Genomic DNA, 1153433 nt, shown 5'->3' with positions numbered 1-1153433 from the left:
AGTTCTTATTTCTCTTGGCTGGTTCCAGTTTCAGACAGGTTCTCTCCAGAAGTTACAGTGAGTGTACCTAAGGTGAGAAAAACATTAGAAAACAGAAAATTCTTGGCTGTTTTCACATAAGGTGAAGTTGCTAAGTAAAAAAAAAAAAAAAGAAAAGAAAAAAGAAATATCTACTGTAGTAGATGAACAGACAATGGAAAGTCAAAAAAGAAAAAAAAGCAAGTGTTCTATAAATATTTAAAAGGTATAAGGTATAGATTTTTACCAATAATCAAAGTTATACAAATTTAGAAGAAAGTACCACTTTCATCTAATAAACTGGTAAAAATAAAACATCAAGTAAAACAAACATGGTTAGGAGACCTAAAAGGGTACAATTCTGGAAATTTGTTCCTATGGTTTGTCCCAGTAATCTCACCCTCAGAGATCCTAAGGAAGGAATAAAAAATACAGATGATGACTTTGTACACGGATATTTATGCAATGTTATTTATCTCTGTAAAAACTATAATGTGTCTAAATATGGGAATAGTTAAATGAGTTATATTTCTGAATGATTGAATATTTAGTAACCTTCCTGACTTCTTGTAATACTTTTTAAAAGGAAATAAAAATACATAAACCTGTGTATTAAGAATGACCTTTAGATTTTAAAACAGTTTTCTTACTAGCTATGTGATCTTGGGCAGAGAATTAACCCTCTGTGCCTAAGTTTCCTCATCTATATAATGGTACACCTGGGTGGCTCAGTCGGTTAAGCATCCTACTTCAACTCGGTTCATGATCTCACAGTTTGTGAGTTCAAGCCCTGCATGAGGCTCTGTACTAATGACTCAGAACATGGAGCCTGCTTCACATTCTGTGTTTCCCTCTATCTCTCCTCTCCTCTGCTCATGCTTTGTTTGTCTCTCAAAGATAAATAAACATTAAAAAAAATTTTTTTTAATGAGGATAATAAGGATGCCTTATATATATTTTTAAGTTTATTTATTTATTTTGAGAAAGAGAGAGAGAGAGAGCAAGTTTGGGAGGGGCAGAAAGAGAGGGAGAGAGAATCCCAAGCAGGCTCCATACTGTCAGCGCAGAGCCCAATGTGGGACTCAAGCCCATGAGCCATGAGATCATGACCTGAGCTAAAGTTTCATGCTTAACCAACTGAGCCACCCAGGTGCCCCACACTTAGTACTTTTTTTTTTTTTAATTTACATCCAAGTTAGTTAGCATATAGTGCAACAATGATTTCAGGAGTAGGTTCCTTAATTCCCCTTACCCATTTAGCCCATCCCCCCTCCCACAACCCCTCCAACAACCCTCTGTTCTCCATATTTAAGAGTCTCTTATGTTTTGTCTCCCTCTCTGTCTTTATATTACTTTTGCTTCCCTTGTATTCATCCATTTTGTATCTTAAAGTCTTCATATGAGTAAAGACATATGATATTTGTCTTTTGCTGACTGACCAATTTTGCTTAGCATAATACCATCTAGTTCCATCCACATAGTTGCAAATGGCAAGACTTCATTCTTTTTGATTGTCAAGTAATACTCCATTGTATATATATATATATATATATATATATATATATATATATATATATATATACATCTTTATCCATTCATCCATCGATGGGCATTTGGGCTCTTTCCATACTTTGGCTACTGTTGATAGTGCTGCTATAAACATTGGGGTACATGTGTCCCTTTGAAATGGCGCACCTGTATCTCTTAGATAAATACCTAGTCACACATAGTACTTTTTTACAGTAAATGAAACCAGTTGGTGCAGCATGCCTCTTTTGATCTCAGCGTGGTAAGCTGAAGTCCCCCATTGGGTGTAGAGCTTACTTACGAATTAAAAACAACAACAACAACAACAAATATACACACACACACACACACACACACACACACACACACACACATATCAGTGACAACACTTTCCTGGGCTTCAGCACTACAGTTTGGGACGTCAGGCATAAGTGGTTGCTCTGAGGATCCAGACTGGCATGAGAGAAAAGGAGAGGAGACTATTTTCATTCTATTTGATTCTTAATCTTTTCATTTGCTAAAAATAAAAAGTTACTATTTTGAGGGGCACCTGACTGGCTCAGTTGGTAGAGCATGCGATTCTTGATCTCAGGGTTGTAAGTTCGAGCCCCATTTTGGGTGTAGAGATTACTTAAAAATAAAATATATATTTTTTAAAAAGTTCATATTTTGAAATGTACAGGACCAGAGCACCAAAAACTACTCATTTTCTTCATGGTCTCTAAATTAAGAGAAATATTTGAAGCTACTGAAGAAACTTGGCACCAGAAAGAATAAGAGGCCAGGGTTCCAGGAATGGAAAATACTGATGGTTATCCAGAACTTCTCACAGGGAAGATCTTTATAATGTCCTGAGGGCATGGGGGATGGGCACATCTGTTCCCAGAAGCACTGCCCAGCCAACCTCAAGAACACCCCCACTAAAAGCAATAGGAACGTTCTGCTTTCTTTTCTTTTTTTAAAAAATGTTTGGGGCACCTGAGTGGCTTGGTCGGTTAAGCGTCCAACTTCGGCTCAGGTCATGATCTCACGGTCCGTGAGTTCGAGCCCCGCGTCGGGCTCTGTGCTGACAGCTCAGAGCCTGGAGCCTGTTTCAGATTCTGTGTCTCCCTCTCTCTCTGCCCCTCCCCTGTTCATGCTCTGTCTCTCTCTGTCTCAAAAATAAATAAACGTTAAAAAAAAATTAAAAAAAAAATGTTTATTTTTGAGAGACAGAGAGAGACAGAGCATGAACAGGGGAGGGGCAGAGAGAGAGAGGGAGACATAGAATCTGAAGCAGGCTCCAGGCTCTGAGCTGTCAGCACAGAGCCCAACTTGGGGCTGGAACCACAAATCGTGAGATCATGACCTGAGCCGAAGTTGGACCCTTAACCGACTGAGCCACCCAGGCACCCCGAAAGTTCTGCTTTCTGATTGGCTCTGCTGGAGCCAGCCTACCTGAAGTTCAACTTTGGACAAAAATTGTGAACTTTAATCTGCTGTATATTTCACTGTGTGAACACTTTCTCCTTTATCACCCTGAGGACTGATCCCTTACCAAGACAAGGCTCACCTGAGGTATCTTACAAAGACATCATCTCCCCCAGTAGGCAAGAGCAAAAAGACATTTTTTTCATGAGTGGGTCATGTTAGTCAAAGAGTTTTCCACTGCTGCTTTTTAGACACCCAGAGAAAACAGCCTCCAAATGAGTAGGGAAAGGGTTACCAGTAGGCAGGGATAGATGAGACTCTGGGGGTGCTGACTGCAGCTTTGGGTGGGAGGCTGCAGCTCCAGAGGCAGGTTTTGGTGGGGGGAGGATAAACCCGTTACAGACTGCCCATGCTAGGTGCCATGAACAGAGTCTCACAAACTGTTATCAATTCCTGATAAGGTCCTAATAAAATGTCAAGGACAAAAATACTTGGCAGCAACCCAGTCAGGACCCCTCTCGCTGTTGAGAGCTTGGTACTTTTGCTCAATAATATATCACTTTGCTCACTCTCTGCTGTCTGCGAGATTTATTCCTCCACTCTGTGGGACAAGGACCAGTGTCTCTTCCACCCACCTGTAACACAAGGACAACAGAAACAAAAATCCATGCACACTCGGGGCACCTGAGTAGCTCTGTAGGTTGAATGTACAACCCTTGGTTTCGACTCAGGTCATGATCTCACATTTTCTTGAGTTTGAGCCCCGTGTCTGGCTCTGCACTGATAGTGCAGAGCCTGCTTGGGATTCTCTCTCTTTCCCTCTCTCTCTCTGCCCCTTCCCTGCTCTTTCTCTGTCTCTCAAAAAAATAAATAAATAAGTGAAATTTTTTTTTCAAAATCCATGTGTATTTTTTGACTTAAGCTCAGGAACTTTAGCACAGTAATTCTAAACATCTATCAGTCAGGCCCACCAGGGGCCTGATACCTCTTAGCACAGACTAGTCCATATTCTTCTCATTCCATCAGGGTCATTCCAAAACTCCTGGTATAACTCAGGATATCATTACCTCCCTTTAAAAAAGAGTAGCTAGGGGTGCCTGGGTGGCTCAGTTAGTTGAGCATTAGACTCTTGATTTTGGCTCAAATCATGATCTGATGGTTTGTGGGATCAAGCCCCACATTGAGCTCCACACTAACAGTGTGTGGAGCCTGCTTAGGATTCTCTCACCCCTCTCTGCACTCCCCCCCCCATCTCTCTTGCACTTGTGTGTGCTCTCTCTCTCTCAAAATAAATAAATAGACATTAAAAAAATTAAAAACAGGGGCATCTGGGTGGTGCAGTCAGTTAAGTGTCTGGCTCTTGATCTTGGCTCAGGTCACGATCTCATAATTCATAAGTTCAAGCCCCACAGTGGGCTCTGTGCTGATGGTGTGGAGCCTGCTTCTGATTCTGTCTCTCCTTCTCTCTGCCCCTCACCTGCTTGTGCTCTGTCTCATTCTCAAAATAAATAAATGAGACTTTAAAATTTTTTAAATAAAAAGCAAATAAAGAGGTGCCTGGGTGGTTCAGTCGGTTGAGTGTCCAACTCTTAATTTCAGCTCAGGTCATGGTCTTGAGGTTCATGGGTTCCAGCCCTGAGAGCCCTGAGTCAGGCTCTGCACTGGTGGCTTAGAGCATGGTGTGATTCTCTCTCTCTCTCCTCTGCCCCTCCCCTGCTAGTGCACACGATCTCTCTATCTCAAAAATAAATAAATAAACATTTTTTAAAAATTAAAAAAAAAAAAAAAAGGAATAGCCAATATGTACACAGAAAAGGTACTCTAAGTTACAACTATCCAGTGAACAGCTAGACAACTAAACCTAATTATTTTAATAGATTTCCAAGACATTAAACCTTCACTACTTTCTCCTCTAATAACTGAAGGCCTTGTTTGTTGTTGTTGTTATTGTTGTTGTAATTAAAGATACCTACCAACATCAGTTTTTCATTTATAAGGAAATATTGCCATCATAGTTTCAACTTGAGTAACAAGTCACCCATCAGAGCTTGGCTTCAAGGAGCCTCAGCTATCTGCAATATATGTAAGAATTAGAAAACAAAGGACAGTGGGGAAAAATGCAAAAAACAACAAAGAAACAAACAAAAATCTGGTATAAAAGAATCTATGAACCAAGAGATGCCTCTCAAATCCTAACTCACAGAGTTTATTTGCATATATTATGCCCTACGTTTCTGGGAGAGAAAAAAGTATCTTGTCAGATGCTGTGTTACCTGAAGATATAAAGATGAATAAAATACGCTGAAGGAATTTACGGTTTTAATAAGATTAGCTAATCTGGTTTTATAACCACAGAACAACAAAAACGAAAAAACAATTAAAAGGATTCCCACAGGCACACAGGGGTGAGATCAAAACTATTTCTGGTTCTATTGGTAACACATAGAGTAATATGAGGTCAGGGACTCAAACACTGGGTATTCATTAGGATTAGATTATGTCAGAGCTCCTATTCTGTCCTAAAACTCCATGAATATAGTTTTAAAAGAGTTGATAATCTGACAACAGGAGATAATATTTTTAAGGCATAAGATGAAAAAAGAAAGAAAGAAAGAAAGAAAGAAAGAAAGAAAGAAAGAAAGAAGAAAGAAAGAAAGAAAGAAAAAGAAAAGAAAAGAAAGAGAAAGAGAAAGAAAGAAAAGACCAGCAGTTTGGGGTAATTTACTATAGAAACAAAGCACTACCCCATAGAGTAGGCTTCATCATGGTTCATGAATATCGTTCACAGCGGGGTCTGGGTAGCTCAGTCAGTTAAGCATCCAGCTTCAGCTCGGGTCATGATCTCAAGGTTTGTGAGTTCCAGCGTCACATCAGACTCTGTGCTGACAGCTTGGAGCCTGCTTCAGACTCTGTGCCTCCCTCTCTCTCTGCCCCTCCCCCACTAATGTTCGGTCTCTCTCTTTCTCTCTCTCTCTCTCTCTCTCTCTCCCTCTCTCTCTCTCTCAAAAATAAATACATTTAAAAAAAATTAAAACAATATTGTTCACAAAGGCCCACAAGTAGGAGAAGCACAGACAGTGCAATTGTATGTTATTATGTTTACAATCTGTATTCTACCATTTTTACAAACTTGTTTATTAACATGATATATACTCACCATTTGAGGGCATCTTGTCCATCTTGATCTCTGAAACAGTGCCTGTCACATATGTCTCAATAAATATTTTTTGAAAAAAATAATCTTCTCTTTGGATGGGTTTTTGACTTTTGCATTCAGTATTATAACCAAATTTCTGGGAACTATTTAGTTTTATCTCTAAATGAACTAGCTTAGCATTCACTGCCTCTGTTACCCACAACACCAAGCAATCTCCAGTTCTCAACAGACGTTGACCAGGTGTCCTACAAACTTAACTCATTCCTGACACTGTCTATGTAGAAATAGCATCACATTCTACAGGTTAAGTAAGGGCTCAGTGTCACAAGACTGTCCTCCCCCTCCTACTTCAGATACCAATCACATGTCCAGGTTGTCACCTGTGCTTCTGACTGACTGGCTATAAGTCACAGGTTCCCATGACCCCTTTCTTGGGTTGGATTAATTTTGCCAGAGCAGCTCACAGACTTCAGAGAAACACTTACATACAGGATTATCATTTTATTATTAAAGATATTGTAACAGATACAAGATGAACAGCCAGATGAAGAGATCCATAAGTGAGGCCAGGAAGGAGTCCAAAGCGTTTCTATTTCCATGGAACTAGGGTGCACCACCCTCTCAGCATGTTTACTAACTCAGAATCTGATAAAATCTTGTCCAAGAGGTTTTTGGTTTTTTGGTTTTTTTTTTTAAATAGATTTAGTCTTCAATCTCCATTCCAGAGGTTGGTGCATGAGCTGAAAATTGCCCCCTCTAATTACCTGGACTTTCTGGAGAACAGCCTCAGCCTGATGCTAGTAGGGACCCCACGTTAAATCACCAATTACCATAAACTCAGGTATGCTGTAAAGGTCTTGTTATGAATAAAAGATACTCCTACCATTTAAGAAATTATAGGGGTTTTAGGAGTTCTGTCCTGGGAACCAGATGAAGACCGAATATTTTTCTTATTATATCATACTGTCTACACTTTATGCCTTAACTTCCCCCTTTCTTGGATTCCTAATTTTGCTTATTTTTCAGTGAGTTTGGGATATAGCTTCTAAATGATTTCTTAAAGAATGGAATCATATGGGGTGTAGGGAAGGAGAAAGTTTTCCTTGACCCTGGTAGGGTCTCTGGCTAGGATGGAAAAGTTAACTGATAAGAGACAGATTGACAGGACAGAAACATGCAAATTTTATTATTTTTTTTTTACACATACATGGGAGCCTTCGCAAAAGAATGAAGATGGTAAGAAGTAATCAGGGCAGGAAGCTTTTATATCTTTCAGACAATGAAACAATAAATTTGTGAAGAATTTCACAAGACAAAGAGATTTGAGGTTTAAGGGGTAGTAGATAGGGAAGAAGTAACTAGGAAGATAAAGGTTAGTTTAACAGAATTGTTTAACCAGATTTCTGGGTCCAAAATCTCTGTTTCTGGTGATAAGAATGTCTCTCTCCTGGCACAGGGAGGGTACCTTTCACGTGGGAGATTTATCTCCTGATTTCTGGAGTAGGGTAAGGGCAAGAGTGGATGGAGGTCAGAGTGACCTTCCACTTTTGCTGTTATCTCACACTTCTTCAGCTTAAGATAGATATTCAGTATGTCAAGGTGCCACATTTTAGGGTAGCATGTCCTGAACCCCATTAAGGAAATATATTGTTTGAATCATTGCATGTATAAAATTGTCTTTCACAATTCACACTTCAATTTTTTTAATGTTTATTTTTAAGAGAGAGAGAGAGAGAGAGACAGAGACAGAGTCAGAGCACAAGTAAGAGAGGGGCAGAGAGACAGAGATGGAGACACAGAATCTGAAGCAGGCTCCAGGCTCTGAGCTGTCAGCACAGAGCCAGACCTGAGGCTGGAACCCATGAACCATGAGATCATGACCTGATGCAAAGTCAGACACTTAACTCACTGAGTCACCCAGGCGTCCCTCACACTTCATACTTTAAAAATAAGCTATCTAGCTTTATAATTCTCAAAAATCTTTAAGACTGGTACTACGTGCTGTCCTGGTATCCAGAGTTGCATACTGGTGAACTCACTTTGATCAATCAGATTAAATGATTGTGAGGGTATGAAGATGAGGCTAGAGGAAAGAAATAGAGACCTCTTCTTATTTTTTTCTGTCCCCCTTTCCCTCCACCCAAAGACACACACAGTAATAGAGATGGCAAGAAGGAGAGAAAATAGGGAGCTATTTAGAAGTTTACAGGACATGTAGATTGTTTCAGAAAGTAGGTGAGAAGTCTTTCTAGGATGATTTTCAAGTCTTGCTTCAAACTTGGATTCAAGGTGAATGGAATACTTTTGAGATTATCCACCAAACTCTTCTTCTCCTTCATTACACAAGTTTGAATTTGTAACTGGACCAGGAACTGGTTGCTGTAATCCTGGAAAGTTGGAGATTTTTCAGTTCATCTAGACAGACCCCTTTCTTAGTGGCCTCTGTCTTTGACTTTTTTATTGTACTTTAACCAATCACATTGTATTCTAATTGAAAGAATTGCCTACTTGTCTCCTTTGAACTGGGAGCATCTCAGGGGGGCGTGGTGTTATATTCATCTTTGTACCTTCAATGCCTGGCACAAAATGAAATGCAAGCAGTAATTGGATTCATAATCATTTACATAAAAACAAACACAAAAAACTTCCCTTCACGTACAGGGTGTTTGCTAAACCTGAAAGCATTTTAAAACACACACACACACACACACACACACACACACACACAACTGAAGCTAAATCTTCAGGATGCCTTCAACTGCTTATTCATTCATTCACCAACACTGTATTGTACTAGGCGCTGGGCTGGGTGTTAAAGACACAGAGATGAATAATAACACTCGCCTTTGCAGTTGCTCAGGGACCAACAGAGAAAAAGCATGGTACCCCATTATCTTTCCTTGAGGGCAAAGCTGCCCTTGAGAGGATGTACATTTCTAGAGGAACTTCAGAAGGCAGGCACCAGGCCTTACAGATCTTGTCAGGCAACTAGTAGGAAATGGAAGGATATTTCCTGAATTAAGACTGGGGGCTTGGGGATGGGAGGTAGTCATTGTTGTAGCGAATGAACTTCATCACCAAGAAAGCTGAAAATTGAAAATGCAGGCTTTCTTTCTCTCTCTCTTTTCTTTTTTTCAGTTTTATTTTTAAAAAAACATTCGGAAGCACCAATACTATTCCAGGGGAAAGTGCCACCAACATCTTGGCCAAGAACGGCGGTCCTCTAAAGTTATTTCTATTTGCACTAAATGCATCCAAACGAAAGCATGAGAGTCCAGAGCAGCCAAAGACGGGCAAGTTGTAGGAATAACGGGGCTTCTGTGTTGAAAAGTCCGTAAACTGTGAGGCTGCAAAGAGCAGAGGCCGCCCTTGCCATCGGAAGGTGACCTCCTCACGTGGGGAGGGAGAGAGCGTGAGCACACTGGAGCCCTTGTCCTTGAAGGGGATTGAGCGAGCCGAGGGGAGGGGTAGGCGGCGATCGGGTTTCCAATCACAATAGAGGAAGCTAAGAGGCTGTGGGGCGTGTGGGCCCCGCCTCCTCCTCTCTCCTTGCAGATCCTGGGCCGGAGGAGACGCTTGCCGCTGACGGTGTCTTCTTCGGGCGACCCTTACAGCCGTTTCTCTCTGGTAGGTTTCAGCCCAGGACCCCGAGTCCTCGCTCAGGGACACCGGGTGGGGCGTGCAGGGGAGTCCTTGCGTAGCGACACTAGGGAGAAGGACCAAGAAGGACTGCCGCTTTCTGGGGCCTTTCGCCCTGAGCATCCGGCCTGGGCCTTGCTCAACCCCAGGGCGCGGGGCGGCGGGCCGTGCCCTTCGCTGGGGAACGGGAAGGCAGAGCGAAGGGACTGCCAGAGCCCAGGCCTTGTCCTCACCGCCGCAGAGCTCGCCTCCAGCCTGCGCTGTATCAGGGCAGAGACTTGTTGCATTTGCAGCTTGCCCTTGACCGGTTTATGGCGGCCGCATCACCCCCAGTGCCTGCTGCTGGCCGGAGCCCGGACACGTGCTTGAGGAACTAGGGGCGGGAGGGGGAACCCGACAACAGTGAGGGCTGGCTGATCTCCAGCCTGGGTATTGGAATCCACCAGCACGGTAATGGACAAATTCCCCTGCTTTTGCGGGGACGGGGGTGAAGGATTGGCCCTGCGCTCCAGTTTTCACCGGGCCACAGATCCAGGCCTTCTTGGACATGCGGGCCTGTTCTCTTCTGGCCTCCTTTCTTCATGCTTCGGGTGCTTTGTTTACTTGGCCAGCTTTGGGTGTTGAGAGTAAGGAAGGGCTGGAATTTTCCCTAGAGACCTCCTGGGAGATCTGTGTTTGCCGCCTTCCCTTGTGACCTGCTGCTCTCCGGGGGCCCGCGCGGGGAGGAAGAGGTGGCCTGTGGGCGGCGAGCTACGCAAGCTGCAATTAGGGCCCCGGGAGAGCTGGCGGGGGCGAGCGGGCGGGCTGGGACTTGTCTAGTGGAGGAATTATATGGCAAAACATGGCTTTTTAACCGGCTAAAATGGAGGGGTGGCCTCCAAAAAGGACCTTTTTACTTGAACCTAAAGCTGTGGTTCATTGGCTCATTTCTAATGATTTATATGCGCCGGGAGGAGGTGGGGGTGGGAAGGATGTCCACCAGCAGAGGCGCTGGACCCGAGGTTGGGATGGAAAGGACGAAGAGTCAGCGACTGTTACCCTTTACCATTCTGTTTTTTATTGTTATTTAAAAATTTTTAATGTTTATTTATTTTTGAGAGAGAGAGAGCATGAGCAGGGGAGGAGCAGAGAGAGAGGGAGACAGAATCTGAAGCAGGCTCCAGAGCCCCACGTGGGGCTGAACCCACAAGCCCACGAGATCATGGCGTGAGCTGAAGTCCCAGGCTTAACCGACTGAGCCACCCAGGCACCCCAACCCTGTTTATCATTCTTTTTCCTTGCAGCCACCACTCTGATCTTGGCACAGACCTGCATATATAATAGAGAACACTTCTAATTTCTTATAGCTCCTATTAAGGAAAAAATTTTAAAGCACTTTTCTCCAGCAAGATCTGAAAGAAAATATGTACTGGCTTCAGTCTCTAAACTGTAGTTTCTGAAGTTTACAAAATTAATTTAGAAGGTTTGTCTGAACAACTAATCTGTATATAGCAACCGTTTCTGGGTTTTTCCTTTCCACCCTTACTGGATTCTATATATAAGGATCTTAAACCACCTAGATGTAACGGAGAAAACATGAGTATTTTGTGTCTGTGTTCAACAAGAAAAGATGTGGTATTCATCAGATTCTGCTCAAAATGCAGGACGTGTGTGGATTTCTTTGTAAGACCATCCATTTGTGGAGACAATTGCACTAGGTTGACTATTTTTTCTTTAGCACTGGTGAGAAAACTGCAGATGTACTCTGCAAAATAATCACTAAATGTAGTTCCTACAGATGGGGTGCAATATTTTGGGCAGGAAAAATAGCTATAGAACAAAATAGTTGTCACATAGTTGTCTTCCAAATTCAAGTACTTTATACCAACTTAGAGCCTTACCAACTCAATTACTTAACATATAGTTACTAAATGAGGTGTTGTTCCTTAGTCCACTGCAGATGTGAAACAAAAAAGGAGACTGGAAAGCAGGGCACGGTTTGAAATAGTTAAATAGGTACAGTGGACCTGACAATCTAGCATAAAAAGTAAAGAGAAAACTAAACTAATAATGGGTTACTATTATAAGTGATTGTTGCACTGAAGAAAGGGCTTTGTTGAGACCTGTACTGTCTCTCTTTAAGAAGTCAGGGCAGACTATTTTGTGTCCTAAGTTGCCACAGAATTGGCAAATAATTACTGAAGTTTATTTCAGTAACTTTTGCCATTTTAGTTATCCAGAAAATGCCCCTGATTATCTGACGTCACAGATAAATTTGGTGTTACCAGATGGAAAGTTTTCCAACAGATTTTCTTTTCTTTTTCTTTCTTTCTTTTTTTTAATGACTGGAACAAAATTATAATTCAAAGGCTGATATTCTCCTAATGTGACTCCCTGGAAGGAAAATGTATTAAGCGTGTACCTGCCTTCCAGTTAGCTTCCAAGGTGCACTAAGCGGAATTGAGAGTAATATTTCTGAAGATTTTACGTAAACATTCATCACCCTTTTCCTATCACTGTATGGATGTCCAGTACACTGTAACAGGTTTTAAGTGAGACTTAAAGTAGAAGAACCATTCCCTGTCTTCAAAGAGTGATAATAACCATTAGCAGTAGGAATTATATTCATGACTGGCCATTAATTCTTTTAGACCAAGCTTACATATGGGTTAATATGGGACCCTAATTCAGTTTACATAGTTACATATAAATTCTTTATGAGGGGAATGGAAACAAGTAGGCTAATCTAAATGTAAATATTCATGTCTTTCAGCCAATAAATGAACAGCCACAAGACAAAATTGTTGCAACTTGTTAAATACTAGCACAGAATCACAGGCTGAAGAGAAGGACCCAAATTCTTATGGCTTCATGGAAATTTTTGTTTTAATGAAATTCTCTATTAAGCAGGCTACATGGTTCTTTAAATAGATTTTGTGTTGGAGAATGTCATTAGGGTAGTTTTCAACCATGCCATAGTTCAGAATTGCAACAGTAACATTTTATGGATTATTCCCATCTGGGTTTCACATGTGGGTGTATGTATAACGTTTTGATTCTTTTCTTGCAGGGCACAATGGCAACTCTTAAGGAAAAACTGATTGCACCAGTGGCAAAAGAAGAGGCAGCCGTCCCAAACAATAAGATAACTGTAGTGGGTGTTGGACAAGTTGGTATGGCATGTGCCATCAGCATTCTGGGAAAGGTACATTTCAAGAACACCATGCATGATAATTTCAGCTTGTGTATACAGTCTCTTTAGGCACTTCATGGTTTTATTGTATCTTTTAAAAGATTTTTTTTTCCTGAACAATTTTAAGTAAGTTATAGACCTTATGACACTTCACCTTTAAATACATGAACATGCATTTAGTGAGAATGCTCTCCTTATGTGACCACCATAGAATTACTATACTCAGGGATGTTAACATTGATACAATACTGTTATCTACTGCATAGTATTTAGAGTTAAAATTCTCCCAACTGTTTTATAGCTTCTTACAGCTGTTTTCACCCGAATCCCAAATCATATATTTTATATACTTGACATGTCTCTTCACTCTTCTTTAGTTTGGAACTGTTACTCAGCTTTCTTTGTCTGTCTTATCACTGACAATTTTGTAGAGTGCAGGTCAGTTTTGTAGAATGCCCATCAATTTATGTTGGTCTGATGTTTCCTTGTAATTAGGTTCAGGTTAAATTTTGGGGTTATCACTAGGTGACGTCATCTTCTTCTTGGGGCATCACACACATCAGCACGTCATGATCAGCTAGTCTTATTACTGGTAGTGCCCAAGATGCCCTGGTTTGAAGTGATGAGTACAAGATTTCTCCATTGCAGAGGTCCCTTTACCCTACATAATTAATAAATAATCTGCACAGGACTTGGTGAGGTTATGGAAATAACCTTCTAAGTCCTTCAGAGTACATTTCCTAATAGGACATAAATTCTCACATAATCAATACGGTTATCGGCATCAGGAGATTTAACACTGATGTCATACTGTTAGCACCTTCCACCCCTGCAGACTTTTCCCTATATACCTCCATAGACGTCTGGCTTCCCGTATATATACTCCAGGTAGGTCAGGCCATTGCTTTTTTTAGTCTCCAAGGACTTTTGAGGAAAGCGGTCTTTTCTTATTCACCTCACTGGATTGATTCCTTGAGCTTTCTGAAGGCTGCCTTAAATGTAGGAACCCTGCCCTCCCTAAAAAATGCTCCTTTGCCTTCAGTAGAGTACACTATCCCTTTGTGTTATATCTGAAGGCTGCCCGAACAACCCTAGCCAAGTATGTTTCTGTTGCAAAGTTTAAATTCTCAAGGAACAATTGTATACATTATCAAAGAAAACAACTAAAATATGTAGTACACACCAATGAAGGTTTTCTGCTTTTACACTTTTCTAGCTAGTATTGACTTGGTGCCTGTTATTAGGATGGCTGTTTCCCAAATTTCAGGGAATTGAAGCAATCACAGTTTAGTGCTCACTGTTCATGCCAGTTAAAATGAAAAATATTCCAGCTTACATGTCTTTTAAAACATTTATCGAATATGTACCATATTGAAAGTATTTTCATAGGGGCGCCTGGGTGGCTCAGTCGGTTAAGCGTCTGACTTCAGCTCAGGTCACGATCTCACGGTCCACGAGTTCTAGCCCCGCGTCGGGCTCTGGGCTGATGGCTCGGAGCCTGGAGCCTGCTTCCGATTCTGTGTCTCCCTCTCTCTCTGCCCCTCCCCCGTTCATGTTCTGTCTCTCTCTGTCTCAAAAATAAATAAAACGTTAAAAAAATTAAAAAAAAAAAAAAAGTATTTTCATAAAACCCCTCATTTTAAACAACAGCCTCAGAATGGGAAGTGTTCATATCCTGTTTTCAGATGAGGTGGCTGAGGTATAAAGAGATCAAGCAGCCTGCCAGCTGTCACAGAGCCGAAGGGTAGAGGTGTGTTTGTGTTTTGTTTTTTAATTTAAGTAAACTCTACCCTCAACGTGGGGCTCGAACCCTCGACACGGAGATCAGAGTCACATGGTGCACTGCCTGAGAGAACACAAGTTGCCCCAGTAGAGATGTATTTTGAACGCGGACTCTGGACTCTTGACCATAGCGCCTCCAGTTTCTTTTTATTCTGTGCTAGTATGTAGGCAGTTAAGAACATAAAGGTGTTAGTAAAATACGAGCTAAAGATTTTTCTTTCCTCCTGCTGATCGCAAAATTTGGACCTTTTGGGAAACAGCATCTGAGCCGTCATTCCATGAAAAGTACCTCTGGTTTTCATTGCAAACTTAAAATCCCCTTCAGTCAATAGCTTGTGACTGTTTGCAGTTATATAACACTTTGGCCCAGTTCTAGTGCTTGGGAGAACAGCCCCAGCTGCTAACACAGTAGGAGTCTTCTAATTTCAATGCTACGAAGGAGTGGCTGCCTTTATTCAGAGACCATTTTTACTAATTAAAAATGTTTAAATCTTATTTTAGTGTGTGAGGATTAAAGTGCTTCAGAATTAGGATTCATAGTTGGTAAGGATTACAAGTGCCACTAATTTAATAGATGAAAAGAACGGTGCCTACTCTGTCAGGGGTTCATATATGACTTCATTTACTCCTCAAAAGCTGGTGGGGCATTGCCATCTCTGTATTACAGTTGGAAAGAAACAAACTAGAAAGGTAAGCCACTTGGTTAAGATCACACAGAGATAGTAAGTTCCTGATCCGGTTTTGAGTCCATCACTGGACTGGTGTGCTTTACAGAGAATACGCATTGCTTTCTCCCCAGGAAGTGAGCCAAGCTGTGGCATCAGAGATAGAGAGGTGAGGAGGCCCACACCTTTGCTAGGCCTGAGAAGGCAACTGAGGCTCCCTAGTACAGTGTCCCATTACCACCAAAAACTCAAGTTATTTTTTGCTTCTTTTGCTCACTTTCCCCATCTTCATTGCCTTTATATTGAATGTAGTAAGCTTTGATAAAAATTGTAGCTCCTGTACTTGAACTTACCAGTAGTTTCACAGGACACAGGATACAGTTCTCAAAATCTGAGACTTCACAGAGCAATTTGGTGGAGAGCACACACACCTCCAGGGGGTACCATTCACACAGTGTTAGCAACACTTTTCCCATCTCTGAGTTTATCATTTACCATCTGTCATCTTTCTCCAAAATACCATGCTCATTTCTAAAATCCTTTTCCAGGGGCGCCTGGGTGGCTCAGTCGGTTAAGCGGCCGACTTCGGCTCAGGTCATGATCTCGCGGTCCATGAGTTCGAGCCCCGCATCGGGCTCTGTGCTGACAGCTCAGGGCCTGGAACCTGTTTTGGATTCTGTGTCTCCCTCTCTCTGACCCTCCCCCATTCATGCTCTGTCTCTCTCTGTCTCAAAAATAAATAAACGTTAAAAAAAAAAAAAAAATTTAAAACCCTTTTCCAGGAGTGCCTGGGTGGCTCAGTTGGTTAGATGTCCGACTTCTGCATAGGTCATGATCTCATAGTTTGTGAGTTTGAGCCCCACAATGGGCTCTATCTATGCTGGCAGCTCAGAGCCTAGAGCCTGCTTTGGATCCTGTGTCTCCCTCTCTCTCTGCCCTTTCCCCACTCTCTCTCTCTCAAAAATAAATGAACATTAAAAAAGAGAGAGAGAAAAAAAAAACCTTTTCCTTCCATTTTCTGTCAGCTCGAATGTTCTACCCTAGACCATCAATGTTGACTTCTTCCTTTTTGATATGCCTTTGTAGGCAGGCAGTCTCTGACTATCCAATATCAAGTTAACTTCCTTCCCAGAAACTTTATTTTATTCATTTATTTTTAAATAATGATTCTAATTCATCAACTACAGTAATTTTTTTTAACATTTGTTTATTTTTGAGAAACAGAGCGTGCATGGGGGATGGACAGAGAAAAAGGGAGACACAGAATCCGAAGCAGGCTCTAGGCTCTGAGCTGTCAGCACAGAGCCTGGCGTGGGGCTCGAACCCACAAGCTGTGAGATCGTGACGTGAGCTGAAGTTGGACACTTAACTGACTGAGCCACCCAGGTGCCCCCCCTTCGCAGAAACTTTAACATCACCCTTCCTTATGGTCTTTTAAAAATGTTTTTATTTGTTTTATTTATTTTGAGAGAGAGAGAGAGAAACATGAGAGCGCCTGCAAGCTTGAACGGGGGAGGGGCAGAGAGAATTCAGAGCAGGCTTCCCACCATCGTGGAGTGAGGCTGGATCTCACTGTGAGATCATGACCTGAGCTGAAAGAGCCACCCAAGCATCCCTGCCTTATGGTCTTTATAGAACTTCACCCTCTGTTAGAAATCATCTCAAATTATTTGCTTAGTTCCTGTTCCCTTTCTGAGATATTCCATGAGAGAAGCGACTTTGCTGAATTTGTTCATTACTGTGTTCCTGATTAGTAGAATAATGTCTGGCACATTTAGTAATAAGTATGTATTACACAAAAATAAATGTTTCTGCTATTCCTAGTAATCACTTACATTTTGTCAAGTTTCGATCGTAGCTTTTCCTTTTCCATGGCTTCTATTGCCAAATAGAACTCCTGCCCTACTGCCAATCACAGGCTCTCCATGTTAGGTGCCAAGGGGAGGCTGTGAATATTAACTGCATCATGTTGTCAGGGTCTTGCAGAACTTTCATTCCACGCAAGGTTGTCATAAACCCTTAGCCTCGGTGTTCAGCTGCCGTGGAGTATCTATCCTCACTTACAGTCAGCTAGCTGTGTTCTGGTGGTACAGCTACGGCCTGAGAAGTCTCCTAGGAGCAATGCAATTACAGGCCTGTTGTGAAGTAGTTTTAAGAGAACAGGACTTGACTTAAAAGTAGGACATCATTAAAATTTGGTACTTGTATAAGAATAGACCAATGAATAACATAGACTGAAAGCCCAGAAAAAGGCCCAAGCAGTATTTACTAATATAAGTGGCATTCCACGAATTGCTGAATAAATGGTGCTTGTCCATTTAGTTCATTATTTGGAAAAAGTTATACCTTTTCCTCCCACAAAATTTCATGCAGATTAAGCACTTGAATGTAAAAATGCAACCATCAAATACCAAGGCATTGGTGGCAAGTAATTTATTGGCTAAGAAGGTCAAGAGGCAAATATGGCCACCTCTGGTCCACACAGGACTTTAGATTAAAAGGTATTTTTGTTGTATGTTAAACAAAGGGTCAGATTCATCAGTGATGTTCTTGCCTTCTACCTGACCTGTTCCTTGATAAGATTACTGCTTTCGCAATTAAGCCTTGCTATTTCAAACTATTTTAAATATGTTAACAGCTTAAGTGAATTCATAGGCTTTATATTACACGTTATTCCCTGCTTTTTGAAAGCTCCTGTTCTGCCATTTTGCTTTTACTGAAAGACCTCCATTAGTAGCTGTTTTCGCTAACCAAACGAAATCCCAAGAGGGAAACTGTTTTACCTCAAAAAGGTAAAAAAGCAAAAAGCAGTCAGAGTTTATTTTGTTACAGAGGCAGCACACATCCCAAGTAGTGAGTGGCCCCACCAAGCTCCTTCTCTGGGAACCACGCCCACTCAGCATCTCAGCCTCAAGCTGCTCAGCTTTGAACTGAGCATCTATGCTTTACCTCAATTGAATTCTGTGCATCTGAGCAAAATGTGTCCTGAGGTATCATAAAAGCTTAAGAGAGGCTATTTTGGGATTTGAGAATTCTCAAAATTTTCCCATATAAGTTAATGGTAATCGCTTCTGTTTTATGCCGTTTCTGCTTACAAAAGTGTTGATAGGAACATTCTACTTTATGATAGCGGGGGAAACCTGTGTATGAACACAGAAGGAGATTTATTTCAGTCCAACAAGTGTCGGTACTTAGTCACATATCTTCTGTTTTGCCTGCCCCCACACTCGGAGGATATTCAGTTGTGCAGATGCAGCTAAATTCAGTGCTACGATTATTTTTTTCAAGTGTTGCATCTCTTCCTTCCTTGCCAGCTGAGGATGAGCTTCTCAGCCAATTCTCTACACCCACTGGCTGAAACAAAAGACAGGATCTGAGATCCTGTGACATCCTTTTCCACTTAAGCCTGAAATTGTTTTGCCATGCTGACTTTAGCAGCACACATGTGGTGTTACTAAAATAAAAGTGATATTCTGAGTGCTTAGTACCTTGACAGAATATTATGGCTATTATTAATTTATAATGTATTAATTTAAGGTTTAAAAAACACAAATGAGGGTTTGTGGGATCTTGTCAGAGGCTGCAGAGGAACAAAACCATTTAAAAAGTATCAAAACCTATTTTTAAATAAAACTTGCTACCAATCAATGCCAGTATTTGATAGATGTGGAAATGAGAATATAGTTACTCAGTAATCCCCAATTCACAAAATGTTTACTTCATAAATTTGCAAGTCAATCTGTTGCTTGGAATTAACACATTGGGAGGTTCAATCTCAGAAACCCTCACAAGCCAGCCTATTATAATTCATTTCTTGAGGCTAGCAAGCCACTGGGATTCTAGAGACTGCACGGTGCTCATTTGTTGGCTCCTACAGGGAGCAGGACCTGCTTTGACTGGTAAACTAAAGGAGGTCAAGTTTTCTTACTGGTTTCTCCCTCTGCTGGCCAGCCCTCCAGACTCCCTGAGTTCCACCCTGGACTACTCTACCTTTCCCTTCAAAGTGCTTTCTGAACCCAATTACCTACCCTTTTCACTATCAACACCCCTCTCCTGTATATCTGATGACACTATCCTTAGAAGCAGTATCTGCATTTTTAAGTGGGCTTCAGTTTTGATATATCATATTAAGCTGATTCTTTTGCTAACAGCCCTGAAGACAGTAAAGGCAAGGACTCTAGTTAATTTTGGTGGGAGGGATAACTACTTTTTCCAAAGGTTTCACAAATTTGAAAGCTGAAAGGTTGTTTGGATACATCTAGACTGACAACCTCCCCCCTCCTTACTTTTCCAAGAAGAGATCAAGTTCTTATTAAAGTAAATATCATACATGATTGATAAAAGGATAACCCAAGGCTTTGTTTTCTCCCATTCTTCATGTAAAGATATAGAGAACATGTAAACATAAAACATGTTACATATAAAACATTTTATGGAATATAAAATTATGATACTGGATCAAGATTAGATAGTATATTTGTTGACTTAGACTTTTATTTTGAATGAGTAGCAGAGGATGACAATTGGAATAGAAAACAAGAGAGCTTAGAGAGTGGGGAAGTTTGGGTTGATCACAGGAGAATCTGCTCCTCCTGGACCCTCCCATCCATAGGATGCCTCTTCCTTTCCCCATCATGACAGGTCGGTTCAAGACAACCTGGGGAGTTCAGGCTCCAACCAGGGCTTCAAATTCTACTCTATGCTCAAATTATTGGTGGTTTGAACCAAATTTTTCCTCTGAAAAACCCTCCAAACTGGAGGTGACTTTAGGGATGGACACTGCCCAGGGTTGTTTCTGGGTCTGGGTGAATCTTCACCACCCCTCATTAATGGGAAGTCTTGTATATCCTAAGACCACTGTTTAACTGTTGGTTTCATGAGGAATCTTTGTCTACATATTCTTAAAGTGATTTGTATCATGGTAATTGAATCCTAGTTGAGTACTAGAAGGTAAAATTTAGAAAAAATCAATGTTTTAAATCTTAATAATCATAATTCAAGACTTTCTCATGCAGTTTAAAGAGCACACCTAACTCCATGGTAGAATTCTCAGGGTTTTTAGACACTTGGTACTTAGCCATTTAAAGGGTCCCTGTTGCGCTTCAGCTGAGGTGCCCTCAAATGGCTTAGGGTTATAACGCCTGTTCTTGTGTTTCTAGTCTCTGGCTGATGAACTTGCCCTTGTGGATGTTTTGGAAGATAAACTCAAAGGAGAAATGATGGATCTGCAACATGGGAGCTTATTTCTTCAGACACCTAAAATTGTGGCAGATAAAGGTAGTTGCATTTTATGACCAAAGTGATCTAATAATAGATGCCCTTACTCTAATATAAAATTACTCTTCTATCCTGGTGAATCTAGCGTTGGTGGTTTTTCTTTCCTTCTCAGTTCAATTCATCCTCAAGGACAAATGCAAGTATTACCTCTGTGAATTCTTCCCACATGATTTCCACACATCTGATGCATAACATTTTAGGAAATTGTATCATAATGCTTGTTTATGTGTATCTGAGAACAAGAATGTTTTAAACCCCCAAAAATATGTGTACAGAGTAATTGGAGTGCTTTGAAGAAGCAAAATAAAATTCATATTCTGTCCCTGTTCTGGGTTAACACATGTATGCAGTGATATTGCCACCATAGCAGTATCTAAAGACAGAAATGTGGGCCTCAAAATAATTTCTATTACTAATAGCTGCTCTTCATCGAATTACTAGTATCTGGGTACTGTGAATTTTTTGAATATCACATTTTACCTCATTTTCCCAACCAGCCTATGAGAGATAGATCTTATTATCTTCTTGTTATAAGAGGAAACTGATAAAAATATTAATAATCATCAAAAGTCACATAGCAATACAGTTTATGATGTGACTCAACCATAGCTATTGAATCTAATGATCACAATCAGGTCAAAATGTCTACATTTTGGGAAGTGTGGCACACTTCCTTGAGGAAGAAAATATTCTCCAGAGAAACACAGCTGCTAAAAGTGAATAGGCCTCCTCAAAATATTGCGTATTAGAAATTAGTTTCCAGCCAACGACAAATTAGTTTCTCTGCCTTCCTTCCCCTTCATAGATTGGATTAACATTACAAACCTAGAAGTGTCCTTAAGTCCCTTTTTTTGTTGGAGGGCTGCCTGTTGAACTTTGGACTCACTGTTCTGTTTTATCAAATTACTAGCAATCTAATATTCTCTAAAGTCAACAGCATTTTGAATTTGTTAGCCAGAAACATAATTTAAGGCCTTCTTTATTTCCCCGGTCCGTTCTCCGAGCCAGTTGGATTGCTTCTACATAGCTCAAAGAGGAAGAAGTCATTTCTCTTGAGCATCGGACTTCAAATCCTTATAATGTTGAATTCTTGCATACGTAATTCTTATATAAGTTCTAGAAGCTTCTGTATGTTCAGTTTCTAGAGTATCTCATATATGATGTATTTTGATGCAGAGTTGTATTTAAAGTACCTTCTCTTTTTCCCCCTCTTCAAGATTACTCTGTGACTGCCAATTCTAAGATTGTGGTGGTAACCGCAGGAGTCCGCCAGCAGGAGGGGGAGAGCCGGCTCAACCTGGTGCAGAGGAATGTTAACGTCTTCAAATTCATTATTCCTCAGATAGTCAAGTACAGTCCTGATTGTATCATAATTGTGGTCTCCAATCCAGGTATTTTATTACAGTGATGTCTTCAGGTTCATTCCTGTTAAGTTAAATGTCTTGGGGTTTTGTTTTATTTTGTTTTTTGGCTTAAAAAAATATGTTCTAGTATTTGACTAGCAGAATCAATTCTTGAAGTAATACTTGTGTCTTCTTTTATTGACCACAAAAGACTAGTGTTTTCAAAACAAATGGCAGAGTCCAAGGCCAAATGTTTAAAACTGTGAGAAGAGTTCTGTATAAAACAGTTGCATCTGTTTCTTTCATCAGAGTTTGTTGCAGAGTCTAGAAGCTTTTTAAATTTTCTAGGAAGATTATCCTGGGATTTGTAATGAAACATTGAAAGGTGGCTTCTATTTGTAAGAAACATTTTAGCATATTTGACCTTCTGCTGGCCAAAAAGTGTGTTCTAGTGGCAATGAATGTGAGAGTAGCTTAAAAGCCATTAGTCAGTCTAATTTTAAAGATAGAAATAGACTATCTTGATGGACAAATACATGCTAATGCCAAATGTTACTTGCTTTTTTCATTAAATCAACATTTGCAAAATATTAAAACTTCTGGTTAGAGAGAACTAAAACTTCTGGTTAGAAAGAATTGCATTATTTCATCTCAATAGTCAGAAGCCACTCTCTGTTTCACACTTGTGTCTGTAATTTGCCACCAAACATACTGTTTATTGGTGAGCATAGTAGATACATTGATAAAATGATAAAACCAATGGTTTCTGACACTTCACGTTGAAAAAGATTGTGAATAAGAATCAGGGGAATCCTTATGGCTTAGGGAATATTGAGAGTTGGGAATCAGCAAGGATAGAGATTCTATTAGTATTATTATCGGCAATCCTGGATGGGTGTTACTAAATAGTTCACTCTTATGTATGAAACTTGTTGCAAGTACATAGTGGCACATAGGCTTGGAACAGGAGTAGCAGATAGCTGGCACTCAGGAAGTTGCTGTATCCTGTGCCTAACGCAGACATTATTAACTGGTTATACAACTTTCCAGGTATAGCTTCAAAGTCTTAACTCTCCAGAGAGTTACTCCCACCCAATCAAAGTTGCCAAGGAAGAGTTTATAATATCCCATCCAAAATGACCTTAAAATATCATAACCAAGGTCTATATATGTGTGGAGGTGGAGATTGCAAGATTGACCTCTTGCCTTCCTTGTGTGTACATTTTATCCTTTTGACAGCTTAGCCTGTAAGTGCTGTGATCCTGTCTAGACCAGCAGGTTTTACTCTACGAAGTCTCAGGGCTGTGCCACATCAGGATAGAAGTTCTATCCTAGACATCCTTTCATTAAATACTACAAAATGTAAATCCCTTGTATTATCACAATTGCTTACTGATTAGTATTTTGTGCCCAGGAAAATGTGTAGTAGTGTGTCTTAGTAATTTAGTAACCCATGGTTTTTGGGTTACGATGACATTTATTACTGTCATGGAACATTACAATCGGAAGAAATTTATGGGACGATCTGGTTCTCTCTTACCTCCATTATCCCCCAACTCTATAAAGTCAGTATTCACATCTTTCTGGCCACATCTCAGTTGAAGGCTGGAAAAGTTGGGGAGGAGGAAGTTCCTCCCCATAATTGATGTAGCAGTTGAAATCAGTTTTGATTTAGTCACGTATTTTTTTAAACCTTTCAGTGGATATTCTTACATACGTTACCTGGAAACTAAGTGGACTGCCCAAACACCGTGTGATTGGAAGCGGGTGTAATCTGGATTCTGCTAGATTTCGTTATCTTATGGCTGAAAAACTTGGCATTCATCCCAGCAGCTGCCATGGATGGATTTTGGGAGAACATGGCGACTCAAGTGGTAAAGAAAAAATCCATAATATTCTTATGTGTACTTATGGTATTATTCTTGCCATTCTGAATTTTCACATACTTCATGTTACAAATGAGTAATTTGTGGGAGAATATTTTGATAGTGACTAGGTAAACATGTATACATTCCTCATCAGTTTTTTGCCTGCTAAGTTTAATATTCATTGATAATTCTTTATTAAATAAATTGTTACTATAATTGTCAGACACAATATTCAATCATTCCTTCTCTATTTATTATGTTCTACTGTAAAAGAGAGCTTTATCTTCCCCAGTTATGTATTCATTTACTTATATAAATGTGAACTCACATTTTTATTTTATTCCACAAATGTTCTCTTGCTGTCATCGTAATGCAGAAATTGTCCCAGATTAGGCAAGTAACAGGCTCTTCAAACTGGCTCCTGTGTCTTTTTGACATATCCCAGCATTTTTTGAGCACTTCTTTGTGTCTGGGACAGTAAAGTGCATCATATCGGTGTTATACTTATTGGTGCTATACCTCCCTGTTCCCTGCACGTGCCGTGTTTCCTTCGAAGAGGAATGGTGTTTAGAAACCAAGATCTCCTAGGTTTGCTCATGATCCTGGTATGTCTCTGCTTCTAGGTCCTTTCAACGGACAGAGGTATTATATCCATTATTTTTATTGAAGGGGGAATAAATGGGTAACAAAAGCTTTTACATAACCAGTGTACTATTCTATAGTGTAAAATAAATCTTGCTTTGAATTAAACCTGATTTGGGGGCACCTGGTTGACTTTGTCGGTAGAGCATCCAACTCTTGATCTTGACCCTGAGGTCGTGATTTCAAGCTCCACAGTAGGCATGGAGCCTACTTGAAAAAAAAGAAATGAAGAAAAAAAATGAAATCTGATTTTTAATAAGTCATTAATAACTCATTTAAGTAGTAAGAGATCATTTGGTAAATATCTCAAATATGTTTTTAGGAATTTAAAAAGAATTGTTGGACATAAATTAATCATTATAAAAAGACCAACATTAAAGTTATATTGCACTCCATTTCTTTTATAATGCTTTGTTTTGAAACAGTTAAAAAAAACGTTTCTTTAAGTTAATATTTCAACTTTCATTTAAGTTAATAATTCTGTTCCACGGGATACAGAAATATTAAATAAATAGGGCTGGTTCAGTTGGAAGAGCATCCAACTCTTGATCTCAGGGTCATGAGACCTGAGTTTAAGCCCTGCATTGAGCTCCACTCTGGGTGTGGTGCCTACCATATATATATATATATATATATATATATATATATACACACACACACACACACACACACGTATCTATGTATATATGTATATGGCATATACATGTGTGTATATATACCATATACATACGTATATACACATATACGTATGTATATGGTATATATACACATATATACGTATGTATATATACACACATGTATCTAAAATTAAAAAATAGGGGTGCCTGGGTGGCTCAGTTGGTTAAGTGTCCGACTCTTGGTTCAACTCAGGCCATGATCTCACGGTCCGTGAGTTTGAGCCCCACATCAGACTCTGTGCTGACAGTGCAGAGCCTGCTTGGTATTCTCTCTCTCTCTCTCTCTCTCTCTCTCTCTGCCTCTCTGCCCCTCCTCCCCTGCTCACTTTCTGTCTCTCTCAAAATAAATAAACTTAAAAAAATTTTTAATTAAAAATTTAAAAAAATAGTAAAATAAAATTTAAAAATAAACTTAAAACATTTTTAAATGAGTTGATATTTCTCTTCCAAACAATTTGATGTAAAAACACTTATGAACAATTCTAATTTTATCTTATAACTTTTAAGCCTATTTATTAAACCAAAATACATTGTGTAGGCTAATGGTGTAAAACTGTAATTGTCCACAATACTTTAATACTGATGATCGTCTTTATTTTACTACATTCATATCTGTCCTACATGCAAGGAACTATTTTCTCCCTAAAAGGTTAAGGTATAAATTTTCTTTCGAATTTAGTGAGAGTATAATGTGATTTTAGTTAAGCATTTGCTTTGGTGTAAGAATTTGGACTTGTGACTGTTGTATTTGTGCTTTTTTATATAATCATGCTAATTATTATTCAGGTATCTTGTACCACTTCATTCGAGAGTTCCTTATATCCAAGGATTTGCTTGAATTTACAGCCTATATAAAAAACTCTCTAGTGTACAGTGAAAATTCAATCAATGCTAGTTATTATACTGTGTGGTTATTAGAACCACACATCTAGAAGTGATAGTATGTGTCCTACAGTTTAAGGCTTGCATCATAATGAAGAAGATAAGGCAAAGCAGGAGTAGTGGCTTATTAAAGATCCTTCAGCAGTTAGTGGCATATCCAAAAGTAGAATCATGTCTTCTGACTCCTATCCAGTCTTCTATTCACTCATCACTGTCATTTTTTCCAAAACGCTTTTTTTTTTTCTATTTCCACATTTGACCTGTATTGTGTACAACCCTGACATTGATTATGTAGATTTCATAGTTTCATCAAAAGCCATGAGAGTACCTTAATTTTCCCAAGAATTAGCCTGGGTTCGCAGAAGTGGTGGACTTAAAAGGGAGTCTTGTTTGGGCATGGGTAGCTTTGCCCTTCATAGCTAGTTTTAGCCATACTAGACTTCACCCATGCTTTTGCTCATATTTCCTGAGTTTACAGTGCTCTCCTCCAAAGGTCTCTGAGGAACCATACTTATTTCTCAAGCTCCTCTTCAAATGCTTATTTTTTTTGCAGCCCCCTTTTTTTATGTTTATTTTTGAGCAGGGGAGGGGCAGAGAGAGAGGGGGACAGACATCCGAAGTGGGCTCTACACTGACAGCAGAGAGCCAGATGTGGGGCTCGAACTCATGAACCATGAGATGAGCCAAAGTCGGATGCTCAACCAACAGCCACCCAGGCGTCCCTTTGCAGCCCTTTCTGACACCCTTTACCCTTAAATTAAAGCAGACACTTATGTTTTATTATCCTTTCTCCATACTTCCATGATAGCTCATCCCATTGCTTTACTTTCCTTTACCTGCTTCTCCCAGTAAATTCTGAGCTTGTCGACAGCACAGAACATGTCCTCATTCATTTTTGTACATCTACATCTTTAATATAATATATACTTTTGGCTGGGTAAAGGTAAGGCTGGCACAGGTAAGGGTGTTCTTACGCATCAAGCCCTCCAAAAGATGTAGTCAGTCACTGATAGACCTTTGCTATGCCTCTGGAGGCATTCCTGGAACTATTTGATCCAGTTAGGACCAGAAAAATTCACTGTGGTTACATGGAGTTTCGTTCAAGGGATGGGCTAAAGTTGGGACATGAAGAGATAGAGTATATTTGGACCTTATCATAGGATTTTTTTTAAACTTTGCTCCAGAAGAAAGAGGTTTATTATGTAAGAAAAATAAGTAGGAAGTTAACAATTTCTCAAATCTAAAGTTTAGGGTAGTCCTGAACTGAAACCCATTGTGATTTCACAAACCTAGAGGGAGGCAAGGAGTTTCACATTCTCTGTAAGTAATGACACAATAATTCTGTGTTGCACCAAAATGGTTGAAAGTTAAAATGTCAAATGTGTGGCTGTTTGAAAGCACATGTCTGCCTTTGGGGGAAAGTTTACTGGCCAGTTGTCTTGGGAGCAGTTCCAGGGGGAATTCACTAACTTGCCTCTGAGGTGAAATCTGAGCTAAGAGAAGAAAAGAGGTTTTAAAATAGTGTCAGAAATCTATGAAATGTTTATCCTTTTTCTCCAGTGGCTGTTTGGAGTGGAGTGAATGTGGCAGGCGTTTCTCTGCAGGAACTGAACCCGGAAATGGGAACAGACAATGACAGTGAAAATTGGAAGGAAGTGCACAAGATGGTGGTTGAAAGGTAAGTAGAATGGTGGTTGATTTAAAATGGTTAGTTTCATCTTTATTCAGATAAAATTAAGCTGCCATATAAGTCCCCCTAGGGAAAGCAAATATTTTTCTGGAGAAATTCTGTTATATAGGGAACAGGAGCAAAATGTGGAATTAACAAGTGAGAAGGGAGAAAGGCTTCCCAATTGTCTCTTATCGATAAATAACGCTGACTTAACCTAGAACCTGGACACTGTCTCGTCATTGCCTAAAATGAATGCTTTCTGATTGATTGCTAAACGTATGAAAGCTGTGCTGTATTTACCTTTCCACACTTAACTAAAGAGGTCTCCCTCTTTTATCTCTCTCTCTCTCTTTTTTTTTTTTAACTAACCATCTTCCCTTCTGTGACCTTCATGCTTATAAAATAAGGTGTCATTCTGGAATAAAGGATTATGGGCTTGGATTCAAATCACAACACTGGCACTAACTACAGTCTTGCAGAAGCCATTTAACTTTGAAGTTAAATCTCAGTTTTGTCCCCTGTAAAGTCATATGCTAATAGAATTATTATAAAAATTGAGTCACAAGCACATACATAACACTGGTGAGCATTTAATAAATGTTGGCTGTTATTATTTGCAGAGAATTGCTACAAGACTTTCTCAAACATGGAATTGTTTTGCTTAGTTTAAATGTAATGATTTTTTTTTTGGAGGAAAAGATTATTTAAAACTGTGAAAAGATTATTTAAAACTTAGCATTTCAGTTAACGTAATCCCTTTATTTTACAAATGAGAAAACTGGGACTCACCCTGGCAATATAACTTGCACAAGGTCTCCTAGCCAGTGATTGCATTAAATGCCAGTTTCCTAAATTCTAATCTTGGTTACTCCTGCTACACCATGACCAGAGCCGTTGTGGGTTTCAAGGTGTAAATTTTAAGCTCAGAAAATTGCCAAGCAAGGTATTGTCTTCACTGTGCTGTTAGCTTAGTCATAGTATTCTAGGTGACAGTAAGTGGGACCTCAAAATCAAGGTATATTTTGTCCTTTGAATGTAAGGGTCCTTTTATTTTCATTGTTTCCTGATTTCCTTAATAACTTTGGGAATATTTATGTTTATGAATATGAAAACTTGTTGGAAAAAATATTTTTACCACTGTGACTTTGTAAATATTCATGCATACAATAAGCTGTTTAAATTTATCGAAACATTCATATAAGAGCCTTCTAGGTAGTGTTTATAACTTTAAACATTTTTACACGTATGTTAAGTCATTTAACAAACTTGTGAAATAGATACCATTGTTATCTTCATTTTATAGTAGAGGACACTGAGATAAGAAAGGTTTACTGAAGATTGCACAGTTAATAAGAGAAAGAGCAGAAGCCAAATCCAGAGTCCAGTTTCAGTAATTATTAAGTCTGATTTCAATGATCTCTTTATGATTCTTTCTTTCCTTAGTGCCTATGAAGTCATCAAGCTAAAAGGATATACCAACTGGGCTATTGGATTAAGTGTGGCTGATCTCATTGAATCCATGTTGAAAAATCTATCCAGGATTCATCCAGTGTCAACAATGGTGAAGGTAAGAGAAACTGTAATAAATATAATATAATTTTTAGTATTATATTCTATGAATAGATTTATTTAAAGAAGGACAAGATAGTCTCAGTCTGATTTTTTCTGAATCTCAAAAGTTTTATGGAAATTTCTCTTTTTTTCCCCTTGTTATTAAATATTAACTGTGAATCTTTTTTGACACATTCTCAAAATGTATAATAGCTCAAGTTGACATATTAATCTATAGATTGCCTTTGCAGTATTTGATACCTTAGCAAATTTAGTTCAGTTTAAAAGCTATGATATACTTCAGTAGAAAATGATTATTTTTCAATAAAATTAAGATTGTATTAAAACATTGTGTGACTTAACTGATTCATTTTCCACAAGTTAGTGGCAGGGGTGAAAACATAAGAGGAAAATGCAGTAGATTAAAAGAAATATGCAAAAGAGAAAGATATAGACGTATTTGGTGGTTAAATGTGGTATCAGGTGTTTGTGGTTTTTTTAAATACTATAGCAAAACTTTAAAGTAAGTATGGCAAAAATTTGATAACTCCATTCAGACTTGGAGTGCATGTTTGGAATTTGTTTATCTCTATTTTGATGTATGTTCAAAAATGTGTTTTTATTTATTTTTTAAATGTTTATTTATTTATTTTGAGAGAGAGAGAGAGAGAGAGCGTGTGAGTGGAGGAGGGGCAGAAAGAGGAGACAGAACCCCAAGCAGGCTCCATGCCACCAGCACAGAGCCCAACACAAGTTTCAATCTCACAAACTGTGAGATCATGACCTCGAGCCAAAATCAAGAATCAGATGCTTAACTGACTGAGCCACCCAAGTACCCTGTATATACAAAAATTTTGGAATTAAAAGTTTAAAAAATAGGAGCACCTGGCTGGCTCAGTTGGGAGAGCATGTGACTCTTGATCTTGGGATTGTGAGTTCGAACCCCACGTTGGGTGTAGAGATTAAATAAATAAACTTTTTTTAAAAAGTTTAAAAATATATATAAAAGTAACTTGTTTGATATAATTAAATAATCCAGTTAGTTATATGGTTAAATTAACCCTGTGAATAAATTAATTGCTTTATAGAAACTGATAAAGTGTTTTGGAAATTGTACTATTTTTTCAGCAACTCTTGGATGTTGCAGAAATCTTGCCTCTGAGTGGCTTCCAATTACTTATTCTTGATCAGCTATCATCTGAAATTCCTGAACTAAATAATTTTTAAAAATTTAGGATTTCATGAAAAGCAGCCCATTAAGAAACACATTACAGTGCAATTTAATGTGAAGACATATATGAAATTTTATTAAAGTATATCTAAGCAGAGAGGGATGTGTCAATAAATTTAATAAAGTACTTACTACTTTCTTAGAAATTTCTAGTTTTATCCTTTATTTTGTATATTCTTTGTATAAAATCAAATTCAAAATGTAAGTATTTAGAAAATATAGGCCTGTAAGTGTTGAAAATTAATGGATGAATTTGTGTTTATCTTATTAATTCCTACATTTCTTTCTGTTTAAACATAGGATCTGTGATCATTCTTATCTGTGGTTTCATTTCTTAGTCTGTATTTCTATTGTTCTGGCAGGGAATGTATGGGATTGAGAATGAAGTCTTCCTGAGCCTTCCATGCATCCTGAACGCTAAGGGATTAACCAGTGTTATCAACCAGAAGCTGAAGGATGATGAGGTTGCTCAGCTCAAGAAAAGTGCCGATACTTTGTGGGACATCCAGAAAGACCTAAAAGACCTGTGACTTCTGGCCTCTAAGCTATAGAAATTTAAAACTACAATGTGATTAACCGTGAGCCTTTAGTTTTTCATCCATATACATGGATCACAGTTTGCTTTTATCCTGCTAAATATGTGAATCTGGGCTCACAGAATCAAAGCCCATGCTTGGTTTAGTGCTTGCAATATGAGCCCTTGAACAAATAAAATTATCTTAGTGTGCTTCTGTTTCTGGGATTTTTTCTTTAGTGACTTCTGAAAGATTTCAGTCAGTATTTCAAATAATTCTTCCCCCCTCATAAAATTTCCTAAATTTGATCATCTCACTCCATTTTCTACATTTGTCCCTCCAAACAGCATGCTCTTTGTTACATTATATGACATGATTTTGTTACTGTCATCTTAAGAATATGATTACCCTTTTATTTTTAAAGACATAATTTTTTTCGAGCAACTTTAAGTTTACAACAAAATTGAGAGGAAGGTATAGTGATTTCCTGCATAGATGATTCTGGACTGCTGTGCATTGTATGATGGTTAACAGCATCCCTAGCATTTGCCTATGAGATGCTGGTAACCCATCCCTCCCCCTAGTTGTGTCAAACCCAAATGTCTGCAGACATGCTAAATGTCCCCTGGGGAGCACAAAATCACTGCTCTAAAGTATCTGGATCCTCATTGTATAAATGAGGAAACTGGAATATCGGTACACAGATGGACGCTCAGCTACTAAGTAGCAAAGAGTTGGGATTCAACACAGGTATTATAGCTTCTTAATCCCTCCCTGATCACAGTGTACTATACTGCAGTAAATACTAGTTACTGTTACATTTTTATATCTTTAGGGTTTATAAAATAATCTCAAAATCATTCTTACATTTAATATTCCAGCATGTTATGAAGGTATTCTGTATTACAGAAAGGTAGACAAGGTATTAAGTTCCTTTGCCAGTCACATTTCCAAAGTGAGTCAATCTTGGTATAATGATCATACAGATGTAAGAAGAAAGGTGTTAGAAGGTGGGGGAGAGACAGTAAATATTCCCCAAACTGAGAAGATACTTTGAGACCAGAAAACGAAGGCGGTGACTTTATACAGTTTATACAGTTTTATTCAGGGTGACTTACTGTTGGTGGGGGGGGTTGCTCCAAGCAGAGGATGACCCACAGCAGCTGCATAACCATTCTCTGCAAGATCTGGACCTTAATCCTCTGATTTAATAGAGCAAGGGGACACACAAGAGCATTGTAGGGAGATCAGAGGGTTCACACACACACCTACCTTTAGTTAGGTCTTGTGGTACCACCTGTGCTTCAGGAAGGGGAAAGACATTGATTGTTATCTTTAACAGATTTCGTGGGGGACCAAAACAAGCCTCCCCCATTCTGGACCTGGCAGGCATTTCTGAGGTACATATGTTAATCTCCAAGGGGCCTGGAACTTAGAACCCCAAGAGAGGTCATTGAGCGAACATGAACAAGATGGAGGGCTTAATTTGGAGTCAGAATTGTCAGCACTCCTACAAAAGTTATACATTGTTCCAGTTTCTATGTGAATGCTGAATTTATAATAAGCCAGAAGTTTCCAAGCTTAAGACTTCATGGATCGGTTTAAAAATTTTTTAATTTTGTGGAGTGCCTGGCTGGCTCAATCAGTGGAGTGTGTGACCCTTGATCCTCAAGGTTGTGAGTTCGAGCCCCACGTTGAGGGTAGAATTTGCCCTCACATGAGTACGTGTGTTGAGTGACGTAGGGCATCTCGACATAAGTTTGACAACTTTTTATTTTGCCAAATAAGGATGTGGAGGAAAAAAAATATAACCATATAATCTCACCATCATACAGATAAACAGACATTTTAATGCCAAAAGAATGGAAAGGCCATAATCTCAAATTTATCAACTGTCATGGACCATGAACAGAAAGGCAAAACCATTGGGATGCAGAGCCAAAAGCTGGAAGGAGTCTCGGTCCTTGGTTTTCATAGAGGTGTTATACCAGCTGTGGACTGTCTGCTTCAAAACTGCTTTTACATTAGAAGGAAATAAACTCCTAGCACTGTTATTTTGGGTATCTCTTTCGGCTAGCCAAAGCTCATTCTCAGTGACAAACTCTGTTAAGACTTTATTGGAAACAGGCAATGTACATGTTAGCAAATAACTTTGTATCTAATGGAGATAGACACAAATAAGAATAGCAAAACAAGGTGCTTTATTTTTTACTTTTTTATTAAAAAAAATTTATGTTTATTTTTGAGAGAGACAGAGACAGAGTGCAAGCAGGGGAGGGGCAGAGAGGAGGACACAGAATCTGAAGCAGGATCCAGGCTCCAAGCTGTCAGCATAGAGCCTGATGCGGGGCTCGAACACACAAACTGTGAGATCATGACCTGGGGCGAAGTCAGATGCTTAACTGATTGAGCCACCCAAGTGCCCCAAGGTGCTTTATTTTTTTAAATATTTATTTTGAGAGACAGAGAGAGACAATGAGCAGGGGAAGGGTGGAGAGAGAGAATCCCAAGCAGGCTGTGCTGTCAGCACACAGCCCGACTCAGGACTCAATTCCACGAGCTGCGAAATTCTATCCTGAGCCGAAATCAAGAATCAGATGCTTAACTGACTGAGTCACCCAGGCGTCCCAAAATAAGGTACTTTAAATCAAGAAAAAAAAAACCAAAAAACTGAGTTCTCACCTGTTCGACTGGGGTACTTCAGTTATTTTCTTATTCTCTGGGGAAATATGGAAAATGGAACTGCTAATATTCTCTAGGAATAGAGTAACAAGTAGTTAATACATGGGTTCAGATATTCCAGAGGTCAATATCCAAAATGCAAAAATCACCACTGTTTGGGACCAACATAGTATACTCGTAAAGGAAATGTTATCCCATATAATTTTAACATTGGAGGTACCTGTGTTGCAAGTTATTTTACAAAGGAGAAACTGAAACCCAAGTACTAATCTGATTTGCCTAAATGCAACCAGGTTAGTTTGTGGATTTATTGGCTAGTACTCCTTCAAACTGGCCAAAACAAAACACAAAAGAGGAGGGAGAATTTATTGGTGTACCTCACTGAAAAGCCTAAAAGTAGAACTGACCTTAAGCAAGACTTTATTTAGAAACAACAAAAGAAAGGTCACCAGAATTACCAAACTTCTCTCCAACTCCCTGCTTAATTCTTGTCTCCTTTGTATATTTAGATTCTCAGGTTCTGCGGTGAATTGTTTATAACAACTTCAATCTCATATCCTCTTGTGTTCAGCTTTCCTAGAAACTCCAGAAAAATATCTCATTGCATCCTGTTATCTCACTGATTAAATGCACATTCTTGAAACTATCTCCATGGCCTGGGAAGGTCACTGTTCTTACTAATAACTTGATTTTTCTGGAGCCAAATAACTGAGAAAGGTAGAGAGGGTGGGTCCCAGCAGAAATTTAAGTTACCAGACACTGAGAAATAACATGCTAGTTGAAACAACAACAACAGCAACAACAAAAACAATAAATGTCTTTCAATCTTGACATTCCAATTTCTGATCCTTTCCATTCCCCCATTTTACTGCCTAGCATTTCCGTCCCCCAAATACCTACGTAATAACTGCTTTCAATTTTATCTAGATTCTGCCTTAGTGAAGTTTTTTACATCAAATGTAGACCTTTTGAGGGGAAAACCCCTACATTTTCCTTCCTAGAATCTGGCTTAACTTGGTTCCTGTTATTGAAACTCCCACATAGAAACACTAGTCATGGGGCGCCTGGGTGGCTCAGTCAGTTGAGCATCCGACTCAGCTCAGGTCATGATCTCACAGTTTGTGAGTTCGAGTCCCGCATCAGGCTCTGTGCTGATAGCTTGCTCAGAGCCTGGAGCCTGCTTCAGATTCTGTGTCTCCTTCTCTCTCTCTGCCCCTCCCCTGCTCATGCTCGGTCTCTCTCTGTCTCTCAAAAATAAATAAATGTTAAAAAAAAAACTAAAAAAGAAAGAAAAATACTATTCATTACTTTTGAAAACTGAGAGACGAGAGGAAAGTAGGAATCTTGTATCTAGTTTTGGAGCAAGCAGGTCTATGTGAACATAATTAAGCAGAAAATTAAAAGGGGAAGTCATAAAACACTAAGTCAGCCAATAAACAAATATTTATTCAGTGTTTCATATAAATAACTCTTCTAGTTGTTGTGGGAAGTCAGAAGACACAGTCCATGTCTCCAGGAAAATAAAACCGTTAGAAGTGCAGTTATATGACATTTGTGCATTGAGTACAGAATACAGAGATATGCCTGTGTCCTAACATTACACTTACTGAGTCACGGCTCTTCTTCAAATCTTTGTGATCAGAATGTCAGATTCTTTTCTTAAAATGTAATGAATAGGGGCAGTTAGGTGGCTGTCAGTCAGTTAAGTGTCTGACTTCAGCTCAGGTCATGATCTCACGGTTCATGGGTTTGAGCCCCACATCAGGCTCTGTGCTGACAGCTCAGAGCCTGGCGCCCGCTTTGGATTCTGTGTCTCCCTCTCTCTGCCTTTCCCTCACTGGCTCTCTGTCTTTCTATCAAAAATGAATAAATGTTTTAAAAAATTTAATGTAATGAATAAAAATATAAATGAGATTACATGTAGAAGATGTCTTTGTAAATGATAAAACCCAGGGTGCCTGGCTGGCTTAGTCAGAGGAGACCATGCAACTCTTTTTGCTTGGTTGTTTGTTTTTTACTTGTTTGTTTTCAGAGAAAGGGAGCTTTGGTGAGGGGCAGAGAGAGAATCCCAAGCAAGCTCTGTGCTGTCCATGCTGTCAATGCAAATCAAGAGTCAGACACTTAACCGACTGAGCCATCCAGGCACCCTGGAGCATGCAACTCTTGATCTTGGGGTTGTGAGTTCGAGCCTCATGTTAGGTGTAGAGATGACTTAAATAAATAACTTTAAATAAATTATAAAACCCTACACAGGCACATTATTATGATAACAGTAAGTGGTAAAATCCCAAGTGCCATGGCAGTTCTGAACAGTAATCTTTGTGAACTGAAAGATGCTTTATGGGGATGATTTAGAAAAAGAAGATAGAGATATGCAGAAAGAGTTATGAATAACCCAATAGCATGATTGAAAAAGAATTGGTGTTTGTGCCTCACACCTTGAACTAGAACAATTTTTAAAGTGAATCAAAATTTAAATGCAAAAAGAAAAAAAAATACATTAGTTGTAATGTGTATATATACACATATGTATATATATATATGTATATACATATACAAATTATATATGTATATGTATATATGTATATACATATACAAATTATATATGTATATACATATACACATTATATATACATATGTACTACATTCCTTTATTACCTGGACCTTGGAAGCACCTTTAAAACTAAGTCTCCAAATCCAGAGTCATTAAAAAAAAAAAAAAGACTTGTTCAATTCAACTACAGAAAAAAAAGAACTGCCTGCTTGGAAAAACAACATAAGAAAAGTCAAAAGGCAACAAAAAGCTGGAAGGAAAAATATCAACTCATAAACAGGCACAGGGTGAATCTCCCGATAAGGACTTCTCAGAAACTGAATTCTTAAATTCCATAGAAAAATAATTGAAGGTATATGAATAGACAGCTCAGGTAAAAAGGAAGAAGATAAAAACAATAAATAAAAAGAAAGCAGATTACTATGAAATATGTGAAAAAAAATTCTCAACTTCTTTCATAAGAAGTACAAGTTAAAAATATTTGGACATACAATCTTTTACCTAATAGAAATCCAAATGTTTGATAATATACTCTAATCCCATGCCTGTGGGGAATGGAGCTCATACATTGCTGCAAGGAGCATGAATTGTTTTGCAATTCGTTTAAAGCGTTTTTCAACTCCTCGTGACTGTTCCTTAGTCCCTCGATCTTTGTGGCAAGAGATTCTCTGCTGTCCTGTATGCTGTTTTCAAGCCCAGCGATTAATTTTATGACTATTATTCTAAATTCACTTTCTGTTATATTATTTAAATCCTTTTTGATCAGTTCATTAGCTGTTGTTATTTCCTGGAGATTCTTCTGAGGGGAATTCTTCCGTTTGGTCATTTTGGAGAGTCCCTGGCGTGGTGAGGACCTGCAGTGCACTTCCCCTGTGCTGTGGTGTATAACTGGAGTTAGTGGGCGGGGCCGCAGTCCAACCTGATGTCTGCCCCCAGCCCACTGCTGGGGCCACAGTCAGACTGGTGTGTGCCTTCTCTTCCCCTCTCCTAGGGGCGGGATTCACTGTGGGGTGGCGTGTCCCGTCTGGGCTACTTGCACACTGCCAGGCTTGTGTTGCTGGGGATCTGGCGTATTAGCTGGGGTGGGTAGGCAAGGTGCACGGGGGCTGGAGGGGCAGGCTTAGCTCGCTTCTCCTTAGGTGATCCACTTCAGGAGGAGCCCTGTGGCAGCGGGAGGGAGTCAGATCCGCTGCCGGAGGTTTGGCTCCGCAGAAGCACAGAGTTGGGTGTTTGCGCGGAGCGAGCAAGTTCCTTGGCAGGAACTGGTTCCCTTTGGGATTTTGGCTGGGGGATGGGCGGGGGAGATGGCGCTGGCGCCTTTGTTCCCCGCCAAGCTGAGCTCTGCCGTCCGGGGGCTCAGCAGCTCTCCCTCCCTTTGTCCTCCAGCCTTCCCGCTTTCCGAGCAGAGCTGTTAACTTATGACCTCCCAGACGCTAAGTCGCGCTTGCTGTCGGAACACCGTCTGTCCGGCCCCTCCGCTTTTGCCAGCCAGACTCGGGGGCTCTGCTTGGCTGGCGAGCCGCCCCTCCGCCCCGGCTCCCTCCCGCCAGTCCGTGGAGCGCGCACCGCCTCGCCGCCCTTCCTACCCTCTTCCGTGGGCCTCTCGTCTGCGCTTGACTCCGGAGACTCCCTTCTGCTAATCCTCTGGCGGTTTTCTGGGTTCTTTAGGCAGGTGTAGGTGGAATCTAAGTGATCGGCAGGACGCGCTGTGAGCCCCGCGTCCTCCTACGCCGCCATCTTCCGGCACTCTCCTCGCAAGGAGCATGAATTGATATAACCCTTATGGAGGGCAATGGAGCAATAGTTATCAAAATTTAAAAGCAAATGCTTTTCATTCAGAAATTTCATTTTGGGGAATGAATTCTACATGTTAGCATAAGAATGACATGATTGTATGTTTTAGTTTAGTTGGGCAGCATTGTTTATAGTAGTACAAGACAGTTAACAACTGAAATGTCTATCAATAGAGGACTATTGAAGTATATCTACACACTCAGTAGAATATTATTCCATTGTGTAATGGAAGGACCATGTTTTCCACATAGCAAGACAGAAAGATGGATTGATAAGTGAAAAGAATAGCCTGTAGAAAATGGAGGGAGACAAAAAAACACATTTTATCCTTAAGGGTATGTACATTGAGAAACTATGAAAAAGCCAATGTAGCTTTACAGCTAATGGGTGGTAGTTGGGGAAGAGGGTGTGGTGAGAGCTGGGCATGAGGAAGGGGACATTTTAGGGTATAATTTTTATTATTGATGGTTTTCGAAGCAGACAAATGTATTGCTTATTAAAGTTTAAAAAAAATGTTGGATGCATGGATGGCTCAGTCAGTTAAGCATCTGATTCTTGATTTCAGCTCAGGTCATGATTTCATGTTTCATGGGTTCGAGCCCCGCGTCAGGCTCTGTGCTGTTTGGAGACTGCTTGGGATTCTCTCTCTCTCTCTCTCTCTCTCTCTCTCTCTCTCTCTCTCTCTTTCTCTCTCTCTCTCTCTGTACCTCCCCTGCTGAAGCACTTTTCTCTCTCTCAAAATAAATAAACTTTAAAATATTAAACATTGCTTTTAATGTAAAAAATAACAGCAAGGACATTAAAATCTTCAGAAATTTCGATGGATTAATTTTGTCTGTTTCACCTTTCCCTCAGCCTCTGCAATGTGGAAAAATAACAAAAACAACTTACTTCATGAAGCATCCTTTGCAGACATTTTAAATGTTCTAGTAAAAAATTTCTTTAATGTTTTCACCTGCATCATAAAGTAAAGCAACCCATGCCAATCAGGTCATTAGACTATACAAGCTATTTACTATTGTTCACAGAAGTCAGATTTCACAAGATTTCTCAAGATCTCATTATTTTCTCTTGAGAAAGTTTGAGATTCTACTAAATTACACTGTATAAGATATTTTCATTGTATAACACAGAATAAGCATTATGATAAGAAATAAATTCTATGTCCCTTTTCAAGCCCACGGTACAAGTTTCTGAATATACACTGTGTTTCAGGGAATCTGAATCTAATATTGAGACATGTTTCCTTATCTCCAGATTATTAGCTTGAGACCCATAGGAGCTAATGATGAAAGAACCATCATTCCTTTTTATTTTTTTAATTTTAATAAAGTTTATTCATTTTTGACAGAGAGAGAGTAAGAGCATGAGCAGGAGAGGGGCAGAGAGAGAGGAGGACAGAGGATCCAAAGTGGGCTCTGCATTGGCAGCAATGAGCCCAATGTGAGGCTCGAACTCATAAACCATGAGACCACGATCTGATCTGAAGCCGGATGCTCAACCAACTGAGCCACTCACGCACCCCACCACCATTCTTCTTAAATGTTCTATATTAGTTCTTGCTCAGATAATAAAGGACAGGTGTTACAATCTTAAAACCAATAGATTTAACTGGGTGATATGGAGGAAAAACAAATTTTTTTTTTAACGTTTATTTATTTTTGAGACAGAAAGAGACAGAGCATGAACGGGGAGGGGCAGAGAGAGAGGGAGACACAGGATCTGAAGCAGGCTCCAGGCTCTGAGCCATCAGCCCAGAGCCTGACGCGGGGCTCGAACTCACGGACTGCGAGATTGTGACCTGAGTTGAAGTCGGACGCTTAACTGACTGAGCCACCCAGGCGCCCCAGGAAAAAAAAAATCTTACATCCCTAGAAGACAGATTTAATTTAACTTCTTTTAAACCAACCAAGAAATTGTATTACTAAGGAACACAGAAGAACAGACATATAGGTGACGAGATCATTCTGAATCTGGTTTGGCATGAAAACAACTTTCTAAAAATTATAGAAAACCCTGAGGTTTTGAAGGGTTAAATAACACGGGGAATTTTTCTCCCAAGGGGGGAAAAAATCAGACAGTGATGACAACTCACTTCTCAGGTTATCTCTTGTTTGTTCTACTGACATGGTATTTGCCACTCACATTACAAAACATTCATGGTTACCGGGCAAGTCCTCTTAGCAATGAGGATCTAGAAGGCTGCCTGGAAATTGTGACTCCCACCTGACAGCAGGCAGCTGGTGCTTTCAATTCATGCCAACATCGTAAATGGTCCTTTCTAATCAGCTACATAATTATAAGAACAATGCACAAGATATTTTTAACAGTAGACAAAAATAACCCCTATATATTAGCCAAGGGCTTTGCAAGGCAACATCATGAGCTTACTTCAGATTTAAAAATTTATTACTCTTTGTTTCTACCCTAATAATAGTGTGGGGGGATGGGAGAGGGAAGTGTGCTAGCATAATGTGTTTGACACAAGCATACTTTTCATGAAAACTAGTTCAACTGTGTATTTGCAGAACTATTTTTAGGTTAAAAGACCTATTTTATACTTTATTGTATTTATGCAAGATGCATAAGAAAGCATTTTTTTCTGTATGTTAATCATGAATGTGTTGTAAGCTCAGTAATGTATTTACATCTCATTTTAAAATTAAATATCATTTATTTACTTTAAAAAAAGGGGGGGTGCTTGGCTGACTCAGTTGGTAGAGCATGAGACTCTTGATCTCAGGGTCGTGAGTTTGAGCCCCAAGTTGGGTATAAAGTTTACTTAAAGTACATAGATAAATAAGTAACTAAATAAATGTCACTTAACACTTTCCTCCATGCCTTAACCCATATAATAAATAGTAAGGTCATTTGAATTTTAATAATAAAAATATATTTAGGGGCCCTGGGTGGCTCAGTCAGTTAAGTGTCTGACTCTTGATTTAGGCTCAGTTCATAATCTCCTGGTTCGTGAGGTTGAGCCCTACATTGGGCTCTATGCTGGTAGTGTGGAACCTGCTTGAGATTCTCTCTCTCTGGGCCCCTCCCCTGATTGTGCTCGCTCTCTCTCTGTCTCAAAAACAAATAAACATTAAAAAAATTATATATATATATATATATATATATATATATATATATATATAAATGACCATAAAATCCTTTTAAATGTAAAAAAATTGCTTTTGCTGCTTATTTTGTGAACATTAAGAATGGAATAAGAGCAATGACGGACATATTTGAGACAGATTCATACTATAAGAAGTTTTACTTATGATGGCATCCAGTTTTAACTTTATTCCTAAGTATCCTTTATCCATGTTCTTATTATTCTTTTTTTAACCCTTCTTCAAAATTGTGGTATTTTCCTGTTATTGTATGTATCATTGTAAACCGTTTGAAATATTGTATAAAAATGTATATCATAAGTAAATACAACTGCATAAAAGGCCACTGCAAGCAAAACCTCCAGAATTCTTGACAATTATGCTCCAGATATTGTGCTCGGGACTGGGATTCAAAGATGAAAACAAGACAATGCCACTTTCGACAGTCTTGTTAAGAAACAAGATTTGTTATGCAAACAGAAAAATGTTATAAAACGCAGTATGACAAATGTAGCCAGAGAATCGGCACAGGACATTAAAGAAGCATCACGGAGGAATAGTTACCATAACCTAGGAAAGTGGAGCCTAAAAAAACGTTGGTCTAGTGACACCTAGAGGATAAGAGAGGAGTTGGCCAAGTGCAGAATGAGCAGCCGACTCACTAAGCCAGCCAGAGGAGAGAGGAACTGGAAGCACACAGGAAAAGAAACAGGTCACATCATTGTGCAGGGGGGGGAGTGGGGGGTGGGGATTGGGAGGGGCTTTGAAGTGCAGCCTGGTGTCGCTGGAGCATCAGATTCCCAGTTCTGAGTGTTAGATGAGGAGACGGGAGCCAGTGGCAGGGGCCTACTTCCACAGAGATATTCGCTACAGGAAGTTGTGGTGGTGCAACGCACTGAGCATCTAGAAATCTACAGTGAGGGGCGCCTAGGTGGCTCCTTCGGTTGGTTCAGGTCATGATTGCACCGTTCTTGAGTTCGAGCCCTGCATCAGGCTCTGTGCTGACAGCTCAGAGCCTGGCGCCCGCTTTGAATTCTGTGTCTCCCTCTCTCTCTGCCCCTCCCTCGCTTGTGCTGTCTCTCTCTCTCAAAAGTAAACATTAAAAAATTAAAAGAAAGAAAGAAAGAAAGAAAGAAAGAAAGAAAGAAAGAAGGAAAGAAATCTACAGTGAATGCTGACAATATTTAGGCTATTTGAATAGTTATGATCTTTCAGGGTTTTTGGATGTAAGAATAACATACTCATTAAACTCTCTAAAGAAAGACATTCATTGACATAAATATGTTTTATAAAAGATAAGTAATCTCTCCCCTCCCCTTCCTCAATTCCTTAACCTGAGAACAGACTGCCATGATGCTAGGATGTATGGAGATGCTTGTCACAGGGAAGAAATGCATCATTTCCTGAAGGAGGGATTGTCCCCAGGAAGGCAGAGTTTCTGGTCCTGAAAAGTGCATTCGACTTTCTTCCATGATAGGGCTGGGTTAGAAAGCCTTCTTTCCCTTCTTCTTTCCTTCAATCCTTTCCAAATCTTCTATCTTTTCCTTAGAGAGATACTCGGTATTTTTGCAACTGTGACATTTCAACATTTTACCCATGCTTGATGACTGAAATTTGCCTAATCTTGCTTTAAGTGCCTAAATATGAAGAATTCTGCCTGTGCCCCCAGAAACAGGTACGCATTCATGAATCTAGTCAGTAATTTTTTTTTGTTAACGTTTATTTATTTTTGAGACAGAGAGAGACAGAGCATGAACAGGGAAGGGTCAGAGAGAGGGAGACACAGAATCTGAAACAGGCTCCAGGCTCTGAGCTGTCAGCACAGAGCCCGACACGGGGCTTCAACTCACTGACCGTGAGATCATGACCTGAGCCGAAGTCGGCCACCTAACCGACTGAGCTACCCAGGCGCCCCTAGTCAGTAATTTTGATTGAGTGCTTATGTACCATGCACTGTGACAGGCTCTAAAAAAAGAGTGGAAGGCAACAGGCATGAAACATAGTAGGGAAAAAGACACTAATCAAATAATCACACAACTAGAAACATATAATCACAAACTGTGTTAAGTATTATGAGGGAAAATTGCAGGATGCTAACAAGGACTTTTAACAGAGGAACCTGCCCTATTTAGGGAACCACAGAAAGCTTCTCTCTGGGACAGTTACATTAGATCTGATGGTGAAAGAGAAGCAGAGCATTCCAGGAGGAGAGCACAGCATGTACAAAGGCTATGAAGTCGAAAGGGTCATGGCTTATTCAAGAAACTGGAAGAAAGCCAGTGTAGCTGGGATTCAGAAAAAAAAAGAGAGAGAGAGCTGCAGAAATATGCATTTACTATATTCTACAAAATCCTGTCATACAGGTTTAGGATCTGAATACTTAGTCTAAGAGAATTTGGAGGCAATCAAGTGTTTTGAGTCTGAGTATGACTTGATCAGATTTGTATTTTCAAAAAGCACTTTGGTTTCCAAGTGGCAAGAGTGGATCCTGGAAACTATTACAAGAGATGATTGTAACTTACCCCGGGTTGTGGTGATGGAGAAGTAGAGAAACGGGAGAAGGCTGGAGATATTTGCAAGGCTGCACTGATAACACTAAGAGCAATGAGCAGGGGTTAGGCCACAGTGTCAGGAGTGCAGATTCTAGAGCCGGACTGCCTGACATGAATCATGGCTCTAACACTTGTCAGCTGCGTGACTTTAAACCAGTTCATTAACCTTAGTCTTGATTTTCATTTCTGTAAAATGTGCATGCATATTGGTACTTCCCACCAGGATTGCTATGAGAACAAAATACTCAAAAAACGTAAACTATCTAGCACATTGGCTGACACAACCAATTTAGAAATGTTTGATGCTATGAGGTTTGGTATGGGGAATGTAGATGGAAAAGAGGAGGAGTCAAGGAAGACTGTCAGTAATGATATCCATTGCCTTCAATCCTGGCTGAACTTGGTTTAGAATGAATCATTCAGTGACATGAAATTGTTAATCTCTAAACTAGTAATAATCAACAAAAGATGATTATGCTTTTGCCCAATGGGAGAATCTTTTTTTTTTAATGTCAGACCCCAGTGAGGAAATTATTCTTCTTTCAAAAAGTGATCCATTTTTGCCAAGGAGTGTTGAACACAAAAATGGCAAAATCACAAGAAGCTGCCCAGATATCACAGAGCACATGTATGTGTATTTAATTTTATGTATTAAAATTACATAAGAAAATGTTCCTCAGACAATAATTAGCAGCAAACTCTTTAGGAAGCTATGGAGACCCTCATTCATCTGTTATTTCAGGAACTATTTCTGGAGTGCCTATAATAGGTCAGGTGATTTGCTAGGTGTAGAGATACAGAAGTGACCACAACAGATAGGCATTAGATATTTTATATTCCTGGGTGGGAAGACAGCATTGTAACAATATCTGTTCTTCCCAATATGAAATCACTTGAACTCCTAGCAGAATCTCAATGAATTGATGCTTTTGTGTGGTGGAATGAAGGTTTGAGGGGGTGGTGGTTGTTTTGGTAGTGGTGGATTTATCCTAGTATGTTAGAATTAGAAATTACTGCCTAAACATTAATGTGGAAGACTGATGTTATTGTTATTACTGTTTTAGAGAGAGAGTGTGGGCGCTCACGTGTCGGAGAAGAAGAGGAGCAAAGGGAGAGAAAGTGCCGGGAGCCGATCCATCCAGCCTTCCTGATGGCACAGCCCGGGTGGTTGGCGGAAGGGCAACGCACAGCGCTTCTCTGAATGGGAAGCTACTGGTATCCCTCCTGTTACTCATCATGGCCATCCCCAGTGGTCCAATTGACACTGATGATTCAAAATAAACCCATGGGGGCAAACTCGGGGATATTTTCTGGGGATGACCCCAGGACAAAAAAGAAACCTTATATCCAGCCGGTGCCACCCCCACCTGCCCGTCCCCTACCTAAAGAAAGGATAGCCCCATATATTTCCCAGCCAAGGAGGGGGACAAATGGTTTCGAAATCCCCACTCGGGCAACAAAGGAATGTATCCATGGATAAAAGTTACTCCAACCCCTAGGCCCACTTGGCCCCCAGGAGGCATTCCAGATGATAATTGGACCTGGTGGGTGAAGGTACAGAATGGTTCATTAGTTCCTAGGTATACATTGTCTCTGGGAATGCATAAGGTGTGGGTTCCCAGAGCCCTCTTGGCTCCCGCCTGGCACCCCAGACCAAAGCGAATACTTTTGTTCCTTGTACCGCAAATGGTTCAAAGGAACAATTAAGAAGTCATGTCCCTGTAAATGTTCCACTTGAGGTGTTGAGAGCTAGATGACCTTTCATGAAAATAGCAAAGCAAATGCTTTATAGGCTATAAATAAACATAGATTCATAATGAAAGTAGTATGAAGAAATTAATCAATAAGCAAAGAGCAGGAGGGAACGTTACGAAGAAATAACCATGATGTTCCTTAATGGGTGATTACCCAAAGCAACATTTTTAGAATTAGGAATGCCAGGGGTGCCTGGGTGGCTCAGTCATTGAGCATCCGACTTCAGCTCAGGTCATGATCTTGCGGTCCGTGGGTTCGAGCCCCGCATCAGGCTCTGGGCTGATGGCTCAGAGTCTGGAGCCTGCTTCCGATTCTGTGTCTCCCTCTCTCTCTGCCCCTCCCCCGTTCATGCTCTGTCTCTCTCTGTCTCAAAAATAAATAAACGTTAAAAAAAAAAAATTAAAAAAAAAAAAAGAATTAGGAATGCCAAGAAACATAGATGACACACACTACAAGGAAATTGCTAACAAACATAATGCCACGTTTGCTACAGTAAAGCGGCCAGTCTAACACACTGCTGTTTTCCGTGTCCATTTGTTATTTTCGTGGACACCATTCATCCTTCGGGAACCCCTGGACCTACTGGAGCTGGACTCCGGCAAGAAAGAATCTCTTTTTCTTTTTTTTTCTAAGTCTTATTTATTTTATTTTGAGAGAGTGCGCATGTGCTAGCAGGGGAGGGGCAGAGAGAGAGAGAGAGAGAATCCAAAGCAGGCTCCATGCTGCCGTTGCAGAGACCCACGTGGGGCTGAATTTCACCTTGGTGAGATCATGACCTGACCTGAAATCAAGAGCCCGTTGCTTAACCAACTGAGCCACCCAGGTGGCTCTGGAAGATCGATGTTAAACACAACCCAGGAAATTCTTTAAAATAAAACGCTGTATCTGAAATTAACAAATTGAATAAAAGAAGCAGAATTGATACAGTAAAAATAAGAGAAAATTAAGTAAACCTACTCAACATGAGAAAGGCTATATTTTAGAGGTCAATAGCAAATACTATATTAAAATACTAAAAGTAGTGTCATTAAAGTCAGTAAAACATTATAGATGTTTGTCATTGTTATTTGGCAATGTTTGGCATATTCCAGCTATTGCAACCAAACAAAAATGAAATGGGTTATAAATACTGGGAAGGAATTACTGTTTTAGATGACTGCCTACCTAAACAATCCAAGAAGCAGCATTTAAAAACCTATCAGTGTTAATATGACAATTGAATAGGATGGCAGATACAAACTAACTATATAAACACTGATGGCTTTCTTTTATACTAGAAAAATTCAAAATGGAAGTGAAAAAAAACCTCCTTTCACATGTCACACTAATGATAAAGGCTTTAAAATACATATGAATAAATTAAACAAGAAAAGCAAAATAAAAGTAAAATCTCATATAAAAATTATAAAATTACTATTATAAATTATAATGGAATAATTTTATGTTACAAAATTTACCAATGAAAAGACTTGAACACAGAGATATTTTATATTTCTGGGTGAGAAGACAACATTGTAACAATATCTGTTCTTCCCAATATGAAATTACCTGAACTCCTAGCAGAATCTGAATGAATTGATGCTTTTGTGTGGTGGAATGAAGAAGGTTTAAAGGGGTGGTGGTTGTTTTGGTGGTGGTGGATTTATCCTAGTACATTAGAATTAGATGAGATGTTGCAATTTTCCTATTAAAATGATCACTCTAGTTGCTGCATAGAAAATAGATTGTGTGTGTATGCTACAGGAAGAAGAGCTGACGTGATGTGGCGGGGTGGGGGGGGTATGTAGGTGGGAGGAATAAGAAGTTAACAGGTTATAACTGAGGGTGACTTGGACCATGGTAGCAACAGAGGCAGCAGAGAGAAACAGGCTCTTGAGAGACGTAATGATCCCCAGTAGACAGTATCATGAGAGTAATTGATAAGAAACTTTAGGGAAAGCATCAGTAAAACCCAGGTATCTCAAAAGAAGATCCAGAAATAATGAGAAGAATGACTTTTCTACCAGCCACAACTACCTAAGGGTTTCAGCATTTCTTGCAAGGAAGAAACTAGAAACTAATAACAAAATTATCATTTGTTTTTGCTGTTAGATTATGCTTCAGTTAAGTGTTTAAAAATTGTTCATATTATTAATGGCATAATGTGAATTCACTCATTCTTACCTAACCCTGTTTTCTTCATTAAATCCTAGTTAGGGAAGCCCTCCAGAGACTGATAAGCATTATGTATCTCAACTGGGTCAATGCTGTTTGATTTGCACTCAGTCTTCTGCTATCCAGAGTAAAGACACTGGGTGAGCAGTCTTTCTCAGAGAATTTTGTTTTCGCTAGTCCAATTGCGGTGTCATTTGCTGACTCTGGAGAATAAATTCATTGCACCAGGAGAGTTGGATTCCTTTCTACCTGATCTTTCAGATAGTTTTAAGGTCAATTCTCCATGAAGATGTAGTTCCAAAAATATCATTCTAGCAAATAATTATCAGAGTAAAAGCCTAGCCGTTAGAATCTTCCGAAGTCCAAAAAAAAAAAAAAAAAAAAAAAAGAGAAAGAAATGTGTTTAGGATAGATAACTACTTTTTCTTCCTGTTATTCTACAAACTGCCCTGTTCCTTCCTGAAGAAGACAGCATTTTTTATTTTAAATGATGCATTTTCATAAAGGTGAGTTTCTAATAGTCTACAAAAATTAAGACAAAATTGTATCCCATAGACTGATACATATATCTCAGTATGTCCCCAGAGCTCCTGTGGTGTGATGAACGGTGCCAGATATTGAACCAGTAGTGAGCAAAAACTAAAAAAAAAAAAAAAACCTAAAAAACAAAACAAAACTTCTTTGTAGAATTCATTTAGTTGCAAACATGTAGACTTTTTGCTTTATAAAATATTTAGATTTTTTTTAATTCTTAATTAAGATTTGCATAATGTGCAACTAAATAAATTTTAAAAACAACTTTCAAGGTCTTTTTCTATTTTTCCACAAGTCTTCTTGTGAAAGCTGTATGTTCTATTCTTGAATCAAGGCCTAATTTTAGACAGTTGCAAAGTTGAGATAATAAATGTTTTCAGAAAACAACAACAACAACAACAACAACAACAGTATCTTTGAATTTCAATCCAGACATTAATTTGGTCTAGGACTTAAGGACTCAACATCAGTTGTTTTTTAAAGTTTATTTATTTTTTAAAAATCTCTGTCCCCCATGTGGGGCTCAAACTCATGACACTGAGATCAAAAGTTGTACACTCCATTGACTGAGCCAGACAGGTGCTCCTCAACATCTGTTTTTAAATGCCTAATCTAACTTGTCTCTGTCTATTTGCCCATCTCTCCCCTGAAGGTAAGAACTGCTAGTCTAATTGCCAATGAGATAACAGATTGCTTTTAATTTTTAATTCTTCCTGGTTACCTTGGTTATTTCAGAAGATACTACATGCTGGGGCACCTGGCTGGCTCAGTCGGTTAAACAGTTCACTCTTGATTTCAGCTCAAGTCATGATCTCACAGGTTCCTGAGATGGAGCACCATGCATGGGGCTCCCCAGGGACACAGCCTGCTTGGGACTCTTTCCCTCTCTCTGCCCCTCCCCCACTTGTGCTCCTGTGCTCGCTCGCTCTCTCTCCCGTGCTCTCCTCAAAATAAATAAATAAACTGAAAAAAAGAAAAGAAAAGAAAAAGAAAAAAGAAACTGCAAGCTGCACACTTTGTGCTGAAGCCAGCTTCCCAGGGACTGCTCCCAAGCCAATCACTGGTCACAGCACCTTCTTCTTGGGAGACACAAGATTCCTCTGAGGTTGGCCATAGACTGCATAGTGATCTTCCTCTTCTCTGTCTCAGGGTTGAACTTGCCCTCCCTGACTTCTCCAGATCCCTCCATATTTCCCTTCACCTTTGTTTTACCTAATAAAATCCTTACACACTTAATTCTGCCTTGGCACGTGCTTCTGGGAGTACTCAGACTGACACACAAAACATTCATCTAATAAACGGAATAATTCCTAAAAAAAAAAAAAAGAAACTGCATGCTTTATATTCTGATTATTAATTTCCTGAACTTACCTGAGAGATACCTGCTGGTACTGCAGTTACTTTATATTTCCTGATTGGTTCACCCTAAGGAATATGTTACCCTTTATATAAGAACTACTATTTATCTAATTACGGTATTATATGATATATTTTCACGGAGAAAGTATTTTTTATGAATTATGGCATTTGGGGGAAAACTGAAGTCAGGGACACAAATCAATCTGTTCACCTTCCTTTGGTAAAAAATTAGTTGCATGTCTACACCTGGTCTGCAGAAAGCTGAGAAATGTGTTCTCTGTCAGGTGGCCATATTCCCAGGATTAATGGGAAAACCAATTTAGTACATATTCTAAAAAGGAAGCTTTCTATTTTTTTCAAGTTTATTTATTTTTGAGGTGAGGTGTGGGAGGGACAGAGAGAGAGGGATTAGAGGATCTGAAGCAAGCTTTGCACTGACAGCAGTGAGCCCAAGGCAGGCCTCAAACTTAAGAACCAAGAACCATGAGATCATGACCTAAGCCAGACACACACTCAACTGACTGAATCACTGAGGTGGCCATAAAAAGGAAGCATTTTTAAAGTTTGTTTTTATTCATGAAATGAACTTTTGGTTCTTCAAGCAAAGCTGATCTTTCTAAGTAACCTCTCTAAAAAAATATGAAAGAAAATTTATTTCTTTTCCCATAATAAAGTTAACATGACCTATTAAGTAACAGAACAGCATTACCTTTAATCAACCATTCATTAATTTATCACTGATTTATTCAATCATTTGTGGATTTAACTACATGGTTATACACATGTTTGATGAAACACTGACTTCATTTAAAGTAATTGCCTGGGATCTCACACACACACACACACACACACACACACACACACACACACCAGCCCGATAATCAAACCCATGCTCTTAATTATTAAGATATCAGTAATGACGAGGCATATACTCCCATGCATACCTATCTTCATTGCACTGGGTTAGGAAGAGCTGTTAAAACAAATAGAACATATTTGCCATCTGTAGGCTAGTGCATGGGTTTAGAAAGAAATCTTTTGGCATTCTAATACCCTTCTATACCCCTTTCCTCTTCTTAACCTTCCAGTCTACATCAACACCAATTTTTTTAAAGTAGTCTCCATGCCCACCATGGAGTCCAACACAGGGCTTGAACTCATGACCCTGAGATCAAGGCCCGAGCTGAGATCAAGAGTTGGATGCATAACCAACTGAGCCATCCAGGTGCCCCAGTACTAAAGAGTTTTATAATCACTTATCAGGAAAATGACTCTACAGTATTCCTTGGGAGCCACTTCAGTGTTAAAAGAACAACTTGTTTTCTAGTCAAAGTGCAAGTGGAATTGCCAACTACATAAAGTAACACTTCTCTTCCAAGTGTAGTGATTGAGAAACTCTCTACTGGTCTTGTGAAAGATATGATTAAAAAAAAAAAACTTTAAATGCGAATATAATCTAACATTAAATTTTAAAATCTGATTTTCCCATGGAATTGTGTTTATAAACAGGGCGAGGTAATGTCTATGACTATTATGACTTTTCCTTTTGTTCTGACTCCATCAAATCCAAGACTTGTGTTTAATGAGAACAAGATCTTATGCCTTCTGCACACAAAATGGAGATTTATTAGGTCGATATAAATGGCTAAATCAAAAAAAATATCTGATCTCAAGGAGACATCTGATGAACATTGATGGTAAAAGAATTAATTGGGGTCTCATGTACTGCTGGTTTCATCAAGTTGTGTATGTTTGCCTAACTACGCTGAGCCTTGACAAGGAAGGGAAAGTGGGTGATTACTAACAGGTGTTCTGCCCAGCAGAAACTGATCTAGTGCAATGGCCGTACTACCATTACAGTTTCTTTCATTATATCAAAAGCAAACAAACAAATAAATATTACTAAATCAACTATTTCCATGACACCGTTTGGGAAGAAAATTCATTTAACATCACCACATACATTATTTGTTACCCTTGTCATTTTGACATTTACATTTATACACACACACATACATATATGTGTATATATATATATATATATATATATATATATGAGCCTTGGCATAGTATACATATCTGTGTTTACTATATAATTACTATGTAAAAATATTTGCCAATATTTTACATCCTGAATTGGTGGAGATTATCAGAAAAGTAAGCCCATAGTTAGAAGACCATTAGTTGGCTGCCATTAAACTCCGTTTCCTCCAAGCTCTACGTAGATGCAGGGACACTGGTGTGGAGGTTAGAAATATTGAGTTGAGACCAGGGCAGGAGGGAGAGATTAGCAGCTTGAGCTGGGCTGTCATCAGTCAACTTCATGCATCTAGATTGCAGTCTCTGGACCCTGAGAAGCAGGATTTTGAAGATATTGTAGGAGAGACATGTGTACATTCTCTTATCTAATCCTCACAACATCATCAAGAAGTAAATATTATCACCCCTATGTTACAGGCTAGTAAATAGTCCACTTCTCACTGAGATGAGCCCAACTCCGAAGCCCTTATTTTTAACAATTCCACTATGTTCCTCCTCTACCAACCTTCTGGTAAATATACAGCATCTGTTTCCTGCTCTTGGCAGCTTTTGCTCCCATCCTCACAAACCTTTGCTCCAGATTCTGATTTTTTATCTGATTTTTAAAAAAACGCTCATATTGATTTTACTGAAAATTTACTGTGAAAATGGAGGAGGAGTGTTCATTGACAAAAACATCACAAAATGTGATTGAACTTCTCAGGGTGACTGTTTCCAGAGAGATATCTCTGCCTCCTCTCTTGCTCAAAATCTCATTCTTTCACCTCTTTATTTAAAGGGGCTAAAGCTACCCTTCTGAATATCTTTAGCTTTTATACTCTACTCAGTTAAAGAAGAGATTAAAATAAAACCAGAGAAGACAGCACAGTAAAGCAAAAAGTCTACACTAAAAACATGTCCTAGGTGTCTGAGTAAGACTCTGTCTACGCTGTCTCTAAAAAAAAAATGTCAACAGTCAAAGTCAAAAATCCTTCTCATTGTCTTCAATATGATGGGTGGACATTGTCCATTTAGATTACAATGTTAATTTAACAATTATTACTTCCTCCTTCTTTGGAAGTAATCATTTCCTGATCATCAACTCCAAATATGCACAGAAAAAAAGTGAATCGGAAGTTAAGATTCCTGTGTTTCTAGAGATGTGACAGGGTAAATGAGTGAAATAGCCCCATGGGACTAAGGTGACCCTGATGGCAGTTAAAAGGACAGATTTACTCTAGCAGATTGTTGTCTTTGTCAAAAAATAGGAAAAATGGATTTAGATTTTGTTTTCAATGAAACATAGAGATCCAAAGTTTTGTGTGAAATCCCCATTTTTGAGAAATAATTGTACCTTTTGTGCAGTGCTGTATGTACCAAGTACAACTCAGGGCGCCATATCATTGTCGTTGCCATAAAAGTTGAACTTTCTGGAACAATGTACCCTACTCTTCCCAGCGGACCTACCCTACCCACTCTGCACTCCCTCTTCCTGAGATCTCACTACTCCCATGGCTTCAGTTACCAGCTGTGTCCCAGACCTCTTGTCTGAGGTTCTGAGGAGGCAAAAATATCTAACTTTCTACATCTGGCTGGTATCTCAAACTTGCCATTTCTAAAATTGAAGTCATTACCTAGTTTCTCAAATAAATCTATTCTTCCCCCCATATTTCTTACTTTAGTCCACTACCTAACCATCTGCCTTCTTTGGTAGGTACCAAACTACCCTTACTTTTCCACACCCAATCAATTCCACGTTCTGCCGACTGTTACCCGTATCCCACTACCTACTTCTCTCTACTTTCACTATTATTACTCTCCCGCAAATTGCTACTATCTTTTACATAGAGTTAATTGGAGCCATTTTTACTGAGGTTGGATTCTATAGCCATTATACAAATGGAAAAATGTATGTCAAACCTCAGTAACATGAGATACTCAGCCAATGAGATACTCAGACTATGGAAAGACCAAATGCAGGAAATGTGGTTTCCTAGTTCCCCCTCATCTGGGGCATCCTCTCTCCTCATCACATGGATCCTCCCAAGCTATTTAAATTGTTTTCTCTTGTTCTTTCTGTTTTCTTTTTGTCTAGAAGATATAATTGAATTTTCAGAAGTTAAATATTCATATGATGCACTTCCAGATCCTACAAACACATCATCTTTAGTCTCAACTAATGCAAATAATGCTGTAAAATGAACACAAAAATGCTGATATCTTTTTGAGTTAGTGATTTAATTTCCTTCAGATAAAAACCTAGAAGCAGAATTGCTTGATCATATTGTAGTAGTTTTTTTTTAAATCTTTTGAGAACCTCCATACTGTTTTCCACAGTGGCTACACCACTTTACATTCCCACCAACAATGTGCTAGGGCTCCCTTTTCTTCCAGATCTTCAACATTTTGCCTCTTTCTTATCCTTTGTGTCTCAATTCAAATACCATTTTCTCAGAACAATCTTCCAAGCACTCTCCAGCTAAGACACTCATTTCTATTGAATAGCACTATCACTTTGCAGTTTTTCTTCTTCACAAACTTAGTAACATTTGAAATAATATTGTTTAGTTGTTAACAAGATTGATGCCTATCTGTCCACATGAAGGCAAGGACGTGTTTACTGTTTATTAAAATACCTTCAGCTTCCAGAATAATAGCACATAATAGGTGTTCCATAAATACATTAATTGACTCTTTCTGGATATGCAGGTAAAGGCTAATCAAGCCTTCAATATCCTAAAGACTTACAAGAAGATTACATGCTGTCAAAGCAAAATGTGTGGTTTTCTAAACATATCTAGTGACCTCTGCTGGAATACCTACTAAGGAAACCAAACAGAAGTCTTCCTTTTTCCCTAATTGTCCTCTTACCTCATTTTCATTGAATGATGAAGTGTTAGTGTGAGTTTGAAATTAGAGATCAGGACTTTTGAGACCTTCTGCCGTCTTGGAGAAATTCCACCTGCCTTTCTATCTGAATGACTGTTTTCTTTCTACTCCCAGCTCAACATTTTATGTTTTTATTATTTTACTAAAAAAACTGTTTTTTAATTTTTTGTTGTGGGGCGATGGGGGCAGAGAGAATCTTAAGCAGGCTCCACACCCAGCACAGAGCCTGATGTGGGGCTCAATTTCACCACCATGAGATCATGACCTGAGCTGAAATCAAGAGTTGGATACTTAACCGACTGAGCCACCCAGGTGCCCCTCAATTTGTGTTTTCAGCACAAATCTCTGAAGAGAATTTTCAAGGAAACAGAAAGCAGAAAACTTTTTCTGATTCCTCTCCAAATCTTATTACATAAATTACTGTCTCTCCTTGCCTTCCCTCCCTGCCACACACGAAAGAAGAAGATTCATCCACATAACATGGATGGATGAAGATATATCCCATGGACATATTTTGTATGACTCCATTTATTTCACTCCTCTTGACTCAAGGAAAAATTTTGAAAATGGCATTCACCACAGAAAAGCAAAGAATTGGCAAAGGGGATTCTTCTGTTAGGAATTATAGGATCAAAAGAGTTATGTAAGGCTACTTGAAGGGTCATTAGGAGATGATGTGTTGTTGAGAATGCTGGTACTTGAAGCAGAAACCCCAAATGAGAATTGAGGACCAGGAATTTCAAAAACAGTAATGAGCTAAGGATGGGAATAAGTGAAACAATCCTGAGGTGATCTGATTAAACTTTTGGAGATAGTTTTTTACTTTTTAATCATCATTGATCAAAGTTACATTCCTTGCATGTTGTACTCAAAACCACCTGGGATTTATACTTTTTCATAGGGAAATTTTTGAGAAAAGTAATTAAGAGAAGGGGGAACCAAGATCTATGCCTAACATCAAAATTTAGATTATAAATGTAGACTACAAAAACTAGGATTTTTTTTAATGCTCTAGAAATAAGACTCAAAGAATACTTAGGAAATCTAAAAGTATTGAAAGTTTGTAAATGGTCCCAGTGAATTCTATGTGTAATCTAAAATGGTCTGCAACCCTAATAAGGGGAATTGCTAATCTTGGATCACTCTGGAAGTGATGAAATAAGCATTGATGACTGAATGAGTCTAGGAGTTTGGCCAAAAGGACAAGGACTAAAGGTCGGGACTTGTGTCGTGCTCAGCCTATGAGGATTCCACCATCTGAAGGGGTGCTTACCTAAGCCCAGAACTTGAGGATTTTATGTATGATTGAGTTGGTCAGGTTGATACTGATTGGAGATACTGTCCTCACTGGACCTGCCCAGAAAGACTGTACAGAAGGGCTGATAATTCCTCCTTCAACTGAGAGTTCTCTGGGAACCACATGAGATTTCATTTGACTGGTTTATACCTATAATAAGTTCCCCAAGCCTGAGATCTTCCAGCTCTGACCCTGCAAGGCTCTCGACACACCGCTACTGGCATCACAGTTTATTGAAAAAGGGATTCAAAAAAGTTTCAGAGGACCAGAGAAAGAATGCTCCGAGGCCGATCTCTATCTGTGACATCCCTGAGCGGGCTTCCTCGGTGGGAAGTGGAAGAACTTCCTGTGGAGGATTTACTGCTGTTTGAAGTCGCTTGGGAAGTAACCAATAAAGGTTTGTACTGCCCTAGAAAGTGGATCTTTGGCAGATTGTTGAAGAATGCAGATTAGGATTTCACAGGGGACTGTAGTGAGAATGAACTGACAGTGAGTGAGGGAAGTATTCAAACTGAATGTAAGTTTAGGTTACATTTAACCTTGTCTATTTCAACAGACAATGATAACTTAGATAGGGCTGTGTGGAAGGGAGACAGTTGAAAGCAGTCGTTGGAATGTGCATTTAAATTAAATTTGACATGCATGTTATGACAAAACAGGAATAATAATATATTATATATATAATTATATATATTATAATATAATGATAATTTACTTTTTTGGTTTTATGATTTCTCTCAACAAAAAAGCATAAACAAGTATTTTATTTTAAGGAAAACCATATGTGATCAGGACCAATTGCAAACTTTAATGCCAAGCACTTTAATGCACTGCTAAAGATTGTGTGAAATACTTAATAATGTTTCTAATAACTCAAGATCAGCTTATAGTTAAAGTTTTAACTTAGAAGCTGCTCAGAATGTATTATATTGAGCTCCTATTAAGAAGAATGAGAATATTTCAAACTTAGAGGAATTATATTTGACATATGTTCTGATTTTCACCTTATGCTAAGTGTTCAAAGTTCTCATGTGTGTACATTCATAAAATTCATAAAATCAAAATAAAAAATCAATTCTGCTTATGTAGAAATGCAAGAATGAATGTGAGAGAACAAAGTACATTCTTCCTCTCTGTAGTTTAATGAGATGGAGGCAAAGAGGACAGAAATCTTATTATGGAAAAGTGTTTTATGAAGAGCTTTTTCTAATATTCTTTTTCCACTCACAAGGTGTTTGAATGTGCCCAAAGTTCCCTGGAACAGAGTCATCTCTATTACATATCCTAGGCTATGACCTGAAATGAAGGTTTTTTTCTCTATAGAGTAGGTGGGAACTCAAGGATATTGCTTGTTGGTGGAAAAATTGGGGGGATTCTTTAGCACCAGGAATCAGTTCAGAAGACCCCTGTGTGAGTTCTAGCACCTGAGTAGAGCCCCCTCTTCTTGCTTCTTTCCTTCTTTTCTCTCCACTTAGCAAACATTAATGGAGAATTGTTTCCAGGCGCTGGGAACACACTGTTGAAAACCGTTATTCCTTACATCTTGGTGACGTGTGTGCTGATTTCAGGACCTAGAATGGTACCGGTGCACAGAAAATCCTCAATGGATTTTTTTTTCTTTTGAATGAAGGAATAAATACATTTTGTTTTTAGCCCTAAGTTTCCTTGAAACCCGTTTTCTTTTGTTTCCCATGCAAAGGAAAGAAAAAAAAGGTTTTTTTGGTGGAAAAGGGAACCACAATGTGATTTACCAACATTGACATCATCTCCATCATATCTTTATTTTAATATTTATTACAGCCTAATTTTTTAGAAATTTTTATATAAATGGACAGTTATTGTGTTCATCCTTGGCAATGCACTGATACTATATATGTAGGTTTTCTTTAAATTTACTTTAAACTTTTACTTCCGTGTAGCTCATGGCAGTGATATGAGGCATCTTAGAGATCAATGATCCAACTTCTCTATTTCAAAGATGAAATGGGTATCTAAGGCATTAAATGATTAAGCAAATGGCAGGGTTGGGACTAGCATTTAGGTCTTCTTTAAGCTCATTTCTCTTTTTACTACCACAGAAGAATGAAAAATTAAAACCATTGCCTGAGGAAATGTCCTATAGATGAAAGAACACAGGACTTATGGTCAAGGGACATAGATTTCTAAGACTTTGAAAAAACATCCTTTAAATTACCTGAATATCCATTTATTCATGAATGAAGTTAATGTCATATGCTCCTGGTATCTCACAATGTTTTGTGGCAAGCAAGGAAATCTATTTACATCCAAGAAAACAAAAGATTTATTAGAGGGAAAAAATCCCTCTCTGCCAGAATTTTGCCAATGAACAATGAATATGTGTAAAATATAACAAGTGAGAGAGTCACAGTTAAATTATTGGATGTTAATCCTCAGACTTCAAAATAACACTTTCCCTTGTTCATATTGCCCTTGACATTCATTGCTTTTATTCATTTATCCATTTATCATTGCTCTTCATTTATTATTCATAAAGATTCATCAAGTGTTTATTAGATGTCAGGCACGGGGAAATGAAGGAGATAGAGTTTAACAATACAGAATTGATTCCCAGTCTTCCAGTACTTACAAACCTGCAGGAAGATAGACATTGAACATGTGATTGTTGTCAAATGTGATGACAATAAGAATAAGAGAACAAGTGGCTCTTAGACTATATGTTGGGGGCAAGGGAGGGGCGGTTTCTACCTGGATTGGGGTTGGGCTGGTGGAACCTCTGTGAGAAAGACACAGTTGAGCTGACACCTGAAGGATGAATAGCCATTGGGTAATAGTGATGGAGGAAGGATAAAGAAGGATGAGGGAACTGTATGTGCCAAGATGCAGAGGTGAGAAAGTGTACTCTGTTCAAAGATCTGAGAGAAGCTCAGAGAGGGGAAAGGAGTGGAATGTGAGGGCAGATGGGAGATACCAGCAGGGGGCAGTTCATGAAGTTTAGGGTTACTTAATAGCCTTAAAAATTCTACCTCCAATTCGTGAATGGTGGGAAGCCACTGAAGTTCTAAACAGCAGAAGTACTAAGTAGTCAGGTGTGTTTTTGAAAAAGTGCTATTACTAGTTGGGTGAGAGGATAGCAGGAAAGTAACAGACAAGGTAAAGACTGTGACGTGGTCTAGGATAGAGAGTTTTGCCCAGATGTAAGAAACAAAATGGTTTACTTTCTCCTTTGTTCAGGCAGGCCTCACTACAATCATTTCTTCTGCAAAGACCTGCCCAAATCATGGTAGATTATGGACCAATTATTATGTTGAGAATATTTAAGATCATTAAAAAGACTTGAATAAATATTGTCACAAATAATGTTGCTAATTTAATACATGTGAGCACTTCTGAAATATAGTCGCTAAATGAATGCTTCTTTTTAAAAATTTACTAAAATCAATACATTTTAGTCCTAGGCCAGTATGTAATATAACACATTTAATACTCTACTTTCTCCCTTCTCAAACTGGGCATCAACGCTTTAGGTCACATGGTGTGAAAGGCATAGGGAGAAACTCAGAAACCTACAGTCAAAACGGTGTGGTAAAAACTGATTGTAACTACAAGTCTGCTCTTCTAAGGCAGGAGTTTGGAAGGTGGGACCCTGATAAAAGAGGATCACAAGGAGTTTGTAAACCTTTAAAACTGTATCTGAAAATGGTATGTATAAGTCCTCTTGGAGAAGAGTACTGAATGCTTTCATCAGATTTCCAAAAGCCTTAATGACTGATGTGAGGACCACTGCTCTAAAGTTCCCTAAACCCCGAGTTCCTTTTTGTTAACCCAAAGCGTCAAGAGACAAAATAAAAAAGCTATTTCCTCTAAGTATTGTTTTCCAAATGGATTTTCTCTAAGGCAGAATAAAAAGGATTCCACTTTTCCCAAATCTTAAGATATTTATCTTTTTGTGATATTGGTCATTTTCTTCCTCTGTCCCTCCCACCCATCACTTTTAAAAATCCATCAATATGTTGTTCCACACAGTTTCTTACAATCTTGCTGTCTAGAGCCTGTGGGCTCTGGGGTAAGAGTTCCTGGATTGGAATCCCAACTCATCATTACCTGTGTGATGTTGGATCAGTCTCATAGCCTCTTTGTGCCTCAGATTCTCTATTTAAAAATAAAGATAATTATAGCACCTACCTATAATGGTGTTGTGCAAATGAGAAGAAATACCAATTGAAAATCACTTAGAACAGTGCCTAGCATTTAATAAATGCTCTGTAGGTGTTAGCTTATTCTTATTTCTTCATAAAATTTATTCATAATATGAGGAAGTTGGATCATTCATTTTCATACTACCTTTCACTTTGAGCAATTCCATGATTCTATTTTTAAATGCAAAAGCAGAGAGGGGGAGGGGAAAGATATGGATCAGGGTTACAGTAATTATGGTTGAGGTGCCTTTGCCCAGTGTGGATATGCAGTGGCTGTGTCAGTGGCATCCTAAGCCCCACCACATGGAACAAAATCTATGCAAAAACTGTGCTTGACACACACATAGTTTCAAGATGAGCACTAGTCTCCTCACTTCCTTTTCATCCAGATTACCATGTCTGAGCCCTCCTGTATAAAAACATTTGGAGTTATCATTGTGGAATATTCAGGGTGGGGAGTGTCTAAAGTCTTGCTTTGAGTGTATTGTCCTCCACTGCCCCAAACTGCATATGCTTTAATTTAAACCACAGACCAGCAAAGCTCTGGACACATAACCATTTGTTGACCATTGTTACCAGTAACTCTTTCCCATCAGACCTGGTGCCCAAAGAATGATGTCTAACTGTATAATGACTTCCCCTGCTCTGCAACTGTATCTTGGAATAGGAGGGTCAGGTTAGTAGCTATGCATACAGAAGTCATATAACTTCCAAATTCTGTAAACTTTAAGCAATTAAAAATAGTGAAGATTCTCCCAATATATAAAATACAGTGGACCCTTGAACATTTTGAAGTATGTGGATCCACTTACATGCAGAGTTTTTTCAATAATACAGTACATCACTGTAAATGTATTTTTCCTACCTTATGATTTTTTTAAATAAACATTTTTAAATAAACATTTTCATTTTTAAAATAAACATTTTCTTTTCTCTAGCTTGTTTTATTGTAATAAGATAATATAAAATACATATAACATGCAAAATATGTGTTAATTGTTTATATTATCAGTAAGGTTTCAGGTCAACAGTAGGCTATTAGCAGTTAAGTTTTTGGGGAGTCAAAACTTATACGTGGATTTTTGACTATGTGGGGGGTTGGCAACCCTAACCACCACATTGTTCAAGGGTCAACTATACCTCCTTATTATATAAAACATGTATATTCTTGTTGTATATAATATATTTAGCATAATAACATATAACTTATTATACAGAGACAACATCTTATTTGGCTGGTGTCCATATGCCATACTGCTTTGGAATCCTGATTTTAGCAATATAAGCAATGTTTACAGATGAAAATTTGGGGTTTTAACTATCTCCATGGCATATGCCATGGGATCTCATCTTTTCTTTCTTATGAAAGGCCTGATACTTTGCCCTCACACTAAAGATAGCTCCCATGTTGTTTCAGGAAAATATAGATCAATAAAATACAAAGTACATGTTTGAAAGTGAAGGGTGAATCCAAATTCACTGACCTATGCTGTGGCAAAACAATAATTCAATAAAAAATATGTGTTGGGGAATGTCTGGTTTATGCTCCAAATTTGAAAATAGGAATGATCCTATTTCTATGCCATCACATTCACCTGTAGTTAGCATGCCAGGAGAGGAATTTGGGGTAACGTGTGGCATTTAGACAAAGAAAAAGCTGAAGGAAATTAGTTGGCATCTAAATATGAGGAGGACAGCGAGAGGCTAAAACGAGCTTGACTATATGAAATAGTGGTGAGGTGACCTCCTCATGAATAGACGCACAGGAAGAAGTCAAGGGGGAAAGATTCATTTTAAATTAGGCCCCAACCAATACACGATTGCCTTTTTTTTTTTAATTTTATGTTTTTATTCCTGATAGACTGAAACAGCATATCCATAGTATTTATGACAGTCTAATGCTATTTGGGGACTATCCTCATCAAAGTTGAAATGGGAAAAAGAAGTAGCAAATTAATTAGCAATGTTTAATTTTGCATTTCAATTCCCACATCTAATCATTCTTTTTTGTTTTTTAGTAAAGATTTTCTCTTCTCCTTTTTGTACTTTGGCAAATAAAAATGTATTTGCATTTACCCAAGTGTATTTGAACTTGAAACACATAATCTAACAAACAAGAATGTCCTAAGATCTCTGGGCAAGATACATAGTTGTACATAAAAGAGAATTTTCAAGAGTAGAGATGTAAGTAAGGCATTAATAAATGTGTGCCATCAGAATCCTATAACATAGCCCCTGGTAAGATAAAGATGAAGGAAATAAGTCTACAGAAGAAATTATTTGAAGATTTTGTCTTTTTATGGATAGCAAGTGTGAATAAAGCTTATATATAAGTACGTTGCTATGATGTGACTCTTTAAAGAAAAAAGTTTTAGCTACTCTTGCAAATTATTTCTCTAAATTTGTTTTCCTCAACAAATGGTTTTAACAGTTCATAAAATTTTCTGAAATTTGGAGAAATATTTAGGCATATTTGGTTTTGGCCTCAATGTATGTCATCTCAGATTCATTGTTGATGGTAAGTGAATCCCGTTGGTCCTGGTCCAGTCTAGAAGTCTCTGATGGCAAGGTTTACAGGTTTTCTTCATGTGTTCCATGCTATTCTCATCACCTGACATCTGAAATGTGATTGATAATGTCCTTACCATTCTCTGTTCAAGTTAGTTTCAAATTTCTCTAAATTTTCTATAGTCATAAAGTCTTTTCTTAGAGATGAAGTTCTTAAAGACAATAAGTTTATGTAGACTCATATGAAAATTGCTTGCATGTAATATTTACATTTGGGAAATTATATTAACTCTTCTCTTTTGTGAATTAATGAATCCTGTTGGTCTCATATAATAGTACGAACATTTGCATTATGTGTCTCACCTCTTAAAAATAATTTAACCAAAAGTATATTTTGAGGTTCAGGTGTAAAGAAAAATTTGCAGATGGCAATTCTACCTTTTGGTCATAGATTGTGATTACTGGTAAGATTTATTATTTAAAGCCTAAATTACCGAGACAATTTAAGAGATGCAATTGCTATCGAACGCTCTATCCTGATGAATTGAAATAACTTATGAAAACCTGAGATGAAAAATAGGAATCTCTCTTTTTAATATACAAGTAATAAAATTGCTCCAGGAAATAGAGCTGAAGATTGGTGCCAGGATCTGTGTTAGCTTTGTGATTTCTCACGGCATTTCTTGAGTTGTTTCCTCACTTATAGCTCATGGACAAAGAATTATTCAAGAAGTTGGTTCAGACTATTTTCATATTCTCATACAACATGATTGCTTAGAGCCAGCACCAGATATTCTGCCTGAGTTTACGAAGGTCGTCTTCCCCTTGGTCCTCCCTATTCCTCTTACCTACCTGCCTCTCAAACCTTTCCTTTTGCATCCTGTTACTCTCCCCTTGCACACTGTGCTGTCAACTTAGGGCCTTGGGTGTAACTCTTCTCTCTGCTTAAAACGTTCTTCCCCATGATAGCTGCTTGCCTAATTTCTTCACCCTTTTCAGTATTTACTCAAATGAGCCCTAGGTTGGGATACTTCTGCTACAACCTGCCTTCTGCCCCCAAGCTAAGTAATATTTTATCCCCACTGAACAGAAGAGCTAATTGAGCCTTAGACAAGTTGAATTAACTAGTTCAATTTAAGTTGTTGCCAATTTTTTTGCCACAGTAATGCTTCAATAAATATCTTAATAGACATCATTTGGCACTCTTCTTATTTCCCAGAACAATTTTCTAGATGTGGACATGCTGGATCCAAGAGTGGGTATATTTCCCAAGAGTGTACATATTTTTTTGGCCCTGTGTCTTAGTAGTCATGACATCAGTGCCAGAGGGGAAAAATGAAATACCATGTGAAAATTTGTGTCATTGGGTTCGACATGAGGTTTGGGCCAAGCATCCCACCTCAAAATCTATCAGCTCTTTTCTCTTACCAAAAGGTACCTTGCTGGTTACTTTTGAAGGTAAGTGGTTCTTTATCTTGAGAGACGTGCTCATCATTTCAGCAATGGCTGTTACATGGACATACTCTGGCCCCTTGGACCACTGCAAGAGTAAAAGGTGAAAACTGTTGTTGAGGGTGTGTGTCGTGACAATGGCTATGGGAAACAACTTTGACCCTTCAGTGTGGATAGAGCTTTAGGCTACATACTGCTCTATTCCAATCATCTCTTCAGATTTCCTTCAAATGTTTGGAATTCTCTGCTGCTGCCAACCTGCTGCTCTCTGACATGCACCCAGAAAAGGCTTTAAAATATGCATTGAATTGAACCAAATAGTAACTATTTGTTGGTGTCCTTTAAAAATTTTCTTTTAAGGGGGAAAAAAAAGTTACAGAGAGAGAGGGAGCCAAACCATGAGACTCAAGGACTGAGAATAAACTGAGGGTTGATGGGGCATGGGGGGAGAGGGGAAAGTGGGTGATGGGCACGGAGGAGGGCACTTGTTGGGATGAGCACTGAGTGTTGTATGGAATCCAATTTGACAATAAATTATATTTTTAAATAAATAAATAAAACTTTCTTTTAGAAAGTTAAATAAACTCTTGTGCTTGATAAATCCTAAATGCTAACTTAAAAACAAGGACTCATTTCCATACCTTCATCACTTAAAGTGAAATACGAACCTGAATGATAAACAGAAGCATTCCTTTTCAACAGTTGGTGGCATCTATACTGTGATTCAGACGAAGGCCAAAACCACAGCAGATGAATGGGGAGACAATTATTTTCTGATTGGCCCCTATTTTGAGCATAATATGAAGACTCAGGTGGAACGGTGTGAACCTATAAATGATGCTATCAGAAGAGCAGTGGACACAATGAATAAACATGGCTGCCAGGTAAGGGACACCGACTGACACTTCACCCAGCAAGACCTAGTAAAACTGTTATGCGAGAACAGACCACCATTCACATGACCTCACAAGAGAAGACTATCTCCTTAGGGAAAAGGACAGGGTTTGTGAGAAAGATGATCAATTTAAGTGTAAATAGGTTACATTTGAGGCACTTTGTGAAAGCCATCAAGAAATGTCCAGGAGGGTTATAGGTTTGGAGCTCAACAAAAAGTATAGGATAGAGATGTTTGGGAGAAAGTTATTTGTGTTTAAATTGTAGTTGACATTATGGCTGTTGATAATATTATTCAGTAGAAGTTTATAGACTAAAAGCAGATGTTTTGAGCCAAACCTTGAGGGGAGTGTCAACATGTTAGAACATCTATATTAAAAAACAAAACAAAAAAAACCCCACAACTCAGAGATTGTAAAAGTAGAAACACAGCTAGTGATACAGAAACAAGGATGTACAATTCCTAATCCTCAGAACCTGAAAATATGTTACCTTATATAGCAAAAGGATTTTGTATATTTGGGTCCCGAGGTGGGGAGATTACCTTGGATTATTGAGGTGGGCCCAATGTAATCACAGGGGTCCTTATAAAAGAGAGTCAGTAGAGTCAGAATCAGAATGAAGATGTGCCAGTGGAAGCAGAGGTTGGCCTAATAAGTTTTGAAGATGGAGGAAAAGGCCACATGCCAAGGAATGCAGTAGCCTCTAGATGCTGGAAAAGGCCAGAAAACAGACTCCCCTAGAGACTACAGATTGACTGCGACTCTGCCAATGTGTGGATTTTAACTCACAAGACCTGTTTCAGATTACTGACTCCCAAACATGTAAGGTCATAAATTTGTGTTGTTTTAAGCCACTAGGTTTGTGGTAATCTGTTGCTATCATAACAGAATAGGTCAAAACAAGTGAGGAATAAGTTTCAAGTATGAAGAAGGGATTAAGTCAATGAAAGATTAAACCAGGGTAAATTGGGTTTAGCAACATTCAGGTCTTTCATGGTAATCTTGTGAAATATAGCTTCAGGAGAGATGAGGGTTAAAGCAGATTGCAGTGGTTGAAGAATGACTGAATTGGGAGGAAAAGGGTACAGAAGCTGTGTCAATGAGAGTTTTCTATGAGAAAAAAGGATAATTAAGTAGTTTGCAAATGGCATTGTTTTGAGAATTAGTGTTTTATTAAATGTGAGACCTGATCATATTTATATGCCAAAAGGAAACCCTAGCAGACAGGAAGAAGTTGAAAATTCATAAGAAATGGACAATCGAAGAGAGTAAGATCGCTGAGAATTGGAGAGGGAACACAATCCAAAGCACTATCGAGAGGATTATTTTCCCCCTTTGACTCAAACAGAAAATAAAGGATGAATGCAAATAGAGATAAGTTGATCAAGAAGCAGGATGGTCTCATTTTTGATGATCTTGCTGAAATAGGAGTTGAAGGTCATCTTGTAAGAGTTAGGAGGAAAGTGTTAAAATAAGATCATTTGAGGAAGAAGATCTGAAAAAGGAAGATGAAAGAATTTCTGGACACCTTGAGGTATACTCGTAACTTTTTAGCGGCACAAATATGCATGACTGTGACTTTCTCCAGCAGCAACCAGTAGCCTGGGGGTAAGTAAGTGCAGGAAGTTGAATAATTGGGGATTCAGTGATGTTTAATTTCAGCAATGGGATGAGGTGGCACAAGTCCTGGAGGTAATTAAACAATTGACTGAATTAATGGTTGAAATTGATGGACAGTTATATCTAAAATGGATAGGAAAGGAAGCAAAGTCAGAAAGGAGGCAGTGATATAGGAAAAAATGGAAGGTTCCAGGAACTGGAGGTCTTGAAGAGGAAAAAAGAAAAAAGAACATACACACTGGGAGAAACAGAGTGAGAGAAGTGCAGGTATAGACATTGTGGGCAAGTAATAATTCCATTATTATTATACCAGAGGAGGAATAGTTTGGGTTTTGACAAGGATAACGATGCAGCCATGAGCTTGGGTGGCTGAAATGCCATGGACATGAAGCTCTTTGAAGTTAATAAAGTCAGATAACTATGAGGTATATGTGTAAGATAAAATCTTGGATTTTGAAATTGCCCAGAAAAAGATGGAAAAATAACCAGATGATTAATAGAACAAGCAAAGGTAGTATGTTTGAATACCATAAATTTCAAAGATGTCTTTATACACAAATAATAAAATTTCAGTGTAATGAAAAAAATCGAAACTTCCTTCACACTCATCCCAGGAATATAGTTTCTGGGGTGGAAAAATGATAAGCCCTCATTGAGATGTCCATGTGGGTAGCAGCATCTACAAGTTATATGCAAGGCTTAAGATGCAGAAGATTTAAATGAAGGGAACTTGAGTTCCCACAGAGCACAGGGAAATATATCAGTGAGTGTAGCATAGAGAACATAGGAAAATGAGAGAGGGATGCCTGTTGTACTATTGGGGTGAAATAAGACTCTGGAAGGGGCTTGCATTTAAAGCTCTTGTGAAAGAAGAGGGAGATGAAAAGCATAATTGACTGATTGATCTCAAGGTTCTAAATGTATTTCTGATGTACGGATGTTTCTGTTATAGCCAAGAAGTCACTGGAAGCCAATACAAGCTAGCTTACATTCTCTAGTATCAACACTTCTCTATGACCCTAGCACACTGTATCATATGTCACATATTAGGCACTAGTCATTGAATGAATACATAAATCAATGAATGTGCCAAAGAGAAAACTATTCAAAAGTTGTTTGGGGCTCAGGAAAACTCAGTCTGAAAAGGGAGGAATGCCATGATAAATGCTAATCACAATGGGAGCAACCGACAGATAATGGAGGTCTTTCACAGTTGTCCAAGGCTAGATGGGAGAGAAATCACCATGCATTCCTGAGTCCTGTGCAACAGAATGATGATCAAATGGGCATTCAAGCTCTCCAAATTCAGCGTTGGGTGGAGTCACAAGGGTCAATATTTAAACATGTGGACACATTCAGTTTACCCAATGAGAGGCTCTTAGTTTTCACCAATTTCCAAGAAGCGCTTGAAGTGATGTATGGAGTTACATACCATGAAATAGGAGAATAAACATAAAATAAAACTCAAGACAAAAGAATGTGTAAATTACTGTAGAAAAAATAGAGGCCAAAAAAAAAAAGTTAAAACTTACATATACAGTGATTATATAATTACAATTGGAAAAAAAATGAGAGCTAATACATTAAAACTTGCACAAAATAAAATAGGAATAAAGGACTTCAATTTGAAGAATGTAATAGGATTAGACTTTGAGCTGCTAGATTAAAGAGATAAAGTATCTTGGGCAATATATTTAGTTAAGACATCTGGCAGCAACCCTATTGGGAAACACTTTGTGTCACCTTTTTTTTTTTTTTTTTTTGATAGAAGGAAAGAAAGAAATCGTATACATTTGTCCACAGAAACACATTTTTCTAGCGTGACCTATTATTACAAGTCCTGTTGCATATAGGGAAATAAGTGACACCATAGACACTATATCCCACTACAAGTTAAAGATACAGACCAGTTCATCTTATGACTTTATCATAAAAACATAGACCATGATATTAAATCCTAAAACCATGAATTCAAGGTCACAGGAGGGTAATCAGAAACAGATGGACAAAGATCACATGATCTAGATACTTGGTTTTTAAATGACCACATTTAATGAAGAGCAAGAACTTGGAGGTTCTAGATGAATGCATGCAAGCCCATTCCATCTTCAGGCTCAAATATCAGATGCTTTGGGTTACCACTACAGCTTCCTATACAGCTTGGATCATCTGCTGTTGAATTCTAAATAAAGTGTACATACTCTAAGCATAAATACCTTTTTCTCCCTTGCATTGCCTGTTATTACTGCAAGCCCATGTGTTCCTTATATGGCAGGTGTACTTTGGAAGGTGGCTGATAGAAGGGAGTCCTTACGTGGTGCTATTTGACATAGGCTCTTCGGCTTGGAACCTGGACAGGTGGAAGGGAGATCTCTGGGAAGCATGCAGTGTCGGCATCCCTTATCATGACCGAGAAGCCAACGATATGCTAATATTCGGATCTTTAACCGCCTGGTTCTTAAAAGAGGTATAGTTTATCATATAGTCATACAACAGAGGAGGAACATGATTGTGGTCTGTGCCCAGCAATGATCCCATGATTTTGAGATTAAGGTAAATGCGATGATGCCGTCATGATTGTCCTAATACATTTCAAAAGAATCTGACAAAATGTTAGCTTTCCTCTAACTAGATACTAGCCTTTGGGATGGTTGATGATCATGCACTATGTACATGAATTCTAGACTTATGGGAGTAGAAAGTAGCTTGAAATATTTGGTTTTGTTTATGCACGAGTACTTGTGCAGTTGCAGTGGCTTTTAGATATTTTCATCATTTTCTAAGGGCTGAAGTGATCTCAGCAGGTGCTAAGGAGTCCACAGTACTGAAATATCCCCAAAATGAAAAAAAATTAAAAAATAAAAAACCAAGAGCCTTAGAAATCAATTCCTGTGAAACAAGCCAAGCCTGCACTTTTTTAAGTTCTCAAAGCATGGCAGGAGGATTTTTTTTTTTTTGCATTCCTTGCATTAACTCAAAATGATTATGCCTAACTTAAATATCAGATGGTGAAGGAAGAACATCCCTAGCAAAGGGGGGGTGTAGTCTAAGGACAAATCACAGAACTGCATGCTTGGCAGTGTGTCCCCTTGACCAGTCTTTCTTACCGATGAAGTCATATTCCAATAGCCACAAAAAGGTTGCCTTGAAGTCAAGGGGAAGGTGAAGGGGCAGTCCCACTGCTTGTGTTAGTGACAGAATTAGGAGAACAGGGTGAGGGTACTGACAAGATCTGGCTTAATGACAGTAAGCAGTTTGTGTTATCATCAGTTGGTGGAACCAACTCTTTCTCTGAAAACTACCTCCCTGAGCCACTGCCCCCCAGGACTGAGGTCAGCTTCCGTGTGTGTGTGTGTGTGTGTGTGTGTGTGTGTGTGTCTGCCCTCTTCCTTTCTGTTAAAGAGAACTGGAGAGGAGAGAAGCAAGAAAATAAAGCCCCAATATTCTCTAAAATAAAGCCATTTCAGAAACAGAAATTTTCTTTGATTCAAAGGGTAAATGAAGACATTGACAAAAATCCCAGGCTGCTGGGCAAGCCCTGTTTCTGCAGTCACCTCTTGGATGCCACCAATCTGTGCAACTGCTAATAACTGTGAGGAAATTTTGAAGAGCAGGTACTCTAAAATACAAAGGTCCTAGCCTAAGTCAGTGGTTCTCAAAGAGTATTTCCATGGGCCACCAGCAGCATCGCCTGCAAACGTGTAAGACATGAGAGCTCTTGCGTCCAGCCCAGAATTATTGAATCAGATTACCTGGTGATGGGACCCAGATATCCATGATTAACCAGCCTTCCAGGTGATGCTGATGTTCTCTAAATGTGAGACCTGCCTCCTTGGGTAAACTTTCGGCTTCCCGATTCTCTGCTCAGTTTTCTTGAATGCACATGTTTTGCGTTATCAATTCTACTCCCTCATTGAGGAAATAGGCAATCATAATGGCAGTGGGATGTAAATATTAATAGTAGAATGTAAAGGGTGAAACAAGGTAAGTTTAAGGCAAAGAAACTGACACCTCCCTAGTTTTATTTTTTTTAATTTTTTTTTATTTTTTTAATATATGAAATCTATTGTCAAATTGGTTTCCATACAACACCCAGTGCTCATCCCAAAAGGTGCCCTCCTCAATACCCATCACCCACCCTCCCCTCCCTCCCACCCCCCATCAACCCTCAGTTTGTTCTCAGTTTTTAACAGTCTCTTATGCTTTGGCTCTCTCCCACTCTAACCTCTTTTTTTTTTTTTTTTTTTTCCCTTCCCCTCTCCCATGGGTTTCTGTTAAGTTTCTCAGGATCCACATAAGAGTGAAACCATATGGTATCTGTCTTTCTCTGTATGGCTTATTTCACTTAGCATCACACTCTCCAGTTCCATCCACGTTGCTACAAAAGGCCATATTTCATTCTTTCTCATTGCCATGTAGTATTCCATTGTGTATATAAACCACAATTTCTTTATCCATTCATCAGTTGATGGACATTTAGGCTCTTTCCATAATTTGGCTATTGTTGAGAGTGCTGCTATAAACATTGGGGTACAAGAGCCCCTATGCATCAGTACTCCTGTATCCCTTGGATAAATTCCTAGCAGTGCTATTGCTGGGTCATAGGGTAGATCTATTTTTAATTTTCTGAGGAAACTCCACACTGCTTTCCAGAGCGGCTGCACCAATTTGCATTCCCACCAACAGTGCAAGAGGGTTCCCGTTTCTCCACATCCTCTACAGCATCTCTAGTCTCCTGATTTGTTCATTTTGGCCATCTGACTGGAGTGAGGTGATATCTGAGTGTGGTTTTGATTTGTATTTCCTTGATAAGGAGCGACATTGAACATCTTTTCATGTGCCTGTTGGCCATCCGGATGTCTTCTTTAGAGAAGTGTCTATTCATGTTTTCTGCCCATTTCTTCACTGGGTTATTTGTTTTTCGGGTGTGGAGTTTGGTGAGCTCTTTATAGATTTTGGATACTAGCCCTTTGTCCGATATGTCATTTGCAAATATCTTTTCCCATTGCATTGGTTGCCTTTTAGTTTTGTTGGTTGTTTCCTTTGCTGTGCAGAAGCTTTTTATCTTCATAAGGTCCCAGTAATTCACTCTTGCTTTTAATTCCCTTGCCTTTGGGGATGTGCCGAGTAAGAGATTGCTACGGCTGAGGTCAGAGAGGTCTTTTCCTGCTTTCTCCTCTAAGGTTTTGATGGTTTCCCGTCTCACATTCAGGTCCTTTATCCATTTTGAGTTTATTTTTGTGAATGGTGTGAGAAAGTGGTCTAGTTTCAACCTTCTGCATGTTGCTGTCCAGTTCTCCCAGCACCATTTGTTAAAGAGACTGTCTTTTTTCCATTGGATGTTCTTTCCTGCTTTGTCAAAGATGAGTTGGCCATACGTTTGTGGGTCTAGTTCTGGGAATTCTATTCTATTCCATTGGTCTATGTGTCTGTTTTTGTGCCAATACCATGCTGTCTTGATGATGACAGCTTTGTAGTAGAGGCTAAAGTCTGGGATTGTGATGCCTCCTGCTTTGGTCTTCTTCTTCAAAATTACTTTGGCTATTCGGGGCCTTTTGTGGTTCCATATGAATTTTAGGATTGCTTGTTCTAGTTTCGAGAAGAATGCTGGTGCAATTTTGATTCGGATTGCATTGAATGTGTAGATAGCTTTGGGTAGTATTGACATTTTGACAATATTTATTCTTCCAATCCATGAGCAGGGAATGTCTTTCCATTTCTTTATATCTTCTTCAATTACCTTCATAAGCTTTCTAGAGTTTTCAGCATACAGATCTTTTACATCTTTGGTTAGATTTATTCCTAGGTATTTTATGCTTCTTGGTGCAATTGTGAATGGGATAAGTTTCTTTATTTGTCTTTCTGTTGCTTCATTGTTAGTGTATAAGAATGCAACTGATTTCTGTACATTGATTTTGTATCCTGCAACTTTGCTGAATTCATGTATCAGTTCTAGCAGACTTTTGGTGGAGTCTATCGGATTTTCCACGTATAATATCATGTCATCTGCAAAAAGCGAAAGCTTGACTTCATCTTTGCCAATTTGGATGCCTTTGATTTCCTTTTGTTGTCTGATTGCTGATGCTAGAACTTCCAGCACTATGTTAAACAACATAGGTGAGAGTGGGCATCCCTGTCGTGTTCCTGATCTCAGGGAAAAAGCTCTCAGTTTTTCCCCATTGAGGATGATGTTAGCTGTGGGCTTTTCATAAATGGCTTTTATGATCTTTAAGTGTGTTCCTTCTATCCCGACTTTCTCAAGGGTTTTTATTAAGAAAGGGTGCTGGATCTTGTCAAAGGCCTTTTCTGCATTGATTGACAGGATCATATGGTTCTTATCTTTTCTTTTATTAATGTGATGTATCACGTTGATCGATTTGCGAATGTTGAACCAGCCCTGCATCCCAGGAATGAATCCCACTTGATCATGGTGAATAATTCTTTTTATATGCCGTTGAATTCGATTTGCTAGTATCTTATTGAGAATTTTTGCATCCATATTCATCAGGGATATTGGCCTGTAGTTCTCTTTTTTTACTGGGTCTCTGTCTGGTTTAGGAATCAAAGTAATACTGGCTTCATAGAATGAGTCTGAAAGTTTTCCTTCCCTTTCTATTTCTTGGAATAGCTTGAGAAGGATAGGTATTATCTCTGCTTTAAACGTCTGGTACAACTCCCCTGGGAAGCCATCTGGTCCTGGACTCTTATTTGTTGGGAGATTTTTGAAAACTGATTCAATTTCTTTGCTGGTCATGGGTCTGTTAAAGCTTTCTATTTCCTCCTGATTGAGTTTTGGAAGAGTGTGGGTGTTTAGGAATTTGTCCATTTCTTCCAGGTTGTCCAGTTTGTTGGCATATAATTTTTCATAGTATTCCCTGATAATTGTTTGTATCTCTGAGGGATTGGTTGTAATAATTCCATTTTCATTCATGATTTTATCTATTTGGGTCATCTCCCTTTTCTTTTTGAGAAGCCTGGCTAGAGGTTTGTCAATTTTGTTTATTTTTTCAAAAAGCAACTCTTGGTTTCGTTGATCTGCTCTACAGTTTTTTTAGATTCTATATTGTTTATTTCTGCTCTGATCTTTATTATTTCTCTTCTTCTGCTGGGTTTAGGCTGCCTTTGCTGTTCTGCTTCTATTTCCTTTAGGTGTGCTGTTAGATTTTGTATTTGGGATTTTTCTTGTTTCTTGAGATAGGCCTGGATTGCAATGTATTTTCCTCTCAGGACTGCCTTCGCTGTGTCCCAAAGCATTTGGATTGTTGTATTTTCATTTTCGTTTGTTGCCATATATTTTTTAATTTCTTCTCTAATTGCCTGGTTGACCCACTCATTTGTTAGTAGGGTGTTCTTTAACCTCCATGCTTTTGGAGGTTTTCCAGACTTTTTCCTGTGGTTGATTTCAAGCTTCATAGCATTGTGGTCTGAAAGTATGCATGGTATAATTTCAATTCTTGTAAACTTATGAAGGGCTGTTTTGTGACCCAGTATATGATCTATCTTGGAGAATGTTCCATGTGCACTCGAGAAGAAAATATATTCTGTTGCTTTGGGATGCAGAGTTCTAAATATATCTGTCAAGTCCATCTGATCCAATGTATCATTCAGGGCCCTTGTTTCTTTATTGACTGTGTGTCTAGATGATCTATCCATTTCTGTAAGTGGGGTGTTAAAGTCCCCTGCAATTACCACATTCTTATCAATAAGGTTGCTCATGTCTATGAGTAATTGCTTTATATATTTGGGGGCTCCGGTATTCGGCGCATAGACATTTATAATTGTTAGCTCTTCCTGATGGATAGACCCTGTAATTATTATATAATGCCCTTCTTCATCTCTTGTTACAGCCTTTAATTTAAAGTCTAGTTTGTCTGATATAAGTATGGCTACTCCAGCTTTCTTTTGGCTTCCAGTAGCAAGATAAATAGTTCTCCATCCCCTCACTCTCAATCTAAAGGTGTCCTCAGATCTAAAATGAGTCTCTTGTAGACAGCAAATAGATGGGTCTTGTTTTTTTATCCATTCTGATAGCCTAAGTCTTTTGGTTGGCACATTTAATCCATTTACATTCAGTGTTATTATAGAAAGATATGGGTTTAGAGTCATTGTGATGTCTGTAGGTTTTATGCTTGTAGTGATGTCTCTGGTACTTTGTCTCACAGGATCCCCCTTAGGATCTCTTGTAGGGCTGGTTTCGTGGTGACAAATTCCTTCAGTTTTTGTTTGTTTGGGAAGACCTTTATCTCTCCTTCTATTCTAAATGACAGACTTGCTGGATAAAGGATTCTCGGCTGCATTTTTTTTCTGTTTAGCACACTGAAGATATCGTGCCAATCCTTTCTGGCCTGCCAAGTTTCAAAAGAGAGATCAGTCACGAGTCTTATAGGTCTCCCTTTATATGTGAGGGCACGTTTATCCCTTGCTGTTTTCAGAATTTTCTCTTTATCCTTGTATTTTGCCAGTTTCACTATAATATGTCGTGCAGAAGATCGATTCAAGTTACGTCTGAAGGGAGTTCTCTGTGCCTCTTGGATTTCAATGCCTTTTTCCTTCCCCAGTTCAGGGAAGTTCTCAGCTATAATTTCTTCAAGTACCCCTTTAGCACCTTTCCCTCTCTCTTCCTCCTCTGGGGTACCAATTACGCATGTATTATTTCTTTTTAGTGTATCACTTAGTTCTCTAATTTTCCCCTCATACTCCTGGATTTTTTTATCTCTCTTTCTCTCAGCTTCCTCTTTTTCCATAACTTTATATTCTAGTTCACCTATTCTCTCCTCTGCCTCTTCAATCTGAGCTGTCGTCGTTTCCATTTTGTTTTGCATTTCGTTTAAAGCGCTTTTCAGCTCCTCGTGACTGTTCCTTAGTCCCTTGATCTCTGTAGCAAGAGATTCTCTGCTGTCCTCTATACTGTTTTCAAGCCCAGTGATTAATTTTATGACTATTATTCTAAATTCAGTTTCTGTTATATTATTTAAATCCTTTTTGATCAGCTCATTGGCTGTTGTTATTTCCTGGAGATTCTTCTGAGGGGAATTCTTCCGTTTGGTCATTTTGGATAGTCCCTGGAGTGGTGAGGACCTGCAGGGCACTTCCCCTGTGCTGTGGTGTATAACTGGAGTTGGTGGGCGGGGCCGCAGTCCGAACTTATGTCTGCCCCCAGCCCACCGCTGGGGCCACAGTCAGACTGGTGTGTGCCTTCTCTTCCCCTCTCTAGGGGCGGGATTCACTGTGGGGTGGCGTGGCCTGTCTGGGCTACTTGCACACTGCCAGGCTTGTGGTGCTAGGGATCTGGTGTATTAGCTGAGGTGGGTAGGCAAGGTGCACAGGGGCAGGAGGGGCAGGCTTAGCTCGCTTCTCCTTAGGTGATCCACTTCAGGAGGGGCCCTGTGGCAGTGGGAGGGAGTCAGATCCGCTGCCAGAGGTTTGGCTCCGCAGAAGCACAGCGTTGGGTGTTTGCGCAGAGCGAGCAAGTTCCCTGGCAGGAACTGGTTCCCTTTGGGATTTTGGCTGGGGGATGGGCGGGGGAGATGGCGCTGGCGAGCGCCTTTGTTCCCCACCAAACTGAGCTCTGTCGTCCGGGGGCTCAGCAGCTCTCCCTCCCTTTGTCCTCCAGCCTTCCCGCTTTCTGAGCAGAGCTGTTAACTTATGACCTCCCAGACGCTAAGTCGCGCTTGCTGTCGGAACACAGTCCGTCAGTCCCCTCCGCTTTTGCCAGCCAGACTCGGGGGCTCTGCTTCGCCGGCGAGCTGCCCCTCCGCCCCGGCTCCCTCCCGCCAGTCCGTGGAGCGCGCACCGCCTTGCCGCCCTTCCTACCCTCTTCCGTGGGCCTCTCCTCTGCACTTGGCTCCGGAGACTCCGTTCTGCTAATCCTCTGGCGGTTTTCTGGGTTCTTTAGGCAGGTGTAGGTGGAATCTAAGTGATCAGCAGGACGTGCGGTGAGCCCAGTGTCCTCCTACGCCGCCATCTTCCCTCTCCTCCGACACCTCCCTAGTTTTAGATCTAGACCGGGATTAGACCTATGTTCTCAGGGTCTTACTAAATTAGGATTTGCTTCTAAACAAGTTATTAGTCCCCTTCTGCCCAGTTCCATATTCTTAAAATAATATGTCAGTTAAAATGCTTTTGAGTGCAAATAACAGAAAATCCAAAAAAGATGGGGTTAAAACATGAAGTCATTTATTGTTTGTTTCAAAAGAAGCTTGTAAGAGGGTAGTCGCAACTGATTCAGCTGCTCAGCAAGATCTTCAAGAATATTATTGCTATTATTCATTCATCCATTCAATGAATATTTATTGAGTGCCTCCTGTGCATTTGTTCTATGAAGCCCCTCTGTAGATACAAAAAATAAATCTGATCCATTACTGCAAGGAAGGATTATACCATAAAAATACATAGGTTTTATGAACATGCGGCTAAATCCTATAAAACAATTCTGCTTGCTAAATCTGTACACATCATGTTTAACTCTCTTTAAATTTTGCTAAAATTAACAGGTATGATAACTTTCCTTATGCTGTGGGTCATGGGCAAGGTCAGGCTTTACCAACTGTTTTAAATGCTTCTTCTCTGATGTAGGTGACGGATCATGCAGATGGGAAACATGTCATTTCCCAATTCCACGAATGGCAGGCAGGAACTGGACTGATCCTTTCTCGAGCTCGGAAGCTTCCTATCGCTACAATATTTACCACTCATGCCACACTGCTTGGCAGGTATCTCTGTGCAGCAAACATTGATTTCTACAACCATCTCGATAAGGTAAAAAGTCCTTCCTCCTTCCTCCCTCACCACCTTTCTTTCTGATCCTTGAAACTGAAAGATGAGAAGTATTGATCTTTACATTTCATCTGCCAGCCAGATGGCAGAAATGCCCTTTTAACTAATCAATATTCATGACAAAGCCTCCCCTGAGGTGACAGCTGATTCAGTTTAACTTTGTTCAGAGTGCAGTAGAGTGTTGTGGTGACAGGCCGATGTCTACCTACTTTGGAGCTACAGGCCCAAGATCCCAGGAGGCATGGTGGGCGTAGGTGGGTTGGACTCCTGTCTACCCTGAAGCTGGAGAAACACGGTGAGAATGCTAGATCCACACGAGCTCTGAGTGGCAGCTACAGACCAAGGGTTCTAGGCATACAGCTTGCACTATGGGTCTTCCTCTCTCCTTCGAATGAATAAATGGTCAGCTTTCTCCTGTAACTCTGCAATGTGTAGGTGGAGTTTTGTGGGAGGGTCAAGTAAGACAGGTTATTTAGAACAGGGATGTGGATCCTTGGTGATCAAACAGTTGGGTTTCCTTATCCTAGTGGATTGCCCAACTCTAAAGAGGACCAAAGTCATTCAGTCTTGACTTTTTTCTTTTGTTTTCTGTCAGTTAAATCAGATTAATAAAAATATATCTTTTATATTATCATGTCAATAATATCAACAAAGTATCTGAGTACCACAAAGTCAGGCTTTTACAAATTTGGTATCTATATTGCCAATGAAATCAACTTAGCATTTTAGGGTCCTATTTACTATCAGAAAAATTAGGAAATTGGAAAGTTGATTTCTAAAGACTTCCCCAGTTTAAAAAAGTCCTAGGATTCTGTGGAAATAATATGTGCATGTGTGAGTGGTGTGTGTGTGTGTGTGAGAGAGAGAGGGAGAGAGAGAGAGTTTGTAATACATGAACACTTAGATAACGGTAGTGGTAAGCTGTCCTACTATCCCAAAGACCTCTGAGTGCAGGAAAGTTCTTTCTGACAACCTTTAACATTTGAAAAGCAATTTGTGGTCTTAATGAGAGTTTTTCTATAAAAAGGTCAGACTAATCTAAAGGTCAGATTGTAAACATAAGATGTACATTCAAAATAAAGTCACCAAGGAATTCAGAAAGTCAGATCAGGGAAATTTCCTGATGGTATGTAGTAATGGTAGACTGATAAGGGCAAACCAGTGATCTGTGATAAGCTCAGAAACCTTATTTCCCAGAAAAGAGCAGACTTTGATTTTTGTGAAAGAGAAAATATTGGAGAAGGATATCAAGTATTTTACTTCAGTATACTTAAAACCATTATATAGTAACAATTAATAAAAACAACTAATAAAATTCATTGGATATTATTAGTTGCTTTTAAGTAAAAAAATGATTACAGTATATAGTTACATAATTCAATTTTATCCTCTTAATAAAATATCCTTTTATATCATACTTTTTTCAAATAGGATATATCTCACCAGCTTAAAGCTCTTCACTGGTTGAAATATGTGAGCTTAGTCAGCCCCAGCCTGTCTTTCTAGTAAAATATCCTTCCCAGCAGTGTGAGTATAGATCATAAGTAGTTAGGAACTAGATTTTGAGTTAAACTCCTAATCATTTTTCACAGAAAAAGCCCCCATTATCATTTTCTACAGCAGATCCCCCCACCTCATGCTCACAATAGGTTCAGAATTTGGATGTTGCATAATAACAACAAATTTTATACATGAACAATTTTTAAAAGTTCAACATAAGAGATGAGTCATAATTTAGTCTTTGATGCAAGACCCAGAATCAGGTAAGCTCTGAATCTGGCAAATAAATATGGGGGAGAAATGGGAACAAGAATAATAGTACCCAACTGTTATAAAAACAGAAAGAGTAGGAGCACCTGGGGGGCTCAGTCAGTTGAGCGACCGACTTGGCTCAGGTCATGATCTCACAGTTCATGAGTTCAAGCCCTGTATCAGGCTTGCTGCTAGGCACAGAGCCTGATTCAGATCCTCTGCCCCCGCCCCTCACTGCCTCTCTCCTGCTTGCACCTCTCAAAAATAAAAAATTAATTTAAAAACAGAAAGAGTAGAACTATTTCACTTAAATTTTAATTGCTCACTGAAAATATGTTTAGTTAATAGCCAGTTCAAAAGGACTTTGATGTCGCTTTAAGTTTTTAGTTAACTCTGTTAACTAAAATAGCATTTCAACCATTTTCAGCCAGCATATCAGTCTTCTGAGACTCTCCAAGAAGATATTTCCAAATTCATTTTTATTGGTCTAGCCATTGATCGATTTTCCCCTCAATTATAATGGCTACATAACTACTGCTTTAAAAAAAGGCCATTAATTTTCTTATGCTTTGGACTCTCTTTCTTTGATGATATCAGGATTTCCTGGATGGAAATGTAAGGACGGTGTTGTCTGGGATGAACAGACAGTGAAAGAAACCATAGACAATTGCTTGATGGATTTTAACTCTTCCATCTGACCAAGTTTTGAGCTCATCACCTTCAATCACAGGATTATCATCCTCTGTCACTAGACTGTGCTTTGCTGACTTATCTATGCTTTGCCTCACTTTTTGTTCTTTTTTACACATTTTCCTGAATTCAGGAAAAAGTAATGAGATATACAAAAATGTAGGAAAGTAAGATCCATGGTCAAAATATCCAGGGCCAGATATGTCCTAGATGTTGGAATTACCAGACAGAGATTTTAACAGGCTATCATAAACATGCAGAAAAGTGGACAATATGTATAAACACCTAGAGTTGCTGTAAACCACAGATGTGGCAAGCATACTGCAGGCCTGGAAGGTAATGGACCCCACAGGACCAGGAAAAGGCACATGCCTGTCTTCGTGGAGACCTTTCACGGGATCACGAGGCCTCTACTATTCTCCCTTTGTATATCTGCATACTTGGTGTGCTCATCTAGACATCCTATCTTCTTATCTCTAAATGTCCAGATGGTAAACCCTTCCCCATATATGAAATCTTATTACTTTCTACAATACCAACAGAAACAACAATAATGATGATGATTATAGGTAAAGTTATTGAGCACTTTCCACGTGCCAGGCGCTTTTCTAAACATCTGTTATGTGTTATCTCATTTAATCTTCACAAAAGCTCAGTAACAGAAAACATTTCATACTTTTTCCAGAGTTATTTTTTCTAAGCATAGACCGTCTTTATCATATGTTTAAATGAGCCTTTTAGTGCTTTCCACTGTATACAGGACAAAGGCTGACTTTCTAGCCTTGTTTATTGTCTTACTATGTCTCCTACATTCTATACTCTCTGCTACGGTCACATCAGATGCTATTTTTCTGCACATGCTATTTGAATTTATATTTTTTTACTTAAAAAATAGTTATTTATTTGTTTTGAGAGAGAGAGAGAGAGAGAGTGAGCAGGGGAGAGGCAGAGCCTGACATGGGGCTCGATCCCATGAAGCATGAGATCAGGACCTGAGCTGAAATCAAGAGTCAGATGCTTAACCGAGTGAGCCACCCAGGAACCCTATTTGGCTTTATGTACTTGTTCTTTAGGACAGTTAATTTTTCAATCCAAAATAACCTTTCCCCAAATTAAAGTTTCATGTCCCAGTTCAAATGCCGTTTTATTCACGTACATCTGATCCTTGAACAATACAACTTGGAGGTACAAAGATTAATAAATCATGGTCCTTGCCCTTGAAAATCTTACATTCTGGAAGTGATACTGACAATATAAACACTTGCATAGTATGAGCTATGTTTCCCTATTCTCAGTCCCACTCTGTAAATCAGTCTCACTCTGACCCTATGCCTTCCTCAGGCACTTACCTATTTCTGCCTAATTTTAACCTGTTTTCTCACTAATTTATAAGCTCTTTGAGGGCCACAGAAACAATAAATTACTCAACAAATATTGATTGAATGACAGATTTGATTGAATAAATGAGACCAGACATATAAGCCTTTGGGAAAACTTCAGCTGATCCAAGGATGCCATATAAAGCCCTGATTCAAACATTTTCAGATAAATAGTTGCAAATATTACAGACAGGAAAGAATCCTCTAAGACTTTCTTTGTTGTAGTCTTTAGAATCATCTACTTAGTCTTTTTCGGTATTTTCCTCTATATGGGACAGTAATTACTGGGACTGACTTGGTCGAGCTGGAGTCTAAATGTTCTATAAGCAGGAGGTAGCACAATCTTGGAGTCAGACTGATTAAGGATCAGTTTAGGACTCTGCTAAGACACTTAATAGGAATGTGGTCTTGGGCAGATTTCCTAACCTCTACAAGCTTCAAGTTTCCCCTTCACAAAATGAAGACACAATACAAGCCTTAGTGGTTTATGAGGATTAAATATGACATCATGCTTAGAAGAGAGCTTGATGAGTACTGTTGAGCTTCTAATACTCTTTATTATGGAAAGCACCCTGCTAATATAATACCAGAAACTTGATATACTTTTCTCTCTTAAACACAGCTAGTTTCATCTGCAGCTATGTGAGACATAATATTCAGCAACTAAGCAAAATGGCAAAAGCCCATAACTGTTGCCAACTATTTAATCAATTGTTTGGTGTTTGGCTTGTTGGTTTTTAAAGTTATTTTGTTTTTTTTTAAGATACCCAGAATAAAGGATTATTGCACAATTTAACACACCATCCAATTAAAGTAACCATACACCTCTTGAAATTATACAGTGGTAGGAGTTATGTAACCCTGGAAAATCATTTGTCTTTTCTCTTTGTCAGAAAGCTTTTCAGTGAATTAAGGGTGATAATAATTATCCTTATTTTCAGTATCGACTTTACTGTCGGCTTTGTTTCTTTGCTTATGGGGAAAATATGATAAGGTCTTTGGGGAAAGTAATTAGCTCAATGTTTATAAAATGTAAGGTAAGTTAATATAATTAAGATATCAAAAATTAAGAATTCTAATTACACCAAAGTAGAAATATTCACGTGAGGATTAAACAGCAGTTTAGAAGCAGAAATGGACAATACTTTTTAAAATGTTTATTTATTTATATTTTGAAAGAGGGCAGGGGGAGGGGCAGAGAGAGAGGGACAGAAAGAATTCTAAGCAGGCTCTGTGCTGTCTGTACAGAGCCTGATGCAGGGTTTCATCTCAGGAACCATGAGATCAGGACCTGAGCTGAAATCAAGAGTCAGGTGCTTAACCGACTAAGCCACCCAGGTGCCCCTGAACAGTACTTTTTAAAGCATGAGTGGCTGGGGGTGCCTGGGTGGCTAAGTGGGCTAAGCGTCGGACTTTGGCTCAGGTTATGATCTTGCTGTCCATGGGTTTGAGCCCCACGTCAGCTCTGTGCTGACAGCTCAGAGCCTGGAGCCTACTTGGGATTCAGTCTCTCCCTCTCTCTCTCTCTGCCCCTCTCTCGCTCATGCTCTGTCTCTCAAAAATAAACGCTAAAAATTTTTTTTAATAAAAGAAATAAATAAAACATGAATGGGTATACATTTTAGTAATAGGTTTAATAAAAAGTTACTACTTTTTTCTGGTCATAAAATTTTACACAGTCTTGAAGAAAAACAGTATGAATATATGTGATTTTGTTTTCCTTGTGTAAATGGATCAGTACAGCTGATCCTTGAACAATACAGGTCTGAACTGCACAGGTTCACTCATGCACAAATTTTTCCAATAAGTACAGTACTATAAATGTATTTTCTCTTCCTTATGATATTCTTAACAGCATTTTCTTTTCTCTAGCTTATTATATTGTAAAAATACAGTATGTAACACATATACAAATATGTGTTAATCAACTGTTTTTGTCATTGGTAAGGCTTCTGGTCAACAGTAGTCTACTAGTAGTTAAGTATGGGGGGAGTCAAAAGTTAAATGCAGATTTCTGACTACACAGGGGGTCAATGCCACTAACCTCCATGCTTTTCAAGTGTCAGTAGTATGAGAAAATGTGTTTGTGTTTTTGCTTTTTCCTTCTTTTTTTCTTTTAAACAGTTTGACATAGACAAAGAGGCTGGGGAAAGGCAGATTTACCACCGGTACTGCATGGAGCGAGCCTCTGTCCATTGTGCTCATGTGTTCACCACAGTATCTGAAATAACAGCAATAGAGGCAGAACATATGCTGAAGAGAAAGCCTGGTAATTATTATCTCTGAGTTTGTCAGCAATCTTTCAGTCCTAAATGACATTGAAGTATAAAAATTTTGTTTAAAACAAAGAAAAATCCATAAAATAATAGAGGAAAAATTGCATTCACTATTACCACCCAGATCTTTACACATATTTTAATTCTCAATTTCAGTAGCTTTGTAATAAAATGAACACTAAGCTATATCTACAACATAGTAGTGTTCAGTCTGTGCTTGTTGAATGAATGAGGTATGCTTGAAATAGGCCTATGTCCTAGGGTTGTCACAGTGACTTGGTGGGTGTAAGCAAGTTAAATTTTTTATTTTAAGGAAATAAAAGTTCAGAAAATATCAGAAATTTGTGTGAGATTATGTCAGTCCTACATCTTATGACACTGCCCCATCAGTCCTGTTTAGTAGAAACATACTGTTTTACTTCTCCCAAGACCTTGAAAGCTTTTCTGGGAACTATCTCCAGATCCATCTAGAGGTTGCAATGCCAAGAGGCATGTTCATAAAACATAACTCTAGGTGCTTGGGTGGCTCAGTAGGTTAAGTGTCCAACTATTGCTTTTGACTTAGGTCATGATCTCATGGTTGTGAGATCAAGCCCCTCTCTGAGCTGACAGTTTGGAGCTTGCTTGGGAGTCTCTCTCTCCCTCTCTCTCTCTGTCCCTCCCCTGGTTGTGCTCTCTCTCCCTCTTTCTCAAAATAAATAAATAAATAAATAAATAAATAAATAAATAAACTTTAAAAAAATTTGACTCTATCACCTGGCCACAGCAGATTGGTCCAGAGGTAGATACCCAGTATAAACCAGGCCAATCAGAATACTCCCACAGGAGGGAGTCTAAACAGATGAGTCTGTATGAATGCACTCTTGTATAACAGAAATGTCAGCTTTGAGGGGCATCTGGGTGGCTCAGTTGGTTGAGCACCCAACTCTTGATTTTGGCTCAGGTCATGATCTCACAGTTGGTGAGATGGAGACCCACTGTCAGCACAGAGCCTGCTTGGGATTCACTCTCTCCCTCTTTCTCTGCCCCTCCCCCACTCCCTCTCTCTGCCTCAAAATAAAATAAATAAACATTAAAAAAAAAAAAAAAGAAATGTCAGCTTTGAAGCTGTTGGCAGTGCCCATTTTTCTTCTATGTTGTATGGGATGCAAAGAAGGCTAACCTACAGTGAAGTACAATGAAAAGGAGAAACAGACTCTAGATTCTCCACAGTGATTTAAACTAATGGTTTAAACCAATTCCTGAAGCCCAGATAAACCCTTGCCATGAGACACTAGCATCCTGCGAATAAATTCCTCATTATTATAGATAAACCAGGGTTAGGACCTATTCACACAGTGTTAGCACTGGGTCTGTTACTTGTGACCAAACAGTCCTAATTAACATATCCTTTCTTTAATCCCTGTGATCTTGTCTCTGGTTGTCTTTCTTCCAAATATAGGTTGTTGAATGTCTACAGGAAGTATTTCAAGGTGCCAGATAATTAAAAAAAAAAAGAATCCAAGAAATTTGAATCATGGCAGAATAAAGAGCCTATTCCTCTTTTGTCTTTCCAAGTATTCTCCAGCATTCAGTTGGATTATCACTGTCATGTCCCTTACAGAAACGTACTCCATCACCACGCTATTTCTTTCTTGCATATTTCTTGTTTCTTGCATACAGTATCTTTTTCTGAGCTTACAAAAATACTTGTGGTTTTTTTTTCCTGTTTTAAAATAAAACTTTCTCTTAAAGCTACTATCCTATCTGCACAATCTCATCCTTATATAGCTTTGTTTGTGAAACAATGAAAAAAAATTCCAGAGGAAATAAAGTCATAATAAGGAGATATTCATATACATTTTGGGCTTCTATATCTTTTTGGACAATACAGCTGACCACCACAGTGGATAAAGGCATAGACCTCAGAGCCAGGCTGCCTTGTTTTTAAATCCTACCTCTGTTACTTTGTAGTTACTTTGATCTTGGCCAAATAGCCTCTCAACAGGCCAGTTTCTTCATCTGTAAAATGAGGATAGCAAAATAACTTATACTTCCTGTGGTTTGACAAAAATTAAATTAATATTTATCAAATATACTAGAGTCTAGCACAAGGTAAGCACTATATAATGTTATGGAAAGATAAATACATTATAAGGGAGGATTGTCTACTATCCAGATCACACTATACAGTTCATCTAGGAATTATTCACGAGGGCTTTTACTAGAAACCGTGGCAACCTAAAATCCACTCTGCTGTGGGGAGGTATGCAAAGGAGTATAGCATTTGCCCAATTACTTAGTAAAAACTCATAAGAACCATGAGTTGTTTATATGAGAAATGACCAAGAAGCCTGAGTTGATTTTGTGGAACCATTTCAAAAGGGAGTTTGTTGGGGCACCTGGGTGGCTCGGTGGGTTAAGCATCTGACTTCGCCTCAGGTCACGATCTTGCGGTTCCAGCAGTTTGAGCCCTGTATCAGACTCTGTGCTGACAGGTCAGAGCCTGGAGCCTGCTTCAGATTCTGTGTTTCCCTCTGTCTCTCTGCCCCGCCCCCACTCACACTTTTTATCTCTCTCTCTTTCTCTCTCTCAAAAATAAACAAACATTAAAAAAAAAAAAACTTAAGGTAGTTGGTTAACTGTAAAATATCCTTCAAAATAATGGCATATTTATAAGTTTAACTCAAATCTCAAATCTAGCAAAAATCTCCAATGCCATATGTTAAATTTTTTTGACATAGCTTCTTTTTTTTTTATCTCATTTGTTTTTACTGCTACTAAATGCAACAACCCATGTATTCAAGTCAGTAGGTAGCTCTAATTTTGTACTCCGAGTAGTCTCTATCTTTCTTGTCACAGACTAGTATTCTGGAAAACAAAAATGTCTCCCTGCTTGAGTAAAATCTTCTGGGAATTAGAAATACAGGCTTGCCTTTCCAATTTTCCAAGTGGACAGAACATTTCCCACATGGTCGGTCAAAATAAGTTTCTAAGAGGTAGTTCAGTGTACAAAATGATTAAGACTCAACACGTGGAGGCATAATGCATGGATTCTACTCCTACTGACACTTGTGTTCTCGGACAGATTCCTTAACAACTCTGTGCCTCCGTTTCTGTCTCTGAAAATGCAGATAAGAACACCTACTCCATTGGTTTTTGCAAGGATTAAATGAATTACATTTTAAAGTGTTTAGAACAGTGCCTGGTGCATAGTAAGCAATCAATAAAGGAAAATTATACTAATCATTATTAGTGCTTTTAATTAGATGTTTCATTGTACTAGTTAATATTATTTTGGTCACACACTCCTGATTTCCTATATCAACAATTTATTGTGAAGTGTTACGAATTTTTAGTTCTATGCTAGAAACTAGAAATGTTAATAGACATCTAATTTTATACATTTAAGCACACTATTTTTCTACAATGGTACCCTCTCCCAAGAGAAGATATTTATGGTGATTTTATTTTTGCTTTTCCAGATGTAGTTACTCCAAATGGCTTGAGTGTTAAGAAATTTTCAGCAGTACATGAGTTTCAAAATCTACATGCCACGTACAAGGCCAGGATCCAAGATTTTGTTCGAGGTCATTTCTATGGGTATGCTTTTCTTTATTGAAAAAAAAAAAAAAAAGCACGGGGGCACCTGGGTGGCTCAGTCAGTTGGGTGTCTGACTTCGGCTCAGGTCATGGATGGATTCGAGCTCTGTGTCAGGCTCTGTGCTGACAGTATGGAGCCTGGAGCCTGCTTCAGATTCTTGTTTCACTCTCTCTCTCTCTCTCTGCCCCTCCCCACTCACCCTCTGTCTCTCTCAAAAATAAATGAACCTTTAAAAATTTTTTTTAAAAAATAGCACATGTTTTAGGGACCTATGACATAGAGAAAACAAGATTGTTATAGTAAATGTTTACCTTTCTCAGCCCCATTAAATTTTAACAGAATTCATTTGTACATTTTGTTGCTGTTGTCTTATTTTATTTGAAACTGTTTTGTTTTGTTTTAGTCATCTGGACTTTGACCTTGAAAAGACTTTGTTCCTTTTCATTGCTGGGAGATACGAGTTTTCAAACAAAGGAGCTGACATCTTCCTAGAAGCCTTATCCAGGTTAAATTTCCTGCTGAGGGTAAGAACACCCTAGGTGGTACACCATGTACTACTTTTATAACAGGACTTCCTTCTGTGAGAAGTAAAGAACTTTCTGGTTTCTTAGGATGTTTTCAAGAGAATACATGATTTTGATTACTTAAAATGACAACCTTATTCTAAAAATGACTCTGGTCTTTCAATTTGCTTATTGGGATTGCTACATTGTTCACTTGTATATTTACCTGATCAGATATTTTTTTAAAGAGAGCCACAAGCTTATGGTGTTATGTTTTAAGATGACATTGTAACATTCCTTCTCCTGTCCCAAGAGTTAATCGATTGAAAGATAAATATGAGGAAATCAAGAAAATGCAGAACAAAATTTGCAATTTTTAAAACCAAAAAAGTCTTTAATGGGGGCGCCTGGGTGGCGTAGTCGGTTAAGCGTCCGACTTCAGCCAGGTCACGATCTCGCGGTCTGTGAGTTCGAGCCCCGCATCAGGCTCTGGGCTGATGGCTCGGAGCCTGGAGCCTGTTTCCGATTCTGTGTCTCCCTCTCTCTCTGCCCCTCCCCCGTTCATGCTCTGTCTCTCTCTGTCCCAAAAATAAATAAAAAAAACGTTGAAAAAAAAAAAAAAAAAAAAAAAGTCTTTAATGGAAGATGTGGCTTGGTATATGACACCAATAGGCTTCCTAATATTGAACTTGCTATTAGACCTTGCTATCTCATCCGATTGCCATCTTCCCCCAACCTAAGAAGGCCTTCAGAGGAACATGTACCATGCACAGTTGGCAACTAAGCCTTTGCTCTCTGTACAACTGGGCAGACACACACAAATGCTTTTCCTCTCCCTACTCATCCGCCATGCCTCCCCCTGAGATTAAGAGTCTTGAATTGTGAAACTAGGAGATGTCCCACTACAGGGATACATGAAGGAGGGGAAAGGAGCCTCCCACTTCAATGTGGAATCATTTTTTTTTTTTTTGCTCAGGAAGGTGAGACTTAATATAGGTTCCCAGTTAATCCAGCAATAAAACTTGTGCCAGTAGAAGCAGCTATACAAAATGGTATCATGTAAAAGCTAGTGATGAAAGTTACTGGCTTATATTCTAATTCTATCATGTAGAAATATAGAATAAATAAGAGTACGTTATAGGTGATGGGTGTAGAATTTCAATCTTACTGAGATACCAAGACAATCTAAACTTTACTGAGCTCTGAACCACTGTCCAGTTAATTTTTTTTCTTGCACATAGATTTGTTTTTGCCTTAGAGCAGATATTGTACTAAGTATCCTAAAAGATTTCCTGATACCACATTAATAAGGAAGTAATACATTAATAAAGACCAGATGGATTTTTCTAGAATAGGCTGGAATAATCTTATTCCATAATATTCCTAGTATGTATCTATTCAACAAGCTTTATAGATGGAGTCAAAGCTATATCAAACATATATCATGTTTAGGGACATTATTAATCAATTTATCTATACATTTATTTAACAGTCACTTTAAATATATATATATATATACACACATATATATGTGTATACACATATACACACATATATATGTGTGTATATATATGTATATATACACACATATATATGTGTGTATATATATATATTTAATAATTTATTGTCAGGTTAGCTAACATACAGTGTATACATTTTAGTCTTGGCTTCAGGAATAGATTCCCATGATTCATCACTTACATACAACACCCAGTGCTCATCCCAACAAGGGCCCTTCTCAATGCCTATCACCTGTTTTCCCTGCTCCCCCCATCCCCCACCCCCATCAACCCTCAGTTTATTGTCTGTATTTAAGAGTCTCTTATGGCTTGCCTCCCTCTCTGTTCGTAACTTATTTTTCCTTCCCTTCCCCTATGGTCTTCTGTTAAGTTTCTCAAATTCCACATATGACTAAAACATATGATATCCATCTTTTTCTGACTGACTTATTTCACTTAGCATAATACTCTCCAATTCCATCAACATTGTTGCAAATGGCAAGATTTCATTCCTTTTCACTGCTGAGTAGTATTCCATTGTGTGTGTGTGTGTGTGTGTGTGTGTGTGTGTGTGTGTACATATATATATATATGCCACATCTTCCTTATACATTCATCAGTTGATGAATTTGGGCTCTTTCCATTATTTGGCTATTGATAGCACTGCTATAAACATTGGGGTACATGTACCCCTACGAATCAGCACTCCTGTATCCTTTTGATAAATTCCTAGAAGTGCTATTGCTGTGTCATAGGGTAATTCTATTTTTAATTTTTTGAGGAAACTCCACACTATTTTCCAGAGCGGCTGCATAAATGTGTGTGTGTGTGTGTGTGTGTGTGTGTATGTTTAATGTTTATTTATTTATTTTGAGAGAGAGAAAGAGAAAGTGCAAGCAGGGGAGGGGCAGAGAGAGGGAATCCCAAGCAGGTTCTGCACTGTCAATGCAGAGCCCAATGCAGAGCTCGAAGTCATGAACTCCAAGATCATGACCCCAGCCAAAATCAAGAGTGGGACACTTAACCGACTAGGCCCCCAGGTGTTCCTAATAGTCACTTTATTTTTAAGTGTGAAGAAAAAGCCAATTGCTATTTTAGACATCAAAGATAATTATAATACTTGGAGAAATTGAAAGAAAGCATTCTTTCAGATAGTACATTTATTCTTCTTTAATACAGTGGCTATTCCTGGAGTGAGTTTCCTATTCTATGACTTCTGTAGATTTTTTTTTTAATGTTTATTTATTTTTGGGAGAGAGACAGACAGAGCACAAGCTGGAGAGGGGTAGAGAAAGATGGAGACACAGAATCACAGAATTCAAAACAGGCCCCAGGCTCTGAGCTGTCAGCACAGAGTCTGGTGCAGGGCACAAGCATGAGATCATGACCTGAGCTGAAGTCGGACGCTTAACCAACTGAGCCACCCAGGTGCCCCTCCTATGACTTTTTTTAACCCCAGAAAAGCACTGTAATTATCAATAGCAGTTGCTCTATATTTTAGCTGGTTAATGAAAATATTTTGTGTCTGAATATTCAAATTGTTAGTAAATCTTGACTGAAAGCCCAAATAAAATAATATTTCGGAGTCAGCTTCAGGAAAGTGGGTATAATTTCTCTGTCAGTCATAAATAAGTATTCCTTTTATCTAAAGATAATGTAAAACACTATTTTTTTTTTAAGTTTAAGGTCCATCTGTTGATGTTTTCTTTTATCTGTGGTAGTTGACTGGTTGTGTTTCCTAATCCCTCATTAGATGCATAAAAGTGACGTCACAGTGGTGGTGTTTTTCATTATGCCTGCCAAGACAAACAATTTCAATGTGGAAACCCTGAAAGGCCAGGCAGTGCGGAAACAACTATGGTAATCTCATGTCCTATAAATGTTCTCAAGCAATAAGTGTAGAGATTTTTTTAACATGCATAATTTCTGATACATCTTTTTGGACTGTTGTGTTTTTTTTTTCCCCTTAATATTATTATAGCACAAATGCTACTCACTTCTCATTAGGCTATTATGTCAGATTATGGAATGCCTATAGGACTATGTTACTGTAAAAGCTTTGGAATGAACCACTGTGGAAGGATAAAACCTCTGTAGAAATCTTTACTATTTTTTTAGACTTTTTTTTTTAACATTTATTTATTTTTGAGAGACAGACAGAAACAGAGCATGAGCAAAAGAGGGGCAGACAGAGAGGGAGACACAGAATCCGAAGCAGGCTCCAGGCCCTGAGCTGTCAGCACAGAGCCCAGTGCAGGGCTTGAACCCATGAACTGTTATATCATGACCTGAGCTGAGGTTGGACACTCAACCGAGCCACCCAGGCGGCCCTAGAAATCTTTAAAGATGGGTTGAACTTAAAAAAAAAAAAAAAAAAAAAATTCTTGTGAAAATTTAAAAATGAATGCCGAAGAGATTAGTATAATGACACCCTACATGCCCATAGCCCAGATTCAACAATTATCACAGAATTTCCCCATCTTGTTACATCTGTACTTCCAGCCACACCCCCTCCCTGCCCTCCACCCTCGCCTGAAGCAAAAAAATGTGAAGCTCTGTGGGCCGCTCAGCGCAGTTCTGCTGCCTCAGCTCTGGAGGTTTTAATTCAACTAGACTGGCAACCAGGAAAAACAATAGAAGAGCTTGTACCAAAGGACCTGTAATTTCAAAAAATACACTGACAAAAACATCAGCATGGCCATAGCAAAAAAAGATTACAAATTGTGACGCTGTTTAAATTATAAATCTTTCAATTTATACAGGGACATTGCACATTCTGTGAAGGAAAAATTTGGAAAGAAACTCTATGATGCATTATTAAGGTAGGTGCTGGGAATTCTGACCACTTCAAACATTTTAAGGCTCCACTGTTCAAATTTAACAATTTACACTATAATGTGTTTCCTTTGTTCCAATATAAAGGAATTAGTAGACTTTGAATATGTATTAATGTCATGTGAACAGGTTTTATTTTCTCTTTCATCTGGCAAATAGTTATAAACAAGATGTACAAATGAGAACATATTTACATAGGTAAATAGGTTCTAATTCAATGGAACTCTCATTAAGGATTAATATGTCAATGTGAAATGGAGGGAGATTTCACAAGATGTTTGAGTCAAAAAATACATTGACTTTATATATTAAATACTTATATTTACTCACATATTAAAATATTTATTAACATTAAGTAATGTTAATTAATCTATATTTACTTTATGAATGATAAACATTAAATACATAATGAAATAAATGAAATATATAAATTTATAAAATAAAATCTAAATAATCAAATCAAATTAAAATGTATTATAAAATAATAATATATATAAAATATATGGATTTTATTATAATATGAAGAGAAAGCTGTGTTATCTTCTGATCGATGGTTGCAGGCATGCATCATTTCCTTTTACCAGTAAAAATATTAACTCATAGATGGACAGTTATGGCCACTTTGGAACATGGTACTCAAGACTAGGCAAAATATAATGAAAATGTCCTTTTCATGGTCAACATTAATGTTTACAAATTTTCATTTTCTTTTATACTATCAAAATTGTTCTTTTATTTTTCTTCATGCTTTAGGAATTTGTCTATAAGCTTCATCAGGAAACCATATGTTTTTATATTTATATTTATATAAAACCATGTTTTATATTTACTTTTGAAGTGCTTAGAACAGAGTCCGACACATAGGAAACATTGAATTAGTGCCAGTTATTTTTATTTTTGTTATTAACATGGTTTTCCTCACAGAGGAGAAATTCCTGACATGAACAATATTTTGGATCGAGATGATGTAACAGTTATGAAAAGAGCCATCTTTTCAACTCAGGTAACAAGGACAAGAGTGCCCATCACTTCCCGAGATTGTTAAAATCAATTTAGATCAATATTTGAATTTATTGGAATGGGCTAGTTTGGGAAATGTTTAAACGTAAGAGCTAGAAAAGTCATTTTTTATGCATTCACCTAAATAACAACTTTGCTTGTTTTATGGGTGCTTTTCAGGGCTCTTTTGAACATTTTCATGGAATGTATCTTGTATCCACTTAAAAAACTTATTTGGAATGAATATATCCATTTGCAAAACTGTATATATTGCAATGACAATAAAATCATCCCTAAAATTTTCAAAAAGCAGAGCATTTTGAGTCATGATAGAGAAACGGTGACTGTTTCTCAGTTGAGTGAACTTACTGCAAAAAATGGAAGCTAGGTGTCACATCTTGTCACAGTAGTGAGGCATCAGGAACCATCAGAGGTCAGCCCTGCTAGAAGGATCCAGGAAAGGCATCCATCTTGAGTCAAGATTTCAGGACACCTTCATTCTAAATAAATCCTGAAAGAAGTCAAGAAGTCTAGGTCTTTCACATAGTGGCTGCAGGTGAAAAACAAAGGTATGATAATATCTGAAGGAAGTTCTTCAACCCATTATCCTCCTCTGAAACACACACAAAACTTAGTCATCATCATTACTGTCATTTCAGAAGACTGAAGGCTGATGATGTGTTGCCAATGACCTATTGTTGAAATTAGTCACACTCATTCTTTCCACAACTGACATTTTCTTTCCTCTATGACTTCAGCGACAGTCTTTGCCTCCAGTGACCACTCACAACATGATTGATGACTCCACTGATCCCATCCTCAGCACCATTAGACGGATCGGACTTTTCAACAACCGCACAGACAGAGTCAAGGTAGAACTAATTGTTTACATAGGGCATTTCAAAATGACATAGAATATATTTTTGAGAGTTTATTAGAAGCCTCCCGTGTTTGTTTTGACATCTATCAGAACTATTTCAATGATATTTCTTTAAAAATTTTTTTTTCATTTCATTTCATTTATTTTTGAGAGAGAGAGAGAGAGAGAGCATGAGGAGGGGAGGGGCAGAGAAAGAGGGAGACAGAATCTGAAACAGGCTCCAGGCTCTGAGCTGTCAGCCCAGAGCCTGGCAAAGGGCTTGAATTAGGGAACAGGGAGACCATGACCCAAGCCGAAGCTGGATGCTTAACCAACTGAGCCACCCAGGCACCCCTCAGATAATATTTCTAAAAAAATAATTATATTTCCTGTCTTGGGTGATTAAAATATAATGACTATTTTAGTATCATTCTTAACATTGTACAAGACTGGCAGTAAGAATGAGGAAATTGCCTCATTTTTAATGATACAAATATAATCTAAGAATTACTTTAATTAGTGAATCTCTGAGATGAGGATGACTTTTCTTTGTTTCTTCCTGATAAAGTTCAACTTTAAAGGGATAATACAAGAAGCTTCTGGTTTCAGAGAGTGTGGCTAATGATATTTTTATAGAATTTTCTATAGACCAAGTCATTCTTTTTGACCGTTGAGTTTCTACAATGATTAAGCACAGTGTTCATTGCATGAATAAGACCTGGTTTCTGCCACTGTGGAGCTTAGTCTATAGGACGTTTATCGAGGGCCAAATATGTTCCAGGTACAGTGCATGGTTCAGGGCACAATGGTGAACATGTAAACGATAGTTGCTGATCCCTACTCAACCCATTCACCAGTATTCCAGATGAAGTTGTCATAAGCTTTTACCAATCTTTTCAAAGGTCTCACTTTTTCTTCTTTCTCTCACCTTATCAGGTGAACAGAGAATTCAATGAGATCTAAATTCCTTCAGGACCCCTCAAATATAAATCTTGACCTATTATTATTTCTTTTCCTTTAGGTTCTGAGGGTGTTCTGGGATCTCATTCCCCTGTTAGTCCTCCCTTATGCTCCAGGTTTACTAGCTCCTTCCCTTGCTGTCATTCCTTAAATATTCTCACATTAATAAGCAAACAAGCTTTGCCTTAACCTGGTCTCCTCTTGATGTTTTTAAATGTTTCTGTCTTTTCCACACTTCTCTGCAAAATTTCTTGGAAAAAAAAAATAGTCCATTCGTATATTCATTCCTCATCTTGCATTCACTCCTTGGTACAAGCATGAGTGGGTGTGGCAGAGGGAGACAAGTTAAGGACGCCCCACCAAGTACAGCTGAGAGATGATAAGAGCCCTTTACAAAGGCCATGCCAGAAGTGCTGGAGAGGACGGAACAATGGTGGTTGCCTACAGAAAAGATCATACTTAGTGACCCATGGTCATTGGGAAGGAAAAAGAGGGTGAAGGCAAGGATGATAGCTTCATTATTTAATCAATACTTTCTAAAATCTAAGGAAAGGCATTATCAGAAGCTTGCTTGAGGGTCAGGTCACATCATGAATTGAGTTCTGTTTTTGATAGATTGAGTCTGAGTTACATGTGAGCTATTCAAGTAGAGATGTTTCGTGTGTACTTAGAAAACAGAGTCTGGGTTTAGAAGGGAGGGATCAGTGCAGGGGCAGTAGAGGATACCGGGGAATGCCAAACATGCTGTGCTGGAAGACCAGCTTGAGTGAGCAGAGAAAAGTGTTGACCCAAGAAAACTTCAAGATTTAAGAGATTAGAGGAAAAGTCCGTGGAAGAAAGGAGCAAGAGTTAGAAGAGGAAAAGTATCTCAGAAATTAAGTCAGGAGGAATTTTCATGATAGTAGATAGTAACAGCTCATAGTGCAGAATTAAATGATAGAAGCTGTTTATAAAATATCCCATGCGGTGTTACCCATCCAATTTAAACACATTCTGCACACACACACACACACACACTCATGCAAAATATGTGCTATAGAATTATGGGTGACTTATTTTTTCATTTGTGTTTCTGCATTTCCAAAATTTTTACCTGTAGCACACATCACATAATAGGTAGGCTACAAATTTTTCCCTGAAAATGCAGGGATGTATCTCCCAAGGGTGCACCATCCTTTACGTTTTTCAGCACGATTGGATCTGCAGAAACATACCTTACTTCAGAGTGTATCAGCACTAATTTGACCTCGTTTTCATGTAATTAGACTGGTCCTTCTCAAGTCCCTCCCCCCACCTTAGAAAGGAAATAGTGGCAGAAGGAAAACTTATGAATTTCTTTTCAGCTTTACAGAACTTTGTATGTCACACTTATATTTAAATCTGTGGTTCTTCCCCTGAGGACTTGTTGGGTGCCTGGCACGTGATATGTATAGTAAATACAGATGGCACAGGAAGCATGGAACCATGGCTATGGTTCCATGCTTCCTTTGCTCTTGGGAAGACTGAGCCTGGAAGGTCTCTTGAAATTAAGAGCTCTGAACAAAGTATGCTTTGCTGACCTGTGTTGTTGTTTTTTTAAGTATGGTAGAAGTGAAGCAATTTCTCAGGAATGGACAAGTACATATTTCTTAAGTATGTCAAATGCTTTCCTAACTCTGTGTCTTTGTTTTTGTTATTCTCTCTTTCTCAAGTGCCCTAACTTCAGCCGCTCTAACAATTCCTTTGGGATCCAACCTAGAAGTCATCTCTTCCTTTATTTGTTCTTAACATGCATTCATCTACTCCAAATAGAACAATTGCCTCCTTCTGTGCATCCTCAAGATGATTTCTATCTACTGCAAATTAGGAATCATCACAATGAACTATTTGTATTTTTAAAATATTTATGTCCATTCCTCCAGTGAGACTGGGAGTTCTTTGAGGCAGCGATTATGTCTCATATGAATTTTCTCAGTTTTCATTCTCTGAGAGGCAGACACCAAGACAGGATTAGATGTGGAAACACTTGTTGGTGAAAATGCCTGTGAAAGATAAAGAGGTTGAAGGCAAAGGCAGGCAGGGAGGGGTAGTCAGACAGGTGGAGAGAGCAGGGAGGAAGGATGAGGAGTAAAGACCCACAGACTGCAGCCCAGTTCTAAAAATTGCTGAACCTTTTTTTTTTTTTTTACAGAAAGGAAACTCAAATGTCATTAACAAAAACTAGAATTAATAAAAATTCACAAATAAATGAAAAATATGCACACATAGCAGCACTATGTAGTGACTCATGAGGGGGAAAAACAGACCATTAACATGGCTGGTCAGTTAGGGGAAGGAAACACACACGCGCGCACTCACACACGCAGAGGCACATGCACTCCTGTGCCCACACACAAAAATAGTTTTCAACAGTACAATCTATAGCTAACACAGATTCAGAATTATTTTACAGTGCTTCCTTTCTTAATACAAAAGATGCCCATGTGAGGTGTGTGTGCGCACACACACGTGTGTGATCGTGGTTTACTGTTGACTTATTTAAAATATGATAAGTGTTACTACATATGTCTTTTCCCTGTATCTAAACCTTTCCTTTATGTTTTACTTTGACGTGTTTTGTTCACCTACCAGTTTCAGGTTGGTAGGCAGATGGGTGCCTTGCGACAATTTTAATAGGGATTCCTATTCACAGTAGGGATTTTTCCTAACAAATGTCACCCATTTAAAAAGTCATTGGTTGGGCAGAAATGAGTTGGCCCTTGTCCCCACCTCTGCCAAGTCTATAGGCTAAGAGCAACTGCTGTAGTTTCTCCACAGGGGAGGCAGTTGGGGCTGTCAATCAAGATCCCTTGTCTGGCTTTAATCTCTGCCACTTAATCGGTTTGTAAATTGACATAATGGACTTCAGTCTTCTCATCTGTGAAATGGTGGTCAAATAAACTCACAGAACTGTTGTGAGGATTAAATAAATGATGGATGTTGCCTTTCATGCAGTACCTGGTGCATAATTATGCAGTATAAATGTTAGCTTTTATCTGTACTTAGCCCCATACTAGCAAATCCTGGCACTCAATGACTCTTAGAAAAGAGGTGTAAACAGTTTGATGAGAGTAGAGAATGGAGGACTTGATAACATTTTATAAAATGGATGACCTGTGAGCTAGATCTTGATTGAGGAGCCATCGGGAGTTTATCATGCCGGTATCAGTTGATTATGAAGATAACAGGCAGAGGAAGTAGATGAAGAGGCCCAGAGATATAAAAGCACATGGCTTATGTACAGTGAATGGGGAAGGAAGTTTGTCTCATACAAATTATGTTTATACAGTTACAGTCATGAATCTTTTGAGACATTCATTGATTATTATCATAAAGCAAACACTGACACAAGAAATAAAAGAATAACTCCTTCATAACAATATACACTCAAAGCACTGAGATGGATTTGGGTCAATTCAGAATCAGGTATTTTATTTTATGAATGGTATCCTTTAAAAGCTTAACACTAACCTTAAAAGCTTAACTAATGTAAGTGCATATTTGATCACCTGAATATTTATAGAACTCTATCAAATGATTCTTAATCCTCAGAGTGGAATGATGAGCTCTCCATATGACTGTGGCCATTTGATTTAGGAAGTGTTGCAGATTATTTTGAATTTGAATTTATCATCAATTCTGTCTCGGCAGTGTGTGTAGTGGGGAAACCCCACAGTGCAGATTCCAGGTCTTGACCCTGTGCCACCACTCAGTGAAAGTAAATTAACTTCCTGGGATCTTGATTCCCTCACAGGATAAATATGGTCAGGCAACGTTTTGGTTTTTATTTGTTTTTTCCCTACTGATCCAAGGCCTGCTGTGAGCCAGGTTCTCTGCTAGGGGCTTTTGTAAACAGGATCTCATTTAATCCTCCCTATGACCTTGGGCTGACCTCAAACATCCTTTCCTCTGCCCTGGGTCCCTGTAATTGGCTGTTTAGGGCACACAGCAGCTGTTCTCTTATTTTAGTTGTGCTGTCATTCTGTTTGGCTGGAAACAAAACGAATGAGCCATGATGTTTTCATGTTCCAAAATGGTCTTTGGAGAGTACAAATTTTCCTAGGCTTCCAAATGCCAAAGTAGACACAATGAGTTTTGAATCCCTGTTTGCTGATATTGGCCAGGAGTACAGTGGGCTGCCCATTTGATGACTGCTTGCACACAGTCAGTATCTGTGTTTTTGTTGCTTTTCCTACTGCAGTACTTTGCACATGATAGGAACTCGGGTCTTGCTTTATGGAGGAAAACATTTTACCTATTTTTACTTTGCTATTTGTGTCAATTTTGGATGTTTTACCATTTTATTTTTTAAGTTTAACTTATCTCCTGTTTATGGATCTCCTGCAATATAACTAATGTATATAATTTATTTCTAAAATTAGGGTAATATCGGGTGCCTGGGTGGCTCAGTCGGTTAAGTGGCCGATGACTGATTTCAGCTCAGGTCATGATCTCACAGTTCATGAGTTTGAACACCACACTGGGTTCCACTCTGACAGTGCAGAGCCTGCTTGGGATTCTCTCCTTCTGCCCCTCTCCCACTTGTTCTCTCTCCCCCCACCTGCCCCTTTCTCTCAAAATAAATAAATAAATAAACTTTAAAATAAAATAAAATAAAATTAGGGTAATGAGAATGTCATGATTCTGCTAGGATTAAGTGAAGTGATATATGAGAACATTATTTATAATATAGAACATATTATATAACTGTTATTGTTCTTATATATCTAAATTAGGGTTTTTCTTGAAAGTAATCTCTTTGGAAAAATATAGAAAAATTTATCTTTGGAAAAATATATACTTATCCTTTTATTATATTATATTATGTATATATGTATGTATATTATGTATATATGCAATATAAACAATATATATTTATATGTATATTATAATATATACACATTATAAGCATATATATATTATAAGCATACATATAAGCATATATATGTTATATATTGTATTATGTGTTTATATATGTTTGCATATGATGTATATGATGTATATATACACAATATAAATACTATAATATATAGTATATGAATTTTATATATTTAATTATAATCCCAATACTTTAAACTCAGATTTTATTTTCTAAACTTTTTTTCTTTTTTTTAAAGTTTATTTACTTATTTTAAGAGAGAGAGAAAGAGCACAAGTTGGGGAGGGGCAGAGAGAGAGAGAATCCCAAGCAGGCTCTGCACAGTCAGCTTGGAGCCAGATGTGAGACTCAAACTCATGAACTGTGAGATCATGACCTGAGTTGAAGTCAAGAGTTGGACACAACCAGCTGAGCCACCCAGGTGCCCTCAGATTCTATTTATTTTTAATAACTACTTAACTATGGGGAGAAACTAACAAATTACCTAATAATGATTCAAGAAAAATGTTAATAAATAGGAGAAATAGCAGAGTTCTTTCACCCAAGTGACCAGTTAAGTAGCTTTTCTATTCATAGCTTTCTAATGATAGTCATTGTCTCCCTTGTCCCTGCCTTTGCATAACATTACAGGCAGCAAAGTCCCAGTAGTGGCTCATACCAGCCCTCGAGAGCCAATTGCTAAATTTTCAGAAATTTTGTGAGCCAGTTTTAAAAACAGATATTTTAAAAAATTAAATTATATCAACTGGGGCCTGGGTGGCTCAGTCGGTTGAGCGTCTGACTTTGGCTCAGGTCATGATCTCACTGTCCATGAGTTCAGGCCCTGCGTTGGGCTCTGTGCTGACAGCTCTGAGCCTGGAGCCTGCTTCAGATTCCGTGTCTCCCTCTCTCTCTCCCCCTCCCCCACTCATGCTCTGTCTCTCTCTCTCTCTCTCTCTCTCTCTCTCTCTCTCTCTCTGTCAAAAATAAATAAACATCTAAAAATAAAATTAAAAAAATTTTTACTTAAAAAATATTAATCAAAAACTTAAATTATATCAACTTAAAATATAAATCAATTATATTAAAATGAAAGGTAATGCTCAAAACACATCACATACTTATTGTTTATTACATTCTATGATTACCTGTGCACTTGAAGTTATTTATGGCTATTGTGCCCACACGGTGGAAATATTCTATAAGGACGTGCTACTGCCCTTCCTATTTCTGGTTCAGTGACATCACATTGGTAACTTGAAACTGGCCATGGTGGGAGTATCTAGAGAGTGAAGACAGTGAACACTACCCATCATGGCTTGATTAATTGTGTCTCGATTGTCTAGACTTAAGAAAGGGATAAAGTATTAACAATGCAGATTAAGCTTAAAAGGGTTGTGTTTAGGGGCACCTGGGTGGCTCAGTTGGTTAAGCAGCTGACTTCGGCTCAGGTCATGGTCTCACGGTTCATGGGTTCAAGCCCCACATCGGGCTCTGTGTTGACAGCTCAGAGCCTGGAGCCTGCTTCCCATTTTGTTTCTCCCTCTCTCTCTCTCTCCCCTCCCCCACTCACGCTGTCTCTCTCTCTTTCTCTCTGTCATAAATAAATAAACTTAAAAATTAAAAAAAAAAGGGGGGGTTGTGTCTATGGTTGTTACACAAAATTGTGAGTGGCACAAAAACATGAGGAGATATTTTTCCAGTATTCAAAGGCTAATGTCCAACTCAGGGAAGAAGTCACTCATGTCACCGATGAACCTATGAAGTTCTGACATTTATCTCACATCAGAACTACTATGTTCAGGCATTGAAACCATGTACTACGTTCAGTCAACAAAAGCATTTGGGAGTATTTAATCATCTAGAATTTATAATAAGGAGTACATTACATATATATTTAATAGACTTTATTCTTTAGAGAAGTTTTAGGTTCACAGCAAAGTTGAGCAGAAAGTACAGAAAGCTCCCATGTACTCCTTCCCTGGGAACATATGTAGCCTTCCCCACTATCAATATCTCCAACCACAATGGTATATCTGTTACAATTGGTGAACCTATATTGACACATTATTACCTACCAAGATCCATAGTTTACATTGTTTGTACCTTCTGTGAGTTTTGATAAATGTATGACATGTATCCATCATTACAAAATCATACAGAATAGTTTCACTGTCCTAAAAATCTTCTGTGCTCTGCCTGTTCAACCCTGCCCCCATTTGAGCACTGATCTTTTTATTGTCTCCATAGTTTTGCCTTTTCCAGAATGTCATATAGTTGGAATCATACAATATTTAACCTTTTCAGATTGGCTTTTTTTCACTTAGTAATATACATTTTTTTTCCATGTACATTTTTCTTCATTGCTTGCTAGCTCATTTCTTTTTAGTGCTGAAAAATATTCCATTGTCTGGATGTACTGCAGTTTATTTATTCACTCACCTATTAAAGGATATTTTAATGGCTCCCATGTTTTATCAATTATGAATAAAGCTGATACAAACATCTGTGTGTAGGTTTTTGTGTGTACATTTTTTTATTATTTGGAAATTGTATGCTATACATCTTTTATATCAGTAAAATGTGTAGTAAATTTATGTACAAATATACTTATAATTTGATTTTTCATTCTTAAACATTTACCTGGACACCACTGCTTTAAAAGACCATGGTAAATACTTTGGACTTTACTCTGAGTGAAATGGGAAGCCACTGAAGGATTTTGAGCAGAGGAGGGGTTGGCATTTTTAAAGGTTCCCTCTAGTCTTGTATTGAGTAGACACCTTGCCAGAGTAGAAACAGGGAGATGGATTAGGAGGTGATTACCTCGAGGTGAGAGAGGATTGTGATTTGGGTGAAGGCTTCTAGTCTGATCTAATTTAGATTAGATTCCTAGTATCTCTGTCTCTTAGCTCTGTTACTCTGGGCTAACTCATGCCTGGGGCAATGGAGAATGGCCTATTACATAGCTCTCCTCTTTCCTGCCTGAGGTAGGAGCAAATTGAGAAATAAGACAACAGTCAGCCACTAGAAAACAAAATAAAATCTTTATTGTTGGGATGCCTGGTTGGCTCAGTCAGTAGAGCATGTGATTCTTGATCTCAGGGTTGTAAGTTTGAGCCCCATGTTGGGTGTAGAGATTACTTGGAAATAAAGTCTTAAAACAATACCCTTATTGTTCAACAAAATCTGGGTTGAAGGATGTAGTTTAGCATGAGAACAAAAATGGGCACATTTTTCCTCCAATCTAGGCCTTGGAACCTGAGGGAAAGTAGGTCCACAGACTAGATACACAGAATGGAGAGAGAGAGAAAAGCACCCACACTTTTTTCTTTTTCTTTTTACTCCTCTCTCTCTCTCTCTCCCTGAATCTAGAACACAAGGATTCTACAGTATCAGAATACCAAACGGTAGATTTTTTGCTTTAATTTCTTCTATTCTTTTTTTCTCATTAGAATTTTCCCTTTTTTAGGTGATTTTGCACCCAGAGTTCCTATCCTCCACCAGCCCCTTATTACCCATGGATTATGAAGAGTTTGTTCGAGGTTGTCATCTAGGAGTTTTTCCTTCATACTATGAACCATGGGGTTATACTCCAGGTATATGGCTTGTATAGATTGGGGAATGTTTTAAATTTTATTAATATTTTATGCATATAGATATAATATTCAAAGCTGATATGTAACTCCACTAAGGTTAAATTATAATAATACATTGTATTACAAAGAAAAAGAATGTTTTATAAAGATTACATGTTATTGAGTTATCTCTACCAGTCCCAACTATCCATGTAAAGGAGAAATTGACTACAAGTAAATTTAATATGAAAAACAATGGTCCAGCAAAAGTAGTCTCTAAAACTTATTTCAAAGTGGGTTTTTAAAAATTAACGGATGTATTTAATTTTTAATAGGGAACACATTCACATAGTTAAAGAAATAAATAATATAAGAAGGTGTACAGTGAAAAGTTTTCTTCATACCCTTGTCATTCAAAAAAGAGGTACTTTTAAGATAAAATGCCAATTCAGTGGTAGGTATTATGACCAGTGACATCCTTCCATTCAGGCCCTTTTACCTCTTCATCCTCCTTTTGTTCTTTCTCTCTAGTGGTGGATTCTTGGATCCACTATCTGTTTTCCATTTTTGTCCCTTATGAGCATGGTTGTCATTGGTATCAAGAGCACTCAATTTGTATTTGTACAGAAATGCCTATTAAAAAGGAAATAAGTACTTTACATATATGACAATGGAAAGAATGTAATACTAACTTTTCCTTCTCACATTGGCAATCAGAGATTTTCCTTTTTATTTAAATATAATTCCATTTAGAATTTTAAAAGAAAAGGTTCAGAAAATGTTTTTACAAATAATTAATATATTTTGCTTTCTGATCTCAATGTCATCATTGCCCAACTGAGAGGCGGCAGCAGTCAAGGTTAGGGAGATCATAGGTTGAATTATGTAGAGGAAGAATTTTTCTAATCTTTGTATTCTGATCCCAGAATTTCAATATAGATTTTAAAATTCTATATAGGGGATACCTGGGTGGCGCAGTCAGTTAAGTCTACAACTTTGGCTCAGGTCATGATCTTGCGGTTCGTGAGTTCAAGCCACACATCCAGCTCTCTGCTGTCACTACAAAGCCCACTTTGGATCCTCTGTCTCCCTCTCTCTCTGCCCTTCCCCCACTCGTTCTCTCTCTCTGTCTCTCTCTCTCTCTCAAATAAATAGACATCTAGAAGGAAAAAGAATAAAATTCTATATAAATAGGATCTTACTTTACAACAAGAGCAACATGAAGTCTCTGCATCTTTTGACATAAGGCCCTATTCTATCATTTTAAGTTCCACCAAGAATAATTTGCCAGCAGCTGTAAAAACATGAAAACTTTTGGGGGGAAATAGATAAAGGATTATCTCTTCCTGAAATATGGCACAGAAAGGCTATTGATCTAACTCCTCCAGCTATCACTCTTGTAGTTCTAAAAATTGTTATGGGTATCAGTTCACTTTTGTAAAGATGATATCTCCTTATGAAATGCCCGCATGTCATCTTAAATTGTTTATAATAGAGCATCTATCCTTTAAGATACATCAAATGCACATTTTACTGGTGGACTTAACATTTTGTTATTGACTTTTGTTCCTTTTATTTCTAGGAAGTAACATACTTTATTATCAAGGAAGTTTCAAAAATAAAGAAGCACAAAATCAAAGCATGAGTGACTGAGGGATATGGGAAGTCATTTATGTTGGGTAAAGAGAATGTTCTATAAATTACAGAGGACTTTCCACCAAATGTCATTTTATAGGACAAAGATAAACTTAACCCAAATGATAGAGGAGATACATCTCGTGTTTTAAGATAAAGTCCACCAAAGGTGTTATAAAAGATAAGTAGATAGGAAAAGAAGGTTGAGAAATACTCCATAGTGAATGAGTCATTCTCTGTTTTGAATTACCCAAAGAAAGTTGGCCACCCTTCACCTAACCTATAGTTACAGGAATAACAATATCTCTTCTGTGGTATAAGTTTGGTGTTAGCATGTTAGATAACTCTATTTGTTTTAGAATAACTTTTTATCTGATGCTAAGTTTAACATACTCCAGAAAGTATTCATTTAAGTCTGTGTTTTGTGTTTTGAGAAAATCTAATGAATATTAGCACATGCTCCATTAAATTCATTCAATGAACATATACTAAGGTTATGGGTACCTGGTATTTCAATACATGTGTGTTAATGAGTATTTAATAAAAATAAGGTTCAGTGAACTTGTGTGGAATTGTAGGCAAAATTCCTTATACATATATGCATAGGGATTTTTCTGGGAAGGAAGTCCAGGTTTGCATTAGATTCTTGTATGAGTCAATAATCCCTGTCTCATTTTCTCCTCCACCAATCCCTCTCCACCAAATTAGGAAACCACATCTCTCTAGAGGAAATACTTGCAGAGCAGAAGAGAAGGAAGGCCACTGTCTAAATTGTATTACTTCTTGAATAGTGGGGAAATCTTTTTTTTTAACCCTAAACTACCAGTCAACCAAGAGTAATTCCATAAACAAATGTAAATTCCTTGTTAAGAATGAAGACATCCTTGTGAGAAGTAACATTTCTTTTTCTAAAAACGTTTATTTATTCATTTTGAGAGAGAGAGAAAGAGAGGGTGTCTGCGAGCGGGGGAGGGACAGGGAGAGAGAGTTGTCAGTGCAGACCCTGACATGGGCCTCTGTCCCAGGAACTGTGAGATCATATCCTGAGGCACTCAACTGACTGAGCCACCCAGGCACCCTGAGAAGTAATACTTCTTTAAAAACAAACAAGAAAACAAAAAAAAACCAAAAAAAAACAAAACAAAACAAAAACCGTATGTGCTATTTTATGAAAAACAGGTTTTGACTAGAAGGTGAGAGAGGACTAGGTTCAGTGACCACTTGGAAAAGGGGAGGGATCTGTGGCATGGCAGATTAATTTGATAGGAGGAGGTGCTCATGTCCAAAGTCTATTTACTGACACCACAAACTCACCACTTACTTTGAGACATGGCTTAGAATGGAGCAAAAAACAAAAACAGCTGGAATGAGAGAGGCAGTATAGAGTAGCAGTTCCAAACAAGAGCCCTGGAGCTGGGTGCCTGCCTTCAAATCCCAGCTCTACCCCATTCCCTGGCTTTATGACATTGGGCAAATTATTTAACCTCAATTTCTTCATCTGTAAGATGGAGATAATGACGGTCTCACTTCACATGGTTGTTGAGAAGATTAAATGAGTTAATACATGTAAAGAGCTCAGTACTATGCCTGGTACAAAATAAACATCACTATCACTAGGCAGACTTGGGCTTTTGCCCCATCTGCGTGCATTAGAGGATATAGGGACTGGTCTGAGGCCAAGCGTTTGTCTATTTCCCCGGCAGCTGAATGTACGGTGATGGGTATCCCCAGTGTGACAACCAACCTGTCCGGCTTTGGCTGTTTCATGCAGGAGCACGTGGCTGATCCTACTGCCTACGGTGGGTGAGGTTTTTCATCATTCACCCAACACAGGGAGAAGTGACCTCTAGCCAAACAAAGCACAGGGTCTTTATGGAGCCTAACTCTAAAGCTATCCTGATGATTAAAGTAATGTTTATACTTCTTGTTTAATTAAAAGTAGATTTAATTATGTGGTTCACAGATAACATAAAAATGCTGTTAATATTAAATATATGGTCCAAAAGACAAACCATAAAAGGCATGCTAAACTTGGACAAGTCTGGCCCTTTTATCTTTTTATTTTCTGAACTGGTTTGGCCCTTTACTATCTAGAAGTGACATTACAGTAACCATGGCCTTAGAGTATGTAGATTGGTCAGTGTCATTATTTTTTTTTTTTAACATTTATTTATTTTTGAGACAGAGAGAGAGCATGAACAGGGGAGGGTCAGAGAAAGAGGGAGACACAGAATCTGAAACAGGCTCCAGGCTCTGAGCTGTCAGCACAGAGCCCGACGCGGGGCTCGAACCCACAGACCGTGAGATCATGACATGAGCCGAAGTCGGACGCTCAACTGACTGAGCCACCCAGGCGCCCCAGTGTCATTATTTTAAGGGTCTGTGCCAAGTTAGCAAAATTCACTTAAATTGTTTAAGATGGCAGGAGAATTTGCATACCACCATCTCTGTGTCCATGTTGCCCAGCAGCAAGAAAGGGAGATGGGATAGATTGTCTGCCCACACATTGCCAATTTCCTGGTCTCCTACCCTTGCATTGTCATGGTTCTCTTTCCTCAAGCTACAGCTGTGGTTCTCAGCCAGTGGTGCATGGTGGGAACACCAAGGAGCCTAAAAAAAATCACTGACACCCAGGTCTCACCCCAGAGATTCTGGTTAGTGAGCAGTCCTGGGGAGAATCCCTGATCCAGGGTTTTCCTCTGCTGCCAAATTTTTTAACAAGATCCATTGTGTTGGCTGTGTGTTGGTGACAGTGGTGAACCATTAGGAGGAGATCACAGGAGAAATACAGTCTTGAAAGGGGAAAGATGAAACAGGCAGTGGGGGCTGTCAGGGAGTGGGTAATGCATGTGGCGGTCTGAGATAGAATGTAAGGAATGGGAGAAGAAATATTCCAAGGGAGAAGAAATATTCCAAGGTTAGCCCTACGTTTATCTGTGCTTTGGTTTTTGTGCCCCTCAGGCATTTACATTGTTGACAGGCGGTTCCAGTCTCCAGATGATTCCTGCAATCAGCTGACTCAGTTTCTCTATGGATTTTGCAAACAGTCCCGCCGCCAGAGAATTATTCAGAGAAACCGAACTGAGAGGCTCTCCGATCTTCTGGATTGGAGATACTTGGGCAGAGTAAGCAAGTCTGTGATCAAGAGAGCCACTTTAAAAATTCCACTGAACTATAAAAATCGAGATTCTTGTCATAATCTACAAAGTCAACTTAGTACCATCATTGTTAAAATCTCCAGTAATGTTTTCATGTACTTTTTTACTTACTATAAACTCGCAAAGTCCTCACTTCAAATCTTCAGATTTAGTTTGAGCTTATAACAGCAAATCCGTCAGGAGCTAGCTGTGATCTTACCAGTTACTCTATTGTCAGTGCTTAACTTGATGCATTACAGGTATTGGTTCATGAATATGAGGAAAACATCTAAAGAAACATTTGTATCTTGTTTGGCTCTAAGCCATGACGTGACCATATGCCTCAAATACAGTGGGAATGGGAATAACTTTGTTTTTCAAATGACAAGTACAGAAAATACCTCCTTTCAATTATGCAATAGGTTTGTAAGTACCCAGAGGTCTATATATCTTAGCACTGGATGATTTAATAAAGAATAAGTTGACTTTGCCTTCACATAATAGATCTGTTTAGATATCGCTAAACTCTCCCTGAAAAATGATAGATGCTCCATTTGCAGACTGTCTACACATGCTAATGACAGTGCCTTACAATCCTGGGTGATTAATTGTACTGTCTGCATTTTGTAATAAAACCAGAATGATAAGGCTATTACAAGTTATGTTTCTTACCTAAGGTCTGAAGCAGAATTTAAGTCCAGTTTGTCTGATTATTCAGACCCCACCTTTTCCCCATGTTATACTGCTTTTCTATGGAATAAAGCCAGTGTTTTCAGTCCCCTTAGTGCTCAATTCAGAGTTTTCAGTAAGGTCAGTATGGCTTTTCCCTCCAACATATGTTTTAAGTTTATTTATTTATTAGAGAGAGAGAGAGAGAGTCCCAAGCAGGCTCTGTGCTGTCAACGTGGAGCCCAATGCGGGACTTGAACCCATGAACTGTGAGATCATGACCTGAGCTGAAACCAAGAGTCTGATGCTCAACTGACTGAGCCATCCAGGTGCCCCTCTCTCCAACTTTTTGTGTATTTCTTTACCTATTCACTGGAAAATAAAAAAACTATAAACTCATTTTTTTCTGTTTTTAAATTTAGGGTGAATAGGTTTTACCACTTTATTTTTTTTTTAATTTTTTTTAACGTTTTTATTTATTTTTGAGACAGAGAGAGAGCATGAACAGGGGAGGGGCAGAGAGAGAGGGAGACACAGAATCTGAAACAGGCTCCAGGCTCTGAGCAGTCAGCACAGAGCCCGACGCGGGGCTCGAACTCACAGACCGTGAGATCATGACCTGAGCCGAAGTCGGACGCTTAACCGACCAAGCCACCCAGGCGCCCTGGTTTTACCACTTTAAAAATGGATTTTATAACTAGGAGAATAAGATTTTACATAATAACTTGGTTACTGAAATATATAATTTTTTAAACCTGTGAATTGGTTTTCTATCACAGTATTATCAACATGCCAGGTACCTGACATTAAGCAGAGCTTTTCCAGATAAATTCCATATGGAACCTACATCACCACCAACGGTAAGTGTTTTATGTATTGTGGATTTGTTTTGAAAGCTAAATTTCTTATGTATGGTAAGTCCTACCAATACCTTTGAATTTAGAAGTAGTTAAATACACAAACTATTATACTTTTTTCATAATTTTGCCCTAAAGCAAAGAATAGAGGAACCAACAGATCAGACCAAGTCAAAGCCCTTGATTCAGAGTTAGCCTTATGCAGATGGGCAGACAGTCAACTAATTCATGTTGTTGGAGAAGCACCCCCACATTAAAACTCTCCCTGCTTTAGTGCTTGAAACTGCTTTGTTAGACCCCCATTCTCTTGAGAGTTATTGAGAAATGAACTGCCCTGCTTTCATAGCCAGTGAATTTGCTATCCAAGGAAATGTTGAGATACAGGTGACTACTTGGCAAGAGAAAGAGTGAATTCAGGAACCACAGGAGGAGTTGGATTAGATGAGTATTCATGTACCAGTCAGCAGTGCCCCCGGGAGTCTTCTTCTGAAGTTCACTTAGATATCTATATTCATGAGACCAGCATAGGCTACTTGTCACCACATTCTCTTAGAAGGATATAAGATAGGAAACACAGCTTGAAGTAGGGCAGCATCAGACATTTCTCTTCAGTGGGATTCATCCTTACAGCTGTCTACATAGCAGTCCAAAAGTTACACTTCTTTGCCACCCTATCCACCAGGTAAAAGCTTAGGTGTAAAAAAGATGAAACCTATATTATTAGGTATGAGATCTATCTTAGCTTAGTAGTTTTATGCCTCCCCCACCCCCTGCCCCCGCCCAGGAGCCAATATCCCACAGCTTCCATGATCTCCACAAAGAATATGTACAGTTATAAGAGTCATCAAATTCAGGGATTCCCCAAAGCTATAATCCTTGTCAAGTATTTATAAATCCTCTGAGTTCAGATGTAATCTCCCAGTCAGGAGTCACTTTTACCATAATCAATTTTGCTTAATAATACAACTTATGGTCTACCTCCATCAGGTCTCAAGGGAAATGGATCTAAAAAGTTAACCCAAGGTAGAATTTGCCCATATGGAACATGACAGGGTTTTTAAAATCCTTCAGAATACAAATTCCAACTCTCATGTTCATGATTTTAACAGGGTTAATTGTTTAGCTTATTTAGAGGCAGTCACTCTACTTGATGGTAATTCACCTATATTCATCCATTTATTCAACGTATTCAATTCGTAAGTATTGAGCTCCTGCTTTGAGCCAGGTCCTAAATGCATGACTCAGCTCATTTTTTCTTTTCTTTTTTATTGCTTTCAGGCAAAATATCTGAACCTTGCAGTGATTGTATAGGTATGACATGATAATAATGTGCACAAATAGTTGACATACAGAGTGACGAGGGCTGCAACTATTTTATACAGTTGTCCTCCCTGGTCAAGCATGTGTGCTCTTAAAGGGCAAGAATCTTGGTTTTCATCTTTGTTTCCTCAGTGACATTATGGTGCCAGACCCATAGCTGTGCTTAGCTCTTGTTTAACAAATGAGTTATTTGAGTGAATCTTAGGTAGAAGGGCAATTTGATTAAATCTAGTGATATTTACTCATTAACTGAACTAAAAGTAACTGGTGGAATTTCAGGGTAAACTAAGTGACCTGGCTTCCAGGACTCTTTCTAATGGTGGCTGTCCATGCATGTCCAGAATGCCCATATTCTGCAATTTCATTGAGCAAATCTGAAAAGTGACATAGAGACTGAGAATATCAGCAGCGTAACATGACAGTTGATATTAAAGGATCTGGAGTGATTATAGCCCTGATACAAATCTTTGCTCTAACACAGGGTCATGCTGTGTGACCTTGGGCAAGTCATCTGACCTCTCTAATCCTCAGTTGTCTTCTGTATGTGGGAAAAACAAATTTATTGGTGTTGTTACTAGGAATAAGATAACATAGGTAGGTAGGTAGGTAGGTAGGTAGGTAGATAGATAGATGGCACCTGGCACATTTCAGTGCATAATAAAAGGAAGTTATTTATTTAATGAATCTCTCCTGAGCTTGCTGGTATCAGAATCAAAATAAATCAAAGATAATAGCTCATGAACAGACCATAAAAAATATCCAACTATGCTTTTTTATTAAATGCACATGCAAAGTGTTTACAGCATTGGAAAACTCAAGAAGTCATTATAGTGTTTGTGACTTATTTTTGTCTTTGGCAGACAGAAGGATTTAAATATCCCAGGCCTTCCTCAGTTCCACCTTCCCCTTCAGGGTCTCAGGTCTCTAGTCCTCAGAGCAGTGATGTGGAAGATGAAGAGGATGAGCGCTACAATGAGGAAGAGGAGGCTGAAAGGGATCGGTTAAATATCAAGTCGCCATTGTCTCTGGGCCGTGTTCCTCGTGGGAAGAAAAAGCTGCATGGTGAATACAAGAACTGAATTCCACACTTGTAGAACAGAACTAATGTAGTAAGAACATAGTAAGAATGATTACTTAAAGACATGAAAATGCTACAGATTTCATTTTCTTCTTCTATTACAACAGGATTTATTCTCTGCCTCCAAAGGGGAGAAAATTAAGTGAATGGCAATTTTGTAATTTCTAATAAAGTCCAAGTTATTTTCCCCTACTCCTTTTTCCCCAGTAAATTTAGGCATGAGGAAGAGTGTTCATTAAAGGAGGAAGACTAGATGTGGGGTGTTGTTGTTGTTGTTGTTTTAGGTAGGCTACAAATGTGGGACTTGAATTCACAACCTTGATATCAGGACCTGAGCTGAGATCAAGAGCCAGATGCTTAACCAACTGAGTCACCCAGATGCTCTTAGAAATGTTTTTAAAATGGTTAATGTCAGCAATAAGAATTTTCATTTGCTAGTGTTTATTTTTAAGTGATCATCACCATAATCCTTTGCTTAGTATTTATACAGCTTCCATAACTACCAAACAAGCCTCCCAGTTTCCCCACAAAGGATCCTGATCTCAGCCCTGAATGTCCACTACAAACATATTTTAATTAACTCAGTCTTTAGTGATTATTTCCATGTTTCACATGAGTCAGAACCATGAATTTCTATCTAGCTTTGTAGATAATCAAAATCCATAAGAAAACAAGCTACCTTAAATCCAGATCCTGATACCTATTCGTGCATATTTACAAGGTCACGTCTCAACTTAATGATGGGAAGATGTTACCATCTGTACTATGCCATCTGACTGAAACAATTTTTCTGTTCTTTAAAAGGAAAGCTTTTTCAAAAACTTGGTCAATCAATCAGTCTTCTATAAATGATGAATTGTTAAATCCAAATGAATTAATATGTCAATATCAACATATCAATTAAGCTTTCATTGATGTCTTGTAAATAAGACATTTAATAAGATAACTTGTAGAAAGCACCTACTATGAAATAGTGCCTTGTAAAGGATAACATTTAAAACTGTCTTTTAAAAAACTAGCAAAAAGAAAATATAGAGTCTACTTAATTATAATAAGAACAATGTTTCTAAACACATCCATGATGTGCTTACGGACATTGTTGAGTGATTGTAAACATATCTTTGTTTTACATGTAATTAAACCTAAGAGCTCCTGGGTGGCTGTCCGTTGAGTGTCCAACTCATGGTTTTGGCTCATGTCATGATCTCACGGTTTGTGGGATCGAGGCCTATGTTGGGCTCTGCGCTGAGCACAGAGCTTGTTTAGGATTCTCTTTCTCTCTCTATCTCTGCCCCTCTCCCACTCTGTCTCTTCTGCCCCTCTCCCACTCTCTCTCTCTCAATATAAATTTAAAAACTTTAAAAAAATTATTAAATGTAATTACTTCTAAATAGGCAAAAAAAAGAAAAGAAGAAAAAAAGAAACCACCTTCATTCTTGGATTATTTTTTTTTTTTCCCACAACTTGAGTATTGTTACATTTAGATCACAGTGAAAACCTTGGTTGGCATATCAGTTGACCTAGATCTGCAGAGCTTTTAAAAAAGTTTTAGTCTGTTCAGTGTGGGATTGTCGATGGCAACAAGGGAAGAGTAACAACGACCGTGGTGGGTCTGGGTCGAATGGCTCAGGACTAGGGGAAAACTATAATCTAGCTCTCCACTGCTTGCCCCATTGATGAGAACAAAGGCAAGAAAAATGCAGTTTATGTTAAATCTCCTTACAGCCTGCAGCCCACTGATAGATGCAGGACATGACATGCCTCCAGGGGTTCACGGCTGCCTTAATGCCTTAATGTTTATATTTCATTAAAGACTAAAAGCAACCTTATCTTGACAATAGCTAAATCTTCAAGGTCCTGCAAGACCCTGCTTTCAGCATACAAAAATTTCTTGGAAACTTATGTTACCTCTACCCCACCCCCCTCCACAAACCTAAAATATAGAATCAGTCATCCCTTGTATTTGTAGATACAGCTCTTTCTGCCCATGGGTCCTGTCCCCATGCTATAATAAAATCACCTTTTTGCACCAAAACTATCTCAGAAATTCTTTCTTAGCTGTTCGCTCTCAAACTGAAACTTCAAATCGCATCACTATTGTTAAGAAAAAGTAGATGAATGGTGGATATATGCCATAAATCAGGTCACAATGGAAGATGATTGCAAACTCACCTCATTTAGGGCCCAGGAGAAAGGGAAATAAATTACCTAAAGCCTAATCCTTGAAATATGCCCTGTGCATGCCAAATTAACCCAACATCTGCAGAGCAGTTTGCAAAGGTCTGCACAGGGAGTCAGAAAATAGGAGATGGATTTGTATTATAATGTAGATATTCACTTGCTGAAGTGCCAGAAAGATCTCATGATAAAAAGGGGTTTCAGTGTTACAATAACAATGAAAATATATTCCTAGTAAGGGGGCACAATACATCTATTCAAATGATACCCTTGGTTGGTAACTGGTTAGTCTATTGTTATTGAAAGCATGAGATTTCCTCCGTAAAATAGCTTCTTAATAAAACATTTTAAAATTCAAGTGCTTTTTTTTTTCTGAATGAAAGAATAGTTCTCTGATTAGAAAGGAGTACAAGTGATAGAGCACATGGAAATAAACTGACTTGCAAACACCTATTTTTTTTTTAATGTTTATTTATTTGAGCGAGAAGGTGTGCACACACATGCGCGTGCGCACACACACACACACACACACACACACACACACACACATGAGTGGAGGAGGGGAAGAGAGAGGGAGAGAGACAGAGAGAGAGAGAGGGAGACTCCCAAGCAGGCTCTGTACTGTCAGCACAGAGCCTGACACGGGGCTGGATCCACGACCCTGGGATCATGACTGAACTGAAATCAAGAATCAGACACTTAACTGATGGAGCCACCCAGCGCCCCAGCCAGTGCAAAGCCAGGCATGTTTCTACCCTGGACTCCGTCCTCTATTCAGACAGCTGCTGCCACTGGACTCCATCCCCTTGCTCCAGTCATTTACTGTCCTTTCCCCAAGACTGACAAAGCCAGGTGAAGAGCAACAAATAGGGCTGTTGGTAGGTGACTCTGTTTCTAGCATAGTGCCTTATAAACAGTTGTTGCACAAATGAATGGTCTTATTGGGAGAAACAGAAGTGCAAGAAAATGGGTGTTTTTCAAGAATGTATGTCTTCATAAATTGGAGCACAGGAACCATAGAAAATAGTGTGTGCCTGACCAGCCATCAAGACATGTTTCATGCATTGCACCACCCTTCCTTCCATGTCAAGAGTTAGGGTGCACAGAGCTGGTTTTATATATACTGATGAGACTAGAACATGTGACAAGTGCTCTGCTAATAGTTTCCCACAAGGAGGACTCAGGAGAGGAACTGGTCAAGGTACTTGGAGAGGTCCAAAGGGTGAAGATACACTTCTATGAAGACATGTGAGGGATACAAAGAAGAGGTCATATTAGAAATAAACTCTTACTAATGGAATTTATAGTCCAGTAACAGGAAACCAACAGGTGACATCCCCACTTCCCTTTCTCCTGGCACTGAAGCAAAATAATGTAACTTATTTTGATTATCCAATCAAGGTTGATAGGATACAGATGTTTATTTCTCATAACCAGATAAAGGGGAAATGCTAGTTGGAGGCTGGTTTTAACATGCCAGGGCCTCTGCCGTCCCTCTCCTCATGGGATCATTATGGTGCTGTTGGGGGAGAGGAGGCACCCACTGGGGAAACCCAGGGGAAAAAAGAGTAATTGAGAGCCCATGCTGGAGGCCAGATGGCAAAAGGTGAGAAAGGATACAGAAGCAAACAGGGAAGAGCAGTGGACACTGTCCTGTCCAGTGGGAGCTGTCCACCTGAAGGAAGTGGTATTCTAGGACATGGATGTGACTTGCAGGCAGGTATTTCCCAATTTTAAAATATAAGCCATATAATGTGAACATTTTTTGTTCATTTCAGTTTTGAAAAATATAGAAATAAAGAGAACTGCAAAATATCCCAAGACAGACAGAATGTTATAGCAGCTGGGCAGAGGGGCCTGTATGCAACTACTATGTTAATCAGCACATCTGTATGGCAGAACAACATTCAAGGAATTCAGGCGCCTATAATATACTTAGTATTCTATACAATATTAATAGTATTATAATATAACACTATTATTTTAATAGCTGTTGGTCATTTTGAAAGTTTTTTTTTAATGTTTATTTTTGAGAGAGAGAGAGAGAGAGACAGAGCACAAGTGGGGGAGGGGAAGAGAGAGAGGGAGACAGAATCTGAAGCAGGATCCAGGCTCTGAGCTGTCAGCACAGAGTCCAACGTGGGGCTCAAACTCACGGACCACGATATCATGACCTGAGCCAAAGTCAGACACTTAACCAACTGAGCCACCCAGGCACCTCCTGAAAGCTTTTAAAAACTCTGTTTTAGTGTGAAATACTTGAGGTTGTTCTGCTTAGTTGTGGGAAGAATTATTTCACATGATAGGGTTTTAAAATATTCTTGGAATAAGCATGATGTTTAAATAGCCAATATGTATAAGTCTATGTCAGATGAGTAAAATGTCAATATACTGGATACAAGCACTATCTAGAAAATCCACTTTAAAGTCAATTCATAATAAATGACAGGTGCCTATATAATACCACATAGTTTTTTTAATGCTAGCATATTAGTTTTTGCAAGAGATCTGTGTTACATTAACTTGAATATAGTTTCATTATTCAATTATGAAACAAGATACAGACAAATCTTATAAGCAAGGTTTTGACTTCATAACACAGTGAAACTGTAATCTCAAGGTACAGATACATTCACATAAAGGTATTCTTTAGCTACTGAATAATGGCTATATATTGATGACAATAAGAATTAACAATGTTTTCCACTTATGACATTTGTCAATAATAGCTCTCAATTAATTAGGTCAAAAAATTAACATGGTGATCACATTCCAATTCCAAAAAAATAGGTTATTATGCTAGCTGTGGATATGTGTGTGTGTGTTACTGCATGTGTGTGTTTTTTTCAGACAGTTTTGAACCTAAGTTCAAAGTTTTGAGAAGGACCAGATTAGGCATATCACTCTGTACTGATGTTATCAGGGTGCCTTTATGTAATGTTTTAAGGTAAAATAAAGCCTAGAGCTCTAGTTAATTAGAGTAAGCAGACTCTTTGAATCTGTTTAGCTGTGAAAAATGAGTTACCTCTGAAAAACTGGTTTGTTCCTTTTGTACAATGTACACAGGAACAGAGTGTGTGTCTCCATCTGCTTATTTCCCAGTAACTCCCAGAATTCAGGGAGATCCCCAAATAATACAAAGAGAAGCTCTCCATTGTGGAACCTTCCACCAGCTTCAGAGATCACGCCCTCTTTCAGCAACTACACTGAAGTGTTCTTATCACAGGGCTTCTTCCCAGTCAACTCCTTCCTCTTCCCTTCTTAATTTATGTCTCCTAGATGAACTATTAAGAGAACACTCTACTCTTTCCCATCCTGCCATGCCTCCCCATCCCCCCACCCATGAAGATGGGAAAAAGGCAGAAAAGGAGAGGGAGATCTGCTGCTGAGTGACAAGACAATGCAAGGGGTAACAGAATGAAAAAAAAAACAACTGAGAATCACTAGTTCAAGACAGACTCGTTTTAACAAAAAGAAAGCACACTCTAAAGAGTCGCTGGCCTTATGCTTAATTCTAAAGGGGACTAAGACACAAGGTGACCTAAACAGGACCTGAAGCAATGAAAGAAGGTGATGCTCTCAGCTAAGAACTCTACATTACCTTTGTTGCTGGAAAGAATGAAACTGGTTGTGCATGTTCCTAAGATTACAACTGAAGTAAAAAGCCTCCAAAGGCTTTATTTACATGGCTCATGTTTTCAACAAGAATGGAACTGTATTTGAATGTAATTTGGTCTATTTTCCCCAGGTTAGTAGTCTTCTAGGATTCCGGTTTGATCAAAGTTTTCTTCTCCAGCTGTGAGAAAAAAAAATACATAAAATAAACATAATTCTCCGTGTTTTAAAAGGAGAAAAAATAAGATAAAGAGAAATTTAAAAAATAAACATTTAGCCTCCTAGATTATGTTAACTCCTGCACTTTGCTATGGAGAATCAAAATAAGTGTGTTTTGATCGATTTGGTTTAAAATTTTTTCCCCTCATATCTACACACATAGGGGAACTCACATGTCACATGTCATTCTCTAGAATGAGTGAAACTATAGTATGGTATGTTTGGTAGAAATCTGAAAAGGTCACATATCTTGCTCTAAGTGTGCCACATGTATAAAATATCCACCATTAGGGATGCCTGGGTGGCTCAGTTGGTTAAGCATCCAATTTCAGCTCAGGTCATGATCTCGGGGTCCATGAGTTTGAGCCCCATGTCGGGCTCTGTGCTGGCAGCTCGGAGCCTGGAGCCTGCTTCAGATTCTGTGTCTCCCTCTCTCTCTGGCCCTCCCCTACTTGTGCTCTCTCTCTCTCTCTCTCAAAAATAAATAAACATTAAAAAAATTAAAATAAATAAGATAAAAAATAAAATAAAATATCCACCATTAGAACCATTAAATTGCATCAAGGCGCTGTTTCCCTGTTTCCTATTAACAATGCATCCTACTTGGGAAAGATGACATGGGAATACTTTTGCACATATTCTCTTATTACCTGAGCTATACTAGGCCTGGGGAGGAAATGAAACAAAAAGAGGAGACACTTGTTAGCTGGATGGGATTGCAAAACTTTAGAGCATGAGGTATCACTTCCGGGGCAGGATAGCTAAGAAGTCAGATGATAGCAGGTTCCTGGGACTGTAACAACGGGCAGAAGAGCTAAAACTTACCATGGTGTCAGGACTGGGAGTTGCCAGAGGAAAATGCCTCTCCTAACCTTCCTTAAGATTATTTCTAGATAAAATCACATTCCTTTAGTTAGTTACAATATAATTCAAATGTCTGAGTTACATTTTAACTTGAATGGCTAGCACATTTTAGAATATTACAGATGATGGGCTGCTCTTTAAAGAGAAGGGGGAAAAAAAAACTGTAAGAAGTGCATCCTTGTATGTCAGTTACTAAAATAAAAATTAACTATTTAAAATAAGAGTCTACCAAGTAATACTTAGGGATTTTAGAATAAAAATATTAAAGGCACTAGTAACGAATATATCGTATATAAATCCAAAACTTTCCCATCAATTTAAAGTAATAAAATTTTGTTCCCTTATTTCATCATCAGAAACAAGCTACTCTGGAAACTTCAATGACTACAAAATTACATTTATTTTCCAGGGAGCCTGGTGGTTCAGTCGGTTAAGTGTCCAACCCTTGATTTCGGCTCAGGTCATGATCCCAGGGTCATGGGATTGAGCTGCATGTCAGGCTCTGCACTGAGCATGGAGCCTGCTTGGGATTCTCTCTCTCTCTCCCCCTCTCCTCCACTCGTGCTCTCTTTCTCTCTAGAATAAAAAATTTTAAGTTATATTTATTTTCCAAAAAAGACTTGAAATTGGGACCTATAATCACACACCCTTTCCTAAAGTTTCTAATGAAGATTCTTCTTCCTCTCTTTAATTTTTTTTTAATGTTTATTTATTCTTGAGAGAGAGACACACACACACGCAGACAGAGCGTGAGCAGGGGAGGGCCAGAGAGGGAGACACAGAATCCAAAGCAGGCTCCAGGCTCTGAGCTGTCAGCACAGAACCAGATGTCGAACTCATGAACTGTGAGATCCTGACATGAGCCAAAGTCAGATGCTCAACCGACTGAGCCACCCAGGGGCCCCTTTCTTCCCTTCTTTGAAATTACCCCCCCCCCCTTTCATTCTAGCTCACTTTTTATTTATTTATTTTCTTTCTGGCTTCACACATCTTCTCAAAAACCAAATCAAAAACGTCTCCTTCAATCCATCTTCGCCAGCGATCTCCTAACACATTTCAACAATCAGTAAGCATGCCTGCCGAATGTCCAATTTAGTAAAGGTCACCTTGGATGCAGCATCCTCTATCCACGATCCAACTACTTCTCACCTTTTCATTGCAAGAGTCCTGAGAGCCAGGACAGCTAGCACTGCTTACTTCTTGTCCCCAGTTCGCGCTCAACAAGGTTTCAGAAGGGGCATGGCAGTGGCAAGTAGTATCACTGGGCAGGGGCTGAGCTAAAGTCCTGTGAACTGCTATTCAGTGACCCGTCCTAGCCAACAGGATCTTCCTTTCCATTGATTTCTGTACTCTTACTAACCATTCTGCTCCATGTGATGCTTTAATCACTCCTTTCTTGGAACTCTCCATTCTTGATTTCTGGATATGCTGTTATTCTGGTTCTCCTCTTACATCCCTGCCTTCTCCTTTAAAAGTCCCTTCACTGATATGACTTTCCTCCATTCCCCTTAATCTCTAGGTACTCTCCAAGGCAAATCCTTTATTGTCTGCCCTTCTCCTGTTATATCTGAGGCCTAGAAGAGATTTCCATTTTCATGGTTTCACTCTTTATTAACTGGCTCTTGAATTCCAGTCGTTCCCATATCTGACTGACCATCAGAATCATTTGGGGGAACTTTTTAAGGATACAGATTCTGAGGCTTCATTCAAGTTTTACAGAATCAGAATCTCTGGGTCTAAGGCTGAGCCATCTGTATTTTGAGGACTCTCTCCAGTTAACTCCAATGGAACCAGTCCATAGATGGATAATTGAGAACCACTGACCTACACTCCTTTACTCACTGGACTGTCTCTGTCATCTCAAACTGAACTTCCATTATATCCACAGAAATTTTCATTCCTCACCAGCATAACCATTTCAAACTCCCATAATACCACTTCAAAAATGTGCTTGTTCTGGATTCCCTTCTATCCTTTCAGTGAATAGATATCCCACGTTACTTATTCTTCCTTCCAGGATACCTCGGAGTGGAGCCTCTCTGTCCATTCCTGACTGCTCCACCTCACCTCCTCATTCCTGTGGTTTCATTTCACTTTCCTTGGCTTCTCCCTGATCCCCATCTGTGGTCTTTCCTGTTCGATACAATGCATTTGAGAGACGGCAAGATATAATGGAGAGAGCAGTGGAGTCACTTGGACCTGAGTTAAAATCCCAACGTGGCTTTTTACCAATTGCATGACTTTAGGAAAGTAAACACACCTCATAAAGGTTCAGTTTTCTCAACTATAAAGGTTAGCATTCATATGTGACACACGGCAGATGTTCCTATATTGTAGATATTGTTACTGTTCTTATTGTTACTCTCTGAACCATAATCATTGTTTTATTGTTACCCTCTGTGCCATAATCAGATTCATCCTCCTTCACCATGTCATCATTCTGCTGTGAATCCAGAGGACTTCTTACTGATTCTCAAACAAAGACAAATTATCTTCATTCTTCATCTCGCTTCTAGTAAGTACCTGCCATGTAATAGTGGGCAAGCTACTTAATCTTTTTGTGCCTCTATTTCCTCACCTGGAAACTGTGGATAATAATGTCCTTACCTCCCAGGGTTACTATGAGGGCTAAAAGTATTGACCTATATCATATGCTGAAACAGCACCTGGCCCCCTGCATTATAGTAAGCCCTCAACAACTAGTAGCTCCGGGCAGTAGTAATAACAGCAGTAATGGTCGTCCTAGCTCTAACATAACCACTCCTCCTGCGTTCTGCTATTCCACTGACTGCTCACCCTATCATTTTGCTGCAAAGATTGTTCTCATTCCTGCTTCCCCTTAATCTGCTTTCTTCTCTGCCTGCCAGTTAGCTGGCGCCTAGCAGGCATAAATGTATATTTGCTCAATTAAGTATTATAATCCCCACTACCCATCCACGTTGACCTCGGCCTTGCACTGAGTTCAGAAGACCTCCAATCCCACTCTCTTGCATTTGCTTCTCATCAGTATTTTTTTTTTTTTCGCAAGAAAACCATAAGCTTGAAGCTGGAAAATATGTTTTGCTCTTTTTTCCTCCTCATATGGCCCATCCAATACTAGGCACCAAGGATATGTCTTCTCCATTAGCATACGTGTCAGAGCACAAGGCCAGCAGCCTGTGCTTTGATCACCAGACCACTTGCTATATATATATATATATATATATATATATATATATATATATATTTTTTTTTTTTTTTTAATATTTAAAATTTTAAATTATGTCACAATATGGCATCATTACAATTTTTGAGAGGGAACATTCTAGGTCTGAATAATGCTTTGATGACCTCTATTGTTAATAGTAACTAAAACTATGTACCTTGTTCCAATTAGCTCTCATAGCAACCCTGCACATGGGTATCATTATTCCATTTTTCCAATAATGATACTAAGACTCAGGGTCATCCAGCTAGTAAAGCAGCAGAACAAGGATTTGAACCCAGTCTGTTACATACTCCAAAGCCCTGACTTATCTAGTAGCAAGATGCCTTAATTCAACTAGTGGTTTCAATGTTACATGGACAGAGTGTCTCTATTTTTAAAAAAATTTTTGAAATGTTTATTTATTTTTGAGAGGCAGAGCACGAACTGGGGAAGGGCAGAGAGAGACACAGAATCTGAAGCTGGCTGAAGGTTCTGAGCTGTCAACACAGTTCGATATGGGGCTGGAACTCACCAGCCGTGAGATCATGACCTGAGCTGAAGTCGGATGCCTAACTGACCAGGCCACCCAGGTGGTCCAGAGTGTCTCTATTTGAAAATTATACCTAATCTTCATATAGAAGCAGCTGTATAGTATAATGAAAATTACACAGGCTTAGAATCTATTAGGATCAGCCATAAGATACTGCTACATATGCAAGTAAAAACTATGTCATTGTCAACAATTTCATTTGGCCCAGTCTTTAATAGTGAGCAATTGGATTTAACATTTTTAAACCTCTTTGGCTTCAGTTTTATTAACTGTATATAATGAGGTTGAACTTTGAGCATTTTTAGTGCTAGAGTTCTAAGTGAAAATAAGGTCACAATAGGCTCTGGTTTATGAAATCAATATGAAATTCCCCAGTGTCCTCGAGGAAATGTTTTCATGTTCTTGGGGACTCACATTAATGAGAAGTGTGCTAGTGTTTATATAAGAAAGATGTCTGAATTGTTTGTGGAGGGGGGCAACTGTTAATTATATTCAAAAATCTGAACAAAGGCAACTTGGTATTCAACACAGAATCCCAAAAGTGATCAAAGCTTCCCTGTCCCGCAGTTGAAAGCAGTCACTATATTTGTACCTTCTTGTGGTCTCTGCAAAGAAGCCAGTAGCAGAGCTGCTGTCTCTGGAAGAGTTAGTAGTTGGGGATTTGGGCTTCGTCTTTCTGGAGAAATAGAAGTGTATACACATTCTTATTAGCATTTAAATATTCCTGTAGTAGATAAACCCTATTCTGATATACTATAAATAGAAAAACCCTTATAAAATAGGTTTTTGATGCCTTAGCCAAGGATGCCCCTTCCACAGAGGACTGATTTTTATGAATTGAAGCATTTCACACTTCCCTTGGACGTTACTTACAATTGGTTTTGCTGTGTATTACATATATGGAAAGGTATTTAAATATACTGCAGACAATGCCATGAAAGGAGGGTGGATTAGGATAAAGGACCCTGAGTAACTTTTCCCTTCAGAGCTTAACATGGGATGTCTGGGCAGAAACATCTGGATGGGATGGATCCTCCTTGGAGTCTCGACTACTTCCTCTCTCATTCGTTCAGAGCAGTTTGAAATAATAATCTATATTCTTGGCCACACATAAGGAAAATAACAGTCCCTGGCCCTACTCTTAATGGCCTCTGCCTATGAACTATTTCCGGTTTTAAGCTGCTTTAGAGCCCTTTCTAGTATTTATAGGAGCGTATATTTGTCCGGGAAAATCACTACTTTAATAACAAGAACATTGAAGAGGAAACCGTGTAAAGGTCTTGCCAAAAACGGGGAGGTACATTTAGGGGCAGTTGCACAGTTCTCACTCCTCCTCCTCCTTGACTCCTCGAACGTGAAGCCCAGGCCTGGCCTGTCTCTGGATGACGCCCCCGCCCCGGGACCTCTGCACACCCGTCGGCCAGAGGGCGGTCGGAGCAGACGAGGCCCAGTTCAGCTTCGGGAGCGTCAGCCCCAGCCTCAGCCGCGCACCAGTGCGCGGTGCCCTGGCTGCCAGCTTGGACTCAGCCTTGGCTGGCTCTCCCCCAGGGTGGCCCCGGAGCCACGTCCCTCCCGGAGCGGAGCCGCAGTTGTTCGGCGCCTGGCCCAGCGCGCCCTGCCCGCTGAGTCCTGCTGCCAGTCTCCGGACCGCCCCCCTCTCCTTGGCTCACTCACCCGGGGGCGGCCGGTCCGAGAGGTCCTTCTTCCGACTCTGGTCCGAGATGAAGCGGCGCCCCTCTGCAAAGGCGAGACGCGGGGCTGAGCTGGCCCGCTAAACACTCAACAATCGCGGTTAAAATGGGCTCCGCGCCGCGGGTCCCCAGGTCAGGAGGGGTGGGTCCGCGGCGGCGGCCTGGGTCCGCGCGGGACAGCCGGTTTTCGGGCGCTCGTCGCGCACCCCCAGACTGCACCGAGCGCCCTTTACCAGCGCCCCGCCCCTGCGCTGCCCGCCCCCAGACGAGCCCTGCCCCCACGCCTGTCTGCGCCGAGCCGGGACCGGCCCGAGCACTTCCTGCACCTGCTGCACCCAGCCGGTACCTGCCCGCGCCCGGCCCGCCGCGGCGCATGGGCTTTGGAGCGGTCGGTCGGGTTCACTAGCCCGTGGGGTGTTTCCCAGGCCAGTCTGCAGTCTTCCTGTGAGGCAAGAGCCAGCAACCCTCCAGTTGAGGATGGAGAATTTCTAATAATCAGGGAGTCTTTTTCTTCCGTTGCCACACCCCCCCCCCACCCCCACTCTGTCCTGCAGGATGACCTCGGCTATTAAGGGAACACACTCGATATTATTTTCTCCCCACGCGTCTATCCCATGGATTCTTACACCCCTAAAGATCTTCCTTTATTGCTGTAGGGAGAGCAAAGTATTTGGAACGTACGTGCACCCTTCAGATAGAGCATAGATTGGGGAGTCCAGTTCCTTCTCTCAAAGAGTCCCTACAACCCAGGTAGAAGAGAAAAGCGGTTAATAACACAATGTAGCCCAGTCCTCTATTAGCAAAAAGAAAGAAAGAGGGGGAGGGAGGGAGGGAGAAGAGAAAAAAGAACAGAAAAGAAGGAAGGGAGGGAAAGAACATCCAGGAGCCCCGGTTTTTGCGTTTGATTACCTGTGGCGCGCTACTGGAATCTCCTATGAAAGAAAACACTAGAAAAAGAGCCAAGGTTGTTGCCACCAGACTTCTGAGTCCCTACAAGAAAAGATCAAAGAAAGTAGTTTCTGTGCCTATAGGATCTTCTACTCCATTACACCCGAACAATTACAAACCTCTTACTTTTCGACGTGCTCTATTTTTGATAATTATTTTTAATAACACTTAGCATGTGGGGGAGAGGGTGATTCCCTAGTCTACCTTGTAATTAATCTGCAAGGGAGTTCTCTTTGTAAGAAAAAGTAGAAATATGTTATTTCCATTAATTCACTCAAATGACTGATTTTTTTGAAGTAAAATCAAATGATCTTGATATTTTAAGGCATACTGTTTAAATATCCGTTAGCCTATAAAATGCTTATTAAAGATAAAATGGGTAAGAAACTATAAAGCGTTTCATAAAATAGCTTAAAAGTCTCAAGTAAGTAAAACTTCTACTTACCTTCATGTTCTGCTCCTTTCCAGAACCTGAGGTAACTACAACTTTGCCTGTCAGTTTTCTAATCTTGTTCTGAGAGTGGGGCTTTTAAATCTTAGTGTCTAGGACCCCTCCGGATCTTCAGTAGAGTTAGGGAGTCCATAGGGACTTCTTGTCAGTATTCAAGATTGAGAGGATCTGATGATTTTTCCAGGGAGATTCATTTGCAGGAAGTAGAGAAATGATTGATGAGTGGGCATCACTTATTTAGATACTGACCACATCAGCCAGGAGATATCCTGAATATATCAGAATCATCGTTTTTTGCTTTTCCCACTAGCTTCCCAAAGTAGTTATTAGTAGTAGTAGAGACAATGATTAACAAGCCCAGGCTGAATCAAAAGTAAATGAATACAGTAAGCAAACTTGTTTTGGGTAGCTAGCTATCAAAGCTATCACCGATGACTAAAGATGAATCCTTTGGGCAGAAATGAAAAGGTTAGGGGATCTCAATGGAATTTTACATCAATCCTTCACCTAAGTATCCATTCGATTCTTTAACAAACATTTATTAAAAGCCTACTATGTATTGGACATTTCTTCTTTTAGTTCAAGGGACACAGCCATGCATTAAAAAGACACCTTCTCTGCTGTGATCAAGCTTATCTTCCAGTCAGGGGAGAAATACCGTAAACTAGTAAACAGGTAAATAAGGTAATTCAAAACTGTTTTAAATGCTTTATAAAGTAAAAATAAGCTAGGTGATGTGATAAGGTAAGTGATGGGCTGGTTTAGGGAAGGCAACAATTGAAGGGGTCTGGAAGGATCAGGTAGAGTCAGACATGAGATGAGTTAGAGTGAGAATTAGTGTAACAGGCAGAGTAAAGAAAAGCAAAATCTTGGGATGACAAAGAGCTTGGCTTGTTTGAGGAATAGGGAGGAGACCAATGAGGCCAAAGCTAAGTTGGTCACAGGGTGATAGGCAAGAGCACTTGGAAATGAGGTAGGAGAGGAAGAATTGGACCAGTTCATGTGCAAACATGGTTATAAGCAAAAGTGATGATGGCTTAGATTTGGGTGGTACTTGCAGGGAATGGAGAGCTGTAAATGAATTTGGGATAGATGTTAGAGATAGAAAATGTAGAGCCTGTGGATAAATGGGATATGAGAGTATAAGAAAAATAAATCAAGGATGAATTTTGGGTTTTTGGCTTAAACACTGGGTATGATAAAGCCATTACTGAAATTGGAGACTTCATAAGGAGCCAGTTAAAGAGACGGAAATTAAATTTGAATATTAAAATTAAAATATGCATTAAGCATTCAAGTTGAAATGTTAAGTAGGCAGTTGGAAATGCAAAACTCTGCAGAGCTCAGCAAAGAGGTCACCAGCCTATAATTTTTTTAATGTTTTTTATTTATTTTGAGAGGGAAAGAGAATATGTGAAAGGGGAAAGGGCAGAGAGAGAGAGAGGGAGACAATGGGCTCAAACCCACGAACCCAGAGATCATGACCTGAGCCAAAGTCGGATGCTTAACCAACGGAGCCATCACGCGCCTGCGTAGTACAACCTTTTAATAAAGCATGAAGCATGTTTACCAATAGACACAACCATCTTTAGTGTCTCTCCAATAGGAATCCAAAGCTCACTCACCTAACCAAGTAAGGCACCCAAACGCCCCGAGACTTTTTTCTAAAGGCAGAATTCAAATTTAAGAATTCTATGAATTTTAAGGAAGGAAAAGGATTGGAATTGAACAAGAACACCTAGAGACTAAGAGGAGTTACGAAAGAGAAGCAGGGGGGCACCTGGGTGGCTTAGTTGGTTGAGCATCCAAATTCAGCTCAGATCATGATCTCATAGTTTATGAGTTCAAGCCCCACATCTGGCTCACTGACTCACTGCTGTCAGCACAGAGCTTGCTTCAGATACTCAGTCCCTCTCTCTGCCCCTCCCCCCCCCGCTTGCACTCTCTCAAAAATAAATTAGAAGAAGAAGAAGAAGAAGAAGAAGAAGAAGAAGAAGAAGAAGAAGAAGAAGAAGAAGGAGGAGGCAGCGAGAAACAGGGACAGAGCTATGAAAACAAACATACAGAGATAAACAGGAGAGCCAGCAAAACAAGTTGAGGTGAAGCAATAAAAAAGAAAAGAGAAATTTCCAGAGATCATGAGGCCATGGAAGCCAGCAGAATATCTAACAATGTTGGAAGGTCAAGCTAGATGAGCACTAGGAAGTGTGCACTGGATTTGGGACTATGATAGCTTTTGAGGCCATAAGCTATATTGGAGAGGGTCTAAGGTGAATAGGATATGAGGCAAGAAAGACAAGTGTGCACAATTTTTAGGTTAGTTTCACTACATTTCACTAAAAGGGGGAAAGAAAAAGTGAATTTTTTTTAAAGAGTAGATGCTTGAGGATGGTGGAAGTGTGTTATTAATTTTTGGCCTTTCAGTAATATCTGAACCCTTTCATTTTTAGGGAATTCCTAAAGTTTTCTAAATTGTGAATTATGGAATAAGAATCTTGGTGGGAGGCAGAGTCTTCCTTCTATTGTACAAGCTGAAAATGCCAGGCACTCACTTTCCCAGCCTCCCTGTCAGCTAGGATATGAGCACATGACACAGGCTTCACCAATCAGACATGCCCACTTGGATGGGAAATCTGGAGCTAAGATGGAGGAAAGTGGGAATTAGGAGAAGCATGTTCTGGTGCCGAAATGGTTGTGGTAAGTTTAAGTTTCTGGGGGCAATATTGCCTGCCTACAGGGCTAAAGTCAGATTCCAGGATGGTGATACCACCTGCAGTGTCCTGCTAAAATCAGGTTTGTTGGTGTGTCTGAATAACAATTAAGAAACCATTTACCGAACATGTGTGCTGATGGAGATGACCAGGGGAAGGGGACATTAATGATGCTGAACATAAGGTAACTTCAAAAAGGAATGTGTAGAGTGCAAGAGGGAAAGGATGCAAAGTGTATCAATATTCAGTCGAAACAGTTACATACATAGGCAGATACTGAACAAGGACCTGAGTACCCACCATATGCTAAGGTACCATAGATAAGCAAGATAATCCCTTTCCTCTAAAAGTTAGAGTAGTGCTCCTCAGGAACTAAAATGCATATGAATCACTTGGAAAACTTGTAAAAATGCGGTTTCTGATTTAGTACAGCTAGGGTGAGGTCTGAAATTCTCATTTCTAATAAACTCCCCGGTGACGCTGATGGATGTTACTCTACTGATCCTGAGACATTTTGAGTAGTAAAGCTTTAGATGATATAAGTGACAAAAATGAAACTTTGTGAGTCTGTGTGGCTGGGAAAATGGCTAGCAATAGAAATATCAGGGAGTGTACGGGGAGAGAACAGATACAGTTGATTTGGGATTGAAGTTTGAGGGGCTGATGCTCTCTATCTGCAAATAGATTGTGTAAGAGAGATTAGGATTTGGGCACTTGATATTTAGACTTGCCAGCTGTGAAGACATGAACATAAGGTTAGGTTAGTAAATGAGAATGGAATATAGAAAGTAGTCTATAGGTAGAAACTCGAGGAATATTTATTCCCTTTAAAGCATAAGTCAAGCAAGAAGGAGACAAAGCTGCTCCTGTAGTGTTTCCCAAGGTCTTAGAAGAAGGAAAACATTAAAAACTAAGGACTAAAAGGTTACCATCGAAACTGGATAAAATCATAATATTTCTTTAAATATTAGATTTTAGGATTTAATTTCAAGGGGTGGTAGCAACTTCCAAAAATGAGCAATAAACTAAATAAAATTATATATTGTTTCAAATGAAGTCCTAAGTGAAACCCAAATGTTAGGTCACTCAACAAACAAATAAAATGCCTCTTCCCCCTCTCCCTACCAAAAACACAGAAACATTTTTAGGAAGAGGGACAGGAAAGTGAATCACCAATAAAACCATGTTTTGAATTTATAATTTGAAGGAAAAATGTATGATGTGGCTTGTTTATAAAGGTTTAGCTGATGAATTCACAAGCAGATGCTTTACGTCAAAGCTGCCATTTTCAGTGTAATACGCACAAACGAAGAGAATGGTTTTGACATATTATCAATATTGTAGTCTTATCAAAAGCGGCATAATGCATTTGTTCTAAAATGGCATTGCCTCCCAATATATTTTTTGTTAAATCACAACATTTTAGGACTTTTACATATCTAAACTTAGAGATAGGCTAAGAAAAGTTACTTGATCAAAAAACACTTGAGGGATAAAACCATTCAATTTTGTTCTGCTGATATTATGACCAGGCACCAGACAACTTGGATAAACCTTTTTTTTTTTTTTTTCAAAATTTTTAATGTTTATTTATTTTTGACAGAGAGGGAGAGAGAGAGAGAGAGAGAGAGAGAGAGAGAGAGAGAGAGAGAGAGAGAGAATGAGCAGGGGAGGGGCAGAGAGAGAGGGAGACATAGAATCTGAAGCAGGCTCCAGGCTCTGAGCTGTCAGCACAGAGCCCGACGCGGGGCTTGAACTCATAGACCGTGAGATCATGACCTGAGCTGAAGTCGGATGCTCATCTGACTGAGCCACCCAGGCACCCATTGGTTAAACCTTTTTTAAAGGCATATTCAATGAAGACCATTTTGCCTGTATTACTGATGCTACCTGAATTCTTCCAATCGACTGCAGTGTGCCCAGGCCATTTACACAATAATGGTCACTGTTTAAATCATATTTTTACAAGGTTAGTGATTATTGTGTTCATATAGGCAACACACCTATTTTGGGTAAAGTTACTTGGATAATATGGCTATTATACTAATAAAATATCCAAATTACTTCTTTGATGACAGAATAGAGGATTTTGGTATATATGAATGAGGTCATTGGTTCAATCTTCTACTTTGGCTTTATTCTATGCCAGGGCCAGTCTGCCACGTAGGCCAGCTGTCTCACAAATAGAAGTATCTTTCTCAAAGGGCTACCAGTTTCTGATTCAGGGACACAGAAAAGGCCTGCTATCCAAAATAAAACTCCCTATTCATTGGCCAATGTCTACTGTTTTTCTTTTACTTAAGGTTTTGAACCTGGGGAATCTCTTTTCCATAACCAAATAATACAAAACAAGTGGAAAGTACTATGAGAGGACAAGGATGGACCAGATGTTTTGGTATAGTGGGTCAAAGAAGATATGACAGAGGTGCACTTTTGATTTGGTCTTGAGAGCTAATAAAGACAAGGTTGTGGAAGAGTGTGCCAGAGGCTCCTGGGTGGATCACTCAGTCCGTTAAGCATCTAACTCTTGATCTCAGCTCAGGTCTTGATCACATGGTAGTGAATTTAAGCCCTATGTTGGGCCCCATGCTGGGTGTGACGCCTATTAAAAAAGAAAAAAATGTGTCCCAGTTGTTGGGTTTGGGGCATCCTACTTCTGTGTCCAATCTCCTCCATGGGTACAGGTAACAGAAGGGTAGAGGTTGGAACATTTTAGCACAGAGGACAAGGTTAGAAAGATAAACAGATTTAAGACTTCTGGTTTGCCGGACAATAGTCAAGACTTAACGTTCAATTATTGGATTCAACAAATACTTATTGGGTACCTTAAGTGGTAGACATAGGCAGTGATTTTTGGTCTTACCAAAATTTATAATCAAAACACCGCAGAAGTGGTTTCGTCACAAAATACTTACGAATTGTTACTATTCTTTCCATTTTGAGAAAAAACATTTAAACATTTCTCCAGTTTTTTTTTTTTTTAACATTTTATTTATTTTTGAGACAGAGACAGAGCATGAACGGGGGAGGGGCAGAAAGAGAGGGAGACACAGAATCGGAAGCAGGCTCCAGGCTCTGAGCCATCAGCCCAGAGCCTGACACGGGGCTCGAACTCACAGACCGTGAGATTGTGACCTGAGCCGAAGTCAGACGCTCAACCGACTGAGCCACCCAGGCGCCCCGCATTTCTCCAGTTTCTAACTGCCAACTTTTTAACCTAAGGTTTGAGTACATCTAAACAATTTGGAAATGAAAAATGCAATGACCATTTTATAGAAAAGAAACTGCATATAAGGCTAATTTAAAAAAAAATGAGGCAAGCTATTGTGCAATGCTAAACTAATTTTTTAGGATTTCATTATAAAGGTTTGACTGCTCTTAAGGACTGAATATGTATCCTCCCCAAATTCATTATGTTGAGACCTTAACCCTTAATATGAGGGTATTTGGAGGTTGGGTTTTGGGGGAAGTAGTTAGGTTTAGATGAGGTCATGAAGATGAGCTCTCCATGACGGGATTAGTGTCCTTATAAAAAGATGAAGAGACTAAAGCTGTCTGCCACACAAGGGCACAGCAAGAAGGCAGCTGTGGTCCTTACCACTAACTGAGTCTACCCTCACCTGTCTTTTTGGACTTCCCAGCATCCAGAACTGAGAAACAAATGTCTGTTTACGCTACCCAGTCTACAGAATTTTGTTATAGCAGCCGGAGCTAAGACAACCACCAATTAATAGAAAAGTACCCTTTTATTGAGAGGTAAGACAAGTGTATTTACAATATTCAATTGTTAGATCATATAATCTGACTGTGAGACTTTTTAAAGCAGCAGTATTCCAGGAATTACAATTTATAAGGGGAAAAGAAAAACATTGCAAGTATGTTTCTGTTACAGAAAATACATTTGAACAATGCCAGATACACTTAAGGCTAAGTAGTATTAGACCTTCTCCTCCATCTTTATAGCAATGATCAAAGTACATTTTTGTCACAAAGACAGAAGGCTAATTTTGGAAAGGAAGAAACAATACAATGTACAGTGCTTTCTGTCAGAAGACTAATATGTTTAAAAATAGAGCCTCATCAGTGGTTATGAATAAGAAATATACAGTGCTGCCGAGCAGTCCCAAACTCACATTTGAGATTAACTGTGGACTCTTTGAAAACTGAAAACTGCTCCAGCCTCTCAATCTTACTAAGGACTGGGAAATTATCAAATCCTTTACATAACTTCTAATAATGCTTCTGAAATAAGATTTTGAAAAAGTTATCTGTTACAGTGCAAAGAACATTTTGATAGAAATTCATGTCTACAAAGGAGTTAAATAATACAGATGTTCCTTACATGAACAGATACTGTTCTTGTTCTAAAAAGGTAGAATTATCTAGCCACTGAAAATAATATGGATCAGTCAAAAATATGTAGAAGAGTCCTACAGGGCAACTTGTATAAGTCGATCCCCAAAATATGTATATATTTGACACTCTCCCAAATGAGGATATTACTTTTTTGAAGAACATTAGACACAACACTAGGTCTCTTATTATTCCATGAACTATTGAGGTAGGAGTCTCATTTTGTCAATATCATCTAGTTTCACAGATTATGTCATAAGTCAAATGCCAGTACCAAAAGGCAGTAATCCACAAGACTGAACCATTAAACTACATACCAAGTCTTTCCTTCTTTCGACAAGCAAGAATGGGAGTTCCCTGTGTATTGAGATTTAACTAAAAATAATATAAGCTATGATATATTTTGTAGACATGTTTCTAAATAAAAATCACAAATTTCAATTATGATTTTGTGCATTAAAAAGCTTTGCAACTGTTAAAAAAAAGGTAAATAATGCAATCATTAGTGGTAAAACAAATAGTACTGTGGCTGTTGAAATGTGTTCTTACATCTAGCAGAAAAGCTGTCAACTTGGAAAACTACCAAGAAACAACCACTGTTTCTTACTGCCAGTCGAACATCAATAGTAGGAAAAACAACATATTTTTTTAGTGTCATGTTTTTAAGAAACTATAGCCCATTTAATTACAGTAAACTAACTTTAGCATGTGAATTCTGGTATTTTCTCCATAAACTCAAGACAAAGCATCTTATGAAGCATTCGTCATGCGTATTGATGTTTATGTTATGAAAAAGCTAAAAGTAAAGGAAAACTCAATTTTACATGAAAAGCCCTTAACAAATACCTGTAGTTTAACCTTTTAACATATTACATCTTAAAGTAAACATTACCAATAGTTATTTATGAAAAGCAAAACAGTAAAACCACTGCTAAAATCAAAAACAAAAACAAAAACAAAAAAGAAAGGAAAACTACACCATGACATGGAAAAATCCATTTGGTTTGCATCATTTAGTATCTTAAATAAAAGACTATTCAATGTAACAGACTACTTCATGGTTAAGAATGCTTTTTGTTAGATGCTTACATGTAATGTAGGATATAGATAACCAAGTTAGACTCTCAAGACTTATGAGTAGTTCTGGAGTGTTCAGTTATAAAGAATAAATGACCTTTGCGTATTCCAACAGCGAATATCTAGTTCAGTTTTCATCTGGCTCTAAAATATTAAGAATCAGAAGAACCACAAATGTTTTATTTTAGCCATATGTTTACAAAAAAAAAGTGATTCATACATCAAAACTGGGTTTTCCTTGGTTTTAATACATTAAAATGACATAATCCAATCTAACTCATGCATCACTTTCAGAGACACAGTGCAACTGGAAATATTTTTGCCATTCCAGTGGATATTTCTAAAAAGCAAATGCCTATGCGTGCTCCTGCACCTTCAAAATAAAAAGGAAAGAAACAGGCACCACAGTTCTCCAAGGATGGCTGTGCTTCGCACATTGTGGATAAACAATAAAAATCGCCTTCAAGAGTTTCAATAAGTACTGTAACCTAGAGTTCATCTCCTTTAGTTTGCTTGCTGACTTCTCAGATCACTTGATTAGAAGCCTGTTCTCATTGCTTCTTTGTTAACTGCTATTGGTACTTTGTAGACTATGCGTTTTAAACTTCTGTAAAGAACATTACAAGCTATTTCATGTAATTTAATTTTGTGCTGAATATTCTTCAAAGGATTTTATAAATAATACAATATTTTAAATGAGTCTTCAATTCACTTGTTGTTATACCATATTGTTGCTTTCTCCAACTTTATCTACAAACTGCAAGGAGAAGAAAAACAGATAATTAAAAGAAAGCCCAGAGCATTACAAAAACATTATATCAACATTTTATATGTTGATTTAAAAAACCCAACGTCGTAAGATTCGTGGCAATTTAAGGTGTGACTGACAATGGTTAATCCAGTACTACTCACCACAATCTTCTGACATGTAAATGTGTATAAAAATTTTTCTTTTCTAAGGTTGTTTTTGCATGACATGTTATGCATATGACTTTAAGGGTGCAACACAAGAAATGCAACACAATGAATAAAAAAACTGGATAAAATGAAGGTAACACTGCTAGCTTAACAAAACAATAAAAAAATAAAAAGCTGAAATGTCAGCCATTCATGCATTAATGAACCCAATAAGATATTTCCACTGACCATTACTGTGGATCTCTTCTGGGCCTATGTAGTCTTTGAACAAACAGATTTAACTCCATTAAGTTCAACAATTAACAACAGCTATTGACTAAAAATACTTTAAATGTGTATTCTGGACTTCAGACTGAAAGTGGCAATGACATTAAAAATAGATGTAATGAGGCAAGCACAAATTAATAATTACAGAATATAAATTTTAACACACATTAATGTTAAGTGGTTATTTACTTTGGCTACTCCACCCCAAATATAAAGCAATTGGGCCTTCTTCAGCATTCCAGATGGTGATGCAAATATTGAAACAAAATAATTAGTGGATACATTAAAAGTTGTGTAACCCAAGTGGTCACAATACTATCAAACTCTAGCAATCATTTAACCCTTCTTTTCATTTCACTATTCACACTTTTACTTAAGAATTTATTATAAGAAAGTAATAATGATAGGAAACATAACTGACAGCATTGGGTGTTCATGCAAACAATGAAGGATCCTTAAATTAAGGACATGAATAATGATTACAACTGCATAACTAGAAGTTTCAGTAAATTCAAAAGCCATTCTAAGTAAAAACAACATTTACTACAGTAAGAGTTTGGAGATTAATGCAAATGAAATCAGAATATACATATTCCAACCTTTTATATTATTATAAATAGGTAATGGGTGCACTAAAACTAAATGTTGCTTTGAAAGTACCATGGATTCATTAGGATTTTCAGTTAAATTTATGTGTAGAGAAAGCACAACATTCTCTCTCCAAAAGTAACTTCAAACATCAAGGTTGTCTGGGCTGTAATATTCTGACTCTAAAATCGACTTGAGGTTGAAAATGAGATTTTTGTCTTACAGTGGTACCTATTCTTCTGTGGGTGAGCCATCCTTTAGCTCTCTGAGAATCCAGTAAATGCTATGGACTTTGTTAGTAACATCTACAAATGTCTGTAAACAACTTTAGGATGTTGATGGCCCATCTTGGAGGAACAGATTTGATGAGATCATTCAAACTGTGGAACAGAGTTGGGAACAGCATTTTATCATCTGACTTCCAGTATAATTAGTGCTTGATTTAATTGTCTTAATGCATGCTATTGGTGATACTAAGAAAGAAAATAATATTTACTAGAAATAATGATGTCCTTTTTATATAATGGCTTCTAAAATTAGAGATCATATAAAAGTTAATTGAAAAGTACCAGAACTTTCAAAGAGAAAGGCAGCATATAAATTTGAGTTACATTAAAAAAAAAAAAAATAAAACAAGAATATTAAATGGATATAGTGAAACAAAATTCCAGGTTTTATAAGGTCAGAAATGATTATTTTCTCTGGTATTCATGGTAATCTATGGCAATGTAACAATTTATATCATAATAAAAACATCAATTACTTGTATTTCTAGAAGTAAAGAACATCACAGTATTTATTTTGTAGGTTTAAAAATTTTATTTCTAATACATGATTACTTACTGATCTAATTCCAGGTAAATTCAAGAGGGATCCAAGGACTGGTACTCTTCTAATAAAGCCAATGACCACAGGAAAGAAGCCCCTAGGAAGAAGGAAAAAAAGGTTCTCAGAACTTACATATTCTTTATTATCAAAATCAATTGCTAACCAAGTAAAAAGAAAGGATCCTATTAAAATTTTAAATGTTTTGGAGACTTCAAATTTCAAATGCTACCTTTAGTGGTAATGTTTCTTTCCTCTCCCTGGATTTGATCTTTCTTAATTATGCTCATATAGTATTTTGCTTATACATTTGTAACAGCATTACTACTATTATTACTACTACTATATTCTTTTTTTTTAAAGTTATTTATTCATCTTGAGACAGAGAGAAAGTGCAAGCAGGAGAGGGGCAGAGAGAGAGGAGAAAGTGAGAATCCTAAGTAGGCTCTGTAGCAGTGCAGAGCCTGATGCGGGGCTCGAATCCATGAAACATGAGATCATCACCTGAACTGAAGTCAGATGCTTAACCGACTGAGCCACCCAGGCCCCCCTACTACTGGATATTTATAGTCTAGTGCCCATATCAGAAATGAGAGATTTTCTAAGGCGGATTTGACACTCAATTCATTTTCATGTCTTCCCATGAAGAATATGGTATTTGGCAGATAGAAGACAAAGGATATACATTTCCTGAATAAATAAACTTACCTTATATAAAGGTATTTTCTCACATTGCATGCTATTATTTATTCACTTAGTAACTAGCATTTGTAAAATGTTAACTGATCAAAATCTAACATAGTTCATTTAGCACAAAATTTTCTAATATGAGTATGTACTAAAAGAATTGTCATCAAGTGGCAGTAACTATGCAGTATTAGGTTCTATGTATTAAAATGCTGTATGTATGTACCACTGTTTAGTTGATAAAAATAGCAGACACAGTGCCTTAATAGGAAAGACAGTGCCTTAAAATCCCAATAAAATGAATTTTATTGCATTGAAAATACAAGATAATGTATACTATTTATACATTTGATAAACACTTTTATAGTTGACTGAATTATCTAAAGCTGTAATAAAAGATTCAATGTAAACAAAAATCCATTTGAGAAAATTATGGTCTTTGTATTCATGCTGATGCAAATATCTGGGCTTTTGTAATAATTACTTGAGGTACTGGTTCATTGAAAGAGAAAAGGTAAAATAAAAAAATTGCCTTACCTGAACAATAGAAAGAATCCATAAATTTCAAAGATCATGCCTATCAAAGGCCAACCAATAAGGACTACAAATACTCCACCCAGGAAAAATCCTGTCGCTTTCATTTTATGTTTTTGGAAGAAGAATCTGAATGTTCTTTCTAAACCAATTACAAAAGCCAAGCCAGCCACAAATAAAACCTAGGAGAGAAAGAAAATGCAAGATAGAAAAAGCAGTTACACACACTGCATAAATTTGAAAAGCAAGGTCAAAGCTAAATATAATAAAAAGAAATACATCTGGCTCTTAGTGTGGGCAACTGGCTGGAGAAAACTACAGTGCACACGAAGAGGCAGAACCAAGGAGTGTGCTAACCATGCTAATGTTGTAGGTTGTAGTCCAGTCTTCTCAGTCTCTTCTATCTTGATTAAATGCAGAAAAGAGAACTAAAGATTAGATGTTACCGAAGGGCATGTGTACATGCAGTGGTTTTCCCAGGTAAACTAGATGGAGAGGGCTTGGCTAAGCAGATGAAAGGCAGGGCAAAAAAAGAAGGCTGCCCATAAATATGTCACCCGAAGGTATTCCTGGTTTTGCACACTTCACCCTAGGCTAGAGGTGTTCTGTGGGTGGGAGAAGTACTGACATGGCCAAGATGATGGAAGAAACCATGAAAAGCCAGGAAGAGGAATTAGTCTTACTAATTCCAGAATATCTGGTGGCAGCAGAAATAAAAATAAAGCCACGTTCTCAAATATATATTTTGTATGTTTTCAGATAGTGAACAAGAAATGGTGATCTAGTAAAAGCTTGTTTTTTCCCAGGCTTTATTCCCAATACTTGCCTTCCTTCCTATCTTTTTTTTTTTTTTTTTTAATGGGATGAAACATTTTTATTTAATTTTTATTTACTTATTATTTTTTTTTTTTTGAGAGAGAGAGCAAGCGTGCACGCACGTGTGCACACATACACATAATTAGGGGAGGGTGAGAGGGAGAGAAAGAATACTAAGCAGGCTGAATGGCTCAGCGTCCACAGGGTGATGGTGGTGGTGGTTTCCAATCCCTCGAACCTTGAGTTCATGACCTCAGCAGAAATCAAGGGTTGAAGGCTTAACCGACTGAGCCTCCCAGGTGCCCCATTTCATAACTGTGTTTAATGAAAAATTTTCATACAAATATTGATTGAACCTAATGGTTAAGCTTCGTATTCTCAGATACCAATGCTACTTATATGTTATTAATTAACCTATCAATTTTGAACAATTTTGTTACCCTTTATATCTTCCAATTTCCAATTACAAGCCCAACAGTAATACACACTTCTAAGATATTTCACTCTTGCACAACCTCCACACATGGACAACAAAGTACAGTCCAAATAAACAATATACACATTTCTTAGGAAGTCAACTCTTAATATACAGATATATTAAGAGGTTTAAATGGCTTTTAAAAATCTATTTCATGCTACTGAACCAAATGTCTAAGGTCGTATGTTTTAAGTTAAACATATTTATAAATTTACCAAGACATGGGGGCTACCAAGTCATTTATTTTGAACTCCTATTTAGAGGCAGCCTTGATTTAATCTATTGTATATCACACATCAAACACTTAACAGAGTAGTTATTCAAAAACTTCTTTAAGTGTTTACCTTTTATTTAAACAGAAAACAGGTTTTACTCCTGATGGAAACAGAGAAGCTAACAGGAATCTTTACATGAATAATAGGGAATTGTTTCCCCCCAACCTAACAGCAGGCAATAATTCATTTGCAGTTAAAATTTCCTTATGAATTTAGTTAAAATATATATTGAAAAACTCACATTTCCAATAGCCAGTAGTGCTTTGTCAAAAAAGAGAATCATTCCAAAGAACAGGAAAAACACTCCAAATCCTGTTAATCCCATTCCAATTTCTGCAATATAAATTATATAGTTAAGGGTAGAGAAAAATTAAAGTTACATTAAGATCCCTAAAAACTAAGTAAGAAAGTTTCTCAGTTTTTCTTTTGGATGATATAAGAAAATAGGTTCCTAACATTGCAGGTTAACTTTATGACATTCATTAAGGTCTATAACAAAGTAACATCAGCAAATAACCTCAACATATAAAATATGAATTTATGAGAGACAGCACTTCTCATAAACATATGCATAACAGAGAAAGATAATCAGGATTCTAAATCTTGGGTTGTAAATTTTTTCCCTCCCAAGAACTCCTCTGGCACCAGGCATAAATATATGAGTTTACTTTTACTATTTATCTCTTTCATATTCTATGATATTATTGATAATGCACAATATCTCCAGTTACTTCTTCCTTCTTTTCATCTAACTCCTTCTTTAACCCAGTGGAAATGTTACAGTGGGTCTGCACGGTATACTTCACTCCATGATACACTTCTCACAACAACAGTATTTTGAGAATCACATTGCCATCTCCTCAAAAGTTAATTTTCAGAAGGTTATGTATCACTTTTAACTTCTTGATGGTATGGGTTTATCTTCTATAAATTACCTAAACCATGAATCCAATCACATGTTTAGTGTACGAGTCCCAAAAGCAGCACTCCAGAGTTTCAAAGAACACAGTTGTACTTAATATTAATATTCTGGAGTTTTACTCTTTTTATTCAAAGACTCCGAAATGCCTGTATCTCTTCTAGGTACTATCTGATGGTGAATGAAGCATAAGCACTGAAGTTTATGTTCATCCTGTATATAAAACTAATAATTTTATTACCTTCACATTCTCTTGGTCTTCTCTTTTCAGTCTGAAGATTCCTAACTTTCTAAGACTACAGTTGTCCTTTTCTGTTAATGCTAAAAGCATAAGCCACTAAGTCACCTTGATCATTTTAGTTTTGCTGTCAGGAAATACTCACCAATCCTTATTTTACCTAGACGCTTACTATCTGCTTGAAATAATCAATCAGAGCAAAAACTACCATATTTTTGGAAACTCAATTTTATTTTATTTTTTTAATGTTTATTTATTTTTGAGAGACAGAGAGAGAGACAGAGCACAAGTGGGAGAGAGGCAGAGAGAGAGACACACAGAATCTGAAGCAGACTGCAGGCTCCGAGCTGTCAGCACAGAGCCCTATGAGAGGCTGGAACTCACGAACTGAGAGATCATGACTTGAGCGGAAGTAGGATGCTTAACTGACTGAGTCCCCCACGCGCCCCTGGAAACTCAATTTTAAATACACCATTAATGATTTCTGATCTGTTACTTAACTTTTTGGCTGTGGCTCCAGAAAGCCCAAATCTAGGTCACAGCCACTTAAAAAAAAAAATTAAGACTTGTAAAATGTTCTGATGAGTTGAATACTTCTATCATATACCTTTTCTATATCCCCCATGTCCTCAATTTGCAGTTATCTACTGCCTTCCATTCCAGCTACCTTTTCTCCCAAAGTTAGTCTAAAAGAATTCAGGTACTAGTCTATAAATACACTGATAAATGTATTCCACAGACACAAAATCCTATGAAAATGTGAAGCTAATGCTTTCATGCTTAAATCCCTTAAGAGAATTCACCAAAATAACTGTTTAGCTGTCAGACATAATTTCCTAGAGGAAAACATGGACAAAAGAACAAGTAAAATTCCATTGTACAACTATTTAGTAGTTAGGATTTAGTCATCAACAGCTGAGTTACTTGAGTATGACTAACTTCCAACTTTTCATAAATTGTCCTAATGATTACATAAAAATTTTGAGAGGTTTGTTCAGCAGAAAGGAATTATATAGAAATACACCTACTATGTACTGAGAATTTACCATGAATTAGCCATTAGGAGGTGCTTTGCATGCCTTACATAACTTAATCCTCCCAATACTACTGCAAGGTAGGTATCATTACATCATTTTAGAGATCGAGTAAGAGGAGTTTAGAGAGATGACTTAATATACTGGAGTCACACTTCTGGCTAACCATTTGGACTCAGTCCCTGTGCTTACCTATTACATCATACCCCTTCCTACAGGACTTTCTTACCTTTTTTTTTAGGTTAAATATGTCTGATTAAATTAAATTCAAGGGCACTGGAGCATACTGAGCTTCTGGGAGAAGCATCTCTAGGTGACTCAAGTTTAATAGGATTAGTTTGTTACCTAACACAACTAAGTAGGTGTTAGTAGAAGTATTAAAAATTGACTGCTGTGAAAAAAGATAATATCTGGATATGGTTTCATATTCACTGAAATGTTTATACAAATATATTGTAATTCTTTTAACAAAAATGTGAGGTGAAAAGTAGCACCCGCCCCACGTATCACAGATTAGGAACTCATCTTTGTTCATAGAATCAGCAAATGTATGCATGTGGTGCCTTGGAGGTGGGGGGACAGCTGGGCAGGAAGAGTGGTGGTTGTGTGGAGTCAGGCTAGAATTCAAACCCTGTTTCTGGACTCCACAGCTTAAAACCATAACAGGGGAACCAAAACTATTTCATCCAGACAGTTGCCTGTGACATATTTGCCCAAACTGGTACTTGCCAAGTTATTTCCGGACCTGAATGGTCCAAAAGTTTCTGGTCTCACTGTGCCCTTTTCTCATCTCCCAAATTCCCATCTTCCCTAGGCTTATGCATTCATAAGCCCTCTGGTTAGTAAAGCCCTACATGGAGTTGCCCGCTCATTACCAGGATCATATCCAGAAAAACAAATTTACCTTCCTCTCTTGCAGCTATCAAATCTGCATTCCTCTTGCCCATGTGTGTGGTTTTTTTTTTTTTTTTAAAGAACAATCTAATAAAAACAACTTAATGAAATTTGTCTAAAATAAAAAGAGAACTTATTGTGGAAACTTTATAAGGAAAGATATACTTAATCCAATAGCAATCACTAACATTTTGGTATCTTATTTAAAAATTTTAATATTAGCTTTCTCTTTCTTCCTATGCCTTTTAAAAAACAGAAAATTTCATTATAAAGAACTCGACTGAATATCAGCTAATTGAACCACTCAACTGAATATTATGGTAGAATTTCAGACAAAGTGACATAATGATGTAAAGATTTACAGGCAGCATGGGAAATACCCTACTCCATCCCCTCAATAAATCTTGTGTTTTTATGGAGGGGGTGGGGAGAGTGCTATTATAGAATCCCTTAAAACAATCATGAATTGCTATTGATTCTGTTCAGTGCTCTGTCACCCTCTCCCAGAATCAGGATTCCAGAATAATCTCGGCAAATCACTTGAATGATGGCCAATTTCTGCAGTTAAACACACACACACAAACACCATTTGAAATCCAAGAGCTTTTGGTTCACTAACCATTTTGTGTTCCAATCCACTGTCCTAACTAAAACATATGGCAAATGAACATCAAAGAGTATAATTTAACCTTTCTCATCAATTTAATAAGGGGGAACACTCCCTACCTATTCTGCCCATATTCCAACTCAATCTCCTGGTTCTGGATTTTGGAAGAATGTAAATCAGGCACCTGTCCCTATAAGAAGTCTTCCATAGAAGAGAATCTCTGTGCAAAGGATAATAGTTCATAGTTTTAATCTGTGTAATAATCAGACTCATAAAAAAATAATACTTTATAGTTAGAATAACTGTGTAGAGATTAAGTACTTCTTCTAATTAGTAGAATTAGAAATAAATTTCAGCAATTTAGGTATACAATTCTCCTAATTTCCTCTAAACAACTTAATTTTAATTTTGGGTCTCAGTCAAGAGGAACAGAACACTGCATCACAAACAGAATAGGATCTCACTATCCTACACAATCTCTCTCAAAAAAAAAAAAAAATCAATGCATAATTGTGTAGGATAAATATCTACTGTTGCAACTATTCTTGCTATGAAAGAATTACATCATTCTAAGATAGATCTCAAATAAGATTTATGTCAAGTCTTCTTAGATGCTAGTATGGTCCAGTGAACACAAAGGTTTCTGAGCCAGGAGACCTGGGATCAAGCCTTGCTTCTGTCACTTTCCTTATGACCACACATTGAATTTCTTTTGAGCCTCTTTTAATTTATAGAAGAGATATACCTCTCCCTGCCTTATAGGGCTCTAATAAAAATTCAGTGTAATGATTTACATGAAAGCACTTGATAAAATAAAAGAAGATGCCTTTATACAATTGTTAGTTTCTATTATAACAGTAAGGGGGGGAAAAAGGAGAAAAAAAGAAAGAAAAGAAAAAAGGAAAAAAAGAAACAAAAAAGGACTTTATGTTTTCTGATCAGAGCAGGCCAACAGACCAAAAGGGGTCATTGCAGGTGGCACCAAGGTGTAGACCCATCCAGCCACTGGAAGGAAAAGCACCTGATTGGAGTGGTATTGTATATAGGACAAAACAGAAGCTCTGTCAAGTTCAACTCAGCCATGACTTGAATCCAAACTTTAAGACTCCACTTTAATATAGAGCATTTTAAATGAAACTCTATTTTCAATAGACTGTTTAGATTTTAAAATCTTGAAAATCAAAGTAAGTTAAGCATAATTAAGAAAAAAATCTTGACAGATAAAGCAAGGTGAGACAAAAAGACTATCATGACCATTAAAAGATAGGACCCACTGTTGGGCAGATATGTAAATAAAAAAACTATTAAGATTGACAAAAGCGTGAGAAAAGTAGAAGTGTTACAATGAAAGAAATGGTAACAGATAGCAATGCTAACCTTAGATATAAAATAAGCCTGGAGAACTCTGTGGTAGGCAGAAAGAAATGCTAAAATAATAAAACAAACCATAAAGCACAATATACAACATTAAGGAAAGAAATCGTTTAACTGAACACAAAGTGGCTTTTTACTACTGCGGAAACATTAGGTGGTAGAAAAGTGAAGTCGTTTCAAGGAATTTTTGGAAGGTTTCCAGAGGTGGCAAAAGGCGAAATACTCAAAATATTTAAGTGTAAGCATATTTTTAAAAAACCCAAACACCTACAATAGGTGACATCTAAAATACCGCCTCCCAAACAACCGGCCAGTAACTTGTAGAGGACCCCAAGTTTGTCATGTGCAGAAACGTCCCCAAGGATGAACCGCGGGTACCGCGCATCAAACTTTCTCTTGTGGCCATCTGCAGGAACAAAGCGTCCATCTCACTGGGGTGAGGGCGGCGAGACCCTGGTGCAAGACAGACGCTCAGCAAAGGCTTCCCCCCACTCCAGATCGGACTTCTCCCCAGACCCCGCCGACCCGCCTCCCAGACCAGGTCTGCCACTGCAAGTCCAGCCCCCGACCCTTCAAGGCAGCCCTCCCAGTCCCGCATCCCTCGCTCAGTCCCGCAGGCCGCCGCCCCCAACACGGAGCTTCATTCATTGACCCGGGCAGAGGGGCGGGCGAGCGAGACGAGCTCGGGCAACGGGCGTGTGAGGCTCCAGGCGGGGATACCCGGGCGAGTGCTTACTCTGGGTGTCCGTTAAGGAGATCATGGCTGCAGCGGTGAGGGGAACGGCTACAGCACCTCCGGGCGCCCAGGGCGTTAAGCAAAGTGGGGAGAAAAGAAGCCGGGAAACAACCCAGGGGAGAGCCGCCACGTCTTCCGGAAACACGCAGCCACCCCTACCCTAGCCTCAAGACAGCTTCCCATTGGCGAAATCCGCTCCCAATATAGACCAATCATTCTTAGTCTTGTTCGGTGACGCAAATGGTGGCCACACCCCCTCACCAATTAGAGAAGAGTGTTACTTGCAATTGGTTGAGGAGACCTAACCGGAAGGGCGGATGCTCCCAGCTAGAGAAAAAGGAAAGCTTGGTGGCGGGAAGTTTTCATTGGAGAGTGGCTGAAAGCAGTACCTAGTGGTCCTGAGCCGGGCGCTTTGAGGTGGGAGACCGAGGAAGCGGGTGGGGTGGGGTAGGGGTGGAGTGTGGAGGGGTGGGGATCTGGGGGTAACTCTGCTTTGAATGGGCTAACCTTTCTTTTTCCTTCCTGAGGGCGAGGCCGGTCTATCGCGGATCACTTCCTTTCACCAATATATTGGCAGGAGAGAAACCGGCGTTAATCGTCGCCCATCTCTAATGGAGTTCGGGCCTTTAGGGGCACCTTGAACTTTCTGCTCCCCTCTTTTTATCTCTAGCCTTTCCCATGCAGGAAGCTTGGTTACCAAAGTCTGTTTTTTGGCAACCACCATTTATTGGTGAACAGCACGGTGGACGCATAGGCCCAGTGGAGGGTATTATTAAATTAATGTTGTCTTTAAAAAGCAGGTGCTGGGGAGCCTGGTGAATTAGCCTGTGGTACCGTAGTGACGGTTACTCCAGTATCAATGACTGGCTGTGACCCCGTGAAATATTTGCTGTGGGTGCTGTTAAAAGTTAAGAAATAGCGGGAGTAAAACCAATGAATCACTGAAGTAGTAATTAAAGTTTGTGGTGCACCCACCAAAGAGACAGCTAGGGAACCAGGAGCACTCAAGCCAAAAAGGGAATGAGGCTCTTGGGTATATTGTTACAAAGCGGCTTATGTAGTAAGAAGTCAGGGACTTTATTCCTCGCAGTGATTCGAATATTAACATTTTCTTAAGGTAGGGAATTGGTTAGTGGTTATCTCATATCAGCCTTGGGAAACGTTTCAAGTTTTGTTTATGATTTCTGGAGGCATAAAAAGGAAATTACCTAGGTCAAGTTAGTCTTAAAACAACGTAAGGTCAATTGACTTTGAGTAAACTGGTTTTGTCCGTTTGAGGAATTTTCAAGGCTCTTCTCCGTTTGTTTTTGATTTTAACATTTTCCCCCTTTTGGTTCTCTCAGCAGGATGAGAGTATGATCAACCAGTATAGTGTTATTTTCAGGTTCTACCATTGAAGTACTCAGGCTGAAGAATCACATTTTTATTTTTTTTATTTAAAAAAAATTTTTTTTAACGTTTATTTATTTTTGAGACAGAGAGAGACAGAGCATGAACGGGGGAGGGTCAGAGAGAGGGAGACACAGAATCTGAAACAGGCTCCAGGTTCTGAGCTGTCAGCACAGAGCCCGACGGGGGGCTTGAACTCACAAACCACGAGACCATGACCTGAGCTGAAGTCGGACGCTTAACCGACTGAGCCACCCAGGCGCCCCAAGAATCACATTTTTGCTGTTGTCATTAGTTGGATTATTAGGCTAAGGGCCACGTGGTCACCATCTTCATCATTTATGTGGTTATTGTTGATTTCATACAGTTGTCTGATCCTGATGGATACCATTTGGTCTGTGAGTGGCTGCTCACTTTAAATGGATTTCAGCTTTTTAAAGGTATTTACATAAGCATAATATGATATATTAACAGTCACATCTTTGTGATGACTCAGGACTGGATGAAGGTGAAGATGCTTTATTTTAAGTGGCTGTGTTGCAGGTGAACTTCCACCTAAATTAAGCCTCTATGGTGTGAGCAATCAAATAATTTAAAGAGAGGCATTTCTGTGGAAGCAAAAGAAAAATAAAAGCTAATATTTTAAGAAGATTATAAATTCAGTGTCTGAGTTTGGAGAGAAACCAGTTGAAAAAATTTCTAGATGTTGGGTTCAAATTATCTTTAGATGGATGAAGGCAAGAGTAACAATCTGACAGATTTTCCTGGTTTGCAGTTTGAATGTCACTGGTGATCTTGCTGAGTGACCACATAGCAACAGGCACGTTGTCCTCCTCACATGAGCTGCTTTGGTGGTTTCTCTGAAGTTTACATCAGGTTGTCCAGCTTTAGTTTGCATGGCTTTGAGAAAAGCGCAGTTTTATTTTCATAGTGATTCCAAGTTACAAGAATGGGAGGAAATTGGAAATGTTAGTTTGGAGAGTTCTAGCCAGATATTGGAGGAAACTAGAATTCAGGATCCAGTTCAGTTTATAAGTAGAAAATAAAACCGTAAGGAAAATTAATAGCACTAGATGTATTACCAAAACACAATCATAATTTTTCTGTCATCATCCCATTTCTATTAGGGTAACTACAGTTAGGCTAATTTGTTTGCAAATTGAGTCTAGTTTCAATAAATTTGGCCTGACTATTTACATAAGTGCAGCAAAAATAGTGACTGACCATATAGGCTCTTAAATCTGCTTTGCTGGAACTTTTTCATAAAGAATCTTAGATCGAACTTTTCAGGGCTCTTCAGGCTAAGCAGCCAAGCTAAGGACTTGTCTAATTGTGTCCTATTACAAGGAGATCAGATCGAGCTTAAGTAAATACATATATTGTCATGAAAAATAAGACTATTTAATAAAAGGTTTTACATTCTGGTGGGATCAGGTAGAGAGAAAAAGATAAATGTTTCAACCTTTGTTTACAAAAGTAGTTTTTACTGAATCACTGTAAGCTATAGATAGCTTAAAAGAGAGGAGAAAATGGAGCTTTTTAAGTCTGGAAAGCAGGACATTGAAGAACCAGCAATATTTTTTTTTTTTAATTTTTTTTTTAACGTTTATTTATTTTTGAGACAGAGAGAGACAGAGCATGAGTAGGGGAGGGGCAGAGAGAGAGGGAGACACAGAATCTGAAGCAGGCTCCAGGCTCTGAGCTGTCAGCACAGAGCCCGACGCGGGGCTCGAACTCACGGACCGTGAGATCATGACCTGAGCTGAAGTCGGACGCTTAACCGACCAAGCCACCCAGGCGCCCCAGAACCAGCAATATTTTAAATGAAATCATAAAAAATTATAATCATCTTCATTAGTTCATTCAGTCTCCTGTAATTCTTGTTTTGCTTCACCTTAGGGTTAATAACTTTATGAATCAGTTTTTCATTAGATTTTTAGAAATTCTTACCCAGTTCAGTGTTATGATCTTAAAGTTAACAGAAACCTGTACTTCTTAGTCTTTTCCATGAATCTCCTTGCAGATGAAGCACTATCGTAGGAACAGTTTTGCAAAAACAAACTTAAATCCAGTTCAATTTTAGCTAGACCACACAAAAAATTCCTTTCTCAAGATCCCTTTTCCATAAAACTTCTACACTTTATATCCATCCAGTTTTTGTTACGTCTTTTTTTTTTCCTCATTCTGGAATAATCATTTTACTTTTGGACAAAATTACTTCCTTTATTCCTTTACCAAAACAACATACCCATGTTCTTCATATCTTTCCTTGTCCAAAAACATGTTCTATTTTCTTTAACTACTTTTCATATACTGTTGTTTTCTTTTAATCTTACTCTTTCTAGTAGTTTTTTTTTTTCTAGTAGTTTTAATTAAATATATTAATTAGATTTCTTAACTCTTATCTTTAATTCCTAGTAAAAAACAAGAATTAAGCAATTGTGGACTGGCAACTTTATACATACACAATTATAAAAACCTGTTAGAGATCTATGTTTTTTATAATATAGTTTTTAATATGACAAAGGATATAGTTATTAATAGACCCAAGTATCTATTGTCTGTCTGTAAAAATTAAAAAGCCAAAAGTTGGGGTTGTTCTAATGAATCCTAGGCTACTAACGTCTGAGTGACTCTTTTGAGACTGTCTGAGCAAGTGAGGCTAGGGTAAAACAATGTTGGCAGGTGCCAATAGAAAGCAATTTGTCATTAATAAAAGGAGAGTTGCCAAAGCTTGAATTTATTGGAAGAGTTCTAGAAGATGAACTAGATTTAGGTTATCTTGTAGCAGATGATACAAATGGAACTAGAAATTAAACATAAATAAGAGCCTTGCATAGTAGTGCAAGGGAGATGCACAATGAAAACCATTCACTCTGAGGTAGATTTGAGACACTGTAGTAGTACTGAGGGACTGCCATGATGGGAACCAATTCAGAGAGCAGACTTTAAGCAACCTTTAAATGGCATTTCCAAAACACTGATTTGCTCAGGTCAGTTTTAGTTGGCCCTCAGACTTGATGAAAAGTATATTGAATGATATAGTTATACTTTCTTTTTAACTTTCTGTAGTTCTTATTAGCTTCAGGGAAAAATTATTAGTTGAGGTTGTATGTCCTTAGTAATTTTCTTATATCGGCTAATTACTCATTTTAACAAAAAGAGCAGTTACCAAGCTCCAAACTGTAGCAGGTAGAAATATTATTGGTTTATGTTTATTACAGTCATAGGTATGGTTACTTTCTGTTTTTAGCAAGTGACAGTTTTTTGTTTTGTTTTTTTGTTTTCATTTCTGGTAGTGATGTATAGTTTTATTTCAGTAAAAGTTTAAAGTTAGTTTCCTTAAATAAAGTATTAGTAATACTACAATACTGTACAAAAAAAAAGAAAAGCTTAAAGTAGATAAACTTATGTTTTGCATTTAATGATTCAGTATATTATCTCATTTGCAAATGATTTAGATACTCAACAAATATTCATGATTTAGTTTAACTTGTTATAAACTTTTTATTTACATTTATTTAAATTATTTATTTTTACCAATTATTCTTGGATTAGACATTAAACAGCTAACCATCACACTATTTTTTTTATCAACAAATTTTGAAGTCATGCTTGCTTTTGTTTTAATGTTTTTGTTTTATTTTTGAGAGAGCGAAAATGGGGGAGGGGCAAGGAGAAGGGAACAGAGAATCTGAAGCAGGCTCTGAGCTGACAGCAGCGAGCCTGATATGGGGCTCAAACTCATGAAACACTAGATTATTACCTGATCTGAAGTCGGATGCTCAACCAACCAAGCCACCCAGACACCCAGACATGCTTGCTTTTTTTAAGTCAACAAACTTAAACTAGGTTTTACATATCAAAGGTTGTATCAGGTCATGTGAACTTGAAAAACATTTTGGTTTGTTTTTATATGTCTGAGGGTTTCAGGAGTACTTAATTTATAAGTGCTTATTTTTCTTTAAGCCAATTAAATAGAGCTCCTTACATATTCTGGCAATAGCATCTGGAATTAGAAAAATATTACCCATCTATAACATGCATACGTAGACATTAACATAAACATACAGACAGAGGCAAACAGATCTTGTAGCTTTTGTTTAAAAAGGTTTAGCCATGAGCTGCTAGCCATAATATTGCAAAATTCTCCAGTTTAGAAAAGAACAGTTGGATCTAAATTGTCTTTCTGGGAAGTTGAGCTTACCTGCTCAGATAGCAAAGTTGTTTGTTTTCCCCCTAGTAACTTTTTTTTTGTTTGCATGATGCAAAGATCTTTTAGAGCTATTTTTGCAGTCATTGTGTCTTTTAGAAGTTTCTGCTTATCAGAGAATGCATTCTGTTCTCTCTGAGAGATTTGAAATCTTCTCTTGTCAAAGGCACAGCTTTAAGATACACTTCTGTAAGTTAAAGTTGCCCTCCAGTGGCCACTACAATTCTAGAAGTTCACCCATTTTTCCAAAAAGGCACAAAATCCTGGTCCATAGACCAACCAGGTAGAATACATCTTTACCTTTAGATTCCCTAAGAGTTCTTAGATATGAGGGGCCCTGCTTTCCAAAAGCTGTTCTAAAACACAGGGAATCATGTGTTTCCCTGCCCTCCTCTCTTTGGAGTAGAATAGGAAGATTTACCTAGAAGCTTCAACAAACAAAATACAGGTATGCAAATTAAAGTCAGCTCAAAATGGAGAGAACAGAGCTCAGATCTAAGACAGACTTGACTTCAAACTCTAGGGTCAGTGAGAAAGTGAATTAAATGGACTCTGTGGGTTCCATCACCATAGGGGCCTCAGAGTTAAGGAGGAAGGGAGGTTGGGGGGGGGGGTGTCTTCTTTGGATCCCATTAAAAAAAATTTTTTTTTAATGTTTATTTATTTTTGAGAGAGAGATAGAGGGCAAGTTGGGGAGGGGCAGAGAGAGAGAGGGGGACATCAGAATCTGGAACAGGCTCCAGGCTCTGGGTTGTCAGCACAGAGCCTGATGGGGGGCTTGAACTTGGCAACAGCAAGATCATGACTTGAGCCGAAGTCAGACACTCAGCCAACTGAGCCACGCAGGCACCCCTTTTGGATCCCATTTTTACACCACAGACTGTCAAAAGTTTAGAATTACCAGAGGTAAAACCAATGAATTATTGAAGTAGTAATCAGGAAAAGTTTATTGTGCACACACCAGAAAGACAGACTGCAAACCAAGAGCATTCAAACCAAAACATGGAAGGAAGCTCAGAGGTATATTGTTAGAAAGTGGTTTATATAGTGAGAAATTCCTGCTCTCAAGCCTCCTCTCCTTCTACTTGTTCATCTGTATGTAGTCTTAAGTTTTAGTCATTCATAGGTATTTAAAGTTCCTTAATTACATACCATGTGTTTCCCCCACTTCTGGTATTTTCATGTTTTTTCCTGAAATCTAGTCCCTCCGTGGAATACCAGTTCTTCTTTTAAGACTGAACCTAAATTGTAACTGTAAAGCAGGTATTCAATAAAATGTTGAATGATTAATTTGAGTGTTTATGTGGGTGGATTTTACCTAATCTGGGATGTTTGAATCTGTTATTTATAAGATAGGTTTTACCATCCCAATTTTACAGATAAGGAAAGAGGTGAAGAGGAACAGGTTGTTTAACTTTGCTAAGATCATACAGTAATTTATTGCTAAAACTGTTTAGCCTCCAAGCTTTCTTTTTTGCTAATTGCTTTGTATGTGGTGTTTAAGTGTCATTGATGTTATACTTGTTTATGTGATTTTGGACACTTCTCTGAAATCTAGAGAATTCGCTATAAAAATTAGTGTGGGAATAACCATGTAGTCCTTATTTTAAAAGTCACTATAATATATAATTTACTTTCTGACATTTTTCATGCTTAGTAGTGATAAATTATTGGGTAGACATTATCAATACTATGGTTTAAAAAAATTTGCTGTGATTTTTCTTTCACTTTTAGAAAGAAGTTTGGATCCCAATTCAATTTTAGGATGGCAGCCATTTCAGGTTCGTGGAAATGATTACATTTTATAGTATATTCTGTTTTGTTTCTAACTGCATGCTCTTTGAAAAAAATTGTTTTTCTCTGTACTTTCAATTTTGCTGTGAACCTTAAACTGCTCTAAGAGGAAAGTCTTAATAAAAATAAAGAATAATAAATTATAAAAATATTTGTTTTAAAAATTCTGATTTTTATGTTTTGTGTTTTTTTTTAAATTGTAAAACATACCAAAATGTACCATTTTAACTAATTTTAAGTATACAATTCAATGGGAGCAATTCACATTATTGTGTAACCATCACCAATATCCATCTCCAGAACTTTTTCATCATTCCAAACTGAAATTCTGTACCCATCGTACAATAATGCCCTCTTACTCCCTTTCCCCCAATTGCTAGTAACACTACTCGTACTCTGTATGAATTTGACTACTCTAGGTACCTAAGATAACTGGACTCATGCAATATTTGTCCTTTTGTGTCTGGCTTGTTTTCTTTAGTATAATGTCTTTGAGCTTCATCCATTTTATATGTATCTTTTTAAGGTTGAATAACATTGCATTGTATGTATATACCACCTTTTGTTTATCAGTTTGTCTGTCAGTGGACATCTGGGTTGTTTTACCTTATGGCAATTGTGAATAATGCTGCTATGAACGTTTAAATACAAATGGGCTTGAGTCTCTTTTTTCAGTTCTTTTGGGTATATATACTTAGAGGTGGAGCTGCTGAATCACATGCTCTTTCTTCTATTTAAGTTTTCAGGAACTGCTGTATTTTTCTCCATACTCACTGTTCCATTTTACATTCCCAGCAGTAGTACAGAAGGGTGATGTTTTTTGATGGAATTATGGGAACCTAAGAAATCACAAAGTAGAATATATCAATCACTCCAAATCCCACTACTCAAATTAATACTGTAATATATGGATGCATTATTTTTCAACAGATTTTTAGTTTGCAAAGAGTTTTTATTATTTTTTTAATGAAGTATAATTAACATATAATGTTATGTTAGTTTCAGGAGCACAACATATTCCTCAGTTCTATCCATTAATCAGTGCTTACCATGATAAATGTAGTTACTATTTGTCACCATAAAATATTGTTGTAATATTATTGACTATACTACCTATGCTGTACTTTTCATTTCTGTGACTTATTTTATAATTGGAAGTTGGTACCTCTTAATCCCTTCCACCAATTTCATTATTTCTCTACCTACTTCCCCTTTGCCAACCACCAGTTTGTTCTCTGTATGAGTTTTTTTTTTTTTTTTTTTTTAAACATTCCACATGTAAATGAAATAATATGGTATTTGTCTTTCTCTGACTTATTTAGCCTAATACCTCTTAGGTCCATCCATCTTATTTCAAATAACAAGCTCTCATTCTTTTCTATGGCTGAGAAATATTCCATTGCATATACACACACACACACACACACACACACACACACACACACACACACAGATATACACACACACCACATCTTCTTTATCCGTTTGTCTATCAATGGATGCTTGGTTTGCTTCCATATCCTGGCTATTGTAAATAATGCTGCAGTGAACATAGAGATGTGTATATCTTTTTGAATTAGTATTTTCATTTTCTTTGGATAAATACCCAGAAGGAGAATTGCTAGATTATACGGTATTTCTACTTTTAATGTTTTTTGGAACCTCCATACTGTTTTTACATATGCATGAAAGTTCTTTTTTCTCCACATCCTTATCAATACTTGCTACTTCTTGTGTTTTTGATAGTAGCCATTTGGACTGGTGTGAGGTGATATTCTATTGTGGTTTTGATTTGCATTTCCCTAATGATTAGTGATGTTGAACATCTTTTCATCTGTCTGTCATCTCTGTCTACAGAAAAATGTCTATTCAGGTATTCTGCCAAATTTTTAATTGGATTGTTTGGGTTTTTCTGGTGTTGAGTTGTGTAAGTTCTTTATGTATTTTGGATGTTAATCCCTTATTAGATATCATTTGCACATATCTTCTGTCATTCACTATGTTGCCATTTTGTTTTGTTGATGGTTGTGCAAAAGCATTTTATTTTGATGTAGTCTCAATAGTTTATATTTGCATTTGTTTTCCTTGCTTGAGAAAACTTAGATAATGTTGCTAAGGGCAGTGTCTAAAAAATTTCTGCATGAGTTTTCTTTTGGGAGTTTTATGGTAAGGTCTCACATTTAGGTCTTTAATCCATTTTGAGTTTGTTTTTGTGTATTGTGTAAGAAAATGGTCCAGTTTCATTCTTTTGCATGTAGCCACCCAGTTTTCTCAACACCATGTATTGAAAACACTGTCTTTTCCCCATTGTATATTCTTCCCTTCATTGCCATAGATTAATTGACCACATAAGCGTAGATTTATTTTTGGGCTCTCTTGTCTGTTCTATAATCTGTGTGTCTGTTTTTGTGACAATAGCATACTGTTTTGATTACTATATTTGTGTAGTATATCTTGAAATCTGGGATTGTCCAGCTCTGTTCTTCTTTCTGAAGATTGCTTTGGCTATTTGGGGTCTTTTGTGGTTCCATAGTTTTGGAATTATTTGTTCTAGTTCTGTGAAAAATATATTGGAATTTTGGTTGAAATTGCATTGCATCTGTAGGTTACTTCAGGTATTATGAACATTTTAACAATGTTAATTCTTCCAGTCTGTGAGGAGAGAATATCTTTCTATTTATTTGTGTTTTCTTCAGTTTCTCTTAGCAGTGTCCTCTAGTTTTCAGTATATAGGTCTTTGATATTTATGGTTAAGTGTATTTCTGAGTATTTTATTCTTTATGGTGCAGTTGTAAATTTCTCTTTCTTCTACTTCATAATTATAGTATAGAAATGCAACAGATTTCTATAAATTTTGTATCTTGCAACTTCACTGAGTTTGTCAGTTCTAGTAGTGTTTTAGTGGACTCTTTAGTGTTTTCTAATAGGGTCCTGTCACCAACAAATAGTAACAGTTTTTTTTACTCCTTACCAATCCAAATGCCTTTTGTCTAGTTTTTTAAATTGCCTGATTGCTTCTACTACAAAGCTGTCATCATCAAGACAGCATGGTATTGGCACAAAAACAGACACATAGACCAATGGAATAGAATAGAAACCCCAGAACTAGACCCACAAACGTATGGCCAACTCATCTTTGACAAAGCAGGAAAGAACATCCAATGGAAAAAAGACAGTCTCTTTAACAAATGGTGCTGGGAGAACTGGACAGCAACATGCAGAAGGTTGAAACTAGACCACTTTCTCACACCATTCACAAAAATAAACTCAAAATGGATAAAGGACCTGAATGTGAGACAGGAAACCATCAAAACCCTAGAGGAGAAAGCAGGAAAAGACCTCTCTGACCTCAGCCGTAGCAATCTCTTACTCAACACATCCCCAAAGGCAAGGGAATTAAAAGCAAAAATGAATTACTGGGACCTTATGAAGATAAAAAGCTTCTGCACAGCAAAGGAAACAACCAACAAAACTAAAAGGCAACCAACGCAATGGGAAAAGATATTTGCAAATGACATATCGGACAAAGGGCTAGTACCCAAAATCTATAAAGAGCTCATCAAACTCCACACCCGAAAAACAAATAACCCAGTGAAGAAATGGGCAGAAAACATGAATAGACACTTCTCTAAAGAAGACATCCGGATGGCCAACAGGCACATGAAAAGATGCTCAACGTCGCTCCTTATCAGGGAAATACAAATCAAAACCACACTCAGATATCACCTCACGCCAGTCAGAGTGGCCAAAATGAACAAATCAGGAGACTAGAGATGCTGTAGAGGATGTGGAGAAACGGGAACCCTCTTGCACTGTTGGTGGGAATGCAAATTGGTGCAGCCACTCTGGAAAGCAGTGTGGAGGTTCCTCAGAAAATTAAAAATAGACCTACTCTATGACCCAGCAATAGCACTGCTAGGAATTTACCCAAGGGATACAGGAGTACTGATGCATAGGGACACTTGTACCCCAATGTTTATAGCAGCACTCTCAACAATAGCCAAATTATGGAAAGAGCCTAAATGTCCATCAACTGATGAATGGATAAAAAAATTGTGGTTTATATACACAATGGAATACTACATGGCAATGAGAAAGAACAAAATATGGCCCTTTGTAGCAATGTGGATGGAACTGGAGAGTGTGATGCTAAGTGAAATAAGCCATACAGAGAAAGACAGATACCATATGGTTTCACTCTTATGTGGATCCTGAGAAACTTAACAGAAACCCATGGGGAAGGGGAAGGAAAAAAAAAAAAGAGGTTAGAGTGGGAGAGAGCCAAAGCATAAGGGACTCTTAAAAACTGAGAAGAAACTGAGGGTTGATGGGAGGTGGGAGGGAAGGGAGGGTGGGTGATGGGTATTGAGGAGGGCACCTTTTGGGATGAGCACTGGGTGTTGTATGGAAACCAATTTGACAATAAATTTCATATATTGAAAAAAAAAAATAAAATGTACCGGTTAGGAAAAAAAAAAATTGTCTGATTGCTGTTTCTAGGACTTTCAGTACTATGTTGAATGAAAGTGTTGAGAGTGAACAACATCTTGCCTTTTCTGATATTAGAGGAAGAGCTCTCAGTTTTTCACCTTTGGAGTATGTTAGATGTGGGTTTGTCTTATATGGCCTTTGTTATGTTGATGTATATTCCCTCTAAACTCAACTTTGTTGAGAGTTTTTATCATGAATGGATGTTGAATTTTGTCAAATGCTTTTTCTGCATCTGTTGAGATGATCATATGAGTTGTATCCTTCATTTTGTTAATGTGGTATATCACGTTGATTGATTTGTGAATATTGAATTATTCTTTCCTCCCCAGAATAAGTCCCACTTGATTGAGGTGAATGATCCTTTTAAAGTATTGTTGAATGTGCTTTGCTAATATTTTATTCAGGACTTTTGCGTCTATGTTTATTAGCAACATTGGTCTCTGGTTTTCTTTTTTTTTTTTTTTTTTTGTAGTATCTTTGTGTGGCTTTGGCATGAAGATAATGCCAGTTTTGTAGAATGTATTTGGAAGTTTTGCTTCCTCATTTTTCCAATAGTTTGAGGAGAATAGGTATTACTGTTCTTTAAATGCTTGGTAGAATTCACCTGTGAATCTATCTGGTCTTGGACTTTCCTTTGTTGGTAGTTCTTTGATTACTGATTTAATTGTGTTGCCTGTAATTGGTCAGTTTCTATTTCTTCCTGATCAGTTTTGGAAGGTGGTAAGTGTCTAGGAATTTATCCATTTCTTCTAGTTGGTTTTATTTGCTAGTGTATAATTTTTCATTGTAGCCTATTATGTAATCTTTTGTATTTCTGTGGTATCAGTTGTTATGTATTTTGCATTTCTGATTTTATTTATTTGGTTTTCAGTTTCTCTTTTTGTTTAATATTTATTTATTTATTTATTTATTTATTTATTAATGTTTATTTATTTTTGAGGGAGAGAGACAGAGTGTGAGCAGAGAAGGGGCAGAGAGAGGGAGACACAATCCATAGTAGGCTCTGGGCTCTAAGCTGTTTCCCTCGCATATAACTTTTGCTTCTTTCTTGCTACATTTTTTTTTTTAAATCTTTTTTTAACGTTTTATTTATTTTTGAGACAGAGAGAGACAGAGCATTAATGGGGGAGGGGCAGAGAGAGAGGGAGACACAGAATCAGAAGCAGGCTCCAGGCTCTGAGCCATCAGCCCAGAGCCCGACGCGGGGCTCGAACTCACGAACCGTGAGATCGTGACCTGAGCCGAAGTCGGACGCTTAACCGACTGAGCCACCCAGGCGCCCCATCTTTCTTGCTACTTTTAAAACTCTCTCTTAATCTTTAATGTTTGCCGTTTTAATTATTATATGACTTGATATGGCCCTCCTTGGCTTCATCTTGTTATGGGCTCTCAGTGCTTCCTGAACCTAGATGTCTGTTTCCTTCTGCAGGTTAGGGAAATTGGAAAAGTTTTCTGCCCCCTTTTCTTTCTCTTCTGCTTTTGAGACCACTAAAAATGCAAATGTTATTATGCTTGAGGTTATTGCAGAGGTCCCTTAACCTATCCTGTGATGTGTTGATTCCTTCTACTATATTTTTTAATTTCAGTTATTCTATTCTTCACTTCTGATTGGTTCCTTTTTATATTTTGTATTTCTTTGTTGAAGTTTTCACTGAATTCATCCACTCTTCTTTCCAGTCCGGTGAGCATCTTTATGACCATTACTTTGAATTCTTCATTAGTTAGATTTGCCATATCCATCTTTCAGTCCTTTTTCTGAGGTTTTGTCTTCTTGTGTTGGGAACATATGCTCCTGTCTCATGTTTTTTGACCTTCTGTGTTTGTTTCAGCTACTTCTCCTAAACTTGAAGGAATGGTTTTGTGTATGTATAGTTGTCTTCTGTGCAGACTGTGTGTGCCTGGTGACTTTTGCTGGCTGGCTGAGGCTTTGACTGGTGTGGGCCAGGGTTTCTGGGGCACTCTGTACTGACGTTGCTTTGGTGGGATGGCCAGAGCTGAAGTGGGCATTGGCTGAGGCAGTCCCAGGCCTTTCTGTACAGATGGTGCCCTGGCAGGAGAGCTGTAGCTGAAGTGGGTGCAAGCCAGGGTGTCCCAGGGTTTTTAGCATAAGGGGCACCCGAATGGTGTGGCTGGAGCTGAAGTGGACATGAGTTGGTTGTGGTGGGGCTGCTGGAACAGAGGCAAGGTTTGGGAAGGAGGGGAGTCCCAGGGCACTCCATGTAGGGGGTGCCTTGGCAGAGTGGCTGTAGCCAAGGTGTGTGCAAGCCAGTGGCTCCTGTGGCACACTGTGCAAGTGGCGCTCTTGCAGGGTGGCTGGAGTGGAAGAGAGCATGAGCCAGGAGGTCCTGGAGTGCTGTTCATTGTGGTGTCCTAGCATGTCATCTGGAGCTAGTATGGTACAGATTTGGATTGTTCCAGGGTGCTTTGGGCCTATGTCACTTTGGCAAGATGGCCATAGCTGTGGTGAGTGCTGACCAAGGGTTTCCTGGCATTCATTGTACCGTGGCTGCCCTGGTGGGTCGGCTTGGGATGGTGTGGGCTAGGGGACCAGGACTCACTGAGGCAATAGGCCAGTTAAGGTGCCTAGACCATGCTCCCATCCATGTAATCAAGGTGGAAAGTAATGTATACTCTCCACTCAACCAGCCCCTTCGATCCAGAGAGATTTCCAGCAGCTTCCCTGCTATTTGGTGGAGTTCTAGGGATGGATCCTTTATATTTCAGTTGTTCTGTTAAACTGTGGCTTTTTTTCTGTGTCCTAGGGGGTTCAGGGCTAGTATGACCAGGGCTCGCAGAGGCAGCAGGCCAGCTATGGCTTCTGGAACCCGCTCCCGTCTGTGCTGTCAAGGTGGACTGGGAACGTTAACCATGGCACTTGCCAGCGCCTCAGATCTGGAGAGAGTTCTAGGAGCTGCCCCACCATTTGGTAGTGGCCTAAGGCTGGTTCCTTTATATTCTAATTTCCCTTCCAAACTGTGGCTGTTTTTCTGTGTCCCAGGGCAGATGAACCTGCTCCCGGCCCTTCAATAGTATCCTTTCCCACTGTAGTTTGCAGCATAGGGGCTGGGAGTTTTCTTTGTTACAGTGTATGTCTCTTGCTGTTTTTCATGTGCTCTATCTTTTGTTGTGCAGAAGCTGTTCAGTCTGCTCGCAGTTCTTCAGAAGGAATTGCTCTGTTAATAGGTGTAGATTTGTTGTGTCTGTGGAGGAGATGAGTTCAGGGTCTTCTATGTTGCCATCTTGGATCAGAAGTTCTCTGTCAGTTAGGGTTTGATCAGAGAAGCAGAGGCACTATGCATGATACAAGGGATTTACTGGAGGGATTTAACCTTATGTGATTGTGTGAAGTGGTCAAGCTCTTCCCTGGTGTTTGTCACCTGTGTGTGTGGCACTGAAGTCCACGCCAACGGTCAGGAAGAGAAGGTGATGTACAGTGGGGGTGCAGAGGCAAACTGCAACCTGTGAATCATGAATCGTGTTTCTTAGCAGAACCTGTATTAGTCTCAGTGCCTCACAGTCTCCAGTGTGGATGATTCAGGAGTGGGTGTACATGCACATGGACTGGCATACTGCTTGGCTGAGGGTTCAGAGAAGCTGAAGGAGAACCAACAGCATCTGGGGGAGATACAGACTCTGCTCTTTCCCCAAGGATATCTAGCAGCAGCCAGAGTTGTGGGCTTGGTGCTGCCCTGTGCCAGTGAGGTCATCAGTCCTGGTCTTAACTAACCTTTCCACATATGGAAAACAAGGGTACTCTTTCACTTCTACCTTCCATATATCTGGCTGTCCAAGGAAACAAGTGCCCCTTGTACAACCAAAGACAAACTCTTCTTCTCCCCCAAAAAGGGCACAGGTTCTTGTTATTCATCTTTGGATGATGCTCATTCCTCTTGCTAAATCACATCCTTCTTGGTAATCCTCTAACTTAATTCCTGAGATATGAAGTCAGCTACTATTAGCACATTTTATTTAGATGTTAGGAAAATAGGAAAAGGGACCTAGATACATACATACATACCTACCACCAACAACAAAAAGGAAGAGATGCTTATAGTTATTACAGTTCTGTTTCTCACCTGGTCATGTGGTCATTAGATGTTATTTTATAACTATGTTCTTCACTTACGTATTCCTTCTTTGCTGTCAACAACACCTCACCTGGTTACAAATCCTTGCCCGGTGTGTGGACTTGCCTTAGCAGTTTGCTTGGATTTAGCTTTTGTAGTTTTGCATTAACTTTGATCACAGAATGTGGGAATACCAAAAGGTACCCTAGAGGTTTTCCTACATTTCACACATACTCTTCCTTATTTCAGTAGTGTTGTAGCAATCCAATTTCCCTTCAATAGTCAGAATCAGTCACCCAAGCCAGTACAGTAACCTCCATCTTTTCCTGTTGATTTACTGGCATGAGGAGCTCAAAGTGGAAGAGGCAGTCCACTTCCATTTATTTTTATTATTTTTTTTTTAATTTAAATTTTAGTTTTAGTGAACATACAGTGCAATATTGGTTTCTGGAGTAGAATTCAGTAATTCATCACATATAATACCCAGTGTTCATCACAACAAGTGCTCTTAATACCCATCACCCATTTAGCCCACCCTCTGCCCACCTCCCTCCATCAACCCTTTTTGTTCTCTATCGTTAAGATTCTCTTATGGGGGTGCCTGGGTGGCTCAGTGGGGTAAGCATCTGACTTTGGCTCAAGTCATGATCTCATGGTTCGTGAGTTTGGGCTCCACACTGGTCTCCTTGCTGACAGCTCAGAGCCTGGAGCCTGCTTTGGATTCTGTGTCTCCCTCTCTCTGCCACTCCCCTGCTCACACTCTGTTTCTCTCTTTCAAAAATAAACACTAAAAAGTCTCTTACGGTTTGTTTCTCTCTCTTTTTCCTTTGTCTCTTCCCATATGTTCATCTGTTTCTTAAATTCCACATATGAGTGAGATCATAGAGTATTTATCTTCCTCTGACTGACTGATTTCACTTAGCATAATACACTCTGGCTCCATCAATGTCGTTGTAAATGGCAAGATTTAATTTTTTTGATGGCTGAGTAATATTCCATTGTGTATATATACCACATCTTTTTTATCCATTCATCAGTTGTTGATGGACATTTGGGCTGTCTCCACAGTTTGACTATTGTTGATAATGCTGCTGTAAACATCAGGGTGCATGTACCCCTTTGAATCAGTATTTTTGTATCCTTTGGGTAAATACCTAGTAATGCAATTTCTGGGTTATAGGGTAGTTCTTGAGGAGCCTCCATACTATTCTCCAGAATGGCTACACCAGTTTGCAATCCCACCAACTTCTGTTTAAATGGAACCACTGCATTTTCCCCTGGTAGAAGCATTCCTTCCTGATAAGACCTCTAAGCCAACAAGGTTCAAAGTTTCAGGGATGGGAAGCAAACATTTTATTAGTGGATCACTAGTAAGTGGTAATAGTAAGAAGAGCCACTCTCATTTCCACCCTGATCCCTAGGCTCAAGAATCTGATCTATAGGACAAACAGCATTATTCATTGTTTTGGTAGGTAAGGGCAGTTATACTGGCTTCCACTTAGTCTTTCCTAAGAGGGGACTGATATATGTATTTGGCCCATTGCTGAATGTATCTATTCTGATAATATGATCTAGAACTGGAGAAATAACCATAGAATGGGTTAGAGGATCTCCTGAGCCCACTGTATGATGGACATGAGCAAAACTGCATTGATCACGTGATTTGCATAAGTCCAGTCCCTGTTTTGACTGGTGGATCACCATGGCATTTGTCTTCCAGGAACTGTCCATTCAGAGTTAGTGTCCAGTAATTTATGAGAAGCTATTTTCCTTTCCCCAATACATAATTACCCTGATACGTTTCTTTGGAGAACACTAGTGAGAAGATTTACTATATAAATTTTTAGTTGTGTCTTTTCTCACAGGGTCCCAATCTCTATTCAGGGGACTCTGGGTCTATAAATTGGTTCTTTTCTGGGAGCTGGTTGAAAGACTCTGACTCTATAGTGATTCAAGTCAAACTTAGTTTACCAGAATCAGGGCTTTGGATTCTGCATATTCAAATCAAGTAAACCGTTTCAAGGACATCATGATCAACTAGCCAATGCCAGAGTTCTCTGCGGATCAGACTATTCTGATTACTGTTTCTGCTCTGTTGCCTATTATAGCAACCACATATATCTTTTCTTTGGTTGTGAACTGAATTAGCCCTCATACCTTGGAAAGTCCATTATTCTCATTGATTCTGTTGATCTGCTTCAAAGGCAGTACTTCCCTCACTGTCATTCCTAGCTTACAGAGAACAGTCACTGTGAGCTCCTCAGGGAAGCTGGGTAGCATTCTCCTTTCCTGAAGCCTCTGGATCCCCTCCTTTAGTGTATACCCAGAAAGTTCTAGCCCTTCAGTATCATTGAGATCTACACCTGTGTCATTCTATCTCAACTTTCTAATAATTCATCTTTGGAGCCAGGTTTCTGGCAACCAACAAAGTAAATTATTAGAGCCACTCCTGGCCACTGTACTACTGCACTAAACCAGAATTACATATTGAGTCTGTATCAGTGAATTTAGCTTCATTTAATATTCTATTCACTCTGATTTAGTACCGTTGGGATCTGTTCCCTCACATATTCCCACCATATTTCTGGTGATATAGGCATACCTCAGAGATCTTCAGATTTGTTTCCAACCACTGCAATAATAAGTCAATATCACAATAAAGCTAGTCAAATGAACTTTTTAGTTGTCCAGTGCATATAAACATTATGTTTATACTGTTCTCTACTAAGTGTGCAATAGAACGTCAAACAATGATGTTCATACCTAATTAGAGATACTTGATTGCTGAAAAATCCTAGCTATCATCTGAGCTTTCAGTGAGTGTAATGTTTTTGCTGATAGAGGGTCTTGCTGTAATGTTGATGGCTTCTGACTGATCAGGGTGGTGGTTTTGAAGGGTGGGGTGGCTGTGGCAATTTCTTAAATAAGACAACACTTAAGTTTGCTGCATTAATAGATTCTTCCTTTCACGAATGATTTCTCTGTATGTGTGATAGCATTTCACCCACAGTAGAACATCTTTCAGAATTGGAGTCAGTCCTCTCAAAACTTGTCACTGCTCTATCAACTAAGTTTATGTAATATTCTAAATCCTTGGTTGTCCTTTCAACCATCTTCACAGCATCTTCACTGGGAGTAGATTCCATGTCAAGAAACCACTTTCTTTGTTCATTTAACTTCTGTTAAAGTTTTATCATGAGATGGCAGCAATTCAGTCACATCTTCAGGCTCCACTTTTTTTTTTTTTTAAGTTTATTTATTTATTTTGAGAGAGAGAAAGAATGAGCAGGGGAGGAACAGAGAGAGAGAGAATCCCAAGCAGGCTCCACACTGTCAACACAGAGCCAATGCAGCACTTGAACTCATGAACCGTGAGATTGTGACCTGAGCCGAAACCAAGAGATGGACGCTTAACCCACTGAGCCACCTAGGTGTCCCAGGCTCCACTTCTAATTCTAGTTCTCTTGCTATTCCCACCTCATCTGCAGTGACTTACTCCACTGAAATCTTGAGCCCTTCATCCATGAGGGTTGGAATCAACTGCTTCCAAACTCCTATTAATGTTGATATTTTGACATTTTCCCATGGATCATGAATTTTCTGAATGGCATCTAGAGTGATGAATCCTTTCCAGAGGTTTTCAATTGATTTTACCCAAACCCATCAGAGCAATCCCTATCTGTGGCAGCTATAGCCTTATGAAATGTATTTTATAAATAATAAGACTTGAAAGTAAATGACCCACGAATTACAGATGGATGTTGTGTTATCAGGCATGAAAACAAGATGAATCTCTTTAAACATCTTCATCAGAGCTCTTGGGTGACCAGTGCATTGTCAATGAAAGAAATCTTTTTTCTGAGCCCTAGGGCTCAAATAGAGCTCAAATATAACCCACGTTATAAACAGATGTGCATAATTATAGATTCAGGCTTATAGAACACAGGCAGAATAGATTTAGCATAATTCTTCTTGCCCCTATGATTTTTGGAATTATGAATGAGCATTGGCTTCAACTTAAAGTCACCAGCTGCTTTAGATCCTACCAAGAGAGTCAGTCTGTTCTTAGAAGCTTTGTAGCCAGGCATTGACTTCTCCTCTCTATGAAAGTCTTACATGGCATCTTCCAGTAGAAGGCTACAATAAAAATCTGTTGTTTCTTGTGGCCACCTTAATTAACTATTTTAGCTAAATCTTCTGGATAACTTGGTGTTTCTACATCAACACTTGCTGCTTAACACTTTTATGTTATGGAGATTAAACCTAGCAAACCAACCTCGACTAGCTTCAAACTTTTCTTCACCTTCCTCACCTTTCTGAGCTTTCGTAGAATTTTAGTAAATGTGCCGAAGTGAGCACTCAGCCTTCCTAGAATTGAAGAGAGTCAGGGCCTTGCTCTGGATTAGGCTTTGGCTTAGGGGAATGTTGTGGCTGGTGTGATCTTCTGTTCGGATTACTAAACCTCTCTCCATATCAGCATTAAGGCTGTTTTCCTTTCTTACGTTTCATACGTTTACTGGAATAGTACTTTTAATTTCCTTCCAGAACTTTTCCCTTCCATTCACAACTCAGCTAACTGACTCAAGAGGTCTAACTTTCAGCCTGTATTGGCTTTTGACATTCGGTAGTCTTGGCCCAGTACCTATAGGAGATAAGGGGTTCTTCTGGGACAATCATAGAGACTTTGAGTTTCCTTTATACAGATCCTACATTTCTCTCAGGTTTTTCAGCATATTTAGGAGGGGCTAATCAACTGCATTATTCTCAACAGAAATATTCTGTGACAGCAAACACTTGGTCACCCAGAGCCTTTCCCTCTCTAGATACTTAATTACTGGTGTCTAGATTGTAATCTAAATAACTTTGTCTACTACATGCCATGGAATACCAATTGAACTGCAGGCAAGGGTCATTAATGCCTAAATCTAATCAGATCGGAGACTATTCTAGGTGGCATAGAAGCAATTTAGAGAACCTGCTTTTAAGTTTCTTTTCCTCTGGAACAACATTTGATATTGGTTAGGGTTCACTCAGAGAAGCTGAATCATGAGTGATTTAAGGGATTTATTGTAGGGATCAGTTCCTGTATGATCATGGGGCCTGGTTAAGCAGTCCATTGCTAGTCCTGAAGTCAGCAGTGCCAGCAGTAGGAACGGGAAGATGGAGATGGAGTGTGGGAGGGTAAAGATGAGCTCAAACCCAGGAGGACAAAATGGAGCTTGTCTGCCTTTCACTTGGACTTGTGTTGGTTGTGTAACCGCCTCCAAGGCTCTGACTCCAGATGCTGGTGCCCTGCAGAAGAGCTAGTACACTTGCCATAGAAAATTGCACAAGAACATGGCCAGGGATTCAGGGAAGCTGAAGAAGCTGTGGGCCAAGCTGCTGCCCCAAAGAGGTTCAGTAGGAGCTGGTGGAATTGGGTTCTGCTTTATGCCAGGAAGGTGAAGCAGCAGATCCATGACAATGTGAATGAACCCCAGCAGCACCTGACATTATGCCAGCCATCTGAATGTAAACCTGACTGCTGTTTCATTTTTACCTTCCAGGTCTGAAGCAGAGTTCACTTGTGACCAATCCTAACCAGAATCATGCAGGGAAGGCAATTCTGGTATTGACATAATACAAAAACACCATAACATCCTATTTTAAATCATAGCCATGAGATTTCATCTTATGAAAATTTGGGGCCTTAAAGCTGGACACTGATTAAAGCAGGCTGATGTTTTAGAGAGCATCAAGGACATCTTTAAAAATTTTTGGTTTCTATTGGTATGGTGTCAAAAGGAATCTCACTTTGACTTTAATACTCGGATTGATTAGAATCGTACATTAAGTCTGCTTTATAAATTAGTGATGATGGACTTATAATGTCAATTCCAGTAGCACACTCGATTTTTCTTTTAATTGTTACATCAGCTTGTTTATAATCACCAACGCCTTATCTTGCCAACATATGAACCCAAATATGTTTTCATGAAATAATAGCTAAGTAGTTATGGGGTGAATATCACTCATCATCAGGGAAATACAAATCAAAACCACAATGAGATACTACTTCATAACCTGTCAGAATGGCTAAAATTAACAACTCAGGAGACGACAGATGTTGGTGAGGATATGGAGAAAGGGGAACACTTTTGCACTGTTGATGGGAATGCAGACTGGTCTAGCCACTTTGGAAAACAATATGAAGGTTCCTCAAAAAATTGAAGATAGAGCTACCCTATGACCCAGCAATTGCACTACTAGGTATTTATCCAAAGGATACAAAAATGCTGATTTGAAGAAGCACAACACACCAGTATTTATAGCAGCACTATCAACAATAGCCAAATTATGAAAAGAACCCAAATGTACATCGACTGATGAATGGATAAGGTAGGTGTGGTATATATATATATATACAATGGAATATTGGCAATCAAAAGAATGAAATCTTGCCATTTACAACAACATGGATGGAATTAGAGTGTATTATGCTAAGCGAAGTAAGAGAAAGACAAATTAAGATTTCATTCATGTGTGGTGTTTAAGAAACAAGCAGATGAACATAGGGGAAGGGAAGGAAAAATAAGATAAAAACAGAGAGGAAGGCAAATCATAAGAGACTTTCAAATACACAGAATAAACTGCGGGTTACTGGAGGGGAGGTGGGTGGGGCAATGAGCTGAATGAGTGATGGGCATTAAATAGAGCACTTGTTGTGATGAGCACTGGGTGTTATATGTAAGTGATGAATCACTAAATTCTACTCTTGAAACCATTATTGCATTATATGTTAACTACCTTGGATTCAAATTAGCAAAAAAAAAGCTTCCTTTTGTTTCAAAGTTTGGTCACTTAAATGACTTAGGAGACTGTTGGACCACTGCCCTACAACACAGTAAATATAATAATGATCATTTATTAAATGCATAACTATGTGCCAGTTACTATGTTAAAACTTTCCATATATTATCTCACTTAATTCTTTAAAACAATACTATGAAAGCTAGATATTGTCCCCTTGTACAGATGGGGAAATTGAGGCTTGGTTTAGTGCTTAGCCTGAGCTAAGAGGAGGACCTAAAATTTAGGTCTATGTGACTCCAGCACACATGCTCTTAACCACCTTACTCTACTACTGTAAGTTTGTCTGTATTTCTGATGGTGAGGAATAGCCAAAAATCAACAGAGATACCTAAAACTAATTAATTATTGCATCTTTTTTTCCTTCCTCATAGCTCTAACTGAAGAATTGGAGTCTGTAACCAATGAGCTACATGCAGTAGACATTCAAATTCAGGAACTTCTGGAAAAGCAACAAGAGCTTATTCAGAAAAAGAACATCCTAACAAACCAAATAAAGCAGCATTTTGAGGATTCTGATGCTGGGGAAAGCAGTGAATGGGATTCTTCACCTGCTGCTTGGAATAAAGAAGGTTTGCTCTGTTTTTGTTTGCTAGTCTTGTTTCTGCTTGTTTCTTTACACAGGAGTTAAATCATTGTTCCTGGATCAGTGCTTTCTAGGCACTTGGAAGGGAAACTGGCTGTTCCTTAAGTGCATGGGAAACCAGTAGGCAAACCATTCTTTGCCCATGTTCTTTTTGAATGAAGCTTTTATTATTCACACTTCATTATTTTTTCCAAATGTGGTTCATTTTTTAAAAATTTTTTTAATGTTTATTTTTGAGAGAGAAAGAGAGACAGAGCATGAGCGGGGGAGGGGTACAGAGAGAGGAGAAGGAGATACAGAATCCGAAGCAGGCTCCAGGCTTTGAGCTGTCAGCACAGAGCCCTGACGCAGGGCTTGAACCCACGAACCAGGAGATCATGACCCGAGCCAAAATCGGACGCTTAACTGACTGACCCATTCAGGTGCCCCTCCAAATATGGTTCTAGCAGCATCAATCAATGCTTGGAAAAAGAAGATTTTTTACTAAATTTTCTAAGTTTTAATTAGAAAAAAGTTAAACAATTAAAAAAAAATTCAAAGTTGCCAAAGTCTAGTTCATTTTCCTGCCCTAGTGAACACCTTCCTTGATTCAAGATCTTGCCAAGTCTCATGTTTATCATGAACTATCACTTATACTGGAGTTCGTAACAGTGCTTTTGTAGCCCTTGCTTTTCAGGGGATTTGCTTCTAAACAAGATATTTACATAAAAAACTCCGCATAATTGTTAACTTGACGGTATTTGAGATTTTTATGATACTATGAATTCCTTGATCAACAATCAGACTGGTTTTCAAATGCCTGGTCAAGGACCTTCCTCTTCTGTGTAGGTTAATTCTCAACTGACAAATGTTTTCATTTTTTTCTGATGGATTGTTTCTTACTATATATCATTAAATCTTTTTGCCTAAGCTTCGGAGTTAAACTAATCTCAAAATTGTCAGTATAAAGGTTAAATTGTCAGTAATATTAAAACTTACATAAATTCTTAACTGCTTTTCTCTAATATAAAAGCTGCCATTTACGTTTGTATTGCATTTATAATCCTAAATAATTCTAATATATTTGGCTTATTATTATTATTATTATTATTGTTTTATTATTATTTTTTGTCTAGATTTTCCCTGGTCTGGTAAAGTTAAAGAGGTTCTGCAAAATGTCTTTAAACTGCAGAGGTTCAGACTGCTTCAGCTTGAAACTATTAATGTAACAATGTCTGGAAAGGAGGTATTTCTTGTTATGCCTACAGGAGGTGGAAAGAGCTTATGCTACCAGTTACCAGCATTATGTTCAGATGGTATGTATTAATAAAGATTCGTTTTAAGTTGAACAAAGGAATTTCTCTCTTTTTTTAAAATGTTTATTTATTTTTGAGAGAGAGAGACACACAGAGCACGAGTGGGGGAGGGGCAGAGAGAGGGAGACACAGAATCTGAAACAGGCTCCAGGCTCCAAGCTGTCAGCACAGATCCTGACGTGGACTTGAACTCATGAACCATGAGATCATGACCTGAGCCAAAGTCGGACATTCAACTGACTGAGCCACCCAGGCACCCCAAGGAATTTCTCTTTTAAGTCTTAAAAAAAATAATTTCTAACCATACTTATGTATAAATCAAGTGCATTTTTAATTTCATTTATCTTAATGTTAATAGACATTTTAAAAGGTTCACTTAAAGAGGGAATGTTAAAGACTTTGAGCAGAATTGGTTCTTTTATATGGTTCTTCAAACATAATTAAAAAACATGTTGTGGGACAAAAAGTACTAGAAAAGGAATCTATAGACCTGGAGTCTAGTCCCAGATCTTTATTGAGTGTCAGCTAGGGGTGTTAGGCACTGGAGATAACAGTAGTGAGCAAAATGGGCAAGGTTCTTGTTTTCACCGAGCTCATAGTGTAAAGCAGAACTTTCTCAAACTATAATGTGTGTAAGGATTACTGGTGACATGATTGACATGCAGATTCTGAGTTTGTGTGAGACCCAAGATCTTGCATTTCTAACAAGCTCCCAGGTACTGGGTTGCTCTTTGAGGACTAGCAGTGGTATAGATAGGGGTCAGCAAACTTACCTTTAGAGAGGCAGTCAGTAAATGTGATAGGTGTGGTTCATATGGTCTCTGTGGCAACTACTGAACTCTGCCATTGTGGTACAAAAGTAGCCATAGACAGCATGGAAACAAATGGATATGCCTGTATTCTATTAAAACTTTATTTACTCAAACAAGTAGCTAGTTCTTAGTTTATTGATACCTGGACTAGAAAATAGAGGTAATTGTAGGCAATTGCAATAAAAGTTTTGTGATAAAGGTTTTTTTATTTTAATTAATTAATTAATTAAAAAAATTTTTTTTAATGTTTATTTATTTTTGAGACAGAGAGAGACAGAGCATGAACAAAACAACGTTGAAACATGAAACAACATGAAAAAACAACGTTTTTTCAACGTTTTTTATTTATTTTTGGGACAGAGAGAGACAGAGCATGAACGGGTGAGGAGCACAGAGAGAGGGAGACACAGAATCGGAAACAGGCTCCAGGCTCTGAGCTGTCAGCACAGAGCCTGACGCGGGGCTTGAACTCACGGACCGTGAGATCATGACCTGAGCCGAAGTCGGACGCTTAACCGACCAAGCCACCCAGGCGCCCCAAATTAATTAATTTTTTAATTTAATTAATTAATTTATTTATTTTGAGAGAGAGAGAGAGAGAGAGCACGAGCAGGGAAGGGGCAGAGAGAAAGGGAGACACTGAATCCAAAGCAGGCTCCAGGCTCTGAGCTGTCAGCACAGAGCCCAACGCAGGGCTTGAACTCACAAACTGTGAGTTGGACACTTAACCAACTGAGCCACCCAGGTGTCCCATGAGAAAGGTGTTAATAGGGAAGTAAGTCAGTGCAAAGATCTGGTCTAGGGACTGTCCAGAGAAGGCTGTCCTGAGGAAGTGGCATTTGAGCTGAAAGCTGAAGGATAAGTAGGCAAAGATAGACAGGAGAGGAAGGAAGAATGTTCACGCAGGGGAGCAGTATTTCTGAGAGCCCAAAAGTAAGAACATGCATGGTAGGGAGTATCAATAATCTGGAAGAATTTCAGTGTGGCAGGCAGTGAGGGGCAAGGCACATGGAAAGAGTCTTGAAAGATATTATAAAAATTTCCTTAGATGAGTGGGAAACCATTGAAGGGTTTTATATAGGTAAGAGACTTGCCAGAATTGTGGTTTAGAAGATGGAGGAATTCCAGGGGCGCCTGGGTGGCGCAGTCGGTTAAGCGTCCGACTTCAGCCAGGTCACGATCTCGCGGTCCGTGAGTTCGAGCCCCGCGTCAGGCTCTGGGCTGATGGCTCGGAGCCTGGAGCCTGTTTCCGATTCTGTGTCTCCCTCTCTCTCTGCCCCTCCCCCGTTCATGCTCTGTCTCTCTCTGTCCCAAAAATAAATAAAAAACGTTGAAAAAAAAAAAAATTAAAAAAAAAAAAAAAAGAAGATGGAGGAATTCCAGAAATAATTAGGAGGTAGATTCAGTAGGACTTGGTATTCATTCGATTTGGGGTAGGAGAAGGGATAGTATAGAATGTTGCACAAATTCTAGGCTGGGACAAATTGTTCACTGAAATAGGTTACATTTGGAGACATAATTTACATGGGAATGGAGAGAGAGGGAAGATGAGTTGAGGAAGGGGAGGTAGTGAATAGGACATTCTTTGGAAAGAATTGCTGTGAAGGGAAAAAGAGGGGACCCTAAATTAGGTGTCCAGGGTTTTTCAAAGATGAGAGAGGCTTGCCCGTGTTTAAATGTAATGTGAAGTTATCATTGATGAGGGAGAATATGAAAATATAGCAGAGAGACTATTTGAGATGTCAAAATCCCTGATAAAGTCCGAATCTGGTATATTTTTTAATTGGTCTGCTCTCTGGTTTATTTTAAGGAACAAACTATAGAAACATAAGGTCAGTGATTTTAATAATGTAGAATAGCTCTTACAGCTGTGCACAATTTCAATAATAAGAGAAAGGGGACACTATCAGAATTTCATCCAGTCAATAAACTGTTCACTGGTTTCTATGTGGCATATATTAATCTGGTACAGTAAGTGGAAGAATAGTCTTGTAACTATCATTCTTAATTATACGGGTTGCTTATGTTTTCTTTGGAAACTTTGGAATAACTTTTTTCTGATATAACTGCTTACTACTTGACTTGATTTATGTTATTTTGCTAAGGTTACCAGTACTGATTGTTAAAAATGATAGTAAAGTAAAAATTCACAATCATATCTATTTTTATCTTTATAGTAACAAATGAGGGAAGAGATTTCTGTCTAATCTTATATCTGCTTATTTGACTAATGATCATTTATTTATATCTATCTCCTCTATTAATGAGGCTAAAAAAATAGGTAGTATATTGATGTTGTGATGCCCTCAGGTGAGTGGTTGAAACTCATTCTGGAGGTAGTATAAAATTTAAAGTAGATACTTTCTCTTTTAGGTTTTACCCTTGTGATTTGCCCATTGATCTCTCTTATGGAAGACCAGTTAATGGTTTTAAAACAATTAGGAATTTCAGCTACCATGTTAAATGCTTCTAGTCCTAAGGTATGCTTCTGTGGTTCTTTTTTTTTTTTTATTTGTTTTTAAAGTTTATTTATTTTGAGAGAGAGAGAGTGTGAATGCCTGTTTGGGAGAGGGGCGGAGAGAGAATCTCAAGCAGGCTCCATGCTCTTAGCACAGAGTCTGAAGTGGGGCTCAATCCCGTGAAAAAGATCATGACCTGAGCTGAAACCAAGAGTTGGATGCTTAACCAACTGAGCCACCTAGGCACGCCCTTTTTTTAAAATCCAAACTCTTCACTAAAGTAGGAGCCTTGGTTACAATTGAATTGGTTATAAAATTATAAGCTAATAACTATATCAAGAGTTACAAAGTACTGTTGATGGGCCAGTTCTAGTCTACTACCAATTTTTATATGGTCTGTGAGCTAAGAATGGTTTTTACATTTATATTTATATATTTTTTTTTTTAAATTTTTTTTTTCAACGTTTTTTATTTATTTTTGGGACAGAGAGAGACAGAGCATGAACGGGGGAGGGTCAGAGAGAGAGGGAGACACAGAATCAGAAACAGGCTCCAGGCTCCGAGCCATCAGCCCAGAGCCCGACGCGGGGCTCGAACCCACGGACCGCGAGATCGTGACCTGGCTGAAGTCGGACGCTTAACCAACTGCGCCACCCAGGCGCCCCTATATTTATATATTTTAATTTAATTTGGTTTATTTGAGAGAGAGAGAGAGCATGAGCAAGGGAGGGGCACAGGGAGAGACAGAGAGAATCTTAGGCAGTCTCCACACTTAGCACGGAGACTGACACAGGGCTTGATTCCACAGCCCTGGGGGTCATGACCTGGGCTGAAATCAAGAGTTGGATGCCCAACCAACTGAACCACCCAGGCGCCCTGGTTTTTATATTTTTAAATGGTTAAAAAAAGGTTAAAAGAATAACACTTTGTGAAGTGTGAAAATTATAAGGAAGTCTGTAAAGTTTTATTGGAACACAACAGTGCTCGTTCATTTATGTGTTTTCACACAATAATGGCAAAATAGTTGTGATAGATACTGTATGGCCCACAAAACCTAATAATATCTACTATCTGGCACTTTACAGTAAACATCAGCTGAGCTGTTTTATATTATCTATTAGAAAATAGTAAATAAGAATTCCTAATTATACAATATTATTAAATATAAATGGTGCACTACTAACAAGATAACCTGTCCCTATGGAATCTTTTTGGTTTCGGAATGGACTCTCTTACTTTCATCTGTTGAATAAGCATTTCCCAACTATTCTTTTTTAAAAAGGATGTTATTGAAATTTTTTAAAGTGCAGAAAAGTAGAATCATAATAAAACTGTAAGTACCCATTAACCACCTTTAACATTTATCAACATATGACCAATCCTTTTTCAATTATATACCTGGAATTTTCCCTGCCTCCTCCCCTTGGTTTATTCATTTGAAACAGTTCCCAGATATCGTATCATTTTAGTTGTAACTCCTTTAATATATATCAGAAAAAAAATAATTGCAATGGCATTATCATACCTAAAACAATTTAATATTGATTCATTAAAATCATCAAGTAAATGGGTGTCTGTGTGACTCAGTTGGTTAAGTGTCTGACTTCGGCTCAGGTTATGATCTCAGGGTTTGTGGGTTTGAGACTGCCATCGGGCTCTGTGCTGACAGTGTGGACCTTCTTTGGATCCTCGGTCTCCTTTTCTCTGCCCTTGCCCTGCTCGTTCTCTCTCTCTCTTTCTCTTTCAAAAATTAAAACATTAAAAAATATTCACATTTTGGGCCACCTGGGTGGCTCGTTTGGGCATCTGACTTTGGTTCCGGTCATGATCTCACAGTTCTTGGGTTCGAACCCCGTGTTGGGCTCTGTGCTGACAACTCAAAGCCTGGAGCCTGCTTCGGATTCTGTGTCTCCTTTTCTCTCTGCCCCTGCCCCACTTGCTCTCTGTCTGTCTGTCTCTCTCTCTCAAGAATAAACAAACAACAAAACAAACAAATTCACATTCCTTTGTCTCATCAAATCTTACTTTTCTTTTTTAAAATCACGGTCCAGAATAAATTCATGCATTATGTTGTATTTTATTGATCTCTCTGTAGATTCCCCTTATTTTTTATTTGTTTCCCCATGCAAATTTAATTTTTTTATTGAAACTAGGGTCTTTTTCTAGTTTGCTACATTCTGGTTTTTCTGATAACCTTCTTGTGATATTGTTTAACTTGTTATTTTTAGTTAGACTTAAAAGCGTGACTGTGTTTGGTCTTTTCTTTTTCAAGACTTTATTCCCCATGGCATAAGTAGGAGGTACATCATAACCTGGTTATTTTGTGTGATGTTAAGTTTGGTCAGTGGGTTCAGGTGATAACTGCTTGTTCTGTTATTATCAAGTTCTTTGTCCCCTTTTCATCTATTGGCTTTAAAGCCACTGATGATTATTGCCTGCCTTTAAGTAACAGCTCTAATTAGGGGCTTCCAAAGTGGTGATTTCTCCTTCTGTCACTCCTTCTTTTATTAGCTAGGCATTTTCTATAAAGAACTTTTTCCTTATAAACCTTTGCAGGTTGAGAATTGTTTCCCATTCTTTCCCAGTTGTCAGAGAGTTGTTTTCTTAGCATTCTCCAAAGGTGGTCAATAAGATCTTTTTTGTTTTTTTAAGTATCATTATAAACCTACGAGTATCTAGCGTATTTGATAGATCTTAATCCATATTATTGTTTTTTGTGCTGAAATAGCCCCATCTTTGAGCAGTGAGCATCTCTTCAAGTTGGCTCCTGAATCTTTTTTCTTCATCCCATAGTTTTTGACTCCTTGCTTTTTTGTGAAGTTACTCCATGCTCAGTTTGCATATTTCCTCTCAGACCTGGCATCAGCCATATCTCCAGGTAGCCCTGGTTCCTTGGTTTTTCCCATTTTATTGAAACTGTCATGTCCTAACTGCTCTCTTATTCAATGGATGAATGTGGAGAACATTGCTTTCTAATACTGTACTTCTTTAACACTGAAAAAGAGTAATAATTTGAACTGTATCACGACTGAAAAGTTGGAGAGAAAATAAAGAGAAGGGATATGTCAAGTCCAAATTTCTGTTTGCTTTCACTAGCAGTTCATAGGATGTGAATACAAATCTTTTTAATCTTGCTGCTCCACTTTGCCAGAAATTCTGGTGTTTTTTTTTTTTCTTTTTTAACTCCTCCATTTCTGAGGAAATAGCCTTATGTTTGCTCCCCTAAGATTTCTGAGACATTTAGGACCAGTTGAAATGTTTAATGTACTTTAGTCATTCCTTAAGAAACTTAAGGATTCTTGAGGAATTAGCAAATGGTTTTGCTGGGATACTGAAAGCAGTTTGGACTTTGTCCATCACGTTCACCATTGTTTCTTTACACTTCTTTTGGTCCTAATTAGGTTAGAAGGAAAAATATGACACCTAATGTGCTAAATATTTTATGAAATAGAGCACTAAGAACCTAATAACTGTGAGCTTTTAGGATTTATTTTTTATTATATATAAGTATATATTTTATTTTATAAAATCATAATTCAATGAATAAGATACTTTATAAAACCTAAAGAGATTGCGTAGATTTGATAGCATCATTAAAGTAGCTAATAAAGAATAGATTTTGTTCAGATACATGAAGAGATCACAAATACAATGTTAAAATTAATAAAACCCAACTTTATAACCATCCCTATTGCATTTAGCTCATATTTTGGCATTTATATGAACAACTTAGAATTATGTCTTCATAGAGTAAATGCCTATTGGAGTGTTTTCATTTTTACTTTTCTCTTTTTTGTCAAATGAGATTATTCTTTTATCAATATTTGGTTATAAGTAAATAACTAAAATGCTATTTACAGCTGCCCTGAAGTTTAGTACTGGGACATGGTCACAATTTTAATGAACTCAACATCTGCTAAAACAGTTTAAGGCTGGGGCGCCTGGGTGGCGCAGTCGGTTAAGCGTCCGACTTCAGCCAGGTCACGATCTCGCGGTCCGTGAGTTCGAGCCCCGCGTCAGGCTCTGGGCTGATGGCTCGGAGCCTGGAGCCTGTTTCCGATTCTGTGTCTCCCTCTCTCTCTGCCCCTCCCCCGTTCATGCTCTGTCTCTCTCTGTCCCAAAAATAAATAAAAAACGTTGAAAAAAAAATTTAAAAAAAAAAGTTTAAGGCTGTTGCTTTGAGTATTGAGCATCTTAATTTACTGCTTAGCATCCCCACTGGCTAGCTCAGTTCCGTCATTATGTCTGTTTCTCCTTCCAACAGGAGCATGTGAAATGGGTTCATGCTGAAATGGTAAATAAAAATTCCAAGCTAAAGCTAATTTATGTGACTCCAGAGAAAATCGCAAAAAGCAAAATGTTCATGTCAAGACTAGAGAAAGCCTATGAAGCGAGGAGATTTACCCGAATTGCTGTGGATGAAGTTCACTGCTGTAGCCACTGGGGACATGATTTCAGACCTGGTATGTATGATGTGTCTAGAAAACTCCTTGATTCTAGGGACTGTTTTTTTATATGATGGAAATCACTGCTTCCATTAAAATTATTTTCTCAGCCAGTTATTACTCATTTTCTCTTGCCTTAACTTACGGGGAACCAAGAGGCAGAATTTTAATCTCTACTCCCCGCCATGGTAGTGCTTAGTCTGATTGCCTTTATCCCTTGAAATGTATGTTTCTTAAACATTATTCTCTCCCATCTTTAGCCATAAAGATTTACTGACATCCAGGTTCTCTCTCACATCTGTTGAGGAATTAGGATCTCCTTCAAGGTCGTCTTCAGGGTCTTTGGCATCCACTTCCAGATCTACACTCAACTAACACCTCAGGGTTAAAGTTCTGTGGGATATTTGAGTAACCTGTTTCTTTACTTCTCCAACTTAATCCTACATGGCCAGAAGCAGATCACTCAGACTTATTCTGTGTAAGACGGTCTTAGATTTAAAAAGTCCTGCTTGTGATTTCAACCTCATTTCTTTCTGAACCTGCTTTCACACTCATATGGCTCCCCTGGGGTCCTCTTTAATCTGTCCTTATATTTGCCCACTGCTCTAGGCCCCACCTGATGGCCACTGTTTCCTCCTTCCAGACTCTTCTGTTGCCACTTTTCTGTTGTGTTTCTCGTGGATTGCCTGGCATTTTACCTACTTCAGTTTCTGTGCCAGACTTTTCTTCTGGACCCATCCAGGCTTCTGCTTTCTCTATGCCTGCTGTTTCAGTACTAAGCATTGGTGGGAAAAAATTGCAGAACTGCATTAATTTCCACCTCAGTTCAGCTTTCATCGTACCCCACTATCTTTTTCTTGTTCCTGTTTTGTCTCCTGCATACATTTCTTCCAATGAGCTTTTCATGCCGCTAACTTTTCTTTAGGTCCTAACTCATACTTAGCAGATGCCTCCCAGAGCCCGGAAAGTAGGTGCCAGCAGGTATGGACGTCTTCTCTTTCCCCTTCCAAACATTAGTAATCTTGTTTTGTTTTATTTTGTTTTTTCTTAAGGCAAAAGGGACCATTTCTTTATAAGTTACCATGACTCCTTCCACTTCATCCTTTCCTGCCTTCTTAACTTTGACTTTGTCAAAGTCTTCACTCCTGCATCTTCAGACTTTACAAAAACAAACATTAGAAGCCCAAGTAGTCTTTGGCCTTTTCCACCCCTTTATGGCATTGTCCTATTTCTGTTCTTCTTTTTGCCTCCTCCTCTAAACTCTCTCCCCTTCTCACCTTTATTCCTTTTTGACTTCACTGAGTCGCTTCTGCCTCTGCCACTCTGCTTAGGGGTGAGCTGAGACCTCACTCCCCACTGCTTAATGCTGTGGGCTCATCTGCATTCCCCTTCCTGCTCACTTTCAGGAGCATTTCCTGCACTCACCTCTCTCCTTGCCACTTTCGCCTCCCTCAGTGACGGAAGGCTTTCCCCGCTCACTGCTGCCTTCTTCCTTTGCTGCCACCTCAAATGTTAGTGTTCTCTATGGTTCCGATCTCTTTCACCTTTTCTTACACTTCCCCAGGCCTAGTGGACTTGTGGCCTGAAGACACATTCACTGCCTTCAGAATTATTTGGGACACAGGTAATTTTTAAAATTTTGTTTTAAATGCCTCAGTACATATACTGTCCTTTCTACAAAAGACCCCACCATCTTAATCAGACTACTCCAAAGAGTTGTTACCTGGTAGCTAGTGGAAATGCTAGGTTTCTGACCCTTACCTTATATTTCCAACCTCAGTGCTGATCACTTAGGATGAGAACCATTGCTTGTGTATTACCATAACTTGTGTTGGCTCTGTAGATTAGCTGCCAGCTGTAATCAGTTTTTCCCATGTCTAGTCCTGTTACTCCTCAGCTGTAGATTTATATTCCTAATTGTTTATTAGAAATGTGTACCCATTTAAAAAACTGTTTGAGATATAATTGACATATAACATTGCACTTATTAGTCTTAGTTGTGTAAGATAGTTCTTTGACATATGCATATACTGGGAAGTGATTATTACAGTAAGTTTAGTTACATCATCAATACACATAGCTGCAAAATCTTTTTTTTCTTTATAAGAACTTTCAAGATTTACTCCCTTAGCGACTTAACATACAGTATTATCACTATTGAGCATTACTATAAGTGTGTACATTTTGACTCCCTTCACCCATTTTTCCCACACTATGCCTCACTTCTGGCAACTACCATTGTGTTCTCTGTATCTTTGAGATGTTTTTTGTTTGTTTGTTTGTTTGTTTGTTTGTTTGTTTTAAGATTCCACATGTCAGTGATGTCATACAATGTCTTTCTCTGGCTGACTTACATCACTTAGCATAATGCTATCAAGCTTCATCCATGTTGTTGCAAATAGAATTTCCTCTTTTATGGCCAAATAATATTCCATTGTGTGTGTATGTATATATACATAGCACATTTTCTTTATCTGTACATCAGTGCACACTTACATTTTTTCCATGTCTTGGTTATTATAAATAATGCTACAGTGAACATAGTGGCTTAGATATCTTTTCAAGATAGTGATTTTGTTTCCTTTGGGTAAAGACTCAGAAGTGGAATTGTTAGATCATAAAGAAGTTTTATTTTTAAATAAAAAAAAATTTTTTTATTGTTTGTTTTTGAGAGTGAGAAAGAAAGAGTATGAGCAGGGAAGGGGCAGAGAGAGGGAGACACAGAATCTGAAGCAGGCTCCAGGCTCTGAGCTGTCAGCATAGAGCCCAACACAGGGCTTGAACTTGTGAACCATGAGATCATGACCTGAGCCAAAGTTGGACGCTTAACCAACTGAGCCACGCAGATGCCCCTATTTTTAAATTTTTGAGGAACCTCTGTACTGTTTTCCGTAGCAGCCACATTAATTTACATTGCTAACACCAGTGCATCGGGGTTTCTCTTTTCTCTCACATTTCTTATTTCTTGTATTTTTGATAATAGCCATTGTAACAGGTGTGAGGTGATACTTCATTGTGGTTTTGATTTTCATTTCACTGATGATTAGTGATGCTGAATACTTTTTCATGTACGCATTGCCTATTTGTATGTCTTCTCTAGAAAAAATATCTATCTAGATGCTCCGCCTATTTTTCAGTTGTAATTTTTAGGTATTTTTGCTATTGAGATAAATGAATTCTTTGTGTAGTTTTTATGTTGACATTTTATCATATAGTTGCAAATATTTTTTCCTAGCCCATAGGTTTTCTTTGCTGTACAAAAGTGTTTTATAGTTTTATGTAGCATCGTGCTCATATATGCACACCACATCATCTTTATCCATTCATCAGTTGATGGACGTTTGGGCTCTTTCTACAATTTGGCTCTGGTTGATAGCACTGCTATAAACATTGGGATACATGTGCCCCTATGAATCAGCATTCCTGTATCCTTTGGATAAAGTCCTAGAAGTACTATTGCTGGATCGCAGGATAATTCTATTTTTAACTTTTTGAGGAACCTCCACACTATTTTCAGAATGACTGCACCATTTTACATTCCCACCAACAGCCCAAGAGGGTTCCTCTTTCTCCATATCCTTGACACATCTGTTGTTTCTTGAGTTGTTAATTTTAGCCCGTCTGACCGGTGTGAGGTGGTATCTCAATGTGGTTTTGATTTGTATTTCCCTGATGATGAGCAATGTTGAGCATCTTTTCATGTGCCTGTTAGCCATTTGGATGTCTTCTTTGGAAAAGTGTCTATTCATGTCTTCTGCCCATTTCTTCACTGGATTATTTGTTTTTCAGGTGTTGAGTTTGATAAGTTCTTTATAGATTTTCGATACTAACCCTTATCCAATACATCATTTGAAAATATCTTCTCCCTTTCCGTCAGCTGCCTTTTAGTTTTTTGGATTGTTTCCTTTGCTGTACAGAAGGTTTTTATCTTGATGAGGTCCCAATAGTTCATTTTTGCCTTTATTTCCTTTGCCTTCGAAGACGTGTCAAGTAAGCATTTGCTGTGGCTGAGGTCAAATAAATAGGTTGTTGCCTGTTTTGTCCTGTAGGATTTTGATGGTTTCCTATCTCACATTTAGGTCTTTCATCCATTTTGAGTTTATTTTTGTGTATGGTGTAAGAAAGTGGCCCAGTTTCATTCTTGTGCAAGTTGCTGTACAGTTCTCAGCACCATTTGCTAAAGAGGCTGTTTTTTTTCCATTGGATACTCTTTCCTGTTTTGTTGAAGTTTAGTTGGCTGTATGTTTATGGGTCCAATTCTGGGTTCTGTATTCTGTTCCATTGGTCTTTGTGTCTGTTTTCATGCCAATACCATAACTGTCTTGATAGCTTTGTAGTAGAGGTTACAGCTTTGTAGTAGAGGTTAAAGTTAAAGTCCGGGACTGTGATGCCTCCAGCTTTGGTTTTCTTTTTCAACAGTACTTTGGCTATTCGGGGACTTTTGTGGTTTCATACAGATTTTAGGATTGCTTGTTCTAGCTCTGTGAAGAATACTGATGCTATTTTGTTTGGGGTTGCATTGAATGCATAGATTTTTTGGGTACTATCGACATTTTAGCAATATTTGCTCTTCCAATCCATGAGCATGGAATATTTTTCCATTTCTTTGTTTCTTCTTCAATTTCTTTCATAAGCTTTCTGTAGTTTTCAGCATACAGATCTTTTGCCTGTTTGGTTAGATTTATTCCTAAGTATTTTATGGGATCGACTCCTTGATATCTCTTTCTGTTGTATAGAAATTCAGCTGATATCTATAAATTGATTTTTTATCCTGCAACTTTGCTGAAATAGTGTCATGTATCAGTTCTGGCAGTTTTTTGGTGGAGTCTTTCAGGTTTCCCATGTCGAGTATTGTGTTATCTGTGAAAAGTGAAAGCTTGACTTCTTCTTTGCCAATTTGGATGACTTATTTCATTTTATTGTCTGACTGCTGAGGCTAGGTCTTCAACACTGTGTTAAACAACAGTGGTGAGAGTGGACATCTGTGTTGTGTTCCTGATATCAGGGGGAAGGCTCTCACTTTTTCCCCATTGAGGATGGTATTAGCTGTGGGCCTTTAATATATGGCTTTTATGATGTTAAGGTATATTCCCTCTGTCCCTACTTTCTTGAGGATTTTTTTTTAAGAAAGGATGCTGTATTTTGTCAAATGCTTTTTCTCCCTCTATTGACAGATCATCTAGGTAGAAAATAAGTAAGCAAACAGTGGCTCTGAATGACACATTGGACCAGATGGGCTTAACAGATAAATTCAGATCTTTTCATCCAAAAGCAGCAGAATATACAGTCTTCATGAGTGCACATGGAACATTCTCCAAAATAGATCACATACTGGTTCACAAAACAGTCCTCAACAAATATAAAAGGATTGAGATCATACCATGCATATTTTCAGATCACAACACTTTGAAACTTGAAATCAACCACAAGAAAAGAACATCCTACTAAGGAATGAATGAGTCAACCAGGAAATTAAGGAAGAACTTAAAAAATATATGGAAGCCTGTGAAAATGAAAACATGACAGTCCAAACCCTTTGGGATACAGCAAAGTCAGTCCTAAGAGGAAAATACATTGGAGTCCAGGCCTTTCTCAAGAAACAAGAAAAATCCCAAATACAGAATCTAACCTCACACCTAAAGGAACTAGAAACAGAGCAGCAAAGAAACCCTAAAGCCAGCAGAAGAAGAGAAATCATAAAGATTAGAGCATAAACAATATAGAATCCAAAAAACAGTAGGACAGATAAATGAATCACTGGTTTTTTGAAAGAATAAGCAATTGATGAGCCCCTAGCCAGGCTTCTCAAAAAGAAAAGAGAGAGGTCCCAAATAGATAAAATCACGAATGAAAGAGGAGAGATCACAACCAACATTAAGAAATACAAACAAGGGGCGCCTGGGTGGCGCAGTCGGTTAAGCGTCCGACTTCAGCCAGGTCACGATCTCGCGGTCCGTGAGTTCGAGCCCCGCGTCAGGCTCTGGGCTGATGGCTCGGAGCCTGGAGCCTGTTTCCGATTCTGTGTCTCCCTCTCTCTCTGCCCCTCCCCCGTTCATGCTCTGTCTCTCTCTGTCCCAAAAATAAATAATAAAAAAACAAAAACAAAAACAAAAAAAAAAACAAAAAAACGTTGAAGAAATACAAACAATTATCAGAGAATACTATGAAAAATTATATGCCAACAAACTGGACAATCTGGAAGAAATGGACAAATTCTACTCACCCACACACTACCAAAACTCAAAAGGGAAGAAATAGAAAACTTGAACAGACCCATAACCAGTGAAGAAATTGAATTGGTTATCAAAAATCTCCCAACAAATAAGAGTCCTGGGCCAGATGGCTTCTCAGGGGAATTCTAGCAGACATTTAAAGCAGAGTTAGTACCTATGCTTCTCAAGCTGTTCCATGAAATAGAAACGGAAGGAAAGCTTCTGTACTCCTTCTGTGAAGCCAGCATTACCTTGATTCCCAAGCCAGACAAAGACATCACTAAAAAGGAGAATTACAGGCAAATATCTGTGATGAACATGGATGCAAAAATTCTCAACAAGATACTAGCAAATCGAGTCCAACAGTATATTAAAAGAATTATTCACCATGGTCAAGTGGGATTCATTCTTGGGCTACAGGGCTGGTTCAATATTCACAAATCAATCAATGTGATACATCACGTTAACAGAAGAAAGGATATACCCTATGTTTTCTTCTAGTAGTGCTCTGGTTCCAGGTCTTATGTTTAAGACTTTTTAAATCCACTTTGAGTTGATTTTGTATATGGTGTAAAGTCCTGTTTCATTCTTTTGCATGTGGCTGTCTAGTTTTCCCAACACCATTTATTGAAGAGACTGTTGCTTCCTGATTGTATATTCTTGATGCCTTTGTCATAAATTGACCATATATATGTGAATTTATTCCTGGGTTCTCTATTCTGTTTTGTTGATCCATGTTTCTGTTTTTATGCTAATAACATATTGTTTTGATTATTATAGCTTTGTAATATGGTTTGAAATCAGGGAGTTTGATGTCTCCAGCTTCATTCTTTCTTAAGATTGCCTTGGCTATTGGGGGCCTTTTGTGGTTCCATACAAATTTTAAGATTGTTGTTTCTAGTTCTGTGAAAAATGCCATTGGAATCTTGATAGGGATTGCATTGAATCTGTAGGTTGCTCAGGGTGTATGGACATTTTAACGGTGTTAAGTCTTCCTGTTCATAGACACAAAATATGTTTCCATTTATTTGTGTTCTCTTCAATTTCTTTTATCAATGTCTTATAGTTTTCAGGTGTATAGATCTTTTACCTCCTTGGGTAAATTTATCCCTCAGCATTTTATTCTTCTTGATGCAATTGTAAATGGAATTGTTTCTTTTCTTTTCTTTTCTTTTCTTTTTTTAATGTTTATTTATTAGAGAGAGAGAGCATGCATAAGCAGGGAGGGGCAGAGAGAGAAGGCGAGAGAGAATCCCAAGGAGGCTTCATGCTGCTAGCACAGAGCCCAACGTGGGCTTGATCTCACAACCGTGAGATCATGACCTGAGCCTAAATCAAGAGTCAGATGCTTAACTGACTAAGCCACCCAGTCATCCCTCTTTTTTTTTTTTTAAATATTTACTTTGAGAGACAGTGTGAACAGGGGAGAGGCAGAGAAGTGGAGAGAGAATCCCAAACAGGCTCCATGCTGTCAGTGCACAGCCGGATGTGGAGCTCTATCTCACGAACTGCAAGATAATGACCTGAGCCAAAATCAAGAGACAGATATTTAACCGACTGAGCCACCCAGGTACACATGGAATTGTTTTCTTAATTTCTCTAATAGTCTATTAATAGTATATAGAAACACAACTTATTTTTGTGTATTCATTTTATGTTTTGCAAACTTTCTTTAAATAGTGACAGTTTTACTTATTCTCTTTTAATTTGGATACTGTTTATTCTTTTTCTTGCCTAATTTCTCTGGCTAGGACTTCTAATACTGTGTTGGATAAGAGTAGTGAGAGTGGGTATCCTTGTCTTGTTCCTGAGCGAGAAGAAAAGGTTGGAACTAATAAGCTTGAGAGGAGGGTCTTTGTGGAGCTGAAACTCAGACCTCTGAGGAGGCACAGCTACCTGGTGCTGGAGCCTCTTAATGGAGGCAGAGGTGAGGTGGACCTGTGATGAAGCTGGTTCTTCAAAGTTTGGAAAAACTGTATTTGGCTGCTACTACAAAGAGACAGTGCTGGTATAGGGATGAAGAAGCCTTGCTGGGTAACATTCTTGAGAACACAGGCAAGCCCACAGGAAGCAAAAAGGAAGGAGCAAGACCCTAATTCTTCCCTTAGCCTTGTAGTCTAGGGCCAGCTGGCAAAGCAGAAAGATAGTGTGCACATTCCCTGCATCAGCACTGCAAACAGTGTATCAAAAGGTGGAGTTGGAGTTGTGAACAAATAATGTAATAGCTAGTCCATCATCCTTGGTTTATCCTACTTTTTTTTTTTTTTTTTTAATTTTTTAATTATTTTTGAGAGTGAGAGAGACAGAGCATGAGTGGGGGAGGGGCAGAGAGAGAGGCAGACACAGAATCAGAAGTAGGCTCCAGGCTCTGAGCTGTCAGCACAGGGCCCGATGCGGGGCTTGAACTCACGGACTGCAAGATCATGACCTGAGACGAAGTTGGACACTCAACCGAGTGAGCCACCCAGGCGCCCGGTTTATCCTACTTCTGCAGATCCAGTCCATCACCAAGTCCTGTCAACTCTGCCTCTAAAGTGAATCTCAAGTTTGTCCTCTTCTCTTTGTCCTGCTGTCTCTTAGGTACACCTGGGCTCCTTTCCACTGACCTACTACAATGATTCCCTAACTAGTCTGTGATTCCAGTCTTACCCTTTTACAGTTCATTCTTCATACAGCAACCAAAGTGATCTTTTCTAAGTATAAATCAAATCCTGTTACTTCCCTTCCTAAACTACCCAGCAGATTCTCTTTGTACTTAGAATAAATTCCATATTCTTGACCGAGGTCCATAAGGTGACATGTGGTCTGTCCTTTGTTTACCTCTCTTCGATTTCCTATTCTTCCTCCCTCCCTCGTTATACTTCCATTACACTGGGCTTACCACTCCGAGCCCTTCTCACTCTCTGATAATAACATATTTATTGGTTTACTTTTTGTTTTGTCTGGTTCTTTGCTTGAATCATTCCATTTGCAAAACGGCTTTGTCTTGTTCACCACTTAACATTCAGTTCCTGAAGACATGCTTGGCACAAATGGATGAATCTTGGGCTCTTTCCCTCCCCTTCTCTCCCCTTTTCCCCACCCCGCATCCCCCAGAGCCCATATACCAATAGTTACCAGGACCTATCGGGCTTTGGTTCTTGGGTTTGTATTCAGTCTTTTCTTTCTGCTCTATCCTCAGTGTCATGCCTTGTTTCCTATTCTTAGTGGGGTTCTGGTTTGCTGCTGCCATCTCTTGACTGATCTCCATTTGTTTATGTTTTGTCTCTTCCAGCCCATACCTTGCACTACTGCCAAAAGATGAGTCTATTTATATCCCTTTTATGCTTCAAAAATTTCCTATAGGATAAAGTCCTAGTTCTTAGAATCAACTATGTTGTTCCCAGTCTTACTTAAACCTGCCTTCTTGTACTCTTCAGTGTAACAGTATCAGTTAAGGTGCAGGCAGGAAAGCAGAGCCATTGTGAATGGCAGGTGATCAGGGATTTATTTTAGGAAGCAGACCCTGCACAACTGTGTGAAGAGCAGGGAAAGAGAAGGTGTGAAGGAGGTGGAGGATGGTCTCTGATTTCCTGAAGCCCTGGTGTGGGAGGACCAACTGGAGCTTGTAGGGAGGTCTGCAACTGGCATGGCCGGGGCCAGAGGGTACACAGACAGGAAGCTTGTGAGAGGTCTCTGGTAAGCTCTCTCTGAGTAGCTGTCAGCTCTGTGAGCCTGCTGCCTGCCAGGCATCCAGTGGGGACTGGTGATGGGTAAGACCTACAGTTGGGAATAAGAGCTGAAGGAGGAGTGGAAAAAAACTAGGACAAGTTAGAACTGGCTGGGCCCCTCTGCATCTATCTGTCCCTCATCTTATCTGCCTGGAAAGATCTTCAGAGAGTAATGACAACTGGTTCACTTCTGACTGCCACACCTTGTACACGTTCGTTCCTTTTTTGGTCTAGTTCTAGCGTGGATCCATACAGGGAATGTGGTTACCAGCTTACTGGAGTTGACAGTAATACATCCAGCTCGACACCCTGTGGGTTGGTCTGACTGACCTGCTTGCTGTTTTTGGAATATGCTAAGTAATTTCATGCCAGTGTATTTGCGGTGTAAGTGCTGTTTTCTCTGCCTGGTGTTTTCTTCTACCCTTCCTAGTAACTTCTGCTTGTCTTCAAGACCCAACTCACATGTTACCTCCTTGAAACCTTCACGACTTCCCCAGCAGTGACCTTCTCCTCTATTTTCATAGTCCTCTAGCTTTGCAGTTAGCAGTTTCTACCACAGTTCTCTTCTACTTTCTGCAAAGAGTTAATTACATAAGGACAACTTACCTAGTGATTTAAGTGTTGATGACAAATATGAGCCCAGAATGGTTTCCTGGAAGTACATTCTATAAAAACTAGTGCCCTCACCAAAATTTTTCTGGTCTGAATTTGCCACACTTGCGTGATAGTGTTGGTAGAAGGAGTTTGCCTGATGGCCTCTTTTATCTCTTGTTTGTTGTGAGAGATTCACACACTGTGGCCACTCCCACTGCCTCTTAAATCCACTAGTCAGAGGTTGTAGACCAGTGCACAGCTTACTGGAAATGTGTTGGTTTTCTCTCTTCAACAGGGAGTTCTACCTGTGGCCAAGAACAGTGTTTCTGAAGAGCCAGGGAAAAGTATCCTATAGCCTGCCTACTCAGAAAGGCCAGGCAGCACATGCTAGATATATACTGCTTACATGTAGAAAGTGGGCCACTTTGTATGTTTTCTTTTCCAGATTACAAGGCACTGGGTATCTTGAAGCGGCAGTTCCCTAACACGGCCCTAATCGGGCTGACGGCAACCGCAACTAGCCATGTTTTGAAGGATGCCCAGAAAATACTGTGTGTGGAAAAGTGTTTTACTTTCACAGCTTCTTTTAATCGGCCAAATCTTTATTATGAGGTGTGTAACTTTTATGTCAACGTATTACTTTCATGAAGGATTATAGCAGAGGTTACCTTTTCATTATGTTTATAAGTAACAGGTAACTCTGTTTAAAAGTTTTTAAAATGAGGAAGTGATGAGAAGCATATTCATTGATTCGTGCTTTCTTCTGTATCTCTTTTGCTGCATAATCCTTTGCTGGGTTAAATAAAAGACATTGCCTTGTGAAGTTGATGCACATTATTGTGCAAGGATGGAGGGAAGATTGATGCCAAGGACCCTAACTACATCTCTATTGAAGTTAATTACAAAATAGTTCAAGATTAATATACCATTTGCTAATACTCTATTCAGATTATGTGACATGTTTTTTCTAATTTCCTAAATGTATGTATGTGTGTGTGTGTGTGTGTGTGTGTGTGTGTGTGTGTGTATTATATCCTTTTAAGAATAGATAATATTTTTCTGAGTCTCCATTCAAGTTATTTATGCCATGGTTTATGTTTTTATAAAAGTAGCATCAAAAAATAAAAAGGTCTCCATCTTTACAAGTTCACTGCTTCTGTGCCTTCTTATTCCTGGCAAATTCAAAACCAAGGATCAAGAAGAGCCTGGGAGGTGGCAGGGTCAGGAGAGGTGAATGAAAGAGCAAGGAAAAGGCACTATGCCTATAAAAGATTGGCACCCTGAAAGTTGTAAGTCAATGTTTATATGGATGGTACTCATTAATTTACTTTGTAATAAGTTAGCTTTCTCTTAGATTCGGCAGAAGCCCTCCAACACTGAAGATTTTATCGAGGATATTGTAAAGCTCATCAATGGGAGATACAAAGGGCAATCAGGTAATACAAAAACAACTTTGAAGACTGAGAGAAAAGTTTCAAAAAGTAATATCATACTGATTTACTGATGAATGATTAGCCACCAAAAATATTAGTGCATGGCAGAAGATATTTGAAAATGTTATGTTAAAATTAATTAGCTTGGTGGGGGCGCCTGGGTAGTTCATTTGGTTAAGTGTCCAACTTTGGCTCAGGTCATGATCTCATGGTTTGCAGGTTTGAGCCCTGTGTTGGGCTCTGTGCTGATAGCTCAGAGCCTGGAGCCTGCTTTGGATTCTGTGTGTCCCTCTTTCTCTGCACTGCAACCCCCCCCCCCCCCCCCCACTGCCACTCATGCTCTGTGTTTCTCTCTCAAAAATAAACATTAAAAAAATTAAAAAAAATTAATTTGCTTGGTGATCTTAGAAATTGGGTGTGTCATTTACTAATGGGATGGATTATAAGAGTCATAAAACTATTTATTTTTGTTTATTTGCACCTAATTGCTTTAAGTAGTCATTAGTGGACCTAATGGCATAATGCTAATTATCAACAGCACATTTAGTTAATTATCCACTGTGTATTAGAAGGTTAAGCACTGACTTTCTGAATGGATGTAAAATAGTCCTTGATAGCAAAGGACAATTAAAGAATAAATAGTGCACATTGAGTGAGGTATCTATAGATGGAGTTGAGAGTATTTCTGTTTCCTGGATTAATGCACAGATGAGCATTACTGAAGCACAGAGTTTGTGTAAAGGTAGCATTTCAAAGCTGTTCTACAGATTTTCAGGAGACATTAATGAGTACCCAGGGTAAAAGGAGCTCCAGGGTCAAATAAGTTTGAGAAAAGCTGCAGCTATTTATCCTCTTGGAGCTTCATGGGGTATACCAGCACATTAGAGGTTCTGGCCAGTCCTGCAAATAAAGAGAGAAACCTGTTCAATGCAGTGGTTCCCAAACTCCTTTGCACATGAAACTTTTCACATCATACTTGAGAGAAAAAAAGAGGTAATGGGAACCAAAACTTGTGGCCCAGGGCTTATTTCTGTTTTAGAGCAAGCTGCTGATCAAATCTTGAATTATATCAGAAAGTCATTATGTGTTGAAGACCTTGGCATTTTTTCCTAAATCTTTTTCCCTCATGCGTTGTGTTAATCAGTATCTTGAATATGTGTGTATGTATATCTAACAATTGGACATATTTTATTACAGGAATCATATATTGCTTTTCTCAGAAAGACTCTGAGCAAGTTACAGTTAGTTTACAGAAACTGGGAATTCAGGCAGGTGCATACCATGCCAATATGGAACCAGAAGATAAGACCAAGGTTCATAGAAGATGGTCAGCCAATGAAATTCAGGTTAAGTATATATCTTCAACAGCATCCTCATTAACATTTAAAAATATTTTAAGTTTATATAATTAACATAAAATGTTAAAACATTTTAGGTGGTGGTGGCCACGGTTGCATTTGGTATGGGAATTGATAAACCAGATGTGAGATTTGTTATCCATCATTCAATGAGTAAATCTATTGAAAATTATTACCAAGAGAGTGGACGTGCAGGTATGTGTAACTTCTAACCAGAGGGAACTTTTAACAAAGCTTTTCCAGAAAACACATTATATATGTTTAATAATTCTGTATTTTAAATATTTAGTAGCTAGTATTGTTTAGAACAATGAAGTCATTTTTACAGTTTTATACTTTTTTGGTACTTATGTTTGTGTGCTTATTTTACTTGTATTGGAGTGTTATGAATTGTTTCCTATGTTTTCTAAGATAATTTGATGTCTGTCTTTAACTTCTGAATTTTTAATTAGTGGCTTCAAATTGTTAACTTCAATAATTGGATTATTTATGCACATATTTTTTTTTACTAATAAAGCTGATTGTTGATAGCTCTCATTAGTTGGTTTTTCTTTTTATAATTTCAGGGCAGCTGTTACAAATTAACTTGCACATATCTGAAATTTCTAGATGTGATATATTTAGACTGTGAAGCATTGCCAGCTAATTTTATATATATTATTTTTGCATATTTTGAAATTTTCAAGTAATTATGCAATCTCAAGACTTCTCACACTACAGGTCGAGATGACATGAAGGCGGACTGTATTTTGTATTATGGCTTTGGAGATATATTCAGAATAAGTTCAATGGTGGTGATGGAAAATGTGGGACAACAGAAGCTTTATGAGATGGTGTCATACTGTCAAAACATAAGCAAGTAAGCCACATACCTTTTTATAACTTGTTATTTAAAAATAAGCACAACATGAAAGTCTGGGAAATTACTTTGGATACTTGCTCAGTAAGTAAATACACTGGTAGAATATCAAGTACAAACCTGTAAAAGCAAATGTCTAAAGGGTGGGAACCAGTACGTGAACCCTCAGGATCTGCCTTAATTCCAGAAAATGTATTCTCTCTTTCTATTTGATAATCCTCCAAAACTTTCATTGGAGTTTTTTTTTGTTGTTGTTTCTTTAAGTAAAACAAGTATATTGAGATGCTGATTTTCTTTCAATTGAAGAATAATTGAAGTACAATATTGTATCTGTTTCAGGAGAACAACATAGTGATTCAGTATTCTCATATATCACAAAATGGTCACCACAATAATTCTAGTTACCCTCTGTCACCCTACAGAGTTGGTACAATATTATGGACTATACATTACATCCCCCTGTCATCTCTATTTTATTTATAACTAGAAGATTGTACCTCTTAATCCCCTTCATGTATTTCATCCATCCCCACTTTTATTGAAAATTTTGATACAAATTCACAGTGAGTTCAAGCCTTTTCTCTCTGGCACTGACATACAGCTACATGCTTTACCAGTTGTGAAAAGGTATTTATGATAGGCATTTTGAGAGCTGAGCTCTGTAACATGTACCATCTTACCAGCTGATGGGTTGATGAAATAATTGAGAGCAGGGTTAAGTTTCTGCTTACTAAATAAAATTTAAATCTAGGATGGTTTTAGTTAGAGCATATAGTTCCTTGGTGGCTTTTCAGTATTAGTCATCTTTGTACTCTTATTGCCCATCATGTAAAATGGACTCAAAATTTTTGAACTGATAAGCAGCTATCGAACAGTAACAGAAAACGTCATTTCTTCCTGTAGGTGGTACAATAATCTAGTTAAAGAAGTAAGAAAATGAAAATTTTCTTAGATATCCAATAGATATCAAGAAGCATATTTGGGGGTTTAGAGTCAAATACAAGAAACTACTAAGATACAAGAAACTGCTTTGCTATCAGGAAGATTCTTTTAATAGTTCCCAAATATTGAATCTCAAGGGAATCTCAGACAACTTCTGAAAGCAGTGTTTATCAAGTATATATGGAAAAAAAATATGTGATAGGCAGAATAGTCTCCCAAAGATGTCTACATTCAAATTCCTGGCAACTGTAAATTAACCTTCCGTGGCAAAAGGGAATTAAGACTGCAAATGGAATTAAGGTGGCTAATGAGCTGACCTTAAAATAGGGATATAACTCTGGGTTGTTTGTGTGGATCCAGTATAATCATAAGGGTACTTAATTGTGGAATGAAGCAAGAAAGGTTAGAATGATATTCATTGGCTTTGGAGATGGAGGAAAGTGGGGCATGAGCCAAGGAATTCAGGCAGTCTCTAGGAATCAGAAAGGACAAGGAAACAGATTCTCCCCTAAAGCCTCCAGAAGAAATCCATCCCTGCTGATACTCTGATTTTAAGCCAGTAAAACCCATATCAGACTTCTCATGTATAGAAATGTAAGACAATAAATTTGTGTTAAGCCACTAGATTTGTGGTAATGTTATGACAGCAATAGGAAACTAATATAATCTATAACTCTGTTTTGAAATAGGGATTCTTGGGGTGCCTGGGTGGTTCAGTCAGTTAAGTGTCTGACTTCAGCTCAGATCATGATCTCACGGTTCAGGGGTTTGAGCCCCGCATCAGGCTTTGCAATGACAGCTCAGAGCCTGGAGCCTGCTTCGGATTCTGTGTCTCCCTCTCTTTCTGCCTCTCCCCCGTTCGCACTCTGTCTTCCTCTCAAAAATAAATAAACATTAAAAAAAATAAATTAATTAAAAAAGAAATAGGAATTCTTAAAACTTACTAGGTCGTTTAATAATGTATATATCAATGTGTTTGCAGGTGTCGCCGTGTATTGATAGCTCAACATTTTGATGAAGTATGGAATTCAGAAGCATGCAACAGAATGTGTGATAACTGTTGTAAAGACATTTGTGAGTTCACGTTTTTGTTTTTTTTTAAAATTTTTTAAAGTTTATTTTGAGAGAGACAGAGCATGAGCAGGGGAGGGGCAGAGAGAGAGCAAGAATCCCAAGCAGGTTGTATAGAGTCAGCACAGAGCCCGGCATGGGGTTTGATCTCACAAAACTGTGAGATCATGACCTGAGCCGAAATCAAGAGTCCAATGTTTAACTGACTGAGCTACCCAGGCACCCCTGAGTTCTCTGTCTATTGAAGTACAGTTGACCCATAATGTTATATTAGTTTCAAGTATATGGCATAGAAATTTGATAAGTCTATATATTGTGCTGTGCCAGGTACCAGTGTAGCTACCATCTGTCACCATGCAATGCTATTACAGTTCCATTGACTATATTCTCTGTACTGTACCTTTCATCCCCATGACTTATTCATTCCATAACTGGAAGCTTGTACTCCCACTCCCCTTCACCCATTTTCCCCATCCCTCTACCTCCTTCCCCTGTGGCAAACATCATTTTGTTTTCTATATTTATGGGTCAGTTTTTGCTTTCTGCTTATTCCTTTATTTTTTAGATTCTACATATAAGTAAAATCCTATAGTATTTAACTTATTTCACTTAGCATAATACCCTCTCGATCCATTCATGTTTTTGCAAATGGCAAGATCTTTTATATGGCTGAGTAATATTCCATTGTGTGTATATTCCATTGTGGTAATGGACACTTGGGTTGCTACCATATCTTGGCTTTAAACATAGGATTACATCTATCTTTTCAAATTAATGTTTTTGGTTTTGGGGGGTAAATACTTGGTTGTAGAATTACTGGATCATGTGGTAGTTCCATTTTTAATTTTTTGAGGAAGCTCCATACTGTTTTCCACAGCGGCTACACCAGTTTGCATTGCCACCAACAATGCACAAGGTTCCCTTTTCTGTCCATACTTGCTAACACTTGTTTCTTATGTTGTTGATTTTGGCCATTCTGACAGGTGTGGGGTGATATTGTGGTTTGATCACTGTGGGTTTGATTTGCATTTCCCTAATGATTAGTGAGCATCTTTTCATGTGTCTCTTGGCTATTTGTAGGTCTTCTTTGGGAGAATGTCTATTCAGGTCTTCTCATTTTCTAATTGGATTATTTTTTTGGTGTTGAGTTGTATAAGTTCTTTATATATTTTGGATACTAACACTTTATCGACTATATCATTTGCAAGTATCTTCTCTGATTCAGTAGGTTGTCTTTCAGTTTTGTCGATGATTTTCTTCACTGTCAAAGCTTTTTATTTTGTTGTGGTCCCAATAATTGTGCTTTTGTGTCCCTTGCATGAGAAGACATAGCCAGAAAAATGTTGCTATGGCTAATGTTAAAGAAATTACTGTTTATGTTCTCTTCTGGCATTTTATGGTAACAGGTCTCACATTTAGGCCTTAAATCCATTTTTAGTTTGTTTTTGTGTATGTTGTAAGAAAGTGGTCCAGTTTTCCCAGTACCACTTATTGAAGAGACTATTGTATATTCTTGCATCCTTTGTCATAGATTGACCATATATATAAGCATGGGTTTATTTCTGGCCTATTCTGTTCCATTGATCTGTTTTTGTGCCAGTACATTATATTTTTAATTTTTTTTCTTAATGTTTATTTATTTTTGACAGAGAGAGAGACACAGAGACAGAGCATGAGGTGGGGAGGGGCAGAGAGAGAGGGAGACCCAGAATTTGAAGCAGGGTCCAGGCTCTGAGCTGTCAGCACAGAGCCCAACGCAGGGCCTGAACTCACAGACTGCGAGATCATGACCTGAGCCGAAGTCGGACTCTCAACCGACTGAGACACCCAGGTGCCCCAACGTTATTTTGATTATTACAAGTTTGTAGTATATCTTGAAATCTGGGATTTGAAATCTAGCTTTATTCTTCTTTCTCAAGATTTCTCTGGCTATTTGATGTCTTCGTGGTCCCATACAAATTTTAGGATTATTTCTAGTTCTGTGAAAAATGCTCTTGGTATTTTCATAGAGATTACACTGAATCTGTAGATTGGTTTGTGTAGTAGGTATTTTACCAGTATTCTTCCAATCCATGAGCATTGAGCATCTTTCCATTTGCTTTTGTAATCTTCAATTTCTTTCATCAGTGTTTTGTAGTTTTCGGAGTACAGGGTCTTTCGCCTCCTTGGTTAAGTTTATTCCTGGGTATTTTATTATGTTTGGTGCAATTGTAAATGGAATTGTGTTTTTAATTTATCTTTCTGCTACTTCATTATTAGCATATAGAAACATAGCTGATGTGTATTGTTTCCTGCAACTTTACTGAATTCATTTACTCTAATTGCTTATAAATGCAGTCTTTAAGGTTTTCTATGTATAGTATTATGTCACCTGCGAATAGTGACATTTTAATTTATTCCTTACTAATATTGGTTTCTTTTTCTTGTCTGAATGCCGTGGCTAGGGCTTCCAGTATTATGTTGAATGAAAGTGGTGAGAGTGGACATCCTTATCTTGCTCCTGACCTTAGAGGAAAAGCTCTCAGTTTTTCACAATTGAGTGTAATTTTAGCTCTAGATACTTCATGTATGGCCTTTGTTATGTTGAGGTATGTTTCCTTTAAACCTTTGTTGAGTTTTTGTCATGAACAGATGTTGAATTTTGTCAAATGCTTTTCCCACATCTATTGAAATCATCATATGGTTTTTACTCTACCTATTGTAAAAGAGTATCACATTGATTGATTTGCAAATATTGAGACATCCATGTATCCCCAGAATAAATTCCACTTCATCCTGGTGAATGATCCTTTTAATGTATTGCTGAATGTGGTTTGCTGATATTTTGTTGAGGATTTTTGCATCTATGTGCATTGATGATAATGGCCGTAGCTTTCTTTTTAGGTGTTGTCTTTGTCTGGCTTGGCATCAGGGTAATTCTGGCCTCATGGAATGTATTTGGAAGCTTTCCTTCCTCTTCTAGTTTTTGGTATAGTTTGAGAATAGGTATTAACTCCTTTTTATATGTTTGGTAGATTTCACCTGTGAGCCCATCTGGTCTTGGACCTTTGTTGATAGTTAAAAACGTTTTTGTTTTTGTTTTTGTTTTTGTTTTTGTTTACGTAGGATCCATACCGAGTGTGGAGCCTAACACGCGGCTTGAACTCACAACCCTGAGATCAAGCCCTGGTCTGAGATCAAGAGCTGGACTCCTGAGCCAGCCAGGCTCCCCTGTTGGTAGTTTTTTTTTTAGTAATAAAAAACTTCCATATTATTACTGGTAATTGGTCTGTTCAGACTTCCATTTTCCCTTATTCACTTTTGGAAAATTGTACATTTCTAGGAATTTACCCATTTCTTCTAGGTTGTCCAATTTGTTGGCACATGATTTTTCATATTCTGTTAGAATCCTTTGTATGTGGTGTCAGTTGCTTCACTTTCATTTTGGATTTTTTTTTTTTTTTTTTTTTTTTTTTTTTGAGAGAATCTCAAGCAGGCTCCACACTGGGTAGAAGTCCTCTTTTGTTTTTGTTGATGAGTGGTGGGGTTAAGGTTTAGCAATTTCGTTTATCTTTCCAAAGACCCAGTTCTTAGCTTACTTGATCTTTTTCTTTGTTTAGACTCTATTTCTGATTTGATCTTCATTATTTCCTTTCTTCTATTTACCTTGGGTTTTGTTCTTTTTCTAGTTCTTTTCTTTCTAGTTCCTTTAGGTATAAAGCTAGATTGTTTATTGGAGATTTTTCTTGTCTTGAGGTAGTCGTTATAAATTTACCTCTTAAAACTGCTTTTGCTGTTTCCCAAAGATTTTGGGCAGTTGTGTTTTCATTTTCATTGTCTCCATGTATTTTTTTAATTTCTTCTTTCTTTGCTTACCTGTTGATTGTGTAGTATCATGTTGTTTAGCCTCCACATGTTTGTGTTTTTCTTGTGACTGATTTCTAGTTTCATGCTGTTGTGGTTGGAAAAGCTGCATGATATGATTTCCATCTTTTAAATTTATCGAGTTATTTTTATTTTGTCCTCTAATATGATCTGTCCTAGAGATGTGTCCCATGTGCACTGTGTATTCTGTTTTTGGATGGAATGTTCTGTCTATATCTGTTATGTCCATCCAGTCCAATGTGTCATTCAAAGACAGTTTCCTTATTGACCGACTGCCTGGATGATCCATCCATTGATGTAAGTGGTGTGTTAAAGTTCCGTACCATTATTGTATTACTATCAGTTTCTCTCTTTGGTTATGTGTGTTTTATGTATTTCGATGCTCCTATGTTGGGTGTGTAGATATGTACACTTGTTATATCTTGTTGGATTGGTACCTTTATCATTATGTAATACCCGTCTTTGACTCTTTTTACAGTCTTTGTTTTAAAGCATATTTTGTCTGATATGTGTACTGTTACTCTGGCTTTTCTTTTTGCTTCTACTTGCATGATGTTTTTCTATCTCTTCATTCTGAATCTACATGTATCTTTAGGCCTGAAGTTAATCGTTTTCTGGTTGTTTCTGTAGTTCTTCTCTGTTCTGTTCTTGCTCTCTTTGTTTGTGATTGATGACTTTCTGAGGTGTTATATTTGGCTTTCTATTTTATAATTTTTAAAATATTTTTTCACATCTTTTTGACTTTTTATTGTCTTATTTTTTTCAATCTCTATGCCGAACATGGGGTTTGAACTCACAACCCCAAGATCAAAAGTCTCACACTCTACCCACTGAGCCAGCCCAGCACCCCTAATTTTTAAATTTCTTTTTACTTTGAGTCAGCACAATGTTATATTTGTTTCAGATATACAAGATAGTGATTCAACAACTATAAGGTATGCTGTGCCCATCACAAGTGTAGTTACTGTCACCATACAACACTGTTACAGTACCATTGACTATATTCTGTATACTGTACTTTTTCCTTTTTTTTTTTTTTAACCTATTACAGGTTTTGTGTTTATGGTTATCATGAGGTTCATATGTAACATTCTAAGTATAAAGCAGTATATATGAATATATATGCATATATATTTATATATGAATATATAAATATTATATATAATATACATATTTATATATAAATATAAATATATTCATATATATGAATATATAATATGAAAGTTTACTCACTTGATATTGGCCAACAGATCCCTTGTTCTATCCTCATTTTAAACAATTCTTTATTTTTGCTGTTTAGCTTTGAGTGCATTACCCTGTCTTCTAAATCACTGATCTGTTCTGTATCCATTAATCACTATTTGATTCCCTCTAATGAATTTTTCATTTCAGTTATTCTTCAACTCTGGTTGTTTATATTTTTCAGTTCTTTGTTGAAGTGCTGAGTTTTCCCATTCTTCAGTCCAGTGAGCACCTTTAAGATCATTACTTTAAGCTCTTCCATTAGGCATATTGCTCTTCTCTGTTTTATTGTTTTGTGAGGTTTTGTCTTATCCTTTCATTTGGAGCATATTCCCTTGTTACCCCATCTTGCTTGACATGGTGTTTATTTCTATGAATTAGGCAGAACTGCTACTTTTCCCAAACTTGAAGGAATGCTCTTGGTGTGTGGTGGTCCTCTGTGCTGACTGTATATGCCTGGTGACTTTTGTTGGCTGGCTGGAGCTATGGCTGGCATGGGCTGGGGGTTTCAGGGCACCCCATGGTGGGGCTGCCTTGGCGAGATGGCTAGTGCTTAAGTGGGTGTGGGCTGGGGCATTCCTGAGGCTCTTTGCAGAGACAGGTTGTCCTGGCAGGACAGCTGAAGCTGAAGTGGGTGTAGTCAGGAGTGGTTCTGGGGTTCTCCATGTAGAGGGCACCCTGGCAGGATGGCTGAAACTGAAGTGGGTGTAAGCTGGGGTGTTCTGGGATGTGCAGCAGGTGCTCTGGTTGTGGCAGGTGGAACTGAGGTGTATTGTTGGCTGGAGAGGTCCCTGGGTGCTTTGTGCAGGGGGCAACCTGGCAGGGCAGCTGGTAGTTGAAAGGGCATGGGCTGTGGCAGTTGTAGGGCTCTCTGAACAGATGGTTCCCTGGAAAGAAGCTGAAGTGGGTGCAAGCCAGGGTGTCCTGGCAGGGCAGGTGGAGCTGAAAACGGGCATCTACTGGGGTGCCTTAGAAAGCTTCCTGAAGCCAAATTAGTGAGGGCCTAGAATGTTCCAAGGTGCTTTGTGCCTGCCTCAGTGTGGTGAGACAGGTGGAGCTGTAGTGAGCGTTGACCAGGACTTCCTGGTGTGCGCCACCATGGGGCTGTCTTGGTGGGACAGCTGGGGATGGTGTGGGTTAGGGGCCCAGGGCTCACTGAGGTGGTAGGTTGGTTAGGATGCCTGGACCCTGCTCCAATCTATGCTGTCAAGGTGGTGGGAGGGTGCATAAACTTGACACATATTAGATCTTCCAACCCAGAGAGAGTTGTAGCAGCTCCCCTCCCATTTAGCAGGGTTCACGGCTAGTTCCTTTATATTCTAGTTGGTCTTTTAAGCCGTGGCTTTTATTTTGTGTGTCTAAGTGCAGACGAATCTGCTCCTGGTACATTACTATTCTCCTCACTGCAGTTTGCAGCATCAGGGGTGGGGTACCCTTGGTTACCATGTCTCTCTTGGTGTTCTGTGTGGTCTTTAGTTCAGTCAGTCCTCAGTTCTTCAAGAGGAATTGCCTATAAATAGGTGTAGATTTGGTGCACCCAGTTCAGGATCTTACTAAGTTGCCATCTTGGATTGGAACACTCCCTAGTTCATTGTTTTTAAATCTTTATAGGCTAACGTATATAGCTAGGACTACATGGGGGCAATTATTAGACACCAAAATGGATTAAGCAAGCTGTGACTAGCATTTTCTAGATTCAAAAGTAACAACTCAAAGTTTTAAAACAAAGGCAAAAGGAAAATTGGTATGTGGATGAATGTATTTTATGTTGCTATACTGAAGGCATGTTAAATGTTTAAATGAAGGGAAAAGCTTAAATTCTTCTAAATGCTACTGCTATTTGTAAGAAAAGGCTAGTCACTAAGTCACTAATTAGGAAGAGAATTTATTGTAAAGGAGAGATTACAGTCCAATCATTTTTGATCCAGATAATGCCTAACTACTCATAAGATACTAATTTACCAGTGTTTTGGTGTTGTATTTTAACTTTTCTCATCCTGTGTGTTGTGTCCAAAGAGCGGGAATAACCAGTTCCCCCTCACAGAGTTCTGATGCCTTGGTGGGTGAAGATCACTTTAGTCTTAACTTTGCAGCTAGATAACCTTGTTTATGAGTTTATTATACTGTGTTATACTGATCACATGAATAAGAGTCTGATATGTAAATCAGGGTGCTAGAATCAATAATTAGGAATATTTAACCAGGACATTCTTGTCTCTAAATCAGTACCAAGGAAGCCATAGTTTTCAGAATATTGTTTAATGAGCACAAATTAGGTAAATACGATGAATAGACTGATTCTCTATAAATCTCTCAGGTCTGGCAGACACTAATTCCTAGAGCATACCCAAAGGCCTTCTGGTAACCAGCTGATTTTCTTTACATCACTGTAAATTAAACAATGCCTTTTATCCTTGCGCAGGGGCCATGCTAGTCTTCTCTGTATCATTCCAATTTTAGTACATGTGCTCCCGAAGCGAGCATGTAAATTCAACAATGTCTTATTGAGACTATAACTTAGTTTACTGATAGACTTGAGGAATAGCCTAATTTTGGTTCAGAACAAAATAACACATCAGTGTTTAGGGTGGGTCATGTTGAGGACTCGTTTCAAACCAGTTTAACCACTTAGACTAGCTTGTCCTTGCTGTAATTTCTAGATCTCATTTGCCTGTCTCATTATAGCGTGTGAAGTAAAGAATGTAACAGCATACTGCAGAGATCTAATCAAGATTTTGAAGCAGGCAGAGGACCTGAATGAAAAGCTAACTCCACTGAAACTGATGGATTCTTGGATGGGAAAGGGGGCAGCAAAACTGAGAGTGGCAGGCGTTGTTCCTCCCCAACTTCCTCGTGAAGACCTGGAGAAAATTATTGCACACTTTCTTCTACAGCAGTATCTTAAGTATATACAGATCCATTTCTTGTCCTTTGGTGTTGTCTTTGTTTCTCATAACGCAACAAAGCAAGTGGTTTTCCAGTTGTCTCATGTGAAACTCTTTAATGCCATATAAAATTTACCTAATAAACTTTAACTGGTCATTGTATGTCAAAAAAAATACAACTTACAGAAAGTATTTTAATTTTTCACAAGTTTCATATTCCACATATTAAAATTATTGCACTTATGGTTGTTTTTATAAATTGTAGTTTTTCTGTAATTTCTTAAAAGCTTTCTGATTGTTGGCCTTTATCTTCCACAGAGAAGACTACAGTTTTACAGCTTACGCTACCATTTCATATTTGAAAATAGGACCTAAAGCTCATCTTCTAAATAATGAGGCGCATGTTATTACCATGCAAGTAAAGAAGCCCACACAGAGTTGTTTCAAGGTAACTGACTCTTTATATAATGAAAAAATACATTAAAGCTTATGGGATACTTTAAATGGTACTGTGCTGGGTCCAGATGAACACAGGAGACAGGCAGGAATCTAGGCATGGAAGAGAGAAAACATTACCTTTGTTTTATTGTAGAAGTATTAAGTAACAATTTAAACTACTTTACCTTTTAATATAGACTAGAATTTCCAACCTTTTAGAACATGAAAAATCCATTTTAGTGTTGTCTAGTTTGTGATGCACCCTGCCCTCACAATATTGGTTGTGATCAACACTGGTTGAGAAGTCTATGTTTGTAGCAGATGTCGAAAACCAATGACTCTTATGCATGAAATACTCTCGTCTGCAAAGACATGCCATGTATCATTGTGTCTGTGGATTAGGGTTTTTCTGACAGCATATCCCTTTAGGATAGGGCTCATATTTGAGTGGATATTTAAAGGTAAAAAAGAGACCACTAGACACTTAACTAAAGAGCTACTGGATATACAAGGACCAGGGGGATTGTTAATCTGAAGAAAAAATGGAACAGCTGAGTTTTGATCGGAATGTTTGCTTTGTTTTTGTTGGCAGACTGAATCATCTGAAACTTGTCATTCTGAAGGAGCTGATAAAAGGAGGGAAGAAAAAAATTCAGGTAACTTCCAGAAGTCTGCAAACATGCTTCAGCGATCTAAGAATACAGGGACTAAAAAAAGAAAAATTGATGATGCAGGAGATGAGTGTTTCTAAATTTTCCAAGAAAATAGTTATGCATGTGTACACCATTATTTTGTAGTTAAAAGTTTAAGACAGTTTTATTAATATTTTATACATATGGAACTTGCCTGAAGTATTGAAGACTTCAATATTTAAGATCATGAATTATATAAATTTACAGTATAAAACGAGAAAAGTAATTTTATTATTTTTTGAGAAAAATAATTTTAATGTAAAATATTTTTATCCCTTGATATACCTAATTGTATTCTTTTGATATTAATGTTATCATAAGGAATATTTATGTAGGCTTATTACAGAAAAGAGTGATTTCAGCTCATAACAGCTATACAATCAGAACATAAAAGGATATTAGCAAGTAAGATCTTGCTACCTCCTTAAAGTAAAATTGTAAGCCTCTTGAAACGACAATCCTCTCTGACATTTCACAATCAAAGAATGACTTTGGTATACCAGACCAAGTTGTCAGCTAAGTAGATAAAGTAGCTAAATCTGCTCCAAAGCAGTTACACAGAAATGATTAACTTAAATCCTTACATTTACATAAGTGGTCAATTTGTGTTGGAAAAAAAAAAATCTGTAAATTATTTGATCTTTACCGTTTTACTTCTATTTTAATACTTTCCCACTACTCTCATTATGACTTCTGTATTCTTAACTTCATTAAATCCATGTGGTCGTTTACCTTATTGTGACTTTCTTGTGTTACTTGGAACTTTATGTAATTCTTGAAATGCCTTTTTAAATCAAAATAATGTATATCAATATTTGGATCTAGCAGACCTTCTTCATATGATGAAAGATCCATATGATTTAAAATTAAGACAGCTCCCATCATTCTCCCATTCTGCATGACGACTTTGATGTGTTCTTGTCCTTTGGTACATCTCAGCATTAATTCATGATCTGAACCTCAGCCCCATGTATGGTATTTTCCTGGTAGTACAACCTATATACAGAGATAATAAAGTTATTCTAATGAGTACCAAAAAGGAAGCATAATATGCAGTTACACTGTGTTATTTTAGGATGACTAGCACAAAAATCTATTCACAAAATTTTATAGCTAAAAGTGTCATTCATTGGAGAGGGTCCCACAGAAAACATTTGAATGACATTACATTTATTGTTCAGATGACACTACCACACAATCTATATGAAAATTAAAAATATGTAGTAAATTAAATATGTAGGATCTGGACTATATATTAGAGTCATGACTTAAATATTTAATAAGGAACTGAGTTATATCTTGCATGGGCAAATTATTTAACCTCCTTAAACCTTGTGTGTATTACTCATCATTAAATTACCAAAAAAAAAAAAAAAAAAAAAAAAAGCAAAAAAAAACCTACCTCAGAATAATGTAAAGAGGAGTAAATAATAAGTATGGCAAAGTACCTGGTTCATTCTTAAGTACAGTAGCTATCACCCTTAAAAAGTGAGACTGAATCCCAAATAAATGTAGAAATGCATTAATGGGAAACAACTCCAGAAGAGATTTTTCTCCCTTAAGACCAGCATTAATACCAGGTTTGATTTGCAAGAAATGAGAAAACATGTCATTTTTCTAAAATGATTAAAACCATGTAAATTCTTATTCAATGAGAAAATCAGGTAATTAGTTACAAGACTCACAAGCAGAAAAAGGTACTAATTTGCTTATCTATTTTACCTTATAGTTGAAAAATGTTACATGAGCAAAAAGTTCAAAGCTGAAGTCCATGTCAGTAGATTGTCCTAAAGTAGCTGCAGCCATGCACTTGGCTGTGTACCACCCCATCTGTCTAGCCTGGGTCCACAGTCTCATCTGAAATGAAAAATGTTATGAGATATAATTTTCAATGTCCTTACTTAAAAAATGCTAGCACCTTAACCTGACAAAAATTCCTTAAAAGGGGTTCAATATTGACAGTCCTTGAGATTGGTTAGATCTAGCTAGCCAGATGACTAGTTAGATTATGTTTGCCATGGAAGCAATCACCAGTCCACACTAACCAAAACTGACTTGGCTATTTGAGAATTCTATCCAAATTACTGCCCTAAAATTAAAGGATAATACCAACTCTATATGTTTCAATAAATTCTCTATCAAAAATAACTAAAATATTTGAGGCTATACTAGGTAAGAATAACGCTAATAACCAGTCTCCCCTTGCAGAGTAAGTTTATCACACAAGAAATGACAAAGTATCACTGAAATATATGTCCCTTTTCCTAATCCTTAGATTTTTAATCCTTAGATTAAGGCTTCCAATGCAGTTAAACCTCAATGGTCACGCAGACCGATAATACTAGTTGGTGTCTAGTCTCAGGAAATCTTACCAGATTTCAGCAACCCATGTTGGGAATACATTTTTAATTCTTCCCTTTAAAACATCATTAATTTCTCCTCTACAGTATTTTTATTATATTTCTACCAAGCTTTGTGAATCCCTGATAGAACACTGGCCCTGAGAGTCAAGAGATTTATTTTATTTTTTTAAATGTGGGGCTTGAACTCACAACCCTGAGATCAAGGCCTGAGCGGAGATCAAGAGTCAGATGCTTAACTGACTAAGCCACGCAGGCACCCCAGGAGTTAAGAGATTTAAATGTCAACTTTTTTACATATTTAATTTTTATATTTTTATTTAATTAACTGAGCCTTGATTTCTTCACTTAAAACATAAATGTATCCCATCTATTAAATGAGAATTAAATAAGCTAAGCAATTAGTTTCTTTATAACTGTGTGTGACTAATGTTCTTTCATATGCAAAAATCATACCACAGTCACAGATAGGATTTTCATTTCTGGTAGAAGTGATAATTTTTTTTTTTTTTAATTCAGTCTCCTGTGTAAACAAGGTAGGTGTGATGAAATCATAGCCTCCCTATGGTAAGGGAGCAGAGTAAACAGAGCACAGTACTAGAAAATGGCTAATAGAAGTGGCTTGCAGTATAACACTGCCTGGACTGTTACCAAATGTATTCTAGCCTCAAAGTCCCTTCACTTTGTGTCTTGGACTATGTAAAACAAATTATTTAGTGTACTTATTTATTGCTTCTGCAAATTAAGAGACAAGGTCTATTAGATTCACTCAAAACAGACACCTGTTTATTTTTGGATATTGCCTATAGCAGAATATGACACATTAAGGATATAATTTATTCTAGAGGGTTTAAAATGTTAAAAAAAATCCCACAACCCCCAACTCCTAATTGAGAGTTGATGACAGATATACCATAGAAGTGACACAGAATGACTCCAGAGGAAACTGAAAACAACCTAGCACTTTAGAAACAGGCTGAAAGCACTCTTATATGATTGTTAGCCCTGCTGTAGGTAAAAACACACAAAGTAATGAAGCTGCCTCTTAAAATACATCTAGTTCTTCATGACTTCATGCTCCATGGTTGATCTGAAGGAGTGATATCCCAACCTTTGGAGCTGGTCTTTTACCAACTGTTGCCTGGTTCATTTATCTGTGTCTCTACTCCCCCTGAGACAACCTCACCTATGACCACAGTTTGAGTATCTCTTCAAGGATTTCTGCTCCACCATTAGGAGGGCGGCAACACTGTGAGGGCAGGAGGAAGTCTACATCCAGTTGAATGGACGTGTTCAGCTGAGGAAGGCTGTTTACTATCGGAAATTTTTTTCAATCCTAATTCCCCAGGGACAGAGTAGGGTAATCAGGGTCCCATAGGATCATCATTTATCAACTTGGTTTATACCTCAGTAATTATTTATTAATCTAAAGCTGTGCTGTCCAGTCTGGCAGACGCTAAATACATGTAGCTATTTAAACTCAAGTGCTCAATAGAGATACGTAGTTAGTGACTACCTGACTGGACACTGCAAAGGTACAGAACATTTCTGTCATCGCATAAAGTTCCATTGGACAGTGCTGGTAAGTATCTGAAAATGACAAGCAAAGTAATAGCCCATAATTCTTAAACTACTGTTCCATCACTATATAATAACTTACCGAAAGGGAAAAATTCTTTGTCACAAAAAACGCTATGACAGTTTCTTACTTAAAGTAAAGAAGTTGGAAAACCAGATATTTAGATTTGCTGGTAGCAACTCCTTTACCGTCAGATGGAATCTCTGATACGAAGATGTGATCCTGGATGCTGGCTTACCTGCTGCCACACTGGGCTGGGCTGCCATGATGCAGTGCAGATGTCACCTGCAGCATAGATATCAGAGAGAGACGTGTGCATGTGATCATCCACTTTCAGGCCACCATCTTCGCCTAGATCAAACTAAACAATGTTCCTTATGAGAACACATGGGAAGAAAAGTGAAAGATGGCTTTGTCATTCTAAAGTAAAAGAACAAGTCACATTTATACACCTTGGTATGCTGATCTTTAATGAGAAAGTAAAAAATAGCTGCAAGTTTAGATAACTCAGCTCAATTTCCAGGGAATCAAAATGCTACTAAGACAGACCAACTCAAAAATTCTTAGACTTTCAACATCAAGAACACTTAGTAACCATATGAGTACCCCACTCATAATTACAATATTCCTGTTTTGTGAGCTTCAAATGCTAAAAGGCAAAAAAAGACAAGATAGTTTCTCTAAAAGAAATCACTTGTGAATCCATAGGTGTCAGTCTCTTAACCTTTAGACAAATGAACTGTGCATTATGTCCCATCAACGATGACATCTATGCTGGGGTGTTAGCTGCTTAAGGACTTCAGGCAGTAAGGAATAACTGCAAATCCAAACATGAATATGACCCAAATTGTTTTCACCTTCCTTAAGTTACAGTTTTACACTAAAGCAAGGAACAGTTATTTATGCTTGGGAGTTAGAAATCTTATAAATACAGTATTTTAAAAATATTCACAGCAGGACATAAAAAAACTTCACCTTACATTGTTGCCACAGAGAAAAGGTTCTATATTTGGAGTAACTTCTATAGCACCGACCATGAAATTGCAGCTGTATATCTTTTCATTGGTCAATTATGTAGGCCATACCTCTAAAAACAAAAATACAAACCAAACTTTATTCTCAAATGTAATCACCACCAGCTATCTATAGCATTTCGTGATAATGCATAGAAGAAAGAAAGAAAAAGGCGAGAGAGGACTTTAAAACAACACCCCTTGAGGGGCACCTGGCTGGCTCAGTCAGTAAAGCATACGGCTCTTGATCTTGGGGAGATGAGTTCGAGCCCCACGTTCACTGTAGTTTAAGAAAAAAAAAAGACCTAAATAATGTCTATAAGGCACATTTGCTAAAACAATTGTAATGCAATCAATATTATCTCCTTGTTTGGGGAATAATTATAAAATAGGGCATTCTAAACATTTTTCCTTCAAATTTAAGCATAGAACTTCTAACAAAGTAAATTTAAATTGATAATTACCTTATAAATTATTTAAAAATATTAATATATTATACTCCATTATTTAGGTTGCAAATCACATATTCCCAAAGTACAGTAATGAATATGTGTATAAAGAAAGTTATAACCTTCAGCTCAGTCATTACATCTGGGATAGTGCACAATGGAAAGAACACAGAACATGAGCATGAACTAAAAAACAAAAATTATCACCCAAAACTAAAACTGAAATAGGTAGTAATAAAACACTGTAACTATTTTCTGGTTTATGGATCATAAAACAAACCTCTTCTATAATTTAGAACTTAACACTCTAAGTGGAATACTTTGATTCAAATATAGAAAAATCTAAGAAATATTCATGTTCCTTTTCCATGACCCAACCTCAGAATGTTACCTGAGCACTGTCTGTATCCTGGGTTCCTGATACAAAAGGATTTCCTTCATGTATCAATTTTGCTTTAGCTCCAGCACAAAAAGTTCTTATACACATACTGACTGCCATCTCCTGTTACAATGCACTGTAAAAACATAGAGCCATGAAGAAGAGAGGAGAAATATATTTATACATGGGTAGAATTTCATTTTAAATAAAAAATTCATTAAGACAAAAGCAAAAAAAAATACATTAAGGTTGCCTTTTGTGATACTCAATACTTTGTTATAGCAATTGAAAATCAAAGTAAACCTGAGAACCCATTATCCAATCCAGTGAGTCACCATCATTTTAGGTCCGTGAACCATTTTGGGAATCTGGTGAAAACTAATCTTTCTCTCTTGGAGAAAAAAGGTACACTCACACCAGATTTTGCATAAAACTTAGGTAATCTCATGATATTCAGGAAGGCATGTTGACCTCAGGTTAAAAAAAATTTAAAATTCAGCATTCTGGGGGCGCCCAGGTGGCTCAGTTGATTAAGCAGCTGACTTTGGCTTAGGTCGTGATTTCTGCGATTTTTGAGTTCATGCCCCGTGTCGGGCTCTGTGCTGACAGCTCAGCACCTGGAGCCTGCTTAGGATTCTGTGTCTCCCTTCCTCTCTGCCCGCCCCCCCCCCCCCCGCCCCAACTTGCACTCTCTCTCTCAAAAATAAATAAATGTTAAAATTAAAATAAAGAAATAAATAAAATTTGAGCATTCTGATATTATACCTGGGGCAGGCCTTACTGAGAATTTCTGATCTCAATGGGAGTTACTAAGATCTAGTAATTCTAATCATATCATACCTTAATGTCTGCCATGGGTACAGGGGAGTAAAGTGTGGTAGAAAAGGTTACAATATGTCTTAGTATAAAAACATTGGAAGTACTAAAACAGTATTTAGATTCTTCTTAAGTACAAATAACAATCACTTTACCAGCAAACATGCTCCTTGATATTTTCATATAAGTGTAAAGTGTGTTAACCTTAAATCCTAGCATATACTGTTTTAGGGTTATTTAATTTTTTATGTTTATTTATTTTGAGAAAGAGAGGGATAGAGGGCAAGCAGGGGAGAGGCAGAGAGAGAATCCCAAACAGGCTCACACTGTTGGTGCAGAGTCCGAGGCAGGGCTCGATCCCACGAACCGTAAGATCATAACCTGAGCCGAAACCAAGAGTCGGATGCTTAACTGACTAACAGGCACCCTTATATTAAATTTTAATATCATTGAGGCCAAAAATACACATTCAAGATCCACTGTTTTTGTTCCTTAATATCAAATGAAAACCTACATATAAGTAGTAGCTTTTAGAAAAGCATACATGCATACACACACACACACCCACATACAACTATGAGAGATGCCAGACTGGTGGAGTGGGAGTGGTTTACAGGTTAACATTGTGCCATGTTATAAAATATGGAAAATCATAAGACAGCACTTGATACCCACTGAGCCATTCATTATCCATTTAACTCTTTAGCTGCATTGCAAATACATAAGGCCAATAATTCAATACAGTATACTGCACATAGAAATTCTGTATGTCTTCCTGCAGATAATGTGTTAGAATTTTATCTGATCAACAGTAGTTACAGACACTGACCAAATTTAAAAAATAATTTACATTTGGCTACTGTAAAAACAAACATTCTTTTCATTGGTTAATGTTAAATTTTTGCAAGTAGACACAAAGATAAAAAAATCTCTAATTCATTAAAGAATATTCAGGACATTTAAATAAGAGAATACAGACATGATCTCATGTAGGACACTTCAAATGGTAATGGGTGGCACTCTGATTTATTCAAAGGTGCTAATATAACTGCCTCACAATTTATCAGCATACATTTGTGCCCACCTCAGTTTGCAAATTAAATGACATGGATGTCCTAGGCGATATGTACCACTATGAGTATTAGAAATTTATTCTGGTTTGGGATTCAGAGTTTTAATGTTTTTCTCCGAAAAGTTAGTACTTTTTATTTTTTCCTATCAAGTTATTTGTGTTTCAAATGTGTTACCTACCCGTTTTCTCGGGAGAACTCCCACATTAGAGTTGCTGTAGAGAAACAACTACAAACTCTACTACTCATCTTACCTAAGGCTCACCTGAGGATATTGTTTCTCATCTGACAACACCTTTCTTCCGACTGCCTTATTCATTCCCACATCCAATGGGTTACTGAGTCCTGCTGAGTTTATAGTAAAAATCTCACTCATATCTGGGCCATTCTTTCCAACTACACTGTCCTTGTCTTCATTCAGGTCTTCTATCATTTTGGACTATTGCAACCACCTTCTGGTTTGATTGCTGGCCACTATCACTCACTCCATCCCGCTTCATCCTCAACATTGCCATCTATCTTCCTAAAAATATATTACCATCCTTGCCTTCATGTAAATTCTCTTTATTTCTCCACTGACGGTAAAATAAATTTCTTGGCATGATGTAAACAGCTCTTCACAGTCCTATTTGTTTGCCCTAGTCTGCCAATCTCCTCTCCTTATCTCTACCACAGACAGTACCTCTGACAACGTTACTCTTCCACGTGCTGCTTTTCTTTGGGTCTTTGAACAAGCAACCTCCTTTTCCTACAATGTCCTTAATTAAGAACTCTTAATTCACCCACCTTTTAAACCCAGTTCAAATATTTTCTCCTTCTGTGAGGTCCTCCAAAATCCCTAGTATCAGAGCTTTGATAATATTTCAGTGACTGTGCTTTCACATGTACATATAATTAATACATGTGCATGTCTATATTCCCTATGACAATGAGACCTCCCAGGCCAAGTTCACTGTAATGTTCCTGTTGTATCCCAGCACTTCTGCAGTGCCTAGAACATAGTAGACACTATATAAATGTTAATGCTAATTTGAAATGTAAAACCTAAAATGCTAAATCCAACTAATTATATAATCCCAATAAACTCTCAAAAAGTATAAATTTTTCTAATAATGAAACCAATGTTACTAAGCTTTATATACTAGGGGCCTTAGTAATGGTGGGGGTACAGATGGGGTCAAAAGAAAGCAGGCAAAAGCTCATCAAGATTGAACAATGGTGGGGGGGATGCCTAAGTGGTTCAGTCGGTTGAGCGGCCGACTTCAACTAAGGTCATGATCTCCCAGTTCATGGGTTCCAGACCTGTGTCCGGCTCTGTGCCGACAGTGTAGAGCCTGGAGCCTGCTTCGGGTTCTGTGTCTCCCTCTCTCTCTGCCCCTCCCCCGCTCACACTCTGTCTCCCTCTCTCTCTCTCAAAAATAAATAAAACATTAAAAAAATATATTAAAAAATGACCGAACAATGGGCTGTCATTAAAAATCCTTTTTTTTTTTTTTTTTAAATGTTTGTTTGAGAGAGACAGAGAACAAATGTGGGAGGAGCACAGAGGCAGAGAGAATCCCAAGCAGGCTCCATAGTGTCAACGCAGAGCCAGATGCAGGGCTCAAACCCACGAACCGTAAGATCATGAGCTGAGCCAAAATCAAGAGTCCTACGTGTAACTGAGCCACCCAGGCATCCCAAGAAAAAAATCCTCTTACATGTTCCTTACTCTTCAGTTCCTTTATTTTGGATTCTATAACCTTAATGTTGGGAAAGCAATTTTCTAACATGGTTTTCTGTCGCTCTTCAACATCAAATTCCTCCAATACTTCAGAAACCCATATTAGATCAAAAAGGTAAAAAAATGTATGTTTTTAAAAAATATTTCCTTTTAAGAATTTTAATAAAAATATTTTTATTTGTATACACTACTTACTTCATGTTCATAAAACAAGAAGGTCAGCTAATTGCACTATATGCAGTGAAAAGTAGGCAAAGTCCACATTTTAAGACTTGAATTCAAGTCAGCCAAGTCACTGCACATTAGTTTCCTAGCCTGGAAAATGAGGGCTAACTCTACTTACTTCTGCATACTTGAACCACATAGAATAGACAAGAATAGCTTGTCTATTTCCATATCCTTACAGTTTTCTCTGTCCACTTACTAGCTAACTTTATTGTGATCTAGTCTTTGGACTCTTTCCTGCTGTCCAAAACCATGAGCATCCTCTTGGGTTCACTTTTCTTCCTATGCAGCCAAGACTCCGTTGTAGATCATTTCATGTTTTGCCCAAACTTTTACTTCCTTGCTCTCTTATCTTTAACCATTAACTACCCTAAAACTCCTAATCACAGATTGAACTACCTGCTTTCTCCAGTCCTATATTCAGTGTGTGGTGGAAGGACCACACCTTGCAGACTGGCATTTGACTTCAGCTGTCCATCAAATACTACTTGGAAGACCTACCTACTCCATGGCCCTAGCAGTTCTCAACCTTTCAGTCTCAAGACCCCTTTACACTCTTAAAATGACTGAGGACTCCAAAGAACTTTTGTCTGTGTGAGTTAAACCCAGTGATATTTGCCACATTAAAATTAAAACTAAGAAAAAATTAAAATATTTAATTCACTTAAAAGAATAATAAATCCAATACATGTTAAACACTGCCCAATACATGTTAAACACACTGCCCTGTGATGTCTAGTGTCAGGAAAGCAAGTAGCTAGAGAGAATCCATCTCTAGTGGGACCCTGCTTTCCTTTAGAAATCCCAGGGTGTGTGTGTGTGTGTGTGTGTGTGTCCCTGACATGCAAAGAGAGGACAAGAAGAGGTGGGTCTAAGTCTCCAGGAATCCAGGTCCTCTCTGGAAGTGAGAGTATTTTAGGAGCTGGACTCCCACACTCTGCAGCCCTAGCAGACACAGGCCCATGAGCCCAGGGACAGAGTGCGGCCAGCATGGCCACCTCAGGATGAACACAGGCTGGACTTTGGGCAGCCCCCATCCTCCCTGGGGTTGAATTTGGTCCTTCCAGTGCACAATTCACATGGCTTCCTGTGTTCTGTGTTCAGTCAGTACCCACCCTCCCTTCTTGTCCACACTCACGGGCATTTCCTGTGTTCAGAGCTTAGAGCACTTGTTAGGCTGAACCATAAGAAATTCCTGATATTTAGTTGGATTTGGCTTATATTGTCTATTACTTTTTCTTTTCTCTCTTCTTAATATTTTTTTGACTCCAGGCTGAAGAGACAGGGGAGCCGACTGAGGAAGGACAAATAACAAGAGCTAATATTTATTAAGCACATACTATGTGCCAAGTATGTTGCATCCTTTCTTCAGTGCTAATTCTCACTATAGTCCCATGAGTTATTTCCTGTTGCCCCTGCCATTATTTGCCACCTTTTACAGGTGAGTGAGTCCAGGTGAAGAGGCTACATGGGGAGGAACAGGGCTGGGATTTCAGCTCAGCCCAGGACCTCCTACTTCACCACTGGCCCCCACAACCAGGGGAGTCCTGGCAGAGACTGGGAGCCAGAAGGCAGTGTCAGCAGTTTCACAACAGGAAGGGGGAGGAGGAAACAGGAAACTGGAACTCTGGAGGGGCCAGAAGAGCTCCCATGGAAGGGGAGTAAAACACAGCGACCACATCTGAAACCCAGCAGGAGAATGGTGAGTGGGAGAAGAACCCAGGCAGAAATACACTGAGGGACAGGACTGACACTGGGAGGAGGCAGCAGCTTCAGGTAGAGCATGGGAGGAGGGAAGAAGAACCCTAGGGGGAGGCCAAGGAGGGTGTAGAAGGAGGAAAAGGGTGGAGGAACCAGGCTACAGAGTCCATGGAACCAGGGAGGGAGAGATAATGATGACCTGGGGCAGAAAGATAAAGTCCAGGCCAAACTACAAAAAGCCTGACCAAGGGAGGGACCCTGTGGAAGATGTGTGGGACTGAGGCAGATAGAGGAACCCAGGGTTAGAGGCAGTGCTCAGAAAGGGGGAGCAGGAGTCAGCCTCAAAGAGTGCAGGGTAGATGGTGGTGGAATGTGGGAGGAGTGAAGGAGGAGGGAGGGGCGTGGGTGCACACACACACACACACACACACACACGCACACATGTACAGCCTTACAAGGCTAAGTAACTGTCTGGTTATTGGCTCCTAAGTCCAAGAGAGTGCCCCCAGCCCCATCTCCCCAAACCCCGGAGGCTTTTAGAAGTGATGGAAAGTAGGTCACAGGACTTTGAGGAAGGGAGGGAAACGGGAGGTCATGAACCACTCTGTGTGTGTGTGTGTGTGTGTGTGTGTCCTTCTATGCCTGGCATGCCTTTGGGTGCCTGAGAGTTGTGTGTGCATGTGAGTCACCTGCTCCAAGGAGAAGCCTGTGCCTGCAGGACTCTGTGTGTTGGTCCTCTGGCTCTTCCTGCCATTTCTCTCCTGCAGGGGGAGTCCTCTCCCAGTTTACAATGTTTAGGTCTCCTTGGGCAAAGCACTTTGCCATTTTGCTGTTTACCTCCTTAGCAAGGGCAGGCGGAGCCAATGGAGGGAGAGAGACAGACAGTGATGTTTGGGCAGCCAGGGCTCCCTACTGGTCCCACTCCTCCTGCAGACATGCTCATGCACACACACACATGCACAACACACTCCTATGCACACACGCTGCCCTCCCACTGCCTGCAGCCAAATAAAATACACGATATGCAACCGAGATACCAATCACACGTGACCACACGGAGAAACACAAAGAAAAAGGCACTCAGACATACCAGAATGCCAATCACCCACACAGATGTAATAGACAAGCTTGGGGCACAAAGCAACTTGGCACAAACTCACCTGGATGTACATCCCAACCCCCCAACACACACACACACACACACACACACACACACACACACACACAAGACATGCAAACCTGGGTACGCACTTCTCCAGACAATTTTGCTCATGCACATCACTGCCTAACACAACTCAGGGCACCCTCCAGTGGGCCCCAATACTTCTCCTAGCAAATTCAGAACATTCAGCCTAGCTTTCAGCATCTGCCCCCCTTCACTCCCCTTCATGCTGGTTCCCCAGTCCAAGTATTTATTCCAGGTTAGCAAAGCTGTCTCCTGCCTGCCTTATGTTTGCTTATCCTGCTTCAGAAACAACAGAGACAGGTTCTCTTCTTTTCCTCCTCCACCCTATGCCCTGTTGGGTTTCTCCTTCTACAGCCCACTCATAACTCCCTTCCTCCAGGCAGCATGCCCTGATAAACTAACTGACTCTGATTCTCAATTTGCCTTTGTCCTTTGCACTTGTTGGTCTGTGTTGTGTCAGTGTCACCAGGTTACTTTGCATATTAGTTGGTATGGAAAGGACTGTGAGCTCCCCAAGGGCAGGACCACTGGACCAAGTATTTCAGGCAAATTCAGGCCTCACCCTCCAGTACGAGGCTGGGAATGCTCCTGGGTGCACCACTACCTGGTTTCAGAAACACACAGAAACATTAAACTTGAGCTCCAGCAGCCACTAGGAATGTCTCCTGTCACATGCTGCAAGCATCTCCTTCACAATGACCTTTCAGAGCCATTTTGGAGGAAGGCACATTCTCCACTGTGTCTTCCCACATTCACCTTGTATTTAACTGGAAATACTGCTTCCCAACTGGGTTCTCACCCTCCTCTCCAGCATCAGAAAAAAACTTGGCAACTCTCAAAAATCAGATCCACCCCAAGGACGAACATGTGTCTCTGGTGAGGATGCTCAGGGCTGTGCTGCAGGCTGTGAAGCCGATCCCCACAGAGGATGCCAGGTGACCAGGCACCTGCAGCAGCAGTTGTAAGTGCTCCTGTGAAGAAGATGGTTGTGTGGAATAGGTTAATTGTACTTAAAACAAGAGAGAGACAAAATCACCCTAAAAAAGCACTCACTAAGTGCCCCCCACTGGGTGGTTTTATCCCAGCCCAGCCTCTCTGGGGAGACAGGTGTCCTGCTTGCTCCCCCTTTACCCTCATCTGCTTCTCAACAGCCTGTCTCTCTCCCTGCTCCTCTCTCCCTCCTGTAGTGAGGGGCCCCCTCCCTCTCCCTGTGTCTCTGCACACCAGCCTCCATCATATTCCTTCTCCTGCTCTGTCTCCTTCTGTCTTCTGTCCATGTCTCTACTCCCTGCTTCACTCTGTTTCTCTCCCTCTGATCTCAGTCAGGGCTCTGCCATTTCTTCTCCATCTCAGTCTTTCTCTAACTCGCATCTTATTCCTATTCTCCCCCCTTCACCTCCACTGCTCAGAGCAGTCCTTCATGCAGGGTGTGGGGTCTCCTTCAGCACCAGAGGATGCTGCCATTTTGTATGGAGCTCTGGTTGTGTTCCTGCCACACACACACACACACACACACACACGCAAAGTCTGCATCCAACCTTCTGTTCTACCTGTCTCTTCTCATAGATCTGTCTTTGGTTCTGGGTCCATGGCTTTCAGACCCCTGAGCCTGGGTCCAATTCATGTCCCTGAGTCTATGTCTGACTCTACTATCTCTGGCCTCTGGGTATCTCTCTGTTTCTGTTTTGGATCTTCTGCTGTGCTCTCTGGACGCTCCTCTCTTTCCTCTCTCCTGTCACTGGGTCTGTCTCTGTGTCTATTGATCCTGTCTGTCTCTCTTGATTCTGTATGTCTCTCTTGATTCTGTATCTTTGTCTCTTGGACTCTCCATGGTGCTCTTACCCGCTCTGCCTTATTGTTCCAATTCTGTTGGTTTTGGCTTGAATTTACTGGGCCTTTCTGCCCATGTCCCTGTGTCCAACTGCAACCTTCTCTGCCTCCCCCATGCTGTTGTGTGATTCAAGGGATTGACTGTCATAGAGAGTGCAATGGGGTGTGGCAGGCAGCCCTTTGTGTGGAAGATGGACAGCTGGAAGATTAGAATGCACAGGTTTCTTACTGAATATTCTCCAGGACTCTAGATGTGAGTCACCTCCCTGTCTGCTTTGCTGGCAGGTGAGGCATTGAGGCTTGGCCCTACCCATGCCCACTTTGTCAACTGGAGCTACTGGAAATTCTGGGAGGGCACTCAATGTACCCCTCAGCCAGGTATCTATGAGTCTGGAGCATTCTGTGAGAAGAGGAGTGAGGAGAGGCAGAAGGCCACTTCGAGGTGTTTTGCAGAGGTGAAGAACAAAAAGCCTGAAAGCTTTGCCTCTGCATCCTGGGTGAGAACTTCCCAGCAGCTCCTTGTACCCCTTAGAGAAGCCCACATGGGGCAACAAGTCCAGGGAGGGAATGTGGCAGGTTTTCAAATGTCTCTCTTTTATCCCTTGTGGCACCTGTAACGCTTCTTGGACATAGGAAGCTCTCAATAAAGTCATTGGTTCATTTTTCACTGGGTCCCCCAAAATAAGTACCTAAATAAGTGGAACTCAATCTCATTCAATATTCCCTCCCATTCCCACCCTCCACTCGCTCACCCCCAGCAAGTCAATATCTGCAGCCACGACAGTTTCCCCCTGCAAAGCCTTCCAAGCACCCCAGTGATCATTAGACACCAGCTCAAATCCCAGTCATTCCAACCCCTCCTCCTCCATCACTTACCTGGTGTCACTCCCTCCTCCAACCTCCCCCTTCCCCACCAAATGGCACTTGGCCCCTGGTGTCTCCCCAAAGACAGGCAATCACCAATGAGCACTAAGCACTAGAAGGGGAGGGTCAAGGGCAGCCTGGTGGGTGGGAGGGGATTCCAGAGCTAGCAGATAAGGAGTCCCATCAGCATCTGCCAAATATGCCATCTCCCTCCAGCATCCCATCTCTTGCCTCCTGGCTCCTGCCAATCCACCTCCCTGTTGAGGCTGAGGGACTGAACTGAGGTGCAAATTCATGGAAACCTAGAAACATAATGCTTGGTCAGCCCCAGGCCCATTTTCTCCAGGAATGTCACTACACCTGCAATCTTTCTTTGAAAACTCCCAAACACCCTGGGAAACTGGGGGTGTAGATGGAATCCAAGGAGGAAGAGAAGTTTCTTTCTCTGTTCAATATCTTGATCTTAGCCCCCTGTCTCCACTGCACATCTCCAAAAGCAGAAAACTTCAGACAATGGCAAAAAAAAAAAAAAGAGATAAATCTCGGGAAGACTCTCTCAGCCTTAAGGAGGTTGTGAGTGCCTCCAGAAACCAGAGGAGATGGGGGGAAAGTGTGGTTGGACTACCAAACATGTCTTTTCCACTTGTAGGCAATTTCTACCAGGGGTAAAGGATGCTGCTGCCCTGGGAACTTGAGGGGAACATTCTTAGCAGTAACCGCTGAAGGGCCTGGTGGCCACAAGAGGGCGGCAGAGAATGTCTCTCCCTGCAGAGCCAGCCCTGGGCTCTGGGTCCTGAGATAGGCCTGGGCTACCCATGCTGGGCAAATCTTTGGCTCCAGCAAGAACCCATGAATTTCCGAATTCTGGGTTCCCCTCCTGCAACCCTTTCCACCTGTATCCATTATTCCCTTTGGCCCCTGAAATGCCTTCCTCTACTCCAGACCCCTTCCCTTTTCTGGTCCCAGCACTGAGGCTGCTGGCACAGAAGGGCTGTGTGGCTTTTCATATAGCAGGTGACATCCCAGCTCAAAAGGTGATGCTTCACAGTGACCCAGCTGATAATTAGAGCCAGAACTAGAACCCACATTTTCTTGCTTCCCAATCTGGGGGTCTTCCCATCTGTTCTGACTGTTGCTTCTAACAGAAAAGCATACTTCGTAGGCCCCAGTGGGAAGCCTGCTTACAAACCATGGTTTAAAAAACCCGCCAAAGCTGCACCCTTCCCCATGTGATATATGTTTACATATATGACTGATGTACACAGGACTGTTAACCACGGAGCACAGACACATACACCACAAACACTGTGCTGTGCGCACCCTCACCCTCAGCACACACACCCCTCTGCCCCTCAGAATCCCACGGCCCCTGCCCCTCTCTTCCTATTTCATGAGCTGCAAGAGGAACTTCTCTTCATTCATCATTTTCTCTTTGTCCTATGTCTCCAGAGGCTCTTCAAAGTTGCAGCCAGGGAAGCACTTTCCTGTTCGAATCTGGTCCCTCCTTCCACAGCCTCTGTTTCCCCTGTTTCCCCTGGCAGAGCTTGGAGTAACAGGGGAAACAGAGGGAAAACTGGTGGTCTCTGAGCTCCCTTCTCTGAAACTGCCCTGTTAATCACCACCCTCCTGCCCAGGAAAGGTCTGACCCATCTGTGATCCACCAGCTTTAGCCCCACATCCTCTCAGTGTCCCTACACTCTGACCCACTTCCCTATCTAGAAGAAGCTACTTCCATACTTGGGGGAAGGGGTGCTGGGATCCAATTTCACAAACTCAGCCTGATCTTATCTGGCACAAAGTCAACAAGAGGATCTGAATTATGCTCAGTAAGAACTTCCCAGCACAAGGTGTGAGAAAGCCTCAGTTTCTGTGACATTCACTAAGAATGCATACAGGGCCTTATCAATGGCTTCCAAGGGACAGGGACTTGGTTGGGACCTGTCTGGCTAATACTGACAGAGAGAAGTTTTCACTGTGATTCTTGTCATCCTAGCCTCAGAAGGTGGCACTCAAAGACTTCTGGGGACTCTATGGCTCTCAGATAGAATGGGTGGATCCTAGAGTTAGGAACTGCAGCCTGGTTCCATCATTCCCAAATCTTGGGGATGGGGGTGAGGAGAGAGTAGGCCTGTACTCCCTACATTCTTCCCAGGCCCTGACTGCTTCTGAAGTGCTGTCTTCCCCTTCTCCCAGTGGGATCCTCCTTCAGCCCTCCTTCCAGACAACCCACCACCCTGACCCTCTCTGATTTTCCATCTGGCATTGCCCTATCCTGGTTCCTCCACCTCCTGCCTGCCCAACCCCATCCCTCTGACCCCTGCACTGCCCACCTCCCACCAGTTCCTTCCCACCTTGATCACCTTCCACCCCACCAGCCTGCCTCCCTCCCCTCCTGGCTCACTTCCCCAGACAACTCCACTTCCCAGTGGGCTCCACTTTCCCATTACCTCCATCTCTCCACCCAGCTATCCTACCATTTTGCCCAATTTCAAGTCATTTCTACGTCTGTTTTCACACCTCTCACACCCTCCAGAATCTAAGGAGTAGAGCAGGACTCAGAGCCCAATGAAAGGAAGGACAATTGGCTCCTACTTTCTCTTCCTGCCCTCTGTCTGCCATCTCCCCCTTCTCTTCCTGCGGGCAGATTCAGACAGGTGCTGAAGAGCCATCTCTCCATTAGGAAAGTGATGGGCAGGGGTTCACAGAATAACAGGGTGACCAGGGGAAACCTGCAGAGCACTTGAGTCCCACCTGGGAGAAGTCTGCCTACCGTGGCGAGCCATCCCCTCCTGAGTAGCCTGGGGGCAGGGACAGCCCACAGCTCAGTCCCACCCCAGGTTAGATGGGACCTTTGGCAGCCCTGGGATCTCAGGATGGCCTGATTACCTGGTCACCCCAAAGCCACTCCATCTCAGGAGACAAAAGAGGCAAATGGTGACTGTTCATATCTGCTGGTCCCACCACCTGCTCCTCCACTCATGCTGGAGGGAGACTCGCTCAGCTCCTAGCAGAGGTTTGTGGGAGAGAAAGGAAACCACTTGTCTTCTGCATCTTTTCCGGTCCAGGATTACTGATGTCTGAGAGCCCAGCAGACGCCCATAATTTCCCAGTTAGCCATGTGTGTTCAGGAGCGGACTTGCACCTCCACATGGAAGCCAAGAATTCCCCCAGAGTCTCGCCTTGTTTCCTGCCTGTTTGCTACATGTGGTCTCCCCTTCACCCGCCATACCTTGCTGAACCCCAACACTCATGGGGACAGGATCTCTCTCTATGCACCCCTATTCATCTTGCTCCATCCCTGTATCAGGCCCAGGATTTCTGCTCTAGAAAACCAGCCGCAGTGTCTGCTCCTAGGAAGTTCTTCCTCTCCTCTCACTTGAATCTTTCTTGCTGCTGTAAGTCCTGTCCCCAGGAAATTGTGGGGCTGTCTCCCAACCTTCCCTTCCCCCACTTCTTCAGGGTCCCCATGGCATGTCCCAAATATCTAGGTTCCAGATCCCAGGCTTCAGAAGAAGCTTCTGGCCTCCGAGATCAACCCAGGAACTGAGGGGTCTGAGGATCTGTGTGTGCTGCAAGGGGAAGGCAGTGGTTTCTGGGGTGAGAATGGCACAAGAACACTTTGGGGCTCAGTGCACACAGTGGGTGTGTAATAAGTGTGAAATGGCCCATTGTGAAGCTGAACTTAGTGAGGTGAGCAAGGATAGAGGGGAAGGAATGAGGCTGGACTGGTCTGAAGTGTGTGATCCCCATTCTCTTCCCTTCCCTTCTGGGCCACCTGGAGAGAACATGCTCTAAGATAAGACCTGAGCCTGGAGTCCTCCCTAAGCAGAGGGGGTGTCCTCCCCTCCATCCACCTCCACCCAGCCCAGCTCAGAACACCAGGACACCCATCCTCAAGAGCCCAGCCTCTGCACTCCAACCCCACCAGCCACACACATCCTCTCTTCAGCCAGGGCTCCCAGATCTCTGATCCCACACCTTGCAAACCAGGCTGAATGCCCCCATTCTGGCAGAATCTTAGGTGACCTCTTTGAGTCACCTGGGCCTCTCTAGTCAACCTAGGAGTCTTTAAGCATTAGCTAGCACCCTAAGCCCAAATGATGATTAATCTTTCTTGTGTACATATAGATCATGCATTCTTTTCTAGAAAGGAACAGAGCCCTTATGCACATCATGAAACAGAAACCAAAGACTCTTGCATAACCTCCCCCCACCCCCCGCACCAAGGAACAAGACCCCCTTGAACCACCCCCAGGAACTAGGATAGCTGGCACCATCAAGTCTGGACCTATTTTTTTAAATGTTAGGGACCACTGTATTGCCTTTACTGATGGACTGCCCTGAGCTCCTTTAAAAATCCCTGGGCCAGGTAGAAACCTGGGAGTTGGCCTTTGAACAAGAGTCTACCCTCTCCCCAGGTGGCAGGCCTCCTGAATAAAGCTCATATTCGTTTCCAATCAAAATTCTTCTCTTGAGTATGGCTTTTCAAGCGATGGGCTGCTGAAATTGAGTCTTGGTAACACTCTGGCCTCTGAAGAGCTGAGCTCTTGGGCTTTGAGACACCCCACCACCACCTCCTCCTAGATCCTTCTCATTCTTGGACACCAGAGGAGCACTAATTAATTAGCTTGTGCAGCCATAGGCACAATCTCTCAGCAATCTCTCACCACTCCTGACTGCCCCTGCACAGATGCAGTCTACACCAGGACCAGGCCACTGCTCTCAGGAAGGAGGGCACACATCTTCCATAGCTGAGGTCCATGTATATAGTATTCATATGTCCCATATAGCAGACACAGGGGGTCTGTACTATGGGACTGAAAGGTCTCATGCCTCAGCCATGCTTGTGCTCTTCCTGTGCCCTGAGTCTGACAGCTCTCACTCCCACACAGGACAGATTCAGATGTGCTGACCTGCAGTGTTTTCTCCAGGTTCACCTGGGCACTGCCTGGACACAGCTAAGGGCCTCTCCCTATGATATTGGAGCCCTGCTCACACTCTCACCTGGGAATACAGCCTCAGTAGGAAACAAGCACAAGTCCACAGGCTTTGCACATACATGGAGGGAGAGGAAAAAACATCCCCTGGGATCTGGTAGGGAGTCTTCCTTCATACCACAGCAACCATTGTTGCCTCTTCCCAACACTGCAGGGCCCAAGTGCACACTGAGGTGCTCCTCCTCCATGGACTACAGCCTCATGCCCCAGCGTCCTCCTCAAGGCACAGACAGCCCCCTCCATCATCAAAGGGTTATGTTGGCATTGGTTTCCAACCCAGAGTGGCTCTTTACACATAAGTCTCCACCACTTTAGCCTTGGGAACAGAACTGGGAGTGGGAGGGACCTAGTAAAAGTTCCTTTTAATACCTGTGCCAGTGTGGCAGCTGAGGCTATGATGGATGGCCAAGAGGCCAGGCCGATGGCCATTACCATGTGGCTTGTGACCAGGGCCACATTGGAGTGGGAAGTAGTGGGCTAGGTGCCCAAGCACTCCACCCTCAAAATGCCACACAATCTGTGAGTGAAAAGAGACAGAAAGAGGGACCCAGATAGATAAAAACAAGGACATTCCCTGAGACCAGACTAAGCCAATCTCTGTCCCCATCCTGGCCCCTCAACAGCCACTCCTTCCCCCACAACTCTGACCCAGGCACAAAGGGGAAGTCACCCTATACTGACAGGACAGATGCCAACCACTTGTTTCTTTTCCAGTATGACCAGCCCAACTTTAAATAACAGGAACCAGGGCTTTAGGGTGCAACTAGAAAAAAAAGAGAAGGATGATTCTTCATTTAGGAGAGGGGCTGAGAGTTGGAGGGTCTCCTTGCATTTTTATGTGTGCTAATTAGTTTGCAAATGTTATACACAAGGCAGATGAACATCTATGGGCTTTACAGTTGCAACCTACTCCTAATGGTATTTATACACACACACTTTACCTATTTTATATACGTTTGGCTCCTCTGCTCCCAGTACCTAAATTTCTGAACCACCCTTCCTCTTCTTTAAGAGCAAGTTTGGAGTTACAGAAAGTTGGCCAAGAAGGCTGAGCTACACAGCACAAGGAATGGCTTTCTGAGGACCAAGAAGTACTTCAAACCCTCTATGTCCAGATGTAGAGGAACAACCTCCCCCATCTCAACCTCACCCAGATCCACCCCAAACATGCTCCTCCTATCACGGTCCCTATCTCAAGGAAAGACCACCATGCACCTAGCCAGGGACATGGGATCGGTCGCAACTCTTCCTTCTCCCTGAGTTAAGGATGGGACAAGGGACTCTGTTGCCCACATTAAAATGACAAAGTGCCTTTTTAAGGCACTAAAAGATGAAATTTTTTAGGGTCACATATACACAGGCATCAAAATGACTTCACAAATCAAAATGTCCTGCTTCCTCTCCCTTACATCCCCTACATGCTGCCCAGACAACCTCCTAAATAACTCTTGAGTCTAACCACTTTGCTCCATTCTCTAGCTGATGAGAGTAACTCTCAGCAAGATAACTGAGCTGCCTCCTTCCTATTTTCCCAGGCTCCAAAGTTAACCTTCTCCCTTCCTCCTGTACTGGGGAGGCCCAGGAAGCAAACAGGATATGCCCACTACAGTTTCCCAGAGAGAAGTATTTGGAAACTGCTAAAAGGTGATAGAACAGTTAAGAACATGAAATCAACTACTTAAGTTGTGACCACAACAAAGTCCTTTTTATTTTGTGATAGTGCTTTTGATAAAACATAAAAATAAAATTGTAGGAATAGCAAACACCCTCTTGAGGGGAAGAGACCACTTCTATCACCAATCAGCCTATAGCCTAATGCCCCACCAACATTTTGGTTGACTGGGCTCTAATCTGGTCTTCAGCCAGGAGATCTTTAATTATGACTGGTTCACAAAGTTGGTGCTCTGTGAATTCTGGTGGAATGAATGACAGACAAAGAGGTGTGAACATGTAGACAGATTAGAATCATTGTCTCCAAAGGCATCTTTCTCCCAGGACAACTCTTTCAACCCTAGGATGTTATCTCAATTCAGTGTTGATACAAAGTTGCTAAATTTTTTGACCTCTAGCCCCTCTGTAGCCAGATGAAGTTGTATAACTGGTTATCACCATTGGAATATAATTATCCAGGCTGAGGAAGTTAATAGCATTTGTGCCTTTCCCACATGCCCTCCCCATCTACTGGAAAGGTGATTGTTGGGCCACCTGAAGCCACATATATAAGATGGTAGACCCACTACGTTAGCAGGTCTGGATTCTTGAGTTACCTGATCGCAGATCTCCACACTGGACTATATGATACATAACTCTTTATCATGTGAAGCACTGAGATCTGAGGTTTGTCCTTTGCAGCTATTATATATAACCTAACTAATACACGAATCAGGGCACCTGGGTGGCTAAATTGATTAGGCATTCAACTTTGGCTCAGGTCATATCTCAGGGTTCATGGGTTCAAGTCCCACGTCAGGCTCTGCACTAATAGCTCAGACCCTGGAGCCTGCTTCAGGTTCTGTGTCTCCCTCTCTCTCTGCCCCTCTCCTGCTCACACTCTGTATCTCTCTCTCTCTAAAAAATAAATAAACATTTAAAAAATAATAATACACTAATAAATGTAATGAGGCCACATCTGCAAGCAATGAGGCTGGAGTCACTGTAGAATGTGGACTTTGACAGCTGTGGATGGCAGGGGAGAGCAATTGGAAGTCAGAAATTTTTATTTGAATCCCATCCTAGCTTTGTGACTTTAGGCAAGTTATTTAATATTTCTGGGGCTTGGTTTCTTCAATGATACAAATTCATAGTATTAATATGACCCACTTCATAGTATTGGTTGTAAAGATCAGAGGAGTCCAAGAATGTAAAACTCCTTTGAAACCAGAGTTACAAACGTCACTGCCTATTTTCTATTGGTGACACTTACAGCTTATTAAAAATCTGTTGAATAAATAAATATGAATGATGTAACGTGAATAAATCGGTGGATGAAGGCTCAGACTAGCATCTTGCTCCCCACTAATAAAAGAAGGCCAAGGCAATCTGAACACCGTGAGATCAGAGTGGGTCTGTGTGTCTGTGGAGCGAAGCAGAAGCTGCAGGACCAGAGTATTAGTGAGAACCCTAAACCACCCTTCGACCCAGTGCAAGGAAAATGGAACCAAAGAACTAAGAGGACAAAAGAAAATGAGTCAGGAGCCCTAAAGAAAAGTCCAAAAGAATCATGCTTTGACCTAAAACTATGTTAATGTTTTCCCTACTGTTATGGACTGGATATTTGTGTCCGCCAAAAATTTATATGTTGAAGCCCTAAAGCACGATATGATGGGATTTGGAGATGGGTCTTTTGGGAGGCAATCAGGGTGAGATGAGGTCATGAGAGTGGGACCCTCATGATGGAATTGGTGCCCTTACAAGTAGAGACCAGAGATGTGAGGACATGTAAGGACATGCTGAGAAATCAGCTTTCGACAAGGCAGGAAGAGAGTCCTTATTAGGAACGAAATCAACCAGTACCTTGATCTTGAACTTCCTTCCTAACATCTAGAAATGTGAGAAATAAATTGTGCCACACAGCCTATGATATTTTGTTATCGCAGCCTGAGAAGACTATAATACCTGATTCCCACAGAATCCCCAGTTTGGAAACACTAGTAATGGCCTGCAATATCTGATACTCCAGCTGCTTCTGTATGTTTGTAAGGCACCCAGCAGAGTGCCTGGCACATGGCAGACACTCAGTAAACACTAGCCATTAAGATTTTCTGAGTTAGTTTCTTGTTATATTGGAAAAGATATGGGTCTCATAATAAGATTGTTCCAAGAGACCTTGAGCAAGTTACTCTTAGAATTTACATTACTTCTTCTGTAAAATTTGTTAGCACTTTGTGTGGTTGTTGTAATGATTCTGTATATGAAAGTGCCCTCTTCACACCATAAGCACTCAGCTAGTGGTAGCTCCTTAAAGCCTTCCAAGAGTCCAGGACCAGCATCCATTCAATATTTATTAGGTATCAGGCACTGGGCTAGATTAAGCAATACTGAAGTCAGGACATTTGAAAAATTTCTTATTTATTTATTTATTTATTTATTTATTTTTTATTTTTGTAGAGAGAAAGAAAGCAGAGGAGAGGGGCAGAGGGAGAGAAAGAGAGGGAAAGAGAGAGAGAGACGAGAGGAGAGAGTGAATCTTAAGCAGGCTCCACACTCAGCACAGAGACTGATGCAGGGCTTGATCCCATGACCCTGACTGAGATCATGACCTGAGTCAAAATCAAGAGTCAGATGCTCAACTGACTGAGCCACCCAGATGCCCCCAGAGTCAGGACTTTTACAAAAGAGAAAAGAGACTTTAAACTTCAGGAAGATAGGATTCATTTTTCAGCAGCTCCTTCCTCTAGAGAGGAAGCCTCTCGAGAGACTTTCAAAGTCACGTCAACCTTCTCTCTGACATAGTCAGGAGTTAGCTTGTATTCTGACAACACCAACTGTACCAAGATCTCACAGTCTCACTCAGTAAGTATTCTTCAGTCCTTGTATCTGTCACTTCCACTGGTCTTCATGGTATTATTCCCCTTGTTAAAGACTGTCAGTGACTAACTTCCTATTCCTGATGGCAATCAAGTCCAACCTTCTAACTTGACATATAGGTTAGGAAAACATTAACTACTATAAAACATACAGCCCAAAATTTTAGAGTGGTAACAAACAGAAATGGATTATTGGTCAAGTGAAGTCCAAAACACATGACCCTGATTAGCAAGCAGTCCTCTGCCAGGTAGCGATTCAGAGAACTATGTTCCTTCTGACCTGTGGCCCTACCATCTTTAACATTTGGCCTTCAAGGTCTGTGTGCTTAAGGTCATATGAATCAAACCACAAAGGAAGGAACATGAAGGATCTCCCTTGGGAGGCTTCACGGGCCAAGCCTGGAAGTGGAACATGTTACTCAAAGGGAAACTGAAAAGTGTGGTCCAGTTGTGTGTTCAAGAACAAGAAAGGAAGAGATTCTGCTAATACATAGCAGGCTCTGCCTGCTTTAAGTGGTTGGAGGCTTCAGGTGAAAGGCACACAAAAGCAAGCAACAGACACCCTATTTAGTCACAAAAGCAAAATACTATCAAATAACTTGGAAAAGGCAGATGCTCCATAACTTAGTGAAGCAGACAAGCAGGCATCCAGGAAGAGCAAATCAATCCTTTGACTCTAATCCTTTAATAAAGCAGATAAGGAGAAAGATCATTTTGAATGCCTCAGACTATCTGGAGAGTCCAGGAAGTGGGTTTGGAGTAAGTGGGGAGAAGGATGCCCAAGTCTTTAACTTGATTTGTGTTGTGGGTAGAGTGTGAATCCTTCACCTCTCCTAAACAAAGACAGGAGCAGGGACATGTGTTATCCTAATTCATTTAAGCCAGTTCAAAGGTTTGGGCAAACCAGCTCCTCCAAGTGGCTTGTTTGTGAGTTGTGACTGGTCCTGAATTATTACAGGCTCTCTTTTCAGTTTTATTCTTTGTTTACCTCCCCATCACCACCACCACCTCAGGCAACCAGTTCCCTTACTAGACCTAGAGGACTTTCTAGGAAAGCCCCATCCAAGGAACCCTGACACAGAAACCAAGTTGGGGAAAAAAATAGCAGTGCACAATACATGATTTTTACAGGGACTGTCCTGGATGTTGAAGCAAAGAAGAAACTGCTACCACAGCTAAGAGTTCCCCATCCCCTAAATAGTAGGTAGCGATGATGGAGTCAGGCAGCCCTGGTGGAGATCTACCATCTCATACCTTTGATACTTTAGACCAGTTCCATAACCATTCTGGGCTTTAGTTTCTTCATCTGTAAAGTGTGAGCAACAATACTACCTATCCCACAGCCTGTGGTGCAAAGCAAACAGGAGAGTGCACTGCAAACACATCCTGCCCCTTTTAAGGCATTATGCAGAAGGTATTAGCACCCTAACTCCTCCCCTGATCAAGACTTTTGTTTCATATTTGATGAATGTTTCCAACTGTTATGGATTTTATTTGTGGGCAGTATTTGAGGTTCCTCAGGCTTAGATCTTTAGGGACAATTCATCCCCACTTAGAAAGAAGATTTGTATTTGGAGAAAACATGGACAAATTTTAACTAGGGGGTTTTCAGAGATGAAATCCCAAAGAAACCCCTTGTTCTCAATCTAGTACTTATTTTGGAGGAACAAGTTGCTTCTTTTAAGTCTGGAGGTGGCCCACCTTTCCTTCTCTGCTGAGTTTCTGTTGTCTTTTAAAGTTTCTACCTGACCCCCTGACTTCAGCCTGGCTTGGGGGTGTGATATTTCGGGGTGTGCACACGACTAATGGCCATGGCTGATTGGACACTGTCCACTGTGGTTGACAGAGGATGAAGATTAGTGGGCTGGAGAGGAGTGATGACACGGGCCATGTCACAACCCTGGACTGAGGAGTTCTGATTGTTGTTGTTCCTCACCCAACCCCATATTTCTCGATTAACTCTCCCGACCTAACTTGGAACACCTTTTTCTCTCAATCCCATCTTATAGTATGCCTTCAACTACCTATCCAGGCACTTAGAATTGAGACTAAATGGGGCAGAGAGAAAACGGGGAGAGAAATACTAGAGCTGGGTTCACATATAGTCACACCAGCAGGTTTTTAGTCCTGTTCTTGGCAAGACCTGAAAAAAAGAATGTTAAGTTCTTTTTGAACTATCTCTCCTTTCTCTCCACAATATATATACATTTCCCCTTCTCAGGACCCCTTACTTCCCACTTTCCAGTCTATCCCCTACCAGGGGATGGGACTTTCCTGGCTCCAGGTTCCCAAAGTCCATCTCCCCACACCACCATGTCCTATTGAATGTTTCACTCCACTCTTGAAGCAGCCACCTCCAGAATTCTCGACATCCTGGAGTAACAAAGTTGAGAGACAGAACCTTTCCTTATATCTCCCTTTCCCTTTGCATCTTGAATAAGAGCAGAAGCCTTTTTTTCCCTTCAATTCATGGGGTAGACAATTCATAGAGGGGAGAGAACTGAGACTTCAGGGGCCTGAGGATAGGGCTGTTGGTTCTCCCAGCCATTTTCCAGCTCTGAAGACTCAGCCATTACTTTCAGAGATTAGTTGTTGATTTCAGGTGTTGTAAGTAACTCCATGATACATGTGGAGTGCTCCTCAGAATGAGCAGGCCCCACACTTCAGTAGGATTTTTCGTTCAAGAACCAAATGATGTTGGGGGTGGGGGGTGGGATGGGAAGCTGGAGGCTGAAGAATTTGGAATGCTCAAGTATGTTAGGAGGTAGAAAAGGAGGGACTGAGGGGACAGAGCCTGGGATGTGGAGACTTAGTCAATGACACTGTGAAAAGGGAGCAGAAATGAGAGAGAACTTAGCTCTAGGAAGAGCTTATGACTCAGAGAGGGTACAGTGTGAGACAGGATTGGGACTGACTTAGAAGGTCAGGCCTATGTCCAAAGACTAAGAATCACACTTCTACAGGGTCCTGTAATCCTTAGGGGCTGGAAACCAGATATGACTTCATCTCCAGGTGCAGTGGCAGGGACTATGGGTGGGTGGAGATGGAGTTGGGAAGAAGAAGAGATGGATTAGAGAGATTTTGGGGTATTAACCCTTTGTTTCACAGGGAGCAGATATCTGATGGCAGGATGGAAGAATCATCACTAAGCCTGTCACCATCCTGGGGTGGAGTCAGCTTTCTTAATGTAGCCCCGACATACATCTCCTACATCAAGGTGAAATGTCTCTATACTCTTCCCCCAGGCACCGTGCCCAGTGCCAGTGACTAGATAGGCATCTACAAGATATGTCTGGAACACTTTTGGCTCAGATTTATGGATCATGGGTTGATTGGAATTGGGGGAATGACTCAGTTCTTGGGTTCTCAACCTCATGTTGGTAAAGAAGGGAGAAAAATGTCACAAATGACAGAGGCCATATGTGTAAGCAAAACTCATCTTCTCCTGATCTTAGCCTTGCTCTCTCATGCCACATTAGTGTCCCTCCACTTTCCCTGTCATCATTCTTGAAACTGTAACAGCATCCTCTCTCCCCATTAAATCCCTCAGTCCTTTCTGCCATCCCCAGGTGGTAGTTCCATCACCATAGCTCTCTACCACTGTGGGCTTTCACAGATGGAGGCTGCATGTGTTCAAGATAACCACATGTTTGTGTGGACTTCATTGCCTGAAAGTGCAACTGATTGCTCCTTGGTCCATGCCAGGGTCCAGTTCTAAGGTACAGGGAAGATGGAAAACCAGGAGGGAAGAGGCAAGGGGATAGAGACTTGGAGGAAGGTATGGGATCAGAAACAAAAGTTAGGCACAGAGGACAAGGAAAAATAAGTGCAAATAAATAAGAACCCTAGAGTTCAGCAGACATAGAATCCACAGGGCTAAGCAGAATCAGGGGCTTAGAGATAACAGGAACTGTGGAAGGACACTAGTCCTGCCTCCTACCAAAACAAAGGAGGAAGTGCTTTTAGGGAACCACGGGTAGGGAAGAGGTGTCCTAGATTGAGAAGAAGGCGGTCATTAGATTCTGAAGGACCTGGGTTCAAATCTCAGTTCTAATACTTACAAGTTGTTTGACCTTGGACAAATTACTTGATCCCTCTGTGTCTGTTATCTTAACAGTAACAGGGGATGCCTGACTTACAGGGACAATATGAGGTTTAAAGAGATGCAGATAAAGGGTTAGTATATGCCTGCTACATGGTGGGCCCTCAGTAAGTGCTAGCTATTATTATTATCATTATTATTATTATTATTATTAGTATACAGGAGGGTAGGTTTGGGAAAGAGAGGAAGGTTGGGGCTAGGCAGAAAGGATGGAGAAGAGTATCCCAGGGAACAGAAATAGCCTGTGGGAGATGGAGAGGAAAGTAAACAGTATATGGAACAGGGAACAAGGGACTGGAGCCAAGGACAGTGGGTGATAAGACACATCAAGGAGAAAGGGGAACTGCCAAACAAGCACTTGAGGGCCTGGGATCATTTTGGAGTCCTGGGTCCATTCCTCTTTCCACATCCAGCTACCTGTCCAGTCCCACAGCCCAGCTCTACTTGTTCCGATATGTGAAACCCCAGGGTCAGCTGTGTCGGCAGAGCCCCCCGTTTCCATTTCTGAAAGCCAAAACCCATGGTGAACTGATGACCCTGAGGGAGACTGTAGGTGACACTGACATCCTGACAGTTGTCCCCAAGGCCTCTGTGCTGCCAGTGAGAACAGAACAACAGAGCTGCTCCTGGGCAAGGAAGTGGGAGGACAGCATAGCAAGGACCCCTTCTCACTTTACCCTCTGCTCAGCTATGTCCTCAACTGAGGACCTCACTGGGAGTTACGCATTAAGAAAGTCTCCATCTAACACAGACAGAAACATGGAAACAGGAAAGTAAGCCACCCACAGGCCAATGTCACTCAAGATTTCATAACTGCTTTTCAAGCATTCCTTCTCCCACGTGTGATGTCCTGTCCTAGGCTCTAGAGGAAGATACAAAGGGTGGAGGGAGGCCACTCCAGAGGAAGGGGAGGGTGAGGCACGCTTCCAGGACAGGTGGGAAGTGAGAGCAGATAGTAGGGCCCCAGACCTGCACCATCCAATACTGGAGGGGCTGCCCACAGGTGGTTCTTGAGGGCTTGAAATGTGACTGGCCCAAACTGAGATGTGTTGTGTGGATATAATACACAAAAGATTTTGAAAACTTCATATTTTAAAAAATTCAAAAATTTTTAATGATTTTTACATAGATTACATTTTGAAATTATAACATTTTGGATTGACTAGGTAAAATATCATTAAAATGAATTTCACCTGTTTCTTACTACTTTTTATAAGTGTGTACTAGAAAAAATTAAATTTATATGTGGCCTGTATTCTTATTCTGTAGGGAAGAATTAGAGAGTGGGCACAGATGTTGGCAAGGACTTCCTGAAGGAAAAGAAGGGACAAGGACAGGTGGGGACAACATCCATTCCCCAGACAAGAGAACAGACTTGAGGAAGGCTCAGGAGGTAACAATGAGTAACTTGCCTGTGATGTAGGTAATTTCTTACCTTCTAGAACCCTCTAAACACATGGAACCAACACAAGAATAGGAAGAAAATCTTTACATCTTACATAAGTCTGAGATGTACGAGCTCCTACCCTGTGTTCTGTTTTTACATTTTTCTGTTACTCTCGTTAAAATTACCTCTCATCAACTCAGGCTAAGAGATAACTTTACAAATGAGAACAGAGACTCAGAGAAGTTAAGTAAAGCATTCAAGGTGACATAGCTAGTAAGAATTGTATTGGAGATTTAAACTCATATATCTGACTCAAGAATAGATTGAGGAAAATTAGGGGAGCCATCCCTTTTGTCTGTGTGGATTGAGAAAGATTTCTTCCAAGAGTGTCAGAGCTGGTGCATGAGATTGGTGGTGGGCAGGATTTAGTAGTGCAACCAAGCCTCCCCTTACTCACCTCTGTATAGCCTGTACTGATGCAACTTCCCAGTCCCAGAATGCATCAGCAGCAGCAGAGTGATGGGGATGGGACCTGAATGGGTGCTTCACAAGCACAAGCATAAACACCTCCTCATCCTGCCCCCTGTTGTATACCAGCTGGATGAGAATTAGCATGAGAGGAAGGACCCTTGCATGTGAAGCTACAGCTGGAGTGTCCAGTGACCAAGCTGAGGAGCCAAGTGCAGGGGCTCCAGAAGACCCTGGCAGCCACCAGGCAGGAGCACGCAGAGCTGAGAATAGCCCTGCAAGGGGAGTTGGGCCAGGTGGGTGATGGTGCCTGGCTGCTCACCCAGGACTCAAAATCTGAACTCCATTAAAAGGGGAAAGGGAAGATGTTCATGAGCTTAAGATGGTTCTGGCATAAGGGCACCTGGGTGGCCCCATTGATTAAATGACCAACTTCAGCTCAAGTCATGATCTCATGGTTCATGGGTTCGAGCCCCGTGTTTGCCTCTGTGCTGACAGCTTGGAGCCTGGAGCCTGCTTTGGATTCTGTGTCTCCCTTGTTCTCTGCCCCTTCCCCGCTCATGCACTTGATATCTCTCTCTCTCTCTCTCTCTCTCTCTCTCTCAAAAATAAATAAGCATTAAAAAAATTTTAAATAGCTTTTAAAGGGCAACAAGCAGAATTAAACTTGATATCACAGGAGACACCTCCCAAATGTAATGAGACTCAGTTCTTTGAGTACGGGAGGGCTGAGGTAGGGTGGAGATGGCTGTATTCACCAGTAAGGGAATGTTACCTTCCAGTGTCTTTTTGAAGGAAGGTGACAGAGAAGGGGGTGAGAACAGTCAAACTCTGGTATGCTCTACCGAAGCCCGTGTTCCATTTTTTGAGAGATAGTCTCAAACTCTCTCTTGTGAGAGAAGCTTCATTCCAGGGACTTTCTCAGTTTCATAGGTAGCTCATGGAAGAGAAGGACACCCTGAGCTGGCAACAAGGAGGCCATAAGGCATGCATCCTGGAGCTGGAAAGTGACATCTTGGCCATCAGTGAGAAAGTGCTGACAGAGAAGGTACAGCTGGAAAGGTGAGGGTACCTCCTCTACCCCCATCACTTCCCTTCATTTGCTGTAACCTCCAAACTCCAGCCTCCTGTTTCAGGCAGGTGAACCTGCTCTGTATTCTTATTTGTTTTTTTCCCTTTTTTACCCTCACTCAGGGTATTCCAATTACTGGGGATATTTTCCCTTGCCTAGCTCTCTTCCATTTTTCCTAAGCCTATTCTATGTTACTCACCTTGAGAAGTAATCATTGTTACCACTTATGGTGCAGCAAAGGCTAAACAGGAGCTAGGAGCAGAGGATTTGGAAGAAGAGAATAAATAAAACAGCACAAGAGAGGATGGATTTCAGATATGACCACAGAAAAGACTCCTTTCTCGCTGTTAGGAAATGTGAGAACTGGTGATCCAGGAATGTTATGGAATCTCTCCTCTGAAAAAAAGTATAAATCATAGAATCTGAGCAGCAGGAAGAGTGTAAGATACTTAAGAAGGTATGTGAGAGAGGATCGCTACCTCAGAAGGCAGCTTCTTTCAATAGCAGATAGCTATCATTTTTGTATCTCTTATATTGAACAAAACACCTCCATCCTATGACTTTCTTCCATTGGTCCTGGTTTAGACCTCTGGAGCCACACAAATGAATTTCTTTCCTTTACTGGATAACTATTATTTCTATCAAATAGCACAAATATTGACCTCTTCCCATGCCTGTCCTTCAAATTTTCTCCAGGAGAAATCATACTAGTTCTTTCTTTCATTGAATAACATAATCAGTCAGGAAAGGACATTCTAGGAAAGAGACATTCTACCCAAGGCCCAGAGTAAAAAGTGAGTTGCTCCCTGAGGCTTCTTCAGTGCAGGATATGCTAGTTTTGCCCCAAGGAAATACTATTGCGAGGTAAGAATAGTTTTAACAATTATTAACGGTTAAACAACAAAAGAAGAAAAATACTTTGTGATGTGAAAATTATATGAAATTCAAATCCCAGGGTTCATAAATAAAGTTTTATTGGAACTTTAAGCCATGCTTATCCTTGTACATGTTGTCTGTCACTGCTTTCACACTACAGTGGCAGAATTGAGGAGTTGCCACAGAATCCACATGGCCTGTCTAAAATATTGACTGTCAGCCCCTTTACAGAAAAAGTCTGCCAACTTCTGACCTAGATCCAAAGTTTATGATCAATAACAGCTGCCTCTTGTCTAGAAAAGATTAGATTCTGATCTCTTAATTGAGTGAAAACAACTAGGAAGCCATCTTAATTGAGTGAAAACAACTTGGAAGCAATCAGCAGAAACTTTCTTAAAGTGATACCTAGAGAGAAAAGAAAAACTTTCTAGATTGTGCTCTAGAACGAGGAATCTTGGGTACTCAGGGTTTACAACAGGATCACCTTCATCTGGGGATTTGAGCATCGCATCCCAGAAATAAGTGGAAGTCTGGGCACAGAGGAGCACCAGTAGAAGAGCTCAAGACAGAAGTCCGAGTCCTTCATTTCTTCTGTGGTGACCAACTGGTTACCTGACATTCATGTCCCCACACACCAGATGAGAGACATGGTGAAGGCCCTGACTCAAGAACAGGAGAAGCTCCTTGTCGACCGAAAGACGTGCAAACAGACAAGGAACAAAGCAAGGTAAGGGCTCAGAGTCAGTTTGCTTTCTCAATTGTTCTTCCAGTGTCTGTTGAGTCCCTTCTGCGTGCTGGGCACCAAATGGGATGTAAATATAAAGAGGGCATTGTGTATGTTCTCCTAGGAAACATAAAATGTTTATCTAAATAGGGATTAGTCAAAGTGGAATATATTAAGCATCACTAGAGAAGAAGGAAATGTTATCATTCTCCACAGAGGTGGACGAGAGCACATCTCCTTAGGAACATCAGGAAGGGCCTTTAAAAAGGGGCATAAACTAGCAGTGCATTTTCAAACCTTTCTAGCAGTGAAACTCTCCTCCCCACCCCCTAGTAAACTTATGTGGAACCTCACTGATTAAATACAAGCAATATTTTATTGATATAAATTATTTTGATAAATCCAAATGTATAATGTTTACCTATAAAGTAGCAAAAGTAATCAGGTAATTCTGATGAATGCCTCATCAGAATTGAAATTACTCAACAAATGTTTATTCAGCCCACTTTGGTATTTCTTGATACTTTAGTGGTCAGAATTGCAAGAACATCTGGAAGAGGTTTATAGCTTCTAACTTGTATTTTGTTTGTGTATGCACACAGTTTATTTTTTCGTCTAGCCTATAAACTACCTGACAAGGCTGTATGAGTCATCTCTGTAATTGCCACATTATTTAAGCCATTTATCAAACACAACAGACATTCAATATATGTTGTTAAATAAATGTATTCAGACGTGCTAGCCATGGTAGGGATCTGGCTAAAGACCATGGGCAGAGTTTTCTCACAGATTTGGGACCTGATTGGGGCTGGGGTGTTGAGGAGACACCCCTCTGGTTTGACATATATAACGCCTTTCCCCCACTGAGAGAGTTGGTCTTCCAAAGGCCCCGCTTGCAATATGACAAAGCCAAAGCTGCAATCCAGAACACGTTGTACCCCAAAGATTGGATTAGAGTGAAATTTTATTCAGTCACTAATCTGGTCAGAAAGCTTTTGATCTGTTCAATCCAAACTTCAAGTCTACCTGTCAACAGTTTGTAGAGAAGTACATTGAACTACAGAAACTCAGAGACTGTTTTATTAACAGAAGGTGTCATTTTAAGACAAGTAGGAGAAGCAAGGACTCAAAAGGAAGATAGTCATGTTTCCTGCGAATCTGAACCCACAGGTGTCAAACTTCAAACAGTATTGGGGTGGGAGGGTGGTAACAGCCTCTGGAAGAAGCTCCACAAGCCCACCATTTGGAAGAATCTGAATAACAGTCAAAGGGTCTCTCACCTCCCCGAAGAACAGGTATACCATGCATATTGACATCCAAACTGTAGCCACTAGATGAATGTTGAACTGTTTTTAACAGCTGAACTTGATCTCTAAGGCATTATGTTTGCCTTCTTTTAGTTCCTATTTCTAGGTTGTCATAAAGCTCAGTTTCATGGTTTGAATGAACTTTTATGTTATGACAGTATTAAATAAAGAATTCCCTGGTTGCTTGTAAAGTAAGCTTACTTTAAAATTGTAAATAGCACAAGGAAAACCTTATAAGTATGGTTTGAATGGGACTCGTTCTGTGTAGGTTTGCTTGGATTTTTGTGTTAACATGTGGGTTGGTTCTATTTAATCCTCTGGTATCTCTCTCGTTTCTGGCTCCTTCAGGCTTTTACTTGTGCATTACGGTATGTCCCCTGGCCAGCTCTTCCTGTCTGCAGATCATCTTTACATTTTGCTATAGAATTATCGATCTTCAACTTGAGCAGCCAAGCTGACTTGTGCTTCGAGGTAAGAGTGAGAGCCTATCATTGATGATAGACAAAGGTCAAAACTATAACTTTACTCTCATAGCTTGAGTATGCTGGAGATGATTAGCATAGGCCGAGCATAGTAGTTTGCTCAGTAAAGATTTGAATGAATAAGTGATTACATCCAGTTAAAGACTGAATACAGATGACATCTCTATTGATAACTGGATTGCCAACACGGAGCCAGTTAATTTAGATGCCATTCTCCACCAGCATCCACCTGCCTCCCTGGTATTGAGATGTGCTTACAAGACCTTACTAACTGTTCTGCTTTCTTCATTTTCATATCTTATACTGAATAAATGAAATATTCCTCTGAAAAAAACATAAATGTATTCTATGAATAATGAACAAAAATGAATAAGTGAACTTTAATATAAAGCTATGATTTAATACAGTGTGATAAAGTTGATAGGGTGTGGCAGCTTATACCCCTTGTAAAACAGGGATAATAATTGTAGGTATTTATTAAAGAGTAGAAATAAAATATGCAAAGTAATTGGTCATCTTGGGTGTTCAGTCAGTGATAGCTGTCATAGCTGTGGTAACTGTACACAAACAAAGGGATGATATGGTATGATAGTGGGTAATTTTGTTATTGATAGCAAGTGAAAAGGATATAAAAAGAGGCGGGTGGGGAGGTAAAGGTAGGTAACAAAGGTGAGCTGAAAACAATGTGGAGAAAACTTAAAAAAAAACAAAAAATAGAATAATGACAATAATCTACCCAAATCCTAAATAGGACTTGTATCACAAGATACCTTTCCTGCTCCAATAACCAATGATGCAAAGGCATTTGTCCTGCACAACCACCAGAACCATACAAGATGCAGGTTCTGAAAATCCATCCTCTGTGATGTGAAAAACATTCCTTTTGTTAGTTAGAACAAAGGTCATGATCAGTAAGAAGAGGCACACAAGTCCTAATAAGGAAATCACAGACTATATAGAAAAAGCACATCTGGTAGAGTTTACCTGGGTTGGAAGTAGGTTAGAAGAGCAGAAGCAAATTCTCAAACTTTTAAAGGATGGAATTTAAGTAGCCAGAAATGTCACCACGTATTTTAGAAAAAAAAAAAAAAAACTACATAAAAATAGATTCAATACTTTGAAACCAAAGATAACCTTTATTAAAAGGAAAATTAATTTCATCAAAAAATTATAGTAAAATTCTTTTTCCATCTATATTTTGATTATCCTATAAACATGTGAATATGGGACCTATGTAACTGAATTGCTGAAATAATTAGTGTGAGCTTACCCGAGGGCTGGGGGCCTGTGGCCCCACACACATATAACTATGATAAAACTAGTTGTGATAATGGACTTTATTTTATTGAATACATGCCTCCACTTCCAGAAATATGAATGATATGAATAAGCAACAGGACTAGCCAAACTCCTACCCTAATTAACCCCCATACTTTCTATGACTTGAAATCCATAATTTTGCATTTTAAAGGGTTTTTACTTCAAAAGTCCCTCAATAAAAGACAAATCCCTCTTGATAGGGAAATTCTGACCATCAACTAACACCCTACCTGAAGTATGATACCAGCTAGCTAATAACAAACCCTCAGAGAATGGAGTAGGCACCTAAAGACAAGAAAAAAGGTGGGCTGAGGGGAGGGAAGAGGGGGAGGGCTTGAGCTGCAAAGAAGAGAAAACAGAAGAAGCAAGAGGAAAAGACATAAAAGGGTCCTGGTTACCTTACAGTTTCTCTGGTCAGGCTTTGGGACCTACATTCATTTGTAACCATTTTTTTGCACAGAGTTAGGCACGATCAGTATTGAAAGCACAGATTCTACTCTGGTTATAAAGGCCTTAAATGTTAGCCTGGGTCAGTGGGGTAGAGAAGGCTGACAGGATAAAACAGGGAAAAGAGCAAGACAACAGAAACCATTTGTTTCTCTGAAGCTTCCTCAGGCTTCCTCAGACAGTATTGGATCCTGGGGAACCCTTTTTCAAAGTCCCCCACCTACAAAAATGGAACTGGAAAGACACCGTGAAACAGAATCAAATTCTTTGAGTACCAGGACATTTGAAGTCAGTTTCTGGAGTTTTCTTTGAATTTGAATTTTAATTAATAGATATCTAAACCCAGGAGATATTGTCTAAACATGTTCAACCTCCTTAATACCAAAGTAAAATCAAGCATTTAAAGGATGTCCTATCATTATGTTGAAAAACAAAAACTCACCAGGTCTCTGGAAGCTACTACAGTGAGGCTGCTGGTGTGGTGGGAAGGATAGGTTTTGGAATCACGCTGATCTTTGTTAGGATCCTGTTGCTTTTCAGAATTTTGAATACACTTCTTAATTTCTTTAACCTCAATTTCCTCATTTACATATGAAAAAGATAATATCTGTTCTGCAGAGATGAAAGAATAGAGACAATACACGGAAAGCACTTAGTATATAATTATATCTGGATAGAGGCACCTGGGTGGCTTAGTCGGTTGGGCATCCGACTTCAGCCCAGGTCATGATCTCACAGTTCATGGGTTCGAGCCCATCGGGTCTGTGGTGACAGCTCAGAACCTGGAGCCTGGTTTGAATTCTGTGTCTCCCTCTCTCTCTGCCCCTTCCCTACTCACGCTCTGTCTCTCAAAAATAAATAAACATTGAAAAAATTTTTTAAAAATAATTATACCTGGGGGCGCCTGGGTGGCTCAGTCGGTTAAGCGTCCGACTTCAACTCAGGTCACGATCTCACGGTCCGTGAGTTCGAGCCCCGCGTCAGGCTCTGGGCTGATGGCTCTGAGCCTGGAGCCTGCTTCCGATTCTGTGTCTCCCTCTCTCTCTGCCCCTCCCCCGTTCATGCTCTGTCTCTCTCTGTCTCAAAAATAAATAAACGTTTAAAAAAAAAATTTAAAAAAAAAATAATTATACCTGGATATACTACCTTTAGCAACTTTGAGCTGTGATTATTATTAGCTCAATTCCAGGATACAGCCTTGACCGGAGCATGAGGTATTAAACACTGCTACAGCTTCACTCTGTTCACATTTGGCTGCACTTTGATTCTAAGATTTCCAAGTAAAAAAATAAGAAAAGAGTAAATTCAAGTCAGGATGCTCAGGAGATCCTAACAGCTACAACTGAGAAAAGCTGTGAGTGTAGGATTGGTCTTCTAGAGCCTATTCGAATATAGAGAAGACCCGTTTGTTCATCATCATGAACACCCTCATACAACAACCTAATGAACGCTTGACTGTGGCTGTTTTAACACATCATGTGCTGAGGTACTTAACCATCCTTTACGTCTACACATCTCTAGTACATGCTGCCCTTTTAGTATATTTGTGTTTAAGAGCAGAATCACCTAAAATGGATAACGTGCTGCTCTACCAAATGAGCTTAGTCACTGTGACCAGTAATCTGAGCTAAATTGTTTTTCATCTATAACACAGGAAAGCATCAGGATAAAATGTTTACGTATCTAAAAATTGTTATATCAATACAGTTACACTTTATTGCAAGTTTTATCTGGAACTTTGCCTCAGAAAACCTTAGGTATCATGACCTACACACCTCTTTTTCTAGCCTTTTCTAGAAATATATATTTAAAACTTAATTTAGCTGATAGAAATACACATAAATGTGACCACAATGACCAGATGCAGATGAGACTTATTAACAGATTAAGATCCACTGTTGACTTAAGAGGTTAGCAAATGATCCATGTCCCAGCTGGGAAATAGAAACTTGGAATACAGTGTATCCTCTGCCCTTTCCTTATGTATGTAAACAATTTCTTCTGTTCAGGTAAATATAGCAAAAGACAGTATAGAAAGATCAAAGATATGTTCTCTATTTCTGACATTGTAGCTTATTAAGTAGTCCTACCGCTTAGCCCCATTTACACGGGTTTTAACACCAAAACTCACAGCATAAACAATAAGAATGCATAAACTACAAATGATGTGTCACTAGCAAATGAAGGAAACATCACACTCATGTAGAAATAAAAGAAAGAAAATGTATCAAAAAAGAATCAGGACTTTTTCAAAATGAGGTGTTTCTGGTGGGCTTTTCAAATTCCTATTTCACTGCCTGTTTTCCCATTTGAGAATGCAAGTAAATTATACAGTTTCACTGGATCACCATATAATATTCTCATAAAAGTTGGTGAAATCACAGATTGTTACTGTCAAAGATTTCTAATTTATAAGACAAAAATGTTGGTGAGCCAAACCAATGCAGAACCCGGTCTACATTCTCCTCTCCTGTTCTTTTCCTGCACTAGCAATACAATGCAATTTACATCACATATTTAGATGACATTTTACAACACCCAAGCTCCCACTGCCACATCTGAATTAATTCTAATTTTTAAACCCAAGTAACCTAAATACCTCGGATTTTCCAGAACTGCCAAGGGACCATCTAAGTAGATCTTCTCAGGCTTTCTAGAATTGACTCAAATAGGAGATATCTAAATCTTCTTGCTGGATCCTGAAAATATCAGACATCCACATGGCATGTAATGAAAAATGAGATGAATGGTGTAAAGTACCTGTCAGAAAGCCTGACACATTTTAAGTTTCAATAATTGGTATCTCTTGCTGCCTCTGTTGCTACACAAAATGACTAAAAAGCTGCCAAACTTGAGCTTCATCTTATCCTGTTCTGCCTCTGAATAGCTGTATTTAGTAACTTTTTTTAAGTAATGTCTACACCAACATGGGGCTTGAACTCATGACCCTGAGATCAAGAGTGGCATGTTTTACCAACTGAGCCAGCCAGGTACCCCTGTAGTAAGTAACTCTTAAGACATTTTCTACTTGCTGTCCTCATTTCAGATATAGGACATGGAATCCTATTTATATCCTGTCTTTCAAGAAATAAATGGCTATTTGGAGATTTAAAATACTATATACATTTGGAACTCCTGGGTGGCTCAGTCAGTTAAGTTTCTGACTTCGGTTCAGGTCATGATCTTGCAGTTTATGAGTTTGAGCCATACGTCAGGCTCTGTGCTGACAGCTTAGAGCCTGGAGCCTTCTTTGGATTCTGTGTCTCCCTCTCTCTCTGCCCCTCCCCCACTCATTCTCTCTCTCTTTCTCTCTCTCTCTTCCAAAAAATAAACATTAAAAATATATTAAAATACTATGTATATTTCTGAAATTATTACCATTATTATAAATGATAAATTCTACTTTTAAAAATCTCCCTTTTTAATGTGGCCCAGATTTGATTCACATGCTTTGACTGTCCTCACCAATCCCCTATCCTGTGACATTGATGACCTACTTTCAAAGCTAAATCTATTCCCATGATTCATAAAGATGTCTTTAGGTTAAATGGTAAAATATTATGTATGTGTAGAAAATACTTCAGTAAAGCAACTAGCAACAGTATACTAAAGTAAGGGGAAGGTTGAAGGCAGGCAAATATATAATCCTGGTGTCTTTCTGAGAAGAAGGCCAATGTTTACTGAAAGGAATATGTTGTTGAGAAAAGACTTTAAAGTTTAAATAATCCACCCTTGTGCTCCTGACCAGTATTTACATTAGAAATTGATCACAAGTACAAGCCCCTTGAACAAATGGTCTTTATGATATCAGAGAAAAAGCCTTATTCTTCTCCCTCCACTGCCTATAAAATTTATTTTATGGGGCCAGTTCTTCTCCTAATATGAAACGGAATTTCAGGTCACACTACTTTTTGTTAACTTTCAAAAGAAAAGAAAAAAAAAGCCCTCTGGTCACGTTAGTCCCACAAAAAGGACTTTGGACTTAATTTAAACTGAAGCTTCTTCCATCCCACCACAACATATCCAAATCCTCCAGTTGGGAAGAAGGGTCCTGGTTGTGTCTCTATGTGCTGCACCAACTTCTCTTGGCCTCTCTCCCCAGCCCCACTCCAGCTTTCCCCCGACAGCTGAGGAAGGCTGCTTCTGTGTCCTCCAGAGTTGAAACTTGCAGGGGGTAGTTAAGGAGTCAGGAAATGTCATTTTTTCTTTCTCTGGCCTAGAAAATAATTTAAAACAGACTCTCCTGGCCATTTCTGTGGGTCTTTGGACATGCTACCCTTCATTTGTGATCTCTAACGTGCAGTATCTTCGGTGGGGTAAATGCACTTCATCTGACTAGTCACACACAAGTTTTCCTTCAAATTTTTACATGCATGACACACTTTTAGCCTCTCTACTCAGGTCTCATCACTGCTCCATATAATCCAATCAGTCAGAAGTAAGACAGACCCAGTGCCAGTGGACCCACCCTTGACTGGGATGTTGCTCCTTTTCAAATGTAGCCTTGTTTCCTTCCACCTCCTGGCAGGAGGATCCACCCATGCTCTTTGCCTTCTAGACCTTTTAGCAAGAATCAGACAACAGTCCCTGCATCCTCCAAACTGCAGAGGACAAATATAAAGTGCTCTCAGAAAACCTCAAAAAGTCATGCTCACTAAGCTTGAGGTTGATCAAAACAATGTCTTACTCTGCCCTGAAACTGAAAAGGATTGTGGGCACCTGCCATAGGAGATGCTAAAACCTTCTGTAGCACTAATGTGATTCAAAAAGAAAGTCATGAGCAAAAAAGCAGGCAAACAAGTCACTGGTACAAAACTGAGTCCATTACTAGATCCAGTAAAAATGAAAATGTAGTATATGATAAATACTTCAGTTATAGTTTATTAGGAAAAAATGCAGCTTATTTAAAAATGATACTGATATCATAATCAGATCTCATCTGGAAAGAAAATAGTGTTAGCCCTTCTTAATGTCATGTTCAAAAGTGAAAAGAGCAATGGATTGAGGATTTAATGTAAAAAATGAAAATATTTAAAAAAAATAAGAAAGTATTAGAGTCAGGAAAAAACTCTTCAAAATTAAAAAAAAAAAAAAAAACCGAGAAACTATACTGGAAAAAATTTACAGAGTTGAATTCATAATAATACAAATTATACAAAGACAAAAAATATGATAAGTAAGGTAAATAAAAAAGGGAAAGAGATAGAGAAAAGGCTTGAAATATATATGAGGCAGAAATATATAAAGAAATATATAAATATATATTATAGATAGATGAAGAATATGTATTACATATGTAAAGAAGTATATAAAAGAGGAAATGCAAGTGGATGAAAAAATTTATGAAAAGTTTTTTGTAAAAGGTGCCACAGCTCACTAGCAGCTGAGAAATGCAACTCAACACAACCCAATACCCTCATTTTTTCATATATTAAGTTAACAAAATATTTGATAATTCATAACATTTAGTGAAACGGACTATAAAAATGGTGAAGTTGTGAATTGCAGTACACATTGTTTCTGTAAATGGAAACAATTTTGGAAATCTGTTCTGTAGAAACGGACATGTTTCTTTCTAAGAGATGAATGATTTAGATACATGTGCTGGCCTAGAGGAATGTTCATGGTACACAGTTCAATGAATACAGCAATGAGGTAAGAAACATATATAATAAATGATCCTATTCTTGTGACTAAAAGTATGGGGTACATATGTATATAAATATGTATAATTATATATGTCATATTTTTATGTGAGTATAGAAAGAAATGTAAGTGATAGGCACCAAATTGACTTTTTCTTTTTATAATTTTGTGTCATTTGGCTTTTTAAAAACATAACTCCCATTTTTGAATTTTGAAAGAAAACACCATTTTGTGTGTGTTGTGTGTGTGTATAGTATAGACAACTAGTGCTCCAAGATTTCAGGGGAGAAAGAGAGGGATATGGGAGACATGTGGCTTGATCAGAACTAGAAGGATGGGTTTGGAGAAATCAGATAAACAAAAAGAAGTCTTTCAGACCATGGACAAAACAGGAGGAAAGCAGTATTATCTTGAATCACTTAGACTCACTTCAAATGCTCCACACCAATTGTAACTACATATTTGAAAAAAATCAAAGTATATATCCATGTGTTTGTGAACAAGCAATATTATTATGATTTCATGATCCTGCATTACACAGAATTTTTGTCACTACCAGGAAATTATAGACAAGATAATTAGAAAACCAAAGAGTCTTATATTTCTGAGTATTAAATTGACCTTACATTTTTCCCAAGCAAAAATAACTGAATTGCAACTCACAACAACCTAAATCAAAGAACTCCCTTTACCTTAGCATTCACCATCATCTCTATTCACTGCTGCTTTTACACTTGCGTCTGATCATCAATTTTTTTAAAAAAATTACTCATTGAGTAACCAATATGTATAAAGCTCTGCACACATGTAATCTGGAGCTTCTTGCTCTGCAGAGAATCAGAGTTATAAATAAAGAGATCTTTGTTTATGTAAATTTTAATCCTTTGATAAAGTTTCCTTGGCTCTGAGGGTTACATAAAACAGGTTATAGAAAAGATTAGTCACTTGGAACCAGAGGCTCCTCCCTTGCTGTTTGTTTGTTTGTTTGTTTGTTTGTTTTGTTTTTAACAATTAAGCCTTATATGGTTGTGGCTCTGACTATAACATCATATTAAAAAACTAAAGAAAAACTCAGTGAATAAGTATAAGTAATAAGTAGTTCACTTGCTGAGCTTTCAGTGTTTTTCTTTTGTACTTTAACAAGGCATTTGTAAGTCAAAGAATTACTTACCAATTTGCTCACATATTAAACAAAATGCTAATATGTTGTTCGATTTTCTGGATAACTGTATAAGCTAAGAAAAGATGATACCAAAATAGGAATAAACTTGGAAGCAATAAACTTGAAGCAATGCTGTGGACAGGAGCATTCATTTCTATGAAACATTGGTTTTCTCCCATTGGCCACCAACATTTCTGAACAGTAGGCCAATGGGAGAAAACCAATGTTTACCAGTTAATCCACCTTGGTAACTTGCCAGCCATATTGGATGAGTGAAAGATCAGGGGCTATGTCATGTGGTGAAGTAGTCAGATGCAGGTAAAATTTGGGATGAAGTAGAAAGGATGGTTTGGATTAAAATGATACAAATGCTATGGAATGTTTACAAACATCAGCTAAACCAGCTCCAGCACTGACGAGTTGTGATCTTTGACAAATTCATTTGCCTCAGTTTCTAACCTATTCTAAGGGATAATTATAGGACCTACCTCAAATAATTATAGGACCTACCTCAAACAAAAAGAGATTATTGTTTTTTCATTTAACAAATATTTGCTGAGTGCTTGTTCTATGTCAAATACTATCCTAGGTGGTAAAATGTCTAGAAGCTACTGTTTGGATCTTGAGGCAATCATCGTGGTAGAGTGTTAAGATGAAGGCTCAGACTCTAAGTTCTGTAAAATTTGAATCTTAGTCCCTGACCATGACAACGGAAGAACTGGTGCTTTCCCAGTAATGAATGGCATAGTAAAGGAATAGGAATAGGGGCGCCTGGGTGGCTCCGTCGGTTGGGTGTCCGACTTCGGCTCAAGTCACGATCTCGCGGTCCGTGAATTCGAGCCCCGTGTCCGGCTCTGTGCTGACTGCTCAGAGCCTGGAGCCTGTTTCAGATTCTGTGTCTCCCTCTCTCTCTGACCCTCCCCCGTTCATGCTCTGTCTCTCTCTGTCTCAAAAATAAATAAACATTAAAAAAAAAAAAAAAAAGGAATAGGAATAAAGGCCAAGATTTTACAATGTTATAGTGCTGTGACTTGCACTTTTGGACTTCAGTCCTTGAACATGCCAGGAAAAAGGTCTTATGACTTCTTAAGATACTTAGTTCACTGATTGTGATGCTTTCTTCTTTTCTTTCTTTCTTTCTTTCTTCTTTTTTTAATGTTTATTTACTTGTGAGAGAGAGAGTGCACAAGCAGGGGAAGGGCAGAGAGAGAAGGGGACAGAGGATCCCAAGCAGGCTCCATGCTGACAGCAGAGAGTCCAATGCAGGGCTTGAACTAGTGAACCACAAGACATTACCTGAGCAGAAATTGGATGCTTAACTAACTGAGCCACCCAAGCACACTGCTTTCTTCTTTGCTAATGTAAGTCCTTATGGTTATAAATTTCTCTTGAAGTACCACAGGTTTTGATAAATAGTATTTTTCTTACCATTCAATTCTAGGCCATTTTTTTATGATTTTTTTAACCTATGATTTATTTGATAGCACTTTTTTTTTTAATTTGCAAATATGTGGGGAATTTTATATATGTTTTGTTTCACTTCTAACTTGTCCTGGCTTGCTAATAGTATTGTTCAGATATTTTAAATCTTTCTAACCTTTTATATATCTGGCGTATCAATAATCAGAAGAGTGTACTGACATTTCAGTACTGTTAATTTGTATGTCAGGACCCACAAAATGGAGGTCACCCCAGGAACCTAGCCCATGTCACAAATGTAAACCTAAGTCCACCTACTCATACAGGAAGCACCTGTCAAAGAATCCTTACACCAATCACAATCCTCCAACCTAGCTTTAGCTAGCTTCCCTTACTCTAGAAAACAGGACCCTGTTTCTGAGTTGCCCCTTCTAAAGTTCTACAAAACTCCCTCTTGCCTCAAATCCCTTGGGAAGAGTGTTCCACTGCTTGTGAGGCACTGTAATCCCATAACCTATGAATTGGTTTTCCTTGAAAACAGGGCATCAGACTTGTCACTAAATTATTTTAGTTTTATCATTTTACAGTACAATAGTGGATGATATATTAATGTCTCTAATGTCTATCAATTGTGATTAATGTATTTTAAGTTTTAAAATTTATACATTTTCAAGGCATATTGAATCTTTTTCATTGTGTGATGATTTATGTTAGTTTTAATAATTATTTTTTACCTTAAAGTCTATTTTATCTGATATAAATAACTATAAACCTTAATCTCGGCTAACATTTGCCTGATATAAATTGTTTTCATATTTTTACTTTTGATCTTTGCATGTCATTATACTTGGTGTTTCTTTTGTAAACACTATACATTTAGATTATTTGTCCTATTTATCCCCAAAATTTTAAGTTTTTTTTTTTTTTTATTTTGAGAGAGAGAGAGAGCATGCAAGTGGTAGAAGGGCAGAGAAAGAGAATCCCAAGCAGGTTCCACACTGTCACTGCAGAGCTCGATGCAGGGCTCAATCCCCTGAACTGTGAGATCATGACCTGAGCCAAAGTCAGATGTTTAACCAACTGAGCCACTCAGACACCCCTTTATTTTCCCTATTTATCAATCTGTATCTTTTAACTGGTGAGTTTAGTCTAATTGTATTTTTTTAAATTACTAATATATTTGGACCTGCTTCTACCTTCTTAATTCATTATTTCAATTTTTTTTTTCCTTTTACTAAGTTTGTTATTAATTCAGTTCAACTGGGTCAGGGGAATAAAGGACTCAAAGAAAGAGAATTCTAAGGAAAAACGAAACCCAATACATTACTAACGGGTTTGAAGTTATTGAGTTGGAATATTAAGTGTTTGAACTTACTGATCTAGAATGTTAACTCCAAAAGAGAAGTAAATAGCACATAGCAGTTACCCAATATATTAATTTTCTATATTCCTGTCATATTTTAATTTTTTGGACAGTTTGGGAAGAAAGTAAGTGATTGGAACCAAGAAAACTAAGCAAATAAAAAAGCAAAGCAATTATTAACCCCAGGGAAAACAAAAAGTTTGTACAGGAGAAGAAATGTAGTCTTAGTGTAATAGCAGCTATGACCAATATTTATATAGTTTTAACTATATAAGCATTGAATACATATTTAATCAAAATTATAATTGTATTGGGATGCTATCAAAAGTAGTATTATATGTATAGATATATGTATAATGAGTTATTTAAGAGAGTTACATCTTCCATAGGGAGAAGTAGATAACAACCATAAAGCCAGTTACTTAGTTTAAAAAAAAAAGCCAATTACCAGAAAAAAACAAAAAAAAAACAGTGAAAAATATTAAAAATAGTTTTCTTTAATAAGGGGTATTTGGAAATGGGAAAAATTAACACGTGCTATATTTTTGTTGCAAGTTTTGTAAAACTTGACATTTATACATGTGTAATTTTGATACTTATAAAAATAACTTATTAAAAATTGTAAAACAAAATATAAAAATAAAAACTATGTGAACTAGTATACTTGCTCAATGACCAAAACTATGAATAAGATAGGAATTGGTGCATATCAAAGAGAAGTTAAACCATGGTAAATTTCCTGAATTGTTTGGGAGGGTGGTGAAAAAACATACATTTCAGAAAAGTACGATGTACATACGTATTGAAATGTAAGGATAATCAATAAACTTATAGAAATAGAATGTTGAGCTTTGCTTCCATTATTATATCAGATTAGAGCACTTAGAGACTGTATCACTGCACAATATCTTTTCAAGAACACTTCCAGCTTCTGGAAAGAAAACATACTTTTTTCAACATGCCATGGGTCTATACAGGTAGAGGAGGTGTATAAGAATGGTAAACTTTATGACCCTATCCATTCCCAACCTACACCTGGGTTGCCCTAAGAATGAAGACAAGAGCAATACTAGTATTGGGATGCTATACCATAGTCCACAAGCAACAGAGGGAAACTAAACATGAGTCTCCGTCATTGAGCCAAAACTCTAGAGAAAGGTTCCAAGTCAGCAGTGCCCCCGGGTGCCCACAGAAGCAGAAGAAATCCTACCTGCAGAAAAATGTTCCTCAATTTAGTTTCATGATTAAGATAAAATAATTAGCTCCACACACAGTGGAAAGACAGATCCCTTTGAGTGAGAGTCAGAGAAATAAACAGAATCAGACTACTGAGAGCCACAGATACTGGAAATTTCAGGCACGGAATATAGAACAGTCATATATAAAGATTTAAAGAGGTAAGGGGGGTTCCACTTAGAACATTTAACTATTGGTAAATGCAACAAGCTAGATGAACCTCCAGAGAATTATGCTGAGTGAAAAAAAAAGCCAATCCTAAAAGGTTACTTATTGTCTTATTCCATTTTTATAAAGTTCTTTAAATAATGAAATTATGGAAGTAGAGAACAAATTAGTGGTTATTAGGAGTTAAAGCATCATGAGGGTGGCAGAGAAGTGGGTGTGGCTATAAAAAGGAAGTATGAACAATCCTGTGGTGATGGAAATGTTCTGTATGGTTGTGACATTGTATTATAGTTTTTCAAGAAGTTACCATTGGGGAAAACTGGGTAAAGGGAACATAGATTTTTCTGTAGTATTTCCTACAAATGCATGTGATCTTCCATTATCGCAATATAAAATGCTTAATATTTTTAAAGTATGAAAATTTTATATGATTTTCAGTGTCCATAAATAAAGTTATATGGGAAGTCAGTCAGGCTAATTTGTTTATATATTTTCTATAACCGCTTTGCTGCTTTAATGAGAGAGTTAAGTAGTCATGAGAGAGACCATATGTCCTGCAAAGCCAAAATATTTTTTATCTTGACCTTTACAAGGAACGTTTGCTGACTCCTGACCTAGGTAAATCAGATCAACTTACACATTGAAGTAAATTTATCCACTAAAATCAAAATCTAGCAGAAAATACAATATGATGTAATCCTAGCATTCAATCATTCAATGCTGCTTTTGTCCAGAACACATTTGTTTTTTACCTAAGATAAACAATTGCAAAACTAATCAATGTCTATAAAATGTGGGTGCAAAAGTCTGACTTGGTCAAATTTAAGAGAAAAGGAGAGGGGCACCTGGGTGGCTCAGTCAGTTAAGCGTCTGATTTCAGCTCAGGTCATGATCTCCCAGTCTGTGAGTTTGAGCCCTGCGTTAGGCTCTGTGCTGACAGCTCAGAGCCTGGAGACTGCTTCAGATTCTGTGTCTCCCTCTCTCTGCCCCTCCCCTGCTCATTCTCTGTCTCAAAAATAAATAAAAACATTTTTTAAAAAAAGAGAGAAAAAGAGGGGCGCCTGGGTGGCTCAGTTGGTTAAGCGTCCGACTTCGGCTCAAGTCACGATCTCACTGTCCGTGAGTTCGAGCCCCGCATAGGGCTCTGTGCTGACTGCTCATAGCCTGGAGCCTGTTTCAGATTCTGTGTCTCCCTCTCTCTCTGACCCTCCCCCATTCATGCTCTGTCTCTCTCTGTCTCAAAAATAAATAAACATTAAAAATTTTTTTTTAAAAAAAGAGAGAAAAGGAAAAAAGAAGTAGTATTTCTGTAAAGGGGTCACTAATGACTAGGATTAACTTATGTCCAGTCTTACCCAGGTCAGTTCTGACTTGCTCTTATTGTCTTAGCATCATAGTTATATCCACCCTCCCTTTTGGTTTTAGAAAAGCCAATTTTGAATAACTTATATGGTCAACCTACCTACGACCTTTCCATCACTAAATCTAACGGACATCTTCCCGTCTTCTCTTATTTGACTTATCAGTGGCATTTGACAAAGTCTATGATTCTTTTCTTTTGGAAACTCTTTTCACTTGGCTTCCAGGACACCATATTTCTTGGTTTTCCTCCTATCTTATGGGTGATTTATTTATGTCTCCTCTGAAGGACCCCCCTCTTCTGCATGATCTTCTAACACTGGAATACCTCATGACTCAGTCCTTGGTCTTCTTCTCTATTTCATCTATATTTACTTCCTTAGGGATATTGCCTAGTTCACTGGCTTATAAATATTCCCCACAGGCGGACCATTCCCAAACAGATGTATCCAGCCTGGGTATTACTACTAAACTTCAGATATATGTCTACTCAACATCTCTAATGGATCTCTAGTGGACATATTAAAGTTAACATGCACAAAACAGAATTGATCTTCCCTTTGCCCCTTCTCTCCCTCAAAATACATATGTACATACATACATACACACATATGTACCCTTGTTCTACATGCAGATTTCCCCATCTCTTGTTCTTCTATTTAAGCAAGAACTATTCCTGGAGCAATACTTGCTTCTCTTTCTCTTCCAGCATATCTCTCCCGGCATTCAATGCTGATTTTGCCCAGAGGACATTTTTCTGAGCCAGGACAAACAATTGCAAAATGGATCACTTATTGTGGATGATGGGGCAAAGCCTGACTGGGGTGGGATTGAAAAGAAAGAAGAGCAGAAATTGTTCTGCAATGGGAGGGGGAAAAAAGCTCTTTCAAGGTCACTAATATCTGTAATGATTTTATGTCCAGTTTTCTCCACGACAGTTCTGGTTTATGTCTCTTGTCTTGGTGGAATACTTAATAGCATCATCCCTTTTCTATTTTAGAAATGTTTAGTATAATATAAAAGTATATGGTCAACCTCCCCAAATCCTGTTGATTCTTTCATCAAAATATATCTAGAATCCAAATACTTCTTCCTGATGCAAGGCACCATCTCCTCTCACCTGCTGCATTTTGTCTCTGCTCTTAACCTTGCCTTCAGAGCAGGTCACTCTTATGTTCGAAGCCCTGCAATGACTCTACATTTCATTAAATAAATTCCAAAGTTCTCTCATGGCCTACAAAGCTCTACTTAATCTGTCCATCGCTTCCCTGATCCTTTCTCACCTCATATCTTATTATTTCCCCCTTGGGGCTCTGCTCCAGCCAGATTGGCCTGCTGGCATTGCCTTTTTCATGCCAGATATGTTCCCATTTAGGGGGCTTTGACTTACTGCCCACTACCTTGTCCTTGCCCCATCACCTATAATCTTTTTCTCCCAGACATTCATATAGATCTTTCACTCCCTTCATGTCTTAGCTCAAGTACCATCTTTTCAATGAGACCTCCCTTTTCACTTTGATTAAAATTGTAAACAGCATACCTCTACATGTATTATTCATCCCACTTTTCTTGTTCAAAGTGTTTTCCATAAATTTAACACTTTTAAACATACAGCTCTGTATATTTTATTTATTTTACTATCTGTCTTTCACTGGTAAGACAGAAATTTTTGTTTGTTTTATTCACAGCTATCACCCAGGTGCCAAGAACTGTGTCTGGCTTATAACAAATGCTCAGTAAATATTTGTTAAATTAATAAATCAGTGAAAGTGTAATTATTTTTAAACTTTTAAATGACATCAGAATGATCATGCTTATTTCCATTTGTGTAACCTAAATGTACTTCTCTTAATTCACTTCATTATGTTTTTCATTATGGAAGTAAATGTTACTGAGCTTATTGAGCATATATAGCTAATTATGATTAATACAAACTTTTATGAAACTAAAGAAATATATTCAGACCTAGAAATTCACTACATTAAATTATTAAATAGGATCCATGATATTTGGGAGGGGGGGATAAAGCCATTGCCCTGGAAAGAGTTGTATTTATGTACCTATTTGATATCTCAATCAGAGTTAGACATAAATATAGACATGCAGATATAGATCCAGATGTGTACATACATATGGATACATATAGGTGTTAATTATACGTTAGTCTGTACGGTATCCTACTTCTTGTTCATTGCTAAGCAACCTCAGTGTAGAAAACGTAGTAAACTGAAATCTGTGTGTGATAAAATATGACACAGCCCCTCACAAGGTAAATTTACAAAAAGATTAATTTGGACTGGATTTGCAGGAACGATTAACATGAATTGGCATCAGTGCGGCCAGGAACAGTATAAGAAAATCAAATTGTCAGGAGGGTCCCCAAAGTATAAATCACATCATGCCTACAGCAAAATGTTGCAGATAAATCACAGTGAGAAATACCACAATAAATCATTGAACTCCTTTGAACTATAAAAGCAATTTATTTGACTTTGAAAACAATATAAAATACTACCTTCAGTTTTGTACTCTTTCAAATACCACATAGAAAGTTAGTCAGAGATGAGCAATAGGAATAAATATAGCTGTAAGATATAACAGGAGTGAATCAAATGTTTCTGCCCTTAGGTAATAAAATAAAAGAGATCTAGGTTAGAAATATGTTCAGCAATAAGCACAGAAAACTAATAGTGGCTTAAGTATATAGATTTATTTGTCTTAAGCAACAAGAGGGCTGGAGACAGGCAATCCAGAGTTTTGAAAGGGGCTCAATTTAGCCTTAAGAGGAGGGTTTTTCCATCTCTCCCCTTACATCATTAGAAAATATATATTTATCTTCATATTTCTGATCTCATGGTCACAAGACGGTGTCTTTACCCCTAATCTCACATCCACATTCTGGACAGGAAAAAGGAGAAAGAGAAAAGCAGGAACTAGCAGTACCTGTATCAGGAGAACAAAGGTTTCCTGAATCTCTGGCTCACTTCCACTTACTTAATGGCCAGGATGTGTCACATGGCCACCTAAGCAGCAAAAGGGTATGGAAAGACAGCTATTTTTAGGTAGCACACTGTCAATACAAAATTGGGAATTTGTTCGTAAAGAAGAAGGGAGTAATGGATATTCAATAGGCAACAAGGAGCAGATGTGTTAAAAAGACAGTATAGAAAGACAAGAGAACTTCACAGAGAATAGGCTTTTGAGAAATGAGTACATTTAGGGACAGGTGAAAGAAATGGGTCATCATGGGACAGAGAACAAAAGGATCTAGAGATGTAAAAGGGAAATATGAATACTGGTAAAGGATTTATTTATGTTTTACAATATTGTTAGGTTTGTATAATATTTTGACACATTTCAAAATTACCTTTTTAATGTGAGGAAGATCATTACATTTTGATTCCATAAGTCATGGTTTTCTGATAATTGGCATTAACATTAACATTCCTATTTAAAAAAAAAAAAAGATAGTGTAGGTTCCTGGGGCAGATAGCTGGGGGAAAAGAAAGGAGGAAATCAATGGTTGCCCAATTCTCCACCAACACCAGATGCTGTAACTATTCTGTAACCAGTAAGACATTAGATTACTTCAAAGATGTCAAAAAATGAATCATTGCACAGCCAGCTGATGTGTATCTTTAAATAAATGCCTCATCTTTCTGAGGAAAATCTTTTCCCTCTGTGAATGCAGTTTCACAGCCACAATAACAAACTTCATGTTATACAAAATGTTTTTTAAAACATTGTTCTTCAAAATGTGACCCATACAATAAATGACCTCACCAAAACCTAACCAGAAATCAGTTAAATTTGTGTCTCCCATTTTCTAATGATGAAATGCCAATTTCTTTTCACTTTTATCTTGATATGTTTGAGTCGGCATGATCAATGTGAATCATTGTTGCTACCAAGCATGATTTGATCAAAGATCATTTTGACAGCTGGAATTCCAAAGTTTCATGTAAACTTGAAAGTATTTTCCAGACTAAAAAGGATAAATTTACTTAAACTTTCGTATAAATCTGTCTTGTATACAACATAATTTTTTTCTTTCTAAAATACATAAAATTATTTGATACAATCTAATGCTAAAAAAATTTTTTTTACGTTTATTTATTTTTTGAGAGACAGAGCACAAGCAGGGTAGGGGCAGAGAGAGAACGAGACACAGAATCCAAAGCAGTCTCCAGGCTCTGAGCTGTCAACACAGAGCCCCACGCGGGTCTCAAACTCACAAACTGTGAGATCAGGACCTGAGCCAAAGTCGGACGCTTAACCGACTGAGCCACCCAGGCACCCCTTAATACAACCTAATTATAATGTCAATATTTTATATCAACTAAAATGAATTAGCCACATCTATTTGATGCCATAATTTAGTCTTTTTTTTTCATTTTCAGGAAAATACGCTTCTTTATACCTTCACTTGTGTTATAGGAATTACAAGGGGTTTCAATAAACAAAAAGTATAAATATAAAGTGTTGTTCCTTACTTTTCCCTTAGTATAATAACCAGCTGTGGGAAATATTCTATTTATTTATTAGAAAACAACCTGAATTTCTCTTATCTTCAATGTAGCTGATGTTAAAATGTTGCCTTACACATCAAAATGGAAAAAGTTAAACATCAAAATAATTAAACAATAATTTCATCCCAGTGGCCTTTCTCCATTTCCTCTGGGAACTTGAGTTCCAGTCTATCCTTCTCTTTGCCCATCCTAAAGGGGGAGTAGCTTTCATAATATACAGGAATACCTTAACCTTGGAAAATGAATGAAAGGTCTTGAGGGAACTTCCAGGCAGTCCCATGCTCCACCTAATTACATGTTCATTCAGGACATTTATATTAAGCACTCATTACTAATTAAAAATTGAGGATACAAAGGGAGACTAATAATCCCTGAGATTAAGGAGTTTATGTGGGTGGCGCATGGGAGTCAGGAGAGGTAGTAGGTAGTTTTAAAATAAGGTGATATGAATCTAAATTCAGCGAATGACAAGGTGCTATTGGAAAATATAGAGAGGACACCTAGCTCAGTCTTAAGGATATTCAATAAAGATTCTTAGGGAAGGTGATGGCTTCTTGAAACCAAAGGTCAGTGAGGATTTAGCTAGGGAAAATTAGTTGGAGGAAGAGCATCACAGAAAATGTTATGTGCAAATGCTCAGATAAGAAAGAACAAACCAGGGGCACCTGGGTGGCCCAGTCAGCTGAGCGTCCATCTCTTGATTTCTGCTGGTGTCACAATCCCATGGTCTTGGGAGTGAGCCCTACAAGCCCATGCTCAGTGTGAAGCCTGCTTAAGATTCTTTCTGTCTCTCTCAAAAATTAAATAAATAAATAAATAAATAAGCAAGCAAGCGAACGTTTGAAAATTAAAAAAAAAACAACCGAAAGAACATACCATATCCTGGGTGCTGCCAGCATAGTTCAATCTAGTTAGAGCACAGTGTGAGTGAGATTATGTGAAAATAAGAAGCTACAGAAGTAAACAAGACTGGATTGCAATGGCTTAAAATAACTAGTTCCTCCTATAAATATTTTGTTTGGTTGTCTAAGCTAGTAGTGGGAATTAAAATCATTTTTGAACTGCCTACTATTAAGTTTATTAAATCAAAGCACAGTAATTGTTAGGTTATCAGTATATATCAGTAATTACATGGTAGGTTTTCCTGTTTATATAGAATGGTTATTTCCAGAGTTCAAAGAATCAAACGGGGGTTCTAATTACCAGTTTTAGAGTGAGCTAGAGAAATTGTACCCTCTTAATATTATACAACCCAAGGGAAAATATTATATGAGATAGCAAACGCAAGAGTAAATAATGAAAATAGTGAATAATAATGTGCATATGGTAAAAAAATATTTTTTTTAAAAAATTAGCCACTTCTCAAAACAAATGAATACCACAGAAAGGTGCTAGCAGTAAAATTAAGATTGGGAATATTTAATTCAGACTTCACACATGCTATTTACTGGAAAATTGGGAGGAACGTTAATTTATTTTGACAAAATGGCGAGCAACTCACTATAGTACTGGAAATTTTAGCCAAGGTCAAAACTGTAAACGGAATAACTTCTGAGAGCAATTCACTAGTATTGCTTTGCTTTAATATGTCATGAATAATATGCTTCCAAAATACACAACCTTGGATTGCTAGGCGAAATGTAGGGAAGGATGATACTGCCTACGTCATTAAGAGTTTAAGAGCTGTCCCTATGCCAAATTTCTCGCAGGAATGAATAGTGAAAACTTCAGGGCAGTTCATTAATTCTGAGAGTGCTCTGTCCTGTGAGAACTCTGGTTTGTGTTTAGACAATTTGCCAAGCTTCTCTTGGCGACCCGTCTTCTTTGCTTTGTTTTAAGTTCTTTTTCCCCTTCCCCTTCTTCTTCTCTTTACCAAATCAACGTGGAGAAACCACAGTCAGGGGTAGTAACAGTAAAATGAAACCCCGGAATCAGAGATGTCTCTGCACTTCCGAATCGCAGCCGGAAGCGGATACGCAAGGAATTAAGTGTGAGCTACTGGGTACCCGTAGCTCAGAGTTTCACGTTAAGGCACAGGCACCGGAAGTAGCCGCCCAGCTTTGCTCCAGCCCTGTGAGTACAAACTATCCGGCCTGGGCAACCCGCGGTCAGTAAACCACTAGGAGTCTGACCTCATGGAGGCAGGACACCCTCTCTCGAGGCGGGGAAATTTGTGGTGGTTGGAGGTGGCATCGCGGGTGTCACCGGTGCTAAGCAGGTAAGCTGACCCGCAGACAGTTCCGCCTCTTCCCCGGCTCAGGTGGTGGCGATCAAGGCATCCTCCCGCCTCTCCCCAAGTCCTCGTTCCAGATTCCTCTATAGCCGCTGCCTTTTCTCCCGCCCCCTGCACTCCTTCTTCTCAGTTATTAGAGACTGCGTAGTGGCCCTTGAGCGAAATTCTTAGTATCTCGCAAGGTTAGCCTTAGGCTCAGGGAGAAGTGGGGACAAGTTGTTGGGGGGACCCCAAAGCTGAGTGAACCAGACTGTGGTGATAGTTAACCTGAGCAGACAAGAGGGTTTAAAACTGATTAAGTACTTGGTCAGAACATTCAGCCTCCTTTCTTAATTAGCTGATTGAGTTCAGCTTCCAGGTAGATGCCAGAGCCTTAGTTTATCGTAAATAATTGATAAACTCATGTTGTTTCCTATACTTTGAATTTCCAAGATAGAAGAGATTTCATCTCCAGTAATGTTTTATAAAACAACCAACAAGGGAATAGATGCAGCTGGGGAATAGTTTTCTGATTATAGTGAATAATCAGACCAAATATATACATATATACATTCCAAAAAGGACTATTTTGTGGATATAAAGTAAACATAAGCAATCACTGAAGTCACAGAAGTAGTGCAGGAAATTCGAGAGTTGTTTTCACACTTTCAATCCTAGGTGTCTATTTTCCGTTTTTTCACAAAGTAAACACCTGTTATCCAGGTACTGTACTAAGGGCTGGTTAGTCAATTATAAACAGAGCCTTGTATTTCCTTTTTAGGGATTCACAGGCTAGTGGAAGAGACATGTAAATAAATCATTTCATCAATGTGTTTGCCAGCTTAAGGATATCAGTGGAGTTGGTAGGGCATGAATTAGGGGAGAGGTATCCTTTTGTCTCAGTGTAGAAAATGAGTAAAAGTTCACCAGGTGGACAAGAAGAATTAGATGGTTCAAAGGGAGGCGAGGATATAATCTTAGGTGGAAAGCATGGCAGTACTGAGAGCAGCAAAGCTTAAAGAACATGGTGCTTGGGAGGTGATCAGAGATGAAGCTGGGAAGGTTGGCAGAGACCAGAACATGAAGGGTCTTATAAGCCTTGATGAAAATGTAACAAGAACTTACGAGTAATGAGATGATTTTGAGCAGTGGCCTAATGTGATCAAATACATTTTGAAAGATCATTAGTTACAATGCACTTGGGGGAGGGGTTAAAATGAGACTGGAAGGCCAGTTGAAAGGTGATTTTAGTAGTACAAAGAAGTTTGAGGGGTGTCTGGCTGGCTCATTCTGTAGCATATGCGACTCTTGATCTCAAGGTCCTGAGGTTGAGCACCATGTTGAGTGGCAGGATTACTTTAAAAAAAAGGTTTGAGAGCTAGATGTAGCAATGAAAAGAGAAAGTAGGTAAATAAATTGCAGAATATATACAGAAAAGAAAGATGGAGAGAGTGGTAATATTATCAAGTATTATAGAAAGTTCAAATAAGATGATATTAAAAAAGAATCTGGTGGGTTTTAAGGATGTATAGGTGAATGGAAGATGCTCAGGGTTTTGGTTTTTTTTTTTTTTTTTTTAATATTTATTTATTTTTGAGAGAGAGAGAGACAGAGTACAAACAGAGGAGGAGCGGAGAGAGGGGGACACACAGAATCTGAAGCAGGCTCCAAGCTCTGAGCTGTCAGCACAGAGCCTGACACGGGGCTCTAACTCACAAACCATGAGATCATAACCTGCGCTGAAGTCAGATGCTTAACCAGCTGAGCCACCCAGGCACCCCCTCAGGGTTTTTTTCTTTATTGAATATTGACATACAATATTCTCTTACTGAGGTGTACATTGTAGTAATTGGATATTTTTATGCATTATGAAGTGATCACCTCAATAGGCATAGTTACCCTCTATCACTATACAAAGTTATTATACTATTATTGACTATATTCCCTGTGCTGTGTATTGCATCCTTATGACTTATTTATTTTATAACTGGAAGTTAGTTCTTCTTAATTTTTGTTTTGGCCACTCCCACCCCCTACCCCCCAACCCCTTCCCACTCTGGTAACCAGAGTTTGTTTGTTTCCTGTATCTTTGAGTCTGTTGTTTGTTTTTAGATTCCACAGATATTGAAATCATATGGTATTTGTCTTTCTCTGACTTATTTCTCTTGACATAATACCCTCTGGGTCCATTCATGTTGTCACAAATGTAAAGATTTCATTTATCTTATGACTGAATAGTATTTCATTGAATATTTATATACATATGCCACATCTTCTTTATCCATTCGTCTATCAGTGAACACTTAGGTTTCTCACCTACCTTGGCTATTGTAAATACTGCTGCAGTGAACATAGCAGTGCGTATATCTCTTTCAGTTGGTGTTTTTGTTCTCTTTGGATAAATACCCAGAAGTGGAATTCCTGGATCATATGGTAGTTCTATTTTTAATTTTCTGAGGAAACTCCATAGTGTTTTCCTTAGTGGCTACACCAGTTTATATTCCCACCATGACTGTACAGTGGTTCCCTTTTCTCCGCATCCTCACCAACACTTGTGACTTCTTATCTTTCTAATTACAGCCAATCTGACAGGTGTGAGGTGGTATCTCATTGTGGTTTTGATTTGCATTTCCCTGATGATTAGTGATGTTGAGCATGTTTTCATGTGTCGACGTGTGTTGGCCATGTGTATGTTTTTGGAAAAAATGTTCAATCTACCCATTTTTTTAATTGAGTTTTTTTTATTCAGTTGTATAAGTTTTTTAAATATATTTTGGATATTAACCCATTATTGCATGTGTGATTTGCAAATATTCTCTCCCATTCAGGTTACCTTTTCGTTTTGTTGATGGTTTCCTTCTCTCCACAAAAGCCTTTTAGTTTTATGTCATTTCATTTTACTTTGCCTGAGGAAAATGGTTCAAAAAATATTGCTAAGACTGGTGTCAGAGAGCTTACTGCCTATGTTTTCTTCTAGGAATGTTATGGTTTCACATCTTATATTCAAGTCTTTAATCCATTTTGAATTTATTTTTGTATATGGTATAAGATAGTGGTCTAGTTTCATTCTTCGGCATGTAAGCTGTCCAGTTTTCCCAAGACAATTTTCCATTGTATATTCTTACCTCCTTTGTCATAGACTAGTTGGCCATCTATGTGTGGGCTTATATGTGGGCTCTCTGTTTCATTTCATTAATCTGTGTGTCCATTTTTTTATGCCAGGACCATACCGTTTTGATTACTATAGCTTGGTAGTATGGTTTGAAATCAGGGAGCATAATACCTCCCACTCTGTTCTTTCTCAAGATTGCTTTGACTATTCAGGGTCTTTTTGTGGCTTCATACAAATTTTAGGATTCTTTGTTCCAGTTCTTTGAAAAATGCTGTTGGTATTTTGGTGGGGATTGTATTGAATCTGTAGATAGCTTTGAGAAGTATGGACATGTTAACATATTAATTTTTCCAAACCATGAGCATGATAGATCTTTCCATTTATGTATATCTTAAGTTTTTTCATCAGTGGCTTATAGTTTTGAGTGTACAGGTCTCTTTGTCTCTTTGGTTAAATTTATTCCTAGGTATTTTATTCTGTATGATGCAGTTGTAAATGGGATTGTTTTCTTAATTTCTCTTTCTGATAGCTTGTTATTAACGTATAGAAACTAGACCAATTTCTGTATGTCATTTTGTTCTCTGGAACTTACTGAATTAATTTATTCATTCTAATAGGTTTTTGGTTGAACATGCTCAGTTTTAACGGTATAGTAGTGAAAGAAATAGAAAATGGTGGAGTTGAAGTGGAGGATGATGTTCCTGCTTGGGTTTCTTTCTCAGTTCCCCCCTTTCTCCAAGGGAGCAGAATCAGTGAGTCACACACTCTACCCTCTATATGTGTGTTGGGCACTGAAGGGAGACCCAGAGGGAGGAGCAGGGGCCCTGTCCTGCAAGAGCTCCTTGAAGTTGGTGAGATGAGTCTTAGATCCAAGACAGAGAGGCATAGCACTCTGGCTGCTCCCTCAGCAAGTGTTTGTGAGCTGAGTTCGTCAAGGGCAAGTGGACCAGGCCCCCTGAGTCAGATGATGGGAAATAGGCAATGACCAAAAGAGGGAAGATGGAGGAAGACACAGAACTCCAGAAGGTTCCCTAGGAGACAAAGAGAATGATACTTATTTAGCAAGGAGCAGGAAAATGGAGAGGAGAGGATCAGATAAGTCAGAGCTCTCAGTAAGTACACGATCTTGGGGTAGGGAGTGTGAACCTTAGAGACAGATGAGGAGGGAATGTGTAGGTGTGAGTGAGTGTGCATGTGCACTAGGAAGCTAGGCTGACGTTCTTGGCCTTGATGTGTCCTCATAGGCTGTGAGGATGACTGAGCCTGGACTAGATAGACTAGTGAGCCATGGCTGGGGGGAGACAGCTGCCAGGCCCATGCCAGGGGAAGAGGTCCCTGGGGACCAGGAGACAGAAAGAGGGAGAGGGAGACAGGGATGCAGGTGAAGAGGGGTAATGGGAAGACTGAGGTTTTAAGCCCTTTATCCTGGCAATCCCCTCACCCACCCCTTTCATGCACTGAATTCTGTGTTTTAAAGCTCAAGTCTTCAATAAATTATCTGGTTTAGCCTTTCATCTTCAGAGGGTAAGGTATGACTTCCCATTTCTCAAATGAGGCCTCAACTTGGCCAAGCTCTCCTGGGCAGAACATGCTGAGAAGGGCCTCAGGAGGAAGGGCCTCTTTTGCCCTCTGGGGGTCACTTCTCCCTCACACAACAGGCCCCAAGCCTGGGTACTTCCCAAGGCAGAACCTGCAGGAGTGCAGTCATTTGATTCTTTGCTCCTCCCCTTACCAGCTCTGTGACTTGAGGTAAGTTACTTAACCTCTCTGTGCCTTAGTTTCATTATCTATAAAATGGCAGCACTAATACCTGCCTCTGTAGCTTGTTATTGAACATAAAATGAGATTTAGGCAAAAGAACTGTGTGCAGTTATAAAGACTTATAAATCTAAAATCATTAGGCATTTTAGGGACACCTGTGTGGCTCAGCCGGTTGAGCATCTGCCTTTGGCTCACGTCATGATCTCACAATTCGAGGGCTCAAGCGCGATGTCAGGCTCTGTGCTGACAGCTCATAGCCTAGAGCCTGCTTCGGATTCTGTGTTTCTCTGTCTCTGTCCCTCCCCCATTCACACTCTGTGTCTCTCTCTGACAATAAATAAATAAAACATTAAAAAATACATATTAGTAAAAACATTAGGCATTTTAAACCATCCTCATCCTCATCTTTGATATCTTCTCAGTTTATACTCTCTGTACCTACTGTGCACATCATCTCTGTTTCCAACCTCTTTTCCATAGGTCCCTCAGCCCTTGAAGATTCTGGATACACTCTTAACTTACATGCTTTTTCCTTTTTTTTCCTTTCCTCCCTCCAACCCTCCCTCTCTTTCTCCTTCCCTCTCTTCTTCCCTTCCTCCCTTCCTTCCTTCCTTCCTTCCTCCCTTCCTTCCTTCCTCCCTTCCTTCCTTCCTTCCTTCCTTCCTTCCTTTCTTCCTTTCTTCCTTTCTCCTTTCCTTCCTTCCAGTCCGTCTCTAGCACTTTCTCCAGAGTTTGTCAACCTGGCTTCCTGCCTGGCTCTGCTTCTCTTTCTCCTTGACCCCCATTCCCCCTTGCACTGGTTCTGCCAGGATGCATTAACTCTGTGAAATTTAAGACTGAGATTCAGGGATCTTTTGATTGCAGCATTTTGGGGGAGATGAAAGGGGAGGCATATACATGTCAGAGTCTCTGGGATCCCCAAGTTGGCACTAGGAGGGGGCCTGGGGCAGTTATGGCAGGAGCTTCACCCTGTCAGCTTTCTGGGCACATCCACCACCCAGCAGCACCTGAGAGGGGACTGGGCTCAGCAGGGATCAGGTACAATGGAAAAGGATCATAAAACAAATATATGTCCCTACCCTGGCCTGTCTCCCTCCTCCTGCTCCACACTTGCCTCCTTCTCTCTCTTTGTCATTTTCCCTCCCACCTCCTCCCTGCAGCCCTGTCTTCTTCCTTCCTACTTTGCCTCCTTCACCTTCATCTCTGTTAGGCAGATATGTCTGTCTGTCTATCTGTGTCTCTGACTCTAAATATTTTGTGGTCTGAGATTCTCCAGGACTGAGGCTGCCCTCAGCTCTTCCTTCTGGCTGTCTCCCTCCCTTTCCTCCCTCAGTCTCTGAGGATTTCTCTTCCCATCACATCTTTGTGAGTTTCACCCTGTTTGCCTTTTAGTTTCTCCTCACACATCTCCTCCCATCTGTCTCCATTTGCTGCCTCACCTTCCCTGTTCCCTCTCCTGCCCTCCTTTCCATCTCATTCTTTGCTCCTCTTATCTCTGTGTCTTTTAGTCCCTTCCCCTGTCTCTGGCTCACACACCCTCTCCTCTCCTCTTCCTCCTTCTCATCCCTCAAGGTTCAGATACCTCATGTGAAATCACCTGGATGGGCTCCCCCTTCTTATGGCCCCAATCCTGCATCCTCTGCATTCCCCACCCCCCAGGTCTGGGCCAGTTCTTTTCCTTACCTGGTGATTGTCTGGGGTCCCTGGTATTTCACCCAGCCTCCCATCCATTACCTAGTAGGCAGTGTGTAGCACAGGGGGAAAGGGGAAGGATTGCTCTTGGGACCAGATACAAAGATAGACAGACTCCCTACACTTGCCCTTCTTTCCCTCAAGCAGATGTACATCTGGGAAAATCCCCACTTGCCACAGGAGAACACAGCCTAGCACTGTTGGAATAGTGGCTTCATAGAATGAGTTTGGAAGCTTTCCTTCCATTTCTATTTTTTTTGGAACAGTTTGAGAAGAATGGTTATTAACTCTGCTCTGGTAGAGAATTCTGGTAGAATTCCCCTGGGAAGCCATCTGGCCCAGGACTCTTATTTGTTGGGAGATTTTTTGATAACCGATTCAATTTCTTTTCTGGTGATGGGTCTGTTCAAATTTTCTATTTCTTCCCATTTTAATTTTGGTAGTGTGTGAGTGCCTAGGAATTTGTCCATTTCTTCCAGATTATCTAGTTTGCTGGCATATTATTTTTCATAGTATTCTCTTAAGATTGTTTGTACTTCTGTGGTGTTGGTTGTGATCTCTCTTCTTTCATTTGTGATTTTATCTACTTGGATCCTCTCTCTTTTCTTTTTGAGAAGTCAGGCTAGGGGTTTATCAATTTTGTTTATTTTTTCAAAGAACTAGCTTTTAGTTTCATTGATCTGTTCTACTGTTTTGTTTGCTTGTTTGTTTGTTTTTTGTTTTGGATTCTATATCATTTATTTTTTCTCTAATCTTTATTATTTCCCTTCTTCTGATGGATTTGGGCTTTAATTGTTGCTCCTTTTCTACCTCCTTTAGATGTAAGGTTTTATTGTGCATTTGGGACCTTTCTTGATTCTTGAGATAGGCCTGAATTGCAATGTATTTACTTCTTAGGACTGCCTTTGCTGCATCATAAAAGGGCTAACGTGTATTCATTTTTATTTGCTTCCATGTATTTTTTAATTCCATCTTTCATTTCCTGGTTAACTCATTCATTCTTTAATAGGATGTTCTTTACCCTTCATGTATTTGGGGGCTTCCCAAATTTTTTCTTGCAGTTGATTTCAAGTTTTTAGCATTGTGATATGAAAATATTCATGGTATGATCTCAATATTTTTGTACGTATGAGGGTTGTTTTGTGACCTTATATGTGGCCTATTTTGGAGAATGTTCCATGTGCACTTAAGAATGGATTCTGCTGCTTTAGGATAGAAAATTCTGAATATATCTGTTAAGTCCATGTAGTCCAATATGTCTTCCAGAGTCATTGTTTTTTTGTTGATTTTCTGCATAGATGATCTGTCCATTGTTGCAAGTGAAGTATTAAGTCCCCTACAATTACGGTATTATGAACAGTAAGTTTGCATATGTTTGTGATTAATTGATTTATATATTTGGGTGTTTCCACGTTGGGGGAATAAATATTTACAATTGTTAGCTCTTCTTGGTAGATAGACCCCTTAATTATGATATAATGCCCTTCTTCATCTTTTGTTACAGTCTTTGTTTTAAAATCTAGTTTGTCTGATATAAGTATGGTTACTCTGGCTTTCTTTTGATGTCCATTAGCATGATAGATGGTTCTCCTTCTCCTCACTTTCAACCTGCAGGTCTCCTCAGGTCTAAAATGAGCTTCTTGTAGGCAGTATTAGATGGATCTTTTTTTTTTTTCTTTGTATCCATTCTGATACCCTATGTCTTTTGATTGGGGCATTTAGTCCATTTACATTCAGAGTGATTACTGAAAAAACTGAATTTAGTGCCATTGTGTTATCTGTATATTTCATACACCAGATGTTTTCTGGTCCTTTGTAGTCTTTGCTGCTTTCCACAGAGCCCCCCTTAGGATCACTTGCAGGAGCTTGTTTAGTGGTCACAGACTCCTTTAGTTTTTGTTTGTCTGGGGAAGTCTTTATCTCTCCTTCTATTCTGAATGACAGTCTTGCTGTGTAAAGGATTCTTGGCTGCATATTTTTCCTATCCAGCACATTGAATATTTCCTGCCATTCTCTTCTGGCCTGCCAAATTTCAGTGGACAGGTATGCTACTACCATTATGTGTTTACCCTTGTAGGTTAAGGACCTTTTGTCCCTAGCTGCCTTCAGAATTCTCTCTTTATCCTTGTATTTTGCCAATCACTGTGATATGTCATGGTGTTGATCATTTTTATTGATTTTGAAGGGAGTTCTCTGTGCTTCTTGGACTTGGATGCCTGTTTCCTTCCCCAGATTAGGGAAGTTCTCAGCTATAATTTGTTCCAATAAATCTTCTGACCCTTTTCCTTGCTCTTCTTTTGGGACTCCTATAATATGAATATTGTTTCATCTCATGGAATCACTTAGTTCTCTAATTCTCCACTGGCAATATAATAATTTCCTTTCCCTCTTTTTTTTCCCAACTTCATTATTTTCCATAGTTTTTTCTTCTTTATCACCTATTCTCTCCTCTGCTTCTTCTATCCTCTCTGTCACTGTATCTAGTTTATTTTGCATCTCAGTTATAGCATTTTTTTCATTCATCCTGAGTCGTTCTTAGGTCTTTGATCTCTGCAGCCAAAGTTTCTCTGGTGTCTTCTATGCTTTTTTCAAGCCCAGCTATTAGTCTTATAACTGTTATTCTAAATTATTGTTCAGATATATTGTTTATATCTGTTTATATTATTTATATCTGCAATTATTTGGCTGTGATTTCTTCTTGACCTTTCTTTTGGGGGGAATTATTCCATTTTATAATTTTGGGTAAGTTTCTATCTTTTGCATGTTTTAAAATCTTGTTATTTGTTCTGCACCTGAGAATACTACTATATTAAAAAGAGGTTATACATTGTTCAGGGCCTGTCACTCCAGGAAGTGTTTTTGGTGTATGTTCATGCACTCTGTTGTTGTGTTTTGGCTGGTCTATCCCACTGATGTCCTCTGAAGAGCTCCTACTTGCTTGTAGTGGTGGAGTTTTTGGACCTTTAACTAGGTGTGCCTTGATTTATTTGTTGAAGTAACCCTGGAAAAGAACAAAAAAACAGGGTGGGGAGAGTCTGATCCCATAAATGGAAAAAAATGAAACGGGGGAAAATAAAACCAACAGAGAATCAAAAACCTATAAGGTTAATTCCAGAAAAAGAGAAAGGAAAATAAAGAAGAAGAGAGAGAAAATATGTAAAAAGAATAGAATAAAAATGCCTGATATATCCATATCCATATCATCTATATCTATATCATCTATCTCTATCTCTCTTTAGATATATATAAACAAAACAAATTGGAAACTATGAATCTGATTCCAAAAAGAAAATAAAAAAGAGGAAAGAAAAATAAAATAAAATAAAATAAAATAAAATAAAATAAAATAAAATAAAATATAAAAGGAGAAGGAGGAGGAGGAGGAAGAGGAGGAGAAAGAAACAGTTGTCTGTGCCTAGGATCAGTGGCAGTATTCGTCGGGAGGAGAGGCCAGCTGCATTGGGTCAGACAGTCTTGCTCCAGTAGATAAGCAGTTGCCAAGCACAGAGGGCTGGGTTTGGAATAAGTGTGTCTCACCACCCCTGAGGGCTGCTGTGCTGTTCTCTGAAGTCCACCATGTGGGTGTTTGGGACAAAAATGACGATGGCCCAATCTCTTCTCCCCTCAACGGGTATCTCAACCCACCCTGTTCAAGCAGCCCTCCCAGAATAGTGAGGGCAGTCAGCTTGCTCTGCTCCATAGTTCTCCTGCCCCTTCTAGGCACTCAGCTGGGATTCAAAACCTGAGGTCATAAAGAACCCAATTCTGTGTGGCTCCTCTTCTGTTCCAGAATAGAGCCTCTCTACCCTTTGGTAGAGGCCTTTGGCTGGCACCTGCATGGTCTTTTGTCCTTGGGGAGGCAATAAACCCTCTTCCGAAAGTACTCCAGGAAGGGACTGTTGTCTCCCAGTGTGCTCCTGATATAGCTACATGACATTATTCACTCCAGGGCTGGCTACCTCCTCCCCAGGAGTGTGTGCCACAGCTCCCAGCTCCCTTCTGTAGAAAGCTGTGCACTTTTGAAACCTCTGAGTTTCAGTTCCAAAGGTTGTTTGCAAAAAAGAAACTGGCACTCTTCATATTTCTCATTCCCTAGTCTGTGGTCCAGAGAGGTTTCCCTCTTGTGCTAACTCGATGCTACACTTTCACAACCCCTCTCTCTTTCTCTCCCTTTTGTCCCTTCACAGAAAGGGTTCTCTCCCCTCCCTGCCTATGCTTTTTTATCACCTTCAATTCACATACTCCCACTTTGATCCTGCCCAGCTGTATTCCTTCCAATGTGGAGATCCGTGTGTCAGTCCGCAGGTCAATTTCCTGGGTGTCCCAAGTGGTCTGACCTCAATACAACTGTGTTTGAGGGACGAGGAAATCCCAGCCCCCCTACTTCTCCACCATCTTAACTCCTTCCCCCTATGCTTTGGTTTTATTCCTGGAATGATGGGAAAGTTGGATGATGGGTTGTGGCTGGATGGTGCTGGTAGAGGAGCCTAGTAGGAGATTCTGAGAGACGTGGTTGGATGTACTTCTATTCTAGTTTAAATACCTCTTAATGGGCTTTTTAGATGGTCCTAGGACTGGCCTCCAAATCACCACAGGCTGGGCTCTACCTGGCTCGCCACACTCTCTTGCCAACCAGGACCTTCTCCATACCCAGGACCTTGGGAAGCTTGTTTACTTCTAAATTCACATCTTGCTGCCAGCAGAGTCTCCAACAAAGTCCCATTTAAGTCCTCAGCCACCTCCTCACCAATGCAGAACCCCACTAGTCTTCCATTGCCCACCTCCAGCTTTCTTCCAGGATTCCAGCTAATCTACCTCCTTCATCCTTTTCTACCCTTCGGATGTCCCTGCCTCCCTATGGCCCCAACTCCCTGAGGCCCAGCCTTGCTAGTGCTCTGCCTCCCAAGAGCCCCTCCTCCCAAGGGCCCACCTCTTTGAGGGCCTCAACTCCCTGAAGTCCTCACTAAGCTCCATTCCAAGTCCTGACACTGCTTGGCCAACCTCCCTACTTGTCTCTGGGTTTGGCTTGCACTTTCTTCTCAGGTATCTCTCCTCCAGGGAAGAAAAAGCCTATAGGTAAGTGACTTCTCCTGTTTATAGGATTGTCAAGGAAACCGAGGCAGAGCCAGAGAGGAGGAAGGCTGGCCTTGGATAATAGCTGGCTGTCCAAACCCTATGGGTTTGAACAGAGGGTATTTCATGGCACCAGAGATAGACTTTGCTCTGGCAAGTGCAGACCAGAGGCCTTAGGAATTTGGGAAGGGCAGGTAGGTTTGCTGGGGCTAGAGTGATTTGGAGACCTACACTCTGTTGTCTTCCAGATCAGAAACATTCTCAGTTCTACTGAGGAAAATATGAGTTAGGGGAGGTTATTCCTGGGTGCTTCTCCCCCAGCGTCCTTTCCCCCTCTTGGCCCTGCCTTCCTTCCTGGCCTTTCCTTTCTGACCTGGTGCAGAGCTTGCTTTCTTCATCTTTGTCTTTTCCACAGGGTCTAGCACATAGTATGCTTAGGCATGTTCTTTGAATGAAGATTCTTCCACCTGGCTCTGCTGTCTTCTTCCAGTTGTGCCATACTTTTCTCACTGAAGGTTCTGAAATTGTCTGTATTATATCTTCTTAGGGAAGGCATTGGTGTGGATTTTTCAGCATAACATGTCAGGTTGATAAGATGGTCCACCATCACAATGGAGGATTTGAGGGTCTTCTTCCTCCTTGCTTAAGGAGTTAGATATCTATTTTTACAGGTGCTTGAAAGTATCTATCAGCCTTTTTAAATATAATTTGAAAAGTTGTTGTGCGGATTGATTACAGACCAGGTCAGGTTGTTGGAGGAAAGATGACCTAGTTCCCCTGGGGTGTAGTTGCCTAGTGGTATTAAAACACTTGGTCTCAAAGAGGCAGTTTGCTGTTATTGCAAAACATATTTGCAACTCTTTAATTTTAAAAGCCCTTTGAAGTCTTAAACTGTTCTCCACCCTCCCCCTCCTCCCCACTGCTATGTACACTGTGAGCAATACCCCAACACCAGAAGCCCAGACAACACTTATCCATGCATGACACTTGTTTTATGATTACATGTGGCAAATGTTTATTTCTAGATTGTCCCTCTCTTGCTCTTTAGCAGTCTTGTGCAAATTCACTCCATTATCATTGATATGCATTATTGCCTCCCAAAGGCAGATTCTTTTTAACCTCAGTTTAAACAAAATCACGTGGAAAGGGCTGGTTCTTTCACAAAGTATATTCTTAATTGATAAATATACTTTTTGGACTGTATTCTTTTGGTTTATCCTCATCCCTTTTTCTTTTATTATTGCCTAAATCTCAAAACAGAGTGGGGATTAAAAAGAATTAGGAACGAGGGATGAAGAGTGTCCCCTAAAGGTTGGTGGCAGTGGATCTTTGTTATAGATTATGTTGGCTGATCTGGGATGAGGCAAGTGGGTCTTGGTGGAGAAGTCATGTTGATCTATATTTGGAATAGAACTCAGGACTCTGACTCAGATGATCTGGTGTATTTCCTAAAACAAAACAAAACAAAACAAAACAAAATAAAACAAAAATTAACTTTCCAAGGGAGATGGTGGCAGTGTGAAGCAGCTACCTAGGGCTGTGAGAGGAGCCAAGCAAGTCTGGTGAGAGATGACAGAGATAAAGAGACAGATAAGTACTTACATGGGAGGACAGAAAGACACATTTAAAGATATGAATGAAGATAACCAGAGAGATAGTCAGTCTTTCTAAGCCACTTTGTGTGCAGTGTATTACTGAGGGTGTATACTGAGAGGAGGTACATGGAAGTAGTAGCCATGGGCTCTGACAACTCACAACTGCTAGTCTGAAGGTGGAGACAGAACTTAGGGATAGATGGGACCACTAGATGGATTTAGAGTCTGTGCTTACAAGAAAAGGAAGGATTTGTGAGAAGAAACAAAGCTATTTAGCAAGTGTTCTTGGAAAACATGCGTTTGATCAGTGCTCATTGTAGACAAGGTCCATCCTCCATCATAGTTATATTTTGGAAAATAAGTTGGGCAGACAGATGGATTTCCTTCTACTGCTTTCTCCTGAGGACTTTTATTAGGTGTTCTATGTTGACAGGATCTGGGGCTGAGAAAAGGGAGTAGAGAATCGTAGGGGGAAGTGGAGAAGAAATTGATTTTCACTGTTGACATCAATGCACCACATCACTTTATTTTTAAAAATTTTTAATGTTTATTTATTTTTGAGAGAGACAGAGTGCAAGCGGGGGAGGGACAGAGAGAGGGAGACACTGAATCTGAAGCAGGCTCCAGGCTCTGAGCTGTCAGCACAGAGCCTGATGCAGGGTCCAAATTCATGACTTGTGAGATCATGATCTGAGCCATAGTTGGATGCTTAACCGATTGAGCCATGCAGGCACCCCAATCACATCACTTTCTAATCCATTAATTGCACACACTCCCTGGCTTTTCCCAGCTCTCTTTCTGATTTCTGTTTGGAAAATCTAATTCTGATTCTTCCTGGTAGCCCATCTAGTTTCTGAAGACATCTAGAAGCAGAAACTCAAGCTTTTCTCATTTCTTAAGCTGATCATCTTGTTTTGGTGTGATAGAAATGTTAAGAATTTACATAACTGGATTCTGACTGAAATTAAACTTGTAAATGTGTCAAATCATGAATGAGGAACATTGCATTTAACTGTCTTCTCTGAACTTATCCCAGAGAAACTAAGAAAAGCCTCTTTGTTCACAGCCACCCCAGAAAGATACTAGATAAGTATTTATAAGAGTCTATACAGTTTCTTTCTTTCTTTTTAAAAATTTTTTAACGTTTATTTATTTTTGAGACAGAGAGAGACAGAGTATGAACGGGGGAGGGTCAGAGAGAGGGAGACACAGAATCCAAAACAGGCTCCAGGCTCTGAGCTGTCAGCACAGAGCCCGACGCAGGGCTCGAACTCACGGACCGCGAGATCATGCCCTGAGCCGAAGTCGGCTGCTTAACCGACTGAGCCACCCAGGCGCCCCGAGTCTCAACAGTTTCTAGAGAAGCTCTGGCTATCTAATTGTTTACCCACAGTGGTACTAGTGTGACATTTTCATGTAGCAAGGACTCCATAGGTATTGTGGGAAGGAAGCAAAAATGTTCTGGTCTACATCTACATAGATTTTGGTCTACATTTGTGTGGATTGGTCTACATACAGTTGGTCTGGTGTGTGTTAGTCTGCATCAGGATGAGTTTTAACTGACTTGGAATTCAGCCTCTGCCAAGGTGGGATCTCATTTGAGAGATGTATGACTGGGGTGGTAGGGTAGGTAGGTGAGTTGGAGGAGGTGGCTGTGTTTCCTCTTGGTCTAATGAGCAGGCAGTTTGGGGACTGTCATGCCTTCAAGTCTTGGTTTCACCTAGTAATGTTTACTTGCATGCAGAATTAGGGTTTCTAGCCTCATTCAGAATACATGAAGTAGGTTCTACCCTAAGGAGTTTCTATTTTAGAAAGGGGGGACAAAGTCTTCTTCCAAATAACATGCAAACAGAATACAGTACAAAGTAAGATCATAGATGGGAGGATGCTTGTTAAGGAATCAGTTGGTGAGGTTGTTCTCAGGAGATGCCTGGGAGAGAAGTTTGGATATTTATTTTCTTTAGTTTGAGGCGAATTTGGTTACTTCAGCTTTCTTTCCATCCTTTCAGGGAAGCTATCTGAGCTTTACTTCTCTTTCCCCAGGGGAGAAGTTACACATTTCTTACCATTGCAGTGGTTTGTGTCTTTTTTTATTTTTCTGCACAGACCAAGAATGAGAATTATTGTTTTTAATTATTATTAATATTATAGTATATAGATCTGTATCAATATCTCTAGCAAATATTTACCTGGATCTGTCTAGTTGGACAAGCTGGATTTACTGGTTCAAGGTGTTATGGAGTTTGTTTCATGTTTTTGGTGGGGGGCATGGAAGGAAGCCCTAAATGAGGCTCTGTTTATTGGATCATGGCCCACGCTGAAGATGTAACTTGAACTGATGTTTTCCTGGGAAACAGTTATACACAATGCCAAGATAGCATAATTCCCCACTCTTTTATGTGGCCTTCAGGCTGACTAACAGTACACAGAAGGTATTCACAATTCTTGCCAACAGTGGAAAATGAGGTCCTTACTACTCTTGCCTTCCACCTAGGAAGGCATCTGGGAACTTGACATGCCCTTGCCTTTGTTCATTTCTGATTGAGGAATATCTTCCTGGTTCATAGTGTATGTATCTCTTACTTTTTTTGGTAGGTGGAAAGGCATTCATGAAGTGCCATTAATTGTAAGTTCCCAGGGTGGGGAATTCTATATTTGCCACCATTGTCTTATGCTGTTGAAACTGAGTGTGTGATGATTTGGGGGGTAATAGTGGTGGTGTTGATAATTTAGGGGGAAGAAAATATTGTTTTTGCTTGAGTTCTTTTGTACAAAGAATTGCTGTGGTGCCTGAACTTTCTAATTTGGATTTTTTCTTTGTATTCACTTACAGTAGTTGAAATCTCATCTGTAATAGATTGAATCCAGTGTATCTCACATAGAAATGTCCTGTGGTTTCTACTAGAGGGACCATCCAAGTTTTCACTTTAGATCCAACTCAAAATACACTGAACCCACCTGTATATTTATTCACAGATAGTACAGGAAAAATGGTAGCCAATCCAGAAAATTCTTTTCTCTAGGAGCTATTATTTAAGGGCATTTCATGGATACGTCCCTATCCTCCTTAAACAAGTTTAATCGTATTCTACACAGCATTTAGTCAATTGATTATTGTCCCACTCCTCCCTTTTGCAGACAAGACTTAACTATAGTTATTGTAGTTTGAGTCCTGTGTCATGTTGTCTAATTGCAAAGCATTAGGTGAATTATTTTCCAAATGAAGTAAATCAGTGAAAGTAATAAAACTTGGTGTTGGTGTCAATTGTCACACATCAAGGGTATGACACTGGAGCAAATCATAAATGTGATAGATAATGCACTTTGTCTGAGCTCACTTGAGTTGCTTCCTTTGTACTTTCACTTTGTGGTGAAAGAGACTTGGACTTCAGTTCTTGTGTGAGACCCCTGATATCACCAAAAGGGCTCTAAATCCTGGGGTACTTCCTTAGCTGTGACCAGTTAATTCTTTCTACCTCCGGCTTCAGCTGGAGAAGGAAAGGCAAGATGGAAGTGTCTTCAAGCAGAAGATCTGCTCCTCAGCTCCATCTCACCACCTTTGACTCCTACCCTTTTTCTTAACTGAGTGTCCTCTGAGTACAAAGTTCTAGTTCAGTGAGTTATGCCGCTGGACATTAATGAGGAGAGAGCAGGGGACAAAGAGAGCACACTGGAAAGATCAGATATCTATTTGTAGGTGTGCCCAGAGAAGCTTCCAGAAGGAGGGTCATGTTGAACAGGGTTTGGAGTGTTCTAGGCAGAGGACAGTCTGTGTGAAGGCTGATATTAATGCTAGCAAGATGTACATGTGTGGGGAAAGGTTTATCCTGTTCAAGCAGGAGCCACAGAAAAGGTTAATAGGATGAGTAAGTGGTAGAAGAACTTTAAAAGAAAGCTTTAGAAATGCAATCTTAGAAGTTTGGATGTAATAGCATGAAACTGCGGGTCTGGTTGGGACTGTGTGTGTGTGTGTGTGTGTGTGTGTGTGTGTGTGTTTAAGACTTGAAGAAGGGGCTTCTGGGTGGCTCAGTCAGTTACGTGTCTGACTCTCTCTCTCTCAAAATAAATAAACTTAAAAAATAAAAGGCAGCTCAAGTTAAAAAAAAGACTTGAGGTAAGTGTCATCTTCCAGAAGGATGGTAATGAGCACTTACATGTCACTTATCTGGTACAATGTAGTGATCAGAAAGAATGTGATTTAGGGCTTCATCCTACTTCAAGGGCAGTACTCTCTGATGGCTACTGGTTGTTCAGAGTTACCAATTTTATGGACAGGAGGGTGGACCAGGGAGAATGGCAGGAGGCTGGCCCTGGGTATACATAGTTTTCCTTCTATTTTGTTAACTATTTGCAAACCATGGGATCCTTCTAGATGAAGGGGTAGTGTGGACAAGGTGATAAGTGTCTAAGTGGCAACATGTAAAACTATCAGTTTTTCTAAGGTTTCCATCACACCCATAGAAATAGCCAAAGTCCTCACTGTGACTCTCAGATCCTACATGAAGGATCTGGCTTCCTGCTTTCTCTCTGATTTCATCCCCTACTGCTTCCCCCTCACTCACTCTGTCTCGGCTCTACAGGCTTCCTTGATATTTCTCAAAAGTAGCCACTTACCACCACACACCCATTAGGATAGCTGCTATTAAGTAAAAACAGAGGATAATGAGTGTTAACTAGGATGTGGAGAAATTGGGAGGCTTGTGCATTGCTTGTGGGAATGTAAAATGGTGCAGATGCTGTGGAAAACAGTATGATAATCTCTCTCTCTCTCTCTCTCTCTCTCTCTCTCTCTCTCTCTCTCTCTCTCCATATGTGTGTGTGTGTGTGTGTGTGTGTGTGTGTGTATACATACACACACAATTACCATAGGATCCAGCAATCCCACTTCCGGGTGTATATACTATTGAATTGTATGCAAGAACTCAAAAAGATATTTCTGTACCTGTATTCATAACAGCATTACTCACAAAAGCCAAAAGGTGAAACAACGCACATGCCCATCAGTGCATGGATGCATAAGCAAGATGTGGGATATACACAATGGAATATTACTGAGCCTTGAGGAGGAAGGGCATTCTGACATATGCTCCAACATGGGTGAACCTTGAAGACATTACGTTAAGTGAAATAAGCTGGTAACAAAAGGACAATATTGTTTGATTCCACTTACATAAAGTACTCAGATAGTCAAATTTATAGAGACAGAAAGTAGGTGGTGGTTGGTTGTCAGGGGCTGCAAGGAGGGAAGAATGGGGAGTTGCTGTTGAATGGGTACAGAGTTTCAGCTGAGGAAGATGAACAAGTTCTGGAGATGATAGTAGTGATGGTTGCACAAGAGTGTGCAGGTAAGGCTGTCTCAGATCATCCTTTTTTATAATCACAACACCCACTCTGAACACATCCTAACCTTTCCTTGTTTCCCTTTTCTCTGCAGCATTGATTGCAAATCCAACACAGTATATCTTCATAGTACTTATTTGTTTATTGTTTGCTTTCCACTGCAGGAACGTAAGCACGTTGAGTGGAGGGATTTTTGTGTTTTATTTGTTTTATGTGCACTGCTGAATAAATGGGGAGCAGCATATTTGTTGAATGAATATATGAAGGACTATGATTGGACATAGACTTCTATTTTTTTTAATTAAAAAATTTTAGTGTTCATTTATTTTTGAGAGAGAGAGATAAAGACAGAACACAAGTGGGGGTAGGGCAGCAGAGAGAGGGAGACACAGACTCTAAAGCAGGCTCCAGGCTCTAAGCTGTCAGCACAGAGCCTGATGCAGGGCTCACACCCACAAGACATGATCTTGCCAGATCATGACCTGAGCTGAAGTTGGATGCTTAACCAATTCTGCTACCCAGGTGCCCCTGGACACAGACTTCTAGAGAAGACAGAAACAGGGAAAATGGGAAGATTTCATTTTTCATTTGATTTTGTTAACTAATTTTTGGTACCCTTGGATATAAGACTTGGCCCCAGTGTTCATGGCAGCTTTTGTTCTGTTTAGCTTTTCATATGTACTCTGAACTGTTTCTACTTTGGAATGTTGGTGTACACATGTACCACACTTAGTATTATTTCAAGCTCTGGCTCTGAACTCAAACCTCTACTCCTGTATTCCTGACTTCCCCCTTCCAGAGTTGCAGGGCTGCTTGAGTTAGAAGTTCAGAAACTCTGGGGAAGCTGGGCTATCCAAAGAGCTTTATACTTGTTTGTTTGGGAGCCACTGGTTAGATTGGCTCCAGAGTTTTCCTTGTCTGGAAAATTTTAAGGAGGACGAGATAATTTATACACTCAGGAAGGAGCTGTCCTTGGATACAAAGAATTGTTATAATCTTTGGAGGTGTTTCATTTAAGTCCACTTCCCTGAATCATTGAGAACTGGAAAATAATTATTTAACAGCCTCATTAACCTTCCTGTCAAGAGTGTCTCAAACTTCTAGCAAAGTAACTGGTATCTGAACTCTCTTTGAGGCTATTCAAGAGGAGCCACTAGGCCAACTTCCTGATTGCAGGGGTGTTAACATCCAACCAAGAGAGCCAGTAGAACTTACTGCCTTGGAAAAATGTTTTGAAAAGGAAATGTCCAGAGTGAGGGCAGTACTCTTTTTAGAGACAGAGGAGTCTCTAGGACCTCCAGGACAAAGGAGAGCAAGTGGGGCTGGTTGAGAAAGCAAGACAGCTTGCAATTAAGTGAGTGAAATTTTGGACTTGACAGGAGTTCTTTTGGTGACTTGGGATGGAACTTTTGTATTGGAGTTTGGAAGGAGCTCAGAGACTGAGAGAAACCCAGGGAGGAGAGAGGGAAGGAAGTGGGGAGAACAGGGCATTATGGAATTTATACAAGCTGTCTTCATATTCCCTGGCCTCTCTCTGCATTTCTTTCAGCACTTCCTCTGAACAAGCACCTCCTTTGGGAGAGACAGTTTCCTAATTAAACTGATATTCATATACTCTGGGGCCTCATTAGGAAATGCCCTTAGGAAATGCACTTGAAATAGATGATGATGCATGTTCTAGTTTCCTGTTTCCAACTAGGTTTGGCCCTTTCTCTCTCTCCCTCTCTCTCTCTCTCTTTTTTAAATCCAACTTACAGGAATGTCAAGATGTAGTAGTGAATCAATACATCTGCATATTCATTTTCTCTGTCCTAAATGCCTTTTGGTTTCTTGGTACAATTATGAGCAGATCCTTATCCTGGTTACTCTAGGTTGGGGGTGGGAGTGTGAAATTCAGAAAGAGTAGGTATATGAAACCTGGCCCTGCCCTCTGGCAGCTTTTAGACCTTAAAGGAATTTAAGTGACACACCCAGGACACCAGCTGACAGAAAAGGAAAACTAGTTTCAGCTAAGCATCAGGACAGGCTGTAAGTGCTGGCAGGAAGGGGAGGAGGTGGGCGATGGGGATCAGTCAGGAAGTCTCAGGAAAGGCTTCTTTGATGTGTGTAGTGGGAAGGTTGTAGAATAGGGTTGAGAAGAGGTAGAGCATAAAGACTGGACAGAAAGGAGTGAGGAGGGCATCCCTTGCAGGACAGGCACTTACTTAGGCCAAAGGCTCATCCCAGAAAGGGTAAGTCAGGATCTGAGGAGCTGAGTCAGGAAGGAGGTGATGGGCCTGAGGGTGGGGACAGAATTAGGGTGGGACTTTGACAGCTGGGTCAGAGTCTGGACTGAATATAAACTACTGGATATAAACTATTGGAATAATCATAGATTATTTCAAAGAGAGAGGGCATTTCTGAACATGGTGCTTGAGGACAGTGTTTCTCTCTGCTGTTATTATAAGCTGGATTCGTGGTACTTTCTCAGGATTCCCAATCACTGGTGTGCTTTCTCTTCTGTGAGTTTGCTTGTTCATTTGTTTGTTCGGCCTGCTTCTGTTGGAGTCATGAAATGTAATTGTTTCATTCCCAGACGTTTTGTTCTCTGGGTTGCGTCTCTGGTATCTTCATACTTTGCAGCCCACTGTCCGTCATCTTCAATAAAAGTGGGAAGAGCACAAAGACTGCCCTGCACAACACAGTTGTGGGAAACAGAAATTATCAAAAGCATTACCCATCTCCCACCCTGCCATTCAGATGGTCCTCCTCTGGGATTCCTCCTCAGGATCCATGGATGGACTTCAGAAGAGTGTAGGACATTTTTTTGAGGTGATCAACCTCAGAGGGGCATGTGACTCAACAAATGTTAGGACCCATTTTTGTGTCTTTGTTGTGAGGTAGGTGACTAGGGACAGTTCCCCAGAGAAAGAGATGTGGTACAAGAATCCTTAGTGTCCAGAAAGAAGCATCCAGAGACAGTTGAAGGATCTGAAGGAGAAAGAGGAATTGGGAAAAGGGAGATGGGTTCAGGGGGAACTGGTAGTGGACTCCACCCTCTTTCTAGCAGGTATTCCTTCTCTGTATTCTCTATATGCTGACATTATAGGATTCCAGTTCCCTTCAATTTAAATCTGTTGAGTTTCTGTCCTTTATTAGATTATTAACCAGCTGTTCTCACATTGTCTCATGCAATTCCTTTGTTGAACCTGAAGTGCGCAGAGTGGAGTCAACCCCTTCCTCAGTTATGGACTGTTAGCACCATTGCTTCCTGTCAGGCCCCTTTTCAGTGCATTTTTTTCACCTTTCATCCTGATCTTTATTCTCATTTTCCATCCTCACTGGAGGTACTTGTTTTATTATATTAACAAATGCTCTTCCAATCCATGCTCTATATGTGTATTTAGATACATTAAACCATTTAACAAATTCAAAGTGTCAACTGTGTAAGTCACAGTTATAGGTGTGGGGAATATAGCCAGGAGCAAAACAATAAAAAAGAAGTCCTGCTTTCATGGAGCTTACATTCTTTTGGAGTGAGATAAATCATGAACAAATAAATAAGTAAAACATATCGTACCTTCAATAGTGATAAGTCCCACATCGGGCTTTGCACTGACAGTGGGGAGTTGCTTCGGATTCTCTGACTCCCTCTCTGTCTGTCCCTCTCTTACTTCCTCTGTCTCTCTCAAAAATAAATAAAAACTAAGAAGGGAAACCAGTGGAAGACTTTGAGCAGAGGAATTTCATCTCATTTTTATCAAATGCACGTTTATCCTTGACAAATAGACGGCATTTTTTGGATGTTTTATAAATGTCCATAAATGGCATTGCGCTATACACCTCATCCTGCTTTTTACTTTTCCTACTAAACATCATCCTATCCAATTGCTATTGAATGTACTTTATTATATCTGAGTGCTGTGTAATGTTTCATTGTGCACGTAGGGCACTTTTTACTTATATATTCTTGTAGTAATAGACTCTGGCATAGCTTCCAACTTCCTGCTATCATAAACTTCCTTTGTTGAACGTGCTCATATGAGTCTCCTTATGGACTCAGGAGGGAGTTTCCTTGGGGTGTTGACCTCAGAGAGAGATTGTGGGGTGGGAGGGTGTGCATTCTTAATGGCGCTAAAACTGTGCTTCAAGATGGTGGCCCCAGTTACACTCCCACCAGATAGTTTGTATCTTCTCATCCAATTCTCATGTTGATCCAGTAAGGAAAGTCCAGTAAGCTTCTAGGTGGATGAGGAAACTGAGGCTTACAGAGATTAAGCAAATTACTCTAGTTTATATAGTCAAGCAGAGGGGCTAGGTCTCAAATCCAAAATTTCTGATATAATATTCATTGCTCTTACCTCTATAGTACCCAGTACTGCCTCTTCCAGGAATAAGATGAGGCATCCATGGGGAAAGATATTATTATTGTATTTGAGCCTTGCATTTTTTGATGCCTGGTTGAACTCAGTCTTCCTGGGACCCGCATGTGTTTAGCACCAGCTTGTATGAGGGTGTTTAATTAGAGTCCTTAGAGTTTCAAGGTGAATTATATGGAATAAAACAGTTTTCATTTTCTCATTAGGGTTAGCTAACAAGCTCGGGTTTAGTGAGTCATTTTGAGGTTAGAAATTTATAAGTACTAAATGATTTTCAAGGTTTGTGGACTTTGAATCAGATTTCAATATTAAACATTTAGGTAGATTATATTAAGTACATATTGTTTGCTAGGTACTGAGCTAAGTACTCCTTACTACAACCTTGTGAGGTATTTACTTTTACTCCCATTTAACTGTCATGGAAACTAAAGCCCTGAGAGGTAAAATAATTTGTTCAGAGTCACCAGGTATGAGGTTGAGATGTGATTTGATCCTAAACAGTTTACCTGCAGAGCTTTACTACTAATTACTAAACTGTGCTGCCTTCCTGTGAAGGAAGCTTTTAGAATATTTTTCCTTTGAGATTGACAGCAATTCCTGTCAATTGGGTGGCTTAGAGCAGTCACGGGAAGTATGGGGCTAGTGGAAAAGAATCTCCAGAGGGAGAGGATATGACATTTGAAAATGTTCCAAGATGTCTTCATTATGCCTCCCTCTGTCCCCTGAAGTGAGAACCTCTACATTAGGACACCTCACCTAGATTATAGGGCTTGAACATGATGCCTTCAAAAAAAATAGGGATTCCCTAACTGGGCTTGGGTGGTTGGTTGCCTATAACCCAAGGGTGCCTGATAGTTTTAAAACAGCTGTCCTCAAAGGCAAACAATTTTTTTTATCACTCTTTGTGGTTTATACCTGCCATGAATGATGTGCAGTCTAGGTGTTATCACAGTTGGTTTTCTCTCCACACTTTTGATTTTGATTGCCTTTTATAGGAAAGGTAATATCATTTATATCTTTACCTGGGCCAGATTTATAAAAGTTACTTGGCTACAAAGTATGTATCTCAAAGTAAAGTAGATAGGAATTCTGGATTATGTGTTCTTTCAGGATTCTCTTCTCTGTGTATTTGTTCAACAAATATTTATTGAGCACTTAACTCACACTCTGATGGAGGAGACAGGCAGCTGACCTGGAATTTTTGCTACATTATGATAAATGGCACATGAGGGAAGCCTGGGGTGCTATGAGAACACATAAGAAAGGCAGCATAAGGGTCAGGGGAGGCTTCCTGGGGCAGCAACATCTGAGCTGGGAACCGAAAGAGAAGTGGGGTTAGCTAAGTGAAGGGGACAAGAAGGCATTAGAAGCAGGGGAACAGGGTGGGTGTAGGATTTTGCAGTTGCATTACGAACTGGGCAGGGGATGATGCTAGAGGAATAAGCACAGGTCAGATGATGAAGTAAGACAGGATTAAGAATGAAGGGCAATGGGAACCACTGAAGAGATGAAGCCTGGGGGTGGGTGGGGGATATGTCAATCACATTTATAGTGTAGAAAATTTCCCTGAGTTAAGTATTGACTCTTTGTCTATGTTGTGTGCTTGTTAGTAAATCATAACATTAGAACTGGTGGGTGGCAAATAAGGAGTCTAGATGGATTTGTAGACAGAAGGTCCGACCCATAATCCAAGGGTTCCTTTTGATAATCTGTAGAGAAGACTTTTCAATTTTGACTTGTCTTTCCATCTTTAGAAACCTCTATTAACATTTCTTAAAATTCTCTCAAAATCCAATCCTGAATAGAGAGGAGAGTGGGGGCTGCATGATTTTGTTTCTCTGTTTTCCACTACTCCTTTCTGGGGCATTGCTGTGAATTGTTCACCTAAAGTCTTGCTCTCCTTGAGGAGGGGCCCATTTGAATAGCAGCCAGGGGAGGAGTTGAAGGAGGAACCACACGTAGGATTCCTTCACTAAGAACACATTCAGACTGTGGTTTAAGTGAGTTAAAAATAACTCCTTGTGAAAAATTAAAAGGGAGTTACAGGTGAGTGTTTTAATACAAGTCCACAGATCAATGCAGGGTCTCCAGGCAGTTGGCTACTGACACCACAGATGGTGCAGGGTGTTTATAAAGCACAATGTGGCCATTGAGGAGACTTTCTGCAGAAGTGAATTCACCTTCTTTCTTGGAACCCAGAGAGGAAGAAGACAGAAGGAATTGTTTTTGTCGTGAGATACTGAGCTAAATGACTTATTTCTTTTCTTTCTACCCATCACAGTCTCAAAACCGTGGACATAAAAACTGTGGTGAATATTTATCTGGTTACTTTATGTGGTTTATTGCATATCAGATATCATAAAATGACTTTTCTGGCTCTTCTCCCCTCTTAGTAATGGACTCTTGGTTGCCTGCTGCACCTATTTCTCCAGTGTTTTCTTTCCAGAAATCCTGTTTCTTACCTTGCAGGTAGTTATCCCCCTTTCTCCCTTTTCCTCTCTTTTCACAGCACCCATGTGGGCCTAGGAGGGTAAAGTGAAGAGTTGGACTGTACATTCTGTGACATCAGTACAGCTAAATGGATGATGCAGAATGGGGATAAAGGGGGCAAAAATGACATCAGACCTTGGCTAGCTGATTTGGGGGTAAGGGTCTTAAAACTAGGGGCAAATATTTGTATTTTAAACTCAGATGATATTCTCAATATGGCTCTATAATTGCAACAAGGACCTCTAGTCTGTGAACTGTGTCATAACTCAAGCTCAGGCACCATGCAAATATCCCATGTGTAAATTATTGCACAATACATTCACCCTGTTATGTCTTAAAGCTTAATTAGTACACAAAGCTACATGAGTTAGATGAATCCAAATGGGATTATGTCATGTGGTGTGCAAAAAAAGGAGAATGTTAGAAGGTATTTGGCACTTTTTTAGGGGGGAAAGCAGAGTTGATTTCTCTATAATTTCTTTTGGTGTCGGTTTCTGTGATATTTGGGCTGCAACAAGTTATATGCGACTTCTGAGTTTTTTTGTTTGGTTGAACAACATTATTCAATAAATATTTATTGTTTACCTAGGAATTATGGAAGAATACCACATACTAGAAGAAATATGAAGCAGCAGCTTTGAATCTTGAACAAGGGAAATTGGCTACCCCAACGCAACTCAGCTTAACTCAGCCTCACTGAACTGATCCAACACTCCCCAGGCTTGCTATAGCTCTCTAATCCTTAGAATCTTCTTCAATTCCAGCTAGAATGCTGTGTCAGGCATTTCACAGATTTGGCCAAAAGCTGGTACGCAGACGTCCACTGGAGGAAAAAGTATTTGAGATCTCCTTTGAAAGAAGCCTGAGCACTCTGGATTTAGTGGCCCTGGGTGTGGGCCGCACAATAGGCGCAGGTGTGTACATCCTGGCTCGTGAGATGATCAGCAATCAAGCAGGACCATCCATCGTGCTCTGCTTTTTGGTGGCTGGCTTATCTTTTGTGTTGACTGGGCTGTGCTATGCTGAGATTAGTGCCTGGGTTCCCCATTCTGGCTCCTCATATCTCTACACCTATGTCATTATTGGTGAACTCTGGGCTTTCATCACTGGCTGGGACCTCATCCTGTCCTTTACTGCTGATACAGTTATTTATACCATGACCTGGGTCTTAACCTTTGAAAACCTGCTTGGGAACCAGATGTCTCAGACCCTGCGTGAAAGCATCTCTCAGCATGTTCCTCAAGTCCTTGCAGACAATCTAGGCTACTTTGCTGTGGCCCTTCTGTTGTTACTTAGAGAAATTGAATATATGAATTTTTATGAGTTATTCGCCCTTTCCAAAGTGTTCATATTGGTGAAAATTTTGGTTCTCAGTTTTGTCATCATCTCTGGCTTCATTAAGGGGGACCTGCACAACTGGCAGCTCACAGAAGAGGACTACGTAAAGGCTGGACTCAATGACACTTCTAAGTTGGGCCCTCTGGGCTCTGGAGGATTTGTGCCTTTTGGCTTCCAGGGGATTCTCCGTGGAGCAGCTACTTGTTTCTATACATTTATAGGTTTCAGTATTATTGTTACCAGAGTGAAAGAAGTCCAGAATCCCCAGCGTTCTATCCCCATGGGCATTGTGATTTCACTGTTCATCTGCTTTGTGGTATATTTTGGTGTCTTTTCTGCACTTACACTTATGGTGCCTTACTACAAGCTTCAACCTGGGAGCACCTTGCCTGAGGCATTTCTCCATATTGGCTGGGCCCCTGCCTACTACGTTGTAGGTTTTGGATTTTTCTGTAGTGTTTGTGGCATTTTCATGGGCTTTATGACCCCCATACAGTGGGTGATATGCATGATGGCAGAAGATGGCCTCCTGTTTCCTGTCTTGACCAGGATCTATACCAGTATATACCCCCGATTCATGGCCACTGTGGTATTTACGATTATTGGAGCAATCACGATATTCTTCTTTGGAATCACTGATCTTGTGGACCTGAGGTCAATTGGACGCTGGTATCTTATTCTCTGGTTGCTTTTTGTGTTCTCATCATCAGGTATCAACCTGATAGGAGGAATGGGGGACATGAAGCAGAGGTGCAGCAACAGAATGTATCTGCAGCAGAGAGGCTGACTCTACAGGGACTACTTTTTCCATGCAGCCCCACCCCCACTCCACTCTCTGGCCGGGTTGTCTATGTTTGCTCCTCACTGCTTGTTCTGCTGCTCACTCTTCTTTGCCTGGTGCTGGCCCAGTGGCCAATTCTGCTTTCTGGAAACCTAGCGTGGATTTCAGTGGTTGTGCTCCTCCTGGTGCTCATCACTGGGATCACTGGGGTCATCTGGAGACAGCCGCAGAGCTCCAGTCCCCTTCACTTTAAGGTCCCTGCTGTGCCTCTCCTCCCACTACTGAGCATCTTCATGAATGTTTACCTTATGATGCAGATGACAGCTGGCACCTGGGCCCGATTTGGTGTCTGGACTCTGATTGGGTTTGCTATCTACTTTGCCTATGGAGTTCAGCACAACCTGGTCACTAACCCCACTTAAGTTAGGGCCCAAACTGTAGAACTTGAACTCAGCAGTGCCAGTACATATTTGTTTGAAATCATCACACCTGAATGCAGTAAGTTTTCCCTGCACAGTAATGGAATTTACTCCTGAGTTCATGGAAAGCTAGGCCTCCCATGGGATGTTGGTGGGGGAAACACTAAAAGAGCTGTGTATTTATGATGAAGTGAAGGATATGTGTTTGCTCCCCACCCCCCTTTTTTTACTTGTCTCCTTTTCAGTTGTGTCATTAGCTGCTTTCTGACTTAAAAAAATTATTTTTTAAAAGAAAGTTGTAAAATGTTTTCCTTTTCTTTGTTAAATATCTACTAGTGGCTAGGAGGTAGGGAATGCCTGGCTGGTTCAGTCAGTATAGCTGACTCTTGATCTCAGCGTGGTGAGTGTGAGCCCATTTTGCATGTAGAGATTGTTTAAGAAATATCCAGTAGCAGAATTACTGGATCATGTGGTAATTCCTTTTTCAAAATTTTTGAGGAACCTCCATACTGTTTTCCATAGTGGCTGCACCAGTTGACATTCCCACCAAAAGTGCATGAGGGTTCCTTTTTCTCCACATCCTTGCCAACACATTTTCTTGTGTTTTTTTTGTTTGTTTGTTTTTTTTTTTTTATTTTAGCCATCCTGACTGGTAAAAAATGATATTTGATGATGTGATTGCAGTTTTAATTTATATTTTCCTGATGATTAGTGATGCTAAGCATCTTTTCATGAGTCTGTTGGCAATCTATATGTCTTCTTTGGAAAAATATCTATTCAGGATCTCTGCCCACTTTTTAATTGGATTATTTGTTTCATTGGCGTTGAGTTGTATAAGTTCTTTATGTATTTTGAGTATTAATCCCTTATTGAATATATCATTTGGAAATATCTTCTCCCATTCAGTAGGTTGCCTTTTTGTTTTGTTGATGGTTTCCTTTTCTGGAAACCAAAAGCAAAAGCTTTTTGGTTACATTAATTTGTAAAGGTGTGGGGTGCCTGGGTGGCTCAGTCGGTTGGGTGATCAACTTCACTCAGGTTATGATCTCACAGATTGTGAGTTTGAGCCCCATGTCAGGCTCTGTGCTGTTTTGGATTCTGTGTCTCCCTCTCTCTCTGCCCCTCCCCTGCTCTGATTCTGTTTCTCTCCTTCAAAAATAAACATTAAAACATTTGAAAAGATATATGCACCCCTATGTTTATTGTAGCATTATTTACAATAGCCAGGACATGGAAGCAAACCCAAATGTCCATCAGTAGATGAATGGATAAAGAAAATGTGGCACATATGTATATATAATGGACTATTGCTCAGCCATAGAGAAGAATGGAATCTTGACATTTGTAACAACATGGATGAACTGGGTGAGTATAATGATAATTGAAATATGTCGATCTGAGAAAGACAAATGCCATATGTTTTTGCTCTTATGAGGAATTTAAGAAATAAAACAAATTTAAAAGAAAGAAAGAAATGAGAAAAGGCAGACAAACGAAAACAAAACACACACACACACACACACACACACACACACTCACTCACAAAACAGCAACAACAAAAACTGTCCCAGATTCCTAAATCAGGGAACAAACAGGTAGTTGCCAAAGGGGAGATGGGTAGAGAGATGGGTGATTTAAAAATTTTTTTTTAACATTTATTAATTTTTCAGAGACAGAGAGAGACAGAGTGTGAGTGGGGGAGGAGCAGAGAGAGACACAGAATATGAAGCAGGCTCCAGGCTCTGAGCTGTCAGCACAGAGCTTCTGATGTGGGACTTGAACTCACTGACTTCGAGATCATGCCCTGAGCCGAAGTAGGATGCTTAACCGACTGAGCCACCCAGGTGCCCCAGAGGGATGTGTGATTTAGATAAAGGGAATTAAGAGTATACTTAATATCTTAATGAGCATGGAGAAATGTGTGAAATTTTTAAATTATTATATTGTATATATGAGTAATATAACAACACTGTGTATTAATTATACTTCAATAAATAAAAGAAACTAGAAAAAAAACAAAAAAAAGATAAAAGATAGCCCCTGCTTTTAAGGAGCTTATATTGTAATATAAGAGGTAAAGCATAGCTGTAACACAAAGTGGAAAGTGTTGTCATAAGGAATATGCAAATAAAGTGTCCTAGGAATTCAGAGTGGAGGAAGATCATCTGTGGCTGACACAGTGGTGAGGGTTGATCTGTGAAATCAGAGAAGACTTTGTAGAGGAATGCCATTTGAGTTCTCTCTCTCCAGGGACAGATAGGATTTTGCCACACATGGACAGCAGGGAGAGATTGTACGCAGAGTGAACACCACAAAGAAAAGCAAAGGAGAACGAAGCAGTGTTTAGACCATACTGAACATGGCGTGTCGCTTGAGCCTTGGCTGTGGGAGGGGCCAACAGAACGTGCACAGGTGGATTGGAGCCAGAGCTTTCCTCTGAGCACAAAGCACTTTGGCTTTGAGCCCACTACCCATACTGAAAATCCCTGGGGTTAATTCTTCTACTTGGCAATATCTGCATTTTTGGACTTCAAAATTTCTCTATGGTTGTCTGTTTTGATCCAGTGCTCAGAAAGTGAACAGCTGAGAGCCAGGTGTCCTATGTTCTGGTCTTGTTTCTACCACTAATTGGCAATGTGACCTTGAGCAAGCCAGTCAGTGCCTTAAATGCTATGCTTATTTATCTGTAACATGAGAGGTCAGAACCAATACTTTCTAACGTTCTTTTTACTTAAAAGATTCTAGGATTTCCTCTGGTTCTTATGCCCTGTTATTATCTTAAATATGTCTCTCTACTGCATGTGATCTGAACCCACTTTTTACTACAACCCATTGTTGGAGCTGTAGAGGTACAATAAGTAACACCCCAATTTCCCCTACCTATGTTTGGAACCAATTGATAATCAAGACATAGAGATGATTAAACCATCAGCTGTAGATCTGCAGCCTAATTGGGTTGCCAATCCTGCATCATTAAATTCGATTTAATCCTCATTGCAAGTTGCGCTGAACATCCCCCACCCTCCACCACTAGAGAGAGTCTGATTTTATTAGATTTTCTCCTGTATGAGCAGGTTGGAATGCATGTGTTCTGGGCAGGTTGGTTCTGGATACAGAAAGAAAACCAACAAAAACTGGGGCTGAGCTGGGCATACTCAGTGCTGTCTCTTCAACTCACTAATCAAGTCACAGTGAGAAGGGTGGGTGGATAGAGGCCAGGAATAGTACTCTGCTCAGCGGTGCTCAAATTTTAGTGTATGTCACCTCACCTGGAGGGCCCGTGAAAGCACTGCTGGGTCCCACCCCAGATTTTGGAATTCAGTAGGCTTGGGTGGGACCCAGAACTTGTACTTCTAACAAGCTCCTAAATGCTGCTGCTGCTGCTCCAGGGACCTCAAATAGAAAACCAAAGTGCCAACTGGTGTCCTTCAGTATGTAAAGATGAAGTGAGGGAAGCAAAAGGTGACCTTTGAATACTTACCTTCATTTAATGAAACACTTAAAGTACCATGTTAATCCTTTCACAGTGGGGAAATCATAGTGAATCATTTCACAATGAATATGTCCATAAAAATACCACAATGTACACTTTAAATATTTTACAATTTTATATATCAGTTATACCTCAATAAAGCTGAAATTAAAAAAAAATTAAGATACCAAAGTTATCTGAGTGTCTTTATTTTCTTCATTTTGTTCTTGATTGTAGATCATAGGTAAGGAGTGTATCTTGTTCACCGCCCCAGAGCATCCAGCTGGGACCAGGCACATTATGAGCATTTAACAAATTTATGTTAAATTGAATTGAACCTTCCACATTTCTTTGGTACAGAAATTCTTCTACCTTTCAGGCTAGCACTGTGTTATTCCTTTAACTATCTTCTGTGAGAATTCTTCTGCAAGAATTGACAAACAGCATTCTCTCCATTCAAACTATATCTAGAACTGTATCTGGATCTGTACCCAGAATCTAGAACTGTACCCAGGCACTTCTACTTTTGCCTTAGTGTGGTTATGCCTGAGTTCTGGTGACTGTCCTGTTCCATCAGAGTGGAGTCTTGTTCAGGGCAAGGAGTAGGTTCTCTCCTTCCTCTAGACCCAACAGTAAGAACAGTGTTCATTCAAATAGCAACAGGGAAAATACAGCCCTGGGCAGGAAAATGCCTGACATGACCTCCTTTGGTCCCATTGCATCTATTCCCATGGGCTGTGGGGAGGGGAGTGAAGTAGCAAATTTATAGAAGGCCCAACCAGCTGGCTCCATGGAATCCCTGAAGATGAGACTGATTCCAACTTGGGCACAACAGGCATCTTTCTTGAGGCAGTCAGAGTTTTATGGTTGGTATAGAGGGCCAGTGGTTTTCTATTGTATTTATGTATGGATCTGCCCTGGGAGGGAGGGGTTGGAAGCTACTTTTTTACTTGTGGAATTTCTCATCTTCCCAACAGGTAGTAGGTGATTCCAGGGAAGCCTGCTAGAGGCAGGATTACCCATATACTTACTCCTTTAGATGCTTTTTTGAGAGCCTGGTGCAAAAACCTTGTGAGAGCATCTAAGATTCTTTTGGGAGAGAGAACGTATAGTCCAAATGGGGAGAGACACAGACTGAAGTAGGAGGAATTAGTAACTGGACAGGGATTGAGACATCATTCCTTTGGAAGGAAGGTATGAGTAGAAACTGAGAAAGAGGCATTGATCAAGAGATACTTTGGTAAATAAAAGAGGGACAGGTGAGTTGGAAAAGAAATGAGACAGTAATCTGGGCTACACAGACCTCTAACAGTCATGAAAGAATGAGAATATTGTGAGGGATGTGTGTTTTCACACTTGAAGGGAATTTGTGAGCCAGATTTGTATTGTAGATTGTGTCATGGAGTGAGATTCCTGAATCAGGAAGGAATGGAATACGATTCTCATTGCCATCTGGAGGATGTGACAGAAGGAGGAAAGACAGAAGGATGTGGACAGATAGACTCTTCCTGGGAGACAGTTGTAGCACCTGCTCCAGTCATCTACATCCTTGCTCTTCAAAGTGTGGTCCGTGGACCAGCACCATGGGTGTCACCTGGGAGCTTGTTAGAAATGCAGAGTCTTAGGGGCACCTGGGTGGCTGAGTGAGTTAAGCATCTTACTCTTGTTCTTAGCTCAGGTTTTGATTTCAGGGTTGTGAGGTCAAGCCCTGTATTGGGCTCTGCGTTGAGTGCGAATCCTGTATTAAAAAAAAAAAAAAAAAGAAAGAAAGAAAGAAAGAAAAGAAATGCAGAATCTTAGACCCAAACCAAGACCTACTGATTCAGAATCTGAATTTTTAACAGGCTCCCAAGTGATCTGTATGATCAGGTTTGAGAAGCACTGACTTTAGATCAAGGATGATAGGTGTCTGGCCTCAGATGAGCACTATTGAAGGTCTGAAAACTTTGGAACAGGGAGGACAAGAGGAGGGTCTTAGGCTGGGGAAATTGAATTTGGGAAAGACAGAGAAATATGTGTCCTGGCTGCCCTCCTGTTCCCAAGCTTCGCACTCCACCCACTTTGGGAAAGTGCCTGCTGTGGCCACGCTGGAGTCTGCCTGGTCCTTGGGGGCTCCCCCGGGGCAAGCATTGTGTGAGTCAGGACTGCTGCCAATTGTTTCCCCTACTTCATGTGATGGCCTGAAAGGGACTGGGGAGGTCATAGTAGTCATGCCCCTCCTCAGGGTTGTACTGTCTCTTAATCAAATGAGTAATAACATGATGATACTAAATGAGGAAACTATAGAGGTTGGGGGATGAAATAGGAGTTCTTAACTATCTGTCCTAGAAATTAGGGATACTTTCATCTATCAAAACCTTTAAGGAGAGACCAGACGATTGCATAAGGAGTTATATATACCCTGGTAAGGACCAAATTAATGCTTTTTAAGGGAACTTTTGGTGATTTTTAATAGGTCAATATTAAAATAAAAGAGACCTATATTTCCAGGGACCTTGGAGCATTGGCAATAAAACAATGTTACCAGGTGGGCATTGAAGAATTTTCTTCAGCGTTTGAGGGTTCGTGTACTTCATCTTCAATCAGAATAGGTGATAAAGAGAGGCCAATATTAAAGTAAAAATGATTGATATTGAGCATGAGGTAGAATTTTCTGAGATTTGAGGATGACTAGAGGAGATGGGAGGGTGCAGGCCCTCTGGCCATGAGGATGGTTGTCTTACTTGGGTTCGGAATGCCTCAGATGGGCTCCTGCCCAGAAACAAGGAAATTTACAAAATGAACTATCAAAATGTTTTTTGTTCCAGAAACTCTCCAGTTAACTTCTTGAAATGGAAGATTGGTGTGGATGTGATGGGTATATGAGGTGGCGATTCATGGGGATGATGAATGACAGGAGAAAATCTTATTAGAGGCTTTAAATCTGGTAGAATTTTTAAAAAGGGCTTGGATTATGGAGAATAAATGCATGTTAGGGCTCAAATAACAGTTTCAGGTTTTCATGTTGTGCCTCTCTCCATGTATTTATCTTGTATCATTGATGAGATTTGAAAACCTCCTAAGGGAAAATAACACCTCTTTTATGTATTACTTCTTTACATCTCCAATATCCCCCAAATGATGATGATAATAATAGCTACCATTTACTGACTACTATACCCTATATTTTGTTCCAAACACTTGTCGTAATCACCAATTTTTTAATGTTTGTTTAATTCTTTATTTATTATTTACTTTATATTTTCAATTTATATATCAGTTAGTACATAGTGCAACACTGATTTCAGGAGTAGATTCCTTAATTCCCCTTACCCATTTAGCCCATCCCCCTCCCACACCCTCTCCAGTAACCTTCTCTTTGTTCTTCATATTTAAGAGTCTCTTATGTTTTTCTGCTTCTCTGTTTTTATATTATTTTTGCTTCCCTTCTCTTGTGTTCATCTGTTCTGTGTCTTAAAGTGCTAATATGACTGAAGTCATATGATATTTGTCTTTCTCTGACTAATTTTGCTTAGCATAATACCCTCTAGTTCCATCCACATAGTTGCAAATGGCAAGATTTCATTCTTTTTGATTGCCAAGTAATACTCCAGTGTGTGTGTGTGTGTGTGTGTGTGTGTGTGTGTGTGTGTGTGTATGTGTATCTCACCTCTTCTTTATCCATTCATCCATCGATGGACATTTGGGCTCTTTCCATACTTTGGCTATTGTTGATAGTGCTGCTATAAACATTGGGGCACATGTGTCTCTTTGAAACAGCACACCTATATCCCTTGGATAAATACCTAATAGTGCAATTGCTAGGTCATAGGGTAGTACTATTTTTAATTTTTTGAGGAACCTCCATACTGTTTTCCAGAGTGGCTGCATCAGTTTGCATTCTCACCAGCAGTGCAAAAGAGATCCCCTCTCTCTGCATCCTTGCTAACATCTGTTGTTGCCTGAGTTGTTAAGCTTAGCCATTCTGACAGGTGTTAGGTGGTATCTCATTGTGGTTTTGATTTGTATTTCCTGATGATGAGTGATATTGAGTATTTTTTCATGTGTCAGTTGGCCATCTGGATGTCTTCTTTGGAGAAGTATCTATTCATGTCTTTTGCCCATGTCTTCCCTGGATTATTTGTTTTTTGGGTGTTGAGTTGGATAAGTTCTTTGTAGATTTTGGATACTAACCCTTTATCTAATATGTCATTTGCAAATATCTTCTCCCATTCTGTTGGTTGCCTTTTAGTTTTGCTGATTGTTTCCTTCGCTGTGCAGAAGCTTTTTATTTTGATGAGGTCCCAATAGTTCATTTTTGCTTTTGTTTCCCTTGCCTCCAGAGGTGTGTTGAGTGAGAAGTTGCTGCAGGCAAGATCGAAGAGGTTTTTGCCTGCTTTCTCTTCAAGGATTTTGATGGCTTCCTGTCTTACATCGAGGTCTTTCACCCATTTTGATTTTATTTTTGTGTATGGTGTAAGAAACTGGTCCAGGTTCATTCTTCTGCATGTCACTGTCCAGGTTTCCCAGCACCACTTGCTGAAGAGACTATCTTTATTCCATTGGATATTCTTTCCTGCTTTGCCAAAGATTAGTTGGCCATATGTTTGTGGGTCCATTTCTGGGTTCTCTATTCTGTTCCATTGATCTGAGTGTCTGTTCTTGTGCCAGTACCATACTGTCTTGATGATTACAGTTTTGCAGTATAGCTTGAAGTCCGGGACTGTGATGCTGGCTTCACCAGCGAATGTGGTTTCTCTCCTGGATCTTCTGGGGCCTTTGCCTGTGGGGTGTCACAGACTCTACCAGATGTCCTCCTAGCAGGGGAACCTACTCTCCCTTTGTGGCCCGAAGACCCTGGACTTCACTCTGCTCCTGGGGATTTGCCCTTCTCACCAGAGCACCACCAGGTATCAAGCTGCAGAGTTTCAAACTCTGTGCTGCCCCTGTTTATAGAGTCTTAATGGAATTTAAACCCTCTCCATTCTCCTTTCTCCCTTTTTTGCTCAGTCCCTGTGGCTGTTTCCACCTTTCCACTCTCTCTCCAGCTGCTTGTAGGGGGGGTGCTTTTCCTGTATCCCCCCCACCCCACACTGTCTTCTCGCTGACAGCAAAAACAGCTCCCTGCCCATGGCGGCTTCTCTCCCCCAGTTCACCTCTCTGCGCTGTGTACCTGCTGAATTCTGTGGTTCTGGTTGTGCAGATTGTTGTGTTATTCCTCAGATCAGTTTTCTAGACGTGCAGGATGGTTTAGTGTTGATTTGGCAGAATTTCATGGATGCGAGACACAAAAAAACTTCCATGCGGTTCTGCCATCTTGGCTCCTCCCCCAATGTTTATTTATTTTACAGAGAGAGAGAGTGAGAGAGAGCGAGCAAGAGCAAGCAAGAAACAGGCAGAGAGAGATAGAGACACAGAATCCAAAGCAGACTCAAGGCTCTGAGCTGTCAGTACAGAGCCTGACGCGGGGCTTGAACCCAAACATTGTGAGATCATGACCTTTGCTGAAGTCAGATGCTCAACCAAATGAACCCCCATAATCACCTATTTAATACAGAATTGTATGAGTTGAGTAGTGTTATACTCATTTTACAAAAATTGAAACTAAGGCTCATTGAGGTTAAGTCATTTGTGTAAAGTGAATAGTGAAGGTAGGATTTGTCCCAAGTTTAAGCAAAGCTGGTGCCTTTAATCCCTGAGCTATATTCTGTATTGAGCACTCAGTAAGGGATAAATGAGCACTGAAACTTGATGGCATAGAGGTAATTGAAAGATAGTGGATAATTCCAAATACTGAAAAATAAAAAAAAAAATTCTATTTGTTTTGTGGAGTGTAGTTGGAGAAACACTTAGTGACACATGCAAACTTCTACTCAGACATTCTCTCATTCCCCCTCACTGGGCCCCACCCTGCAGTCAGGACTTTGGAAAGGGGGAGACGATGGGTATATACATTCACAAAGCACAACATTGAAAGTCATATATGTCCTACTCTCTGGACATATGTGCTTGAATTTGGATGGAAATATGCACCAAGGACTGAGGTACATTTATCTCAGTGGTCTATAAACATAAGCATATTTGATAGACTCCTGTGTATGATGTGTGTGTGTGTGTGTGTGTGTGTGTGTGTGTGTGTGTGTGTATGTGTGTGCGTGTATACAAATCAGAAAGGAGTTCAATGAATTATCAGGAACTGGCTGCCTTCCACTCTCAGCCATAGTTGGTGTGTTTGTACCAAACCCTGATATTTATTTTTTGTTGCCTCTCAAGGGAACATCAATGACTTTTATTTCTGGGAAGTTTATGGCTAAGATGCTGGGCTACTTGGAGGAGTCCCTATAAATCTGCTACAAGCAGAAGAGGTTTGCATAGAAAGAGAAACAATGACCACAATGCAATCCCTTCCTGTTTCTTACTTTCTAGCCTAATATACAGCCTCCCTTGTATGTACACCACACACCTAACCACCTCTCCTCTCCTAGAACACCCTCATGGAAGGTACTAAGAGAAGCCATTTAATTTGCTTCTAAGTGGAACTCTCTGTTTGAGCCATCCCAGAAAGAGGAGAATGGAAAATTACGTTAATTAAGGAATCAAGAGTTGAGATTGTGAAAAACTGGTCATTTGTGCAACTAATTTTATAAAAAAGCAATGAGGTTTAACAGAAGCAAGGTTGGTAATAGGAGCTGAATGTCTGTGTTTACATCTTTAGAAAACCTGAAGCAAAGTTCCTGGAAATAGGAGGTGGGATGACCTGTGGTTTGAAAGCAGACATAGTCATGATAGGGATAAAAAAAGGGGCATGGGTATAAGTTATGTTGTGGGTGATTAGGAGCAGACTGCAGATCTATATGGGGTGAATAAGGTAGGTCTTGCTATTAACGTGCTATTACACCAAATGTGGGGAAGGGAGCAACTACTGGGTTATCTGGGGTAAAGGTGGTGCAGTTATAGGGGACAGCAAGTACAAAGACCCTGAGGTAGAGTCTTGCCTGGTATTTTAGGAAGTCAGAATGGTTAGGAGACCAGTGGCTAGAGAATGATGAGGGGGAAGACAGAGAAACAGAGGCTGAGAGGTAGCTGGGTCAGTGACCAATACTGTAGGACTTTGTAGGCCATTGTAAATGCGAACTTTGGCTTCTACTCTGAATCAAAAGGAAACCAGTGGATTTCCACCAGCAGTGCAAAAGAGATCCAGCAATTGCACTACTAGGTATTTATCCAAGGGATACAGGTATGCTGTTTCAAAGGGACATATGCACCCCAATGTTTATAGCAGCACTATCAACAATAGCCAAAGTATGGAAAGAACCCAAATGTCCATTGATGTATGAATGGATAAAGAAGATGTGGTATATATATGTACAATGGAGTATTACTTGGCAATCAAAAATAATGAAATCTTGCCACTTGCAACTATGTGGATGAAACTAGAGGGTATTAAGCTAAGCAAAATTAGACAGAGAAAGACAAATATCATATGACTTCACTCATATGAGGACTTTATGACACAGAACAGTTGAACATAAGGTAAGGGAAGGAAAAATAATATAAAAACAGGGAGGGGGAAAAAACATAAGAACTCTTAAATATGGAGAACAAACAGAGGGTTGCTGGAGGGGTTGTGGGAGGGGGAAAGGGTTAAATGGGTAAGGGGCATTAAGGAATCTACTTCTGAAATCACTGTTGCACTGTATGCTAACTAGAATGTAAGTTAAAAAATATTAATTAATTTAAAAAAGGAAACCAGTGGAAGGTTTTGAGCAGAGGAATGACATGACATTTTTAACATATATGTGTGTAGCCTTGACAAATATGCAGCATATTTTGGCTGTTTTAAAAATGTACATAAATAGCATTGTGTTATACCCCTCATCTTGCTTTTGTTTTTCCTCCCTAATATTGTTTGTGAGATCTACCCAAGTTGCTTTCTATAAATCTGCTGTATTATTTCTGGCTGCTGTGTAATATTTCAGTGTGTACATACAACACATTTTACTTATATATGCCTCTAGTAACAGACACTGGCCTAGCTTCCAACTTCCTCCCACCACAAACAGTCCTGTAATGAACATACTCATATGGGCCTCCTTATGGACTAAGGAGAGAGTTTCCTTGGGGTGTTTACCTCAGAGAGGGATTGTGGGCTGAGAGGGTGTGTGCATTCTTAATTCCACTAAGACTGTGCTTCAGGATGGTGGTCCCAGTTACACTTCCACCAGAAGTGCATGATAGTTTGTTTGTATCTTATCAAATTCTTATGTTAATCCAGTAAGGGAAGTCAGGTAAGGTTCCTTGTAGATGAGGAAACTGAGGCTTAGAGAGATTAAGCAAATAACCCTGTTTATATAGTGAAGTGAAAGAGCCAGGGATGTGGGTGCCTGATAGGGCACAGCACTACCAGGCACAGAAGGACACATACACAATGGCTCATGACATCCTTCTCACCTCCCCTTCTCCAATCCCTGTGGTCCTGCCTTCATCACTTCCAAAATCCTGCTAGGATTTGGGGTGGTGGGGTGGGTATGCTTACTGGGACCTTGGAGCAAATGACCAGACAATTGCTCCTTTTGCCTTGGAAGGGCCTGTGAGTGTGTGTGTGTGTGTGTGTGTGTGTGTGTGTGTGTGTGTGTTGTCCCTGCTTCAATCCTTCCCCAATCCCACCACCCTGTCCACCCACCCCTGCCCTCTTTGAGGCTGACTCTTACTCCCTCACTGAGCACTGCCTCTAACCCTGGGTTCCTCTATTTGCCTCAATCCCACATCTGTTCCACAGGGTATCTACCTCCTTCCTGCTTTTTGTCCTTTTGCCTGGACTTTATCTTTCCTCCCCATGTAACCGCTATTGCTCCCTCCCTGATGCCTTGGACCTATAGCCCTGTTCCTCAGCATCATAGCATTTCTGCTCTGTCTACACAGGCCTCCCACTGCATTTCTTCCTTCTGCCCTCCCTTGCTCTGTCCCAGGCAGCTGCCACCTCCCATTTCCTGTCTAGGCCTTCTGTCTGTTTCTGCCTGGGTTATTTTTCAGACTGACCCTTCTGTAGGTGGGTTTTGGGTGTGGTTGCTGAGCTTCCAACCCCCTTCCATGGGGGCCTATCTGGCCCCTCCAGAGTTCCAGTTTGGCCTGTTTCCTTCTCCCCCTTCCTGTTGTGAAGCTGCAGCCATTGCCTCTGGCTCCCAGTCTCTGCCAGGACTCTCCTGGTTGTGTGGGGCAGTGGTGAAGCAGGAGGTCTTGGGCTGAGCTGGAATCCCAGCCCTGTTCCTTTCCATGTAGCCTCTTCACCTGGACTCACTCACGTGTAAACGGTAAGAAATAATTGCAGGGGCTGCAGGGAATAATTCATGGGACTGTAGTAAGAATTAGCACTGTGGTAAGGGCACATAGTACGCTGTCAATGCATAATAGCTTTTATTTGCCCTTCCTCAATCTGCTTCCCTGTCTCCTTAGGCTGGAGTCCAGAAAAATGCTTAGAAAAGAGAAGAACCAAAGTAATAGATAGTATAAGCCAAAACCAATTGAATATCAGGAATTTCATATGATTCAGCCTAATAAGTGCTCTAAGCTCTGAACACAGGAAATGCTTGTGAGTGTGGACAAGGAGGGAGGATGAGAATGGGACTGAAACACAGAACACAGGAAACAATGTGAATTGTACCCTGAATAGAGCAAACTCAAACCTAGGAGAATGGAGGTTGCCCGAATTCCAGCCTGCATTCATCGTGCGGTGGCAGGACTGGCTGCCCTCTGTCCCTGCAGTCATGGGCCTGTGTCTTCTGGGGCTGCAGAGGGTCTGGGAGTCCAGCTCCTGAAACACTCTCACCTCCATATAGGACTTGGACTCCTAGAGTTTCACGTACACATTCTCTTCTCCCATCTGTGGATGTCAGGTGTGTATGCGCATGTGTGTGTGTGCATGTACACACACACAGGTGCCCTGGGATCTCTAAAGGAAAGCACTGCCCCACTAGAGATGGATTCCCTCCAGTTGTCTGCTTCCCTGACACTACACCTCTCAGGCCAGTGTAGGCTCAGATGATGACCCTGCTTGGGTTTCTTAGTTCCCTCTTTCTCCAAGGGAGCAGAATCAGTGAGTCACACACTCTACCCTCTATGTGTGCTGGGCACACAGGGGAGACCCAGAGGAAGGAGCAGGGGCCCTGTCCTGCAAGAGCTCCTGGCAGCTGGTGAGATGAGGCTGAGACCTAACACAGGGAGGTACAGCATTCTGGGTGCTTTCTTTCAAATTTTTGTGAGATGAGTTGGTCAAGGGCAACTGGACAGGCTCCATGACTTAGATGATGGATGATGCAAAGGAGGGAAGATGGAGGAAAGCCCAGAAGTCTAGAAGGTGCCCTAGGAGATAAGTAGAACGATACTCATTTAGTTAGCAAGGAGCAGGAAAATGGAGAGGAGAGAGTCAGATAAGTCAGAGCTCTCAGTAAGTGCATAATGTTGGAGTAGGAAATCTGATTGCCTACTGAGGCAGAATTGTGTAGGTGTGCATGTGTGCATGTTGGGAAATGTGTGTTAGGGAGGCAGAAGTATGGAGGAAGCTGTGACTGCCCGAGAGAGGGTCAGGGAACTTGGGCTGAAATGACCTGGAGAGCTACCTCTCCAAGGGTGGGATGTGATGGCGTGGCAGTGGTGCTGGACATTTGGGGGCAGCAATGCAAAATGTGCCATGGTTGAAGCTCCACAGTGACCCTGGCCTGGGTGGACAAGAAGGCTGACTCTGTGCCCTGAGGTGACTTCATATGCTGTGAGGATGACTGAGCCTGGACTGCATAGGCTAGTGATCCATGGCTGGTGGGGAGACAGCTGCCAGGGCCTAGACAGGTGGGGAAGAGGCCCGTGGGGTCAGGAGACCAAAAGAGGGAGAGGGAGACAGGGATAGGTGTGGGGAAGGTAATGGGAAGACTGAAGGCTTTGGCAACGTTAACTTGACTATCCCCTTCACCCACCATTTCCATGGCTTGAATTCTATGTTTTAAAGCTCACAGATCTTCGATCAATGATCTGGTTTAGACTTTCATCTTCAGAGGGTAAGGTGTGACTTCCCCACTTCCCAGATAAGGCCTAAACTTGACAATGCTCTCCTGGTCAGAACATGCTGAGAAGGGCCGCAGGAGGCAGGTCTTTTGCCCTCTGGGGAGTAACTTCTCCCTCACACAACAGGCCCCAAGCCTGGCTGCTTCCCAGGGCAGAACCTGCAGGAGGGGGCACCACAGTGCAGTCATTTGATTCTTTGCTCCTCCCTTACCAGCTCTGTGACTTGAGGCAAGTTACTTAACCTCTCTGTGTCTTAGTTTCATCATCTATAAAATAGTAGCACTGATACCTGCTCTGTAGCTTGTTATAGAGGATGAATTTTTTTGCATAAATGAAATTTATTCAAAAGAACTGTGTACAGTTGTAATGATTTCTAGGATCGGATTCAGTGTGCTTCATAAAAGATGTGTGTCCATGGGGGAGAGATGGATAAAGGGTAGGAGTTGGAGAAGAAATGTAAGTATGCAGTTCATGATTTAATTACATGGAAGCCCTGAACATCCCGAACTTTATCAAACTTCTTTATCAAGCTAAGCATCCATGTGAGTGGGATGGACCTGCTGGGTTTTCTCCCTGGTCAACTCTGCAGGACTTTTCTAGAAGGTTCCCTCTCTACCTTCCCTCCTGCTGCTTAGGAGACTCATTGGGCTTTAGCTATAACCAGACTTCTGGTCTATGGGGACTTTCAAATGTGGCTGGCGGGGAACAAGACTGAGAGAACAACTCCCCTTTAGATTGCTTGAGTTAAGGTTCTTAGGGTCTCCCCTGGCCCTGAGAGGAGCTGGGGGAGCTAGTCTTTGCAGAGCCCCAGGAAAGTCTGGGAAAAATACTGTCTTCACATACTTAGCTGGTTGCTTCTTTACTGTTCCCTGAAAACCTAGATTCAAGCATGTACACTGGCCTCAGTGTCTCTATTTCTTTAAAAAAATTTTTTTAATGTTTATTTATTTTGGAAAGAGACAGACACAGAGTATGAACAGGGGAGGGGAAGAGAGAAAGGGAGACAGAATCCAGAGCAGCCTCAAGGCTCTGAGCAAGCTGTCAGCACAGAGCCTGACTCGGGGCTCAAACTCACAAACTGCAAGATCATGACCTGAGCCGAAGTTGGATGCTTAACCAACTGAGCCACCCAGGTGCCCCTCAGTGTCTCTATTTCTGCCTTGTTTCTTCTTTTGGGAATTTCATATGTATATTTGTGGAGGCCCTATAGTGAAGAGCTGCTTGGAGGCTTCATTGTGACTGAAAAGAAGGTGTCTGCATGCTTGATCCCAAATTAATGGACAGTCACTAGTATGTTATTTTGCTTATTCTTTGCATGTTGCTTGTTTAGCTCTCAATGCAGACATAGTCCCTGTCCTTACCCTCTCCTCCCTCTTCTCCATGTGATCCCTAACCAGTCGGTCCCCAGCACTTTCCCCAGAGCTTATCAGCTTCCCTTGCCCACCAGCCTCTGTTTCTGCTTCTCCTTGGCCTCAAATCCCCTTTCCTCTGGTTATGATTGGCTGCATTAACTCTGAAATATGTAGGCCTGAGCTCAGGTGTCTTTTGAATGCAGGATTTTGGGAGAAAGGGGAAGAGAGGCAGTATTCATATCCATGTAGGGTCTCTGGGATCTGGGGTTTGCACTAAGAAAGAGCATGGGGCAGCTATGGCAATAGCTTCATGGAAAGAAGATGTACTTTCTGGGCACATCCACCACCTGGTAGCACCTGAGAGGAGACTGGGCTCAGCAGGGACCAGGTGAGATGGAAGAAGATCCTAAATGTATATCCTTCTCCCTGACCTGGAACCCTCTCCTGCTCCACACTTACCTCCTTCTCTCTCTCTTCCTCCCCCCTCCCCCCCCCCCCCCCCCCCCGCTCCCCTGTCTTTACCTCCTTCACCTTCATCTCTGTCAAGCAGATCTGTCTGTCTGTGGGTCTGTTTGTCTCTCTGACTGCAAGTACTTTGTTGTCTCTGATTTTCTGGCCCTGAGTCCACCCTCAGCTCTTCCTTCTGGCTGTCTCCCTCCCTACTTTCCTCCCTCAGTCTCTGAGGGTCTCTTTTCCCATCACATCTTTGTGAGTTTCATCCTGTGTGCCTTTTAATTTCTCCTCACACATCTCCTCCCATATGTCTCCTTTTGCTGCCTCTCCATCCCTGTTCCTTCTCTTGTCCTCCCTTCCATCTCTCTTCCTTGCTTCTCTTATCTCTGTCTCTTCCAGTCTCTTCCCCTGCCTCTGACTCCGCCTCTGCCTCCTCACCTCTTCCCTTCTCCCACCCCTCAAGTTTCAGACACTTCATGTGAAATCACCTGGATGGGCTCCACCTTCCAGGTCTCCACACTCTGTCCCCTCCTCCAGGAGAGATGTATGTCCCCTAACTCTGTATCCTCTGATTCCCCTAACCCTCACAGTCTTGGTCACTTATTTTCCTTTCTTCTTCTTTTTTTTTTTAACTTAAAATGTTGTAATAGGCTCTGTACAAAAGGAGGGAGTGAAAGGTGGGGAATATGCAGGGTACACAATAACACAATGACATGGCAGGGCCACAGCTTCTGTCCTGTGGGAGGGGTATGAGAAGAAAGGGCCATGGCTGGAGCTGGGGAGCATGAGGGATGGGGAGTCTGTAGTTGTATCCCTCTACTTCCAGGAAGCATCTATAGTTCCTGGGTCTTTCCCAGTTTACTCTGTAGCCTACAATTCTGTATCTTGTCCTGCCTCTGGCCCTAGTGCTCCTTCTTTTGCTCCCTCTGACTTTATTTACCCTGATAGTTATTCTAGTATAATGATGTTTAGGTCCTGACCCAAACAACCCCATCTTATGAAGGTACTACCTTTGCATTCCCTGCTTTTGCCCCTTTTCCAGTCTCACATTTTCCTGTCTCTGGGACAGAACCTTGATTCTCCTCCTTCCTCTCTTCCCTCCCCCTGAAAAATATAAGTACTAACTCCCCAGGAAGAGGCAGCACACAGTAGTGGGAGTAGAAGGGGAAGAGTAGGGACCATCAAGGAGAAGGTCACACATCCCTCAAAGGGCAGAGCAGGGGGAAGGTATGGGGAGGAGGGGAGTGAGGACAGTGGTCACTCCTGTCCTCCACCACCCCTGCCTACTGTCCTGGGGACTTCAACACAACTGAGGGGGCAGGTGTGTGTGGGGTCAGGTATGATAGGGAGGAGAGAGGAGCAGGAGAGACAAAAACCTAGGAAAATTCCCCTAAGGAAGATCTCTTTCTCCTTTCCTTCTGGAGTCTCTTTGGTTGGTGGAGGAAGAGGAGGCTGTGGGAAGAGAGAGGGGAGGAGGAGATGATTCCAAGGGACTTTCCTTCACTTTCCTATCCCTGCCTCCAAATGGTAGCTCACCAGGGCTGGGAAGGAAGTTCTGAGAGCAAGGGCGTCCTCTTGGCCTGAGAGGGAGCCCCCAGCTGGGGAGAGGTGTGCCACCACCATCCTCACTGCTGCCCTAGGACAGACCTCACCAGTACCGTGGTTGCATACCTCACAGACATGGTGAGAGTCCTGGCAGTGCACCTTGGGCCGAAATAGAAGCTGAGCTCAACATCTTACCACGCACGACATGGCACCTTCTTCTCCAGTGGCACTGTGTGCGTCCGCAGTGGATCCTTTGGGCAAAAGCTGCCTCACGTGGGCCACATGTGAAGGGTTGTCTGTGGAAGGCACTTGTGGGACATGACTGTTGAGATGATCCTGAGGAAGAAGCTTTCCCACAGTGGAAGAAGCTCTCCCTCCACAAGCTACAGGGCTTGTGCATTCTGCCGTCCTGTCCTGTAGCTTGTGTGCACATGGTAGCTCCTGTGGTCCTTGCACTTGCAGCGCTGTTGGCACTTGGACATGGGTAAGCCTCCTCGTCTGAAGCCACAGCTAGTCTATGCTCAGGTGGGAGACGTCGCAGGGGTCTTGCAAAGAAAATCACAGGCGTGCTTCTCCTGGATGCACTTTCCAGAGGCAGTCCTGGTCACCCTTGGCTCCTGTGGCTCCTGAGGCTCCTGTGGCTTCTCTGCCTCCAGCCTCCACATCTCCCCCTCCCCCACCAGCTCTGCTCAGCTAGGGATGCTCAGGAGGCTAGGGGACCATGGTGGGTGATAGGGTTTTGGAATATTGGGAGTCTGGAGATCACGGCCAAGAAAGATTTTTGAGACATCTTTGGTGCAAAAGAGGTGATATTATTAAAGCACAGGGACAGGACCCTAGGACAGAAAGAGCTGCCCTGGAAACATGAGGAGAGACTGATTATATACTTGGGAGTTGGGGGAAGTAAAGTCAAGGAAGTTTCCAAAGGAAATTTGATATGCTAAAGAAGACTCACAGGATACTGGAGGCCTAGCTATTGTCAAGCTAAAGTTCCTTTTCCCTTAGCAAAGCATTAACATTAAGACAGTAGGGAGTTCCTGGAGAAATGTTACACTCTGTCTGCCTCAAGTATTTGCCAACGGGCTGCAGGTTATAAGGAAATTTAATTTTATCAGTCATTTTCTTCTGCCTTTGTTTTCCATATCAGTGGGTATCTCCATAGTACCTGAGGTGACCTGGCCTGTCTTGACTCCCATGTGGATGATCTTGTGCCTTGAGGTTGTACCCCTCCAGAACTCCTTGGCACAAGGGCACACATGTAGGGCCCCTTGCTCTTTGTCTCTTCCCAGGCAGGTGTGACCCGGGCTACAGCAATCATCCAGGTAGGGGCTATGAAAGCAGTGGTTTGGCTGTGGCAATGGTGGCGGCAGAGACAAGACTGTGGCCTGGGTAGTGGGTAGAGATCCTGGTTGGGGCGGCGGGGTTGGAGCCTCTGTGTCCAATATGGAAATGGTGGTTAAACTAGGGCTCAGCAGCAAGGGTAGTAGTGGTGGGGGCAGAATCTTGGGCAACAGCAGGAAGCCAGAGCACGTCCACTTGGAGGGGTTTGGCCTGTGGGCTGTGGCCTGGCTGCAGCCCTTGTTGTGCCCTGGAATGGACTCTGGTAGCAGCTCTGAGAGGCAAAGAAGGGCGACTAGAGCTCAGTCCTAAGTTGCAGGGTATTCTGGGCAAGACCCTTTAGTGGGTGGAAGGAGATCATGAGGCCGCCCACCAGGGAAGTCCAGGCCCTACCAGGGAAGCAGGGGTGAGCAGCATGCTAGGGAATACAGGGAACATGGCCTCAGCCACTGAGGGGCTCCATGGGGCTCAGTGGGTTCCAGGGGTGCAAGCCCTACAGGGTCTAGGCCCTGGATGCCAACCCTGGCTTGTCAAGCTGGGTCAAAGCATGGCCTTAAGTCCCCCAGGCTGTTTCAGGATCCCTGCTGGCCTATGGGAGGTAGGAAAGGAGGACACCTGGGCCAGGTTTTTCATTACCTGAGCTGGTATTTCCCCAGCCCCCCACCCTCTATCTAGCAGGTAGTGAATAGCACAGGGAGAAAGGGGAAGGATTGTTCCTGGGACCCGATACAAGGATAGACGGACTCTCCCCCGCACCTGCCTTTCTTTCCCTCAAGCAGATGAACATCTGGGAAAAATCTCAGCTTGAGGCAAGGGAAGAGAGCCTAGGACTGTTGGAACAGATGCATATGAAACCCCCAGATGTCCCTACCCTACAGTTCTGTCCTGACAGCCATCTTTCCAATTCCTGCCTGCCTCCTTTGCCTATAGGAATTTTGGCTCTGTAGTCCTTTCTGGGCCACTCATCCACCACCCAGCATAGCACCTGGAGCAAAAGAGGTGCTCAATTAGTGCCCTTGGTCCATGCCTACTGGAGAAGTGTTAGGGCAAGGTCAATGTGATTTTTAGGTTTTCCTTCTTTAGAGGTTCTTCCTGACATCTGGAGCAATTCTTTCTGCTCAGAGTTCAGTGTTCTGTGTGAGTATAGTTAGTATAGACTCTCCCTATTAAGTATCTGCCACTACCCTTCTCTTCCCTCCCTCCACCTCCACCCCAGTCTTTAAGGAACCTAATGTAGGGTCTACAGGAATCTCAGCACTATCAAGAGATGGCAGTGATGCCCCTTTTCCTTGACACTGATGGTTTCTTGGGCCCATGAATTGTCCTCAGTCTCTGAGTGGGCCCCACCTTCTGCATATCTGAGAGGTCTTGCTTCTCTTTGAAGGTTAACATTCTGGGAAGGAGGAGGTACCTTCCTTTGGTCACTGTTCCAGGGTCTTGGAAGCTTTATGTGTTGAATGTCTAGAGAATAAAACTCTCTAGGCAGGGACTATATCTTTTTTTTTACTTCCTCAGCACAATGCTCAATGGGTATTCAGTTAGAATATGCAATGGACATTGAGTGACTATCAGGAAATACCTTGTGGTGAAGCTTTAGTGAGTTCCCTTTTAGTTTTATTTCTGTAGTGAAGGGAAACAGGAATGAGGGGGCGGTGATGGATGATGCTGGTAGAGGAAACTAAAAGGAGATTCTGGAAGAGGTTGTGGGCAGGAGGTGCTTCTATCCTTGATGAAAGGGCAGCTGAGTGGGCTATTTAACTGGATCTGGGACTGGCCTCCAAATCACTACAGGCTGGGCTCCACCTGGCTCCCCATGCTCTTCTCCTGAAAACCAGGACCTCCTCCATACTTAAGACCCTGGAAAGCTTGTTTACCTCTAAGTTCACATCTTGCTGCCACAAAGCCTTCAACAAAATTCCATTTAAGCATTCAGTCCACCTCCTCACCCAGACAGGGCCCTACTAGTCTTCCATTGCCCAGCTCCAGCTTTCCTCCAGGATTCTGCCTAATCCACTTCCTTCACCCTTTCCCACTCTTCCCATAAGCCCTGCTTCCAGACACCTCAGCCTCATGATGGCCCCACCTCCTAAGGGTCCTGCCTCCTAGGGCCCCTTCTTTAAAAAAAAAGTTTTTTTAATGTTTATTTATTTTTTAGAGACAGAGCATAGGCGGGGGAGGAACAGAGAGAGAGGAAGACACAGAATCCAAAGCAGGCTGCAGGCTCTGAGCTGTCAGCACAGAGCCTGACGTGGGGCTTGAACCCATGAACCATGAGATCATGACCTGAGCTGAAGTTGGACACTTAACTGACTGAGCCACCCAAGTGCCCTTCCCAGGGCCCCTTCTAAGCTCCACTCCAAGTCCTGACTGCTTGGCCAAGCTCCTTCCCTCTCCTGGGTTTGACTTGTACTTCCTTTTCAGGTCTTTCTCCTCTGAGATGGGAAAAGCCCATGGATAAGTGATTTCTCCTGTTTATAGAGTTGGTCAGAAAACAGAGACAGAGTTAGAGACGATGAAGGCTGGGCTTGGAGTGCTTCTGGCTTTCAAGCCATGTGAGGTTTGAGCAGAAGGTATTTCATGGTGCCAGAGGTCTGTGGATTGGGGCGGGTAGGCCAGAGGCCTTGTGAGTTTCAGAAGGGCAGAGAGGTTTGCTGGGTCAGAATGGTTTGGAGGCCTACACTCTGTTCTCCAGACCAGAAAGGTTCTCTGCTCTGCTAAGGAAAATATGAATTAGGGGAGGTTATTCCTTGGCACTTCTCCCCCAGAGTCCTTCCCAACTCTTTGCCCTGCCCTCCTCCCTGGCCTTCTTTTCTGCCCTGGTGCAAAATTTGCTTTTTAAATCTGTCTTTCCCACAGGCCCCAGCACATCATATGCTTAGACCTATTCTTTGAATGAAGAATCTTCCACCTGGCTCTGCTGCCTCCTTCATGTTTTGCCACACTTTCTCATTAGAGATTCTGAAAGACTCTGTATCATATCTTCTTAGGGAGGACATTGGTTTGTGTGGACTTTGCAGAACAGCAGGTCCAGTTTGATAAATTCTAGTGGTCCACTATAACCATGATGATTTGATGGGCTTCTTCCTCCATGCTCAAAGACCTAGATATCTATATTTATAGCTGCTGAGGGTATCTCCCTGCTTTCCTTTTCTAATTTTAAAAAGCTGGGGCGCCTGGGTGGCGCAGTCGGTTAAGCGTCCGACTTCAGCCAGGTCACGATCTCGCGGTCTGTGAGTTCGAGCCCCGCGTCAGGCTCTGGGCTGATGGCTCGGAGCCTGGAGCCTGTTTCCGATTCTGTGTCTCCCTCTCTCTCTGCCCCTCCCCCGTTCATGCTCTGTCTCTCTCTGTCCCAAAAATAAATAAAAAACGTTGAAAAAAAAATTAAAAAAAAAAAAAAAAAAAAAAAAAAGCTGTGGTGGGGATTGATTACAGACCAGGAAAAGCTGTAGGAGGAAAGATTACCAAGTTCTCCTGGGGTGTAGCTACCCAGTGGTCTTTAAAACACTTAAGGAAATTTTTGTCTGAGGTCCCAAGTATATTTTAAATCAGCCAGTGCTAAATAAACCTTGAAACTTGATGGCTTTGTTCATTCTCTTGGAATCTATCAGTTTTATGTACATGATAGGCATATTCATTGACCAAAAAAGGCTTGGAGGAGAAGCTTGAAATAGGACTGGCTTCCTGGGTCTTCAAGAGGCAGTTTGCTGTTATGGCAAAACTCTTCAACTTATTTTATTAAAACTCTTTGCCACTCTTTAATTTCGAAGGCCCTTGGAGTTTAAATTGTCCTTCCCACTCCCCCACTCCCTACAACCATCTACACAGTGGGCAGTGCCACAACACCAGAAGCCCAGACAACACTTATCCATGCAAGACACCTACTTTATTGATTGTGTGTGGCAAATGTGTATTTCTACATTATCTTTCTTGTTCCCTCAAGCAGTTCTGGGGCAACGTCTCTCCATTTCCAGTTGATAGGTATTATGTGCTTCCAGAAGACAGATTCATTTTAACTTTAGTTTAAGCAAAATCTTGTGGAAAGGGCAATTTCTTTCACCAAGTATATTCCAAATTGATAAATATGATTTTTGGATTATATTCTTTTGTTTTATCTTCATCCCTTTTTTCTTTTATTGTCACAGAAAGGACAAAGCAGAGTGGGAATAAGAAAGAACTAGGGAAGAGGGACAAAGAGTGTCCTTGAATGTGATGTCAGAGGTTCTTTGTTGTGATATGCTGCCTGCTCTGGGGTGAGGCAGATAGGTCTTGGTGAAGTCATATCAATCAATATTTGGGTAAGAACTCAGGACTTTGAGTCCTGACACAACTTTCATATGGCTTTGTTGATCTGGTGTCTTTCCTACCACAAAACAAAACAAAACAAAACAAAACAAATGAACTTTCCAAGGGAGATGGTGAGGATGTGGAAGAGATACCTGACTCTGAGAGGAACCAAACACTGGTGAGAGAGGACAGAGAAAATAATCACATGGGAAGACAGAAGGACATATTTAAAGATATGAAGTAAGATAAGCAGATAGTTGGCCCTTCCCAAGCCACCTTGTGTGCGGTGTATTATTGAGGCTGTATATTGGGAGGAAGTACATGGAAAAAGAAGCCATGGATTCTGACCAGTCACAATTGCTTGTCTAAAAATGGAAACAGGTGGGGTTGCCTGGGTGGCTCAGTGGTTAAGTGCCCAACTTTTGATTTCAGCTCAGGTCATGATCTGACAGTATGTGGGTTTGAACCCCTCATTGGACTCTGTGCTGACAGCAGAGTCTGCTTGGCATTGTGTCTCTTCTGTCTGCCTCTCCCCTGCTGGCTCTCTCTATTACTCTCTCAAAATAAATAAATAAACATTAAATAAAATAAAAATGGAGACAGGATACAGTGTTCGGTGGGACCACCGGATGGATTTCTAGATTCTGCTGAGAAGGAAAGGAAGGATTTGGAGGAAAAAACCAAAGCCGTTTAGCAAGGCTTCTTGAAAATGAGTTTGGATCAGTGCTCATTGTAGAACAAAGCCCATCCTACATTATAATCATAGTATGGAAACTAAGGTGGACTGCACTTGATCTTAGCCAAAAGGCCGAGAACAGATAAACTAAGGTGGACTGGCAGATGGGTTTCCTTCTGCTGCTTTCTTCTGATGACTTTTATTAGGTGTTCTATGTTGACATGGTTGGGGGTTGAGAAATGGGGAATAGAGATTCACACAGGGAAGTAGAGAAAAAGTTGATTTTCACTGTTGAAATCAGTGTATCACATCACTTTCTTATCTCTTATTGGCACACCCTTCCAGGCTTTTCCCAGCTCTGTTTCCAATTCCCGTTTGGAAAATCTAATTCTGATTCTTCCTGGTGTTCATCTATTTTCTGAAGACCTCTAGAAAAAGAATATGAGGCTTTTCTGATTTCTCAAGTTAATCATCTTGTTTTGATGTGATAGAAATGTTTAGAATTTCCAAAACTGGATTCTGACTGAAACTAAGCTTGTGTCATATCATGAATGAGGAATGTAGCATTTAGTTCTGTCTTCTTTGCAGTTATCCCAGAGGGACTAAGAAAGGCCACCTTGTTCAAAACCATCCTAGAATCATTCTAGATAATATGGAGTCTACAGCCTCAGGAGAAGCTCTGGCTATTGGATTGTTTACCCACATAATGGCGCAATGATACTTGTGTGGTGTGTGCACATAGCAGGCATCCAATAGGTTTTTTTTGGAAGGAAGCAAAAATATTTTGTTCTACATATACATAGATTCTGCTCTACATTTGTGTGGATGGATTTTGTCTACATATAGTTGATCTAGCTTGTGTTAGCCTGTATATGAATGTGTTTCATTAATGTGGAATTCAGCCTTTTCCAGGCTGAGATGGGATGTGAGAGGTGCAGTGCTGGGGGTTGTTGGTTAGGTAGGTGAGTTGGATGATGTGGCTGTGTTTCCTCTTGGCCTAATGAGCAGACAGTTTGGGACCTGCCATGCCTTCAAGTTCAAGTCTTGGTTGCACCTAGAAATATTTACTTGCAGAATTCGAGTTTCTAGCCTCACTGAGAGAACATGAAGCAGGTTTTACCCTGAATAGTTTTTTTGTTTGTTTGTTTGTTTTTATTTTTAGAAAGGGAAACAAAGGCTTCTTCCAGGTCACATGTAAATAGAATACAGTACAAAGTAAGACCACAGGTAGGAGGATGCCTGGTAAATGATCCATTTGGTGAGGTTGTTCTCAGAAGACTCCTGGGAGATAAGTTTGGATATTTGTTTTCTAGTATGAGCTGAATTTGGTTACTTCAGATTTCTTTCCAACCATCAGGGAAACTATCTGACCTTTCTTCTCTTTCCCCAGGGGAGAAGTCACACATTTATTACTACTGCAATGGTTTCTCTCTTCTTTCCTATCCTTTTTTTTTTTTAATGTTTGTTTGCTTGTTTGTTTATTTAAATACAATTTATTGTCAACTTAGTTAACATACAGTATATACAGTGTGCTTTTGGTTTTGGGGGTAGATTCCCATGATTCATCGCTTACATACAACGCCCAGTGCTCATCCCAACAAGTGCCCCCCTCAATGCCCATCACCCATTTTCCTCTCTCTCCTGCCACCCACCCCCTCCCATCAACCCTCAGTTTGTTCTCTGTATTTAGAGTCTCTTATGATTTGCCTCCCTCCCTCTCTGTGGGTAATTATTTTTTTCCCCTGCCCTTCCCCCATGATCTTCTGTTAAGTTTCTTAAGTTCCACATATGAGTGAAAACATATGATATCTTTCTCTGACCGACTTATTTCAATTAGCATAATATCCTCCAGTTCCATCCACATGGCCACCAATGGCAGGATTTCATTGTTTCTCACTGCCAAGTAGTATTCAATAGTGTATATAAACCAAATCTTCTTTATCCATTCATCAGTTGATGGACATTTAGGCTCCTCCCATTTGGCTATTGTTGAAAGTGCTGGTGTAAACATTGGGGTACATGTGCCCCTATGAATAAGCACTCCTGTATCTTTGGATAAATTCCTAGTAGTGCTACTGCTGGGTCATAGGGTAGTTCTATTTTTAATTTTTTGAGGAACTTCTACACTGCTTTCCAGAGTGGGTGCACCAGTTTGCATTCCCACCAACAGTGAGAGAGGGTTCCCATTTCTCCAAATCCTCGCCAGCATCTGTTGTTTCCTGAGTTGTTAATTTTAGCCTCTCTGACTGGTGTGAGGTGGTATCTCATTGTGGTTTTCATTTGTTTTTCCCTGATGATGAGTAGTGCTGAGTATCTTTTCATGTGTCTGTTGGCCATCTGGATGTCTTCTTTGGAAAAGTATCTATTCATGTCTTCTACCAATTTCTTCACTGAATTATTTGTTTTTTGGGTGTTGAGTTTGGTAATTCTTTATAGATTTTGGGTATTAACCCTTTATCTGATATGTCACTTGAGAATATCTTTTCCCATCTCGTTGTTTGCCTTTTAGTTTTATTGATTGTTTTCTTTGCTGTGCAGAAGCTTTTTATCTTGATGAGGTCCCAATAGTTCATTTTTGTTTTAGTTTCCCTTGCCTTTGGAGATGTGCCAAGCAAGAATTTGCTGTGGCTGAGGTCAAAGAGGTTGTTGCCTGTTTTCTCCTCCAGGATTTTGATGGTTTCCTGTCTCACATTTAGGTCTTTCATCCATTTTGAATTTATTTTTGTGTATAGTGTAAGAAAGTAGTCCAGTTACATTCTTCTGCATGCTGCTGTCCAGTCTCTCAGCACCATTTGCTAAAGAGGCTGTCTTTTTTTCCATTGGATACTCTTTCCTGCTTTGTCAAAGATTAGTTGGCCATACATTTTTGGGTCCAATTCTGGGTTCTCTATTCTATTCCATTGGTCTGTGTGTCTGTTTTTGTGCCAATAACATACTGTCTTGATGATTACAGCTTTGTAGTAGAGGCTAAAGTCTGGGATTGTGATGCCTCCCCCTTTGGTTTTCTTTTACAACATTATTTGGCTATTCAGGGTCTTTTGTGGTTGCATACAAATTTTAGGATTGTTTGTTTTAGCTTTGAGAAGAATGCTGGTGCAATTTTGATTGGAATTGCGTTGAATGTGTAGATTGCTTAGTAGTATTGACATTTTAACAATATTTATTCTTCCAATCCATGAGCATGGAATGTTTTTTCATTTTTGTTTCTTCAATTTCCTTCATAAGTTTTCTATAGTTTTCAGCATACATATCTTTTGCATCTTTGGTTAGGTTTATTAGGCATTTTATGGTTCTTGGTGCAATTGCAAATGGGATTGATTTCTTGATTTCTCTTTCTGTTGCTTCATAATTGGTGTATAGAAATGCAACCAATTTCCATACATTGATTGTGTATCCTGCAACTTTGTTGAATTCATGTATCAGTTCTAGCAGCTTTTTGATGGAGTCTTTCAAGTTTTCCATGTTTTTCTTTCCTTTCCTGCACATACCAAGACTGAGAATTTATTATCATTATTATTATTATTATTATTATTGTTATTATTTAGTATCTAGATCTGTACTAATATCTGTAGCAAATTATTACCTGGATTTCTCTAGTTGGGCAAACTGGATTTACTTGTTCAAGGTGTGGTGGAGTTTGTTTTGTATTTTTGGTGCGGGGTGGGGTGGTGGTGGCATGGAAGGACAGTTTAAAAGAGGCTCTATTTAAAGACTAAGGTCCAAGCTGAAGATGTAGATTGAGCTGATATTTTCCTGGGAAACAGTTATACACAATGCCAAGAAGGGGTAACCCCCTCCCCATGCAATCTTCTTAGGCTGACCCATGGTGCACAGAAGATACTCACTAGTCTTGCCAACACTGGAAAATGAGGTCCTTACTACTTTCCTCTTTCATCAAGTAGGAGGCCATTTGGGATTTTGACATGCCCTTGCTGTAATCATGGGTTCGAGCCCCACATTGGGCTCTGTGCTGACAGCTCAGAGCCTGGAGCCTGCTTCAGATTCTGTGTCTCCCTCTCTCTCTGTTCCTCCTCTGCTCTCACTCTCTCTTTCAAAAATAAATAAAGATTAAAAAAAATTAAAAAAAAAAGAAAATATGCACAGTATGATCTCGATCTTTTTGTACTTACTTAGGGCTGATTTGTTTCCCAGTATGTGGTCTATTATGGAGAATGTTCCATGTGGACTGGAGAAGAATGCTGCTTTAATATGAAATGTTCTGAATATATTGGTTAAGTTCATTTGGTCCAGTGTGTCATTCAAAGCCATTGTTTCCTTGTTGACATTTTGATTAGATGATCTGTCCATTACTGTGAGTGGGGTGTTGAAGTCTCCTACTATTATGGTATTACTATCGATGAGTTTCTATATGTTTGTGATTGATCTATATATTTGGGTGCTTTCACATTTGGCACATAAATGTTTATCATTGTTAGGTGTTCTTGGTGGATCGACGCCTTGATTATGATATAATGCCCTTCTGCATCTCTTGATACAGACTTTATTTTAAATTCTAGATTGTCTGATATAAGTATGGCTACTCAGGCTTTCTTTTGTTGACCATTAGCATGATTGATGGTTCTCCATCCCCTTATTTTCAATCTGAAGGTGTCTTTAGGTCTAAAGTGGGTCTCTTGTAAACAGCATATAGATGGATCTTGCTTTCTCATCCATTCTGTTACCCTATGTCTTTTGATCGGAGCATTGAGTCCATTGATGTATAGAGTGAGTACTGAATGATATGAATTTATTGCCATTATCATGCTTGTAGAGTTTGAGTGGCTGACCAGAGAACACCACCAGACACTCAAACTCTACAAGCTTGAGTGTAAGGGGGACTCTCTGAGGGGAGAATAGATGAGGAAAAAAAGACATATTTTTCTCATCTTTTCTCCCCTCAGAGAGTCCCCCTTAAAATTTCTTGCAGGACTGGTTTAGTGGTCACAAACTCTTTTAATTTGTATTTGTCCGGGAAAATTTTTATCTCTTCTTCTATTTTGAATGACAGCCTTGCTGGATAAAGAATTATCGGCTGCATATTTTTCTGATTCAGCACATTGAATATATCCTGCCACTCCTTTCTGGCCTGCCAAGTTTCTGTGGATAGGTCTGCTGAAAACCTGATCTGCCTTCCCTTGTAGGTTAGGGACTTTTTTCCCTTGCTGCTTTCATGATTTTCTCCTTGCCTGAGTATTTTGTGAATTTGACTATGATAGGCCTTGTTGATGGTCGGTTTTTGTTGAGTCTAACAGGGGTCCTCTGTGCTTTCTGGATTTTGATGTCTGTGCCTTTCCCCAGGTTAGGAAAGTTTTCTGCTATGATTTGGTCCCATAACCCTTCTGCCCCTATTTCTGTCTCTTCCTCTTCTGGGACCCCTATGATTCTGATGTTGTTCCTTTTCAATGAGTCACTGATTTCTTTAATTCTTAAATCATGCTCTTTTGCCTTAATCTCCCTCTTTTTTTCTGCTTCATTATTCTCTATAAGTTTGTCCTCTATATCACTGATTCTCTGTTCTGCCTCATCCAATCTTGCCATCACTGGATCCATCCATGATTGTAGCTCAGTTATAGCATTTTAAATTTCATTCTGGCTATTCTTTACTTCTTTTATCTCTGCAGAAAGGAATTCTAATCTATTTTCGACCCCAGCTAGTATTCTTATTATCGTGATTCTAAATTCTGGTTCAGACATCTTGCTTGTATCCTTGTTGGTTAAATCCCTGACTCATTTCTTCTTGCTCTCACTTTTGGGGTGAATTCCTTCATTTTGTCATTTTGAGGGGAGAAAAGGAATTAATGAGGTGGAAAAACTGTAATCAAAAAAATTAAAATTAAAAAATATTAATATTAAAAATTAAAGACACACACACACACACACACACACACACACACAAATCGAATAGATGATGCTAGATCCTAAGTTTGTTTTGGCCTGGGAGTTGAAAGTGGTTTGACAGATTAGAGAAAAAAGTGGGAAGGAAGAAAAAAAAAGGAAATCGTTTGAGAATTGAAAAAATGAATACACTGAAGTCGACTAAAAGGAGATGATGGGGGTAAAGTAGAATTTGAAAAAATATACACAAAAGTAAAGAATATAGTAGGAAAAAATTAAATAAAAATATTTTAATAAAAATTAAAAATAAATATAAATTTTTTTGTTTTTCTGTATTCAAGCAAAAAGAAAAGAAACGACAGAGAAAAAAGATAAAAAAGAAAGAAAAAAGAAAACAAAGGAAATCATTTGAAAATTTGAAAAAGTGAATACACTGTAGGAGACTAAAATAGAATGAAGGAAGTAGACATTGAAAAAATTTACATAAACACAAAAATATAGCGAAAAAATTAAATAAAAAATATTTTTAATAGAAATTGAAAGTAAAAATGAAGTTTTTCTCTTTCTGCATTATAGAAAAAGAAAAGAAATGAAAAAGAGGAAAAAAGAAAAAGAAAAAAATAAAAAGGAAATTGTTTGAAAATTTGAAAAGGTGAGTACACTGAAGTAGACTAAAATAAAATGATGGAAGTAAAATAGAATTTGAAAAAAAATTACACAAAATTAAAAGTATAGTAATAAAAATTAAAGAAAAATATTTTTAATAAAAATTGAAAATAAAAATGAATTTTTTCTTTTCCTGTATTCAAGAAAAAGAAGTGTAAAAGAGAAAAAGAAAAAAAAAGAAAGAAAGAAAATTGAATAGATGAACCTGCTAACAGATTGAAGTAGGATTGAAATTACTTTGTTTTCCCTAGAAATCAGTCTATGTAGTGCTTTATAGTCCATAAGCTAAGCTGGCAGTGAGACTTGTGTTCTTGAAGAGGGAGGTTGGCCCAGTTGGGCGGGGCTCAGTGTAACAGCTCCGCTCTCCACTAGATGGCGCTGCTAGCCTACTGGGGTGGATAGTTGCAGTGCTCCTAGGTGCGTAGGTGCATGCGTGGGAGTGGTCAAAATGGCGCCACTCAGCTACTGAGTCTGTTCTCCTGGATCAGCAATCGGGTATCCGTCCTTTATCTTCAGCTTTCATCCACTCCCTGCTTTTATACTCTACGTGACCAGGCCCCAGGCAGTACCTCTCTCCCAAGTTTTGTCTCAGATGTGGCTGTTTTCCCTGGCCCCTTACTTCTGAAGGACTGTGGCTTTGACCTGTTCCGCCCCTCTGTGGGAGGGTCTCACGGAGCAGTGACTGAATGAATGTCAGCTGCCACCCAGGAATGCTTGCTGGACCCTACTGCTGCCGGTGCCCCGAGACCGCGACCAGGTGCCAGCCCGCCCCAGAAAAAGGTCGCGAGATAGTGTAGTAGCACCATTTCAGGGATTATGGAAAATCATCACACACATCTGGCACCAGGCTTCACCCTTAACGACCTTGTTCCAACACAAGCGAATGTGGCCGCCTTCTGGGGTCTGCTGGGACCAGGTGGCTTCAACAGTCTCTACCAAATGTCCTTCCAGCAGTGGAACCGCTTTTCCCCATGTGACCTGAGAACCTCCCGGACTCCACTCTATTCCTGGGGGGGGATTCGCCTTTCCCACCAGAGCACCACCAGGTATCGAGCTGTGGAGTTGCAGACTTTGCACTCCCCTTGTTTACACTCTTAATGGAATTTAAACCCTCTCCTTTCTCCCTTTTTAGTTTAGTCCCTGCAGTTGTTTCCAATTTTCCACTTTCTCTCCAGCTGAGCTTTTGGGGAGGGGTGCTTTTCTCGTATTCTCTGCCCCTCCTCCCCCCAGTCTTTGTCCTCTCTCCGCCCGCAAAAGCAGTTCCCTACCTTCAGCAGCTTCTTGCTCCCCAAATTCCCTTCCCTGCACCACGTGCCTGCTGAATTCTGTGGTTCAGATTGTGCAGATTGTTGTGTTAATCCTCCACTCAGTTTTCTAGGTGTGTAGGATGGTTTAGTGTTGGTCTGGCTATATTTCATGGATGGGAGACACACAAAAAACTTCCATGCTGTTCTGCCATCTTGGCTCCTCCCCCCTGGTGCTTGGCTTCTTATAACCCAAGGCAGCCTGATATTTTTAAACAAGTTTCCTCAAATGCAAACTATTCTTCATCACCCTGTGTTGCTCATACCTGCCACGAATGATGTGCGGTCAAGGTTTCATCAGTTGGCTTTCCCTTCACACTTTTCATTTTTCTTGCCTTCCACAAGGAAGGTAGTACCATTTATATCTTTACTTGAGCCAGGTTTATAAAGATTGCTTCACTACAAAGTATGTGTCTCAAAGTCAAGTAGATAGGAATACTGGATTATGTGCTCTTTCAGGTTTCTCTTCTCAGTTTGTGCATTTGTTCAACAATATTTATTGAGCATCTAACTCACAGTCCAAAGGATACAGGCAGCGGACCTAGAATTCTGATACATTAGGATAAATGGCACATGGGGTAAGCTAGGTGCTATGTGAGCACACATTAAGGGCAGCATAAGGGTCAGGGGAGGTTCCTGGGGAAGTAACTGGGCTGGGAACTGAAAGAGAAGGAAGGATTAGCTCAGTGAAGGTGCCAAGAGGATATTAGAGACAGGGAACAAAACATGGTGAATGTAGAATTTCACAGCTGGAGCAGGAACTGGGTAGTGATGAGACTGGGGGAATCATCACAGGTCAGATGATGAAGGAAGGAAGGACTGTGCAGGAAGTGCAGTGGGAACCACTGAAGGGTTTGAAGCCTGGGGGTGGTTGGGGGACATGTCAATCACATTCATAGTGTAGAAAGCTCCATGAGTTAATTAATCCTCCTTATCTATCTCACGTGCTTGTTGGTAAATCATAACATTGGAACTGGTGGGTGGCAAATAAGGAGTATAGACGGAATTGCACAAAGATGTCTGACACATTTCCCACGATTCCTTTTGAATATCTCCAGAGAAGAGTTTTCAGTTTTGACTTCATCTTTCTGTCTTTAAAAACCTCTGACAACATTTCCTAAAATTCTGTCAATACCAAAGCCTGAGGAGTGAGGAGAGTGGGGGCTGCATGACTCTCTTTTCTCTGTTCTCCCCTACTGATTTCTGGGGCATTGCTGTGAATTGTTCATCCAAAGCCTTGTTCCTCTTGAGAAGGGGCCATCTGAACAGCAGCAGGGGAGGAGGGGAAAAGAGGAACCACAGGTGGTGTTTGCTCAACAAGAAAATATATTTTGCATATTCATAGTGTGAGTGAGTTAAAAATAACTCCATGTGAAAAATTAATAGGAAGTTACAAGTGAGTGTTTTCATACTAACACACAGAGAAAACCAGATTCTCCAGGTCGCTAGAAGCTGACATCACAGAGGGTACAGGGTATTTATAAAGCATGGTGTGGCCAGTAAAGACAGTGTCCACATAAATGAGCTCACCTTCTCTCCTAGAACCCAGAGAGGAAGGACACAGAAGGACTTGTTTTGGTTGTGAGCTACTGAGGTAGGTGACATTTCTTTCCTCTCTACCTATAACACTCTCATAACTGTAAGCATAACTGTAGTGATTTTTTTCTGGTTGCTTTGGGTGAGGTTCGTTGACTGTCAGATTTCACAAAACAGCATTTTTGGCTCTGCTCCCTTCTTAGTAATGGACTTTTGGTTGGCTTCTGTTCCCATTTCTCTAGGGTTTCCTTACCAGACAGCCTGTTCCTATGGTTTTTTTGCATGGTATGAAGGACTGCTCCTTTCTTCCTCTTCCTATTTTCACAGCACCCCTGTGAGCCTATATGGCTAAAGTGAAGGGTTGCACTGTTTATTCCTTGACATCAATACAGTTAAATGGATAAGGCAGAAAGAGGAGAGAGAGGGCCAAACTGACACCAGACATTTGACAGTTGATTTTATTGCTAAAGGTCTTTAAGAATGGGAGACAAATATTTGTGTTTTAAACTCAAATGATATTTAAAAAAATTTTTTTAAACATTTATTTATTTTTGAGACAGAGAGAGACAGAGCATGAGCAGGGGAGGGTCAGAGAGAGAGAGGGAGACACAGAATCTGAAATAGGCTCCGGGCTCTGAGCTGTCAGCACAGAGCCCGACGCGGGGCTCGAACTCACGGACCGCGAGATCATGATCTGAGCCGAAGTCGGCCGCTTAACCGACTGAGCCACCCAGGTGCCCCTAAACTCAAATGATATTTTAAAAATGATTCTGCATTTACAATGAGGTCCTCTGGTCTGTCCATGTGTCATGGCTCATGTCATGCAAGCGCCATGCAAACATCCCACGTGTGAACTACTGTACAATACATTCATGCCCTATTGTGAGCTACAGCCCAATTAGTACATGAAGCTACATGAGTTAGATGAATGTAAAGGGATTGTGTCACATGGTGCACAAAGGAGAATGTTGGGAGGTATTTGGCACTGTTTCTGTGGCAATCAGGGTTGATTTTTCTATGATGACTTTTGGTGTCAGTTTCTGAGATATTTGGGTGGTGTGAGGTGACATGGGACTTCTAAGCTTTGGTTGGCTTGTTGAACACCATTTTTCAACAAATATTTATCATTTGGGCACTTTGGAGGGATAGCACATACCTGATGAAATACAAAGCAGGAGATTTGAAGCCCGTGCAACAGAACTTGGCAGCCCAAAGACAACTTGGTTTAATTCAGCCTCTGACCCAGATGTGAGACTCTGCTTCCAGGCTTGCTAAGGCTCTCTGATCCTGAATCTGATCCTGTATCCTCTTCAATTCCATATACAATGCTGCATCAGGCACGTGGCAGATTTGGTCAAAAGTTGGTATGCAGACATACCCTGCAGCAAGATGTGGCTGAGCCTGCCCCTCTCAGAAGACTGAGCATTCTGGATTTAGTGGCCCTGGGTGTGGGCTGCACAGTAGGTGCAGGTGTGTATGTCCTGGCTGGTGAGGTGGCCAGAAATCAAGCAGGACAATCCATTGTGATCTGCTTTTTGATGGCCAGCCTATATTCTTTGCTGGCTGTGCTGTGCTATGCTGAGATAATGGCCCAGATTCCCCATTCTGGCTCTGCATATCTCTATAGCTATGTCACTATTGTCACTATAGGTCAACTCTGGGCTATCATCACTGGCTGCACTGTCATCTTTTCCCTTGTTTCTGATACAGCAATTTATGTTGACATATTTATCTTAGCTTTTGAGCACCTGCAAGTGACCTGCATGAAATTATCTTACCGTATGTTTACCATTTCCTTAGAGAAAAATATCTAGACTTCATTGTTATGTGCCTTGTGTGGCTTCTCATGATTTTGTGGCATAATCACTTTTCTTCACTTATCAAGGTGCTCACTTTGGTTCTCAGTTTTGTCATCATCTATGGCTTTATTAAGGGGGACCTGCACAACTGGAGGCTCACAGGAGAGGACTACGTAATGGCTGGACTCAATGACACCTCTAGCTTGGACCCCCTGGGCCCTGGAAGGTTTTTGCCTTTTGTCTTTGAGGGGATTCTCTGGGGAGCAGCTACTTGTTTCTATGCATTTATAGGTTTTGACAAAATTGTTACCAGAGTAACTCTGTTACACCAGAGTTGAAAAAGCCCAGAATCCCCAATGTTCCATCCCCCATTGTGATTTCACTGTTCATCTGCTTTGTGCGGTATTAAAAAATTTTTTTTTAGTGTTTATTTATTTTTGAGAGAGAAAGAGTGTGAGTGGGAGAGGAGCAGAGAGAGGGAGACACAGAATCCAAAGCAGGCTCCAGGCTCCGAGCTGTCAGCACAGACCCCTGATGCGGGGCTCGAACTCACGAACTGTGAGATCATGACCTGAGCTGAAGTCGGATGCTTACCAACTGAGCCACCCCGGCGCCCCTTTGTGCCATATTTTGGTGTCTCTTTAACACTTAAGGTTATGTTCTCTTACTACCAGCTTCATCCTGTGAGCACCTTGCCTGAGGTAGTTCTCCTTATTGTCTGGGCCCTAGCCTACTATGTTGCAAATTTTGGATTTTTCTGTATTCTTTCTGAAAGGATCTTTCGCTTTATGTACCCATATGTCAGCTATCATACAAGATGGAACTAGATGGCCTCCTGTTCCCTGTCCTTGGCATGATATGTACCAGCACAAACTTCTGCATCATGGCCAAGGTGATTTTTGTCATTATTGCAACAATGATGGCCTTCTTCTTTTTTTTCAATTTTAATTTTGTTTTTTTAAAATTTACGCCCAAAATAGTTAGCATATAGTGCAACAATAATTTCAGGAGTAGATTGCTTAATGCCCCTTACCCATTTAGCCCATCCCCCCTCCCACAACCCCTCCCGTAACCCTCTGTTTACTCTCCATATTCAAGAGTCTCTTATTTTTGTCCCCCTCCCCGTTTTTGTATTATTTTTGCTCCCTTCCCTTATGTTCAACTGTCCTCTGTCTTAAAGTCCTCATATGAGTGAAGTCATATGATATGTGTCTTTCTCTGACTAATTTTGCTTAGCATAATACCCTCTAGTTCCATCCACATAGTGGCAAATGGCAAGATTTCATTCTTTTTGATTGCCAAGTAATACTCCATTGTATATATATACCACCTCTTCTTTATCCATTCATCCATCGATGGACATTTGGGCTCTTTCCATACTTTGGCTATTATTGATAGTGCTGCTATACACATGGGGGTGCATGTGTTCCTTAAAAACAGCACACCTGTATCCCTTGGATAAATGTCTAGTAGTGCAATTGCTGGGTTGTGGGGTAGTACTATTTTTAATTTTTTGAGGAACCTCAATACTATTTTCCGGAGTGGCTACACCAGTTTGCATTCCCACCAGCATCGCAAAAGTGATCCTCTTTCTCCACATCCTTGCCAACATCTGTTGTTGCCTGAGTTGCTAATGTTAGCCATTCTGACAGGTGTAAGGTGGTATCTCATTGTGGTTTTGACTTGTATTTCCCTGATGATGAGTGATGTTGAGCATTTTCTCATGTGTCGGTTGGCCATCTGGATGCCTTCTTTGGAGAAGTGTCTATTCATGTCTTTTGCCCATGTCTTCACTGGATTATTTGTTTTTTTGGGTATTGAGTTAGATAAGTTCTTTGTAGATTTTGGATACTAAACCTTTATCTGATATGTCATTTGCAAATATCTTCTCCCATTCTGTCGGTTGCCTTTTAGTTTTGCTGATTGTTTCCTTCGCTGTGCAGAATCTTTTTATTTTGAAGAGGTCCCATTAGTTCATTTTTGCTTTTGTTTCCCTTGCCTCCAGAGGTGTGTTGAGTGAGAAGTTGCTGTGGGCAAGATCAAAGAGGTTTTTGCCTGCTTTATCCTTGAGGATTTTGATGGCTTCCTGTCTTACATCGAGGTCTTTCATCCATTTTGATTTTATATTTGTGTATGGTGTAAGAAAGTGGTCCAGGTTCATTTTTCTGCATGTTGCTGTAAAGTTTTCTCAGTACCACTTGCTGAAGAGACTGTCGTATTCCATTGGATATTCTTTCCTGCTTTGTCAGAGATTAGTTGGCCATATGTTTGTGGGTCCATTTCTGGGTTCTCTATTCTGTTCCATTGATCTGAGTGTCTGTTCTTGTGCCAGTACCATACTGTCTTGATGATTACAGCTTTATAGTATAGCTTGAAGTCTGGGATTGTGATGCCTCCTGCTTTGGTTTTCTTTTTCAAATCTCTTTGACTATTTGTGGTCTTTTCTGGTTCCATACAAATTTTAGGATTATTTGTTCTAGCTCTGTGAAGAATGGTGGTGTCATTTTGATAGGGATTGCATTGAATATGTAGATTTCTTTGGGTAGTATCAACATTTTAACAGTAGTTGTTCTTCCTGTCCAGGAGCATGGAATCTTTTCCCATGTTTTTTTGTGTCTTCTTCAATTTCTTTCATAAGCTTTCTGTAGTTTCCAGTGCATAAAATTTTCACCTCTTTGGTTAGATTTATTCCTAGGTATTTTATGGGTTTTTGGTGCAACTGTAAATGGGATCAATTCCTTGATTTCTCTTTCTGTTGCTTCATTGTTGGTATATAGGAAGGCAACCAATTTCTGTGCATTTATTTTATATCCTGAAACTTTGTGGAATTAATGAATCAGTTTTAACAGTTTTTTTGGTGGAATCTTTTGGGTTTTCCATACAGAGTATCATGTCATCTGCGACGAGTGAGTTTGACCTCCTGGCCGATTTGGATGCCTTTTATTTCTTTGTGTTGTCTGATTGCAGAGGCTAAAGCATCCAATACTATGTTGAGTAACAGTGGCAAGAGTGGATATCCCTGTCTTGTCCCTGACCTTAGGGGAGATGATATTAGCATTGGGTTGTTCATATATGGCTGTTATGATCTTGAGGTATGCTCCTTCTATCCCTACTTTCTTGAGGGTTTTTTATCAAGAAAGGATGCTGTATTTTGTCAAAGGCTTTCTTTGCATCTATTGAGAGGATCATAAGGTTCTTTTCTTTTGTTGATATGATGAATCACATTGATTGTTTTGCAGATATTGAACCAGCCCTACATCCCAGGTATAAATCCCACTTGATCGTGGTGAATCCTTTTTTTAATGTATTGTTGGATCTGGTTGTGTAATATCTTGTTGAAGATTTTTGCATCCATGTTCGTCAGGGAAATTGGTCTATAGATCTCCTTTTTAGTGGGGTCTCTGTCTGATTTTGGAATCAAGGTAATGCTGGCTTCATAGAAAGAGTTTGGAAGTTTTCCTTCCATTCCTATTTTTTGGAACAGCTTCAAGAGAAGAGGTGTTAACTCTTCCTTGAATGTTTTGTAGAATTGCCCTGGAAAGCCATTTGGTCCTGGACGCTTGTTTTGGGGGACATTTTTGATTACTAATTCGGTTTCTTTATTGGTTATGGGCCTGTTCAAATTTTCTATTTCTTCCTGTTTCAGTTTTGGTAGTGTATATGTTTCTAGGATTGTCCATTTCTTCCCGATTGCCCATTTTATTGGTGTGTAATTGCTCATTATATTCTCTTATTATTTGTATTTCTTTGTTGGTTGTGATCTCTCCTCTTTCATTCTCGATTTTATTTATTCCTTTCCATTTTCTTTTTGATCAAACTGGCTAGTGGTTTATCAATTTTGTTAATTCTTTCAAAGAACCAGTTTCTTTCTGGTTTCATTGATCTGTTCTCCGTTTGTTTGTTTGTTTATTTTGGTTTTGATAGCATTGATTTCTGCTCTAATCTTTATTATTTACTGTCTTCCTCTGGCTTTGGGTTTTATTTGCTGTCCTTTTTCCAGCTCCTTAAGGCGTAATGTTAGGTTGTGTATCTGAGATCTTTCTTCCTTCTTTAGGAAGTCCTGGATTGTTATATATTTTCCTCTTATGACCGCCTTTGCTATGTCCCAGAGGTTTTAGGTTGTGGTGTTATCATTTTCATTGACTTCCATATATTTTTTAATTTCCTCTTTAACTGCTTGGTTAGTCCATTCATTCTTTAGTAGGATATTCTTCAGTCTCCAAGGATTTGTTGCCTTTCCAAATTTTTCTTGTGGTTGATTTCGAGTTTCATAGCGTTGTGATCTGAAAATATGCATGGTATGACCTTGATCTTTTTGTACTTACTTATGGCTGATTTGTGTCCCAGTATGTGGTCTATTCTGGAGAATGTTCCATGTGCATTGGAGAAGAATGTATTTTCTGCTGCTTTAGGCTGAAATGTTCTGAATACATCTGTTATGTCCATCTTGTCCAGTGTGTCATTCAAAGTCATTGTTTCCTTGTTGATTTTTTGATTAGATGATCTGTCCATTGCTGTGAGTGGGGTGTTGAAGTCTCTTACTATTATGGTATTACTATCGATGAGTTTCTTTATGTTTGTGATTAATTGATTTATATATTTGGGTGCTCTGACATTTGGCGCATAAATGTTTCGCATTGTTAGGTGATCTTGGTGGATAGACCCCTTGATTATGATATAATGCCCTTCTTCATCTCTTGATACAGTGTTTATTTTAAAGTCTAGATTGTCTGATATAAGTATGGCTACTCCGGGTTTCTTTTGTTGACCATTAAGCATGAGAGACGGTTCTTCATCCCCTTACTTTCAATCTGTAGATGTCTTTAGGTCTAAGGTGGGTCTCTTGTAAACAGCATATAGATGGATCTTGTTTTCTTATCCATTCTGTTATCCTATGTCTTTTTATTGGAGCATTGAATCCATTGACGTTTAGAGTGAGTACTGAAAGATATGAATTTATTGCCATTATGTTGTTTGTAGAGTTGGAGTTTCTGGTGGTGTTCTCTCGTCCTTTCCAGTCTTTGTTGCTTTTGGTCTTTTTTTTTTTTTTTTTTTCCATCTTTTGTCCCCTCAGAGAATCCCCTTAAAATTTCTTTCAGGGATGGTTTAGTGGTCACAAACTCCTTTAATTTTTGTTTGGGAAACTTTTTATCTCTCCTTCTATTTTGAATGACAGCCTTGCTGGATAAAGAATTATCGGCTGCATATTTTTCTGACTCAGCACATTGAATATATCCTGCCACTCCTTTCTGGCCTGCCAAGTTTCTGTGGATAGGTCTGCTGAAAACCTGATCTGTCTTCCCTTGTAGGTTAGGGACTTTTTTCCCTTGCTGCTTTCATGATTCTCTCCTTGCCTGAGTATTTTGTGAATTTGACTATGATAGGCTTTGTTGATGGTCGGTTTTTGTTGAGTCTAACAGGGGTCCTCTGTGCTTCCTGGATTTTGATGTCTGTGCCTTTCCCCAGGTTAGGAAAGTTTTCTGCTATGATTTGGTCCCATAACCCTTCTGCCCCTATTTCTGTCTCTTCCTCTTCTGGGACCCCTATGATTCTGATGTTGTTCCTTTTCAATGAGTCACTCATTTCTCTAATTCTTAAATCGTGCTCTTTTGCCTTAATCTCCCTCTTTTTTTCTGCTTCATTATTCTCTATAAATTTGTCCTCTATATCACTGATTCTCTGTTCTGCCTCATCCATCCTTGCCGCCATGGCATCCAGCCATGATTGCACTTCAGGTATAGCATTTTTTAATTTCATTCTGACTATTTTTTACTTCTTTTATCTCCACAGAAAGGGATTCTAAACTATTTTTGACTGTAGCTAGTATTGTTGTGATTCTAAATTCTGGTTCAGACATCTTGCTTGTATCTGTGTTGGTTAAATCCCTGGCTGTCATTTCTTCGTGCTCTTTCTCTTGGGGTGAATTCCTTCATTTTGTCATTTTGAGGTTAGAAAAGGAATTAATGAGGTAGAAAAATTAAAATTAAATTTAAAAAATTAAAATTAAAAAAATAATAAAATTAAAAAAATTAACCCCTCCCCCCACAGACAAAAATCAAATAAATGATGTTAGATCTTAGGTGTGTTTTGGTCTGGGTGTTGAAAGGGTTTTGAAAGATTAGAGAAAAAAAGGGGGGGATGGGAATCATTTTAAAATTTGAAAAAATAAACACTTTGAATTAGATTATAATGAGATGATGGAGGTAAAATAGAATTTGAAAAAAAATTACACAAAAGTAAAGAATACAGTCAAAAAAAATTAAAGAAATATATTTTTAATAAAAATTAAAAATAAAAATAAATTTTTTCTCTTTCTGTATTCAATAAAAAGAAAAGAAATGAAAAAGAAAAAGAAAAAAGGAAATAGTTTGAAAATTTTAAAAAGTGAATACACTGAAATAGAATAAAATAAAATGATGGATGTAAAATAGAATTTGAAAAAAATACACAAAATTAAAAAATATAGTAAAAAATTAAAAATATTTTTAATAAAAACTGAAAATAAAAATGAATTGTTTCTCTTTCTGTATTCAAGAAAAAGAAAAGAAGTGAAAAAGAGGAAAAAGAAAGGAAGAAAATTCAATAGATGGACTTTCTAAAAAATCAAAATAGTACTGAAATTACTTCATTTTCCCCTAGTAGTCAGACTATGAAGCGCTTTATAGTCCATAAACTAAGGAGGTGGTGATACTTGTGTTCTTGAAGAGCGAGGTTGACCCAGTTGTGCGGGGCTCAGTGTAACAGCTCTGATCTCCACTAGATGGCGCTTTTAGCCTACTGGGGTGGGGTGTTGTGACTCTCGTAGGTGCATAGGCGCATGCGCAGTAACGGTGAAAATGGCGTCACCCAGCTACACAGTCTCTAGTATCAGAACTCTGTTTTCCCCAATCAGCAATCAGGCACCCATCCTCTGTCTTCAGCTTTCGTCCACTCCCTGCCTTTTCACTGCCCATGACCAGGCCCTAGGCAGTACCTCTTTCCCGGGTTTTGTCTCAGATGTGGCTGTTTTCCCCGGCCCCTTAATTCTGAAGGACTGCGGCTTTGACCCGTTCTGCCCCTCTGTGGGAGGTTCTCACTGAGCAATAGCTGAATGTCAGCAGCACCCAGGAACATTTGCTGGACCCTGCTGCTGCTGGTGCCCCAAGACCTCAGCCAGGTGTCAGCCTGCCCCAGAAAAAGTTAACAAGATAGTGTAGCAGCAGCATTTCAGGGATTATGGAAAATCACAGCACACATCTGGCACCAGGCTTCACCCTTAATGACCTTTTTCCAGCACCAGCGAATGTGGCCATTCTCTGGGATCTGCTGGGACCAGGTGGCTTCAATAGTCTCTACCAAATATCCTTCCAGCAGTGGAACCAGTTTTCCCTGTGTGGCCCAAGAACATACTAGACCTCACTCTGCTCCTGGGGATTTGCCCTTCCCACCAGAGCATCGTCAGGTATTGAGCTGTGGAATTGCAGCCTTTGTGCTCCTCTTGTTTACCATCTTAATGGAATTTAAACCCTCTCCTTTCTCCTTTCTCCCTTTTTAGTTTAGCCCCTGTGGCTGTTTCCAATTTTCTACTTTCTCTCCAGCTGCTTTTGGGGAGGGGTGATTTTCCCGTATTCTCCCCCCACCCCAGTCTTTGTCTTCTCTCCACCCACAAAAGCAGTTCCCTACCTTCAGCGGCTTCTCACTCCCCAAATTCCCCTCCCTGTGGCACATACCTGCTGAATTCTGTGGTTCAGGTTGTGCAGATTGTTGTGTTAATCCTCCAATCAGTTTTCTAGGTGTGCATCATGGTTTAGTGTTGGTGTGGCTGTATTTCATGGACATGAGACACACAAAAAACTTTCATGCTGTTCCGCCATCTTGGCTCCTCATGATTTTTTAATAGTCTCTTGAGGCCAGAAGCCAAGCCAGATGCCTGCCATCAGATTTTCCTGTGATACTTGTATATTTGGGTGAATTTCTCTCCTGCAGTTTCCCCAAATATCCTGAGGTGTCCTGCACATGCCAGCAAGTGATATTGTTTAATCACCTGGTAAGAATGCTGGGAACTCTGTAAACAAGTTATCAGGCCAACATGTCCAAGAGGCTTTATTGGCTCCATAAAGTTAACCTTAGTCCTTAGAGATGTCTAGTGATATCTGAGTCTATGCATGACTCTCTCAAACATGACATTCTAGTCAAAGCCTTGGTGAAGTAACAAATGTTTCCACTGGTGTCCTGTTACAAGGAGAACATCTTTTTAATGAACTTATGCAAATAATGCACTTTCCTTGAAACAAAGAATACTCACAAAGAGTTTCAGTGACCAATGCTTTAGTGTTCTATCTTATTTTAAAAAGACTTAGAAACCCAATGAAATCAACCCAGTGTTGCATTTCATTTAGCAGAACTTTAAAAATTTCAAATTACTAAAGATTTTGAAAGATATAAACCTTTCTATTTCTTCACCCAACTTATTCCTAACAATTATTCATGAAAACTTTATGAGACAGGCATAATTAATCATCATTTAAGTCACCTTTTTGCTGAACAATGGCAGCTGAAAGAACATGAGCTCCTTTGACCTTTACTAAAACTTGCTGGAATAAAAGTTTTATATTTAATGCTGATATCTCTAAAGATGTGTCTTAACTTTTAATGAAACCAACAAATTTCAATTTACATTGGGGTGGTTTTTGCTCCCTGATAGTGAGGGTAGGAGGACCAGGAGCCTTTGGCACTCCAGGCAGGGAGGATGGCATAGGAGCCCGTTATATAAGTCCTGAAGATGCTGGGGCAGTAACAGGAGGAAAAGGAGTAGGTAGGGGTGCAAGGGAGTCTTCAGAAAGGCCAGGGGCAGATCTATAGTTTGGACTAACATTCCTTGCTTGTCTTGGTCTTGTGTCCCCCTCCTGCAAAAAATAAAAAATAAAAATAAAAATAAGTGCCTCTGCAGCATTTATTTAAAATATTTCCTGATGGATGGATGAAGTACTTTCTTTGGGAACAGGAGTATTCCTGTTTTCTTCCTGGGCAAAAGTTGAGAAGCAAGACAGAAATAAAAGTATGACTCCATGAAACCCAGAGTACCTCTTCTGACATTCCTTTTCCCTAAAAGTTGGGGCATGATGGACTGAACCAAATGGCTTCCTGGTTTCTTGTTCCTCCCTGAAAGTCAGAGTTCCACTAACTGACCAATGGTCTCCATAGACAAGCTAAAAGCCAAACCCAAACCCCCTATTTAGAGAGAACACAATGGGGGGAAGAGATCCAAGAGACCCATTTCATGGTCATCTTTCTTCTGAACCTAACATACATGACAAGGTGCTGTCACAATAAAAATTATCACTTTCTTAGTCATAGATCCCTGCCTATATTCCTTCCACATATTCCAATTTCGGTCCAGTGGGCTAACTGCTGGGATAGAGATGGAACTTGGCATTCTACACAAATTTAAACCACCACCTCTCCATACCAAAACAGATCTGTTACAACTTCCAAATAAATTGAACACTAGTCACATCCCTTTTAGTTCTTGGGAAAGCTGAGGCTTTCTAATGGGAAAAGTATGGACAGGAAAAAAACAACACACAGTGGTTTACATCTGAGAAACTTGTGTAGGTGAGCACTCTGAGGGACTTACCTGGTCCTGAAGCTCCTCAGCTTCCCCAAATGCTCCTTTCCTTCCACTCCAACCAAAAAGCAAAATTGGCAGTCAGCTTCAGTGAGGAATCATCAGGGAGTTTCTCTTAGGCAAAAAGAATCTGGGAAGCTGGAGGGACAGATGCCTCAGATTCCCTCCCCAAGAGCAACTAGCCTGGAGCAGCTAACCTCCTGCTGTAGTCCAAGTTACCTGCCCAGGAGACTAGGAAGGAAGCCCTGTCATGGTACAGACCAACTTCTCTGACTTTGGCATACAGGGGAACTGGATGGATGCCACAGAGACGTTGGCTCCCAGCTGGGGCGCCAAATTTTGTTACTTTAACCCAGTGCAGCTGCCCACCACTCCAAATGCTAATACTCAAGAGAACAGTTTATTTTTAATTGTTATTTATTTTAGAGAGGGGCAGAGTGCTAGTGGGGGAGGGGCAGAGAGAGAGGAAGACACAGAATCTGAAGCAGGCTCTGGGCTCTGAGCTGTCTACACAGAGCCTGAATTGGGGCTTGAACTCACCAACCATGAGATCATGATGAGCTGAAGTCAGATGCTTAACTGCTTGAGCCACCCCAGTGCCCCTCAAGAGAAAAGCTTTGATTGGAAAGGATTATGAGTTTTATTCAGGAGGCCGGCTCATGGGGAGAAGAATACTCTTGTCCAAATGACAGATCTGAGGTTTTCACCTGGCCCAGGAGTTTAAAGGTGCTTTAGGATGTTCCTCAGTAAAGGGAGTACAGTGGTCTGTAACATTTGTTGAACTTGCAGATAACTGGTATCAGCTCCAAATTTTATCTCAGTGCAGGTGGGTGTGGTTGCTTGATGAGGGGTAAAGGGTTGTGCAAGAGACTCTGGTTTCTGTTTCATGATATGCAGAAGGGCTCTGTTCTTTTCTCGGGAATAATACATGATCTATATTAGGAATACAAGGGAAGGTTAGTTAATCATTCATGCAGGCTAAGAGTGCTGACAAATGCTTCAGGAATACTAGGTGACTGGACAGGTCCAGGCTGCTTCTAGATGTCACTTAAGATTCTGCCAGAATAGGGGCATTCGGCCTGGTGTGCTAGGTGAAAGCTCAGAGATCTGGGTTCCCTGGCTGAAGAGAGGGTGTGTGTGGCTGTTGGGGTGGGGGTAGAGTGGCCTGAGCTCTTGGGCATGAGTGTCCTGGTGTCCTGAATTGGGCTGGGTGGAGGTGGATGAAGGGGAAGACATCCCCCTCTGCTTAGGAAAGACCCAAGGCTCAAGTCCTATATTAAAGCATATTCTTTCCAGGTGGCCCAGAGGGGAAGGGAAGAGAATGGGGATCAGACACTTCAGACCAGTCCAGCCTCATTCCTTCCCCTCTACCCTTCCTCACCTCCCCAAACCCAGCTTATTGATGGGCCTGTCACACATATTACACACCTGCTGTATGCACCAAGCTCCAAAGTGTTCTTGGGCCATTCTCACCCCAGGAACCACCGCCTTTCCCTTGCAGCCCAGGCAGATCCTCAGAGCCCACAGCCGCTGCATTGATCTCAAGAGCCCAGAAGCCTCTTGGCTTGGAAACGTGGGATCTAGAACCTAGATATTTGGGACATACCATGGAGACCCTAAATGCATGGGGGAAGGGAAGGTTGGGAGAGAGCCCCACAATTCCCTGGGGACAGAATGATGACTTAGAGCAGCAAGAAAGATCCAAGTGAGAGGAGAGATGAACTTCTCTTGAGCAGACAGCGGGGCTTGTTTTCTGAAGCAGAAATCCTGGGCCTGATACAGGGAGAGGGCAAGAAGAAAAGGAACCCATAGAGGGAGATCCTCTCCCCATAAATGTTGGGGTTCAGCAATGTGTGGTGGCGGAAGGGGAGTCCACATGCAACAAACAGGCAGGAAACAAGGGAGACTCTGGGGGAATCCTTGGTTTCCATGTGGAGGCACGAGTCCCCTCCTGCACATACAAAGTAATTGCGAAACTACGTGCCCTCTGATGGGCTCTCAGACATCCCTGATCTTGGGAGGAGAAAAGATGCAGAGACTGCGCAGGTTACTTTTTTCTTCTGCAAACCTGCTCTAGCAGCTGAGGGGGAGTCTCCCTCCAGTGTAAGTGGAGGCACAGGTGGTGGGACGACCTGATGGGAACAGTCACCATTTCCTCTGTGCTCTCTGAAGATGGAGTGGCTTTGTGGTGACCGGGTAATTAGGCTGTCCAGAGTTCCCAGGTAGGCCAACGGTCCTGGGGCAGGGCCAGGCTGTGGGCTGACCCCGCCCTGCTGAGGCCATTGAGGAGGGGACAGGGCTCGCGATGGTGGGCGGGGCTTCCTCCTGTTGGGAATGAGTTACCTAGGAGGTTTTCCTTGGTCACTCCATTCCTGTGAGCACCCCAGCCCAGCACTTTGCTGACGAGGAGATGTCTCTTCCGCTTTCGTTAACACCCGATCAGGTCTGTCCCCAGGAAGAGAGGGGGGACAGCAGGCAGAGGGTATGAAGAGAGAGAAGGGACAAATGTCCATCCTTTCACTGGGCTCTGAGCCCTGCTCTACTCCCTAGATTCTGAAGGGTGGGAAAGGTGTGAAGGCTGGCGTAGAAATGACTTGGAATGGGGCAAAACGGTAGGATGCAGCAGGGTGGAGAGATGGAGGTAATGGGAGAGTGGAGCCCACTGGGAGGTGGTATTGTGTGGGGAGGTGAACCAGGAGGGGAGGGAGGCAGGCTGGTTGGGGTGGAAAGTGGTCAAGATGGGAGAGGACAGGGTGGGAGGTGGGCAGTGGAGGGGGTCAGAGGGATGGGTATGGGCAGGGCAGGGAGGTGGAGGAACCAGGATGGAGCAATGCCAGATGGAAAGTCAGAGATGGTCAGGGTGGTGGGTTGTCTGGAAGGAGGACTTGAGGAGGATCCCACTGGGAGGAGGGGAAGACAGCACTTCAGAAGCAGTCAGAGCCTGGGAGGAGTATAGGGAGTACAGGTTGTGGCAGGGAAAGCAGGGTGTTTGTGGGTCCTTGGAGGGTCCTAGGAAGGTGAGGATAACACCTCCAGAGCCACTTCCCACTCAGGCTGAGGATTGACTCTAGAGGGGAGCTTAGGAGGCCACCTGAAGAGCAGGGATAGGGGTACGGTACCTGCTCCCCTTAGCCCAAGACACCTGAGTGTGTGCCAGTCAGGGTAGGGGTGGGCTGGGCTGCTTCTCAACTCTGAGGGCAGAATCTAATGGGGTTTCTCTGGAACAGTTTTTTAGTATTCATGTAGTGACACAATCTCACCCACATCTGCTTATCACCCCAAGTCCTGTCATATAACTGTCTCCTGCTCTGTGTATAAAGAATGTTTCAGATAGGAGTAATTTAGGGAATTTAAGGACAACTGGAGGACTCCCCTGGAGATGATTAAACCCTTCATGCCCATCTGTTGTGTGGGCTCAGTGCTCCATGGAGAACTTTGGGACAGTGGTTAGCCTCATTAAAGGTTTTAGGGAAAATGCAACCTGTAAAGGGGCAAGAGGCATGATGGATCAGGAGGGGCAGGGGCATAGTAGGTTGAGGGTGGGGAATGGAGCTTGCCAAGTTTGAGATCAGATTTCCCTTAGTGTGGGCACCTGGTGGTCTGAGCCTGAAGAAGACTGATTTCTATTTCAGAGACCCAGGACTAGAGAAATGTTGGGGAGATGCTCACCACAGGGGCTGGGGAATGGAATGAGATGGTTTTCCAAGGGTGGACACATGGCTGATGGAAGCTTTACCTGTTTTACTCTTCCACAATTATTAGGCATATTTTATTATTCTCACCATATAAGTGATGAAACCTAGACTTGAACCTAGTTCTAGAATTTGAACTCAAGTCCTTGGCTCCTGTGCTCTTGCTGTTTCTACCACACTACTGGGCAGAAGGTCTTACTCTGTTATGTGTCTGCCTCAGTTCAGGCCTGGGGGTAGGAGGTGTAGGACTGGTATGGCAGATAGATGCTCTAAAGTGTTTGGTGTATGAAGGAATGTATTGTATCCGCAGTTCTGCTTTGGTGGTTGGGCCCAAGTCCTAGAGACTCTGTGGCAGGAAGGGGAATGTAGCAAAGGGATTCCAGTGTGGGCCAGAAAGCTGGAAATAGGTTTCCTGTGTAATTTCATGCTTTTCCTGGGCATTCTAGTTCTCTAGAATCTAGAGGTCTGGGCACTGGATCCTTAAAAGAAGGAATAGAGTGGCATGTATGTGTGCAAGGTGTGTCTGATGAGTGCATGAAAGTATATAATTACGGGAGTGCATGCCTGTCTGTAAATAAGAGTTTGTATGTGTCTTTGTGTTGCACACATGTGAGAATGTTTGTGATGTGTGGGTGTGTATTTGTGTGTATTTTGAGAATATGTGTTTGTATGAGTGTGAGCATATGAGTGTGTGTTGCAGACTAGGAGTCTGGAGTTCTTTCTTGTCTAGTAAGAGAGTGGACACAGAATTAAATACGAGAGAAGCTAATGTCCAGGAGGAGACAAGAGCCCCAAACAGGGGTTTTGTCTCCATATTTATTGATCTCCAATGATCTTAAACATGTGGAGAATGTGAAGAAAAACAATCATACTAATTATTAACTTGTGCAAGAAGCAAAGGGTCTGGGGATCAGGTGGAGTTTGTGATTGAAGTACATTTGTATATTGGTATCAAAAGGAAAGTAACTTCCTGCAGGTGATATAACAAGTTACTCATGATCCGATTACAATAGCTCCTTAGCTGACCTTGGGGACTTTTGCCCCGTGGTTTCGGTTTTCTGCCTTAAGCTTTTTCTAACCCATTTGTGTAAGTAGAACTTATTTCCCCATAGTTCCCCTTTTTTGTTTTTCTTCATTTTCTTAAGTTTACATGCAAGGACTGTCATGATGAGCTCCTGATCCATTTTTGCTATCAAGTGGTTTGGAGGGTGATTCTGCAAAAGCATAAAAAGAGACATAGTAAAAGTATTCTGCTTCCCAGAGTTATAATGGAGGATTAGTGCCTTTTGTCTTTTTCCTATAAATTCAACAGAACCTCAGGTGCTTTGAAGCATGCCAATATTTGTGTATAGAAGTTTGGCTTATTAGCTTTTTGTTAGTGTTGGCCATAACTTGGTTAAGTACATGGGCAATTTGATAGTGTGGTGAAGACTTATTCCAGTAACAGTAGCAGAGTCTATAATGCTTACTGCAACTAGGATCACAACGATTAAGAGGCTTATGAATCACCTTTGCCTGTTTAATGAATACCAGTGATGGAGATCATGGCCATCAGATGCAAATTGTGGATATATGCAATACCATTGTGTTTTAAGAGGATGCTGGCCTTGTTAGACAGGTGTTTAAGCCTTCCCCATGTTATATCAGGGGCAAGGACTTGAGTTTGTGGAATGGTTTCAGAATGAGGAGTCAATGAATAGGCTTCTTCCATCTTGAAAGAACGGGGTGGTGGTTGCTCATTCAGAGTCATTCTCTGGAAGTCCTGGTTTATTGAAAGATATCCTGGGGGGTCTCCACTCCATAGAGGCTCAAGATCTGAAAGAACACAAGCATATCCTCTACCCCAGGTGAGTTTAGTGGGTCCAATCCATGTGGGTGCCCCTTTGGGGGTTTTGTATAGCACTATAGGATGAGAGGGTTTATCTAATTTAGAAGAATGTTGCTCAGCTGCAGTTAGTCCTTGAGGGTCAAGATTTAAAATGTTAAGAGTGATCGTAGTGCAATCAAGGAGAAGTTGAGGTTGTAATGTAGACAGCCATGGGTAATTCCCCCCCTTTTTTTTTTTTTTTAAGGTATTAAGTTGACTATGTGCTCATCCTACAACTGCTTGGCTTTGCATATTATAAGGAGTTTAATTTTGTCTTCCATTTACCTCTGCCTTTGTATCCCACATCATCCCCCCCACCCCCACCCCCCGCCCCGAGCAATTTTGACTATTAAAGTCTTTAAGATTGCTGAGAGTGGATGATCTTCTCTTCTGTAACTTCTTCCTGATGAATAGGGGCATAGAGATGCTGCTACCTATGGGTCAACATTGCTCAGTTGGGGTAGGTATAGGGGAGTTATGAAAGAGAAAGATAGAGTTGAGGGCAACCAGAGCCTTCTTGAGAAGGAAGGATTGTCTGTGTACCAGAAGTTATAGCAGTGAAGTCTTCCAACAAGAGTCACAGAACTATGACAGAAAGACTAAAAAATGGACATGATTAAAGATCTAATATAATTGATAAGTCAATTCAATTATTTCTGTGACACATAGCACTTAAACAATTAGAGTATCAAGTGATTACCTTGTACCAAAAAATATTAAAAGTAGGAGTTGCATATAATCTCTAGAATAGTTATAGCATTTACTCAAATGTAACCTAAGGATTATTATATGTTTGACAGTGCTTCCAGAGTAACTTAGCATACCAAAGAAGCCTAATTGGTCAAAAGGCTTAATTTACAAATTAAATCTTGGGAAATTCATTTAAAAAATTCTCAGAAAGTTATAAAGCACAAAGCATGTTTACCATCAGACCCAAATATCCTTAGTTTCTCTGCAATAAGAAGCCAAAAGCAGATAAGCCTTGTTTAGTAATCAATCCTTTCACATCCCATTCTAATTAGAAAAGGTGTAGATGTACAATGAATTCAATCCCAATTTATCATGCAAGAAAAACTTTTTAGGTTACCGAAGTCTTTGATAGCTATTGTAACAATTACCCGTGAAAACTAGGAGACAAAGTCAACCATTACATTAAGTCATAACATGAGCTTAATTGACCTTTGATAGACATGTCTATCAAACAACAAACTTACATTTGAGTCCATCTAAGACAATTTGTTCCCCATGGTTAATTTTTACCTGGAACACTGTGGGAAGTCTGAAGTGGGTGGTCTTTGCTCCTTGACATCTCGGAGACAATATTTAAGGGTTGGAAAAAGGTTTCTATAGCTAATAATATGGCTCGTAGTTCTAAATGTTAGGTAGCGACTGGTCCAGTGTATAATATATGTTTCCAGTTTTTTCCAGTTTTACAAACACAAGAAACCTGGTGAGCTTTACCCGAGGCATCTGTAAACACTGTAAGGGCATTCTTAATAGGTTGTAGCATTGGGGTAAGGATGTCCTCAGAGGGAATCTTTTGATTCTTTAAAAGGTTAGATTTTTTCCAATGACAAAGGAGATAGTCAGCGTTCTCTGGATGTAGGGATGCCAAAGGTGCTGGCTGACAATAAGGAGGCTTAAGTTCCTTGGAAAAATTTTTATTTACTTTGGGTGGGTCTATATCTTCACAAACATTATTCGCACTCAGGGGGAGAATGACCGTAGGGACAATAGACCATGTAAGAATGACCTCAGGTGGAACATTGGTGCCTTCCATATGGCATGATTTTATTGTTTTACCTATTCGTTCCCAGATGTCTAGGTCAAAGTTTCCTTGCTCAGAAAATCAAGAGGAGTGTTGCTGGATAATCATTAATAATTTAAGGAGTGGTATATGAGTGTACTGTTCTGTCCTGGGGATAGGGAGTCTCCCATAAATTCTCTCAAAAGTTCCACAGCAGCAAATATTAATATAGTTTCACTTTTCTCTTACCTCGTCTGGAGAGATTAAAGTCCCATGCACTTTTTCTTTTATAGCTCTAGTCATTCCGTGGCATTCTGCAGTCCTTGAGTACACATTACTTTATAGCCACATTGACCTCTTGTCACATAGGCTTTTCTTCTCATCACGTCGGGGTCCCCATCTGTCACAGACTACGAGTCTGGAGTTCTCTGTTGTCCAGCAAGAGAGCGTGGATGCAGACTTGAATACAAGAGAGGCTAATGTCCTGGTTGAGACAAGAGCCCTGAACAGGGATTTTGTCTCTGTACTTATTGAGTGCTCAAGATCTTACACCTGTGGTGAACATGAAGCAAACAATCAGATAGTAATCATTAACTTGTGTGTGCAAGAAGCAAAGGGTCTGGGGGGCAAGTGGAGTTTGCGATCAAAGTACATTAGTATATTGGCATCAGATGGAAAGTAATTTCCTGCAGGTGATAAAACAAGTTACTTGTGATCCCATTACAATATCTTTCTAAGTAACATTGTGTGCTTGTGCCCCATGGTGGCAGCTTTCTGCCCTAAGCTTTTTTCTAACCCATTTGTGTAGGCAGAACCTATTTTCCCACACATGTGTATATGTGTGTCCTGTCCAAGGAGAGCCTGAAGACTCATAGCCGAAGATGTCTTTGATTTGTGCACATTTGTAGCAGGATTCAGGCTGTGTTATGGGGTGGGGTGAGTTGGGAGGACAGAATAGAAAGGCTGTCTGTGCTTGGGGTGTGGGGGTTGGGTGGCCTGAGCAGTGGGTGTCTCTGCCCTGCCAGACACAGGGGGATGCCATCTGGGTCCTGGGTCTGAGGCTGGGTGGAGACTTGGTCCTAAGGCCTTCAGTCAGGGCTTGCGTTGGAAGACCTTGGATGTCCTGCTCTGAACAGGGAGGGCCAGACAGTGGAGGGTTCAGGCCTACTGTGTCCCCCAACTCCACCCCCATCAGGATTTGGGAAAGATTTAACCAGGCTGCAGTTCCTAACTCTAGGCTCCACCCATTCTGCCCGAGGCCTTAGAGTCCCCAGAAGTCTTTGTGTGCCACCTCCTGAGGCTGGGATGACTACAATCACAGTGAAAACTTTTGTCTCTGTCAGTACTAGCCAGACAGGCCCAAAACATGTCTTTGTCTCTTGGAGGCCTCTGGTAAGGCCATTCCTACATTCCTAGTGAATTTCACACAAGCTGAGGTTCTTCAGACCCCTTATGCTGGGAAGTTCTACTGAGTCTTTGTGTCTATAAGACCAGGTTGAGTTTGTGAAATGGAGCCCAGCACCCTGCCCCCAAATTATGGAAGTGGTCTCTTTGTAAGGGACATGGATCCAGAGTGTAGGGACGCTGAGAGGATGTGGGGATAAGTCTAGTGGTTCGTGGATGGGTCAGACGTTTCCTGGGCAGGAAGACCATGATCAACAGGGCAGATTGAGATAACGGAGTTCAGAAACCACTGGTTTCCCCTCTGTTTCCCCTCTGTTTTTCCTGTTACTCCAAGCTTTGCTGTGTCAAACAGGGACAAAGTTAGAATTTTAGAATTGGAAAGTGTTTCCCTGTCTGCAGCTTTGAGGAGCCTCTGGGAAAACAGGACAAAGAGCAAATGATGAATGAAGAGACATTGCTCTTCCAGCTCAGGAAGTAGGGGGAGAGGGTCAGGGGCTGTGGGACTCTGAAGGGCAGAGGGGTGTAAGTGCTGAGGGTGACGGTGTGCAGTGCATGGTGTTTGTGGTGTACGTGTCTGTGCTCTGTGGTTAACAGTCCTGTGTGTACCGTCATGTATGTGAACATGTATCACATGGGGAAGGGTGCAGCTCTGATGGGTTTTGTAAACCACGGTTTGTGAGCAGGCTTCCCACTGGGGCCTATGAAGTGTGCTTTTCTTTAGGTGCAACAGTCAGAACAGATGGGAAGACCCCTGGAATGAGAAGCAAGAAAATGTGGTTCCATTTCTGGCTCTAGGTATCAGCTGAGACCCTGTGAAGTGTCACCTCCATGCTGGGATGTCCCCTGCTGTATGAAAAACCACACAGCCCTTCTGGGCCAGCAGCCCCAGTTCTGGGACCAGAAAAGGGAAGGGGGCTGCAGTGGGTGATGGCATTTCAGGGGTCAAAGAAAATGAGGAATGCCATGGGCAAAGGCTGTACAGGGGTTCCAGAATTGGGAAATTCATGGGTTCCTGCTGGAGCCAAAGACTCCCCCAGTCTGGGCAGCCCAGCCTTATCTCAGCACTCTGGGTCCTGGTTGGCTCTACAAGGGGAGCTATTCTCTGCTGCCCTCTTGTGGCCTCTGAGCCCTTTGCAGGTTGCTGCTGAGAATGTTCCTCTCAAGTTCCCAGGGGAAGTACAGCACCCCTTACCCTCTGGTACAAATTGCCTACAAGAGGAGAAGAGATGTTTGGCAGTCTAATCACATCTTTTCCCCATATCTCCTGGTTTCTGGAGGCACTCATGACCTCCTTAAGGCTGGAAAAGTCTTCCTGAGATCTATCTCTTTTTGCCATTGTCTGAGGTTTTAAGTTCTGCTTTTGGGGATGTGCTATGGAGACAAGGGACTGAGATCAAGATATTGAGCAGTGAGAGCAACTTCTGTCCTCCTTAGGATCCATCTAAAACCTCAGCTCTCAGGGTCTTCGGGAGTTTTCAAGGAAAGATGGCAGGGGTAGTGACATTCCTGGAGAAAATGGGTCTGGAGCAGACCAGAGATTATGTGTGTAGGTTTCCATGAATTTGCACCTGAGCTCAGTCCCTCAGCCTCAGCAGGGAGATGGGTTTGCAGGAGCCAGGAGGCATGAGACAGGGATGCTGGAGGGAGATGTCACATTTGACAGATGCTGACGAGACTCCTTATCTGCTAGCTCTGGAATCTCCTCCCACCCACTACACTGCCCTTAACCCTCCCCTTCTAGTGCTCAGTGCTAATTAGTGACTGTTTGTCTTGGGGGAGACATCCAGGGGGCCAAGTTGCATTGGATGGGTAAGGGGGAGAGGTGGAGGGAGGGACACCAGGTAAATGATGGAGGAGGAGCTGTTGGAATGACTGGAATTTGAGCTCAGGTCCCATGATCACTAGGGTGCTTGGAAGGTTTGGCAGGAAATTGTCCTGGCTGCTGATACTGACTTGCTGGGGGTGAGTGAGTGGGGGTGGGTGTGCGATTGATTATTGAAAGGGATTGATATCTACTGATTTAGACATTTATTTTGGGGTACCCACTGAACAATGAGCAAATAACTTTATTGATAGCTTCCTACGTACAAGAAGAGTTACAGGTGCCATGAAGAGACAAAAGGGGAACACGCATATTTTCTGTTCCCCTTCCCATATTTGAAGACCTGCCACACGTCTTCCCTTGACCGGTAGAACCAAGGTGACCTCTCTGAGGGGTTCAAAGAGCCGCTGGGCAGTTCTTACCCAGGATGCAGAGGCAAAGCTCTCAGTCTTTCTGTTCTGCACACCCTGCAAAGACCTTCTGTGAGCCTCCTGTCTCACCTCACTCCTCTTCTCACAGAATTCTCCAGACTCATAGATACCTGGCAGAGGGGGACCTTGAGTGCATTTCCAGAATTTCCAGTGATCCCACTTGATAAAGTGGGGAGGGGCAGGGCAGCCTCAATCCCTCACTGGAACCTGGAATCCAATAAGCAGACAACTGCTCCTTTCACCTTGTAAGAGTGTGTGTGTGTCTGTGTGTGTGTGTGTGTGTGTGTGTGTGCGTGCCACCTCCTTCAATCCTTCCCAATTCCACCTCACCCCCCTTCTCTGCACTCTTTGAGGCTGACTCCTGCTCCCCCTCTCTGAGCACTGCCTCTATCCGTGGGTTCCTCGATTTGCCTCAGTTCCACATTCACTCTGCAGGTTCTCTCCCTTGCTCAGACTTTTCATACTTCCTCCTGGACTGAATCTTTCTGAGCCCAGGCCATCACTACCTCTCACTCCCTGGTGTCCTAGATTCTGTAACCTGGTTCTTCTGTGTCATTATCTTCTGCTCTGTCTACACCTTGCTTGGCCTCTCCTTGCAGGTCCTCCTTCCCCACTCTCAGGTGCTGCCTGAAGCTGTAGTCACCTCCCAGTGTGAGTCCTGGTCCTCAGTGTACTTCTGCTGGGGTGCTCTCTCCCACTGACCCTTCTCCTGCTGGATTTCAGGTGTGGTTCCTGGGCTTTGCCCCTGCCGCTTCCATGGGGGCTCTTCTGCCCGCTCAGAGTTCCAGTTTGGCCTGTGTCCAAAGGATATCCTTTTATCCAAAGGATACAAAAATGCTGATTCGGGGGCACATGCACCCCACTGTTTATTGCAGCGCTATTGACAATAGCCAAATTAGGTAACATCCGTAATGTCCACCAACTGATGAATGGATAAGGAAGATATATATATATATATATATATATATATATATATACACACACACACACACACACACACACACACACACACCACATATACACACACACATGCATACATACATACATACATACATACATACATCATACATACTGGAATACTACTCAGTGATGAAAGAATGAAATCTTGCCATTTGCAACTCTATGCATGGAACTACATGGAAGGAATTATGCTAAATGTAATAAGTCAGTCAGAGAAAGACAGCATATGATTTCACTCGTGTAGAATTTGAGAGACACAACAGATAAACATAGAGGAAGGGAAGGAAAAAATAAGATACAAACAGAGAGGGAGGAAAACTAGAAGAGACTTTTAAATACAGAAAACAAACTGGGGGGGTGATGTGGTAGGGTGATGGGCATTAAGGGGGGCACTTTCGGGGATGACACTGAGTATCATATATAAGTGATGAATCGCTGATGAATCCTTTATCCTGAAGCCAAGACTACACTGTATATTAATTAACTTGAATTTAAACAACGGCAAAAAATAAATGTACTAGGCACTTTCAACCTTCCTCCTCCTCATCTTTGTCATCTTCTCAGCTGATGCTCTCTATAACTGCTGCACACATCAGTCTTCTGTCTCCCAAGCACATTGCAACCCAGCTTCTAAACCTGGCATTTCCTTCCTTCTGATCTTGCTTGGTATTCTCAATCTCTGTTTGCATCCTCCTCCATAGGTCCCTAGGCACTGGAAGGTTCTGTATACACTCTATTAGACTATGTGCTTCCCCCTACCCCTCAGGTTTCTTGTCTTAGGTGTCTCTCTTCTCACATCCCAGATAAGGGCCCTGTCTTCTCCTCACTTGGGATGCTTTTCATCCCCGTGGGCTGAATTTACAGAGTGAGTCCAGAGAATGGACACTGAGAGGGGCAGAGAGGTTGAAATCCAACAGCAGAGGTAGGCCTTGGGGGATAGGACAGCAAACTAGGCTTCTGCGTTTGGGGCTCTTACATAGGCTGTGTAATTCTTAAGAATGTTTGTGTTGACTGGAGGAAGGAAGCAATCATCTCCCTCCTGGAGCTTAGGCTTAGAGGAGAATTAATTTCCTAAAGTTCAGAGAGACTATGTTTTGTTGCCTGATGTAGGACACATTATGTGGAGGCCAATCCCATGGGGAAAGAAATAGCAGTCAAGAGAGAGCTTTCTTTTTTTTTTTTTTTTTAATTTTTTAACAATTATTTATTTTTGAGAGCCAGAGCATGGGCAGGAGAGGGGCAGAAAGAGAGGGAGGGAGACACAGAATCCAAAGCAGGCTCCAGGCTCTGAACCGTCAGCATAGAGCCCTACATGGGGTTCAAACTCACGAACCACAAGATCATGACCTGAACCAAAGTCAGACGTCCAACCAACTGAGACACCCAGGAGCCCCAACAGGGAGATTTCTTTATCCTGTTTGGTGTGTGTGTGTGTGTGTGTGTGTGTGTGTGTGTGTATTTCTCTGGTTCTAGCACTCACCAACTCTGCTCTATGGAAATCCTTTCAAAGTGTATTCTAAATTTCTTTTGCTAAAATTAACCCTGTCTCTGGTAGAGGCGGTTTCTGAAGACAGGGTCTGGTCCTATGTGTTTCATAAATGATCTGTGTATATTTCTCTGGTTCTAGCACTACCAACTCTGCTCTATGGAAATCCTACAAAGTGCATTCTAAATTTCTTTTGCTAAAATTAACCCCATCTCTAGTAGAGGCAGTTTCTGAAGTACAGGATCTGGTCTGTGTGTTTCATAAACGATGTGTGTCCATGGAGGTGGGGAAGAGTAAAGGGTAGAACTTGGAGAATAAACGTAATTACCCAGTTCCTGGCTTTAATTACATGGAAGCCCTGGACATCCTGAACTTTATTAAACTTTTAAATGTCCATAGGGGTTGGATGGACCTGGTGGGTTTTGCTCCCTAGACTTCTCTGAGGATTTTTCTGGAAGGTTTCCTCTCTACTCTCCCTCCTGCTGCTAAAGAAACTCTTTCACCTCTGGCCAGACATCTGGCCTCTAGGACCTTCAAATGTAGCAGGCAGGGATGGGGGTGGGGAGAATAATTTCCCTTTAGATTGCTTGAGTTAATGTTCTTAGGGTCTCCACTGTCCCTGGGAGGAGCTGGGGGAGATAGTCTTTGCAGAGCCCCAGGAAAGCCTGGGGAAAAAGACAGGGACCAGTGTTAGATCTTTATACTTTTGCCTAGTTGCTTCTTCACTGGTCCCTTGAAACCCAGATTCAAGCATGTACACATGTCTGAAGGTTTCTGTTCTTTGCCTCAGTTTCTCCTTTTGTAGGTTGCATATATAGATTTGTGGGGTCTTTTAGTTCAGAGCTGCTTGAAGGCATTGATGGAGACTGCTCAGAAGGTGTCTACATTGTTGACCCCCATGAATGGACAGTCTCTAATATCTTATTTTGCTTATATTTTGCATGGTGCTTATTTAGCTCTCAATGCAGACATAGTCCTGGTCCTTACCCTCTTCTCCTTCTTCCCCACGTGATCCCTAACCAGTGTGTCCCTGCAGCACTTTCTCCAGAGCCTGTCAGCCTCCCTTGCCTGCCTGCCTGCCTTTGTTTCTCTTCTCCTTGGCCCCCACTCTCCCTTGCACTGGTTGTGATGGGCTGCATTGACTGTGAAAGATTTAGCACTGGGCTCAGGAGTCTTTTGTTTATAGCATTTTGGGGGCAAGGGTAGGGGAGGCAGTTTTTATATCCATGTAGGGGTTTCTGGGATCGCCAGTTTGGCACTGGGAGAGAGCCCAGGGCAGCAATGGCAGCAGCTTCACCCTGTCAGCTTTCTGGGCACATCCTCTACCCAGCAGCGCCTGAGAGGGGACGAGCTCAGCAGGGAGCAGGTGAGATGGAAGAGGGTCCTAAAGCAAATATATGTACCCCTCCCTGGCCTAGCTCCCTCCTCCTGTTCTGCACTTACCTCCTTCTCTCTCTTTGTCTTACTCCCTTCCCACTCCTCACCACAGCCCTGTCTTCTTCCTTCCTACTTTCCTCCTTTACCTTCATCTCTGTGAGTCAGATCTGTTTGTCTGTGGGCCTGTCTCTCTGACTGCCAATACTTTTTTGTCTCTGATTTTCCAGGACTGGTTCTGGCTGTCCTGGCTGGTTCCAGTGTGGTTCTGGCTGTCTCCCTCCCTGCTTCCCTCCCTCAGTCTCTGAGGGTGTCTCTTCCCATCATATATATCTTTGTGAGTTTCATCCTGCGTGCCTTTTAGTTTCTCTCACACATCTCCTCCCATCTGTCTCCTTTTGCTGCCTCTCCATCCTTGTTCCTTCTCTTGCTCTCCCTTCCATCTCTCTTCCTTGCTTCTCTTATCTGTGTCTTCCAGCCTCTTCTTCTTTCTCTGACTCACACCCCTGCCTCCTCACCTCTTCCCTCCTCCCACTCTTCAAGGTTCAGACACTTCATGTGAAATCACCTGCATGGGCTCCACTTTCCAGGTCCCCACATTGTGTCCCCTCCTCCAGGAGAGACTTATGGCCCCAACTCTGTATCCTCTGATTCCAACCCCCCCTCCCAGTCTTGGTCACTTCTTTTCCTTTCTTCTTCTTTTTTTGACTTAAAATATTGTAATGGGGTCCACAAAAAAGGAGGGAGTGAAGGGTGGGGAACATGCAGGGGACACAGGAACACAATGACATGGCAGGGCCACAGCTTCTGTCCTGTGGGAGGGGGATGGGAAGAAAAGGCCAAGGCTGGAGCTAGGGGTCAAGTGGGATGGAGACACTGTGACTGTATTTCTCTACTTACGGGAAGCACCTATCATCCCTAGAGAACCCCAGTTTACCCTGTACCCTACAATCTATCTCTTGTCCTGCCTCTGGCCCTAGTGGTTCCTTGTTTTGCTCCCCTTGATGTGTTTTGCCCTGATAGTTATTCTAGTAGAATGATATTAGGTCCTGTCCCCAAACAACCCACCTTATGAACTGATTACAGTTACCTTTCCTGCTTCTGCCCCGTCTCCAGTCTCACATTTTGTAGTCTCTGGGACAGGATCTTTCGTTTACCTCCTTCTCCTCCTCCCTCCCCCTTAAAAGAATAAAAGCACTACCTCCTCAGGGAGAAGCAGTAGACAGTAGTAGCAGTGGAAGGGGGAGAGGAAGGACCATCAAGGAGAGGTTCACTAATCCCTGGAAAGGCAGGCCAGGGGGAAGGTACAGGGAAGAGCGGGGGTGAGGGCAGTGGCTGCTCCTGTCCTCTGCCACCCCTGCCCACTGTCCAGGGGCTTTACCACAACCGAGGGGACAGGTTTTGTGGGGTCACGTCCGATAGGGAGGAAAGAAGAGCAGGATAAGCAATTTGTAAAAACCTAGCAAGTTCCCCTAAGAAAGATTTCTTCCTCCTTTCCTTCTGGAGGCTCCTTGTTTGGGGGAGGGGGCAGGAAGAGAGTGGAGGTGGTGGGAAGAGAGAGGGGAAGAGGAGAGGTTTCCAAGAGACTTTCTTTCACTTTCTACTCTCTCTGCCCCCAAAGGGTAGCTCAGCAGGGCTGGGACAGGACAGAAGTGGCTGAGAGTCAAGGGCACCCCCTTGGGCTGAGAGGGAGCCCACAGCTGAGAGATGTGTGTGCCACTGCATTGGAAAGCCAAAGCAAGTCCACCTGGATAAATCTGCAGTTGGGGGGCTTTGGTCTGGATGGGACAATGGGCAGCTTGGAATGAACTTGGCCAAGCCTTGCATGGCAAAGAAGAGGGACTGGAGCTCAGTCCTGACCTGCAGGGGGTTCTATGGGAGACCCTGTAGTGGGTGTAAATTCATGAGGTCACCCACCAGGATTTTTGAAGGCCCTGCCAAGGAAGGAGGGATAGCAACATGCTAGGATATGGGGGAATGTGGTCTAGGCCACTGAGGGTCCTCACAAGGCTCAGTGGGACCAGGGATATAAGCCCTGCAAGGTCCAGGCTCTGGGTCAAGTCTAAAGCATGGCCCTAAGGTCTCCAGGATGCCTGATCACCACTGCTGGCTTAAGGCAGGTAGGTAAGTAGGGCACCTGGGCAAGTTCTTCTCATTACCTGCTGATTATCTGGGGCTCCTGGTATTTCCCCAACCCCTACCTTCTACCCAGAAGGTAGTGAATAGCATAGGAAGAAAAGGAAAGCATTGCTCTTGGGACCTGATACAAGAATAGACTGACTATCCCCCTGAACCCGCTCTTCTTTCCCTCAAGCAGATGCACATCTGGGAAAATCCTACCTTGAAGCAGGGGAAGACAGCCTAGGACTCTTGGAACAGACACAAATGAAACCTCCAGGTGCTCCTTCCCTACTGTTCTGTCCTGACAACCATCCTTCCAAGCAAAGCCTATCTCCTTTGCTTCTAGGAATTTTGGCTCTGTAATCCTGGCTGGGCCACTCATCCACCACCCAGCATAGCACCTGGAACATAAGAGGTGCTCAATAGTGCTTTTGGTCCATGACTCCTGGAGATGTGTTAGGGCATGGTCAATGTGACTTTTTGGTTTTCTTCAGTTGGAGGTTCTTTCTGACATCTGGAACAATTCTTTCTGCTCCATTTTCAATGCTCTGCCTTAGTGTACTCAGTATAGACTCTGTCCCTTTAAGGACATCCCATTACCCTTCTGTCCCCTCCCTCCACCTCCACCTCAGTTTTTAAGGACCCTAATTTAGGGTTTAGAGGCATCTCAACACTATTAAGAGAAGGCAGTCATGCCCTTTTTCCTGGAGACGCATGCCTTCTTGGGTCTATGACAGGTGCATTCAGCTCTCAGTCTTTAAGTAGGTCCCACCTTCTCCATCTCTGAGAAGTCTTGCCTCTGCTGGAAGATTAATGTTCTGGGAAATGTTCTTTGGTCACTGTTTCAGGATCTTGGAAGCCATGTTTTAAATATATGGAGAAGGAAGCTCTCTATATAGGGACTATATATTTTCCCTTACTTCTTTTAGCCCAATGCTTATTGCATATTAAGTTAGAATATGCTATTAACTCTGAATGACTGTTTCAGGAAATCTCTTGTGGTGAAGCTTAAGCCAGTTCCCTTTTAGTTTCACTCCTGGATTGATGGGGATTATGGGTGATGTGTTGGGAGTGGATGGTGGTGGTAGAGAAACCTAGTAGGAGATTCTGAGAGACGTGGCTGGTGGGGAGGGTGCTTCTACCCTTATTTAAAGAACTGCCGAGTGGATGCTTTAGCTGGATCTGGGACTGGCCTCTAAATCACCATAGGTTGGCTTCACTGGCTTCCCACATTCACCTCCTGAAAACCAGGATCTCCTCCATACCCAGAGCTCTGGGAAGTTTGTTTGCTTCTAAGTTCACATCTGAATGTCTTCTTTAGGAACTCAGTCCATTTTCTTACCCACGGAGGGCCCCTCTATTCTTCCATTGCCCACCTCCAACTGTAGGATTCTGCCTAATGTACCTCCTTTACAGTTTCCCACCCTTCCCCTTTGCCATACTGCCTGACACCTCAGCCTCATAATAGTCCTGTCTCCTGATGGCCCTGCCTCCCTGAAGGCCCAGTTACCTTTAGAGCCCCCTCTAAGCTCCATTCCAACTCTTTACTGTGTTTAGCCAACCTCCCTGTCCATGAGTTTGCCTTGAATATTCTTCTCAGGTCTTTCTCCTCTGAGTCTGGAACAGTCCACAGGTAAATGATTTCTTCTGTTTATAGAGTTGTCAAAAAAACTGAGACAGAGCCAAAGAGGAAGAAGAAGGCTGGCTTGGAATGCAGGTTGGCTGTCCAAATGCTCTGGGGTTTGAGCAGAGGGTATTTCATGACTCCAGACTTAGACTTTGGATTGGGGGTGGGGGAGGTGTGCAGACCAGAGGCCTGGTGAGTTTGGGAAAGACAGGTAGATTTGCTGGTGTTGGAGTGATTTGGAAGCCTACACTCTGTCCTTCTCCAGACCAGAAAGGTTCTCAACTCTGTTGAAGAAAATACAAGTTAGGGGAGGTTATTTCTTGACACTTCTCCTGCGGAGTTCTTCCTATCTGTTTTCCCTGCCATACTTCCTGGCCTTTCCTTTCTTACCTGGTGCAGAGCTTGCTTTATTAATCTTTGTCTTTCCCACAGGGCTCAGCACATAATATGCATAGACATGTTCCTTGAATGAAGATTCTTCCATCTGGCTCTGCTGCTCCTTCATGTTTTGCCACTTTCTCACTGGAGATTCTGAGAGTCTCTGTGTCATATTTCCTTAGGGTGGACATTGGCATTGACTTGGCAGATTAGCACATCCAGTTTGATAAGGTGGTCTCCTGTCACCATAGAGGAATTGATGTTCTTCTTCCTATAGGCTCTAGGAGTTAAATACCTATTTTTACTGCTGCTAAAGTTAGCTCTCTGCCTTTCTTATCTAATTTTAAAAAGTGTGGGGATGATTGATTACAGGCCAGGTCAGGCTATAGGACAAAAGATTACCAAGTTACCCTGGGGTGTGTCTGCCTAGTGGTTTTTAAAACACTTTAGGAAGGCCTCTCTGAGGTCCCAAGTATATTATAAATAAGTGAGTGCTAAATAACCTTGAAACTTGATGGCTCTGTTATTTCTCTTGGAATCTATCAACTTTATGTGCATGACCGGCATATTTTATTGATTGATAAAGGTTCATAGGACAAGCCTGAAATAGGTCTGGCTTTGTGGGTCTCCGAGGCTGTTTGCTATTATCTCTGAACATATTTGCAACTCTTTAATGTCAAAGGCCATTGGAGTCTTAAACTTTTCTCCCCCCTCTCCCCTCCCCACCACCATGTACATTGTGGGCTGTACCCCAACACCAGAAACACAGACAACAGGTATCCATGCATAACACCTGTTTTATTGTTTATAGGTGGCAAATATTTCTTTTTGGGTTGTCCCTCTTTTGCAGTTCTTGTGCAACTTCTCTCTATTATCATTTGATAGCTGTTATTTGCTCCCCAAAGGCAGATTCGTTTTAAATTTAGTTTAAGCAAAATCCTGTGGAAGGGCCAATTTCCTCCACAAGTATATTTCAAATGGATAAATAAGACTTTTGGAATATATTATTTTATTTTATCTTCGTCCTTTTTTTCTTGTATTATCCCAGAAACCACAAAGCAGTGTGGAGATTAGGAAGAACTGAGGAAGAGGGATAAAGAGTGTTCTGTGAAAAGTGGTGGTAGATGTTCTGTGTTGTAGATTATGTTGCTTGAGCTGGGGTGAGGCAGATGGGTCTTGAGGTATGTCATGTGGGTCTATATTTGGATAAGAACCCAGGACTTTGAGGCATGATACAACTTTCATTTGACTCAGATGATCTGGTGTCTTTCCTACAGCAAAGCAAAGCAAAACAAAACAAAACAAATTAGCTTTCCAAGGGAGATGGTGACAGTGTGGAGCAGCCACCTAGGGCTGTGAGATGAACAAAGCAGTGTGTTGAGAGAGGACAGAGAGACAGAGACAGCTAAGTACTTACATGGAGGAGTGAAGGACACCTTTACAGATATGAAGAAGATGACCAGAGAGATAGTCGGCCTTCCCTAATCCACTTTGTGTGCAGTGTATTACTGAGGGTGTATATTGGGAGGAAGTACATGGAAGAAGGAGCCATGGGCTCTGATCCCTCACAATTGCAAGACTAAAAGTGGAGACAGGACATAGTGTTGAGTAGGGTAACTGGATGTATATCCTGAATCAGCTTACAAGGAAAGGAAAGATTTGAGGGAAAAAAACAAAGTTGTTTAACATTACTTCTTCGAAAAAAATTTTTTTGCAGATCAGTGCTCATTGGAGACAAAGGCCATCCTGTATTACAGTTGTAGTTTGGAAAATAAGGTTGACAGGCAGATGGATTTCATTCTTCTTTCTACTGAGGGCTTTATTAAGTGTCCTGTGTTGACAGGACTCAGTGGCTTAAAAAGTAGAGAATCATATAGGAAATAGAGAAGAAATTGATTTTCACTGTTGATATCAGTGTATCACATCACTCTCTAGTCCATAATTGCATAACCTTCCTGGATTTTCACAGCTGTCTTTCTGATTCCTATTTAAAAAATCTAGTTATGGTTCTTCCTGGTAGCCCATTCAAGTTTCTGAAGACCTCTAAGAGCAGAAGCTGAGGCATATCTGATATGTCAAGTTGAACATCTTGTTTTGGTGTGATATAAATGTTAAGAATTTCCAAAAGTAGATTCTCACTGAAACTAAACCTGTAAATATGTCAAATAATTAATGAGGAACATTGCATTCACTTCTGTCTTCTCTGAAGTTATCCCAGAATGACTAAGAAAAAGTGCCTTGTTGACAAACATCCCAGAATGATAGTGGATTATATGGAATCTATACAGCTTGTAGTAAAGCTCTAGCAATCTGCTTGTTTACTCAAATAATGGTGCATTGATAATTGTGTGGTGTCTGTAGATAGCAGGGACTCCATATGTATTGTGGGAAAAAAGCAAAAACAAGTTGGTCTACATCTACATAGATTTTAGTCTATATTGGAGTGGATGGATTTGATCTACATACAGTTGGTCTGGAGCGTGTTAGGTTGTATCCAGACAGGTTTTCACTGACTTGGAATTCAGCTTTTGCCAGTCTTGGATGGGATTTGAGAGGTTAGGGCTGGTGGTGGTAGGGTAGGTAGATGAGCTGGAAGGCATGGCTGTGTTTCTTCTTGGTCTAATGAGCATACAGTTTGGGGGCTGTCATGCTTTTAAGTTCTAGTCTTGGTTGCACCTATTAATATTTACCTGCAGATTTAGGGTTCCTAGCTGCATTGAGAGACAATCAAGCAGGTTCTATCTTGAGGGGTTTTTATTTTAGAAAGAGAGACAAAGGCTCCTTCCCAGTAACATGCAAACAGAATATAGTACAAATTGAGATCATATGTGGGAGGATGCCTTGTAAGTAATCCGTTTGTCATGCTGTTCTCAGAAGAGTCGTGGGAGATAATGTTGGATATTAACTTTATTATAAACTGAGCTTTTTTACTTCAGTCTTTTTTCCAGCCTTTGAGGGAATTTATCTGACCTTTCTTCTCTTTCCCTTGGAGGGAAGTTACACTTTTATTACTGCAATAGTTGTTGTTTTTTTTGTTGTTATATCTTAGTATATAGATCCATATAAATATATGTAGCAAATATTTAACTAGATCTGTCTAGTTGGTCAAACTGGATTTACTGTTTCAAGATGTGGTGAATAATGTTTTGTCTTTTTGGTGGGGGACATGGAAGGAAGACCTAAAAGAGGCTCTATTTATTAGATCATATATAGCTGAAGAGATACTTAAACTGATGTCTTACTGCAAAACAGTTATACATAATTCCAAGATGGGGCGATTTTCTGCTCTTCCATGAAACCTATTCAGATTGACTAACAGTGCACAGAAGATACTCACTACTCTTTTTAATATTTAAATTTTTTTATTTTTCTTTTAATTATTTTTAAATTATTTTTATCTTTTAAAATTTATATCCAAATTAGTTAGCATATAAGTGCATCAATGATTTCAGGAGTAGATTCTTTAGTGCCCCTTACCCATTTAGCCCACCCCCCTCCCACAACCCCTCCAGTAACACTCCGTTTGTTCTTTATGAGTCTCTTATGTTTTGTCTCCCTCCCTGTTTTTATATTATTGTTGTTTCCCTCTCCTTATATTCATCTGTCTTGTCTCTCAAAGTCCTCATATGAATGAAGTCATATGATTTTTGTCTTTCTCTGATGGAATAATTTCACTTGGCATAATACCCTCCAGTTCCATCCATGTAGTTGCAAATGGCAAGATTTCATTCGTTTTGATTGCCGAGTAATACTCCATTGTGTGTGTGTGTGTGTGTGTGTGTGTGTGTGTATAGTGTATATATATACATACTCCATTGTGTATATATATATATTGTGTATATATATATATTGTGTATATATATATATACAGTTCCATCCATGTAATTGCAAATGGCAAGATTTCATTTGTTTTGATTGGCGACTAATAATCCATTGTGTGTATATATATATATATATAATATATATGCATATATATAAAAATACATATATATATAATATACATATATATTATATACAATATATATGTAATATATATAATATACATATATTATATACAATATATATGTAATATATATAATATACATATATATAATATATATATAGTGTGTATATATATATATACACACTCCATTGTGTCTATATATATATTGTGTATATATATATTGTGTGTATATATATATATATACTCCATTGTGTGTGTGTGTATATATATATATATATATATATATATATATGTTTGTGTGTATATACCACATATATATACCACATCTTCTTTATCCATTCATCCATCGGTGGACATTTGGCTCTTTCCATACTTTGGCTATTGTTGATGGTGCTGCTATAAACATGGGGGTGCATGTGTCCCTTCAAAACAGCACACCTGTATCCCTTGGATAAATGCCTAGTAGTGCAATTGCTGGGTCGTAGCGTAGTTCTATTTTTAGTTTTTTGAGGAACCTCCATACTGTTTTCCAGAGTGGCTGCACCAGCTTGCATTGCCACCAACAATGCAAAAGAGATCCTCTTTCTCTGCATCCTCATCAACATCTGTTGTTGCCTGAGTTGTTAAGGTTAGCCATTCTGACAGGTGTCAGGTGGTATCTCATTGTGGTTTTAACTTGTATTTCCCTGATGATGAGTGATGTTGAGCATTTTCTCATGTGTCGGTTGGCCATCTGGATGTCTTCTTTGGAGAAGTGTCTATTCATGTCCTTTACCCATTTCTTCACTAGATTATTTGTTTTTTTGGGTATTGAGTTTGATAAGTTCTTTATAGATTTTGGATACTAACCCTTTATCTGATATGTCATTTGCAAATATCTTCTCCCATTCTGTCCGTTGCCTTTTAGTTTTGTCAATTGTTTCCTTCACTTTGCAGAAGCTTTTTATTTTGATGAGGTCCCAGTAGTTCATTTTTGCTTTTGTTCCCCTTGTGTCCGGAAGTGTGTTGAGTTAGAAGTTGCTGCAGGCAAGATCAAAGAGGTTTTTGCCTGCTTTCTCCTTGAGGATTTTGATAGCCTCCTGTCTTACTTTGAGGTCTTTCATCCATTTTGAGTTTATTTTTGTGTATGGTGTAAGAAAGTGGTTTAGATTCATTCTTCTGCATGTCACTGTCCAGTTTTCCAGCACCAAATGCTGAAGAGACTGTCTTTATTCCATTGGATAATCTTTCTTGCTTTGTCAAAGATTAGTTGGCCATACGTTTGTGGGTCCATTTCTGGGTTCTCTATTCTGTTCCACTGATCTGAGTGTCTGTTCTTGTACCAGTACCATACTGTCTTGATGATTACAGCTTTGTAGTATAGCTTGAAGTCTGGGATTGTGATGCCTCCTGCTTTGGTTTTCTTTTTCAAGATTGCTTTGGATATTCAGGGTCTTTTCTGGTTCCATACAAATTTTAGGATTATTTGTTCTAGCTCTGTGAAGAATGCTGGTGTTATTTTGATAGGAATTGCATTGAATATGTAGATTGCTTTGGGTATTATTGACATTGTAACAATATTTGTTCTTCCTATCGAGGTGCATGGAATCTTTTTCCATTTTTTTGTGTCTTCTTCAATTTCTTTCATAAGCTTTCTATACTTTTCAGTGTATAGATTTTCACCTCTTTGGTTAGATTTATTCCTAGGTATTTTATGTTTTTTTGGTGCAATTGTAAATGGGATCGATTCCTTGATTTCTCTTTCTGTCGCTTCATTTTTGGTGCATAGGAATGCAACTGATTTCTGTGCATTGATTTTATATCCTTCAACTTTACTGAATTCATGAGTCAATTCTAGCAGGTTTTTGGTGGAATCTTTTGGGTTTTCCATATACAGTATCATGTAATCTATGAATAGTGAAAGTGTGACATCCTCCTAGCCAATTTGGATGCCTTTTATTTATTTGTGTTGTCTGATTGCAGAGGCTAAGACTTCCAATACTGTGTTGAATAACAGTAATGAGAGTGGACATCCCTGTCTTGTTCCTGACCTCAGGGGGGAAGCTCTCAGTTTTTCCCCATTGAGGGTGATATTAGTGCTGGGTCGTTCATATATCGCTTTTATGATCTCGAGGTATGCTCCTTCTATCCCTACTTTCTTGAGGGTTTTTATCAAGAAAGTATGCTGTATTTTGTGAAATGCTTTTTCTGCATCTATTGAGAGGATCATAAGGTTCTTGTCCTTTCTTTTATTGATGTGATGAATCACGTTAATTGTTCTGTAGATATTGAACCAGCCCTGCATCGCAGGTATGAATTCCACTTGGTCATGGTGAGTAATTTTTTTAATGTATTGTTGGATACAGCTGACTACTATGTTGTTGAGGATTTTTGCATCCATGTTCATCAGGGAAATTGGTCTATAGCTCTCCTTTTTAGTGGGGTCTCTGTCTGGTTTTGGAATCAAGGTAATGCTGGCTTCATAGAAAGAGTTTGGAAGTTGTCCTTCCATTTCCATTTTTTGGAACACCTTCAAGAGAAGAGGTGTTAACTCTTTTTTAAATGTTTGGTAGAATTCCTGGAAAGCCATCTGGCCCTGGACTCTTGTTTTTTGGCAGATTTTTGATTACTAAATCGATTTCCTTACTGATTATGGGCCTGTTAAATTTTCTATTTCTTCCTGTTTCAGTTTTGGTAGTGTATATGTTTTTAGGAATTTGTCCATTTTTTCCAGATTGCCCATTTTATTGGTATATAATTGGTCATAGTATTCTCTTATTATTTCTTTTATTTCTGCTGTGTTGATTGTGATATCTCTTCTTTCATTCTTGATTTTATTTATTTGGGTCCTTTCCTTTTTCTTCTGATCAAACTGGCTACTGGTTTATCAGTTTTGTTAATTCTTTCAAAGAACCAGCTTCTGGTTTCATTGATCTGTTCTACTGTTTTTTGTTTGTTTATTTGTTTGTTTTGATAGCATTAATTCCTGCTCTAATCTTTATTATTTCCTGTCTTCTGCTGGTTTTGGGTTTTATTTGCTGTTCTTTTTCCAGCTCCTTAAGGCGTAATGTTAGGTTGTGTATCTGAGATCTTTCTTCCTTCTTTAGGAAGGCCTGGATTGCTGTATACTTTCTTCTTATGATCGCCTTTGCTATGTCCCAGAGGTTTTGGGTTGCGGTGTTATCATTTTCATTGACTTCCATATACTTTTTAATTTCCTCTTTAACTGCTTGGTTAGCCCATTCATTCTTTAGTAGGATATTCTTCAGTCTCCAAGTATTTGTTCCCTTTCCAAATTTTTCTTGTGGTTGATTTCGAGTTTCATAACATTGTGGTCTGAAAATATGCACGGTATGATATTGATCTTTTTGTACTTACTTATGGCTGATTTGTGTGCCAGTATGTGGTCTACTCGGGAGAATGTTCCATGTGCACTGGAGAAGAATGTATATTCCTCTGCTTTAGGCTGAAATGTTCTGAATATATCTGTTTAGTCCATCTGGTCCAATGTGTCATTCGAAGCCATTGTTTCCTTGTTGATTTTTTGTTTAGATTACCTGTCCATTGCTGTGAGTGGGGTGTTGAAGTCTCCTACTATTATGGTATTACTATCGATGAATTTCTTTATGTTTGTGATTAATTGATTTATATATTTGGGTGCTCTGACATTTGGCGCATAAATGTTTACTATTGTTAGGTGTTCTTGGTGGATAGAGCCCTTGATTATGATATAATGCCCTTCTTCATCTCTTGATACAGTCTTTATTTAATTCTAGATTGTATGATATAAGTATGGCTACTATGGGTTTCTTTGTTGACCATTAGCATGATCCATTCCCTTACTTTCAATCTGTATATGTATTTAGGTCTAAAGTGGGTCTCTTGTAAGCAGTATATAGATGGATCTTGCTTTCTTATCCATTCTCTTACCCTATGTCTTTTGATTGGAGGATTGAGTCCATTGAAGTTTAGAATGAGTACTGACAGATATGAATGTATTGCCATTATTATGCTTGTAGAGTTGGAGTTTCTGGTGGCGGTCTCTGGTCCATTCTAGTCTTTGGTGCTTTTGGTATTTATTTATTCATTCATTTATTCATTGATTCATTCATTTATTCATCTTTTCTCCCCTCAGAGTGTCCCCCTTAAAATTTCTTGCAGGGCTGCTTTGGGGTTACAAACTCCTTTAATTTTTGTTTGTCTGGAAAATTTTTTATCTCTCCTTCTATTTTGAATGACAGCCTTGCTGGATAAAGAATTCTTAGCTGTATATTTTTCTGATTCAGAAAATTGAATATATCCAGGCACTCCTTTCTGACCTGCCAAGTTTCTGTGCATAGGTGTGCTGCAAACCTGATCTGTCTTCCCTTGTAGGATAAGGAGTTTTTTTCCCTTTCTGCTTTCGTGATTCTTTCCTTGCCTGAGTATTTTGTGAATTTGACTATGATATGCCTTGTTGATGGTCAGTTTTTGTTTACCTAATGAGGGTCCTCTGTGCTTCCTAGATTTTGATGTCTGTGCCTTTCCCCAGGTTAGGAAATTTTTCTGTTATGATTTGTTCACATAATCCTTCTACCCCTATTTCTCTCTTCCTCTTCTGGGCCCGCTATGATTCTGATGTTGTTCCTTTTTGATGAGTCACTGATTTCTCTAATTCTTAAATCGTGCTCTTTTGCCTTAATCTTCCTCTTTTTTTTCCTGCTTCGTTAGTCTCTATAAGTTTGTCCTCTATATCGCTGATTCTCTGTTCTGCCTCATCCATCCTTGCTGCTGCGGCATCCATCCGTGATTGCAGCTCAGTTATAGCATTTTTAATTTCATGCTGGCTATTTTTTACTTCTTTTATCTCTGCAGAGAGGGATTCGAATCTATTTTCGACTCCAGCTAGTATTCTTATTATCGTGATTCTAAATTCTGGTTCAGACATCTTGCTTGTAACTGTGTTGGTTACATCCCTGGCTGTCGTTTCTTCTTGCTCTTTTTTTGGGGTGAATTCCTTAGTTTTGCCATTTTGAAGGGATAAAAGGAATTAATGAGGTAGAAGCATTAAAATTAACAATTAAAATTAAAAAATTAAAATCACACACACACACAAATCGAATAAATGATGCTAGATCTTAGGTGTGTTTTGGTCTGGGTGTTGAAAGTGGTTTGACAGATTAGAGAAAAAAAAGGGGGGGAGAAAAAATAAAGAAAAAAAGGAAATAGTTTGAGATTTTGAAAAAATGAATACACATCCCAAATGAGATGATGGGAGTAAAATAGAATTTGAAAAATATATACACAAAAGTAAAGAATATAGTAGGGAAAAAATTAAAATAGCTTTGATAAAAATTAAAAATAAAAATGAATTTTTTCATTTTCTGTATTCAAGAGAAAGAAAAGTAACGAAAAAGAGAAAAAGATAAAAGAAAGGAAATCACTTGAAAATTTGAAAAAGTGAATACACTGTAGTACACTAAAATAAAACAATGAAAGAAATATAGAATTTGAAAAAAATATACATAAAATCCAAAAATGTAGCAAGAAAATTAAAGAAAAATGTTTTTAGTAGAAATTGAAAGTAAAAATGAAGCTTTTCTCTTTCTGCATTCAAGAAAAAGAAAAGAAAGGAAAAAGAGAAAAAAAGAAAAAGAAGAAAAAAAGGAAATAGTTTGAAAATTTGAAAAGGTGAACACACTGAGGTAGACTAAAATGAAATGATGAAAGTAAAGTAGAACGTGAGAAAAATTTACACAAAATTAAAAAATATAGTAATAAAAACTAAAGAAAAATATTTTTAATAAAAACTGAAAAAAAATTATTTTTTTCATTTGTGTATTCAAGAAAAAGAAAAGAAGTAAAAAAAGGAAGAAACAAAATAAGAAAGATAATTGAACAGATGGACCTGCTAACAGATTGAAGTAGGACTGAAATTACTTCGTTTTCCCCTAGAAGTCAGACTATGTAGCACTTTATAGTCCATAAACTAAGCAGGCTGTGAGACTTGTGTTCTTGAAGAGCGAAGTTGGCCCAGTTGGGCAGGGCTCAGTGTAACAGCTCTGATCTCCACTAGATGGCGCTGCTAGCCTACTGGGGTGGGGTGTTGCAGCGCTCATAGGTGTGTATGTGCATGTGCGAGAGCGGTGAAAATGGCACCACCCAGCTACCCAGTCTCTAGTTTTGGAACTCTCTTTTCCTGGATCAACATCATGCACCCATCCTGTCTTCAGCTTTTGTCCACTCCCTGCTTTTTCACTGTCTGTGACCAGACCCCAGGCAGTACCTCTCTCCTGAGTTTTGTCTCAGTTGCAGCTGTTTTCCCTGACCCCTTACTTCTGAAGGACTGCGGCTTTGACCCCTTCTGCCCCTCTGGGGGAGGGTCTCACTGAGCATTGGCTGAATGAGCAGTGGCCGAATGTTGGCTGCACCCAGGAACGCTTGCTGGACCCTGCTGTTGCTGGTGCCCCAAGATTGCAGCCAGGTGCCAGCCGTCCCCAGAAAAGTTTGCAAGATAGTGTACCAGCAGTGTTTCAGGGATTATGGGAAATCATAGCACACATCTGGCACCAGGTTTCACCCTTAATGACCTTGTTCCAGCACCAGCGAATGTGGCCACCTTCTGGGGTCAGCTGGGACCAGGTGGCTTCAACAGTCTCTACCAAATGTCCTTCTAACAGTGGAACCACTTTTCCCCATGTGGCCTGAGAACCTCCTGGACCCCACTCTGCTCCTGGGGATTCGCCCTTCCCACCAGAGCACTGCCAGGTATCGAGCTGTAGACTTGTAGCTTTTGTGCTCTCCTTGTTTATAGTCTTAATGGAATTTAAACCTTCTCCTTTTCCTTTCTCCCTTTTTAGTTTAGTCCCTGTGGCTGTTTCCAATTTTCCACTTTCTCTCCAGCTGCTTTTGGGGAGCGTTGCTTTTCCCATATTCTCTCCCCCACTCCCAGTCTCTGTCCTCTCTCCACCCACAAAAGCACCTTCCTTTCCTGCTCCTTCTTGCTCCCCAAATTCCCCTCTCCATGCCGTGTACCTGCTGAATTCTATGGTTGGTTGTGCAGATTGTTGTGTTAATCCTCCAATCAGTTTTCTAGGTGTGTAGGATGGTTTAGTGTTGGTCTGGCTGTATTTCATGGACGCCAGACACCTGAAAAAATTCCATGCTCTTCCGCCATCTTGGCTGCTCCCCTCAATAATCACTATTCTTGCCAAAACAGAAAATGAAGTGTTGTTACCTTCCATCAACTAGGAAACCATCTGGAATCTTACTATGCCTTAGTCTTGACTATTCATTTCTGATTGAGGAGTACCTGTTCTGGTTCATAGTTGATGTGTCTTTTATTTATTTTGGCATTTGGGGAGATATTCATGAAATGGTCTTACTTGTAAGTTCCTAGAGAGGGGAATTCTGTATTTGCCACTACTGTCTTGCTCTACATGTAACTGAGTGATGATGATTTGGGAGTAATGGTGGTGGTGGTAATGATTTATCGAAACAAAAATGTTCATTTGGTTTGAGTTCTTTTGCATAAAAAATCAGTGTGGTTCCTGAATTTCTAATTTCTAATTTGCCTTTGTATTCATTTAAGCTTAGTTGAAATCTCATCTTTTTTCTTTGAGATTCACAATTATATTTATTTATATTTTATTTATTTATTTATTTATTTAATATATGAAATTTATTGTCAAATAGGTTTCCATACAACACCCAGTGCTCATCCCAAAAGATGCCCTCTTCAATGACCATCACCTACCCTCCCCCTCCCTCCCCCCCCATCAACCCTCAGTTTGTTCTCAGTTTTTAAGAGTCTCTTATGCTTTGGCTCTCTCCCACTCTAACCTCTTTTTTTTTCCTTCCCCTCCCCCATAGGTTTCTGTTAAGTTTCTCAGGGTCCACATAAGAGTGAAAACATATGGTATCTGTCTTTCTCTGTATGGCTTATTTCACTTAGCATCCTACTCTCTGGTGCCATTCACGTTACTACAAAGGGCCATATTTCATTCTTTCTCATTGCCACGTGGTACTCCATTGTGCATATAAACCACAATTTCTTTATCCATTCATCAGTTGATGGACATTTAGGCTCTTTCCATAATTTGGCTATTGTTGAGAGTGCTGCTATAAACATTGGGGTACAAGTGCCCCCATGTATCAGCACTCCTGTATCCCTTGGGTAAATTCCTAGCAGTGCTATTGCTGGGTCATAGGGTAGGTCCATTTTTAATTTTCTGAGGAACCTCCACACTGCTTTCCAGAGTGGCTGCACCAGTTTGCATTCCCACCAACAGTGCAAGAGGGTTCCCGTTTCTCCACATCCTCTCCAGCATCTACAGTCTCCTGATTTGTTCATTTTGGCCACTCTGACTGGCGTGAGGTGATATCTGAGTGTGGTTTTGATTTGCATTTCCCTGATGAGAAGCGATGTTGAGCGTCTTCTCATGTGCCTGTTGGCCATCTGGATGTCTTCTTTACAGAAGTGTCTATTCATGTTTTCTGCCCATTTCTTCACTGGATTATTTGTTTTTTGGGTGCGGAGTTTGGTGAGCTCTTTATAGATTTTGGATACTAGCCCTTTGTCCGATATGTCATTTGCAAATATCTTTTCCCATTCTGTTGGTTGCCTTTTAGTTTTGTTGGTTGTTTCCTTTGCTGTGCAGAAGCTTTTTATCTTCGTGAGGTCCCAGTAATTCATTTTTGCCTTTAATTCCCTTGCCTTTGGGGATGTGTCGATTAAGAAATTGCTGTGGCTGAGGTCAGAGAGGTGTTTTCCTGCTTTCTCCTCTAGGGTTTTGATGGTTTCCTGTCTCACATTCAGGTCCTTTATCCATTCTGAGTTTATTTTTGTGAATGGTGTAAGAAAGTGGTCTAGTTCCATTCTTCTGCATGTTACTGTCCAGTTCTCCCAGCACCATTTGTTAAAGAGACTGTCTTTTTTCCATTGGATATTCTTTCCTGCTTTGTCAAAGATTAGTTGGCCATACTTTTGTGGGTCTACTTCTGGAGTCTCTATTTTATTCCATTGATCTATGTGTCTGTTTCTGTGCCAATACCATGCTGTCTTGATGATTACAGCTTTGTAGTAGAGACTAAAGTCTGGGATTGTGATGCCTCCTGCTTTGGTCTTCTTCTTCAAAATTACTTTGGCTATTTGGGGCCTTTTGTGGTTCCATATGAATTTTAGGATTGCTTGTTCTAACTTAGAGAAGAATGCTGGTGCAATTTTGATTGGGTTTGCATTGAATGTATAGATAGCTTTGGGTAGTATGACATTTTAACAATATTTATTCTTCCAACCCATGAGCATGGAACGTTTTTCCATTTCTTTATATCTTCTTCAATTTCCTTCAGAAGCTTTCTATAGCTTTCAGCATACAGATCTTTTACATCTTTGGTTAGATTTATTCCTAGGTCTTTTATGCCTCTTGGTGCAATTGTGAATGGGATCAGTTTCTTTATTTGTCTTTCTGTTGCTTCATTATTAGTGTATAAGAATGCAACTGATTACTGTACATTGATTTTGTATCCTGCAACGTTGCTGAATTCATGTATCAGTTCTAGCAGACTTTTGGTGGAGTCTATCAGAATTTCCATGTATAATATCATGTCATCTGTAAAAAGTGAAAGCTTGACTTCATCTTTTCCCAATTTTGATGCCTTTGATTTCCTTTTGTTGTCTGATTGCTGATGCTAGCACTTCCAACACTATGTTAAACAACAGCGGTGAGAGTAGGCATCCCTGTTGTGTTCCTGATCTCAGGTGGAAAGCTCTCAGTTTTTCCCCATTGTGGGCTTTTCATAAATGGCTTTTATGTTTAAGTATGTTCCTTCTATCCTGACTTTCTCGAGGGTTTTTATTAAGAAAGGATGCTGAATTTTGTCAAATGCTTTTTCTGCATCAATTGACAGGATCATATGGTTCTTATCTTTTATTAATGTGATGTATCACATTGATTGATTTGCGAATGTTGAACCAGCCCTGCATCCTAGGAATGAATCCCACTTGTTCATGGTGAATAATTCTTTTTATAAACTGTTGAATTTGATTTGCTAGTATCTTATTGAGAATTTTGCATCCATATTCATCAGGGATATTGGCCTGTAGTTCTCTTTTTATACTGGGTCTCTGTCTGGTTTAGGAATCAAAGTAATACTGGCTTCATAGAATGAGTCTGGAGGTTTTCCTTCTCTTTCTATTTTTTGGAATAGCTTGAGAAGGATAGGTATTCTCTCTGCTTTAAATGTCTGGGAGAATTTCCCAGCGAAGCCATCTGGTCCTGGACTCTTATTTGTTGGGAGATTTTTGATAACTGATTCAATTTCTTCGCTGCTTATGAGTCTATTCAAGCTTTCTATTTCCTCCTGATTGAGTTTTGGAAGTGTGTGGGTGTTTAGGAATTTGTCCGTTTCTTCCAGGTTGTCAGTTTGTTGGCATATAATTTTTCATAGTATTCCCTGATAATTGCTTATATTTCTGAGGGATTGGTTGTAACAATTCCATTTTCATTCATTATTTTATCTATCTGGGTCCTCTACCTTTTCTTTTTGAGAAGCCTGGCTAGAGGTTTGTCAATTTTGTTTATTTTTTCAAAAAACCAACTTTTGGTTTCATTGATCTTCTCTACAGTTTTTTAGATTCTATATTGTTTATTTCTGCTCTGATCTTTATTATTTCTCTTCTTCTGCTAGGTTTGTGGTGTCTTTGCTGCTCTGCTTCTATTTCTTTTAGGCGTGCTGTTATATTTTGTATTTGGGATTTTTCTTGTTTCTTGAGATAGGCCTGGATTGCAATGTATTTTCCTCTCAGGACTGCCTTCGCTGCATCCCAAAGCGTTTGGATTGTTGTATTTTCATTTTCGTTTGTTTCCATATATATTTTAATTTCTTCTCTAATTGCCTGGTTGACCCATTCATTCTTTAGTAGGATGTTCTTTAACCTCCATGCTTTTGGAGGTTTTCCAGACTTTTTCCTGTGGTTGATTTCAAGCTTCATAGCATTGTGGTCTGAAAGTATGCATGGTATGATCTCAATTCATGTATACTTATGAAGGCTGTTGTGTGACCCAGTATGTAATCTATCTTGGAGAATGTTCCATGTGCACTGGAGAAGAAATTAGATTCTGTTGCTTTGGGATGCAGAGTTCTAAATATATCTGTCAAGTCCATCTGATCCAATGTATCATTCAGGGCCCTTGTTTCTTTATTGACCATGTGTATAGATGATCTCTCCATTGTTGTAAGTGGGGTATTAAAGTCCCCTGCAATTACCACATTCTTGTCAATAAGGTCTCTTATGTTTGTGATTAATTGTTTTATATATTTGGGGTCTCCCGTATTTGGTGCATAGACATTTATAATTGTTAGTTCTTCTTGATGGATAGATCCTGTAATTATCATATAATGCCCTTCTTCATCTCTTGTTACAACCTTTAATTTAAAGTCTAGTTTGTCTGATATAAGTATGGCTACTCCAGCTTTCTTTTGACTTCCAGTGGCATGATAAATATTTCTCCATCCCCTCACTTTGAATCTGAAGGTGTCCTCTGGTCTAAAATGAGGCTCTTGTAGACAGCAAATAGATGGGTCTTGTTTTTTTCTCCATTCTGATACCCTATGTCTTTTGGTTGGGACATTTAGTCCATTTACATTCAGTGTTATTATAGAAAGATATGGGTTTAGAGTCATTGTGATGTCTGTAGGTTTCATGCTTGTAGAAATGTCTCTGGTACTTTGTCTCACAGGATCCCCCTTAGGATCTCTTGTAGGGCTGGTTTAGTGGTGATAAATTCCTTCAGTTTTTGTTTGTTTGGAAAGACCTTTATCTCTCCTTCTATTCTAAATGACAGATTTGCTGGATAGAGGATTCTTGGCTGCATATTTTTTTGTTCATCACATTGAAGATTTCCTGCCATTCCTTTCTGGCCTGCCAAGTTTCAGTAGAGAGATCGGTCACGAGTCTTATCAGTCTCCCTTTATATGGTAGAGCGTGTTTATCCCTAGCTGCTTTCAGAATTTTCTCTTTATCCTTGTATTTTGCCAGTTTCACTATGATATATCATGCAGAAGATCCATTCAAGTTACGTCTGAAGTCAGTTCTCTGTGCCTCTTGGATTTCAATGCCTTTTTCCTTCCCCAGATCAGGATAATTTTCAGCTATTATTATTTCAAGTACACCTTCAGCACCTCTCCCTCTCTCTTCCTCCTCTGGAATACCAATTATGCGTATATTATTTTTTTTTAGTGTATCACTTAGTTCTCTAATTTCCCCCTCATACTCCTGGATTTTTTAATTTCTCTTTTTCTCAGCTTCTTCTTTTTCCAGAATTTTATCTTCTAGTTCACCTATTCTCTCCCCCGCCTCTTCAATCCGAGCTGTGGTCGTCTCCATTTTATTTTGCAGCTCATTAATAACATTTTTTAGTTGCTCCTGGCTGTTCCTTAGTCCCTTGATCTCTATAACAATAGATTCTCTGCTGTCCTTTATACTCTTTCCAAGCCCAGTGATTAATTTTATGACTACTATTCTAAATTCACATTCTATTATACTGTTTAAATCGTTTTTGATCAGTTCGTTAGCTGTTGTTATTTCCTGGAGGTTTTTTGAGGGGAATTCTTCCGTTTCATCATTTTGCATAGTCCCTGGAGTGGTGCGGAACTGCAGGGCCACAGTCAGACTGGTGTGTACCTTCTCTTCCCCTCTCCTAGGGGCAGGATTCACTGTGGGGTGGCGTGGCCCATCTGGGCTACTTGCACACTGCCAGGCTTGTGGTGCTGGGAATCTGGCGTATTAGCTGGGGTAGATTGGCAAGGTGCACAGGGGCGGGATGGGCAGGCTCAGCTCGCTTTTCCTTTGGAGGTCTGCTTCGGGATGGGCCCTGTAGCACCGGGAGGGAGTCAGACCTGCCAGAGGGATGGATCCGCAGAAGCACAGCATTGGGTGTTTGCAAGGTCAAGCAAGTTCCCTGACAGGAACTGGTTCCCTTTGGGATTTTGGCTGGAGGATGGGTGAAGGAGATGGCACTGGTGAGTGCCTTTGTTCCCCGCCAAGCTGAGCTCTGTCATCCGGGGCTCAACAACTCTCCCTCCCGTTGTCCTCCAGCCCTCCCATTCTCCAAGCAGATCTGTTAACTTATAACCTCCCAGATGTTAAGACCCGCTTGCTGTCAGAACACACCCTGTCCAGCCCCTCCGCTTTTGCAAGCCACACTCGGGGGCTCTGCTTTGCTGGCAGGCTGCCCCTCCGCCCCGGCTCCCTCCTGCCAGTCCATGTAGTGCGCACCACCTCTCCACCCTTCCTACCCTCTTCTGTGGACCTTTTGTCTATGCTTGGCTCCAGAGAATCCATTCTGCTCTTCTTCTGGCAATTTTCTGGGTTATTTATGCAGGTGAGGGTGGAATCTAAGTGATCCGCAGGACGCGGTGAGCCCAGCGTCCTCCTATGCCGCCATCTTCCCAGAAGTCTCTGAAATCTCATCTTTAATAGTTTGAATGCAGTATTTTTCATTTAGAAACTTTTTGTTGTTTTGACTTGAGGGACAACCCAATTTCTCATTTTAGATCCAACTGGAAGTACACAGAACCCATCTGTATTTACAGATAGTACAGGAAAAATGGTAGTAAATACAGAAAATTATTATCTCTTGGAGTTTTCAATAATTTTTTTTAATGTTCATTTATTTTTGAGAGAGAGAAAGTGTGTGAGAAGGGAGGGGCAAAGAGAGAGGGAGATACAGAATCTGAAGCAGGCTCCAGTCTCTGAGCTATCAGCACAGCTCGAACTCATGAACCCGAGATCATGACCTGAGCCAAAGTCAGATGCTTAAGTCACTGAGTTTAGTCACCCAGGCAACCCTGTGGTCTTGCAATATAAGGGCATTTCATGGATGCTTTCCTATCCTCTTGAAACAAGTGAAATCCTGTTGTACATATCTTTCAATCAATCAACTATGGTTCCACTCCTCACTTCTGCATGGTAGCCTTGAATGTTGTAGTTTGAGTCTTGTGTTATGATGCCTAATGTCAAAGCATTACATGACTTATTTTCCAATAAAATAAAGAAATGAAAATATAAACTCTGTGCTATTTATATGTTCAGTTGCCACACATCAAAGTGATGACACTGGTGTATATAATGACCCTCACAGATCATGTATATTCTCTAGGCTGACTTGGGTTACTTCCTCTGTACTTTCACTTTGTTGTGGTGAAAGAGACTTGGACCTCAGTTGTGTCAGATCTCTGACATCGCCAAACCTGGCTGTATATCCTGGGTTACTTCCTTGGCTGTGGCCAGTTAACTCTTTGTAGCTCAGACATCAGCTGGGGAGAGAAAGGCAAGCTTAGAGGATCATCAGGCAGCAGCTCTGCTCCTCAGCAACACCTCCCCACCTACTACTCCTACCCTCTTCCCTAACTGTGTTCTCCCAGTTGAAAAGTTCTAAATCAGTGACGTATGCCACTGGATAGTATTGAGGGGAGAGAAGAGGGCAAGCAGAACATACTGGAGAGATCAGATATCTATCTTCAGTTATGCCCAGAGAAACTTCTGGAAGGAGGATCTTGTTGAAAAAGGTTTGGAAAGAGCATGTTCTTGGCAGAGCGGAACAGTCTGTGTGAGGGTGATGTTAATGCCAGCAAGATGTGCATGTGTGGGGAAAGATTTGTCCTGTTCAAGCAGGAGCCACAGAAAACATTAATGATAGGAGTAAGTGGTAGAAGAACAGTGAAAAGAAAGACTTGCAAATACACTCTTAGAAGTTTGGACTTAATGGAAAATAGGAAACTGCAGGTTTGGTTGGCTGTGTGTGTGTATGTGTGCTCATGTACATTCACGTGCATTTTTAAGACTTGAGGAAAGTGTTATTTTCCAGTAAGAGAATAGAGAGTACTCAGACTTTAGTTATCTGGTGTATGTTGTGAACAGGAAGAATGTGATTTAGACCTTTATCCTGCTTCAAGGACACCACTCCCTAATGGCTGCTGGGTGAATCTGAGGGAAAGCTGAGAGGATCCCATTGTTTAGATTTATCAGTTTTATGGATGAAGAGGGTAGACCCAGGAGTATGGCCGGAGGTTCTCCCTGGATATGCATATTTGCAAACTGAAGAATCTACTAGATACCTGTCTAGTGTGGAAAAGGTGTTAAGTGTCTAAATAACTTCTTGTCAGCTGAATTGAATTGGGGACTAGGTTGGTGATCCCCAAATATCTGAATCCAATTATTTCAGTTGAAATTTCTTAGATTTGTTCCAAATTTTTATGCAGCTTCACTGATTAAAGTCATGATGCTTAGAGGCTGCTTTGTCAGTCCCTTTGTTTCTGGATATGTTTGGAGTTTTCTTCCTTTTCAAATGAAAAAAGAAAGGCAATTCTTTATCTTCTCTATTGATCTTCCTATACTGATAGAATACCCATTATTCCTTATCTCAAGTCCACATTCCTTCATAACTTTTTTTAAAAAGTGAGGATTTCCAAACACAAAGAGGTCTGTATTCATGCCTGATGTTCATTGATCTTTGTGCTTATTTCCATGGATGATTAATAAATAGTAACAATGTTCTAGGTGCTGTGAGCTCAGAGCTGGTCACAGATATGACTCACGATAGAGAACGCTAATGCCCATTTTATATGTCCCACTAGGTCAGGTCTCTGGTTGTCAAAAGCAACCAAACCAGAATGATCACTCTGACATAGGTGATGTCCTTTTTCCAGCATCACCCTGACATTTTAGTTCTGGAAAGTGGTTAATCACATTTTGGAGTGACTGGTGGACTAACGTTTTAATGGTACTGGTTCTTCTGGGTTAAGGATAAAGAGGATATTGCCATTCTCTGGCAACCATTCCCAGTCTGCCTCTTATTGACAGCCAAATCTGGGGATCAAATGGCCGGGTGATATAAGGAGCTTAAAAAAGATGTTTTGTCAAGCTCTCTTCATTAAGCTGGCACCATCTACCCTCCTACCCCACTTTGTTCCAGTTGGGGCTGTCCTTTCTGACAGAAGTTTCCTAACAGTGTGTGTCTCCACCATCTGGAAGCCAGGGATTATGGCTGAAGTTTAGGAAGGTCAAACGTGAAAGTAATCAGGATATCAGGGAAATTTCAAGCATCTTCCTGTCATTGGGCTCCCATTTTGGAAAATGCCTGCACCCCAGACCTCCTGTCTTCCTTTATGCAATGAGAATCAAGGTTTCACTTTCTTCTCTAGAATTCCCTAAACTGCACTGAGGTGGTTCTTTTTCTTCTCTAGAATAAGGCAGTGACTAGAAAAGATTTATGATAGATCAATGAAAGAATTAGATGGTGAAAGAAGTCTCAGGAAGGTGCTACTTGTCATCTGGAGATCTATTATCCTATATTTCCACTAAAAGCCAAGTAAAAGGAGATAGGCTAAAGTTGTGAGCAGGAATTACAATTAGCTGTAAAATCATATTTGGGAAGTATTGGAATAACTAAGGGATACTTTGGAATCTTTCTTGGCATCTAAAAGGATAGTCTGGAGTTTTTTGGCCCTAGGTTATGTTTGGGACATGGTTTAGAGCTTTCAGATTTAATGGTTTCAGTAATTTTAACTCCTGCCTATCAGTATCTATTTGGGAGGAAAGGAAAGTGATTGAAAGTGAGTGACCTGGGCACAATGATAGGAACTGGCTGAAATACTCCTTTAATAGCTCTACCCTGAGTCTTCACTCTTTGTGGTGGTAGTGTTCTTCAGGAGAAAGAACATGGTCTTTGAAGTAACAAAGAACCAAGTTCAAATTCCACCTCTTCTTGTTAGTGGGTTATGGGCTTGGGACAGTTGTCTCACCTCTCAGTCTGTAAAGTGGAATGATACTTATTTCATTGCGTTGTTATGGGGATTAAATTAAATAACATCTCTGCATTACTTGCAGCTCAACAAATTCTGGTTCACTTTCACACCTCTCTCCATTTATCCCTAAATCTTGCACATACACCTGGTACCCCTATTTGCTAGATGCTATTTTTCTCTGCCCTCAGCCTCTGCATATGTTTCCCCAATGCTCCTAAGAGTTCAAGTCTTGGGCCTTTGTTTATTACTGTGTGTTAGTCCCACAAAAAGACAATAAGAGAATGGATTTTTTATAAGTGTACTTACATGAGCCAAGGTTGTGGTGTCTTTCCAGTCATTTTTGCTTGCTGACAACTTTGGTCTCAGACAAAGCAGTTCTACCTTCCCACCTACTCTTCTGATCCAAAGTTCTTGATTTGAGGCTGGATCATTCAGGGTGGGGTTTGGTTCTAATTAAAAGTGATGGCAAGCTTGTTTATAAAAGGCATTCAGGGATGGGGAATCCATAATCTTTACTATCAGGATATACTTTTCTTCTTCCTGTGTTTTTAGTTTGCAAAATATCAATCCTACAGAAAGTTGCAAAAATAGTATAGTAAACACCCATTTATTTTTCACTAGGATCGACCAGTTGTTAATATTTTGCCACATTTGCTTTTCTGTCCAATGTATATGTGTATGTGTGTGGGTGCATGTATGTATGAAATACAGTCTAGACTTAAGGTTTACTAATTTCCTATTTTGCTTTGGTACTAAAGTGTTTCTCCATGATCCAGGTGCAACCCAGGATTATGCATTGTATTTCCTTGTCATATCTCTTTATTCTCATTTAATCTGTAATGGTTCCTCAGCCTGACATTGATAGTTTTGAACAGCACATGTCCGTTGTTTTATAGAAAGTCCACTTTCTGTAGAAAGTTGTTTTGTAGACTGATCATTTTTATCACCAGTATTAGGTTACACATTTTAGACAGGAATATTATATAAGAACATATTAAAGACAATGAGTGCCATGCATGCAGGGAACATCTCTTTTTCCTCCCCATTGTGTTTGTAACATCAAACCCTAGGCTGACTTTTAATTTTTTTTAATGTTTTTCTTTTTTCTTTTTTTTGAGATAGAGAGACAGAGTGTGAGTGGAGAGGAGAAGAGAGAGAGGGAGACAGAATCTGAGACAGTCTCCAGGCTCTGAGGTGTCAGCTCAGAGACTCACACAGGGCTCAAACACATGTACTATGAGATCATGACCTGAACTGAAGTCAGATGCTTAATCGACTAAGCCCCCTAAGTGCCCTTAGAACTGACATTTAGGAGTTTCTGAATATTTGTTCACTGAACAAATAAATGAATGAAATAAGATTTTCACTGCCACTTAGGTCTATTATTTTTCTACTCGAGGAACGGGGAAGAGCAGCCTTCTCCTATATCTTAGTCCCCTTTTTATGATAAATGGGTGAAAGCTTAAGGATAACCCAGGACATATGTAAAGACCCACAGAAAAGGAAAATGAGATGGGCAGTATGTCATGAGGCAACCTGTGGAGTCTCTTTACCCTAGGAGTGGGTGGTGATCATCCTATGTTGTGAGTGGTTGCAACAATTCCCACAGAATTGAAGGGAGGGACTCAGAAAGACTTTTATTACATATGTATTATATGTATATGTATAAAATACACATATTTATTACAGCATTATTCATAACAGCTAAAAGGTATATCCATCAGTGCATGGACACATGAACAAGATATGGGATATACACAATGTAGTATCATTCAGCCTTAAAGAGGAAGGCCATTCTGACAACACGGATGAACCCTGAAGACAAGCTGTATGCAAAAGGACAATATTGTGTGATTCCACTATATGAGGTATCTACAGTAGTCAAATTGAGAGAGAGAAAGTAGAATGGTGGTGCCAGGGGCTGTGCGGAGGGAAGAACTGGGAGTTACTGCTTATGGGTGCAGAGTTTCAGCTGAGGAAGATGAACAAGTTCGGGGCATGAATGGTGGTGAGAGTTGCACAACAGTGTGAAGGTGAGGCTCTCTTGGATCACCCATTTTATAATCACAACACCCACTCTGAGCACATCCTAACCTTTTCTTGCTTCCCTCTTCTCTGTCTCACTGATTGCAAATCCAACACAATATATATCCATATTACTTATTTGTTTATTGTTTGCTTTCATCTACAGGATGTAACCAACTTGTGTGGAGAGACTTCTGTGCTTTTTCTGCTTTATCTACAGTGCTGAATAAATGAGAATCAGTATATTAGTTGAACAGATAAAGGAAAGACCATGATTGGACACAGACTTGAAGAGAAGGCCAAACAGAAGGAGAAATTGGGAAGATTCCATTTTTCATTTGATTTTGGAAACCAATTTCTTCTACCCTTGGGTATGAGACTCAGCCCCAGTGTTCATGGTGGCTTTTGTTCTGTTTGCCTTTCCATATGCCTGTGAACTGTTTCACTCTTGGACATGTTGCTGTACATGTACACGACATTTACCTTTACTTAAAACTCTTGCCCTGAACTCAAAGCTTCTACTCCTGTATTGATGACTGCCGCTACCTCAGTTGCAGGGCTGCTTGAGTTAGGACTTGAGAAACTCTGGGGTAGCTCAGCTTTCTAAAAACCTTTATAGTTGAATGTTTGGGAGTCACTAGTTGGATTGGCTCCAGAGTCTTCATTGTCCAGAAATTTTAAGGACAAAGAGTTTTCATATACTTTGAGGTTAGAAAGGATCTATGCTTGGATACGGAGGATTGATATGATCTGCAGATGTTGTATTTAAATTCACTTCTCTGCCACTTGAGAAGTGAAATAATCATTTAACAGCCTCCTTAGCCTTCCTCTCAAGTCCTTATCAAACTTCTAGCAAAGCAACTGGTAGCCAAACTCTCTTTGATGCAATTCAGTAGGAGCCACTAGGCCAACTTCCTGATTGGCAAGAGTGTTAACACTCCACCAGGGAACCAGTAGAACTTACTGCCTTGGAAAATTCTTTGAAAAGGAAATGTCCAGAGTGAGGGCAGTGCCACTCTCAGAGACAGAGGAGTAAACACAATGACCTCCAGGACAAAGAGGAGTGGTTGGGGCCGGCTAGGAGAGGAAGGCAGACTGCAATTTAATGGGTGGATTGTTGGACTTGACAGGAGTTGTTCTGGGAGCCTCGAGCTGAACTTTGGTTTTGGAGTTTGGAAGGAGCTCAGAGACTGGAAGAAATACATGGAGGAGTGAGAGGGAAGGGGGAGGTGACGGCATTATGGAATTCATACAAGCTGGTTTCATGTTCCCTGGCCTTTCTCTGCATTTCTTTCAGCACCTCCTATGCACCAAGCACCTCTTTTCAGAGAGACTGTTTCTTAATGAAACAGACTCACAGAGTCAAGGCCCTCAATGACTCTGGAAATGTGCTTGAAATACATGATTGTGCATGTTCTAGCTCCAGTTTACACCTGTTTGACCCTGTCTCTCTCAAAAATGAAAACAAAATCCCAAACAAACAAACAAAAAAACAAAACAAATTTCCTCTAGGAATCTCAGGATATAGTAGTCGATCAATACATCTATAAATTCATTTTCTCTGTCCTAAATGCTTCTTATCATTGCTTCATACAATTATGTGTAGATCCTTGTCCTGGGTAGTGAGGGTTGGAGGTGGGAGTGTGGAATCCAGAAAGATGAGGTATATAGATCCTGGCCCTGACCTCTAGAAGCTTTTAGATTATAAAGGAATTTAAGTGACACACTCAGGACACCAGCAGACAGAAAGGGAAAATTAGTTTTAGCTGAGCATCAGGGTGGACTGTAAGTACTGATGGGAATTGGAGGGAAGTTGGAGGTGGGGACCTGTCAGGATGGATTAGGAAAGGCTTCCTAATCACCAGGGGAAACGTTGTACAATAGGACTGAGAAGACCTAGAGCACCAAGACTGGACAGAAAGGAGTGAGGAGGGCATCCCTGGCAGGTCAGGCACTTACTCAGGCCAAAGGCTCATCCCAGGAAGGGTAAGTCAGGATGTGAGGAGCTGAGTCAGGAAGGAGGTGATGGGCCTGAGGGTAGGGAGAGAATTAGGGCAGGGCTCTGACAGCTTGGTCAGAGAGTCTGGACTGAATATAAACTATCGGAGCAATTGTAGATTACCACGTGGAGAAAGGGCAGTCCTGAAAATAGCGTTTGAGGGTGATGTTTCTGTATTGTTATAAGCTGGAATTGTGGTAGGGTCTCTCAGGATTCCCAATAATGGCTTTGCTTTCTCTTCTATAAGCTTGCTTGCTTATTGTTCTTGTGCCAGCTTGTGTTGGAGTAATGAAATATGATTATTTAATTACCAGATGCTTTTTTTCTTGGGCTGCTTCTGTGGTATCTTCATACTTTGTCTATAGCCCACTCTCCCTCATCTTCAGTAAAATTGGAAAGAGTACAAGGACCACCCTGCACAACAGAGTTGAAGTAAACAGAAATGATCAAACCATTACCCATCTCCGACCCTGCCATTCACATGGTCCTCCTCTGGGATTCCTGCTCAGGGTCCATGGATGGACTTCAGGAGAGTGTAGGGAATTTTTTGAGGTGACCAAACTCAGAGGGCTCTGTGACTCAACAAATGTTAAGAACAACTCTTGTGTCTGATGGGAGGGAGGTGGCTGAGGACTGTTCCGCAGGGGGAGAAATGTGGTGCAAGCATCCTTAGTGCCCAGTAAGGAGCCTCCAGAGACAGTTGAAGGAGTGAAGGAGGAAGAGGAATTGGGAAAAGGGAAATGGTTTCAGAAGGAACTGGTAGGAGGAGTGCCCCATCTTCCCTTGTTCTCCACCCTCTTTCTAGCAGGTATTCCTTCTCTATGTTCTCCGTGTCCTAACAATTACAGGATCCAGTTACCCTTCAACTTAACTCCCACAACATTATCTCATGCAATTCCTTGTTGAATCTGAAGTGTGCAGAGTGGAGTCAACCCCTCCCTCAGCCATGGACTGTTAGCGTGATTGCTTCCTGTCAGACCCCTTTGCATGCAATGCATTTTATTTTACCCTTTCATCCTGATCTCTGTTCTCATTTCCCCTCTTCACTGGAGGCACCTGCTTTAGTGTATTTAACAAATGTTCTTCCAATCCACGCTCTGTATGTGTATTTGGATACATTCATCCATTCTACAAATACACAGTTGTAATGTGGGGAGTATAGCCAAGAGCCAAACGGTAAAAATGCCCTGCTTCCATGGAAATTACATCTTTTAGTGTGAAGCAAATAATAGACAATTAAGTACAACATATATTACCTTGAATGATGACAAGTGCTATGAGGAAAATGAGGGCAGGGGGATAAGGTATGGCTGGGTGGTTAGGAACAGATTGTAGTTTTATATGTGGTGATTAAGGAAGGCTGTGGTACACATGTGCTATTTTACCAAATTTAGTGAAGTGAGCAACCATGGGGCTATCTGGGTTCGAAGTGGTATGGTCATAGGGACAGCAAGTACAAAGGCCCTGAGGTAGGGTCTTGCCTGGTATGTTAAGAGTCCAGCATGGTTAGGAGGCTAGAGAAAAATAAGTGGGAAGAGGGAGAAACTGAGGCTGAGTAGTAGGTGGGTCACTGACAAATACTGTAGGGCTTTGTAGGCCATTGTAAATCCAGACTTTGGCTTCTCCTCTGAATGAAAAGAGAAACCAGTGGAAGATTTTATCAGAGGAATGACGTGACATTTTTAACAGGTATGTGTGTATCCTTGACAAATATGCAGCACTTTGTGGGTGTTTTATAAATGTATATAAATGTGATTGTGTTGTATACCTCGTCCTGCTTCTACTTTGCTACTTAACATTGTTTCTGAAATCTACCCATGTTGTTATCTTTAATCTACTTTGTTTCTGACTGCTATGTAATATTTCATTGTGTACATAAGGCACATTTTACCTGTACATTCCTCTAGTAACAGAGGCTGGCATAGCTCCAAATTCAGAAACAGTGCTGTGATGAACTCACTCATATGAGCCTCCTTACGGACTCAGGAGAGAGTTTCCTTGTGGTGTATATCTCAGGGAGAGATGGTAGGGTGGGAGGGTGTGTGCATTCTTAATTCCACTGATTGTGCTTCAGGATGGTGATCCCAGTTACACTCCCACCATTGTTGGGTGATATTTTGTATCTTCTCATCAAATTCTTATGTGGATCCTGTAAGGGAAGTGAAGTAAGGTTCCTTGTGGTTGAGGAAACCTGAGGCTTAGAGGGATCAATAAAATAACCCTGGTTTATATAGTGAAGTGGAAGGACCAAGGCTCAAATCCAGAATTTCTGACATAATGTCCTTTGCTCTTAGCACTACAGTACCCAGCACTGCCCCTTCTAGGAATAAGATGAGACATCAATAGGGAAAAATATTTATGATGATGCTGATGGGGGTGATGTTTGAGGCTTGCATTTTTTTTTTTTTTTTTTTTTTTTGATGCCTGGACTAACCCAGTAAGCCTAGGACCTCCAAGTGTTTAGCACCATGTATGAGGGTGTTTAATTAGGGTACTTAGCTTTCAAGGCAAAATATATGGAATAAAGCTGTTTTCATTGTCTCATGAGGGCAAGCTAACAAGTTTGAATTTTAGTGGATGATTTTGGGGCTGGACATTTATAAAGACTAACTGATTTTCAGTTTGGATCAGGTTTCAATATTAAACATTAGTAAGATTATATTAATTATATATTTTTTGCTAGGCACTGTGCTAATTACTCTATAGTCATCATTTGTCTTATGCCTCATAATTACCCTTGAGGAACTTTTACCCTCATTTGACTGCTATTGAAACCAAAGCAGCAAGAGGGTAACTAATTTGTCCAGAGTACCTGGTATAAGGTTGAGTTTTGATTTGAATCTGAACCATGTATCAGCAGAGACTTACTCCTATCTGCTAAACTGTGCTGCTTTCCTGTGAAGGAAGCTTTTATAATCTCTTCTCTTTGATATGAGGACAATTTCTTGTCATTTGAGGTAGTTTTGAGCAGCCATGGGAAGGATAGGGCTAGTGGATAAGAATCTCCAGAACGACTGGATATGAAGTATGAAATATTTCCCAGTGTCTTCATCATCCCTCTCTCTGTCCCTCAAAGTGAGAACCTCTGCCTTAGGATATCCCACCTAGGTTACAGGGCCTGAGCATTATGCCTTCAAAAAATTGACAATTCTTTGTCACCCTGTGTGGCTTATACCAGCCATGAATGATGTGTAGGCAAGGTTCATCAGTTTCCTTTTCCTTCACACTTTCATTTTCCTTGCCTTCTACAAGGAAGGTAATACAATTTATATTTTTACCTAATTTGGGATTATAAATATTGTTTGGCTACAAAGCATGTATCTCAAAGTCAATTAGCTAGGAATTCTGGATTATGCTCTCTTTCAGGTTTCTATTCTCAGTTTGTGTATTAGTTCAACACGTATTTATTGAGCGTCTAACTAACACTTTGATAGAGGACACAGGCAGATTAGCTGGAATTCTGATACATTAGGATAAATGACACATGGGGCAGCCCGGGTGCTATGAGAACACACAGGAAGATCAGCATAAAGGTCAGGGGAGGCTGTCTGAGGCAGCAACTTCTGAGCTGGGAACTGAAAGAGAAGTGGGGGTTAGCTAAATGCAGGGGACAAGAGGCCATTAGAGACAGGTAACAGGGTAAGTGTAGAATTTTGCAGCTGGAGCAGGGAGTGGGCAGGGGATGAGCCTGGAGGAATTAGCACAGGCCAGATGCTGAAGGACGAAATTAGCAGGGAGGGCAGTGGAAACACTGAAGGGTTTGAAGCCTGGGTGGGGGGGGGGTGCACATCAATAACATTCACTGTGTAGAAAGATTCCATGAGTTAAGTATTGACTGTCCATGTTGTGTGCTTCTTAGTAAATCATAACCTTGGAACTGGTTGCCACTGGTGGGTGGTTAATAAGGAGTCTAGATGGATTTGTACACAGAAGCTTTGACCCACAACATTAGGATTCCTTTTGATAATCTGTACAGAAGACTGTTCAATTCTGATGTGATCTTTCTGTCTTCAGAACCCTCTGACAACATTTCCTAAAATTCTCTCAAAACCAAAGCCTGAGAAGTGAAGAGACAGGGGGCTGTATGACTTTGTTTTCTCTGGTGAATTGATCATCAGAGTCTTGCTCCAATTCAGGAGGCAGCCATTTGAATAGCAGCATTGGGGAGGGGGAAGGAGGAACCATGTGTAGAGTTCCTTCATTAGGAAAATATCTTTGGCATATTGAGACCATGGTTTGAGCGAGTGGAAAATAACTATAGTGGAAAATTAATAGGAAGTTACAAGTTAGTGTTTTAATATAAGCTCACAGAGCAGGGCAGGGTCTCGAGGTGCTAGCAGCTGACATCACAGATGGCTCAGGGTGTTTATAGAGGATAGTGTGACCAGTGAGCAGAGTTCCTGCAGAAGTGAGGTCATCTTCTTTACTGGAACCCAGAGAAGGAGGAAACAGAAGGAATTGTTTTGGTTGTGAGCAACTGAGGTAGGTGACTTACTTCTTTCCTTCCTACCCATCACACTCTCATAATTGTGGATTATAGTAAGTTTTGCCTGGTTGCTTTGGGTGAGGTTTACTGAATGTCAGAATTCACAAAATGGCCTTTCTGACTCTTCTCCCTTAGTAATGGACGCTTGGTTGGCTTATGCACCTGTTACTCTAGTGTTTCATCACCAGACAGCCTGTTCCTGTCGTTCTTGCAGCTAGTTATGAAGGCCCTGCCTCTTTCTCCCCCTTCCTCTCTTCTCACAGAGCCCCCTGTTGGCCTAGATGGGTAAAGGGAAGGGTTGGACAGCACATTCTTTGCCATCAGTATAGCTAAATGGATGATGCAAAATGAGGAGAAAGGTGGCCATCTGACCTTGGGAACTGATTTCGGGTCAAAGAGTTTCAAGACACTGGGACCAATATTTATATTTTAAACTCAGATGATACTTAAGAAATGGTTCTGTAACTGCAACAAGGCCCGCTAGTTCATGAATTAATGTGTCATAACTTATGCTCAAGCACCACACAAACATCCCATGTGTAAATTATTGCACAAGAATTTCATGCCCTTTTGTGTCCTACAGCTTAATTAGTCCATGAAGCTACATGAGTTAGATGAAACCCAAAGGGGATTTTTGTCATGTAGTGTGTAAAAAGGAGAATGTTGGGAGATATTTGATGCTTTTCTGAGGGGAAAGCAGTGTTGATTTTTTTTTTTTTAAATGATTTTCTTTGATTTCAGTTTCTGTGATGCTCGGGCTGCAATGGGTTACATGGGACTTGTGAGCTTTGGTTGTGAGCTTTCTTTAGTTGGTTGAACACCAACTCAGTTCGGTAAATATTTACTGTTTCTTTAGGCATTATGAAAGGCTATCAAATACCAGATGAAATAAAAAGCAGCAGCTTTGAAGCCTGAGTAGTGGACCTTGGCAGCCCCAAATCAACTTGGCTAAACTTAGCCTCACTGAACCAGATCCCGGAGTCTGCACCCTGGACTTGCTACAGCTCTGTGATCCTGGAATAGTCTTCAATTCCAGATAGAATGCCGTGTCAGACATTTCGTGGATTTGGTCAAAAACTGGTACGCAGACGTAAGCTGAAGGCACAGGTGGCTGAGAATGACCCACGGAGAAGATTGAGCACTCTGGATTTAGTGACCCTGGGTGTGGGCCGCACACTGGGTATAGGTGTGTATGTCCTGGCTTGTGAGGTGGTCAGCAATCAAGCAGGACCATCCTTTGTGATTTGTGTTTTGATTGCTGGCCTATCTTCAATGTTGGCTGCGCTGTGCTATGCAGAGATTACTGCCCGGGTTCCCCATTCTGGCTCTGCATATCTCTACAGCCATGTCACTATAGGTGAGCTTTGGGCTTTCATCACTGGCTGGAACATCATCCTCTCCCTTGTTGCTAATACAGTCATTTATTTCCATGTATTGTACTTAGCTTTTGAGTACCAGCGTGTGACACTGCAAGAAATTATTTTACTGCATGTTTCCCACTACGTTAGAGAAGACCATATAAGCTTCATTTTTATGTTCCTTCCATGGTTTCTCATGTATTTCTGGTATGATTCAACTTCCTTACTTGCCAAAGTGCTCATGTTGGTGAAAATTTTGGTTCTCAGTTTTGTCATCATCATTGGCTTCATTAAGGGGGACCTGCACAACTGGAAGCTCACAGAAGATGACTATGCAATGGCTGGTCTCAATGACACCTCGAGCTTGGGCCCTCTGGGCTCTGGAGGATTTGTGCCTTTTGGCTTCGAGGGGATTCTCCGTGGAGCAGCTACCTGTTTCTGTGCATTCATAGGTTTTGAGAAAATTGTTAGCAGTGTTGAAAAAGCCCAGAACTCCCAACATTCTATCCCGAGGAGCTTTGTGATTTCACTCTTCATCCTCTTTGTGCTGTATTTTGGTGTCTCTTTAGCACTTACACTTATGGTGCCTTACTACAAGCTTCAAACTGGGAGCACCTTGCCTGAGGCATTTCTCTTTATTGGCTGGGCTCCTGCCTACTATGTTGTAGTGTTTGGATTTTTCTTTAGTCTTTTTGGAAATACCTTTCAATTTATTGGCCCCATCAAAAAACTGTTACACGATATGGCAGTGAATGGACTCTTGTTCCCTGTCCTTATCAAGATCCTCAGTTGGAGTTACTTCTACCGCATAATTTATTTGATCTTAATGATTATTGCAACAATCACGACATTCTTCTTTGGACTCATTGATGTTGTGGACCTCATGTTTATTGGGTCCATGATATCTTACTCCATGGTTGCTATTTGTGTTCTCATCATCAGGTATCAGCCTGAGATGCAGAATAATGAAAATGAAGCAGAGGTGCAGGAGGAGAATGGACCAGCAGCAGAGAGGCTAACTCTACAAGGACTACTTTCTCCAGGCAATTCCACCCCCACTCCACTCTCTGGCCGGGTTGTCCGTGTTTGCTCCTCACTGCTTGTTCTGCTGCTCACTCTTCTTTGCCTGGTGCTGACTCAGGGGCCAGTTCTGCTTTCTGGAGACCCAGTGTGGATTTCAGTGGTTGTGGTGCTCCTGATACTCATCACTGGGATCACTGGGGTCATCTGGAGACAGCCTCAGAGCTCCAGTCCCTTTCACTTTAAGGTCCCTGCTCTGCCTCTCCTCCCAGTACTGAGCATCTTCATGAATGTTTACCTTATGATGCAGGTGTCAGCTGCCACCTGGGCCCGATTTGGTGTCTGGATGCTGATTGGGTTTGCTCTGTACTTCAGCTCTGCCATCCAGTACAGCCTGGCCTCTAACCGTACTTATGCTAGGACCAAAACTGTAAACTTTGAAGTTAATAGTTCCAGTATCTAATTTTGTTTTTGTTTTTGTTTTTTTACTTATCTACTTTTCAATTGTGCCTGTGTCTGCTCACTGACTTAAAAACATTACTAAAAATGGGTGCCTTGGTGGCTCATTCGGTTAAGCATCCAACTTCAGCTCAGGTCATGATCTCATGGTTTGTGAGTTTGAGCCCGGTTTTGGGCTCTTTGCAAACAGAGTCTGGAGCCTGCTTCACATTCTGTGTCTCCCTCTCTCTCTGCCCCTCCCCACCTGCACTCTGTCTCTATCTCTCAAAAATAAATAAACATTAAAAAATTCATAAAAATATTTTTAAAAACCTCAAAAAATGTTTTTGTTTTTTTGACAAAATATTCAGTAGTGGTGGGGTGCCTCACTGGCTCAGTCAGCAGAGCATGTGATTCTTGAACTAAGGGTGGTGAGTTAGAGCCCCACATTGGGTTTAGATTTTACTTAAAAAATATGCAGTAGCAGAATTACTGGATTACATAGTAGGTCTATTTTTAATTTTGTGAGGAACCTCCATACTGCTTTCCATAGTGGCTGAACCAATTTACATTCCTACCAATAGTCCATGAAGGTTCCTTTTTCTCCATATCCTGGCCAACATTTGTTTTTCTTGTCTTTTTTATTTTAGTCATTCTTACAGTTATAAAGCAATAACTTATTTGTATTATTAATATACATTTCCCTGATGATTTGTAAGGGTGAGTATCTTTCCCTGTGTCTATTGGCCATCTATATGTCTCTTTGGAAAAATGTATATTCAGGCCATCTCACCATGTTTTTAATTGGATTATTTGTTTTTCTGGTGTTCAGTTGTACAAGTTATTTATGTGTTTTGGGTATTAACCCCATATTTGATGTATCATTTACAAATATCTTCTCCCATTCAGTATGTAGCCGTTTTGTTGTGTTGACAGTTTCCTTTTCAGTGCAAAACTTTTTAGTTACTTGAGTTCAAAAAGATAGATGAACCCTTATGTTTAGTGTAGCATTATTTATCAAACCCAGGATATGCGGAAAGAAAAATGAAATACAACCCCTGCCCTTATGGAGCACATATTCTAGTATAAGGGGTAAAGCATAGCTGTAACACAAAGTGCAAAGTATTGTCATAAAGAATATACAAATAAAGTGTCTTTGGAATTCAGAGTGCAGGATGATCATTTGTGGCTGGCACAGTGACCAGTAAAATGAGAGAAGACTTTGTAGACGAATGGCCTTTGAGTGGGCTCTCTACAAGGATGGATAGGATTTTGTCACATGTGGGCAAGAGGGAGGGGCTTAGGCAGAGAGAGCAACACTTGGAAAAGCACAAGAAATGAAGTAGTGTTCAGAGCACACTGAACATAGAGTGTAGCCTGAACCTGGCTGTGAGAGGGGGCAACAGAACATGCACAGGTGGATCGGAGCCAGAACTTTCCTCTTAGCACAAAGTTATTTGTCTTTGAACCCACTACTCATGCTGAAAATTTCTGTGGTTGGTTCTTCTACCTGGTGATATCTGAATTCTTGGGCTTTAATTTTCTGTACTGTTTCTTGCTTTGGTCCACCTGCTCTGAAAGTGTACAGCTGAGACCCAGGTGTCCTGGCTTCTGGTGTTGTTTCCACCACGAATTAGCAATGTGACCTTGAATAAGCTGCTCAGTTCCTTCAGTGCTCTGCTTATTTATCTGTAACACAAGAGGTCAGAAGTTATTATTTATAAAGTTCCATTTCCTTAAAAATTCTAGGACTTCTGATTCCTCTGTCCTTTATTCTCTCCCTTAGGTGTCTCTACTGTGTGGGATCTGAATGTGCATCCTTCCCACTTTTCACTGAAGCCCATTGTTGGTGCTGTAGAAGTCCAATAAATAATACCCCAATTCCCCCGCCTGTGTTTAAAACCAAGTGATAATCAAGACATAGAGACATACTATTAAACAGTCAGCTACAGTCTAATTGGTTTGCTAAGCCCACATCATTAAATTAGACAGACTTACTCCTCACAGGTAGTGCTGAGCACACCCTGCCTCCCACCACAAGAGACAGTCTGCTTTTATCAGATTTTCCTTGTATGAGCAAGTTGGAATGCAAGTATCCTGTGGACAAGTTGGTTCTGGATAAATAAAGAAAACCAACACAAAACTGGAAGGGGCTGAGCTGGGCATCCTCACAGCTGTCTCTTCAACTCACTACTCAAATTCTCAATGAGAGAGGGTGTGGAGAGAGGCCAGGAATAGTACTGTACTCAGTGATGGCTCAAATTTCAGCTCCTGCCACCTCAATTGGAGGGCTTGTGAAAAGCCTGCTCCCAGTGTTTGGAATTCAGTAGGCTTGGGTGGGACCCAGAACTTGTACTTCTAGCAGTTCCCAAGTGATGCTGCTGATGGTGGTCCAGGGACCACACTTTGAAAACCAAAGCTCCAGCTGAAGCCTCTCCACATGTAAAGATGAAGGGAAAAAAACAAAGTGCCTTTTATGTGGGAAATAGGTTCAAGAATTCCTTACACTTACATAAATGAGTTATAAAGGCTTAGGGCCCAAAGCCAATGCCACAAAGTGAAAGCGCCCATGGCTAGCCATTAAGTAGAACACAACATAGAGTGGAAAGCCACGTTTCCACAGGACAAAAGCATCTGAGAACCACTAGAAGTGGAAAGCCACTTTAACAGGACGAAAGCGTCCAAGAACAGCCAATGGTACATAGGTTGTAATTGAATCTTGTGTAGCTTATCGTTCTCAGGATAGCATGCTCCATTTATCTTGGTTCTTATAAAAGTCAGATAACCAGATGCAGTGCCTGCAGGAAATGGCCGTCTGCGTGGCCCCGAGATGTTATGACCCTAACCTCTAACACCACATTCTTTTGAGACCCTTTATCTCTCACACCCAAGTTAATGATGACTGTTTTATTGTTTCTTTCTGCATGCCCATCATGTATTTAAGTTTTCAAGATCCTAATAAACATGGAGAAAGGACCCTTATTCAGGGCTCTTGTCTCCCCATAGACATTAGCCTCTCTCGTTTTCATTTCGGTGTCCACTCTCTTGCCGGACAAGAGAGAACTCCAGATTCCTGATCTGCGACAACCTTCATAATTTAAACATTTAGATTAAAATATCATCATTAATACTTTCACAGTGTGGAAATCATAGTGATTAATCTTGCAATGTATGTGTATATGAAATCACTACAAAGTACACTTTAAATATATTACAGTTTTATTTGTCAGTTATACCTCAAAAAAGCTGAAACTTAAAAAATAATATACCACAGTTATCTGTGTGTATTTATTTATTTTATTCCCTGATTGCAGATCATAGGTTGTGAGTGTATCTTACTCACTCCTCCTGACCATCCAGCTTGGGGCCAGGAACAGAATGAGTATATAATAAACTCATGTTAAATTGAATTGAGCCTTACACATTTCTTTGGTACTGAAATTTCTCCTAACCTTTCAGGCTATATGGTGAGGGATGTGTTGTTTCACATTTGAAGGGAAATTATGGGACAGGTTTGTATTGTGTATTGTGCTCTGGAGCAAGATTCCTGAATCAGGAAGGGATGAGATATGACTCTCGTGTCGGCTGGAGGATAGACAGACAGAAGGATGTGGACAGATAGACTCTTCATGGGACACAGTTGTGTCAACTGCTATGGTCATCTAGATCCTTGCACTTTGAAATGTGGTCCATGGGTCAGCAGCATGGCTGTCAGCTGGGAGCTTGTTAGAAATGAGAATCTCAGCCACACTCCGACCTACTGAATCAGAATCTACATTTTTAACAGGCTCCCAAGTGGTCTATATACTGTTTCCACTTTGAGAAGTACTGGCCTTAGATGATGGATGGTAGACGTCTGGCCTCAAATGAACACTAAGGAAGGTCTGAAAACTTTGGTATTCGGAACACAAGAGAATGGGCCTAGGCTTGGAAATTGAATTTTGGGAAGAGAGGGAAGTGTAGACCCTGGCTGCCCTCCTGTCCCCAGGACTCCCACATTAGTCACTGTGGTAGGATTTGTCACTCTGCCCACATAGGGAAAATGCCTGATGTGCCCTCTCTGGAGTCTGCCTGGTCCTCAGGGGCTCCCCTGGGGCAAGAATCGTGTGGGTCAGGGGTGCTGCCAATTCTGTTTCCCCTACTTCATGTGATGGCCTGGAAGGGACTGGGGAGGTCATATTAGTCACACTGAGCCTCAGGGTTGTACTTTCTCTTAATCAAATGAGTGATAACTTGATGATGCTAATTGAGGAGATTATGGAGGTTGGGGATATTGAAATTGGAGTTCTTAACTTTCTGTCCTGGAAATTAGGATATTTTCATCCTTCAAAAACTTTAAGGAGAGACAAGATGACTGCATGAGATGACTAAATCAATTCTTTTTGAGGACTCTTGAAGCTTTTAAATGGTTAATAACAAAATGTATGAGACCTATAATTACAGAGACCTGGACTGATTGGCAATGCATCAGTGTTACCAGGTGGGCATTTGAGAATTTTCTTCAGCCTTTGATGGTTTGTGTACCTCATCCCCAACCAGAATGAGTGTAAAGAGAGGCCAGTATTGAAGGAAGACAGATTGAGATAGAAGAAAAGGAAGAATTTCTGAGATTGGACAGTGACCAGGAGAGATGAGAGGGAGCAGACTCCTCAGCCATGCACATGGCTGTCTCACTTGGGTTTGGAATGCCTCAGATGGGCCCATTTCCAGAGAAAGGGTACTGTACAAAATGAACTCTCAAAATCTATTTCATCTCAAGAATTCTCCAGTCAGCTCCTGAAATAAAAGGCTGGGGTGGACGTTTTGTATGTATAAGGCAGTGAGGTATGTGGATGATGAATGGCAAAAGGAAAAACCAATTTTAGAGCATTGAAATCTGTTGCAAATTTTAAAACAGGGCTTGGATTTAGGAGAATAAGTTGCATGTTAGGGTCAAGTAAGAGTTTTAGGTTTTCATGTCCTTCCCATCTGTATGTATTTATCTCATCTCACTGATGAGATTTAAAAATCTCCTAAGGGAAAAGAACATTTCTTTTATGTATGACTTTTATATCTGCAATGCCCCCCAAATGATGACAAAAGTAATAACTCCCATTGGCTGAGTGGTATGCCCTGTACTTTGCCCCAAATATTTTACATAATCACCTCTTTCATACAAGAATTGTATGAGGTGAACATTGTTATGCTTTTAGAAAAGTTGAGACTAATGCTCAGAGAGGTTAAATAATTTGTGCAAAGTGAGTGTGAAGCTAGGATTAGTGCTGATTTTGAGCAAAGCTCACGCAGCTCAGCCCTGAGCTATACTCTCTGTGGGGTAGTGGCTCAAAAAGGGGTAGATAATCACTGACACTTGATGGCATAGAGGTAATTGAAGGGCAGTGGATAATTCCAAATAGTGAGTCATGAGAAAACAATTTCTCTTTGTTTGTGGAGTGTAGTTGGAGAAACACTTGGTGACACGTGCAAGCTTCTACTCAGACATTCTTTCATTCACCTTCACTGTGCCACACCCTGCAGTCAGGAGATTGGAAAGGGCCTGAGGCTGGGTACATTATTCATAAAGCACCTCATTGAAAATCATGTATGTGCCTAGTATCTAGAACTATGTTTAAATTTGAGTGAAAATATGCAGCAATATTGGGGTATGCTTTCTAGGTACGTTTACAAACAAGCATATTTGTTAGACTTTCTGATTATGGGGTGTGTTGTGTGTGTACACAAATCTGAAGGAGTTCAGCCAGTTATGAGGAATTAGCTGCCTTCCACTCCCAGCCATGTAGGTGTGTTTGTATCAAAAACTGACATTTATTTTTCATCACCTCTCAAGGGAACCTCAGTGAGTTTTCTTTCTGGGAAGATTATGGCTAAGATGCTGGGCTGCTTGGAGCCCTAGAAATCTGCTACAATCAGAAGAAGTTTGCAGCCGCAACACAATACCCTCCTGCCTTTTACTTTAGCCTAATACACAGCTGCCCTTGCATGCACACCACTCATAGAACCACCTCCTCTCTCCTAGAACCCCTCATGGAAGGTGCTAAGAGAAGACATTTTATTTACTTCTTTGCTTGCAAGTAGGACTCTCTATTTGAGCCATCCCAGAAAGAGGAGAAATGAAAGTTTTACCAATGAAGGAACCTAGAATTGAGATTGTGAGAATCAAGTAATTTGTGAAACTAGCTTCATAGAAAGCAATGGGCATTTATGGAAGCAAGGATAGTGAGAGAAGTTGACTCTCTCTCTTTACTTCTTTAGAAAACCTGAAGCAAAGTTCCTGGAAGCAGGCAGGGTATGACCAGCAAGTGGTTTGAAGGCAGACAGAGCACAGGAACCTCCTCCCCCACCTTTCAATGCCAGTATTTGGGAGACTTTTATGAGGGATTTTATGACAAACTTTACTTCACATCTGACATTTCACAACCTCTCTTTTCCAGAGAAGAAGGAAATGTAGATAATTATTGACATATAGTATCAGAATATGAAGGAAAATGGACTCTGGAGATGGAAGAGGAGATTTTCTCCCTTTCCCCGGAATGCAAATTACCTAACTTATTTGTGCAGTGTCTGTTTTTCTGTGCTTTGTGCTCTTCTCAGTAATGAGAGTAAGAAATCCTTTCATTGTTTATAAAGAACCCAGTGGGGGGAGACAGGAGATAAGAGACATATAGATGGAAGCATAATGGTTACATATGTTTACCATATATTCTTTATATCTATGGTGAAAATGTCCCATTTGAACTGTATACCTCTTCAATAAGATCAGGTGTAGGAGAAGTGGGGATAAAAAAGCTAAGCTGGGACGCAGGACCTGGCTCTGGTCTTCTGTATTTAACGCCTCCAATTTCTGCAATTTTGCCTGGAATTTCACTGGTCCTTTCAGTTCACTCTCCAGTGATGAAGAGAAGTTCAATATCAATTGATGCCCAAACACAAGAAATCCTTGCCAGTAGCTCTGTCTTTTCCTTGGAATGCCACTTCTCAGTCTCTGACTACTGAAGTCCTACACAGTCATCATGGTCCAATTTAAATGTTACCTCCTGTCACTGACTTTCTGGATAATCCACCTCAGAAGTAATTTATTTCCTCTGATGCTATCATTTGTGTCAGTGTTACCATAGCTGTCTTTTTTTTTTCTTTCCTTTTTTTTTTTTTTTTAGTTTACAAGAGTCAATTTATTAAAAGAGTAAAGTCATTATTTAAGATAAAAATCAAAATATTACATAAACATGCCATGTTACTAAGATTAACAGTGTATTTCTTTAAAGAGAACATTTAATAACCAACATTTACTTTATTGTAACAAATCTTTTAATAACTTCAAGTTTAGTCACCTGTTATTTCTAACATTCGTCTTTCCCATGACAACAATATATCACTATTTTTTGGTTAAAAACTAGATGTTCAGTTTTAGGTGAATGCAAGTGCTACACTTTGTCACTTTACAGTACTCAAATGCAACCTGTAAGTTAGGAATACACTTTCAATTCATAACACATGAACAGTGATCAAAATCTGAGAAATCCTCCAAACTCTGATATTATCATTAACATTTGTTGCCCTGACATCTTAGTGAGTTCTTTAAAGGTTGCAAACATTGTCATTAGGCAATTATAGGGTAAGGGTGGGAAAGTTTGTCCCAGACAAGGGCACTGCGGACAGGAGATCATGGGTTACAGAAATGGAAAAGCTTCTGAGGCCTAGAAGGTGCTAAATTGGTGGAATCCACATCTCTTATGAAATGTCTCCACTCCAGCAGAGTGATGGGGCAGGGATCTACAGGGACAAAGAAAACAGGACTTAGAAGAAACAGGCGAAGAGGAAAACAGCACTTGGGCTGTCCCTTTTGGGGTCCAGGCATTAGATCAGAAGCCGCTGGGCTGGGGGTTGGAGGCTGGTGGGGTGCTGAGCTCGTGGGGCCAGGCAGGACCCCGAGAAGAGCGGGGCCACCACGTCCGCTCACCTAGCCAGGTCCAGCATGTCCCCAGCGACAGCAGCTCAAGGGGTCTGGGTCAGCTCAAGTGCCACCCTCCACAGCCCTGGTCCACCTGTGTCTTACAGGCCCCTGCGCCACTTCTCCTCCTACCCACGGACCCCCTTGGGTCCCAACTTCTTCTGCTCTTCACCTCAGAGGGAGATGTCTAGAGTCCTGGGAGGAAGATAACCCCAGGTGGTTTCTTAGCTGAGGAAATCAGCAGTGGGCATCCCCTGGAGCACTCCGCCCCCAGAGTCTCCTGTGCTGCCAACTCCCATGGCTGACTCTCCACAAACTGTCTTCAGTGGTGCTTCCTTTCCTCCCTCTTCTTCTCTTCCTCCCTCACTAGCCTGTGGGCTTCTGGAGGGCAGAGACTGCCTGAACATACTGATATTCTCTCCACAGTGCTTAACACAGAGCTAAAGACTTGTTCAACAACTCTCACGTGTGGATACAGTTGTAGGACAGAGGCCAGGGGTAGAGAGGTAGAGGTAGGGGCATTATGAATACTGATTGAGGTTATTGTTAATAGAGACCTACACCATACTTTCAGGTAAAGATCATATTAGCAGGAATATTTTATCCCACCAGTAGATTTATTCCCATATAATATGTTTACTCATCATTCATTCTTTCTCTCGTTCATATATAGAGATTTTCCTAGTGGGAAAGCAAATGTTCACATAGTTACAGAGGGTGATAAACATCCCAAGGATATGAACAAGACTTGGGATAAAGAATAACAGAATTTTCTTTAGATAGGGAGGTTAGGAAAGGCGTTTATGGTCACTGTCATATTTTTATCCTACTATAATTATGAGTTAACTCAATTTCTAATCTGAAGAGCAAGAAAGATAAAATCATTAACAGTATGAGAGTAACAGCCTTCCCACCAGGGGGTGTGTTAGCCAATCCAACCTTAGGAATGGCTCTTTCTCTGGTGGAGCTTCCCAACCTCCACCCTTGCTTTGACAAGAGGAAAGTCAGGGCCCTTGGCCCTTGCCTCAGGATGGACCCTGCCCCCTCTTCTCTAGCCTAGGAGTTGGGGAAAAAAAAAACAGGTGTTAAGAGTTTTGAGCTTGCTAGAGACTTGGAGGCAGATCAGTGTAGTGGCCTGTGAATAATGCCCTAGGAGGTGAGAAGCTGAGGCAGAGATGGAGACAAAAGTACTCAGAGAGAGAGGGAAACTGCTGTCACAGAGATTCCCCTTTCACCTCCCACCTCAGTCTCAGTGGGTTGTGGGCTCTGTACACTTGGGGAGCTGGTCAGGGCTTTTAGGCTTTAGGGGAGGGGGTAGATATCCCATGAGGGACTTTAGAGAACCCCTCCTCCTCTCCTGCCCCAATCATTCTTGGATCCCCTCCAAGTCTGAAGACATGCAAGGCTGGGAGGAGCATGCAGTCTGCCAGTATCCTAGCAGCCTCAGCTAGCTCTTTCATTACCAGGGTCTTTGACTACTTTCCTGCTGCCCACACCCGAGCACAAGTTGGTATCATTAGTTTTGGTCTCTTGCAGGGCAGGGGGCACATTAGGAAAGCTTTGGGAGTGGGTAAGAAGAATCTGAGACTGGTTCCCTGGAGCTTTTATACCCATTAACCCTTTCTTCACCCTGCTTCCTGTTGGGATAACACGTTTTGGTTGCTAGATCAAGAGGAATGGTTCCGGTTCACACGAAGGGCCTGACCTCCTTGGTCCTGCTGAGGGACACCACAGGCTGTTAAGAAGTTCTTACTGAGGTTACCATAAGTTCCTTGAATTCAAGTTGTTGCCTTAACCTCTCTTCAGCCTTCCCCCAACAACTGGAACCAGCTTCTCTGCAAGTGGTATCTTGCACAAGAGTAAAGGCTGTACTGCTTTAAAAAAAATTTTTTTTAACATTTATTTATTTTTGAGAGACAGAGCATGAGTGGGGGAGAGGCAGAGAGAGGGGGAGACACAGAATCTGAAGCAGGCTCCAGGCTCTGAGCTGTCAACACAGAGCCCCATGCAGGGCTTTAACACATGGACTGTGAGATCATGACCTGAGCTGAAGTTGGACACTTAACCAACTGAGCCACCCAGGAGTCTTTAGGCTGTACTTCTTCAAGAGGAACCTACCTCTCTGCTCCATAGTGCCTAGAGGACCTACATTGCTTTGTTTTAAAGAGATGCCTGTTCAGAGAGGAATAACTATACTTCTAGCTGCTCAGGGCACACACAAGACACACTCCTGATCCTCAAAAAGGACAGGCAATTTGGAGTAGTGGTACCTACAGAGTGCTTGAAGTCAAACAATCAAGTTCTCGTCCAAGCAGGTCCACTTGCTGTGCCTGAAGCAGGACTTATATCTTCTAACATCTGCACTAAGGCCGGCACCTGAGATGAGATGAAGTGGTTTTAGATCTGGCAAGGGACTTCAAACTATGGGTACAGGGAAGTGAGGTGGAAAGAATGAACACTGCTTGGAGAAGGAAAAGGAAGAGTGGGGCCAGAACACACATGGAGGCAGGGGAATGAGACAGTTGACTCCTGAACCCAGGGAGCTCAGATTTGTATCCAGGGCAGAGTTCATAATCTGTACACTGTACTCATGCTCTAGTTCCAAGCTGAAGGTCCTTTCTGGAGTCTCTCCCTCAATGCAGCAGCCTTACTATCTCCCTTCTGTGGGAGACAGGATAGGGCATTAGGCTCAGGATAGGTCAGAGCAGATTCTGGTGGGAGAGCTGACATTAACGTGGGTGAATATAGACAGATTTTCCCAAGAGCTTTGTTCAAAAGTAGGAGGATTAGGGGATGGAAGACAGAGGAAGGAAGAAGGTCCAAGTATCCTCTCCGTGTTCACTGGATTAGGGGATGAGAGAGAAGGGGAGGCTTCAGTCAGATTCATGTCTCCATTAACTGTTTTGGTTTCCTACTTTATCCCTTTCAACCACAATCTAAGTGACTGAAAATAGAGGGTATATTGCTAATAACTTCCCTGGTTCTCCATTCCACATCATGTAAGTTTATCCTGTCACGTGTCCCTGGAGCAGATACTCCTGTGACCCATCTCCTTCAGGGGAAGGACTTTCAGTCCCAAGTCCCTCCCAGAACAGGCTCTACAACAGCAAAGCAGAATGTGTACTGGGGATTTCTCCTCACGCCTTAACTCATGTTGTTTTTCTACAGCAAAGCTGTCTGCCTACCTCCCCATTCCTCTCCTTTCTTCCTCTTTTCCCTCTTCATCACTCCTGTTTCTTTCTATAACCACCTGCTGGGGTTGGGGATTATGTTCTCTACATTTCACTCCCTCTACTCTTGCTTCTTCTGTCTTTTGATTCTCCTCTTAAAACCTCCCCCCCATCCCCCATCCTTGTCACTCCTCTCCTCTCCCTGCCTGGTCAGTTCTTCCTGTCTTCTTCTGGGTCATTTCACTTCTCTTTTTCCTCTCAACCTTCTTTATCTATGACTCCAACACTGAAGAGATGGGGAGATGAGTTTTATGGACAGCATCTGTGAGGGAGTGGGCTTTGGACACAGCAAGAGGCATGGTGGTCAGACATCCAGAGGAACCTGATAGGCACTGACAATGTGGCCTAAATGTCTTCTAACCCATCCTGTTTCTTAGATGGGACTGAGGTGCAAGTGACAGAGTCTAAAATAAAACTGGTTAGATTATGTGGTCAATAAGTCCTCTTTGCCTAAAGTCTAGGCTTAACAATATCCCAATATAAGGGGCACCTGGGTGGTTCAATCACTTAAACATCTGACTTCAGCTAAGGTCATGATCTCACAGTTTGTGAGTTTGAGCCCCACATTGGGTTCTGTGCTGACAGCTCAGAGACTGGAGCCTGCTTCAGATTTTGTGTCTCCTTCTCTCTCTGCTCTTCCCCTGCTCATGCTATGTCTCTCTCTGTCTCTCAAAAACAAACAAATGTTAAAAAAACAACTTAAAAAAACCCAAAAATAAATTTGAGGAGTCACTGGCAAGTGCAAGTGGGGATATGGGCATCCCCAGGTGCATCCTGCCTCTAGTCATAAGGAAAGTGGGGCCACCCACTACTTCCTCAAGTTCACAGGTAACCCCATGAAATGGGGTAAGTTCCTGCTTTTAAAGCTCAATTTTGTATCCCAGCCACAGAGAACTGGTCAAGGTGATAGCTGAATCACACAATTGTCAGGGAGTGCATGCTATTGTTCAATTGTTCAAGTAATCGTATGCCCATGGGGTCCTGTTATTATCCCCACAGAGTAATAAGCATGAAGTTGGCTATAGATGAGACAAATTATATACTGTGATGAATTCCCTGACATTTACTAGTTGCCTTGCTTAGACAAACAACAAATATTCAAAGACTAATTAGAACTAGAATTTATAAATAGAATAAATTTATAAATAGAATTTATAAATAGAATAGAATTTATAAATAGAATTTATAAATAGAATAAATTTATAAATAGAATAAATTTATAAATAGAATTCAATATTTATAAAGGTGTGTTACTGAAAGATAAATTTTCTCTCTAAAATCACCCTCATTTCCAAAGAGAGTCAAATAGGGACTAAATCCTTGGAAAAAGAAGTCCAATTTTAACAAAGGTGACCTAATTATTTACATAAGCTTAGCAAGAATAGTGATTGATCTTATAGATTCTTTTAAACTTGCTTTGCTGGAACTTTTCATAAGGACTCTCTTGATGGCACTTTCAATAGTCTCTCGAGGCCAGAGGCCAAGCCGAATAAATACCTGCCATCAATTTTGCCAGTGTTACTTGTAGATTTGGGTGAATTTCTCTTCTGAAAATCCTCCAAATTTATCCTGAGGTATACTGCACATGCCAGGAAGTGATATTGTTTAATCACCTGGTAAGGCTGCTGGGAACTCAGTAAGCAGGTTATCAGGCCAACATTTCCAAGAGGCTTTATTGCCTCCATAAAGTCAACCTTAGTTCCTTAAAGCTGTCTGGTCATATGTGAGTCGATGCATGACTGTCTTAAACATGACATTCTAGTCAAAGTCTTGGTAGAGTAACCAATGTTTCCACTGGTGGCCTGTTACAAGGAGAATACCTCATTGAACTTGTGCAAAAAATGCACTTGCCTTGAAACAAAGAATACTCACAAAGAGTCTCAGTAACCAATGCTTTAGTGTTCTATCTTATTTGGAAAAGACTTAGATATCCAGTGAAATCCACCCAAGTTTTTATATAACTTAGCACAACTTTGGAAATTTCAAATTACTAAAGATTTTGAAAGCTATACACCTTTTCATTTATTCACCCAACTTACTCTTAACAATTACTCATGAAAACTTTATGAGTTTAATTAATCATCATTTAATTCACTTTTTGCTGACAAATGGCAATGGAGAGAACATGAGCTCCTTTGACCTCTACTAAAACTTGGTAGAATAAGTTTTATACATAATGCTGATATCTCTAAAAATCTTTCTTAAATTTTAATGAAACCAATGAATTTGAATTTACATTGGGGTGCTTCTTGCTCCATGATAGTGAGGGGAGGGGGAGCAGGAGCCTTTGGCACCCCTGGCAGGGAGGATGGCATAGGAGCCCATTATGTAAGTCCTGCCAATGTGGGAGTAGAAACAGGAGTTTTCAGAAAGGCCAGAGGCAGATCTAAAGTTTGGACTAACATTCCTTTCTTCTTTTGTTCTTCTGTCTCCCTCCTAAAATAAAAACAAGGAAGTCCCTCCGCACCATTTATTCAAAATATTTCCTGATGGACGGATGAACTACTTTCTTTGGGAACAGGAGTATTCCTGTTTTCTTCCTGGGCAAAAGTTGAGAAGCAACACAGAAACAAAACTATCACTCTGTGAATCCCAGAGTACCTCTGATGGCATTCTTTTCCCCCCAAAGGTGGTGCATCATGGACTGAACCAAATGGCTTCCTAGTTTCTGGTTCCTCCCCCAAAGTCAGAGTTCCACTGACTGAACAAAAGGTCTCCCTAGACAAACTTAAAGCCACACCTAAACTCCCTATTTGGAGACAACTCAATGGGAGGAGGAGATCCAAGAGACCCATTTCATGGCGATCTTTCCTCTGAACCTAACATACATGACAAGGTGGTATCACAATAAAAATTATTTCTTTCTTCCTGCCTACATTCCTCCCACATATTCCAATTTTGGTCCAGCAGGCTAACTGCTGGGATAGAGTTGGAACTTCCCATTGTACATAAATTTAAACCACCACCCCCACACACACCAAAACAGATCTGTCCCAACTTCCAAATAAATTGAACATTAGTCATGTCCCTTTTAGTTTCTCAGGAAATCTGAGGCTTTCTAATGGGAAGAGCGTGGGCAGGAAAGCAACAACACACAGTGCTTCACAATTGAGAAACTTGTGTAGGTGTGGAGTCTGAGAGACTTGCCAGGTCCTGCATCTCTTCAGCTTCCCCAAATGCTCCTTTACTTCCAATCCAACCAACAAGCAAAATTGGAAGTCAGCTTCAGTGAGGAATCAGCAGGGAGTTTCTCCTAGACAAAAAGAGTCTGGGAGGCTAGATGGACAGATGCCTCAGATTCCCCCCCTAAGAGCAACTAGCCTGGAGCAGCTAACCTCCTACTGTAGCCCAAGTTACTAGCCCAGGAGACTAGGGGGGAATCCTTGGCCTGGTATAGATCAACTGCTCCAACTTTGGAGTCTAGGGGAACTGAATGGATGCCACAGGGACGTTGGTTCCTGGCTGGCTCGCCAAAATTTGTTACCTTATCCCAAGTGCAGCTGCCCACCACTCCAAATGCCGATACTCAAGAGAAGAGTTTTGATTGAAAAGGATTATGAGCTTTATTCAGGAGGCTGGCCCATGGGGAGAAGCTGACTCTTATCCAAATGACAGATCTGAGGTTTTCACCTGGACCAGGAGTTTTAAAGGTGCTTAATTCATTAGTTAAGGGAGGACATTTCTGGAGCATTCAGATTCAATGGTACCAGCTATGGATGTTATCTCAGTGTAAGTGGGTGTGGTTCTTGATGAGGGGTAAAGTGTTGTGCAAGGTCTCTGGTTTCTGTTTCATGATGTGCGGAAGGGCTCTATTCTTTTCTAGGATAGAAGGCATGGTCTATTATAGGAATACAGAAAAGGTTAATCATTCATGTAGGCTAAGGGTGTTGATAAATGCATCAGGAATACTAGGTTTACTGGAGGGGCCCAGGTGCTTCAAGGTGTGATCTAAGATTCTGCCAGAATGGGGGCATTCATGCCAGTGTCCTAGATGAAGGCTCAGAGGTCTGGGTTCTCTGGCTGAAGAGAGGGTTTGTGGCTGGTGGGGTGGGGGTACCGTGGCCTGAGCTCTTGTGTTAAGCATCCTGGTGTCCTGAGCTGGGCTGGGTGGAGGTGGTAGGAGGAGAGGACAACCCCCTCTGCTTAGGTAAGACTCAAGGATCAGGTCCTGTCTTATAGCATATTTTCTCCAGGTGGCCCAGAGGGGAAGGGAAGAGAATGGGGCACAAGACACTTCAGACCAGTCCAGCCTCATTCCTACTCCTCTACCCTCCCTCACCTCACTAAGCCCAGCTTCTCAGTGGGTCATGTCACACTTATTACACATGTGCTGTGTGCACAGAGCCCCAAAGTGATCTTTGGCCATTCTCACCCCAGGAACCCCTGCCTTCCCCCTTCAGTCCACACAGATCCTCAGACCCCTCAGCCCCTGGGTTGATCTCAGAGCCCTGAAGCCTCTTCAGAAGCTTCGGATCTGGAACCTAGATATTTGGGACATACCATGGAGACCCTGAAGAAGTGGAGAAAGGGAAGGTTGGGAGATAGCCCCACAATTTCCTGGGGACAGGATGATGATTTACATTAGCAAGAAAGATTCAAGTGAGAGGAGAGGAAGAACTTCGCAGGAGCACACATCAGTGGCTGGTTTTCTGAAGCAGAAATCCTGGGCCTGATACAGGGAGGGAGCAAGAAGAAAAGGAACCCATAGAGGGAGCTCCTCTCCCCATGAATGTTGGGGTTTAGCAATGTGTGGTGGGGAATAGGAAGACCACATGAAGCAAACAGGCAGGAAACAAGGGAGACTCTGGGGGAATCTCTGGCTTCCATGTGGAAGCGCGAGTCCTGTCCCACGTACACACTGTAAATGCCAAATTACGAGGAATCGGCTGGGCTCTCAGACATCACTGATCTGGGAGGAGAAAAGATGCAGAGGCGGCACAGGTTACTTTCTCTCCTGCAAACCTGCTCTAGCAGCTGAGGGTGAGTCTCCCTCCAGCGTGAGTGGAGGCGCAGGTGGTAGGACGACCTGATGGGAACAGTCACCATTTCCTCTGTCCTCTCCAGAGACAAAGTGGCTTTGTGGGTAATGAGGCTATCGCGAGTTCCCACTAGGCAAAGGGTCCTGGGGCAGGGCCAGGCTGTGGGCTGGCCCCGCCCCACTAAGACAATGAGAAGGGGGCAGGGTTTGTGATGGGCGGGGCTTCCTCCAGTTGGGAAGGAATTACCTAGGAGGTTTTCCTTGGTCACCACCATATTCCTCTGAGCATCCAATCCAGCACCTCGCTGATGAGATGTCTTTTCAGCTCTCCTTAACACACCCGACCAGGTCTGTTCCCAGGAGGGGGGGGGGGGGGGCGGGGCAGACAGAGGGCAGGAGGAGAGAGAAGGGGGCAAATGTCCATCCTTTCACTGGACTCTGAGCCCTGATCGACTCCATAGATTCTGAAGGGTGGGAAAGGTACGAAGACAGGTGTAGAAATGACTTGAAATGGGGCGGAAAGGTAGGATGCAGCAGTGTGGAGAGATGGAGGTAATGGGAGAGTGGAGCCCACTGGGAGGTGGGGTTGTCTGGGGAGGTGAGCCAGGAGGGGGGAGGGAGGCAGTCTGGGTGGGGTGGAAGGTGGTCAATGTGGGAGGGAACAGAGTGAGAGATGGGCAGTGCAGGGGGTCAGAGGGATGGGGGTGCGCAGGTGGAGGAACCAGTATGGAGCAATGCCAGATGGAAAGTTAGACATGGTCAGGGTGGTGGGTTATCTGGAAGGAGGGTTGAGGAGGATCCCACTGGGACAGCAGTTAAGAAGCAGTCAGAACCTGGGAGGAATGTAGGGAGTACAGGCTGTGGCAGGGAAAGCAAGGGTGTTTGTGGGTCCTTGGAGGGTCCCAGGAAGGTGAGGGTAAGACCTCCAGAGCCACTTCCCACTCAAGCTGAGGCCTGACTCTGGAGGGGACCTGATGAGGCCACCTGAACAGCATGGGTAGTGGTGCAGTACCTGCTCCCCTTAGACCCAGGCACCTGCAGGGTGTGCCCATCAGGGTGGGTACAGACTGGGCTGCCTCTCAGCTCTGAGGGCAGAATCTAATGGGGTTTCTTTGGAGCATTTTTTTAGTATTCATGTAGCGACACAATCTCACCCACGTCTGCTTATCACCCCAAGTCCTGTCACATAACTGTCTCCTGCTCTGTGTATAATGTTTCAGAATAGGAGTAATTCAGGGAAGTTAAGGACACTGGAAGACTCCCCTGGGGATGATTCGCCCTTCATGTCCATCTGTTGTGTGGGCTCAGTGCTCCATTGAGAACTATAGGACAGTGGTTAGCCCCATGAAAGATTTTAGGGAAAAAGCAACCTATAAAGGGGCAAGAGGCATGATGGACCAGGAGGGACAGGGGCAGATATAGGGGTGAGGGTGTGGGATGGAGCCTGCCAAGTCTGAGATCACGTTTCCCCAGGTGTGGACACCTGGTGGTCTGAGCCTGAAGCAGACTGATTTCTGTTTCAGGGACACAGGACTGGAGTGGTGTTGGGGAGATGCTCAGCACAGGGGCTGGGGAATGGAATGGTGTGGCTTTTCATGGGTCGACACGTGGCCAATGGAAGCTCTGCCTGTTTTAATCTTCACACAATTATTAGGTAAATTTTATTAATCCCAACCTATATGTGATGAAACTGAGGCTCAGAGAGGCTATGGCAAGGACCCAAGATAACACAGCTTATTGATAGACAAAGCAGGATTTGAACTCAAGTCCTTGGCTCCTGTGCTCTTGCTCTTTCCAGCACACCTCTGGGCAGAAGGTGTTATTCTGTGATGTGTTGCCTCATTTCAGGCCTGGGAGTGGGAGGTGAGGGACTGGGAAGGCAGATTGAGGCTCAAAAGTGTTTGTTGTATGAAAGAATGTGGATATAGTATGGTCCTGCTTTGGTGGTTGGGCCTGAGTCCTAGAGACTCTGTGGTAGGAAGGAGAATATAGCAAAGGGGTTCCATTGTGGGCAGGAAACTGGAAATAGGTTTCCTGTGGGTTTCCATGCTTTTCCTGGACATTCTAGGTCTCTAGATTCTAGAGGTCTGGGCACTGGATCTTTAGAAGAAGGAATGAAGTGGTGTATCTGTGAGCAAGGTGTGTTTAATGAGTCCACGAGTATGTAAGTTTGGGTGTGCGTGCCTGTCTGTAAATACATGAGTTTGTGAGTAGGTGTCTTTGTGTTGCACACATGTGAGAATGTTTGTGATGTGTGGGTGTATATATGTGTGTATTTTGAGAGTATGTGTGTAGGTATGGGTGTGAGCATCTGAGTGTGTATCTGCATGGGTGAATGTGTGTTGCAGACTAGGAGTCTGGAGTTCTCTCTTGTCCAGCAAGAGAGAGGCTAATGTCTGGGAGGAGGCAAGAGCCCCAAACAGGGCTTTCATCTCTGTATTTTTTAAAAAATTTTTTAATGTTTTTTTAATTTATTATTGAAAGACAGAGTAAGACAGAGCATGAGCATGAGTAGGGGAGGGGCAGAGAGAGGTGGAGACACAGAATCTGAAGCAGGCTCCAGGCTCCAAGCTGTCAGCACAGAGCCTGACACGAGGCTCAAACTCACAAACTGTGAGATCGTGACCTGGGCCAAAGTCCATCACCCATCCTACTAAGCCACCCAGGCGCCCCTCGTCTCTGTATTTATTGAGCTCTCAAGATCTTATGCATATGGTGAATGTGAAGAAAACAATCCAAAATGATCATTAACGTGTGTGCGCAAGAAGCAAAGGGCCTGAGGGGCAATTGGAGTTTGTGATCAAAGTACATTAGGATATTGGCATCAAGTGGAAAGTAATTCAGTGCAGGTGATAAGACAAGTTACTTGTGATCCCATTACAGTATCTCGCTGGCTAACCTTGGGTACTTTCGCCCTGTGGTGGCAGCCTTAAGCTTTTTCTAACCCATTTGTTTAAGTAGAACGTATATCCCTACAATTCCCCCTTTTTTTGTTTTTGTCTTCTTCAGTTTACATGCGAGGACTGTCATGGTGAGCTCCTAATCTGTCTTTTGCTGTCAGGTGATATGGAGGGTGATTCTGCAAGAGCACAAAAACGACATAGTAAAAGTATTCCACTCCCAGAGTTATAATGGAGGATTAGTGTCTTTTGTCTTTTTCGTATAAATTCAATGGCAGCCTCAAGGCTTGAAGGCATGCCAATATTTGTCTATAGAAGTTTGGCTTATTAGCTCTTTGGTAGTGTTTACCATAACTTGGTTAAGTACATGTGCAGTTTGGTAGTGTGGTGAAGGCTAATTCCAGCAATGGTAGCAGAGGCTATAATGCTTACCGTGGCTAGGATCCCCATGATTAAGAGGCTTATGAATCACCTTTGTCTGTTTAATGAATACCAGTGATGGAGATCATGGCCATCAGATGCAAATGGGGGATATATATGCAATACCATTGTGCTCTAAGAGGATGCAGGCCTGGTTATACAGGTGTTTCAGGCTTCCCATGTTATATCAGGGGCAAGGACTTAGGTTTGTAGAGTGGCTTCAGGATGAGGAGTCAATAAAGAGCCTTCTTCCATCTTGAAAGAGGGGGACTGTGTCACTCATTCATATTCAGGGGGGTGTCTCCACTCCATAGAGGCCTGGAATCTGAAAGAACACAAGCATATCTGCGACCCTAGGTGGATTTTGTATAGCACCATAGGATAGGAGGGTTTATCTAATTTAGAAGAATGTTGCTCAACTGCATTAGTCTTTGAGGGTCCAGATTTACAAAGTTAAGAGTGATAATAGCGCAATCAAGGAGAAGTTGAGGTTGTAATATATACAACCATGGGTAATTCTCCCTTTGTTTTTTTGTTTTTTTTAAGCATTTTTAAGTTTATTATGTGCTCGTTCTACAATTGCTTAACTTTGTGGATTATTAGGAAATTTCATTTTGTCTGCCATTTTCTTCTGCCTTACCCCCCCCCCCCCCCACATCATTCCCCCCTGAACTATTTGACCCTTAAAATCTTTAAGGTTGCTGGGGGAAGATGGTCTTCTCTTCTGTAACTTCTTCTGGCTGAATAGGGGCATAGAGATGCCCCTACCAATGGGTCAACATTGCTCAGTTGGGGTAGGTATAGGGGAGTTATGAAAGCAAAAGATAGAGTTCAGGGGAACCAGAGCATTCTTGAGCAGGAAGGACTGTCTGTGTACTGGAAATTACAACAGTGAAGAGGTCTTCCAACAAGAGTCACAAAACTAGGAAAAAAAGACTCAAAAATGGACATGATTAAAAGATGTAATACAAGTGACAAGGACATTCAGTTATTTCTGTGGCACATAACACTTCAATAATTAGAATATCAAGTGATGACCTTATACCAAAGAAATATTAAAACTAGGAATTGCATATAATCTCTAGAATAGTTATAGAATTTACTCAAATGTAACCTAAGGCTTATTCTGTGTTTGTGCTTCCAGAGTAACTTAGCATGCCAAAGAAGCCTAATTGGTCAAAAAGACTTCATTTACAATTTAAATCTTGGGAAATTTGTTAAACAAAACCTCAGAAAGTTATAAAGCACAAAGCATGTTTACCATCAGACCCTAATATCCCTAGTTTCTCTGCAGTAAGAAGCAAAAAGCAGATAAGCCTTGTTTGGTAATCAATGCTTTAGCATCCTATCCTATTTAGAAAAGTCCTAGGGGTGCCTGGGTGGCTCAGTCAGTTAAACATCTGACTTCAGCTTGGGTCATATGAGTTGGAGTCCAGCATTGGGCTCAGTGCTGACAGCTCAGAACCTGGAGCTGCCTCAGATTATGTGTCTCCCTCTTTCTCTCTGCCCCACCACAACTTGCACTCTCTCTCTCTCTCAAAAATAAACATTAAAAAAAAATTTAAAAAAGTCCTAGATTCAATCCCAATTTATCATGCAAGCAAAACTTTTTAGGTTCCAAAGGTTTTGAAAGCTATCTTAACAATTACCATGAAAACTAGGAGGCAGGAAAAATTAACCATTACTTTAAGTCCTAACATGAGCTTACTTGACCTTTGATAAACAGGTCTATTCCAAACCAACAAACTTACATTTAGGTCCACCTAAGACAATTTGTTCCCCATGGTTAAGTTTTACCTGGAACACTGGTGGGGAAATCTGAAATGGGTGGTCTCTGCTCCTTGACATCTCAGAGACATTGTTTAAGGGTTGGGAAAAGGTTTCTATAGCTAATAATATGGCTCACAGTTCTAAATGTTAGGTAGATCTCGGTGCAATGTATATTATGTTTCCGTTTTTTTCCAGTTTTCCAAAGGCAAGTAGTCTTGTGAGTTTTCCCCGAGGCATCTGTAAACACCATAAGGTCATTCTTAATAGGTTGTAGCATCGTGGTAAAGATGTCAGAGGGAATGTTTTGTTCCTTTAAAAGAACAGATTTTTTTTTCCAATGACAAAGCGGAGAGTTGACATTCTCTGGACATAGGGGTGTCAAAGGGTCTGGCTGACAATAAGGAGGTCTAGATTCCTTGGAAAAATTTGTATTTACGTTGGGTGGGTCTATATCTTCATAACATTATCCGCACTCAGGGGCAGAAGGGCTGTAGTGACAATAGACCATGTAAGAATGACCTCAGGTGGAACATTGGCACCTTATGTATGGCGTTCCTTTAGTGTTTTACCTATTTGTTCCCATGTCTAGGTCAAATGTTCCTTGTTCAGGAAACCAAGGTCAGTGTTGCTGGATAATCATTAATAATTTAAAGAGTGCTATATGAATGTATTGTTTCTGTTCTGGGGATAGGGAGTCTCCCATAATAATTGTCTCAAAAGTTCCACGGCAGCAGCTCCTAATATAGTTTCACTTTTCTCTTACCTCATCAGGAGAGATTAAAGTCTCATGCATTTTTTTCTTTTAGAGCTCTAGTCAATCCATGGCATTCTGTAGTCTTTGAGTACACACTGCTTTCTAGCCACATTGACCTCTAGTCACATAGGCTTTTCTTCTCACCACATCGGGGTCACCATCTGTCACAGATGATGAGTCTAGAGTTCTCTCTTGAGAGAGGGGATACAGAATTGAATATGAGAGTGGCTAATGTCCAGGAGGAGACAAGAGCCCCAACAGGGGTTTCATCTCTGTATTTATTGAGGTCTCAAGATCTTACACATGAGGTGAATGTGAAGAAAGCAATCAGATAGTAATCATTAACTTGCTTTGTGCAAGAAGCAAAGGGCCTGGGGGGCAAGTGGAGTTTGTGATCAAAGTACATTAGTATATTGACATCATATGGAAAGTAATTTCCTGCAGGTGATATAACAAGTAACTCATAATTCCTCTACACTATCTCACTAGCCAAGCTTCGGTGCTTTTGCCCTGTGGTGGCAGTTTTCCACCCTGAGCTTTTTTCTAACCCATTTATGTAAGTAGAACCTATTTCCCCACACATGTGTATATGTGTGTGCTGTCCCAGAAGATCCAGAAGACTCATAGCTGAAGATGTCTTTGGTTTGTGCACATTTGTAGCAGGACTCAGGCTGTTTTGTGGGGTGAGTGGGAGGCCAGAAGAGAAAGACTGTCTGTGTTTGGGGTGTGGGGGATTGCATAGCCTGAGCATGGGGAGTCTCTGCCCTGCCAGACACAAGGGGATGGCATCAGGGTCCCAGGACCTGAGACTGGGTGGGGCCTGAACTGAAGCCTTCACAAAGGGCTTGCATTGGAAGAGCTCAGATGTCCTGCTCTGACCAGAGGGCCAGACTACGGAGGGTTCAGGCATACTGTCTCCCCCAAATCCCCCGAATCCCATCAGGATTTTGGAATAATGTAACCAGGCTGCACTTCGTAACTGTAGGCTCCACCCATTCTGTCTGAGAGCCATAGAGTTCCCAAAAGTCTCTGTGTGCCACCTCCCGAGGCTGGGATGACCACAATCACAGTGAAAACTTCTGTCTCTGTCAGTACTAGCCAGACAGGCCCAAACCATGTCCTTGTCTCTTGGAGGCCTCTGGTAAGGCCATTCCTACATTTGTAGTGAATTTCACACAAGCTGAGGTTTTTCAGACCCCTTATGCTGGGAAGTTCTACTAACTTAAATCCTCTTGTTGCACTTTGTGCCTATAAGACCAGGTTGAGTTTGTGCAATGGAGCCCAGCACTCTGCCCCCAAATTATGGAAGTGGTCTCTTTGTAAGGGACATGGATCCAGAGTGTAGGGGCGCTGAGAGGATGTGAGGATAAGTCTAGTGGTTCGTGGATGGGTCAGACGTTTCCTGGGCAGGAAGACCATGATCAACAGGGCAGATTGAGATAATGGAGTTCAGAAACCACTGGTTTCCCCTCTGTTTCCCTTCTGTTTCCCCTGTTACTCCAAGCTGTGCTGTGTCAAACAGGGACAAAATTAGAATTTTAGAATTGGAAAGTGCTTCCCTGTCTGCAGCTTTGAGGAGCCTCTGGGAAAACAGAACAAAGAGCAAATGATGAATGAAGAGACATTGCTCTTCCAGCTCAGGAAGTAGGGGGAGAGGGTCAGGGGCTGTGGGACTCTGAAGGGCAGAGGGGTGTAAGTGCTGAGGGTGACGGTGTGCAGTGCATGGTGTTTGTGGTGTACGTGTCTGTGCTCTGTGGTTAACAGTCCTGTGTGTACCGTCATGTATGTGAACATGTATCACATGGGGAAGGGTGCAGCTTTGATGGTTTTTTTAAACCATGGTTTGTGAGTAGGCTTCCCACTGGGGCCTATGAAGTGTGCTTTTCTTTAGGTGCAACAGTCAGAACAGATGGGAAGACCCTTGGAATGAGAAGCAAGAAAATGTGGTTCCATTCTGGCTCTAGGTATCAGCTGGGACTCTGTGAAGTGTCACCTGCATGCTGGGATGTCCCCTGCTGTGTGAAAAACCACACAGCCCTTGTGGGCCAACAGAAAGGGAAAGGGGCCTGCAGTGGGTGATGACATTTCAGGTATCAAAGAAAATAAGGGGTGCCATGGGAAAGGACTGCACAGGGGTTCCAGAATTGGGAAATTCATGGGTTCCTGCTGGAGCCAAAGACTCTCTCAACTTGTGCAGCCCAGCCCTATGTCAGCACCCTGGGCCCAGGGCTGGCTCTGCAAAGAGAGCTATTCTTTGTTGCCCTCTTGTGGCCTCTGAGCCCTTTGCAGGTTGTTGCTGAGAATGTTCCCTCAAGTTCCCAGGGGCAGTACAGCACCCCCTACCCTCTGGTGGAAATTGCCTACAAGAGGAGAAGAGTTGTTTGGCAGGCTAACTATATCTTTTCCCCATCTCCCCTGGTTTCTGGAGGCACCCACAATCTCCTTAAGGCTGGAAAAGTCTTCCTGAGATCTCTTTTTGCCATTGTATGAGGTTTAAGTTCTGCTTTTGGGGACGTGCTATGGAGACAAGGGACTGAGATCAAGATATTGAGCAGTGAGAGCAACTTCTGTCCTCCTTAGGATCCATCTAAAACTTTGGCTTCTCAGGGTATTTGGGAGTTTTCAAGGAAAGATGGCAGGGGTGGTGACATTCCTGGAGAAAATGGGTCTGGAGCAGACCAGAGATTATGTGTGTAGGTTTCCACGAATTTGCACCTGACTCTGTCCCTCAGCCTCAGCAGGGAGATGGGTTGGCAGGAGCCAGGAGGCAAGAGACAGGGATGCTGGAGGGAGATGTCACATTTGACAGATGCTGAGGAGACTCTTTATCTGCTAGCTCTGGAATCTCCTCCCACCCACTACACTGCCCTTAACCCTCCCCTTCTAGTGCTCAGTGCTCATTAGTGACTGCCTGTCTTGGGGGAGACATCCAGGGGGCCAAGTTGCATTGGATGGGTAAGGGGGAGAGGTGGAGGGAGGGACACCAGGTACGTGATGAAGGAGGAGGTGTTGGAATGACTGGGATTTGAGCTCAGGTCTCATTATCACTGGGGTGCTTGGAAGGCTTGGCAGGGGAAACTGTCCTGGGGGTAGATACTGAGTTTCTGGGGGTGAGTGAGTGAGGGTGGGTGTGGGATTGAGTATTGAAAGAGATTGATATCCAATGATTTCGGCACTTATTTTTGGGTACCTGTTGAAAGATGAGCAAATAACTTTATTGAAAACTTCCTATGTACAAGAAGAGTTACAGGTGCCATGAAGTGATAAAAGACAGATACACATTTTTTTATCTTCCCCTTCCCATATTTGAAGACCTACCACATGTCTTCCCTTGATTGGTTGAACCAAGGGGACCTCTCTGAGGGGTTCAAAGAGCCGCTGTGCAGTTCTCACCCAGGATGCAGAGGCAAAGCTGTCAGTCTTTCTGTTCTGCACACCCTGCGAAGACCCTCTGTGAGCCTCCTGCCTCTCCTCACTCCTCTTCTCACAGAATTCTCCAGACTCATAGATACCTGGCAGAGGTGGACCTTGAGTGCCCTTCCAGAATGTCCAGTGCTCCCACTTGATAAAGTGGGGAGGGGTAGGGTAGACTCAATCCCTCACTGGGACCTGGAAGCCAATATGCAGATAACTGCTCCTTTCACCTTGTAAGAGTGTGTGTGTGTGTGTGTGTGTGTGTGCGCGCGCCACCTCCTTCAATCCTTCCCAATTCCACCTCACCCCCCTTCTCTGCACTCTTTGAGGCTGACTCCTGCTCCCCCTCTCTGAGCACTGCCTCTATCCGTGGGTTCCTCGATTTGCCTCAGTTCCACATTCCCTCTGGAGGTTCTCTCCCTTGCTCAGACTTTTCATACTTCCTCCTGGACTGAATCTTTCTGAGCCCAGGCCATCACTACCTCTCACTCCCTGTTGTCCTAGACTCTGTAACCTGGTTCCTCTGTGTCACCATCTTCTGCTCTGTCTACACCTTGCTTGGCCTCTCCTTGCAGGTCCTCCTTCCCCGCTCTCAGGTGCTGCCTGAAGCTGTAGTCACCTCCCAGTGTGAGTCCTGGCCCTCAGTGTGCTTCTCCTGGGTTGCTCTCTCCCACTGACCCCTCTCCTGCTGGATATCAGGTGTGGTTCCTGGGCTTTGCCCCTGCCGCTTCCATGGGGGCTCTTCTGCCCACTCCAGAGTTCTAGTTTGGCCTGTGTCCTCCTCCCCCTTCCTTTTGTGTAGCTGCAGGCATTGCCTTCTGGCTCCCAGTCTCTGCCAGGACTCCCCTGGTTGGGGACAGTGGGTGGGATGGTGGTGGTGGGGCTGTGGTGAAGCAGGAGGTCTTGGGCTGATCTGGAATCCCAGCCCTGTTCCTCCCCATGTAGCCTCTTCACGTGGACTCACTCACCTGTGAAAGGTGGGAAGTAATTGCAATGGCTGCAGGAAATAATTCCTGGGACTGTAGTGAGAATTAGTGCTGTGGTCAGGATGCAACACTCTCAGCATGTAGTATGTGCTCAGTAAATAGTAGCTCTTATTATTTGTCCTTCCTCAGTCTGTTCTGCTTATCCTGGAGTCCAAAAAATGTCTAGAAGAGGGAAAAACTAAAGTAATAGACTAAAGAAGCCAAAACCAAGTGACCATCAAGAATTTCATACAGTTCAACCTAACAAGTACTCTAAGCTCTGAACACAGGAAACGCCCATAAGTGTGGACAAGAAGGGAGCATGGGGACTGGACTGAACCACAGAACACAGAAAACCATGTGAATTGTGCACTTAATGGAACAAATTCCAACCCAGGGAGGATAGAGGCTGCCCAAAGTCTAGCCTCCATTCATCCTGTGGTGGCTGTGCTGGCCCCCCTCTGTCCCTGTAGTCATGGGCCTGTGTCTGCTGGGGCTGCAGAGGGTCTGGGAGTCCAGCTCCCAGAACACTCTCACCTCCAGACAGGACTTGGACTCCTGGAGCCTCATATGCACATCTTTCTCTCCCCTCCATTTGTGTTGTTAGGTGTGTGTGCGTAAACTCATACACACACATACACACACATACACACATGCACACCCACCCACATGCACACACAGGTGCCCTATGATCTCTAAAGAAAGCATTGCCCCACTAGAGATGGATTCCCTCCAGCTTCCTGCTTCCCTGACACTAAACCTCACAGGGCAGTGTAGGCTCAGATGTCCCTGCTTGGGTTTCTTTCTCAGTTCCCTCTTTTCTCCAAGGGAGCAGAATCAGCGAATCACACACTCTACACTCTATATGTGCTGGTCAGTGAGGGGAGACCTAGAGGGGGGAGCAGGGCCCTGTCCTGTGGGAGCTCCTGGCAGCTGGTGAGATGAGGCTGAGAGCCAAGACAGAGAGACACAGCACTCTAGGAACTCCCCCAGCAAATGTTTGTGACCTGAGTTGGTCAAAGGCAACTGGACCAGGCCTTGTGACTCGGACAATGGGAGACAGACAAACACCAAAGGTGGGAAGATGGAGGAGACACAGAACTCTAGAAGGTGTCCTAGGAGACAAGAAGAATAATACTCATTTATTTAGCAAGGAACAGGAGAACAGAGAGGAGAGGATCAGATAAGCTAGAGCTCTCAGTAAGTACATGACATTGAGGGAGATAATATGAACTTTATAGGCAGATGAGGCAGAAATATGTAGGTGTGTGGGGGGGGGGGTTAGAAAAAGTATGTTAGGGAGGCAGAGGGATGGAGGAGGCAGGGTCTGCAGGAGAGACAGAGAGCTTGGAGAACCCACCCTCAAGGGATAGTATATGACAGGGTGTTACAGGTGGTAGAGATGTGGGGCAGCAATGTAAAATGTGCCATGGTTGTAGCTCCACAGTGACCCTGGGCTGGGTGGGCAAGATGCTGGGAAGCTAGGCTGACGTCCCTGGCTGTGATGTGTCCTCATAGGCTTGAGGATGAACGAGCCTCAACTGCATAGGCTAGTGAGCCATGGCTTGGGGGAGACAGCTGCCTATGCCTAGACAGGTGGGGAAGAGACCCCTGGGGGTCAGGAGACAGAAAGAGGGAGAGAGAGACAGGGATAGGGTGAGGAGAGGTAATGGGAAGACTGAGGCTTTGAGCCCTTATCCTGGCTATCCCCTCATCCACCCCTTCCATGGATTGAATCTTGTGTTTTAAAGCTCAAATATCTTTAGTAAATGATCTGCTTTAGCCTTTCATATTCAGAGGGTAAGGTATGACATCCCCACTTCCCAGATGAGGCCTCCACTTGGCCAAGCTCTCCTGGGCAGAACATGCTGAGAAGGGCTGCAGGTCTTTTGCCATCTGGGGGTCACTTCTCCCTCACACAAGTAGGCACCAGGTCTGGCTGCTTCCCAGAGCCTAATTTACAGAAGGGGGCACCACAGTGCAGTCATTTGAATCTTTGCTCTGTCCCTTACCAGCTCTGTGGCTTGAGGCAACTTACTTAACCTCTCTGTGCCTTAGTTTCATTATCCGTAAAATAGCACTAATACCTGCTTCTGTAGTCTGTTACTGAGCATCAAATGAAATATATGCAAAAGAAATGTGTAGAGTTGAACAGATTTATAAAACTAAATGTACTAGGCATTTCCATGTGTCTGTATCCATCTGGTTGTTTGCTTTGGAAAAGTGTCTATTCATATCTTCTGCTCATTTCTCCACTGGCTTATTTTATTTATTTATTTATTTTTTTGGTGTGAGTTTGATGAACTCTTTATAGATTTTGGATCCTAACCATTGATTCCATATGTCATTTGCAAATATATTCTCGTTGGTTGCCTTTTAGTTTTGTTGATTGTTTCTTTTGTTGTGTAGAAGCCTTTTATCTTGATGAGGTCTCAATAGTTCATTTTTGCTTTTATTTTCCCTGCCTTTGGAGACATGTCTACTAGGAAGTTACTGCGGCCAAGGTCAAAGCGGTTGCTGCCTGTTTTCTCCTGTAGGATTTTGACAATTTTCTGCCTCCCATTTAGGTCTTTCATTCATTTTGAATTTATTGTTGTGTAGAAAGTGGTCCGGTTTCATTGTTCTGCATGTTGCTGTCCAGTTTTCTCAGCGCCATTTGCCGAAAAGACTTTTTTCCATTGGCTACTCCTTCCTGCTTTGTTGAAGATTAATTGGCCATATATTTGTGGGCCCATTTGTGAGTTTTCTGTTCTATTCGATTGATCTATGTGTCTGTTTTTGTGCCAATACCATGCTCTCTTGATGATTACAGCTTTGTCATTCAGCTTAAAGTACGGATGTGATGCCTCCACACTTTTGTTTTCTTTCTCAACGTTACTTTGGCTATTTGGGTTCCATAAAAATTTTAGGATTGTTTGTTCTAGCTCTGTAAAGAATCCTGGTGTCATTTTGATACATGAAAAGATGGTGAGCCTCATTCATCATCAGGGAAATACAAATCAAAACTGCAATGAGACACCACATCTCAACTGTCTGAATGGCTAAAATGAACACCTCAGGAAACAACAGATGCTGGTGAGGATGTGGAGGAAGGGGAACTCTTTTGCACTGCTGATGGGAATGCAAACTGATGCAGCCACTCTGGAAAACAGTATGGAGATTCCTCAAAAAATTAAAAATAGAACCACCCTATGACCCAGCAATTGCACTAGTAGGTAATTATCCAAAGGATACAAAAATGCTGATTTGGGGCACATGCACCCCAATGTTTATTGCAGCGCTATCAACAATAGCCAAATTATGGTAACATCCATAATGTCCATCAACTGATGAATGGATATGGAAGATGTGGTGTGTGTATGTATATGTATATATGTATGTGTGTATATGTATATGTATATTTATATGTATATATATATACACACACACATACATATATACATATACATACACATGGTGAAGTCTCAAAAATTACATATCCAATTACCATAGGATCCAGGAATCCCACTTCTGGTTCTGGTCCCACAGAATTCAGGGAAGGACTCAAGAAGATATTTCTATTCACATATTCATAACAGCATTATTCATAACAGCTAAAAGGTGAATCCGCCAGTGGATGGAATGTGAACAAGATGTGGGAGATACACAATGGAGTATTATTCAGCCTTAAAGAGGAAGGACATTCTGACATATATTCCAACCCGGATGAACCTTGAAGACACATGCTAAGTGAAATAAGTTGGTCACAAAAGGAGAATATTGTGTGATTCCACTTATATGAGGTACCTACAGTAGTCAAATTCAGAGAGGGAAAGTAGAATGGTGGTGCCAGGGACTGCAGGGAGGGAAGAATGGGGAGTTAATGTTTATGGGTACGGAGTTTCAGCTGAGGAAGATGAACAAATTCTGTGCAACAAGTTGCACAACAGTGTGAAGGTGAGGCTCTCTTAGATCACCCATTTTATAATCACAACACCCTCTCTGAACACATCCTAACCTTTTCTTGCTTCCCTTTTCTCTGCAGTGCTGATTGCAAATCCAACACAATGTATATGCATACAACTTATTTGTTTATTGTTTGCTTTCAACTGCAGGATGTAACGAACTTGTGTGGAGAGATTTCTGTGCTTTTTCTGCTTCATCTGCAGTGCTGAATAAATGAGAATCAGTATATTAGTTGAACATATAAATGAAAGACCATGATTGGACACAGACTTGAAGAGAAGGCCGAACAGAAGGAGAAATTGGGAAGATTCCATTTTTCATTTGATTTTGGAAACCAATTTCTTCTACCCTTGGGTATTAGACTCAGCCCCAGTGTTCATGGTGGCTTTTGTTCATTTGCCTTTTCATATGCCTTGTGAACTCTTTCACTCTTGGACATGTTGCTGTACATGTACACAACATTTACCTTTACTTAAAACTCTTGCCCTGAACTCAAAGCTTCTACTCCTGTATTCATGACTGCCGCTACCTCAGTTGCAGGGCTGCTTGAGTTAGGACTTGAGAAACTCTGGGGTAGCTCAGCTTTCTAAAAACCTTTATAGTAGAGTGTTTGGGAGTCACTAGTTGGATTGGCTCCAGAGTCTTCATTGTCCAGAAATTTTAAGGAGGAAGAGAGTTTTCGTATACTTTAGGTGAGAAAGGATTTATGTTTGGATACAGAGGATTGATATGATCTCTGCAGATGTTATATTTAAATCCACTTCTCTGGAACTTTGGGAAGTAAAATAATTATTTAACAGCCTCATTAGCCTTCCTCTCGAGTCTTTATCAAATTTCTAGCAAAAAAAACTGGTATCCAAACTCTCTTTGAGGCTATTCAGGTGGAAACACTAGGCCAACTTCCTGATGGGCAAGAGTGTTAACACCCAGCCAGAGGAGCCAGTAGAACTTACTGTCTTAGAAAATGTTTTGAAAAGGAAATGTCCAGATGAGGGCCGTACCCTTCTCAGAGACAGAGCAGCGAACACAATGACCTCTAGGCTAAAGAGCAGTGGTTGGGGCTGGCTGGGAGGGGAAGACAGACTGCAATTTAATGGGTGGATTGTTGGACTTGACAGGAGTTGTTGTGGGAGACTTGGGATGGAACTTTGGTTTTGGAGTTCGGAAGGAGTTCAGAGACTGAGAGAAATACACGGAGGAGAGGGAGGGAAGGGGGAGTTGGGGGCATTGTGGAATTCATACAAGCTGGCTTCATGTTCCCTGGCCTCTCTCTGCATTTCTTTCAGCACCTCCTATGCACCAAGCACCTCCTTTTGAGAGACTGTTTCCTAGTTAAAATGAGATTCACAGACCCAGGGCCCTCATTAGGGAAATATCCTGGAAATGTGCTTGAAGTAGATGATGGTGCTTGTTCTACTCTCCTGTTTACACCTCTGTTTGGCCCTTTCTCTCTTTCAAAAACAAAAACAAACACAAATACCCAAACAAATAAACAGAAAACAAAACAAGCAAAACAAATTTTATATATATATATAAATATATATATATATATATATATTTATATATATATAAATTTATTTTCTCTGTCCTAAATGCCTCTTACGGTTGCTTCATATCATTATGAGCAGATTCTTGTCCTGGGTAGTGAGGTTGGAGGTGGGAGTGTGGATTCCAGAAGAAGGAGGTAGATGGATCCTGGCTCTGCCCTCTGGAAGCTTTTTAGAGTATAAAGGAATTTAAGTTACACATGCAGGACACCAGCACACAGAAAGGGAAAATTAGTTTTAGCTGAGCATCAGGATGGACCTTAAGTGCAGATGGGTATTGGAGGGAGTTTGGAGATGGGACCAGTCAAGATGCCTTAGGAAATGCTTCCCTTACACAAGGGAAAACATTGTAGAATGGGACTGAGAAGACCTAGAACATGGCAACAGGAAAAAACGGAGTGAGGAGGGCATCCCTGGCAGGACAGGCACTTACTCAGGCCAAAGGTTCATCCCAGGAAGGGTAAGTCAAGATGTGAGGAGCTGAGCTAGGAGGGAGGTGATGGGCCTGAGGGTAGAGGAAGCTTTAGGGAAGGGTTCTGAGAGGTGGGTCAGAGAGTCTGGACTGAATATAAACTATTGGAATAATTGTAAGTTACTGCACAGAGAAAGGGCCTTTCTGAAAATAGCACTTGAGGATGATGTTTTTGTGTATTGTTATGAACTGGATTTGTGGTAGGCTTTCTCAGGATTCCCAATCATGGCTTTGTTTTGTCTTCTGTAAGCTTGCTTGTTCATTTTTCTTCTGCCTGCTTGTGTTGGAGTAATGAAACGTGATAATTTAATTCCCAGATATTTTGTTCTTTGGGTTGTTTCTCTGGTATCTTCATACTTTGTCTGCAGCCCACTGTCCCTAATCTTCAGTAAATGTGGAAAGAGCACAAGGACCACCCTGCACAACACAGTTGAGGGAAACAGAAATGATCAAAAGGCTTACCCATCTCTGACCCTGCCATTCAGATGGTCCTCCTCTGGGATTCCTGCTCAGCATCTATGAATGGACTTCAGAAGACTGTAGGACATTTTTTTGAGGTGACTAACCTCAGAGGGGTCTGTGATTCAGCAAATGACAAGAACCACTGTTGTATCTTTGTTGGGAGGTTGGTGGCTGGAGATGGTTCCCCAGAGAGAGAAACATGGTACAAGTGTCCTTAGTGCCCAGTAAGGAAACTCCAGAACAGTTGAAGGAGATGAGGGCAAAAGAGGAATTGGGCAAAGGGAAATGGGTTTGGAGGGAACTGGTAAGAGGGGTGCCCCATCTTCCCTTGTTCTCCACCCTCTTTCTAGCAGCTATTCCTTCTCTGTGTTCTCCATGTCCTGACAATTACAGGGTACAGTTACCCTTCAACTAAACTCCCACAACATTATCTCATGCAATTCCTTGTTGAAACTGAAGTGCACAGAGTGGAGTCAACCCCTCCCTCAGCCATGGACTGAGCATCATTGCTTCCTGTTGGGCCCCTTTTCAATGCATTTTATTTTACCCCTTTCATCTTGATCTCTATTATTTCCCCTCCTCACTGGAGGCACTTCCTTCAGTGTATATAACAAATGTTCTCCCAATCCCTGCTCTATATGTGTATTTAGATACATTCCTTCACTCTACAAATACACAGTTGTAGTGTGGGAACTAGGCCAAGAGCAAAACAATAAAAATTTCCTGCTTTCATGAAATATACATCTTTTGGTGTGAGGAAATAATACAATTATTTAAAAGATATAGTACCTTGAATAGTGACAAGTGCTATTAGGAAAATGAGGGCATGGGGATAAGGGATGGCATGGGTGGTTAGGAGCAGATTGTAGTTTTATATATGGTGATTAAGGAAGGCTATGCTATACATGTTCTTTTACCAAATGCAGTGAAGTGAGCAACCATGGGGCTATCTGGGCTAGAAGTGGTATGGTCATAGGGACAGCAAGTACAAAGGCCCTGAGGTAGGGTCTTGCCTCGTATGTTAGGAGTTCAGAATGGTTAGGGGGCTAGAGAAATATGAGTGGGGGAGAGACAGAAACAGAGGCTGAGTAGCAGGTGGGTCAGTGACAAATGCTGTAGGACTTTGTAGGTCATTGTAAATGCAAACATTGGCTTCTACTCTGCATAAAAGGAGAAACCAGTAGAAGGTTTTATCAGAGAATGACAAGAAAATTTTAACAGGTATGTGCGTATCCTTGACAAATAGGCAACGCTCTTTGGCTGTTTTGTAAATGTATATAAATGTAACTGCTGTATACCTCATCCTGCTTCTACTTCCGTTACTTAACATTGTTTCTGAAATGTACCCATGTTGTTATCTTTAATCTACTTTTTAAAATTTCTGACTGCTGTGTAATATTTCATTGTATGTATATGACACATTTTACTTACACATTCCTCTAGTAACAGAGGCTGGCATAGCTCCAAATCAGAAACAGTCCTGTGATGAACTCGCTCATATGAGTCTCCTTATAAACTCAGGACAGAGTTTCCCTGGGGTGTATATCTCAGAGAGGGATTTCGGAGTGGGAGGGTGCGTGCATTCTTAATTCCACTGATTGTGCTTCAGGATGGTGACCCCAGCTATACTCCCACCAGCAGTGGGTGATGTTTTATATCTTCTCATCAAATTTTTATGTGGATCCTATAAGGGAAGTGAAGTAAGGTTCCTTGTGGGTGAGGAAACCTGAGGCTTAGAGAGATCAAGCAAATAACCCTGGTTTATATAGTGAAGTGGATGAGGAAAGGTTCAAATCCAAAATTTCTGACATAATGTTCATTGCTCTTAGTACTATAGTATCCAGAACTGCCCCTTCTCGGAATAAGATGAGGCATCCATAGGCAAAAATATTGATGATGATGATGATGATGATGATGATGATGTTGTTGTTATTTACGGCTTTCATTTTCTTGATGCCTGAACTAACCCAGTGAGCTTAGAACCTCCAAGTGTTTAGCACCATGTAGGGGGGTGTCTAATTGGGGTACGTAGCATTTCAAGGCAAAGTATATGGAATAAAGCTGTTTTCATTGTTTCATGAGGGCAAGCTAACAGGCTCGAATTTTAGTGGATGATTTTGGGGCTAGAAATTTATAAAGACTAACTGATTTTCAAATTTGGGAATTTGGATCGGATTTCAATATTAAACTTTAGGTAGATTATATTAATTGCATATTGTTTGCTAGGCACTGAGCTAACTACTTTATAGGCATAATTTCTGTTATGCCTCACAATTATCCTATGAGGTACTTTTACTTTCATTTGACTGTTATTGAAACTAAAGCACCGAGAGGTTAACTAATTTGTCCAGAGTACCCAGTATAAGGTTGAGTTGTGATTTGAACCTGAATCATGTGCCTGCAGAGCCTTTACTCCTAAATGCTAAACAGTGCTGCTTTCCTGTGAAGGAAGCTTTTGTAATCTCTCCCCTTTGAAATTGAGGACAATTTCTTGTCATTTGGGGTGATTTACAGTAGCAATGGGAAGCACAGGGCTAGTGGACAAGAATCTCCAGAGGGACAGGATATGAAGTTTGAAAGTGTTCCCCAGTGTCTTCATTATGCCTCCCTCTGTCCCCCAAAGTAAGAACCTCTGCCTTAGGACATCCCACCTAGATTATAGGGCCTGATATCTTCAAAACATGTGACAATTCTTTGTCACCATGTGTGGCTTATACCTGCCGTGAATGATGTACAGTAAGGTTTCATCAGTTTGTCTTCCCTTCACACTTTTCATTTTGCTTGCCTTCTACAAGGATGGTAATATGATTTATATCTTTACCTAAATCAGGATTACAAATACTGTTTGGCTACAAAGTATGAATCTCTCAAAGGCAATTAGGTAGGAATTCTGGATTATGTTCTCTTTCAGATTTGTATTCTCAGTTTGTGTATTTGTTCAATAAGTATCTATTGAGAATCTAACTCACACTTTGATAGAAGACACAGGCAGCTGAGCAGAAATTCTGGTACATTAGGATAGATGGCACATGGGGTAAGCTAGGTGCTATAAAAACACACAGGAAGGGCAGCATAAGGTCAGGGGAGGCTTCCTGGGAAAGCAACTTCTGAGCTGGGAACTAAAGAGAAGTGGGGTTAGCTACGCAAACTGGACAAGAGGACATTGGAGGCAAGGGACCAGGTTGAGTGTTGATTCTTACAGCTGCAGCAGGAAGTGGACAGGGGATCAGGCTGGAAGAATCAACACAGCTCAGATGATGAAGGAAGGAAGAAAGGAAGGAAGGAAAGAAGGAGGGAGGGAGGAAGGAAGGAAGGAAGGAAGGAAGGGAGGGAGGAGGTGGAAGGAAGGAAGGAAGAAAGGAAAGAAGGAAGGAAGGAAGAGGAAGGAAAGAAGGAGGGAGGGAGGGAAGAAGGAAGGAAGGAAGGAAGGAAGGAAGGAAGGAAGGACTATGAAGGAAGGGCAGTGGGGAACCACTGAAGGATTTGAAGCCTGGGGGTGGGTGGGCAACATGTAAATGGTATTAATAGTGTAGCAAGATTCCATGAGTTAAGTATTGACTCTGTCTATGTTGTGTGCTTGTTAGTAAATCATAACCTTGGAACTGGTGGGTGGCAAATAAGGAGTCTAGATGGATTTGTACACAGAAGCTTTGACCCATAACATTAAGATTCCTTTTGATAATCTGTAGAGAAGACAGTTCAATTTTGACTTGGTCTTTCTGCCTTAAAACCCTTTGACAACATTTCCTAAAATTCTCTCACAACCAAACCCCAAGTAGTGAGGAGAATGGGGGCTGCATGACTTTGTTTTCTGTTTTTCTGTATTCATTTCTGAGACATTGCTGTGAATTGTTCACCAAAGTCTTGCTCCATTTGATGGAGGGTGCCATTTGAATAGCAGCAGTGGAGGAAGGGGAAGGAGGAACCACATGTAGGGCTCCTTGAGTAACAAAACGTATTTGGCATATTGAGACCATGGTTTGAGCTAGTGAAAAATAACTATGGTAGAAAATTAAGAGGGAGTTACAAGTTTGTGTTTTAATATAAGCTCACAGAGCAGGGCAGGGTCTCCAGGTGGCTGGCCACTGACATCACAGATGGCCCAGGATGTTTATAGAGCACAGTGTGGCCAGTGAGAAGACTCTCTCCAGAAGTGAGCTCACCTTCTCTCCTGGAACCCAGAGAGGGAGGAGACAGAACGAATTGTTTTGGCTGTGAGCAACTGAGCTAGGTGACCTACTGCTTTCCTTCCTACCCATCACACTCTCATAAATGTGGACATATAAACTGTAGTAAGTTTTGCCTTGTTGCTTTGGGTGAGGTTTACTGAATGTCAGAATTCACAAAATGCCCTTTCTGGCTCTTCTTCCTTAGTAATGGACACTTGGTTGGTGTATGCACCTATTTCTCCTGTGTTTCCTCACGAGAGAGTCCTCTAGTTCTTTCTGGGAATTATGAAGGCCTTGCTTCTTTCTCCCTCTTCCTCTCTTCTCACAGTGCTCCCTGTTGGCCTAGATGGGTAAAGGGAAGGGTTGGACTGTACTTTCCTTGCCATCAGTACAGCTAAATGGATGATGCAGGATGAGGAGAAAGGGGGCCATCTGATCTTGGGTACTGATTTGGGCGTAAAGAGTTTTAAGATAGTGGGACCAATATTTGTATTTTAAACTCAGATGATATTTGAGAAATGGTTCTGTACCTACAACGAGGTCCTCTAGTCCATGAATTAATGTGTCATAACTTATGCTGAAGCACCACACAAACATCTCATCTATAAATTGTTGCACAATAGCTTCATACCTTTTGTGTCCTACAGCTTAATTAGCCCATGAGGCTACATGAGTTAGATGAAACCAAATGGGATTTTGTCATGTGGTGTGTAAAAAGGAGAATATTGATAGATATTTGGCACTTTTCTGGGGGGTAAATGGCATTCATTTTTTATGATCTTTTGTTTCAGTTTCTGTGATACTCGGGCTGCAACAGGTGACATGGGAACTTCTGAGCTGTGGTTGTGAACTTTCGTAAGTTGGTTGTATACCATTGTTCAGTAAATATTTATTGTTTATTTAGGGTTTAGGAAGGGCTATTACATACCAGGTGAAATACAAAGGAGCAGCTTTGAAGCCTGAGTAACAAACCTCATCAACCCCAACTCAACTTGGCTAAATTCAGCCTCACCAAACCTGATCCCAGACTCTGCTCCCTGGACTTGCTGCAGCTCTCTGATCCTGGAATCCTCTTCAGTTCCAGCTAGATGCTGCGTCAGGCACTTCGTAGATTTGGTCAAAAACTGGTACGCAGACCTTCGCTGAAGGAACCAGTGGCTGAGAATGACCCACGGAGAAGATTGAGCACTCTGGATTTAGTGACCCGGGGTGTGGGCCACACAGTGGGTATAGGTGTGTATGTCCTGGCTGGTGAGGTGGTCAGAAATCAAGCAGGACCATCTTTTGTGATCTGCGTTTTGGTGGCTGGCCTATCTTCTCTGTTGGCTGGGCTGTGCTATGCAGAGATTAGTACCCGCATTCCCCATTCTGGCTCTGCATATCTCTAAAGCTTTGTCACTATAGGTGAACTCTGGGCCTTCATCACTGGCTGGAACCTCATCCTCTCCCTTGTTGCTGAGAAAGCCATTGTGTTCATCACATGGATGTTAACTTTTGACAACCTGTGTGGGAACCGGCTGTCTCAGACTGTGCAAGAGAGCATCTCAGCACATGTTCCCCCTGTCCTTACAAAATATCTAGAATTCTCTGCTCTGGGTTTTGTGTTGTTGTTCATGGAATTCAGGAGTCTTTGGTATTCCGCATCATTATTGAGTTCCACAGCTGCCAAACTGGTCACATTGGTGAAACTTTTGGCTCTCAGCTTTGTCATAACCTCTGGCTTCATTAAGGGGGACCTGCACAACTGGAAGCTCACAGAAGAGGACTACGTAAAGGCTGGACTCAATGACACCTCGAGCTTGGGCCCTCTGGGCTCTGGAGGATTTGTGCCTTTTGGCTTCAAGGGGATTCTTGGTGGATCAGCTACCTGTTTCTATGCATTTCTTGGTTTCAACCATATTGTTACCAGAGTTGAAAAAGCCCAGAGTCCCCAGCGTTCCATCCCCATTGGCATTGTGATTTCACTGTTCATCTGCTTTTTGGTGTATTTTGGTGTCTCTTCAGCATTCACGCTTATGGTGCCTTACTACCAGCTCCAACCTGGGAGCACCTTGCCTGAGGTATTTCTCCATATTGGCTGGGTCCCTGTCTACCAGGTAGCTTTTGCATTGCTGTGCATTCTTTCCGCCAGCCTTTGGAGCTTTGTGTGGCAAATGCGTCAGGTGCTATACATGATGGCAAAGGATGGCTTCCTGTTCCCTGTCCTTACCCATATCTCTTTCTTCCAGTACTCTCTTATCATGATCATTGTGTTTGTTGGAACTATTCCAGTCATTGTATTCATCTTTGGAGTCACTGATCTCTTGGACCTAAGATCAGTTGTGTCCCTGATTTTTCATTCCCTGTTTGTGATTTGTGTTCTCATCCTCAGGTATCAGCCTGAGATGCAGAATGAGGAAAATGAAGCACAGGTGCAGGAGGAGAATGGACCTGCAGCAGAGAGGCTGACTCTACAGCGACTACTTTTTCCAGGTAGTTCCACCCCCACTCCACTCTCTGGCTGGGTTGTCCATGTTTGTTCCTCACTGCTTGTCTGTTGCTCATTCTTCTTTGCCTGGTGCTGACCCAGGGGCCAGTTCTGCTTTCTGGAGACCCAGTGTGGATTTTGGTGGTTGTGCTGCTCCTGGTGCTCATCATTGGGATCACTGGGGTCATCTGGAGACAGCCTCAGAGCTCCAGTCCCCTTTACTTTAAGGTCCCTGCCTGCCTCTCCTCCCACTACTGAGCGTCTTTGTGAATGTTTACCTTATGATGCAGATGACAGCTGGCACCTGGATAGTATTTGGTGTCTGGATGCTAATTGGGTTTGTTATCTACTTCGCCTATGGGATCCAGCACAGCTGGGTCGCTATCCCCACTTAAGTCAGGGCAAAAAGTGTAGACCTTGAACTCAGCTGTGTCAGTACATATGCAGTTTGACATCATCGACCCAGTCAGGTCCCCCTGCATAATAATGGAATACTCTTGATCACAGGGAAAGGTGGGCCTCCCATGGGATGTTGGTGGGTGAACACCAATAGAGCTCTGTGTATATTGTGGAGTGATGGGTGCATCTTTGTTAATTTTCCTTTTTTTTTTTTTTTTTTTTTTTTTTACTTGTCTACTTGAATTGTATCTGTAGTTGCTTACTGGCTTTAAAATGTTATTATTATAAGAAACTAGAAAAAACATTTTTTATTTCCTTGCTTAAATATCCAGTACCCGTGGGGTGCCTGGCTGGCTCAATCACTAGGGCATGCATTTTTTTCTCTCAGGGTGGTAACTTTGAGCCCCTTGTTGTGTGTAGAGATTATTTAAAAAAATAACCAGTAGCAGTATTACTGGATCATAGGTACTTTTATTTTTAATTTTTTGAGGAACCTCTATACTGCTTTCCGTAGTGGCTGCACCAACTGACATTCCCAACAAGAGTACCTGAGGGTTCCTTTTTCTCCACAATACTTGCTTATCTTTGTCTTTTTGATTTTAGCCATCCTGACAGGTATAAAGTGATATCCAATTGTAGTGTTAATTTACATTTCGCTGTGATTAGTGATGGTGAACACCTTTCCAAGTGTCTGTTGGCCATCTGTATATCATCTTTGGAAAAATGTCTATTTAGTTCCTCTGCCCATTTTTCAAGTGGATTGAGTTGTATAAGTTGTTTCTGTATTTTGTGTATTAACCCATTATTGGATATATCATTTACAAATACCTTCCCTTATTCAGTGGGTTGCCTTTCTCTCTTGATGCTGATTTCCTCTTCAGGGCAAAAGCCTTTTAGTTACATGATTTCAAAAAGATATATGCACCCCTATGTTTACTGTGGCATAGTTTACAATAGCCAGGACATGGAAGCAACCCAAATGTCCCTTGATAGGTGAATAGATAAAGAAGATGTAATATCTATCAAATTATCTATTTGTCTATCTATCTATCTGTCATGGAATATTACTCAGCTATAAAAAAGAATGGAATCTTGGCATTTGTAACTACATGGATGGACCTAGAGGAAATAATATTATGTGAAATAAGTCTGTTCAGAGTAAGACAAACACCAAATGGTTCCACTCTTATACCAATTTAAGAAATAAAACAACAACAACAAAAAAGGAAAAAGTGAGACAAACAGTAAAAACAACCCCATACACTCAAATATAGAGAAAAAACTGTTGGTTGTCAAAGTGAAGTGGGTACAGGGATGGGTGAATAGATAAAGGGAATTAAGAGTATACTTATCTGGATGAGCACTGAGAAATGTGTGGAATCAATAAATCATTATGTACTACACCTAGAATAATATAATGACACTGTATGGTAATTATACTTCAACAAAAACAACAAAAAAAGAAACTAGAATCAAACCAAAAAAAAAACAAAAACAAAAAAACAAAAGATGAAATATGGCCCCTGCCCTTAAGGGGCTTATATTCTAATACAAGGGGTAAAGCATAGCTGTAACACAAAGTAGAAAGTGTTGTCATAATAAGTAATATACAAACAAAGTGTCCTGGGAATTCAGAGTGGTGGAGGATCCCATGGGGTTGGCACAGTGGTGAGGGTTGATTGGTGAAATCAGAGAAGACTTTGTAGAGGAATGGCATTTGAGTTGGCTCTCTCCAAGACAGGTTAGGATTTTTGCACATGTGGGCAGCGGTGAGAGACTGTAGGCTGAGAGAACAACACTTGGAGAAGCACAGGAAAATGAAGCAGTGTTTAGAACACACTGAACACACTGTAGTGTGTGTAGCCTGAGCCTTGGCTGTGAGAGAGGCCAACAGAACATGCACAGGTGGATTGGAGCCAGAGCTCTCCTCTGAGCACAAAACACTTGGATTTGAACTCACTACCCATAATGAAAATCCATAGGGTTGGTTCTTCTACTTGGCAATATCTGCGTTCTTGGACTTGAAAGTTTCTCCACTCTTGTCTGCTTTGGTCCACCTGCTCAGAAAGTGCACAGCTGGGAGCCAAGTATCCTGGATTCTGCTCTTGTTCCCACCATTAACTAGCAATGTGACCTTGAGCAAACCTTTTGGTTCCTTCAATGTTTTGCTTATTTATTTTTATTTTTTTGTAACACGAGACATCAGAACTGATTATTTCTAAAGTTAGGTTCACTTACAGAATTCTAGGATTTCCTCTGGTTCTTGTGTCTTGTTATTCTCTCAGCTAGGTCTCTCTACTGCAGGCAACCTGAACCTGCATCCGTCCACTTTTCACTACAACCCATGTTGGAGCTCTAAAGGTGCGATAAATAACACCCCATTTCTCACTCCTATGTTTGGAACAACTGATAATCAAGACATAGAGACAGGTGGTTAAACACTTAGCTTTTGATCTATAGCCCAATTAGCTTGCTAATTCTGCATAACTAAATTAGACAGACTTACTTCTCATCGGAAGTAATGTGAAGCAACCTCCACAAGACACCGCAGGAAAGATTCTGGTTTAATTAGATTTTTTTATGTATGAGCAGGTTGCAGTGCATGTGTTTTGGTCAGTTTGGCACTGGATAAAAAAGAACAACCAATAAAAAAAATGGAAGGGGCTGAGCTCGGCATGATTAGTGCTGTTTCTTTAACTCACTAATCAAAGTGACAGTGAGGGGGACAGTACTATTCCTGGAGTGGGGCCAGGAATAGTACTCTGTCAGTGGTTCTCAATCTTCAGCAGGTGTCACCATACCTTGAGGACTTGTGACAAAACAGATTGCTGGTCCCTGGCCCCAGCATTTAGAATTCAGTAGGTCTGGGTGGAGCCCACAACATGTACTTCTAACAAGATCCCAGTTGATGCTGATGCTGCTGGTCCTGGGACCACATATAGAAAACCAAGGCTCCACATGGAAAGATGGAAGTGAAGGACACAAAGTTGCCTTTTGAACACTTGCCTTCATTTCATGAAACACTTAGATTAAAATACCATTGTTAATCCTATCACCATGGGGAAATCATTGTGAATCATTTCACAATGTATATGTATGCCAGATAACCACACTGTATACTTTAAATATCTTAAATCTTATATGTCAATTTTACCTCAATAAAGCTGAAATAAAAAATAAAATACCACAGTTATCTGAGTGCCTTTATTTTTGTACATTTTTCCTGATTGTAGATCATAAGCAAGGAGTGTATCTTGTTTGCTCTCCCAGAGCATCCTCCTGTATCCAGACACACAATGAGCATTTAATAATTCATGGTAAATTGAATAGAGCTTTACACATTTCTTTGGTACAGAAATTCTCCTTCCTTTTAGGCTAGCACTGTGTTTCTCCTTTAAAACTATCTTCCTGGAGCCTTCCTTGACAAACAGCATTTGTCTCCACCCAGAACTACATCTAGAAGTGTATCTAGATCTGTACCCAACATCTAGAACTGTACCCCAGTACTTGTAGTTTTGCCTTTGTGTGGCTCTGCCTGGAGTTCTAGTGACTGTCCTGTCTGTTCCATCAGAGTGGAGTCTTGGTCAGGACAAGGAGCAGATTCTCTCTTCCCTCTAGAGGAGGGTAAGAACAATGGTAAGAACAATGTTCACTCAAAGAGCAACAGCCCTGGGGCAGCTGATTGCCTGACATGATTCTCCTGGTCTTGCTGCATCCATACTCATGGGAATTGGAGAGGGTCCAAGGTACCAAAATTAAGAGAAGTCTACCTGACTCCAGGGAATCCCTGAAGATGAGACTGGCTCCAGCTTGGGCACAGCAGGCATCTTTCTTGAAGAGTCAGAGTTTTATGGTTGGCATATGGGAGCCAGTGTTTTCCTATTGTATTTATGTATGAGGCCTTACTAGAAAAGAAGGATGGGAAGCTACTTTCTTACTTGTGGAATCTGTCACCTTTCCAACAGAAAGTACGTGCCTCCCGGGAATCCTGCTAGAGGCAGGATTACCCATATACTTATCCCTTCCTTTAGATGCTTTCTTGAGAGACTGGTGCAAAAATCTTGTTGAAGCATATTCAATTCTTTTGGGTATAGAGAATTTACACCCCAAATGGGAAGAAAAATGAACTGAAATAGGAGGAATTACTAACTGGACAGGGATTGAGACATCATTACTTTGGAAGGGAAGGTATGAGTAGAAACTGAGAAAGAGGTGTTGGTCAAGGGTCACTTCCTGGAGAGGGTGCCTATGGAGCAATTTGGGAAGTAGAAGAAGGACAGATGAACTGGAAAAGAAATGGGACAGTATTCTAGGCTACTTGGACCTCTAGGAGGCATGAAATATTGAGACTTTTGTGAGGGATGTGTGTTGACATTTGAAGGCAATTTATGAGCCAGGTTTGTATTGTGTATTGTGCATCGTGCCATGGAGTAACATTTCTGAATCAGGAAGGAATGAGAGGAGGAGTTAAGATGGCAGAGAAGTAGTTGGAACCTGGGCTTTCCTCATCCCTCAAACACAGCTGTCAGATCATTTGGAAAACCCAGGAAACCTATCTGCAGAGTGGCAGAAAGATCCCCACAGTTAGAGGGAGAAAGCTTGGCAGGTGCGAGGTATGCGAAAGTGAATTGGGAGAAAGATGGCAGGCTGTAGAGGGGAGGGAACCCTTTCCATCGAGAGACAAAAGAGAGAAAAAGAGACCCGGTTTGAGAAACTGCTGCATCAAATTCACACAAGGGGAAAACCTCTCTGGACCATGGGCTGGGGAGTGAGAAGTACTGAGTGTCCCAGTTATTTTTTTGCTTGCATTTGGGGCTCAAAGTCTGAAATTTTGGAATTGCACAACTTTCTATAGTTGAACTGTAGAGCTCTTGCTTGTGCTCATGGTGAGGTGGGAGCTGGCCCCACAATGCTGGCTTGGTGTAGGGATCTCTGGGATGCACTGTGACAGAAACAGTCCCCTTCCTGGAGTACTTGTGGAAGAGGATATATTGCCTCCCCAAGGACAAAATACTCTGCAGGTGCCAGCAAAAGGCCTTTAACTAGTGGGGGACAGAGGCACACTCAGATGGAATATAACCTTTGTGGTTTTTAGCAGTGCTACTCCATAGATTCCTAACACTGCTCAGGTGTGGGACAGTTTTTCAGGGACAGAGAAATTCCAACATGGAGAGGCTTTACTCTGGAGGAGGGGAGTGGATCTGCACAGTGCCAGTCTCACACTGGAATGCAAGAGTCCCAGACCAGGATGAGAGACTGGGGTAGTGCCATTTTCCCCCTAACACCAACATGGTGGGATTTCAGAGATTAGACAGCGGCGCCCAGTAGAGTCGGGACCTGCATACACTGAACCCTGGTCCCGTGCTGGCAGCTGCTTATTAATTGCGGTAGGACTGTCTCTGAGCCAATGCAGCAGACCTCTCCTCCAGACCAGCACAGCCAGCACCTCTCATGCACCAAGTGCACTGAAAATGAAGTGCTTCAAAATGACACCTGAAGTCCTTTTTTCTTTTTTCCTTCTTCTTTTCTTTGGAGTCAGGCTTATAGTTTCTTGTTGGTTTCATTCAGTTGCCTTTCTTTTTCCCGATTTTTTTGTGTAACAGGCTTCTCCCTCACCCCTTTTATCCAGGGTTACTTCAACAAAGAAACCAAAGCACACCTAGTTAAAGGTCCAACACTCCAACAATGAGTGCAAGGAGGAACCCTGCAGAGGACTGACCAGTGGGAAAGAGCAGCCAAAATGCAACAGCAGAGTGCACACCAAAAATACTGGAGTGCCAGGCTCTGGGCAGTGTATGGCCCCATTTTAATATAGTAGTAACTCTCAGTGGTAGGAAACACAACAAGCTTTTATTTTTTTATTACTTATTTATTTAATTTTTAAATTTATTTATTTATTTATTTATTTATTTATTATTTTTAATATGAAATTTATTGTCAAATTGTTTCCATACAACACCCAGTGCTCATCCCAAAAGGTGCCCTCCTCAATACCCATCACCCACCCTCCCCTCCCTCCCACCCCCCATCAACCCTCAGTTTGTTCTCAGTTTTTAAGAGTCTCTTATGCTTTGGCTGTCTCCCACTCTAATCTCTGTTTTGGTTTTTTTTTTCTTACCCTCCCTGGTGGACTTCTGTTAAGTTTCTCAGGATCCACAGAAGAGTGAAACCATATGGTATCTGTCTTTCTCTGCATGACTTATTTCACTTAGCATAACACTCTCCAGTTCCATCCAGGTCGCTACAAAAGGCCATATTTCATTCTTTCTCATTGCCACATAGTATTCCATGGTGTATATAAACCACAATTTCTTTTTCCATTCATCAGTTGATGGACATTTAGACTCTTTCCATAATTTGGCTATTGTTGAGAGTGCTGCTATAAACACCAGGGTACAAATGCCCCTATGCATCAGCACTCCTGTATCCCTTGGGTAAATTCCTACCAGTGCTATTGCTGGGTCATAGAGTAGGTCTATTTTTAACCTCCACACTGTTTTCTAGAGCGGCTGCACCAGTTTGCATTCCCACCAACAATGCAAAAGGGTTCCCGTTTTTCCACATCCTTGCCAGCATCTATAGTCTCCTGATTTGTTCATTTTAGCCACTCTAACTGGCGTGAGGTAATATATCAGTGTGGTTTTGATTTGTATTTCCCTGATGAGGGGCAACGTTGAATATCTTTTCATGTGCCTGTTGGCCATCCGTATGTCTTCTTTTGAGAAGTGTCTATTCATGTTTTCTGCCCATTTCTTCACTGGATTATTTGTTTCTCAGGTGTGGAGTTTGGTGAGTTCTTTATAGATTTTGGATACTAGCCCTTTATCCAATATGTCATTTGTAAATATCTTTTCCCATTCTGTTGGTTGCCTTTTAGTTTTGTTGACTGTTTCCTTTGCTGTGCAGAAGCTTTTTATCTTCATGAGGTCCCAATAGTTCATTTTTGCTTTTAATTCCTTTGCCTTTGGGGATGTGTCAAGTAAGAAATTGCTGTGGCTGAGGTCAGAGAGGTGTTTTCCTGCTTTCTCCTCTAGGGTTTGATGGTTTCCTGTCTCACATTCAGGTCCTTTATCCATTCTGAGTTTGTTTTTGTGAATGGTGTAAGAAAGTGGTCTAATTTCATCCTTCTGCATGTTGTTGTCCAGTTCTCCCAGCACCATTTGTTAAAGAGACTGTCTTTTTTCCATTGCATATTCTTTCTGGATTTGCCAAAGATTAGTTGGCTATACTTTTGTGGGTCTAGTTCTGGGGTTTCTATTCTATTCCAGTGGTCTATGTGTCTGTTTTTGTGCCAATACCATGCTGTCTTGATGATTACAGCTTTGTAGTAGAGGCTAAAGTCTGGGATTTTGATGCTTCCTGTTTCGGTCTTCTTCAAAATTACTTTGGCTATTCGGGGCCTTTTGTGGTTCCATATGAATTTTAGGATTGCTTGTTCTAGATTCGAGAAGAATGCTGGCGCAATTTTGATTTGGATTGCATTGACGGTGTAGATAGCTTTGGGTAGTATTGACATTTTAACAATATTTATTCTTCCAACCCATGAGCATGGAATGTTTTTCCATTTCTTTAAATCTTCAATTTCCTTCATATGCTTTCTATAATTTTAAGCATACATATCTTTTACATTTTTGGTTAGGTTTATTCCTAGGTATTTTATGCTTCTTGGTGCAATTGCGAATGGGGTCAGTTTCTTTATTTGTCTTTCTGTTGCTTCATTATTAGTGTATAAGAATGCAACTAATTTCTGTACATTGATTTTATATCCTGCGACTTTGCTGAATTCATGTTTCAGTTGTAGCAGACTGTTGGTGGAGTCTATCGGATTTTCCATGTATAATATCATGTCATCTGCAAAAAGTGAAAGTTTAATTTCATCGTTGCCAATTTTGATGCCTTTGATTTCCTTTTGTTGTCTGATTGCTGATGCTAGAACTTCCAACGCTATGTTAAACAACAGTGGTGAAAGTGGACATCCCTGTCGTGTTCCTAACTCAGGAAGAAAGTTCTCAGTTTTTCCCCATTGAGGATGATATTAGCTGTGGGCTTTTCATAAATGACTTTTATGATGTTTAAGTGTGTTCCTTCTATCCTGACTTTCTCGAGGGTTTTTATTAAGAAAGGATGCTGAATTTTGTCAAATGCTTTTTCTTCATCAATTGACAGGACCATATGGTTCTTATCTTTTCTTTCATTAATGTGATGTATCACACTGATTAATTTGTGAATGTTGAACCAACCCTGCAGCCCAGGAATGAATCCCACTTGATCATGGTGAATAATTCTTTTTATAAGCTGTTGAATTTGATTTGCTAGTATCTTATTGAGAATTTTTGTATCCATATTCATCAGGGATATTGGCCTTTAGTTCTCTTTTTTTTACTGGGTCTCTGGGTTAGGAATCAAAGTAATGCTGGCTTCATGGAATAAGTCTGGAAGTTTCCCTTCCCTTTCTATTTTTTGGAATAGCTTGAGAAACATAGGTATTATCTCTGCTTTAAATGTCTGGTAGAATTCCCCTGGGAAGCCATCTGTTCCTGGACTCTTATTTGTTGGGAGATTTTTGATAACTGATTCAATTTCTTCACTGGTTATGGGTCTGTTCAAGCATTCTATGTCTTCCTGTTTGAGTTTTGGAAGTGTGTGGGTGTTTAGGAATTTGTCCATTTCTCCCAGGTTGTCCAGTTTGTTGGCATACAGTTTTTCATAGTATTCCCTGATAATTGCTTGTATTTCTGAAGGATTGGTTGTAATAATTCCATTTTCATTCATGATTTTATCTATTTGGGTCATCTCCCTTTTCTTTTTGAGAAGCCTGGCTGGAGGTTTATCAATTTTGTTTATTTTTTCAAAAAAACAACTCTTGGTTTCATTGATCTGCTCTACAGTTTTTTTAGATTCTATATTGTTTATTTCTGCACTGATCTTTATTATTTCTCTTCTGCTGGCTTTGGGGTGTCTTTGTTGTTCTCCTTCTATTTCCTTTAGGTGTGCTGTTAGATTTTGTATTTGGGATATTTCTTGTTTCTTGAGATAGGCCTGGATTGCAATGTATTTTCCTCTCAGGACCGACTTTGCTGCATCCCAAAGCATTTGGATTGTTGTATTTTCATTTTAATTTGTTTCCACATATTTTTAAATTTCTTCTCTAATTGCCTGGTTGACCCACTCATTCTTTAGTAGGGTGTTCTTTAACCTCCATGCTTTTGGAGGTTTTCCAGACTTTTTCCTGTCGTTGATTTGAAGCTTCATAGCATTGTGGTCTGAAAGTATGCATGGTATGATCTGAATTCTTGTATACTTATAAAGGGCTGTTATGTGACCCAGTATGTGGTCTATCTTGGAGAATGTTCCATGTGTACTGGAGAAGAAAGTATATTCTGTTGCTTTGGGATGCAGAGTTCTAAATATATCTGTCAAGTCCATCTGATCCAATGTATCATTCAGGGCCCTTGTTTCTTTATTGACCATGTGTATAGATGATCTCTCCATTGTTGTAAGTGGGGTATTAAAATCCCCTGCAATTACCACATTCTTGTCAATAAGGTCGCTTATGTTTGTGATTAATTGTTTTATATACTTGGGGGTTCCTGTATTCGGCGCATAGACATTTATAATTGTTAGCCCTTCCTGATGGATAGACCCTTCAATTACTATATAATGCCCTTCTTCATCTCTTGTTACAGTCTTTAATTTAAAGTCTAGTTTGTCTGATATAAGTATGGCTACTCCACCTTTCTTTTGACTTGTAGTAGCATGATAGATAGTTCTCTATCCCCTCACTTTCAATCTGAAGGTGTCCTCAGGTCTAAAATGAGTCTCTTGTAGACAGCAAATAGATGGGTCTTGTTTTTTTATCCATCCTGATACCCTATGTCTTTTGGTTGGAGCATTTAGTCCATTTACATTCAGTGTTATTATAGAAAGATATGGGTTTAGAGTCATTGTGATGTTTGTAGGTTTCATGCTTGTAGTGATGTCTCTGGTACTTTGTGGTCCTTGCAAGATTTCACTCACAGAATCACCCTTAGGATCTCTTGTAGGGTGGTTTAGTGGTAACGAATTCCTTCAGTTTTTGTTTGTTTGCAAAGACCTTTATCTCTCCTTCTATTCTAAATGACAGACTTGCAGGATAAAGGGTTCTTGGCTGCATATTTTTTCTGTTCATCACATTGAAGATTTCCTGCTATTCCTTTCTGGCCTGCCAAGTTTCAGTAGATAGATCCATCACTAGATAGATCTGTCCGATAGATTGGTCTCCCTTTATATGTTAGAGCGCATTTTTCCCTAGCTGCTTTCAGAATTTTCTCCTTATCCTTGTGTTTTGCCAGTTTCACTATGATATGTCATGCGGAAGATTGATTCAAGTTATGTCTGTAGGGAGTTCTCTGTGCCTCTTGGATTTCAATGCCTTTTTTCTTCCCCAGATCAGGGAAGTTCTCAGCTATGATTTGTTCAAGTACACCTTCAGCCTCTTTCTCTCTCTCTTCCTCCTCTGTAATCCCTATTATACAGATATTGTTCGCTTTGATTGCATCACTTAGTTCTCTAATCCTCCCCTCATACTCCTGGATTTTTTTTATTTCTCTTTTTCTCAGCTTCCTCTTTTTCCATAATTTTATCTTCTAATTCACCTATTCTCTCCTCTGCCTCTTCAATCTGAGCTGTGGTCACCTCTATTTTATTTTACACCTCATTTATAGCATTTTTTAGCTCCTCCTGACTGTTTCTTAGTCTCTTGATCTCTGAAGCAATAGATTCTCTGCTGTCCTGTATGCTTTTTTCAAGCCCAACGGTTACTTTTATGACCATTATTTTAAATTCATGTTCCGTTATATTGTTTAAATCATTTTTGATCAATTCATTAGCTGTCGCTACTTCCTAGAGTTCCTTTTGAGGGGAATTCTTCCGTTTTGTCATTTTGGACAGTCCCTGGGGTGGCGTGGAACTGCAGGGCACTTCCCCTGTGTTGTCTGGAGTAACTTGTGTTGGTGGGAGGGGCCACAGTCAGACTTGATGTCTGTCCCCAACCCACGACTGGGGCCACAGTCAGACTGGTGTGTACCTTATCTTCCCCTCTCCCAGGGGCAGGACTCACTGTGGAGTGGTGTGGGTCCTGTCTGGGCTACTTGCACACTGCCAGGCTTGTGGTGCTGCTTCTATGGGTTCTGGCGTATTAGCAGTGTTGGAGCCACAAGGTTCACAGGGGTGGGAGGGGCAGGCTTAGCTTGCTTTGCCATCAGTGGTACCCTGTGGGAGGGGCCCTGCAACACTGGGAGGGAGGCAGGCAGACCCGTCTGAGGGACGGATCCACAGAAGCACAGCGTTGGGTGTTTGCGCGGTGCAAGCAAGTTCGGTGACAGAAACTGGTTTCCTTTGTGGTTTCAGCTAGGGGATGGGTGAGGGAGATGGCGCTGGCCAGCACCTTTGTTCCCCACTGAGCTGAGCTCTGTCCTCCAGGGCTCAACAACTCTCCCTCCTGTTGTCCTCTAGCCCTCTCACTCTCTGAGCAGAGCTGTTGACTTATAACATTCCAGATGTTAAGTCCCACTGGCTGTCAGAACTCATGCAGTCCGGCCCCTCTGCTTTTGCAAGACAGATTCAGGGGCTCTGCCTTGCCAGGTGGGCTGCCCCTCCACCGCCCTGGCTGCCTCCCGCCAGTCCGTGTAGCAGGCACCGCTTCTCCGCCCTTCCTACCCTCTTCCATGGGCCTCTTGTCTACATTTGGCTCTGGAGAGTCTGTTCTGCTAGTCTTATGGCAGTTTTCTGGGGTATTTAGGCAGATGTGGGTGGAATCTTAGCAATCAGCAGGACGCGGTGAGCCCAGCATCCTCCTATGCTGCCATCTTGTCCCTGCTCTAAATTTTTATTTATTTTTGATAGAGAGAAAGACAGAGCATGAGCGGGGGAGGGGCAGAGAGAGAGAGGGAGACAGAATCTGAAGCAGGCTCCAGGCTCTGAGCTGTCAGCACAGAGCCCGATGTGGGCCTCCCACAACAAGTTTTTAAATCACATAAAAGACAGAAACTTAGCCAAAATGACAAGACAGAGGAATTCTCCCCAAAAGAAAGGTTAAGAAGAAATCTCAGCCAGGGACTTGATCAAACAGATAGAAGGAATATATCTGAACAAGAATTTGGAACAACAGTCATAAGACTACTAGCTGTGCTTGACAAAAAAGCATAGAAGACAACAGAAAATCCCCTGATGCAGAGATCAAATGCCTAAGAACTAGTCAGGATGAAATAAAAATTGTTACACATAGAGGAGCTGGGTAGATAGTTGGTTAAGTGTCTGACTCTTCATTTTGGCTCAGGTCAAGATCTCCTGATTGTAATTCGAACCACACATCAGGATCTCCACTGACAGTGTGGAGCCTGCTTGGGATTTTCTCTCTCTCTCTGTCTCTTTCTCTACACACACACACACACACACACTATCAAAAAACTATGTAAACTTTTAAAAGTTGCTGTAACTGAGATGCAAAACAAACGATACAGTGACAATGAGGATTGAAGAATCAGAGGAGAGAGTAGGTGATATAGAAGATAAAATTATGAAAAATAATGAAGCTGGAAAAAAAGAGGGAAAGGAAATTATTAGATCACAAGCGAGACTTAGGGAACTGATTTCTTGAAGCGAAAAAATATTCATATTATGGGAACCAAGAAGAAGAGTGAGCAAAAGGGGTAGAATATTTATTTAAACAAATTATAACTGAGAACTTCCCTAATTTGGGGAAAGAAACAGGCTTTCAAATCCAAGAGGCACAGAGAACTCCCCTCAAATGAACAAAAGCAAGGCAACTCCATAACATATCATAGTGAAACTTGCAAAAATACAAATATAAAGATAATTCTGAAAGCGGCTAGGGATAAATTATCCTTAACCTACAGGGGTAGACTTTTAAGGTTAGTAGTAGACCTGTACATGGAAACTTGGGAAGCTAGAAGGGAGTGGCAGGAAATATTCAATGTGATGAATGGGAAAAATGTGCAGCCAAGAATCCTTTATCTAACAAGGTTGTCATTCAGAATAGAAGGAGAAAAAAAGACCTTCCCAGACAAACAAAAACTAAAGGAGTTTGTGACCACTAAACCAGCCTTGCAGGAAATTTTATTTTATTTTATTTTTTTATTGTATGATACTATTTAGTTAATATTTTTATTTATTTTTTTATATATGAAATTTATAGTCAAATTGGTTTCCACACAACACCCAGTGCTCATCCCAAAAGGTGCCCTCCTCAATACCCATCACCCACCCTCCCCTCCCTCCCACCCCCCATCAACCCTCAGTTTGTTCTCAGTTTTTAACAGTCTCTTATGCTTTGGCTCTCTCCCACTCTAACCTCTTTTTTTTTTCCTTCCCCTCCCCATGGGTTTCTGTTACGTTTCTCAGGATCCACATAAGAGTGAAACCATATGGTATCTGTCTTTCTCTGTATGGCTTATTTCACTTAGCATCACACTCTCCAGTTCCATCCACGTTGCTACAAAAGGCCATATTTCATTTTTTCTCATTGCCACGTAGTATTCCATTGTGTATATAAACCACAGTTCCTTTATCCATTCATCAGTTGATGGACATTTAGGCTCTTTCCATAATTTGGCTATTGTTGAGAGTGCTTGCAGGAAATTTTAAAGGGGACTCCCTTTAAATTTTAAAGGAAACTTTCAAGGGGAGGAAAAAAAAAGATCAAAGCAACAAGACTACAAAGTACCAGAGAACGTCACCAGTAACAGCAACTCTATAGGTAACACAATGGCACTAAATTCATATCTTTCAATAATCACTCTTAATGTAAAGGGACTAAATGGTCCAGCAACAGACATAGGGTATCAGAATGGATAAACAAATCAAGAGACTTGCCTACAAGAGACTCATTTTAGACCTAAAGGCACCTGCAAATTGAAATTGAGGGGGTGGAGAACCACCTGTCATGCTAATGGAGGTCAAAAGAAAGCTGGAGTAGCCATACTTACCCCGACAAACTAGATTTTAAACCAAAGACTGTAATAAGAGATGAAGAAGGGCATTATCTCATAATTAAGGAGTCCATGTATCAGGAAGATCTAACAATTGTACATATTTTTGTCCCAACTTGGAGCACACAAATATAGAACTTAATTAGTAACAAACATGAAGAAAATCATTGATAATAATACGTTAGTAGTCTGGGACTTTTATACCCCAATTACAACAGTGGACAGATCATTTAAGCAGAAAATCAACAAGAAAACAATGGCTTTGAAAGACACTGGACCAGATGGACTTAACAGATACATTCAGAACATTTCACACTAACGTTCTTCTCAAGGGCACACGGAACATTCTCCACAATAGATACCATACTGGGTCACAAATCAGCCCTCAACAGGTAAAGAAAGATTGAGATCATACCATGGAGTTTTTCAGAGCATAACACTACGAAATTTGAAATTAACCATCAGAAAAAATTTGGAAGGCCCTCAAATATATGGAAAGTTAAAGAAAATCTTACTAAAGAATGACTGGGTTAACCAGGAAATTAAAGAAGCAATAAAAAAAAATTACATGGAAGCCAATGAAAATGAAAACCGTTCAGTCCAACCCTTTGGGATGCAATAAAGGCAGTCCTAACAGGAAAATACATTGCAATCCATTCCTATTTCAAGAAGCAAGAAAAGTCACAAATACATAAGCTAAGCTTACACCTAAAGGAGGTAGAAAGGATCAGGATCTGAAGCCTAACACTAGCAGAAGGAGGGAAATAATAAAGATTAGAGCAGTAATAAAGGATTTGGAAACAAACAAACAAAAAAAACCCCAAAACCCAGTAGAACAGATCAATAAATCTAAGTGCTGTTTCTTTGAAAGAAGAAAGAAAATTGATAAACACATAACCAGACTTACCATAAAGAAAAGAGAGAGGACCCAAATAGATAAAATCACAAATGATAGAGGAGAGATCACAGCCAACACCACAGATTACCAACGTTATAAGAAAATACTATGAGGGGCGCCTGGGTGGCTCAGTCGGTTAAGCGGCCGACTTCGGCTCAGGTCATGATCTCGCGGTCCGTGAGTTCGAGCCCCCCGTCGGGCTCTGTGCTGACAGCTCAGAGCCTGGAGCCTGTTTCGGATTCTGTGTCTCCCTCTCTCTGACCCTCCCCCGTTCATGCTCTGTCTCTTTCTGTCTCAAAAATAAATAAACGTTAAAAAAAAAAAAAGAAAATACTATGAAAAATTAAATGCCAACAACCTGGGCAGCAAATGAACAATCTCCTAGAAACTCACAAACTACCAAAATTGAAATAGGAAGAAATAGAAAATTTGAACAGCAAAGTATCTATTATCAGAAATTCCAACAAACGAGTCCTGGGCCAGATGGCTTCCCAGGGGAATTCTACAAGATATTTAAAAAAGGATTAATACCTATTCTTCTCCAACTGTTCCAAAAAATAGAAATGGAGGGAAAGCTTCCAAACTCATTCTATAAAGCCAGCATTACCTTGATTCACAAACCAGACAAAGACCTGACTAAAAAGGGGAATTACAGGCCAATATCCCTGATGAAACTGGATGCAAAAATTCTCAACAAGATACTAGCAAATTGAATTCAATAGTATGCTAAAAGATTTATTCAACATCATCAAGTGGGATTTATTCCTGGGCTGCAGGGATGGTTCAATACCCACAAATTAATCAACATTATATATCACATTAATAAAAGAAAGGATAATTACCACATGATCCTCTCAATAGATGCAGAAAAAGCATTTGAAAAAAACACAGCATTCTTTCCTTGTAAAATAAATAAATAAATAAATAAATAAATAAATAAATAAATACCTTAAGAAAGTAGGGATAGAAAGAACATACCTCGAGATTATATAGGCCATATATGAAAGACCCACAGCTAATATCATCCTCAATGGGGAAAAAAAAACTGAGAGTTTTCCTAAGGTCAGGAACATGACAGGGATGTCCACTCTCATGAATGTTGTTCAATGTAGTGTTGGAAGTCCAAGCCTGAGCAATCAGACAACACAAAGAAATAAAAGGCATTCAAATTGGCAAGGAAGAAGTCAAACTTCCACTCTTTGCGGACATGATACTGTACATGGAAAACCTGAAAGACTCCACGAAAAAAAATTCTAGAACTGAAATATGAAATCGGCCAAGTCATAGGATACAAAACCAATGTACAAAAATCTGTGGCATTTCTATACACCAATAATGAAGCAGCAGAAAGAGAAATCAAGGAATTGATCCCATTTACAATGGACCAAAACCCATAAAATACCTAGGAATAAACTTAACCAAAGCGGTAAAAGATTTATACACTGAAACCTGTACTCCCAAAGCCAAGACTACACTGTATACACTGTTAAATAAAAGTGTCTTGTTTGTCTTGTTTCTGTTTCATTATGTGCAAAAAGGCTCTGTTATTTTCCAGGAAAGAATGAACAATATATAGGTATACAAGGAAACATTAATCAATCATGTGGGCTAAGTGTCCTGGCTAAAGCTTCAAGACTACTAACTTGATTGCAGTGGCCCAGGCAACTCAAAGAGGTCACCTAAGATTCTGCCAGAATGGGGGCATTCACCCTGGTGTCCTAAGTGAAGGCTCAGAGATCTGGGAGCCCTGGCTGAACAGAGGGTGTATGTTGCTGGTAGGGTGGGAGTACAGTGGCCTGAGCTCTTGGAGATGTGTGTCCTGGTGTCCAGAGCTGGGCTGGGTGGAGGTGGATGGAGGGGAGGACAACCCTATTAGGGAGGACTCCAGGCTCAGGGTCTGTCTTAGAGGATATTCTCTCCAGGAGGCCCAGAGGGGAAGAGAAGAGAAAGGGAAACAGACATTTCAGACCCATCCAGCCTCATTCCTTCCCCTCTACCCTCCCTCACCTGACTAAGTCCAGCTTCTCAATGGGCCATTTCTCACTTATTACACACCCACTGTGTGCAACAAGCTCCAAACTGTGCTTGGCCCATTCTCACCCCAGGAACCACTGCCTTCCCCTTGCAACCACACAGATCCTCAGTATTCTCAGTCCCTAGCTTGATCCCAGATCCCAGAAGCCTCTTTGGAAGCCTGGGATGTGGAACCTAGATATTTGGGACATACCATGGAGACCCTGAAGAAGTGGGGGAAGGGAAGGTTGGGAGAGAGCTCCATGATTTCCTGGGGACAGGATGATGGCTTAAATTAGCAAGAAAGTTTCAAGTGAGAGGAGATGAAGAACTTCTCTTGAGCAGACAGAACTACTTGTTTTCTGAAGCTAAAATCCTGATACAGGGATTGAGTAAGATGAATAGGGGCCCATAAAGAGAGATCCTCTCCCCAGGAGTGTTTGGGTTCAGCAAGGTGTGGTGGGGGAAGGGGAGACCACCTGGAACAAACAGGCAGGAAACAAGGTGAGACCCTGGAGGAATCTGTGTTTCCATGTGGAGGCCCAAGTCCTGTCCTGCACACACCCTGTAATTGTGAAATTATGCAGAGTCCTCTGGACTTTCAAGACATCAGTGATCTGGGAGGAGAGAAGATGCAGAGGCTGAGCAGATTCCTTTCTCTCCTGCAAACCTGTGCTAGGAGCTGAGGGTGAGTCTTCCTCCAGCTGGGGTGGAGGCACATGTGGTAGGACAACCTGAGGCAACAGTCACCATTTGCCTCTGTCCTCTCCTGAGATGAAGTGGCTTTGGGATGACCAGGTAATCAGGCCTTCCCTGAGGTCCCAAGGGTCCCTTTCAACCTGGAGCAGCACTGAGCTATGGGCTGTCCCCACTACTCAATGCCTGTCAGGAAGGGACAGGGTCACCATGGAGGACCGAGTTCCCCAGGTGGGACTGAATTACCTAGGAGGTTTTCCTTGGTCACCCTATCCCACTCACCAATTTCCTGATGGAGAGAGGTCTCTTCAGCTCTCCTAAACACCTGACAGGGTTTGCCTAGAGGAAGAGAGAAGAGACAGTAGGCATAGGGCAGGGAGAGAGAGAAGGGGGCAAATGTCCTTCCTGTCATTGGGCTCTGAGCCCTGTTCTACTCCCTAGATTCTGAAGAGTGTGAAAGGTGCAAAGGAAGGTGTAGAAATGACTTGAAATGGGGCAGATTGGTAGGATGCAGGTGGAGAGATGGAGGTAATGGGAGAGTGGAGCCCACTGGGAGTTCGGGTTGTCTGGGGAGGTAAGCCAGGAGGGGGACGGGAGGCAAGCTGGGTGGGGTGGAAGGTGGTGAAGGTGGGAGGGAACAGAGTGGGAGGTGGGCAGTGCAGGGGGTCAGAGGGATGGGGGTGAGCAGGGGAGGGAGGTGGAGGAACCAGTATGGGGCAATACCTGATGGAAACTCAGAGATGGTCAGGGTGGTGGGTTGTCTGGAAGGACTGGAGCAGGATCCCACTGAGAGGAGCCCAGAACAGCCCTGTCTGTATCTCTGTGTTTTATTGGGGTGTAGACTTCACCTCCTGGTTGCATCCTCCTCCTGTTCCTGGTTGCCCTTGACCCAGTTAACAGGCTTCTTAAGGCTGCTGCCCTGGAGCTCCTGCGATGCTGGGACAGGCGTGTGTTGCAGGGAGTATGGCCGGAGTTGCAAAAGATGAGTCCATAAACAAAATGCAGTTAAGTGAAGGTCCTCATACTCATGTTGGAATGAGGCTCCGACTCCAGAAGGAAGCTTCTTTTTATTAGGATACTTGCTAAAGACTATGTGCATAAAGTCAGCTAAGCATGTGTATTAATCAACTTACTGGTTTAGCTTTTCAAGGTTGAATTTCGAGTTAATTGGTTTCTATAACACTAGGAAGGGTCAGGTGGGAAGAAGGATCCGGCCCTGGACAATGTTAATGGCTCTAGGCGTTCCTTGTTCCTTGGGGAGCTGCGGCTTGCTTTCAGCTGTGTAAACGCGTCCTAAGGCCTTTAACCTTCTCCAGCCTTTCCCTTTTGAAGTCTCTTCTTTCGATGCTTCTCTCCTGCATCTCCCACAGGTGTGGGGAGTGGCAGGAAGTACCACTGTGATTTCTCAACTTGGGCTTCACACTGCACCTGACCACTTGCTTCCTGGTTGGGTCTCTGCAGACCCGTTTTCCCTCTCAGGCTTGTCTTCCACCCTCACTTTCCTTCCTCCACTCCCTCCTCACACAGCCCACCTATCTCCAAAGCCTGAGTTCTCTCTGCAAGCTCTCTCTTTCTTGAGAACCTTGGGGTTGGCCTCCCGCCTGGCAAGGAGGATGTGTGGGTGGAGATCTGGGTGGAGAAGATCTGGGTCCTGGCTCTGGTGAGGCACCAGGCCTAGCTCTGGGCCCATCTGTGCATTAGTTGCCACCTTATGGCCATTCTGAGAACTGCAGGACAGGGGGTCCTTGCTGAGAAAGGAAAGGGGGAGGGCCTGGTTGGCTTTCAGAGGGAAGCAGGCCTCAGAACTGCTAATTGACATTGGAGGTTTTCTCAGAGAGCCTTTGAATTCCTACCTGGCCTGGGAGTGGAAGCCAGGGAGGAAAGTCAAGTAGCAGGGATACACCTAGATGGAAAGAGATAATTGAAACTCTGTCCTCAAGTCTCAAACCTACAATTCAAATTCTCCCTCCCCAAAAGTGCCCTAAAAGGGAAACAATCTGAAACAAAAGCAGGAGGAGGTGATATCTGATCTGAGAACTTCCCAATCAATTCCAAAGTGTATTGGGATGCCACTACTTGTGACAGTTGCCCAATTTTGCAATGCCTCAGGTCCCAGTGAGTGGCTCCTCCCCCTTCCCCAGGTTCCCTGATCTCTTCATGCTCAGCTCATTGTGCCTATTCAGAAAAGCCCAGTTTCCTCAGCCTTCCCTACTCCAGTCTGAGTGTGGCTATGGGAAAGATGCTAATCTGGTAAGTCCCTTCTGTGGTCTAACTGCAGTCCTGCCTGGAGCACTGGAAGTGGAGAGAACCTCCATATGCCCAGAAGAACTGCAGATGGGAAGGAGGCCAGAGAAAGGACCCTGCAAGGAAGGTTCTGAGGGAGGGCAGTTCTACCTCAGGTTCTCCTCCATCCTCCTCTCTCCTGCCCCACTGGGTCTGTGGAGATGAAGACCATGGGACAGAGTGGTTCACACCCTGGAGAACTCTCTCTGCTTGGGCTTCAGGATTCACAGGTGCTGGGGGGAGGGGAAGCTGAGTTCCATCATGGCCCTTGTTATTGTCTTCTGTAGAGTGGGTATATTGGGGAGGGAAGAGGGGAGGCAGTGTTTGTCTCAATCAGCCTGAGTCCTTCTGGTCTCACCCAGAGTCCCTTTGAAGCCATTTTCTCTCCAGGCACCCAAATGCCAGTCTCTCATAAGCCCCATGATGATACCTCCTCCTCCATCCTGACCACCCAAACCAGCACCCATTACTGGGGGCTCAGAATCACTGAATCCTCCTGACCATCACCCCTCTGTTTCCCCTGTCACTGCTTGGACATCTTGGCCAGGAGCCTTGGCTCTGTGGTTGCAGGGTGGGAGCTGTGTCCAGGCACCCTCTCTCTGAGGTACCATTTCTCCCTTGCCTCTTTTGCTGCCACCCACCTTACTGAGTTAAATTAAACCGTAATGCTGTGTGTGGCTCCAGCCCCATGGAGCTTGGCTCTGGAAAATGAAGACAATTCCTGTCTCTGTCATCTGGTTGCCTTATAAGTTTTTCCCCTGCTACCTGGTATGCTCGTTTCTGTATTTGATAACATCAGAATGGTTTTGATGTCAAGAATTTATAACAGAATGGGCACCATGAGAGCCCCTAAAGGTGATTGGCATTTGTCTCAATCCTAAGCAAGGAGGAGGCTCTGTCTGCTGCCTCTTCCATTTTGGGGAAGTTGTGTGGGAGCTGCACCCAGAAGGTCTAGGAGAAAATGCAAACACTAGAGTGGACAAGGAGGCACATGGGGAGAGGGAAAGAAAAGGAGAGGGTTTTGTCTTTTCAGGTTTCCCCCATGAGAGGAAAGTTGGAATAAGGTGTCGGAAAGCTTGGCATATTTTTCTCATCTGTTTTTATAAGGAAGGAGTCCTGGATTGGGGAATGGCAGGGAGTTCATGTGCGTGTGTGTGCGTGTGTGTGTGGGGGGGCTACATAGAAGCAGTGGTGTGTGGCATGCCTGCATGCACACATTCACCCTTCAGTTCACAAGTTTGCACATGTACCCCCCCAAACTTGCCCCATTCCACTGAGTCAATGCATTCAATCTAGTTACTATCACTGCCTCAGCTTAGCTCCCAGGAGAGGGGAGGAAGTAAGGCTAGTCAGAACACTGGGTCATACTCAAGCCAGAAGTTCCCAGCTGAGGGTAAAGGGAACAAATCAGAGCCTTCCCTTGGTCTGCAGTTAGGTTTTCTTCCCTGTCTCTCCTATTCTTCCTTCTCTCTCCTTTCAGTGCTCACCTCCCTAGTAGACCCAGCTTTTTGAGGTTAAAAGAGGGTCAGTGGCAGCAAGAAGGATCTGGAGGAGGAGTCAGTAGGTCAGAAGAGGGATGGGAGGTGCAAGGAGCATTGAAGGGCCTGAGACAGAGGATCCCTGGGAAGAGAGACATGAAGACCCTGGATGGCCCCTCCTCTCCATGTGTACAGGGCTGTGGTGGGAAGGAACAAGATTGGAACAGGAAAAGCGTCTTTCTGTCTATAACTCTGAAGAGCCTCTGGAAACACAGGACAAAGAGAAAATAACGAATGAAGAGAAGTTTCTCTTGCAGCTCAGGAAGTAGGAAGAGAGTGGCAGGGGCCGTGGGACTCTGAGGGGCAGAGGGGTGTGTGTGCTGAGGGTGAGGGTGTGCACAGCACGGTGTTTGTGTTGTATGTGTCTGTGTTCTGTGGTTAACAGTCCTGTGTTCACAAGTCATGTATGTAAACATGTGTCACATGGGAAAGGGTGCAGTTTGATGGGTTTCTTAATCCAAGGTTGTGAGCAGCCTTCCCACTGGGGCCTATGAAGTGTGCTTTTCTGTTAGGAGCAGCAGTCAGAACAGATGGGAAGACCCCTGGATTGGGAATCAAGAAAACATGGATCCAGTTCTGGCTCTGGCCATCAGGTGGGACCCTGTGAAGCCTCATCTCTGTGAGCTGGGATGTCACCTGCTGGACAACCATAAAGGGAAAGCCATGTGGCCCTTCTGTGCCAGCCGCCCAAGTCAGGGGGACCAGAAAAGGGAAGGGGACTGGATGGGTGATGGTATTTCAGGGGCCAAAGGGAATAAGTGATTTGAGTGGAAAGGCTGTAAGAGGAGTTTCCTGAATTTTGAAATTCATGGGTTCATGCTGGAGCCAAGGACTCCTCCAGGCTGGGCAGCCCAGCCTTATCCCTGGGCCCAGGGCCCAGGGCCCAGGACTGGCTCTGCAGGGAGAGCTGTTCTCTGCCACCCTCTTGTGGTCACCAAGCCCATTGCAGGTCTTTCCTGAGAAGTTTCTGCTCAAGTCCTCCTTCCAAGTCCCTTGCCCAATGGTGGAAATTGTCTATATTAGGAAAAGGGACTTTTGGTTCTCTAACCTCATCTTTACCACCATCTCCTGTGGTTTCTGGAGACACTCACAATCTCCTTAAGGCTGGTATAGTCATCGTGAGATTTCATCCTCTTTGCCATTGCCTGAAGATTTAAGCTCTACTATTGGGTTTATGTGGTGGAGACCAGGGGTTGAGATGAAGATATTGAGCAAAGAGAGAAATTGCTCTTCCTCCTTGGGTTCCATCTACAACTTCAGCTTCCCAGAATTTTGGAGTTTTCAAAGAAAGACTGAAGGGAATAGTTACAGTCCTGGAGAACATAAGTCTGGAGCAGACCAGGCATTATATGTCTAGGCTTCTGCAAATTTGCTCCTGAACTCACTCCATCAGCCTCAGCAGGGAGGTGGATTAGCAGGAGCCAGGAGACAAGAGACAGGGATGCTGGAGGGAGATGGCATATCTGCTAGCTCTGGAATCCCCTCTCACACACCAGGCTGCCCTTGACCCTCCCCTTCCAGTGTTCATTGCTCATTAGTGACTGTCTGTCTTTGGGCAGACACCCTGGGGGCCAAGTTGCATTGAGTGGCAAGCAGGGAGAGGAGGAGGGAAGGTCACCAGGTAAATGACTGAGGAGGAGGGGTTGGAATGACTGGGATTTGAGCTGGGGTCCAATGCTTACTGGGTTGTTTGGAAGTCTTGTCAAGGCAAACTGTCCTGGGGGCAGATATTGACTTGTTGGAGGTCAGTGAGAGAGGGTGGAGTGGGAAGGATTATTTAAAGGGCTTGATTTCCACTATTTAAGGCACTGTTTTGGTTGTGAAATATGAGCCAATGACTTTATTGAGAGCTTCCTGTGTCCAAGAAGGGTTACATGTGCCATGAAGAGATAAAAGAGGGACACACATATTTTCTCTTCCCTTCCCATATTTGAAGCCCAGCCCCATCTCCTCTCTCAACTGATTGACCCATGTGGGCCTGTCTGAGGGGTGCACGGAACAACTGGGCCGTTCTTGTCCAGGATGCAGAGGCAAAACTCTCAGACTTTCTGTTCTGCACATCTCCCACCCCTTTGACAAATAACCTGCACAGGGTCTCCTGTCCCTCCTCACTCCTTTTCTAGCAGAATAATCCATTCATGTAGATCCCTGGACAAGGGAACTTGGAGTCCCCTTCCAGAATTTCCAGTGGCTCCCAGTGGAAAGATTTGGGAGGGGAAGGCCCAGACTCAAGGCCTGTCAGGCCAGCATAGCAGGAGGGAAGTGACCTGTATCTGGAGTCCTTGGGAATGTTCTGTGAGAATCAGAGTGCTGCAGTCAGGGATGGAAGTGCATCCTAACCTGGCACAGACCACCTTCCACACAAAGGGCTGCCCGCCTCATCTCTGCCCTCTGAGCCAGCCCACCCCTGGAATCCCAGGGCAGCAGGGGGAGGGTGCACAAAAGGGGAGAGATGGACACAGGGATGGGGACAGTAGGGCTCAGTAATTCAAGCCAAGTCCAACAGTTGGGACTCATAAGGCAGATCCAGTTCTAGCACCTTGAGTGTCCAAGAGACCAAGACACAGAGTTAACAGAGACAGTGGTCAGTGGAACAGAGAGACAGGCAGTCAGACTCAGAGAAAGAAGAGAGGGAAGAGAGCATCAAGAGAGCAGAGAGAAATTTCCAAGACACACACAGAGAGACTCTGAGAGGCCAGAGAGAGTAGAGAGACACAGGGATTCAGAGACAGGAGTTGGACTCAGGTTCAAGGGGCCCAACAGCCATTGACCAAAAGCGAAAGACAGATCCATGCACCCGGGTCCAGGACTGAGGAGGCAGCCAGGGAAGTGAACACAGAGAGGGAGGGAGAGGGAGACAGAGAAGGGAAAAGAGGAGGTGGAGACCAGAGGGGGAGGCAGTGAGAAGGGGCAGGTAGAGGTTGCAGAGGTGGGATGCAGACTCTGAGTCAAGGGCTCTGCTGCTGCTGCTGCTGCTGCTGCTGCTGCTGTTGTGTGTGTGTGTGTGTGTCAGGAACACAACAATTCATAGCTCCATACAAAATGGCAGAGTCCTCTGGTGCTGAAGGAGACCCCACACCCTCCCTCTGCAAGATTGCTCTGAGCAGTGGAGGTGGAGGGGGGAGAACAGAAACAAGATGTGAGTTAGAGGAAGACTGAGATGGAGAAGAAATGACAGAGCCCTGACTGAGATCAGAAGTAGGGAAAGTGAGAGTGGAGCATGAAGAAGAGAGATGGACAGAAAACAGAAGGAGACAGAGGAGGAGAAAGAATATGTTGGAGGTGGGTGTGCAGAGGACAGGAAGAGGGAGGGCACCTCTCACTGCAGGAGGGACAGAGGTGAAGAGAGAGAGAGAGAGAGAGAGAGAGAGAGAGAGAGAGAGAGAGAGAGAGACAGGCTGTTGAGAAGCAGATGAGGGAAAAGGGGGGACAAAGCATGGCACCTGTCTCCTCAGAGACGCTGGACTGGAATGAAACAACCCTGTGGGGAGGTGGGGAGGAGGTCAGTGAGTGCTTTTTAGGGTGACCATGTGTCTCTCTTGTTTTAAGTACAATGAACCTATTCCATGCAACCATCTTCTTCACAGGAGCACTTACAACTGCTGCTGCAGGTGCCTGGTCACCTGGCATCCTCTGTGGGAATTGCCTTCACAGCCTGCAGAACAGCTCTGAGCATCCTCACCAGAGGCACATGCTTGTCCTTGGGGTGGATATGATTTTTAAAAACTGCCAAGTTTTGTTTTTTTTTTTTTTTTTCTGAGGCTTGAGAATAAGGTGAGGACCCAGCTGGGAAGCAGTATTTCTGGTTAAATACAAGGTGAATATGGGAAGACGCAGTGGAGGGTGTGCCCTCCTCCAAAATGGCTCTGAAAGGTCATTGTGAAGATGACATTTGCAGCAGGTGACAGATGAGACATTCCTTGTGGCTGCTGGAGCCCAGATTAATGTTCCTCTCTGTGAAATCAGGTAGTAGTGCTTCTGGGAACATTCCCAGCCTGGTACTGGAGGGGGAGAACTGCATTTGCCTGAGATACTGGGACCAGTCCTGTCCTTGGGAAGCTTACAGTCTCTCCCTGCTAATTGATATGCAAATTAACTGATTACACTCACCCAGTTCAGACCAACAAGTGCCAAAGACTAGGGCAAATTCAGAATCAGGGCCAGTTAGTTTATCAGGAAAGGCTACCTGGGGGAGGGGACTCATGAGTGGGGTGTAGAGGAAGAAATCCAACAAGGCATGGGATGGAGGAGGAAAATAAGAGAAATTCCTTCTGTTGCTTCTGAAGCAGGATGAGCAAACCATAAGGCAGGATGAGCAAACCATAAGGCAGGCAGGAGACAGCTTGGCTGGCCTGGAATAAACAGCTGGATTGGGAACCAGCATGAAGGAGAGTGGAGAGGAGCAGATCTTATGGCCAGGGTGGGTGTTCTGAATTTGCTGGGAGATGTGTTGGGGCCCACTGGAGGGTGCCCTGAGATGTTTGGTCAGTGATGTGTATGCACTCAATTGTCTCACTCAATTGGAGTGTGTATTGGATGTGTATGCACTCAATTGGAGAAGTGTATACCCCAGTTTTCATGCCTTCTGTGTGTGTGTTTATTAAGGGGGAGAAGCTGTACATCCAGTTTGCTTTGTGTCAAGGGGCTTTGTAACCCCAGCTCTTGGCTTTCCATTTGTGTAGACTATTGGCACAATGGTATGTTTGAGTGATTTTGTTCATTTGTGAGTCTCCTTGTGGTCACGTGTAACTGGTGTCTCAGTTGTGTGTGTGTGTGTGTGTGTGTGTGTGTGTGTGTGTGTGTGTATGTGTGTGTGTATGTATTTTTTTTTTGTCTGCTATAGGTGCAGGGAAGTGTGAGTGCAAGGTTGTTTATTGTGTTTGTTATGTGTGTGAGTGTGCATGCACATGTCTGCAGGAAGACTGGGGTTTTCAGTGAGCCCTGACTACCCAGCATCACTGTCTGTCTCTCTCCCTCCACTGGCTCCATCTGCCCTCGCTGAGGTCCTGACAAGGAGGCAGTGGTAAATTGGCAAAGAGCTATGCCCAGAGAGCCCAGAACTATTGTAAACCATGCAGTGATTGCACTTATGGGAGAAACCCTCATGAAGAACCAGAGGACCAACCGACACAGAGTCCAGCAGGCACACAGTGCTCCTGGAGCAGATGCACTCACATGCCCACATTCACAGACACCCACAGGCCTGCCACATAAGAAGGACACACACACACTGCCTCATGATCTCCCTCTCCTCCCCTCCTCTGAGTCCTGAGGCCCTTTATCTCATCAGCTCCAAACACCCACCAGGTTTTGGTTTGCTGGGGCTGGGGCGCTCCCTTGGTCTTCAGAGACAATGACCATACAATTGCTCCCTTTCCTTGGAGGCTGTGTGTGTGTGTGTGTGTGTGTGTGTGTGTGTGTGCATGCACTCATGCATGAGTCCCTCCCTTCATTCCTTCTCCAGGCCCACCCCCTCCCCCATCTTCTTTCCCTTCTCCAGGCTGACCCTGACTCCCCCCTCTCCACAAGCTGCCTCTACCCTAGGTTTCTCTATTTGCCTCATTCCCACATCCCTTCCAGTCTCTCCCTGCCTCTTGCTTTCCACACTTTCACCTGGACTTTATCTTTTCTCCCCCATACCTCTGCTATTGCTCCCTCCTGCTGTCCTGGACTCTGTAGCCTGGTTCCTCCAAGTCACTTCCATTTTGGCCTCCCCCTGCAGGTCCTCCTTCCTCTGTCTTGTGCTCTGCCCCTGGCTTCCTCCAACTCCCATTCCCATGTCTGCCCTAGGTGTATTTCTGCCCTGGCTTTTACTTGGACTGGCCTTTCACCTGTCGGGTTTCAGGAGTGGTCCTTGGCCTTTCTCCCAGCCCTTCCATGGGGGTTCTTCTGGCCCTTCCAGAGTTTCAGTTTGACCTGTTTTCTCCTCCCCCTTCCTGTTGTGAAGCTGCAGGCATTGCCTTCTGACTCCCAGTCTCTTCCAGGACTTCCCTGGTTGGGTGGCGGGACAGTAGTGAAGCAGGAGGTCTTGGGCCGAGCTGGAATCCAAGCCCTGTTCCTCTTCATGTAGCCTCTTCACCTGGACTCACTCACCTGTAAAAGGTGGGAAATAATTGCAGGGGTTGAAGGAAATAATTCCTGGGACTGTAGTGAGAATTAGCACTGTGGTAAGGATACAATATACTCAGCACATAGTAAGCACGCAGTAAATATTAGCTCTTACTATTTGCCTTTCCTCAGTCTGCTCCCCTGTCTCCTTAGCCTGAAGTAAAAAAATATGTTTAGAAGAGGGAAGAACTAAAGTAATAGACTGTAGAAGCCAAAACTAAGTGTCAGAAATTTCATATGGTGGAACCTAACAAGTGCTCTAAGCTCCGAACACAGGAAATGCCCATGAGTGTGGGCAAGAAGGGAGGGTGGCGCCTGGACTGAACCACAGAACATAGGAAATCATGTGAATTGTGCACTGGACAGAGGAAATTCCAACCCAGGGAGGATGGAGGGTGCCCAAATTCCAGCCTGCATTCACCTTTGGTGGTAGCGCTGACCACCCTCTGCCTGCAGTCATGGGACTCTGTCTGCTGGGGCTGCAGATGGTCTGGGAGTCCAGCTTCTGAAATACCCGGACTCCTGGAGCCTCAGACCCACTTCTTCCTCTCCCCTCCATGCGTGTTGTTAAGTGTGTGTGCAGAAACACACACACACACACACACACACACACACACACACACACACACTGGCACCCTGGGATTTCTAAAGGAAAGGACTGGCCCATTAGAGATGGATTCCCTCTAGCTGCCTCTTTCGCTGGCACTAAACCTCACAGGCTAGTGTAGTGTCAGATGATGTCCCTCTTCAGGTTTCTTTCTCAGTTTTCTCCTTTCTGCAAGGGAGCAGAATCAGTGAGTCACACACTGTACTCTCTCTGTGCTGGGCACCCAGGGGAGACCCAGAGGGAGGAGAAGGAGCCCTGTCCTGCAAAAGCTCCTTGCGGTTGGTGAGATGAGGCTGAGACCTAACACAGGGAGGCACAGCACTGTGGGTGCTCTCTTGCAAATGTTTGTGAGATGAGTTGGTAAAGGGCACCTGGACCCGGGCCCATGATTCAGATGATAGGAGGCTGGCAATGACCAAAGGAATATGGAGAAAGACATAGAAGTCTAGTAGGTGTCCTAGGAGACAAGGAGAATGATATTTATTTAGCAAAGATCAGGAAAATGGAGAGGAGAGGATCAGATGAGTCAGAACTCTCAGGAAGGGCATGATCTTTTTTTTCTCTCTCTCTTTTCTAATTTAATTATTTTTTTAAAAAATTTACATCCAAGTTAGTTAGCATATAGTGCAACAATGATTTCAGGAGTAGATCCCTTAATGCCCCTTACCCATTTAGCCCACCTGCCTCCTGCAATCCCTCCAGTAACCCTCTTTTTGTTCTCCATATTTATGAGTTTCTTAGGTTTCATCCCCCTCCATGTTTTTATACTATTTTTTATTCCCTTCCCTTATGTTCATCTGTTTTGTATCTTAAAGTCTTCATATGAGTAAAGTCATGATATTTGTCATTTTCTGACTGACTAATTTCGCTTAGCATCATACCCTCTAGCTCCATCTATCTAGTTGCAAATGGCAAGATTTCATTCTTTTTTTATTGCTGAGTAATACTCCATTGTGTGTGTGTGTGTGTGTGTGTGTGTGTGTGTGTGTGTGTGTATCACATCTCCTTTATCCATTCATTCATCAATGGACATTTGGGCTCTTTCCATACTTTGGCTTTTTCAATAGTGCTGATATAAACATTGGGGTGTATGTGTCCCTTCGAAACAGCGTACCTAGATCCCTTGGATAAATACCTAGTAGTGTAATTGCTAGGTTGTATGGTAGTTCTATTTTTAATTTTTTGAGGAACGTCCATACTGTTTTCCAGAGTGGCTGCCTCAGTTTGCAATCCTACCAGCAGTGCAAAAGAGATCCTCTTTCTCTGCATCCTCACCAACACCTGTTGTTGCCTGAGTTGTTCATGTTAGCCATTCTGACAGGTGTCAGGTGGTATCTCATTGTGGTTTTGATTTGTATTTCCCTGATGATGAGTGATGTTGAGCAATTTTTCATGTGTAGGCTGGCCATCAGGATGTCTTCTTTGGAGAAGTGTCTATTCATGCCTTTTGCCCATTTCTTCACTGGATTATTTGGTTTTTGGGTGTTGAGTTTGGTAAGTTCTTTATAGATTTTAGATACTAATCCTTTATCTGATATGTCATTTGCAAATATCTTCTCCCATTCCATCAGTTGCCTTTCAGTTTGGCTGATTGTTTTCTTCGCATTACAGCAGATTTTTATTTTGATGAGGTCACAAAAGTTTATTTTTGCTTTTGTTTTCATTGTCTCTGTAGATGTGTTGAGTAAAAAGTTGCTGCGGCTGAGGTCAAAGAGGTTTTTGTCTGCTTTCTCCTCAAAGATTTTGATGGCTTCCTGTCTTACATTGAGGTCTCTCATCCATTTTGAGTTTATTTTTGTATATGGTGTAAGAAAGTGGTCCAGGTCCATTCTTCTGCATGTCGCTATCCAATTTTCCCACCACTACTTGATGAAGAGCCTGTCTTTATTCCACTGGATATTTTTTCCTGCTTTGTCAAAGATTAGTTGGCCATACGTTTGTGGGTCCATTTCTGGGTTCTCTATTCTGTTCCATTGACCTGAGTGTCTGTTTTTGTGCCAGTACCATACTGTCTTAATGATTACAGCTTTGTAATACAGCTTGAAGTCTGGGATTGAGATGCCTCCTGCTTTGGTTTTCTTTTTCAAGATTGCTTTGGCTATTAGGGATCTTTTCTGGTTCCACACAAGTTTTAGGATTATTTGTTCTAGCTCTGTTAAGAATGCTGACGTTACTTTGATGGGGATTGCATTGAATATGTAGATTGCTTAGGGTAGTATTGATATTTTAACTATATTTGTTCTTCCTATCCAGGAACATGGAATATTTTTCCATTTTTTTTGTCTTCTTCAGTTTGTTTCATAAAGCTTTATAGTTTTCATTGTGTAGATTATTCGCCTTTTTGGTTAGGTTTATTCCTACGTATTTTATAGTTTTTTGGTGCAGTTGTAAATGGGATTGATTCCTTGATTTCTCTTTCTGTTGCTTCATTGTTGGTGTATAGGAATGCAACTGATTTATGTGGATTGATTTTATATATTGCAATATTGTGGAATTCATGGATCTGTTTTAGAAGTTTTCTGGTGGCATCTTTTGGGTTTTCCATATAGCATATCATGTCATCTGTGAAGAGTGAATGTTTGACCTCCTCCTGGCCAATATGGATGCCTTTTATTTCTTTGTGTTGTCTGATGACTGAGCCTAAGACTTCCAATACTGTTTTGGATAATAGTGGACATCCCTGTCTTGTCCCTGACCTTAGGGGAAAAGCTCTCAGTTTTTCCCCGTTGAGGTTGATATTAGCATTGGGTCTTTCACATATGGCTTTTATGATCTTGAGGTATGATCCTTCTGTCCCTACTTTCTTGAGGGTTTTTATCAAGAAAGGATGCTGTATTTTGTCAAATGATTTCTCTGCATCTATTGAGAGGATCATGTCTTGCTTGTCCTTTATTTTATTGATGTGATGAGTCACAGTGATTGTTTTGCAGATATTGAATCAGGCCTGAATCCCAGGTATAAATCCCCCTTAGTCGTGGTGAAACATTTTTTAATGTAGTGTTGAATGCAGTTGGCTAGTATCTTGTTGAGGATGTTTGTGTTCATGTTCTTCAGGGAAATTTGTCTGTAGTTCTCCTTTTCAGTAGGGTCTTTTTTCTGGTTTTGGATTCAAGGTAATGCTGCCTTCATAGAAAGAGTTTGGAAGCTTTCCTTCCATTTCTATTTTTTGAAACAGCTTCAAGAGAATAGGTGTTAACTCTTCCTTAAATGTTTGGTAGAATTCCCCTGGAAAGCTCTCTGGCCCTGGACTCTTGATTTTTGGAGATTTTTGATTAATTCTATTTCCTTACTGGATATGGGTCTGTTCAAATTTTCCGTTTCTTCCTGTTTCAGTTTTGGTAGTGTACATGTTTCTAGGAATTTGTCCATTTCTTCCATATTGCCCATTTTATTGGCATATAATTGCTCATAATATTCTTTTATTATTTTTATTTCTGCTGTGTTGGTTGTAATCTCTCCTCTTTCATTCTTGATTTTATTTATTTGGGTCCTTTCCTTTTTATTTTTGATCAAACTGGCTAGTGGTTTATCAATTTGCTAATTCTTTGAAAGAAACAGCTTTTGGTTTCATTGATCTGTTCTCCTGTTTTGTTTTGTTTTGTTTGGTTTGGTTTGGTTTGGTTTGGTTTTTATAGCATTAATTTCTGCTCTAATATTTATTATTTCCTGTCTTTTGCTGGTTTTGGGTTTTATTTGCTGTTGTTTTTCCAGGTCTTTAAGGTTAGGTTAGCTTGTGTATCTGATATTTTTTTTCCTTCTTTAGGAAGTCCTGGATTGCTATATACTTTCCTCTTATGACTTCCTTTGCTGTGTCCCAGAGATTTGGGGCTGTGGTATTATCATTTTCATTGGCTTCTGTGTACTTTATTATTTCCTCTTTAACTTCTTGGCTAGCCCATTCATCCTTTAGTAAGATGTTACTTAGTCTCCAAGTATTTGTTACCTTTCCAATTTTTTTCTTGTGGTTGGTTTTGAGTTTCATAGCGTTGTGGTCTAAAGATGTGTACAGTGTGATCTTGATCTTTTTGTACTTGTTGAGGGCTGATTTGTGTCCCAGTATGTGGTCAGTTCTGGAGAACGTTCCGTGTGTAATGGAGAAGAATGTATATTCTGCTGCTTTAGGATGAAATGTTCTGAATATATCTGTTACGTCCATCTGGTCCAGTGTGTCATTCAAAACTATTGTTTCCTTATTGAATTTCTGATTAGATGATCTGTCCATTGTTGTAAGTAGGATGTTGAAACCCCCTACTATTATGGTATTATTATCGATGAGTTTTTGTGTGTGTTTGATTAACTGATTTATATATTTAGGTCCTTACACATTTGGTGCATAAATGTTTATAATTGTTAGGTCTTCTTGGTGGATAGACCCCTTAATTATGATATAATCCCCTCCCTTATCTCTTGTTACAGTCTTTATTTTAAAGTCTAGATTGTCTGATTAAGTATGGCTATTCTGGCTTTCTTTTGCTGACCATTGGCATGATAGATGGTTCTCCATCCCCTTACTTTCAATCTGAAGGTGTTGTTAGGTCTAAAGTGGGTCTCTTGTAAACGGCATATGGATGGATCTTGTTTTCCTATCCATTCTTTCACCGTATGTCTTTTGATTGGAACATTTAAACCATTTATGTTTAGAGTGAGTACTGAAAGGTATGAATTTATTGCCATTATGTTGCTTGTAGAGTTTGAGTGTCTGGTGGTGTTCTCTGGTCCTTTCAAGTCTTTGTTGGTTTTGGTATGTATGTATGTATGTATGTATGTATGTATGTATGTATGTATTTTTCTTTTCTCCCCTCAGAAAGTCTCTGTTAAAATTACTTGCATAGCTGGTTTAGTGGTCACAAACTCCTTTAATTTTTGTTTGCCCAGGAATCTTTTAATCTCTCCTTCTATTTTGAATGACAGCCTTGCTTGATAAAGAATTCTTGGCTGCATATTTTTCTGATTCAGCACAGTGAATATATCCTTCCACTCCTTTATGGCCTGCCAAGTTTCTGTGGATAGGTCTGCTGCAAACCTGATCTGTCTTCCCTTTTAGGTTAAGGACTTTTTTTTCCCTTGCTGCTTTCATGATTCTCTCCTTGCCTGAGTATTTTGTGAATTTCACTATGATATGCCTTGTTGATGGTGGGTTTCTGTTGAATCTGATGGGAGTCCTCTGTGCTTCCTGGATTTTGATGTCTGTGTCTTTCCCCAGGCTAGGAATATTTTTCACTATGATTTGCTCACATACCCCTCTACCCCTTTTTCTCTCTCTTCTTCTTCTCGGACCCCTATGATTCTGATGGTGTTCCTTTTTAATGAGTCAGTGATTTCTCTAATTCTTAAATCATACCCTTTTGCCTTAGTCTCCACCTTTTTTTCTGTTTCATTATTCTCCATAAGTTTGTCCTCTGTATCTCTGTTTTTCTGCTCTGCCTCATCCATCCTTGCTGCCGTGGCATCCATTCAAGAATGAAGCTCATTTACAACATTTTTTATTTCATCTTGCTTTTACTTCTTTTATCTCTGCAGAGAGGGATTCTAATCTATTTTTGACTCCAGCGAGTCTTCTTATTATCATGATTCTAAATTCTGGTTCAGACATCTTGCTTGTACATGTGTTGGTTAAGTCCCTGGCTGTCGTTTCTTCCTGCTCTTTCTTTTTGGGTATATTTCTTTGTTTCATCATTTTGAAGGAAGAAAAGAATTAATGAGGTAAAAAGAAATTAAAATTAAAAAATTAAAATAAAAAAGTTAAAATTGAAAATTAAAACGCACACACACGCACACAGACACACACACAAATCAAATAAATGACACTAAATCCTAGGTGTGTTTTTTCCTGGGTATTGAGCGGCTCGATAGATTAGAGAGAAAAGAGAAAAAAAAGAGGAAATTGTTTGAAAATTTAAAAAAATGAATACACTGAAATGGAATAAAATTAAATGATGTAAGTAAATAGATTTTAATAATTTACAAAAAAGTAAAAAAATATAGTTGAAAAAAGTTTTAAAAATATTTTCAATAAAAATTGAAAATAAAAATAGAGATTTTCTCTTTCTGTATTCAAGAAAAAGGAAATATTCGAAAAAGAGAGAGGTAAAAAAGAAAATTGAATAGATGAATGAGTGAACAGACTGAAATATGATTGAAATTACTTTGTTTTCCACTAGAAGTTAAACTATGCAGCAGTTTATGTTCAGTACACTAAGCAGGCACAGAGATTTGTGTTCCTGAAGAGCGAGTTTGGCCCATTTGTGCAGGGCTTAGTGTAATGGCTCTGATCTCCACTAGATGGCTCTGTTTATCTTACTATGATGGATTGTTGTGGCGCTGTGGGTGTGTATGCACATGCACAGGAGTGGTGAAAATGGCGTCACCCAGCTACCCAGTCTCTAGTAATGGAACTCTGTCATCCCAGCTCAGCAATTGCACACCTGACCTTTGTCTCTGGCTTCAGTCCACTCCCTACTTTTACACCGTTTGTGACCAAGCCCCAGGCAGCACATCCATCCTGAGTTTTGTCTCAGATGTGGCTGTTTTTCCCATCCTCAAACTTCTGAGGGACTGTGGCTTTGACCTGTTCTGCCTCTCTCCAGGAGAGTCTCACTGAGCAATGGCCAGGTGCTGGCTGCACCTAGGAACGTTCACAGGACTGTGCTACTGCCGTTGCCCAGAGACTGTGGCTGGTGCTAGCCCTCCCCAGAAAAAGTTCATGTGATCATGTAGCAGCAGCATTTCAGGGATTATGGCAAGTCACAACACACATCTGGTACCAGGCTTCACCCCAGCAACCTTGTTTCAGCACTAGCTAATGTGGTTGTTCTCCCGGGTCCACTGGGGCCTTGCCTGTGGGAGACCACCCAGCCTCTACCAGATTTCCTTCCAGCAGGGGAACTGCCTCTCCCACATGGCCCAAAGACCCCATACTTCACTCGGCTTCTGGGGATTCACCCATCTCATCAGAGCACCACCAGGTATCGAGCTATGGAGTTTCAGACTCTGCATTCCCCCTGTTTATAGAGTCTTAATGGAATTTAAACCCTCTCCTTTCTCCCTTTTTTTGTTCAGTCCTGCAGCTGTTTCCACCTTTCCACTTTTTCTCCAGCTGCCTTTGGGAGAGTATTTTTCCTGTATTATCCCCCCACCCCCATCTCCATCTTCTCTCCACAGCTCCCTGCCCTTTGCTGCTTCTCTCTCCACCAGTTCACCTCTTGGTGCTGTGTACCTGCTGAGTTCTGTGATTCAGGTTGTACAGATTGTTGTGTTAACCCTCAAATCAGTTTTCTAGGTGTGCAGGGTGGTTTAGTGTTGATCTGGCTGTCATGGACGCAAGAAATACTTCCATGCTGTTCTGCCATCTTTGCTCCTCCACCCCACATGGGTCTCATTTGAAGGGCCATTTGTGGATCACATGACTACTGAGGTGATTCTGAGGGAGAAGTTCTCCCACAGTGGGAACAGTTGCAGGGCTCATGCACTGTGCGATCCTGTCCTATATGCACACGTGGTAGCTCCCTGGGTCCCTGCACTTGCAGTGATGCAGGCACATTGGTCATGGATAGGTCTCCTCTTTGAAGCCACAGATTGTTGGCTCAGGTGAGAGACATCGGGGAGGCCTTGCCACGCAAGTCACAGGTGTGCTTCTCCTGGATGTGCTTTCTAGAGTGGGTCCTGGCCACCCTCCACCTGCTGCCCAGGGCCCCTGCAGCACCTGTGACTGCCCAACCTCTTATACCACTTTCTTCCCCTCCCCCACCAGCTCGCTCAGTTGGGATGCTCAAGGTTAGGGGCATCACTGTGGGCATCTCCATAGCACCTGAGGTGTGTCAGCTGCAGGCCTTGACTCCTGTGTGGATGGCCTGATACCTTGGGTTGTTGTAGTCATCTGGAACTCCATGGCACAAGTGCACATATGTAGGTCCCATGGTCTTTGTCTTCTCCCAGGTAGGTGCAGCCTGGGTCACAGCAACCACTGAGATTAGGGCTATCATGGCAGTGGCATGGCTGTGGCACTGGTGGCTGCAGAGAAAAAGGTGTGGCCTGGGCATGTGGCGTGGACACTGGTGGGGACAGGGGCGGAGACTTCAGAGTGGCTGTGTCTATTGTGAAGTGAGAGGCTGGGCCAGGGGCACGGTAACAAGGGCAGCAGTGGTGCAGCAGACTCCTAGGTGGCAGGGAGAACCCAGAGCAGTCCACCTGGAGGAGCTGGGCTTTGGGGACTGGGCCCTGGCTAGCAGCATTGGCACAGACTGGAATAGAATCCCCTGGGATATAAAAAAGGGGAACTGGAGCTCAGTCCTGACCTGAAAAGGGTTCTGGGTATGACTCTGCGGTGGGTGGAAGGCATTCTTGAGGCTGCCTACCCCAGGGAAGTCCAAGCCTTGCAGGGGGAAGGCCATGGCAACAGTGTGCTAAGGAATATAGGGAATGTGGCCTTGGACACTGACGGGCCCCAGGGGTTCAGTTGGAGCCAGGGGCACAAGCCCCAAAGGGCCCAACACTGGCCTGCCATACTGGGTCAAGCTTAAAGCATGGCCTTAGGGCCCTCAGGCTGCCTGAGCACCTCTGCTGGACAATGGGAGGTAGGGAAGGAGGGATCCTGGGACAGTTTTTTCACTACCTGGTGATTGTCTGGGGGCCCTATTATTTCCCCAACCACCCACCTCTACCCAAGACAGTGAATAGCACAGGGAGAAAAAGGTAAAGATTGCTTTTGGGACCTGATACAAGCATACACAGACCCTCCCCCTGCACTTCCCCTGAGGTAGATGCATATTTGGGAAAAATCCCAGCCTGAGGCAGAGGAAGATAGCCTAGGAATACTGCAACAGACACAAATGAAACCCCTAGGTCTCCCTTCCCCAGTGTTCTGTCCTGACAGCCATCCTTCCAATTCCTGCCTGTCTCCTTTGCCTCTAGGAATTTTGGCTCTGTAGTCCTGGCTGGGCCACTCATCCACTACCAAGCATAGCACCTGGAACAAAGGAGGTGCTTAATTAGTGCCTTTGGTCCATGCCTACTGCACATATGTTAGGGCAGGGTCAATGTGATTTGTAGGCTTTCCTCAGTTGGAGGTTCTTCATGACATCTGTAGAAGTTCTTTCTGTTCAAATTTCAACGTTCTGTCTTAGTATAGTTAGTATATACTCTGTCCCTTTAGGGTCCTGCTGCAACTCTTCTCTCCCTTCCCTCCACCTCCACCCCAGTGTTTTTTTTTTTTAATATAGGTTATCATCAAATTGGTTTCCATACAACACCCAGTGCTCATCCCAACAAGTGCCCTCCTCAATGCCCATCACCCACTTTCCCCTCTCCCACACCCCCCCATCAACCCTCAGCTTGTTTTCAGTATCGAAGGGTTTCTAATCATTTGCCTCCCTCTCTGTAACGTTTTTTCCCCTTCCCCTCCCCCATGGTCTTCTATTAAGTTTCTTAGGATCCACATATGAGTGAAAAGATATGGTATCTGTCTTTCTCTGCCTGATTTATTTCACTTAGCATAATACTCTCCGGTTCCATCCACATCGCTGCAAATGGCCAGGTTTCATTCTTTCTCATTGCCAAGTAGTATTCCATTGTATATATAAAGCACATCTTCTTTATCCATTTGTAAGTTGATGGACATTTAAGTTCTTTCAGTAATTTGGCTATTGTTGACAGTGCTGCTATAAACATTGGGGTACATGTGCTGTATAGCTTGGGTAAATTCCTAGCATCCACCTGACTGTTTAAGGAACCTAATTTAGGGTTTAGGAAAATCTCAGCACTATCAAGAGAAGACAGTGGTGCCCCCTTTCCATGAGGCCAATGGCTTCTTAGGCCCATCATTTCTGCATTCAGCCCTTGGTCTTTAAGTAGGCCCCACTTTCTCCATCTCTGAGAAGTCTTGGCTTTTGTTTGATGATTAACATTCTTGGAAATGTCCTTTGGTCATTGTTTCAGGGTCTTGGAGGCCCTACGTTTTGAGTGTCTAGAGCAGGAAGCTCTCTAGGTAGGAACTATATCTTTTTCTTTACTTCCTCCAACAAAATGCCCAATGCATGTTCAGTTAGAATATGCTATGAATTCTGGATGACTGTGTCAGGAAATCCCTTGAGGTGAAGCTTAAGCAAATTCCCTTTTAGTTTTAATCCTGGAGTGAAGTGAATGCTGAATGAGGGAGTGGGGATGTGTGGTGCTGATAGAGGAACCTAGCAGGAGATTCTGAGAGGTGTCTGTGGTAGTGCTTCTATCCTTGTTTACAAGACTTCTGAGTGGCTCCTTAGCTGAAACTAGGACTGGCCTCCAAATCACCACAGGCTGGTACCACGTGGCTCCCCACACTGTCTTTCTGCCAACCAGGCCCTCCTCCATACCTTGAAAAGCTTGTTTACTTGTACATGCAGATCTTGGGTCAACAAAGTTTCCAACAAGTCCCTTTTAATCCCTCAGTCCACCTCCTTACCCATGCAGGGTCCCACTTGTCATCCTTTGCCCATTTCTAGCTTTCCTCCAGGATTCTGCCTAATCCACCTCCTTCACAGTTCCCCACCCTTCTCATAAGCCCTCCTCCCAGGCACACCAGCCCTCTGATGGCCCCGCCTCCTGATGGCTCTGCTTTCCTGAGGGCCTAGCCTCCCCACTGCCCTACCTCCCTGCGGGCCACCTCTAAACTCCACCTCAAGTCCTGACTCTGCTAGGCCAAGATCCTTTCCTTTCCCTTGGTTTGTCTTGCACTGTCTCTCAGGTCTTTCTCCTCTGATACAGAAGGAGCACATGGGTAAGTGATTTCTCATGTTTATAGAGTTGACATGAAAACTGAGACAGAGGCAGAGAAGAAGAAGGCTGGGCACGAAGTACAGCTGGCTGTGAAAGCCCTGTGGGGTTTGAGCAGAGGGTATTTTATGGCACCAGAGCTAGACAGTGGATTGGGAGATGGGGGTGCAGACCAGAGGCCTTGTGAGTTTGGGAAGGGCATGTGAGTTTCCTGGGGTCAGAGTGATTTGGAGGCCTATATTCTATTCTCTTCCAGACCAGAAAGGTTCTCAGCTCTGCTGAGGAAACTATGAAGTAGGGGAGGTGTATCCTGGGTGCTTCTCCAGAGTTCTTCTCAACTCTTTGCCCTGCCCTCCTTCCTGGCCTTTCCTTTCTGACCTGGCACACAGCTTGCTTTATTCATCTTTGTCTTCCCCACAGAGCCCAGCACATAGTATACTTAAACATGTTCTTTGAATGAATATGGATCTGGTGTTTCCTTCATGAATATGAACATGGATCTGGTGTTTCCTTCATGTTTTGCCACATTTTCTCACTGGAGATTCTGAGAATATCTGTGTCCTATCTCCTTAGGGAGGACATTGTCGTGGACCTTGCAGAATAGCAGGTCTAGTTTGATAAGGTGGTCCACCATCACCAGAGGGGATGTGACTGTTTTCTTCCTAGATGTTCAAGGAGCTAGATATCTATTTTTACTGCTGAAGGTACCTCCCTGACTTTCTTATCTTATTAAAAAAAGTTGCCTGGTGGGGATTGATTATAGGCCAGGTCAGGCTGTAGGAGGCAAGATTACCAAGTTCCCCTGGGGTGTGGGTGCTTAGTGGTCTTTCAGTCACTTTAAGAAGGCTTCTCTGTGGTCCCACACATGTTATAAATGACTGCTAAATAACCTTGAAACTTAATGGCTCTGTTATTTCTCTTGTATTCTATCAATTTCATGTACATGATAGGCATATTTCATTGATTGATAAAGAATTGGAGGAGAAGCCTGAAACAGGTCTGTCTTCCCGGGTTTCCAAGAGGAAAAAGAGAGTTTGCTGTTATCTCAGAACATATTTGCAACTCTTTAACTTTAAAGGCCTTGGGAGTCTTAAACTATTCTCCACCCTCCACCTTCCCCAGTGCCATGTACACTGTGGGCTGTACCCAGCACCAGAAGCCCAGATAATAGTATCCATGCATAAAACCTGTTTTATTGATTATATGTAGCAAATGTCAATTTCTAGGTTGTCTTGTTCCCTCTAGCAGTTAGTTCTTGGGCAACTTCTCTCCATTATCAATTGATAGGTGTTATGTTCTTCTTGAAGCAGATTCATTTTAACATTAATTTAAGCAAAAACATGTGGAAGGGTCAATTCCTTCAAATGTATGCACTAAATTGACAAATATGATTTTTAGAATATATTTTCATTTTATCCTCCTCCTTTTTTCTTGTATTATCCCAGAAATCACAAAGCAGAGTGGGGAATAGAAAGACCTGGGGAAGAGGGATAAAGAGTGTCCCTTAAATAGTGGTGTAGATTTGTTGCCTGAGCTGGGGTAAGGAGGATGAGTTTTGAGGGAGAAGTCATATGAATCTATATTTGAACAGGAACTCAGGACTTTGATGCATGATACAAGTTTCATATGACTCAGATGATCTAGTGTCTTTCCCACACCAAAAGAAAGCAAAACAAATTAACTTTTCAAGGCAGATGGTGACAGTGTGGAGCAGCTACCTAGGGCTATGAGAGGAAACAAGCACAGTATGTTGAGAGAGGACAGAGAGAAAGAGACAGCTGAGTACTTACATGGAGGACACAAGGACACATTTGAAGATATGAAGTAAGGTGACCAGAGAGAGTCACCCTTTCCTAAGCCACCTTGTATGCAGTGTATTACTGAGGATATATATTGGGAGGAAGTACATGGAAGAAAGAGCCATAACCTCTGACCACTCACAACTGCTAGTACGAAAGTGGAGATAGGATGTAGTATTGCATGGGATCACTGGATGGATATTCAGGATCAGATCCTTACAAGGAAAGGAAAGATCTCAGGGGAAGAAAACCAAAACTTCTTAACATGACTTCTTAGAAAAAATTATTGTGGATCAGTGCTCATAATAGACAAAGGTCATCCTATGTTGCAGGGTTTTATTTTGTTGTTTTGTTTTTGTTTTGTTTTGTTTTTAGAAAATAAGGTGGACAAGCAGATGGATTTCCTTCTACTGATTTCTCCTGAGAACTTTTTATTAGGTGTTTCATGTTGACAGGATTCAGAGTTGGGAAGAAAGAGTGGTCAATTGTAAGGGAAGCAGAGAAGAAATTGATTTTAATCATTGACATTCATGTATCACATCACTTTCCAATCACTTAATTGTACACCCTTCCTGGATTTTCCAGATATCTTTGATTCCTGTTTTGATTCTTCCTGGTAGCCCATCTGGTTTTGGAAGACCTCTAGAAGCAGAAGTTCAGGCCTTTCTGATTTTCTCAGCCCAAGCTGAATATGTATCTTGAACTAATGTTTTCCTGGAAAACAGTTATACACAATGCCAAGTGGGGTAATTCTTCCCTCTTCTATGTGGTGTCCCAGGCTGACACATGATACACAGAAGATACTCACTAGTCTCATCCACAAAGGAAAATGAGGTCCTTAATACTTTTACTCTGAAGCCATATGGGATCTTGACATGCCATTGTCTTGAGTATTTATTTCTGATTTAGGAATACACTTCCTCATTTATACTTTGTGTATCTTTTAGTTCTTTTAGCAGGTGGGGTAGTGTTCATGAAATGTAATCTACAATTTCCAGAGAGGGGAATTCTGTATTTGCCACCATTGTCTTGCACTGTGTGTAACTGAGTGCATGATAATTTGTGAGTAATGGTTGTGGTGATGATAATTAAGGGAAAGAAAAATGTTTCTTTTGCTTGAGGTTTTTTTTTCCCCACAAAGTATCACTGTGGTGCCTGAATTTGCAAATTTGGAATTGTCTTTGTGTTCATTTACGTTTAATTGAAATCTCACCTTTAAATTTTTTTTTTTAACATTTATTTATTTTTGAGACAGAGAGAGACAGAGCATGAACAGGGGACGGGCAGAGAGAGAGGGAGACACAGAATCTGAAACAGGCTCCAGGCTCTGAGCTGTCAGCACAGAGCCCGATGCGGGGCTCGAACTCACGGACCGTGAGATCATGACCTGAGCTGAAGTCGGACACTTAACCGACCAAGCCACCCAGGCGCCCCTAAAATCTCATCTTTAATAGGTTGAATCCAGACTTTCTCACTAGGGCTTTTTGTGGTTTTGATTTGAGGGACCACCTGAATTCTCACTTTAGATCCAACCCCAAGTACACAGAATCCATCTGTGTAGTATGTATACATAGTACAAGAAAAATGGAAGCAAATACAGAAAATTATTTTCTGGGAATTCACAATATAAGAGAATTTTATGGATACTTCCCTATCCACCTAAAACCAGTGAAATCCTATTCTACACCCCATTCAATCAATTGACTATGGTCCCACTCCTCCATTCTGCAGGCCAGCCTTAAATGTAGTTATTGCAGTTTGAGTATTGTGTCATGTTGTCTAATGCCAAACAATTAGAGGACGTATTATACAAATAAAGTAAAGCAGTGAAAGTAGTAAAACTCTGTGTTGTCTGTCTGTTCCATTGTCACACATTACAAGGATGACACTGATGCAAATCATGAATGTCATTGATGATGTACATTCTCTTGGCTGACTTAGGTTACTTCCTTTGTACTTTGACTTTGTTGTGGTGAAAGAGACTTGGACCTCAGTTCTTGTGTCAGATCTCTGACATCACCAAATTGGGCTGTATATCCTGAGGTACTTCTTGGCTATCACCAGTTAACTCTTTGCACCTCAGGCTTCAGCTGGAAAGGAAAGGAAAGCTAAAAACTTCATTAGACAAAAGCTCTTCTCCTGGGCTCCACCTCAGCGCTTACTCCTACCCTCTTTCCTAACTGGGTTTTCTTCCAATGCAAAGTTCTAGGCCAGTGAGTTATGCCACTGGACATTAACGAGGCAAGGAAACCATACTGGAGAGATCAGATACCTATCTGTAGCTGTGACCAGAGAAGTTTCCAGAAGGAGGGTCATAATGAACAGGGTTGGTAAAGAGCATATTCTAGGCAGAGAAGGACAGTTTGGGTGAGATCTGATGTTAACGCCAGCAAGATGTACATGTGTGGGGAAAGATTTGTGCCAGTAGGAGCCACATAAAAGGTTAATAGTATGTGTAAGTGGTAGAACAACAGTGAAAAATCCTTGGAAATATAATCTTAGAAGTTTGGACTTAATAGAGAGCAGGAAACTGCAGGTTGGTTTTCTGTGTGTGTGTGTGTGTGTGTGTGTGTGTGTGTGTGTGTGTGTATGAGTGCCTTTTTAAGACTTGAAGAAAGTGTCATTTCCAGAAGGAGCACTCACACTTCAATTCTTCTGCATGTAGTGATCAGGAAGAATGTGGTTTAGGGCTTTATCCTGCTTCAAGGGCAACACTCTCTGGTGACTGCTGAGTGAATCTGAGTGAGAGTCTAGAGGATCTCTGTTTAGAGTTACCAACTTTATGGACCAGGAGGGTGGACTAGGGAGTATGGCAGGTGGCTGGCCCTGGATATGCAGTATTTGCAAACCATACAAATCTACTAGATAGAGGAGTAGTGTGGACAAGATGCTAAGTGCCAAATGACTTCATGTCAGCCGACTTGAAATGAGGGTTAGGCTAGTGATTTCCAAATACCTGGAACCAGTGAGGTTCAGGTGGAATTCCTTGCATTTATTCCAAGTTTTTATGCAATTTCCCTGGATAAGATCAGGATCCTAAGAAGCTGCTTTGCCAACCCCCTTGGTTCTTAACAAAATTTGGATTTTCTTCCTTTTGAAATTAAAACGGAAAGGCAATCCTTTATCTTCTCTGTTGATCTCCCTATACAAATAGCATGTTCAGAACACCTACTATTCCTTATCTCGTGTTCATATTCATTCATAACTTTAAAAAGATAGCAAGGAGTCCAAAAATAGCCATAGAGGTCTATATTCATGCCTTATGTTCGTTGGTCTTTGCTCTTATTTCCATGGATGATTAATAAATACTAACGATGCTCAGAGTTGGTCACAGGTATGAGTCACCATGGGGGATACAAATGCCCATTTTATATATTCTAGTTGGTCAGATGTCTTGTTGTCAACAATAGCCAAGCCAGAATGATCAATCTGACATAGCTGAAATCTTTTTTCCAGCATCCCCCTGATGTTTTACTTCTGAAATGGGTTTAATCATATTTTGGAGTGACTGTTGACCTGATATTCTTCTGGTACTGGATCTTCTGGGTTAAGGATAAGAGGACATTGCCATTCTCTGGCAAACATTCCCAATCTGCTCCTCATTGGCAGCCCAACCTGGAGAGCAAATGGCCAAGTGAGATAGGAAGCTTAAAAAGAGGTTTTTGTTAGGTGCACCTGGGTGGCTCGGTTGGTTAAGTGTTAGACTTGGCTGGGATCATGATCTCAAGCCCCATGGGTTTGAGCCTCGCATCAGGCTCTGTGCTGACAGCTCAAAGCCTGGAGCCTGCTTCAGATTCTGCGTCTCCCTCTCTCTGCCCCTCCCCTGTTCATGCTCTGTCTCTCTCCATCTCTGAAAAATGAATAAATATTAAAACAAATTTAAAAGAAAAAAAGAAAAGTAAAAAAAAAAAAAAAGATGCTCCATTAAACCACTTTCATTAAACTGGAGCAATCTACCCTCCTGTCCTTCTTTGTCCCAGAACATATGCAGAGGCTTTGTGACAGAAGTTTGTGACAGAAGTTTGTGACAGAAGTTTCCTAATGGTGTGTGCTGGCTACATCTTGAAGCCATGAATGATGGCTGAGGTTTGGGAAGCTCAAACCCGAAAGAAATTAGGTTGTCAGGGAAATTGCAACCATCTTCTTGCCATTGGGCTCCCATTTTAGAAAATGTCTGTTCCCCTGTCTGCCTATATTTCTTTACACAATGAAAATCAAGGTTTCATTTTCTTCTCTAGAATTCCCTAAGCTGCCCTGAAGATGGTTCTTTTTCTTCTTAAGAAGGAGGCAGTGACCAGAAAAGATTTGGAATAGAGTGGGGAAAGAATTGGATGATGAAAGAAGTCTCAAGAGTGTGACTTATATTTGGCATCTAGAGATCTATTATCCTGTATTTTCACTAAAAGCCAAGCAAAAGGAGATAGGCTAATGTTGTGGGCAGGATTTTACAAAAGTTGTAGAATCTTATCTGGGAACTATTGGAATGGATATCAGATGCTTTGGAGACTTTTTCGGCATCTCGAAGTCCCTAGATTAGGTTTAGATTTTAGTAAGACATGGTTTAGATGGAACATTCAGATTTAACGTCCCAACACTTTTTTTTTTGTTTATATATTTATTTTCAGAGAAATAGACAGCACGAGTTGGGGAGGGGCAGAGATAGAGGGAGAGAGAGAATCCCAAGCAGGCCCCTTGCTGCCAGCACAGAGTCTGATGTGGGGCTCAAACTCATGAATCCATGAGATCATGAGCTGTGCCCAAACCAAGAGTTGGATGCTTAACCAACACCGCCACCCAGGCATCTCTCCCTCACCACCTCCCCCCCCCGCCTCCTTTTTTTAAAGTTTGGTTCCAGCACTTCTAACTGGCTCATCAGTTTCTATTTGGGAGGAGAGGGAAGACATCAGCAGAGTGTGACCTGTGCACAAAGGTAAGAAGTGGCTTAAATACTCATTTAATAGCCATGCCCTTGAATTGTGTTTCTTTGTGGATGTCGGGTGCTGGAGGAGAAAGAACATGGTTGTTGAAGGAACAAAGAACCAAGTTCAAATACCAGTTCTTCTTTGTACCTGGTAAATAGTACAAAGAATCAAGTTCAAATTCCAGCTCTTCTTTGTACTGGCTAAATAGTAGTTGCCTAATATCTCAGATAGTAAGTAGAATAAAAATACTTACTTTATTGGGTTGTTATGGGGCTTAAATGAAATAACGTATGTACATTACTTGCAGCTCAACAAATCTGGTTCTCTTTCACTGCTCTTTCTACGTATCCCTAATTCTTGCACATATACCTGGTAACCTTATTTGCCAGATACCATTTTTCTCTGTCTTCAGCCTCTGCATATGTTCCCTTAATGCCTCTAGAGTTCAAGTCTAGGGCTCTGGTTTATTAGTGTGTATTAGTCCCACAAAATGTCAATGAGAGCATGAAGTTTTTATAACCATACTTACATGAGGCAAGGCTGTGGTGTCTTTCCAGTCATTTTTGTTTGCTGACAATTTTGATTGTAAATCAAAGACAAAGGAGTTCTATCTTCCCACCCAATCCTCTGATCTAAAGTTACTGATTTGAGGCTAAAACATTCTGGGTCAGATTTGGTTATAACCAAAAATCATGTCAAACTTGTTTATAAAGGGCATTCAGGGAGAAGAATCCATAAACTTTACTTCTGGGACATTCTTTTTTTCTTCCTACATTTTTAGTGTGCAAAATATCAATCCTACAGAAAGTTGCAAGAACTTTGCAACATTTATTTTTTGCTAGGATTGACCAGTTGTTAACATTTTTCCACATTTGTTTGCTGTGTCCAATGTGTGTGTGTGTGTGTGTGTGTGAAATATGGTCCATAGTCTAACTTTTCTAATTGTCCATTTTTTTTTTACTACAGTATTTCTCCATGATCCAGGTACAATCCTTGGTTATGCGTTGCATTTCATTGTTATGTCTCTTTATTTTCATTTAATATGCAACATTTCCTCAACCTGTCATTCCTGACATTGACAGTTTTGAAAAGCAAAGTTCACTTGTTTTATAGAGAGTCAACTTTCTGTACAAAGTTGTTTTGTAGACTGATTGCTTGTATCATCAGATTAGATTACATATTTTGGAGGGAATATTATATAAGAACATGTTAAAGACAATGAGTGCCATGTATACAGGGAACATATCTTTTCCTCCCAGTTGTGTTTGTAACATCAAGCACTAGGAGTGGCATTTAGAAGGTGTTTAATATTTATTGAATGAATGAATAAATGAATGAAATAAGACTTTTGCTGCCACTTAGGTCTATTATTTTTCTACTTGAGGAAGGGGGAGGAGCAGCCTTCTCCTATATCTTAGTCCCGGTTTTATTATAAATGTGTGAAAGCTTAAGGATAACTCAGGACATCTGTAAAGACCTACAGAGAGAGGAAATTAGATGGACAGTATGTTGTGAGGCAACCTGTGGAGTCTCTTTACCCTGGGGGTGGGTGGCGATCATACTGTGTTGCGAGTGGTTGATGAATTAGGTGGTTGTCAGCTGGAAAGAGAACCAGCACAGAGAACCTATGGGAACATGGCCTATTTCTTTGAAAGAGAAATTAATTATTTAGGCTTCCATATCTTACTATAATTATCTCCACTAACACCCATTTGAATCCTAAGAATACCATAGTGAAAATTGGTTCTGTGTCTCCTCCCTTTCCCGCAGGAACAACCCCATTATTCTCTCCTTATCTACCCTCCATGTCACCCCCACCCCCATTCACATACATGTGTATTTATAACATTTTTGAATGGTGGTTCAGTAGTCATTCCAGATTTTCGTTGTTGATAAAATATATAACTCCTTGGACTTCTCATGTGGATGTAGAAGTTTTCATTGCTCTTTCCCAGGGGGAAATGAGGTTATGAGAAGTATTCTTTACCTCTCAGAAATGTATTTTAATTTCTGAATGTACTTCCCTCTGGGGCCCTTTCTCTCTCCAGCCGTGAGCTACTCAGATGCTTCTGCCATTCCTTCCCGAGTCATCTGGGGCTTGGGAGTGGCTTAACCTATTCAATTTTTCAAGGCTTGCAAGTGACTGATGCACATGGTTACTGTCCCATTTCTGAGAGTCTCCCTACCCATATCTTTGCAGTCCTTAACTTCATAAGGTTCTGGAAAACCCACCCTTTATCTCCATGTCAGCTCGTCATTATTCACAATAATGGTGGAAATCATCTAAAATAACGAATGATACTAAAATGACTTTTGTTTGGTATTTAAGTATTTGAGTCCTGCCTAGAGATAATCCAGGGAGTGGACATTTACAGTAAAAGCAATCCATCATGTTACTCTCCCATAGTTGTCTGTATGACATCTCTCCCTTGGCATGTAGAGAGGGAGGCAGCAGCAGGAACACAGCTTGTCCAGCTCTCATTGGGTTGTCAGATGCATCAGACATCTATTAAGAACTCTGCAAAACCTGTCTCCACGCTTTTTCTTCAAAATTGGGAGGAGGCCTTCCCTTAACCCAATACTTAATTCACAGAACATGAAAATCAGTAGGCAACCTGTGAAACTGTCACTTTTTCTAGGGTTTTCATCTCACCCAGAGTCAAACAGCCAAAGTCCTCACAGTGACTCATAGACTATACATGAAGGGTCTATCTTCCTGCTTTTTCTCTGACATCATCTGCTACTGTTTCCCCCTTCACTCACTCTGTCCTGGCCCATTGGCCTCCTTGTATTCTTCAAAAGTATGCAAGTACCACTTCACACCTGTTAGGATGGCTAGTATTAAAAAAAAAAAACAGAAGATAACAAGTGTTGGGGAGGATGTGGATAAATTGGGACACTTGAGCATAGCTGGTGGAAATGTAAATGATGCATTTATGTGGAACACACTATGGTGAGGTCTCAAAAAACTACATATCCAATTACCATAGGATCCAGGAATCCCACTTCTGGTTCTGGTCCCACAGAATTCAAGGGAAGGACTCACGAAGATATTTCTATTCACATATTCATAACAGCATTATTCATAACAGCTAAAAGGTGAATCCGCCAGTGGATGGAATGTGAACAAGATGTGGGAGATACACAATGGAGTATTATTCAGCCTTAAAGAGGAAGGACATTCTGACATATATTCCAACCCGGATGAACCTTGAAGACACATGCTAAGTGAAATAAGTTGGTAACAAAAGGAGAATATTGTGTGATTCCACTTATATGAGGTACCTACAGTAGTCAAATTCAGAGAGGGAAAGTAGAATGGTGGTGCCAGGGACTGCAGGGAGGGAAGAATGGGGAGTTAGTGTTTATGGGTACGGAGTTTCAGCTGAGGAAGATGAACAAATTCTGTGCAACAAGTTGCACAACAGTGTGAAGGTGAGGCTCTCTTAGATCACCCATTTTATAATCACAACACCCTCTCTGAACACATCCTAACCTTTTCTTGCTTCCCTTTTCTCTGCAGCGCTGATTGCAAATCCAACACAATGTATATGCATACAACTTATTTGTTTATTGTTTGGTTTCAACTACAGGATGTAACCAACTTGTATGGAGGGATTTCTGTGCTTTTTCTGCTTTATCTGCAGTGCCGAGTAAATGAGAATCAGTGTATTTGTTGAATGGATAAATGAAAGACCATGTTTGGACACAGAGTTGAAGAGAAGCCCAAACAGAAGGAGAAATTGGGAAGATTCCATTTTTCATTTGATTTTGGAAACCAATTTCTTTTATCCTTGGGTATGAGACTCAGCCCCAGTGTTCATGGTGGCTTTTGTTCTGTTTGCCTTTTCATATGCCTTGTGAACTCTTTCACTCTTGGACATGTTGCTGTACATGTACACAACATTTACCTTTACTTAAAACTCTTGCCCTGAACTCAAAGCTTCTACTCCTGTATTCATGACTGCCGCTACCTCAGTTGCAGGGCTGCTTGAGTTAGGGCTTGAGAAACTCTGGGGTAGCTCAGCTTTCTAAAAACCTTTATAGTTGAGTGTTTGGGAGTCACTAGTTGGATTGGCTCCAGAGTCTTCATTGTCCAGAAATTTTAAGGAGGAAGAGAGTTTTCGTATACTTTAGGTGAGAAAGGATTTATGTTTGGATACAGAGGATTGATATGATCTCTGCAGATGTTATATTTAAATCCACTTCTCTGGAACTTTGGGAAGTAAAATAATTATTTAACAGCCTCATTAGCCTTCCTCTCGAGTCTTTATCAAATTTCTAGCAAAACAACTGGTATCCAAACTCTCTTTGAGGCTATTCAGGAGGAAACACTAGGCCAACTTCACCCAGCCAGAGGAGCCAGTAGAACTTACTGTCTTAGAAAATGTTTTGAAAAGGAAATGTCCAGATGAGGGCTGTACCCTTCTCAGAGACAGAGCAGCGAACACAATGACCTCTAGGCTAAAGAGCAGTGGTTGGGGCTGGCTGGGAGGGGAAGACAGACTGCAATTTAATGGGTGGATTGTTGGACTTGACAGGAGTTGTTGTGGGAGACTTGGGATGGAACTTTGGTTTTGGAGTTCGGAAGGAGTTCAGAGACTGAGAGAAATACACGGAGGAGAGGGAGGGAAGGGGGAGTTGGGGGCATTGTGGAATTCATACAAGCTGACTTCATGTTCCCTGGCCTCTCTCTGCATTTCTTTCAGCACCTCCTATGCACCAAGCACCTCCTTTGGAGAGACTGTTTCCTAGTCAAAATGAGATTCACAGACCCAGGGCCCTCATTAGGGAAATATCCTGGAAATGTGCTTGAAGTAGATGATGGTGCTTGTTCTACTCTCCTGTTTACACCTCTGTTTGGCCCTTTATCTCTTTCAAAAACAAAACAAACACAAAAACCCAAACAAATAAACAGAAAACAAAACAAGCAAAACAAATTATATATATAAATTTATTTTCTCTGTCGTAAATGCCTCTTATGGTTGCTTCATATGATTATGAGCAGATTCTTGTCCTGGGTAGTGAGGTTGAGGTGGGAGTGTGGATTCCAGAAGAAGGAGGTAGATAGATCCTGGCCCTGCCCCCTGGAAGCTTTTTAGAGTATAAAGGACTTTAAGTTACACATGCAGGACACCAGCACACAGAAAGGGAAAATTAGTTTTAGCTGAGCATCAGAATGGACCTTAAGTGCGGATGGGTATTGGAGGGAGGTTGGAGATGGGACCAGTCAAGATGCCTTAGGAAATGCTTCCCTTACACAAGGGAAAACATTGTAGAATAGGACTGAGAAGACCTAGAACATGACGACAGGATAAAAGGGAGTGAGGAAGGCATCCCTGGCAGGACAGGCACTTACTCAGGCCAAAGGCTCATCCAAGGAAGGGTAAGTCAAGATGTGAGGAGCTGAGCCAGGAGGGAGGTGATGGGCCTGAGGGTAGAGGAAGATTTAGGGAAGGGTTCTGAGAGGTGGGTCAGAGAGTCTGGACTGAATATAAAGTATTGGAATAATTGTAAGTTACTGCACAGAGAGAGGGCCTTTCTGAAAATAGCATTTGAGGATGATGTTTTTGTGTACTGTTATAAACTGGATTTGTGGTAGGCTTTCTCAGGATTCCCAATCATGGCTTTGCTTTGTCTTCTGTAAGCTTGCTTGTTCATTTTTCTTCTGCCTGCTTGTGTTGGAGTAATGAAATGTGATTTATTTAATTTCCAGATGTTTTGTTCTTTGGGTTGTTTCTCTGGTATCTTCATACTTTGTCTGCAGCCCACTGTCCCTTATCTTCAGTAAATGTGAGAAGAGCACAAGGACCACCCTGCACAACACAGTTGAGGGAAACAGAAATGATCAAAAGGCTTACTCATCTCTGACTCTGCTATTTAGATGGTCCTCCTTTGGGATTCCTGCTCAGCGTCTATGAATGGACTTCAGAAGTGTGTAGGACATTTTTTTGAGGTGACTAACCTCAGAGGGGTCTGTGATTCAGCAAATGACAAGCACCACTGTTGTATCTTTGTTGGAAGGTTGGCAGCTGGAGGTGGTTCCCCAGAGAGAGAAACGTGGTACAAGCATCCTTAGGTGCCCAGTAAGGAAACTCTACAGACAGTTGAAGGAGCTGAAGGAGAAAGAGGAATTGGGAAAAGGGAAATGGACTCAGAAGGAACTGGTAGGAGGGGTGCCCCATCTTCCATTGTTCTCCACCCTCTTTCTAGCAGGATTTCCTTCTCTGTGTTTTCCATGTCCTGACAATTACAGGATGCAGTTACCCTTCATGTAAACTCCCACAATATTGTCTCATGCAATTCCTTGTTGAACCTGACGTGCACAGAGTGGAGTCAACCCCTCCCTCAGTCATGGACTGAGCATCATTGCTTCCTATCAGGCCCCTTTTCAATGCATTTTATTTTACCCCTTTCATCTTGATCTCTATTATTTCCCCTCCTCACTGGAGGCACTTCCTTCAGTGTATATAACAAATGTTCTCCCAATCCCTGCTCTATATGTGTATTTAGATACATTCCTTCACTCTACAAATACACAGTTGTAGTGTGGGGACTAGGCAAAGAAAAAAAAAACAATAAAAAATGCCTTGCTTTCATGGAACTTACACCTTTTGGTGTGAGGAAATAATAAACAAGTAAGTAAAACATATAGTACCTTGAATAGTGAAAAGTGGTATGAGGAAAATGAGGGCATGGGGATAAGGGATGGCATGGGTGGTTAGGAGCAGATTGCAGTTTTATATATGGTGATTAAGGAAGGCTATGCTATACATGGTCTTTTACCAAATGCAGTGAAGTGAGTAACCATGGGGCTATCTGGGCTAGAAGTGGTATGGTTATAGGGACAGCAAGTACAAAGGCCCTGAGGTAGGGTCTTGCCTGGTATGTTAGTTGGCCAAAATTGTTAGGGGGCTAGAGAAATAATATGAGTGGGGGAAGAAAGAGAAACAGAGGCTGAGTAGCAGGTGGGTCAGTGACAAATACTGTAGGACTTTGTAGGTCATTGTAAATGCAAACATTGGCTTCTACTCTGCATAAAAGGAGAAACCAGTAGAAGGTTTTATCAGAGAATGACATGAAAATTTTAACAGGTATGTGCATATCCTTGGCAAATAGGCAGCACTCTTTGGCTGTTTTATAAATGTATATAAATGTAACTGTGCTGTATACCTCATCCTGCTTCTACTTCTGTTACTTAACATTGTTTCTGAAATGTACCCATGTTGTTATCTTTAATCTACTTTTTAAAATTTTTTTTCAACGTTTTTTATTTATTTTTGGGACAGAGAGAGACAGAGCATGCATGGGGGAGGGGCAGAGAGAGAGGGAGACACAGAATCGGAAACTGGCTCCAGGCTCCGAGCCATCAGCCCAGAGCCTGATGCTGGGCTCGAACTCACAGACCGCGAGATCGTGACCTGGCTGAAGTCGGACGCTTAACCGACTGCGCCACCCAGGCGCCCCCTTTTTTTTTAATTTTTTTTCAACGTTTTTATTTATCTACTTTTTAAAATTTCTGACTGCTGTGTAATATTTCATTGTGTATATATGGCACATTTTACTTACACATTCCTCTAGTAACAGAGGCTGGCATAGCTCCAAATTCAGAAACAGTCCTGTGATGAACTCACTCATATGAGCCTCCTTATAAACTCAGGACAGAGTTTCCCTGGGGTGTATATCTCAGAGAGGGATTGCAGGGTGGGAGGGTGTGCATTCTTAATTCCACTGATTGTGCTTCAGGATGGTGATCCCAGTTACACTCCCACCAGTGTTGGGTGCTGTTTTGTATCTTCTCATCAAATTCTTATGTGGATCCTGTAAGGCAAGTGAAGTAAGGTTCCTTGTGGTTGAGGAAACCTGAGGCTTAGAGAGATCAAGCAAATAACCCTGGTTTATATAGTGAAGTGGAAGAGGAAAGGCTCAAATCCAAAATTTCTGACATAATGCTCATTGCTCTTAGCACTATAGTACCCAGAACTGTCCCTTCTCGGAATAAGGTGAGGCATCCATAGGCAAAAATATTGATGATGATGATGATGATGATGATGATGATGATGATGTTGTTTAAGGCTTTCATTTTCTTGATGCCTGAACGAACCCAGTGAGCTTAGAACCTGCAAGTGTTTAGCACCATGTAGGGGGATGTCTAATTGGGGTACTTAGCATTTCAAGGCAAAGTATATGGAATAAAGCTGTTTTCATTGTTTCATGAGGGCGAGCTAACAGGCTCGAATTTTAGTGGATGATTTTGGGGCTAGAAATTTATAAAGACTAACTGATTTTCAAATTTGGGAATTTGGATCGGATTTCAATATTAAACTTTAGGTAGATTATATTAATTGCATATTGTTTGCTAGGCACTGAGCTAACTACTTTATAGGCATAATTTCTGTATGCCTCACAATTACCCTATGAGGTACTTTTACTTTCATTTGACTGTTATTGAAACTAAAGCACCGAGAGGTTAACTAATTTGTCCAGAGTACCCAGTATAAGGTTGAGTTGTGATTTGAACCTGAATCATGTACCTGCAGAGCCTTTACTCCTAAATGCTAAACTGTGCTGCTTTTCTGTGAAGGAGGCTTTTGTAATCTCTTCCCTTTGAATTTGAGGACAATTTCTTGTCATTTGGGGTGATTTAGAGCAGCCATGGGAAGCATGGGGCTAGTGGACAAGAATCTCCAGAGGGACAGGATATGAAATTTGAAAATGTTCCCCAGTGTTTTCATTATGCCTCCCTCTGTCCCCCAAAGTAAGAACCTCTGCCTTAGGACATCCCACCTAGGTTATAGGGCCTGATATCTTCAAAACATTTGAAAATTCTTTGTCACCATGTGTGGTTTATACCTGCCATGTGTGATGTATAGTCAAGGTTTCATCAGTTTGTCTTCCCTTCACACTTTTCATTTTGCTTGCCTTCTACAAGGATGGTAATATGATTTATATCTTTATCTAAATGAGAATTACAAATATTGTTTGGCTACAAAGTATGTATCTCGCAAAGGCAATTAGGTAGGAATTCTGGATTACGTTCTCTTTCAGATTTGTATTCTCAGTTTGTGTATTTGTTCAATAAGTATCTATTGAGCATCTAAGTCACACTTTGATAGAAGACCCAGGCAGATTAGCTGGAATTATGATACATTAGGATAAATGGCACATGGGGAAACCCACGTTTTATGAGAGCACACAGGAAAGGCAGCATAAGGTCAGGGGAGGTTTTCTGGGGAGGCAACTTCTGAGCTGGGAACTGAAAGAGAAGTAGGGGGTTAGCTAAGTGAAGGGACAAGAAGGCATTAGAGACAGGTAATAGGGTGAGTGTAGAATTTCACAGCTGGAGCAGGAGCTGGGCAGGGGATGAGGCTGCAGGAATCAGCACAGGTCAGATGATGAAGGAAGGAAGGGCAGTGGGAACCACTGAAGGATTTGAAGCCTGGGGGTGGGTGGGCAACACGTCAATGACATTTATAGTGTAGCAAGATTCCATGAGTTAAGTATTGACTTTGTCTATGTTGTGTGCTTCTTAGTAAATCATAACCTTGGAACTGGTGGGTGGCAAATAAGGAGTCTAGATGGATTTGTACACAGAAGCTTTGACCCATAACATCAGGATTCCTTTTGATAATCTGTAGAGAAGACTTCAATTTTGACTTGGTCTTTCTGCTTTTAAAACCCTCTGACAACATTTCCTAAAATTCTCTCAAAACCAAAGCCCAAGTAGCAAGGAGAATGGGGGCTGCATGACTTTGTTTTCTCTGTTTTTCTCTACTCATGTCTGAGACATTTGCTGTGAATTTTTCATCAAAGTCTTGCTCCATTTGATGGAGGGGGCCATTTGAAGAGCAGCAGTGGAGGAAGGGCAAGGAGGAAACACATGTAGGGCTCCTTTATTAACAAAACGTGTTTGGCATATTGAGACCATGGTTTGAGCTAGTGAAAAATAACTATGGTAGAAAATTAAGAGGAAGTTACAAGTTAGTGTTTTAATATAAGCTCACAGAGCAGGGCAGTGTCTCCAGGTGGCTGACTGCTGACATCACAGATGGCCCAGGGTGTTTATAGAGCATAGTGTGGCCAGTGAGGAGACTGTCTGCAGAAGTGAGGTCACCTTCTCTCCTGGAACCCAGAGAGCAAAGAGACAGAAGGAATTGTTTTGGTTGTGAGCTACTGAGCTAGGTGACCTACTTCTTTCCTTCCTACCCATCACACTCTCATAACTGTGGACATATAAACTGCAGTAAGTTTTGCCTGGTTGTTTTGGCTGAGGTTTACTGAATGTCAGAATTCACAAAATGGCCTTTCTGGCTCTACTCCCTTAGTGATGGATACTTGGTTGGCATATGCACCTGTTTCTCCAGTGTTTCCTCATCAGACAGTCTCGTCCTCTAGTTCTTGCAGGTAGTTATGAAGGCCCTGCCTCTTTATCTGTCTTCCTCTCTTCTCACATTGCCCCCTGTGGGCCTAGATGGGTAAAGGGAAGGGTTGGACTGTACTTTCCTTGCCATCAGTACAGCTAAATGGATGATGCAGGATGAGGAGGAAGGGGGCCATCTGATCTTGGGTACTGATTTGGGGGTAAAGAGTTTTAAGGAAGTGATACCAATATTGTATTTTAAATTGAGATTTTATTTAGGAAATTGTTCTGTCACTGCAACAAGGCTCTCTAGTCCATGAATTAATATCATAACATATGCTCAAGTACCACACAAACATCCCATGTGTAAATTACTGCACAAGAAATTCATGCCCTATTGTGTCCTACAGCTTCATTAGTTCATGAAGCTACATGAGTTAGATGAACCCAAAGGGGATTTTGTCATGTGGTGTGTAAAAGGAGAATGTGGGGAGATATTTGCCACTTTTCTGGGGTGGGGGGGGACAAGGTTGATTTGTTATGATCTTTTATTTCAGTTTCTGTGATACTCAGGCTGCAACAGGTGACATGGGACTCATGAGCTGTGGTTGTAAACTTTCATTAGTTTGTTGAACACCATTGTTCAGTAAATATTTATTGTTTATTTAGGATTTATGAAGGGCTATCACATAACAGATGAAATACAAAGCAGGAGCATTGAAGCCTGAGTAACGGACCTTGTCAGCCCCAACTCAACTTAGCTAAACGTAGCCTCACTGAACCTGATCCGAGACTCTGCTTCCTGGGCTTGCTGCAGCTCTCTGATCCTGGAATCCTCTTCAGTTCCAGCTAGATGCTGCGTCAGGCACTTCGTAGATTTGGTCAAAAACTGGTACGCGGACCTACGCTGAAGGAACCGGTGGCTGAGAATGACCCACAGAGAAGACTGAGCACTCTGGATTTAGTGGCCCTGGGTGTAGGCCGCACAGTGGGTGTAGGTGTGTATATCCTGGCTGGTGAGGTGGTCAGAAATCAAGCAGGACCATCCTTTGTGATTTGTGTTTTGGTGGCCATCCTGTCTTCTCTATTGGCTGGGCTGTGCTATGCAGAGATTAGTGCCCGGGTTCCCCATTCTGGTTCTGCATATCTCTACAGCTATGTCACTATAGGTGAACTCTGGGCCTTCGTCACTGGCTGGAACCTCATCCTCTCCCTTGTTGCTGAGAAAGCCATTGCGTTCAGCACATGGATCTTAATTTTTGACAACCTGCGTGGAAACCAGGTCTCTCAGACTGTGCAAGAGAGAATCTCAGGGCACATTTCCCATTTCCTTAGAGAATATCTAGAATTCTTTGTTCTTGGTTTTATGGTGGTGTTCATGGAGTTCAGGTATTTTTGGTATTTCTGGCCATTATCGACTTCCACACTTGCCAAAGTGTTCACATTGGTGAAAATTCTGGTTCTCAGTTTTGTCATCATCTCTGGCTTCATTAAGGGGGACCTGCACAACTGGAAGCTCACAGAAGAGGACTATGTAAAGGCTGGGCTCAATGACACCTCAAGCTTGGGCCCCCTGGGCTCTGGAGGATTTGTGCCTTTTGGGTTCGAGGGGATTCTCCGTGGAGCAGCTATCTGTTTCTATGCATTTATTGGTTTTGAGAGTATTGTTGCCAGAGTTGAAAAAGCCCAGAATCCCCAGCATTCCATCCCGATGGGCATTGTGGTTTCACTGTTCATCTGCCTTCTGGTATATTTTGGTGTCTCTTCAGCACTTACGCTCATGGTGCCTTACTACCAGATTCATTCTGGGAGCACCTTGCCTGAGGTATTTCTCCATATTGGCTGGGTCCCTGCCTACTATGTGGTAGCTTTTGCATTGCTGTGCATTCTTTCCACCAGCCTTTGGGGCTTTGTGAGGCCGATGCGTCGGGTGTTATACATGATGGCAAAGGATGGCCTCCTGTTCGATGTCCTTACCCGTATCTCTTACCGCGAATACATCATTATCATAATCATTGTGATGATTGGAACAGTTGCAGTCATTATATCATTCCTTGGCGTCACTGATATCTTGGACCTCAGGTCGGTTGTGTCCCTGATTTCTTACTCCCTAGTTGCGATTTGTGTTCTCATCCTCAGGTATCAGCCTGAGAGGAGGAATGGGGGAAATGAAGCAGAGGATCAGGAGGAGAATGTACCTGCAGAAGAGAGGCTGACTCTACAGCGACTACTTTTTCCAGGCAGCTCCTCCCCCACTCCACTCTCTGGCCGGGTTGTCTATGTTTGTTCCTCACTGCTTGTTCTCCTAATTATTCCTCTTTGCTTGGTGCTGACCCAGTGGCCAGTTCTGCTTTCTGGAGACCCAGTGTGGATTTCAGTGGTTGTGCTTCTCTTGATGCTCATCACTGGGCTCACTGGGGTCATCTGGAGACAGCCACAGAGCTCCAGTTCCCTTCGCTTTAAGGTCCCTGCTCTGCCTCTCCTCCCACTACTGAGCCTCTTTGTGAATGTTTGCCTTATGATGCAGATGACATCTGGCACCTGGGTGGTATTTGGTGTGTGGATGCTGACTGGGTTTGTTATCTACTTTGGCTATGGGGTCCATCACAGCTGGGTCACTAACCCCACTTAAGTTTGGCCAAAAGTGTAGACCTTGAACTCAGCTGTGTCAGCACATATGCAGTCGGACATCATCACACCTGAATGCAGTCAGGTCCCCCTGCCTAATAATGCAGTACTCTTGATCACATGGAAAAGTAGGCCTCCCATGGGATGCTGGTGGGTGAATACTAATAGAGCTCTGTGTATATTGTGGAGTGAAGGATGTGCCTTTGCTCATTCTTTTTTTTTCTTTTGTTTTTTTTTTTCCTTTTTGACTTGTCTACTTATATTGCGTCTATAGTTGGTTACAGGCTTTAAAATATTATTATTAAAAGAAACTAGAAAAAAATTTATTTTCTTGGTTAAATATCCAGTAGCTGTGGGGTGCCTGGCTGGCTCAGTCAGTAGAGCATGCAATTCTTCTCTCAGGGTGGTAACTTTGAGCCCCATGTTGTGTACAGAGATTATTTAAAAAAAATAGCCAGTAGCAGAATTACTGGATCATAGGTACTTTTATTCTTAATTTTTTGAGGAACCTGCATACTGCTTTCCACAGTGGCTGCACCAACCGACATTCCCAACAATAATATCTGAGTGTTCCTTTTCCTCCATATCCTGGACAATACTTGCTTATCTTGTCTTTTTGATTTTAGCCATCCTGACAGGTTTAAAGTGATATCCACTTGTAGTGTTAATTTACATTTCCCTGTCATTAGTGATGGTGAACACATTTCCAAGTGTCTGTTGCCCATCTGTATGTCATCTTTGGAAAAATGTTTATTTAGTTTCTCTGCCCATTTTTTAAATGGACTGAGTTGTATAAGTTCTTTCTGTATTTTGTGTATTAACCCATTATTGGATATATCATTTACAAATATCTTCCCTTATTCAGCGGGTTGCCTTTCTCTCTTGATGCTGGTTTCCTTTTCAGGGCAAAAGCTTTTTAGTTACATGAATTCAAAAAGATATATGCACCCATATGTTTATTGTGGCATAGTTTACAATAGCCAGGACATGGAAGCAGCCCAAATGTCCCTTGATAGATGAATAAAGAAGATGTAATATCTATCAAATTATCTATCTATCTATCTATCTATTATCTATCTATCTGTCATGGAATATTACTGAGCTATAAAAAAGAATGGAATCTTGGCATTTGTAACAACATGGATGGACCTAGAGGAAATAATATTACATGAAATAAGTCTGTTCAGAGTAAGACAAACACCAGATGGTTCCACTCTTATACCAATTTAAGAAATAAAACAATAACAACAAAAAAAGGAAAAAGTGAGACAAAGAGTAAAAACAACCCCATACACTCAAATATAGGGAAAAAACTGTTGGTTGTCAAAGTGAAGTGGGTACAGGGATGGGTGAAATAGATAAAGGGAATTAAGAGTATACATATCAGGATGAGCACTGAGAAATGTGTGGAATCGTTGAATCATTATGTAGTACACTTAGAATAATATGACATTGTATGCTAATTATACTTCAACAAAAACAACAAAAACAAGAAACTAGAATCAAACCAAAAAAAAAAAAAAACATGAAATATGGCCCCTGCCCTTAAGGGGCTTATATTCTAATACAAGGGGTAAAGCATAGCTGTAACACAAAGTAGAAAGTGTTGTCATACTAAGTAATATACAAATAAAGTGTCATGGGAATTCAGAGTGGTGGAGGATCCCATGGGGTTGGCACAGTGGTGAGGGTTGATTGGTGAAATCAGAGAAGACTTTGTAGAGGAATGGCATTTGAGTTGGCTCTCTCCAAGACAGGTTAGGATTTTCCCACATGTGGGCAGCGGTGAGAGACTGTAGGCTGAGAGAACAACACTTGGAGAAGCACAGGAAAATGAAGCAGTGTTCAGAACACACTGAACACACTGTAGTGTGTGTAGCCTGAGCCTTGGCTGTGAGAGGGGCCAACAGAACATGCACAGGTGGATTGGAGCCAGAGCTCTCCTCTGAGCACAAAACACTTGGATTTGAACTCACTACCCATAATGAAAATCCATAGGGTTGGTTCTTCTACTGGGTGATATCTGTGTTCTTGGACTTGAAAGTTTCTCTACTCTTGTCTGCTTTGGTCCACCTGCTCAGAAAGTGCACAGCTGGGAGCCAAGTATCCTGGATTCTGCTCTTGTTCCCACCATTAACTAGCAATGTGACCTTGAGCAAGCCTTTTGGTTCCTTCAATGTTTTGCTTATTTATTTTTATTTTTTTGTAACACGAGACGTCAGAACTGATTATTTCTAAAGTTAGGTTCACTTACAGAATTCTAGGATTTCCTCTGGTTCTTGTGTCTTGTTATTCTCTCAGCTAGGTCTCTCAACTGCAGGCAACCTGAACCTGCGTCCTGCCCACTTTTCACTACAACCCATGTTGGAGTTATAAGGATGTGATAAATAACATCCCATTTCTCACTCCTATGTTTGGAACAACTGATAATCAAGACATAGAGACAGTTGATTAAACACTTAGCTTTTGATCTGTAGCCCAATTGGCTTGCTAAGCCTGCATCACTAAATTAAACAGACTTATTCCTCATCACAAGTAATGCGAAGCAATCTCCACAAGACGCCACAGGAAAGATTCTGCTTTAATTAGATTTTTTATGTATGAGCAGGTTGCAATGCATGTGCTTCGGTCAGTTTGGCCTGGAAAAAAAAGGAAAACCAATAAAAAAATGGAAGGGGCTGAGCTGGGCATGATTAGTGCTGTTTCTTTAACTCACTAATCAAAGTGACAGTGAGGAGGGCAGTACTATTCCTGAGTTGGGGGGGGGGGCAGGAATAGTACTCTGTCAGTGGTTCTCAGTTTTCAGCAGGTGTCACCATACCCTGAGGACTTGTGACAAAACAGATTGCTGGTCCCTGGCCCCAGCATTTAGAATTCAGTAGGTCTGGGTAGAGCCCACAACATGTACTTCTAACAAGATCCCAGTTGATGCTGATGCTTCTGGTCCTGGGACCACATATAGAAAACCAAGTCTCCACATGGAAAGATGGAAGTGAAGGACACAAAGTTGCCTTTTGAACACTTGCTTTCATTTCATGAAACATTTAGATTAAAATACAATTGTTAATCCAATCACCATGGGGAAATCATTGTGAATCATTTCACAATGTATATGTATGCCAGATAACCACAATGTATACTTTAAATATCTTAAATATTATATGTCAATTTTACCTCAATAAAGCTGAAATAAAAAATAAAATACCACAGTTATCTGAGTGTCTTTATTTTTGTATATTGTTCTTGATTGTAGATCATAGGTAAGGACTATATCTTGTTCGCTCCCCCAGAGCATTCTCCTGTACCCAGACACACAATGAGCATTTAATAATTCATGGTGAATTGAATAGAGCTTTACACATTTCTTTGGTACAGAAATTCTCCTTCCTTTTAGGCTAGCACTGTCTTTCTCCTTTAAAACTATCTTCCTGGAGCCTTCCTTGACAAACAGCATTTGTCTCCACCCTAGACAAAACTACATCTAGAAGTGTATCTAGATCTGTACCCAACATCTAGAACTGTACCCCAGCACTTGTAGTTTTGCCTTTGTGTGGCTCTGCCTGGAGTTCTACTGACTGTCCTGTCTGTTCCATCAGAGTGCAGTCTTGCTCAGAACAAGGAGCAGATTCTCTACTCCCTCTAGACTCAGTGGTAAGAACCATGTTCACTCAAAGAGCAGCAGCCCTGGGGCAGCTGATTGCCTGACATGACCTCTCCTGGTCTTGCTCCATCCATATTCATGGGACATGGAGAGGGGCCAAGGTACAAAAATTAAGAGAAGTCTACCTGACTTCAGGGAATCCCTGAAGATGAGACTGGCTCCAGCTTGGGCACAACAGACATCTTTCTTAAAGAGTCAGAGTTTTATGGTTGGCATATGGGGGCCAGTGTTTTTCTATTGTATTTATGTATGAGGCCTTACTAGAAAAGAAGGATGGGAAGCTACTTTATTACTTGTGGAATCTGTCACGTTTCCAACAGAGAGTAGGTGCTTCCGGGGAAGCCTGCTAGAGGCAGGATTACCCATATACTTATCCCTTCCTTTAGATGCTTTCTTGGGAGACTGGTGCAAAAATCTTGTTGAAGCATCTTCAATTATTTTGGGTAAAGAGAATTTACACCCCAAATGGGACGAAAAATGAACGGAAATAGGAGGAATTACTAACTGGACAGGGATTGAGACATCATTACTTTGGAAGGGAAGGTATGAGTAGAAACTGAGAAAGAGGTGTTGGTCAAGGGTCACTTCCTGGAGAGGGTGCCTATGGAGCAATTTGGGAAGTAGAAGAAGGACAGATGAACTGGAAAAGAAATGGGACAGTATTCTAGGCTGCATGGACCTCTAGGAGGCATGAGATATTGAGACTTTTGTGAGGGATGTGTGTTGGCATTTGAAGGGAATTTATGACCCAGGTTTGTATTGTGTATTGTGCATCATGTCATGGAGTAAGATTTCTGAATCAGGAAGGAATGAGAGGAGGAGTTAAGATGGGGGAGACATAGCTGGAACCTGGGCTTTCCTCATCCCTCAAACACAGCTGTCAGCTCACTTGGAAAACCAGGAAACCTATCTGCAGAGTGGCAGAAGGATTTCCACAGTTAGAAGGAGAAATCTTGGCAGGTGTGAGGTATGCGAAAGTGAATTGGGAGAAAGATGGCAGGCTGTAGAGGGGAGGGAACCCTTTCCATGGAGAGACAAAAGAGAGAAAAAGAGACCCGGTTTGAGAAAGTGCTGCATCAAGTTCACACAAAGGGAAAACCTTTCTGGACCATGGACTGGAGAGTGAGAAGTACTGAGTGTCCCAGTTACTTTTTGCTTGCATTTGGGGCTCAAAGTCTGAAATTTTGGAATTGCACAACCTTCTAGAGTTGAGCTGTAGAGCTGTTGCTTGTGCTCCTGGGGAGGAGGGAGCTGGCCCCACAGTGCTAGCTTGGTATAGGGATCTCTGGGATGCACTGGACATAAAAAGTCCCCTTCCTGGAGTACTTGTGGTAGAGGATGTATTGCCTCCCCAAGGACAAAATACTCTGCAGGTGCCAGCAAAAGGCCTTTCATTAGTGGGGGACAGAGGCACACTCAGATGGAATATAACCTTTGCGGTTTTTAGCAGTGCTACTCCATAGATCCCTAACACTGCTCAGGTGTGGGACAGTTTTTCAGGGACAGAGAACTTCCAGCATGGAGAGGCTCTACTCTGGAGGAGGGGAGTGGATCTGCACAGTGCAAGTCTCACACTGGAGTGCAAGAGTCCCAGACCAGGATGAGAGACTGGGGTAGTGCCTTTTTCCCCCTAACACCAACATGGTGGGACTTCAGAGATCAGACAGCGACGCCCAGTAGAGTCGGGACCTGCATACACTGAACCCTGGTCCCATGCTGGCAGCTGCTTATTAATTGCAGCAGGGCTGACTCTGAGCCAATGCAGCAGACCTCTTCTCCAGACCAGCACAGCCAGCACCTCTCATGCACCAAGTGCACTGAAAATGAAGTGCTTCAAAATGACACCTGCCGTCCTTTTTTTTCTTTTTTCCTTCTTCTTCTTCTTTTCTTTGGAGTCAGTCTCATAGTGTCTTGTTGGTTTTATTCAGTTGCTTTTCTTTTTCCCGATTTTTTTGTGTAACAGGCTTCTCCCTCATCCCTTTTATCCAGGGCTACTTCAACAAACAAACCAAAGCACGCCTGGTTAAAGGTCCAAACACTCTACCACTCCAAGCAAGGAGGAACCCTGCAGAGGACTGACCAGTGGGAAAGAGCAGCAAAATGCAACAGCAGAGTGCACACCAAAAATACTTACTGGAGTGCCAGGCTCTGGGCAGTGTATGGCCCCGTTTTAATATAGTGGTAACTCTCAGTTGTAGGAACCACAACAAGCTTTTATATCACATAAAAGACAGAAACTTAGCCAAATGACTAGACAGAGGAATTCTCTCCAAAAGAAAGGTTAAGAAGAAATCTCAGCCAGGTACTTGATCAAACAGATAGAAGGAATATATCTGAACAAGAATTTAGACAACAGTCATAAGACTACTAGCTGGGCTTGAAAAAAAAAAGCATAGAAGACACGAGAGAAACCCCTGATGCAGAGATCAAATACCTAAGAACTAGTCAGGATGAAATAAAAATTTTTATACCTAGGTGGGGCTGGGTGGATAGTTGGTTAAGTGTCTGACTCTTCATTTTGGCTCAGGCCAAGATCTCCTGATTGTAATTCGAACCACACATCAGGATCCCCACTGACAGTGTGGAGCCTGCTTGGGATTCTCTCTCTCTCTCTCTCTCTCTCCCTCTCTCTCTCTCACACACACACACACACACACACACACACGCACACACATACACACAATGAAACAACTACGTAAACTTTTTAAAATTGCTGTAACTGAGATGCAAAACAAACTGGATACAGTGACAATGAGAATTGAAGAAGCAGAGGAGAGAATAGGTGATATAGAAGATAAAATTATGAAAAATAATGAATCTGGAAAAAAAGAGGGAAAGGAAATTATTAGATCACAAGCGAGACTTAGAGAACTGATTCCTTGAAATGAAAAAATATTCATATTATGGGAACCCAGAAGAAGAGTGAGCAAAAGGGGTAGAATATTGATTTAAACAAATTATACCTGAGAACTTCCCTAATCTGGGGAAAGAAACAGGCTTTCAAATCCAAGAGGCACAGAGAACTCCCCTCAAATGAACAAAAACAAGGCAACACCACAATATATCATAGTGAAACTTACAAAAATACAAATATAAAGAGAATTCTGAAAGCAGCTAGGGATAAAATGTCCTTAACCTACAGGGGTAGACTTTTAAGGTTAGTAGTAGACCTGCACGTGGAAACTTGGGAGGCTAGAAGGGAGTGGCAAAAAAAATATTCAATGTGCTGAATGGGAAAAATGTGCAGCCAAGAATCCTTTATCTAACAAGGCTGTCATTCAGAATAGAAGGAGAAAAAAGACCTTCCCAGACAAAAAATAAGAAGTTTGTGACCACTAAACCAGCCTTGCAGGAAATTTTAAAGAGGACTCTGAGTGGAGGGGAAAAAAAAAAGATCAAAGCAACAAGACTACAAAGTACCAGAGAACGTCACCAGTAACAGCAACTCTATAGGTAACACAATGGCACTAAATTCATATCTTTCAATAATCACTCTTAATATAAAGGGACTAAATGGTCCAGCAACAGACATAGGGTATCAGAATGGATAAACAAATCAAGATCCATCCATACATTGCCTACAAGGGACTCATTTTAGACCTAAAGGCACCTGCAGATTGAGAGCGAGGGGATGGAGAACCGTCTGTCATGCTAATGGAGGTCAAAAGAAAGCTAGATTAGCCATACTTATATCAGACAAAGTAGATTTTAAACCAAAGACTGTAACAAGAGATGAGGAAAGGCATTATCTCATAATTAAGGAGTCTATGCATCAGGAAGATCTAACAATTGTAAATATTTTTGTCCCAACTTGGAGCACCCAAATATAGAACTTAATAACAAACATGAAGAAAATCATTGATAATAATACAATAGTAGTCGGGGACCTTAATACCCCAATTACAACAATGGACAGATCATTTAAGCAGAAAATCAACAAGAAAACAATGGTTTTGAAAGACACTGGACCAGATGGACTTAACAGATACATTCAGAACATTTCACACTAACGTTCTTCTCAAGGGCACATGGAACATTCTCCACAATAGATACCATACTGGGTCACAAATCAGCCCTCAACAGGTAAAGAAAGATTGAGATCATACCATGGAGTTTTTCAGAGCATAACACTACGAAATTTGAAATCAACCATCAGAAAAAAATTTGGAAGGCCCTCAAATATATGGAAAGTTAAAAGAAAATCTTACTAAAGAATGACTGGGTTAACCAGGAAATTAAAGAAGCAATAAAAAAAAATTACATGGAAGCCAATGAAAATGAAAACAGGACAGTACAAACTCTTTGGGATGCAGTAAAGGCAGTCCTAACAGGAAAATACATTGCAATCCATTCCTATTTCAAGAAGCAAGAAAAGTCATAAATACACAAGCTAAGCTTACACCTAAAGGAGGTAGAAAAAGATCAGGAAATGAAGCCTAACGCTAGCAGAAGGAGGGAAATAATAAAGATTAGAGCAATAATAAAGGATTTGGAAACAAACAAACAAAAAAACCCAAAAACCCAGTAGAACAGATCAATAAATCTAAGTGCTGGTTCTTTGAAAGAAGAAAGAAAATTGATAAACTCATAACCAGACTTACCATAAAGAAAAGAAAGAGGACCCAAATAGATAAAATCACAAATGATAGAGGAGAGATCACAGCCAACACCACAGAAATACCAACGTTATAAGAAAATACTATGAAAAATTAAATGCCAACAACCTGGGCAGCAAATGGACCATCTCCTAGAAACTCACAAACTACCAAAATTGAAATAGGAAGAAATAGAAAATTTGAACAGCAAGGTATCTATAATCAGAAATTCCAACAAACGAGTCCTGGGCCAGATGGCTTCCCAGGGGAATTCTACAAGAACTTAAAGAAGGGTTAATACCTATTCTTCTCCAGCTGTTCCAAAAAATAGAAATGGAGGGAAAGCTTCCAAACTCATTCCATAAAGCCAGCATTACTTGATTCACAAACCAGACAAAGACCTGACTAAAAAGGAGAATTACAGGCCAATATCCCTGATGAAACTGGATGCAAAAATTCTCAACAAGATACTAGCAAATTGAATTCAATAGTACACTAAAAGAATTATTCAACATGATCAAGTGGGATTTATTCCTGGGCTGCAGGGATGGTTCAATAACCACAAATTAATCAACATTATATATCACATTAATAAAAGAAAGGATAATTACCTTTGATTACCACATGATCCTCTCAATAGATGCAGAAAAAGCACTCGACAAAACACAGCATACTTTCTTTGTAAAAAAACAAAAGCAAAAACAAAGTCTTCATAAAGTGGTTATAGAAAGAACATACCTTGAGATCATATAGGCCATATGTGAAAGACCCATAGCTAATATCATCCTCAATGGGGAAAAACTGAGAGTTTTCCTAAGGTCAGGAATATGACAGGGATGTCCACTCTCATAAATGTTGTTCATGGAGTGTTGGAAGTCCAGGCTTGAGCAATCAGACAACACAAAGAAATAAAAGGCATTCAAATTGGCAACAAGAAGTCAAACTTTCACTCTATGCAGATGACATGATACTCTACATGGAAAACCTGAAAGACTCCACGAAAAAAATGCTAGAACTGAAACATGAAATCAGCCAAGTCATAGGATAAAAAACCAATGTACAAAAATCTGTGGCATTTCTATACACCAATAATGAAGCAGCAGAAAGAGAAATCAAGGAATTGATCCCATTTGCAGCAGACCAAAACCCATAAAATACCTAGGAATAAACTTAACCAAAGCGGTAAAGATTTATACACTGAAAACTGTACTCCCAAAGCCAAGACTACACTGTATACACTGTTGAATAAAAGTGTCTGGTTTGTCTGGGTTCTGTTTCATTGTGTGCAGAAGGGCTCTGTTGTTTTCCAGGAAAGAATGCACAATATATAGGTATACAAGGAAACATTAATCAATCATATGGGCTAAGGGTCCTGGCTAAAGCTTCAAGACTACTAACTTGATTGCAGTGGCCCAGGCAACTCAAAGAGGTCGCCTAAGATTCTGCCAGAATGAGGGCATTCACCCTGGTGTCCTAGGTGAAGAAGGCTCAGAGATCTGGGAGCCCTGGCTGAACAGAGGGTGTATGTTGCTGGTGGGGTGGGAGTACAGTGGCCTGAGCTCTTGGAGATGTGTGTCCTGGTGTCCTGAGCTGGGCTGAGTGGAGGTGGTTGGAGGGGAGGACAACCCCATCAGCTTAGGGAGGACTCCAGGCTCAGGGTCTGTCTTAGAGCATATTCTCTGCAGGAGGCCCAGAGGGGAAGAGAAGAGAACGGGAAACAGACATTTCAGACCCATCCAGCCTCATTCCTTCCCCTCTACCCACCCTCACCTAGCTAAGTCCAGCCTCTCAATGGGCCATTTCACACTTATTACACACCCACTGTGTGCTCCAAGCTCCAAAGTGTTCTTGGCCCATTCTCACCCCAGGAACCACTGCCTTCCCCTTGCAACCACACAGATCCTCAGTATTCTCAGTCCCTAGCTTGATCTCACAGCCCAGAAGCCTCTTTGGGAGCCTGGGATGTAGAACCTAGATATTTGGGACATACCATGGAGACCCTGAAGAAGTGGGGGAAGGGAAGGTTGGGAGAGAGCCCCACGATTTCCTGAGGACAGGATGATGGCTTAAATTAGCAAGAAAGATTCAAGTGAGAGGAGATGAAGAACTTCTCTTGAGCAGACATCACTACTTGTTTTCTGAAGCTAAAATCTTGATACAGGGATTAAGATGAATAGGGTCCCATAGAGAGAGATCCTCTCCCCAGGATTGTTTGGGTTCAGCAAGGTGTGGTGAGGGAAGGGGAGACCACCTGGAACAAACAGTTGGTAAACAAGGTGAGGCTCTGGGGGAATCTGTGGTTTCCATGTGGAGGCCTGGGTCCTGTCCTGCACACACCCTGTAATTGTGAAATTATGCGGAATCCTCTGGGCTCTCAGACATCAGTGATCTTGGAGGAGAAAAGATGCAGGGGCTGAGCAGATTCCTTTCTCTCCTGCAAACCTGTGCTAGGAGCTGAGGGGGAGTCTCCCTCCAGCGTAAGTGGAGGCAGAGGTGGTAGGACAACCTGCGGCAACAGTCACCATTTGCCTCTGTCTTCTCCTGAGATTAAGTGGCTTTGGGATGACCAGGTAATCAGGCCTTCCCTGAGGTCCCAGAGCTGCCAAGGGTCCCTTTCAACCTTGGGCAGCACTGAGCTATGGGCTCTCCGCACCACTCAATGCCTGTCAGGAAGGGACAGGGTCACCATGGAGGACCGAGTTCCCCAGGTGGGACTGAATTACCTAGGAGGTTTTCCTTGGTCACCCTATCCCACTCACCAATTTCCTGATGGAGAGAGGTCTCTTCAGCTCTCCTAAACACCTGACAACGTTTGCCTAGAGGAAGAGAGAAGAGATAGTAGGCATATGGCAGGAAGAGAGAGAGGGGGGCAAATGTCCTTCCTGTCATTGGGCTCTGAGCCTTGTTCTACCCCCTAGATTCTGAAAGGTGTGAAAGGTGTAGAAATGACCTTAAATGGGGGCAGATTGGTAGGATGCAGCAGGGTGGAGAGAGGGAGGTAATGGGAGAGTGGAGCCCACTGGGAGTTGGGGTTTTCTGTGGAGGTGAGCCAGGAGGGGGGAGGGAGGCAGGCTGGGTGGGGTGGAAGGTGGTGAAGGTGGGAGGGAACAGAGTGGGAGGTGGGCAGTGCAGGGGGTCACAGGGATGGGGGTGAGCAGGGGAGGGAGGTGGAGGAACCAGGATGGGGCAATACCTGATGGAAACTCAGAGATGGTCAGGGTGGTGGGTTGTCTGGAAGGACTGGAGCAGGATCCCACTGAGAGGAGCCCAGAACCCCCTCCCCCAAGCATGGAAGTAGTTTCTTTTGGTTAGGGAAGTGGGTTCAGGGTGTAGGGACGCTGAGAGGATAGGGGGTAAAGCTGGTGGATCACAGATGGGTCAGACATTTCCTGGGGAAGGGGAACCATGATCAACAGGGCAGATTCAGAGAAGGAAGTACAGAGATCACTGCTTGCAACACTCTCACTTGACAGACAGGAGCCAGACGCCCTGCAGGAGGGAATACTCAGTGTCTCCTGCTACGAGATGGCTGCCTCTGGAAAACCTGCCCCGGACTCCTAGTCTAGGAGTCCTTCTTGTTCCCCATTTGGAGGACCCTGGACTCTGTCCCCATTCTCTTGGCTTTATGGAATGGGAAGAGGTGGAGAAGGACTTCTGCTAGACTGGGGTAATAATCCCCCTTCCTCCTCCTCTAGTGACTCCTTTCTAGCCTTCCAGCTGGGCTTCTAGGCCTCCCATGCACTGACACCTATTCCTTCTCCTTCTCGCCCTCCCTCCACAGACTCCCAGGATCTGGTCTCTTAGCTCCGTCTGGGCAGCCATTGCAGTGTTTAGTCCTCCCTGCCCTGCTGTAGCCTCATAGTCTGACTCTAGTCTGAACCACCCCCTCTCCTCCTCCAGCAGATTACCCTCCTAGTCCTTTGCAAAATCACTGGTTACTCTCCTCCTCTGGGATGTCTTCCGTGATTAAATCGCCTGGTTCTGGATCCCACACTGTTTCTTTCTAAACCACAGGAAATGTACCTGCAGGCCTTTCCTTGTTCTGGTTTCTTCTGTTTCCTGACTGGTTTTCCTGGTTTTCTCCTTTCTCTTCAGACTCCATGTATGCACCAGGAGGGCCAGAACTGCCCTGGAGAATTGCCTGAGCCCCTCCGTGTTCTCTGTGTTCTGGGAATGGCAGAGATAATGATGTCCAACTGGGTCTCACCCCAAGGACGGAGGTGGCAGTGCAGACCCTTCCCTGTCTGTATCTCTGTGTTTTATTGGGGTGTAGACTTCACCTCCTGGTTGCATCCTTCTCCTGTCTTGGTTGCCCTTGACGCAGTTAACAGGCCTCTTATGGCTGCTGCCCTGGAGCTCCTGGGATGCTGGGACAGGTGTGTGTTGCAGGGAGTATGGCCGGAGTCACAAAAGATGAGTCCATAAACAAAATGCAGTTAAGTGAAGGTCCTCATACTCATGTTGGAATGAGGCTCCGACTCCAGAAGGAAGCTTCTTTTTATTAGGATACTTGCTAAAGACTATGTGCATAAAGTCAGCTAAGCATGTGTATTAATCAATTTACTGGTTTAGTTTTTCAAGGTTGAATTTCGAGTTAATTGGTTTCTATAACACTAGGAAGGGTCAGGTGGGAAGAAGGATCTGGCCCTGGACAATGTTAATGGCTCTAGGCGTTCCTTGTTCCTTAGGGAGCTGCAGCCTGCTTTCAGCTGTGTAAATACGGTCCTAAGGCCTTGCACCTTCTCCAGCCTTTCCCTTTTGAAGTCTCTTCCTTTGATGCTTCTCTCCTGCATCTCCCACAGGTGTGGGGAGTGGCAGACAGTACCACTGTGATTTCTCAACTTGGGCTTCACACTGCACCTGACCACTTGCTTCCTGATTGGGTCTCTGCAGACCCGTTTTCCCTCTCAGGCTTGTCTTCCACCCTCACTTTCCTTCCTCCACTCCCTCCTCACACAGCCCACCTATCTCCAAAGCCTGAGTTCTCTCTGCAACCTCTCTCTTTCCTTAGAACCTTGGGGTTGGCCTCCTGCCTGGCAAGGAGGATGTGTGGATGGAGATCTGGGTGGAGGAGATCTGGGTCCTGGCTCTGGTGAGGCACCAGGCCTAGCTCTGGGCCCATCTGTGCATTTGTTGCCACCTTAAAGCCATTCTGATAACTGCAGGGTTGGGGTCATTGCTGAGAAAGGAAAGGGGGAGGGCCTGGTTGGCTTTTAGAGGGAAGCAGGCCTCAGAATTGTTAATTGACATTGGAGGTTTTCTCAGGGAGCCTTTGAATACCTACCTGGCCTGGGAGTGAAAGCCAGTGAGGAAAGTCAAGTAGCAGGGATACATCTAGATGGAGAGAGGTAATTGAAACTCTGTCCTCAAGTCTCAAACCTACAATTCAAATTCTCCTTCCCCAAAAGTGCCCTAAAAGGGAAACAATCTGAAACTAAAGCAGGAGGAAGTGATATCAGACCTGAGAAGAACTTCCCAATAAATCCTAAAGTGTATTTGGATACCACTGCTTCTGACAGTTGCCCAACTTTACAATGCCTCTCATCCCAGTGAGCTGCCCCTCCCTTCCCCAGGCTCCCTGATCTCATCATGCTCAGCTCATTGTGCCTATTCAGAAAAGCCCAGTTTCCTCAGCCTTCCCTACTCCAGTATGAGTGTGGCTATGGGCAAGATGCTAATCTGGTAAGTCCCTTCTGTGGTCTAACTGCAGTCCTGCATGGAGCACTGGAAGTGGAGAGAACCTCCATATGCCCATAAGAACTGCAGATGGGAAGGAGGCCAGAGGAAGGACCCTGTGAGGAAGGTTCTGAGGGAGGGCAGTTCTACCTCAAGTTCTCCTCCATCCTCCTCTCTCCTGCCCCACTGGGTCTGTGGAGATGAAGACCATGGGACAGAGTGGTACACACCCTGGAGAACTCTCTCTGCTTGGGCTTCAGGATTCACAGGTGCTGGGGGTAGGGGAAGCTGAGTTCCATCATGGCCCTTGTTATTGTCTTCTGTAGAGTGGGTATATTGGGGAGGGAAGAGGGGAGGCAGTGTTTGTCTCAATCAGCGTGAGTCCATCTGGTCTCACCCAGAGTCCCTTTGAAGCCGTTTTCTCTCCAGGCACCAAAATCCAGTCCCTCATAAGCTCCCATGATGATAGGTCCTCCTCTACTCCTCCCGCCCCCACCAAGTACAGCACCCTTTATTGGGGGCTGAGAATCACCAAATTCTCCTGACTACCCCCACCCCCTCTGTTTCTGCTGTCACTGCTTGGACATCTTGGCCAGGAGCCCTGGCTCTATGCACGCAAGGTGGGGACTGTGTCCAGGCGCCCTCCCTCTGAGGTACCATTTTTCCCTTGCCTCATTTGCTGCCACCCACCTTACTGAGTTAAGTTAAACAGTAATACTCTGTACGCTCCAGCCCCATGGAGCTGGACTCTGGGAAGACGAAAACAATTCCTGATCCTTCTCATCTGGCTGCCTTATAGTTTTTCCCCTGCTACCTGGTATACTCATTTATGTATGTGATAATATCAGAATAGTTTTGACTTCGGGAATTTATAGTAGAATGGGCACCTTGAGAGCCCCTAAAGGTGATTGGCTTTTGTCTCAGTCCTTAGCAAGGAGGAGGCTGTCTGCTGCCTCTTCCATTCTGGGGAAGGTGTGTGGGAGCTGCACCCAGAGGGTCCGGGGGGAAAATGCAAACACCAGAGTATATTAGGAGGCACATGGCGAGAGGGAAAGAAAGGGGGAGGGTTTTATCTTTTCAGGTTTCCCCCATGAGTGGAAAGTTGGAATAAGGTGTTTGAAATCCTGGCATGTTTTTCTCTTCTTGTTTTCTTAGGAAGGAGTCCTGGATTGGGGAATGACATGGAGTTCTTATGTGTGATGGACTATGCAGAAGGGGTTGTGCGTGGCACGCCTGCATGCACATATTCACCCACCAGTCCACAAGTTTGCACATGTGCCCCCCTCCCCCAAACTGGTCCCATTCCACGGAGTCAATGCATTCAATCTAGTTACTATCACTTCCTCACCTTAGCTCCTAGGAGAGGGGAGGAAGTAAGGCTAGTCAGAACACTGGGTCATACTCAAGCCAGAAGTTCCCAGCTGAGGGTAAAGGGAACAGGACAGAGCCTTCCCTTGGTCTGTAGTTAGGTTTTCTTCCCTGTCCCTCTTATCCTTCCTTCTCGGTCCTTTCAGTGCTCACCTCCCTCCCTAGGAGACCCAACTTTTGAGGTTAAAAGAGGGTCAGTAGCAGCAAGCAGGATTTGGAGGAGGAGTCAGTAGGTGAGAAGAGGGATGGGAGGAGCAAGGAGCATTGAAGGGCCTGATAGAGAGGATCCCTGGGAAGAGAGTTGAGGACCCTGAATGGCCCCTCCTCTCCATGTGTACAGGGCTGTGGTGGGAGGGAACAAGATTAGAACAGGAAAAGCACATTTCTGTCTATAACTCTGAAGAGCCTCTGCAAACACGGGACAAAGAGAAAATAATGAATGAAGAGAAGTTTCTCTTGCAGCTCAGGATGTAGGAAGAGAGGAGCAGGGGCCGTGGGACTCTGAGGGACAGAGGGGTGTGTGTGCTGAGGGTGAGGGTGTGCACTGCATGGTGTTTGTGGTGTACGTGTCTGTGCTCTGTGGTTAACAGTTGTGTGCATTCTCATGTGTGTAAACATATCACATGGGGAAGGGTACAGCTTTGACATGCTCACAACAAGTGAGGTGAGCAGTCTTCCCACTGGGGCCTATGAAGTATGCTTCTCTGCTAAGAGCAGCAGTCAGCACAAAATGGGAAGACCCTTGGATTGAGAATAAAGAAAATGTGGGTTCAAGTTATGACTCTAGTTGTCAGGTGGGACCCTGTGAAGCATCACCTGTGTGAGCTGGGATGTCACCTGCTGAACAACCATAAAGGAAAAGCCATGTGGCCCTTCTGTGTCAGCAGCCCAAGTCAGGGGGGCCAGAAAAGGCAAGGGGACTGGATGGGTGATGGCATTTCAGGGGCCAGAGACAATATGGGATGATAGTGGGAAGACTGTAAGAGGAGTTTCCTGAATTCAGAAATTCACAGGTTCTTGCTGGAGCCAAGGACTCTAGCCTGCAGCCCAGCCCTATCTCAGTACCCAGGGCTCAGGGCTGGCTCTGCAGGGAGAGAGCCCTTCTCTGCCGCCCTCTTGTGGCCACCAAGCCTATCGCAGGTCTCTACTGAGAAGGTTCTGCTCAAGTTGTTCTAGCCAAGTCCCTTGTCCCCTGGTGGAAATTGTCTATATCAGGAGAAGGGACCTTTGCTCCTCTAACCTCATCTTTCCCCCCATCTCCCTTGGTTTCTGGAAACATTCACGTCTCTTTAAGGCTGGGATAGTCTTCCTGAGATTTCACCCTCTTTACCATTGCCTGAAGATTTAAGCTCTACTTTTGGGGATGTGTGGTGGAGACAAGGAAGGGGCTGAGATCAAGATATTGAGCAGAGTTCCTCCTTGGGTTCCATCTACATCCTCAGCTTCCTAGAGTTTTGGAGTTTTCAGGTAAAAACTTCAGGAGTAGTGACATTCCTGGGGGAAATTGGTGTGGAGCAGACCAGGCATTATGTGTCTAGGCTTCTGTGAATTTGCACCTGAGCTCAGTCCCTCAGCCTCAGCAGGGAGGTGGATTGGCAGGAGCCAGGATCAAGAGACAGGGATGCTGGAGGGAGATGATGCATTTGACAGATGCTGATGGGACTCCTTATCTGCTAGCTCTGGAATCCCCTCCCACCCACCAGGCTGCCCTTGACCTGCTCCTTCTAGTGCTCAGTGCTCATTAGTGACTGCCTGTCTTTGGGGGAGACATCCAGGGAGCCAAGTGCCATTGGTTGGGGAAGGGGGAGGTGAGGAGGAAGGAGGGACATGAGGTAAGTGATGGAGGAGGAGGGGTAGGAATGACTGGGATTCAAACTGGGGTCCAATGATCACTGGGGTGCTTGGAAGTCTTGGTAGCGCAAACTGTCCTGGGTGAGTGAGGGTGGGGGTGGGAAGGATTATTTATAGGGGTTGCATTCCACTGATTATGGCACTGTTTTGGTTGTGAAATATGAGCCAAGGACTTTATTGAGAGCTTCTTATGTACAAGAAGGGTTACAGGTGCCAAGAGGGAATAAAAGAAGGAAGGACACACATATTTTTTGTTCCCCATTCCCATATTTGAAGCCCAGCCCCATCTCCTCTCTGGATTGATTCACCCATGTGGGCCTGTCTGAGTGTTGCAAAGAGTCACTAAGCAGTTCTGGTCCAGGATGCAGGAGCAAGGGTCTCAGACTTTCTGTTCTGGACACCCTGTCCCCCTCTGGCAATACATCTGCAGTGGGTCTCCTGTCTCTCCTCACTCTTCTTCTCACAGAATACTCCAGTCATGTAGATACATGGCCAAAGGGAACCTGGAGTACCCTTCCAGAATTTCCAGTGGCTTCCAGTGGAAGGATTAGGGAGGGGAAGGGCCCAGCCTCAAGGTCTGTCGGGCCAGCATAGCAGGAAGGGAAGTGACCTGTATCTGGATCCTGGGGAATGTTCTGTGAGAAGCAGAGTGCTGCAGTCAGAGCTGGAAGTGCATCCTAACCTGGCACAGACCACCTTCCACACAAAGGGCTGCCCTCATCTCTGTGCCCTCTGAGCCAGCCCACCTCTGGAATTCCAGGGCATCAGGGGGAGGGTGCACAAAAGGGGAGAGATGGACACAGGGACAGGGACAGAAAGGCTCAGTAAATTCAAGCCAAGTCCAACAGTTGGGACTTGTAAGGCAGATCAGGTTCTAGCACCCTGAGTGTCCAAGAGACCAAGACACAGAGTCAACAGAGACAGTGGGCAGTGAAACAGAGACAGGCAGCCAGACCCAGAGACAGGAGAGAGGAAAGAGAGGAACATCCAGAGAGCAGAAAGAAAGATCCAAAATAGACACCCAGACACACCTAGAGGCCAGAGATAGTAGGGTCATACAGGGACTCAGAGACAGGAGCTGGACTCAGGCTCAAGGGGTAGCCATAGACCCAAAGCCAAAGACCGATCCATGGACATGGGGCCAGGGCTGAGGAGGTAGCCAGAGAAGTGCAAGCAGAGATGGAGGGAGAGGGAGACAGAGAAGGAAAGGAGGGGGTGGGGGGCAGAGAAAGAGTCAGTGAGAGGTTGCCGAAAGTGGGATGCGGACTCTGAGTCAAGGACTCTGCTGCTGCTGCTGCTGTGTGTGTGTGTGTGTGTGTATGGCAGGAACACAACAATTCAGAGCTCCATACAAAATGGCAGAGTCCTCCAGTGCTGAAGGAGACCCCACACCCCGCCTGAAGGACTGCTCTGAGCAGTGGAGGTGGAGGGGGGAGAACAGGAACAAGATGCGAGTTACAGAAAGACTGAGATGGACAAGAAATGGCAGAGACTGAGATCAGAGGTAGAAAAAGTGAGAGTGGAGAAGAGAGTAGAGAAATGGACAGAAGACAGAGGGAAACAGGAGGAGAAGGAATATGATGGAGGAGGGTGTGCAGAGAGACAGCGAGAGGGAGGGTGCCTCTCACTGCAGGAGGGAGAGAGGGGCAGGGAGAGGGACAGGCTGTGGAGAATCAGATGAGGGGAAAGGGGGAAAACAAGGAGGGCACCTGTCTCCTCAGAGGGGCTGGGCTGGGATGAAACAGCCCTGTGGGGAGGTGGGGAGGTGGTCAGTGAGGGCTTTTTAGGGTTACCTTGCTGTCTCTTGTTTTAAGTACAATGAACCTATTCCACACAACCATCTTCTTCACTGGCGCACTTACAACTGCTGCTGCAGGTGCCTGGTCACCTGGCATCCTCTGTGGGGATTGTCTTCACAGCCTGCAGCACAGCTCTGAGCATCCTCACCAGAGGCACATGTTTGTCCTTTAGGGTGGATCTAATTATTGAGAATTGTCAAGTTTTCTCCGAGGCTGGAGAAAAAGTGGAGGACCCAGCTGGGAAGCCATATTTCCAGTTAAATACAAGGTGAATGTGGGAGGACACAGTGGAGGATGTGCCCTCCTCCAAAATGGCTCTGAAAGATCATTTTGAAGGAGATGCTTGCAGCATGTGACAGAGGGAGACATTCGTGGTGGCTGCTGGGGCCCGGCATAACTTTTCTGTCTGTGAAACCAGGTAATAATACTCCCAGGAACATTCCAAGCCTGGTACTGGACCACTGAGACCAGCATTTGCCTGAAATCATTGGTCAAGTGGTCCTGCCCTTGGGGAGCTTACAGTTCCCTCCCTGTCAACTAATATGCAAAGTAACCTGGTGACACTGACCCAGCACAGACCAACAAGTGCAAAGGACAATGGCAAATTCAGAATCAGAGTCAGTTAGTTCATCAGGAAAGGCTGCCTGGAAGACAGGATTCATGAATGGGGTGTAGAAGGAGAAAGCCAAGAGGGCATGGGATGGAGGAAGAAAAGAGGAGTAGAATCTCTATTTTGCTTCTGAAGTAGGATAAGCAAACTATAAGGCAGGCAGGAGACAGCTTTACTGGCCTGTACTAAATACTTGGATTGGGAACCAGCATGAAAGGTAGTGAAGAGTGGCAGATATTGACAGCCACGCTGGGTGTTTTGAATTTGCTAGCAGAGATATTGGAGCCCACTGCAGGGTGCCCTGAGATGTGTTAGGCAGTGATGTGGATGTGCACAATTGTCTGGAGAAGTGTATACCCAGATTTGCATGTCTTCTGTGTTTGTATGTGTTGTGGGGCAAGATATACATCCAGGTGATGTTGCATCAAGTGACTTTGTGCCCCAGGCTCTTATCTCTCCATTTGTGTGGGTGATTGTCATGTTCATATGTCTGAGTACCTTTGTTCATTTGTGTGTCTTCTGGTCCTGTGTGATTGGTGTATCATTTTTTGTGTGTGTGTATTTTCTTTGGCTGCATGCTGTGGTGGGTAGCTGTGTGCAAAGGTGTATGCTGTGTATGTGTCTGTGTTTATGTGTGTGTGAGTGTGGGGGCTCCTGTCTGCAGTAGGAGTGGGGGAAGTACTAACTGCCCAAGCATCACCTTCTCTCTCCCTCCCTGGCTCCATCTGTCCCTGCTGAGGTCATGGCAAGGAGGCAAACAGCAAACGGGCAAAGTGCTTTGCCTGGAGAGACTAGAAAAAGTATAAATGAATCACAGACTCCTGCTGCTGGGGACAAACTCATGAAGAGGCAGAGGAGAACAGACATAGAGTCCTGCAGGCAACAGGCTGCTCCTTGGAACAGGTGCACTCACATGCGCACACACTCTCAGGTACCCATAGGCCTGCCAGGCACAGAAGGACACACACACACTGGCTCATGACCTCCCTTTCTCTTCCCACTGTCTGAGCCCTAAGGCCCTTTGATCAATCCCATCCAAACACTTGCCAGGGTTTGGGGTGATGTGGCTGGGGTGCTGCCTTTGATCTTGGAACCAATGACCAGACAATTGCTTTGAGGTGTGTGTGTGCCACTCATGCACTCCTTCCTTCACTCCTTCTGCTATTCTGCCATCTCACTCCCATTTCTTTCCCTCCTCACTGATGACTCTGACTCCCCCTCTGCACAATTAGCCTCTAACCTGGGTTCCTCCACTTACCTCAATCCCATATCTCTTCCACAGGTTCTCTCCCTCCTTCCTGATTTTTATCCTCTCACCTGGACTTTATCTTTCCTTCCCTGTGCCACTGCTATTTCCCCCGCCTTGCTGTCCTGGATCTGTAGCATGGTTACTCCAAGTCACCGCACTTCTGTCTACACGTGCCTTGGCTGCACCCTGCAGGTGCTTCTTCCTCAGTCCTGTGCTCTGCCCCTGGCTGCCTCCAACTCCTCTTCCCATATCTGCCCTAGTGGTGTTTCTGACCTAGTTCTTTCTCTGACTGGCCCTTCTCCCATTGGGTTTCAGGTGTGGTCCCTGGCCTTTGCCCATGTTGCATCCATGGGGGCTCTTCTGGCCTCTCCAGAGTTCCAGTTTTGCCTGTGTCCTCCTCCCCATCCTGATGTGAAGCTTCAGGCATTGCCTTCTGGCTCCCAGTCTCTGCCAGGACTCCCCTGGTTGTGGGGGGCCGTGGCAAAGCAGGAGGTCTTGAGCTGAGCTAGAATCCCAGCCCTGTTCCTCCCCATGTAGCCTCTCCACCTGGACCCACTCACCTATAAAAGGTGGGAAATAATTGCAGGGTCTTCAGGAAATAATTCCTGGGACTGTAGTAAAAAATAACACTGTACTAAGGATGCAAAATGCTGGGTACATAGTAAGCACTCAATATATATTAGCTCTTATTATTTGCCCTTCTTCAGTCTGCTCCCCTGTCTCCTTAGCCTGTGTAAAAAAATGTTTAGAAGAGAGAAAAGCAAAAGCAGTGGGCTGTAGAAACCACAACCAACTGATTACCAGGAATTTCTTATGGTTCAGCCTAACAAGTGCTCTAAGCTCTGAACACAGGAAATGCCCGTGAGTGTGGACAAAAAGGGAAGATGGGGACTGGACTGAAGCACAGAACACAGAAAACCATGTGAATTGTACCCTGGTTGGAGCAAATTCAAACCCAGGGAGGATGGAGCCTACCCAGGGTCCAGCATGCATTCACCTATGGTGGCAGCGCTGGCTGCCCTCTGTCCCTGCAGTCATGGGCCTGTGTCTGCTGGGGCTGCAGAGGGTCTGGGAGTCTAGCTTCTAAATACTCTCACCTCCAGACAGGACCTGGGCTGCTGGAGTTTCACAAACACATCCTCCTTTCCCCTCTGTGCATGTCAGGTGTGTGTGCATATATGTGCATGCATACACACACACACACACACACACACACACACATGCCCTAGGATCTCTAAAGGAAAGCACTGCCCCACTAGAGATGGATTCCCTCCAGCTGCTTGTTTTCCTGGAGTGCCAGGAAAACAGGCACCTCACAGGACAGTGTAGGCTAAGATGATGTCCCTGGTTGGTTTTCTTCCTCTGTTTCCTCTTTTATCCTAGGGAGATGAATCAGTGAGTCACACACTCTGCCTTCTATGTGTTCTGGACACTGAGGGGAGACCCAGAGGGAGAATCAAGGGCCCTACCGTGTGGGAGATCCTGGCAGCTGGTAAGATGAGGCTGAGAGCCAAGACAGAGAGGCATAGTGCTCTGGGTCCTCCCTCAGCAAATGTTTGTGAGCTGAGTTGGTCAAGGACAACTGGACCAGACCCCATGACTCAGATGATGGGAGACTGGCAGTGACCAAAGATGGGATGATGGAGGAAGACACACAAGTCTAGAAGGTTTCCTAGGAGACAAGGAGAATGATACTCATTTGGTTAACAAGGAGCAGAGAAATGGAAAGGAGAGGATGAGATAAGTCAGAGCTCTCAGTAAATGCATGATCTTGGGGGTAGGGAAAGTGGACCTTGGATGAGAAGGAAGTGTGTGTGTGTGTGTGTGTGTGTGTGTGTGTGTGTGTGTGTGTTTTGGGAAAAGTGTGTTAGAGGGATGGAGGAAACAGGATCTGCTGGAGAGACATAAAGCTTGGAGGGCCAGGAGAGCCCACCCTCCAGTGGTGGGATGTGATGGGTGTCACAGGTGGTAGAGATGTGTAGCAGAAATGTAAAATATTCCATGGTTGTAGCTCCCCAGTGACTCTTGGCTGGGTGGGCAAGATGTTGGGAAGCTAGGCTGATGTCTCTGGCCTTGATGTGTCCTCATAGGCTGTGAGGCTGACTGAGCCTGTACTGCATAGGATAGTGAGCCATGGCTGGGGGAGACAGCTTCCAGGACTTAAGCAGGTGGGGAAGAGGACCCTGAAGGTCAGGAGACAGAAAGAGGGAGAGGGAGACAGGGATGGGGATGGGGAGGGGTAATGGGAAGACTGAAGGCTTTGAGAACTTTATCCTGGCTACACCCTTCACCTACCCTTTTCATGGACTGAATTCTGTGTTTTAAATCTCAAAGACCTTCAGTAAATGATCTGGTTTAGCCTTTCATCTTCAGAAGGTAAGGTATGAATTCCCCACTTTCCAGATGAGGCCCCAACTTGGCCAAGCTCTTCCAGGCAGAACATGCTGAGAAGGGCCACAGGAGGCAGGTCTTTTGCCCTCTGGGGAGTAATTTTTCCCTCACACACCAGGCCCCAAGACTAGCTGCTTCCCATGGCAGAAGTTGCAGGACTCACCTGCAGGAGCGGGCATCACACTGCAGTCATTTGATTCTTTGCTCTGCTCCTTACCAGCTCTGTGACTTGAGGCAAGTTACTTAACCTCTCTGTGCCTTAGTTTCATTATCTGTAAAATAGAAGTATTAATACCTGATTCTGTTGCCTGTTATTGAGCATAAAATAAAAATATATGCAAAATAAATGTGTATAGTTGAAGAGATTTATAAAACTAAATATTCTAGGCAATTTCTTATTATCAATGAATTTCTGAATGTTTATGATGAATTGATTTATGTATTTGTGGGCTTAAATGTTTACAATTGTTAGGTCTTCTTGGTGGATAGACCCCATAATGATATAATGCCCTTATTCATCTCTGTTAAGGTCTTTTTGTTTTGTTTTGTTTTGCTTTGTTTTGTTACAGTGTTTATTTTAAAATTATATTGTCTGATATAAGTATGACTACTATGGCTTTCTTTTGATGACCATTAGCATGATAGATTGTTCTCCATCCCCTTACTTTCAATCTGAAGGTGTCTTTAGGTCTAAAATTGGTCTCTTGTAAACAGAATATAGATGGATCTTGTTTTCTTATCCATTCTTTTACCCTATGTATTTTGATTGGAGCGTTTAGTCCATTGACATTTAGAGTGAGTACTGAAAGATATTAATTTATTGTCATTGTGTTCCCTATAGAGTTGGAGTTTCTGGTGGTGTTCTCTGATCCTTTCTAGTCTTTGTTGCTTTTTTTGTTTGTTTGTTTTGTTTTGTCTAATCTTTTCTCCTCTCAGAGAGTCCCCCTTAAAATTTGTTGCAGTGCCAGTTTAGTGTTCATGAACTCCTTGTTTTTGTTTGTCTGGGAAACTTTTTATCTCCCCTTCTATTTTGAATGACAGCCTTGCTGGACAAAGAATTCTTGGCTGCATATTTTTCTAATTCAGCACATTGAATATATCCTGCTACTCCTTTCTGGCCTGCCAAGTTTCTGTGGATATGTCTGCTGCAAACCTGATCTGTCTTCCCTTATAGATTAAGGACTTTTTTTTTTCTCTCTTGCTGCTTTCATGATTCTTTCCTTGTCTGTTTATTTTGTGAATTTGACTATGATGTGCCTTGTTGATGGTTGGTTTTTGTTTGACTTAATGGGAATTTCCCGTGCTTCCTGGATTTTGATGTCTATGTCTTTCCCCAGGTTAGGAAAGCTTTCCACTACGATTTGCTCACATAAACCTTCTACCCCTTTTTCTCTCTTCATCTTCCAGGAACCTTATGATTCAGATGTTATTCCTTTTTAAAGAGTCATTGAATTCTCTAGTTCTTATATTGTGCTGTTTTGCCTTATTTTCCCTCTCCTTTTCTGCTTCATTAGTCTCCATAAGTTTGCCCTCTCCATCACAGATTTGCTGCTCTGCCTCATCCATCCTTGTCGCCATGGCATCAATACACGATTGCAACTCAGTTATAACATTTTTAATGTCATCCTGACTAGATTTTACTTCTTTTGTCTCCACAGAAAAGGATTCTATGCTTTTTTCAATCTCAGCTAGTATTATTATCGTGATTCTACATTCTGATTCAGATATCTTGCTTGTATTTGTGCTGATTAAGTCCCTGGCTGTCATTTCTTCCTGTTCTTTCTTTGGGGGTGAATTTCTTCATTTTGTCATTTTGGAGGAATAAAAAGAATTAATAAATTAAAAAAATAAATTAAAAACAACACAAAAAATCAAATATAGAATACTATATCATAGCTGTGTTTTGGTCTGGCTGTTGAAAGAAGCTTGATAGAATAGAGAAAAGGAAAGAAAATGAAAAAGAAAGGAAAAAGAAAAAAAGGAAACATTTGAAAATAAAAAAAGAAATACAATAAAATAGAATAAAATGAAATGATGAAAGTAAAAACAATTTTAAAATTTTGTAAAAAAGTAAAAAATAGGGGCACCCAAGTGGCTCAGTTGGTTAAGTGTTTGACTTTGACTCAGGTTATGATCTCGTAGTTCATGAATTCAAGCCCCATGTTGGGCTCTGTGCTGACAGCTCATAGCCTGGGTCCTGCTTCAGATTCTGTGTCTGTTTCTGTCTCTGCCCCTTCCCACTCGTACTCTGTCTGTCTCTCTCAAAAATAATAAAAAACATTTAACAAATTAAAAAAATAAAAAAACAAAAAATATAGTAGAAAAAAGTAGAGAGAAATCTTTTTATAAAAATAAAAATAAATTTTTTCTTTCTGTATTCAAGAATAATAAAAGAAAGAAATTGAATAGATGGACCAATGAATAGAATGGAATACGATTGAAATTGAAACCCTAGAAGTCAATCTATGAAGCACTTTATAATCTCTAAACTAAGCAGGGAAAGAGAGTTGTGGTGTTACTCTAGAGGGTGGTAGGCGCAGTTGGACAGGGAGTGGTGTAACAGCTCTTTCCTCCACTAGATGGTGCTTCTTAGCTTACTGGAGTGGATCGTTGTGGTGTGCGTGTGTGTATGCGCATGCATGGGAGAGGTGAAAATGGCTTTACCCAGCTACCCAGTCTATGGTATCAGAACTCTGTGCTCCCATTGACTGGCAATCAAGCACCCCTCTTTTGTCTCTGGCCTCCATCCACTCCCTGCTTCTACTCTGTTCACAACCAAGTCATCAGCTTCCAGGAGGCAGCTCCCTCCTGAGTTTTATCTCAGATGGGGCTGTGTTTCCATACCCCTTACTTCTGAGGGCCCTGCAGCTTTGACCCACTCAGACCCTCTGGTGGAGGGTCTCACCAGCAATGGCCAGGTCCGAGCCTGCTCTCAGGAACGTTTGTGTGATCATGTAGCAACAGTGTTTCAGGGATTATGGTAAATCACAATACACATCTGGTGCCAGGCCTTCACTGCCTTTTAAAGTCCTTTTTCCAACACCAAACGTGGCTACTATCCAGGGTTCACAGGGATCTTTGCCTATGGAGAGGCTGCACAGGCCTTTCTTGCCCTCCCTTCCATCTCTCTTTCTTGCTTCTCTTATCTCTGTCTTTTCCTGCCTCTTCCCCTGTCTTTGGTTCACATCCCTGCCTCCTTACTTCTTCCCTCACCCTTCAATTTTCAGATACTTCATGTGAAATCACATGCATGGGCTCCACCTTCCATGTCGCCACATTGTGTCCACTCCTCCAAGACAGAATTATGACCCCACTCTTTATCCTCTGATTCCCCCCACCCTGCCAGTCTTGGTCACTTCTTTTCATTTCTACTTTTTTTGAATTAAAATATTGTAATGGGGCCCACAAAAAAGGAGGGAGTGAGGGTGGGGAACATGCAGGGGACAGAGGAACACAATGACATGGCAAGGCCACAGCTTCTGTCCTATGGGAGGGGGATGAGAAAAAAAGGCCAGAGCTGGAGCTGGAGGGGAAGAGGAATGGAGACACTGTGGCTTCATCCCCCCACTTCTGGTAAGCATCTATAGACCCTAGATTCTCCCCCACCCCAGTTTACCCTGAACACCAAAATTCTATCTCTTGTCCTACCTCTGGCCCTAGTGGCTCTTTCTTTTGCTCCCTTGACTTGTCTTACTCTGATAGTTATACTAGTAAAATGATGTTTAGGGCCTGGCCCCAAACAACCCCACCTTATGAACTTACTACAGTTGCCTTCCCTGCTTCTGCCCCTACTCCAAGTCTCACGTTTTTTTGGTCTGTGTGACAGAATCTTTGAGTCCCTCCCTTCTTCCCCCCCTTAAAGAAAGAAAAGCACCAATTCCCCAGGGAGAGACAGCAGAGAGTAGTGGGGATGGAAGAGGAAGAGGAAGGACCATCAAGGAGGGGCTCACACATCCCTGGAAGGGCAGGGCAGGGGGAGGGTGGAGGGAGGAGAAGGGTGAGGACACTAGCCACTCCTGTGCTCTTCCAGTCCTGCCCACTACCCGGGACTTTAACACAACTGAGGGGACAGGTGTGTGTGGATTCAGGGAGGAGAGAGGTGCAGGAGAACCAAATCCTTAAAACCTAGTGAATTCCCCTAAGAAAGATGTCTTCCTCCTTTCCTTCTGGAGGCTCTATGGTTGATGGGTAAAGTAGCGAGGAGGTGTTGGGAAGAGAGAGGGGAAGAGGAGAGGACTCCAAGGGACCTTCCTACACTTTCCACTCTCCCTGCCTCCAAAGGATAGTTCACCAGGGCTGGGAGGGAAGTGGCTGAGAGGCTGCCCCTTGGGCTTAGAGGGAGCCCACAGCTGGGGGAAGAGGGTGCCACTGCCACTGCAGCTGCTGTTCTAAGACAGACCTCACCGGTACCTTGGTTGCAAAACTCACAGACATGATGAGGGTCCTGGCAGTGCACCTTCCTGTGGTCCAAAATATAAGCCGAGATCGCATCTTCCTTCACACATGACATGGCACCTTCTCCTTGAGTCACACTGTGTATGCCCACAGTGGGTCCTTTTTGGCAAAAGCTGCCTCACATAGGTCACATTTGAAGGGCTGTCTGTGGAGGGCACTTGTGGGACATGGCTGTTGAGATGATCTTGAGGGAGACGGTCTCCCACAGTGGGAGTAGTTGCAGGGCTTGTGCACTGCGCCATCCTGTCCTGTAGCATGGGAACACGTAGTAGCCCCCACCGTCATTGCACTTGCATCACTGTAGGAACATTGGTAATGGGTAGAACTCCTCATCTGAAGTCATAGCTTGTCTAGGCTTGGGTGGGAGAGGTCACCAAGGCCTTGCCAAGCATGTCACAGGTGTGCTTCTCTGGATGTGTTTTCCAGGGTGGGTCTGGGTCACACTCCACCCAACACCATGGCCTCTGTGGCCCCTGTGACTACTCAACTACTTGCACTCTCATCTTTCCCTCCCCCACTGGTCCACTCAGCTCAGCTAGGGATGCTCAGGAGACTTAGGGGGACCATGGTGGGCATCTCCATAGTACTGGAAGGGACATGGCCAGCCTTGGCGCCTGTGTGGATGGCCTGATGCCTCAGGAGATTGCAGCCATCTGGAACTCCTTGAAGCAAGGGCGCACGTGTAGGACCCTTTGCTCTTTGTCTTCTTCTCCCAGTCAGGTGCCACCCAGGCCACAGTGGCAATCCAGATCAGGGCTATGATGGTGATGTCATGGCTGCAGTGTTGGTGACCACAGAGACAGGAACGTGGTCTGGGCTACTGGCGTGGACACTGGTGGGGGAGGGCAACGGGGACTTCAGAGCCACTGTGTCCACCGTGAAAAGGGTGGAAAAGCCAAGGGTGCAGCAGCAAGGGCAACAGTGGTGGGGGTTGACTCCTGGGTGGCATTGTGACCTGTAGCACATCCACATGGAGAAACCTGCAGTGATAGTGGGAGGGGCTGTGGCCTGAATGGGGGCACCGAGGAGGGCTGGAGTGGACTTGGGTGAGCCCTAGGAAGCAAAGAAGATGGTTGGAGTAGAGCTCAGTTCCAACCTGCAGGGGATTCTGGGCGAGACACTAAAGTGGGTAGAAGAAGTTCATGAGGTGCCCACCAGGGAGGTTGAAGCCCTGCAAGGAAAAGGGGGCAGCAACATGCTAGGGAATATGGGGAACATTGCGGAGCCAAATCTCTGGCAGCGGATCTGACTCCCTCCCGCTGCCACAGGGCCCCTCCTGAAGTGGATCACCTAAGGAGAAGCAAGCTAAGCCTGCCCCTCCCGCCCCCATGCACCTTGCCTACCCACCCCAGCTAATATGCCAGATCCCCAGCACCACAAGCCTGGCAGTGTGCAAGTAGCCCAGACGGGCCACGCCACCCCACAGTGAATCCCCCCCCTAGGAGAGGGGAAGAGAAGGCACACACCAGTCTGACTGTGGCCCCAGCGGTGGGCTGGGGGCAGACATCAGGTCTGACTGCGGCCCCGCCCACCAACTCTAGTTATACACCACAGCACAGGGGAAGTGCCCTGCAGGTCCTCACCACTCCAGGGACTATCCAAAATGACCAAACGGAAGAATTCCCCTCAGAAGAATCTCCAGGAAATAACAACAGCTAATGAACTGATCAAAAAGGATTTAAATAATATAACAGAAAGTGAATTTAGGATAATAGTCATAAAATTAATCGCTGGGCTTGAAAACAGTATAGAGGACAGCAGAGAATCCCTTGCTACAGAGATCAAGGGACTAAGGAACAGTCACGAGGAGCTGAAAAACGCTTTAAATGAAATGCAAAACAAAATGGAAACCACGACGGCTCGGCTTGAAGAGGCAGAGGAGAGAATAGGTGAACTAGAAGATAAAGTTATGGAAAAAGAGGAAGCTGAGAAAAAGAGAGATAAAAAAATCCAGGAGTATGAGGGGAAAATTAGAGAACTAAGTGATGCACTAAAGAGAAATAATATACGCATAATTGGTATTCCAGAGGAGGAAGAGAGAGGAAAAGGTGCTGAAGGTGTACTTGAAGAAATAATAGCTGAGAACTTCCCTGAACTGGGGAAGGAAAAAGGCATTGAAATCCAAGAGGCACAGAGAACTCCCTTCAGACGTAACTTGAATTGATCTTCTGCACGACATATCATAGTGAAACTGGCAAAATACAAGGATAAAGAGAAAATTCTGAAAGTAGCAAGGGATAAAGGGAGACCTATAAGACTCGTGACTGATCTCTCTTTTGAAACTTGGCAGGCCAGAAAGGATTGGCACGAGATCTTCAGTGTGCTAAACAGAAAAAATATGCAGCTGAGAATCCTTTATCCAGCAAGTCTGTCATTTAGAATAGAAGGAGAGATAAAGGTCTTCCCAAACAAACAAAAACTGAAGGAATTTGTCACCACTAAACCAGCCCTACAAGAGACCCTAAGGGGGATCCTGTGAGACAAAGTACCAGAGACATCACTACAAGCATAAAACATACAGACATCACAATGACTCTAAACCCGTATCTTTCTATAATAACACTGAATGTAAATGGATTAAATGCGCCAACCAAAAGACATAGGGTATCAGAATGGATAAAAAAACAAGACCCATCTATTTGCTGTCTACAAGAGACTCATTTTAGACCTGAGGACACCTTTAGATTGAGAGTGAGGGGATGGAGAACTATTTATCATGCTATTGGAAGCCAAAAGAAAGCTGGAGTAGCCATACTTATATCAGACAAACTAGACTTTATTATTTTTTTTTTATTTTTTTCAACGTTTTTTATTTATTTTTGGGACAGAGAGAGACAGAGCATGAACGGGGGAGGGGCAGAGAGAGAGGGAGACACAGAATCAGAAACAGGCTCCAGTCTCCGAGCCATCAGCCCAGAGCCTGACGCGGGGCTCGAACTCACGGACCGCGAGATCGTGACCTGGCTGAAGTCGGACGCTTAACCGACTGCGCCACCCAGGCGCCCCTAGACTTTAAATTAAAGGCTGTAACAAGAGATGAAGAAGGGCATTATATAATAATTACAGGGTCTATCCATCAGGAAGAGCTAACAATTATAAATGCCTATGCGCCGAATACCGGAGCCCCCAAATATATAAAACAATTACTCATAAACATAAGCAACCTTATTGATAAGAATGTGGTCATTGCAGGGGACTTTAACACTCCACTTACAGAAATGGATAGATCATCTAGACACACGGTCAATAAAGAAACAAGGGCCCTGAATGATACATTGGATCAGATGGACTTGACAGATATATTTAGAACTCTGCATCCCAAAGCAACAGAATATATTTTCTTCTCGAGTGCACATGGAACATTCTCCAAGATAGATCATATACTGGGTCACAAAACAGCCCTTCGTAAGTTTACAAGAATTGAAATTACACCATGCATACTTTCAGACCACAATGCTATGAAGCTTGAAATCAACTACAGGAAAAAGTCTGGAAAACCTCCAAAAGCATGGAGGTTAAAGAACACCCTACTAAAGAATGAGTGGGTCAACCAGGCAATTAGAGAAGAAATTAAAAAATATATGGAAACAAACAAAAATGAAAATAAACAATCCAGATGCTTTGGGATGCAGCGAAGGCAGTCCTGAGAGGAAAATACATCGCAATCCAGGCCTATCTCAAGAAACAAGAAAAATCCCAAATACAAAATCTAACAGCACACCTAAAGGAAATAGAAGCAGAACAGCAAAGGCAGCCTAAACCCAGCAGAAGAAGAGAAATAATAAAGATCAGAGCGGAAATAAACAATATAGAATCTAAAAAAACGGTAGAGCAGATCAACGAAACCAAGAGTTGGTTTTTTGAAAAAATAAACAAAATTGACAAACCTCTAGCCAGGCTTCTCAAAAAGAAAAGGGAGATGACCCAAATAGATAAAATCATGAATGAAAATGGACTTATTACAACCAATCCCTCAGAGATACAAACAGTTATCAGGGAATACTATGAAAAATTATATGCCAACAAATTGGACAACCTGGAAGAAATGGACAAATTCCTAAACACCCACACTCTTCCAAAACTCAATCAGGAGGAAATAGAAAGCTTGAACAGACCCATAACCAGCGAAGAAATTGAATCGGTTATCAAAAATCTCCCAACAAATAAGAGTCCAGGACCAGATGGCTTCCCAGGGGAGTTCTACCAGACATTTAAAGCAGAGATAATACCTATCCTTCTCAAGCTGTTCCAAGAAATAGAAAGGGAAGGAAAACTTCCAGACTCATTCTATGAAGCCAGTATTACTTTGATTCCTAAACCAGATAGAGACCCAGTATAAAAAGAGAACTACAGGCCAATATCCCTGATGAATATGGATGCAAAAATTCTCAATAAGATACTAGCAAATCGAATTCAACAGCATATAAAAAGAATTATTCACCATGATCAAGTGGGATTCATCGCTGGGATGCAGGGCTGGTTCAACATTCGCAAATCAATCAACGTGATACATCGCATTAATTAAAAAAAAGAGAAGAACCATATGATCCTGTCAATCAATGCAGAAAAGGCCTTTGACAAAATCCAGCACCCTTTCTTAATAAAAACCCTTGAGAAAGTCGGGATAGAAGGAACATACTTAAAGATCATAAAAGCCAGTTATGAAAAGCCCACAGCTAACATCATCCTCAATGGGGAAAAACTGAGAGCTTTTTCCCTGAGATCAGGAACACGACAGGGATGCCCACTCTCACCGCTGTTGTTTAACATAGTGTTGGAAGTTCTAGCATCAGCAATCAGACAACAAAAGGAAATCAAAGGCATCAAAATTGGCAAAGATGAAGTCAAGCTTTCGCTTTTTGCAGATGACATGATATTATACATGGAAAATCAGATAGACTCCACCAAAAGTCTGCTAGAACTGATACATGAATTCAGCAAAGTTGCAGGATACCAAATCAATGTACAGAAATCCGTTGCATTCTTATACACTAACAATGAAGCAACAGAAAGACAAATAAAGAAACTGATCCCATTCACAATTGCACCAAGAAGCATAAAATACCTAGGAATAAATTTAACCAAAGATGTAAAAGATCTGTATGCTGAAAACTATAGAAAGCTTATGAAGGTAATTGAAGAAGATATAAAGAAATGGAAAGACATTCCCTGCTCATGGATTGGAAGAATAAATATTGTCAAAATGTCAATACTACCCAAAGCTATCTACACATTCAATGCAGTCCCAATCAAAATTGCACCAGCATTCTTCTCGAAACTAGAACAAGCAATCCTAAAATTCATATGGAACCACAAAAGGCCCCGAATAGCCAAAGTAATTTTGAAGAAGAAGACCAAAGCAGGATGCATCACAATCCCAGACTTTAGCCTCTACTACAAAGCTGTAATCATCAAGACAGCATGGTATTGGCACAAAAACAGACACCTAGACCAATGGAATAGAATAGAAACCCCAGAACTAGACCCACAAACGTATGGCCAACTCATCTTTGACAAAGCAGGAAAGAACATCCAATGGAAAAAAGTCTCTTTAACAAATGGTGCTGGGAGAACTGGACAGTAACATGCAGAAGGTTGACACTAGACCACTTTCTCACACCATTCACAAAAATAAACTCAAAATGGATAAAGGACCTGAATGTGAGACAGGAAACCATCAAAACCCTAGAGGAGAAAGCAGGAAAAGACCTCTCTGACCTCAGCCGTAGCAATATCTTACTTGACACATCCCCAAAGGCAAGGGAATTAAAAGCAAAAATGAATTACTGGGACCTTATGAAGATAAAAAGCTTCTGCACAGCAAAGGAAACAACCAACAAAACTAAAAGGCAACCAATGGAATGGGAAAAGATATTTGCAAATGACATATCAGACAAAGGGCTAGTATCCAAAATCTATAAAGAGCTCACCAAACTCCACACCCGAAAAACAAATAACCCAGTGAAGAAATGGGCAGAAAACATGAATAGACACTTCTCTAAAGAAGACATCCGGATGGCTAACAGGCACATGAAAAGATGTTCAACGTCGCTCCTTATCAGGGAAATACAAATCAAAACCACACTCAGATATCACCTCATGCCAGTCAGAGTGGCCAAAATGAACAAATCAGGAGACTATAGATGCTGGAGAGGATGTGGAGAAATGGGAACCCTCTTGCACTGTTGGTGGGAATGCAAATTGGTGCAGCTGCTCTGGAAAGCAGTGTGGAGGTTCCTCAGAAAATTAAAAATAGACCTACCCTATGACCCAGCAATAGCACTGCTAGGAATTTACCCAAGGGATACAGGAGTACTGATGCATAGGGGCACTTGTACCCCAATGTTTATAGCAGCACTCTCAACAATTGCCAAATTATGGAAAGAGCCTAAATGTCCATCAACTGATGAATGGATAAAGAAATTGTGGTTTATATACACAATGGAATACTACGTGGCAATGAGAAAGAATGAAATATGGCCTTTTGTAGCAACGTGGATGGAACTGGAGAGTGTGATGCTAAGTGAAATAAGCCATACAGAGAAAGACAGACACCATATGGTTTCACTCTTATGTGGATCCTGAGAAACTTAACAGAAACCCATGGGGGAGGGGAAGAAAAAAAAAAAAGAGGTTAGAGTGGGAGAGAGCCAAAGCATAAGAGATTTAAAAACTGAGAACAAACTGAGGGTTGATGGGGGGTGGGAGGGAGGGGAGGGTGGGTGATGGGTATTGAGGAGGGCACCTTTTGGGATGAGCACTGGGTGTTGTATGGAAACCAATTTGACAATAAATTTCATATATTGGAAAAAAAATAAATGTATATAAATGTAACTGTGCTGTATACCTCATCTTCTACTTTTGCTACTTGTTTCTGAAATGTACCCATGTTGTTATCTTTAATCTACTTTTTAATTCTGACTGCTGTGTAATATTTCATTGTGTACATGTGGCACATTTTACCTGTACATTTCTCTAGTAACAGAGGTTGGCATAGTCCAAACTCAGAAACAGTCCTGTGATGAACTCTTTCAGCTGAGCCTCCTTATAGATTCAGGAGAGAGTTTCTCTGGGGTGTTTACCTCAGTGAGGGATTGCAAGTTGGGAGGGAGTATGCATTATTAATTCCACTAAGATTTTGCTTCAGGATCATGACCCCAGTTACAGTCTCACCAGCAGTGAGTGATATTTTGTATCTTCTCATCAAATTCTTATGTTTATCCTATAAGGCAAGTGAAGTAGGTAAGTTTCCTTGTGGGTGAGAAAACCTTAGAGACATCAAGCAAATAACCCTGGTTTATATAGTGCAGTGGAAGATCCAAGACTCAAGTCCACAATTTCAGACATAATGGTTGTTGCTCTTAGCACAGTACCCAGCACTGCCCCTTCTATGAATGAGACATCCATAGTCAAAAATATTGATGATGATGATGATGATGATGATGATGTTTGAGGTTTGCATTAAAAAATTTTTTTAATGTTTATTTGTTTTTGAGAGAGACAGAGACAGCATAAGCAGGGAGGGGCAGAGAGAGAGGGAGACACAGAATACGAAGCAGGCTCCGGGCTCTGAGTTGTCAGCACAGAGCCCAACATGGGGCTTGAACCCACGAAGTGTGAGATTGTGACCTGAGCCACCCAGGTGTCCTGAGGCTTGAATTTTTTTCATTACTGGAGTAACCCAGTAAGCCTAGGACCTCTAAGTGTTTAGTACCATGTAAGAAGGTGTCTAATTAGGGTACTTAGCATTTCAAGACAAAATATATGGAATAAACTGTTTCATTATCTCATGAGGGTGAGCTAACAGGTTCAAATTTTTGTGGATGATTTTGGGGCTAGAAATTTATAAAGACTAATTGATTTTCAAAGTTTGGGGATTTGGATCAGATATCAATATTAAACATTAGGTAGATTATATTAATTACATATTGTTTGGTAGGCACTGAGCTAACTACTTTATAGGCATCATTTATCTTAAACCTCACAATTACCCTATGAGTACTTTTACTCTCATTTGACTGTTATTGAAGCTAAAGCACCAAGAAGTTTACTATTTGTCCAGAGTACATAGTCTAAGGTTGAGTTGTATTTAAACCTGAACTGTGTACCTGCATAGCCTCCTTACTCCTAACTACTAAACTGTGCTGCTTTCCCATGAAAGAAACTTTTATAATCTCTTCTTTTTGAAATTGAGGACAATTTCTTGTCATTTGGGGTGATTTAGAGTAGCCATGGGAAGGACAGAGCTAATGGATAAGAATCTCCAGAAGGGCAGGGTATGAAGTATGAAAATGTTTCTGAGTGTCTTCATTATCCCTCTCTCTGTTCCCTGAAGTGGGAACCTCTGACTTAGGACATCCCACCTATATTATAGGGCCTGAGCATGATGCCTTCAAAAAATTTGGCAATTCTTTGCCACCCTGTGTGGCTTATACCTGCCATTAATGACGTGAGGTCAAGGGTTCATCAGTTTGTTTTTCCTTCACACTTTCATTCTGCTTGTCTTCTACAAGGAAGGCAATACCATTTATATCTTTACCTAGATCCATATTATAAATATTGTTTGGCTAAAAAGCATGTATCTCAAAGTCAATTAGATAGAAATTCTGGATTATGTTCTCTTTCAGGTTTCTATTCTCAGTGTGTGTATTTGTTAAACAAGTTTTTGTTGAACATTAATTGAGCATCTAACTCACACTTTGATTAGGGCACAGGCAGCTGAGCAGGAATTGTGACACATTAGGATAAATGGCACATGGGGTAAGCTGGGTGGTATGAGAGCACATAGGAAGGGCAGCATGAGGGTCAGGGGAGGCTCCTGAAAAGCAACTTTTGAGCTGGGAACTGAAAGAGAAGTAGGGGGTAGCTAAGTGAAGGGACAAGAGAGTATTAGAGACAGGTAACAGGGTGAACATGGAATTTCTCAGCTGGAGCAGCAGCTGGACAGGGTGTGAGGCTGGAGGAACCAGCACAGGTCAGATGATGAAGGAAGGAAGGACTAGGAAGGAAGGGCAGTGGGAAGCACTGAAGGGTTTGAAGCCTGGGGGTCGGTGTGGGACATATCAGTGACATTTACAGTGTAGCAAGATTCCATGAGTTAAGTATTGACTCTGTCTATGTTATGTGCTTATTAGTAAATCATAACCTTGAAACTGGTTGCCACTGGTGGGTGGTAAATAAGGAGTCTAGATGGATTTGTACACAGAAGCTTTGACCCATAGCATTAGGATTCCTTTTGATAATCTGTAGAGAAGACTTTTCAATTTTGACTTGACCTTTCTGTCTTTAAAAACCACTGATGACATTTCCTAAAATTCTCTCAAAATCAAAGCCTGAATAGTAGGAGAGTGAAGGCTGTTCAACTTTGTTTTCTCTGTTCTTCACTACTCATTTCTGGGGCATTGCTGTGAATTGTTCACCAAAGCCTTGTTCCACTCGAGGAGGGGTCCATTTGAATAGCAGCAGCAGAGGAGGAGGAAGGAGGAACCACATGTAGGGTAGTGTTTCTTCATTAAGAAAATATCTTTGGCATATTAAGACCATGATTTGAGCGAGTGGAAAATAACTACCATGGAAAGTTAATAGTGAATTACAAGTCTGTGTTTTAATATAAGCTCACAGAGTAGGGCATGGTCTCCACATGGCTGGCAGTTGACATCACAGATGATGCAGGGTGTTTATAGAGCACAGTGTGGCCAGTGAGGAAACTGTCTGCAGAAGTGAGTTCTCCTTGTGTCCTGGAACCCAGACAGGGAGGATACAGAAGGAATTGTTTTGATTGTAAGGTACTGAGCTAGGTGACCTACTTCTTTCCTTCCTCCCTATCACACTCTCACAATTGTGGATACAAAAATTGTATTAAGTTTTGCCTGGTTACTTTGGGTGAGGTTAACTGAATGCTCAGAATTCACAAAATGGCCTTTCTGGCTCCTCTCCCTTAGTAAGGGACACATGGTTGGCTTATGCACCTATTTCTCCAGTATTTCCTCACCAGGCAGCCTGGTTTCTCTAGTTCTTACAGGTAGTTATGAAGGCCCTGCCTCTTTCTCTACCTCTCTTCTCACAGCGCCCCCTGTGGGCCTGTATGGGTAAAAGAAAAGGTTGGACTGTACATTCTTTGCCACCAGTACAGCTAAATTGATGATGTCGGGTGAGGACAAGGGGGACATCTGACCATGGGAGCTGATTTGGAGCTAAAGAATTTTAAGACTCTGGGACCAATATTTGTATTTTAAACTCAGAATATATTTATGAAATGGTTCTGTAACTGCAACAAGTTCCTCTAGTTCATGAATTAACGTGTCATAACTTATGCTCAAGCACCACACAAACATCCCATGTGTGAATTATTGCATAATAAATTCATACCCTATTGTGTCCTACAGCTGTGTCCTACAGCTTAATTAGTATATGAAGCTACATGAGTTAGATGAACCCACATGAGATTTTGTCATGTAATGTGTAAAAAGGAGAATGTTGGGTGATATTTGACACTTTTCTCAGGGGAAAGCAGGGTTGAGTTTTTTTAGTAATCTTTTGGTTTCAGTCTCTGATACTCGAGCTGCAACAGGTAACATGGGACTTCTGGGCTTTGGTTAGTTGGCTGAAGACTGTTGTTCAGTAAATATTTATTGTTTATTTAGGCATTGTGAAGAGCTATCACATGCCAGAAAATACAAAGTAGCAGCGTTGAAGCCTGAGTAACGGACCTCGGCAGCCCCAACTCAACTTGGCTTAACTCAGACTCACCAAACCTGATCCCAGACTCTGCTCCCTGGGCTTGCTACAGCTCTCTGATCCTGGAATCCTCTTCAGTTCCAGCTAGGATGCTGTGTCAGGCACTCCATAGATTTGGTCAAAAACTGGTACGCGGACCTACGCTGAAGGAACCGGTGGCTGAGAATGACCCACGGAGAACCCTGAACACTCTGGATTTAGTGGCCCTGGGTGTGGGCCGCACACTGGGTGTAGGTGTGTTTGTCCTGGCTTGTGAGGTGGTCAGAAATCAAGCAGGGCCATCTTTTGTGATTTGTGTTTTGGTGGCCGGCCTATTTTCTATGTTGATTGGGCTGTACTATGCAGAGATTAGTGCCCGGGTTCCCCATTCTGGCTTGGCATATATCTACAGTCATGTCATTATAGGTGAGCTCTGGGCTTTCATCACTGGCTGGAACCTCCTCCTCTCCATTGGTGCTAATGCAGTCATTTTTTTACACATATTCTTCTTAGCTTTTGAGCACCTGCGTGTGACCCTGCATGAAATTATCTTACCACATGTTTCCCACCTTCTAGAAGACAATCTAGACTTCATTGTTATGTTTCTTCTGTGGTATCTCACAGAGTTGTGGTATATTTGCATTTCCTCAGTTATCAAAATGTTCACATTGGTGAAAATTTTGGTTCTAAGCTTTGTCATCATCTCTGGCTTCATTAAAGGGCACCTGTACAACTGGAAGCTCACAGAAGAGGACTATGCAATGGCTGGACTCAATGACACCTCGAGCTTGGGCCCTCTGGGCTCTGGAGGATTTGTGCCTTTTGGCTTTGAGGGGATTCTCCGTGGAGCAGCTACGTGTTTCTATGTATTTATAGGTTTTGAGGAAATTGTTACTAGAGTTGGAGAAGCCCAGAACCCCCAACGTTCCATCCCCAGGGGCATTGTGATTTCACTGTTCATCTGCTTTGTGCTGTATTTTGGTGTCTCTTTAGCACTTACACTTATGGTGCCTTACTACAAGCTTAAACCTGGGAGCATCTTGCTTGAGGCATATCTCCTTATAGGCTGGGCCCCTGCCTACTATGTGGTAGTGTTTGTATTTTTGTTTTTTTTTTTTTAGAAATAGGGTTGACCTTATTTTATTCACATATCAACTGTTACATGATATGGCAGTAGATGGCCTCCTGTTCCCTGTCTGTACCAGGATCCTTACCTGGAGTATCCCCCAGCATGGGATTATTGTAATTTTTTACATTATTGCAATAATCATGATCTTCTTCTTTGGACTCACTGATCTTGTGGACCTCATGCTTATTGGGTCCCTGATGTCTTACTCCATGGTTGCTATTTGTGTTCTCATCATCAGGTATCAGCCTGAGAGGAGGAGTGGGGGAAATGAATCAGAGGTGCAGGAGGAGAATGGACATACAGTAGAGAGGCTGACTCTACAGGGACTACTTTTTCCAGGCAGCTTCACCCCCACTCCACTCTCTGGCCGGGTTGTCTATGTTCCTCACTGCTTGCTCTGCTGCTAATTCTCCTTTGCCTGGTGCTGGCCCAGTGGCCAGTTCTGCTTTCTGGAGACCCAGTGTGGATTTCAGTGGCTGTGCTGCTCCTGGTTCTCATCACTGGGATCACTGGGGTCATCTGGAGACAGCCACAGAGCTCTAGTCCCCTTCACTTTAAGGTCCCTGCTCTGCCTTTCCTCCCACTACTGAGCATCTTTGTGAATGTTTGCCTTATGATGCAGATGTCAGCTGCCACCTGGGCCCAATTTGGTGTCTGGATGCTGATTGGGTTTGCTATCTACTTCAGCTATGGGATCCAGTACAGCCTGGTCTCTAACTGAACTTAAACTAGGTCCAAAACTGTAGACCTTGAACTCAGTAGTTCCAGTATCTATTATTTTTATTATTATTATTTTTTACTTATCTAATTTTCCATTGTGCCTGTAGCTGCTCACTGACTTTTAAAAATACATTATTAAAAATGGGGCACCGGGGTGGCTCAGTCAGTTAAGCATTTGACTTCAAAGCTCAGGTCATGATCTCATGGTTTGTGACTTCGAGTCCCATGTTGGGCTCTATGCTAACAGCTCAGAGCCTGGAGCCTGTTCTGATTTTGTGTCTCCCTCTCTCTCTCCCCCTCCCCACTCACACTCTATCTCTCTCTGTCTCTCAAAAATAAACATTAAAAATATAAAAATATTATTTAAAAAACTATAAAAAATGTTTTTCTTTTCTTTGATAAAATATCCAGTAGTGGTGGGGTGCCTGGCTGGCTCAGTCAGTAAAGCATGTGACTCTTGAACTAAGGGGTGATGAGTTAGAGCCCCGCATAGGGTGTAGAGTTTACTTAAAAAATATGCAGTAGCAGAATTACTGGATTACAGAGTATTTCTATTTTTAATTTTTTGAGGAAACTGCATACTGCTTTCCATAGTGGCTGAACCAATTTACATTCCTACCAATAGTACATGAGGATTCCTTTCTCTCCTGATCCTGGCCAACATTTGTTTTTCTTGTCTTTTTGATTTTAGTCATTCTGACAGGTATGAAGTGATATCTTATTGTAGTATTAATATACATTTCCCTGATGATTACTAGGAGTAAATATCTTTCCCTGTGTCTATTGACCATCTGTATGTCTCTTTGGAAAAATGTATATTCAGATAGTCTGACCATGTTTTTAATTGGATTACTTGGTTTTCTGGTGTTGACTTGTATAAGTTATTTATGTGTTTTGGATATTAACCCCTTATTTGATGTATCATTTACAAATGTCTTCTCCTGTTCAGTAGGTAGCCTTTTTGTTTTGTTGATGGTGTCCTTTTCAGGGCAAAAAATTTTAGTTACATGAATTAAAAAAGATAGATGCATCCCTATGTTTATTGCAGCATTATTTATAAAATCCAAGATATGTGGGGGGAAAAAGATGAAATATGGCCCAAGCCATTATGGAGCATATCTTCTAATCCAAGGGGTAAAGTATAGCTGTAACACAAAGTAGAAAGTGTTGTCATAAGGGAAATGCAAATAATGTGTCTTGGGCATTCAGAGTGCAGGATGATCATTTGTGGCTGGCACAGTGACTAGTAAAATGAAAGAAGACTTTGTAGAGGAATGGCCTTTGAGTGGGCTCTCTACAAGGATGGATAGGATTTTGTCACATGTGGGCAAGAGGGAGGAACTTAGGCACAGAGAACAACAGGAAAAGCACAAGAAATGAAGCAGTGTCAGAGCACACTGAGCATGCAGTGTAGCCTGAGCCTTGGCTGTGAGAGGGGACAACAGAATGTGCACAGGTGGATTGGAGCCAGAGCTTTCCTCTGAGCACAAAGCACTTTGGCTTTGAACCCACTACCCATGCTGAATATTCCTGGAGTTGGTTCTTCTACTTGGAAATATCTCCATTCTTGGACTTTAAATTTCGGTACTGTTGTCTGCTTTATTCCACCTGCTCTGAAAGTGCACAGCTGAGACCCAAGTGTCTTGGGTTCTGGTGTTGTTCCACCATGAACTATCAATGTGACCTTGAACAAACTGCTCAGTTCCATCATTGCTCTGCTTATTTATCTGTAACATGAAAGGTCAGGACTGATCATTTCTAAAGTTTCATTTACTTAAAAATTCTAGGACTTCTGATTCTTCTTTCCTTTACTTTCTCCACTAGATCTCTCTACTCTGTGGGGTCTGAATGTGAATCCCACCCACTTTTCACTACAGCCCATTGTTGGTGCTGTAGAGCTCCAATAAATAATACCCCATTTTACCCTCCTCTGTTTAGAACCAAGTGATAATCAAGATATAGAGAAATATGATTAAATAATCAGCCACAACCTAATTGGTTTGCCAAGCCCGCATCATTAAATTAGACAGACTTACTCGTCATCACAAGAAGTGCTGGACACACCCTGCCTCCCATCACAAGAGACAGTCCGCTTTTATTAGATTTTATGTTGTATGAGCGAGTTGGCATGCAAGTGTCCTGTGGACAAGTTGGTTCTGGATTAATAAAGAAAATCAACACAAGAATGGAAGGGGATGAGCTGGGCATACTCACAGTTGTCTCTTCAACTCACTAATCAAATTCTCGGTGAAAGAGGGTGTGGAGAGAGGCCAGGAATAGTAATCTGCTCAGTGATGGCTCAAACTTCAGCTCCTGCAGCTCACTTGGAGGTCTTGTGAAAACCTGCTCCCAGTGTTTGGAATTCAGTACATCTGGGGCGGGAGGGCAGAACTTGTACTTCTAACAGTTTCCAGGTGATACTGATGCTGGTCCAGGGACCACACTTTGAAAACCAAGGCTCCAGCTGAAGTCCCTCCACACGTAAAAATGAAGAGAAGCAAACAAAGTGCCCTTTTAACATCTACCTTCATTTTTGAAACATTTAGATGAAAATACCATCATTAATCTTTTCACAGTGGGGAAATCATAGTGAATGATTTCACAGTGCATATGTAGATCAAATCACCACAATGTACACTTTAAATATCTTACAATTTTATATGTCAGTTATACCTCATTATGGCTGTAAGTAAATATATATATACCACATGTCTCTGTGTGTCTTTATTTATTTTATTCCCTGATTGAAGATCATAGGTTATGAGTGTATCTTGTTCACTCCTCCTGAGCATCCAGCTGGGGCCAGGAGCATAATGAGTCTATAATAAATTCATGTTGAATTGAATTGAGCCTTACACATTTCTTTGGTACTGAAAATTCTCTTTCCTTTCAGTCTACCACTGTGCTACTCTTTTAATACTATCTTTTGGGGACTTCCTTGACAAATAGCTTTTCTTTATGTCCAGAACTATATCTTGAACTCTATGTGGAGCTATACCCAGCATCTAGAACTGTACCCAGGCACTTCTCGTTTTTCCTTTGTGTGGCTCTGCCTGAGTTATGGTGACTGTCCTGTCTGTTCCATCATATTGGAGTCTTGTTCAGGGCAGGGAGTAAGTTCTCCCCTTCCTCTAGACCCAAGAGTAAGAACAGTGTTGTTCCTTCAAAGAGAAACAGGGAAAATACAACCCTGGACAAGAGAATGCCTGACATGACCTCTCCTGGTCCTGCTCCATCTGTTTCTGTGGCATGTGTGGAGGGGCTGGAAATAGTGAAATTGATAGAAGACCCAATTGCTCTACCTGAATTCAGGGAATCACTGAAGAGGACACTGGATACCAGCTCCTTTAGATGCTTTGTTGAGAGACTGGTATACAATTTTGTGAGATAATCTAAGATTCTTTGGGGAGAGAGAAGTTTTCCCCCAAGTGGGGAGAAGAACAGACTGAAATAGGAATTGGGAACTGGATAGGGATGAAGGCATCATTACTTTGTAAGGGAAGGTGTGAGTAGAAACTGAGAAAGATGTATTGGTCAAGAGACACTGGAGGTGTACGCCTGTGGAGAAATTTGGGAAATAAAAGATGGATAAAAGAATTGGAAAAGAAATGGGGCAGCAATTCCAGGCTACATGGACCTTTAAGAGTCATGAAAGAATGGGACTTTTGTGAGGGATGTGTTGCTTCACATTTTAAGGGAAATTATGGAACAGGTTTGTGCCGTGTATTGTGCCCTGGAGCGAGATTCCTGAATCAGGAAAGGGTGAGATATGGGTTCTCATTGTCATCTGGAAGATAGACAGACAGAAGGATGTGGACACATAGACTCTTCATGGGAGAGAGTTGTGTCAACTGCTATCGTCATCTAGGCCCTTGCTCTTTGACGTGTGCTCCATGGACCAGAAGCATGGCTGTCACGTGGGAACATGCTAGAAATGCAGAATCTGAGGCCCCACCCAGACCTACTGAATCAGAATTTACATTTTTAACAGACTTCCAAGTGATCTGTATGCTCTTTCCAGTTTGAGAGGCACTAGCCTTACATGATGGATGATAGGTGTCTGGCCTCAGATGAGCCTATGGAAGATTTGAAAACTTTGGAACTGGGAACACAAGAGGAGGAGCCTAGGCTTGGAAATTGAATTTTGACTAGAGAGAGAAGGGTGGGGGCCCTGACTGCCCTCCTGTCCCCAGGCCTCTCACACCAGTCACTGTGTTAGGATTTGTCACTATGCCCACTTTAGGAAAATGTCTGCTGTGCCCACGCTGGAGTCTGCCTGGTCCTCAGGGGCTCTCCTGGGGCAAACATCTCATGGGTCAGGACTGATGCCAATTCTGTTTCCTCTACTTCATATGATGGCCTGAAAGGGATTGTAGAGGCCATATTATTCATGACGAGGCTCAGGGTTGTACTCTCCTAATCAAATGAGTGATAACTTGATGATACTAATTGAGGAGGTTATAGAGGTTGGGGGGATTAAAGTTGGAGTTCTTAATTTTCTGTCCTGGAAATTAGGATATTTTCATCCTTCAAAAACTTTCAGAAACTTTAAGGAGAGACCAGATGACTGCACAAGATGACTAAATCAATTATTTTTAAGGAAACTTTTGAAGTTTTTAAATGGTTAATAACAAAATATATGAGACCTATAATTACAGGGACCTGGGATGATTGGCAATGCATCAGTGTTACCAGGTGGGCATTTGAGAATTTTCTTCAGTCTTTGAGGGTTTGTGTACCTCACCCCAATCAGATTGAGTGTAAAGAGGGACCAGTATGGAAGGAAAACAGATTGAGATAGAAGATGAAGAAGAATTTCTGAGATTAGACAGTGACCAGGGGATATGGGAGGGAGCAGGCTCTCTGGCCATGCACATGGCTGTCTCACTTGGGTTTGGAATGACTCAGATGGGCTCCTGTCCAGAAACAGGGTAATGTACAAAATGAGCTCTCAAAATCTTTTTCATCTCAAGAATTCTCCAGTCAACTCCTGAAATAAAAGGCTGGGATGGATATTTGGTGTATATCAGGTGGCGAGGCATGGGAATGATGAATGGCAGAAGAAAAAAACAATTTATTAGATCATTGAAATCTGAAAATTTTAAAACACGGATTGGATGTAGGAGAATAAATTGCATGTTACAGTTCAAATAAGAGTTTTAGGTTTCCACGTTATTCCTCTATGTATTTATCTTGTCTCATTGATGAGATTTAAAAACCTCCTAAGGGAAAAGAACATCTCTCTTTTATATATGGCTTGTTTATATCTGCAATGCCCCCAAAACGGTGACAAAAATAATAACTACCTTTGGCTGAGTAGTATGCTCTCTATTTTGCTCAATTATTTTACATAATCACCTATTTCATACAAGAATTGTATGAGGTGAGAATTATTATGCTCATATTACCAAAGTTGAAACTAATGCTCAGAGTGGTTAAATAATTGCTGCAGGTGAGTTGTGAAGCTAGGATTTGTGCTGAGTTTGAGCAAAACATATGCAACTAAGCCCTGAGCTACACCCTCTGTGGGGTAGTGGCTCAAAAGGGGTAGAAGATCACTGAAACTTGATGGCATAGAGGTAATTGAAGGGCAGTGGATAATTCCAAATAGTGAGTCATGAGAAAATAATTTCTTTTTGTTTTGTAGAGTGTAGTTGGAGAAACACTTAGTGACACATGCAAGCTTCTATTCAGACATTTTCTCATTCCCCATCACTGTCCCCAACCCTTCAGTCAGGAGCTTGGACTCCTCACCCAGGAATGAGGCTGGGCACATACATTCATAAAGCACCTCATTAAAGTTATGTATGTGCTTAGTATATGGACATGTTTATTTTATTTTATTTTTTAAATTTACGTCCAAATTAGTTAGCATATAGTGCAACAATGATTTCCAGAGTAGATTCCTTAATGACCCTTACCCATTTAGCCCATCCCCCGTCCCAGAACCTCTCCAGTAACCCTCTGTTTGTTCTCCATTTTTAAGATTCTCTTCTGTTTTGTCCCTCTCCCTGTTTTAATATTATTTTTGCATCCCTTCCCTTATGTTCATCTGTTCTGTGTCTTAAAGTCCTCATATGACTGAAGTCATATGATATTTGTTTTTGACTGACTAATTTCACTTAGCATAATACCCTCCAGTTCCATCCACGTAGTTGCAAATGGCAAGATTTCATTCTTTTTGATTGCTGAGTAATACTCCATTGTATATATATATACCACATCTTCTTTATCCATTCATCCATCGATGGACATTTTGGCTCTTTCCATACTTTGGCTATTGTTGATAGTGCTGCTATAAACATTGGGGTGCATGTGTCCTTTCAAAACAGCATACCTGGATCCCTTGGATAAATACCTAGTAGTGCAATTGCTGGGTCATAGGGTAGTACTATTTTTAATTTTTTGAGGAAACTCCACACTGTTTTCCAGAGTGCTGCATCAGCTTGCATTCCCACCAGCAATGCAAAAGAGTTCCTCTTTCTCTGCATCCTTTCTCTTTGCTCATTTTATTGGCATTTTATTTGTTGTTGCCTGAGTTGTTAATGTTAGCCATTCTGACAGGTGTAAGGTGGTATCTCATTGTGGTTATGATTTGTATTTCCCTGATGATGAGTGATGTTGAGCATTTTTTTTTTCATGTGTCGGTTGGTCATCTGGATGTCTTCTTTGGAGAAGTGTCTATTCATGCCTTTTGCCAATTTCTTTACTGGTTTGTTTTTGGGTGCTGAGTTTGATAAGTTTTTACAGATTTTGGATACTAACCCTTTATCTGATATGTCGTTTGGAAATATCTTCTCCCATTCTATCGGTTACCATTTAGTTTTGCTGATTGTTTCCTTCACTGTGCAGAAGATTTTTATTTTGAAGAGATACCAGTAGTTCATTTTTGCTTTTGTTTCCCTTGCCTCTGGAGACATGTTGAGTAAGAACTTGCTGTGGTCAAGATCAAAGAGGTTTCTCCTTGAGGATTTTGATGGCTTCCTGTCTTACATTTAGGTTTTTAATCCATTTTGAATTTGTTTTTGTGTATAGTGTAAGAAAGTGGTCAAGGATCATTCTTCTGCATGTCGCTGTCCAGTTTTCCCAGCACCACTTGCTGAAGAGACTGTCTTTATTCCAATGGATATTCTTTCCTGCTTTGTCAAAGATTAGCTGACCATATGTTTGTGGGTCCATTTCTGGGTTCTCTTTTATGTTCCATTGATCTGAGTGTTTTTGTGCCAGTACCATACTGTCTTCATGATTATAGCTTTGTAGTATAGCTTGATGTTTGGGATTGTGATGCATCCTGCTTTGCTTTTCTTTTTCAAGATTGCTTTGGCTATTTGGGGTCTTTTCTTGTTCCATACAAATTTTAGGATTGTTTTCTATAGCTCTGTGAAGAATGCTGGTATTATTTTGATAGGGATTCCATTGAATATGTAGATTGCTTTGGGTAGTATTGACATTTTAACAATATTTGTTCTTCCTATCCATGAGCATGGAACCTTTTTCCATTTTTTTTTTTGTGTCTTCTTCAATTCGTTTCATAAGGTTATAGAATTCAGTGTATAGATTTTTCACCTCTTTGGTTAGATTTATTCCCAGCTATTTTATGATTTTTGGTTCAATTGTAAATGGGATTGATTCCTTGATTTCTCTTTCTGTCGCTTCATTGTTGGTGTATAGGAATGCAACCGATTTCTGTGCATTGATTTTATATCCTGAAACTTTGCTGAATTCATACATCAGTTATAGCAGTTTTTTGGTGGCATATTTTGGGTTTTCCATATAGGGTATCATGTCATCTGTGAAGAGTGAAAGTTTTACCTCCTCCTGGCTGATTTGGATGCCATTTATTTTTTTGGGTTGTCTGATTGCAGAAGCGAAGACTTCCAATACTATGTTGAATAACAGTGGTGAGAGTGGACATCCCTGTCTTATTCCTGACCTTAGGGCTAAAGCTCTCAGTTTTTCCCCAATGAGGATGATATTAATGTTGGGTCTTTCATATATGGCTTTTATGATCTCGAGGTATGCTCCTTCTATCCCTACTTTCTTGAGGGTTTTTATCAAGAAAGAATGCTGTATTTTATCAAATCCTTTCTCTGCATCTATTGAGAGGATCATATGGTTCTTGTCCATTCTTTTATTGATGTGATGAATCATGGTAATTGTTTTGCGGATATTGAACCAGCCCTGCATTGCAGGTATAAATCCCACTTTGTCATGGTGAATAATTCTTTTAATGTATTCTTGTATCCGATTGGCTAATGTCTTGTTGAGGATTTTTGCATCCATGTTGATCAGGGAAATTGGTCTATAGTTCTCCTTTTTTAGTGAGGTCTCTGCTTTTGGAATCAAGGTCATCCTGGCTTCATAGAAAGTTTGGAAGTTTTCCTTCCATTTCTATTTTTTTGGAACAGCTTCAAGAGAATAGGTGTTAACACTTCCTTAAGTGTTTGGTAGAATTCCCCTGGAAAGCCATCTGGCCCTGGACTCTTGTTTTTTTTGGGAGATTTTTGATTACTAATTCGATTTCTTTACTGGTTATCGGTCTGTTCAAATGTTCAATTTTCTGTTTCAGTTTTGGTAGTGTATATGTTTCTAGGAATTTGTCCATTTATTCCAGATTTCCCATTTTATTGATGTGTAATTGCTCATAATATTCTTTTATTATTTGTATTTCTTCTCTGTTGGTTGTGATCTCTCCTCTTTCATTCTTGATTTTATTTATTTGGATCCTTTCCTTTTTCTTTTGACCAAAATGGCTAGTGGTTTATAAATTTTGTTAATTCTTTCAAAAGAAACATCTTCTGCTTTCACTGATCTGTTCTACTGTTGTTTTTTTGTTGTTGTTGTTGTTGTTGTTAGTTTGTTTGTTTTGATAGAATTAATTTCTGCTCTAATTTTTATTATTCCTGTCTTCTGGTTTTGGTTTTATTTGCTGTTCTTTTTCTAGTTCTTTAAGGTGTAAGTTTGGGTTGTATATCTGAGACCTTTCTTCCTTCTTTAAGAAGGCCTGGATTGCTATATAATTCCCTCTTATGACTGCCTTTGCTGTGGCCCAGAGGTTTTGGGCTGTGGTGTTTTTTCATTTTCATTGGCTTCCATGTACTTTTTAATTTTGTCTTTAACCTCTTCATTAACCCATTCATTCTTTAGTAGGATGTTCTTTAGTCTCCAATATTTATTACATTTCCAAATTTTTTCTTGTGGTTGATTTCGAGTTTCATAGCATTGTTGTCTGAAAATATGCACGGTATGATTTCGATCTTTTTGTAGTTGCTGAGGGCTGATTTGTATCCCAGTATGTGATCTATTCTGGAGAACATTCCATGTACACTGGAGAAGAATGTATATTCTGTTGCTTTAGGATGGAATGTTCTGAGTATATCTGTTAAGTTCATCTGGTCCAGTGTATCATTCAAAGCCATTGTTTCCTTGTTGATTTTCCGATTAGATGATCTGTCCATTGCTGTGAGTGGGGTGTTGAAGTCCCCTACTATTATGGTATTATTATCAATGAGTTTCTTTATGTTTGTGAATAATTGACTTATATATTTGTGTGCCCTCACATTTGGGTGTAAATGTTTACAGCTATTAGGTCCTCTGATGGATAGAGTCCTTAATTATGATATACTTCCCTTCTTCGTGCCTTGTTACAGTCTTTATTTTAAAGTCTAGATTGTTACAGTCTTTATTTTAAAGTCTAGATTGTCTGATGTAAGTATGGCTACTCTGGCTTTCTTTTGTTGACAATTAGCATGGTAGATGCTTCTCCATCCCCTACTTTCAATCTGAAGGTGTCTTTAGGTCTAAAGTCAGCCTCTTTTAAACAGTATGTAGATGGATACTGTTTTCTTATCCATTCTTTTACCGTATGTCTTTTGATTGGAGCATCTAGTCCATTGACGTTTAGAGTGAGTACTGAAAGATATGAATTTATTGCCATTATGTTGTTTGTAGAACTGGAGTTTCTGGTGGTGTTCTCTGGTCCTTTCTAGTATTTGTTGCTTTTGGTCTTTTTTTCCCCATCTTTTCTCCCCTCAGAGAGTCCTCCTTAAAATTTCTTGCAGTGCTGGTTTAGTGGTCATGAATTCCTTTAAATTTTTTTGTCTGGGAAACTTTTAATCTCTCCTTTTATTTTCAAAGACAGCCTTGCTGGATAAAGAATCCTTGGCTGCATATTTTTTTCTGATTCAGCACATTAAATGTATCCTGCCACTCTTTTGTGGCCTGCCATGTTTCTGTGGATAGGTCTGCTGCAAACCTGATTTGTCTTCCCTTGTAGGTAAAGGACTTTTTATCCTTGCTACCTTCATGATTCTTTCCTTGCCTGAGCATTTTGTGAATTTGACCATGATATGCCTTGTTCATAGTTGGTTTTTGTTGAATCTAATGGGAGTCCTCTGTGCTTCCTGGATTTTGATGTCTGTTACTTTCCCCAGGTTAGGAAAATTTTCTGCTATGATTTGCTCACAAAACATTTCTACCCCTTTTTCTCTCTCTTCATCTTCTGGGTCCCCTAAGATTCTGATGTTGTTCCTTTTTAATGAGTCACTGATTTCTCTAATTTTTAAATCATGCTCTTTTGCCTTAGTCTCTCTCCTTTTTTCTGCTTCATTATTCTCCATAAGTTTGTCTTCTATATCACTAATTTGCTCATCTGCCTCACCATCCTTGCCGCCGTGGCATCCACTCAAGATTGAAGCTCAGTTATAGAATTTTTTATTTCATCCTGACTAGCTTTTACTTCTTTTATCTCCACAGAGAGGGATTCTAATCTATTTTTGACTCCAGCTAGTATTATTATCATGACTCTAAATTCTGATTCATACATCTTGCTTGTATCTGTGTTGGTGAAGTCCCTGCCTGTTGTTTATTCCTGCTCTTTCTTTTATGGCGAATTCCTTTATTTCCTCATTTTGATGGGAGAAAAGGAAATAATGAGGGTAAAAAAAATAAAATTAAAACATTAAAAACAACACACACACACAAATACACACACAAAATCAAATAAATGGTGCTAGATCCTAGGTGTGTTTTGGCCCAGGTTTTGAAAAGGGCTTAAAAGATTAGAGAGAAAAGTGGGGGGGAAAGGAAATCATTTCAAAATTTGACAAAATGAATACACTGAAATAGAATAAAATGAAATGATGTAATAAAACAGAATTTGAAAAATTTACAAAAAAGTAAAAAATATATAGTTAAAAAATTAAAAAAATATATTTTTAATAAACCTAGAAAATAAAAATAGATTTTTTTCACATTCTGTATTGAAGAAAAAGAAAAGATACAAAAAAGAGATAGGAAAAAAGAAAATTGAATAGGTGGACCAGCGAACAGACTAAAATATGATTGAAATTACTGTATTTTCCCGTAGAAGTTCAACTATGGAGCAGTTTATAGTTGTAAACTAAGTAGGCGAAGAGACTTATGTTCCTGAAGACTGAGGTTGGTCCAGTATGTGGGACTTAGTGTAATGGCTCTGTTCTCCACTAGATGGCACTGCTTAGCTTACTGGGGTGGATTTTTGTGGCAGGTGTATGTGTGTATGCGCATGCACGGGAGAGGTGAAAATGGCGTCACCCAGCTATCCAGTCTCTGGTAATGGAGCTCTGCTCTCCCTGATTAGCAATCGCACACCTGTCCTTTGTCTTCAGCTTCTGTACATTCCCCACTTTTACACTGTGACCAAGCCCCAGGCAACACCTCCCTCCTGAGTTTTATCTCAGATGCAGCTGTGTTTCCCGACCCCTTACTTATGAGGGACTGTGGCTGTAACTTGCTCAGACATTCTGTGGAAGGGTCTCACAGAGCAATGGCCGGGTGCTGGCTGCACCCAAGAACATTTGTAGGACCATGCTGCTGTCAATGCCCAGAGACTGTGGCTGGACGTCAGCTCACCCGAAAAACAGTTCTCCTGATTCTGTAGCAGCAGCATTTCAGGGATTATGGAAAATCACAACACATCTGGCACTAGGCTTCAGCCTTAATGACTTTGTTATAGCACCAGAGAATTTGGTTGTTCTCCTGGGTCCACTGAGGCCTTTGCATGTAGGGGGTGTTACAAAGCCTCTAGCATATGTCCTCCCATCAGGAGAACTGCCTCTCCCCATGTGGCCTGAAGACCCCTAGACTTCACTCTGCTACTGGGGATTTGCCCTTCTCACCAGAGCACTGCCAGGTATCAAGCTGGGGAGTTTCAGATTCTGTGCTCTCCCTGTTTATAGAGTCAATGGAATTTAAACCCTCTCCTTTCTCCCTTTTTAGTTCAGTCCCTGTGGCTGTTTCCACTTTTCTACTTTCTCTCCAGCTGCTTTTAGGGGACTGCTTTTCCTGTATTCTCCCCCACACACATACACACACCATCTCCATCCTCTCTTCACAGGCAAAAACAGCTCCCTACCCTCTGTAGCTTCTCTCTCCCCCAGTTCACCTCTCTGTGCTGTGTACCTGCTGAGTTCCATGGTTCAGGTTGTGCAGATTGTTGTGTTAATCCTCAAATCAGTTTTCTAGGTGTGCAGGATGGTTTAGTGTTGGTCTGGCTATATTTCATGGACACAAGAAAAACTTCCATGCTGTTCTGCCATCTTGCCTCCTCCTCCCCTCATGGGTCACATATGAAGGGCCATCTTTGGATCACATGACTGCTGAGCTGCTTCTGAGGGATAAGCTCTCCCACAGTGGGAGCCATTGCAGGGCTCATGCACTGCGCAATTCTGTTCTGTATGCACATGTGGTATCTCCCTGGGTCCCTGCACTTGCAGTTCTGCAGGCACCTTGGATATGGGTAGGTCTCCTCTTCTGAAGCCACAGCTTGTCTAGTCTTGGTGGGAGATGCTGTGGAGTCCTTGCCATGCATGTCACAGGTGTGCTTCTCCTGGATGTGCTTTCTAAAGTGGGTTCTGGTCACCCTTCACCCGCTGCCCAGAGCCCCTGTGGCCCCTGTGACTGCCCAACCTCTTGTACCACTGTCTTCCCCTCCCCCACCAGCTCACACAGCTAAAGATGCTCAGGAGGCTCAGGGGCACCACTGCGGGCATCTCCATAGCACCTGAGGAGTGCTGGCTGCAGGCCTTGTCTGTGGATGGCCTGATGACTTAGGATGTTGTAACCATCTGGAACTCCTTGGCGCAAGGGCACAAGTGTAGGGCCCCTTTCTCTTTGTCTTCTCCCAGGCAGTTGCTACCTAGGCCACAGTGACCATTGAGATTGGGGCTACCATGGTAGTGGCATGGCTGCAGAGATGGTGAATGCAGATAAAAAGGTGCGGCCTGGGCATGTTGTGGGGACACTGGTGGGGGCAAGGGTGGAGACTTCAGATTGGCTGTGTCCATTGTGAAGTGGGAGGCTGGGCCAGGGGCACAGAAACAAGGGCAGCAGCAGTGCGGCAGACTCCTGGGTGTCAGAACCCAGAGCAGGTCCACCTGGAGAAGCCCTGCCATGGGGACTGGGGCCTGGCTTGTGGGGCTGGCACGACTTGGAATGGAATACCCTGGGAGGCAAAAAGGGAACTGGAGCTCAGTCGTGACCTGAAAGGGGTTCTGGGTGTGACTCTGGTGGGTGGAAGGTATTCATGAGGCCGCCCACTCCAGGTAAGTCCAGGCCCTGCGAGGGAAGAGGGTTGCAGCAGTGTGCTAAGGAATACATGGAACATGGCTTTGGCTACTGACAAGCCCGAAGGGGCTCAGGTGGAGCCAGGGGCACAAGCCCTGAAGGGCCCAACCCTGGCCTGCCTGACTGGGTCAAGCTTAAAGCGTGGCCTGAGGGCCCCCAGGCTGCCTGAGCACCTCTGCTGGACTATGGGAGGTAGGGAAGGATCCTGAGCCAGTTTTTTCATTACCTGGTGATTGTCTGGGGCCCTATTATTTCCACAGCCATTCACCTCTACCCAAGACAGTGAATAGCACAGGGAGAAAGGGGTAAAGATTGTTTTTGGGACCTGATACAAGAATACACAGACCCTCCCCTGCACTTCCCCTGAAGTAGATGCATACTTGGGAAAACTCCCAGCCTGAGGCAGAGGAAGATAGCCTAGGAATATTGCAACAGACACAAATTAAACCCCCAGGTCTCCCTTCCCCAGTGTTCTGTCCTGAGAGCCATCCTTCCAATTCCTGTCTCCTTTGCCTCTAGGAATTTTGGCTCTGTAGTCCTGGCTGGGCCACTCATCCACCACCCAGCATAGAACCTGGAACAAAAGAGGTGCCCAATTAGTGCCTTTGGTCCATGACTACTGGAGATGTGTTAGGGCAGAGTCAATGTGATTTGTAGGCTTTCCTCAGTTGGAGGTTCTTCATGACATCTGTAGCAGTTCTTTCTGTTCAAATTTCAATGTTCTGTCTTAGTACAGTTAAGATTCTGTCCCTTTAGGGTCCTGCTGCTACTCTTTTCTTCCTTCCCTCCATCTCCACTGCAGTGTTTAAGGAACCTAATTTAGGGTTTAGGGAAATCTAAGCACTATTAAGAGAAGGAAGTGGTGCCTCTTTTCCATGAGACTGGTGGCTTCTTGGGCCCATCTCATCTGCATTTGGCCCTTGGTCTTTAAGTAGGCCTTACGTTCTCCATCTATGAAAAGTCTTGGCTTCTGTTTGAGGATTAACATTCTCGGAAATGTCCTTTGGTCACTGTTTCAGAGTCTTGGAAGCACCACGTTTTGAATGTCTAGAGCAGGAAGCTCTCTAGGTAGAAACTATATCTTTTTCTTTACTCCCTCCAACAAAATGCCCAATGCATGTTCAGTTAGAATATGCTATGAATGCTGAGGTGACTGTGTCAGGAAATCCCTTGAGGTGAAGCTTAAGCAAATTCCCTTTTAGTTTTAATCCTGGAGTGAAGTGAATTCTGAATGAGGGAGTGGGGATGTGTGGTGCTGATAGAGGAACCTAGTAGGAGATTGTGAGAGGTGTCTTTGGTGGTGCGTCTATCCTTGTTTACAGGACTGCTGAGTGGGCTCCTTAGCTGAAACTAGGACTGGCCTCCAAATCACCACAGGCTGGTTCCACATGGCTCCCCACACTCTCTTCCTGGCAACCAGGACCTCCTCCATACACTGAAAAGCTTGTTTACTTCTAAAAGCAGATCTTGGGTCAACAAAGTCTCCAACAAGTCCCATTTAAGCCCTCAGTCCACTTCATCACCAATGCAGGGTCTCACTTGTCTTCCTTTGCCCATTTCCAGCTTTCCTCCAGGATTCTGCCTAATCCACCTCCTTCACAGTTCCCTACCATTCTCATGAGCCCTCCTCTCAGGCACACCAGCCCTCTGATGGCCCCACCTCCTGATGGCTCTGCTTTCCTGAGGGCCTGGCCTCCCCAGTGCCCCAACTCCCTGAGGGCTCCCTCTAAGCTCCACCCCAAGTCCTGACTCTGCTAGGCCAAGCTCCTTCCCTCTCCCTTGGCTTGACTTGCACTTCTTTCTCAGGTCTTTCTCCTCTAATACAGAAACATCCCATGGGTAAGTGATTTCTCATGTTTATGGAGTTGACATGAAAACTGAGACAGAGCCAGAGAGGAAGAAGTCTGGGCACAAAGTGCAGCTGCTGTGAAAGCCCTGTGGGGTTTAAGCAGAGGATATTATATGGCATCAGAGCTAGACAGTGGATTGGGAGAGGGGGCTGCAGAGAGGCCTTGTGAGTTTGGGAAGGGCAGGTGGGTTTGCTGGGGTCAGAGAGATTTGGAGGCCTACATTCTGTTCTCCTCCATGCCAGAAAGGTTCTCAGCTCTGCTGAGGAAAATATGAAGTAGGGGAAATTATTCCTGGAGGATATTATTCTCCTCCAGAGTCCTTCCCACCTCTTTGTCCTTACCTGTCCTTCCTGGCCTTTCCTTTCTGACCTGGTGCACAGCTTGCTTTATTCATCTTTGTCTTCCCCACAGGGCCCAGCACAGAGTATGCTTAGATATGTTCCTTGAATTAATGAAGATTCTTCTTCCTGTCTCTGATGTCTCTTTCATATTTTGCAACACTTTCTCATGGGAGATTCTGAGAGTCTCTGAGTCCTATCTTCTTAAGGAGGACATTGCTGTGGACCTTGCAGAATAGCAGGTCTAGTTTGATAAGGTGGTCCACCATCACCAGAGGGGATGTGAGGGGTTTATTCCTAGTTATTCAAGGATCTAGATATCTATTTTTACTGCTGAAGGGATCTCCGTGCCTTTCTTATCTAATTAAAAAAAGTTGCATGGTGTGTAAGCCATACAGAGAAAGACAGATACCATATGTTTTCACTCTTATGTGGAGCCTGAGAAACTTAACAGAAACCCATGGGGGAGGGGAAGGAAAAAAAAAGAGGTTAGAGTGGGACAGAGCCAAAGCATAAGAGACTCTTAAAAACTGAGAACAAACTGAGGGTTGATGGGGGGTGGGAGGGAGGGGAGGGTGGGTGATGGGTATTGAGGAGGGCACCTTTTGGGATGAGCACTGGGTGTTGTATGGAAACCAATTTGACAATAAATTTCATATATTGAAAAAAAAAGTTGCATGGTGGGGATTGATTATAGGCCAGGTCAGGCTGTAGGAGGCAAGATTACCAAGTTCTCCTGGGTGTGGCCGCTTAGTGGTCTTTCAAACACTTTAAGAAGGCTTCTCTGTGGTCCCAAATATATTATAAATGAGTGAGTGCTAAATAACCTTGAAACTTGGTGGCTTTGTTCTTTCTCTTGGATTCTATCAATTTCATGTACATGATAGGCATAGTTCATTGATTGATAAAGTCTTGAAGGAGAAGCCTGAAATAGGTCTGTCTTCCTGGGTTTCCAAGAGGAAAAAGAGAGTTTGCTGTTATCTCAGAACATATTTGAAACTCTTTAACTTTAGAGGCCTTGGGAGTCTTAAACTATTCTCCACCCTCCACCCTCCCCAGTGCCATGTACACTATGGGCTGTACCCAACACCAGAAGCCCAGATAACACTTACCCATGCACAAAACCTGTATTATTGATTATATGGCAGATGTCAATTCCTAAGTTGCCTCTCTCATTTCCTCTAGCAGTTATTTATTGGGCAACTTCTCTCCATTACCAATTGATAGTGTTATGTTCTTCTAGAAGCAGATTCATTTTAACCTTAGTTTAAGCAAAATCATGTGGAAAGGCCAATTTCCTTCACATGTATCCACTAAATTGACAAATATAATTTTTAGAATATATTTTTGTTTTATCATCATCATTTTTTTCTTGTATATCCCAGAAATGACAGAGTTGGGATTAGAAGAACTGGGGAAGAGGGATAAAGAGTGTCCCTTAAAAAGTAGTGTAGATTATGTTGCCTGAGCTGGGGTAAGTAGGATGAGTCTTGAGGGAGAAGTCATGATACATGTTTCATATGACTCAGATGATCTAGTGTCTTTCCTACAACAAAACAAAGCAAAACAAATTAACTTTTCAAGGCAGATGGTGACAGTGTGGAGCAGCTACCTGGGGCTATGAGAGGAACCAAGCCCTGTGTGTTGAGAGAGGACAGAGAGAGACACCTGAGTATTTACATGGAGGACAGGAGGACACATTTGAAGATATGAAGTAAGGTGACCAGAGAGAGTCAGTCTTTCCTAAGGCACCTTGTATGCAGTGTATTACTGAGGGTATATATTGGGAGGAAGTATATGGAAGAAGGAGCCATAACCTCTGACCACTCACAACTGCTATTCTGAAAGTGGAGACAGGATGTAGTGTTGTGTGGGACCACTGGATGGATATTCAGGATCAGATTCTTACAAGGAAAGGAAGGATCTAGGAGAAAATATCAAAGCTGCTTAACATGACTTTTTAGAAAAAAATGATTGTGGCTCAGTGCTCATTGTGGCTCATTGCTTTGTGGCTCAGCACAAAGGTGCTCCTATGTTGTTCGTTTTTATTTTTGTTTTTTTTTGTTTGTTTTGAAAATAAGGTGGAAAAGCAGATGGATTTCCTTCTACTGCTTTCTCCTGAGAACTTTTATTAGGTGTTCTGTGTTGACAGGATTTGGAGTTGGGAAGAAAGAGTAGTCAATTGTAGGGGAAACAGAGAAGAAATTGATTTTCACCATTGACATTGATGTGTCACATCACTTTCCAATCCCTTAATTGCACATCCTTCCTGGATTTTCCCAGATCTCTTTTTGATTCTTGCTTGGAAAATATAATTATGATTCCTCCTGGTAGCCCATCTAGTTTCTGAAGACCTCTAGAAGCAGAAGTTCAGGCTTTTCTGATTTGCAAGGTTGATCATCTTGTTTGGTGTAATAGAAATGTTAAGAATTTCCAAAACTAGATTCTGACTGAAACTAATCTAAATGTGTCAAATCATGAATGAGGAGTGTGGCACTTTACCTTGTCAGCAGTTATCCCAGAAGGACTAAGAAAGGGCGCCTTATTCACAACCATTCCAGAATATTACTAGATTTTATGGAGTCTATACACCCTCTAGAGAAGCCCTGGCTCCCTGATTGTTTGCCCAAATAATTGTGCAATGATACTAGTGTGGTGTCTGCATGTAGCAGTGACTCCATAGATGTTGTGAGAAGGGAGCAAAAACGTTTTGTCCTATATTTACATAGATTTTGGCCTATAATTGAGTGGATGGATTTGGTGCACATACAGTTGGTCTGGAGTGTGTTAATTTGCATCTGGATGGGTTTTCACTGACTTGGAATTCAGCTTCTGCCAGACTGGGATGGATTTGAGAGGTGTAGCACTTAGGTAGTAGGACAGGTGAGTGAGTTGGTGGAAGTGGCTGTGTTTCCTCTTGGTCTAGTGAGCAGACAGCTTGGGGGCTGCCATGCCTTCCAGTTCAAGTCTTAGTTACACCTAGTAATGTATCCTTGCAGAATTAGCCTCATTAAAGGAACAAGAAGCAGTTTCTGTCCTACGGAATTTTTTATTTTAGAAAGCCTCTTCCCAGTAACATGCAAACAGAATACAGCACCAAGTAAGATCCTAGTTGGGAGGATGCCTTTTAAGTAATCCATTTGGTGAGGTTGCTTTCAGAAGACTCCTGGGAGATAAGATAGTTTCTCTCTCTTTTCCTTTTCAGCAGAGACCAAGACTGAGAGTTATTATTATTATTATTTATTATAGTTATTATTATTACATCTTACTGTCTAGTTCCATGTTAATATCTAGTTCCAAAACTGAGAGTTATTGTTGTTGTTGTTATTATTATTATTACATCTTACTATCTAGTTCTATATTAATATCTGTAGCAAATATTTAAATGGATTTATCTAGTCGGGCAAACTGGATTTACTGGTTCCAGGTGTAGTGGAGTTTGTTTTGTATTTTTGATGAGGGGCATGGAAGGAGAGTCTAAAAGAGGCTCTACTTATTGGATCATAGCCCAACCTGAGTATGTAGCTTGAACTAATGTTTTCCTGGGAAACAGTTATGCATGATGCCAAGATAGGGTAATTCTTCCCTCTTCCATGCAGTCTTCTCAGGCTGACACACAGTACACAGAAGATACTCACTAGTCTTATCAACAGGGGAAAATGAGGTCCTTACTACTTTTACTTTCCATCAACTATGAAGCCATCTGGGATTTTCACATGCTATTGTCTTGAGTATTCATTTCTGAGTTAGGAATATATATCTTCATTTATACTTTATGTATCTTTTACTTCTTTTGGCAGGTGTGGAGGTGTTCATGAAACACCCATAATTGAAAAATCCCAGAGAGGGGAATCCTGTATTTGCCCCCATTGTCTTTCACTGTGTTTAACTGAGTGTGTGATTATTTGTGGGTAATGGTGGTGGTGTTGATAATTTAGGAAAAGAAAAATGTTGCTTTTGCTTGAGGTTTTGTTTTTTTTTTTCCACAAAGAATCACTGTGGTGCCTGAATTTTCTAATTTGGAATTGTCTTTATATTTATTTACATTTAATTGAAATCTGATCTTTAATAGGTAGAATCCAATATTTATCACTTGGACTTTTTGTGGTTTTGACTTGAGGAGCCATCCAAACTCTCACTTTAGACCCAGACCCAAGTACACAGAACTATCAGTGTAGTTATTTATAGATAGTACAAGAAAAATGGTAGCAAATACAGAAAATTATTTTTCTGGTAGCTTATAATATAAGGGCACTTGATGGATACTTCCTTACCCACCTGAAACAAGTGAAATACTATTCTACAGCCCATTCAATTAATTGACTATGGTCCCACTCCTCCTTCTTCAGGCCAGCGTTAAGTGTAGTTATTGCAGTTTGAGTATCGTGTCATGTTTTCTAATACCAAAACATTAGAGGACTTATTTTACAAATAAGGTAAGCAGTGAAAGTAGTAAAACTCTGTATTGTCTGTCTGTTCCATTGTCACACATTAAAAGGATGACACTGGAATAAATCATGAATGTCGCTGATGATGTACATTCTCTCAGTTGACTTAGGTTACTTCCTTTGTACTTTGACTTTGTTGTGGTGAAAGAGACTTGGACCTCAGTTCTTGTGTCAGGTCTCTGACATCACCAAACTGGGCTGTATATCCTGGGGTACTTCTTGGCTGTCACCAGTTAACCCTTTGCACCTCAGGCTTCAGCTGGGGAAGGAAAGGCAGCTAAAAGCATCATCAGGCAGAAGCTGTGCTCCTTGGTTTCACCTCAGCACTAACTGCTTCTATCCTCTTCCTTAACTGGGTTTTTCCCCAATGCATAGTTGTAAGCCAGTGACCTATGCCCCTGGACATTAATGAGGAAAGAGAAAGGGACAAGGAGACCATACTACAGAGAGCAGATACCTATCTGTAGCTGTGACCAGAGAAATTTCCAGAAGGAAGGTCATACTGAACAGAGTTGGGAAAGAACATATTCTAGGCAGAGAAGGACCGTCTGTGTGATAGTTGATGTTAATGCCAGCAAGACGTGCATGTGTGGGGAAAGATTTGTGCCAGTAGGACCACATTAAAGTTTAATAGTATGAGTAAGTGGGAGAACAACAGTGAAAAGGAAGCCTTTGAAATACAATCTTAGAAGTTTTGACTTAATAAGGAGCTGGAAACTGCAGGTTGGTTGGGAGTGTTTGTGTGTGTGTGTGTGTGTGTGTGTGTATGTGTGTGTACTAGTGTCTTTACAGACTTGAGGAAAGTGTCATTTCCAGAAGGAGCACTCACACTTCAGTTATCTTCTGCATATAGTAATCAGGAAGAATGTGATTTAGGGCTTTATCCTGCTTCAAGGACAGCACTCTCAGAACTGACCTTCTACTGGTACTGGCTTTCCTGGCAAAGGATAAGAGGACATTGCCATTCTCTGGCAAACATTCCCAGTCTGCTCCTTATTAGCAGCCCAGTCTGGGGAGCAAATGGCCAAATGAGATAAGAATCTTAAAAAGATGTTTCGTTAGGTTCACCTGGGTGGCTCAGTTGTTCAAGCGTTGTAATCAGCTCGGGTCATGATCTCATGGCCCATGGGTTCAAGCCCTGCATCAGGCTCTGTGCTGACAGCTCAGAGCCTGGAGCCTGCTTCGGATTCTGCGCCTCCCTCTCTCTGCCCCTCCCCCATTCATGATCTGTCTCTCTCCATCTCTGAAAAATGAATAAACGTTAAAAAAGTTCAAAAGAAAAATTAAAAAAAAAAAGACGTTCCATTAAACCACTCTCATTAAACAGGAGCAATCTACCTCCTGCCCTTCTTTGTCCCAGTTGGGGCTGTCCTTTGTGACAGAAGTTTCCTCATGGTGTGTGCTGGCTGCATCTTGAAGCCATGAGTGATGGCTGAGGTTTGGGAAGCTCAAGCCTGAAAGGAATTAGGTTGTCAGGGAAATTTCAACCATTTTCTTGCCATCAGGCTCCCGTTTTAGAAAACGTCTGCTCCCCGTATGACTGTATTTCTTTACACAATGAAAATCAAGGTTTCATTTTCTTCTCCAGAATTCCCTAAGCTACACTCAACATGTAGCTTAAGAATGAGGCAGTGACTAGAAAAGATTTGGAATAGAGTGGAAAAAGAAGTCTCAGGAGTATGACTTATATTTGTCATCTGGAGATCTATTATCCTGTATTTTCCCTAAAGGCTAAGTAAAAACAGATGGGCTAACGTTGTGGGCAGGATTTTACAATAGTTGTAGAATCATATCTGGGAACTATTAGAATGGATATGGGACGTTTTGGAATCCTTCTTGGCATGTAAAAGGGCCTAGATTAGGCTTAGATTTTCGCAGGACATGGTTTAGATGGAGCATTCAGATTTAATGGTCCCAGAACTTTTTTTTAAGTTTGTTTATTCATTTTGAGAGAGAAAGGGACAGCATGAGTTTGAGAGAGGGAGAAATAAGGGGGTAGAGACAGAGAATCCCAGTCATGCTCCATGCTGACAGATCAGACCTGATGTGGGGCTTGAACTCATGAAGCCATGAGATCATGACCTGGGCAAAAACCAAGAGTTGGATGCTTAACTGACATAGCCACCCACGCATCTCCCCCTCATCCATCTTTCTTCTTTTCTTTCTTTCTTTCTTTCTTTCTTTCTTTCTTTCTTTCTCTTCTTTCAAGTTTGGTTCCCATGCTTCTAGCTGGCTCATCAGTGTGTATTTGGGAGGAGAGGGAAGATATCAGCAGAAGATGACCTGTGCACAAAGGTGAGAAGTGGCTCAAATACTCCTTTAATAGTCGTGCTCTCAAATTGTGTTTCTTTGTGGAAGTAGGGTGCTGGAGGAGAAAGAACATGGTATTTGAAGTGACAAAGAACCAAGTTCAAATTCCTGCTCTTCTTTGTACTGCTAAATGCTAGTTGCCTAATGTTTCAGTCAGTAAGTAGAGTAATAGTACTTATTTTATTGGGTTGTTATGGGGGTTAAATGAGATAACATATGTGCATTACTTGCGGCTCAACAAATCTGTTTCTCTATCATGGCTCTCTCCATGCATCCCTAATTCTTGCACATATACCTGGTAACCTTATTTGCCAGATACCATTTTTCTCTATCTTCAGCCTTTGCATATGTTCCCCAATGCTTCTAGAGTTCAAGTCTAGGGTCCTGGCTTATTAGTGTCTGTTAGTCCCACAAAATATCAATGAGAGTATGAGGTTTTTATAACCGTACTTACCTAAGGCAAAGTTGTGGTGTCTTTCCAGTCATTTTTGCTTGCCGACAATTTCGGTTGTAAATGAAAGACAAAGGAGTTCTATCTTCCCACCCGATCCTCTGATCTAAAGTTACTGATTTGAGGCTAAATCATTCTGGGTGGGATTTGGTTCTAACCAAAAATCATGTCAAACTTGTTTATAAAAGGCATTCAGGGAAGGAGAATCCATAAACGTTACTACTGGGACATTCTTTTTTTTCTTTCTACATTTTTAGTTTGCAAAATATCAATCCTATGGATAGTTGCAAGAATATTATATTAAATACCCATTTATTTTTCTCTAGAATTGACCAATTGTTAATATTTTGCCACATTTTCTTGCTCTGTCCAATGTGTGTGTGTGTGTGTGTGTGTGTGTGTGTGTGTGTGTGTGTGTGAAATATGGTCTATAGGTCTATAGTCTAAGTTTACTAATTGTCCATTTTTTTTACTAGAGTATTTCTCCATGGTCCAGGTACATTCCAAGGTTATGCATTGCATTTTGTTGTTATGTCTCTTTATTTTCGTATAATCTGCAACAGTTCCTCAGCCTGTCATTCCTGACATTGATGGTTTTGAAAAGCAAAGTTCACTTGTTTTATAGAAAGTCAACTTACTGTACAAAGTTGTTTTGTAGACTGATTGCTTTTATCATCAGATTTAGGTTACACATTTTAGACAGGAATATTATATAAGAGCATATTAAAGACATGGGCATGTCTTTTTTTCTCCCAGTTGTGTTTGTAACATCAAGTGCTAGGTAGGAGTGGCATTTAGAAGGTGTTTAATATTTATTGAATGAATGAATAAATGAATGAAATAAGACCTTCATTGCTACTTAGCTCTATTATTTTTCTACTTGAGGAAAGGAGGAGGAGAAGTTTTCTCCTATATCCTAGTCCTTTTTTTATTATACATATTTGAAGGCTTAAAAATAACCTAGGACCTCTGTAATGAACCCACAGAAAAGGAAAGTGAGATCAGGACTATGGCATGAGGCAAGCTGTAAAGTCTCTTTACCCAGGGGGTGGGTGGTGATTACAGAGTGTTGAGAGTGGACGATGAGTTAAGTGGTTGTCAGCGGGAGTGAGAAATAGCATACAGAAGTTAGGAGTACATGGCCTGTTTTCTTGCTGAGAGAAATTAGTTATCCAGGTTTACATATTTTACTATACTTCTCTCCCCTAACCCCCAATTGAATCCAAGAATGTCATAGTTAAAATTGATTTCTGTCTCTCTTCCTTTCTCAGCAGGAACAACCCCATTATTCTCTCCTTCTCTATCCTCTACCCCCACTCCCAACTCATACACATAAATATTTCTAACATTTATGAATGATGGTTGAGCAGCCATTATATGGATTATCTCCAATAATCTGGAGAACCAGGTTATTAGTTGTTGAGAAAGTAGATAACTCCTTGGAATTCTCATTTATGTAGAGCTCTCATCCCTGTAACTTGGGGGAAGTGAGATTATGACAGGTATTCTTTGCTTCTCAGAAATGTGTAGTCAGTCTTCCCTATTCGCTCCTTTATCTCTCCAGCTCTGAGCATCTCAGACATTTCTGACAGTCCTTCCTGAGGCATATGGGGCTCGGGCCTGGACTCATGTATTTAATTCTGTAAGGCTTGTGAGTGCCTGATGCACATGGTTCCTGCTCCCTTTCTGAGAGTCTCCCTACTTCTGCCTTTGCAGTCCTTAATTTTACCAGGTTCTGGAAAAAGTGCCCTTTATCTCCATGTCAGCTCTTGATTATCCACAATAATGGTGGTTATAACCTAAAATAGTGCATGAAACTAAAATGATTTTGTTTGGTATGTAAGTGTGGGAGTCCTGCCTAGAGCCTGCCTAGAGATAGTCCATAAGTGAACAGCTTCATGAAAGCAATCTGTCATGTTACTCTGCCATGGGTGGCTGTATAGCATCTCTGCTTTGGCATCTAAGAGGGAGGAAGATGCAAGAATGTGGCTTGTTCAGCCCTCATTGTGTTGTTAGAAGCACCAGACATCTAATGAGAGTTCTGCAAAATTTATCTCCATGCCTTGTTTTCAAACTCTGGAAGAGGCCTTTCCTGGAAGAGGCCAAACTCCTTGGTTTGAGAACCTAATACTTAATTCACAGAACATGAAAATTTGTAAGCAACCTGTGAAATTATCACTTTTTCAGTGGTTTCCTTCACACCCAGAATAAGAGCCAAAGTCCACACAGTGACTTTCAGACCCTACGTGAAGGATCTGGCTACTTGCTTTCTCTCTGACCTCATCCCCTACTGCTTTCTCCTCACTCATTCTGTCCTGGCCCCACAGCCCTTCTTGTTATTTCTTAAAAATAACCAGGTACCACTTCACAACTGTTAGGATGACTGCTATTAAAGAAAAAAAAAAAACAGAAGATAACAAGTGTTGGCAAGGATATGGAAAAATTGGGACACTTGTGCATTGCTGGTGGGGATGTAAAATGGTGCAGACACCACAGAACAGTATGGAAATTTCTCAAAATATTACATGTACAATTACCATATGATCCATCAATCTCACTTCTAGGTGTATATCCCAGATAATTGAAAGGAGGGACTCAAAAAGACATTTTTACACTCACATTAATGATAGCATTATTCACAACAGCTAAAAGGTGAAACAACCCATACACCCATCAGTGGATACACAAGATATGGGATATACACACAATGGAATATCATTCAGCCTTTGAGAGGAAGGACATTATGACATATACTCCAACATGGATGAACCTTGAAGACATTATGCTAAGTGAAAAAGGAGGTCACAAGAGGACAACATTGTGTGATTCCACTTATATGAGTACCTACAGTGGTCAAATTCAGAGAGATAAAGTAGAATGGTGGCGCCAGTGGCTGTGGGGAAGGAAGGTGGAGTTACTGTTTAATAAGTACAGAGTTTCAGGTGAGGAAGTTGAACAAGTCTGGAGATGGATGGTGGTGACAGTTGCACAACAGTGCGAAGGTGAGGCTGTCTTGGATCACACATTTTTAAAATCATAATACCCACTAGAGCACATCCTAACATTTTCTTGCTTTCCTTTTCTCTGCAACACTGATTGCAATGCCAATGCAACATATATTTTTTATTACTAATGTGTTTATTGTTTGCTTCCTACTGCAGGAGTATAGCAATGTGGGTGGAGAGATTTTGTGATTTTTTTCCTTTATCTGCAGTACTGAATACATGAAGACATGTATATTTGTTGAATGATAAGTGAAGGACTGTGATTAGACACAGACTTCTAGAGAAGGCACAAACAGAAAGAGAAAATGGGAAGATTCCAGTTTTCATGTGATTTTGTTCACTAATTTCTTCTACCCTTGAGTATGAGACTCAGCCCCACTATTCATGGTGGCTTTTGTTCTGCTTACCTGTTCACATGCATTGTGAACTATTTCACCTTTGGACATGTTGATGTGCATGTACACAACACTTACTATTATTTAAAACTCTTTCCCTGAACTCAAAGCCTCCATTCCTGTACTCGTGACTGTCCCCACCTCAGTTGCAGGGCTGCTTGAATTAGGACTTGAGAAACTCTGGGGAAGCTCAGCTTTCTAAAAAGCTTTATACCTGATTGTTTGGGAGTCACTGGTTTGATTGGCTCCAGAGTCTTCATTGTCTGAAACTTTAAGGAGGAAGAGAGTATTCATATACCTCGAGATGAGAAAGGAGCTGTGTTTGGATACAGAGGGTTGATATAATCTCTGGAGATGTTACATTTAAGGTTCACTGCTCTAAAACTTTGAGAAATAAAATAATTATTTAACAGCCTCATTAGCCTTCCTCTCAAGTCTTTATCAAAATTCTAGCAAAGCAACTGGTATCCAAACTATCTTTGAAGCTTTTCAGGAGGAGACACAAGGCCAACTTCCTGATTCGCAGGAATGTTAGCACCCAACCATGGGAACCAGTGGGACTTATTGCCTTGGAAAAATGTTTTAAAAAGGAAAGGTCCAGAGGAAACTAGGTGGCTCAGTTGGTTAAGCATCTGACTTCAGCTCAGATCATGATCTCATAGTTTGTGGTTCATGAGATCATGAACCACATGAACCACATGAACTACATGTGGTAAGCTGTGCTGACAGCTCAGAGTCTGGAGCCTGCTTCAGATTCTGTGTCTCTCTGCTTCTCTGCCCCTCACCTGCTCATTTTATCTCTCTCTCTCTCTCTCTCTCTCTCTCTCTCTCTCAAAAATAAAAGTTAACATTAAAAAATTTAAATAAATAAAAAATAAAAGAAAAGGTCCATAGTGAGGGCAGAAGCCTTCTAGACACAGAAGAATAAACACAATGACTTCCAGGACAAAGGGGAGTTGTTGGGGCTGGCTGGGAAAGGAAGACAGCCTGCAATTCTGTTGGTGGATTGTTGGATTTGACAGGAGTTCTTCTTGAGTACTTGGAATGGAACTTTGGTTTTGAAGTTTGAAAGGATCTCAGAGACTGAAATACATGGAAGATGAGGGATGGAAGGGGAGAGATGAGGGTATTATGGAATTCATGCAAACTGGCTTCTCACTCCCTGGCAACTCTGCCTTTTCTTCAGCACTTCATTTGCACCAAGGACCTCCTTTGGGAGAGACTGTGTCTTAATTAAACTGAGATTCACAGACCCAGGGCCCTCATTAGGAATGTTAATGTTTAAAGCACAGGAAAGTGCTTGAAATAGATAATGGTGCATGTTCTAGTCTCCTGTTTAGACCTGTGTTTGGCCCTTTCTCTCTTTCCAAATAAACAAACAAACAAAAAACCCAAAACAACAAACCTTTCCTTTAGAAAGCTCAAGATATATTAGTCAATAAATACATGTATATATTCATTTTCTCCATCCTATATGCCTCTTATGGTTGCTCAGTACAATTATGAGTGGATTCTTGTTCTGGGTAGTGAGGTTTGGAGGTGGGAGAGTAGGATTCAGAAAAAGGAGGTATATTGATCCTGGCCCTGCCCTCCAGAAGTTTAAAGGAATTTAAGTGACATACCCAGGACACCAACAGACTGAAAGGGAAAATTAGTTTCAGCTGAGCATCAGAATGGTCTGTAAATGCTGGCAGGAAGGGGAGGAACTTTGGAGATGGGGACCAGTCAGGATGGCTTAGGAAAGGCTTCTGAGACGTGGGTGGAAAAGTTGTAGATTAGGGTTGAGAAGACCTAACATTAAGACTGGACAGAAGCATTAAGACTGGACAGAAAGGAGTGAGGAGGGCATCCCTGGCAGGGCAGGATTTACTCAGGCCAAAGACTCATCCCAGGAAGGGTAAGTGAAGATCTGAGGAGCTGAGTTAAGAAAAAGGTGATGGTCCTGAGGGTAGGGGGAGAATTAGGGTAGGTGCTCTGACAGCTGGGTCAGAGAGTCTGAACTGAATATAAGCTATTCGAATAATCATAGATTATTGCACAGAATGAGGGCATTTCTGAACATGGTGACATGGTGTTTGACGACAATGTTTCTCTGTGTTGTTATAAGCTGGATTTGTGATAAGCTCTCTCAGGATTCCCAATCATGAGTTTGCTTTTCTCTTCTATAAGTTTGGTTGTTCATTTTTGTTCTGCCTCCTTCTGTTGGAGTCATAAAATGTGATTATTTATTCTCAGATATTTTGTTCTTGGGTTGCTTCTATGGTATCTTCATACTTCATCTGTATCCCACTGTCTCTCATCTTCAGTAAAAGGGAAACAGAAATTATCAAAAGCATTACCCATCTCCGATCCTGCCATTCAGATGGTCCTCCTCTGGGATTCCTGCTCAGGGTCCATGGATGGACTTCAGAAGAATGTATGATATATATTTTTTTATTGAAGTGACCAACCTCACAAGGGTGTGTGATTCAGCAAATGTTAGGAACCACCGTTGTGTCTTTGTTGGGAGGAGACGGCTCCCCAGGAGAAATGTGGGACAAGCATCCTTAGTGCCCAGTAAGGAGCCTCCAGAGACAGTTGAAGGAGCTGAAGGAGAAACATGAATTGGGAAAAGGGAAATGGGTTCAGAGGGAACTGGTGGGAGGGATGCCCCTCTTCCCTTGTTCTCCACCCTCTTTCTAGCAAGTATCCCTTCTCTGTATTCTCCATGTCCTGATGACTACAGGATTCTGGTTCCCCTTTGATTTAAATCTGTTAGGTGCCCACTATTTATCAGGCTCTGAACCAGGTCCTCTCACAACATCACCTCAGGCAATTCCTTTGTTGAACCTGAAGTACACAGAGTGGAGTCAACCCCTCCCTCAGTCATGGACTGTTAGCACCATCGCTTCCTGTCAGGCCCCTTTTCAATGCATTTTATTTTCACCTTTCATCATGATCTCTATTCTTATTGCCCCTCCTTACTGGAGGCATTTGCTTTAGGGTATTTAACAAATTCTCCTCCAATCCATGCTCTGTACATTTATTTAGATACATTCATCCACTCAACAAATTCACAGTTGTAGGTGTGGGGAATACAGCCAAGAGCAAAACAATAAAAAAGTCCTGCTTTCATGGAACTTGCATCTTTTGGTGTGAAATAAATCATAAACAAGTAAAACACATAGTACCTTAAAAAGTGATAAGTGCTATGAAAAAAAAGGGCAGGGAGACCAGGTATGTTGTGGTTATTTAGGAGTAGATTTCAGTTCCATGTGGAGAGAATAAGGAAGTCCTTGCTACAAATGTGCTGTTTCACCAACTGTAGTAAAGGGAGAAACCATGTGGATATGTGGGATAGAAGTGGTGCAGTTATAGGGGACAACAAGTACAAAGGCCCTGAGGTAGGGTCTTGCCTGGTATGTTAGGAAGCCAGAATGGCTGGGAAGCCAATGACTAGAGAAAAATGAGTGGTCAGAGAGAGAAACAGAAGGCTGAGAGGTATCTGGGTCAGAGACAAGTACTGTAAGACTTTGTAGGCCTTTGGAAATGCAGACTTTGGCTTCTACTCTGGATAAAAAGGGAAACCAGTGGAAGCTTTTGAGCACAGGAATGATGTGACATTTTTAATACATATGTGTATATCAGCTATTTTTGGCTGTTTATAAATGTATATAAATGGAATTGTGTTGTACATCCTGCTTCTACTTTTGCTTCCTAACATTATTTCTGATATCTACACATGTTGTTTTTTGTAAATCTACTGTATTTGTGACTGTTGTGTATATTTCATTGTACATATATGGCACATTTTACTTCTATATTCCTCTAGTGACATATGCTGACATAGCTTCTAACTCCCTGCTACCACAAACTGTCCTATGATGAACATGCTCATATGGGCCTCCTTATGGACTCAGGAGAGAGTTTCCTTGGGGTGTTTACCTTGAAGGTCCATTGTGGGCTAAGAGGGTATGTGCAATCTTTTTTTTTTTTTAATTTTTTAATGTTTATTTGTTTTTGAAGGAGAGAGAGAGACAGAGTGTGAGTGGGGGAGGGGCAGACAGAGAGGGAGACACAGAATCCAAAGCAGGCTCCAGGCTCGAGCTGTCAGCACAAAGTCCGACACGGGTCTGGAACCCACAAACTTAGAGATCATGACCTAAGCCAAAGTCGGAGGCTTAACCGACTGATATCGACACATGTTGTTTTTTGTAAATCTACTGTATTTGTGACTGTTGTGTATATTTCATTGTACATATATGGCACATTTTACTTCTATATTCCTCTAGTGACATATGCTGACATAGCTTCTAACTCCCTGCTACCACAAACTGTCCTATGATGAACATGCTCATATGGGCCTCCTTATGGACTCAGGAGAGAGTTTCCTTGGGGTGTTTACCTTGAAGGTCTAGGAGCCACCTAGGACCACCTAGGACCCCCAGTCTCTTTAATTTTTCATTAACATTTTATAAGGAGTCTTTTTGTTTTTAATTTTTTTTAATGTTTACCTATTTTTGACAGAGAGAGAGAGACAGAGCATGAGCGAGGGAGGGGCAGAGAGAGAGGGAGACACAGAATCCAAAACAGGCTCCAGGCTCTAAGCTATCAGCACAGAGCCCAACACAGGGCTTGAACTCACGAACTGTGAGATCATGACCTGAGCTAAAGTCGGACTCTTAACCAACTAAGCCACCCAGGCATCCCAGGTGTGTGTGTTCTTAATTCCACTAAGACTGTGCTTCAGGATGGTGGCTGCAGTTACACTACCACCAGCAGTGCATGGTGGTTTGTATCTTCTTTTTTTTTTGTTTGTTTGTTTATTTTTTATTTTTTAAAATTTACATCCAAATTAGCATATAGTGAAGCAATGATTTCAGGAGTAGATTCCTTAATGCCCCTTACCCATTTAGCCCATCCTCCCCTCCCACAACCTCTCCAGCAACCCTCAGTTTGTTCTCCATATTTATGAGTCTCTTCTGTTTTGTCCCCCTCCCTGTTTTTATATTATTTTTGTTTCCCTTCCCTTATGTTAATCTGTTTTGCCTCTTAAAGTCCTCAAATGAGTGAAGTCATATGATTTTTGTCTTTCTCTTACTGACTAATTTCACTTAGCATAATACCCTCCGGTTCCATTCATATAGTTGCAAATGGCAAGATTTCATTCTTTTTGATTTGTGAGTAATACTCCATTGTATGTATATATATATATATATATATATATATATATATATATATATATACCACATCTTCTTTATCCATTAATCCATCGATGGATATTTGGGCTCTTTCCATACTTTGTCTATTGTTGATGGTGCTGCTATAAACATGCGGGTGCCTGTGTCCCTTTGAAACAGCACACCTGTATCCCTGGAATAAATGCCTAGTAGTGTAATTGCTGGGTCATAGGGTAGTTCTATTTTTCATTTTTTAAGGAACCTCCAGACTGTTTTCCAGAGTGGCTGCACCAGCTTGCATTCCCAGGTTTGTATCTTCTCATGGAATTTCATGTTGATCTAGTAAGGAAGTCAGGTAAGGTTCCTTGTGGATAAGGAAACTGGGGCTTAGAGAGATTAAGCAAATTACCCCAGTTTATACAGTGAGGCAGAAGAGCCAGGGCTCATATCCAACATTTCTGACATAATGTTCATTGCTCTTACCTCTATAGTACTCAGCACTGCTTCTTCTAGGAATAAGATGAGGCATCCATAGACAATATATATATATATATATATATATATATATATATATATATATAATATATAATAATTATTATTTGTTATTATATTTGAGGCTTGCATTTTTTGATGCCTGGTCTAAGTCAGTAAGCCTAGGACTCCCAAGTGTTTAGCACCAAGTACAAGGGGGTCTGTCTAGAGTACTTACTGTTTCAAAGCAAAATGTGTGGAATAAAACTATTTTCATTGTCTCATGAGGACTAGTTAACAGGCTCAAGTTGTAGCGGATGATTTTGAGGCTAGACATTTATAAAAACTAATTGTTTTTCAAAGTTTGGGGATTTGAATCATATTTCAATATTAAATTTTAGGTGGATTATATTAAGTACATATTGTTTGCTAGGTACTGAACTAACTACTTTATAGGCATCATTTAACTTACTCCTGACAAAAACTCTATGAGGTATTTACTTTTACTCTCATTTGACTGTTTTAGAAACTAAAGCCCTAACAGGTGAACTAATTTGTTCAGAGTCATCCGGTATGAGATTGAGTTGTGATTTGAACATGAACCATCTAGCTGCAGAGCTTTACTCCTAACTACTAAATTGTGCTGCCTTCCTGTAAAGGAAGCTTTTGGAATCTCTTGTCTTTGAAATTGAAGACAACTTCTCATTTGGGGTGGATTAGATCAGTCACAGGAAGTACAGGGCTATTGAACAAGAATCTCCAGAAGGAGAGGATCTGAAGTTTGAAAATGTCCCCAGGTGTCTTTACTATCTCTCTCTCTGTCCCAAAGTGAGAATCTTTGCCTTAGGACATGCTACCTAGATTATAGGGCCTGGGCATGATGCCTTCAGAAAGTTAGAGCTTCTTTAGCTGGGTGTGGGTGTCTGGTTGCCTGTAACCCAAATCAACCTGATATTTAAAACAAGTGTCCTCAAATGCAAACATTCTTTAAAAAAATTAAGTTATTTATTTCGAGAGAGAGAGAGAGAGAGAGAGAGAGAGAGAGAGAGAGAGAATGCAAACAAATGAGCAGAGAAGGGGCAGAGAGAGAGGGAGAGAGAAAATCCCAAGCAGGCTTCATGTGGTTAGTGTGCAGCCTGATGTGGGGCTTGAACTTCAGAACCATGAGATTATGACCGGAGTCAAAATCAAGAGTCACACGCTTAGCAGACTGAGCCATTCAGGTGCCCCACAAACAATTCTTTATCACCCTGTGTTGTTCATACCTGCCATGAATGATGTGCGGTTAAGGTTTCATCAGTTGGTTTTCCCTTCACACTTTTCATTTTGCTTGCCTTCTACAAGGAAGGTAATTCCATTTATATCCTTACTTGAGCCAGGATTATAAAGACTGCTTGGTTACAAAGTATGTATCTCAAAGTCAATTCTGGATTGAATTCTGGATTATGTGCTCTTTTAGGTTTCTCTTCTCAGTTTGTTCATGTGTTCAATAAATATTTATTGAGCACCTAACTCACAGTCTCATAGAGGATATACACAGGCAGCTGACCTTGAATTTTGTTACATTAGGGTAAATAGCACATGGGGGAAGCCTGGGTGTTATGATAGCACATAGGAAGGGCAGCATACGGGTCAGGATAGGCTTCCTGGGGAAGAAACTTCCAAGCTGGAAACTAGAAGAGAGGTGAAGCTTAGCTAAGTGAAGGAACAAAAAAGCATTAGAGGCACAGGGAATAGTTTGGATGTTATATTTTGCAGCTGGAGCAGGAACTGGGCATGGGATGAGGCTGGGGGAATCAGCACAGGTTAGATGATGAAGAAAGGAAGTATTATGAAGGAAGAGCAGTGGGGAACTACTGAAGGGTTTCAAGCCTCAGGGTGGGTGGGGACACGTCAATCATATTCATAATTTAGAAGGTTCCACGAGTTAAGTATTCACTCTCCTTATCTGTGTTGTGTGCTTGTTGGTAAATCATAACATTGGAACTGGTGGGTGGCAAATAAGGAGTGTAGATGGATTTGTACACAGAAAGTCTGACCCATTTCCCAAGGGTTCATTTTGATTATCTATAGAGAAGACTTTTCAATTTTGACTTAATCTTTCTATTAAAACCTCTGACAACATTTCCTAAAATTCTCTCAAAATAGGAGCCTGAGTATGGGGGAGAGTGGGGGCTGCATGACTTTGTTTTCTCTGTTCTCCACTTCTCATTTCTGGGGCATTGCTGTGAATTGTTCACCCAAAGCCTTATTCCCCTTGAGAAGAGGCCCATTTGAATAGCTTCAGTGGAGGACATCACAGACAGTGTAGGGTGTTTATAGAACACAACGTGGCCAGGGAGGAGACTGCCCGTAAAAGCGAGGTCTCCTTCTCTCCTGGAACCCAAAGAGGGAGGAGACAGAAGGAATTGTTTTGGTTTTGAACTACTGAGCTAGGTGACATACTTCTTTTCTCCCTGCCCATCATTACTGTGGACATAAAAGTTATAGTAAATTTTGTCTGGTTGCTTTGGGTGAGGTTTATTGAATGTCAGAATTCATCAAGTGACATTTCTGGTTCTTCTCCCTTCTTACTAATGGATGCTTGATTGACTGCTACACCCATTTCTCCAGTGTTTCTTCACAAGACAGCCTGTTCCTCTCATTATTGCAGGTAGTTATGAAGGCCCTGCCCCCTTTGCTCTCTTCTATTTTCACAGCACCCCTGTTGGCATAGTTAGGTAAAGGGAAGAGTAGGACTGTACACACTTTATCATCAGTACAGCTAAGTGGATGACACAGAATGGAGAAAGGGGGGACCAAAGTGACATCTGACTTTGGGTACTGATTTGGAGGCAAAGAGTTTTAAGACAGAGGAACCAATATTTGTATTTCAAATTCAAATGTAATTTAAAAAATGGTTCTGTAATTGCAATGACACATGAATTAATGTGTCATATCTCATGCCCAAGCACCACGTAATCATCCTGTGTGTGAATTATTGCACAATACATTCATTCCCTGTTGTGACGTACAGCTTAATTAGTACATGAAGCTACATGAGTTAGACGAATGTAAAGGGATTATGTCCCATGGTGTGCAATAAAGGAGAATGTTGGGAGGTATTTGGCACTGTTTCTGAAGGGAAATCAAGGTTGATTTTTCTATGATGTCTTTTGGTTTCAATTTCAGTGATACTTGGGCCGCAACAGGTGACATGGGATTTCTGAGCTACAGTTGGTTGGTTGAACACCACCATTCAGTAAATATTTCTTGTTTAGGCATTATGAAGTGTCAAATGAAATACAAAGCAGCAACTTTGAAGCGTGAGTAATGGACCTCGGCAGCCCCAAGTCTACTTGGCTTCACTGAGTCTCACTGAACCTGATCCCAGATTCTCCTCCCTGGGCTTGCTGTAGCTCTCTGATCCTGGAATCCTCTTCAGTTCCAGCTAGGATGCTGCGTCAGGCACTTCGTAGATTTGGTCAAAAACTGGTACGAAGACCTACACTGAAGGAACCGGTGGCTAAGGATGACCCACAGAGAAGCCTAAACACTCTGGATTTAGTGGCTCGGGTTGTGGGCCGCACAGTGGGTATAGGTGTGTATATCCTGGCTGGTGAGGTGGCCAGAAATCAAGCAGGACCATCCATTGTGATCTGCTTTTTGGTGGCTGGCCTATCTTCTGTGTTGGCTGGGCTGTGCTATGCAGAGGTTAGCGCCCGAGTTCCCCATTCTGACTCTACATATCTCTACAGCTTTGTCACTATAGGTGAACTCTGGGCTTTCATCACTGGCTGGACCCTCATACTCTCCCATGTTGGTGATAAAGCCATTGTGGCCCGTGCATGTATCTTAGCTTTTGACAACCTGCGTGGGAACAAGATCTCTCAGACCCTGCGCAAGAGCATCTCACCACATGTTCCCCGTGTCCTTACAGAATATGTAGATATCTTTGTTGTGGGTCTTGTGTTTTTGCTCATAGAATTCCGGAATCTGAGGTATGTTTGGTCTTTCCCAGTTACCAAAATGGCCACATTGGTGAAACTTTTGGTTCTCAGTTTTGTCATCATCTCTGGCTTCATTAAGGGGGACCTGCACAACTGGAAACTCACAGAAGAGGACTATGCAATGGCTGGACTCAATGACACCTCGAGCTTGGGCCCTCTGGGCTCTGGAGGATTTGTGCCTTTTGGCTTTGAGGGGATTCTCCGTGGAACAGCTACCTGTTTCTATGCATTTATAGGTTTTAGCAGCATTTTTGAAAAAGTTGAAGAAGCCCGGAATCCCCAGCATTCCATCCCCATGGGCATTGTGATTTCACTGTTCATCTGCTTTTTGGTGTATTTTGGTGTCTCTGCAGCACTTACACTTATGGTGCCTTACTACAAGCTTCGACATGGGAGCACCTTGCCTCAGGCATTACTCCATATTGGCTGGGACCCTGCCTACTATTTTCTAGCTTTTGCATTTCTGTGTATTGTTTCTGCCAGGCTCTTGGGCTTTATGTTTCCCATACGTCGAGTATTACACAGGATGGGACAGGATGGTCTCCTGTTCCCTGTCCTTGAAGGAATCCGTTCCCGCCCATTCATCCTTATCATGACCACTGTGATCTTGAGCATTATTACAGCAATCATGGCAGTCTTCTTTGGGCTCACTGATCTCCTGGACCTTAGGTCAGTTGGATCCCTGATACCTCACTCCCTGGTTGCTACTTCCATTCTCATCCTCAGGTATCAGCCTGAGGCAAAGGAAAGGGAAAATGAATCAGAGGTGCTGGAGGAGAATGGACATATAGTAGAGAGGCTGACTCTACAGGGACTACTTTTTCCAGGCAGCCCCACCCCCACTCCACTCTCTGGCCGGGTTGTCCATGTTTGCTCCGCACTGCTTGCTTTGCTGCTAATTCTTCTTTGCCTGGTGCTGGCCCAGTGGCCAGTTCTGCTTTCTGGAGACCCAGTGTGGATTTCAGTGGTTGTGGTGCTCCTGGTGCTCATCACTGGGCTCACTGGGGTCATCTGGAGACAGCCTCAGAGCTCTAGTCCCCTTTACTTTAAGGTCCCTGCTCTGCCTCTGCTCCCACTACTGAGCATCTTCATGAATGTTTGCCTTATGGTGCAGATGACAGCTGCCACCTGGGCCCTATTTGCTGTCTGGATGTTGATTGGGTTTGCTATCTACTTTGCCTATGGGATCCAGTACAGTCTGGTCTCTAACTCCGCTTAAGTTAGGGCCAAAAGTGTAGACCTTGAACTAAGCAGTACCAGTACATATTTGGTTTGACATCATCACACCTGAATGCAGTCTTGTCTCTCTGCACAATATTGGAGAGTCTCTTGACTGCATGGAAAGCTAGGCCTCCAAAGGGATGTTGGTGGGTGAACACTAATAGAGCTCAGTGTGTATTATGAAGGATGTGTCTTTGCTCTTTCTCCTTTTTTTTTCTTTTAACCTGTCTACTTTTGAATTGTGTCTGTAGCTGCTTACTGGCTTTCAAATATTATTAAAAGAAATTACAAAAAGTGTTTTTGTTTTCCTTGGTTGAATATCCAGTAGGGTGCCTGACTGGCTCGGTCAGTACAACATGCAACTTTTTATCTCAGGGTGGTGAGTTTGAGCTCTACATTGTGTATAGATGTTATTTAAAAAAAACACACAGCAGAATTACTGGATCAATAGGTGGTTTTATTTTTAATTTTTTGAGGACCTGCATACTGTTTTCCACAGTGGCTGCACCGATTGACATTCCCACCAACAATACATGAGGGTTTCTTTTTCTCCATATCCTAGACAATACTTGCCTATCTTATCTTTCTTTTTTTAATTTTTTTTAATGTTTATTTATTTTTGATAGAGAGAGAGAGACAGAGCATGAGTAGGGGAGGGGCAGAGAGAGAGAGGCAGACACAGAATCTGAAGCAGGCTCTAGGCTCTGAGCTGTAGGCACAGAGCCCAACGCAGGACTCGAACTCACAGACCACGAGATCATGACCTGAGCCGAAGGTGGACGCTCAACCAACTGAGCCACCCAGGCACCCCTATCTTATCTTTCTGATTTTAGCCATTCTGATAGGTTTAAAGTGATATCTCATTGTAGTGTTAATTTATATTTCCCTGATGGTTAGTGCTGGTGAACATCTTTTCCAAGTGTTTATTGACCATCTGTATGTGAAAATAGTATGGAGGCTCCTCAAAAAATTAAAAATAAAAATTACCCTATAACCCAGCAATTGCACTACTAGGTATTTATACAAAGGATACAAAAATTGCTGATACCAAGGGGCACATGCACCCAATGTTTACAGCAGCACTATTGACAATAGCCAAAATATGGAAAGAGCCTGAATGTCCATAGACTTATGAATGGATAAAGATGATGTGGTTTATATATACAATAGAATAATACTCTGCAATAAAAATGAATGGATTCTTGCCATTTGCAACAATGTGGATGGAACTAGAGTGTATTATACTAAGTTAAATAAGTCAGTCAGAGAAAGATAAATATCATATGATTTCATTCAGATGTGGAATTTAAGAAACACAGCAGATGAACATAGGGGAAGGGAAGGAAAAATAAGATAAAACTATAGAGGTAACCAACCCATAAAAGACTCTTAAATAGTGAGAACAGACTGAGGGTTGCTGAGGGGAGGTTGGTGGGGGAATGGGCTAAATGGGTGATGGGCATTAAGGAGGGCCCTTGTTGGGATCAGCACTGAGTTTCATATGTAAGTGGTGAATCACTGGGTTCTACTCTTGAAACCAATATTACACTGTATGTTAACTAACTTGAGTTTAAACAAATAAATTTTTAAAAAGGAAGGGATGAGATATAATTTTCATTGCCATCTGGAGGATAGACAGAAAGAAGGACATGGACAGATAGACTCCTCAGAGACACTTGTAGCTGCTACTGTCATGTAGATCTTGCTCTTCAACGTGTGGTCCATGGACCAGCAGCATGAGTGTCACCTGAGATCTTGTTAGAAATGCAGAATCAGGTCCTACTCAAACCTACTGAATCAGAATCTGCATTTTTAACAGACTCCCAAGTGATTTGCATGCTTGTTTATGTGTGAGAAGCACTCACTTCAGATGATGGAGGATAGGTGTCTGGCCTCAGATGAGCACTATGGAAGATCTAAACTTTGGAAGAGGAGGGGACTGAGCTAGGGAAATTGAATTTTTGGGAATAAGGAGAAGTGTAGGCCCTGGCTGCCCTAGTGTCCTTAGGCTTCCCATATCAGTCACTGTGCCAGGGTTTGTCACTCTGTCCACTTTGGGAAAATGTCTGCCATGCCCATGCTGGAGTCTGCCTGGTCATCAGAGGCTCCCCTGGGGCAAGGATTGTGTGGGTTGGAACAGGTGCCAATCCCTACTTCATATATGTCCCAAAAGGGACTGGGGAGGTCATATTAGTCATGCCGAGCCTCAGGGTTGTACTGTCTCTTAATCAAATGAGTGATAACTGAAGAGGTTATGGAGATTGGGGGATTGAAATAGGAGTTAACTATCTGTCCTGGAAATTAGGATACTTTCATCTTTCAAAATCTTTAAGGATAGACCAGATGACTGCATAAGGGGTTATTTCCTAGTCAGGGCCAAATTAATTTTTTTAAGGAATCTTTTGATGATTTTTAATGGGTTAATAACAAATGAGACTAAATTTCCAGAGACCTGGAGGATAGGCAATGGAAAAATGTTATCAGATGGTCATTTGGGAATTTTCTTAGGCTTTTGAGGGTCTGTATACCTCGTCCCCAATCAGAAAGAGTGATAAAGAGAGAGGCTAGTATTAAAGGAAAACAGATTGAGAGTGAGAAGAAGGAAAAATTTTCTGAGATTAAAGGGTGACTGGAGGTGATGGGAAGGTGTAGGCTCTCTGGCAGTGTGCATGGCTGTCTCACTTGGGTTTTGGAATGCCTCAGATGGGCCCTGCCCAGAAACAGGACAATGTACAAAATGAACTCTTGAACTCCCAAATATTTTTTTATCTAAAGAATTCTCCTGTCAACTCCTGAAATAAAAGGCTTGGGTGGATATGTGGTATATATAAGGCAATGAGGCATGGGGACAATGAATGTCAGAAGAGAAACACCAATATTCTTAGAGCATTAAAATTAAAATTAAAACAAGGCTTAGATTTAGGAGAATAAGTTGCATGTTAAGGCTCAAATAAGAATTTTAGGTTTCCATGTCCTTCTTCTCTCTATATTTTTATCTTGTCTCACTGATGAGATTTATAAACCTTCTAAGGGAAAAGAACATATCTTTTATGTATTACTTGTTTATATCTCCCATGCTTACAAAGTGATGATAATAATAGCTCCATTTGTTGAGTACTATGCTCTATGCTGTGTTCCAAGCACTTCACATAATCACCTACTTAATACAAAAGTTTTATGGTGGAGTATTGTTATGGTCATTTTACAAAAGTTGAAACAAAGACTCAGAGGCATTAAGTGATTTGTGCAAAGTGAGTGGTGAAGTTAGGCTTTGTACCAAGTTTGAGGGAAGCTCATGCTGCTAGCTGCTGAGCTATACTCTCTGTGGAGTAGCAGCTCAGTAAGGGACTGATGATCATTGAAACATGATGGCATAGCATAATTGAAATACAGTGCCTATTTCTAAATAGTGAATAATAAAAAAAATAATTCTATTTGTTTCATGGAATGTAGTCAGAGAGACACTTAATCACACATGCAACTTGTACTCAGACATTCTCTCATTTACCTTCATTGTGCCCCAACCTATAGTCAGGAGCTTGGAAAAGGGGTAAGGTTGGGTAAATATATTCATAAAGCACCACATTCAAAGTCGTGTGTGTGTGTGTGTGTGTGTGTGTGTGTGCATATATATGGACATACCTGTTTGAATTTGAGTAGAAATAGGCACCAAGGTGTGGGCTATGTTTATCTTGGTAGATCTATAAACATGAGCATATTATTTAGATTTTTAGGGTATGGTGTGTGTGTGTGTGTGTGTGTGTGTGTGTGTGTACACAAATCTTGAAGGAGTTTAACCATCTATAAGAAATTGGCTACCTTCCTTCCCTGACAATAGTTGGTGTGTTTGTACCAAACCCTGATATTTATTTTCATCACATCTCAAGGGAACCTCAGTGAGTTTTCTTTCTGAGAAGTCTATGGCTAAGATGATGAGTTGCTTGGAGTCCCTATGAATCTGCTACAATCAGAAGAGTTTTGCAGAGAAAGAGAAACAGAAACCCCAAGGAAACACCCTGCTGTTGTTTACTTTCTAGCCTAATACACAGCCTCCCTTGTATGCACACCACTCATGTAACCACCTCCCCTCTCCTAGAACCCCTCATGGAAGGTACTAAGAGAAGACATTTTATTTATTTCCTTGCTTGCAAGTAGGACTCTCTATCTGAGCCATCCCAGAAAGAGGAGAATTGAAAATTATACCAGTGAAGGAATCTAGAGTTGAGATTGTGAGATCAGGCCCTTTGTGAAACTAACTTCATAGAAAGCAATGGACTTTGATAGAAGCAAGGATGGTAAGAAGAATTGGTTGTCTCTGTCTACTTCTTTAGAAAACCTGAAACAAAGCTCCTAGAAGCAGGAGGCAGGACGACCTGCACGCGATTTGGAGGTAAACACAGTACAGGAACCTTCTCCCCCACTTTCCAATGCCAGTACTTGGAAGACTATTGTATGAGGATTTTATGACAAACATTACTCTCCATTTGACATTTCACAGCATCTCTTCTCCAGAGAAGGAGGAAATATAGATATTGACAATTTGCATCAGTAGATTGAGGAAACCCAGATATGCAAATTATCTGACTTAATTTGTGTAGTTTATGCTTTTCTGTGCTTTGTGTTCTTCTCAGTAATGAGAGGAAGAAATTCTTTCATTGTTAACAAGAACATAGTGGAGGGGAGAGAGGATATGAGAGATATATAGATGGAAGTATTATGGGTATCCTGTCCCATATGAACCCCACACCCCTTCCATAAAATTAGGTGGAGAAGAAGTGGGGATAAATGGAACCTGAGCTAGAACCCATGTCCTGGCTCCTGTCTTCTGTATTAAAGGCCTCCAGCTTCTTGAATTTCACTGGTCCTTGTATTTCACTTTCTCATTATGAACAGTAGTTCAATATCAAGTGATGCCCAAAGTCAAGAAATCCTTCCTAGTAGCTATGTCTTTTCTTTGTATATCCATCCTCCCTATCTCTGACTACTGAAATGATACACAATCATCATCGTCCAGTTTAAATGTTACCTTCTGCCCAAGCCTTCCTAGATAATCCTAATCAGAAGCAATTCATTTCCTTTAACCTCCTCTACTCCTTTGTGTTAGTCTTACCATAGCTGTGTTTTTGTACGCTGTCTTCATTTGTGGTTACCCTGTGCCCTCCCTTTATCCCTCACTCAACTGTATGCTTCTAGAGTGAAACTGTTTGTATTCTCTCCACAGTGTTTAACACAAGGCTAAAGAATGGTTAAATAACTGTTGTGTATGGTTCACACTTATGGGAAAGAGGCCATGGGTAGAGATGTAGAATAAAGGCTTTATGAATGTTGATTAAATATATTGTTAATAGAGATATGGACATCATGCTTTCAGGTAGAGATCATATTAGTAGGAAATGTTTATCCTACAAATAGATTTATTCTCATAATATACATTTATTCATTATTAATTTTTTCCCCTTATTCAAATATAGGGTTTTTTTTTTCCTCCTGGGAAATGGGCAATAAACAAGAAAACAAACGTTAAAATAATTCTGGACTGTGATGAACACCTGAAGGAAATAAACAGGGTCTTATGATAAAGAATCAGAGGGAGTTTTCTTTAGATAGGAAGGTTAGGAAAGGCCTTTATGGTCACTGTTATATATTTACCTGACTATGATTATGGCTTAATTCAATTTCTAACCTGAGGAGCAATAACAAACAAAAAAAACAATCAATAACAGAATGAGAATAACAGCCTTACCACCAAGAGGCATATTTGTGAACCCAAACTTAGAATTGGTTCTTTCTTTGATCCAACTTCTAACCTCCCCCCTGCCTGGGGAAGAGGGCAAGTCAGGCTCTCCCCTTGCGTCAGGATATACCCTGGTACCTCTTCTCCTGCCAAGGAGTTGGCAAGCAAAACAGGTGTTGAGAGCTTTGATCTTGCTAGAGACTTGGAGACAAATCAAGGTAGAAGCCTCTGAAATAATGCTTCAGGATGTGAGAAGCTGGGGAAGAGATGAAGACAGAAGTATGCAAAAGGAGAAGCTAATTGCTGTCACAGAAACTCCCTTTTACCTTGGTCTCAGTGGATTTTGGGCTCTGTACTTCTTGGGGGAATTGGTCACGGCTCTCAGACATTTGGGAAAGGGGAAGATATCCCCTAGTGACTTTAGAGACAACATCCACCCTTAGTCATTTCTGGATCCCTGCTCCAAGGCTGAAGACAACCACAGCTTTGAGGAGCAAGCCTTCTGCCAGTATCCCAGAAGGCCCAGGACGTTCTTTCATTGCCGGGGTCTTCCTTTGTCTACTTCCCTGCTCCCCTTCTCCTGGCACAAGTTGGTAGCATTAGTTTCTGTCTCTTGCAGAACAGTGGTGACATTAGGAATGGCTTGGGAGTGAGTAAGAAGAATCCTGGAGCTTTTACACCCACTAACCCTTTCTTGACTATGCTTCCTGTTGGGATAACATGTTTTGGTTGCTAGCTCAAGAGCAGTAGCTCCTTCTCTCACAAAGGCCTTAACCTCCTTGGTCATACTGAGGGATACCTCAGACTGTTGAGAAGGTGTTATAGAAATTACCATAAGTTCCTCTAATTGAAGTTGTAGTCCTCACTTCTCTTCAGCCTTCCCCCACCCCACTGGGACCAGCTTCTCTACAAGTGGTATCCTACACACTATAAAGGCTGTACTTCTTCAAGAAGAACTCTACCTCTCTGCTCCATAGTGCCCAAAGAACTCACATTGCTTTGTTTTGAGAGATACTTATTGGAGGAGGAAAAGCTATACTCCTTTTAGCTGCTCAGGGTGCACACAAGTCACATTTCTGATCTTCAGACATGGACAGGCAGTTTGGAGTAGTGGTACCTAGAGATCTTGAATTCAAGCAAGCAAGTTCTTGTCCAAGTGGGTCCACTTGCTGTACCTGACAAGGGATGTCATGCTATGGGTGCAGGGAAGTTAAGTGGCAAAGAATGAACACTGCTTGGAGGAGGAAAAGGAAGAGTGAGGCCAGAACACATATGGAGGCAGTGGAATGGGGAAACTGACTCTTGAACCCAGGTCCTTTCTGGAGTCTCGCTCTCAGGGGCAGCAGCATTACTGGCTCCCTTCTGAGGCAGACAGGATAGGGTGACTCAAGGCAAGCCAGGGCAGATTCTGGTGGGAGAGCTGACATTAATGCAGGTGAATATGGACAGATTTTCCCAGGAGCTTTGTTTTAAAGATAGAGAGGAGAGGATGGGAGACAGAGGAAGGAAGAGGGTCCAAGTATCATCTCTGGGTTCACTGGATTAGGAGATGAGAGAGAAGGGAAGACTTTAGTCAGAATCATGTCTCCATTAACTGCTTTGCTTTCCTACTTGATCCCTTTTCTTTTTAAAAAATTTTTTTAATGTTTTATTTATTTTTGAGACAGGGAGAGACAGAGCATGAACGGGGAGGGTCAGAGAGAGGGAGACACAGAATCTGAAACAGGCTCCAGGCTCTGAGCTGTCAGCACAGAGCCCGACACAGGGCTCAAACTCACAGACCGGGAGATCATGACCTGAGCCGAAGTCGGCTGCTTAACCGACTGAGCCACCCAGGCGCCCCTACTTGATCCCTTTTCAACCACAACCTAAGTGATTGAAAATAGGGAGGATATCGTTAATAACTTCCCTGATCTTCCATTCCACATCATGTGAGTTTATCCTGTCATGACTTATGAAGCAGATACTCCTGTGGCCCATCTCTTTCAGGGGAATGCCTTAAGTCCCAAGTCCCTTTCAGAAAATGTTCTGCAACAGCAAAGCAGCATGTGTATTGGGTATTTCTCCCTCACACCTGAATCTATGTTGTTTTCCTACAGAAATGCTGTCTGCCTCCCTCCCCATCCCTCTTCCTTCTCCTCTTTTCTCCCCTCACCCAGCCTGTTTCTTTCTATATGCACCTGCTGGAGTTGGTGATAATGTTCTAAATATTTCACTTCCTCTACTCTTGCCTCTTCAGTCTTTTTATTCTTCCCCTCCAATCTCTCCCACACTCCTCCTCCTGCCTGGTCAGTTCTTACCTGCCTTCTTTGTGGGTCATTTCACTTCTTTGTTTCCTCTGTTTCCTTCTTCATCTATGATTACAACTTTGAAGAGATGGGAAGATGAGTTTTAAGAGCACCATCTGTGAGGGAGTTGGCTTTGGACACAGCAAGAGGCATGGTGGTCAGACATCAGGAAGAACCTGATATGTACTGACAGTGTGGCCTAACTTCCTCCTGACCCATATTTCTTAATAGATGGGGCTGATGTGCACGTGACAGAGACTTATATAAAATTGTTAAATTAAGGATCAAGAAGCCCTCTTTGCCTGATATTTAGCCATATCTTAGTTATAAGTAATCACAGGAAATGAAAGAAGACATGTTTGGGGATATGGATGTCCCCAAGGCACCCTCTTTCCTGCCATAAGGAAGGTGGGGCCATCCACTACTTCCACAGTTCACAGTTAACACCATGGGTTGGAGGGAACTCTGACAATGAGTATCCCACCCACACAGACCTTCTTTCAGACCTGTTCAGTGTTCAAGTAATCATATGTTCCTGGGGTTCTGTTATTATCCCCACAGAATAACAATCATGAAGGTGTCTATACATGAGCTATGTGGCAAATCCTCTGAAGTTCATCTCAAGTTATCTAGATTAGGCAAAAAACAAACATTCAAAGACAGCTAATCAGAACTAGAATTTAAAATCCACAAAAGTGACTTGTTGAAACATAATTTTTCTCTCTAAAGTCACCCTCATTTCCAAAGAGAGCCAAATAGAGATTATTTCAGTTGAAAAACAAATCCAATTTTAACAAAGTTGGCCTAATTATTTACCTAAACTCAGAAAGAGTAGTGATTAACCTGATAGATTCTTTCAAACTTGCCTTACTGGAACTTTCATAAGAAATCTCTAAGATTGAACTTTTCATAGCCTCTTAAAGCCAGAAGCTAAGCCAAATATCTGCCATCAGATCTTCCTATGGTACCTGTAGATTTGGGTGCATTCTTCTTCTCGAGGTCCCTTAAATATCCTGAGGTTTCTTGAACCTGCCAAGAAGTGACATTCTTTACTCACCTGGTAAGGCTCCTGGGAACTCTGCAAGCAAGGGATCTGGCCAACATTTCCAAAGGGCTTCATTGGCTCCGTAAAGTCAACCTTAGTTCTTTAAAGCTGTCTGGTCATATCTGAGTCTATTCATGTCTCTCTCAAATATGATATCCCAGTCAGAGCCTTGGCAAGGTAACCAAAATTTCCAATGGAGTCCTGTTACAAGGAGAACAGATTCTCACTGAATTTATGCAAACAACTGCAATTTCCATGAAAGAAGAATACTTACCAAGAGTTTCTGAACTCTGGAACGTTTCAGGTAGAGGAAAATGTTAAATTTTCCAATTTGCACACAAAGGAATATTTTATCATGTTTCTGTAAGTCACAAATGTCCTAAAAGAAAGTTTTCTTAAATATGGAGAAGCTAATATTAGAGAGCCTGCCATGTTAAACAAGAGTCCTGAAAATTTTATTCATCTTCCTCCATTCATTCAGTTCTATGTTACTAATTCTTGTTCTGTTTGATTGCAGTTTTTCCATTTATTCCAGAAATTCTCATCCAGTTTAGCTTTATGATTTTAAAGATATCAAAACCTGTATTTGTCAAAAGTCAATTCCATGAATCTCCTTGAAGAGGAAACACATTTTTCAAGAGCATCAGAAAATAACTATAAATGACAAAAGACTCAAAAGTTAACATGATTCAAGATCTATAATTGCAGTTGACAAGGAAATCTAATTACTTCCAGGACACACCATATTCCAACAATAGAATGTCAAGTGATGACCCTATGTGAGGATATATTAAAACATCAGGAATTCCATATGTTTGTTAGAACAGTTACAGCATATGCCATACAATACAACCCAAGAAGGTTCAGCACCTTCTTTTTTTTTTTATATAACACTTCCCATGTATTTTAACATAACAAATAAACAAGCCTAATTAGTCAAAAAGATTTTACTTAGAATTTGAAACTTGGGAAGTTTGTAAAAAAAACTTAGAAAGCTCTAAAGCACACACATGAATAGGATTACAGATCATCACAAAACTTAATAATTAATTATTCATTTAACCAAGCTTGCAATAAGAAATTCTACAGAAAGTTATACAGTTGTTAGCAGAACTTAGCTCCTTTAATATTAAGGAGTTGTATATCTGTTAAGTAATCAAAGACCTGATGAGACAAATCATAAAACTTTGGTTTTCTGGGAAGATAGAGAAAAGAAGAAAAACAAAACAAAACAAAGCAACTTTTATTTATAATTTCTTATCAAGAGCAGACCAACAACCCAAAAAAACTTAGTCTTTTAACAGAGAGAAAAGCAGAATTTCCATCTTATACCAGTGTCCTTTCAAAATCCATTCCTTTCAAGGCATCACAATCCCAGACTTTAGCCTCTACTACAAAGCTGTAATCATCAAGACAGCATGGTATTGGCATAAAAGCAGACACATAGACCAATGGAATAGAATAGAAACCCCAGAACTAGACCCACAAACTTATGGCCAACTAATCTTTGACAAAGCAGGAAAGAACATCCAATGGAAAAAAGTCTCTTTAACAAATGGTGCTGGGAGAACTGGACAGCAACATGCAGAAGGTTGAAACTAGACCACTTTCTCACACCATTCACAAAAATAAACTCAAAATGGATAAAGGACCTGAATGTGAGACAGGAAACCATCAAAACCTTAGAGGAGAAAGCAGGAAAAGACCTCTCTGACCTCAGCCGTAGCAATCTCTTACTCGGCACATCCCCAAAGGCAAGGGAATTAAAAGCAAAAGTGAATTACTGGGACCTTATGAAGATAAAAAGCTTCTGCACAGAAAAGGAAACAACCAACAAAACTAAAAGGCAACCAAAGGAATGGGAAAAGATATTTGCAAATGACATATCGGACAAAGGGCTAGTATCCAAAATCTATAAAGAGCTCACCAAACTCCACACCCGAAAAACAAATAACCCAGTGAAGAAATGGGCAGAAAACATGAATAGACACTTCTCTAAAGAAGACATCCGGATGGCCAACAGGCACATGAAAAGATGTTCAATGTCGCTCCTCATCAGGGAAATACAAATCAAAACCACACTCAGATATCACCTCACGCCAGTCAGAGAGGCCAAAATGAACAAATCAGGAGACTATAGATGCTGGAGAGGATGTGGAGAAACAGGAACCCTCTTGCACTGTTGGTGGGAATGCAAATTGGTGCAGCCGCTCTGGAAAACAGTGTGGAGGTTCCTCAGAAAATTAAAAATAGACCTACCCTATGACCCAGCAATAGCACTGCTAGGAATTTATCCAAGGGATACAGGAGTCCTGATGCATAGGGGCACTTGTACCCCAATGTTTATAGCAGCACTCTCAACAATAGCCAAATTATGGAAAGAGCCTAAATGTCCATCAACTGATGAATGGATAAAGAAATTGTGGTTTATATACACAATGGAATACTACGTGGCAATGAGAAAGAATGAAATATGGCCTTTTGTAGCAACGTGGATGGAACTGGAGAGTGTGATGCTAAGTGAAATAAGCCATACAGAGAAAGACAGATACCATATGGTTTCACTCTTATGTGGATCCTGAGAAACTTAACAGAAACCCATGGGGAAGGGGAAGGAAAAAAAAAAAAAAAAGAGGTTAGAGTGGGAGAGAGCCAAAGCATAAGAGACTGTTAAAAACTGAGAACAAACTGAGGGTTGATGGGGGGTGGGAGGGAGGGGAGGGTGGGTGATGGGTATTGAGGAGGGCACCTTTTGGGATGAGCACTGGGTGTTGTATGGAAACCAATTTGACAGTAAATTTCATATATTAAAAAAATATATAAAAAACAAAAACAAAAAAAAAACAAAATCCATTCCTTTCAATATGAGTTAGTCCTAACCATACATAAAATTATTTTCCAAAGCTTTCCCTTCACAAGCCTACAACTTTCTTTTTCATTCAGATTTTGTCCAAAAGCTTTATCTAAATAACCAGTCTCATTTTAGGACAAAATTACTTTTTTCACATTAACAAAAAATGTATTCTCATTTCTTCTTTTTAAGTTTATTTTTATTTATTTTGAGAGACAGAGAGGCAGAGACAGAACAGGGGAAGGGCAGAGAGAGAGAGAGGGAGCAAGAGAACCCCAAGCAGGCCCTTTGCTGTTAGTGCAAAGCCCGACTTGGGGCTCAATTCCACAAACTGTGAAAGCATAACCTGAGCCAAAATCAAAGTCAGACACTTGACCGGCTGAGCCACCTAGGCACCCCCCAAAAAATGTTTTCTCACTTCTTATACCTTCCTTATACATCTCCTACTTTCCTACATATTGAGTTGTTCTCCTTCTCATTTCCATCGGTCTTAATGACATGTAGTACAATTTTAACTCTTAGAAACCTTAGTCTCCAAGGAAAATTAAGCAGTAAACAAAGGTGAACTGTCTATAATACCAGAATACTTCAGATTGGAAGTTTATGAGTATATTTTATTATTTCTATAAACATATGCTTTTCCAGAGTGCAATCTTTAAAAAGCATAAAGGATGTTTACCAACAGAGTCAAGTATCTTCAGTTTCTTTGAAATAAAAAGGTCAAAGCAGATAAACCTCTGTTCAGTAACCAATGTTTTAGTGCCTGTTTTATTTGGAGAATACTTAGCCAGTGAACTCAACTCAATTTTTCATTTACCTTAGCACAAATTTAAAATTTCAGATTACCAATATTTTGAAAGCCATAAACTTTTTTATTTATTAAACTTACTTCTTCTTAACAATTATGAAAAAACTTTATGAAACTTTATGACACAGACACAAGTAACCATTATTTTAAGCCACCTTTTTGCTGACAGAAATAACAGGACCGCCTTTGACTTTTACTAAAACTTGATAGAATAAAGGTTTTATATTTAATGTTGAGAATGCTAATGACATGCTTATTAGCTTTAATAATGGAATATTTTGCACCTGTGTACATGAAAAGTTAATCAATTTGTTTCCTACTGGCAATTTTTACCTGGGGAAACTAGGGTAATCTGAAGTGTGCAGTTTAAGTCCAAGGTAGCCCATGGGCCCCTTCATGTTGATTTGGGAGGGACTTAGCTTGAATCTTGTAAGGAGGGGGTCCAACAGATTGGGGTGCTTTGCTCCTTGATAGAGAGGTAGGAGGAGAGGGAATCCATGCTGCCCCAGGCACTGAGGATGGCAGAGGAGCTTTGTAAGTAAGCTGCACACATGCTAGTACAGAAACAGGAGGAAAAGGATGAGGTAGAGGTGAAAGGTGCCTCTAGAAAGGCCAGAGGCAAATGCAAATTTTGGACTAACATTCCTTTTTTTCTTTTGGTCTCCTGTCTATCCCTCCTGCACAACAGGGTTTTTCTCTGATTGCTTTTCAGTCCTCTACACCATATATTTTAAATATGTCCTAATGAAATTTCTTTGGGAATAGAAGGAGTATCCCATCTTACTGGGGAAAAGTTCAGAAACAACACAGTGGAAACAATGATGCCTTGAGTACTTCTGTTGGCCCAAAAGTAGGGCTCTTGACCTACTAAACCAATGTTTCTCTAGTTTCTTTTCCCTCCCACAAAGTCAGAGTTCTGCTGATTTAAACAAACCAAACCCCCTACTTGGAGGCAATCCAATGTAAAAGAGAGATCCAAGAGAGCCATTTAATGGCCATCTTACCTCTGAGCTTAACATACATGACAAGGTAGTATTAGAATAAAGCTTATCTCTTTCTTAGTTACAGGTTCCTGTCTATATTCCTTCCACTTATTTAAAATTCAGTCTTGGGGCGCCTGGGTGGCTCAGTCGGTTGAGCGCCGACTTCGGCTCAGGTCACGATCTCGCGGTCCGTGAGTTCGAGCCCCACGTCGGGCCCCTGTGCTGACAGTTCGGAGCCCGGAGCCTGTTTCAGATTCTGTGTCTCCCTCTCTCTGCCCCTCCCCTGTTCATGCTCTGTCTCTCTCTGTCTCAAAAATGAATAAAAAACGTTAAAAAAATTAAAAACAAAAACAAAAACAAAAACAAAATTCAGTCTAGTGGGTTAATTGGTGGGGTAGAGATGGAAATTCCCAGTATACACACATTTAACACAACACAACAACCCCCTCCCCCCACAAGCACATCAAAACAGATTTTTTCCAAATTCCAACTAAATTGACCATTATTCAAGTCTCTTTTAGTTTCTCCTGAAAGCCATGCCCTTCTAATGGGAAAGACATGGACAGCAAAACAAAAGCACACAGTGCTTCATGAATGAGAAACTTGTATCAGTGTACACTCTGAGGGACTTACCTGGTCTTGAATTTCCTCAGCTTCCCCAAATGCTCCTTCCTTTGCACTCCAACCAAAATGCAACATTGACAGCTAGCATGGTCTGGAATTAGCAGACAATTTCCCCTGAGACAAAAAGTACTCTGGGCAGCTACACAGACAGATCCCTCAGATTCCCTCCTGGAGAGCAACTAACCTGGAACAGCTAATATCCTTCAGTCCTCCAAGTTAATAGCCCAGGAGACAAAGGAGGAAGCCCTGGCCTGGTGCAGGCCAAATGCTCCAATAAAAAAAAAAGATTTAATTTTTACTTATTTTTGAGAGAGAGACAGCATGTGAGCAGGGGAGGAGCAGAGAGAGAGGGAGACACAGAATCTGAAGCAGGCTCCAGGCTCTGAGCCATCAGCCCAGAGCCCGAAGCGGGGCTCGAACTCACGGACTGCAAGATCATGACCTGAGCCGAAGTCAGACACTCAACCGACTGAGCCACCCAGGCGCGCCCCCCCCCCCTCAACTGCTCCAATTTAGATTTCCAGGGAATTTGACACCCTAGGGGCAGTGGCTCCAGGCTGACTCCTGAAAATTTGTTAACTACATGTACATTCAGCTGTGCATCACTGCAAAAGTCAATACTCAAGAGAAGAAACTTTTGTTTTTTTTAATGTTTATTTATTTTTGAGAGGAGGGAGGGGCAGAGAGAGGGGAACAGAGGATCTGAAGCAGGTTCTACACTGACTGCAGAGAGCCCAATGGGGGGCTTGAACCCACGAACCCTGAGATCATGACCTGAGGTGAAGTGTGACACTCAACCGACTGAGCCACCCAGGTGCCCAAGACAAGAGTTTTGATTGGAAATAATATGAGCTTTATTCAGGAGCCAGCCACCTGGGGAGAAGGCAGACTCTTGTCGAAAGAATCTCTGAGTTTTCTGCCTGGCCTAAGGGTATTTAAAGGAGCCTAGGGCAGTGAATCAGTTAAAGGAGGATAGTGGTCCCTAACATTTCTTGATTACATGCAGACTCCATGGTACCAGCTACCGATGTTGTCTCATTACTCTGAGGTTGTGCAAGGGGATCTGGTTCCTTAGTGAGGGGTGGGTGGAGGGTTGAACAAAAGTGTCTGGTTTGTCTGGTTACTTTTTCATTATGTGCAGAAGGTGTTTGTTGTTTTCCAGGAAAGAATGCACGATCCATAGTTTTACAAGGAAATGTTAATCAATCATGTGGGCTAAGGGTCCTGGCTAAAGCTTAAAGACTAGTAAGTTGATTGCACAGACCCAGACAACTCAAAGAAGTCACCTAAGATTCTGCTGGAATAGGGGTATTCAGGCTGGTGTGTAAGGTGAGGGGTCAGAGATGTGGGAGCCCTGGCTGAAGAGAGAATATGTGGTTGGTGGGGTGGCAGTACAGGGTACAATGGTTGGGCTCTTGGGGATTGGTGTTCTGGTGTCATGAGCTGGGCTGGGTGGAGGTGGATGGAGGGGAAGACATCCCTTACAGCTAAGGGAGGACTCTAGGCTCAAGGACTGCCTTTTAGCACATTCTTTCCAGGAGGCCCAGAGGAGAAAGGAAGAGAATGGGGAACAGACACTTCAGACCATTCCAGCCTCATTCATTCTCCCCTACCCTCCCTCACCTTGCTAAGCCCAGCTTCTCAATGGGCCATTTCACACTTATTACACACCTGCTGTGTGCACAGGGCTCCAAAGTGGTTTTGTGTGTGTGTGTCATTCTTTCTCTTGCAGTCCACTCAGATCTTCACACTCCTCAGCCCCTGGGTTGATCTCAGGGGCCAGAAGCCTCTTCTGAAGGCTGGGATCTGGAACCTAGATATTTGGGACATGCCATGGGGACCCTGAAGAAGTGGGGGAAGGGAAGGTTGGGAGAGAGTCCCACAACTTCCTGGGGATAGGATGATGATTTATATTAACAAGAAAGATTAAAGTGAGAGGAGAGGAAGAATCTGCCAAGAGCAGACAGTGTGACTGGTTTTCTAGAGCAGAAATCCTAGGCCTGACATAGGGAGGAAGCAGGATGAATAAGGGCCTGTAGAGAAAGATCCTCTCCCCAGGAGTGTTGGGGTTCAGCATAGTGTGGTGGGGAAAGGGGAGACCACGTGGAACAAACAGGCAGGAAAAAAGGTGACCTCTGGGGGAATCTTTGGTATATATGTGGAGGCTTCAGTCCTGTCCTGCACACACACTGTAATTGAGAAATTACACAGAGTCTGCTAGGCTCTCAGACATCGGTAATCCCAGAGGAGAAAAGATGCAAAGGCTGTACACATTGCTTTCTCTGACTCAAACCTGTGCTAGGAGCTGAGAGGGAGTTTCCCTCCAGCCTGAGTAGAGGTGTGAGTGGTGGAAGGACCTGATGGGAACAATCACCATTTGTCTCTGTCCTCTCCTGAGATGGAGTGGCTTTGGGGTGACTAGGTAATCAGGCTCTCGCGTGGTACTGGGGCTGCTAAGAGTCCTTTCCAACCTGGGGTGGGGCTCAGCTATGGACTGAGGGCAGGGGTTCCCCCAGGTGGGACAGAACTGCCTGGGAGGTTTTCCTTGGACATCCTATACCTCTAAGCATCCCCACCCATCACTTTGCTGATGGAGACAGGTCTCTTCAGCTCTCCTTCAAACCGACTGGATTTGCCCAGAGGACGAGAGAAGAGACAGTAGGAAGAGGATAGGAGGACACAGAAGGGGGCAAATTTCCATCCTTTCATTGGGTTCTAAGCCCTGTTCTACTCCCTAGATTTGGAAGGGTGTGAATCATGCAAAGGCAGGTGTAGAAATGACTTGAAATGGGGCAAAATGGTAGGATGCAGCAGGGTGGAGAGATGGAGGTAATAGGAAGGTGGAGCCCCCTGGGAGGTGGGGTTGTCTTGGGAGGTGAGCCAGGAGGGGAGGCAAGCTGGGTGGAATGGAAGGTGGTGAAGGTGGGAGGGGACAGAGTGGGAGGGGGGCAGTGTAGGGGGTCAGAGGGATGGGGATGGGCAGGGCAGGGAGGTGGAGGAACCAGGATGGGGCAATGCCTGATGGAAACTTAGAGATAGTCAGGGTGGTGGGTTGTCTGGAAGGACTGGAGCAGGATCCCACTTGGAGGAGCCCAGAACCCCCTCCCCCAAGCATGGGAGTAGTTTCTTCTGGATAGGGAAGTGGGTTCAGGGTGTAGGGACACTGAGAGGATGGTTGGGTAAAGCTGGTGGATCACAGATGGGTCAGACCTTCCCTGGACAGGAAGGACATGATCACCAGGGCAGATTCAGAGAAGGAAGTTCAGAGGCCACCAGGTGCAACACTGTCACTTTACAGACAGGAGCCAGAGGCCCTGCAGGAGGGAACACTCAGTGTCCCCTGCTACGTGATGGCTGCCTCTGGAAAACCTGCCCCTGACTCTTGGTCTAGGAGTCCTTCTTGCTCCCCTTTGGAAGACCGTGGACTCTGTTCCCATTCTCTTGGCTTTATTAGATGGAAAGAAGGGGAGAAAGACTTTAGCTAGACTGGGGTGATATCTTCCTTCCTCCTCCTCTAGTGACTCCTTTCCAGCCTTCCTGCTGGGCTTCTCAGCCTCCCATCTAATGAAACCTATTCCTTCTCTTTCCTTGTCTCCCTCCACAGGCTCCCAGCATCTAATGTTTTAGCTCCTGCTGGGCATCCATAGCAGTGTTCAGTCCTCCCCACACTGCTCTAGGCTTATGGTTTGACCTCAGTCTGAACCATCCCCTCTCCTCCTCTTCCTGCAGATTAGCCTCCCAGTCCTTTGCAAAATTGTCCTATAATCTCCTCCTCTGGGAAGTCTTCCATGATTAACTCTCCTGGTTCTGGATCCCACAGTTTCTTTCTAAACCACTGGAAAGGGTACCTGCAGGCCTTTCCTTGTTCTGGTCTCTTCCTCTTTCCTGGCTGTGAGCTTTGTCCCTGTTCCTCCCTCTAACCTCCACCCCCAACATGGACCTTTGCCTCCCCTCAGGCAGGGCTGTTTTTCTCCTTCCTCCCAGGATCCGCTCCATGCACCAGAAGGGCCAGGACTGCACTGGAGAATTGACTGAATCCCTCCCTGTTCTCTGTTTTCTGGGAATAGCAGAGATAATGATGTCCAATTGGGTTTCACTCCAAGTAGGGAGGTGGCAGTGCAGATTCTTCCCTGTCTGTATTTTAGTGTTTAATTGGGGTTTAGGCCTCACCCCCAGGTCTGTATCCTCCTTTTTCCTTGTTGCCTCTGACCCAGTTAACAGACCTCTGGAGCTGCTGCCCTGGAGCCCCTGGGATGCTGGGTCAGGTGTGGGGAGTGGCAGGCAGTCCAACTATGATTTCTCAACTTGGGCTTCACACTGCACCTGATTACCTGCTTCCTGGTTGGGTCTCTGCAGACCTGTTTTCCACTCAGGCTTCTCTTACACCTTCCCTTTCCATCTTCCACTCCCTCCTTACACAGCCCACCTATCCCCAAAGCCTGAGTTCTCTCAGCAAGCTCTCTTTCCTAACCCTTGGGGTTGGCCTTCTGCCTGGAGAGGAGGATAGGTGGATGAATATCTGGGTGGAGGAGAGGGTCCTGGCTCTGGTGAGGCACCAGGCCTAGCTCTGGGCTCATCTGTGCATTTGTTGCCACCTTGTGGCCATACTGAGAGCTGGAGGGCTGGGGTCCTTGCTGAGAAGGGAAAGGGGGCTGACCTGGTTGGCATTTAGAGGGAAGCAGGATTTGGGGCGCCTGGGTGGCTCAGTCAGTTAAGCGTCTGACTTCAGCTCAGGTCATGATCTCGTGGTCTGTGAGTTCAAGCCCTGCGTCGGGCTCTGTGCTGACCGGTCAGAGCCTGGAGCCTGTTTCAGATTCTGTGTCTCCCTCTCTCTCTGACCCTTCCCCATTCATGCTCTGTCTCTCTCTGTCTCAAAAATAAATAAATGTTAAAAAAAATAGAGGGAAGCAGGACTCAAAATTGCTAATTGACTTTGGAGGTTTCCTCAGGGAGCCTTTGAATTCCTACCTGACCTGGGAGTGGAAGGCAGGGACTTTGGAGGTTTCCTCAGGGAGCCTTTGAATTCCTACCTGACCTGGGAGTGGAAGCCAGGGAGGAAAGTCAAGTAGCAAGGACACATCTAGATGGAGAGAGAGAGATAATTAAAACTCTATCATCAGGTCTCAAGCCTACCATTCAAATTACCCCTCCCCAAAAGTACCCTAAAAGGGAAACAATCTGAAACTAAAGCAGGAGGAGGTGATATCTGACCTGAGAACTTCCCAATAAATTCCAAAGAGTATTGGGATGCCACTACTTGTGACAATTGCCCAATTTTACAATGCCTCAGGTCCCAGTGAATGGTTCCTCCCCCATCCCCAGGCTCCTTGATCTCATCATGCTCCTTGTGCTTATTCAGAAAAGCCCAGTTTCCTCAGCCTTCCCTACTCCAGTCTGAGTGTGGCTATGGGCAAGATGCTAATCTGGTAAGTCCCTTCTGTGGTCTAACCGCAGTCCTGCCTGGAACACTGGAAGTGGAGAGAACCTCCATATACCCAGAAGAACTGCAGATGGGAAGGAGGCAAGAGGAAGGACCCTGTAAGGAAGGTTCTGAGGAAGGGCAGTTCTGCCTCAGTTTCTCCTACCTCCTCCTCTCTCCTGCCCCACTGGGTCTGTGGAGATGAAGACCATGGGACAGAGTGGTTCACACCCTGGAGAACTCTCTCTGCTCGGGCTTCAGGTTCACAGGTGCTGGGGGGAGGGGAAGCTGAGTTCCATCATGGCCCTTGTTATTGTCTTCTGTAGAGTGGGTATATTGGGGAGGGAAGAGGGGAGGCAGTGTTTGTCTCAATCAGCCTGAGTCCTTCTGGTCTCACCCAGAGTCCCTTTGAGCCGTTTTCTCTCCAGGCACCAAAATCCCAGTCTCTCATAAGCCCCATGATGATACCTCCTCCTCCATCCCGACCACCCAACCCAGCACCCATTATTAGGGGCTGAGAATCACCGAATCCTCCTGACCATCACCCCTCCGTTTTCCCTGTCACTGCTTGGACATCTTGGCCAGGAGCCCTGGCTCTATGCACGCAAGGTGGGGACTGTGTCCAGGCGCCCTCCCTCTGAGGTACCATTTTTCCCTTGCCTCATTTGCTGCCACCCACCTTACTGAGTTAAGTTAAACAGTAATACTCTGTATGCTCCAGCCCCATGGAGCTGGACTCTGGGAAGACGAAAACAATTCCTGATCCTTCTCATCTGGCTGCCTTATAGTTTTTCCCCTGCTACCTGGTATACTCATTTATGTATGTGATAATATCAGAATAGTTTTGACTTCGGGAATTTATAGTAGAATGGGCACCTTGAGAGCCCCTAAAGGTGATTGGCTTTTGTCTCAGTCCTTAGCAAGGAGGAGGCTGTCTGCTGCCTCTTCCATTCTGGGGAAGGTGTGTGGGAGCTGCACCCAGAGGGTCCGGGGGGAAAATGCAAACACCAGAGTATATTAGGAGGCACATGGCAAGAGGGAAAGGAAAGGGGAGGGCTTTATCTTTTCAGGTTTCCCCCATGAGTGGAAAGTTGGAATAAGGTGTTTGAAATCCTGGCATGTTTTTCTCTTCTTGTTTTCTAAGGAAGGAGTCCTGGATTGGGGAATGACATGGAGTTCTTATGTGTGATGGACTATGCAGAAAGGGTTGTGCGTGGCACGCCTGCATGCACATATTCACCCACCAGTCCACAAGTTTGCACATGTGCCCCCCTCCCCCAAACTGGCCTCATTCCACGGAGTCAATGCATTCAATCTAGTTACTATCACTTCCTCACCTTAGCTCCTAGGAGAGGGGAGGAAGTAAGGCTAGTCAGAACACTGGGTCATACTCAAGCCAGAAGTTCCCAGCTGAGGGTAAAGGGAACAGGACAGAGCCTTCCCTTGGTCTGTAGTTAGGTTTTCTACCCTGTCCCTCCTATTCTTCCTTCTCTCTCCTTTCAGTGTCACCTCCCTAGTAGACCCAGCTTTTGAGGTTAAACGAAGGTCAGTGGCAGCAGGAAAGACCTGGAGGAGTCAGTAGGTGAGAAGAGGGATGGGAGGAGCAAGGAGCATTGAAGGGCCTGATAGAGAGGATCCCTGGGAAGAGAGTTGAGGACCCTGAATGGCCCCTCCTCTCCATGTGTACAGGGCTGTGGTGGGAGGGAACAAGATTAGAACAGGAAAAGCACATTTCTGTCTATAACTCTGAAGAGCCTCTGCAAACACAGGACAAAGAGAAAATAATGAATGAAGAGAAGTTTCTCTTGCAACCCAGGAAGTAGGAAGATAGGGGCAGGGGCTGTGGGACTCTGAGGGGCAGAGGGGTGTGTGTGTTGAGGTGAGTGTGTGCACTGCATGGTGTTTGTGGTGTATGTGTCTGTGCTCTGTGGTTAACAGTCCTGTGTACATCAGTGATATATGTAAACATGTATCACATGAGGAAGGATGTAGCTTTGACGGGTTATTTAATCCAAGGTTGTGAGCAGGCTTCCCACTGGGGCCTATGAAGTGTGCTTTTCTTTTAGAAGCAGCAGTCAGAACAGATGGGAAGACCCCTGAATTGGGAATCAAGAAAACATGGATCCAGTTCTGGCTCTAGCCATCAGGTGGGACCCTGTGAAGCATCACCTTTGTGAGCTGGGATGTCACCTGCTGGATAACCATAAAGGAAAAGCCATGTGGCCCTTCTGTGCCTGCAGCCCAACTGGGATGGGGGGACCAGAAAAGGGAAGGGGACAGGATGAGTGATGGCATTTCAGGGACCAAAGACAATATGGGATGCTAGTGGGAAGGCTGTAAGAGGAATTTCCTGAATTCAGAAATTCATGGGTTCATGCTGGAGCCAAGGACTCCTCCAGCCTGCAGCCCAGCCCTATCTCAGCACCCAGGGCTCAGGGCTGGCTCTGAGAGGGCAGGGAGAGAGACCCCTTCTCTGCCACCCTCTTGTGGCCACCAAGTCTATCGCAGGTCTCTACTGAGAAGGTTCTGCTCAAGTCCTCCTGGCCAAGTCCCTTGCCTCATGGTGGAAATTGTCTATATCAGAAGAAGGGACCTTTGCTTCTCTAACCTCATCTTTCCCCCTCATCTCTCCTGGTTTCTGGAGACACTCATGATCTCCTTAAGGCTGGGATATTCTTCCTAAGATTTCACCCTCTTTACCATTGCCTGAAGATTTAACCTCTACTTTTGGGGATGTGTGGTGGAGACAAGGGGCTGAGATCAACATATTGAGCAGAGAGTGCAATTTCTCTTCCTCCTTGGGTTCCATCTGCAACCTCAGCTTCCCAGAATTTTGGAGTTTTCACGGAAAATCTGCAGGAGTAGTGACATTCCTGGAGAAAATGGGTCTGAAGCAGACCAAGGATTATGTGGGTAGGTTTCCGTGATTTTGCACCTAAGCTCAGTCCATCAGCCCCAGCAGGGAGATGGATTAGCAGGAGCCAGGAGGCAAGAGACAGGGATGCTGGAGAGAGATGGCATATTTGACAGATGCTGACGGGACTCCTTATCTGCTAGCTCTGGAATCCCCTCCCACCCACCAGGCTGCCCTTGACCCTCCCCTTCTAGTGCTCAGTGCTCTTTAGTGACTGCCTGTCTTTGAAGAGAGGGCCAAGAGGGGCCAAGCTGCTTTGGGTGGATAAGGGAGTGAGAAGGAGGGAGGGACACAAGGTATGTGATGGAGGAAGAGGGGTTGGAATGAACGGGACTCGAGCTGGGGCCCCATGGTCACTGGTTTGCTTGAAAGGCTTGGCGGGGGAAACTCTCCTGGGGGCAGATACTGAATTGCTGGAGGTGAGTGAGTGGGGGTGGGGTGGGAAGCAATATTGAAAGGAATTGAGTTCCACTGATTAAGGCACTTTCTTGTGAGACCTGATGAAATATGAGTCAATGACTTTATTGAGAGCTTCCTATGTCCAAGAAGGGTTACAGGTGTGATGATGGGATAAAAGAGGGACACACATATTTTCTGTTCTCCTTCCAATATTTGAGTCCCAGCCCCATCTCCTCTCTGATTGATTGACCCATGTGGGCCTGTCTGAGGGGTGCAAGGAACCACCTCCTGCTTTCCTCCAGGATTCCAGCAAAGCCACTTCCTTCACCCTTTCCCACCCTTTGGATGCCCCTGTCTCCCTATGGCCCCAACTCCCTGAGGCCCAGCCTTCCTAACTCTCAGCCTCCCAAGGGCCCCTCCTCCCAAGGGCCCCATCTCCTAGAAGGCCCTGCCTCCCTAGTGCCTCAATTCCCTGAGGGTACCGTCTAAACTCCACTCCAATTCTTAACTCTGCTGGGCCAAGCTCCTTACCTGTGTCTGGGTTTGACTTGCATTTTCTTCTCAGGTGTCTCTCCTTTGAGGGAGAAAAAGCACATGGGTAAGTGATTTCTCCTGTTTGTAGCGTTGACATGAAAACTGAGCCAGAACCAGAGAGCAGGAAGGCTGGGCTTGGATCATAGCTGGCTGTGGAAGCCCTGTGGCATGTGAATGGAGGGAATTTCATGGCACCAAAGCTGGACTTTGAATTGGGGTGGGGGCTGTAGAGCAAAGGTTTTGTGAGTTTGGGAAGGACAGGTAAGTGTGAGAGGTCAGAGTGATTTTGAGGCCTATATTCTGTTCTCCTCTAGACCAGAAATTTTCTCAGCTCTGCTGAGGAAAATATGAGTTAGGGGAGGTTATTCCTGGCATTTCTCTTCCAGCATCCTTCCTACCTCTTTGCTCTGCTTCCTTGCTTTTCCTTCCTGACCTGGTGCAGGGCTTGCTTTACTCATCTTTGACTTTCCCACAGGGCCCAGAACAGAGTACGCTTAGACATGTTCTTTGAATGAAGATTCTTCCATCTGGCTCTGATGTTTCCTTCATGTTTTGCCACACTTTATCACTGGAGATTCTGAGAGTCTCTGAGTCATATATTCTTAGGGAGGACATTGGTGTGGACTTGGCAGAATGGCAGGTTTGATAAGGTGGTTCCCCATCACCAGAGAGGAGCTAGATATCTATTTTTACAGCTGTTGGAGTTATCTCCCTGCCTTTCTTATCTAACTTTAAAAAGTTGTGGTGGGGATTGATTCATATGCCAGCTCGAGCTGCAGGAGGCAAGATTACCAAGTTTCCCTGGGGTGTAGCTGCCTAGTGGTCTTTAACACACTGGGTTTCCAAGAGGCAGTTTGTTGTTATCACAAAACATATTTACAACTCTAAAGGCCCCTGGAGTCTTAAACTGTTCTCCACCCTTCGACCCTCCCAACCACTTTGTATGCTGTGGGCTGTACCCCAAAACTAGAAGTTCAGACAACACTTATCCATAATTGACATCTGTTTTCTTGACTATGTGTGGCAAATATTTATTTCTAGGTTGTCTTCTTCTTGGCCTCTTTCCCTCTAGCAGTTCTTGGGCAACTTTTCTCCATTATTAAATGATATGTGTTATGTGCTTCCAGAAGACAGATTCATTTTAACCTTAGTTTAAGCAAAATCATGCAGAAAGGTCAATTTCCTTCACTAAGTGTATTCCAAATTGATAAATGTGGTTTCTGGATTGTATTCTTTGGGGTTATCCTTGTCTCTACCCCTTCTTTTTGTGTTATTGCAGAAGTCTCAAAGTCGAAAAGGGATTCAAAAGAATTAGGAAAGAGGGATAAAGAGTATCCCTTAAAAAGTGGTGTCAGTGGATACTTGTTGTATATTCTGCTGCCTGAGCTGGGGTGAAGCAAATGGGTCTTGGTGGAGAAGTCATATGGATCTATATTTGGATAAGAACCCAGGACTTTGAGGTATGATACAACTTTCATATGACTCAGATGATCTGGTATCTTTCTTACAACAAAACAAAGCAACACAAATTTACTTTCCAAAGGAGCAGGTGGTGGTGTGGAGCAGCTCCCTGAGGCTGTGAGAAGAACCAAGCACAGTGTGTTGAGGGAGGACAGAGAAAAAGACAGCTGAGTACTTACAAGGAAGGATAGAAGGACACATTTAAAGATATGAAGTAAGATGACCAGACAGAGACTTGGCCTTCCCTAACACACCTTATATGCAGTGTATTACCGAGGGTTATATTAGGAGGAGGTACATGGAAGAAGGAGCCAAGGGCTCTGACCACTCACAAGTGCTAGTAAAAGTGGAGAAAGAGTCTAGTGAGAGATTGGACACTGGATGGATCTAGATTCTGTGCTTACAAGGAAAATAAGGATTTGGGGGAAAAACAAAGCTGTTTAGCAAGGTTTCTTGGGAAAAAATGAGTGTGGATCAGTCCTTAATGTAGACAAAATCTATGCTACATTACAGCTGTAATTTGGAAAATAATGTGGATAGACAGGTGGATTTCTTCTAATGCTTTCTCCTGAGGATTAAATTTTTTGTTTTAATTTTAGAGAGAAAGAGAGAGAGAGAGTGGGAGGTGAGGGGCAAAGAAAATCTTTTTTTAAGGTTATTTATTTTGAGAGAGAGAGAGCATGAGAAGGGAAAGGGAAGAGGGAGGGGGAGACAGAACCCCAAGTAGGTCAGCACAGAGCCCCACAGGACACTCAGCCTCATGAAGTGTCATGACCTGAGCTGACTGACCATGAGCTGAAACCAAGTGTCAAATGCACATCTAAGCAACTGAGCCACCCAGGCACCCCCAGAGAGAATCTTAAGCAGACTCCCTGATCTGTATGGAGCCCAACTCTGGGCCCTATCTCAGGACCCTGGGCTCATGAGAAATCAAGAGTTGGGAGCTTAACTGATGGAGCCACCTAGAAGTCCCTCTCCCGAGGACTTTTATTAGGTGTTCTGTGTTGACATGATTCGGGGTTGAGAAAAGGGAGTAGAAAATTGTAGGGGGAAGTAGAGAAGAAATTGATTTTCACTGTTGACATCAATGTATCACACCACTTTCTAATCCTTTAATTGCACACCCTTCCTGGCTTTTCTAAGATTTGTTTCTGATTACTATTTGGAAAATCTAACTTTATTTCTTCTTGGTAGCCCACCTAGTTTCTGAAGACCTCGAGAAGCAGAATCTCAGGCTTTTCTGACTTGTCAAGTTGATCGTCTTCTTTTGGTGTGATAAAAATGTGAAGAACTTCCAAAACTGGATTCTGACTGAATATAACCTGAAAATTTATCAAATGATGAAAAATGTTGCACTAAACTCTGTCTTTCCTGCAGTTATCCCAGAGGGACTAAGAAAATCCACCTTGTTCACAAACATCCCAGAATGATACTAGATTATATGGAGTCTATACAGTCTCTAGAGAACCAGCATCTGCTTGTTTACCCAAATAATGGTGCAACAATACTAGTGTGCTGTGTGCATGTGACAGGGATTCCATAGGTATTGTGGGAAGGAAGCAAACATGTTTTGGTCTACATCTACAGAGATTTTGGTCTACATTTGTGTAGATGAATTTGGTCTACATAGATTTGGCCTGGATCATGTTAGGTTGCATCAGGATGGGTTTTCACTGACTTGGAATTCAGCCTCTGCCAGACTGCTTCATGAGAAGCAACATCTGAACTGGGAATGGAAAGAGAGTGGGGGTTAGCTACATGAAGGGGCCAAGAGGGCATGAGAGGAAGGGAACAGGGTGAGTGTATAATTTCTCAGCTTGAACAGGAACTGGGCAGGGGATGAGGCTGGAGGAATTAGCACAGGTAAGATGATGAAGGAAGGAAGGACTGTGCAGGAAGTACAGTGGGAACCACTGAAGGGATGAAGCCTGGGGATGGGTGAGGGACACATCAATCACATTCATAGTGTAGAAAGTTCCATGAGTTAAGAACTGACCCTCCTAATCTATCTTGTCAGCTGGTTGGTAAATCATAACATTGGAACTGGTGGGTGGCAAATAAACAGTCTGGATGGATTTGTACACAGAAGGTCTGACCCATTTCCCAAGGGTTCGTTTTGACCATCTATTGGAGAAGACTTTTTAATTTTGACTTCCTCTTTCTGTCTTTAAAAATCTCTGGCAAGATTTCCTAAAATTCTCTCAAAACCAATTAGGGAGGGAAATGGGGGCTGCATGATTTTGTTTTCTCTGTTCTCTACTACTCATTTCTGGGGCATGGCTATGAATTGTTCACCCAGAGTTTTCTCTCCTTGAGGAGGGGCCATTTGAATAGCAGCAGGGGAGGAGGGTGAAGGAGGAGCCACATGCAGTTTCATTCATTAAGAAAATGTATTTTGTAGGGGTGCCTGGGTGGTTCAGTAGGCTAACTGCTGGAGTTTGGCTCAGGTCATGACCTCAGAGCTCACGAGTTGCAGCCCCACATCAGGCTCTTTGCTGTCAGCACGGAGCCTGCTTGGGTTCCTCTGTTTCCCCTCTCTCTCCCCCTCCCTTGCTCGCGCTCTCTCTGTCTCAAAAATAAATTAAAAAAAAAAACATTAAAGAAAATAAAATGTATTTTGCATATTCACACTTTGGTTTGAGAGTCAAAAATAACTCCTTGCGAAAAATTGTTACTTATAAGTGAGTGTTTTAATACAAGCTCACAGAACAGGGAAGATTTTCCAGGCTACAGTAGCTGACATCACACAGATGGTGCAAGGTGTTTTTAGAGGACAGTGTGGCCAGGGAGGAGAGTATCTGCAGAAGTGAGCTCACCTTCTCTCCTGGAACCCAGAGAGGGAAGAGACAGAAGGAATTGTTTGCTTGTGAGTTACTGAGCTAGGTGACTTATTTTTTTTCTCCCTGCTCATCACACTCCCATGACTGTGGATGTAAAAATTGTAATGAATTTTGCCTTGTAGCTTTGGGTGAGGTTTATTAATGTCAGCATTCATAAAACCACCTTTCTGGGTCTTCTCCCTACTTAGTAATGGTTCCTTGTTGGCTCTGCACTCATTTTTGAGTGTTTTCTTATCAGATAGCTTTGTCCTCTAGTTCTTACAGGTAGTTATGAGGACCCTGACCCTCTCTCTCTCTTTCTCTCTTCTCACAGTGCCCCCTGTGGCCCTAAGTGGGTAAAGGGAAGGATTAGACTGCACATTCTTTGCCATCAGTCCAGCTAAGTGGATGACACAGAATGAAGAGAAAGGGGGCCAAAGTGACATCCGACCTTGGCTAGCTGATATTGAAGCTAAAGGTTTTAAGACCAAGAGACCAATATTTGTATTTTAAACTCAGATGATATTTAAACATTATTCTGTAATTGGAACACGGCCCTCTAGTCCATGAATTAATGTAACATAACTCACGCATAAGCATGGCACAAACACACTGCGTGTGAAATATTACACAATAAATTCATGTGCTGCGTGTCTTCATTAGTACATGACACTACATGACTTTGGTGAACCCAAATGAGATTGTGTCATGTGGTGTGTAAAAAGCAAAATGTTGGAAGGTATTTGGCACTTTTTCTGAGGGGAAATCAGGGTTGTTTTTTCTATGACATTTTTCATATCAACTTCTGTGATATTTGTGCTGCAATAGGTGACATGGGACTTGGCTTTGGTTGGTTGGTTGAACACCACTGTTCAGTAAATATTTATTGTTTATTTAGGAATTATGGAGCAATAGGACATACCAGATGAAATATGAAGTAGCAGCTTTCAAGCCTGAGCATGGAAACATGCAGGCCCAACACAACTTGGCTTAACTCAGACTCAACAAACCTGATCCCAGACTCTGCTCCCTGAGCTTGCTACAGCTCTCTGATCCTGGAATCTTCTTCAATTCCAGCTAGCATGCTGCACCAGGCACTTCGTAGATTCGGTCAAAAACTGGTACAAAGACCTACGCTGAAGGAACCGGTGGCTGAGAATGACCCACGGAGAAGCCTGAACACTCTGAATTTAGTGGCCCTGGGTATGGGCAGCACAGTGGGTGTAGGTGTGTATGTCCTGGTTGGCGAGGTGGCTGCCAGTCAGGCAGGACCATCCATTGTGATCTGCTTTTTGGCGGCTGGACTATCTTCAATGTTGGCTGCGCTGTGCTATGCAGAGATTAGTGCCCGGGTTCCCCATTCTGGTTCTGCATATCTCTACAGCCATGTCACTATAGGTGAACTCTGGGCTTTCATCACTGGCTGGAACTTTATTCTCTCTTATGTTGCTGGTACAGCCATTGTGATCCAGGCTGGGACCTTAGCTTTTGACATTCTACTTGGGAACCAGAACTCTCACACCCTCCATGAGAGCATCACACAGCAAGTTCCCCGTGTTCTTGTAGAACATCCAAACTTCTTTGTTGTGAGCCTTGTATACTTCCTCATAGAAGTGCAGACTCTGAGATTTAGTCAGTCTTTCATGGTTACAAAAGTGATCACATCGGTGAAAATTTTGGTTCTTGGTTTTGTCATCATCTCTGGGTTCATTAAGGGGGACCTGCACAACTGGAAGCTCACAGAAAAGGACTTCTTAAAGGCTGGACTCAATGATACCTCCACCTTGGGCCATATGGGCTCTGGAGGATTTGTGCCTTTTGGCTTCAAGGGGATTCTCCATGGAGCAGCTGTCTGTTTCTATGCATTTATTGGTTTTGACAATATTGTTACTAGAGTCGAAGAAGCCCGGAATCCCCAGCGTTCCATCCCCATGAGCATTGTGATTTCACTGTTCATATGCTTTTTCTTGTATTTTGGTGTCTCTGTGGCACTTACACTTATGGTGCCTTACTATCAGTTTCAACGTGGAAGCACCTTGCCTGAGGCATTTCTCCATATTGGCTGGGCCCCTGCCTACTATGTTGTAGCTTTTGGATTCCTCTGTAGTCTTTTGGCCAATGTCTTGGGCTTTATGGTCCCCATACGTCAGATGATATACAGGATGGCACAGGATGACTTCCTATTCCCGGCGCTTCCCAGGGTCCAAACTGGTACATGCACCCCTCTCATGGCAAATGTGATCTTTGGCATTATTGCACCAATCGTGGCCTTCTTCTTTGGACTCACTGATATTTTGGACCTCAGTTCAATTGGGATCCTGCTTACTCATAGCCTGGTGGCTATTTGTGTTCTCATCTGCGGATACCAGCCTGAGAGGAGGAATTGGGGAAATGAAGCAGAGATGCAGGAGGAGAACGGACCTGCAGCAGAGAGGCTGACTCTACAGGGACTACTTTTTCCATGCAGCCCCACCCCCACTCCACTTTCTGGCCGGGTTGTCCGTGTTTGCTCCTCACTTCTTGCTCTGCTGTTCACTCTTCTTTGCCTGGTGCTGGCCCAGTGGCCAGTTCTGCTTTCTGGAGACCCAGTGTGGATTTCAGTGGTTGTGGTGCTCCTGGTGCTCATCATTGAGATCACTGGGGTCATCTGGAGACAGCCACAGAGCTCCAGTCCCCTTCCCTGTAAGGTCCCTGCTCTGCCTCTCCTCCCACTACTGAGCATCTTTGTGAATGCTTTCCTTATGATGCAGATGACAGGTGGCACCTGGGCCCGATTTGCTGTCTGGATGTTGATTGGGTTTGCTGTCTACCTCGCCTATGGGATCCAGTACAGCCTGTTCACTTAACCCCAACTAAGTTAGAGCCAAAACTATAGGACTTGAACTCAACAGTGCCAGTACATTCAGTTTGACATCATTACACCTGAATGCAGTCGGGTCTCCTGCATAATAATGGAGGGTACTCTTGATCTCATGAAAAGCTAGGCCTCCTGTGGATTGTTTGTGGGGGAACACTAATAGAGCTCTGTATTTATTACAAAAGAATGGATGTGTCTTTGCTCTTTCTCCTTTTTTTTAAATTATTCTACTTGCATTTGTGTTTGTAACTGCTAACAGGGTCAAAACATTATTAAAAGAAACTAGAAAAAGTGCTTCATTTCTTTAGTTAAATATTTAGTACTGGGAGAACATGGGTGGTTATGTTCCTGGCTGGCTCAGTTGGTAGAGCATGTGACACTTGATCTCAGGGTGGTGTGTTTGAGCCCCTGTTGGGTGTTGGCTGAAATTATTTAAAATAATATCGACTAGCAGAATTACTGGTTCATATGGTAGTTCTATATTTAATTTTTTGAGGAACTTCCATCGTGTTTTCCATAGCAGCTACATCAATTGATATTACCACCAATAGTGCATGAGGGTTACTTTTACCCCATATCTTCACCAACACTTGTTTTTCTTGTCTTTTTTAGCCATTCTTACAGGCATAAAATGATATCTCATTGTTCTGTTAATTTATGTTTCCCTGATGATTAGTGATGTTGGGTATCTTTTCGTGTGTCTGCTGCCCATCTCTATGTCTTCTTTGAAAAAATGTGTATTCCTATCCTGTGTCCATTTTTTAATTGGATTATTTGTTTTTTTGGTGTTGAGTTCTTTAGTTTTAAGTTTTTTTTTTTCTGCATTTGGGGCATTAACCCCTTATTGGATATGTTATTTGCAAGTATTTTCTCCCAGTTAGTAGGTTGCCCTTTTGTTTTGTCGATGGTTTCCTTTTACATCCTTTTACAAGAAGCAAAAGCTTCTTGGTTAAATAAATTTGAAAAGATATATGCACCCCTATGTTTACTTTATTTTTAACTTTATTTGTTTTGAGAGAGAGAGGGAGCATGAGCAGGAGAGGGCAGACGAAGAGGGAGAGAGAGGATGCCAAGCAGGCTCCATACTGTCAGCATGCAGCCTGAGATAGGGCTTGATCACATGAACCATGAGATCATTACCTGAGCTGAAATCAAGAGTGAGATGCTTATTCGATGGAACCACCAAGGCACCCCTATTGCACATTATTTACAATAGCCAACAACAACAACAACAACAACAACAACAACAACAAATAGCCCAATGTTCTTAAATATAGGGAATAAACTGGTAATTGCCAATGAGGGAGTGGGTAGAGGGATGGGTGAAATTGGTAAAGGGAATAGAGAATATACTTATCTTGATGAACATTTGAAAAGTGTGGAAGTGTTGAATCATTATATTCTACACCTGAGAATGGTATAATGACATTTATGCTAATTATACATCAGTAAAAAATAAATAAATAAACATAAAAGACCAAAAAAACCCCAAAACAGATAAAATATGGCCCCTCTACTTACAGAGCTTATATTCTAATACAAGGGGTAAAGCATAGCTGTAATACAAAGTATAAAGTATTGTCATAAGTAATATACAAATAAAGTGTTTTGGGAATTCAGAGTGGAGGAAGATAATTTGTGGTTGGCACAGTAGTGAGATTTGATTGGTGAAATCAGAGAAGAATTTGTAGAGGAATGGCATTTGAGTTGACTCTCTCAGGGACAGATAGGATTTTGCCACACATGGGCAGGAGGGAAGGATAGGCAGTGAGAGCACCATGAGGAAAAGCACAGGAAAATGAAGCAGTGTTCAGAGCACACTGAGAAGGCTGTGTAGCTTGAGCCTTGGCTGTGTGTGTGTGTGGGGGGGGTGGGGGTGGGGGGGGAGAGGGGAAGTAACATGAGCAGGTGGATTTGAGCTGGAGCTTTCCTCTGAGCACAAAATGCTTTGGCTTTGAACATACTACCCATAATGAAAATCCCTGTGGTTGGTCCTCCTACTTGGAAATATCTGAATTCTTGGACTTCAAATTCCTGTACGGTTGTTTGCTTTTGGTGCACAGAAGATGAACAACTGAGAGCTAAGTTGTGATCTTACTTCCACCACAAACTAGCAATGTGATCTTTTTTTTTTTTTTTGGTACGCATTTTTTATATTGTGTGTATTTTAGGAAGAATATGTATACTTCTTTTCCTAAAAAAATATTGTTCCTTTTACTCATGTAGATTATTTAAAATTTGCATTTTAAATTTCTTTTTTTTTAAATATGAAATTTATTGTCAAATTGGTTTCCATACAACACCCAATGCTCATCCCAACAGGTGCCTTCCTCAATACCCATCACCCACCATCCCTTCCCTCCCACCCCCCATCAACCCTCAGTTTGTTCTCAGTTTTTAAGAGTCTCTTCTGTTTTGTCCCCTCCCTGTTTTTATATTATTTTTGTTTCCCTTCCCTTATGTTCACCTGTTTTGTCTCTTAAAATCCTATGAGTGAAGTCATATGACTTTTGTCCCTCTCTAACTTCACTTAGCATAATACCCTCCAGTTCCATCCACGTAGTTGCAAATGGCAAGATTTCATTCTTTTTGATTGCCGAGTAATACTCCACTGTATATATATACCACATCTGTATCCATTCATCCATAAATGGACATTTGGGCTTTTTCCATACTTTGGCTATTGTTGATAGTGCCGCTATAAACATGGGGGTGCATGTGTCCTTTTGAAAGAGCATACCTGTATCCCGTGGATAAATGCCTAGTAGTGCAATTGCTGGGTCGTAGGGTAGTTCTATTTTTAGCATGGAATCTTTTTCCTTTGTGTGTGTGTGTGTGTGTGTGTGTGTGTGTGTGTGTCTTCAATTTCTTTCATAAGCTTTCTATAGTTTTCAGTGTATAGATTTTTCACCTCTTTGGTTAGATTTATTCCTAGATATTTTATGGGTTTTGGTGAAACTGTAAATGGGATCAATTCCTTGATTTCTCTTTCTGTTACTTAATTGTTGGTGTATAGGAATGCAACCAATTTCTGTGCATTGATTTTATATCCTGCAACTTTGCTGAATTCGTGAATCAATTCTAGCAGTTTTCTGGTGGCATCTTTTGGCTTTCCCATATAGATTATCATGTCATCTGTGAAGAGTAAAAGTTTGACCTCCTCCTGGCTGATTTGGATGCCTTTTATTTCTTTGTGTTGTCTGATTGCAGAGGCTAAGACTTCCAATACTATGTTGAATAACAGTGGTGAGAGTGGACATCCCTGTCTTGTTCCAGACCTTAGGGGGAAAGCTCTCAGTTTTTCCCCTTTGAGCATGATATTAGCGTTGGGTCGTTCACATATGGCTTTTATGAACTCGAGGTATGCCCCTTCTACCCCTACTTTCTTGAGGGTTTTTATTGAGAAAGGATGCTGTATTTTGTCAAATGCTTTCTCTGCATCTATTGAGAGGATCATATGGTTCTTGTCCTTTCTTTTATTGCTGTGATGAATCACATTAATTGTTTTGCTGATATTCAACCAACCCTGCATCCCAGGTATAAATCCCACTTGGTCATGGTGAATAATTATTTTAATGTATTGTTGGATCCGGTTGGCTAATATCTTGTTGAGGATTTTTGCATCCATGTTAATCAGGGAAATTGGTCTGTAGTTCTCCTTTTTAGTGTGGTCTCTGTGTGGTTTTGGAATCAAGGTCATGCTGGCTTCATAGAATGAGTTTGGAAGTTTTCCTTCCATTTCTAATTTTTGGAACCGTTTTAAGATTATAGGTGTTAACTCTTCCTTAAATGTTTGGTAGAATTCCCCTGGAAAGCCATCTGGCCCTGGACTCCAGTTTTTTTTTGGGAGATTTTTGATTACTAATTCAATTTCTTTACTGGTTATGGGTCTATTAAAATTTTGAATTTATTTCTGTTTCAGTGGTAGTGTATATGTTTCTAGGAATTTGTCCATTTATTCCAGATTACCCATTTTACTGGCATATAATTGCTCATAATATTCTTTTATTATTATTTTTATTTCTGCTGTGTTGGTTGTTATCTCTCTTCTTTCATTCTTGATTTTAATTATTTGAGTCCTTTCCTTTCTCTTTTTGATCAAACTGGCCTAGTTGTTTGTCAATTTTGTTAATTATTTCAAAGAACCAGCTTCTGGTTTCATTGATCTGTTCTACTGGTTTTTGGTTTCTATAGCATTGATTTCTGCTCTATTCTTTATTATTTCCTGTCTTCTGCTGGTTTTGGGTATTTTTTGCTGTTCTTTGTCCAGCTCTTTAACATGTAAGGTAGTTTGTGTATCTGAGATCTTTCTTCCTTCTTTAGGAAGGCCTGGATTGCTATATAATTTCCTCTTATGACCACCTTTGTTGTGTCCCAGAGGTTTTGGGTTGTGGTGTTATCATTTTCATCGAATTTCATATACTTTTTAATTTCCTCTTTAACTGCTTGGTTAGCCCATTCATTCTTTAGTAAGATGTTCTTAGTCTCCAAGTATTTGTTACCTTTCCAAATTTTTTCTTGTGGTTGGTTTCAAGTTTCATAGTATTGTGGTCTGAAAATATCACGGTATGATATTGATCTTTTTGTACTTAGGGCTGATTTGTGTCCCAGTATATGGTCTATCCTGGAGAACGATCCATGTGCACTGGAGAAGAATGTATATCCTGCTGCTTTAGGATGAAATGTTCTGAAGATATCTGGTCCAGTGTGTCATTCAAAACCATTGTTTCCTTGTTGATTTTTTTAAATATGAAATTTATTGTCACATTGGTTTCCATACAACACCCAGTGCTCATCCCAACAGGTGCCCTCCTCAATGCCCATCACCCACCCCCCATCAACCCTCAGTTTGTTCTCAGTTTTTAAGAGTCTCTCCTTGTTGATTTTCTGATTAGATGGTCTGTCCATTGCTGTGGTTGGGGTGTTGAACTCTCCTATTATTATGGTATTACTATCGATGAGTTTCTTTATGTTTGTGATTAATTGATTTATATATTTGGATGTTACCACATTTGGTGCATAAATGTTTACAATTGTTAGGTCTTCTTTGTGGATCGACCCCTTGATTATAATATAATGCCATTCTGCATCTCTTGATACAGTCTTTATTTTAAAGTCTAGATTGTCTGATATAAGTATGGCTACTCCAGCTTTCTTTTGTTGACCATTAGCGTGATAGATGGTTCTCCATCCCCTTATTTTCAATCTGAAGGTGTCTTTAGGCCTAAAATGGGTCTCTTGTAAACAGCATATAGATGGATCTTGCTTTCTTAGCCATTCTGTTACCCTATGTGTTTTGATTGGAGCATTGAATCCATTGACATTTAAAGTGAGTACTGAAAGATACAAATTTATTGCCATTATGATGCTTGTAGAATTGGAGTTTCTGGTGGTGTTCTCTGGTCCTCTGGTCCTTTCTAATCTTTGTTAGAAAGATACATATATATACATACATACATATACATATATATATACATACATATATACACATATATATACATACATATATACACACACATATGTATATACATGTATATATGTATGTATGTGCATATATATGTGTGTATATATGTATATGTGTGTATATACATGTATATATATGTGTATACATATGTATATATATGTGTATATATGTATATACGTTATGTGTGTGTGTGTATATATATATATATATATATATATATATATATATATTTCATCTTTTCTCCCCTCAGAGAGTCCCTCTTAAAATTTCTTGCGGGGCTGGTTTAGTGGTCACAAACTCCTTTAATTTTTGTTTGTGTGGGAAACTTTTTATCTCTCCTTCTATTTGAATGACAGCCTTGCTGGATAAGCAATTCTTGGCTGCATATTTTTCTGATTCAGAACACTAAATATATCCTGCCACTCCTTTCTGGCCTGCCAAGTTTCTATGGATAGGTCTGCTGCAAACCTGATCTGTCTTCCCCTGTATGTTAGGGACTTTTTGTCCCTTGCTGCTTTCCTGATTCTCTCCTTGCCTGAGTATTGTGTGAATTTGACTATGATAGGCCTTGTTAATGGTCTGTTTTGTTGAGTCTAACAGGGATCCTCTGTTTTTCCTGGATTTCGATGTCTGTGTCTTTCCCCAGGTTAGGAAAGTTTTCTGCTATGATTTGCTCACATAACCCTTCTACCCCTATTTCTGTCTCTTCCTCTTCTGGGACCCCTATGATTCTGATGTTGTTCCCTTTTAGTGAGTCACAGATTTCTCTAATTCTTAAATTGTGCTCTTTTGCCTTAATTTCCCTCTTTTTTTCTGCTTCATTATTCTCTATATGTTTGCCCTCTATATCACTGATTCTCTCTTCTGACGCATCCATCCTTGCCGCCGCTGCATCCATCCGTGATTGCAGCTCAGTTAGAGCATTTTTAATTTCATTCTGACTATTTTTTACTTCTTTTATCTCTGCAGAAAGGGATTGTAATCTACTTTCAACTCCAGCTAGTATTCTTATCGTGATTCTAAATTCTGGTTCAGACATCTTACTTGTGTCTGTGTTGGTTAAATCCCTGGCTGTCATTTCTTCATTTTCTTTCTTTTGGGGTGAATTCCGTCATTTTGTCATTTTGAGGAGAGAAAAGGAATTAATGTAGAAAAATTGATATTAAAAAATTAAAATTAATAAAAATATTAAAATTAAAAATTAAAATCTCACAAACACAGAAAATCAAATAGATGTTGTTAGATCCTAGGTGTGTTATGGTCTGTGTGTTGAAAGTGGTTTGACAGATTAGAGGGAAAAAAAATGGGGGGTAGTAAAAAAAGGAAATCGTTTGAGAATTTGAAAAAATGAATAAACTGAAGTAGACTAAAATGAGATGAGGGGGGTAAAGTAGAATTTGAAAAAATATACACAAAATTAAAGAATATAGTAGAAAAATATTAAAGAATAATATTTTTAATAAAAATTAAAAATATGAATTTTTGTTTTTATGTATGTAAGAAAAAAGAAATGAAAAAGAGAAAAAATATAAAAAAAGAAAGAAAAAAGAGAAAACCATTTGAAAATTTGAAAAAGTGAATACACTGTAGTAGACTAAAATAGAATGATGGAAGTAAAATAGAATTTGAAAAAAATTACATAAATGCGAAAAATATAGTAAAAAATTAAGTAAAATATTTTAATAGAAATTGAAAGTAAAAATGAAGTTCTCCTCTTTCTGCATTCAAGAAAAAGAGAAAAAAAACAAAGAAAAAAATAAAAAGGAAATTGTTTGAAAAGTTGAAAAGGTGAATACATTGAAGTAGACTAAAATAAAATGATGCAAGTAAAATAGAATTTGAAAAAAATTGCACAAGAGTAAAAAATATAGTAATAAAAATTAAACAAAAATGTTTTTATTAAAAATAGAAAATAAATATGAATTTTTCTTTCTGTATTCAAGAAAAAGAAGTGTGAAAGAGAAAAAGAAAAAAGAAAGAATGAAAGAAAATTGAATAGATGAACCTGCTAACAGATTGAAGTAGGACTGAAATTTCGTTTCCCCTAGAAGTCAGTCTATGTAGTGCTTTAAAATCCATAAGCTAAGCTGGCAGTGAGACTTGTGTTCTTCAACAGCGAAGTTGGCCCAGTTGGGCGGGGCTCAGTGTAACAGCTCTGCTCTCCACTAGATGGCACTGCTAGCCTACCAGGGTGGATTGTTGCAGTGCTTGTAGGTGCATATGCGCATGCGTGGGGGGTGGGTGGGAAATGGTGCCACCCAGCTATCCAGTCTGTTCTCCCAGATCAGCAATCGCGCATCTGTCCTGTCTTCAGCTTTCATCCACTCCCCCACTTTTTCACTCTCCGTAACCAGGGCCCAGGCAGTACCTCTCTCCCGAGTTTTACCTCAGATGCAGCTGTATTCCCTCGGCCCCTTACTTCTGAAGGACTGCGGCCTTGACCCGTTCCGCCCCTCTGCGGGAGGGTCTCACCAAGCAATGGCCCAATGAGCAATGGCTGAATGTCAGCTGCACCCAGAAACGCTTGCTGGACCCTGCTGGTGCCCTGAGACTGTGGCCAGGTACTAGCCCACTCAGAAAAAGTTTGCGAGATAGTGTAGCAGCAGCATTTCAGGGATTATGGGAACTCACAACACACATCTGGCACCAGGTTTCACCGTTAACGACCTTGTTCCAACACCAGCGAATGTGGCCGCCTTCTGGGGTCTGCTGGGACCAGGTGGGTTCAACAGTCTCTACCAAATGTCCTTCCAGCAGTGGAACTGCTTTTCCCCATGTGACCTGACCTCCCGGACCCCACTCTGTTCCTGGGGATTTGCCTTTCCCACCAGAGCACCACCAGGTATCGAGCTGTGGAGTTGCAGCCTTTGCTCTCCCCTTGTTTACACTCTTAATGGAATTTAAACCCTCTCCTTTCTCCTTTCTCCCTTTTTAATTTAGTCCCTGAGTCTGTTTCCAATTTTCCACTTTCTCTCCAGCTGCTTTTGGGGAGGGGTGCTTTTCCCGTATTCTCCCCCCACCCAGTCTCTGTCCTCTGTCCGCCTGCAAAAGCCATTCCCTACCGTCAGTGGCTTCTTGCTCCCCAAATTCACCTCTCCGCGCCATGTACCTGCTGAATTCTGTGGTTCAGGTTGTGCAGATTGTTGTGTTAATCCTCCAATCACTTTTCTAGGTGTGTAGGATGGTTTAGTGTTGGTCTGGCTGTATTTCATGGACATGAGACACGCAGAAAACTTCCATGCTGTTCTGCCATCTTGGGTCCTCCCTTGATGTGAGTTTTTTAAACCAAGTGCTGTGAGCTGGCTTCCCCCTGATATCTATGAAGTATGCTTTTTTAGGAGTAGCAGCACCAATTGGAAGACCCCTGGATTAGGAATCAAGAAAACATAGTTCCAATTCTGGTTCTAGTTATCAGCTGGGACCTTGTGAAGCATCACTTGTGTGAGCTGGCATGTCACCTGCTGTATAACCATAAAGGAAAAGCCATTCTGTTTGCCATCAGCCCAAATACTGGGGACCAATAAAATGAAGCGGACTGGAGTGGGTGATGGCATTTTAGGAGCCAAAGGTAATAAAGCATGCCAGTGGTAAATGCTGAAGGAGGGTTTTCTGAATTAGAAAATCATGAGAATTTGCTGGTACCAAGGATTACCCAGCCTGGGCAGCCCTGCCCTATCTCAGAATCCAGGGCCCAGGGCTGGCTCTGCTTGGAGAGCTGTTCTATGCTGCCCTCTTGTGGCCATCAAGCCCTTCGCAGGTCCTGCTGAGAACATTCCCCTCAAGTGCTCAAGGCACTGTTCCTTGCCACCTGGTGGAAATTACATATGAATCAGGAGAAGTGATCTTTAGTCCTCCAAGAGTGCCTTTCCCCCTCATGTCCTCTGGTTTCTGGAGGCATTCACAACCTCTTAAAGGCTGGGGAAGTCTTCCTGAGATTTCACCCTCTTTACTATTGCCTGATTTTTAACTTTGGCTTTTGGGGATATGTGGTAGAGACAAGGAGCTGAGATCAAGATATTGAGCAGAGAGCAATTTCTCTTCCTCCCTGGGTTCCATCTAATAACCTTAGCTACCCAGGGTCATTGGGAATTTTCAAAGAAAGACAATATGGTCTAGTGACATTTCTGGAGAAAATGGGTCTGGAGCAGACCAGGAATTATGTGTCTAGGCCTCTGAGAATTTTCACCTAAGCCCAGTCCCTCAGTCTTAGCAGGGAGATGGATTGGCAGGAGCCAGGAGGCAAGAGATAGGGATGCTGGAGGGAGATAACGTATTTGACAGATGCTGACGGGACTCCTTATCTGCTAGCTCTGGAGTCCCCTCCCACCAACCAGGCTGCCCTTGACCCTCCCTTTCTAGTGCTTAGTGCTCATTAGTGACTGCCTGTCTTTGGGGAGACATCCAGGGAGCAAAGTTGCATTGGGTGGGTAAGGGGGTGAGGAGGAGGGAGGGACATAAGGTAAGTGATGGAGAAAGAGGGGTTGGAATGACTGGGATTGTCGCTGGGATCCCATGATCACTGGGGTGCTTGGAAGGCTTGGCAGGGGAAACTGTCCTGGGGACAGATACTGACTTGCTGGGGGTGAGTGAGTGGGGGTGGGGGTGGGAAGGAATACTGAAAGGGATTGAGTTCCATTGATTTAGGCACTTATTTTGGGAAATCTGGTAAAATGTGATCCAAGGAGTTTATTGAGTATTCTTATGTACAAGGAAGAGTTACAGGTGTCATAGGGGATTTTAGAGGGACACACATTTTCTGTTCCCCTTCCCTTATTTGAAGACCATCCACATCTCCTTCCTGGACTCGTTGCCCCACATGTGCCTGTCTGAGGGGTGCAAGGAGCAGCTGGGCAGTTCTCACCTGGGATGCAGAGGCAAAGTTCTCAGTCTTCCTGTTCTACACACACCCTCCCCCCCCTAGGCAAAGCATCTGCAATGGGCCTCCTGCCTCTCCTCATTCCTCTTCTCACAGAATGTTCCAGACTCATAGATACCTGGACTACGGGGACCTTAAGTGCCCTCCCAGAATTTCCAGTGGCTTATAGTGGATACACTGGGGAGGGTGAGGGCCAACTGGCAGGGAGGTGAGGCGAATCTCAAGTCCTGGAGAATATTTGATGAGGAGCAGAGGGCTGTAGTCAGAGCCTGTGCTGCATCCTAATTTTCCAGCCTTTCGTCTTTCACATGAAGGGCTGCTTGCACAGTCCCCTCTGCTCCCTCTGAATAGCTCACCCTAGGAGCTGCAGGGCAGCACTGGGAGGCAGAGGAGAGGGCAGACAGACACAGGGACAGGGAGAGGGACAGCAAGGCCCAATAAATTCAAGGCAAGACTGACAGAGTGGGACCAAGAAGGCAGAGACGGTCTGGGCACCCTGGCAAGTCCAAGAGACCAAGACACAGAGTCAAGAGAGGTAGACAGTCCAAACTGGAATAGAGAGATAAGGAGATAAACTCAGAGACAGGAGAGAGGGAAGAGAGGAACATCCAGGGAGCAGATTGAAAGATCTAAGGCAGACACAGAGAGACACCCAGAGGCCAGAGATAGTGGAAATACACATGGTCACAGATAAATGAGTAGGCCCAGGTTCAGGAGGTGGGAAAGCCATGAACCCAGATCCAAAGACAGATCCATGGACATGGGGCCAGGGCTGAGGCGATAGAGAAGTGCACAGAGAGGGAGGGAGAGGGAGAGGGAGACAGAGAAGGGAAAGGAGGTGGGGGCCAGAGGGGGAGGCAGTGAGAAAGGGAAGGTAGAGGTTGAAGAGAGTGGGATACAGACTCTGAGTCAAGGTCTCTGCTGCTGCTGGTGTGTGTGTGTGTGTGTGTGTGTGTGTGTGTGTGTGTGTGTCAGGAACACAACAATTTAGAGATCCATACAATATGACCTAGTCCTGTGGTGCTGAAGGAGACCCCACTCCCCTCCCTCTGCAGAACTACTCTGGGCAGTAGAGGGAAAGGGGGGAGAACAGAAACAAGATGTGTGTTAGAGAAAGACTGAGATGGAGAAGAATTGGCAGAGCCCTGACTGAGATCAGAGGCAGAAAAACTGAGAGTGGAACAGGGAGTAGAGAAATGGGCAGAAGACAGAGGGAGACAGATCAGGAGAAGGAATGTGATGGAGGCTGGTGTACAGAGACACAGGGAAAGGGAGGGAGCCTCTCACTGCATGAGGGAGAGAGGGGCAGGGAGAGAGAGGCTGTTGAGAAGCAGATGAGGGGAAAGGGGGAGCAAGCAGGGAACCTGTCTCCCCAGAGAGGCTGGGTTTGGATGAAACAACCCTGTGGGTTGTGAGGAGGTGGTCAGTGAGGGCTTTTTAGGGTGATCTTCTCTCATGTTTTAAGTACAGTGAACCTATTCCACACAAGCATCTTCTTCATGGGAGCACTTACAACTGCTGCTGCAGGTGCCTGGTCACCTGGCATCCTCTGTGGGAATTGCCTTCACAGCCTGCAGCACAGCTCTGAGCATCCTCACCAGAGACACATGTTTGTCCTTGGGGTGGATCTGATTTTTCAGAATTGCCAAGTTTTCTCCAAGGCTGGAGAATAAGGTGAGGACCCATCTGGGAAGCCATATTTCTAGTTAAAAACCAGGTGAATGTGAGAAGACAGAGTGGAGGATGTGCCCTCCCCCAAAATGGCTCTGAAAGGTCATTGTGAAGGAGATGCTTGCAGCATGTGACAGAGGGAGACATTTCTTGGTGGCTGCTGGAGCCCAGATTAATGTTCCTGTCCATTTGTGAAATGCTTCCGGGAACATTCCCAGCCTGGTACTGGAGGGTGAGAACTGCATTTGCCTGAAATACTGGGTCTAGTGGTCCTGCCCTTTGGGAGCTTACAGTTCCCTCCCTGCCAACTGATATGCAAAGTTACCTAATGACAGTCAGCACAGACCAACAAATGCAAAGGACAAAGACAAATTCAGAATCAAGGCCAGTTAGTTCATCAGGGAAGGCTGCCTGGAGGAGGGGACTCTAGAGTGAGGTATAGAAGGATAAACCTAACAGGACATTGGACAGAGGGGGAAAAGAGGAAGAGAACTTCTCTCTGTTGATTCTGAAGCAGGATGAGCAAACCATAAGGCAAGTAGAAGATTGTATTGGTGGTCTGGAATAACTTGGATTGGGAACCAGCATGAAAGGGAGTGGAGAGGCGCAGATCTTATGGCTAGGCTAGAGGTTCTGAATTTGCTGGGAGAGGTGTTGGGACGCCCTGGAGGGTGCCCTAAGATGTGTATTGGCACAATGGCATGGAGGAGTACCCAAGTTGGTATGTCTTCTGTGTGTGTGTGTGTGTGTGTGTGTGTGTGTGTGTGTGTGTGTTGGGGGGTGGGGGCAAGATATACATCAGGTCACTTTGTGCCAAGTGGCTTTGTGTCCCAGGTGCCTGTCTTTCCATCTGTGTGGGTGTTTGGTATGTCAGTATGTCTGAGCGCCTTTGTTCGTTTGTGTGTCTCCTTATGGTAACATGTGAATGGTATGTCAGGTGCATCTTGTGTATTTTATCTGGCTGCACGCAGTGGAGGGAAGCATGTGTGCATGGGGGTATGTTGTGTATGTGTTTGTGTGTGTGCATGTGTCTGCAGGAGATGGGGGAGCCCTGGCTGCCCAAGCATCACCTTCTGTCTCTTTCCTTCCACTGGCTCCATCCATCCCTGCTGAGGTCCTGACAAGGCAAACAACAAAATGGGAAACAGCTATGTCCAGAGAGACCAGAAAATTGTACACCAGGTACAGAGCCCCCCTGGGGGGAGAGGGGGCTCAAGAAGACCCAGGTGGCCAACAGGCAGACAAAGAGTCCTGCAGGCACAGGCTGCTCCTTGGAGCAGGTGCACTCACATGCACACACACTCTCAGGTACCCACAGGCCTGCCAGGCACAGAAGGACATACACACATTCATGATGTCCCTCTCCCCACCCTCCACCAAGCACAGTGACCCTGCCTTTCATCACCTCCAAAAGCCTCCCAGGGTTTGGGGATATGGGGCTGGGGATGCTCACTGGGATTTAGGAGCCAATTGCTCTTTTCTTGGAAAGGTGTGTGTGTGTGTGTGTGTGTGTGTGTGTGTGCGTGCGCGCACGCCCACCCTCACCTTCAAGCCTTCCCACATCCTCACCTTCCCCAGTGCTCTTTGAGGCTGACTTCTGTTCCCCCTCTCTGAGCACTGTCTCTAACCCTGTGTCTCAGTCCCACATCCCTCCCACAGGGACTCTGCTCCCCACTCTTGCTTTTCATCCTTTTGCATGGACTTTATCTTTGTCACCCATGCCTCCACTGTCACTCTCTACCTAGTGCCCTAGACTCTATAGCAGAGTTCCTTCTGTGACCACCCTTCTGCTGTGTCTACACCTGCCTTGGCCTCCCCCCACAGGTCCTTTGTCCACCCTACTGCATTCTGCCCATGGTTGCCACTACCTACAATTCTGGTCAGAGGCTTGGGTGTGTCCCTGCCCAGGTTCTTCCTTAGATTGCCCTTTTTCATGTTGGTTTCAGGTGTGATCTCTGGGCTTTGCCCCCTCTCCTTCCATGGGGGCTCTTCTGCCCCCTCCAGACTTCCATTTTGGTCTGTTTCCTCCTCCCCTTTCCTGTTGTGTAGCTGCCTGCATTACCTTCTGACTCCCAGTCTCTGCCAGGACTCCCCTGGTTGGTGGGGGGCTGTGGTAAAGCAGGAGGTCCTGGGCTGAGCTGGACTCCTAGCCCTGTTCCTCCCATGGAGCCTCTTCACCTGGACTCACTCACCTGTAAAAGGTGGGAAATAATTGCAGGGGCAACAGGAAATAATTCCTGGGACTGTAGGGAGAATTAGCGCTGTGGTCAGGATGCAACATACTTGGCACATAGTAGGCACTCAATAAACATTAGCTTTTGTTATTTGTCCTTCCTCAGTCTGCTCCCCTGTCGCCTTAGCCTGGAGTCAAAAAGATATTAAGAAGAGAGAAAAGAAAAATTAATAGACAGTATAAACCAAATCCAACTAAATATCAGGAATTTCGTATGGTTCAGCCTAACAAGTGCTCTAAGTTCTGAACACAGGAAATGTCCATGAGTGTGGACAAGAAGGGAGGGTGGGTACTGGACTGAACCCAGAACACAGGAAGCCATGTGAATTGTGGACTGGACCAAGCAAAGTCAATCCCAGGGAGGATGGAGGCTGCCCAAAATCCAGCCTGCATTTACCTGTGGTGGTAGTGCTGGCCACCCTCTGTCCCTGCAGTCACGGGCTTTGTCTGCTGGGGCTGCAGGGGATCTGGGAGTACATCTCCCCCAATAGTCTTACCTCCAGACAGAACCTGGACTTCTGAAGCCTCAGACTCACATCTTCCTCTCCACTCCCTGCATATCAGGTACACACACACACACACACACACACACACACACGGCCCCTGGTATTTCTTTTTTTTTAATGAATTCTTTAAAGCCTATATTTATTTATTTTTTTAATTTATTATTATTTTTTAAATTTACATCCCATTTAGTTAGCATATAGTGCAACAATGATTTCAGGAGTGGATGTCTTAATGCTCCTTAACCAGTTAGCCCATCCCCCCTCCCACAACCTCTCCAGTAACCCTCTGTTTATTCTCCATATCTAAGAGTCTCTTATGTTTTGTCCCCCTCCCTGTTTTTATATTATTTTTGCTATCCTTCCCTTATGTTCATCTGTTCTTTGTCTTAAAGTCCTCATATGAGTGAAGTCATATGATATTTGTCTTTCTCTGACTAATTCTGCTTAGCATAATAACTTCAAGTTCTATCCACGTAGTTGCAAATGGCAATATTTCATTCTTTTTGATTGCTAAGTAATACTCCATTATATATATATACCATATATATATATATATATATATATATATATATATACACACACACACACACACACACACACACACTATATATATATATATATATATATATATATATCTCACATATTCTTTATCCATTTATCCATTGATGGATATTTGGACTCTTTCCATACTTTGGCTATTGTCGATAGTGCTGCCATAAACATTGGGGTGCATGTGCCCCTTCAAAACAGCATACCTGGATCCCTTGGATAAATACCTAGTAGTGCAATTGCTGGGTCATGAGGTAGTTCTATTTTTATTTTTTTTTTGAGGAACCTCCATACTGTTTTCCAGAGTGGCTGCACCAGCTTGCATTCCCACCAACAATGAAAAAGAGATCCTCTTTCTCTGTATCCTCGCCAACATCTGTTGTTGCCTGAGTTGTTAACATTAGCCATTCTGACAGGTGTGAGGTGGTATCTCATTGTGGTTTTGATTTGTCTTTCCCATTCATCTTTGATGATGAGTGATGTTGAGCATTTTTTTCATGTGTCGGTTGGCCATCTGGATGCCTTCTTTGAAGAAGTGTCTACACATATCTTTTGCCCATTTCTTCACTGGATTATTTGTTTTTTGGGTGTTAAGTTTGGTAAGTTCTGTATAGATTTTGGATACTAACCCTTTATCTGATATGTCATTTGAAAATATCTTCTCCTATCCCATCAGTTGCCTTTTAGTTTTGCTGATTGTTTCCTTCGCTGTGCAGAAGATTTTGATTTTGATGAGGTCCCAATAGTTAATTTTTGCTTTTGTTTCTCTTGCCTCCAGAGACATGTTGAGTAAGAAGTTTCTGTGGCCAAGGTCAAAGAAGTTTTTGCCTGCTTTCTCCTCAAGGGTTTGATGGCTTTCTGTCTTACGTTTAGGTCTTTCATCAATTTTGAGTTTATTTTTGTGTATGGTGTAAGAAAGTGGTCCAGGTCTATAGTTCTCCTTTTAAGTGGAGTCTTTGTCTGGTTTTGGAATTAAGGTAATGCTGACTTCATAGAAAGAGTTTGGAAGTTTTTCTTCCATTTCTATTTTTTGGAACAGCTTCAGGAGAATAGGTATTAACTCTTCCTTAAATGTTGGGTAGAATTCCCCTGGAAAGCCATCTGTCCCCGGACTCTTGTTTTTTGGCAGGTTTTTGATTACTAATCGATTTCTTTACTGGTTATGGGTCTGCTCAAATTTTCTTTCTTCCTGTTTCAGTTTTGGTAGTGTATATGTTTCTAGGAAGTTGTCCATTTCTTCCAGATTCCCCATTTTACTGGCATATAATTTCTCATAGTATTCTCTTATTATTGTTTGTATTTCTGCTGTGTTGGTAGTGAACTCTCCTCTTTCATTCTTGATTTTAATCATTTGTGTCCTTTCCTTTTACTTTTTGATCAAACTGGCTAGAGGTTTATCAATTTTGTTAACTCTTTCACAGAACCAGGTTCTGGTTTCATTGATCTGTTCTATTTTTTGTTGTTGTTGTTTATTTGTTTCGATAGCATTGATTTCTGCTCTACTCTTTATTATTTCCTGTCTTCTGCTGGTTTTGGGTATTATTTGCTGTTCTTTTTCCAGCTCCTTAACGTGTAAGGTTAGGTTGTGTATCTGAGACCTTTCTTCCTTGTTTTGGAAGGTCTGGATTGCTATATACTTCCCTCTTATGACCGCCCTTGCTGTGTCCCAGAGGTTTTAGAATGTGGTATTATCATTTTCATTGGATTCCATGTCCTTTTTCATTTCCTCTTTAACTTCTCGGTTACCCCATTCATTCTTTAGTAGGATGTTTTTTAGTCTCCAAGTATTTGTTATCTTTCCAAATTTTTTCTTGTAGTTGATTTTGAGTTTCATAGCATTGTGGTCTGAAAATATGCAGGGTATTATCTTGACTTTTTGTACTTCCTGAGGCCTGATTTATTTCCCAGTATGTGATCTATTCTGGAGAACGTTCCATGTGCACTGGAGAAGAATATGTATTCCTCTGCTTTTGGATGAAATGTTCTGAATATGTCTGTTAAGTCCATTTGGTCCAGTGTGTCATTAAAAGCCACTGTTTCCTTGTTGATTTTCTGTTTAGCTGATCTGTCCATTGTTGTAATTGAGGTGTTGAAATCCTCTACTTTTATAATATTACTGTCGATAAGTTTCTTTATGTGTGTGATTAATTGATTTATATGTTTGGGTGCCATCACATTTGGAGCATAAATGTTTACAATTGTTAGGTCTTCTTGGTGGATAGACCCTTTAATTATGATATAATGCCCTTCCACATCTCTTGATACAGTCTTTATTTTAAAGTCTGGATTGTCTGATATATGTATGGCCACTCCAGCTTTCTTTTGTTGACCATTAAGCATGCTAGATGGTTCACCATCCCCTTACTTTCAATCTGAAGGTGTCTTTAGGTCTGAAGTGGGTATAAACAGCATATAGATGGATCTTATTTTCTTACCATTCTGTTTCCCTATGTCTTTTGGTTGGAGCATTTAGTCCATTGACATTTACAGTGAGTACTGAAAAATATGAATTTATTGCCATTATGTTGCTTGTTGAGTTGGAATGTCTGGTTGTGTTCTCTGGTTTTTTCTAGTCTTTGTTGCTTTTGGTATGTATGTATGTATGTATGTATGTATTTTCATCTTTTCTACCCTCAGAGAGTCCCTCTTAAATTTTTTTTGAAGGGATGGTTTAGTGGTCGCAAACTCCTTTAATTTTTGTTTGTGTGGGAAATTTTAATCTCTCCTTCTGTTTTTAATGACAGCCTTGCTGGATAAAGAATTCTTGGCTGCATATTTTTCTGATTCAGCACATTGAATATATCCTGCCACTCATTTCTGGCCTGCCATGTTTCTGTAGCTAGGTCTGCTGCAAATCTCATCTGTCTTCCCTTGTAGTTTAAAGATTTTTTTCCCTTGCTGCTCTCATGATTCTTTCCTTGCCTGAGTATTTTGTGAATTTGGCTATGATGTGCCTTGTTGATGGTTGGGTTTTGTTGGTCTAATTGGAGTCCTCTTTGCTTCCTGGATTTCAATATCTGTGTCTTTCCCCGGGTTATGAAAGTTTTCCATTTTGATTTGCTCACATAACCCTTCTACCCCTATTTCTCTCTCTTCCTCTTCTGGGACCCCTATGATTCTGATGTTGTTCCTTTTTAATGAGTCACTGATTTCTCTAATTCTTAAATCATGCTCTTTTGCCTTAATCTCCCTATTTTTCTCTGCTTCATAATTCTCCATAAATTTGTCCTGTATATTGCTGATTTGCTGCAGTGTCTCTTCCATCTTTGCTGCCATGACATCCATTCGAGATTGTAGCTCAGTTATAGCATTTTTTATTTCATCATGAATAGATTTACTTTTTTAAATCTACACAAAAAGGGATTCTAATCTATTTTTGACCTCAGCTAGTATTCTTATTATCATGATTCTAAATTCTGGTTCAGACATCTTGCTTGCATCTGTGTTGGTTAAGTCCTTGGCTGTTGTTTCTTCCTGCTCTTTCTTTTGGGGTAAATTCCTTTGTTTCATCATTTTGAAGGGAGAAAAGGAATCAATGAGGTAAAACCAATTAAAATTAAAAACTTAAAAACAACACACACACACACACACACACACACACACACAAATCAAATAAATGATGGTAGATCCTAGATGTGTTTTGGTCTGGGCGTTGAAAGGAGCTTGATAGATTAGAGAACAAAAGGGGGAAAAAAGGAAAATGAAAATTTGAAAAATAAATGAATACAATGAAGTAGAATAATATGGAATGATGGAAGTAAAATGGAATTTGAAAAATTGACAAAAACAGTAAAAATTAAGAAATATTTTTAATAAAAACTGAAAATAAAAATATTTTTTTCTATTTCTGTATTCAAGAAAAAGAAAAGAACAAAAATGAATAGAGGGACCACTGAACAGACTGAAATACGATTGTATTGCATCGTTGTTCCCTAGACGTCAAACTATGAAGCACTTTATAGTCCATAAATGAAGCAGATGGAGAGACTTATGGTGTTTCTGAAGTGTGAGGTTGACCCCATTGTGCAGGTCTTAGTGTAATTGGCTCCATTCTCCAAGAGATGGTGCTGCTTAGCTTATTGGGGTGGATTGTTGTGGTGCTTGTAGGTGCACATGGCATGCACGAGAGGGGTGAAAATGGAGTCACCCAGCTACCCATTCTCTAGTATCAGAACTCTGTTCTCCCAATCAGCAATCGGATACCCATCCTTTGTCTCTGGCTTTTGTCCACTCCCCACTTTTACACTGTCCATGACCAAGCAGTCAGGCTCCCAGGCAGCACCTCCCTCCTGAGTTTTTTCCTCAGAAGCAGCTGTTTTTCCCGCCCCCTTACTTCTGAGGGACTGTGGCTTTGACCCGTTCTGCCCCTCTGTAGGAGTGTCTCACAGAACAATGGCCAAGTGCTGGCTGCACCTAGGAACTTTCACAGGCCCATGTTGCTGCCAATCCCGAGACTGTGGCTGGTGCCAGCCACTCCAGAAAAAGTTTACATGATCATGTAGCAGCAACATTTCAGGGATTATGGAAAATCACAAGACACATCTGTCACCAGGCTTCCCCCTTAATGTCCTTGTTCCAGCACCAGCTGATGTGGTTGTTCTCTGGAGTTTGCTGTCACCTTTGCCTGTGGGGTAGCTACCCAGCCTCTACCAAATGTCCTCCCAGCAGAGGAGCCACCACCTCTCCCTGTGTGACCCAAGGACCCCTTGGACCTCACTTTCTGCTCCTGGGGATACACCATTTCCCGCCAGAGCACACCAGGTAATGAGATGTGGTGTTTCAGACTCTGTGCTCACCTGTTTATAGAGTCTTAATGGAATTTAAACCTTCTCCTTTCTCCTTTATCCATTTTTAGTTCAATCCCTGCAGCTATTTCCACTTTTCCACTTTCTGTCCAGCTGCTTTCGGGGGGGGGGTGCTTTTCCCATACTCTCCTCCATCTCCATCCTCTCTCCACAAAAAACAGCACTCTGCCCTCTGTGGTTTCTCTCTCCCCCAGTTCACCTTTCTGTATCACATACCTGCTGAGTTCTGTGGTTCAGGTTGTGCAGATTGTTGAGTTTATCATCACATTGGTTTTCCAGATGTGCAGGATGGTTTATTATTGATCTGGCTGTATTTCATGGGTGTGAGACACACACAAAAAAACTTCCATGCAGTTGTGCCATCTTGGCTCCTTCAGGGGCCCTGAGATCTCTAAAGGAAAGCACTGCCCCACTAAAGATGGATTCCCTCCAGCTGCCTGCTTTCCTGACACTAAACCTCACAGTACAGTTTAGGTTCAAATGATGTCCCTTGGGTTTCTTTCTTAGTTCCCCATAGTCCCCACAGGGGCTGTGGACCACCCTGGAGGCTGTGAAGTGGGTAGAGGGCTGGGCTCCTCCCCACCCGTCTGGCCCTCTCTGGTCTGACAGCTTCGTCCTCTTCCATGTGGCCTTAATTCTGTTGCTCTATGTCCTGTCCTCTACACTTGGCTCTTGGGTTCCTAGGGCCTGAATTCACCCTTTCCTCCATCTTCTTGACCTATTTCTAAGTCTCTTATGCAACCCCCATCCCTACCAGTGGTCTCTTCAGCCCCTACACTAATGAACCCTCTCCCCTCACACACACTGATCTCAGAGGCTCCCTAAATGTCTTCCCCCTGTTATGGGGAGATAAATTGCCTATATTTTGTAGATATACCTATATTTTTAGGGGATGCAGGGTCCCAGGCTTGGTCCCTGTCTTGTGCATAAATTGTACAGATCATGAAAAAAAATACAGTGAGTCACACACTCTACCCTTTATGTGTGCTGCACACTGAGTTGAAACCCAGATGGAGGAGCAGGGCCCTGTCCTGTGGGAGGCCCTGGGCAGCTAGTAAGATGAGGCTGAGAGCCAAGACAGAGAGGCCCAGTGCTCTGGGCTGGGAAGCTAGGCTGATGTCTCTGACCTCTTAGACAATGAGGATGGCTGAGTCTGGACTGCATGGGCTAGTGAGCCATGGTAGGGAGAGACAGTTGCCAGGGCCTAGACAGTGGGGACAGAGGCTCCTGGGGGTCAGGAGGCAGAAAGAGGGAGAGGGAGACAGGACTGGGGGTGGGGAGGGGTAATGGGAATACTGAAGTCTTTGAGACCTTTATCCTGGTTATCCCCTTACCCACCCCTTCCATGGACTGAATTCTGTGTTTTAAAGCTTAAAAGTCTTCAATAAATGACCTGGTTTTGTCTTTCATCTTCAGAGGGTAAAGCATGACTTCCCCATTTCCAAGATGAGGCCTCAACTTGGTCAAGCTCTCCTGGGCAGAACATGTTGAGAAGGGCCCCAGGAGGCAGGTCTTTTGCCCTCTGGGGAGTAACTTCTCCCTCACACAACAGGTCCCAATCCTGGGTGCTTCCCAGTGCAGAGCCTGCAGGAGGGGGTACCACAGTACAGTTATTTGATTCTTTGATCCTCCCTTACCAGTTCTGTGACTTGAGGCAAGTTATTTAACCTCTCTGTGCCTTAGTTTCCATATCTGTAAAATAGCAGCTCTGATACCTGCTTCTGTAGCCTGTTATTGAGGATAAAAATAAATTTATGCCAAAGACATGTGTACATTTATATTTATAAATCTGAATTCATTAGCAATTTTAAACCATCATCATCTTCATCTTTGATGTCTTCTCAGTGTATTCTCTCCACACCTGCTGAACACAGCAGCCTCTTGTCTGCCTAGTATTTTGCACACCCCCATCCTCAAAATCTGGCATTTCCTTTCCTCTGATCTTGCTTTGTGTTCTCAATCTCTATTTATATCCTCCTTTCCATAGGTATCTCAGTACTGGTAGAATCTGACATACTCTATCAGTCTATATGCATTTTTCTCTGCCAGGATTTCTTGTCTTGTGTGTCTTTCTTCTCACATCCCAGAATAAAGGGCCTTGTGTTCTCTTTCCTTGGGATGCTTTGCTTCCCTCTGTGCTGAGTCACACTGTGAGTCCAAAGAATAGACACTACAGGGAGCAGAAAGATTGTGATAAAACAGGAGAGGGAGGCCTTGGGGGTATATAACAGCAATCTAGGCATCTGTATGTGTGGTTCCTACCTATAGGCTGTGTGATCCTTCTTCAGAGTGTTTTCCATGACTGGGGGGGGGGGGGAACAATCATCTCCCTCCAGGAACTAAGGGTTAGAAGGGAATTAATTTCCTAATGTTTAGGGAGACTATATTTTGTTCCCTGATTGGGATACATCATCTGGAGGTAAATGCCACAGAAAAAGGAATACCAGTCAAGAGAGGGTTTTCCTTATACTGGATACTGTGTGTGTGTGTGTGTGTGTGTGTGTGTGTGCGCGTGCGCACACATGTATTTCTCTGGTTCTAGTATTTTCCAACCCTAGGTCTAAGGAAATACTTTCCAAATTGTCTTGTAAATTTCTTTGCTGAAATTAAGACCATTTCTATAGTGGAGGAAGTTTTTAAAGTCCAGTTTCTGGTTCAATGTGTTCTATAGAAGATGTGTGTCCATGGGTGAGGTGGGGGGTAAATGGTAGAACTTGGAGAAGAAATATAATTACCCAGTTCCGGGCTTTAATTAAATGGAAACCCTGGGTATTTTGAACTTTATTAAACTTATAAGTGTCCATGTGGTGGAATGGACCTGGTAGATTTTTCTCCCTGGTCTTTTCTCTGCAGGATTCTCCAGAAGTTTCCCTCTCAACCTTCCCTCCTGCTGCTAAAGAGCCTTCTTGGACTCTAGTTATAATCAGATATCTGGTACCTGGGACCTTCAAATATGGCTGTCAGGGATGGTGACTGGGAGAACAACTCCCGTTTAGATTGCTTGAGTTAATGTTGTTAGGGTCTCCCCTGGCCCTGAGAGGAGATGGAGGAGCCAGTCTTTGCAGAGCCCCAAGAAAGCCTGGGGAAAAAGGCAGAGTCCAGCCTGCCATGCTGTCTTGCATCTTCACACAGTTGGATGGTTGTTCATCACTTGTCTCTTATAACCTAGATTCAGCATGTACATTGGCCTCAAAGTCTCTATTATCTGCCTGAGTTTCTTCTTTTGTGGATTTCATGTGTATGTTTGTGGGAGCCCTTTAGTTCAGAGCTGCTTGAAGACATTGATTGTGACTGCTCAGAAGTGTCTACATTGTTGACTCCTCATTAATGGACGGTTTCGAATATCTTATTTTGCTTATACTGTGCATGGTGCTTATTTAGTTCTCAGTACAGACATTGTCCCAGTCCTTAAACTCTCCTCACTTTTCTCCATGGGATCCATGACTAGTCTCTCCCCAGCACTTACTCCAGAGCTTGTCAGCATGACTTGCATTCCTGCCTCTGTTTCTCCTTCTCATTGGCTCAAACTCTCCATTTCTACAGTTGTGCCAGGCTGCACTTATTCTGAGAAATTTAGGGCTGAGCTTCAAGCCTCTTTTGATTGCGACACACACACACACACACACACACACACACACACACAAATATATATAGGGTAAAGGAGGCAGTTTTCACATCCATGTAGGGGCCTCTGGGATCCCCAGGTTGGCATTGGGAGGGAACCTGGGGCAGTGATGGCAGCAGCTTCACCCTCTCAGCTTTCTGGGCACACCCACCACCCAGCAGCACCTGAGAGGGGACTGGGCTCAGCAGGGATCAGGTGCAATGGAAGAGGATCATAAAGCAAATATACATCCCTTCCCAGGCCTGGCTCCCTCCTCCTGCTCCACACTTGCCTCTTTCTCTCTGTCATTTTCCCTCCTCCATCCTTCTTGCAGCCCTGTCTTCTTCCTTCCTACTTTTCCTCCTTTACCTTCACCTCTGTCAGGCAAATCTGTCTGTCTGTGGGCCTTTCTCTTTGACTCCATATAGTTTGTGCTGAGATTTTCCAAGACTGAGTCTGCCCTTAGCTTTCCTTCTGGCTGTTTCCCTTCCTGCTTCCCTCTATCAGTCTTTGAAGGTGTCTCTTCCATCACATCTTTGTGAGTTTCACCCTGTGTGCCTTTTAGTTTCTCCACCCACATCTCCTCCTATCTGTCTCCTTTTGCTGTCTCTCCATCCATGTTTTCTCTCTTGCCCTCCAATCCATCTCTCTTCCTTTCTTCTCTTATCTCTGTGTCTTTCATCCTCTTCCCCTGTCTCTGACTCACACCCCTGTCTCTTCTCCTCTTCCCTCCTCTAACCCCTCAGAGTTTAGACACTTCATGTGAAATCACCTGGATGGGCTCTAACTTCCAGGTTCCCCATTCTGTCCCCCCCCCCCCAGGAGACACTTATGGCACCAACTCTTCATCCTCTGTGTTCCCTCAGCCCTGGACAAGTTGTCTTACTTCTCTGGTGATTGTCTAGGGCCCTGGTATTTCCCCTAGCCTCTACTGAGGAGGCAGTGTGTAGCATAGGGAGAAAGTTGAAAGGATTGTGTTTGTGACCAGATGCAACGACAAAGAGACCCTCTTCTTATACCCTTCTTTCCCTCAAAGCAGATGCACATCTGGGAAAAATCCCAGTTTGGGGCAGGGGAAGACAGCCTAATATTGTAACAGACACAAATCAAATACCCAGGTGCCCCTCCCCTACTGTTCTGTCATGACAGCCATCCTTCCAAATCCTGCCTGTCTCCTTTGCCTCTAGGAATCTTGGCTCTGTAGTCTGGCTGGGCCACTCATCCACCACATAGTATAGCACCTGGAACAAAGGAGGTGCTCAATTAGCACCCTTGGTCTTGCCTACTGGAGATGTCTTAGGGCAGGGCCAATGTTATTTGTAGTTTTTTTCTCAGTTGGAGACTCATCGTGAGATCTGGAACAATTTTTTTTTCTGATTCAGTTTTAATGATCTGTCTTAGTATATTTAATGTAGACTTTAGGGACCTGAAGTTACTCTTTTTGCCCCTCCTTCCACTTCCACCCAATTCTTTAAGGAACCTAATTTAGGGTTTAAAGACATCTCAACACTGTTAAGTAGAGGAATCAGTGCCCCTTTTCCTTGACATCCATGCCTTCTTGGTACCATCACTTTTGCATTCATCCTTTGTTCTCTAAGTAGGCCCCATCTTCTCCATCTCTGAAAAACATGCCTCTGTTTGAAGGTTACCATCCTGGAAAGGAGGTGGCACCTTCCTTCGGTCACTGTTTCAGGGTCTTGGAAGCACTATGTTATGATTGTCTAGAGCAAGAAGCTCTGTAGCCTGGAACTATATATTTTTCTTTACTTTCTCCAGCACAATACTCAATGCATATTCAGTTAGAATGTGCTATGAATGACGAATGAGTGACTCAGGAAGTCCTTCATGATGAAGCATAAGCCAATTCCTTTTAGTTTTATTCCTGGAGTTTTGAGACATGTAGGTGAGGGTGCTGGGATGGATGGTGCTGGTAGAGGAACATAGTGAGAGATTGTTGGAGAGGTGGCTGGGGAATGTGACTCTATCATTGTTTATAGGGGTGCTCTTTAGCTGCTCCTGGAACTGGCCTCCAAATCCCACAGGCTGGGCTCTACCTGGCTCCTCACACTCTTCTCCTGACAATTAGGACCTTCTCTATACCTAGAGCCCTGGGAAACTTATTCACTTCTAAATTCACATCTTGCTGCAAATAAAGTCTCCAGCAAAGTCCAATTTGAGCCCTCAGTCCACCTCCTCACCCAGACAGCGTCCCACTAGTCTTCCATTGCCCAGCTCCAGCTTTCCTCCAGGATTCCATCTAAGGTACCTCCTTCACCCTTTCCCACCCTTCCCAGGCTGTGGCCTCCCCCATGGCCCTGTCTCCTGATGGCCCCGCCTCCCCATAGGCCCCACCTTCTTGAGGGCACCCTCCAAGTTCCACTCTTCATTCTGACTCTCCTTGGCCAAGCTCCTTCCCTGTCTTTGGATTTGACTTGCTTTTTCTTCTCCTGTCTTATCCTCCAAAAAGTCTATAGGTAAGTAATTCCCCCTATTTGTAGAGTTGGCAGGAAAGCTGAGACAGAGCCAGAGAGGAAGAAGCCTGAGCTTGGAGTGCTGCTGGGTGTCCAAGTGCTCTGGGGTTTGAGCAGAGGTTATTTCATGGCTAGATTGTGAATTGGGGGTACACACTAGAGGCCTTGTGAGTTTGGGAAGAGCAGGCAGGTTTGCTGGGGTCAGAGTGATTTGGAGGCCTACACTCTCTTCTCTTCCAGACCAAAAATGTCTCAGCTCTGCTGAGTAAGATATGAGTTAAGGGAGGTTATTTCTTGGTGCTTTTCCTCCAGGGTCTTTCTCACCTCTTTGCCCTGCCCTTATTCTTGGCTTTCTTTTCTGACCTGGTTCAGAGCTTGCTTTATTCATCTTAGTTTTTCCCACAGGGCCTAGCACATAATATGATAGACATGTTCTTTGAATTAAGATTCTTCCACCTGGCTCTGCTATGTCCTTCATGTTTTCCCACACTTTCCCACTTGAAGTTCTGAAAATGTCTGTGTCATATCTTTTTAGGGAAGACATTGGTGTGGACTTTGTAGAATGGCAGGTCCAGTATGATAAGGTGCTCCCCCTGACCATAATGATTTGAGGTACATCCTCCATACTCAAAGAGACATATCTATTTTTACAGCTGCAGAAGGTATCTCACTCCCTTTATCATTTAATTTTTAAATAGGGTGTGTTGGGGATTGCTTGTAGGGTAGGTCAGGCTGTAAAAGCAATAATTACCATGTTTCCCTAGGGTTTGTCTTCCCAATGGTCTTTAAAACACTTTGTGATGGATTCTCTGAGGTCCCAAATGTATTGTAAAGGAGCCAGTGTTAAGTTAGCCTTGAAACTTGATGGCTTTGTTCTTTCTCTTAGAATCTATCAAATTTATGCTCATGATAGGCATATTTATTGATTGATAAAGCCTTGAAGGATAAGCCTAAAATAGGTATAGCTCTCTGGGTCTCCAAAAGGTAATTTGGTATTATTGAAAAACGTATTTGCAACTCTTTAATTTTAAAGGCCCTTGGAGTATTAAACTGTTGTTCATTCTCCCTGCCACCGCACTGCCATGTACACCGTACCCCAACACCAGAAGTCCAGACAGCACTCATCCATGTGTGACACCTATTTTATTGATTATAGGTGGCAAATGTTTATTTCTGGGTTGTCTTTCTCTGCCCTCTAGCATTTCCTGGGCAAATTTTCTGCATTGTCAATTGATATGTGGAAGTGCCTCTAGAAGACAGATTCATTTTTTTCTTTACCAAACACATCCAAATTGATAAATATAATTTTTGGATTATATTCTTTTGGTTCGTCCTTGTCCCCTTTTTTTTTTATTATCACAGAAATCATAAAGCCAATTGTAAACAGGACACTAGATGGCTTTCTGGATTCTGTGCATAAAAGGAAGGAAGGATTTGAGGGGGAGGGGGGAAGCTGTTTAACAAGGCTTTTTTGGAAAAAAATGAGTGTAGATCGCTCCTTATTGTAGGTAAATGTCATCCTAAATTATGCTTGTAGTTTGGAAAATAAAGTGGACAGGAAGGTGGGTTTCCTTCTACTGCTTTCTCCTGAGGACTTTTATCAGGTATTCTGTGTTGACAGGATTGAGGGTTGAGAAAAAAAGGATATAGAATTGTAGAGAGAAATGGAGAAGAAATGGATTTTTACTTTTGACATCAACGTATCACATTGCTTTCTAATCCCTTAATTTTACTCCCTCCCTGGATTTTCCCAGCTCTCTTTAATGATTCCTGTTTGGAAATTGTAATTCTGATTCTTCCTGGTATCTGATATAGTTTCTGAAGATCTCTGGAACGAGAAGCTCAGGTTTTTCTGATTTACCAGGTTGATCATCTTGTTTTGGTGTGATAGAAATGTTAAGAATTTCCAAAACTGGATTATGACTAAAACTTAAGATTTGGAGCAATTATCACTGCTCTAATTTTAATGTTCTTAGTGTAGTTATTACAGCCTTTATCACTTTAGAGACATGCTACTACCCTTGAATTCTTCCCTCCACCTCTACTCCAGGCTTTAAGGAACCTAATTTAGGGTTTAGAGACATCCTCAGCACTACTAAGAGAAGGCAGTAGTTCCCCTTTTCCTTGAGACCCATTCCTTCTTGGGCCATCACTTGTGCATTCAGCCCTCAGTCTCTAAGTAGGCCCCATCTTCTCCATCTCTGAGAAGTCTTGCCTCTGTTTGAAGATTATAATTCTGGTAAAGAGGTGGTACCTTCCTTTGGTCATGTTTCAGGGTCTTGGAAGCCTTACATTTTGAATGTCTAGAGCAGCAAGCTCTCTAGACAGAGAGTACATCTTTTTCTTTACTTTCTCCAGCAGAATTTCAATGCATATTCAGTTGGAATTTTCTATGAATGCTGAATGCCTGTTTCAGTAAATCCCTTGCGGTAAAGTTTAAGCCAAATCCCCTTTGGTTTTACTTCTGGAGTGATGGGAAACATGGGTGAGGGAGCTGGAATGAATAGTGGTGGTAGAGGAGCCCAGTAGGAGTTTCTGGGAGAGGCAGGTGAGTGGTGGTGCTTCTATGCTTGTTTAAAGAGCTCTTCAGTGGGCTTTTTAACTGGATCTGTAACTGGCCTCCAAATCACCACAGGCTGGGTTCCACCTGGCTCCTCACACTCTCTTTGTGCCAACCAGGACCAGGGGAAGATTGTTGACTTCTAAATGAACAACATCTTGCTGCCCACAAAGTCTCCAACAAAGTATCATTTAGGTCCTCAGTCCACTTGCTCACCCATGCAAGGACACACTGGTCTTCCATTGTCCACTTCTAGTTTTCTTCCTGGTTTCCCTCTAAGCCACCTCCTTTCCCTTTCCCACCATTCCCATGCCCTGCATCCCTGAAGACTCCAACCCCTAGAAGGCCTGCTTCTCCCAAGGGCCCGAATCCCTGAGGGTCCCCTGCTAACCTCCACTCTAAGCCCTGACTCTACTTGTCTAAGCCCTTTCCTCTCACTGGTTTTGATTGCACTTTCTTCTCATGTTTCTCTCCTCATTGGCAGAAATAGCCTATGGGTAAGTGGTTTCTCTTGTTTATAGAGTTGGCAAGATAACGGAGACAGAACCAGAGAGGAAGAAGGCTGTGATGGAGTGCTGCTGGCTGTCTAACTTTATGGTGTTTGAGCAGAGGGTATTTAATGGCACTGGAGCTAGACTTTGGATTGGGGAGTGCATATTAGAGGCTTTGTGAGTTTGGGAAGGGCAGGCAAGTTTTCTGGGGCCAGAGGAATTTGAGTCCTGAACTCTGTTCTCCTCCAGACCAGAAAGGTTCTCAGATCTGCTGAGGAAAATATGAACTAGGGGAGGTTTTTCCTTGGTGCTTCTCCTCCAGAGTCCTTCCCGCATCTTTGTTCTGCTGTCCTTCCTGGTCTTTTCTTTCTGACCTGGTGCAGAGCTTGCCTTACTCATCTTTGTCTTTCCCACAGGGTCCAGCACATAGTATGCTTAGACACATTGTTTGAATGAATGAAAATTCTTCCACCTGGCTCTACTGCTTCCATGTTTTGCCACACTTTCTCACTGGAGATTCTGAAAGTCTCTGTGTCCTATCTTCTTAGGGAGGACACTGGTGTGGACTTCAGGACAGCAGGTCAAGTTTGATAAGGTGGTCCCCTGTCACCATGATGATTTCAGGGGCTTCTTCCTCCATGCTCAAAGAGACATATATCTACTTTTACAGCTGCTGAAGGTATCTCCCTCCGTGTACTATCTAACTTAAAAAGTTGTGGTGGGGATTGATTATAGGTCAGGACAGGCTGTAAGAGGAAAGATTACCAAAATCTTCTGGGGTGTGGCTGCCTAGAAGTCTTTAAAACATTTTATGAAGGCTTCTCTGAGGTCCCAAGTATTTTATAAATGAGTCAGTTCTTTCAAGGTTTGAATAAACCTTGAAACCTGATGGCTCTGTTCTTAATCTATAAATTTTATGTTCATGATAGATGTTTATGTTTATTTATCAATAAAGGTTTGGAGGAGAAGCCTGGAATGGGTATGACTTCCTGGATCTCTAAGAGGCAATTTGCTCCTATCACAAAACATATTTCCAACTTTTTAATTTAAAGGCTGTTAGAGTCTTAAATGGTTGTCTGGTCAACACTCCCTACCCCCAACAGGCATGTATGCTGTGGGCAGTAGCCCAACACTAGAAGCCCAGACTACCCTATACATACACAACACTTGTTTAATTGATTATATGTAGCAAGTGTTTATGTCTAGGTTGTCTTTCTCTTGCCCTCCAGCAGTTCTTGGGCAACTTCTGTCCATTATCAATTGACATGTGTTATTACCTCCCAAAGGCAGATTAATTTTAACCTTAGTTTAAGCAAAATCATGTGGAAAGGCAAATTTCCTTTACCAGTATATTCCACATTGATAAAATATAAGTTTTGCATTATATTCTTTTGGTTTATCTTTGTCCTTTTTTTTTTTTATTACAGAAATCACAAAGCATCCTGGGGATTAGAAAGAACAAGGGGATAGGGATAAAGGGTGTCCCTTAAAAAAAGTAGTGGCAGAGGCTTTTTGTTATACACTATGATGCATGAGCTGGGGTGAGGCAGAGGGGTTTTGGTGGAGAAGTGATATGGATTTATATTTGGATAAGAACACAGGACTTTGAGTCATGATGCAACTTTCATATGATCTGATTTATTTCCTACAAAAACAAACAAACAAACAAACAAACAAACAAAAAACCCGATTAATTTTCCTACGGAGCAAGAAGCAGAATGGAGCAGCTCCCTGGTGAATGAGAGGAAGCAAGCATGGGGTGTTGTAAGAAGACAGAGAGAAGGAGTCAGCTGAGCACATCCATGGGGAGGATAGAAGGACACAGTTAACGATATGAAGGAAGGTAGCTGAGAGATAGTTGTCCTTTCCTAAGCCACCTTGTATGCCGTGTATTACTGAGGGTGTACATTGGGAGGAGGTACATGGAAGCAGGAGCAATGGGCTCCCACCACTAAAAACTGCTGGTCTAAAAGAGGACATGGGGTTTGGTGATAATGGGGCCACTGAATGGATTTCTGGATTCTGATGAGAAGGAAAGAAAGAATTTGGGTGTAAATACAGATGTTAAGCAAGGCTTCTTGGGAAAAAAAAAAAGTTTGGATCGGTTCTCATTGTAGACAAAGACCGTCCTACATTACAGTTGTAATTTGGAAAATAGAGTGGACAGCCAGTTGGATTTCCTTCTACTGCTCTCTTCTGAGGACTTTATTAGGTGTTTTGTGTTGACTGGATTCAGGGTTGAGAAAAGGAGTAGGGAATCATAGGGGGAAGTAGAGAAGAAATAGATTTTTACCATTAAAATCAATATATCACATAACTTTCTAATCTCTTAATTGCACACCCTTCCTTGGTTTTCCCAGCTCTATTTCTGATTCTGTTTTTGGAAATTCTATTTCTGATTGTTCCTGCAGCCCATCTAATTTCTGAAGACCTCTGGAAGTAGAAACTAAGTCTTTTCTGATTTCTCAAGTTGATCATTTATGTTGTTTTGGTGTGATGGAAATGTTAAGAAACTCCAAAACTGGATTCTAACTGAAATTAAACCTGTAACTGTGTCAAATCATGAATGAGAAACATTGTATTTAACTCTGTCTTCTCTGAAGTTACCCAGAGAGACTCAGAAAAGTCTCTTTGTTCACAACCATCGCAGAATGGTAGTAGATGATATGGAGTCTATACAGCCTCTGGAGAAGCTCTGGTTATCTGCTTTTTACTCAAATAATGGTTCACTGTTACTAGTGTGGTGTGTGCATGAAGCAGTGACTTCATACATATTGTGGGAAGGAAGCAAAAATGCTTTGTTTTCCATCTACATAGATTTTTTTCTATATCTACATAGATTTTGGTCTACATTTGGATGGATGGATTTGGTCTACATACATTTGGTATGGATTGTGTTAGTTTGCAGCAGGATGGGTTTTCAGTGACTTGGAATTCATGGTCTGCCAGACTGGAATGAATTTTAGGCGTGGATCTGGGGGTGGTAGGGTAGGTGGGTGAGTTGGACGAGATGGATGTGTTTCTGCTTGGTCTAAAGAGCATACAGTTTGGAGGTTGCCATCCCTTCAAGTTTAAGTCTGGATTGCACCTTCTATGATTGGCTTGCAGAATTAGGGTTTCTAGCTGTATTCAGAGACCATGAAAGAGGTTCTACCCTATGGAACTTTTATCCTACAAACTTAGAGAATGGTTTCTTCCAAGTAACATGCAAACAGAATATAGTGCAAAGTAAGATTATAGGTGGGAGGATGCCTGGCAGGTGATCCATTTGGTGAGGTTGTTCTCAGGAGATTCTTGAGAGATAAGTTTGGATATTTATTTTCTTTAGCATGAGTTGAGTTTGGTTACTTCAGCTTTCTTTCCAACATTTCAGGGAAGCTATCTGAGCTGTACTTCTCTTTCCCCAGGGAATAACTTACACCTTTGTGGTTTTTCTCTCGTTTCCTTTTCAGCACAGAAAAAAAAACCCTGAGAATTATTATATTATTATTATTATTAGTAGTAGTAGTATTACTATTATTATATCTCAGTATCTATATCTGTATTAATATCTGTAGCAATTATTTAACTGGATCTGTTAAATCCAGTTAAAATTGGGCAAACTGGATTTACTGGCTCAGGGTGTGGTGGAGTTTGTTTTATATTTTTTCATGGGGGTCATGGAAAGAAGGCCTCAAAGAGGCTGTATTTATTGGATCATGGTTAAAGCAAAACATGTAGCTTGAAATGATAGTTTCCCAGTGAACAGTTATGCATAATGCCAAGATGGACTAATTCCCACCTCTTTCATGAGGCCTCTCAGGCTGACTTGCAGTGCACACAAGATACTCACTTTCTTGCCAACACTGGAAAATGAGGTCCTTACTATTCTTACCTTCTATTGACTAGGAAGCCATCTGGGATCTTGACATGCCCTTGCCTCAACTGTTCGTTATGATTTAGGAATACCCTTCCTGGTTCATAGTTTATGTATCTTTTACATATTTTAGAAAGTTGGAGTTGTTTATGAAAAGCTCTTAATTATTCATTCCCAGAGAGGAGAATTCTCTATTCGCCACCACTGTCTTTCACTTGTGCAACTAAGTGCATGATCATTTGGGGATAATAATGTTGGTATGATAGTTTAGGGGGAAGAAAAATGTTGCTTTTGCTTGAGTTCTTTTGAAGAAAGAATTACTGTGGTGCCTGAATTATCTAATTTGGAAATTACCTTTGTAGTGATTTATGCTTAATTGAAATCTGATCTTTAATAGATTGAATCCAGTCTTTCTCACTTAGAAAACTTGTGATTTCTATTTTATTTTATTTTATTTTATTTTATTTTATTAAGTTTATTTATTTTGAAGGAGAAAGAGAGAGCACAAGCAGAGGAGGAAAAGAGACATAGAGGGAAAGAGAGAGAATCTCAAGCAGGCTCCACACTGTTAGTGCAGAGCCTGAAGCTGAACTCAAATTTATGAACCATGAGATTATGACCTTACCTGAAATCAAGAGTTGGAGGCTTAACCAACTGAGCCACACAGGCACCCCCCCCTTTCTCATTTTAGGCATAATCCAAACTACCCAGAAGCCATCTATGTAGCCATTTACAGAGAGTACACCAACAATGGTAGCAAAGAGAGAAAATTATTTTATGTGGGAGCTTACAACACAAAGGCATTTGATGGGTACTTCCCCATCCTCCTGAAAATAGTGAAATCCTATTCTCCATACCTCTCAATCTACTGGCTTTTGCCCCACTCCTCCCTTCTGGAGACCAGCCTTAAATATAGTTGTGCAGTTTGAGTATTGTGTCATGTTGCCTAATGCCAAAGCATTAGGTGACTTATTTTCCAAACAAATTAAATCAATGAAAGTAATAAAACTGTGTTTTCTGTCTTGTTCAGTTGTCACACATCAAGGGGATGACACTGGAGCAAATCATAAATGTCATAGGTACTGTGCTTTGTCTGAGCTGACTTGGGTTACTTCCTTTGTACTTTCGCTTTCTTGTGGTGAAATGGACTTGGGCTTCAGTTCTTGTGTCAGATCTCTGACATCACCAACTGATATGTAGAGCCTGGGGTACTTCCTTGGCTGTGGCCAGTTAATCTTCTCAGTTTCAGCTGGGGAAGGAAAGGCAAGCTGGAAGTATCATCAGGCAGAAGCTTTGCTCCTTGGCTCCACCTCATCACCTACTACTCCTACCCTCTTCCCTAACTGGGTGCCCTTCCAGTAGAGAATTCTAGTTCAGAGAGTTATGCCACTGGATATTAATGAGGGGAGAGAAGGGCAAGGAGAGCACAATGGAGAGATCAGATTTATATCTGTAGGTGTGACCAAAGAAGCTTCCAGGAGGAAGGTCATGTTGAACACGGTTTGGAAACAGTGTGTTCTAGGCAAAGGGATGGTCTGTGTGAGGGCTGATGTTAATGCCAGTAAGATGTGCATGTGTGAGGAAAGGCTTGTCCTGTTCAAGCAGGAGCCACGGAAAAGGTTAATATAGTAATAAGTGGTAGAAAAACAGTGAAAAGTAAGCCATATATATATAATCTTAGAAGTTTGGACTCAATAGAGAGCAGGAAACTGTGGGTCTGGTTGGAAGTGTGTGTGTGTGTGTGTGTGTGTGTGTGTGTGTGTGTGTATCTTTTTAAGACTTAAATAAAGTGTCCTTTTCCAGAAGGAGGTTATAGAACATTCACACTTCAGTTATCTGATGCAGTGTAGTGATCAGGTAGAATGTGACTTAGGGCTTTATCCTGCTTCAAGTGCAGTACTCTCTGAAGGCTTCTGGGTGAATCTGAGTTAGACCCGAGAGTTAGACCTAATCTTATTGTTTAGAGTTACCAATTTTAAGGACCAGCAGTGTGGTCCAGTAAGTATGGCAGGAGGCTGGCTCTGGATATGCTATATTTGTAAAGTATAGGAACCTACTAGGTATAGGTCTAGTATGGACAAGGTGCTAAATGTCTAAGTGACTTCATGTCAGCTGAATTGAATTGAGGGCTAGGTTGCTGATCCCCAAATATCTGAAACCAATGAGTTCAGTTGGAATTTCTTAGATTTATTCCAGATTTTTATGCAGTTTCCATGAATAAAGTCAAGATCCTTAGAGACTACTTTGTGAATTCTTTTGTTTCTGGATGTATTTGTGGTTTTCTTCCTTTTGAATATAAAATGGAAAGGCAATCCTTTCTCTTTTCTGTTGGTCTTCTGTTGACTAATAGCATGTTCAGAATACCCATTATTTCTTAGCTCACATCCATATTCATTGATAACTTTAAAAAATAATGAGCTTCAAAAATAGACAAAGAGGTCTGAACTGATGCCTGAAGCCCATTGGTCTTTATGTTTATTTCCATGGATGATTAATAAATACTAACAATGCTCTAGGTGCTGTGAGCTCAGTGCTGGTCACAGATATGGCTCATGATAGAGAACGCTAATGCCCATTTTATATATTCTACTAGGTCAGATGTCTGGTTGTCAACAAAAACCAAGCAAGAATGATCAGTCTAACATAGGTGATGTCCGTTTTCCCAGCATCACCCTGACATTTTAGCTCTGAGACAGGGTTAGTCATATTTTGGAGTGACTGGCAAGCTGACATTTTTCTGGCACTGGTTCTTTGGATTAAGGATGAAAAGAATATTTTCATTCCATGGCAAACATTCACAGTCTGCTTCCAATTGGCAGCCCAGTCTGGGGAGCAAATAGCCATATGAATTAGGAAGCTTAAAAAGATGTTTTGTTAAACCATCCTTGTTAAACTGGTGCCATCTGCCTTCCTACCTGCCTTTGTAGCATTTGGGGCAGTCTCTTGTGACAGGTGTTTCCTAAATGTTTGTGCAGGCAGCATCTGGAAGCCCTGTATGATGACTGAGGTTTGGGAAGTCCAATCCTGGAAGTATTTAGGTTGTTAGGGAAATTGCAACCATCTTCCTGCCACTGGGCTACCATTTTAGATAATGTCTGCTACCCACCCCCATCTTCCTTTACACATGAAGCATGCCTGACAGAGCAGGTGATTTACCCAGGCCCAAGGCTCATTCCAGGAAGGCCAAGTCAGGATGTGTGGAACTCAGTTAGGAAGAAGGTGATGGGCCTGAGGGTAGAGGGAGAATTAGGGTGGGGGTGTGACAGCTGGGTCAGAGAGTCTGGACTGAATATAAACTATTGGAAAAATCACAGATTATTGCATTGACAAAGGGAATTTCTGAATATGATGTATAAGGGCGATGTTTCTGTGCTGTTATCAGCTGGATTTGTGGTAGATTCTCTCAGAATTCCCAATCATGGGTTTACTTTCTCTTCTGTATGTTATTTTGTTCATTTGTTTGTTCGTACTGCTTCTGTTTGAGTCACAAACTATAATTATTTAGTTCCCAGGTGTTTTGTTCTTTGAGTTGCTTCTCTGGTATCTTCATACTTTCTGGCCCACTTTCCCTCATCTTCAGTAAAAGTGGGAAGAGCGCAAGGACCACCCTGCACAACACAGTTGAGGGAAGCAGAAGTTGTCAAAAACATTACCCCTCTCCCACCCTGCCATTCAGATGGTCGTCCTCTGTGATTCCTACTTAGGGTCCATGGATGGGATTCAGTAGAGTGGAGGACATTTCTTTGAGGTGACCAGTGTCAGCGAGGTCTGTGATTCAACAAATGTGAGGAACTACAGCTGTGCCTTTGTTAAGAGGTAGGTGGCTGGAGACCGTTCCCCAGAGAGAGAAAAATGGTACAAGCATTCTTAGTGTCCATTAAGGAGCCTCCAGAGACAGTTGAAGGACTAAAGGAGAAAGAGGAATTAGGAAAAGGGAGATGAGTTCAGAGTAACTGGTAGGAGGTATGCCTGATCTTCAGTTGTTCTCCACCCTCCTCTAGCACCCTCCTTCCTTGTATTCTCCATGTCCTGGAGATTATAGGATTCCGGTTTTCTTCCATTTAAATCTGTTTAGTGCCTGACATTTCTCAGGCTCTGAACCTCATCCTCTCACATCATCATCTCATGAAATTCCTTTGTTGAACCTGAAATGCACAGAGTGGAGTCAACCTTGCCTTAATCATGGATTATTAGCACCATCGCTTCCTGTCAGGCCTTGTATCAATGGATTTTATTTCCCCCTTTCATTATGATCTATTCTCATATCCCGTCCTCAAGGGGGGTGACAATTTCTTTAGCGTATGTATAAATGCTCTTCCAATCTATGATCTATATGTGTATTTAGATACGTTCATCCACTCAAACAAATTCACAGTGTTGACTCTGTGTCAGGCACAGTTGTAGATGCAGGGAATACAGTCAGGAGCAAAACAATAAAAAAAATCCTGTTTTCATGGAGCTTGCATTATTTTTGAATGAGAAAAATCATGAACAAATATATAACATGTAGTACCTTAAGTAGTGATAAGTACCATGGAAAAAAAGGGGGCGGGGTGATAAGGTACCTTGTGGGTGGTTAGTGGGAGACTGCATTTTTTTATGGGTTGCTTAAGGAAGGATATGCTACAAATGTGCTATGTCACCAAATGCAGTTAATGAATCAACCATGTGGATATGTGAGCTAGAAGTGGTGCAGTTATAGAGACAGCAAGTACAAAGGTTTTTATCTGGTATGTTAGGAGGCCAGAATGTTTAGGAGGCCAGTGGCTAGAGAACAATGAGTGGAAGCAGAGAGAAACAGAAGGCTGAAAGGTGGCTGGGTCAGTTACAAATACTGTCGGATTTGGGGGCCATTATAAGTGCAGACTTTGGCTTATACTATGAATAAAAAGGGAAAGTAGTGGAAGGTTTTGAGCAGAAAAACTATGTGACGTTTTTAACAGATACATGTGTATTCTTGAAAAATGTACATAATTTTTTTGCTTGTTTTTAAATGTACATAAATAACATTGTGCTATACACCTCATCCTGCTTTTACTGTTGCTACCTAACATTGTTTCTGAAATCTACCCAAGTAACGCTCTATAAATCTACAGTATTATTCCTGACTGCTGTGTAGTATTTCATTATGCATATACAGCACATATTACTTATACATTCCTCTAGTAACAGATGCTGGCAAAGCTTCCAACATTTTGCTTCCACACAGTCTTGTAATGAACTCACTCATATAAGTCTCCTTATGGACTCAGGAGAGACTTTCCTTGGGGTGTTTACCTGGGAGAAGTAGGAGGGTGTGTGCATTTATAATTCCACTAAGACTGTGCTTCAGGATGATGGCACTCCCACCAGCAGTGTCAGATAGTTTATATCTTCTTACAGAATTCTCATGTGGATCCAATAAGGGAAGTCAGGTAAGCTTCCTTGTGGATAAGGAAACTGACACTTAGAGAGATTAAAAAAATCACCCTAGTTTATGTTATCAAACAGAAGAGCCATGTCTGGAATCCAAAATTTCTGACATAATGTTCATTTCTCTTACCTCTAATGTCCCCACCACTGCCCCTGAAATAAGATGAGGCATCTGTAGGCAAAGTTGTTGTTGTTGTTGTTGTTACTGTATTTGAGCCTTGAATTTTTCAATCCTGGTTTAACTCAGCCAGTCTAGGACCAAGTGTTTAGCATCAGCATGTATAAAGGTATCTAATTAGAGCCCTTAGAGTTTCAAGGAGAAATATACGGAATAAAACTCTTTCATTTTCTCATGAGGGCTAGATGACAGGGTTGAGTTTTAGTGGGTGATACTAGACATTTATAAAGACTAATTAATTATCAGATTTTTGGTACTTTGGATCAGATTTCAATATTAAACATTAGGTGGATTATATTAAGTACATATTGTATGTTGGGCACAAAACTAAGTACTTTACAGGCATCATTTCACTTACTCCACACATAAACCCTATGAAATATTTACTTTTACTCTCTTTTGACTGAGGCTTTTGATTAAGTTGTGGAAACTTAATCCCTGAGAGGTGAACTAATTTGTCCAGAGTCACCCAGTGTGAGGTTGACGTGCGATTTGAATCTGAACACTCTACTTGCAGAGCCTTTACTCCTAACTCCTAAACTGTGTTGCCTTCCTGTGATCAAAGAATTCAGAATCTCTTTCTTCCCTTTAATGTACTGTTGAACTCGATTTGCTAGTGTCTTGCTGACAATTTCTGCATCCAGTTTCATCAGAAATATTGGCTTGTAATTCTCCTCTTTAGTGGGGTCTTTGGTTTTGGAGTCAAGGTAATGCTGGCTTCAGAGAATGAGTCCAGAAGTTTTCCTACCATTTCTATTTTTTGGAAGAGTTTGAGAAGAATAGTTATTAATTCTGCTTTAAATGTCTAATAGAATTGCCCTGAGAAGCCATCTGGCCCAGGACTCTTACTTTTTGGGAGATTTTTGATAACGAGTTCAATTTCTTTGCTGGATATGGGCCTATTCAAATTTTCTATGTTTTCCCGTTTGAATTTTGGTAGTGTGTGAGTGTCTAGAAATTTGTCCATTTTTTCCAGGTTATTCAGTTTGTTGGCATATAATTTTTTATAGTATTCTCTTAAAATTGTGTTTCTGTGGTGTGTTTGTGGTCTTTCCTCATTTGTCATGATTTTATCTATTTGGGTCCTCTCTTCTTTTTGAGAAGTCTAGCTAGGGGGTTATCGATTTTGTTTATTCTTTCAAAACACCAGCTCTTAGTTTCATTGATCAGTTCTACTGTTTTTTGTTTGTTTCTTTTTGTTTGATTCTATATTGTTTATTTCTGCCCTAATCTTTATTATTTACCTTCTTCTGCTGGCTTTGAGATTTATTTCCTGTCCCTTTTCTAGTTCCTTTAGGTATAAAGTTAGATATATTTTAGGTATTAAGTTAGGTATAAAGTTACGTATATTTGGGAACTTTCTTCCTTCTTGAGATAGGCCTGAATTTCAACGTATTTTCTCTTATGACTACTTTTTATAAATCCCAAAGGGTTTGTATTGTCATGTTTTCATTTTCATTTGCTTCCATGTACAGTATTTTTAAATTTCTTCTTTAATATCCTGGTTAACCCATTCATTCTTTAGTGGGATGTTTTTTAACCTCCTAAGTATTTGAGGTCTTTCCAAATTTTTTCTTGTGGTTGATTTCAAGTTTCATAGCATTGCGATCTGAAAATATGCACTGTATGATCTCAATCTTTTTGTACTTGTTGAGGGGAGTTTTGTGACCCAATATGTGATGTATTTTGGAGAATGTTCTATGCGCACTTGAGAAGAATGCATATTCTGCTGCTTTATGGTGAAATGTTCTGATATATCTGTTATGTCCATCTGTCCAAAGTGTCATTCAGAGCTGTTTCCTTATTGATTTTCTGCTTAGATGATCTGTCCATTGATGTAAGTGGAGTATTAAGATACCCCACAACTATGGTATTATTATCAATAATTTTGCTTATGTTTGTGATTAATTGATTTATATATTTGGGTGTGCTTAAGTTTGGAGCATAAATTTTTACAATTGTTATTTACCATGCTCATGTAGGATTCATTTCTGGGCTGTAGGGCTGGTTTAGTACTCACAAATCAATCAGTATGATACACCATATTAATAAAAGAAAGGATAAGAACCATATGATCATTTCTATGGATGCAAAAAAAGTATTTGAGAAAACACAGCATCCTTTCTTGATAAAAACCCTGGAGAAAATAGGGATAAAAGGAATATGCCATAACATCATAAAAGTCATATATGAAAGGCCCACAGCTAATATCATCCTCATTGGGGGAAACTGAGAGCTTTCACCCTAAGATCAGAAACATGACAAGGATGTCCGCTCTCACCACTGTTATTCAACATAGTATTGGAAGTCCTATCCTCAGCAATAAGACAACAAAAAAAGATAAAAGCCATATGAATTAGAAAGGCAGAAATCAAATTTTCACTCCTCACAGATGACATGATGCCCTACATAGAAACCCTAAAGTCTACACCAAAAAAAAAAAAAAAAAAAAAAAAAAACAAAACAAAACAAAAAAAACCCACTAGAGCTGATACATGAATTCAGCAAAGTTTCAGGATATAAAAACAATGTATAGAAATTGGACACATTTCTATATACCAATGATGAAGCAACAGAAAGAGATATGAAGGAATCAATCCCTTTTGCAATTGCACCAAAAATTATGAAATACCTAGTAATAAATCTAACTAAACAGGAAATAGATCTATATGCTGAAAACTATAGAAAGATTATGAAAGAAATTGAAGAAGACACAAAGAAATGAAAAATTATTCCACGCTCATGGATTGGAAAAAAATATCGGTAAAATGTCTATACTACCCAAAGCAATCTACATATTTATTGGAATTCCTATCAAACTAACACCAGTACTCTTCACAGAGCTAGAACAAACAATCCTAAAATTGGTATGGAACCAGAAAAGGCCCCAAACAGCCAAAGTAATGCTGAAAAAGAAATCCAAAGTTGGAGGTATCACAATTCTGGACATAAAGCTGTATTACAAAGCTGTAATAATTAAGACAGTATGGCATTGGCACAAAAGCAGATACATAGATCAACGGAATAGAATAGAGAACCCAGAAATGTACCCACAGATATATGGCCAACAAATCTTCAAAAAAAAAGCAGGAAAAGAGTATCCAGTGGAAAAAAGACAGTCTTTTCAGCAAATGGTACTGAGAGAACTGGACAGTGAAATGCAGAAGAATGAAACTAGACACTTTCTTATGCCATACACAAAACTATATTCAGAACAGATGAAAGACCTATATATAAGATGAAAAACCATCAAAATCCTATGGAAAAAAAAACTGGCAACAACCTCATTGACCTAGGCAGCAGCAACTTCTTACTTGACATATCTCCAAAGGCAAGGCAAATAAAAGCAAAAATAAACTATTGGGACCTCATCAAAATAAAAATCTTCTGCATATGAAAGGAAACAATCAGCAAAACTAAAAGGCAGCCAACAGAATCGAGAGGAGATATTTACAAATGACATATTGGATAAAGGGTTACTATCCAAAATCTATAAAGAACTTACCAAACTCAACACCAAAAAACAAATAACCAGTGAAGAAATGGGAGGAAGATATGAATAGACACGTTTTCAAAGGAGACATCCAGATGGCTAATAGACACACGAAAAGATGCTCAACATCACTCATCATCAGGAAAATACAAATCAAAACCACAATGAGATATCACCTCACACCTGTCAGAATGGCTAAAATTAACAACTCAGGAAATGAGGATGTGCAGAAAGGGGAACACTTTTGCACTGCTGTTGGGAATGAAAACTGGTGCAGCCACTCTGGAAAGCAGTATGGAGTTTTCTCAAAAAATTAAAAGTAGAACTACCCTACAACTCATCAATTGCACTACTATGAATATATTGAAAGGATACAAAAATGCTCATTTTATGGGGCACATGCACCTCAATGTTTACAGCAGCACTATCGACAATAGCCCAAGTATGGAAAGAGCCCTAATGTTCATCGGCTGATGAATGGATAAAGACAATGTGATACACACACACACACACACACACACACACACACACAAGGGAATACTACTCAGTGATGAAAAAGAATGAAATCTTGTCACTTGCAACAATAGGGTTGGGAAGTGACCAACTCCTCTAGGGGAACTAGAGGGTATTATAGTGAGCAAAATAAGTCAGTCAGAGGGTATTATAGTGAGCAAAATAAGTCAGTCAGAGAAAGATATTATATGGTTTCACTCATATGTGGAATCTGAGAAAGTCCACATATGAACATAAGGGAAGGAAAAATTAAAAAGAAAAAACAGAAAGGGAGGTAAATCATAAGAGATTCTTAAATACTGAGAATAAACTGAAGGTTGCTGGAGGAGTAGTGGGTGTGGGGATGGGGTAAATGGATGATGAACATTAAGGAAGGCACTTTTATGGATGAGCACCTGGTGTTATGTGTAAGAAATGAATCACTAGGTTATACTCCTGAAGACAAGACTACACTTTATGCTAACTGACTTGAATTAAGAAAGAGAGAGAGAGAGAGAGAGAGAGAGAGAGAGAGAGAGAGAGAGAAACGAAACAAAGAAACAAAGAAAGAAAGATTTTACTCTGACCTGCATGGCAAGCATGACAAACTCAGTCGTCATGACTCAGTAGGAAGTTTTGGGCTTCTTTTCTTAACTGCCTTTCAAAATGTCAATTATTAATACAAAAGTAAATTTATTATTGTGTGATAAATGTATCATGCTATATCTTGCTATGCCAGAATGAACAGATTACTTGTAAATAACATTTTATGTTAAATAAATTAGGTATCTTTTTCATTAAAATTTTATGTGTATTTATTTTTGAGAGAGAGAGAGAGAGAGAGAAAGAGAGAGAGAGAGAATTCACAAGCAGTGAGATCATGACCTGAGCCAAAGTCAGACGCTCAACCAACTGAGCCACCCAGGAGCCCCAAGAAATCTTTGTGATTAAGCAACAACAACAACAACAACAACAACAACAAAACTTCAATCCTTTCCTATCAGCAGATATCCCAGTGTGTGGCATACCTCTTTAGAGATATATACATCTATAACTATATACTTATAGAGATAGATTTCATGGAAATTATGTAATATTACATAGAGTTGTACTGTACATATAATTTTGCAACTTCTTTTTTTCTCTCAATAATGTATATTGAATACATATTAATGTTACTTTACATAGATTTAACACGTACCTTTTAGTATTAACATAAAAAAAGAATCTCTTCCTTTTAAAATTGAGGACCATTTCTTGTCAGTTGGGTGGTTTAGAGCAATCATGGGAACTACTGGACAAGAATCTTCAGAGGGAGAGGATATAAAGTTTGAAAATGTCTCTAGGTGTCTCCATTATGCCTCCCTCTGTCCCCTGAAGTGAGAACCTCTGCCTTAGGACATCTCTCCTAGATTATAGGTCCTGAAAATGATGCCTTCAAAAAAATAGGAATTTTATAACAGGGTGTGGGTTTTGGCTGCCTATAACCCAAGGCAGCCTGGTATTTTTAAAACAAGTCTTCTGGCAAATAATGGTTATCACCTATGTGTGGCTTATACCTTCCATGAATGATGTGTGGTGAAGGTTATATCAAAGTTGGTTTTCACATTATATTTTCATTTTGCTTTCCTTCTACAAGTAAGATAATACCATTTATATCTTTACCTGAGCCATTTTATAAAGGCTGCTTGGCTACAAAGTTGTTATCTCAAAGTCAAGAGATAGCAATTTTTGATTTTGTGTTCTTTCAGGTTTCTTTTCTCAGTTTGCACATTTGTTCAACAGATATTTATTGAGCACCTGACTCACAGTCTAATGGAGGAGGCAGGAAGCTGACTTGGAATTTGGATACATTAGGATAAATGGCACATGAGGAAAATTCAGATTCTATGAGAGGTCACAGGAACGGAAGCATAAGGATCAGGGGAGGCTTCCTGGGGAAGCAACTTCTGAGCTGGGAACTGAAAGAGAAGTGGGGATTAGCTAAGTGAAGGGACAAGAGGATATTACAGAAAGGTAACAGGGTGAGTGTGGAATTTCTCAGCTGGAGCAGGAACTGGGCAGGGGGTGAGGCTGGAGGAACCAGCACAGGTCAGATGATGAAGGAAGGAAGGACCATGAAGGAAGGACAGCAGGAACCACTGAAGGGTGTGAAGCCTGGGGATGGGTGGGAGACACGTCAATCACATTCATAGTGTAGTGTCCATGAGTTAAGAATTGATACTCCTTAGTTTTCTCCCATGCTGAGAGTAAATCATAAAATGGAATTGGTGAGGGGCACTTGGGTGCTTCAGTCAGTTAAGACTCTGACTCTTCATTTTGGCTCAGGTCATGGTCTCATGGTTTGTGGGATGGAGCCCTGCATTGGACTCTGGGCTGACAGCATAGGGCCTGGTTGGGATTCCCTCCCTCTCCTTCTCTGTCCCTCCTCTGCTCTCCCTCTCTCTGTCCAAAATATTAAAAATAAATAAACCTAAAAAATTTTGAATTGACCTTTCATTCTTTTGAAAGCTTTACCAACATTTCCTAAAATTCTCTTAAATTCAAAGCTTGAGTAGGAAGGAGAGAGGGGAGTTAATGGCTTTGTTTTCTTTGTTCTCCCCTACTCATTTCTGGGGAATTTCTGTGAATTAATTGTTCATCTAAAGTTTTGCTCCTCTTGAGGTGGAGACCATTTGAATAGGAGCAGGGAAGTAGGGGTAAAAAGGAACCACATCCAGGTTTCTTCATTGGGAAAATATATTTGGCCTCTTCAGACCACTGTTTGATCCAGTTAAAAATAACTCCTTTTGAAACATTAGTAGGCAGTTACAAGTAAGTGTTTCAACAAAAGTTCACAGAGCAGGGCAAATTCTCCAGGCTCCTGGCAGCTGACATCACAGATGGCCCATACAGAGCACAGTGTGGTCAGCAAGGAGACTGTCTGCATAAGTGAACTCACCTTCTCTCCAGGACCCAGATAGGGAGGAGACAGAAGAAATTATTTTGGCTGGGAGCTACTGTGATGTAGGTGACCTAACTTTTTTCTCCCTATCCAGCACACTTTCATAACTGTAGACATAAATATTGCAGTAAATTTTGTCTGATTGTTTGGGTGAGGTTTATTCAATGTCAGAATTCCTAAAATGACCTTTCAAACTCTTCAACTTTCTTAGTAATGGACCTTTGAATGACTGCTGCACCTGTTTCTTCAGTGTTTCCTTACACAGCCTGTCACTCTCCTTGTTGCAGGTAGTTATAAAGGCCCTGCTGCTTTCTCCCTCTTCCTCTCTTCTCACAGTGACCCTGTGGGCCAAGGTGGGTAAAGCAAAGGGTTGGACTGTATATTCTTTGACATCAGTACAGCTAAATGGATGATGCAGAATGTGGAGAAAGGGGGGCAAAGTAAAACTTGTCCTTGGATAATTGATTTTGGGGATAAATGTTTTAAGGCCAGGGACCAATATTTGTGTTTTAAACTCAGATGATATTTTTAAAAATGGTTCTGCAATTGTAATGAGGCTGTCTAGTCAATGAATTAATGTGTCATAGCTCATGCTCATCATACACACCACAGAAACAACCCACATGTGAATTATTGCACAACAAATTCATGCTTTCTTGTGTATTACAGCTTAATTAGTCAGCTACATGAGGTAGATGAACCTAAATGGGATAATGTCATGTGATGTATAAAACAGGACAATATTGGGAGGTATTTGACACATTTTCTGCAGGGAAAGCAGGGTTGATTTGTCTACGATGTCTTTTGATATCTGTTTCTGTGATATTTGTTTTGTAACAGGTGACATGAGATATCTGAGCTGCATTGGTTGGTTGAGCATCATTGTTCAAGAAGTATTTATTGTTTATTTAGATATTATGAAGGGATAGGACATACCAGATGAAAGATGATGCAGCAGATTTGAAGCCTGAGACTTGGAACTTGGCAGCCTCAAATCAACTTGGGTTAATTCAGTTCTCCGAACCCTATCTGAACACTCTCAGTTCCCTGGCCTTGTTGCAGCTCTCTGACCCTGGAATCCTCTTCAGTTGCAGCTAAAATGCTGCATGAAGCACTTCGCAGAATTGGTCAAAAGCTGGTATGCAGACGTAAGCTGGAACAACCGGTGGCTGAGGATGACCCATCCAGAAGTCTGAGCATTCTGGATTTAGTGGCCCTGGGTGTGGGCCGCACAGTAGGTGTAGGTGTGTATGTCTTAGCTGGTGAGGTGATCAGCAATCAAGCAGGACCATCCATTGTGATCTGCTTCTTGGTAGCTGGCCTATCTACTGTGTTGGCTGGGCTGTGCTATGCAGAGATTAGTGCCCGTATTCCCCATTCTGGCTCTGCATATCTCTACACCTATGTCACTATAGGTGAATTCTGGGCCTTCGTCACTGGCTGGAACCTCATCCTTTCCTGTGTTGGTGGTATAGCCAGTGTGGTCCGAGCCTGGATCTTAGCTTTTGCTAGCCTGATTGGGATCCAGATCTTTCAGAAACTGCATGAGAGCATTGCACCATATGTTCCCCAGGTCTTTTCAGAATACCTAGACTTCTTTGTTGTGGGCCTTGTGTTGTTGCTCATTGGATTGCTGACTCTGTGGGTGGATGAAATTTTCCTGGTTAACAAAGTGCTCACATTGGTGAGCCTTTTGGTTCTTACTTTTGTCATCATCGCTGGCTTCATTAAGGGGGACCTGCACAACTGGAAGCTCACAGAAGAGGACTACGTAAAGGCTGGACTCAATGACACCTCAAGCTTGGGCCCTCTGGGCTCTGGAGGATTTGTGCCTTTCGGCTTTGAGGGGATTCTCCGTGGAGCAGCTACCTGTTTCTATGCATTTATAGGTTTCAGCAGTATTGTTACCAGGGTTGACAAAGCCAAGAATCCCTGGAGTTCCATACCCATGGGCATTATGATTTCACTGTTCATCTGCTTTTTGATATATTTTGGTGTTTCTGCAGCACTTACACTCATGGTGCCTTACTACAAGCTTCAACGTGGCAGCACCTTGCCTGAGGCCTTTCTTAATATTGGCTGGGCCCCTGCCTCCTATGTTGTAGCTTTTGGATTTATCTGTGGTTTTCCTGTCAGTATCTCAGGCTTTATGGTCCCCATACGTCAGGTGATATACAGGATGTCAGAGGATCACCTCCTGTTCCCTGTCCTTGCTAGGATCCAAACAGGCAAATACACCCCCATCGTGGCCACTGTGATCTTGAGCATTATTGCACCAATCATGGCCTTCTTCTTTAGACTCACTGATCTTGTGGACCTCTGGTCACTTACTTTCCTGATAGCTTACTCCCTGGTGGCTCTTTGTGTTCTCATCATCAGTTATCAGCCTGAGAGGAGGAATGGGGGAAATGAAGCAGAGATGTAGGAGGAGAATGGACCTGCAGCAGACAAGCTGACTCTACAAGGACTATTTTTTCCAGGCATCTACTCCCCAACTCCATTCTCTGGCCAGATTGTCCGTGTTTGCTCCTCACTGCTTGCTCTGCTTCTCATTCTTCTTTGCCTGGTGCTGGCCCGGTGGCCAGTTCTGCTTTCTGGAGACCCAGTGTGGATTTCGGTGGTTGTGCTGCTCCTGGTGCTCATCACTGGGATCACTGGGGTCATCTGGAGACAGCCACAGAGCCCCAGTCCTCTTCCCTTTAAGGTCCTTGCTCTCCCTCTCCTCCCACTACTGAGCATCTTCATGAATGTTTACCTTATGATGCAGGTGACAGCTGACGCCTGGATCTTATTTGGTATCTGGATGTTGATTGGTTTTGCCATCTACTTTGGCTATGGGCTCCAGGGCAGCCTGGTCACTAACCCCACTTAAGTTAGTTCCAAAACTATAAACCTTGAACTCAACAGTTCCAGTACATATTTGGTTTAACGTCATCACACTGAAATGCAGTCTTGTCCCCTGCACAATTATGTAGGGTACTCTTAGCACATGGAAATCTAGGTTTCCCATGGGATGTTGATGTGGGGGAACACTAATAGAGCTTGTAGTTATCGTGAAGGGTGTGTCTTTGCTCTTTCTCCTTTTTTTTTAATTGTGTACTTTTTATTTGTCTCTGTAGCTCTATACTGGATTTAAAAAAACGATTATTAAAATAAACTAAAAATTATTTTGCTTTCTTTGTGGTAATATCCAGTGGTGGAAATACTGGATCATTTGGCAGTTCCATTTTCTAATTTTTGAGGAACTCCCATACTGTTTTCCATAGTGGCTGCACCAATTTACATTCCCAACAAGAGTGCATGACAGTTCCTTTTTTTCTACATCTTCACCAATACTTGTTATTTTGTCTTTTCAATTTTAGCCATGGGGCAGGTGTAATGTGATATCTCATTGTAGTTCTAATTTACATTTCCCTGATGATGAGTGATGCTGAGCATGCTTTCATGTGTGCTTTGACTTCTGTTTTTAATTTTTTAATGTTTATTTTTTTTGAGAGAGAGAGAGAGAGAGAGAGAGAGAGAGAGAGTGAGCGAGCGAGCAGGGGAGGTGCAGAAATAGAGGGAGACACAGAATCTGAAGAAAGTTCCAGGCTCCAAGCTGTCAGCACAGAGCCCGACATGGGGCTCAAACTCACAAACTATGAGATCATGACCTGAGCCAAAGTCAGAAGCTTAACCGACTGAGCCACCCAGGCACCCCTCTTGACCTCCATTTTTAAAATGGATTATTTGTGTTTTGGTGTAGAGTTGTGTAAGTTCGTTATGTATTTAATATATTAACCCCTTATTACATATATCATTTGGAAATATCTTCTGTCATTTTGTAGGTTGTCTTTTCATTTTTGATGGTTTCCTTTGTTGTGCAAAAGCTTTTTAGTTACATGAATTTGAAAACATGTACACCTATGTTTATTGCAGTGTTACTTGACAATAGCCAGGATATGGAAACAACACAATGTCCATCAGTTGAATAGATAAAAAAGATGTGATACACACACACACACACACACACGGAATATTATTCAGCCATAAAAGTGAAATCTTGTCATTTGTAACAACATGGATGGACCTATAGGGTATTATGCTAAGTGAAATAAGTCAGCCTGATAAAGACAAATACCATATGATTTCATTCATATGTTGAACTTATGTCTTAAAACATAAAACAAATGAACAAACAAACAAAAAGAGACAAAAAAGCAACCTCCCCCAGACTCTTAAATACAAGGAACAGACTAGTGGTTGACAGAGAGGAGATGGGTGGGAGGATGGGTGAAATAAATAAAGGAACTAAGAGCACACTCATCTTCATGTGCAGAGAAATGTGTAGAATCATAGAAATATTATATAGTACACCCGAGAATAATAGAATGACACTGCATGTTAATTAATACTTCAAAAAATAATAAAGGGGAGACAAGAGGCCAGAAAGAGATGAAATACGGCCCCTGCCCTTAAGGAGCTCAAATTCTAATACAAAGGGTAAAGCCTAGCTGTAGCATAAGGTAGAAAGTGTTGTCCTAAGTAATATGCAAATAAAATGTCCTGGGAATTCAGAGTGGAGGATGATCATTCGTGGATGACACAGTAGTGAGGATTGATCCGTGAAATCAAAGTAGACTTTGTAGAGGAATGGCATTTGAATTGGCTCTCCCCAGGGACACATAGGATTTTTGCCACACATGGGAAGCAGGGAGAGATTGTAGGAAGAGAGAACAACTCTAGGAAAAGCATGGGAAAAGGAAGCAGTGTTCAGAGCACACTGAACATGTAGTGTAGCCTGAGTCTTGGCTGTAAGAGGGGGCAACAGAACATGCACAGGTGGATTGGAGCCAGGGCTTTCCTCTGACCACAAAGCACTTTGGCTTTAAACCTACTACCCATACTGAAAATCCCTGGGGCTGGTTCTTCTACTTGGCAATATCTGCATTCTTGGACTTGAAAGTTTCTCTACAATTGTCAGCTTTTGTCCACCTGCTCAGAAACACAGAGCTGAGAACCAAATGTCCTGGGTTCTGGTCTTGTTTCCACCACTAAGTAGCCATGTGACCTCGAGCAAGCTTCCCAGTTCCCTCAACACTCTGCTTATTTATCTGTAACATGAGAGGTCAGAACTGATCATTTCTAAAGTTTCATTTACTTAAATAATTCTAAGAGATCCTCTGGTTCTTGTGTCTTCTCATTCTCTGAACTAAGTCTCTACTGCATATGATTTGAACCAGCATTCTGCCCACTTTTCACTACAACCCATTCTTAGAGCTGTAGAGGTCTAATAAATCATACCCCATCTCTCCCTCTTATGTTTGGAAACTATTGATAGAGACAGATAATTAAACCTTCAGCTTTAGATCTGCAGCCTAATTGGTTTGCTAATACTGCATCCCTAAATAAGCTAGACTTACTCCTCATCACAGATAGTGCTGAGCACCCCCACCCTTCACCATAGGAGAGAGCCTGCATTTATTAGATTTTCTCATGTATGAACAGCTTGGAATGAAAGTGTCCTGTGGGCATGTTGTTTCTGGATAAAACACACACACACACACACACACACACACACCCCACCACCACCACCACCACCACCACCACCATCACCAACAACAACACAGACTGGATCATGTTATGGTCTAAGCTGGTTATTCTCAGTTGCTGTCTTTTCAACCCACTAAGCAAAGTCAAAGTGTGGGCGAGGGGAGGGGAGAGAAGCCAGGAATAGTACTCTGTTCAGGGGTGCTCAAACTTCAGCAGGTGTCACCTCACCTGGAGGGCTTGTGAAAACAGACATTGCTGGCCCTCACTCCTAGGGTTTACAATTCAGTAGATCCGGTGGGGCTTAGAACTTTTACTTCTAACAAGTTCCCAAGTGATGCTGATGCTTCTAATACAGGGACCACACACTGAAAAGCAAAGCTCCAGCCGAAGCCCCTCACATGTATGATGAAGTGTTGGAAATAAAGTCGCCCTTTGGACATTTACCTTTATTTAATCAAGATGTAGGTTAGTATTTCATCCTTAATACCTTCATAGTGGAGAAATCATGGTGAATCATTTCAAAATGTGTATGTTTATCAAATCACCACAATGTATACTTAGATATCTTATAATTTTATATGTCAATTATACCTCAATAAAGCTGAAATAAAAAAAATACCACAGTTATCTGGGTGTCTTTATTTTCTTCATTTTGTTGGTGATTTATATCTTAGGTAAGGAGTGTATCTTGTTCATTCCGAACATCCAACTGGGGGCCAGGCATATAAACAGCTTTTAATAAATTCATGTTCAATTGACTTGATCCTTACACTGTTCTTTGATACAGAAAATGCTCCTTCCTTTCAGGCTAGCACTGTGCTAACTGTTTAAAACTATCTTCAGTTTTAGAAGACTTCCTTAACAATCATCATTTCTCTCCATTCAGAACTCTCTCTCTCTCTCTCTCTCTCTCTCTATCTATCTCTATCTCTATCTCTATCTCTATCTCTGTCTCTATCTCTATCTCTATCATCATCTCTTCATCTCTATATCTATCATCTAGAACTGTGCCCAGGCACTTTTGGTTTTGCCTTTTTGTGACTATGCTTGAGTTCTGCTGACTGTCCTGTCTGTTCCATCACAGTGGAATCTTATTCAGGGAAGGAGGTTATTCTTCCCTTCTCCCAGGCCCAACAGTAAGATCAGTGCTGTTCATTCAAAGAAAAACTATTCCCATGGGATTGGGGAAGGGTCCTGAAGTAGTAAAATTGATAGAAGGCCCACCTGCTTTAACCTGACTCAAGGGAGTCCCTGCAGATGAACTGGCTCAAGAATTTCCCAAAGTCATCTTTCTTTCTTTTTAAAAAAAATTAATGTTTGTTTATTTATTTTATAATTTTTTTTTACTTTTCTTTTTTAAGAATTTTTTAATTTTTTAATTTTTTTTAAAGTTTACATCCAAATTAGTTAGCATATAGTGAAACAATGATTTCAGGAGTAGATTCCTTAATGCCCCTTACCCATTCAGCCCATCTCCCCTCCCACAACCCCTCCAACAACCCTCAGTTTGTTCTCCATATTTATGAGTCTCTTCTGTTTTGTCTCCCTCCTTGTTTTTTATATTATTTTTATTTCCCTTCCCTTATGTTCATCTGTTTTTATCTCTTAAAGTCCTCATATGAGTGAAGTCATATGATTTGTGTATTTCTCTGACTAATTTCACTTAGCATAATACCTTTCACTTCCATCCACGTAGATACAAATAGCAAGATTTCATTATTTTTGATTGCTGAGCAATACTCCATTTTATATATATATGTATACATATATATACATATATACAATATATGTATATATTATATATATATATGTATACATATATATACATATATACAATATATGTATATATTATATATATATATATATATATATATATATATATATACCACAACTTCTTTTCTTTTTTAATTTTTGTAACGTTCATTTATCTTTGACAGAGAGAGAGAGAGAGCATGAGCGGGGGAGAGGCAGAGAGAGAGGGAGACACAAAATCCCAAGCAGGCTCCAGGCTCTGAGCTGTCAGCACAGAGCCCAATGCGGGGCTCGAACTCACAGACTACGAGATCATGATCTGAGCCGAAGTCGGACACTCAACCGACTGAGCCACCCAAGCACCCCTATACCACAAATTCTTTATCCATTCATCCATCAATGGACATTTGGGCTCCTTCCATACTTTGGCTATTGTTGATAGTGCTGCTATAAACATGGGAGAGCATGTGTCCCTTTGAAACAGCACACCTGTATCCCGTGGATAAATGCCTAGTAGTGCAATTGCTAGGTCATAGAGTAGTTCTATTTTTCATTCTTTGAGGAACCTCCATACTGTTTTACAGAGTGGCTGCACCAGCTTGCATTCCCAAAACAATGCAAAAGAGATCCTCTTTCTCTGCATCCTCACCAACACCTGTTGTTGCCTGAGTGGTTAATGTTAGCCATTCTGACAGGTGTCAGGTGTTATCTCATTGTGGTTTTGATTTGTATTTCCCTGATGGTGAGTGATGTTGAGCATTTTTTTCATGTGTCAGTTGGCCATCTGGATGTCTTCCTTGAAGAAGTGTCTATTCATGTCTTCGCCCATTTCTTCACTGGATTATTTGTTTTATGGGTGTTGAGTTTGATCAGTTCTTTATAGACTTTGGATACTAACCCTTTATCTGATATGTCATTTGCAAATATCTTCTCCCATTCTGTCGGTTGCCTTTTAATTTTGCTGATTGTTTCCTTCGCTGTGCAGAGGATTTTTATTTTGATGAGGTCCCAGTAGTTCATTTTTGCTTTTGTTTACCTTGCTTCCGGAGACGTGTTGAGTAAGAAGTTGCTGCAGTCAAGATCAAAGAGGTTTTTGCCTGCTTTATTCTCGAGGATTTTGATGGTTTCCTGTCTTACATTGAGGTCTTTCATCCATTTTGAGTTTATTTTTGTGTATGGTGTAAGAAAGTGGTCCAGGTTCATTCTTCTGCATGTCGCTCTCCAGTTTTCCTAGCACCACGTGCTGAAGAGACTGTCTTTATTCCACTGGACATTCTTTCCTGCTTTGTCAAAGATTAGTTGGGCATAGCTTTGTGTGTCCATTTTGGGTTCTCTATTCTGTTCCCTTGATCTGAGTGTCTGTTCTTGTGCCAGTACCATACTGCCTTGATTACAACTTTGTAGTATAGCTTGAAGTCTGGGATTGTGATGCCTCCTGCTTTGGTTTTCTTTATAAGATTGCTTTGACTATTCGAGGTCTTGTTCCATACAAATTTTAGGATTATTTGTTCTAGATCTGTGAAGAATGCTGATGTTATTTTGATAGGGATTGCACTGAATATGTAAATTGCTTTGGGTAGTATTGGCATTTTAACAGTTTTTTTCTTTCTATCCAGGAACATGGAATCTTTTTCCACGTTGTTGTGTCTTCTTCAATTTCTTTCATAAGCTTTCTATAGTTTTCAGTGTATAGATTTTTCACCTCTTTGGTTAGATTTATTCCTAGATATTTTATGGTTTTTGGTGCAACTGTAAATGGGATTGATTCCTTGATTTCTCTTTCTGTCACTTCATTGTTGGTGTATAGGAATGCAACCGATTTCTATGCATTGATTTTATATCCTGAAACTTTGCTGAATTTATGAATCAATTCTAGCAGTTTTTTGGTGGATTGTTTTGTGTTTTCCACATAGAGTATTATGTCATCTGCAAAGAGTGAAAGTTTGACCTCCTCCTGGCCAATATGGATGCCTTTTGTTTCTTTGTGTTGTCTAATGGCTGAGGCTAAGGCTTCTAATGCTATGTTGAATAACAGTGGTGAGAGTGGACATCCCTGTCTTGTTGCTGACCTTAGGGGGAAAGTTCTCAGTTTTTCCCCATTGAGGATGATATTAGCATTGGGTCTTTCATATATGACTTTTATGATCTTGAGGAATGATCCATGTATCCCTACTTTCTTGAGGGTTTTATAAAGAAAATATGCTGTATTTTGTCAAATGATTTCTCTGCATCTATTGACAGGATCATGTGGTACTTGTCCTTTCTTTTATTGATATGATGTATCACATTGATTGTTTTGGGGACATTGAACCAGTCCTGGATCCCAGGTATAAATTCACTTGGTCATGTTGAATAATTTTTTTTTAAATTTATTGTTGGATCCAGTTGGCTAATATCTTGTTGAGGATTTTTGCATCCATGTTCATCAGGGAAATTGGTCTATAGTTCTCCTTTTAGGGGTCTTTGTCTGGTTTTGAAATCAAGGTAATGCTGGCTTCATAGCAAGAATTTGGAAGTTTTCCTTCCATTTCTATTTTTTGGAAAAAAAAAGCATTTTTTTGCATATTCTCCCCCCCCCCCCCCCCCCGCCATTTCCATCCTCTCTCCACAAGCAAAAATAGCTCCCTGCCCTCGGCGGCTTCTCTCCCCCACTTCACTTCTCCACGCCATGTACTTGCTGAGTGCTGTGGTTCAAGTTGTGAAGATTATTGTGTTAATCATCAAATCAGTTTGCTACATGTGCAGGCTGGTTTAGTGTTGACCTGGCTGTATTTCATTGATGTGAAACACAAAAAAACTTCCATGCAGTTCCACCATCTTGGCTTCTCCAAAATCTCAAAAAGTTCTAAAGCAAACACCTAAATATAACTACAGACCTTTGCAAAAACTTAATATGTAATTATTTACTTAAGCTGGCAATAAGATTCTACAGAAGGTCATAGTTGTTAGAAAAACTTAGTTCCTTTAACATTGAGAAGTTTTAGTTCTCTTAAGTAACCAAAGACCTGATAAAGATAAAACACAGAAACTGGTTTTCTGGGCAAGGAAAAGAAGAAAAAAAAAAACCCTTACTTTATAATTTTTTATACAGAGGAGACCAAAAGTCCAAATAAACTTTGTCCTCTAATGGAGAGAAGAGCAGAATTTCCATTTTATACAAGTGTGGGGCTAGTTGTGGTGGGCAGGGCATCCCCCAGGTAGGACTGAAGTGCCTGCCAGGTTTTCTCCTGGTCACCCTGTTCCTCTGTGAGCCCCCGCCCATCACTTTGCTGATGGAGAGATATTTCTTCAGCTCTCCTTTACACCTGACAGGGTCTGCCTACAGGAAGATGGTGGGGGGGGACATCAGGCAGAGGGCAGAAGGAGAGAGAAGGGGCAATGTCCTTCCTTTCATTGGGCTCTGAGCCCTGCTCTTCTCCCTAGATTCTGAAGGGTGGGAGAGGTGTGAAAGCAGATGTAGAAATGACTTGAAATGGGGCAAAATGGTTGGATGCAGTGGGTTGGAGAGATGGAGGTAATTGGAAAGTGGAGCTCACTTAGGAGTTGGGGTTTTCTGGGGGAGGTGAGCAAGGAGGGGAGGGAGGCAGGCTGGGTCAGGTGGAAGGTTGTAAAGGTGGGAGGGATATAGAAGGAGGTGGGCAGTGCAGAGGGTCAGAGGGATGGGAGGTGGGTAGGGCAGGGAGGTGGAGGAACCAGGATGGGACAATGCCAGATGGAAACTCAGAGATGGTCAGGGTGGCAGGTTGCTGGAAGGACTGGAGGAGGATCCCACTGGGAGGAGGAGAAAGCAGTACAGAAGCAGTCAGAGCCTGGGAGGATTGTAGAGAGTAAGCCTGTGTCATGGAAACAAGGATGTTTGTGGGTCCTTGGAGGATCCCAAGAAGGCGAGGGAAAGACCTCCAGAGACACTTCCCACTCAGACTGAGGCCTGACTCTGAATGGACTTGAGGAAACCACCTGAGCAGCAGAGGAAGGGGTGCAATTCCTGCTCCCTTTAGCCCAAGAAACCTGCAGGTATTGACCATCAGGGTGGGGGTGGGCTGGGCTGCTTCTCAGCTCTGAGCTCAGAATCCAGTGGGGTTTCTTTGGAGCAACTGTTTAGTATTCATGAGTTTAAGAAATCTCTCCCACATCTGCTTGTCACAGCTAGTCTTGTCATATAACTGTCCATAGTACTGTCCATGAAGAATGTTTCAGAATTGGAGTAATCAGAGAAGGTAATGATGACTTTCTACAGGAGGGCTCCATGCGGGATGATTAACCCTTCATGTCCATCTCATGCATCGGCCCAGCACTCCATTTGGAACATTTGAGCTTTTGTCAGTCACTTTAAAGGTTATTATGGAATGGGATCAGAAGTTTGAAACTCAAGAGGTCTCACTCAGTTCTAGTACTGAATGTTCACCCTGCTATGGCTTGTGAAATGATGTTTTTACTCTTTAGAGAATTATAGAGATATTTAATTTTTATAATAAAAGATTTACTAATGTCTAATAACTGCCAACATGTACAGATACACAACAATGCAGTATGCTGATTACAGAAACAATATGCAATCAAAGAGGAGTTTCAGTTGGATCCATAATGCTATAGTATCTAAAATATAGATCTGATAGCATGTTCATATTTTCAACTTTTAGGTGTATGGGTGTTACATTATTCTTTTCTCTTTTTTAAATTTACATAAAGAATCAATAAATCATTATGATGTTAAAAAATAAAATAAAGACGGGGTGCCTGGGTGGTTCAGTCAGTTGGCCGTCTGACTTCAGCTCAGGTCATAATCTCGCAGCTCATGGGTTCGAGCCCCACATCAGGCTCTGTGCTGACAGCTCAGAGCCTGGAGTCTGCATTCTGTGTCTCCCTCTCTCTCTGCACCCCCATCCCCTTCTCACACTCTGTCTCTCTCCCTCTCTCAAAAATAAACATTAAAAAATAAATAAAATAAAATAAAATAAAGTTTATTATGGAAAACGCAATCTGCAAATGAGCAAGAGACTGATGGAACAAGAGGAGTGGGGGCTGGTGTGGGAAAAGGGGAATGGGATAGAGCCTGCCAAGTTGAGATCAAGTTTCCCCAGGTGTGAGGACTTGGTGGTCTGACCCTGAAGGAGACTGGGTTTCTGTTTCATGGACACAAGACTGGAAGGGTGTTGGGGTGATGCTCACCACAGATGCTTGGGGATTGAAATGGGGTGGCTTTCACAGGTATACATAGTCCTGATGGACTGTCTTAATCTTCACACAATTATTAGGTATATTTTATTAATCCAACTTTACAGGTGATGAAATTGAGTCTCGGAGAGGCTATGTCAATGAGTCAAGATAACATAGCTTATTAAGAGGCAAATCTGGATTTGAACTCAGGTCTTTGACTCCTGAGCTCTTGCTCCTTCCATAACACCACTGGGCAGAAAGTTTTACTCTGTTATGTGTCTGCCTCAGCTTCAGGCCTGGAGATGGAGAGCAAGGTGGGTTGTGGTTGTTAAGTGCTCAAAAGTGTTTGTTGTATGAAGGAATGAATTACTTATTCAGGTTCACCTTCCATTGTGTGGTCCTAAGTTCTAGAGACTCTGTGTCAGGAAGGAGAATATAGCAAAGGAGTTCCAGTGTGGGCCAGGAAACTGGAAATGGGTTTCCTGTGGGTTTCCATCCTTTTCCTGGGCATTTCTAGATCTCTAGAATCTAGAGGACTGGGCACTGGCTCCTTACAAGAAAATAATAGAGTGGAGTATATGTGTGCACAGTATATTTGATAAGAGTATGACAGTGTGTAAGTGTGGGTGTGCATGCCTGTCTGTAAAGATAGGAGTTTGTGAGTATGTGTCTTTGTGTTGGAAACATGTGGGAATGTTTGTGATAAATGGGTGTGTATATGTGTGTATTTGAGGGTATGTGTCTGTGTGTATATATGAGTGTGAACATCTGGGTGTGTGTATCTGCATGTGTGCAGGTGCAAGTGTGCATATGTGTATGTGTGCAAGCTGTCGCAGGGGAGCTGAAGACTCATAGCTGAAGATGTCTTTGATGTGATTTGTGCAATCTTCTTGCAGGATTCAGGCTGTGGTATGGGGTGAGTTGGGAGGGCAGAGGAGGAAGGCTGTCTGTGCTTGGGGTGTGAGGGGATTGGGTAGTCTGAGCAATGGGTGCCTCTGTCCTGCCAGGTACAGAGGGATGGCATCAGGATTCCAGGTCTGTGGCTGGGTGGAGACTGGGTCCTGAGTCCTTCACTCAGGACTTGCACTGGAAGAACTCAGACGCCCTATTCTGACCAGGGAGGGCCATAAAGAGGTGGGGTCAGGATGGGAGTGTGGCCAGACAGTGGAGGGTTCAGGCCTACTCTCTCCCCCACCCACACCCCCAGGATTTGGGAATGACGTAACCAGGCTGCTATTCCTAACTCTAGGCCCCACCCATTCTTCCCAAGGGCCTTAGAGTTTCCAGAACTCTTTGTGTGCCACCTTCTGAGGCTGGGATGACCAAAATCACAGTGAAGACTTGTCCAGGTCCAAAACAAGTCCTTGTCTCTTGGAGGCACCTGGTAAGCCAAATATGCATTATTACTGAATTTCATACAAGCTAAGGCTTCAGACCACTTGTGCTGGGAAGTTCTTACAGAGTTTAAACTCAAATTTCTGGTTGTACGGGGCGCCTGGGTGGCGCAGTCGGTTAAGCGTCCGACTTCAGCCAGGTCACGATCTCACGGTCCGTGAGTTCGAGCCCCGCGTCAGGCTCTGGGCTGATGGCTCAGAGCCTGGAGCCTGTTTCCGATTCTGTGTCTCCCTCTCTCTCTGTCCCTCCCCCGTTCATGCTCTGTCTCTCTCTGTCCCAAAATAAATAAACGTTGAAAAAAAAAAAAATTTCTGGTTGTACTTTGTGCCCCATAATCCCAGGCTAAGTTGGTTAAGTTGGAGCCAATCACCTTCAGCCAAAAGTATAGAAGTAGTTTCTTCTGGATAGGGAAGTGGGTCAGAGTATATGGACACTAAGAGGATGTGGGGCTAAAGCTGGTGGATCACAGAACTCTCCTGGGCAGGATGGCCATGATCAACAGGGCAGATTCAGAGACAGGAGCTTAGAGATCAACAGTTTTTCCTGTTTCCCATGTTATTCCAAGCTGTGCCAGGGGAAGCAGCAGAAACAGAGGCTACGGTAGGAGGGACCAGATTAGAAAGGGAATGTGTTTCCCTGACTACAGCTTTGAGAAGCCTGTGGAAACACAGGATAAACAGCAAATTATGAAAGAAGAAATGTTCTTTTTGCAGCTCAGGAAGTAGGAAAAAAGGTGCCAGGACTGTGGGACTCTGAGGGGTGGAGGGGTGTATGTGCTGAGGGTGAGGGTGTGAACAGCACAGTGTTTGTGGTGTACATGTCTGTGCTCTGTGGTTAACAGTCTCACGTGCACCAGTAATGTACGTAAACATGAATCACATGGGGAAGGGCGCAGCTTTGACATGGTTTTTTTAAACCAAGAATTGTGATCTGGCTTCTCACAGGGGCCTGCAAAGTAAGCTTTTCTGTTAGGAGCAGCAGTCAGCACCAATGGGAAGACCCCTGGAGTGAGAATCAAGAAAATGTGGGTTCCAGTTCTGGCCCTAGTTATCAGCTGGGACCCTATGACGTGTCACTTCTCTGAGATGGGATGTCATCTGCTGTCCAAAAATAAAGGAAAAGCCACAAATTCCTTCTGTGCCAGCAGCCTCAGTGCTGGGGACCAGAAAAGGGAAGGGGACTGGGGTGGGTGATGGCATTTCAGGGGCCAAAAGGAATAAGGGATGCCAGTGAAAAGGGCTGCATGAGGGGTTTCCTGAATTCAGAAATTCATAGGTTCTTGCTGGAGCCACTGATTTCCCCAATCTGGGCAACCCAGCCCTATTTCAGCACCCAGCATGGAGGAATGGCTCTGCAGCCAGAGACGTTCTCTGCCGTCCTCTTGTGGCTGCTGAGTACTATGTAGGTCTGAGAAGGTTTTGCTCTAGCCCACAGGCATCTTCCCTTGCTCCCTGGTGGAAATTGCCTATATTAGGAAAAGGGACCTTTGGTCCTCTAACCTCATCTTTCCCCCCAACTCCCCTGGTTCCTGGAGGCACTCACAACCTCCTTAAGATTTAAGTCTGTCTGAGATTTATCTCTGTTTTCCATTTCCTGAGGTTTTAAGTTCTGTTTTCGGGGATGTGCAGTGGAGACAAAGGAATGAAATTAAGATACTGAGCCAAGAGAGCAACTTCTCTTCTCTGGGTTCCATCTATAACCTCATCTATAACATTAGCTTCCCAGGTAGTAGGAATTTTTGAAAACATTTAGGGGCTAATGACATTCCTGGAGAAAATGGGTTTGGAGCAGACCAGGGTTATGCCTCTAGGCTTCTGTGAAATTGTACCCAAGTTAGCAGGGAGATGGATTGCCAGAAGCCATGAGGCAAGAGACAGGGATGCTGGAGGGAGATGGCGTATTTGACAGATGCTGACAGGACTCCTTATCTGCTAGCTCTGGAGTCCCCTCCTACCCACCAGGCTGCCCTTGACTCCCCTTCTAGTATTCACTGCTCATTAGTGACTGTCTTTGGGGACACATCCAATGGGCCACATTGCATTGGATGGACAAGAGGGGTGAGTAGGGAAAAGGGGACACCAGGTAAGTGATGGAGAAGGAGGGGTTGAAATGACTGAAATTTGAGCTGATATCTGAGGATCACTCGGGAGCTTGGAAGACGTGGCAGGGGAATCTTTCCTGGGGGCAGATGCTGAGTTGCTGAAGAGGAGTAACTGGGGTGAGGGTAAGGGTGTGAAGAAATACTGAAAGATATTGAGTTCCACTTATTTTGGGAGACCTGATAAAAATTAGCCATGATTTTATTGAGAGCTTCCTATGTACAAGGAAGGATTATAGCTGCCATGAGAAGATAAAAGAGGGACACACATTTTCTATTCTCCTTTGAGTATTGAAGACCTGCCCATCTCCTCCATGGACTGGTTGTCCCATGTGTGCCTATCTGAGAGGTGCAAGGAGCACTTGGGGGATTTCACCCAAGATGCAGAGGGAAAACTCCCAGGTTTTCTGTCCTGCACTCCCCACCCCTTTCTGGCAAAGCACCTCCAGTGGGCCTTCTGCCTCTCCTCACTCCTCTTCTCACAGAATTCTCCAGACTCATAGATACCTGGATGAGGGGGGACATTGACTGCCCTTCCAGAATTTCCAGTGACTCCTGGTTGACAAACTAGGGAGGGGATAGGGTCAAGCCTCAGTGCCTGAGTAGCCAGTATAACAGACAGGAAGGCAACTCGCATCTGGAGTTGTGGAGAATGTTAGGGGTGGAACAGAATGTTCCAGTGGAAACCTGAGTTTCATCCTAATCTGCCAGCCATCCATCTTCCTCATAAAAGGCTGCCTGCTGAATCCCCTTTATGTCCTCTGTGCCAGCCCACCCCATGAACCACAGGACAGCATGTGGGAGGCAGAAGGGGGGAGATGGACACAAGGACAGGGACAGAAAGGCTCAATAAATTCAAGCCAAGACTAACAGGAGACAAACAGTCCACAGTGTAATGGAGAGACAAGGAGACATACCCAGAGATGGGAGGGAGGGAAGAGGGGATCATCCAGAGAGCAGAGAGAAAGGTCCAAGACAGACACAGAGAGACACCCAGAGGTCAGAGATAGTAGAGATAAACATGGATGCAGAGAAGTGAGTTGGAATCAGGCTCAGAGGGTTTGAAAGCCATGGATCCAGAGCCAAACAGATACATGGGCATAGGGCCAGGGCAGAGCAGATAGCCTAAAGAAGTGCACACAGAGAGGGAGGAGAGGGAGACAGAGAAGGGAAAGGAGGAGGTGGGGGCCAGAGAGGAAGGCAGTGAGAAGGGGCAGGTAGAGGTTGCAGAGGTTGGGATGCAGACTCTGCTTCAAGGGTTCTACTTCTCTCTCAGGATCTGGGAGTCCAGTGTGATGAGAGCCTCATGTGTGTGTGTGTGTGTGTGTGTGTGTGTGTGTGTACGCACTTGCACACACACACACACACACACACACACCCTCTGTCTTCACTCCTTCCCAAATCCTATGCCTCTCCCCTGTGCTCTTTGAGACTTATTCCTGCTTCCCCCTCTCTGAGCACTGCCTCTCACCCTGGGTTCCTCTACCTGCCTCAGTCCCACATCACTTCCACATGGTCTCTCCTTCACTCAGGCTTTTCATACTTTTGCCTGGACTTTATATTTCTCCCCCATTCTGCTGCTATCACTCCCTCCCTGGCACCCTAGACTCTGTAGGCTGGTTCCTCCAAGTCACCTCTGCCTTGGTCTCCCCCTGCAGGTCCTCCTTCCACCCTTCTGCACTCTGCCTGAGGCTGATGTTGCCTCCCAGTCTCAGTCCCAGTCCTAGCTGTGTTTCTGCCCTGATTCTTTATCAGATTCTCTCTTTTCTTGCTCAGTTTCAGGTGTGGTTGCTGGCCTTTGCCCCCACCCTCTTCCGTGGGGGCTCTTCTGGACCTGCCAGAGCTCCAATTCAACCTATTTCCTCCTCTCCTTCCTGTTGTGAAGCTTCAGGTGTTGCCTTCTGGCTCCCAGTCTCTGCCAGGACTTCCCTGGTTGTGAAGCAAGAGGTCTTGGGCTGAGTTGGAATACCAGCCATGTTGTTCCCCATGTAGCCTCTTCACCTGGACTTACTCACCTGTAAAATGTGGGAAATAATATAGGAGCTTCAGGATATAATGCATGGTAATGTAGTGAGAATTAGCGCTGTGGTAAGGAATACAACAAACTCAGAGACTAAAGAGATGGTGGAGTATGTCTCGTCCCTGAAACACACCTAGTTCAGCATGAAACCATTTTATTTATTTTTTATGTTTATTTATTTATTTTGAGAGAGAGAAAAAGATAGAGAGTGAGCAGGGGAGGGGTAGAGAAAAAGGGAGACAGAGAATCTCAAGCAGCCTCCTCCCTGTGTAGGCACAGAGGCCAATGAGGGGCTCAAACCCATGAACTGTGAGATCATGACCTGAGCCAAAATCAAGTCAGATGCTTAACTGACTGAGCCACCCAGGTGCCCCTCAAACCATTATAAACACCTAGGAAATTGACCTGAGAAATAATGCAAAATCTGCATAATTTGAGCCAGAGAACACGACAGCTTTGTGGTGTGGAGAGGTGAATTGAGGGAGAGAAAAGCTACAGAGCTGCCAAGTGTAGGAAGCCATTTTCACAGAGGACAGAGAGAGAAAGAGAAGGGGGGAAAGTGAGGCGCATTGGGATCATGCAAGCAAAGCACTATCCCTGAAAGAGGCTAGACAGAAAGAGTGAAAACACTTGCAGGGAACTGGAAGTTCCCCAAACCATTGTTCCCCAAAACCATTGTTAGGGAGAATGGAAAGGGTTTCATTACTGCCAGCATTCTATAAACAGTGGAGCACAGAGTCTGAAGTTTCAGAGCTCAGTGCCTGGCTATGCTCTGGTGAGGAAGGAAAGCGAATCCTCAGGAGCAGGCAGCTTGGTATGAGTGGTCTGTGTGCCACATGGGGAGAAGTGGTTCCCCTGCTTGGACTGCATTTGGTAGAGGCCATACAGCTTCCCTGTGGACAAAAGTCACAGAAGACCCCAGAGAGCTGCCACGTTTACTGCTATAGTGAAAAGATACCAGCTGAGTGCAGCAAAGCCTGGCACCAGGTGTGTGTTGTGATTTACCATAAACTCTGAGCCTTTGCCACTGCACAATTGGGTGACTGTTTTCTGGGACAAGCTGGTACCAGGACATTGCTCAGCAAGATACACAATGGAATATTACTCAGCGATCAAAAACAATGAAATCTTGCCTTTTGCAACAACGTGTATGGAAGTAGAATGTATTATGCTAAGGGAAATAAGTCAGGCAGAGAAAGACAAATAAGGGTAATGAGATGGCACCTTCTTTTGGTCACCATTCAGGGTCTTGACAGCCCTAGTTTTGATTACTTAGAGTAGGAAGCTCTCTAGACAGGGACTATATATATATATATATATATATATATATATATATATATCCAGCACAATGCTCAATGTATATTCAGTTAAAATATGCTACAAACTCTGAATGACTATCTCAGAAAGTCCTTTATGGTGAAGCCTAAGCCATATCTCTTTTAATTTTATTCCTGGAGTGATGGGAAACATGGGTGAGAGGGCAGGATGGATGGTGATAATAGAGGAACCTAGTAGGAGATTCTGGAACAGGCAGCTTTAGAGAGTGCTTCCATCCTTTTTAAAGAGCTGCTTAGAGGACTCTTCAGCTGGATCTGGGAGTGGCCTCCAAATGACATAGACTGGACTCCACATGGCTTCCCTCACTCTCCTCCTGCCAACCAGGACCTCCTCCAAACCCAGGACCCTGGGAAGTTTGTTTCCTTTTAAATTCCATCTTGCCTCCAAAAAGTCTCCAACAAAGTCCCACTTAAGCTCTTAGTCCACCAAGTCACTCATGTAGGGTCCCACTAGTCTTCCATCGCCCTCCTCCAGCTTTCCTCTAGATTTTGCCTAATCTACTTCCTTCACTCTTTACCATTCCCTTGTGACCGCCTCCTGAGGGCCCTGCCTCCTGAGGACCCCGCCTCTCGAGGGCCCTGCCTCTCATGGGCTCCACCTCCAGAAGGCCCTGCCTTGGGACGGCCCCAACTCCCTGTGGGCCCAGCTAAGCTCCACTCCTGGTCCTGACTCTGCTTGGGTAAACTTCCCTCTCCCTAGGTTTTACTTACCCTTTCTTTCAGGTCTTCCTCCTCTGGGGTAGGAAAAGCACCTGGTAAGTGATTTCTCCTATTTACAGAGTTTGGCAAGAAAATGCAGACAGAGCCAGAGAGCAAGAAGGCTGGCCTGGAGTTCCACCGACTGTGGACTCGGGCTTTAGAGCAGAGGATATTTCATAGCGCCAGAACCAGACTCTGGATGGGGGAGAGGGCCGTGCAGATCAGAGACCTTGAGAGTATGGGAATGGCAAGTAGGTTTGCTGGGGTCAGAGTGGTTTAGAGGCCTGCACTCTCTTCTCCTCCAGACCAGAAACCTTCTCAGCTCTGCTGAGGAAAATATTAATTAGGGGAGGTTATTCCTTTGACCTTCTCTGGCATCCTTCCTACTTCTTTGCCCTGTCCTCCTCCCTTGCCTTTCCTTTCTGACCTGGTACCAAGCTTGTTTTATCCATCTTTGTCTTTCCCACAGCGCCCAGCACATTGTATTCTTAGACCTTTTCTTTGAATTAATGAATATTTTTCCACCTGGCTTTGCTGCTTCCTTCGTGTTTTGCCATGCTTTCTCACTGGAAATTTTAAGTCTCTGTATCATATCCTCTTAGGGTGGACATTGTTGTGGACTTTGCAGAGTAGTAGGTCAGCTGTATAAAGTGGTCCACCACCATGACAGAGGATTTGAGGGACTTCTTCCTCCATGCTCAAGGAGCTAGATATCTATTTTTACAACTGCTGAATGTCTCTCCCTGCCTTTCTTATCTAATTTTCAAAAGTTGTGGTGGGGATTGATTATAGGCAAGCTCAGGCTGTAGCAGGCAATTTTACCAAGTTCTCTTGGGGTTTGGCTCCCTATTGGTCTTAAAACACTGGGTCTCCTAAAGGCAGTTTGCCGTTATCCCAAAGTATATTTGCAACTGTTTAATTTTATTTATTTATTTATTTATTTATTTATTTATTTTTATTTATTTTTTTATTTTTTAATATATGAAATTTACTGTCAAATTGGTTTCCATACAACACCCAGTGCTCATCCCAAAAGGTGCCCTCCTCAATACCCATCACCCACCCTGCCCTCCCTCCCACCCCCCATCAACCCTCAGTTTGTTCTCAGTTTTTAACAGTCTCTTATGCTTTGGCTCTCTCCCACTCTAACCTCTTTTTTTTTTTTTCTTCCCCTCCCCCATGGGTTTCTGTTATGTTTCTCAGGATCCACATAAGAGTGAAACCATATGGTATCTGTCTTTCTCTGTATGGCTTATTTCACTTAGCATCACACTCTCCAGTTCCATCCATGTTGCTACAAAAGGCCATATTTCATTTTTTCTCATGCAACTGTTTAATTTTAAAAGCAATTGGAATATTAAATTGTTCTCCACCCTCCTCTTGACTTCCATGTACATGTAGACAGTGCCCAAACACCAGAAGCCTAGATAACACTTATCCAAGCACAGCACCTGTTTTATTGATTATATGTGGCAAGTGTTTATTTCTAGGTTGTCTTTCTCTTACCCTCTGGCAATTCTTGGGCAGCTTCTGTCCATTATCAACTGAGACATATTATGTGCTTCCAGAAGGCAGATTCATTTTAACCTTAGTTTAGCAAAATCATGTGGAAAGTCCATTTTTCTTCAACAAGTATATTCCAAATTAATCAAAATAGTTTTTCAATTATATTCTTTTGGTTTATTCTCATCCCTTTTTTATTTTATTACTGCAGAAATCACAAAGCAGAGTGGGGATTAGAAAGAATAAGGAAAAATAGATAGAGTGTCCCTTGAAAAGTGGTGGCAGAAGTTATTTGTTGTAGATTATAATGCCTGAGCTGGGGTGAGACAGATGGGTCTTGATGGAGAAATCATATTGACCATTATTTGGATAAGAACACAGCACTTTGAGTCATGATACAACTTTCACATGACTCAGATAATCTGGTGACATTCCTAAAACAAAACAAAGCCAAACAAATTAATATTACAAGGGAGATATTGAAGATGTACAGCAGGGCTATGAGGGGAAACAAGCACAGTCTTGTGAGAGAGGATAGAGAGAAAGAGACAGTTGAGTCCTTACATGGGAGGACAGAAGGACACATTTAAAGATATGAAAGAAGATAACCAGAGAGATAGTTGGCTTTCCAAAACCACCTTGTGTGCAGTATATTATTGAGAGTGTATATTGTGAAGAGGGACACAGAAGAAAGAACCAGTGGTTCTGACCACTCAAAATGACTAGTCTAAAAGTGGAGACAAGAGTATAGTGATAGATGGGATTATTAGATGGATTTCTAGAATCTGTGCCTTCAAGGAAAGGAAGGGCTTGGGAGAAAAAACAAAGTATTCAACAAAGCTTCTTGGAAAAAGTGGTTTTTGATCAGTGCTCACTGTAGTTAAAGGCCATCCTACATTAAGTTGTTTGGAAAATAAGGTAGACAGCCAGATGGATTTCCTTCTACTGGTTTCTCCTGAGAACTTTTATTAGGTGTTCTGTGTTGACAGGATTTGGGGCTGAGAAAAGGGAATGGAGAAGCATAGGGGGAAGAAGAGAAGAAGTTGATTTTCACTCCTGACATCAATGTATCACATCCCTTTCTAATCCCTTAACTGCATGTGCAGACTGGCATTCCCCAGATCTCTTTCTTATTCTTGTATGGAAATTCTAATTCTGATTCTTCCTGGTAGTGCATCTAATTTCTGAAGACCTTTAGAAGCAGAAGCTCAAGCTTTCTGATTTGTCAAGTTGATTATCTTGTTTTGGTGTTTTTGAAATATTAAGAATTTCAAAAATGGATTATGATTGAAATTAAACCTGTAAATATGTCAAATCATGAATGCGGAATGTTGCTTTTAACTTTGTCTTCTCTGCAGTTATCCCAAAATGACTATGAAAAGGTGCCTTTTCACAACCATCCTAGAATGATACTAGAAAATATGGAGTCTACACAACCTCTACAAAAGTTATGGCTCTCTGATTGTATACCCAAATAATGGTTAAATGATGCTAATGTAGTGTGTGCATGTACCAGGGACTCCATTGTCATTGTGGGAAGGAAGCAGACATGTTTTGTTCTACATCTACATAGATTTGGGTCTATATTTGGCTGGATGTGTTTGATCTACATAGAGTTTGTTTGGATCATGTTAGTTTGCATCAGGATGGGTTTTCACTGACTCAGAATTCAGCTTCTGCCAGACTGGAATGGTATTTGAGAGGTGTAGGCCTGGAGGTGCTAGGGTAGGTAGGTGAGTAGGTGGAGGTGGATGTGTTTCCTCCTGGTCTAATGAGTTTGGGGGTTGCCATGCCTTCAAGCTGAAGTCTTGGTTGCACCTGGTAATATTTACTTGCATAATAAGGGTTTCAAGCCTTATGAGAAAAAATGAAGCAGATTCTACCCTAAGGAATTTTTATTTTAGAAAGGGAGACAAAGGCTGCTTTCAAGTAACATGCAAAGTATACCACAAAGTGAGATTCCAGTTGGGAGGATGTCTGGTAAGTGATCCATTTGGTGAGGTTGTTCTCAGAAGACTCCTGGGAGATTAGTTCGGATATTTATTTTCCTTAGTAAGAGCTGAATTTGGTTACTTCAGCTTTCTTTCCAACTTTTCAGGGAAGCTACCTGACCTTTACTTCTCTATCCCCAGAGGAGAAGAAACACATTTATTACTATTGCAATGGGTTCTCCTTTCCTTTTCTGCACAGACCAAGAATGAGAATAATTATTTTTATATTATTCTTATATTTTAGTATCTAGATCTTTACTAATATCTGTAGCAAATATTTATCTGGATCTGTTTAGTTAGGCAAAATGGATTTACTATTTCAAGATGTGATGAAGTTTGTTTTGTGTTTTTGGTGGGGGGGCATGGAAGGAAGGCCTAAAAGAGGGTCTATTTATTAGAGTAAGTCCAAGGCTGACAATGTAGCTTGAACTGATGTTTTCCTGGGAAACAGATATACACAAGGCCAAGATGGGGGTAATTCCCCTCTCTTCCTTGCAGCATTCTCAGGTTGATTCATGGTGCACAGAACATACTCAGTAGTCTTGCTAACACTGGAAAATGAGGTCCTTACTACTCTTACCTTCCATCAACTAGGAAGCCATCTGGGATCTTGACATACTCTTGCTGTGACTGAGGAATACCCTTCCCGGTTCACAGTTTATGTATCTTTCACTTATTTTGGCAGGGTGTAGGTCTTCACGAAATGCCCTTGGTTGTAAGTTCCCAGACAGGGGGATTCTGTATTTGCCACCATTGTTCTTGCACTGTGTGTAACTGAATGCATTATGATTTTGGCATAATAGTGGTGGTGTTGATAATTTATGGGGAAGAAAAATGTTGATTTTGCTACAGTTCTTTTGCACAAAGAATCAGTGTGGTGCCTAAATTTTCTAACTTGGAATTTTCCCTTGTATTCATTTATGCTTAGTTGAAATCTTATCTTTAAAAGATTGAATCCAGTCCTTCTCAATTAGAAATTTTATGTGGCTTCTACTTGAGGAACAATCAAATTTCTCACTCAGACCCAGCTCAAAGTACATTGAATCCATTTGTGTAGTTATTTATAGACAGTACAGGAAAAATGGTAGCAAATAGAGAAAATTCTTTTCTCCAGGAACTTAGAATCTAAAGGAATTTCAGAGATACATTCCTAAAATCCTGAAACAGGTGAAATCATGTTCTACACACCATTCAATCATTTGAGCATTGTACATTCCTCCTTTCTTCAGGCTAGCCTTAAATGCAATTATGCAGCTTCAGTCTTATGTCATGTAGCCTAAGGCCAAAGCATTAGTTGGCTTATTTTCCAAATAAAGTAAAGCAGTGGAAGTAATAAAACTCTGTGTTGTCTATCTGTTCAATTGTCAAACATCAAAGAGATGACACTGGAGAAAATCATAAAGGTCACAGATAATGCACTTTGTTTCAACTGACTTGGGTTACTTCCTTTGTACTTTCACTTTGTTGTGGTGAAAGCGACTTGGGCCTCAGTTGTTGTGTTGGATCTCTGACATAACCAAACTGGGATGTAAATCTTGGGACTTCCTTGGACGTGACTGTTTAATTCTCTGTACCTTAGGCTTCAGCTGGGGAAGGAAAGGCAAGCAGAAGCAACATCAGGCAGAAGCTCTGCTCCCAGTACCACCTCACCACCCACTGATTCCTACCCTCTTCCTTAACTGGGTGTCTACTTAGGGCAAAGTTCTCGGCTAGTGGACATTAATGAGGGGAGATCAGGGGGCAAGGAGAGCATACTGGAGAATACTGGAGAGATCAGGTATCTCTGTGTAGGTGTGCCTAGAGAAGCTTGGGGAAGGAGGGTCATGTTGAGTAAATTTGGAAAAAGCTTGTTCTAGGCAGAGAAAGGCAGTCTCTGTGATGGCTGATGTTAATGCTAGCAAGATGTGCATGTGTGGGAAAAGATTTGTTCTGTCCAAGCAGGAGCCACAAAAGTTAGCAGTAGGAGTAAGTGGTAGAATAACAGTGAAAAAAGAACTTTGGCAATACAATCTTAGAAGTTTGGACTTAACAGAGAAGAGGAAACTGCAGGTTGGTTGGGAGTGTGTGTGTGTGTGTGTGTGTGTGTGTGTGTGTGTGTATCTTTTTAAGACTTGAGGAAAGTGTCATTTTCCAGACGGAAGGGTAGAGAGAACTTACACTTCAGTTATCGGCTGCATGTAGTGATCAGGAAGAATGTATTTCAGGGCTTTATCCTGCTTCAAGGGCAGCAGGGTGAATCTTAGTGAGAGCTGAGGGCATCTCATTGTTCAGAGTTACCAATCTTATGGAGCAGGAGGGTGAACCAGAGAGTATGGCAGGAAGCTGGCCTTAGACATGCAATATTTGCAAACCATAGGAAGTTACTAGATACAGGTCTACTGTGGACAAGGTTCTAAATGTCTAAGTGATTTCATGTCATCTGAATTGAACTGAGGTCTAGGTTGGTGATCCCCAAATATCTGAAACCAATGAGTTCAGATGGAATTCTTTAGATTTGTTCCAAATTTTTATGCACTTTCCCCGAATAAGGTCAGGATCCTTAGAGGCTGCTTTGTCAATCCCCTTGTTTCTGGATATATTTGAGGTTTTCTTCCTTTTGAAACTAAAATAGAAAGGAAACCCTTTATCTTTTCTGTTGATCTTCCTGTACCAATATCATGTTCATAATGCCCATTATTCCTTATCTCAAGTTCATATCCCTTAATAACTTAAAAAAATAATGAAGAGATCCAAAAACAGACAAAGAGGTCTTACTGGTGCCTGATGTCCATGGGTGATTAATAAATACTAACTTTGTTTTAGGTGCTGTGAGCTCAGAGCTGGTCACAGACATGGGCCACAATGGGGAATCCTAATGCCCATTTTATATTTTCTACCAGATCAGGTCTCCTGTTTTCAACAACAACCAAGTCAGAATGATCACTCTGAAATAGCTGAAGTCCTATTGCAGCAACACTCTGCCATTTTAGCTCTGAAAGTGGTTAATCAAATTTTGGAATGATCAGCGAGCTGACATTTTTCTGGTACTGGTTCTTCTGGGTTAAGGATAAGAGGACATTTCAGTTTCTGGCACACATTCCTAGTCTGCCTGATTGGCAGCCACATCTGGGGAGCAAATAGCCAGGTGAATTAGGAACCTTAAAAAATGTTTTGTTAAACTATAATCATTAAACTGTGACCATCTGCATTCTAACCTCTTATGTTCCAGTTGGGGCTGTCCTTTGTAACAGATTATTCCTAACAGTATGTGCCAACAGACTGTTGTCTGGAAGACTTGGGTGATGGCTGAGGTTTGGGATCCCAAACTAGAGATATTTAGGTTGTCCAAGAAATTGTAACCATCTTCCTGCCATTGGGCTCTCATTTTAGAAAATGTCTGTTCTCCATCTTCCTTTACACAATGAGAGTCAAGGTTTCATTTTCTTCTCCAGCGCTCCCTAACTGCATGAATGTGGGTTTATTTCATTTTAATAATGAGGTAATAACTACAAAAATTGGATAAAAGAATAGGATGATGAAAGAAGTCGTGGGAGGACAATTTATATTTGGCATCTAAAGACCTATTACCCTGTATTTCCACAAAAAGCCAAGTGAAAGGAGATGGGCTGAAGTTGTGGGTAGGAATTACAATTATCTGTAACATCATATCCCAGAACTATTGGAATAGCTACATGGATGCTTTGGAATCTTACTTGGAGTCTAAAAGCATAGTCTGGAGACCATTTGACCCTAGGTTAGGTTTGGAGTTTAGCAAGATAAGATTTAATTGTAGTTCTCAGATTTGATGGTCTCAGTACTTGCAGCTCTGGCTGATCAGTATCTATTTGTGAGGAAAGGGAAGAGATTAGCAGAAGGTAACCCTGGCACAGATAAAATAACTGGCTCAAATACTCCTTTAATAGTTATTCCCTGAAGTCTTGACTTTTTGTGGAGGTAGCATGCTGCATGCAGTAGAAAGATTATCATCTTTGAAATAATAAAGAACAAAATTCAAATTCCAGCTCTTCTTTGTACTGGCTATATGAGCCTGGGACTGTTGTCTAACCTCTCAGTCTGTAAAATGAAATAATGATACTTATTTAACTGGGATGTTATGGGGGTTAAATGAAATAGCATATGTACATTACTTGCAGCTCAACAAATGTTGGTTCTCTTTGTCCCCCCTCAATGTATCCCCAAATTTTGGACATATACCTGGTACCCCTATTTGCCAGATCCCATTTTTCTCTGCCTCATGCCCATTCACGTGTTTCCCAATGCCTCTAGAGTTGAAGTCTAGGGCCCTGGCTTATTAGTCTGTGTTCATCCTACAAAATGACAGTAAGGATATGGAATTTTAAAAACCGTGTTAACATGAGCCATGGTTGTGGTTTTGTTCCAGTAATTTTTGCTGTTGAGTTTTGGTTGTAAATCAAAGCCAAGAGAGCTCTATCTTCCCACCCACTCCTCTCATCTAAAGTTCCTGATCTGGGGCTAGATCATTCAGGGTGGGATTCGATTCCAAACAAGTATAATGACAAGGTTGTTTATAAAGGACATTCAGGGAAAAAGAATCCATAACGTTTACTATGGGGACATTCTTGTTTTTCTTCTACCTTTTTAGTTTGAAAAATATCCAACTTACAGAATGTTGCAGGAATAGTATAATTAACACCCATTTATATTTTACCAAGGTTGAGCAATTATTAATATTTTGCCACATTTGTTTGCTATCTCCAGTGTGTGTGTGTGTGTGTGTGTGTGTGAATAAAATATGACCCATATTCAAAGTTTACTAAATGTCCAGTTTTTCTTTTTTTAAAATTTTTTTAACGTTTATTTATTTTTGAGACAGAGAGAGACAGAGCATGAACAGGGGAGGGGCGGAGAGAGAGGGAGACACAGAATCTGACAGAGCTGTCAGCACAGAGCCCGACGCGGGGCTCGAACTCACGGACCGTGAGATCATGACCTGAGCCGAAGTCGGACGCTTAACCGACTGAGCCACCCAGGCGCCCCAAATGTCCAGTTTTTCTATAGCAGAATGTTTCTGCCTAATCCCTGTGCAGTCCAGCGTTCTGCATTGCATTTGATTGTCATGTCTTTTTATTCTCCTTTAATCTGCAACAGTTCCTCAGCCTGTCATTCCTGACATGGACAGTTTTGAACAGTACAGGTCAGTTTTATAACAAATCAATATTCTTTGGAAGGTTGCTTTGTACACTGATCATTTTTTATCATTAGATTCAGGTTACACAATTTATATAAGAACATTGTTGACAGCAATGAGTGCCACGTCGGCATGGGGCACATCTTTTTCTTCCCCATTGTGTTTGTAGCATCATGCACTAGGACTGACGTTTATAAGGTGCTTAATGTTTATTAAATGAATGAATGACCTAAGATGTTCACTGCCACTTAGGTCTATTATTTTGCTACTTGAGGGCTACTCCCATTTTTATTATACATGTTTGAAGTCTTAAAGATAACACAGGACCTCTGTAATGATCCCAGAGAGAAGGGAAATGAGATTGGGACTATGATGTGAGGCAATCTGTGGAGTCTCTTTACCCTAGAACTGGGTGGTGATCATAGTGTGCTGAGAGTGGAGGATGAGTAGATGGTCCTTAGCTGGGAAAACACAGCACACAGAAACTAGGAGTACATGGCATGTTTCCTTGCCAAGAGAAATTAGTTATTTACATTTCCAGATTTTACTATATTTCCCTCCCCTCACCCCCATTAGAATCCTAAGAATGCCATAGTGAAAACTGACTTCTGTCTCTCCTACTTTCCCATCTGGGACAACCCCATAATTCTCTCCTTCTCTACACTTCATCTCTCCACACACACAATTGTGTATTTTTTTAACATTTATAAATGGTGGTTGGGTGGCCATTCTTTCTTGATTTGTGTTAAGAAAACATATAACTTTTTGGATTTTCCATGTAGATATAGAAGCTTTCATCCCTGTTTCCTGGGGGGAAATGAGGTTATGACAGTTACTCTTTACTTTTCAGAAATGTGTATTCAGGCTTCCATTTGGGGCCCTTTCTCTCTCCAGCTCTGAGTATCTCAGACATTTCTGACAGTTCTTCCTGAGGCATCTGGGGCTTGGGACTGGATTCATAGATGTAATTCTTCAAGGCTTGCAGTGCCTGATTCACATGATTCCTACCCTCTTTCTGAGAGTCTACCTACCCTTATCTTTGCAGTCCTTATTTTTACCAGGTTACAGAAAGACATCTTTTTATCTTCATGTCAGCTCCTGATTATCCACAATAATGCTAGAGAATAACATTAAATAGTGAGTGATGCTAAAATGACTTTTGTTTGATTTATAAGTGATGGAGTCCTGTCTAGAGATAATCCAGAAAGTGAACAGCTTCAGTCAAGTCAATTCATCATGTTATTCTCCCATGCTGGTGAATGGAATTTCTTCTTTGGCATCTAGTCAGGGAGGCAGATGCAAGAACACAGCATGTTCAACCCTCATTTTGTTTCATACCCACAAGTTATCTATTGAGAGCTCTGCAAAACTTATTTTCATGCCTTGTTTAAAACTGAGAACCCAATATTTAACTCACAAAACCTTTTTAAAACTGAGAACCCAATACTTAGCTCACCAAACATTAAAATCAGTAGGCAACATGTAAAACTATCAGCTTTTATAGGGTTTCCATCACACCCAAAGTAACAGCCAAAGTCTTCACGGTGACTCTCAGACCCTATGTGAAGGATCAGGCTTCCTGCTTCTCTCTTTGATCATCCTCTCCTGCTTCCCCCTTACTTATTCTGTCCTGGCCCCACATGCCTCTTTGTTATTTCTCAAAAATAGGTTGTTTTCATGACGGAGATGTTGATATGACAGAGTAGTATAGGGACCCTGAGATTGTCTCATCCCTGAAACACTGCTATATCAGCATTAAACCATTTTGAACACCTAAGAAATTGATCTGAGGATTCACAGAACAATATAATTCTGCATAATTGGAGCCAGAGAACTTGCCAGGTATGTGGTATGGAGAAGTGATTTGGTAGAGAGAAAAGCTGCAGAGCCTTGGAGTGTAGGGAGCCATTTTCATGGAGAGAAGACAGAGAGAAAGGGGGAGAGTGAAGCACATCGGGATTGCACAAGTAAAGCACTCTCCCTGGAGGTAGCTGGAGAGAAAAAGTGAAAACACTCGCAAGGGACTGGACAAAAAATCTGTTCCCAGAAACCATTGACAGGGAAAAAGGAGAGGATTTCATTGCTGCCAGGATTCTATAAACAGTGGAGTGCAGAGTGTGAAGTTTCAGAGCTCAGTGCCTGGCGGTGCTGTGGTGAGGAAGTAGGATGAATTCCTTGGAGCAGGCAATGTGTTCTGAGGGGTGCCACATGAGAAGAAGTACTTCCCCTGATTACAGTGCATTTGATAGAGGTTATATGGCCTCCCCACTAGCAAAACTCCAGGCTGACCCCAGAGAGCAGCCATGTTTGCTGTGGTATTGGAACAAAGATGCCAAAGGACAGCAAAACTGCCCTCTGTGTGTTGCACAGGCTGTGTGTTGTGATTTGTCATAATCTCTGAACCTCTGCCACAGTGTAATTGCATTAATATTTTCTGAGACAAGCTGGCACCTGGACATTGCTGGGCAAGACCAATCTCCCAGAGAGTTGGCATGGGTCCAAGTGGAGTGGTCTCTGAAGTGTGGGGTTTTTGAAACACAGTTCCATCTCAGATAAAACTTTGGAGGAAGGTGCCACCTGGAAGACAGACAGTTTGGATACTGACAGGGAAGAGGTGGGGAGCAGATGAAAACCTGAGACAAAGGAGGGAGTTTACAGGTCGGTGAGGGCAAGGGGTTCCTGTGCCAGAGACTAGGGAGCTGGGTGAAGCCATTTTCACATCTAGCATGTGCATGTGCATGTGTGCACACACACAGATGACCCTAGTAAGGTAAGTAGTGCCACCAAGTGAAGAAGGAGCCCTCACACAAAGCCCCATCCACCTGTGCCCTCCAGGCACAGCCCCAGAAGACCAGCACAAACCCCTTCCACAGGCTTATTAGTCTGCAGACTATAGTGTGCTGCAAAGTTTCAGTTATAGAAGAAACTGGATGTAACTTCATTTAGGTTTCATTCTGTGTGCTGGATCCTTTGTTTATTTGTTAATTTTCTTCCATTTTTGGTTAGGTTGTTCTCCTTTTTCTTTCTTTATTTTCTTTTTCTTTCTTGTCTAAAGAAAGAGAAAATTCTTTTTATTGTTTTGTTGTTTTAACTTTTTAATTTTTATTCTATTTCATTTTCTTTATTTTATTCTACTTTATGGTTGAAAACTTTTTTATTTTTTTAACATTTTCCCTTTCTCTTTTTTTCTGTATTCTATCCAGCTTTTCTCAATAAGCATACCAAAGCACACCTAATATCTAGCTTCCTTTATTTGATTTTTTTTTGTTTTCATTTTTTAATTTTTATTAATCTTTTTCTTCCTCCACAATGAGAAGATGGAGGAATTCATGCCAAAACAAAGAATAGGAAGAAATGATGGCCAGGATTTAATCAACAGATATAAGTAAGATGTCTGAACTAGAATTTAAAACCACACTTACTGGAGAGAGTTAGACCTTCGGCTTGTGAGCAGGCACCTTCGCTTTGCGCACAACCAAAGAGCAGTGAGCGCAAAGCCGCAAAGGGAGGCTGAAGCAGGGGCAGGGGAACCTCAGCCATAGGGGCACACAATTGCCTTGGTGGGTATATGGGTGGGGCCGAGGTTAGTGCCCAGGTGCTGCAACTGGGGCCCACGCGGGTACAGCAGGCCTGGAAGTGAAGACCCCGGACTTCGGCCAGCCAGAACCCGATTTAAAAATGGGTGATGTTGAGAAGGGCAAGAAGATTTTTGTTCAGAAGTGTGCCCAGTGCCAAACTGTGGAAACGGGAGGCAAGCACAACACTGGGCCAAATCTCCATGGTTTATTTTGGCGAAAGACAGGTCAAGTCCCTGGATTTTCTTACATGGATGCCAACAAGAACAAAGGCATCACCTGGGGAGAGGAGACACTGATGGAGTATTTGGAAAATCCCAAGAAGTACATCCCTGGAACAAAAATGATCTTCACTGGCATTAAGAAGGCAGGGGAAAGAGCAGACTTGATAGCTTATCTCAAAAAAGCTACTAAGGAGTAATAGTTGGCCACTGCCTTATTTATTACAAAACAAAAAATGTCTCAGGACTTTTTTTTGTCTTTATCAAACTTCTAGTGAAGCAGCTGGTATCCAAATCTCTTTGAAGCGATTCAGAAGCCATAAGGCCAACTCCCTGATTGGCAGGAGTGTTAACATCCAACCACGGGAACCAGTGGAACTTACTGTTTTGGAAAAATGTTTTGAAAGGGAAAGGTGCAGAGTGAGGGCAGTGCCCTTCTTAGAGGAGTGTACACAATGACCTACAGGACAAAGAAGAGTGGATAGGGTTGGCTGGGAAAGCAAGAAGGCCTTAATTTAGTGGGTGGATATTGGATTTGACAGTGGTTCTTCTTGGGGACATGGGATTGAACTTTTGTTTTGGTGTTTGGAAGTTGCTTAGATACTGAGAGAAACCCAGGGAGGAGAGGGAGGAAAGGGGAAGGCTGGGGTATTATTTCATACAACCTGGCTTCATGTCCTCTGGTCCCTCTCTACAATTCTTTAAGCACCTCCCCTAAGGAAGCACCACCTTTGGGAGAGACAGTTTCCTAATTAAACGGAGATTCACAGACCCAGGGCCCTCATTAGGAATTGCTCTTGAAATAAATGATGGTGCATATTCTTTTTAAATTTTTTTAATGTTTATTTATTTTTGAGAGAGAGAGAGAGAGAATGCAAGCAGAGGAGGAGCAGAGAGAGAAGGAGACAGATTCTGAAGCAGGCTTCAGGCTCTGAGCTGTGAACACAGAGCCCAATGTGAGACTCAAAATGAACAAACTGTGAGACCATGACCTGAGTTGAAGTCAGACGTTTAACGGACTGAGGCATCCAGGTGCCCCTTTTTAAAATTTTTTAATGTTTATGATAGTATATATTATAATCTCCTGTTTCCACCTGGGTTTGCCCTTTTCAATCTCTCTTTCTCTCTCTCTCTCTCAAAAAAAAAAAATCCTACTTATAGGAATCTCAAGATATGCTAGTCAATGAATACATCTATATACTCATTTTTTTCTGTCCTAAGTGCCTTGTATGGTTGTTTCCTAAAATTATGAGCAAATCCTAGTCCTGTGTAGTGAATATTGGGGCTGGAAGTGTGGAATTCAGAAGAGGAGGTATATGGATCCTGGTCCTGCCCTCTGAAAACTTTTAGGCAATAAAGGAATTTAAACAACACACCCAGGACACTAACATGCAGAAAGGGAAAGTTAGTTTCAACTGAGCATCAGGTTGGGCTGTAAGTGCTGGCAGGAAGGGGAGGATAGTTGGAGACGGGAATCAGTTTAGGAAAGTCTTTTTAGACATGGAACGGGGGAAATGTAAGATGAGGTTGAGAAGGGATAGTCCTGTCATAACTAGACAGGACTGAGGAGGGCATTCCTGGCAGGGCAGGTAACTTACCTAGGCCAAAGGCTCATTCCAGGAACAGTAAACAAGGATGTGAGGAGCTGAGTTAGGAAGGAGGTGATGGACCTGAGGGTAGGGGGAGAATTAATGTGGGGCTCTGACAGCTGTGTCAGAGAGTCTGGACTGAATATAAGCTAATTGGAATAATCACAGGTTATTGCACGGAGAAAGAGCATTTCTGATCATGGTATTTGAGGCTGATGTTTCTCTGTTGTTATAAACTGAATTTGTGGTAGGCTTTCTCAGGATTCCCAGTCATGGATTTGCTTTCCTGTCTATAAGTTTGCTTGTTCATCTCTTGTTCTGTCTGCTTCTGTTGGAATCATAAAATATTATTATTTAGTTCCCAGATGTTTTGTTCTTTGGGATGCTTCTCTGGTATTTACATACTTTATTGTAGCCCTCTTTCCCTCATCTTCAGTAAAAGTGGGAAGAGCACAAAGACCACCCTGCACAACACAGTTGAGGGAAACAAATGATCAAAAGCCTTACCCCTCTCTCACCCTGCCATTCAGATGGTCCTCCTCTGGGATTCTGACTCATGGTCCATGGATAGACTTCAGGAGAGTGCAGAACATTTTTTTGAGGTGGTCAACCTCAGAAGGGTGTGCGATTCAACAAATGTTAAGAATCACTGTTGTGTCTTTGTTGGGAGGTAGGTGGCTGGAGACAGCTCCCCAGACGGAGAAATGTGGTACAAGCATCCAGAAACAGTTAAAGGAGCTGGAGGAGAAAGAGGAATTGGGGAAAAGGAAATGGGTTCAGAGGTAACTGGTAGGAAGGGTGTCCCATCGTTCCTTGTTCTCCACCCTCTTTCTAGCAGGTATTTCTTCTCTGTGTTCTCCAAGTCCTGGCAATTACACGATTCCAGTTCCTTCAATTTAAATCTACTGAGTTCCTGCCATTTATTAGGCAATGAACTAGGTCCTCTCACAACATCACCTCATGCAATTCCTTTGTTGAACCTGAAGTACAGAGTGGAGTCCACCCTCCCTCAGTCATGGACTGTTAGCACCATCACTTCCTGTTAGGTCCTATATAAATGCATTTTTTCCCCTTTCATTCTTATCTCTATTCTTATTTCTCCTCCTCACTGGAGGCACTTGCTTTAGTGTATTTAGCAAATACTCTTTCAATCCATGGTCTATATGTGTATTTAGAAGCATTCATCCACTCAACAACTACACAGTGCCAACTATATGTCAGACACAGCTGTAGGTACAGGGAATACAGCCAGGAGAAAAGAAAAAGTCCTGCTTTAATAGAACTTACTTTCTTTTGGAGTGAAACAAATCATGAACAAATGAGTAAGTAAAATATATACTACCTTAAATATTAAGTGCTATGGAAAAAAAGGGTGGTGAATAAGGTATGTTGTGGGTGGCTAGGAGTGGAGTGACTAATGAAGGCTGTGCTACAAATGTACTTTTTCACAAAATGCAGTTAAGGGAGCAACTATCCAAATATCTAGGTTAGAAGTGGTACAGTTATAGGGGACATCAAGTACCAAGGGTCTGAGTTAGGGCCTGCCTGGTATATTAGGAGGCTAGTGGCTAGAGAAAAAATGAGTGGGAGAAGAGAGAAACAGAATACTGAGAGGTAGCTGGGTCAGTGACAAATACTGGAGGATTTTGCAGGCCATTGTAAATGCAGATATTGGCTTCTACTCTGAATAAAAAGGGAAACAGTGGAAGGTTTTGAGCACAAGAATTATGTGACATTTTTAACAGATATATGTGTATCCTTGATCAACATACAATATTTTTTGGGCTGTTTTTGTTTGTTTTGTTTCATTTTAAAGTTTATTTATTTTTGAGATAGATACAGAGCAAGTGCAAGAGGGGCAGAGAGAGAGAGGGAAATAGAGAATCCCAAGCAGACTCCACGTTGTCAGTGCGGAGCCTGACTTGGGGTTCAAACCCAAGAATCGTGAGATCATGACCGGAACCAAAATCAGGAGTCATATACTTAACCTACTGAGACACCCAGGAAACCCATGGTTGTTTTTTTTAATGTACATAAATGGCATTGTGCCTTACACCTCATCCCCCTTTTACTTTTCCTACCTAACATTGTTTCTGAGATCTACCCAAGTTGCTGTCTGTAAATTTACTTATTTCTCTGACCTGCTGTATAATATTTTATTATGCATATAGGACACATTTTACTTATATATTCCTCTAGTAACAGACTCTTGCATAGCTTCCAACTTCCAGCTACCACAAATAGTCCTGTGATGAATGTGCTCATATGGGTCTCCTTATGAACTTGGGAGTTTCCTTTAAGTGACTACCTCAGAGAGGGATTGTGGGGTGGGAGGATGTGTGCATTCTTAATTCCAAGGTTGTACTTCAGGTTGTACTTCAGGATGGTGGGCCCAGTTATACTCCCACCAACAGTGAATGATAGTTTGTATTTTCTCATCAGATTCCCATGTTGATCCAGTAAGGGAGGTCAAGTAAGGTTCCTGGAACTGAAGCTTAAAGAGATTAGACAAATCACCCTGGTTTATATAGACAAGCAGAAGAGCCAGGGCTGAAATCCAAAATTTCTGACATAATGTTCCTTGTTCTTGCCACTATAGCACCCAGCACTGCCTCTTCCAGAAATAATATGAAGCATCTGTAGACAAAGATATTGTTCTAATATTAATCATAATAATTATATTATATAAATATATTATAATTATCATATGTTATAATATTCTATATCACAATTATTCTAATTGTGTAATAATACTTATTATTATAATTGTATTTGAACTTTGCATCTTTTGATGCCTGGTCTAATTCAGTAAGCCTAGGACCCCCATGTGCTTAGCACTAACATCTATGCCGGTGTCTAATTAAGTTTCAAGGCAAAGTATATGGAATAAAACTGTTTTCATTATCTCAGGAGGACCAGCTAACAGACTTGAGTTTTAGTGGATGATTTCAAGGTTAGACATTTATAAAGACTAATTGATTTTAAAGTTTGGGCATTTGGGTCAGATTTTAATATTAAACAGGTAGAGTATATTAAGTATATATTGTTTGTTAGAAACTGAGCTAAGTACTACTTTACAGGTATTGTTTCACTTACTCCACACAACAACCCTATGAAGTATTACTTTTGTTCCCTTTTGACTTGTGGAAACTAAAGTTCTGAGGGCTGAACAAATTTGTCTAGAGTCACCCAGTATGTGGTAGAGTTGTGATTTGAACCTGAACCATCTACCTGCAGAGCCTTTACTCCTAACTACCAAACTGTGCTTGCTTATTGTGAAAAGAAAGCTCTTAGAATCTCTTCCCTTTGAAATTGAGGACAATTTCTTATCAGTTGGGTAGTTTAGAGCAGTCATGGGAAGTATGGGGCTAGTTGGACAAGAATCTCCAGAGGGAGAGGATGTTTGAAAATGTGCGCAAGTATCTTCATTATGCCTCCCTCTGTTCCCTGAAGTGAGAACGTCTGCCTTAGGATATCCCACCTAGATTATAGGGCCTGGGTGTGATGCCTTCCAAAAAGTAAGAATTCTCTGAGTGTTGGTGGTTGGCTGTGTAGAACTCAAGGCAACCTGATCTTTTTTAAACAAGTGTCCTCCTGTTAAAAACTGAGAACAAACTGAGGGTTGATGGGGGGTGGGAGGGAGGGCAGGGTGGGTGATGGGTATTGAGGAGGGCACCTTTTGGGATGAGCACTGGGTGTTGTATGGAAACCAATTTGACAGTAAATTTCATATATTAAAAAATAAAAAATAAATAAATAAAAAATAAATAAATAAATAAAAAGAAATTAAAAAAAAAATAAATAAACAAGTGTCCTCGGGGCGCCTGGGTGGCGCAGTCGGTTAAGCGTCCGACTTCAGCCGGGTCACGATCTCGCGGTCCGTGAGTTCGAGCCCCGCGTCAGGCCCTGGGCTGATGGCTCGGAGCCTGGAGCCTGTTTCCGATGGAGGGGCAGAGAGAGAGGGAGACACAGAATCGGAAACAGGCTCCAGGCTCCGAGCCATCAGCCCAGGGCCTGACGCGGGGCTCGAACTCACGGACCGCGAGATCGTGACCCGGCTGAAGTCGGACGCTTAACCGACTGCGCCACCCAGGCGCCCCGAGGACAAACAATTCTTTATCATCACATGTGCCTTATACCTGCCATGAATGATGTACCGTCAAGGTTTTATCACAGTTGGTTTTCCTCTCATACTTTTCATTTTGCTTGCATTCTACAAGGAAAGTAATACCATTTATATTTTTACCTGAACCAGGTTTATAAAGGTTGCTTGGCTGCAAAGTATGTATCTCAAAGTCAAGTAGATAGGAATTCTGGATTATGTGCTCTTTTCAGGTTTCTTTTCTCAGTTTGTGTATTTGTTCAACAAATATTTATTGAGCACCCAACTCACAGTCTAATTGAGGAGACAGGAAGCTGACCTGGAATTTTGATTCATTAGGATCAATGGCACATGGGGGAAGCCCGGGTGCTATGAGAGCACATATGGAGGGTAGCATAAGAGTTAGGGGAGGCTTCCTGGGGAAATAACTTCTGAGCTGGGAGCTGAAAAAGAAGTGGAGGTTAGTATGTGAAGGGGCCAAGAGGGTATTAGAGACAAGGGAACATGGTGAGTGTAGAAATCACCACTAGAGCAGGAACTGGGCAGGGGATGAAGTTGAAGGAATAATCACAGGTCAGATGATGAAGGAAGGAAGGACTAGGAAGGAAGATCAGTGGGAATCACCGAAGAGTTTGAAGCCTGGGGGTGGGTGGGGGACATGTCAATCACATTCACAGTGTAGAAAAGTTCCATGAATTAAGAAGTGATCACCCCCCTTATCTATCTCATGTACTTGTTAGTAAATCATAAAATTGGAACTGGTGGTGGCAAATAAGGAGTGTAGATGGATTTGCACACGGAAGGTCTGATCCATAACCCAAGAGTTCCTTTTGATAATCTGTAGAGAAGACTTTTCAATGTTGACTTGATTTTTCTATCTTTAGAAACCTCTGACAACATTTCCTAAAATTCTCTCAAACCAAGTCTGAGTAGGGAGGAGAGTGGGGGCTGCATGACTTTGCTTTCTCTGTTCTCCACCATTCATTTCCAGGATTTTGCTATGAATTTTTCATTCAAAGCCTTGCTTCCCATTGGGGAGGGACACATTTGAATAGCAGCAGGGGAGGAGAGGGAACCTCACGCAAATTCCTTCATTAAGAAAACATATTTGGCATATTGAAAGCCTGGTTGAATGAGTTAAAAATAACTACTTATGAAAAATTAATAGGAGTTCCAAGTGAATGATTTAATATAAGCTCACAGAGCAGGGCAGATTCTCCAGGCTGCTGGCAGCTGACATCACAGATGGTGCAGGATGTCTATAGAGCATAGTGTGTCCAGTGAGCAGAGTTCCTGCAGAAATGAGCTCATCTTATTTACTGGAATCCAAAGAGGGAAGAGACAGAAGAAATTGTTTAGGTTGTGAGCTTCTGAGCTAAGTGACTTACTTCTTTCCTTCCTACCCATCATACTCTCATAACTATGGATGTAAAAATTGTAGTACATTTTGCCTGATTGCTTCATGAAAGCGCCTTTATATCTCTTCTCCCTTCTTAGAAATGGATTGTTGGTTGGCTACTGCACCCATCTCTCCAATGTTTCCTTACTAAACAGCCTGCTCCTCTCCTTTTTGGAAGTAGTTATGAAGGTCTTGCCCCTTTCTCCCTCTTCCTCTCTTCTCACAACACCCTGTGGGCCTAGGTGGGTAAAGGGAAGGGTTTGGACTATATACCCTTTGTCATCACTGCAGTTAAGTGGAAGATGCAGAGTGAGGAGGAAGGGGGACAAAGTGACATCTGACTTTGGCTAGCTGATTTTTGGGCTAAAGATTTTAAGACTGGGAGACCAATGGGGGCACCTGGGTGGCTCAGTAGGCTAAGCATCAGACTTCAGCTCAGGTTATAATCTCATGGCTTGTGAGTTCAAGCCCCACATCAGGTTCTCTGCTGTCAGCACAGAGCCTACTAAGTTCCTGTCTCCCTCTCTCTCTCTGTCCCTTTGCATTTGGTGCTTTTTTTGTCTCAAAAATAAAACCATCAAAAAAAATACTGGGGGGGCAATATTTTTAATTTAAACTCAGGTGATATTTGAAAATATAGTTATGTAATTGCAATCAGGCCCTCTAGTCAATGAATTAATGTGCCATAATTCATGCTCAAGCATGGCCCAAACATCCCACATGTGAATTGTTGCACAATAAATTCATGCCATCTTGTGTCTTATAGCTTAATTAGTACATGAAGCTACATGATATGTACCCAAATTTAAATATGTCATGTAGTTCATTAAAAAGCAGAATGTTGGGAAGTACTTGGCACTTTTCTGGGGGAAAGCAAGGTTGGTTTTTCTGTGATGTCCTTTAGTGTCAGTTTCTGTGATATTGGGCTTCTACAGGTAACCTGAGACTTCTAAGCGTTGGTTGAACACCATTGTTCAGTAAATACTTATTGTTTACTTAGGCATTATGGAAGAATAACACATATAAGATGAAATACGAAGCATCAGCTTTCAAGCCTGAGCAATAGAACTCAGCAGTGACAACCCAACTTGGCTTAACTGAGACTCAGTGAACCCAGCTCCAGACTCTCGGCTCTCCACACTTCCTGCAGCTCTCTGATCCTAGAATCTTCAACTCCAGCTACAATGCTGAGTCAGGCACTTTTCAGATTTGGTCAAAAGCTGCTACGCAGACGTCAGCTGGAACATTTGGTGACTGAGGATGTCCCATGCAGAAGACTGAACACTCTGGATTTAGTGGCCCTGGGTGTGTGCTCTACAGTGGGTGCAGTTATATATGTCATAGCTGGTGAAGTGGCTAGAGATAAAGCCGGACCATCCATTGTGATCTGCTTTTTGGTGGCCGGCCTAACTTCTGTGCTGATGGGGCTGTGCTATGCAGAGTTTGGTGCCCGTGTTCCCCATTCTGGCTCTGCATATCTCTACAGCTATGTCACTATAGGTGAACTCTGGGCTTTCATCACTGGCTGGAACCTCATCTTTTCCTATGTTGCTGGTACAGCCATTGTGGTCTTTGCCTGGAGCTTAGCTTTTGACAACCTGTTTGGGAACCAGATCTCTCAGACCCTGCATGAAAACATCTTACTGCATGTTCCCCAGGTCCTTGCAGAAATTCTAGGCTTCTGTGTTGTGGCCCTTGTGTTGTTGCTTATCGGATTGCTGACTCTGAGGGCTAGAGAGTCAGGACTGTTTACCAAAGTAGTCACATTGGTGAGCCTTTTAGTTCTCAGTTTTGTCATCATCTCTGGTTTCATTAAGGGGGACCTGCACAACTGGAAGCTCACAGAAGAGGACTACGTAAAGGCTGGACTCAATGACACCTCAAGCTTGGGGCCTCTGGGCACTGGAGGATTTGTGCCTTTTGGCCTCAATGGGATTCTCCATGGAGCAGCTACCTGTCTGGCATTGTTACCAGAGTTGAAGAAGCCCAGAACCCCCAGCGTTCCATCCCTATGGGCATTGTGATTTCACTGTTCATCAGCACTTTGATGTATTTTGGTGTCTCTTCAGCACTTACACTTATGGTTCCTTACTACCAGCTTCAACCTGGGACCCCCTTGCCTGAGGTATTTCACCATATTGGCTGGGCCCCTGCCTACTATGTTGTAGCTTTTGGATTTTTCTGTAGTCTTTCTGCCAGCCTCTTGGGCTATATGTTCCCCATACGTCAGCTGATATACATGATGGCAAAGGATGGCCTCCTGTTCTCTGTCCTTGCCAGGATCCAAACTGGCACATACATCCCCATAATGGCCACTGTGATCTTTGGCATTATCGCAGCAATCATGGCATTCTTCTTTGGACTCACTGATCTTCTGGACTTCATGTCAATTGGGACACGGCTAGCTTACTCCCTGGTGGCCTTTTGTGTTCTCATCCTCAGGTATCAGCCTGAGGTGAAGAAAGGGGGAAATGAAGCAGACGTGCAGGATGAGAGTGGACCTGCAGAAGAGAAGCTGACTCTACAGGGGCTACTTTTTCCAGGCAGCTCCACCCCCACTCCACTCTCTAGCCGGGTTGTCTATGTTTGCTCCTCACTGCTTGCTCTGCTGCTTACTCTTCTTTGCCTGGTGCTGGCCCAGTGGCCAGTTCTGCATTCTGGAGCTGCAGTGTGGATTTCATTGGTTGTGCTGCTCCTGGTGCTCATCACTGGGATCACTGGGGTCATCTGGAGACAGCCGCAGAGCTCCAGTCCCCTTCCCTTTAAGGTCCCTGCTCTGCCTCTCCTCCCACTACTGAGTGTCTTTGTGAATGTTTACCTTATGATGCGGATGACAGCTGGCACCTGGGCCCCAATTGGTTTCTGGATGCTGATTGGGTTTGCTATCTACTTTAGCTATGGGATCCAATACAGCCTGGTTGCTGAATCCCACTTAAGTTAGCGCTACACTGTAGAACTTGAACTCAGGAATGCAGTACATATTTGTTTTGACATCATCACACTTGAATGCAGTCCGGTCCCCTGCACAATAATGGTGAATACTTTTGGGCACATGGAAAGCTAGGCCTCCCATGGCATGTTGTTTGGGGGAACATGAATAGAGTTGTGTATTTATTGTGGAGCAAAGAATATGTCTTTACATTTCCTCCCCCCCTTTGTTTTTACTTGTTTCATTATCAGTTGCATCCATAATTGCTTACCGGCTTTAAAAAATATTATTAAAATAAACTAGAAAAGGTGTTTTTGTTTTCCTTGGATAAATATCCAGTTGTTGAAATAGTGTATTTATGGTAGTTCTATTTTACTTTTTTGGGGAACTTCAATAATCTTTTCCACAGTGGCTGCACCAATTTACGTTCCCAATAACAGTGTACAAGTGTTCCTTTTTCTCCACTTCCTCTCCAACACTTTTTATTTGTATTTTGATTTTAGCCATTCTGACAGGTATAAAGTGATATTTCATTGTAGTTTTAATTTACATTTCCCTGATGATTAGTGATGCTGAGCATATTTTCATATGTCTGTTTGCCATCTGTTTGTCTTCTTTCCAAAAATTTCTATTTAATTCTTCTGCCCATTTTAAAATTGGCCTGTGCGTGTGTGTGCATGTATGTATATGTACAAATACAAACAACGGGATACTACTTAGCCATAAAAAAAAACATGAAATCTTGCCATTTGTAACAACATGAATGGACATACAGTATACAAGTGTAAGTGAAATGTTAGTCTGAGAAAGACAAATGCTATATGATTTAACTTTTATATGGAATTTAAGATATAAAACAAACAAACAGACAAAAAAGAGAGACAAGCAAATAAAAAAAAATCCAAGACTCTTAAACACAATGAACAAACTGGTGGTTGCCAAAGTGGAGGTGGGTAGGAAAATGGGTGAAATATATAAAGGGAATTAAGAGTGCGCTTATCTTGATGCTCCTGAGAAATGTGTGGAAGTGTTGGATCATTATATAGTACACCTAGAGTAATATAATGACACCGTATCTTAACTATTCTTCAATAAGAAAGAGAAAAAGATGAAATAAAAAGATGAAATATGAACTGTGTCCTTAAGGAGCTTATATTCTAGTACAGGAGGGAAAGCATAGCTGTAACACAAAAGAGTGTGGTATCCTAAGTAATATACAAATAAAGTGCCTTGGGAATTCAGAGTGGAGATTGATCTTTTGTGGCTGGCACAGTGGTGAGGTTTGGTGAAATCAGAAGACTTTGTAGAGGAATGGCATTTAAATTGGCTCTCTCCAAGAAAAGATAGGATTTTGCTACATGTGGGCAGCAGGGAGAGATTGTAGACACAGAGAACAACACTAGGAAAAGCCCAGAAAAATGAAGCAGTATTTAGAACACACTGAACAGGCTGTTAGCTTGAGCCTTGCTATGAAGGGGTGGGGGGGGCAACAGAACACACACAGGTGGATTGGAGCCAGAGCTTTCCTCTGAGAAGAAAGGATTTTGGCTGTGAACCCACTACATATGCTGAAAACCCATGGTGTTGGTTCATCTACTTGACAATATCTGTATTCTTGGACTTTAAATTTCTGTACTATTGTCTGCTTTGGTCCACCTGCTCAGAAAGTGCAGAGCTGAGACCCAAGTATCCTGGGTTCTGGTCTTGTTTCTACCACTAGCCTAGCATGTGACCTTGAGCAAGCTGCTCAGTGCCCTCAATACTCTGCTTATTTATCTGTAATATGAGAGGTCAGTTTTTTTTTTACTTAAAAAAATCTAGGATTTCCTCTGGTTATTCTGTCCTGTTATTCTCTCAGCCAGGTCTCTCTACTGAATGCAATCAGAACCTACATCCTGCCCACTTTTCACTACAGCCCATTGTTGAAGCTACAAATGTCCAATAAATAACACCCCATTTCCCTCTCCTATGTTTGGAACCAATTGATAATCAAGACAGAGACAGATGATCAAACCATCAGCTTTAAATCTGCAGCCTAATTGGCTTGCCAATCGCACATCACTAAATTAGATAGACTTATTCCTCATCACAAGTTGTGCTGAGCACCCCCTGCCTCCCATCACAGGAGAGAGCCTGATTTTTCTTAAATTTTCTCCTGTATGAGCAAGTTGGAATACATGTGTCCTGTGAGCAGATTGGTTCTGGATAAAAAAAGGAGTCCTCCAAAAACGTGGAAGCCCTTGAAGCGAGCATGTCTCTTTGACTCACTAATTAAAGTCACAGTAAAGAGTGGGTGTAGGAAGGACTCGATTAGTACTGGATTAGTACTCTGCTCAGTGGTGCTCAAACTTTATTGGGTGCCACCTCCCTTGGAGGACTTGTGGAAACACAGATTGCTGAACCCTGCCCCCATCATTTGGAATTCAGTAACTCTGGGTGGGGTCCAGAGCTTGTCCTTCAATCAAGTTCCCAGGTAAGGCTGAGGCTGCTGGTCCAGGGATCCCACTTTAAAAGCCAAAGCTCCAATTGAAGGCCCTCCACAGGTAAAAATTAAAGGAGGGAAATGAAAGGGCCCTTGAAACACTTGCCTGCTTGCTTTCTTCTTTCTTTCTTTTTCTTTCTTTCTTTCTTTCTTTCTTCTTTCTTTCTTTCTTTCTTTCTTTCTTTCTTTCTTCTTCTTTCATGTTTATTTTTGAGAGAGAAAGACACAGAGCATGAGCGGGGAAAGGGGCAGAGAGACAGGGAGACAAAGAATCCAAAGCAGGCTCCAGGCTCTGTGCCCAACTTGGGGCTTGAACTCACAAACCACAAGATTATGACCTGAGTCAAATTCGGATGCTTAACCGATTGAACCACCCAGGCACCCTATCACTTGCCTTCTTTAAATGAAAGATTTAGATTAAAATATCATGGTTAATCCTTTCACAGTGGGGAAATCAGTGAATCATTTAACAATATATATGTATATCAAATCACCACAATGTATACTTTAAATATCTTTCAATTTTATATGGCAAGTGTACCTCAATAAAGCTGAAATTAAAAAAAAATACTACAGTTATTTGTATATTTTTTCATTCTGTTTCCTGATTATAGACTATATGTAAGGAGTATATCTTGTTCATTCCCCCAGAGCATCTACATGGGGGCCAGGCACATAATGAGCATTTAATAAATTCATGTTAAATTGAATTGAGCCTTACACATTTTCTTTTTTTGGAACAGAAAATTCTCCTTCCTTTCAGGCTAGCACTGTGCTACTTACTTCTTTAAAATTATCTTCTGGGAGGGGTGCCTGAGTGGCTCAGTTGGTTAAGCTTATGACTTCAGCTCAGGTCCTGATCTCAGGGTTTGTTCCAGCCCCATGTCAGGCTCTGTGCCAACAGCTCAGAGCCTGGAGCCTCCTTTGGTTTCTGTGTCTCCATCTCTCTATGCCCTCCCCTGCTCATGCTCTGTCTCTCTCTCTCTCTAAAAAATAAACATTTAAAATAAATAAATAAATAAATAAATAAATAAATAAATAAAATTATCTTCTGGGAGACTTCCTTGGCAAACAGCATTTCTTTCCATCTGGAACTATATCTAGAAATGTATCTAGATCTGCACCCAGCTTCTAGACCTGTTCCCAGGCACTTGTAGTTTTGCCTTTGGGGCTATTTCTGAGTTTGGTGATTATACTGTCTCTTCTGTCACAGTGGAATCTTGCACAGGGCAAGGAATATTTTCTCCCCTTTCTCTAGACCCAACAGTAAGAACAGTGTTGTTCATTCAAAGAGCAATAAGGAAAGTACAGCTCTGGGGCAGGAGAATGCCTGAAACGTGCTCCACTGGTCCCAGTCCATCTATTCCCAAGGGATCTGGGGTGGGGCCAGAAGTAGTGAAATTGGCAGAAGGCCCAACTAGCTCTAGCTGCCTCCAGGGGATCCCTGAAGATGAGACTGGGTCCAGTGTGGGCATAACAGGCTTTCTTGAAGGAGAGATTTATGGTTGGCATAGGAAGGCCAGTTTTTATCTATTGTATTTATGTATGGGGTCTGCCCTGGGAGTGAGGAATAAGAAACTAATTTCTTACTTTAGAATTTCTCATTTTCTCAACCGAGTAGGTGATTCCAGGGAAGCCTGCTAGAGGCAGGATTACCATATACTTACCAACTCCTTTACATGCTTTTTTGTTTGTTTGTTCGTTTGTTTGTTTGTCTGTTAATTTTCTGGGTTTTTTAATTTACTTTTTTATTTTTTTAAATTTACATGCTTTTTTGAGACTGGTGCAAAAATATTGTGAGAAAATCTAAGATTATTTAGGAAGAGAGAAATGGGGAGAAAAACAGATGAAAATAGAAGGAATTAGAAACTGGACAGAGATGGAGACATCATTACTTTGGAAGGGAAGGTAGGAGTAGAAACTGAGAAGGAGGTATCGATCAAGAGACACTTTCTGTTGGAGGATGCCTATGGAGAAAATTGGCAAATAAAAGAGGGTCAGGTGAATTGGAAAATAAAAGAGACAGTAATTCTATGCTACAGGCACCTTTAAGAGTCATGAAAGAATAAGAATATTGTGCGGGATGTGTGTTTTCACACATGAAGGGTATTTATGAGTTAGGTTTGTATTGTGTATTGTGCCATGGAGCAAGATTCCTAAATCAGGAAGGGCTAAGATATGATTATCATACCATCTGGAGGACAGACAGACAGAAGGGTGTGGACAGACAGGCTCTTTTGGGGAGACAGTTGTAGCACCTTCTACAGTCATCTAGATCTTTCTCTTCAAAGAATGGTCCATGGGCCAGCAACGTGGGTGTCACCTGGGAGCTTCATAGAAATGCAGAATCTCAGACCTCAACCCAGAGCGACTAAGTCAGAATGTGTGCTTTTAACAGGCTCCCAAGTGATTTGTATGCTCTTTGGGGTGTGAGAAGCACAGGCCTTAGATAATCGATGATAGGTGTGTGGCCTCAGAGGAGCACTCAGGAAGGTTTGAAAACTTTGGAATTGGGAGCACAAGAGGAGACACCTAGGCCAGGGAAATTTAATTTGGGGAAGAGGGAGAAATGTGGGCCCTGGCTGCCCTCCTGTCTCCTGGCCTCCCACAACAGTCACTGTGCCAGGGTTTGGCACTATGCCCACTTTGGGAAATCTCTGCTGTGCCCATGCTGGAGCGTGACTGGACCTCAGGGGCTACTCAGCGGCAAGCATTGCATGGGTCCACTGCTACCAATTCTGTTACACCACTACTTCATGTGATGGCCTGAAAGGGTCTGTGGAGGTCATATCAGTCATGCCCAGCCTCAGCTTGTACTGTCCCTTAATGAAATGAGTGATAAGGCGATGATAGTGATTGAAGAGACTATGGAGGTTGGGGGAATTGAAATAGGAGTTCTTAACTTACTGTCATAGAAATTAGGATCCTTTCATCTTTCAAAAGTTTAAGGAGAGACCAGATGATTGTGTAAGTGGCATACCCTGGTAACAACCAAATTAATGCTTTTTAAGGGATCTTTTGATGATTTTTAATGAGTTAATAACAAAATATATGAGAACATAATTCCAGACCCCTGGACTGATAAGCAATGTAATAATGTTACCAGGGGTCATTTGAGAATTTTATTCAGCCTTTGAGGGTCTGTGTACCACATTCGCAATCAGAATGAGTGATAGACCAATATTGAAGGAAAATAGATTGAGATTGAACATAAGGAAGAATTTTCCGAGATTAGAGGGTAATGGAGGGAGATGGGAGGGTGCAGTATCTTTGGCCGAGGACATGGCTATCTCACTTGGCTTTGGAATACTAAGATGGGCTCCTACCTAGAAACAGGGAAGTCTAAAAAATGAACTATTGAAATTTTTTTATCCCAAGAAATCTTCAGTCAACTCTCAAAATAAAAGGCTGAGGTGGATATGTGGTGTATGTAAGGTGGTGAGGTATGGAGATGATGAGTGGCAGAAGGAAAAAAAAATATTTTTAGAGCATTGAAATCTGCTAACAATTTTATTTAAAAAAAAAATTAACGTTTTATTTAGAGACAGGGAGAGACAGAGTATGAACGGGGGAGGGTCAGAGAGAGAGGGAGACACAGAATCTGAAACAGGCTCCAGGTTCTGAGCAGTCAGCACAGAGCCCGACGCAGGGCTTGAACTCACGGACAGTGAGATCGTGACCTGAGCCGAAGTTGGACGCTTAACCGACTGAGCCACCCAGGTGCCCCTGAAATCTGCTAACAATTTTAAAATAGGGCTTGGATTTAGGGGAATAAATTGTATGTTAGGATTGAAATAAGAGCTTTAGGTTTCCATGTACTTCTCTCTCCATGTATTTATTTTGTCTCATTGATGAGATTTAAAAACCTCTTAAGGGAAAAGAAAAACTTTTTTATGTATTACTTCTTTATATCCCCAATGCCCCCAAAATGGTGATGATAGTAATAGCTACCATTTGTTCAGTACTATGCCCTATACGTTTCTCCAAATACTGTACATAATCACCTATTAAATACAGAATTTCTATGAGTGAATATTGTTATTCTCACTTTACGAAAGTTGAAAATAAGGCTCAGAGAGGTTAAGTAATTTGTGCCAAGTGAGTAGTGAAGCTAGGATTTGTATCAAGTTTGAGCAAAGTCTCCTGTTGCCAATCCCTGAGCTATACATAGTCTGCATAGAGTAACAGATCAGTAAGGATAGATGATCATTGAAACTTGATGGCATAGGGATAATTTAAAGGCAGTGGATAATTACAAATAGTGAATAATTAGAAAAAAATTTCTATTTCTTTTGTGGCATGTAGTCAGACACACACTCAATGAGACATGTAAGATTATATTCAGACATTCTCTTATTCACCTTCACTGTGCACCACCCTGCAGTCAAGAGCTTGGAAAGAGTGCAACTGGGTAAATATATTCATAAAGTACCACAGCCAAAGTCATGTGTGTGTGCCTACTATATGGACATATGTGTTTTAATCTGAATGGAATGTGCACCAAGTAGTGGGTATGTTTTTCTCGGTAGGTCTATACACATGAGGATATTTGTTAGACTTTTTGGGTATGGTATGTACGTGTGTGTGTGTGTGTGTACAAATCCTGAAGGAGTTCAATGCGGTATAAAGAACTAGCTGCCTTCCACTCTTGGCCGTGGTTGGTCTTTTTATACCAAACCCTGATATTCACTTTTCATTACTTCTCTAGGAAACATCAATGAGTTTTCTTTCTTGGAAGATTATGGCTAAGATTCTGGGTTACTTGGAGCCCCTATAAATATGCTACAATCAGAAGAGGTTTGCGGAGAAAGAGAAACAGCAGCCGCAAGGCAATCATCTCTTGTCTTTTACTTTCTAGCCTAATTCACAGCTGCCCTTGCATGCACACCACTCGTGTAACCACCTCCTCTCTCCTAGAACCCCTCATGGAAGGTACTAAGAGAAGACATTTTATTTACTTCTTTGCTTTCAAGTGGGACTCTATTTGAGCCATCTCAGAAAGAGGAGAATTAAATATTATACTAATTTAGGAATCTAGAGTTGAGATTGTGAAAAACTGGTCATTTGTGGAACTAATTTCATAAAAAAGCAATGAACTTTGACAGAAGCTGGGATGGTAAGAGGAGCTGAGTGTCTCTGTTTACATCTTTAGAAAACCTGCAGCAAAAGTCCTGGAAATAGAGACAGGATGATCTGCACTTGGTTTAAAAGCAGACAGAGCACAGGAGCCCCCTCCCCTACCTTCCAATGATAGTACCTGGGAGACTTTTTTATGAGGGATTTTTATGACAAACTTTACTTTACATCTGATATTTCACAACATCTCTTTTCCGGAGAAGGATGAAATACAGATATTTATTGACATACAGCATCAGAAGATGAGGAACATTTGCTATAGTGATGGACATAAAAAGGGTTTCTCCCTTTCCCTGGGTATGCAAATTTCCTGACTTAATTTGTGTACTTTATGCTTGTCTGTATTTTGTTCTCTCCTCATTAATGAGATTAAGAAATCATTTCATTAAGAAAGGACTTAGTAGATGGGAGACAGGAGAGGAAAGACATATAGATGGAGACATAATGGGTGCCCTGTACCATTTGAACCCCATACCCCTTCAAGAAGACCAGGTACAAGAGAAGTGGGGATAAATGGAACCTGATATGGGACACAGGTCCTGGCTCCTGTCTTCTGTATTCATAACCTCCAGCTTCTGCAGTTTTACTTTGAATTTCACTGGTCTTTGCCTTTCAGTCTCTCATGTTGAACAGAAATTCAGTATCAAATGATGCCCAAAGTCAAGAAATCCTTCCTAGTAACTGTGTTTTTCCCTTGGAAAAACATGCTCTCAGTATCTGAGTACTGATATCCTACACAGTCATCACAGTCCAGTTTAAATGTTACCTCTGTTCACACCTTCCTGGGTAATCTGTATCAGAAGCAATTTATTTCCTTTGATATCCTCTAATCTTTTGTTTCAGTCTTAAACATAGCTGTCTTTTCCCACACTGTCTTCAGTTGTGGTTACCCTGTGTCTTCCCTTTCTCCCTCACTCAACTGTAAGCTTCTGGGGTGGGAAGACTGTGCCCTGTATATTTTTATATTCTCTCCACAGGGCTTAACACAGAGCTAGAGAACTGTTAAATAACTTTCATTCATGGTATACAGTTGTAGGGAAAGAGGCCATGGGTAGACATGTAGAAGTAGGAGCATTATGAATATTAATTAAAGATATATTGTTAACATAGGTCTCCACATGATACTTTCAGGTATAGACCATATTATTAGGAAATTTTTGTCCCACCAGTAAATTTATTCCTATACAAAGTATTTATTTACCATTAATTCTTTTCCTCATTCAAATATAGAGTTTTTCCTAGTGAGAAATAGACAAAAAAGAAGACAAATGTTGAAAAAGTACAGAGTGTGATAAACGCCTGAAAAAAAACAACAACAACAACAACAAGGTCTTATGAAAAGAAATAACAGGGATTTTTCCTTATTTTATTTTTATTTTTTTTAAGTTTATTTATTTTGAAAGAGAGAGAGTGAATGGGAAAGGGGCAGAGAGAGAGAGAGAGAGAAAGAGAGCAGGAGAGAGAAAGAGAGAGAGAGAGAGATAAAATCCCAAGCAGACTCTGCACTGTCAGTGCGCGGAGCCCAATGTGGGGCTTGAACTCATGAACAGTGAGATCATGACCTGAGCTGAAACCAAGAGTCAGATGCTTAACCGACTGAGCTACACAGATGCCCAGGAAATTTTTCTTAGAGGTTAGGAAAGGCATTTATGGTCTCTGTCATATATTTATCTGTTTATAATTGACTAATCAGCCCTTAGTACAGTCTGGATCATAGGTGTTTGCTTGGTGCAAAAATGGAAAATACACACCTAAGGATTACAAGTTTGAAAACAACTCTCGCACTTCTTGCACTATTTCTGTGACTTCGGTGATCACTTATGTTTACTTTATATCAACAGAATAGTCCTTTTTGGAATGTATATAGGTATATATTTTGTCTGATTATTCACTATAATCAGAAAAGCATTCCCCAACTGCATTTAATCTATCTATGTCTCTTACTAGACATAGGAAACAACATAAGGTCTTATCAATTATTTAAAATGAACTAAGGACCTATCATCTATCTGGAAGCTGAATTCAATACACTAATTAAGAAAGGAGGGTGAATTTTCTGACCAAGTATCACTAGTTTTAAGTCCTCTTGTCTGCTCTGCCATAACTAGGACCAGAGTTTGGTTCAGGCAGTTTTGGGGTTCCTCCTAACAACTTGCTCTCCCCTCCTCCTCCCTATGCCTAAGGTGAAACTTGTGAGGTACTAAGAACTTGGTCCAAGGGGCACCACACAGTATCTAATATCTGAAAGCAAGAAAAGTGTGGGGGCACCTAGAACAAACAATCCTAAAATTTGTATGGAACACAAAAGACCCCAAATAGCTAAAGCAATCCTGAAAAAAATGGAAGCATCATATTCTGGATTTCAAGTTATTTTACAAAGCTATAATCATCAAGACAGTATGATACTATCAGAAAAACAGACAGATAGATCAATGGCACAGAACAGAAAACACAGAAGTGGGCCCACAACCATATGGGAAATTCATCTTCAACAAAGCAGGAAAGAATATCCAGTGGGAAAAGACAGTATCATCAACAAATGGTGTTAGAAAAACTGGACAGCAACATGCAGAAGAATGGAACTGGACCACTTTCTTACACCATACACAAAAATAAATTCAAAATGGAGGAAAGAACTAAACTTAAGATAGGAAACCATCAAAATCCCAGAATATATAGGCAGTAACCTCTTTGACCTTGGCTACAACTTCTTACTAGAAATGTTTCCAAAGGCAAGGGAAACAAAGGCAAACATGAACTATTGGAACTTCATCAAGATAAAAAGCTTCTGCACAGCAAAAGAAACAATCAACTGGGGTGCCTGGGTGGCTCAGTCGGTTAAGCATCCAACTTTGGCTCAGGTCATGATCTCACGGTTCGAGAGTTAGGGCCCCGCATCAGGCTATATGCTGACAGCTCAGAGCCTGGAGCCTGCTTTGAATTCTGTGTCTTCCTCTCTCTCTGTTCCTCTCTCTTGCTCTCTCTCTCTCTCAAAAGTAAATAAAGGTTAAAAAAAAAAGAACAATAAAAAAACTGAAAGGCAGTCTATGGAATGAGAGAAATATGCAAATGACATATCTGATAAAGAGTTAGTATCCAAAATCTATAAACAACTTATCAAACTCAATACCCAAAAAACAAGCAACCCAGTTAAGAAATGGACACAAGACATGAATAGATACTTTTCCAAAGAAGACACCCAGATGGATAACAGACACATGAAAAGATGCTCAACATCACTCATTATCAGGGAAATGCAGATCAAAAGAACCATGAGATACCACCTCACACAGGTCAGAATGGCTAAAAGAAACAATAAGTGTTAGCAAGGAGTGGAGAAAGGGGAACATTCTTGCACTGCTGGTGGGAATGCAAACTGGTGCAGCCACTCTGGAGAACAGTAGAGAGGTTCCTCAAAAAATTGAAAGTAGAACTACCCTATCCTTAAGCAATTGCACTATTAGTTATTTACCCAAAGGATACAAAAATATAGATTCAAAGGCCTACATGCACCCTGATGTTTATAGCAGCATCATCAACAATGGCCAGACTATGGAGAGAGTCCAAATGTTCATCAACTAATGAATGGATAAAGAGATGTGGTATATATATATATATATATATATATATATATATATACACACACACATATACACATATACACATATATACACATACACACATATATACATATACACATGTATACACACACACACACATATACATATAAAATGGAATATAACTCAGCCATCAAAAAGAATAAAATCTTGTCATTTGGAATGATGTGGATGGAGCTAGAATGCATTATGCTAAGTGAAATATGTCAATCAGAGAGAGAAAAATACCATATGATTTCACTCATATATGGAACTTAAGAAACAAAACAGATGAACATATGGGAAGGGGGTGGTGGGAAAGAAGAGAGGTAAACCAACCACAAGATACTCTTAATGATAGAGAACAAACTGTAAGTTGACGGAAGGAGATGTTTAGTAGATGGGTGATGGTATTAAGGAGGGCATTTGTTGGGGTGAGCACTGAGTGTTGTATGTAAGTGATAAATCACTAAATTCTACTCCTGAAACCAATATTGCACTGTATATTAACTAAAATTTAAATTTAAAAAAAAGTACATGGGGGTGAGGGGCAGTTAGTAAGAGCTAAAGATGGATCTGGAAGAAGGACATGGAGAGAGGTGACAGGGTACCTAGAGAGCCACTGTCTTTGGGGTTGGGAAAGAGGTGGAACTCTGTGCTCCAGCCTATTTGCTCAGCACAGGTAATACCCACGAAGCCACCCCCAACACCACAAACTTCCCACTGTGAAAGGAATTTGCACTACCTCCATGCTCTCACTCTCCTAGTGGTTTACTGACTAGGGGTGGCCCAGCTGGGAGAGTTTGTACTCTGCTAGCAGAAGTCAAGCCGAGAGACTGTGTCCTGAGCCTGTGCCTGATCCTGAGAATCTGAACTACAGGTGCCCAGCAGCTTACACTTAGTGTCCTTGCATACCGGTTTGGGCTGTGATTCAGAAGCATAAACATGTCTCTGATTCCAAGGTTTTATTTTACTGTCACTACACCTGAATGTAGTTTTTCCATGTAGATTTGATAAAGAGAAGACAGAAAGAAAGAAAGAAAAAAAGAAAGAAGAAAGAACGAAAGAAAGAAATCAAAACAAAGTAAAGAAGATGGATTACCAAGAGAAGATTGGCAAACTGTCTAAACACAGACCAGAGTTCTCACAGGACAGAGCGGTCTCAGAATAAATGAACTGCCTCAAAGTTTTCACTATTCATTCCTGAGAGAAATTTGGCATAGGGACAGTTTTTAAACTCTTATGCTTTAAGCAATATTATCTTTCCCCACCTTTTGCTTAGCAATCCAAGATTGTATATTTTGGGAGCACATTATTCATGACATATTAAAGCAAAGCAATACTAGTGAATTATTCACTGAGAAGTTATTTCCATTTACAATTTTGACCTCAGCTAAAATTCCCAGTATTATAGCAAGTTTCTTGCCATTTTGTAAAAATAAATGAACATTCCTCACAAGTTTCCAGTAAATAGCATGTGTGAAGGCTGAATTAAATATTCCCAATCTTAATTTAACTGCTACTACCATTTTGTAATATTCATTTGTTTTAAGAAATGACTAATTTTTTAAGAAATGTTTTTTACTATATTCTCATTATTCACTATTTTTCATTATTTTGCTATTTACTATTGCATTTACTGTCTCAAATGATATTTTCCCTTGGGGTTGTATTATAATATTAAGAAGGTACAATTTCTCTAAATGGCTCACTCTAAAACTGGTAATTACAACCCCCCTTTAATTCTTTAAATTCTGGAAATAGCCATTTTATATAAATGGGAAAACCTACCATGTAATTATTGATATTTACTGATACCCTAATAATTATTGTGCTTTGAAAATAGTAGGCAATTCAATAGTGATTCTAATTCCCATTTCTAGCTTAGACAACCAAACAAAACGTTTCTGGGAGGAGGAACTAGTACTTTCAGCCCATTGTTTATTTCTGTAGCTTCTTATTTTCACATGATCTCACACTGCTCTAACTACATTGAACTACACTGGCAGACCCCAGGATATGGTATGTTCTTTCTTAACATTTGCACATAACTTTTTCTGTGAGGCTTTTCCTCCAACTAATTTCCCCTAGCTAAATCCTCACAGACCTTTGGTTTCAACAAGCCATCACCTCCCCTAAGAATCTTTATTGAATGTCCTTAAGACTGACCTAGGTGTCCTTTCTATATGTTTCAGTAACACCTTGTCATTCCCTGGATTTAGACTTATGTCAACCTGTCCCCCACCTCCAACCCATAAACTCCTTAATCTCAAGGATTATTACTAGCTTCCCTTTGTATCCCCAGTCTCCAGTTAGTAATGAGTGCTTAATGTAAATGCCCTGAATGAATTAGCAACTAGGTGGATCATGAGACTACCTGGAAGTCCCCTAAATACCTTTCATTCATTTTCCAGGGTCAAGATCTTCCTGTATATTATGAAAGCTAGTTTCCCTTTAGGAAAGGCAAAGTGAAGAACAGACTGGAACTCAAGCTCCCAGAGGAAATGAGGAAAGGTCATTAATTGAATTATTGTTTAATTATCTTGATGTCTAACTAATTTCCATTTTAGTGTGTAAGGCAACATTTTAACATCAGTTATAGTGAAGATAAGAAAAATTCAGATTGTTTTCTGATAAATAAAATATTTCTCACAGCTAGTTATTATACTAAGGGAAAAGAAAGAACAACAGTTTGTATTTATACTTTTTGTTTATTAAAATTTCTTGTAGTTCCCATAAAATGAAGGTATAAAAAATAAAGCACATTTTCTTGCAAAAGAAAAGGAAGACTAAATTATGGTATCAAACAGATGTGGATAATTTATTTTAGTTATAAAATACTGACATTAGAAATAGGTTGTATCAAAGAATTTTATCTGTTTTAAAAAGAAAAAAATATTTTGTTTCAAAAAATACTGCAAATACTGCATCATCTTACCCATTAATTTTTTTTAAGTTCACATTAACCTGAGATAGATTTATATGAAAATTTTAGAAAATTTCTCCTTTTTAATGTTGAAAATATTTTCAGGTTTACTTTAGAATTCCAGCTGTCAAAATGATCTTCAATTAAATCATATTTGGTAGCAACAATGATTGACATTGAACATGTCAACTCAAACACATCAAGCTAAAAGTGAGAGAAAATTTGCATCTTGTCCTTAGACTTGTAAGACATAAATTCCACCAATTTGTAGTTTGGTTCAGGTGAGGTCATTTATTGTATGGGTCACATTTTTAAGAAGAGCTATTTAAAAAACATTTTGTATGACACCAACAGCCACACGACCCTTCTATGCCAGCACCTCCAGTGTTGGGGACTAGGAAAGAGAAGGGGGTTGGAGTGGGCGATGGCATTTCAGGAGCCAAAGGGATTAAGGGGTGCCAGTGGAAAGAACTCTAAGAGGAGTTTCCTGAATTCAGAAATTCATGGGTTCTTGCTGGAGCCAAAGACTCCCCCAGCCTGGGAAGCCCCAGGACCCAGGGCCAGATCTAAAGGGAGAGCCATTGTCTGCCACCTTCTTGTGGATGCAGAGCTCTTCCCACATCACTGCTGACAAGGTTCTGCTCAAGCCCATAGCATAGTGGTCCTTCCCCGCTGGTGGAAATTGCACATTTCAGGTGAAATGATGTTTGTTTCTCCTACCTCATCTTTCTCGCCATCTCACCTGGTTTCTGGAGCCACTCGTGACCTCCTAAGGCTGGGAGTCTTCTTGAGATTTCACCCTCTTTGCCATTACCTGACATTTTAAGTTCTGCTTTGGGGGATATGCAGTGGAGACAAGGGCTGAGATCAAGATATTGACCCAAAAGAGCAATTTCTCTTTCTCCTTGGGTTCCATCTACAACCTTAGATACCCTTTGGAAACTACCTGGGAGTTTTCAAACACAGACAGCAGGGGCTAATGGCATTCCTGGAGAAAATAGATCTGGAGTAGAACAGGCATTATTCATCTAGGCTTCTGCAAATTTGCAGATAAACTCAGTTCATCAACCTCAGCAGTGAGATCGATTGGCATGAGCCAGGAGGTTAGAGACAGGGATGATGGAGGGAAAAGGCATATTTGAAAAATGCTGACAGGACTTCTTATCTACTAGCTCTGTAATCCCTCCCACCCACCAGGCTGCCCTTGGCCCTCCCCTTCTACTACTCAATGCTCATTAGTGACTTCCTGACTTTGGGGAGACACCCATGGGGTCAAGTTGCATTGAGTGGGCAAGAAGAGGGGAGGTGGAGGGTGGGCACCAAGTAAAGGAGGCAAGAGGAGGGGATTGACTGAGATTTTAGCTGGGGACCTATGGTCACTGGGGTGCTTGAAAGTTTGGCAGGGGAAACTGTACTGGCAGCAGATACTAATTGCTGGGGGTGAGTGAGCAAGTGTGGGGAGGGGAGGGAATATTGAAAGAGACTGGGTTCCACTGCTTTAGTTTTGAGAGACCTGGTGAAATAAAATCCAATGACTTTATTTGAGAACTTCCTATGTATAAGAAGGATTATAGGTGCCGAGAGGGAATAAAAGATGGACACACATAATTTCTGATCCCTTTCCTATCTCTTCCCTAGACTGGTTGCCCATGTGTTCCTATCTGAGGGGTGCAAGGAGCCCATGGCCAATTGTTGTCCAGGGTGCAGAGGCAAAGATTACAGGCTTTCTGTATTCACACCCCACTCCCCTCCAGCAAAGCACCACCAGTGGGCCTCCTGCCTCTCCTCACTTCTCTTCTTACAGAATGCTCCAGACACATTGATACCAAGTAAAAGGGGACTTATAGTGCCCTTCCAGAATTTCCAGTGAATCCCAATTGATGGACTGGGGGAGGGGGGAGGACAAAACCTCAAGAAATGACCAGCCATCATGGCAGGAAGGGAGGCAACCCACATCTGGAGTCCTAGAGAATGTGCTGTGAGGAGAGTGCTTCAGTCAGAGCCTAAGCTACAGGCTAACCTGCCAACCAGCCATCTTCCACTCAAAGTGCTGCCGGCAAAGTCCCCTTCCCACCCTCCATGCCAGCCTACACTTGTAACCACAGGGTGGCAGGGGGAGGCAGAAGGAAGAATGGATACAGGGACAGAAATGTCCAGTAAATTCAAGCCAAGACTGACAGATGGGATCAATAAGGCAAGCCAGTCTTAGCACCCTGTAGAGTCCAATAGATCAAGACACAGAGTCAACAGAGACAGTGGGCAGTGGAACATACAGGGAGACAGACCCAGAGACAAAAGAGAGGAAAAAGAGGAATATCCAGAGAGCAGAGTGAAAGATCCAAGACAGATACAAAGTGACACCCAGAGACCAGAGATATTAGAGACAGACACTGTCTCAGAGACAAAAGTTGGACCCAGGCTCAGGGGGTCTGAAAGCCATACACCCAGAACCAAAGACAGATCCATCAACATGAGGCCAGGGCTGAGGAAATAGCCAGGGAAGTGCACACAGAGAGGGAGGGAAAGGCAGACAGAGAAGGAAAGGGAGGTGGTGGGGACCACAGGGGGAGGCAGTGAGAAGGGACTGATAGAGGTTGCAAAAGGTGGGATGCAGAATCTGAGTCAAGGATTCTGCTGACCTCTCAGAGATAATTTAGGGTATAGGGGACCTATCTGGGATGTAATTTCGGGTATAAGGGGGGATTTCAACACTGTCAAGTAGAGGCAGTAATGCCCCTTTTTCCTGAGACTAATGGCTTCTTGGGTCCATCATTTGTGTATTCAGACCAGACTCTAAGTAGGCTCCATCTTCTCCATCTCTGATAAGTCTTGCTTCTGTTTGAAGATTAGTGTTATGGGAAGGAGGAGGTACCTTCCTTTGGTCACTATTCCAGGGTCTTGGAAGCTCTACATTTTGAATGCCTAGAGCAGGAAGCTCTCTAGGCAAGGACTGTATCTTTTTCTTTATTCCTCCAGCACCATGCTCAATGCATATTCAGTTAGAATGTGCTATGAATACTGAGAGATTGTCTCAGGAAATTTCTCCTGGTGAAGCTTAAGCCAATTCTCTTTTAGTTTTATTCATACAGTGATGGGAAACATGGGTGAGGCAGTAGGATAAATGGTGTTGGTAGAGGAACCTAGCAGGAGATTTTGGAAGAGATGGCTGGGGAGGGTGCTTCTATCCTTGTTTAAAGGACTCCTGAGTGTTCTCTTTAGCTGGATATGGAACTGGCCTCCAAATCACCACAGGCTGACTCCAAGTGGCTCCCCACACTCTCCTCCTGCCAACCAGGACCTCCTCCATACCCAGGACCCCAGGAAGCTTTCTTACTTCTAAATTCACATTTTGCTGTCACAAAGTCCTGAACAAAGTCCCATTTAAGTCCTCACTCCACCAACTCACCCAGACAGGATCCCACTAGTCTTCCATTGCCCACCTCCAGCTTTCCTCCAGGATTCCAGCTAAGCCACCTCCATCATCTCCAACCCTTTCCTTGCCCTGGCCTGAGCAAGATAGGAACCCCAGAAGCCACACCTCCCTAGGGTCCTGCCTCCCCAGGGCCCCACCTCCTGAGGGCCCCAACTGTCTGCCACTCTCTAAGCTCCACTCCAACTCCTGACTCTGCTTGGCCAACCTCCTCACCTGTCCCTGGGTTTGACTTGCACTTTCTACTCAGGTCTCTCTCCTCTGAGGTAGGAAAAGACCATGGGTAAGTGAGTTCTCCTTTTTGAGGTTGGAAATAAAACTGAGACAGAGCCAGAGAGGAAGAAGGCTGGGCACGATGTGCACCTGGATGTCCAAGCCCTGTAGGATTTGAACAGGAGGTATTTCATGGCACCATAAATAGACTGTGGATTGGGGTTGCAGACCAGAGGCCCTGCAAGTTGGGAAGGGCAGGTAGGTTTGCAAGGGTCACAGTAATTTGGTCCTCCACACCAGAGAAATTATCAGCTCTGTTGAGGAAAATATGAAGCAGGGGAGGTTATTCCTTGGCACTTCTCCTCCAGCATCCTTCCCACCTCTTTTCCCTGCCCTCCTTCCTGGCCTTTCCTTATTGGCCCAATACAGAATTTGCTTTATTCATCTTTGTCTTTCCCACAGTGTTCAGCACATAGTGTGCTTAGACATGTTCTTTGAATTAAGGAAGATTCTTCCACCTGGCTTTGCTTCCTCTTTCATGTTTTGCCACACTTTCTCACTGGAGATTCTGAAAGTGTGTCACATCTTAGGGAGGACATTGGTGTGGAATCTGCAAAATAGCAGGTCCAGTTTGATAACGTGGTGCCCCCACCATCAGAAAGAATTTGAGGGTCTTCTTTCTCCATGTTCAAGGAGCTAGATATCTATTTTTACAGCTGCTGAAGGTATCTCCTTGCTTTTCTTATCAAATTTTAAAAAGTTGTGGTGGAGATTGATTAGAGTCTAGTTCAAGCTGTAGAAAAAGATTACCAAATTCCTCGGAGTGTGGCTGCCTAGTGGTCTTTAGAAACACTGGGTCTGCAAGAGGCAGTTTGCTGTTATCACAAAATATATTTGTAACTCTTTAAATTTAAAGGTCCTTGGAGTATTAAACTGTTCTCCACCCTCTTCCCTTCCCCATCGCCATGTATACTGTGGGCTGTACCCCAATACTAGAAGCCCAGACAACACTTATCCATGCATGACACCTGTTTTATTGATTATATATGGCAAATGTTTATTCCTAAATTGTCTTTATCTTGCCCTCTAGCAGTTCTTGGGTAACTTCTCTACATTTTCAATTGACAAATGTTACATGCTTCCGGAAGATAGATTCATTGTAACCTTAATTTAAGCAAAATTATGTGGAAAGGACAATTTCTTTCACTAAGTATATCTGAATTAATAAATATGAGCTGGGATTGTATTCTTTTGATTTATCGGCATCCCTTTTTTCTTTCAGTATCATAGAAATTGCAAAGCAGAGTAGGGATTAGAAATAATGAGGGGAGAAGGATAATGATTGTCCCTTAAAAAGTGGTGGTTGAAGCTCTTTGTGGTAGATTATGTTGCCTGATTTGGAGTAGGGCAGATGGGTCTTGGTGGAGAAGTCATATGGACCTATATGTGGATAAGAAATCAGGACTTTGAAGCATGATACAGCTTTCAAATGACTTAGATGATCTGGTGTCTTTCCTGCAAGAAAACAAAATGAAACAGTTAACTTTCAAAGGGAACAGGTGGTAGTGTAGAGCATCTACCTAGAGTCTATAGAGGAAAAAGAGCACAGTCTGGTGAGAGTGAACAGAGAAAAATACAGCCTGGTACTTACACAGGAAACAGAAGGACACATTTAAAGATATGAAAGATGATAACCAGCGACATAGTTGGACTTTCCTAAGCCACCTTGTGTGCAGTGTAGTACTCTGGGTGTGTGTTGGGAGAAGGTCCATGGAAGATGGAGCCGTAGGCTCTGACCTCGCACAACTGCAAGACTAAAAGTGGAGACAGGGTATTGGTGATACATGGGACCAATGGATGGACTTATAGATTCTCTTTTTACAAGGCAAGGAAGGATTTTGGGAGGAAAGAAGCATAGCTCTTTATCAAAACTTCTTGGAAAAAAATATGAGAAAATCAGTGTTTACTGTAGACAAAAACTATACAATATTGCAGTTGTAGTTTGGAAAATAATGTAGTGAGACACTTGGACTTCCTTCTAGTGCTTTGTCCTGAGGACTTTTATTAGGTATTCTGTTTGACAGGATTCAGGGTTGAGAAAAGGCAGTAGAGAATCATAGGGGAATATAGAGAAGTAATTGATTTTCACTGTTGACATCGATGTATATCACTTTCTAATCCCTTAATGGCACACATTTCCTGACTTTCTGTTTATCATTTGAAAAATCTAATTCTGATTCTTCCTGGTAGCCCAACTAGTTTCGGAATAACTCTAGAAGCAGAAGTTCAGATTTTTCTGATTTGTCAAGTTGACCATCTTGTTTCAGTGTGATAGAAATATTAGGAATTTCCAAAACTGGATTATGACTGAAACTAAACCTGTCAATGTGTCAAATCATGAATGAGGAATGTTGCATTTAACTGTGTCTTCTCTAGAGTTATCCAAAAGGGATTAAAAAAGTACCTTGTTCACAACCATCCCAGAATAATACTACATAATACGGAGTCTATACAGCCTCTAGAGAAGCTCTGGCTATCTGCTTGTTTACCTAAATAATGGTGCAATGATACTAGTAAAGTATGTGTATGTAACAGGGACTTCTTGGTATTGTAAGAAGGAAGCAAACATGTTTTGGTCTACATCTACATAAATTTTGGTCTATATTTGGCTGGATGGATATGGTTTACATACAACTGGTGTGAAGCATGTTAGTTTGCATCAGGATGGGTTTTCAGTGACTTGGAATTCAGCCTCTGCCAGACTGGAATGGGATTTGAGAGGTGCAAGCTGGGGTTGTAGAGTAAGTAGGTAGGTGAGTTGGAGGAGGTGGATGTGTTTCCTCTTCGTGTAACGAGCAGAATGTTTGGAGGCTGCCATGCTTTCAAGTTTAAGACTTGGTTGCACCTAGTAATATTTACTTGAAGAATTAGGGTTTCCAGCCTCACTGAGAAAAGATGAAGCCAATTCTAATCTAAGTAGTTTTTATTTTAGAAAGGGAGACAAAGGCTTCTTCCCAGTAACTTGAAAACAGAATATAGTACAAAGTAAGATCACAGGTGGGAGGATGCCTGGTAAGTGATCCATTTGGTGAGGTTGTTCTCAGAAGACTCCTGGGAATAAGTTTGGATATTTATTTTCTTTAGTATGAGCTGAATTTGGTTACATCAGCTTTCTTTTCAACCTTTCAAGGAAGCTATCTGTCATATACTTCTCTTTTCCTAGGCGAGAAGATACAATTTTATTACTACTGCAATGGTTTCTCTCTCTTTTCCTTTTCTGCACAAAGACTGGGAATTATTATCATTCATATTATCATCATTATTATCACATCCTAGTATCTAGATCTGTATTAATATCTTTTGCAATTATTTAACTGGATCTGTCTAGTTGGGCAAACTGGATTTACTTGTTCATATAGTCATGGGGTTTATTTTGTGTTTTTGGTGGGAGGCATGAAAGGACGGCCTAAAAGAGACTCTATTTATTGGATTATGGCCCAAGCAGAAGATGTAGCTTGAAATGATGTTTTCCTAGGAAACAGTTATACATAATGCCAAGATGGGGTAATTCTCCCCTGTTCCATGTGGCCTTCCCAGGCTGACCCAGAGTGTACAGAAGATACTCACTAGTTTTGCCAACACCAGAAAATGAGGTTATTACTATTGTTATCTTCATCAACTACAAAGCTATCTGGAATCTTGACATGCTTTTGCTGTGACTCATTTCTGAGTAGGAATACCCTTCCTGGTTAATAATTTATGTATCTTTTACTTATCTTGGCAAGTGGAGAAGTGTTTATGAAATTCTCTTAACTGTAAATTCCCAGAGAGGAGAATTCTCTATTTGCTACCATTGTCTTACAGTGTGTGTAACTGAGTGTGTGATGATTTTGGGATAATGGTGGTACTGTTGATAATTTAGGAGAAGAAAAATGTTGCTTTTTCTTGAGTTATTTTGCACAAAGAATCAGTGTGGTGCCTGAAGTTTCTAATTTGGAATTTTCCTTTGTTAACATTTATATTTAGTTGAATCTGACGTTGAATAGATTCAATCCAGTCTTTCTCACTTAGAAACTTTTTGTGGTTTCTACTTGAGGGACAATCCAATTTCTCACTTTAGATCCAACCCGAAGTTGATACCAATCTGGGTAGTTATTTATAGAGAGTACAGAAAAAATGGTAGCCAATGCAGATTTTTTTTTCCTGGGAGATTACAAGGACATTTTACGGATACTTCCCTATCCTTCTGAAACAAGTGCAATCTTATTCTACACACCATTCAATCATTTGACTATTGTCCCACTCCTCCCTTCTGAAGGCCAACCTTAGTTTTTACAGTTTGAGTATCATGTCATGTTGCCTAATGACAAAGCATTGGGGGAGTTATTTTCTAAATAATGTAAAGCAGTGAAAATAATAAAAATCCATGTTGTCACACATCAAGATGATAACAGTGGATTAATCATAAATATGACAGACATTGTACTTTATCTCAGCTGACTTAGGTTACTGCCTTTGTACTTTCACTGTGTTGTGGTGAAAGACTTGGACCTTAGTTCTTGTGTCAGATCTCTGACATCACCAAACTGGGCTGTAGATGCTGAGGTACTTCTTGGCTATCACCCATTAACTCCTTGCACCTCAGACTTCAGTTGGGGTAGGAAAGGGAAGCTGCAAGCATCATCAGGCAGAAGCTCTGCTCATGGGAACGACCTCACCACCACCCTGACTGTATATTCTTGTGCAAAGTTCTAGGTCAGTGAGTTATACCACTGGGCATTAATGAAGGGGTGAAGGGGTGAGGGTAGAGCAGAGGGCAGGGAGAGCATACTGGTGAGATTAGATATCTTTCTGTAGGTGTGCCCAGTGAAGCTCAGGGAAGGAGGGTCATGTTGAAAAAAATTTGGAAAGAATGTGTTCTAAGTAAGGAGGGAAAGTCCATGTGAGGGCTATGTTAATGCCAGCAAAATGTGCATTTGTAGGGAATTATTTGTCCTGTTCAAGCTGGAGACACAGAAAAAGTTATTAGTAGGAGTAAATTGTAAAACAACAGTGAAAAAGATTTAGAAATACAATCTTATAATATTATAAGTTTGGATTTAGTAGAGAGCAGAAAAATGCAAGTTTGGTTGGAAGTGTGTGTGTGTGTGTGTGTGTGTGTGTGTGTGTGTGTTTAAGACTTGAGAAAAATGTCTTTTTCCAGAAGGAGGGTAGAGAGAACTCACACTTCAGTTATCTGGTGCATGTACTGATCAGGAAGAATGTGATTTAGGGTTTTGTTCTACTTTAAGGACAGCACTCTGATGGCTACTGGGTGAATCTGAGTGAGAGCTGAGAGGATATCATTGTTTAGAGTTACTAATTTTATGGACCAGGAGGGTGGACCAGGGAGTATGGCAGGAGGCTGGCCCTGGATATGAAGTATTTGTAAACCATAAGAATCTACTAGGTAGGGATCTAGTGTAGACAAAGTGCCAAGTGTCTAAGTGATTTCCTGTCAGCTTAATTGAATTGAGGGCTAGGTTAGTGATCCCCAAATATATGAAACCAATGATTTCAGTTAAAATCTTACATTCATTATTCATTTTTATTCAATATCCATGATTAAACCTAGGATCCTTGGAGGCTGCTCTGTCATTCCCCTGTTTCTGGACATATTTGGATTTTCCTACTTCTGAAACTAAAATAGAAAGACAAACCTTTATCTTCTTTGTTGATCTTCCTATGCTAATACCATGTACATAATACCCACTATTCCTTATCTCATGCCCATAATAACTTTAAAAAATAGTGAGGAGATCCAAAAATATACAAAGAGTCTGTACCAATGCCTGATGCCTTTGTGCTCATGTTCGACATTGCTCTAGGTGCTGTGAGCTCAGAGCTGGTCACAGACATGGGTTACATTAGGGAACACTAATGCCCATTTTTATATTATACTAGGTCAGGTCTCTGGTTGTCAACAATAACCAAGACAGAATAATCAATCTGATATCGCTGAAGTCATTTTTTTCCAGCACCACCCTGACATTTCAGGTCTGGAATCGAGTTAATCACATTTTAGAGTTACTGGCAAACTGACATTTTTCTAGTACTGGTTCTTCTGGTTTAAGGATGAAGAGGAGATTGCCATTATCTGACAAATATTTACATTTTGCTCCCCTTTGGCAGCCAAATCTGGGAGCAAATGGCCAAGTGAATTAGAAAGAATAAAACGATGTTTTGTTAAACCATCTCCTGGAACCATCTGTCTTCCTACCCTCCTTTATCCCATTTGGGACAGTCCTGTTTTACAGATGTTTCCCAATGGTGTATGCTGGTGTATGCTGGCCATCAATGATAGCTGAGGTTTGGGAAGGCCAAGACTGGTGGTGTTAGGTTGTCAGGGAAATTGCAACCATCTTTCTGCCATTGGGCTCCCATTTTAGAAAATGTCCACTCGCCACCCCCATCTTCCTTTGCACAATGAGAACCAAGGTTTCATTTTCTTCTCTAGCACTCCCTAAGTGAACTGAAGGTGGTTTATTTCTTATTAAGAATGAGGTTGTAACTAGAAAATATTTGGAATAGAATGATCAAAGAATAGGATGATTGAAGAAATCTCAGGAGAGTGACTTATATTTGGCCTCTAGAGATATATTACCTATATTTCCACTAAAAGCCAAGCAAAAGGGAATGGACTAATGTTGTGGGCAGGAATTACAACTAGCTGTAAAATCATCTCTAGGAAACTACTGAATTAGGTATAGGGATGCTTCAGAATCTTTCTTGGCATCTACAAGGATGGCCTGAAGACATTTTTACCCTAGATTAGGTTTGATTTTAGCAGGACATGGTTTAGATGGAGCTTTCAGGTTTAATGATCCCAGTGCTTCTAACTCTGGCCCATCAACATCTACTTGGGAAGAAAGTGGATACATCAGCATAGGGTGACCTGGGCACAAAGATAAGAACTGGCTCAAATACTCCTTTACTAACCATGTCAGTCTTGACTCTTTGTGGAGGTAGGGTGCTGCAAGAGAAAAATTATGGTCTTTGAAGTAACAAAGAACCAAATTCAAATTCAAGCTTTTCTACATACTGGGTATGTGAGCCTGGGACTGTTGCCCAACCTCTCAGTCTGTAAGGTGGAATAATAATTATTATTTCATTGGGTTGTTATGAGGATTAAATAAAATAGCATATGTGCATTACTTGCAGCTCAACAAAAACTGGGTCTCTTTGGTCCCCCTCAATGTTTCCCTAAATCTTGTACATATACCTGGTACTCCTATTTTCCAGATACCATTTTTCTCTGCTTCCTGAACCTGTACGTGTTTCCCAATGACTCTAGATTTGAAGTCTAGGGCCCTGGTTTATTCGTTTGTTTTCATCCCACAAAATGGCAGTAAGGATATGGAATTTTTAAAACTGTGCTAACATGAGCCATTTTTGGTGCTCCAGGCATTTTTACTGCTGACAATTTTGGTTATAAATAAAAACCAAGAGAGTTCTATCTTCCCACCCACTCCTCTGATCTAAAGTTCCTGATTTGGGGCTGGATCATTCAGGATGGGATTCAGCTCCAGTCAAGTGTAATGCCAAGCTTCTTTATAAAGGGCATTCAGGGAAAAATAATGAGGATATCTTTTCTCTTTCCAAAAAAAAAATCCTACTTCTTGGAGTCTTAAGATGTAATAGTCAATCAACATACCTATATATTCATTTTCTATGTCTTAAATGTCTCTTTTGGTTGCTTGGTACAAATATGAGCAGATCCTTGTCTGAGTAGTGAGAATTGGAGGTAGGAGTGTGGAATTCAGAAGGAGGAAATGTATGGATCCTGTCCCTTCTGGAAGCTTTTAGGCATTAAAGGAATTTAAATGACAAACCCAGGATACCAGCTAACAGAGGGGAAAATTAGTTTCAGCTAAGTGTCAGGATGGGCACTAAGTTCTGGCAGGCAGATAGGAAGGGTTTGGAGATGGGGACCAGTCAGGATGGCTTAGGACTGTGGGTGGAAAGGTTGTAAAATAGAGTTGGGAAGAGCCAGAAGGTCAAGACTGGACAGAAAGGAGTGAGGAGGGTATCCTTGGCAGGGAAGGTACTTACTCAGGCCAGAGGCTCATCCCAGGAAGGGTAAGTCAGGATGTGAGAAGCTGAGTTAGGAAAGGGGTCTGAAGGAAGGGGGAGAATTAGGGTGGGATTCTGACAGCTGGGTCAGAGGGTCTGGACTGAATATGAACTATTGGAATAATTGCAGATTATTTCACAGAGAAAGGGCATTTTTGGACATGGCATTTGAGGATGATGTTTCTCTGTGTTGTTATAAACTTGATTTGTGGTAGGCTCTTTCAGGATTCCCAGTCATGGATTTGCCTTCTTTTCTGTAAGTTTGCTTGTTCATCTGTTTGTTCTGCCTGCTTCTGTTGGAGTCATAAAATATGATTATTTAATTCCCAGATGTTTTGTTCTTTGGGTTGGTTCTCTGGTATCTTCATATTTTGTCTGTAGCCCACTGTCCCTCATCTTCAGTAAAAGTGAAAAAGCACAAGGACCACCCTGCACAACAAAGTTGAGGGGAACAGAAATTATCAAAAGCCTTACCCCTCTCCCACCCTACCATTCAGGTGGTCCTCCTCTGGGATTCTGGCTCATGGTCCACTGATGGACTTCAGGAGAGTGTAGGACATTATTTCAGGGTGGCCAACATCAGAGGGCTCTGTGATTCAACAAATGTTAAGAACCACTGTTGTGTCTTTCTTGGGAGGTAGGTGACTGTGGATGGTTCCCCAGAGAGACAAACATGGTACAAACATCCTTAGTGCTCAGTAATGAGCCTCCAGAGACAGATGAAGGAGATGAAGGAGAAAGAGGATTTGGGAAAAGGGAAATGGGTTCAGAGGGAACTGGTGGGAGGGGTGCCCCATCTTCCCTTGTTCTCCAGCCTCTTTCTAGCAGGCATTCCTTCTCTGTATTCTCTATACCTGATAATTACAGATTTTGATCCTCCTTCAGTATAAATCTGTTGAGTGCCTGCCATTTATCAGGTTCTGAACCAGTTCCTCTCACAACATCACCTCATGCAATTCCTTTGTTGAACCTGAAGTGCACAGTGTGGAGTCCACCCTTCCTCAGTCATGGCTGTTTGCACCATTGCTTTCTGTAAGGCCCTGTATCAATGCATGTTATCTCCCCTTTCATCTGGATCTCTATTATCATTTCCCACCTTTAGTGAAGGCACTTGCTTTAGTGTATTTAACAAATACCATTCTGGTCCATGCTCTACATGTGCATTTAGATACATTCATCCACTCAACACACAATATTGACTATGTGTCAGGTACAGTTGTAGATGCATGGAATATAGCCAGAAGCAAAAAAAAATGTGTTTCATGGGGCTTATATTCTTTTAGAGTGAAACATCATGGCCAAATAACTAAAACATATACTACCTTAAATTGTGATAAGTGCTGGGAGGGGGGAAGGACAGAGGAATAAGATATGTTGTGGGTAGATGGGGGGATTGAATTTTTTATGGAGTAATTGATGAAAGCTGAGCTATACGTATGCTATGTCATCAAATGCAGTAAGGAAGCATCCATGTGGATATCTGGGTCCCAAGTGGTACAGTTATAGGGGACAGCCAATACAAAAGCCCTGATGTAAGGTCTTACCTTGTATGTTAGGAGGCCAGAATGGTTAGAGGCCAGAGGTTAGAAAAAAATAACTGAAAAGAGAGAGAAGCGGAGGCTGAGAGTTACCAACATCAGTGACAAATACTCTTGGACTTTGTAGTCCATTGTAAATGCAGACTTTGGCTTCTAATCTGAATGGAAATGGAAACCTGTGGGAGACTGTGATTAGAGGAATGATGTAACATTTTTAACAGATATATATATATATATATATATATATATATATATATATCCTTGACAAATATATGACATTTTTTTGCCTGTTTTTAAATGTAGATAAATGGCATTGTGCTATACATCTCATATGCTTCAATTACATTACCTAACATTGTTTCTGAGATTTACCCATGTTGCTGCTTGTAAATCTACTTTATTATTCCTGACTGTTGTGTAGTATTTCATTGTGTGCATATGGCACATTTTACTTATATATTCCACTAGTAACAGATACTGGCATAGCTCCAACTTCTTGCTACCACCGTAGTACTGTGATGAACATGCTCGTATGGGCCTCCTTATGGATTCAGGAGAGTTTCCTTGGAGTGTTTACCCCGGTGAAGGATTGTGGGGTAGGAGGGTGTGTGCATCTTAATTCCACCAAGGCTGTGCTTCAGGATAGTGGCCCCAGTTACACTGCCCTAAGGAGTGCATCATGATTTATATTTTCTCATCCAATTTTCATGTTGATCCAGCAAGGGAAGTGAAGTTAATTTTTCTTGTGGATGAGGAAACTGAAGCTTAAGCAAATTATGCTCGTTTGTATAGTGAAGTAGAAGAGCCAGCACTCAAATCCAAAATTTCTGATATAATATTCATTGTTCTTACCAATACAGTGCTGACCACTGCCTCTTCTGGAAATAAGATGAGGCAACCACAGGGAAAGATTTTATTACTATTACTATTATTATTATTATTATTATTATAATTATATTTGAGCCTCACATATTTTTATATCTGGTCGAACTTAGTAAGCCTAGGACAGCATACAGTTTAGCACCAGCATGTATGAGAGTGTCTAATTAGAGTCCTTAGCATTTCAAGTAAAATTAAACGGAAAAAAAAAAGTTTTCCTTCGTTCATGATGGCTATCAAACAGGCTTGAGTTTCAATGGATGATGTTGATGCCAGTTATTTAGAAAGGCTGATTGTTTTTCAATGTTTGGGGACTTTAGATAAGAATCCAACATTAAATATTAGGTAAATTATATTATATTATATTATGTACATATTGTATGCTAGGCACTGAGCTAAGCACTTTATAGGCATCATTTCTCTTACACCTCACAAGTACCCTATGAAGTAGTTACTTTTACTCCCATTTGACTGTTGTAGAAACTAAGTCCCTGATAGGTGAACTAATTTGTCCAGAGTTATCAGGTGTGAGGTTGAGTTGCAAGTTGAGTTGCAAGTTTGAGCAGAGCTTTACTCCTGCAGAGCTTTACCCCGAACTACTAAACTGTACCACCTTCTTGTGAAGGAAGCTTTTAAAATCTCTTGTTGAAATTTAGGACAATGTCTTGTCAGCTGGGGTGGTTTAGACCAGTCATGGGAAGTACAGTATTAGTTGGGCAAGAGTGTCTAGAGAGGATCTGAAGTTTGAAAATGTCCCCGGGTGTCTTCATTATGCCTCCCTGTGTCCCCCAAACTGAGAACCTCTGTGTTAGGACATCCCATCTATATTATAAGGCCTGAGTGTGATGCCTTCAAAAAAGTAGGTAATCTCTAACTGGACGTGGGTGGTTGGTTGCCTGTAACCCCCAGCTGTCTTTTATTTTTAAAACAGTGTCCTCAAAGCCAAGCATTCATTATCACCAATGTGTGGCTCATCACCGGTGGTTTTCTCTCCACACCTTTTGTTTTGATTGTCATCTGCAAGGAATAAAGTACCATTTATATGTTTACCTGAGCCAGGTTTATAAAGGTTGCTTGACTACAAAGTATGTATTTCAAAGTCAAGTAGACAGGAATTCTGCATTATGTGCTCTTTTGGGTTTCTCTTCTCTGTTTGTACATTTGTTCAACAAATACTTATTAAGCACCTAAGTCACAGTCTGATGGAGGAGAAAGGCAGTTGATTGGAATTTTGCTACATTAAGATAAATGGCACGTGGGATAATCCCGGTGCTATGAGAGCACATAAAAAGGGCGGCATAAGTGTCAGGGGAGGCTTTCTGAAACAGCAACTTTTGAGTCGAGAACTGAAAGACAAGTGGGGGTTAGCTATGTGAAGGGGCCTAGAAACCATTAGAGGCAGGAAGGTAGGGTGAGTATAGAATTTCACAGCTGGAGCAGGAACTGGGCAGGGGATGAGGCTGGAAGAATCAGCACAGATCAGACGATGAAAGAAGGATTATGAAGGAAGGACAGTGGGAACCACTGAAGGGTTTAAAGCCTGGGGGTGGGTGGGGGACACACCAGTCACATTTATAGTGTAGAAAAGTTCCATGAGTGAAGAATTTACTCCTTATCTATCTTATCTATCTCATATGCTTGTTGGTAAATCACAACATTGGAACTGGTGGGTGGAAAATAAAGAGTCTAGATGGATTTGTAGACAGAAGGTCTGACTCATAACCCAAGGTTCCTTTTAAGCATCTAAAAGGAACACTTTTCAAATATGACTTGTTCCTTCCTTCTTTAAAAACATCTGTCAACCTTTTCTAAAATTCTCTCAAAACCAAAGCCTGAGTTGAGAGGAGAGTGGAGCTGCAAACTTTGTTTTCTATGTTCTCCACTATGCACTTCTGGGGTATTGCTGTGAATTGTTCACCCAAAACCTTGCTCCCCTTGAAGAGGGGCTTATTTGAATAGCAGCCAGGGAAGAGGAGGAAGGAGGAACCACATGCAGGGCTTGTTGACATATTCAGAAAATAGTTTGAGACAGTTAAAAATAACTCCTGTAGGGGCACCTGGGTGGCTCAGTTGGTTGAGAGTCTGTCTCTTAATCTTGGCTCAGATCTTAATCTCAACACTTTGCAAGCCCCATGTTGGGCCCCACACAGACACTGGACATGGAGACAACTTGAAAAACAAAAACAAAAACAAACAAGCAAACAAAAATTCCTTGTGCAAAATTAATAGGGATTTACAAGTGAGTGTTTTAATATAAGCTCACAGAGCAGGGGAGGGTCTCCCAGCAGCTGGCAGCTGACATCGCAGATGGCTGGTGCAGGGTGTTTACATAGCACAAGGTGAGCAGAAGTGAGCTCACCTTCTCTCCTGGAATCCAGAGAGGGAGAAGACAGAAGGAATTGTGTTGGTTGAGCTACTGAGCTAGGAGACTTATTTCTTTTCTCGCTGCCCACTGCACTCTCATAACTGTGGGCATGAAAGTTGTAGTTAATTTTTGTCTGGTTGCTTTGGGTGAGGTTTCTTGAATGTCAGGATTCATAAAATGGCTTTTCTAGTTTTGCAGGGCCTGATCTCACAACCATGAAATCATGACCTGAGACAAATTCAAGAGTCAGACACTTAACTGACTGAGCCATCCAGGCCACCCAATAAATAAACATTTTAAAAAATGATTCTGTAATTGTAACAAAGCCCTCTAGTCTGTGAATTAATGTGTCTTAACTCATGCTTAAGCACTACACCAATGTCTCATGTGTAAATTATTGCACAACAAATTCATACCTTGCTTTGTGTCTTACAGCTTAATTAGTACATGGAACTACATGCTAGTGGAAACCAATTGGATTGTATCATGTAGTTCATTAAAAAAAGCATGTTGGGAGATATTTTGCACTTTTTGGGGGGGAAAGCAAAGTTGATTTTTCTATGATGTCCTTTGCTATCAGTTTCTGTGACATTTGGGCTGCAAAAAGTGAAATGAAACTTCTGAACTTTGGTTTATTGTTTGAGCATTATTGTTCATTAAATACTTATTGTTTACTAGGCATTATGGAGGGATAACACATACCTAATGAAGTATGAAGCAGCAGATTTGAAGCCTGAGCAACAGAAGTCAGCATCCCCAACCCAACTAGGCTTAACTAGCCTCACGGAATCTAATCTGAGACTCTTGGATTTCTGGGCTTGCTACAGTGCTGACCCTAGAATCCTCTTCAACTCCAGCCACAATGCTATGTCAGGCATTTCACAGATTTGGTCAAAAGCTGATACGCAGACGTATCCTGCAGCAAGACATGGCTGAAGCTGCCCCTACCAGAAGCCTGAACACTCTGGATTTAGTGGCCCTGGGTTTGGGTCACACAGTGGGTGTAGGTGTGTATGTCCTGGCTTGTGAGGTGGCCAGCAATCAAGCAGGACCATCCACTATGATCTGCTTTTTGATGGCCGGTCTATCTTCTGTGTTGGCCGGGCTGTGTTTTGCAGAGTTTGGTGCCCGGGTTCCTTATTCTGGCTCTGCATATCTCTACAGTTATGTCACTGTAGGTGAACTCTGGGCTTTCATCACTGGCTGGAACCTCATTCTGTTTTTTGTTGCTGGTACAGCCATCGTGTCCTGTGCCTGGACCTTAGTTTTTGACAACCTCCCTGGGAATGAGATCTCTCAGACCCTGCGTGAGAGCATCTCACCCCATGTTCCCCATGTTTTTGTAGAATATCTGGACTTTTTTGTTGTGGGCCTTGTGTTGTTATTCATTGGATTGCTGACTTTGAGGAATAGTGAGATTTTCCTTGTTACCAAAGTGTTCACACTGCTGAAAATTTTGGTTCTTGTTTTTTTCATCACCTCTGGCTTCATTAAGGGGGACCTGCACAACTGGAAGCTCACAGAAGCAGACTATGTAAAGGCTGGGTTCAATGACACCTCAAGCTTGGGGACTCTGGGGTCTGGAAGATTTGTGCCTTTCGGCTTTGAGGGGATTCTCCGTGGAGCAGCTACCTGTTTCTATGCATTTATTGGTTTTGACAATATTGTTACCAGAGTTGAAGAAGTCCAGAATCACCAGCGTTCCATTCCCATGGGGATTGTGATTTCACTACTCATCAGCTCTTTGATGTATTTTGGAGTCTCTGCGGCACTTACGCTTATGGTGCCTTACTACAAGATTCAACCTGGGAGCACCTTGCCTGAGGCATTTCTTCTTATTGGCTGGGCCCCTGCCTACTATGTTATAGCTTTTGGATTCCTCTGTAGTCTTTCTGCCAGCCTCTTGGGCTTTATGTTCCCCATACGTCAGGTAATACATGTGATGGTGAAGGATGGCCTCCTGTTCCCTGTCCTTGCCAGGATCCATACTGGCACATACACCCGCATTGTGGCCACTGTGATCTTTGGCATTATTGCAGCAATCATGACATTCTTTTTTGGACTCACTGATCTTGTGGACCTCAGGTCAATTGTGACCCTGCTGACTTACTCCCTGGTGGCAGTTAGTGTTCTCATCCTCCGATATCAGCCTGAGATGCAGAATGAGGGAAATAAAGCAGAGGTGCAGGAGGACAATAGACCTTCAGCAGAACAGCTGACTCTACAGGGACTATTTTTTCCATGCAGCTCCACACCTACTCCACTCTCTGGCCGGATTGTCCATGTTTGCTCCTCACTGCTTGCTCTGCTGCTCACTCTTCTTTGCCTGGTGCTGGCCCGGTGGCCAGTTCTGCTTTCTGGAGACCCACTGTGGATTTCAGTGGTTGTGGTGCTCCTGGTGCTCATCACTGGGCTCACTGGGGTCATCTGGAGACAGCCTCAGAGCTCCAGTCCCCTTTACTTTAAGGTCCCTGCTCTGCCTCTCCTCCCACTACTGAGCATCTTCATGAATATTTACCTTATGATGCAGATGACAGCTGCCACCTGGGCCCGATTTGCTGTCTGGATGCTGATTGGGTTTGCTATCTACTTCAGCTATGGAATCCAACACAGCCGGGTCGCTTAACTTTACTTAAGTTAGGGCCAAAACTGTAGACCTTGAACTCAGCAGTGTGTGTACACAGTTGGCTTGACATCATCACACCTGAATGCAGTCTGGTCCCCCTGCACAACAATAGAGAGTAGTCTTGAATACATGGAAAGCTAGGCCTCCCATAGCATATTGGTGGGGGAAAGTTAATAGAGCTTTGCATTTGTTGTGGAGTGAAGGATTTTTTTTTGTTTTTGTTTTTTTGCTTTTTTAACTTGTCTACTTTTTTTATCTATTTTTCAGTTGTGTCTATAGCTGCTTGCTGCACTTAAAACAATTTTAATTGGGACGCTTGGGTGGCTCAGTCAGTTAAGCTTCTGACTTTTGATTTTGGCTCAGATCATGATCTCACAATTTGTGGGATTGAGCCCTATGTCAGTCTCTGTGATGACAGTGAGGGGCCTGCTTAGGATTCTCTATCTCCCCCTCTCTTTGCCCCTCACTCCCTTCTCTCTGGAAAGTAAACACACATTAAAAAGCAATTATTACTAAAAGAAACTAGAGAAAGTGTTTTTGTTATCTTAAGGTAAATATGTAGCAAGGAAAACACTGGATCATATGGCAGTCCTATTTTGAATTAGTTGCAGAACAAACATACTGTTTTCCACAGTGGCTACACCTATTTACATTCCACCAACAGTGTATGAAGTTTCCTTTTTCTCCACATCCTTGCCAACACTTGTTATTTCTTATCTTTTTGATTTTTCCTATTCTTACAGGTATAAAGTGATATCGCATTATGGTTTTAACATCCATTTTCCTGATGTTTAGCAATGGTGAGCATCTTTTCATGTGTCTACTGACCATCTGTATGTCTACCAATAGACGTTGGGAAAATATGTATTTAGGTCCTCTGCCCATTTTTAAATTGGATTATTTGTTTTCATTGTGCACAGTTGTGTAAGTTCATTATGTATTTTAGATATTAATCCCTTTTGAGATATATTTTTGTAAATATTTTCTATCATTCATTAGGTTGCTGTTTTGTTTTGATGATGGTTTCCTTTGCTGTGCAAAAGCTTTAGTTACATGAATTTGAAAAGATATTTGTACATTTATGTTTATTGTAGTACAATTACAATAGGATAGGGTAGCAACCCAAATATCCATTGATAGACTAATGGATAAAGAAAATGTCACACACACACACACGCACACACACACACACACAGGAATATTACTAAGTAACAAAAAAATAATGAAAATATCCCATTTGTAGCAAAAAGAATAGACATAGAAGGTATAATGCTAAGTAAAATAAGTTAGTCCCAGAAAGACAAATACCATATGTTTTCAACATATGTGGGATTTAAGACATAAAACAACCAAACAAAGCAAAAAAAAAAAAAAAAAAAAAAGGCAAAACACCACACCCAAACTCTTAAATACCAATAACAAACACCAGAGCAGAGGTGGGTGGCATGGGTGAAATAGATAAAAGGAATTAAGTGTGTCCTTATCTTGATGCACACTGAGAAAGGTATAGAATTTTTGAATCATTATAGTCTACACCTGAGAGTTCTATAACAACACTATATGTTAATTAATATTTCAAATAAAAAATAAAAGAAACTGGAAAAAGACAAAAGAAAAGAGATGAAATGTGACCCCTGCCCTTAAGCTGATTATATTATGAGAGGCACAGCGTAGCTGTAACACAAAATAGAGTATGGTATCATAAGTAATATAAAAATAAACTGTCCTGGGAATTAAGAGGGGAGGATGATCACATGGGGTTGGCACAGGGGTAAGAGTTGATTGGTGAAATCAGAGAACAATTGGTAGAGGAATAGCATTTGAGTTGGCTCTCTCCAAGAACAGATAGGATTTTGCATATATGGGTAGAAGGGAGAGATTGTAGGCAGAGAGATGGACACAAGGAAAAGCACAAGAAAAGAAAACAGTGTTCAGAGCAAACTGAGCAGGCTGTGTAGCTTGACCCTTTGCTGTTAGAGGGGCAACAGAACATGCATAAGTGGATTGGAGCCAGAGCATTCCTCTGAGCAGAAAGGACTTTGGATTTGAACTCACCACCCTGCTGAAAATCCCTGGGGTTTGTTCTTCTACTTAGTGATAGCTGAATTATTGGACTTGAAAATTTATCTACTGTTGTCTTCTTGGGTCCACCTGCTCAGAAAGTGCATGGCTGAGAGCCAAGTGTCCTTGGTCTTGTTTCTACCACTAACTAGTAATGTGACCTTGATCAAACTTCTCAGTTCCCTCAGTGCTCTGCTTATTTATCTGAACATGAGAGTCAGAACTGATCATTTCTAAAGTTCCACTCATTTAAAAAATTCTAGGATTTCCTCTGGGGCTGTGTCCTGTTGTTCTCCCAAATAGGTCTCTATTGCATGCACTCTGAACCTTCACTTTGGCCACTTTTAAGTACAGCTCATTGTTGGAGCTGTAGAGGTCCAATAAATAATATCCCCTTTTCTATTCCTATGTTTGGAACTAATGGATTATCAAGACATAGAGACAGATGATTAAACCATCAGCTTTAGATCTTAGCCTAATTGGCTTACAAATCCTGAATCACTAGACAGACTTACTCCTCATCATGAGTAGTGTTGAACACTGCCTGCCTCCCATCACAGGAGGGATTTTATTAGATTTTCGAATCTGATTTTATTAGATTTTCATGTATGAGCAGGTTGGAATGCACGTGTCCTTTAGACAGGTTGGGGCTGAATAAAAAGGAAAGCCAACAAAAGATTGGAAAGGGCTGAGATGGGCATGTTCACTGCTGTCTCTTCAACTCACCAAAGTCATAGTGAGAGAAGGGGGTTGGAGAAAGACCAGGAATACTTAGTGGTGTTCAAATTTCAGCAGGTGCCACCTCACCTGGAGGGCTTGTGACAAGAGATTGCTGGGCTCTGCCCCTGGTGTTTGTATTTCAACAGGTCTGGGTGGGGCCCAGAACTTGTACTTCTAACAAGTTTCCAGGTGATGCTGATACTGCTGGTCCAAAGACATCACTTTGAAAACCAAAGTTCCAGCTGAAGCATCTTCACATGTAAAGTTGAAACAAGGGAAACAGAGGTGCACTTTGAAACCTTACCTTTATTTAATGAAACATTTACATTAAAATATCGTTGTTAATCCTTTCATAGTGGGGGAATCTTGGTAAATCATTTCACAGTGTATATGTATATCAAATCATCACAATTTACACTTTAAATATCTTATAATTTTATATGTCAATTATACCTTAATAAAGTGGAAATAAAAAATACAATACCACAGGGGCGCCTGGGTGGCGCAGTCGGTTAAGCGTCCGACTTCAGCCAGGTCACGATCTCGCAGTCCGTGAGTTCGAGCCCCGCGTCAGGCTCTGGGCTGATGGCTCGGAGCCTGGAGCCTGTTTCTGATTCTGTGTCTCCCTCTCTCTCTGCCCCTCCCCCGTTCACGCTCTGTCTCTCTCTGTCCCAAAAATAAATAAAAAACGTTGAAAAAAAAATTAAAAAAAAAAAAAATACAATACCACAGAAAAAATACCTCTGTATCTTAATTTTCTTTATTTTATTCACTTATCATAGATTATACATTAGGAGTATATTTTGTTCACTCCCCCAGAGAATCCAGCTGGGCACCAAGTATATAATGAGGATTTAATAAATTCATGTTAAATTGAATTGAGCCTTACACATTTCCATGGTATAGAAATTTCTTCTTCCTTTCAGGCTAGCAATGTGCTACTCCTTTAAAACTATCTTCTGGGAGACTTCTTTGAGAAACAGCCTTTCTCTCCATCCAGAACTATATCTAGAAATGTATCTGGATCAGTACTTAACATCTAGACCTGTGCTCAGGCACTTCTAGTTTTGCCTGTATGTGGCTCTCCCTGAGTTCTGGTGACTTTTCTGTCTGTTCCATCAGAGTAGAGTCTTGTTCAGGACAAAGAGTAGGTTCTCTCCTTCCTGTTGACCCAAAAGTAAGTGCAGTGTTATTCATTCAAAGAGCAACAGGGTAAAGACAGCCCTGGGGTAGGAGAATGCCTAAAATGTCCTCCCCTAGTCCTGCTCCATCTATTCCCATGGGATTTGGTGGGGAAACCTAGATACTGAAATTGATAGAAGGCCCAACCTAAGCTACCTGTCTCCAAGCAATACCTGAAGATGTCCAGTGTGCACAAAACAAGTATCTTTTTTGAAACAGAGTTTTTGCTTGGCATACAAAGGCCCCTGTTTTTCTGCCATATTTACCTATATGGCCTGCCTTAGGAGGGAGGTATAGAAAGCTAATTTCTTACTCATGGAATTTATCATCTTCCCAAAAGGGAGTAATTCAGTCCAGGGAAGCCTGCTAGAGGCAGGATTACCCATATACCTACCAACTCCTTTGGATGCTCTTTGAGGGACTGATGAAAAAAACCTTGTGAGAGAATCTAAGATTAATTGGAGAGAGAGAATTTATAGCCCAAATGGTGAGAAAACTGCACTGAAATTGGAGGAATTAGTAACTGAAAAGTGATTGAAGCATCATTACTTTGGAAGGGAAGGTATGAGTAAAAACTGAGAATGAGGTATTGGTCAAGAGAGACTTCCTGGAGGAGGATTTCTGTGAAGCAATTTGGGAAATAAAAGAGGGACAGGTGAGTTGGAACAGAAATTGGACAATACTTCTAGGCTACATGGACCTTTAAGAGTCAGGAAAGATTGAGACTCTTGTGGCAGATGTGTGTTATCACATTTGAAGGGAATTTATGAGCCAGGTTTGTATTGTGTATTGTGTCATGGAGCAAGATTCCTGAATCAGGAAAAGATGAGATCTGATTCTCATTTTCATCTGGAGGAGAGACAGACAGAAGGAGATGGACAGATAGACTCTTCCTGGGAGACATTTGTAGTAACTGCTACAGTCATCTAGATCCTTCTCTTCAAAGAATGGCCCATGGACCAGCAGCATGTGTATCACCTGCGAGTTTGTTAGAAATGCAGAATCTGAGGCCCAACCCAGACCTACTGAATCAGAAACTGTGTTTTTAACAGGCTCCCAAGTGATCTGTATGCTCTTTCAGTTTGAGAATCACTGGCCTCAGATGATCCATGATAGGTGTGTGGCCTCAGATGAGCACTAAGGAGGTCTGAAAATTTTGGAATTGGGAACACAAGAGAAGGGATCTAAGCTGGGAAAATTGAATTTGGAGAAGAGGGAGAAGTATGGGCCCTGGCAGCCCTCCTGTCCCCAGGCCTCCCACAAAAGTCACTGTGCCAGGGTTTGGCGTTCTGTCCACTTTGTGAAAATGCCTGCCATGGCCACACTAGAGTCAGCCTGGTCCTCAGGAGCTCCCCTGGGGCAAGCATTGTGGGAGCCGGGACTGCTCCCCATTCTGCTACCTCTACTTCATATGATGGCCTGAAAGGGACTGGGGAGGTCATATTAGGTCATGCCCTGCTTCAGGGTTATACTGTCTCTTAATCAAATGAGTGATAACTTGATGATACTAATTGAGACTATGGAGGTTGGGGTAATTGAAATAGGAGTTCTTAACTATCTGTCCTGAAAATTAGGATATTTTCATTTTTCAAAGCTTTAAGGAGAGACAAGATGACTGCATAATAGATTATAACCTGGTAGAGACCCAAATAATACTTTTTAAAAATTAATTTATCTTTAAAAATTTACATCCAAGTTAGTTAGCATACAGTGCAATAATGATTTCAGGAGTAGAATCCAATGATTCATCCCCTACATATAACACCCAGTGCTCATCCCAACAAGTGTTTTCCCTCATGCCTCTTGTCCATTTAGCCCATCCCACACACACAACCCCTCCAGCAACCCTCAGTTTGGTTTCTGTATTTAAGTGTCTCTTATGTTTTGTCCCCCTCCCTGTTTTTATATTATTTTTGCTTCCCTTCCCTTATGATTATGTTTTATATCTTAAGTTACACAAATGAGTGAAATCATATGATATTTGTCTTTCTCTAATTTCACTTAGCATAATACACTCTAGTTCCAACCATGTTGTTGCAAATGGCAAGATTTCATTCTTTTTGATTACTGAGTAATACTTCATTGTATATATATATATATATATATATATATATATATATATATTACATCTTTATCCATCTGTTGTTGGACATTTGGGCTCTTTCCATACTTTGGCTATTGTTGATAGTGCTTCTATAAACATTGGGGTGCATGTGCCCCTTTAAAACAGCACACCTGTATCCTTTGGATAAATACCTAGTAGTGCAATTGCTGGGTTGCAGGGTAGTTTTTATTTTTAATTTTTTTAGGGCCTCCATACTATTTTCCAGAGTGGCTGCACCAATTTCCATTCCTACAAGCAGTGCAAAAGTGTTCCTCTTTCTCTGCATCCTCGCCAACATCTGTCATCCCCTGAGTTGTTAATTTTAGCCATTCTGACTGGTGTAAATTGGTGTCTCATTGTGATTTTGATTTGTATTTCCTTGATGATGAGTGATGTTGAGCCCAAATAATGCTCTTTAAGGGATCTTTTGATGATTCATAATGGATCAATAACAAAGTATATGAGACCTATAATGCCAGAGACCTGAACTGATAGACAATGGTATAATGTTACCAGATGGGAATTTGAGAATTTTCTTAAGGTTTTGAGGATTAATGTATCTCATCTCTAATCAGAATGAGTGATAAACACAGGCCAAATTAAAGGAAAACAGATTGAGAGTGAATAGAAGGAAGATTTTTCTGAAATTAGAGTGTGACCTAGGAAGATAGTAGGGTGCAGGCTGTCTTGCAGTGTGCATGGCTGTCTCACTTGGGTATGGAATGCCTCAGATAGGCTCCTGCCCAGAAATAGAAAATGCTCACAATTAACTCTCAAAATCTTTTTTATCCCAAGGGTTCTCCAGTCAACTTGTTAAGTGAAAGGTTGGTATGGACGTATGGTGTATGCAAGTGGTAACACATAGGAGTGATGAATGACAGAATAAAAACAATCTTCTTAGAAGATTGAAATCTGCTAAAAATTGTAAACGGAGCTTGGATATAGGAGAAAAAAGTTGCATTTTAGGCCTTAAATAAGAGCTATAGGCTTCCATGGTCTTCCTCTCTCCATGTATTTATCTTGTGTCATTGATGAGATTTAAAAACCTCTTAAGGAAAAAGAATGTCACTTTTATGTTTTACTTCTTTATATTTCTAAAGCACACAAATGAACATAAGAGCTGTCACCGCTGAGTACTATGCTGTATACTTTCTTCCAACTCTTTACATAAATACCTATTTAATACAAAAATTGTGTGAGGTGAGTATTGTTGTGCTCATTTTACAAAAGTTGAAACAAAGGCTCAAAGAGGTTAAGCCATTTGTGCAAAATTAAAAGTGAAGCTAGATTTATACCAAGTTTGAGCAAAGTCCCTGCTGCTAACCCCTGAGCTATAGTCTGCATGAAGTAACTGCTCAGTAAGGGACAGATGATCATTGTAACTTGATGACATAGAGGTAATTAAAAGGCAATGGATAATTCGAAACAGTAAATAATTAAAATACTATTTCTATTTGTTTTGTAGAATGTACTCAGAGACACACTTAATGACACATGGAAGCTCATACTCACATTCTCTCATTTACCATCACTGTGTCCCACCCTGCAGTCAGGAACTTAGAGAGGCAAAAGGCTAAATAACTATATTCATAAAGCATCTTATTGAGAGTTATGTGTGTGTGCCTACTATATTAAATTTGAGTAGAAATATGCCCCAAAGATTGGGGTACATTTATCTCGGTAGGTCTATAAAGATGAGCATATTTAGTTGAATTTTTGGTTATGGTGTGTGTGTGCATGTGCATGTGTGTGTGTGTGTGTGTGTGTGCATGTGTGTGTGTGTTCACAAATTCTGAAAGAGTTCAACAAGATATAAGTAGCTACCTTCCACCCTTGGCCCTACTTGGTGTGTTTGTACCAAACCCTGATATTTATTTTCATTACTTCGCAAGGGGTCCTAATTGAGTTTTCTTTCCGGAATATCATGCCTAACACACTGGGATACTTGAAGCCTCTGTAAATCTGCTACAATCAGAAGAGGTTTGCAGAGAAAGAAAAACAGCAGCCATAAGGCAATCATCTCTTGTCTTTTACTTTCTAGCCTAATACACAGCCACCCTTGTATGCACACCACTCATGTAATCACCTTCTCTCCTAGAACCTGTAATGGAAGGTACTAAGAGAAGAAGACCATCCTGGAAGAAGAAGAATTGAAAATTATACCAGTGAAGGAGTCTCGAGTTGAGATTTAAAAACAATGGTTATTTGTGAAACCAACTTAATAGAAAGCAATGAGCTTTGACAGAAGCAAGGATGGTAAGAAGACTTAAATGTCTTTGTTTACATCCTTAGAAAACCAGAAGCAAAGCTCCTGGAAGCAGGAAGCTCCTGGAAGCAGGAGGCAGGCCAACCTGAATGTGGTTTGAAGACAGACACAGCACAGGAAACTCCTTCTCCACCTTCCAATGCCAGTACCCTCTTCTAGAAAAAAATACATGATCTGTAGATATACAAAGAAAGTTAGTTAATCAATCATGTGGCTAAGGATGCTGACTAATGCTTAAAGACTAGTAGCCTGACTGGACTGGAGGGACCCAAGTAGCTTAAAGAGGTCACCTGAGATTCTCCCAGAATGGGGGTATTCAGCCTGATGTGCAAGGTGAGGAGTCAGAGATCTAGGATCCCTGGCTGAAGAGAGGATGTGTGTGGCTGGTGGGGTTGGAGTGCAGAGGCTGGGCTCTTGAGGATGGGTGTCCTGGTGTCCTGAGCTGGGCTGGATGGAGGTGGGTAGAGGGGAGGACACATCTCCCCCCTCAGCTAAGGGAGGACTCCAGGCTCAGGGCCTGTCTTAGAGCATATTCTCTCCAGGTGACCCAGAGGGGAAGGGAAGAGAATGGGGAGCAGACACTTCAGACCAGTCCAGCCTCATTCCTTCCCCTCTACCCTCTCTCACCTCCCTAAGTCCAGCCTATCGTTGGGCCATGTCACACTTATTACACACCTGCTGTGTGCACCAAGCTCCAAAGGGTTCTTGGGCTATTCTCACCCCATGAACCACTGCCTTCTCCTTGCAGCCCAGGCAGATCATCATACTCTTCAGCCCCTGGGTTGATCTCAGAGCCCAGAAGCCTGTTCTGAAGGCTGAGATATAGAACCTAGGTTTTGGGACATACCATTAAGACCCTAAAGAAGTGGGGAGAAGGGGAAGGTGGGGAGATATATCCACAATTTCTTCAGGCAGTATGATTACTTACAGCGGCAAGAAAGATTCAAGTGAGAGGAGAGGAAGAACTTCCCAGGAGCAGACAAAGCTGCTTGTTTTCTGAATCAGAAATCCTGGGCCTGATACAGCAAGGGAGCAGGATGAAAAGGGACACATAGAGGGTGATCCTATCCCCAGGAGTGTTGGGGTTCACCAAGGTGTGGCTGGGGAAAGGGAGATGACGTGGAGCAAACAGGCAGGAAACAAGGTGAGGCTCTGGTGGAATCTTTGGCTTCCATGTGGAGGAGGGAGTCCCGTCCCCACAAAAACTGAGCAATTATGCAGCATCTTTGTGGCTATTACACATCAGTGATCTGGGAGAAGAAAAGCCCCAGAGGCTGTGCAAGTTCCTCTTTCTCCTCAAGCCAGGCTAGTAGCAGAGGAGGGTCTCTCTCCAGCAGGAGTGGAGATGAAGGTGGTGGGGCAATGTTATGGGGAATAGTTACCATTTGCCTCTGTCCTCTCCTGAGATGGAGTGGTTTTGGGGTGACCAGGTAAACAGGCCTTCCTGAAGTCCCAGGGCTGCCAAGGGTCCCTTCAGACCTGGGTCATGATGGAGCCAAGAGCTGGCCTGCCCGCTCCCCTAGGCTACTCAGGAAGAGGCGGCGCTCGCCCCCGGTGGGAGGGGCTTCCCCCAGGTGGGACTGAATTGCCCGGCAGGTTTCCCTTGGTCACCCTCTTCCTCTGTGCACTCCTGCCCATCACTTTCCTGATGGAAAGACAGGTCTGCCCACAGGAAGAGAGGGAGGAGAGCAGGTGGAGGGTATGAAGAGAGAGAAGGGGCAAACATGATTCCTTTCATTGGGCTCTGAGCCCTGCTCTACTCCCTAGATTCTGAAGGGTGTGAAAGGTGCAAAGGCAGGTGTAGAAATGACTTGAAATGGGGCAAAATGGTAGGATGAAGCAAGGTGGAGAGATGGAGGTAATGGGAGAGTGGAGCCCATGGGAGGTGGGGTTGTCTGGGGAGTGGAGCCAGGAGGGGAGGGAGGCAAGCTGGGTGGGGTGGAAGGTAGTGAAGGTGGGAGGGGACAGAGTGGGAGGTGGGCAGTGCAGGGGGTCAGAGGGATAGGGGTGGGCAGGGCAGGGAAGTGGAGGAATCAGGATGGGGCAATGCCTGATGGAAACTCAGAGATGGTCAGGGTTCTGGGTTATCAGGAAGGAGGCCTAGAGAAGCGTCCCACTGGGAGAAGGGGAAGACAGACAGCAGTTCAGAAGCATTCCTGGGAGGAATGTAGGGAATACAGGCTGTGGCAGGGAAAGCAAGGGTGTTTGTGGGTCCTTGGAAGGTCCCAGGAAGGTGAGGGTAAGACCTCCAGAGCCACTTCCCACTCATGCTGAGGCCTGACTCTGGATGGGAGCTGAGGAGGCCACCTAAGCAGCAGGGGGAGGGGTGTGATCTCTGCCTCTCCTTCCACCCCTTCAGTCCCCTCTACCCTACGTGACTGACCCATGCTTTCTCCCAGACATTCTACATCTCTGGAATCTAGAGGACTGGGCTCTGGACCCTTAGAAGAAAGGAATAGAGTGGTGTATATGTGTGCACAAGTGTGTTTGATGAGTGTATGAGAGTGTAAGTTTGTGTGTGCATGCCTATCTGTAAGTGTATGAGTTTGTGAGTATGTGTCTTTGTATTGCATGCATATGAGAATGTTTGTGATATATTGGTGTGTATATGTGTGTATTTTGAGGGTATGTGTCTGTGTGTATGTATGAGTGTGAGTATATGTGTGTGTATCTGCATGTGTGCAGGTGTATGTGTGCATGTGTATATGTTTGGGTGCTGTCCCAAGGGAGCCTGAAGCTCACAGCTGAAGATGTCTTGATGTGATTTGTGCAAATTTCAAGCAGGTTTCAGGCTGTGGTATGGGATGGGTTGGGTGGGAGGCCAGAAGAGAAAGGCTGTCTGTGCTTGGGGTATGGGGAGTTGGGTAGCCTGAGCAGTGGGTGTCTCTGTCCTGCCAGCCACAGGGGGATGGCATCAGGGCCCTGGGTCTGAGCCTGGGTGGAGACTGGGTCCTGAGGCCTCCACTCAGGGCTCGGAAGAGCTCAGAGGCCCTGCTCTGACCAGAGAGGGCCAGAAACATATGGAGTCAGGGTGGAAGGTTGGCCAGACAGTGGAGGGTTCAGGCCTACTCTCTCCCCCACCTCCACCCCCAGGATTTGGGAATGATGTAAGCAGGCTGCAGTTCCTAACTCTAGGCTCCACCCTTTCTGCCTGAGGCCATAAAGTCCCCAGAAGTCTTTGTGTGTCACCTTCTGAGGATAGGATGACCAGATTCACACTGAAAACTTCCCTCTCTTGTCAGTACTACCTGGACAGGTACAAAACAAGTCCTTGTCTCTTGGAGGCCTCTGGAAAGGCCATATGCATCCTTACTGAATTTCATACAAGCTGAGCCTTTCAGACCCCTTGTGCTGAGAAGTTCTTACTGAGTCTAACTCAAATCCCCTTGTTGCACTTTGTGCTGGACAAGCCCAGGCCGAGTTTGTGAAATTGGAACCTAGCACCCTCACCTGCAACCGTGGAAGTAGTTTCCTCTGGATAAGGAAGTAGGTCTAGAGTGTAGGCACACTGAGAGGATGGGGGGTAAAGCTGGTGCATCACAAATGGGTCAAACCTTCCCTGGGCAGGAGGGCCATGATCAGGGCAGATTCAGAGAAGGAAGTTCAAAGATCACTGCTTGTAACACTCTCACTTTACAGACAGGAGCCAGAGGGCCCGCAGGAGGGAACACTCAGTGTCCCTTGCTACATGATGGCTGCCTCTGGAAGCCTGCCCCTGACTCCTGATCTAGGAGTCCTGCTTGTGCCCCATTTGGAGGACCCTGGAATCTGTTCCCATTCTCTTGGCTTTATGGGATGGGAAGAGGGGGAGAAGGACTTCAGCTAGACTGGGATGCTGTCCCCCTTCCTCCTCCTCTAGTGACTCCATTCCAGCCTTCCAGCTGGGCTTCTAGGCCTCCCATGCACTGACACCTACTTCTTCTTCCCGCCTTCCCTCCAGACTCCCAGGATCTGGTCTTTTAGCTCCATCTGGGCAGCCATTGCAGTGTTTAGTCCTCCCTGCCCTGCTCTAGCCTCATAGCCTGTCCCCAGTTTGAACCTTCTTCTCTCTTCCTCTTCCTGCAGATTAGCCTCTCAGTCCTTTACAAAATTGCCCCATACTTTCCTCCTGTGGGAAGTCTTCCATGATTAATTCTCGTGGTTCTGGATCCCACCTTTTTTCTTTCTAAGCCACTACTAGGTACTCACAGGCTTTCTCTTGTTCTTCTGTCTTCTCTTTCCTGAGCCTTGTCCCTGCTCCTCCCTCTGATTTCCTCTCCTGGCATGGACTTGTGCCTCCCCACAGGCAGGGCTGGTTTTATCTTCCACCCAGGTCCCCCTCCATTTACCAGGAGGGCCAGGACTGCACAGGAGAATTGCCTGAGCTCCTCCCTGTTCTCTGTGTTCTGGGAATAGCAGAGATAATGGTGTCCAACTGGGTCTCATCCCAAGGAGGAAGGTGGCAGTGCAGACCCTTCCCTGTGTGTATCCTAGTATTTTATTGGGGTTTAGGCCTCACCCCCAGGTCTGCATCCTCCTTTTTCCTTGTTGCCTCTGACCCAGTTAACAGACCTCTGGAGCTGCTGCCCTGGAGCCCCTGGGATGCTGGGTCAGGTGTGGGGAGCAGCAGGCAGTCCAACTATGATTTCTCAACTTGGGCTTTACACTGCACCTGACTACCTGCTTCCTGGTTGGGTCTCTGCAGACCTGTTTTCTCTCTCAGGCTTTTCTTCCACCCTCCCTTTCCTTCCTCCATTCCCTCCTCACACAACCACCTGTCCCCAAAGCCTGAGTTCTTTCAGCAAGCTCTTTCCTTCCTGAGAACCTTGGGGTTGGCATCCTGCCTGGTGAGGAGGATGGGTGGGGGAGATCTGGGGGGAGGATGGTCCTGTCTCTGCTGAGGCACAGGACCTAGCTCTGGACCCATCTGTGCACTGACTTCCACCTTGTGGCTATGATGAGAACTGCAGGTAGGGATCCTCAAGTGGAGAGGGGAAAGGGGGAGGGGGATGCCCACCCGGGCATGCCTTAGGAAGAGAGCAGGTCTCAGAATTGCTAATTGATATAGGAAGTTTCCTCAGGGAGTCTTTGAATTCCTAACTAACCTGGGAGTGGAAACCTGGGTGGAAAGTCAAGTAGCAAAACCCATCTAGATGGAGAGAGATAATTGAAACTGTCCTCAAGTCTCAAACCTTCTATTCAAATTCTCCTTCCCCAAAAGAATCCTAAAAGAGAAACAATCTGAAACTAAGGCAGGCAGAGTTGATATCTGACCTGGGAAGAGCTTCCTAATAAATCCCAAAGTGTATTTGGATGCCACTGCTTCTGAGAGTTGCCTAACTTTTTCAAGGCCCCCTCCAGTGAGCTTCTCCCCACCTTCACCAGTCCTCCTGATCTTGTTAGGGAACCAGGCTGGAATGCTGGCAGAATAACCAAGTGGCACTCGGAGATCTTGGTGGTTTGGAGATTTATTTAACACCGGTGTTTCTCCAGAAGAGACCGTTTCTCCAAAAATCTGAGTGCCAAATGCAAACGGGGAGGGTAATTTATAGTCGTCAGCTTCCATATCTGTGGGGGGTTTTGCACCCGCAGCAAACAAAGGAAGAAGAACCCAGAGGAGGGGTCTCTAAACTAGAGACCAGAGTTTGTTTTAGCCCCATTGGCCATCTTTGGCATACTTTATTCACTTCTCCAACATTCCCCGCCCCCCCCACCTTTGATGTCTTTCAAAAAAACTTTAGTAGGCATCACCTTTCAGTTTTACAGGTTGGTACTCTTGGAAGGCTAAGATATGTGCTGTAGTTTGGTAAGCAACAGTATTTTCAATAAAATGTACCATGGTATTCAGTATACAGGGGACGATGGATACAAGTAAAATTATGGAGAGGAGGGGCCCCACCAGGCAGGAAGCCAGGACTCTCAATCTGTGAGATCCCATCTTTTCCATTGATTAATACTTTCCTGTTGTCTACCTTGAATTCTTTCCTTGAGTTCTTAACCTTAGTTGTATGTATTCCTGACTGGTTTACAAAATAGCAACACTCCTCCCCCAGATATGCAAGTCCCTCCTTTTTCTGAAGTGAGGAGGTAGAGGGCTCACCTATTTTGGAGGGTCACTGCCGCCAGAGAGTTTATTTGGCTTTGTAAGCTTACCAGAGAATCTGCCACCCATTCCATGTCTTCATTTAGCTCTTGAGATAGTCTATGGTATAGTCCTACAGATGAACCTATGCCCCCTATTCTGGCTCCTATTCCTGTCTCAATTCCTGCTCCTATCAGAATGGGTAGCAGTACTGCCCATTTAGCCCGGGATTTGGGGCTAAAGGCTGTTAGGAGCTGATCTTCAGTGTATACAGATATCTCTGGGGTTAGGAAGATGGAATATAACATATCTGAGTCCAGTTGGCCTCTAAGCATCCGTAGGCTGAATTAGAACACAGATAGACCACCCTAGGGGTTGAACACAGTGTTGCATTCCTCTTTAAGGTTATATTTCTTCTGCATTGAGAGGTACCATTCATACCTTCAGGGACTGTACAGATTAGATTGTTGGCATTTGTGAGACAGATCCCAGTGGCCAGGGGTCCAATTAAGACAGAGGTGTTGGTTTTGAGATTTTCAGGAGCTTCCCAGGTCAAAGGCATAGGAGTGGCTAAATAAGCCCTCTGGCTGAGGGGCAAGCACATCCAGCAGGTTTGGGTGTGATTATCTATTTTATGGAGGACTTGTAGAGTAGTGTTGGCCCAATGCTGGAGTGGGGAATTGGTAGGTATCTGATTGAGGGTTGAAAAGTTCAAACCCTGGTAGGCTGCCAGGGTAGTGGTCACCTTTATGGCTTGTATTACCCTGTCCTGGGTATTCTTTATAACTTTTTTAAAGGCCCTGTCTTGCACCCCTCCCCCATCCGAGATCCCCTTTGAGGAAGGTAAGTGTAGCAAGCTCGCTTCCCTCTCTGGAGGCCCTTGTTGTGACATGGGTTCCTGACATTTTGTGTTATCTCCACAGCCTAATACTTAGTTCTTGGGACACTGGGTGATTGACAGAGAGGGGGTGTTTTTCCCTTGTAGCAATCTTTGTGGAGGGAGGTGAAGGCGCTGAACGCCCTTGACCCCCTTATTGCCATATAACAATCCTGGGGACAAAGTGGGTAAGCAGCAGTTGTGAGGGTGAGAGAGGTTATCATAATATACAGGCAACACTTAACAATCCTCCCACCCAGAGGAGGTATGTGAGACTTAGCATGCATCTTTTGTCCCATGTCCAGCTTGTTGGTGCAGTCTCTATCAGCCCAACAGTAAGAAGTAAGATAAGGGCTATGACACCAGTAAGGGGCAAGGGCTGGCAGAGTTGCATCCAAACCCCTGGGTTAGGTTCATGTGTTGATTCCTCAAGCTTCTGCCATGCGCAGGCCAGCCAGCTTCTGGGGTGTAGCTGGAGCAGGGCTGGAGTTCTCAGGGATCAGTTTCCCTTTTGAGGGTCAGTTTAAGCGGGTTGACTGGATCTGTATCACTTTGCCAGGTTGTGGGTTCTTCTGAGTTGGCCTTCTTAACTCTGTAGTGATGGACCCATAGGGTGATACCTGAAACTTTAAGGGCTGTAGGAGTTGTTAGAATAACAGTATTAGGCCCAGGCCACCATAGTTTAAGAGGTTCCTTCTTCCAATCTTTGACCCACAGAGAGTCTCCTGGCTGAAAGGGGTTAAAGAGGGTCCCTAAGGAAATTGGGACCCTCTTTATGATGTATCTCTGTAACTTGTTTAGGACTGCCCCCAATGTCTGGAGCTGTTCCCTTATTCCCTTGTCTCCAATCTGGTGTAGGTTTACTGTGAGTTTTCCTAAACATGGTGGGGGGGTGCCTATATAATAACACAAAAGGGGAGAATCCTAGTGTCCCAGACATGCATCGGGGATGCATGAGGACCAGTGGTAGTAAATCTGGCCATGGGAAATTAGTCTGTTGGTGGAACTTAGCCAGGGTTTCCTTGAGGGTGTGATTCATCCGCTCTACTTTCCCTGAGCTCTGGGGTCAGTAAGCATTGTGCAGTTTCCAGGTAATGTTGAGGGACTTTGTCAGGGTTTCTATAATGTCTGCCACAAATGCGGGTCCATTATCACTGTGTATGGTTTAAGGGTAGACCAAACCAAGGCACAATCTCCCATAGAAGAGCTTTGGCCACCTTGCGACTTCATTCCATTCTGGTCGGGAATGCTTTGACCCATCCCGAATATGTGCAGATTATTACAAGAAGGTACCTTAACCCTTTATTTGGTTGTATGTTGGTAAAGTCCACCTCTAAGTCTTCTAAAGGGGTGGCCCCCATCCTTTGTGTGCCAGGCGGGGGCTGTGGGACAGACCAAGCATTGTTTTTGGCACATGTTACACATTGTTCACTGACAGCTTGGCATAATGCCGGCAGCTGGATAATATAGTAGTTCTTTTTGAGGAAGGCCTCTAGGGAAGTTTTTCCTAGGTGTGTGAGTTGTTGATATTCATTCACTAGGTGTTTTCCCAAAGACAATGGGACAAAGATATGTCCATTTGGCATGACCCACCATCCCTCTTTACTTAGTGTGCCCCCTTCTTTTGAGGCCCAACTTCTTTCTTCATTGGTGTACAGGGGCGGGGAGGCTTCCCTCTGGGAGGCAAGAGTCATAGTGTAGGTAGGAGCTTTGCCTGGGTCACCACAGGCGGCAGCTCTGTGATTTCCTTGAGTTATGGTGTCATTTCCTTTCTGATGTCCTTTACAGTGTAGGATAGCTACCTTGTCTGGCAGCCATATGGCCTCAAGAAGCTTTAGTATTTCTTCCTTGTTTTTGATAGTTTTCCCTGCAGCAGTAAGGAGGCCTCTTTCTTTATAGATGCCCCCATGTACATGCACAGTAGTGAAGGCATACCAGGAATCATTGTAGATGTTAACTCATTTACCTTTGCTAAGGATGAGGGCTCAGGTTAAGGCGTACAGTTCAGCTCATTGTGCTGACCATCCTTCCGACAAGGCCTTGGCTTCCAGAACTTCAGTGGTTGTGGTTATCTTGCTCTTCAGCTGCCCTCTTGTAAATAGCTGCTCCCATCTCTGAACAGGGTGATCTCCAGGCTTGGTCAGAGAGGTCTTATAGCCTGGTCTTGGAGTTCTGGGCAGCTGGTGTAGACTTCATCCACTACTTCAGAACAGTCATGGTCAGGTTCTCCCTCCTCCATGGGAAGTAAGGTGACTGGGTTTAGTGTTCTTACTGTTTCGAGAGTGACACTTGGGTTTTCATAGAGAAGGCCTTTGTATTGTGTCAGCCGAGAATTGGAGAGGCAACAATATCCTTGGGTGCTCATGAGGGACATGACTGTGTGTGGGACCTTAACATTAAGTGTTTGTCCCAGTGTGAATTTGTCTGCCTCCTTGATGAGCAGGACTGTGGCTGCCAGCGCTCTGAGGCACGGTGGTCATCCTGCAGTCAAAGGTTCAAGTTTTTTTTGACAGGTAGGCTACTGGCCATTACCAAGGCCCCATGCTCTAAGTAAGCACTCCAAGGTCTATTTTGTCCTTTTCATGTATGAAGAGGTTAAAGGGCCTTTGTATGTCAGGCAAACCCAGGGTTGGGTCTCGTCCCAGAGCAAATTTTATTTCTGTGAAAGTGGCCCTTGCCTCCTCAGTCCATGTGAGGGGCTCCCGGTCTGGCCCTCCCAACTGGTCATAGAGGTGCCTTGCTATGGCTGAGAATCCGGGAATCCAAATGTGACAGAATCCTGTGGACCCTAAAAATTCACACAAGCCTCATTTTGTTTGGGGCTGTGGCAGTGTGGTGATAACTTTCTTCCTTTCCGGTCCTAGTTCTCTTGTTCCTTATGTGAGGAGCAAGTCTAAGTATCGGACCTGGTGCTGAGAAATCTGTGCCTTTTTCCAAGAGGCCTGGTACCCCAAAAATGACAGGAGCTGCGGAGGGCCTTGGTACCTTTTATGCAGTCTTCTTGGGTGTCGCTGGCAAGGAGGCAGGCATCTACATTTTGGAGGAGGACACACCCTGTGGTTTCCCTCAGAAAGTCAGTGAGGTCTGCAGCTAGTGCTTCCCAAAAAAGAGTGGGAGAGTTCTTGAAACCTAGGGGAGGTTGTGTCCAGGTCAGCTGCATCTGGCACTCTTTAATGTGCTCAGTCCATTCAAAGGCACACAATGGTTGACTTTGAGGAGCCAGGTGGAGGCAGAAGAAAGCGTCCTTTAGGTCAAGGCATGTAAACCATCTGGCTGACCCAGGAATTTGGCTGAGGAGATTATACAGGTTCAGAACCACTGGGTGTAAGGAAACAGTCACTTTGTTAACGGCCCCTCAAATCCTGTACTGTCAGTATCCTCCTCCTGGCTTCTTGACTGGAAAGAGAGGGGTATTCCAAGCCGATTGGCACTCAATTAGAATACCTGCTTCTCTGAGCTTGGTCAGGTGCTCTTATATACTCATTCTAGCCTCGAGTGGAAGGGGGTACTGCCTTTGTCTCTGAGGTTGGGCTCCAGGGATCAGGTCAACAATGATGGGGGCCTAACTCCTAGCTAGTCCAGGTGGGTTATCATCAGCCCATACAGAGGGGAATGTAAGCCTAAATTCTGAGGGGCTACAGGGTAAGGCCCTGGCACAGATTTGTCTCCATTCTTCTTCCCTTGGCAGGGTAATCACCAAGACCAGGGTTTCCTTCTGTCTTGGGTTTAATTGGAGGCTAGTGTGTCCAGTGGGTTCAAAAGTTATCTGGGGTCCAAGTTTGGAGAGCAGATCCTGGTCCAGGAGAGGAATTGGGCAGTCAGGTAATTAGAGAAACTCATGCTGGACCTTGTGACCCCCAAGTTCACATTGTCAAGCTTGACAGAAGGGCTGTTGTATCGCCCATGTCCCAGTAGCCCCTTTTGGTTGCCGTCCTTTGGCTTAAGGCCGTCACCGGGGAAGTAACAATGGACTATTCAGCTCCTGTGTCAACCATGAAAGTTATTGTCTGTCTCCCTATCTTCATTTCGACCGTGGGCTCATGGGGGCCAAGAGAGAAAGAGTCCAGTCCCCCTCAGTCTGATTCTATCCCAGAAAGACCAATGAGGTTCTCGCCTCCAGGTTCCTCCCAATATCGGCTGCGTTTTGAGGGCCCCTTCTGATTCCAACGTTCATTCTTCCAGTGTCCCTTCTCTTTTCAGTATGCACATTGGTCCTTTGCTAAGGGAGCTCTGGGCTTCCCCCCTTTTGGTGGTTGGGGTCTTCCCATCTTTGCAGCATCTGTTTCTTTTAGTGCTGCTGTGAGAAGGGTGGCCTTCTTTTTTAGTCTTCTCTCCGCTTCTCTTTTGGCTGCGACTTCTCTGTTAATGAAAACTTTACTGGTGACCTCTATCAGCTGAGTGATATTCATCCTGGCAAAGCCCGCCAACTTCTGGAGTTTTCTTCTGATATCTGGGGCATCTGTGCCACAAAAGAGGTATTTACCATTTGTTGACTTTCTGGTGCCTTGGGCTCAAATGGGGTGTGTACATGGTATGCTTCACATAATCTTTCATAGTAGTCTCCAGGAGACTCTCCAGGGCGCTGTGTGACTGACAATATTTTAGTCATGTTCATGGGCTTTTTGGCTCTAGCTCGGATTCCCCAAAGAAGGGCTTCCTGGTATCATTGGATGTGGGCTTGTCCTTCTTCTGTAGTGAATTCCCATGTTAGGTGTTCTTCAGCTGTGGCAGCTTGAGCCCAGACAGCAGAGTCATTAATCCCTGGAGGTGCATGACTTTTTAGGTATTGTTGTGTTTCTCCCATTCTTCTTCTTCTTTTTTCTGTATTAAACAGAGTACGGAGTAACTGTTGACAATCTTTCCAAGTTGGTTGGTGGGTCTGGAAGAGGGACTCCATCAAGTCGACCATTGCTTTGGCTTTTCAGAGTATGATGGAGTGTTGTGTTTCCAACTGAGGAGGTTGGTTGTAGAGAAAGGTTGATAACACATCATGGAACATCTGGGCTGAACTATTCCATCCTCATTCTGTCTTTCAGGCTCTCTCGTCTCCCTTGCAGGAATTTGGAGAATGTTAGGTCTGGGTCTGGGGCACAGTCTGGCTGCTGGCCCCTGTGGGGGAGTGTTCTCCATGTCCAAAAGGGGCAGGGAGATGGGTAGCAGCGACTGCAGCAGCAGCAGCGGTGGTAGTGGCCGTGGTGGTGGTGGTGGTGGTGAGACAGATGGAGGAGGACTTTCAAGCTCAGGGAGAGGGGGAGGGAGGGAGCTTGACGAGTCATAAGGAGGCAGAAAGACAATATCTTTTTCATCTCCTTTAAATATTAGAGAAAGAGTGGGTCACTTCTTTGGCTCCCTGGGTGAGCCTCCGGATAAAGTGGCTAAAACCTTTGGCTGTTTGCTAAGGATGAATCGCACCCAGGGCGGGGGAGTTTGGGCAATTTCAAGCCAGGAGTCAATGTATGGAAACTGATCAGGGTGGCCTGGGTTCCCAGTGACTATTAGCCAAACCTGCTGCACTATTTAAGCATCTAGTGTCCCTTCTGGGAGCCATCCTACATTGAATATGGGCCATTCTAGTTCACAAAAAGTCCTTAACTTCATGGGTGTCATTTTCACCCCGTAACTGCCTGAAAATCCCTTTTTAAAATTTTTGAGCATGACCTCTAAAATCGTAGGCTTACTCTGTTTTGGTCCCATTATTAATTTCTTTCTCCTGTTCGGTGTCACAAAGACAGACAAAAGGAGGGTATCCCCTCAGATGAGAGGACCAATCAGATACTCCTCTGGTTGCATTCCTGAGGGAAACTTTAGGTGAGGTTTGGCCATAGCCGACTCAGCTTCGTGACTTGCCATCGGAATCTGATCTGATACCGCCCTAGGCCTTATACACTCACCATGACACAGTATAGCCCATTCAGACTCCATAGACTTTTGGGTACCTTAAGGGTGCCCATCCATGGAGCCACAAACTCAAACTTGACTGGCAAGCCTGGCCGAGCCGCACATTCACACACACACACACACACACACACACACACACACCAGAGTCTATTACATTCCCTCCCATAACATTTTCTACCTGTGAGACCATTAAGGCCTCCGGGGATTGATCATGTCCCCCTTCCACCCTTTTGGGTGGGCCTTCTTTGGGGCCTCAGCCTTACCAGTTCCAACGTCGGGTCCAGGTCCTCACCTACCAGGTCTCTTTGAGTCCGGCGGGAACGATGGAGCGGGGCGGGCCCAAGATGACCGAGTAGGAGACTGCTGAAATTCAGGCAGAGCGCTCCTTCTCCCCTGCGATCACTTGCTCTGTCACTGCCTCACCGTTTTTCCAAACCGGTGGCAACAATGGGCCAGTTTGATTGGGTTTCCTGGTCAGGGAACCAAATATGTTATGGAACAAGTCTGGAATGCTGGCAGAAAAACCAAGCAGCACTCAGAGATCTTGGTGGATAGGAGATTTATTTAACACCAGCAGGCTCAGAGGAGACCATTTCTCCAAAGATCTGAGCGTCAAATGCAAGTGGGGAGGGTAATTTATAGTCATCAGCTTCCATATCTGTGGGGGTTTTCGCATGCGCAGCAAGGGAAAAAGAACCCGGAAGAGAGGTCTCTAAGCTAGAGACCAGAGTCTGTTTTAGCCCCATCGGCAATCTTTGGCATACTTTATTCACTTCTCCAACAATCTCATCATGCTCAGCTCTTTGGGCCTATTCAGAAAACCTAGGTTCCTTAGCCTTCCCTACTCCAGCCTGTGTGTGGCTATGGTTAAGATATTAATTTTAACCATAGACCTGGGAAGTCACTTCTCTGGTCTAACTGAAGTCCTGCATGGAGCACTGGAAGTGGAGAGAACCACCATATACCCAGAAAAACTGCATATGGGAAGGAGGCCAGAGGAAGGACCCTATGAGGAAGGTTCTGAGGGAGGGCAGTTCTACCTCAGGTTCTCCTCCATCCTCCTCTCTCCTGCCCCACTGGGTCTGTGGAGATGAAGACCATGGAACAGAGTGGTTCACACCCTGGAGAACTCTCTCTGCTTGGGCTTCAGGATTCACAGGTGGTGGGGGGAGGGGAAGCTGAGTTCCATCATGGCCCTTGTTATTGTCTTCTGTACAGTGGGTATATTGGGGAGAGAAGAGGGGATGCAGTGTTTGTCTCAGTCAGCCTGAGTCCTTCTGGTCTCACCCAGAGTCCCTTTGAAGCCTTTTTCTCTCCAGGCACCAAAATCCAGTCCCTCATAAGCTCCCATGATGATACATCCTCCTCTACTCCCCCCGTCCCCACCAAGTACAGCACCCTTTACTGGGGGCTGAGAATCACCAAATTCTCCTGACTACCCCCCTCTGTTTCTGCTGCCACTGCTTAGACATCTTGGCCAGGAGCCCTGGCTCTATGGACTCAAGGCGGGGGGCTGTGTCCAGGCACCCTCCCTCTGAGGTACCATTTCTCCCTTGCCTCATTTGCTGCTACCCACCTTACTGATTAAGTTAAGAGGTATGCTCTGTACGGGACTCCAGCCTAGTGGAACTTGACGCTGGGAGCACAAGGACAAGGACTGACTTCTCCTGCTCCCTCCCAATTGGCTGTCTTACAGTTTTTTTCCCTGCTGCCTAGCATCCATTTGAAAACATCAGATGGTTTTGACTTGAGAATTCATAGCATAATGGGTACCTTGAGAGGCCCCTAACATGACTGGCATTTGTTTCAGTCCTTTGCAGGAGGAGGCTATATCTGGTGCCTCTTCCATTCTGGGGAAAGTGTGTGGGGGCTGCAACCAGAAGGTCTAGTGGGAAACTGCACAGTGAACAAGGAGGCACATGGGGTGAGGAAAAAAAAAAAGGAGACTTCTGTCTTTTCAGGTTTCCCCTATGGGATGAAAGTTGGAATGAGGTTTTTGGAAGGTTGGCATATTTTTCTCATCTTGTTATATAAGGAAGGAGTCCTGGATTGGGGAATGGCAGGGAATTCATGTGTGTGAGGGCTACATGGAAGGGGGTAGGTAGAGGGGTGGCATGCCTTTTTTCATGCATTTATCCCATCAGTTCACAAGTTTGCACATTTGCTCCCCTCCCCCAAACTGTCTCTATTCCAATTAATCAATGCATTCAATCCAGTTACTATCCTATTTTTTAGCTCTTTAGCTCCCAGGAGAGGGGAGGAAGTAAGGCTAGTCAGAACACTGGGGTCATCATACTGAAACCAGAAGTTCCCAGCTGAAGGTAAAGGCAACAGAACGGAGCCCTCTCCTGGTCTGAAGTTAGGTTTTTCCTTGTCCCTTCTATCCTTACTTCTCTCTCCTTTCAGTGCTCACCTCCCTAGGAGACCCAGCTTTTGAGGTTAAAAAAGGGCCAGTGGCAGCAAGAAGGATCTGGAGGAGGAGTCAGTAGGTCAGAAGAGGGATGAAAGGGGCAAGGAGCAGTGAAGGGCCTGAGACAGAGGATCCCTGGGAAGAGAGAGGTGAGGACTCTGGATGGCCCTTCCTCTCCATGTGTACAGGGCTATGGTGGGAGGGACTAAGATTCAATATGGGAAAGTGCTTCGCTGTCAGGCAGTTTTGAGGAAGCTTTGTTAACACAGGAAAGAGCAAATTATGAAGAGAAGTTCCTCTTGCAGCTCATGAAATAGGAAGAGAGAGGCAGGGGCCATGGGACTCTGAGGGGCAGAGGGGTGTGTGTGCTGAAGGTGAGGGTGTGCACAGCACAGTGTTTGTGGTGTACGTGTCTGTGCTCCGTGGTTAACAGTCCTGTGTGCATTGTCATGTGTGTAAATATATCACATGGGGAAGGGTACAGCTTTGACACGCTCACAAGTGAAGTGAGCAGGCTTCCCACTGGGGCCTATAAAGTATGCTTCTCTGTTAGGAGCAGCAGTCAGCACAAAATGGGAAGACCCTTGTATTGGCAAGCAAGAAAACGTGGGTTCCAGTTCTGGCTTTAGTTATCAGTTTGGATCCTGTGAAGCATCACCTCGGGAAGCTGGGATGTCACCTGCTGTACAATCTTAAAGGAAAACCTATGTGTCTCTACTGTGCCCCCGGAAAATGGAAGGGGGATGGATGGGTGATGGAATTCCAGGGGCCAAAGTGAATAACGAATGCCAGTGGAAAGGGCGGCGGGAAGGGTTTCCTAAATTTGGAAATTCATGGGTTATTGCTGGAGCCAGACTCCCCCAGCCTGGGCAGTCCAGCCCTATCTCAGCACCCAGGGCTGGCTCTGCAGGGAGAGCTGTTCTCTGCCGCCCTCTTGTGGCCGCCACGGTCTTCGCAGGTCGAAGCTGGGAAAGTTCCCATCAAGTTCACAGAGCTATCTCCCTAGACCCCTAGATGGAAATTGCTTGTATCAGGATGCACAACACTGCATCCTAATAAGGTCATCCAACCTCATATTTCCCCCCCATATCCCCTGGGTTCTGGAGCACTCACGATCTCTTTAGGGCTTGGAAAGTCTTCCTGAGATTTAACCCTCTTTGCCATTGCCTGAGGTTTTAAGTTATGCTTTTGGTAATGTGTGGTGGAGACAAGCAGCTGAGATCAAGATATTGAGCAGAGGGAGCAATTTCTCTTTCTCCTTGAGTTCCATCTACAACCTCAGCTTCCCAGAATCTTCAGGAATTTTCAAACCCTGTCTGGCACGGGTAGTGAGATTGCTGGAGAAAATGGGTCTGGAGCTGAGCATGCTTTGTGCATCTAGGCTTTTGTGAGTTTGTGGCTAAACTTAGTCCCTCAGCCTCAGCAGGGAGATGGATTGGGAGGGAGTGATATGGCATATTTGACAGATGCTGACAGGACTCCTTATCTGCTAGCTCTGGAATCCCCTCCCACCCACCACACTGCCCTTGACCCTCGCCTTCTAGTGCTCAGTGCTCATTAGTGACTGCCTGTCTTTGGGAAGACACCCCAAGGGCCAAGTGCCATTGGGTGGACAGGGGGTAGAGGTGGAGGAAGGGGCACCAGGTAAATAAATGACTGAGGAGGAGGTGCTGGAATGACTGGGATTTCAGCTGGGGTCCCATGATCACTGGGATGATCAAGGAGGGTTACAGTTGCCATGAGGAGATAGAAGAGAGACACACATATTTTTGGTTCCCCATCCTGTATTTGAAGACCTGCTGCATCTCCTCCCTGAGCTGGTTGACCATGTGGGCCTGTCTGAGGGGTACAAGGAGCCCCTGGGCAGTCTGGCCCAAGATGCAGAGGCAAAGTTCCCAGGCTTTCTGTTCTGCACACTCATGTGCCCCTCCAGTAAAGCACCTCTAGTGGGTCCTCTCACATCTCCTGAAACCTCTTTTGACAGAATGTTCCAGACAAGTAGATACCTGACCAAGGGGGACCTCAAGTGACTTCCCAGAATTTCCAGCAACTCCTAATGGACAGACTGGGGATGGAGAGGGCCAAGCCTCAGGGTCTGACAGGTGAGTATAGCAGGCAAGGAGGCCACCAGCATCTGGAGTCCTGGAGAATCTTCTGTGAGGAGCAAGGGATGCATTTGGAGCCGGCACTATATTGTAATGGGCCAGCTGTCCATCTTCCACACAAAGTGCTGCCTGCCATGTCCCCTCTGGGCCCCTAGCGCCACCCCACCCCAGGAACGATAGGGCAGAAGTTGGAGGCAGAGATGGGGTTTGGGAGCACCAATACATTGATAGGGACAGAAAGGCCCAGTAAATTCAAGCAAAGACCAGCAGAGTGGGAACAAGAAGACAGAGCCTGTATGAGCACTGTGCAGTCCAAGAGATGCATATAGAGTCAATAGAGACAGTCCATAGTAGAAGAGAGAGTGGGAGACAGACTGAGAGACAAGAGAGAGGAAAGAGAGGAGCATCCAGAGAATAGAGTGATAGATCCATGACAGAGATACCCAGAGGTCAGAGATAGTAGAGACAGATACCTGAGACACATGAGTTCAACTCAGGCTTAGGGGGTCCAAAAGCCATGGACCCAGATCCAAAGACAGATCCATGCACCCAGGTCCAGAACTGAGGAGGCAGCCAGGGAAGTGCACACAGAAAGGGAGGGAGAGGGAGACAGAGAAGGGAAAAGAGGAGGTGGAGACCAGAGGGGGAGGCAGTGAGAAGGGGCAGGTAGAGGTTGCAAAGGATAAGGGCTCAGCTGGTGTGTGTGTCTGTGTGTGTGTGTGTGTGTGTGTGTGTGTGTGTGTGGCAGGAACACAACAATTCAGAGCTCCATACAAAATGACCTAATCCTCTTGTGCTGAAGGAGACCCCACTCCCCTCCCTCCGCAGGACTGCTCTGGGCAGTAGAGGGGAAGGGGGGAGAACAGAAACAAGATGTGAGTTAGAGAAAGACTAAGATGGAGAAGAAATGACAGAGCCATGACTGAGATCAGAGGGAGAGAAACTGAGAGTGGAACAGGGAGTAGAGAAATGGACAGAAGACAGAGGGAGACAGAGCAAGAGAAGGAATATGATGGAAGCAGGTGTGCAGAGACACAGGGAGAAGGAGGGAGCCTCTCACTGCAGGAGGGAGAGAGGGGCAGGGGGAGAGACAGTCTGTTGAGAAGCAGATGAGGGGAAAGTGGGGAGCAAGCAGGGTGCTTGTCTCCCCAGAGGGGCTGGGCTGGGATGGAACAACCCTTTGGGGAGGTGGGGAGGTGGCCAGTGAGTGCTTTTTAGGGTGACTTTCTCTCTCTCATGTTTTAAGTACAAGGAACCTGTTCCACACAACCATCTTCTTCACGAGAGCTTCACTTACAACTGCTGTTGCAGGTGCCTGGTCACCTGGCATCCTCTGTGGGGATCGCCTTCACAGCCTGCAGCATGGCTCTGACCATCCTCACCAGAGACACATGCTTGTCCTTCAGGGTGGATCTGATTTTTAAAAACAGCCAAGTTTTCTCTGAGGCTGGAGAATAAGTTGAGGACCCAGCCGGGAAGCAGTATTTCCAGTTAAATACAAGGTGAATGTGGGCAGACATGGTGGAGGATGTGCCCTCCTCCAAAATGGTTCTGAAAGGTCATTGTGAAGGAGATACTTTTGCAGCATGTGACAGAAGGAGACATTTCTGGTGGCCACTAGAGCCCAGATTAATGTTCCTGTCCATTTGTGAAAAACAGGTAGTTGTACTCGTGGGAGTTTTCCCAGCCTGGTACTGGAAGCATGAAACCTGCATTTGCCTGAAATACTGGGATAAGTGGTCTTGCCCTTGGGGAGCTTACAGTCTCCTCCCTGCCAACTAATATGCAAAGTTACCCAATGATACCCACTCAACACAGATCAAGTGCAAAGGACAAGGGGAAATTCAGAATCAAGTCAAGTTAGTTCATCAGGGAAGGCTGCCTGGAGGAAAGGAGTTATGAGTGGGCTGTAGGACAAACCCAACAGGACATGGGGTGGAGGAGGAAAAGAAGAGAACATCTCTCTTGATTCTGAAACAGGATGAGCAAACGATAAGGCAGGTAGGAGACAGCTTTGTTGGCCTGGAATAAATACTTGGATTGGAAATCAGCATGATGTATCCTCAGAGGCTATGAGGATGACTGAGCCTGGACTGCACAGGTTAGTGAACCATGGCTGGAGGTACTGCCAGGGCCAAGACAAGTGGGGAAGAAACCCCTGGGGATCAGGAGATAGACAGAGAGGGACACAGGATTGTGTGGAGGGGTATTGGGAAGACTGAAGGCTTTGAGACCTTTATCCTGACTATCCCCTCACCCACCCCTTCCATGGACTGAATTCTGTATTTTAAAGCTAAAGGAACTTCAGTAAATGATCTGGTTTAGTCTTTCATATTCAGAGTGTAAGGTATGACTTCCCCACTTCCCAGATGAGACCTCAACTTGGCCAACCTCTCCTGGGCAGAACATGCTGAGAAGGGCCTCAGGAGGAAGGGCCTCTTTTGCCCTCTGGGGGGTCACTTCTCCCTCACACAACAGGCCCCAAGCCTGGGTGCTTCCCAAGGCAGAACCTGCAGGAGGGGACACCACAGTGCAGTCCTTTGATTCTTTGCTCCTCCCCTTACCAGTTCTGTGACTTGAAGCAAGTTACTTAACCTCTCTGTGCCATGGTTTTATTATGTGTAAAAGAGACCTACCCTGTGTCCTATTATTGAGAATAAAATGAAATTTATACCACAGAACTCTGTACAGTTGTAAAGATGTATATATCTAAATGCATTAGGCATTTTATTTTATTTTTTATCTTTTTAAAGTTTTATTTATTTTGAGAGAGAGAGCGTAAGCAGGGGAGGGGCAGGGAGAGAGAGAAAGAAAGAGAGAGAGAGAGAGGGAGAGAGAAAGAATCTTTCTTTAGCAGGCTCCGAAGCATCAACGCAGAGCCCAATGTGAGGCTCAAACCCACGAACTGTGAGACCATGACCTGAGCCGAAACCAAGAACTGACTGAGCCACCCAGGCGCCCCACGTTAGGCATTTTAAACCACCCTCATGCTCATCTTTGATATCTTCTCAGCTTATTGTCTCCATATCTGCTGAGCACAACAGCCTCCTGGCTCCCAAGCCCTCAGCACTCCCAGCCTTTAAATCTGGTAATTCTTCCCCTCTGATCTTGCTTTGTATTCTCAATCTCTGTTTCCATCTTCTTTCCCTCAGCCCTGGAAGGATCTGGCTACACTCTATTAATTTATATGTTTTTTTTCTCTGCCAGGTTTCTTGTCTTGTGTGTCTGTCTTCTCACATCTTAGAGTAAAGGGCCCTGCTAATCCTCCCTTGGAATGCTTTCTTTCCCCCTGGGCTGGGTTTCCAGGGGGAGTCCAAAGAATGTTCACTGACAGGTGCAGATTGGTGGAGATCCGAAGTTTAGGGAGGCCTTGGGGGATAGAACAGCAAAGTAGGCTTCTGCATACCGGGCTCTTACCTACAGACTCTGTCACCTTTCTTCAGAATGTTTGTCATGACTGGGGAAGGGAAACAACCATCTCCCTCCTGGATCTAAGGGTTAGAAGGGAATTGATTTCCTAACGTTTAGAGAGACTATATTTTCTTCCCTAATGTGGGACAGATCATGAGGAGGTGAAACCCACAGGCAAAAAAATAGTCATGAGAGGGCTTTCCTTTTCCTATGTGGTGTGTGTGTGTGTGTGTGTGTGTGTGTGTGTGTGTGTGTGTGTTCTGGTTCTAACATTTAACTACCTGAGGTCTAAGGAAATCCTTTCAAAATGTATTCTAAATTTCTTTGCTGAAATTAAGGCCATCTCTCTAGTGGAGGCAGTTTTTAAAGTTTCTGACTCAATGTGTTTCATAAAAGATGTGTGTCCATGGGGGAGGAGGGAGGTCAAGGGTAGAGCTTAGAGAAGAAATGTAATTACCCAGATCCTGGCTTTAATTACCTCGTAGTCCTGGACATTCTAAACTTTATTAAACTTCTATGTGTCCATGGGAGTGGGATGGAACTGATGGGTTTTGCTGTCTTGTCTTCTCCAAAGGATTCTGTGGAAATTTCCCTCTCCACCCTCCCTCCTGCTGCTAAAGAGAATCCTTGGGCTCTAGTTATAACCAGACTTCTGGCGTCTGGGACCTGCAAATGTGACTGTCAGGGAAGTGGGCCAGAGAGAACAACTCCCCTTTAAATTGCTTGAGTTAATGTTCTTAGGGTCTCCCCTGGCTCTGAGAGGAGCTGGGGAGGGTAGTCTTTGCAGAGACCCAATAAAGCCTGGGGAAAAGGGCAGGGTCCCACTTGCCATGCTAAGTCTTGGGTCTTCACAAATGTGTCTGGTTGCTTCATCACTGGCCCTTTGAAACCTAGATTCAAGCATGTACACTGGCCTCAAGGTCTCTGTTCTTTGCCTCAGTTTTTCCTTTTTCATGTTTCATATGTGTATTTGTGGGGCCCTTTGGTGGAGAGCTGCTTGAAGTCATTGATGATGACTGCTCAGAAGGTGCCTACATTGTTGCCCCAAATTAATGGACAGTCACTAGTAGGTTATTTTGCTTATACCTTGCATCATGATTATTTAGCTCTCAATGCAGACACAGGCCCAGTTCTTACCCTCTCCTCCCTCTTCTCCATATGATCCCTAACAAGTCTGTCCCTAGCACTTTCTCCAGAGCTTGTCAGCCTGACTTCCAGCCTGGCTCTGTTTCTCTTTCTCCTTGACCCCCAATCCCCTTTGCACTGGTTCTGCCAGGCTTCCTTAACTGCAAATTTTAGGGCTGAGATTCAGGGGTCTTTTGATTGCAGCATTTTGGGGGAGACAGAAGGGGAGGCATATACATGTCAGAGTCTCTGGTATCCCCAGGTTGGCACTGGGAGGGAGCCTGGGCAGTGATGGCAGCAGCTTCACCCTGTCAGCTTTATGGGCACATCCACCCCCAGCAGCACCTGAGAGGGGACCAGACTCATCAGGGACCAGGTGAGATGGAAGAGGATCATAAAGCAAATATATGTCCCCCTCCCTGGTCTGGTTCCCTCTTCCTGCTCCACACCTGCCTCCTTCTTTCTCTTTGTCTTACTCTCTCTCTCCCCCATCTTCAATGCAGCCCTGTCTTCTTCCTTCCTACTTTGCTTCCTTCACCTTCATCTCTGTCAAGCAGATCTGTCTATCTCTCTGTATTTCTGATTCCAAATATATATTTTTTTTGTCTGAGATTTTTCTGGTACTGAGTCTGCCTTCAGCTCTTCCTTCTGGCTCTCTCCCTGCCTTCTTCCATCCCTCAGTCTCTGAGGGTCTCTCTTCCCGTCATATCTTTGTGAGTTTTACCCTGTGTGCCTTTCAGTTTCTCCACCCACATCTCCTCCTATCTGTCTTCTTTTGCAGTTTCCCCATCCCTGTCCCCTCTCTTGCCCTCCCTTCCATCTTCCTTGTCTCTCTTATGTCTGTCTTTTAGTCCCTTATCCTGTCTCTGGCTCACACCCCTCACTCCTCTCCCTTCTCTCCTTCCACCTCTCATGGTTCTGATATTTCATGTGAAATCACTTGGATGGGCTCCAACTGCCAGACCCCTCATTCTGTACCCCTCCTTCAGGAGAGACCTAGGGCCCCAATTCTGCATCCTCTGCATTCCCTGCAAACCTGAGATAGTTCTTATACTTACTTGTTGATTATCTGGAGGCCCAGGTATTTCGCTAGCCTCCCACTCTCTACACATGAGGCAGTGAATAGCACAGCAAGAAAGGGGAAGGAATTGAATCTTGGGAGCAGATGCAAGCCCTTCTTGCCCTCAAGGAGATACAGCTTTAGGAAAATCCCAGCTTGAGGCAGGGGAGGACAGTCTAGAATTGTTGGAACAGACACCAACCAAACATACAGATGCTTATCCCCAGGAATTCTTCCAATTCCTGCCTGTCTCCTTTGCCTCTAGGAGTTTTGGCTCCTTAGTTTTGGCTGGCCTCTCACCCACTACCCAGCATAGCACCTTCTACAAAAGAAGTACTGGATTAGTTCCCTTGGTTCATGCCTACTAGAGATGTGTTAGTGCAGGGTCAGTGTGATTTGTAGGTTTTCTTCAGTTGGAGGTTCTTCCCGAAATCTGGAGAAATTCTTTCTGCTCCAGTTTCAATTATCTGCTTTAGTATAGTTAGTATAGACTCTGTCCCTAGAGAATCCTGCCACTACCCTTCTCTCCCCTCCTTCTATCTCCATCACAGTCGTTATGGCAACTAATTTAGAGTTTAGAGGAATCTCAGTATTATTAAGTAGAGGCAATGGTGCCCTTTTTCCTTTAGATCAAATGCTTCTTGATAATCCTCCATTCAGTTCTGGGTCTCTAAGTAGGCCCCATGTTCTCTATCTCTGAAAAGTCTTGCCTCTGTTTGAAGATTAGTGTTCTGAGAAGGAAGAGGCACCTTCCTTTTGTCACTGTTTCAGGATCTTGGAAGACCTACCATTTGAATGATTAGAGCAGGAAGCTGTTTAGGCAGGGAGTCTGTGGCTTTATTTACTCCAGCACAATGCTCAATGCATATTCAGTTACAATGCACTATGAACTCTGAATGACTGTCTCAGAAAATTCCTTGTGGTGAAGCTTAAGCCAGTTCCCTTGTAGTTTTAGTTCCAGAGTGATGGGAAACATGGGTGAGGAGATGGGGATGGATGGTGGTAGAGGAATCCAGTAGGAGATTCTGAGACAGGGAGCTGCTGGGGTGGGGGATGTTTCTAATCTTGTTTAAAGGACTGCTGAGTGGGCTCTTTAGCTGGATCTGGGACTTGCCCCAAAGCACCACAGGTTGGGCTCCATCTGGCTCCCCACACTCTCCTCCTGCCAACCAGGACTTCCTCCATAACCAGGACCCTGGAAAGCTTACTCTAATTTCACAACTTTCTGGCAGCAAAGAGTCAAATAACGTCCCATTTAAGTCCTCAGTCCACCTCCTCACCCATGCAGGGCCTCCAGGATTCCAACTAATCCACATCCTTTACTCTGTTCCACCATTCCTCTCACCTGCCTTTGGAGGGCCCCGCCCCCCTGAGGGCCCGCCTCCCCGAAGGCTCGCCTCCCCGAGGACCCGCCTCCCCGAGGGCCCCCTGAGCTCCCACTCCAAGTCCTGACTCTGCTTGGCCAAGCTCCTTTTCTTTCCCTGGTTTTGCTTAAACTTTCTTCTCAGGTGTTATCCTCTGAGGAAGAAAAAGGCCATGGGTAAGTGATTTCTTGTGTTTATAGAATTGGCAAGAAAACTGAGACAGAACCAGAGTGGAGGAAACTGGGCTTGGAGTGCTGCTAGCTGTCAAAGCTCTGGGCAGTTTGAGCAGAGGGTATTTCATGGCTCCAGAGCTAGACTTTGGATTGGGGGGTGCAGGCCAAAGGCCCGGCAAGTTTGGGAAGAGCAGGTAGGATTTCTGGGTTATTCCCTGGCCCTACTCCTCCTTAGTCCTTCCCACCTCTTTCTTTGCATTGCCCTCCTCCCTGGCCTTTCCTTTCTGACCTCGTGCAGAGCTTGCTTTATTCATCTTTGTCTTTCTCACAGGGCCCAGCACATAGTGTGCTTAGACATGTTTTTTGAATGAATGAAGATTCTTCTACCTGGCTTGGCTGCCTCCTTCATGTTTTGCCACACTTTCTCACTGGAGATTCTGAAAGTGTCTGTGTCATATCTTCTTAGGGAGGACATTGCTGTGGACTCTGCCGAATAGCAGGGCCAGTTTCATAAGGTGGTCCATCCACCATCAGAGAGAATTTGAGAGTCTTCTTCCTCTTTGCTTAAGAAATTAGATATCTATTTTTTACAGCTGCTGAAGGTATCTCCCTGCCTCTCTTATCTAATTTACAACAGTTGTGGTGGGGATTGATTATAGGTCAGGTCAGGCTGTAGGAGGAAGAGATTACCAAGTTCCCCTGGGGTGTGGCTGCCTAGTGGTCTTTAAGACACTGGGTCTCCAAGAGGCAGTTTGTTGTTATCTCAAGCATATTTGAAACTCTTTAATTTTAAAGGCCTCGGCAGTCTTAAAATGTTCTCCACCCTTCTCCCCTCCCAACTACCATGTACACTGTGGGATGTACCCCAACACCAGAAGCCCAAGACAGCACTTATCCATGCATGACATCTGTTTTATTGATTATATGTGGCAAATATTTATTTCTAGTTGTCTTTCTCTTGCCTTCCAGCAGTTCTTTTCAATGTCTCTCCATCATAATTTGATACATGTTATGTGTTTCCAGAAGGCAGTTACATTTTAACCTTAAAGAAAAATCATGTGGAAAAACCAGTTTCCTTCACAAAGTATATTCCAAATTGATAAAAGTGATTTTTATGGTACATTCTTTTGCTTTATGCTTGTGCTTTTTTTTTTTTTCTTGTATTATACAAACCACAAGGCCAACTGGAGACCAGAAAGAACTAGGGAAGAGGGATAAAGAGTTTCCCTTAATAAGTGGTTATAGAGGCTAGTTGTTATAGATTATGTTGCCAGAGCTGGGGTGAGGTAGATGGATATTTGTTCAGAAGTCATATTGATCTATATTTGGATAAAAACTCAGGACTTTGAGGCATTATACATCTTTCATATGACTCAGATGGTCTGGTGTCTTTCCTACAACAAAACAAAACAAAACAAAACAAAACAAAACAAAACAAAACTGACTTTCCAAGGGAAATGGTGAGTATGTGAGCAGCTACCTAGGGCAATGACAGGAACCAAGCCAAGTCTGGTGAGAGAATACAGACAGAAAGAGACATCCAAGTACTTACATGGAAGGACAGAAGGTTGCATTTAAAGATATGAATGAAGATAACCAGAGAGATAGCCGGCCTTTCTAAACCCCCTTGTGTGTAGCATATTACTTAGTGTGTACATGGTAGAACAAACCATGGGCTCTGACCACACAAAACTGCTAATCTAAAAGTGGATACAGAGTAGAGTGATATATAGGACCACTGGATGGTTTTCTAGATTCTGTGCTTACAAGGAAAGGAAGGATTTGGTTGGAAAAAAAAAAAAAGCTGTTTACAAGACTTGGAAAAAATGAGTGTAGATTAGTGCTCATTGTAAACAAAGACAAAGTGTTCATTGTAACTACATTACAGCTTTAGTTTGGAAAATAAGGTGGATAGGCAGATGTGTTTCCTTCTGCTGTTTATTCCTCAGGATTTTTTGTATTATTTTTATATTCAGATAATCTTATTTAGTTAACATACCGTACAATATTGGTTTCAGGAGTAGAATTCAGTGATTTTTCCCTTACATATAACACCCAGTGCTCATCACAGCAAGTGCCCTCCTTAATACCCATCACCCTTCTAGCCCATCTCCCAACTACCTCCCTCCATCAACCCCCAGTTTGTTCTCTATCATTAAGAGTCTCTTGTGATGTTTTCCTCTCTCCTCTTCCACCCCATATGTTCATCTGTTTTTTCTTATATTCCACATATGAGTGAAATAATATGGTATTTGTCTTTCTCTGACTGACTTATTTCACTTAGCATAATACTTTCTAGCTCCATCCACTTCATTTCAAATAGCAAGATGTCATTCTTTTTGATGGCTGTAATATTCCATTATACACACACACACACACACACACACACACACACACACACACACACCACATCTTCGTTACTCATTCAACAGTCAGTGGACATTTGGGTTCTCTCCATAGATAAGCTATTGTTGATAATGCTGCTATATACATAGGGAGACATGTACCCCTTCGAATCTGTATTTTCATATCCGTTGGGTTAATACCTAATAGTGAAACTTCTAGATCATAGGGTACTTCTATTTTCAGTTTTCTGAGGAACCTCCATAGTGTTCTCCAAAGTGGCTGCACCAGTTAGCATTCCCACCAATAGTGCAAGAGGGCAAGAGGGTTCCCTTTTCTCTGCAGTCTTGCCAACACATACTGTTTCTTGTGTAGTTAATTTTAGCCATCCTGACAGGATGAGGTGGTGTAAGGTGCTCAACATCACTCATCACCAGGGAAATAAAAATCAAAACCACAGTGAGATTCCTGAGGACTTTTATTAGGTGTTCTGTGTTTATAGGATTCAGGGTTGAGAAAATGGAGTAGAGAATCATAAAAGTAAGTAGAGAACACATTTATTTTCACTGTTGACATCAGTGCATCACATCATTTTCTCACTTTTCCCAGCTGTCTTTCTGATTCATGTTTGGGAAATCTCACTTTGATTCTCCCTGGTAGCCTATCTAGTTTTTGAAGACCTCTAGAAGCAGAAGCTCAGGCTTTTCTGATTCGTCAAGCTCATCATCTTGATAGGTGTGATAGAAATGTTAAGAATTTCTAAAACTGGATTATGACTGAAACTAAACCTGTAAATGTGTCAGATCATGAATGAGGAGCATTGCATTTAACTCTGTCTTCTCTGCAGTTATCCCAGAGGGACTAAGAAATTTGCCTTGTTCACAACCATCCTGGAATGATACTAGATTATGTGGTGTCTATACAGCCTCTAGAGAAGCTCTGGCTATCTGCTTGTTTACCCAAATAATGGTGCAATGATACTAGAGTGGTATGTGCATGAAGCAGTGACTCCAAAGATGTTGTGGGAAAGAAGCAAAAATTTTTTATCCTTCTCTACCCTCTATCTCCCCTGCTTCCCACACATACAAGTGTGTATTTTTTAACATTTATAAATGGTTGGGCAGCCATTATCTTCAGATTGTTTATTGTTGAGAAATTGAATAACTCCTTGGACTTCTCATCTTGATGTAAAAGCTTTCATCCTTTTTGCCCAGAGGAAGTGAGGTTATGAAAGTACTCTATGCCTCTCAGAAATGTGATTTCAGGCTTCCCTTTGGGGCCCTTTCTCTCTTTCCAGCTCTGATCATTTCAGACATTTTTTGACAGTCCTTCCTGAGGCATCTGGGGTTTGGGACTGGATTCATCTATTTAATTCTGCAAGGCTTGTGAGTACCTAATTTACATGGTTCCTGCCCCCTTTCTGAGAGTCTCCCTACACCTGTCTTTGGGGTTCTTAATTTTACCAGGTTCCAGAAAAAGCCCTCTTTATCTCCATGTCAGTTCTTGATTATCCATGATAATGGTGGGGATAACCTACAATAGTGAATTGTACTAAAATGATTTTTGTTTGATTTTTAAGTGATAGGGTCCTGTCTAGAGATAATCCATAAGTGAACAGCTTCAGTGAAAGCAATCCATCATGTTACTCTCCCATGGGTGGCCGTATGGCATCTCTGCTTTGGTGTCTAGAGAGGGTGGCAGATGCAAGAATGCAGATAGTTCAGGGCTCATTGTGTTATCAGAAACTGCAGATCTATTGACAGCTCTGCGAGCTGTCTCCATGCCTTTGTTCAAATCCTGGAGAAGTCCTCTCCTTACTTTGAGAATCCAATATGTAGTTCACAGAACATGAAAATCAGTAGGCAACATGTGAAACTCACGTTTTCCTAGGGTTTCCATCACACCTAGAGTAACAGTCGAATTCCTCACAGTGACTCTCAGATCTTCCGTGAAGGATTTGGCTTCCTGCTTTCTCTTTGTCCTGATCCCTGACTGCTTTCCTCTCGCTCACTCTGTCCTGGCCCCACAGGGCTTGTTATTCCTCAAAAGTAGCCAAGTACCACTTCACACCCATTAGGATGGCTGCTATTAAAAACAAAACAAAACAAAAACAGAGGCTCACAAGTCTTGGTGAAGATGTAGAGAAGTGGGACACTTATACATTGCCTGTGGGAATGTAAAATGTTGTAGCTGCTGTGGAAAACAATATGATGATTTCTCGATTATGTATACAGTTACTGTATGATCCAGCAACCCAAATTCTTGGCATATATTGCAAGGAATTGAAAGCAGGGACTCAAAAAGACATTGTTACTCACAACAGCAAAAGGTGAAAGAGCCCACATCCCCATCAGTGGATGGATGAATAAATAAGATGTGGGATATACAGGCAATGGAACACAATTCAGCCTTAAAAAAGAAGGACATTCTGACATATGCTATAACATGGGCTATAACCTTAAAGACTTTATGCTCAGTGAAATAGGCCAGTGACGAAAGGATAATATTGTATGATACCACTTATACAAGGCACATAGTATAGTCAAATTTATAGAGACAGAATGTAGAATGCCGGGTGCCAGGGGCTGCAGGGAGGGAAGAACTGAGAGTTACTGCTTATGGGTGCAGAGTTTCAGCTGAGGAAGATGAACAAGTTCTGGAGATGGATGGTGGTGACAGTTACACAACAGTGTGAAGGTGAGGCTGTCTTGGATCACCCATTTTAAAATAATAAAACCCACTAGAGAACATCCTAACCTTTTCTTGCTTTTCTTTCCTCTGCTGCATTGATTGAAAATCTTACACAATATATATTTATCTTATTTATTTATTTATTTATTTATTTATTTTTAATATGAAATTCTTGTCAAATTTGTTTCCATACAACACCCAGTGCTCATCCCAGCAGGTGCCCTCCTCAATGCCCATCACCCACCTTCCCCTCCCTCCCACCCCCTATCAACCCTCAGTTTATTCTCAGTTTTTAAGAGTCTCTTATGGTTTGGCCTCCTCCCTCTCTATCTTCTTTTTTTTCCTCCCTCTCCCCTATGGTCTTCTGTTAAGTTTCTCAGGATCCACATATGAGTGAAAACATATGGTATCCATCTTTCTCTGTATGACTTATTTATTGTTTGCTTCCTACTGAAGGAATGTAAGCAACTTGAGTGGAGGGATGTTTGCGTTTTTCTTTGCTTTATTTGCAGTGCTAAATAATTGGGGACCACTATATTTGAATAAATAAATGAAAGACTATGATTGGACACAGACTTCTAGATAAAGTACAAAGAGAGAGAGAAAATGGGAAGATTCCATTTTTCATTGGTTTCGTTAACCAATGGTTTTCATTGGTTTTGTTAACCAAGAGTCTTTTACCCTGGGATATGAAACTCAGCCCCAGTGTTCATGGTGGATTTTATTCTGTTTAGCTTTTCATATATATTCTGAATTGTTTCTGCTTTGGAAGTATTGGTTGTGCACATGCACCACACATTATTATTTAAAGCTCTTGCCCTGAACACAAAGCTTCTACTCTTGCATTCCTGACTGCCCTCTACCAGAGATGCAGGGCTGCTTGATTTAGGACTTTGTAACTCTGGGGAAGCTCAGCTATCCAAAAAGGCTTATACTGGTTTGTTTGGGAGCCACTGGTTCAGTTGGCTGGAGATTTTATTGTCTGGAAAACTTTTAAGGAGGCTGAGAGAATTTATATACTTTGGGATCAGGAAGGAGTTGTACTTGGATACAAAGGGATTGATATAAACTCTGGAGATGTTGTATTTAATGTCCATTTCTCTGAACTTTTTAGAGCTTGATTTAATTATTTAACAGCCTCAGTGCACTACTCTCAAGTCTTTTTCAAACTTCTAGCAAAGCAACTGGTATCCAAACTCTCTTTGAAGGTATTCAGGAGGAGCCACAAGGCCAACTTCCTGATTGGCAGAAGATTTAACACCCAACCCTGAGAACCAGTATAATTTTCTTACTTGGAAGAATGTTTTGAAAAGGAAACATCCAGAGTGAGGGCAATAATCTTCTTAGAGACAGAGGAGTGAACACAATGGCCCCCAGGACAAAGGGGAGCGAGTGGTGCTGGTTGAGAAAGGAAGACACCCTTGCAACTTAAGTAGTGTACTGTTGGAATTGACAGAAATTCTTCTTCTTAGTTATTTGGGATAGAACTTTTGTTTTGGAGTTTAGAAGGAGCTCAGAGACTGAGAGTAATATGGGCAGGAGTAAGGAAAGAAAGGGGAGCTGAGGGCATTATAGAATCCATAAAAGCTGACTTCCTTTTCCCTGGATCTTCTCTGCATTTCTTTCAGCATCTCCTTTTGCTAAGCACCTCCTTTGGGAGAGACTGCTTCCTAATTAAACTTAGATTCACAGACCCAGGTCCCTCATTGGGAAATTTCCTCAGGAAATTCTCTTGAAATAGATGATGGTGCATGTTCTAGTGTCCTGTCTACACCTTGGTTTGGACCTTTCTTTCTTTGAAAAAGAAAAGTCCTACTTCCTGGAATTTTAAGGTATAGTAGTAAATAAATACATCTATATATTCATTTCCTCTGTCCTAAATGTCTCTTATAGTCGTTTGGCACACTTATGAGCAGATATTTTTCCTGGGTAGTGAGAGTTGGAGATGAGACTGTGGCATCCAGAAGGAGAAGGGATATGGATCCTGGCCCTGCCTCCTAGAAGCTTTTAGGAGAAGCTTTTAGCTTTTAGACTGTAAGGAATTTCAGTGACTCACACAAGGCACCATCAGACAGAAAGGGAAAATCAGTTTCAGCTGTGCATCAGGATGGGCTGTAAGTACTGGTGGGAAGAGGAGGAAAGTTGGAGATGGGCGTCAGTCAGGATGGCTTAGGCAAGGCTTCGTAGATGCAGAGGAAGGCTGTAGAATAGGGTTGAGAAGAGCTGGAGGGTCAATATGGACAGAAAAGAGTGAGGATGGCCTCCATGGCAGGACAGGAAACTTTCCCAGTACCAAGTCTCATCCCACGAAGAGTAAGTCAGGATGTAAGGAGGTGATGAGCCTGAGGGTAGGGGGAGAATTACAGCAGGACTCTGACATTTAGGTCAGAGAGTCTGGACTGAATATAAACTGTTGGACTAATTGCGGATTATTTCACAGGGAAAGGGCATTTCTAAACATGGAGTTTGAGGGTAATGTTTCTCTCTGTGTTGTAATAAGTTGGGTTTGTGGTAGGCTGTCTTAGGATTCCCAATCCATGGGTTTGTTTTGTCTTCTATAAGTTTGGTTGTTCATTTGTTTGTTCTGCCTGCATATGTTGAAGTAAAATAGACATGATTATTTAATTCCCAGATGTTTTTTTTTTCCTGTGGGGTGCTTCTCTGGATCATCATACTTTGTCTTTATCCCACTTTCCCTCATCTTCAGTAAAGGTGGGAAGAACACAAGGGCGACCTTGCACAACAAAGTTGAGGGAAACAGAAATGATCAAAAGCATTAGCCATCTCTAAACCTTCCGTTCAGATGGTCCTCTGGGATTTCTGCTCAGGGCCCATGGATGGACTTCAGAAGAGTGTAGAATATTATTTTGAGGTGACCAACCTCAGAGGGCTCTGTGATTCAACAAATGTGAAGAACCGCTGTCATGTCTTTGTGGGGAGGTAGTTGTCTGGATATGGTTCCTCAGAGGGAGTAAAGAGGTACAAGCATCCTTAGTGCCCAGTAAGAAGCCTTCAGAGACAAGGAGCTGAAGGAGAAAGAGGAATTGGGAAAAGGGAAATGGGTTCAGAGGGAACTGGTGGGAGGAGTGTCCCATCTTCCCTTGTTTTCCACCCTCTTTCTAGCGGGTAGTCTTTCTCTGTATTCTCTATGTCCTGATGATTATAGGATCCAGTTACCCTTCAATTAAAATCTATTGACCGCCTGCCATTTATCATGCCCTAAACCCTGTACTCTCACATTTTCTCATGCAATTTCTTTGTTAAACCTGTAGTGCAGAGTGGAGTCAACAGCTCCCTCAGTCATGAACTATTAGCCCCATTGCTTCCTGTCAGACCCCTTTACAAAATGTATTTTATTTTCCCCTTTCATTCCTATCTCTATTCTCATTTCCCCTCCTCACAGTGGGGGGTGGGGAGGGTACTTACTTTCCTGTATTTAATAAATGATCTTCCAGTCTATGCTCTACATGTGTATTTAGATACATCCATCCACTCAACAACTACAGTGCTGACTATGTGTGCATTCTTAATTCCACTAAGATTGTGCTTCAGGATGGTGGACCCAGTTAATTTCCCAAGAGCAGTACATTACAGTTTGTATCTTTTCATGGAATTATCATACTGATCCAATAAGGGAAGTAAAGTAAGGTTCCTTATGGATGAGGAAACTGAGGCTTAGAGATATTAAGCAAATTACCCTAGTTTATGTAGTCAAGCACAAGAGCCAGCGCTTATATCCAAAATCTCTCATATAATGTTCAACGCTTTTACCACTGTAGTACGCAGCACTGACTCTTCCAGAAATAAGATGAGGCATCTGCCTCATTATGTATTATTATTATTATTATTATTATTATTATTATTATTATTATATTTGAGCCTTAGATATTTGGATGCCTGGTCTAACTCAATAAGCCTAGGACCCCCAAGGGGTTAGCACCAGCATGTAAGAGGGTGTCTAATTAGAGTTCTTAGGGTTTCAAAGTGAATTATGGAATAAAACTGTTTTTATTGTTTCATGAGGACTAGCTAACAGGCTTGAGTTTTAGTGGGTGATTTTGAGGCTAGACATTTATAAAGACTAATTTTCAAAGTTTGGGGACTGTGGATCAGATTTGAATATTAAGTATTAGGTAGAATATATTAAGTACATATTATATGCTAGTTACTGAGCAAAGTACTTTACAGGCATCATTTCACTAAATCCTGACAAAAACTCTATGAGGTATTTACTTTTACTCCCATTTGACTGTTGTGAAAACTAACACACTGAGAGGTGAGCTAATTTGTCCACAGTCACCCAACTATGAGGTTGAGTTTTGACTTGAACCTGAACCATCTACCTGCAGAGCCTTACTCTTGACTACTAAACTGTGCTGCCTTCCTGTGAAGGAAGCTTTACAATATCTTTCCTTTGAAATTGATGATAATTTCTTGTCATTTGGGGTGGTTTAGAGCAGTCATGGGAAGTACATTGCTAGTTGGACAAGAATTCCAGAAGGAGAGGTTATGAAGTTTGAAAGTGTCCCCCAGTTGTCTTCATTATGCCTCCCTGTGTCCCATGAAGTGAGACCTCTGCCTTAGGACATCCTACCTAGATTTTAAGGCCTGAGTATGATGCCTTCAAAAAAGTGGGGATTCTCTAACTGGGCATGGGTGGTTCATTACATATAACCCAAGGCAACCTGATAGTTTCAAGACAAGTGTCCTCAAAAGGAAACAATTCTTTATCACCCTGTGTGAATCATACTTGCCAGGCATTATCTGTGGTCAAAGTTTTATCACAGTTGGTTTTTCTTCCACACTTTACATTTTGCTTGCCTTCTACAGGGAAGATGATACCATTTATATATTTACATTAGCTGGGTTTATAAAGATTGCTTGGCTACAAAGTGTATACTCAAAATCAAGTAGATAAGAATATTTGATTATGTGCTCTTTCAGATTTCTCTTCTCTGTTTATACAATTGTTCAACAAATATTTTTTGTGCACCTAACTCACAGTCTAATGGAGGAGACTGGCAGCTGACCTAAAATGTTGATATATTAGAATAAATGGCACATGGGGTAAGCCGGGTGCTAGGAGACTCATAAGGGTAAGGGTGAGGGCAGCATAAGTGTCAAGGGAGACTTCCTAGGGAAGCAACTTCTGAGCTGGGAACTGAAAGAGAAGTGGGGGTTAGCTATAGGAAGAAAACAAGGGGGCATTAGAGGCAAGGGGATAGGGTCAGTGTAGAATTTCATGGCTGAATGCAGGAACTGGGCAGGAGATGAGGTTGGAGGAATCAGTAACAGGTAAGACTATGAAGGAAGGGCATTGGTGAACCACAAGAGGTTTGGAAGCCTGGGGGTGGGTGGAGACACATCAATCACATTCATTGTGCAGAAAGTTCCATGGGTTAATTGACCTTCCTTATTGGTCAGATGTGTTTGTTGGTACATCATAACATTGGAACTGGTAAATGGCAAATAAGGAATCTAGATGGATTTGTAGATGGAAGTCCAACCAATACCAAGCATACCTTCTGATAATGTATAAAAAATATTTTTCAATTCTGACTTGATTATTCTGTCTTTACAAACCTCTGACAACATTTGCTAAAAATTCTCTCAAAATCAAAGCCTGAGTAGAGAGGAAAGTGAGGGCTGCATGACTTTGTGTTCTCTGTTTTCCACTACTTTTCTGGGGCATTGCTGTGAATTGTTCATCCAAAACTTATTCTCCTTGAGGAGGGGCCATTTGAATAGCAGCAGGGGAGGAGGCGAAAAGAAGAACCACATGTGGTGTACATTAATTAAGAAAATATATTTAGTATAGTCAGACAATGGTTTGTGGGAGTTAAAAATAACTCCTTGTGAAAAATTACTGAGGAGTTACAGTTAGTGTTTTAATACAAGCTCACAGAGCAGGGCAGATTCCAAGGCTGCTGAAAACTGACATCACAGATGGTGCAGGGTGTTTATAGAGCACAGTGAGGCCACTGAGGAGACCATCTGCAGAAATGAGCTCACCTTCTCTCCTAGAAGCCAGAGAGGGAGGAGACAGAGGGAATTGTTTTGGTTGTGAGCTATGAGCTAGGTGACTTATTTCTTTTCTCTCTACCCCTCATACTCTCTTAACTGTGGACATAAAACATGTGGTAAATTTTTGTTTGGTTGTTTTGGGTGAGGTTTATTGAATGTCAGAATTCACAAAATGGCCTTTCTGTCTCTTCTCCCTTTCATGGACCCTTGGTTGGCTGCTTCATCCATTTCTCCAGTGTTTTCTCACCAGACAGCATGTTTCTCTCTTTCATACTGGTGTTTATGAAGGCCCTGCCCCTTTCTCCCCTTTCATGTCTTCTCACAGCACCCCATGTGGGCCTAAGTGGGTAAAGAAAAGGGTTGGAGTGTATATTTTTTGCCATCAGTACAGCTAAATGAATGATACAGAATGAGGAGAAAGGGGGCCATAGTGACGTCTGACATTGGCTAGCTGATTTGGAGGCTAAGGGTTTTAAGATTGGGGGACCAATATTTGTATTTTAAATTCAGATGGTATTTAAAATATGGTTCTATAACTGCAATGAGGCCCTCTCGTCTGTGAATTAATGTGTCATAACTCATGTTCAAGTACCACACAAACATCCATGGTGTGAATTATTACACAATAAATTCAAACCCTGTTGTGTCTTACAGCTTAATTAGTACATGAAGCTACATGAGTTAGTTGAACCCATGTGAGATTACGTCATATGGTGTGTAAAAATGGAAATGTTGGGAAGTATTTTGCAGTTTTTCAGGGGAGAAAGCAGGGTTGACTTTTCTATGATGTCTTTAGTGTCAGTTTCTATATTTGTGCTCAACAAGTGATGTTGGACTTCTGAGCTTTTGTTGCCTGGTTGAACACAATTGTTCAGTATGAATTTATTGTTTATTTAGGCATTATGGAGGGATGACAGACACCAGAAGAAATACAAAACAGCATCTTTGAAGCCTGACCAATGGACTGTGGCAGCCCCAAGTCAACTTAGCTTAATTCAGCCTCACCAAACATGATCCCAGACTGATCCCAGACTACATGGGCTTGATACAGCTGTCTGATCCTAGAATCTTCTTCAATTCCAGCTAGAATGCTGTATCAGATACTTCGCAGATTTTTTCAAAAGCTGGTACGCAAAAATATGCCAACAGAGCATGGGATTCAAGTTAACATCCACTTGAGCACTCTGGATTTAGTTGCCCTCGGTGTGGGCCGCACAGTGGGTATAGGTGTGTATGTCCTGGCTGGTGAGGTGGCTAGCAGTCAAGCAGGGCCATCCATTGTGATCTGCTTTTTGGTGGCTGGCCTAACTTCTGTGTTGGCTGGGCTGTGCTATGCAGAGATTAGTGCCCGTACCCAGGTTCCCCATTCTGGCTCTGCATATCTCTACAGCTTTGTCACTATAGGTGAACTCTGGGCTTTCCTCAGTGGCTGGAACCTCATCCTCTCCTTTGTTGCTGATACAGCCATTGTGGCCTGTGCCTGGACCTTAGTTTTTGCCAACCTGTTTGGGAACCAGATCACTCAGACCCTTAATGAGAACATCTCACCTCATGTTCCCCAAGTACTTGCAGAATATCTAGGCTTCATTGTTGTGGGCCTAATGTTGTTGCTCATCGAATTGCAGACTCTGCCATTTGATACATTTTTCCTGGTTGCCAAAGTGATTACATTGGTGAAACTTTTGGTTCTTGGTTTTTTCATCATCTCTGGCTTCATTAAGGGAGACCTGCAAAACTGGAAGCTCACAGAAGACGACTATGTAAAAGCTGGACTCAATGACACCTCAAGCTTGGGCCCTCTGGGCTCTGGAGGATTTGTGCCATTTGGCTTTGAGGGGATTCTCCGTGGAACAGCTACCTGTTTCTATGCATTTATAGGTTTCAGCATCGTTCTTACAACAGTCAAGAAAGAGCAGAATTCTCAGTGTTCCATCCCCATGGGCATTATGATTTCACTGTTCATCTGCTTTGTGCTGTATTTTGGTGTCTCCTCAGCACTTACGCTTATGGTGCCTTACTATCAGCTTCAACGTGGGAGCACCTTGCCTGAGGCATTTTTCCTTATTGGCTGGGCACCTGCGTACTATGTTGTAGCTTTTGGATTTTTCTGTAGTCTTTCTGCCAGCCTTTTGAGCTTTATGTTCCCCATTCGTCGGTTGATACACATGATGGCAAAAGATGGCCTCCTGTTCCCTGTCCTTGCTAGAGTGCGTACTGGCTCATACTCCCGCATCATGGCTTCTGTGATATTTAGTATTATTGCAGCAAACATGGCATTCTTCTTGGAACTCACTGATCTTGTGGACCTCAGGTTACTTGAGTCTCTGCTAGCTTACTCCCTGGTTGCTCTTTGTGTTCTCATCCTTCGATATCAGCAGAGTGGAGGAAATGAACCAATGGTTCAGGAGGAGAGTGGACTGGCAGCAGAAATGCTAACTCTACAAGGACTACTTTTTCCAGGCAGCTCCTCCCCAACTCCACTCTCTGGCCGGGTTGTCCGTGTTTGCTCCTCACTGCTTGCTCTGCTGCTAATTCTTCTTTGCTTGGTGCTGGCCCAGTGGCCAATTCTGCTTTCTGGAGACCCAGTGTGGATTTCAGTGGTTGTGCTGCTCCTGGTGCTCATCACTGGGCTTACTGGGGTCATCTGGAGACAGCCTCAGAGCTCCAGTTCCCTTCACTTTAAGGTCCCTGCTCTGCCTCTTGTCCCACTACTGAGCATCTTCATGAATGTTTACCTTATGATGCAGATGACAGCTGCCACCTGGGCCCGATTTGGTGTCTGGATGCTGATTGGGTTTGCTATCTATTTCAGCTATGGGATCCAGCACAGCCTGGTCTATTAACCCCACCTAAGTTAAGGCCAAAATCGTAGACCTTGAACTCAGCAGTGCCAGTACATATTCTGTTTGATAAAATAACACCTGAATGCAGTCTGGTCCCTTTGCATAATAGTAGAGAGTATTTTTGAGCACATAGAAAGTTAGGTCTCCCATGGGATGCTGATGTGGGGGAACACTAATAGAGCTCTGTATTTATTGTGGAATGAAGGATGTGGCTTTGCTCTTTCTTCTTTATTATTTCTTACTTGTATATTTGTTAATTATGTCTATAGTTGTTTACTGGCTTTTAAAAAAATATTTAAAAAACTAGGGGTGCCTGGGTCTCTCAGTCAGTTAAGCATCCAACTTTCATTCAGGTCATAATCTCACAGTCCGTGAGTTTGAGCCCCATGTCAGGTCTGTGCTGACAGCTCAGAGCCTGGAGCCTGCTTCAGATTCTGTGTCTCCCTCTCTCTCTGAACATACCTTACTTGTGCATGCTGTCTCTCTCTCTCAAAAATAAATAAATATTAAAAAATTCTTAAATTATTTTCATTTTATTTGGTTAAATATTCAGTAGCTGGGGGAGGGGACCTGGTTGGCTCAGTCAGTAGAGCATGCAACTTTTGATCTTGCAGTGGTGAGATTGAGCTCTTCATTGAGTATAGGGATTACTTTAAAACACATCCAGTAGTATAATTACTGGATTGTATGGTATGTATTTTAATTTTTTGAGGAAGCTCCATACTGCTTTCCATAGTAGCTGTACCAATTTACATTCCCACCAACAATGCGTGAGGGTTCCTTTTTCTCAATTTCCTCAACAACACTAGTTATTTTGTATTTTTTATTTTATCCATTCTTACAGGCGTAAAGATATATCTCACAGTGCTTTTAATTTACATTTTCCTGATGATTAGTGATGCTAGTACCTTTTCTTATGTCTTTGGCCATCTATTCCTTCTTTGGAAAAATTCAATTCATGTCCTATGCTGAACTATTTTTTTAATTTTGATTTCTTACTTGGATTATTTGTTTTTTTGGTGTTGAGTTATATAAGATATTTATGTATTTTATATTAAACTTTTTTTTGGATCTATCATTTGGAAATATCTTCTCCCATTCAGTAGGTTGCCTTTTTGGTTTGTTTATGGTTTCCATTTCTGTTGCAAAAGCTTTTTAGTTTCATTAATTTGAAAAGATATATGCAACCCTACGTTTATTGCAGCATTATATACCAAAACCAGGAAATGAATGCAACCAAAGTATCCAAGTATCTATTGATATATGAATGGATCAAGAAGATGTGAGATACACACACACACACACACACACACACACACACACACACACAATGGAATATTACTCACCCAATACACACAGTGGAATATTACTTGGCCACTAAAAGGAATGGAATCTTGCCATTTTTAATAACATGGATGAACCTACAAAGTATAATGCTAAATAAAATAAGTCAGTCAGAGAAACAAATACCATATGTTTTCACTCTATGTGGAATTTAAGAAATAAAACAAACTTTAAGGAAAATAACACATAAAAAAATAAAAAAAATCCACTCCAGACTCCTAAATACAGGAAAAAAAAATACTGGTGGTTGCCAAAGGGGAGGTAAGCAGGGGAATAGGTGAAATAGATAAAAGGAATTAAGAGCACACTTGTCTTTTTTTTAAATTTTTTTAATGTTTTTATTTATTTTTGCGACAGAGAGAGACAGAGCATGAGCAGGGGAGGGGCAGAGAGAGAGGGAGACACAGAATTGGAAGCAGGCTTCAGGCTCTGAGCTGTCAGCACAGAGCCCGATGCGGGGCTCTAACCCACAGACTGTGAGATCATGACCTGAGCCGAAGTCGGATGCTTAACTGACTGAGTCACCCAGGCGCCCCAAGAGCATGCTTGTCTTGATTACACTGAGAAATGTGTGGAATTGTTGAATCATTATATAGTAGACATGGAGCATATAATAACCCTGTATATTAGAAATAAAATACCTAGAAAAAAAACTGAAATAAAAAAGATGAAAATGGCCTCTGACATTAATGAGGCTATATTTTATTTTATTTATTTTAATTATTATTATTTTTTAAATTTACATCCCAGTTAGTTAGCATATGCTGCAACAATAATTTCAGGAGTAGATTCCATAGTGCCCCTTACCCATTTAGCCCATCCCACCTCCCACAAACCCTCCAGTAACCCTCTGATTGTTCTCCATTTTTATGAGTCTCATGTTTTGTCCCCCTCCGTGTTTTTATATTATTTTTGTTTCCCTTCCCTTATATTCATCTGTTTTGTCTCTTAAAGTCATCATATGAGAAGCCATATAATATTTGTCTTTCTCTGACTAATTTAACTTAGCATAATACCCTCCAGTTCCATCCACGTAGCTGCAAATGGCAAGATTTCATTCTTTTTGATTGCTGAGTAATAATCCATTGTATATATACACCACATCTTCTTTATCCATTCATCCATCGATGGACATTTGGGCTCCTTCCATACTTTGGCTATTGTTGATAGTGCTGCTATAAACATTGGGGTGCATGTGTTCCTTTGAAACAGCACACCTGGATCCCGTGGATAAATAACTAGTAGTTCAATTGTTGGGTCCTAGGGTAGTTCTATTTTTAGTTTTTTTGAAGAACCTCCATACTGTTTTCCTGAGTGGCTTCATCAGCTTGCATTGCCACCAACAATGCAAAAGAGATCCTCTTTCTCCGCATCCTCACCAACATCCGTCATCGCCTGAGTTGTTAATGTTAGACATTCTGACAGGTGTCAGGTGGTATCTCATTGTGGTTTTGATTTGAATTTCCTGATGATGAGTGAAGTTGAGCATTTTTTCATGTCGGTTGGCCATCTGAATGTCTTCTTTGGAGAAGTGTCTATTCATGTCTTTTTCCCATTTCTTCACTGGATTATTTGTTTTTTGGGTGTTGAGTTGGATAAATTCTTTATAGATTTTGGATACTAACCTTTTATCTCATATGTCATTTGCAAATCTTCTCCCATTCCGTTGGTTGCCTTTTAGTTTTGCTGATTGTTTCTTTCACTGTGCAGAAGCTTTTTATTTTGATGAGGTCCTAGTTGTTCATTTTTGCTTTTGTTTCCCTTGCCTTTGGAGATGTGTTGAGTAAGAAGTTGCTTCGGCCAAGATTAAAGAGGTTTTTGCCTGCTTTCTGCTCGAGGATTTTGATGGCTTCCTGTCTTACATTGAGGTCTTTCATCCATTTTGAGTTTATTGTGTATGGTGTAAGAGTTTATTTCATCCATTTTGAGTTCATTGTGTATGGTGTAAGAAAGTGGTCCAGGTTCATTCTTCTTCATGTCTTTGTCCAGTTTTCCCAGCACCACTTGCTAAGGAGACTATTTTTATTCCATAGGATATTCTTTCCTGCTTTGCAAGGATTAGTTGGCCATACATTTGTGGGTCCATTTCTGGGTTCTCTATTCTGTTCCATTGATCTGAGTGTGTTCTTGTGCCAGTACCATACTGTCTTCATGATTACAGCTTTGTAGTATAGTTTGAAGTCTGGGATTGTGATGCCTCCTGCTTTGGTTTTCTTTTTCAAGATTGCTTTGGCTATTCAGGGTCTTTTCTTGTTCCATACAAATTTTAGGATTATTTTTTCTAGCTCTGTGAAGAATTCTGGTGTTATTTTGATAGGGATTGAATTGAATATGTAGATTGCTTTGGGTAGTATTGACATTTTAACAATATTTGTTCTTCCTATTCAGGAGCTTGGAGTCTTTTTCTATTTTTTTGTGTCTTCTTCCATTTCTTTCATAAGCTTTCTATAGTTTTCAGCATATAGATTTTTCACCTCTTTGGTTAGATATATTCCTAACTATTTTATGGGTTTTGGTGCAATTTTAAATGGGATCAATTCCTTGATTTCTTTTTCTGTTGCTTCATTGTTGGTGTATAGGAATGCAACCGATTTCTGTGCATTGATTTTATATCCTGCAACTTTGCTGAATTCATGAATCAGTTTTAACACTTTTTTGGTGGAATATTTTGGGTTTTCCATATAGAGTATCATGTTATCTGTGAAGAGTGAAAGTTTGAACTCCTGGCCAATTTGGATGTCTTTTATTTTTTTGTGTTGTCTGATTGGAGAGGCTAAGACTTACAATACTATGTTGAATGACAGTGGTGAGAGTTGTGACAGGTCCCTGTCTTGTTCCTGACTTTAGGAGGAAACCTCTCAGTTTTTCCCCATTGAGTATGATATTAGCATTGGGTCGTTCATATATGGCTTTTATGATCTCGAGGTATGATCCTTCTATTCCTACTTTCTTGAAGGTTTTTATCAAGAAAAATGCTGTATTTTGTCAACTGCTTTCTCTGAATCTATTGAGAGGATCATATGTTTTTTTTTTCCTTTCTTTTTTTGATGTGATGAATCTCATTGATTGTTTTGCAGATATTGAACCAGCCGTGCATCCCACGTATAAATCCCACTTGGTCGTGGTGAATATATACATACACACACACACACACACACACACACACACACACACACACATATATATATATATATATAATGTATTGTTGGATCCAGTTGGCTAATATATTGTTGAGGATTTTTGCATCCCTGTTCATTAGGGAAATTGGTCTATAGTTCTCCTCTTTAGTGGGGTCTCTGTCTGGTTTTGGAATTAAGGTCATGCTGGCTTCATAGAATGAGTTTGGAAGTTTTCCTTCTATTTCTATTTTTTGGAACACTTTCAGGAGAATAGGTGTTAACTCTTCCTTAAATGTTTAGTAGAATTCCCCTGGAAAGCCATCTGGCCCTGGATGCTTTTTTGGGGGGAGATTTTTTATTACTAATTCGATTTCCTTACTGGGTATGGGTCTGTTCAGATTTTCTATTTCTGTTTCGGTTTCTCTTCCTGTTTCGGTTTTGGTAGTGTATATGTTTCTAGTAATTTGTCCATTTCTTCCAGATTGCCCATTTTATTGGAGTATAATTGCTCATAATAGTCTCTTATTATTGTTGTTATATCTGCTGTGTTGGTTGTGATCTCTCCTCTTTCATTTTTGATTTTATTTGTTTGGGTCCTTTCCTTTCTCTTTTTGATCAAAGTGGCTAGTGGTTTGTCAATTTTGTTAATTCTCTCAAAGAACCTCATCCCTAGTAGTGCTGAGCACCACCTGCTTCCTACCACATGAGAGAGTCTGCTTTTATTAGATTTTCTCTTGTTTGAGCAAGGGAGTTGTCCTTTGGGCAACTTAGCACTAAATAAAAAAAGAAAATCAACAAAAAACTGGAAGAGGCTGAGCTGGGTATGCCCAGTGCTGTCTGTCTCTTCAACTCACTAATGAAAGTCATGGTGAGGGAGGCAGAGGTGGAGTGAGTCCAGGAATAGTTCTCTGCTCAGTGGTGCTCAACCTTCAGCAGGTGTCCCATACCTGGAGGGCTTGTGAAAACAAAAATTGCTGGACCTCACCCCTAGCATTTGGAATTCAGTAGGTCTGGATGGATCCCAAAACTTGTACTTCTAAGAAATTCCCAGGAGATGCTGAGGTTCTAGGGATCACTCTTTGAAAACCAAAGCTCCAGCTGAAGCTCCTCCACATGTAAAGATGAAGTGAGGAAAGCAAAGGTACCTTTGAACACTTACCTTCACTTAATCTAACATTTAGATTAAGATACCATCTTTAATCCTTTCACAGTGAGGAAATCATAGTGAATCATTTCACAATGCATATGTCTATCAAATTACCATAATGTACATGTTAAATATCTTATAATTTTATGTCAATTATACGTTAGTAAAGCTGGAATGAAAAAATAAAATACCACAGTTATCTGAGTGTCTTTATTTTCTTTATTTTGTTCCTGATTGTAGATCACAGGTAAGGAGTGTATCTTTTTTTTTTCTATTAATTTTATTTATTTTGAGAGAGTGAGAGTGAGCGGGGAAGGGGCAGAGAGAGAGAAAGAGAGAGAGAGAGAGAGAGAATCCCAAGCAGTCTCAGACCTGTCATTGCAGAGCCAAAGAGAGGCTTGATCCCATGAACTCTGAGATCAAGACCTGAGCCAAAAGTAAGAGTCAGAGGCTTAGCTGACTGAGCCACCCATGAGGCCCAAAGAGTGTATCTTATTTACTCCCCCAGAGCATCCAGGTGGGCTTCAGGAACATAATGAGTATATAATAAATTCATGTTAAATTGAATTGGGCCTTACACATTTCTCTGGTACAGAAAATTTTTCTTCCTTTCAGGCTAGCACTGTGCTAGTCCTTGAAAACTATTTTCTGGGAGACTTTCTTGACAAAAAACATTTCTCTCCATCCAGAACTATATCTAAAAGTTTATCTAGATCCATACCCCATCTAGAACTGTACTCAGGCACTTCTAGTTTTGCCTTTGTGTAGCTATGCCTGAGTCCTGGTGACTGTCCTGTCTGTTCTATCAGAGTGGAGTCATGTTCAGGGCAAGGAATAGCTTCTCCCCTTCCTGTAGACCCAACAGTAATAACAGTTGTTCATTCAAAGAGCAACAGGGAAAATACGTCCCAGGGCAGGAGAATGCCTGACATGTCCTCCCATGGTCCTGTTCCATCTATTCCCATGGGATGTGGAGAGGGGCCAGAAGTAGTGAAACTGATAGAAGGCCCAACCTGCTCTACCTGATTGCAGGGGATCTTTGAAGATGAGACTGGGTCCAGCCTGGGAAAGTATGCATCTTTCTTGAATCACTCAGGGTTTTATGGTTGGCATAGAAAGGCCAGTGTTTTCTATTATATTTACGTATGGGGTCTTCCATAGGAGGGAGGGATGGGAAGATGCAGGCACTCTTGCTGTGTGCATGGCTGTTTCACTAGGGTTTGGAATGCCTCAGGTGGTCTCCTGCCCAGAAACAGGGAAATATAGAAAATACACTCTCAAAATACTTTTTATCCCAAGAGTTCTCCACTCAACTTGTTAAGTGAAAAGCTGGGATAGACACGTGGTGTATGTTAGGCTGTGAGGCATGGGAGTGATGAATGACAGAATAAAAATCTTATTAGAGCATCCAAATCTCCTACAAAGTGTAAACAGGGCTTGGATTTAGGAGAATAAGTTGCATGTTTGGACTCAAATAAACAGCTATGGGTTTCCATGTTCTTCCTCTCTCCATGTATTTATCTTGTGTCATTGATGAGATTTAAAAACCTCTGAAGAGAAAACACCTCTTTTATGTATTACTTCTTTGTATCTCCAATGCCAACAAAGTGATGATGAAAACATAGCTATCATTTGCTGAGTACTATAGCCTATACTTTTTTTTCCCAAACACTTCACATGATCACCTATTTAATACAAAAGGTGTATGATTTGAGTATTGTTATGCTTACCTTACAAAATTTGAAACTAAGCCTCAGAAAGGTACAAAGTGCAGTGAAGTAATTTGTACAAAGTGAGTAGTGAAGCTAACATTTGTACCAAGGTTGAGCAAAGCTCATGCAACTAACCCCTGAGCTATACTCTTCGTGAAGTAGCAGCTCAGTTAGGGATAGATGATCACTGAAACTTGGTGGTATAGAGATAATTGAAAGACAGTGGATAATGCAAAATAGTGAATAATGAAAAAACAATTTATATTTGTTTTGTGGCATGTAGTCAGAGACACATTCAGTGACAAATGTAAGCTTATACTCATACATTCTCTCATTAACCTTCGCTGTGCCCCACCCTGTAGTCTGGAAAGGGGGAGAGGCTCAATATATTATATTCATAAAGTACCTCATTGACAGTCATGTGTATGTGCCAGATATGTGGACATATATTATTGAATTTGTGTGGAAATAAGCACCAGAGAGTGGGGTACACAAGGAGGAGGGGTACATTTTTCTTGGTAGGACTATAAACATGACCATATTTGTTAGAGTATTTGGGTATGGTGTGTGCATACCTATGTGTATGCGTGTGTGTGTGTGTGTGTGTGTGTGTGTGTGTGTGTGTGTGTGTGTTTGTGTGCATGTACACAAATCCCGAAGGACTTCAACTAGCTATAAAGAACTGGCCTCCTTCCTTTCCTGGCCCTGGTCTGTGAGTTTGTACCAAATCCCGATTTTCACTTTTCATCTCCTTTCAACGGGAACTCAATGAGTTTTCTTCTGTGAAGTTTATGGTGAAGATGCTGGGCTTCTTTGGAGCTCCTATAAATCTCCTACAATCAGAAGAGGTTTGTAGAGAAAGAGAAATAGCAGCCACAAGGCAATCCCTTCCTGTCTTTTACTTTCTAGCCTAATACACAGCCACTTTTGTATGTACACCACCCAGGTAACCATCTCCTCTCCTCCAACCCCCTGACAGAAGATAATAAAAGAAGCCACTTTATTTACTTCTTTACTTCCACGTGAGACTCTCTTTTTGAGTCATCCCAGAAAGAGGAGAATTAAAAATATACTAACTAAGGATACTAGAGTTGACATTATGAGAAACTGGTACTTTGTTAAACTAATTTCATAGAAAGCAATGAATTTAACAGATGCAAGGTAAGAGGAGTTGAATGTCTCTGTTTACATCTTTAGAAAACCTGCAGCAAAACTCCTGGAAGCAGGAGGTGGTATGACCCGCACGTGGTTTGAAGGCAGACACAGAACAGGAACCCCCTCCCCCACCTTCTAATGCCATTGTTGGACTTTTTTATGAGGGATTTTATGACAATCTTTACTTTACATCAGACATTTCACAGCATCTCTTGTCCAGAGAAGGAGAAAATACAAATATTTATTGGCATATAATGTCAGAAGGTGGAGGAAAATTGACTATGGAGATGAAAGGAGGAGAGATTTCTTCCTTTCCCAAGGTATGCAAATCACCTGACTTAATTTGTGTAGAATATGCTTTTCTGTGCTTTGTGATCTTTCAGTGATTATATTAAGAAATAATTTCATTGTTAATAAAGAACACAGTGGAACACAGTGGGGGGAGAAAAGAGATGGGAGACATATAGATGGAGGCATAATGGATATCTTGTCTCATTTGAAACCTACATCCCTTCAGTGTGACCAGGTGCAAAAGAAGCTGGGAATCAGGTCCTGGGTCCTGTTTTCTGTATTCAAAGTCTCCAGCTTTTGCGGCTTTTTCTTGAATTTTACTGGTCTCTGTACTTCACTCTCTATTGATCAAGAGAAGTTCAATATCAAATGATACCAAAAGTCAAGAAATCCTTCTCAGTAGCTATGTCTTTTCCTTGGTATTCCTTCCTCTTAACCTCTGACTACTAAAATTCTGCACAATGATCACAGTCCACTTTAAATATTACCTCCTACCCATGCCTTCCTGGAGAATCCACATAAGAAGAAATTGGGGCGCCTGGGTGGCGCAGTCGGTTAAGCGTCCGACTTCAGCCAGGTCACGATCTCACGGTCCGTGAGTTCGAGCCCCGCGTCAGGCTCTGAGCCCCGCGTCAGGCGCTGGGCTGATGGCTCGGAGCCTGGAGCCTGTTTCCGATTCTGTGTCTCCCTCTCTCTCTCTGCCCCTCCCCCGTTCATGCTCTGTCTCTCTCTGTCCCAAAAAAAATAAATAAAAAACGTTGGAAAAAAAAATTTAAAAAAAAAAAAAAAAAAAAGAAGAAATTTATTTCCTTTGACTTCCTCTACTCCTTTATGTCAGTCTTACCATAGCTCATTGTCCTCATTTGTGTTACTGTATCTTCCCTTTCTCCCTCATTCAACTGTAAGCTTCTGGAGTGGGTAAACTGCATCCTATATATTTTTATATTCCTCCATAGGGCTTAACACAGAGCTAAAGAATTGTTAAATAACTTTCATGCATGGTGTACAGCTGTAGAGAAAGAAGCCATGGATAGAGATGTAGAATAGGGTCATTATGAATATTGATTAAAGGTACTATTAATATAGGTCTGGACATGATACTTTCAGGTATTGATCATATTATAAGGAAATTTTTATCCAACCAGTAGATTTGTTCACATATACCATATTTATTCATAATTCATTCTTTTTGTCATTCAAATATAGGTTTTTTTTCTCTTGGGAAACAGACAATAAGCAAAAAAAAAAAAAAACATAGTTCAAGTAATTACAGAGTATAATAAACATCCAAAGGAAATAATCTTGGTATTGTGATAAAGAATAATAGGAAATATTCTTTAAATAGGGAGGTCTGGAAAGGCCTTTATAGTCACTGTCATATATTTACCCTTCTATGATTATAAGTTAATTCAATTTCTAACCTGAAGAAAAATATAATAAAATTAATAACAGAATGAGAAGAACAGCCTTCCCACCAGGAAACATTTTTGTCAACCCAGCCTTAAGACTGGTTTCTTCTTTAGTCCAACCTCCCAACCTTCCCCCTGCCTTAGGCAGAGAAGAAGTCAGGGCCCTCCCCTTGCCTCAGGATGGATCCTGCCCTCTTTTCTCCAGCCTAGGAGTTGGCAAGCACAACAGGCATTAAGAGATTTTATCTTGCTAGACACATGGCGACAAATCAAAGTGGAAGCTTCTGAAATGATGCACCAGTATGTGAGAAGCTGGGAGAGATGGAGACAGAAGTACACATAGAGAGAGGCAAATTACTGTCATAGAGACTCCCTTTCATCTCCCACCTCTGTCTCAGTGGGTTCTAAGCTCTGTACTCCATAGTGGACCTAGTCAAGATTTTCAGGCTTTGAGTGAGGGGAAAGATATCTCCTGAGTTACTTTGGAGACACCACCCCAAGCCATACCTGGATCCCTACTCCAAGGTTGAAGACAACGAAGGCTGTGAAGAGCATGCAGTCTGCTAACTTCCTGGCAGTCTTCACCTAGTTCTTTCATTTCAGGGTCTTCCTTTGACTACTTTCCTGGCCCCCTCCTCCTGGCACAATTGGTAGTTTTAGTTTCTGTGCCCTGCAGAGCAGTGGTCATATTAGGAAAGGCTTGGGAGTGGGTAACAGGAATGTGAGACTGGCACCTGGAACTTTCACACCTTTACTGAGCCTTGATTCCTGTTGTTAAAAAATAGTTTGGTTGGTAGCTCAAGAGCAAATGTTTCCCTCCTCACAAAGGCCCTGGCCTCCTTGGTAGAGTTGGGGACAAGGTCCTATATATTTCACTCCCTCTACTCTTGCTTCTTCAGTCTTTTGATTCTCCCCTTGCAACTTCTCCCCCACTTCCTCCCATCCTTGTAACTCCTCTTCATTCCCTGTATGGTCAGTTCTTCTTGCTTTCTTTCTGGGGCATTTCATTTCTCTTATTCCTCTCAGCCTTCTTTATCTATTACTCCAACTTTGAAGAGACAGGAAGATGATATTTAAGGGAAGCATCTGTGAGAAAGTGGGCTTTGGACACAGCAAGAGGCATGTTTGGCCAGGCATCAGGAAGATCCTGATAGACACTGAAAAAGTAGCTGAAATTCTTGCTGATCAATCTTCCCTAGTAGATGGGGCTGAGGTGCACATGACAGAGACTTACAAAAAATTTGGTTAGATTAAAGGATCACGCAGCCCTCTTTGCCTTATGTCTAGCCTTAACAATATAATAATTATGAGGACTCATTGGAAGTGGGAGAAGGTTTGTCTGGGAATATGAGTGTCTCCAAGTGCATCCTCTATCCAGTCATAAGGAAAGTGGGGCCATCCACTACTTCTGCAAGTTCACAGTTATCCCAAGGAGTGAGGTACACTTCAGATTTTAAGGAGCAATTTGGTTATCCCAGTCACATATATCTGGTCAAGGTGATAGCCGAATTACCCAATTTTTTGGGAGTCTATCCTATTGTTCAGTTCTTCAAGTAATCAAATGCCCATGGGGTGTTATTGTCCCCATAGAGTGACAAGCATGAAGATTGTCTACACGTGAACTATTGTGGCAAGTATTTGAAGTTTCCCTCAAGTTGTCTAGCTTAGGCAGACAACAAACATTCAAAGAATGTTGATCTAATTAATCAGAACTAGAATTTAACATTCACAAAAGTGTATTATTGAAACATAATTTTTCTCTCTAAAATCACCCTCATTTCCAAAGAGAGCCAAGTTAAGACTACTTTATTTGAAAAACAAGTCCCATTTTAACAGTTTACCTAATTATTTACATAAACTCAGCAAGAATAGTTATTGACCTTATAGATTCTTTCAAACATGATTCACTGCAACTTTTCATAAGGAATCTGTAGATTGAACTTTTAAAAGCCTCTCCAGGCTTGAAGACAAGCCCAATACTTGACATAATACCTGCCTCTAATACCTGTAGATTTGGGTGAATTCTTCTAGAGATCCCCCAAATATCTTGAGGTGTCATGAACCTGCCAGGAAACGATGTTCTTTACTTTCTGTACTCACCTGGTAAGGCTGCTGGGAGCTCTGTAAGGAAGCCATCAGGCCAACACTTCCAAGGGTCTTTATTGGATTCATAAAGTCAACCTTAGTTCATTAAACCTGTCTGGTCATATCTGAGTCTATGCATGTCTCTCTCAAACATGACATTATGTCAAAGCCCTTGTGAAGTAACTAATGTTTCCAGTGGTGTCCCGTTACAAGGAGAACAGATTCTTGTTGAACTTATGCAGACAACTGCAATTGCCATGAAAGAAAAAAATACCAGGAGTTCCTGAGCTCTAGAGTGTTTCAGGTAGAGAGAAAAGCTAAAATTGTTCAATTTTCTCACAAAACAGTATTTTATCATGTCTTAGGTATCTTAAAAGAAAGTCTCTTTAGATCTGATAGACCCGATGTACAGAACCAGCAGTTTCCAACAAGAATCACAAAAACTAATCATCTTCCTCAATTCATACAGTCTCATGTTACTAAGTTTTGTTCTGTTTGAATTAGATTTTCCATTAGTTCCAGAAAGTCTTACCCAGTTTAGTTTTGTGATTTTAAAGATATCAAAACCCTATATCTGTCAAAAATCCTTTACATGAATTTCCTTGAAGACAAAACACATTTTGCAAGAGCATCAGAACAATAAGTATAAATGAACACTCAAAAATGGATATGGTTCAAGATCTGATGAGAGTTCACTATAATGCAGTTGATGAGGAAATCTAGTATTTCCGTGAATGCATTTCCTAATTAGAATATCAAGTGATGACCCTATACCTGAACATATTAAAATTTCAGTAATTTCTGGGCACCTGGGTGGCTTAGTCTGTTGAGTGTCTGTCTTCAGCTCAGGTCATGATATCACAGTTCATGGATTCAAGCCCTGCATTGGGCTCTGTACTGACAGCTCAGAGCCTGGAGCCTTCTTCAGATTCTGTGTCTCCCTCTCTTTTTGTCCCCTCCCCCACCCCCTGCCTTGTTTGCACTCTCTCTCTCTCTCTCTTTCAAAAATAAATAAACATTAAAAAATAAAACTTCAGGAATTTCCTATATTTTCTAGAACAGTTACAGTATGTACCCATACAACACAACCTAAGAAGGTTTATTATCATTGTGTTTGATAATGCTTCCCATGTAATTAACACACCAAATGAACCAGCCTGATTAGTCAAAAAGACTTAATTGAGAATTCGAATCTTAGGAAATTTGTTCAACCTCAGAAAGTTCTAAAGCACACACCTAAATAGGATTACAGATCATTATAAAACTTAATATTTAATTATCTATTTAATGAAGCTGGCAATAAGAGCTTCTCCATAAAGTTTTATGGTTGTTAGCATAACTTAGCTCCTTTACTATTGAGAAGTTTTAGTTCTCTTAAGTAATCAAAGAGCAAATAAATGCAAAACATAGAAACATTGGTTTTTTGGCAGACAAAGGAAACAAAAAAAAAAATCTTCTATAGAATTTCTTATTAAGAGCAGAGCAACAATCCAAGAAAACTTTGCCTTTTTTTAAATTTAAATTTTAGTTAACATACTGTGCAATATTGGTTTTAGGATAGAATTCATTGATTCATCACTTACATACAACACCTAGTGCTCATCACAGCTGCTCTCTTTATTACCCATCATCTATCTAGCCCATCCCCCACCCACCTCCCTCCAACAACTCTCAGTTTGTTCTCTATCATCAGGAATCTCCTGTGGTTTGATTCCCCTACCTTCTCTCCCCATCTTCCCATATGTTCATCTGTTTTGTCTCTTAAATTCCACATATGAGTAAAATAATATATTTTTGTTTCTCTGATTGACTTATTTCACTTAGCATAATTCATTCTAGCTCTATCCATGTCATTGCAAAAAGCAAGATTTTATTCTTTTTGATGTTTCAGTAATATTCCACTGTGTGTGTGTGTGTGTGTGTGTGTGTGTGTGTGTATTCTCACATCTTCTTTATCCATTCATTACTCAGTGTACATTTGGGATCTCTCCATAGTCTGGCTATTGTTGATAATGCTGCTATAAATGTCGGGGTACATGTATCCCTGCAAATATGTATTTTTGTATCCTTCAGGTAAATACCTAATAGTTTAATTGCTGGATCATAGGGTAGTTCTATTTTCATTTTTTGAGGAACCTCCATATTGTTAAGAATGGCTGCACCAGTTTGCATTCCCACCAACAGTGCAAGAAGTTTCCTCTTTCTCTGCATCCTCGCCAACATCTGTTTTTCTCTGTGTTGTTAATTTTAGCCATTCTGACAGGTGTGAAGTGGTATCTCATTGTGGTTTTGACTTGTATTTCCCTGATGATGAGTTATGTTGAGCATCTTTTCATGTGTCTATTAGCCATCTGGTTGTTTTCTTTGGAAAAGTGTCTATTCATGTCCTCTGTCCATTTCTTCACTGGATTATTTGTTTTTTGAGTGTTGAGTTTGATAAGTTCTTTATAGATGTTAGATATTAACGCTTAATCAGAAATGAAAACATCTTCTCCCATTCCATAGGCTGCTTTTCAGTTTTGTTGATTGTTTTCTTTGCTGTGCAGAAGCTTTTTATCTTGACGAAGTCCCAATAATTCATGTTTGCCTTCAGCAATGTGTCTAGTAAGAAGTTGCTGCAGTTGAGGTCAAAGAGGTTGTTACCTGTGTTCTACTCTAGGATTTTGATGTGTTCCTGTCTTACATTTAGGTCTTTCATCCATTTTGAATTTTTTTTTTGCATATGGTGTAAGAATGTCGTCCAGGTTCATTCTTCTGCATGTAACCATCTAGTTTTCCCAACACCATTTGTTGAAAGTACTATCTTTTTGCATTGGATATTCTTTCCTGCTTTGTCAAAGATTAGTTGACCATAAGATACCTAGGAAGAAACCTAACTAAAGTGGTAAAATATATGTACTCTGAAAACTACAGAGCACTTATGAAAGAAACCATAGAGGAAACAAAGAAATGGAAAAGCATTCCATGCTCATGGATTTGGAAGGACAAATATTGTTAAAATGTCTATACTACCCAAAGCAAATTTTTATCTCTCCTATTTTGAATGACAGTCTTGCTGGATAAAGAATTCTTGGCTGCATGTTTTTTCCAATTCAGCACATTGAATATATCCTGCCACTCCTTTCTGGCCTGCCAAGTTTCTGTGGATAGGTCTGCTGCAAACCTGATCTATCTTCCCTTGTATGTTAAGGACTTTTTTTCCCTTGCTGCTTTAATGATTCTTTCCTTGCCTGAGTATTTTGTGATTTGAATTTGACAAAGTTTGATATCCCTTGTTGATGTCGGTTTTTGTTGAATGTAATAAGAGTCCTCTGTGCTTCCTGGATTTTGATATCTGTGTCTTCTCCCTGGTTAGGAAAGTTCTCCACTATAATTTGCTCACATAACCCTTCTACCCCTTTTTCTCTCTCTTCATCTTCTGGGACCCCTATGTCTAATGTTGTTCCTTTTTAATGATACCCTGATTTCTCTAATTCTTAAATCATGCTCTTTTGCTTTAGTCTCCTTCTTTTTTTTTTCCTGCTTCATGGTTCTCCATAAATTTGTCCTCTATATCACTGATTTGCTGCTTTACTTTATCCATCCTTGCCACCGTGGCCTCCATTCGAGATTGCAGTTCAGTTATAGCATTTTTATTTCATCCTAACTAGCTTTTATCTCTGCAGAAAGGGATTCTAATATGTTTTCACCCCAGCTAGTATTCTTATGATCATGATTATAAATTCTGTTTCAGACATCTTGCTTGTATCTGTGTTGGTTAATTCCCTGGCTGCCATTTCTTCCTGCTCTTTCTTTTGGGGTGAATTCCTTTGTTTCATCGTTTTGAAGGAAGAAAAGAAATAAGGTAAAAAAATAAAATTAAAAAAATTAAAACAACACACAAAAAAAATCAAATAAATGATGGTAGATCCTAGGTGTGTTTTGCTCTGGTTGTTGAAAGGAGCTTGATAGATTAGAGAAAAAATGGAAAGATAAAAAACAAACAAACAAACAAAAGAAAAGGGAAAAAAAAGAAAGAAAAAAATGAAAATTATAAAAAATGAATACAATGAAATAGAATACGATGAAATGATGGAAGTAAAATAGTATTTGAAAAATTTGCAAAAAAAGTAAAAAAGTATAGTAGAAAAAATTAAAGAAAATACTTCTAATAAAAATGGAAAATAAAAATAAATTTTTTCTCTTTCCATATTTGAGAATAAGAAAAGAAGAGAAAAGAAAAGAAAAGAAAAGAAAAAAAAAGAAAATTGAATAGATGGACCAGCAAAGAGACTGAAATACGATTGAAATTACATCGCTTTCCCCTAGAAGTCAAACTACGAAGCATTGTATAGTCCATAAACTATGGAGGCAGAGAGACTTGTGGTGTTCCTGAAGAGTGATGTTGGCTCAGTTGTGCAGGGCTTAGTGTAAGGACTCTGTTCTCCACTAGATGGCGCTGCTTAGGTTACTGTGGTGGATTGTAGTGGCATATGTAGGTGTGTATGCGCATGCGCAAGAAAGGTGAAAATAGTGTCACCCAGCTACCCATTCTGTAGTATCAGAACTCTGTGCTCTCGCTGACCAGCAATCACACACCCCTCCTTTGTCTCTGACTTCCATCCACTCCCTGCTTTTACACTATGACCAAGCAATCAGGTTGTCAGGCAGCATCCTCCTCCTGAGCTTTATCTCAGATGCAGCTGTGTTTCCTAACCCCTCACTTCTGAGGGACTGCAGCTTTGACCATCTCAGACCTTCTGGGGGAGAGTCTCACTGAGCAATGGCCAGGTGCCAGCCACACCCAGGAAAGTTCTCAGGACTGAGCTTCTGCCAGTGTCCAGAGACTGTGGCAGGAGGGCCAGCCCGCCCTGGAAAAAGTTCACACGATTGTGTAGCCGCAGCATTTCAGGGATTATGGAAAATTACAACACACATCTGGCACCAGGCTTCCCCCCCCTTAACGTCCTCATTCTAGCACCAGCCAATGTGGCTGTTTTCTGGGGTCTGCTGGGAACTTTGCCTGTGGGATGGCCTCACAGCCTCTACCAAATGTCCTCCCAGTAGGGGAACTGCCTCTCCCCATGTGGCCCATGGACCCCTCAGACATCACTCTCCACTCTTGGGGATTCACCCTTCCCATCAGAGCTCCACCAGGTATCGATCTGCAGAGTTTCAGACTCTGCGCTCCCTGTTTATAGAGTCTTAATGGAATTTAAACCCTCTCCTTTCTCCTTTTTCCCTTTTTTGTTCAGTCCTTGTGTACTCTTTCTTTTCTCTCCAGCTGTTTTCATACTCTACTGCCATCTTCATCCTCTCTCTGAAAGCAAAATAGTTCCCTACCCTCCGTGGCTTCTCTCTCCCCCCAGTTCTCCTCTCTGTGCTGCACACTGCTGAATTCTCTGGTTCAGGTTGTGAAGATTGTTGTGTTAATCCTCAATCCGTTTTCTAGGTGTGCAGGATGGTTTAGTGTTGATCTGGCTGTATTTCAGGGACGAGAGATGCAAAAAAACTTCTGTGCTGTTCCACCATCTTGGCCCCTCTGCCTAAAATTATTATATTAATGCAGATAATGCTACATATGTATCTATTTCAATTAAACCAACAAACTTCAATTAGCTTTAATATGGAATATGTTGTACCTGTCTCCACTAAAAGTTAATCAATTTGTTCCCAACTGGCAATTTTTACCTAGGGCACCTGTGGGGAAATCTGCAGTGGGCAGTTCAAGTTCTGTGCAGCCCATGAATGCCTTCATGTTAATTTGGGAGGTGCTTTATCTTGAACCTCATGAGGAAGGGACCCAACAGTTTAGGTGTTTTTGCTCCTTGATAGTGAGGGTAGGAGAAACAGGCACCAATCATGCCCCAGGCATTGGGGATGGGGCCCATTATCCAAGCTGCACCCATGCTGGTGCAGGAAGAGGAAGAGGAAGAGGAAGAGGCCAGCGTGAAAGGGTACCTCTTGAAAGGCCAGAAGTAGATTCAAATATTGGTATAACATTTCTATATTCTTTTGGTCTCCTGTCCCTCCTCCTGCAAAACAAGAATTTTTTTTTTCATGATTGTTTTCAGGCCTATGCACCTTTTATTTAAAATATGTTCTAATGTATTTTCTTTGGGAAGAGAAGTGTCCTCATATTCCTGGGAGAAAGTTCGGAAAGAACACGGTGGAAACAAAACTATGATTACATGAAGCCCAGGGTGCCTCTGTTGGCATCCCTTTCCCCCCAAAAGTTGGGGCATTGCCAACTGAACCAAATGGCATCTTAGTTTCTGGTTCCTCCCCCAAAGTCAGAGTTCAATGACTGAACCAAAGGACTCCCTAGACACGCTGAGGGACCCAAACCTAAACCACCTATTGGAGACAACCCAATGGGAGGAAGAGATCCAAGAAAGCCATTTTATGGCCATCTATCCTCTGAGCTTAACATACATGACAAGGTGGTGTCACAATAAAGATTATCTCCTTCTTTGTCATAGGTTCCTGCTTGTATTCTTTCCCATTATTCCAAATTTGGCCCAGTGAGCTACTGGGTGGGATAGAGATGGAACTTCCCAATATGGACAAAGTTAACACTACACAACACAATGCCTGCACACACACCAAAACGATCTCCAAATTCCAAATAAATTAATAATTATTGAAACAACTTTTAGTTTTTCCTCAAAGCCATGCCTTTTGAATGGGAAAAACATGAACAAGTAAACAAAAACACATAGTGCTTCATGAATGAGAAACGTGTGTAGGTGTGCACTCCAAGGGATTTACATAGCCCAGAAGCTCCTCAACTTCCCCAAATGCTACTTTTCTTTCTAATCCAACCAAAATGAAAACTTGGCAGAGAACATGGGTCTGGAAGCAACAGTGAGGTTCCCAGAGACAAAAAATAGTCTAGGCAGCTGCAGGAACAGACCTTCAGATTCCCTCCCTGAGAACAACTAGCCTGGAATAGCTAATTTCCTGAAGCTGTCCAAGTTACTAGTCCAGAAACCAAGAAGAAAGCTTTGGTCTGCTACTGGCCAATGGCTCCACCTTAAGATTCTGGGGGAATTGGATACCACAGGGTCATTGGCTTCTGGCTGGTTCAACAAAATTTGTTACTGAAACCAAATCTCAGCTTCCCATTGCTCCAAAATCCAATATTCAAGACAAGAATTTTGATTGGAAATGGATATGAGCTTTATTCAGGAGTTCAGCTAGCTGGAGAGAAGAGGAAATCTTATTCAAAGGCCAACTCTGAGGTTGCTGCCTGGCCCAGAGGTTATTAAAGGAGCTTAGGGCAGTTAATAAGAAAAAGTAGTACAGTGTCCCTAACATTTTCTGATTACATGTATACTCAATGGTACCAGCTACAGATGTTATCTTGGTGCTAAGAGGTTGTGCAAGGGTGTCTGATTCCTTGGTGTGGAGAATGGGGTTGTACAACCGTCTCTGGATTATTTTTCATGATGTTCAGAAGGCTCTGTTCTTTTCTAGGAAAGGATGCATGATCAATAGGTATACAGAAAAAGGTTAGTTGATCAATCATGGGGGCTCAGAGTGCTGGCTAAAGCTAGAAGAATAGGAGGACAATTTTCTCTGGCATGGCTCCCTGGTGATAATTAGCACTTCATTTCCTTCTGATAGGTAGGCTCGGTGCTCCATTGTGAACATTTGGACCTTCGTCAGCTGCATCAAGGCTTATTATGGAAAACTCAACCTGCAAAGGGGCAAGAGTCATGATGTAACAGGGGGGTGGGGACCTGGATTGCGGCAGGGGAGTCCTATGGAGCCAGCCAAGACAGGATCAAGTTTCCCTAGGTATGCCTAACTGAGAGTCTGAGAGTGAAGGAGACTGGGTTTCTCTTTCAGGGACAGCAGGACTGGAAGGTAGCTGGGGAGATGCTCAAAACAGGGGCTGGGGAATGGAATGGGGTCCCTTTTCATGTGTGGACACATTGCTTATGGAAGCTTTACCTGTTTTTTAATCCTCAGAGAATCATTAGGTAAATTTTATTAACCTCAGCTTACAGGTGATGAAACTTAGGCTCAGAGAGGTTATGTCAAGTGCCCAAGATAACACAGCATATTAAGAGTCAAATCAGGATTTGAACTCAGGTCCTTGACTGCTGAGCTCTTGCTCTTTCCACCACACCACTGAGAAGAAGGTCTTACTCTTTTATGTGTCTGCCTAGGCTGCAGGCTGTGGGATGGGAGTGGGGTGGGAGGTGGCAGATAGGTGCTCTAAAATGTTAGTTGTGTGAAGGAATTAATTATCTGTGCAGGTTCCCCTTCCATGGTTGGGCTAGAGTCCTAGACACTCAGGAAGGGGAATATAGCAAATGGGTTCCACTGTGGGCCAAGAAACTATAAATAGGTTTCCTGTGGGTTTCCATGTTTTCTCCTGGACATTTTTGATCTCTAGAATCTAGAGGACTGGGCTCTGGATCCTTACAAGAAAGGAATAGAGTGGCATGCATATGTACATAGGTATATTTGATGAGCATATGAGAGTGTATAAGTTTGGGTGTGCATGCCTGCTTGTAAATGTATGAGTTTGTGCTACCTCCTGAGGCTGGGATGACCAGAATCACACTGAAAACCTCTATCTCTAGTCAGTACTACCCAGACAGGTCCAAACCAAGTTCTTGTCTCTTGAGTACTCTGAGAAGGCCATGTATGCATTCTTTCTGAGTTTCACACAAGCTATCTTTCAACCATTTGTTCTGGCAAGTTCTTACTGAGTCTAACTCGAATCTTCTTGTACTGCATTCCAGATAAGCCCAGAATGAGTTTGTGAAATGGATCCCAGCACCCCCTCCTCCAAGCATGGAAGTAGTTTCTTCTGGATAGGGACATGGGTACAGAGTGTAGGGACACTGAGAGGATGTGGGCTAAAGCTGGTGGATCACAGATGGGTCAGACATTTCCTGGGAAGGAGGGCCATGATCAACAGGGAAGATTCAGAGAAGCGAGTTCAGAAACCAACGGTTTTCTCTCTGTTTCCCCTGTGACTCCAAGTTCTGCCATGTCAAACAGGGATGAAATTAGAACTGGAAAGTGCTTCCCTGAGTGCAGCTTTGAGGAGCTCTGGAAACACAGCACAAAGAGAAAATGATGAATGAAGAGAAGTTCCTCTTGAAGCTCAGGAAGTAGGAAGAGAGGGTCAGGGGCTGTGGGACTCTGAGGGGCAGAGGGGTGTGTGTGTTGAGGGTGAGGGTGTGCACAGCACAGTGTTTGTGGTGTACGTGTCTGTGTTCTGTGGTTAACAGTCCTGTGTGCACCAGTCATGTATGTAAACATATATTACATGGGGAAGAAAGCTCAGGGACCACTAATTTTCCCTCTGTCTTCCTTGCACTTCAAGCTGTGCAGGGGGGAAACATGAGAAGAGGCTGTGGTAGGAGGGACTAGGTTGGACTGGGAAAGTGCTTCCCTGTCTGCATCTTTGAGGACACTCTGGAAACATAGGGCAAAGAGCAAATGATAAATGAGGAGAAGTTCCTCTTGCAGCTCAGGAAGTAGGAAGAAAAGGGCAGGGGCTGTGAGATTCTGAGGGGAAGAGGGGTGTGTGTGCTGACGGTGAGGGTGTACACAGCATGGTGTTGTGGTGTATATGCCTGTCCTCCATGGCTAAAGTCCTGTGTGCACCAGCCACGTACATAAACATGTATCACATGGAGAAGGGTGTAGCTTTGGCATTGATTTTTTACCTTTTTAATGTATTTTTTTAATTTTATTTTTATTTTATTTTTTTAATTTACGTCCAAATTAGTTAGCATATGGTGAAACCATGATTTCAGGAGTAGATTCCCAATGCCCCTTACCCATTTAGCCCATCCGCCCTCCCACAACCCCTCCAGTAACCTTCAGTTTGTTCTCCATACTTATGAGTCTCTTCTGTTTTGTCCCCCTCCCTGTTTTTATATTATTTTTGTTTCCCTTCTCTATGTTCATCTGTTTTGTCTCTTAAAGTCTTCATATGAGTGAAGTCATGATTTGTGTCTTTCTCTGACTGACTAATTTCACTTAGCGTAATACCCTCCAGTTCCATCCACGTAGTTGCAAATGGCAAGATTTCATTCTTTTTGACTGGCATTGATTTTTTTAATGTTTTATTTATTTTTGAGAGAGACAGAGAGAGCATGAGTAGGGAAGGGGCAGACAGAGAGGGGCACAGAAGATCTGAAAATTTCTCTGCACTGATAGCAGTGAGCCCAAAGCAGGGCTCGAACTCACAAACTGTGAGATCATGACTTGAGCTGAAGTCGGAGGCTCAGCCAACTGAGCCACTCAGGCGCCCCTTGACCTTGATTCTTAAACCATGGGTTGTGCGCTGGCTTCCCACTGGGGCCTATGAAGTGTGATTTTCTGTTATGAGCAGCAGTCAGCACAAATGGGAAGACCCCTGTTCTGGGAAGCAAGAAAATGTGTGTTCAAGTTCTGGCTCTAGTTATCAGTTGGGATCCTGTGAAGCGTCACCTTTGTGAGCTGGAATGTCATCTGACCTTGTGTTCCAGCAGCCCCAGTGCTGGGACCAGAAAAGGGAAGGAGTCTAGAGTGGGTGATGGCATTTCAGGGGCCAAAGAGGATAAGAGATGTCAGTGGAAAAGGCTGCAGAAGGGGGTTCCAGAATTCAGAAACTCCTGAGTTATTGCTGGAGCCAGACTCCCCTCACCTGGACAGCCCAGCCCTTACCCAGATCCTAGGGCCCAGGACTAGCTCTGCAGGGAGAGCCATTCTCTGCTGCCCTCTTGTGGCCCTGAGTTCTTCACAGGTTACCTCTGAGAAGGTTCCCCTCAAGGGCTCAGGGCTGAGTAACTACTCCCGTGGAAATTGCTTATATCACAAGGAGAGATCTTTGTCTAAGAGCATCTTCTGCCTGCCTGCCATTTTCCCTGGTTTTTGGAGGCACTCAGGACCTCCTTAAGGCTGGGGTAGTCTTCTTGAGATTTCCCTCCTTTGCCATCTGAAATTTTAAGTTCTGCTTTAGGGATGTGCAGTGGAGACAAGGGTATGGTATCAGGATATTGAGCTTAAAGAGCAATTTCTCTCCATCCTTGGGTTTCATATAAACCTCAGATTCCAAAGTCTTCAGAGATTTCAAAGAAATATATTAGGAGTAGTGACATTCCTGGAGAAAATGGGTCCAGAGCAGACTGGTCTTTGCCAAAATTGCACCTAAGGTCTGTCCACCAGACTCAGCAGAGAGATGGATTGTCAGGAGCCAGGGAGCAAGAGACAGGGATGCTGGAGAGAGATGGAATATTTGACAGATGCTGACAGACCTCCTTATTTGCTAGCTCTGGAATTCTGTTCCACCCACCAGGCTGCCCTTAACCCTTCCCTTATAGTGCTCAGTGCTAATTAGTGAGTATCTGTCTTTGGGGAGACACCCAGGGGGCAAGTTGCATTGGGTGGATAAGAGGGTTGAGGGGGAGGAAGGGACATGAAGTAAGTGATGGAGGAGAATGGGTTGGAATGACTGGGATTTGAGCTGGAGTTCCATGATCACTGGGGTACTTGGAAAGCTTGGCAGGGGAAACTGTCCTGGCTGCAGATACTGGCTTGCTGGGAGTGAGTGAGTGGGGGGTGGGGTGGGAACAATATTGAAAGGGATTGAGTTCTACTGATTTAGGTGCTTACTTTAGGAGACTTGGTGAAATACAAGCCAATGACTTTATTGAGAACTTTCTATGTACAAAGAAGGGTTACAGGTACCATGAGGGGATAATAGAAGGACACACACTTTTTGTTCCCCTTCTATTTCAAGACCAGCCACATATCCTCCCTGGATTCATTGTACCAAATGCATCTATCTCAGGGATGGAAGGATCCACTGGTTAGTTTCTCCCAAGATCCAGAGGCAAAGCTCCCAAGCTTTCTGTTCTGCGCAACCCTAACCCCCTCCAACAAAGCACCTTCAGTGGGCCTCCTGCCACTCCTCACTCCTCTTCTCATAGAATGCTCCAGATACATAGATACCTGGCCTAATGGGACTTTGAATGCCCTCCCAGAATTTCCAATGGCTCCCAGGGGATGAACTGGGAAGGGGAGGGGCCAAGTCTCAGGGCCTGGCTGTCCAGCACAAGAGGCAGGGGAGGTGATCCGAATCTAAAGTCCTGGAGAATGTTAGATGAGAGTGCTGAAGTGAGAGCCCAAGGTACATCCTGATAGTCCAGTCATCCATCTTCCACATGAAAGTCTGCCTTCCCAGTCACCTTTACTCCCTCCCCACCAGCCTACTCCAGGAACTGCAGGGCAGCACTGGGAAGCAGAGAAGAGGACAGATAGGGACAAGGATAGGAGCAGGAAGAAAATACAGTAGATTCAAGCCACGCCTGACAGAGAGGGACCAATAAGGCAGAGCTGGTATGAACACCATGAAGAGTCTAAGAGACATAGACATGCAGTCAACAGAGGAAGACAATAGGCAGTGGAATGGAGAGACAGGGAGCCAGACCCAGAGACAGGAGAGGGGAAAGAGAGCAGCACCCAGAGAGCAAAGCAAAAGATCCAAGACAGTCAGAGAGATGCTCAGAGGCCAGAGATAACAGAGGCAGACATGGACTCAGAAACAGGAGTTTGACCCAACTTCAGGGCTCTGAAAATCATGGACCCAGAGCCAAAGACAGGCCCATGGACATGGGACCAGGGCTGAGGAGGTAGTCAGGAAAGTGCACACAGAGAGTGAGGGAGAGGGAGACAGAGAATGAAAAGGAAGAGGTGGGGACCAGAGGGGGAGGCAGTGAGAATGGGCAGGTAGAGGTTGCAGAGGGTGGGATGCAGACTCTGAGTCAAAGGCTCTGCTGGTGTGTGTGTGTGTGTGTGTGTGTGTGTGTGTGTGTGTGTGGCAGGAACACAACAATTCAGAGCTTCATACAAAACGGCAGAATCCTCTGGTTCTGAAGGAGATGCCACAACCCTCCTGAAAGACTGCTCTGAGCAGTGGAGGGGGAGGGGGAGAGAACAGAAACAAGATGAAAGTTAGAGAAAGAGTGAGATGCAGAAGAAAAGGCAGAGCCCCGACTGAGATCAGAGGGAGAGAAACTGAGAGTGCAACAGGGAGTAGAGAAATGGACAGAAGACAGAGGGAGAGAGTGGAGGAGAAGGAATATGATGGAGGCAGGCGTGCAGAGACACAGGGAAAGGGAAGGCGCCTCTCACTGCAGGAGGGAGAGAGAGGCAAGGAGAGAGACAGTCTGTTGAGAAGCACATGAGGGGAAAGAAGGAAACAAGCAAGGTACCTGTCTCCCCAGAGAGGCTGGGCTGGGATGAAACAGCCCTGTGGGAGGTGGGGAGGCAGTCAGTTAAGTGCTTTTTAGGGTGACCTTGCCTGTCTCTTGTTTTTAAATACAATGAATTTATTCCATGCTTCATGCATTTCAGAAGCGTGAGAGCACATACACACACATGCACACACACACGTACACACACAGGTATCCTGGGATCTCTAAATGAAAGCACTGACCCACTAGAGATGGATTCTCTCCAACTTCCTGCTTCCCTGACACTAAACCTCAAAGGGCAGTGTAGGCTCAGATGATGTCCCTGCTTGGGTTTCTTCCTCAGTTCCCTCCTTTCTTCTAGGGAGAAGAATCAGTGAGTCACACACTCTACCCTCAGTGTGTGCTGGGCAGTGAGGGGAGACCCAGAGCGAGGAGCAGGGGCCCTACCATGTGGGAACTCCTGGAAGCTGGTAAGATAAGGCTGAGAGCCAAGGCAGAGAGCTCTGGGTGCTCCCTAGCAAATGCTCTGGGTGCAAATGTTTGTGAGCTGAGTTGGTCAAGGGCAACTGGACCAGGCCCATGACTCAGATGATGGGAGACTGGCAATGACCAAGGAGGGAAGATGGAAGAAGACAAGTCTAGAAAGTTTCCTAGGAGACAAGGAGAATGATACTCATTTAGTTATTAAGGAGCAAGAAAATGGAGAGGAGAGGATCAGATAAGTCTGAGTTCTCAGTAAGTGTATGATATGGAGAATGTGAATGTGAACCAGATGAGGAGGAAGTGTGTGTGTGTGTGTGTGTGTGTGTGTGTGTGTGTGTGTGTGTGTTGGGGAAAGTGTGTTAGGGAGGGAGGCAAGGGATGGAGGAGGCAGGGTCTGCTGGAGAGAGGGGCAGAGAGCTTGGGCTGGGATGACCTGGAAATCCCACCTTCCAGGGGTGGGAATTGATAGTGGTAATATTGGGCAGTAATGTACACTGTGCCACAGTTGTAGCTCCACAGTGACTCTGGGCTGGGTAGACAAGATGCTGGGAAGTTAGGCTGACATCTCTGATATGTCCTTATATGCTGTGAGGCTGACTGAGCCTGGGCTGCATAGGCTAGTGAGCCATGGCGGGGGGTGGGGGGGAATACATCTACCAGGATCTAGACAGGTGGGGAAGAGGCCTCTGGGGTCAGGAGACAGAAAAAGGGAGAGGGATACAGAGATGGGGTGTGGAGGGGTAATGGAAACACTGAAGGCTTTGAAACCTTTATCCTGGCTATTCCCCTCACCCACCACTTCCATGGATTTAATTCTGTTTTAAAGCTCAAAGATCTTCAATAAATGATCTGGTTTAGCTTTTCATCTTCAGAGGGTAAGGTATGACTTCCCCACTTCCCAGATGAGGTCTAAACTTGGCCAAGCTCTTCTGGGCAGAGGATGCTGAGAAGGGCCCCAGGAGGCAGGTCTTTTGCCCTCTGTGGAGTAACTTCTCCCTCACACAACAGGCTCCAAGCCTGGGTGCTTCCCAGGGCAAAACCTGTAGGAAGGGGCACCACAGTGCAGTCATTTGATGCTTTGCTGTGCCCCTTCCTAGCTCTGTGACTTGAGGCAAGCTACTTAACCTCTCTGTACCTTAGTTTCATTATCTGTAAAATTGTAGCACTAATACCTGCTTCTGTAGCCTGGTACTGAGGATAAAATGAGATTTATGTAAATATTTATGTGTACATCTATAAATATTTGTAAATCTAAATGTACTAGGCATTTTAAATCATCTACATCTTTGTTATCTTTTCAGCTTATTCTCTCCAGACCTGCTGAGCACATCAACCTCCTGTCTCCCAAGCCCTTTGCACCCCAAGCTTCCGAATCTGGCATTTCCTTGTCTTTAATCTTGCTTTGTATTCTCCATGTCCATGTTAATCCTCCCTTCCATATGTCCCTCAACATTGGAAGGATCTGTTTACAGTATATTATCTCACATGTTTCATTTCTTCTTATTTATTTATTTATTTATTTATTTATGCATGCATGCATGTATGCATGCATGCATGCATGCTCTCCCAGGGTTTCTTGTTTTGTGTGTCTCTCTTCTCACATCCCAGATATGTCTTTTCCTCCCTTGGGATGCTTTCCTTACCCCTGGGCTGGGTTCACAGGGTGAGTCCAAAGAATGGACACTGAGAGGTGCAGACAGGTTGAGATCCAACAGGAGAGGGAGGTTTGGGGGATAGGGCAGCAAACTAGGCTTCTGGATTTGGGGCTCTTATATAGACTGTGTAATTCTTCAGAATATTTGCCTAACTAAAGGTTAGGGAGGAATTAACTTCCTAAAGTTTAGAGAGACTATATTTTGTTTCCTGACGTTGGACACATCATCTGGAGGTCCATCCCATAGGCAGAGAAATAGCAGCTAAGAGAAGGCTTTCCTTTTCCTTTTGGTTGTACATGTGTGTGTATGTGTTTCTCTGGTTCTAGCATTTAATAACCCTACCTCTAAGGAAATCCTTTCCAAATGTATTCTAAATTCCTTTTCCTAAAATTAAGTCCATCGCTTTAGTGGAGGCAGTTTCTCAAGTCCTCTGGTTTAGTGTGTTTCATCAGATGTGTGTCCATGGGGAAGAGGGAGGGTAAAGGGTAGAACTTGGAGAAGAAGTGTAATTACCCAGCTCCTGGTTTTAATTACATGGAAGCCCTGGACATTCTGAACTTTAGTAAACTTCTAAGTGTCTGTGGGGTGGGATGGACCTGGTGGGTTTTGCTCCCTTATCTTTTCTTCAGGATTTTCTGCAAGGTTCCCTCTCTGCTCTCTTTCTTGCTGCTAAGGAGACTCCTTGAGCTCTGGCTATAACCAGACATCTGGCCTTTGGGACATTCAAATATGGTGGTCAGGGAAGGGGGTGGGGAGGACGACTCTCCTTTAGATTGCTTGAGTTAATGTTCTTAGTGTCTCCACTGGCCCTGAGAGGAGCTGGAGGAGTCAGTCTTGGCAGTGCCGCAGGAAAGCCTGGGGAAAAAAGGCAGAATCGAGCTTGCCATGGCTAGTTGCTTCATCTCAGGTCCATTGAAACCTAGATTCAAGCATGTACACTGGCCTCAAAGTCACTGTTCTCTGCCTCAGTTTCTCCTTTTGTGGGTTTCATATGTATATTTGTGGGAGCTCTTTAGTGAAGAGCTGCTTCAAGGCCTACATCATAACTGCTCAGAAGGTATCTACGTTGTTGACCCCAAATTAATGGACAGTCACTAATGTGTTATTTGCTTATACTTTGCATGGTGCTTATTTAGCTCTCAATGCAGACACCATCCCAGACCTTACCCTCTTCTAACTCTTCTCCATGTGATCCCTAACCGTCCTGTCCCCAGCACTTTCTCCAGAGTTTTTCATCCTTGCCTGCCTGCTGCCTCGGTTTCTCTTTCTCCTTTGCCCCCACTCCCCCTTGCACTGGCTTCTCAAGCTACATTAACTCTGATAAGTTTAGGGGTGCACCTCAGGGGTCTTTTGATTGCAGCATTTTGGGGGAGAGTAGGGGTGGCAGTTTTCATATCCATGTAGGGGTTTTTGTATCCCCAGGTTGGCAATGGGAGGGAGTCAGGGGCAGTGATGGCAGCCGCTTCATCCTATCAGCTTCCTGGACACATCTACCACCCAGCAGCACCTGAGAGAGTACGGGGGCTAAACAAGTACCAGGTGAGACTGAAGAGGATCATAAAGCAAATATATGTCTTCTCCCTGGCCTGGGTCCCTCCTCCTGCTCCACACCTGCCTCCTTCTCTCTCTCTTGCTCCCTCCCCCCTCCTCCCAGAAACCTTGTGTCCTTCCTTCCTATTTTGCTTCTTTAACCTTCATTTTTGTCAGGCAGATCTGCCTGTCTATAGACCTTTCTGTTTCTCTGACTCCAGACATATTTTGGTCTGAGATTTTCAGAACTGAGTCTACCCTCAGCTCTTCCTTTTGGCTGTCTCCCTCCCTGCTTCCATTTCTCACTCTCTCACGTGTCTCTTGCCATCACACTTTTGAGTTTCACCTTGTGTGCCTTTTGGTTTCTCCATGCCCATCTCGTGTCTGTCTCCTTTTGGTGTCTTCCCACATCCCTGTTGCCTTTCTTGCCCCACCTTTTATCTCTCTTCCTTGCCTCTCTTATCTCTATGTCTTTCAACCTCTTCCCCTATCTCTGGCTCACACCCCTGCCTCCTCACCTCTTCCCTCCTCCAACCCATCAAGGTTCAGATACTTCATGTGAAATCACCTGGATGGGCCGCAACTACCAAGTCACCCCATGATGTACCCCTTTCTCCACGAGAGAATTATGGCCCCATTCTGTGTCCTTTGTATTCCCCAACACTGCACCCATTCTTTTCTTTACCTAGTGATTATTTTGGGGGTCCTGCAATTTCTCCCCAGCTACCCACTCTCTATCCAGTAGGCAGTGAGTAGCATAGGGTGAAAGGGGAACATATTGTCATTGGGACCAGATGCAAGGACAGGAAGACCCTCCCCCTACACATTTCTTTCCATCAAGCAGATGCACATCTGGGAAAATCCCAGCCAGAGGAAGGGGAAGGCAGCCTAGAACTGTTGGACAGACACAAATCAAACATCCAGATGCTCTCCTCCTACTGTTCTGTTATGGAAGCCATCCTTCAAACCCCTGACTGTCTCCTTTGCCTTTAGGAATTTTAGCTCTGTAGTCCTGGCTGGGCCACTCATCTACTACCCAGCTTAGTACCTGGAACAAAAGAAAGAGGTTCTCAATTAGTGCCCTTGGTCCATGCCTACTGGAGATGTGTTAGGGCAGGGTCATTGTGATTTGTAGGTTTTCCTCACTTGGGGGTTCTTCCTGAGGTCTGGAATAATTCTTTCTACTCTAATTTTAGTAATCTGTCTTAGTATAGTTAGTATAGATTTTGTCATGTAGAGACAAAATCTGCTACCCTTCTCTCCCATCCCTCCACCTCCACCCCAGTGTTTAAGGAACGTAATTTAGGGTTTAATGGAACCTCAGCAATATCAAGTAGAGAGGCAGTGGCACCTCTTTTTCTTTGAGGGATTCTTTGACCCATCATTGGTGTATTCAACCCTCAGTCTCTAAGTAGCCCCCCCCCTTCTCTATCTCTGACAAGTCTGCCTCTGTTTGAGGATTAACATTATAGGATGAAGGAGACACCTTCCTTTGATCACCATTTCAGGGTCTTGGAAGTCTGATGCTATGACTGTCTAGACCAGGAAGCTCCGTAGGCAGGGACTATATCTTTTCATTTATTTCCTCCAGCACAATGCTTAATGCATATTCAGTTAGAATGTGCTATGAACTCTGAATGACTGTCTCAGGAAATCCCTCAGGGTGAAGCTTAAGCCAGCTCTCTTTTAATTTTATTCCTTGAGTGATAGAAAACATGGGTGAGGAGACAGGGATGGATGGTTGTGATAGAGGAACCTAGTAGGAAATTCTGGAAGAGGCAGCTGGGGGAGGGGGGGATGTGGTGCTCCTATCTTTGTTCAAAGAATTGCTGAATGGGCTCTTTAGCTGGATCTGGGACTGGCCTCTGAATCACCACAGGCTGGGCTCCACCTGGCTCCCCCCCACCTCCTCCTGCCAATCAGCACTTTCTCCATACCCAGAACCCTAGAGAGTTTATTTACTTCTAAATTCACATCTTTTGCAAACAAAGTCTCCAATGAAGTCCCCTCATTTAAGTCCTCACTCCACCAACGCACCTAGATATGGCCCACTTGTCTCCCATTGGCTACTCCCAGCTTACCACCAGGACTGCAGCTAATCTATCTAGTGCACCCTTTCCCACTCTTTTCATGTATCCCGCCTCCCCAGTGGCCCCACCTCCTAGAGGGCCTGCCTACCAGGGCCCCTGCTAAGATCCAATCTAAGTCCTGATTCTGGCTTGCCAAGCTCCTTACCTCTCCCTGGGTTTGACTTGCACTTTCTTCTCAGGTCTTTCCCCTCTGAGGCAGAACAAGTCCATGGGTAAGTGATTTATCCTTATATAGAGCTGGCAAGAAAATGGAAACAGAGCCAGAGAGCAGGGCTGGACTTGGAATGCACCTGGCTATGGAAGCCTTGTGGGGTTTCTAGCCCCCATGGCTAGACTGTGGATTGCAGGGTGCAGACCAGAGGCCTTGTGCATTTGGGAAGACAACTAGGTTTGAGGGGTTAGAGTGATTTAGAGCCCTACACTCTGTTCCCCTCCTGACCACTGAGGTTCTCAGCTCTGCTGAGGAAAATATGAGTTAGGGGAGGTTATTCCTTGGTGCTTCTCCTCCAGAGTCCTTCCTACCTCTTTGTCCTGCCCTCCCTCCTGGCCTTTTTTACTGACCTGGTGCAGATCTTGGTTTCTTCATCTTTGTGTTTCCCACAGGGCACAGCACTTAGTCTACTTAGACATGCTCTTTGAATGAAGGAAGATTCTTTACCTGACTTTCCTGCCACCTTCATGTTTCTTTATACTTTCTCATTTGATATTCTGAAAGTCTCTATATCATATCTTCTTAGGGAGAGCATTGGTGTGGACTTTTCAGAAGAGCAGGTCCAGTGTGATAAGGTGGTTCCCCATCACCAAGCTCCAAGCTTAAGGAGCTAGATATCTATTTTTACAGCTGCTGGAGGTATCTCCCTGGCTTTCTTATCTAATTTTAAAAAGTTGTGGTAGGCATTGATTATAGGCTAGTTCAGGTTGTAAGAGGAAAGATTACTATGTTCCCTTGGGGTGTAGCTGCCTAGTGATCTTTAAAACATTTTATGAAGGCTTTTATGAAGTCTCAAATATATTGAGTCAATCTTGAATAAACCTTGAAATTTGATGGCTCTGTTCTTTCTCTTTGAATCTGTCAATTTTATGTATATGATAGGCATATTTGTTGATAGATAAAATGGGGGTGCTCAACACCCCCCAACCACCATGTACACTATGGGCTGTATCCTAGCACTAGAGCCAAGAAAACACTTCTGCATGCATGACACCCATTTTACTGATTATGTGTGGCAAATGTTTATTTTTATGTTGTCTTTCTCTTTCCCTCTAGCAGTTCTTGGGCAACTTCTCTCCATTATCAACTGATACATGTTATATGCTTCCAAAGGCAGATTCTCTTTAACCCTAGTTTAAGCAAAATCATGTGCAAAGGCCAATTTCCTTCACCAAGTATCTTCTGAATTGAAAATATGATTTTTGAATCATATTTTTTTGATGTATCCTCATCCATTTTTTCTTTTATTATCACTGAAATCACAAAGCATACTGGAAATCGGAAAAAAAAGTAGGGAAGAAAGATAAACAGTGTCCCTTGAAAAGTGTTGGTGGAGGCTCTTTGTTGTAGATTGTGTTTCCTGAGCTGGGGTGAGATAGATGGGTCTTGGTGGAGAAGTGATGTAAATCCATATTTGGATAACAACTCAGAATTTAGAGGCATGATACAACTTTCATGTGACTCAGATGATCTGGAGTCTTCCCTACAACAAACAAAACAATTAACTTTCCAAGAGAGATGGTGACAATGTGGAGCAGCCACCTAGGGCTGTGAGAAGAACCAAGCAAAATCTGTTGAGGAAGGACATAAAGAAATAGCTTAATCCTTACATGGGAGAGCAGAAGGACACGTTTGAAGATATGAAGGAATATAACCAGAGATAATCGACCTTTCCTAAGACACTTTGTGTGCATTGTATTACTGAGGGTACATGATGAGAGAAGGTACAAAGAAGAATAAGCCACGCACGGCCTCTGACCACTCACAACTGCTAGTCTGAAAGTGGAGATGGACTGTAGTTATAGTTGGGACCACTGGACAGATTTCTAGATTCTTGCTTACAAGGAAAGGAAGGCTTTGGGGGGAAACCAAAGGTTCCTTGAAAAAAAAATGAATGTGGATCAGTGCTCATTGTAGACAAAGGGAATCATATGTTACAGCTGTAATTTGGAAAATAAGGTAGAGAGGCATTTGGATTATAGGGATCATAGGGAGAAGTAGAGGAAAAATTGTATTTCACTGTTGAAATCAATGTATCACATAACTTTCTAATCCCTTAATTGCACTCCCTTCTCGGATTTTCCCAGCTCTCTTTCTGATTCTTGCTTGGAAATTCTAATTCTGATTATTCCTGGTAGCCCTTCTAGTTTCTGAAGACCTCTAGAAGCAGAAGCTCAGGCTTTTCTGATTTGTCAAGTTCATCATATGTTTTAGATAGTAATAGAAATGTTAAGAATTTCCAAAACTGGATTATGACTGAAACTACATCTGTAAATGTGTCAAAATCATGAATGAGAAACATTTCATTTCACTCTGTCTTCTCTACAGTTATCCCAGAGGGACTAAGAAAAGCTGCTTTGTTCACAACCATACAAGAATGATACTAGAAAATATGGAGTCTATACAGCCTCTAGAGAAGCTCTGGCTATCTGATTATTTATATAAATAATGGTGCAATGATACTAGTATGATGTCTGCATGTGTCAGGAAATCCATAGGTATTATGGAAAGTAAGCAAAATGTTTTGTTCTATGACTACAGAGATTTGGTTTACATCTGGCTGGTTGGATTTGGTCTACATACAGTTGGCCTGGAGCATGTTATTTTTCATCATGATGGGTTTTCACTGACTTGGAAATTCTGCCTCTGCCAGACTGGGAGGTGGTTTGAGAGGGGTAGTGCTAGCAGTAGTAATGTAGGTAGGTGAGTTGGAGGAGGTGGCTGTGTTTCTTCTTGGTCTAATGAGCAGACAGTTTGGAGACTGCCATGCTTTCTAGTTCAAATTTTGGTTGCACATAGTAATGTTTACTTGCAGAATTAGGGTTTGCAGCATTATTGAGTGATAATGAAGTAGGTTCTACCTTAAGGATTTTTTATTTTAGAAAGGAATGCAAATCTTCTTCCAGGTAACATGCAAAATGAATACAGAGCAAAGTAAGGTTCTAGATGGAGGATGCCTGGTAAGTGATCTGTTTGGTGAAGTTTTTCTCTGAAGACTCTTGGGAGATAAGATTGATACTTATTTTCTTTATTATGAGCTGAATTTGGTTACTTCAGATTTCTTGCCAACCTTTCAGGAAAGCTATGTTTCTCCAGGGAAAAAGTTACACATTTATTACTACTGAAATGGTTTCTCTCTCTTTTCCTCTTTGGCACAGACCAAGACTTATAATTATTATTATTGTTGTTGTTATTATTATTACATTTACATCTATATCTGTATTAATATCTATAACAAATATTTACCTGGATCTCTTTAGTTTGGCAAGCTGAATTTACTGGTTTAAGGTGTTTTGAAATTCGTTTTGTGGTTTTGGTGGGGGAGCATGGAAGGAAAGCCTGAAAGAGGCTCTAAGCTTTGGATCCTGGCCACACTGAAGATGTAGCTTGAACTGATATTTTCCTGGGAAACAGTTACACGTTTTGCCAACGTGGGGTAATTTTCACTTCTTCCATGAGGCTTCTCAGGCTCACCCATGGTGCACAAAAGATACTCACATTTTTTTAATTTAAATTCAAGTTAGTTGACATACAGTGTAGTCTTGGTTTCAGAAGTAAAACCCAGTGATTCAACTCTTACATATGACACCCAGTGCTCATTGCAAAAAGTTTCCTCATTAATGCCCATTACCCATCTAACCATTCTTCCCCCACCCACCTTCCCTCCAGCAACCCTCAGTTTGTTCTCTGTATTTAAGATTCTCTTATGGTTTGCCTCCCTGTTTTTATCTTAATTTTTCTTCCCTTCCCTTATGTTTATCTGTTGTGTTTCTCAAATTCCACATGAGTTAAATCATATGATAGCTGTCTTTTTCTGACTGACTTATTTTGCTTATTACACTCTGGTTTCATCCACATCGTTGCAAATGACAAGATTTCATTTGTTTTCATCGCCAAGTAGTATTCTATTGTGTGTGCATGTGTGTGTGTGTGCGTGTGTGTGTGTGTGTGTGTGTGTGTGTATAGATAGATAGATAGATAGATAGATATAGATAGATAGATATATAGATATATAGATATATACATGTATATGTACACATATACATATACATACACACACACACATCTTTATCCATTCATCGGTCAGTGGACATTTAGAGCTACAAGAAACAATCCTAAATTTTTTATGGAACTTCAAAAGACCCCAAATAGCTAAAGTAATATTGAAAAAGAAAACCAAAGCTGGAGGCACCACAATTTCAGACTTTAAGCTGTATTACGAAGCTGTAATAATCAAAGCAGTGTAGTATTGGCACAAAAACAGACATGTAGATCTATAGACTAGAATATAGAACCCAGAAATGTGTGTGTGTGTGTGTGTGTGTGTGTGTGTGTGTGTGTGTGTGTGTAAAACCAACTATCTTCGACAAAGCAGGAAAGAGTATTCAATGTAAAAAAGATAGTCTCTTGGGGCGCCTGGGTGGCTCAGTCGGTTAAGCATCCGACTTCGGCTCAGGTCATGATCTCGCGGTTCGTGAGTTCAAGCCCCGCGTCGGGCTCTGTGCTGACAGCTCAGAGCCTGGAGCCTGTTTCAGATTCTGTGTCTCCCTCTCTCTCTGACCCTCCCCTGTTCATGCTCTGTCTCTCTCTGTCTCAAAAATAAATAAACGTTAAAAAAAAAATTAATAAAAAAAAAAAAAGATAGTCTCTTTAGTAAATGGTGCTGGGACAACTGGATAGCAGCATGCAGAAAAATGAAACTGGACCACTTTCTTACACCATACACAGCAATAAATTCAAAATGGATCAAAGACCTAAATGTGAAATAAGAAACCATCAAAACCATAGATGAGAAAACAAGCAGCAACCTCTTTGACTTCAGCTTCAGCAACTTCTTACTTGACCTGTCTACAGAGGCAAGGGAAATAAAAAGAAAAATAAACTATCGGGACCTCATCAAGTTACTCACTTTCTTGCCGCCAGTGGAAAATGTGGTCCTTCCTACTCTTACCTTCCATCAAGTAGGAAGCCCTCTGTGATCTTGACATGCCCTTGTGTTGACTGTTGCTTTTTGCTTTAAATACCCTTCCTAGTTCAGTTTATGTATCTTTTATGTATTTTGGAAAGCTATGAATTGTTCACAAAAAGCCTGTATTGTACATTCCCAGAAAGTGAATTCTCTTTTTCCCATCATTATCTTGCACTGTGTGTAACTGAGTGCATGATGGTTTGGGGGTAATGTTGATTGTGTTGATAATTATGGGGGAATGTTGCATTTCCTTGAGTTCTTTTGCGCGAAGAATCAGTGTGGTGCATGGATTTTCTAATTTGGAATTTGTGTATTTATTTATTCTTAGTTGAAATCTGATCTTTAATAAATTGAACCCAGACTTTCTCACTTAGAAACATCTTGTGGTTTCAGCTTGGGAAACCATCCAATTTCTCACTTTAGACCCTACCCAAGTACATAGAACCCAACTGTGTAATTATTTATAGACAGTACAAGAAAAATGGTAGCAAATACAGGGCATTCTTTTCTCTGGGAGCTTACACTATAAGGGCATTTCATGGATACTTCCCTATCCTCCTGAATGAAGTCCTATTCTACACACCAGTCAATGATTTGACTATATTCCCACTCCTCTCTTAAGCAGGTTAGCCTCAAATGTAGTTATTGCAGTTTGAGTATTGTGTCATTTTGCCTAATGTCAAAGCACTAGGTGACTTTTTTTCCAAATAAATTAAAATGGTGGAAGTAATAAGATTCTGTGTTGTCTGTCTGTTCAGTTGTCTCACCTCAGGGGATGACACTGGTGCAAACCATGATCAGTTGACTTTGGTTACTTCCTTTGTGCTTTAACTTTGTTGTGGTGAAGGAAATTTGGGCCTTAGTTTTTGTGTCAGATCTCTGACACCACTAAACTGGGCTGTAGATCCTGAGGTACTTCCTTGGCTGTGGCCAGTTAATTCTTTGTACCTCAGGATTCAGCTGGGGAAGGAAAGGCAAGCTGAGGGCATCATCAGGTAGAAACTCTGTTCCTCAGCTCCACCTCGCCACCTACTACTTATACTCTCTAACTGGGTTTTCTTCCAATGCAAAGTTCTAGGCCAGTGAGTTTACCACTGGAGATTAGTGAGGGGAGAACAGGGGTCAAAGAGAGCACACTGGAGAGATCATATATCTATTTATAGGTGTGGACAAAGAAGCTTCCAGAAGGAGGGTCCATTGAACAGGGTTTGGAAACAGTGTGTTCTAGGAAAAGAAGGACAATCTATGAGGGCTGCTGCCAATGCCAACAAGATGTGCATGTGTGGGGAAAGATTTGTCCTGTTCAAGCAGGAGCCACAGAAAAGTTTAGTAGTAGGAGTAAGTGCTATAAGAACAGTGAAAATAAAACCCTGGAAATACAATCTTAGAAGTTTGGATTTGATAGAGAGCAGGAAACTCAGGTGTGTGTGTGTGTGTGTGTGTGTGTGTGTGTGTGTGTTTAAAACTTAAATAAAGTGTTATTTTTTCCAGGAGGGTAGAGAATAGCCACACTTCAGTTATCTGCTGAATGTAGTCATCAGGAAGAATGTGAATTAGGGCTTTATCCTGCTTCAAAGGCAGCACTCTCTGATGGCTGCTGGGTGAATCTGAGTGACAGCTGTGAGGATCTCATTGTTCTGAGTTACCAAATTTATGGACTGAGAGGGGGTATCAGGGAGTATGGCATGAGGCTGGCCCTAGATATGCAGTATTTGAAAACCATAGAAACCTACTAGGTAGGGTCTAGTGTGGACATGGTGCTAAATGTCTAAGTGACTTCATGTCAGCTGAATTGAATTTAGGGTAAGGTTGGTGATCCCCAAATATCTGAAACCAATGAGTTCACTTGGAATTTCTTAGATTTATTACAAATTTTTATGCAATTTCCCTGAATAAAGTCAGGATTCTTAGAGGCTAGTTTGTTAATTCCTTTATTTCTGGACATATTTGGGATTTTCTTCCTATTGAAACTAACATATAGAGGCAATCCTTTATCTTTTCTGTTGATCTTCCTATACTTACAGCATGTTCAGAATACTGATTATTCCTTACCTCAAGTTATTCATGAATAATTTTAAAAAAATAATGAGGATATCAAAAAATAGACAAGGAGGTCTTACCGATACCTGATGTCCATTGGTCTTTGTGATTCTTTCCATTGGTGACTAATAAATACTAACGTACTCTGTGCTGGGAGCTCAGGGTTGGTCACAAATAAGGGGCAAAATATATATTATACTAGGTCAGGTCTCTAGTTGTCAACAACCAAGCCAGAATGATCAACCTGACATAACTAAAATCCTTTTCACTAGAATCACCCTGCAATTTTAGCTCTGGAATTGGTTTAATCATATTTTGGAGTGACTGGGCTAGCTGTAATTTTTCTGGTACTTGTTCTTCTGGATTAAGGATAAACAGAAGATTGCCATTCTCTGGAAACCATTCCCAGTCTATTTTTGATTGGAAGCCAAGACTGGAGAACAAATGGCCAGGTGAATTAGGAAGCTTAAAAAAATGTTTTGTTAAACTATCCTCATTAAACTGACACCTGCTTCCTACCCTCCTTTGTCCCAGTTGGGGCTGTTCTTTATGACATATTTTTTCCTAATGGTGGAAGCTGGTAGCATCTGGAAGCCACAGATGTTGGCTGAGGTTTGGGAAGGCCAAACCTATAGTTATTTAGGTTATCAGGAAAATTGTAACCATCTTTCTGCCATTGGGCTCCCATTTTAGAAAATGTCTGCTCCCCACCCCATCTTCCTTTACATAATGAGAATCAAGGTTTCATTATTTTCTCTAACACTCTCTAACTGCACTACTGATAGATCTTTTTATTCTTAAGTATGAGGCAGTGACCAGAAAATATTTGGAATAGAATGATAAAGAAATAGGATTATGAAAGTAGTCTCAGGAGGGGGACTTATATTTGCCATTTAGGGATCTATTATCCTCTATTTCCACTAAACCCTAAACAAATGGGCATGGGCTGAAGTTTCAGGCAGGAATTACAATTAGCTGTAAAATCATATCTGGGAACTATTGGAGTAGGCTAAGGGATGCTTTGGCATCTCTCTTGGCATCTAAAAGCATAGTCTGGAGACATTTTGGCCCTAGATTAGGTTTGGATTTCAGCAAGACATGGTTTAGATGTAGCTTTCAGATTTAATGGTCCCAGTAATTCTAACTCTGTCCTATAAGTATGTATTTGAGAGGAGAAGGAAGACATTGGCATAGGGTAACCTGGGCAAAAAAATAAGAACTGGGTCAAATATTCCCTTAATAGCCATGCCCTAGAGTCTTGATTCTTTGTGGAGGTAGGGTGCTGCCTTTGAAGCAACAAAGAGCCAAGTTCAAATTCCAAGTTCAAATACTGGCTATATGAGCTGGGTACAGTTCTCTCAGTCTCTCAGTCTTTAAAGTAGAGTAATAATACCTATGCCATTGGGCTGTTATTGGGATAAATGTGTACATTACTCACAGCTCAACAAATCTGGTTCTTTTCTTACCCTCTCTCCATATATCTCTAAACCTTGCACATATACATCATACCCCTATTTGCCAGATACCATTTTTCTCTGCCTTCAGTCTCTGCACATGTTTCCCAATGCCTCCAGAGTTCAAGTCTAGGGCCTTGGTTTATTAGTTTGTGTTAATTCCACGAAATGACAATAAGACTACGGAATTTTTACAACCATACTAACATGAACCAAGATTGTGATTTCTTTCCAGGCACTTTTTTTCTGACAATTTTGGTTGTAAATCAAAGAAAAGGGAGTTCTATATTACCCACTATTCTGATATAAAGGTCCTGATTTGTGGTTAGAACATTCTGGGTAGGAATTAGCTCCAACCAAAGGTGATGACAAGCTTGTTTGTAAAGGACATTCAGAGAAGGAGAATCCATAACACTTACTGCTCAGACATTCTTTTATTCCTCCTACCTTTTTAGATTGAAAAATATCAAACCTACAGAATGTTGCAAGAATAGTATAATTAACACCCATTTATCTTTTACCAAGATTGAGCAACTGTTAACACTTTGACATATTTGTTTGCCCACTCTAACGGGGTGTGTGTGTGTGTGTGTGTGTGTGTGTGTGTGTGTAAAATATGATCCTTATTCAGTTTACTAACTGTGCATTTTTAGGTAGAATGTTTCTCCTTGATTCAGGTTCAATCCATGGTTTTGCATTGCATTTCATTGTCACATCTCTTTATTCTCCTTTAATCTGCAACAGTCCTTCAGCCTGTCATTCCTTATATGGACAGTTTTCAACAGCACAGGTGAGTTCTTTCATAGAAAGTGAACTTTCTGTAGAAAGTTGTTTGTAGACTGATCATTTTTATCATCAGATTCAGGTTACACATTCAGGGCACGAATATTACATAAGAACATGTTAAAGACAATGAGTGCCATATAGGAAAGGAACATGTGTTTTTCCTCCATATTGTGCTTGTAATATCAAACGCTAGTATGGGCAATTGGAAGGTGCTTAATATTTTTTGAATGAATGAATGAGTGAATGACCCAAGACTTTCACTTCCATTTAGGTCTATTATTTTTATTCTTGAGGAAAGAAGGAGGAGTAGACTTCTCCTATATCCTAGTCCTGTTTTATCATATGTTTGAAGAGTTAAAGGTAACCTGGGACCTCTGTAATGATTCCACAGAGAGAGGAAATGAGATGAGACTATGATGTAAGGCAAGCTGTGGAGTCTCTATCCTGGGGGTGGGTGGTGATGATAGTATGTTGAGAGTGGAAGATGAATAAGGTGATCCTCAGCTGGAGAGTAACACAACACACAAAATCTAGGAGTACATGGCCTGTGTCCTTGCTGATAAAAATTAGTTATTTATGTTTCCATATTTTACTATACTTCCCTTCCCTAACCCCAATTTGAATCCTAAGACTGTCATAGTGAATATCAATTTCTGCCCTTCCTCCTTTCCCATCAGGGATAACCCATAATTCTCTCCTTCTCTACCCTACATCTCCCCCACTTCCCACACATGCAAGGTGTATTTTCTAACATTTATAAACAATGGTTTTTGGCCGTTCTCTCCAGCCTATTTGTTAATGAGGATGTGTATAACTCCTCGGACTTCTCATTTTGATGTAGAGCTTTCATTCCTGTCCTGAGGGGAAGTGAAGTTATGACGGGTACTCTATGCGTCTCAGAAATGTGGTTTCAGGCTTTCTTTGTGGGCCATCTCTCTTCAGCTCTGAGCATCTCAGACATTTCTGTCCTTCCTGAGGCATCTGGGGCTTGGGACTGGATTCCTCTATTTAATTCTGCAAGGCTTTGTGAGTGCCTGATGCACATGGTTCCTGCCCCCTTTCTGAGAGTCCATCTACCCCTGTCTTTGCAGTCCTTAATTTCACCTAGATCTAGAAAATAAACTCCCTTTATCTGCATGTCAGCTCTTGATTATCCACAGTACGGTGGGAAAAAAAAAAAAACTAAAAGAGTGAATGACACTAAAATGACTTTTGTTTGATATTTAAGTGATGGACTCCTGCCTAGAGATACTCTAGAAAGTGAACAGCTTCAGTGAAAGCAGTCTGTCATATTACTCTTCCATAGGTGGCTATATGGTATCTCTGCTTTGGCATGTAGGGAGAGGCAGAGGCAAGAACACAGCTTATTCAGCCCTCATGGTGTTGTCAGAAGCCCCAGACATCTATTGAGAACTCTGCAAAACTTGTCTCCACACCTTGTTTTCAAACTCTGGAGGAGGCCTTTCCTTAGTCTGAGAACACAGTACTTAGTTCACATAACAGGAAAATCAGTGGGCAACCTATGAAACTATCACTTTTTCTAGGGTTTCCATCTCACCTAGAGTCAAACGGCCAAAGTCCTCACAGTAACTCTCAGACCCTACCTGAAGGATCAGGCTTCCTGCTTTCTCTCTGACCTCATCCCCTACTGCTACCCCCTCACTCACTCTGTCCTGGCCCACAGGCCTCCTTTTTATTCCTCAAAATAACCTCTTAGTATCACTTCACACCCGTTAAGGTGACTGCTATTAAAAAAAAAAGTCAGAGGATAACAAGTGTTGGTGAGGAAGTAGAGAAAGTGGGACACTTTTGCACTGCTGGCAGTACGATGATTTCTCAAAAAATTACCTACACAATTACCATATGATCCAGCAATCCCACTTCTAGGTATACAGCCCAAAGAATTGAAGGCAGGGACTCAAAAAGATATTTGCAAACCCATGTTCATAATAGCATTACTCAAAACTGCCAAAAGGTGAAATAACCCACATGCCTATCAGTGGATGGATGCATAAGCAAGGTGTGGGATATATACACAATGGAATATTATTCAGCCTTACAGAGGAAGGGCATTATGACACATATTACAATGAATGAACCTTCAATATATTATGCTAAGTGAAATAAGCTGGCCACAAAAGGAAAATATTGCATGAATCCACTTATGTGAAGGAAGCCCATTTCAACACCCAGACCAAAACACACCTAGCATCTATCATCATTTATTTGATTTGTGTGTGTGTTTTGTTTTTAATATTATAATAATAATTTATTTTAATTTAAATTTGGTGAGCTCTTTATAGATTTTGGATACTAGCCATTTGTCCGATATGTCATTTGCAAATATCTTTTCCCATTCCGTCGGTTGCCTTTTAGTTTTGTTGATTGTTTCCTTTGCTGTGCAAAAGCTTGTTATCTTCATAAGGTCCCAGTAGTTCATTTTTGCTTTTAATTCCCTTGCCTTTGGGGATGTGTCAAGTAAGAAATTGCTGCAGCTGAGGTCAGAGAGGTCTTTTCCTGCTTTCTCCTCTAAGGTTTTGATGGTTTCCTGTCTCACATTCAGGTCCTTTATCCATTTTGAGTTTATTTTTGTGAATGGTGTAAGAAAGTGGTCTAGTTTCAACCTTCTGCATGTTGCTGTCCAGTTCTCCCAGCACCATTTGTTAAAGAGACTGTCTTTTTTCCATTGGATATTCTTTCCTGCTTTGTCAAAGATGAGTTGGCCATACGTTTGTGGGTCTAGTTCTGGGGTTTCTATTATATTCCATTGGTCTATGTGTTTTTATGCCAATACCATGCTGTCTTGATGTAAATCATCCTCATTTTGAAAGATAGCCAAAGAAAGACTAATTCTCTTGAAAAACAACCCAATTTTAACAAAATTGGCCTAATAAGTTACATAAGCTCAGCAAGAATAGTGATTGACCTTATAGATTCTTTCAAACATGCTTTGCTTGAACTTTTCATAAGGGATCTCTAGATTGAACTTTCAATAGCCTCTCAAGGACAGAAGCCAAGACACATACCTACTATCAGACTTGCCTACAATACCTGTAGTTTTGGATGAATTCCTCTTCTTGAGGTCCCTCAAATATACAGAAGTTTCCTGCACCTTCCAGGAAGTGAGATTCTTTACTCACCTGGTAAGGCTGCCTGGAGCTCCATAAGCAAGGTATCTGGCTAACATTTCCAAGGGGCTTTATTGGCTCCATAAAGTCAACCTTAGTTCCTTTAAACTGTCTGGTCATATCTGAGTCTGCGCACGTCTCTCTCAAACATGACATTCTAATCAAAGCCTTGGTAAAGTAACCAATTTTTCCAATGGTGTCTTGTTACAAAGAGAATACATTCTTATTGAAGTTATGTAAACAACTGCAATTGCCATGAAAGAAAGAATACTCACAGTTTCCGAACTCTGGAGGGTTCAGTTAGAGAGAAACTTAAATGTTTCAATTGTTCACAAGAATATTTTGTCATGTTTCTGTAAGTCATAGATACCTTAAGAGAAAGTTTCCTTAAATCTGGAAAAGCCAACATTAGAGAATCAGCAATGTTTCAAAGGAGAGTCCTAAAAACTATAACCATATTCCTCATTTCATTCAATCCCACATTACTAATACTTGTTCTGTTTGAATGCAGCTTTTCCATTAGTACCAGAAAGTATTAACCACTTTAGTTTTATGATTTTAAAGATATCAAAATCCTGTATTTGTCAAAAGTTCTTTTCAATAATCTCATTGACAGTGAAACACATTTTTCAAGAGCTCAAAACAATAAGTGACAAGATTCAAAAATAGACATGATTCAAGATCTGCTGAAAATTCACTAACAATACAGTTGACAAGAAAATCTTGTCATTTCTGTGACACACACCATTTTAATTACTAGAATGTCAAGTGATAACTCTATACCAGGACATATTATAACTTCAGAAATTCGATATATTTTCTAGAGCAGTTCTAGCATACGCCCATAGAGTACAACCTAAAAAGGTTTATCATCATTTTGTTGGATGATGCTTCCCATATAATTTAACATAAAAAATAAACAAGCCTAATTAGTGGAAAAGGTTTCATTTAGAATGCAAATCTGGGGAAGTTTGTTCAAAACCTCAGAAAGTTCAAAGCACATATCTAAATAGGATTACAAATCATTACAAAACTTAGTATTTAATTATGTATTTAACCAAACTGGCAGTAAGAGGGCCTACAGAAGTCTATAGTTGTTAACAAATCTTAGCTCCTTTAGTATTGAAAAGACTTAGATCTCTTAAGTAATCAAAGATCCAATAAAACAAAACATAGAAAGCTTGGTTTTCTGAGAAAACAAAGAAAAGAAAAAACAACAACTTTGTTTACAATTCTTTTTTTTTCTTTTATTTTTTATTTTTAAAATTTTACATCCAAATTAGTTAGCATATAGTGCAATAATGATTTCAGGAGTAGATTTCTTAGTGCCCCTTACCCATTTAGCCTATCCTCTCTCTCACAACACCTCAAGTAACCCTCAGTTTGTTCTCCATATTTATGAGTCTCTTCTGTTTTGCCCCCTGCCTGTTTTTATATTATTTTTGTTTCCCTTCCCTTATGTTCAGCTGTCTTGTCTCTTAAAGGCCTCATATGAGTGAAGTCATATGATTTTTGTCTTTCTCTGACTGACTAATTTCACTTAGCATAAAAAGCTTCTGCACAGTGAAGGAAACAATCAGCAAAACTAAAAGGCAACCGAGAGAATGGGAGAAGATATTTGCAAATGACATATCAGATAAAGGTTTAGTATCCAAAATCTATAAAGAACTTATCAAACTCAACACCCAAAAAACAAATAATCCAGTCAAGAAATAGGCAAAATAGGGCGCCTGGGTGGCGCAGTCGGTTAAGCGTCCGACTTCAGCCAGGTCACGATCTCGCGGTCCGTGAGTTCGAGCCCTGCGTCAGGCTCTGGGCTGATGGCTCAGAGCCTGGAGCCTGTTTCCGATTCTGTGTCTCCCTCTCTCTCTGCCCCTCCCCCGTTCATGCTATGTCTCTCTCTGTCCCAAAAATAAATTAAAAAAACGTTGAAAAAAAATTAAAAAAAAAAAAAGAAATAGGCAAAATACATGAATAGACACTTCTCCAAAGAAGACATCCAGATGGCCAACCAACACATGAAAAAATGTTTACAATTCTTTAGCAAAAGCAGACCAACAATCCAAGAAAACTTTGTCTTTTATTTTTTTATTTTATTTTATTTTATTTTATTTTATTTTATTTTATTTTATTTATTTTTAAAAATTTACATCCAAATTAGTTAGCATATAGTGCAACAATGATTTCAGGAGTAGACAGGGAGGGTGACAAAACCGAAGAGACTCATAAATATGGAGAACAAACTGAAAACTTTGTCTTTTAACAGAGAGTAAAGCAGATTTCAAACTTATACCAGTGTGCTTTCAAAATACATTTCACTCCCTCTGTGTAACTTTTTTTTTTCTTCCAGTCTGAGTCAGTCCTGAAGTCCAAAGCCTTCCCTTCACAAACCTTCTACAATTTTTTTTCTCATTCATATTTTGCCCTAAGCTTTTTGTTTCTACATAACAGTCTCATTTTAAGACAAGATTACTTTGTTTTACCTCAACAAACATGTATTCTCATTTCTATACTTTCCTTACACGTCAAATTTCCTACATACTGAACTGATTTCCTTATAATTTATATCAGTCTTGATGACATTTAGCAGAATTTTAACACTTAGAAACCTTAATCTCCAGAGAATATTAAACAGTAACCAATTGTGAACCGTCTGTTTCACAAGAATTCTTTAGGCTGGAAATTTATGAACACATTTCATAATTTCTAGAGACATGTGCTTCTCCATAGTATAATCTTTTAGTAAAGCACAAAGCACGTTTACCAACAGACCCAGGTAGCTTCAGTTTCTCCATAATAAGAAGCCAAAGCAGGTAAACCACGTTCAGTAACCAATCTTGTAGTGTTCTATCCTTTCTGGAAAAGACTTAAATGTCCAGTGGATTCAACCCAATTTATCATTTAATTTAGCACAACTTTAAAGTTTCAGTTTACCAAAGATTTTGAAAACTATAAGCCCTTTTTTAAAGTTTCTTTGTTTGTTTGCTCATTTGTTTATTGAGAAAGAGAGGGAGAGAGAGAAAATGCATGACCAGGGGAGGGGAAAAGAGTGAAGGAGAGAGAGAATCCCAAGTAGGCCCCGTATTATCAGTGCAGAGCCAGATGCAGGACTGGATCACACAAACTGTAAGATCATAACCTGAGCCAAAATCAGGAATCAGATGCTTAACTGACTGAGCCACGTAGGCACCCCAAGCTATAAACCTTTTTATTTAATCAGTCTAGTTGTTCTTACCAATTACCCATGAAAACTATGAGACAGACACAATTAACCATCATTTAAATCACCTTTCAGCTGCCAAAGTGCAACAGAAATAACAGGAGCTCATTTGATCTTTATTAAACCTCAGTAGAATAAAAGTTTTATACTTAATGCTGATAAACTCTAAAGATGTGTCTATTTTAATTAATCCAATAAACTTAAATCAGCTTTAATACAGAATGTGTTGCACGTGTCACCACCAAAAGTCAATTAATTTGTTCCCCATTGTCAATTTTTACCTGGGGGTACCTATGGGGAAATCTGGAGTGGTGGTTTAAGTCCAGGAGATTCCGTAGACTTCTTTAGGTTGACTTGGGAGGGAATTAGTTTAAGTTTTATAAGGAAGGGGCTCAACATTTTGGGGTGCTTTTTTTGTGATAGTGAAGATAGGAAGAACAGAACCCTATTGGGTCCTAGGCAGCTAGGATGGAGCCATTTATGTACAACATGCCAATGGTGGTGCCAAAATAGGAGTAGGAAGAGGAAGAGGAGGGGGAGGAGGAAGGGGAAGAAGGGGGGAAGGAGGAAGCAGAGGACCAAGGATGCATCCTGAAAGGTCAGAGGGAGGTCCAAATCTAAAATTCCTTTATTCTTTTGGTCTCCTGTCTCTCCCTCCTGCAAAACAAGGTTTTTGAGTGCTTTCAACTCCACTGCACTATTTTTTTTTTCAAAATGTTTACCTGTTTATTTTGAGAGGCAGGGGGAGGAGCAGAAAGAGAGGGAGAGAGAATCTCAAGCAGGTTCCACACTCAGTGCAGAGGTGATGTGGGGCTCAATCTCATGACCATGAGATCATGACCTGAGGCAAATTCAAGAGCTGGAAGCTTGACTGACTGAGCCACCCAGGTGCCCCAAGTCCTCTCCACTATTTATTCAAAATATGTCCTAATTTGTGAATAAAAGGAGTATTCCCATCTTCCTGGACAAACGTTCAAAAAGAACACAGAAGAAACAAAACTATGACTACATGAAGTGCAGAATGCCTCTGTTGGCATTCCTTTTCCCCAAAAGCTGGGGCTTGACTGAATGAATGAAATGGCTTCCTAGTTTCTGGCTTCTGCCCCAGAGGCAGAGTTCCACTGACTGAACCACAGGGCTCCTTAGACAAGCTGAGGGAGCCAAATCAAAACCCCCTATTGGTGGCAACCCAATGGAAGGAAAAGATCCAAGAGAGCTATTTCATGGCCATCTTTCATTTGAGCTTAACATACATGGCAAGGTGGTATCACAATGGAAATCATCTTTTTCTTAGTCATAGGTTACTGGCAATATTCCTTCCACTTATTCCAATTTTGGCCCAGTTGTCTACATGTTGGGATAGAGATGGAACTTCCCCTTATACACAAATTTAACACAACACAACCTCTCCGCACACACCAAAACGGAGTTGCTCCTAATTCCAAGTAAATTGACACTTATGCAATTCCCTATCAATTTCTCCCCAAATTGGGCCTTTCCAGTGGGAAACACATGGATAAGAAAACAAGAAGACACAGTGCTTCGTGAATGAAAAACTTACATTAGTGTGCATTGTTGGGACATATCTGGTCCAGAACTGCTCATCTTCTCCAAATGCTCCTTTCTTTTCCACTCCAGACAAAAATCAAAATTGGCAGCTAGCATAGGTCTGGAATCAGCAGAAAGTTTCTCCAAGACAAAAATAGTCTGGGAAGCTGCAGGGACAGATCCCTTAGAATCCCTCCCAGACACCAACTAGCCCAGAGCACCTAAACTCATGTGGTCTTCCAAAATATTAGCCCAATATACTAAAGATGAGGCCCTGGCTTGGTATAAGCCAACAACTCCACCTTGGGGTTCCCGGCAAACTGAACACCACAGGGGCATTTGTTCCTGGTTGGCTCACCAAAATTAGTTGCTGAAACCCAAGTTCAGCTGCCTGTTGCTCTAAAAGCCCATACTTGGGGCGCCTGGGTGGCTCACTCGGTTGGGCGTCCGACTTCGGCTCAGGTCACGATCTCGCGGTCTGTGAGTTCGAGCCCCGCGTGGGGCTCTGGGCTGATGGCTCAGAGCCTGGAGCCTGCTTCCGATTCTGTTTCTCCCTCTCTCTCTGCCCCTGCCCCGTTCATGCTGTCTCTCTCTATCTCAAAAATAAATAAAATGTTAAAAAAAATAAAAAAAAAATAAAAAAATAAAAGCCCATACTTAAGAGAGACTTTTTTCTAATGTTTATATATTTATTTTGAGACAGAGAGGGAGAGAGGGTGTGCAAGTGGAGGAAGACAGAGAGAGAGAGGGAGATACAGAATCCTAAGCAGGTTCTGCACTGTCAGCCCAGAGACCTACTCAGGGCTCAATCTCACAAACCATGAGACAATGACCTGAAATGAAATCAAGAGTCAGATGTTCAACTAACTGAGCCACCCAGGTGCCCCACAAGTGAGTAGTTTTAATTGGAAAGGAATGTGAGCTTTATTCAGGAGTCCATCCACCTGGGCAGAAGGTAGACAACTCTGAGATTTCTGCCTGGCCTGAAGATTTTTTAAGGAGCATATGTCCTTTAATCAGTAAAGGGAGTACAGTGGTCCCTAATATTTCTTGATTACGTGCAGACTCGATGGTACCAGCTATAGATGTTGTCTCAGTGCTCTGAGGTTGCCCACAGGGGTCTGGCTCCTTTGTGCATGGGTGTTGTGCATCATTTCTGTTTCATGATGTGCAGAAGGGCTCTGTTCTTTTCTAGGAAAGGATGCATGATCTATAGTTATACAAGGAAAGGTTAATCGATCATGTAGGCTAAGGGTGGGTGCTGCCTAAAGCTTAAAGACTAGTAGATTGACTGGAGGGGCCCAGGCTGCTTCATGAGGTCACCTAAGATTCTGCCAGATGGGAGGCAGTCAGCCTTGCATGCAAGGTGAGGGGTCAGAGATTTGGGACCCCTGGCTGAAGAGAGGATTTGTGTGGCTGGTGGGGTAGAGGTACAGTGGCTGGGCTCTTTGGGTGGGTGTTCCGGTGTCCTGAGCAGGGCTCAGTGGAGGTGGATGGAGGGGAGGGCACCCCCTTCAGATTGGGGAGGACTCCAGGCTCAGGGCCTGTCTTAGAGCATATTCTCTCCATGTGACCCAGAGGGGAAGGGAAGAGAATGGGGAGCAGACACTTCAGGTAAGTCCAGCTTCATTCCTTCCCCTCTACCCTCCCTCACCTCGCTAAGCCCAGCTTCACAGTGGGCCATTTCACACTTATTATACAACTGCTGTGTGTATTGAGCTCCAAAGTGTTCTTTGCCTATTCTCATCACAAGAACCACTGCCTTCCCCTTGAAGTCCATGCAGATCCTCACACTCTGCAGCCCTTGGGTTGATCTCAGACCCTAGAAGCCTCTTCAGAATCCTGGAATCTGGAACCTAGATATTTGGGACATACTATGGAGACTCTGAAGAAGTGGGGAAAGGGAAGGTTAGGATAGAGCCCCACAGTTTCCTGGGGATAGGATGATGACTTACATTAGCAAGAAAGATTCAAGTGAAAGGAGAGGAAGAACTTCACTGGAGTAGACAGTGCTGCTTGTTTTCTGAAGCAGATTCTCAGCCTGATACAGCGAGGGAACAGGATTAAAATGGACCCATAGAGAGAGATCCTCTCTAGGATTGAGCACTGGATCCTTAGAAGACAGGAATAGTGTAGAGTGTATATTTGCACAAGTATGTTTGATGAGTACATAAGAGTGTGTAAGTTTGGGTGTGTATGCCTGTCTGTAAATATATGAGTTAGTATGTGTCTTTGTGTTGCATACATGTGAGAATATTTGTGACATATGTGTGTATTTTGAGCATATGTGTCTGTGTGTATGAGTGTGAGCATCTGTGTGTGTGTATCTGCATGTGTGAAGGTGCATGTGTGCATGTGTATATGTGTGTGCTTTTCCAGGGCAGCCTGAAGACTTCACCTAAAGGTGAAGATGTCTCTGATTTGATTTGTGTAAATTTGCAGCAAGTTTCAGGCTGTGGTATGGTGTTGTGGTGGGGAGGCCAGAAGAGGAAGGGGTGTTTGTGCTTGGCATGTGGGGGTTGGGTAGCCTGAGCAGTGGTTGTCTCTCCCCTGCCAGACACAGGGGATGGCATCAGGGTCCTGGGTCTGAGGCTGGGTAGAGACTGGGTTCTCAGGCCTTCACTCAGGGTTTGAACTGGAAGAGCCCAGAGACCCTACTCTGACCAGAGAGGGCCAAAAAGAGGTGGAGCAAGGGTGGGAGGGTGCCCCTACAGTGGAGAGTTCAGGCTTACTCTCTCCACACCCCTACCAGGATTTAGAAATTATGTAACCAGGCTGCAGTTCCTAACTCTAGGCTCCACCAATTCTGCCTTAGAGCTTTAGAAGTCTTTATGTGCTACCTTCTGAGGCTGGGATGGCCAGAATCACACTATAAACTTCTCTCTAGTCAGTACTACCCAGACATGTCCAAAACAAGTCCTTGTCTCTTGAAGGCCTCTGGGAAGGCCATGTATGCATTCTTACCGAATTTCACACAAGCTGAGGGTTCAGATCCCTTGTGCTGGGAAATTCTTACTGAGTCTGACCCAAATCCCCTTGTTGCACTTTGTACTCCATAAGCCAAGGCTGTGTTTGTGAAACTGAACTCTGGAACCCCCATCCCCAAGCATATAAGTAGTTTCTTCTGGATAGGGAAATGGGTCCAGAGTATAGGGACACTGAGAGGATGTGGGCTAAATCTGGTGGATCACATATGGGACAGGCCTTACCTGGGCAGGAGGGCCATGATCAACAGGGCAGATTAAGAGAAGGGAGTTCAGAAACCACTGATTTACCCTCTGTTTCCCCTATGACTCCAAGCTCTGCCATGCCAAACAGGGATGAGATTACAACAGGAAAGTGCTTCCATGCTGCAGCTTTGAGAAGCTCTGGAAATACAGGACAAAGAGCAAATGATGAATGAAGAGAAGTTCCTCTTACAGCAAAGAGAGGGGCAGGGGCTGTGGGACTCTGAGGGGCAGAGGGGTGTGTGTGCTGAGGGTGAGGGTATACACAACACGGTGTTTGTGGTGTACATGTCTGTGCTCTGTGGTTAACAGTCCTGTGTGCACCAGTCATGTATGTAAACATATATCACATGGGAAAGGATGTAGTTCTGGCATAATTTCTTTTAAAGTTTATTTATTTATTTTTGAAAGTGAGAGAGAGAGAGAGAGAGAGAGAGAGAGAGAGAGAGAGAGAGAAAGGGCAGAGAGGGAGGGAGAGAGAGAACTCCAAGCAGGCTCTGCTCTGTCAATGCAAAGCCCAGCTCTGGGCTTGATCTCACAAACCTTGAGATCATGACTGGAATGATGAGCTGAAATCAAGAGTTGGATCCTTAACTGACTGAGGCACTTTATGCATTTTTTAAACCAAGTGCTGTGAACTGGCTTCCCCCTGGGGCCTATGAAGTATGCTTTTCTGTCAGGAGCTGCAGTCAGCACCAATGGGAAGACCTCTAGACTGGGAATCAAGAAAATGTGGGCTCCACATTTCCACATCAGCTCTAGTTATCAGCTGAAACCCTGTGAAGCATCACCTCTGTGAGCTGGGATAGCACTTCTGTACAACCTTAAAGGAAAAGCCACAAGGCCTTCTGTTCCAACAGCCCCAGTACTGGCGACCAGAAAAAAGAAGGGGGCTGGAGTGTTTGATGGTATTTCAGGGGCTAAAAGGAATAAGGGATGGCAGTTAAAAGGGCTGCAGGATGGGTTTCCTGAATTTGGAAACTCATGAGTTCTTGTTGGAGTCAAAGATTCCCCCAGCCTGGACAGCCCAGCCCTATCTCAGCACCCAGGACCCTGGGCTGGCTCTGCAGGGAAAGCCATTCTCTGCCGCCCTCTTGTGGCCACAGTATGCTTCTCAGGTCGCTGTTAGAAGCTTCTGCCTGCCCCCTGGTGGAAATTGCACACATCACAAAAAGGAATCATTGGTTGTTCAAGAGCAGCTTTCTCCCATCTGCTCTGGAGGCACTCAGGATCTCTTTAAGGCTGGGAAAGTCTTCCTGAGATTTCACACTCTTTGCCATTGCCTGAAGTTTTAACTATGGTTTGTTGAAGTGTAGTAAATACGTGTGCTGAGATCAAGATATTGAAGAGAGAGAGCACTTCCTCTTCCTCCTTGGATTCCATCTACAACCTCAGCTTCCCAGGGTCATTGGGAGGTTTCAAAGAAAGATGGCAGGGGTAGTGAAATTCCTTGAGGAAATAGGTCCGGAGAAGACAAGGCATTATGAGCCTAGGCTTCTGCCAATTTGCACCTGCTCTTGGTCCCTCAGCCTCAGCAGGTAGATGGACTGGCAGGAACCAGGAGGCAAGCCACAGGGATGATGGAGAGAGATGGTATAATTGACAGATGCTGACAGGACTCCTTATATGCTAGTTCTGGAGTCCCCTCCCACCCACCAGGCTGCTATTGGTCCTTCCCTTCTAGTGCTCAGTGCTCATTAGTGACTGCCTGTTTGGGGGGAGACACTTAGGGGGGAAAGTTGCATTGGGTCGGCAAGAGGGGAGAGAAGGATACAGGGATACCAGGTAAGTGATGGAGAAAGAGGGGTTGGAATGACTTGGATTTGAGCTGGGATCTAATGATCACTGGGATGCTTGGAAGGCTTGGCAGGGAAAACTGTCCTGGGGGCAGATACTGAGGTTCTGGGGGTGAGAGAGTGGGGGGTTGGTGAGAAAGAATGTTGAAAGGGATTGAGTTTCACTGATTTATGTGCTTACTTTGGGAGACTTCGATAATAAGAGCCAATGACTTTATTGAGAGCTTCCTATGTACAAGAAGGGTTACAGGTTAATGAGAGGATAAAAGAGGAACACATATATTTTCTGTTCCTCTTCCTGTGTTTAAAGACCTACCTCATCCCATCTCTGGACTGGTTGTCCCACATGTGCATGTCTGAGGTTTGAAGGATCCACTGTACATTTCTGGCCAGGATGCAGAGGCAAAGTTCCAAGGCTTTCTTTTCTGCACACCCTGTGCTCTTATGCAAAGCACTTCCACTACGTCAGCTACCTCTCCTTGTCTCTGTCTTTTATTTAAGTACAATGAATTTAATTGAACCCATGACATCTTCTTCACAGTAGGGCTTACAACTGCTGCTGCAGGTGCCTGGGGGATTCTTGGCTTCCTCTTTGGGGGTCACCTGTACAACCTGCAGTACATCTCTGAGCATTCTCACCACATTTTTGTCCTTTAGGGTGGATCTGAATTTTTAAAACCACCTAGGTTTCTCTGAGGCTGGAGAATAAGGCAAGGACCTAGCTGTAACGCTGTATTTCCAGTTAAAATCAAGGTGAATGTGGGAAGACATAGTGGAGGATGTGTCATCCTCCAAAGTGGCTGTGACATCTCATTGTGAAGGAGATGCTTAGAGCATATGACAGAAAGAGACATTCCTTGTGGCTGCTGGAGCACAGGTTTAATTTTTCTGTCTGTTAAAACCATGTACTAATGGGTCTAGGAGTACTGACAGCCAGTACTGAATTGTATTAAACTTCTAAGTGTCCATGGGATGGGATGGACTTGGTGGTTTTTGCTCCCTGGTCTTCTCTACAGGACTTTTCTTGAAGGCTCCCTTTCCACCCTCCTTCCTGCTACTAAGAAGACGCTTAGGGCTCTGGCTATAACCAGACATCTGGCCTCTGGAACCTTCAAATGTGGCTGGCAAGGAAGCAGGGGAGAGAGTAATTCCCCATTAGATTGCTTGAGTTAATGTTCTTAGGGTCTTCCCTGGCTCTGAGAGGAGCTGGGGAGCTAGTCTTTGCAGAGCCCCAGGAAAGACTGGGGGAAAAGGCAGAGTCCAGCTTTCCAGGCTGTCTTGGGTCTTCACACACTTGGCTGGTTGCTTCATTTCTTGTTGCTTAAAGCCTAGATTCAAGCATGTACACTGGCCTCGAGGTCTGTATTCTCTGCCTCAGTTTCTCCTTTTGTGGGTTGCATATGTATATTTGTGGGGGCTCTTTAGTGAAGAGCTTCTTGAAGGCATTGATCATGACTGCTCAGATGGTGTCTACATTGTTGACCCCAAATTAATTGGCAGTCACTAGTATGTTATTTTGCTTATACAGTAAAACCTTGGTTTGTGAGCATAATTCATTCTGGAAGTACGCTTGTAATACAAAGCACTTGTATATGAAAGTGAATTTTCTCACTAGAAATAATGGAAACTTAGATTATTTGTTGCACAACACAAAAATATTCATATAAAATGATTACAATACTGTAATATAATACAAAATTATAAAGAAAATACAAAATATAAAGAAAAATAAATTAACCTGCACTAATCTTTGAAAACCTTCATGGCTGGTATGAGGGAGACAGGAGATAGGAGGGTTATTGTGTAGGACAACTTTCACTATCACTAACAGAATCACTGCTATCGGTTTGCTCAATGGAATCTTTTTCTTTTTGTACAACTTTAACAAGGAACCTATCCAATTATCTAGAATGAAGCAAAGCATTCTGAACCTTACTCTTGTATGGAAAAGCAAAAGACTGTCCATAGGTGCTTTGAAGTGACAAAAAAAAATACACTACTGTCAGTTGTAGGCACTTTCAAAGTTCTGAAAAATCACTCATTTCTGCCAAACACTTGATACTGAGCATCTGAGCATGGGAGATGATCACCCACAATCCCACAGTGAGAATGAGAGAGACAGAGAGAGAGAGAGAGAGAGAGAGAGGAGAGAGGGAGAGAGGAGAATCTTGGCTCAGTTGTGATCATGTGACATTTGGTGTCACATAATACTCATTGCAAGACATTGCTCTTTTATCAAGTTAAAATTTATTAGAAATGTTTGCCCCTCTTGCAGAACACTCTCAGAATAAATTAGTCACAATCCAAGGTTTTACTGCATTTGCATTGTGATTATTTAGCTCTCAATGCAGACATAGTCCTCGTTCTTACCCTCTCGTCGCTCTTCTCCATGTGATCCCTAACCAGTCTGTCCCCAACACTTTCTCCAGAACTTGTCAGCCTTGCTTGCCTTCTGCCTCTGTTTCTTTCTCCTGGGCCCCCACTGTCCTTTGCACTGGTTGTGACAGGCTGCATTAACCCTGAAAAAGAGGTCTGAGCTTTAGGAGCCTTTTGATGAAAGCATTTTGGGGGAGAAGGTAGGGGAAGCAGTTTTCATATCCATGTAGGGCTCTCTGGGATCCCCAGGTGGTGGATCACAGAGTGTGGGACATCCACCACCAGCAGCACTTAAGAGGGAACTGGGCTCAGGAGGGATCAGGTGAGATGGAAGAGGATCATAAAGTAAATATGTGTCCCCTCCCTGCCTGGCTCCCTCCTCCTGCTCTACACCTGCCTCTTTGTCTTGCTCCCTCCCTCATCCTCCTTGCCACCCTGTCTTCTTCCTACTTTGCCTCCTTCACCTTCATTTTTTTCGGTCAGATCTGTCTATCTGTCTGTCTCTCTGACTCCAAATATTTTTGGTCTGAGATACTCCAGGACTGAATCTGCCATCAGCTCTTACTGCTTACTGTCTACATCCTGGCTTTCCTCCCTCAGACCCCCATCCCTGTTCACTCTCTTGCCTTCCATTTCATCTTTCTTCCTTGCCTCTCTTATCTCTATCTCTTCCAGCCTTTTCCCCTGTCTCTGGCTCACACCCCTGCCTCCTCACCTCTTCCCTCCTCCCACCTCACCCCTCAAGGTTCAGATACTTCATGTGAAATCAGCTGGGTGGGCTCCACCTTCCAGGTCCCCACATTGTGTCCCCTCTTCCAGGAGAGACTTATGGCCCCAACTCTGCATCCTCTACAGTCCTCCCCCAGCACTGGGCCAATTCTTTGCATTTCCTTTTTTTTTTTTTTTTAATTTTAAATTTATTGTAATGGGTCTGCACAAAAGGAGGGAGAGATGGGTGGGGAACATACAGTGGACACAGGAACACAATGACATGGCAGAGCCACAGCTTCTGTCCTAGGGGAGGCAGATGAGAGAAAAGGCCAGGGCTGGAGCTGGGGTGGAAGAAGGATGGGGACATGGTGGCTGCTTCCCCCCACTTCCAGGAAGCACCTGTAGTCCCTGGGTCCTTCCGTTTACCCTGCACCCTGAAATTCCATCTCTTGTCTTTTCTCTTACCCTAGTGGCTCCATCTTGTGCTCCCCTTGGCTTGTGACAGATTTTAAGTGAAGGAGGTTTAGGGCCGACTCCAAACAACCCACCTTATGAACTTACTACAGTTGCCTTTCCTGCTTCGGCCCCTTCTCCAGTCTCATGTTTTCTGGTCTCTGGGACAGAATCTCCTCCTCCTCCTCCTCCTCCTCCTCCTCCTCCTCCTCCTCCTCCTCCTCCTCCTCCTCCTCCCCTCCCCCCTCCCCCCTGAAAAAAGAAAGCACCAACTCCGTAGGGAGAGGTAGCAGACAGTATTGGGGACAGAAGGGGGAAAGGAAGGACCATCAAGGAGAAATTCACCCATCCCTGAAGGGCAGGGCAGGGCAGGGAAGGTACAGGGGAGAGAGGGGGTGAGGGCAATGGCCATCCCTGCCCACTGTCCTGGGGACTTCAAAACAACCAGGGCAACAGGTGTGTGTAGGGTCAGGCCTGATAGGGAGGAGGGAAGAGCAGGAGAAACAAATTGTGAAAATCTAGCAAATTACCCTAAGGAAGATCTCTTCCTCCTTTCTGGAGGCTCCTTGGTTGGTGGGGGAAGAGAGAGGAAGTGGTGGGAAGAGTGAGGGGAGGAGGAGAGGTTACTGAAAGAGCTTCCTCCACTTTCCACTCTCCCTGCCATCAAGGTGGAGCTCATAGGGCTGGGAGAGAAGTGGCTGAGAGTTCATGGGCACTCCGTAGGCCAGAGGGGGTGCCCACAGCTGGGGCATGGAGTTGGGGGGAGGGCAGTTTTGCCACTGCCAAGTCCGCTGTAACTGCCTCTGGTGCCTAGACCTCACAGGTACCTCTCTACAGGGCTCACAGACATGGTGAGTGTCCTAGCAGTGCCCCTTTCTGTGTTCTGAAATATAAGCCTCACTCAGCACCTTGCCACACACATAGATGGCACAGTCTCCTCATGTTGCACTGTGTGCATCTGCAGTGGATCCCTCAGATCAAAAGCTACCTCACATGGGTCACATTTGAAGGGCTATCTGTCAAGGGAACTTGTGTGACATGACTGTTGAGGTGATCCTGGGGGAGACGCTCTCCCACAGTGGGAGCAGTTGCCAGGCTTGTGCACTGCGCTGTCCTGTCCATGCGCACACATGGTAACTCCCGTGGTCCATGCACTCGCAGTGCTGCTGTCACACTGGGTGCAGGTGGGGTTCTTATTCTGAGTCCCACAGTTTGTCTAGACTCCCGCTCCAGTGGGAGACACCTCTGAAGCCTTGCCACACACATCACAGGGGTCCTTCTCCCAGATGTGCTTTCCTGAAGTGTTCGTTATCACCTGCCACCCTACAAATATGTATGGTGTCTCTGCTGCCCTCACCTGAGTCTCCCACTCCCCACTGGCTCTGCTTAGCTGGAGACACTCACTTGGCTCGGGGGCACCACAGTGGGCATCTCCATAGCAGCTGAGGGGACCCCGCCAGCCTTGGCTTCCACTGTGGATGGCCTCCTGGCTCTGGAGGTTGTGGCTATCTGGAACTCCTTTGCAGGCAGGGCACACATGAAGGGCCCCTTTCTCTTTGTCTTCTTCTCCCAGATAGATGCGACCCAGGACGTGGCGACCATCAAGGTCAGGGCTACAAGGCCAAGGCTGCAGGGATGATGGTGGCAGAAACAAGGGCGCAGCCTGGGCCATGAGTTCAGAGCCATTGTGTCCCCTGTGTAGGCCTGGCCTGGGCGCTGCAGGAGAGGCAACAGTGGAGGTGGCAGACTCTTGGGCAGCAGTGATAAATGGCAGCAAGTTCTCTTAGAGGGGCTTGGCCATCGGAGCTGGTGCATGGGTACAGACCCAGGCTGAGCACCCCTGCTGGCCTGTGAGAGGGAGGGAAGGAGGGCTCCTGGGACATTTATTTCATTAACCGCTGATCGTCTGGAGGCCCTGACATTTCTCCCAGCATCCCACTCAGCAGGTAGTGAATAGCACAGGTAGAAGGGAAAAGATTGTTCTTGGGACTAGGAAAGTGAGACCCTCCCCCTGAACCTGCACTTTTCTCATTGAGCAGATGTACATCTGGGTAAATCCCAGCTTAAGACAAAAAGATATCCTATGATTGTTGGAGCAGACACAAATCAAATATCCAAATGCCCCTCCCCTACTGTTCTATCATTACAGCAATCCTTCCAACTCCTGCCTGTCTCCTTTGCCTCTAGGAATTTTTGCCCTGTAGTCCTGGCTGGGCCACTCATCTACTACCCAGCATAGCACCTGGAACAAAGGAGGTGCTCAATTAGTGCCCTACTGAAGATGTGTTAGGGAAGGATCAATGTGGTTTTTAGATTTTCTTCACTTGGAGGTTTTCCCTGACATCTGAAGCAATTCTTTCTGTTTCAATTTCAATGTGCTGTCTTAGTATAGCTAGTAAAACTCTATCCCTTTAGGGGCCTGCCACTGCCCTTCTCTCCCCTCCCTGATCTTCCACCCCAGTCATTAAGAACCCTAATTTAAGGTTTAGAGGATCTCAGCACAATCAACTACAGGCAGTGGTGCCCCTTTTCCCTGAGGCACAAGACCTCTTGGGTCCATCACTTGTGCATTTAGCCCTTGGTCTCTAAGTAGGTCTCACCTTCTCCATCTCTGAGAAGTCTTGCCTATATTTAAAGATTAATGTTCTGGGAAGGAGGAGGCACCTTTCTCTGGTCACTGTTTTCAGGGTCTTGGAAGCCTATCTTATGAACTGTCTACAGCAGGAAGCTCTGTAGGCAGGGACTATATCTTTTTCCTTACTTCCTCTGGAACAATGCCCAATGTGTATTCAGTTAAAATGTGCTATGAACTCTGAATGACTGTATTGGGAAATCCCTTGTGGTGAAGCTGAAGCCAGTTACGTTTTAATTTTATTTCTTGAATGATGGGAAACCAGGATAAGTGGAGTGTATGCATGGGGTGGTAGAGGAACCTAGTAGGAAATTCTGGGAAAGGCAGCTGGGGGTAGTGGTGCTTCTATCCTTGTTTACAGAACTTCTGAGTGAGCTCTTTAGCTCGATCTGGGACTGCCCTCCAAATATCAACATGCTGGGCTCCACCTGGCTCCTCACATCCTCCTCCTGCCAAATAGGACCTCCTCCATACCCAGGACCCTGGGAAGCTTGTTTACTTTAAAAATTCACATCTTGCTGCTACAAATCTCTAACAAGGTTAAGCCCTCAGCCCACCTCCTCACCTATGCAGGGCCTCACTAGTCTTCTATTGCCCACCTCCAGCTTTCTTCCAGGATTCCAGATAAGGCACCTCCTTATCTGGAGGGAAAGGGAAACCTCCCTTTCCCTCCCCCACCTCCCCAGGGCCCCGCCTCCTTAGAGCACCAACACCCTATGGGCCCAGCTGAGCTCCACTCTGAGTCCTGACTCTACTTAGCAAGCCCTTCCCTGAATTTGCTTACGGTTTCCTCTCTGAAGGATTAAAAGCCCATGGGTAAGTAATCTCTCAAGTTTATAGAGTTGGCAGAAAACTGAAAAAGAGCCAGAGAGAAAGAAGGCTGGGCTTGGAGTGTCACTGGCTGTCCAAGCCCTGTGGGTTTGAGCAGAGGGTATTTCATGGCTAGACTGTGGATTCAGGGATGTTGACCAGGGGCCTTGTGAGTTTGGGAAGGGCAGACAGGTTTTCCGAGGTCAGAGTGGTTTGGAGGCCTACATTCTCTTCTCCTCTAGACCAGAAAGTTTCTCAGCTCCGCTGAGGAAAATATGAGTTAGGGGAGTTTATTCCTTGTCCTCTCACCTCCAGTGTCCTTCCTACCTCTAAGCCCTGCCCTGCTTCCTGGCCTTTCCTTTCTGACCTGGTGCAGAGCTTGTTTTCTTCATCTTTATCTTTCCCACGGGGTCCAGCACATAGTATGCTTAGACATGTTCCTTGAATGAAGATTCTTCCACCTGGCTCTGCTGCCTCCTTCATGTTTTGCCACATCTTCTCACTGGAGATTCTGAATGTCTCTCTGTCATATTTTCTGTGGACTTTGCAGAATAGCAGGTACAGTTTGATAAGGTGGTCCACCATCAAGAGGGAGTATTTAAGGGTCTTCTTCAATGTTTAAGGAGCTAAATATCTATTTTTTTTAGTTGTTGAAGGTATCCCTTTACCTCTCTTATCTAATTGAAAAAAGTTGTGGTGGGGATTGATTATAAACCAGGTCAGGCTGTGGGAAGCTAGATTACCAAGTTCCCCTGGGTGTAGCAGCCTAGTGAACTTCAAAATTCTGTATGAAGGCTTTTCTGAGTTCCCAAGTATATTGTAAATGAGCCAGGGCCAAATAAACCTTAAAACTTGAAGTCTCTCTTCTTTCTCTTGCAATCTATCAGTTTTATGTCCATGATAGGCATAGTTATTGATTAAGGATTGGAGAAGTCTGAAATAGGTCTGGCTTACTGTGTCTCCAAGAGGCAGTTTGTTCTAATCACAAAACGTATTTGCAACTCTTCAATTTAAGGCCCTTGGAGTCTTAAATTATTCTTCACCCTCCCCACCTCCCCACCAGCATGTACACTGTGAAAAACAGAGACCCATACAATGCTTATCCATGCATGGCACCTGTTTTATTGATTATATGTGGCAAATATTTCTACATTGTCTTTCTCTTACCCTCTATCATTTTTTATTTTTGTTTTAGAGAGAGCAAGAGTGAGGGAGAGGGACAAAGGTGGGTAGAGAGAAAGAAACTCAGGCAGGCTCCATGCTTAGAGCCCAATGTGAAGCTCAAAAACAGGACTAGGACTGTGAATTGAGCCTAAATCAAGAGTCAGATGCTTACCCGACTGAGCCACCCAGGCATCCCTACCCTCTAGCATTTCTTGGGTAACTTCTCTCCATTATCAATTGATACGTGGTAAGTGCTTCCAAAAGGTGGATTCATTTTAAACTCAGTTTAAGCAAAATCATATGGAAAGGCCAATATTCCTCACCAAATATATTCCAAATTGATAAATATGAATTTTGGATTATAGCTTTTAGTTTATCCTTGTCCTTTTTTTTTTCTTTCATCACACATAAATCACAAAGCAGACTAGAGATTAGAAGGAACTATGGAACAGGGATTAAGATTATCCCTTAAAAACTGGTGGCTGATGCTCTTTGTTGTAGATTCTGTTGCCTGAGCTGAGGTGAGGCTGATGGGTCTTGGTGGAAAAGTCATATTGGATATGAAATCAGGACTTTGAGTCATGATACAACTTTCATATGACTCAGATGACCTGGTGTCTTCCCTACAATAGAACAAAACAAAACAATTAAGTTTCCCAAAAGAGATGGTGGCAGTGTGGAGTGGCACTATGAAGGAAACCAAGCACAGTGTGGTGAGAGGACAGAGAGAAAGAGACAGCTGAGTCCTTCCATGGGAGGACAGAAGGACATATTTAAAGATCTTAAGGAAGATAAACAGATAGCCTTTCCTAAGCCACCTTCTGTGCAGTATATTCCTGAGGGTATATATAGGGAGGAAGTACATAGAAAAAGGACCCATGGGCTCTGACCAGTCCTAAATGCTAGACTAAAAGTAGAGACAGAGGCACTTGGATGGCTCAGTCAGGTAAGCATCAGACTTCAGCTCATGTCATGATCCCACAGTTCATGAGTTTGAGCCCCGCATTGGGCTCTGTGCTGACAGCTCATCCTGCTTTGGATTCTGTGTCTCCCTCTCTCTCTGCTCCTCCTTCACTCATGCTCTGTCTCTCAAAAATAAATAAATGTTAAAAATAATTAAAATAATAAAAAATAAAAGTAAAGACAGAGTATAGTGACAGATGGGACACTGGATGGTTTCTAGATTCTTTTATTACAAAGAAAGCAAGGAATTGGAGGCAAAATATATCTGTTTAGCAAAGCTTCTTCATAAAAATGAGTGTAGATCAGTGCTCACTGCACACGAAGGCCATTCTATGTTACAGTTGTAGTTTGGAAGGTAAGGTGGGCAGGAATATGGATAACACTTTCTCCTGAAGACTTTATTAGGTGTTCTGCTTTGACAGGATTCAGGGTTGAGAAAAGAAGAGTAGAGAGTCATACAGTGAATTATAGAGGAAATTGAGATTCACTGTTGACATCAATGTATTGCATCATATTCTAATCCCTTAATTGCACACCCTTCCTGATGTCCCCCCCTCTCGTTCTGAGTCTTATTTGGAAAATTTCATTCTGATTCTTCCTGTGGCTCATCTAGTTTCTGAAGACCTCTAGAAACACAGGCTCAGGATTTTCTGATTTGTCAAGCTTATCATCATGTTTTGGTATGATAGAAATGTTAAGAATTTCCCAGTGTGCAAGTAGCCCAGACAGGGGCCACACCACTCCACAGTGATTCCTGCCCCTGGGAGAGGGGACGATAAGGTACACACCAGTCTGACTGTGGCCCCAGAGGGGGGCTGGGGGCAGACATCAGGTCTGACTGCGGCCCCACTCACCAACACAAGTAAATCCAGACAGCAGAGGTGAAGTGCCCTGCAGTTTGAAGCTACCACAGGGACTACCCAAAATGACAAAATGGAAGAATTCTCCCCAAAAGAAACTCCAGGAAGTAGTGACAGCTAACGAATTGATCAAAAACTATTTAACCAATATAACAGAACAAGAATTTAGAATAATACTCATAAAATTAACCACTAGGCTTGAAAAAAGCATAGAGGACAGCAGAGAATCTATTTATACAGAGATGAAGGGACTAAGAAATAGTCATGAGGAGCTACAAATGTTATAAATAAGGTACAAAATAAAATGGAGGTGGCCATAGCATGGATTGAAGAGGAAGAGGAGAGAATAGGTGAATTAGAAGATAAAATTATGGAAAAAGAGGAAGCTGAGAAAAAGAGAAATAAAAAAATCCAGGAGTATGAGGGGAGAAATAGAGAACTAAGTGATGCAATCAAAAGGAACAATAACCATATCATAGGAACTCCAGAAGAGAAAGAGAGAGAGAAAGGGGCTGAAGGTGTACTTGAACAAATCATAGCTGAGAACTACCCTGATCTTGGAAAGGAAAAATGTATTGAAATTCAAGAGGCACAGAGAACCCCTTTCAGACGTAGCTTGAATCGATCTGCACAACATATCATAGTGAAACTGGAAAAATACGAGGATAAAGATAAATTCTGAAAGCAGCTAGGAATAAGCAGGCTCTAATTTACAAAGGTAGACACATAAGAATAGTAGCAGACCAATCCACTGAAATTTGGCAGGCCAGAAAGGAATGGTAGGGAATCAATGTGATGAAAAGAAAAATATGCAGCCAAGAATCCTTTATCCAGCAAATCTGACATTCAGAATAGAATGAGAGATAAAGGTTTTCCCAAACAAACAAAAACTGAAGAAATTCATCACCACTAAACCAGCCCTACAAGAGATCCTAAGGGGAATTCTGTGAGTGAAATGTTGCAAGAACCTCAAAGTAGCAGAGACATCACTACAAGCATGAAACCTACAGACATCACAATAACTCTAAACCCATATCTTTCTATAATAAGGCTTAATATAAATGGACTAAATGCTCCAAACAAAAGACATAGGATATCAGAATGGATTAAAAAAAAACAGGACCCATATATTTGCTGTCTACAAGAGACTCATTTTAGAACTGAGGACACCTTCAGATTGAAAGTGAGGGGATGGAGAAATATCTATCATGCTACTGGAAGTCAAAAGAAAGCTGGAGTAGCCATACTCATATCAGACAAACTAGACTTTAAATTAAAGGCTGTAACAAGAGATGAAGAAGGGCATTATATAATATTACAGGGTCTATCCATCAGAAAGAGCTAACAATTATAAGTGTCTATGCGCCAAATATGGGAGCCCCCAAATATATAAAATAATCACAACCATAAGCAACCTTATTGATAAGAATGTGGTAATTGCAGGGGACTTTAACACTCCACTTACAACAATGGATAGATCAACTAGACACAGGATCAATAAAGAAACAATGGTCCTTAATGATGATACATTGGATCAGATGGACTTCACAGATATATTTAGAACTCTGCATCCCAAAGCAATAGAATATACTTTCTTCTCAAGTGCACATGGAACATTCTCCAAGACAGATCACATGCTGGGTCACAAAACAGCCCTTCATAAGTATACAAGAACTGAAATCATACCATGCATACTTTCAGACCACAATGCAATGAAGCTTGAAATCAACCACAAGAAAAAGTCTGGAAAACCTCCCAACGCATGGAGGTTAAAGAACACCCTACTAAAGAATGAATGAGTCAACCAGGCAATTAGAGAAGAAATTCAAAAATATATGGAAACAAATGAAAATGAAAATACAATGATCCAAACACTGGGATGCAGCGAAGGCAGTCCTGAGAGAAAAATACATTGCAATCCAGGCCTATCTCAAGAAACAAGAAAAATATAAACATTGGGGTACAAGTGCCCCTATGCATCAGTACTCCTGTATTCCTTGGGTAAATTCCTAGCAGTGCTATTGCTGGGTCATAGGGTAGGTTTATTTTTAATTTTTTGAGGAACCTCCACACTGTTTTCCAGAGTGGCTGCACCAATTTGCATTCCCACCAACGGTGCAAGAGGGTTCCCGTTTCTCCACATCCTCGCCAGCATCTATAGTCTCCTGATTTGTTCATTTTGGCCACTCTGACTGGTGTGAGGAGATATCTGAGTGTGGTTTTGATTTGTATTTCCCTGATGAGGAGCAACGTTGAGCATCTTTTCATGTGCCTGTTGGCCATCTGGATGTCTTCTTTAGAGAAGCGTCTATTCATGTTTTCTGCCCATTTCTTCACTGGGTTATTTGTTTTTTGTGTGGAGTTTGGTGAGCTCTTTACAGATTTTGGATACTAGCCCTTTGTCCGATATGTCATTTGCAAATATCTTTTCCCATTCCGTTGGTTGCCTTTTAGTTTTGTTGGTTGTTTCCTTTGCTGTGCAGAAGCTTTTTATCTTCATAAGGTCCCAGTAGTTCATTTTTGCTCTTAATTCCCTTGCCTTTGGGGATGTGCCGAGTAAGAGATTGCTACGGCTGAGGTCAGAGAGGTCTTTTCCTGCTTTCTCCTCTAGGGTTTTGATGGTTTCCTGTCTCACATTCAGGTCCTTTATCCATTTTGAGTTTATTTTTGTGAATGGTGTGAGAAAGTGGTCTAGTGTCAATCTTCGGCATGTTTCTGTCCAGTTCTCCCGGCACCATTTGTTAAAGAGACTGTCTTTTTTCCATTGGATAGTCTTTCCTGCTTTGTCAAAGATGAGTTGGCCATACGTTTGTGGGTCTAGTTCTGGGGTTTCTATTCTATTCCATTGGTCTATGTGTCTGTTTTTGTGCCAATACCATGCTGTCTTGATGATTACAGCTTTGTAGTAGAGGCTAAAGTCTGGGATTGTGATGCCTCCTGCTTTGGTCTTCTTCTTCAAGATTACTTTGGCTATTCGGGCCTTTTGTGGTTCCATATGAATTTTAGGATTGCTTGTTCTAGTTTTGAGAAGAATGCTTGTGCAATTTTGATTGGGATTGCATTGAAGGTCTAGATAGCTTTGGATAGTATTGACATTTTGACAATATTTATTCTTCCAATCCATCAGCATGGAATGTTTTTCCATTTCTTTATGTCTTCTTCAATTTCCTTCATAAGCGTTCTATAGTTTTCAGCATACATATCTTGTACATCTTTGGTTAGATTTATTCCTAGATATTTTATGCTTCTTGGTGCAATTGTGAATGGGATCAGTTTCTTTATTTGTCTTTCTGTTGCTTCATTATTAGTGTATAAGAATGCAACTGATTTCTGTACATTGATTTTGTATCCTGAAACTTTGCTAAATTCATGTATCAGTTCTAGCAGACTTCTGGTGGAGTCTATTGGATTTTCCATGTATAATATCATGTCATCTGCAAAAAGTGAAAGCTTGACTTCATCTTTGCCAATTTGGATGCCTTTGATTTCCTTTTGTTGTCTGACTGCTGATGCTAGAACTTCCAACACTATGTTAAACAACAGCGGTGAGAGTGGACATCCCTGTTGTGTTCCTGATCTCAGGGAAAAAGCTCTCAGTGTTTCTCCATTGAGCATGATGTTAGCTGTGGGCTGTTCATAAATGGCTTTTATGATCTTTAAGTATGTTCCTTCTATCCAGACTTTCTCGAGGGTTTTTATTAAGAAACGTTGCTGAATTTTGTCAAAGGCCTTTTCTGCATCGATTGACAGGATCATATGGTTCTTATCTTTTCTTTTATTAATGTGATGTATCACACTGATTGATTTGCGAATATTGAACCAGCCTTGCAGCCCAGGAATGAATCCCACTTGATCATGTGAATAATTCTTTTTATATGCTGTTGAATTCGATTTGCTAGTATCTTATGGAGAATTTTTGCATCCATATTCATCAGGGATATTGGCCTGTAGTTCTCTTTTTTTCCTGGGTCTCTGTCTGGTTTAGGAATCAAAGTAATACTGGCTTCATAGAATGAGCCTGGAAGTTTTCCTTCCCCTCTGTTTTTTGGAACAGCTTGAGAAGGATAGGTATTATCTCTGCTTTAAACGTCTGGTAGAACTCCCCTGGGAAGCCATCTATTCCTGGACTCTTATTTGTTGGGAGATTTTTGATGACTGTTTCAATTTCTTCGCTGGTTATGGTTCTGTTCAAGCTTTCTATTTCCTCCTGATTGAGTTTTGGAAGTGTGTGGGTGTTTAGGAATTTGTCCGTTTCTTCCAGGTTGTCCAATTTGTTGGCATATAATTTTTCATAGTATCCCCTGATAATTGCTTGTATCTCTGAGGGATTGGTTGTAATCATTCCATTTTCATTCATGATTTTATCTATTTGGGTCATCTCCCTTTTCTTTTTGAGAAGCCTGGCTAGAGTTTGATCAATTTTGTTTATTTTTTCAAAAAACCAATGCTTGGTTTCGTTGATCTGCTCTACAGTTTTTTTTAGATTCTATATTGTTTATTTCTGCTCTGATCTTTATTATTTCTCTTCTTCTGCTGGGTTTAGGCTGCCTTTGCTGTTCTGCTTCTATTTCCTTTAGGTGTGCTGTTAGATTTTGTATTTGGGATTTTTCTTGTTTCTTGAGATAGGCCTGGATTGCAATGTATTTTCCTCTCAGGACTGCCTTCGCTGCATCCCAAAGCATTTGGATTGTTGTATTTTCATTTTCATTTGTTTCCATATGTTTTTGAATTTCTTCTCTAATTGCCTGGTTGACTCATTCATTCTTTAGTAGGGTGTTCTTTAACCTCCATGCTTTTGGAGGTTTTCCAGACTTTTTCCTGTGGTTGTATTCAAGCTTCATAGCATTGTGGTCTGAAAGTATGCATGGTATGATTTCAATTCTTGTATACTTATGAAGGGCTGTTTTGTGACCCAGCATGTGATCTGTCTTGGAGAATGTTCCATGTGCGGTGGAGAAGAAAGTATATTCTGTTGCTTTGGGATGCCGAGTTCTAAATATATCTGTCAAGTCCATCTGATCCAGTGTATCATTCAGGGCCCTTGTTTCTTTATTGACTGTGTGTCTAGATGATCTATCCATTGTTGTAAGTGGAGTGTTAAAGTCCCCTGCAATTACCACATTCTTATCAATAAGGTTGATTCTGTTTGTGAGTAATTGTTTTATATATTTTGGGTCTCCCGTATTCGGTGCATAGACATTTATAATTGTTAGCTCTTCCTGATGGATAGACCCTGTGATTATTATATAATGCCCTTCTTCATCTCTTGTTACAGCCTTTAATTTAAAGTCTAGTTTGTCTGATATAAGTATGGCTACTCCAGCTTTCTTTTGGCTTCCAGTGGCATGATAAATAGTTCTCCATCCCTTCACTCTCAATCTAAAGGTGTCCTCAGTTCTAAAATGAGTCTCTTGTAGACAGCAAATAGATGGGTCTTGTTTTTTAATCCATTCTGATATCCTATGTCTTTTGGTTGGAATATTTAGTCCATTTACATTCAGTGTTATTATAGAAAGATATGGGTTTAGAGTCATTGTGATGTCCGTAGGTTTCATGCTTGTAGCGATGTCTCTGGTACTTTGTCTCACAGAATTCCCCTTAGGATCTCTTGTAGGGCTGGTTTAGTGGTGACAAATTCCTTCAGTTTTTGTTTGTTTGGGAAGACCTTTATCTCTCCTTCTATTCTAAATGACAGACTTGCTGTATAAAGATTCTCGGCTGCATATTTTTTTTCTGTTCATCACATGGAAGATCTCCTGCCATTCTTTTCTGGCCTGCCAAGTTTCAGTAGAGAGATCAGTGACGAGTCTTCTAGGTCTCCCTTTATATGTTATAGCACGTTTATCTCTAGCTGCTTTCAGAATTTTCTCTTTATCCTTGTATTTTGCCAGTTTCACTATGATATGTCGTGCAGAAGATCAATTCAAGTTCCATCTGAAGGGAGTTCTCTGTGCCTCTTGGATTTCAATGCCTTTTTCCTTCCCCAGTTCAGGGAAGTTCTCAGCTATTATTTTTTCAAGTACACCTTCAGCACCTTTCCCTCTCTCTTTCTCCTCTGGGATACCAATTATGCGTATATTATTTCTCTTTAGTGTATCACTTAGTTCTCTAATTTTCCCCTCATACTCCTGGATTTTTTATCTCTCTTTTTCTCAGCTTCTTCTTTTTCCATAATTTTATATTCTAGTTCACCTATTCTCTCCTCTGCCTCTTCAATCCGAGCCGTAGTTTTCTCCATTTTATTTTGCAGTTCATTGATCGCATTTTTTAGCTCCTCCTGGCTGTTCCTTGGTCCCTTGATCTCTGTAGCAAGAGATTCTCTGCTGTCCTTTATACTGTTTTCAAGCCCAGCGATTAATTTTATGACTATTATTCTAAATTCACTTTCTGTTATATTGTTTAAATCATTTTTGATCAGTTCGTTAGCTGTTGTTATTTCCTGGACATTTTTCTGAGGGGAATTCTTCCATTTTGTCATTTTGGATAGTCCCTGGAGTGGTGCGGGACTGCGGGGCACTTCCCCTGTGCTGTCTGGAATAACTTGTGTTGGTGGGTGGGGCCGCAATCAGACCTGATGTCTGCCCCCAGCCCACCACTGGGGCCACAGTCAGACTGTTGTGTGCCTTCTCTTCCCCTCTCCTAGGGGCGGGATTCACTGTGGGGTGACATGGCCTGTCTGGGCTATTTGCACACTGCCAGGCTTGTGGTGTTGGGGATCTGGCATATTAGCTGGGGCAGATTGGCAAGTTGCACAGGGGCGGGAGGGGCAGGCTCAGCTCGCATTTCCTTCAGAGATCCACTTTGAGAGTGGCCCTGCAGCACCAGGAGGGAGTCAGACCCTCCGGAGGGATGGATCCACAGAAGCACAGCGTTAGGTGTTTGGGTGGTGCAAGCAAGTTCCCTGGCAGGAACTGGTTCCCTTTGGGATTTTGGCTGGGGGATGGGCAAGGGACATGGTGCTGGCGAGCGCCTTTGTTCCCCGCCAAGCTGAGCTCTGTCGTCTGGGGCTCAACAACTCTCCCTCCCATTGTCCTCCAGCCCTCCCATTCTCTGAGCAGAGCTGTTAGCTTATAACCTTCCAGATGTCAAGTCCCGCCTGCTGTCAGAACACACTCCGTCCAGCCCCTCCGCTTTTGCAAGCCAGACTCGGTGGCTCTGCTTGGCCAGCTGGCCACCCCTCCACCCCGGCTCCCTCCCGCCAGTCCGTGGAGCGTGCACCGCCTCTCCGCCCTTTCCTACCTGCTTCCGTAGGCCTCTCGTCTGCCCTTGGCTCTGGAGACTCTGTTCTGCTAGTCTTCTGGCGGTTTTCTGGGTTGTTTAGGCAGGTGTAGGTGGAATCTAAGTGATCAGCAGGACGCATGGTAAGTCCAGCGTCCTCCTACGCTGCCATCTTCCTCCCCTCAAGTCTTTATGAAACTTCTAGAAAAGCATTTGTTATCCAAACTATCTTTGAGGCTATTCAGGAGGAGCCACGAGGCTTATTGGCAGGAGTATTAACACCCAACCACATAAACCAGGGAAACTTAATGCCTTGGAAAAATGTTTTGAAAATGAAAGGTCCATCAGGAGGGCAGTACCCTTCTTAGAGACAGAGGAGTGAACACAATGACCTCCAGGAAAAAGGCGAGTGGATAGAGCTGGATGGGAAAGCCAGACAGGCTAAAATTTTCTGGGTGAAATGTTGGATTTGACTGGAGTTCTTCTTGTGGACGTGGGATGAAACTTTTGTTTTAGAGTTTGGAAGGAGCTCAGAGGCTGACAGAAACGTAGGGAGGAGGAGGGCAGGAAGGCAGAGCCAGCATTATTATGGAATTCATACAAACTGGCTTAATGTTCCTTGGCCCCCTCTCTGTTTTTCCTTAAGCACATTCCCTGAGCATGCACTTCCTTTGGAAGACACTATTTCCTAATAAAACTGAGATTCATAGACCCAAGATCCTTATTAGGAAATGACTTCAGGAAATGCATTTGAAATAGATGATGGTACCTGTTCTAGTGTCATGTTTACACTTTTGTTTGCCCCTTTGTAACTTTCAATCAATCAATCAATCAATAAGCAAACAAATAAATATTCTAGGAATCTGAAGATATAGTGGTCAAATGCATCTACGTATTCACTTTTTCTGTCCTAAATGCCTTCTTGGTTGTTTCCTACAATTATTAGGAGATCTTAATCCTGGGTAGTGAGAGTTTAAGATGGGAATGTGGAATTCAGAAGGCATATGGATGTTAGCCCTGCCCTCTGGAAAGTGAGACTCTAAAGAAATTTAAGTGACATACCCAGGACATCAGCAGACAGGGAAAATGTTTCAAATGAGCATAAGGATATTCTGTTAAGTTCTAGAGATGTGGATCAGTTAAGATGGCTTAGGAAACCCTTCCTAGACATGGGAGGAAACTTTGTAGGATAGGGTTGAAAAGAGGTAGAGGGTCAAGACTGGGAAAAAAGGAGTGAGGAGGGCATCCATGGCAGGGTAACTTACCCAGGCCAAAGACTCATCCCAGGAAAGGTAAGTCAGGATGTGAGGAGCTGAGTTAGGAAGGAGGTGATGGGCCAGAGGGTAGGGGGGATTAGGGTGGGTTCTGACAGCTGAGTCAGAGGGTCTGGAGTGAATATAAACTATTGGATTAATCACAGATTATTACAGGGAGAAAGGGTATTTCTGAACATGGCCTTAGAGAATGATATTTCTCTGTGTTTTTATAAGCTGGATTTGTGATAGTCTCTCTCAGAATTCCTAATCATGGGTTTGCTTTCCCTTCTATAAGTTTGGTTGTTCATTTGTTTGTTCTTCCTACTTATGTTGGTGTCATAAAATGTGATTATTTAATTCCTAGAGGTTTTGTTCTTTGGGTTGTTTCTCTGATATCTTCATACTTTGTAGCCACTTTCACTCATCTTCAGTACAAGTGTGAAGAACACGAGGATCACCCAGAACAACTCTGTTGAGGGAAACAGAAATTATCAATTTCATTACCCATTTCTGTCCCTTCCATTTAGATGGCCATCCTCTGGGATTCCTGCTCAGGGTCCATGGATGGACTTCAGAAGAAAGTGGGACATTTTTTTTAAATGTTTATTTATTTATTTTTGAGAGAGAGAGACAGAGAGAGAACAGGGAAGGGATAGAGAGAGAGAGGGAGGGGACAGAGAGAGAGAGAGAGGGAGGAGACAGAGAATCAAAGCAGGCTCCAGGCTCTGAGATGTCAGCACAGAGTCTGACGTGGGGGTCAAACTCACAAACCATGAGATCATGACCTGAGCCAAAGTTGGACACTTAACTGACTGAGCCACCCAGGCAGCCCTAGGACATTTTTTTTGAGGTGACTAACCTCAGAGGGGTCTGTGACTCAACAAATGTGAGGAATAACTGTTGTGTTTTTGTTGGGAGGTAGGTGGCTGGAGATGGTTCCTCAGAGGGAACGTGGTACAAGCATCCTTAGTGCCCAGTAAGGAGCCTCCAGAGACAGTTGAAGGAGCTGAAGGAGAAAGAGGAGTTGGTAAAAGGGAAATGGGTTCAGAGGGAACTGGTGGGAGGGGCTCCCCATCTTCCCTTGTTCTCCACCCTCTTTCTAGTGGGTATTCCTTTTCTGTATTTTCCATGTCCTGATGATTACAGATTCCAGTTCTCCTTCAATTTAAATGTATTGATTGCCTGTTGTTTATCAGTCCCTGAACCAGGTCCTCTCATAACATCATCTCATGAAATTCCTTTGTTGAATCTGAAGTGCACAGAGTGGAGTCAATCCCTTCCCTAGTGATGGACTATTAGCACCATAGCTTCATGTCAGGCCCCTTTACAATGCATTTTACTTTCCCCATTCATCCTGATCTCTATTCTCATTTCTCCTCCTTATGTAAAGGGGGACTTTCTTTAGTGTATTTAATAAATGCTCATATGTTAAAAAATAAATAAAAAAATAAAAATAAAATAAAATAAAGGAAAATCACAATCACAAAAAAAAAATAAATAAATGCTCTTCAATCCATGATTTATACATTTAGTTAGATACGTTCATCCAGTCAACAACTACACAGTGCTATGTGTCAGGCACAGCTGTAGGTGCAGAGAATACAGCCAAGAGAAAAAAATTCTCCTTTCATGCAGCTTACAAATCATGAACAAATAAGTAAATTAAAAATATATTACCTTAAAAAGTGATAAGTACTAGGGGAATAAAGGGGCAGGGGATAGGGGTGCCTGGATGGCTCAGTGGGTTAAGCGTCCAATTTCAGCTCCAGCTCAGGTCATGATCTCACACTTCGTGAGTTCAAGCCATACATCGGGCTCTGTGCTGACAGCTCAGAGCCTGGAGCCTACTTCAAATTCTGTGTCTCCCTCTCTCCCTGCCCCTCCCTTCGCCCCCCTCTCAAAAATAAATAAATAATTTAAATTTTATTTTTATTTTTTTAATTTTATTATTTTTTTTAAATTAGAATATAGTGCAACAATGATTTCAGGAGTAGATTCCTTAGTGCCCCTTACCCATTTAGCCCATGCCCCCTCACACAACCCCTCCAGTAACCCCCAGTTTGTTCTCCATATTTATGAGTCTCTTCTGTTTTGTCCCCCTCCCTGTTTTTATATTATTTTTATTTCCTTTCCCTTATGTTCATCTGTTTTGTCTCTTAAAGTCCTCATATGAGTGAAGTCATAATTTTTGTCTTTCTCTGGCTGACTAATTTCACCTAGCATATACCCTCCAGTTCCATCCACGTAGTTGCAAAGGGCAAGATTTCATTTTTTTTGATTGCCGAGTAATACTCCACTGTATATATATGTACCACATCTTCTTTATCCATTCATCCATTGATGGACATTTGGGCTCTTTCCATACTTTGGCTATTGTTGATAGTGCTGCTATAAACATGGGGGTGCATGTGTCCCTTCCAAATAGCACACCTGTATCCCGTGGATAAATGCCTAGTAGTGCAATTGCTGGGTCGTAGGGTAGTTCTATTTTTAGTTTTTCTGAGGAACCTCCATACTGTTTTCCAGAGTGGATGCACCAGCTTGCATTGCCACCAACAATGCAAAAGAGATCCTCTTTCTCCACATCTTCGCCAACATCTGTTGTTGCCTGAGTGGTTAATGTTAGCCATTCTGACATGTGTGAGGTGATATCTCATTGTGGTTTTGATTTGTATTTCCCTGATGATGAGTGATGTTGAGCATTTTTTCATGTGTCGGTTGGTCATCTGGATGTCTTCTTTGGAGAAGTGTCTATTCATGTCTTTTGCCCAATTCTTTACTGGGTTATTTGTTTTTGGATGTTGAGTTTGATCAGTTATTTATAGATTTGGGATACTAACCCTTTATCTGATATGTCATTTGCAAATATCTTCTCCCATTCTGTCCATTGCTTTTTAGCTTTGCTGATTGTTTCCTTTGCTGTGCAGAAGCTTTTTATTTTGATGAGGTCCCAGTAGTTCATTTTTGTTTTTGTTTCCCTTGCTTCTGGAGATGTGTTTTAAAAAAGGCAGGGGGAGAGGTCTGTTTTGTATGGTTAGAAGCAGATTATAGTTTTATATAGGGTGATTAGCAAGATGTGCTACACATGTGCTATTTCACCAACTGCAGTGAAGGGAGCAACCATGTAGATATCTGCGCTACAAGTAGTATGGCTATAGGGAACAGAAAGTATAAAGGCCCTGAGGTAGGATCTTGCCTGGTATGTTAGGAGACCAGAATGTTTAGGAAGCCAGTGGCTAGAGACCAATGAGTGGGAAGAGAGAGAAACAGAAGGACTTTGTAGTACATTGGAAATGCAGACTTTGGCTGCTACTCTGAATTGAAATGGAAACTGGTGGAAGATTGTGAGAAGAGGAATGTCATGACATTTTAAACAGATATATGTGTATCCTTGACAAATATAGTGTTTTTTGGCTGTTTTTTAAATGTACATAAATGGCATTGTGCTATACAACTCTTCCCGCTTATATTTTCCTACTTAACAATGTTTCTAGGATCTACCCAAGTTGGTATCTATAAATCTACTTTGTTATTTGTGACTGCTGTGTAGTATTTCATTGTGCACATACACACATTTTATGTATATATCCCTTCAGTAACAGACACTGGCATAGCTTCCAATTGCCTGCTATCACAAACATTCCTGTGATAAACATGCTCATATGACCTCTTTATGGACTCAGGAGAAAGTCCTTGGGGTGTTTACCTCAGGGATTGTGGGGTGGGAGAGTGTGTGCATTATTAACTCCACTAAGACTGTGCTTCAGGATGGTGACCCCAGTTACCTACTTCTACCAGCATTGCATGATAGTTTGTATCTTCTCATGAAATTATGTTGATCCAGTAAGAGAAGTGAAGTAAGGTTCCTTATGGATGAGGAAACTGAGGCTTAGAGAGATTCAGCCAATTACCCTAGTTTTTGTAACCAATTGGAAGAGCCAGGGCTCAAAGCCAAAGTTTTTGATACAATTTCCAGATATAAGATGAGTCATCCATAGGCAAAGATATTATTATTATTATTATTATTATTATTATTATTATTATTATATTTAAGCCTTGTATTTTTCAATGCCTGGTCTAACTCAGTAAGCTTAGGAGTCCCAAGTAATTAGCACCAACATGTATGAGGGTGTTTAATTAGACTCCTTAGAGTTTCAAGGTAAAATATATGGAACAAAACTGATTTCATTTTCTCAGGCAGACTATCTAACAGGCTCAAGTTTTACTGGATGATTTTGAGGCTACAAAATTGTAAGGAATAACTGATTTGCAAAGTTTGGGAATGTTGGATCAGATTTCAATATTAAGTATTAGATAGATTACATTAACTACATATTGTTTACTAGGAACTGAGCTAAGTACTTTACATGCATCATTTCACTTACTCCTTACAACAACCCTATAAAGTATTTTCTTTTACTCCCATTCGACTGTAGTGGAAACTAAATTTTAAGACATGAACTAATTTGTCCAGAGTTACCAGGTATGAGGCTGAGTTGCAATTTGAACCTGAAGAGTCTACCTGCAGAGCCTTACTCCTAACTAAACTGTGCCGCCTTCCTGTTAAGGAAGATTTTACAATGTCTTTACATTGAAATTGTAGATAATTTCTTGTCCGTTCAGGTGGTTTAGAGCGTCATGGGAAGTACAGGGCTAGTTGGACAAGAATCTCCAGAGGGAAAAGATATGAAGTCTGAAAATGTCCCCAGGTCTCTTCATTATGTTTCCCTCTGTCCCCCTAAGTAAGATCCTCTGCCTTAGGACATCCCACCTAGATTATAGGGCCTGAGAATGATGCCTTTACAAACGTAAGGATTATCTAACTGGCATGGGTGGTTGGTTGCCTATAATTCTGATAGTGTTAAAACAAGAATCCTGATAGTGTTAAAACATGTGTCCTCAAAGGCAAACAATTCTTTTTCACCTTGTGTGGCTTATACCTGTCATGAATGATGTGTGGTCAAAGTGTTTTCATAGCTGGCTTTCTCCCCACACTTTTCATTTTGCTTGCCTTCCACAAAGAAAGTAATTCCATTTGTATCTTTACCTGAACCAGGTTTATAAAGGTTGCTTGGCTACAAAGCATGTATCTCAAGTCAATATATAGGAAGTCTGGCTAATGTTTCTGATTTCTCTTATCATTTTGTGCACTTCTTCAACAAATACTTACTGAACAGTCTCATGGAGGACACAGGCAGTTGATGGAATTCTGATACATTAGGATAAATGGCACATGGGGTAACCTGGGTGCTATGAGAGCACACAGGAAGGGCAGCATAAGGGTCAGGGGAAGTTCCTGGTGAAGTAACCTCTGAGCTAGGGACTGAAAAACAAGTGGGGGGTAGCTAAGTGATGGGACAAGAGGCCATTAGAGGCAAGGGAGCAGAGTGAGTATAGAATTTCACAGCTGGAGCAGGAACTGGGCAGGGGGTGAAGCTGGAGGAATCAGCACAGGTCAGATGATGAAAGAAGGAAGGACTAGGAAGGAAGGGCAGTGGGAATCACTGAAGGGTTTGAAGCCTGGGTGTGGGTGGAGAGACATGTCAGTCATATTCATAATGTAGAAAGACTCAAATTCTTAACCCTCCTTATCTACTGACCCTCCTTATCTATTTCACATGCTTGTTAGTGGAACTGGTGAGTGGCAAATAAGGAGTCTAGATGGATTTGTAGGCAGAAGGTCTGACTCATAACCCAACCTATAGAGTAACCTATAGAGAATATTTTTGGTAACATATAGAGAAGACTTTTCAATTTTGACTTGATCTTTCTGTCTTTACAAACCTCTCATAACATTACAAAATTCTCTCAAAACCAGAGCCTGAGTTGGAGGAGAGTGGGGGCTTTATGGCTTTGTTTTCTCTGTTCTCCACTACTCATTTCTGGGGAATTTCTGTGAATTGTTCATCCAAAATCTTGCTCCCCTTAAGGGGGAGGACCATTTGAATAGCAGCAGGGAGTAGAGGAAAAGAAGAAGCACTTGCAGGGTATATCTATCTATCTATCTATCTATATATATATATTGGCATATTCAGAGAGTGGTTTGAGTGAGTTAAAAATAACTCCTTGTGAAAAATTAATAGGGAGTTACAAGTGAGTGTTTTAATAAAGCTCACAGAGCAGAGCAGATTCTCCAAGCCATTGGGAGCTGACATCAGAGATGGCTCAGGGCGTTTACAGAGCATCTTGGGGCCAGAGAGGAGACTGTCTGCATAAGTCAGTGCTCCTTCTCTCCTGGAACCTAGGGAGGGAGGAGACAGAAGTAATTGTTTTCATTGTGAGCTACTGAGCGAGGTGACTTAATTTTGTTTTTCCCTACCCATCATACTCTCTTAACTGTAGATATAACTGTAGTTAATTTTTGTCTCATTGTTTTGGGTTAGGATTATTGAATATCACAATTCACAAAACAGCTTTTCTGGCTCTGCTCCCTTCTTAGAAATGGACCCTCAGTTGGCTGCTGTATCCGTTTCTCCACTGTCTCTTCACCAGACAACCTGTTCATCTGGTTCTTGCAGGGAGTTATGAAGCCCCACCCTTTTCTTCTTCTTCTCCTTCCTCTTTTCAAAGTGCCTCTGTGAGCCTATATGGCTAATGTGAAGGGTTGAACTGTACATTCTTTGCCATTAGTGCAGCTTAATGGATGATGCCGAATTATGAGAAAGAGGACCTAAGTGACACCTAAACCTGGCTAGCTGATTTGGGGGTTAAGAGTTTTAAGAGTGGAGGACCAACATTAGTATTTTAAACTCAGATTATTATTTTAAAAATGGTTCTGTAATACAATGAGGCCCTTTATTCTGTGAATTAATGTGCATAACTCATGCCCAAGCACTGTGCAAACATCTGGTGCATGAATTATTGCATAATACATTCATGCTCTGCTGCATTTTACAGCTTGCTTAGTACATGAAGCTACATGACTTAGATGAACCCAAATGGGACTATATCATCCAGTGTGTAAAAAAGGAGAATGTTGGAGATATTTGTTACTTTTTGTGGGGGGAAAGCAGGATTTTTGTTTTTTTTTTATGATGTCTTTTGGTGTCAGTTTCTGGGCTGCAACAGATGACATGGGACTTCTGAATTTAGGTTGGTTGGTAGAACACCATTGTCTAGTAAATATTTATTGTTTACTTAGGCTTTATGGAGGGACAGCATAAAGCAGATGAAATACAAAGCAGCAGATTTGAAATCTGAGCAACAGAACTCGGAAGCCCCAACCCAGCTCGACTTAACTCAGCTTCATCAAACTGAATCCCAGACTCCAGGCTTCCTGTGCTTGCTACAGCTCTCTGCTCCTAGAACCCTCTTCAATTCCAGCTACAATGCTGTGTCAGGCATTTCGCAGATTTTGTCAAAAACTGGTTCGCATACTTCCTAAGGAGCAACAGAGACCTGAGACCGACACTGCCATAAGCCTGAGCACTCTGGATTTAGTGGTGCTGAGTGTAGACCACATATTGGGCGCAGGTGTGTATGTCCTGGCTGGTGAGGTGGCCAGCAATCAAGCAGGACCATCTTTTGTGATCTGCATTTTGGTGGCCGGCCTATCTTCTGTATTGGCTGGGCTGTGCTATGCAGAGATTAGTTCTCAGGTTCCCCATTCTGGCTCTGCATATCTTTACATCTTTATCACTATAGGTGAAATCTGGGCTTTCATCACTGCCTGGAACCTCATCTTCTCCTATGTTGCTGATACAGCCATGGTGGTCCGGACATGGAACTTAGCTTTTGATTACTTGCGTGAGAACAGGATCTCTCAGACCCTGCATGAGAACATTGCACCACACGTTTCCCGTGTCCTTACAGAATATCTAGATTTCTTTGTTGTGGGCCTTGTGTTGTTCCTCATGGAATTGCCGACTCTGAGGATTAATAACTTTCTCCTGGTTAGCAGAGCAGTCACAATGTTGAAACTTTTGATTCTTAGCTTTATCATCATCACTGGCTTCATTAAAGGGGACCTGCACAACTGGAAGCTCACAGAAGAGGACTACATAAAGGCTGGACTCAATGACACCTCAAGCTTGGGCCCCCTGGGCTATGGAGGATTTGTGCCTTTTGGCTTCGAAGGGATTCTCCGTGGAGCAGCTACCTGTTTCTATGCATTTATTGGTTTTGACAATATTGTTACCAGAGCTGGGGAAGCCCAGAATCCCCAGCGTTCCATCCCCATGAGCATTGTGGTTTCACTGCTCATCTGCTTTTTCGTGTACTTTAGTGTCTCTGCAGCACTTACACTTATGTTGCCTTACTACAAACTTCAACCCGGGAACACCTTGCCTGAAGCATTTCTCCATATTGGCTGGGCCCCTGCCTACTACATTGTTACCTTTGGATTTTTCTGTAGTCTTTCTGCACGCATCTTGGGCTTTATGTTACCCATTAAGCAGTTGATATACAAGATGGCAACAGATGGCCTCCTGTTCCCTGTCCTTGCCTGGATCCATGCTGGCACATACACCCCCATTATGGCCTCTGTGATCTTTGGAATTATTGCAGCCGTCATGATATTCTTCTTTAAACTCACTGATCTCTTGGACCTCAGGTCAATTGGGTCCCTGATATCTCATTCTCTGGTTGCTCTTTGTGTTCTCATCCTCAGGTATCAGCCTGAGGTGAAGAATGGGGCAAATGAAGCAGAGATGCAGGAGGAGAATGGACCTTCAGCAGAGAGGCTGACTCTACAGCGACTACTTTTTCCAGGCAGTTCCACCCCCACTCCACTCTCTGGCTGGGTTGTCCGTGTTTGCTCATTACTGCTTGTTCTGCCGCTCACTCTTCTTTGCCTGGTGCTGGCCCAGTGGCCAGTTCTGCTTTCTGGAGACCCAGTGTGGATTTCACTGGTTGTGGTGCTCCTGGTGTTCATCACTGGGCTCACTGGGGTCATCTGGAGACAGCCACAGAGCTCCAGTCGTCTTCACTTTAAGGTCCCTGCTGTGCCTCTCCTCCCGCTACTGACCATCTTTGTGAATATTTGCCTTATGATGCAGCTGACAGCTGACACCTGGGCCCCTGTTGGTATCTGGATGCTGATTGGATTTGCTATCTACTTTGCTCATGGGATCCAGCACAGCCTAGTTGCTTAATTCCACTTAAATTTGGGCCATGATTTTATATACTGCAATTTTGCTGAATTCACGTATCAGTTCTAACAGTTGTTTTGTTTTTTTTTGTTTTTTTTTTTTTTTTTGGTGGAGTCTTTTGGATTTTCCATGTAGAGTATCATGTCATCTGCAATGAGTGAAAGTTTGACTACTTTGCCAGTTCGTATGCCTTTTATTTCTTCTTGTTATCTGATTGCTGAGGCTAGGACTTCCAGTACTATGTTTAACAACAGTAGTAAGAGTGGACCTCCCTGTCATGTTCCTGACTCTAGGGGGAAAGCTCTCATTTTTTCCCCACTGAGGATATTAGCTGTGGGTCTGTCATATATGTCCTTTATGATGTTGAGGCATGTTCCTTCTACTCCTACTTTCTTGAGGGTTTTTATCAAGAAAAGATTCTGTATTTTGCCAAATGCTTTTTCTGCATCTGTTGAGAGAATCATATGGTTCTTATCTTTTCTTTATTAACGTGGTGTATCCATTGATTGATTTGCAGATATTGAACTATCCCTGAAGCTCAGGAATAAATCCCACTTGACGGTGGTGAATAATGCTTTTAATGAATTATTGGAATTGATTTGCTAATATCTTGTTAAGAATTTTTGCATCCATATTAATCAGGGAAATTGGTCTGTAATTCACCTTTTGGTGGGGTCTTTGTCTGGTTTTGGAATCAACATAGTGCTGGTCTCATAGAATGGGATTAGAAATTTTTTTTCCCATTTTTTGAAACAGCATCAAAAGAATAGGTGTTAACTCTTCTTTAAATATTTGATAGAATTCCCCTGGGAAGCCATTTGGTCTTGGACTCTTGTTTCTTGGAAGATTTTTGATTACTGATCCAATTTCTTTACTGGTTACATGTCTGTTCAAATTTTCTATTTCTTCCTATTTCAGTTTTGGTAGTTTATATTCCTAGGTATTTATCCATTTCTCTCAGATTGCTCAATTTGTTGGCATATTATTGCTCATAATTTTCTCTCAGTATTGTTTGTATATCTGCTTTGTTGGTTGTGATCTCTCCTTTTCCATTTGTGATTTTATTTATTTGGGTCCTTTCCTTTTTCTTTTTGATAAATATGGCTAGGGGATATCAATTTTGTTAATTTTTTCAAAGAACCAGGTCTTAACAACTGATCATTTCTAAAGTTATCTTTACCTAAAAAATTCTAGGATGTCCTCTGGTTCTTCTGTCCTGTGATTCTCCCAGTCAGATCTCTCTTCTGCATTAACTGTGAATATGAAGCACGCCCACTTTCACTATAAGTGTTGGAACAGTAGAGGTACAACAAATAACACTCCATTTCCTCCTCCCATCTTCAGAAGCAATTGATAATCAAGACCTAGAGACAGACGATTAAACCATCAGCTTTAGATCTGAAACTTGATTGTCTTGCTAATCCTGCCTCACTAAATTAGAAAGACTTACTCCTCATCTCAAGTAATGATGAGCACCCCCCAACTCCCACCACAGGAGAGAGTTTTCTTTTATTAGATTCACTTGTGTTTCAGGTTGGACTGCAGGTGTTCTTTGGGCAGGTTGACCCTGGATAAGAAAAGAAAATCAACTAAAACTGGAAGGGGCTGAGCTAGGTATGCTCAGTGCTGTCTCTTCTACTCACTAATCAAATTCACAATAAGAGAAGTCAGGAATATTACTCTTCTCAGTGGTGCTCACTTCAGGAAATGCCACCTTACCTGTAAGGTTTGTGAAAACACAGACCTTCCAAATGCTGAATTCCAGCATTTGGAATTCAGAGGGCCTGGGTGGGGCCCAGAACTTGTACTGTTAACAAATTCCCAGGTGTTGTTGACACTGCTGTTCCAGGGACCACACATGGAAAACCAAAGCTCCAGCTGAAGCTCTTCCACGTGTAAAGATGAAGTGGTGGCAACAAAGATGCAGTTTGAACACTTATCTTCATTTAATGAAACAATCAGATTAAAATGCCATCATTGATCCTCTCACAGTGGGGAACTCATAGTGAATCATTTCACAATGTATATGTCTATCAAATCACCACAATGTACACTTTAAATATCTGACAACTTTATGTGTCAATTTTACTTCAATAAAACTGAAATTAAAAAATATGTATATGTATATATATACATGTACATATTTACATATATACAGTTATCTGTGTGTCTTTATTTTCTTTATTTTATTCCCTGATTGCAGATCATAAGTTATGAGTATATGTTGTTCACCCCAGGGCACTCAGCTGCCTTCCAGGCACATAATAAATACATAATAAATTTATGTTAAATATAATTGAGCCTTACACATTTTTTTGGTTCAGTAAATTTCCCTTCCTTTCAGGCTAGCAGTGTGCTACTCCTTTAAAACTTTCCTCTGGGAGACTTCCTTGACAAACAACTTTTCTCTCCATCCAGTACTATATTTAGAACTGTTTCTAGGGCTGTACCCAGCATCTAGAACTGTACCCAGGCACTTTTAGTTTTGCCTTTGTGTGGCTCTGCCTGAGTTCTGGTGACTGGCCTGTCTTTTCTATCAGAGTAGAATGCTGCTCAGGGCAAAAGTACATTCTGCTCTTCCTGTAGACCCAACAGTAAGAACAGTGTTGTTTACTGAAAGAGCAAAAGGGGAAATACAGCCTCACAGAACCACCCCTGGTCCCACACCAGCTATTTCTATGGGATGTGGGGAGGGGGCCAAAGTACCAAAATTGATAGAAGGCCTAACCTGCTCTATCTGACTCAAGGGAATTCTTGAAGAGGAGACTGGCTCCAGCATGGGTACAACAGGTACTTTCTTAAATCACTTAAAGTTTGAGGGAGGAGTTAAGATGGCAGAGAAATAGGGAGACCCTAGGCTTTCTTCATCCCTCAAACACAGCTATATTGAGGTCAGATCACTTTGAACACCTAGGAAATTGATCTGTAGACTGGAAGAAGGATTTCCAAAGTTGGTGGGAAAGTGTGGCTTGTACAAGGTGCATAGAAGTGAATTGGGGGAGAGAAAAATGGCGGTGTCTTGGTGTAGAGATCGCTGGGGCTCACTGGGAGAGAACAGTCCCCTTCCTGGAGTACTTAGGACAAAAGACCCCTTAGGCATCAGCAAAAGGCCTTTCACCCAGAGGGCTTGCCAAGAGTGCATATAACCTTGTTGCTGCTTTTTTAGATATGCTACACCATAGATTCCACGCACTAAGCAGGCAGGGGACTATTTTTCTGGGAAAAGGACAACAGACACAGCGTGGAGAGGCTCTAATCTAAGGGATTGGGGGGGGGGGAGGGGGGCGGATCTGCGTGGTGCCAGATCCTTTAAGACTTTGAATTTTGAATCCCAGCCACTTGCGAAAGAAAAACGCTGGATAGTTGTGTCACAGGGCATGCTGATTGCCCTAGCTATTCTATAAGGGCTGCCTGAACAAGGGAATGGGGTGGCTCCACTTTCCCACCAACACCAACATGGTGGGACCCTAGAGAGCAGCACAGAGACCCCCAGTGGAGGCAGGACCCCCTTATGCCAAACTCCACCCCTCTGTACCTGGCAACTGCTTATTTACTGGGCAGGACTGACTCTGAGCCAACTCAGCAGCCTCTCCTCCAGACCAGCACAGCCAGCACTCTCGATGCACCTAGTGTACTGAAAGTCAAGTGCTTCCAAATGACACCTGCAGTTCTGGTTAAAATAGTCTAAGTTTTATGGTTGGCATAGAAGAGCCAGTGTTTTTCTATTGTATTTATGTTTGAGTCCTGCTTGGCAAGCGAGGGATAGTAAGCTACTTTCTTACTTGTGAAATTTCTCATATTCCCAACAAGGAATTGGTGATTCCAAGGAAGCCTCCTATGGGCAGGATTACCCATACAGGTACCAACTCCTTTAGATGTTTTTTGTTTGTTTCTTTGTTTTGTTTTTAAAGACTGGTGCATATAAACCACATCTTCTTCATCCACTCATCAACTGAGGAATAATACTTGACAATGAGAAAGAATGAAATCTGGCCATTTGCAGCAATGTGGATGGAACTGGAGGGTATTATGCTAAGTGAAATAAGTCAAAGAAAGACAGATACCATATGTTTTCACTCACATGTGGATCTTGAGAAAGTTAACAGAAGACCATGGGGAGGGGAAGGAGGAAAAAAGTTACAGAGAAGGAAGGAGGCAAACCATAAGAGGCTCTTAAATACTGAGAACAAACTGAAGGTTAATGGGGGTTGGGGAGAGAGCAGAACAAGCAGTGATGGGCATTGAGGAGGGCACTTGCTGGAATGAGCACTGGGTGATGTATGGAAACCAATTTGACAATTATATTTATTTTTTAATATGAAATTTATTGTCAAATTGGTTTGCATACAACACCCAGTGCTCATCCCAACAGGTGCCCTCCTCAATGCCCATCACCCACTTTCCCCTCCCTCCCACCTCCCATCAACCCTCAGTTTATTCTCAGTTTTTAAGAGTCTCTTACCTCTAGCCAGACTTCTCAAAAATAAAAGGGAGATGACCCAAATGGATAAAATAATGAATGAAAATGGAATTATTACAACCAATCCTTCAGAAATACAAGCAATTGTCAGGGGATACTATGAAAAATTATATGCCAACAAACTGGACAACCTGGAAGAAATGGACAAATTCCTAAGCAACCACACACTTCCAAAACTCAAACAGGAAGAAATAGAAAACTTGAACAGACCCATAACCAGTGAAGAAATTGAATCAGTTATCAAAAATCTCCCAACAAATAAGAGTCCAGGACCAGATGGCTTCCCTGGGGAATTCTACCAGACATTTAAAGCGGAGATAATACCTACCCTTCTCAAGCTGTTCCAAAAAATAGAAAGGGAAGAAAAACTTCCAGACTCATTTTATGAATCTAGCTTTACTTTGATTCCCAAACCAGACAGAGACCCAGCAAAAAAAGAGAACTACAGGTCAATATCCATGATGAATATGGATGCAAAAATTCTCAACAAGATACTAGCAAATCGAATTCAACAGCATATAAAAATAATTATTCACTATGATCAAGTGGGATTCATTCCTGGGCTGCAGGGCTGGTTCAACATTCACAAATCAATCAATGGAATACATCACATCACATTAATAAAAGAAAAGAACCATAGGATCCTGTCAGTCAATGCAGAAAAGGCCTTTGACAAAATTCAGCAACGTTTCTTTTTTTTTTTTTTTAATTTTTTTTTTCAACGTTTATTTATTTTTGGGACAGAGAGAGACAGAGCATGAACGGGGGAGGGACAGAGAGAGAGGGAGACACAGAATCGGAAACAGGCTCCAGGCTCTGAGCCATTAGCCCAGAGCCTGATGCGGGGCTCGAACTCACGGACCGTGAGATCGTGACCTGGCTGAAGTCGGACGCTTAACCGACTGCGCCACCCAGGCGCCCCTCAGCAACGTTTCTTAATAAAAACCCTCAAGAAAGTCTGGATAGAAGGAACATACTTAAATATAATGAAAGCCATTTATGAAAAGCCCACAGCTAACATCATCCTCAATGGGGAAAAACTGAGAGCTTTCCCCCTGAGATCAGGAACATGACAGGGATGTCCACTCTCACCGCTGTTGTTTAACATAATGTTGGAAGTTCTAGCATTAGCAATCAGACAACAAAAGGAAATCAAAGACATCGAAATTGGCAAAGATGAAGTCAAGCTTTCACTTTTTGCAGATGACATGATTTTATACATGGCAAACCCGATTGACTCCACCAAAAGTCTGCTAGAACTGATACATGAATTCGACAATTATGTTTAAAAAAATAAAGACTGGTGCAAAAACCTTATAAGAACATCTAATATTAGGGGCGCCTGGGTGGCGCAGTCGGTTAAGCGTCCGACTTCAGCCAGTTCACGATCTCGCGGTCCGTGAGTTCGAGCCCCGCGTCAGTCTCCGGGCTGATGGCTCGGAGCCTGGAGCCTGTTTCCGATTCTGTGTCTCCCTCTCTCTCTGACCCTCCCCCGTTCATGCTCTGTCTCTCTCTGTCCCAAAAATAAATAAAAAACGTTGAAAAAAAATTAAAAAAAAAAAGAACATCTAATATTATTTGGGGAGAGAAAACTTACACCCAGAATGGGAAGAAAAATATACTGAAATAGGAGGTATTAGTAGCTGTATAGGGATGAAGCCATCTTTACTTTGGAAGGGAAGGTATGAGTAGAAACTGAGAATGAGATATTGGTCAAGAGACACTTCATGGAGGAGGATGCCTATGGAGCAATTTGGGAAATAAAATAACATAGGTGAATTGGAAAATAAAAGGGACAGTAATTCTAGGGTACACAGACATTTAAAAAGAAGTCATGCAAGAATGAGACTCTTGTGAGGGATGTTTGTATTTGCATTTGAAGGGAATTTATGAGCCAGGTTTGTATTGTGTATTGTGTCATGGAGTGAGATTGCTGAATCAGAAAAGGATGAGATATGTTCTCATTGCCATGTGGAGGACAGACAGACAGAAGGATGTGGACAGATAGACTCTCCCTGGGAGGCAGTTGTTACAAGTCACATATGTCTTGGTCTTCAAAGTGTGGTCCATGAACCAGCAGCATGCTATCATCTGGGAGCTTGCTAGAAATGCAGAATCTTAGGCCCCAACCCAGACCTATTAAATCAGAACGTGCATTTTCAACAGTCTCCCAAGGTATTTGTATGTTCTTTCAGGTTTCAGAAGAACTCACCTTAGATGATGGATGATAGTTGCCTCAGATAAGCACTATGGAAGGTCTGAAAACTTTAGAATTGGGAGCACAAGAGGAGGGGCCAAGGCTGGGAAAATTGAATTTGAGGAAGGGGGAGAAGTCTGGGCTTTGGCTGCCCTCCTGTCCCCAGGCCTCCCACACCAGACACTGTGCCATGGTTTGGCACTCTGCCACTTTAGGAAAATGCCTGCCGTGCCCATGTTGGAGTCTGCCTGGTCCTCGGGGGCTCTTCTGGGGCAAGCATTGTGGGGTTAGGAGAACTGTCAATTCTGTTACCCCTACTTCATGTGATGGCCTGAAGATTTATTAGTTCATTTTAGTCATGATCCACCTCAAGGTTGTACTGTTTCTTATTCATATGGGTGATAATGTGATAATACTAATTTAGGAGGCTATGGAAGTTGGGAGGATTGAAATAGGACCTTTTAACTATCTTTCAGGAGAATTAGGGTGCTTTCCTCTTTCAGAAGTTTTAAGGAGAGACAAGATGACTACATAAAGGGCTGTACCCTGGTAGGGACCAAATTAAACTTTTCTAAGGAATATTTTGATGATTGTATTGGGCTAATAACAAAATATATGAGACCTATAATTCCAGAGACCTGAACTGATAGGCACTGGAACAATGTTATCAGGGGGCATTTGAGAATATTCCTCAGGCTTTGATGGTTTTTGTACCTCATCCTCAATCAGAATGGGTGATAAGAGAGACTGTTATTCAAGGAAAACATATTCAGATAGATGATAAGGAAGAATTTCTGAGATTAGAGGGTGAAGGGGGAGACAGGAGGGTGCAGGCTCTTTGGCCATAGGCATGGCTGTCTCATTTGGGTTTGGAATCCTCAGATGGTCCTCTGCCAAGAAACAGGGAAATCTACAAAATGAACTCTCACAATCTCCTTTACCCAAAGAATTCTCCTGTCAACTTGTGAAATGCAAGGGTGGGATGGATATGTGGTGTATGTAAAGTGGTGAAACATGGGGATGATGAATGACCAAAGGAAAAAAAAAATCTTATTAAAGCATTGAAATCTACTAAAAATGATAAAACAGGGCTTTGATTTAGGAAACAAATTGCATGTTAGGGCATGTTAGGGCTCAAATAAGAGTTTTAAGTTTCCATGTCCTTCGTCTCTTCATGTATTTATCTTGTCTCATTGATGAGATTTGAAAACCTCCTAAGGGCACCTTTTGGGATGAGCACTGGATGTTGTATGGAAACCAATCTGACAATAAATTTCATATATTGAAACAAAAATAAAATAAATAAAAACCTCCTACGGGAAAAGAACATCTCTTTCATGTATTATCTCTTCATATCTCTAATTCCCACAAAGTGATGATAAACATAATAGCATAATAACATTTGTTGACTACTATGCCTATACTTTGTTCCAAACACTTTACATAATCATCTATTTAACACAAATGTTCTATGAGGTGAGTATTGTTTTGGTCACTTTACAAAAGTTGAAACTATGGCTCAGAGAGGTTATGCCACTTGTGTAAAGTGAGTAGTGAAGCTAGGATTTGTACCCAGTTTCAGCAAAGTTCATGCCTCTAACCCTTCAGCTGTCTTCTGCAGGGAGTAGTGGCTCAGTAAAGGACTGATGATCATTGAAACTTGATGGCATAGAGTAGTTGAAAGACAGTAGATAATTCCAAATAATGAAAAATGAAAAAACAATTTATTTTTTTTTTGTGGCATGTAGTCAGAGAGACAGTTAGTGACACATGGAAGCTTATATTCACAAATTCTCTCATTCACCTTCACTGTGCCCCACCCTTATTCAATGAATTTTCAATGAATAAAGAACTTCATCGAAAGTCATGCATATGTGCAAACTATATGGACATATGTGTTTGAATTTGTGTGGAAATATGTGCCAAGGAGTGGGCCACCTCTTTCTGCTAGGTCTAGAAACATGTGCATATTTGTTAGACTTATTGGATATGGTGTGTGTGTGTGTGTGTGTGTGTGTGTGTGTGTGCAGTGTATTGTGTGCATGTGTGTGAGTGCGTGTACACAAATCCTGAAGGACTTCAACCAGCTATAAAGAACTGCCTGCTTTCCGCCCCCCACCCTCATTGATATATTTGTACCAAACACTGATATTTACTTTTCATCACCTCTCAACGGAACCTGAATGGGTTTTCTTCCTGGGAAGATTATGGCTAAGACACTGGGCTGCTTGGAGCCCCTATAAATCTGCTGCAGTCATAAGAGGTTTACAGAGAAAGAGAAACAGCAGCCACAATGCAATCCCTTCCTGTCTTTTACTTTCTAGCCTGATACACAGCAGCCCTTGTATGCACACCACCCATGTAACCACCTCACCTCTCTCCTAGAGCCCCTCATGGAAGGTACTAAGGGAAGAAATTTTACTTCTTTACCCCCAAGTGAGACTTTCTATTTGGGCCATCCTAGAAGGAAGAGAATTAAAAACTATACCAGTGAAGGAATTTAGATTTGAGATTGTCAGAAATTGGTCATTTGTGAAACTAATTTCATGGAAAGCAATGGGCTTTGACAGAAGCAAAGTTGGAAAGAGGAGTTGAATGTCTCTGTTTACATGTTTAGAAAACCTGAAGCAAACCTCCTGAAGGGGGAATGATCTGCACATGATTTGAAGGCAGACACAGTGCAGGAACTGCCCCACCCCCCCCACCCCGCTCCAATGCCAGTACTTGGGAGACTTTTTTATGAGGGTTTTTTATGACAAACTTTACTTTACATCTGACATTTCACAGCATCTCTTGTCCAGAGAAGGAGGAGATACAGATATTACATAATATAGCATCAGTACATTGAGGAAAATGGACTATGGAGACGGAAGAAGAGATTTCTCCCTTTCCCAGGTATGCAAATTACCTGACTTAATTTGTGTAGTGTGTGCTTTTCTGTGTTTGTACTCTTCTCGGGAACAAGATTAAGAAGTCCTGTCATTCTTAAGAAATGACTCAGTGGGGGAAGAGAGGAGATGAGAGACATATAGGTGGAGGTATAATGGATATGCTGTCCCAATTGAACCTTACACCCCTTCAAGAAGACCAAGTACAGGAAAACTGGGGATAAATGGAAGTTGAGCTAGGACCCAGGTCCTGGCTCCTGTCTTCCATATTCAAAGCCTCAGCTTTTGCAGTTTTACCTTGAAGTTCACTGGTCCTTGCATTTCACTCTCCAATAATGAATAGAAGTTAAATACCAAAGATCCTCAGCGTCACCAAATTTTCCTTTCCTTTCCATTCAAAGCAAAAACAAAATTGGCACTTTAGGTTTGGAATCAGCAGGCCTTTTCCCTAAGACCTAAATAGTCTGGCCATCAGCAGGGACAGATCCCTCAAATTCCTTCCCAGAGACCAACTAGCCCAGAACAGCTATTCTCTTGTGGTCTTCCAAGGAATTATTAGCCCAATAGACTAGGAGGGATCCCTGGCATGGTACAGGCCAACTGCTCCATGGTGGGTTGGACACCAGAGGGGCACTGGTTCCCAGCTGACTCAACAAAATTTGTCACTGAAACCCAAGTTCAGCTGCCCATCATTTCTCCAAAAGCCAACACTCAAGAGGGGAGGTTTGTTTGGAAAGGAATATGAGCTTTATTCAGGAGCCCATCTACCTGAGGAGAAGGCAGACTCTTGTCCAAAGAGCAACTCCCAGGTCTCTGCCTGGCCCAGGGATTTTAAAGGAACTTAGGGCAGTTAATCAGCAAAGGGAGTACAGTGGTCCCTAATGTTGCTTGATTACATGCATACTTGATAATATCAGATACAGATGTTATCTCAGTTCTGGGAAATTGTGCAAGGGGGTCTAGTTCCTTGGTGCACAAGGGTGGGTGGTGTGGTGCAAGTTTCTGTATTCTTTTTCATGATGTGCAGAAGGCTCTGTTCTTTTCTAAGAAAGGATGCATGATTTATAGGTATACTAAGAAAGGTTAGTTAATCATGTGGGCTCAGGGTGCTGGTAAGGGATTAAAGAATAGTGGAAGATTTTCCCTGGGACGGCTCCCTTGGAGATGATTAGCACTTCAAATCCTTCGATGCACAGGCTCAGCATTTCATCGTTAGTATTTTGGCTGAGGTCAGCAGCATTAAAGGTTATTAAAGAACATCTAACCTGGAAAGGGACAATAATGGGCCAAGAGGGGTGGGAGTCAGGGTTGGGGCAAGTGAGTTCCATGGAGTCAAGCAACCCAGAGATCAAGTTTCCAGAAGTTTTCACAACTGAAGATTTGTGGCTGAAAGAGACCAGGTTTCTGTGTCAAGGACAGCAGGACTGGAAGTGTGTTGGGGGAGATAATCACCACGGAGGTTGGGAGATGGAATGTGGTTGCTTTCCGTGGGTGGACACTTTGCTGATGGACGTTTTACCTGTCTTTTAATCCTCCCAGAATTATTAGGGAAATGTTATTAATTGAATCTTACAGGTGATGAAACTGAAGATCAGAGAGTTTGTATCAAGTGCCCAAGGTAACAGAGCATATTAAGAAGCAAAAGTAGAATTTGAACTCAGGTCCTTGGCTCTGAGCCATACCACTGGGAAGAAGGTTTATAATTTCACAATACAACTGGGCAGAAGGTTTTATTCTTTTCTTTTATGTGACTGCCTTAGCTGAAGTTGTGGGAGTGGAAGGTGAGGCGAGGAGTGTCAGATAGGTGCTCAAAAGTGTCTGTTGAGAGAAGGAATGAGTTATCTCTGCAGATTCCATTTCCATGGTGTGGGCCAGAGTCCTACAGACTCTGTGGCAGGAAGGGGAATATAACAAAGGAGTTCCAGTATGGGCCCAGAAACTGAAAATATGTTTCCTGTGGGTTTACATGTTTTCTCCTGGATATTCTAGATCTCTAGAATCTAGAGGACTGGGCACTGGATTTTTAGAAGAAAAGAATATAGTGTACATGTGTACAAGGGTGTTTGATGAGTGTATGAGAGTGTATAAGTTTGCATGTGCATGCCCTTCTGTAAATGTATAAGTTCATGAATATGTGTCTTTGTGTTGCATACATGTGACGGTGTGACGTATAAGTGTGTATATGTGAATATTCTGAGGGTATGTTTGTGTGCATATATATAATTGTGAGTATCTGTGTGTGTGTGTATCTGCATGTGTGCAGGTGCATTTGTACATGTGTGTATGTGTGTGTGCTGTCCCAGTGAAGCCTGAAGACTCATAGCTGAAGATGTCTTTGATTTGTGCAAACTTCTGCCAGATTTCAGGCTGTGGTATGGGGTGGGGTGAAGCAGGAAGCCAGAAGAGAAAGGCTGTCTGTACTTGGGGTGTGAGAGGTTGGGTAGCCTAAGCAGTGGATGTCTCTGTCCTGCCAGGCACAAGGGGATGGCATCAGGGTCCCAGGTCTGAGGCTTGGTGGAGACTGGTTCCTGAGGCTTTAGCTCAGGGCTTGCATTAGAAGAGCTCAGAGGCCCTGCTCTGACCAGGGAGGGCCATAAAGAGATGAGGACAGGGTGGAAAGGTAGACAGACAGTGGAGGGTTCAGACATACTTTCTGTACCCTCCCACCCCCAAGATTTGGGATGATGTAACCAGGCTGCAGTTCCTGGCTCTATGCTCTACCTATTCTGTCTGAGGCCATAGAGTCCTCAGAAGTCTTTGTGAACCACCTTCTGAGGCTGGGATGACCAGAATCACAGTGAAAACTTCTTTCTGGCCAGTACCACCCAGACAGGTCCAAAACAAGTCCTTGTCTCTTTGAGGCTTCTGGTAAAGCCATATGTGTTTTCTTACTGAATTTCACACAAGCTGAGGCTTTCAGACCCCTTGTGCTGGGAAGTTATTACTGAGTCTAATTCAAATCCTCTTTTTGCACTTTGTGCCCAATAAGCCCAGGCTGAGTTTGTAAAATTGGAGCCCAGCACCCTCACCCCCAAGAATGGAAGAGGTTTCTTCTGGATAGAGAAGTATGTCAGAGTGTAGGGACATTGAGAGGATATGGGGCGAATCCTGGTGGATCACAGATGGGTCAGACCTTTCCTGGCAGGAGGGCCATGGTCAACAGGGCAGATTCATAGAAGAGAGATCAGAAACCACCAGTTTTTCCTGTTTTCCCTGTGACTCCAAGTAGTGCCAGGGGAAACTGTGGCTATGATACGAGGAACCAAGGATAGAGCCAGGAAAGTTCTTACCTGTGTGAAGATTTGAGGAGCCTCTGGAAACACAAGACAAAGACCAAATGATGAATGAGGAGAAGTTCCTCTTGCAGCTCAGGAAGTAGGAAGGGAGGTGCGGGGGCTGTGGGTCTCTGAGGGACAGAGGGGTATGTGTGCTGAGGGTGAGGGTGTGCACAGCATGGTGTTTGTGGTGTACGTGTCTGTGCTCCGTGGTTAACTGTCCTTTGTGCAGCAGTCATGTATGTAAACATACATAAAATGGGAAAAGGTATAGTTTTGACATGAGTTTTATAAACCTCGCATTCTGAGCTGGCTTCCCACTGGGGACTACAAAGTAGTCTTTTCTTTTATGAGCAGCAGTCAGCACAAATGGGAAGACCCTTGTATTGGGAATTAAAAAAACATGGGTTCCAGTTCTGGCTCTAGTTATCAGCTGGAACCCTGTGAAGCATCACCTCTGAGGCAGGATGTCATCTGTTCTCTGAAAAGTGGTACACCCCACAGTACTGGGACCAGAAAATGGAAGGGGGCTGAGTAGGTGATGGCATTTCAGGGGCCAATGAGAATAGGGATGCCAGAGGAGAGGACTGCAGGAGGGATTTCCAAAATCAGAAATTTGTGGGTTGTTGCTGGAGCCCAGGGCTCCCCCAGCCTGGGAGCCCAGCCCTATCTCAGTGCCTGGGGCCCAGGGCTAGCTCTGCAGAGAGAGTCATTCTCTGCCACCCTCTTGTGGCTGCCCAGGCTTCTCAGGTCTCTGCCAAGAAGTTTCCCTTCAAATCCAGAAAGGCTTGCCACTCATCTCAATGGTAAAAATTGCATATATCAGGAAATGATGTTTGGTCATCCAACCACGTCTTTTCCCCCATCTCCCCTGGTTTCAGGAGGCACTCACGACCTCATTAACACTGAAAAAGTCTTCCTGATATTTAACCTTATTTGCCATTGCCTGAAGTTTTAAGTTTGGCTTTTGGGGATGTACAGTGGAGACAAGGCGCTGAAATCAAGATATTTGAGCAGACAGAGCAATTTCTCTCCCTTCTTGGATTCCATCTCCAACCTCAACTTCCAAGTGTCCTTGAAAGTTTTCAAAGAAAAAAAGCAAGGATAGTGACATTCCTGGCAAAAATGAGTCTGGAGTGGACCAGGCACAAGGAGCCTAGGCTTCTAAAGATTTGCACCTGAGCTCAGTCCCTCAGCCTCAGCATGAAAATGGATTGGCAGGAGCCAGGAGGCAAGAGAGACAGGGATGCTGGAGGGAGATGAAATATTTGACAGATGCTGACAAAACTCCTTATCTGCTAGCTCTGGAATCCCTTCCCAGATTTGCACCTGAGCTCAGTCCCCAGCCTCAGCATGGAAATGGATTGGCAGGAGCCAGGAGGCAAGAGACAAGGATGCTGGAGGGAAATGATATATTTGACAGATGCTGATGAGACTCCTTATCTGCTAGATCTGGAATCCTTTCCCACACACCAGGCTGCCCTGACTCTTCCCTTTCAGTGTTCAGTGCTCACTAGTGACTGCCTGTCTTTGGGGAGACTCCCCGGAGGCCAAGTGTCAAAGTGTCATTGGGTGGGCAAGGGGGAAGAGGAGGAAGGAGGAATGCCAGGTAAATTACTGAGGAGGAGGTGGAATGACTGGGATTTGGGCTGGGATTCCATGATCACTGGAGTGCTTGGAATGCTTGGCAGGGGAAACTCCAGGGGGCAGGTACTGAGTTGCTGATAGTGAGTGAGTGGGGCTGGGGGTAGGAAGGAATATTGAAAGGGATTGAATTCCACTGATTTAGGTTCTTCTTTTGGGAGACCTGGTGGAAAATGAGCCAGTGACTTTATTTCCTATATACAAGAGAATTTCATATATATATGAAATATATATATATGTATATATACATATACATATGAAGGGTTACAGAGGCCTTGAGGTGATAAAAGAGTGACACATAATTTGTGTTCTCCTTCCTGTGTTTGAAGATATGCTACATCTCCTCCCTGGACGAGTTGCCCCATGTAGGCCTGTCTGAGGGGTGCAAGGAGACATTGGGAAGTTCTGGCCCATCATGCACAGGCAAAGCCCCCAGGTTTTATATTTTGCACACACCTCTCACTTCTGGCAAAGTACCTCCAGCAGGCCTCCTGACTCTCCTCACTGCACTTCCCATAGAATGCACCAGATGCAAAGACACCTGGCTCAAGGGGACCTTAAGTGCACTCCCAAAATTTCCAATGGCTCCCATTGGACTAACTGGGGAGTGGAAAGGGGAAGATTCAGGACCTGAATGGCCAGCATAGCCAGAAATGGGGCAAGCAAAATCTGTTCCCCCATTTCCCCTCATCTGCTTCTCAACAGCCTCTTTTCCTGCCCCTCTCTCCCTCCTGCAGCAAGAGGCAACCTCCCTCTCCCTGTGTCTCTGCACACCCACCTCCATCATATTACTTCACTTCCTCTGTCTCCCTCTGTCTTCTGTCCATTTCTCTACTCCCTGCTCCACTCTGTTTCTCTCCCTCTGATTTCAGTTGAGCTTTGCCAATTCTTCTCCATCTCAGTCTTTCTCTAACTCACATCTTGTTTCTGTTCTCCCCCGTCTACCTCCACTGCTCAGAGCAGTCCTGCAGAGGGAGGGGTGTCTCCCCCAAGAGGCTGGTCTGGGATGAAACAACCCTGTGGGGAGGTGGGGAGGTGGGGAGGTGGTCAGTGAGTGATTTTTAGGGTGACTTTGTGTCTCTCTTGTTTTATTTTTTTCAACGTTTTTTAATTTATTTTTGGGACAGAGAGAGACAGAGCATGAACGGGGGAGGGGCAGAGAGAGAGGGAGACACAGAATCGGAAACAGGCTCCAGGCTCCGAGCCATCAGCCCAGAGCCTGACGCGGGGCTCGAACTCACGGACTGCGAGATCGTGACCTGGCTGAAGTCGGACGCTTAACCGACTGCGCCACCCAGGCGCCCCTATGTCTCTCTTGTTTTAAGTACAATGAACCTATTCCATGCAACCATCTTCTTCACAGGAGCACTTACAACTGCTGCTGCAGGTGCCTGGTCACCTGGCATCCTCTGTGGGGATTGGCTTCACAGCCTGCAGCACAGCCCTGAGCATCCTCACCAGAGACACATGTTTGTCCTTTAGGGTGGATCCAACTTTTTAACACTGCCAAGTTTTTTTTCTGAGTCTGTAGAATAAAGTGAGAACCCAGCTGGGAACCAGTATTTCCAGTTAATATAAGGTGAGTGTGAGAAGACACAGTGGAGGATGTGTCTTCTTCCAAAATGGCTCTGAAAAGTCATTCTGAAGGGGCAGTTTGCAGGATGTGACAGAAGGAGTCATTCCTGGTGTTTGCTGGAGTCCCAGTTTAATATTCCTGTCTGTGAAAAACAGGTAGTAGTGCTCCCAGGAGCATTCCCAGCCTGGTACTGGAGGGTGAGGCCTGCATTTTCCTGAGATACTCAGTCCAAAGGTCCTGCCCTTGGGGGTCTTATAGACACCCTCCCTGCAACTAATATGCAAAATTACCTGGTGACACTCAGCTCAGACCAACAAGTGCAAAGGACCAAGGCAAATTCAGAATCAGATCCAGTTAGTTGATTAGGGAAAGCTACCTGGAAGAGGACTGTTATGAGTGGGATGTAGAAGGAGAAACCCAACAGGGCATGGGATGGAGGAGGAAAAGAGGAAGAGAACCTTTCTCTGTTGTTTCTGAAGCAAAATGAGCAAAACTTAAGCCAGGCAGGAGAGAGCTTTGCTTGCCTGGAATAAACAGTTCTATTGGGGAACCAGCAAGAAGGGGAATAGAGGCAAGCAGATGTGGACAGCCAGGCTGGGTTTGTGTGTCTCTATTCTCACATGCCAGAGAACAGGGCCTTGTCTTCTCCTCTTTTGGGATGCTTTCCTTCCCCCTGAGGTGGTTTCACAGGGGGAGTCTAAAGAATGGACACTGAGAGGTGCTGAAAGTTTGAGATCAAACAGGAGAGGGAGGCCTCGGGGGATAGGACAGCAAACTAGGATTCTGATGTGTATCTCTTACCTACAGGCTGTGTAATCCTTTTTGAGAGTGCCATGGCTGAGGAAGGAAATAATCATCTCCTTCCTGGAGCTGAGGGTTAGAGGGGAATTAACCTCCTAATGTTTAGATCTTTTATTCTCTTATGTGAAGCACATCATCTGGATTTCAATCCAACGGGCAAAGAAATAACAGCAAAAAGAAGACTTACCTTTTCCTGTTTGGGGTGTGTGTGTGTGTTTCTCTGTTTTTAGCATTTACCTACTGTAGCTCTAAGGAAATCCTTTCCAGAGTGTCTGATGAATTTGTTTTGCTGAAATTAAACCCATCTCTTTAGTGGAGGTAGTTTCTGAAGCTCAGGATCTGGTTCACTCTTTCATAAAAGATGTGTGTCTGTGGGGGAGGAAGAGGGTAAACTTGGAGAAGAAGTTTAATTACTTAGTTCCTGGTTTTAATTACATGTAAATCCTGGACACACTGAAATTTATTAAACTTCTAAGTGTCCATGGGAGTGGGATAGACCTGGTGGGTGTTGCTCTCTTGTCTTCTCTGCAAGACTTTTCTGGAAGTTTCCCTCTTCACTCACCCTCCCTCCTGCTCCTAAAGAGAGTCCTTGGGTTCTGGATATAACCAAACATCTTACCTCTGAGATCTTCAAATGTGGCTGGCAGGGATGGAGGCAGAGAGAAAAATTCCCTTTAGATTGCTTGTGTTAATGTTCTTAGGGTCTCCCCTGGCCCTGAGAGGAGCTGGGGAGCTAGTCTTTGCAGAGTCCCAGGAAAGCCTGGGAAGAAGGCAGGGTCCAGATTGCCATGCTAAGTCTCAGGTCTTCACACACATGTTTGTTTGCTTCATTGCTTTTCCCTTGAAACCTAGATTCAAGCATGTATACTGGCCTGAAGGTTTCTAAACTCTGCCTCAGTTTCCCCTTTTGTAGGCTGCATATGCATATTTTGGGGGGTCCTTTAGCAAAAAGCTGCTTGAAGGCATTGATGGTGATGCTCAGAAGGTGATTACATTGTTGACTCAAATTAATTGACCATCACTAATACATTATTTGCTTATATTTTGCATGGTGCTTATTTAGCTCTCAATGCAGACATAGTCCCAGTCCTTACCCTCTCCTCCCTCTTCTCCATGTGATCCCTAACCTTTCTGTTCCCAGCACTTTCTCAAGACCTTGTCAGCCTGGCTTGCCTGCCTGCCTCTGTTTCTCTTTCTCCTTGGCCCCCACTTTCCTTTGCACTAGTTGTGTCAGGCTGCATTCACTTTGAAACATTTAGGGCTGATCTTTAGGGTCTTTTGATTGCAGCATTGTGGAGGACATGGTAGGGGAGGCAATTTTCATACCCATGTAGGGGTCTCTGGGATCCCCAGGTGGCACAGGGAGGGAGCCGGGGGTTAGCAATGGCAGCAGCTTCATCCTGTCAGCTTTATGGGTGCACCCCTCACCCAGCAGCACCTGAAAGGGGACCAGGCTCAGCAGAAAGACAGGTGGTATGGAAGAGGATCCCAAAGCAGGAAATTCTCTAGGCAAGGACTATGTTTTCCTTTATTTCCTCTAGCACAAGCTGAATACGTTATTCAGTTACAATGTGCTAAGAACGTTGAGTGAGTGTCTCTGGAAATCCCTGTTGGTAAAGCTTAAGCCAGTTCCCTTTTAGTTTTATTCCCGGAGTGATGGGAAACAGGTGAGGGAGCAGGGGTGGATGGTGGTGGTAGAGGAAACTAGTAGGAGATTTCTCAGTGGGGCATTGGGGGTTGCTTCTGTCAGTGTTTAAAGGGCTGCTGAGGAGGCTCTTTAGCTGGATCAGGGACTGGCCTCCAAATTACCACAGGCTCAACTCCACTTAGCTCCCCACATTCTCCTCCTGCCAACCAGTACAACCTCTATACCCAGGACTCTGGAGAATTTATTTACTTCTAAATTCACATCTTGCTGCCACAAAGTCTCCAACAAAGTCCCAATTAAGCCCTCACTCCACCAACTCACCCAGATATGGCCCCACTAGTCTTCCATTCCCCACCTCCTGCTTTCCTTCTGAATTCTGTCTAATCCAACTCCTTCACTATTTCTCAACCTGCTGGTGTTCCCCGCCTCCCCAAATGCCCAGCCTCCCCAAGGGCCCTATCTCTAGAGGGCCCCTGCCAAGCTCCACTTCAAGTGCTGACTCTGCTTAGCCAAGCCTTTCCCTGTCCCTGGGTTTGGCTTGCACTTTCTTCTCAGGTCTTTCTCCTTTGAGAAATAAAAAGTTCATGGGTAAGTGATTTCTCATTTTTATAGAGTTGACAAGGAAACTAACACAGATCCAGAGAGGAAAAAGGCTGGGCTTGGAGTTCTGCTATGGGGGTTGCATATTTCATGGCTGACTTTGCTTTGGGGGGTATAGATAGATCAGAAGCCCTGCAAATTTGGGAAAAGCAGGTAGGTTTTCTGGGGTCAGAGTGATTTGGAGGCCTACACTCTGTTCTCCTCCAGACCAGAAAGGTTCTCAGCTCTCCTGAGGAAAATATGAGTTAGGAGAGGTTATTCTTTGGCACTTCTCCTACTTAGTCCTTCTCATCTCTTTGCCCTGCCCTCCTTCCTGGCCTTTCCTTCCTGTTATGGTACAGAGCTTGCTTTATTCATCTTTGTCTTTCCCACAGGGCCCAGCACATAGTATGCTTAGACATGTTCTTTGAATGAAGATTCTTTCATCTGACTCTGCTGCCTCCTTCATGTTTTGACAAACTTTCTCACTTGAGATTCTGAAAGTCTCTATATCATATCTTCTTAGGGAGGATATTGGTGTGGACTTTGCAGAATATCAGGTCCAGTTTTATAAGGTGGTCCACCATCACCAGAGAGGAGTTGAAGATATTCTTCCCCCATGCTGAAGGAGCAAATTATCTATTTTTTACAGCTGTGAAGGTATCTCTGTGCCTTTCTTATCTAATTTTAAAAAGTTGTGGTAGGATTGATTATAAGCCAGGTCAGGCTGTAGGAGGAAAGATTACCAAGATCCCCTGGGGTGTGGCTGCCTAGTGGTCTTTAAAACACTGTATGAAGACTTGTCTGAGTTCCCAAGTATATTGTAAATGAGCCAGGGCTAAATAAACCTTGAAACTTAATGGCTCTGTTCTTTCTCTTGGAATCTATCAATTTTATGTACATGAATTTATTAATTTATAAAACCTTGGTGGAGAAGCCTGAAATAGGTCTGGCTTCCTGGGTCTCCAACAGGCCATTTGTTCTTACCAAAGTACATGTTTGCAACTCTTTAATCTAAGGCCTTAGAGTCTTAAACTCTTCTCCACCCTTCTCTGCTCCCAAGACCATGTACACTGTGGGAAGTACTCCAACACCAGAAGTCCAGACAATGCTTATCCATGCATGACACCTATTTTATTGCTTATATGTGCCAAATGTTGATTTCAAGGTTGTCTTTCTCTTGCCCTCTAGAGTTTCTTGGGAATGATTCTCCATTATCAATTAATATGTGTTATATGCCCTCAAAGGCAGATTCATTTTAACCTTAGTTTAAGCAAAATCATGTGGAAAGTCCAGTATCTTTAACCAAGTATATTTCAAATTGATAAATATGATTTTTGGATTATATCTTTTGGTTTATCCTTGTCCCTTTTTTCTTTTATTAGCACAGAAATCACAAAGCAAAGTGGGGATTAAAAAGAACTAGTGAAGAGGGATAAAGAATATTCCTTAAGAATTGGTGCCCAATGTTCTTTGTGTAGACTATGTTGCCTGAGCTGGGGTGAGGCAGATGGATCTTGGTGGAAAAGTCATATTGATCTATATTTGGGTAAGAACTCAGGACATTGTGGCATAATACAACTTTAATATGACTCAGATGATCTGTTCTCTTTCCTACAGCAAAACAAACACAACAATTAACTTTCCAAGGCAGATGGTAGTGGTATAGAACAGCTACCTAGGGCTATGACAGGAACCAAGCACACTCTGGTGAGAGAGGACACAAGAAAGAGACAGCCAAGTAATTTCATGGGAGGACAGAAGGACACAGTTAAATATATGAAGGAAGATAACCAGGGACATAGTCAGCCTTTCCTAAGATACTTTATGTGTAGCATATTACTGAAGGTGTATATTGGGAGGAGGTACATAGCAGAAGGAGCCATGAGCTCCGACAATCCCTAGCTGCAATTCTAAATGTGGAGACGAGGTATAGTGATGGATGGGGCACTGGATGGATTTCTAGAATATGTGCTGACAAGGAAAGGAAGGACTTGAGGGGGCAAACAAACCTGTTTGCAAGGCTTCTTGGGGAAAAAATGAGCATGGATCAGTGTTCATTGTAGACAAAGGCCGTCATATGTTATAGTTTGGAAAATAAGGTGGACAGGATTTCCTTCTACTGCTTTCTCCTGAGGATTTTTATTAGGTGTTCATTGTTGACAGGATTCAGGGTTAAGAAAAGGGAGTTGAGAATCATAGGGGGAAATAGGGAGGAAACTGATTTTCACTGTTGACATCAGTGTATCACATCACTTTCTAATCCCTTAATTGCACATCTTTCCTGGTTTTTCCCAGCCTTTTATGATTCGTGTTTGAAAAATGTCATTTTTATTTTTTCTGGTAGCCCATCTAGTTTCTGAAGGTCTCTAGATGCAGAAGCTTATGCTTTTCTGACTTGTCGGGTTGATCATCATGTTTTGATGTGATGATAGAAATGTTAAGAATTTCCGAACTGGATTCTGACTTAAAATAAAGATGTAAATGTGTCAAATCATGAGTGACAAGTTTTGCATTTCCCTGTTTTCTCTGAAATTATCCCAGAGGGACTAGGAAAAACCACCTTGTTCACAACCATACCAGAATGATACTAGATAATATGGAGTCTATACAGCCTCTAAAGAAAAGCTGGCTACCTGATTGTTTACCCAAATAATGGTGTAATGATACTAGTGTAGAGTGTGAGTATAGCAAGAACTCTATAGATATTGTGAGAAGGAAGCAAAAATGTTTTGGTCCACATTTACATAGATTTTGGTCAACATTTCAGTGGATGGATTTGGTCTATACACAGTTGGTGTGAAGCATGAAGTTTACATCAGGATGGGTTTTTACTGACTTGGAATTCAGCCTCTGCCAGACTGGGAATGAATTTGAGAGGTGTAGGGCTCGGGGTGGTCATGTAGGTAGGAGAGCTGGAGGAGGTGGCTGTGTTTCCTCTTGGTCTAAGGAGCAGACAGTTTGGGGGCTGCCATGCCCTCAAGTCTTGGTTAGTAATATTTACTTATAGAATTAGGGTTTCTAGTCTCATTGACAGACATGAAGCAGGTCCTACCCTAGAGTGATTTTATTTTAGATGGGGAGACAAAGCCTGCTTCCAAGTAACATGCAAACAGAATATAGTACAAAGTAAGATCATGGGTGGGAGGATGCCTGGTAAGTGGTCTATTTGGTGAGGTTGTTCTCAAAAGACCCCTAGGATACAAGTTTGGATATTTATTTTCTTTACTATAAGCTGAATTTGGTTAGTCCAGCTTTCTTTCCAACTTTTCAGGGTAGCTATCTGACTTTTACTTCTCCTTCCCTAGGGGAGAATTTACATATTTATTATTACTGCAATGATATTTCTCTCTTTTCCTTTCCTTTAGAGACCATGGTTGAGAATAATAATAATAATTATATTTTTATAATATATTATATTTAACTGGATCTGTCTAGTTGGGTAAACAGAATTTACTGATTCAAGGTGTGGGTGGAGCTTGTTTTGTGTTTTTGGTGGGGGGCAAGGAAGAAAGGCATAGATACGCTGTATTTATTGGGTAATGTCCAAAGTTGAAGATGTAGCTTGAACCATGTTTTGCTGGGAAACAGTTATACACAATGCCAAGGTGGGGATATCCATGCAAGCTTCATCATCCATGTAACTTTCTCAGGCTGACCCATGGAGTATACAGAAAGATACTCACTAGTTTTACCAACCTGGAAAATTAGGTCCTTACTACTCTTACTACTACTCTTACTTTCCATCAACTAGGAAGATATCTGGGATGTTGACATGCCTTTGCCTTGACTATTCATTTCTGACTTAGGAATACCCTTCCTCATTTATACTTTATGTATTTTTTTAACTTATTTTGGCAGGTGGGTAAGTATTGATGAAATGCCCTTAGTTGTATGTTCCCAGAGAGGACTATTTTGTATTTGCCACCATTGTGCACTGTGTGTAACTGACTGTGTGATGATTTGGGGGTAATGGTGGTGGTGTATATTATTTATGGGAGGTAAAAATGTTGATTTTGCTTGAGTTCTTTTGCACAAAGAATCACTGTGGTGCCTGAATTTTATAATTTGGAATTTGCCTTTATTTTCTTTTACATGTAGTTGAAATCTTATCTTTAATAGATTGAATCCAGTCTTTCACACTTAGAAACTTTTTGTGGTTTTTACTTGAGGGATCTTCCAATAGCTCATGTTAGACCCAACCCAAAGTACACAGAACCATTCTGTGTAGTTATTTACAGATAGTACAGGAAAATTATGATAAATACAGAAAATTATTTTCTCTGGAAGCTTATATTATAAGGGCATTTCAGGGATACTTCCTTATCTTCCTGAAACAAGAGAAGTCCTATTCTAGACACCATTTAATCCTTTGACTATGTTACCCCTCCTCCTTTCTTCAGGCTACCTTTAAATGAAGCCACTGCAGTTTGAGTATCATGTCATGTTGCCTAAAGACAAAGCTTTAGGTGACTTATTTTACAAATAAAGTAAAACAGTGGAAGTAATAAAACTCTGGATTGTCTATTCAGTTGTGACATGTTCAGGGAGATGACACTAGAGGAAATCATATATCTCACAGATATTGTACTTTATCCCAGATGAGTGGGTTTCTTCGTTTATACTTTTACTTTGTTGTGATGAAAGAGACCTAGACCTCAGTTCTTGTGTCAGATCTCTGATATCACCAAAGTGGGCTACAGAGTGTGGGGTACTTCCTTGGCTGTAGCCCAGTAACTCTTTATACCTCAGGTTTTAGCTGGGGAAGGAAATGCAAGCTGAAAGCATTATCAAGCAGAAGTTCTGCTCCTCACAACACTCCCACCCCCACTTATTACTTCTGCCTTCTTCTCTACCTGAGTGTTCTTGTGCAAAGTTCTAGGCCTGTGAGTTATGCCACTGGACATTAATGAGGGGAGAGTAGGAGGCAAGGAAAGAATACTGGAAAGACCAGATATCTATCTATAGGTGTGACCAGAGAAGCTTCCAGAAGGAAAGTCATGCTGGACAGGGTTTGAAAAGAACGTGTTCTAGGCAGAGAGGGACAGATTATATGAGGGCTAATGTCAATGCCAGCAACATGTGCAAGTGTTGGCAAAGATTTGTCCTGTTCATGAAAAGAGCCACAGAAAAGTTTAATAGTAGGAGTAAGTGATAGAACAACAGTGAAAAGAAAGACTTATAAATACAATGTTAAAAGTTTCAACTTAATAGAGAACAGAAAATTGCAAGTCTGTTGGGAGAGAGAGAGAGAGAGAGAGAGAGACAGAGAGAGAGAGAGAGTGTGTGTGTGTGTGTGTGTGTGTGTGTGTGTGTGTGCATGTGCACGTGCGCACGCGCACGAGTGTCTTTTTAAGACTTGAGAAAAGTGTCATTTTCCAGAAGGAGGGTAGAGAATACTCACACTTCAGGTATCTAATGCAGTGTAGTGATCAGGAAGGATGTAATTTAGGTCTTTATCCTGCTTTAAGGGCAGTACTCTCTGATGGCTGCTTAGTGAATCTGAGTGAGAGCTGATAGGATCTCTGTTTAGAATTACCAATTTTATGGACAGGAGGGTGGACCAGGGAGTGTGCAGGAAGCTGGCCCTGGATATGCTGTATTTGCAAAGTGTAGGAACATGCTAGATAGAGGTCTGTTGTGGACAAGGTGCTAAAAGTCTAAGGGACTTCGTATCATCTGAATTGAATTGAAGGCTAGTTTGGCTATCCCCCCAAATCTGAAACCAATGATTTCAGTTGGAATTTCTTAGATTTGTTCTAAAATTTTTATGGAATTTCTCTAATAAAGTCAGGATCCTTTGAGTCTTCTTTGTCAACCCTTTATTTCTGGACATATTTGGTGTTTCCCTTTGAAACTGAAATAGGAAGGCAATCCTTTATCTTCTCTGTTTATCTTCCTATGCTAATAGCATGTTCAGAATACTGATTATTCCTTATTTCAAGTCCATATTCATTAATAAGTTTAAAACAATAATGACAAAATCATAAAATACACAAAGATATCTGTGTTGATGCCTGATGTCCATTCTTCTTTGTGCTTATTTCCATGGATGATTAATAAATACTAACAATGTTCTAGGTGCTGTGAGCTCAAAGCTGGCCACAGACATGGCTCACAATTGGGAACACTGATGCCCATTTTTATATGTTCTACTAGGTTAGGTCTCTAGTTGTCAATGACAACCAAACAAGAATGATCAATCAGACATAACTGAAGTCCTTTTCACTAGAATCACCCTCCTATTTTAGATCTGGAATAGGGTTAATCATACTTTGGAGTGGCATGAAAGCTGAAATTTTTCTGGTACTTGTTCTTCTGAATTAAGAATAAAAAGGAGATGGCTGTTCTCTGGAAAACATTCCCATTCTGCTTGTGATTGGCAGCCAAGTCTGGGGAGCAAATGGCCAAATGAATTAGGAGGCTTGAAAAGATGTTTTGTTAGGGCCACCTGGATGGCTCAGTTGGTTAAGCATGTGACTTTTGGTTTCAGCTTAGGTCATGATCTCATGGTTCCTGAGTTCAAACCTCACGTTGTGATCTTCACTGACAGTGCAGAGCCTGCTTGGCATTCTCTCTCGCTCTCTTTCTCTCTCTCTCAAAAATAAATAAACTTTTAAAAAGATGTTTTATTAAACCATCCTCATTAAACTGGCACCATCTGCCTTCCTACCCTCCTTTGTCCCAGTTGGAGCTGTCCTTTTTGACAGATGTTTCCTAATGGTGTGGACCAGCAGCAACCAGAAGCCTCAGTGATGGCTGAAGTTTGGGAAGGCCAAATCTGTAGGTATTTAGCTGTCAGGAATATTACAACCATCTTACTACCATTTGGGTCCCATTTTAGAAAATGTCTGCTCCCCACCCCCATCTTCCTTTACACAATAAGAGTAAAGGTTTCATTTTCTTCTTTAGCACTCCCTAACTGTACTGAAGATTGTTCTTTTTCTTTGTAAGAATGAGGCAGTGACCAGAAAAGATTTAGAATAGAATGGTGAAAGAATAATATAATGAAAGTATTCCTATGAGGATGACTTCTATTTCCTGTTGAGATCCATTATCCTATAATTCCACTAAAAGCCAAGCAAAAGGAGACAGGCTAACGTTGTGGGCAGGAATTACAATTAGCTATTAAATCATATCTGGGAACTACTGAGGTAGGTATAGCAATTCTTTGAAATCTTTCTTGGCATCCAAAAGGACAATCCGAAGACATTTTGGCCCTAGATTAAATTAAGTTTGGATTTTATCAGGACAATGTTTATTTGGAGATTTTAGTTTTGATGGTCCCACTACTTCCAGTTCTGGCTCATCAATATCTATTTGTGAGGAAAGGAAAGACGTTAGCAGAGGGTGACCTTGGAGCAAATAAAAGACATGGCTCAAATACTCCTTTTATAGCAATTCCCTAGAGTCTTGCCTTTTGTGAAGGTAGGATGCTCAGGAGAAAGAACATGGTCTTTGAAGCAATAAAGAACCAAATTCAACTTCTAGCTCTCCTTTTTACTGGCTATATGAGCTTGGGACAGTTATCTAAACTGTCAATAAAGTGGAATAATTATGCTTATGTCATTGGGCTGTTATGGGGGATAAATGAAATAACATATGTGCCTTACCTGCAGCTCAAAAAATTCTGGTTCACTTTCACCCCCCTCTTAACACATCTCTAAATCTTGCACATATACCTGGTACTAATACTTGCCAGATACCATTTTCCTCTTCTTCCAGTTTCTTCCCATGTTCCCAAATATCTCTAGAATTGAAGTCTAGGACCCTGGTTTATTAGTTTGTGTTAATCCCACAAAATGATAAGAATATGGAATTTTTATAACTGTACTAACATGAGCCATGGTTGTGGTTACTTTTAAGGTTTTTTGGCTGGCTGACAATTTTGGTTATAAAGCAAAGTCAAAAGAGTTCTATCTTCCATCCACTCCTTTGATCTAAAGTTTCTGATTTGGGGCTAGATCATTCTCGGTGGAATGGTCCAACCAAAATGATGGCAAGTTTGTTTATAGAGTATTTAGGAGAGGAGAATCCATAACCTTTACTGCTGGGATATTCTTATTTTTCTCCTATCTTTTTGGTTTGAAAAAATATGAAAACTACAGAAAATTGCAAGAATAAAATATTTAATACCCATTTATTTTTCACCAGGATTGACCAAGTGTTTTAATATTTTCCCACTACTTGCTCCCTCCAATGTGTGTGTTTGTGTTTGTGTGCTTGTGTGTATAAAATATGGTCCATATTCTAAGTATACTAATTGTCTGATTTTTTTATAGTAAAATATTTCTCCCTGATGCAGATGCAGTTCAGGGTTCTGCATTACGTTTCATTGTCATGTCTCTTTATTCTCCATTAATCTGCAACAGTTCCTCAGACTGTCATTCCTAATATTAACAGTTTTGAACAGCATGGGTCAGTTGTTTTATAGAAAGTCAACTTACTGAGGAAAGTTCTTTTGTAGACTGATCGTTTTATCATTAGGTTCAGGTTACACATTTTGGGCAAGAATATTATATACAAATATTCTTAATGATAATGAGTGCCATGCAGGCAGGGAACACAACTTTTTCCTCCCTATTATGTTCCTCCCTATTGTGTTCCTCCCTATTTGTGTTTCCTCCCTATTGTGTTCCAGTCCCAATTCCCTAGGACTGGACTTTAAAAGGTGCTTAATATTTTTGAATGAATGAATGTGTGAGTGAATGAATGAATGAATGAATGATGTAAGATGTACACTGCCATTAAGGTCTATTATTTTTCTACTTGAGAGGAGGAAGAACACCCTTCTCCTATATCCTAGTCCCATTTTTACTGTACATGTTTGAAGGCTTAAAGGTAACCCAGGACCTCTGTCAAGATCCACAGAGAAAGGAAATGAGATGGGACTATGAGGTGAGGCAAGCTGTAAAGTCTCTTTACCCCGGGGGTGGGTGATAATCATAATATTTTGAGAGTGGACAATGAATAAGATGGTTTTTAGATGGAAAGAAACACAGGACACAGAAGCTAGGAGTACATGGTATGTTTCCTTGCTGAAAGAAATTAGTCATTTGGATTTCAAGATTTTATTATACTTTCCTCCTCTAACTCCCATTTGAAAATATAGAATGCCATTATGTAAATTGATTTCTGTCTCTTTTCCTTTCCCAGGAGGACAGCCCCACAATTCTCTCCTTCACCATCCATCCCATCCCTACTCACACACAGAAGTCTGTATCTTATAGCATTTATAAAAAGTGGTTGGGGGGCGCCTGGGTGGCGCAGTCGGTTAAGCGTCCGACTTCAGCCAGGTCACGATCTCGCGGTCCGTGAGTTCGAGCCCCGCGTCAGGCTTTGGGCTGATGGCTCGGAGCCTGGAGCCTGTTTCCGATTCTGTGTCTCCCTCTCTCTCTGCCCCTCCCCCGTTCATGCTCTGTCTCTCTCTGTCCCAAAAATAAAAAAAAAAAAAAAAGTGGTTGGGCGGTGATTCTCTCCAGATTATTTGTTGTTGGGAAACTGTAGAACTCCTTGGAATACTCATATGGATGTAGAGATTTTATCTCTGTCACCCAGGGGAAGTGCGATTATGAGAAGTACTCTTTACTTCTCAGAAATGTGTTTTCAGGCTTCCCTTGGGGCCCTTTCTCCAGCTCTGAGCATCTCAGAAATTTCTGACAGTCCTTTCTGAGGCATATGGGCCTTGGGATTGAATTCACCTATTTAATTCTGCAAGGCTTCAGAGTGCCTGATGTATATGGTTCTTATCCCCCTTCTGAGACTCTACCTACCCTTGTCTTTGTAATCATTAATATCATCAGTTCCAAGAAAGCACCCTTTATCTCCATGTCAACTCTTCATCATCCTGAATTATAGTGGGAATAATGTAAAATAGTGAAAGGTACTAAAGTGACTTAGTTTTCAGTGGTGGAGTCCTGCCTAGAGATAATCCATAAAGTGAAAGTCTTCAAGGAAAGCAATCTGCCATTGTCCTCCCTCATGGGTGGCTGTATGGCATCTCTGCTTTGGCATCTAGAGAGGGAGGCAGAGGCAAGAACACAGCTTGTTCAGGCCTCATTGTGTTGTCAGAGGCACCAGGCATCTATTGAGAGCTCTGCAAAACTTATCTCCATGACTTGTTTTCAAACTCTGGAGGAGGGCTTTCCTTATTAGAGTATCCAATACTTAGTTCAAAAACACCAATCTGTAGAAAACTTGTGAAACTATAATTTTTTCTAGGGTTTCCATCTCACCCAGAGTAACAGCCAAAGTTCTCACAATGACTCTCAGACCCTACAGAAGGATCTGGCTTCCTTGCTTTTTCTCTGACCTCATCCCTTACTGCTTCCCCCTCACTCACTCTGTCCTGGCCCCACAGACCTCCTTATTATCCTCAAAAATAGCCAAGTACCACTTCACACCCATTAGGATGATTGATATATATATAAAAAAAAAAAAAAAAACAGGATAACAAGAGTTGGCAAGCATATGTAGAAATTGGGATGCTTGTGCATTGTTAGTGGGAATGTAAAATTGTGTAGCCACTGTGGAAAAAAGTATTGTGGGTTACAAAAAAACTACATATACACTTCTGGGTATATATCTCACAGAATTTAAAGGAGGAACTCGAAAAGACATCTGTATACCCGTATTCGTAACACCATTATTCACAACAGCTAAAGGTGAAACATCCACATGACCATCAGTGGATGGATGGATAAACAAGATGTGGGATATACAGACAATGGAATATTATGCAGCCTGGAAGAGGAGGGACATTCTGACATATGCTATAAAATGGATGAACCTTGAAGACGTAATGTTAAGTGAAATAAGCTGGTCACAAAAGTACAAATTGTATGATTCTACTTATATGAGGTATCCAGAGTAGTCAAATTCATGAAGACAGAAAGCGCACAGAGACAGAAAGTACAGGAGCTACAGGGAGTTACTGTTTAGTGGGTACAGAGTTTCAGGTGAGGAAGATTAACAAGTTTTGGAGATGGGTGGTGGTGATGGTTACACAAAAGTGTGAAGGTGAGGCTCTCTTGGACCATCCATTTTAAAATCACCACCTACTCTGAACACATCCTAGCCTTTGCTTTGCTTCCATTTTTTTTATCTGATTTTGTTAACTAATCCCTTTTACCATTGGGTAAGAGACATGGCCCCAGTGTTCATGGTAGCTTTTCTCTGTTTACTTTTCTTATGTATTCTGGACTGTTTCCAGTTTAGAAGTGTTGGTGTGCACAGGCACTACATTATTATTATTTAAAGTTCTCACCCTCAACTCAAACCCCTACTCTTGTTCATGACTGCCCCCTATCAGAGTTGTAGGGTTGCTGAGTTAGAAGTTCAGAACCTCTGGGGAAGCTAAGCTATACAAAAAGCTGTATACTTGTTTATTTGGGAGCCACTGGTTTGGTTGGTTCCAGAGTTTTTGTTGTCTGGAAATTCTAAGTAGGACAAGAGAATTTACATACTTTGAGATCAGGAAGGAGCTGTGCTTGGATACAAAGGGTTTGATATAATTTCTGGAGAGGAATGTTGCATTTAAAGTCCACTTCTCTGAAACTTTGAGCACTTGAAAATAATTATTTAACATCCTCTGTAGCCTTCCTCTAAAGTCTTTATCAAACTTCTAGCAAAGCAACTGATATCTAAACTATCTTTGAGGCTATTCAGGAGAAGCCACAAGGCCAACATACTGATTGGCAAAAGTGTTAATGCACAAGCATGGGAAACAGTGGGACTTACTGACTTTAAAATTTTTTTGAAAAGGAAAGGTCTAGAGTGAAGGCAGTACCCTTCTTAGAGACAGAGGAATGAACACAATGACCCTCCAGGACAAAGGAGAGCAGGTGAGGCTGGCTGGGAAAGTAAGACAGCCTGCAATTTACTGGGTATATATTGTTGGATTTAGCAGGCGTTCTTTTTGGCCATTTGTGATGGATATTTTGTTTTGGAGTTTTTAAGGAGCTCAGAAACTGAGATAAACACAGAGAAGAAGTAGAAAGAGAGAGCCAGGGGTATTTTGGAATTCATACAAGCTGAATTCATGTCCCCTGCCCCCTGCTCTGTATTTCTTTAAGCACATCCCCTGTGTAAGCACCTTCTTAGGGAGGGATTGTTTCTTAATTAAAATAAGATTCACAGACACAGAACCCACATTAGGAAATGTCCTCAGGGAATGCACTTGAAATAGTTGATGGTGCCTGTTCTAGTTTATTTACAACTTACACCTTTGTTTGGCCCATTCTATCTTTCCAAGCAAACAAACAAACAAACCTTCTAGGAATCTCAAGATATATTAGTCATTCAATACATCTCTATATGCATTTTCTCTGTCCCAAATGCCTCTTAAGTTTCCTTGCTACAATTATGAGAAGATCCTTATCCTGGGTAGTGAGAGTTAGAAGGGGAGTGTGGAATTCAGAAGGAGGTATATGGATCCTGGCCCTTCCCTCCCAAAGTTTTTGGGAATTTAAGTGACACACCCAGGACACCAGCAGATAGAAAGGGGAAATGTTTCACATGAGCAGCAGGATGCCCTGTAAGTGTTGGTGGGAAGAGGAGGAAGGTTGGAGATGGGGCTCAACATGATGGCTTAGAAAAGGCCACCTAGATGTTGAGATGGCGGAGATTGTAGCATAGGTTTGAGAAAAGCTAGAGCATCAAGACTAGACATAAAGGAGTGAGGAGGACATCCCTGGCAGGACAGGCACTTAGTCAGGCCAAAGGCTCAACCCAGGAAGGTAAGTCAGAATGTGAGAAACTGAGTTAAGAAGGAGGTGATGGACCTGAGGGTTGGGAGAGAATTAGGATGGGGCTCTGACAGCTGAGTCAGAGTCTGGACTGAATAAAAACCATTAGAATAACCACAGATTACTGCACAGAGAGAGGGCATTTCTGAACATTGGTTTTGAAAACAGTGATTCTCTGTGTTGTTATAAACTGGATTTGTGATAGTCTCTCTCAGGATTCCCAATAATGGGTTTGCTTTCTCTTCTGTAAGCTTGCTTGCTTATTTTTTTTCTGCTTGTTGGTGTCATAAAATATGATTATTTATTCCCAGATGTTTTGTTCTTTAGATTATTTCTTTGATATCTTCATAGTTTGTCTGTAGTCCACTTTTACTCATATTTAGTAAAAGTGGGAAGAGCACAAGGACAACCCTGCACAACACAGCTGAAGGAAACAGAAATTATCAAAAACATTGCCCCTCTCCAACCCTGCCATTCAGATGGTCCTCCTCTGGCATTCCTCCTTAAAGTCCATGGATGGACTTCAGAAGAGTGTAGGACATTTTTTTGAGGTGACCAACCTCAAGGGGTGTGTGATTCAACAAATGAGAGGAACCACTCTTGTGTCTTTGTTAGGAGGTAGGTGGCTCCCCAGAGGGAGAAACATGGTACAAGCATCCTTAGTGCCCAGAAAGGAGCCTCCAGAGACAGTTGAAGGAGGTGATGGAGAAAGAAGAATTGGGAAAAGGGAAGTGGGTTCAGAGGGAACTGGTAAGAGGGGTGTCCCGTCTTCCCTTGTTCTCTACCCTCTTTCTTTTTTTTTTTTTTTTTAGTTTTTTTTTTTTTTTAGTTTTTTTTTTTTTTTTTAATATATGAAATTTACTGTCAAATTGGTTTCCATACAACACCCAGTGCTCATCCCAAAAGGTTCCCTCCTCAATACCCATCACCCACCCTGCCCTCCCTCCCACCCCCCATCAACCCTCAGTTTGTTCTCAGTTTTTAACAGTCTCTTATGCTTTGGCTCTCTCCCACTCTAACCTCTTTTTTTTTTTTTTTTTCCCTTCCCCTCCCCCATGGGTTTCTGTTATGTTTCTCAGGATCCACATAAGAGTGAGACCATATTCTCTACCCTCTTTCTAGCAGGCATTCTTTCTCTGTGTTCCCCATGTCCTGACGATTACAGGATTCTGGTTCCCCTTGAATTTAATTCTATTGAGAGCCTGCTCACAGTGTCATCTCATGCAATTCCTTTGTCGAACCTGAAGTGCACAGAGTGGAAACAACCCTCCTTCAGTCATGGGCTTTTAGCACCATTGCTTCCTGTCAGGCACCTTTACAAAGCATTTTATTTTCCCCTTTCATCCTGATCTCTATTCTCATTTTCTCTCCTCACAGTGGGTGTGTGTGGGGGGGGGGAATTACTGTCCTGTATTTAACAAATGATCTTCCAGTATATGCTCTACATGTATATTTAGATACATTCATCCACTCAACAACAGTTACAGATGCGAGGAATACAGCCAGGAGCAAAATATTTTTTTTTAAGTCATGTTTTCATGGAGCTTACATTCTTTCGAAGTGAGACAAACCATGAACAAATAAGTAAGACATTTAGTACTTTGGGCAGTGGTATGTATTATAGAAAAAAGAGCAGGGGGATAAGGTATGTTATGTGTGATAAGGAGCAGATTGCAGTTTTATATGGGGTGATTAAGAAGGTCATGCTACACATGTCCTATTTCACTAAATGCAGTGAAGTGAGCAGCCATGTGGATATGTGGGCTATAAGTGCTGCAGTTATAGGGGACATCAAGTACAAAAGCCCTGAGGTAGGGTCTCGCCTGGTATGTTAGGAGGCCAGAAGGTTAGGAGACCAGTGGCTAGAGAAAAATGAATGGGAAGAGAGAAACAGAGGCTGAGAGGTAGCTGGGTCAGTGACCAATACTGTAGGACTTTGTAGGCCATTGTAAATGCAGACATTGGCTTTTGCTCTGAATAAAAGGGAAACCAATGGAAGGTTTTGAGCAGAGGAATGATGTGATATTTTTAACAGATATGTGTGTATCCTTGACAATTATACAGCATTTTTGTCTGTTTTATAAATGTGCATAAATGGCATTGTGCTTTACACCTCATCCTGCTTTTATTTTTCCTACTTGCATTGTTTCTGAGAGGTACCTATGTTGTTAGCTGTAAATTTACTTTATTATTTCTGACTTCTATGCAGCATTTCATTGTGCACATACCACACATTTTATTTATATATCCCTCTAGTAACAGATGCTGGCGTAGCTCCAACTACTTGCTGCCACTAATAGTCCTGTGATGAACATGCTCGTATGAGCCTCCTTATGGACTCAGGAGAGAGTTCCTTGGAGTGTTTACCTCAGAGAGGGATTGTAGGGTGGAAGGGTGTGTGCATTCTTAACTCCAATAAGATTGTGCTTCAGGATGGTGGCCCCAGTGACACTTCCACTAATGGTGCATGATAGTTTGTAACCCCTCATCAAATTCTCATGTTGATCCAATAAAAGTAAGTTTCCTCATGGATGAGGAAACTGAGGCTTAGAGAGATTAAGCAAATTACCTTGTTTCTATAGTCAAGCAGAAGATCCAGGGCTCATATCCAAAATCTCTAACATAATGTTCATTGCTCTTCCCTCTCTAGTACCCAGCATTGCCTCTTCCAGAAATAAGATGAGGCATCTATGATTACAGATTATTATTATTATTATTATTATTATATTAAAGCCTTACATTTTTCAATGCCTTCTCTAACGCAGTAAGCCTAGGACCCCCAAGTGATTAGCAACAGCATGTATGAGGGTATCTAATTAGTGTCCTTAGAGTTTCAAGGCAAAATATATGGAATAAAACCATATTCATTGTCTCACGATGGCTAGCTAACAGGCTTGAGTTTTAGTGGATGATTTTGAAGATAGACATATGCAAAGACTAATTTATTTTCAAAGCTTGAAGACTTTATAGCAGATTTTCATATTAAATATTTGGTAGATTATATTAAGTACATAGTGTTTGCTAGGCACTGAACTAAGTATTTTATACTCTTTATTTACTCCTCACAATTATCCTATGCAGTATTTGCTTTTATTCCCATTTTACTGATGTGGAAACTAAAGCCCCTGGAGGTGAACTAATTTGTCCAGAGTCACCTGGTATGAGGTTGAGTTGTGACTTGCACCTGAGCAGTTTACATTCAGAGACTTACTCCTAACTACTAAACTGTGCTGCCTTTTTGTGAAGAAAGCTTTTAGAATCTCTTCGCCTTCAAATTGAGGACAACTTCTTCTCAGTTGGGTGGTTGAGACCAGTCATGGGAAGGACAGGGCTAGTGGACAAGAATCTCCAGAGCGAGAGGATATGACATTTGAAAATGTCCCCAGGTGTCTTCATTATGCCTCCCTCTGTCTCCCGAAGTCAGAACCTCTGCCTTAGGACATCCCACCTAGATTATAGGACCTGAGCATAATGCCTTCAGAAAAGTAGGGATTCTCTACCTGGGCATGAGTTGTTCATTGCCTGTAACCCAAGGTAGCCTGATATTTTTAAACAAGTGTCATCAAAGGCAAATGACCTATGTGTGGCTTATACTTGCCATGAATGATATACAGTCAAGGTTTTATCACAGGTGGTTTTCCCTTCACACTTTTGATTTTGCTTGCCTTCTATAAGGAAGGTAATACCATTTAAATTTTTTACCTGAGCCAGGTTTATAAAGGTTGCTTGGCTACAAAGTATGTATCTCAAAATCAAGCAGATAGCAATTATAGATTTTGTGTTCTTTCAGGTTTCTCTTCTCAGTTTGTACATGTTCAACAAAATATGTATTGAGTACCTAACTCACAGTCTAATGGAGTTAGGCAGCTGAGCTGGAATTTTGACATATTAGGAAAAATGGCACACGGAGTAACCCTAGCATTATAAGAGCACACAGGAAGGGCAGCATAAGGGTCTGGGGAAGCTTCCTGGTGAAGCAACATCTGAGCTGGGAACTGAAAGAGAAGTGGGGGTTAGCTATGTAAAGGGGACAAGAGGGCATTACAGGCAGGGAACAGGGTGAGTGTGGAATTTCGCAACTGGGAAATTGTGCAGGAACTTGGCAAGGGACAAGGCTGGAGGGATCAGCACAAGTCAGATGATGAAGGAAGGAAGGATTATGAAGGAAGGGCAGTGGGAATCACTGAAGGGTTGAAGCCTGGGGGTAGGTGGGAGATACGTCAATCACATTTATACTGTAGAAAGTTCCATGAGTGAACAATTGATCCTCCTTATCTATCTCGTGAGCTTGTTGGTAAATCATAACGTTGGAGCTGGTGGGCAGCACAGAAGGAGTTTAGATGGATTTGTAGACAGAAGGTCAGACCCATAAGTCAGGGGTTCCTTTCGATAATCTGTAGAAGAGACTTTTCCATTTTGATTTGATCTTTCTATCTTTAGAAACCTCTGAGATTTGCCAAAATTCTCTCAAAACCAAAGCCTGAGTAGGGAGGAGAGAGGGGGCTGCATGGCTTTGTTTTTTTCTGTTCTGCACTACTCATTCCTGGGGCATTGCTGTGAATTGTTCACCTGAAGCCTTGTTCTGCTTGAGGAGGGGCCATTTGAATAGCAGCAACAAAGAAAAGGAAAAGAGGAACCAGATATTTGGCATATTCAGACAATGGTTTGAGTGAGTTAAAAACCCCTTGTGAAAACTTAATAGGGAGTTTTAAGTGAGTGTTTTAATACAAGCTCCTAGAGCAGGCAGGGTCTCCAAGCTGCTGGAAGCTGACATCACAGATGAGGCAAAGTGGTTATAGAGCAGTGTGGGCAATGAGGAGAATGTCTGCAGAAGTGAACTCACTTTCCTGGAACCCAGAGAGGGAGGAGACAGAAGAATTGTTTGGTTGTGAGCTACTGAGCTAGGTGACTTACTTCTTTTCTCCCTACCCATCATAGCCTCATAGACCATGGTTTACAAAACTTATAAAACTTTACTTAAAACTTTCTTTACTACAACTTATAAAAGTTGTAGTAAATTTTGCTTTGTTGCTTTGGGTGAGGCTTAATTAATGTCAGCATTCATAAAACCACCTTTCTGGCTCTTCTCCCTACTTAGTAATGGACCCTTGATTGGCTGCTGCACCTATATCTCCAGTGTTTCCTCACCAGGCAGCCTTGTCCTCTGATTCTTGCAGGTAGTTATGAAGGCCATGCCTCTTTCTCCCTCTTCCTCTCTTCTCACAGCGCCCCCTGTGGGCCTAGATGGGTAAAGTGAAGGGTTGGACTGTACATTCTTTGCCATCAGTACAACTAAATGGATGATGCAGAATGAGGAGAAAAGGGGGCAAAGTGCCATCTGACCTTGGGTAGCTTATGTTGGGGCTAAGGGTTTTAAGACTGGGGACCAATATTTGTATTTTAAACTCAGGTGATATTTAAAAATGGGTCTTTAGTTGAGGCCCTCTAGTTTGTGAATTAATGTGTCATAACTCATGCTCAAGCACCGTGCAAACATCCCACATGTAATTATGCACAATAAATTCATGTTCTGTTGTGTCTTACAGCTTTATTTGTTTGTTTGTTTAGAGAGCATGAGTGAATGAGGCACAGAGGGAGAGAGAGAGAGAGAGAGAATCTTAAGCCAACTCTATGTCCAGCATGGAGCCTGATGCAGGGCTCAATCTCACAACTGTGAGATAATGACCTAAGCCAAAATCAGAAGTCAGATGCTTAACTCATGAAGCCACCCACGTGCCCCTCTTATAGCTTAATCAGTACATGAAGCTGCATGAGTTAGATGAACCCAAAGGGGCTGGCGTCATATGGTGTATGAAATAACAGAATGTTGGGAAGTATTTGGCACTTCTTTTGTGGTGGGGGGAGGGAAACAGGGTTGATTTGTCTATGATGTCCTTTGGTGTCGCTCTCTGCAATATCTGTGCTGCAACAGGTGCTATGGGACTTTTGATCTTTGGTTGGTTGGTTGGAAATGGGTTCAGTAAATAGTTATTGTTTACTTAGGCATTGTGGAGGGACAGCACATACCAGAAGAAATACAGCACAGCAGCTTTGAAGCCTGAGAAGCTAAACTCAGCAGCCCCAAACCATAAGCTTAACTCAGCCTAACTGAAGATGATACTAGACTCTGTACCCCCTGGACTTGCTACAGCTCTCTGATCCTACAATCCTCTTCAGTTCCAGCCAGAATGCTGCGTCGGGCACTTCGCAGATTTGGTCAAATGCTGGTACGCAGATGTACGCTGGAGGAAAAGAAAACTGAACCTACCCCTCTCAGATGGCTAAGCACTTTGGATTTAGTGGCCCTGGGTATAGACTACACTCTGGGTGCAGGTGTGTATTTCCTGGCTGGCGAAGTGGCCAGCAATCAAGCAGGACCAGCCACTGTGATCTGCTTTTTGGTGGCTGGTCTATCTTGTGCATTGGCTGGGCTGTGCTATGCAGAGTTTGCTGTCTGGGTTCCCCATTCTGGCTCTGCATATCTCTACAGCTATGTCACTATAGGTGAACTCTGGGCTTTCATCACTGGCTGGAACTTCATCCTCTCCTATGTTGCTGGCACAGCCAGTGTAGCTCGGGCATGGACAAGAGCTTTTGACTACCTGATTGGGAACCAGATCTCTCAGACCCTGCATGAGAGTATCTTACTGCATGTTCAACAGGTACTTGCAGAACATCCAGACTTCTTTGCTATGGGTCTGGTGTTGCTGCTCACCGGAGTGCTGGCTCTAAGGGCTAGGGAGTCAGTACTGTTTACCAAAATGATCACATTGGTGAGCCTTTTGATTCTTGTCTTTGTCATCATCTCTGGCTTCATTAAAGGGGACCTGCACAACTGGAAGCTCACAGAAGAGGACTACGTAAAGGCTGGACTCAATGACACCTCAAGCTTGGGCCCTCTGGGCTATGGAGGATTTGTGCCTTTTGGCTTTGAGGGGATTCTCCGTGGAGCAGCTACCTGTTTCTATGCATTTATAGGTTTTGACAATATTGTTACCAGAGCTGAGGAAGCCCAGAATCCCCAGCGTTCCATCTTCATGGGCATTGTGATTTCACTGTTTATCTGCTTTTTGATGTATTTTTGTGTCACTTCAGCACTTACACTTATGGTGCCTTACTACCAGCTTCAACCTGGGAGCCCTTTGCCTGAGGCATTTCTATATATTGGCTGGGCCCCTGCCTGCTATGTTGTGGCTATTGGAGCTCTCTGTACTCTTTTCACTACAATCTTGAATGATATGTTCTCTGCACGTTGGGTGATCTCTGTGATGGCAAAGGATGGCCTCCTGTTCCATGTCCTTGCCAGGACCCACACCAGCAGACATATCCCCATTGTGGCCACTGTGGTCTTGGGCATTATGGCAGCAGTCATTGCATTCTTCTTTGAACTCATTCATCTTGTGGACTTCATGTCCATTGGGACCCTGTTTACTCACTCCCTGGTAGCTATTTGTATCCTCATCCTCAGGTATCAGCCTGAGGTGAAGAATGGGGGAAATGAAGCAGAGTTGCAGGAGGAGAATGGACCTGCAGCAGAGCAGCTGACTCTACAGGAACTACTTTTCACAAGCAGCTCCTCCCCCACTCCACTCTCTGGCCAGGTTGTCTATGTTTGCTCCTCACTGCTTGTTCTGCTGCTCACTCTTCTTTGCCTGGTGCTGGCCCAGTGGCCAGTTCTGCTTTCTGGAGATCCAGTGTGGATTTCAGTGGTTGTGGTGCTCCTGGTGCTCATCATTGGGATCACTGGGGTCATCTGGAGACAGCCACAGAGCTCCAGTCACCTTCCCTTTAAGGTCCCTGCTCTGCCTCTCCTCCCACTACTGAGCATCTTTGTGAATGTTTGCCTTATGATGCAGATGACAGCTGACACCTGGGCCCGATTTGGTGTCTCCATGCTGATAGGGTTTGCTATCTACTTCAGCTATGGGATCCAGCACAGCCGAGTCGCTAACCCCACTTAAGTTAGCACCAAAACTATAGACCTTGAACTCAGCAGTGCCAATACATATTGAGTTTTACATCACCACACCTAAATGCAGTCTTGTCCCTGCACGATTTTGGAGAGTACTCTTGAGTGCATGGAAAGCTAGGACTCCCATGGGATGTTGGTGAGGGAATACTAATAGAGTTCTGTACTTATTGTGGAGTGAAGAATGTGTCTTTGCTCTCTCTCTCTCTGTCTCTGTCTCTCTCTCTTTTTACTTGTCTACTTTACAGTTGTGTCTATAGCTGCTCACTGGCCTTACTGGCTTTAAAAAAATATATTATTAAAATAAACTAGAAAAGTGTTTTTGTTTTCTTTGAGTAAATATTCAGTAGTGATATTACTGGACTATATGGTAATTCTATTTTTAATTTTTTTAGGAACCTGCACACTACTTTCCCTAGAAACTGCACCAATTTACATTCCCACCAACAGTGCATGATAGTTTTTTTTTCTCCACATTGTCACCAACACTTATTATTTCTTATCTTTTTTCTTTTAGCCAGTCTGACAAAGTAAGTGATATCTCATTGCAGTTTTAATTTGTGTTTCCCTGGTGATTAGTGATGATGAGTATCTTTGCATGTGTCTGTTGGTCTTTGTCCATTTTATAAATGGATTTTTTGATGTTGAGTTGTATAAGTTCTTTATATATTTTGGATATTAACCCTACTGGATATATCATTTGCAAATATCCACTCCTACTCAGTAAGTAGCCATTTTGTTTTGTGTGTGGTTTTCTTTGCTGTGCAAAAGCTTCTTCTTTACATGAATAAGAAAAGATATATATACCTTTATGTTTATCGTAACATTACATACAATAGCCAGGATATGAAAATAACCCAATTGTCCATTAATATATATATGGTAGAAAATACTCAGCCATTGAAAAAATGAAATGTTGCCATTTACAACAACATGGATGGACCTAGAAGGTGTAATGCTAAGTGAAACAAATCCAGCAGAGAAAGATAAATACTATATGATTTCACTCATATGTGGAATTTAAGTAATAAAAAATATCTTGGGGCGCTTGGGTGGCTCAGTCAGTTAAGTACCCCACTGCAGCTCAGTTCACATTCTCACAGTTCATGGGTTTGAGCCCTGCATTGGGCTCTGTACTGACAGAACCTGGAGCCTAATTCAGATTCTGTGTCTCCCTCTGTCTTTGCCCCTACCCCCGTTCATGCTCTGCCTCTCTCTCTCTCTCAAAAATTAAATAAACATTTAAAAAACGAGTACATTTATCTTTATGATTACTCAGAAATTTATGGAATTTCTGAATCCTTATATTGTACACCTGAGAATAATATAATGACACTATATGTTAATTATACTTCAATTAATAACATAAAGGAAACTAGAAAAAAAAATAAAGATGAAATATGGCCCCTGCCTTTAAGGAGTTTATATTCTTTTTTTTTAAGTTTATTTATTTATTTTGAGATAGAGAGAGAGAACAAGTAGGGAAGGGAAGAAGCAGGGGGACAGAGGATCCGAAGCAGTGTCTATGCTGACAGCAGAGAGCCTGATACGGGACTCAAACTCATAAGCGGTGAGATCATGACCTGAGCTGAAGTCAGACACTTACCCTAAATCCATCCAGCCACTCCAAGAGCTTATATTCTAATACAAAGGATAAAGTTTACCTGTAACACAAAGTATAAAGCTATCATAAGTAATACACAAATAAAGTGTCTTGGGAATTCAGAGTGGAGGGTGATCATTTGTGGCTGGCACAGTAATGAGAGTTGATTGGTGAAATCAGAGACATCTTTGTAAACGAATGATATTTGGGTTATCCCTCTCCAAAGATAGATAGGATTTTGCCACACATGGGTACTAGGGAGAGATTGTAGGCAGAGATAATGACACTAGGAGAATGAGGCAATGTTTGTTCAGACTCCACTGAGCAGGCTATGTAGCTTGACCCTTGGCAGTGGGCGGGAGGGGAGTGGGCATGCAACAGAACCCACACAGGTGGATTGGAGCCAGGGCTTTCCTCTAAGCACAAAGCACTTTGGCTTTAAACCCACTACCCATGGTGTAAAGCCCTGGGGTTTGTTCCTCTACTTGGCTATTTCTGTATTCTTGAACTTTGCAGTTTCTCTACAGTTGTCTGCTTTGGTCCACCTGCTCAGAAAGTGCACAGCTGAGAGCCAAGTATCCTGGGTTCTGGTCTTGATTCTACCACTAACTAGCAATGTGACCTTGAGCAAGCCACTCAGTACCTGCATTCTGCTCAATAAAAAACAAAAAAACAAAAAAAAAACAAAAAACAAAAAACAAAAAACCCTGCATTTCTCCCTCCTATGTCTGGAACCAACTGATACCCAAGACATAGGTGAATAAAATGTCAGCTTTAGATATGAAACCTGATTGGCTTGCTAGTCCTGCATCACTAAATTAGGCAGACTCAGTCCTCATCATAAGCAGCACTGAGTACCTTCTGCCTCCCACCATAGGAGAAAACCTGCTTTTCTTCTGTGAGCAATGTAGAATACATGTGTCCAGTGGGCTGATTGGTTCTGGATTAAAAGAAAAAATTAAACCCAAGAACTGGGAAGGGGCTGAGCTGGGCATGCTCAGTGCTGTCTCTTCAACCCACTAATCAAAGTCACAGTGAAAGATGGTGGGTCGAGAGAAGCCAGGAATAGCAGTCTGCACAATGGTGCTCAAACTTCAACTGGTGTCAGCTCACCTGGAGGGCTTGTGAAACACACATTGCTGGGATCCTCCTCTAGCATTTGGAATTCAGTAGGCCTGGGTGGGGTCTTCTCCAGGGACCTCACACTGAAGACCAAGACTCCAGCTTGTCCATGTGTAAAGATGAAGCCATTGAAATATGGTGCCCTTTGAACATTTACTTCATTTCATGAAAAAAATAGATTAAAATACCATCATTAATGCTTTCACAGTGGGGAAATCATAGTGAACCATTTCACAATGTGTATGCTTATCCAATCACCACAATGTACCCTTTAAATATCTTATAATTTTATATGTCAATTATACTTCAGTAAAGTTGAAATAAAAAAAAAGAAAATACCACAGTTATCTGTGTGTCTTTATTTTCCTTATTTTTTTTTTTCCTGATCATAGGTAAGGAGTGTATCTTGTTCACTTCCCCAAAGCATCACCCAGGACCAGGCACATAATGAGAAATGAATTGTTAAATTGAATTAACTCTCACATTTTTCTTTGGTATAGAATACTGTCCTTCCTTTCAGGCTAGCATTGTGCCTCTCCTTTAAAACAATCTTCTGGGAGACTTCATTGACAAACAGCCTTTCCCTCAATCCAGAACAATATATCTAGACCTGTACCTAGGTCTGTACCTAGATACATCTAGAACTGTACCCAGGCACTTCTAGTTTTGCTTTGTGTGGCTCAGCCTGAGTTCTGGTTACTGTCCTGTCCGATTCATCAGAGTGGAGTCTTGTTCAGGGCAAGGAGTAGTTTCTCCCCTTCCTGTAGACCCAACAGTAAGAACAGTGTTGTTCATTCAAAGAGCAACATGGAAAATACAAGGCTATCTCAGGAGAAAGGCTGATTGGGCCTTCCCTGGTCCTGCTCTGTATATTCCCATGGGATGTGGGGAGGGTCCAGAAGTAGCAAATTCATAGAAGGCCCAACCAAATTTACCTGACTCCAAGGACTCCCAGAAGAGGAGACCAACTTCAACATGGGCACAACAGGCATCTTTCTTGACAGAGGTTTATGGTTGGCATAGGAGGGCCAGTGTTTCTCTATTTGTGTATGGGTCCTGCCCTGGAAGGGAGGGATATGAAGCTACTTTCTTACTTGTGGAATTTCTCATATTCTCACAGGGAGTAGGTGCCTCCAGGGAAGGCTGTAGAGGCAGGATTATTATATATTTACCAACTTCTTTAGATGCTTTTTTAAGAGACTTGTGCAAAAACCTTGTGAGAGAATCTAAGATTCTTTGGGGAGAGAAAATTGACACCCCCAAATGGGGTGGAAAATGAACTTAAATTAGTAACTGGATAGAGATGGAGACATCATTACTTTGGAAGGGAAGGTATGAGTAGAAGCTGAGAAAGAGGTATTGGTTGAGAGACACTATCTGGAGGAGGATGCCTATAGAGCAATTTGGAAAATAAAATATGGATAAGTGAGTTGGAAAAGAAATGGGACAATAATTCTAGGGTACATGGACCTTTAGGACTCATGAAAGAATGACACACTTTTTAGGGATGTATTTATTCACATTTGGAGGGAATTTATGAGCCCAATTTGTATTTTGTTTTGTGCCATGGAGTGAGATTCCCGAATCAGGATGGGATGAGTTATGATTGTCTTTGCCATCTAGAGGACAGACAGAACGGTGTGAATAGATGGACTTCTCCTGGGAGACAGTTATAGCACCTGCTACAGTCATCTAGATCCTTGCTCTTCAATGTATGGTAATGGACCAGCCATGTGGGTGTCACCTGGGAGCTTGTTAGAAATGCAGAACCTTAGGCCCCAACCAGATCTACAGAATCAGAATCTGCATTTTTAACAAGATCCCAAGTGATTTGTATGCTCTTTTGGATGAGTAGTACTGGCCTTAGATGATGGATGATAGGTGTCTGACCTCAGATGAGTACTCTGGAAGTTCTGACAACTTTGGAATTGGGAACACAAGAGGAGGGGTCTAGGCTGGGGAAATTGAATTTGGGGAAGAGGGAGACATGTGGGCCCTGGCTGCCCTCCTATCCCCAGGTCTCTCAAACCAGTCACTGTGCCAGGTTTGGCACTCTGCCCACTTTGGGAAAATGCCTGCCATGCTTATGCTGGAGTCTTCCTGGTCCTCAGGGGCTCCCCTGGGGCAAGTGTTGGGTAGGTCAGGACAGCTGTCAATCCTGTTTCCCCTACTTCATATGATGGCCTGAAAGGGATGGGGGAGGTCATATCAGTCATGCCCCACCTCAGGGTTGTACTGTCCCTTAGTCAAAAGCATGATAACGCAATGACACTAACTGAGGAGGCTATGGAGGTTGGGGAATTGAAATAGGAGTTCTTAACTATCTGTCCTGGAAATTAGGATAATTTAATTTTTCAAAATCTTAAAGAGAAACCCAATGACTGAAAAAGGGTTTAAACTCCTGCAGGGACAAAACTAATTCTTTTTAAGAGATCTTTTGATGATTTTTAATGGGCTAATAACAAACTATATGAGACCTATAATTACAGAGACCCAGAGCAATAAGCAATGGAACAATGTTACCTGGTGGGCATTTCAGAATTTTCTTAAGTTTTTCAGGGTTTGTGTACCTCATTCCCAATCAGAACGAGTGATAAAGAGGCCAACATAGAAGGAAAACAGATTGAGACTGAACACAAGGAAGAATTTTCTGAGATTAGAGGGTGACAGGAGAGATGGGAGGGAGCAGGCTCTCTAGTCGTGTGCATGGCTGTGTCACTTGGGTTTCAAATGCCTCAGAAGGGCTCTTGCCCAGAAACAGAGAAATGCACCAAATGAAGTTTCAAAATGTTTTTTTTATCCAAAGAATTCTCCAGTCAACTCCTGAAATGAAAGGCCGGGGTGAATGTGTGATGTATGTAAGGCAGTGAGGCATGGGGTTGATGAATGACAGAAGGAAAAATTATTAAAGCATTTAAATCTGCTGAAAATTTTAAAACAGGGCTTGGATTTAGGAAAATAAATTGCATGTTAGGGCTCAAATAAGAGTTTTAGGTTTCCATGTCCTTTATCTCTCCATGCGTTTATCTTGTCTCATTGATGAGATTTAAAAGCCCCTAAGGGAAAAGAAAAACTCTTTTATGTATTACCTCTTCATATCTCCATGCCCACAAAATGATGAAGATAATAGCTCCATGTGCTGAGTACTATGTCCTATACTTTTTTACAAACACTTTTTGTGATCACCTATTTAATACAAAAGTTGTATAAGGTGAGTATTGTTATGCTATATGTTCTGTTATAGCACAATCTTTTAATGAAGTATAAAACATCTTCACCAATAGACCAAAGTGTCTTCAGTTTCTCTGCAACAAGAAGCCAAAGCAAATAAACCTTCAGCAGGGTGGTGGGTACTCTGCAAGGACTGGAGGAGGATCCCACTGGGAGAAGGCGAAGACAGACAGCACTTCAGAAGCAGTCAGAGCCTGGGAGGAATATAGGAAATAATGCCTGTGGCAGGGATAGCAAGGGTGTTTGTGGGTATTTGTGGGTCCTTGGAGGGCCCCAGGAAGGTGACGGTAAGACCTCCAGAGCCACTTCCCACTCAGCTGAATCCTGATTCTGGAAGGGAGCTGAGAAGGCCACCTGAGCAGCAGAGGAAGGGGTGTGATTCCTGCTCCCCTTAGCCCAGGCACCTGCTGGGTGTGCCCATCTGGGTGGGGGCGGGCTGGGCTGCTTCCCAACTGTGAGCGCAGAATCTAATGGGGTTTCATCTGAGGAATTGTTTATATTCCAGGGGACACACTCTCTCTTCCACATCTGCTTAGCATAGCAAGTGCTGTCCTATAACTCTCCTGCACTGTCTGTTCATAAACAATGTCTTGGAATTGGAGTAATACACAGAAATTAATGATGACTTTCCTTGGGATGGCTCCCTGGGGGATTATTAACCCTTCAGTCCATGTGATGTGCAGGCCCAGTGCAGACATTTAGGCCATGGTCAGCCCCATTAATGGTTATTAAGGAAACTGCAACCTGCAAATGGGTGCCAGATGAAATAGACCAGGAGAGGCAGGGGCCAGTGTTGGGGTGGTGAGTTGAATGGAGCTGGCCAAGTTGGAGATCATGCCTCCTGAGGTGTGCACCACTGAGGGTCTGAGGCTGAAAGAGACTGGGTTTCTGTTTCAGGGCCAGAAGGACTGGAAGGGTGTTGGGGAGATGATCAGCACAGAGTTTGAGAGGATGGAATGGGGTCACTTTCTGTGGGTGGATACTTTGCTGATGAAAGCTTTACCTGTCTTTTAATATTCAAAGAATTATTAGGTAAATTTTATTAATTCCACCTTACTTGTGATGAAACTGAGGCTCAGAGAGATTGTATCAAGGGCTCAAGGTAATACAGCATATTAAAAGGCAAAGCAGGATGTGAACTCAGGTCCTTGAATCCTGAGCTTTTGTTGTTTCCACTCTACCATGGCCAGAAGTTGTCTTTAATGTGTCTGCCTCAGCTTCAGGCCTGGGGATGGGGGCAGGAGGTGAGGTGGGGAATGGAAGATAGAGGCCCAAAAGTGTTTGTTGTGTGCACGAATGTATTATCTCTACAGGTTCTGCTTCCATGGTTGGGCCCAGGTCCTAGAGATTCTGCAGCAGGAAGAGCAAAGGAATTCCAGTGTGGACCAGGAAACTGGAAATGGGTTTCCTGTGGGTTTCCCTCCTTTTCCTGAACATTCTAGGCCACTGGAATCTAAAGGACTGGTCTTTGGATCCTAAAAAGGAATACAGTGGCATGTATGCACAGGTGTGTTGTTTAAGTGTTCGAGTATGTATATGTTTATGTGTGAAGCCTGTCTATAAATGTATGAGTTTGTGAGAAAAGTGTCTTTGTGTTGCATACATGTGAATATGTTTCTGACATACGAGAGCGTGTATGTGTATAGTTGAGGTTATGTGTGTGTATGTATGAGTATGAGCATCTGTGTGTGTGCATGTGCAGGTGTGCATCTGTGTGTGTGTGTGTGTGTGTGTGTGTGTGTGTGTGTGTGTGGTCCCAGGGGAGCCTGAACTCAGAGGTGAAGATACCTTTGACTTGTGCAAACTTCCAGCACGTTTCAGGCTGTGTTATGGGGTAGGGTGAGGTGGGAGGGCAGAACAGGAAGGCTCTTAGTGCTTGGGGTGTGGAGATTGGGTAGCCCAAACAGTGGGTGTCTCTGCCCTGCCAGGCACAGGGGTATGGCATCAGGGTCCCAGATCAGAGGCTGGGTGGAGACTAGGTCCTGAGGCCTTCACTCAGGGCTTGCATTGGAAGAGCTCAGAGGTCTTGCTCTGACCAGGGAGGGCCATGAAGATATTGGGCCAGGGTGGGAGGGTGGCCAGACAGTGGATAGTTCAGGCCTACTCTCTTTACCTGTCCCTACCCCCAGTTCTAGGGAAAGATCTAACCAGGGTGGTATTCCTACCTCTAGGCTCCACCCATTCTGCCTGAGGCCTTAGAGTCCCCAGAAGTCTTTGTGTACCACCTTCTGAGGCTGGGATGACCACAGTCACAGAGAAAACTGTTGTCTCTAGTCAGTACTACCAGACAGGTCCAAACCAAGTCCTTGTCTCTTGGAGTCTTCTGGGAAGACCCATGTATGCAGTCTTATTGAATTTCACACAAGCTGAGCTTTCAGACCCCTTGTGCTGGGAAGTTCTTGATGGGTTTAACTCAAATCCTCTTGTTGAAATTAGTGCCTCATAGGCCCAGGCCACATTTGTGAAATTGAACTCTGACACCTGCACCCACAAGCCTGGGAATAGTTTCTTCTCGATAGGGAAGTGGGTCCAGAGTATAGGGACACTGAAAGGATATGGGGCTACAGCTGGTGGATCACAGATGGGTCAGTCCTTTCCTGGGCAGGGGGGCCATGATCAACAGGGTAGATTCAGAGAAGGGAGTTCTGAAACCACCAGTTTTCCCTCTGTTTCCCCTGTCACTCCAAACTATGCCAGGAGAAATGGAAACAGAGGCTGTGGTAGGAGGGACCAGATTCAAACAGGGGAAATACTTCCCTGTATGCAGTTTTGAGGAGCTCTGGAAACACAGGAAAAGAGCAAATTATGAATGAAGGAAAGCTCCTCTTGCAGCTCAAAGTAGGAAGAGAGGGGCAGGGGCTGTGGGACTCAGGGGTAGAGGGGTGTGTGTGCTGAGGGTGAGGGTGTGCACAGCATAGTGTTGTGGGCATTTCAGGTCCCAAAGACAATAAGGGATGCCAGTGGAAAGGGCTGCAGGAGGGTTTTCCTGAAATGAAAATTCATGGGTTCTTGGTGGAGCCAAAGACTCCCCCAGCCTATCTCCGCACCCAGGGCCCAGGGCTGGCTCTGCAGGGAAAGCTATTCTCTGCTGCCTTCTTGTGGCCCATGAGCCCTTGCAGGTCACTGCTGAGAAGGTTCCCATCAAGTCCCTAGAGCTGCACCCCTGCCCACCCCCCCCCCCAGTGGAAATTCCTTATATAACAAAAAGGTATCTTTGATCATCCAACTACATCTTTCCTCCCACCTCTGCTGGTTTCATGAGGCACTCAGAACCTCCTTAAGGCTGGGATAGTCTTCCTGAGATTTCACTCTCTGTGCCATTGCCTGAAGTATTCGCTTCTGCTTTTGTTGAAGTGCAGTGGACACATGGGCTGAAATCAAGATATTAAACAGAGAGAACAATTTCTCTTCTTCTTTGGTTCAATGTACATCCTCAGTTTCCCAGAGTCTTTGGGAGTTTTCAAAGAAAGATGGCACGGATAGTGACCTTCCTGGAGAAAATGGGTCTGGAGCAGACCAGTCTTCTGTGAGTTTCCACCTGAACTCACTCCATCAGACTCAGCAGGGAGATGGATTGGCAGGAGCCAGGAGTCGAGAGACAGGGATGCTGGAGGGAGATGGAATATTTGACAGATGCTAACAGGACTCCTTATCTGCTAGTTCTGGAGTCCCCTCCCACCCACCAGTCTGCCCTTGACCCTCCCCTTCTAGTGCTCAGTGTTCATTAGTGACTGCCTGTCTTTGGGGAGACACCAAGGGAGCTAAGTTGCCCCCTGGAAAGGGAGAGAGGAGGAGGGAGAAACACTGAGTAAATGATGGAGGAGGGGGTCTGGAATGACTGGGAATTGAGCTGGGGCCCCATGATCACTGGGGTGCTTAGAAGGCTTGACAGGGAAACTGTCCTGGGGACAGATACTGAGGTTCAAGGGGTGAGATAGTTGGGAGGACTGTGAGAAGAAATATTTAAAGGGACTGAGTTTCACTGGTTTGAGTGCTTATTTTGGGAGACCTAGATAATAAGAACCAATGACTTTATTGAGAGCTTCCTATGTACAAGAATGGTTACAGGTCATGAGGGAATAAAAGAGAGACACACATATTTTCTGTTCCCCTTCCTGTAGTAAAAGACATGCCGCATACCCTCCCTGGACCTGATGCCCCATGTGCATGTGTGAGGTTTGTAAGGAGCCACTGGGCAGTTCTGGTCAGGGATGCAGAGGCAAAGCTCCCAGGCTTACTGTTCTGCACACCCCACACTCTTCAGGCAAAGCACTTTCAGCGGACCTCAAGCCTCTCCTTGTCTCTCTCTTTTATTTAGGTACAATGAACTTATTCCACACAAACATCTTCTTCACTGGAGCACTTACAACTGCTGCTGCAGGTGTCTGGTCACCTGGCATCCTCTGTGGGGATCGCCTTCACAGCCTGCAGCACAGCTCTAAGCATCCTCACCAGAGACACATGTTTGTCCTTTAGGGTGGATCTAATTTTTGAGAATTGCAAAGTTTTCTCAGAGGCTGGAGAATAAGGTGAGGACCCCGCTGGGAAGCAGTATTTCCAGTTAAAAACCAGGTTAATGTGGGAAGACACAGTGGATGATGTGCCTTCCTCCAAAATGGCTCTGAAAGGTCATTCAAAGGAGATACTTGCAGCATGTGACACAGGGAGACATTTCTGGTGGCTGCTGGAGCCCAGATTAATGTCCCTGTCTGTGATATCAGGTAGTAGGGCTCCCTTCCCAGCCTGGTGCTGGAAGGTGAGGCCTACATTTGCCTGAAATACTTGCTTAAATGGTCCTGCCCTTGGGCAGCTTATGTTTCCCTCCCGGCCAGCTAATACGCAAAGTTACCTTTGAGTGGTGACACTCACCCAGTACAGACCAACAAGTGCAAAGGACAAGGGCACATTCAGAATCAGAGTCAGTTAGTTCATCAGGGAAGGCTGCCTGGAGGAGGGGACTCATGGGTGGGTGTAGAAGGAGAAACCCAACAGGACATGGGGCAGAGGAGGAAAAGAAGAAGAGAACCTCTCTCTGTTACTTGTGAAACAGGATGAGCAAACCATAGGGCAGGCAGGACACAGCTTTGCTGGCCTGGATAAACAGTTGGATTGGGGAACCAGAGTGAAGGGGAATGGAGATAGGCAGATTTTGACAGCCAGGCTGGATGTTCTGAATTTTCTAGGAGAGGTATTGTGGCCCGCTGGAGGGTATCCAAAGATGTATTTTGCATGTCTTCTGTGTGTGTGTGTGTGTGTGTGTGTGTGTGTGTTAGAGGGCAAGATGTATATGCAGGTAGTTTTGTGCCAAGTGGCTTTGTGACCTAGGCTCTTGTCTTTCCATCTGTGTGGATGCATGAAATAGAGGGCAGCATATGTGCAAAGGTGTGTGTTGTGTATGTGTGTCTCTGTGTCTGTCTGTCTGTCTGCAGTAGTGGCACCTGGCAGGAGCCCTGGCTGCCCAAGTATCATTATCTCTTCTCTTCCTTCATCTGTCCTTCACTAAGGTCATGACAAGGAGGCAAACAGTAAAATAGCAAGCTGCTATTTTCAGCTGTGGTCACTGGTCTTTGCCCCAGCTCCCTTCCACGGGGGATCTTCTGTCCTAGCCAGAATTCCAGTGTGGTTGTTTCCTCCTCTCCCTTCTTGTTGTGAATCTGCAGGCATTGCCTTCTGGATCTCATCTCTTCCAGGACTCCCCTGGGTGTGTGGGTGGGGAGTGGTGAAGCAGGAGGTCTTGGGCTGAGTTGGAATCTCAGTTACTCCCCATGTAGTCTCTTCACCTGGACCCACTCACCTGTAAAAGGTGAGAAATAATTGCAGGGGTATAATTATTTCTAGGGGCAAAAAATAATTCATGGGACTGTGGTGAGAATTAGTGCTGTGGTAAAGATGCAACACAGTCAGCACATAGTATGTGTTCAATAAATATTAGCTCTTATTTTTTGCCCTTCATCAAACTGTTCCCCTGTCTCCTTAGCCTGGTGTAAAAAGGATTTTTAAAAGAGAGAAGAACCAAAGTAATTGACTGCATAAACCAAAACTGACTATCAGGAATTTCATATGGTTCAGCCTAACAAGTGCTCTAAACTCTGAACACAGGAAACGCCCGTGAGTGTGGACAAGAAGGGAGGGTGGGGACTGGACTGAACCAGAACACAGGAAACCATGTGATTTCTGCACTGGACCCCAGGGAGGATGGAAGCTGCCCAAAGTCCATCCTACATTCATCCTGTGGTGGCAGAACTGGCTGCCCTCTATCCCTGCAGTCATGGGTCTGTGTCCGCTGGGGCTACAGAGGGTGTGGAAGTCAGCTCCCCATGTACTCTCATCTCCGGACAGGATCTGGACTCCTGGAGCCTCATATCCACATATTCCTCTCCCCTCCCTGCAAGTCAGGTGCGCTCACACGCGAACACACACACATACACACACACACACACACACGCACATGCACACACACAAATGCACAGGTGTCCTGGGAATTCTAAAGGAAAGTACTGTCCCACTAGAGATTGATTCCCTCCAGCTGCCTGCTTCCCTGATACTAAACCTCACAGGGCAGTGTAGGCTTAGATGATGTCCCCGCTTGGGTTTCTTACTCAGTTCCCTCCTTTCCCCTAGGGAGCAGAATCAGTGAGTCACACACTCTACCCTCTATATGTGTGCTGGGCACTGAGGGGAGACCCAGAGGGAGGAGCAGGTGCCCTGCCCTGGGGGAGCTCCTGGCAGGTGGAGATGAGGCCGAGAACCAAACAGAAAGGCATACAGCTCTGGGAGCTCCCTCAGCAAATGTTTGTGAGCTGAGTGGTCAAGGACTACTAAACAAAGCCCTATGACTTAGGTGATGGATGACTATCAATACCAAAAGAGGCAAGATGAAGGAAGGCACAGAACTGCAGAAGGTTTACTAGGAGACAAGAATAATGATACTCATTTAGTTAGCAAGGAGCAGGAAAATGGAGAGGAGAGGATCAGATAAGTCAGAGCTCTCAGTAAGTGCAAGATCTTTTGGTAGAGAATGTGAACCTTGGAGACAGATGAGGAGGAAATATGCAGGTGTGCATGTGTGTGTGGGGGTGGTGGTGCATGTGTTAGGGAATGTGTGTTAGGGAAGTAGAGGGATGGAGGAGACAGGGTCTGCTCTCTGTGGGGTAGCAATGTAAAATATACCATGGGTATAACTCCACCGTGACCCCAGGCTGGGTGGACAAGATGCTGAGAAGCTAGGCTGATGTCACTGGCCCTGATGTGTCCTCATGTTCTGTGAGGCTGGCTGAGCCTGGACTGTATAGGCTAGTGAGCAATGGCTGGGGGGAGACAACTGCCAGGGCCTAGACAGGTGGGGAAGAGGCCACTGGGGGTCAGGAGACAGAAAGAAGGAAAGGGAGACATAATGGAGTGTGGAGGGGTAATGGTAAGACTGAGGCTTTGAGACCTTTATCCTGGTTATCCCCTCATCCACCCCTTCCATGGACTGAATTCTGTATTTTAAAGCTAAAGGAACTTCAGTAAATGATCTGGTTTAGCCTTTCATATTCAGAGGGTAAGGTATGACTTCCCCACTTCCCAGATGAGGCCTCAACTTGGCCAAGCTATCCTGGGCAGAACATGCTGAGAAGGGCCCAAGGAGGCAGGTCTTTTGCCCTCTGGGGGTCACTTCTCCCTTACACAACAGGTTCCAAGCCTGGCTGCTTCCCAGGGCAGAACCTGCAGGAGGGGGCACCACAGTGCAGTCATTTGATTCTTTGCTCAGCCCCTTACCAGCTCTGTGACTTGAGGCAAGGTCCTTAACCTCTCTGCCTTAGTTGCGTCATGTGTAAAATAGCCACACTAAAACCTGCTCCTGTAGCCTGGTATTGAGGGTAACATGAGATTTATGCCAAAGAGCTGTGTATAGTTGTAAAGATGTACATATCTAAATGCATTAGGCATTTTAAACCATCCTCATGCTCATCTTCGATATCTTCTCAGCTGATTCTCTCCATTCCTGCTGAGCAGATCAGTCTCCTGTCTTCCAAGTCCTTCACACACCCACTCTCTAAATCTGGCATTTCCTTCCCTCTGATCTTGCCTTGTACTCTCCATCTCTGTTTCCATCCTCTTTCCAGAGTTCCCTCAGTCCTCAACAGATCTGGCTACACTCTATTAACTTATATGCTTTTCTCTCCCCAGGGTTTCTTGTCTTGTATGTCTCTCTTCTCACATCCGAGAGAACAGGACCCTGTCTTCTCCTCCCTTGGGCTGCTTTCCCTCCACCTGGGCTGGGCTCACAGGGTGAGTCCAAAGAGGGACACTGAGAGGGGCTGAGAGGTTGAGATCCAACGGGAGAGGGAGGCCTCAGGGGATAGGACAGCAAACTAGGCTTCTGCATGTGGGCTTTTACATACAGGCTGTGTAATCCTTCTTCAGAAGATTTGCTATGACTGAGGGAGGGAAACAATCATCTCCCTCCTTGAGCTAAGGGTTAGACACTAATTAACTCCCTACTATTTAGAGAGACAATATTTGGTTCCCTGATGTGGGACACATCATCTGGAGGTCCATCCCACAGGCAGTATAGGAAGGTCTTTCTTTTTCTATTTAGGTGCTGTGTGTGTGTGTGTGTGTGTGTGTGTGTGTCTGGTTTTAGCATTCACCAACCCTACCTCTAAGGATATTCTTTCTAAAATGTATCCTAAATTTCTTTTGCTGAATTTAATCCCATCTTTCTAGAGAAGACAAATGCTGATGTCCAGGATCTGGTTCAGTGTGTTTCATAAAAGATGTATGTTCATGGGGGAGGGAGAGGGTAAAGGGTAGAACTTGGAGAAAAAATATAATTGCCCAACTTCTGGCTTTAAATGCATGGAGCCCTGGACATTATAAAATTTATTAAACTTCTATGTGCCCATGGCGTGGGATGGAGCTGGTGGTTTTTGCTCCCTGGTCTTCTCTGAAGGACTTTTCTAGAAGGTTCCCTGTCTCCCCTCCCTCCTGCTGCTAAAGAGACTCCTAGGGCTCTAGCTATAACCAGGCTTCTGGCCTCTGGGACCCTCAAATGTGGCTGGCAGGGAAGGCGGGGGAGAGAGAGTAATTCCCCTTTAGATTGCTTGAGTTAATGTTCTTAGGGTCTCCTATGGCCCTGAGACGAGCTGGGGAGCTAGTCTTTGTAAAGCCCCAGGAAAGCCTTGGGGAAATGGTAGAGTCCAGCTTGCCATTAAACTCTTAGGTCTTTACAAATTTGGCTGGTCGCTTTATCACTGTTTCCTTGAAACCTAGATTCAGGCATGTACACTGGCTTCAAGGTCTCTAATCTCTGCCTCAGTTTCTCCTTTTGTGAGCTTTATATGTATATTTTGGGAGGCCCTTTAGTGAAAAGCTGCTTGAAGGCATTGATGGTGACACCTCAGAAGGTGGCTATATTGTTGACCCCAAATTAATGGACAGTCACTAGTATGTTATTTTGCTTCTACGTTGCATGGTGCTTATTTAGCTCTCAATGCAGACATAGTCCCGATTCTTACCCTCTCCTCCCTCTTCCCCATGTGATTCCAAACCAATCTGTCCCCAGCACTTTCTCCAGAGCTTGTCAGCCCCTCTTGCCTGCTTGCCTCTGCTTCGCTTTCTTCTTGGCCTCCACTCCCTCATTCACGCTCTGTGCCAGGCTGCATTAACCATGAAACATTTAGCACTGCGCTTCAGGAATCTTTTGACTGTGGCATTTGGGGGGAGATGGTAGGGGAAATAGTGTCATATCCATATAGGGGTCTCTGGGATCACTGTTTGACACTGGGAAGGAGCCTGGGGCAGTGATGGCAGCAACTTCACCTTGTCAGCTTTCTGGGCACATCCACCACCTAGCAGCACCTGAGAGGGGACCAGCTCAGCATGGAGCCAGGTGAGATGGAAGAGGATCATAAAGCCAATATATGTCCCCCTCCCTGACCTGGCTCTCTCCTCCTGTTCCATACCAGCCTCCTTCTCTCTCTTTGTCTTCTTCCCTCCCCACCGCCAACCCATAGCCCTCTCTTCTTCCTTCCTACTTTGCCTCCTTCACCTTCATCTCTTTCAGGCAGATCTGTCTGTCTGTCTATCTGTCTGTGTCTCTGACTCCAAACAGTTTTTGATCTGAGATTTTCCAGGACTGAGTCTGCCATCAACTCTTCCTTCTGACTGTCTCCCTCCCTGCTTCCCTCCCCCAGACTCAGATCCATGTTCCCTCTCTTATCCTCCCTTCCATCTCTCTTCCTTGCTTCTCTTATCTCTGTGTCTTTCAGACTCTTCCCCTGTGTCTGGCTCACACCTTTGCCTCCTCTCCTCTCCCCTCTTCCCACACCTTCAGGTTCAGATACTTCATGTAAAATCACCTGGGTGGGCTCCAACTGCCAGGCCCCCATTCTGTTCCTTTCTCCAGGAGAGACTTATGCCCCCAACTCTGAACCCTCTGCATTCATCCCCCACCCCACCCCTACCCCCAGCCTTGGGACAGTTCTGTCCCTTTCTTTGTTATTTTACTTTAAAATTTATTGTAATGGGTCAAAGCAAAAGAAGGCAGTGAAGGATGGGAACATGCAGGGGATACAGGAAGGCAATGACATTGTGGGGCCACAGCTTCTGTCCCAGGGGAGGGAGATGAGAATAGTCCAGAGCTGCAATTGGGCTGGGAGAGGGATGGGGACAAGGTGGCTGCATCTCCCCACTTCTAGGAAGCACCTGTAGTCCCTGGATCCCCCCAGTTTAGCCTGTACACTGAAATTCCATGTCCTTTCCTGCCTCTCACCCTACTTGCTCCTTCTTTTTCTCCTCTTGACTTGTTTTACTATAACAGATTTTCAAGTAGGAAAATGTTCAGGGCCTGACCCCAAACAATCCTACCATATGAAGGCAAAACCTTTGCCTTACCTGCTTCTTTCACCTTCTCCAGTCTCACGTATTCTGGTCTCCGGGGCAGAATCTTTGATTCCCCTCCTTCCACTTGTCCAACCCGCCAAAAAAACAAAAGCACCAACTTCCCAGGGAAAGGCGGTAGACAATAGTGGGGGGTGGAAGGAGGAGAGTAAGGACAATCAAGGAGAGACTCACACATCACTGGAGGCAGGGCAGGGGAGAGTACAAGGAGGAAAAGGGGTGAGGGTAGTAGCCACTCCTTTCCTCTGTCACCACTGCCCACAATCCTGTGGGCTTCAACACAAGGGAGGATACAGGTGGGTGGGGTCAGGTCTGATAGGGAGGAGAGAGGAGAAGGAGAAACAAATCATTAAAACTTAGCGAGACCAAGTTAAGATGGTGGAGTAGCATGGAGACCCTGAGCTTGTCTCATCCCTGAAACGCAGCTAGATCAGCACTGAACCATTTTTTGCACACTCAGGATTAACACAAAAATCTTAAGATCTTAGGATTAACACAAAAATCTGCATAACTTGAGCCACAAAACTTGGCAGGTATGAAGTGTGGAGAGGTGAACTGGGGGAGAGAGAAACCTGGGGGAGTAGGGAGCTGTTTTTGTGGAGAGAGGGAAGAGAAAGGAAAGAGTGCAGTGCATCAGGAGATTGCAGAAAAGCCTCGCCAAGCATGTCATTTCACAGGTGTGCTTCTCCCAGATGTGCTTTCTCAAAGCAGTCCTAGTCACTGTCCACCAATGGACTCTCCGCTGCCCCTCACCCACGTCTCCCCTTCCCTGCCAACTCTGCTCAATTGGCAACTCTCAGGTGGCTCAGGGCACCACAGTGGGCATCTCTATAGCACCTGAGGGGACCCCGCCAGCCTTGGCTCTCACTGTGGATGCCCTCCTGCCTCTGGAGGTTGTAGCCATCTGGAACTCCTTTGCGGAAAGGGTGTACATGTAGGGCCCCTTTCTCTTTGTCTTCTCCCAGACAGATGCAATCCAGGCTTGGGCGACCATTGAGGTTGGGTCTACAAGGCCAAGGGTGCAGAGACAGCAGCCTGGGGTTGTGGGTATGGACACAAGTGGGGGCTTCAGAGCTGTTGTGTCCACTGTGGAGGCAGTGGTCAGGCCAGGGCACCACAGCAAAGGCAAGAGTGATGGTGGAAGACTCCTTGGCAGCATCGAGAAATGGCAACAAGTCCACCTGGAAGGGCTTGGCCACCAAAGGTGGTGCATGGATACAGATCCAGGCTGAGGACCCCTGGTAGCCTGTGAGAGGGAGGGAAGGAGGGTGCCTGGACCAGTTTTTTCATTACCTGCTGATTGTATGGAGGCCCTGGCATTCCCCACACCACCACCCCCTGCCACCTACTCTCTACCCAGCAGGTAGTGAATAGCACAGGGAGAATGGAAAAGATTGCCTTGGGACTAGATGCAAGGAAAGGGAGACTCTTCCCCTGCACCTTCCCTTCTTTCCCTCAAGCAGATGCACATCTGGGAAAAATTTCAGCTTGTAGCAGGGGAAGACATCCTAGGACTGTTGGAATAGATGCAAATCAAACACATAGATGCCCCTCCCCTACTGTTCTGTCATGACAGCCATCCTTCCAGTTCCTGCCTATCTCCTTTGCCTCTAGGAATTCTGGCTCCATAGTCTTGACTGGGCCTCTCATCCACTACCCAGCATAGTACCTGGAACAAAGGAGGTGCTCCGTTAGTGCCTTTGTCCCATACCTACTGGAGATGTGTTAGAGCAGGGTCAATGTAATTTGTAGGTTTTCCTCAGTTGGAGGTTCTTCCTTACAAATGGAACAATTCTTTCTGTTCCAATTTCAATGTGCTGTCTTAGTATAGGTAGTAAATACTCTGTCCCTTTAGGGACCTGCCACTGCCCTTCTCTCCCCTCCCTGAAACTACACCCAAGTCTTTAAGGAACCTACTTTAGGGTTTAGAGGACTCTCAGCACTATCAAGCAGCAGCAGTGGTGCCCCGTTTCCCTGAGGTACAAGGCTTCTTGGGTCTATCACTTGTGCATTCATCCCTCTGTCTCTAAGTACCTTCTTTGTCACTGAGAGTCTTGCCTCTGTTTGAAGATTAATGTTCTGGGAATAAGGAGGAACCTTTCTTTGGTCATTGTTCAGGGTCTTACAACCCTATGTTTTGAATGTCTAGAGCATGAAGCTCTGTACCCTGGGACTATATCTTTGTCCTTACTTCCTCTAGCACAATGCTCAATGCATACTCAGTTAGAATGTGCTATAAACACTGAATGACTGTATCAGTAAATCCTTTGTGGTGAAGCTCAAGCCAGTTCCCTTTTAGTTTTATTTCTGGAATGATGGGAAACTAGGTGAGTGGGTGGATATGGATGGCATAGATGGGAGTGTTTGAGGAACCTATGGATAGGAGTGTTTGACGAACATAATAGGAGATCCTGTGAGAGGTGGCTGGTGGAGGAGGGGTGCTTCTATCCTGTTTAAAGGACTGCTGAGTGGACTCTAACTGGATCTTGGACTGGCTTCCCAATTACCACAGGCTTGGCTCCAACTGGCTCTCCACAATCTCCTCCTGCAAACCACCACTTCCTCCATATGCAGGACTCTGTGAAGGTTGTTTATTTCTAAATTCACATCTGGCCGTCACAGTCTGCAACAAAGTCCCATTTAAGCCCTCAGTCCACCTCCTCACCTGTGCAGGGCCTCACTAGTCTTCCATTGTCCACCTCCAGATTTCCTCCCAGATTCCAGTTAAGGAATCTCCTTTACCCTTTCCCACCCTTCCCAGGCCCTGACCTCTCCAAATCCTTACCTCCCCAAGGGCCCAGCCTCCTTAGAGCCCTGCCTCCACAGAGGCCCCACCTCCCCAGTGCCTGACATCTCCAGGGCCACGACTCCCCGACTCCCCGTGGGCACAGCTGCACTTAACTCCCAAGCCTGACTCTACTTGGCCAAGTTCTTACCTTTCCCTGGGTTTGGTTTGCACTTTCTCATCAGGTCTTTCTCCTCTGAGGTAGGAAAATTCCATTGGTAAGTGACTTTTTTGTGTTTATACAGTTGGCAAAAAAAACTGAGATGGAGCCAGAGAGGAAGAAAGCTGACCTTGGAGTACTGCTGGCTGTCTATGCCCTGTGGGTTTGAGCAGAAAGTATTTCATGGCTGGACTGTGGACTGAGGGGGCAGACCAGAAGCCTTTCAAATTTGGGAAGGGCAAACAGGTTTGTTGGAGTCAGAGTGATTTGAAAGCCTACACTCTGTTCTCTTCCAGACCAAAAATGTTCTCAGCTCTGTTGAGGAAAATATGAGGGAAGGTTATTCTTTGGTGTTTCCTCTCCAGAGTCCTTCCCACTTCTTTGCCCTGCCCTCCTTCTTGGCCTTTCCTTTATGACCTGGTGCAGGGCTTGCTTTATCAGTTTTGTCTTTCCCACTGAGCCAAGGACATAGTATCCTTAGACATGTTCTTTAAATGAATGAAGATTCTTCCACCTGGCTCTGCTGCCTCCTTCTTGTTTTGCCACACTTTCTCACAGGAGATTCTGAAAGTCTCTGTATCATATCTTTTTAGGGAAGGCATTGGAATGGACTTTGTAGAATAGCAGGTCTAGTTTGATAAAGTGGTCTATCATCAAGAGGGAGTACTTCTTTCTCCATGCTTAAGGAGCTAAATATCTATTTTTTTTAATTGCTGAACATATCTCACTGCCTCTCTTATCTAAGTCAGAAAGGTGGTAGGGATTGATTATAGGCCACAGCGGGCTGTAGGAGACTAGATTATCAAGTTCCACTGGGGTGTGGCTGCCTAGTGATCTTTAAAACTGTATGAAGGCTCATCTGAGTTCCCAAGCATATTGTTATGAACAGTGCTAAATAAACCTTGAAAACTGAAGGCTCTGTTTTTTTTTTCTTTTGGAATCTATGAATTTTATATTCATGATAGGTATATTAATTAATAAGGATTGGAAGAGAAGTTGAAAATAGGTCTGACTTACTGGGTCTCCAAGAGGCAGTTTGTTCTTATCACAAAATCTATTTGTAACTCCTCAAGGCCCTTGGAGTCTGAAACTGTTCTCCACCCTCCCCCACTCCCCAATGTCATGTATACTGTGGGCAGTACTCCAACACCAGAATCCCAGACAACACTTATCTATGCATAAAGCCTGTTTTATGGATTAAATGTGGCAAATATTGATTCCTAGGTTGTCTTTCTTTTACCTTCTAGAATTTCTTGGGCAACTTTTCTCCATTATCAATGGGTACGTGGTAAGTGCTTCCAGAAAGCAGATTCATTTTAACCTTAGTTTAAGCAAAATCATGTGTAGAGGCAAATATCCTTCACCAAGTATATTGCAAATTGATGACTATTATTTTTGGATTATAGTTTTTGGTTTATCCTCTTCCTTTTTTTTTCTTTTTTCATCACAGAAATCACAAAACAGATTGGAGTTTAGAAAAAACTAGGGAAGAGGGATAAAGATTATCCCTTAAGGCTGGTGGCTGTCACTCTGTTGTACATTATGTTTCCTGACCTGGGGTGAGGCAGATGGATCTTGGCAGAGAAGTCATACTGATCTATATTTGGATAAGAACTCAGGACTCTGAGATATGATACAACTTACATATGACCCAGATGATCTGGTGTCTTCCCTTCAACAAAACAAAACAACTTTCCAACGGAGCTGGTGGTAGTGTGGAGCAGATACCTAGGGTTATAAGAAGAACCAAGCACACTCTGGTGAGAGAGTACAGAGAGAAAGACAGCTGAGTCCTTACATGAAAGGAGAGAACACATTTAAAGATAAGAAAGATACCAGAGAGATAGAAGGCCTTTCCAAAGCCACCTTGTGTGCAGTATATTACTGAGGGTGAATATTGGGAGGAGGTACATGGAAGAAGGAGCCATAGGCTCTGACCACTCAAAACTGCTAGTCTGAAAGTGGAGCCAGAGTGTAGTGATGGATTGGACACTGCATGGATTTCTAGATTCTCTTCTTACAAGGAAAGCAAGGATGGGGGGGGGGGGGAATATAGCTATTTAACAAAGCTTCTTGATAAAAATGAGTGTGTATCAGGGCTCATTGTAAACAATGGCCATCCTATGTTACAATTGTAGTTTGGAAAATAAGGTGGACAGGAATATGGATTTCCTTCTAATACTTTCTCCTGAGGACTTTTATTAGGTGTCAACAGGATTCAGGTTGAGGAAAAGGAAGTAGAAAATCACAAGAAGTAGAGAAGAAATTGATTTTCACTGTTGACATCAATACATCATATCATTTTCTAATCCCTTATTGCACACCCTTCCTGGATTTCCCCTGGTCTCCTTAGGATTCTTGTTTGGAAAATCTCATTCTGATTCTTCCTGGTATCTCATCTAGTTTCTGAAAACCTCTAGAAGCAGAGGCTCAGTATTTTCTAATTTATCAAGATGATCATCTTGTTTTGGTGGGATAGAGAAATGTTAAGAATTTCCCAAACTGTGGGGCACCTGGGTGTCTCAGTCAGTTAAGCATCCAACTCTTGGTTTCGACTCAGGTCCTGATCTCATGGTTTTGTGAGTTTGAGCCCTGCATTGGGCACTGCACTAGCAGTGTGGAGCCTGCTCATTATTTTCTCTCTCCCGATGTCTCTCTCTGCCCCTCACCTGCTCGTGCTGTCTCTGTCTCTCTCAAAGAAAATAGGTAAATTAAAAAAAAGGATTTTGAAAACTGGATTCTGCCTGAAACTAGCCTATATGAGTGAAAACATGAGTGATTAATGTTGCATTTAATGCAGTTATTCCAAAGGGACTAAGAAAGGGTGTCTTGTTCACAACTACCCCAGAAAGATACTAGAGAATGTAGAGTCTATACAGCCTGTAGAGAAGGTCTGGCTATCTGATTGTGTACCCAAATAATTATTCATTGATACTAGTGTTGTGTCTGCATGTAACAGGGACCCCATGGGTATTGTGGGAATGAAGCAAAGATTATTTGGTCTACATCTAAATAGATTTTAGTCTACATTTGGGTGGAGGAATTTGGTCTACATACAATTGGTGTGGAGTGTCTTAGTCTGCATCAAGATGGGTTTTCACTGACTTGAAATTCATACTTTTCCTGACTGGGATGTCATTTGAGAAGTGTAGTGCTGGGAGTGTTAGGGTAGGTAGGTGAGTTAGAAGAGGTGGCTGAGTTTCCTCTTTATCTAATGAGCAAGCCATTCGAAAGCTTCCATGCCTTCAAGCTCAAATCTTGGTTGCACCTATTAATATTTTACTTGGACTTCAGTTCTCGTGTCAGATCTCTGACATCGCCAATCTGGGCCATAGAGCCTGGGGTACTTCCTTGGCCGAGGCCAAGTAACTCTTTGTATCTCAGATATCAGCTGGGAAAGGAAAGTCAAGCTGAAAGCATCATGAGCCAAAAACTCTGTCCCTGGGCTCCACCTTACCATCTACAACTCCTACCATATTCCTTAACTGGGTGTTGTCTAAGGGCAAAATTCTAGGCCAGTGAGTTACACCACTGGACATTAGTGACAGGACAGCAGGGGGCAAGGAGAGCATACTGGATAGATAAGATACTTATCTGTAGGTTGCCAAGAGAAGCTTCTGGAAGGAAGCTCATGTTGAACAGGGTTTGGAAAGAGTGTGTTGTGGACACAGAGGGACAGCCTGTGTGAGGGCTGATGTTAATGCTAGCATGATGTGCATGCATGATGAAAGAATTGTCCTGTTGAAGCAGGAGCCACAGAAAAGTTTAATTGGAGTAAGTGATAGAAGAACAGTGAAAAGAAAGATGTAGAAGTATGATCTTAGAAGTTTGGACTTAATAGAGAATAGAAAACTATACATCTGGAGAGAGAGAGAGTATGTGTCGTGTGTGTGTGTGTGTGTGTGTCTTTTTAAGACATGAGGAAAGTGTCATTTTCCATAAAGAGGGTAGAGAGCACTCATACTTCAGTAATCTGGGTGCAATGCAGTGGTCAGTAAGAAGGTGATTTGGGGCTTTATTCTGCTTCAAGGGCAATATTTTATGATGGCTGCTGGGTGAATGTGAGTGAGAGCTGAGAGAATCTCGTTATTCAAGTTACCAATATGGACAAGGAGGGTGGACCAGGGAGTATGGCAGGAGGTACACTATTTGCAAACCATAAAAACCTACTAGATCGAGGTCTAGTGTGGACAAGGTGCTAAGTGCACCTTGTGACTTCATGTCAACTGAATTGAATTGAGGGCTAAGTTTGTGATCCCCAAATATCTGAAACCAATGAGTTCAGCTGGAATTTCTCACTTCCAATTTTTTATGGAATTTCCCTGAATAAAAAAGTCAGGATCCTTAGATGCTTTGTCAATCCTCTCGTTTCTAGACATATTTGGGGTTTTCTTCCTTCTTAAACTAAAATAGAAAGGCAATCCTTTATCTTCTGTGTTGATCTTCCTATACTAATAGAATGTTCAGAATGTCTACTACTCCTTATTTCAAGTCCATATTCATTTATAAGTTTAAAAAAATAATGAGGAGATCCAAAAATAGACAGAGGTGTGTAGTAATGCCTGATATGCAGTGGTCTTTGTTCTTATTTCCATGGATGATTAATAAATACTAACAATATTCTAGGTGCCATGAGCTCTGAGCTGCTCACAGACATGGGTAACAATGGGGAACACTCATGCCCATATATAATATATACATAATACTAGGGCAGTCTCTAGTTTTCAGCCACAATCAAGCCGGAATGATCACTCTGACATAGCTGAAGTCCTTTTATCAGCATCTGTCTTCCATTTTAGCTCTGGAAAGGATTAATCACATTTTGGATTGACTAGTGAGCTGACATTTTTATGGTACTGGTTCTTCTGGGTTTTGCCATTCTCTGGTGAACATTCTCAATCTGCTTGTGATTGGAAGCCAAGTCTGGGGAGCAAATGGCCAAGTGAACTAGGAAGCTTAAAAAGATGTTTTGTTAAACCATCGTGCTTAAACTGACACCATCTGCCTTCCTACCCTCATCTGTTCCAGTCAGGGCTGTCGTCATTTGTGGCAGATGTTCTGTGGCGGTGTGTACCAGCAGCATTTGGAAACCTAGAGAGAGACTGAGGTTTGGGAAGCCCAAACTGGAGATTTTTATGTTGTCAGGGAAATTGCAACCATCTTCCTGCCTTTAGGCTACCATTTTAGAAAATGTCTGCTCCCCATCCCCATCTTCCTTTACACAATGAGAATCAAGGTTTCATTTTCTTCTTTAGCAGACCCTACCTGCACCGAAGATAGTTCTTTTTCTCAAGAATTAGGTAGTGACTGGGGTGCCTGGGTGGTTCAGTGGGTTAAGCATCTGAGTCTTGTTTTGGCCCTAATCATGATCGCATGGTTTGTGAGTTCAAGTCCTGCACTGGACTCTGTACCAACCTTGAGTAGCCTTCTTGGGATTGTCTCGCTCTCTCCTTCTCTCTCTTTCTCTCAAAATAAATTAATAAACTTAAAAAAATAAAAAAAGAATGAGGTAGTGACTAGAAAATATTTGGAATGGAATGATGAAAGGAGTCTCAGAAGGGGACTTTTATATTTGGCATCTAGAAATCTACTATCTTATATTTCTACTAAAAGCCAAGCAAAAGGAGATGGGCTAATGTTGTGAGCAGAAATTATAATTAGCTGTAAAATCATATCTGGGAACTATTGAAATAGCTATGGTGATGCTTTGGAATCTTTCTTGGCAGCTAAAAAGATAGTCTGGAGACATTTTGGCCCTATATTAGGTTTGGATTTTCGCAAGACCTGGCCACATATCACTTTCAGATTTAATGATCTCAGTACCTCCATTTCTGGCCCATCAGTATATATTCGGGAGGAAAGGGAAGACATTAGCAGAAGGTGACCTTGGCATAAATAAAACAACTAGCTCAAATACTGCTTGGATAGCTATGCTGTACAGTCTTCACTCTTTGTGGAGGTAGGGTGCTGCAGTAGAAAGAAAATGGTTTCTGAAGTAACAAAAACCCAATTTTAAATTCCAGCTTTTCTTTGTACTGACTAAATGAGCTTGGGACAGTTGTCTAACCTCTCAGTCAGTAAAGTGGAATAATAATGCTTTTTTATTGGACTGTTATGGGGGTTAAATGAAATAACATGTACATTACTTTTAGCTTAACAAATCTTGTTCTCCTTCACCACACTCTTTATGTATCCCTAGGTCTTGCATATACCTCGTACCCCTATTTGCCAGATACAATTTTTTCTCTGCCTTCAGCTTCTGCACATGTTCCCAAATGCCTCTATGGTTGAATTCCATGGCCTTGGTTTACTAGTGATCCCACAAAATGATAACAAGAGTATGGAATTTTTATAACTGTATTAACATGAGCCAAGGTTGTGTTTCTTTTCAGGTATTTTTGCTTGTTGACAATTTTGGTGTAAATCAAAGATAAATTAATTTTACCTGCACCCACTCTTCTAATCTAAAGTTCCTGATCTGGTACTAGGTCATTCTCGGTGGGGTTTTGTTCCAGCCAAAAGTGATGGCAATCTTGTTTATAAAGGGCATTCAAGGAAGGAGAATTCATAACATTTACTAGTGGAACACTCTACTTTTCCTCCTACATTTTTTAGTTGGAAAAATATACAACCTACAGCAAACTGCAAGGATAGTACAATTAACACTCTTTTAGCTTTCACCAAGATTGAGCAATTGTTAATATTTTCCCACATTTGCTTGCTCTGTCCAATGTATGTGTGTGTGTATGAAATATGATCCATATTCAACATTTACTAATTGTCCAATTTTTTATACTAAAATGTTTCTCCCTGATCTAAATGCAGTCCAGTGATCTACACTGCATTTCATTGTCATGTCTCTTTATTCTCCTTTAATCTGCAACAGTTCCTCAGACTGTCATTCCTGACATTGACAGTTTTAAACAGCACAGGTCATTTGTTTTCTAGAAAGTCAACTTCCTGTAGAAAGTTGTTTTGTAGACTGATCTTTTATATATATTTTTTTATTTATTGACAGAGAGAGAGAGAGAGAGAGAGAGAGAGAGAGAGAGAGAGAGGATGAGTGGGGGAGGGGCAGAGAGGGGGGGAGATAGAATCCCAAGCAGGCTCCCCACTATAAGCAGCAGAGCCTGACGTAGAGCTCAATATCACAAACCATGAGGTAATGACCTGAGTCAAAATCAAAAGTGGGATACTTAACTAACTGAGTCACCCAGATGCTCCTATAGACTGGTCACTTTTATCATTAGATTCAGATTACACATTTTGGGCAGGAATATGATATAAGAACATTGTGAAAGACAATGAGTGCCATGTAAGAAGGGAACATGTCTTTTTCCTCACCATTGTTTTTTGTAGCACCAAGCACTAGGACTGGCTTTTAGAAGGTGTTTGGGGCAGTGTCTGGGTCACTCAGTCAGGTAAGCATCAACTCTTGGTTTTGACTCAGGTCATGAACTCATGGTTTGTGAGTTTGAGCCCTGCCTCAGGCTCTGTGCTAACAGCATGGAGACTGCTTGGGATTCTCTCTGCCCTCCTCCACTCGCTCTCATGAGCTTGCTCTTGTGTTCTCTCTCTCTCTCTCTCAAAACTCTTAAAAAATAGAAGGTGCTTAATATTTATTGAATGAATGAATATTTAAGACTTTCATTGTCACTTTGCTACTTGAGGAGAGGAGGAAGAGCAGCCTTCTCCTATATCCTAGTTCCGTTTTAATTATACATGTTTGAAGGCTTAAAGGTAACCCAGGAAACAAAAGGACAGTATAGTATAATTCCACTTATATGAGGTACCTAGCCTAGTCAAGTTTATAGAGACAAAAAGTAGAATGGTGGTGTGCAGGGTCTGCTCAGAGGGGAGAATGGGGAGTTACTGTTAAATGGGTGCAGAGTTTGACCTGAGGAAGTTGAACAAGTTCTAGACCTGATGGTGATGATGGTTGCACAACAGTGTAAAGGTGAAGCTGTCTTGGATCCCCATTTTATAATCACAACACCCCTTCTGAGTACATCCTAACCTTTTCTTGCTTCCCTTTTCTCTATAGCACTGATTGAAAATCCAACACAATCTATATTCATATTACTTATTTGTTTATTGTTTGCTTCCTACTGCAAGATATATGCAACATGAATGCAGGGATATTTGTGTTTTCCTTCGCTTTATGTGCATAGCTCAATAAATGGGATCAGTATATTTGTTGAATGAATAAAAGAAGGACTATGATTGAACACAAACTTCTAGAGAAGGCACAAACAGAAAGAGAAAATGGGAAGATTCCATTTTGCATTTGGATTTGTTAACTAATTTTTTCTACCTTTGGATATGAGACTCAGACCCAGTGTCATAGTAGTTTTGTCCTGTTTACCTTTTCATATGTATTCTGACCTGTTTCCACTGTGGAAGTGTTGATGTACTCATGCACCACACTCACTATTAATTAAAGCTCCCACTCCAAACTCAGAGCTTCTACACTTGTATTCCTGACTGCCCCCTACTTCATTCCAGGTCTGCTGAGTTAGAAGTTTGGAAACTCTGGGGAAGCTCAACTATCCAAGAAACTTTATACTTGTTGGGGTGCCACTGGCTTGATTGGCTCCAGAGTTTTCATTGTCTTGATATTGAAGAAGGCTGAGAGAATTTATATACTTTGGGAACAGGAAGGAGCTGTGCTTGGATACAGAGGGATTGATATAATCCCTGGAGATGCTTCATTTAAATTCCATTTCTCTGAAACTCTGAGAACTTGAAAATAATTATTTAACAGCCTCATTAGGTTTCCTCCGAGGCAGGGTTAGGAGACCAGAATGGTTAGGAGGCCAGTGACTACAGAAAAATGAGTGGGAAGAGAAAGAAACAGAGGCTGAGAAGTAGCTGGGTCAGTGATAAATACTGTGGTACTTTGTAGGCCATTGTAAATGCAGACTTTGGCTCAAATCCTGAATAAAAAGGAAACCAGTGGAATGTTTTGAGCAAATGATCTGACATTCTTAATAGATATATGTATATCCTTGACAAATATACTCATTTTGGCAGGTTTTAAAATGAACATAAGTGGCATTGTGCTATACACTTCATCATTCTTTTACTTTTCCCACTTAACATTGTTTCTTAGCTCTACCCATGTTTCTTCCTGTAAATCTACTTTATTATTCTGAGTGCTGTGCAGTATTTAATTGTGCATATATGACACATTTTACTTCTATATTCCTCTAGTAACAGACTCTGGCATAGCTTCCAACTTCCTGCTACCACAAATAGTCCTGTGATGAATATGCTCATAAGGACCTCCTTATTAATTCAGGAGTTTCCTTGGAGTGTTCAGCTTGTAGAGGGATTGTGGGGTGAGAGGGTGTGTGCATTCTTAATTCCACTAAGACTGTGCTTCAGAATGGTGACCCCAGTTACACTCCCACCAGGAGTGTGTGATAGTTTGTATCTTCTTATCCAATTCTCACATTGGTTCAGTAAGAGAAGTCAAGTAAATTTCCTTGTAGATGCGGAAACTGAGGCTTAGAGAGATTAAGCAAATTACCCTAGTTTATGTAGTCAAGCAGAACCAGGGCTCAAATTCAAAATTTCTGACATAATGTTTATTGCTCACACCACTGTAGTACCCATCACTACCTCTTCCAGAAATAAGATGAGACATCTGCAGGTAAAGATACTATTGTCATTGTTGTTGTTGTAGTTGTGATTGTTGTTGTTGTTGTTGTTGTTGTTGTTGTTGTATTTGAGCCTTGAATTTTCAATGTGTGGTCTAACTCAGTAACCCTAGGCCCCACAAGTATTTAGCACCAAGGAATAAGGCTAGAGAAATAATCACGGGTCAGATGATGAAGGGAAGGAAGGACTAGGAAGGAAGGGCAGTGGGGCATCAGTGAAGGGTCTGAAGCCTGGCGTTGGTGGGGGCGGGGGGTGGGTACATCAATCACATTCATAGAGCAGAAAATATTCCATGAATTAAGAAGTTATTCTCCTTATCTATCTTGCATGCTCGTTAGTAAATCATAACATTGGAACTGGTGGGTGGCAAATAAGGAACCTAGATGGATTTGTAAACAGAAGGTCTGAACTGTAACCCAAGCGTTCCTTTTGATCATCTACAGAGAAGACTTTTCAATTTTAACTTGACCTTTCTCTCTTTAGAAGCCTCTGACATTTCTTTAAATTCTTTCAAAACTAAAGCCCGAATATGGAGGAGAGCGTGGGCTATGTGACTTTTTTCCCTCTGTTCTCCAGAGCCTTTTTCGGGGCATTGTTGTCAATTGTTCATCCAAAGCTTTGTTTTCCTTGTGGAGCTGATCATTTGAACAGCAGCAAGGGAGTAGGGGAAAAGAAGAACCACATGCAGCGTTCATTCATTAAGAATGTATATTTGTTATATTCAGACCATGGTATGAATGAGTTAAAAATAACTCTTTGTGAAAAATTAGTATGGAGTTCCAAGTGAGTATTTTAATACAAGCTTATAAAGCAGGGCAGCTTGCTGCTCTCCCGGTCTCCAGGCTGCTGGAAGCTGACATCACAGATGGTGCAGGGTGTTTATTGAGCACAGGGTAGCCAGTGAGGAGACTGTCTGCAGAAGTGAGCTCATCTTCTCTCCTAGAAGTCAGACAGGAGGAGACAGAAGGAATTGTTTTGATTGTGAGCTACTTCTTTCCTCTCTACACATCACACTTTCACAATTGTAGACATACAACCGTAGTGAACTTTTTCCTGGTTGCTATGGGTAAAGTTCATTTAAGGTCAGAATGCATGCACACACACACACACACACACACACACACACAAAGGCTGTTTTGGCTCTTCTCCCTTCTTAGTAATGGACCTTTGGTTGAATGCTGCACCTATTTCTCCAGTGTTTTCTTATCAGACAGCCTGTTCTTTTTCTTCTTGCAGGTAGTTATGAAGGCCTTGCCTCTTTCTCCCTCTTCCTCCCTTTTTGCAGTGTCCTGTGGGCCTAGGTGTATAAAGGGAAGGGTTGGACTGTACTTTCTTTGCCATCAGTACAACTAAACAGTTGATGCAGAATGAGGAGAAAGGGAACCAAAGTGACATCCAAACTTGCTACTGATTTCAGGGCTAAGAGTTTAAAGACCAGGAGACCAAATTTGTATTTTAAATTCAGATGATATTTTAAAAAATGGTTCTGTAATTGCAACAAGGTCCACTAGTCTATAATTAATGTGTCATAACTCGAACTCAAGCACCACGCAAACATCCCACGTGTGGATTATTGCACATTATATGCATTCCTTCTTGTGTCTTACAGCTTAATTAGTACATGAAGCTACATCAGTTAGGGGAACCCAAATGGGAAGATATCATGTGGTGTGTAAAAAGGGAGAATGTTGGGAGGTATTCAACCCTTTTTTCTGGGAGGAGAAAGCAGGGTTGATTTTTCTATGATGTCTTTTGTGTCAGTTTCTGTGATATTTGTGCTGCAACAAGTGACAAGGGATTTCTGAGCTTTGGTCGGTTGGTTGAACACCTTTGTTCAGTAAATATTTATTGTTTTTCTAGGCTTTAAGGAGGGATAGCACATAGAAGAAAAAATATGAAGCAGTAGCTGTGAAGCCTGAGCAATGGAACCTGGCAGCCCCAACCCAACTCAGTTTAACTCAGCCTCATCAAACCTGATCCCAGACTCATGGCACCTGAACTTGCTGCAGCTCTCTGATCCCAGAATCCTCTTCAATTCCAGCTAGAATGTTGTGTCTGGCACTTCGCAGATTTGGTCAAAAGCTGGTACGCAGACATATGCTGAAGGAATACGCGGCCGATATGGGCCCTGACAGAAGACTGACCACCCTAGATTTAGTGGCCCTGGGTGTGAGCTGCACAGTGGGTGTAGGTATATATATACTGCCTGGTGAGGTGGCTAGAGATAAAGCAGGACCATCCATCGTGATCTGCTTGTTGGTGGCCGGCCTATCTTCTGTGTTGTCTGGGCTGTGCTATGCAGAGTTTGGTGTCCAGGTTTCCTATTCTGGCTCTTCATATCTCTACAGCTACGTCACTCTAGGTGAACTCTGGGCTTTCATCACTGGCTGGAACCTCATCATCTTCTTTGTTGCTCATACAGCCACTGTGGCCCGGGCTTGGACCTTAGCTTTCGACAATCTGCTTGGGAACCAGATATCTCAGACCCTGCATGAGAGCATCTCACCAAATGTTTCTCAGGTCCTTGGAGAAATTCTAGGATTCATTGTTGTGGGCCTTGTGTTGTTGCTCATGGAATTGTTGATTCTGAGGAGTAGTTGGATTTTCCTGGTTTCCAAAGTGGTCATATTGGTGAAACTTTTGACCCTCAGTTTTGTCATCATTGCTGGCTTCATTAAGGGGGACCTGCACAACTGGAAGCTCACAGAAGAGGACTACGTAAAGGCTGGACTCAATGACACCTCAAGCTTAGGCCCTCTGGGCTATGGAGGATTTGTGCCTTTTGGCTTCAAGGGGATTCTCCGTGGAGCAGCTACCTGTTTCTACTCATTTATAGGTTTCACTATTATTGTTACCAGAGTCGAAGAAGCCCGAAATCCCCAGTATTCTGTCCCCATGGGCATTGTTATTTCACTGTTCATCTGCTTTTTGATGTATTTTGGTGTCTCTTCAGCACTTACACTTATGGTGCCTTACTACCAGCTCCAACCTGGGAGCACCTTGCCTGAGGCATTTCTCCATGTTGGCTGGGCCCATGCCTGCTATGTTGTAACTTTTGGATTCCTCTGTAGTCTTTCCATCAGCATCTTTGGCTTTATGTTCCCCATACGTAATCTGATATACATGATGACACAGGATGGGCTCCTGTTCCCTGTCCTTGCCAGGATCCAAACTGGCACAGACACCCCCATCGTGGCCACTGTGATGTTGAGCATTATTGCAGCCATCATGGCCTTCTTCTTTAGACTCACTGATCTTGTGGACCTCATGTCAGTTGGGGCCCTGCTAGCTTACTCTTTGCTGGCTACTTGTGTTCTCATCATCAGGTATCAGCCTCAGAGGAGGACTGGAGGAAATGAAGCAGAGGTGCAGGAGGAGAATGGACCTGCAGCAGAGAAGCTGACTCTACAGGGACTACTTTTTCCAGGCGGCTCCACCCCCACTCCACTCTCTGGCCAGGTTGTCTATGTTTGCTCCTCACTGCTTGTTCTGCTGCTCACTCTTCTTTGCCTGGTGCTGGCCCAGTGGCCAGTTCTGCTTTCTGGAGACCCAGTGTGGATTTCAGTGGTTGTGGTGCTCCTGGTGCTCATCATTGGGATCACTGGGGTCATCTGGAGACAGCCGCAGAACTCCAGTCCCCTTTACTTTAAGGTCCCTGCTCTGCCTCTCCTCCCACTACTGACCATCTTTGTGAATGTTTGCCTTATGATGCAGATGACAGCTGACACCTGGGCCCTGTTTGGTGTCTGGATGCTGATTGGGTTTGCTATCTACTTCAGCTATGGGATCCAGCACAGCCTGGTCAATTAATCCCACTTCAATTAAGGTCAGAAGTGTACACCTTGAACTCATTAGTGCCAGTACAGATTTGGCTTGGCATCATCACACGTGAGTGCAGTCAGGTCCCCCTGCATAATATGGAGAGTACTCCTGAGCACATGGAAACCTGGGCCTCCATGGAATGGTGGTAGGGGAAAGAGCTCTGTGTGTATTGTGTAGTGAAGAATGTGTCTTCTCCAATTTTTTTCTTTTTTTTTACTTGTGTACTTTTCAATTGTGTCTGTACTGCATACTGACTTTAAACAAGTTATTATTAAAAGAAACTAGAAAAAATGTTTTTGTTTTCTTTGGGTAAATATCCAATAGCAGAAATACTGGATCATATGGTAGTTCTATATTTAATTTTCTGAGGAATTTCCATACTGATTTCCATAATGACAGCAACAATTTACATTCCCACCAACAGTACATGAGGGTTCCTTTTTCTCCATATCCACACTAACACGTTATTTCTTGTTTATTTTTATTTTAGCCATTCTGACAGGTGTAAAGTGATATCTCATTGTAGTTCTAATTTATACTCCCTGATGATTTGTGATGCTGAGCATTTTCATGTGTCTGTTTGTCATCTAGTATCTCTTCTTTGGAAAATATTTATTTAGGTTCTCTGTCTACTTTTTAATGGATTATTTGGCCTTTTGGTTTTGAGTTGTGTAAGTTCTTTATATATTTTAGATATTAACCCCTTATTAGATATATCATGTGTCCTGTGGCTAATTTGGTTTTGGATAAAAGAAGAAACCCAAGAAAAAAAGTGAAAGGGACTGAGCTGGGAATGCTCAGTGCTGTATCTTTAACTCACTAAAGTCACAGTGAAGGGGGTGGAGAAAGGCAAGGAATAGTCCTTTGCTTAGTGGTGCTCAAACTTCAGTGGGTGTCACCTCACCTGGAGGGCTTGTGGAAACACAGATTGCTGTGCCCAGCCTCCAGCTTTTGGAATTCAGTAGGTCTAGGTGGGACCCAGAACTTGTACTTCTAAGGAGTTCCCAGGTGTTGTTGATACTGCTGGTCCAGGGACCACGCACAGAAAACCAAAGCTCCAGCTGAAGCCCCTCCACATATAAAGATGAAGTGAGAGAAACCAAGGTACCCTTTGAACACTTACCTTCATTTAATGAAATAATCAGATTAAAATACCATCACTAATCCTTTCACAATGGAGAAATCATAGTGAATAATTGCATAATGTTTATGTTATCAAATCACCACCACAATGTACATGTTAAAAACCTAACAATTTTATATATCAGTTATAAATCAATAAAGCTGAAATTAAAAAAAAAAAAAAGAAATACCACAGGTATCTGTGTATCTTTGTTTTCTGTATATTGTTCCTGATTTGAGATGACAGGTAAGGAGTGTTTCTTGTTCACACCCCCAGAGCATCCAGCTGGGACCAGGCACATAAGCAGCATTAATAAATTCATGTTAAATTGAATCGAGTCTTACACATTTCCTTGGTACAGAAAATTCTCCTTCCTTTCAGGCTAGCACTGTGATACTCCTTTAACTATCTTCAGAAAGACTTCCTTAACAAAGTATTTCTCTCCATGCTGAACTTTAAAACAGTATCTAGATCTGTACCCAGCATCTAGAACTGTACCCAGGCATGTCTAGTTTTGCCTTTGTGTGACTATGTCTGAGTTCTCATGACTGTCCTGTCTGTTCCATCAGAGTAGAATCTTGCTCAGGGCAAGGAGTAGGTTTTTCCCTTCCTGTAGACCCAATAGTGAAGAACAAGATTTTTTTTTTTTTTTTTTTTTAAATTTTATTTTTTTTTATTTTTTAATATATGAAATTTACTGTCAAATTGGTTTCCATACAACACCCAGTGCTCATCCCAAAAGGTGCCCTCCTCAATACCCATCACCCACCCTGCCCTCCCTCCCACCCTGCCCTCCCTCCCACCCCCCATCAACCCTCAGTTTGTTCTCAGTTTTTAACAGTCTCTAATGCTTTGGCTCTCTCCCACTCTAACCTCTTTTTTTTTTTTTTTTTTTTTTTCCTTCCCCTCCCCCATGGGTTTCTGTTATGTTTCTCAGGATCCACATAAGAGTGAAACCATATGGTATCTGTCTTTCTCTGTATGGCTTATTTCACTTAGCATCACACTCTCCAGTTCCATCCATGTTGCTACAAAAGGCCATATTTCATTTTTTCTCATTGCCACGTAGTATTCCATTGTGTATATAAACCACAATTTCTTTATCCATTCATCAGTTGATGGACATTTAGGCTCTTTCCATAATTTGGCTATTGTTGAGAGTGCCGCTATAAACATTGGGGTACAGGTGCCCCTATGCATCAGTACTCCTGTATCCCTTGGGTAAATTCCTAGCAGTGCTATTGCTGGGTCATAGGGTAGGTCTATTTTTAATTTTCTGAGGAACCTCCACACTGCTTTCCAGAGCAGCTGCACCAATTTGCATTCCCACCAACAGTGCAAGAGGGTTCCTGTTTCTCCACATCCTCTCCAGCATCTATAGTCTCCTGATTTCTTCATTTTGGCCACTCTGACTGGCGTGAGGTGGTATCTGAGTGTGGTTTTGATTTGTATTTCCCTGATAAGGAGCGACGTTGAACATCTTTTCATGTGCCTGTTGGCCATCCGGATGTCTTCTTTAGAGAAGTGTCTATTCATGTTTTCTGCCCATTTCTTCACTGGGTTATTTGTTTTTCGGGTGTGGAGTTTGATGAGCTCTTTATAGATTTTGGATACTAGCCCTTTGTCCGATGTGTCATTTGCAAATATCTTTTCCCATTCCGTTGCTTGCCTTTTAGTTTTGTTGGTTGTTTCCTTTGCTGTGCAGAAGCTTTTTATCTTCATAAGGTCCCAGTAATTCACTTTTGCTTTTAATTCCCTTGCCTTTGGGGATGTGCCGAGTAAGAGATTGCTACGGCTGAGGTCAGAGAGGTCTTTTCCTGCTTTCTCCTCTAAGGTTTTGATGGTTTCCTGTCTCACATTCAGGTCCTTTATCCATTTTGAGTTTATTTTTGTGAATGGGGTGAGAAAGTGGTCTAGTTTCAACCTTCTGCATGTTGCTGTCCAGTTCTCCCAGCACCATTTGTTAAAGAGACTGTCTTTTTTCCATTGGATGTTCTTTCCTGCTTTGTCAAAGATGAGTTGGCCATACGTTTGTGGGTCTAGTTCTGGGGTTTCTATTCTATTCCATTGGTCTATGTGTCTGTTTTTATGCCAATACCATGCTGTCTTGATGATGACAGCTTTGTAGTAGAGGCTAAAGTCTGGGATTGTGATGCCTCCTGCTTTGGTCTTCTTCTTCAAAATTACTTTGGCTATTCGGGGCCTTTTGTGGTTCCATATGAATTTTAGGATTGCTTGTTCTAGTTTCGAGAAGAATGCTGGTGCAATTTTGATTGGGATTGCATTGAATGTGTAGATAGCTTTGGGTAGTATTGACATTTTGACAATATTTATTCTTCCAATCCATGAGCAGGGAATGTCTTTCCATTTCTTTATATCTTCTTCAATTACCTGCATAAGCTTTCTATAGTTTTCAGCATACAGATCTTTTACATCTTTGGTTAGATTTATTCCTAGGTATTTTATGCTACTTGGTGCAATTGTGAATGGGATCAGTTTCTTCATTTGTCTTTCTGTTGCTTCATTGTTAGTGTATAAGAATGCAACTGATTTCTGCACATTGATTTTGTATCCTGCAACTTTGCTGAATTCATGTATCAGTTCTAGCAGACTTTTGGTGGAGTCTATCGGATTTTCCATGTATAATATCATGTCATCTGCAAAAAGCGAAAGCTTGACTTCATCTTTGCCAATTTTGATGCCTTTGATTTCCTTTTGTTGTCTGATTGCTGATGCTAGAACTTCCAGCACTATATTAAACAGCAGCGGTGACAGTGGGCATCCCTGTCGTGTTCCTGATCTCAGGGAAAAAGCTCTCAGTTTTTCCCCGTTGAGGATGATGTTAGCTGTGGGCTTTTCATAAATGGCCTTTATGATCTTTAAGTATGTTCCTTCTATCCCGACTTTCTCAAGGGTTTTTATTAAGAAAGGGTGCTGGATTTTGTCAAAGGCCTTTTCTGCATCGATTGACAGGATCATATGGTTCTTCTCTTTTTTTTGTTAATGTGATGTATCACGTTGATCGATTTGCGAATGTTGAACCAGCCCTGCATCCCAGGAATGAATCCCACTTGATCATGGTGAATAATTCTTTTTATATGCTGTTGAATTCGATTAGCTAGTATCTTATTAAGAATTTTTGCATCCATATTCATCAGGGATATTGGCCTGTAGTTCTCTTTTTTTACTGGGTCTCTGTCTGGTTTAGGAATCAAAGTAATACTGGCTTCATAGAATGAGTCTGGAAGTTTTCCTTCCCTTTCTATTTCTTGGAATAGCTTGAGAAGGATAGGTATTATCTCTGCTTTAAACGTCTGGTAGAACTCCCCTGGGAAGCCATCTGGTCCTGGACTCTTATTTGTTGGGAGATTTTTGATAACCAATTCAATTTCTTGAATTGGGCGGGGGAGATGGCGCTGGCGCCTTTGTTCCCCGCCAAGCTGAGCTCTGCCGTCCGGGGGCTCAGCAGGTCTCCCTCCCTTTGTCCTCCAGCCTTCCCGCTTTCCGAGCAGAGCTGTTAACTTATGACCTCCCAGACGCTAAGTCGCGCTTGCTGTCGGAACACAGTCCGTCCGGCCCCTCCGCTTTTGCCAGCCAGACTCGGGGGCTCTGCTTGGCCGGCGAGCCGCCCCTCCGCCCCGGCTCCCTCCCGCCAGTCCGTGGAGCGCGCACCGCCTCGCCGCCCTTCCTACCCTCTTCCGTGGGCCTCTAGTCTGCGCTTGACTCCGGAGACTCCCTTCTGCTAATCCTCTGGCGGTTTTCTGGGTTCTTTAGGCAGGTGTAGGTGGAATCTAAGTGATCGGCAGGACGCGCTGTGAGCCCCGCGTCCTCCTACGCCGCCATCTTCCGGAACCAGCAAATTATTCGTATTTCTGTGGCGTTGGCTGTGCTCTCTCCTCTTTCATTCATGATTTTATCTATGAGTCTTCTCAAAAGATAATTTTAAATAATTAATGGTTGTATCAATCTTTGGTCTCTTTTCAATTTACTCATTTGTAGATGGCATTTTTTTTTTTTTTTACTTCTATGAGATCCATGTCCCTTCAAAAAAATGTCCTTGAAGAAAATAAATGCTTCTTAAATAGTAGTAGGCATTGGGGGCAAACTTCAGAAAGAAGCCCTTAACTACCTAGCTATGAGGACATAAATAATAGGAAAAATTCTCCCCCGTCACAATATGATCACTTGTATTATCATTGGAGGCCAGGGGATTGCTATGATGATCAGGGAGGAGCCTGAGGATTACATGGGTGCTATGACTTGATCACAGATAATGGATTTTGAAAAAGAAATCCATTAGGCTGCCCTAAGTCAGAAAATATCATCAAACTCTGTGCCTAAGCTGACTTAAGAGCAGCTGCTGGATTCACCATTACTTACAGAAGGTGGAGGCAGAGAGTAGGGGTAGAAGCTGATTGGGCCAGAAGCCTTCCCTGGATCCCAGGGTAGGAAGCCAGCTTATTGGAGCCCTTACTTCTGGGCTTACCTATATAGATAGGTTGCAGTGGGGGATACAATCTGGTGCTTCCCCATTGGATGGATCAGCATAATGAGTTTCAAACAACTGAATGACATTTACAAGCTTTCCTTTCTCCACTATCTTCCTCCAGACTGACCCAAAGAAATGGTTTTCCAAACTCCCTTCTCAGCCCTGACCCACCCTGAAAACACACACACCACAATCCTGTCAGAAATGTCTCCCAGTTGTCAAGCAAGCCTACTTCACAGCTTGTGCCTGGTAGAAACGTTTGCACTTTGTGCTGGTGTTATGTTGTGTAGCCCCTTCTCTAGCCAAAGTTATACTTTTTGGGTTTTTTCCAATTTTTTGGTCTGTGTCTTCCATGCCTTTGACTTTAGTCCTTTATTGGTTTCTTTGTTTTTCTGGCCTTTTAAGACAGCCATCACTATCTTCTTGGGAGTGTTTCCAACTTTAATGGTTGGTAGGTTCTTCTCAAAGTTTGTTTTCATCCTCTATCAGTTTGGCACATCCCTTTTCTCTCCAATTCCCTTGTGGAACCAGAAAACAGTCCCATGTTCCCCAGGACTCTGAGCATGGGCATTTTCAGAGTTTGCCTTTCCTCATTTTTCACCTGGTTCTTTCATCTGCTGGCTGCTGAGCAAGGAGATCCATGCATGGCACCTACAGAGCACCTCATAGTGACTCAGGCTGAGCAGGTTGAGCTCAAAGGCACATCATAAACCCATTTGTAATATGGTTGCTTTTCTTTCAAATCCTTAAGAACATAAGTGACCCAAATTATGGTAGAATAGTGAAATGGAGGTGGTGGGTTGGGGTTGAGAGGTGGTTCCAAATTTTATTTTCACTTCAGGAGGCCCATTTTTCAGCATTTCCTCAGAAGCTCTTCTGGGCCAACAAGAGGACAGTTTGTCAAAATATGAACGACCAGCTACCCTGCTCATTTCCCAAGCCAAGTACCCCAGAGCCTTACCTTGTCTGATGCCTTTCTTTGCCTAATTGTACAGCATTAATGCTTTTCAGCTTCCTTCTGTTCATTCTCACTGATGTGTTTCAGTCAGGGCATCTCTGATGACAGAGCCTGCATTTGCATTTTTTGCTTTATTCCACACCCCTCATAGTGCAACTGAGAGCTTGAATTCATAATAACCCCAGGTGCTAGAGGTGAATAGTTACCTAGATAATTTGATCTGTGTAGACGATGCTTGTCTTTCTGAAACATGTTTAGAGGCTTAGAATATATAACTCCTGTTCCTCTTGCTTTGCTAACAGATCAAGTCCTCTTGAAAAGCAACATGACACCACACACTCCCCCTCCTCACTCATGCCATACCTTTTTATTAAATAAAAGTAAGTGGAGCTATAAGATGTGACTGGCCTGGATCCCAGATTCATAAAACAAAACACACCCTGTTTATCAAGGGGCTGAAGCATCCAGAGATTTCTTAGGCCATTTTGCTGTCATGTAAGTGGGAATCAATATTCAATAAGCCCTTGATGTGTTTCACTACTGCTTTACTTAATACCAGCTTCTGGTATAGTAAGTGTCATTGATATAGGAAGGGCTTATTTGTAAAATAACACTGCAGCCCTCACCTTCTGGATATTGGACCTGGCTTCTCCTAGAAAAGAAGAGTCAAGCCACTGAACAAGGAAGAGAGTCATCTTGCCAGGCCTGGTGCCTCAGCACAGATTCTCCTATAACCTATCTTAAAAAAGAAGACAGATTCTATGCTTTTAAAGCAACCAGTTTAACAGAGCCTAGAGGTTAACAGTCCCGCATACCTATTAGGAAAATATCCACTGTGTCTGGTCTGATAGTCTCTCCACTTCCAATAAATTAGTCAAATTGAAACCAATTGAGGGATAGAATTGATTCCACTATTAACAGATGAGAGTATACTTTCCAGGGCTCTCAGAGCCTACAGGAGTTAGTAATAATACTTCATTTCCCTCACCTCCTGTGTTTCTGCAGGGGAAGACTGCTGACCACCTGGCCTCCTGATAGGTACATGGTAGGTCTGAGTTTCTCTGTGTCTAGTGATGGTGAGTACGGTAGGAAACTGACCATCGGTCAATTTTTTAGTTTCAATTCTCGGATATCTTTGCAAGGAATTTGTAACGTTAGACTTCCTTCACCCACACAGCTCCAAGGAGGCACAGGTTAAGGAAAAGTGATCTCATGTCTGCCTGAATAACAGATACGTTGTATAAAATTTTCATATAATATATTTCAGAGCCAAATGGATTTTATATAATTTATCAACAGTTTTGGTTGTCTGTGCTGTTTTTCTCCATTCTCAGTTTTCACAGAGTACAGTATTCACAATCTGGGGTAGAAGTGGAATCTTTCAGAGATTCATCCTGCATCATGGTCTTAGCTATTTCTTATCCTATTAGGGGGGTTGACAGTTTGGGGCAAGCCAGGGATAGAAGATTTTTTCCATTCATTACTGTCTGGGGATACAGTGGAGGTCAGACCTGCTCTCTGCTCTCTGCAGTGATCCTATAGTTGTCACTACAGAGAGATGTCCTGGCTTAAGTCTCCTAGGGCCATTTTAGACCAGACCGTTAGAAAGTTCCCAACCTGTTGCAAATAGGTTTAGTGAATCTAAGGCAAGAAGCTTGTATTTGGCCTCTCTGTATGGGCACAAATAGGAGTGAGCTGTTCTGCAGCATTTGCTTATGTTAAGTTATTCTTATGGGGTGAGCCCTCCAAGGATATTTAGTGGGTGCATGTTTTAAAGGAGGGATGTCTATAAACTCTTATGGGTTTCTTGTCTTCAAAATTTCTACTTGGCAAAGAATACCCAGGAGTGCTGAGTTTAGAAGGGGCTCAGAGATTTCATAGTGTGGCTTGGGGCTTTTACAACCAGTTTCTGGGGTACTAAATGAAAGAGAAGTGTCTTCCTTTTCTCCTTTTCCAATAAGAGGAAAAGAGATCATTTAAAGCTCGAGGTGCTGAGGTTAAACTTAGTAAAGGACTTCCCAACAGTAAACACAACATGACCAGCTCCTTTAGTTTAGAGGTCATTCTGACCTTCCTTCCAGACCTCCTTTTCTGCTGCCCTGCCATCAGGTGTTATGGCATCTCTCACTGCATCAACATCCAGAGTTGACTGGACGGGAGTCCCTACCTCCCTATCCCTTTCAATTCCATCCCTCTTGCAGCTACATAAGAGAGAGACAGAGAGACAGAGAGACAGAGAGACAGAGAGACAGAGAGAGACAGAGAAGTGCTTTTCTTTTGTTAGAAATTTTTTCTTGGGCTAGACAGGAGCAGTCTTCCCTGCCACACCTCCAAACAAGCTCCCTTGTTTTAGTGAGGTGTGCACATAGGATGAAGTCAGACCAAAAATATGGACTGAGAGCTAAGATTTCAGGATATGGACCTCCTAGGGGATAGTGAACTCTCAAGTTACTTTCTTAAAGAAAGAGTTAATGGAACAAGACTTCAAATTTTCACTTTCTGAGATGGTTGGGCTTCTCTCAGCAAAGGGATATATGGCCAAATGTTGCCTTGAAGAGTCCTACTAGTCTATACACTAGTCTTTTCCCTTGCAGTCTGCTTTATGCTAGTAATAGACCACTTATCCTGTAGCAGTACATCTCAATGTAGGGTGTTACTGATGACCACCCCCCTCTGCTCCTCTGCTAAAAAACTTTTAATCACTCGGTATCTCTGGAGGTTCATTCTTGCCACAACGTATGTTCTGGCATCAGTGTTTCCCCCATGCAGCAGCTGATTACATCTCTGGGCCTCCCTCTTCCCCAACCTGCCCCAGCCTGTAACCCTGACCTCATTTTCTCCTATCTCACACATTGTTCTGGGACCTCCTGTGCTTGCACACCTTTGGAGCCCTTCTCTTCCTTAGGAGAGCCTGCTCCTCACTGATCTAATATCCCCTGTATTTTGTACCTTCCCCAACACTTTTCGGAACCAGAGGACTCTCCCAAGAGGAGGGTGGCTCCTATCCCTGAGATTGCCTCCAGCTCCTCAGGAGGAGGAGGTGGATTTCATGCCTGGGTTATGTGTCGTCTGTCTCAGACTTTGCAGCCTCTGAGCAATGGCTCTGTGTGCAGGCTCAGGGAATCTTTGGAACCAGCAGATAATAAATACTCTGGAAACACCACCTGCAACTTGCTAATGAGTGTCTTTCCCCTGCACCCCTCACCTCTTGGAGGTTGACCCTGATTTTGGAGAAATGGATGTCTTCTTTTTACAGTCTGGGAGAATTGAAGTTGGAATATAGGGGCAGGTTCTTTTTAGGGGCAGAGGAATATAGAAATGACCTTGAGGAGTATACTAAATAAAAATATGAGTATATATCTAATATTTCTTCTGATTGCAGAACTTTGGAGATGGAAATCTTTAGGAGTGGGACAAGTCTGGGGTTCTTTGGATTTGGAGGGAACTCCTGGGCTTTGGTTCCACAGGCAAACTGGGGAGCTATCACCTGAATCCCATCTCTTTCCTCCAGTCATGTGTTTTCCTAAGTAATTGGTGAGTTTGATACTCAAGGAGTCATCTTCTTCCAAGTCCATAGGTTAAGCCACTAAATGACTCTACTGTCTTCATTCAGTTTTGGAATATTAAAGTTAGCACACTACAGGAATTTTTCTTGAAGGTACCTGTACCTGAAATTCCAGCAGTAGCCACCAGGTCAATCAGTGGTGATTTGACTTTGGGTCATCAAAAGCAAGCCGGACAGGTATACAGTCTTGTCCATTTATGCATTTTCAAGCTGTCAACAAAAATGCCCTTATTTTAAAGTATATTTTCTAGTGTGGGTTTGACTCTATACAAGCTACATATGCCACCAGGCAAAGGCCCTTTAAACCTTTGTTGTGGTAAGTGTAGAAGCAAAAAGGAGTGGAGTATAGGATTTTCTGAGATTGTCTAATGACCCAGCCAACTGTGGTCTGTATCAGAAAGAGCCATTCAAAATGATTTTGGCTTCATTCCAGTGTAGCGATGTCTGTGGAAATGGAGAGGTAGGTTGGGATGTTTTTATTTACTTGATCCACATAGCTCTTGGCGTGGTGTTATGGAGGCTCTAATGTGGGGCAGAAAGTAGGTTTGGTGATAAATAGAAATCACATTCTGATGTACACACTATGGGTCTGAATTCAGGCTTTGTACGTAGGCTACTTCTGCAGGAAAACTGATGTTGCCTCTTTTGATATCCAGGAAAATGAAGACCAGCCCTTCCTTGGTTTGCCATCCAGTGCTACTCTTAAGACTTCAGTTTCCCAGAACTATCCTCCTCAGACTCTCTTGATCCAGGAAGTATTTCTTCAGCTACTTTCCATCTCCTTTAAAAGATGTTTCCCTCATTTCTGTTTCTGACCTCCAGAATTACTCAATGGGCAAGTGCAGAGCCTACTTAAGATCTTGTCTCCCTCTCTCTGCCCCTCCCCTGCTCACACCGTATCTCTCTCAAAATATAAATAAACATTTAAAAGAAAGTCTGAAATGAAGATTTCAGGTATTCTAAAATCTTAAAAATCTCACTTAACCACAAATAGTCTTCTTTTACCTTGCTTTTTTTTTTTTAATGATTATTTATTTTTGAGAGACAGAGCACAAGTGGGGGAGGAGCAGAGAGTGAGGAAGACACAGAATCTGAAGCAGGCTCCAGGCTCTGATCTGTCAGCACAGAGCCCAACATGGGGCTTGAACTCAAGAATCATGACATCAAACCCTGAGCTGAAGTAGGATGCCTAACCGACTGAGCTACTCAGGCGCTCCTCTTTTACCTTGATTTTAAAGCCACAAATTACAAATAGTGCCATCTTCTTCACTTACATCCCTCCCAGTATGGCCCTCCCAGTCATAGGTCCTTGGGGTCTATGTGCACTGTTTTCTGGCAAAAGTGATGAATGTTCGAATGATATGCTTTACCCACTCTGAATTAAGTGATATTCGTTACAATGGTTAAGGGTTCTAGAAAAGTGTGTGTGTGTGTGTGTGTGTTTAAGTCACATGGCTTTGAAAAGAAGATATAAATAAGAAAGTTGTGATTGGTATGGAGAAGAGAAAGGTCAGAAATGGAGAGGAAGACAGAAGAAGTAGAGGGGAGAGAGAATACTGACCAGGGGATTTAAGGTGTTGAAGCTCAAGAAAAGGAGAACCTTAGCCTTCCCTGAGGCCAGCGCAGAAGCAACTGGGACTTTTGGACTGAGAGATTAGGGGTAGACTAGGAGAAGCACTGCTTTGCTGGGAAGTTGATGGGGTTCACTCTAAGAGACTGTGGAATCTACTGCTGTTAGGAGCCTTGTGCAAAGGAACAGTGACTGGCAGAGGGGGCAGTGTAGAAAGAGAGCTCACTACAGTGATCCCCTGCCGCCCTCCTCCGGAGCTGTTTGCTGCCCTCCCTTATCAGTCAGGACTGTCCAGTCCCACTGTCTGAAACAGATTCGATAACAATGACCAATTAGGCATTAACACATCTACCTCTGGGGTTATCTAGACATCCTTATGGAGAACAGGATCTAAAATCCCTGCCCATCAGGGCAGACAGAGGCTTTGCCTGAATGGTGTAAAGAGCCATAAACATTTTTTTGTAATTACAATGACATTTTACAGGGAGAGCCATAACTGCCACTCCATAACTTTAGTGTGGGGAGGAATGCACTGTAGACTCTGTGATGTGGGGAATGGAGCCATCTGATGACTGTCTTCTTCAGATTGTGCTTTTCTACCATGAACAACTTCTGGGAGCAAAACTCACAAAGGAGAAGATGATTTCTATTCCAGAAGCCCTTCTACTGAGAAGAGACAGACTGCAAATCTCCAGAGGTAGACGATGAGTGGCAGCAGGTCAGCAAATGAATGAGTAGTACATAACTTGGCCAACCTCCAAATATCTATGTGCAGGGAAGGGCATTTAGGGGGGTTGTTGGTTCTGAAAAGCTTCCTGGAAGAAGCATATGTGCAGAGGGGGAGGTCATTCTTAGAGGAAATGGCCCTTGTCTAGACATGGGTAAGATGGAGATGTAGAGCAACTCAGGAGCATAGATCCCACTATAGGTCACCCAGTCTTGTCATCTTAGTCTTCCAATCGATTAGTTAGCTTATATTCAATCTCTCTCAGTGATCCCCTATGCTTTTGTAAAAATTTCATAACACACCATGAGTCAGGCCCAAGATCTTCCTGTCTCACCACCCTCTCTCCTTGGTCCACCTCGTTTAATTACTTTTTGGTCTATTTCGTCTTCCCCTGTAAGACATATGTGAAAATATGAACATTCTTTCATACTGCACTTCAGTAGTTTGATTTCCCCCAAACTATCAAACAGTCTTTTTCTCAGCCTTCTAGCAGCCTGTGCTTTCTTCACTACACCTCAGAAGCTCTTCTGGGCCAACAAGAGGACAGTTTGTCAACATATGAACGACTAGCTACCCTGCTCATTTCCCAAGCCAAGTACCCCAGAGCCTTACCTTGTCTGATGCCTTTCTTTGGCTAATTGTACAGCATTAATGCTTTTCAGCTTCTTTCTGTTCATTCTCACTGATGTGTTTCAGTCAGGGCATCTCTGATGACAGAGCCTGCATTTGCATTTTTTGCTTTATTCCACACCCCTCATAGTGCAACTGAGAGCTTGAATTCATAATAACCCCAGGTGCTAGAGGTGAATAGTTACCTAGATAATTTGATCTGTGTAGACGATGCTTGTCTTTCTGAAACATGTTTAGAGGCTTAGAATATCCATGTGATTGCTTCTGCAAGCCTCTCCTTTGGTCAAGTAGGCACAATGTTATGGGTATATCTTTTGTCAAAGAGATTGACCTTTGATATACTAAAGGGTTCTTTCTTTGGTCATAACACTGGAAATATAAGCTTCTTGCTTCTTGGATTCAGTCAACAAATATACTTATTTATATTAGCTACTACTGCAGACAAGGAAGGCAAAAATGAATAAGACAAGGTCTCTACCTTTTAGGTGGCTTCAGGTTGGTGGGAAGATAGATAAGTAACCCAGCATTTCTAACTACAGCATGATCAGAGCTTTATGATGGAGGTGTGCATGAGGTACGGGGATGAAGGGTAGATCTCTGATTCTGATGCAAGAGGTGCCATTGGCCCAGGAAGGCAGAAGGGAGTGGAGTGAGTGACTGTGTAGCATATGACTAAGCTAAGTTATTGGCCCAGGAGGCAGAAGGGAGTGAGTGATTGTGTAGCATATGACTAAGCCTAGACACTACAACGTCTTTCTCAATTAGGTTCCCATTTCTTTATGCATTCATGCACTGAACAAATATACAAGTACCAACCAGGTACTAGTCACTATACTAGGTCTTATTTGAAGATGTACAAGTCACCAGGGAGCTTGCAGCCTAGGGTGGTAGACAGAAAAATCAACATTTAAAATCCACCATAAATCCTGAGGCAGAAGCATGGGAAAGCTGACACTTCCTTAATTAAAGCCCGTTGAAGTGTTACGCTATGTAGAATGCTTTGAAGGGGCGATATCAATAACTTACTGTCTTGCCCCATTGTAGTCTGTGAATAGGTTGATTCAGTTCCACTGTGCAGTTTATCATCTAAAATCCCAGCAGTTAAAGGATCTGGAATATATCAAACTTTTTAAGGTCCCTGCCTGGACAGCCTTCCTAGTTCAGGAAGCAAATCATCTGACAGAGAGAGAAGTGAGAGTGTAGACGCACAATCTTTTTAAAATAATTTAGTAATGGTCCTACGTAACTGACCAAGAATTTACAGACTCTGTTCTTTCTGTAGAGATATTTCCTTGCTGCTCAACCAGTGAGCTTGCCAAGTTTAGAGGATTAATCTTTGACATTGTAAATAAACTCAAGTTGTAATTCAGTCGCAGGGATGAAGGGAACTTAAACTTGTTTTATATAAGGGAAAAATATTAAATGGATTTGTGGAAGAACAACTATGGCAGTCCGTATTGTCTCTGGTACCTTAGCACTGAGTTTTGGAACTACAAGGGACTCTCTAGGTCTTCTGATCCAATGGTCTTTTTTTTTTTTTTTTAATTCTAATATAGTTAACATACAGTATTAGCTTCAGATGTAAAATACAGTGATTTAACAATTCTATACATTACTCAGTGATAATCAAGATAAGTGTACTCTTAATCCCTTTCACCTACTTCACCCATCCCCTCCATCCACCTCCCATCTAGTAACCATCAGTTTGTTTTCTATAGTTAATAAAGTGGTTTCCTTTTTTGTTTGTCTTTTTGTCTTTATTCGTTTGTTTCTTAAATTCCACATGTGTGAAAATACATGGTATTTGTCTTTTTCTGAAAAATTATTTAGCAATATATTCTCTAGATCCATCCATGCTGTTGCAAATGGCAAGATCTCATTGTTATGGCTGAATAATATTCTATTCTATATATAATATTCCATTAAATACACACACACATACACACACGTACACACTACATCTTCTCTATCCATTCATCTATCAACGGACATGGGCTGTTTCCATAATTTGGCTATTGTGAGTAAAGCTGCAATAAACATAGGGCTGTGTACATCTTTTCAAATTAGTGTTTTTGTATTCTTTGGGTAAATACCCACTAGTGGAATTACTGGATCACAGGGTAGTTCTATTTTAATTTTTTGAGGACCCCCCCCCCCATACTGTTTTTCACAGTGGCTGCATCAGTTTGCATTCCTACCAATAGTGCTTGAGGGGTTCCTTAGTATCCGCATCCTCACCACCACCTCTTGATTACTGTGTTTTCTATTTTAGCCAATCTGATAGGTGTGATAGCTCATTGTGGTTTTAATTTGCATTTCTCTGATGATGAGTGATGTTGAGCATCTTTTCATGTGTTTATTGTCCAACGGTCTTATTTTATACATGAGAAGACTAAGACCTATAGTACCTGAGATGGTAGTAGATCCAGGACTGGAACCCATGTCTTTTGACTCATACTTCAAGACTCCTAATACTACACCATGCTACTGCTTGTCACATTCAGACTCTAGTTTTACTTGCAAGACTCTACTGTCAACTTCCTTCTACTCAGTTCTTTTCTGTCCCTCCCTATGGTGTACGTCAGCTGATTCAAGCTGCTTCCTGGCCTCTGAAACATCCCTCACACACTTCCCCTTCTCCATCAGGCTGGCATATCTTCATCTCTTTCTCCTTTCTGCCCCTTGTTTCTCCAAACCAGCTTCATACTCCCTCTTCCTGGAAGCCTTCTCTAACTAACTTCTTCTGTCTTTGAATAGTTCTTGGTTCTTCCTCTTTTCAAGCCTTTTTGTTGGTTTGTATTCACTGCTTTGTTGCTTAGTAAGCATTTTGACGGAAGTTAATATAGATATTTACATTCCATAAGAAAACTTAGATTAGGTGCTTCCTAAAGGTAAAACCTAGAACACGCAGGGGGCATTTTACATCATTGTGTGACTATAGCTGGGAATGGACAGTCTGAGAAAGGCAAATTACTTCTGTATTTGGGAAGAGGAAAGAAGACTGCCTTCGAGGTGGGTGGGTATGGTGATCCTCTTAGAGGCGGGGGGTATTTGAAATGACTTCTTAAGATTATTTCCAGTCCTGGGACTCTATACCCTTTTGCACCAACTTGTATATACCAAAGCCTTAGCCTGATGCTGTTACCAATTTTGTGGCCTGTGTTGAAGAATAAGAAATCCTGCAATTAATAGGTGACAGATTGGTGTGTCCACTGCATGTTATGAAGAACAACAAAAGAGCTTGGTAAAAGGAACTTCCCACATGGAATGTATTGTTAGGTGGATCACCTGGCTGCCCTGTGGATGACTTCATTTACTGCCTGGAGATCTCTACCTCAGGGAAGGAAGGCCAAGAGCCCTTTTGAGCCAAGTTCAAATTCTCTTGCCTGATCGATACCTTGGTCAATGGTGTCATTAACAATGCTTCAATAGCCTGACTGGCTGATTTCAAAATGGGAGAGGTGATTAATGTCAGAAATCCAGTTGGGGAGAGCATTGAAGGGATGTCCCAGAAAGAAAAAATGGGGGAGGGGTCCACCTGTGCCCCCAGAGGCCCATCCACTGTCTGCAACCAAAGGGAAGATCGTGGGGATAAGAGTCTGATTTCCAGCCCTTTTTTGCTTTGCTGATTGCTCTCCATCTCCCTTCCCCTATCTCCTCCAACAGCACACATTCTGACACCTACAAGCTCATTACATGATGATGACCTATTTTTTCATCTTTTCCATGAGCATCAAACACATATCATCTTGCAAGCACATGTATTTTTTTTTTTTCCCTACCAATGCTGAGTGCCTTTGAAGTCCAATTTATTGTAGGGTTAAGCAGCCAGGTCTTGATTGTACCCTAAAATTGCTTATAATTTTGATGCCTCCAAACTATTTCCCAAATCTACCTTTTTTTCTACAGAAGGGTGTGGCACAACCCCTTTTTACTATCTTCTGTGGCAGAATGTGGAGAATAGAGAGGACTTGGGGAGCAATTCTCCAGGTGGGTTTCAGGAATGACTTAGTCCCTAGCTTCTAATTGCAGTTGGGCTGTATTAAAGTTGTACTCTACTCAGCAAAACTGAATTCAGTTTTTCCTTCAAGGTTTAGGGCCAATATGGCTTTACTGATTGCTCAGAATGGTCACTGAGAAGTTTCTACTTCAGTATTCAGACTTTTCAGGATATTTCCATTGTGGCCACTTACATCTGTGAATCCAAATGGGATTAGAAATGAAAATATCGTGCCTTAATCTAGGGAGTCAGGGCTGTGGCAGGCAGCTAACCCAAAGCATAGTAGTCTTTCTGAAATCATTCTGTAATAACTTCTACTTCCACATCTAACCATTCCCTCACCTGGCTTAAGTGGAATTCAGCATCTCTTTAAGTGGTGTTCAGGGGGAAGAGAGGAAAATGGAAGATAAGCAGTGAAATCCTAAGAACATAGGGGCACCTGGGTGGCTTAGTCGGTTGAGTGTCTGACTTTAGCTGAGGTCTTAATCTTGCAGTTCATGAGTTCAAGCCCTGCAACAGGCTCTGTGCTGATGGATTGGAGCCTGGAGCCTGCCTCAGATTCTGTCTCTCCTTCCCTCTCTGCCCCTCCCCGACCTGCACTCTCTCTCTCAAAAATGAATATTAAAATAAAACAATAATAAATCCTAAGGATATAAATTGAGCCCAAGCAGAACTCAGCTCTTAAATACAATTCAAATTTGGATCCAATAGTCTTCTCTGCTCCAGGCTTCACTTTATCCCTTAGTACAATAGAGAGGAGCATCATACCTTTGAACACTCAGATTCATTACAGGAGGACGAGTCTGTGTGTCCAAAACAACCAGGAATGCAACCAACATTTCCTTAAAGTACAAGGAGAAAATGGAAACTAAAATTCCTACTTCTCTTTCTGGAGAGGCCAACAGTAGCATTCAATGTTGACCCATGCTGTTGGGCTGGAGACTGGCCTACCTATAGTCTGACTCCTTGTTAGCTCTTGTTATAGACTGTCTACAGCTGACTTCATTTGTTCCGTGTGTCTCCCACACATGACACTCACCACATATGCTTGCTGGGACTTGCCTCCAAACATTTATACTGGCTAGTTCCCTCCTCCCCCAACCTTAGGTACTGTCTTCCCATCCTCTCTGTTCAACTGTGTCCCTTTCCTCTTTGTATAACTGGTCCTAAAGTCTCTTCTCTGCCTTGTTGGTCTTAGCTGGCTCTTAGGACTCCATTACTCTATGGTTCCTCCACATATTTTTGGAAACCCAGTTTGAAATACACTATTAATGATTTCTGATCTGTTATTTAACTTTTGGCCTTGGCTCCACAAAGCCAAAATCAAGGGCACAGCTATTTAAAAATGTTGAAGCCTTGTAAAATATTCTGATGAGTTGAATACTTCTATCATATACCTTTTCTACATCCTCCACCTCCTCAATTTAGTTAACTACTGCCTTCCATTTCAACTATCTTTTTCTTGCAAATTCTCCTAAAAGAATTCAGTTATCTGTTTGTAAATATACTGAGAAGTATATTCCAAAGAGGCAAAATCCTATGAAAATGTTTGGCTAATATTTCCATGTTTAAATTCCTTAAGAGAATTGACCAAAATAACTTTACCTGTCAGACATAATTTCCTAGAGAAAAATATGGACAAAAGAATAAATTCCATTATATAACTATTTAGTGGTTAGGGTTTAATCACTGGCAGCTGAGTTATTTGAATATGACTAATTTCTATCTATTCACAAATTATATTAATGATTACATAAAAATTTTGAGATGTTTGTTCATTAGAAAGGAAATTATATGGAAATATACTATGTACTGAGAATTTGTCATGAATTATCTCTGAGGTGATTTACATGCCTTATAGAATTAAATCCCCCCAGTACTATTGCAAGATAGGTATTTCATTACATCGTTTTAGGGATGGAGAAAGTTGAGGTTTAGAGAAATAACTTGCCTAGAGTCATGCTTCTGGTTAACCATTTTAACAGTCCCTGTGTTTAACCATTATGTCACACTGCTTCCTATGGGATTTTTTTTTTTTTTTCAGGTTAAATATGTTTTATTAAATGAACCTCAAGGGTATTCGAGTATTCTGAACTTCTGGGGGAAGCATCTAGGTGATTCAAGTTCAATATGATTAGTTTATTATCTAATACAACTAATTAGGTATTAGAAGTATTAAAAATTGATTACAATGAAAAAGGACAACGTGTGGCTATGGTTTCACATGTACTGAAATTTTTACACAAATATGTTGTAATGCCTTTAACAAAATTTTGAGGTGAAGAGTAGCACCAGCCCCATATTTCATAGATATAGTGATTAGGAATTACCCTTGCTTCAGGGTGCCTGGGTGGTTCAGCTGGCTAGGTGTTCACTCTTGGTTCCAGCTCAGGTCATGGTCTCATGGTTCGTGAGTTCGAGCCTTGCATGGGACTCTGTACTTCCAGGGAAGGGTCTGCTTGGGATTCTCTCTCTCTCTCTCTCTCTCTCTCTCTCTCTCTCCTCTCTCTGCCCCTTCCCAGCTCATGCTTTCTTGCTCTCAAAATAAATAAACTTAAAACAATTATATTTGCTCATAGAATCAGCAAATGTATGTATGTGTATGCATTGGGGCTGGGGGCAGATGGGCAGGAAGAGTGGTGGTTGTGTGGATTCAGGCCAGAATTCAAACCCAGTTTTGGACTCCATAGCTTAAAACCATAACATGGGAACTAAAACATTCCTCCTATTTCACTCAGTGTAGTCCAGGAGGCAGTTGCCTATAACATTATTTGCCAAAACTGGCATTGGTTTTGATGGGGTTTTGCAGTGGTGGGGGTCCAGAGCCAAGGGCCAAGAAAGAATTCTTGAGACATTTTTGGTGCAAAAAGGTGATTTTATTAGAGCACAGGGACAGGACCCGTGGGCAGAAAGAACTGTACTGGGGTTGTGAAGAGTGACTGATCATATACTATGGAGTTGGGGGAGGTAAAGGCAAAAAGGAGGCTTCCAAAAGGCCTTCATATGCTAAAGAGGACTCATAGGATACTGGAGGCCTAGCTATTGTCAAGCTAAGGTTGTTTTTTTCTCTAGCAAATCATTAACATTATGATAGTAGGGGGTTCCTGGAGAACTATTATACTCTGTATTTGCCTCAAATTTTTGTCAATGGGCTACAGGTTATAAAGAAATTTAATGTTACCATTTCCTTCTTGCCTTTGTTCCCCACATCACTATGGAGGGGAGGGTGATGTTGGGACTCCAGGAGACTGAGTCCATAGGTTTCTGGAGATTAGGCTATTGATAAGATTGCCTTTGTCTTGTCATTTACAAAGACATTTAGAGATTTCATGTCCTGTATCTCTATCAGTGAACCAATTGTTTTCTGCTTCTCTTAGCTTTAGGGCAGCTAGGAGTGCCTGAGGAATGTCACACATATCCCACAGGGCAGGGGGGGCGGGGGTATTTGCAGGGTGTCAGCTTGCCTTATGCATCCTCATCAAAAGAACTGCATCATCCTTAGATCCCAAAGTTTATATCAAGGCTTCTTAGATGCTAGTAAGGTACAGTGAAAAAAAAAAAGTTTCTAGACCAGCAGACCTGGGATCAAGCCTTGTTTCTATCACTTTCTTTATAACCATACCCTGACTTTCTTTTGAGCCTCTTTTATTTTTTTAAATGTTTGTTTATTTTGTGAGGGGGGCGGGGGAAAAGGGGCAAGAGAAAGGGAGAGAGAGAATTCCAAGCAGGCTCCATGCTCAGTGTGAGGCAACACGGGGCTCAATCTCAGGATCATGAGATCATTACCTGACCCGAAATCAAGAGTCGGATGCTCAACAGACTGGGCCACCCAGGCACCCCTGAGCCTTGTTTAATATATAAAAGAGGTATACTCCTCTCTGCCTTACAGGACTCATAAAAATTCAGTGTAATGATTTACATATGAAGGCACTTAGTAAAATGAAAGAAGTTGACTTTATACAATTGCTAGTTTTTATTATAACAGTAAAAAAAAAGAAAGAAAGATAGAAAGAAAGAAAGAAAAGAAAAAATAAAAGAAAAGAGACTTTATATGTTCTCACATCAGAACAGGTGAGGCCAACAGACCAACAGACCAAAATGGGCACCCTTCCTGTGCCAGTGCAGGTGGCCCCAAGGGGCTGACCCATCTAACCTCAGGAAGGAAGAAAGCCTGATTGGGGTCGTAGTGTATATAGGAGACATTAGAAGCTCTGTTAAGTTCAAGCCAGCTATGACTTGAACCCAAATCTTAAGACTCCACTTTAAAATAGGGCATTTTAAATGAAGTTCTGTTTTCAAAGGACTTTTTAATACTTAAAGTTTTGAAAATCAAAGGAAATTAAGCAAAGTAAGAAACCGAGAGGATGGCAGATAAAGCGAAGTGAGACAAAAAGACTATTATGACCATTAAAAAATATAGGACCAACAAGGTTGGGCAGATATGTAAATACTTAAGATTGACAAAGTGGTAGAGAAGTAGGAGTGTTATGAAAGAAAGGAAAACAGCAATTCTAACCTTAGAGATAAGAAAGGCGTGGAGAACTGTTGTCAGGCAGAAAGAGATTCTAAAATAATAAAATAAGCCACAAAGCACAATATACAACATTGAGGAAAGGCACTGTATAACTGAACACAATGTGGCTTTTTACTACTGCGGAAACATTAGGTGGTAGAAAAGTGAAATCGTTTAAAGAAATTTTTCGAAGTTTCTTTCCAGAGGTGGCAAACGGCGAAATAGTAAAAATATTAAAGTATAAGCATATTAAGAGAAAAAAAAGAAAGAAAGAAAGAAAGAAAGAAAGAAAGAAAGAAAGAAAGAAAAAGAAAGCCAAAACCCGATAACTGGTGACATTTAAAATACCGCCTCCCAAACAACGGGCCTGTAACTTGTAGAGGAGTCCAAGTTTGCAGAAACGTCCCCAAGGATGAACCGCGGGTACCGCGCATCAAACTTTCTCTTGTGGCCATCTGCAGGAACAAAGCGTCCATCTCACTGGGGTGAGAGCGGCGAGACCCTGGTGCAAGACAGACGCTCAGCAAAGGCTTCCCCCCACTCCAGATCGGACTTCTCCCCAGACCCCGCCGACCCGCCTCCCAGGCCAGGTCTGCCACTGCAAGTCCAGCCCCTGACCCCTCAAGGCAGCCCTCCCAGTCCCGCATCCCTAGCTCAGTCCCGCAGGCCGCCGCCCCCAACACGGAGCTTCATTCATTGACCCGGGCAGAGCGGGGCGGGCGAGCGAGACGAGCTCGGGCAACGGGCGTGTGAGGCTCCAGGCGGGGATACCCGGGCAAGTGCTTACTCTGGGTGTCCGTTAAGGAGATCATGGCTCCAGCGGTGAGGGCAGCGGCGATAGCACCCTGCAAGAGCCCAGGGGACGAAGCAACGCGGGGAAAAAAAAAAAAAAAAAAATTAATTAATTAAAAAAACCCGGTAGGCAGCCAAGGGTACAGCCCGAGCATCTACAGAACACTCGAGCCCCCCTACAAGAGCTTCAAGACTGCTTCCCATTGGCGAAACCCTCTCAATAGCAACCAATCATCCATAGTCTTGTTCGGTGATACACATGGTGGCCACACCCCTTCACCAATTAGAGAAGAGTGTTACTTGCAATTGGTTGAGGAGACCAAACCGGAGGGCGAATGCTCCCAGCTGGAGAAAAAGGGAAGCTTGGTAGGGGGAGGTTTTGTTTGGAGAGCGGCTGAAAGCCTACTGTTCCTGAGCTGGGCTCTTTGAGGTCGGAGACCTAAGAAGCAGGGGGTGGGGGTGGGGCTGGAGGGTGGAAGGGGTGGAGGGTGGATGGGTGGGAGAGGATCTGGGGTGATTCGGCTTTGAAAGGGCTAATCTTTTCTTTCTCCTTACTGAGGGCGAGGGCGGTCTATCGCGGATCACTTCCTTTCACCAATATACTGGCAGGAGAGAAAAGGGCATTAATCCTCGCCCATCTCTAGTGGAACTCGGGCCTTTAGGGGCACCTTGGACTTTCTACTCCTTTTTATCTCCAACCTTTCCCATGCAGGAAGTTTGGTTTCCAAAGTCTGTTTATTGTGAACGGTACCATTTATTGTGAACGGTACAGGGACCACGCAGGCAATAGTGGAGGATTGCTGTTGTCTTTAAGAAGCAGTTGGTGGGGAGAGGAGGGGTGTGTTTCTGATTTAGCCTGTAGTACCTCAAGGGTATTTACTCCAACATAAATGATTGGCTGTGACCCCATACAACATTTACTGTGGCTGCTGTCAAAGTTCAGAAATAGCAGAAAACCAATGAATCATTGATGTAGCAATTAGTAAAGTTTGTTGAGCATCCACCAAAGAACAGCTGGGGAACCAGGAGCACTCAAGCCAAAACAGAATTAGGCTCAGGGCTATGTTGTTACAAAGCAGCTTGGGGAGAAAGAAGTCTAAGGATTTTTTTTTTTTTTTTTTTAACAGTGATAAGAATATTTACATTTTCTTAAGTGATAGGGAATTGGTTAGTTGTTACCTCATATCAACTTTGGGAAACAGTTTAAGTTGTGCTTATGATTTCCACGGGAGTAAACAAGTAATTATCCAGGTGAAGTCAGTCTTACAAAATAAGCTAAATTAAGCTTTGTATGACAAAACTGGTTTGTCTGCCAGGGAAGTTTCAAGGCTCGTCTCTGTTGGTTTTTTATTTTAACAATTCCCCCCTTTTGATTATTTTCTCATGTACCCAATCTGAAGAACCACATATTTGTTTTTGCCATTCGTTGAATAATCAGCCTGAGGGCCATGTAGTCACCTTCTTCATCATTTATGTGTTTATTGTTTATTTCCTCTGGTAATCTGATCCTGATGGATACCATTTGGCATATGAGTGGCTGCTGGCAGGCATTTAAGAACCCTTAGGAGTAGACAACATATTAAAGAAGTATATATGATGACTTAAGGAGAACCATAGCCAAAGACTGAAAAATTCCCCAGAGCAGATTCCCAGGTGTCAAGATTTAACCGACTAAATAAATCAAATGATTTGCAATTTTTAAAAAGTTATTTACATAAGCATAACATGATGTATTAACAGTCACATCCTCATGATGACTTAGGACTGGATGAACGTGAGGATGTTTTATTTTAGGAGGCAGTGTTGCGGATGAACTTCCACCCCAATTAGGCCTCTTTATGATGTGAGCAGTCAAGTAATTTAATAAGAGAGATTTCTGTGGAAACGAAAGAGAAACAAAGGTTAATAGTTCAAGGAAATTATAAATTCACTGAGTTTGGAGGGCAGCCAGTTGAGAAAATTTATAAATATTGGGTTCAAAGCATCTTCAGATGGAGTGAGGGCAAGAGTGGCAGTTGACAGATTTTCCTGGTTTGCAGTTTGAATGTCTCTGGTATCTTGCTGCGTGACCACAGAGCAACAGACACAACCACTGGCCTCACATGAGCTGTTTTGGTGGTTTCTCTGAAGTTTGTATTCAGTTGTCCAGCTTTACCTTGCATGGCTTTGAGAAAAGGGCAACTTTATTTCCATAGTGATTCCAGGTGAGAAGAGTGGGAGGAAACTGGAAATGTTAGTTTGGAGAGTTCTAGTCAAGTATTGGAGGAAACTAGAAGAATTCAGGATCCAGTTCATTTTGTTCTTATTTTTATCAAAAATAACCACGGTAAGACTAGCTTGTTTGCAAATTAAGTCTAGTTTCAAAAATTTGGCCTGATTATTTACATAAGTGCAGCAAGAATAGCGATTGACCATATAGGCTCTTTTAAATCTGCTCTGCTGGAACTTTTCATAAGGAATCTTAGATTGGACTTTTCAAGTCTTTTTAGGTTGAGAAGCTAACATTAGGACGTTTCTAATTGTGTCCTAATACAAAGAGAAGAGTCAGTTGAGCTTATGTAAATACATGTATTGTCATGAAAAATAAAGATATTCAATATGAATTTCTGAATTCTGGAGGGATCAGGGAGGGAGAAAAATATACATGTTTCAACCTTTGTTTACAAAATTATATTTTACTGAAGTGCTGCTGTAAGCTATAGGTAGCTTAGAAGAGAGGAGAAAATGGGACCCTTTAAATCTGGACAACAAAACATTAAGGAACCAGCAGTGTTTTAAATGAAGTCATAAAAAAATTATAATCATCGTCATCAGTTCAGTCTCTTATAATTCTTGTTTTGCTTCAGCTTAGGTCAGCAGCTTTATGTATCAGTTTGAAATTCTTACCCATTCAGTGTTATGATCTTAAAGTTATGAGAAACCTGTACTTGTCAGTCTTTTCCATGAATTTCCTTGTAAATGAAGCACTTTTATAGGAACACTTTTGTGAGAGATCAGAGTAAAACAATCACTGCCAGAGAGTGAGAAAAGATTAAAAAATAGCCATGGTTAAAGATCTGGTGAGAGTTCATACACATACATACACACGCACACGTGCAGACATGCAATTGAGAAATAAAATTGGTTATTTTTATGACATATGATATTTTAAGATAAAAGCTGGAATTATGACTAGAATTATGACTATAACAGGAAATGTCAGGTATTTAGGAATTTCAAATAATTTTTGAATTAATTATTTAATATATCCTATATATAAATTATGATCTAAGGTAAAACATTATAGTGTTTCCCATGCAATTTAATATATCAAATAAGTCTACATAAATTAACGTTCCTCTTTTTACTTTATTTAGAAGTTGATTTGGGGAAGTTTGTTTAAAATGTCAAAAGATTTAAAACATTTGGTCAAATAGGATCATAGGTCACTCTGAAAGAATACTTAGGTACCCATTCAACCAAAATAACAATTAAAAGATTCCAAAGGCGAATACAAAAATCTACATAGTTATAAAAAATTGAGCTCTTGTAATAGAGAAGACTCAGTTTTTCTAAGTAATCCAAGATGTGATGAAGAATTACACAAAATTATTTTCATAAGACCCAGATCTTTGTTTCATAAATAGATTACCTTAAAGGTACAGGAAAAGTTTTATTTATAATTTCTTAGGAAGAACTGATCAATACTCAAAACAAAACAAAACTTTGTCCTTTTAACAGAAAACCAAATTCTAATTTTGTACCAGTATACTTTTGATATTAGCACTTTTTTTTAAACTTAAATCCATTTCACTTGTAGCTAGACCATACATAAAATTCTTTTCTCAAGATTTCCAGTTTTGCCCCATCTTTTTTTTTTTTTTTTTTTCTTTTCCTCATTCTGGAACAATTATTTTACTTGAGGATGAAATCGCTTTATTTGTTTCCCTTACCAAACACCACCACCACCACTACTAACAAAAACCCATGTCCTTCATTTCTTTCCTTGTCCAAAAAACACATTCTATTTTCCTTTCCTACTTTTCATATGAAGTCGTTATCTTTCTCCTGTATTATTTCTATTAGCTTTAAATTACATCTATTAATTAGGATTTTTAATGCTTATAATCTTGAATTCCTAGTAAAAACTAAGAAGTAAGCAATTGTGGACTGGCAAATTTATAAATACACAATTATAAAAACTTTTTAGAGATACGTTTTTTGGTTTTTTTAGATACATTTTTTTATAGTATGTTTATTAGTGTGGCAAAGGACATAGTTATTAACAGACCCAAGTATCGTCTCTCTGTAAAAATTAAAAAGGCCAAAAGTTGGGGTTGTTCTAATGAATCCTCGGCTACTAAAGCTTGAGTGACTCTTTTGAGACTGTCTGAGCAAGCGAGGCTAGGGTAAAAGAATGTTGGCAGGTGCTAATAGAAAGAATATAGTGATTTCTCATAAGTAAAAGGATAGTTGCCATAGCTTGAATTTATTGGAAAAGTTTTCCTAGAAGATGAAGAACTAGATTTAGGTTACCTTGTAGCAGATGATACAAATGGAAACAAATTAAACATAACTAAGAACCTTGCATAGTAGTGCAAGGGAGGTGCTTAATAAAAACCATTCACTCTGAGGTAGATTTGAGGCAGTACAGTAGTACTGAGGGACTGCCATGATGGGAACCAATTCAGAGAGCTGACTTAAATGTATTTAAATGGCATTTCCAAAACACTGATTTGCTCAGGTCAGTTTTAGTTGTAACTCAGATGTGATAAAAAGTACATTGAATCACATAGCTTAAATACACAATTAAATTAAATACACAATTAAATACATAATTATAAAAACTTTTTAGAGATACGTTTTTAACTTTTTTTAGTTCTTATTAGCTTCAGGGAAAAATTATTAGTTGAGGTTGTATGTCTTTAGTAATTCTCTTATATCTGCTGATTCCTCATTTTAACAAAAAGAGCAATACCCAAGCTCCAAACTCCCAGTAGGCAAAAAATATCATTGGTTACATTTATCATTTATTACAATTATAGGTGTGGTTACTTTTTACTTATAGCAAGTGACTGTTTTGTTTTGTTTTTTCCTCATTTCTGGTAGTGATGTATAGTTTTATTTCAGTAGGAGTTTAAATAAAGTTAGTTTCCTTAAATAAAATATTAGCAATACTACAATACAGAAAAAAAAGAAAGCCCAAAGTAGATAAACTTATGTTTAACGTTTAATGATTCAGTATATTTATTATCTCATTGGGAAATAATTTAGATAGTCAACGAATATTCATTATTTAATTTAACTTGGTCTGTACTTTTCTGTATGGGAAATAGGTTCAAGAATTCCTACACTTACATTAACGGATTATAAAGGCTTAGGGCAGAAAGCTGCCCACAGGGCTAAAGAGCCCAAGGTTAGCTAGCTAGAACAGTAACCGGTTATCCTTAAAGCTTCATGCTCCATCAATCTTAAACTTTAAAGATAACTGCTATTTAGTTGTATTGCCTACAGGATACTACTTTCCATCTGGTGACACCAATATATTATTGTGCTTTGATCACAACTTCAAAAGCCACTTGCCCCCCCAGACTCTTTGCTCCACAAATTAATGACTACTATCTGATTGTTTCTTTCTGCACATTCACCACGTCTGTAGTCTTGAGAGGTCAATAAATATGGAGATGAAAGGAGACAGAAATCTCTGTTTGGGGCTGTTGTATCCTTCTAGATATTAGCCTCTCTCGTTTTCATTTCTGCATTTGCTCTCTTACCAGACCAGAGAGAACTTAGGATTCCTGATAGGCAACATTTCTGTTATTTACATTTATTTAAATTATTTGTTTTTAACAGTTAAGCTTGGATTAAACATTAAACACCTAACCATCAGGGCTCCTGGGTGGCTCAGTCGGTTGAGCATCCGACTTCCGCTCAGGTCGTGATCTCACGGTTCATGAGTTCGAGCCCCTCGTCGGGCTCTGTGCTGACAGCGCGGAGTCTGGAGCCTGCTTCAGAGTCTGTGTCCCCCTCTCTCTCTCTGCCCCACCCCTGCTTGTGTTCTGTCTCTCTCTGTCTTTCAAAAATGACTAAACATTAAAAAAGAAAAAAAAAACCTAACCATCATCCTAAATTATTTTTCTTGTTGGCAAATTTTGAAGACATGCTTGCTTTTATTAAGCCAACAAACTTAAACTAGGTTTTACTTATCAAAAATTATATCAGGTCAGGTGAACTTGAAAAAATTTGGGTTAGTTTTTATATTTTTGAGGGTTTCAAGAGTACTTCATTTATAAGGACTTATTTTTTCTTTAAGCCAATTAAATAGCTCCTTACACATTAGTTATGGCAATACCACCTGGAGTTAGAAAACTATCACACATCTATAACATGTATAGATAGACAAACATATAGACAGAGGCAAACAGATCTTATAACTTTTGTTTAAAAAAAGGCATGAGCTGATAGCCATAATAATGCAAAACTCATTAGTTTATAAAAGAATAGTTGGATCCAAATTGTGTTTCTGGCAGATGGGCTAAGTTGAGGCTACCTGCTCAGATAGCAAAGCAAAGTTTGTTTGTTTGCAAGCTGTAAGGATCTTTTAGAAGCTTCTGCTTATCAAAGAATGCATTCCATTGTCTCTGAGAGGTTTGAAATCCTCTTTTGTCAAAGGCACAGCTTAAGATACACTTCAAGTTAAAGTTGCCCTACAGTGACCACTACAATTCTATAAGTTCACCCATTTTCCAAAAAGGCACAAAATCCTGATCCATAGACCAATCAGGTAGAACACATCTTTGCCTTTATATTCCCTAAGAGTTCATTTGAGGGGCTCTGTTTTCTAAAAGCTGTTCTCAAACACAGGGAACCATGTGTTTCCCTGCCCTCTTCCCTTTGGAATAGAATAAGATGATTTAGGTAAATAAGCTTCAACAAACAAAATACAGGTATGCAAATTAAAGTCAGCTGAAAATGGAGAGAACAGAGCTCAGCTATAAGAGAGACTTACCTTCAAACTCTAGAGTAAATGAGAAAGCACTGAACTCAGTAGACTCTGGGTTCCATCACCATAGGGGCCTCAGTTGAGGAGGAAGGGGAGGTAAGGGGTATTTTCTTTGGATCCCATTTTGACGCCACAAACTGTCAAAAGTTTAGAAATAACAGAGGTAAAACTAATGAATCATTGAAGTAGTAATTAGTAAAAGTTTATTGTGCACCCACCAAAAAGACAGTTTGCAAACCAGGAGCTTTCAAACCAAAACATGGAAAGAAGCTCAGAGGTATATTGTTAGAAAGTGGTTTATATAGTGAGAAATTCCTGCCCTCAAGCGTCTTCTACTTGTTCATATGTATGTACTACTAAATTTTAGTCGTTCACAGGTATTTGAAGTTCCTTAATTACACACCGTATGTTTCCCCCACTTCTGACCTTTTCATGTTTTCGTCTGAAATCTAATCCCTCCATAGAATAGGAGTTCCTCTTTTAAGATTGAATTGTAACTCTTTAAAGCAAGTATTGAATGAAACGTTGAAGTGATTAATTTGAGTATTTATGTCGATGGATTTTGCCTAATCTGGGACATTTGAATCTGTTATTTATAAGATAGGTTTTGCCATCTCAATTTTACAGACAAGGAAAGAGGTGAAGAGGAACAGGTTAAGTTTGCTAAGATCATACAATAATTTCTTGCTAAAATTCAATACAGTTGAGTTAATTAAAAAAAGCCTCAAAGCTTTGGTCTTTTTTGCTAATCATTTTGTATGTGGTGTTTAAGTATCATTGGTGTTATACTTGTTTATGTGATTTTGGACACTTCTCTGAAATCTGGAGAATTCTCAGTAAAAAATTAGTGTGGGAATAACCATGTAGTCATTTTAAAAGTCACTATAATATATGGTTTACTTTCTAACATTTTTTTGTGCTTAATAGTGACAAATTATCATTGGTTAGGTTTAAAAAATATTTTAAACTACGGTTTAAAAATCTTGCTATGATTTTTCTTTCATTTTTATAAAGAAGTTTGAATCTCCAATTCAATTTTAAAATGGCATCCATTTCAAGTTAGTGGAAATGATTACATTGTATAGTATATTCTGTTTTATTTCTGATTGCCTGCTCTTTGAAAAAAAATTTTTTTTTTCTCTGTACTTTCAACTTTGCTGTGAACCTTAAACTGCTCTAAGAGGAAAGTCTTAATAAAAATAAAGAAAGATAAATTATAAAAATATTTGTTTTGGTGTGCCTGGGTGGCTCAGAGTTAAGTGTCCGATTATTGATTTCAGCTTAGGTTATGATCTCATGGTTTGTGAGTTCCAGCCCTGCATCAGACTCTGTGCTAGTAGTGTGGGGCCTGCTTGGGATTCTCTCCTTCTCCTTCTTTCTCTTTCTCTGCCTCTCCTGTACTCTCTCTCTCTCTCTCTCTCTCTCTCTCAAAATAAATAAATACACTTAAAAAATGTGAAATACATATTTGTTTTCAAAATTCTGAGTTTTGTTTTGTGAGTTTTTTTTTTTTTTATTGTGGTAAAACATATATACCACAATGTACCATTTTAACTAATTTTAAGTATATAGTACAATGGCAGCAATTCACATTATTGTGTAACCATCACTAGTATCCATCTCCAGAACTTTTTCATCATTCCAAACTGAATTTCTGTACCTATTATACAGTAATGCTCCCTTATTCCCTTTCCTCCAGTTGCTGGTAACACTACTCATATTCTGTCCATATGAAGTTGACTACTCTAGGTACCTCATATAAGTGGACTCATGCAATATTTGTCCTTTTGTTACTGGCTTATTTCCCTTAGCATAATGTCTCTGAGCTTCATCCATTTTGTGATAGGTATCTTTTCAAGGCTGAATAACATTGCGTTGTATGTATATACCACCTTTTGTTTATCAATTTGTCTGTCAGTGTACATTTGGGTTGTTTTATCTTGTGGCAGTTGTGTATGACGCTCCTATAAACATTGGAGTACCAATGTTTTTGAGCCTCTGCTTTCGGTTCTTTTGGATATATACCTGGAAGGAGAATTGCTGAATCACATGGTATTTCTGTGTTTAAATTTTCAAGAACTGTCATATTATTTTCCATACTCACTGTTTCATTTTTTATTCCCCCAAGCAATGCATAAGAGTTCCAAGGAATGATATGTTTTTTCATAGAATTCTAGGAACCTAAGAAATCATAAAGTAGAAAACATAAGTCACTCCTAGTCTCACTACTCAGATTAATATCATAATATAAAGATATATTATTTTTCCATAAACATTTTAGTTTGCAAAGAGTTTTTATTATGTTTTTTTGTTGTTGACATATAATTAACATATAATGATATTATTTCCAGGATTGCAACATGATAACTATAGTCACTACATATCACCATATGTTGTTATAATATTATTTATATTCCGTATGCTGTACTTTTCATCTCCAGGACTTATTTTACAGCTGGAAATTTGTACCTCTTAATCCCCCTCCACCTATTTCACCATTTCCTCCACCTCTCCACCTTCCTCCCCTCTGCCAACCACCAGTTTGTTCTCTGTATTTCTTTTCATTTTTTTTTTTAACATTTCACCTATAAGTGAAATCATATGGTATTTGTCTTTCTCTGAGTTATTTCACTTAGCATAATACCCTTTATATATATATATATATATATATATATATATATATATATATATATATATATTGTGTGTGTGTGTGTGTTGTTGCAAATGGCAAGATGGCAAGAGCTCATTCTTTTTTATGATTAATATTCCATTGCACATGTTTATCACATCTTATCCATTCATCTGTCATTGGACATGGGTTGCTTTCCTATCTTGGCTATTGTAAATAATGCTGCAGTGAACATAGGGGGGCATATATCTTTTTGAATCAACAATTTCATTCTCTTCATACCCAGAAGTAGAATTGCTGGATTATATGGTATTTCTTTTTTTAATTTTCCGAGGAATCTCCATGCTGTTTTTCATAGTGGCTGTACCATTTTACATTCTCACCAAGAGTGCACCAAGGGTCTTTTTCTCCATATCTTTGCCAACACTTGTTATTTCTTGTGTTTTTGATACTAGCTATTTGGACTGATGTGAGGTGATACTCCATTGTTGTTTTGATTTGCATATCTTTTGATGATTTGTGATGTTATGCATCTTTTCATATGTCTGTTTGCCATTCTGTCTTCTTTGGGAAAATGTCTATTCAGGTGTTCTGCCCATGTTTTAATTGGAGTGTTTTTTGGTGTTGAGTTATATAAGCTTTTTTTTTAAATTTTTTTTTTTTTTAACGTTTATTTATTTTTGAGACAGAGAGAGACAGAGCATGAATGGGGGAGGGCCAGAGAGAGGGAGACAGAGTTATATAAGCTTTTTATGTATTTTGGATATTAATCCCTTATCAAATTTATCATTTGCACATATCTTCTGTCATCCACTAGGTTGTCACTTTGTTTTATTGATGGTTTCCACTGCTGTGCAAAAACATTTTATTTTGATGTAATTAGCATTTGTAATTTACATTTGCATTTTTTTCCTTACCTAAGAAGATATATCCTTAATTAGGTTGTTAAGGGCAATGTCTAAGAGATCACTGCCTATGTTTTCTTTGAGGATTTTTGTGGTATCAGGGCTCACACTTCATTCTTAATCCATTTTGAGTTTGTTTTAGTATTTGGTGCAAGAAAGTGGTCCAATTTCATTCTTCCTCATGTATCTGCCCAGTTTTCCTAACCATTTATTGAAAAGACTATCTTTTCTGGATTGTATATACTTGCTTCATTTGTCGTAAATTAACCGTATAGATGTGGAGTTATTTCTGGGCTCTCTATTGTGTTCCATTGATCAATGTGTCTGTTTTGGGACCAGTACCATACTGTTTTGGTTACTGAAGTTTTAGAATATATCTTGAAATCTGAGATTGTAATAACTCCAGTTTCATTTCTTCTTTGTCAAGATTGCTATTTGAAGTCTTCTGTGGTTCCATACAAATTTTAGGATTATTTGCCCTAGTTTTATGAAAAATGCCATTAGAATTTTGATAGGGATTTCACTAAATCTGTAGATTGCTGTGGACATTATGAACATTTTAACAATGTCACTTCTTTTAGTTTGTGGGCGGAGAATATTCCATTTGTGTTTTCTTCAATTTCTTTTAGCAGTGTTCTGTAGTTTACAGGTCTTTCACTTTTTTTGCTTAGGTTTATTCCTAGGTATTTTATTCTCTTTGGTACAGTTGTAAATGAAATTGTTTTTATAATTTTTCTTCTACTTCATTATTAGTGTATATAATTGCAACATATGTCTATATATTAATTTTGTATCCTGCAACTTTATTGTTCTAATAGTTTTTCAGTAGAGTCTTTTAGAGTTTTCTATATATAGTATAGAAATCTACAAATAGTGACAGTTCTACTTCTTTACCAATATGGATGGTTTTTATTTTTTTGTCTGATTGTTGCAGCTAGGACTCCCAACTGTGTTGAATAAGTGGTGAGAGTGGACATTCTTGTCTTTTCCTAATCTTAGAATAAAGGCTTTCAGTTTTTCATCATGTGTATGATATTAGCTGTGGGTTTTTCATGTATGGCTTTTATTATGTTGAGGTATGTTCCCTCTAAACCTAATTTGTTGAGAATTTTTATCCTGAATGGAAGTTGTATTTTATCAAATGCTTTTTCTCCATCTATTAAGTTGAGCATATGATTTTATTTTTCCTCTTGGTGATGTGATGTATCGTATTGATTGATTTGAAAATAATTGAACCACCCTTGCCTCTCTGGAGTAAATCCCACTAGAACTTGGTGAATGATTTTTTGTTTTTTAGTGTATTGTTAAATTTGGTGTGCTAATATTTTATTGTGGGTTTTTGCATCTATGTTTATCAGAGATATTGACCTGTGGTTCTCTTTGTAGTGTCTTTATCTGGTTTTGGTATCAGGGTAATGCTGGCTTCATGGAATGAATTTGGAAGTTTTCCGTCCTTTTCTAATTTTTGAAATAGTTTGAGAAGAATAGGTATTAACTCTTCTTTAAATATTTGTAAGAATTCATCTGTGAAGTCATCTGGTGCTAAACTTTTGTTTGCTGGGAGTTTTTTGATTAACTGATTCAGTTTCATTTCTGGTTATCATTCTGTTCAAATTTTCTATTTCTTCCTGATTCAGTTTTGGGATGTTATTGGTCTGTTTCTATTTCTTCCTGATACAGTTTTGGAAGTTGTATGTTTCTAAGAATTTATACATTTCTTCTAGGCTATCAAATTTGTTGGCATATGATTTTTCATAATAGTGAATGATTGTTTTGATATATTGTTGAATGTGCTTTGCTAATATTGAGAATTTTTCATCTGCATTTATCAGGGATATTGGCCTGTAGTTGTGTGTGTGTGTGTGTGTGTGTGTGTGTGTGTGTGTTTCTGTGGTATCTGTCTGGATTTGGTATGAGGGTAATGCCAGCCTTATAGGATGTATTGGGAAGCTTTCCTTCCCCTTCTATTTTTTGGAATAGTTGAGGAGAATAGGTATTAACTCTTTTTTAAATGCCTGATAGAATTTGCCTGTGAATCCATCTGGTCTTGGATTTTTCTTTGTTCATAGTTGTTTGATATCCTAGTTGAATTGCCTTACCTATAATTGGTCTGTTTCTATTTCTTCCTGATTCAGTTTTGGAAGGTTGTGTTTCTAGGAATTTTTTCATCTAGATTGTCCTATTTGTTGACATATGTTTTCATAGTAGTCTCATAATCTTTTGTATATCTGTGGTATCAGTTATTTACCTTTCATTTCTGAATTTATTTGGTTCTCTCTCTTTTATCTTGATGAGTTTGACTAAAGGTTTATCGAGTGTTTTTTTATGTTTTCAAAGAACCAGCTCATGGAAACCACATTTTACTGAATTTCTTTTCTTTTTCCTTTCTTTTCCTTTTTCCCTTTCCCTTTCCCTTCTCTTCTTTCTGTCTCTATTTCATTTATTCTTCTTCTGGTGCTTATTATTTCCTTCCTTGTTTTTTTTTTTTTTTTTTTTTTTTGTTTGTTTTTTTTTTTTAATTTATTTTTGGGACAGAGAGAGACAGAGCATGAACGGGGGAGGGGCAGAGAGAGAGGGAGACACAGAATCGGAAACAGGCTCCAGGCTCCGAGCCATCAGCCCAGAGCCTGACGCGGGGCTCGAACCCACGGACTGTGAGATCGTGACCTGGCTGAAGTCGGACGCTTAACCGACTGCGCCACCCAGGCGCCCCATTATTTCCTTCCTTGTACTAACTTTGGGATTTGTTTGTTCTTTTTCTAGTTGCTTTAGGTATAAGGTTAGAGTGAGATTTTTCTTTTTTCTTGAGGTAGGCTTGTAGTGCTATAAATTTCCCTCTTTGAACTGCTTTCACTGTGTTCCAAAGATTTTGGACCATTGCGCTTTTATTTTCAGTTGTCTCCATGTGTTTTTTGTTTTTTTTTTAATTTCCTCTTTGCTTTTTTGTTGACCTGTTGGTGGCTTAGTATCATGTTATTTAAGCTCCATGTGTTTGTGTCTCCCCCCACCCCCTTTTCTCTTATAATTGATCTCTGGTTTCATACCATTGTGGTCAGAAAAGATTATTTATAATATTTCAATCTTTTTAAATTTTTTGAGGCTTTTTTTGTAGCCTAACATGTGATTTATCCTGAAGAATATCCTATGTGCACTTGAAAAGAATATGTATTGTGCTGTTTTTTGATGTAATATTCTGTATGTATGTTAGCTCCATCTAGTCTAATGTGTTACTCAAAGATATTGTTCCCTCATTGATTTTCTGTTTTGATCTGTGTGTTGATGTAAGTGGGGTGTTAAAGTCTCCTATTATTGCATTACCATCAATTTCTCTCTTTATGTCTCTTAATATTTGCTTTATGTATTTAGATGTTCCAATGTTGGTTGCATAGTGAATTATAGTTGCTATATACTCTTGTTGGATTGATCTCTTTATTGTAATGTAATTCCTTTGTTATAATAGTCTTTGTTTTAAAGTCTGTTTTGTCTGATATGTTGCTATCTCCACTTGTCTCCATTTGCATGGAATATTTGGTTTCATCTCTAAATTTTTAGTCTGTATGTTTTTTTAGGTCTGAAGTGAGTCTCTTGTAGGCAGCATATAGATGGGTCTTGTTTTGTGTTTTGTTTTGTTTTTTTCCTTTCAGCTTCTAGGTTTTGATTGCAGCATATTTATACTGTTCACATTTAAGGTAATTATGAGTAGATATATACTTATTGCTATGTTGTTACTTGTTTTCTGGTTGTTGTTGTCATTCTTTGTTCCTTATTCTCTTGCTCTCTTTTTTTGTAACTGATGACTTTCTTTTTTCTGTTTTCCTTTTTGATGACTTTCTTTAGTGTTATACTTGGGTTTCTTTCTCTTTATTATTTATATATCTCATAGAGGTTATTGGCTTGTGGTTGCCATAAGGTTCATATATAACATGTGTATACCAATGTAAATTAAGCTGATGGCTACTCAAGTTTGAACTTTTTTTTAAATGTTTGTTTATTTTTGAGAGAGAGGCAGACAGAGTGCAAGTGGGGAAGGGCAGAGAGAGAGGGAGACAGAATCTGAAGTAGGCTCCAGGCTCCAAGCTGTCAGCACAGAGCCCCACTTGGGGCTCCAGCTCACAAACTGTAAGATCATGACCTGAGCCAAAGTCGGACACTTAACTGCCTGAGCCACCCAGGCACCCTGAGTTTGAACACATTCTAAGAGAATTTCAATTTTACTATCCTCCTCAATGTTTATGTATATATTAGAAGTTTTTACGTCTCTTTATTTTGTGAGTTCCCATAATTTATTTTAGGTACAGTGGATTTTATTTCTCTTTATTTTTTAACCATACTAGCTATATAAGTGATTTCTCTACTATCTTACTGTTATGTTTGATTTTACTAATGGAATATTTTTCCTTTCATAATTGTTTAAATTTTTAATTATGGCCTTTTCTTTTCCACTTAAAGAATTCCACTTAACTTTTTTTTTTTTTTTTTTTTTTTTTTGGTAAGGCCAGTGTAGTGGTGATGAACGCCTTTACTTTTTATTTGTCAGGGAACTCTTTATTCCTTCTTCAATTCTGAATGATAACCTTGCTGTGTAGAGTATTCTTGGTTCCAGGTTTTTTTCTTTTCACCATTTTGAGTATATCATGCCATTCTCTTCTGGTTTGCAAAGTTTCTGCTAAAAAATCAGCTGATAGCCTCATGGAGTTTTCCTTGAATATAACTTTTTGTTTCTCTCTTGGTCCTTTTTAAAACTCTCTCTTTAATCTTTGCCATTTACATTATGTGTTTTTGTGTGGACCTCCTTGGGTTCATTTTTTTAAGGGCTGCCTGTACTTACTGAACCTTGGATGTCTGTTTTGTTCTCCATATTAGAGAACTATTTTAGCTATTATTTCTTCATATGAGTTTTCTGCCCCTTCCTCTCTTTCTTCTGTTTCTTGCACCCCTATAATGCAAATGTTACTATGCTTAATTGTTGTTACAGAGGACCCTGAATCTATCCTCTTTTTTAAATGTTTATTTATTTTTGAGAGAGAGAGAGAGAAAGGGAGGGAAGGAGGAAAAGAAACAGAGAATCCCAAGCAGGCCCCGTGCTGTTAGTGCAGAGCCTGACATGGGGTTCAAATCATGAACCGTGAGATCATGACCTAAGCCAAAATTGGGAGACAGACGCTTAATCAACTGAGCTACCCAGGCACCCCTATTCTCTTCTGGGTGGCTCAGTCAGTGAAGCATCCTTCCGACTTTGGCTCAGGTCACGATCTCACAGTTCATGGTTTCAAGCCCTGCATCAGGCTCTGTGCTGACAGCTCAGAGCCTGGAGCCTGCTTTGGATTCTGTGTCTCCCTCTCTCTCTGCCCTTTCCCTGCCTGCTTGCTCACTCTCTCTCTCTCTCTCTCAAAAATACATTAAAAAATAAATAAAACATTCAGGTTGGGTGTTCTCCATTACCCTGTCTTCCAGATTGCTGGACTGTTTTTCTGCTTCCTGTGATCTACTGTATTTTATTTCAGTTACCATATTCTTTGGCTCTCATTGGTTCTCTTTTATATTTTCCATCTGTTTGTTGAAGTTCTCACTGAGCTTATCCATTCTACTTTCTAGTCCGGTGAGCATTTTTATGACCGTTACTTTGAATTCTTCATCAAGTAGATTTGCCATATCCATTTCATTTAGTCCTTTATCTGAGGTTTTGTTTTCTCCTAAATGGAGCATATGGTCTGTCTCCTCATTTTTTTTTTTTTTTGGACTTTTTTGTGTTTGTTTCTGTGAATTAGGCTGAGCAGCTACATCTCTTAAACTTGAAAGAATAGTCCTATGTATATGTGTGGTTGTCCCCTGTGCAGACTGTGTGTGCCTGGTGGCTTTCATTGACTTGGAGCTTTGCCTGGCATGGGCCAGGGGTGCTGGGGTCCTCTGTGCTGGTGCTGCCTTGGTGGGATGGCCAGAGCTGAGGTGGCCACTGGCCTGGGCAGTCCTCTTTGTACAGATGGTACCCTGGCACAAGAGCTGAAACTGATGTGGGTGCAAGCCAGGGTGTCCTAGGGTGTTCAGCATAGGGGACACCTACATGGGGTGGCTGGAGCTCAAGTGGGCATGACCCAGGGTGTGCTGGGATGCTCCGCACATGTTGTGTCCTGTGGGGCCGTGAGGCGGGACGGGGGCAGGGAGTCTCCCAGGGCACTCCCAAATCGGTGGTTCCTGGGCAAGGTGGCTGTAACCAAGGTGGGTGCAAGGCAGAGATTCCTGTGGTGCTCTGTGGCTAGAGCCACAGAGTAGCTAGACCAGAAGAGAGCAAGAGCCAGGAGGTCCTGGAGTGCTGTGCACTGTGGTGTCCTAGCACATATCATCTGGAGTCAACATGGTACAGGTCTGCGTGGTTCCCAGGTGCTTTGTGCCTGTGTCACTTCAGCAGGTTGGCTGTAGTTGTAGTGAGCGCTGACCAGGGTGCTGCAGTGTGCATTGCGTTGGGGCTGCCTTGGTAGGATGGCTTGGGATGGTGTAGACTAGGGACCAGTGCTCACTGAGGCAGTAGGCTAGCTAGGGTGCCTGGATTGTGCTCCCATCCATGCTAGCAAGGTGGAAGAGAACACAGGATCTGGCACTCACCAGGCCCTCCAATCCAGAGATTTCCAGCAGCTCCCTTGCCATTTGGTGGAGTTCTAGGGCTGGATCATTTATATTACAGTTGCTCTTTTAAACTGCAGCTTCTTTTCTGTGCTCTAAGGGATCCAGGCGTGATGTGGGCTAGGGGACCAGGGCTCGCTGGGGCAGCAGGCCAGCTATGGCTTCCGGAACCCGCTCCTGTCTGTGCTGTCAAGGTGGACTGGGAACGTTAACCATGGCACGTGTCAGCGCCTCAGATCTGGAGAGAGTTCTAGGAGCTGCCCCACCATTTGGTAGTGGCCTAAGGCTGGTTCCTTTATATTCTAATTTCCCTTCCAAACTGTGGCTGTTTTTCTGTGTCCCAGGACAGATGAACCTGCTCTCGGGCCTTCAATAGTATCCTTTCCCACTGTAGTTTGCAGCATAGGGGCTGGGAGTTTTCTTTGTTACAGTGTGTGTCTCTTGCTGTTTTTCATGTGCTCTATCTTTTGTTGTGCAGAAGCTGTTCAGTCTGCTCGCAGTTCTTTAGAAAGAATTGCTCTGTTAATAGGTGTAGATTTGTTGTGTCTGTGGAGATGAGTTCAGGGTCTTCTATGTTGCCATCTTGGATCGGAAGTTCTCTGTCAGTTAGGGTTTGATCAGAGAAGCAGAGGCACTATGCATGACACAAGGGATTTATTGGAGGGATTTAACCTTATGTGATTGTGTGAAGTGGTCAAGCTCTTCCCTGGTGTTTGTCACCTGTGTGTCTGGCACTCAAGTCCACGCCAGCGGTCAGGAAGAGAAGGTGATGTACAGTGGGGGTGCAGAGGCAAACTGCAACCTGTGAATCGTGAATCGTGAATCGTGTTTCTTAGCAGAACCTGTATTAGTCTCAGTGCCTCACAGTCTCCAGTGTGGATGATTCAGGAGTGGGTGTACATGCACATGGACCAGCATACTGCTTGGCTGAGGGTTCAGAGAAGCTGAAGGAGAACCAACAGCATCTGGGGGAGCTGCAGACTCTGCTCTTTCCCCAAGGATATCTAGCAGCAGCCAGAGTTGTGGGCTTGGTGCTGCCCTGTGCCAGTGAGGTCATCAACCCTGGCCTTAATTAACCTTTTCACATATGGAAAACAAGGGCACTCTTTCACTTCTACCTTCCATATATCTGGCTGTCCAAGGAAACAACTGTCCCTTGTACAACCAAAGATAAACTCTTCCTCTCCCCCTGAAAAGGGCACAGGTTCTTGTTATTCATCTTTGGATGATGCTCATTCCTCTTCCTGCTGAATCACATCCTTCTTTGGTAATCCTCTAACTTAACTCCTGAGATGTGAAGTCAGCTACTATTAACACATTTTATTTAGATGTTAGGAAAATAGGAAAAGGGACCTAAATACATACATACATACATACATACATACATACATACATACCACCAACGACAAGAAAATAAGAAACGCTGATAGTTATTACAGTCCTGTTTCTCACTTGATCATCTGGTCATTAGATGTTATTTTATAACTGTTCACTTCAGTTTCCCATTCCTTATTCTTTTGCTCTCAGCAAGTATCTTAATTAGTCACACATCCTTGCCTGGTGTGTGGACTTGCCTTAGCAGTTTGCTTGTATTTGGGTTTTGTAGTTTTGTTTTGTTTTGTTTTTATTTTTGAGAGAGAATGCATGTGAGCTTAGGTGAGGGGCAGAGAAGGAGACAGAGGATCCAAAGCAGGTTCTGCATTATCAGTGCAAAGCCTAATGTGGGGCTCGAACTCATGAACCATGAGATCATGACCAGAGCAAAACTTGGATGCTTAACCAACTGAGCCACCAAGGCACCCCAGGTCTTGCAGTTTTGCATTAACTTTATTTTTTTATTTATATTTTAATGTTTATTTATGTTTGAGAGAGAGAGAGAGAGAAACAGACAGACAATGTGAGCAGAGATGGGCAGAGAGAAAGGGAGACAGATTCCAAAGCAGGCTCCAGGCTCTAGGCTCTGAGCTGTCAGCACAGAGCCCAATGCGGGGCTTGAACTCATGAACCGTGAGATCAAGACCTGAGCTGAAGTCAGATGCTTAATTGACTGAACCATCCAGGTGCCCCTGCATTAACTTTCTAATCACAGGACATGGGAATATCGAAAGGTACTCTAGAGGTTCCCCTACATTTCAGTCATACTCCTCCTTAATTTTCAGTAGTGTTGTAGCAATCCAATTTCCCTTGAATAGTCAGAATCACTCACCCAAGCCAGTACAGTAAACCCTTCTTTGCCTGCTGATTTACTGGCAACCAGGAGCTCAAGGTGGTCAAGAGGCAGTCCACTGCCATTTAAATGGAACCATTGCTTTTTCCCCTGGTAGAAGCATTTATTCCTTGCATTAGACCTCTAATTTTTTTTTTTTTTAAATGTTTATTTATTTTTTTGAGAGACAGAGTGTGAGCAGGGCAGGGGCAGAGAGAGAGGGAGACACAGAATCTGAAACATGCTCTAGGCTCTGAGCTGTCAGCACAGAGTCTGATGTGGGGCTCGAACCCACCAACCATGAGTTCATGACCTGAGCCAAAGTCAGACGCTTAACTGACTGAGCCTCCCAGGCGCCCCAGACCTCTAAACCAGCAAAGTTCAAAATTTCAGGGATGGGAAGCAAGCATTTCACTGGTGGATCACTAGGAGGCAATTGTAAGAGGAGCCACTCCCATTTCCACCCTGATCCCTAGACCCAAGAATCCTATCTATGGGACAAACGGTATTGTATTCACTGTTTTGGTAGGTAAGGGCAGTTATGCTGGCATCTACTTGATCTTTCCTACCATAATAGTCCTTAGTCATAGGCCAGGGGACCAATACATGGATTTGGTTAGTTGCTGAATATGTCTGTTCTGATAATATGATCTGGAACCGGGGAAATAACCATAGAGTAGGTTAGAGGACCTCCTGGGCCCACTCTGTAATGAACCTGAGCAAAACTGCATCATTCATGTGACTTTTATAAAGTCCAGTCCGTGTTTTGACTGGTGGATCACCATGGCATTTTAGTCTTCCAGAAACTGTCATTTCAGAGTTAATGTCCAGTAATTTCTGAGAAGTTATTTTCCTTTCCCCAGTACGTAATTACTCTGATAAGTTCCTCTGGAGAATACTAGTGTGAAGACTTACTACATAAAATTTTAGTTATGTATTAGAATTCTTCCTCAAAGGGTCCCAACCTCCACTTTATTCAAGGGACTCTTTGTCTATAAATTGGGTCATTTCTGGGAACTGGTTGAAGGACTCTGACTCTGTAGTGATTCAGGTCAAACTTCCATTTACCAGAATCAGGGCTTTGTATTCTGCATATTCAGATTGAGTTACCTGTTTCAAGGACATCATGACCAACTAGCCAATGCCAGAGTTCTCTGTGGACTATTGTGATTACTGCTTCTGTTCTCTTGCCTCTTATAGCAACACATGTGCCTTTTCTTTGGTTATGAATTGAATTGCTACCATTTAGCTCCCATGCCTTGGAATCTATCATTCTTGTTGATTCTGTTGACCTAGTTCAAAGGCAATACTTTCCTTACTGTCATTCCTAGCTTACAGAGAACAGCCACTATGAGTTCTTCAGGGATGCTGGGGCTCCCTTATTAATGTATTTTTCACAACCTTAGTGAAGGGAGTGTCCTCTGGATTTTGCTGGTGGACACAGCAAGAGAGTAGATAGTAATCTACCTGATAATCCACTCTAGCATTCCCATCTCCCTAAGCCTCTGGACTCCCTTTTTAGACTATACCTAGGAAGTTCTAGCACTTCAGTGTCATTGGAATCTACACCTGTGTCATTCCAGCCCAACTTTCTGACATTAATCATTGGAGCCATGTTTCTGGCAAACAGCCAAGTAAATTATTAGAGCCACTCCTGGCCACTGTATTTAATGCACTAAGCCAGAATTTTTGTATCAGTAAATTTAGCTTTTTACCTATTTTGTTCTGTTCACTCTGATTTAGTATCCTTAGAATCTATTCCCACATATATTCCCTACTTTTCTGGTGATACAGGCATACCTCAGAGATCTTATAGGTTTGTTTCTAACCACTACAATAAAGCCAATATCATAAAGCAAGGTAAATGAATTGTTTGGTTTCCCAGTGCATATAAAAATTATATTTATACTGTGATCTATTAAGTTTGCAATAGAATGTCTCAAACAACAATGTTCATATCTTAATTAAGAATACTTTATTGCTGGAGTTCTGTCAGTTGAGCATCCAGTTTTTGGTTTTAGCTCAGGTCATGATCTCACGGTTCATGGGTTTGAGGCCTGCTTCAGGCTCTACTGTCAGCGTGGGGGCCTGCTTGGGATTTCTCTCTCCCTGCTCCTCCCCAACTCACACTCTCTCCCCCTCTTTATCTCTCAAAATAAGTAAATAAACTTTAAAAAAAAAAAAGAATACTTTATTGCTGAAAAATGAGCTTTCAGTGAGTGTAGTATTTTTGCTGGTCAGGTGTCTTCCCTCGATGTTGATGGCTGCTGACTGATCAGGGTGGTGGTTGCTGAAAGTTGGGGTGGCTGTGGCAATTTCTTAAAACAAGACAGCAATCAAGTGTGCCACATTGGTAGGCTTTTCCTTTTTTTCATGTATGATTTCTCTGTACATGTGGTAGCATTTTACCTACAGTAGAACTTCTTTCAAAATTGGAGCCAGTCCTCTCAAAACCTGCTGCTGCTCCTTTATTAACTAGTAAGTTTATGTAATACTCTAAATCCTTTGTTGTTCTTTCAACAATTTTTACAGCATCTTCAAGAACCACTTTATTCACTCACCCCTAAGATGACTCCTGTTATTTTTATCATGAGAGTGCAGCAGTTCACTCCCGTCTTCAGGCTCTACTTCTAATTCTAGTTCTTTGGCTGTTTCTACTGTATCTGCAGTGACTTTGTCCAATGAAATCTTGAACCCTCAAAGTCATCCATGAGGGTTGGAATCAACTTCTTCTGAATTCCTGTTAATATTGATATTTTGACTTCTTCCCATGAATAATGAATTTTCTGAATGGCATCTAGCATGGCAGATCCTTTCCAGAAGGTTTTCAATTGACTTTGCCCAGATCCATCAGAGCAATCCCTATCTGTGGCAGCTATAGCCTTATGAAATGTATTTTGTAAATAATAAGACTTGAAAGTCAAAAATGACTTATTGACCCATGGGTTGCAGATGGATGTTGTGTTATCAGGCATGAAAACAAGATGAATCTCTTGGACATCTCCATCAGAGATGGAGCTCCATCAGAGCTCTTGGGTGACCAGATGCACTATCAATGGAAAAAATCTTTCTTTGTTTTATTCCCCCTGAGCACTAGGTCTCAACAGTGGGCTTAAAGTACTTAGTAAACATGTTATAAACAAATGTGCTGTCATTCAGGCTTACTGAACATAGACAGAGTATATTTAGCATAATTCTTGCCCCTATGAGTTTTGTAATGGTAAATGAGCATTGGCTCTATTAGCTCCTAACAGAAAATCAGCCTATTCTTTGAAGCTTTGAAGCCAGGCATTGATTTTTCCTCTCTAGCTATTAAAGTCCTATTGATCTCTGTTTTACAATATAAATAAATAAACTTTTAAAAAAGTTAATGAAAAACAGTTGTTCTTGTAGACATTGAAAATTAACAGAGAAAAGTGTAGGGATTCTTTAAATCTTAATCATTAATCTACTCAACCTACATAAAACCATGTAGAAAATTTTAGATGAAAATTAAAACTTTATTTACCCAAACAAGCAGCCAGTTCTTAGTTTATTGACTCCAGTCTAGTGAGTATAGGTAATTGCAAGCAATTGCAGTAAAGGTTTTGTGATAAAGGTGTTAATAGGGAATTAAGTCAGTGCAAAGATCTGGTCTAGGGGCTGTCCAGAGAAGGCTGTCTGAGGAAGTGGCATTTGAGCTAAAAGCTGAAGGATAAGTAGGCAAAGAAAGGATAGCAGAGTAAGGAAGAGTGTTCATTCAGGGGAGCAGTATTTCTGAGAGCCCAAAAGTAAGAACATGTGTGTAGGGAATATCAGTAATCTGGAAGAATTTCAGTGTGGCAGGCAGTGAGGGGCAAGGCATGTGGAAAGAGTCTTGAAAGATACTATAAAATCTTCCTTAGATTAGTGGGAAACCATGGAAGGGTTTTATACCGGTCAGAGACTTGTCAGAATTGTGGTTTAGAAGACGGAGGAATTATAGAAATAATTAGGAGGTAGATTCAGAAGGACTTGGTATTCATTGGATGGGGGTAGGAGAAGGGATAGTCTAGAATGACGCCCAAATTCTAGGCTGGGACAAATGGTGAAGTTGTTCACTGAAGTAGGGTACATTTGGAGAAAGAATTTACGTGGGAATGGAGAGAGAGGGGAGAGAAATTGAGGATGGGGGGCTACTGAATGGGATATTCTTTGGAATGAACTGCTGTGAAGGGAAAAAGAGAGGGTGCCCTAAATTAGGTATCCAGGGTTTTTCAAAGATGAGAGAGGCTTGCCCATGTTTAAATGTAATGAGAAGTTACCATTGATGAGGGAGAATGTGAAAATACAGCAGAGAGACTATTTGAGATGGTAAAATCCCTGATAAAGTCTGAATCTGAGTATAGTTTTTAATTTATCTGCTCTCTGTCTCAGGTTATTTAAGGAACAAACTACAGAGGTCAGCAATTTTAATAATGTAGAATAGCTATATAGCTGCAGACAGTTTCAGTAATAAGAAAAAGGGATATACTTTCAGAACTTCGGTCAAGGGGTGCCTGGGTGGCTTAGTCAGTTGAGCATCCAACTCTTGATTTCTGCTCAGGTCATGATCTCATTGAGTGCTCCCAGTGTAGAGCCTGCTTGGAATTCTCTCTCTGCCCCTACTCTGCTCATGCCATCTCTCTCTCTCTCTCTCAAATAAAATAAATATTAAAAAAAAAAAAAGAACTTCAGTCAATAAACTATTCATCAGTTTCTACTCAGCATAAATTAATCTGGTACAGTGAGTGTGGAAGAATGCTTATGTAACTACCATTCTTAACTATACAGGTTGCTATCTTTGGAAAGCTTTGTAGTAATTTTTTCCTGATATAACTGGACAGTATTTGACTAGATTTATGTTATTTTGCTGAGATTACCAATACTGATTGTTAAAAAATGATAGTAAAGTAAAAATTCAAAATGATACCTATTTTTATTATTATTATTTTTTAATGTTTGTTTATTCTTGAGACAGAGACAGAGCGTGAACAGGGGAGGGGCAGAGAGAGAGAGGGATACATAGAATCTGAAACAGGCTCCAGGCTCTGAGCTGTCAGCACAGAGCCCGATGCAGGGCTTGAACCCACGAACTGTCAGATCATGACCTGAGCCGAAGTCGGATGCTTAACCGAGTGAGCCACCCAGGCGCCCCTATTTTTATAGTATTGAATAAAGGAAGAGATTTCCCTGTAATCTTCTATTTGCTTATTTGGTTAATGATCATTTATTTATTGCCTCTATTAATGAGGCTAAAAAATAGGAAGTATATTAATGTGTGATGCCCTCAGGTGAGTGGTAGAAACTTATTCTGGAGAAAGTGTAAATTTTAAGGTAGTTACTTTTTCTTTTAGGTTTTACCCTTGTGATTTGCCCATTGATCTCTCTTAGGGAAGACCAGTTAATGGTTTTAAAACATTAGGAATTTCAGCTACCATGTTAAATGTTTCTAAGTTATGCTTCTGTGGTTCTTTTTTATTTTTTTTCCTTCTTTTTTTTTTTTTTTAAATTTAAACCCTTTACTGAAGTAGAGCCTTGGTTACAATTCAGTTGGTTCTAAAATTATAGACTAATGGGGCGCCTGGGTGGCTCAATCGATTAAGCCTCCAACTTCAGCTCAGGTCATGACGGTTTGTGGGTTTGAGCCCCGTGTCGGGCTCTGTGCTGACAGCTCGGAGCCTGGAGCCTGCTTCAGATTCTGTGTCTCCCTCTCTCTCTGCCCCTCCCCTGCTTATGCTCTGTCTCTCTCTGTCTCAAAAATAAATAAATAAAAACATTAAAAATATTTTAACTTAATTTAATTAACATAAAGTGTAAAAACAGATTAGATAGTAGTGGCCACGGTTGCATTTGATACGGGAATTAATATAACAACATGGGAGGTTTGTTATTCATCAGTGAATAAATCTATTGAATTATAACCAAGGATGTGCAGGTATGTATAACTCCTATTCAGAAGTAACTTTTAAAAAAGCTTTTCTAGAGAGCACACTATAGATGATGTTTAATAATTCTGTATTTTGAATCTTCATTATTAGCTACTATTTTTAGAATGAAGTCATTTTTGGGGCGCCTGGGTGGCGCAGTCGGTTAAGCGTCCGACTTCAGCCAGGTCACGATCTCACGGTCCATGAGTTCGAGCCCCGCGTCAGGCTCTGGGCTGATGGCTCAGAGCCTGGAGCCTGTTTCCGATTCTGTGTCTCCCTCTCTCTCTGTCCCTCCCCCGTTCATGCTCTGTCTCTCTCTGTCCCAAAAATAAATAAACGTTGAAAAAAAAAAAAAAAATTAAAAAAAAAAAAAAAAAAAAAAAAAAAGAATGAAGTCATTTTTGCAGTTTTTTTTTTTTTTTTTTTTTTTTTACTTTAAGTGCCTATTTTACTTGTATTGGAGTGTTATGAATTGTTTCCTATGTTTGCTAAGATAATTTGGTGTCCCATCTTTGCCTTCTGAATTTTTGATTAGTGGTCTCTAATCTATAACTTCAATAACTGGATTATTTATGTATATATTTTTTAACTCATAAAGTGGATTGTTTCTATAGTCATTTTTTTTCTTTTTATAATTTGAGGGAAGCTGTTACAAATTAACTTTCACATTTCTGAACTTTGTAGATGTGATATATTTAGACTATAAAGCATTGCTACCTGATTTTATATATATTATTTTTGCATATTTTGAAATTTTTAAGTAGCTATGCAATCTCAAGATTTCTCACACTACCAGCTGAGATGACATGAAAGCGACGTATTTTGTATTACAGCTTTGGAGATATATTCAGAATAAGTTCAATGGTGGTGATGGAAAATGTGGGACAACAGAAGCTTTATGAGATGGAGTCATTTTGTCAAAACATAACCAAGTAAGCCACATATCTTTTTTTTTTTTAACTTTTTTATTTATTTGCATTTAAACATAAGCACAATTTGAAAGTCTAAGAAATTACTTTGAGTACTTGTTCACTAAGTAAATACACCAGTAGAGTATCAAGTATAAACCTGAAAAGCAAGTGTCTGAAGGATGGGAGCCAGTACATGAACTCTTAGGATCTGCCTTAATTCAAGAAAATATATTCTCTCTCTCTACCTGATAATCCTCCAAAACTATTTTTTTGTAGTTTTTAAGCAAAACAAGTATACTAAGATGCTGATTTTTTTAGTTGAAGAATAATTGAAGTAGAATGTTGTATTAATTTCAGGTTTATAACATAGTGATTCAGTATTCTCATACGTTACAAAATGGTTACCACAAGAAGTCTAGTTACCCTCTGTCTCCCTACAGAGTTGGTACAACATTATGGACTATATATTCCCTCTACTGTACATCATATCCTGCTGTTATCTTTATACTAGAAGATGATACCTCTTAATCCTATTTCATTCATCCCCTCTTTCATTGAAAGTTTTGATATAAATTGACAATGAGCTTAAGCTTTTTCTCTCTGGCACTGGCATATAGCTACATGCTTTATAATTTTGAAAAGGTGTATATAATAGGTTTTGAGAATTGAGCTTAGTAATGTATCATCTCACCAGCTGATGGGTTGATGAAATAAGAACATAGTTAAGCTTCTCCATAAGAAATAAATTTTAAGGCCATTTAGGGTGGTTTTAATGAGACCATATAATTCCCCAATGGCTTCTTAGTATTAGTCATCTTTATACTACTCAAAAATTTTGAACTGATAAGCAGTAGCTGGACAATAATGCCATTTCTTTCCTATAGAGGGCACAATAATCTAGTTAAATAGGAAAATGAAAATTTCATTAGACATCCAGTAGACTCCCAAGAAGTACATTTTGCGATTTAAATTTTTTTTTTTTAATGTTTATTTTGTTTTTGAGAGAGAGAAAGACAGAGTGTGAGCAGGAGAGGAGCAGAGAGAGAGGGAAACATGGAATCTGAAGCAGGTTCCAGGCTCTGAGCTGTCAGCACAGAGCCTGATGCGGGGCTTGAACCCATGAACTGTGAGATCATGACCTGAGCCGAAGTTGGACGCTTAACCGACTGAGCCACCCAGACGCCCCTGCATTTTGCGATTCAGAGTGAAACTGATACTGTAAAAGAAACTGCTTTGCTAATCAGGAAGATTATTTAATAGTTGCAAAATACTGAATTTCAAAGTGAATCTCTGACAACTTCATAAATGTTGTTTAGGGTACATATGGAAAAAATTATATGTGGTGGGGAGAAGACCAGTGCCCCAAAGATGTCTAAATCCAAATTCCTGTAAACTGTAAGCTACCTTGCATGGCAAAAGGGGATTAAGATTGCAAATGGAATTAAGGTTGACAATCAACCTTAAAGTAGGGATATAACTCTGGGTTGTTTGAGGAGTCCCGTATAATCCAAAGGGTCCTTAAATGTGGAAGGAAGCAGGAAAGGTCAGAATGATACTTATTGGCCTTGAAGATGGAGGAAACGGGGGCATTAACCAAGGAATTTAAGGCAGTCTTTAGAAACTGGAAAGGACAAGGAAACAGAGTCTTCCCTAGAGCCTCCAAAAGAAATCCATCCCTGCTGACACCTTGATTTTAATCTAGGGAGACCCATGTCAGACTTCTAACCTATAGAAATGTAAGATAATAAATTTGTGGTTTTTTTAAGCCACTAAGTTTATGGTAATGTTATGATAAGCAACAGGAAAGTAATAGAACATATAACTGTGTTTTGGAATAGGAATTTTTAAAACTTGTTAGGTCATTTTAATAATTTTTATCTCTAAATGTGTTTGCAATGTCACTGTGTATCGATAGCTCAACATTTTGATGAAGCATGCAAGAAAATGTGTGATAACTGATGTAAAGGCATTTATTGAGTTCACTTTTTTTCCTCACTGAAGTATAGGTGACATATAAGGTTATTTTCAGGTGTACAGCACAGTGGTTTGGTAAGTCTATACGTTGTGCTGTGCCCACTATAAGTGTGGCTACCATCCATCCCCATATAGTGCAATTACAATACCATTGACTACATTCCCTGTGCTGTAACTTTCATCCCCATTACTTATTCATTCCATTACTGTTAAGCTGTATCTCCCACTCTCCTTCACCCATTTTACCCTCTCTCCCCTCTAGCAAACATCAATTTGTGTTCTGTATTTATGGGTCTGTTTCTGGGTTTTGTTTATTCCTTTGTTTCTTAGTTTCTACATATAAGTGAAATCCTATGGTATTTGTCTTGGACTTATTTCACGTAATACCCTCTCTAGGTCCATTCATGTTGTTGCAAATAGCAAGATCTTTCTTTTTATGGTTGAGTAATATTCCATTGTGTATGTATACCACATCTTCTTATCCATTCATGTGTCAACAATGGACACTTGAGTTGCTTCCATATCTTGGCTGTAAAAATAGGAGTGCATAGGTATTTCTAAATTAGTGTTTTCATTTTCTTTGGGTAAATACTTCGTAGTGGAATTACTGGATCATATGGTAATTCTATTTTTAATTTTTTGAGTAGCTTCTGTACTGTTTTCCACAGTGACTGTACCAATTTGCATTGCCATCAACAGTGCACAAGAATTCCCTTATCTCCCCATCCTCACCAACACTTGTTTCTTGTGTTTCTGATTTTAACTATTCTGGCAATGTGTGAAGTGATCCCACATTGTGGTTTTGATTTGCATTTCCCTGATGACTAGTGATGGTGAGCATCTTTTCATGTGTCTGTTGGCTATTTGTAAGTCTTCTTTGGAAAAAAGTCTGTTCAGGTCTTCTGCCCATTTTTTTAATTGGATTATTTCGCTTTTTTGGTTTGAGTTTATAAGCTCTTTACATATTTTGGATACTAACCCTTTATTGGATATGTCATTTGCAAATATCTTCTCCCATTCAGTAGGTTATCTTTCAGTTTTGTTTTTCTTCATTGTGGAAAAGCTTTTTTGGTGTGGACCCAATTAATTTATTTTTGCTTTTGTTTTCTCTTGTGTTAGGAGACATATTCAGAAAAATTATACTATGGCTGATGTCAAAGAAATTATTGCCTAATGTTCTCTTCTGGCATTTTATGGTTTCAGCTCTCACGTTTAGGTCTTTATTCCATTTTGAGTTTGGTTCTATGTATGGTGTTAAGAAAGTGGTTCAGTTTCAGTCTTTGCATGTAGCTGTCCAGTTTTCCCAACACTATTTATTGAAGAGACTTTTTCTTTATTGTGTATTCTTGCATTCTGTGTCATAGATTAATTGACCATGTAAGTGTGGATTTATTTTTGGGCTCCCTATTCCGTTCCATTGATCTGCATCTATTTTTGTGCTAGTACAATACTGTTTTGGTTATTACAGTTTTCTACTACATCTTGAAATCTGGGATGTGAAATCCAGCTTTGTTCTTCCTTCTCAAGATTTATTTGGCTATTTGAGGTCTTCTGTGGTTCCATACGAATTTTAGGATTATTCTAGTTCTATGAAAAATGCTATTGGTATTTTGATAGAGATTGCATTGAATCTGTAGATTGCTTTGTGTATTAGGAATTTTATCAATATTCTTCCAATCCATAAGCATGGAATATCTTTCCATCTGCTTATGTTACCTTTAATTTCTTTCATCATTGTTTTTTTCATTAAAGTATATGTTCTTTCACCTTCCTGGTTAAGTTTATTCCTGGGTATTTTATTATGTGTAGTGCAATTGTAAATGCAATTATGTTTTTAATTTATCTTTCTGCTACTTCATTAGTGTATAGAAACATAATTGATTTCTGTGTATTAATTTTGTATCCTGCAACTTTACTGAATTCATTCTAATACTTTTTGGTGAAGTCTTTAGGGTTTTCTTTGCATAGTTCTTTTTACTTACATATAGTGGCATTTTAATTCCTCCCTTACCAATATGGGTTTCCTTTATTTCTGGTTGCTGTGGCTAGTACTTCCAGTACTATGTTGAACAAAAGTGATGAGAGTGGACATCCTTGTCTTGCTCCTGATTATAGTGGAGAAGCTTCCAGTTTTTCATCATTAAGTGTAAGCTGCAAATTCTTCACGTATGACCTTTATTATGTTGAGGTGTGTTCCCTCTAAACTCACTTTGTTGACTTTTTGTCATGAGCAGATGTTGAATTTTGTCAGATGCTTTTTCTGCATCTATTGAGATGATCATATGGTTTTTACTCTTCCTCTTATAAATATGTAATAGATTTGCCAGTATTGAATTATCCATGTATCCCCAGAATCAATTCCACTTGACTGTTGAATGATCTTTTTAATGTATTGTTAAATATGGTTTGCTAATGTTTTGATGAGTATTTCTGCATCTTTGTTCATTGGGGATATTGGCCTATAGTATTCTTTTTGTCTGTTGTCTTTAGTTTTAGTATCAAGGTAAGTCTGGCCTCATGGAATATATTTAAAAGCTTTCCTTTCTCTTCTATTTTTTGGGTATAGTTTGAGGAGAATTAACTCCTCCTTGGAGCATTAACTCTTTAAGTGTTGGGTAGAATTTACCTATGAATGCATGTGATCTTGGACCTTTATTGGTAGTTTTTGGATTATCACTCCTGTATTGTTCCTAGTAATTGGTCTGTTCAGACTTCCATTTTCCCTGATTCAGTTTTGGAAAACTATAGGTTTCTAGGAATTTACCTATTTATTCTAGGTTCTTCAATTGTTGGCATATAGTTTTTCATAATACTCTTACAAGCTTTTGTATTTCTATGGTGTCAGTTGTTACTTCTCTTTCATTTCTGATTTTATTTGAGTCCTCTCTTATTTTTTCTCAATGAGTCTGGGTAACGGTTTATCAATTTCATTTATCTTTTCAAAATACCAGTTCTTGGTTTCCTTGATCTTTGTTTCTCTTAAACTCTGTTTCATTTACTTCTGCTTTTATCTTCATTATATCCTTCCTTCTACTTATCTTGGGTTTTGTTCTTTTTCTAGTTCCTTTGGGCGTAAGGTTAAATTTCTTGTTGTTTGAGGTAGGCTTTTATTGCTATAAATTTCTTAGAACAGCTTTTGCTGTGTCCCAAAGATTTTGAACCATTGTGTTTCTGTTTCCCTTTGTCTCCATGTATTTTTTGTGTAGTAGCATGTTGTTTACCCTCCACGTGTATATTTTTTGTTTTTTTTTTCTTTAGATTGATTTCTAGTTTCATACTGTTGTGTTCAGAAAAGATGCAGTCTTCTTACATTTATTTAGACTTATTTTGTCCCCTAATGCTATCTGTTCTAGAGAATGCTCCATGTGCACTTGAAAGCATGTGTATTCTGCTCTTTTGGATGGAATGTTCTGTATGTGTCTATTGTGTGCATCTAGTCTAACGTGTTGTTCAAAGACAATGTCCTTGTTGACTTTCTGCCTTTATGATCTATCCATTGATATAAGTGGAGAGTTAAAGTTCCCTACCATTACTACATTACCATTAATTTTTCCCTTTGTTTGCTTATGTTTGCCTTATGTATCTAGATTCGTATGTTGGGTGCATACATAGGATTGGTACCTTTATTATTATGTGATGCCCTTCTTTGACTCTTGTTACAGTCTGTTTTAAAGTTTATTTTAACTGCTACTCTGGCTTTTCTTTTTGCTTTCATTTGCCTAATAAGTTTTTCCATCCCTTCACTTTCAGTCTGTATGTGTCTTTAGGCCCAAAGCAAGTCTCTTAGGCAACAGATAGATGAGTCTTGATTTTTTAATCCATTCCACCATCCTATGTCTTTTGAGTGGAACATTTAGACCATTTACATTAAAAAAAAATTTTTTTTTAAACATTTTATTTATTTTTGAGACAGGGAGAGACAGAGCATGAACAGGGGAGGGTCAGAGAGAGGGAGACACAGAATCTGAAACAGGCTCCAGGCTCTCAGTTGTCAGCACAGAGCCCAATGCGGGGCTCAAACTCATGGACCAAGAGATCATGACCTGAGCTGAAGTCGGCCGTTTAACTGACTGAGCCACCCAGGAGCCCCTAGACCATTTACATTTAAAGCAATTATTAATAGCTGTATACTTACTGTCATTCTGTTGATTGTTTTCTGGGTGTTTTGTATCTTTTCTCTGTTCCTAGCTTTCTTTGTGATTGCTGACTTTCTGTAGCGTTATATTTGGCTTTCTCTTTTCTTTTTCATTAATTTTTTTTTTTAATGTTTATTTATTTTTGAGACAGAGAGACAGAGTGTGAGGGGGCAGGTGCAGAGAGAGAGGTAGACAGAGAATCTGAAACAGGGTCCAGGCTCTGAGCTGTCAGCACAGAGGCGGACACAGGACTCGAACTCACGAACCATGAAATCATGATCTGAGCTGAAGTTGGACCCTTAACCAACTGAGCTGCCCAGGAACCCCTCATTTCATTTCTTTTCTTTTCTTTTTTTTTTTAATATTTATTTTGACAGAGAGAGGGAGAGAATGAGTAGGGGAGGGACAGAGAGTGAGGGAGGGGGAGAGAGGAGCCCAAAACAGGGCTCAAACTCATGAACTGTGAGATAAGGACCTGAGCCAAAATCAAGACACTTAATTTAACCTACTGAGCCACTCAGGCACCCCCTTTTTTTCACTTTGAGTGTAGTTGACACACAATATTATAAGTACAACATAATGATTCAGCAACTCTGTTATGCTGTGCCCATCACAAATGTAGCTACCATCTGTCCCCATGCAACACTGTTAAAATACCACTGACTATATCCCATATACTGTACTTTTTCCTTTTTTTTTTCTTTTTTTCTTTTAACCTAATTTGGTTTTGGGTTTGTGGTTAGCATGAGGTTCATAAAGAATATCCTAAATATAAAGCAGTCTATATTGAATTCATGGGCATTTATAACACATTCGAAAAGAACTTCCTTTTCACTCCCCTCTCCATGGTTTATGTTTATGTTGCCAGTTTTACATCTTTTTATATATAGTTTCCTTATGTCTGATATGTATTTTTCTTTTCCATTTAAAGAAGTCCCTTTTGCATTCTTGGAAGGCCAGTTTAGTGGTGATGAATTCCTTTACCTTTTGTATGGGAACTCTCTCTCCTTGAATTCCGAATGATAATCTTGTCAGGTATTCTTGAATGTAGGGTTTTTTGTTTGTTTTTGTTTGTTTTTTTCCGTTCAGCACTTTGAATGTATAATGCCACTCTTCTGGCCTGCAAAGTTTCTGCTGAAAAATCAGCTGAGAGCTTTTAAGGGGTTTCCTTCTTTCTTACTATTACAATTCTCTCTTTAGCCTTTGACATTTTAATTATGTGTTGTGGTATGGACCTTGAGTTCATCTTAGGGAGGGCTCTAAAATGCTTCCTGAATCTGGATGTCTAGTTCTTTCCCTAGGTTGGGAAGTTTCCAGCTATTATTTCTTCAAATAAATTTCTGCCCCTTTCTCTCCTTCTGGGGTCCTTATAATATGAATGTTTGTTCACTAGATGTTGTCAACAGATCCCTTAATCTACCCTCATTTTAAAAAATTCTTTATTTGGGGCAGGTGGCAGGAGGGGGACAGCTGACTAGCTCAATAGGTAGAACATGCAACTCGATCAAAGAGTTGTGAGTTCAAGCCTCACGCGGGGCATAGATTTTACTTAAGAAAAAAAAAATAAGTATCTTTGCTGTTCAGTTTGGCTGCTTTCCATTACCCCATCTCCCAGATTGTTCTTCTGCATCATTAATCTACTTTTGATTCCCTCTAGTGTAGTTTTCATTTCAGTTGTATTCTTCAACTCTGGTTTTTATTTTCCAGTTCTTTGTTAAAGTTCTCATGGAGTTCTCCCACTCTTTTCTGTAGTCCAGTGAACATCTTTATGATCAATTACTTTAAATTCTTCATCAAGCATATTGCTTATCTTGATTTCATTTTCTTTTTCTGAGGTTTTGTCTTGTTCTTTCATTTAGAGCACATTCCTCTGTCTCATTTTGCTTAACTTTGTGTTTGTTTCTATGAATTAGACAGTAGAGCTACTCCTCCTAAACTTGAAGGAATGGTCTTTATGTGTGGTTGTCCTCTGTGTAGACTGTATGTATCTGGTGATTTTTGCTGTCTGGCATGGGATGGGGGTTGCAGTGTACCCCCTGCTGGCGCTGCCCTGGTAGAAGAGTGGTAGATTAAGTGGGTGTGGGCTGGGGGTGGGTCCTGAGGCTCTTGGCATTGGGTGCCCTGGCAGGAAAGCTAATGCTGAAGTGGGTGCAAGCCATGGGTAGTCCTGGGGTTCTCCGTGCAGAGGGCACCCTGGCAGGATGGCTGAAATCCAAGTGGGTGTAAGCTGGGGTGTTCTGGGATGTGCAGAAGGTATTTTGACGGGGGCAGTTGGAGCTGAGGTGGGTTGCTGGCTGGGCACGTCACTGGGTGCTTTGTAAAGGGGACAACTTGGACAATTATAGCTGAAATGGGCATAGGCTGGGGTCACTCTAGGGTTCTCTGTATGGAGGGTGCCCTGCAAGGAAGCTCAAGTGTGGGTGTCCTGGCAGGGCAGCTGGAGCTGAAAAAAGGCATCAGCTGGGGGTGTGCTGAAAAGGTGTCTGAAACCACAGTGGTGCAGGCCTGAAGTGTTCCAGTGTGCTTTGTGCCTGCCTCAGTGTGGTGAGATAGTTGGAGCTATAGTGAGCACCGACCAGGGCTTCCTGGTATGTACCACCATGGGGCTGCCTGGTGGGACAGCTGGGGCTGGTGTCAGGGCTTACTGAGGTGGCAGGCTGGTTAGGACACCTGGACCCTGCTCCCATCTGTGCTGTCAAGGTTGTGGGAGGTGCATAAGCTGTGGCACATGTTAGACCTTCCAACCCAGAGAGAGTTGCAGCAGCTCCCCTCCCGTTTAGCAGGGTTCAAGGGCTACTTTATATTCTAGTTGCTCTTTTAAGCCAGGGCTTTTATTTTCTGTGGCCCAGGGTAGATGAATCTGCTCCTGGTACCTCATTACTATCCTCCCCACTACAGTTTGCAGCATCAGGGGTGGGTACCCTTGGTTACCATGTCTGTCTCTCTTGCTGTTCTCCATGTGGTGTATCTTTTATTGTACAGAAGCTGTTCAGTCAGTCCTCAGTTCTTCAAGAGGAGTTGCCTATAAACAGGTGTAGATTTGGTGCGCCCAGTTCAGGATCTTCCTATGTTGCCATCTTGGATTGGAACACTCCCTAGTTCATTGTTTTTAAATCTTTATAGGCTAATATATATAGCTAGGACTACATGGGGGCAATACTAGATCCCAAAATGGATTTAAAAGATTAAGCAAGCTGTGAACAGCATGTTCTAGATTCAAAAGTAACACAGTTTTAAAACAGTAAAATAATAAAAGGATAAGTGGTATGTGTATGGATCTATATTGCTGTACTAAGGGCATGTTAAATTTTTAAGAAATGAAGGGAAAAGTTTAAATCCCTCTGAATAGAAATGCTATTTAAGAAAAGGGTAATTTCTAAGAGTTTATAGTGGCTGATTGGAAAGAGAAATTCCATGCAAAAGAGTGAATTATTTTTGAACCAGGTAATGGCTAATCACTCATAAGACACTAATATAGATAGCAGTGTTTGGGTGCTATAGTTGAACTTTTTTTCATCCTGCATGTTTGTTGTATCTGAAGAGCTGGACTAACCAGTTCCCCTTCACAGAGTTCTGACACCTGGTGGGTGAAGGTAACTATGGTCTTAAATTTGCAGCCAGAGAAACTTCTGAGTTTATTACGCTGTGCTATACTCACCAGTTAACAAGACTCTGATATATAAATCAGGGTACTAGAATCAATAATTAGGAATATCTGATGATGAGGACATTCTTGTCTCTAAACTGTGTACCTAGGAAGCCACAGTTTCCAGAATATTGTGTCATGAGCACAAATCAGGTAAATATGAAGAATAGACTGATTCTAAGTATCTCTCAATCATGTCTGGCAGACACTCTGGTTCCTAGAGCATATCCAAAGGCCTTCTGGTAACCAGGTTATTTTCTTTACATCTCTGTAAATTCAACAATGTCTTACAGAGACTATAACAGTTTAGTGACAGACTTGAGGAATATCCTAATTTTAGTTCAGAACAAATTAACAAATCAGTGTTTAGGGTGGCTCATGTTGAGGACTCATTTTAAGCCAGTTTAATAACTAGAATAGCCTGTCCTTGTAATTCCCAAATCCCAGTTGCCTATTTCATTATAGCATGTGAAAGAAGAAACATCTAACAGCATACTGCAGAGATCTAATCAAGATCCTGAAGTAGGCAGAGGACTTGTTCACAATACCGATTGTGATCAACACTGGTTGAGAAGTCTGCCTGCGCAGCAAAGGTTGAACCAATACTCTCAAGCCTGTGAAACCATGCTGTGTACCACTGTGTCCATAGATTTAGGTTTCTCAGACAATATATCCCTTCAAGATAGGGCTCACATTTGAGTAGATATTTGAAGACCAAAAACTAGGCCACTGACACTTAACTAAAGAGCTAACCGATATAGAAGGACCCAGGAGGACTATTAATCTGAAGAGAAAATGCAACAGCTGAGTTTTTACCAAAGTGTTTGTTTTTGTTTGTAGACTGAATCACTTCAAACGTTATCATTCTAAAGGAGCTGATAAAGAGGGAAGAAAACAATTCAGGTAACTTCCAAAAGTCTGCAAACATGCTTCAGCAATCTAAGAAGAGAGTGTTTCTGAATTTTCCAAGAAAACATTTTATGCACGTATACACCATTATTTTGTAGTTTAAGACAATTTCATTAATATTGAAGGCTTGAACACTTGAGATCATGATTTATAAAAATTGACAGTATAAAATGAGAAAAATGTAAACTAAAGTTCACATAAACTCGTATTATTTTTACATAACTGTTGATAGCAAGTGTTATCACCTGGAATATTTTATATAGGCTTATTACAAAGGGAGTGATTTCAGCTCTTAACAGCTGTGGAATCCAAATGCAAAAGGAATAAAGTATCAATACAAATGATATTAGTAAGTAAGCTATTGCTACATTTCTAGAAGTAAAACCAAACTATAAGCCTCTTGAAACCACAGCCCTAACATTTCAATCAGAATGATTCTGGTGTACCAGGCCAAGTTGTTGGCTAAGTAGATCACAACCTAGCTGAATCTGCCCCAAAGCTAAATTAGAAATGAATAACTTAAATTTACATTAAGTGCTAGGTTTTAAGTTAGAAAAAATATATTTTAAAACTTTGCCACTGAAATCATTATCACTTCTATTAAATTTTACCTTATTGTGACTTTGTATTATTTGGAACATTATGTAGCTCTTGAAATGCTTTTATTAATCAAAATAATCTTCTAAATCAATATTGGGATCTAGCAGATCTTCTCCATATGATGAAAGATCCATTTGATTTAAAATTAAGTTTTCAAATGTTTCTTCTAAATCAGTTTCACCAATTAAGACAGCTCCCATCATGCGCCCATTCTGCATGACGACTTTGACGTATTCTTGTCCTTTGGTACATCTCAGCATTAATTCATGATCTGAACCTAAGCCCTGTGCATTGTATTTTCCCAGCAATACAACCTAAATGCAGGGATAAAGTACAAAAAGCAGTATGTAGTTACACTGTATTATGCTAGAATAGCACTGCATTTATTATACAGATGACACTAACACACAATCTATGTATGAACATTAAAAATATCTAGTGAATTAGCAAATATGCAGGATCTGGACTACATTAGCTTAGAGTCATGATTTAATCTCCTTAAGTCTTACGTGTGTTCTTCCTTATCAGTAAATTATCAAGAAAAAACTTGCCTCAGAGTAAAATAAGTATGGCAGAGTACCTAGTTCATTCTTGAGTATGACAGCTATTAGTTCCCCTTACAAGACAAGGATGGATCTCAAATGAAATGCAGACATGCACCAACAGGGAGTAAGTCTAGAAGAGATGCCCCCCCACCCCCACCTTTAACTATAAAATAGTATCGTAGGAAGGTAGGTGGTGATTAGGAATTAAGACCAGCAGTAATACCAGGAAATGAGATGTCATTTTTTTGTAAAATGACTAAAACCATACATTTACTTACTCAAATGATAAAATTACATAATTAAAGGCGAACAAGCAGTAAAAGGCACTACTTTGTTTATCTTACCTTATAGTTGAAGAATTTTGTTACGTGAGCAAAAAGTTCAAAGCTGAAGTCCATGTCAGTAGATTGTCCTAAAGCAGCTGCGGCCATGCACTTGGCTGCGTACCACCCCATCTGTCTAGCCTGGGTCCACAACCTCATCTGAAATAAAAAAATGTTATGAGATATAATGTTCATTGTCCATACTTAAAAAATGCTAGCACCTTAACCTTACAGAATTGCTTAAAGGGCTTCAATATTGAGAGTCCTTGAGATTGGTTACATCTAGCTAGTCATATGACCAGCTGGATTGTCTTTGCCATAGAAGCAATCACCATTCCACACTAACCAAAACGGATTCCGCTATTTGAGAATTCTAAAATTAAAGGATGATACCAACTCTGTACCTTTCAATAAACTATAACAACTAAAACATTTCAGGGTACACCAGGGGAGAATAATACTAATTAACTGGTCTCCTCTCACAGAGTAAGTTTATCATCAGCATAAATAGAGATGAGAAATGATCACTGAAAAATTCATTCCTTTTCCTAATCCTTAGATTTTGGTGCTATATAGTTAAGGCTTCTCATGCAATAAAACCTCAGTGGTCAGGCAGATCGATATATTAGTTGGTGTCCTAACAGCCTCAAGAAATGTTACCAGATTTCAGCAACCAATGCTGGGAATTCATTTTAAATTCTTCCCTTAGGTTATCAGTGATCCTGCATAGAACACTGGCCTTGGAAGTCAAGAGATTTAAATACCAACTCTTCTACATATTTAAGTTTTTATTTCTACTTATTTAACTGAGCCTCAGTTTCTTCGCCTGAAACAAAAATGTATACCACCTATTCAATGGCTATTAAGAGATTTAAATAAGCTAGCCTACAATAAGCAATTAGTAATGTCCTTTTGTGTGCAAAACTAATACCACAATCATTTCTGATAGATTTTTTTTTTAATTCAGTCTCCTCTATAAACATAAACAATGTATACCAGCTTCAAGGTCCCTTCAGTCTGTGTCTCGGACTGTGTAAAACAAATGAATTAGTGTACTTATTTATTATTTACTGCTTCTGCAAATTAAGAGACAGGGTCTATTAGATTCACTCAAGAGACCCTTGTCATTTTTGGACACGGACTATACCAGAGTTTATGACACCCATTAAGGATGTAATTTATCCTAAACGGTTTAAAAGCGTTAAAAAAATCCCACAAACTCAGAGTTTATGACAGATCTGTCACAAAGGGAAAGAGAATGATTACAGAGAAAACTGAAAACAAGCTAGCACTCTTTTTAAAAAAAAATTAAAAAAATTTTTTTTAACATTTATTTTTTGAGAGACACAAAGCATGAGTGGAGGGTGTGCAGACAGAGAGGGAGACACAGAATCCAAAGCAGGCTTCAGGCTCCCAGCTGTCAGCACAGAGCCTGATGTGGGGCTAAAAACTCACGAACCGTGAGATCATGACCTGAGCTGAGTCTGACACTTAACTGACTATACCACCCAGGCGCCCCTAGGCTAAAAGCACTTTTATATGATTGTCAGCTCTGCTGTAGGTAAAAACACACAAAGTAATGAAGCTGCCTCTTAAAATACATCTAGCTCTTCTGCTACTTCACACTCCATGGTTGATCTGAAGGAGTAATATCCCTACCTGTGGAGCTGGTCTCACACGGAGTGTTGCCTGGGTCTTTTATCTGTAACATCTACTGTGTCTCTCCTCCCCCTGAGACTACCTCTCCTATGACCACGGTCTGAGTATCTTCCTCAAGGATTTCTCCTCCACCATTAGGAGGAAGTCTATGTCAGTTCAATGGAGGTGTTCAGCTGAGGAAGGCTGTTTACTATAGGAAATTTTTTCAGTCACAGTTCTCACAGGGACAGAATAGGGTCATCATTTATCTACATGGTTTATACCTCAGTAATTATTAATCTAAAGCTGTGCTGTCCAGTCTGGCAGACGCTAGATACATGTAGCTATTTAAACTCAAGTGCTCAATAGAGATACGTAGTTAGTGATTACCTGACTGGACACTGCAAAGGTACAGAACATTTCTGTCATCGCATAAAGTTCCACTGGACAGTGCTGATAAACTACTGTTCCATCACTATATAATAACTTACCAAAAGGGAAAATTCTTTAATTGTCACAAAAAACTCTATGACAGCTTCTTAAAGTAAAAAAGTTGGAAAACCAGATATTTAGATTTGCTGGTAGGAACTCCTTTACCGTCAGATGGAATCTCTGATATGAAGATGTGATCCTGGATGCTGGCTTACCTGCTGCCACACTGGGCTGGGCTGCCATGATGCAGTGCAGATGTCACCTGCAGCATAGATATCAGAGAGAGACGTGTGCATGTGATCATCCACTTTCAGGCCACCATCTTCGCCTAGATCAAACTAAACAATGTTCCTTATGAGAACACATGGGAAGAAAAGTGAAAGATGGCTTTGTCATTCTAAAGTAAAAGAACAAGTCACATTTGTACACCTTGGTATGCTGATCTTTAATGAGAAAGTAAATAATAGCTGAAAGTTTAGATAACTCAGCTCAATTTCCAGGGGATCAAAATGCTACTAAGACAGACCAACTCAAAAATTCTTAGACTTTCAACATCAGGAACACTCAGTAACCGTGACTACCCCACTCATAATTACAATATTCCAGTTTTGTGAGCTTTAAATGCTAAAAGGCATTTAACATTTTAGCATTTCTCTACAAGAATCACTTGTAAGAATTCATAGGTGTCAGTCTCTTACCAACCTTTAGACAAATGAACTGTGCATTATGTTCCATCAATGATGACATTTATGCTGGGATGTTAGCTGCTTAAGGACTTTACGCAATAAGAAATACTGCAAATCCAAACATGAATATGATCTAAATTGTTTTCACCTTCCATAAATTACAGTTTTACACTAAAGCAAGGAACAGTTACTTATGCTTGAAAGTTAAATTTCATACAGTACTTTAAAAATATTCACAGCATGAGGCACCTGGGTGGCTCAGTCAGTTAAGCATCCGACTTTAGCTCAGGTCATGATCTCACAGTTTGTGAGTTTGAGCCCCGTCTCAGGCTGTGTGCTGACAGCTTGTTCAGAGCCTGGAGCCTCCCCTGGATTCTGTCTCCCTTTCTCTCTGCCCCTCCCACTGCCCATACTCTTTCTCTGTCTCTCTCAAAAATAAATACACATTAAAAAAAATATAAAAATATTCACAGGACAAAAAAAAAACAAAAAAAAACTTCACCTTACATTGTTGCCACAGAGAAAAGGTTCTATATTTGGTGTAACTCCTGTAGCACTGACAATGAAATCACAGCCGTATATCTTTTCACTGGTCAATTCCACATATACAGGCCATACTTCTAAAACAAAACAAAATAAACAAAACCTTTATTCTCCAATGTAATCACCACAAGTTATCCATAGCATTATGTGACTATAATACCTAGAATAAAGGGTGAAAGAAAATGGCAGGAGAGTACTTTAAAACAACACTGCTTAATAATTTTTATAAGGCACATTTGCTAAAACAATTATAATACAATCAACATTATCTCCTTGTTTTGGGTATACTTATAACATTACAGCATTCTAAACATTTTCCCTTCAAATTTAGACCTAGACCTTTTCTAACAAAGTAAATTTAAATTGATAATCACTTTATAAATTATTTATCTAAAAATATTAATACATTATATACTCCAGAGAGTTTAGCCCAACTACATTACTCATTTTTCAATGTTTTCCCTTACTGTTCTTAGTCAAACTGTAACATTAACTCTTCCCGTGGAAAAATTCAAAGAATTCAAAACAATGGAATATTACACACTAGTTTGAGTGTATTTCTTCAAATAGTGGTAGGTCTCACAGGAGATGTGGAACAGGAATTAGTCCCAAATTACAGATTTTCAATCTGATTTGGGGGAAGTCACTTCATCTCTGAAAGCATAAAGGTTTTTTTAGTTTCTTTTTGATCTGCAAGATATTTCATTTGACTCACAGAGTTGTGGTGGGCAAAACACCATGAATGCCATGTAAAATGTGATGCTCACTATATCAATTATTAGGAAACTTGAAGATTAAGTAGTGAAAAGGAAATGACTTACATTAAGTAATGATTTCATGTTTACTCTTTTTTTTAAGTTTATTTTTGAAGGAGGGACACAGCATGAGTGGGGAGGGGCAGAGAGAGAGAGGGAGACACTGAATCCAAAGTGGGCTCCAGGCTCTGAGATGTCAGCACAGAGCCCGAAGTGGGGCTCAAACTCACAAACTGTGATATCATGACCTGAGCTGAAGTCTCACACTTAATGGATTGAGCCATCCAGATGCCCCTCATGTTTATTTTTTATGTTTAAGTTTCCTCCTTTTAAATTACTGGTTATTACATTTTTTCTTAATTACTTACCTTTATCAGTTGTGACTGGCTGATTATGATGGTCTCTCGGAAAAGGCAAGGACTTTTTCCTCGAAATTCTAAATTCTTCCTGAAGATAGATTTTTTTTACTTCACACATAGTTTCAATGTGAATCTTACGAGAAAACTAAAAGAAACAATGGTTACCGTAAATAATACTTCCCAAAAGACTGATTTGGGTTACTGATAAAAAAAAAAAAAATTACAATACACTTGTAGAAACATATGGAAAATATAAATGAAAACACACTGGATGCCCCCATATAATCTCGATTTCTGTTTGTGAAGGCAGTAAGAAGAAATCCATTCAGAACTTAAGAGAACAAGTAGTTGCACTGACAGGTAACACCAAGGGATGCTTTTTAAGATAAGCCTCACTGATAATTACAAATATATTTTCTAAAAATTTCCACTGTTAGAGAACTATAAAACCCTCTTGAGGGCAGATCTATGTTGATTTACTTACTATTATATCCCAGAACCTTAGTAAAGTACCAAGTATGTAGGAGATAATGTTCACTGAACCAAACTGCTGCTCAGTTTAAAAATACTACTAAACTTAGAATCTGAAGGTGCAGAAGAACTGATTTTGCATAATTTCTATCACAAAAATGAGGTATAACATGAAGCCAGCTCCTCTCCAAACTACCTGAGGCTGAAATCATACAAAGTAATAAGAACTCCGTGTATGCTTCTTACAGTATTTACATATCATAGCCTTTTAGCAATTATTTAAAAACAAATACCTAATAAATGAGTAAAAGCAAATCATCTTATCCAATTAAGGTATTAAATGTGTATTTAGAATTTATCAAGTAACCTGTAAAATATTATAATGCATAGGAGGTGACCTTTAAGAAAAGATTAATTTAAAATAGGACAGGTATATTCACTGTAGAAATCTCTGTGCCTGGAGAATTAAAAAGAAGGGCAACAGTTTGTTTGTTTGTTTGTTTGGTTTTAATATGTGAAATTTATTGTCAAATTGGTTTCCATACAATACCCAGTGCTCATCCCGAAAGATGCCCTCTTCAATACCCATCACTCACCCTCCCCTCCCTCCCACCCCCCATCAACCCTCAGTTTGTTCTCAGTTTTTAAGAGTCTCTTATGCTTTGGCTCTCTCCCACTCTAACCTCTTTTTTTTTTTTTTTTTCCTTCCCCTCCCCCATGGGTTTCTGTTACGTTTCTCAGGATCCACATAAGAGTGAAAACATGGTATCTGTCTTTCTCTGTATGGCTTATTTCACTTAGCATAACACTCTCCAGTTCCATCCACGTTGCTACAAAGGGCCATATTTCATTCTTTCTCATTGCCACGTAGTACTCCATTCTGTATATAAACCACAATTTCTTTATCCATTCATCAGTTGATGGACATTTAGGCTCTTTCCATAATTCGGCTACTGTTGAGACTGCTGCTATAAACATTGGGGTACAGGTGCCCCTATGCATCAGTACTCCTGTATCCCTTGGATAAATTCCTAGCAGTGCTATTGCTGGGTCATAGGGTAGGTCTATTTTTAATTTTTTGAGGAACTCCACACTATTTTCCAGAGTGGCTACACCAGTTTGCATTCCCACCAACAGTGCAAGAGGGTTCCCGTTTCTCCACATCCTCTCCAGCATCTATAGTCTCCTGATTTGTTCATTTTGGCCACTCTGAACAGTCAGTTTTTGATGAATTAAATACCCACTTATCTCTTAAGGTAAGGAACTGGGCCAGCTGCTATTGGTTCTATCCTAGCACTATGGATTTTAAGTGACCTAGCAGTTGTTGGACTATATTTGTAACCAGTCTTCAACGAATGGTTCAAGAATTTAAAATTCCATCTACACATGTTTAATTAGTGTATGAACACATACCTCTTTTGTTCCTTTAAGATTCAAGCCTTCATGCCAATCAGGTCCCAAGGCACTGCCCATATTGCCAGCACTACCTTTGGTTTGTCTTTCCTTTTTTCTTCCTGAAAAGATAAAACTCAATTCAAAATTCAAATGATAAAAAAACTTCCAGGCAGAGAAGCATACTTGTGTTCTCAAGCTTTTAGGCAATGTCATGATTCTCATATATAGCATAAACTAACTTATCTGTATTGATAGTTTTAATATTTTGTGATATAGAGCTATAGAACAGGTAATTTTTCAATCAAGTGTTGAATATAAACCATACTATATACATGGTCAATATGAAGGGTGAGATCTGATAAAAGGTTGATATCCAAAATGTATAAAGAACTCCTACAACTTGGTAACACAAATACAACCAAAATAAAAAAACAGGCAGAGGACCTGAATAGACATTTTTCCAAAGACATATAGATGGCTAACAAGGACATAAAAAAGTGTTCAAAATCACTAGTCAGAGAAGTACAAATCAAAACTACAATGAGATAGATCACCTTACACCTGCCAGAATGGCTAGAATCAAAAAGACAAGAAATTACAAGTGTTGGCAAGGATGTAGAGAAACAAGATACCTCATGCACGGTTGGTGGGAATCCAAATTGGTACAGCCACTATGAAAAACAGTATGGAGGTTCCTCAAAAAATTATCAGAATTACCACATGATCTGGTAACTCCACTACTGGGAATTTACACAAAGTAAATGAAAACACTAATTCAAAAAGATGTATGCTCCCCTATGTGAACTTGCATAATTTACAAGCAAGATAAGGAATCAACTCAAGTGTCCACTGACAGATTTATAGATAAAGAAGATGTGGTGTGCATGTGTATGTGTACACACATATACACACAATGGAATATTACTCCACCAGGAAAAAGAATGAGATCTTACCATCTGCAACATGGATGGACCTAGAGGATATTCTGCTAAGTGAAATAACTCAGAGAAGGACAAGTACCGTATGATTTCACTCATACGTAGAATTTAGGAAACAAAGAAAAAGGAGACTCAAAAAAACCCACTCAAAAACTGAGAACTGGGGGTTGCCAGAGGGGAGGTGGGTGAAGGGATGTGTGTGTGGAACAAGGAGGATTAAGAGTGTACTTATCAAGATGAGCAGAGTAATGTATAGAATTGTTGAATCATTTTACTGTACACCTGAAAATAACAGAACACTGTATGTTAATTATACTTCAATAAAAATTTTACAATAAATGCATGCAAGTTAAACTAGAAAAATAATTAAAAAAAAAACCAAACTCAAAACACAGCAGAAGCAGACTCAGATATAGAGAATAAACTGGTGGTTGCCACAGGGGAGGGAACTGGTGCACAAGATAAACAGGTGAACAGGATTAAGAAGTATGAACTTCCAGTTATAAGTCATGGGGATATAAAGTACACCATAGGAAATATAGTCAATACTGTAATAATTTGGTACAGTGACAAACGGTAACTAAACCTACAGAGGTGATCACGTCATAATGTATAAAAATACTGAATCACTATTGTACATCTGAAACTAATATATGTGAGTTATAATTCAATTAAACAATTAGCCAACAGTTTTTAAACATTTTGTCAACTTTTAGCACCCTCAACACTTACAGAATTTTTTGAATTTTATAAGCCAAAAGTTAAAAATTTTAAAAAGCCTCTTAAATAAAAATCTAGGTTTGTATTTCCTTTTTAACTCATTGCATTTTTTTTTTTGTAAAATTACCTAAGGTGCTGTCCAGTTGTACCATCTGTTTGCAAAGATGCAGATGGGCTGGTTTAATTCACTTTAAATTTCCAGTCTTAATTATACACAGTTTTCATTAAAAAAAAAAAAGGTCCTGGATAGGAGCTCCTAGATGGCTCAGCTGGTTAGGCATCCAACTTTTGGTTCTGTCTCAGGTCATAATCTCAGGGTTTGTGGGCTTGAGTCCTGGACTGGGCTCTGCACTCACAGCCAGAGCCTGTTTGGGATTCCCTTTCTCTCTCTCTCCTTCCCTATTTCTCTCTGCCCCTGCCCCATCCGTGCTCTCTCCCTCTCAAAATAAATAAACTTTGAAAAAAAAAAAAAAAAATCCTCGAAAGTCTAAATCCTGTGTATGGAGATAGGAAATAAATATTATCTATATATCTGTCTCTCAACTGTAGTATTTTTACTCCATGTTCTTATAGCCTTTTTCTATATGGCTAAGAAACAGTTTCATCTGTGAATTAATGAATAGATGCTATACTTACCTTCAGTTGTATATCTGGTTCTTTTATGTGCAATTTTAGCCTCTGCTTTTTCAGCAATGAGCTTTGAAGTCAAGAATTCAGCTGCACCTGCATCGAAGAAAGTATTCCCAATGGCTTTGTCTTTAATGGCCCAAATGACTTCACAGCCTTCAATTTCATACCTAAAAGGAATAAAGTTACTCAGAGCAATTTAAAAAGTCTGAGTAGGAATCTTTTTTTTTTTTTTTTTTGTAAATAACAGTTTTCTCCAAAGGCAAAAGAAAGTGTTTTAAGGCAAACAGAAATAAGGAAGAATGTAATACTCTTTCAGGATAATAAGAGCTAAAGTAGAATAAATAATAAATTTATCCAGTTTATTTTAAAGAACATAAAAATGACAAGCATGTGTAAGTGAGTATCAAATAAAATTTCATTACAATGAGCATTACTTCTAAGGGTTCAATTTCTCCAACAGTTACTATACGAATGTTCCCCACGGTTCCCAGGAGTGAGCAGTGCTTTGTTGATGTGGTTATAGTGTAATCAATAATGGATGAATGGATCCATGGTATATGGTTACAGTACTGACAATAGCATACTCTTTGGTAACAAATATTTTGTGTACTCAAAGGAGAGAATCAGAGTTATTAACTACAATTTTAACTTTGTTATAAAGGAACCATTACCCTGCAATCCCTTCCCTTCACCTCAATAATTTCTAAGCCATTCAGCCAAAGAAAGATCCGGTTCACAGAAAAATCAAGAAAGAACAGAATGGCCATGGTGTGTATAGGCCATCACCACTAATGAGACAGCTAGAGCTCCTGGGGATCTATTTTATCTCTACGTTTAGTCACAGAGAATGTGGTTTGCTTAGTATTCATTTCACTAAGTCCCTGAAGTCCATTATATTTTTCTGCTATTATTACTTGTTTTGGTACAACTGATGAACTGAGACCATCCATGATAAACAGGATATATGGTCATCCTAATTATACTAGGACTTTATCAGAACCTATAGAGGTAATAAGAATATTATGTGTTAAGAAATTTTAACATTTACTTATGGTACAAAGTACTGCCATGTTTATTTCACAGACTGCTATAATGTAACACATTAACTTCTCAATAAATAAATGATTCAAACTAATCAATAAATAAATGATAGAAAAAAAGGTTTAGTACATCTGATTTCAGGTCACCTGACATTCATGCTTTGTGACAATTGCTCCCTTACCGCAGAAAAAAATATTTAGTTACTAAATTTCAGATTATTTGGTGAATATTCTATGTTGCTCAGATCACATAGGATTGCTGATGAGCAGAAAGTAGAATACACATTCAGTAATAAATTTCATATTTTAATTTACATATAGGCACATAATTATTATGAAACACTTTCCTTAGTTTTTATTAAGAAACTCCTCTACCATTTTTTTAAAATTTTAAAGTAATATAATAGTATAACACAGTATCAACATAGTTTAAAATACTAATGCTTGACTAGTAGGCCACAATTATAAGTAACCGCGAGTAACATGTACATACGTCCTACCTCACAAGATGCCCTTAGACTATGAACCATGCCCTCAGCGAGATGCATAACCATGGAGGTAGTATCACATATATAGCAGAAATACTTTCATTTTTAAAACCACTTTTAAAAAATAAACAGTGAAGTATTATGGTTTTTTGAAATCATTAAAAAAATGTCTGAAAAGAAAAGACTAACCTACACTACACTAGTAAAGAAGAAAACAGAGGTAGTAATTGAAATAAAAGTACACTGAAGAAAATCAGCATTAGCCTCAAGGGAACACAAGGGCTATTAAAGAGCAAAAAGAGTTTGTATATAGCATTTTTCACCATGAGATGAAACACCTGATCATTCAGTGGACCTAAGCGGAGACAATCGCATTATATGCAGCCTTTCTTAAACTATCAGAGTTTATTCAATACAAAATTATAAGCTTTGTCCGATTAGTCTTATATCTCCAACCTCAAGAAAATGAGGAATAGGATTACACGTTTTAAGACTGAGCATTTCTGAATGCAAGAAAATTTTCCAGTGTAAATAATAATAGTATTAAATTACACTTTTGGTGATAGCTGATGGAGAAAATTTGTCATGTGCCTCCTTCTTAGACCTGTTTGATTTGGAATCTCCAGTTTTTTCTGTTCTCCATACAGTGCCATAAATTTCATAATTACAAGAATGATTGCCATCTCTAGTACTCAGGCAATCTAGGAACTCTTAGAAACTTCCACTGGGAATCACTATCCTGTCAAAAAGAAGAGCAAAAACCTAGTCTGCGAATAGGAATGGACAAAGCTTTGGCAAATTCATTACTTTGATTCAAATTTGTCCTCTTTGTAGTTGGACTCAACTTTCTGCCCTAAAAATGTCCAGACTATTCCATCTCAGCCATCCAATGGAAGATAAAATCATAAAGAAAATGAATGCTCTGTAGACCATAGCAGGATATTTATTCCTCAGTGTTCTTTAAACTTGAAATATCATTTTAAGATAGTATTTCACATTAATTGATGGGTTCACATTTTCCAACTTCCAAAAAAACAAGAGCTGGGAGTACCACATCTTAAAATAGGGAGTCAAACACACTGTGGGTTTCATGGGCCCAACAGGTAGCATTATAAATGAATGAAGCAGGATGGGTGTAAACAATAAAACGGGTAGATATTGTGACTAGAAATCTCTAAAGGTGTGCACATTTAAATTGTTTTTCAATATAGTACATGCCTACCAAACACATGTATGGATCACATCTGTCCAGTCACCTGTGACCCCTTGAGACCTAAATCCTTCCCTAAACTCATGTTTTACAATGACATTTCTACAACTATGAATTCCATGAAGCTAAAAATATAAAATGGATTTTTTTCTCCTTGAAAATCTATGAAAAACAATTCTATTTATCTTTGAATTTCAGAACAGGATGTTTTCTAGTCTGCCAACAATTATGAGTCATAGAGTAGTGTTTAAATGATATTTAAAAATATATACTTACACTAGTTCAAGTGCAATGCCACCATTCCCTATGATCATTATTCTTTTAGCTTTAGTAAGCTGTTTCTGAAATTCCTATATTAAAAAGAAAATGAGATAGTGTTTTGTAATAGTGGGCAATACTTGAAGAAAGGCTTCACTGATAATGTTCTTAAAATTGTACGAATTTTACCTGATTTACAAAGGAACAAAAATCTTTCACACTCTGCCAGGAACAGCCTCCCAATATTACAAATGTTTTCCTCTATCTGTCACACAAACTGCCTTTATAGCAATGCCTCTTATGATTTGACTTTTTACGTCATTACATCTGGAGTACTTCAGAATTGCAGCAAGAGGCACTAGCTCTAGTTCATCACATTCCTAACTACTTGATCAAACCAACTTACTAACATGACACTGATCTGTATACATACAGGGTTATTCCTTTTCTTCTAGTCTGTCAGTTGGCACTTCCCTGGACTCACTCAACACCGAAACTTACAGGAATGAGAAGCACAACAGCTTGGTGGTTAAGAGTCCCTGGAGTTACTAACTTCCCCCAGTTAGTAACTTGGTCAAGTTGCTTAACCCTTCTGTGCCTCAGCTTCTTCAATATAAATGGAAACAAGTAGTGACTGTATTTTATTACGTCTCTGTAAGCATTAAGATAATGTAAATAAAGCTGTTAAGAGCAGGCACGATAATGTCTAAATTAAAAAAAAAATGCTACTTTCTTATCATAAGACAATCAATTGATGGCTCTACCCCCCCTCTTCTGCCCCCTAAAAAAAATTATCACAATGAGCTTAGGGAAGCCATGGTCATTTTTATGGCACTTTTGAAAGTACAGAATAGTCCCACTGGATCAGGATGACATCTCAATAGCTAAATTTCCTCTTCCTACCATGTCAAGTTACCATTTCTATTAAATTCACCCAAAAACTTATTGTAATATTCAATAAATAATCACTGAAACTGACTGGTTTAAAATTCTACCAGAAAAAAAAAAAAAAAACCTTAAGTTAATTTCAGTCAGCCTTTCTCTGAGGACAGTAAATAAGAAAGATCTGTTAAAAGCACTGGATGTGGTGGGGCGCCTGGGTGGCGCAGTCGGTTAAGCGTCCGACTTCAGCCAGGTCACGATCTCGCGGTCCGTGGGTTCGAGCCCCGCGTCGGGCTCTGGGCTGATGGCCCGGAGCCTGGAGCCTGTTTCCAATTCTGTGTCTCCCTCTCTCTCTGCCCCTCCCCCGTTCATGCTGTGTCTCTCTCTGTCCCAAAAATAAATAAAAAACGTTGAAAAAAAAAAAATTTAAAAAAAAAAAAAAAAAAAAAAAAAAAAAAAAAAAAAAGCACTGGATGTGGAGATGAATGGCATAAGTTTATATTGTACTTCTGGTAACAGCTATTTAAGTGTAGGTAAATAATTAATCTATTGGAGTTTGCTATTTGTAAATTGGGAGTAATACTGTCACACAGTATTATCATAAGCAGTCAGTGAATTCATGTATGTAGGCAGCCTCGCTGGAACACAGCTATGCTCATGGTTTGTAGGATTGAGCCCCATGTTGGGCTCTGCACTGACAGTGCGGAGCCTACTTGGGATTTTCTTTCCTTCTCTCCCTGCCACTCATCTGCTCACACACACACTCTCTCTCTCTCTCAAAATAATAAACTTTAAAAAAGTTTTAAATTAAGAAAGATTGAAAGAAAACATCAATTTCAAGAATATAAAATATTATTAGTATACATAAAATTATCACCTTAGGGACAGAACTACAACAATAAGCTACAGGTAAGACAAAGTATTATGACTGGAAACCAGGAAGAGCTTCTTGGCAAGAAGGGTCAATAAACCCTGAAGCCCTGCAATAAATTATCAGAAGAAGTTGTAGAAGGTTCCACACAGTTTTCACCTTATTGGGATAGTTTACTATGGTTCTTGAGCAGAACAATAAACCAAATGAATTTTTTAGTTCTGGGATTCTGTCATGATTCTGGACCACAAAGATCTGAATATTAATTTCTTTGCTAAGGAGTACAGTAAGTTTGGGATATGCCGTACCTTTGTGGAAAAAGATTGCTACATTATTTAGGCTACAAATCACTATTCCCAATCAAAATACAGTAATGAATGTGTGTATAATTTAAGTTATAACCTTCAGCTTAGTCATTATATCTGGGATAGTGCACAACGGAAAGAACACAGAACATCAGCATGGGACTAAAAACAGGAAAAATTATCAGCTACAACCAAACTGAAATTGGCAATAATAAAACATTATAACTATTTTCTGGTTTATGGATCACAAAACAAACCTTTTCTGTAATTTAAGAATTAACACTGTAAGTGGAATACTTTGATTCAAATAAAGCAAGTCTATGAAATATTCATGTTCCTTTCCCGTGGCCCCATCTCAGAATGTTACCTGAGCACTGTCTGTATCACGGATTCCTAATACATAAGGATTTCCTTCACATATCAACTTTGGCTTAGCTCCAGCACACAGACAGAGTTTCTTATATACATGCTGACTGCCATCTCCTGTTAAAATGCACTGTAAAAACAGGGCAAGGAAGGGGAGAGGAGAAACATATTTATACATGGGTACAGTTTCATTTTAAATACAAAATTCAGTAAGACAAAAGCAAAAAAAATACATTAAGGCTGCCTCTTGGTGGCACTCAATACGTTGTTACAGCAATTGCAAATCAGAGTAAACATGAGAATGCATTCTCCAACCCAGTGATTCACCATCATTTTAGGGCCACGAACCATTTTGAGAATCTAGGGCAAAACAGTCTTTCTTCCCTGGAAAAAAAACATACATTCACACCAGATTTTGCCTAAAACTTAGGGAATCTTATTATATTCAGGGAGGTATGTTGACCTCAGGTTAAAAACTAAACATTCAGAAATTTTTAAATCAAGCATTCTGATCATATACCTGAGGTAGGCCTTAATGAATATTTCTGATCTCAATGGAAGTTATTGTAGGAAGATCTAGTAATTCTAATGGCATCATACCTTAATATTTGTTATGGGTACAGAGGAGTACAGTGCAGTAAAAAGGTTACATTATGTCTTCTTAATCTAAAAATATTAAAAGTGTTTGGGAAGCTTGGGTGGCTCAGTCTGTTAAGTGCCTGACTCTTGATTTTGGCTCAGGGTCATGATTCCTGTGTCATGGGATCAAGCCCCGTGTCAGGTTCTGTGCTGAGCATAGATTCTAAGAATCTCAATGTCTCAATCTCTCCCTCCCTCCCTCCCTCCCCCACTCTACCTCCCCAGTTTGCATGTGCATGCATTCTTCTTAAGTACAAATAACAATCACCTAACCACAAACAAATATTCTTTGGGGATATTTTCATATTAAGTGAAAAACATTAACCTTAAATCCTAACATGTACTAGCTTTTAAAGTCATTTATATTAATTTTTAATAATATTATTGAGTCTAAAAATATATATTTGTGATCCATTGTTTTTATTCTTTAAAATCAAATGGAAATCTGCACATAAGTAGGAGCTTTTAATAAGCATATATGTATGTGTATGTATATATACACACACGTGACTATGACACAAGACTTTGTTGGAATGGTTTAGAGATTAACACTGTGACATGTGTTTGACTTATAAAACATAACAAATCATAAGATAGCACTTGATACCCACTGAGCCATTTGTTACCCACTGTAACTCTTCAGCTGCATAACAAATACATAAAACTGATGATAATTCAACACAGTATAACGCATACAGAAATTCTGTGCAATTCTTTCTGAAGATAATGTAATGTGGTGGGAATTTTATCTGACAAACAGTAATTAACAGACACTGACCAAATTTAAAAAATAATTTACATTTTATGTTGTAAAAACAAACACAAAAACTCCTTTCATTGGCTACTGCTAAATTTTTGGAAGTAGACATGAAGATAAAACACACAATCTCTAATTCATCAAAGAATATAAAGGACAAATAAGAGAATACAGACATGAGCTCATACAGGACACTTCAAATGGTAATGGGTGGCATTTGGATTTATTCAAATGCCCTAATATAAATTCCCTCACAATTTATTAGTCTACATTTGAGCCCACCTCAATTTACAAATTAACGGACATGGATGTTATATAGGATATGTACTACTGTAAATGTTAGAAATTTATTCCAGTTTTGGGATTCAGATTTTTTATTTTTTTCTCATAAAATTTAGTCCTTTTTCTTACTTTTTTACTGTCAAATTATTTGTGTTTCAAATGTATTATGTATGTGTTTTCTCCATAAGGGTGAAAAACTAGAGCTGCTGTAGAGAAACAACTAGAAACCCTACTTCTCATCTTGCCTAAAGCTCACCTGAGGATATTGTTAATCATCTGACAACATGTTTCCTTCGACTGCCTTATTCATTCCCACACCCAATGCGTTACTGAGTCCTGCTAAGTTTACAGGAGAAATCGCACTCATACCTGCGCCATTCTTTCCAATTACACAGTTCTTGTCTTCGTTCAGGCCTTCTATCAGTTTGGACTATTGCAACCACCTTCTGGTTTGGTTGCTGGCCACTATCACTCACTCCACCCCATTTCATCCTCAACATTGGTATCAGATCTGTCTTCCTAAAAGAATATATTACCATCCCTGCCTCCACTTTATTTCTCCACTGACTGTAAAATAAATCATCTTGGCATGATGTAAACAGCTTTTCACAGTCCTATTTGTTTGCCCTAGTCTGCCAATCTCCTCTCTTTATCTCCACCACAGTACCTCTGACGATGTTATTCTTCCACGTGCTGCTTTTCTTTGGGTTTCTGAACAAGCAACCTCGTTTTCCTACAATGTCCTTAATTAAGAACTCTTAATTCACCCACCTTTTAAACCCAGTTCAAACATTTTCTCCTTCTGTGAGGTCCTCCAAAATCCCTAATATCAGAGCTTTGATAATACTTCAGTGACTGTGCTTTTCACATGTATATATAATTAATACATGTGCATGTCTATATTCCCTATGACAATGAGACCTCCCAGGCCAAGTTCACTGTAATGTTCCTGTTGTATCCCAGCACTTATTGCAGTGCCCAGAACACAACAGACACTATGTAAATGTTAATGCTAATTTGAAATGTAAAACCTAAAATGTTAAATCAAACTAATTATATAATCCCAATAAATTCGGAAATAGTATAAATTTTCCTAATAAAAAGAAATCAATGTTACTAAACTTTACATGCTAGGGAACTTAGTAGTGGTTGGGGGTACAGATGGGTTCAAAAGAAAGCAGGGAAAGCTCATCAATATTTAACAATGGACCATCATTAAGAAAAACATCTTCTAGGGGTGCCTGGGTGACTCAGTCAGTTGGGTGTCCAACTTCAGCTCGGGTTATGATCTTGTAGTTTGTGGATTCGAGCCCCATGTCGGGCTCTGACTGACAGCTCAGAGCCTGGAGCTTGCTTTGGATTCTATGTCCCCCTCTCTCTCCGCCCCTCCCCTGCTTGTGCTCTGCCTCTCTCTCTCAAAAATAAGCAAACATTTAACAAAATTAAAAAAAAAAAAAAAAACTTCTTACATGTTCTTTACTCTTCAGTTGCTTTACTCCGGATTCTATAACCTTAATGTTGGGAAAGCGATTTTCTAACATGGTATTCGGTTGCTCTTCAACATCAAATTCCTCCAATACTTTAGAAACCTGTATTAAATCAAAAAGGTGAAAATGTAAATTTTCAAAAAAATATTTCCTTTTAAGAATTTTAAATAATGAAAATATTTTCATTTATTTTTATATACTACTTAATGTTCCTAAAACAAGAACGTCGGCCAACTGTACTGTATACAGTGAAAAAAGGGCTAACTCGCATTTTAAGACTTGAACTCAAATGACAATCCTACCACTGGGGCAAGTCAGCCAAGTACCTGCACCTTAGTTTCCTAGCCTGGAAAATGAGGGCTAACTCTACTTACTTCTGCATATTTTAATTACACAGCTTGTCTGTTTCTGTATCCTTATAGTTTTCTCTACTTACTAACTAACTCTATCGTGAGCTAGTCTTTGGACTCTTTCCTGTTGTCCAAAACCATCAGCATCCTCTTGGATTCACTTTTCTTCCTATGCAGCCAAGACTCCATTGTAGATCATTTCGTGTTTTGCCCACTTATACTTCCTTGCTCTCGTCTTTAACCATTAATTACCCTGAAAACTCACAACCACAGATTGAACAACCTGCTTTCTCCAGTCCTATATCCAGTATGCAGTGGAAAGACCAAACCTTGCAGACTAGTATTTGACCTGAGCTACCCCTTCAATACTACTTGTAAGACCTACTACATGGCCTTACCAGTTCTCAAATGTTTCAGTCTCAAGACTCTCCCTTTATATTCTTACAATGGACTGAGGACTCCAAAGAACTTTAGTCTGTGTAAGTTAAACTCAGTGATATTTGCAACTACTAGAAATGAAAACTGAAAAATTTAAAACATTTCTTAATTCACTTAAGAATAATAGATCCAATACATGTTAAACAGATATAATATCCTTTTAATAAGAGAACTTTTTTTTCCAAAACAAATTAAGTGAGAAGAATGGCAGTTTTGCATTTTTACAAATGTCTTTAATATCCGGTCTTAATAGACCTGCTTTTGCATTCAAACTGCTTCCATACTCTGCATCTGCATTCAAACTATTGCAGTATGTTAATTTGGTTAAAATTTATAGGGGCGCCTGGGTGGCGCAGTCGGTTAAGCGTCCGACTTCAGCCAGGTCACGATCTCGCGGTCCGTGAGTTCGAGCCCCGCGTCAGGCTCTGGGCTGATGGCTCGGAGCCTGGAGCCTGTTTCCGATTCTGTGTCTCCCTCTCTCTCTGCCCCTCCCCCGTTCATGCTCTGTCTCTCTCTGTCCCAAAAATAAATAAAAAACGTTGGAAAAAAAAAAAAAAAAAAAAAAAATTTATGAAGACAGTTCAGGCTGACAGAGATGTGCAGCCTTTTTAGAGAACTGTATATTCTTCTTTGATGTTATACTAAAACTCAACAAGTGTGGTTTCTTAAAGATTAGTTGCAGTGTAGAATTTGAAACCATTATCAAAGAATTTTTCATACCCTACTACTCTGAAATCTATTGGTCTATCCTGCACTTTGAATGGATCGTGTAACATCACATTTGTCATCTGGACAATAGTGGTTCACAAAGTTATGGAGATCTTCCACATGTTAATTTCAACTCAATACAATATCAAAAACCACATTCATTATTGTCACAAACAATCTCATCAGAAAAGTCTTTAAGTACCGTGAGCCTCACAGTGAAGAATAGGAGTTTTCCAAAATTCTTATATTGGCCTAAAAGCTCTAATTTTGTTATACTGGCAACAAATACTGTCACTTGTTTTCACTCATTTTCCAAATATGAAATTAGTTTGTCAGTTGTTCTTTCAAGTAAAATTGGTATTCCACAAAAAAGGTAATTAATTCTTCTTGCAACTCAGCAACTGCACAATTGCTTTTCCCTCCTAGCCCCATATGTGGAACAAATGTTTTATGCATACATCCCATCTCATCACACAGAACATTAAAAAGATGTGCACTGAAGAGTCAGGATTTAATAAAATTACCATTTTTTACTAGCTTTAATTTATTTCACTGAGTGCCTGGAAGTGAAGAATACACGACCACTAGTTCAGTTTAGCCACCAAAGCTTTTTTAAACCATCAGTGTTTATGTGTCAATGTAGTGACAAGAGTAACATCGAAGTAACATCTTCCAACCCTTGGTGATTTTTCTTTTTTTTTTTTTAATGTTTATTTATTTTTGAGACAGAGAGAGACAGAGCATGAATGGGGGAGGGGCAGAGAGAGAGGGAGACACAGAATCGGAAGCAGGCTCCAGGCTCTGAGCCATCAGCCCAGAGCCTGACGCAGGGCTCGAACTCACGAACCGTGAGATCGTGACCTGAGCTGAAGTCGGACGCTCAACTGACTGAGCCACCCAGACGCCCCCCTTGGTGATTTTTCTAAACGTTCACCATTCTAATGCTTCCCAAACACATTCCATCCTCAGCACTCCCAGCAAATCACTTTACTTCTTGGCTCAAAGAGACTACTAAGAACTCTTATGACTTCTTTCCCACCATCTATATACATTTCCGTACTACAGTCCACCTTCCATGACCCATTTCTACCTTTTCAAGGTGAATCCAGTAATCTGTGCTCTATATGCCATCATCTCTCACCTCCTCAGGACTCCTTCCTTATTATGTACTCCTTGCTTTCCTTCATCTTCAGCCTTTCCTACTGGTTTCTAAATCTCAATAGGTAAACACGCTAAAGTGTCTTCCACCTTAAAAGAATAAAACTCGGGGCACCTGGGTGGCTCAGTTGGTTAAGCATGTGACTTTGGCGCAGGTCATAATCTCGTGGTTCATGAGTTTGAGCCCCACGTTGAGCTCTGTGCTGACAGGTCAGAGCCTGGAGCCTGCTTCAGATTCTGTGTCTCCCTCTCTCTGCCCCTCCCCTGCTCATATGCTCGCTCACTCTAAGAATAAATCAACAGTAAAAAAAAAAAAAAAAAAAAAGAATAAAACTCAACTTAATGCTAGTCTTCATGTTCTCTATTTGCTGCCACCCTATCTTTTCTCCTTTTGCAGCTAAATTTCAAAAGAGAAAAGTTTATCGTTACTGTCATTTTAGAGTTACCCCCCACTAATTTCTGAAAATGGTGTAAACTGTCTCAAAGTCACCAATAATTTACTAGATATAGGCACTTTTGAGTCATTATCTTACCTGCTATCCTTGGATCTGACACCACTGACCACTGCACTTAATTAAACTTTTGCCATCTTTGGCTTCAGGGAAACAAACTCTTCTTCTCTCATAGTTTTCCTCTCTGACTTAAGACTAACAGGGTGCCCACTTTCAGGGCTTCCTTTCTCTCTGATCTTCCTTTAAATGTCGGTGTTCCATAAAACACTACTATTGGGCTCTTCTCCCTGAGAAGTTGCAGCCAATGCCTATGGCTTAGCTGGTACTGAGACAATGATGAATACCAACTTGTTATATCTCCAATTCAGTGTTCTCACCTGCTAAAAATGCTCCAAAAGTTTGGCATCATCTAAATTTTGGATAAAATACAATTCCACATCATAGCATACAAGCCCACCATGGTCTGCCCTCTGACTATTGGTTCAGCACTGAATTTACATTCCAGCAGAACTGAACTGATACCTATTACAACATATTATATAGTCATATACTTTCATCATCTTGGCACATGCCTGCCTCCATTCAACCTCTTGCAAACATGGCAAAACCTACTTATTCTTTCAGTCTCAGTTTCAATCCACCCTCCTATGTAAAGCCTTTCTTGATCTCAAAGGCAGGCTCTGACACTCATTCAAAATATATTTATAAAAATAAATACATATGTATTGCAATGCAACCGCAATTTTTTTTGCCACTATAAGGATAATTACCACATTATAATGATAACTTTGTCTTGCAGATTTGTTACCATTCTGAGAAAGTGCTACTCATTAACCATGAGGGTTACAGAGCCAACCTGAATTCAAAACCTATCTATACACACCTTGGAGATTTACCCAGCCTCACTGACTCATTTACCTCATCTGTAAGTGGGGATAATATAAGAACCCATTTCATAGGATTACTTTAAGGATTAAATAAGTTAATGTATTTAAAACATTTAGAAGAGTGTTTAGTACATAGCAAGTACTCCATATATAACATGTTATTATTAATCTTTTTTCCCCTTTAGAAATTACACATGCCATGAAAACATGTTCTTTAACATTAAACAAACAATACCTAATATAAAATAAAGTGTCCCTTTTACTCTTCCCTAAATCTCACACTACCCCACCATGACTGCCATTCCCCAACTCCAGAGATGACCATTAGTGACTTTTTGGTGTATGTTCTATACTTTCAATCTGTCTTCTGGGTACTCAGCACACTGGCTCATACATAATATAGATGTTCAATAAATGATAAAAAGGATGCAATTTCCTACTTCTGAATATTAAGAATAACTGACATTTGCATAATGTTTGTTATTCCAATTCATTTTCACATATATTAGTATATCTTAAACTCCCAACCTCCTTCAAGTAAACAAGGAAGATACTATCCTAATATTAGAAGTGAAACAACTTAGATACAGAGGTTTGCCAAGGCTACACGGCAGTAAATAACAGGTAGGCCTAGAATCCAAAATTGTTTTTCTTCTATTATACAAAATTTACAAAATCAGCAAAAAATTAAGTCTTATAACTCTGGAATAGTCACACTGAATTAAGTCTTCCAGAAAAACACTTACAAGACACAGCCAAACATCTTTCTCTTATGTATGTGCTCCTGGCCTATAATTGGATTTTTTTTTTTTCCCATTAGAGATTAATAGCCACAATTTGTTCTCTAGTTCTCCCAATCCCTTAAGTCCTTTGGCCATACGTCAGTAGTAAGATATCTTACGTATCTCTAAGAAGGTTATAAAGGAAAAACATATCACACTAAATTACCCTTGGTCTTAGGGGTTTACAACATGAGAAAGTTTTATTTTATTATCAGGATCTAAAGGAAAACTTGTATTAAAAACTATAGTATTCTTCACTGAAGTATCAGAAGAAATACTTCAGTGAAGTATGATTTACTTAATTTTTTTGCATAGCCATTATAACATTCATAATTAGAGCACTATAGTATATACATAGTTTGTAAATATATAAATATATAAATATACATATATTAAAAGATCAGCCAAAACTTTTTAACAGGTGAGGTATCAGATCAAAAATGTTTATAGATCACTTTTCTATAACACTAAGACCCAAATGATCTTAGACTCCTAATGTAATGCTATAATGTGTGTAATATAAATTCATGGAACTACAAAGTGTTCTGAGATGCTTATTACACATCTGAAACATTAATTACCTACAAGTGTAAACTTAGCTGAGAAGTACTCTTCTGATATGCAAACACACAATTTATACACACACAACTACTTATAATAATTACATATATGTATTGGTATTCATATTTACATTTGCAAAGCATTTTTCCTCAAAAGAACTTTATTTAAAAATTCCTGAAAAGTAACTCTGAGTGGGAGGAAAAGATAGGAAAAACAAGACTAGGAATTCAACATCAGTTGGGTGCTTTTGGTATTTAATTGTATGTACATATGTATTTATTTATTTGGAGAGCAAGAGGCAGAGAGAGAGTGAGAGAGAGAAACATAAGCAGGCTCCACCCTGCCAGTGCAAACCCAATTTGGGGCTCGAACTCACCAACTGTGAGATCATGACCTGAGCCAAAATCCAGAGTCAGACCCTTAACCAACTGAGCCACCCAGGTGCCCTGGTATTTAATATAATTCTAAACGTGGGGCTTTGGTTTTAAAATGACCATCAAAAGAACATTTATCATTTTAAACATTTAAAAACTATAATTACACTAACTGCTGGGCAAGTTACTGAAATTACAAAAATATATATGACTAAGAAAGTTATATAAAGGATTCTTACCTGCTTGAAATTTGTAACTGCTTTAATAACAGGAGAAGCTGTTACCAGGAGAATATCTTCTGATGGAAAGTGAATAGCCAACTTATTTAAAGAAAAAAAAAATTGGGAGAAAAAATTTCATAAGTAACTTTAGGTATTAATATATATGACATGGGGGTGAGATAGGGATAATGCAATTTTAATAATGTTATTATTAACCTAGAAAACTAAAAAGTCACTTTTCCTCATCCAAAGGTCTCCATTATTCTGTGTCTTGTTCCTATTTATGGGGTAGTAGTGACTAACGTTCAACTCTGATACTGATAAAATGTATAATATGTTTATAATAAACACTAACAAAAACCTCCTGAATAAGAAAAATATAAAGAGGTATCCCTTACTATCTTGCATACCAATGTAAAGTTGTCATTCAGAGAATGAGAAAAAAAATATCTTCCTAATTAACAGTTAAACCAACTTTTATTTCTTTTAAAATAGTATTTTCATTTCCCTTCAGTGGCATGAAATTATAGTAAATCCTTACTCATAAATATTCAGAATCTTAGCCTGACTTTTCCCAAGTGTTTTGGAACTCCTATTCTGCCTCTTCCAAATGCCCAAATGGATATTCTGGAAAAACAAAACCATTTTAGTAGTAGCTTCAACAGTATTTAGAGGCTTAACTTGCTATTTTTTTCCATCATTCTCCTCTGGCTACAACCTCTCTTTCACTTTAAACTTCTTGAAAGAATTTTCTTAAATCATACTCTGGTTCCTCAACCAATTCTATTTCTCCACCAATTTCTATTTCTTTCCCTACTATACTGTTAAAACTGGCATGTTCATTCAAAAAAACAAACAAAAATAAATAAATAAATAACCAAAAAATAATATTAGAATGAAAAAATGAATCCAGTAAAACTACAGGATACAAAATTGACATACAGAAAATGCATGTCAAGTTTCTGTATACTAGTAACAATCTATCTGAGAGAGAAATTAAGAAAACAATCTCATTTATAACCACATCAAAAAGAATAAAATACCTAGGAATAAATTAAACCAAAGAAGTGAAAGACCTGTACTCTGAAAACTATAAGCCACCGATGAAAGAAATTGAGTCAGACGTAAATAAATGGAAAGATCATGCTCATGGATTGGAAGACTTAATATTAAAATGTCCATACTACCCAAAGCAATCTACAGATTCAATGCAATGCCCACCAAAATAGCAATGGCATTTTTCACAGAACTGGAACAAAGAATCCTAGAATTTGGATGAAACTGCAAAAGACCCCAAACAGCCAAGGGAGAAAGAACAAGGCTGGAAGTATTATGCTTCCTGATTTCAAACCACACTACAAGGCTGTAGTAATCAAAACAGTATGGTACTGGCACAAAAACAGACACAAAGATTAATGGTACGGAACACAGAGCCCAGATATAAATCCACACATAGATGGTCAATTAATCTATGACAAAGGGGGCAAGAATATACAGTGGGAGTGGGGGAAGTTTCTTCATAAATGATGTTGGAAAAATGGGACAGCTTACATGCCAAAGAATGAAACATGACCACTGTTTCATACAAAAATAAAGTCAAAATGGATTAAAGACTTGAATATGACTCGAAACCATAAAACTCCTAGAAGAAAACATAAGCAGTAAGCTCTTGAACACCAATCTTAGCAATATTTTTTGAGCCATTTTCCTCAGGCAAGATTAAACAAAGCTAAAACAAACAAAAGAAATTACATCAAACTAAAAAGCTTTTGGAAAGAGAAGGAAACCATCAACGAGACGGAAAGACAACCTACTGAATGGGAGAGGATACTTGCAAATCATACATCCAATACGGGTTAATATCCAAAATATATTAAAAACTTACACAACTTACTATTAAAAAAATTTGTAAATGGGCAAACTTGGATAGACATTTTTCCAAAGAAGACAGATGGCCATTAGATACAACAAAACATGTTCAGTATCACTCATGCAAATCAAAACTACAATGAAATATCACCTCGCCCCTGTCAGATTGGCTATTATGAAAAAGACAAGAAATAGCAAGTGTTGGTGAGGATGTGGGGAAAGGGAACCATTGTACACTGTTTTTCAGAATGTAAATTGGTGCAGCCACCATAGAAAACAGTATGGAGGTTCCTCAAAAAATTAACAATAGAACTACCATATGATCCAGCAATTCTACTTCTAGGTATGTATGGGAAGAGAACCAAAACACAGCTCAAAGAGATACATGCATTCCTATGTTCACTACAGCATTATTTACAATAGCCAAGATATGGAAGCAACCTAAGTGTCTACTGATGAATGGATAAAGAAGAGATGGTATAAATATATTCAATGAAATACTACTCAGCTATAAATGAAATCTTGCCATTTTTGACAACATGAATGGACCCAGCGGGTATTATGTTAAGTGAAGTAAGTCAAAGAAAGACAAATATTATATGATTTCACTTATTTGTGGAAAACGAAAAAACAATGCAAACAAAACAGACTCATAGATACAGGAAACAAACTATTAATGGAGTGGAAAGGGATTGGGGCTGGGGGGAAGAGGGAAAAATAGGTTAAAGAGATTAAGAAGAACAAATTTCCAGTTATAAAATAAATAAGTCATAGGGATGTAATGTACAGCATAGGGAATATAGTCAACACTGTAATAACTTTGTGTAGTGACAAGGGGTAACTATGCCTATTGAGATGATCATTTCATAATGTACAGAAATAGCCAATCACTATGATGTACACCTGATGAATATTGTATGTCAATACTTCAGTAAAGAAAAAAGGAGCATCTTGACTTCACCTCCAGACTCTTAAAATTCACTGAATTTTTTTAAATATCACCCTATTTGAACTTTCCATAATATCTGATGATATTACCATTCTTTCCATCTTTCTTCTCTTTATATATTGTTATTTCCCCACTTTGTTTTCATTGCTATACCTGGCTTCAAAATTTCTTTATACCACTAAATTCACCTTCCAGCTGGCCTTCCAGTCTCATTTTAACCAGCTGCCCCTGCCCCAAACATACTGGAGCTAATCAACTCTCAAAATATTTCATTTGATCACATTACTCCACTGCTTAAAATCACCTCACTTCTTGCAAGTTCTGGCTAAATTTTTTTGTTTCAATTTTATTTTAGAAAGAGAGCACAAGCAGGAGAGAGGGGCAGAGGGAGAGAGAGAATCCCAAGCAGTCCCCTCGCTCAGTATGTAGCCTGCCATGGGGCTCGATCCCACAACTGTAAAATCATGACCTGAGCTGAAATCAAGAGTTGGACATTCAACTAAATGAGCCACCCAGGTGCCCCACTTGTTAGTTATTAGCAAGACTTAATAAGATACTTCATGATGTGGTCTCTACCAGCCTTCCCAGCTTCATCTCTGGTCACCTCCCCAAGCACCATGTTCTTTAAGCTTTGCTGCTCTCAGTAGTACTTTTCTACCTGAGATTATATATCCTTGCCTCCCTTTGGACCATCAACTTTTACTCATTTTCTATACTGAGACAAAAGGACACCTCCCCCTAATCCATGCCCTGTCAACTCACCAGACACCCTTAAACTGGCAAACACACTGATGAAATGGTTCATTTACATGTCTCTTCCACTAGATTGCGAGTCCCTAGAAAGGAGGTACCATGCTCTGTTTATAATTGATTACTCAGCTCTTAGTACGGTACCTGGATAACAGGTGTTTACTTGGTGAAAACATGGAAAATACACACCTAAAGATTAAAAGTTTGAAAACAATACTTGGATTTCCTAAACTACTTCTGTGACTTCAGTGATTGCTTATATTTACTTTATATCAACAAAACGATTCTTTTTGGAATGTGTGTGTGTGTGTGTGTGTAGTGTGTGGTGTAGTCTGATTATTCACTATAATTAGAAAAGCATTCCCCAGCATTAATCTAAAAGGCAACCAACGGAATGGGAAAAGATATTTGCAAATAACATATCGGATAAAGGGCTAGTATCCAAAATCTATAAAGAGCTCATCAAACTCCACACCTGAAAAACAAATAACCCAGTGAAGAAATGGGCAGAAAACATGAATAGACACTTCTCTAAAGAAGACATCCGGATGGCCAACAGGCACATGAAAAGATGCTCAACGTCGCTCCTTATCAGGGAAATACAAATCAAAACCACACTCAGATACCACCTCACGCCAGTCAGAGTGGCCAAAATGAAGAAATCAGGAGACTATAGATGCTGGAGAGGATGTGGAGAAACGGGAACCCTCTTGCACTGTTGGTGGGAATGCAAATTGGTGCAGCCGCTCTGGAAAGCAGTGTGGAGCTTCCTCAGAAAATTAAAAATAGACCTACCCTATGACCCAGCAATAGCACTGCTAGGAACTTATCCAAGGGATACAGGAGTACTGATGCATAGGGGCACTTGTACCCCAATGTTTATAGCAGCACTCTCAACAATAGCCAAATTATGGAAAGGGCCTAAATGTCCATCAACTGATGAATGGATAAAGAAATTGTGGTTTATATACACAACGGAATACTACGTGGCAATGAGAAAGAATGAAATATGGCCTTTTGTAGCAACGTGGATGGAACTGGAGAGTGTGATGCTAAGTGAAATAAGCCATACAGAGAAAGACAGATACCATATGGTTTCACTCTTATGTGGATCCTGAGAAACGTAACAGAAACCCATGGGGGAGGGGAAGGAAAAAAAAAAAAAAAAAAAAAAAGAGGTTAGAGTGGGAGAGAGCCAAAGCATAAGAGACTGTTAAAAACTGAGAACAAACTGAGGGTTGATGGGGGGTGGGAGGGAGGGCAGGGTGGGTGATGGGTATTGAGGAGGGCACCTTTTGGGATGAGCACTGGGTGTTGTATGGAAACCAATTTGACAGTAAATTTCATATATTAAAAAATAAAAAATAAAAAATAAAAAAATAATAATAAAAAAAAATTTAAAAAAAAAAAAAAAAAGAAAAGCATTCCCCAGCTGCTTTTAATCCCTTGTTGGTTGTTTTACAAAACATTACTACAGATGAAATCTCTTCCATCTTGGGAGTTCAAAGTATAGGAAACTACGTAAGGGTTTATCAATTATTTACTAGGAACTAAGGACCTGGCATCTACCTGAAAGCTGAATTCAATCAGCTAATGAACAATGGAGGCTGAATTTTCTGACCAACTATTTACCAGTTTAAGCCCTCTTATCTGCTCTGGCATAACTAGCACCACAGTCTGGTTCAGTCAGCTTTGGGGTCCCACCTGCCAACAGCTTTGGGGTCCCACCTGCCAACAACTTGCTCCCCACTCCTCTTCCCTAGGCCTAAGGCGAAGCTTGCGAGGTACCAAGAACTTCGTACAGGGGCCGCCACGCAGTCTCCAGTATCTGAGAGCAATTGAGTGCGGGGCGGGGGGAAAGAAGCGGCTAAAGCGGGATCTGGAAGGACAAGGTGGGGGCGAGAGGGTGCCTTGAGTGCCACCGCCGCGGGGTCAGGGAAGAGGCGGAACTATTGGCGCGTCAGCCTACCTGCTCAGCACAGGTGACACCCGCGATGCCACCGCCAACCACCACAAACTTTCCCGCCGTCGACGGAGGGCGCGCTGCCTCCATCATCTCAGACTCCTAGCGGTTTTCTGGCAACCGGTGGGCGAGCCGCAAGCGTTCTTACTCTGGGAGCGGAAGTCAAGCTGGGCGGCCACTTCCGGTGCCGGGGCCTGAGCCTGAGACTCTGAGCTACGGGTGCCCAGCAGTTCACACTTAGTGTTCTCGCGTATCCGCTTAGAGCCTCGTTTCCGCGGTAGAAAGACGTCTCTGATTCCAGGGTTTCGTTTTACTGTCAGCACACCTGAATAGAATTTTGACACATAGATATGATAAAGAGAAGACCAAAATAATAATAATAATAATAATAATAATAATAATAAATTTAAAAAAGAAAAAGTCTAACAAAATTAAAGTAAAAAGATGAGTCGGCAAGAGAAGCTTGGCAAATTGTCTAAACACAGACCAGAGTTCTCACAGACCGGGCACTCTCAGAATAAATAAACTGCCCTGAAGTTTTCACTATTGGTTCTTCGAGGAATTTGACAGTCAATTTTAAACTCTTATATCATAAGTAATATTATCCTTGCCTACCTTCTGCCTGGCAAACCAAGATTTGATATTTTGAAAGCACATTCTTCATGATATATTAAAGCAAAGCAATACTACTGAATTGTTCTGAGAAGTTATTTCCATTTACAATTTTGACCTCAGCTAAAATTTTCAGTAGTATAGAGAGTTGCTCACCATTTTGTCAAGATAAATGAACATTCCTCCCAAGTGTCCAGTAAATAGCATGTGTGAAGGAATTTAATATTCCCAAGGTAATTTTATTGGTAATACCTTTTTTGTTGTATTCGTTTTGAGAAATGACTAAGTTTTTTAAAAATGTTTTTTATATTCGTATTATAGTATTCACTATTTTCATTATTTTGCTATTTACTATTGCCTTTACTGTCTCATATAACATGTTTCCATAGTGTTGTACTATAATATTAAGAACGTACAATTTCTCTAAGTGGCTGACTCTAAAACTGGTAATTGCAACCCCCCCCTCCCCCCTTTTAATTCTTTAAACTCTGTAAATAACCGTTCTGGATAAATAGAAAACCCTGCCATGTAATTATATATATTTGCTGATATTCTAATAATTATTGAATAATTATTAAATACTTAATTTCACAAATTAAATAGTAGTTCAATTGTGAGTTTAATTCCCATTACTAGCTTAGACAACCAAACAAAACATTTCTAAGAGGAGGAACTAGTACTTTAAGCCCATTGTTTACTTCTGTAGCTTCTTATTTTCACATGATCTCACTCACACTGTGCTCTAATTAGATTGAACCGCACTGGCAGCACCCAGGATATGGTATGTTCTTTCTTTTCTGAGCATTTGAACATAACTTTTTCTGTGATATTCTTCCTCCAACTAATTTCCCCTAACTAAATCCTTGCTGACCTTTGGTTTCAACCAGCCATTACCTCCCTTAAAAAGCTTTATCAAATGTTGTTAAGACTGAGCTAGGTGTCTTCTCTGTATGTCCCAATAGCACCTTGTCATCCCCTGAGTTTAGACTTATATCACCTTATTTTATTTTATTTATTTTTATTTTTTTCTAATATATGAAATTTATTGTCAAATTGGTTTCCATACAACACCCAGTGCTCATCCCAAAAGGTGCCCTCCTCAATACCCATCACCCACCCTGCCCTCCCTCCCACCCCCCATCAATCCTCAGTTTGTTCTCAGTTTTTAACAGTCTCTTATGCTTTGGCTCTCTCCCACTCTAACCTCTTTTTTTTTTTTTTTCTTCCCCTCCCCCATGGGTTTCTGTTACGTTTCTCAGGATCCACATAAGAGTGAAACCATATGGTATCTGTCTTTCTCTGTATGGCTTATTTCACTTAGCATCACACTCTCCAGTTCCATCCACGTTGCTACAAAAGGCCATATTTCATTCTTTCTCATTGCCACGTAGTATTCCATTGTATCACCTTATTTTAAAACTACCTATTACTCACCCTAACCCTCACACCCCACCACAATAAACTCCTTAATCTTAGGGATTATTACTAGTCTCCCTTTGTAGTCCCAATCTTCAATTAGTAGTGAGTGCTCAATGTAAATGTCCTGAATGAATTAGTAATTAAGTGGGGCATGAGACTGCCTGTGAGTTCCCTAAAGACTTTTAGATTCATTTTCCAGGGTCAAGATCTTCCTGTATATTGAAAGCTAGCTCCCCTTTAGGATGGGAAAAGAGAAGAACAGCCTAGAACTCAAGCATCTGGAGGAAATGGAGAACGGCCAGTGGAATGGAATTATTGTTTACTTATCTTGATACTTAACTATTTTTCATTTTAGTGTATAAGGTAACATTTTAACATTAGCTATGTTGAAGATAAGAGAAATTAAAATTGTTTTCTGATAAATAATTAAAATATTTCCCAGAGCTAGTTATTATAGTAAGGGAAGAAAAAGGAACACCGCTTTGTATTTATACTTTTTTGTTTATTGAAATTGTAGTTCCCATAAAATAAATGGAGGTATAAAGAAGGTAAAGCATATTCCCTTCCAATGAGAAAAATGCTAAAATAGGGTATCAAGTAGATATGGCTAATTTAATTGATATAAATACTGATGTCAGAACAGTTGCACCAAAGAATTTTACCTGTTTTTAAAAGAAAAAAATACGTTGTTTCAAATACTACAAACACTGCATTATCTTCTCCATTATTATTTTTTTAACTTCACATTAACCCAAGACAGACTTACATGAAAGTTTAAGTAAATTTTCCATTTTTAGTCTTGAAAATTCTTTCAGGTTTACATGAGATTTTGGAATTCTAGCCATCAAAATGATCTCAATCAAAATATATTTGGTAGCAACAATGATTCATATACATGCCAACCTAAACATATCAAGCTAAAAGTGAAAAGAAATTCAAATTTCATCATTAGCCCTGGGAGACACAAGTATATAACCAATTTCTGGTTTGGTTCAGGTGAGGTTATTTATTGTATAGATCACATTTTGAAAAACAGCTGTTTAAAAAAAACATTTTGGGGGTGCCTAGGTGGCTCAGTCAGTTAAGCATCTGACTTTGGCTCAGGTCATGATTTCCCCGTTCGTGGGTTCCAGCCCCGTGTTGGGCTCTGTGCTGACAGTGCAGAGCCTGGAGCCTACTTCAGTTTCTGTGTCTCCCTCTCTCTCTGCCCCTCCCCTGCTCATCCTCTGTCTCTCTCTCTCTCTCTCAAAAATAAACATTAAAAAATTTTTTTTAAAAAGTTCTAAAAAATCTTATTATTGTGACTGTGGAACTGCATTCACAAAGGGAAATATTTTTCTTCAAGAAGGTGAACATGTATTTAAAGAGACACATTAGCTGGCCGTGCAATGATTTCACTTTTTGACATCTTTGAAGTAATCTAATGTATTACCAGTTATAGAATAGTTACAGCATCTAGTGTTTGCAGAGAATTACACAACCATTTATTTCCTCCTTTTTTTGCCCCAGCCATCTGCCCCAGGAACCTACACTATATTTTTGTTGTTCTTTGTATTGATTAATGCTCCATTTGAATTTTTTTTTTTTTCAACGTTTTTTATTTATTTTTGGGACAGAGAGAGACAGAGCATGAACGGGGGAGGGGCAGAGAGAGAGGGAGACACAGAATCAGAAACAGGCTCCAGGCTCCGAGCCATCAGCCCAGAGCCTGATGCGGGGCTCGAACTCACAGACCGCGAGATCGTGACCTGGCTGAAGTCGGACGCTTAACCGACTGCGCCACCCAGGCGCCCCTCCATTTGAATTTTTTTAACGTTTATTTATTTTTGAGACTGAGAGAGACAGAGCATGAATGGGGGAGGGCCAGAGAGAGAGGGAGACACGGAATCTGAAGCAGGCTCCAGGCTTTGAGCTGTCAGCACAGAGCCCGATGTGGGGCTGGAACTCAATGCAAGATCATGACCTGAGCCGAAGTTGGACGCTTAACCGACTGAGCCACCCAGGCGCCCCGATTAATGCTCCATTTGAAAAGGAATGTTAATACCAATTATCAGACAGCCATGACTTATGGAATCATGAAGTAATTATTTTCCTCATATTTAAAAATAATTTAGAAAAGTGTCATAACATTATATAAACCTAATAATATTATAAAACTTGAATAACTCTTTTAACAATGCTCCTATTTTCCTTTTACATATTTAAGTCTTTTTGCTTTCTGTCCTATGATGATCCATTTTCTTTCACCTGCCCCTAAATGCACTTGTTTCTCAAAGTTCTATTCTCTGTGAAGTTCTCTTCCCTTTCTATTTTCCATTTCTAACATATCTGCTCCTCTGTTGCCTATTGGATATACATTCTTCCCCTTTTTCCTTGCTAACAGAATCCTAATTTTGTTTAAATTTACAATGTGCTATCTACCTGGAGCAGAGACCTGAGGGGGGAAAGAGTAAGATATGAGGTGAGAAAGGATAATGAAAGAGGTAGACAGATTAAATAGAGCTTTGTAGGCTATGTGAGAACTTTGGTACTTATTTAATGAAATGAGGAGGCATTGCAAGGTTTTGAACATAACAGTGACATGCTCTGAAGGCAAGGTCAAAAGCAGAGAGACAAAATGCAGCAAGTGAGAGGAGATGGTGGCTTGCATCAGGAAGAAGTACTTGAATTCTGGATATATTTTGAAGAAAGAACCAACAGGATTTGGAGGGTTGACCATATACTTTTTATCATGTCTATTAGATATTCATAAAACTGAAAAGGGATTCTATTAAATATTATGCCAAGACAAGAGACATAAATCAGAACTGTCCTGGACAAAAGTAGACATAAAATCATTAGTCATTAGTGACCTTGAAAGAACTTCCCCTCCCTGCCCTCTGCAGAGCATTTCTTTCTCTTCTTTCCTCTCCAGTCAAACTGTCCCATAATCCACAAAAATTTATACATTTTGAAACTGTTTATCCTGGGTCAGAAAAATGTCTTCTGAGAAAAAATCATCATTGAATGAGAAAGAGAAGGAAGTATTGCTTTAGAGTTTTTGGCTTAAGTAGCCAAATGGATGATATACCATCCACTGAGATGGGGGAACCTGAAGGTGGAATGGCACCTTTTTGTTTGTTTTTGTTTTGTTTTGTTCTGTTTTTTTTTTTAAATTTTTTTCAACGTTTTTTATTTATTTTTGGGACAGAGAGAGACAGAGCATGAACGGGGGAGGGGCAGAGAGAGAGGGAGACACAGAATCGGAAACAGGCTCCAGGCTCCGAGCCATCAGCCCAGAGCCTGACGCGGGGCTCGAACTCACGGACCGCGAGATCGTGACCTGGCTGAAGTCGGACGCTTAACCGACTGCGCCACCCAGGCGCCCCTAGTTTTGTTTTTGAGTGAGAGAAGGAGGAAGGAGAACATCAATTCTAATTCAATTTTTTACATGTTATCTTTGATATATCCAGTAGAGATGATAAGTAGACATATATCTGAAGTTTGGTAGTAACATCCAGCCTGGATACATCAGTTTGGGAATGATCAGCCTATAAGAGGTGTTTTTAAGCCATTAAATTAGATGAGATCACTGAGGAAGTTTATATAGATTAAATAAAGAAGAGAACCAAGGACTGAGCCATGAGGTATTCTAGTGTTACAAGATCAACCAGAGGAAGGGGGTGGGAGTCTCACCAGAGGAGACAGAAATAAATCACCCATAATACAGGAGAAAAATAAGAGATGTAGTGTCCTAGAAGCCAAGTGAAGAGACTTTTCAGGAGAAAGGAACGATAGACTTTGTCAAATGCCACTAATAAGTTAAGAGAAGACTGAAAAATATCCATTAGATTTAATAATGGAAAGGTCATTGGTAGGTTGACCATATGAGTTATCATTCAAACTTGACTTTTCAAAAACCAAAAGGGAGGGTGGATGTTAATTATGATGCTAAGGTAATAGGCATAAATCAGAACTGACCTGGGCAAGACTGGACATAAGTTCACCTTTGTCATTTGTGACCCCTTCACGGAAATACTACTTCTTTTCTCCTTTTCTCTTAAGTATGCTCCAGTCAGGCTTTTGGACCCACATTCTATAGAAATTGATCACTTTTGCAATTGTTTTTCCTAGATCAAAAACAAATGTCTTCTGGACAAAGGTAGTATTGAATGATTGAATTCTAGGATTACATAACATTTTATCTTCTGCTAGATTTTGGTCAGAAAATATATATATAAATATACTTCAGTAGGTTGATCTAATTTACTTAGATCAAGGGTTCACAAACTTCCCTTGTGAAGGGCCAGATAAATATTTTGGCTCTGCAGAACATATGGTCTCTCTCATAACTACTCAACTCTCCCATTGAAGCATGAAAGCAGCCATAGACAATATGTAAACAAATTATCATGACATTCTTCCTATACAACTCCATTTATGGACAATGAAATTTGAATTTCATATAATATTTACATACTTTTTAAAATTAAGCATTGTATATTGATACAATTGAAGATTCACATACAGTTATAGGAAGTACCATAAAAATATCCATGTACCTTTACCCAGTTTCCCTCCAATGGTAATGTCTTAAAAAGCTACAGTACAAATCATTTTGTACTGTACAGTACAGAACATTTCCATTACCACAGGATTGCTCATGCTTCCTCTTTATAGCCACACCTACTTCTCTACCACTGTCATCTCCTTAACTCCTAGCAACCACTAATTTGTTCTCCACTTCTGTTATTTCGTTATTTAAATAATTCCATTCTATAAATGGAATAAGACAATAAGTAAACTTGTAGGATTAACTTTTTTCACTCAGCATCATTCTCTGGAGATTCATCGAGGTTGTTGCATGTATCAATAGTTAAATGTTCTGTTTTCAAAAGTGGAAGCTCCCTTACCTCTTTAAATCTTTATACATAATTGTTCTATATTCTGTGCCTGAAATTTCCAGTATTTGCAGTTCTCAGTAGTCTAATTCTGTTTGTTATTTCTTCTGACTCTCACTCACTTTTTCTTCTGTTGAAACCCAGAGGCACTGGTGACTTGGAACCTTCCTCTAGAATTTTGGCTTAATGAAGGAGACTCATATTTAGCTTCCCTCTGTTGCTTTTGGAGTAAGGTATACCATCCCAATACTGGTATTTTTCTGGCCTTCAGTTTTAGAACAACCCAGGTGCAGGTTGGGAGTGGGAGTAGGGTCATAAAGTTTTACTATCCTTATAGACCTCCCCTACTTCTGTGGAGACCCATGACATGTTGAAAAAAAAGTATGTTTTCTTTCCACAAGCTGGAGGTGTTCTGGAGATGATATTGTGTAGTGAGAAAGTCTTTCAGTACACTTATCTGACATAATGCTGGAAACAAAGGTCAACATTCCATTTCTATATGTTTACTGATTATCCTCACATTTCAATACATATGTACATTGTACTATCCTCAAATGCGTATATGCTTCCAATATTTTCCCAAACAACTCAGGAAATTTAGCATGATTTAACTTCTCTTTGATATGCACCATCTCTCATCTTTACACATAGTTTTGGCCATTGAGTATATGTATCAGTTTGTATAGTTTTTATTTTTTATATTTTGTTTACATTTTTAATAAATTATTTTTATAAGTATCAAAATTATGCATGAAAAATGTCAGGAACTACAAATCTTTCAGCAAAAATAATAGTATTTGTTACTTTTCTCCATTCACAAACACCCCTCATTAAAGGAAATTACTTTTAATATTTTTTTTCTGGTATCACCTCTTTTTTCTTTCCAACTAAGAACTGGCTTTATGCTTTTTATCTGCTTCTTCCTATGGAAGATGTAATTCTCTTTAACCCATTGTATATGTAACTACACAGACAAATACTCCTTTTGCTAGCATCCCAATATAGTCAATTATCATTTTGATTAAATGTTTGTCAATGTTTGTATAGTTATGACTGTGTAAATATTATTCACAGTTGATATTACAATATGAATACCTTTCTTGTATAACTTTTTTGTTTTCCTGGAATCAATGGTTGCCTTGCCTTTTTACTTGCTTACTTTACTTGCTTAGTGTTCTTATCACTAATTTCTTCCCAAACTGTCCAAAAAATGAAGATATTACAGGGACATAGAAAATTAATATATTGAGTACCTACTATGTGCTACTTACTTCCCTCATGGAGTTAACATTCTAAATCAGTAAGTTCAAACAGTTAATATTCCAGCTCAATAACTTCAAACACATCAGTAATGTAACAGTTTTGGGTTTTCCTTAGAATTTTCCTTCATTGAGCCCTTCATTCCCCTGATTCAGTTGAAATGAATTAATACGAAACTTAGTAAAAGGGAGACAAACTGAAATTATGAATTAACATGGTAGAAGCAAGTCCAAGTATATCACTAATTAAAAGAAATATAATTACTCAACTCACCAGTTAAAAGATACAGATTAATAAATAGGGCAAATAATCTAAATGTATAGTATTTACAAAAGAAACACCAAATATAAGGACATGCAAAGATCAAAAGTAAAAAAAATTTAAAAAATATTTACATCAGGCAAATGTTAGCCAAGATAACGTTGGTATTGTTATTTATATCAGATAAATTAGACTTTGAGGCAAAAAAATTATAAAGAATAAAATAAATCATCACATAATGATAAAGATTGCAATACATTTTGAAAATGTAGAATTTTAACCCTTAAAATACATGAATCAAAATTGATAGACATTACAGACATTGATACATCCACTATTGTACTGCCAAATAAAACTAAAACAATTTTGTGACAAGTTTGATGTCTTTTATTCGAGGGAAAACAATTCATGGGTTGGGGGGTTACACTGCCTCGTAAGCAGTGGAACAATGTTCCCAAAGGATTTGGGACAAGAGGAGTTTTGTAGAACTTTAGAGGAGGCCGCTTTGAAACAGGACATGATTGGCTGGGAGGTCAGGGTAGCAGCTCCTATTTTCTAGGGTAAGGTAAGCTAGCTAAAGCTAAGTTGGAGGACTGTGTTTGGTGTATGTTAGGATTCTTTGACAGGTGCTTCTTGTAAGTGCAGGCTGAATTTGGTTTACATTTGTGACATGGGCCAGGTACTGGGGTGACCTCCATTTTGAGGGGCCTGACATACAAATTAAGTTTAACAGTACTGAATGTCAGTACACTCTTGTGATTATTGATAAGTCAAATATAGAAAAGGCTAGAACAATTTTAAACACCTAAACAATACTATTAACAAGCTAAAACAAGTTAGAAGTTGGAAACAACAAAGCATAAATACAAACTCCCCACATTTGGAAATTGAAAAAAATGCTACCAAACAAGTCATAAATTAAAAAAAAAAATAATGAAAACTAAAAATGGTCTAGAACTGAATGGTAAGAAAATAGTATTCACCAAAATAGTATTTACCTTAAGGACTTACATTAGGAAAAAAAGAAAGTATCACAATCAGTGATACTTAAATAAGTCATAGGACATAGGTCATTAATGGGAAAGCAGCAGCCCTCAGGGCTGAGATCCAAAAGTTACAGAACTTGGGGTCTGAGCCTTCACCTTAACACTCTATCAAGAATGATTGCCTCAAGGACTAAACAGGAGCTGATTTCCAGTGGAGCTTTGCAGGGACTAGTTTACAGAGAATTAGTTTTGAACAAATTAACTCTTACTTCTCAACGAAGGAGAAAGCTCAAAATTGGTTCTTTTAGAAAACTAACAAGACAAATTCATCAATGCAACTCAACAGATTAAGAGAGGAAAATATATTATCATTTGATTAATAACTGAAAAAATCCAACAGGAAATCATGGTAAATATTCTAAGTAACTCAGGAATAGAAAGAAAAGGATCTTAAACTTATAAAATTATTTATGAAATGATTAAATTTGACAAAAGATATTTGTTATATCTATAAGGAAATTATGAAACTTTATTTAGAAATACTTTTTTAAATTCCAGATAGAGATACTATGTTCATAGATAGAACCAAATATCATACAGATGGCATTTATCACCAAATTGATCTATAGATTCAATGCAATTCACAAACATGACACTTGATAAGATTATTCTAATTTTATATGGTCAAGTAAAAGGACACAAATAGGGTGTTTCTAAAGGAAAGTCTGTGGGAGGGTGGACTTAGTCTATCGGATTCTAATAATTATTATAAAGACATAATAATAAACACTGTGTAGTAACATTGCAGAAATAGATAAATTGACAAATGGAATAAAATTAGAGCCCAGAAAGAGGCCCAGATGTGCTTGGAATTTTGGTATGACTGTGATGACATGAGAGATCAATGGGGAAATGAGAAATTGTCTAATAAATGGACCTGGAGAAAAGTATATCCTTATTGAAAAAGATAATATTGGATTAGTATATCATATCATATAGAAAGATCAACTTTAGATGTATTAAAGATCTACTTATCAAAAACAAAATTTTAAAACATGACATGAAAAAATTTAGTTTAAAAAAATATTTTTGGACAGAGTTTTATTGTCACAAACAGGCGTTGGCAATAAATTTTTAAAAATTGAAAAATTTGGGGTGCCTGGGTGGCTCAGTCAGTAAAACATCCGACTTCAGCTCAGGTCATGATCTCACAGTCTGTGAGTTCGACCCCCGCATCGGGCTGTGTGCTGACAGCTCAGAGCCTGGAGCCTGCTTCTGATTCTGTGTCTCCCTCTCTGTCTGTCCCTCCCCCACTCATGCTTTGTCTCTCTCTGTCTCAGAAATAAATAAACATTTAAAAAATTTAAAAAAATAAAATAAAAATTGAAAAATTTGACTATACTAAAAAGTAAGAATTTTTGTTCATCAAAAGCCAACATAAAGAATGAAATGACAAGTAAAAAAGTTGGAGAAAATATTTACAATGCATACAACTAATATATTAGAATTAGTAATATACAAAGAACCTTTACTCATTAATAAGAAGAGTACAAACAGCCCAATAGAAAAATAGATCAGAGAAATAAGCAGGCATATCACAGAAGAAACATATAGCCAATAGACATATTAAGAAAATGTTCAATCTTTTCAATTAATCAGTAAATTATACATCACAATCATGAGATATCATTTTATACCCATCCTTTTGAGAAAAATAAAAAAGTCTGAAAATACCAAGTCTGTATTTCAATAACATTTTCCATGCATTGCTGTTCAGTATAAAGTAACTACTAGAAGAGTTTGCATTTACTTCCCTAAGTTGAACATTCACATACCTTCAGTTGCATCCTTCCACAGGGTAAGTCTATTTTCAAAATAAAATTTTGCACTTGTATAATAAGAGCTGTTCTTAATAGCAAAACCCAGATAAAGAGTTTTGTGTTCGAAAACCCTACAGTTCTCTCTTTTCAGTAGGGAATAATCCTGTTCTTTCTTTGTATGTTCCTCTCCAATGTGTCTACTATGACATCACTAACCCACTCATACATAACACTTGACTTCTGACACTCTGGTTACCAAATGTATATGGAGTTTTCCCCACATCAAGCAATTCTCTGCAACCGCATCTGGGTGTTCTATAATTTTACTCAATTCCAACACTATCTACCTGGAAGTAGCATAAGACCCCACTAAGGCTTCATTCCCACAAGACTGCCCCCACCTGCAGATTCCAATCACAACTAGTAGATCCCCAGGTTATCCACAACTTCTTTTCAATTTGGTTACACATCAGAGGATCGTACGATCCTTCCTGAGGTTTGATTAATTTTCTAGAGCAGCTCACACAACTAAGGAAAACACTTATTTACATTTACAAGTTTATTAAATGATATGATAAAGAACACAGATGAATAGCCAGATGAGGACATACATATGGCAAGGTCTGGGAGGATCTTAAGTGCAGGTGCTTCTGTCCCTGTGGAGATGTAGTATGTCACCCTCCTGGTATAAGGGTGTGTTCTCCAAACTGGATGTTCTCTGGGCCCACTGCTATTGGGATTTTGTGGAGGCTTCCTCACATAGACATGATCAATTATTAAGTCTATTCCCAGCCTCTCTCCCCACACTGGAAGATGAGGAGGGAGGTAAGGCTGAAAATTCCAAGCTTCTAATCATGGCTTGGTCTTTCTGGTGACCAGCTGCCATCTAGGAGCCATCCCAGGAACCCACCTTGAGTTGCTTCAATAGAATATACAGGAGCCCTGTGTCAGGGATAGGGTCAAAAACAAATATTAGAAGAAGATATTCTTAGTGCTCTTATACCTTAGAAAATTACAAGGGTTTGGGGAGCTCTGTGCCAGGAACAGGGGGAGAGACCAGCAAACCTTCATGCCTTCAAAGAGAAAGTAGGTAATTTAACTGTGGTACATTCACCCAATGGAGTTTTATGCAGCAATAAAAACAAATTAATTACCATGATACAATATCCAACAAAATGAATGAATCATAGCAATAAGTGAAAAAAATTGAGTCCCCTCAAATTACATACACCCTGAAACACTTTATAAAGTTTGAAACAAACAGATATATGCATGCATGGTTGTGCTCCCTCTCTCTGTCTCTCTGTCTCTGTCTCTCTCTCTCTCTGCCCCTCTCTCTTTAGGAATATTCATAAAAACAAAACTACATAAAAATGAAAGCAAAGGAATGATGAACAAAATATTCATGATGAACATAAGATTCAGGTGGATGGTTACCTTGAACTGGATGAGACAGGAGGTGGGTTGGTGGGAAAATCAGACAGATGCAGTTTATTGATAAGGTGTTAGGTTTTGCAAATAAAAGCATCCATGCATGGGCAATGATGAGAACAAGCTGTAAACCAAGGGGTGTTATTAATGTAATTCTAGGTTCCTGAGGCCCCATAAGTTTTTTTTTTTTTTTTTTTGTCCAAATGAAGGATTTCCTAAAAGGGTTACTTTTATTTATTTATTTATTTATTTATTTATTTATTTTTAGAAAGAGAGCACAAGTTGGGGAGAGGGGCGGAAGGAGAGAGAGAGAAAATCTTAAGCAGGCTCTACTCTCAGTGCAGAACCTGACATGGGGCTCTATCCCATGACCCTGAGAACATGACCTGAGCCAAAATCAGGAGTTCGAGACTCAACCTACTGAGCCATCCAGGTGCCCTGAGGGCTACATTCCACATTTTAAAAACACAAAACCCACAAAAAAAATTATGAGGGATACATGTATCCCTTGGAACTATTATATATTTTTTTGTATTCTTTGGGTTAATACCCAGTCCTGCAATTACTGGATTGGAAGGTAGTTCTATTTTTAGCTTTTTGAGGAACCTCCATACTGTTTTCTAGAGTGGCTGGCACCAGTGTGCACTCCCACCAAGAGTCTAGGAGGCTTCCCTTTTATCTGCATCCTCACCAACACCTGTTGTTTCTTGTGTTGCTGATTTTAGCCATTCTGACAGGAGTGAAGTGATATCTCATTGTAGTTTTCATTTGTATTTCCCTGATGATGAGAGCTATTGAAAGTGTTTTCATGTGTCTGCTGGTCAGGTGTATGTCTTCTTTGGAAAAATGTTCATGTCCTCTGTCCAATTTTTAAAATCAGATTATTTGGAGGGTTGAGTTTTATAAGTTATTTCTATATTTTGGATACTAACCCTTTATCAGATATGTCATTCTCAAATATCTTCTCTCATTCTGCAGGTTGCCTTTCAGTTTTGTTGACTGTTTCCTTTGCTGTGCAGAAGCCTTTATTTTGATGAAATCCCAGTAGTTTATTTTTCACCTTTGTTTCCCTTGCCTCAGGAGACATATCTAGTAAGAAGTTATTGCAACCATGAATGGATAAAGAAGATGCCATATATATATATATATATATATATATATATATATATATGCTACATTTTTATAAAACTTGATAAAAATAGATAAAAAATTGATAAAAAATAGATGTCAAGCTGTACAGTTACCAGAAGTACACAGTTATCAAAAATGCACACACTTCACTTGGCATCTCCAGCACCTTCAGCTTTCTGTGTCTAGTCTGTTTTGGCATCTCCATTTTCTGCAGGGTTACTCCCATATTTGCCAGTATCAGCTTTTCCTCTTTTTCCTCCGGGAATCTTTTCTCCCTTCTTTACAGGGGCCTTTTTAGGTTTGGGCTCTGGATTTGGAGGAATAGGTTTAGCAGATAACTTTGCAGATCTTCTCTGTGGCTTATCCTTCACCTTGGCTTTATCTCCTTTAGCATCCCCTTCAGCCTTTCTCTTGGGCATAGTGGTGACAGTGGTGGGACATAGGCACTGGGCACATGGATGAAGTGGTGTGTGGGCTTTGGCCAGTCTGGGGTCATTCTTGCCCCCACTTCTTCACACTGCTCTTTTATGTACATATGAATATAATGGAGTATAATAGAAAGAATAGAATATATAATAGAATATTACTCATCCATAAAAAAGAATGAAATCTTGCCATTTGTAACGATGTGGATGGAGCTAGAGACTATTATGCTAAGTGAAATAAGTCAGCAGAGAAAGACAAATACCATATGATTTCACTCATATGTGGAATTTAAGAAACAAAAGAAATGATCAAGAGGAAAAAGAGAGAGAGACAAACCAAGAAACAGACTCTTGGCTATAGAGAACAAAATGATGGTTACCAGAGAGGAGATTGGAGGAGGGGATTGATTAAATATGTGATGGGGACTAAGAAGGGCATTTATTGTAATGAGCACCAGATGTTGTAGATAAGTGTTGAATCACTAAATTGTGCACCTGAAAATAATATTACACTGTGTTAAGTAACTTGGATCTAAATAAAAACATTAAAAAATAAATAAATACTATTTAAATAGATTTTTAAAAGTCATGGGGAACTACCTGACTAACCAGTGCTCACTGAGAGGAAAGAACATGTGCAACGGAGTGAAGAGAACACACATAAATAGTTTAAAGTTCAGAGAGAGATAATCAGGAGGTGCAGATTCTGAAGGAAGTTTCTGAACTGTACAATTCTGTGATATAACCATGATCTCAAAGCTTATTTTCAAAGGCAAAGATGGTAGTTCGTCATTAGCCACACATGGATTCATTTCAACATTTCGTGTTGGTATCTGTATAGCTCTAAGTCCAATTTTTATCAGAAATTTTGCTGACATGACACCAAACTGGCATTGCTGTTACCAGGAGCATTATTCTATACTGGGGGTCAGCTAACCTATACTGTAAAGGGCTAAACAGTAAACATTTTAGGCTTTGCAGGCTCTATGATCACTGTCACAACTATTCAAAGCTGTCATTAATAGCAGCCATGGATAAAATGTAAATGGTTGAGTGCAGCTGTGTTCCAATAAAACTCAAAAACAAGTGGCAGGCCAGATTTGGCCCCAATGCATACTTTGCTGAGCTCTGTTCAATCCTATCCATGCAATGGTTAATATGGATACCTTATAGTGGGGGAACAGGTATCAATACAGCATCCTTGCCAGCGTGGTGAGATGGTGTCTAGGTCAGAACTTAGAGTTTAATGAGTTATCCCTCCACGGGTGCTACATCTTCCAACGTGAGAAGAAACATAACCCCCTGATCCAGGCTATAGGAATATTTATAGTGGAATTATTACCAAGAAACACTATCTCCATTGCTGCAAGTTAGAGATGAGGACTTGAGGGAAGTAAACAGTAAAAAGAGTTTAAAGGAGACTTCTCAGTTATTTTTGGATGTCTTCTCTTTGAATAAATATTTATCCAAGATCATCAACCCTCCTTCAGCAGCAGTGAAATACAGAAGCCCTTTATACTGTCACTGCTGCCCCTGCCTCTGCTTACAACATTTAATGTGACTTCTTAACATGCAGTAGTATTTTACCATATGCTTTGTTGCACCCAAAGACCTGTGCATATGTTCCTCCACACTTTGCTGGTGAGTCCACTGGAGAAACCGTTCACTAACGAAGATTTCCAATCCCTTCCCTGCAGGTGAAAATCCAGTGTACCATGTTGAAGATGCTGGTCCTATAAGTTGCCAGATAAAAGTTCTAGGCAGGAAGGCACATGAATCAGGAAAGTAGGCCACCCTTTCAGCGTGTGTGTGTGTGTGTGTGTGTCCACATGCATGGGGTTGGTGGTACTTACAGACAAGACAGAGCACAGTCACTCACTTTAAAAATGAGGATGAAAACAATGTGTTCAAAGATCCCCAAAGCTATCTTAAAACAAGTCTGAATGGCTGGCAGAATAAAACCTACTTTTTTTTCCAAACAGATTCAAACTTATAAGTACATAGGCAATGAAGGTGTAGACAGAACTCGTAGATTGGTCTCAGAAAGACATCCTGGGTTCTGAAAGCATTGATAAGTCCAATCTTGATCCAGCCTCTCTCCCAGCCCTTTATAGTTTTTAAAATATATTTATTAAATAGTCCTAGTGAGGGGAAAATATTCTCTCTGAATCTTATTATGTTGACTTTTTTATATCTTCCTTCCTTCAGTCAGAACAAACAATGCCTATGACTTCTTACCACCTAGGATAGTATTTTGCATAGAGTAGGCACTTAGCAAATATTTGTTGAATGAAAGAACAATAATCACATCAAATATTTGAGGTAGATGCTATAATTATCCCTTAGCATAGGTTAAAAAAACAAAGCTAATGATCTTGTCCAAGAACACAACTCATCAGTGCTGGAGCTGGTTTAGCTGGTGCTTGTAAACATTCCATAGCATTTGTTTTATGTTAATCCAAACCATCCTTTCCACTTCATCCTGAATTTTACCTGGATCTGACCACCTCAGCACATGACATAGCTAATCTTTCACTCACTCGATCTGGCTGGCAAGTTACCAATGGAATAACTTGTAATCATTGTTTTTCTCCCATCGGCCTACTGTTTGGAAATGTTGGTGGCTGACGGGAGAAAATCAATGTTTGATAGAAATGAATGGTCCTATCCACAGCATTGCTCCAAGTTTATTGTCTCCAAGTTTATTCCTATTTTGGTATCATCTTTTCTTAGGTTATCCAGTTACCCAGAATTGAACTAATGCTCAACATATTAAGTTTGTTCAATACATGAGTAAATCAGTAAGCAATTCTTTGATTTACAAAAGATTTGTTAATATACAAAGAAAAATACTGAAGTCTAAGAAAGTTAAGTACTTATTATTTAACTTATTATGTACTCACTGAGTTTTTCTTTACTCTTTTAATACAATGTTATAGTCTGAACCACAACCATATAAGAGTTAACTTAAGAAAAAACAGCCAGGGAGAGGAGCCTCTGTTTCCAAGTGATTAATCTTTTCTTTAACCTGTTTTACGTAACCCTCAGAGCAAAGAAACTTTATCAAAGGATTAAAAGTTATATAAACAAAGATCCCTTTATTTATAACTCTGATTCTCTGCGGGACAGGAAGTTCCAGCTTACATGTGTGCAGAGAGTTATACATATTGGTTACTCAATGTGTACTTTTTAAAAACTGTGATGATCTTACACAAGTGTAGAAGCAGCAGTGAATGGAGATGATGGTGAATGCTAAGGTAAAGGGAGTTCATTGACTTGGGTTGTTGTGAGTGCATTTCAGTTATTTTTGCTTAGAAAAAAATATAAGGCCAATTTAATACTTGGAAATATAAGACTCTTTGGGTTTTCTAATTATCTTGTCTATAATTTTCTGGTAGTGACAAGAATTCTGTGTAATGCAGGATCATGTAATTATAATAATATTGCTTGTTCACTCACAAATATATGGATATATACTTGGATTTTTTCTAAATATGCAGTTATAAGTGATTTGGAGCATTTGGAGTGAATCTAAATGATTCTGGATAATACTGCTTTCCTCTTGTTTTGCCCATGGTCTGAAAGACTTCTTTTTGTTTATCTGGTTCCTCCAAACCCATCCTTCTAGTTCTGATCAAGCTCCATGTTCTCCATATCCCTGTCTCTCTCCCATGAAATCCTAGAGCATTAGCTGTCTATATTATACACATACAACACACACACACACACACACACACATGGGTGTTTTCTTTAAAAATTCAAAAGTGAGAGTTATATTTTTAATAAAGCCAGATGACACAAATAGTATAAAAAGAAAAAGTCAATTTGGTATATATCTTTTTACATTTCTTCCTATATTCACATAAAATATACATATATCATATATAATTATACATATTTATATACAAATGTTCCCCTTACTTTTATTCACATGAATAGAATCATCATTATATATGTGACTTACCTTGTTGCTGTATTCATTCAACTGTGTACCATGAACATTCCTTTAGGTCCACACATATATCTAAATCATTCTTGGCCTGTATCTCCTTAGAAAGAAACATGTCCATTTCTAGAGAACAGATTTCCAAAAGGGAAATTACAGAACCATTGCACCCTGCAATTCACAACTTACCATTTTTATACCTAATTTGATTAAATATTATAAATTTCCATAAATTTTTTAATTTATTATATTAATAAATGAGAATATTGTGTTGTGCTAAGTTGCATTTCCTTAGCTATTAGTGAGATTTGACATTCTTTTACAAAAAGCTTTTTATAAATTTTTTGGGCCATTGCATTTCCTCTTTTATGAACCCCAGCTCATACCCATGTTTGTCTCTTTTCTTGTCAATTTGTAAGAGTTCTTTTTTCACATTAGAGATATAAACCTCTGCCTCTTGTATATATTTCAAATCTTTCCTCTATCTCTTTCTCTTTCTTTCTTCTTTTTTTTTTTTTTTTAACCTTACTTATGGTACTTTTTGGCCTTTGTGTAATTTGCATCATTATGAAGTCAACTCTAAATTTTTTCCATTATTGTTTCTTGGTTTTTTTTTTTCTTTTTGGAAGAGTTTTTTCCCAATCCTAACACTCCTACTTTTAAAAAATATTTTCATTTTTTACATTAAATCTTCAATCTATTGCTCTTTTCACTTTTGAACATGACATTAGGGAGGGCTAACAGTCTATTTTCTTTCCAGAAGGAGATCTAATTATGATACAATATCATTTATTACACAAGATATATTTTTTCCTGATGAACTATTATTGAAGTATTTATCTTTTTTTAAATGTTTATTTATTTTTGAGACAGAGACAGAACACAAGTGGGGGAGGGGCAGAGAGAGAGGAAGACACAGAATCTGAAACAGGCTCCAGGCTCTGAGCTGTCAGCACAGAGCCTGATGCTGGGCTCGAACCCATGAACCGTGAGATCATGACCTGAGCTGAAGTCAGACACCTAACCGACTGAGCCACCCAGGCGTCCCTGAAGTATTTATCATATATTACATTTTCAATTTTACTGGATCTAGTTATGGACTCAGTCTGTGCCAGAGACTTGTTTGCCTGGTTTTTTGCTCATGACTTACTCTTTGAATCACATTAATGCTACAGAAGATTTTAGCATCTCCTATGGCAGGTGCCTACCATCCTTTTCAATTTCAGGGCAAAGACATTGTTTTGCCCAACCTCAAGCTTAGTGAGCATGATTTTAGAGGTTTGCTCAGAGTGCTTTATATTTGTCCTCTACAGTTTGGAGGATTCAGAGACTGGTCTGATTCCTGCTAAAAAGTCTAGAAGGCAAAGAGCGGAGGTGGATCCTCCTGCCAGGAGGTGGAAGGAAGCAAGGGCTACATTTGAAAAGGAGCAACATCCCAGTCAAGGGTGGGCCAACTGGTTTGGGTCTGTCTTAAGTCTGGCTAATTGGATTATATGGAGCAATGGTGAGACCTGAGTAGAGAGGCTAAAAGTGTGTCCTACAGGTAAAAATTTGAAGGAGAACTTGTGTGTGACTAGTCAGAGGAAGTGCATTTACCCCACCGAAGATACTGCACATTAGAGATCACAAATGAAGGGTAACATCTCCAAAGACCCACAGAAATGGCCGGGAGAGTCTGTTTTAAACTGCTCTCTAGGCCAGAGAAAGAAAAAATGACAATACCTGCCTCTTTAACTTCCCACACCAAGTTTCAACTCCGGAGGACACAGAAGCAGCCTTGCTTCACTGTGTGGGAAGAGCTGCAGTGGGGCTAGGGAGAGAGGCCAGGAGAAGCTAGAGCAGAGCATAAACAAACTACCTGAACCCTTTTTCCCACCTGGAAGATTTGGATATGTTGTAGTGGGAGGAAAGAAGCTTCAGTTTAAATGAAGTTCAAAGTCATTTTTGTGAGACTAATGTGACCAGAGGGCTTTTATTTTTCTTTTGAAAGTCAACAGAAAGTAGTGCAAACTGAAATTCCACTTAGTATCAGGGGAAGAACAGGTCCCATAAAATCATTTTATAGTCAGTGGAGGGAGAAGAATAAGGCTTATTCTCTGATGTTATAAAGACCATTTGTTCAAGGGATTTGTACTTGTGATCAATTTCTAATGTAAATAATAGGGTGGATTATTTAAATTTTAAAGTCTTTTTTCAACAACACATCCCTTTCAGTAAACATTGGCCTTCTTCTCAGAAAGACACCAGGATTATATATTTGCCTGCCTTCAACCTTCCCTTTACTTCAGTATACTGTTGCTAGTTGCTCTACTGAAGTATTTTCTACACATATGTAGTATTTTACCATTTAACCTAAAGACATCTTTATGAATCATGAGAATAGATTTAGCTTTACAAGTATGTCATCAATTCCACAGGATAGGGATTAGTAAGGACAGTTGAAGCATGTGACTCAAACTTGGGCCACGTTATAAAGGGAGTTGTTTTCTAAGTGGAATTATCATTTATAGTAATGATGATAATTTCAGAGATTTATATAGTATTTTAAGTCTTCAAAATAGCCATTTGTTTTTTAAAAGACAGGATATAAATAGAATTGCATGTCCTATACTGAAATGAGGACAGAATGTAGAAAATGTCTCAAGAGTTACAGGGGTACCTGGCTGGCTCAGTCAGTAGAACATGAAATGCTTGATCCTGGGGTCATGTGTTTAAGCTCTGCATTGGGTGCAGACATTACTTTAAAAAAAAGTTACTTAATACAGCTATTCAAATGCAGAACAGGATAAGATGAAGCTCAAGCTTGACAGCTTTTTAGTCATTTTGTCTAGCAACAGAGGCAGCAAGAGCTACCAATTATTGAAACTTATAATGTGTCAGGCTTTCTGACAAGTACTTTGCATCATTTGTCTCCTTTTTCATTACATGCCATGTGGATGTCTAATCTTTTCAGGATCCACCAAGAAGATTTATACATCCCTATTTGAGTCAATTCTAGAAAGCCTGACAAGATCTACCTAGATGGTCCCTTAGCAGTTCTGGAAAATCAGAGGTATTCAGGTTACTTGGGTTTAAAAATTAGAATTAATTCAGATATGGCAGTGGGAGCTTAGGTGCTACAAAATGTCATCTAATATGTAATGTAAATCGCATCATATTTGTAATCCAGGAAAAGAATGAGAGAATGTAGAATGGGTTCTATATTAGTTTGGTTCACCAACATTTTTGTCTTATAAATTATAAATATTTTTGTCAGTAATAATATATGACTTCATATACTTTATGAGAATATAATATGGCAATCCAGCGATCACCAAACTGTATAACTTTTATTTACATTCTCAATGGAAAAACAGCTAATGAAATAAAACTGTGAAAAACCCATAGGAAATACCTCATTGTAAAGACATCCTGGTTTCCTTTCATATCCATATTCTTTTATTTATGTATGAATGTTATTTTTTCTTCATTTGCTAGTGACACATTGTGGTTTATGTACTCCTTTATGCTGTGAATCTTGACGTTAAAGTCCAGCAAATGGGGCCAATTATAGGACTACTTAATATCTAAATTCACTATGAACTACAATGTCAGAAATATATATTTGAGTAGTGAACAAATCTTTGATCTTCCTATCCCATCTTTTGCCATATTTATCTGACAGAATAAATTGTTTACATACATAAGGAAAGGACAGAGGGTAGACTATGTTCCATGTTTCTGTTTTCCAGATGGGACCCTGATCATTTGCTAACCTCTTACATCAATATTGGATCTTAACTTCTTAATAATCTCATCTGTATATGCAACTCATAATCACGTTTTTGTGTATTTCTATCAGCTAAATTAAGTTTTAAGTATTCATTCCTAGAAAAGGCTAAAAAGAAAGGTGTGTAAGTGGTAATAACGCCTTAGCTTTTGTGAGGCAAAGTTCCAGATAAAAACTTGTAGAAAAATGTAACTGTATGTGTTATGACTATTTTTAGATATGTAAACACTTTGTCCTGATGCTTTCCTGTATTACAGTTGGAAAAACAATTTAGCTCAGATTACTGGTCACAGTGACTAAGCTCATTTGGTAGAGCAGTGCATTATCCGTTTTAGGTGATTCTGCTCTTAAACGCAAATATACCAAAAGGGCAGCATGTGCTAGAGATGTGTAGACGTAAAGGATGGTTAAGTACCTGAGCACATGATGTGCTAAAACAGCCACAGTCAAGCGTTCGTTAGATTGTTGTATGAGGATGTTCATGATGATGAAGAACAAATGGGTCTTCTCTATATTTGAATAGGCTCTAGAAGACGAATCCTACACTCACAACTTTTCTCAGCTGTAGCTGTAGGGTCTCCTAAGCATCCTGATTTGAGTTTACTGTTTTCTTATTTTTTACTTGGAAGTCTTAGAATCAAGGTGCAGCCAAACGTGAACAGAGTGAAGTTGTATCAGTATTTAATACCTCATGTTCTGGTCAAGGCCGTATCTTGGAATTGAGCTAATAATAATCACAGCTCAAAGTTGCCAAATGTAGTATAGCCAGGTATAATTATATACTAAGTGATTTCCATGCATTATCTCTATCCTTTCATCTCTACAGAATAGATTATCTTTTTCATATATTAATGAAGGAATTGAGGTTAAAGAAACTACGAAATGTTTTCAAAGTTTCGAAAAGAACCAGGATCCTAACAAAGGTCAGCCTGATTCCAAAACCCACCCTTCCCACCACACCAGCAACCTCACTGTAGTAGCTTCCAGAGTCCTGATGAGTTTTTGTTTTTCAACATAATGATAGGACATCCTTCAAATGATTGATTTTACTTTTCTATTATGGAAGTTGAACACACCTAGAGCAATATCTCTTGGGTATAGACATCTGCTAATTATAAACTCAAATTCAAAGAAAGCTCCAGAAACTGGCATTTAATGTCCTGGTCCTCAAAGAACTTGGTTCTGTTTCGTAGCCTCTTTCCAGTTCCATTTTTGTAGGTGGGGGACTCTGGGAAAAAAGAGTCCCAAGGATTCAATCCTGTCTGAGGAACCCCGAGGAAGCTTCAGAGAAACAAATGGTTTCCATTGTGTTGCTCTTTTCCCTGCTTTGTCCTGTCAGCCTTCTCTACTCCACTGACCCAGGCTAACAACATTTAGGATATTTAAAAAAAATCTTATTTATTTATTTACTTATTTTATTTGAGAGAGAAAAAGAAAGAGAAAGAGAGAATGAGAATGAGCAAGGGAGAGGGGTAGAGGGAGAGAGAGAGACAATCCCAAGTAGGCTCCATGCTGAGCAGGGCTCAGGGCTCGAGGCAGGGCTTAAAGCTGGCTCCTGTGGGTCTTCCACAACCCTGATCTAAGCCAAAATCAAGAGGCTGTCACTCAACTCACTGAGCTGCTCAGGCTTCCCACATTTAGGATCTTTATAGTCAAAGTAGAATCGGTGCTTTAAACACTGATCATGCCTAACTCTGTGCAAGAAAATGGTTACAGATGAATGTAGGTCCCAAAGCCTGACCAGAGGAATTGTAAAATAACCAGGACCCTTTAAGTCTTTTCCTTCTATTCTTTCTCCTTTTTACCCCTTGCAACTTGAGCCTCCTGCCCACCTTTTTTTTTCTTGACTTCAAGTGATGATTCTATTCTCCGAGGGTTTGTTATTAGCTAATCAGTACTGTACTTCATCTAGGGTATTATTTGATAGTAAGGATTTCTCTGTCAAGAGAGATTTGTCTTTTACTGAGGGACTTTTAAGCTAAAAAGCCTTTAAAATGCAAAGTAATAGATTTCAAATTGTAAAAAAATTATGGGGGTTAATTGGGGTAGGGGTTTTACTCAAGCAAGACCTGTTGCTTATTCAGATTATTCATATTTCTGGCAGTGGAGGCACTTACCGAATAAAAGAAAGTCAATTGTCACAAACAGTTTTATCACACTTATATGTGTGTAGGGCCATAGGCTCCTAGCCCTCAGGGAAGCTCACGCTACTTATTACAGCATTTCAGTTTCCCAGACCCCACATTCACATATTTATAGGATAAAATTACATTGGAAAATAAAAGATTTTTTTTTACCTATGTCTACAAGTTTTTGACAAAATTAATTTCCCTTTTTACAGTGACTGTCCATGATTTCAATTTAAAAGTATTAAACTTATTAATATATGGTTTGTTATATATGTGGTGACATTTCTGGCTGCTTAAATTCCAGCCTTTAAAAGTTTGAGAATTTGCTCTTGCTCTTCTAACCTACTTCCAACCCAGGTAAACTCTACCAGATGTGCTTTCTCTATATTGTCTGTGATTTCCTTATTAGGGTTTGTGTGCCACTTCTTACTGATCATGACCTTTGTTCTAAAACAAAAGGAATGTTTTTCTCAGCAAAGAGGTGGATTCTCAGAAACTGCATCTTGTATGGCTCTGTCAAAATTTTGTAATTCTAGACATGGTTGTGCAGGACAAGTGTCTTTGCATTGGTTATTGGAGCAGGAAAGGTATCTTGTGATACAAATCCTATTTAGGATTTGGGTAGATTATTGTCATTATTCTATTTCCCTTTCTGTTTCTTTGAATGTTTCTCCACATTGTTTTGAGCCCCTTTTTGTTATCTACCTTTATCATTTTCCTCCCCCTCTCTCTCTTTTTAAATTCCTTTTGTTTGCTATCAATAACAAAAGTACCAACTTTTGTTGGTCCAATATTGTTCCTTTCTTTGTGTACAGTGGCCATGACTGTAATAGCTATCACTGATGGAACACCCAAGATGCATATTTTCTTCCTACTCTTTAATAATAAAATCCTACAATTATTATCCCCTGTTTACAAAAGGTGGGAGTTGCCATACTGTATCAACTTTATCATACTGTATTAAATCATAACTTTATATTAGGTTTCATTCATTCATTTGTTCATTAGTCATAGAGTACATTTATTTAACAACATATATTGAGTGCCTGTTATGTCAAGTAGTGGGCTTACATATTACAGGAATTACAGAGATGACTCATATGTCCTTGTCTCCAGCTAGTTTACAGGCTAGATCAGGAAATAATACCTGGTCATACAAACCAAAATGCAAAGTAGAAACTAGGAACTTCGTCAAGATGTCCTCGAAATTGTAACCACGAAAGTATTATCAAATACCAAAGTGAGCTAAATAATCATTTGTTGAGTGACTGAGTAAATGTTTGAATAAACTGGTATCAGAAGAGTAATACAGATAAAAGTCTATGCAAATTCAGAGGAGAGCTGAAAACATCATGAGAGATTCCTCGGAAAATGTGGATTTTAGCAGAACCTCGAGGTAGATTTCCGAAGGGTGAAGAAAGACTACAAGTTCAGTAAATTATATGACCAAAGTTGTGGAGGTGGGTGAGTGTGAGGTGTGAAATATATAGAGATTAATATGAAAGACAGGCGGTAGCAATGAAGATAAAAATATAGTCTGAGAACCCTCATAGGAGAACCTCAATAGATTGGCTACTGAATGAAGGCCTATTCACTCAGCAGAGTTTCATTAAGCCATAAAAGAAAATTTTCATAGTTGTATACAGAGCAAAGAAATAAAATCTCAATAGAAAACTAAATATGAAAATCTAAGTTGAATTTGGTGAGGGGTGGGAATCAAGATAAGCTACAAGCAATCTTTCAGTATTAGACATATTTAATAAGTATATTCGATTTTTCAAACTTTCTTTCAGTTGAAACCTTAAAAAAAACAAGGCAAAACTATCTCATACTGGGTAATGATTGTTATTCTTAACATCAAACAAGTTCTTCATATTTTGAAAAGATATTTTTGTCCTATTATTCTTTTGCCTGACCTGTTTATCCAGTTCCAAGACAAACTGATTTGGCAAGGTTCTACATAAAATAAATCACAGGACATAGTGGAAGTACAATAAAAATATTTTTGTTTGGACATGATGTAGAGAAATTGTCTGGGCTTTGGAGACTGATAAACCTGGGTTCCAATATTGTAACAACCCTTATTAACTGTGTGATCCCAGACAAGTTGCTTTATTTTCTTTAAAGAAATAATCGCTTTATTTTGAAATATGCAGCTGTTTTGAGACAGCAAAGAAATCCTTATTATTATCATCTATTTTGCAGAATAAAATTTTTATGCCAGCTCATTTTTTGCTCCTTAATTTTTATCAGCAAATGGTATAACAATATTTGGCTCATAGAGTTTTCTGAAAATTAACAATTATATATATATATATATATATATATATATATATATACATGTGTATATATGAGTATGTGTAGATGGTACTTAGAAAATAGAGACTTTTTTTCTAACACTGCCCAGATATTTTGTTTCCTTAAAATCTTTGTGGTTTAGTTTGTTAGGCTGTGAAAGCAAGATGATGGTTTTGCAAATTAGGAAATAATTTTTAGGGAATTGAAGTTGGGGGAAGCAATATAATATAGTGGCTAACAGCATAGCTCTTGTACCTAGCACCCCAAAACTAGGATGCAAATTCCATGAGGATAGGGATTTTGTCTGGATTACTAATACATCCCAAGCACTATGAATGGCATATAACAGGCCTCAGAAACATGTGGAATGATGAGTATCTGGGTGAATACCTTGGCTCTGCTATGGGACTTGGATTGTATTTGGTCCAAACTGAGGCAGAAGGTAAAGTGACTTTCTCAAGGTCAAACAGCCTCAGTTTCTTCATTTGCAAATGGGGATACTAAGTGTATTTTTTGAGACATAATTGACATATAACATTATATTAGTTTCAGGTGTACAATATAATGATTCAATATATGTATATATTGAGAAATGATTGTCATAGTATGTCTAATTGATATCTATCATCACACATGGATACAAATGTTTTTTCTTATCTTTTTATAATTTTTTTTATTTTTTATTTTTTTTTTTTTTTTTTTTTCAACGTTTTTTATTTATTTTTGGGACAGAGAGAGACAGAGCATGAACGGGGGAGGGGCAGAGAGAGAGAGGGAGACACAGAATCGGAAACAGGCTCCAGGCTCCGAGCCATCAGCCCAGAGCCTGACGCGGGGCTCGAACTCACGGACCGCGAGATCGTGACCTGGCTGAAGTCGGACGCTTAACCGACTGCGCCACCCAGGCGCCCCTTTATAATTTTTTTTAAATGTTTATTTTTTGAGAGAGAAAAAGCGCAAGCGGGAGAGGGGCAGAGAGAGAGGGAGACACAGAATCTGAAGCAGGCTCCAGGCTCTGAGCTGTCAGCACAGAGCCAGATGCAGGCTGGACCCCACGAACTGTGAGATCATGACCTGAGGCAAAGTCGGATGCTTAACCGACTGACCCACCCAGAACCCCGAAATGTTTTTTTCTTAAGATGAGAACATTTAAGATCTACTTTTTTTAAAACACCTTTCAAATATACAATACAGGTGATTTTTTTTTAATGTTTATTTATTTTTGAGAGAGAGAGATAGAGTGCAAGCAGGGAAGGGGTAGAGAGAGAGACAGAGAATTTGAAGCAGGCTCCACGCTGTCAGTGCAGAGCCAGTCATGGGGCTTGAACTCGTGAACTGTTTTGCCCTGAGCCAAAGTTGGAAGCTTAACTGAGTCACCCAGGTGTCCCACACAATACAGTATTAACTATAGTCACCATACTGCATATTACATCTCCAGGAGCTATTTCTTTTAAAACTGGAAATAATAGTATTTATTTCATAGGAGGATTTAGTCAGATAATAGATGTGAATAAACTTAAAATAGCATCTGACACTTAGTTAGCATGCCATAAATATAGCTCTAAACAGGAAGGCAATGAGTGCTTAGCAATCAATGGGTATCAATTAAATTGTACCGAGTATAAGCTGATGTAGATAAACAGATAGGGACATTCAGATGTAGGGTAGAGTACCTGCTATTAAAAAAATAAATAAAAACATGTTAAATGCTCTCTCAAGCACCTGGCTTAGTTCTACAGTGGGCAGGTACCTCTCCCTTACAAAGTGTGGCCCAAGGTCATTGTGCTCTGGCAAGGTGGCCTTTGTGGGAAATGCTTTGTAGGGAGAGAGGAGGCTTCCTCTCCAAGGGGAAAGGGAGAGAACCAGCATTTATTGCAGAGCAGATTTGTAGCCAAAAATCCCAGCTGTTTTCATTAATGATACAATCTCTTTTCATCTTCACAGCCAATCTCAGAAATATTTTTTCATGCCATATATGAGGAAAGAGAGGTTCAAAGTAATTTGACCTTAGTCACACAAGTGTACATGACTCCAGACCATCTAGCTTTCCTATCTTAAGGCACTAATGAGGACACATACTCATCAGCTCTCTCCTAATCACTCCAAGGAGTGTTGCCGTGGAACAAATGCAAATCTCCCATCTGTCATTGTGAAGAAATAGCAGGTCTGAAATCATCATTTTTTCCTATGCAAATAAGAAGTGAAGAATTTGACAGCAATTTTTAAAGAATCTGCCATTATTTACCCAACATAGGTGCATTTCACACCATTTGTAGACACCAAGGGGCCTTGGAAACAACAATGGAATTTTTAACTGGACTTCGTTACCCAGTGACTTCTTCAGCAGTAGAAAACTGGCACTGTATTATAAAGCCTAGGTATATGAAAAACCCCTTTAAATAATTATCAGATAAGTAGTAGCATTTTGGAGATGTCCAGAAGATCTCATTATTCACTATCAATAAATGTTTCAAAGTAGAGATCTTTCAGCTAGTATACTTTCCAAATGATATAGGTTAAAGAGCCGCATGAATAGGAATGACAAATATACACTACATTCTCACAAAAGTGATCAATAAATAATTTTCGAAGTTTAAGCAATAGGCAAAGATTCAAATTTTGTTTAGGAATTCAGTGTATAGTCTAAGTCAATAATAAGGGGAAAGGGAAGGTTGATAGCATATTTTATCCTTTTTCAAATGAAAAGGCATTTTTCAAACAGTAAGGTGAGAAACATGGCCATTTGCTCCTGTCCCACTCCACCAGAAGACCCATTTTCTATGGAAGTTACTTAATCTCACTTAATATGGAAATTTAGGATTTTTATTTCAATAGTTATCTTACGGAATTTAAATATTTAATTGTGTAATACTATGTTAACTTTATTGGGTGATGGATTTCATTTCCCAAGTGTTTAGTAATTCAAATCAAGGCAAGAAAACCATAATTAATATGTTCTAGTCTATGTAAGGTATATTCCATACCAAAAGTGAATGTCAAGTAATTTTCAGAAAACAAAAACTGTTAAGCTCCGTGCCAGAACAATATCAAGAACAGAAAAAGGAAATTGTTCAAGTAGCTTACCTTTCTCCAGAATGTGCAAATAGGCTTAAGCTCCTTGATTGTAAAATAGAAAATTCATGGAATGGAGACTAAGTAAGTCCTAGTTTCTGCCCTTAGGAACCTAGCAATGTTGAAGAGAAATGTGTCAGTTACCCAAATAAGACAGCAACAACATAACAACATAGTATTTTTAATACAAATAATGATATAATATAAAATAATGTATTTCTTTTGAATCTGAAATATATCCTCAAAGTGTGATGGCAGCTCAGTGGGTGGAGAAATCATATTCAGGAAAAGAATGATGAAAGATTCTTGACTTTGTCATTAAAAGGTTTAAAAAGGCTGCACTGGGGACAGTTGTTCAGCTTAGAGGGAATGGAGGGAAGAGACAGAGACTGGAAAAGAAGAGGATATGTGATGATATCAGTTTAGGAACAACTAAAACAACCATAGTTTGACAGGGAATAAATGTATAAAGTGAAATGCTACGCAGTATAGCTGGAAAAGAAGACTGGGGTTAGTTTGTGGTGAGACTTGAATGTCAGGCTAAAGAATTTGATGGATTTTAGTAGATTAACAACATGCCTTTTAAAACTTCTGTGTAGAAGACTGATGTAAGAAATGTGCTTTAGGCATTGGTGTATAGAATGGCAGAAAATACTGGACATTGGAGAACTATCTGCAGGTTGCTGTAAGGTCCTGACTTGCAGTAAAGAGGTTGAAGTTGCATTATTGGCAATGGGAGAAGAAAGGAGAAACATACCTTAGTAGCAAGGGGACTTTCAAGTACATGTGTCCTGGTAACTGATTTGAATGTGTGGAGTGAGGAATTTGAGCAATTGGTGATAATTCTAAGATGTCAAGACTGAGTTATAGTGAGAGAATGCTTATGCTATTATTCATAAAGCCGATAGGAGAAGCAGGTTTGTTAGGTTGAGTAAAAGTTAGAGTTTGGTCATTGTATTATGGTGGGTTGTAGATAAGTTATAAAAGTTTATTTCTTGATAACACTCCGTGTCCAAGAATGGAATGCTCTCCATGAAGTCACTCAGAGCTCCCACCTGATGGATGTGTCCATCCTCATCAGGAACTGCTGCAGTAGAGGAAAAAAAGATTGAAAACTGTAGGCTTTTTACCTACTGGATCAGCCTGAAAATGACATATCACTTCGCTAATATTTGGCCAGAATTAGCCAAATGGCCTCACGTAAATGCAAAAGGGTTGAGACTATAATCTCTTGTAGGTTCAGGAAAGAGAGGATACTGGTGAGCACTACAATGTCTACTAGAAATGCACTGAGTGTAAGATGAATCTTTCCATAGCTTTGGATAGTGTGTGTGTGTGTGTGTGTGTGTAAAGAAGAATCGGTAAACAAAGAATACTTCCTCCTACTTTATTTAAAAAGTCTGTTTTGTACTCAGCTTAAGGAGCTTTGGACCCACAAGCTTTCCTTCTCTTGACCAAAAGGTATTTTACATAATATTGCTAGGTAATGATATTCAGGCTTCACAGAAGTAAGATGTTCATTGCATAACGTTTCTCAAAATGCTCAAGAGAATTTCCAGAAGTTTTTTTTTTTTTATTAATTTATTTATTTTGAGAAAGACAGAGACAACATGAGTGGGAAAAGGGCAGAGAGAGAGAGAGGGAAAGAGAGAGAATCCCAAGCAGAATCCAGGCTGTCAGCACAGAGCCAGACACGGGGCCTGAATTCACGAAACCATGAGATCATGACCTAAGCCGAAACCAAGAATCAGACAGGACACTTAACCAACTGAGCCACCCAGGCACTCCAAGAGAATTTCCGGAAGTTTTAAATGGAGTTTTACTAAATAAATTCTTGTCTAACTCTGTATTTCAACATGGAAGATAGGGAAATCATTTGTACTTTTAGTAGTTTAGTGAAATATAACTTGTGCCATGCATGTGAGTATTTGGAGGCTTAACTCACTTCTAGATTATTCAAAAGTACCTATGATTTCAAGTATCCAAGACACAATGAGAAAGGTTGGGATAAATGTAGTCCCCAAAACTTACTGTTAATATCACCAATTGTATCAATTGAGTTTTACTCATTGTTTTCACAAGGCAATTATAAAAAAGCAGGGAAAGTATTTGGTAAACTGCATGCAATAAGGCATTTCCAACTTTTATGAGATTCCTATTGGCCTACCAACCAAGAAAATAATCCTGAATTTGTTCAAATGTTTCACTTTGATAAATTTAATGAATAAATTTATATGGACATCTACTGTTAATATCTCTTATATCAATATAATAAATTCTTTTCTTTCCCAAAATCTCCCGCTTAGAATAAGTTACATAGCTACCCTAACTACATTTCACTCCTTAGCACCAGAGGTTGTTAGGTTACTATAATCACACATAATTTTGCTATAGAGTTGATATGCAATACAGTTTTATTTAAAGTAGACTGTTATTGGAGCACCTGGTGGCTCAGTCGGTTAAGTGACTGACTTCAGCTCAGGTCATGATCTCACGGTTTGTGAGTTCGAGCCCCACATTGGGCTCTGTGTTGGGCTCAGAGCCTGGAGCCTGCTTCAGACTCTATGTCTCCCTCTCTCTCTGCCCCTCCCCCACTCACACTCTGTCTATGTCTCTCTCTCAAAAGAAATAAATATTAAAAAACATAAACTAGACTGTTATGGGAAATTTTTTAAATAACTAAGTGTAAGAAATTATAATTTAATCATACCTTGCTTAATTTAAAATGTTGAGCTCAACTCCACTTTGAAAGAAGGGCCAACAGTTTAATATCACAAATAGGAATTTATACATTAACTTATTTATTTCAAAATGCAACTTATGACATAAATCATTATAAATATCATCTCCTGTTTCTATACACCTATACACACAAACAACTATAATATGACAATCTAAGGCATACTTCATAAGGGGAAATTTTAATGTATAAATCAAGTCAATGAGTCAGATTCTCACTAACATTGAGATGCTTTTTTTTTCTACTTTTTTTTTAAATACAAGTTGAGTGCTTTTAGAAATGGCATAATACAGCATGATAGCAATTTATCTCAGTTAATGCTGTTTCCAAAGGTAACTAACTCACAGAGAAAAGCAGATACCCCTATATAAATGAGACTTAGAGGGAAACATTACAGTTCATAGCCAATTCTACAGCTTCCTTCAAAAAAAAATGTATCATACATATGTAACCTCTGCCAGAAATGTCCAATTGGTTTAACAAACAAAATAAATCACCATACAGTATACAATTCCCAGAAGTCTGTGGTCTTTTAGTTGAAAACATGATTAATAGGAACACAAGTTGCTTTTGCAATACGCTGCATCAGAATATGACTGAGGTTTGCTGAAAGTCAGTTGAGCAGAATAAAAGGCATATATGTTTAACAAAAGCACATCGATGATAACACACAATGAAACCCTCATGAACACAAATTGCTTTAAGATTTTTAAATAACCTCTAGTACCAGCAAATCCAGCAAAGAATATAATTTCAAAAAAATATTTTGACTAAGAGCAAAAATTAATTAAAATTTTTACGTAGCATTTTATCTCATTTTAGAAATCTAATGCAAAATGAATTACTTAACAACGGTCCTTATGATTACTGGTTTTTTAATGTTCTTAACTTTACTCTTAGCTGTTTACAATTTACCAAGTTTCCAAATACCATTTTCTCCTTTGTTCTCAAACTCAAGCCATAGCAATACAAGCTAAAGAGTGACTTTTTAATGTTTTTAAAATAAAAATCTATAACAAGAACACTTCACTTTTAAAGATACTGACTTTTTATTACGGGACCTTAATTAGTGTTAAATTTAAAACAATTCTTTTCAAGACAATTTATATGTACTGGCAACAAACATGGGACACACAGACGCAGGTTCATGCTAATGTTAAATTACACAGGAAATCACTAGAATATTTGTACATGAAACAAGAAGAATTCTAGAGGTACATTGACCTCTAAAAGGGTAAGTAATTCAATGGTTCCCTGTTTAAAATATCAATTGTGCTCCTCTTTCCATATGTATTGGATCCCACATTGGTAGGAGAAAGAATGGCACCAAGATTGTTGCTGGAACGAATTAAGAAATTTGCCAGGCGTTGGGTCGCACATGTGGCAGTGTTGCATTTCCGCTTTTCCACTTGGTTACTGGTGGCATAGAACAAATATGAAAGGTTAGAGACTTAGACTCATGGTTGGATATATTAATGTGACAACAAATATATCAATGGGAACTGGTTACTTTTACATAAGTAACTCAGTGTTTTGGTTTGGAAACAGCTGGATAACAGATTTTTTTTGACACCTTGAAAATGCAGCAGAATCGATTTTTGACTAGGAAATCATACAGCAAAACTTCCATTATAGTCAATGTTGAATTTCCTAGTATTATCCTTTGAAACCTTAGAATATATTCCAAACAGTAACAATAATAAAAGGTTTCCTTATGTTATATTCTTCTAAATCTTGATGAATCTAGTTCCCAATATATAAAAAGCATTTAGAATAGAAAATGTATATGGAATCTGGAATATGTAGAATTAAACACATATATATTCATTTCCCACATCTTTCTAATAAAAATTAAGCAGTGTAAGATATTTTTGTTAAGTTCCCTGAGATCATCAAATCAGGGGTGTTAAGAAAGAAATTTCAAGTATTATAAAGTCTCAAGAGAATCAAATTTACCATCTGTTCCTACACTTGGACTATTGTAGTGTGGGAGTTCTGTTACTCTTAATATAAATACATGAATGTTACTATCTTTCTGCCACCTACTTAGTTCCTTTTAACAATTTTAATGATAAGACTAGACTGAATGTTAAAATAAAAGACTTTTTATATTAATAGTATTAATGTTCACCACATTCTTTCGGCCAGCTGGAACAATTGCATAATAATATTATGGGTAAGTCAGAAATGATCACTATGGTTAAATAATTGATTTGAATTTTAACTTTTGTTTCTTTTTACAGAATTTATTTATGTCAACTCTACATTTTTGTACCACCTTTTGTTTTAATGCGCTCTCAAAATGATATTGGAAATGGATACAGAATAATAACATGCTTCCTTTTTGTAGCTGATTATAAAAGCTAGGGAAATGTTTTAATTTCAGCTCCATAGAAATAAAAATATTGGTAAAACTTAGGATAAGTATAAACTGAGAAAGAAATATAGGTATGAAGCAATGTTCAGAAGCCAATGCATATATTTTATTTCAATGTGTTTACTTTATGTGGAGAGTACTTCTTACCTGTATCTCTGTATAGTGATAGCCTCAGGGTGTTTTTAAATCTCATGTGAAACTTGAGAGTTTTTATTCTCATATTTTTTTCTTAAATACAATAATTTCTTATGGCATTAGGTATCTGGATGATACCTTCTGGTATTAGGTATTGGGTTGAGTCTAAGTGTATGCTGACAAACCAATTATTCAGGCAAAGGAAATCCACTCTGAGACATAATTACTTGGTATATATGATAGTATTATTCATATTATCTATTTAATTATTTCTCTTTGCATGTGTCGTAAGCATGGCCAATGTGCATTTCCAAAGAATGATTTAATGCTTTTTAAGGATTAAACCAATAATTCATACATCAGACATTTAATTCTGAAACAGAATAAACCTTTCTTGAAAAAAGCAGAAATTAGAATTTGACCCAAACACTTCAAATTAATAAATATAAAGAAATAAATAAAGTTCTGAGTGAAATTGGAAAGATGATATCTGTTCCAAGATATGTTTGGCAAATGCTTGGAGTAGAGTGTGAACTAGTCTATTTGCTAAAAATCTGAGTGGTACTTTGATAATTGCTCTCAAGCTCTGTAACAGGATTTAAAATTATTCCAACCAAAATGTTATCTTATTTGGATTAGCTAGAAGAACCATCATTCTACTAAACAGAAATATTAAGAGCTTTTATGATGACTGATTTCATTATTGTGCAAATGCTTTCACAAACACAACTTTTCATGTAAACATAGCAACAGTATGTACAAGATTCTATCCCAAACTATTATTAGGATGGAAAAAGACAGATTAAATGGTTAGTAAAAGGCATCACGCCCCTACTTTCAGGCATTTTGTTCTCTTTAACTACTTGGGTAGGCAAGGCTTGCCATCTAGTAACAAACACTGGTTCAAAGCTATTGACAATTTATACACATGCATATGTCCTTAACTTTAAGAGTTTAAAAAGTGAAGACTGTAAGCTAAAGTATCACTCTTAAATTGTCTCTCTTTAAAAACACCTCAGTTTCAGGGTTTTTAAAAGTTTTAAACTGTATCCCTGCTCTAGCTCCCAATATTCATTTGTGGAAGTATAAGAATTCCTACAGCAAGCTCCTATGTGTATAGCTTGGAAAACTGTTAATTATACTGTTAGATAATCTCTGATTATCTGCTAAGCAGGTTTACAACTGAGTGTTTAAAAGGTGTGGGCAAATGTATGAACCTGTTGCTCCAGTCAAGAGTATTAAATAACTATTTTTTAGTATGACTTGTAAAGTCTGTTTGTTACTTCTTTTTTTTTTTATTTTAAGATTTTTTGAACTGTTTATTTTTTTTTATTTTAGAGAGAGAGAGAGAGCATGAGGGGGAGCAGAGAGAGAGGGAGAGAGAGGATCCCATTGCAGGCTCTGTGCCATCAGCCCAGAGCCCAATGTAGGGCTCAGTCCCACCAACTGTGAGATCATGACCTGAGCTGAAATCAAGTGTCTGACGCTTAACCAAGTGAGCCACCCAGGTGCCCCAAGTTTGTTACTTCTTAGTCTCACCTCATACATGTGTAGAAGTTAAAAAAGATCTCAAGTGAGATGATTAAATTTTATGAGAAAAATCACATTCAATGAATGATAAATTAACATCAGCTTTGTCTTTTAAAGGTGTTTGAAATTTGAGTCATTTTCTGAAGAAGATTTTTTTGAGGTTATAGAATATTACATGGTTGAACAGCTCAGGATGATAAATTTTCATTAAAAAAATGATGAGACATACTCATTTCAGGAAACCCATTAAAAAGCAATTTGAAGAATGCTTTACAAGTATTTCTAATGAAGATTCTAAGTAAGAGATTGTGAAAATAACTTGATAATAATGTTATATACTATTTTATTTTCAAGTGAAATTCACTTCCTAATAAACTAATATCCATGAAGCCATACTGCATAAAGGTGCTTATCAAATGTCTATACCTAATGAAAGAAAAGATCAAGATATAGACAGAATTATGAAGTAATACTGCTAATTTTCCTGTCATTCTATTGTTCTGCTGGTTTACCAGAAACTTCATGTCAGTTTTAGTTATTTTTATCCACAAAAATCCAATTGAAAATCAGAGTCAATTCTGAGAATATCCTGTAAATTCGATAAGCCTGAAAGGACAAAGGAAGTCTGATAACTCCTGCTATTTGTTTCATGTGGGTGCTGTAGAAATATACGTATCACCACAGATTGCCACCTCAATGAAAAAACACCCCAAGGGAAAATGGACAAGATGCTAATAATTCTATGAGAAAAGTTCTAATATGACTTAAAGCAAACTCTTCAAATATAAACTTAACTCTCTTTGGTGTTAAAGAATGTGTAAGTTCAGTCCTAAAAGACTACAAGGAGTCAAACTGATTTAAGTACAAACAAATCCTCACTATATTGTATATGACATATGTATGCATTTGGACTTGAGAATCTTTTAAATAAAAGAATTACCGTTTTAAAGGCTTTCCACTTGAAAGTTGTAATTACTGCTAACATTATCACCTGATAGTTTTTAGACTTCCTTAAAATATTACCAGTTAAATGACATGACACCTTCTCAAATAAACCTTTTTAGGAAATTCTGGTGAATATGCTACCTACTGAATTCATTTTTAAGAAGTATTAATTTACATTTAGTTAAGCTCAGAAGTAATCTTATGAAGAATATATTTTTTTATAATTTTATTTCATTAACAGAACAGTTAACAATATAGAAAAAAACCCCTAAGAGCAAATGGCTTTTTTTTAAATTTTTTTTTAACATTTATTTATTTTTGAGACAGTGAGAGATAGAGCATGAACGGGGGAGGGGCAGAGAGCGATAGGGAGACACAGAATCCAAAGCAGACTCCAGGCTCTGAGCCATTAGCCCAGAGTCCGACGCAGGGCTCCAACCCATGGACCGCAAGATCGTGACCTGAGCTGAAGTCGGACGCTTAACCGACTGAGCCACCCTTTTTTTTTTTTTAATTTTTTTTAAACGTTTATTTATTTTTAAGACAGAGAGAGAGCATGAATGGGGGAGGGGCAGAGAGAGAGGGAGACACAGAATCTGAAGCAGGCTCCAGGCTCTGAACCATCTGCCCAGAGCCTGACTGCAAATGGCTTTTTAACTAGTTCTTAAAATTTTTAATTTGCCCCCTGATTATTTCTATGTATTTTGATTTCCAGAAAGAGATCTAAAAGTTCTGGATATTGCCAGAGCGCTCCAAGGAGAAAAAGAAATCTGTAAATAGACAATAAAATCCCACCTGTTATAAAATATATGCTTTAATTAAGTTTTTACAGTTTGTTTTAGAATCAGGTTAATATAGTGGAAAATACTACCCTTGGCTTTTCCTGCTTCATGTTCTGGTTTTGCCCCTCTACTTTCCAAAAGCATTTTTCTTTTTCTTTTTCTTTTTTTTTTAATATGAAATTTATTGTCAAATTGGTTTCCATACAACACTCAGTGCTCATCCCAAAAGGTGCCCTCCTCAATAACCATCACCCACACTTTCTGCCCTCCCACCCCCCCCTCAGTTTGTTCTCAGTTTTTAAGAGTCTCTTATGCAAAAGCATATTTCTTGATAAAACTGGAACTATTCCATTCCTTTCTGTCAGTTCTGTCAGAAAGTCATCAACCACTGGTGTTATTCTTTAAAGAACACAGAATTCAAGGAACAGATAAACAGTTTAATGTACTGTTCTTAAGCATGATTTCATCAGAAATCTAATGGCATAAGGGCTGTTAGTTATATAGCAGTTTTTAATTCTAATTTTCCCACATTTTACAAAAGAAACAGGATTTTTTGTTACTAACCTTTCAATGGGGGTAGCTTTCAGATGGTGTAGTGCAACCAAGAGCACAATGAGAACTACTGGAAGTTTCAGGAGGCACATTGCTTCTCAAATTTTCTGAAAAGAATAATTCAGCATCGAAATCAAGAAATGTCTTATAGCTCTGATTGATGGAACTTGAGACTAGAGCCTACTTTAAAAAAAATCTCTTTAAACATAATCTCCAAATATAGCAATTTTATTGATACAGTCTCTTGATACTGTTTAAACAATTTTCAAATATTTTCAAAATTTTCAATTTCCCAATTTCCTTTTCTAAACAATCTGGAAAGTTGATATTATACCACATTATTGCTTTAGCCTTTCTTTGAAATAAGTATATATTTGATCCCAAATCTAAGCTTCCCTAAACGATATTTTCCCATAAACAGGAAGCTCTTTACCTTTTAGTGTTTCAGCGTCAGCAATATCAGAGAATGCCTCTAATGGTAAGAAAGCTTTATAAACAATCCCAAGCTTGCATCCACTGGAGTATTTGCCCCCACACTTGCCAATGAGTAATCCAGCTCTTATATACTCTTCACACCTTTCCCGGCTCTGACATCAGGCAGCTCAGAGAAACTGTCATTAATTTCCATCCCTATAGAAAGTGCCTCATAGACAGCAGAAGCAGATGGGTCATTATTATATTACATTAACACATCAGTAAATATTAAGGTAGCAGATACAGAGTGTCTTTGTGCAGTTAATGGTGTGTCACACACAGCAGAAGTTTGAATTTTCCATTTTTGTGAAATACAAGAGTGGATTTTCAAAGATTAAGTGGTATGCTCTAGTAAAGGATTGATAGAAAGAAGTGATTAAGAATAACAAATGTGTTTATATGCAAAGAGTGAAGCCAGGGACATTGAAGAATCTAATGAGGAAGCTAAAGCCAAATGACCCCAATGGCTTAATTCCATGAACATTCAGTAGTAGAGTAAACTATGAGGCCAAGGGTGGATAAAAAAAGACACTTAAAAAGATGGGGGGGTGGGGACAGAAAGAAATCGAAAGCTACTTATAATGAAATGGGGATGGAAGATTAAAGGCAGCAAAACAATAATTTTCAATCCCCAAATTCATTTGTCAGCATTTAAATAGAGACACATATCTGTGTGATTAAGAATTTTTTTGCTGACTCTTTCTATTATTACATAGAAACATCACAATTACTTTGAAAGAATATTTAATTTGTTATTTTTATTTTCACCAAATTGTTCTTTCTTTTCTTGTATTTCTAAGTTATATTTAAGTTAATGTTCTAAGTTATGACAATAGCCGATGTAGCAAGTAAGACAAATTCCAAATGCTTGTGGAAATATGCATATCTATGCAATCTAAAAAAGATGGAAGTACTCCAAGTAAAAAAAAATAAGTTCACTGAACTCATATAATTCTTTAAAGCTTAGTAATATAGTTTGAGGGTGGTTAGTAAAAATTTCAGGAAAAAAATCAGTTTTCCCAATCCTTATTCTAATTATCCAATGATTCTGCAATTTTAATATTTCTGTAAAATTTACTGATATTCCAAAAAGAAAGAAAACATAAACTCAAATGATTTGGGCTATACCTGGGTGGCTCAGTTGATTGAGCGTCTGACTCTTGATTTCGGCTCGGGTCATTAGCTCATGGTTCGTGGGTTCAAGCCCTGAGTGGGGGAGGTTCATACTGACAGTTGGGAGCCTGCTTGGGATTCTCTCTACCTCGTTCTCTGCCCCTCCCCCACTCATCCTCTCTCTGTCTCTTTCTCTCTCTTAAAATAAATAAATAAACTTAAAAAATATTTTTAAAAATCAAGTGATTTGGAAGAATGATAATTTCCTGTAAGAAAATGATTGATGTATTTAACAAAGTATATACAATGATTTAGAAAATATAACAGAAGCCCAGAGATGTTAAATAGCTTATTCAGCATTATACATCTAGTTCATTTTGAAACCTTGAGCCAAAGCTTGGTTTTTCTGATTTATGGTCTCGTGTTCCTTTAAACCAAAATACCTGCTTTTAGCTACATATTTATTTTATTTCCCTATTTTTTTTCCCCTCTGAGATGTTGAAGGTGCCAAACATAACTTTCAAAAATTGGTTTTCTCTCCCTGTAGGAAATTAATGTTATAAGGAAAATGTTCTACCTAAGAAAGGAACAGGAGAACCTGAATCTTTTTAAGGGCTACCTTATGTCAGTCATAGTTATTTAATTGATATATGATTCCTCACTTCATCTTCACACATCTGTTTTCATCATTAGATGGTGATACAGTGATTCAGAGAATGTAAGTGGCTGCTTAAAGTTGCACAGCTACTCAGGGCAAAGTGAAATTCAAATTCTCATCTCCTTGTTCCATGATATTTATTTCTTTGTTATAAAGGATCTGTGTTCTCATATACTGAATTGCTAATTCCTTCCTGTAAATGTTGTATCTTATTATAACACTTCAAATGACTCAGTTGCAGCCAAATATGGCCTTAGGCAGTCTTGTATAATGTTTGGTAAGGTCAACATCTATCCCAATCTCTAACAGCTTTAGGTCTTTCATGCTTCCTACACTATTGAAAGTGGAGGTGGTAAATTGTCTTTATGAGGTAACTCCATTTCCAGATAATAAGCTCCTTCCTACATGACAAACATTACTGTCACTCATCTTTGTACCCACTTTAGCCTTGCTAGTCCAAGCGTAAGTAATGCCATGGCAGTTTTGGCCTTATTTGGAAGCTTGTTAGAATTTCAGGCCCCACCCCAGAGCTACTGAATTGGAATGTGCATTTAAGAAAAGATTTTCCTGGGGTGCCTGGATGGCTCAGTCAATTAGGTCTCTGACTTCGGCTCAGGTCATGATCTCATGCTTTGTGAGTTTGAGCCCAGCTCAGAGCTGGAGCCTGCTTCAGATTCTGTGTCTCCCTCTCTCTCTGCCCCAACTCCCATTCATGCTCTGTCTCTCAAAAATAAATAAACATTGAAAACAAATTTTTTTTAATTTAAAAATATCTTCCCTGGGTGACTGTATGCACACTAAAGTTTGAGAAAATCTGGTCTATTGCACATTCCATTTATTCAATGATTCAATAAACACTGATTAAGGACACATTCTATGATAGGGAATGTTCTAGGGACTAGAGCTACAACAGTGAACAAAGCCAAGTCCCTGCTGTCATGGGAGCTTAGAGCCAGTGAAGGAAACAAAATCAAAAAAGTGAACAAGTGAATATGTAATTACAAGTGTGAAGTGCTGTGGAGAAAACTAATTTGGTAGTGAGAGAAAGAAAAGTGGTGATGTTTAAGTTGAATCCTAAACCATAAGAGATGACAAAGGAAAAAGTAATGGAAAGTGTTTAAGATCTGAGAAACAACATGTGAAAATTCAGGTAATTAAAGGAGAAATTGGTGTAAAGATGATTATAGCGTTAAAAAATCAATGTGGTGTTGTACATCTGAAACAAATGTAACATTGTACGTCAACTACACTCAAATAAAAAAAGTAATAAAAAAATAATAAAGAAAACATCAGGCTGACTACTGTGGGTGGACTGGATCAGAGGGGAGCAAGAGTAAAAGCAGGAAACCTGTTGGAAGACTATGGCAGTGTCCAGATGTGAGACAGTGATGCCACACATAGGGTGATAGCAGAGCAGTAGAAAAGTAAATGAGTTCAAATCACATTTGGGATCATTACATGATTTGACAATGGATTAAGTATGGAGAACAAGTGAATGGGAACAGAGCATTAAAATGAGAGCCAGGTTAGGATATAATTAATAATACAAATTAATGGGCTTTTCATCAAATTTACAAAATATATTTTATAAATCTTTTAGAAAATAATTTCTATTTTTTATCAAATTTGTGTGTCTACAATTTTTAAAAATCAAATACTATCAGAAGTCTAATAATAAAAACAGCAGTCTTCTGTCTTCCTTCAGCCTACCTCTGAATTTTGCTCTCCATTGGTAATCACTTTTAGCGATTTTAGCTGTTTTCTCCATATTTTGAAAATAATCTCTTCTTAGGACACCTGGGGGGCTCAGTCAGTTAAGTGTCTGACTTGGTTTCAGCTCAGGTCATGATCTCATGGTTCATGAGATCAAGCCTTAAATCAGGCTCTGTGCTGACAGCACATACCCTACTCTGGAAGATAAAGAGTTAGTTAGTTAGTTAGTTTATTTACTTGATTGGTTGATTGATTGATTGATTTTTAAGTAATCTCTATACCCAACATGGGGTTTGAACTCAACCCCGAGATCAAGAGTTTCATGCTCTACCAACCGAGCCAGCCAAGCACCCCAAGAATTAGCATTTAACAGCACACTTACTTTTCTTCTTTATCCTGTTCCTCTAATATTTGAATAAAACATTTTGAGGGGCGCGTGGGTGGCTCAGTCGGTTGAGCGTCCGACTTCGGCTCAGGTCATGATCTCATGGTCTGTGAGTTCAAGCCCCTCTGTGCTGAGCTGTCAGCACAGAGCCTGAAGCCTGCTTCGGATTCTGTGTCTCCCTCTCTCTCTGCCCCTACTCTGCTCATGCTTTCTCTCTCTCTCTTTCAAAAATAAATAAACATTTAAAAAAATTTAAAAAATAAAACATTTTGATTGTATCAATATTAGATGGATTTTTAAAATATTTACATTTAAATTTTTTGTTACAGAAACTTTCAAATGTATATAAAGTTTTGATAATTATCAAATCACAAATATATCTTATTTTCTCTATATTCCTACCTACTTTCCTCCCACTCCATACCAGATTGTTAAAAACAAATCCTAAACACTATACAATTTTATATGTAACATTTTTCAGGTTTATATTCATGAAAGACAAGGAGACTTTATACAACACAGCTACAAAATTGTTGGTATAGCTAAAGTGAAATTTTACAGTAATTCCTTAATATAATTAAATAATCCAATCAGTATTCACATTTTTCAGTTGTCTATAAAATATTTTTAATTAGTCTGTTAGAGTCAGAATCTAAATAAGATTGCATTTGTTTTTTTGTCTCTCATGACTCTTTTAATATATAATTTTCCTTCCTTTCTTTTTCCTACCATTGACTTATTAAAGAAACCAGGTCATTTATTGTATAGAATGCCCCACATCCCAGATTTTGCTGATGGCAATCATGAGGTATCATTTAATGTGTTCCTTTCTCACTTGTATTTTCTTTATACTGGTTGTTTGGTCTAGAGGCTTGATCACATTCAGGTAAGAATGCTTACCTACTGCATTACAACATCTGGTTGAATCTTTATTCCTACTGCATTACAACATCTGGTTGAATCTCTTTTATGGCATTAAGACTGATCAGCGAGGTCAGATTTTGTCAGCCACATTGTCCATTCTGAGTTCTCCATTAGCCTTTCACTCTGATTTTAGCAACCATTGGTTATAATTGCCTAGAACCATTGTTTTATTACAGGCTTCCAGTGATAGTCTAATTATGTTATTCCCTCTACATTTATTTGCTGAAATTCTCCAATAAAGGAGAGCATTCTTCATTAAGTATTTCACTACCTTGAGGTACAGTTTTAAAGAAAAAGCAGGATATATACTTCATTCTTTCCTCTCATTCATGAGTTTTCTGCATACAGTAATGAGATGGTTCTCAAGCATCCTCTAAATATGAACTTAAAGGTTTTTTGGGGGGGGATGGGGGTGGTTCTCATTGTGAACCCATATATTTTAACATACATGTATTTTGATCCCCACTTTTTTGATGTTCAAATTATCCTATGTTAGAACTCTTGCACAATGCTGGTAGATTAGTTCAGCCACAATGAAAAACACTATGAAGCTTCCTTAAGAAATTAAAAATGGAACTAGCGTATGGTCCAACAATCCCACTTCTGTGTATATATCCAAAGAAAACAACATCATCGTCTTGAAGATATATCCGTACTTACATGTTCATTGCAGCATATTCACAATATCCAAAGTATGGAAACAACCTAAGTGCCTGTTGACAGATGAATAGATAAATAAAATATTATTTTCTAGAGAGATAAAATATGATACAAGATTGTCTATATACAATGGCTGAACTATACACAATATTTTCATATAAAAATAGAAAACACAAAAATAGTAAGAGTTTATACCTGATTTTTCACTAAACATTTTTTTGTTGTTGCTACATAGTTGTAAAACTATCTTGGGTACTTATAAAATGGCAGAGTAGGAGGATCCCAAACTCACCTCATCCCGTGTATACACCTACATAATACCCACATCAGTGTATATAACCTAGAAAATGACCTGAAGCCTGGCAGAATAGACTCTCCACAGCTAAACATAAAGAAGAAGCCAAATCAAAAAACGGTAGGAAGAACAGAAATCCAGTGAGGAACTAAACTGACTTCAGGACTGTCCCCAGGAGGGAGGGACTCTGCAAGCAAAGAGAGGGGAGAACAGACCCCATACTGGGCATCTTAAGTAAGGGGAACCTGTTCAGAGAAGACAAATATCCATACCATTTGGCTTTGAAAACCAGAGGGGATTAACATCATGAGTTTTAACAGTCAGTAGAGCTTAACAGTTGGAATTTTAAAAATCAGTTCTGGGAGAGCTGAAAGGTGATAGGAAACTGAGTCACCACCCTTAAAGAGACAGCATAACAAACAATCCTGCTTAGATATAGCATAGAAGCAGCAGTTTGAAAGATGTCTGGGGTATATAGAAAGGAGATTTATTTACTAATCTCAGAATATGTGCAGGAAGGGTAGGGATCTTTGGGAGACTACACCAAGAACAAAGGAGCTGGCAGGCACTATTTTCCTCCTACACCGCCCAAGCTAGACACATGGACACCTGTGGGAAATAGCACATGAACACTCTCCACCTAGCTGCCTAACAACATGCCCCCACCTCCATGCTCTTCTGCAGACTCGCCCCCTCCAACTCAGCCTCTGCAGCTCTCCAAAACAGTGCCATCTCTCCTCTCATGGCAGACTTGTGCAAAATTTGCTAACACTTCATGCCATGTCCCCACACTGTTCTGTGGACACACTCTCTCCAACCCTGCCCTCAGCAGGAGTCCATCCAAAGTGGTACCACAAATGTGGTGGTGTGCAAGCAGCCTTGACAGTAGCCAGCACCACCACAAAGTGACACCTACCCTGAGGAGAGGGGAAGATAACCACACACAGCAGTTTGACTGCAGTCTGAGCAATGGGCTGGAGACAGATATCTTGTCTGACCTCAGGCCCTGCCCACCAACAAACTTCTTAGGGGGACAGAAGAGGGATAATATTCTGACTTTGGTGGGACCACACCTCTGTCAAAAGCCTAGTTTCACCCAATTCATACCCAAAGTGGCCCAAGACTGGCCCATTAATAACACAGGAACCAAACCCTGGGCACTACAGGCAAAGAGAACCACTGCAGATGGCTGGACTGAAGGCAAATGCACTTAGCCACAGCAGTAGGGTGCACACTACACCTATAGAAAGTGACAGGTTCTGGTGAGCAGGGGACATGCACTACACAGGGCACTACAGGGCTTCTTCTTCATAAGGCTACTACTTTCAAGAACAGGTGACATTGCTGACTTACCTAACACATAGAAATGGAGAGTTAGATAGAATGAGGAGTTAAAGGAATATGTTCCAAATGAAAGGAAGGGAAAAATCAGACAAAATGGAGATAAGTAATATGTCTGACAGAGATTTTAAAGTCATGGTCATAAAGATATTCACTGGATCTGAGAAAAGAGTGAAGGACCTCAGTGACATCCATCCTTGACAAAGAGAAAATTTAAAGAACCATCAGAGATAAAGAATTCAATAACTGAAATAAAAAATACACTAGAAGGAATAAATAGTAGACTAGAGGACAGAAGAATGGATCAGAGACCTGGAGGACAGAATAATGGAAAGCAATCATGCTGAACAAAAGAAGAAAAAGGTAATAAAAAAATAAGAATAGATCAAAGGAACTCAGTGACACTATCAAGCATAATAACATTTGTATTATAGGGATCCCAGAACAAGAGAAAGAAAGGGGTGCAGAATTTTATTTGAAGAAATAATAACTGGAATACAGGGAAGGAAACAGAAATTCAGATCCAAGAGGCACAGCGAACCCCCAACAAAATCAAGCCAAGGATATCCACACTAAGGCATGTAGTAATTAAAATGGCAAAAAGTAGTGATAAAGAATCTTTGAAACAGCAAGGGAAAATAAAATAGTTATATACAAGGAAAACCCTATAAGGCTCTTAGCTAATTTTTCAGCAGAAACTTTGCAGGCCAGAAGGGAGTAGCATGATATATTCAAAGTGCTGAAAGGAAAAAACCTGCAGCCAAGAATATTCTATTGATCAAGGCTATCATTCAGAATAGAAGGAGAGCTAAAGAATTTCCCAAACAAAAGTTAAAGGGATTAACCACCAGTAAAACAGACTTACAAGAAATGTTAAAAGAGATTTTCAAGTGGAAAGGAAGGACTATAAGTAGGAGTAAAAAAATTTGGAAGCACAAAAGTAGCAAAATTAAGTATATCTATAAAAATCAGTCAAGGGATTCACAAAATAAAAAGATGTAAAGTATGACACTATATGCCTAAAAGATGGCAGGGGGGAAAGCAAAAATTTAGTGCTTTTAGAATGTGTTCAGACGTAAGTGACCATCAGTATAATATAGACTGTTATATGCATAAGATGTTATATATCAACCTAATGGTAACCACAAATCAAAAACCAGTAATAGAAATGCAAAAAATAAAGAGAATAAACTTAAGCATATCATCAAAGGATGCCAGCACAAGAGAAGAGGGCAAGAGAAGACAGGAACAAGAACTATAAACACAACCATAAAACAAGTCACAAAAGAGAAATAAGTACACAGCCATCAATAATTACCTTGATTGTAAATGGATTAAACTATCTAATCAAAAGACTAGGGTAATAGAGTGGACAATAAAACAAGACTTATCTATAGACTGCCTGTAACAGACTTGTTTCAGTCCTAAAGACATGTGCAGATTGAAAGTGAAGGGATATTAAAACATTTATGCAAACAGAAGTGAAAAAAAAAAGCTAGGAGCTAGGGGAGCAATACTTATAATGGACAAAATAGATTTTAAAACAAAGACTCTAACAAGAAGGACACTACATATTCATAAAGGGAACACCCCAAGAAGTTATAACAATTATAAATATTTATGCACCCAATATAGGAACACTTAAATACATAAGGCAGCTATTAACAAACATAAAGGAAGCAATCGATAGTAATACAATAATAGTAGGAGACTTTAACATTCCACTTACATCAATGAATAGATCATCCAAACAGAAAGTCAACAACTAAACAGTGGCTTTGAATGATACATTAGACCAAAAGGATCTAACAAATATATACAGAACATTCCATCCTAAAACAGTGGAATGTCATTCTTTTCAAGTGAACATGGAACATTCTCTAGAATAGGTCACATGTTAGGCCACAAAACAAATCTCAAAAAATTCAAAAAGATTGAAATCACATCATGCCTCTTTTCTGAACACAACACTATGAAACTAGAAATCAACCACAAGAAAAAAAATCTAGAAAGAACACAAATACATGGAGGGTAAATAACATGCTAATAAACAATGGATGGGCCAATCAAGGATTTAAAGAGGAAATAAAAAACTACATGGATCCAAGTGAAAATGAAAACATGATGGTCCAAAATTTTTGAGATGCAGCAAAAGCTATTCTAAGAGGGAAGTTTATAGCAATACAGGCCTACATCAAGAAGCAAGAAAAAACTCAAAAAAACAACTTAAACCTATACCTAAAGGAAGTAGAAATAGAAGATCAAACAAAACACCAAACTATCAGAAGGAAGGAAATAATAAAGATTAGAGCAGGAATAAATGATGTAGAAACAAAAAAACAAAACAAAATAAAAACAAACAAACAACAAAAAACAAAAACAATAGAACAGATCAATGAAGCCAGAAGCTGGTTCTTTGAAAAGATCAACAAAATTGATAAACCTCTAGCCAAATTAATAAAAAATAAGGACTCAAGTAAATGAAATCACAAATGAAAGAGGAGAAATCACACAACCAACACCACAGAAATACAAATAATTGTAAGAGAATATTATGAAAAATTATATGCCAACAAATTGGACAACCTAGAAGAAATGGATAAATCCCTAGAAACAGATAAATTACAAAAACTGACAAGAAATAAAAAACTTGAACAGACCAATAACCAACAATTAAATTGAATCAGTAATCAAAAACTTCCAACAAACAAAAGTCCAGGGCCAGACAGCTTCACAGGTGAACTCTATCAAACATTTAAAGAAGAGTTAGTGTCTATTCTTCTCAAACTATTCAAAAAATAGAAGAGAAAGGGAAACTTCCAAATTCATCTTATAAGGCCAGCACTCCATCAAAAAGAGAACTATAGGCCAATATCTCCGATGAATATAGATGCAAAAATCCTCTATGAAATACTAGCAAATTGAATCTAACAATACATAAAAAAATTCACCATGATCAAGTAGGATTTATTCATGGGAGGCAAGGGTAGCTCAGTATTCACAAATCAATCAACATGATATATCACATCAACCAGAGAAAGGATAAAAACCATATAATCATTTCAGTAGATGCAGAAAAAGCATGTGACAAAGTACAACATACAGTCATGACACAAACCCTCAACAAAGTAGGTTTAGAGGGAACATACCTCAACATAATAAAGACCATATATGAAAAATCTGCACCTAACATCATACTCAATGGTGAAAAACTGACAGCTCCTTTCCTAATATCAGGAACAAGACAAGGTGCCCACTTTCACCACTCTTATTCAGCATAGTACTAGAAGCCCTAGCCACAGCAATCAGACAACAGAAAGAAATAAAAGTCATACAAGTAAGGGAAAAAAAGTCTCAGTATTTGCCAATGACATGATACTACACATAGAAAACCCTAAAGACTTCACCAAAAAATACTAGCACGATAAGTGATTTTATAAATTCACAGGATACAAAATTAATATACAGAAATCTATTGCATTTCTATACACTAATAATGAAGCAACAGAAAAAGAAGGCAAGAAAACAATCCCATTTATAACTTCACCACAAAGAATAAAATACCTAAGGATAAACTTAGCCAAAGAGGTGAAAGACCTGTACTCTGAAAAGTATAAAACATAGATGAAAGAAATCGAAGATGACACAGAGCAATAGAAAGATATTCCATGCTGATGGATTGGGAAAACAAATATTTTTAAAATGTTGATACCACATAAAACAACCTACAAGTTTAATGTAATCCCTAACAAAATATCAATGGCATTTTTCACAGAACTAAAACAAATAATCCTAAAATTTGTATGGAACCACAGAAGGCCCCAAATAGCCTAATCAATTTTGAAAAAGAACCAAACCAGAGGCATCAAAATCCAGATTTCAAGATATATTACAAAACTGTAATAATCAAAACAGTTTGGTACTGGGATAAAAAGGGATACATAGATCAAGAGAACAGAATAGAAAAACCAGAAATAAATCCATAATTATATGGGTATTTAATCTTTGATAAACAAGACAAGAAAATACAATAGGGAAAAAGTCTCTTTGACAAATGGTGCTGGGAAAACTGGACAGCTACATGCAAAAGAATGAAAGTGGACCACTTTCTTACACTGTACACAAAAAATAAACTCAAATGAATTAAATACCTAAATGTGAGACCTGGAACCAAACAAAATCTAGAAGACGGTACAAGCAGTAATTTCTCTGATGTTGGCCATAGCAAAATTTTTCTGGATATATCTCCTGAGGCAAGGGAAACAAAAGCAAAAATAAACTTTTGGGACTACATTAAAATAAAAAGGTTCTGCATGGCAAAGGTAACAATGAACAGAACTAAAAGACAACTTACTTAATGGGAAATATATTTGCAAATGGTATGCCTGATAAGGGCTTAGTTTCCAAAATATATAAAAAAAATCATCAAGTAATTCAATTAAGAAATTGGCAGAAGGCATGAACAGACATTTCTCCACAGAAGATATCCAGATGTCAAACAGACACATGAAAGATGCTCAACATCACTCATCATCAGGGTAATGCAAATCAAAACCATAATGAGGTATCACCTTACACCTGTCAGAATGGCTAAAATAAAAAACACAAGAAACAACAGGTGCTGGTGAGGATGTGTAGAAAAAGAAACCCTAATGTCTTGGTGGGAATGCAAACTACGCAAACTATGCAAAATTATGGAAAACAGTATGGAGATTCCTCAAAAAATTAAAAATGGAATTGCTATACCATCCAGGAATTCCACTGCTGGGTATTTACTCAAAGAATACGAAAACACTATTTCAAAAAGATGTATGCACCCATATGATTATTGCAGCGTTATTTACATAGCCAAAACAAGGAAGCAATTCAAGTGTCCATTGATAGATGAGCGGATGAAGAAGTTGTAGTATATATACACAATGGAATATTACTCAGCTAAAAAAAAAAAAAAAAAGAAAAAGATTGAAATGTTGCCATTCGCAACAACATGGATGGATCTAGAGGGTATACCGCTAAGTGAAATAAATCAGTCAGAGAAAGACAAATACCATATGATTTCACTCATATGTGGAATTTAAGGAACAAACAAATGAACAAAGATAGAAAGCAATGAACAGAAAAACAGACTCTTAACTATAGATAACAAATAGTTACCAGAGGGGATGTGGGGGTTGGGGAATGAGTGAAATATGTGATGGGGATTAAAGAGTACAGTTATCGTAATGAGCACTGAGAAATGCGTAGAATTGTTGAATCACTGTATTGTACATCTGAAACTAATATAACCCTGTATGTTAACTATACCAGAATTAAGAAGATAAATTAATGTTTACAAACTTATTTTTTTAATGAATTGCCACAAATGGTGTGGAAATAATATTATTGTTCTAAACATTTTCAGAGGGAAAATGTGTTTTTATTTTTATTTTTATATTTTTTAATATTTTGGTAGATCATGGCTTTATATATTAAGCCCAATGGGTTAAGAAAAAAATAGCTGAGGGATCATCATGAGGGCATTATTTATTTTCTCTTCTTTTTTTTAAATTTAAATTTTAGGTAGCCAACATTACAGTGCAGTATTTGTTTCAGGAGTAGAATTCAGTGATTTGTCACTTACATACAACACCCAGTGCTCATCACAAGTGCCCTCCTTAATACCCATTACCCATCTAACCCATCTCCCACCCACCTACCTCTGTCAACCTTCAGTTTGTTCTCTGTCATTAAGAATCTCTTGTGGTTTGTTTCCCTCTCTCCCCTTTTTCTCCCCCACCCCCTTCCCATATGTTCATGTTTTGTTTCTTAAATTCACATGAGTGAAATCATATGGTATTTGTCTTCCTCTGAGTGACTTATTTCACTTAGCATAATACATTTTAGCTCCATCCACATTGTTGCAAATAGCAAGATTTCATTCTTTTTGATGGCTGAGTAATATTCCATTTTATATCCACATTTTCTTTATCCATTCATTGGTCAATGGACATTTGGGCTCTCTCCATAGTCTGGCTATTGTTCATAATGCTATATGTACACCTTAGAATCTGTGAAACAATTTGTTTATAATCTATGCCACTTTGCATCAAGTAATGTTTTTTTCATTCCACTCCACTCTGAGGGTTTAAGTAAGATTATTTTTTATGCAAAAAGCTACAAATTAACAACGTGGGTAATTTTTCCAACATACATACTTTCACCTCTGTAAAATCACAGAAGTACTTTGCTGGAAAGCAATCTAGAATTGCCATTGTTTTCACACCACATGTAGCCATTCTTTCCTGCCATCCTTTAAAATGCAGCACTGAGGGACTCCTGGGTGGCTCAGTCGGTTGAGTGTCTGAACCTGATTTTGGCTGAGGTCATTGATCTCACGGTCATGAGATTGAGCTGTATATTGGGCTCTGCACGGAGCGTGGACCCTGCTTGGGATTCTCACTCTCCACCCTTCCCCCACTCATGCACATACTCTCCTCTCTTTCTCTCTCCCTCAGTAAATAAATAAATAAATAAATAAATCTATCTATAATCATTTTAAAAATGTAGCACAGAAAAATTTAAGTCCCTAAAGTGAATAATGTCTTCTCCAACACTTTCTTCACATCTCCTCTTACCAGATTCAAAAAATGTGAGTAATATTTTGAAAAGAGACAGGAGCCCACTGCACCCCACCAAAGTCTAGGGGAGTGTGAGCAATGCCTTTCCCTCACAGCTTCAATTCATTTGTAAGCTTCTGTGGAGAGCTCAGTATGCGAGGTTTGCATCTTTATATTTTAAAAGTTTCTCAAGAAGTTATCTTAATGAAAATGTGTTCTTTCTATACTATTTTAGTATTTTTAAAAATAATGTATTGTTAATGACTTCTAAGATCCTAATACAGATTAGGAGCTTTTGAAAGGCCTATTATGTTCCCCCCAAATCAAAACAAAATAAGCACACAAATGAACAAAAATCTTTGAGTTAGAAGAGGCTGTAGGGAGAATTTAATTTACTCACTTTGATGCTTGACTTATTTACTTAATGATATTACAGCATTATTTGGTACTAAACTCTGAAATATGGTGTAATTGGAGATTTGGGCGACTGAACAGAAAATAGCAGTGATGTTTTCAATCCGCTGAGTAAAGTACTGCAAACAGAGTGACTTACAAACAGAAATGTATGGTTTCATAGTTCTGGAGGCTGGAAGTCTGAGATCAAGATGTGAGCAGGATTGCTTCCTTCTGAGGGCTGTTCCATGCCTCTCCCCTAGCTTCTGGTGATTGCCTGGCAGTCTTTGGTGTTCGTTGGCTTGAAGAAGCATCACATCCATCTCTGTATTCATTTCTATGTGGTATTGTGTGTGTGTGTGTGTGTGCGTGCGCGCATCCAATTTACCCCTCTTTCATTAAGACACCAGACATATTGGATTAGGGGATGAAACTACTCCAGTTGACCTCATCTTAACTAATTACAACTGCAATGACTCTATTTCCAAATATGGTTGCATTCGTGGGTACCGTTAGGACTTCAACATATGAATTTGAAGGGAACATAATTCAACCATAACAGTTGTTTTCTAGAAATTCTGAATATGAATTTTAAATATGAAATTTATTGTCAAATTGGTTTCCATACAACACCCAGTGCTCATCCCAACAGGTGCCCTCCTCAATACCCATCACCCACCCTCCCCTCCCTCCCACCCCCATCAACCCTCAGTTTGTTCTCACTCAGATACCACCTCATGCCAGAGTGGCTAAAATGAGCAAATCAGGAGACTATAGATGCTGGCGAGGATGTGGAGAAATGGGAACCCTCTTGCACTGTTGGTGGGAATGCAAACTGGTGCAGCCTCTCTGGAAAACAGTGTGGAGGTTCCACAAAAAATTAAAAATAGATCTACCCTATGACCCAGCAATAGCACTGCTAGGAATTTACCCAAGGGATACAGGAGTAATGATGCATAGGGGCACTTGTACCCCAATGTTTATAGCAGCGCTCTCAACAATAGCCAAATTATGGAAAGAGCCTAAATGTCCATCAACTGATGAATGGATAAAGAAATTGTGGTTTATATACACAATGGAATACAGGTTTGTTTTTAAAACCTCAGTGGAGGAGTATCTTTTTATTGTTTTGTGGTCAAACAATGTTTTCTGTATTGATTTTACTTTACATTTTAATAAATTTTTCTTGGTGACCTAATAAATGATCAGTTTTAGTCAAGGTTCCAAAAGCACGTTTTTAAAGCCATACTTTTCTACTTCAGTTACCAAATTTCAATATATGTGCATATCATGTAATTTATTAAAAATGTAATTCAAGTCTTTTAAATCCTTTTTTAATGCTTTTCATCTTGTTATGTCTTAGACTGGGAAGAGAATTAAGGCCACTTATTGTTTTTGCTGATTTATCTTTGTACCTCCTGAATTTTCTGCTGTGTGAAATTGCCTGACTGTTGCTGGGTGCACAGAAATGTATCACACATATTTTTCTGTGAATTGTCCTGTTTAGTACCTTTAAACTACCTTTCTGTATTTTTTCTAATGCTTTTTGCTCTGAATTCTAGCTTGTTAGACATTATCTTGTTTTTTCTTGTCTACCTTGTTAGACTCTTGTTTTTTCTTTTTCTCTTTTCTTTTTTGCATATGCTGTGTATATCATTGCTCATCTTTTATCTTAATCTTTCTGAATAATTTTATATTTAGTGTGTTTCTTACACAGCATAAGGTGAGATTTCATTTGTGAGTTATCTGAAAAACTCCTTTTGGTAAGGAAGTTAAGCCCATGTGTTTCTTGATATAATAGATATTTTGGAATTACCTCTGTCATATCAATAATATTTGTTCTATAGGCTTAATATTATCAGCTTTGGTCCAAGCACTTCATCCTTACACAAACCCCTATTTTTTAATATATCATAAAACTGAAATACAAGAAGATAGTAACATACCTAAGGTCACAGACCCAGTTAGTGATAGAGCCGGAATTCAAATTGAGTCTGGTTCCTGAATCTTTTATACTAATTCTGAGTATTACCCTGAAATCTCTTCTTCAGTTCATGAATTGTCTCCTTCATCTCTATCTGATATGCTGTACCCGTTAAATGAGCTTTTAATATCAAAGGTTAAGTTGTTTTACTTTTAAATATTTATTGTTCATTTATAATAGTCTTTTTTTGGTTGATTTTAAAATAATCCAACTTTAGGTTTTTAATCATTTGATATATGTTTAATGTTGTGTTTCTGATAATTTCAGCATATGAATTTCCTTAGAAATTTAATCTGTATTTTGTTTCTGATAGCTTTCAGTCAAAATGGCTTGATTTATATGTATAAGATCATATGCTTTTATTTTTATTTTTTTTTATTTTATTTTTTTTTTTTAAGATCATATGCTTTTAAATTCAATCTGTAGGGGGTGGCACCTGGGTGGCTCAGTTGGTTGTGCTCAACTTCAGCTCAGTCCATAATCTCATGGTTCCATGAGTTTAAGTCCCTCATCAGGCTCCCAGCACATAGCCTTCTTCAGATCACCCTCTCTTTGTGCCCCTTCTTCGTTCTCTCTGTCTCTGTCTCTCTCTCTCTCTCTCTCTCTCTCTCTCTCAAAAATAAATAAATAAATAAATAAATAAATATGTTAAAAATACGGATAAATAAATTCAATCTGTAAGAATCCAAGGGGCCCATAGTGGGATGTTCCCTTAGAAAGGATATTTATGGTTTCATCTGCCACTATCAGAATTTGCCAGTATTTGGGATCACTTTAGCTCCAAGGAAGGTCCAGAGTTATATAGAAGACTCACATTAGTTCTCCAACCTTGAGGTTAGGACTTCATGATTTCAGGATTTTTATCAGTATTTGTTTCCAGGGCAACTTTCTTTCACTTACTTACTTGTGGCTGTGCTCAAATTTTAGTTCATTGTCTCACCCCTCCTACTTTGAGATTTCCTTTTCTTCTTATGAGTTTAGCCATGCCTATCTGTATCTATATCATCTATATCTATCACCCATCATCTATCATCTATCTATCTATCTATCTATCTATCTATCTCCTAATGTATCCAATTTCTTGCTACCTTTTTATTAAATTTATTTTGTGAGAGAGAAAGGGAGAGAAATATCAAGGAAGAGAATCTCAAGCATGCTCCATACTGTCCGTGCAGAGTCCATGTGGGACTCAAACTCATGAAACTGTGAGATCATGACCCGAGCCAAAGTCAGGTGTCTGACGCTCAACCAACTGAGCCACCCAGGCACCCTCGTTCTAGTTGTCTTTTAGTGGGAGGGTCCTTTGGTATAACTTCACAGTATAGAAGCAGAATTGTGTAGGTATATTTCAAAGAATTCTGAGCTATAGAGCCAAATTCCTCTGTATAAAGGTTGTAATAATCTGCTCATCTTTAGAAATGCATTAGTGTATCTGTTCGTCCTTAAATTTTTCAACACAGTTATATTATTTAGAAAAAAAAACTACCCATCACTTGTATGGTAAAAGAACACAATATTTTTATAATAACTTGAATTTATTTGATTACCAATGAAACTTAAAACTTTAGTGTATTTGTGCAATTTATTTTTAAATTGCCTTGAAATATGGATTTGGATTTCAGGATAGGTCTAACCTAGAAATGTGGGATGTTTTTGGACATAAATTATACAATGAAAAAAGAGGATGTACAACAAGAATAAATTAAGACAAAGAATATCTTGGGGCACATCAAAATTTAGGAGTCATACTGAAGAGTAGGAGCAGAGAAAGAAATAGGAGTGCACAAACATGACTTATTGGGAAATGAAAGTAATTTCAAAAATGAAGTGATCAGAAAGTTCCAAGAAGGAAAACTTGGGATGAATGTCACATGATACAAATACATTATGTAGGATGAAGACTAAAAATAGAAATTGGAAGCTGGCAAGTAAAAATTCACTGATGACAGGGCACCTGGGTGGCTCAGTCGGTTTAGTGTCTGACTCTTGATTTTGGTTCAGGTCATGATCTCACAGTTGTGAGCTGTCAGCACAGAGCCTGCTTGGGATTCTCTCCCTGCCCTTCCCCTGCTCACACGTGTGCGCGCTCTCTCTCTCTCTCTTTCTCTCTCTTTCTCTCAAAATGAACGAATAAACATTAAAATAAAGTTTACTGATGGCTATAGCTAGGAAAATTTCAATTCATAGTAAGGAGAGAAGCAGATATAAAGGAATAGTGTGACAGTCCTGAAATGTTACTGATGTCTATCAGTGGATCTCAACATATTGAGGATAAGGATTCTTTTAAGACTATGATGGGAAAATAGTATGTGGAAAATATGCACTTGAACATGTCATCTAAATTTTGGGCACAGCACCCAGACATTTATACTTCCCCTGACAATACTCTTTATATGGATTCTTCTACTACAGCCTCTTTGAAGAGCTTTCATCATAAAGAGGAGAAAGAAAGACCAATAGCTTCAGGAGAGGTTAGGGTTAGGTTAAAATAACATGGGAAAAATACCTGGCCAACTTGCTAACTACACATTCAATAAATGTTTATTGATCTTTCAGGAGCCATCAGGAAAGGGGAGTTTGGTGAGCGGGGAGAGAAAGAGATAATTGTTGGCATAGTGTTCTCAAAGAGTTGGAAAGCAATGTTTTATGGGGAAGAGGGAGGTGGACATTAAAAATGTATGGTTATCTAGAATCTGCTCTGTGTCAGGCATTGTGTTAGGATCTTCTGTATAATATCTCACCTGATCTTCAAACAACCCTGTGAAGTAGGAAATAATTAACTTCTACTGAAGATCATTTGAATGCTTTGAGAGATTATATAACTTTTCACATTCATGTTAGGGTATGGAAAAAGAGTCTAACATCCATTTCCACACACTACAGCTGCCACACAGTTGGAACAATTATATATAAGTTAGGAAATTAATTTTTTTAGGAAATTAAGTCTTATAACTAAGATTGGAGTTTGAAGGAAGGTAAATTTGGGAAATTTGAACTGTCAAATCGCAGAAAATGACCACTTGAGAATAATTATTAGCCTGACCTTCTTTCTATTGACTCATCAGAAATGCTCCTTAGCTATGCTAAAGGGGTGTCCTTACATCCTAGCAGACCTGCAGCCGCTTGGCCTGTGCATTGACCTCCACTAGATCTGATAGCAATGGAACCTGGGGTTGGACCAAACCTCTGGGAAAGAGCCAAGTTGTCTGCAGGAGATTTTCAAATATGACTTAAATAAAAAGGAAGAACAAAAAAGAATATAATAGGCCCATTAGAGCAATCATATATTATCTCCTACCAAAGCCACTGAACACTGACTGCTCTTGCTCTTATATTTCCTTAACACAAATCAAAAAGTATGGAAAGAAGCTGTAAACTTTCCATGTTGTAGAAGTCTTGGGAGTAACCTTTATTCCCCTTTATACAATATTACTGTCTATTACTGTCTATCATGGTTCTAGTTAGCTCTTTTAAATCTTGTTTAAGATTTTAAATCTTGTTTAAGATTAAATCTTGTTCATTAGCTCTTTTAAATCTTGTTTATATTTTTTTGTTTTGTTTTATATTAGAAACCTTTTATAAATAATATTACTTTCTGTTGTTTATATTTGAGTTTTATTGCAGTTTGATCTAAGTAACTTCCAACCTAAGTAGATATGCAATAAAATTAACTGGCTCCAAATAGTAATTTTAGTTATGAATGCTGTGGTTGGATCTAATTACAAAGATGAGTTTTGTTGTTGTTGTTGTTTTTTTTAAATTTTTTTTCAACGTTTATTTATTTTTGAGACAAAGAGAGACAGAGCATGAACAGGGGAGGGGCAGAGACAGAGGGAGACACAGAATCTGAAACAGGCTGCAGGCTCTGAGAGATCAGCACAGAGCCCGACGCGGGGCTCAACCTCACGGGCCGTGAGATCATGACCTGAGCCGAAGTCCCAAAGTCAGATGCTTAACTGACCAAGCCACCCAGGTGCCCCACAAAGATGAGTTTTAAGTGATACTGTGTATAGTCAAAAGAACTCTGATTAGGATTTGCTCATTTACACAGGTCCTATAATAATTTAAGAAGAGACCCTGTGATTATGTTATGGCACTGCTCAGAGTAACATAAAATTTAAATTGAAATCTATCTATTTTATATCCACTGTTGAGAAGTTTAATAACTTATGCCAAAAATTGCTTTAAAGATTAGTGGTTTAGGGGCGCCTGAGTGGCTCAGTTGGTTAAGCGACCAACTTCAGCTCAGATCATGATCTCGCAGTTCATGAGTTTGAGCCCCATGTCAGGCTCTGTGCTGACAGCTCAGACTCTGGAGCCTGATTCAGATTATGTGTCTCTCTCTCTCTCTCTGCCCCTCCCCCACTCATGCTCTGTCTCTTTCTGTCTCTCAAAAATGAATAAACATTAACAAATTTTTTTTTAAATAAAAACAGATTAGATTAGTGGTTTCACTGTAAGTGTAAATTCATTGGGTGACAAAATTGCCAAGCTCACTGAGATATTTTTGCCTACATTCACCCATACTCCTTCTACCCCCAGACAGATTAGTTAGAAACAGCTAATTAATCAGTGAACCAACCAAATATGTACAGCACAGGGAAAAAGTGTTTTTATTTCAGTGTGTTTTAGCATAGATGGACTATTGATATTTGTTGTACTATACCTTTGGCTGTGGATGGAAAAGCCAACACCTATGTATTCTGAACAAATATGTTCAGTTTCAGAGGCTCACAGCAAGAAAATTTTATCTATAAACAGATGATAGGCAAAAAGGAGTGATTATACATAGGCAGAGTTGAAGGTCTCATGACTGTGTTCTTGAACACATCTAAACACAGCCATAGTAACACCCCTACTAGGGGGCCCCAAATGTTCAATTTAGAGATTCTCTCAGTCAGATGACCCTACTGAAACAGGTGAAGGTGGAGAAATGGGGGTGGTGACCCAGTTACTGGGAAAATGGAGTAGGACTCTTTGAGATTTTACTGACAATATGGAATTGGAGCTACCATACTAAAGCCCCCTAGGCTTTTAATGGCTTGAATTTCTTAGAATCTTATCTAATTGCTACCATTCACCCATCTTAGTATTTCCTCTCTTTGCATTTCCAGAGATAAATTCAGTTTACCTCTGGATAAACTGTGGGTCTGGTGTAGGCTTGGTGTAGGTCTGGACTGAAGTGCTTTGGTGAAGTGCAAGTCTAACCTGTCAGTCTGTGAAATAAAACAGAAGACCTTCCCTTTTAAAGGCTATCCTTAAATGCAAAGGGAAGAAAGACCAGGAGGGGTGGATGATATCAGTTAGACAAAGTTCTAAGAAGTTTGAGCCATTAAAAACCATTAAGGTGCCTTAGTCTATATGTGACAACATGGATGAACCTGGAAGATATTATGCTATGTCAGAAACACTGCATGATTTTCCACTTATATTAGTATCTAAATAGTTAAACTCATACAGAGTAGAATGGTGGTTGCATGGGCAAGGAAAGGGGAAATAGGGATTTGTTGTTCAAGAGGTATAAAGTTTCAGTTATATAAGATGAACAAATTCTAGAGATCTGCTGTACAATATTGTGCTTATAATTAACAATACTGTATTGTGTACTTAGAAATCTAAGAAGCTAGGACTCATGTTAAGTGTCCTTACCACGGTAAAAAATAAAATTAAAATGTCATCTAGTACAAACAAGACAAAACAAAACAAAACAAAATTCTAGCAGAGCTTTTAAGATAGTGACTAAGAGGCTGATGCAATCGGGAGCCTGACATTTTCCATAAGAATAGAGGTATTTGGAGGTATTTTGAATCCACCTCAATCTGTCCTTCAAATTTGTCCCAAGATGTGTTTGAAACCTAGGAGAAAACTTCCTAAGGCCAATTTCAAATCAGTACAAACCAAGACCCAAAGGCCCAGGAGATGTTGGTGGGTTACACGGCATTTGTCTGACCTCAGGTATGGGAACACAATATAGCCTGGTGTTGGTACACTTCTTATATTCCCTTGACCAAGAATCAAGCTTTCAGTATTATATTGCTAGTAACGTTTATAAGTATTGTAAGGCATTTTTTAAAAAATGCAAGATACCAAATGTATGATGTTCATGGAAATCATTTGAATTCTCCTGAGTTGGTAGGGATTTTTTTCTCCTGAGATGAGCTGATAAATATGTGGCAGATGGGCTGAAGGCCACATTTTGAGAAACCACACTAATAAAACAAGATGACGTGCTTGTTATTCCCAAAACACCCCTGAATTTTTTGACCTCCAGGTTTGTACCTCTCATGTTATAAAACACATTTTCCCATGTTGTACAGTAGTCTACATGTCTTACTTATTGACTGCTAAGCCGCTTGAAAGTGAGAGCTACTAATTGCTAACTTCTTATTCACCCAATGACTCTTAGCACAGTGTCCTGTACACATTTAGGCACCTTGTTATTATAGTGTAATGATTAAAAGTTAAGCTTTGGAGGCTGACAAAATTGGATTGGAATCCAGGTTGTGTGGCCTTAAACAAGTTAATATCTCTAAATCTCTGTTTCCTCATTTATAATACTGAATAACAAAAGCAATCTTTAATGGTTATGTGGTAAATGATAATGCATATGAAATATTTTCCACAGTGCCTAGAAGTTTATAAACACTCGATATATGGTAGCAATTTTGTGAGGAAAAAAATTTAAATCACCCAGTATTTTCATTAAAAAAACATAGAAAATACAGATAAGCAAAAATATTAAAGTAAAAACCAACTTAGTCAAACCTCCAAGATACAATAAAACATAATATTTTGATGAATATTCTCCCAACATAGATTTTTAATCTCTATATATCTTCATGTAGACTTAAAGTGACATCATATCTTTCATACCATTTTGTAACATGCCTTTGTTATTTAAGAACATGCTATGAATACTTTTCTTTTTTTTCTCAGTAGATCATATGATTTATTTTTTCATATGAAATTTATTGTCAAATCGGTTTCCATAAAACATCCAGTGCTCATTCCAACAGGTGCCCTCCTCAATGCCCATCACCCACTTTCCCCTCCCTCCCATCTCCCATCAACCCTCAGTTTATTCTCACTTTTTAAGAGTCTCTTATGGTTTGGCTCCCTCCCTCTCTAACTTTTTTTTTTCCTTCCCCTTCCCCATGGTCTTAAGTTTCTCAGGATCCACATAAGAGTGAAAACATATGGTATCTGTCTTTCTCTGTATGCCTTATTTCACTTAGCATAACACTCTCCAGTTCCATCCACGTTGCTACAAAAGGCCATATTTCATTCTTTCTCATTGCCAAGTAGTGCTATGAATACTTTTCCATGTCAATAATAACCTTGTAATAATGTGGCCACATTTTATTCTATTGCATATGCATAAAATAAACAATCCCTATTGTTGGACATTCAGGCTTTTTTTCTGTAATTTAAAAATATTTTATGGAAGCAAAGCTGTGGTAAATATTCCCTTCTACATTATTTTGTCCATAATTTTTTCTTAATCTTTCCAGAAATAAAATTGTCAGGTCAAAGACTACAGTTTTAAATACCTGATATCTTCTACTCAGTTGCCATTTCAGTACTTTCATCATCAGTACATGAAAGATCTTTGCCAATGTTGAGTATTATAATAAAGCAAACTTTGACAATTTGATGAGTAAAAAATGGCAGCTCATTTGTATTTTAAAATTCAGTCTCAATTCAGCAAATACTAATAGGCATCTATTGTGTTCCAGGCACTGAATTGGGTGATGGTAGGAAGTGGGGGGGATGATTCAGAGGTAAGCAAGACAGATCAGGTTCTTACTTTGATAGAACTTAAAGTTTAGCTGGTTTAAAAGTATAAATGATATGATGTCACTCTAAATCTATATTAAGCATGTAGCAGTTAAAGGCGTGATGACGAAGAACATATCTAACGGAGCTATAATTTAGGCCAAGGTGTTAGACTCAGCCTCCTGGAATACACTTACAGATGAGCAGAAGTTGACCCAGCTGGGAAGTGAAGGAAATGCAGGGAAGCACAGAAGTAAGCGCTTTTCAGACTGACTGATGTTTGAGGAACTGAAGAAAATATAGTGTGGCTAGAACATGGACCCCAATCGAATGATTCAAGACACAGTGTGAGAGGTATTTAGAGGTCAGATCACATAAAGGCCTTGGAAGCCACATTAAGATTGAGGACTTTATTTTAAGGATATGATTTTTCATTTTTAAAATATAATTCTAGTTGCATTTTGATAATGGAGAGTAAGAGTGCATTTGGGGAGAGTAAGGGTGCATTTGGGGAGATTAGGTAGGAGGCAACAATGTGGACAGGAGTGACTTGCAGCTTGTATTACAATTCTTTGGTTACAAGTGATAGGAATCTAACTTAAACCAGCTTAAGGCAAAAGGGAGAACTTTTGGCTCTTTTAACAAAACATTAAAGTAAAAATTTCACTTGGTTCTTAGGAACAATGGAAACCCCAAACTCCAACAGTCTCTTCCTCATTCCCTCTCCCTTTCTTTTCCATTCTCTTTGCTGTCATTACCCATCTTTTTCCTTTTTTTTTTTTTTTTTTTTTTTTTTGTACTTTCTACTTTTCAGACTGATTGTCTCAGACTGGTTTTTTCCACATGGCTACAAACAAGGCCACAGGTGGCTCTAGTAATGCAACTATTACTGCTGCATCATCTATAAAAGGACAGACTCATATTTTCAATGAGTTAAAAACAAATCCAATAGAGGACTTCTGGTAACAAAAAGAAGTGGAGGGGTGCTAGAAAGTCAAAACAACAGATGTCCATTATAGAGCAGGGATAAGTGGATGGATTCAGAAGATATTTATAAAGCAGAATTGACAGACTGAACAATTCATTGAATGTGGAAGTGAGGGAGAGAATATAATCTAGGAGGACTCCAAATTTTCTGATTTAGACAGTTTGGTAACAATAAATTTGAAATGTTTGCAAAATATCCAAGTTGAGTAGTTTAGCAGGCAATTGTTGGAAGAGTCTGATGTTTGTGTCTTTATAGATGGCAATGGAGGCAATAGGAATAAGTAATCTCCACAGGGGTAAAATGAGGAAGGGAAGAATACTAACAGAACAGAGTCTTCAAAATTTCCAGCATTTATGGAGTGGGTAGAAGAGGAGCATCCAAAGGAGAGTAAGAAGGAGCAGATAGAGAAAGAAAGCTATGGAAGGTAGCATCACTATTAATATAAATGGCTGAATCAAATTAATATTAATTCAAGTGATAAAAATGTCTTCTGCCTTTGATCTCTGGTGGTTGATAAATGACTCAAAATGCAGTGAGGGTACAGGTAAGAGGTGATACATATGGAACATGATATCATGAAGCCAAGGGAAGATAATATATATATTTTTAAAAGAGAATGGTCCTCAGTGTCCAATATTGCTAAAAGGTGAAGAAAAAGAAGGACTAAAAGGTAGATGTTTGTTGGATTTAGCAACAGTGAGCTCACTAGGGGTTCTGATGAAGGATTTTAGTGCAACAGTTTGGCTGGAAGCCACAGTGGTTGAGAAATGAGGTCAAGAAATAAAGATACTGATTATAGGTGATTTATTGAAAAAGTTGTTAAAGTTTATAATTTTAAATGTATGGTAATTTACTTGCTATTTATTCTTTTGTGAATATGTTCTTATTTTTTTGTCCATGTTTCTGTTGATGGTATATCTTTCTTATTGATAGGTAAGCATTATTAATATAAAGCTATTAAAATTTGTCATATGTATTTCAGTGTTTCCCAGATTCTTATTTGCTATGAATAGACTTTATTTTCTTTATTTATTGTTGTTGCTCTAAATTTTAACTTTTTAATATTTAATATAAGTATTTTTGCCTCTACTTTTATATTTAGAAAGGTCTTTTCTTCCATCATAACCTATAAATAATGCAAAAATTTTCTTCCAGAACTATTTTTTGAATTTATTTTGGGCTATGGAATGAAGTGGGAATTTAGTATTTTTCTTATGGTAACCAACTATCTCAAGAAAAGTGATAATAATAAATGACTGAGTTGAACTGATAATAAAAGTAAAGAGATAAAAGAGTCATGTGCTTGATCATTTGTGGATTGATATAAGACTCAATGAGCACTGGGCCTAAAGATGAGGAGAATGATGTATGTAAATTCCTACTTACTCTAGCAGTCAAAACAGTTCCAGTAAAGTGAGACCAGCCATTCATTTAGTCATATTTGATTTGGTTGAGATCTCTTGAATCCACATTATTGTACTGACTGGCAGTATGAATGCAGTACATATTTGAAACTCAGCACTAACTAGGAAATATGGGTGTAAAAATAAGGTAAAACCATAGTTCTAGGCCACAGGGAAACTTAAATATTGTTGAGACCTAGGCATATGAAACAATAAGCATGCCTGATGAGCTATAATACATGGTAATTGTGAAGTAGAGACAATTACTGCAAATGGAGTTAGAAAAGGTGATGAAATGGACCAAGGCTACCGCTTAACTCTAATGCCCAGTGTGCCACTTTGTACTCTGTGTATACCGAATAAATTGTACTTGAGGAAATAGATCAATTTGGGCTCATTGACAATGAATTTTAAGCAAGTTATCTTCAAAGGTGTTTCACTTTCAACAATTTCTTTCCATATGAAGTTAGCAAAAAGAAAGACAACTCCTCTGTATCTTAAAACAGTCCTCATCTTTCAATAACACAGTTTTGACTGTCTATAAATAGCAGCTTTCTCCCCCCCCCCCCCCCCCACTGTAGTTTGAAATAAGTTTGAATTTGAGATCAGTCATGTTACTAAGAGATTTCCACAAGGAGTGAAGGAAATGCTCTACCTTACACAAGGGGATTTACATTGGGCAATTACTGCAAAACACACTGGACCTATTGTTAATGGCACAATGTCATTTGTATGGCTTGCTAGCTAGCTCATCTTGTGTCCAAATGAGGTACATTGGAAAATGTGGGTGTTTCTTTCATAAGGAAGTATGCAAATTCAGGATATACAACATCTGATGATATTGGAGGTTGGGTCACACAACAGGCCAAAATTCAGTCAAAGAGAAATTGCTCTGGAATCTAAAACGAGATATTTATCACTACTGGAAAGATGGCTATGCCCGTGGCTTCCGCTAAATCAGGGATAAAAGATAGTTATTGTTCCATATATGTTTTCTTTTGGGGATATATCTTCTCAGTATAAAATCACATAGTTAGCAGTTTTAGTTTGATTGACTGTACATACAAAAAGGCAAATTCTTTCGAACACAATAACCCATTTTTGATCTACATCCTGTGCTCAAAAAACATGTTTCTGTGTTTGACTGCTCTATAACACATACTACCTTTTCACCACAATTTTATGGAAGTAGGTGAATTCTTCAAAGATCAAGGCACTGAAAGCCGTTAATGGAACAGACTTTAAATTTACTAGTTTACCAAAAATATTGTTTTAAGGATTAATCTCTATAAGAACATTAAATGTTTTTTTGTATGGTTTCCTATAAACATAATTTATTGGTTATATAAAGTGAATATGATTATTTTTTTCTTGAATATAGTCAAGAACCTATTGAAGAATATGTTATATGAATACATTCTTCATAAATGCATTCTTCCTAATTGTATTCTTCATGAATATATTTATCACAAATATTACTATTCAATGAATTTATTCATATTTATTATGCTTATAATACCATCTTATTAGGCTGTATTTAATTAATATACTTATATTTTAGAACATATTAAATTTTAATATATTTAATATATTCTATACATTTATTAGAAAATAATTAAGACCAAATAAGCTTAGGACTCAGCTTTTGACAAATTGAATATTCTTTAAAATGTATTTATACAGAGAAAGACAGATACCGTATGGTTTCACTCTTATGTGGATCATGAGAAACTTAACAGAAACCCTTGGGGGAGGGGAAGAAAAAAAAAAAAAAGAGGTTAGAGTGGAAGAGAGCCAAAGCATAAGAGACTCTTAAAAACTGAGAACAAACTGAGTGTTGATGGGGCGTGGGAGGGAGGAGAGGGTGGGTGATGGGTATTGAGGAGGGCACCTTTTGGGATGAGCACTGGGTGTTGTATGGAAACCAATTTGACAATACACTTCATATATTGAAAAAAAATAATAAAATGTATTTAATGAAAATATATGTATGTTTAAAAACAATATGCCTTATGACAAGTTTTTATAAGTTTGCAAATTTGGTAAATTTGGAAACTTTGTCATTTGGTAAACTGACTTTGTAACTGATGTCAGATTTAATTCTATTATCAGTTCATTTGTTTAAAAAAAAACATAATTTGTGATTGTCTTTCATGACTTGGAATGGAAAAATGCATTTCAGTTTTACACCTTTGGTTCAGTTTTGACTACTTGGCTTCAGTGATGACGTGGCAAAAACCAATTTAAAATCAATTACAATTCATAACATTATACTATAAATCCATTCCCACAAATTGATAGTGAACCTAAATTTTTTAGGGTTACCCATTCACCTAAAATTAACAAACATAGTTATTATTGTTTGTGCCAAAGGAAAAAAAAAGATAGTATGGGGCTTGCTTGCAGATAAATCTGTTATTCTTTCTCTGGTTCTAAACTTTTAGAATAGTCTATTCTCAGTCTCTAGACTGCTATGCTCATATGATAAGCATTGATCCACAGATTTACAATAATTTAGTTTTTCTAGTGCAAGGAGCAGGTAGAGTCTATATGAATATGCACATACATTTAGACTTTCACATACCTTGATTATCTGAGCTTAGGTAAAGAATGAATTAAATTTGGACTATAAAAAGTCTTAGAAAATTCTGCAACTGTGCTTAACAAAATCAAACATAAAACAAAAACAGATCAAAATCAAAGCAAAGCAACAAGTAACTGAAGATTGAATATTAATCTGCTTCTTTGAAGGTATTGTTATGGTTTAGTTTTGTGTGTGTATTTAACTACCATCTACTGTCTCCTATAGATTAATTGCTCTGTATTTACAAAACATGGATTCGAAAAATCATTCTGTTCATTTGAGCTAGGGATTTTGAAGAAAGAACCTTTATTATCAACACTGATCTTACCAAGAAAAAGGACAAGCAGTACTACAGTTCGTTATTAAAGAGAAAAGGGCTGGGGTTTACTAACATCTGAATTCAGTGTACAGAAAAACTTACTCTAAATCTAAAACCTCAGACTGCTACCTTACCTTTAAAAAAGAAAATTGTGGGGCACCTGGGTGGCTCAGTAGGTCAAGCATCTGACTTCAGCTCAGGTCATGATCTCATGGCCCAGGAGTTCAAGTCCAGTCCTGTGTCGAGCTCTGTGCTGACAGCTCAGAAACTGGAGCCTGCGTTGGATCCTGTGTCTCCCTCTCTCCCTGCTCCTCCTCCACTCATGTTCTGTCTTTGTCTCTCAAAAATGAATAAACATTAAAAACAATTAAAAAAAGAAAATTGTTTATAACTTGATGAGCCAAATGCATTATTGTGCATAGAGTGGGACTTTAATTAATATGTTCATTTTCTTTCATCTTTCTCTCATGAATATAATTTTCTGCTACATTCATCAGATAAGTTACAGTATAATATGAAGGATCTTAAAGGGTTTTCCTATCAAATATTCATTTGCCTCTTTGGCTTCTTGTGTGCTAAAATTCCCAACATTCGAGCCAGTCTTTTTAATGAAAAACTTTAACAAAAGGCCCATTAAAATATGCACCTGCCTGGGAGGAGCCTGGTAAATTCAAAATTAAGAGGCAGCAGAAGAGGATGTTACCTCTTAGTGAGAATGGTGTCTTTAGTTAGCTGGCATCACATTGGAAAGTAGCAAAATGAGGCACCTGAGGGACATGTCTGAAGAGTTAAGGGAAAGGGAAGAGCAAAAGGGACTGAAAAATATTTTGCTATATGGAAACCATTTTGACAATAAATTTCATATATTGAAAATAAAATAAAATAAAATAAAATAAAATAAAATAAAATAAACAAAAAAAAAAAAGAAAAATATTTTTCCATAGAAGTTAGTCCTTGGGGCACCTGGGTGGCTCAGTCAGTTGAGCATCCGACTTTGGCTCAGATCATGATCTCACAGCTCAGTGAGTTCGAGCTCCACATCGGGCTCTGTGCTGACAGCTCGGAGCCTGGAGCCTACTTCGCATTCTGTGTGTGCGTGTCTCTCTGTTCCTTCCCTGCTCACACACTGTCTCTCTCTCAAAAATAAATAAAGATTAAAAAATTAAAAAAAAAAAGACCTCAGTCCTTGATGTAGCCTGTCATCTCTCATACAGACTAAGGAAGGAAAAATAAATGACAATGACAATTTGATTTTCAAGATGACAGGTGTATATCACATGGGCACGTGTGGTACGTGGCACATGTGTGTGGATTTTTTACAGTATATATAGGTGTTTTAGCTTAACTGGAGGCATGAGGTACAACTTCATAAGTGATTAGCTGTATCTACTGACCAAATATTTCACTGTGCATAAGGGAACCTGATAGTGGCTAATATACTATTATCCAATCTACACATATTTGCTGAGTCTCTTTTATTCATGGAACTACATTTTTAACAGAAACTGTAATATCTTATAAAGGAATATAGGAAATTTTTAACCTTTTGAGAGTGATATTTTGGAATTAGTTTACTTAAAATCCCATCATAGAGACAACCATTTATTCTGGCCCAGTCCAAAGAAAAGAGTTAACCGACCACCAAAAGATGCTTAATTAAAAATTTTCTATATTGGTAGGTCCAATGATATTTTAAACAAAAGATACATTAGTAAGTTACATATATTAGCTATTCTGCTAACCAAGAATGTTTTTGCCATTATATGATGAATTTGAAGACAGTCACATTTCCACAAACTCAGAATCATGGCCTGGTGAGTAATGAAAGTAAAATATTATCTGGTTTCATTAGCCAGTGATTGATGAATCATAACTAATGACCTTTTTGTGAAAAACTTTAGGAAAATGAAGTCTTTGAGCTACAGTCAACTTACATCACATTTCTTTCTTTCGGTTATATTAATCAAATCTCTTTGTGTAACATAGCTAAATTTGCAAGCAATTCAGATGATCCAGATAAACTCAAATGTATTTCACGTCATATTTTAATACATGTATCTATCCTAAATGATATCATTAAGGGGTCTGCTTAAAAATTTGGTTGGCTAACTGGAGATAATACTTTGACCGCTTGGGATACTGATGTCCATTCCATGTAGTTTCAAATAAACAACAAAGTTGGCAAGAATCTCCTAACTTAAAATGCAGACAGCTAGTGTGAATATGTCCTAAGTGACTTTTCCAAAGTATTTTTATTCAGCTTCCTCTAGTGTTAAGCAATGGTTTTTGTGCCTGACTTATTCACTTCTTTTTGGGGATACAGACCAGACTTTCATCAGGTCTACTTTCTCCTTCATGCCCAATAAGGTTAGCTACACCTGGTTTGCATGAAGTTCTTTATGGTTCTTCCTACTTAAAAAAAAATGCCTGTAACAGCAGACTACAGGGCTACTTTTTTCTTCTGTTTGGTTTGAAACCAGTCATTACTTTCAGTTAATAGAGACAAAACTGGAGTCATTACCTCTAGGTGTTCACATTAGAATGTACATTTATCTACCTGTGTATAGATGCAAAATAAGATGTGTGCGTGGATATGCGTGTATGTGTGTGCACATGTACATGTGTGTTGGGGCCTTAGGAGGACAGTGTTGGGGAGAAACTAAAGGCCTGTAGGTAAGGGACCGCTTTGGGAGCCAGGCAAGTGATGGCTCTCCCCTGCAAATATCTAGTACACGACTTTCAAGTAATGTCATAATGAATTCGGTTTCCTATTCAGGAAATTAATATAATCATCTAATCCATCCTTGTCTTTTTACACACAGAGAAATCATCATCCTGTTAGCAATAGCAGAAGAGGGAAGGAGCCAGAAAAGAAGCAATCATAGATCATATAGTCTCACTAATCACCAGTTGCCCACATTAAGATATTTACCCCATTTTCTGTATGCCCGTGGGGAATGAAGAGCTTCTTGAAGGAGCCTGCTTATTTCATGACAGACTTGCTTTTTCACTTTCCTGTCAAGAATGCCTAACCTCTACCTTTCAAGTTCAGTTTGAGTGCTGCCTAAATCATGAAACTTTCTGTGATTCCCTAAGTTGAAAGTGATCTTTTTCTCCAGTAATAATAGTAACTAATATTTATTTAGTACTTTTTGCAATCCAGGAATGATGCTTGGATCTCTGCACATAGTAACTCATTTGATTCTCAAAACAAACCTTCAAGGTAGGTACTCTTACTGAGTACATTTCGTTGATGAGGAAATAAGTTGGATAATTTTTCCAAGGTCATGTAGCTAGACAGTTGTGAGTCAGGATTGGAATCAGTCTGGCTCCAGAACTTACATTCTTGTTCCTTAGTCTATGCATTGGCATGACATAACTTTACATTATAGTTACTTCTATAGATATTTTATTTAATAACCCATAGGCCTCATGTAGATAGAAACTGCATTTTCTAAAGCTACATGCATCTAGAAGAGTGTTCTGTATGTATTAGGTATATATGTTTACTAACCAAATCTGTACAAAGCAGGATGGGGAGAGCTATATAATCAAGTAAAGGAGAAATAATTGTTTCCCTTAATAAATAAAAATGCTAGCATAGAGAACATTAGACAAGATGGCAAATTGGACAAAGGTGGTGGCAAAGGAAATAAAATGGAATTGATTCAAGGACTAGTTAGAAGGGAAACAGATGGGATTAAATAAAGCTTTACTTATAAATCTTTTTAACAGTCTCCTCTACCATGGTGGCAGATCTCTAAACTAAGAGAAGTGCCTCATATTTTTATCTATCTCGTCTGCATTGGTATGAGTGGCACGAATACAAGTAAGATGTAGGTGCAATACTAAGTAAGAGACAGCTCCATAGTTTCAGACATAAGATATAAGACAGCCCATTCTTTAGCTTGTATCATATTTTCAGATTTCTGGCCTTGTAGGAGGGAAAATCAGATCAGCCAACATTCAGATATAGACAAAATGGACACACAGAAATTAGTTTATATCGTAACTCACCTTGGCATGTTTTCATTAGCCCCAAGGAAATATAATTCTCTCCTAACCAGAAAATTGTGCTGAACAATTTTTCTTACGCAAATTCTATTTATTATTATCTGACTTATTCCTATTGGTTGACTTCAAAATATTTAATAAAGAAAAATACTTAGTTAATAGTGCCTTTTTAAATGGTATTCAAGCATGTACTTTTTCTATAAATTGCACAATCATATTTGTTATGTGTATTGACATATTTAAGAAATCCCATGACAGCTTATTTAATTTATGCATCTTAAGCTCCAAGAAAATGTGTGATTCACACTGATCTGTAGTATTTTGAACTTAGAATGTTTGTTTCAAAATACATGATTTTAAAGTGCTATTTAATTTATGGAAAGGATTTACAGTTTGTTATTCAGTGAGTATTTATGAACTATTTATTAACAGAGCAACACTTGTCTAGTTGCTTTAGAGCTTTTTCTATAGCACACATAAAAAATAACTATTTGTATTGTATATCGGTACAAACAAAAGTGGCTGCTCCCAGCTAGAGGTGACAGTCTTAGGGACTCTGGCTGTTCCAGGCCCAGAATGGCCCTCTTTTGGCTGGGCTATTAGCATCTCACTACACCTTTAACCTGTTCACTAAATAAGTGACACATAGTCTGGGAAGGCTTTTTGTACAAGAAGCTCTTTTTTATGAGTAAAATGTTGTATCTTCCTTTAAAGAGATTGTAATCTGCCTGGAGATACACATACCTATGTATTTTATAATGCAGAAACTGATTCAGTGAAAAACAAAAAAAATTGTATGAAAGTAAATATTGATGAAGATGGGATGGGGGAGACTTCAAAGAATGGTACTTTTGGAGTTAGACCTTGAAGAATAAGAGGAATTGGCAGAGAAAGCAGAAAAATTTTCTATTAAGATGGAAGAACATAGTGGTAGGTGAGTTTGAAAAAGTAAGTAGCAGATACAGATAGCTGGAGCATAGGGTGAGTATAGAAATGAATATGGATCTGACAGTTAGGGCCATATGACTTTTCAGATCCTCTGGCTATGGGTGAATATACTCTGATCCCTGTCCCCCATCACTGACTTGGCCATTTGGCATGCTCTGGCCAGTAGAATACAAGCAGAGTATACTGTGTAGGTTTAGCACAAAGCACTAAGGAACTCTGCAATAGCATCTCCTGCTTGCTTCACTTGCACTCTTGTCATCTAATGTGAGAAGAATATGCTTAAAAATAAAACTGCCCTATGACCCAGCAATTGCACTACTAGATATTTATCCAAGGGATATAGTTATGCTGTTTCAAAGGGACACATGCACCCCAATATTTATAGCAGCACTGTCAACAATAGTCAAAATATGGAAAGAGCCCAAATGTCCATCGATGGCTGGATGGAAAAATAAGATGTGGTATATATATATATATATATATATATATATATATATATATATATATACACACACACACACACACAATGGAGTATTACTCAGAAATCAAAAAGAATGAAATCTTGCCATTTGCAACTACATGGATGGAACTGGAGGGTATTATGCTAAGTGAATTTAGTCAGTCAGAGAAAGACAAATGTCATACGACTTCACTCATATGAGAACATTATGATACAAATGAACATAATGGATGAACATAAGGGAAGGGAAACAAAAATAATAAAGAAACAGGGAGGGGAACAAAACATAAGAGACTCTTAAATATGGAGAACAAACAATAGGGTTACAGGAGGTGTTGTGGGAAGGGGGATGGGCTAAATGGGTAAGAGGCATTAAGGAATCTACTCCTGAAATCATTGTTGCACTATACGCTAACTAGTTTGGATGTAAATTAAAAAAAAAAATAAACAAATAAATAAAAGAAGAATATGCTTCAGGTAACCTGTATTTCTAAGTGAAAATATGTGGAATAGAAATAAACCATGACAGAAGCCTAGGCTCCAGCCTGTCTCAGCTAAGTACTGCCTATGTCCAACCCACAGCCAAACAACAGAGCTATAAATGTGAAAATACTTCTTGTTTTGATGCCACTGAGGTTTTTGAGGTTGTTATGCGGCATTATTGCACAACACTGTATACATACAGAAACTGGTACTAGAAATAGGGTTCTTCTGTAACAAAAACATGAAGTATGCGTCACTGGTTTTCGAATCAGATGGCAAAAACCTATAATATGATTTAGGAAAATGGTGACTCATGTTACATGGTGGTAAACCATTTAGTCAGTTTGCCTGCAATAGCCTAGAAAATGAAAAAAAGTACCTAATGAACTTGTGGCACAGGCAAGGAGGTTTTTGTGGCAGAAATGATAGCATGAGCTGGTTGTTGCTAACTGGAATTGATAATAGGCACTACAAAAGAGAGATGTGCTCAGACAATGGTGTGTTTCCCAGCAGAATTCAAAGGAATTATTTAGAGCCCAGTAATCTATGATTGTAAAATAAAATTCTTTCCATTGAAGATGTCTTGGCCATTAAGGCAGGTCCCCAGGGGGAAAACTTTATATACTAATTGTTCTTTAGGGACAACTGCATCAAATTCACATATTGAGCTTACCCATCTATTTATTTTTTGTCTCAAGCTTATATTTTTTGTCTCCTCTCTCAGCTGATACTAAGGGACGTTGCTGATAGTGTAGATATGATCTGATGGAGAGATGTAGGTGCAATACTAATCGATGATATGGAGTATGGTCTATCTGCTTGCGCATGCCCTCTGAACTTGCTTGTGCCTGATAACAAAGGCATTACTTTTATCTTGATTGATTGCTTGGCTCTTACCTCACTCCATAGCTTGGTGAGTCTGACAGAATCCAGCTCATCATGGGTGTCTCTGGTCACACGGTCACTTGATGTGTTCTAGGCAGTCAGTCGCTCTTTCATTTTCAGGGCCTGGTAGTTGCAGAGAGCAAGGCCTTGCTTTAGAAACACAGGGGGATCAGTGCACCTGGGTGGCTCGGTCAGTTAAGCATCCAACCTCGGCTCAGGACATGATCTCACAGTTTGTGAGGTTGAGTCCTACGCACCAGGCTCTGCGTTAACAGCTCAGAGCCTTGATCCTGCTTTGGATTCTATGTCTCCCTCTCTCTCTGCCTCTCCCCTGCTTGTTCTCTCCCTCCCTCTCTCAAAATAAATAAACATTAAACATTTTTAAAAATAAATAAATATCCTAAGAAACTGAGGGGCAGGAGTGTCTCTATTGTGATTCTCATACCAGAGCTTGCCATTACCTCCACACATTGTCTTTTCCCATTACAGCTATCTCTGTAAATGTGAATGTAAATACAAATCATTTTTTCTCCCACACAAATATGAGCAACTTCTGGTTCTTTTTTTCTGATAAAGATAGAAAAGAATATATTTTACAGATGAATGGTTGCATAATATACATGTATAACATGTACCTGAGACCATGTTAATCTTCCCTAGAAAAAATAACACACTTTCACAGCAGCTGTAAATGGGATTACTGATAGTTTGAGTTTGTGATGATCTACTGTCATTCTCCAGAATTTGTCTATTTATTGCAGGGACAAGAGCAGTGTATAAATGGGGCATAGGAAAGGAATCCTGCACTTTTGGTCTTTTAAGGTGGCATTATTTTCTGTTCTCCACAGATCACTATGATAGATCTTACCCCATAAGCCAAGGAACAAATGTGGGGGTTCTACCATTTACCAAGAATATCCATTCTAATTATTGATGATCAAAAAAAACATGGCCATGAGTCTCTCTGTGGACCCACTGCAAGCTAGACCTGGACTAGAACTCCATTTATTGTCTGCCCACATGTGGCCCCAAACTAACAAGAAGCCTGTAATGACTATTATGGTCTCTAGGTATCAATGTCAATTCAGATCCTACATACTAGTCCCTGAAATACTTGAGTATATCCCTTTCCCCAACATAAGAATACTCTAATAAATGTTTAAATAGCTCATTTAGGAAGGACTGGAGGAAACCATATATATGTGTTGAGATGTCACAATCTTTTCCTCTTGGGGACCTGGCCTCGCCTTCAATCAATAGTTTCCAGTCTGAAAAATGGCTCATTTGGGGAAAGTAAACAAGATATTATAACATTTTCTTAGGGATGGCTTCTTTCAACCTCTGGAGAATCTATCCTTGATTTCTTTTGATTGTGTAGGTTGAGTAACATTCATGTTGGTTACCATCTATCTTGCACCTATGGTTGTCATGTTCTGTTAACCATCCCCATAACTTTCTGCAGTTCAAATCCCACTGATTACTACTCCAATGTTGACACTACTTAAAGTTGTTGTACCAACTTTGCTTCTGATATTTAAATGTTACCATTTGGCCTCTACTGTTTTATGATTTTATCATCCTCTTTGTTCTTAGAGACCAATATTCTATAATAGCATCTCTTAATGTTATCCCAGGTAATCATCTCTGAATTTCTCAAAAAATGCTTACCAATGAATTCCATAATGCTTGGGCAAATACAATATCCTTTGGAGTCTCCTGTGTAACACAGCTGACTGGTGGGGTTTTTGGCCTTATGTGACATATCTACTTTAGCATGCTTGCTTCTTTGAGCTTTTTGATCCCTTCTCCTACCATCTCCATAGAAGTTCTGGAATGTCTATTTCGCTTATTGTAGGCTATCACTTTTCTAAGGTTCTAAGAGACATTATAGAAGCATACTAACTTAACCCTTGTCAACTATTAAACCTTAAAAAAACCTTTATATGTAAGGGGTGCATCAGGAAAGGAAAGGGGAAAATAGTTATAGATTGTTTTAAAATGTCAGCTAGGAGAATTTTTTTTAATGTTGGAAGAATCCATAACCTTGCCAAATACTAATTATAGATTTTACCAAAATTTTTAGAAACAATGCATTTGAAAATTTTTTGATGTATTTGAGAACATTTTTGCTTAGCCTGGGAAAATTTCACATCCTGTATCAAGCATTCAAACCTTGGTGGTGTTTTTCTGAGTACTCTTCTGATATCTTGCACCAGGAAATGCATCTGAATTGTTTTCTTTAATAATAATATTTTATTTATCTAACTCTCTAACCTTTTAAATTAGTCAACTTTTCATCTGTCTCACGTTACTCATAACCTGACCCACCCTGTGGTTTCAGTCTGTTTCTTCCTTCCTTCTTCCCTTTCTTCTGTACTCAAACTTGGCTTTATGGTACATAATTTCAATTCTATACTTACTGGCCTCTTAACTTTCTTTACTCCCCTAACCAATTATTGAATCAAAATTGCCAATTCCAAATTCTAGATAAGCACATTTTTCTATTTATCTCCCTATTTTTCTATTTCTATTGAATATTTCTGGCACTAATTACACAATGGTATTTATGATCTTCTATAAAATTGTATCATCAAATCTTACTCAGTCTAGCAATCAGTGCTATTCACCAATCTTTTTACTCACTTCCATTTCACCTTTTGTTTTTAACCTCAACAGTGACCATTTTTAACTTGTTTCATTCTACTGTGGTCTTCCAGCATGTCCCTGACCCATTTGCTTTCTACTGACAAACTTAATTCTCCTCACTGAGAATGTGGTAGTCATTCCACACATATTCTCTTAACTTCCTCTTACCTCAAAATTTCTTCAGATTTCAATCAACTGTGCTTTTTCTAATGTTCCCACATATCCTTCCTCATACAAAGAACACCCACATGAATAGACAAATACTTGTATAAATACGTGTAGGCAATGTCATTTAATAAGGAGAAAGAGTTAAACAGCAAAACCATCCATTGGTGTCTGTATCTGCTGAATGGAGTGAGAATGTGTTTGTCTTGGACTTAGTACAGAGGTTAAACTTCTAGCAAAAAGCAAATAAGAAAATAAAAAAAAAATTAGAAAACAAGAAAATACAAAAAATACAAAAACAAACAAAACAAAAACAACAACAACAAAATAAGTACAATAAAGACTTTTCCATTGCTTAAGCTCAGAAAACACAGAGGCAATCAGCCAGAGGACAGAGTGCTCAGAACAGATAAATGAGCAAAAAACAAGGCAACAACAACAACAACAAAAAAAAAAAAAAAAAAAAAAAAAAGAGAGAGAGAGAGAGATACTTGTCAGCCGGGGAAAATATTTAAAAAGTAGCAAGCTATTTTAGAAGTTTAGTTTTACTTTAAATTATTGAACTAAGTAAGGACATGAATTTATCGACAAATAAATCCAAAGACATGATATTATATTAGCTTTTGGAGTCAAGTATATTGAGGAAAAATAATGCCTTGTTATAAGAACTTGAGATAAAAAATTATCTGCAGTTAATAACAGAGAGGATGAATTTTTTTCCAAGAAGAAAAAAAATGATTATTTCAGTACAGATCAGTGTTGTCATCATGGAAAATGTTTTGGATTGGAATTGGAAGTATCAGTTTGAACCTGTGTTCAGTATCTATGCATTTTCCTATGTCTATATTACCTATCTTTACTTGTTGATATAGACATCTATTTCCTGGGAGTACATATGTATATATCTCTATCTTGGTTTGTAAATATTATTTCCCCCTAAAGAAACTTGGGTTTCTTGGAGAAAAAGTTAACCCAAGAGCTGTGCCAGGGAGAATGAAAATGAGCCTAGAATATTTTCAAGAGCCAGAAAAAAAGGAAATGCCCAAACAATGATGGACACATAGCCAAAAAATAGAGTAACCAGTTGGAAGGGATTTCTATTGGGAAATTTGAACATGAATATATATAATGAAGGCAATAGATTATAACTCATCAAATAAAATAAAACTCATGAGTCCATATTGAAGTAAATGAATAAATAAACATTGAGAGAAAAATGATAGCTCTTTTTTTTTTTTAATACCAGAATGCCTACTAATAAATTTAACAGGAATAAAGGGATTAGAAAACCATCAATGGATACTAAAACTAGAGGATCAAAATCTGAGGAGAAACAGGATATTTACACAGGTCTCAAAGTATCTCCACAGAAATTATTTATGAATTACAAAAGGAAAATAATAATTATATAGAAAAAAATGGCAGCTATACTTTCACCAAGTGATCAAAGCTAAGGTTTGCAAAATTGCAACAAGCTGACATCATGTGCCTCAAGATTATATGCCCTGAGGAGGACACATCACTTCAGTGGTATTCCTATCTAAAATGTGTAACCAGAACTTAAGAAGAAACATCAGACAAACTCATTTTGAGAAATATTTTACAAAACAGCTAACTTATGCTCAAAAAAAATTCAAGGTCAGGAAATACTTAAAAGAGGGAAAAAATGGAAAGAAAGAAAGAAAAAGGAAAAAACTGAATAACTAACTGTTTCTGATCAAAATAAACTAAGATATGACAATGAAATGCAGGGTATGGTGCTGGATTGGATCCTACGTTATTAAAACAGAAAAGTTATAAGACCTTATTAGGACAACTGATGCAACTTGAATACAAACTATGGATTAGATAAGAATATTGAACTAATGTTAAATTCTCAGGCTTTGATAATTGTGTTCTGGTTATATAAAAGAATATCTTTAAGAATATCTTTGTTTTTAGGAAATACACACAGATATCTTTAATAAGAAAGGATCACAGTATCTCCAAAGTATTCAAGCGGCTTAGGAGTGGGAAGGGAAGAACATATACACAAAGAGAATGAGAGAGAAAGAAGGGGGTAGAGGAAAAGGGAGAGAATGTGGAAACAAATGATGCAAAATGTAACTAACAGGTGAATATGAGTAAAAAGTATATGGAAATTCTGTATATTCTTGCAACTTTTCTCTATGTTTGAAGTTATACCAAAATAAACACTGCTAAAACAATACTGCTGCTTAAAGGAGCAGATCCAATAAATGAAACTGTTCATAAAAGCTCTGCTTTAACAGCATTCATTTCTGGTGGGGAGTGTTAGATCATAGGAATAGGTAAAAAGATAGACCAGTAGGTTGACTATTATGATATGTTCTGGCTAAGAACCATGGACTTTGGCAATATTTTGGCTTTTAGTCAATCACTGTGTAAAAGTGTTTTATTAGGTATTTTGTGTGCATAGATACATATGATGTCTATTTCCATATTTTCCAAGTGAGAACTTGACTGGACCAGTGTTCATCCATCTCTTTTGGCTTATATAAGATTCTTATTCTCCTTCACGATAATGCATAATCTTTTGAAAATTCTTATAAATTAAAAAAAGCTTATTTAATAGTAGACAATTATACCTAAATGTTTAATTTAATTTTTTTATTTTATGTTTTAGACAGAGGGAGAGAGCATGTGTGGGGAAGAAGGGCAGAGGGAAAGTGAGAGAGAATTTTGAGAAGGCTCCACACTCAGTGCAGAGCCCAACATGGGGCTTGATCCCACAACCCTAGGATCATGGCCTAAGCTGAAACCAAGAGCTACCCAGGTGCCCCTAAATGTTTAATTTTAAATTGATATTGGTAGGCAATTATTAATTTTATTTAATTATGATATTTGGTAATATTAAGTATGAATGCAAATTTCTTGTCATGTACATCATATTAACAAAAGGTGTACACTCTTAATTTTAAACTAATATTGTGAGTAAATGTTTGATCTGTGAAGAAATAAATCCAAAAATGACATTATGTTGTCTTTGGCTGTGGGGAATCACATATGAAAATGTAGATTTTTGTGTTTATTATATTTCTTAAGGTATTTAAAAAGCTGATATGATGTTAGGAATTTCTATGCTTAGATTGTTTAAAAATTTTTTAAAAATCAGACAAGTTAGTTTTATAATGCTTGACTTTTTTTCAAATTGAGGAAATAGGGGAATGGCTTTTAAGTTATTATTTGCAGATATGTCTCTGAGTGTGAAAAAAAAATCTAGGTTCAATTTTCCACCTATTATTCCTTTTCAAAATTGATTTTGGAACAATAAGGCCATAAGATAAGGTCCTAGGTAAAATTTTTGATTAGATGAATGAAACTTAATGATCCAATGAAACTAACCTTATGGGAAATTTATAACATTATTATTTTGGGGGGCACCTGGGTGACTTAGTCGATTGAGGGTCTGACTCTTGATTTTGGCTCAGGTCATGATCTCACAGTTCATGAGATCGAACACCACACTGGGCTCTGTGCTGATGGTGCAGAGACTCCTTGGGATTCTTTCTCCCTTTTTCTCTGCTCCTCCCCACTCTCTTTCTCTCTCTCAAAGTAAATAAATCAACTAAAAAAATTACTATTTTTTAATGTTCCTCATTAGGTTATATTTTAACATTAGTGCTTCTCAAGCTTCCTGTGGCCCATTCAGTGGCCCATTAGAAGTATAAATAAAAAAGCATACGGCCATGAATAAAGATAATTTAAAATTGTCTAATGACCCAAGCCACCATGCTGACAAATTCAGCTGAGGGGTAACTTGAAGGAGATGCTAGTCATGTGCACATTCATGTGACTGACACTAGCCCCCGAGCCTCTCTCTTGATATTTATTCAGGCCTCTAAACTGTTCCCTTTATATAATTTAAACAATTGTTTCACTTACTAATCCCAGAGTAGAAATAGGAATGGATACCTTCATGGCCTGTGCCAACATGCAGCCAGTGTGAAGTGCTAAGTAGTGAGCCCAGATACCTTCTAGCTCTTTCAGTGGCTTCAGTCAGGAAATTTATAAATGCATTGGGCTGAATAGCTAAAATAAATACCAAATAATCAAAGAGAAGGGAGAGAAAAGGAGACAAAATATATTAGTGAAAGCAAAATAATTAAAGAAATAAGAAAAAATAGAAGTAGTTAGGAATACAATATGAACATGAAGTAGAAGTGTGCTACATTCTTATTACATTAAAAAAAAATCAATTCCAAAGATGGGTGTTCTTTTTCTCTATTTTTTTTAAATAAAAAAAGTATAACCATTATTGTGGAAAACAGCACAGAAATTTCCAAAGGAAAAACAAAGCAAAATCAACCATAACCCATCCAGAGAGAACTGCTTTTAAGATTCTGGTTTAGGTCTTTCAGTATTTTATCTAAATGAATACCACAATGAACACACACACACACACACACACACACACATACACACCCCACATCCTAATGGAGAGGCAGCCTAGGTTAATAATCTCAAAGGCATACTGCTTGGATCTGAATCCTGGCTCTGACACTTACAAGCTATATGTCCTTGCACACATTACTTGACCTCTCTGAGCTTTAATTCCACATCTTTAAAGTTGGGATGATATTATTGATGTCATAGAGTTTTAGGAAAATTAAATGGATTGACATTTATAAAGCTTCTAGAGAGGGCCTACAATATAAAAATTATGTACAAAGTTTATATTTTTTATTATCTCCAATTATATATAGTTTTACAAAAAATGGTATCATATTGTATATATAATAATAGATCTTGTGTTTTTCTAATCTGGTCATAGCCTTTTAGGAAAACTGCTTCTCCATGTTTTCTTTGTTTGTTGGGACCTTTGAGAGTGTCCAATAAATATCAATAAATACCAGATTTCCCCCATCCTAATTTGAGTCAATTGAAAAACAAGACAGAAAAGTATAACACACAGAGTCCAAAACATCACTTTTAGCACTTACCAAGCTGATAGGGAATGTAGCTTACTTCTGTTAGCACACTTTCTTACAGTTGACCTCCAAATAAATAGGCTTTCCCAAGTAGTCTTTCAATCATATCAGCCATCTCACATGGAGTAGGTGAGGTTACAGAGAGAGGATTTGGTTGTGAATTCTATCCACATAGAAGGAAATAATGAGAATAAGGAATAATAATAATGCTAGTCTTTTCCCTTTTTCTTATTCCACCATTGAAAGGTTTACTTCTGACTGTACTTTTAAAAATCTGGTTGTTGAAACATTCTAACAAAGCACTTAGTGGTAACTAAGAGTATATAGCTCAGTTCTCTTTGGACATTTTTCCTACATATAACTTAAATAAGAAAGCTGGATATGTACCTTTCTATGTGAAGATTTGGTGACTGAAACTGTGTTTACATAATATAAAAATAATTGATTTATGTATGAGTCAGCTGAAAATCAGTTCATTTGATGACAAAGTCTCATGTCTTACTGGTTATCACATATAGATTGCAATGTCTACATATGTAAAGTTGAGAGCTGGCCAATTATGGAACTAGTTAAATCTCCTGAGTCTATTACTGAGAATTAAAAAGACATTGAGGGGGCACCTGGTGGCTCAGTCAGTTAAACATCTGACTCTTGATTTTGGCTCAGGTCATGATCTCATGGTTCATTAGTTTAAGCCCCTCATCAAGCTCTGCACGAATGGTGCAGAGCCTGCTTGGGATTCTCTCTCTCTCTCTCTCTCTCTCTCTCTTTCTCTCTCTCTCTCTCTCTCTCTGTAGCTGCCCCTCCCATATGCTCTCACTTTCTCTCTCTCTCTCAAAATAAATAAATAAACTTAAAAAAAAGAGTATTGAGGATTGAAAGTATATTATCCAATAATATAAATAGCAACCCTTCACTGCATGTTGATTATCCTCTAGCATCATATTACACTTTTATTACATATTATTTTAATTCTACTCCAACTGATTGTGGCTGTCTTGGTTATTTGTTTTTCTGCCTCCCATCCTCTGATCCTCTCTGTATCCCAAGAGACTGAATCTCCCAGGCACCCTTGCATCTGATTTCATGTTAGGTTGTCAGAGGCAAGTATTGGTGTGAGACTGGAAATGTTAAAATCAAAACAAACAAGATCAGCCTTGGAAATTCCTGAAGCAGAGAAAACCAGTTTACTCATTTAATTTAGTTTATTTTTTACAAGACTAACTGGATGTGGGTTATTTCTTGCTTGTGCTTCTGGAAATCATAAGCAAAACTTAAACTATTTCCCAAAGTTGATATGAAATAACCACTGACCAATTCACTATCACTTAAGAAAATTCTAATATTCTGACCAACCATTGTGAAAATAAAACAGTCACTGTTTTCTTACTATGCTTAGATGCTTTATAATAATATACTGCTGAGCCACATTCCATGTTTTCGTTTGTGTGATAAATAAGCCCACTGACCCAATCAACAGAGTAACACAGAGACTCAGAGCACAGTGAAGTGAGGATTTAATCAACATTCTTACAAGAGTGGGTGCCTGATGAACAAGCACACTTGGTACAGTTACACAGGCAATTTATCTCATAGCATGCAGTTCCCTCTCCTGATTCCTCATCGGCTGAGTACTATACAGGTTACAGCCTTACCTGGAAGTCACCTATGCCCGTGTAAGGCAAAAAGTAGTCTGATTGGAACAAATGTACATTCCTTGAGGTGATGCAGAGACTTCAGTTCTTTGCCGCATACTCATTGCAAAGCCCGCGAAAAATAAGTGAAATGAAGAGGGGAAGAAGAACCAGGAAGTGAATTGTCTAAGGGTTTGGGTTCCATTGCAGGGGAGCGGTTCGTACATATTCCCAATAGGTTGTAAGCTTATTATTAACTACATAGCACAGCTTTTATTTGGTATTTCTGAAAATTAATCATCTCACTTCTCACAGTTTTAGTGCTCCTGGTTTTGCAAACTATCTTTTTTGGTCTGTGCACAGTAAACTTTTATTAATTACTACTCGAGTGATTCATTGGTCTTACTTCTGTTATTTCTGAACTTTTGACAGGAGTGTAAAGAGAAAAAAACAGCCAGGGCATATCCACCCACTTTAGGTAGAGCCTCTGACAGTGGCTGTGTGTCCTTGAAGGACACCAGCTCCTGCAGCGCAGTCTTTTTCCCTTTTTGATAACAGCGTTAGGCATGGGAATGACTTCCTACTGGTATATGGCTTTTTAACTCTTCTAATACCTTTATGACACTTTTTCATATTAAATTCCTTTACTGAACTACCTGTCATGAGCTCTGTTTTTCTGTCCGAACCTTGGCTGATACAAAGGTAGAGGCCATCTTCCTTGTGTGGATAGATTAAGGTAACCTGTAAAAATCACACAGCTAGTTTAACACCAGGCTTTCAAACCAGTTGTGCTTCACTTCAGAGCCCAAGTACTTAAACTGCTGTGCTGTATTCAAATGATATTCCAAATGAGTATTCAAAAAAACAGTTTTCATGAATCACTTCTTCCCATTAGTTCAAATTGTCTGCATTATGGCACTAACTAGCTATGAGTATCATTTAATTGTCTATCCCCCAACCCCAATAGCTTATGAGATCTCTTGAGAGCAAGAACATATGTTATTCATCTCTGTATCCCTAGCACCAACTACTGTGCTTGGAATGTAGCAGAGTCTTAATAAATATTTGGGGAATGAATGAATAATAATCATTGCCATTTATAAAGTAACTGTTTCATTCCAACAACAAAGCTAGGGATCTTATGTAAATTTTATAACTCAATCTTCATTAACAATCTTGCAAGATAGGCATAAATAGTCCAACATCATTGTTAAGGAAAAATAGGCTCAAGAGATTAAACAACTCACAACTAAACTAGGATTAGCTAAATGGGCTTCATGTCCTGACATTTTTATTATATCTAGCTGTCTCTATTAATATGAATGGACAAATACATATATCAATGGTTTGGGGGGGAAAAGTAAACATTTTATTTGGGGAGCTTTATAAACAGACAAAATATTATGTCTATGAGAAAAAGGAGCAGCTCAGTATTTACTTGCCATAATTAAACGAAGGAACACATTTTTGTATCCAAAGTTATGTCTATGAAGGCAAAAGGAAAAGAAGAATTGGAGTAATAATCTAAATAAATGAAACAGTTTATATGACAAGTGTGGAAAGTGTTAGCTATTCCCATAATTATCTAGTCATTCTCTAGAATAAATTGGCATGAGGTAACAATGATGATATTTACAATCAGTTCTCCTAAAGATTTAGAAGTCAGGTTTCAGTTTTACTTTTTCCACATATTGGTCTATTACCCAGAGTTAGACAGTATGTTACCCAAAGTAACACGGTATGTATATTTATTTCTGGATTGCTAATGGAAGCTTTTGCTTGTGTTTTTGTATGTTCTATTTTTCACTTTGCCTGGTGAAATCCATGTACGAGTCTATGACCCAGTTAAGTTTCTACCCTACTTTGTCTGCAGTCGTGCATTTCTTGTACCTCCTCTGCATGTAGGAAGGAAAATATAACTATATTTATGATGCTGATTTGCAGAACCCATTATCTTATTTTTTGATTTCTGATGGAAATGAACTAATAGAAGAAAAATAATTTGGTAGGCATCATACAAAGAGTTATTGTTGCTTCCATACATGCCTGATTGGCACTACTTGTTGTGCTATTGGTTGAAATTATTTCAGCTGGACAGCACCAAGAGGCTGTTCTCTTCTTGCAGGGCTAGTAGGAACCATTTGAAGATTCTGGAAATAAACAACTTTCATAAGATTTTTGCTGGTGCAGCCCTCTCTTTTTTTTTCCCGGGAAAGGATGTTCTCCTAAGTCTTCTTCATGTATGTATTGCTAGTTTTGTCATGATAAAGGAAAGCCTTTATTTTCTTAATAGTATAGAATAATGTAAAATTAAATGTACACATGTTTCTTCAGTGATTTATAGTAACAAAAAACTGTGTCTAGATACTTAACATTGGGGGGAAAGCACAAACAGGACCATTTATTCATTTTGTAAAAATTGCACTCTTTTGTGACTGAAACATATCATTAAGGGCTGACAACCAAGGGGTGCCAAAACCCCCAGGGTGTTGCTATTCAATGGTTATAGAATTTCAGTCATGCAAGATGAAAAAGTTCTAGAGATCCAAATACCAAAAATGTGCATTTAGTTAATTCTATAATGTGCCTTTACCACAACTAAAAAACGATACAAAAACAAAAACCCCCAGAGTCATGACCACTAGGTATGGAAGACACTCAACCACATTTGTATGAGAACACATACTAAAGAATTACCTGCTTTCATTTGAATGCTGAGAAGGAGTTAGTGAAAGAAAATGCTTCTCCACTTAATAAAACTCAAGCAAGTTGTTTTCATTAACAGTAATGATTGATGGAGATTTATTGGTGACACTGTAGTCCCAGGAGCAGAAGTCACCATGTAAACAACACTGTGCTAACAAAAAGGGACTGTTCACATGGCTGGCACTTGCAGGGCCATGAGATATGAAGAAACAACACGTGCATTCCCTGATTCAGAGCCACGGTGCTCAAAAGTGATGGTGACATTAACCCATGAAATTGGATTTCATGAATTTTGTTAAACAAACAGAATAAATTTTATTCATTCCTTTATTTATTTTCCTTCATTAAAAGTTTTAAACATATCTGAAAAGCCAAAAAATTTTTAGGGAAAGTTTACTATTAACTCAATCACATTTAATTTCTTCCAAGTGCTTAGCTTCACACACTACCTCTTACCCCAGGCAAGACAACTGTTTATAGAACTTCTCTCAAGATAGTAAACACATTTCAAACAAATCTTTGAGGCATGGTGATAAAACCTGCTCAAGATGGTTACATAGTATCACAACGCATAGAAAGAACTACAGAATTCCCCTTTGTAGTGACTTTCTGTGTCACTAACTCCACCTTCTATGTTCTGTGGCTGCATAGGAAAATAGGCATTTAGAATAGTCATGACTTTAGCCACTAAAGAGTAAAGCCAACTTTGACATGGAAGAGGAATAAGTTTTCTCCCTCTTGTACTGTTTCATTGGGTGACCATAATTGGGCTCAGATATTAGCAAGGAAAACAGAAGGAAAAAAGACAGAGGAAAGACCAGATTCTAAATCATGAGAAGGAAGGAACGAGAGCAGCTGAGAGGTTTATAATACAGGTATAAAATAAAAAGCAGGTATAATACAAATGAGAACCAAAGAATAGCAGTTCCCATTCTTTCGAAAAATTAACCCTATCTATTGGTTTTTCCAAAACTAGGGCCATGTACTTGTTCTATAGTTAAGGTGATTTGGCATTTTAGGTGGGGGATTTCAGCATGAGTTCATGTGTATGCCATTCAGATTTGCCAAGATTGTCTCTAATAATTTTCATGTATGATCTATGAATTTCTCACCTCTTACATACCAAACAATTTGTATTTGATCTGATGCTATTCAGTTCTATTCCACTGTGTTTTATTTAAAAGTTTTATGTTTTTCAATAAAAATAGAATTTCCTTGGGATCTGGGTCCAAGTACTTTCCACAGAGATTCATTAACTAGGTTATAACTAGTTTCTGTTGTCTATAAGACAGCCTATCTGTCTTAAACACTGCTGAAATCTTGTGATTAGCACTATGTCTGGTACATAGCAGACATATCTGTTGTCTGTGAGAGAATGAGTAAGGAAAACTAAGTTCATACATAATTGTTTAGACTGTTGCCTTCATGCATGTAGGGAAGTGGGATTCAGCAAATGTATAGAGGTAAGACAATTAAGTTTTGGAAAATGGGAATCATTGAGGATCACTTGTTAAATGGATTTTGTTCAGAGGATTTTAATAAATGAACATTGAAGATACTACTAAAATATCATTCTGGCAACCTGAAGTGGATTTATGAAAATAAATATTGTCAGAGTGAAACACTTTAGTTTTGGGGCAAAATAATGCCCTAGTTTCTTTTTTTTTTTTAATATGAAATTTATTTTCCTAGTTTCAAGACACAAATAGACAAAATCTTTGAGAAGGGGTTAGTAGAATTTAATAGAGTTTAACTCATCTTCTTGTTTTACATATAAAAATGTGTGCCTATGTATTATATACAAGTACACATATATCTGTATTTATTACATATGTAGGCATATTGCTCTCCACTTATATATTTGGTCTTCTTATACACCTCACATTCTAACTTGCAACTGTAGGATTCTTTTCCAGATCACAGAATTATTTGTTATTTTTACTTAGACTATTTCCATGATTAAAATTCCATATCTCCCCAGGTTTCCTTGAATCAGCAGTGCCCCAGAAAGTGTTTCCCTTCCTGAGACTCCAGGGAAGTCTTGGAACGCAAAGAACTTGAAGAGGGAGCCTGGCCAAATAGAGATTTTTGAGCCTTGGTAGGCTTGCTGAAGCAGATTTTTAGCACAAACACAAATCAAAGTCTTTGTGTTCTTAAAAGCAGCATTTTCATGTAAGTCCAAAAAGCTCACTTTGGTTCTATTTGTTTTGGCTAAAGAAATGAAAACCTTTGTTTTAACCACGTGGTCATTATTTTGCAAGGGGACCATAGCAAATTATTATAATATCTTTAATCTAGCTAAAGACTAACTAAAGTTATTTGATGTAACTTTCTCAGTGGAAAATTAGCAACTAAATCTTCTCTAACATCGTTATTTTCTAGATCTGAATAAAAGCTTCTAAGGTATTTTTGTAATACAGCAGAATCTGGTTGTTACTCAGATTCTATATTTTCTTCAAAAGAATGACGACTTATGATTTTGCCAGTTAACAGATTTTTGTCTTCTTAAAAGGATGAACTAAGAAATTTCAAGCTTTGAAACATAAATATTTGGAACACTCAGAAGAACAACATGGCAGAAAATGAGAAAAGAATTAAAACCCATAGAATAAGATGTCTTTCCAAGATGAAGGTATGGACTTTTGTGTGTATGGATATATGTATGTGTACTTTTTTTTTTTTTTAGTTTAGAGTTTGTAAAGCTGCTCACATGAAGTGCTTTAATGTTAATGTCACGTTACCTAATATATTGATAATTTCTTGCTTTAATTAAGTTGGTTTTATAACTGAGGGTTAAACAGGGCTACTGATTCAGGTAATTTAATCAGAAATGATTTTGAGGAACTTAAATGGAAGACAAGTTCTTAAAAGTTTTCAGGTGATAATATGTTACAATAGGATTTGATCTTCTGGATAAAACGGCCAATTTAATGTTCACTCTTTTGGGGTTTTTAGTCCAGAGGAGTGTGGGGGTCTCACCTAGAAAACGGTTCATTGTACAGAAATGCTTTGTTGGTCTGTTTGTAACGATTAATTCACAATGACCTAGTAAAACAAATATTTACTTCAAGCTTTGGCAACATATCAACCATTGTCTGCAAGAATAATGCCCATTTTGTTAGCTGTTTCTGGTACTCTTGACCATTTCAGAACAAATTCTTTTTGTATAGCTTCAAAGCCATTTGCCTTCAAAGAAAATTTTAATTTGTTTTAAACCAAGGGATCTGGATATTTGTCTTGATTCTAAAGCTAGTGACTGCAAGTGGTTTTTAGACTAATGTCACCAATATTCTCCTTATCAAAGTTTGCTTTCTCTTCATACATGTGTAGGGAAAATCTATACATGTGCATAAAAGTGGAGAATGATGATTTAGATCTAGCAAGCTACATTTGCCTGAAATGCTGTATTAATTATTTATTTAAAAAATTCCCCTTACAAAAAAAATTCCCCTTAAATTATCCCTCAATTCTTATGCCCTTATCCTAAAACTGAATGGTTAAAAATAAGGATCTAGGCTCAGGCTCCCCGTGTTCATGCCTAGGTTCAACTGCTTTCTTGCCATATGACCTTGGACAAGTTGCTCTTTGTGATTGCTTCAGCTTTCTGATTTGAAAAAGGTAATAACAAAACTCCTATTTCATAGGATTTTTTCCTTTTTACATACTTGGAAAATGACTAGAATATTATATACATTCTATAAATATTAGCTATTATTATTAATAGTACTATATTTTCACTAACGAATTTAAATAAAAACTTGGAAGTAAAAAATTAGTATTAATAGCATTTGCGTATAAAAGTCAAGTGTCATTTATTTAAAAAAAGGTTTTAATGTAATATTTGCTTACTTAGGGGTATGACAAGATTAGATATTGATGTTCACATTATGGTAAAATGTTGCAAGGACAAATTTATCAGGTAAATTGGGAAGCAACTGCTTAATAGCCAGATTTTTTTTTTTTTTGCTTCTCTGAACTTAAAAATATGCATGTTAAGCAAAATTCTTTTTTTTTTTCAGTAGATAATCACATGGTTTATTTAAACTTGAGGATAACTGGATACTCTTCATTTTTTATTATTTTTCAAAGCTCATTAGCTCCTAAACTTTAACTTGTGCCCTTATGGTAGTAAATTTTAAGCAAAATTCTTAAAAAAGCATCAGTGGACTGTCCTCAGTAAGTTTGCTTCAAACTCTGTGGCATTACTGTTAACAGCTAGTAGGATTAGCTTCACAAGTAGAGAGGTTATTTCGTACTAGACATGAGTCAGAATAGCCACTGATTGATTTTACTTTGTGACTAGAACCAAACAGTTTAGGTAACCCATCTAGGTGTTTTAGGAAAGAACACTGGGGCCATGATTCTTCTAGTGTCTGTTCTTAAAATATTAAATAAAATAAATTATACCCCTAAATATGATTTGTACATTATTTGGTAGACCTTGCTTTTAAATATAAAACCTGAAGGGGCACCTACGTGGCTCTGTCGGTTAAGCGTCCGGCTTCAGCTCAGGTCATGATCTCGTGGTTTGTGGGTTCGAGACCCACATTGGGCTCTGTGCAAACAGCTCAGAGCCTGGAGCCTGCTTGGGATTCTGTGCCTCCCTCTCTCTCTGCCCCTCGCCCACTCATGATCTCTCTCTCTCTCTCTCTCTCTCTCTCTCTCTTTCAGAAATAAACACTTAAAATTAAAATTAAATATAAAACCATGTGAATTTTTTTTTATTCTCAATAATGTGCTCTGCAAAGATTTATAGTGTGGAGACAGTTTCTACAAATGACATTTACTATAAAAGAATAAACAGAGATATAGCCATATAATGGTTTAGCTCATATTGAGCTTCATATGTAAATTTCTCAGGACTTTTTCCACATAAATTTCTATTCAGATTTCTCCAAATGAATTGGTACAGCCAATTCATCTCAGTTGTATTTAATTCTATTACATTTCATCTTATATTCAGCTTACTTTCAGCTCTGACCACTTCTTCAAGATGTTTTTGAATACTTATTCTGTTATTAATTCAGCAAACCTGTATTAAGTGCCTAGACACCAATGATCTAAAGATAAATAATATATGTATCCCATATTTGAATTGTTCACAGTACAGTGAAGGAGGCATCCAAGTACATACATAAAGCGCACGGCGATAAGGGCTATAATAGAGGCAGTACACAGCAGGATGAGAAGGTAGAGTGAGTGGTCAAGGCTACTTGGGGAGCAGAACAAGAAGTCTCGACGATAGAAATGATGATAGGGTTGACTTTTAAAAATTGAGTATATATTTATCATATACACAAGAGGAAGAAAAGTATTACAAGTGGAATACTATCCTGTAAAATACACTGAGATGTAAAATGGCATGGTGAATTAAAGAAACTTTATGTAGAACATTATGTATAGGGATAAGCAGCAGGAATGTTACTGACATATAGATGAAACATGGTTTGCCATCTAAAAAAGTATAAATGTTTGTTTTTGAGAAGTCATTAAAACATTTTAAGAAGTGAAATCACATGCCAGTTATGGTGGCAGGTGGAGGGAGTTTAGGTGTGGACAAGACTACAGGCAACTAAGGAATGCTGACAATTGTCTCATCTAAACTGTTTGTACATATGAGGGATTTCAGCATTTGGGTGATAGGGAAAGCTATGGGAATAAATAAGATTTCCTAAGGAGAGCACAGATAGCACAGAGTAGAGGGTGCAAGACAAATCCTGAACGAGCTGGCCAAAGAGAAGACTGAATAGAAAGATGCTAGCAGGTAAGTGGACATATAGGTGTGTGGGGGCAGGGGAGGGGTGGAGGGTGGGAACCTCAGGAAGAAAAGAGGGATTAATGGAGTCAAATGACTCAGAAACATCAGAAAAGCTGAGAACTGAGATGTATCTATTGAATTTGGAACTCAGGAAGTTGTTTTTGACCTTTAATGGAGTAGCTTCAGGAGAGGCTATACAGTAGGAAAGTAAAGGGTGAATGGAAAGTTAAACAGTCTAGGCAATAAACTTAGACTGTTCTTCCAAACATCCTGTTGGTAGCTGGAATTGCAACCATCGGGGGTAGGGAAAAATACCATATATATATATATATATATATATATATATATATATATATATATACACACGTATATCACACACACACACACATATATATATGAAGACAGAAGTATTTTAAATACATTTATAAATTAGTAGAGAGGTGGTAAAGAGTGTGAGGTTGAAAATAGAGGAGAGAGTAGTAGTTGATGAATCAAGATCTCAAATGGGAAGAATGGATTCAAAAGCATGGGTAGAGGGATTCTATTGTACTGGAGAAGGGACACCTATCCTTCTAAGGTAGGAAGGGAATTAGAGAGGCAGAGATGGGGGAAAGTTTGATGGTGATGTTGCTGAGATCATTTGCTGGTCATGAAGACCACATGACTGGTTCGAAGACTGAGAAATAGAAAAGATTGTGAATAACTGTGAAGGGAATGTACAAGGTGCAATATAAATTGTGGGGTTGGTTTAAGATTGAGAATTTGGAAGATGAAGGGGTGAGGATTTTACAGATTTGAGTCTGCTGGCTAGAGAGTAGATTGAATGGTCTCCAGGATGGAAGTTTCATCAGGAAACATCTTTAAGTACGACCAAGGAAAAAGTCCTTTGGCCTAGGGTTGGAAAACCACCATTCAGGATGACCTAAATCTATTTATCTCTATTGTGTATTTACTTAACTATGCTATCACTCAGTATACAATACTCCTTTGCCAAATCTTCTACTAAAATCTAAGTCTGCTTCTTCCTAATTTAATAAAACTGTCAAAATTGTGACTTTTCCACATTTTCAGTAAAACCATACTAGCTTTTGGTGATTACAATGGTTCTGTTTGTTAAGTTGTCCTTGGTTTTTGTTATGGATCACATCAACCTGACTGTCCTCTAAAACTGTATCAGTAAGTAGGAAATGTGATTCAATATATAGAAATTTATTGTATTCATACTTGTTTCTTATAGCAAATACCTGTTCCATTTAGAAACATTTTTATAATGGTTTATAATTACTTTATATTTTATTATAATATATATAATATTGTTTTAAATAAATAAACTGGTAGTGAGCAGCAATCTAATGTTGCATAATTTGCATATTACTTTGGAGACAACTTGAACAAATTTGCTACAGAAATAATGTCTTTGTGTAATGCTGTGTTCCTTTTTTATCATATATGTATTTCTTGCACTACAGATGGCAGTGTAGTGTTGAAGATCTATTTAAAAGCTATCTCTTATTTATAATGACTGTTTCTGCATATGTAAAAGAGGTACCTATAAAATAATGAGGCTACAACTACCCACAAAATTCAATATTACTAATCAGTCCTACTTTGAGTTTTCAGAGACAACATGGCATGAAAGACCAGATGAAAAGACTGCATTAAAAGTTTCTTGCAAATTTAAGGGTTACTTATGTTGGAGATGATCAGCCTTGTGTTAGAAGAAATTTTGTCAACAAATGGCAAATATACAATTTAAAAATATTTTTTTTTCTATGTTTTCTTATATTCTTTTCTCCCTAGATGTTTCTGTTGGCAATAACATGTGCATTTGTATCCAAAACACTATCTGGATCTTATATGAATTCCATGTTCACACAAATAGAGAGACAATTCAACATTCCTACATCTCTAGTTGGATTTATTAACGGGAGCTTTGAGATTGGTATGAATTATTTTTGTATTACTCTTTTTTATATTTTATCTATAAAGCTAGCCTGAATTTTATTCTTCTCATTTGCAATTTTAGGCCATCTAATTTGACTGAATAATATGTTTTCCAAAATGGATGAATAGCCTTGCTAACTTTGGATTATGCTTAGAAACAATTCATTTAAATATTATCTCCCAAATAACACCTAAGTATTGCCACATATCCCACCACTGGACTTTTTATTCTAATAGTTTTTTGGTTAGCTAGGGTAAGTAGCAGAGTATTTAAATTTTTTTAATTTAATCTATCATTTGAGAATTCGTAAAAGTTCTATCTTCCTATTTAGAAGACATATGTCATGGAAAACAAAAGAATCTGTTTTCCAAAGGAAACATGAATATTTTTATTTTCCTGCTGTTTCTGGGAGGTTAACAATTCTTCTAAGTGCAGAAGGAAGAAGAAACTGTTTTTCGCATCTCCCTGAATTTCTTTCAGAAACAGACTCTAGGAAGGAATAAATTCTGTTCTTACTCTCTGAATTTTGTGGAGGACTGGGAAGATGTGAACATAGGAGAGGACTGAGGAAGAGAAAGATTTCTCTTATAAACAAAGCTACATAGAAATACGAATGCCATTCTTTTACAGTTTTAGAGTGACTTCTATTTCCTCCAAGGTGAATTTTTCTTTTAATATACTTAATATCTGGAAGAAAAATCAGGATTGAGGGGAAGCAAAACTGAAACAGGTGATGCTTGATTGTATATTCTAGCACTTAACTCCCTGAAACTAAACTCGGCACCACCTGTGTGCTGGATCCTGGTGATGGAGTTAGATACAACTTTTTATATAGCCCTGCCTAGACTATGCTCACAGTCAAATGGAGGGCATAGAGACACAATAATAATTTTAATTGAATGCAGTAATTTGGTGACATAGATAGATGCAAGGTCCTATAGAAACATACAGCAGGGACATAGCCTTACTGAGGGAAGATCTTGACAGATGAGTAAAAAGTTGTCTAGGTGAAGAAACAGGGTTAGATGAGCGTGAAGGGAATTCCAATAGAAAAAGAAGCATAAGGGTGAGTCAGAGTAGTAATTTGTGTGGGGAGTAACATTCAGCCCAATCCCAATATTGTTGACTCACAAAGCTTATGTGGGAATTATTAAGATATGAGTCTGGAGAAATGGGCAGGGGTGAGGAATGGAATATGGTTGGTCTTCTGTGCTTATTACAGCACTTGCATGAAATAAAAACTATAACAGTAAAAAGGGAAAAAAAGGTAAAAAGAAACCCAGTTTTATTTGAATAAAGTTACAAAAATATTAAAACAACCTGCCATATAATATTTGTGCTTGCCAACACACTAAATATAATATCTACCCTAATTTTTAAGTAATGAGTAGTGTCAATATTTTGAGTTATCTACAACAATGTAATGTCATATGCAAATATCTATAACTTTTATTGGTGACAATCTGTGACAAAATCGTAGGTACTGTTAAGGCTACCATAGTTTGTGTCTACTCTCACTATCAAAGAAAATGCTAATATAACTTTAATTATAAGTTAGTGAAAATAAAGATGCATTTTTTTCTCACTCAAGATCATAGAACCCTTGATTTCTATCCATGGACTCCATGGGTGTTTGTTTATATATGGCAGGTTAGGCGGGCTTATTTAAAACAAAGGTCAGATGGGGTGCCTGGATGGCTCACCTAGTTGAGCCTCTGATTTGGGCTCAATTCATGATCTTGCAGTTTGTGAGTTTGAGCCCCACATTGGACTTGCTGCTATCAGCACAGAACTTGCTTCAGATCTTCTGTCCTCTCCACCCCCTCTCCCTCCTCCACTCCTACTCGAGCTCTCTCTCTCTAATATAAATAAAATATTTAAAAAAATTAAAACAAAGGTCAAATTTGCTTTCTAGCAGGGCCATGCTTGTGGCTGTGTTGGAGATAGATTTGAAGGTGGCCAGCCAGCCAGAGAGGATTCTAGCATGGCAAAAGCACAAGAGAGAGCTATCTGGATCTGAGTCACGGATCATGCTGGTAGGAATAGAAAGAAGAGAGTGACCTAAGAAATATTTAGGAGTTAAATTCCTGAGAACTTAGTGACAGATTGGATGTGGTGGATGAGAAAAGTAGGCATCCCCAGATTTACAGCTTGGGTAGTAGAGTGGATAATGGGGAAGGGGGACAAGATTGTGGTAGTGGCTATGGGAATGATGGCGAGTTCTGTTTAGGAAAATTGTGGTAGTAGCAGTGAGATTTTGAGTAGTGATGTCCATGTTGCAGTTATAGGAGTTGGAAGTATTGGAGGAACTGTCTGAGCTGGAGGAACTGATTAGTGAGTAAACAGGTAGTTGTTAAAACTAGAGAACAGATGAGGCTATTTAAGAAGAGGGTATATGGTGACAAATACCATGGGCAGAGTGCATCCTTGAGGTACACCAATATTTCATGAACAGGTGGAAGAAAGTAACCCACGAAAGTGTTAAGAGAAGAAATAGAGAATTAAGAGGGGAAACAGGAGAGAACGTATAGATACCAAGGGAGTACAAGTTCCCAAAATAAACATTTCTCAACGGTCTCAAAAGCATTAAAAGATATCCCATTAGATAAGGATAGAAAAATATTCCCTGGGTTTGATGAGATAATTGATGATCTTTGCCAGGGCATGTTTAGCTGAATAGTGGATATACAAGCTAGGAGGCAGAGAGAGAGCGCAGTGACTTTGGGAAAGAACAAGAGGGAAAGAAGTGGAATCTGCATCAATTTGGAGAGAAACTAGAGAACATCTGTAATTAAAATGCATCAGAGAGGGAGACACTTAACATATACAAGAGAAATTATAATTAGTGGAGTAACTTGTTGGAGGGAATGGAAGTGCCCAGGTTGTGTGTTAGTCTGTGGATGGTAGGAGGGGCACCACAACCTCTGAAACAGAAGGAAAGTGGTAAGGCCATAACCTGGGAACTGGACTGCCCCAAATTTCTTGACAAAGTAGAAAGTATTAACTATGGAAAGTGAGTGGTGATAGGTGGCTTGAGAGCAATGATGCAGATCTGAAATAATCGCTAAAGAGAAAAGGAGAGGTAATTTACAGATGCCAATAAATGTATTACTTTGCTTACCTTTCCTCAGTAATGTTTATAGATAGCGTTCTCCATACCCTTGACAAAATCTTGTCTGTCCTTTCCTATTCCCTTTCATGGTAATTATTTTATTGACAGAGAAATGCAATTTGAAATATCAGCTTACCCTTATGTGGAGTGAAGTCTCTTCCTTTCTTCTCCTTTCAAAAATGGATATGGATTTCAAATTGTGGCTTTCTAGAGATGATACTGTCAACATGGATGGCTTTGATGATAGGAATTTTAGAGACTTAGGTAGGACAAGGTGGTTGCACTTGGTGAGGCACTGTCCATATAAAATAATGTAGGCACTGACATTTCTTCTACTTACAAGGCAGACTAGAGAGAAACAGATATGGAAAGAAAAGTTTTCAAAATATACATTACTACATAGAAAACTATTAACAAATTGAGGGAAAGTTTTTAAAACTTTTATAATTCTTGAGCTCATCATAGAGGTTTTCCTTATGCATAATAAGATCAGGGAAAATATTGATTACTGAATTTAAGATGTATGATATGAGAACTTCCTCATGTGTTTGGTTCTTTTGACCCTTTACACTATACTTATCAAGGACCTGTTCATCAGAATGAGGCCTCCCCAATTAGTTTCTTTATCCTTAAACTTCATTCTAAGACATGTGGATAAATTTTTCATTGAATTATTTACTCCTCAAAGCAAGTGTTATTTCTAAAACTCAGTGGAGAAGTGGGTATCTACTCTTTTTTACTTCTAAGGAGAGAAAAACAAACATAGATCTCTGGCTTGATTATATTGACCAATACAAAGTTATATCTAAACAATGAGTCATAAAACATATATATATATCTGAATTTGACTTTTGCTTCTCTTTTCCGACATAGGAAAACATTATAATATTCTCTGGAGCAGGAATGGAGGGAAAGACCAGAGGTGACACATCTAAGACTAGATAATAACACACAAAGTCTTTAACATCTCTCAGAACTATCCTTCAATCCCTTCTACTCACTTCTCTTCTGCTGTTCTCTTTAACCGTTGGGGTTCCACAGATACCTGTTTGTGTATTTGTCGACATTGTAAAACAGAGTCCTTCTTCAAGGCAAGAATTGTGTCTTATTCATTTATTGTTTCATGCATCCCTAGTACCAGTTCTAGTATTTGGAATAGGTTTTATAAAAGAAATGCTAGATAGTAAATGATTGAATGAAGATAAGATATTGTTCATGCTTAATTGAAATATTCGTTTCAATATCAATTTTCTCCTAGGAAATCTTTTGTTGATTATCTTTGTGAGTTATTTTGGAACCAAATTACATAGACCTATACTGATTGGTGTTGGATGTGTGGTTATGGGTCTAGGGTGTTTCTTACAATCTCTACCTCATTTCCTCATGGAGCGGTAAGTACTCAAGTTTCTGATTATTTCATAGATTCAACTTTGGACTGTATGGAATGAAACTTGAAGTTTCCTTTCTAGGAGTAAAGTTTCCTAAAAGCACAGAACACTGCAATGGGAACTGGAAGATGCAGATTCCATTCCACTGGTCCACTGTGCTCTTGGCTGCCTCACTTCATTTATATAGTCATATTTTGTCCATATATGAAATAGAGATTTGGGATTTTATGGAGTGAAGTCTGATGAAATGATTTTTAGGACCAGGAAAAATTATCATATTGCACAAAGAGTTGTCCCCTGCCCCTTCACCATTGTCCATATTACTAGTTTTGAAGAGAAGTTACTTGCAATTCTTTTAGTTCTTTCTTCTTCAATTTGCCTCCATAGTTCTAAGTAAATATTTAACCTTTTAGTTTTTAATACTTTCATGTTATGTCATATATTTTGATATCTTACTATAAAATTATATTCACTATTTCCATGTGGATGATTATGTAAGTATCTTTCACCACTGAACCATGCTATTATTTTCTTTTAATATTTTTCATTTTTATTGGACTTCATAATTCCTCCTTTTTTATTTGATTCATTTTCTTTTTATCTCTCACTAATCATCAGCAAACTCTCCACTGGCAGGGCAACATCTCAAAATACTCATACATATCACAAGTTTTCATTTTTGCCTTAGAGATACCTCTATGTCACCAATTCTCCATTTTCAGTCTGAACTGGAATCTCCTTAGGCTTGGTGCATGGCTCCTTCCTTGAAATTTTTCCTCACCACTATACTTGGGAATTTGCTTTGCTTCTTTCCTGTATTCAGTTAACTTAGATCCTGGATATCATATCTTCTACTTTTTTACTCACTCCTTTTTTTGGAAAACATAATCTAATAGGTTCCTGAGAAAATGTGTAAGAGACATAAAAATTTTAAGACCTTGAACATTTGGAATTCTACTCTCACACCTGATTAATATTCTGGCTGATATAAAATTCTAGGTTGGAAATATTTTCCTACGGATTTTGAAGACATTGTTCCAATGTTTTCTAGTTTACAGTAGTACTGTTGAGAATCTTGTGCCACTCTAATCCCCATGACCAGTTCCTTTTCTCTGGGAGCTATTGGGATTTTCTTTTAAGCTACAGAGTCTGGATTCATGATAATTGTCTTAGTATAAATCCTTTTCCTCCATCATGCTACGTGTATTCAATCTGGGCATTTGGAGAATTTGTATTGTTTCTTTGATAATATGTCCCCTCCCCATTTTCTCTTTCTAGAACTTCTACTGCTTGAATTCTGCATATCCTGTTATATATTTCTCATCATTTTCTCCAATTTTCTATCTTCTTGTCTTTTTGTTACTTTTTGGGAGATTTCTTTAACTTTATCTTCTAAAGCACTGAATTAATTTCTAACTTTTGCTATCCCATTTTTAATTCCCAAGGACTCTTTTGTTCTTTGTATCTTTTGAAGGAATATTTTGTTCTTCTTTCAAGAATATGATGTCTTTTTCCAACTAAATTTGTTCATCTATCTTCTTTGTCTCTGTCTTCTCTGAGTGTATAATTTTTATTTGTCTCTGTCTTTACTATTATAGGCTTTCCTCATATATCTGGTGGTTCTTGATTATCTATACATATTTAAGAGAGAGGAATAACACAAGCTACCTGGAACTTCTGTGTATGTGTGTAAGACTTAATTAATGGAAAATTTCTTTGTAGGATGATTGTACATGGCCTGGCTGTGTATTAAGTGACTCATAACTGCCCATAAACTATCTTAGGCAGGGATTCTCCAATCTGTTTTCCGGGAGGTAGAAGCTTGGTTACCAGCACATGGGAGTGGAAATCTCACTTTTCAGTATATGGATTTTTTAAACCTAATATCCCCAGTTTTTAGTATATCTTCCCTATCCTCAGTGTGTTTATTCAGACTCTAGAGTCAAAAGCCATATTCAGTTGAAATGACAGAGGATGTCTAAAAAGGCTTAACTGCTCCTTATACATACTTGAAAGCAATCCCCTTTTTGGACCATGCATCCTCTCACCTTTAGAAGTATCTTCTCTCTTGACTGAAGCTTTCCAGGGATGTGTGGCATGTGTTCAGTTGCTCTCGTACAGGCAATTACTCAGTTTTATGTTTCTCATATCTACTAATTCAGTGATCATTCATTTATCTACTTTTCCATTTTCAAAATCCTATTAAACTCTCTCTTCTTGTCAGATGTTCCCTTTTCTTTATCCTCATGGCATTATGTCTTTTCCTTTTCTATTTTAAAATCCAGTTACTGCCATTTTGCTGATGTTTTGGGAATGAACGGACATGTGACGTGTTATTGGGTTTTAACTCAATAATCTAAATGAAAAAGATATTTTAGCTCTCAGATATTTCTGAAGGGATCAGAGGCATCAAGACAAAGAATATCTACTGTTCTTTTATTTCCTATCATATCCTATCCTGTTCAAGACAATGTTGAGTAATATTCAGCAATTTTGTCATTTCTTTCTATACTCTGCCAAAGGTATTATTTATTTTGTCTGAAGCTTCCATGTCTCATGGTACCATGGGTGTGGAAACAGAAGCCTTAGTCCACAGTTCACAGCCAAACTCTATGGGTATGACTGGGCAGTGTTTCTAAGGGGAAGGTATTTTAACCATTTTTATTATGTTCTGTAACATATTAATTAGGACTCTTGGTGACATCCAAGTATAACACTCTTGAGCTAATTTGAAACTCAGAAAGGCAAGTTTTCTTTTGGCTTTCTCTTATCTAATAGAAATATAGAAACCAATCCAGTGTAATTTCTAACAAAGAGAGACTTAGCTGGACATATTTCCTCCATTGTTGCAGCATATAATTTACTTTCTGAGAAAGGGCATGTGGATCTTCTGGTAATATGCCTAAGATAAATGGTCACAGTTTATTAACACTTTTGTTTTCATGAGAAGAGAAAAGTCATTAAATTGTGCTGTCACAGTGTTTAAGATTCTTCTATGGTTTCTCATGATGGTAAATGCTTTGTTTCTTTTAGAGGGTTAATGAACAGGTGAAGGAATTATTGTTTGGATTCTCAGAAAGTGAGAGTATATTTCTTATTAGGAAACCTTAGAGAATCCAAAGTTAGAGAACTGCTTTATTGTGCTGTTTTTTCTCTCCCCGAAGCCTTTATCTTCTTAATTATGCTTTGTTGAGTCTATTATTTTTCTTGGTTCTTGTTTCTTATCACACAGTAATTAGTTCCAGGAAATGATCACCTAAAAACCACCAAAGGTCGATGTCAGATGATTTAGAAGGTAGATCATCCACATACAGATAATTGCAAACTAGCTATCAAGGGATTGTACATTGAGAGTGAGTGGCAAGTTCTTTTCAATAATATTAATTTATGATGATTAGGTGGAAAAGACAAAAAGATACTTTCTTTTCTGGATTTGGATGTTGTGTCTTAAGTGAAGCAGGAGTTAATAATCTGCACAATGCTCACATTGTCATCGTTGGCTCCTTAACATCAACATGTTTTCCCTGTGTTCATACAGATATGAATATGAATCTACAGTTTCAGTTTCAGGCAATTTGTCCTCAAACAGTTTCTTGTGTATGGAAAATGGAACCCAGATTATCAGACCAACAGAAGATCCATCAGGTTGTCCACTTCATTGTATTGCTTTCTGTTCAGTGAATTTGTAACTGGACACTTTCTGCTGGGGGGCTTTGAATGTTATTAAGTTTGGTTAAGTAAGCAAGTAAATGAACAAAACATATTTTTTTCAGGGATTTTGGAGGAGATCGTGGAGGGTATTAGGAATGGCTTATATCCATTGGCTTATATCCATCCAATAACATTATAAAATGTTATTCCTCTTATATTTGAATATATTTAATAACAATGCCTTATCTATTCTTTGAAATGGTTATTTAAAAATAAGCCAAAAACATCCGTTCGAGGACCACTTAGAGTTAATTCCACAGAGGAAAACACGTTAGAAAGATGGATTTATGCTGATGATTTGTAAATGAATAATAGAGATAGAAACAAAAAGATTTGTGTTATATCACTGATCTTCTATAGCAGAGAAAGGAAGCAAGTATGCTCTAACTCTGATTTACTCTATTCTCTTTCTGCTGAACTAGGAACTTGTCTTTCTGCCCTACTTCTTCCTCCCTACCAGAGATACTACTTTACAGTCTGACACAATAGTGGTGCTTCTTCTGGCTTCCTGCAATCCCAGGCACCAACATGCCAGCTTCTGCTCCTTCATATGCTAAGAGACAAACAAACAAACAAAACCAAAACAGTGACATCAAGAGTGGCCTATATACTCTTCTTTTGCCAAAGACTGACTAGGTCCTATTTTCTATTTTTTTCTTTAAATATGCATTGTAGTGGATAAATAAAAATTCTTTGATCACCAGATATTTTGTATTTTGCCCTGTGGTAGGCCTAGAGTTTGACTATGACCTCTAGATACAACTTGCTATTCTCACCACAGAAAAAAATTATGAATACCCAGAAATTGACATTATGATTTTCTGGACTAGGAATGACTGAGAGATAGACATATAGATAGATATATAGATAGATATTTCCAGGCCCAGCTGTGCTCAGGACCCTCCCATCTTTGGGTGCCCAGCCAGATTATAGAAGATGAAAATAAGTTGTCATTCACGTTCCTGAACATGACCCTACAGAGTGTCCTCCTGGCTTGGTAGCTATTTTGGCTTAGAAAAGAATTGGCTGTTTTCAGACGTGCTTATCTTCATCCCTTTCAATAACCTTTGGCCTAATATTTATTATTCTACTAAGCAGTGCTGCTCCAAGGATTGGGGTGGATTTCTTTGTTAAAAGATTATTTGGCGGTTACAGTAAACAGTAGGTTCTATAGAGAAAATGTGATTACTACCAGTTAAATATTTTTAGTTTTTGTGAAGTGGTTAGAGCTGTAGAGAATTAAAACTTCAGTGAGATTATTATTTAAATCATATAGTATCAGTTCTAGGGAGAGATATTTGTAGGTTTATTTTCTCTTCCCAAAGTTAGTGTAGAAATCGGACAGCTCTCATAGTAGCTAACTGGGTCTAGTAGCTAGTGGCAAACTGTTTCTTTGGAGGGAAAAATAGTTCTGGTTTTTAGTGTTTGTCAATTTCCGTCAAATACTGCCATCAAACTGCCAATATGTTGTCACTAAATACTAAACTGAAGAGAGATGTGTATACTACTCATCTCTCCCAACCTAGTAGTAACTGGCTCCAACATACCATTTATATTTGCCATACCTAAGTACACTGTCAGAAAATGCAACTGGAATGGCCCAATGATTCACTGCTGACATAGTAATACAAGTAATTGAGAAGATGCCATGTCACATAAGAACTGTGAAATGTTTAACAAAAATTTAGAATTAAGTATTACTAATACTTTACTACCAAACCATGAATACAATGTATCTTTTTTCTTTTAATACAGAGTGTGTGAAAGAAGTTAAATCATTAATGTGGATGTATGTACTAGTAGGCAATATTATACGTGGAATTGGTGAAACTCCCATCATGCCTTTGGGTATTTCCTACATAGAAGATTTTGCCAAATCTGAAAACTCTCCTTTATATATTGGTGAGTTTGAAAATCTGCCTTAGCCTCCTTTCAGGAAAGTTAGTTTCTTAAGGGTGGATATCAGTTATTTGGAGTCAGTGATTTCCAGAATGACGAGCAAAGTACCTCGGCACAGCTGGCCATCAATGAAAGTTTGCTGAATGGAGCAATTACATGCTAATTCCAAATAAGCCACTTTGCTAATTCTGCTTCTTTCTATTGAAAATACTACTAATCTAGTGCCCCAGGAGTTCTCTTTGATTCATCCATTTCTTTGGCACCATTCTACATCAAATATATTAAGTGATTTACCAATATTTTCTTTAAAATGTCCCTTATTATTCAAAACCTTTCTTACAATTTTCATTACCTCTATTTTTTGTTCAGGTCTTCATTACTCCATCTGTAGATTATTATAACATCTCCATTGGTCATTTTATTGCTAGGATTTTTAATACCAATTTCTTATCAATGTTTTTGCAGTACAATTTTCTCAAACATTGTTTTGATTATGTCTTCTCTACCAGTTTATATAACATACTGGCTTTTTATTTACTATCTCTGATCTCTCCACTTATTACAGCTCTGTACTCTAGTTTATTTAGTTTTTTGTATAGTTTCTCTTCATCACAGTCTCTCCATGCTAGTCAGATTTTTCAGATTCTTCACAAATCTCTGGTTCATATTCTTGGTTGTGTTTCTGAAAATTTTCTTTTCTAAAATTGATCAGTGTCATCTCCGACAATAATCAATTTAAGATCTACCCTCTTAGGTTGTCTTCCAATCTCCTAAATAGTCTTCATTTATTATGAATAACTTATTTATATTTTTTAGTTATTCCATCTGTTGTTAGCATAAAAGCATAACTTTTAGTACAGGAACAATTTTGCCATTACTGTAGACATATCTTTTAAGAACTGGCAATGTCAAAGAAGGTCAAAGAAGACAGGAACAGAGCTACACATAATTGGAAAAGATCAAAATATTTACAGATCCTTTACCCCAACGAACCTTTGGCACTTTTTGATGCACTGATTTTGCAATAACTTTTTTCAATGTTTTTCTTTTTGGTACTTTCAAATCCCTTCACATACTTATCTTGAAAGAATACAAATGCTTGCCTGTAATAAATTAATGAATACCTTTTTATATGTATTTCTTTATTCAATAAATACTAGGATGTATATTATATAGAAATAACTGTGATAATGTCTATATGTTCTAAGGTCAATAAGACAGTCCATATGAGGTTTAGTATATAAATTGCTACATAATTATAAATCAATTGAATTTGATAAATATCTCTGTGTAGTTAATTTTCTTAAATAGACTTAAAAATTAAATAAATGTGTGTGTGCATGTAATTAAATAACTATAAATCAGTTAGCTATACAATTGAGGAAAATACTTCCATGTATGGCTCTGAAGTTTAGAAGAGAACATAAAATCTAGAAATGAATTTTGAGAATCATATATAGAGAAAATAAATTAAGAGGGAGAAATGAGTTTTCCAAAGGAAGCCATATATATAGTGAGAAATCCTACATTAAAATACTAGAGAAAACTTTTAGTGAGTAGAACATAAAGAAGAAAAAGCAGGGGCACTTGGGTGGCTCAGTTGGCTACTGTCCGACTTCAGCTTAGGTAATGATCTCAGGGTCCATGAGTTCAAGCTCCGCATCAGGCTCTTTGCTGACAGCTCAGAGCCTGGAGCCTCCTCTGGATTCTGTGTCTCCCTCTCTCTCTGACCCTCTCCTGCTCACACTCTGCCTCTCTCTCTCTCTCTCTCTCATATAAATAAAAATTAAAAATTTTTAATAAAAAAAATAAAGAAGAAAAAGCAAAGGAGTGGTCACATGGGGAGAAAGTAAAACAATAAAGGCATAGTTTTATGAAAGTATTAGGAGGAAATGCCAAAAGAGGAGCTAGCAAGCAATGTCAAATAACATGAAGACTAGGAGGATGGAGACCAGAAAAGGACACTGAATTAGTGACAAAAATAACACTGGTCTTGCCTGCAAGTGCTTTGAGAAGAATGTGGAAGAATTTGGGTAGATTCAATGAGTGGTGAGGCCATAAGTGTAGAGTGTAGTGAAAGGAAAGAAAGCAGGGTAGATGTGAGATAGTATAACCAGAGGGTAGGAGAGATTGAACAAACACAAATAAAGACATGTTTAATTGAGCAAGATCTCTGAGAAGATAGAAGGGGATGATGTCAAGAAATGTGGTATGTATACTGGGTGGGCTAGCCTATGGAACGGTGGAGAAGGCAGAGATACTGGTGGAGACATATTTTGAAGTAAGGAGGAACAAAGTTGAAGAAGGTCATGTCTTGGTTTTCAGGAGCTGCGAGAGCTCAGCCTTGATTCTGAATTGTAGATATGCTAAGAACTAATTGATGATGAAATTCCAGATGAGTAAGCAGTCGTGAGGAAAGAGGGGACTGATGAGTATGGAAGATAATGTGGAGAGTAAGAAAGGAGATCATGATGAAAGTGAAGAGAAGGATCAGTGACAGTGAGGACACAGCCAGAGGAGGCTTCAAGTTGGAGATGTGAGAGTAAAGCTTTCCTGAGGAATATGCCACAAGAAATTTACAGGGTGTTACTTTAGAATTCCTCCAAAAATGTGCCTATGGAAAGCAGTAAAAGAATCTTGCTCTGTATTGTGGCTTTGTCAACAGCATGATCCCAGCCTATGCTGCCACAGCAGATTTTTACCTGCAATTCACCATGAAAGAGAATTTAGAGGCCTAGAGAATGCAGTTTTACATTTTGAGGCTCTTTTTTTCCACATTTACAGAACAAACTTGTTACTTATATGAACACTAAGCTTCATTTTCTTACAAACTGAAAGTTTAAGGCAAACATATCTGAGGCAAAAACAAGTCAGGCTCTAGACTTATGGAATTAGGACTCTTTATGGGGGTATATAACTATATTATAACTTTATATTTTCATTTATTTTTAGGGTTTGTAGAAACAGGAGCTATCATTGGTCCTTTGTTTGGACTTTCATTAGCATCATTCTGTGCCAATGTTTATGTTGACACTGGATCTGTGAACACAGGTAATTCAATACGATTATTTATAGTATCAATAGTAACAGAAAGTAACGTCAGTTGTTATCACAGTTAGTTGTTGCCTTATTTGACCCTTGGTTAGGTAAATTGATTCCACTTTTCAGGTTCACAAATTGGAGTGAAAGAGTTTAAAGAATTTTTGAAATATTTCAAACCAGTGATCAGGAAAATAAGTTAAAATGCTGACCTTCAGACTCAAAATCCTGTGCTCTTTCTATGGCACCACAATCATGTTTCTTATTTTCAAGAGATTTAAAGATATAGGTCTGAATTTCTTTTAATCAAATAATCATTTGTTTATAATTAAATAGAGCTTGTAGTTATTTAATAAGTATCTACTAATAAGTTCCTTATAGGATAGGCCAGATAAGCAAAATAATTTATTGCTAGACAATACTGTAATACCACATATTGTCAGACAAATGTTATGAATGTCTAAGTTGCATACAAATTCTGAACTTGAATAAAACCTGAGAACTGTAATATTAAGAATTTTCTACAGTTCATGAAGGAAATAGTGACAAGCTAACAAAAATGTGTATATTTCTTTACAGATGATCTGACCATAACTCCCACTGATACTCGTTGGGTTGGTGCATGGTGGTTTGGCTTTTTGATTTGTGCAGGAGTGAATGTGCTCACTGCCATTCCGTTCTTCTTTTTGCCCAAATGGCTTCCAAAGGAAGGACTAAAGAGTAATGCAGACATCATTAAAAGTGACAAAGAAGAGAAACAAAGAGAAGAGGTCAAGAAGAAAAAGGATGGAATCACTAAAGGCAAATATAAATACTATATAATTTATTTTTTATTTTATACAGATGTGTCTGTATTTCAGTCTAACACTATAACATGCCAGACTGCGTTAAGACAATTTGTCATTAATAGTGAGTAGTCAATAATGTCTAACTAGTCTGAGTCTTCCTGTGCTACTATATGGAAATAAGTGATATAATTTCAAGACAAATTATCTGTGGTCAGCATTTATATAAAATTTTATATCAATTCAGGCACTAAATAAATAAATAAATAAATAAATCCCCATTTGCCTTTAAAAAAATCTATTTTATACAGAACATAAGTCTAATTAAAAAAATTCAAACAGAACAAAAGGAGGAAAAAATATACACTATTTCAAAGTGTATACTTCTGAAACAAAAACTGTTAGCTTAACTTGAGCTTCCTGGAAGTTAAGGCATAAAAAGAATACATGAAAGGTCATATAATTCTCTATATTTGATACAGAGAGGAATAATAGTTCTTAAAGAGAAACTGTTCTCAAGTAACACATTGCAATTAAAGAAAAACATTCTCATATGATGTATGATACAGTAATACTGAACCACATAGTAGTTCTTTTCCAGCAAGTGCAAGTGCATATTTCATAGAACAGGTTTTTTTTTTTTTTTTTTTGGATAATCTTCGATAAAAACTCAAAGAATAATTTACAGAAAGTGTTTCTGTGGGAAACTAAGCTAAGGTAGTCTAAGTATTTAGTGTTCAAGAACACTGATTCTCAAACTTGGCCATATATTGGAATTACTTGGGAAATTAGAAAAAAAATATTGATGCCTAAAATTCTGTAGTATTCCCAGGTGTGATTTAATTAGTATGAGTTATCACCTGGGCCTTGGAATTCTTAAAGATTGTTCATTTACAAGATGAAGAGAGACTCAGTTTACTTATCTGTAAAATGAGGTAATAATAGTACTTTTAATATAGAGTTGTTGTGTGAGGGTAAAAGGAATTCTGGCACATTACTGTTATTACTGCTAATAGTATTAGTGTCATTACTGTTGATGTTGCTACTTCTACTATCACCCATAAATTATAATACCAATTTGCACAGAACTTTTATTAACGATTACACATTAACTTAAGCTAGTATTAAACATAATACTTCTTAGATCATTAGGAGTCAATTCAGAACCTTTAAATTTTCAGTGATCATGATTAACAATTCTTTTTGAAAGGTTGATGTGGACTCATAGAGGATTTTAACATAGAATATTGTTTGTGATCTGCAACGTCCATTTTCAAAACTAGGAAAGAGGTGAGCTTAGTATGAGAGATATAGAAAGGAAATTTGAACTACTGAGACTCGTTTACTAGGACAGAGATGTCAACAAACACGTACAACTTAAAAAGCTCCAAAGTGCTCTGAACACAACTCTCTCACCCACCATGTACTTTATTCATATTTGTGATATGAATTCTACAGCTAAAATAGTTTTCTTTGCATCGAATTGTTCTTCCTTCTCTCCCAATTTATTTGTTCTTTGGATTTTGACAGTTTATTGAGAAAAAAATACACAATAAGGAAGGAAATCAAGACAAAAAAACATGAAGATAGGAAAAGTGAAAAGTAACTATACATGAGACTTTGATCCCAAAAAGGTGGCAGGGCAACCCAGAATATTTGCAAGAGATGGGCCACAAATTTGGCTTCGAGCTGTGTCAGTCCACACCGACAGGGGAAGTTTGGTTTATATCATTTACATAACCCTTAGTATGTTGTACCAAATGAATCAAGATCTCAGAGAGTGGGACCTGGGTGTTTGTATCTTAAAAGATCCCCAGGTGATTTCATTGTGTACCCAGTATGAACCACTGGCAGGACCAAAACTGTTGTTCTGAGGAAGAAGAAAAATATCCGGTACTTGACAAATTATATCCCATGAATACCCACATATATCTTCATTTTGAATGTTGAGGAATGATAATATCAATATTTGAGTGTGAACTTTATCAAGTTTACCTCCTTCTAAACTTTAAAGAACAGAACAAGCATCCTTCATTCTAGATGATCTCTAGAGAAGAGAGGATATTCAGAGAAGGAAAAAGAGAAGGAAAAAAAAGGAAATGGTGTGAATGCAGACAATATTTTCCCTAAGACACAATAGTAACTTAATGATGGCAAAACCGTTGTGTTCTGATCCCTACCCAGTCAACTGCATTATTGACTTGCAGAAGGTACCAAAAGGATATAGCTTTAGCTTTCAAGAGGTACAAACAAAACAAAACACACATTTAAAAAACAGTATGAGCATTATAAATAGAAAAATGTAATTTGGAAGGGAAGTTGATGTTTTAGAAAAAGTAAATCTTAAAATGCAAAGCCAAGCTAGTATAATACTGCTGTCATTCTTTCATTTCAGATTTTTTGCCATTCATGAAAAGTCTTTTATGCAACCCAGTTTACATGCTTTTCATACTAATAAGTATTATACAGTTCAATGCATTTGTTAATATGTTCACCTTCATGCCCAAATATCTGGAACAGCAACATGGAAAATCAGCTTCAGATGTAATCTTTCTAATTGGTATGTTTATTCTCCTCTGTATTAGTAGCCCACTTGTTTTTTTTTTTTTTTAAACCATGAAATGGTGAACAGTGTGATGATGTGTCTAGGAGACTCCTAAATTGAAATACATTGAGATGTTTCTGTCTCTGGTACATTTCACCCTTCCATTCTTCCGGGAAATCAACAAAGGGAAGGAAGGAAAGAAGCCAGGAAGTCCTGGCTTTTTTTTCTTCTGCTCTCTCTCCAGTCAGAATGCAAGTTCAAAATATTTGTGGAATTCTTGGGAAATGTACCAATTAGAGAGAGTTTTTAGGTAGGCAAGCCATTAATATGCAAAGGAAACCAATGCTAATTCATCAGGAGTCTGTTTTACTTTTTTAACTCCAGTTTATGAATTCTGTCTCTCCTTAGTTCCCTGGCCCTCTGGTGGTGTCTTTGCAGCACAGGCATTCGTATTTTCCTGTGACCACATTAACTTCGGTGGTATTCCTCTACCTTGGGTTTCTCCTGAGATCTTTTGATTGATCTGAAAAGTGAATTTCTTAGACTACCTGGATCCATGTCACATAGAGTGCTTGTTAGAAGTTAAGATACCTGGCACCCACCTCAGACATACTAAATTAGACAATCTGGCGTGGGACTCTGGAATGGATTTTTAAACACTCTCCCAAGTAGATGTGATGTGCTTCTGTGACAGACCCTGACATTAAGAATGCCATCAAGGGCTGTCTTTTTCTTGTTTTTTTTTTTTTTTTTTCTTTTCTTTTTTTAGGGAGAGGGACATGAAATGTAAATACACTTGACAATCACAGGCTCAGCAAAGTAACCTTCTAAGGTACCTTGAATGAAGTCAAATTCTTAACAACTAGAGTCGGTACAAACAATGCCAAAATCATATTAATCATAAACTACTGGTTAACTTTGAATTGCCACTCCTGCCTGAATCATTAGAAAAGAGATGTAGATCATGATCCCTGCATATAAGAAATTTACAACCTACTACAATAAATTAAATGAAGGACAGTGATAAGAGTCTTAATATACTTTGACATTGTGGAGCATTTAAAAATCTCTCTGTATGTAATATGTAAATAAGTGGAGATAATAATCAATCAGCTTTCTTCACTGTGAGTTGGACCTAGATGGTTTCTTATGTAAGACATATTAGATACCATATTTGTTCTTTTGCTAAATCACTTTGTAAACAACATTTTACTTACATTTATAGGTATTTATAACTTACCTCCAATATGCATTGGATATATAGCTGGTGGTTTAATTATGAAGAAATTCAAGATTACTGTCAAACAAGCTGCCCACATAGCATGTTGGTTATCTTTAACTGAATATCTTCTTCATTTTTTGTGTTTTCTCATGATCTGTGATAATTCTTCAGTTGCTGGCATAACCACCACTTATAAAGGGTATGTTGTTTTCTAATGAATGTCATACTTTTAGAACAGTTAATGACATATTTTATTCAATGATTACCCAATGACCAGATCATTTGCTAATTGGAATTGATAGCAATAATCCATGGTCTTTCTCTTTCCTCCATCTGTCAGTTATAAGCCTATCCCTCCAGGCTAATAGGGTTAGTTAGTTTATGAGTGCACATGTATGTGTGTGGGCTTGTTTTTGGATATCCTAGTAGACATTAAAGTGGATATCAAAGAAACTGCCAATAGTTTTAGGTTGCATTAGGGTATGTTGTTCATATATTTTATACTCTCATAAATGGGTAAAATTAAGAATTAACTATACAATCTTAATCACCTTTATATGTTTCCACGATGGGCTTAAATCCAGCATAACTGAATCCGAATACACGATATTTTAATTCATATGTAAATTCATACATTTGTGTAATTATGTCTCTATCATTGAAGAGTTCTAGATTTATATTTGAGGGTAATCTGAATTTATAGGAAGGTTATGCATACTGATATCACCTCTTGTATTTTGAAAATACATATCCTAACAGGTGTGAGGTGATATTTCATTGTGGCTTTCATTTCCATTTCTCATAACTGGTGATATTAAGCATCTTTTCATTTACTTATTGGCCATTTGTATGTCTTCTTTCAAAAAATTTCTATTTAATTCCTCTGCCCATTTTAACACTTTATCTTATCCAAAAGACCAAGAAGCAATCTTCTGCCTATTTTAAAATCATATTGGTGTTTTTTGTTATTGTTGTTATTGAGTTTGATTAGTTTTTATATATTTTGGATATTAATCCCTATCAGATATATGATTTGTAAATATTTACTCGCATTCCATAGGCTGCCTTTTCACATTGTTCATGATTTCCTTACTGTCCAGAGCTTTTTAGTGTGATGTAGGTCCGCTTGTTTATTTTTGTTTTTGTTACTTGTGCTTTTTGGTGTCCAATCCAAAAAATCACTGTCAAGGAGTTCACCCACAATGTTTTATTCTAGGAATTTTATGGTTCTGGGTCTTAAATTTAAGTCTTTAATCCATTTGAGTGTATTTTTGTGTATATAAGTTAGGGATCTGCTTTAATTCTTTTGCATATGGCTGCCTAGTTTCCCAACATCATTTATGAAGCGAGTATCCTTTCCCCACAGTAAATTCTTAGCTTGTTTGTTGTAAATTAATTCACCACATATGCATGGTTTATTTCTGCATTCTTTATTCTGTTCCTTAATCTTTGTGACTCTTTTTTATGTTAATACCAAACTGTTTTTATTACTATTACTTTGTAAAATAGTTTGAAATCAGGAAGTGTGATATCTCTAGCTTTGCTCTTTCTCAAGATTGCTTTGGCTATTTTTTTGTGATTCCATACAAGTTTTAGAATCGTTTTCTATGTCTATGAAAATGCCACTGGAATCTGTATAGGGACTGCACTAAATCTGTAGAGTACTTTGGGTAGTATGAACATTTTAGCAATAATAATTCTTCCAATGCATGGCCATGGAATAAATATCTTTCTATTTATTTATGGCCTATTTTGTCTTTAACAGTGTCTTATAGTTTTCAATGTAGAGATTCTCACATCCTTGGTTAAATTTATTCCTTAAGTATTTTATTCTTTTCATTCAATTATTGGATTGTTTTCTTTTTTCTTTTAATAGTTTGTTGTTACTGTATAGAAACAGAACTGATTTTTGTATACCGATTTCCCATCCTTTAACTTTACTAAATTAATTTATTAGTTCTTGCCATATTTTGATGGAGTTCTTAGGGTTTTCTATATATATCATGTCACCTACAAATAGAGATAATTTCACTTCTTCATTTCTGATTTGAATGCTTTTTATTTCTTTATCTCACCTAATAGCTCTGACTAGAATTTCTTGAATAAAAGTGGACAGGATAGACATTCTTATGTTGTTCCTGATCTTAAAGGAAAGCTGCCAGCTTCCCATCATTGAGTATGTTGTTAGCTATGGACTTGTCATAAATGGCCTTTGTTATGTTGTTAAATTTCTTCCATATGTAATTTGTTAAGAGTTTTTATCATGAACGGATGTTGAATTTTGTCAACAAAATAGATGCTTTCTCTGCATCTATTGAGATGATCATATGATTTTTATCCTTCAATTTGTTAATGTGATGTATCACATTGATTGGTTTATGTATGTAGAAACATTCTTGTATCCCTGGAATAAAACCCACTTGATCATGGCATATGATCTTTAGAATGTGTTGTTGAATTCATTTTACCAGTATTTTATTGATAATTTTTTGCATTTTATATTCATCAGGGATATTGTCCCATAGTTTTCTTGTAGTGGCTGCATCTGACTTTAGTATTAATATGATTCTGGCCTCATAAATGAGTTTGGGGATGTTTCTCCTCTTCAATTTTTGGAAGAATTTCAGAAGAATTGGTGTTAATTCTTTAGATGTTTGATAGAATTCACTAGTGAAACCATCTAATGCTGGGCTTTTCTTAGTTGGGAGGTTTGTGATTATGATTTAATCTCCTTGCCAGTAATTGATCTATTCAGATTTTCTATTTCTTCATGATTGATCTTGGTATGATATGTGTTCTAGAAATTTACTCATTTCTTCTAAGTTGTCCAATTTATTGTTGTATAATTAATAGTTTTGTCTTATGATCGTTCATATTTATGTGGTGTTGGTTGTAATATTTCATCCTTAATTTATAATTTTATTTATCTAGTTTTACTCTCTTTGTGTTTTTCTATTTCCTTGATATGTAAAGTTAGGTTGTTCATTTGAGGTTTTTTTTTTCTTCTTAATTTATGTGTTCATACTATAAACTTTCTTTTTAGAATTCCTTTTGTTGCATCCTAGAAATTTTGGTATGTTATGGTTCCATTTATTTGTGTCAGAATATTTTTTTATTCCCTTTTGATTTCTTCTATGATCCAGTGGTCATTTAGGAGTGTGTTGTTTAATTTCCATATATTTGTGAATTTTCCAGATTTCCTTCTTTTAATTGATTTCTAGTTTCCTATCATTGTGGTCAGAACAAATACTTGATATAATTTCTATTTTCTTGAATTTCTTGAAAATTGTTTTGTGGACTAACACATGATATATCCGAGAAAATGTTTGTGTGCTTTTTAAAAGAATGTGCATTCTGTTGCTATTGGATGGAATATGTTGGATTTGTGTATGTCTTGTAGGTGTCTATTGTATCGTTCAAATCTGCTATTTCCTTATCGATTCTCATCTAGGTGATCTATCCATTGTTGATAGTATGGTATCAAAGCCTCTATTATTGTATTGTTGTTTATTTCACCTTTTAGTTATGTTAATATTTGTTTTATATACTTGGGTACTGCAATATTGGGTACATAAGTATTTACAATTGTTATATCTTCTTGATGAATGAATTTCCTTTTGATTTGATAACTTTTCGTGGCAGTATGGCTTCACAACTTTAGCATAATCTTTTATGTATTACTATAGTTCTTTCCTTTGTATGAGGCTTACATTAAAGTATATTTATAGCATCCTATTTTATGTTAACAACTTGACTTTGATAGCATATGGAAAATATATTTGTATTTCTCCCCACTCACATTTTAGGTTAACATTAAAATTTACATCATTATTACATGGTGTATCTAATAATGTATTATTCTAATTATGGTTATTTATTTTTTTTTAACTTTAAAACTAGAGTTGTTAGTGAATTAATTATACACCATAATCATGATGTTAGAGAATTTGACTTTGACTATATATTTACCACTACCAGTGAGCTTTACACATTCACATGTTTCTATAATGTTAGTTATCATCATTTTATTCCAGTTTAAAGAATGTCCCTTAGCATTTCTTGTAATTCAGGTCTAGTAGTGATGCACTCCCTCAACTTTTGTTTGGGAAAATTTTTATCTTTCCTTCATTTCTGAAGGACAGCTTTGCCAGGTATAGTATTCTTGATTGAGAGTTTTGTCTTTCTATATGTTGAATATATTATCCCACTCTTCTGACCTGCAAAGTTTCTGTTGAGAAATCTGCTTATAGTCTTATGCGAATGCACATGAAGTGACAAATAATTTTTCTCTTTCTGTGTTCAAAATTCTATCTTCATCTCTGACTTTTTTCAGTTTAATTACTATGTGTTTTTGTGTACTTTAGTTTTGAATTCAAACTATTTGGGATTCTTGGCTGGGTTACACATTCAAATGAGGCTACCGGTGAGCGTTTTGATTGGGAAGGGCTTCTGACTGTGCTCTGCAGTTCAGTGGGACCACTGATAGATCTTTGCAATCACCTCTGGTTGGACAAGGTTGTAGGCTATATTCCCTGGCAGGATGATGCCACTGGTTGGACTTTACCACTGGTCAGAGCAATGGGCTGGGCTTGCAATTGCTCCTGGTCAGCTTGGGTCTCTGGCTGTGTTCTGTAATCAGAAAGGGCCACAGGTATGCCCTGAAGTTGGGTGGGCCATAGACTGGGCTTCATAATCAGGTAAGCTGCTGACTGTGCTCTGCTGTTGGACAAAGTTGCTGGCCAGAATCTCTAGAGGAGAGAGGCTTCTAGTTGTACCCCAGAATAGGGTGGTACTAGAAACTGCATCTTCTGGTTGGGCAGAATTGCTCTCCAGGTTCTCTCATCAGGTGAGGCTTTAAGTTTGTTCCATGATTTGACAAAGTCACTGGATAGGTTCCCTGCCTGATCAAGGCTTCAGGCTGTGTTCAGCAATTGGCTAAGGCCAAGGACTGGGCTCTGTTGCTGGGTGGTGCTGTAGTCTGGGCTCTGAGGCTTCCCAGGGTTACTGTTCAGGCTCCTTGGTTATGTGGGGCCAGAGGTTATGTTTAACAATGGGGCAGGGCTATTTGCTTAGCTTCCAGACTGAGCAGGCTGTAGGATGGACTCTATGACTCCCTAGGTTCTTTGGCCACGCTTTCTGGGTGGGTCGAACATGAGGCTATGCTCAGCAGTTAGGGAAGCCTGTGAATTTGCTTCCCTGCCCAGATGTGGCAGCTGAATGGGCTCCACAGCCAGTATAGTCTGTTGACTGTAAATAAAGCAGAACTGCCAACTGAGTTTCTTGGATAAAAGGAGCCATCATTCAGCTCTGTAGATCAGTAGAACTACTGGCTGGGATCTGTACTTGGATAGTGCTGCAAGTAAGGATACTGCCTATCAAGAGCTGAGTGCTGGTTGTAATCGCTGTCCCCCTTCTCTATCTAATCCCTAATAAGTGAAGCCTGCAGATTCTTCTAGTCATCCTCATGAAGTGAGACCTGAATGAGCCTCCTGGGTAACATCCCACAATGCTGAAGGTACTTGATGTCCACCTTGGGCTCTCTTTTCCCACTGGAGAAATTGTAGACCCAAGGAGGTCTTCTCAGTGTGGTGTTGTGCTGACCTGGGGGATGCACAATTTTATCAGAGTCTAACTGTTCCTCTTACTCTTCCAATGTGGTCCTTCTAGGTCTTTGTGCTCCAGGAAGGTGCGTTAGCCTCATTCCCAGATTCTGGGATTTTCACAATGGTATCTTGTCTATAGATAGCTGCTAATTGGTCTTCTTATGAAGGAGATTCATCAAAAACAAACTGTGTTGCCATTTTGATAACCCCTGGACACTCTTCATACTAGAAGAATGTCTTTATTTACTCAAGTAGTTAGATTTCTGAAGCTAAATGTAATTAATATCTGCATTATAAACTGAATTTATAGATTTTGATCTTCAAGCTTGCTTTCATAACATATGATCTCTTGTTAAATGCTACCATATGGATCAGCCACAGGGATTAGGTCATCTTCATTTTTGACTGCTAATAATACCTGGAAACATACCTTCCATATGGTGGACACTCAATTAATACTTGTTTATCGGCTATTTGTTTATCTGAAATAAATCATTGATAAAGTGGCTATGTGATCACCAAAGCAGGTATATTTTATGCCAGAGATATAGTATTGAGGCCACACATTGGTGGTTGGAAGATTTCTGTTTCTATTTTGGGAAGGAGAGGAAATATAATTTTGGATTAAGATGAAAAGAAGAAAAAGAAAATGATCTTTCAATAGCCATGAATTATTTTAAATTATTTCAGAATGCAACAAGATTTATATATGGAAAACGCCATTCTTGCTGACTGTAATAGGGATTGCAACTGTCCAACTAAAACATGGGATCCTGTGTGTGGAAACAATGGTGTTTCATATATGTCAGCTTGTCTTGCTGGTTGTGAGACATCCGTTGGAGCAGGAATAAACATGGTAACACATTCTGTTGGCTTTCTTTTTCCCACAAAACTTTGTTTTTATGTATTGCACTAGAACATTCCCACATGAACTGGGGCCACATTTGATAAAAGTAAAAGTAAAGTTTTTCTGTATGTTCACTTGATTTACCTTTTATTTCATAAATCTTATTTTAAACCTCTGACCACTGATCTCATTTTTAATCAAAAAAATTTTTGAGTATAGCAGACATCGATCACTGAAATTTAATTTCATAGCTGTTGGCAGTATTACTCAGGTAATTTGTTTTAAAAATACTCTGGATTGAAATATTTTTATCATGGAGATAAAGTTGGTGGTTTTGATATCAATTATTTACCTAATTGCTTTTTTTCCCTTTTTTCCCCTGTATGTATGCTTGCATGTGCTTTCTGTGTTTTTCACATTCTGACAGCTCTTTTAAGAAAATGTAACTAGGTTTTGTTTTGTTTTGTTTGCCTAAAAACATATTACAACATTTAAATGTTGGTTGGATATAAATTAAATATAACTTTTAATTCCAATTAAAACCTGGAAACATAAAAACTTTAAAAGGACTTATTTTACTCTGTTTTTGAAATAAACTGTATTTTTGAAACAAAGTTTTATTAGTAAGTATCTAAATATTTTAACTGACTTCCAAAACAATTTTGTTTGTCATACTTCATTTTGTAACAAAAGAATATGTGTTTTTAAAAGGCTCGTCTTTAAGGTAGCTGAGTTACTGCAAATTTACTCTATTTATTTAGAAATAAATACCATTTTTCTAAAACCATCATTCAGTAGTTTGTTTTGCTATAATCCTGAGAGGCACCACAAAGGAGATGAGAATAAAGAGAATAAATGGTCTCTGCCTTGATCCAGTTGCCTATGTACAAAATATTTGTGATTTGTGTTCAAAATTTTACTTTCTTTAAATAGGATAATATTATTTTCTGATAGGTATTCCAAAATTGTAGCTGCATTCAAACATCAGGAAATTCATCTGCAGTTCTTGGGCTGTGTGACAAAGGACATGACTGTTCCATGATGCTCCAGTACTTTTTAATCTTGTCAGCAATTGGCAGTTTCATTTATTCCTTATCTGCCATACCTGGATATATGGTTCTCCTAAGGTACAGAAAATATTTTCTTTATTTATATTCCTTTTGGATCCTTTATTAAAGAGCCTTTTTCTAAGAAATCCCCCTGGAGCCCACATTATCTAAGAATCCTGTGCTCATATATATCATTTATTAAGAGTTTAACACTAGGCATTGTCAGATTTTACAAAATTTTAAAAGTATAGGAATATAAACATTCATATTTTGCCATTTTCCTCCCTATCTTTCCTTCCTTATATTTTGCAGTTAAATTAGTGACCCTCTCATTGTTTCACACAAAAGGAGACACATTTATATTTTAGTGTAAACCATATGAAATGGTCATTTTGATGGGTAAAGAGTGGTTGCCTTGCAGTCATTTCAGATGGTTCAAAGTACTGGGCAGCAGAGTGCAAAGCTGTCAGAGCCTGTGTCACCAATTCCTATCTACAGGGACTTAAACAGGTCCCTTGATTTATTTGAGCTTCACTTTAAATAAACAATAGGCATAATAATAAATGCTTGAGTCTTTTACAAAGCTATTGTTAGATACAAATGATGAAGGGCTTTGCAACACTAGGAAATTGTAGAGCTAAAATTCAGACTTAGGTGTGGCATACATGTGTTCTTGTTATTCCAAGATTCTTCATGTCTAGTAAACGATTGTAAACATCCCTAGTAAATAAAATTTGCATTTTCTCCCTTTTTTTCATCATATGTCATTGGAACTTAGAAGCAGAGTTAAGTTCATTGTGATTCTCAGTTCACAGCACATTATCCTCATAGGCTGGGATAAGTTTTCACTCTTTCTTGATTTTGCTTTTTTTCATTCTATTTTTCACCTCCTCTCACCATAGCCACCCATATTAATATGATAGCTACACGAACTTAAATATGTATTTTCTTTTGTAAAATACTAACATCTTTTTGTGAGTATGTGTTGCTATATTCACATGTGTGGTGTTGTGCTTTAAATCTTGCTTTGGTTCATAAGACTCACCAGTACATACATTCACCAAATACTGCTTAGTATGTATATGTATGAGTTCTCACACATTCCCCACTTGAGAGTTCCTGCCTTCTTACAGCCTCACTAACACTTGACATTATCTAACATTCTGACTTAGACTAGTCCAATGACTGTAAAATGGTAGTTCACTGATGTTTCAATATGTGATTTCCTGATCCAGTGTGTTTAGGCATCTTCAAAATTTATTTTTTAGCTATTTAGGCTTCTGATTCAAGATTCTTATTGATTTTCTTTGCTGATTTTCTATTATATGTCATATATTTTTCTTGGTGATTTTGCTGATTATTGTCTAAATTATAAATGTTAATGTAATATTGCTTACATGATACAATTATCTCCTAGTCTCTCATCTTTCTTTTAATTTCTCCATACTCTCTTTCATGAAATTAAATCCTAAATATTGTTGTACTGAAATCTTACAATTTTCTTCCCTTAGGGTTTGTGTGTTGGGGAGTCACATTTTAAAAATGTTTTTATGTTCCTAATCTATACAAATATTCACTTAAATTTTATCCTAATAGCTTTATAACTTTACCTTTTACATATGGTCTTGTGTTTTTTTTTTAACATTTATTTATTTTTGAGAGACAGAGACAGAGCACAAGCAGGGAGGGGCAGAGAGAGAGGGGGAGAGAGAGAATCCTAAGCAGGCTCCGTGCTGTCAGCACAGAGCTCAACATGGCACTTGAATTCACGAATCGTGAAATCATTGCCTGAGCCGAGGTCAAGAGTTGGACTCTTAACCAACTGAGCCACCCAGGTGCCCCTGTCTCTTCACTTCTAAACCTTACACATCTTAGGCTTTTAAATTTTTCTTAAAGCATCAACGTGGACCTCCAAAGCTATGTGAAATGATAGTGATGATAACGAGTATTCTTGTACTTTTCTAATCTTAATGGAAAACATACACATTTTTCCTTGATGATATTTGCTGTAGATTTTTCAGTATACAGTTTTCATGTAGTTTCTAAGTTTTTAATAATGAAATAGGTATTAAATGTTATTAGATGTATTTTTCTGCATCTATGATTCTATAATTTTTCTACTCAGTATTTTTGGTGTAGTAAAATAAAATGGTAGATATTTTCATGTTGAACTGTTTGCATGGATGAAAAAAACCATACTTAATTATATTTTTATATATGATTTGGTTTGTTTAAATAATACTTTATTTAAAACTCTTACTTCTATGTTGATAAATAAAATAGACATATTTTCTTTTTTTTCTTTTTATTCTTTTTTTGTTTTGGAATCATCATAGGCCCCACAAAATGAATTAATAAATTTTCTATTTTTTAATTTCTGGCACTACTTACACTAAATATTTGTTGAAAGCTATATGAATCCATCTGTGAAAGTATTTATACTTTGGGATTGTTGGGACAGTGATACTATTTATTATTTTCATTTATTTAATATTAGTGCCTATTCATATTTTCAATTTCTACTTAAACCTGTTGTATGTAGGTGTTTACAATATTCCTTATCTGATATTCTCTGATGTATCTGAAAGGATTTCCCTTTTCTTCTTACATATTTTTTTATTTGCCTCCTCTTTACTTTTTCTTGATCATGGTTGTCAGAGGCTTGTCTATTTTATTTTTCTCTTTTTAAAGAATGAGTTTTGGTTTTGTTAATCTTTATTTCATGTAATCCTGCTCTTCTTATTTTTTTTTTCTTTTAGGCTTGCTCTGTTTTTCTTTATCCAACTGTTTGAGTTTAATACTTAGATCATTTGTTCATTCTGACTACTGTACAAAAATCTATACATTTCTTTCCAAATATTGATTTAGCAATGCCTCAACTAGTATTTTCTGTGGAGTTTATTTCTATTTCGTAGTGATTTGCCCCACCAGACCAAAGATTATTTATTAATGTGTTATGTAATTTCCATATCTTTAAGAACTTTCTATAGGTATAATTTATTATTATTGTTCTATTTTTATGTTCAGACAACTTAATCTGAAAGATTACAGGTTGGGGAGATGGAATATCAAGGTTTTATTTGGGGCCTAGTGCATTTTTTTTTAGTATTTCATGTCTTTTTGAAAAGAATGTGTAACTGAATTTTGGGTATATAGTTCCATATCTCTTGCACTGAAGTAAAGCATTGTGTTATCTAAATTTTGCAAATGTGTTCTTGTTTTTGTCTGCATTAATTCATCAGTTTTTCAGAGATGTTCAAATCTATAAATATTGCTGGTGTATTTCTCCCTATAAATCTCTCAGTTTTTTAATTCATATATTTGGAGGCTATATTATATGATGAAAATGTGTCTTTGATCATTATATTTCTATTGTTAGCATCACTTAATTTTCTTTATCTTTTAGTTATTTCTTTTAGGGAATTGTATTTTTTTTTCATTAAAATGGAAGTTCTAGCTTTCTTTTGGTTTGTTGTTACCTGTTATATCTTTTCCCTTTGCTTTATTTTCAATCTTCAGTCTTTCATTTTGCTTCATAGGCAATTTGATAGGTATCATTTTATAATCTGAGATAGGTACATGTAGCTCATTTATATTTATTTATTTTTAAAACTTTATTTATTTTGAGAGAGAGAGAGAGAAAGAGAGAGAGAGAGTGAGAGTATAAGCGGGAGAGAGAGGGAGAGACAGAGAATCCCAAGCAGGCTCTGCATTGACAGCACAGATCCCAATGCAGGGCTCAAACTTATGAACTGTGAAATCAAGGCATGAGCCAAAAGCAAGAGTTGGACACAACTACTCAGCAACCCAGGCACCCCTCACTTAGATTTCTTGTAATTATTGTGGTAAGATTCTTTTTGCTATTTTATTTAATATACTCTATTTATTTGACTTTCTTTTTACTTCTTTTTTTTTCTTTTTTCTTTTTCTTTTTTTTTTTTTTTGCTTTCCATTGTACAGTGGTACCCCTTTATCTGCAAGGGACATATTTTAAGATCCCTAGCAGATGCCTGAAGCCATGGATAGTAACAAACCCTAAATATTTGATATTTTTTCCTAAAGATACATAACTGTGATAAAGTCTAATTTACAAATTAGGCACAGTAGAGATTAAGAACAATAACTAATAATAAAATAGGACAATTATAACAATATACTACAATGAAAGTTAAGTGCATCTGGTCTCTATCAACATATCACATTGTGCTGTACTCACCCTTTTTCTCCTTGAGATGATGTGAGATGATAAAATGACTACATGATGAGATGAAATGAGGTGAATGATGGAGCTCTTGTGATATACAGACTGTAGCATTCAGCTGCTATTGATCTGATATGTCAGAAGGAGAAATATCTGCTTCCACACCACAGTTCAATGTGGGTAACTGAAACTGTGGAAAGTGAAACCATAGATAAGAGGAAAGTACGGTATATATTGGATTTTCTTCTGCTACTTTGATTATTGAAATGGTCAGACTGATTACTGATATTCTTAATTATACTTAAATTTTGCTCATCAATTTTAAAACTTTTCAGTATTAATATCTACTTCCTAATAAAACAAGTACTTAATCATGCTCTCTTCATGTCCCTCCTCTCTTCCCCCACCTCTTTCCAGGGTCATATTGTAGAATTTAATACCTGGATTTTTGTTAATATGCTTGTGTCGTCTCTATTTTTGCGGGATCTCCCTGGATTTCCTACCATGATGGCAAAGGGATGCAACATCATTGCTATTCTGCCAATTTAAAGAAAAATTTGAATTTCTCTCAGCATTTTCCCATGATGTGCATGCTAACTTTTCTGATTCCTGGATTCTAGAAATTGTTATTATCAATGCCAATCAATGATAGAGTTTGTAGAATAGTTTAAACTGTTTCAACAGTTTAAATAATAACAGTTTAAATTAGTATTTCACATTTCTGTGAGATCATTCAGTAGTATATTAGATATAGAGAGGAAAGAAAAATTCTTCAGTAAAACTTAAATGCCTTATTTTCTGTATTAAATGGAAATCATGGGACCTAGAGGGTCATGCTGAGTCTCTTGGCTTCTCTTCCTTCTGAGTAAAATCACTGATGTTGTCTAAATAACCTATGTGTCAGGTAGATAATGTCTAGATCAATCTATAAGGTTTCTGAAAATTCAGTAAAACATTTATGTTAAGAAAATGCCAATAAGATGACATTTTTGCTAAAAATGTATGCTTTTGTGAAGAAAGCTACTTTTATTTTCTCAGCTTTGAGTTAGGGAAGAAAAGGGAATACAGTAGAACTCTCAACGTGAATTCTTTGAGGAGCTAGCCATGGTGATGCTGGAGTGAGTGGGACACATGAAAGTCCATTGTAGAATTATAGTCTCTATTTCTGCATATAGGAATTTCAGGCAACAGTGCAAAAGAGTGGGGATTTTGGAGAGAATGGAGAGATCTTTGTGACTCTTGAAATGATACCAAATCACTTAAAATATGTTTGCCTTGGATTTCTTCATCACATTCCTTTGAAAATTTCTATCCTTGTTTTCTTTCTGCCTTTCATTTATTTATATAATTCTTGGCTTTTCTGTATTTTGTTAACACAAATAATTTAAATACAGCTAGGGTTGCATTATTCTTGTTTTAGGCTGAAGGTTTAATCAAGAACTACTGCTTCAATAAATGGATACTGGGGTAGAAACTGATATGAAATATTTTCTTCTTTGATAATTTTCTGATAATAATGAGCAAAAAAATGATAGGTAAAATGCCAAGAATCAAAAGTAGGGCTCGTGTGTAGACTACAAACTGGATAATCAGGCCTTGGATAACCAAGATCTGAGCATGCAAAAAAAATGTTCTAGTGCCCAGTGTGTTACCAGCATTTACAAACAATTTTTTAAAGAAACTACAACAGCGTTTAAATCTCTATTTTCATTTTATTTATGAATTTACTTATTTTTTAGGTGTATCAAGCCTGAAGAGAAGTCTCTTGGTGTGGGGTTACATACATTTTGCACAAGAGTATTTGGTAAAAATTGTTATTTTTTTCCAGCATCATATCAGGCCACTATTAACTACCAAGAAAATGAAATCATTCTCTCCAAGTCTAGCAAATATCCCTTCTGTTTGCAGCACTTAGTAATTTGTATGAGAATAAGGTACAAGAAGAAATGGAGAATTTCCCCTTTTTCTTGAAAAAGACGTATCTGAACTTAATTTTGCTTTTCAGCTGTTAGAAGATTTGAAAAGCAAATGAACGAAAAATACTTTGTTAAGGTAAAATGTATACATGATTGGTACAAAAAATTGCAGAAAAAATATAAAAAGTCATTAATTCAATGATTTTCAATATCAGTGATTTTTATGTTGCGTTTATCCATCACATTACTTATCCTTTATAACTTAGAAATGTTATAGTAAAAGTAACAACTTCTGATATGTAAAAATAAAATTAAAGCATTCTATTCATACTTTATTCTACAAATAGAGAAAACGGAAATGTTTACAAACAAAATAATGTACCTTAATTCTTACCTTGTTGATGTTTTTTTTTTCTCCCCTCTTTAACTGTAGCTGGAATTCCTGCACCTATTTATTTTGGAGCTTTAGTGGATTCCACATGTTTACACTGGGGAACTTTGAAATGTGGTGAGTCAGGAGCATGCAGGATATATGATTCAGCCAATTTCAGGTAAATATAATAATCTTTTTTTTAAAGAATTGCTTTCTAAGCACAGACTGTACATAAAATGACAACATTCATGTATAACACTTTCTTTTTCAGTTACTAGACTACTTTTGGCTATGCTTCCAGAACATATGCTAATACTACATCTCTATTCCTTATTTATATACCAGAATTTTATTTCCTCAATATTTTCAAACTACTTGGTAAATATAAGCATGGATAACTCCCTTAACCTAGCCTTTCAAAATAATCTTTGTTAAATTGTTTGCAATCAACGCATTATTGAAGGTAATAGCTATACATAAACTACCTTTAAAAATTATATTACTCTTTAAAGTATCCTCATTGCATCCTACATCATTTCAGCATCTTACTAGCCTGAATCTTTACTTCTTTTTACATCTACCTCTACTTTTTGAAATATTTTTCCTTCTTCGTTAAATTTTGCTGACACAAAATTCTTCACGTCTCATAAAGTCTTATTCTTTTGTTAGCATAAATCTGATTTTAAACAAAACTCAACATAATGTGTTTTTGAACAAAATACTTCCATTTGCTCTATTTCCATGTTCTTTTTTATCTGGAGACCTGAATTTTGTTTAGATCTGTATCAATTTCTCTTGATCGTATAAAATTGAAAGTACAAAAATTCATTTACTAAAAAACAATTTAGCATTGTTTAAAACATTCTAAGGTCTTATTTTGATTAGTAAAAGGATATATGGCAAGTACTATGAAGAGATCAGACAGCATGAGATTCATGTTTTCATCAGTTCTCTGTTCCCCAAAAGCTCTTCAGAGGTAATGTGAAGGTGGGCCCGCGTACATACCTTCACAGTTGAGAAACACTGAGGATCACTGATATAGATTGGCCTCATCCTGCTACCAAGATTCCTGTTGATAGTAGCCTTAATTAAATGCTATTTTAGACAAGATGATTTTATTTGTTAGCATCCTCTATCAGTCAGATTAATTAGAGTGGCTGATAAAGTGTACTCGTGAGAAAATTTACCACATGGTGTAGAGTAGAAACAGGAGGTGGATATTGTTGGTAAACAGTTCTCCATGGGTCTCTTACATTTCTGCATATCTTATTAGCAGAGGATTTTGTTTTGGACTATCTTTTCAAGGATGTTTGAATAGTATATGATCTTGGAGTATGTAGATGATGTTTTCCTGTGGAGCAGAGTTTGCTGTCTAAGATGATAAAAGTAATAACTCTCTCTAAGGCTGGCAGATTTTCTTCCAACCCATTTAAAAGAATGGGATTTCCTAAGTTCAGGCTTTCTTAGCTGTGAACCAAACCCATTGCATGCACAAAATTCACATAGGTTTCCCATGGTGTGATTTCTTTGGGACTTGAAGGTTAAGGAAAACCAACCTGAACATGAAGCTTGTGATGAATGTTGTACTGTGAGTAAAAATGTCCTTTGTCTCTGGCCTGGAAGTCTCGTATCTCCAGCCAGCATCCATGCAACTATGTCTGGCTAAACTGTCAGTTTAAAATCCAGGGAAAATCTAGGACTCTTTTACAGTTCGAAGAATAGAAATACTGACTAACTTTAAGTTATGCCAAAAATGTAAAGATATAAGGATGGCCACTTACATTTATTCCAAGCTAGTAGAAAGGAATAAAAGGATTAAGGAAAATTCAAGGAAAGTAAGAAATAGGGAAATAAAAGCACACAAAATAAGTTGAAAAAATAAGCCTAAATACATCAGGTTTCATAATAAATGTGAACCAACTGAACTTGCTTAAAAGATACTTTCATGTGAGTTTCAGTGTTTTCAAAATTCCAGCTATATGTTGCTTACAAGATATAGCTTAAAATATATATGTGAAGAAAGATTGAAGATAAAGGTCAGGAAAAAAAAATACCAGGCAGATATTAAATCAAGCTTTTGTGATTATATTAATGACTGTAAGACAAAATAGAATTTAAGGTGAAAAGGATTAACAGTTAAATAAGGATATTACTTAGTAATAAAAAAACACTTTATCAATAATATGTAACAGTCATCAACCCATATATATTTATTGACCAAATCTCAAATATATAAAACAAAAAATTTACAAAATTACAAGAAGAAATCTACAGAGTAGAAAATTTCAACACACTTTTCCAAAAGGAAATATAAAATATAGGCAAAAAGTTACTGAGGATACAGAAAAATTTGAATCGCCAAATTGTACAAGAGTTATCTAATAGATATACAGCAATTTAAAAAACCCCAACCAATAGAATATATATTTTTCTCAAGCCTATAAAAAACATTACAACTAAGTCTAATGTCACAAAGTTTAAAAAAAAGTTTGATACCTTACAACCATTGTTTTCTGTCCATAATGCAATGCAATTAGAAATCTATGATAAAATGTTCCCAAAACCTCACATTTGAAATTACTTACAGGTCAAAGCATAAATTATAATAAAAATAATGAAATAACTAAAACTCTACATCAGTGAAAGCACTGCAGAGGAAAATTTGTGGGACAAAGCTAAAACAATACTCAAAGGTATATTTAGAACTTTATATGTATATATACATATTTTTTTAAAGACTAAAAATTAATGAACTAATTATTTATAAAAAGGACAACAATGTAATTTCAAATAAGGTAGAAAAGCCTGATAAGTAGCTCAATAAGTTATGTATTGATATATTTCTTATTTCAAATAAGAACAATAGATATAATTTTAAATTTGAAAGGGATATATCCGGGTTCAAAGATAATACATGGGGCGCCTGGGTGGCTCAGTTGGTTAAGCGTCTGACTTCAGCTCAGGTCGTGATCTCACGGTTTGTGGGTTCGAGCCCCACGTCAGGCTCTGTGCTGACTGCTCAGAGCCTGCAGCCTGCTTCAGATTCTGTCTCTGGCTCTCTCTGCCCCTCCCCCATTTGTACTCTCTCTGTCTCTAAAATAAAAATTAAAAAAAAAAAGATAATATAAACATCATTCTGGACATCCAGTTTTCCTGAAGTAGAAATTGAACAGCAACATAAAGGAATAAATAAAAGCTGAATACAAAGGCTAATGCAAAGCCTCTAAGCCTAGAAACAGGAAGTGGTTTCTGGGTGATCAGTTTCCAGAGAAAAAATAAAGTACTTCCAAGGAGTCAAGAGATTAGATCCAGATTCAGTGCTTAATCCATGAGGTGGTGTTGAACACCCATGAACTGGGTTGAGTAGTGTCCCTCAAAATTTCATGTCCACTCATAACCTCAGTATATGACTTTATTTGGAAATAAGTTGTTTGTAAATAAGTCTTTAAATTAGTGAAATTAAGATGAGGTCCTTCTGGATTAGATTGGGCCCTAAATCAAATCACCAGTGTCCTTATAAGAAGAGGAAAAGAGGCATAGAGACACGTATATACAGGACGAATCCTGTGTGAAGGCAGAGGTAGAGATTGCAGTGTTGCATCTACAAAACAAGGAATGCTATGGATTGCTGCCAGTAGGTAGGAAGAGTCAAGGAAGGATTCTTTCCTGGAGTCTACTGAGGAAGCACACTTTGGCTTCAAATTTCTAGCCTCCAGAACTGTGAGAGAATAAATTTACTTTGTTTTAAGCCATCAAGTTTGTGGTGCTTTGTTACAAAGGTCCTAGGAAACAAATACAAACCTCTTTGTAAAAGAGGTTTTAAAAGAATCTCTTTAACACATCATTGTTATGTTACTAAGGAGGAACTAAGACATAGATATATCCAAGAACCAGACCAAACAATCTGTTCTCCTTGTGATTAATCCCAGTATCACTATAAAAAAATCACCCTTATAAAAACTCAGTCTGGCCTCAGGAACAAAGGGAAAGCTATTAGATTTAGAAGAATAAATACAGAGAAAGAGCAAACAGAACAAATTTGGGAGAATAAATACACAGGAAGAAAACCAGAACAGTCAACAAAAACAACAACAAAACATTCAAAATTGTTTAGTTTTGCAAGCTAAAACTTAAAAACACATGAACAAGAGGAGCCAAGATGGCAGAAGAGCATGGAAGTTTTTTGAGTGTCTTGCATCCATGAAATACAGCCAAACACTAAACCATCCTGCACACCTAGAAAACTGATCTGAGGATTAACACACAATCTGCACAACCTGAACCACAGAATTCAGCAGGTATGTGACATGGAGTGGTGAACTTGGGAAGACAGAAGCCACAGAGGGCAGGAAGCTGCTTTTGCATGTGGAGAGAAGACAGAGACAGGGGGAAAATATGGGAAAAGAACCCCTCCCCAAAAGCAGCTGGGGGAAAAGAGGAAAATTGGAAACAGCCACAGGGACTGAAGTAAAAAGAAATGAGTAAGGAGAGGGTTTAAATTCCATTAAGACTGTAAACAGGAGGAGCACAGAGTCTAAACTCTGCAGCTTGATACCTGACGGTGCTCTGGTGGAAAGAGCAAATCCCAAGGAGCAGAGTGGGGTCCAGGAGGTTCTCAGGCCACACGGGGAGAAGCAGTTCCACTGCTGGAAGATATCCTGCCACTCCCTGGTAGAGGCTGTGAGATCACCTGGGCCCAGCAGGCCCCAGAAGGCGGTCACATTCACTGGTGTTGGAACAAGGTCATTAAGGGTGAAGCCTGGTGCCAGATGTGTGTTGTGATTTTCCATAATCCCTAAAATGCTGCTGCTACACTGTCTTGTGAACTTTTTCTGGGGTGGGCTGGCATCTGGCCACAGTCTCAGGGCACCAGCAGCAGCAGGGTCCAGCAAGCATTCCTGGGTGCAGCCAACATTTGGCCATTGCTCGGTGAGACCCTCCCGCAGAGGGGCTGAATGGGTCAAAGCTGCACAGAAGTAAGGGGCCTGGGAAAACAGTCGCATCTGAGATAAAACTCAGGAGAGAGGTACTGCCTGGGGCTTGGTCAAAGACAGTGAAAAAGCAAGAAATGGACAAAAGCTGAAGACAGAGGACGGATGCATGATTGCTGGTTGCAGAAAACAGAGTTCCAATACTAGAGACTGGGTAGCTGGGTGACACCATTTTCACCGCTTCCACGTATGTGCATACGCACCTGCAAGCACCACAACAATCGACCCCAGTAGGCTAACAGCGCCATCTAGTGGAGAATGGAGCCAGTACACTAAGCCCTGCCCAACTGGGCCAACCTCTGTCTTTAAGAACACAAGCCTCACCGCCTACTTAGTTTATGGACTATAAAATGCTTCATAGTTTGACTTCTAGGGGAAAATGAAGTAATTTCAGTCGTATTTCAGTCTGTTAGACAGTCAAACTATTCAATTTTCTTTCTTTTTTCTCTTTTTTGTTTCTTTTTTCTTGAATACAGAAAGAGAAAAAAATCATTTTTATTTTCAATTTTTATTAAAAATATTTTTCTTTAAGTTTTTTCTACTATATTTTTTACTTTGTTTAATTTTTTTTCAAATTCTATTTTACTTCGATCATTTCATTTTAGTCTATTTCAGCGTATTCATTTTTTCAAATTTTCAAATGATTTCTTTTTTTCTCCCCTTTTTTCTCTAATTTATCAAGCTACTTTCAACACCAAGACCAAAACACACTTAGGATCTAGCATCATTTATTCGATTTGTATGTGTGTGTGTGTGTGTGTGTGTGTGTGTGTGTGTGTGTGTGTTGTTTGTTTTTAATGTCTTAATTTTAATACTTTTTTAATTTTAATTTTTTCTACCTCATTAATTCCTTTTCTCCCTTCAAAATGACTAAATGAAGGAATTCACCCCAAAAGAAAGAGCAGGAAGAAATGACAGCCAGGGAATTAACCGGCACAGATACAAGCAAGATGTCTGAACCAGAATTTAGAATCACAATAATAAGAAGACTAGCTGGAGTGGAAAATAGATTAGAATCCCTTTCTGCAGAGATAAAAGAAGTAAGCTAGTCAGGATGAAATAAAAAATACTATAACTGAGCTGCAATCTCAAATGGATGCTGTGGTGGCAAGGATGGATGAGGGAGAACAGAGAATCAGCGATACAGGACAAACTTATGGAGAATAATGAAGCAGAAAAAAAAAGAGGGAGATTAAGACAAAAGAGCACGATTTAAGAATTAGAGAAATCAGTGACTCATTAGAAGGAAGAACATCAGAATCATAGTGGTCCCAGAGATGAAGAGAGAGAAAAAGAGGTAGAAAGGTTATGTGAGCAAATCATAGTGGAAAACTTTCCTACCCTGGGGAAAGACAGAGACATCAAAATCCAGGAAGCACAGAGGACTCCCATTAGATTCAACAAAAACTAACCATCAACAAGGCATATCATAGTCAAATTCACAAAATACACAGGCAAGGAGAGAATCATGAAAGCAGCAAGGGAAAAAAAGTCCCTAACCTACAAGGGAAGACGGATCAGGTGTGCAGCAGACCTATGCACAGAAACTTGGCAGGCCAGAAAGGAGTGGCAGGATATATTCAATGTACTGAATCAGAAAAATATGCAGGCATGAATTCTTTATCCAGCTAGGCTGTCATTCAAAATAGAGGCAGAGAGGAGCACCTGGGTGGCTCAGTTGGTTAAGCGGCCGACTTCGGCTCAGGTCATGATCTCACAGTCTGTGAGTTCGAGCCCCGCGTCGGGCTCTGTGCTGACAGCTCAGAGCCTGGAGCCTGTTTCAGATTCTGTGTCTCCCTCTCTCTGACCCTCCCCCGTTCATGCTCTGTCTCTCTCTGTCTCAAAAATGAATAAACGTTTAAAAAAAATTAAAAAAAAACAAAAAACAAAATAGAGGCAGAGATAAAAAGTTTCCCAGACAAACAAAAATTAAAGGAGTTTGTGACCACTAAACCAGTCCTGCAAGAAATATTAAGGGGGACTCTCTGAGGGGAGAAAAGATGAAAAATACATACATACATACATACATACATACATACCAAAACCAACAAATATTAGAAAGGACCAGAGAACACCACCAGAAACTCCAACTCTACAAACAGCATAATGGCAATAAATTCATATCTTTCAGTACTCACTCTAAACATCAATGGACTAAATGCTCCAATCAAAAGACACAGGGTAACAGAATGGATAAGAAAACAGGATCCATCTATATGCTATTTACAAGAGACCCACTTTAGACCTAAAAACACCTTCAGATTGAAAGGAAGGGGACAGAGAACAATATATCATACTAATGGTCAACAAAAAAAGCCAGAGTAGCCATACTGATATCAGACAATCTAGACTTTAAAATAGAGACTGTATCAAGAGATGAGGAAGGGCATTATATCATAATTAAGGGGTCTATCAACCAAGAAGACCTAACAGCTGTAAACATTTATGTGCCAAATGAAGAAGCACCCAAATATATAAATTAATCACAAACATAAAGAAACTCATTGGTAGTAATACCATAATAGTAGGAGACTTCAACACCTCACTCACAGCAATGGACACATCATCTAATCAAAAAATCAACAAGGAAACAATGCTTTGAATTACACATGGACCAGATGGACTTAACAGATATATTCAGAACATTTCATCCTAAAGCAGCAGAATATACATTCTTCTCCAGTGAACATGGAACGTTCCCCAGAATAGGCCACATATTGGGATACAAATCAGCCCTCAGCAACTACAAAAATATCGAGATCATACCGTGCATGTTTTCAGACGACAATACCATGAAACTCAAAATCGACCACAAGAAAAAATTTGGAAAGGTAACAAATACTTGGAGACTGAAGAACATCCTACTAAAAATGAATGGGCCAACCAAGAAGTTAAAGAGGAAATTAAAAATTATATGGAAACCAATGAAAATGATAACACCACAACCCCAAACCTCTGGGACACAGCAAAGGCAGTCATAAGAGGAAAGTATACAGCAATCCAGGCCTTCCTAAAAAGGAAGAAAGGTCTCAGATACACAGCCTAACATTACTCCTTAAAGAGATGGAGAAAGAACAGCAAATAAAACCCCAAAACAGCAGAAGACAGGAAATAATAAAGATTAGAGCAGAAATTAATGCTATCAAAACAAAAACAAAAACAAAAAACAGCAGAACAGATCAATGAAACCAGAAGCTGATTCTTTGAAAGAATTAACAAAATTGATAAACCACTAGTCAGTTTGATCAAAAAGAAAAAGGAAAGGACCCAAATAAATAAAATCAAGAATGAAAAAAGAGAGATCACAACCAACACAGCTGAAATAGAAACAATAATGAGGATATTATGAGCAATTATATGCCAATCAAAAGGGAAATCTGGAAGAATTGGACAAATTCCTAGAAACATATACACTACCAAAACTGAAACAGGAAGAAATAGAAAATTTGAGCAAACCCATAACCAGTAAAGAAATTGAATTAGTAATCAAAAATCTCCCAAAAAAACAAGAGTCCAGGGCCAGATTGTTTTCCAGGGGAAATCAACCAAACATTTAAGGAAGAATTAATGCCTATTCCTTTGAAGCTGTTCCAAAAAATAGAAATGGAAGGAAAACTTCCAAACTCTTTCTATGAAACCAGCATTACCTTGAATCCAAAACCAGACAGAGACCCCACTAAAAAGGAGAACTATAGACCAATTTCCCTGATGAACATGGATGCAAAAATCCTTAACAAAATATTAGCCAACCAGATCCAACAATACATTAAAAAAAATTATTCACCATGACCAAGTGGGATTTATACCTGGGATAGAGGGCTGGTTCAGTATCCACAAAACAATTAACGTGATTCATCACATCAATAAAAGAAAGGACAAGAACCATAAGATCCTCTCAATAGATGCAGAGAAAGCATTTGACAAAAACAGCATCCTTTCTTAATAAAAACCCTCAAGAAAGTAGGGATAGAAGGATCATACCTCGAGATCATAAAATGCCATATAATATATGAACGACCCAATGCTAATATCATCCTCAATGAGGAAAAACTGAGCGCTTTCCATAACGAGACAGGGATGTCCACTCTCACCACTATTATTCAACATAGTATTGGAAGTCTTAACCTCTGCAATCAGACAATACAAAGAAATAAAATGCATCCAAATTGTCCAGGAAGAGGTCAAACTTTTCACAGATGACATGACAATCTATATGGAAAACCCAAAAGATTCCACCAAAAAACTGCTACAACTGTTTCATGAATTCAGCAGTTGTAGGATATAAAATCAATGCACAGAAATCGGTTGCATTCCTATTCACCAACAATGAAACAACAGAAAGAGAAATCAAGGAATCAATCCTATTTACATTTGCACCAGAACCCATAAAATACCTAGGAAAAAATTTAACCAAAGAGGTGAAAAATCTATACACTGAAAGCTATAGAAAGCTTAGGAAATAAATTGAAGAAGATACAAAAAAAATTGAAAAAATTCCATGCTCCTGGATAGGAAGAACAAATATTGTTAAAATGTTGATACTACCCAAAGCAATCTACATATTCAAGGCAATCCCTACCAAAGTAACACCAGCATTCTTCACAGAGCTAGAAGAAATAATCCTAAAATTTTATGGAACCAGAAAAGACCCCGAATAGCCAAAGCAATCTTGAAAAAGAAAACCAAAGCAGGAGACATCACAATCTCAGACTTTAAGCTATACTACAAAGCTGTAATCATCAAGACAGTATAGTACTGGCATAAGAGCAGACACTCAGGTCAATGGAATGGAATAGAGAACCCAGAAATGGACCCACAAATGTATGGCCAACTGATCTTTGACAAAGCAGGAAAGAATATCCAATGGAATAAAGACAGTCTCTTCAGCAAGTGGTACTAGGAAAACTGAACAGATACATGCAGAAGAATGAACCCAGACCATTCTTACACCATACACAAAAATAAACTCAAAATGGAAGAAAGACTTCAATATAAGACAGGAAGCCTCAATCCTTGAGGAGAAAGCAGGCAAAAACCTCTTTGATCTTGGCCACAGCAACTTCTTATTCAATACGTCTCCGGAGGCAAGGGAAACAAAAGCAAAAATGAACTATTGGGACCTCATCAAAATAAAAAGCTTCTGCACAGTGAAAGAAACAATCAGCAAAACTAAAAGGCAACCGACAGAATGGGAGAAGATATTTGCAAATGACATATCAGATAAAGGGTTAGTATCCAAAATCTATAAAGAACTTATCAAACTCAACACCCACAAAACAAATAATCCAGTAAAGAAATGGACAAAAGACATGAATAGACACTTCTCCAAAGAAGACATCCAGTTGGCCAACAAACATATGAAAAAATGCCCAACATCATTCATCATCAGGTAAATACAAATCAAAACCACAATGAGATACCACCTGACACCTGTCAGAATGGCTAACAAGAACAACTCAGGCAACAATAGATGCTGTCAAGGATGCGGAAAAGAGGATCTCTTTTGCATTGTTGGTGGGAATGCAAGCTGGGGCAGCCACCCTGGAAAACAGCATGGAGGTTCCTCAAAAAATTAAAAATAGGACTACCCTACGACCCAGCAATTGCACTACTAGGTATTTATCCAAAGGATACAGGTGTGCTGTTTCAAAGGGACATATGCACCCCAATATTTATAGCAGCACTACCAACAATAGCCAAAGTATGGAAAGAGCCCAAATGCCCATCGATGGATGAATGGATAAAGAAGTGGTGGTAGATATATACAATGGAGTATTACTAGGCAATCAAAAAGAATGAAATCTTATCATTTGCAACTACTGTTGCCATTTGCAACACTTATGCAAAGTGAAATTGATCAGTCAGAGAAAGACAAATATCAGATGACTTCACTCATATGAAGACTTTATGAGACGAAACAGATTAACATAAGGGAAGGGAAACATATAATATAAAAACAGGGAGGGGGACAAAACAGAAGGGACTTTTAAATATGGAGAACAAACAGAGGGTTACTGGAGGGGTTGTGAGAGGGGGGATGGGATAAATGGGTAAGAGGCATTAAGGAATCTACTCCTGAAATCATTGTTGCACTATATGCTAAATAACTTGGATGTAAATTTAAAAAAAATTAAAAATTCTGAAAAAAAAACATGAACAAATCTAATGGTAAAAAAGATAAGCATATAAATTCCCAATGAAACATGACTTCGTTCCTGATTAAATTTCATATAATGTAGGAGTTTGACAAAGACTTTAAAATAAGTATGCTTAACCAGCTCAATAGGATTAAAATTAATAAATGGCATAATATCCATTAAAAGTTAACAAGAAATGATAGGAAAAATCAAGCAGAAATAAGAATATTAAGAACTCAGAAACATTATAGATTAAATGCATGTTATTGAGATAATAAAAGGAATCCTAAGTATATAATAAATTTGAAGGCAATACAGTTGAGAATTGGTGAACTGGAAGAGAGTACGGAAGAATTTATCTAGAATGTAGATCAACAATGTGAACTGATTCAACAAAAATAAACACCTATGTAATATTAAAGACCAGTTAACAATTAAAACATACACCTCAAAAAAAATTTCTAGAAAAAGAATAGAGGAAATGGCAGATATAAATTTAAAAAAATTAATGGCTTAGAATGTTCTACAATTTGAGGCATGAATTTTCACTTCAAAATACTTTTTTTTAATATTTATTTATTTATTTTTTTAATATATGAAATTTATTGTCAAATTGGTTTCCATACAACACCCAGTGCTCATCCCAAAAGGTGCCCTCCTCAATACCCATCACCCACCCTGCCCTCCCTCCCACCCCCCATCAACCCTCAGTTTGTTCTCAGTTTTTAACAGTCTCTTATGCTTTGGCTATCTCCCACTCTAACCTCTTTTTTTTTTTTTTTTTTTTCCTTCCCCTCCCCCATGGGTTTCTGTTAAGTTTCTCAGGATCCACATAAGAGTGAAACCATATGGTATCTGTCTTTCTCTGTATGGCTTATTTCACTTAGCATCACACTCTCTAGTTCCATCCACGTTGCAACAAAAGGCCATATTTCATTCTTTCTCATTGCCACGTAGTATTCCATTGTGTATATAAACCACAATTTCTTTATCCATTCATCAGTTGATGGACATTTAGGCTCTTTCCATAATTTGGCTATTGTTGAGAGTGCTGCTATAAACATTGAGGTACAAGTGCCCCTCTGCATCAGTACTCCTGTATCCCTTGGATAAATTCCTAGCAGTGCTATTGCTAGGTCATAGGGTAGGTCTATTTTTAATTTTCCGAGGAACCTCCACACTGCTTTCCAGAGCGGCTGCACCAATTTGCATTCCCACCAACAGTGCAAGAGGGTTCCTGTTTCTCCACATCCTCTCCAGCATCTATAGTCTCCTGATTTGTTCATTTTGGCCACTCTGACTGGTGTGAGGTGATATCTGAGTGTGGTTTTGATTTGTATTTCCCTGATAAGGAGCGACGTTGAACATCTTTTCATGTGCCTGTTGGCCATCCGGATGTCTTCTTTAGAGAAGTGTCTATTCATGTTTTCTGCCCATTTCTTCACTGTTTTTCATTTGTTTTTCGGGTGTGGAGTTTGATGAGCTCTTTATAGATTTTGGATACTAGCCCTTTGTCCGATATGTTATTTGCAAATATCTTTTCCCATTCCGTTGGTTGCCTTTTAGTTTTGTTGGTTGTTTCCTTTGCTGTGCAGAAGCTTTTTATCTTCATAAGGTCCCAGTAATTCACTTTTGCTTTTAATTCCCTTGCCTTTGGGGATGTGCCGAGTAAGAGATTGCTACGGCTGAGGTCAGAGAGGTCTTTTCCTGCTTTCTCCTCTAAGGTTTTGATGGTTTCCTGTCTCACATTCAGGTCCTTTATCCATTTTGAGTTTATTTTTGTGAATGGTGTGAGAAAGTGGGCTAGTTTCAACCTTCTGCATGTTGCTGTCCAGTTCTCCCAGCACCATTTGTTAAAGAGACTGTCTTTTTTCCATTGCATATTCTTTCCTGCTTTGTCAAAGATTAGTTGGCCATACGTTTGTGGGTCTAGTTCTGGGGTTTCTATTCTATTCCATTGGTCTATGTGTCTGTTTTTGTGCCAATACCATGCTGTCTTGATGATGACAGCTTTGTAGTAGAGGCTAAAGTCTGGGATTGTGATGCCTCCTGCTTTGGTCTTCTTCTTCAAAATTACTTTGGCTATTCGGGGCCTTTTGTGGTTCCATATGAATTTTAGGATTGCTTGTTCTAGTTTCGAGAAGAATGCTGGTGCAATTTTGATTGGGATTGCATTGAATATGTAGATAGCTTTGGGTATTATTAACATTTTGACAATATTTATTCTTCCAATCCATGAGCAGGGAATATCTTTCCATTTCTTTATATCTTCTTCAATTTCCTTCATAAGCTTTCTATAGTTTTCAGCATACATTTTAAAGGCATAGTCAAAAAATATATAAATGAGCATATCAGAGTAAAATTATAAACATTCAAGATAAAGAAAAATGGATATAAAAATTACCAGAGAAATAAATAGGTGACTTACAAAGAAATAACAATTAAACCAATAGTAGATTGGTTGTTTACAGCAACAACACAGCCACATATCTCTGATCCTTATTGCTTTGGGTTTGAGTTGAAAAAAACACACACACAAACCATAGAGCAAGAAATGAGCCAATATCACTAAATATAAATCTAAAAATTTTCTTTATGACAGAAGACACTATAGACTATAAGGAATGTTGGTAGTAAATAAAAACTATTGAAGAAAACGTCTGGACAATTGCTGAGTTGGGTACTCTAAGATCCTGAGAAAATCTTGCTAACATACACAGGGAGACATGTAAAAGGAGGTTTACTGCAGTATTGTTGATAACAGAAAAAAAGTTAAACAATACAAGTGTCCAGTCTTGATATTCAGATTGGACAAGTTCAGCATAAGGAAAAAAGTATAGGCTGGCTTAACTTATAAATACACATGCAAAAATTCTAAAAAATAATAAATCAAATGTAATAATGTATAAAGCCTCACTGATAGAGTTTAGTCATGCAAGGATGGTTCAACATTAGAAAAATCTATTAACCTAATATACTCTATTAACACAATTAAGGGGGCAAAATCTTTGATGTTCTGCTAACTATAGGAACAAAAATAATCTGGTGATACTTTATGCATTCATAATTGAAACTCTGAGCAAATTCAGAATAGAAGAGGAACTTTCTTAATCTGAGTAAAATCATCCAGGGGCGCCTGGGTGCCTCAGCTGATTAAGTGTCAACTCTTGATTTTGGCTCGGGTCATGATTTCATAGTTGTGAGATTGAACACCGTGTCAGGCTTCATACTGAGCATGGAGCCTGCTTGCGATTCTCTCTCTACCTCTCTCCCTCTCTTAAAATAAATAAACCTTTTTTAAAAAGCCATGAAAAAGACCCCCACAGAATATGTAATATAATACAATTGATGGTTATTCTTTGGAAGCATTCTTATTAAATACTAGAATACAACTGCTGCCATTATCAGTATTGCATTCAAACCAGAGGTTCAATTTGTTGTAAAAAGATTAAAAAAAACCCAAAGATAAGAAAAGAAAATAAGTGTGAATTTTCTAGATGAAAATTTGCAAAAAAAAATTTAACAAACAATTCATAAGTGAGTTCAGCAAAGTTGCTTATATAAGATTGACATGCAAAACAGCTGCGATTGTCCTCATGGGAATGAAATATTAATAATTAAAGATACTCAAAACTAGCTTGTACTCACCACACTATGTAAGCTTAATATTTAAAAACATTTTTTTATAGATACATCTACCTTGGTTTGCCAGCAGCTCTAAGAGGATTAAGCTATATCCCAGCCTTTTTAATCCTAAATATTTTGAAGAATCGTCATCTACCTGGTGAAAATGCCTCTTCAGGAACTATACTTACAGAGGCAAAAACTACAAAGAAGGAAAATGAGTGTAAAGATATGGACCAAAATTCCAAAGTTTTGAATGATAATGAGTTGAAAACTAAATTGTAATGCCCTATTATATCATGCTTCCCAGAGTTGTGGACTACACTTATAACCGAACTGCTTTTAAAATCAATAGGGGTAAGTGCGTAACTTTTTCTTATCTTTATGAACCTCAATTTTTTTTTTACCCAAGATAAAAAAATGTTCACTGATGGTATTTCTGAGGCATCCACGGCACTTGAAATTTTCCTCAGAGGACATTTATAACAACCTTCAAAACAGGATATTAGACCCAGTTTTATTTTTTATGTTAAAATAGCAATTTCTCTTTTAACTCATGTGAAATAAGGGTATATATCCCACATCTCCTTTTCCAATTGATCTTAAAAATTTCCTATTAGGAAAATCTGTTTAATTTCATTGAATTTCTGCTTTGTTATTGGGGTTAGAGACTGAAATTCTTATCCTGCTTTCATGACTATTTAAATACTTTATTCAAGTTCATCATTTTTATGTGAAAGAAGCTGATGTCTTCTAATTATTTAACTTTTCCTTAAAGAATTTTTCTTTTCTTTAACTGTTCTTTAACTTTTCCTATTCATTCCAGACATGATTGTTTTAAAAATAGATTACTCATTACTATGCCATCACCTACTATCAATTTGTTTTCTGCTTTATTACTCAAGTAATATATTTGCTCATTTTGTTCAGAATACTGAAAAACTGAGTCATTTTATTAAAAATCATGTAACAAAGATTGTTGGAATTTTTTTTTAGCAGTTCAAACCTGGTGACTAAATTCTCTCTGAAAAACAAGTATCTGTGTCAAAGGATGAAACTATAATATTAGAAAAAAATAATCCTTAAAAGTTATAGTGTCAGATATTGTCAGAGGAACATTTTCCCAGAAGACAGAGGGATTTATCACAAATAAAAAAAACAAGCTAAGGCCACAGCCAGAGAGCTAAGCAAAACAAACATAAATAACCTTCCTAATGGAGAACTTAAAGCAATGATCATAAGGATAGCCCCTGGGCTTGAGAAAAGAAGACATCAGTGAGAGCCTTACAAAAGAGATGAAAGAGTTAAAAAAAAGTATCAATCAGAGATGAAGAATCAATAAATGATATTGGAAGCAGGCTTGATGTAATAAACAGCAGGCTGGAAGAAGCAGAGGGATGAATTAGTGGCCTAGAAGACAAAATAATGGAAAATAATGAAAGTGAACAAAAGAAAGAATTATACAACCCAAGAATAGACTTAAAGAACTCAGTGGCTCCATCAAATTTATTACCATTCGTATTATAGAAGTTTCAGAAGAAGAGGAAAGAGTAAAGGGGGGCAGAAATTTTATTTGAAGAAGTAATAGCTTAAAACTTTCCTAATCTTGGGAAGAAAACAGATATCCAGATCCAGGAGGCACAGAGAAGTCCCACAAAAATCAACAAAAGCAGGCCAACAATAAGACATATTATAATTAAATTTGCAAAATATAGTGATAAAGAAACACTCTTAAAAGAAGCAAGAAAAAAGAAGTCTTTAACTTACAAGGGAAGACTCATAGGATAGCTGGATATTTCTCAACAGAAACTTGGTAAGCCAGAAGGGAATGGCATGATATATTCAACAGGCTGAATGAGAAAAATCTGTAGCCATGTATATTCTATCCAATTATCTATGTAACTATAGAAGGGAATTTTATAACGTTCCACTGACATCAATGGACAGAACATCTAAACAGAAAATCAACAAAGAAACAATGGCTTTGAATGACATACTAGAGCAGATTGACTTAAAAGATATATTCAGAACATTTCCTCCTAAAAGAGCAGAATCCACATTGTTTTCAAGTGCACATGGAACATTCTGAGAATAGAACTTATATTAGGCCACAAAACAGGCCTTAAAAATTTTTGTAAAGAATTGAAATCAAACCATGCACATTTTCTGACCACAAGCTATGAAACTAGAAGTCAACCACAAAAAAAAAAAAAAAAAAAAAAAAACTTGGAAAGACCACAAGTACATTGAGGCTAAACAACAAGCTACTAAACAACAAGTGGGTCAACCAGGAAGTCAAAGAATAAAGGTAAAACAATACATGGAAACAAATGAAAATGAAAAGATAACACTCCAGAACCTTTGGGATGAGGCAAAAGCACTCTAAAAAGTAAAGAGCAGTATAGGCCTATCTCAAGAAGCAAGAAAAATCTCAAATAAACAACCGAGCCTTATATCTAAAGGAGCTAGAAAAAGAACAACAAATGAACCCTAAAGCCAGCAGAAGAAAGGAAATAATAAAGATTAGAGCAGAAATTAATGATGTAGAAACTAAAACAAACAATATAAAAAACAAAAAACAACAAAAGACAAGCAAAGAGAAAACAACAAAAAAACCCAACAATAGAACAGATCAATGAAATCAGAAACTGGTTCTCTTTGAAAAAAAAATAAAATTGATAAACTTTCAGCCATATTTATCAAACAGAAAAGACAAAGGACCCAAATAAATAAAATCACAAATGAGAGAGTAGAAATAACAACCAACACCACAGAAATACAAACAATTATAAGAGAATAGTATGAAAAATATATGCCAACAAATTTGACTACCTAGAAAAAAAGAGACATGGTTTTGGACCCAGTGCTTTGGGCTCATTCTTATCTCCTCCTGGCAGACGACATTTTACCCTGAGAGCATAGGGTTCTCTCTTGACATTTCTTGGTGGAGGAAAGAAAATTGGAGAAAGTAGTTGGAGTGCTTTGTGATCTAGGAGATCTGTGGAGGTCAGTTCTTGCTCTGAACACTTAAACTTCTTCATGATAGGGTAGACATAATGTCATAGCAGATAAAAGTGGAGAAGAGAAAAGGAGAAGATAGATAGAGGGAAGCCTAGGATCACTTACTTTCTTAATATTGTGGAGAGTCTAAGTTAATGGAAATAGAAATAGTAATTTAATGTGTTATTTATAATTCTAACTATAATCAATGCTTACAAGAACCAAAAAATAAGAACTTAAGAAAATATAAAAGTTGGGAATATATATGTAAAGGGAAAGAGAGGGAATAACTATTCTTCATATTTCATAACACGAAGTTAACAAATATTTTAAACTTGATAAATTAACATAAAATTAGCATACACATATTATTAGAACTGCTTAAAATGGTTGCCTCTGCAGCACTGGACTATCAGGAGGAGAAGAAAAAATAATATATATGTCCTTCATTTTAGTTCATTTTGCACTCTGAATTTTCCCCCTGTGCATATAAATCATGGTTAAAAAATAGTACTTCATGAAGAATAATAACACATCAGCAAAAACAATAATAATAATAAAAGAAATAAGATGGTGCATTTTACAGAAAGGGACAAACTGAGTCTTCCAGTTTGAAGAGTTGTTGAGGTTCTTCAATGGGTGTTTATTGAACAACTACTTTTGCATTTGTTGGTCCTAGAGGATATATGGTCCTAGAGGTCCTGGCAGTGATGTGAACTAAGTGTAGTCTGTAGAATTTAAGTAGAATGAAAGTTGGCGCCATTTTATTAGGTGAATAAATATACACAGAAAACAATTATAGAACAACAAATAATAGCACAATGTAATTTCCAACACTGTGAATGTGTAATGGGTCACTGAGTAATCGGAGTTTTTGCATAAGCTCGCCATTCAGGTCTTGGTGGGAAATGATGACTCCAGATTGATAGAGAAAGAAAAAAAAATCCAGTCCTAATTGAAGGAATGATTGAAGGGAATGAAGAATATCTCCTTTAACTACAGATATGAGTTATTGGCAGAAACTTGCTAATTGGTAATTTTTTTTCCAAAATAAAAAGACAAAACTTTCTGAGAATATATTGTGTGGTCTTTCTTCCTTCCTACCTGAACTGTGGATATTAGGCCTTGAGGAGCAAGAGCCACCTTGCAACCAGACAACAGGCATAAGAATGGAGACCAACATTTGAGGAAGGTGGAGCAGGAAGACAGCCAGAGCCTGGCCACCTGATGTAGTGCTGAAAATCTGCACCGGCAGGGTCAGGGCTAAGTTTTGTGGAATATTAAGGTTATAATGTAGAGTTTATATAGAAGAGAGCCTATATAAGAAAGCTTATAATATAAGCTTATAGAGAGGAGAGCCTATATAAGAAAAAATTAAATGAATACAAAATAAGGTTAAAAGTGAATATTTAAGATGAGAAAAAACCCACAACAAATTCCATGTAATATGCTTCAGGACACAATCATGATAAAAAATGACAACAACAAAAAAACTTACTGCAAGTATTACAGTTTAATGAGAAATATTAAAAGCTTTCCTGCTGAGGATGAGTGTGAGAAGAAAACACTTGCTGTCATCATTTCCATTTAACATTATGCCCAATGTCCCAGCCAGAGAAACAGGAGGGGAAAAGAATGAATGAAAATTTGTAAGGATAGGAAAAGAAAAAATAAAATCATCAGTGACATGTTGTGTAAGCAGAAAATCCAAAAGTTACTAGACATAAACTGTCCAAATAAGTGAATTTTAACAAATCTGGATACACAAAATCAAACACAGATTTTCAAGTATCAATAGCAATTAGGAAATGATATTAGTAAAGCATACTATGTAGTATAGTATCAAAAAAAAAAACCCACCACATTGAAATCTTAGGGATAAATCTCATGGCAGGTATCCAAGACCTCTACCCTCAAAGCTACAAGAGAGTATCCAGAGAAATGAATATCTATATCATATTTATTGGTTAAAACATTTAATACTGTAAGGATGTCAGTCTTTCCAAAATTTATCTACAGATTCAGTGAAATCTTAAACAAAATCCCAGTACTTTTTGAAATGCAGACACTGACAAGATTATTTGGCTTTTACATGGAAATATAAAGGGTCAATGCAATCTTGAAGAAGAATGAAGTTGGAGAAGCCCACCACCAGATACTAAAACCTATAAAACTAAAATAATTAAGGCAATGTGGCATTGGCAAACAATCCCCCATCCTGGGTGCCACCCAATCTTCCACTTCTGGTGCCACTCTCTCTCCCTTGCAGATGCCCTCTTCACTCAGAGTCCAACACTATGTACTGTAATTGCTCTCCTACCTGGAAATCTTTCTCACTCTACTGAAGTTCCAACACCTCACATCATACCTCTGTCCTGCTTCCTCCTACAGGGATGTCTACCTCTATTTAGATTTTGTCACCCATACCAGAATGCCCATGTGTTATTGTCCTCTTTACTCCTGTGATGGTTAATGTTATATGTCAACTTCGCAAGGTCATAATACCCACATAGTAAGCCAAGCATTATTCTAGATGTTTCTATGAAGGTATTTTTTTTAGATGAGATTAACATCTAAACCAGTAGACTTTGACTAAAGTAGATTACTTTCCATAGTGAGGGTGAGCCTCAACCTAACAGTTGAAGGCCTTAATCAAAAAAAGACTACCGTCTCCTGAAGAAGAGGAAATTCTGCCAGCAGACTGTCTCTGGACTCAAAGTGCAACATAAACTCTTCCCTATGTCTCAAAATTGCTTGCCTAATATCTATATCTATATCTATCTATCTATCTATCTATCTATATTATTGATTTTGTTCCTCTAGAAAACCCTGACCAATATTCATTTCCTCGGGTTCTGGCACCCATGTTGGTCCATCCCTCTTATGGACACTCTCCTAGCATTGCTTGAACCCTTGAGCTTTTACATGCCACTCAGTTCCCTGTAGTTCCCTCAATAGCTAACGTTTCCTATCTACCTACATGCTTACTTTTTTGACTCCATCTAATGGCTCAGGATTGAATTATTCAGTTTAGGGAAAAGAAAGACAAGACTAAGGAAAGGGAAGAAAAAAGGAGAGAGAGAGAAGAAGGGGAAAAACACAATTAAAATATTGATAAATTTTATTAAAATTGATAAATATCTAGAAAGTAGATGCATGTTGCTAATTATATTTTCACACTAAGCTCACTTACGTCCAGGGTTAGATTAATAAATGCTTCTACACAATACTGTGGTCTTGAAACTTAAGTTGATTTCATATTATCTCCTGCTCTAGAATAGAAACAAAGAGTTTTATTGACTAAATATTTAAAATGTTTTTCAGTTTGTTGAACCATACAGTGAGCATAGGAAATCCTGGAAGTGATTTTAAAATTTATGACTCATGTATCTACTTCTTAAATTTATTGCTCAAGAGATTTGTGGATCCAACAAACAACTATCTCAGTAGATTGTTTTTATGTTGTTAAACAATAAGTTTACTTTACTTTTACTTTTTCTGTGTTATAGCCTGGTTAATACATGTATATATACAACTCATACCGGACAATAGTGCCCAGAACTTTGTTAGAACCGTGATATTCTTTTTTGCATTTGGTCTTAATAAAAATTTAAACAAATGTTACTTAAAAGAAAAGAAAATCAGAGTAGCGCTGAGAGGGATATAATTCTTGTTGCAGTCAATTTCCAAATAAGATTATAATTTGATTGGTCCCAATGATATGTCAACTTGGTAAATTCAAAAGACATCTTTCACCAATATCATTTTATAAGTAAATGACAGTAGTGTAAGTTACTTGAAAGGGAGGAAAGGATGTTGCTGGGGAGAGAGAAAGAGATACATTCTTCCAAACAGTACATATATACCTAATGTGCTAAGTTTCTTAGAATAGGCTAATATACAGAAAAGATATTTAGTTGGCTTTCACATGATGGGAAAACCTCATTGTTTTCATAATTCTGTATATTTTCCTAAAACATGTGAGAAAAATAACTTATAGACCTGGTGTAATATATACCTAATGACTTCTAACAAGTTCACCACATTGGATATGTTTGTGCAGGCATTCCAAATATCAGGTGTATTTGCAAGATTACACCTTTTCTTCTACCTTCATCCTTAATGGCATTATTTGTGCTTTTCCTTATCAGTTTGTTTAGAGACTTCATATTAATGAAAAGATCATATTAAGAGTATGGGAAATATTGCTAGAAGAACATCACTAGAACTATTTATGCACAGTTGCTAGGGATAATTTTTTGAGTTAATAAAAATAGACTCTAATTTAAAAAATCCAATCTTTAAAAGAAAAAATTAACTGAGAAGATAGATGGAACTCAATAAAAAAAAATTAAAAGCCTTCTTGCCTGATGACTTGAGCTTATAGAATGAGTTACTTTAGAAATGATATGTGTACTAAGATCTGTTTACCAAATAGATAAGATACTAGTTATTGGAGAATCTACTGACTAGAATCAAATGAGGGAAAGGAAGAGAACTACTCTCTAGTTATCTAAAATGGTCTTGCAAATTCATAGTTAATTGAAACACATTTTCTTTTTCATTAAAGGAATAAGAGTGAGATTTCCGGTTTCAGTTCAGGCATGCACAGAGCAGGAAGGATTGTTGCACCTACAACTTTACACTAAGAAAATGCAAATTATAACTTTTCTCAAACCCATCAGTGAATTGATATTAGTGTGCAAGCAGCTAACTAGAAAGCTGAAGAAGGAGAGGCTTCTGCAGGGAGAAACAGAATTTGAACATTTACTCACTTAGGGCAGAAGCCACTCAATGCCGTATAAGTTAGTAAAACGATTCAGCTAGAAATTTTTAATGAGTACCTAAAGACCATATGTGGGTTGGCATGTGAAGGTCCTGAAGGTGGCAAAGAGAAGGGTTTTACACCTCTTGCAGGTGATTCCTCCATGAGCCCAACCAGGCATCCTCAGGGAACATTAGAGAGAATCTTGTAAAAGCACTATTAATGCTGGCTGGGGGAGAGAAAACAGCAGGCACTGCTCAAATTCTACACAGACCAGTACCCCCTCTTTCCACTAAGTAACAACAGCCTTTCTTTCCAGTGGGGAATGGCAACAAAAACTGTAGCTCAGGGTTACTGGTGAAAACTACTACAATTGGGAAGGGAAGCAAGAAAGAAAAGTTTCACTCCCAAGACCTAGGTTCACAGAGTTTGTTTCAGTCTCCCTCCTCCATACCTGTAAACCCACGATAGTAGCAAGCATCTAGTAAGAATAAGAGTGGAATACAGTGGGAGAGCTAGAAGACACAGATTATTTCTGGCTAACAAAACAAAAGGGAGAAGCAAATCCATATAGGGAGTAGAACTCTAAACACAAGGTTTCCCTGGAGGAATCTGAAGCCCTAGGTACACTGAGGGTATCTATAGCAAAAACAAACTCCAAACCCAGCTCTACTTCTGCAACAAACCCCACAATACAGTCCTGGCAGAAGAAAGATGGACTCATCTACAAATAAAGAAGATATTCACCTCAGTATTGACTGTCCTATAATACATTTATGGACTTCAACAAAAAAGTATAAGACACACAAAAAAACAATAAAACACACTGTCTGAATAGACAAATCATCAGAATCAAGCTCAGATATTAAACAGATTATGAGACAAATGATTAGACAAATTCATTAGACAAATGAAGACATTTATTTAAGTGAATGTGACTCAGTGGAACATTTTTGTAGGTTTAAAATGTATAGGACTGTATCATTAGTATCAATCCTAAAAATAGACAAAGGATATTTAGGTGTTTATAATCTCACTTTTCTGTGACCTTTTCTCTTATTTTCGGAATATCCTCATGTTCTCCATTCCCATTATCACAAACCTGCTTCTAGAGAAAAGATTGGAATCTCACTCACACTATTACATGACTAATAATTCGTGATCCCTTCCAATTTAAGTGAAGACCAAGTGTTAATTCAAAAGAATAAACTTCTAATGATGGAACTTGGGGCAACATCAGGTTTAACAATGGAGATTGGTTTGGGGTCAAAGATCCATCTATGACTTAGGGGCAGGAGTGCTCCACAGTGTTGCTGAAAATGCTCCACTTGCATAGTGCTCTCACTGGAATTTTTTTATTATTAATTCTCAATTTTTGGTAAAATATCCAAAAATACCTATGTTGAAATCGAAACAGAGATGAGAATGGTCCCTGTGAATGAGAGACAAGGACATGTTTATTCTAGAATAGTATTTATTATAGTGTATATTATCATATGTTTACATGCCTGTTTCTCCAACTCTTTTGTGGGCTCCCATAGGGCAAAGACTGTTTCATAAATGTTTTTGTTACATGTGCTTAGCATGTAGATGGCAGTCAAAAGATATTTTTAACATTTTGAAAAGTATTTCTTAGAGACACCTGGGTGGCTCAGTTGGTTAAGTGTCAAACTCTTGATTTCAGCTCAGATCATGATCCCATGGTTTGTGGGATTGAGCCCCATGTCAGGCTCTGTGATGACAGTGCAGAGCCTGTTTGGGATTCTCTCTCAACCTCTCTCTCTCTGCCCCTCCCCTGATCATTCTCTCTCTCTCTCTCTCTCTCTCTCTCTCTCTTTCAAAATAAGAAAATAAATGTTTTAAAATTTTATTTTTTCATTTAAAAATATTAAAGAAAAATTTCAAAACATCTAAAGTCCCCACTCCCTATCCAATGACCTTAATGGAGCTTTAAAATGTTTGCATATTGTTTTTATGAGTGGCATTTTTGGAGTTCATTTATTCATTCACTTATTCCTTCATTCAAAAATAATTGATGAAGCACCTGCTATGTGTAGGACACTGAGCTGAATGCTGGAAATAAAATAGGTAAAATGAGTTTAATTTCTACCTTCCTAGAGCTTATGACTGTGAGGGAGACAGTTAACAAATCATAAATACATGTAAAATCACTATTTTTTTAAGTCCTATGTTGCTACAAATATAATTGGAGGACTTTTAAGCAGAGAAGTCAGAGACACTAAAGGAATGGTGATTGAGCCTAGATCTGAATGCTGAGACGCAGTTAATTAAGTGGAAAAAAATTCAGAAGGAAAAAAATATCATAGTAAAAGTTCCCCCTGCATGAAAATGGATGGGATTGTAAAGACAGGGTGCAAATAAAAAGTCTTAGGCTGTATACTGAAGTCTCTCTTCACAGCAGAAAGGCATTCTGCCACTAAATTTTTAATGTTTCTTTTCTAGATCTGATTTCCTCTTCAAATATATCAAATTTCCTAGGTTGGTGCTTTAGTTTGTCCTCTAAATTGCCATCTGACTTCTAAATCACCTACCTTTTTTCCATAATTTGCTTTTTTATCTTTTTCCTCCACATTTTCACAAATTTTCAAATTCAACTTCATCATTGATAAGGTTTTTTGGCCATTGTCTTCTTTTAACCTTATCCAATGTATGTCTTAATTACACTCTTGCATTATTTTGCGTCCTTGCAAACTTTCCTTATTCATATTTTTGTAGAATTCCCACTCCCCTCTGCTTTCCCCTAGGATTTGTATTCCTGTTTAATAAATGTCATTGAATTAAGGATTAATATTCTGGATTCTTGGATTCTGAACTAGATCAAATAATCTGAGGCATATTTTAATATTCTTTTCCTTCACTGCACATATCACATTTATAAACATAAATTTATTCTTTTAATTTATATCATTTTATAATTTTATAACAGTTAATTTTATAACATTGGTAATGTTTGTTTCCTTTAAAGTATAAGCTCCACAAGATAGGGTCCTTTGTTTTGTTTTGTTTTGTTTTGTTTACTATTATATTTCATTTTGCTTGACAGATATTTTATACTTGAAATATATTTGACACTCAAAAATTGTGGAATAAATATTCAAGATGTTGCCTTTATTTTTTTTTATAATGCTTTAAAAAACAGCTTCATAATTTTCTCTATTTTTTGAGACAAGGTCACACCAGACTTGTAACATAGTAACTGAGCATGTTGGTGGTTTTTCCAAATCTCTGTTTGTGGGAGGAATAAATCTTCTCAGGGCTACAGTTTGAGAATAGTTGAATATACATAACTTGTAGGCTAATTCTCAGATTCTAGCAAGCATCATATTATGTGACTTTGTCATACTCGGGAATACCTTCTCCTATCCTGTGGTTTTCTGTATCTCTTTATCAGGGACTCTATGTAGACTTTTTTTTTAATATTTTTTTTTATTTTTTTTAACATTTATTTATTTTTAAGACAGAGAGAGACAGAGCATGAACGGGGGAGGGTCAGAGAGAGGGAGGCACAGAGTCTGAAACAGGCCCCAGGCTCTGAGCTGTCAGCACAGAGCCCGACGCAGGGCTCGAACTCATGGACCGCGAGATCACCACCTGAGCCGAAGTCGGACGCTTAACCGACTGAGCCACCCAGGTGCCCCTAGACTTTTTTTTTTAAAGGAGATGTCTAGGATACATGAAAAATTGTTTTGAATCAGAATCTCTGGGGGTGGGTACATAACTGGTTTCTTTTAAAAAAAGTTTTACAGGTTATTCTAATGCCAAAAATTGTCCTTTAACCTTATTGAGTATAAAAACTACAAATTTTTAGCAGTCAGTATAAAGCTGTTGTCACTTAACAAACACAATATTCAAACATTTGTTCTCATCCACCCTTATCTTATTTGTGAAAGCTGTCTCTTGGTGCACCAAAAACAAACACACACAGACACACATACACACACACACACACAAACACACACACACACGTAATTGAGAAACAGCTGGTAAGTTATCTGGTACAAACTCCATGTCTTCCAGGAAGCAAATGGAATGAAGATACATCTTGTAATGGGCTTTGGTTTCTCAAGTTAATGTCAGTTTTCTTAATCCACTTCCATGGGCCTGAAAGAAACTTAACACATTCTGTAATATGCTGTCTGACAATCAT

At 40.6% G+C, this 1153433-nt stretch overlaps 11 protein-coding genes, 3 long non-coding RNA genes, 2 other non-coding genes and 17 pseudogenes across 68 annotated transcripts; 22 read left to right on the top strand and 11 right to left on the bottom strand.

Annotated features, from left to right (window-relative positions):
* Positions 1 to 9606: 9606 nt before the first annotated feature.
* Positions 9607 to 31240, top strand: LDHB (lactate dehydrogenase B). Its single transcript, XM_060658167.2, has 8 exons — positions 9607 to 9739; positions 12801 to 12935; positions 20530 to 20647; positions 21865 to 22038; positions 23691 to 23864; positions 27620 to 27737; positions 29175 to 29298; positions 30876 to 31240. Exons 2-8 carry the CDS (start codon positions 12807 to 12809, stop codon positions 31041 to 31043), a joined length of 1005 nt encoding a protein of 334 aa, XP_060514150.1. The 5' UTR covers positions 9607 to 9739; positions 12801 to 12806; the 3' UTR covers positions 31044 to 31240.
* A 24420-nt stretch (positions 31241 to 55660) lies between these two features.
* On the top strand, positions 55661 to 113060 carry GYS2 (glycogen synthase 2). Of its 2 annotated transcripts, none has more exons than XM_060658169.3 (16): positions 55661 to 56118; positions 64562 to 64743; positions 68651 to 68842; positions 76951 to 77133; positions 83097 to 83241; positions 86713 to 86830; positions 87235 to 87355; positions 90587 to 90693; positions 91596 to 91655; positions 92593 to 92671; positions 93426 to 93539; positions 102835 to 102961; positions 106279 to 106374; positions 107537 to 107700; positions 109161 to 109241; positions 111471 to 113060. In XM_060658169.3, the coding sequence occupies exons 1-16, from the start codon at positions 55998 to 56000 to the stop codon at positions 111561 to 111563; spliced, it is 1983 nt and encodes a 660-aa protein (XP_060514152.1). In that variant the 5' UTR covers positions 55661 to 55997; the 3' UTR covers positions 111564 to 113060. The 2 variants fall into 2 exon arrangements, with proteins under 2 accessions (XP_060514152.1, XP_060514151.1); XM_060658168.3 differs by having other exon boundaries at positions 111419 to 113060.
* A 3212-nt stretch (positions 113061 to 116272) lies between these two features.
* Positions 116273 to 125339, bottom strand: SPX (spexin hormone). Its single transcript, XM_081796294.1, has 5 exons — positions 125334 to 125339; positions 124287 to 124428; positions 123924 to 123986; positions 122842 to 122925; positions 116273 to 117610 (listed from the first exon to the last, which is right to left on the bottom strand). The coding sequence occupies exons 1-5, from the start codon at positions 125337 to 125339 to the stop codon at positions 117564 to 117566; spliced, it is 342 nt and encodes a 113-aa protein (XP_081652420.1). The 3' UTR covers positions 116273 to 117563.
* Positions 125340 to 131777: 6438 nt separating this feature from the next.
* Positions 131778 to 144835, bottom strand: GOLT1B (golgi transport 1B). Its single transcript, XM_060658172.3, has 5 exons — positions 144671 to 144835; positions 139110 to 139201; positions 137303 to 137481; positions 136097 to 136178; positions 131778 to 134237 (listed from the first exon to the last, which is right to left on the bottom strand). The coding sequence occupies exons 1-5, from the start codon at positions 144693 to 144695 to the stop codon at positions 134199 to 134201; spliced, it is 417 nt and encodes a 138-aa protein (XP_060514155.1). The 5' UTR covers positions 144696 to 144835; the 3' UTR covers positions 131778 to 134198.
* Positions 144836 to 144970: 135 nt separating this feature from the next.
* On the top strand, positions 144971 to 203101 carry RECQL (RecQ like helicase). The gene is made up of 15 exons (XM_078450041.2): positions 144971 to 145087; positions 152007 to 152053; positions 167848 to 168045; positions 169175 to 169354; positions 172540 to 172646; positions 176890 to 177088; positions 188032 to 188198; positions 188941 to 189022; positions 190217 to 190365; positions 190455 to 190572; positions 191098 to 191236; positions 193161 to 193252; positions 201041 to 201260; positions 201559 to 201688; positions 202271 to 203101. Exons 2-15 carry the CDS (start codon positions 152038 to 152040, stop codon positions 202427 to 202429), a joined length of 1956 nt encoding a protein of 651 aa, XP_078306167.2. The 5' UTR covers positions 144971 to 145087; positions 152007 to 152037; the 3' UTR covers positions 202430 to 203101.
* Positions 197886 to 197958, bottom strand: TRNAK-UUU (transfer RNA lysine (anticodon UUU)). Its single transcript has one exon. It is a non-coding gene; the product is annotated as a tRNA-Lys (tRNA).
* On the bottom strand, positions 200737 to 200839 carry LOC132660444 (U6 spliceosomal RNA). The gene has a single exon (XR_009601794.1). It is a non-coding gene; the product is annotated as a U6 spliceosomal RNA (small nuclear RNA).
* Positions 201676 to 208366, bottom strand: LOC144616928 (tRNA ligase complex-associated NAD(P)H dehydrogenase PYROXD1-like). 6 transcript variants are annotated; one of them, XR_014137940.1, is made up of 6 exons: positions 208163 to 208366; positions 207285 to 207396; positions 206548 to 206683; positions 204093 to 204227; positions 203103 to 203366; positions 201676 to 201789 (listed from the first exon to the last, which is right to left on the bottom strand). XR_014137940.1 is itself a non-coding variant. In XM_078450048.2 (5 exons), exons 2-5 carry the CDS (start codon positions 207344 to 207346, stop codon positions 203331 to 203333), a joined length of 330 nt encoding a protein of 109 aa, XP_078306174.2. In that variant the 5' UTR covers positions 207347 to 207396; positions 208163 to 208360; the 3' UTR covers positions 203277 to 203330. The 6 variants fall into 6 exon arrangements, 3 of the variants coding, with proteins under 3 accessions (XP_078306174.2, XP_078306173.2, XP_081652254.1); XR_014137939.1 differs by having other exon boundaries at positions 207290 to 207396; positions 208163 to 208365; XR_013556843.2 differs by having other exon boundaries at positions 206548 to 206670; positions 208163 to 208364.
* A 28095-nt stretch (positions 208367 to 236461) lies between these two features.
* LOC132694633 (small ribosomal subunit protein mS23-like) lies at positions 236462 to 237501 on the top strand (annotated as a pseudogene).
* Positions 237502 to 258086: 20585 nt separating this feature from the next.
* LOC132694623 (cationic amino acid transporter 3 pseudogene) lies at positions 258087 to 286935 on the top strand (annotated as a pseudogene). The gene is made up of 2 exons (XR_013556841.2): positions 258087 to 258373; positions 284378 to 286935. The product of XR_013556841.2 is annotated as a cationic amino acid transporter 3 pseudogene (transcript).
* A 12063-nt stretch (positions 286936 to 298998) lies between these two features.
* On the top strand, positions 298999 to 424197 carry LOC132677836 (cationic amino acid transporter 3 pseudogene; annotated as a pseudogene). 8 transcript variants are annotated; one of them, XR_013556823.2, is made up of 4 exons: positions 367810 to 372879; positions 373038 to 373242; positions 380213 to 383369; positions 423686 to 424197. The product of XR_013556823.2 is annotated as a cationic amino acid transporter 3 pseudogene, transcript variant X6 (transcript). The 8 variants fall into 8 exon arrangements; XR_013556826.2 differs by lacking the exons at positions 367810 to 372879; positions 373038 to 373242 and adding an exon at positions 304185 to 304666; XR_014137924.1 differs by lacking the exons at positions 367810 to 372879; positions 373038 to 373242 and adding an exon at positions 317663 to 318027.
* Positions 299032 to 484025, top strand: LOC132677337 (cationic amino acid transporter 3 pseudogene; annotated as a pseudogene). Of its 6 annotated transcripts, XR_013556832.2 has the most exons (6): positions 411994 to 412333; positions 467533 to 467618; positions 470703 to 470891; positions 471258 to 471408; positions 473327 to 473566; positions 478640 to 484025. The product of XR_013556832.2 is annotated as a cationic amino acid transporter 3 pseudogene, transcript variant X1 (transcript). The 6 variants fall into 6 exon arrangements; XR_013556834.2 differs by lacking the exon at positions 470703 to 470891; XR_013556833.2 differs by lacking the exons at positions 411994 to 412333; positions 467533 to 467618 and adding an exon at positions 459795 to 460893.
* LOC132695383 (myc-associated zinc finger protein pseudogene) lies at positions 304170 to 306912 on the bottom strand (annotated as a pseudogene).
* On the top strand, positions 319887 to 322029 carry LOC144616994 (cationic amino acid transporter 3 pseudogene; annotated as a pseudogene).
* LOC144616930 (uncharacterized) lies at positions 330301 to 331347 on the bottom strand. Its single transcript, XR_013556847.1, has 2 exons — positions 331237 to 331347; positions 330301 to 330505 (listed from the first exon to the last, which is right to left on the bottom strand). It is a non-coding gene; the product is annotated as an uncharacterized LOC144616930 (long non-coding RNA).
* Positions 420235 to 423689, top strand: LOC132675628 (cationic amino acid transporter 3 pseudogene; annotated as a pseudogene).
* LOC132694624 (cationic amino acid transporter 3 pseudogene) lies at positions 421535 to 558288 on the top strand (annotated as a pseudogene). The gene is made up of 2 exons (XR_014137926.1): positions 421535 to 421618; positions 556111 to 558288. The product of XR_014137926.1 is annotated as a cationic amino acid transporter 3 pseudogene (transcript).
* LOC145715613 (uncharacterized) lies at positions 447224 to 786021 on the top strand. Its single transcript, XR_014137941.1, has 5 exons — positions 447224 to 447245; positions 735716 to 735833; positions 737083 to 737338; positions 782684 to 782792; positions 785883 to 786021. It is a non-coding gene; the product is annotated as an uncharacterized LOC145715613 (long non-coding RNA).
* On the top strand, positions 518897 to 520921 carry LOC132694629 (cationic amino acid transporter 3 pseudogene; annotated as a pseudogene).
* On the top strand, positions 554393 to 710887 carry LOC132694626 (cationic amino acid transporter 3 pseudogene; annotated as a pseudogene). Of its 5 annotated transcripts, XR_014137927.1 has the most exons (6): positions 597025 to 597102; positions 608675 to 608856; positions 625587 to 625702; positions 634693 to 634754; positions 635242 to 636290; positions 708205 to 710887. The product of XR_014137927.1 is annotated as a cationic amino acid transporter 3 pseudogene, transcript variant X1 (transcript). The 5 variants fall into 5 exon arrangements; XR_014137928.1 differs by lacking the exons at positions 625587 to 625702; positions 634693 to 634754 and adding an exon at positions 618575 to 618705 and having other exon boundaries at positions 636134 to 636290; XR_014137929.1 differs by lacking the exons at positions 597025 to 597102; positions 608675 to 608856; positions 625587 to 625702; positions 634693 to 634754 and adding an exon at positions 581898 to 582362 and having other exon boundaries at positions 636134 to 636290.
* LOC132694631 (cationic amino acid transporter 3 pseudogene) lies at positions 586772 to 589313 on the top strand (annotated as a pseudogene).
* Positions 666677 to 667060, top strand: LOC132683390 (cytochrome c). The gene has a single exon (XM_078445353.2). It carries the CDS (start codon positions 666713 to 666715, stop codon positions 667028 to 667030), a length of 318 nt encoding a protein of 105 aa, XP_078301479.2. The 5' UTR covers positions 666677 to 666712; the 3' UTR covers positions 667031 to 667060.
* Positions 674924 to 677117, top strand: LOC145715612 (cationic amino acid transporter 3 pseudogene; annotated as a pseudogene).
* LOC132694628 (cationic amino acid transporter 3 pseudogene) lies at positions 754907 to 756875 on the top strand (annotated as a pseudogene).
* A 2183-nt stretch (positions 786022 to 788204) lies between the features above and the next one.
* On the top strand, positions 788205 to 840107 carry LOC132694627 (cationic amino acid transporter 3 pseudogene; annotated as a pseudogene). The gene is made up of 2 exons (XR_013556842.1): positions 788205 to 788292; positions 836044 to 840107. The product of XR_013556842.1 is annotated as a cationic amino acid transporter 3 pseudogene (transcript).
* LOC132694621 (cationic amino acid transporter 3 pseudogene) lies at positions 788257 to 878716 on the top strand (annotated as a pseudogene). 3 transcript variants are annotated; one of them, XR_013556839.2, is made up of 5 exons: positions 788257 to 788292; positions 847456 to 847563; positions 857606 to 857739; positions 868843 to 868922; positions 876003 to 878716. The product of XR_013556839.2 is annotated as a cationic amino acid transporter 3 pseudogene, transcript variant X2 (transcript). The 3 variants fall into 3 exon arrangements; XR_013556838.2 differs by lacking the exon at positions 868843 to 868922; XR_013556840.2 differs by lacking the exons at positions 788257 to 788292; positions 847456 to 847563; positions 857606 to 857739; positions 868843 to 868922 and adding an exon at positions 874917 to 875002.
* Positions 788815 to 993914, top strand: LOC132694622 (uncharacterized). Of its 16 annotated transcripts, XR_014137932.1 has the most exons (6): positions 922437 to 923490; positions 928039 to 928119; positions 933104 to 933232; positions 959535 to 959633; positions 970209 to 970271; positions 987599 to 988517. XR_014137932.1 is itself a non-coding variant. In XM_081796126.1 (4 exons), the coding sequence occupies exons 1-4, from the start codon at positions 923477 to 923479 to the stop codon at positions 977840 to 977842; spliced, it is 285 nt and encodes a 94-aa protein (XP_081652252.1). In that variant the 5' UTR covers positions 922295 to 923476; the 3' UTR covers positions 977843 to 978049. The 16 variants fall into 16 exon arrangements, 7 of the variants coding, with proteins under 7 accessions (XP_081652252.1, XP_081652249.1, XP_081652250.1 ...); XR_014137934.1 differs by lacking the exon at positions 928039 to 928119 and having other exon boundaries at positions 922433 to 923490; XR_014137933.1 differs by lacking the exon at positions 933104 to 933232 and having other exon boundaries at positions 922440 to 923490.
* Positions 909245 to 911635, top strand: LOC145712424 (cationic amino acid transporter 3 pseudogene; annotated as a pseudogene).
* Positions 932115 to 943065, bottom strand: LOC132694637 (uncharacterized). 2 transcript variants are annotated; one of them, XR_013556846.2, is made up of 4 exons: positions 942521 to 943065; positions 940423 to 940553; positions 933430 to 933487; positions 932115 to 933144 (listed from the first exon to the last, which is right to left on the bottom strand). It is a non-coding gene; the product is annotated as an uncharacterized LOC132694637 (long non-coding RNA). The 2 variants fall into 2 exon arrangements; XR_013556845.2 differs by lacking the exons at positions 940423 to 940553; positions 942521 to 943065 and having other exon boundaries at positions 933430 to 933519.
* Positions 963829 to 1011701, bottom strand: LOC132694636 (tRNA ligase complex-associated NAD(P)H dehydrogenase PYROXD1). 3 transcript variants are annotated; one of them, XM_078450044.2, is made up of 13 exons: positions 1011613 to 1011699; positions 1000366 to 1000684; positions 994847 to 994927; positions 988880 to 988999; positions 985734 to 985862; positions 983327 to 983400; positions 980319 to 980479; positions 978043 to 978143; positions 976168 to 976303; positions 975009 to 975121; positions 974031 to 974153; positions 971767 to 971904; positions 963829 to 971191 (listed from the first exon to the last, which is right to left on the bottom strand). In XM_078450044.2, exons 2-13 carry the CDS (start codon positions 1000450 to 1000452, stop codon positions 970943 to 970945), a joined length of 1512 nt encoding a protein of 503 aa, XP_078306170.1. In that variant the 5' UTR covers positions 1000453 to 1000684; positions 1011613 to 1011699; the 3' UTR covers positions 963829 to 970942. The 3 variants fall into 3 exon arrangements, with proteins under 3 accessions (XP_078306170.1, XP_078306172.1, XP_078306171.1); XM_078450046.2 differs by lacking the exon at positions 1011613 to 1011699 and adding an exon at positions 1000125 to 1000275 and having other exon boundaries at positions 1000366 to 1000446; XM_078450045.2 differs by lacking the exon at positions 994847 to 994927 and having other exon boundaries at positions 1011613 to 1011701.
* A 2611-nt stretch (positions 1011702 to 1014312) lies between these two features.
* Positions 1014313 to 1014670, bottom strand: LOC132694635 (non-histone chromosomal protein HMG-17 pseudogene; annotated as a pseudogene).
* A 2730-nt stretch (positions 1014671 to 1017400) lies between these two features.
* On the top strand, positions 1017401 to 1142474 carry SLCO1A2 (solute carrier organic anion transporter family member 1A2). 4 transcript variants are annotated; one of them, XM_078450038.2, is made up of 17 exons: positions 1017401 to 1017841; positions 1086775 to 1086889; positions 1089337 to 1089527; positions 1089868 to 1089987; positions 1094914 to 1095055; positions 1099429 to 1099561; positions 1103097 to 1103203; positions 1105025 to 1105171; positions 1108121 to 1108219; positions 1108787 to 1109008; positions 1111388 to 1111552; positions 1112763 to 1112958; positions 1119053 to 1119218; positions 1120164 to 1120336; positions 1126199 to 1126263; positions 1126809 to 1126926; positions 1141566 to 1142474. In XM_078450038.2, exons 4-17 carry the CDS (start codon positions 1089928 to 1089930, stop codon positions 1141783 to 1141785), a joined length of 2013 nt encoding a protein of 670 aa, XP_078306164.2. In that variant the 5' UTR covers positions 1017401 to 1017841; positions 1086775 to 1086889; positions 1089337 to 1089527; positions 1089868 to 1089927; the 3' UTR covers positions 1141786 to 1142474. The 4 variants fall into 4 exon arrangements, with proteins under 4 accessions (XP_078306164.2, XP_078306165.2, XP_078306166.2 ...); XM_078450039.2 differs by lacking the exon at positions 1086775 to 1086889; XM_078450040.2 differs by lacking the exons at positions 1017401 to 1017841; positions 1086775 to 1086889; positions 1089337 to 1089527 and adding an exon at positions 1089620 to 1089758 and having other exon boundaries at positions 1112931 to 1112958.
* On the bottom strand, positions 1033657 to 1039496 carry IAPP (islet amyloid polypeptide). The gene is made up of 3 exons (XM_060658207.2): positions 1039293 to 1039496; positions 1038872 to 1038966; positions 1033657 to 1033954 (listed from the first exon to the last, which is right to left on the bottom strand). The coding sequence occupies exons 2-3, from the start codon at positions 1038949 to 1038951 to the stop codon at positions 1033765 to 1033767; spliced, it is 270 nt and encodes an 89-aa protein (XP_060514190.1). The 5' UTR covers positions 1038952 to 1038966; positions 1039293 to 1039496; the 3' UTR covers positions 1033657 to 1033764.
* Positions 1142475 to 1153433: the final 10959 nt, after the last annotated feature.

This window comes from Panthera onca, chromosome B4, assembly GCF_046562875.1.
Source record: "Panthera onca isolate mPanOnc1 chromosome B4, mPanOnc1 haplotype 2, whole genome shotgun sequence".
NCBI lineage: Eukaryota > Metazoa > Chordata > Mammalia > Carnivora > Felidae > Panthera > Panthera onca.
Note: the sequence above shows the minus strand (reverse complement) of the source record. Positions and strands in the feature narration are given on the sequence as shown.

Bases quoted from the DNA above. Each gene is read 5' to 3' on its own strand.
- IAPP (XM_060658207.2), bottom strand. From the start codon at position 1,038,951: ATGTGCCTCCTGAAACTTCCAGTAGTTCTCATTGTGCTCTTGGTTGCA. The intron at 1,033,955-1,038,871 runs GTTAGTAACAAA...CTATGCCACCAG, and splicing joins AAAGCTACCCCCATTGAAAG to TAACCAAGTGGAAAAGCGGA.
- GOLT1B (XM_060658172.3), bottom strand. From the start codon at position 144,695: ATGATCTCCTTAACGGACACCCAGA. The intron at 139,202-144,670 runs GTAAGCACTCGC...TTTATATTGCAG, and splicing joins CTCCTTAACGGACACCCAGA to AAATTGGAATGGGATTAACA. The intron at 136,179-137,302 runs GTAAGGCAATTT...CCTTCTTCCTAG, and splicing joins GGATTCTTTCTATTGTTCAG to GGGCTTCTTTCCTGTGGTCA.
- LOC132694622 (XM_081796121.1), top strand. From the start codon at position 933,694: ATGGTGGCCACACCCCTTCACCAATTAGAGAAGAGTGTTACTTGCAAT. The intron at 933,801-959,534 runs GTAGGGGGAGGT...TTTGTATTACAG, and splicing joins TGGAGAAAAAGGGAAGCTTG to CTTTGGAGATATATTCAGAA. The intron at 959,634-970,208 runs GTAAGCCACATA...TTTTGTTTGTAG, and splicing joins TTTTGTCAAAACATAACCAA to ACTGAATCACTTCAAACGTT.
- LOC132683390 (XM_078445353.2), top strand. From the start codon at position 666,713: ATGGGTGATGTTGAGAAGGGCAAGAAGATTTTTGTTCAGAAGTGTGCC.
- LOC132694636 (XM_078450044.2), bottom strand. From the start codon at position 1,000,452: ATGATGGAGGCAGCGCGCCCTCCGTCGACGGCGGGAAAGTTTGTGGTG. The intron at 994,928-1,000,365 runs GTAGGCTGACGC...TCTTTAAATAAG, and splicing joins GTGTCACCTGTGCTGAGCAG to TTGGCTATTCACTTTCCATC. The intron at 985,863-988,879 runs GTAAGAAGTTTT...CTGTTTTTACAG, and splicing joins AACTGAAGAGTAAAGAACAT to TGCATTTTAACAGGAGATGG.
- LOC144616928 (XM_078450047.2), bottom strand. From the start codon at position 207,346: ATGGTCGGTGCTATAGAAGTTACTCCAAATATAGAACCTTTTCTCTGT. The intron at 206,671-207,289 runs GTAAGGTGAAGT...AACATTGTTTAG, and splicing joins CTTTTCTCTGTGGCAACAAT to TTTGATCTAGGCGAAGATGG. The intron at 203,367-204,092 runs GTAAAATAGATA...CTCTGTATATAG, and splicing joins TAACATTTTTCAACTATAAG to GTTGTACTACCAGGAAAATA.
- LDHB (XM_060658167.2), top strand. From the start codon at position 12,807: ATGGCAACTCTTAAGGAAAAACTGATTGCACCAGTGGCAAAAGAAGAG. The intron at 22,039-23,690 runs GTATTTTATTAC...TAAACCTTTCAG, and splicing joins AATTGTGGTCTCCAATCCAG to TGGATATTCTTACATACGTT. The intron at 27,738-29,174 runs GTAAGTAGAATG...TTCTTTCCTTAG, and splicing joins CACAAGATGGTGGTTGAAAG to TGCCTATGAAGTCATCAAGC.
- SLCO1A2 (XM_078450039.2), top strand. From the start codon at position 1,089,928: ATGGCAGAAAATGAGAAAAGAATTAAAACCCATAGAATAAGATGTCTT. The intron at 1,108,220-1,108,786 runs GTAATTCAATAC...ATTTCTTTACAG, and splicing joins CACTGGATCTGTGAACACAG to ATGATCTGACCATAACTCCC. The intron at 1,112,959-1,119,052 runs GTATGTTGTTTT...AAATTATTTCAG, and splicing joins ATAACCACCACTTATAAAGG to AATGCAACAAGATTTATATA.
- RECQL (XM_078450041.2), top strand. The intron at 177,089-188,031 runs GTATGTATGATG...TTTCTTTTCCAG, and splicing joins GGGACATGATTTCAGACCTG to ATTACAAGGCACTGGGTATC. The intron at 201,689-202,270 runs GTAACTGACTCT...TTTTGTTGGCAG, and splicing joins CCACACAGAGTTGTTTCAAG to ACTGAATCATCTGAAACTTG.
- SPX (XM_081796294.1), bottom strand. The intron at 122,926-123,923 runs GTGAGTGAGCCA...CTATTTCTCCAG, and splicing joins CTCGGACCGGCCGCCCCCGG to AAAGACGAAGCCCAAATCCC. The intron at 117,611-122,841 runs GTACAAATATAG...TTTTTCTCACAG, and splicing joins TTTGCAGAGACCACAAGAAG to CTGGAGAAGAAAACTTTGAT.
- GYS2 (XM_060658168.3), top strand. From the start codon at position 55,998: ATGCTCCGAGGCCGATCTCTATCTGTGACATCCCTGAGCGGGCTTCCT. The intron at 91,656-92,592 runs GTAGGTGCTGGG...TTTTCCTCACAG, and splicing joins CTCTATGATGCATTATTAAG to AGGAGAAATTCCTGACATGA. The intron at 107,701-109,160 runs GTAAGCAAGTCT...TTTCTATCACAG, and splicing joins ATTGGAGATACTTGGGCAGA to TATTATCAACATGCCAGGTA.